The sequence below is a fragment of the Schistocerca piceifrons genome, chromosome 1, assembly GCF_021461385.2.
Source record: "Schistocerca piceifrons isolate TAMUIC-IGC-003096 chromosome 1, iqSchPice1.1, whole genome shotgun sequence".
Lineage (NCBI taxonomy): Eukaryota > Metazoa > Arthropoda > Insecta > Orthoptera > Acrididae > Schistocerca > Schistocerca piceifrons.
Window position 1 is genome coordinate 477,958,872 of NC_060138.1, and position 1,153,433 is coordinate 479,112,304.

The 1,153,433-nt window shown below is 43.1% G+C and overlaps 1 non-coding gene and 1 pseudogene across 1 annotated transcript; one reads left to right on the forward strand and one right to left on the reverse strand.

Annotated features, from left to right (window-relative positions):
• Window positions 1–780,612: 780,612 nt before the first annotated feature.
• On the reverse strand, window positions 780,613–780,687 carry Trnat-ugu. Its single transcript has one exon. It is a non-coding gene; the product is annotated as a tRNA-Thr (tRNA).
• Window positions 780,688–958,021: 177,334 nt separating this feature from the next.
• Window positions 958,022–958,139, forward strand: LOC124728027 (annotated as a pseudogene).
• The last annotated feature ends 195,294 nt before the right edge of the window (window positions 958,140–1,153,433 follow it).

The window sequence follows — 1,153,433 nt, forward strand, 5'->3', positions numbered from 1 at the left end:
CTTGGAAACAAACCATGTCTGCAGGAATGTCTATGTATTTGTTATTGTCACTGAACTCTATCACTTGATTCAATGAAGAATGATAGTCGCTTCTAAACACACAGTTGATTACGAACTTCAGTACATTTCTGACATCTAATACAACTTGTCTTGCTGGATGACCGCCGTCATAAGCGATGACTGCAGACTGGGCTGAGTGGCACTGTTATCTGACGTAAGTAGTCTTCCAGTCTGCTCACTTATAGCATGGGGTAGAGGCCTAGCATAAAATCGTGATTGTGCATCGTCTTTAATAGTAATATGCACCTCAAAACTCTTAGCACTTCCTAATCGCGGTCAAAAAGTTCACTATACTTGTTACGCAAGTCAGAGACGTTAGCTTGAGGCACTGAAATAACTAATTTGTATCTCACTGTCTTATATGCAGATTGAACACATCAGACAAGTCTAAGTACAGATTGCCTCTTTGTAACATCATGTTAACTTGCTGGCAAACTGAACATTCCAGGTGCTGGAATTTCGTGTCCGTTATTAGCAGACAAAACATAAGTAGGCTCTGCAGCCATGGACTACAGGTCATTTCATAGGAGTCTTTATTGATAAGGAGAACAGCAGACGCACTCGTGTCTAAATGAAATTTGTCGTCTGGGACTGTCCCAATTAGGGAAAGAGTTTATTCTTCTGCCTGTGGGTTACAGCAGAAGATTTCGGCGACGCGGAAATGAGAGTCTTCGGTGGCACTGGTGATAATGGCAGTGACGACGCAACAGTCACTTACTGAAAGGTACCGGTACGCTGAAACCACGCTCGCGATGGTGCCTGCCCCGTCAACAGACTGTCTGGAATGGCCTGCTTACCGCACTGGAAACACTTTGCATCACGATAAGGATATGCCTTTCTATCACAATTTGGAAAGCACTGAGGACAAGACTTCTTCGTCTTATTCTAATGTACACATCACGTACCACAAGACTCAATGATTTTACCTTTACGTGTACTGTTACCCCTACTTTTAATCACTTTAACAAGGACAAAAAATGGTTCAAATGGCTCTGAGCACTAACCTAAGGACATCAAACACATCAATGCCCGAGGCAGGATTCGAACAAGGACATGAACCTGAGACTGAGAGCCTTGTGTACTACCAGCAGGAGAGGTAGACAGAGCCTCAAAATCAACATCAGATCTGTCTACAATACTCTGAGACTCTACAGTAGACATATCTTTGTTTTACATCCAGGTCTGGCAGTTTTAAGACAGCAGTGCGAATGGATGCGTCTAACACACTTTGCCTGACTGCAACGCGTAACATAATATCAGTATAATTTAGTCCACAAGAACACTTCAACCAATAATATTTTGTTCTACCTTCAATTTCAGCAACCAACTTTTTGACGACTATTCAGGGTTCTTCTTAAAACGATTAAACCTAAATCTCGGGGCAGCGACATGTATCTGTGATTCGTAATGTTCATCGAGTTTACGGACGAGTTCCTTATAAGCAACGTCTTCTGGACCCAGTTCGGGACAGAATTTAAGAGATAGTCTGTATTCGTCGGCTCTGACTGTCGATAAGTAAAAAGCAATGCACGCCATACCTGCAGTGTTGTATGCCGTGAAGTGTGCAACTGCACCGTTCAGCCACAATAATGTAATCACCTGTCAAAAGCCTGAAAACGCCTTTTTCAGTTAGTTAGTTAGTTAGTTGGTTACGTGTTCCATTGATCAGTCATACGGTACGGTAGCCGTTATGATGCGGAACGTGTCAAGTGCAGAAGAAATGCACATATGAAACAAAATTTTGTAATGTATATATATTACAATACAGAGTTAAAGATTAATATTTCTGTTATTTACCCGATTCCTTTAAATGGCACAGAATGCATATACTATATTTACAGATTTATTTATTCCTATTTAAGAATTCATCTATGGTATAGAAGGAGTTGTCAAGCAGACATGATTTCAATTTATTTTTGAAGCTATTACTCCTGTCTGTCAGACACCTTATTTCATCTGGTAATTTATCGAAAATTTTTATAGCAGCATATTTTATCCCTTTCTGTGCCAAAGATAGGCTGAGCAAAGGATAGTGTGAGTCTTTCCTTTTGCTGGTATTATAATCATGAATATCACTGTTGTTTTTAAACTGGTCCGTGTTGTTGAGAACAAATTTCATTAGTGAGTAGATGTACTGTGAGGCTGTTGTAAGAATTCCCAATCTTTTAAAAAGATGCCTACAAGATGCGCGACCATGAACCCCACACATTATTCTAAACACTTTCTTTTGAGCAGTGAATACTTTTTGTCTAAATGTTGTGATACCCCAAAATATTATTTCGTGTGACATCAGAGAGTGAAATTATGCAAAGTATGTTAGCTTACTAATTTCTATATCCTCAAAATTGGCAATTATTCTGATCGCAAAAGTTTCTGAACCTAGAATTTTCCAATTAAGATTCTCACCTATATGTACACCCAAAAACTTAGTATGCTCTACCCTGTCTACTGACTTCCGTTGTTGTATTTGCTGAAGGAACTGTGCTCTTTACAGCGGAAAATTGGATGTACTGTGTTTTTTCAAAGTTTAGTGCAAGCCCATTTGTAGAGAACCAATTAATGACTTTTCCAAAGACTTTACTTGTATCATTTTCAGTTGGACTTTTTTTTTACTGGATTAATAATGATGCTTGTATCAACAGCAAACAGTGTCAGTTCAACTTCCTGTTTCAGATAGGAAGGGGGGTCGTTCAGATATATGAAGAACAGAAGGGGCCCCATGATTGAACCCTGTGGCACACCTAATGTAATTTCACCGCAGTTAGATGAAGTTGACTCATATAAGGAAACTTTTTGCTTCCTGTTCTGTAGGTATGACTTAAACCACTCATATTCTAACCCATTTATACAACAGAATTGTAATTTCTGTAACACAGTCAAATGCTTTGGACAAGTTAGTGCGAGATATGCAGGAAGACACCAGTGCTGTGGCCAAGTGCATTAGATTTCTCGGTTGGGGATACATGGCGTGAACCGCCCCCTTGATGTGGTCCTACAGACTCACGACTGAGTTTAAATCCGAGAACTTTTGTGACAAGGCGTGAAGAGTAAACTCATCTTACACTCCCTATACCATTACTCTCCGACGATTGTTGCAGGGTGTTTGCTTTTAGACGTTTCGCGCCATACACGCCAACGACCATCTGTCCGATGGAGCATAAAACGTGACGCATCTGAAAAGACCGCCGGCCGCTGTGACCGAGCCGTTCTAGGCGCTTCAGTCCGGAACCGGGCTGTTGCTACGGTCGCAGGTTCGAATCCTGCCTCGGGCATGGACGTGTGTGCTGTCCTTAGGTTAGTTAGGTTTAAGTAGTTCTAAGTCTAGGGGACTCAGATGTTAAGTCCTATAGTGCTCAGAGCCATTTGAACCATTTTTTGAAAAAGCCACCTAACGCCACTCACTGGACGTCCAGCTACGGTATTCGTGTGCAAATTTTAAGCTTCATTTACAATGAACAGTATTCAAAAAATGTTCAAATGTGTGTGAATTCTTATGGGACTTAACTGCTAAGGTCATCAGTCCCTAAGCTTACGTACTACTTAACCTAAATTATCGTAAGGACAAACACACACACCCATACCCGAGGGAGGACTCGAACCTCCGCCGGGACCAGATGAACAGTATTCAGCGTGGGTGCTTGAACAAGGCGCCTGCCGCGGAGGCCCACATGCTAGCGTTGTCGAGGTGTGGTCGTTGAAGAGACACTCTTCCTAGGCCATTGATTCATTTGGGCGAACAGTTGCTCAACAGTTGCACGTCTATTCGCCCGTTCACATCTCCGCAGCCGTCGATCACTACTGTCCTCTATAGGCCACAGTACATCACAATTTCCTCCGCGTCGGTTTTGGATTGGGACACTTTGTCATGCAGGGTATACATTAACCATGGCAGCTTGCTACCAGTTTACAAATTTTACCGTTTCGGCAATGCTTACACTCTTGGAGCGAAAGCCAGTGATCACGTCCTCTTGGACGTCAGATATATCGCTCCGTTTGCACATTACGACGACGACTGCACTGCTTTCCTCGTCCCTCTCGACACACTTTATACACTCTCCACTGCTAGTGCTGCCTCCTGCTGTCTGTGAGTGATTATCGCACACTGACGTCGAACATAGGAGGTACACACATCAATGTGACTGGGCCGTGTAGTTGTGTACAATATTCTGGCAATTTTACTGCTAAACTGGCGATGCTTGGGAGCAGCTGCTGGTTCTGGAGCTGCTTGTTCTGACAACAATGTTATCATCTGTTGGACACAGAGCAGCAGTCGTTCAATCTGACGCACATTAAACTGAGTACCTTCATTTAGAGACATTTGGTTCAAATGGTTCAAATGGCTCTGAGCACTATGGGACTTAACTTCTAAGGTCATCAGCCCCCTAGAACTTAGAACTTCTTAAACCTAACTAACCTAAGGACAGCACACACGTCCATGCCCCAGGCAGGATTCGAACCTGCGACCGTAGCGGTCGCGCGGTTCCAGGCTGTAGCTACTAGAACTGCTCGGCCACCCCAGCCGGCCAGAGACATTTCCCGTGGGGACTCAGACATGGTTAAACACTTTAGAGCATACATAAATACATAGCAAAAGTATGTTGGCAGCTGAGAATAGGGAAACTAAGAACGATTGTAGGAAATACCAGGGCGAAATCGAATGCATTGGAATGCGGCACCGATCATCGCGACGGAACTAAAGCAAGCTTAGATTTACTTCTTGGTAGAGGAGATACTACAACACACAGAAAATATTAGTTTACTTTATTAAGACTAGAACGATCTGAAATACTTAACTTGGAAACATTTCATGTTCACAAAATATCTGTGTATGTGTTACTGTCACTGAATTTTATCACTTGACACAATACAGAATAACAGGCTCCTGTCGACGTAAGGTTGAATGTGAACATTGATACAGTTCTGACTTCTAATACAACCCACGCTGCTGGATCTGCAGTAAGACGATGCTGCCGCCGTAAACGATAAATGCATGCTGGGCTCTGGCGTAAGTACTCTTCCAGCAGTGGCTGCGTATGGAACCTACTGAGGGCATATCTACGCCGACGTCCGCCGTCCACTTCTGCAGCGACTGCCCTGAGTTGTGGTTCCATTGTGAGATACCAACTATGCCATAGAGCCTGGTTCTTCTGACAATACCACTTCAATGGACTAGGACTGTTGATATTTTTAAAAATATAGGGAATCCGATATATCGATATTTAAAAAACTGTCATTACTTGACTGTATACATCGATTGAAAGTATCTATGTATCGACGAAAAATATATCGAGATAGCGGCCTATAAAAATATCGGCTGCACACAATAAATACCGTATACTGCCGGTTTTAAAGACGTATTATTAAGTATTAATTTATTATTACAGGTAGATATTCTATACATAAACAATCTAGCAGCCCGCTTACCTCCTTGAAGCAAGAACTGAAAGGAAAACGACGTACATTCACGCTTGGCAATAACAATTTTGCTAACAGTGGTAACTGCGTGTAAGAGACACAGTAAAAGGTGTCTGATGGGTACCTCCTTCGGTTTCGTCACATATCGGTTTGCTTCTGGGTTGAGGAGGTAGTACAACACACACAAAATATTAGATTACTTTATTAAGACTAGAACACTCTGAAATATTTTACTTGGAAACATTTCATGTCGATGTCCCTGTTTTTTTCATTTCTGCAAACGCCAGGGACCTAGCAGTTGTAGTGTCAAAACTGCTTGGTGAAGTTAAACTTCGCAGTTTCTGTTGGTAGCGTCTCCGGTCACGAATCTTTTCATATAGATTTTTGCAGTATTTCCAGAAATTGTTTTTGAAGAATGCTGATGTGAAGAAATAGCACACTAGTTGTGTTAAAAATTGTTTTTCTAAAGCAATTGGTGTGACATTCCTTCACATCGGAAGTCTTGTTAGTCCATTCACCCCTCCCCCCCCCCCCCCCCACCAGTGCAATCGAATTTCCTCTTTGTACCACCTATACTTGCGTTACACACTCAAACAGAAAGACTAGGTGTGATGAAAGCTCAAAAAGTAGTAAGACACCGTCACACAGCGAAAGTAAAATTATGTTCTCCTACAATTTCAAAAGCTCAGTTTCAAGTATTTACCGAAAATTGCGAAAAAATATAATATAAATTAAAAATTTCGAAATTTCCATATCGATGTATCGGTAACATAATGAAGACCCTAGGTGAGTTGGAAGAATATTCACTGTGTGACCATCCGAAACTCTAGAGTGAAAGGTCTGGCTGTTACAACCAGCCCACACTACCACGTTTTCAGCAGCTATGCCGAGTGGAGTTATAGCATGGATGAGGCACGTAATCAACTCCTGTCGATCGGCACTGAGGGAACAGCCACCAGGTAGCTGAAATTTTTCCTTGAACTTCCCTTACAGACCAGTTTCGGAAAGCTTCTGTCCATTCTCAGTGGGAAAGTTTATCCAAACTCAACGCTTTATAAACCCTCCTAAAGCAACAAGCATTTAAACTTCGAGGAACAATGTTAGCTAGTGGTGTGTTATTTTCCTCTACAAAATTATCAGTGAAGCTGCGGATCCAATCCAGACATCCACCAAGTGAAAATGAAGCAAGAAAAAGTTTAACGCACGTGTTAGGCCGTAAATAACGCCATAAGCACTCATGCTATGCCGCGCCCACTGCCCAGTGGTGGTCGTTATTGTGAACACTAGCGCCTGATTTCCGGTTTTTAGGGACAGCCACTGTTCCCCGAATTAGAGATAATGGGCCGGAGTTCCCTCAATCCGTCTACATGAGTGGTGACGATGTCCTTTTCAAAGCTGAGTACTTTTCAAAGGATGACCTTTTGGAAAAGAAACTTCTGAAAGGATTTGACACGAGGCAGCACCTTACAGCAAGTACTGCGTTATCAGGAAATGGCCAGCAGAGAGGCTTACATTACGCTCTAAATGACCAGTAGGACTGCATATTAGAACACACTCTAAAAACAAAACAAAAAAAAACACACACCACGGAAATCTGTAGGTGTGATGTAAATCTACAGACAAACAAACGGTTACTATTTGAGAAACGTTGTAGCATTAATTCAAGAGAAAGAGATTCACAAACTGAGCAAGTCATTAACGTGTTGGTCCATTTCTAGCCATTATGCAAGCAGTTATTCAGCTTGGCACTGTTGGATATGTTCCCGAGGAATGTTTTGCCTGCTTCTGTCCAACTGCAGCGTTAGATCGTCAAAATCCAGAACATGTTGGAGGGCCCTGCACATAATGCTCCAAACGCTCTCTATCGGGGAAAGCTACGGCGACCTCGTTAGCCATGGTGTGGTTTGGCAAGCACGAAAACAGGCCCTAGGAACTTTCGCTTTTGTGTACCGCCTGGAAGGCGGCGTGTGGATCTGGTCCTGTAAACTGAAGGGTAGGCCGAATGTAGGAATCGAGTAGCAGCAGGTGAGGTAAAAATCTCGGTACTGCTTTTAACGTAAAAGTACATTTAATAGAGAATGTTAGTCAATGACGTATACGTAACTTTTGGTAAAGATGAGCACATAGGTGCGAATCCGGATGTATCAAAGCTAACACAGGCAAAATCTGTAGTGGCTCGCCCACAATGAAGATGAAACTATGTTGGTTGGTCGTCAGCTCGCGAACAAATGGGCAGAATATGAAGCGGCGTCGGTAGAGCTGCACAGCGCCGGCTAGAGGGCGCTGTCGTCGGTGTCGGTGTCGTAGTGTCAATCTAAGAACTTTCACCTACGCCGTGGCATCGTAGCTATCGATACCACACTCGCCGTGTGCGAGAGGGCATTATCTTGCTAAAATGTAAGTCCAGTATGGCTTGCCGTGAAGGGGAGCAAGACAGGGAGTAGAATATTCTGGACATACCGCTGTGCTGTAAGGATGACGTGGATGGTAACCAAAGTGGTTCTGCTATCACAGGAAATGGCACACCAGACCACCAATCGTGGTATTCGGGCCGTACAGAGCATCGGTGTCAGGTTGGCATCCCACCGCCTTCCGGGCTGTCTTCAGACACGTCTTCGGCCTGGAATCTAATTGTCTGGAGAAAAGTTGTTCTATGTGATGAGTCCGGCTTCGAACTGAGCCCCTATGAACAGCGAAGACGCGTCTGGAGACGCCCTGGGAAGCAGTGGTTAGCAACCTCGATGTCGCCCTCCATACAACCCGATAACCAGGAGTGGTGATCTGGCGTGCCACTTCATTTCACAGCAGGACCCTTTGATTGTGGTCCATGGCACCCTTCTATCACGGCACTATGTCTATTCTGTTCTACGCTCCGTTTTGTGGCGCTTCCTGACAAGCTATCCTGGGCTTATATTTCAGCAAGATAATGCCCACTCGCACAGAAAGAGAGTTTCTCCTGCTTATCTTCGTGCTTGCCAAACCCTGCCTTCGCCAGCAGGGTCGCCGGATCTCAACCTAGCTCAGACCGTTTGGACCATTATGAGTAGTGCTCTGACACTACAACTGGGCCTAATTTGATACGATATTCCTCAGGAGACCATCAAACAACTCATTTAATGAATGGCAAGCCGAGTAATTGCTTGCATAAGACCAAAAGCGGACCAACGCGTTACTGATTTGTTCAGTTTGCGAAGCTCTCCCTCTTGAACGAACTATCCAGTTTTTCTCTTGAACAAACCATCCAGTTTTTCTAAAACTGTAACCATTTGTTTTTCTGTACAAGTACATCACGTCTAACGATATCTATCCCATTAATAATTTCTTCGTGGTGCCTAGTTTTTTTTACCTTAGAGCGTATTTCATGGAGCTATTTGGCAGCTCGCAAATCGGCACTCAGCCGGCAGCCCTCGCGCATGACGGGAGTTATAGGTCCTATGGGGAAGAGTTGTTAAAAGCGTTTGCGTATGACGTACTAGGGTAGGACGAGATTCGTGGGTTCTCGGAGAAGGAGCTGAGGTTTTAAGCGTGCTACGTTTACGAAGTTGAGAGTGAGTGATTATCAGTCGTTTCCTGCTTTTTTAATTTATTTATGTATATATTTTTTAATGAGCTAGCATTATGACTCTGGAGAGAGGTCTCAGAGCCAGGTCATACGAGCTATCAGAAGACAGCGTTTGACAACAACGAGGCAAGCTTGGCGAAGCCTTGTAATTTCGAAGACAATAATTTTCATTTGTCCCAGTGGATACTTGTGATTTTTTCTTCCCCCTTTTAACTTCAGATTTTTTTCCGTTTTTGTGCAGGGAGTAGATACTATAAGCCTGCTTGAGGCGGTGTTGTGACCGTTTGCGATGCTGGATTTCGTCCAGTGGTCAGATCTGAGAGTCTTTTGAAAGTAGTTACTACAGAGCGTTGATTACTGCGCTGGAAGTTACTGTTTTATCCATGTACCGCGAGAAAAAGCGAGGTTAGCGACCCCTACTTAGCGCGGTAATATATTTTCGGAGAAAGTCTACGGAGCAATATGTTGCGAGATTCGACTCGCGCACTGTATGGTGCTAAGAGAGTGTGGATTCTTGCCGCAGGCAAAAGTGGAACTTAGCCCGACGCTATGGAAACTCCGAGACGACAGACGGGAGGGAAAGTTCCACATGAAACACTGAGGAGGGGTTATTAGTTTCTTCGCATACAGAAAGTGTTTAATAACACGGCGCTCCAGTTATTAATATGTACTTCATACCTTTTTCAAGTCGATCTGAAACTAGCATTGTTAATATGCACTGTACCTGTCGAAAGTATGACTAACGGCCTTTTGCGATGTGGACCACTGCGAGACAGCAGCAAGAGAGTCAATGAGGTTCTGGTAGGTACCAAAAGCGATGTGGGGCCATACCGACTCCAGCTACCGTGGGCACTAGGTTTCTCGGTTGAGCATCCATGGCGCGAACAGACCAAGTCGAGGTGGCCTCACAGCTTCTCGACGGCTTCAATAGGGACAGTCTGGTGGCAAGGGAGTACGATTAACTCATCCTGGTGCTCTTCGAACAGTGCATGTACCTACAAGCTCTGTGACACGTTGCGTTTTCCTGCTGGTAGATACCACAGTACCGAGGAAAAACAAACAGCGTGTAGGGTTGAAGATATAGCCCAAGGATAGATGCATACTTGTGTTGGTCCACTGTGTCTTGCAGAATGACGAGCTCATTCAGGGATTGTCCTCCGGCCTGGACACTTCCGACGATTCTTATAGGGTGTTTTCTTTCAGACGTTTCGCGCCGTACTCGCCAACGGCCATCCATGCAATGAATCATGAAGTGTGATTTGCCCGAAAAGGCCACCTGTCGCCATTCAGTGAACGACCACTTTCGGTATTGCATTGGAATTTGCAGTCAGTATGAGTGCATGAACTAGGTGCCTCCTGCGGAGACCCATACGCAGCAGCGTTCGCTAAACGTTCGTTGAAGAGATGCTATTAGTAACCCCTTGGTTGATCTGGACGGCCAGCTCCTCAACAGTTGCATATCTATTTGCCCGTACGCATCTCCGCAGCCGTCGTTCGTCACTGTCATTTGTGGAATCTGGGGCACCACAGTTGCCTCGCAACCACTTTTCAATAGAGCCATTTTGCCATGCGCTATATTCCTTAACCACGACGACACGTGAACAGTTTACAGCCCTTCGCCCGAGAGCCAATGATCATGACTTTTTCGACGTCAGGTAGATACTGGGTGTTTGTGTTGTCCTCATCATTTCATCGTCACCATCATCATTCGTGACAGTGGCTAGAATGAATTGTGTAAAAATTGGATTGTATAAAAATTGGGACTTTTGTATAAAAATTGGGCGCCCCACAAACCAAACATTGTCAGATAAATCTCTCCGTTTTCGGATTACGAAAACAACTGCACTGTTTGCCACATTCAACTAACAAGCTGCTAGTGCTAGCACCTGCCGTCTGCGGGAGGTTAATAAACGTTGACATCGAACATAGGCGGCGGTCATATTTATGTGATCGGACCTTGTATAATTTGATGGATGTATAAACGATTTGCAGAATAGGAGATGACAAACAAAGCTTACATTCGCCCAGGGTAATGACAGGAAGGATATCCATCTACATTGTGTTGTGAAGCAAAGCCAAATGATAGTCTGCTGGATTTAAAAGTTTGTGTCCTCTGATCTCATGAGACAAGTGGATGTTTCCTGATTGTAAACACAGTTCGATTCATTAAAAGCATTAGCATGACTGAGCTTTAAAAGAAGTTATCTTCTGACTGTTTTTATTGATATATTTCCCAAAGGGAATATGCGATATTTTTATTGTTTATATAAATGTCTACTACATCCAAAATCACTTAAAACTTGCAGTGTTGACTTTATTGGTTGCAGGACTTTCTTTCTATCTTTAGATGTGATTAATTCACATTACATTATACATCACATCGTCACATGTCGAAACAAACTAGAAATCATTGACATATTATTTTAAGATTTCGTGGTATTCAGAATGGTTAATTGCGATTTGTATGTATCTTGACAAAGTTGTCAATGGATTAGTCATGTTTGATGATGATAAGGAACTACTGAAGATAGACACGTGAACATCGTGATTCTTAAGCAGTCTTGGAATAATGAATTATTATATATTCTGACATCTTCCAAAATGCGAATTACATGTTTTACTAATATAAAACAAAAAATACATTTTAGAATTAATAAGTCTCATATAGTTACAGTGGATGGTGCACCTTAGTCGAATGAACGATTACTTCCTCTAACTTGAGCAGACAAAAATTAAAGCACAGAGGGCAGTTGAAGGCGATATCGTTCCTTGAACGCAACGTGGAATGGCTCAAATGGCTCTGAGCACTATGGGACTCAACTGCTGAGGTCATTAGTCCCCTAGAACTTAGAACTAGTTAAACCTAACTAACCTAAGGCCATCACAAACATCCATGCCCGAGGCAGGATTCGAACCTGCGACCGTAGCGGTCTTGCGGTTCCAGACTGCAGCGCCTTTAACCGCACGGCCACTTCGGCCGGCCGCAACGTGGAGAATATGTTTATTAATATCTAGTTGCAGCTGCGTAGAGGTTCAAGTACTAGCCCAGGACTCTGACACAACGTCTAGTGATCAAGAACTAAAGGCCACAACCTCTCATCTGCATGCTGACTAAATATCGGCGGCGGGAATTTCCTTCAGCACTAACAAGGAGACGTACGCAGCGATAGAACTGACATTTTGAAACCGTCTATGCTGTGATCCCAGCTATCACACCATGCAGCCGTTCATACTGGTAGACCCTCATTTGCGAGTTACTGACAACATAAATTTCGGAATTTCCCGTCACGCTCAATGTCCTTAAAATAAGCATCACGTTGACGGTCTGAGTGGTGTAATGGATGGGGCAAGGCGTTGACGTGGAGAAGTTGGTGGCTTCGAATCTTGTCTGGTACATTAATATATTTTTCAATACAAAATTTTTATCGAAATTACTTTGAACATTATTTTTATTCAGTTAATTTGTTTAAAGGTAATTTTATATTTCTATTCCTTCGTCTCAACATTTTATTCATCGTATCAGCTTCCTCATTTTCTCTCATTTTTCTTCCTATCAATCTTCCTTGACTTGAAATCTTTGTTCATGTGATTTTACTTAATTTTATGTATTAATTTCAATTTAATTTCTTTCCTTTCGTCATCCTATTTTTTCGTCCACATTATTGATGTCATTATTTCTATTCCTCATTTTTCTTGTATTTCGTATTAATTTTCATCTCTTAAGGTGGCGGCGGTAAAATACAGGGAGAGAAAGGCTATTTACAATTTGTACAGAAACCAGACGGCAGTTATAAGAGTCGAGGGGCATGAAAGGGAAGCAGCGGTTGGGAAGGGAGTGAGACAGGGTTGTAGCCTGTCCCCGATGTTATTCAAGCTGTATATTGAGCAAGCAGTAAAGGAAAAAAAAGAAAAATTCGGAGTAGGTATTAAAGTCCATGGAAAAGAAATAAAAACGTTGAGGTTCGCCGATGACATTGTAATTCTGTCAGAGACAGCAAAGGACTTGGAAGAGCAGTTGAACGGAATGGACAGTGTCTTGAAAGGAGGGTATAAGATGAACATCAACAAAAGCAAAACGAGGATAATGGAATGTAGTAGATTTAAATCGGGTGATGCTGAGGGAATTAGATTAGGAAATGAGACACTTAAAGTAGTAATGGAGTTTTGCTATTTGGGGAGCAAAATAACTGGTGATGGTCGAAGTAGAGAGGATATAAAATGTAGACTGGCAATGGCAAGGCAAGCGTTTCTGAAGAAGAGAAATTTGTTAACATCGAGTGTAGATTTAAGTGTCAGGAAGTCGTTTCTGAAAGTGTTTGTATGGAGTGTGGCCATGTATGGAAGTGAAACATGGACGATAAATAGTTTAGACAAGAAGGGAATAGAAGCTTTCGAAATGAGGTGTTACACAAGAATGCTGAAGATTAGATGGGTGGGTCACATAACTAAAGAGGAGGTATTGAATAGAATTGGGGAGAAGAGGACTTTGTGGTGCAACTTGACAAGAAGAAGGGACCGGTTGGTAGGTCATGTTCTGAGGCATCAAGGGATCACAAATTTAGCATTAGAGGGCAGCGTGGAGGGTAAAAATCGTAGAGGGGGACCAAGAAATGAATACACTAAGCAGATTCAGAAGGATGTAGGTTGCAGTAAGTACTGGGAGATGAGGAAGCTTGCACAGGATAGAGTAGCATGGAGAGCTGCATTAAACCAGTCTCAGGACTGAAGACAACAACAACAACAATTACTTTTAGTCTCTTTTTTCATTTAAATCTTCATCTCCGTTATTTTGTCATTAATTCAATAGGAATTTAGGGTATGTTCAAATGTTTGTGCGACAATTACCATCCAAATATACAAAGAAATTGTATAGAAAAATATGTTTTTGATGCTATTGGATTATTTCGTCTTTTGTTATTTAACTAATAGATCGGCATTTTCAAATATTTAAGTATTATAGTAGGTATTCACAGTCACTTTCACGAAAATTTCAAGTGAAAAAATTATGACGTAAACAAAAAACTAGAACATATGAAGGAATTCATAAAATGCGTAACAAAGGGATAGAAATTTAAAAAAAATATATTTAAACCAATTAATTGAATAGAAACAATGATCGACGTAGTTTTTATAAAGACTTAGAAATAAAAAAAATTTCAGGCAGTCGACGTGATTCGAGCCCACGACCTTCAGCATTTAATGTCCTCAGCGTAGATATTTCAGCATGCACTATTACACAATTCTTTTAACGCTGTTGAGCGTCACATAGAATTTTTTTCCCGTCGATTACTCGCAAATGAGGACCCACCAGGGTGAATGGCTGCTGGGTGTGATACCCGGTATCTTAACCTACATCACCACATAAATGGTTTCAAAAAGTCGATCCCACTCTCCTTGTAAGATACGAACCAGCTAAGCGGCCTCCTCTACAGATACGGGTCAAACTATATGCACTATATGATCAAAAGTATCCGGACGCCACACAAAACACACGTTTTTCATATTAGGTGCATTGTGCTGCCAACTACTGTCAGGTACTCCATATCAGCGACCTCAGTAGTCATTACACATCGTGAGAGAGCAGAACGGGGCACTCCGCGGAACTCACGGACTTCGAAAGTGGTCAGGTGATTGGGTGTCACTTGAATCGTACGTCTGGACATGAGATTTCCACGCTCCTACACATCCCTAGGTCCACTGTTTCCGATGTGATAGTGAAGTGGAAACTTGAAGAGAAACGTATAGCACAAAACCGTACAAGCCGACCTCGACTGTTGACTGACAGAGACCGCCGACAGTCGAAGAGGGTCGTAATGTGTAATAGGCATACATCTATCCAGACCATCACACAGGAATGCCAAACTGCAACAGGATACACAGCAAGGACTATGACAGTTAGGCGAGAGGTTAGAAAACTTGGATTTCATGGGCGAACGGCTGATCATAAGCTACACATCACGCCGGTAAATGCCAAACGACGCTCGCTTGGTGTAAGGAGCGTGAACATTGGACGATTGAACAGTGGAGAAACGTTGTGTGGAGTGATGAATCACGGTACACAATAGGGCCATCCGATGGCAGCGTGTGAGAGTGTGGGTATGACGAATGTCCGGTGAACGGCATCTGCAAGCGTGTGTAGTGCCAACAATGAAATTCGGAGGCGGTGGTGTTATGGTGTGGTCGTGTTTTCCATGGAGAGGCTTGCACCCCTTGTTTTGCGTGGCACTATCGCAGTACAGGCCTACACTGATGTTTTAAGCACCTTCTTGGTCCCCACTGTTAAATAGCAATTCGGGGATTGCGAATGTATCTTTCAACATGATCGAGCACCTGTTCATAACGCACGGCATGTGGCGGAGTTGTTCCATGACAATAACCCCTGTAGTGGACTGGCCTTCGCAGACCTGAATCCTAAAGAACACCTTTGGGATGTTTTGGAACGCCGACTTCGTGCCAGGCCTCACCGACCGACATCGATGCCTCTCCTCACTGCAGCACTCCGTGATGAATGGAGTGCCATTCAAGAATCCTTCCAGCACCCGACTGAACGTATGGCTGCGAGAGTGGAAGCTGTCATCAAGGCTACGGGTGAGCAAAGATCATATTGAAATCTAGCATTACCGACGGAGGACGCCACGAACTTGTAAGTCATTTTCAGCCAGGTGTCTGGATATTTTTGATCACATAGAGTAGGTCATAATAGAGTGATTCGGCAGGATGTTTTCTAGTGCTGGTAGCTGGAGTAGACGCCGATCTGCGGTGCTCTTCTGGTGGCTACGGCCGATGACACAGTCGGCGACGGCGCCGGCAGTCAGCGGGTCGTCTCGTGTGTCTCCCCTGCGACTCTGCGGCCCGGCTATCGCATTAGCGGCGCCTGGGGTCGCGTCTCGCTGGCTGCTGAGGCAAACCGCAGCACAATGGGCGCTGCCGCGGCCGGGTCGGGGGCCGGCGCTCTTGTTTTGGCTCCCCTCGCGGCCCGCCGCCTTTATTAGATCACTCTCGTTCAATCAGGGTGTGATCACGCCGAACGGCGCCAGCGTAAACAAATGCGCCGTAACGGCCCACTGCGGAATCACATTACGTCCGCGTCAGCTGGCTGCGGACGGCTCGTGCGTGCCAGATGCCGCGGCAGCGCGTCGTGCGCGACACCGCCACACACTGCGGACCCCTACTTGACCCTACTCGATTGCGTCCTCCCTCGGAGTGGCTAAATATTTTATTACTTTCATACGATATCTAATACGACGTATCTCGACGACCCTAGATGTATGAGTCAACAGTGATTCTTCTTCATCACTGAGGTCGTTATCTGCATCTCGATACACAGGGTGACTAATAAATAAGGGGACGGAAAATCTAAGACGATTCACGACACGAAAAGGAAAAAAAAAGAAGTTCACAATAACGGCAGGTAATGAACAGTGAGTCTGCAATTTAGCAATAGTACTTTCTTTCTTTCTTTCACTGGTGCCATGTCCCATACTGACGCAGGGTCGGCATTGTTAGGAACGGATTTGGCAAGGTTAGGATGAAGGGGTCGCCGGATGCCCTTCCTGCCGCCACCCTGTACGCCCCGGGACGGAATAATTGTACCCTAGCTGTCTGCGTCTAGTGTAATTTATGGAATAGTGCGAACGTGTTCAGATGTCGGCGAGTCGTGTAACTCAGGCGGAACGTGGGGACCAGCCCGGTATTCACCTAGCGGGATGTGGAAAACCGCCTGAAAACCACATCCAGGCTGGCCGACACACGGGCCGACGTCGGTAATCCGCCGGGCGCATTCGATCCGGGGCCGGCGCGCGTACACGAGTCCAGCAAGCAGCGCGTTAGCGCTCTCGGCTATCCTGGCAATAGAACTAGCACATTAAATTTTTAATTCTTTGTGTGATGATATAGCCTCTAAGTTCTGGAGATATGACTTTTTTTCTTTTGTATAGTCTCGTACTTGATGTTGAAAACCAAACACGTCTTGTAAAACTTGACATTCGCGTTCCTGATGTTTATACCAAATTTTCAAATAATCAACCCGGGAGAGCAAAGACTGATTCGAAAATTTGTTCTGACGTGGTATCACCTTAGCAAGCACAACAGGGCATCCTTTAAGCACTTTTAACTGGGACAGATTGAGGGACGCTACGTAAGTAATCCAGCTAACTTTTTTTTCTGAAAGTAGGTTGATTTTATTCAGGAACCCAATACACACTGACTAAGCAAAGACCGACGTCTAATAAACTTTCCCTTATAGCTTGGGTCATGGAGGGCTGTGAGCTGTGGTGGATTTGAAAATAAAAACTACTGCTCTGCTGTATCATCTTTAGCCGCTTTTATGTCGTCTCATTGTCTCTGTAGAGCTGTACCATAGGAAATAAGAGAGAATGTTGGTCGGTCGCGAGTATCCTTGTTCTATAACACAAGCTGCACGCAGTTAACAAATGGGTTCTTTATTCGTAAACAAGGAGCAACTTAACTTAAGTTCCAAGTACAGTGGTACAAGGCTCCTTCTATATAGTCCACATAGCCTCAGTGCTGTTGAAGTTCGGTATGTTAACTGTAAGGTTGCTATGTTCTTCCTGTCTTTGTGCTAGAGACTAAGTCTGTGGCTCCTTCTCGGTGACAAGCTGGTACTCGACGCCGTACAGACTCGAACTAACTGGCGTAACAGGCTCGAACTGGCCCTCCAGTCCGCGGCGGCAATTCCAAATACTGGTGGCTGAGAGCGCGTTGGCGGCACGTTTCCTGCGAGTCTTGTCGTTGGCCTCTATCGATACTCTCGTAACCTCTATGCGACATGGTGTGCTGGCGCCAGTGTACGGCAGCACATGCTCCAAGCTGCATATCAGGAACCGCGTCGCGACACCCTTACCTGACTGTTGCAAAATACTACAAAAGATAGCTGGTATGTACATTTCATTTCGGCTTGGTGCTTTTTGTTTTCAAAATAAACCACACAGGGAAACGGCGCTAGATACCATGACGCCACCTAGTGTCGATACGTATGGGCTAAGCCACATGCCTATGTACGTGGTCAATGGATGGTCTCTGGCAATAAATGTGAATGTGAAAAAATGTGAGGGGTGTGTGCTTTAATGTTCGAAATTATTGGGTCGGAAAACGCTGTCCCACATGAACAATATTAGTCATCAGCATATGTGATGCACAAATTCACACATAATCAGTTCATGAAACCCATAACGAAAGCAACATAACGATTCCTAGGCTTTTTAAGAGAGATATTGGAAGCCATTTCTATTCTGATAGAACAATTACAAACGGATATTGTCGTCCACGTGTCTACGTCATTTCTAATGGGTCGTAAACGAATACTGAAGTCCCGTTGCAAAATCAACAAACATGTTTTACAAGAAGCTATTCTGAGTAAACTTTGTCCGCAGGTCGTGGTCGTGCGGTAGCGTTCTCGCTTCCCACGCACGGGTTCCCGGGTTCGATTCCCGGCGGGGTCAGGGGTTTTCTCTGCCTCGTGATGACTGGGTGTTGTGTGATGTCCTTAGGTTAGTTAGGTTTAAGTAGTTCTAAGTTCTAGGGGACTGATGACCATAGATGTTAAGTCCCATAGTGCTCAGAGCCATTTTTTTTAGTAAACTTTACTTGACACACTAATCGCAAATGCAGCGCGAATGAGTTGCGGATCTAGAGCCTACAAAAGGCAGCCATCTCAGCCGGTTTTACCAAGCAGCATGCTGAAGCACAGATGATTATGATTTGCATGAAATACATAGAGAAGAGGATGGTCAAAATCTGTTAAAAATAACAATAAGTTTTAAAAGCAAGCTCTATCAACAAACATGAATTTAAAATACAAGTTTGACCTTTCAAGATTCGTAAAAGACAAATAAAGCACAACAGAATAAAATGATAAGATCAAGGGTAACATGCCAATACAAATACATTGAACGGTTCCAGATTATTGGGACTGCGTGAATCCTTGGAAATAATGAGTGATCAAGTAACTCAGCGACACATTAAGATCTCACACCCAATATTTTGGGAAAGTGTGCTCATATCACACAAAATCTTAAATTAAAGCTCGAATCACACTCAACTCATTAACTGTTAAAATAGATGGCAGGTCATGTGGTGGATCCACGCCTGCCCGCAGATCTTCATATATGAGGAACGTTAAACAGGTAGCGTGGCTCACTTTTTTTTAAAGCAGGTTGGCTTTGGCTCTGAGCACTATGGGACTTAACATCTGAGGTCATCAGTCCCCTAGAACTTAGAACTGCTTAAACCTAACTAACCTAAGGACATCACACACATCCATGCCCGAGGCAGGATTCGAACCTGCGACCGTAGCGGTCGCGTGGTTACAGGCTTTAGCGCCTAGCACTGCTCGGCCACAAAGCTAGCTCAGGTTGGCTTTATTGAGGATTCCAATTCACCACATTAGTCCCCACTCTTTGGCTACAAAACCCTATTTTTCAACGTAAATCTCCATACAGTGCGATGGCCTTACTTCACCTTACTGGGAGGGCCTGTGTACCTTCGTGGTACCACTCCACTGGTCGACGTCGGAGGCAACGTCTTGCAGCATTAATAACGTCCCCACTATCCACGGCCGGCCGATGTGGCCGAGCGGTTCTAGGCGCTTCAGTTCGGAACCGCACGACTGCTATGGTCGCAGGTTCGAATCCTGCCTCGGACTTGGATGTATGTGATGTTCTTAGGTTAGTTAGGTTTAAGTAGTTCTAAGTTCTAGGGAACTGATGACCTCAGATGTTAAGTCCCATAGTGGTCAGAGCCATTTGAACCATGTGAACCATTATCCACGTACTGCTTCCAGCGGAGTGCATGCTTCATTCGGCCAATCAGAAGTCAGATCCAGGCTGTAGGATGGTTGTGAAAGAACACTCCAATGAATTCTTGTCAACTCCTCTCTGGTGCACGGACTTGTTGTCTTGGAGAAGGGAAGTTCATTTGCGTTTTTGTCTGACGAACACGCTGAAGTCGTTCCTTCAGTGTCGTGAGATTATTACAATACACTTTTGAGCGTTCCACAATGAGGGAGGACATCAAAAAGAATAACCCCTTCAGTGTCCCAGATGACTGTCGCTATGACCTTACCGGCTGAGGGAGGAGGGGAGATGGTGTGGCTCCACTCTATGGACTTCCACTTAATTCCCGGTTCTAGGTGATGAACCCGTGTTTCATCTCCTCTGACGATGTCCGACAAAAGATTGTCACGATCAGTCTCGTAGCGCAGAAGCAATTCCGCACAGATGGTCGTTCGTCACTGTTTACGATCTTCTGTTAGGTGGCGAAGAACTCAACGGGTTCATATCCTAAATACACCAACTAGTGGACGAATGTGTGTGCAAAACCAAGAGAGACGTCTAGTTGAGCAGTGAAATGTTTGATAGAGCTCCGCCCATCACGTCAAATATGTCCGCACCCTCCAACATCCCAGCAGTCACAGTTGTGGTGTGCGGTCGACCAAGAGACCGGACAGGTTTGCGCGGCCTCTTTGCGATGATGACAGCCGCCTCATCAACGACTGACCGTGCTTTTGTTGGGTGCCCGGTCTCCATAAACACTCCACAAGCGTCAATGAATATTAGCAATGCTCTGGTCTTCCGCCAAAAGATACTCAGTGACAGCCCTCTGCTTGAAAAGAACCTCCATTACAGATGCCAATTTGAAGGCTATGTATAGCGCCGCCACCTATCGGAATTTCATGACACTGTAGGGGCTGAAGCCGGAATATTTCACGACGTCTCACAAAAAAATTCCTCCTCAGATTTTTCTGCCGAAATTGGCCAAGAAAAGAATTGTGTTGCATTACCAACTGGACACCCCTCGTAAAACTCGTTTCATTCAAATGTGTCTTATCGACAGCTGTGTTTCACGTCTGTGACACACTGGTGGTTCCGCGCAATCTAAGAGAAAGTCCCGTGTCAATAAGCAATATACCGCTCCAAACCTTGTGAGGGCTACTTCTTCAGTTCGCCGTGGGCGTAAGCCACCGTCGCACTGATGGTTTCACTGACTGCAGCTTATTATTCTTCACTCACAGTAACTGAGCCTTCCACCAAAACATTGTCTCCGGGTCACGTACGTGGTAACATTTTACTGGAGGCTGAAAAGCAAACATAAGCTGGATGGGAGCAAATCTGCACGGGAGCCGCATCGAGTGTTCCTTTCCCCGGATCCCAGTGTGTTCTGAAACCCAGCAGAAAATTCTTTCCTTTTGCTGCCTTTGCACGGGAAGGAAAGCGTATTGGACTTCTTGCACCATCCTGTCCGCTGCGTACATTGCATCAATAGCAAAAAGGAATCAGAGCAGATGAGGAATTTGTTCCCATGATGTCGTTTCATCTGGTTCAGCGACCTTAGGATAACCAACTGTCTCGCATAATCAACGGGAAACTGCCTTGAGAGCAAATTCGTGGAATACGACGCAGCAACCGAGAAAGTCCCCAGACCCATCGGTGTAAACGCTAATGAAATACTGGTGGCGATTTAAACTCACATAAAATTTAATTTTAAAAATATAATCCTGAGTACACTTTTTCCTGTAACCATTCAGTTCAAAATTAACGGCGGGGGGGGGGGGGGGGGGGAGGGGGGGGTGTTTAGTGACCAGGGGGATTCCATACTCCATCCATGGCTTTACGCCTTACGCCTTCCCCATGTACGAGTAATAACTCAAGACTGGATCCCAACTGCCTCGATTGTCCACAGACAGTTACGGAACGAAGATGGCTGCTGCCGAGTTTCTAACAGGCAGAGCCTTGTATGCTTGGCATACCATAGGTAGAAAACGTCGAAGAGACATTGTAGGCTCACCAGCTAGCATCTGGACTCGGGAAATAAGCTACTGTTCACAATCTAATGCCCTCGGGATGATCCGCATCCAGTTTTTTTACGTATGAATGCTTTGCTTGGTCATAATATCGTATCCGTTTTCAAGTCGGGTCGCGCGAAGGCTTTATAAAATTGGAGCAAATGCGCCCTGTAGGTTCCAGAAGATCTATGACACATTTGAGAATGTTTCATGCCTTGAGAAATCGTAATTTCAGTTCTTTAAGGCGTGGCAGCCAAGTAAGTCTTTCATCAAAGGTAAGGCTCATAAATTTCCAGTTTCCCTTAGACAAGAGAAGAGCATCACCCAATTTTAAAACATTGGTAAGCGAGCAGAAGGGACAACAATCAAGAAAAACAGTTTTCTCCAAAGAGAACTTGAAACCTGTGGTGTTCTCCCACTTCTCCAACCGTCTGATCTTCAAGTGCAACTGTCGTGTAGCTGTCACAAGATTAGAGGACGCGCTGAAGACGGAGAAGTCGTCCACGAATAAGGAACACCGTATGGAACTTCTTGTCATGGATGTAATAATGCTTATGGCAATGGCGAACGCTTTCTATTGAAATGTTAATAGTTGCAGTTTTCTTGTTAGTCAACAATCAGGGATTAGCTACAGATATTTTAATGAGTTGGTTGGTTACAACAGTAATATACGGCTATTAACAAATAGAGACGGAAGTCGAGGGTGGCTTGCCCTACGACATTTTGCATGGCTTTTGGAAGGGCTTACCTTGAGGAGCCATCTGGATCAGATGGATGTGGAGGGACTATTGTGAATACTCGGGGGCTGAGCTATGTAATCGGCATGCGGGATGAAAGGGACATTAGAATAAGGATTTTGCTTATCAGCAGTATAAGATATACAAAGTAGTGGAAAACGTTGACGTGCACCTGTAGTGAAACGGAAGAGTCGAAAATTAATATAGAGACTGGACGTGCAAATAATGACATAGGATGGCCGACTGAACTCAAGGGATGCATTTTTTTTTTTTCATCAGACTTCTGACTGGTTTGATGCGGCCAGCCCCGAGTTCCTCTCCTGTGCTAACCTCTTCATCTCAGAGTAGCACTGAACTGTGCTACGAGATGTTGTCGAGTACATTGACATAGCAAAAGTAAACTTGCTATAAGAGTCTACCAAAGTCAACCAACGAATGTTCCAAAAAGGACCCGCAAAGTCTATGTGCACATGTGATTGCGACTTAGTCCAAGCAGAGAATTTTTGTGGAAGAGTGGGCTTATTGTCCGCATGTAAGTGACACTCTGACGTCATGTGTTCTATTTGGGTGGCCGTACCCTGCCAAGTACAGTGTCAACGCGCTAGCTGTTTCGTACGAACAATCCCTCAGTGTCCTTGGTGAAGTAACTGCAACACTTCTGTTTGCAAAGCATTGGGGATCAACACACGTGACTGTTCACTGTCACTTTGAACAAGAAGCACAACTTGTTGTACAGCAAGGATATGCTGACGGGCAAAGTATCGACGCCATACACAGTCCTTTGTACTACGCAGTGTGCGAGGCCAAGATGTGGGAATGTATTTTAGCAAAATGTGCAAATCTGATTCAACTTTTGTGGGTTGTGCAACTTTCGTATAGTTCAGAGGAAAGGAGTGAAGCAATTCCGAATCGTGAACATCGATGTGACAACAAGATGCAGCAGAAGCGTCAAAGTCTGTACCAGGGCCAATCGGAAGACATGAAAGTGCGTCCGCGTTACCATGCTGAGTTGTCGGACCGTACACAATCTCGTATTGTCACAGAGACAACAACAAAGCCCATATTTGCAATTTTTGGGCAGTTCGTATGGGAACCGGCCTAATCGGATGAAATAAGTGCTGCAATAGAATTTTCTGCCACACAAATAGTGGTAGAATTTGGTGACACAGCTAATGACTCTTTCTCTGTTTGTGAATAGTTATACTGAGCTTTGGACAACACTTTTGATGTGAAAGCAATAGGCCTGTCTTTATCATCAAATCTGTGCGAAAGTATTGCACCGATTCCGTAAGAGGAAGCGTCAACTGGCAACACAAATAGTTTTGTCAGGATAAAAGTGAACCAATCACTGAGCAATACATCTTTAAGTTTTTGAAAAGCTTCTTAGCACTCATCTGTCCAAACAAAGGGGACGTTCTAGCGACGCAAGCGACACAATGGAGCTGCGATTTGTGAAGCATTCGGTATGAACCGAATATAATAGTTCGCTTTCCCTAAGGCTGACTACAATTCTGTGACATTACGAGGAACTGGCAGGTCACGTATGGCTAACAAATATGAGTGAAGAGGATGTTCAGCTTGACTGCATATGACATGACTAAGATACTGCAACTCAGGTTTGCAAAAATCACACTTATGCGGTCTACACTTTAGTCCAGCATCAGATAACACACGAAACAAAGCACGGAAATTTGCAATGTGTTCTTCAGATGTACGACCTGGTACGACAATATCGTCCAAATAGTTTGAACAGTTTGTTATTTGGGCAGCCAGTTGTTCCAAATACCGTTGGAAAATGGCGGGTGCGGAAGCACATCCTAAAGGCAAACGCAAATATTTAAACATGCACAAATGAGTGTTCACAACACACACGGTTTGGTATTCTTCATCTGGTGGTATTGGAAGATACGAGTAGCGCAAATCAATTTTTGAAAAGTAGCGACTAGCGCCTAATTTGTCCATGAGATCCTCTGGGCGTAGCAATGGATAATTATCAGTCACAGTTTGTAGGTTGACTGCAGACTTAAAGTCAACACAGAAGTGAATGAGACCTGAAGGTTTTGGGAGCAGAACCAGTGGACTTCCCCACTGACTAGCTGATATGGACGCAATAGCTCCGCTATGTTGCAATTCTTTAACTGCAGCAGCGACTCGGTAATGCAATGGCAACAGTTCTCGCCTGGCAAAATTTCGGCTGAGCATTATCTTTCAGAGTAACATGTGCTAAAAAATTGTTAGCCTTGCCTAAACCTTCAGAAAAGAGTCCAGGGAAGTCGTTCAGCAGGCTAGCTACACTGTCTTTGGCACTGAATGCACTTATTTACAAACCGTTGTCCTGAATTTGAAAGCCAAACAAATCAAACGAATCAAGTCGAAATATGTTCTCACAGTCGCGTAACTGTACTACAGTGAAAATCACAGTTCGCGTATGTGAGCGATACAAGGCAGGCAAAGTACATTTTCCGAGAATGGAAATGTCTTCTCCATTACAAGCCGTCAAGTGCATGCTAGTTTTAGACAGGTGTGGAGAACCTAACAGTTCATATGAGTTACGATTCAGCAACGTAACAGAGGCACCGGTGTCCAACTGAAATTTCACACGTTTTCTTCTAAGATGCAAATGAACAAAAAGTTTGTTGGACTGGCGTAGCACTGAAGAAACAGTTCATTTCCTAGCTTTGCTAATACCTGCAGTAGGTTTTGAATACACCGCATTGATTACATGGGCCTTGTGACTAGATTTTTGTGAGGGGGCAAAATTCTTACGTTTGGTCCGTTTCAAACATACGAATTGTACGTGACCTTTCTTGCCACAAGCGTAACGCTGTGCTTGTCTGCATGGACAATCTTGACGTTTGTGCCGTGAATAGCACCAAGGGCATGACTTAATTCTATTCACTGATGTAGCTGTCTGTTTAGAGAAAGGTTTACAAGGGTCTACTGGGCCGATCGTGAACAAGGGACGACTCAACCCACTTACTGGTGGTTGTTCAAATTTACCGGCCGCTACAGCACCTGCATCACACTGATCTAGAATTTGCACTACGTGATGAGATGACGGATCTGACTGTTTCAAAATCTGTTCTCTGAGTTTGACATTAGTTACATTATACACGATTTCATGAAGCAACATAACACCTGAAAATAAAGCAGCACAAGCACATTTGAATTTGCATTTCCCTGTCATACCCTGCAAGTCTGTCATCCACTCACGACAGGTTTGTCCTGACCTTTTCTTGCAATGAAAGAATTGTTACCTAGCTGCCACCACATTAACGTTTGGTTATAATAGTTAGTTAGAGGACCTACAACCTGATCATGACAACCGGAGTAGGGTTAGGGAACAATTTCTGAATGAGGCGAAAGACTGCACTTCCTATCGTTGACAAAAAGTAATGTACATCCACAGTTTCTGATGCTTTGTGAACAATGATGTGGGTTTCATACTGTTGCAACCACTCGAGCCATTCCTCTTTTCGTTAAACTGGCGAAAAGGCAGTATGGCAGTCGGAGCTACAGTTGATGCATGTTGGTTGGGTGGTCGCACTGCATTTCTTTCTTGGTTGGTCAGTAACTGCTGTACCGTCTTTAGAAGGGTTGCAGTCTGCTGCGTCTAAATCTGAAACATCATGTTAACTGCATTGCATCTACCACTTGCAGCTGAGGTGACTGAGCAGGGGGTGGAAGAGGTGAGTTGGAATAGTCAAATGCAATAAGCAGACAATGCAAGCAATGAAAGAAGTATATGAACAAAGAAAATTTCTGCAATGCCCACCTGGGATCACCGAATAGAAAAAACACTAAAAGAGACACTGTTAAAACAAGCAAACACAGCCCCGCAAAAAAAGACAAGGTAGAATTAAGGCGGCAGCAAAACACAAAAGTCCACAACAAAACAAAACAGAGACAATGTGTGGCCGTTGGTGGCTCTGGGTTCGAAACGTTAACAGGATGTTGCTATGTTATTGCTCCTATATCATCGGCACCATGTTATTCGTACATCTCGTGGCAATGTTGTTGCGTCTAGGAATGCTGCCTATTCGGTGCGCTGGACAAACAATCACACAACTCGTATTAATAAGTTTTATTACAACAGGAAAAGTACAAATACTTAACTTTTTTCTCAGAATTCTTATATTCGTTTATACATGATCATCCACAAGTGCAGTTACACAGATGTGTCGCAAGTAAAAGGTGACATACAAAATAATCAGTCTTCGTCACTTCAGGTCCTAGCGACTGCTTCTAACAAAAGTCTGTCAACTGAACTGCAGTGACTGCTGATCTCTAACTGTGCTACGTAGAGATTGCTAATGATAGAGGCTACGATGCCTCGGATCACGATGTGGCAAACGTTGAGGCTGCTATCAAAGTGGGTGCCACCAGTCGTCTTCACCCAGGGGCTGCTGATGCCGCGTTGTCGTCCTGGAAGGTCGGTCAGCGTGTGATTGGCTGACCCGTCGTCACAGCCTTGTCTTCTCTGTCGTTCCCGACTGGCATGCCGGCTCTGACTTAACGCCGTGACAATATACGTGCCGAGTGCTGAAGATTAGATGTATAGGTCACGCAAGTAATGAGGAGGTACTAAATAGAATTGGGCAGAAAAGAAATTTGAGGCAAAAACTGACTAGAATAAGGGATCTGTTGATACATTCTGAGACATCAAGGAAACACCAATTTAGTATTTGAGGAAACAGGGTGAGTAAAAATCGTAGATGGAAGGGAAAAGATGTATATAGTAATCAGATTATGAAGGTTGTGAGTTGCAAAAGTTAGTCGGAGATGAACAGGTTTACGCAGGAAAGGGCAGCATGGAGAGTTGTTTCAAACCAGTCTTCGAACGGAAGTCCACAATAAAAACATCTGACTGGCTCGAAGACTTGTTAAGTAGTGGAACCGAGTAGACTGTCCTCGACGGCGAGTGTTCAACAGAAACAGGAGTATCTTCAGGAGTTCCCCAGGGAAGTGTAACAGGATCGCCACTATTCCCTGATCTGATGGACAGGGTGAGCAGCAATCTGCGGCTGTTCGCTGATGACGGTGTAGTGTACGGGCGATTGATTGTAGGAGGTTGCGAGATGACTTATACAAAATTTCTAGTTGGTATGATGAATGACAGCTAGTTCTACATGTAGAAAAATGTAGGTTAGTGCAGATGAGTAGGAACACCCATTCCATAGTATTCGAATACAGCGCTAGTAATGTCCTGCTTGACACAGTCATGTCTACTAGATATGTAGGCACTACTTAGCAAACGACCACATAAGGCTTTTAGTATAATGGGCGAATAATCGACTTCGGTTTACTGGAAGAATTTTAGGTAAATATGGCTCATCTTTAAAGAATAGCAGTACGTCACAGTCTTTAGTGTCTGGAATTCCCAACACGTCGGATTAAAGGAAAACACCGTAGAAATTCAGATGCGGGCGGCTAGATTTGTTATCAGTAAGTTCGATCAACAAGCAAGTATTACGGGAGTTGCTTTGGGAACTGAAATGGGAATCTCTGGAGTGAAGGCGATGTCCTTTCCGAAAGAATTTAGAGAACCAGCATTTGGAACTCGCTGCAGAATGTTTCTAATGCCGCCAACGCACATTTAACATAAGGACATGAAGATAAGATAAGAGAAATTAGAGCTCGTATGGAGGCATATAAACAGTCGTTTCTCCTCTCTCTAGTTGAGAGTGGAACAGAAAGAGAAATGACTAGTAGTGGAACAAGTTATCCTCCGCCACAGACCTTATTGCAGAGTACGTATGCAGATTTAGCCGAGCTGTGTCGTAGTCAGAGTCCAGCAGCAGTTGCAATGAGGAGACGATGGTGTAGCGTGGCTTCCAGAACAGACCTGGCATCCGCCTGCTCTGCAGCAGGTTACATTTCCGTTTCCCAAGATCCCCAGGAAGCTGACTTATTTGCCAGGCAGTTATACTAAACCTATGACGCCCTTCGTTGGTAAATGCCAAAGAAGGCGTACATAAAAAAATCCTGATGGAGGCTTCCAGCAGCAGTAAATACGTCGGTATCTTTACTGTACTTCCTCTTCTCTCCTACGTATTTCACTTTCTTTCTCTAAACGGCATAACGCTGAGCTACACTAAAAAAAAATTTTCAGTTTTATATGTATGGCTAAAATCACCATATACACTATGTGATCAAAAGTATCCGGATACTTGGATGAAAATGACTTACAAGTTCGTGGCGCCATCGATCGGTAATGCTGGAATTCAATCTGGTTTTGGTTCACTCTTAGCCTTGATGACAGCTTCCGCTCTCTCAGACATACGTTCAATCAGGTGCTGGAAGATTTCTTGGGGAATGGCAGCCCATTCTTCAAGGAGTGCTGCACGGAGGAGAGGTATCGATATCGGTCGGTGAGGCCTGGCACGAAGTCAGCCTTTCAAAACTTTTCAGAGGTGTTCTGTTGGATTCAGGTCAGGAATCTGTGCAGGCTAGTCCATTACAGGGATGTTGTGGTCGTGTAACCACTCCGACACAAGCCGTGCGTTATGAACAGGTGCTCGATCGTGTTGAAAGATGCAGTCGCCCTCTCCGAATTGTTCTTCAACAGTGAGAAGCAAGAAGGTGCTTAAAATATCAATGTACGCCTGTGCTGTGACAGTGTCACGCAAAACAACATGGGGTGCAAGCACCCTCCACGAAAAACACCACCACACCATAACATCGCCGCCTCCGAATTTTACCCTTGGTACTACACACGTTGGCAGATGACGTTCACCGGGCATCCGCCATACCCACACCCTGCCATCGGATCGTCACATTGTGTACTGTCATTCGTCACTCCACACAACGTTTTTTCCACTGTTCAGTTGTCCAATGTTTACACTCCTTACAAAAAGCGAGGCGTCGTTTGGCACTTACCGGGGTCATGTGTGGCTTGTGAGCAGCCGATCGACCATGAAGTCCAAGTTTTCTCACCTCCCGACTAACTGTCATTGTACTTGCAGTGGATCATGATGGATTTTGGAATTCCTGTGTGATGGTCTGGATAGATGCATGTCTATTACACATTATGACCCTCTTCAACTGTCGGCGCTCTCTGTCTACAGACGAGGTCGGCCTGTACGCTTTTGTGCTGTACGTGTCCCTTCACGTTTCCACTTCGCTATCACGTCGGAAGCAGTGGACCTAGGGATGTCTATGGGTGTGGAAATCTCGTGTACAGACGTATGACACAAGTGACACCCACTCACCTTAACACTTTCGAAGTCAGTGAGTTCCGCGGAGCGCCCCATTCTGCTCTCCCACGATGTCTTATGTTTACTGAGGTCACTGATATGGAGTACCTGGCAATAAGTAGCAGCACAATGCACCTAATATGTAAAACGTAAGTTTTATGGGTTGTTCAAAAATGATTCAAATGGCTCTGAGCACTATGGGATTCAACTTCTGAGGTCATTAGTCCCCTAGAACTTAGAACTAGTTAAACCTAAGGACATCACAAACATCCATGCCCGAGGCAGGATTCGAACCTGCGACCGTAGCGGTCCTGCGGTTCCAGACTGCAGCGCCTTTAACCGCACGGCCACTTCGGCCGGCTTTATGGGTTGTCCGGATAATTTTGATCACATAATGTACCAGCGATAGATCGCCTGTGTATCGGCTTCGACGGGCAACAAATTTTTGATTTTCAGTATTTCGTGTCATTATTAAACAAGCTCAGAAAATTAAAATGTTATCATACTCTACTCATTAAGATCTTAATGTTAAAGACTTAAGAAAATAATTTAATAATTGAAGTACTAAAGTCAGAAGCAGTATCCATGTTTTGAGGCAGCGCGCAAACTATCCAGAATATATTCATCCAATATTAAGAAACAGAGCATGTAGCGGCTTCCAGTAAACTTCAAGCGCAATTTCAAAACTTTCCAAAACTTTTTGTCATTGTTGCCTCGCCCCTCCCCCCCATGCCTCCACAAAATAATGAAATGAAAAAAGTTTATATATTTTCGCTGTTCAGTTTTAGGCATGACCTTTTAATTTTTTAATTCTTTACTACTGGCTTTTCTTCAGATATATTTCGTTAGTCTGTGGGTGAATGACCCAAAATTAGAAAAACATTTGAGTCTTCAACCATTATGAGATTTTGCAAGTTGTTTTATGCACTGAGTTTGATTCTTTAAAGAATAGGGTATGGGTGCGCCTTGTGTTGATACACATCACACACCTTTTGTGCGAAACTAATGGGTGAAAGAAACTTTCGCATGATGTGTCACTGCTAAGTAAACAGCTCGACGAAACTTGGACCTATATAGAAAGACCGGCTACAGTCCAGTACAGTACAGTACAGAAGCTAACTGAAAGAAATATGCAGTGAGATGAACTGAAATGACCATTTTAATCAGAGACACTAGAATGCTCCCGATTTATGATGGTCCTCTCGACATTGCGAAAGGCGAGACGTGTTTCTTAATAGGATGGGTGATCTCTACGAACAGCAATGCAAGCTCTGCAATGTGCTCCAATACTGGCTACATGGTTGGTGAGATTTTATGGCAGGGCGCTGCATTTCTCTGCAGCGCTATTGACAATTGGCGGGTGGTCGTTGGTGCGTGTGGACGATCAGGTTCGACAATGTTCCTGCGTGCGTTACGTGTTTCCACCTCTCGTTATATTAGGCTATGTCGAGGATCACCACTAAGACTGAATCTGACCCCATCCGGGAAGTGCACGCGACCCAACTCGTCGGTCCAATCCACGTGCACTTTTGACCATCGCAGAAGGTGCCGCCGATATGAGGGTATCATCGGAACATAACGTGCTGGTCTTCGGACAAAGAGAATATCCCCATAAAGACGCCGTACCACTGTGGACCGTGAGATCGCGTTGCTTGCAGTCCTGTTAAATGTGGTTGAAACCGCACCTGCCGTTGGACTTGGGTCCGTTTTTGCCTATTGCACACTGTAGCGTTCATCAGCGGCTGTAGTTGACAATGATCGACCTCCCCCTCTACTTTGGGCAGCAGTGAGTGAGGTTCGCAACGCTCCCCGTGCAGGATGTTCCACTTTCTCGATGATTCTTCCCCGTATGAAGTCATCCAGATTTTGTCTGCGGGGCCATGTTGTAATGAAGAACCCATCAGTGTGCATGGTAACTGCTCACTTAGTGACAAAGCTATTTTTCCCCGACCCTTTGAGGAGGGATGTATGTAAAATTTGCCAAGAAATGTTGAAATTTTTTTCCCGACAAAGAGAAAATTTTCTCTACTATTTTAATTCGTACTACAAAGCCGTGTTCTTTCAACCAATGCGCAGTGCCACGCCCTCTTCTCTACACTTCGCCGTCCTTTTTTTGCGGTATTTTATTTTTTCCTACCATTAGAGGAACCATCTGTAGAGTATAGAAGATTGTGAACCAATTTATGATGCGATTCATTACGATTTATTAAAGAAATGCACCCATGGTGGAACACAAAACCCGAACGAAAGCTACAGTAACCTCATTTAGAAGAGATGTCCGAGGACAGTATTTTGCTCATCTCCTATCGTTAAAATTTCCACATATGATGCTTGTTCGATGCTCAGTGATGGTAACACTAGAAAAATCAGAACCCTCACGAGACTAGGATTTGATGCAGGTTACTTCCAACCTATTCAAGGAGACTGATGTGGGTATTAGTAATTCTGAAATGTCAGTGAAGGATATTGTCAAAGGACACGCCAGAAGGATAAGACTAGAAGAAAAGAGCTACATGAAGGCAGGCCAAAGAGACTAAATGTACGGCTATAGTCTATATTAAGATATTTTCTTCTACCATAAATGCCAGTAAAATCCTTTTTCTGCATTTCCCACAACTTTCATTTTTCAGTGTATAAGGAACGTTTTCTGCTGTATCATTGCAACTAAAAAGGTGAAATTTGCTACGAACTTTGTACGTAATGTAACACAACGTACTGTGATACAAAATTTTTCAAAGTGCATTTTTCAAGTTTGTTTAAACTCTTGTGCAATAAAAATTTTAAGTACCTTATACACAAATTTAAAAAATTATTGCGAGAGTTCTAGCACTGATATTAAAAAAACGGGTACATTATTTTTTTGTCTAATTACTAAGAATAACTTACCACATTTTCAGAGTGATAAGCAGCCTTCAAAAAAAGCTCCTCGAATAATCGTGTGTGTTCTAAAAGTATCCTGTGACGTCCTGATAAAATTATTTGACAAAAAATTGGAAAAATCCAGATTATAGCCAATAACATAATGACAACATGTGCAAAATTTTACTCAATTATCTCTCGAACAGTAAAAGCTACATTAGTTTATATGTGCCCGTGTATTTTCTCGTATGTCCCACCTTAATTGCCTCGTGTTGCAGGGCCAGCCACATTTGACGATACAGTCACGCTGGCCACATAACGTCCAGCTTTCTGTGCACCATGGGAGACCTCTGGCAAAATACTTTCACAATTCCACTCATTTCTACCGAGTAGTTAATGTTATGCTACTTTGTCTATCTCACCCTTAAGTTTTGCAGAGCAGTCTATTGTACGTTACACTCATATACAGAGTGTTTGGAAATTCCCGTTATAACCTTCTATAACCTGAAGAGGACAGAAAGCATCTCCAGATACCTGCTACAACCGTTTGAAAACGTGTTGGTAATGCGATCTTTTTTGTAAGTTGTTAATTAGGCGTGACCCAGTACATGATTTGTTTTACAGTTTCCCTTATTACTAAACAAAGTAATTGCTCGTGTATTCGCTGGCGGGTTCTCTTCTACATGATGCAGTGCGGCTTTTTCCAGTTCGGATGTGCGGCGTCTCCTTGGAGCAGTACAGTAACGCCTGCTGACGACGAAGAATGAACCCGTTGCATAATTGTGGCGAAAAGAGTATGCGATGTAGTCGGTCGTGGTGCAGAACGTTCTTGATAAAGATGACGAACGGCTCTTCCATTACAGTGAGCTTGACCGTTCAGAGAGATCATGTCGGTGTAGTCCGCAAAAATGAGCTCAAAAATGTTGCTCTAACACTCACAGACACGTGGACCAGCTCAGACCAGATCGGAGAAGTAGTATACATGTCACCTAATATTTAAAAAAAATGGTTCAAATGGCTCTGAGCTCTATGGGACTTAACATCTGAGGTCATCAGTCCCCTATAACTTAGAACTTCTTAAACCTAACTAACCTAAGGACATCACACACATCCATGCCCGAGGCAGGATTCGAGCCTGCGACCGTAGTGGTCGCGCGGTTCCAGACTGAAGCGCCCAGAACCGCTCGGTCACACCGGCCAGCACCTAATATCAGCCTACTCACATAACCTCCCCTCCCACCACCATGGCTATTCCGTTGCATATGTACCTACCAAACAGCTGTAGCATAGAAATGGTATGCAGTCGGCGTACGGTATGCAGTCATTCCTTTTCACAAATCCTAGAAGTTTCTAACGGGAATTTACGAACACCCTGCATGCAACTTCATGTGCAACATATGGCATTTATGAAGCTAATTAACAGGCTAAAAGAAAATGGTACATGAATAAATCTTTTTTGTGTATGACTGTTCACAAATCATGATTAATTTCAGTTCTATGGATAGAACAGTCTTAATTATGTTGTGGATTCTATACAAATTCAAGAATCGTTCTTCTCTGAATCAGCGTCTTATCAGATTGTTACATGCCGTTGCGCAACATCGCAGTTCATTCGAAGATGTCAACCAATCGCTTGTGGCAGCTCGAAACCAATTCCGCTCGCCGTCCCTCGTGTCATAAACAAGCGTCTTCCTTACTCGTGACACGAATCGCCGTGACTCCCCCACGGCAAGCCTAGTCGTACAATACACACGGGAGGAGAGAAAAGTGACCGAACTCGACGTGTTTGCATAAAAGCCTATTGCTATGGAAATGGCAGCTAGTACCCTCGCTGTCCCCCCCCCTCCGGCGTCGGTGTTTGATGTTTTAAGCGCCGGTTTCTGCCGCCGTCTGGGGACCGTTATTGATATTCAATTCCGCGCCCCCGAGAACCCAATCCTCCATCCCGCGCCGCCGCCAAGGCCGCCATTTGGCTGGGGATGAACTCCTCGGGCGACTGATGAGATGATCATCGTTGCCGCCGGAGCAACCGCTGAATTATCCTCCGCAGGGCTCCCTGCCCTGTGGGTTAAGAGAGAGTGGCAGAGGGGTTGAAGAGGGGATGTAGGGAGAGAGAGAGAGAGAGAGAGAGAGAGAGTGAGAGAGAGGAGAGTGGGGTGCGGAGGGAGGAAGAGATTTACTCTCATCCCCCGCACTCTTGAGGGTAAGTAAATCTCGAATATCGCGCGCCGGGTGTCCTCGCGCGGGGTGGCGCACCGCTATCAATCTTCATTCGCACAATGACCCCGGCTCGCGCACTTTGGCTATAAAAGCAAGCGGCGCTGTCCGCCTTTTCGCTCTCCACTCGCCGCGGGGGGCTGCGCGCACCCGCTCCCGCGCGCGGGGTTAATTGCAACGGGATCGCACCACGTCGCAGCCGTGCGAGGGCGGAATAATGAAGGCGGCGACTTGGCAACAGCGCCAGTAACGAGACCGGGGCGAGCGCCGCGCTGCTGCAGCGCAGACGGGCCCGCGAGACGCGGCCGACAAATTGAGCGCCGGCGTATAAATTCCGGCTTTTAATCAGCGCAAGTGCTGGACCCCCCGCGAGCGCTAATAGAAATGTATGGGACGGGCGCGCCGCCCACTGGCTTGCGGCGACACCGCCCACCGCCCGCCGCCCACCGCAGGCGGGCAGACCTGTCGCGAACGCCTCGCCGGTGTTGGCCGCCCTGCCCCCTGCATCCCGCGCCGATTTTCCGGGAGATCCTGACAGCCTGCGTGTCGTTTCCCGACGCATCGAAGAGTGGCATTTGTTACACTCTGTGTCTGGCCGTAAAGTGTATTCACAGTTTCAGGAGCTCTCAGACAGAACAGTGTATCGAAGACAGCTTGACAGGGCGGTTCTGTCAGGGTCCATGGCTCTCCTAGTGACGACAATGTACGGACTGCAGGACTTTTGCTGCTACCACACGCCTTCACCTGTTTCAACATGTATCCTATAGGGGGTAATTAACCTAAAATTTTCCAGTACAAATAGTGCGGAAATGGAAAGCGCTGAATGGAGTGGTAGTCGGGCGCTCGTATTGAGGGCCAATCAACAAATTCTAATATTAATTGGAAAGTGTATTTCTTGTGCAAACATCCACTTTTTTTAATGGAACAATACCTACTGACATTAACAAACAAAAAATAGGCTAAATTACACTGAAGAGACAAAGAAACTGGTACACCTGCCTAATATCGTGTAGGGACTTAGTGAGCACGCAGAAGTGCCACAACACGACGCGGAATGGGCTCGACTAATGTCTGAAGTAATGCTGGAGGGTTTTGACACCACGAATCCTGCAGCGCTGCTCATAAATACGTAAGAGCACGAGAGGACGGAGATCTCTTGTGAACAGCACGTTGCAAGGCATCCCAGATATGTTCAATAATGTTCATGTCTGGGGAGTTTGGTGGCCAGCCGAAGTGTTTAAACTCAGAAGAGTGTTCCTGAAGTCACTCTGTAGCAATTCTGGACGTGTGGGGTGTCGCATTGTCCTGGTGGAATTGCCCAACCCGGTCGTAATGCACAATGGACATGAATGGATGCAGGTGATCAGACAGGATGCTTACGTATGTGTCACCTGTCAGAGTCATATCTAGACGTATCAGTGGTCCCATACCACTCGAACTGCACACGCCCCACATCATTACAGAGTCTCCACCAGTTTGAACAGTCCCCTACTGACATGTAGGGTCCATAGATTAATGAAGAAGTCTCCATCCCATACACGTCTATCCGCTCGATACAATTTGAAACGAGACTCGTCCGAACAGGCAACACAGCATGTCTTCACGAATTGTTTTCCAAATCGTTGGATTTGATGCAGAGGACCTATACCTTGGCTGGACCGTTCTCTGGATTTGATGACTATAATATTTTTCTGTGGGTAAAGTCGAAATACGCTGTCTACAAAGCCACACCAATTACACCTCTTGACATGCAACGACATATTACTGCAACCTGCTTGGACATCTCCGCTGAAATACTAGCACGTGTGCAGCAGTCGTTCCATAACAGACAGGAAGCGTGTATTGCCGCTGCCGCTGGTCATAATGAACACGACCTGTAATGGCAATTGCTTCGTTACTGGTCGTAATACACATAACTAACGTATGCACTTGTGTTGTTCTTTAGTGCTTACTAGCACAGGTATTGTACAAGCGTCGGTGTGAATACCTTTTAGAATACGATATCTCATAAGTGACTCGCACTAGAAGCCTGTAACAAACACTACTTACATTCTACACTGAAGCGACAAAGAAACTGGTAAAGGCATGCGTATTCAATTTCAGAGATACGTCAACAGGCAGAATACGACGCATCGGTCGACAACACCCATATAAGACAACGAGTGTCTGGCGCAGTTGTTACATCGATTACTGCTGTTACAACGGCAGGTTATGAAGATTTAAGTTAGTAGTGAGTTTGAACGTGGTTTTATAGTCGGCGCACGAGCGATGGTGTATAGCATCTCCGAGGTAGCGAGCAAGAGGGTATTTTACCATACAAACATTTCACAGTTGTACTGTGAATATCGGGAAACCGGTAAAACATCAAATCTCCGACATCGCTGCGGGCAGTGAAAGATTCTGGAAGAACGGGACCAACGACGACTGAAAAGAATCGTTCAACATGGCAGAAGTGCAGCCCTTCCACAAATTGCTGCACATTTCAATATTGGGCCATCAAGAAGCGTCAATGTGTGAACCACTCAACGAAACATCGTCGATATGGGCTGTCGGAGCCGAAGGCCCCACCCGTTTACCCTTGATGACTGCACCAGACAAAGCTTTATGCCTCGTCTCGGCCCGTCAACACCGACATTGGACTGTTGATGAATGGAAACATGTTGCCTGGTCGGATGAGTCTCGTTTCAGATTCTATCGAGCCGATGGACATTATTCAGCATAACGGAGACAACCTCATCAATCCATGGACCTTGCATGTCAGCACAGGACTGTTCATGCTGGTGGCGGCTCTGTAATGGTGTTGGGGTGTGCAGTTGGAGTGATATGGGACCACTAATACGTCTAGACACGATTCTGACAGGTGACACGTACGTAAGCATCCTGTCTGATCACCTGCATCCATTCATGTTTATTGTGCATTGCGACGGACTTGGATAATTCCAGCAGGACAATGCGACACCCCACACGTCCAGAATTGCTACACAGTGGCCCCATAAACACTCTTCCAAGTTTAAGCGCTTCCGCCGGATACCAAACTCCTCAGGCATGAACATTATTGAGCATAATTGGGACGCCTTACAACGTGCTGTTCAGAAGAGATTTCCACCCCCTCGCACTCTTACGGATCTGTGGACAGCTCTGCAGGATTCATAGTGTCAGTTCTTCCAGTACTACCTCAGCCATTAGTCGAGTCCACGCCACGTCGTGTTTCGGTACTTCTGCATGCTCGCAGGGGCCCTATACGATGTTAGACAGGTGTACCAATTTCTTTCACTCTTCAGTATATATGAAGAGGACAACGATGACGACGAAGAGGAAGAATACGAAGAAGAAGAAGGGGAAGAAGAAGTAGAAAGTTCAGATGGCGATTTTCAGGAATTTTAAAGGTCAGTTCGCCAACGGCCTTGCAGCAGTGGTAACACCGGTTCCCGTCAGATCACCGAAGTTAAGCGCTGTCGGGGTTGGGCTAGCACTTGGATGGGTCTGCCAAGCGGCGTTGTGAGGCAAACTGAGGAGCTAATTGATCGATAAGCAGTGGCACCGGACTCGTAAACCGACTTGCGGCCGCGAAAGTGGTGTGCCGATCATATGCCTCTCCGTGTCAGCATCCAGTGACGCCTGTAGGCTGAGGACGACACAGCGGCCGGTCGGTGCCATTGGGCCTTCATGGCCTGTTCTGACGGAGTTACTTTCAGTTAGTTAGTTAAAGGTCAGTTCGGTTTTATAAACTAAGAATTTGTTTAGTCTGGTTTGCAATCTAATAAGAAAAATCGTACAGCGTTCTTTTTTAAAAAAAAATTCTTAAAATTAAGATGCGTGTTATAGTCCGTAGCGTCTTGTAGTACGATGTGGAACGATGACTGATCACACAAGGCAGTCACCAGTAGTCTCTACCCACACACTGAGGCAGAACCAGTGCTGACAGTTCACTGCCACCGTACCACTAAAGCACTAATACAGACCGAACATCCCGCTTGTCTGGTATATTCTCGTGTGTGCTTTCTATCACTGAAACATACACTGCGATTGCTAAATAGGGACAAATTGAAGGAACCAATGCCACACAGGACAAAGAGGTTTCCTGGCCAAGAGTAACCGTCAGGCTGACAGCCAGAGGAAGGTCTGATGACATGTCAGCCCTGTATGGACCTTCGGATATTGATCAGACTGATGGGAGGATTTCGGCATAACAATAACGTTCAGAATGTTTTTGAGTTTCTTCCTCCTTCCTTGCACTCCAACGGGCAGTTCTCATTCCCTAGTCTGTCTCCAGAGCCTTGGCAATCATTACATTTCCTGGCTTTTTAAATTACTGCCCTACTAAATCGAAACCGTGGTGTGTTAGGGAACTACTTGATATTTTATGCTAGTATTCTGATTTTTAATGTAAAGGCGTGTTGAACCGTCTGTCTTCGTTCTAAGAAAGCCAATACAAATTTGTCACTATTAATTACTTCACCGTTTATGTAAAAAAATATCAAGAGAGTTTCCGATATTTTCTCCACCGCACAACTATTCTAATAAGAAGGAGTATGAGGGGCTGTATAGTAATGTCCTCCCAGTGACCAACCACATCGAAACTGAATTATGTGGGATAGGTCTGCATATTGTGAGCGCTCTGTTAGGTCACCTTTCACCATCTGTTTGCTTACAAGACATTATTCTGTTGCACAAAATCAATTGAACTATTCTTCAGGTTCGTGTTTGGCTGTAATGTCATCCTAATTACTACGACAATAGCCAATAAATGTGCCGTGAGGGGGGGGGGGGGGAGATAGCCAAGTAGGAGAAGGTTAAGTTTTCTGGGCTAAAGATAGCACTATGTTGTTCTTCCTGGTTCTCCGTTACTATCATAAGTGAATCCTGTTTCCTTCTCACTGTGTTACATCTGAGTTGTTCCTGTTTCATTTGCAGTGAGAAATATCACTTATGTGATCACTGAAAGCTTCGCTTCGTGGTCTGGTTCCTGGTTTTGTTTATTCTATAACATGAATAATATTCTGCATAAAATCGGTGACACTGTGAACATTTCTGTTAAATGTATTTGTTACTACACAGTGGAATACTAATTACACTGAGCAGATAAGTATGTTAACATGATTTAACATTATGGTGAATTAACATAGAGCTGATAAGTGATATATAGGTGATTAAGATTTGAATTATACAAGCCCAATTTTGCAGAAAAATCACAGAATCCGTATCAAGAATTACATCAGACAATATTTGCGTACTGGATGTTTCAAGAATGACAGGCGATGTTGTATTAAATGTAGCCATGACTGGTCTCTAAGCTCATAATGTATGAAACATAGATTATGAGGCCCAGTATCAGTAGATTATGGTAAAAATGAGACAAGTTACAAGTATACCCCCAAAGACCCCAAGGGGTATTGGATTTTAATACTCGTGGATGCCGTTGGGGATAAAAGATTTACGAATGCGGAATATGGACTTGGGATGCCATGCGGATTTGGAAATCATTTTGTCTTTTTCCGCATGGAGCATTATCATATAGCAAATGAATCAGAGACAACTGCCTTGTTGGAGAGAGACTACTCCTGCCGAAAGGCCAAACGGAATACATCAGAGTGTCATGTGTCTAGCATGTCAGAACTGCTTCTGTCGTCGGTGTAACGGACGCTCACACCATAGGTTAGACGTTCCACATCACTGCAACTTATAGTGACCAGATCACCAAAGCATAGTACATGAGACACCCGACTTCCAAAGCCTTGCAGTCGCTGGGATTTCTTACCTGCGGTATGGTCATTATTATTACTTTTATTGTTGTATCACGGGAACACACACACACACACACACACACACACACACACACACACTGTAAATTTAAAGGTTATTGTTTAAATTTGATAACTACATCACAGCACTCAGTGTCAGTTCATGCTAATCCTCAGACCATCTTCAAAGCATGGAGTGGGCTCTGGGAAGTTCCTCACAATGTGTCTCATTGTCTGTTCCTTCACTCCACAGTCACACGGAGCGTTTTCACAGTAACCTCATCTCTTGAAGACGTGGTCATATGTCCTTTGTTCTATATGTATGCGGCTGAGTCTCGACCATTCGTGACGAATAAGATCAAAGACTGCAACCTTCAGCACTGGGTTTTGAATTAAGTGGACGTTCTGGGATGGTTGTTCATTCCAGTGTTCTTTCCACTTCTCGGTGACATCGAAAACCTGTGTGACCCTAAGATCGACTCAAGTCGGCTTGCATGACTTCAGGTGTACAGTTGGTGGATTCTGGAGAACGCTACTCGGAATGAGAGCTCAGGTAAGTCTCTCGTCTTTAGAATTTGTAGCTTGGCAGCTTGTCCTCGTCCGGAGAGAAAACATTGGATAGAACGGGTAAGTGATGAATGAGTGTATAGATAGTAGCTTCGGATAATCCTGCTGCAGCTAAACTACCGTAGACAAATACGAGCTTATGACTGAGGTCACTGTCGAATAATTATCATGGATTGTAAAGATGCTTTACATCGAAGCAAACGCAACCGGATGTGCAACAGTGAACGAGAACTCTCTCTGATGCATGCACAGGTGTGCATGAGTAATAGACATTCGGTTGTGTTCGAATCGCTTTAGCTTGTGTTCACACGTGTTCCGCTGGTTTAGCGAACAACATAAGGGAGTTCCGAGTCCTCTCCGCTTCAGTGTTGGCAGTACGGAAAGCTTTCACCTGCTATCATGTCTACTTTCAATGTTGACATGCGTTGCCTGGACGACAGAGTGGCCCGAAGAGAACATGTTGTTGCTGATGGATACCATAAGAAATGAGTCTGGTAAAAAATTGCAGAAGCATTCAAAGCCCCCCAAGGTTTGGATGAGTTGTTAAGCGTGATGCAAAAGTATCTCCATCCTTCACAGGCTGTGTTATCAACTACAAGAATGAGGCGAGGCTCCACACCAGCAAAAAACAAAACTTGACACCGATTTCTGGCCCGCGCTGCTCCCTCCCTCCCCACAAATACCCCAATAGCGTCTCCAGCAGCAGAAAAATTGAACAAAACATTTGTAGATTAATTTAGACTAAGACACTTTATCTTTCAGGTAATATCTGCCTGATGATGAGCAGAAGATACCCCAAACGCATTTCAGTGTGTTAAATTAAACGTAAAGTAAATAAATGGCACCAGAAATTGCCTCATTCACTTCGCAACAGACAAACGAACTAATTGAGAACACAACAGTAACTATGTAATGGCAACAACATTGCTGTAGGGCCTACACAGTATTATTGCAATTATTATTATTGTTACTATTATTATTATTAACATTAATAATGGCAGTGGTTAGACAGGAAGCGTTAGCGTCCCAAAGTCTTCTGATTTGAGCCAGTTCAGAAGTAAGGAGTCCAGCAATCAAGTATTTCATGGATCGTAAGTGTAGTATACGCATTTTAACTCAGTTGGTTTTAAATGAGGAAGCAGAGTGTGAGGAAAGCAAGTTTCGGTGGGAGAGAAGTAGAGCAGATGAAGCATGTTCTGTAACAAGCGTCTATCCTCAACGTGCGTAGTTAATTTTCTTTTCTGAGGGGGTGTCGTAGGTAGTACTTACGATGCGTTGCGAATTGATTCACCATTCTACAAAAAAAGGTTGTTAGAAGTAACTAGTACAGTTGTCTCATTGACTCATTAGATCGTGATTTCATAAAACACCAAAATATCGTTTATCTCTCGTCGTTTTAAAAATGCAGGTCCTAAAAGAGAATTCTTTTTTATTCTAAGGTTTAGTTAGTTTCTAATGTTGATGATAGTGGGGAATGGGGGGGGGGGCTCGGGGGTTGCTAGCTGATATGCACTGTAAGGAAAAAATAGACGCCACACGAAAGTAAGACTCTAATGGGACGGAAATATGTAAATGTGATGTACATGCACAGACAAACAGATGATCCAAATTTTAGAAAAATGCTGGATGATTTATGCCGGAGAAAGAGCTTCACAAAGTGAGGAAGTCAATAACACGTTGGTCCACCTTTGGCCTTGTTGTTGTTGTGGTCTTCAGTCCTGAAACTGGTTTGATGCAGCTCTCCATGCTACTCTATCCTGTGCAAGCTTCTTCATCTCCCAGTACCTACTGCAGCCTACATCCTTCTGAATCTGCTTAGTGTATTCATCTCTTGGTCTCCCTCTACGATTTTTACCCTCCACGCTGCCCTCCAATACTAAATTGGTGATCCCCCGATGTCTCAGAACATGTCCTGCCAACCGATCCCTTCTTCTAGTCAAGTTGTGCCACAAGCTCCTCTTCTCCCCAATTCTGTTCAATACCTCCTCATTAGTTATGTGATCTACCCATCTAATCTTCAGCATTCTTCTGTAGCACCACATTTCGAAAGCTTCTATTCTCGTCTTGTCTAAATTATTTATCGTCCATGTTTCACTTCCCTACATGGCTACACTCCATAGAAATACTTTCAAAAACGACTTCCTGACACTTAAATGTATACTCGATGTTAACAAATTTCTCTTCTTCAGAAACGCTTTCCTTGCCATTGCCAGTCTATATTTTATATCCTCTCTACTTCGACCATCGTCAGTTATTTTGCTCCCCAAATAGCAAAACTCCTTTACTACTTTAAGTGTCTCATTTCCTAATCTAATTCCCTCAGCATCACCCGACTTAATTCGACAACATTCCATTATCCTCGTTTTGCTTTTGATGATGTTCATCTTGTACCCTCCTTTCAAGACACTGTCCATTCCGTTCAGCTGCTCTTCCAAGTCCTTTGCTGTCTCTGACAGAATTACAATGTCATCAGCGAACCTCAAAGTTTTTATTACTTCTCCAAGCATTTTAATACCTACTCCGAACTTTTCCTTTGTTTCCTTTATTGCTTGCTCAATATACAGATTGAATAACATCGGGGAGAGGCTACAACCCTGTCTCACTCCCTTCCCAACCACTGCTTCCCTTTCATACCCCTCGACTCTTATAACTGCCATCTGGTTTCTGTACAAATTGTAAATAGCCTTTCGCTCCCTGTATTTTACCCGTGCCACCTTCAGAATTTGAAAGAGAGTATTCCAGTCAACATTGTCAAAAGCTTTCTCTAAGTCTACAAATGCTAGAAACGTAGGTTTGTCTTTCCTTAATCTTTCTTCTAAGATAAGTCGTAAGGTAAGTATTGCCTCACGTGTTCCAGTATTTCTACGGAATCCAAACTGATCTTCCCCGAGGTCGGCTTCTATCAGTTTTTCCATTCGTCTGTAAAGAATTCGTGTTAGTATTTTGCAGCTGTGACTTATTAAGCTGATAGTTCGGTAATTTTCACATCTGTCAACACCTGCTTTCTTTGGGATTGGAATTATTATATTCTTCTTGAAGTCTGAGGGTATTTCGCCTGTCTCATACACTTTGCTCACCAGATGGTAGAGTTTTATCAGGACTGGCTCTCCCAAGGCTGTCAGTAGTTCTAATGGAATGTTGTCTACTCCTGGGGCCTTGTTTCGACTCAGGTCTTTCAGTGCTCTGTCAAACTCTTTACGCAGTATCATATCTCCCATTTCATCTTCATCTACATCCTCTTCCATTTCCATAATATTGTCCTCCAGTACGTCGCCCTTGTATAGACCCTCTATATACGCCTTCCAGCTTTCTGCTTTCCCTTCTTTGCTTAGAACTGGGTTTCCATCAAAGCTCTTGATGTTCATGCAAGTGGTTCTCCTTTCTCCAAAGGTCTCTTTAATTTTCCTGTAAGCAGTATCTATCTTACCCCTAGTGAGATAAGCATCTACATCCTTACATTTGTCCTCTAGCCATCCCTGCTTAGCCATTTTGCACTTCCTGTCGATCTCAATTTTTGAGACGGTTGTATTCCTTTGTGCCTGCTTCATTTATTGCATTTTTATATTTTCTCCTTTCATCAGTTAAATTCAGTATTTCTTCTGTCACCCAAGGATTTCTACTAGCCCTCGTCTTTTTACCTATTTGATTCTCTGCTGCCTTCACTATTTCATCCCTCAAAGCTACCCATTCTTCTTCTACTATATTACTTTCCCCCATTACTGTCAATTGTTCCCTTATGCTCTCCCTGAAACTCTGTACAACCTCTGGTTCTTTCAGTTTATCCAGGTCCCATCTCCTTAAATTTCCACCTTTCTGCAGTTTCTTCAGTTTTAGTCTACAGTTCATAACCAATAGACTGTGGTCAGAGTCCACATCTGCCCCTGGAAATGTCTTACAATTTAAAACCTGGTTCCTAAATCTCTGTCTTACCATTATATAATCTATCTGATACCTTTTAGTATATCCAGGGTTCTTCCATGTATACAATCTTCTTTCATGATTCTTGAACTAAGTGTTAGCTATGATTGAGTTATGCTCTGTGCAATATTCTAACAGGCGGCTTCCTCTTTCATTTCTTAGCCCCAATCCATATTCAACTACTATGTTTCCTTCTCTCTCTTTTCCTACTGAGGAATTCCAGCCACCCATGACTATTAAATTTTCGTCTCCCTTCACTATCTGAATAATTTCATTTATCTCATCATACATTTCATCAATTTCTTCGTCATCTGCAGAGCTAGTTGGCATATAAACTTGTACTACTGTAGTAGGCATGGGCTTCGTATCTATCTTGGCCACAATAATGCGTTCACTATGTTGTTTGTAGTAGCTTACCCGTACTTCTATTTTTTTATTCATTATTAAACCTACACCTGCATTACCCTTATTTGATTTTTTGTTTATAACCCTGTATTCACCTGACCAAAAGTCTTGTTCCTCCTTCCACCGAACTTCACTAATTCCCACTATATCTAACTTTAACCTATCCATATCCCTTTTTAAATTTTCTAACGTACCTGCCTGATTAAGGGATCTGACATTCCACGCTCCGATCCGTAGAACGCCAGTTTTCTTTCTCCTGATAATGACGTCCTCTTGAGTAGTCCCCGCCCGGAGATCCGAATGGGGGACTATTTTACCTCCGGAATATTTTACCCAACAGGACGCCATCATCATTTAATCATACAGTATAGCTGCATGCCCTCGGGAAAAATTACGGCTGTAGTTTCCCCTTGCTTTCAGCCGTTCGCAGTACCAGAACAGCAAGGCCATTTGGTTAGTGTTACAAGGCCAGATCAGTCAATCATCCAGACTGTTGCCCCTGCAAATACTGAAAAGGCTGCTGCCCCTCTTCAGGAACCACACGTTTGTCTGGCCTCTCAACAGATACCCCTCCGTTGTGGTTGCACCTACGGTACGGCTATCTGTATCGTTGAGGCACGCAAGCCGCCCCACCAACGGCAAGGTCCATGGTTCATGGGGGGGCTTCGGCCTTTATGCATGCAATTATTGGGCTTGGCACTGATGGATAGAGTTGTTGGATGTCCCATTGAGGATATCGTGCCAAATTCTGTCGAACTGACGCATTAGATGCCCAAAATCCCGGGCTGGGTGGATAGTCCTGCACATAATGCACCAAACGTTCTCAATTTGCGAGGGATCCGGCAGCAGGAACTCTCGCTGATTGCGGGCGGGCATTATCTTGCTGAGATGTAATCCCAGGGTCGATTGTCATGAATGGCAATAAAATGGGGTGTAGAATATTGTCGAGATACCGCTGTGCTGTGAGGGTGCCGCGGATGACAACGAAGTGGGTGCTGTTGTGAAAAGCTATGTCGGCTTGGTATCCCACAGCTGACACGGCTTATTCAGACACATCTTAGACCTGGAATCTCATTGACTGGAGTGGAATTGTCTTCAGTAAAGAATGCCGCTTCGAATTGAGCCCAAATGGCCAGCGAGGACGTGTATGGAGATGCTCTGGACAGTTGTCTGATATCAACATGTCCGTCGCCTACCATACGGCTTGAAAATCAGGACTGATGGTCTGATGTGCCATTTTTTTCCTTACATGACCCTCTGGTTGTCATCCGCCGCACCCTTAGAGCTCAGCGATACGTCACCGACATTCGACGCCCCATTTTGTTGCCGTTCATGGCAAGCCATCCTGGGCTTAAATTTCAGCATGATAGTTCCCGCCCGCTCATGGCGATAGTTTCTACTGCTCATCTTCGTGTTTACCAAATCCTACCTTGGCCAGCAAGGTCGTCTGATTTCTCTCCAAATGAGAACGTTTGGAGAATGTCGTTTGGAGCATTTAGTACGGGTGTCCGCAACCAGCTCGGAATTTTGATGACCTAATGCTCCAATTGGACGAAATTTATCCCCATATCTCTCAGGACATCCAACAACACTTTCAATAAATACCAAGCCGAATAACTGCTTGCATAAGGAACGGAGGTGGACCAACGCGTTATTGATTTTCTCAGTTTCTGAAGCTCTCTCTCTTGACTAAATCAACTAATTCTTTCTGACATTGTAATTATTTATTTGTCGGTACATGTACATCACATCTAACGATTTCCGTCCCGTTCGGATAACTCCTTCGTCAGGGGTAAAGGTCACAGGTTGGAAACCACTGTATTAGAGACTTGTATCAGGCGGGAATGAAGTTTTAAGCACAAGCTTTGTAATTCTTTTTATTAAAATGGGAAAGCGCAATACATTTCCTTGGATGCAAATAAGTACCAATTTTGTAAGAATATCGAGATCGATATGCATGAGCAGCGAGCGTCGTAATGGAAGGCGCCAGCTGGCGAGCATTAGCTTGTAGAGCTTTCTGTTGCCTCCCGCCTCTTTTGGCGGATAGGGCATTGTCGTGTTGCGTCAACAATGAGAGGTAGTATCGAGCGCGTGTATTAAATAGTGGCTAGTGAGAAGGACTCGGTCGAGTGAACATGTAATGAAAGAATCGAGGCTCAGGAACACGCGAAGTTGAATTATAAAAGTTAAAAGCGCAATGAAGGAAGTATTTCGTTAGAATAGGACTGCTGAATCGTCCGTGACTTGAATGACTTCTACAATTTTTCAGCATCATCAAAAGAATGAGTGTGATACTGTTAGGCTTGTTTTAAATTGTTTGGAAGTTGAATAAACAAAAGGACATAATCTTTTATTTCAGGATTAGCTCATCAGCTCCAACAATAAACTTTGTACTAAATGGTAACAATCACGTCAGTCACTGTTGTTCTCTAGTTTAGTTTCCTATACGATCGTGGCTGAAGTAAGCCTCACTCGCTAAGGACCGATAGTCAATGATTAGGATAATGACCATATATCTTAAAATTATGGGGATGAGAGATCATAATACGTATCTGCTACACTGATTAAAACTCAAAACGTATGATACCTGGTCATTCTTGTAGCTTACTTTCGTGGTAGCTATAGGGAAACCAATACATTAAAAGTCCCCAGGATATCCGAGGAAACAGCAGTTTCGTTTCGCTTGAGAAATGAATTTGAAGCGTGATTTTGTAAAAGATTCCGCAATAATCCCCCATGCGGATCTCCCGGAGTGGACTGCAAATCCCTGCACTTCCGATAAAATAAAATTTATGAAGAGTACGACAAAACTAATTGCAACATGGAATCTCCCAACATTTCTGAGGCGCAGCAAGCTAGGGACACTCAGGCTGGAAATGACAGGAATGAGAATTGAAATACTAGGAATGAGCGGGATGAGATGGCCAGCTAGTGCATGCCTTTGGAATAGCGACTACAAAGGCATAGACATGCGGTGCATGGAGGGGCGACCTGTGGAAGGAGGGGTAGGATTGGCCTTTACAAGGAGCTCGGATGTAGAATGGATGATTACCAACAAATAGGAGGAATGATACTAGTTGTTCATTGGACACAAACCGAACAAGACAGTGATAATCCAACGCTACATGCCAACATCAACGTACGATGAAGAAGGAGTGGAAACAGTGTACAGTGATACAAAAGGTATTGTAAACATGGTCAAAGGACAAGGTAACTTTATCGTTAGGGTAGACTGGAATGAATCAGTGGAGAAGGAAGAGAGGGCACTGTAGTGGGACCTTCTGGGCTGATGAGGAGATAGTTTAGCAGAATTCTGTTCAGAACATCAATTAGCAACGTGTAACACGTGGTTTCAACACCATCCAAGGAGAAGGCTATAGATGGAAAGCCCTTTGACATAGGAACAGATATCAGATTGACTTCATATTAGCTAGAAATAGGTTCTGCAATCAAGTACGGGACTTTAGAAGTTACACAGGCCCAGGCATTGATAGTGACCAGAACATAGTGATAGGAGCATGTAATCTGAAATTCAAAAACCTTAAGAAAGGAACTTCTGTGAAATGTGATTTGACTAGACTAAAGGATGATATGATTATTTCAACATACGAGGAACAAACAAACATGGCTACAGGTATGAACAGCACCAGAAATGTTGAAGAAAGGTGGGAGTCCTTGGAAAGCAACATTCTACGAGCAACAAACGAAGCAGTTGGGAGACAGAAAGCAAAGCATAAAAAAGAATGGATTCCAGAAAGCACACTAACAAAAATAAATTAAAGACGTAACCCAAGAACAGCCAGTACTGAGGAAGGACAGAGGCAATGTAGACCATTGAGCAATAAAATCAACTGAGAGTAAGAAAAAGGATAAACAACAAATACTTGGAGAACCGGTGCAAAGAAGTGAATGAAATGATTAAGGTAGGAAAGCCGGGATCCACCTATAAATCAATTAAACAGTTCTTTGGAAACATACAAATAAAATGGAATAGAGTTTCAAGATTAAGATGAAATAGTATTATCCATACATCAAAAAAAGTTTTGCATCACCTCGGTTCTGAGAGTTCCGGAACCTGTACATAAAATTGGAATAGAGATCAACATAAACATCATTTCAGCCCTTTTTATTGCTCATGAAAACCACACATTGAATGTTGTACCACCATACAGCGAGACCTTCAGAGGTGGTGGTCCAGATTGCTGTACAGATCGGTATTTCTAATACACAGCTGCACGTCCTCTTGCATTGATGCATGGCTGTATTCTTCGTGGCGTACTGTCCACAAGTTCATCAAGGCACTGTTGGTCCAGATAGTCTCACTCCTCAACGGCGATTCGGCGTAGATCCCTCAGAGTGGTTGGTGGGTCACGTCGTTCAGAAACAGCCCTTTTCAATCTATTCCAGGCATTTTCGATAGGGTCCATGTCCGGAGTACATGGTGGCCACTCTAGTCGAATTATGTCGTTATCCTGAAGGAAGTCATTCACAAGATGTGCACGATGGAGGCTCGAATTGTCGTCCATGAAAACGAATGCCTCGCCAATATGCTGTCGATATGGTTGCACTATCGGTTGGAGGATAGCATTCACGTATCTTACAGCCGTTACGGCGCCTTCCAAAACCACCTGCTGCACTCGCTGGACAGTGTGTCTAAGGCGTTCAGCCTGACCGTGTTGCCTCAAAACACGTCCCCGACAATTGTCTGGGTGAAGGCATATGCGACACTCATCGGTGAAGAGCATGTGATGCCAATCCTGAGCCGTCCATTCGGCATGTTGTGGGGCCCATCTGTACCGGGCTGCATGGTGACGTGTTTGCAAAGCTGTACCTCGCTATGATCGGCGGGAGTGAAGTTGCGAGTCATGCAGCCTATTTCGCACAGTTTGAGTCGTAACACGACGTCATGCGGTTGCACTAAAAGCATTATTCAAAATGGTGGTGTTGCTGTCAGTGTTTCTACGAGTCATAATCAGAAGGTAGAAGTCATCCACTGCAGTAGTAGCCCTTGGGCGGTCTGAGCGAGGCATGTCTCTCTGTATCTCTTCCATGTCCGAACAACATCGCTTTGGTTCACTCCGAGACGCCTGGACGCGTGCCTTGTTGAGAGCTCTTCCTGGCACAAAGTAACAATGCGGACGCGATCGAATCGCGGTATTGACTGTCTAGGCATGGTTGAACTACAGACAACACGAGCCATGTACCTCCTTCCTGGCGGAATGGCTGGAACTCATCGGCTGTCGTGTCCCTTCCATCTAATAGGCAGCTGCTCCTGCATGGTTGTTTACATCTTTGGGCGGGTTTAGTGACATCTCTGAACAGTCAAAGGGATAGTGTCTGTGATAAAATGTCCACAGTCAACGTCTATCTTCAGGAGTTCTGGGAACTGGGCTAATGCAAAAGCTTTTTTGAAGTGTGCATGAGCAGAAAGACGTAGTATAAAAATGGAAACAATACCTTGCAAAACTCTACACAGGAAATGATTAATATCTGGAACTGGAGAACGCTGAGGAATCGATCCGGAAGAAGAGGGAGGCTAAATCTTGCACGATGAGTTCGCCATAGCAGTCATGCAGCTAAAACCTGGTAAAGCCATTGGAGTTGATGATATACCAGCAGAACTCATCAACGCTGCTGAAGGACAGCTACTTGAGGAACTGTTCCACTTCGTACAAGTTATATACGAGACAGGGGAGTTCCCAACAGGCTTTAAAAAAATTATCACAATGTCGTTACCAAAGAAAACAGATTTGAACAATATAGGACCCTCAGTTTGGTAACATGTATTGAAGATGTTGAGCAGTAACATCCGAGGAACATAGAAGGCAGGGTAGATGCAATGATCACGGATGACCAGTTTGACTTTATAAGAGTTGTAGTCACACGAGAATCAATACTCGGCTTTCGATTAATTGTCGAGAAATTGTCGAGACACATATATTGCCTTAATCGATTTAGAAAAATCGTTTGACAGGATAGACTGGCGACAGCTTTTAAGATACTGAGAGAGAATGGCATAAAGTATAAGTACAGAAGAGTAACGCAGAGACTGCATAGAGAATAGGTGGCTGTGATAAGGTGTGAAGAACACAAAGAAGAAGCTACTATTAAGCAAGGTGTACGACAGAACTGCTCACTCTCTCCTGTCTCGTTCAGTAGTTGCATTCAGAGGGCAATAGACAAGGCTAGAAGAAATTAGTAGCTAGAGGAGGAATTAAAATTCATGGTAAGATAAAAGACTTGCTGAAATTTTCTGATGCTATCGCTGTGTTAAGTGAAGATGCATAACAATTAGAAACAGTGCTGGCCCAAATGGAAACCACCCTCAGCTTTTCCCACAATATGAAAATTAATAAAGGTAAAACAAGAATCCTAGTGCTGAGCAGATAAAACAGGAGACCATCGAATCCTTTGCCTGCCTAGAGAGTGAACTTACATCAGACGGAAGGTCAAAGAAGAATATTGCAAGCCGAATGCAGCAGGCAAAAGCTGCTTTTAACGAGAGAAGAACCCTTTTCATGTCCAGCAGCATAGACAAACATCTCAGGGAAGACCTCATGAAGAGATCTGTCTGGTGTTTGCTGCTGCACTGAATGAAACATGGACACTCAGAGATGCACAAAGGCATAAAATAACAGGCTTAGAGATGTGGTACTATGGCAGAATGTTCAAGATTTCCTGAGTAAACAAAAATAGATGCACCAGAGAGTGGAGGAAGAGATGCCTTGTCTCCTGAAGGTAATCGGCCACAGAAGGGATACATGGTTCGGCCACCTGCTGAGACATGATGGTATCATTGAAAGTATCATTGAAGAGAGAGTAGAACGGAAAAATGCAAGAGGCAGACCGAGACTAGAATACATCAAGCAGATCATGGGGGATACCAGCTGCACTACCTATTCTGCTCTCAAGAGGAAGGCGGAAGAGAGAAATGCATGGCGAACTGCTGATAACCAACCTGATGGTTGAAGACCTAAGAAGAAAAAGAAGAAGATATAATTATAAGGCTGACCTATACTGATATGTTAGATTTCCGATGATAAATAAAAATAGTTTACCCAGGGTTACAGCAGTCTCCCTCTACCAACTGTATAGCAGATTTTATCAAGAACCAAATTGACAGGTCGCATGTGTTTTTAGAATTTCATTTATCATCTTATACTGTTATTATCTTCCTTATACATACCTTAATGAAATCCTTGAATGATTGAAATATGTCACTATAGTGACTACATAGCAGCTACTGAAATGTGAAGCAATCACTAACTTAAATGTCTCCAGTTGCTAATAACCAGAGTGTAAATGCTAGCCTTTCTTTAGGTTATATTTGTTGTTTGTGATTAGTGTTCTGCTTCAAAATTTCTCCTTAATCGTAATAAAAGGTCAGGGAAAAACAACACCAAACTGGGACACCTAAATTCCTCCTCTCCTACGTCTTTTTGCTTACGTTGTTAAAAACAGTGTGTTCGTCATTCAAAATAATCCTCTATGAATACCAAAGTTCTTCGTTGTGTCTCTAATTATGGGCTGTTGCATCATATGTGGCGATTATTAACACCAAGACAATAAAAACGCAGCGTTCAACGGCTATATTCGTAATCTCGTCTTCCCTCTAGTCCAAACGCTTGTTTGCGGATACAAATGCATGATATTGAAGACTGACGAACTGTCTGCGAATGTGCATTCGGTAGAGGTCGCTTCGATTCTCGCCTGTGTAACGGGGGTTCGATGGCGGATATGTGGTCGGTCACAGTGCACTAAAGCACTCGCTAACTAAATGCTGGACAATAGCTCACTTGATAGCAGTCCTGTATGGACGAGGGTTGAGCGGTAATGGATCAGGATGGTTCGACATTTTTTTTTTTTTTTTGGCGTCTCGTGAATTGCTTGCAATTATGTTTAGCGCCCAGACGAGCGCCATGCGCTGTTAGATGTAAGAATGGTTCAACTTTGAGCAAAGGGGTGCACATGTGAATAGTCAAGTGGGTGTGTTGTGTACATGGATATAAAAATGTGACGAAAAAATATTGTCTCATAGTAAAAAAGGTTGAGTTTCAGCGATCGTCAACTGTTGTATAACAAAAAACAAGTTATCTACATAAAGAGCAGCAGGAAGAATAGAGTTGACAGGCAGTTACAAATGACTATTAGTGAAGATCTAATAGACAAAGTTGAGGGCGTAATAAATATTTATCTTCCCTTCAGAGAAAGTAGACAGCCTGCAGTCACACACTGCGAAGTGTGTTCTGTTGCTACCTAGGATTGTTTCTTGGCTTCGAATCCAGTAATCACCTCATTGTCTCAAAGGTCCAGTTTTACAGCTACCCGTTGTTTACCTTCGCTCGGAATCATAGGTACACTGTCGACTCCTTTGTTATACTGGTTGTATTACTCACAAGAAAAGTGAGACAAAATGTCCATAGTCTCCGTCGTTCTGTTTGAATCTCTTCTACGGAACTGGTTGCCGGTCTTTTCCACCGTAGCCTCTGTAAGTGTCCTAATTATGCACATAAATATCCACTTCCCTGAGGTGCCAGTCAGAGCTAGATTTCTGATATATTTAAGCAAAATACCAGTGTCAGCAGCTGCAGGATTGCGGAGATGTCCCGTTTTTCTTTTTAAATAGTCAAGACAGCATTCAACATTTTATTGTGTCTCTATTAGGTAATAATTCTTCCACGTAAGTTGTGTGGCAGAATATATTTTTTGCTCCAGTCTAGTACAGCTCACTAGGTTGGAATAACCCAACTAGGACAGACAATGAGCATACTGTCAGGAGCGCGTAAGTCCACACATGCGCCTTGCATCCGACCCTGGCACATATAGACCCTTCTTGTGTCTGAAGAGCCATGCAGACGCCCAAGACAAATAATACTCCAACCATCCCTACTGATGTCATGTGTACTAAGGTCCGCGCATTGGCACGCTGCTAAACCTCAAGAGATCAGTGACTCTAGAGAGGAAAGGAAGAATATTCAAAGAACCTCGAGATCCACGTAACAAAATCTCAAATAACCAACTGTACTGTCCTGTCACATTAAGATGATCACCTGCCAGAAGTCCGAATAACCACATTTTGCAGCCCGAAGCGCTGTGAGACGTCCAGGAGGAGAATCAGTGAGAATCTGGAACGTATAGTCAGGGATGTGCAGTCATGTCTATTCCAGTGCCATGACCAGCTTCACTTGGTTTCTCGGTTGAGAATCCATGGCCCGAACAGTCCAATACATGTGGCCGCATAGGTTTTCGATTAGGTTTAAATCAGGAGTGTTTTGTGGCCAGGGGAGTACGGTAAATTTCATTCTGGTGCTCTTCGAACCATGCACATACACTGCAAGCTGTGTGACACGTTGCATTGTCCTGCTGGTAGATGCCATCGTGCCAAGGAAAAGCAAACTGCATTCAGGGGTGGACATAGACCCCCCAAGGATAGATGCATATTTGTGTTGATACACTGCACCTTCGAGAATGACGAGACCACCTATGAAAACGCTCCCAACACTCTGGCTTGGACCCTTCCTACAATTATTGGATGGTGTTTACTTTCAGACGTTTCATCCCGAAAGAACACAAAACGCGATTCACCTGAAAAGGCCACCTGCCACCACTCCGTTCGCGTCCTGTTGCGGTATTGGTGTGGAGATTCCAGCCTTCGTCGCCGATGAACAGCTGTCACCATGGATGCATGAAACAGGCGCCGGCTGCGGAGGCCCGTTCACAGCAAATTCGCTGAACGGTCGTTGAGCAGACACTGTTGGTAACCCCTTGGTTCATCTAGGTGGTCAGCTGCTCAACAGTTGCAGGTCTATTCGGCCGTCGTCAACCCTGTCATCTATGGCCCGTGATGCACGACAGCTGCCTCGGTGCCGGATGTGGATAGCGCCATTTTGCATTCATGGTTTGCTTTAATCACGACCATACGTGAACATTTTAAAAACCTAGCCGGTTCGGAAATGCTTCCATCCTTGCCTCAAAAGCAAATGCTGATGCTCCTTTTGATGTCAGATAAATCGCTTCGTTTCAGGATCACGACAACGGTTGAAACCTTCCCGTCTCCTCTCTTTTGTTAATGATAAACTTCCCTTTTATAATAACCTATGTAACCTTCCCTTAGGATTTCTATCTCTTGCTTAATAATAACAAATGAAATCTTCCCTTTGAAATTTATTGCCTTTCTCAATCTTCGCATACAAATTTAATCGCTGCTTATTAAAAGTGATTTTCTGATTATTTCGACGAAACATATAATGTGTCGTCGTCGTGGCCCTCAGTCGTTATCTGCAATAACCCAAAACTGTTCCTTACCTTTTTTACTGTTACTGGATCGCCATCTGACTGCTACATCGAACTGCGACATGAATATACTTACTCTGGACTACTATACTCTATTAACTGCTGGTGGGCTGTCATAATAAGTGGCTTTATTTATTACCAAAGCTGACTTTATTCTTTAATTAATTTTGACTGAAGTTACGTAATTCATAGTTACACTTTTTCTTGACAACAATAAAATTTTTTGCAAAGTTTTATGTTGATGGTTTTTGGGATGGATTATAATCAGTAATGCAACATTCCTGGCAAAATTTAATTACATTCTGAAAACGCTTGATATAGTTACTGTACCCGTGGTCTAGGGGTAGCGTCTTTGATTCATAATCAAAACGTCTTCGGTCCCAAGTTCGATCCCCGCCACTGCCAAAATTTTGATAAATAATCAGCATTGGCGGCCGAAGACTTCCGGCATAAGAAGTCAGCCTCATTCTGCCAACGGCCTTGTCAAAGCGGGCGGAGGAGCGGATAGAGGTTCAGGGCACTCTCTTGTCCTAGGGGTGGGAAATTGCCCCTAAAGGCGGAAGGATCAGCAATGATCAACGACATGAGGATGCAGAAGGCAATGGAAACCACTGCATTAAACACACGTAACCTGTATCCACAGGACATGTGGCCTGTAATTGAAGAAGTGTCATGATGAACTCTCCATTAGCAAAAGATTCCGGAATAGTCCACCCATTCGGATCTCCGGGAGGGGACTGCCAAGGGGGAGGTTACCATGAGAAAAAGATTGAATAATCAACGAAAGGATAACGTTCTACGAGTCGGGGTGTGGAATGTCAGAAGCTTGAACGTGGTAGGGAAACTAGAAAATCTGAAAAGGGAAATGCAAAGGCTCAATCTAGATATAGTAGGGGTCAGTGAAGTGAAGTGGAAGGAAGAAAAGGATTTCTGGTCAGATGAGTATCGGGTAATATCAACAGCAGCAGAAAATGGTATAATAGGTGTAGGATTCGTTATGAATAGGAAGGTAGGGCAGAGGGTGAACAGTTACTGTGAACAGTTCAGTGACCGGGTTGTTCTAATCAGAATCGACAGCAGACCGACAACGACAGTTCAGGTATACATGCCGACGTCGCAAGCTGAAGATGAACAGATAGAGAAAGTGTATGAGGATATTGAAAGGGTAATGCAGTATGTAAAGGGGGACGAAAATCTGATAGTCATGGGCGACTGGAGTGCAGCTGTAGGGGAAGGAGTAGAAGAAAAGGTTACAGGAGAATATGGGCTTGGGACAAGGAATGAAAGAGGAGAAAGACTAATTGAGTTCTGTAACAAGTTTCAGCTAGTAATAGCGAATACCCTGTTCAAGAATCACAAGAGGAGGAGGTATACTTGGAAAAGGCCGGGAGATACGGGAAGATTTCAATTAGATTACATCATGGTCAGACAGAGATTCCGAAATCAGATACTGGATTGTAAGGCGTACCCAGGAGCAGATATAGACTCAGATCACAATATACTAGTGATAAAAAGTAGGCTGAAGTTCAAGACATTAGTCAGGAAGAATCAATACGCAAAGAAGTGGGATACCGAAGTACTAAGAAATGACGAGATACGTTTGAAGTTCTCTAACGCTATAGATACAGCAATAAGGAATAGCGCAGTAGGCAGTACAGTTGAAGAGGAATGGACTTCTCTAAAAAGGGCCATCACAGAAGTGGGGAAGGAAAACATAGGTACAAAGAAGGTAGCTGCGAAGAATCCATTGGTAACAGAAGAAATACTTCAGTTGATTGATGAAAGGAGGAAGTACAAACATGTTCCGGGAAAATCAGGAATACAGAAATACAAGTCGCTGAGGAATGAAATAAATAGGAAGTGCAGGGAAGCTAAGACGAAATGGCTGCAGGAAAAATGTGAAGACATCGAAAAAGATATGATTGTCGGAAGGTGACATTAAAAGCAACGGTGGTAACATTAAGAGTGCAACGGGAATTCCACTGTTAAATGCAGAGGAGAGAGCAGATAGGTGGAAAGAATACATTGAAAGCCTCTATGAGGATGAAGATTTGTCTGATGTTATAGAAGAAGAAACAGGAGTCGATTTAGAAGAGATAGGGGATCCAGTATTAGAATCGGAATTCGAAAGAGCTTTGGAGGACTTACGGTCAAATAAGGCAGAAGGGATAGATAACATTCCATCAGAATTTCTAAAATCATTGGGGGAAGTGGCAACAAAACGACTGTTCACGTTGGTGTGTAGAATATATGAGTCTGGCGATATACCATCTGACTTTCGGAAAAGCATCATCCACACAATTCCGAAGACGGCAAGAGCTGACAAGTGCGAGAATTATCGCACAATCAGCTTAACAGTTCATGCATCGAAGCTGCTTACAAGAATAATATACAGAAGAATGGAAAAGAAAATTGAGAATGCGCTAGGTGACGATCAGTTTGGCTTTAGGAAAAGTAAAGGGACGAGAGAGGCAATTCTGACGTTACGGCTAGTAATGGAAGCAAGGCTAATGAAAAGTCAAGGCACTTTCATAGGATTTGTCGACCTGGAAAAAAGCGTTCGATAGTATAAAATGGTGCAAACTGTTCGAGATTCTGAAAAAAGTAGGGGTAAGCTATAGGGAGAGACGGGTCATATACAATATGTACAACAGCCAAGAGGGAATAATAAGAGTGGACGATAAAGAACGAAGTGCTCGTATTAAGAAGGGTGTAAGACAAGGCTGTAGCCTTTCGCCCCTACTGTTCAATCTGTACATCGAGGAAGCAATGATGGAAATAAAAGAAAGGTTCAGGAGTGGAATTAAAATACAGGGTGAAAGGATATCAATGATACGATTCGCTGATGACATTGCTATCCTGAGTGAAAGTGAAGAAGAATTAAATGATCTGCTGAACGGAATGAACAGTCTAATGAGTACACAGTATGGTTTGAGAGTAAATCGGAGACAGACGAAGGTAATGAGAAGTAGTAGAAATGAGAACAGCGAGAAACTTAACATCAGAATTGATGGTCACGAAGGCAGTGAAGTTAAGGAATTCTGCTACCTAGGCAGTAAAATAACCAATGACGGACGGAGCAAGGACATCAAAAGCAGACTCGCTATGGCAAAAAAGGTATTTCTGGCCAAGAGAAGTCTACTAATATCAAATACTGGCCTTTATTTGAGGAAGAATTTTCTGAGGATGTACGTCTGGAGTACAGCATTGTGTGGTAGTGAAACATGGACTGTGGGAAAACCAGAACAGAAGAGAATCGAAGCATTTGAGATGTGCTATAGACGAATGTTGAAAATTAGGTGGAGTGATAAGGTAAGGAATTAGGAGGTTCTACGCAGAATCGGAGAGGAAAGGAATATGTGGAAAACACTGATAGGGAGAAGGGACAGGATGATAGGACATCTGCTAAGACATGAGGGAATGACTTCCATGGTACTAGAGGGAGCTGTAGAGGGCAAAAACTGTAGAGGAAGACAGAGATTGGAATACGTCAAGCAAATAATTGAGGACGTGGGTTGCAAGTGCTGCTCTGAGATAAAAAAAAAAAGAAATGATTTTACAAACGTTCAAATGGGACTTACTTTTTACAATAATCTTACAACTATCATTGCGCAAAACATACCTTCAGTAGTCTTGAATTTCGCAAAGAAAATAATTCAATAATATTAGTTCCTCTTATGATAATAGTTAGTTGATGTCTCTGTACATCCGTTTATAATCTCTTGTAAATTATAGCTGGTGGCTGGCAGGCACACTACTCCTCTCAACCTCTCGCTTCAGACCTGCTACCAACTCGCTTCACATCTCGCTTACTACTGACTTCCTACGAACGCTAAAGTGCGGTCTCTCTTGTCAACAATACTTTCTGGTGCAGACAATCCCTGATACAAGTACGAAATGTATCAATGCGCGGTCTTTCCCGCTGTTTTCTTAAAATGTTTCTCCAGCTACCACATTTATTTCCAACATGACAAATATTAATTATTCCTACTTCATCCTATTAATAAAATATAAACATGTTTCATAAATTGTGGTTTGACAATAGACAGTAGAAATATACACGTCTTACACGATTGCACTATTTTCCATGTCCCCAGCCACGCTTCTTATGCCTACCATTGCCAGTACTACGAACTGCCGTCTGTGACTGGTAATTGTACGTTGATGCTGAAGATACTTGGTGATCATATTAATGTGACTGGAACGTGTGGTAAGGCTACGACAAATCTGATTTTCGTTGGTATTTACAGCGACGACAAATTACAAGTTCCTCGAAAACTACATGGAACCTAGCATCCGACTTGGTTATAGGCACAATCTCCTCCTTCCTTTAGTAATGTGATGAAAGTGTTTGCTCTTCTGTACGTTATTTCTGGATGAATTTATTTTGGCTACAGTTCAACCAGTTAAAACTTGCTACTTTGTATCATACAGTTCTTATATAACTCTACAATATACACTGGTGTGCCACAAGTTTTTGATCACCCGCTTAATAACGTGGCCGTGTCCCATTAGAAAGCACAATAGTACCTAGCGGTTTTCCGTGCCATGGATTCGATAAAGTCTTTGGAACTTTCCGCAGGTATGTGGCACCAAATGTGAACGCTCACGCCATGCAAGTCACCTGAATTATGGACCGGTAGTTTGTGGGCGCAGAAAGGACGCCTGAGAGCGTCCCACGTGTGTTCCATTGGATTCAGGTCAGTGGAGTATGATGGCCAAGACATAAACGACACTATGATATTCCTCAAACAACTGTAAGATGAATTTTTCCTTGTGGGACCGACAGTTATACTGCTGGAACATCCTTTTGCCGCCGGGGAGACCTGAAACATGAACTGGTCCAATTGGTCCACAGTGATGTTCACGCAGTCCTCAGCTGTCATGGTACCTTTGAATAGCAACACAGATCCCACGGAAGCTCAACTGAATGTCCCACATAGCATAATGCTGCCACCACTGGCCTGAGTCCGTAGTGCTGTGCATTCTCTGAGCAGCCGATAGCCTCAATGGCATCATATCTGGACACGACTGTCGTCTTGGTGCAACAAGAAACGTGATGCATCTGGCTAGGCGAAATGTTTCCCATGATTCCAATCCAATCTCAATGAGCCCGTGCTCCCTGGAATTGACGATGCCGTTCGGAAGATATGGGAACAATCGGTGGTTGTCTGCAGTGGAGCCCAACATTCGATGTTGTGTGGTGAACAGTGTGCTCTGCAGTACTTGTGCCGCCACTAGCAATATACGCTGTCGTCACATCTGGCTGACACCGCCACCTATCCTGCTTTACAAGGTCGGGCAAGCCTCCGACTTCCATTTTCTGTCATAAGACATGGACGTCCAACACATAGTCGCCTATTCATGGTGTCACCTTTGTTCGAACACTTTACGTTCTGTGGAAACAGTTGACTACAACGGTAGCAGGTGAATGGCCAACTAGCTTCGCCGCCAAGGAGGTGCTCGTTCCGAGGCACTGGGCTGTAACAGTCTACCCTTTCTCGAATTAGCTCTTGTTAGTGGATTTCCCCATTTGCGACCCGTATCGCGCTAGAATGATTTCTCATTCATCTCTGCTCCGCCTATTTATCATACCAGAGACGTTCAACAAGTAATGCTACACGTTTTTTTCTTTATCTCGGCCAGCTTAGGATTAAAAAAATGTGGACTTTGTTGTGGGACATTGTGGAAAATCCCTTCTTCAGCCCTTATAGTTTCCTAAACTTCCAGTAGGTGGAGGGGCTATACGCAAACTTCAAAATGCGGTCTGTCCCATAGGTGCCTTCCAAGTGGGGAGCTATTGTTGAGTTTCTTTTGGCGGAAAACTATACTATCGTCAACATTTCCTAGGATCTTTCAGAATATTTACGGAGACCTGGCAGTGAACAAAATCACGGGGAGTCGTTGGCCGAGGCGCCTGTTATTACGTAACATTACGCAAACCTGTCCGACCTCCCGCGTGCCGGCCGCTCACAACATTGACACGGTGGATACTCTCATTCTAAGTGATCGATGGATCACAATCAGACGCATCCTACTCAGATGGACATCTCTCTTGGTAGTTCTGAAGGTGTGTGCCATCTGGGTTCCTCGCCGTACAAAATCTAGTATATATACTGTCTCGGAGAAGGAGTATTCCATACTCTGGGCGCCAAGAAGAAATTATGCATCACATCTCATTCGCATGGCATATTCATTCTGTCTTTATTCTTTCCTTTTTTTGTACATCCCATAGATTGGAGGTTTGAGGGACTCCGGCGCCGGCCGAAGTGGCCGTGCTGTTAAAGGCGCTGCAGTCTGGAACCGCAAGACCGCTACGGTCGCAGGTTCGAATCCTGCCTCGGGTATGGATGTTTGTGATGTCCTTAGGTTAGTTAGGTTTAACTAGTTCTAAGTTCTAGGGGACTGATGACCTCAGCAGTTGGGTCCCATAGTGCTCAGAGCCATTTGAACCATTTTTGGACTTCGGCGTTCGCTCACCTAATAAAATGGAACACCTACAGCCGTCCTTACGATGTTATTTATTATGTGACTACCAGTTTCGGTGCTCCAATACATCATCTTCTGGCTGTAACTGACGCTGACCGAGTTATCACCAATCGTATACCCGATTCCATCAGTGGCCAACATCTATGAAATGGTTTTCGCAGACTACCCGTAACAACACTATTGTGTCTCCAACCACCAATTACTGCTTGGTAGTTGATGGTTGGAGATACAGCATCATTTTTACAGGTAGTCTACGAAAACCAGTTCATAGATGTTGGTCACTGATGAATATACGACTGGAGTGAGGCCATCAGTGATAGTTAAGGAGTGAAGATGGTGTAATGAAGCACCTAAATTTGTAGCCATGTGCACTAGAACACTAAAGAAACTGCTATAGGCATGCATATTCAAATACAGAGGTATGTAAACAGGACCAATATGAGAATGCGGTCGGCAACGCCTATATAAAACAACAAGTGTCTGACGCACCTGTTAGATCAGTAACTTCTGCTACAAGGGTACATTAGCAACATTTAAGTGAGTTTGAACGTGGGGTTATAATCTGCACACGAGCGATGGGACACAGCATCTCCGAGGTAGCGATGAAGTGGGCCTCTTCCCGTACGAAAATTTCACGAGCGTACCATGAATATCAAGAATCCGGTGAAACATCAAATCTCCGACATGACTGCGGCTGCAAGAACGAGACTAACGACGACTAAAGACAATCGTTGAACGTGGCAGAAGTGTAACCCTTCCGCAAATTGTTGCAGATTCCAATGCTGGATCGTCAACATGTGTCAGCGTGCTAACCACTCAACGAAACATCATCGATATGGGCTTCGGAGCCGAAGTTCAACTCGTGTATCCTTGATGACCCCACGACACATAGCTTTACGCCTCGCCTGGGCACGTCAACACCGACATTGGACTGTTGATGACTGAAAACATATTGCCTGGTCGGACGTCTCGTTTCAAATGGTATTGAGCGGATGGAGTGTACGGGTATGGAGATAACCTCATGAATCCAAGGTTTCTGCATGTCATCAGGGAACTGTTCAAGCTGGTGGAGGCACTGTAATGGCGTGGGGCGTGTGCAATTGGAGTAATAGAGCTTCTGTAACGTTTGGAACGTAGGATACGAGTGACTGGCAGAAGTAAAGCTGTGAGGACGGGGCGTGAGTCGTGCTTGGGTAGCTCAGTTGGTAGAGCACTTGCCCGCGAAAGGCAAAGGTCCCGAGTTCGAGTCTCGGTCCAGCACACAATTTTAATCTGCCAGGAAATTTCAGTTGGAGTAATATTGGAGCCCTGATACGTCAAGATACGAGCCTTACAGGTAACACGTACATAAGCATGCTTTCTGATCACCTGCAGCCATTCATGTCCATTGTCGTTTCCAACGAACTTGGGCAAATCCAGCAGGAGGATGCGACACCCCACACGCCCAGAATTGCTATAGGGACTCCAGGAACACTCTTCTGGCCACCAAAATCCCCAGACATGAACATTAAGGAGCATATCTGGGATGGCTTGGAACGTGCTGTTCAGAAGAGATCTCCACCCTCTCGTACTCTTAACGGATTTATGTACAGCCCTGCAGGATTCATGGTGTCAGTTCCCTCCAGCACTACTTCAGGCATGTCCACGCCACGTCGAGTTGCCGCACTTCCGCGTGCTGGCAGGGGCCCTACAGAATATTAGGCAGATGTATTAGTTTCTTTAGCTCTTCAGTGTAATATATAGCACCATAAGGACGTCTGTAGGTGTTCCGTTGTGTTATATGATTCCATTCTTTGTCGCGACAGGAGCGTTTTCTGGCCAAGACAGTAGCTATGTCCAACTTAGCCTCTAGTGTTTGTTCGTATGGGGTTCTATGCTGGCCAGTGGAAACCCATTACAAGCTCCTCTTTCCGAATGATCGGATAGCGTATGCATACTTAGACTCGATTGAGAACGCTTACAACCACTTCAAAATTGCTGCACGTTGCCACACGAACACATCTTAGTCACTGGATCACCTCAGGACGGTCGTCGTTGAAATGTGGAACAGACCAGGGCGGCATCGCATCGAATATCTGAAGCACAGCAGGCCAATGAGAACGCATAGACGTTACGGTGCATAGGGTGGAGCAACACGGTTGTGGAAAGTAACAAGCGCAACCGAACTGATTACTTTTATTTTAATTATTACTCTATAATTAAGGTTTTTTATTTCTATGACTTTACTCCCATTTACTTCTCCTTTTGTATCTATGCCCACACATGTTGACAGTGCTTGAAAAACTTTTTTTGAGTAGTTTGGTAATTCCAGAAAAAGAAGGATCTCAGGTAGGCAGTTAACTGTGTCTGGTGTTTAGTATACTGCAGTTTCCCCGTGGTTCACCAGTGGATGGATCTTTGGTATTTTTTTAACCTATTACTGATAACAGCCACACAGAATAATTGTCCCTTATGATGTTTACCGCAAAAATTTAGATCGTAAATCGAAACCAATAGTAACATTCAAAAACATATTGCTAAAAGGAGAAAGGAGAAACTACACATTGCTCAGCCTTAGTGTGTCACAGGAGGATGTGTATTGTTCAGTCATGAAAATGTTTGACCACATTATCCAGTTATGTAAAGAATTAGATACTGAAATTACCTCAAACACAAACTGAAATTATGTCTGCTTAACAAGTCCATTTTTTTTTAAAAAAAAAAGAAAGACAATTCTTAACATATGTAAATAGCCTGTATTGCCATACTTTTCATTGATATGGTGTACTATAATTCTTGATTATTTTAGTTATATAAACATTAGATCTTTGCCTAACGCATATTCCTATGCCTAACGTTTCAGCTCCTAATGCTGGAGGCATCTTCAGAGGCTACAAAGGCTTTGTAAGTTGATTTTCAAATTCCAACGAGCTCAGCAAGGCGATCCGTCACTAAAGATGACACAGTCGCTCCGACATGTGTTATGGGTCTCGTATTTCAGAAGAATTAGTTATGTTTGCTTTGTTTAGCACAATAAATGAAGTACGTATATAAAAATATACAAAGTGGTATATTAAAAATTCGTTTGTTTTTAAATAATTGTATCCTGCTTGTTAGTCTTGGATATGTGAAATTATTGAATTGATTTGAAATATTTTGGCAAGATTACAACAGGGACACGTGGTAAATTTCAGTTTTCTTTCAATTTCTCTTCACCTAACTCAACCAATATAATGCTTTATCCTGCTTTTTACCACGAAGGTAAAAATTAGAAAGATTCAAGCTCAGTTGGAGACCTACCAGCAATTGTTCTTCCCATGACCCATTTACGAATAGAAAAGGCATAGGGAGAAATGACAGTAGTACACATGAGACAAGAAAGCGTGTTAATATTGCACTGGCTTCCTGTTCTCAGGTATGCTGAAAGTTACAAATCTCTGGTTCATCAGGAAATGACAGAGAAAAGGAAAGTACCCTCCACCATACACCAGGTAAGAAAGTGAACTAAGCACTCTGAAATGTTAGTTCAAATTAATTGCAGAACGGTTTTTGTTTCATGAGTTTCCCTTAATCCAGTACGGGCCTAGGTAACAAAACAATATCAAGACAAAAAGCGTAACAGCAAAACTTAAGGACAGAAATAACTTGGCGCATGATGTTTCTCTACCAAGTAGCAGTGCGATGAAACTTGAGCCGTACACAGAAGGAACTGCTACAGTTTAGGTTACTGAAAAAAAAAGGAAAACAAAAACAGGCAATTAGACGACCAAAAACGACACTTTTAGTCAAAGTCAATGATTACGCCGAAATCACAGCGATTTATGGTGGTCCCCCGGTCATTACAAAAACCCGGACATGGTTCTCAATAGGGTGTGTCATCGCCACGGAGAAGTGCATGCTCTGCAACTTGCTGCCACGCTGGCTACAAGGCTGACAAGGAGGTCTTGTGGGTGGATGGTATTTGGTGCCTATGGGCATGCTGCAGTACGTCTCCCCAAGCCGTCCCACATGTGCTCGATGGGATTTAAGTCGCCAGAACGGGCAGGACAACAGCTTTCGCAGAATATCCTGCGCAGTTCGATGCTGTCACGCATTGTCGTCTATAAAAATGAAGTCACGGCCGAATGAAGGACTGAAAAGACCCACATTGGGAAGGAGTAATATGTAGCAATGTCGTCGGCCGATGAGTGTACTGTGTTCAAATATTTGGAGGTCAGTACGTCCACACAACGTTATGACTTTCCACACCATAACACAGGTCCGCAGCTAGGGGTCTCGGGGTCGCGTTCTCGCTTCCCGAGCACGGGGTCCCTGGCTCGATTCCCGGCGGGGTCAGGGATTTTCACCTGCCTCGAGATGACTGGGTGTTTGTGTTGTCCTCATCATTTCATCATCATTCATAAAAGTGGCGAGTTTGGACTGAGCAAAGGTTTGGAATTTGTACGGGCGCTAATAACCGCGCAGTTATCCCGAAGGAATTTAGAATGTCTCTTACTTTGGCCATCCTTAAACCAGGGAAATCTGGTGAAAACCCTGAAAACTATCGCCCAATAGCATTATTGAGCATTTGCTATAAGTTGCTGGAGAGACTGATGTACAATAGGATATACCCAACGATAGACAAACACTTGTCTCAGGAACAAGACAGATTCAGAGCTAATCGAAGTAGCTGCGAACAAGTATTAGCCCTCACATCATACATAGAATCGGGATTCCAAAAAGGATTGAAAACATCAGCAGTCTTTGTCGACCTCAGTGCAGCTTATGATACTGTATGGATAGATGGTTTTATCCTGAAATTTGCCAACATGATTCCATTGACAAATCTGTTGGAAAAAAATGCTGAAAGTGCGATATTTCAAAGTAAACCTGGGGTCACAAAGCAGCCAGTCAAAAAGAATAAAAAACGGTCTCCCCAAGGATCTGTATTGGTTCCACTGCTTTTTAATGTTTACATCAGTGACATGATAGAGACTGAGTCAAGTAAGTTTTGCTACGCTGATGACATGGCTATAGCCACTCAAAGCAAATGGCTAGAAGATGGTGAAAGAATAACTGCTGACCTAGAAGTACTAAACCAGTACTACAAAAAATGGAGACTGTGCCCAAACCCAAATAAAACAGAGACCTGCTCCTTCCATTTAAATAACAGACTAGCAGACTGAGAACTAAATATTACTTTCTGCGGAAAACGAATTAAACCTAACAAATTTCCCAAATATTTAGGCATAACTCTTGACAGGTCACTTACCTTCAAGAAACACCTGGAACTAACTAGCCAGAAATTGAAAACCCGAAATAACATCATCCAGAGATTAGCAGGTGCCACATGAGGAGCGGATGCAAATACACTACTTGTTGCAGCTATATCACACGTCTATTCCGTGGCAGAGTACTGTGCTCCTCTGTGGAGTAGGAGTGCCCATGTAAAGAAGATTGACGCCCAGATCAATGAAGCCATGAGGAAAATAACAGGGACACTAAAGTCAACACCCTAGAATGGCTTCATGTCCTCTCAAACATCACTCAGCCTCAAAACCGTAGACAGCAGGCAACAATTCAAGATTGGAAAAAAATAAATCATGCAGATAAGGCAAGAGTACTACCGATACACCAAGTACTCGATGACCGCTGTCGATATCGCCTTGAATCAAGAGCGCCAATATGGGAAGACAGAACACTTGCCCAAGGAAATACCTATGACTGCCACAAATCCTGGAAAACCAAGTGGAACAATAGTGGTATTAACCGACACAATATAGAGGACCCCAGCCAACAACTCCCAGGAATGCAGCTTCCTCGTAAAATCTGGTGCCAGCTTAACCTTGTGATAACTGGACACGTGAGAACTGAATCCATGCTGTACAAATGGGGTGCCAATGATAACCCAATGTGTGACTGTGAAACTGATGAACAAACATTACAACATCTAGTGCAAGATTGCTCACTGTGAAGATTCTGTGGTGACTGGAGAGACTTCGTGGAGGCCAGCCCTGCTGCCATTAAATAGCTGTCACATTTGGACCTAACATTTTGACGAATTGTAGCTGTGATTATATTACAACTTTGCTCAGATTTAATAATGACTGGTGTTTTTTCTGTTTATATTATTGTGTATGTGTGTATATGTATATTTGTATTTATATGTTATGTTATGTAAATTTACGATGTCAATGCCGGACTTGCACTGGTAAAGCCATACGATAAATAATAAATAATAACCGCGCCCCACAAACCAAACATCATCACCACAACATAACACTTGGAAAACCAAAACAGTCATGTTCGACAGGGTACTGAGTGCAATACCTGCTCCCTTCTCTCGCAATATGAGGATACGTCCAGCACTGTGGATCATGATCGTTTTGGTGGTCGAGGTGTTACTACGTGGGGAGGCATAACATTGTATGACCGGACTGACTTTCATATCTTTGAAGACGGCATACTAAGCCGTCGACGTTACTGTGACGTTGTACACCTTCCCCATGTGCGTTTTTACAGTGGTGCATATGGCCCTGACTTCATTTTTGTGGATGAGAATACGTGACATTATCGAACTGCGCAGGTGAAGGAGCTCTTGGAACGAATGGATATTCGGCGAACTGTCTGCCTGTCCGTCTCCCGACTTATATTCCACCGAGTACTAGTGGGATGCGTCCAGCAGGCGTATTGCAGTACGTCCACTTGCGCCAATGGCCATGAAGCAGTTGTCGTTCTCGCTGATAGAGAAATGGGGTGCCGTACCATATGAACTCCTTATAATGCCTGTGGCCAAGAATGGGAAGACTTTGCAGAGCATGTATTGCCATCAGTGGTGATTATGCGCCCTGTTAAGGACAATGTCCCGCCTCTTGTAATGTGCAGGCGACCATGATAAACCGCGGTGAAATCCGTGTAATCGTATTTTTGCCTAAAAACTGGGTTGTTTTGTAAATCAGCCTTATGCAAACACAATTAGTTTATTTTTATATTTACCCAAACGTGTCTCGACACCAATGTGTCATCTTCTGTGGGTTAAATTTTTATTTGGTTCAAATGGTTCAAATGGCTCTGAGCACTATGGGACTTAACAGCTGTGGTCATCAGTCCCCTAGAACTTAGAACTACTTAAACCTAACTAACCTAAGGACATCACACACATCCATGCCCGAGGCAGGATTCGAACCTGCGACCGTAGCAGTCGCGCGGTTCCGGACTGCGCGCCTAGAACCGCGAGACCACCGCCACCGGCAAATTTTTATTTCTTAAAATTACATAGCTAACTGAATTGTGTTATTATAATACAATAAAACTATTCAGTTAGCGATGTAATTTTAAGAAATAAAAATTTGACCCACAGAAGATGACACACCGGTGTCAAAACATGTCTGGGCAAATATAAAAATAAACTAATCGTGTTTGCATAAGGCTGATTTCCAAAACAACCCAGTTCTCAATCGCAAACACGGGACAACGGAAAGAGGAACTTCAAACCTTAGTGAAATGAGTACTTTTGCCATTGAATAGAAGTTTCATTTCTGTTCGTCTCATTGCGTACATTTTCCAGTTATCTTCTGCGCTATATTGTGTCAGCTCTTTATGTGCATAGTTCATGTTTTGTCGAGCTATATTGCTCGGCAGTAACACATCATGCCAAAGTTACTTTTATCCTCAAGTTTTGCACACCATTGAAGATCAGCTGATTTTGATTATGGAAAAAACTCTTGTCATGAGTTAGATATTAACATTCTACTTCGTCATTCATCGAATTTTAGATGTGGGAGACAATGTGCATCAAAACTTTTAACCCACGGAAGTGTACCTGCAACAATTTTGAAATATATTTGAAACTTCTTTGTGTGAGTCTACTGAAATAACTGAGTATGTGAAACTTCTTTGTGTTTACTTAAACTTCTTTGTGTTTACTTAACCTGCTGAGTGCAACTGAACCTACTGTCTCGCCACTTATTTTTATCATTTCAACACTGACCTACGGAATTTACCCTGACAAAGGCAATACAAACTTAACCTGTTCTTTTATTACCCACATTATACAAGCCCAAAGCAATCTAACTGCTCTACAATATCAACATGACTTCAAATAACTAACACAAAAAATGGCCCTGAATCGTAAGAAATCCTAACAATAACCTATACTTTTCAGAAGTCACTTACCTCACAGAAAATCTTCATAACACGAACTACAGCAATTACAGCAAGCAGCAATTACAGCCAGTTAAATAAAAAGATTCTAACAAGTATAGGCCCTAAGTATTAGGAGGCATACGGCTAGCAAAAGAAAGATTTGGTTGAAGAGCAACCAATGTATTTAGCAGATATTACCTCATTCAAGTGACATCCAGTTCCAAAAATTGTACAGTCGTCAACAATTCCACTACCTAAACACTACCAACTTCATCCATCTTCATTTTACAATGCATGTCCTACGAATACTGATTGTCCATGAAGGACACGTGTCCAAGCCATCCCCTCGCTAACTGCTAACTGCTAGTTCGTCCAACCACAGAGTCTCTTACAGAGGGCGCAGAGCGCTATCAGCGACATTAATTAAAGTCTATAGCGCTGCCAACATACAAACTTACGAGGTGTATTCAAGTTCTAAGGCCTCCGATATTTTTTCTCTGGACTTGAAAGACATAGAAACATGCGCATTGTTTTAAATTGAGGCCGCATTCATTGTTATTACGTCCCAGAGATGGCAGCACCGTACGGCAGATGGAATTTTACCGCCAGCGGCGAGAATGAGAACTGTTTTAAATACTTAAAATGGCGACGTTTTCCTTACTTGAACAGAGTGCAATCATTCGTTTTCTGAATTTCCGTGGTGTGAAACCAATTGAAATTCATCGACAGTTGAAGGAGACATGTGGTGATGGATTTACGGATGTGTCGAAAGTGCGTTCATGGGTGCGACAGTTTAATGAAGGCAGAACATCATGTGACAACAAACCGAAACAACCTCGGGCTCACACAAGCCGGTCTGCTGACATGATCGAGAAAGTGGAGAGAATTGTTTTGGGGGATCGCCGAATGACTGTTGAACAGATCGCCTCCAGAGTTGGCAGTTCTGTGGGTTCTGTGCACACAATCCTGCATGACGACCTGAAAATGCGAAAAGTGTCATCCAGGTGGGTGCCACGAATGCTGACGGATGACCACACGGCTGCCCATGTGGCATGTTGCCAAGCAATGTTGATGCGCAACGACAGCATGAATGGGACTTTCTTTTCATCGGTTGTGACAATGGATGAGACGTGGATGCCACTTTTCAATCCAGAAACAAAGCGCCAGTCAGCTCAATGGAAGCACACAGATTCACCACCACCAAAAAAATTTTGGGTAACCGCCAGTGCTGAAAAAATGATGGTGTCCATGTTCTGGGACAGCGAGGGCGTAATCCTTACCCATTGCGTTCCAAAGGGCACTACGGTAACAGGTGGATCCTACGAAAATGTTTTGAAGAACAAACTCCTGTCTGCACTGCAACAAAAACGTCCGGGAAGGGCTGCGCGTGTGCTGTTTCACCAAGACAACGCACCCGCACATGGAGCTAACGTTACGCAACAGTTTCTTCGTGAAAACAACTTTGAAGTGATTCCTCATGCTCCCTACTCACCTGACCTGGCTCCTAGTGACTTTTGGCTTTTTCCAACAATGAAAGACACGCGCCATGGCCGCACATTCACCAGCCGTGCTGCTATTGCCTCAGCGATTTTCCAGTAGTCAAAACAGACTCCCAAAGAAGCCTTCGCCGCTGCCATGGAATCATGGCGTCAGCGTTGTGAAAAATGTGTACGTCTGCAGAGCAATTACGTCGAGAAGTAACGCCAGTTTCATCGATTTCGGGTGAGTAGTTAATTAGAAAAAAAATCGGAGGCCTTAGAACTTGAATGCACCTCGTATAAGCAGACTGCTTACATCTTTGCTAGATAGCTTTATGGAGTCGTTTGCCTTAAAATTCTCTCTTTTCGAAACAAAGGCTTTGAAATCACGTATAAACACGTTACGGAGTTGAAAAGAAAACAGAAAAAATAAAGCTCCTGAAATCAAAATTTCATAAATTTCTACAGGTATTTTTAGGAGATAGCTTCACAAGATTTAACTACTAGCACAAATAAATACATAAATAAAAAAATAATCGTATGATATTAATGGTGTGGGGACATTCGACCGTCTGGTGGAAGTCGCAAATTGCGCAACGATGCAGATAAAATAATGTGATGAGGACAACACAGACACTCAGTCCCCGGGCTAAGAAAGTCTCTAACCCGTACGGAAATCGAACCCGCTCCCCTTGATCTACAGGCAGCTAACTACTAGACCACTAGAGCACGAGTTGTTGACGCTATTGTAATAAAGAAAACTTAATTAAAATAGGACAACTAAGGTAAAAATAACGTGACACAGTGCGTAAACAGTAGTCTGCAGACGTATGCCGCCACCAACAGACTGATCGAGATGTCGGTTTCAACATAAACACGCGGCCTGTGCGGTAGGAGTAACCCACTAAATTACAGGCCCATATCGTTAACGTCGATATGCAGCAGGATTTTACAACATATATTGTGTGCGAACATTATGAATTACCTCGAAGAAAACGGTCTACTGACACACAGTCAACATGGCTTTAGAAAACATCGTTCCTGTGAAATATAACTAGCTCTTTATTCACATGACGTGTTGAGTGCTATTGACAAGGGATTTCAGATCGATTTCGTATTACTGGATATCCGGAAGACTTTTGACACTGTACCACACAAGCGGCTCGTAGTGAAATTGCGAGCTTATGGAATACCGTCTCAGTTTTGTGACTGGATTTGTGATTTCCTGTCAGAGAGGTCACAGCCGCCTTCGGTTGTTTGCAGATGACGCTGTCGTTTATCGACTAATAAAGTCATTAGAAGATTAAAACAAACTGCAAAACGATCTAGAAAAAAAATATGAATGGTGCAATAAGTGGCAGTTCATCAAAAATAACGAAAAGTGTGCGGTCATTCACATTAGTGCTAAAAGGAACTCGTTAAACTTCGGTTACACGATAAATCAGTCTAATCTAAAACTCGGAAATTCAACTAAATACCTAGGTATTACAATTACGAACAACATAAATTGGAAGGAACACAGCCGGCCGGAGTGGCTGAGCGGTTCTAGGCGCTACAGTCTGGAACCGCGCGGCCGCTACGGTCGCAGGTTCGAATCCTGCCTCGGGCATGGATGTGTGTGATGTCCTTCGGTTAGTTAGGTTTCAGTAGTTCTATGTTCTAGGGGACTGATGACCTCAGCAGTTAAGTCCCATAGTGCTCAGAGCCATTTGAACCATTTTGAAGGAACACATACAAAATGTGGTGAAGGCTAACCAGAGACTGCGTTTTATTGGCAGGTCACTTAGAAAATGTAACAGACCTACTAAGGAGACTGCCTACACTACGATAGTCCGTTCTATTTTAGAATACTGCTGCACGGTGTGGGATCCTTACCAGACTGGACTGACGGAGTACATCGAAAAAGTTCAAAGAAAGGCAGCACGTTCATTATTATCGCGAAATATGGGAGAGAGTGTCACAGAAATGATACAGGATTTGAGCTGGAAATCATTAAAAGAAAGGCGTTTTTCGTTGCGACGGAATCTTCTCACGAAATTCCAGTCACCAACTTTCTCCTCCGAATGCGAAAATATTTTGTTGACACCGACCTACATAGGGAGGAACGATCGCCACGATAAAATAAGGGAAATCAGAGCTCGTACGGAAAGATACAGCTGTTCGTTATTTTTCGCGCGCTATACGAGACTGGAATAATAGAGAATTGTATAGGTGGTTGTATGAACCCTTTGTCAGGCACTTAAAAGTGATTTGCACAGTATTCATGTGGATGTAGTTGTAGATGAAGATGTAATCAGACGTGAACAGTGGGTGTTATACACCTCTGAAAAACTATATTGTGCACGGGATGTATGTGAGATGTTGCATTAGAGTATTAAGAGCGTTGCCCTCTGCGTGACCAATATTTAGGAAATCACGTGGCTTCAATACTATAGCGTGGTTAAGTTAAGAAATACGTAGCCTTAGTAGTGTCTGTGTTGGTCTCTCATGGTGACACCATCTTGGTACTGACCCCAAACACTAAAACTGTGGTGTCACCGCCAGACACCACACTTGCTAGGTGGTAGCTTTAAATCGGCCGCGGTCCATTAGTACATGTCGGACCCGCGTGTCGCCACTGTGTGATCGCAGACCGAGCGCCACCACAAGGCAGGTCTCGAGATACGGACTAGCACTCGCCCCAGTTGTACGACGACTTTGCTAGCGACTACACTAACGAAGCCTTTCTCTCATTTGCCGAGAGACAGTTAGAATAGCCTTCAGCTAAGTCCATGGCTACGACCTAGCAAGGCGCCATTAACCATTTTAAGATAGAGTCTCACTTCTATCATCAAGGAATGCTGTATTAAAATGAAGGATTAAAAGTTAAGTATTATAGCAGCAACGTACTGTTCTTTATCGAATTTATGAAGTATCCTGTTTCAGACCTCTCTTTAGCCAACGTGAGATTACGCGTGCCTTTCGGCTACTTCAGTGTGGCGTAGCTGTCTTGTTACGCCACAACAAAAACAATACTTTAGAATTGATAGTACAGTTGATTTACATAAAATGCTTCGAACTCCGTCTTTCTGGAGCTCCACCATGCATAAATCATTCTTTTCTGGATATATATATGGACATGGATGGGTGCCATGAGTGAGATTGGTGTGGAACAGTCTTCGCTAAATAGTAGATATGGACTGAGCTCGCTCTGCTCCTCCATGAGACATGGAATGTAGCGGGTATAGTAGAAGCAGATGTAGATGTGTCACCTCTGGTGTAAGTTGAATACCCACCTGGCTCGTCCAGCGCGTAATCGTTGCGCGGTATCCGTCACGGCGGCCTCGCCAAAGCCAATTAAGGCCGTCGTCGTGTCGGTTGCGTCTGCGGCTGCGGCTCGCGCCGTGGTGTCCCTTAATTGAGCCGTGGGCGCCGTGGATGGCCGGATGGATGGGCGCCATTCCTCAGCGCTCGCCCTGTCTATATTTAAGCGCTTTATTGGCCCGCTCAGCGAGCTCGTCGCTCCTCTAAATTTACTGCACCGCCCCTCCCCCTCCACCCCTCCCCCACACTGCTCCTCTCTGGCGCGTCTCTCATCGCCCCCGCGCTTTATGAGAAATATTGCGCGCTGGCTTTTTTGTTTGTTTGCCCCTCTCCACTTGCCGTTCTCCTTGTTGTTTATGATTAAGCGCTTCCGGCGCTCTGTCGGAAATAGAGTTAAGGGAGTGCTGTGCGAGGTGTTCTGCTCGCCAGTAACTACTGCCCCGGAAAGCACACTTCCGCGAGTGTCTGTCTCCTGTTTGATGTACGCCGCCGCTCACATTCAGTCTAGACTGCTGTATGCGGCCAGAAACGGAGCAGCTCTTGCTCCACATTCCCGGGTACATTTTCGGATACATACACTGACGGAAAGCAAAATCCCAGCAACAAGAAATAGTTAATGAAGAGTAATAAAATTTCGGGAACACATTCGTGTAAATGACATACCTAGGTCATTAACATTGTAAATACCACTGGTTACGGTAAGCGCGAGAAAAGCCACTCAAGGCTGAAATGCTAGTACATAAATGACAGGTGTAACCGCCAGGATGTTGAATGCAAGCATACAGACATGCACGTATTGTGTCGTCCAGGAGCTGGATGTCAGTTTGTGGGATGCAGATCCGTGTCTGTTGCAGTTTATTGGTCAATATAGAGACGATTAATGCTAGTCGTGGATGACGTTGGAGTTGTCGTCCGATGATGTACCACATGTGCACGATTGGAGATATATCTGTTGATCGAGCAAGCCAAGGTCAATGTCGATTCTCATTAGAGCAGGTTGGGTTACAACAGCGGTATGTGCGCGAGCGCTATACTGTTGGAAAACACCTCTTGGAATGCTGCTCGTGAATGGTAGCACGGTACGACGAATCACCAGACTGATGTGCAAATCTGCAGTCTGTGTGCTCGAGATAACGACAAGACTGCTCCTGTTGTCATACACAATCGCACCCCAGACCGTAACTCCAGGTGTTGGTCAAGAGTGTCTATGCCATAGACACATTGGTTGTAGACACACACCTGGCCTCCTTCTAACCAACACACTGCCATCACTGGCGCCAAGGCGGAAACGACTTTCATCAGAAAACAGAACAGACTTCCACTCGGCCCTCCAATTAGCTCTCGTTTGACACCGCTGAAGTCGCGTATGATGGTGGTCTGCGGTCAGGAGTGGGCTATAGGAAGTCTGGCTCGGAGCTGTGCTTGAAGTAAATGATTTGTAATATTTCTTTGTGTCACTGTGGTGCCAACTGCTGCTAGAAACGCACTACGATGCGCCAAAGCCGTACGCCGAACACAACGCTCTTCCCACTTGGCAGGGCCACGTAGATGTCCGGAGCTCGGTGTTACTGCGACCGTACATTCTCCTGCTCCCAGCAGTTATGTACAGTGGCTACAGTCCTGCCAAGTCTTTCTACAATATCTTGGAAGGGACATCTAGCTCGTCGTCCTATTAGACGACCTCGTTCAAACTCAGTGAGCTGTTGATAATGCCGTCTTCGTCGTCTTAAAGGCATTCTTGACTAATATCAACTAACTACGTCCAATATCAAAGGCAACTAACGCTCACGACCGTTACAGCGTGTATTTAAAGCAAATCTGATCTGCTCCTCATAGTGGGGCAAATCAACGCCACTCTTATGCGACTCCGGCCGCTGTGGCCGAGCCGTTCTAGGGGCTTTAGTCCGGAACCGCGGTGCTGCTACAGTCGCAGGTTCGAATCCTGCCTCGGGCATGGATGTGTGTGATCTTCTTAGGTTAGTTAGGTTTAAGTAGTGCTAAGCCTAGGGAACTGATGTCCTCCAATATTAAGCCCCATACTGCTTAGTGCCATTTGAACCATTTATTATGGGACTGGAGCAAAATCTGAATAGACATCATGTTTCAGGTATAGAAACACTCCTACCAACTTTCGTTTATGTCACGCAACTCCTTCTTGGTGTTGGGATTTTGTTTACGTCAGTATATTTTTCTTAAAAATACATGTATCTGAAAGCGATGGAAAGGGTACTGTCGGGTTAGTTACTAGCATACGTTTAAAGAACAAGTATTTTGAGAGGTAATGGCGTGGACTAAAACAAGATAAAAATATCCAATAAACATCGACTGTAAAATGCATACCTTAAGAGCTATGAGCACTTCTTTTCTTCACTACTGTGAAACACATATCGGCTACTGCAACCTATTTCCTATTACAAATGGCCTACAGAATGCAGTAAACAAATGACGACAAATTCCTCTGTTACTGCCCATAGATAAAGCATGCACTAAACATCTGTCGGTGTCGTGGAACAACTGTGGAGCAGCTACACTACTCATACTTCCGAGTAAGTGCAGCGCCTACGTTAGTCCCTGTGGAAACAGTTTGTGTTTCGGTAAGTCGGTGACATACTTTTAGATTTTCGTTTTGCGTCTGCGCTTACCCGCATGATGGAAGCGTGTTATTCCATACGGCAAATGGCAGATATGATCTTTTGTTATAGTCTGGCAAATATAAGCAAACGTCGAGCCCTCATCATGTACGCTGAAACATATGCAGAACGCATGAACAGTTATTATACCCATACCATGTATAGCGTGTCCACGTCCCTCAGCCACAAGACCAGCCAGCCACACTGCAGTTCTGTCAATATCTGTTGCAAAGATGTGGTGGTGATTTACTTTCTACAATATACGTACTGTTCACAAAAGAGGTTGCTTTCGTGTGAGATGAGACTGCTAATTTTCATAATGGGCATATGTTGGCTGATGGAAATCCACACGCAGTTGTAAAATCAACTTCTAATCTCCGATTTTCACTTAATGTATGCTCATACAACTGGTTAGCAGGTGCAACGTATCGTCTGTTCCTACCAAACGACTGGCTGTACTGCTAGAGGTGGTATCATTCCATCAACAATTGGAGACGTGGTTCATGTACGATGGGTCACTTGCCCATTTTCTTTGAAATGTCCGAAAACACACGTTTATTAAGCGATGGATTGGTCGAGGAGGTCCAATACATTAATCAGCTCGTTGCCCCAATTTCTGGTTGTGGGAACACTTGATATGTTTGGAGTATGCAAGCCCCATTAATGATGTACAAACACTACCATAACGCGACATCAGTGCCTGCCAATGCATCCGCGAGTAATCTAGAGTTTTCCAGAAAGAGTGTAATTCCATAAGACATGGGGCAGAAGCATGCCTTACTGTGAATGAACACCACACTGAGAACCACCTTTAGCAATGGCTCACAAATGTAGGTCGTTTGTAGCAGCAAGCAGACCACGTTAGAAACAAAAAATAATGTGTTCTCATGTGTTTAGGCATTTAGTTGCTGCATTCTGTAGGTCTTCGTAATAACAAATAAACTGCAGTAGAAGATATCTGTTTTACAGTAACCAAGAAGAAAATGGTTCAAATGGCTCTGAGCACTATGGGACTCAACTGCTGTGGTCATCAGTCCCCTAGAACTTAGAACTACTTAAACCTAACTAACCTAAGGACATCACACACATCCATGCCCGAGGCAGGATTCGAACCTGCGACCGTAGCAGTCGCACGGTTCCGGACTGCGCGCCTAGAACCGCGAGACCACTGCGGCCGGCTAACCAAGAAGAGCAAGTCCTCTTAGCTCTTAGGGTATGCGCTTTAGATCCCGTGTTTACGAGACATTTCTATCTTGTTTTGGTCCATAATACTACCTCTCAAAATATGGAATTCTTTTTAACACACTCTATATACTGCACATTCCTTTTGTACAATGGATGAAGAAAGAAGAAGAAAGATGAGTCTTTGACGTTCCGTCGACGACTAGGTTATTACAGAGGGAGCATAAGCTCAGACGGGGAAAAGGAGGTGGAAGGAAATCGATCGTGCGAAAGGAACCATCCTGTCACATGCCTTAAGCGATTTAAGGAAACCTTGAAAAACCTAAATTTGGACGGCCAGACGGGGATTCGAAACTCTGATCTCACGAAAACGAGTCCAGTAAGCCAACACTGCGCGACCTTACCCTTAATAGACTCGGGAACTCGGAAAGTAGCTCACAGATTGAAGTAGGTAACTGAGGAGAGGAAATACAGGAGCTGTGGAACAGAATCTTATGGTCTAAAACGTAATTCCGAGCCTGTGAAAACAAGTGAGCGAAAGTAAGTTATGTGGTCTTCATCGAACAAGTTCTTCCAAAACTCTTATTGGATGTACCACTTAACATGGGTTGTCAAAAGTGGATGAACTAGACGGAGCAATTGCGCACTTTTCGAGCAAGCCATGTGCTGGATCTGAAAGGGAGTTACAGACGAGTACATAGCCTCATGACCTTTTTTTTATGTTGTCTTGGTAGGGAGGGAGTGACGGTATATCAGAAACCTCGTGAAAGCTGCACCAGTTCTAAAGAAGAAAAAATATACTTTCAGAGGTTTTGCGATGTAGACTGCACCTATTTCTAAGAAGATGTTACGATAGTATTGAATGTGGTGGTCGCCTTATTAAAAAGCTTCATGATGTACCGTATTGTTGAATAAACAATATATTATCTTTGCTGAACTTAAGGCACATGTGCATTTGTTGTCTTCGCTCCTAACATTAAACCTTTCACTTGCTCGGGATCACTTCCAAGATTACAAGTTCCTACTTCAGAGTTGTTGTATTTCTGCTCACCTGTCAGCTCCATCAATTTGTGAGCAGCATTTTGAATAACCTAGTTAAAGGGTGTTTCAGGATTACATTGACAAACTTCGAGGTGATGTAGAAAATGTCTTGAGGAACAAAATGAGGACAGGAACCCTTGTCCGGAAATTTCACCCAGCGACGCTACAAAGCGTTGAAGTTATAGGCGCCGCCGAGTAGAAAGTTACGCCTAGAAGCAAAAATCGTTCTGATACCTCTGACATCGGAACACATACAGAAGTATCACAAAGATTATAACTTTCGAGTAGTTCGTTTCAAGATCAGGGTCCCTTACCTCAGACTAAAACATTTATCCTTCTCCACAACTGCTGAAAGTTTGTAACATCGTCACAGAATCACCCAGTATATACATACAAGCAGGTGTTGGCGTCTTTAACTTCGACTCTCTGTTGCGTGTCATTGGATGACTGCTTCCTTTCCTCATTTTCTTCCTCGAGACCCCTTCTACACAACCTCGAAGTTCGTCGGCGTAATTTTGAAACACCCTGTGTATACACTGTACAGCGAAGAGTGGAGAGCGCTTGCGAGGGAAGTAACCCACATATAACGGATAAAACCGAATAAAAAAAAATTTCAAAATAAGGAGAGGCTCAGACGGCTCTGCGATGGGTTGGATGCGAATTTCTCGACCTCCGCTATCGGGTGCAGAATTGTAGGGTTCCCCTTAATAGGTCAGGGTGTACTACACGCAGGAAGCGACTGCTAGGGTAGCGGAGTACGTGTGGCGTTCACATGGGGCTTTTTTAGGTTAGAGAACCTCTCCCTTGGGAGCAAAGACGATTTGCCTGCTAAATCAGCCACAGCGACCTCAGAGAATCTTGGTACTCGCAGATCAGAGAGAGAAAAGATTAATATGATTTTAGTAATGTAAGTAGGTTGTTTCTGTTTTCTTATTGGCAACGTTACGTAGCGCTCTGTATGAAGATCACTGGCTGTGCTGTGTGCAGTATGTGGCTAGTTTGCATTGTTGTCTGCCATTGTAGTGTTGGGCAGCTGGATGTTAACAGCGCGTAGTGTTGCGCAGTTGGAGGTGAGCCGCCAGCAGTGGTGGATGTGGGGAGAGAAATGGCGGAGTTTTGAAATTTGTAAGACTGGATATCATGAACTGCTATGTATATTATGATTTTTAAACACTATTAAGGTAAATACATTGTTTGTTCTCTATTAAAATCTTTCATTTGCTGACTATGCCTATCAGTAGTTAGTGCCTTCCATAGTTTGAATCTTTTATTTAGCTATTCTTATGTTATAAAATTGTAATTGACACCAGTTCATCATATTATTAGCTTGTAAGTTCCATTTCACTGCACACGTTTCTGTTGGTCATAGTATATGGACAATATGTGAGAAGTAGGGACTGTTAGTGTTTGCACGTGTGTTAATAATTCAGCAAGGGACAGGATAACAGCATTGCTGGTTCTAAGGACAATTCCAGAAACTTTGTGACAAGTGGTGGTTATGGACTTGCTATATTATCCGCAAGACTCTTCAATGGTGATTGTGCACCTGCACAGTCACAACAGATGGCTGCTGGCCATCTCTACAAGGACTACAGTGGGTCTGCATCTTTGATGACCAACCAATACCATTACTTCTACAAGGACTACAGTGGGTCTGCATCTTTGATGACCCACCAATACCATTATTTCTACAAGGACTGCAGTGGGTCTGCACCTCTGGTGGCCCCAATACCATACTCTCTACCAGGAGTGCAGTGGGTCTGCTCTGTGGTGACCTACCTACCAATATTCTTCAAAACGTCAAATGACTCTGCTGTGGGTTTGCTCTGTTGTGGCCCATTACCTGTCAGCATGTCAAGAGTCAGCACTGTCTTTCCGTTGGAAGGACAACACTACTTCTTCAAGACTGCATGGAAATCCACTACTTCCGTGTGCATTGTCCTTTACTGCTCAGACTTTGAGAAAAGGAACAGCAGTTTTACTGTGATGAATGACCAGGACTGTCTTTATGGACTGTGAAGACTGGATATCATGAACTGCTATGTATATTATGATTTTTCAACACTATTAAGGTAAATACATTGTTTGTTCTCTATTAAAATCTTTCATTTGCTAACTATGCCTATCAGTAATTAGTGCCTTCCGTAGTTTGAATCTTTTATTTAGCTGGCAGTAGTGGCGCTCGCTGTATTGCAGTAGTTCGAGTAACGAAGATTTTTGTGAGGTAAGTGATTTGTGAAAGGTATAGGTTAATGTTAGTCAGGCTCATTCTTTTGTAGGGATTTTTGAAAGTCAGACTGCGTTGCGCTAAAAATATTGTCTGTCAGTTTAAGCACAGTCATGTATAATTGTTCAAAGGGGACGTTTCAGTAAGCTGCAGGAGTATCCAAGGAAAGGTCCCAGAATTAGTATCACTTACTGAAGGTTATAATGCACCGATGGTATTGCGAATACATAGCCGGTTGAAGCCAGACGTCAATGACATAGAAGTCCTAAGTTCAAACTGGAATGTTTATAGTAAGGATAGGTTAGTCACCAATGGTGGCGGAGTGTTTATTGCAGTAAAAAATTCGATAAAATCGAGCGAGGTTGTCACGGATTCCGAATGTGAATTAATCTGGGTGAAATTGAGTATCAAAGAACAGTAAAAAGTGATGATCGGAAGCTTTTATAGACCACCTGGGTCAGGATCTGTAGTTGTAGAGTGCTTCAGACAGAACTTGCAGAATATCATTAGTAATTTTCCTTATCATACCGCTGTAATAGGGGGTGACCTCAACTTGCCAGGTATAAATCGGGAGTGTTATGCTATCAAAACTGGTGCCAGAGACAGGAAATCTTGTGGAATTGTTGTGGATGTCTTGTCCGAAAATTACCTTGAGCAGATAGTTACAGAACTAACTCGTGAGAGTAACATCTTAGACCTCCTAGCAACAAACAAACCTGAACTTATCGAATCAGTTAGCGTATCAGCGATCACAAGGCTGTGACAGCATCTACCACGAGGAGTCCTATAAGGAATGTTATCGTTTAGCTGGTGAGAGAGCGTTGCGGAGATGCTAAACAAACTACACTAGCAGACGTTACAATAGAGGCGTTGTGCATTACGGAGAGGTTTACTATTCAAATTTTTGGACAGCACTTTTCAAGGAGGAGTCAGACAACATATTACTTGCCGCCACATACTTCTCACGTATTGACCACGAGGAGAAAATTCAAGAAATTAGAGCCAAAACAGAGGCTTACCGACAATCGTTCTTCCCACGCACTATTCGCGAGTGGAACAGGATTGGTGGGAGCAGATAATGGCATCGAAAGTACCCTTCTCCACATACCTGTAGGTGGCTTACGGAGTATGATGTAGATATAGATATGCCTGTTCTACCACCCATTAGAAACATTTATCAGCTAGACCAAGTTTGTCTGTGAGGTTTGGAAGTTCACAAATCTCAAGACTATAAATGCACAAAACGCAGAAGAACCAGTACTTAATTACACTCAGGTAGGCCATGAAAGTCACAATGGTCATAAATGAGGTATTATTTGGCCAAAAGCCACGCATTTGCTTGAAACAATGAGGGTATTTTGGGCATAGGTAAGAATTTAAGAAAAAAATGTAGATATTTCTGTAACCCTTTATTGCATGCTTAACATACACCAGCCCGTCATTTAAGCTCCTCGACGGTGATCAATGTAAAGATAAATGTAGTTTACTCTTAAGAAGGGCATATTAAAAGCGAGAGCGCAAGACCTATAACTGCGTCCTCTTACCCGCGCAGGCGGATGAGAGTCTGTATTTAGTTGAGCAAGAGCTCCAACGTGAAATTCTTCAGCAGTGGTCATAGAGTCACAGAGATGCCGTCACACCTTTTCAGTCCGTATAGTCCCCAAGCCGTCGCTACTTTCCTTCATCACACCACATCCAGTCATCGCCAAATCACATTCGCACCTCGGACAAACACATTTGTTGCAGAATCAATATACTGAGCAGCATTGAACGATTCGCTTTCGGCAGAACGATAATTTTTCTGTTTCAGGAGGTCTTGTTTCCTTTTTAACTCTTCCCTTCGCTTTTCCTTCTTCTCCTTATCCTTTTGTTTCCATTCGAGAGCACTCTTCATCGCAAAAGCCTACCAATCTTCGTGTAGTTAAAACCTATGTGTTCACGAACAATTATGAGCCTAGTTTCACTATGAAATTCACCCGTTTTAGTCCAAGACACTGAATAAGATCCTTCTTAACGCAATAGTGCCAAGATATAGAGTATGTTCTTTAGAGATGGCGGAGTTCTTGTAGCTGCTGCTAATCGGGTTAATCTGGCGTGATCCAGAAAAATTCGAATTGGAATACTGATTAAAAATCACAAATAATGGATATTGATAATGTATTAAGCCGTTCTTTTGTAGACTTGACTAGTGGAGTACAAATTTGCTTGCCATTTGTGATCTATATTGACTGAATATCCTATCAAGCTATCAACTGGTGTGGTGAGGCAAGTTAGATACCAATAGCAGCATCGCTGCGTAATTATATGTTGTTGCCGCCGATTCTAATACCATGTAAGTGAATGGAGCAAGATTTCATAGAGCATTTTAAGTAAACACACATGTAGGTGAGGAACACGCAGACAGAACCATAGTAACAGATCCACTAATTCCAGAAATACTGAAAAGGTAATACAACAGTCAGTAGAGTCCAGCACGAGTTCACTTCATGGGTAGTTATAATGTAACTTTTTTTAACATACCAAAGCTACATCATCACACAATGGAAAAATCAATGTAGTACTACGAAGCTGCAGATTTACGAGTGACAAAGAATGACTGTAAGTCACTTAAATCAAAAGATGCCTGAACTAGAAACAGATACTGGCTACCAAATGTTCACGTAAAATCTAACATCTACAAATGCATAAAGTTCCATGGAGCAGTACGAATGAAAATGGAGCGCAAAGAATGATCTAGATTTTGGAACAGTTTGAAAATGTACGCAAGCTGAAGCAATGTCGACAGAACGCGAGTGCACTAAGCCAGCAGGCTGAAAGAGCCCATCACAAAAAACACAATTTCTAAATTACATCCATTCGACGAACTGCCAGGAAAAAGAATAAAAGCTTTCCCCAACCAAGAGACTTTCTGCAGAGATACGAATTTTGGTAGCTAGAGTGCTGGTGGCTGACGCAGGTCAAAGCGGCACAGATTATCAAGATAATTATTTTTCGCGATGGCTTATAAACAGACACTTCCGCTAGCAGCTGAAACTCGCTAACGATTGATACTCTCTGGAAACAAGTGACTAATGCATGGCGAATGGTTGCACAAAAAGTGATAGATAATACACAAGGTTAGTTCGAGTAAAGGTATCATAACCGAATGAAACCGTTTTCAAATGGTCTCTACCGTGCATGCGTAACTTTGCCTTAGTTTCGATCGTCAGAGCACTTTGGGTTTAGTCAAGCCCGAATCTACGGTAGGTGGAGGGACATATTCTTGAAGAAAGACAGCTTGTTTCGCAAAGCGCCTAGCGTCCAGCGCACGTTATTCTATCGATTATTCATTTGATTTTGAAACGCATCGCTGTTGGCTTTTGAACAGCTTTAAACACATTCTAAGTTGATTTTTGAATGCATGAAGTGTACGTCATGTCTCTGCCAGGGGAATCCCCTTCACCTCAAGAACTAAAAAACTTTCCCGCAGAGAAAAAAGGACGGGGCTATACGATCTGAGCCGAAATAATCCGAACGGGTGAATACCAATCGCTGTTCGTTCATGTGGTTGATTGGGTGTGCGAATGATAAGCTGTGTTACAATTATTAGTGAAATCTATAGTTTCAGACTACTAGAATGGAAATAAACGACTAACAGGAATGGCAGGTAAGATAGATTACATATTATTTCCTCTGTGTATCCTAGAAAATGAAATTTTGACAGAAAATTTTTGCTGATCGCTACACTACTATGGAGCAAATGTAGAGTTCAAATGGTTCAAATGCCTCTGAGCACTAAGGGACTTAACATCTGAGGTCATCAGTCCCCTAGAACTTAGAACTACTTAAACCTAACTAACCTAAAGACATCAAACACATCCATGCCCAAGGCAGGATTCGAACCTGCGGCCGTAGCAGTAGAGCGGTTCCGGACTAAAGCGCCTAGAACCGCGTGGCCACCGCGGACGGCAAATGTAGAGTCGCCGGTTAGCAGCCGCTTAAGTTCCGCTCTCGGAATAGTGCGAAAAACGCTTTGTACGAACACGTAACAACGCCTAAGTGGAGAATAAACGCGGGATAACCAATCTGGAGATTCTGGCATGGTTAGTGAAGTTAACCGAAGAATAAGTTTTGACAATGGCAGGAACTGTCACAGAATTGGAGGTGACGAGATTGTTTGTTAGATTAGGGAAGGAGAAGAAAAGGGGACATCTCACAAATTGTATGGAAGAATACGACGATTCCAAATTTATATAAAAACTTCGTACAGCTACTGCTTTTCGATTTCATGCTTGAAAAACTGGAGCATATGAATGAAATGCGGAACTGTTTACTAACATAAAACTTATTGCTTGTAATAGGCCTAATAGACATTTGACACTCGTACTTCGTGAATTATATTCTGCCGAGCTATTTATGTGTATGAGGTAAATAAAAATGACGATTTGTGCCAAAACAGTCTCACTTATTTGGTGTGTGCTACAATTGCTGCAATATTAGAAAGGCCTATTCAGACAGCGAGAAAAAAGACGCTGTCAAATCGAGAAACTACACCACTCTTGGGTACTATTCGTATTAACAACTTCTTCAGTATCAGACACAGACATTTTGATTTTTCATGTAGCAAAACATTTGACGAATTGTGATGAAGTAATAGATTCTTTCGCAGAAACGAAAGCGCGCCGTGTAAAGGTGTAGCAAGATTAGAGAGAAAAAAAAAACATCCTGGGACCTAAGGATTAAAGGAATGTGTTCTGTCTTGATCGTCTCTTGTTTTTACTAGTTTTATGTTTCCTGTATTTAATTTTATGTCACAGAGAAGAGAAAGTTATTAGCCAATATGCAAACAAAGATTGCAAATTTTCTGAAGAGTGCTTATTCTCCCGGTCACAAATAATCGCAACCAGTATTACAAAGGTTGCGCAGAAAGTAGCGCAAGGCATTTGTTTTATCAGCCGAAAGCAACGCTACGAATGTGAAACGTTGCTTATGTATTATTTGAAGTCTCCCCAGTGAGCGCTCGAACTTTCCGTCACTTCCAACAAATAGCATAGCTGCAGGACACTTTCAAAATGGCACCTGTAGGTGATGTACGTTACAAGCAACGTACCGTTATTGAATTTCCCACTGCAGGGAAAGAAATTGTGGGGAATATTCACAAACGTTTGTGCCAAGCCTACGGAGCATCTGTTGTCGAAAGAAGTACAGTTAGTCGCTGGACACGGAGGGTGAGGTCATCAGAAGGCGGTTCGGCGGAGCTCCACGATTTGCAGCGGTCGGGGAGACCATCCACGGCTGTCACGCCTGGCACACCTGACCTAGCCCCCTCGGTCTTCTACTTGTTTGGGCCATTCGTGGAAGATATTTTGAGGACGATGAGGAGTTGATTCACACAGTGAAGCACTGGCTCCGCCACCAGGACAAGAATCGCTACCGACAGGGCATACAAGTCCTTGTTTCGCGCTGGAGGCTGGCCATAGAACGGGGTGGAAATTACGTGGAAAAATAGGATGTGTAGATAAAGCACCACTCTTTCATGTGTGTAATTATCATTATGTTCTATAAAGAACTGTTGAAGAAATAAAGCGGTGCATTACTTTCTGGACAACTCTTGTAATTGTAAGTATTTTTTAAGACGGGCAGGATGTCAAACTGGCCGACTGGGAGTAGAGAGGCACTATGGGACATTTTAATTTACACTATCCTGAATATAGGTTTGATGACTTCCATTAAAAATTCCACAGAGCTAAATACAGTGATGGCTGATAGACGAATACTGTGCGAAGAGAAGCGGCACTGCACTTTGGCACACTTACGACCAAATAACATGTCTTACATTTCCTCGAACATATTTGTTTAATACATCAAACTCTTCAGAAAGATGCGAGCTACAAAATGAACATATTGTTGAAAAATCGATTTTGTACTATGTCAAACTGCCGTGTGGGTGTGGAAGGCTGGGAGCGGGGTGGTGGGGGAGGGGGGGGGGCGGCGCCACTATCGAGTTTTTACCTCGGTTTTGAAATATTGTAGATCCGTGGCTGGGTTTTCTCGAACATGTATTTCGCGTGTTTCGTTGTTTGGTGACTTGCAATCACTAATTGACATCTTTGCTCTCTTCGTGATGCTCAAATGTTTCTGATTTAAATAATGAAACAGTGCACTCGGTACGTCTTTTTTTTCGTACGTAGCATTATGTGCTTCGCTAATTTCTTCTCTTTTTCAAGTGCAAATATTTACATTAATGTTTTGGGTGCCGTTTGTATGTGTGTCGTCCCTTTCTTGAACTGTACTGTGTCGTCCTTTTGGGGTTGTAACAAACGGCACAGTCGCTCCTACATTATGCGGAAAAATAGAGACACACAGAGCGTAAAATTTCACGAACAGTATGTGTGGTGATTTGCGTTTGTGTACTTCTGTACATAATGGAGGATGCACAGTAACTTATAACCTCAAAAAGACGACTCCAGTGCAAGACAGGCACCACAACACACAAAATACAAATGTGAATATTTGATCGTTCCAAAGAGAAATACTGGGAATGCGATGTGTAAGCTTGAAAAAATACGTCAGTGGCGCAGCGTTTCATTATTTAAAGAAGGAATATCAGTTGCAGACTTTCCAAGAACATCGATTATGATGAATGAAATTGAGTCAAACGTTTCCGCTTCCTATTTGTGATCAGCAATTCTTGGAGAAGCAGTGATAGAAAATGTTAACTGAAGATGTTTTTAGTTGTTCTTGATACCATTTTTCTCATCAGCATCCTGTTTTCTTTTACATACTTTGATTACTTGCACATGATGACAAATTATATAAGCTTGTCTCACTGATTTTCGTAACACAAATTTTGTTGTTGATTGGCAATACACTGCAGATAATTGGTACCAAAGTTAATAAACTACAATGTAGTAAATGTCCAAACATGACAAATGCTGGAAATTGTGCCATTTGAAGAACAATTATCATTGGTTTACTCAGTAGGAAGTGGCTGTAATGTGCCCACTGTTATAAATCTGATATCCATCTTAATTTCACTTATATAAGTGTAACAGCATAGCATGCTTACTTTTGTCTTTGCCACCTCGTCTCTGAAGTGAGCCAAGTTAAAGTATGTAGTCATTTATAGTAATGAGCATAGTGTGTGACTCTCAATTATTGGCTCTTATGATCGGATGCTTGTAGGAAGAGAGAAAATGTATTCATTTTGAAAGTAAAGTTAACAGAGAATAGTGAGATCTTTTTGCTTTGATACCACAAAATTTCTGCAGAAAAATGCCTCAAGGGAATAAAATTACACTAGGATGTATTAAATTTTCACGAGGTGCAGATGTTTCGTTCCTTTAAAAGGCTAGCAGAATCCTAGAACTTCTTTTCTTCGACGCGAATGCTGCGTGATTGAACACAAAAAGCTGTGCGCTCTCTTTGGAACAGGCTTATTAAACGCTTTGGAGCCAGTCAGAAAAGCTTTTTCTGATAAGTGTAAACTAGCTGCAACCGTCAGTTGGCAACCACTCGAGCAGCTTTCACCAAGTCACAAACAACGGGAACTGGGAGAATCCCTACGTTCGTAAGGTTCGAACGATTGCAACTGTATCTCGAACGAACCTACAGAGATGTTGCGGCACGTAATTCTGTAGTGGTTCTGCTAGCGCTTTTGTGGGCTACACATCTGCTGAATTTCTTTTCAGGATCGTGCCTGACAGGTACTCAGGGTATAACTGCGTGCACGTATCTCGAAAAAAGATTGGAGACTGGTTTACATATTTTTTACGTATTTTCTGTAACTATGTTATGTTTTGTGTACGTTGGTATAATCGTTTACTTGTGTAATAAAGCTTCTTTCAACTAAGTTCTCCTTGTTACATGTCGTACGCTATATGATAGTCTAGAAATGTCGTCGTAATGAAGTTTCATGACAAAGGCTTCAGACTCTGTAATATTTCCTAAACAGCATAAGATCTTAAGATTTTTACGAGGATTGGAACTTTAATAGTGGTAACTGTGGTGTCACCGCCAGACACCACACTTGCTAGGTGGTAGTTTAAATCGGCCGCGGTCCATGTAGTACATGTCGGACCCGCGTGTCGCCACTGTGATCGCAGACCTAGCGCCACCACCAAGGCAGGTCTCGTGATACGAGAGTGGACTCGACCCCAGTTGTACGAGAACCAAGCTATCGCCCAGTTGTACGCGAACCTAGCTATCGCCCAGTTGTACGAAGCCTTTCTCTCTCATTAGCCGAGAGACATAATAGCCATCAGCTAAGTTAATGGCGACGAACTAGCAAGGAGCCATTTGTATCAGTGCCTATAGCTTACGAGTATTCAAGAGAGATGTATTCCGAGGAATCAATAAAAGTTAAGTAAAAAGCATCTACATACTTTTCTTCTTATTCATTCATAAGTTCTCATGTTCCAGACTTCACGCCCGTCTGCGTTATGCCGAGCGTGCACTATCGGCCACAGCGTTAGTTTAGCATTCCTTTTCAGCAATCCACATCACGGTGTCGGTCCAGCTACCGACACTACAGTAACTATTTATTTACAGCTCGTACGAAATACATTCATGCTCATAAATTAAGGATAATTGCAGAATGTGGTGTCACACAACGTGGCACTACACAAAGCTGGCGTTAATAGCATAGGCACATAGGGAACACACACGACACAGATCTGTAAGTCCATGGTATTGGTGAAAAGTTGAGAAAACTGTCCCGAAACACATGTTCTACAAAACGCCACTGTTTCCTGCTCATGTTCCCCGACATCAATATGGGATATGATCACCATACACACGTACACAGGCCGCACAACGGGTTGGCATACTCTGGATCAGGTGGTCGAGCATCTGCTAGGGTATAGCCTCCCATTCTTGCACCAGTGCCTGTCGGAGCTTCTGAAGTGTCGTAGGCATTTGAAGACACGCAGTGATACGTCAACCGAGAGCATCCCAGACGTGCTCGTTGGGGTTTAGGACTGGAGAACAGGCAGGCCACTCCATTCGCCTGATATCTTCTGTTTCAAGGTATTCCTCCACGATGGCAGCTCGGTGGGGCCGTGCGTTATCATCCATCAGGAGGAAGATGGGACCCACTGCACCCCTGAAAAGGCGGACATACTGGTGCAAAATGACGTCCCGATACACCTGACCTGTTACAGTCCCCCTTTCAAAGACATGCAGGGGTGTACGTGCACCAATCATAATCCCACCCCATACCATCAAACCACGACCTCCATACAGGTCCCTTTCAAGGACACTAAGGGGTTGGTATCTGGTTGCTGGTTCACGCCAGATGAAAACCCGTTGAGAATCAGTGTTCAGACTATACCTGAACTCGTCCGTGAACATAGCCTGGGACTACTGTTCCAAAGACCATGTACTGTGTTCTTGACACCAGGCTTTACGGGCTCTCCTGTGACCAGGGGTCAGTGGAATGTACCTTGGAGGTCTCCGGAAAATAAACCATGTCTGTTGAGTCGTCTGTAGACTGTGTGCCTGGATACAACTGTTCCAGTGGCTCCGGTGACGTCCCGAGCAAGGCTACCTGCAGTACTCCGTGGCCGTCTGCGGGCACTGATGATGAGATATCGGCCTTCTTGTGGTGTTGTACACTGTGGACGTCCAGTACTATAGCGCCTGGACACATTTCCTGTCTGCCGGGATCGTTGCTATGATCTTGAGATCACACTTTGCTGCACACGGAGGGCCCGTGCTACGACCTGCTGTGTTTGACCAGCCTCCAGTCGCCCTAGTATTCTACCCCTCATAACGTCATAAATATGTGTTCTTTGAGCCATTTTAAACACACAGTCACCATTAGCACGTCTGAAAACGTCTGCACACTTACTCGCTGCGCCGTACTCTGACATGCACCAACGCACGTCTGCATATGTGGACTGCTGCCAGCGCCACCGTGGGACGACCACAGGTCAAATGCACCGCATGATCATATCCCGAGGGAGGTGATTTAAACCCGCAAACTGCCCACCAGAGCGTTTTTTTTTTCATGTATCAGCATTATCCTTAATTTATCAGCATGAGTGTAGATGCGCGTTTCAAAGTTTTACTGACCTTCAATGTAGTCGCCAGCATTGTTCATAAACCGTTGCCAGCGATGTGGAAGTCGTAAGATACTCTTTGCAGTGCCAGTTGTGTTGACAGTTCTCGCGGGGCGGTCTATTGCCCGACGAATTTGTAGCAGTTCTGAAGCGAATGCGTGAAGTGTTTCCTTCAGTTTAGAAATCGAGTTGAACTTACGAGGGCTTAATTCAGGGGAGTGCAGTAGGTGGTATAGCGCTTAGCAATCCATTAGTCAAACAAATCATTAACAGCTTGCCCTGTACATGCTTGAGCGTTGTCCTGCAAAATTATAGTCAGGCAATGCAGAAAATGTCATCACTTCTGTCTCTAAGCTTGTCATAGGTTGTGTTCCAAAAATGAACAGCATAGGGACAGAAGTGATGACTCTTTCTGCAGGACTTTACCATCATTTTGCAGGACAATGCTCAAGCATTGATGACGTATACATTCTCTTTCCGGTGGATATTATTGCACCTACTCACACAGTTCTATGCACATTCTGCTCTGTTCTCGATGCAAGAAAAAATAAGACTTTAAAATATCGGTTCTCCTTACCTCTTAAAATGAGACCAAAGGCTGACAGATGAACACTCTAGAAAAATAAAGTTAAGTATTTAATTTCTTGTTAGTTTGATTGTACGTATCTGCAGAGCTGGTACTCACATCGCCAAAACAGAATGGCGCAGCCGATATCCGCTTTATGAAAAAACTGTGTAAGGTGGCAGAAGAATTTATACATCATAACAGGAAGGTGAATATGACACCTAACTTACTTCAGCAGTAATGAACAGATTTGCCTATAAGTACGTAATGCAAATTGTATGACTCTCAATTGACGGTATTAACACACTGCTCCTATATAGTGCATGTCAATGAGCAGAAGGTGAAACAAGCAGGGAGAGGAAACGTTTTGTGTGGAAGCAGGCATGGGCAAGCAGAGGCCGGACCAAGGGAGGCACAAGGAAAACCTCTTAAGGGGCGTCCCGTGGCGGGAGTCAACGACCGGACAGGTGACACATACTGGAGAGTAAGTAACAGGACACCAGAAGTAGGACAGAAAGAAGCTGTAGAAAACTGCCTTTCTGAACTCCAAATGGATACGAACAAAACCAGTGATGCAGTTGATCATGTGAACAGCGATTGGCACACCTGTGATGTACGCATGTAACTTTTAGGAATCAGGAGATGGCACAAAAGGTCCGATTGGCGGAAACGAGCTAGGAAGGAGTAAGGTGACGAGATTTCAATGCAGTTTAATGGTAGGGCCCTTGCAATTGGCAGAGAGAGTTTCCACAAAATAAGAGGAACGCTCCCATTATTAAAAAAAAAAAAGCTGTGACGTGGAGAACGAAAGAACCCAGATGGGGAGACAGTTCAGCTACGAGAAAGACAAGAGCCCTCCCTCCCATGAACCACGGACCTTGGCGTTGGTGGGGAGGCTTGCGTGCCTCAACGATACAGATAGCTGTACCGTAGGTGCAACCACAACGGAGGGGTATCTGTTGAGAGGCCAGACAAACGTGTGGTTCCTGAAGAGGGGCAGCAGCCTTTTCAGTATTTGCAGGGGCAACAGTCTGGATGATTGACTGATCTGGCCTTGTAACACTAACCAAATTAGCCTTGCTGTTCTGGTACTGCGAACGGCTGAAAGCAAGGGGAAACTACAGCCGTAATTTTTCCCGAGGGCATGCAGCTTTACTGCATGATTAAATGATGATGGCGTCCGCTTGGGTAAAATATTCCGGACGTAAAATAGTCCCCCATTCGGATCTCCGGGCGGGGACTACTCAAGAGGACGTTGTTATCAGGAGAAAGAAAACTGGCGTTCTACGGATCGGAGCGTGGAATGTCAGATCCCTTAATCGGGCAGGTAGGTTAGAAAATTTAAAAAGGGAAATGGATAGGTTAAAGTTAGATATAGTGGGAATTAGTGAAGTTTGGTGGCAGGAGGAACAAGGCTTTTGGTCAGGTGAATACAGGGTTATAAATACAAAATCAAATAGGGGTAATGCAGGAGTAGGTTTAATAATGAATAAAAAAATGGGAGTACGGGTAAGCTACTACAAACAGCATAGTGAACGCATTATTGTGGCCAAGATAGACACGAAGCCCACGCCTACTACAGTAGTACAAGTTTATAGGCCAACTAGCTCTGCAGATGACGAAGAAATTGATGAAATGCATGAGGAGATAAAAGAAATTATTGAAATAGTGAAGGGAGACGAAAATTTAATAGTCATGGGTGACTGGAATTCAAGCGTAGGAAAAGGGAGAGAAGGAAATATAGTAGGTGAATATGGATTGGGGCTAAGAAATGAAAGAGGAAGCAGTCTGGTAGAATTTTGCGCAGAGCATAACTTAATCATACCTAACACTTGGTTTAAGAACCATGACAGAAGGTTGTATACATGGAAGAACCCTGGAGATACTAAAAGGTATCAGATAGATTATATAATGGTAAGATAGAGATTTAGGAACCAGGTTTTAAATTGTAAGACATTTCCAGGGGCAGATGTGGACTCTGACCACAGTCTATTGGTTATGACCTGTAGATTAAAACTGAAGAAACTGCAAAAAGGTGGGAATTTAAGGAGATGGGACCTGGATAAACTGAAAGAACCAGAGGATGTACAGAGTTTCAGGGAGAGCATAAGGGAACAACTGACAGGAATGGGGGAAAGAAATACAGTAGAAGAAGAATGGGTAACTTTGAGGGATGAAATAGTGAAAGCAGCAGAGGATCAAATAGGTAAAAATACGAGGGCTAGTAGAAACCATTGGATAAGAGAAGAAATATTGAATTTAATTGATGAAAGAAGAAAATATAAAAATACAGTAAATGAAGCAGGCAAAAAGGAATACAAACGTCTCAAAAATGAGATCGACATGAAGTGCAAAATGGCTAAGCAGGGATGGCTAGAGGACAAATGTAAGGATATAGAGGCTTATCTCACTAGGGGTAAGATAGATACTGCCTACAGGAAAATTAAAGAGACCTTTGGAGAAAAGAGAACCACTTGTATGAATATCAAGAGCTCAGATGGAAACCCAGTTCTAAGCAAAGAAGGGAAAGCAGAAAGGTGGAAGGAGTATATAGAGGATCTATACAAGGGCGATGTACTTGAGGACAATATTGTGGAAATGGAAGAGGATGCAGATGAAGATGAAATGGGAGATATGATAGTGCGTGAAGACTTTGACAGAGCTCTGAAAGATCTGAGTCGAAACAACGCCCCAGGAGTAGACAACATTCCATTAGAACTACTGACAGCCTTGGGAGAGCCAGTCCTGACAAAACTCTACCATCTGGTGAGCAAGATGTATGAGACAGGCGAAATACCCTCAGACTTCAAGAAGAATATAATTATTCCAATCCCAAAGAAATCAGGTGTTGACAGATGTGAAAATTACCGAACTATCAGTTTAATAAGTCACAGCTGCAAAATACTAACGCGAATTCTTTACAGACGAATCGAAGCCGACCTCGGGGAAGATCAGTTTGGATTCCGTAGAAATATCGCAACACGTGAGGCAATACCGACCCTAGGACATATCTTAGAAGAAAGATTAAGGAAAGGCAAACCTACGTTTCTATCATTTGTATACTTAGAGAAAGCTTTTGACAATGTTGATTGGAATACTCTCTTTCAAATTATGAAGGTGGCAAGGTGGCAGGGGTAAAATACAGGGAGCGAAAGGCTATTTGCAATTTGTACAGAAACCAGGTGGCAGTTATAAGAGTCGAGGGGTATGAGAGGGAAGTAGTGGTTGGGAAGGGATTGAGACAGGGTTGTAGCCTATCCCCGATGTTATTCAATCTGTATATTGAGCAAGCAATAAAGGAAACAAAAGAAAAGTTCGGAGTAGGAATTACAATCCATGGAGAAGAAATGAAAACTTTGAGGTTCGCCGATGACATTGTAGTTCTGTCAGAGACAGCAATGGACTTGGAAGAGCAGTTGAACGGAATGGACAGTGTCTTGAAAGGAGGATATAAGATGAACATCAAACTAGGATAATAGAATGTAGTCGAATTAAGTCGGGTGATGCTGAGGGAATTAGATTAGGAAATGAGACACTTAAAGTAGTAAAGGAGTTCTGCTATTTGGGGAGGAAAATAACTGATGATGGTCGAAGTAGAGAGGATATATAATGTAGACTGGCAATGGCAAGGAAAGCATTTCTGAAGAAGAGAGATTTGTTAACATCGAGTATAGGTTTAAGTGTCAGGAAGTCGTTTCTGACAGTATTTGTATGGAGTGTAGCCATGTATGGAAGTGAAAGATGGACGATAAACAGTTTGGACAAGAAGAGAATAGAAGCTTTCAAAATGTGGTGCTACAGAAGAATGCTGAAGATTAGATGGGTAGATCACATAACCAATGAGGAGGTATTGAATAGAACTGGGGAGAAGAGGAGCTTGTGGCACAACTTGACTAGAAGAAGGGATCGGTTGGCAGGACATGTTCTGAGACATCGAGGGATCACCAATTTAGTATTGGAGGGCAGCGTGGAGGGTAAAAATCGTAGAGGGAGACCAAGAGATGAATACACTAAGCAGATTCTGAAGGATGTAGGCTGCAGTAGGTACTGGGAGATGAAGAAGCTTGCACAGGATAGAGTAGCATGGAGAGCTGCATCAAACCAGTCTCAGGACTGAAGACCACAACAAGAACAACAAAGACAAGAGCAAAATTTTCAGGACTCATCTCTGAACTGGCGTCAAGTGCAGAATGGGGCGCATGACGCTCTGTACAACGTAGCGGCTGACATTCAGCTAGATATTAGCTGTAGTGTCATTGAACTCCAACTGCGGAGAAACGAACCAGCCAGTTAGTTAATTGTTCTTGTGAGGACTGAGAGGGCATTTTAGTATGCACGCTGCTCCAGCCATGCACGCGCATATCACCATATTCCAAGACTAGTAAAGAGTGCATGTTTTGTCGCATAACGAGAAACATAGGGAGAGTTTCTGCTGGAAAAATCAGCGAAGACTTCATTAGTTTTTATAGGAATTTCAGAGGATGAGAGCAGCCGTACAGATGACAGCTCATCGCAGCTAAGGTGAATACCACGAGCAGAGGTGTAAACTTGTTGGTTCACCATCTTGCGTCCACTGTAAACTCGAGTGACTTTGGATAAACCTTTGCTCAGCTTGTCACAAAACTAACTATCCTCTGTAGACTTGATTGTCATCCTAAATAGTACCTAACTTTCAACCGGAATCGGATGATTTATCGTAGTACTGGCCAACATCATGATGTAGTCGAAAGAATAATTTTGTAAAGAAACTTCTAGTTAAAATTTACCATTGTTGTGTTTAGGATTATTTCACTTTCTGAGGATGAGATGCGTTCGTTTGACAACTGTTGTAAGATTGTCACACTGTAAACTGTGTAAATGCATGTATTTCTGTGATAATATTGCAACATTATACCAAAAATATTTACAGCTTATACGTTGTTCTGTCTTCAAAACCTTACAACTGCGCAGTTTAATTTGGCTCTAATGACGCATTCCATGATACTGTGGTGTATGGATTTCATTGAGTGCCAGCACTGGACACATGTACTTCCAGCAGACAAAAAATTAAGTACATAATTTATGTCGTCTACTGCTACTACTAAAACTATTACTAGGTTGGCTACACAAACCACAGACGGGCTTCAGCTTCTGCCAGTCTCCTTCATCTTATTCAGTCCATGTATACTTCCCCAGCTAGTCTCAATGTACTCACAGGCGCTCTTTCTTCTTCCTTGCCATATCCCGTGTCTCCATGTTGTCACAGATCTAGCTTAGTTAGTGGAAATGGGTGGTTCAAAGCTCTTCCTGACGCGACCATTTCCCTCTAGTTCAGACATTTGTATATCTCATCTGTCCGCGCTTACAAGATGACATTCTCAAGTGTCAATAGACGACTTTAATGAAACTTGGCGGGTGTGTAGAGGGGAAAAATGCTGCAATACATATCGTTTTTTGTTTGTGCCCAATTTCACTTTTAAGGGGTAAAACACACTCTGAGAAGTAATTTAACATCTTAGGTTTAGAGGGAATGTCTTCGAAACGATGAAATAAAAATAATAGTTTTTCATATAAAAGTTGATATGGTCTTGAAACTGTATAGGCAACTTTTGCAATAATTTGAAATTTTTCAGAATACCCCACCATCATTAATTATTTTTGAAAAATGAAAACTTTTGTTACACCATAAATTACAGAAGTCTTCAAGCCATATACATCCCTGTGTAACAAAGTTACTTTCCGAAATACCATTTTTGGAAAATACGTTGTACACAGTATGTTGTCAAAGTATTTTCAGCATAAAAACTAAACTAATCTCCCCCCCCCCCCAAATCAGGCCATGAAGGCGCAACGGTACCGACCGACCGACGTGTCAGGCGTCACTGGATGAGGATATTGAGGGGCACGTGGTCAGCACACCGCACTCCCGGCTGTATCTCAGTTTACGAGACCGGAGCCGCTACTTCTCCATCAAGTAGCTCCTCAGTTTGCCTCCCCAGTCACCCCGCATGGCTACAGCACGCAGCAGACCAGATGGTCACCCATCCAAGTGGTAGCCCAGCCTGATAGCGCTTAAGTTTGGTGATCTGATGGGGGACTGGTGTTACCACTGCGGCAAGGTCGTACTTTCAACACACCTAAATAAAATATCTATACATTCATTACTGTCCTAATTATTTATTTTACTTACATTTGTTTTATGTTTCTTTTTTTTTTATTTACGTTCACAGCCTATTTGTTTTTTAGTTTTCAATTTCATGTATGTGTATTTTGTTAGTAGCTCATTATTATTATAGAAAATAATTACAATAATGATAATCTGTAAGGAAATAGTTAAAACACGGAGTTTTTGACACCAGTCACATATAATGAATGACATTTCTTCACGTAATGTACTCGACGGAGAAGTCAATATAAAACAAAATTCAGCAGGATTTCAGATTGTCAAGGATGATCCTCTAAATAAGGGTGTACAAAAAGTCTGGGAACACTTTCGATTATTTATTGCACAAAAAGCAAACATTGTACAGATATCATATGTATGTCATTTTGAAGAGAAACCTTAAAAAAATTTTTCATGTATACCGCCACAGTGTAGTTTGGTAAGTTGACGCAGTCAGCACCAGTTGCAAACATGGCGAGTTCAGCTACGGAGTGAGCTTTCTGTGTGTTGAAGTTCGATGGCCTTCCCGATCACCAGATCTCACTCCGTGTGACTTTTCTCTGCGGAGACACATTATAGGTCTGGTGGATGTAGCGTCTCTACCACATGTAGCAGAGCTCCGGGAAAGAATATGGGGAGCGACTGCCACAATGGACGATGCCATGACGGCTATGGCAAGAATTCGATTACTGTGTTGATGTGTACCAGGTCACTCACGGTTCACATGTCGAATGTTTGAAAAAAAGACATTCAGAGTTTCTCTTTAAAATGCAATATGTATGACATCTGTACAATGTTTAGTTCTTGTGCAATAAATAACTGAAAGTGTTCCCGGACTTTATGTACACCCTAGATTCGTATCAGGTATATTTCATTACATTGGCAAACTGTGGCGAAAAGAATTGGTTATGTATTAGTGACTGCAGCTTTATTGTATTGTTTCTCCAGGCTGTGCAGCACCCTGACCCTTGTCATTAATGTCACAGGCGGATTCAACCCAGGGTCAGTGCGCTTCCCTGTGTTCCGATAAGTGGCCCCGTGCCCAGCTATCCGGAATGGTCTCTAGTATCCTGTCTGATACCATCAGTCCATCTCATTCATGGTCTTACCCTTGGTTTATTACCTCTGCTGGCTTCTTCCACCACCTAGCTGCTGACCTGTCCTTCTCAACGCATTATGTGTCCATACCAGACCAGTCCCCTCTCTTTTATCACAGCTACAATGTCCTGTGATTTGCAGAACTCCTGCAGTTCGTGGTTTCTCCTTTTTCTCCAGTTCTCTGTATCCTTCATCCGTACAATACTTTGTCTCAGAACAGCATTCTCAAATGCCAGTTTTTTTCCTATTTTTTAGATCACTGTCGAGTTCACTGCTCCATATCGACCCTCGTGTTGTCCCGCAGATCCTAATATTCGTGGATCTCGATAGACACTGATATTTAAGCAACTTTCCTAGCGCAAACCATGACCTGTTTCTTGCTTGCGTTATAACCATTATTTCCTCATAGTAGGGACAAAATATGTTGTAGGGCGTTTTGTTAGAGCGAGTTGCACAAACTCAGGGAGAGAAATGGGATGGAGAGGGCAATGATGGAATATTTGTACATCTTCTGCTTGGTGCAAGAAAATTCTTGTATGTCACTGCGAGAGGAATATTAGGAAAAGCTGACATGGAAGCACTGGGAACCAGGGAAACACTCATTTTACGTCGACAGCAATATGATGGCTCGAATAGAATGTTTAAAGTGGACGACCACAAAATGTAGAGTAACAAATTTATATATGTCGGATCATAAGCCCAGAAGTGACCCCACAGTTATCGGCAACCACCTTACAGATTTTTATAAAGTGTCCTTAACTAAAGATTGTTGTATTGCCAGCTGGGGGGGACTGCAATATACTACTACAGAACTGATCGCGTGTTTGACCCTGTGCATGACTGTTTACATGTTTTAAACCCTAGAAAACAGTATTTACAAGGAGCTTCACTATACACCCCGCCAATCACAACCATATGATGTCTGACAAATACCTTACAGCACAGCTGTAGCATGGTTTTTTAACAAGATCGTACTGTATGTTTACTGAGGTGATAGTGATACATGCAGGTTGATGCTTCCTTTGATACTTACCAGGAAAAGAGAACCATCTGTTCTTAAACTGACATCGATCTGCGTTAAAGGATAATAGAAAGTAGATGGAGTCATTGGATGAGAGGGGTTATAACGAGGTTGATTTAGTGGTATACCTATGATGCGTTCTAGAGAGAGGAAGATGTTGCTGCAGGTCATATATCACGCATTTAACCATTTTTTCCCGTTGTTCTCACAGGGTTGATCAGATGTGTATACAGTTTCTCGTTCTGCGTGTGACTTAGAGTGATATCTACCTACAATCGTTAACAGCAAGCAACTCCATACCAGTCAGCAGAGGAATTCCAAAGTGCGTGTGATGGATCATGTCCATCGATAGAAAACCTACTTCAGCACCCTCCTCTAGACGATTGAACATGTAAGTGAAGAACTCCATTTCTCTGCCACACTTTGAACATAAATAAATTCTCCTGTTTCATAACTGTAGTGATTCTAAGCTTAGTGACAGATGTTTGGAGGTACTGCAAATCCTATGTATACATATGCTTAACAGTTGTCATGTTTACGGAGCTAGTGCCTTATGGCGTGCAATTTCACACATCAAACAATGACAATCGTTTTATAAGACTAATGAGAGCACAGTATAATTTCTGAACCGTAATCAGACATGAACAGTGTGTGGCATACACCTCTAATAAACTATATTGTGCATGGGATGTATGTGAGATGTTGGACGTTAGAGTATTAAGAGCGTTGCCCCCTGCATGACTAATATTTAGGAAATCACATGGCTTTCATACTATATAGTGTTGTTAAGTTCAGAAATGTGTAGCCTTAGTAGTGCGTGTATTGGTCTCTCTTACTGATACCATCTTAGTGCTGACCCCAGACACTAGAACAATACTTCAGAATTTATAGCACAGTTCATTTACATAAAATTCTTCTAACTCCGTCTTTCTGGAGCTGCATCATGCATAACTCATACATTTCTGGATAGATATATGCACATGGATGGGTGCCATGAGTGAGATTGATGTGGAACAGTCTTCGCTAAATAGTAGGTATGGACTCAGTTCGCTCTGCTCCTTAAATTGGCGACCCTGTTGCAGGGAGGGTTGGTCAAGGCCAGTGTGGGGACACCTTCCAATCTCCAACTTTATCCTAAGAATGCGAGAATACTCTGTGGCTCCCATGCACATAGGGAAAAATGGGTAATCACAATCATAAATTATGCACTGATGAGCGAAGTAACCCTGGGTTCGGTGTGTGGCGGTGGAGGGGTGAAGTGGACTGCAGTACTCGTCGTGGGGTTGTGGACCACTGCGGCTGTGGCGGCGACTGATCCTCTCCATCGTTTCTAGGTCCCCAGTTAACATACAATACAATATAATACAATGATCGAAGTGACAGAAATATTTAAATAACCTAACTGTGTCAGTATAGGACGCTGTCTGGTATACTTTGGAATACATATTCAAGAATTAATCATGAATAGACATACTGCACAGTCATCTACGTACATTCGCAACCTAGTGTATGGTGCATGCAAAGTTGTGGAGGGGTGGTTTAGTGACGATAGAGAAACTGGGAAGCATGCAGCTGCGTCAGTGGTCGCCTTTGAAATTACGAAAAAACTGGTAAAATTGCTAAAGCTGATCTCACTACCAGCTGTGGTGCTTGTTACAGTGTATTTTCCCATATTGAAGGTGTCTTTTCAATCCCATCCATCCATGGTACACTGTTGATTACTACATAATGATTGACTGACACCACTTGATAGTGTTGGAGAGAGTTTCGATTTGAGCAACATCTTCCAGGGATGGCCAGCACTGAAACAATGCTTGCATACATAGCTACAGGATGAGGAATCAGTGCTCTTGGTCTCTTCAAAATGGGACACCTAGACATCTGTTACCCCATCACTGTGGAAGATGAACTTAAATGTAGAGTTCATCATCTTCAGGCAACTGTTCGGAAACTATAATGCCGCAAATTCTTCCAGTTTCCATATTTGCAATGTCCTCTACATTTTTGTCAGTAAGGAACACCACCTCTGTCTTTTATTTCAACCACCCCAGTGTCCAGCTTCTGGATTGAGGAATGTTAATGTCGGCGTAGCGCTTGACACAGACCTCAGAGTCGCGGTGGAAAAACAAAATGTGTGGAGGAGCAGAAAGCTGTAGTCATACACTGCGTGGATATGTTACAGCAGATAAAACAATGTATCAAACAACAACACAGGGACCTCTCTTCCGAGTGATAGTCTGTGGGATATGGTCCTCCAACAGTAAGGGCAACGAAACTCTACACTTGTCTGTGCAAGCTACTTTGATCATTGCCAACCTACTCCAATAGACCAATATCTGTATATTTCATTGGATCGCCACATATGCTGAATGTTGGCACACAGGCGATATTTATTTCCGATGTATCAGAAGAGAGGGATGCGGTAATGTCTTACTGAGTTCTCACCCAGGTGACTTCAACGGAGTTTTTATAATTTGTAATTTTTCTGTGCTCGATGGTACAATATAATGAGGATAGAGAAAATGTTTGGGTTACAGACATGAATGCACATTGAGGGATGCAGATCTGCTTCGGACTGCAGTATCTGTATGTAGTTTGGAAATGCATTGCAGTGAAGAAGCATGATGTGGAGTCTTCTTAATTTTCCCAATAATAAACATCATTGTAACTGCTCATACTGTCTTTTCTACTAAATTGTGTCGCAGAAGAAAGCTCTGTTTAGCGCTGGCATTACACATTGTACACATTTGGCGGAGCTATGACATGTACCCCTTTCCACTGAGTGGTCAAGATGCAGTCCTGCTGCATTATCTCACCTTACACTGTTTCTGCACTGTATGCAGAAGGTGGTAGATATAGCTCTCTCTGATTTAAGCTCAATTCCGACTTAAACTGGAACTGTCACATGGACAAAGGTGCAGGGAGGTCGGGATAGAGACTGAGGAACAGTTACAAGTGGCAGAGAGACTATCTAAAACCATTCTGGGGTTATGCTATTTGAAATCCTTAGCACATAGGTTCGAAAAAGGTGACTCGTTTCGAAATATGAAAGCGGCATGAATATGATTCACCAGTTCCTGCAATCATTAAAAGACATTTCCTTAGGATCCAATGCAAGTATGTGGTTGAATGCAGAGATTTGGTTCCAAATTGCAGACAGCATTTCTAGAAGAAAGCGTTACACTATAGATCTGAAAAGCCAGAGTACTGGTCATAGGACCTGTACATTTCTTATGGCCTCAATCTAGCGTTGCATTTTTTAAAGTGATTTGTCACATAGCACACCATCTACTGTATGTGATTATTCTCAGTCAACTATCATCCTACCTCGCTTATAACCAAGTGGATGTACTGCAGACGGCCTGGTATGACAATGAGATAGAATGTGTAACAAATACTGTTTGTTAGCGTGAGAAACATCTAGCGTCGGCATGAGAGGGTTGAAAATATCGGCTTAATACCACGTTCCTTAGCCGAATCATTTTCCAAATTCGGTGAGAAGGGTTACTTTATTAAAAGCTGACACCACCAGTGACATACACCCGCACATTCGGTCTGTTAATACACAACCCAGCGATCACTGTCTATGTTCAATGTCGCGGTATTTGTGTGAAAGACTACTTCATTTGGAGGCCATACCATATCCCGCTTTATAAAGCTTGTATAGTTTTCACATGGATGTCGTTAGTGATACTTACGTGCGGCTGTAGAAATAAAACCGCTCTTTATGCAGATGACAGTAAACAAGTGTTTTTAATAGCTGGTCGCTTATAAGAATATTACATCTCCCTTTCTAAGCCACACTGGTACTTCTAGCAAGAAAATATAAGAGACGTGTCCATCCATCGAGGATTTTCGCCCAATGTTGTTTAGTGTCACCATCATTCAGTTATTGTTGAAGTATTTGCATGGTAAGTGTGATACATATGCTGTGATCAGCAGGCTTATAAAATATGCATTATCTACAGTTACTCCTCCAGGAGTTCACGGATAAAGCCGTAGAATACCTCACACACTTAACGAATGCCATCCTGACACACCAACACTTCCCTGACTTTTGGAAGGCGGCCAAGGTCCTGATGTTCAGGAAGCCAGGGAAAGACCACTCCCTCCCACAAAATTACTGACCTATCAGTCTGCTGTGCTCACTCAGCAAGATTGTTGAGAAGGTAATACTAAAACGTATCACTAGGCATTGCATCGCCAACGACACCCTAAGACCGGAGCAATTCGGCTTTAGGAATCACCACTCGACAACACAACAACTCCTCCACGTAGTCGAACATATAACACACGGCTACAACATGAACAAAGCCACAGGGGCCGTGTTCCTAGACATCGAAAAGGCTTTCGATCGTCTCTGGTACAACGGACTCATACGCAAACTTAGCGAAGCTGGTTTCCCGGACGGACTCGTGCGTCTCATACACTCATATCTCACGAACAGATGTTTCAACACTAACGTACAGGACAAACAATCAACACAACACGGTATCCAAGCTGGAGTACCCCAAGGAAGCATCCTAGGGCCAATCTTGTTTAACCTGTACATTAATGACTTCCCAGCGACACGAAACACGACGTTAGCCGTCTGCGCGGATGACACAGCCATTCTCGCGCAAGACTGGAAACCGTCGAACATAAACTCACGAATACAGACAGCACTCAGAACAGCTGAGCGATGGCGTATTAAAGTAAACGTCGACAAGTGCGAAGCAGTTCTGTTCACACGCAGACCGAAACAACTGCGCAAACACCAACACTGTAGACCGATAACACTACATACACGCCCAATACGTTTCCGGGAGAAAGTCAGATACCTTGGTGTCTGGCTGGACCGGAAACTTACATGGGGGGACCACATCGAATACGTTGCCAACCGAGCACACGCGAGGCTAAAACAGCTCTACCCAATGCTCAACAGGGCAAGCACACTGAATAGGAGGGTGTCGAGGTCCTTATACATGACACTGATTAGACCTCTGATGACGTACGCAGCTCCCGTCTGGGGATATGCAGCTCCCACACGACTGCGCCGCCTGCAGATCATACAGAACAAGGTGCTACGAATCATCAGCAATGCTCCACGCTACACACGCACCGTGGATCTTCACCATGAATACTGCCTTGATACCCTCAAGGAAGTATTCAAAAAACACGCCACACGACTATACAGGAACTCGAGACACTCGAACAATCCTTTCATCCTCACTCTGGGAAACTACGATCACAACCACAGGTGGAAACACAAGCGGCCAAAGACACTGCTAGCTAGGGCATAACCACCTATGGTAAACTAACATACGCAAACAGCGACAAACGCCGGTAAGCCCTGCATATCAGCAACACTGACTGGCAACTACCAGCTGCTATTAGAGCCAACCAACAGGCCACAGCAGGGACACCGACGAGCTCGCCCACAGACGCACGAACAATCTGCCAACACTCCCTCACACTGTGCCTCCGGTATATGACCTATCGGACACAAGACCGATAACAAACCTAACTGTTGCAGGCTGCAGGACGCTGAACGAGGACTCTGTACCAGCACCCAGCGCCAGCCGCCGAGCAGCACGAACGCACAACGTCAAGGTATCGACATGCATGATACCCACTACTAACAAAGCCTATCCTTACACAACCTATCGCAGGCAGCAAGACAACCGCTACTGCTCTTGCCGCCCGACCTAACTTTCGCAGAGGTTTTTTTCCCTTGGCTCTTGCTTTGGCACTTTTTTTCCTCTGCCCTTCAAACCGCTACCCTTCGTCAGATTTCGACCAATCTATCTCCAGATGAGCGCGTATTAATGGTTAATCCTAACCAGACGTACGCAGACATCGCAGTACCCACATCCTGCGACACCTCACTTTAGTGAATACTAACCCTTATGCAGAGATGGCAGTAGACCTTTTGTGTTGGCCATCATGCCGGTGTGGGCGTGGAGGGGCTCCACCACTTATTTAAAAAAAAAAGTTACTGTGATCTGTGTTCTGACATGTCTAAAGAAAATGACTATATCCAGTCCTAAGGGAGGTACGAATTTGACATGGGAAACTGCGGTTTCAGGGTACTGATAGCTGTAAGGGATACAAAAGATTTTACTTGGAAAATCATGTCCAGTCATAAGGAGGATACAGACATTTATATATTTCATCATGAGATTCGTCCCAGGGCCATAGCTGTATTTATGATACTTCGCTCATTGTGGAATGTCACCAGATTGGGACTGCATGATGGAGGTAGCCAGTGACCGGAACAAATTGGAATTTCTGACCTAAGGCTGTTGCAGGCACTGGGTACAAAGAAAAGTTCTAGCTGTCCAGCTAGATGGTTCTTGCCCACAGCAGTGGTGCCAAGTCACAGCGGTGGCCCTCGTGACACTCTGAATAGCCAAATAATGAACTAATCCTCAGAATACATTGGGCTGTCTCAGCCGTCGTGTGCGTTGTATATGTTCTTCATGAAAAACTGAGCGATTCAATATCAATCACTGTCAAGTGTTGGTACTGGATGTTTAAATCACATCCAAATTGCTACCACTCTAATCACCTTGGATGCCCTCCATGGCTCAGATGGTGCACTCTGGCTGCAGTCATGGCAGCTGTTTTTTCTGACTTCTGAGCATTGGCACTGGCAGTGTACAAGGGGACAGGCATGCTGTGTGTGGATATCGGAGCATGAGAATGCGGGATGTGTGAGTGATTCAGCGATCTCCAACACCTAACCATGACAAACACTATTTTGTATTTGAACATGGCTTAAGTTTCAATAGTGGAATTGGAATTGCACATCAAACCAAACCCTCTGCAGATTGTTTGACAAAATACCTGAAATTTGAAATTTTAGGCTACCTCCAATGTAATGGATTTCCTATCAAATGACCTATATGCCAGTATCCACCAGTAGAAGACAAGAGAAAAAGTCTAGAAGGATTTGGAAAGAGAGCAGCTGTGGGCTCGAATCCTGCCACATACACCAGCCTAGCATGAACTAATAACATGCAAGGAAACACTGACCACACACAAAGAGTATTGATGTAATTAATTAATTAGTCAATCAGTTTGACAGAGTGAGAGAATATTTCCAAGACAGTCACAGCTGGTAGATTACCAAGTGCCCACTACTTTCTTCGGGACAAAGGTGTGGTTAGTGTGGCACACAAAAGATGCTTGTGGGGCAGGAAACATACACCTGAGAGAGAGAGGAGAGCATATAAGAGAGCATATGTTGAGAGCGGAATTTCCCAGGTTACAATATCAAAGAGTTGCCGCCACTTGCATCGAAGAGTTGTTGCCACTTGATGATTTGTCCAACTAATAGTAACTGGAAGGGTGAGGGGGGGGGGGAAGAAGAGGAAATTGGAGAGAGGAGGTCGGGGGGGGGGGGGGGGGGGTTGCTTCTCCCAGCGTCCTCTGCTGGTGGTATTGTGAAATAACCCAGTATCTGCACAGCAGGGTGAGCATTTGGAGCAGATGATCCCACTGATCTGGTATGAAAGTTGTGCATTTGGGAGCAGATTCTACAATTGCTGCAACCACAAGCAGCCACTTTAAGTACAAAGAACACAACACCATCATGGTCAAAAGGGTCCATGGTTGTTGGGGTGACGTGCCAGCTGAATGGTCACAAAAAATAAACTCAGTATTCTGAGACACTATGGTCTGCTGGTTTGTACAAGTTGGTCAGAATTCACCCAAGCAGTAGCACGCGACAGGAACTGGGCACTTGAGAGAGAGAGGGAGAATATGTGTTTCAACAGGATTTACTCGGGTTTCAATATCAAAGGGTTCCACTATTTAAAACTTTGTTCGGGATTAGCGTGACTTCTAGTCTGCATGCTGCATTAGCTGGAATTAGGTATGGTAGCTGGCAGTGGACGTGGAGGGCCTGAGTGGACGTAGAGCCGGAGAAGTGTACAATTCCTTTGGCTGCCATCGCTAGGAAGGGGACCCTTGGGTCATTCCCTTCCAAGGTCTCTGCTAGTGGAGAAGGTGACATCCCCAGTGGCTGAAGAACCCATAAGCAGCTGGTCACGGGGCTTCACGCTCATCCTCAGTCCCAGAGACTGAATCAGTGAAGTCCTCCCAGCCAGGGAAACCCAAGGAACAGCGAGAGAAATCCAAAAAGAACACCAGAGCGTGCTGCAGCCTGGCAAAGTGGTCAGGGTGTGGGTACACAATATCCTGCGATCAGTGTGAAAGATTTTTAGCGGTGTAAGTATGTGTGATGATTGGTTCACGATGGTTATCCTTGCACAATCAGAATAAGAAAGCACTGCAATTGTTTATGCATTCCATACTGATTTGTCACGTTCAAAATGTTTAAATAAACACTATTCGATACACTACAGTCAGTTTCTTACAAATTCCTTAAATAAATAAGTAAACTACATCCCGAACACTGCCTTGCATCCCATAAATTGTTTAAGTGAATAATGTTCCACACATTGCCTTGTTCACCAGAAATTTTTTAAACAACATTCCATAGATTGCAATCGATTTCCCACCAAACAGCCAATCAACTGAGTCTTTTCTGCGGCAGTTTCCAGGTGAGGGAGGGGAGGAAAGATGAAGACTCGAAGAGGAAGGGTTAATTAATTGACCAATTTAATTAATTAATCAATCAAACTGCTAGTGTTGGAGAGGCCTATTCGAATAACTGAAGCCTGAAAGTGTGCTTGTATCACTGGGGGAGGGGGGAGGGGAGAGGGGAAGATTGGAGGTTTTCAGAGGGGTGGGGGAGGGGGAGGAGAATGGGTGGGGGTTTCTCAGAAGGATGGATTATAGCCAATTGTTATAAATCAACCCTCAGGTTGTTTCAGAACAATTGGTTAAGGAGAGAGGGGGGGGGGTCATAAATCAATCAAGTTTTCCCATGAATGTATGCAACCTGCACTATAAAACTGCACCAGAACATAGTTTGTCCCCCTACTCTCGGTCTACCTAATTCCTTTCACTCACAGTTACCCCAAAATATTTGAACTCTTGACTTTGCAATTACCTTACCAAACGCATCTTGAAGTCTCTCATCATTCTCTTTGTTCACTGCAAAGTATTTAATTTTATCCATATTCATCTTCATGCCTCTTCCATTAATACTCTTAATCTCTGAACGATATCTTACTCACCCTAAGCTGTTAGAGCTACATCATTTGCATAGATAGGAGTGTGGATCTACCCAGCTGAATTCCTGTCTCTAGGCTTGTTGCTTTTCTCAGTGGTCTTTCTAGTATCAGATTAAACACAAGGGGGAGACAGTCTCCCCATCACTCTTCAGTCCGCATATCGAGCTTCTCCAATATCTTTGACTGCCACTGTGTATGTTATCTCTTCTTTACTTGCTTGTTTTATTCGTTTTTTGAAAACTTGTACCCTTTCTGCTCTTTGCTTTATTGCTTGCTTGTTGACACTGTCATTTGCCTTCTGGATGCCCACAAAAAGGCAGTGAACATTTTTGCGAGATTCCCAACACTTGGATAACACTTGTCTGATTATATGTAGTTGGTAAGTCGTTGATTATCCCTTTTCTAAGCCCCGTTTGTGGGAATTAAAAAAATTGCAGCTACCCATGTTCAATTGAGTTTAATGGAATAAGGGCGTAAGTCAGAGAAGTGCATTCCTGACACAAGAGAGTTTAATATTTGGATGTGTATTACCTTACTGAAAACGAATAGTAGTTCCGTAATATGTTGTGGTGCATTAGAAAATACATTTAATATGACAAATCATTTGCTAACACCCGATGATAAACCTTTTATTTCTGATGTATATGCCAAAATGTGATGAACAGCTTGCGCCCTTTTTCCATCGAATGAAGACAGTCTGAACAAATAACCCAATGTTAGTTACAATGTTGCTTTTATTTTTCACCAAAATATCAACTGAACTACAAATTATTTAAAGACTATAATATATATAATACGTGATACTACAGATAAATTGGACAGGGTTTTTCTCCACATGAGATCACATTATTCCTCTTTCTTGTTTTCACTCCAGGTAATGAGCCTCAGAGTTCTCAGCATCAGCTGCTTCATTAGCTTAAGCACTCTCCAGAAGTTCTTCCTACCAGGATTTTATTGTATTAGAAAGAAACTAAGAAAGCGCAATGGGTCCTAAATGTGTTTCGACTTTGTTTCTGCTATAGCTAGTCTCGACTGGTGCAAAAAAAAAAAAAAATATATATATATATATGAACAAGAAGTCATGAAAAACTTCAAATATGTTTTTGATGCAGTGATTATTTCAGGTCTACTGAACTGCTTTCTCACATAAAACTGGAGTTGAAAAGAATATTTCGTCTTTGGAATTGGGAAGAAGAAATCCATTAAATTTTTCTTCCAATCTTTTTTAATCTCACTTCCCTCACAGACTTGGAACAGTTGAGTATTCTCCATGCACTGCTGGAAAACTTGCACAAACTCTTAGTTTGATTAGAGATTTTCCATCTTCTTTAACTTTTTTCGATAAATGCCGGAGTTTGTATTGCACTGATTATGATAGTGACCACACCCTTGAAAAATCTATTCTATCGTAATAATTTTTGTTTTGCTAGCCAAGTGCAGAAGGCAATCATAACAAATTTTTTCCTGGCCTCATGCTGCATCAGTAAAAAAAGACTTATTTTCTTGACATATGGTGATTCTTGAAGCTTGTTTAATATGAAGTTATGGAGGAATGATCAGACAGAGTTAGGATCATTTTTACCATCAAATTCCGTGAAATAGTATGAAATAATCCATCAATGGAGTCTTTTATGCATCTATGCGTTAACAAGTTTTGGATATGGCAAATTTTGGACGTAGTCAAACTCCAAGCATAGTAAACTATGAGCTATGTTACACTGTACAATGATATCCTTCTTTTCCTTTGAAATGAGCCTCGGCAGATCTTTTGTGAAACTGTGACTTATGTTAGGTCCCCTTATTTTCTTTCAGTTAAAGCCTTGTAGCCACTTCACAGCAACAGTCACAAATGCCAGATCTTGGTCGTCTCAGTGCATAGTTCAATGTTTTAAGAAACTTAAAATATGCATATTATTTGATATTGACCTTCCGGCCATAGTTTAACTTGTAGTACTCTTTAAAGAGTGTAAACAATATATTGACATTTAAATCTTGGTTATCGAAGTACAACTTGCTTGATTTAGAAGCAGAATAATGTGCAATTGTGAGGGTAATAGTCAATAAACACTCATTTACACACTACCAAATATTATATTTTATTTTATAGGGCTTGTTTTCATGCTTACCCCTTAGGTCCTCAAAGACACCTGCTTATACCCTTCTCCTAGACTGTTCTCAAACTCATTTCTGGTATGTTGAGTGCAGTTAAAATAATCCTTTTAATTTCTTTTCTCTGATAACACTCTGATATAAATGTATCCTGTTGAGTTTGCACTTGAACTATAAAACTGACTGTTGTGTCCTCGACAATGAACGCAACTAGAGCTAGTGCGCTGAGACAGTTTCCTACTGACATCACAGGCGATGCTTTAAGGTTCACCGCCGATCACACGCGTGGCCCAATCAACAACGTTCGCGCCGCCGCCAATGAGATGGACTTCGGTACTGTGAGAAGCGGCGCCCACAGGCAGTAACGGACTGTTCATGTACGGCGCTGTCATACGACAGTTCAAGACGGAGTTCTAGCGTTGTAGTTCGTAGTCGAGGTCAGCTTGCAAGACTTACACAAATCGAGTCGCCTATTGCCTTCGCATAGGGACAGGTGTTTACCACAGTCATTAACAGTGTGACTCCCAGGACGGACATAGTCTTATTGACTTTGTATTCAGTAACGCACGCCTTGACACTCGAATGAGTTGCTGCGCAACCGAAGTATGGCAGGGCACTAAAGTGTGTATTTGTGTGTCACTAATTTGTTTGTTCTGTCACGGTTCCACTGTCCAAGCCGGAGCCTCTAAACCTAATATGACATACGCGAGCCGTTCTGTCCAGACGGCCTGTACGCATCACAGATGAAACATAGTTTCCTGGACATCGGAAGTCACTGCTGCGCTACACTCCTTTCGACAGCAATGAATGACATACTGAAATTTTCTTATTACAACTACCTCTTTCTTCTGGGGGGAGTTTCTGGTCTCCTACCGAGTGCCTCCCCAGGTGGCGGATAGGAAGATGCTCATCAGATATGGTGGGCACGGAGGAAATAAAATACCTGGGGTGGACCAAAATTAGTACCAAGGGCGTGGCGCTTCCACATGTCAGTGGCGGTACGCCAACAGCATCCACTAGGGTGACCCCATACACACACTCGTTAGAATCAACATGAAGAAAAATATCAACAGAAATAATACCCCAATTGGGAACCAATCCACCCCAATCATGATGGGCAAGCAGGTCATCGGATTCTGGGCAGCCTGAACCTTCATGTACTCCACCACTATTGACCTCGCATAAACAAGAACAGAAAAAGAAAAGAAACATCACTTACCGAGCTACAATGAACATGAACTCCCTGTTAAATGTTGGTAAACTCAAACACAAACTTGATGTGTTGGAGAAGTATAACATCAAGATATCGGTATTACAAGAGACTCGGTTCCCAGATGCGGATGCAATGGAATCCCAAGGATACCGGACCTATAAAGGAAAATCAAGTGAAAGAGTGATGAAGACAGTTCTACACGTGGGTACTGGCTTCGCTGTTCATCATAGAATAGTCTACCATGTTTTAGGATTCCAATCCTCCAATGGCAGAACCTCCTCATTATCCTTGAGGTCTCACCATGGAACATACACAATAGTTCCATGCACCTACAAATGACACCAATAGGGAAGATCTGGAAGCAGTAGAAAACTACTGGAACACACGTGAAGAGATTCTAAACAAGATCCCTAACCACCACACCATCAGTGCACACGTTGGCAAGGAAAAGAAGTACTGCAGCATAGTAGGCGGTTACCCAGCCCACAAGAGGACTAACAAAATTGGCGACCACCGCATACACCTTTGTGACAACTACAACCAGGTCCTAAAATCAACTGCGTTCAAGCGACTACCAAGGAAGGCCATGACCTGGAGGAATTCAGTTCACATGCTGGCTGAATTTCAGATAGACCATGTGGATATAGACAGGAGATGCCACAAGGAAACACAAAACGTCAAGGTACTGAGGGGAGCAAACATCGACTCTGACCACTACCTCTCCCTAGTTAAGACCAACCCACAACCTTTGAGAAGATCTCTCAGTAGCCCAAAGGTTTCTGAGAATACCAAGGTTTAACACCCAACGGCTGAGCAATAAGGACTGCGACTTCCAGACCACCCTTGAGAAGAACAGACAGAAAGAAGGATGGCCTGCTCTTCAAAAGGCTCTACTGGATGCTGCTCATGAAACTATACCTGCTTCACTGAACAGAGGCAAGCAACCCTGGTAGACCACAGGATCTGGTCAAGCTGTAGACGAAAGTCGTAGAACCTGGATCAAGTGGAATCAACGCTAAGATGAGCCCAACCATCAGACTTTCATGGTGTAAAGAAAAACGACAGCAAGCGTCATCCGTAAAATCAAGATGAACTACAACAGTCTCAAATACTACAGGCAGCAGAAGACTTAAAGAAAAACTGTTCACGGGGTATCTGCAAGCGACTCAAGAAACATTCATACATGGCTCCTACCCTGCATCTCAGAAGGCCTGATGGGAAATTCCAAATGAATAACAGGGACTGCACAAAAACCTTTGCAGAACACTTCCAGAAACTCCTCAGTGCAGAACAACAGAAATAAAGACTTGCTTTCGCCGAGCCTGCTGTCAGGAATCAGGACTCTGTACCACCCAACAGGGAAGAAATAGAGAAGATCATCAAAGACCTGAACAACAGCAAGGGCCCAGGTGAAGTTGGTATAGTTGCAGAAATGTGAAAGCATGTAGTTGACCAGTCTTTGCAGAGTATCACCTAGATCATTCAGGACATTTAGAGAATGAAGGTCTTGCCAGAACGATGGACCTAAGTTGTGATCCATCCAGTACACAAGAAAGGAAGTAAGACCGACCTCAACAACTACAGAGGCGGACACCACTGGGTAGCCATTATGGTAGACTTCCAAAAGGCATATAACTCAATAGATCGACAGACACTCCTCTCTACCCTGCAGGAACTAGGCCTGGATTGGAAGACTACCAGACTGGTTCAAGCTACATTGAAGGACACCACCTCCAAAGTCAAGTTCAGGGGTGAACTCTCCACGAGCTTTCCCATCCAGACAGGAGTCAGGCAGGGGGATGGCCTCTCTTGCATCTTCTTCAACTGTGTTCTGGAGAAAATCGTCAGAGAATGGACTTCCACATTGTCTCTAGCAGCAGGACTGAAGCTTGGGTACAAGAAAGACAACCTCAGTGTACCCTGTCTAGCCTTGGTTGATGGTCTCACCCTGTTGGCCAACAGCATGGAGGAGGCTACTCACCAGCTACAGAGCCTCTACAGTATTGCGGCAAAAACCGGCTTGAGGGTCAACATACAGAAGACAGTTCATCATCAATATCAAGCAGGCCTCTTCTACAATCCCACTAGGAAACAGTACTATATGTAAAGTTCCTGCAGTCAAGTACTTGGGAGAATGAATCTCAGCAAGCGAGAGTGAAACCTTGACCATTGACGCCAGGTGCACCAAGTTAGAGAGGGCCTATCATTCTTGTAAGAACATCTATACCTTCAAGAACCTATCCAAGAATACAAAGCTGAAGCACTACAACTCGGTAGTAAAACCCTCTGCACTCTATGCCTCTGAGTGCCTCTTGATGAATCGAAAGGGCCCACTCAGGAAACTAGAACTTAAAGAGAGGAATATCTTGAGTAGAACACTAGGACCCATAAGAGAGGAAAACGGTACCTACAGGATCAGGCACAATAACGAACTCTACAAACATCAGTTAGACATCGTCACATGTATGAGGAAAAGGGGACTGACTTTCTATGACCCGCCTGAATCACTCCAGGCTCACCAACAGAATCCTCACAGTGATCAGTAGGGGAAAGGCCTCCAAAGGCAAGTGGATCATCTCTGTTAGACTTAAAGGAACTGCAGATCCCATTAAGGACAACCGAGAACCGAACTCAATACCGACAGGCCATCCTGCAGGGGGTCTTTCCACTGTCTCTCACAAGCAAGACCTGTGCGGGCACCACCAGACCTAAGAGGACGGATGACAGGAAGCAGGCTCACAGCCAGAAGACGAAGGCAAACTGGGCCGAGAAGAAACAGAAAACACTAGCTGAGAGTTAAGAAGAGCCCCGTGGTCTCCATTAGGCCGAAACGAATTGAAAAAAAATTACCCCTTTCTTATTTCTATAATATTACCATCATTTATTCTCTTCTTAGTATGTTTAAAATTATTTTCTGACTATGATTCACTAATTTCACTCATTTTCTAATACAATTTGCTGGCAACACTTTCACTACAAGCACGCGCAACAATCGACAATAAATCGGCGGGAAGGAAACTGGAAGCTGAGTGTCATGCACCACCTTTTCTGAAAGCTATTTCTCGACTTTCATGAAAAATATCAAACTGAAATTTTCAGTCCGGATAACTCAGAGAGGAATCTTATGAGCACTATGACAGAGAAAAGGCGTAACGACGCTGAAGTTCCTAGTCCCTCAAACGTCTCAGTTGCTTCCCAAAAAGGATGATCTGTAGTTATATATGAATTTATTTATTTGCTGCCATTTACAAATGACCTGTACCCTTGTTACTAAGACGGAGCGTACTTTCAGAATACGAAACTGTGCGTGTACAGAATTTGATACTTATTTGTTATGTCTTACTCTTAAAAAGGATTAATAATGTTGCAGCTTTAAGTACTTATAAACTTATATATAATAAGTGTTTAAAGGAGGTGGGAGAGGAGAAAGGGCCGGCCAGCGTGGTCGAGCGGTTCTAGGCACTTCAGTCTGGAATCGCGCGACCGCCACGGTCTCAGGTTCGAATCCTGACTTGGGCATGGATGTGTGTGATGTCCTTAGCTTAGTTACGTTTAAGTAGTTCTAAGTTCTAGGGGACTGATGACCTCAGATGTTAAGTCCCATAGTGCTCAGACCCATTTGAACCATTTTTTAGTGGAGAAAGGATAGGAAAGAAACTAATATCAGCTGCATCGGGACTTTGTGCGGAATCAGCAGCGAGGGTGAAGATGTGTGCCGGACTGATACTCGAACTCGGGATCTCCTGCTGAGCAAGCACTTCCGTTAACCACCGCCCCAACCGGATACAGTGTTTGTTGCAAATGCGCGGAATATCTCTGCACGCTCCCCCCCCCCCCCCCCCCCCCCCCCAGCTCACCATCCTACCTAGCTCCACCCATCTGCAGCCCTCGCCCATGTCCTTTATGCTCACTAATTTTAGGTTGCCGCTGGAGGTCGAACGTAACTGTGCATGCGCACTCAAGGTTGTGGATTCATTGTCTACCGAGACGAATCACTTATATGAATGAGTCGTGACTCTTCTTTCGCACATGTCCGAAAGAACAGACACGTCACGGAATCCGTAGCTTTGATACATATTATGTAAAGTCCAGGTGCTGCTGTTGTCATTAGTTCTTTCCTTTCCTTTCCTTTCCTTTCCTTTCCTTTCTCCCCGATCCCCCTTCAATGCCCGAAAGAACAGGCATAACGAATTCATATAATTCAGGTTTGAGTACTAACCATAGGACCGCCATTACAGTATGCTGAATGCTTGTTTTGTATTAGATCTCACAAGGTTAAAAGTTTGTTTACGAAGAAAAGTCAGTAGGTGACAGTCCTAGTCCGAACATTTTCATTAACGGGCTAGGCGAGGTTTCGCAGTGCTGAAGCAAGGTGACACTGATTACCGCCTGGTCCCACAATCGCAAGTGACAATAACAGCGCGCATCACCCAGCCCGGCGTCTTCTGCCTCCCGCAGGCGGCCGTAAAAAAAGTTTCTCAGCCGGCGCGGTACCCGTGTCTCTGGAGAGTGTCAGCCGCGGCTGTGGCGCCGACAGCAGACGCCGGCGGCTACCCGGCTCGCCCCCTTGACGAATGGCCGAGCACGCAGCCCGAGCGGCCAGGATTAATCGGGACGCCACCCGGCGGCGACAGCGGCCTACCGTTACACTGACTGCGTCTCAGCTTCATTAACACCGAAATGATACTCTTACTCTAGATCTCGCCGACTCTTCTGTGTGGCACAGCAGACAGAAAACAAATGGTACAGTCATTCGAGAAGACAGCCCGGTTGCGACCACGGGACAACCGATGTACACCACTGGTCATTAAAGCTGTTACATCGGAGAGTATAGGCAGTAATGAAATGTTACTTATTGTGTATAACAGTACTGGTATACCGGGTAGAGTACATCGATAAATTTGTAGGTGATTTCGGAAGTGGACAGGGTGATAAATTTAGCACACGGATTTGGCTTCCACTAAGAGACAAACAAGAATCGATGCGCAACTTCCATTTCAAGGTCTATAATTTTTTTTTTAAATTCATTTGTTTAACATCATCTGATTGGGGCAATCAGGGCCTCTCTTTCTTCGGACCAGGTTTTCATACATACAGTACCTATTACATCACTGTTACCTTAAATAACAATTTTAATACGACAATTCCAGTACAAAATAACAGGAGTAGTATTGCATGAAGAACAGCTGGATTTCAGGAAAGGACAGTCTATGACAGATGCAGTTTTTGTATTACAATACACACTCACGATCGAAATAAACTGGTACATCTTCCTAATATCGTGTAGGGCCCCCGCGAGCACGCAGAAGTACTGCAACAAAACGTGACATGGACTCCATAATGTCTGAAGTAGCGCTGGAGAGAACCGTCACCATGAATCCTGCAGGGCTGTCCAGAAATCCGTAAGAGCACGAAAGGCTGGAGATCTCTTCTGCACAGCACATTGCAAGGCACCCCAGATATTCTCAATAATGTTCATGCCTGGGGAGTTTGGTGGCCAGCGGAAGAGTTCAAGCTCAAAAGAGCGTTCCTAGTAGCAACTTGGACATGTTTGGTGTGGCATTCTCCTGCTGGAATTGTCCAAGTCCGTCGGAGTGCACAGTGGACATTAATTAATGGATGCAAGTGGTCAGACTGCATGCTTACGTACGTGTCACCTGTTCGTATCTAGATGTATCAACGGTCCCATATCACTCCAACTGCACACGCCCCACATCATTACAGGGCCTCCACCAGCTTGAAAAGCCCCCTGCTGTTATGCAGGTTCCATGGATTCATGAGGTTGTCTCCATTCCCGTACACGTCCATCCTTTCGATAAAATTTGAACCGAGACTCGTCCGAACAGGTAACGTGTTTCCAGTTATCAACAGTCCAGCATCTGTGTTGACGTGCCCAGGGGAGGCGTAAAGATTTGTGTCGTACAGTAATCAAGGGTATACGAGTGGGCCTTCGGCTCCGAAAGCCCATATGATGTTTCGTTGAATGGTTCGCGCGCTGACGCTTCTTCATGGTCCACTATAGAAATCTGCAGCAATTTTCAGAAGCGTTGCTCTTCTGTCACGTTTTACGATTCTTTTCTGGCGTCGTTAGTCCCGTTCTTGCGGGATCTTTTTCCAGCCCCAGCGATGTCGGAAATTTGATGCTTTACGGGATTCCTGATATTCACGGAACACTCGTGATTTGGTCATACGGGAAAATCCTCGCTTCATCGCTACCTCGGAGACGCTGTGTCCCATCACTCGCGCGCCGACTATAACACCTCGTTCAGACTCACTTAAATCTGGATAACCTGCAACTGTAGCAGCAGTAACCGATGTAACAACTGCCTCAGACACTTGTTGTCTTATACAGGCGTCGCGGACGGCAGCACCGTGTACTGCCTGTTTACGTATCTCTCTGTTTGAATACGCATGCCCACACCAGTTTCTTTGGCGCTTGAGTTTATAATACAAAAATGCAGAGAATGTAATAAATATACACACATTGCTTTTATCGATTTAAAAATAAAAAACCTTTTGACAGTGCCAATAGACACAAACTTCGGAAGATAATAATGAAAAGTGGACAAACGAAACATCTAATAAATGCCATAAGAAACTTGGAACAGAAGACGAGTATCACTCTATATCTCAGTCGAAAAATTACTGTAGAGTTACCGACTAACAAAGGAGTAGACAAGGCTATTGTATCTCCATAACTTTATTTAACATATAACATTTAACATAGAACACATGTGAAAATCAGTATTTCAAAAAGGTATGTACCTAGACAGGAAGACTCATTGAAATAACTTACTACATGTTGATGATGCAGTGATCCTAGCAGATCAAGAAGACGATCGTCCTGAAGCAAGTAAGTGATAAATTTGACATGGAGATCTCAAGAGAAAAAAACTAAGACATTGGCCTTCATAGGGAAAGAACATGTTAGAGCCATAATAATGGAAGATAAGATTTTAGAGCAAGCAAACCACTTCAGTTACATAGTATATGAGATGGTATATGGCTACAGAAAAAAAGTAGAAATTCAGCCTAGTAAATTCAGCAGGGTGTGGGCAACAATTAACAGAAACCTTAACAATAAAACCAGGAATGACACTCGAATTAAGTTCTACATATTTAGGGGCGAGACCTGGGTGATTACCAAAAGGAAAAAGCCGTATTCAGGCTCAAGAAATGAAATTCCTCAGAAGAGTTTTAGGTTGCACTATAGAAAACAGACTGAGGGATAAAGACCTTAGAGAAGAGCTAAAATACATTCATCTAAATGATAAAATTCTAGATTACAGGAGAAAATGGAACGAACGTCTAGAAAGAATGGAGAGTAACAGACTCTCCTTAAAGCCTAGGAATTGTAAGTGCCAGGGAAGAAGAGATAGAGGAACTCCCCGACAAAGATGGGTACCTGCATAACACCTGAAGAAAGAAGAAAAAGAAGATGACAACTGGTATTACAATAATCTGAGTGTCTGAAGTGGCAGTCTGAGTAAATAACACTGACTATGAACTAATAAAGTTAATAATGGCATTACGTGCACTCCTGCAGCTGCTGGTACTAATAGTGATAATTGTAATAATAATAATAATAATAATAATAATAATGGCAATAATTGTGACATTACTAAGAATAATTATAGTGGCAGGTATGAGAAGAATTTGTAGATGTACAAAATATGTGTTTTCTGATACTGTGAGTTCTGGGAAAAGGAAATTTAAGGAAGCTGCATGAGCTAAGAATACTGGGAAATGAGAAAGATCAGATTGGAAAGTGGGATGTGTAAGGGTAAAGATTGCGTACAGGGTCAATGGCAGTCCTTAGTTTTGCTTTAGTAGATATATTTTTACCTTCCTTCTGAAGCTGGAGATACTACATAGTTCTCTAATATAATGCAGGATGCTTCCTGCTGCCGAGGACATGGAGAAAGTGGCTCACCGACACAGCGGAACGGAAAGGATTTTGCTGTGGTGGGAATGGGGTGTTTCTGCCGTGAGGATAGAGGATATGGAAATTCTGCACTTGTCTTCAAGCAGCCAGGATAGCTGTGCATATGTTGGTGTAATGTGGTTAAAGAGTCGAACGTCACAGATATAACGAACACCAGTTCAAGGTGCAGTGAGCTCTCCTGGGAAAGCCTTGCTGGATGACATCGCTGTTATCAATAACTGGAAGTGTACGTGTTTGTACAAGTTCCTTTTTGATGTAAAGAGGAAAGAGCTTTTCATATATTTGTAGGTCGTGGAAAGATGCTGATGCCTTCTTGCACATTACATACTCTGGCACCCGCAATGGATCTAATACGGCTCTCCATCGAATCTAACTTGGCTTGGATGACAGATACAGATCCGTTACATGCTGTTTTAACTCTCAGAGTTTATCAACTGTAGTGGCTGACAAGAGGTACAGTGCTAGTCTCTCGGTAACCCATGGCCAAAGGCTTTGAGTCTGGAGTACGTGTTGGACAGGACCACAGTTGAACACCCTCCGCATCGGCGTAGATCAGGAAAGCATGGGCAACATGTGGTCTCCCGTTATCTTTTCGAATTTTAAAGTCTCAGAGACCTCGAAGATAATGCACAGCCACCGCTTCGACACATCAAAAATGTAATGGTGGCTGTTCAAATTACAGCCTATACAAACCAAAGGTGATAGTGTGGTGTCCCCAATAGCACCGATAACTGTCACGCCAGATATTGGGCCCATATAATGATGACGGACGCAGTTTGGCATCGGAGCCTCTACACATAGATATGGCCACTGTGATGTTGTACACAGAACTGGCATTCATCTGAAAAGACACATTTGCGCCATTCCTGTGTCCAGTGTTATCATCAGGCCCACCTCCGTCGGTGCGACCTTCTCTCTGAAGCTGCGTCATCGTGCTGGCAGTCCGTGGAGCTCCAGACGTCGTCCCACTGCCTTTGTGGATACTTGTCTTGCTGCAAACAAACCTGTCTGTCCTCTCGGTTCTCGCTTCCCACGACCGGGTTCCCGGGTTCGATTCCCGGCGGGGTCAGGGATTTTCTCTGCCTCGTGATGACTGGGTGTTGTGTGATGTCCTTAGGTTCGTTAGGTTTAAGTAGTTCTAAGTTCTAGGGAACTGATGACCATAGCTGTTAAGTCCCATAGTGCTCAGAGCCATTTGAACCATTTTTTTGTCCTCTCGGGCGCTAGTCGCGTGACTCCGCCGAGATCCTGTGTGGCTTTCAGTGTGGCCCTCTTGAATCCATAGGTTCGATATTCGCATGACAGTCACGGGAGCCAGGCCGACGCATCAGAAATATCGCGGAACGATAAACCACAGTCTCGATTGGGCACGAACCCACTCCTCGTGAATTTCTCCTTCTTACGTGAGGCACAATACGATTTTCTGGCAAAAAAAAAAAAAAAAAAAAAAAGCAAAAACCAAATGCAACGTCTGACTGTGTAATCCTTTGAGTAATCTTTTCTTATACAGGGAATACAGATGGCGTCCGTTCTGCGTACTGCGTGCTTATAATTAAAGTGCAGCTACTCTTAGAGGTCCAGAGTGGGCTGCAGTCATCACATGGCAGCGAAACTTGGTAGATATTCTTATGCTTTAGTGCCAAACAGATTTACGCCGGAAAAAATTGTAGAAATTTTGGCCACGAGATGCAAATCTGGCGCTGTGAATGCAATAAAGACGTGTAGAAATGTTTCCAAATGTAACCCATTAGGCACACGACGTGGTCAGAAAAGGTCAAATAAGCAAGAAAGGCATAATGTTAATTCTATTATTAACAGCTGCTTACGCGATTTGTCCATTGTGAGCACCCAAGATGTCAACGCGACGCTGTATAGCGTCAGATTTACACATCGGGGCCAAAATTGGAACTAATATTTTCCAGCGTAAACCGGTACCACATTAACGCATTGGCGTATCTACCACGTTTCGCTGCCATACGATAATTACGGCCCACACTTAGCCTCCTTCAGGAGCTGCGCTTTAATTATAGCTACCCAGTAATCTCTGCAGCTGCGCTCAATTGCTAAATTGACGTTTGTTCTACGCTGCCTTTAAGGCAATGTAGTTCTGAGCTTCCGGTGAAGAGAGCGTCAGTCGAGTGATGCAGTGGACGGTAAGCCGGAAACGAACACGTCTACCATTTGCAACCCTTTACGCTTGTTGTCCTCCCCGACGGTGACGGTGACAGCATTTTCCAGTAGGATAACTGTCCATTTCACAAGGCCAAAATGTGGCCTAGGTGGTTTCAGGATTATTATAATAAACTTATGTCGATGTACTGGAAACCAAATTAACCTAATCCGAACGTGATGGAATATATCTGTAATGCCATTGGGCGCCAGCTAAAAGCTCACAAACCAACAGCACTTACAGGGGTTGTACAGAAATGTGGATTAACAGCGTGAGAAATATATGACTGGACATACACGTAGATTCTAGCCAAGCCTGTAGGTTTCGCTGTTGTACACACATCAAAAAAAGTTTTGCATCACCTCGGTTCCAAGAGTTCCGGAAACTGTACAGGAAATTAGAGTAGAGATCAACATAAACATCATTTCCACCCTTTTTATTACTCATGAAAACCACACACTCAATGTTCCACCACCATACAGAGAGACTTTCAGGGGTGGTGGTCCAGACTGCTGCACACACCTGTACCTCTTATACCCAGTAGCATGTCCTCTTGCACTGATGCATGCCTGTATTCGTAGTGGCATACTATCCACGAGGTCATCAAGGCACTGTTAGTCCACCAGATTGTCCCACAACTCAACGGCGATTCGACGTAGATCCCTCAGAGTGGTTGGTGGGTCACGTCGTCCATAAACAGCCCTTTTCAATCTATCCCAGGCATGTTCGATAGGGTTCATATCTGGAGAACATTCTGGCCACTCTAGTCTAGCGATGTCGTTATCCTGAAGGAAGTCATTCACAAGATGTGCACGATGGGGGCGCGAATTGTCGTCCATGAAGACGAATGCCTCGTCAATATGCTGCTGATATGGCATTCACGTATCGTACAGCCTTTACGGCACCTTCCATGACCACCAGCGGGGTACGTCGGCCCCACATAATGCTACCTCAAAACAGCGGGTAACCTCCACCTTTGCACTTGCTGGACAGTGTGTCTAAGGCGTTCAGCCTGACCGGGTTGCCTCCAAACACGTCTTCGACGATTTCCTGGTTGGAGGCATATGCGACACTCATGGATGAAGAGAACGTGATGCCAAACCTTAGTGGCCTATTCGGCATGTTGTTGGGTCGATCTGTGCCGCTTTCTATGATGTCATGGTTGCAAAGATGGACCTCGCCATGGGCGTGGGGAGTGAAGCTGCGCATCATGCACCCTGTTGCGCACAGTTTGAGTCGTAACACGACGTCTTGTAGCTGCATGAAAAGCATTATTCAACATGGTGGCGTTGTTGACAGGGTTCCTCCGAGCCATAATCCGTAGGTAGCAGTCATCCACTGCAATAGTAGCCCTTGGGCGGCCTGAGCGAGGCATGTCATCGGCAGTTCCTGTCCCTCTGTATCTCCTCCATGTACGAACAACATAGCTTTGGTTCACTCCGAGACGCCTGGACATTTCACTTGTTGATGGCCCTTTCTGGCACAAAGTAATAATGCGGACTCGATCGAACCGCGGTACTGACCGTCTAGGCATGGTTGAACTACAGACAACACGAGCAGTGTACCTCCTTCCTGGTGGAATGACTGGAACTCTCCGTCTAATAGGCGCTGCTCGAACTTGGTTGTTTACATCTTTGGGCGGGTTTAGTGACGTCTCTGAACAGTCAAAGTGACTGTGTATGTGATACAATATCCACAGTCAACGTCTGTCTTCAGGAGTTCTGGGTACTGGGGCGATGTAATACTTGTTTTGATGTGTGTGGCTCAAATGGCTCTGAGCACTATGGGACTTAACATCTATGGTCGTCAGTCCCCTAGAACTTAGAACTACTTAAACCTAACTAACCTAAGGACAGCACACAACACCCAGTCATCACGAGGCAGAGAAAATCCCTGACCCCGCCGGGAATCGAACCCGGGAACCCTGGCGTGGGAAGCGAGAACGCTACCGCACGACCACGAACTGCGGACTTTGATGTGTGTATTTGATCACGAGCGGCATCTGTACAATGTCATCAATACGTCGCAAGTGTCATTCATAGTCAGAACAGCGTTCTTTTGTATCTGCGAGTTCTGTGTGTGGAAGATAACCAAACTCAAACGTGGGCAAACTTTCGGTGCTCGTATGGTGGGTGCTTCCGTAATCAAGGGAGGCCAAGTGTTCGGTGTTCCAAGAGGCGTCGTATCGAAGGACGACAGCTGCAAAAGTAATCGTATAACTGAATGTCGCACTCGCTAATCCTGTCAGCACCAAACCAATACGAAGGGAGCTCCATAAGCTGGAAACTGTAGGGCGAATTGGAATTCGAAGACCACTCGTCAGTGATGCAAATGCTTGTAACAGGGAAAGGTAGTGCCATAGCCATAAAACCTGGACTGTGTAAGAACATCTGACCCAGTTTTCGTCGCCAGCGTAAACTATAGCGGGGGTTCGATGATGATTTGGGCAGCCATACAGTATTATTCCATGGCCCCGTGGTTACTCTGCAAGGTCGCATAACTGCCAAGGATTATGTGACCATTCTGACTGATCAGGACCATCCGTTATTAGCTGGTTTCCAAGACGACAGTGCCGCTGTCCACACATCTCGCATCGCCCAGGTCTGGTTTTGTGGGCACGAGGATGAATTGTCGCTATTCCCCTGGCCACCACAATCACCAGAGCTCCATATTATTGAGTCGAAATTGCGTATCCGTGTGAGGACATTATATTCTGATTAGGTATTTTTCAGGGTTTTTCGGCGAGTTCAGTGATTTATGGAGCACGTACATGCTTAGTAAGAAAAGGCCTCACAGCAAAGGGTGGAGCCATTAGCTAACTGGAGGTGGTACTTCATGAAAGAAATGAGCTTCACGGGGATTATCTGAAGACAATAAATGGCATATGTTTCCGTGGAAACTTGAAGCGTGACTTTCTTCTGCGAATCTTCAGTTATTGACTTTGAATTGTTATCCTGTTTTCTCTCCGTGAAGATAATGTGCATAAATTGACTAAGAACCAGCTGTAGGCAGTGTACTGTCTGTTAGTGGTGTACACTTTACACACCAGTGGTTGAATCTCGGATTTTTCTGAATATCGTTAGAAAGTTACAGGACGTTAACAAATGGTTTTTTGGTGCTAGTAAGTTTAACCCTGTGTCACGGGTAAAAATGAGGCTGAAGACCCTCGTTAAGAGTATTGCATACGAGCAGCAGTGCAGTTCCACCAGTAAAGGTTCTCTAGTTAATGTCACATAATTTGCCTCTCGCGTATATTCTCACATATATTGCTAAGACAGCGTGGATTCTGGCCGCGGATTCTTTTGCTGCCATGGGCGCTCCAAGCCTTTGAAGGCTTTTAGTCACTTGGTTGTTTATACAACTAATAGATGTCTGAAGAAACTTTACGACTAAATGCTGTTTATCCTAGAATCGAGCTTGACTTTTGCATACAACATAATGGTGATGTGTCACGAGATATAAATGACTGGTAGTGTTGACTTACCACAACGTACATCTATTGCATCTACACTACTGGCCATTATAATTGCTACACCACGGAGATGACGTGCTACAGAAGCGAAATTTAACCGACAGGAAGAAGATGCTGTGATATGCAAATGATTAGCTTTTCCGAGTATTCACACAAGATTGGCACCGTTGGCGACACCTACAACACGCTGACATAAGGAAAGTTTCCAACCGATTTTTCATACACAAACAGCAGTTGACCGGCTTTGCCTGGTGAAACGTTGCTGTGATGCCTCGTGTAAGGGGGAGAAATGCGTACCATCATGTTTCCGACTTTGACAAAGGTCGGATTGTAGCCTATCGCGATTGCGGTTTATCGTATCGCGACATTGCTGCACGCGTTGGTCGAGATCCAATGACTGTTAGCAGAATATGGAATCGGTGGGTTCAGGAGGATAATACGGAACGCAGTGCTGGATCCCAACGGCCTCGTATCACTTGCAGTCAAGATGACTGGCATCTATCCGCATGGCTGTAACGGATCGTGCAGCCACGTCTCGATCCCTGAGTCAACAGATGGGGACTTTTGCAAGACAACAACCATCTGCACGAACAGTTCGAAGACGTTTGCAGCAGCGTAGACTATCAGCTCAGAGACCATGGCTGCGGTTACCCTAGACGCTGCATCACAGACAGGAGCGCCTGCGATGGTGGACTCAACGACGAACCTGGGTGCACGAATGGCAAAACTTCGTTTTTTCGGATGAATTCAGGTTCTGTTTAGAGCATCATGATGGTCGCATCCGTGTTTGGCGACATCGCAGTGAACGCACATTGGAAGCGTGTATTCGTCATCCGCATACTGGCGTATCACCCCGCGTGATGGCATGGGGTGCCATTGGTTACACGTCTCGGTCACCTCTTGTTCGCGTTAATGGCACTTTGAACAGTGGACGTTACGTTTCATATGTGTTATGACCCGTGGCTCTACCCTTCATTCGATCACTGCGAAACCCTACATTTCAGCAGGATAATGCACAACCGCATGTGACAGGTCCTGTACGGGCCTTTCTGGATACAGAAAATCTTCGACTGCTGCCCCGGCCAGCACATTCTCCAGATCTCTCACCAACTGAAAACGTCTGGTCAATGGTGGCCGAGCTACTGGCTCGTCACAATACGCCAGTCACTACTCTTGATGAACTGTGGTATCGTGTTGATGCTGCACGGGCAGCTGTACCTGTACACGCCATCCGAGCTCTGTTTGACTCAATGCCCAGGCGTATCAAGGCTGTTATTACGGCCAGGCGTGGTTGTTCTGGGTTCTGATTTCTCAGGGTCTACGCACCCAAATTGCGTGAAAATGTAATCACATGTCAGTTCTAGTATAAAATATCTGTCCAATGAATACCCGTTTATCATCTGCATTTCTTCTTGGTGTAGCAATTTTAATGGCCAGTAGTGTGTACTCCGCAAGCACCTTACGATGTGTGGCGCAGGGTATTTTGTCCCGGCAGCCATTTCCGCCTTCTCCTCTTCGCGCGAAGCACGATCGTTGATAAGCTTCCGAGAGCTCAGATCTCTTCACTGTGTTTCCACGAGATATACGTAGGAGGAGCCTACATCTAGGTTGGCTCTTCTAGGGACGAACGCTCTAGAAAATTTAAGAGTAAATCACACCGGGGTGCAGAACGGCCCTCTTGTACTGTCTGCCAGTGTAGTTGGATGAGCATCTCATCTAATTAAACGAACCTGTGACGAAACGTGTCGCTCTTCTTCTATACCTACATGAGACGTGGTACTTAGGGAAAGGCAGTATTCAGTGCGGACAGCGCTGTATTCAATTACCGTTGGTTTCTCAGGTTTTTTTTTTAATCACGTACACTTTATTTGAAAACAATTTCAGATAACATAAGGAACAATTATCAAATCTGACTATAAGAACACAATGTCTAAAAAAAAATTTTTTTAAAAAGTTGCACTCACGGCTGAAGGCCTTATTGACCAGAAATTCAACTTACATGTCAGCTGAAGGCCCCAATAGTAATACCTCAAAAAACAATTTGACCGCTGAAGGCCTGGATTGCAAATTCTTAAGAACGAATTAAACTTCTCCAAGAGATACTAAAATATTATTAAAAGGACAATCATCAAATTTTCACTATTAAGAGACAATACCTAATTAAAAAATCTTAAGACAAATTGCACCCACGGCCTTATTGACTATTATCACAAAAAAATGGTTCAAATGGCTCTGAACACTATGCGACTTAACATCTGAGGTCATCAGTCGCCTAGAACTTAGAACTAATTAAACCTAACTAACCTAAGGACATCACACACTTCCATGCCCGAGGCAGGATTCGAACCTGCGACCGTAGCGGTCGCTCAGTTCCAGACTGCAGCACCTAGAACCGCACGGCCACTGCGGCCGGCGTGACTATTATCACAATCTGACCAAATCAAGAGAGAAGTGGGCCTAAGACAGTGTTCCAAGGATCGACCCGCGAAAGTCGCTCAACTTCGTAAACGATGAGGCAGGAAGCCAAGAGTTGTGTTCACTTAACCGGATGGCAGCTCAAACTAGTGACAGTTTAAATACCGGCCAACACTCTTGCAACATCTATCTAACATCTGATAACCAACACAACAATGGAATAACCGAGGCAAGGCGGAACTGGCGGACATCACTGCGTCTTCAGAATCCGGTGTTTAGAACATCCAGAAGCAGAAGGAACCACTATAACCAAAGTAGTACAAAAGAAACAAATATCTGAACCCCAATCAAGGAGGCTGTCGAACTACACGCCTTAACAGACATCAGCGGCAAGGCGAGGAAAGGTACCATGCCGCGAAAATACGCTAACCTCTAAGGTGAGTAACTGGGGCGTTAGCGGCCACTAGGCAGAAAAATACCGCTCGTTGAACTTCATTAATAAACACAATGCATTCAATAGTTAATAATAAAAGGTGGAGGATGGCTAATTAATATCGCCAACTCCAAATACTTCACTCGTTGCTCTCTGTCTCAGCAACCCTGCGAGCAGCAATGCGTGAACAAACGGCGTGATCTCAAAATAGTGGAGGTTCCACTACTGGGTTAGTCTTCACTCAACTCAAACGTTCTGGGTCCGTTGGAGAACGAGGTTGTCGCCCTCGCAACTACAGCCCCTCGATCCGGCACTGCCGCCAGCGGTCCCGGCATCTCCGCGTGCTGCCAGACCTCACTGCTGCTCCGTCCCAACCGAACTAACCAACACACTGCGATCCGGAAAAATCTTAATGTCCCTCCAAAGATAGTACTAGGATACTAGATATCGATAACCGCTACTGCTGTCACTCGTGGGCAGACAACGCTAGCAAACGTAGTGGCGCCAGTGAACACGAGAAGAAAACGAGACGCCACTATCCCTGTTACACGATGCCAACCTACCAATGGCAACGAGAGCTGCAACACATTCACTACATTTACATGATTTTGTTGAAATTCTCTCTTAAATATTTGGTAGAGGGCTCTTAGAACCACTCTCAGACTATTTCTTCCCACTTTCGAACACTGTGCGTAAAAATGAACACATAAATCTTTGTGTGCGACCTCTGATTTCTTTGGACTTTCTCCACTTCCTCTATCAATTCTGTCTGGTAAACGTGCCGCAGTGCTAAGCAACCCTCAAGTGTTGGTCGAATGCAGATTTTGTAAGCTGGCTCCTTTGTGAGTGGACCACACTTGCTGAAGATTTTTCCAATGAACATCATTCTAGCATCTACCTTTCCTACGATTACCTTTGTGTGCTTGTTCCATTTGAAATCACTCTGTACACATCTTCCAAGGTATTTAATATATGTGACTGCTTCGAGTGATTGTTCTGCTACAGTGTAATCATATAATAATCGAAGCTTTACGAATTCTCTGTACAGAATAGCATCACCAGCGAACAGTCTAGTGAAACCACTGACATTATCCATTAGGTCATTCACACATTGTGTAAGTAATGGTTGTGTAACTCTCCCTTATTAAGTAATTCCCGTCTTTTGTTTGCTAGGAACTCTTTATTCCAGTCACAAAGCTGTTCTGATATTCCACTCGTCCGTAGTTTCTTCATTAGATGACAGTTCGGAACTGTATATAACGCATTCTGGCAGTTAGGGATCACTGCATCAACATGGTGCATTCTGCCTTTGGGATCTCGTGGACAAAGAGAGCGAGCAGGGTTTCAAGCGATTGTCCCTTGTGGAAGCCTTGTTAGTTCCGACAGGGAAGATCTTCGATCTCTAGAAATATCACAATAAGTGAGCACAAAAGTTACACAACAGACAGCGATAGATAAGTGTGTACGTGTGTGTTCGACGCCGCTTCTTGAAAAAGGGAATGTCCTGCTCATTTCTTCAATCACTAGGAACGCTCCATTCCTCCGGCGACCTACCCTACGGTACATTGCTTCTAGAAAAAGAGTAAGCAATGTTTTAGGATCTCCATCTGTTCTAATCATTTTTCCTCTGTTGGGCGATTTTAGCTCATTTTCTACCCTGCTGTCACTTATTTTGTTATTTTCTCTCTGTGCTCACGTTTTAGAATGATGAGACTTCGGTAATGGATCAACGTTGCCCACGGTAAGCCCGATTGCTTACTACAATCTTAGGAGAAAATGTAAACTGCATATCTACCCCTTCTGCTGCTCGACCATGATATGCCAACATCCATATTTACATCAAGGAAAAACTTTTCAACAACTGAGCCACTACAGACAGGTGACGCAGCCACTCACAGAGTGGAACTTTCGCGAGAGTAAGAACCAGCCACACTCCTGGAACTGCTGGAGGCTCCTTTTGGTGGCATTTAGGTTCCGTATCTCTCTCGTAGGGCCCTTAGCCGACTGACGACGGGAGTTTCAAGAAGAGAAGCCATTGCGGTTACATCGAGATGGCTGATGCGGACTTCCACAAACAAGACTATGTCCTTGTCTGCCAGAATCTGAAGTTAACTGCGACAATCAGGTTCTTATAGCATGCAGTGACAGACTTGTCTTTGCAGCTACACACTGAGAAAACCAAATTTAAAATATATTTTTATTACTGTTCTATAGTTCGCTGACTATTATAATTATTATTACGCAATTTGAAGGTGGAGGGAAAAAAAAGAAAAGTAAAGGGAAGGAACTTATTATACCAGCTACATCGGGACTTGATGCGGAATCAGCGGCGATGAGTGAAAATGTGTGCCCGACCGAGACTCACACCTGGTATATCGTGCTTGCTAGGCAGTTGTGTTAACTGCTGAACCACCCACACACAGCGTTTATTGTAAATGCGTAGACTATCTCTATACGCTCCGCGGCCGGCCAACATTCCCACTCTGTGCGCCTATTCTCAGGCCCCTTCGATGTCCTCCATGCTCGTATGGAGGTCGTATGTCCACTACTGGCCATTAAAATTGCTACACCAAGAAGAAATGCAGATAATAAACGGGTATTCATTGGACAAATGTATTATACTAGAACTGACATGTGATTGCATTTTCAAGCAATTTGGGTGCATAGATCCTGAGAAATCAGTACCCAGAACAACCACATCTGGCCGTAATAACGGCCTAGATACGCTTGGGCATTGAGTCAAACAGAGCTTGGATGGCGTGTACAGGTACAGCTGCCTATGCTGCTTCAACATGATACCACAGTTCATCAAGAGTAGCGACTGGCGTATTGTGACGAGCCAGTTGCTCGGGCACTATTGACCAGACATTTTCAGTTGGTGAGAGATCTGGAGAATGTGCTGGCCAGGGCAGCAGTTGAACATTTTCTGTATCGAGAAAGGCCCGTACAGGACCTGCAACATGCGGTCGTGCATTATCCTGCTGAAATGTAGGGTTTCGCAGTGATCGAATGAAGGGTAGAGCCAAGGGTAGTAAAACATATGAAATGTAACGTCCACTGTTCAAAGTGCCATCAATGTGAATAAGAGGTGACAGAGACGTGTAACCAAAGGCACCCCATGCCATCACGCCGGGTGATACGCCAGTATGGCGATGACGAATACACGCTTCCAATGTGCGTTCACTGCGATGTCGCCAAACACGGATGCGACCATCATGATGTTGTAAACAGAACCTGGATTCATCCGAAAAAATGACGTTTTGCCATTCGTGCTCCTAGGTTCGCCGTTGAGTACACCATCGCAGGCGCTCCTGTCTGTGATGCAGCGTATAGGGTAACCGCAGCCATGGTCTCCGAGCTGATAGTCCATGCTGCTGCAAACGTCGTCGAACTGTTCGTGCAGATGATTGTTGTCTTGCAAACGTCCCCATCTGTTGACTCAGGGATCGAGACGTGGCTGCACGATCCGTTACAGCCATGCGGATAAGATGCCAGTCATCTCGACTGCTAGTGACGCGAGGCCTTTGGGATCCAGCACGGCGTTCCGTATTACCCTCATGAACCCACCGATTCCATATTCTGCTAACAGTCATTGGATTTCGACCAACGCGAGCAGCAATGTCGCGATACGATAAACCGCATTCGCGATAGGCTACAATCAGACCTTTATCAAAGTCGAAAACGTGATGGTACGCAATTCTCCTCCTTACACGAGGCATCACAACAACGTTTTACCAGGCAAGGCCGGTCGGCTGCTGTTTGTGTATTAGAAATCGGTTGGAAACTTTCCTCATGTCAGCATTTTGTAGGTGTCGCCACCGGCGCCAACCTTGTGTGAATGCTCTGAAAAGCTAATCATTTGCATATCACAGCATCTTCTTCCTGTCGGTTAAATTTCGCGTCTGTAGCATGTCATCTTCGTGGTGTAGAAATTTTAATGGCCAGTAGCGTAAGTATGCTCCCTCACTGAGGGCTGCCTATCGAAGCGAATTAGATACACGAATGCGTGGTGTCTGTTCTTTCGAAAAGATCCGAAACAAGAGACACCACACTTTCAAATAAATAATTATTATTTGTTAAGTTATTATTATCCCTTTTTTGAGTTAACAGTCTTGTGACTGGTTTGATGCGACTCGCCACGAATTCGTCTCCTGTGCCAATCTTTCCATCTCAGAGTAGGGCTTGCAACCTACGTCCTCAATTATCTGCTGGGTATATCCCAGTCTTTGTCTTCCTCTACAGTTTTTCCCCTCTGCAGCTGCCTCTGTCACCATGCGAGTTATTCCCTGATGTCTCGATACGTGTCGTATCACTCTGTCCATTCTTCTTGTCAGTGTTTTCCGTATATTCCTTACCTCGACTATTCCTCATTCCTTACTTTAGCAGTGCACCAAATTTTAAACATTGTTCTGTAACACCATCTCTCAAATTCTTCTATCTCTTCTATTCTGGTTTTCCCACGGTCCATGTGTCACAGCCATACAATGCTATGCTCCAAACGTACTTTCTCAGAAATTCCTTCCTCAAAAGGAGGCCTATATTCTGCACCAGTACATTTATTTTGCCCAAGAATGTCCTCTTTGCCTGTGCTTGTCTGTCTTTGATGACCTCCTTGGCTCGGTCCAAGTTAGCAGAATTCCTTAATTTCATCTACTTAATCATCACCAACCACGATGTTAAGTTTCTTGCTGTTCTCATTTCCGCTACTTCTCATTACTTTCACTTTTCTTCGATTTGTTCTCACTCTATGTTCTGTACTCATTAGACTGTTCATTCGACTCAATATGTGCTGTAATTCTTCTTCACTTGCAGATAGCCATGTCATCAGAGAATCTTAAATTTATATCCTGCCACCTTGAATTTTAATCCTAACCTTGACGCTTTCTTTTATTTCTGTCATTGCTTCTTCGACATATAGATTAAACAGCAAGAGCGGAAGACTAAATCTTTGTCCTGCACCCTTTTTAATTTTTTAACATCGTTCTTGGTCTTTCTCTCTTATCATTTCCTCTTGGTTATTGTACATACATTGTTTTACCTGTCTTTCCTTATTGGTTACCCCAATTTTTCTCAGGATTTCTAACATCTTGCACCATTTTGCACTGTCGAATGCTTTTTCCATTCGAAAAATCCTACGAACGTGTTTGATTTTTCTTCAGCCTTGCTTGGACCCATATCTTGATCTGATATCCAGGCACGGAGAATTTCGATAATTGTCATTTTGATTACTGACTGCGTATGAAGAATTCAGGAGAGAGCTTATCGCCGCAGCGGGTGGACAGGCACGATGTTGGAACGGCGAGGGGCCTGTCAGGTACCGCTTTGCGGCGCGCCACCCCTTTCCCGCCTAGTGGTGACGGTTGAGCGGCGACGCCGGTCTTAATGCTCAGCGACGACTGAGGCGTTCGGCTGGCGACGGCCGGACAATGGCCACGTTCCCGCCGGCCGGCCGCCTTTGTCGCGGAAACAGGCCACCTCTTAGCCGGCGGACCACCCCGCTGAGAGGTAATGGCAGCCTCCCTGCGCCTGCAGCAGGTCCGAGTCTCCTGCTGTTCTCCGACACTGACACGGAGGGACGGCCAACGGAATGGCACGGCTCCATTTACGCCTGGCCGATGCCGGTAGCGTAGCGGTATGCCGCTGCTGGGCCCGCTTTCAAGAGCCCGGCGGGACCCACCTGCGTCCCGCGTCTTTTGGCTCGGCTTTCTTGCAGCTTCCTTAACTGCCAATTCCTGCAGTAGGGCTGCCGGAAAAGAGCGACCTAATTAACTGAGGAGAGAAGAAGAAACCTTAGACCGGTAAAGTTCCACGATATGAGCACCTACTTCCAAGTTTTAGAGTAATACATGAAACCTGTCTTGGTGTATTTTGTACAGCGGCAACATGAACGATTTGGTTTTTCTGAAATTTTAACAAGAGAAGAACGGTTTCTATTGCTAAATTAACACAGCTCTGGCTTGTTATGACATCCGCTAACCTCGAATTCATCTTTACGTTATGTTTACCAAAGGCATCGAAACACGTGAATATAGAAAAAAGGCATTTTCAGCACATACTACTAGCTACAAGTTTTCTGGCATGGTTAATCTTATCTCTTGTATCAACCGATATAATTAAGAAACTATGTTCTTTTTTTTTTATAGAACGATATACACTGGAGAGCCAAAGAAAATGGAACACATGCCTAATATCACGTAGGGCCCCCGCGAGCACGCAGAAGTGCCACAACAAGACGTGGCAAGGACTCGACTAATGTCTCAAGTAGTGCTGGAGGGAACTGACACCAAGAATCATGCATGGCTGTCCAGAAATCCGTAAGAGTACGAGGAGAGGAGAGATCTCTTCTGTACAGCACGTTGGAAGGCACCATAGATATGCTCAATAATATTCATGTCTGGGGAGTATCTACGTCTACATCTACATTTATACTCCGCAAGCCACCCAACCGTGTGTGGCCGAGCGCACTTTACGTGCCACTGTCATCACCCCCTTTCCGGTTCCAGTCGCGTATGGTTCGCGGGAAGAACGACTGTCGGAAAGCCTCCGTGCGCGCTCTAATCTCTCTAATTTTACATTCGTGATCTCCTCGGGAGGTATAAATAGGGGGAAGCAATATATTCGATACCTCATCCAGAAACGCACCCTCTCGAAACCTGGACAGCAAGCTACACTGCGATGCAGAGTGCCTCTCTTGCAGAGTCTGCCACTGGAGTTTGCTAAACATCTCCGTAACGCTATCACGCTTACCAAATAACCCTGTGACGAAACGCGCCGCTCTTCTTTGGATCTTCTCTATCTCCTCCGTCAACCCGACCTGGTACGGATCCCACACTGATGAGCAATACTCAAGTATAGGTCGAACGAGTGTTTTGTAAGCCACCTCCTTTGTTGATGGACTACATTTAGAAAATGAATCTCAACCTGGTACCCGCCTTACCAACAATTAATTTTATATGATCATTCCACTTCAAATCGTTCCGCACGCATACTCCCAGATATTTTACAGAAGTAACTGCTACCAGTGTTTGTTCCGCTATCATATAACCATACAATAAAGTATCCTTCTTTCTATGTATTCGCAATACATTACATTTGTCTGTCTTAAGGGTCAGTTGCCACTCCCTGCACCAACTGCCTATCCGCTGCAGATCTTCCTGCATTTCGCTACAATTTTCTAATGCTGCAACTTCTCTGTATACTTCTCTGTATATCCGCGAAAAGCCGCATGAAATTTCCGACACTATCTGGTAGGTCATTTATATATATTGTGAAAAGCAATGGTCCCATAACACTCCCCTGTGGCACACCAGAGGTTACTTTAACGTCTATAGACGTCTCTCCATTGAGAACAACATGCTGTGTTCTGTTTGCTAAAAACTCTTCAATCCAGCCACACAGCTGGTCCGATATTCCGTAGGCTCTTACTTTGTTTATCAGGCGACAGTGCGGAACTGTATCGAGCGCCTTCCGGAAGTCAAGGTGGTCAGCGGAAGTGTTTAAACCCACAAGTGTTCCTGGACCCACTCTGTAGCAATTCTGGACGTGAGGGGGTGTAGCACTGTCCTGCTGGAATTGCCCAAGTCCGTCGGAATGCACAATGGACATGAATGAATGGGGGTGATCAGACAGGATGCTTACGTACGTGTCACTTGTCAGAGTCGTATGTAGACGTATCAGGGGTCCATATCTCACCAATTCCACACGCTCCACACCATTACAGAGCCTCCACCAACTTGAGCAGTCTCCTGCTGACATGCAGGGTCCATGGATTCATGAGGTTGTATCCTTACCCGTACACATCCATTCGCTAGATGAGCGTGACTTGTCCGATCAGGCAACATGTTACCAGTCATCAACAGTCCAATGTCGCTGTTGAGGGCTCAGGTGAGACATAAAGCTTTGTGTCATGTAGTCATAAAGGTTACACGGGTGGGCATTCGGTTCCGAAAGCCCATATCGTTGATATTTCGTTGAATGATTCGCACGCTGACACTTGTTGATGGCCCAGGATTGAAATTTGCAGCAATTTGCGGAAGGGCTGCATTTCTGTCACGCCGGAAGATTCTCTTCAGTCGTCGTTGGTCCCGTTCTTGCAGGATCTTTTTCCGCCAGCAGCGATGTCGGAGTTTTGATGTTTTACCGGATTTCTGATATTCACGGTACTTTCGGGAAATTGTCGTACTAGAAAATCCCCACTTCATCGCTACCTCGGGGACGTTGTGTCCCATAGCTCCTGCGCCGATTGTAACACCACGTTCAAATACACTTAAAAACTGATAACCTGTCACTGTAGCAGCAGAAACCGACCTAACAACTGCGCCAGCCACTTGTTGTCTTATATAGGCTTTGCCGACCGCAGCGTCGTATTTTGCCTGTTTACACTACTCTGTACTTGAATACGCACGCCTATACCAGTTTCGTCATAAGTTCTGAACGGTTTGCGTCGGGACGTTCAAACTACACGGCTGGCCATGGCGCATGATGGGAATTAGTATGCACAAGCGCACTCGCCTTGTTGTCGGCCACTTCCATGTGAAAATGTCACGGTATGGCGTACCTGAGCGTATAACACTTGTGAAGACCTACTTGGCGAGCAATAACAGCCCAACTGCGGCTCAAAGGAAGTTTGCGAACGAGTTCAAGGTGAAACAAACGGTTCAAGTGTGCTTACAATCAAGAATTTGAGAGAACAGTTAGTGTTCGTGAGGACAGTGTTGGCCATATCGGTCGTCCAAAAACGGTGAAAACGCCTGAAAACATCAAGAAGACAAGCGCTATGTTTTAAACATGCCCCAGAAAATAGATCAGACGAGCTGCTCAACAATTTGGTATCAACGTGGAGACACTGTGACCAATTATTGTTGAAGGCCTGCATCTCTTCCCATATAAAATTCAAACCCATCAGCCATTAAGCCTCGGCGATGGAACAGCGGTTATGCTTCGCCAACACTGTTGTCCGCAGAATTGAGGAACAGAACTTTGATTTGAATATGGTTTGGTTTAGCAGCGAAACCCACTTTCTTTTGGATGGGTTCGTCAACAAGCAAAATTGGCGCATTTGGGGGACTGAGAATCCGCATTTTGCGATTGACAAGTCTCTTCACCCTCCACGGGTGATTGTCTGATGTGCAATGTCCAGTCACGGAATAGTTGGTGCGATATTCCTGGATGGCACTGTGAGTACCTAGTGGTGCGTGAAGGTTTTGGAAGATGATTTCATCCCCATTATCCAAAGTGACCCCATCTAAGCAGGAGAGTGTTTGATGTCCTGGAGGAGCACTTTGGGGACCGCATTCTGGCTCTGGGATACCCAGAGTTCACTGGTATGGGCCTCAATTAGCAGCCATATTCTCCGGGTCTGAGCACAAGCGACTCCTTTTTGTGGGGCTAGATTAAAAGGTGAACAGCAATAACAAACCGTTGCTGAGCTGAAAACATCCATTCAGGAGGTCATCGACAGCATCGATGTTCCGACACTTCAGCGGGTCATGGAGAATTTCGGTATTCATTTGCTGTACATCATCGCCAATGATGGCAGGCATATCGAATATGTCCTAACCTAGACCCAAATATCTATAGTGACGTTTACATGTTGATAAAAGTGTGTGAACGCCGTAGTATGTAACTGATTTACGTTTTTTTCATATATTTCAATAATCGTCACCTTATATATATCTTACCGTCAACTCTAGCAAAAAAAGGAAAAATCTGAAACGCAGATTTTGAGATGTGGTTTGACAGAACTTTTGCTGCCTTTGAAGCGGTGTGAAACAAATGTTGCATTCACACATTCAAAATGCTCAGAAAAGGGTTAAAATATTATACGGATGTGACGGGATTAAGTAGATGTGGTGTACATGTACAGGGAAATAAAAGATTAAATTTCAGAAAAACTGGTTGATTCATTCAAGAGGAAGAGCTTCACAAATTGAGCAACTCATTAACACGTTGGTCCACCTCTAGCCCTTCTACAGGTAGTTAATCACCTTTGCTTTGATTGATAGAGTTGTTGGATGTTCTGAGCGATATCGCGCCACATTCTTTCCAATTGGAGCGTTAGATCGTCAAAATCTCAAAATTCTCTGCAGAACCTCGCCCTAATTTTCCAAACATTCTCATTTGGGCAGAGATCCAGCGACCTTCCTGGCACTAAGACAACATGTAGAAACTCCCGCCGTGTGCATGCGGGCATTATGTTGCTTAAACGTAAGCCCGCCAAGGCTTACCATGAAGAGCAATAAAAGAGTCGTAGAATATCGTCGACATACTGCTGTACTGTAAGGGTACCGCGGATGACACCCAAAGGGGTCCTGCTATGAGTCACTCCTTGCTGTCGGGGCATATGGTGGGCGACACTCACGTTGGTATGCCACAACGTCAAGGGCGTCTCCAGACACGTCTTCGGCCTGTAATCTCACTGACTGGAGTAGAACTGCCTTCAGTGATGAGTCCCACATCGAAATGAGTCCTGGTGACCAGCGAAGACGGGTCTGCAGACGTCCTGGACAACTGTGGAATATCAGGGTGGCTGTTGCCCGCCATATGGCCTGACATCTAGGAGTGATGGTCTGCGATGGCATTTCTTTTCATAGCAGGAACCCTTTGGTTGTCATCCAGAGTACCCTTACAATACAGTGGTACTTGGCTTGCAAGTTCGTCGGAGCTCTCCCCAACTGAGAAAGTTTGGAGAATTATGGGCAGGATCACCCAACCATCTCGAGATTTTGACGATCTAACGTGCCAATTGGGCAGAAATTCGCACGATATCCCTCAGAAGGACATCCAACAATTCTGTCAGTCAGTCTCGTGCCGAATAACTGCTTCTATAAGGGCCAGAGGCGGAACAACGTGCTATTGACTTGCTCAATTTGTGAAGTTCTTTTTCTTGAATAAATAATCCAATTTTTCTGAAACTGTTATCATTTGTTTGCCTGTTCATGCACATCACATCTACCGATTTCCACACCATTCGGATAATTCCTTCGTAGATCGTCGTTTATTTGTCGTAGAAGCATTCGAGAGCTCTTGCAAACACTAGTACAGTGATAAAACGCTCATTAATTTTGGCGCAGATATATCCGAAAAATGTCTGTAAGTTGAAAGGTAAGGTGGCTCTAATTTGCTGGTGCATTATAAATACAGCCAAGTTGCTGCTGTCACGCCCTGCTTCATCGCTATACACAGCAAGAAGATAGATCTACAATACCCCGTCTTCAGGCCACAAGTAGCCCATCGGGACCAACCGACCGCGTGACATCCTCAATTGTGGTGCCGGCCAGTGCGGCCGAGCGGTTCTAGGCGCTTCAGTCCGGAACCACGCGACCGCAGCGGTCGCAGGTTCGAATCCTACCTCGGGCATGGATGCGTGTGATGTCCTTAGGTTAGTTAGGTTTACGTAGTTCTAAGTTCTAGGGGACTGATGACCTCAGATGTTAAGTCCCATAGTGCTCAGAGCCATTTGAACCATTTTGAACAATTGTGGTTGCGGATAGGAGGTGCGTGTGATCAGTACACCACTCTCCCGGTCGTTATGATGGTTTTCTTTCACCGGAGCCGCTACTATCCGGTCGAGTAATTCCTCAATTGGCATCACGAGGCTGAGCACACCCCGAAAAATGGCAACAGCGCATGGCGGCCTGGATGGTCACCCATCCAAGTGCCGTCCACGCCCGTCGGCGCTTAACTTCAGTGATCTCACGGGAACCGGTGTATCCACTGCGGCAAGGCCGTTGCCCAAGATAGATCTACGCTACTCAGTTACATCGGATTTCCTCTTTATCCGAACTTATACGACATGGGTTCAAGGCCAGCTACGACTGCTGTAAACATAATTACATGCTAACTTCCAGAGTATCAGAAAGGGCCTAGGAAAACTATCAAACGCATGTAAATTACTCATGGATAAGCGTATAGCATTTATAGAAAGTAGCAAGCATCCGAAAGGGTTGATACTTCGGCGGAGGGTGGCATTTGATCCTTGGTTTGCGATGTTTACAAGGCAATAGCGGATTTCGTTCCTCCTTGCCTTTAAATTTTGACACAATTCTCGTAAACCCTTGCGGAAGCTTGAACGATAAAATTAACAATATCGCCGTAGTCGAGTTTTCAAGGGTTTTCGAATACCTTAAAAAATACATAATTCCGTTTTTAAATATCAATATTTATATCAATATCTTGGTTGATACGAAACTTAAGAGTGCCCTGTCAGTCCTAAAAGTTTCGAGACTGCAGGTATATAAAATAGAGAAAGGTTAAACCGGTGGTTTTAGTGCATCAAGTGTTCTACATAGTCTTCTTTATGACCAGACAAACTACAATAGTCCGGCCAGAACTGTGGCTTCTTTGACTGGCCTGGGAGATGGCTCACTGGTACTACAACATACGAAATATAATTTCTTTCGTTTCATGAATGAATAGAAAGATTTACTTTACTTGCCACAGGAGTGATTGATAATTTAAACTGTCATTGAATATTTATGCATCATTTGATGCACTAATTAACAAACCTTCTCTTGAAGTTCTATGTTTAACATTTACAAAAGCACATTTCCATCTGAAATTTCACTCTTTAATCCTACACGATGATGCTGACTGCTTCAGCTGAGATCAGAAACTGAGCAGAGAACATCCATGCTCGGCTCTGTATTGATCTCTGTGCAAGGGCAGTGCTGTGCTGAAATATAGCCTGTCTCTTCTTTTGCCTCTCCCATTCGGCGTTACAGATTGCGACGAGACATCGCTGATGACTGTGATATCGATGTGCGTTGGCGAATTTGGTGTGGCACGGCAAACTTTGGACAATACGACAGTTTTCCCCGTTTGAGTACAACGCAAATAATTTTCGTACAACCATGTGAAATTCTTAAAAAAAAGGTCTTTATTTGGGAAGTTGCTCAACTCCACGTTGGTTTGAATGTCGGTTGTGTCCTGAAAGTGTTGACCCTTTACGTAAATTGCTGCATTTCGTCATTTTGTAGTAGGATGGCATTGATAACACAAAGTCTCGACACCCATGATAGCTTTTCCAGACAAGAATTGCCCACGAGCGTCGTTGTTCTTGTCAAGGTACACGGGACAAAATTCGCACACTTCTTTCTCTTCTTCAAAACATCGCAGAGAAAGTCTTGAACACTTAATATGAAAGTGTTGTTTCACCGTGATTTTTGCCACAACAACGTCAACACACTACGGTCGCACCTCCACTACCTGACACTGCCTGCTCTCAGCTGACTGGCCGGAAGCACATCTGCTGTTTACTGTTGTTAGTTCAATCTGCCACCGTAGCTAAGGCGCTGACGTCGCTTATACGCCATTGCTTTTCATCATTTGTGGACGATTTTGTTTCTACACCTTTAACCGCTCAAGAAATAAATAGGGTGCAAGTTCTTTGTGGCTTCCTATCACCTCTTTGATGCTGGTGATATATTTGCGGAACACTCCCATCCCCACTGTCATAAAATCGGATGAAAACTATATCATGAATTACTTCTCTGAGAAGGCCTCTGCAGTGGAATTTGAAACAACTTATCTAGTCACTGTGACGTAGACTGCTGGACTCCGAACCACCGTGCAACTCGATATTTCACACATACACAACTCGTTGCCAGAAGCGGAAGGAGTGGTAAGTGAAAGAAAAAATCCTTGGATGAAGTAAATTTTATGGAAATGAAAATGCATTGTATAGATATGTGACTATCAGTAATTACGCAGTAATCGTTGCCTGCAGCGAAAGGTATCAGTTTCTGCAGAGAAATGTTCGCCGTCGTATATAATTACACGGGTTCTGAACTTGCAGACAGCCACTTCAGCTTTAGTCAGCAAACGGAAAGAAAGTGATGGACAGGTAGTGAGCCGGGGACTGTTCAACACGTAATCAGTTTACGCATGGACGTCAGTCCCACTGCTGAATCTGTCCAGATATCGCAGTTCCCTGATCGTCGCTACCAGTATAGGCGATGTATAGTCACCAGGCTTGGCGCCGCGTTTAGAGAATTTCTGGACCTTCTTTCTACGAGACATATGAACTCTACGACTTCGCCACTAATGCTATGTCACTTAACGTCCAATATTTAAGATACACACTCTCCACATTTGCTGTCGTCTCTTATGTAGCAACTGGTTTAGCTGAAGATGGTTCCTCTACTGGGGATATCAGTTTCCCTATCCTAAACACACACGCAAACGCCCGTTCCAGAGGTGCCGTACTCTACCGCCCCGGATAGCTGTTTGCTGTCTTTAGATAGAGCACACATGACCTATTCAGGTAGACTTTACAAATCTGCATCCTGGAGATACATATCCGAGCCCGTCACAGAAACGACGAAGGGCCTCGTCCCAGTACATCCTCCCAAAAACTCTGCAAACTGACTATTTCCTGAGGCCCCACGGGAAAGAATACGGATGGGAAGTGAATTCTCCTTTTGTGAACCACGAGGGTGCACGATCACTTTTAACCAAGGATATCCTTCCAAACAGAAAAAGAATAACTGAATAAAGTGCCTCTACCCTGGAAGGTGGAACGCGAATGTCATATGTAGATGAAGGTCAACAATGAGGAACATTTTGCTAATATCTGCGTAATGCAATTTACTATTGGCGATAGCGACGTGAGATGACTCGTAGCTCATTCGACGCCCTAGTTTTAATATCACTATAGAAGCCATAATAAACAACCTAAAGATACTTGAGAATGATCCATAACTCAAACGGTTGTTAATGACGAAGTATTTATTAGCAGCTCTTGGCGATTTCAAAATGACGTTTCTCAGTTATATGCGGAGCACTACCTTTGCAAAATATATTGTTTTAATCCCTTAAATATAAATATGTTTAAAATTGTTTTTCTCTTAGTCCGCGTCCATGATGACGAGTTCACTTAGCATCTGCGGAAAAAACTATAGCGTATCTCTTCTTTTTTTAAATATGTTTTATGTACTTCTTTTTTTGTGATATGTGATATTTCCTTGAAGATGTCCCCACTATAAGTTAATCGTATAAAATTATATGTCATCTATAAAATATATTATTAAGGGCATCTAAATTGTGTTTGTATCACTACCACAAAATGCGATTAAATTATATCATCGTAAGTGAATTGTTTTCTTGACGCAAAACATCTTCAGCTGTCAGAAATGAGACAATTCTGGTTTGCTTACTAGATCTAAAACAGTTCGTTATAAAATATAGTCATGAGCCAAAACATTATGACCACCTGCTTAATAGCTTGTTTGTCCCTCTTTGGAACGAAACATCTCACTGATTCTGCGTCTCAGAGACCCGACAGTTTGCTGGTAGGTTTTTGGTGGTATGTGGTATTAGGTCACGTAATTCGCTTAAGTAACGGGCCGCTCATTAGCATACGCAGTGATGGTGCCCGATAACGGCACAGATGGATTCCACCCGGATTTACATCGCTCGAATTCGGTCGCTTCGACATCAACAGGAGTTTACTGTATTTCTCCTCAAACAAGTGAAGCACGGTTTCTGCTCCGAGACGTGGACAATTATACTGCTGAAAGATGACATCACCATCAGGGAGACATCAAGCACGAAGGGATGCAGGTGGTTCGCAGCTATTAGCATGTCTTCGATTACCACCACAGGTCCCATGGAATCGCAGTAGAATGTCTCCTATACCATAATACTGCTCCCACCAGCCTGTGTCCGTCTAGTGATGCACGTTTCGAACCGCAGTTCACCTCGATGACGGCGCTTGTGGAGACGACCATCGACCTAGTGTAGCAAAAATGCAATTCACCCGAAGAGCCGACAGATTTCCGTTGACTGACGGTCGAATCTCGATGGTCTCGTGCCCACAGCAGTCATAACAGACGATGTCGTTGGGTCGACATGTGAACACTTAGGGTGGTCTGCTGCGGAGCTCCATGTTCAACAATGTACGACGAACGGTAGCTCCGAAACACTTGTGCATGCACCAGCATTGCGCTCTATCGGCAGAGATGCCACAGATCACAATCTATCCGATTTTGCAGAGCAGACAAGCCTCTGAATCCCACGTTCTGTGAAGAGTTGTGGACGTCCAACGATTTAGCACCTAGTGGTAGTTTCACTGCCTTTCTACCTCTTCACGTAGATACTCACGACTGCAGCACCTGAACATTCGGCCAGCTTCGCCGTTTTCTAAATTCTCGTTCACAGGCTCTGCATAATAATAATCTGCCTTTTGTCAGAGTCATTTATCTCAATTTGCAGCCCATAGCTTCGCTAGGGTGATGCCCCGTCCGTGTCTCTCCGCTTACATACATTTGTTACCGCGTCACGTGCCCGCAAAGCTATCAAGCGGCATCCAACTTCGCAGTAGGCAATGTTCATACTGCTTTGGCTTATCAGCGTATACTGACATGTTTATTTATACTTACGGCATTTATTGGCTGGCTCTGAGCACTATGGGACTTAACTTCTGAGGTCATCAGTCCCCTAGAACTTAGAACTACTTAAACCTAACTAACCCAAGAACATCACACACATCCGTGCCCGAGGCAGAATTCGAACCTGCGACCGTAGCGGTGGCGCGGTTCCAGACTGTAGCGCCTAGAACCGTTCGGCCACCCCGGCCGGCACGGCATTTATTGCCGATCTCCGCTTATACCAGAAAAATGTGTCTGCTTGCACTTTTTTGATGTATTCCCTCGTTTGGCTCTGATATTTTTGCCTACTCTGACGTAAGTTTTCAGCACTATGTTTCTTGATGTGAAATACGCACAGTCTAGCATCAGAAGCGTTACTTAACATTCTTCTGGCTAAAAGTTTCTCTGTGTGTTTATGTGCATTTAGTGTTGTCAACTTAACGGCTAGTTTCGATTTTCACTTGCTCATTTTCTGGTAGTTGCACATTCCAAATTTAAAAACATTCGATAACTTCAAGGCAAATATGAACAGGATCTAATCTCATGTGAATACAATGAGTTAATCGCTGTGATATCTCGCTTAGTTCTTGGACCAAGTTGTGTGTCTGGTAGCGTGAATTATCGTAACCTGGCTCCTTTAGGTTACAAACTACCATACCACCAGATCGCTCAGAGCGACACACGTGCTTCAGAAGACACGTCTCAGCACAGATCGTAAATCACGGCGTTCGTGTGAAGCCCCGCCGCGCTCGTACAGATGTTCCGACGCCGATGCCGGCGATTACCGTTATGGTCGCGACGACGCGACGATGCGTAACTTCAAAGCGACGGACGCGGTTCAAAGATAACAATCGCACGGCTCGATATACCGGCGGCGCGGCGCGTAGCTGGCTGGTCCCAGCTTCCCACGCGGCGACGATGGGCGGCCGTATCTCTCGGCGGGCAGATGCACTGCATTTAACACCACATTAAAGTGACGAGAAAATTACGCCGGCGCGGGTTTATGACGCGCGCTGCGATACGTCACGCACGCGGCCCGGCTGTGCTGAGCGCTCTCTCCTCTTCCGCCCCGCGCTCCTTTTTCCCGCACCCCTGGCAGGGAGCGCTGCTGCTCGTTTTTTGCCATCCATCAGCGTCGCGGCGGGACCAGACAGTAACGAGCCGGCTCTGCGCTAGCGACGAATGAACGCCGGCTGGCTCCCGTCGCTTCCAAATTCCTCAGGCGACATCTAACAAACCTCCACCTGGTTCGTCAAGAGTACCTTGTACTTATCATCACCATCATCATCCTCGTCATCATCATTATCCTCCTCCTCCTCCCTCTCCACTTTTCTTCCTCCTCTTTCTACATCATCATTGAAATCATTCTCCTTCCGCTCTTCATCATCATCATAATCTTGATCACCCATCTCTTTCCCCATCCTCCTTCTCCTCATCAAAACTCATCATCTTCCTCCTCCTCGTCATCATCATAATTCTGCCCCTTCTTCTCCTCCTTCTCCTTCTCCTCATCACCATCATCACCATAAACCTAGGCCGGCCGGAGTGGCCTAGTGGTTCTAGGCGCTTCAGTCTGGAACCGCGCGACCGCTGCCGTCACGGGTTCGAATGCTGCCTCTGGCATGGATGTGTGTGGTGTCCTTAGGTTAGTTGGGTTTAAGTAGTTATAAGTTCTAGGGGACCTCAGATGTTAAGTCCCATAGTGCTCAGAGCCATTTGAACCATTTGCACCATAAAACTGCTCCTTCTCAACCTGCTACTCCTCTTTATATTCATCATTGACAACCATGTTCCAAACATTCTCCATACGAACAGGCCTCTGAAGGCCAAACGGTACCGATCAACCACCGTGTCATCCTCAGCTGATAGGCGTCACTAGATGCGAACGTGGAAGGACATGTAGTCAGCACTCTGCTCTCGTGGCAGCTGTCAGTTTTCGCGACTGGAACCGCTACTTCTCAGTCAAGTAGCTGCTCAGTTGGCCTCGCAAGGCCCTAGTACATCCCTCTTGCCAGCAGCGCTCGGCAGACCCAGACCGTCACCCATCAAGCCCAACAGCGCTTAACGTCGATGATCTGACAGGAACCGGTATTAGCCCTGTGGCAAAGCCGTCGCACTTCCTCCGTAAAGGAATGTTAAAATACGTGACGATGGGCGAAATAGACTGACAATAGCACGAAAAGCATTTATCAACAAAAGAAATGTGTTAACACTGAATATAAATTTTAGGAAGTATTTTCTGAAGGTATTTGTCTCGAGTGTAGCCTTGTGAACAAGTGAAACGTGAACAAAAAAGAAAAAAAAAGGTTCAAATGGCTCTGAGCACTATGGGACTTAACATGTGAGCATTTATCAACAAAAGAAATGTGTTAACACTGAATATAAATTTTAGGAAGTATTTTCTGAAGGTATTTGTCTCGAGTGTAGCCTTGTGAACAAGTGAAACGTGAACAAAAAAGAAAAAAAAAAGGTTCAAATGGCTCTGAGCACTATGGGACTTAACATGTGAGCTCATCAGTCGCCTAGAACTTAGAACTGCTTAAACCTAATTAACCTAAGGACATCACACACATCCATATTCGAACCTGCGACCGTAGCGGTCGCGCGGTTCCACACTGAAGCGCCTAGAACCACTCGGCCACACCGGCCGGCTAACTTGACTAAAAGAATGGATTGGTTGATACGACTAATTCTGAGACATCAAGGGATCATCAGTTTGGTAACGGAAAGAAGCATGTCTGTGAAGAAGTAGACAGCAGGTTAGGGAGGGACAGTGGCGATCTGTAGAGAGTACAAGAGACTACAGTAAGTGGATGTAGGCTGCAACAATTATGCAGATATGAAGAAGCCCGCACAGGATATACTAGCATGAAGAGCTGCCTCAAACAAGTTTTCGGGCTGGAAACCACAACAATACATGAATGGTGGAAAAATTGACAGCTTAGTTAAATGTACAAAAATGTAAAACTGTGCACTTCATAACACTAGGTTGCCTATGGCCTACGGATACAGTATCAGCATGATTGGAAACAGACAACTCATACAAATACCTGGGTGTAACAGTTTATAGTACGTGAAATGGACTCATCATATAGACTGAGTGATAAGTAATGCAGGAGACAGACTTCGGTTCGCTGACAGGCTATTGGCAAATGCTGTCAGCCTATAGAGGAGAGTGTTTTCCAAAACACTTGTGCGATCAATCCTAAACTATTGATCAAGAAAGTGGGACTCATACCAGACTAAGTGTACAAAGAACTGCAGCACGAACATTTACAGGTTTGTTTGATTCACTGGTGAATGTCATGAAAATGCAGAATAATGCAAAGTGGCACATATGCGGTGTATTAAGGCACAATTATCCTCCTGCCGCTGTCGGGACGTGCTCGATTTGGTTTTGTGACAGGACGCACTTGAGGCCGCCGACATTGCACGGAGAGTGTCCCGAATGCCTCATCTGGGAAGCGACAGGAGACGCGGTGGAGCAAGTCGGTAGTGGGAATCCACTGGCGGAAGAAAAGACATCGTGGAGGACGGGACGTCTCGAGTCGGATAGGACAGCAGCAAGGCAGGGGGGTTTCGGACCGTAACACGGGGTGCGACCTACTGTTAACGCGATGCATCATACGGCATGAGTTGCCTCCGTAGGTCCAGAGGATACGGCAGCTGGGAGTCAGGATGCGTTTGTGGGGGACCCGTTAAGGCTGTGCATAAGAGTGACTTGTGCCATTTTGTTCTGTTGACCTTTGAGTGAGTATTGGCGTTAGTCTACTGTCACTATTTTCAATAGATGGAATGGGTTATTGGGCTTCTAATTTGAGGAGCAATTCCTTGCATAAGCGGATTGTGTTTTGATGAAACATGGTGAGACCCTGTGGGTTTTGGATACTGTCAAGCAGTGAAATAGCTGAAGAACTGCGTTTAAGTAACAATCATTTATAGGTTCAAGTTTTTTTCTGCGTGGCTTGATAACTGTTGTGCGTTTGGTTATTGTGTGACTGTTAATCGTGTGTGTAGTCCGTGTCGTCTGTCCCTGTTTGCTTATGGTGTTGGTGGTTGTGGGACTCCTTGTGGCCGGCCGTGGTGGCCGAGCGGTTCTAGGCGCTTAAGTCTGAACCGCCCGACCGCTACGGTCGCAGGTTCGAATCCTGCCTCGGGTATGGATGTGTGTGATGTCCTTAGGTTAGTTAGGTTTAAGTAGTTCTAAGTTCTAGGGGACTAATGACCTCAGAAGTTGAGTCCCATAGTGCTCAGAGCCATTTGAACAATTCTTGACTCGTGCTATTCGATCGACTGGTGCGTGTTGTTACAGGTTACTGTGAATGTCCCTTTTGTAAAGTTAATCGCTGGGGGGTCAAGTGTTTATATTTGATGAGACACGTAAATTAGGCTAAGGTTTATTGGATACAGCGCTATTCAAATTTTTAATAGCCCTGCATTTATTCATTTGTCCCCCTTTTTTATTATCACTGTTGGACGAGAGCTTATTTTTTTGTATTTTTATGTTATTATACCAGGTGTCCACGCATCTAGAAAATTAAGCGCTAACTCTCGATTTGGTGTACCTATGGCAACCTCTGGTATTTTTATGGTTCACACGGTTAATAAAATAAAATTACACTGGGTTAAGAGTCAACGCTTGCCCCCCACCTCCCCAAACTCCACTCCCACCGAAATCCTGTGCCACTCAGACGAATGGAAGTAAGCAACTACCTCGTGAGTGCAGGAAGTAGTATTAAGTGCGGTATGTAGGAATGCTCTACGACCTACTGCGTATCGCTCCACAAGGGACCGATAACACTGAATTAACTACTGCTCGCACAGTGTCACATAAACAGGTGTGCTCCACATTTAAATACATACTTTGCAGCTATTGTATGGTGTATGGGGTTGGACACCTTGTAACGCTACTAGTCATTTCTTTCCTGGTCAACTCGCAAAGAGAGCGAGGGGAGAGCGACTGTCTTTACGCCTCCGTACGAACCCTAATTCCTCTTATGTTTTCCGTGGTCCTTACAGGAAATGTACTTGGCAGCAGTAGAAGCACTCTGCAGTCAGCTTAAAACGCCGGTTCTCCAATTTTTTTCAATAGCGTTCATCAAAAAAAAAAAGAAAAAAAACGTCGCCTTCCCTCCAGGGATACCCATTTGAGTTCCCGAGGCAACACTGTAATACCTGCGTGTTGATCAAATCTATCTTTAACAAACTTAGCAGCCCGCTTCTGAATTACCTCGACGTCTCCCTTTCATCCGACCTGGTGGGGATCCCAAATACTCGAGCAGTGGTCACGAATGAGTTGCACTAAAATTCGCCAATAAATCGATGTTGATCATTAGCCTTCCCTCCTACAATCCTTGTTCCATTTCGTATCGCTTTCCAACGTTACGCCTAAATATTTAATCGACCCCACTGCTTCAAGAAGCACACTGCTAATGCTGTAGTCGAACGCTACGGGATTGTTTTTGTTACTCGTTTGCATTAACTTACGTTTTTCTACATTTAGAGCTAGCTGCCATTCATCACATCAATTAGAAATTTTTGTCTAAGTGATCTTGCCTCCTCCTACAGTCACCCAACATCGACACCTTCGCGTACAGCACAGCAGCATCAGCAAACGGCTGCAAGTTGCTGCTCATCTGTCCGCCAGATCATTTATGTATATAGAGAACAACAGGAGCCCTATCAGACTTTCCCCGAGCACTTCTTCCTTGCTGAACACTGACCGTCAAGGACAACGTACTGGGTTCCGTTACTTAAGAAGTCTTCGAACGACTCACTTATCGCCACGAAGAGTGGCCTCGCGGTTTGAGGCGCCATGTCACGGATTGCGCTGCCACTCCCGCCGGAGGCTCGAGTCCTCCCTGAGCTTGGGAAAGTGTGTTGTTCTTAGCATAAGTTAGTTTAAGTAGTGTGTCACTCTAGGGACCGATGACCTCAGCAGTATGGTCCCTTAGGAATTCACACACATTTAAACTTTTGACTCACATATCTGGAAACCTCGACATATACATCTATATGAGTACTCTGCAAATCACACTTAAGTGCCTGGCAGAGGATTCATACAACCACCTTCACAATTCTCTATTATTCCAATCTCGTATAGCGCGCAGGAAGAACGAACAGCTATATGTTTCCGTACGAGCTCTAATTTCCTTAATTTTTTCGTGGTGATCGTTTCTCCCTATGTAGGTTGGTGCAACAAAATATTTTCGGATTCTGAGGAGAAAGCTGGTGATTGGAATTTCGCGAAAAGATTCCGTCTCAACGAAAAACACCTTTCTTTTAATGATGACCAGCCCAAATCCTGTATCGTTTCAGTGACACTCTCTCCCATATTTCGCGATAATACAAAACATGCTTCCCCTCTTCGAACTTTTTCGATGTACTCCGTCAGTCCTATCTGGTAAGAATCCCACACGCGGTGCAGTATTCTAAAAGAGGACGGACAAGCGTGGTGTAGGCAGTCTCCTTAGTAAATCTGTTACATTTTCTAAGTGTCCTGCCAATAAAACGCAGTCTTTGGTTAGCCTTCCCCACAACATTTTGTATGTGTTCCTTTCAATTTAAGTTGTTCGTAATAGTAATTCCTAGGTATTTTGTTGAATTTACGGTCTTTAAATTTGAATGATTTTTCGTGTAATCGAAGCTTAACGAATTCCTTTTAGCACTCATTTGGATGACCTCACACTTTTCGTTATTTAGGGTCAACTGCCAATTTTGGCACAATTCAGATATCTTTTCTAAATAGTTTTGCAATTTGGTTTGATCTTCTGATGAGTTTATTAGTCGGCAAAGCACAGCGTCATCTGGAAACAACCGAAGACGGCTTTTCAGATTGTCTCCCATATCGTTTACACAGCAAAGGGCCTATAACACTACCCTGGGGAACGCCAGAAGTCACTTCTGTTTTATTCGATGACTTACCGTCAATTACTATCTACTGTGACCTCTCTGACAGGAAATCACAAATCCAGTCACGTAACTGAAACGATATTCCATAAGCACGCAATTTCACCACAGGAATCGATCTGAAATCCCTTGTCAACAGCACTCGGCACTTCATGCGAATAAAGAGCTGGTTGTGTTTCACAAGAACGATGTTTTCTAAACTCATGTGGACTGTGTGTCACCTATTCCGAGTGTTCGAATCTTCATTAACACGCTGCAATGGGGCACCATGTCAAACGTTTTTCGGAAATTTAAGAATATGGAATGTACCTGTTGCCCTACATCCATGGTTCGCAGTATATCATGTGAGAAAAGGACAATCTGAGTTCGCATGAGCTGATTTGCGGACAGAAGCTTTTGCGTGTCAAGAAAATTTATTATCTTCGTACCGAGAATGTTGTCAAGAATTCTGCAACAAATCCGTGCCAAGTATACTGGTCTGTAACTTCACTGGGCCGCTTTTTTAGCCTTCTTATATACAGGTATCACCTGTGCCTTTTTGAAGTCGCATAGCACTTAGCGCTGAGCGAGAGAAATTCTCGATGCACTCCACACGCTGATGGAACAGGAGCAAACCCTAATACATAGTAGCGCAGAAGGAACCCTCTGCCACGCACTTCATAGTGGATTACAGAGTATCGATGCAAATGTAGAGTACTAACAATTGGAAGAATAAGTGAATATTGCCTTTCTTCGCGAATATGCGTAAGGGAAAGGCACTTAGTGTGAAGCGCTTGTGTGGCTAGTCTATTGTATCGTGGTATGGATGTGAACAAGCGACTGATGTTTGTATAAGCGGATCGACAATCTATGTTTCCGACTACTAACAGATTTATCATTACGACACTTAAAATTAGCATTCATGTTGGGAGTTCTTAACAGCGCAAGCTTTCGTCTCATCGAGAACAACTGCTCATGTACACTACTGGCCATTAAAATTGCTACACGAAGAAGAAATGCAGATGATAATCGGGTATTCACTGGACAAATATGTTATACTAAAAGTGACATGTGATTACATTTTCACGCAATTTGGATGCACAGATCCTGAGAAATCAGTACCCAGAACAACCAACTCTGGCCGTAAAAACTGCCTTGGTACGCCTGGGCATTGAGTCAAACAGAGCTTGGATGGCGTGTACAGATACAGCTGCTCATGCAGATTCAGCACTATACTACAGTTCATCAAGAGTAGTGACTGGCGTATTGTGACGAGCTAGTTGCTCGGCCACCATTGACGAGGCGTTTCAATTGGTGAGAGATCTGGAGAATGTGCTGGCCGGGGCAGCAGTCGAACATTTTCTGTATCCAAAAAAGGCCCGTACAGGAGCTGCAACATGCGATCGTGCATTACCCTGCTGAAATGTAGGGTTTCGCAGGGATAAAATAAACGGTAGAGCCACGGGTCGTAACACATCTGAAATGTAGCGTCCACTGTCCAAAGCGCCGTCAATGCGAACAAGAGGTGACCGAGACGTGTAACCAATGGCACCCCATACCATCACGCCGGGTGATTCTCCATTATGGCGATGGTGACCATGATGATGCTGTAAACCGAGCATAGATTCATACGAAAAAATGACGTTTTGCCATTCGTGCATCCAGGTTCGTCGTTGAGTACACCATCGCAGGCGCTCCTGTCTGTGATGCAGCGTCAAGGGTAACGGCATCTATGATCTCCGAGCTGACAGTCCATGCAGCTGCAAACGTCGTCTAACTGTTCGTGCAGATGCTTGTTGTCTTGCAAACGTCCCCATCTGTTGACTCAGGGATCGATTCGTGGCTGCACGATCCGTTACAGCCATGCGGATAACATGCCTGTCATCCCGACTGCTAGTGATACGAGGCCGTTGGGATCCAGCACGGCGTTCCGTATTACCCTCCTGAACCCACCGATTCCATATTCTGCTAACAGTCATTGGATCTCGACCTACGCGAGTAGCAATGTCGTGATACGATAAACCGCAATCGCGATAGGCTACAATCCGACCTTTATCAGAGTCGGACACTTGCTGGTACGCATTACTCCTCCGTACACGAGGCATCACAACAACGTTTCACCAGGCAACGCCGGTCAACTGCTGTTTGTGTATGAGAAATCGGTTGGAAACTGTCCTCATGTCAGAACGTTGTAGGTGTCGCCACCGGCGCCACCCTTGTGTGAATGCTCTGATAAGCTAATCATTTGCAGACCCCAGCATCTTCTTCCTGTCGGTTAAAATTTCGCATCTCTCGCACGTCATCTTCGTTGTTCAGTAATTTTAATGGCCGGTAGTGTATTAAATCAAAGAAGAGCGTAGGGCATTACAAAAGTTGAGCGCGGCTTCTATGTCGGTAACACTTTTACGTGATCATGTAAGTTATCACAATATTTTTAATTTTATTATCGTTAATGGGAAATTACAGGGTTTGTCCAAAAATACGGAAACATCAAAAACAAATCATCCTCGGCAGTAATGAGACACTTCAGAGTAGCCATGGGGCCCACGCAATAGCACGATATGGCTGCCCGGACTATCACCGAACCCCCGCTACGTTTTACTCTTGGAGTGTAAACACTGCCAGAAATTGGAAACAGTGTGAAACAAGTCTCAGCAGCTACGGCTTCCTTCCGTTGCTTCACAGTCCAAGTTTTATGGCTCCGGCAGCACTTTTCCACGGGCATTCGATCACTGATAAGTGGTCTTCGAATCCCGGCTCGCCCTACAATTGCTTGCTTATGGAGCTCCCTTCGTCTTGTTTTGGAGCCGACAATGCTCGCGAGAGCGACATTCAGTTCTGCAGTGGCTTTTGCACTATCACTGAACTTACTGTTTCGCCCGCGTTGTAACTTAAAGGATGAAGTTTTTCCGCTTTCACTGTCTGCGGCATAAATCTTCGGTAGAGTGTCACTTGAAGCACCAGACACGCCGGCTCCCTTGGATACGGAAGTAGCCATACGAGCACCGACAGCTTTCCCAAATTCGAATTCGCTTAGCTCCGAGATAATGCACTCAGAGCTACACAGAACGATGATCTGACCACAACTGACACTTGCAACGTATTGACGTCATTGCACGGACGCCATTCGTGGTCAGATACAACAGCGAAATCTGCAGGCTTGGTCAACATCAGCAATTATGATCAAGCATGCATTTCCCGTAGTGTTTCCATATTTTTAGCCAACCCCTGTATATCTACCTGCCTAACTGGAATAGTCTATGGTATTTGTAAACTGTGCAGTAAACAAGTTGATTCAAAAAAATCAAAAGATACTGGTAAGCGACAGGTGTGCAGTGTGTTTGTAGTCGTTTTATTTTTTCGCATCTTTATTTTTCAAATAATCACCGAATCGATGTAAGCATGTAATCGAGGTAAAAGCAATTGTTCTTATTGTGTGAGATATTGGAAAAATGGTTCAAGTGGCTCTGAGCACTATGGGACTTAACTTCTGAGGTCATCAGTTCCCTAGAACTTAGAACTACTTAAACTTAACTAACCTAAGGAGATCACACACATCCATGCCCGAGGCAGGATTCGAACCTGCGACCGTAGCGGTCGCGCGGTTCCAGACTGAAGCGCCTAGAACCGCTCGGCCACCCCGGCCCGTCCATATTGGAAACTCTTTGTAAATTTTATTACTGTAAAATCACTACTCGACAATCAGTTTGTTGTCTCTGGATTGTTTTAACCATCTCTGAATCAGTTGAGAATAAGCCTGATATTTATTAAAACTGCAGGCCTTAAACAAAACTGTGTATCCAGTAGAGTAACGTAGCAGCTATTGAACTGCAAAGTTATCTTTACTTAAATGAGAAACGATTATAACAACTAGCCTACGTATACATATTACTGAATCCATTGCTACTTCTTACAACTAAAGGTCATTCTGCTCATATTTTGTAAAAGAGAAAAGGTAGGCCACCTGGGAAGGTAAGTAAGTGAGTAAACCACATGGAATTTTCCTTACGTTCGATGCTAATGTTTATTTTCAGTTTAATGAGCCTCGTGGCTTCTTCGGTTTTTGCGATATCATTTTAATACGTTTAGAAAGTCGGAGTGTAGCAAAATGATGTCGTTTCTGCACGTCTGAGCTTCCAGCCTTCGAACACATAGCGCAAAAGAGGAAATAAAATTCTATTTCCTTTGAATTAGGCCATCTCTGTATAGCCAATATATATTTTCTTATTTTTTTATGTATTGAACTCTTTATTCTGTCAAGATGAGGGCCATTAAGCGCAGACCCCGTATTTTACGTTATGTACAGATAATGCAAAAGACATAGACTTAATATGAAAGACAGCACAAATAAACTATAGCATAAATAGTGAAAAGCTGTAGTAGCTATGCTAGAGAAGCGGTAAATTTTATATTATTCATGAAAATTAGAACAATAATGGAGATTACACTCATCTAGATTTTCACTGAATTCTCTGGCTGCAATGAGGGTGAGAGGAGGGATGGCAGATGGAGGGAAAGGAGGGGAAGAGGAATCTGATGGAAACACAAGGAATGAAGAGGGAAAGGGGGGGGGGGAGGGGAGAAAGTGGTGTGATTATTGTCTACTAGAATATTTACGTCAACATGTGTCTTTTACAAATTTCTCTTTTATACTAGTTCGACACTGCTAGAGCCTTGGGTCCCAGTATATGCTAGAGTAACCAGTTACTTTTGTACTACCAGAACACTCCAAAGATGTTTCCAGCTGGACGTCAGGAGACATAAGTCCTCCTTTATGCTGTTAAATGTGGATCGGCAACGGGAGCCGTGTTTGAACCTCACCGCCACTTGCCCACTAGCTAACTTTCATCTGCTTTTCAGACTGTAATCCTACCGACGTAACCAGCAAAGCACACGCCAAGCGACGAAGGGACAGCTGCGGTGGAATAACTTGGAATCGGAAGTGGGCGCGAGCCAGGACTGCTAATGCCGCTCCTTTGAGAAGCTGATGGCCGGGATCAGTGGTAAGCAGCGGCCCTTTGACCAACAGTCTCCGGTAAATATACGTTCCACAGAATGATAAACCCACTCCGCACGCACCGACCGCCCCCACACTCTTTCCTGCGTACCCGTAACATAACACAACTTTTTTCACTAACAATCATCTCGAAATGTCCCAAAGAGAAGAAAGTGGCTACTGCTAATCAATTTAGAAACACTCCAAATTTTATTAGACAAAGGCTGGTCGCTAAAGAAAATTATAAAAATTATCACAAAATATTTTATATTCCGTTCAACCGCAGCTGTTGAAAGGCGTAATGTTAGGAAGAAGTAAGCGGAATTCTTCCTATCATCGTAGAAATACAATATTTCATATACCGAACGTGGTGTTACCAGCGGTGGTGTGAAAGCCACCTGCTATTAACGACATCCACGTCACGTACTCATTCACGAGCTGATGAGCACTGATGTGTTTCAAAGATCTCTTAGTAAATATTTCAGTCTGCGGGAATAGCACCATCTTTGGTTGGGTACAGCAAAGTACGTCTTTTCCAACCCCCTACCACGGCACTACGGAGAAATGAGGCAACTGAAGGCCGTCATTTGCGGGGATAAATATGCATACTGGCCAGTGATTTACAGGATACGAATGACAAATGAAGGAGACCAAAGAATAAAATAAAAAGATGTTTACTTCAGAATTGCTTCTGAGTAATAAAGTCTGTCTTAAAGGAATGTAGTTTCCTAGTTTTCTGCATTAGATCTCCATCAAAACAAGGGAAGTAATAGATATCTAATCAAGAATGTAGGGTTCATTGCTTACAAATAGGAGCGAAAATGTCTCAAGTTATTGACTCAAGGTAGTTGCACTGAACTTAAGAAATGGCAGATTGTGAGATTGTTTTATGATTCACTAAGTTTTTCACTTTAGGTTCCTGTTTAATATTTCCTGGAACATACTTTGTTCCTGTCTTTTCCGCTTATGTTTCAGCCTTTAATTTACTTTTGTATGACATCATTTTATCTAAGAGTACCTTCCTTTTTACAATTTCTTTGTGTTTTTCCTTCAACTAGCTTGGACTTTAGTAATTGTAATCTCCAATATCACTTGAACTAGCCACTTCATTATCACGCTTTCTTGTACCAACAGGCATACAGAGTACTTATGAACGTTATTTGCCTTTGTTACGTCACTGTGCATACAACGTTTTATCAGATATTTGCCATCGTTCATTTAGTGTAAAAACAGCATTTCTCTGCAAATAACGGTTTTAATATAGGAATGCTACACTAGCGCCCGTGAACATTCTACTTATTTTTAGTAAGCCTTTGGTCTCTAACCAGTACTTTGAACATTAAGTCTAGTCAGCTGATACTGCTGATTGATTTTGAGTTCGGAAGGAAAGAATGGTCGGCCGGACACTTACTCTTGACTTCCGCCTGGAGCTATGAACTTCTTCCGCCTGCTGCTTGCTCCCGCTACGCTGTCGTAACTACGTTTTGCGTGATTTTTCATGTTTATCTACGGGACGTGGTTTGCTGTTTGCTTTCATGTGAACGTCTTTTTTATAATGTGTGGGATATATATCTGCTTTTCAGTGAGTCATCCAAGCATACCAGTCGCTTACCACATTCTTTCACCTCTCATTAAATAATGTTACGTGAACTCTTATGAATATAGAGTTATCTCTCTGTCATTTGTAAACGCATTGTTTTGTAAGACCACGTGGTCGGTAGGAAGACATTTGTACACATTTTCATCAGTTTTGAATTATACGTCAGTTTACATCAAATCTCTCACTTTTTCTCACGAGGTAATTTTTCAGTCTAGTACATATTTAAAAATGGCTGCTAATCAAATTTTCACTGACATTAGTAAATGACCTAATAATAATTCATTGTCATCACAGTTTAAAAAGACCAGCTATATGAAGTTCAGAACTTTTAAGAGATTTCCTTCCAGTATGTGTATAACATATGAAAACATGAAGATAGAAAAGGTTGACAATTAAATTTCTGGGATACAGCTCGATAATAAATTCAATTGGGGTGGACATACCACAGAATTATTGAAGTGCTTAAACAAGTGTGTATTTGTAATGTGAATGATGTCACATGTAGGAGATATAAATATAAAAAACTTGCATGCTTTGCTTACTTTCATCCTATTATGTTATTCGAATCATATTATGAGGTAACTCGTCAAACCGAGAAAAACCTTTTATAGTGAAAACGCGTGTAATAAGACTCATTTGTTGTGTGAACACAAGAATGTTATGTAGAAACGTGCTCAAGGAAATGGGTATTCTAACCACTGTTTCTCAGTATAAGTATTCCTTAATGAAATTTGTTGCAAATACACTCCTGGAAATGGAAAAAAGAACACATTGACACTGGTGTGTCAGACCCACCATACTTGCTCCGGACACTGCGAGAGGGCTGTACAAGCAATGATCACACGCACGGCACTGCGGACACACCAGGAACCGCGGTGTTGCCCGTCGAATGGCGCTAGCTGCGCAGCATTTGTGCACCGCCGCCGTCAGTGTCAGCCAGTTTGCCGTGGCATACGGAGCTCCATCGCAGTCTTTAACACTGGTAGCATGCCGCGACAGCGTGGACGTGAACCGTATGTGCAGTTGACGGACTTTGAGCGAGGGCGTATAGTGGGCATGCGGGAGGCCGGGTGGACGTACCGCCGAATTGCTCAACACGTGGGGCGTGAGGTCTCCACAGTACATCGATGTTGTCGCCAGTGGTCGGCGGAAGGTGCACGTGCCCGTCGACCTGGGACCGGACCGCAGCGACGCACGGATGCACGCCAAGACCGTAGGATCCTACGCAGTGCCGTAGGGGACCGCACCGCCACTTCCCAGCAAATTAGGGACACTGTTGCTCCTGGGGTATCGGCGAGGACCATTCGCAACCGTCTCCATGAAGCTGGGCTACGGTCCCGCACACCGTTAGGCCGTCTTCCGCTCACGCCCCAACATCGTGCAGCCCGCCTCCAGTGGTGTCGCGACAGGCGTGAATGGGGGGACGAATGGAGACGTGTCGTCTTCAGCGAAGAGAGTCGCTTCTGCCTTGGTGCCAATGATGGTCGTATGCGTGTTTGGCGCCGTGCAGGTGAGCGCCACAATCAGGACTGCATACGACCGAGGCACACAGGGCCAACACCCGGCATCATGGTGTGGGGAGCGATCTCCTACACTGGCCGTACACCACTGGTGATCGTCGAGGGGACACTGAATAGTGCACGGTACATCCAAACCGTCATCGAACCCATCGTTCTACCATTCCTAGACCGGAAAGGGAACTTGCTGTTCCAACAGGACAATGCACGTCCGCATGTACCCCGTGCCACCCAACGTGCTCTAGAAGGTGTAAGTCAACTACCCTGGCCAGCAAGATCTCCGGATCTGTCCCCCATTGAGCATGTTTGGGACTGGATGAAGCGTCGTCTCACGCGGTCTGCACGTCCAGCACGAACACTGGTCCAACTGAGGCGCCAGGTGGAAATGGCATGGCAAGCCGTTCCACAGGACTACATCCAGCATCTCTACGATCGTCTCCATGGGAGAATAGCAGCCTGCATTGCTGCGAAAGGTGGATATACACTGTACTAGTGCCGACATTGTGCATGCTCTGTTGCCTGTGTCTATGTGCCTGTGGTTCTGTCAGTGTGATCATGTGATGTATCTGACCCCAGGAATGTGTCAATAAAGTTTCCCCTTCCTGGGACAATGAATTCACGGTGTTCTTATTTCAATTTCCAGGAGTGTAATATATATCTATTTGCAACCAATAGCTCAATATATAGTATCAACAATGAGAATAACAATATACTTAAAGATATAAAATCACTTACCTTAGCCCAAAACCCTGTCCAATATTCAGGAATACACGTTCTCGATAAATTGCTAGCATCCACTAAAAACTAGATTTGAGATAAGGCACAGGTTTAACAAAGTATGAAAGACTTTTTGGTAGGGAACTCCTCCTACTCTATACATGAATGTGTTTACAGGGACTGGTAGACCAGCTTAAGTAAAAACGTCTGCTAGATTTCAGATTTGATAGCATTTAGGCACAACAGTCAAGACACAGTATTTTGTACATGATAAATTTATTAAAAGTGCGTAATTTTGTTTCATTCTGAGACCGTACTTATTTTGTAAATATTAGCAGTTCCAGTTTACAGTAATGTACTCTCATACACTGATAATCTCCTGACAAATGGCCAAGGAGGTAAGTATTACATTCAGATGTTCTACTTTTTTGTGTTATACTTTCTGACACGTTCTACACCACGCGAATCAACTAGTTCGTGAATACGGAACGAAAACTGAATCTAATCTAATCCAATCTAATCTAATCTAACGAACAATGAGCGATGGGTGGTCGTGCTACACTACAATACCGACCGCGAGACTGCCAGTTTCAGTTGTCAGCTGTCTGCATATCTGCCATGCAGACGTTACAAAGTCATCTACGCATCTTCATTGAAGAGTGGCTTATGACATGTCTCCCAACAGCATTTCTCTCATAGAAAACTGAGCTTATTCTGAAGCGAACGAAAATTCCGGCTCTTTGGCTCAGAAAGCTCAGTCGTGCTCAACGCATGCGTCAGCAAAACACTGCAGTGGATCGTTAAAACAAGACGGGAATGGTAGCTGTCAAACCATTACTTACTGTCAAGCATCCTGACTGACATCAGGAATGGAAGGGAAGAGATGACAATTATGCAGTGTTAACTGCTAACATACTGACCGGCTCTGAGCACTATGGGACTTAACATCTATGGTCATCAGTCCCCTAGAACTTAGAACTACTTAAACCTAACGAACCTAAGGACATCACACAACACCCAGTCATCACGAGGCAGAGAAAATCCCTGACCCCGCCGGGAATCGAACCCGGGAACCCGTGCGTGGGAAGCGAGAACGCTACCGCACGACCACGAGATGCGGGCTACTGACCGGGTAGTTCAAAAAAATGGTTCAAATGGCTATAAGCACTATGGGACTTAACATCTGAGGTCATCAGTCCTCTAGAACTTAGAACTACTTAAACCTAATTAACCTAAGGACAATACACACATCCATGCCCGAGGCAGGATTCGAACCTGCGACCGTAGCGGTCGCGCGGTTCCAGACTGAAGCGCCTAGAACCGCTCAGCCACCCCGGCCGGCCCGGGTAGTTCGGTGTAGTTTACTCGAGGTAGTTTTCTTCGACATCTCAGCGGCACATGACAAAGTACAAATTTCTATATGAGTATACCACCACATATGTAGAATTCAAGATATGTCATTTATAGGTAAATACTGGATGCTTTACACTAGACGGCCACACATTCCGTTAAGCAATGAGACGCTTGATTCACGAAGAATATCGTTAGATCTCCCTGAAGCGGCGGTCCTCAACCGAATATTATGTACCACATACAACACTGTTAACGAAACTTCTCTTACACTCGTTTTTAAATTAGTATAACATGTAGACGATAAAAGCTTGTACGTCGGGGCCACAGCTATCCAGGATAACTTGTAGATAAGCTTTTGCTGCCATATTACTCACCGGTCGGCTGATAAAAAAAAAAAACTGGCTAGCAATATCACCTCGCGATTGTTAAGTAGTGGTGTTTACAGGCAGAAGTGGTGTACTGAACAAATGAAGTTGGGGAACCAAACACACTACACAGTGGTTCGGGAACTGTATGCTTAGATTGGGATGTAGAGGTTCGTTAACGTCAATGCCGGGATGTATCCTTCGAAATACGGCAGCCGACATCTTTCCCCATTATTCTGTAAGTGCCTGGTCATCAGCGGATTCTTGAAGCCTAAAACTCCTTCCTCTCTGCATTGACCGACTGCACTATGACACGAATCTTCACTCTTCACTACACTCGACTGGCCACAGCAGAAAATGTGTTGCAGAATAATGTTTCCTATGCTACGTTGTGCATCTCTATTAATCCCTTCAGGCGAATGCGTGCATTTCTCACACAAATAAAGTGTTTGAAAGTTATTGGCAAATTAAAACAGCACTGCGTACCGAAACTTCACAGTAGCCATCCTGCTTACCTAGCGTAACTGGCAATCTTGCAAGACAAGATACTGAGGAGGAATGGCTTAGGAATAGCCTAAGGGATTATTTTCGGGATGAATAATTATACTCTGAAGAGTAGTTTCTGCTGTTTTGAAACATCTTGACAGATTAAAGCTGTGTCCTGCACTGGCGTTTAACGGTAAAGCGAGCCTCTAAACTTACCGTTCACAGGCAGTAGATTCACCTGCTTAGGTATCTAAGGACGAGTCTTGGCCCGCGGTAACAGCTTCGCTTCTGACAGCCCTTGCCTGTTGTTTTCAAAATTTAGCATTGCTTGACGTGCACAGAAAAGGAAGGCAAGGTTCCTGCTTCAGCATACAGTTTTAATGTGGCAAGAATTTGCAGAGCTTCACACCTTTTGCTGCATTGTGAAAGAGTTATTCTCGAAAACACCTCATACCCAGAGCGATGATGATGATGACGACTTTGGTTTGTGGGGCGCTCAACAACGTGGTAAACAGCGTCGCTACAAGTTCCATTCTTTCCATTTCCAGTCTCGCCACTACCCGAATGATGATGAGATGAAGAGGACAATACAAACATCCAGTGTCCTGGAGGAGATAATCCTCTACCCGGCCGCGAATCGAACCCGGGACCCCGTGATCCAGAGGCAGAAACGCTAGCCACTAGACCACGAGAAGCGGACATACGCCACAACGAAGCCATTTCTCCCTAATATCTTTCCTTCCCAGAATGCTCGTCTACTAAAGTCTGCAGGAGAACTTCTACGAAGTTTGGAAAGTAAGAGAGAGTTACTGATAGGATTGAAACTGTGAGGTCAGAGGTGAGTCGTGCCTGGATAGCTTAGCCGGTAAGAGCAATGGCCACTAAAGGTGAGCTTCTGGGTTCGTGTCCCAGTCCTTCAGCATACACCGTTCGTCTAAAAACCTCCGAGATTGATTTTATTCTTTGCGCATATGAGACGTCAGTGCAGAAACTACGATGGTAGCATGAACTAACAACTGTAAACAACAGCGTACATTCGACCAATCAGCTGAGAGCAAACTGTGTTAAGTAGCGGATGTGGGGCCGTAGTGTCTCAGCTTTGTTGTGCCACAAATCGCAATGGAGCAATGTCTCTAACTCAAGTGTTCAAGACATTCTCCAGAATGTTTTGAAGAACAGGGAATTGTGTGCAGAGATTGTGCCGCACACGTTGACTCCCGACCTAAAACAACAACGCGTGGACGCCTGCCTCTAAGTGATTGAAATGCAATAAGCAGACAGTTCCGCTGCGGAAAATTCATCACGAATGGTGAGACATAATGTTATCAATACGCCTCTATCACAAAGCGACAAACGCACAGAAAGTCACTTGAAGGGTCAATGCTTTGACTAGATAACTGCCATTCCAGAGCACCTGACGAGTGAATTGAACAACAACTCGAAGAAGAACATTTCAGACAGTTTCACTTGGTTGTATGAACACTCTGTGCGTTGCATTTAAGTGAGGATAGATTATCTAGAACAACTAAAGCACTAAAACCACCATCTTAACGTTTTTCTATTTTTGATTAATCAGTCTCTAAAGATTCTGGACTACAGGGTACAGTTTTAATCTGCCAGTGCACGGCTACGAAACTTTCTACGTGGATTGTCCTAGAGGCCGGCCGAAGTGGCCGCGCGGTTCTGGCGCTGCAGTCTGGAACCGCGAGACCGCTACGGTCGCAGGTTCGAATCCTGCCTCGGGCATGGATGTGTGTGATGTCCTTAGGTTAGTTAGGTTTAACTAGTTCTATGTTCTAGGGGACTAATGACCTCAGCAGTTGAGTCCCATAGTGCTCAGAGCCATTTGAACCATTTTTGATTGTCCTAGATCTTGCTCCTCCTCTTCACGTTCTACCTCGCAGGTCTGTCACTTTGTGTTGATGACTACAAAGCAACGGACTGAGCACGAGGAAATTTCCTGAAAATTTAACGTATTACGATTTGTCAGCAGTAAAAGGTCGCGGCAAGACTGCCTGAAAGAAATAGTAACTGATAACAATGAGGTAATAGGGCCCATCAAAGAAGTGTCTTAAGGCACACGGCTATCTGGGCTGGTGGAAGTAAAGAAGACATCTACCAAAAAATACAGAAAATATCAGAAGTAATGGCAAAGAGAAGGTTAATCCTCTTCGGACACCCCAAGGAATGACTGAGAACAAGCTAAAGAAACAAAAATATTTCTGTATTTCTAGTAAAAGTAGTCACTAAAAGCACGAACTAAATACACTGAGGTAACAAAAGTCAAGGGATAGCGATGTGCACACATACAGATGGCGGTGTTATGGCGCGCACAAAGGGCAGTGAGTCGGCGGAGCCGTCATTTGCACTCAGGTGATTCACGAGAAAAAGTTTCCGACGTCATTCTGGCCGCACGACTAGAAATAACAGACTTTTAACGCGGAACGGTAATTGTAGATAGACACATGGGACATTTCACTTCAGAAATCGTTAGGGAATTCAATATTCCGAGATCTGCAGTGTCAAGAATGTCGCAAGAATTCCAAATTTCAGGCATTACCTCTCACCACGAACAATGCATTGGCCGACGACCTTCACTTAACGACCGAGATCAACGGAGTTTGCGTAGAGTTGTCAGTGCTAAAAGACAAACAACAATGCTTGAAAGAACTACGGAAATCATTGTGATTCGTATGAAGAACGTATCCGTTAGAAGAGTGCGACGTAATTTTGCGTTAATGGGCTATGACTGCAGACGACCGACGCGGGTGCCTTTGCTAACAGAACGACATCGCTTGCAGCGCGACTCGTGGGCTCGTGACCATATCGACTGGATTTTTTTGGTCATCCGTCTTCTGACTGCTTTGAAGCGGCCCGCCACGAGTTTCTCTCCTCTACCAACCTCTTCCTCTCAGCGCTGCACTTGCAACCTACGTCCTCAATTATTTACTGGATGTATTCCAATCTCTGTCTTCCTCTACAGTCTTTGCCCTCTACAGCACCCTCTAGTACCATGGAAGTCATACCCTAATGTCTTAACCGATGTCCTATCATCCTGTCCCTTCGCCTTGTCAGTATTTTCCACCCATTCCTTTCCTCTCCCACTCTGCTCAGAACATCCTCATTCCTTACCTTATCAGTCCACCTAATTTTCGACATTCGTCTATAGCACATCTCAAACTATTCGATTCTCTTCTACTCCGGCTTTCCCACAGTCCATGTTTCACTATCATACACTGCTGTGCTCCAGACGTACATTCTCAGAAATTTCTTCCTCAAATTAAGGCCTATGTTTGATACTAGAAGAATTCCGCTGGCCATAAATTCCCTTTTCGCCAGGAGTAGTCTCTTTTTGATGTCCTCCTTGCTCCGTCCTTCATTGGTCATTTTGCTACCTAGGCAGCAGAATTCCTTAAATTCATCTACTTCGTGACCATCAACCCTGATGTCAAGATTCTCACTATTCTCATTTCTGCTACTTATTACTTTCGTCTTTCTTCGATTTACCCTCAATCCGTATTTTGTGCTTGTAAGATTGTTCAATCCATTTAGCATATCATGTAATTTTTCTTCACTTTCATTCAAAATAGCAATGTCATCAGCGAATCGTATCATTGATATCCTTTCACCTTGAATTTTAAATCCACTCCTAACCCTTTTTCTTCTCTCCATCATTGCTTCTACGATGTACAGATTCAATAATAGGGCGAAAGACTACATCTCTGTCTTACACCATTTTTAATCCGAGCGCTTCGTCCTTGGTCGTCCACTGTTATTGTCCCGTCTTAGCTCTTCTACATATTGTATATATTATATACTGCTCCATATTATATACTTCTCCTTGTAGCTAACACCTACATTTCTAAGAATTTTGAACATTTTCTCCATTCCACATTTTCGAACGCTTTTTCCAGGTTGACAGATCCTATGAAGATCTCTTGATTTTTCTTAGTCTTGCTTCCATTATGAACCGCAACGTCAGAATTGCCTCTCTGGTGCCTTTATATTTCCTAAAGCCAAAAGAGAAAACCTCATTCTGGAAACATCCCCCAGGCTGTGGCTAAGCCTTGTCTCCACAATATCCTTCCTTTCAGGAGTGCTAGTTCTGCAAGGTTTGCAGGAGAGCTTCTGTAAAGTTTGGAAGGTAGGAGACGAGGTACTGGCACAAGTAAAGCTGTGAGGATGCGGCGTGAGTCGTGTTTGGGTAGCTCAGGAAATGCAAATAATATATGTTCGTCAATCAGGAAAAAATTAGCAACTATGCAGAGAAAACTGCTGTATTTGATAACGCCAACGTGCCTTTTATACCCGGAAGAAGAACTATACCCCACCTGGAAGAAAAATGCCGTCAACTGGTTGAAGGGTCACGCGGCATTTTACCTGCTGTCCAGTAAAGAAAGGAGCGAAGGAGACTTTTGGACGTACATCTCCGACCAGTATCACACGCTACTACGCATGGATAATTATTATGATACATACGCCAACTTCTTCAGAAGAACAGTCATGTGAACTCCATTTTCGATTATGCGATTCAGAACATGAAGAAACGAGAGACAATTTGATCTTTGAAAAACTAATACGATCAAGTGACGAACATCACTCTCTCGTTTAGACTTGGATTTTTTCTAAAATGTCAAGGAACCTGTAATTAATAGCCCGCATCTCGTGGTCGTGCGGTAGCGTTCTCGCTTCCCACGCCCGGGTTCCCGGGTTCGATTCCCGGCGGGGTCAGGGATTTTCTCTGCCTCGTGATGGCTGGGTGTTGTGTGCTGTCCTTAGGTTAGTTAGGTTTAAGTAGTTCTAATGGACTGATGACCATAGATGTTAAGACCCATAGTGCTCAGAGCCATTTGACCCATTTTTTTGTGATTAATATTAGTCTGTTTTATTACTTTTAAATGTCAGTTGAAAATTATGTACTACTGTGGAATGTTATGACCAATAAAGTTAAAAAAAGTTGGTAGAGCACTTACCCGCGAAAGACAAAGGCCCCGAGTTCGAGTCTCGGTCCGGCACACAGTTTTAATCTGCCAGGAAGTTTCATATCAGCACACACTCCACTGCAGAGTGAAAATCTCATTCTGGAATCATATCGTTTTCGATTTCTTCACATTTTTCATGTAGTCGTTTTGTATTCGCTTCCCTACACTTCCTATTTATTTCATTCATCAGGGACTTGCACTTCTGTATTCCTGAATTTCTCTGAACATTTTTGTACTTCCTTCTTTCATGTCTCAACTGAAGTATTTCTTCTGTTACACATGGTTTCTTCGCAGCTACCTTCATTCTGCCCATGTTTTCCTTTCCAACTTCGATTCTATTTAATTGGAAAACAGTGGCCTGGTCAGCCGAGTACCGGTTTCAGTTGCTAAGAGCTGATGGTAGGTCTCGGGTGTGATGCAGACATCACGAAGCCATGGACTGAAGTCGTCAACAAGGCATTGCGCAAGCTTGTGGTGGCTCCATAATGGTGTGGGTTGTGTTTACATCGAATGGGCAGGATTCTATGACCTAACTGAACCAATCATTGGCTGGAAATCGTCATGTTCGGTTACTTGAAGCGGATTCGGCGTCATTCATGGACAGCATGTTCCCAAACATCTCAGCGGACCGCAATTGTTCGTCATTAGTTTCACGAACATTCTAGACAATTCGAGAGAATGATTTGGCTATCCATAATATCCGACATGAATCCGATTGTACATTTTTTAGACGTAATCGATATGTCAGTTCGTGCGGGAAATCCTTCACTGGCAACACTTAGTTAAAGGCGTTTATAGTGGTGTAGGGATAGCGTCTTTTTATAGTGGTGTAGGGATAGCGTCTTTGATTAGTAATCAAAACGTCCTAGAAACCCGCCACCGCTTAAATTTTGATTGATCAACGTTGACGGCCGAAGACTTCCAGCATAAGAAGTCGCTCTCATTCTGGCAATGGCTTTGTCAAAGAGGGCGGAAGAGCGGATAGACGTTCAGAGCACTTTATTGACGTTGGTGTGGGAAACTGCTCCTAAAGGCAGAAGAATCAGCAATGACCAACGGTGAGAGGATGCAGAAGGCAATGGAAACCACTGCGTTGTAGAAACATAACGTTTATCCACAGTACATGTGGCCCGTAATTGAAAAAGTGTCTTGATGATATCTCAAATGTTCAAATGTGTGTGAATTCCTAAGGGACCAAACTGCTGAGGTCATCGGTCCACAGACTCGCACACTACTTAAACTAACTTATGCTAGGAACAACACACACACCCATGCTCGAGGGAGGACGCGAACTTCCGGCGGGAGGAGCCGCGCCTTCCGTGACATGGCCCCCATATTCCGTGAGGTCAATCCGAGCGCCGATGATCTCTCCATTGGTAAAAGATTCCGGAATAGTCCCCCTTTCGTATATCCGGGAGGGGACTACCAAAGGGAACGTTCTACGTGTCGGGCCGTGGAGTATCAGAAGTTTGAACGTGATAGGGTTGCTAGAAAATCTGAAAAGGGAAATACAAAGGCTCACTCTACATATAGTAGGGATCAAAGAAGTGAAATAGAAGAAGACAAGGATTTCTTGTCAGTTGAGTATAGGGCAATATCAACAGCAGTAGGAAACGGCGTAACAGGAGTGCGATGTGTTATGAGTAACAAGGTAAGGTAGAGAGTATGTTACTGTGACAGTTCAGTGATACGATTGTTCTTATCAGAATCGACAGCAGACCAACACCGACAACGATAGTTCAGGTATACATGCCGACGTCGCAAGCTGAAGATGAACAGATAGAGAAAGTGTATGAGGATACTGAAAGGGTAATGCAGTATGTAAAGGGGGACAAAAATCTAATAGTCATGGGCGACTGGAATACAGTTGTAGGGGAAGGAGTAGAAGAAAAGGTTACAGGAGAATGTGGGCTTGGGACAAGGAATGAAAGAGGAGAAAGACTAATTGAGCTCTGTAACAAGTTTCAGCTAGTAATAACGAATACCCTCTTCAAGAATCACAAGACGAGGAGGTATACTTGGAAAAGGCCGGGAGCTACGGCAAGATTTCAATTAGATTACATCATGGTCAGACAGAGATTCCGGAATCAGTTACTGGATTGTAAGGCGTACCCAGCAGCAGATATAGACTCAGATCACAATGCAGTAGTGATGAAGAGTAGGCTGAAGTTTAAGAGATTAATCAGGAAGAATCAGTAGGCAAAGAAATGGGATACGGAAGTACTAAGAAATAATGGGATACGCTTGAAGTTCTGTAAGGCTATAGATACCACCAGAAGGAATTGCTCAGTAGGCATTGCGCTTGAAGCAATGGCTCTGAGCACAATGGGACTTAACTTCTGAGGTCATCAGTCCCCTAGAACTTAGAACTTCTTAAACCTAACTAACCTAAGGACATCATACACATCCATGCCCGAGGCAGGATTCGAACCTGCGACCGTAGCAGTCACGTGGTTCCAGACTGTAGCGAATTGAACCGCTCGTCCACCCTGTCCGGCACTTGAACAGTAATGGACATTTCTAGAAAGGGCAACCACAGAAGTTGGAAAGAAAAACATAGGTACAAAGAAGGTAACTGCGAGGAAACCATGGTTAACAGAGGCATTACTTCAGTTGAACGATGAAAGAAGGAATTACAAAATTGTTCAGGGAAATTCAGAAATACAGAAATTCAAGTCAGTGAGGTATCAAATAAATAGGAAGTGCACGGAAGCAAAGATGAAGTGGCTGCGTGAAAAATGTGAAGAACTCGGAAAAGAAACGATTGTCGGAAGGACTGACTCAGCATATAGCAGAGTCAAAACACCCTTCGGTGAAACTGAAAGCAAGAGTGGTAGCACTACGTGTGCAAAGGGAATTCTACTGTTAACTGCAGAGGAGAGAGCGGATAGGTGGGAAGAGTACATCGAAGGCCTCTGTGAGAGGGAAGATATGTCTAGTGTGACAGAAGAAGAAACGGGATTCGAAATAGATAGAGTCCAGTATTAGCATCAGACTTTAAGAGAACTTTGGAGGGCTTCAGATCAAATAAGGCAGAAGGGATATATAACATTCCATGAGAATTCCTAAAATCATTGGAGAAAATGGAAACAAAACGACTATTCACGATGGTGTGTAGAATGTATGATTTTGGCGACACACCAGCTGATTTTCGGAAAAAATCATCCACACAATTCCGATGACTGCAAGAGCTGACAAGTGCGAGAATTATAGCACAATCAACTTAACAGCTCATGCATCCAAACTACTTACAAGAATAACATACAAAATAATGGAAAAGAAAATTGAGAGTATGTTAGATGACGATCAGTTTCACTTTAAGAAAGGTAAAGGCACCAGAGAAGCATTTCTGACGCTGCGGTTCATAATGGAAGCAAGACTAAAGAAAAATCAAGACACGTTCATAGGATCTGTCGACCTAGGAAAAGCGTTCGACCATGTAAAATGGTGCAAGGTATTTGAAATTCTGAGAAAAATATGTAATATTTGCAAGAGCCAAGAGAGAATAATAAGACTGGACGGCCAAGAGCGAAGTGCTCGGATTAAAAAGGGTGTAAAACAGGGATGTAGTCTTTCGCCCCTACAGTTCATCTGTGCATCGAAGAAGCAATCATTGAGATAGAAGAAAGGTTCAGGAGTGAAATCAAAATTCAATGTGAAAGATTATTAATGATACGATTCGCTGAAGGCATTGCTATCATGGGTGAAAGTGAAGAAAAATTATAGGATCTGCTGAATGGAATGAATGGTCCTAGTGAGAGCCGAATTTGGATTGAGAGTAAATCGAAGAAAGAGAAAGTAATGACGAGCAGCAGAAACGAGAACAGCGGGAAACTTAACATCAGGATTGGTAGTCACGATGTAGAAGAAGTTCAAAAAGGCCATTCCTGGCCAAGAGAAGTCTACTAGATCAAACATAGGACTTGATTTGAGGAAGAACTTTTTGAGAATGTACGTTTGGAGTACAGCATTGTATGGATGTGAAACATGGACTGTTGGAAAACCAGAACAGAAGTGAATCGACATATTTGAGATATGTTGTTACAGACGAATTTTGCATAAAAAGTTCTCGGTTTACTTGCCGCGTCAAATTTGGATAAAATCCCAAGCTTTCGATGACTACCTCCGCCATCTTCGTCAGGGGTAAAACTGACTGTCGTGGACAGGTGAGGCTTCCGCTTTTATAAGCAGTGGACGGCTTCTCATTGGCTGGATGACGTCACGGTGAAACCGATGCGTACTGAGGTGGCGGCCTCTATATCCATAGATTTTGTTTGCGCGCTTTATCCAGCGTTGCTTGCAGCGCCATCCATCGCAACAGGCGGAGAACTGCGAGGAATGTAAGAAGTCTCGCTCTTTCTATATCAATTGCGCGCTTCCATGCATTGCTGAGTGCATAACCGGAATCTCTGTTGAAATTATTTTCACAGAGTCTAATTTCAACTGCTTCCCTGATGACAGAGTCCCAATAGTTTGAAGCGTGAGCAAGTAGTCTTGTTTCATCGAATAAAATCTTATGTTTATTTAACAAACTGTGCTCAGCCACTGCTGATTTTTCTAGATACCTGTATTTCAGGTGACGCTGATGTTCCACACTGCGGTCGGCGACAGTTCTTATAGACTGGCCCACATAACTTTTGCCACACTCGCAAGGAATGCTGTAAATTCCCGGTACTCTCAGGCCAAGATTATCTTTCACGGGTCGCAGCATTTCCTTAATCTTCCTGGGTGGCCGGAAGACTGGTCTGATTCCTTGCCGGCTCAGGACTCTGCCGATCTTGCTGGTCGTTGCACCGCAGAATGGTAGCCGCGCGATGTGTTGGTCCTCTTGATCTGTTCGAACAGTGTCCTTTCTTGGTTTCTTCGCCAGAGTAGATCTGATATCACGATCAGAATAACCATTTTTTATGAATACCGTCGTCAGATGGTTAATCTCGGAGCCGAGATGATCCTTGTCGGAAATAGTCCTTGCTCTGTGTACCAAGGTGTTCAGCATAGCTCTCTTCTGAGCTGGGTGGTGAAAACTACGCGCGTTTAGATATAAATCTGTATGCATCGGTTTTCTGTGCACAGAATGTCCGAGACGTCCATTTGATTTTCGCTCCACCAGTACATCTAAGAAGGATAACTTTCCATCCTTCTCCACCTCCACTGTAAATCTTATGTTCTGATGTATACCATTCAAATGTTCAACATCCAGCCAATGAGAAGCCGTCCACTGCTTATAAAAGCGGAAGCCTCACCTGTCCACGACAGTCAGTTTTACCCCTGACGAAGATGACGGAGGTAGTCTTCGAAAGCTTGGGATTTTATCCAAATTTGACGCGGCGAGTAAACCGAGAACTTTTTATGCAAGGACTCCGTCGCGAAAGACTTCGTAGTCATATCAGACGAATTTTGAAAATTAGGTGGACTAATAAGGTAAGGAATGGTGACAGAATGATAAGACTCTGATAAGACATCAGGGAATGACTTCATGGTACTAAAGAGGGCTGCATAAATCAAAAACTGTAGAGGAAAACAGAGATTGAAATACAACCAGCAAATATTTGAGGACTAGGTTGCAAGATGAAGAGGTTGGGACAGGAGAGGAATTCGTGGCTGGCCGTATCATACTAACCAGAAGACTGATGATTCAAAAAAAAAAAAAGTAGTGGTAGCATTACTGAATACTGTTGAGTCCACGCCACGTCGAGTTGTTGCATTATGGCGGGCAAAAGGAGGTCCAATACGATATTAGGAGGTATCACGTGACTTCTGCCACCTGAATGAAAGTAAGAAAAGAACTAGAAGTAAACAACATCAAAGAAAGTGAAGTAACATACAGAAACATTTGTAAGTATACGCTATTGAATTCTGAGTTCTTTCCTGGCACAAAGAATATAAAATGACTAACAACTTGGGCAGAGGAAAGGAAAAGACAACATGGGAAGAATATGAGAGAGTACGGAAAAATACGAAACTTTAACGAAAGATAAGGTCAGATTGTTACATGATCCCAGTTGGTCGATATAAATATTTTAAAAACGTCACGTACCATTCATCTGACAGATCAGCGTCTAACCCAAACATCAAAATGACGGCAGGAGCTTTCCGGGAAACTCATCCCTGTATTCGTCGGTTACGAGCGCGGGCAGCAACACGTGCGCTGTAATCCGCAAACCACGGAGGGCGCCTCTCGCAGCTCGGCTCTCTCGCAGCGCCATTAATCAGCAGCTCAACGCCATCAGCGCCGGTCGGCTGCGCCCAAAGGCGGCCACAGCCGCGTAAAACTAATAGGTGGCGGCTCGGTGGGTGCAGGCAGCAGCGCATCTTGCCTCAATGACGGGCCTGATTGCGGGGGCAGCGAGCTGTCTCTATCCGCGAAGAAGGCCGCTAATTGACTCAATCAATCGGCTGCTTGTGGCGGCCTCAAATTAATCCGCGGCAACAGTTCACTTCATCAGCAGCGCCTGATTAGAGGCCGCCGCGACCGGAGCCCGCGAGCCGAGGCGTCCGCTTCAATTACAGGGCAGCCCGCGCGCTGACGTCACACGACACTGTGCCACGGCGCTCCCGACTCGACCCTTTGCGCGGACGTCCAAACGCTCTGCGCCTGGTGCTCCAGTCCGATTGCAGAAGCCAGTGACGCAAATTGGGCGGGGTGACATTTTACATCCGAATTCCCACTCGTGTGAGCGAGTCGTCCATGCGCCGAATGATCGTTACCGTTAATCGCACCCGAGCTGCACGATTCGTGCTGCAGTCAGCGCGAGACTGTCACGGAAGTGCACAACGAACTGCACAGCTGAGGGTGTTACGAAAAAATGATCACAGGGACACCGAAAAAGAAGATGACAGAGAAAAGGCCGAAATACTCAGTTCGGTCATCCGATATTTTTTCTCGGCGGAAGACCGTAACATGGTTCCTTCTCTCAGTCGTCGCACGAATCGTAGTTGTTGAGAAAAGAGATTGCGGCAACGAAAATCAATTGAAAACGCTCATTAATGGACAGGCAACTAGACTAGATGAGATACCTGTAAGGTTCTACAGAGATGTGCGAAAGGGCTTGCTCTCCTTTAACAGTAGAGGAAGTTGGGGTATAATCGGGTAGTTAAGGACAAATCTAGATAACGATGACAGTTTTCATTTTTGGAAATTTACTTCGTTGAAATATAAACAAGGCATGAATAACATATATTAACTGTGAGTACTTCTTGTTGATAGTTTACGTTATATTTAACGTCACTCAGCACTGTGCAATAATTGGTTGTACCCCATAATTTGGGGAAAAAGCAGGTAGTATGTTGGGTACAGAAGGGCAATGTTACATTTTCCGTCTGAGGCATGGAACACACCGATACTCATGCAAGTCATGTTCAATCTACCCTGTACAATCCCAAAGCGCCCACTCTTGACATTTCAGACACTTTACCCAATCAATTGATGTCCTTTTGGGGTAGGTCTCTTTGCAAAGAAGACAAGGCACTTTATTTTTATCATCAGAAGAGCTATTTGTTTCACTCCTCTTCAGACTCTGGTGACTGTTTTTTATGGTTTAGGCCCAGACTCCAACCTTTTTTTTTCCTGCCGGGAAGATGGTTTTGTTAGATTCAGTTCATTTCTGCAGGGAGACTCCGTGATCACGGTGCATTTTCCTCCTCACCACGTTGATGATGGTCTCTCGCAATGAGGAACTGTCTATACACTCTTCGGCGATACAGTGAGTCAAGATAGTATCTGCATTTCATTCGACGGACCAGGGGATCAGGGAGTAGAGAAGAAGCAGTAACTGACTCTGTTGTGTTCCGGGAATCCTGCATTATACTTTTTGACGTATCTGATGATGATACTCCTTTTCACCAAATGCAGTTGCATAAGCTGTAAAATGTCTGTCTTTTGTTTTCTAAACCAAGGTAGGTCATTTTGAATTGTTGCCGTTCCAGTATATGCAAGTCGGAACAAGTGAGCTATGTAGTACTTGGCCGCCACTCTTCCTGGGTGGCTGATAATATATGCCTTTATTTCATGACCGCATAAAGCGTTTGAAGGTCTCATCACAAATGAAAATTTACCTCCTCGGTAAGAGATAATTAGTACAATTATTAGCGATAAAAATAATCTAAACATTCTCTCAAAATAATTGTAAATCTGGTGTCTAATTATTAAAATGTTATTAAAATATGTATGCATAAGTAGCGTACCGTTACAAGTATATACTTCTTACCTATCACACATATAAATTACTTGTAATGAAGACATGGGGTAACATCAGAAAGTTTCGGTTCTACCCGATTCTTTGAACCCGGTTTTACCCCAACTGTACCTCATCTGTAAAGAATGAATTTGAGGAATCGCTTATCATGGCATATTTTCATAAAGCCTGTTAAAAGTGTTATTCATTATATTACATGTTTCAACTTGTAATACGACAGAATAAGTTCCTTGTTGAACAAAAAATATCACAAAGTAAGATACACAAGCACAGAAATCTAACAAATTATTTTGCTTAACAACAAACAACAGCGCGTTTGACACTACCAAGTCTCATGCCGGTACTAAACTTGTCGGCTGTCTTCGGGTCTAACAGCCAAAAAATACTGTAATCAACTCGTTAACAGAAATATGAAGGGTCCCCGTTTCACCGCATACCCGATCATACCCCAAATTCCCACTAGTTTATCTTAGGTCACAGGAGCAACGAGAGATACCTAGCGACTGGGAAAAGTCGCGGTCATTCCCATTGTACGAGAAAGACACTAATAATTATAGACCTGTATCGCTGACCTCGTTCTGTTGTGGAATTATGTAACATGTTGTACGCTCACGCGTTATGACGTTCTGTGAGTATGCTAATCCCCTTTGTAAAAATCAACATAGATTTGACAAACAGAGAGGTCTCGCGAAACTCGGCTCGCTCTCTCCGTCCATGAGGCCCAGAGCGCCGCAGGCAATGGAGCACAAGTTGATACCGTGGTCCTTGATTTCCGGAAGGCATTCGACACAGTTTCGTACTCTCGTTAGCAAATAAAATACGAGATTACCAAGAATCGGACCAGATTTTTGATTACATATGACTCCCTTGCAGACAGAACTCAGCACCACTCTCTCAGTGGAATAAAATAGAAAAACGTTAACTCGGAAGAACCCAAAGGGAGCTTTTTGGAGCCGCTACTATTTACAATTTATATTAATGATCTAGTAGGTAACGTTCGAGGCCCCGCGAGACTATTCGTTCAAAATGGCTCCAAGCACTATTGGACTTAACATCTGAGGTCATCAGTCCCTTAGACTTAGAACTACCTAAACTTAACTAACCTAAGGACATCACACTCATCCATGCCCGAGGCAGGATTCGAACCTGCGACAGTACCAGCTCCGCGGTTCCGAACTGAAGCGCCTAGAACCGCTCGGCAACAACGGCCGGCTTGCTATTCGTTGACGATTCTGTTGTCTGTAGGTAGGCTGCAACGGCAGAAGACTGCAGCGAAATACGTGATGATCTGCAGAGGAACGACGACTGGTGAAGGGTCTGGTGGTTGACCCAGGACGTAAATAATTGTACAATGATGAGCCACAACATTATGACCACTGCCCACGGCAGCTGGAAGTATATAACCGGAACGGACAAGGACGGTGGATCACCCTAGCGAAGATATGGGCTGAAACTGGGGAAATCCACTGAGATAACCGACTTTGACAGAGGGCAGATTGTTATTACGCAGAGCCTGTGAAGGAGTATCTTGAAAACAGCGAATCTGCTCGAATGTTCACTTGCTAGTGTCATGAGCATCTACGGAAAGAGACAGAAGGACAGTAAAACTACCACTAGGAGGTAAATGGTTGTTAAAGCTGAATCTGTGAAAACTGGTATATGATTTCTTGGTTGCAAATGAAAAAATACCTGTTCCACTGTCTTTGAAAATTCAGTGTGACAGGAGGTGAAATTAGGCCAGACTGATCCACTACTCATCATCGCCTAACACAAACAGCTAAGGATAGAGAAGTGAAATTTTGAGAGGGTGTGGATGGTATACTGTAGGCGTAGTTTAAGAAGGGATTGTTCGAAATTTCATTCCCAAGGAAGTGAAATAGTGAGTGAAAGCTTTTTTGAAAATATGCCCTATGAAGGCGCGTTTGTAGCTAGAACAAAGAAAACAGATATTTGGTTCCTGAGTCAGAAATAAAAAAAATATGTGTATAATTGTTTTTGGAAAGACAACCTCTTAATGGAGTGAAATAGGGGCTGAAACGTTTTATGAAACTCTTTCATTGTCAAAGCGTTTTCAAAGCTAAATCTGTGAACATTTGCATTTGGCTTCTCTGTTAGAGATAAAAAAAATTATGTGTTCCACTGTTTTTGGAAATTAAACCGGAAAGGGGGTGAAATAGGAGATAAAAAATTTTAAGAAAATATTTCGTTATATCAGAAAAATTTTAAAGCTAAATCTGTGAAAGCTGGTATTTCACTTCTCGGTTAGATGTAAAGAAATATGTGTCAATGTGTCAGGAGATGAAAATTTCTACGGAAATATCCTCACAAGAACGCAGAAGGCATGATTAACTAGAACCTTGGACTCCAGCTCAAAGTACATTAGGAGTACATTCTTTGGTCTTAATTAGAGTGAAAAGTTTATAGGGCTTTCCAGTTTGTGAATAACATAAAAATTCTATTACAGAAAATCTATGGAGATCGTTCAGTGTACGTGAGGGAAGGAGCAGGCACTAAGCTCGAAATTAGTCGAAGAGATTCACTACTGTTCGACTACACAAGAGGCAATAAATCGCTTGAAACGGTAACTGCCTCAAGTCAAATATCTAGAAGCAAACATCCGGTGCTATCTAGAGTGGAATGACAGCATAAAATAAATTGTAAGAAAAACTGATGCCAGCCTGAGACTTATAGGGAGAATCATAAGAATATGTAATTCATCTATGAAATAAGTGCTTTACAATACGCTTCCTCGACCTGTACTTGAGTACTGTTCATCAGCTTGGGACCCGCACCAAGTGACGTTAATAGAAGAGACAGGGAAGGTACAACGAAGAGCGGCAAGTTTCGTTACTGAATACTTTATTCGATGACGCTCGATAAATTCCAGTTGCAGGACGCACCAAGGGAGCCGTTGTGCTTCAAGTTTTAATGTTGAAATTTTCGGAGTTGTCGTCCCAAGAAGAGTAGGACAGCACATTAAGTCCTCCCAAACACGTCTCGCGAAATGATCATGATGCAATCAATTTTTCCACTCGTCATTTGTGAAAGTAACAGGAAAGGGGAGATACAATAGTGGTATCAGAAGTACTCCAACCACGTATCGTATGACATCTTGCTGAGTGTAGTTACAATAGATTCCAATTGCTAACGCCCCAAATTGAGTCAAGATACATACTGCTTCCTCAAACACACGTCCGATCTAGTGAATGGGACGCCGAAATTGTAGGAATTCGGACTTGTATAAAGGATTTCCTGCTTCTTCTGCCTGCGTACTATCTGTTATGGAATAGAAGGGGAGGGAGGGAGGAAACAATAACTGGTGCATTATATACTCTCCATCAAACACCGTAATGAGGCTTGCGATATATAGACGCAGATGTAGAGTACCGAGTGAAGTGTCGTCGGTCCACGTGGCATGAGGCTGTTCAGTCTCCAACTATGCCATCTTCAGCTGGAAGCCGATAATATTGAGTTCCACAAAAAAAGTATTGCTACAGGTAGCAAATCTGAAATTTATCTTGTGATTGAATACGGGACACCAAGAGAATAACAATCTATAATGTAGGATATTGTAGTTGCTCTCTTGATGGTGTGAAAAGTGATATTTTGAAGTGTAGACTGACATCATCGGCCAAGTATAGCTTTTCGATAGAAATAATATGTTCACAAACAATCGATTTTGCAACTATTTGACCGTTATCTGCATACGTGCAAAATCTCAAAGATGTGAAGGGAATCAACGAAACCTGGAAAAGTCTACTGCCCAGTAGCGCTCCTATGCCATCTGTATTAACTTGTGACGTGTCGGCTGAACAGTTTAGCGTACCCCTGAGATGCTACAGGATCCGTCAGCAGTGACCTACAGTGATAGATAACTCCCGCTGGTATTCCGGCCCAACAAGCTTGAAAGCCTGCCACAATGCATGGACCTAGACGACAGCTGCTAGGCGGCTCTTCTAAAATTTGTGAGCGCTGCTGTCGCCGCTTCATCGCTATGTGAGGGCCACGCCCCCCACGCTAACCTGTCGGCGCTCACGGTCATGCTTAAAGCTAGCAGCGCAGGAACCTGGACATCGGTCGTGTTCCGACTGTGCTCTCGTGCCGTTCATTGTACTCGTCGTTGTGCGGGTCCTCATATTGCTACGTCTAGACTCTAGATCTCGCTCACTGTCCAGTTTGGTCATTCTGCCATGTTGTCTTCATTGTCCGTACATCGCTGTTGTTGTCTTTCCGTGGGTTTTGGCAGCTCACTGTCGATGACCTCGGCCGGCTGGCAAGTGTCTCTTTGTCGTGTCCGATTCTGCTTACTACAGTACTGGCCATTAAAATTGCTACACGAAGAATAAGTGCAGATGATAAACGGGTATTCATTGGACAAATATATTATACTAGAACTGACATGTGATTACATTTTCACGCAATTTGGGTGCATAGATCCTGAGAAATCAGTCCCCAGAACAACCACCTCTGGCCTTCATAGCGCCCTTGATACGCCTGGGCATTGAGTCAAACAGAGCTTGGATGGTGTGTACAGGTACAGCTGCCTATGCATGTTCAACACGATACCACAGTTCATCAAGACTAGTGACTGGCGTATTGTGACGAGCCAGTTGCTCGGCCACCATTGACCAGACGTTTTAAATTGGTCAGAGATCTGGCGAATGTGCTGGCCAGGGCAGCAGTCGAACATTTTCTGTATCCAGAAAGGCCCGTGCAGGACCTGCAACATGCGGTCGTGCATTATCCCGCTGAAATGTAGGGTTTCGGAGGGATTGAATGAAGGGTAGAGTCACGGGTCGTAACACATCTGAAATGTAACGTCCACTGTTCAAAGTGCCGTCAATGCGAACAAGAGGTGACCGAGACGTGTAACCAATGGCACCCCATACCATCACGCCGAGTGATACGCCAGAATGGCGATGACGAATACACGCTTCCGAGTGCGTTCACCGCGATGTCGCCAAACACGGATGCGACCATCATGATGCTGTAAACAGAACCTGAATTCAGGCGAAAAAATGACGTTTTGCCATTCGTGCACCCAGGTTCGTCGTTGAGTACAGCTTCGCAAGCGCTCCTCTCTGTGATGCAGCGTCAAGGGTAACCGCAGCCATGGTCTCCGAGCTGATAGTCCATGCTGCTGCAAACGTCGTCGAACTGTTCGTGCAGATGGTTGTTGTCTTGCAAACGTCCCCATCTGTTGACTCAGGGATCGAGACGTGGCTGCACGATCTGTTACAGCCATGCGGATAAGATGCCTGTCATCTCGACTGCTAGTGAGGCCGTTGGGATCCAGCACGGAGTTCCGTATTACCCTCCTGAACCCACCGATTCCATATTCTGCTAAGAGTCATTGGATCTCGACCAACTCGAGCAGCAATGTCGCGATACGATAAACCGCAATCGCGCCAGGCTACAATCCGACCTTTATCAAAGAAATGGGTTGGAAACTTTCCTCATGTCAGCATGTTGTAAGTGTCGCCACCGGCGCCAACCTTGTGTGAATGCTCTGAAAAGCTATTCATTTGCATATCACAGCATCTTTTTCCTGTCGGTTAAATTTCGCGTCTGTAGCACGTCATCTTCGTGGTGTAGCAATTTCAATGGCCAGTAGTGTATATTCCTCATGAGTTCATCGGATTAAAAGAAAACAAGATAGTACAATGGATAATGGCTTATCTAATAAGTTACCAGGGGTAGCCCGCTAATGGTGATGATATCTGTACCGCACCTCGGACTGATACCGTGATAATGGGATCCATCAGTATACAAAAATAAACTAAGGGTCAATATAACATTCTGATTTATTGCTAAGAGTGATCAAAAATGTTTTCTCCAATGAATTAAAAATATAATGAGTTATCAAATAAACAAGAGAAAGAATATACATACAATAGCGCTGGCAAAAGTGGGTGGCTACATGGTAGAAAAGATATAAAACTATGGTTGCAGATATGTCCAATGACTGTGGAATAAGCTAATGAGTTACAGACAGAACCCGGATGTGTATAAACGTACACCAATATGCTTGCTTAAGAGCATAGTGGGTGCAGCTAGCTGTCCCTGAAAACTAAATCAGCAAAACGATACTTTGATGCAAAATAAGCGACTTCGCACACGCCTCGTCTCGGTGAATGCAAATACCGCCCGTGCTTACCATTCTAATGATGTATGAGAGTGGAAGATGGCTGCAGTAATTGCTACCAGTTCTAAGCTTAACTCCGGCATCTGGGATCTGTTGCAAGTTGGAGACATCTCACTCTGCAGCTCTACGATGCCCCGGTATAAAATGCTTTCCACAAGTGTTCTCTGTGACCTCAAGAGATGAAGTATTGGCTTACTCACTTCTACAAGCGGTAACTGATTCTGAGAGCATCAGAATCTTGCTGGCAAACTGCAACAGACCTTACGAGTTCCGATCAATAATAATTTCATAAACATACTAACAAATTTCCCACTCATACGGAATCTCCTTCGTTAGTCGATGAAGTACATTTCTTCCTTGGAGTGGGATAGAAGGCAGAAGATCTCCCCCACTAGGTAAGAGATTTCTCATTAAGGCTAACGAGAACGAAACCACACACACAGGCACTGGGAACTCTTCCATGCTGCCAAAGAAATTATTATTAGCCAATTACAGATCTCCTTGCAAGATTTCAACTGGCCTTCTGCAGGCGTAATGGATGGTCCCAGGCTAGCAGCGTTGTAGTTTCTCCTGTATTTCAGAGCTTTATCTTTGCTAAAATGGATTCACTTTGCTTAGCGCACAATGAAGCTTTACAATGGGCTGGCCACCCGTGCTAGTCCTTCCTGCTGCATTTGGATGCCAGAGGACGCTTCCCTTCTACTACTTGGCTGAGACTTTGGCTTTCAGCAGAAAAGGTGTTCACAACCTGTGATCGTCGCTAGTGTCTCTCTCCTTTCGCCAGTCATGTAAAAGCCCCAATCTGCAGTACATCACAAGACTCCTTCGTCATACCAAAAGGAAAAGAGATAGACTTAATTAGAGTTGCAATTATTGGCATTGGTTATCATTGCTTGAAATTTTGTGGTGTTAGTGATTGATCTGATTTGCTAGTTTCGTCTGCATATTGGATTATTAAATAGGTTATAGGACAGTTTTGGAAAAAAAAAGCTGCCATGCAACAAGCTGTATGAACGAATGATTTCAAATCAGATAGCAAACAATGCAGGCCAAAAACTTATTCCTCAACAGACTGGGTTCAGTTCCGGAAAATCGCACATGTGTCAAATCCAGTCCCTAGCAAAATATTTAGAGGAATAATTTTAAAACGCATAAATAATGTGTGTAGCTCTGGTAGACTTAAGTTCTGCATAGGACAACTTTAACCATAAAATGAACTCATGAAAGAACTTTACAGCGCATTTAAGAACTACAAGTTCACAAAAATGACTGAATCTCTACCACAAAACAGACAATTTTATGTAACGCTGCTGACGTAGCAAATTATTATCAGTTGCCACCTTGCTCTGAAAGCGTAGCTTGTCGTGAAGCCGGAAGGAGAGCAGATTTTCGTTCTCATGCTGTCACACCTGACGCTGCCTACTTGGCAGAGTGAGCTGTGTACTTTATTAACGCTGCGTGCAATATGTTACACATACTCTCAACGAACCTGAAGACGTACTGTTAAATATTAATGGATCTTTTTCATACTTAGTATACGAAATTCTATGGATAACACAACCATACTGTTAAAATTGCGCTGTCATGAAACTTTGCTGGCGGATTGAAACTTTGTGCCGGACCGAGACTCGAACTCGGGACCGTTCCCTTTCGCGGCCAAGTGCTCTACCATCTGAGCTACCCAAGCACGACTCAAGACCTCTCCTCACAGCTTTACTTCTGACAGTACCTCGTCTCCTACTTTTCAAACTTCACAGAAGCTCTTCTGCGAACCTAGCAGAACTAGCACTCCTGGAAGAAAGGATATTGCGGAGACAGGTTTAGCCACAGCCTGGGGGATGTTTCCAGAATGAGATTTTCAGGAGACGAGGTAATGGCGGAAATAAAGCTGTGAGGACGCACCCTGAGTCGTGCTTGAGTAGCTCCGATGGTAGAGTACCTGCCCGCGAAAGGCAGAGGTCCCGAGTTCGAGTCTCGGTCTGGCGCACAGTTTTAATCTGCCAGGAAAGTTTCACATAATAACAATGCTGACATTGTGAAACTTGAGTTATGGGCCGTCCGGTGTGGCCGTGCGGTTCTAGGCGCTTCAGTCTGGAACCGCGTGACCACTACGGTCGCAGGTTCGAATCCTGCCTCGGGCATGGATGTGTGTGATGTCCTTAGGTTAGTTAGGTTTAAGTAGTTCTAAGTTCTAGGGGACTGATGACCACAGATGTTAAGTCCCATAGTGCTCAGAGCCATTTGAACCATTTTTTGAGTTATGGACTGTAATGTGTTCATGTATAGCATCAGCTGAAACTACAACTAAGAGGATAGGTACAGATAATCTATTTTCTGGAATTTTCTTTAGTTTCGTTACCACAGATTTTTACCTAATTAAAATTACTTTGGAAAATTATTATTTCATCGTTTTTTGCTTGTGCGCGTGTTGTGGAGAGACTAAGAGAGTGAATGGAGGAGATACGTAAAGTGAGAAGATAATATTTTGTGTAAAACCACGTAAATGTGCGTCTGAAAAGGTAGTACAATAGGGGAATGTGTGACGTATGTCCGAGCAAGATTGATTGTGTGAAAGGCAGTCCGAAAGGGTGCTGAGTATTAAATTTGTTATTAATTTATTTTGTGGACAGGATCGTAGTTTTTCATTAAATTTTATTTCATTTCAGAATGATTAGATTTATATTCTAAATTACTTGTGGTATTCTAATTGGCAGACATTATAAATACCCTGAGTATAGAATTGCTCGAGATGATCTGATTGGCTCCTTAACATACTAGCCAATAGGAATTCAGCATTTTCCGCACATTGGGTAGCGTTTTGTGCCTCAGATCTATGAGTCGAGAGGGGCGAGAGTGAGTCGGCTCCTAGTAAACACCTATATTAAACCGCAATCATAAAATTTGTACCAAAATGACGGAATTTGCGCGTTTGATTGGTTCCTGAGTCGCGGACTACAGTGATGAGTATTTTGTGTAAGCTTGAGCCTTGTGAGTGGTTTGCTTAAGGAGATATTTGCGTGTGAACATTTCAAGGCGTCCATAACCTCCACGTGGCGTGTTTCGTGCTGATAACGAGACATTATGGCGGATCTTCTTTACATGAAACCTACTGAACGACTGAATGTGTTACTTTGCAAGTAGTCGTGACTCAGGGACTGTTTAGGAAGTTTAAAATATAGGATGGGACTAACTACCTTCTGGCTGCTTTGGGTGTGAACTTGTTACAGAGACAGTCAGTAACATTGCATGATTGACGTCGGGATATTAAATACGAACTTGATAGCCGTTTTCCTTGTTTTAAAGGCAATAAACCAACTAAAAAGAAATTTTCGACATTTTTTTCAAACGAGTCATGCAAGAATCCCGAAGCGTGATAGTTTAACTAACTTTCAGCTACAACTCATGGACTGAAGTTATATGGGCTTGGCGTGGTAGACATTTACTCCAATTTTCGTCAGTGCTGCTTTTGTTGGCTAAACCTATATCTACCATTGTATTAAAGCAGGAGTCTCCAAACTACGGCACGCGGGCCAAACCGGCCCGCGAGGGCCGGCAAACCGGCCCGCGTTTTCTGGCCGGACATCCCTGGTATCCAGCCCACCAATTATTTGAAGTGGTGCCTATACTGCCAACAGTTGAGTTTCGAGGCCTATCGTGACCAATACACCGCGACATTGTCGGAGCTCTATCTTTACAAAGCGGAAGGTCATGGTTAAACTTGTGGCTATCCACAATAAACAGACAGACCATTCCCCGTGCGATAGTGAAAAAAAAAAGTTAACAGACTAGTTTGTCGAAAACATTTTAAGTAAAAAAATTCTTTGCATTTTATTCTACGCAAGAGTCTGGTGCAAATCTTTCAAATGGACGCCACTTCGGCGACTAGCCTTAGTAATCAATCATTATGGGAGATTCGTCTTAAGCAAGGTTTCACTTTCTTTACGTATTTCGATTTTCAGATTTTCCTTGTCTCTTCGAATTCAAACTTTGAATTGTCTCATACCTACTAGTACAGCGCATAAAACACTAAAAAACTCGTGAGACACTCGCAACATAGACATAATCACGCAACAGAACTATCAAATATATGCTCTGGCTCTGCTACTCTCTGCAAGACTACATAACTAAACTTATTGTTGCGTTGCTTGAAACAGCAATGCGTTGACATACTCTATCTCTGTTACGTCTTGTAGTAATGGTGTTGCTAACTATGATTTTGAGATTTCGTTAACTTTGCAGGACGCTTTCGTGAAGAATGTGCAGTGACATACTTTTTTGTCGGTGAAATTCGCCAGAATAAAATATGCCAGAAATTCGGTCAGGTACGTGCACCAATCAAAATTATGTAATTAAATAAAAATCGTAGTTCGTTTCAATGCTAGCTATTCCCACAACCTTAGATTTTTGCGATTTCATCTTTCCTTTAGCCTTACATTACGGTGATCATGGAGTGCTAGGGTTCTTTAGTCCCACTAGGTAGATCTTGGCCCTTATGACTTCGTGGAGGAATCAATGTGGCCCGCAGACTAAAACGTGTGGAGACCCCTGCATTAAAGGATAGTGAGAGAACAACCCGCTCTGCAGCGCGCTGTAGAGTAGGAAAAAATCGACGGTGTCGACAAAGAATGGTCTCACACAAGGTACTGTCCTGGCCCACCTTTCATTTAGTCTGTATACATATGACCAACACCAGACCATATTGCTATAATTTCTTGTATGGCGGTGATCTGATTGTTACCGCACAAGAAAAGAGCTTTGAAGAAGTAGAAGGGAAACTGGAAAACTCATTAAACGTCGTGTCTGAATATTACAAGAGAATTCCCTCAAATCAAACCACGCGAAGACTCAAGTTAGTGGTTTATATCTTCGCTCAAAGCAGGCAAACAGAAAGTGGATCGTCACCTGGAATGGTGGCAACCTGGAACATACAGACGGACCAATATACTTGAGAGTCGTGCTGGACAGACCACAAACAAACAAATATTACTGCGAGAAGACCTGCCAGGAGATTCCGGCCAAGAATAACATCTTGAGGAAAAAAGTGAATAGTAAATGGGGAGGCAGACCATTTTGCTTTTCTGCGACGGAATATCCATGTCACTTACGGTCCAGTTCAGCATATGACAAAAAAAGTAAATACAAGCCTAAATGACACATGCGTATTAACCACAGCATGCATGCAACCCACACCTCTTGGGAAGTTACATAAGCGGCCAGATTCTCCGATCCTAAATCCCGCAGTATCCCACACGACCATATAGCAGATGAGCGCTACCCCGTAACACTGCTTCCTGCGGACCTGGTAGACTTCAGCTCCCCAAGAGATTCCATAGGACTGAGCTAACTGAGGCCCCAAAGGACTACACTGCCTCACGAAAGACGCCCGACTGCAACAGTACAAGCTGGACGATGTGGAGAACACTGAATCGTATCAGAATGGGTGTAGCACCAGTCACAACAAATCAAATTAAAAGGGGGTTCAAGGACGAATCAGAAGATAAATGCGACTATGGTGAAGTCCAAGACATGGAACGCTTTCAGTGTCTCAATTCCGCACGAAATGTACCGTTGACTTGACAAGTATTAAGCACTGCACGTAGATAAATGTTAGCCTCAAAGACAGCTTCCTGACACTAAAAGTTAATATAAGGCGCGTAAGGAGAAGTCGCAACGCCAGAAAATTATAGCAAAATTTAGAAAGTTCTGCCTGCGAAAGTGTTACTTCCTCTTGTCAAACACACACACACACACACACACACACACACACACACACACACAAACGCGTGCACGAGCTCACACACACACTTCTTGGTATGGAAAGAAAAAGGGATACTACAACAAATGTTTGTGGCTGTCTAACCGCTGAACAAAAATGAGATGTGTCAGCCACTCCGTAAGACACCGATACTTTCAACCTAATAGTTTAAGTTACAGTCTGGAGAACGCATAAAATTTTAAATCACGAGCCACACACATCTTGTCATTGCCCAAAACAGAGGTCAGGTCCCCACGTAAATTTGTTGCTACCCTCTCGTCAGAACATAACACGCACAACGTGTTGTATTGAAATACATACTCCCCAAGCTCCACTAACATTTGGGTCCTGTCGCTAGAATGAAAAACAATGGCTGACGGGACAAGTCCTCTACGCAGATGACGAAATGGCGGAACGACCGGTCATTTTCGTGCAATCCAATGCAGCATACTCTTCCCACAGAAAATTAATTGGACGGATGCATGGTGGTAATAACACAGAGATAGGCCTCTTGTCAAACGATGTCAGATACGAAATCGTTATCTGTTGTAGCTCTGGCTAACAGGCCTCTGGAGGAGAGACCGCACCAGTCGACGTTCACAAGGCTAATTAGGGAGCTGACTAACTGCCAGAGATATTACTGCCTGATTGATTTATTCTGTCATAAGGTGTATTTAGTGTCTAGCCACTAGCTCGTACCAGAACGTGCTGACCCATTTTCAAGACTGTGCGAAGGAGAAACGTAATTACGTCTACTGACGTAAATAGTCTGTTCTTTGTTGAGGAAAATTCGTAAAATATGCACCTGTGTCAAGGATTTGACTGTAATTGTTATTTGTACAGTGTATTCTTGTATTGTGTTCAGTTCGTGTCGTAGTGAATATTACGGAAATGAAAGGGAAGCATCGGCTGATTCTTGGTACACTATCTAGTCAGAAGTGACCGGTCATAAATTAGTGGACATTAATATGGAGTGTAACCACCCTTCGCCTTTATCAGGGTTTGAGCTCTGCTGGAAACACTTTCAATGAGGTGTCTCCATGTGAAAGAATGAGCAGCCATTTCTTTCTCAAAACTAGAAACCTGAGAAGATCGTAATGTCGGACGCTATAGTCTGGAGCGAAGTCGACGTTCTGACTCATCTCAAAGGTGTTCCGCTGGGTTCAGGTGGTATCCTGGGCAGGTAAGTCCATTTCAAGAATGTTATCTCCCAATCCATTACCTAACACCTGCCGACTTATGATAGGGCTGGTCTGCCGTGCTGATACAAACAACCATCGTCTCCAAATTGTTCCTCTTCCGTATGCAATGCACACCGCTGTTAAAAGTGTCTAAATCCTTCCACATTTATCGTTTCCTTAAGCACAGTAATGGACTACACCCTAAGCACGGAAAACACCCCACACCATAAGACCACCTCCTATGTACATCACTGTTGGCACATAGCATGATGGCAGATAACGGCTCAGACATTCACCAAATCTAAACCCTTCCGTCGGATTGCCACAGAGTACAGCGCGATCCACGACTCCACATCATTTCTTTCCAGTCATCCACTGTCCCATGGCGTCGCTCTTCACATTACTTCTAGAGTCGCTCAGCAGTGACTACAGAAATCTGGAGCTTATAAGGAGCTCTTTGACCACTACTTCCCTTTTTTAAACTCCTGCGCTCAGTAATCATGGTAGTTGGATTGCTGGTAGCACTTTGGAGCTCAAGAGTGGTTCTTTCCCCTGATTTTATGCTGTTTTGTACAAACCACCTTCTGCAATGTTCCACGGCCAGTGCCCATCAGCACATGAGGTTCAAAATGGTTCAAATGGCTCTGAGCACTATGGGACTTAACTTCTGAGGTCATCAGTCCCCTAGAACTTAGAACTACTTAAACCTAACTAACCTAAGGACACCACACACATCTATGCCCGAGGCAGGATTCGAACCTGCGTCCGTAGCGGTCGCGCGGTTCCAGACTGTAGTGCCTAGAACCGCTCGGGCACCCAGGCTGGCAGCACATGAGGTCTGCTTGGTCTTGATTTAGCAGTGGTTGTCCCTTCGCTTTTCCACTTCACCTTCACATTATCAGCAGTCGGCTTGGGCTGCTTTATAAGGGTTAAAACATTCTTTGTGAATCTGTTATAGAGAAGACATCCAGTGTCTAATACTCGCTCGAATTCACTACTCTCCCCTGATCGACCTATTCTGCCTTCACTGTTTCTCTGCTAACATAGAACTCGCCGCCCCCTTTATACAGGCGGGTCCCCTGTTCGTGATATCTAGTGACACAAGTGTGTCCGGATTCTTCGATCAAGTAGTGAAATTTAGTCTATTGTCTTAACGTCAGGAGGTTCACCGAGAGCGTCCAAGCCAAACGGAGAAGGCTTAACAGAGCTAATACACTGACTATGTGATGCTAACATCTTATATGTGCTTTTCGGTTTCAGTTATCTGAAAGAAGTGCAGTGAGAGGTAGCATGAGATACAGAGAGGTGAATTCAACTAAAATCTATTAAAACAACGGTAAATTCTAAAACCAAGCTGCGTCAACAAAGACAGCACAATAAACTGGAATTTAAAATACATCTACATATGTAATATCATGCAAGACAATCCATGAAATGCAAATAAAAGCACAGCGGCATAATAGTAAGTAAAATCGATTATACTTTTAAATTGGCCAGAGTATTATGGCTATTTGACTACTTAAAAATGATGAGTGAACGAGCCACTCTGCAACGCAATAAAATTTGACACCCTGTATTTAGGAAGGGAGCCCTGAAAACATACACAGCCTTAAAACAAGTCCCACACTTATGTCATTGTCATTCAAAATAGACGACGGGTCCTGTGGGAGAGACAGATCTCCCCTTAAGTCATAAATTAAAACACGTTGAACGAAAATATGTTTTATCGACAGCCGTGTTCCCTATCTTTGACGCTCTGGTGGGTCCTTCCGCTGTAAGAGAAGGTGATGTAACAAGGGGCCAAGTCCCACTCTTAGCGATATAAGAACTACTCCTGCAGGTCGTCCTGGTGGAAAGGAGGTAAACCAGGGCCGCACTGTAGGTTTCACTAACACCAGCTTATTGTTCCTGACATCCAGTCACTGAGCCTATCCCCAACACACGACCTTACGTGTAATATTCTGCAGCGGCGTGTGCGCTGATATGAAACTTCCTGGCAGATTAAAACTGTGTGCCGGACCGAGACTCGAACTCGAGACCTTTGCCTTTCGCGGCAAGTGCTCTACCATCTGAACTACCCAAGCACTACTCAGGACCCGACCTCACAGCTTCAATTCCTCCAGTACCTCGTCTCCTACCTTCCACAACTTCACAGAAGCTCTCTAGCGAACCTTTCTGGACTAGCACTTCTGGAGGAAAGGAAGTTTGGCACGTAGGAGACGAGGTACTGCCGGAATTGAAGCTGTGAGGACTTTGGCGATCCGATGGTGTGGATGGTGTGGATATGGCGAATTCCCGGTGAACGTCATCTACGAACTGAGCCACCCAAGCACACGCCCCGTCCTCACAGCTTTACTTCTGCCAGTACCTCGTCTCCTACCTTCCAAACTTTACAGAAGCTCTCCAGCGAACCTTGCAGAACTAGGACTCCTGAAAGAAAGGATATAGCGGAGACATGGCTTAGCCACAGCCTGGGGGATGTTTCGAGAATGGGATTTTCACGCTCCAGCGGAGTGTGAGCTGATATGGAACTTCCTGGAAGATTAATACTGTGTGCCGGACGGGGCGTGAGTCGTGCTTGGGTAGCTCAGTTGGTAGAGCACTTGCCCGCGAAAGGCAAAGGTCCCGAGTTCGAGTCTCGGTCCGGCACACAGTTTTAATCTGCCAGTAACTTTCAACGAGTAATAGATTGGAGGGAGCAAACCTCCTTGGCAGGCGCATCAATAAGTTCATTTCCTCGGATCGCTATGTGCTCCAGAACTCAGCAGAAAATTACTTCCTCTCCCTGCCTTTGCAACAGGAGAGGAGCGTCTTGGACTTCTTGTACTGCCCTGTCCGCTAGCTGCATCTGTCCAATAATGATGAGGACACTTTCTGAATCAGAGCAAATGATGGATTTCTTACCACTATGTCGTCTCATCTGTTCCATTGATTTCACGATAGCAAACAGTTCTACAGAGTAAACTGAATACTGTTGTTGGAGCCCTATCCGGGTGCCACATTCGGTAACACGGCTGAGTAGCAGATGAAGTCCCCTTTCTTACGCCCATCAATGTAAACATTAATAAAGTCTGGATGGCAGCCTAAAATCTTGTGAAACTGGCGATGGAGCACACAGATCACGAAAGAATTTGGAAGGATATCGGTTTTGCCGTTTTCAAAGGAACCATCCCGGCACTTGCATGGTGCTGCCAGGGAAATTGCGGAAAACTTTAATGTGATTGGCCGGATAGGGACTTGAACTGTAACCCTCCCGAATGCGATTAATGTAATTTAGGGTACAATTCTTTCTGTATCCCCTCAGTTCCGTAATTAATCTGGACTTCTTTAGACGCCAGAAGGTCCCTTATCCCACTCTCGCCCCCCCCACCATCCCCTCCTCCCCCCCCCCCCCCCCCCCACACACCTCCACTTACCTCCCTGGCTATGGATCTTATTACCATAACAGTTCAAGGTGCTCTCCCTCACACAGATCACAAATGGCCTCGTCGCCCAGAAACGGCTACTGAACTGATTTTAAAGCGGTGGGCAGGCAACGGAGGCGGATGCTGGCGATTTCGGAACGGATAACGTCCTGAATGCTCGGCATACAATGAGGAGAAGACGTCGAATGGACAGTGGGGGCTCACCAGCGTCCGCACGTAGACAAGAAACTGGATTTGTGCGATAAGCCATTTTGACACCTTAATACACTGTGTACGGCATCAAGCATTTTACGGTACGGTGCCCTAGCTCATTATGATGTATCATGCAGCGTAACTTGCTGTGACAGTGCGAGATAGAGACAAAGATATTGTTTATTACTCTGTGGCGGTCAGCGCTCACATAATCATTCTTAGGATATAGAGTTCTTTTGTTCTTGTTAAGAGTAATTTTTTTTAGGGGAGGAGAGCCATTCTTGTGATGTAAAAAATCGACGCCATTGCGAGTTTTTGATTCACATTGTAAAATATAAGTGCATATGGAAGGAAATCAGTTAATAGAACAATAAAATATTGTTCATTTCAAGAAGGTACGTCTTATTATACACCCAGCGATGTACTGCTATTGTGATTTACTAATAAACACCAGTTGAGAACAGTTCCGACGGGAGCGTTCAGTTCTAGTGAAATAGTTCGATGTTTTCTTCGGAAAAGAAGTCACTTCATGGATCATTCAAATCCACAATAGTAACTGGACATTTCTCAGAACTGAAAGGAATCTGATTGCTATGCAACAGAGCCCCGAAGAATATTTCTCCGTATTTTGGTTACCACTTTCAGCTCAACACGGTATCTGCAGCACCTGGAGCAGATTTCTATATCAGCGGAAGCGTGTAATCGCCATCAGTTTCACACACCGCCCTGTGTACGCTGTATGTATTTACCCACAACAGTGAACACACAGTTACTCATACAAATAGAAAGACAATACTAGGTGGTGTGGGGAAACATTTCAGTATAATGGCCCTGTAGAGCTAAACAGTAATTAGCCTAGTAAGAAAAGGAGTCATTATAAATGTCTACCGTTAGACAGGACACGATCCTGATACAACACTCATAGTGAACCTGCAATATAAATATGTTAGTAATTTAGTAATTAATGTTTCATTGTGTGTATATATGTCTAGTCTTATAGAGTAACTACATTATGGTCCTTTGTATGTTTCATGCTAACGATAACGTGCGGGAGTATCTTGTGAAGAGAACGAGTGCGCCGTCCCAGCAGCCGAGCAGAAACTTCAAAAAGGCCAGAACATTTGAATTACTAGCTTTCTTGAGCAAATGCATTGTAGTGACCCTTCACGTAGAAATTTTCTAAGTATAAATAGAGTTGCTATATTACTTTTACTAGAATTCCAGTATTTCAGTAGATATAGTAAGACAACATTTTATGTGTTATCTATGCACTGTTTTTATGTCACATTGTAAAGTGTACATTAACAGCATTAGGGCATTAACGTTTTTGCGTGTGTAAAAGTTTAATAGTCACTTTTGAAGGACTTATTTAGAGGAGAAACTGTCAATTGCTCATTTACATGGTGATAACGAGATCTATGTTTAAAGCCAATAAGCAAGCACGCATCACAATGCCACAAAATGAATTAAATAGTGTGAATGCATCGTCAACTAGTGCCACAGAATTTAATACCGCCGTAGTTAGCGATATGTCGATTACGGCTGAGCAACCAGCATTAATTAATGCGCTCATGCCGTCGACACAAACGGTTGCTAGTTCCGATATTCATATGTCGAAAGAAGTCCAGAGAAATATGCAGCAACCAACAAATAACATGAATTTCATCTCTGACACAGACGCGTGCGAAAACGAAATGACTGTACCGAAAATTGTGTCGGTACAATCCTCATTAAGCCCAGTGCAATCGCCAATTGCTGAGAATACCGATTTGTTATCCCAGCTGATGTCAAGTTTGACTGTCATAACACAAGGGATTAAAGCATTGGAAACCACGCAATCCACGTTTGCAAATGACATGAATCGTAGAATCCAGGCATTGGAAACCACGCAATCTAATCTTGCAACGGCACAATCCACGTTTGCAAACGACATGAATCGTAGATTCCAGGCATTGGAGAGTGCGCAATTTAATTTGGCTCAGGAGCAATCTAATAAACTAAAAGAAATAAATGATAAGATTACTGAAAAATTCCAGAGTTTGGAAACAAAGCAGAGTCACTTGATTACCAGTCAGGCACAACTCATAGTTACACAAGAACAACAGTATCAGGAATTAACAAACAAATACAAAGACATCTTATGTCGTCAAGATACACTAAATCATCAAGTGCAAGAAGTTATTCATGTACAGAACACTATTGCGCAAGACGTGAATACAATTAAGCACGATAACGAGCAAGCTGTCATTGAGCTTACTCGGAGGATAGACACTCTCAGTCTCGAAGGCGAGAAACACATAGAGAAACTTTTCAATGAACATAAGATCGCATTTTCCAAGGACATTGAAGATTGGGCGAAAGAGCAAACCGAGACAGTGCGAAATTATGTTGACAAAACCTTGAAAGAAACAGTTTCTAACGTGCAAGTTAACAACGAAGCTGCACAAGAACAACTTAAAAGCAGAAGTTAAAGAGATTAAGGAGAATATAGGAGATGAATTTCCTGCTTGGAAAGCAAAGACAGAAAATACATTAAAAGCATGCCAGCAGGGTCTAGTTAATACTAGAGGGGCACATACTACTTGCAGTTTATTAAAAGCAGACATTATTCCTGATGAAACCAGTGAAACCGAATCCATGCAACAATATCCATGTATTGGTGCATATTTACGTAATCAACCAGAAACAAATTATCGAGATTATCATTCACTGCGTAGTAGCCACCAGAATACACCTGTGACTATGAATGAAGAAAAAATGCTTAAATATCGTCAATTCCAGATATTTATTCCCGAAAGAAAGTCGATCAATCCCGTGGTATTTATCAAGCAATTTAAAGGGATATTGCCGCGAATGTGGACTGAGCAACAAAAAATTATGTACGTTGCAGGATTCATACATGGAGATGGATCGATGTGGGCGTCAGAAGCATCCGATTGGTGTCAAGATTATGACCAATTTGAACGCGCTTTCTTGCACAAATACTGGAATAAAGGTGTACAAGAAAGACTACGTAAGGAAGTTTTTGACCCACAACCTTTTTCTTTCAAAAATGGATCTTTAAGAAAGTATTTCGAGAAGTATATAAATAAAAGTAAATACTGGAATGAACCAATCCCGACGCAGGATATCATTCGAATATTAAAGGGCAAACTTCCACTTGCAGTTAAGGAAAAACTTCTACATGTGCCTGAACAACATGTGGATGATTTTCTAGCCACATTGGATTCAATAGACATTCTGTTCGAAGAATCTCGTGTACGCTATAACCAACCAAGTTACCAACCTAACAAATACAATAGTAACAACAAACAGTATGGAAACAAACCTTTTGCACACAATTCACCAAACCCACAGGTGAATTATTTCCAGAAAAACGTGAAATTTGGTAACGAAAATCCCGACCAGTGTAATCATGACCAACAATGTGAACAAACATATAAACGGAAATGGAGGAACAATAATAAGAAGAGGAAAGGATACTATCAAGAAGGGAATTATCAGCAAAAACGCCGATATCAGCAACCAACCCATGAATATCACAACCAACCACAAACTTCAGGTTGGGTACCAAATGATAATGCAAATGAATGGAGAAATCAACCACCAATAATAACCGACGTAACGGAGCAGACATCTACTAATAATGGACAATCGTCAAATTAAACTCGACTGTCAGAAGCCCCGACGGTGCAGTCGAGGAAGTTTTCAGGGGCGAAAATTCGAGCGTCAAATTTTTCCGGTACAATGAAGGAAGATTATTAATAGAAGAACTTCAGCAGGATATGATGCCTTGTCAAGAGGAACATATCACTGTACCTGTTGCGAAAATTCAGGCGGCGATTGAAGGCATTACTGTGCAAGTTACTTTAGATACAGGAGCAGCAGTAAATGCCGTTTCTGAGAAGTTATTTCAAAGAATACTTCAGAAAGCAAATCCACCGATTTTTCCTGTTCAATGTTGTAGAATTGTAGGTCCTACTGGTCATAAGTCTTCTCAGGTTAAAGTGCAGACTCAACTCCAGTTAGATATAGGAAATGTAGCTATAAACTGCACCTTCCTTGTAATAAAAAAATTGGTTGAGGACTGTATCCTGGGTATAGATGAATTTAGAGAGAGAAATTGGCATATCGATTTTTCTCTAGGCCGTGCCAGTTTTACAATAATGAATCAGAAACATCAACTGAATCTTCTCAGGGAATATAGTACCCATGGAAAGTATTGTCAGGGACGAAAGCTGCAAATAAAGTGGATACATACCAAACCTGTACGGTATTACCAAATTAATTACTTGCAACCAGTTTTAAACCCTGAAGTTATGGTGTTTGAAAAGGTGCAAGAACCTGAATATTTGCAACACCAAAGAAAGCAATTATATGATCTTCTACAGGAATATCATGAAGTCTTTCATGAAAGACCTGGTGTAATCAAGGGATACACATGCCATTTAGATGTGATACCACACCAAGTTTTCTGCCGTATTTTTTATCCAGTACCGTGGCACCAACGAAAGGCAGTTGATGCGGAAATCCACCAGATGCTTGAATGGGATCTGATCGAACCTTCGACGAGTCCATACTGTAGTCCGAAATGTTGTCTCGAAAAAGGGAGGAAAAGTTCGTCTCGTGCTAGACGCACGGCAGATAAATAAGATTATCATGCCCGTGCGAACTCACCCGGAAAACATCGATGAGCTAATTCAAAAGTTCGAGGGGATGAAATACTTAACAAATATTGATTTGAGAAGTTCATTTTGGCAGGTGGCTCTAGACGAACCATCAAAAAAGTACACCGCATTTGTACATGCAGGTAGAAGCTATCAATTTAAGGTTTTACCTTTCGGGCTAAACGTGAGCTCAGGAGTTTTTACAAATGCTCTAGATCATGCATTGGGATCTACACTTCGAAGCAATTTAACTTTATTTGTGGACGACATGCTCATAGCTACGAGCACATGGAGGAGCACGTTGATTTATTGAGAAGAGTGTTAGAACGTTTCAAGGAAGCAGGCATAGCCGCAAATCTGCAAAAGTCCCATTTTGCTCGAGGTAAAATCAAATTTTTGGGTCATCTTATAAATGGAAAAGACATCTTACCGGACTCCGAGAAACTAAAGGCAATCAAAAACTTTGCAGTTCCAACAACAAAAAGACAGTTAAAGGGCTTCCTTGGGGTTGTCTCTTTTTTCAGGCGTTTCATTCACGACCACTCTATTAATGCAGAACCGTTGTACAGCTTGTTGCGCAAAAATACTCCGTGGGTGTGGACGCAACAATGTCAGAATGCATTTGAAGCAATAAAACATGCCTTAGTCAATTCACAAATATTATATCATCCAGATATGAGCCAAGAATTCGGTTTAATGGCAGATGCTTCGGAAATTGGAATAGGTTCATGCCTCTTCCAAATAAAGATGATAGATAGGAAATCAACTTTCTGTCCAACAGCTTTTGCTAGCCGACTCTTAGCTGCTTGTGAAAGAACATATACGACTACCGAAAGGGAAGCATTGGCCGTAGTCTGGTCATTTAAGAAATTTTACTATTACTTATATGGAGCGAAGACAACAGTATACTGTGACCACAAAGCGTTAAGTTTTTTGCAAACATGTAAATTATTACATCCAAGATTAGCAAGATGGACGCTCTCACTCCAAGAGTTTCAATTTGAAATTAAATACCTAAGCGGACAGGATAATTTCATCGCTGATGCACTGTCTAGAATGCCAGATGGAGATTTGTCAACTATCAACATCACCGGCAATCCGTCCGAATTTAATGTTCTTATAATGACTGATAGAATATATAGGAAACATTTTCTTGACATGTGTAAGAACATGGAAAAACTACAGAATGAAGATCCTCGTTGGCATTCAATAAAGGAAACTTTAGCAAAGCCTGGAAACGATGATCTGAAGAGACTGTACAAAGTTGAGGACGATGTCTTATTTTTCAAAGGGCATCTTGATTCAGATAATTGGAAGGTGTGTATTCCCGAGAAGAATGAGAATGACTTAATTTTGCACACGCACATCACTTGGGGACATTTTGGAGTATTAAAGTGTGCTCGGAAGATTCAAGCATATTGCTACTTGCCAAACATTCGCAGGAAAGTGCACAGACAGTTAAGGAAATGTAAAATTTGTCAGCTAGCCAAACCAGGAAATTTTTGTGTGAAAGATTTCCTACATCCTATTATACCCACTAAACCGCTGTCAATCATTTCGGTCGACGTCTGTGGTCCTCTACCATCATCAAGGGGAGGATGCAAATATATTGTAGCTTTTCTTGATATATTCACTAAGTATGTCAAACTTTATCCATTAAAATCAGCTACTGCTGCATCCATAGCCAAGAAGCTGGTCAAAGATTATATAGTCAAAGTAGGCAAACCAGAGGCTATTCTTTCTGACAATGGGTCAATGTTCACTGGATTTCGTTGGAGGCAAACATTAGCCAGTTGTGGTATAAAACAAATTCTAACATCAGTGTACCACCCTTCGGCGAATTAAACCGGTTCATGAGAACATATTGCCACAACCAGCAACCCAAATGGATCGATTATCTTCACGATTTTCAGGAAATTGTAAACAATATGCCACATACTACGACAGAATACACCCCATACGAACTGATGTTTGGAAAACAGGAACAGAATGACTGGATTCGACCAATTCCTAAAGTAGCTATTAACAAAATAGACCTACAAAATAAAGTACGACAATCCTTACTCAATATAATGGACAAGGCAAGAAAAAGGAAAATATATTTTGACAATCGACTTGGAAAAATAAAAACATATAAAGTGAAAGACCAAGTTTTAGTAAAAACACATCCTAAGGCTTCACTTATACGGAGGAAGAACACAAAATGGCAATTATTGTATCAAGGACCATTTGTGATTACCAAAATACTCCATCCAGGAACTTATGTTTTGAAGGATGTGAAGAATGGAAAGGTGAAAGGAATGTATCCTCATCACTTGTTAAAGCAATTTCATGATGACTGAAGATTCTGAAGATTGAAAATACTATTATTATCAAATAATATTGATTAGAGAATTTTCATTAAACCTATGAATCATACTTAGGATAGTTTCTTTTTTTTTGCAATTTAGTAGTTAGTTTTTCTTTTCAGGCATACTGTACGAGAGATATGCAGACATTATGTATAGGTTTTCCATTGTAAGGATAAGTTTTCTTTTCAGTATGCAGAGAATTTAGCTATAGTATGAATGATTTCTTTTAAAAAATTTTTTATTTAGTAGATAGTAATTTCCCACGAACCTACTACGGTGTCGTAGCAGGCGGAGAGGTGATACTCCGACGTGGCGCGTCCCAGGTGGAGGATAGGGGGGTCCTCACCGGTTTACCGGCGGACTTGAGCGAAATAAAATAGCTCTCGCGGACCAAACACTAAACAACCTCTACGGCTAACAACCGTAGTTGTAACTCGGAGCTTGCTCCATACAAGGTTGACTACCTTTGAAAGTCAAACATGGAAGGAAATCTTTCAAGGAATAATCCACCGCTTGGCAATAACCAAGGAAGACTGCACTCGGATACGGTGGGCAGTCACCTGAAAGATAACTTGGATGAGTCGGAGCATCTGAAAATACCCAAAACGGACAGACGACCAAAACTCAAGACAGGACAAATAAACTACATTGCGACACACAATATAAATTCCCTCGTACAACCAGGCAAACTCAAAACTCTGACGGATGAAATGGATCGCAAAGGGATTCTCATAACCGGACTTCAAGAAATGAGAAATACTGATCAGGAGCCGATAGAATCACAAGGATATAGGATTTATAAGGGAATACCAGGGAAAAGAGTCATGAAACAGTGTCCACAATTTGGAACAGGATTCGTGATGAGTCTGAAAATAATAGAGTCCATAATAGAATTTAAAGCACAATCTCCCAGGCTCTCAACATTAACTCTAAAAGCTGCAAATAAAATGTACACAATAATAAATGCCCATGCCCCGACAAATGATAAAAATAATAAAAAAGAACACAGAGAAGAGGTAGAAAAATTTTGGGAGCTCTTAGGTCAAACGACGAATAACATTAATAAAAATCACATCAAAATTTTAATTGGAGACTTCAATGCCCAGTTAGGAAGGGAAAAGAGATATAGAGACATAATAGGGAAATGGACAGCACAAAGAAGAACAAACAAAAATGGCATAAGACTAGTGGAATTTTGCAGAAATCATGGCATGATCTCAAAGTCGACGTATTTTAAGAGAAGACCAAGTAAACTAAAAACTTGGAAACATCCAGACTGGAAAAAAGGAGAATGGCAACTGGACCATGTCTGCATGGATAAGAATTACCACAAGGAAATTTACAATGTGAAAGTACTGAGAGGGACAGATACCGGATCAGATCATTACATGATAAAAATTAAAATTAAATTAACTCCATTAGCAAAGAAAAAATCCCACCAGAAGAAGAAGAGAACCTATGACCCTCATAAACTGATACAAAATGAGGATTATGAAGCACAAACCAGGGATATAAAAATAACAGATGATCTGGAAGAAATAATTCCCAAATTGAAACAAATAGCTGAACAAGTTGCCCCTATAAATCCAAGGAAAAAACACCAGTGGTGGAACGATGAACGTGATGAAGCAGTGTTGGATCGACACCAAGCCTGGTTAAGGCATCAACATGAAAAAACAGAAAGATCATATTTGGAACTCACAAAACAAAGGAAGACAACACAAAAAATAATAAGGAGAGTTAAACGTCAGTACCAAAAAGATAAACTTCTAATGATAGAAACAAATAGTGAAAAAACAAACTCAAGAGACTATTACAAAATATTTGGCAGACAATTACAAAGATATGATCCTCCAACATTAATGTTAAAAGATAAAGATAATAACCTAGCCCATAGCAATAGTAAAAATACAGAAATTCTAGCAGAAACATTTAACAAGTTACTAAATTGTGAAGATCCCCCAGAACTTCTTCAGATAAACACAGAAACCCCAATTAAAACACCAGCAGAAAATATAAATCCACCTACAATAAATGATGTCTACAGAGCTTTGAAAGAACTCAAAAACTACAAAGCAAGTGGAGAAGATCAAACGTTTGCTGAACTTTGGAAATATGCAGCAGAACCAGTAAAGATAGCATTACACCAATGCATAGTAAAAATGTGGAATGAAGAGAAATTACCAGAAAATTGGACTACTGCTATAATACATCCATTACATAAGAAAGGAGAAAAATCAAATCCAGACAACTATAGAGGAATTTCCCTTTTGGACTGCACGTATAAGATCATGTCAAGAATACTATACAACCGCTGTAAAGATCAACTAGAACTGGAACTGGGAAAATATCAAGGAGGATTTAGATCCTGGAGAAGCTGCCCAGAACAGATAATCACCTTGAAGTTAGTTATGGATGTCTACAAAAGAAGGCAAAAACAACTAGTCATAACCTTTGTAGATTTCAAAAAGGCGTATGATTGCATCCATAGATCTTCAATGATGAAAATATTAAGGAATTTTGGACTTCATCCTAAATTAATAAAAATGATACAGTTAACCTTAACAAACACCAAATCCAAAGTAAAATTTAGAGGAGAAATATCTGAACCATTTACGATTAAAACAGGGTTGAGACAGGGAGATTGTGTATCACCATTGCTATTCAATTGTGCTCTTGATTATGTAATGAGAGAATGGTACAAGGAAAATCCTATGAATATTAAAACTGGAACTGAGAAAGATAAAATAAACCTAAATTGCTTGGGACTTGCTGATGACCTAGCATTACTAGCTAATAATATTCAGGAAGCCACGAAACAAATAACAAGCTTACAAAATATAGCACAAAAATTAGGACTCCAGATATCATTTGAAAAGACTGAAATAATGGTAACGGATCCACTTGTAATAGATCACATCACAGTGAACAATAGGGAAATTAAAATAGTGAAACAATTTAAATACCTGGGTGAAATTATAACACATAAATTGGACGAGAAACCTGCATGGCGAGCAAGAACTAATAAAATGATAAAAGCTCAAAAACTAACATGGTCTACGTACAATAAAAAATGTCTATCAATTGAAACAAAATTAAAACATTACAAGACGGTGGTTCAACCAGAGGTTACATACGGAAGTGAAACTCTTTTTAAAGTCACCCAGAAAAACAGAATTGACAAAATTTTAAAAGTAGAGAGAAGAATTGCTAGAACATGCATAAATAAGAAATATCAAAAAGCTGGGCAATGGCGGATAGTTCCAAATGAAGTGGTATACAGAGAACTGGAGCCCACCACTGATACTATACGAAAGAAAAGGATCTCTTTTTATGGTCACATTCTGAGGACACCAGAAACCAGATTATCAAGGAAAATTATTGAGAAACTCTGGAATTTGAAACAACAAGGAGGATGGCTTAAGGAAATAAGAGAGGATATGGAAGAACTGGAAATAACTCTGGATGATTTGCAGAACAAAACGCCAAATTTAAAGAAGTTGAGGGACACAGAAATAAGATTTAAACCAAAAATTGACAAACGACATACAATGAAAAGGGTATTTACAGATAAGGAACGACGAAAAGCATCGGAACGAATGAAGAGATACTGGGCCACTCGGAAGGGGAAAATACCAAAGAAGAGGACCAGAAATGATTGACTGAAGTGGTCCAATGAGGCCGTAAAAGCAGAAGAAGAAGAAGAAGATAGTAATTTCAATCAGGTTTCACAATGCATAATGACCATGGGTTAGTGACTCAAATGAATCTGGTCTATGGCAAGATATTTTTCCTTATGTCAATTTAACAATGTCAGTGTATGTTTGTATTTGCTTTTTTTTTTTTTTTTTTACTTGCTGAGCTGAAGTCATGCTGTTCGGAAGGGGTAACCCGTTCTCAGTTTTAAAAGGACGCCTATTACTTTGTTTCAATCTTTTGTGATGAACATTGTCTTTATAATTGTACTATTGTTGTAAAATACCTGAGTATGTAAATTATTTTATGTCAATTGTTACTCGCGAAGTTACCAACTGAGCAAATGCCTTTTAGTTATAAGCACATCAACAAGTGTAAAAGTCCATCTGAAAGATGACGAGCATAAGTTGACACGGCAGCACCAGTTGGATTTGTGTATAGTGCATTATAGGATTGTTGATAGAAATGAAGAACACCTTACGACTTCCGAATATTTCGAATTCAGGACAGACAATTAGAAAGAACTTTAGATTAGATTCTATTTCAGCTCAGCATAGATCAAATACCTTTTCCACGGAACTTACACTGACTCTTATTTTCATGTTAACCATATGCGGAAAACCATAATACCTACGAGTAACTGAATCAGAATTGGAGCGACAGTTTATCTGAATATTTCTTTTGTATTTTGTTGCTGAAAAGGAAAAGTGCAAAGATCACAAATGGCCTCGTCGCCCAGAAACGGCTACTGAACTGATTTTAAAGCGGTGGGCAGGCAACGGAGGCGGATGCTGGCGATTTCGGAACAAATAACGTCCTGAATGCTCGGCATACAATGAGGAGAAGACGTCGAATGGACAGTGGGGGCTCACCAGCGTCCGCACGTAGACAAGAAACTGTATTTGTGCGATAAGCCATTTTGACACCTTAATACACTGTGTACGGCATCAAGCATTTTACGGTACGGTGCTCTAGCTGATCCAAAAACCTTGCGCGCCTTTCAAGCCGGGTTCACATGAAGGCTTTACAAAGTTAACCTGTCCCACGAGACCTCTAACTGAGGCGTTTCAAAATCTCATAGCATCTGAATTTCAGGTATCTAACGTTTGGCAGCCACGTTAGTGCTCCATAAAATGTGAAACCTAGATATTTCACGTTTTCGTTAAAAGTGGAAAACTTACCCTTCAAGTCTAAAACGAGTCAGTAGAAACAAGAGTGGGGCCGGTTAAAATCAACACAAGCAGTTCTCTCAGAAGATAACTTAAAATCTGTAGGGTTCGCCAATTGCTCCAAGCTTCAGATCATCAAATGCAATTGACCAGTGGTTGCTGTAAGGTATGATGACTTGCAGAAGACGGAGAAGCCATTCACGAGTAAGGAGTGCTAAACGGGATGCCTTACCGTTGACGTAATACTGTTTATCGTTATGGCGAACGCAGCTCCATTTGCAACCACTCCCTCGAAGGACGCCCCTGCTTAAAACGTTCAGACAGAACATTCCCGACTCTGTACCTAAAAAACCTTTCTGACAGGAAGAACTGTACGAAAGTGGCGAGACGTCACGGAAACCCCAAATGTGAAGCTGCAACAAAATACGAGGATAAATAAAAAATTATCCGCAGTGTGGCTATAGCTTTTATGCAATACAAATAGAGCACGTGCGTTAACATCATTTTTCAATGTAGCCTCCTTTGCTTTTCAACGCACTTGGTCCATCGTTACACAAGCTTCTTGATGCCCTCAGAAAAGGTGGTTTTCGGCTGAGCGGCGAACCAAGCACGCAGTGTGTCCTTCACTTCTTGGTCCGAGGTTAATCGACGTCCCTTTTATGCCTCTATGAATGGACCAAAAAAGTGGTAGTCGAAGGAGCAAGATCAGGACTATACGGAGGATGAGTCATTACTTCAAACTCAATTTTTCAGAGCGTTTCAGCAGCGTGAACAGGGATATGTGACAACATAACACCCTTCGACAATAGTCCTCGGCGTTTGTTTCAACTTCAAGCATTAACCTGTCAGTAAGCATCTCACTGTAGCACGCTCTGTTTATTGTCGTGCCACTCTCCTGGTTATGTTCCAGTACTGGGCATTGTGCGTCCTAAAAAACAGTAAGCATCAGTTTTCCTGAGGATGTTTGGGGTTTGAACTTTTTCTTGCTGGACGATTGTAGATGTCTTAATTCCATATTCTGCTGTTTACTCTCTGGTGGATTCATGTTTCACCGCGATGATGATTCTGTCTAAGAATCAGTCACGTTCGTTACCATAGCGATCCAAATGTTTTTGGTAGATGTCAAAGCACGTGAATTGTTTCGGGATCCATGTTGCACAGACTTTAGGAAACCCAAGTAGGTTGCGGATGATTCCGTAGATAGAATGATGACTATTTTGCAGATAATGTGACACTTCATCGACATTCATTTGACTTTCTACGAGAATCATGTCACATGCAGAGTCAATGTTGTCAACATTTGTGACCGTGGACGATCGTCCGGCTCCTTCCTCTTGCCTTATACTTGTGTGACCATTTTTGAATTTTGCAGTCTATTCGTAGACATAGACGTGCCCTGTACGAGGAATCTTAATTCTATCACATGTGTCGTGAATGCATTGAGATTCTTTTGAAGTATAGGAGCCATATTAGCGTTGTTCTTTAAAGTTTTTTCTGTCTTTGAGCTGGGACGATGAATCACTGATAGAGATGGGGAGTGGAGGGGATTCTGGTTCTGCTGTCTAACAAGGAAACCCTTGAGTGCGAGGTCGCAAGTTCAATCTTCACTAACGCTCATTTGAAAGGGTTGTGTTAATCATTATGACAGGAAAAATAATATCTGCTAATGACACCATGTTTTAGGTTAGACAACTGGGTTGTTTGGAGGAGGAGACCAGACAGCGAGGTCATTGGTCTCATCAGATTAGGGAAAGACGGGGACGGAAGTCGGCCGTGCCCTTTCAGGGGAACCATCCCGGCATTTGCCTGGAGCGATTTTGGGAAATCACGGAAAACCTAAATCAGGATGGCCGGACGTTAGGTTAGAGGAATCCCCCCTTGGAATAAAAGACGGTTTGTGTGATAAATTAGCCACAATGTCCTCATAAATCGTTCGTCGTCGCAGGTCAGAGATAGAAAAGGTTAATATGATTTTAGTAAACTGCAGGAGCATCCAAGGAAAGGTTCCAGAATTAGCATCGCTTACCGAAGGCTATAATGCACATATAGTGTTAGGAACAGGAAGTTGGTTGAAACCAGACGTGAATGACAACGAAATCCAAAGCTTAAACGGGAATGTCGTCAATGGTGCGCCGTGTTTACTGCAATAAAGAATTCGATAAAATCTAGCGAGGTTATCACGGACTCCGATTGTGAATTAATCTGGGGAAGTTAAGTATAAACGGTCAAAAATGGTAATCGGATGCTTTTATAGACCGCCTGGATCAGGAGCTCTACTGGTAGAGCGCTTCAGATAAAATTTTCTGAATATCGTTAGTAATTTTCCTGATCATGCCTTTGTAGTAGGGGGTAAGCTGAACTTGCCAGGTAGCGATTGAGAGTGTCATGCTATCAAAACTGGTATCAGAGACAGGGATCCGTGTGACATTGTTCTGGATATCTTGTCCGAAAGTTATTTTGAGCAGATAGAGAGCCAACTAGGGAGGGTAGCATCGTAGATCTCCTGGCAACAAACAGGCCTGAACTTATCGAATCACTTAATGTAGAGGAAGGTACCAGCGATCATAAGGCTGTGATAGCAGGTATGACATCGGATATTGCAAAGAATATTAAGGAAGGTAGGAACTTATTTTTGTTTAGCAAGAGTGACAGGATACAAATTTCAGAATACCTCAGCAGTCAGCATCAAATATTCGGTGATGAGGACGAAGCTGTGGAGAACAAGTGGAAAAAATTCAAAGGCAACATGCCCTAGACAAGTATGTTCTGAGTAAGGTCTTAAGGGACGAGAAAAACACAGATAGGTTTAATAGCCGTATTAGAAAACTGCTACGTAAGCAAAGAGAACGTCTTCTCAGATTCAAGAGAAGTAAAAACCTAGCTGACAAACCAGAGCTGAGCGAAGCGAAAATCAGCATAAGGAGAGAAATGGCAGAAGCGTACAATGATTTTGAAAGGAGAACTTTGTCGACCGGATTGAGCAAAAATCATAAGTAAAATCAGTATGTGGGTCAAAATCATCTATTAATTCACTTAGTGACCACACTGGCACCGAAACGGAAGACAACGGAGAGAAGGCCGAAATACTGAATTCGTTCTTTCGAAATCGTTTCACCTTGAAAGATCCTAAAACTGTTCCTTCTTTCAATCGTCGTACGAACGTCCAAATGACATATACTGAGATAATCGATCGAGAAACAGAAAAACAATTACAGTAGCTTAGTAGTGGAAAGGCGTCGAGACTAGATGAGATACCTATAATATTTTACAAAGATTATACTACAGAACTTGCTCCACTTCTATCCGTAATTTATCGTAGATCGCTTGAGCTACGAAGACTACCTAGCGACTGGAAGAAATCGCAGATCATTCCCATTTCTAATAAGGGCCGTAGAACAGATGCACACAATTATAGACCTACATCAATGACGTCAGGTGACGTTTTTGGAGACTGAAAATCTGCTCTATAAAAATCAACATGGATTCCACAAACGGAGGCCCTGCGAAACTCAGCTTGCTATTTTCCTCCATGAGACCCACATGTCGTAGGATATCGCGCTCATGACTGCGTGGTCCCTGACTTCAGGAAGGCATTTGACAGCGTTCCGGCCTGCTGTTTAGTGAAAACAGTACTAGCTTAGCCAGTATCGAGGCAGTTTTTTCGACTGGATTCAAGACTTCCTTGCAGATGGAACTTGACACGTCGCCCTTAACGGAAAAAAATCGACAAATGTGAAGGTAAATTTCAGGAGTACCCCAAGGAAACCTGATAGAAACGTTACTGTTTACAGTCTACGTTAATGATTTAGTGGAAAGCGTCGGATATTCTTTAAGACTATTTGCAGATGATGCGGTTGTCTATACCAAAGTGGCAGTAATGATTTGCAGAATGACCTCCTGAGAATTGATAAACAGTGGAGGCTGTGACAGTTGACACTGAGCATTAGTAAATGTAACATATTGCGCATACATAGAAAAAGAAATACACTACTGTGCAGCCAAAACATCGATGACAAACCGGTGGAAACAGTATCTACCGTAAAAAGCTAGGAGTAACTATCCAGAGCGACCTTAAAGGGAATGACCACATGAAATAAATAGTGGGAAAAGCAGATGCCAGACTCAGATTCATAGGAAGAATCTTAAGGAAATGTAACTCATTCACGAAGGAAGAGCCTTATAAGGTGCTTGTTCTTGAGTATTGCTCATTTATCTGGGATCGCTACCAGGTAGGACCGATAGAAGAGATAGAGGAGACCCAATGAAGAGCGGCGCGTTTCGCCACGGAGTCGTTTAGCGGTCGCCAGAGCGTTACGGAGACGCTCAACAAGAGAGGCGTTGTGCATTACGGAGAGATTTACTATTGAAATTTCGAGAGAGCACTTTCCGAGAAGAGTCGGGCGGCATTTTGCTTCCCTCCACATTCGTCTCGAGTAATGACCACCAGGAGAAAATTCGAGGCTCACCCAGAATAATTCTTCCCACGAGCTGTTCGCGAGTGGAACAGGGTTGGAGGGCTCAGTTAGTGGTACGAAAAGTACCCTCGATTACACACCATTTGGTGACTTGCAGAGTTGATGTAGATATGCATCAGGAGGGCGACAGAAAATGAGTGCCTGGAAGGTGCAAAGATGAACCTACTATGGGATGTATATATTACACTTAACAAAATGGTCGTCGTCGAAATTCAAGAAATGTTCAAAACACTAGCTTGCACCATGAGCCCCGAATGAAAAATGGCGCGCCACAGTCATCAATTAAGTCCGTACCACCAAGATCGAAGGCGAACACCTTGGGGGCCACAAATTGCGCAGTACGTTCAGATAGGTACCCGCTCTTAACGAATGCATATAGTAAAATGAAATGATCGTATGGCATTGTTGGCCGTGAGGTCCCATTCGGGTTCGGCAGCAAAGTGTAAGTCTTATTTCAGTCGGCACCACATCGGACGATTTGCGGCCGATGATGAGAATGAAATGATGATGAGGACAACACAACACCCAGTCCACGGGCGAAGAAAATCTCCGGGAATCGAATCCGGGCCCAGTGCGTGGGAGGCAAGCACGTTACGACCCAGCTAAGCAGGTGGACAATGCTTATAGTGTAAAGGGGTGACGAGAACTGGTGGAACGTGATGGCATGCAACCGAATGCGAAACAGTCTGTCATGCAGCTTATTGTGAGACTGTCTATCCTTTAAGGCGTAGCTGCAGATAGTGGGAGAATATGTGTTATAGGCACGGAAGAAACTAACATCCAGGGACTGAATTTGTCCAGAGGTTCCAGATGGTATGAAATGCAATGTCACACATTTTTCAGGAGGGGTAGTTTGATCTAAAGGAATATGATTTTTATATGCAGGCAAGGAATCGAGCAAAAGCAAGTTATTTTGACCAGATACTGGCCAAAAGCAGTGCTCTTACCACAGTTGTAGTTCTCTTACGCCAATTTTCGCACCATTGCTTACTGTGACGTAAGTAATCCCTACTCCCTTGCAAGATCACACGCACGAAAAAGAATTGTAGGGGGCCGAGCACTGCCAACTTCTCGCAGCACAAAAATAACTTTCCAGCCAATTTACCATCCACATTAGCAGTCGGAATAATTGTGTACGATTGTGTTAAGGTATTGATGGTGTTTGATCTTGATACAACTTTGTTTGTCTTATCTACAAATTTTCGAGCCTGTTCTGCTATTGGTTGTGCTTCGTCAAGTTGACGCTTTATTTGAAATTTCGTGACCTTATGTCTTCCGATTCTGAAGCAGTGCTTGAAGTTATGCAACCATCCACTGTTTCCATTGAAATCACTGCAATTCACGTCGCGCGCAATTTGATGTGGATAACGTAGTAGGTCATTTCTACGCATATTCTCTTAATTGTATCGAGCATCCTCAAACGCGCAAAAACCAGTTTTTGGAACAAGTGCGGCTTGTCCTGCCTTACCCATAGTTTTTATTATGTACTACTTCGTCATATTTCTGCGGACTTATTCGAAATCTGTTCGTAATTTTTTTTTTTTTTACTATGCTATGGATGATCCTCCATGTACGTAATTACACTCCTGGAAATTGAAATAAGAACACCGTGAATTCATTGTCCCAGGAAGGGGAAACTTTATTGACACATTTCTGGGGTCAGATACATCACATGATCACACTGACAGAACCACAGGCACATAGACACAGGCAACAGAGCATGCACAATGTCGGCACTAGTACAGTGTATATCCACCTTTAGCAGCAATGCAGGCTGCTATTCTCCCATGGAGACGATCGTAGAGATGCTGGACGTAGTCCTGTGGAACGGCTTGCCATGCCATTTCCACCTGGCGCCTCAGTTGGACCAGCGTTCGTGCTCGACGTGCAGACCGCGTGAGACGACTCTTCATCCAGTCCCAAACATGCTCAATGGGGGACAGATCCGGAGATCTTGCTGGCCAGGGTAGTTGACTTACACCTTCTAGAGCACGTTGGGTGGCACGGGATACATGCGGACGTGCATTGTCCTGTTGGAACAGCAAGTTCCCTTGCCGGTCTAGGAATGGTAGAACGATGGGTTCGATGACGGTTTGGATGTACCGTGCACTATTCAGTGTCCCCTCGACGATCACCAGTGGTGTACGGCCAGTGTAGGAGATCGCTCCCCACACCATGATGCCGGGTGTTGGCCCTGTGTGCCTCGGTCGTATGCAGTCCTGATTGTGGCGCTCACCTGCACGGCGCCAAACACGCATACGACCATCATTGGCACCAAGGCAGAAGCGACTCTCATCGCTGAAGACGACACGCCTCCATTCGTACCTACATTCACGCCTGTCGCGACACCACTGCAGGCGGGCTGCACGATGTTGGGGCGTGAGCGGAAGACGGCCTAACGGTGTGCGGGACCGTAGCCCAGCTTCATGGAGACGGTTGCGAATGGTCCTCGCCGATACCCCAGGAGCAACAGTGTCCCTAATTTGCTGGGAAGTGGCGGTGCGGTCCCCTACGGCACTGCGTAGGATCCTACGGTCTTGGCGTGCATCCGTGCGTCGCTGCGGTCCGGTCCCAGGTCGACGGGCACGTGCACCTTCCGCCGACCACTGGCGACAACATCGATGTACTGTGGAGACCTCACGCCCCACGTGTTGAGCAATTCGGCGGTACGTCCACCCGGCCTCCCGCATGCCCACTATACGCCCTCGCTCAAAGTCCGTCAACTGCACATACGGTTCACGTCCACGCTGTCGCGGCATGCTACCAGTGTTAAAGACTGCGATGGAGCTCCGTATGCCACGGCAAACTGGCTGACACTGACGGCGGCGGTGCACAAATGCTGCGCAGCTAGCGCCATTCGACGGCCAACACCGCGGTTCCTGGTGTGTCCGCTGTGCCGTGCGTGTGATCATTGCTTGTACAGCCCTCTCGCAGTGTCCGGAGCAAGTATGGTGGGTCTGACACACCGGTGTCAATGTGTTCTTTTTTCCATTTCCAGGAGTGTATGTTTAGTATCCGCTCTCACTCCGAGAAGGACGGTTAGCTACAAGGCTCGACAACTGTTTTAGTAGCACTTTCACTTGTTAAGCATGTATTGTTATCAGTGTACTCCTCATGAACATTGTTCGCACAGTCGAGAGTATACGACACCATATGAAGGGCTTATTTCAATAGTGGTACAAGTCCATTTTTGTTCATTCTGAGATACAGAGTCCTAAAGTTAAATAAGCACTGAAAAATGTGCAGTTGATATACCAGAAATACTCAAGTACATATACTGGAATATTTCTGGTATCTCAACTGCAGATTTTTCAGCGCACATTTAACTTTAGGAATCTGTATCTCAGAATGCACAAAAATGGACTTCTACTACTATTGAAATAAGCCCTTCATATAGTTCAAAGACTCATTTTGTAGAAATGCTAATATTTAATCTGCTACTTCTTCCTCACTCTGTGAAATTACATGGGTTCCTTTGTGACGAAATGTCAACTTCGCCAACTGCTGTTGTAGATATGATGCAATTTTTTGCTTTTTGTGTTGTTGCCATTGCTCTGCTTTGCATCAACACCACTGGCACTTAACACTGCTGTGAGTTTCTAGTCGTCTGAGCAGTTCAGCTACACTCCATAGCCTCATGGTGTGCTCACCATTGGATACCTCGAGACCCGCCCCCTGTTGCCATTAGCAGGCAGTTGTACGGTCGCATGGTAGGCAGTATTCGGAGCGTCGAACGCCAGAAACATCATTGATCTCGCACTCAAGGGTTTCCTTGGAAGATAAATGATGTCCTTGTCAGTGTGTAAGTAGGCTGTTTAGGTTTCTACGTTGGTAACGCCATTTGAAACATCCCCTTAGGAAACTTCATATTTTACTGTGCTGGAAAACCTCTACGTTATTTGATTTTCAAACAGCTGAGCAGAACTGAACGCACTCAGACATTTCGCTCTTTACTTATTCTGATCAACACTAAACTGACACACAATATTTTTAGCGCAACGCAATCTGACTTTCAATAATCCCTACAAAACAATGGCCGTGATTAACAATAACCTATACCTTTCATGAATCACTTACCTCACAACAATCTTCGTTACTCTAACTACTGCAATATAGCGGGCGCCAATACTGCCAGCTAAATAAAAGATTCTAACTACTGAAGGCACTAACTACTGATAGGCATGGTTAGCAAATGAAAGATTTTGATAGAGAACAAACAATGTATTTACCTTAATAATGTTTAATATATCAGTTCATGATACCCAGTATTACAAATTTATTCTTTCTGATGGACACACGTCCAGATCATCCGCTATTAAAACTCCGCCATCTCTCTCCCCATATCCACCACTGCTGGTGGCTGACATCCAAATGCGCAGCGCTACACGCTGTTCACATCCAACTGCCCAACACTACAATAGCGAACATTCCAACAACGCAAACGCGCCACAGACTTCGCACAGCACAGTCAGTGATTTTCATATAGAGCACTACGTGGCGTTACCAACATAAAAACCTAAACACCCTACTTTCAAGTGTGACGTGGGACTATTACATCTGATAGCTCCTGGGACAGCTTTTCATCTCAAAATCGTGTTCTGTTCTTTTTCCCTTGGTGATTGCTAGGGAGAGGACTGGTTGAGAAGCACTACGTTTTTGGGTTGCCTCCTCTGTAAGCACAGTTAATGTTTGTGTTGTGACTGCTTGGTTTTATGCGTTTTTGTCTTGTTTGCTTTTCCGGGTTTAATTGCTGTTACCGGTGTTACTGTTAGTGCTTGTTTCACTGGATGTGGTTTGATTCTTAATATCAACATTAGTAACACGTCTATTCATCAAGGAAGCAGAGGAGGTACCAAAGACCGGAGATTTTATCATCTCATATTTTTTCTTGGTTTAAGCATTAGAGAACCGTTTTGCCACTTTTATTTCTTTGATTATCTGTTTTATTGTGAATATTTGGCAGTCTCGCCTCCATGATGGACAGTTCTCACAGCATTTGACGGATGTATCTAGCGACGGGTAGTCAACCCCAAGTGCATTAGTCGCAACTCACTGTTGTGTGGCCAAAACGCCGAAATGTATAACTCTTCATAGCGGTAATGTCTGACCCCAAGTCGGAGGAACGCTATCGTGCTTTACTCAGACAGCGACGGAGAACTGAAGGTCACAACAAAGGAGGCAGTATTATCTATCTCTCCCTTATTTCTTCATGTTATTTGTGTCACGTCGGCTATTCCCCTTGACACCTAGTCTTGTTTAAGCTCCAAGGAATCCATTGCCATAATACCACAACATGTTACTACATTCTTGATGAACAGCTGCGCCAAATTCACTTCATTTTTCATCATTTATTGGTAGCGTCGTCTTGAAGAAGGAAATATTTTGTAATCTTTTTATACGTTTTAAGTTACCAGCAAGACTCTCAAAAAGTTCTAGGCAGAATTATATTTTGATTCGTTCATTCATGATACATTTTTCAACTTTAATCAGACTTTGAGGATTAGCTCCCCTTGGTTTTTTCGTCGAGTAGGTGGGAATACTCGCAGACGGTACACCCATCCCGTGGGGAGTGATTACGCGCGTGACTTCGCCATGGTTCAGATGGTTCAAATGGCTCTGAGCACTATTGGACTTCACTTCTGAGGTCATCAGTCCCCTAGAACTTAGAACTACTTAAACCTAACTAACCTAAGGACATCACACACAGCCATGTCCGAGGCAGGATTGGAACCTGCGACCGTAGCGGTCGCGCGGTTCCAGACTGTAGCGCCTAGAACCACACGGCCATTCCAGCCGGCCTTCGCCATGGTGCCCCATGATCAGCTAGAGGTATAAAAGGTCCATACAGGCAGAGACCCGTTTGCCTGTGCAAGCCTTATACAACTGAGGTGCGTCAGTTTCCTCATACCTTTAAGCTGCCCGCTAACGACTGTTCCACCTCAACACCATCTATCACATTGGCACGTAACATTGAGATTTCTACCACCCTCCTTTTAATCCAGGATCCCAATTCCCTGGCCGACCGCTGTGACCGAGCGGTTCTAGGAGCTTCTGTTCGGAAACGCGCTGCTGCTACGGTCGCAGGTTCGATTCCTGCCTCGGGCATGGATGTGTGTGATGTCCTTAGGTTAGTTAGGTTTAAGTAGTTCTAATTCTAGGGGACTGATGACCTCAGATGTTAAGTCCCATAGTGCTTAGAGCCATTTTTGACCCCATTCTGGCCGGCCGCAGTGGCCGTACGGTTCTAGGCGCCCGAGTCCGGAGCCGCGCTGTTACTACGGTCGCAGGTTCGAATCCTGCCTCGGGCATGGGTGTATGTGATGTCCTTAGGTTAGTTAGGTTTAAGTAGTTCTAAGATCTAGGGGACTGATGACCACAGCAGTTGAGTCCCATAGTGCTCAGAGCCATTTGAACCATTTTGACCCCATTCTCTGCGGCGCACAACGTTCCACAGCCGCGCCGCACGGTAATCGCTGAAGTATGTTCAGAAATTACAATAGACTACTAGAGCGCTGGCAGTGCTCACCAGTCCCCAGATTCACCAAACCCTCACCCAACCAATGGAGGCTGAGCTCCCTGAGTCGCTGAGCATATGGCACGACCTCTACTGAGGCCGGAGCTATTCGGCTTCGGGAATCACCACTCGACAACACAACTCTTCCGCGGCTAGAATTTGTACTGGTAAAATAAGATCTTGTTCTTATCCCTCACACGGGGCGAGGCAGTTAACGTTGACGTGGACGTGGATGGGACATCCGACCTCACAAGAGACACGGCCGTCGACACTCGAGACGAGTTGGCTAGCGGGATTTGTGATCTCAGCGCTCTCCGGAGGCCGTTGTCGGCTTTGGCTCGCAAACCACACACTTCGAAAATTTGTGCTAAGTTCCTATAGGACCAAACTGCTGAGATCATCGGCCCCTCGGCTTATACACTACTTAATCTAACTTAAACTAACTTATGCTTAGGACAACACACACACCCATGCCCGAGGGAGGACTCGAACCTCCGACGGGGAGAGCCGCGCGGACCGTGGCAAGACGCCTCAAACCTCGCGGCCACCCAGCGCGGCTTACTTCTTTACGAAAATTGACGCCGTAAAATGGCTGTGTTAAATCTGGTAGCAATTGTCGAAGAAGAGCGGAGAAAATCGCGAAGAAGATTCGAGACCCGATGATGGCTTGAACAGCGAATTGTTGGCAGAGGAACACTACAAATATTGTACATCGATCTGAGACTGATAATGGCAGAAGTTATTCGTTAGATCTATTGAATTTTCATCCCCTTTTCGATTTTAATTTGAATGTAATTACGGTATAGTGTTTAACGGTAGTTAGAGCATGCATACCAGTACAAACACTGTGAAATAACTTACTTCATCACATAGATTTCAAGATCGAGATTCGTTTCGTAATTTTATTCGAATGGAAGAGGTTATTTTTTTTAGCTGCTCACCGTCTCTGAAAAAGGTGTTTGCCGGCAAGATGCACACACCAGCTAGTCCATAAACCTAGAGACAGGTACATATATTTACAGATAGTTTCATAATAGCAAAAACTTACTGTCAGACACAGAATGGCAGTCACATTAAGATATATGGCTTCGGGGGAAACATTCCAGTCGTTGGCCTTTGCAGCAAAAACTAAAAACTGCAACAAATATTTCGTAATAAATAACATCGACTTTTGAGACAATACCTGTATGAAATGAATAAGGAAGACAGAATATTAAAAAAAAAAAAAAAAAAAAAAAACAGGAGATAAAAATCATTAGGAAGGATGTGGACACGAACCTGCTACTTTTTACTTAAAAACTTAGGTGGTCACGACGCTATCAAATGCGTACTGATGTTTAAAGACGGTTCCTAAAAATCTCATTATTTGATATTTAATATGCGAACTGTACCAAAAAATCTGCTTTTGATATACAATGAAGCTCCAAAGAAACTGGTATAGGCACGCGTATTTAAATACAGAGGTATCTAAACGGGTAGAATACGGCGCTGCTGCCCGACAAGTGTCTGGCGCGGTTGTTAGCTACGATGGCAGGTTATCAAGATTTAAGTGAATTTGAACGTGGTGTTACAGACGGCGCACGAGCGGCTGGGACACAGCATTTCTGAGGCAGCGATGAAGTGGTGATTTTCCCGTTCCCGAGTGTACCGTGAATATCAGGAACCCCGTGAAACATCAAATCTCCGACATCGACGAGGCTGGAAAAAGATCCTGCAAGAACGGGACCAACGAGGATTGAAGAGAACCGTTCAACATACAGAAGTACAACCCTTCTGCAAATTGCTGCAGATTTCAATGCTGAGCCATCAACAAGTGTCAGTATGCGAACTATTCAACGAAATCATCGATATCGGCTTTCGGAGCCGAAGGCCCGCTCGTATACCCTTGATGACTGTACGACACAAAGCTTTCTGCCTCTCCAAGGCGCGTCAGAATCGATATTAGACTGTTCATGACTGGCAACATGTTGTTTGGACGGACGAGTCTCGTTTCAAATTGTATCGAGCGGATGGACATGTACGGGTATGCAGACGACCTCATGAATCCATGGACCCTACATGTCAGCCATGGACTGTTCAAGCTGATGGAGATTTTGTAATGGTGTGGGGCCTGTGCAGTTGGAGTGATATGGGAACCCTGATACGTCTAGATACGACTCTGACAGGTGACATGTACGTGAGTATTCTGTCTGATAACCTGCATCCATTCATGTCCACTGTGCATTCCGACGGACTTGGGCAATACCAGCAGTACAATGTGACACCCCACATGTCCAGAATTGCTACAGAGTGCCTACAGGAACACTCTTCTAAGTTTAAACGCTTCCACTGTGCTCCAAATTCCCAAGATATGAACATTACTGAGCATATCTGTGATGCCTTGCAACGTGTTGTCCCGAAGAGATCTCCACCCCCTCGTACTCTTACTGACTTATGAACAGCCTTGCAGGATTCATGGTGTAAGTTCCCTCCATCACTACTTCAGGCTCTAGTCGAGTGGAAGCCACGTCGTGTTGCGGCACTTCTGCGCGCTCACGGGGGCCCTACACGAAATTAGGCAGCTGTATCAGTTTCTTTTTCTCTTCAGTGTATGAGCTTTGTGTTGTAGCATTGGAACCGTATACTGTCGTAACACCCAAGTTGTAACAGTAAAAACATCAAGTGCAGGAAGCCTTTATCTACCGATATGTAGTTTCTTGTCAATTCATTATAACAAATCGTAGCTAAAACGAAGCGTTTTCGATAGATCCTCAGTTTTCTGATGCTGTGAAATAGCTTAAGTGCGTACCATGTACTCTGTGATAAAAAAAACCACTGAAATACGATGTTTAATGCCATTGATACGGCTGCTCCTATCTCCTGCTTGTGACGTAAACCGATGTCTCATCTCATTGGCTAATTCCTCTCCACGAGGCGAAAATCTGACAAACAAAATTCTTTATTTCATGCTCCGCTGTGTAGTGGAAAGTGGAATTACATGTTGTGACAACATTAGCTTCTCGTCCACATGCGTTTTCATATACCGTAAGAGGGCGGCTTAAGGCTGTTCTGTAATAGCAGACAATTCTAGATTACGGAACATTACGTATCACTGATGTAAGACACACATCTTGTAACCGGATCGAATAAGCAGCTCCACCTAGTTTCACTTGATGTTGCTCCACAGAATGGAATGGACATCGTTGTCTTGTTGTGCTGTGCTGATCTTGCTGTGTATATTGACTTGAGTCGAACCATCCACACACGGACGCCACAGCGCGGTTCCTTACATCCTAACAAAATTTCGTCCCGTATGTATTCCCAGTAGGGAACGGACATCACAGAGAGGCAATTTGACCACACTGTAACAAGGTCTTAAACTCGATGTTCCGTAGGGGTGTCGCCCAGTTAGTGCACTGTGTGAAGCTTTGAGGTAGAATACTTGACTAGACCCATGTTGACTGTCTGCAATAGTAATGCGCACTAGTGTTTGTGTTTCTGCCCTACGTCGCCGTACCAAACGCCAAGCATACAGTAACCTACTAACAACGCAAATCTTACAGCTCAGAAACTGAGCATCATTCCTCTGGAGTTGGGTACTCATACGGTAAATAATTTTCTAACTGCACTTGCTCAAATAGCTAAAGTTTAACTATCGCCATCTTTTACTCTTCTGGTGTCAAATGAGGACATTTTCCATCAACTTAAGTAGGAAGTAACTGAGTGTTCCGTGTCCAAATTAAACCCTTTGATTTTATTGTAAGTACTTTGACTGAAGGAAACAATCAGTTAATTTGCAGAAGACGAATCGTGCCCTGAATGAGACGTGAAGAATTCCACTGTTTTGGTGAACCTCGGAGGAAGCCACGTTCACTTAAAAGCCCAAGACGTGCCAAGTAACGAACGACTTTTACCACTTAGCGACGGATAAGACCTCGCAAGCAACTAATCAAGTCGGTAAAGAACAGCAGGAAATTATGATAATATTCAGGCGGACGACTGGCACCTCAGTGCAACTTTTGTCAAACGATAAACCGTTATCAACAGGAGAGTGCTGTAACACGTAATAGCTTGCGACAGGACAAAAATATGTTTTACGTTCGTGCAACTAGTTTAGCCCACTCAGTGTTTGGGTTGCGACATACACGGCTTTATTAGCAGTTGTTGTCACAAAATTGATTAGTACCGAAAGTAAAAACTGCAAACAATCACTGGTAATTGGTCTGTATACTAAAAATAGAGTCGCTGTCGACTTAACCCCTAGCTTGCGAGACAGAAAAGTGGGCCAGACCCAGATCGAATCCGAGTAGAGCATTATCGACATTTGGTCTGGTACGCCGTCGAGCCTGAACTGTGGCTTTTAGGATTGTTTCCGAGGTCGTTTAGGTAAATTCTGGAGTGATCCTCGATACAAAAACAATTTAATTACCAGAACGCACAAAACACGAATCATAGAACAGTTGCTCACATGATTTCTCACCCGTAGATGGCGACAGAAAGAGCAGCTGGGAAAAAACTTAAAATAAATTTTCTAAATTGTGGAACAAGTGAATCCATTACGCCGAGATAAGGGGGAGAGAGAGACAAAGACAGATAGTGCACGGTTACCGTCGTTGTGAACAAACTGAATGATTCACAATCCCTCGTTGCCGACTTTCCTTTCAGTCACACACCACCTACAGCCTCAAAGCTCTGGTATCATTATTTCATTATCGATAAAATAACAGAAAATCGTTTGTGGTGCTCGACTGCACGCTGAATATGGAAAATGAGCATTTCTTTGCGAACATCACATTTCCATTCAGAAAAAGGGAGAAAATTGGCGGTACGGATGTTTTCTTGGAATTCTGTATAAAAACTAGAGCAACTTTAAATTTTTGGTACAATTACGTGACTATAAGTCAAATGTAATATGTACATGGTCTGACAAAAAATGATACGCCAAGAAGGGGAGGTGATAACGAAATGAAACTTTGTCTTCAATAATCCATGGCAATTTGAGAACAACCTACAAATCTCGTAGATAAACTCATCTTTATAACTCATTATTAAAGCTGTCAGTCCCTTACAAAGGAGTTTAATATCCACCAACATAAATTTTTGCCCATGTTCCCAATCAGATAATATGCCTGAGTACTAGCAAAATCACGTTTTGTGTCTAACCAATATTTCTCCTTCTATTCAACAGCCATATTTTTATTAAAAAATGACACACTGTAAATAACATAATGCTAGTTTTAAGCGTACGTTCGTGAATATGACTGAAAATAATACGTCCATTAAAATTAAAACCAATAATATTAAATCTAATCAGGCATACATATCAAGAAAGCTGTCTCATTCGGCTTCATTTCGATAAAAAAAGTCATTTGAATGTTCTAAGGAGCATGTGCATCTACATCTATATCTACATCTACATAGATACTCTGCAAGCCACTGTACGGTGCGTGGCGGAGGGCACACTGTATCACTACTTCTCACTTTCCTTCCTCTTCCACTCGAAAATAGAGCGAGAGAAAAAACGACTATCTATATGCCTCCACATGAGCCCTAATTTATCGTATCTTATCTTCGTGGTCCTTATGCGCAATGTATGCCGGCGGCAGTAGAACCGTTCGGCAGTCAGCTTCAAATGCCGATCCTCTAAATTTTCTCAATAGTGTTTCTCGAAAAGGAGGCCACCTTCCCTCCAGGGATTCCCATTTGATTTCCCGTAGCATCTCCGTAACGCTTGGTGTTGTTCGAATTTACCGGTAACAAATATAGCAGCTCCCCTCTGAATTGCTTCGATGTCTTCCATCAGTCTGACCCGGTACGGATCCCAAACACTCGACCAGTACTGAAGAATAAGTCGCATCAGTGTCCTATTTGCGGTCTCCTTTATGGGTGAACCACTCTTTCCTAAAATTCGCCTTATAAACCGAAGTCGACAATACGCCTTCCCGGCTGCAATTCACTCATGCTCGTTCCGCCGCAGTTCGCTTTGCAATGTTACGCCCAGATATTTAAACGACTTGATTGTGTCAAGCAGGACACTAGCAATACTGTATCCTAACATTACATGTTTGATCATCCTACTCAAACGCATTAAATTACAATTTTCCACATTTAGCGCTACCTACCATTTATCTTACCAACTGGAAATTTTGTCCTAGTAGTCTTGTATCTTTCTACAGTCACTCAACTTCGGCACCTTACCGTACACCGCGGCATATCTACAAACAACCGCAGATCGCTGCCCAGCCTACCCGCCAAATCATTTATGTGTATAGAGAACAAGAGCGGTCTTATCACACTTCCCTGGGCACTCCTGACGGAACCCTTGTCTCTGCCGCGAGGGGTAGCCAAGCGGTCTCAGGCGCCTTCTCACGTTACGTGCGGCTCCCCCCGTCGGAGGTTCGAGTCTTCCCTCTGGCATGAATGTATGTGTTGTCCATAGCGTAAGTTAGATTAAGTAGTGTGTAAGCCTAGGGACCGATGACCTCAGCAGTTTGGTCACATAAGACCTTACCACAAATTTCAAAAAATTTCCTTGTCACTGATAAACACTCCCCGTCGAGGACAACATCCTGTAACAACTAACTACCGTAAAGATCGAACAGTACGTGTAGTTGCCTAAGCTAAAGAATCGAACTATACAGGGTGGTCCATTGATAGTGACCGGGCCAAATATCTCGCGAAATAAGCAGCATACGAGAAAACTACAAAGAACGAAACTCGTATAGCTTGAAGGGGGAAACCAGATGGCGCTATGGTTGTTCCGCTACATGGCGCTGCCATAGGTCAAACGGACATCAACTGCGATTTTTTAGATAGGAACCCCCAATTTTTGTTACATATTCGTGTAGTACGTAAAGAAATATGAATGTTTTAGTTGGACCACTTTTTTCGCTTTGTGATAGATGGCGCTGTAATAGTCACAAACGTATAAGTACGTGGTATCACGTAACATTCCGGCAGTGCGGACGGTATTTGCTTCGTGATACATTACCCGTATTATAATGGACCGTTTACCAGTTGCGGAAAAGGTCGATATCGTGTTCATGTATGGGTATTGTGATCAAAATGCCCATAGGCACGTGCTGTGTCTGCTGCTCGGTATCCTGGACGACATCATCTAAGTGTCTGGACCGTTCGCCGGATAGTTACGTTATTTAAGGAAACAGGAAGTGTTCAGCCACACGTGAAACGTCACCCACGACATGCAACAAATAATGATGTGCAAGTAGGTGTTTTAGCTGCTGTCACCGCTAATCTGCACATCAGTAGTATACATATTGCGCGAGAATCGGGAATCTCAAAAACCTCGGTGTTGAGAGTGCTACATTAACAACGATTGCACCCGTACCATATTTCTTTGCACGAGGAATTGCATGGCGACGACTTTGAACATCATATACAGTTCTGCCACTGGGCACAAGAGAAATTATGGGACGATGACAGATTTTTTGCACGCGTTCTATTTAGCGACGAACCGTCATTCACCAACAGCGGTAACGTAAACCGGCACAATATGCACTATCGGGCAACGGAAAATCCACGATGGCTGAGACAAGTGGAACATCAACAGCCTGGGCGGGTTAATGTATGGTGCGGCATTATGGGAGGAAGGATAATTGGCCCCCATTTTATCGACGGCAATCTAAATGGTGCAATGTATGCTGATTTCCTACGTAATGTTCTACCGATGATACAACAAGATGTTTCACTGCATTACAGAATGGCGATGTACTTCCAACATGATGGATGTCCGGCAGATAGCTCGCGTGCGGTTGAAGCGGTATTAAATAGCATATTTCATCACAGGTGGATTGGTCGTCGAAGCACCGTACCATGGTCCGCACGTTCACCGGATCTGACGTCCCCGGATTTCTTTCTGTGGGGACAGTTGAAGGATATTTGCTATCGTGATCCACCGACAACGCCTGACAACATGCGTCAGCGCATAGTCAATGCATGTGCGAACATTACGGAAGGCGAACTACTCGCTGTTGAGAGGAATGTCGTTACACGTATTGCCAAATGCATCGAGGTTGACGGACATCATTTTGAGCATTTAATGCATTAATGTGGTATTTACAGGTAATCACGCTGTAACAGCATGCGTTCTCAGAAATGATAAGTTCACAAAGGTGCATGTATCACATTGGAACAACCGAAATAAAATGTTCAAACGTACCTACGTTCTGTATTTTAATTTAAAAAACCTACGTGTTACCAACTGTTCGTCTAAAATTGTGAGCCATATGTTTGTGACTATTACAGCGCCATCTATCACAAAGGGAAAAAAGTGGTCTAACTAAAACATTCATAGTTCTTTACGTACTACACGAATATGTAATAAAAATGGGGGTTCCTATTTTAAAAAAACGCAATTGATATCCGTTTGACCTATGGCAGCACCATCTAGCGTGCCAACCATAGCACCATCTGGTTTCCCCCTTCAAGCTAGACAAGTTTCGTTGTTAGTAGTTTTTTCGTTTGACGCTTATTTCGTGAGACATTTGGCCCGGTCACGATCAGAGGACCACCCTGTCTAAAACTCCGTCCACTGGTCCTGGTGGGCCCATCGGTACCGACCGACCGCCGTCTGATCTTCCGCCAGTGCGCCCTTCGATGTGGTACGGAGGGTCGAAGCTCCAGCGCAGTGCTCTTCCCACAGTTGTCAGTTTTCGTGACCTGGAGCAGCTACTACTCGGTCAAGTAGCTCCTCAGTAGGCATCATGAAGTTGAGTGCACCCCATTCCACTCCTGCCACCAGGGAAAAATCCCTGGTACTACCAGGAATCGAACCCTCGCGTAACAGTCACGTGCACCGCCCACTGAGCTATGAGGCGAGCGGACTATGTAACGGTGATGATTAATATTGTGCCTCCACTTACCACTACTGATCTCAGTCACTTTATTACACAATGCTCGAAATGAAACAAAATATGATAAGTAATAAGATGCTCGAGGTTCCTCTTATGAGAAACGGATACGCCAGGAAGAGTTTCATGAGTCAGCGTTAGAGTAAACATGGCTCCAGGCAGAGAATTTGCATATTAGAAGCTCGCAGTTCGTCAGAAACGAGGCAATGAAATGTCGGTGTCACTCAGAGACCCGTAATAGCGGAGAATTTCGGAGGGGCGAGCCGTGTCGCACACAGACACACACAGACACACACAGACACACACAGACACACACAGACACACACAGACACACACAGACACACACAGGCACACAAACGCGCTGGCGCAGTCTGCTCGCACTGGGCCGTCGTCAAAGCACACCCTACAGTCGTGTTGGGGCGAGCCTCATCAGAGGCGTGGGCGGCTCCTTTGTCGCTGCGAATTTACAATGTGATTGCCGGCGCGGCGCGGCTGCTCTGCCTTGGAAATGAACGCTGCGCCGGCGCCGGTTTCATTTCGCGAGTTGCGCCGCTCTAATCCGTCCGTCAATAGCGACGGCGTGTCGCAAAGCCGCCGACTCCTTTGACGCCGGCCCCTATGGCTGTCGCGGGGGCTTCTCACCCGAGCCTGCGTTCGCCATACAGACTGCCTCTAACCTTTACAGCTCTTTCACACGGGAGCACGGGCATACTGATGCCTAGAGCTCGGTAACACTACCCGTAGGAGCTAAACGGACCCTGTCTGTTGGACGCCACATCTAAAGTTCCTAGTACCTCGCAAGGTTACACGCTGATTCTATCATTCCTTTATGCAAAAGCTACTACCTGTTGTTATTGTGGTCTTCAGTCCAGAGACTGGTTTGATGCAGCTCTCCATGCTACTCTATCCTGTGCAAGCTTCTTCGTCTCCCAGTACCTACTGCAACCTACATCCTTCTGAATCTGTTTACTGTATACATCTCTTGTTCTCCCTCTACGATTTTTACCCTCCACGCTGCCCTCCAATACTAAATTGGTGATCCCTTGATGTCTGAGAATATGCCCTACCAACCCATTCCTTCTTCTAGTCAAGTTGTGCCACAAATTTCTCTTCTCTCCAATTCTATTCAATACCTCCTCATTAGTTATGTGATCTACCCATCTAATCTTCAGAATTCTTCTGTAGCACCACTTTTCGAAAGCTTCTATTCTCTTTTTGTCTAAACTATTTATCGACCACGTTTCACTTCCATACATGGCTACACTCCATACAAATACTTTCAGAACCGACTTCCTGACACTTAAATCTATACTCGATGTTAACAAATTTCTCTTCTTCAGAAACGTTACTGCCTGTCTACATTTTATAACTTCTCTACTTCGACCATCACCAGTTATTTTGCACCCCAAATAGCAAAACTCATTTACTACTTTAAGCGTCTCATTTCCTAATCTAATTCCAGCAGCATCACCCGACTTAATTCGACTACATTCCATTATCCTCGTTTTGCTTTTGTTAATATTCATCTTATATCCTCCTTTCAAGACACTGTCCATTGCGTTCAGCTGCTTTCCCAAGTCCTTTGCTGCCTCTGACAGAATTACAATGTCATCGGCGAACCTCAAAGTTTTTATTTCTGCTCCATGGATTTTAATACCTACTCCGAATTTTTCTGTTGTTTCCTTCACTGCTTGCTCAATATAGAGATTGAATAACATCGGGGTGGGGCTACAACCCTGTCTCACTCCCTTCCCAACCACTGCTTCCCTTTGATGTCCCTCTACTCTTATAACTGCCATCTGGTTTCTGTAAAAATTGTAAATGGCCTTTCGCTCCCTGTATTTTACCCCTGCCACCTTCAGAATTTGAAAGAGAGTATTCCAATCAACATTGTCAAAAGCTTTCTCTAAGTCTAAAAATGCTAGAAACGTAGGTTTGCCTTCCCTTAACTATTTTCTAAGATAAGTCGTTGGGTCAGTACTGTCTCACGTGTTCCAAGATCTCTACGGAATCCAAACTGATCATCCCCGAGGTCAGCTTCTACCAGTTTTTCCATTCGTCTGTAAAGAGCTACCTATGTGTCCGATTTTCTCTCACTCCACCGAACGACGAAAGGGACAATAGAGCAGTGTATGTTATTTCACATACTGGCACCTGCCGACACTTGCCGCTGAAGCTGAAGCTGCAGCAACCGTTGATGTTTGTCTCGTACTTCCGTGACCCGATGTGACTTTGAACGTATGAACGATAATTGCTTTTGTTGAAGAAGTGGGTAGCGGGTGCCTATCATACTTGCAAGGTGACCTTACGGTCTCGGAAATTCAATCCGGGATGAGACTCCGCAGGTTAGTTAAAGCGCACTAGGCGGAAGATGCCGAGAAATAGGGCTCGATAGTTTTACGCGTAGCTCATATACCAGTCAGTGCATCAGATATCGCAGCACAGCGAAATTGCTGCAACTATAGGGAACTCGCTTGTCACGCGGGCGATTATGGTCTCGTTCCTACGTCCTAGTAACTCCATCTTTTTGATTAGCAGCTCCTTGTATTGGCCGTGTGTGCAATTAAATTTTTTGAATGTGAGGTCCGCCAGTTATGCAAAACACCGTTCTTCTCAGTACCCAAACATGTTTCGGCACCACCGTGCCATAATCAGTGGGTTTTCGTTTTTATTTGTTCTGAAATGTGAACATTTTGTTAAACGATTATAAAATTATGTGCATTTTTAGTTCAAACAACAGATCATTCCTTTTTGTAAATACCTTTACATTTGGTGTGCATGAATTTTCTGGATCACTTTTGTGTTAATTACTACAGGTAGCTTGTCATCTGCAACCAAACGATGTTGAGGAGAAACTTTTTTGCTGGGAGTTAACCTATCTTCTAAAATGTAATTTAGATTTTCGCGATGTGTTCGCGAGTATTTTCGTATTTACTTTCGTTTTGGTGTGGCAAGCACTTCCATTCTCCGCATCATGCTAAGATGTTGTGATGCATACTATAACAAGTATTTTCCACAAATAACGTAGTAAAACACTTTTTCACTACACCAGAACACAGTGTGATTGTTATATGTCCCATCCCAGTCAGCGTCAAATTAAAAAAAAGAAAGAAAAAGAAACAGAAGAATGGCGACTGTGGATTATTATTATATTGTTCGCATACCTATCCGTTACACGTCAGTTTTCATAAAACTCCTTACTTAAATCTGCGGAAATGCCAAGGTCTATCAATACTACAGTTTAAGAGGGACGTTTTTTCAGTTTCCTAACATCACTGGCTGCCATTTGTTTACCTCGCGTCTTTTAAAGCTGTCTCGTAGATGTCGTCTCGCTTGGCTTCTTCTGGATATAGACTCAGAATTCGAGACTTGCTAACAAGAAACTGTGCTGAATTGAACTGGTGGTTTGCGAGAAAATCCAGTGTTACGAAATAAAGTTATTGATTTTTATTCATTAACGTTTAGCGGTAATTAAAAAACGTAAGTAATAGACTGGCCGGCCGGTGTGGCCGAGCGGTTCTAGGCGCTTCAGTCTGGAACCGCGTGACCGCTACGGTGGCAGGTTCGAATCCTGCCTCGAGCATGGCTCTGTGTGATGTCCTTAGGTTAGTTAGGTTTAAGCAGGTCAAAGTTCTAGGGGACTGATGACCTCAGATGTTAAGTCCCATAGTGCTCAGGACCATTTGAACCAGCCAAGTAAGAGACTGATCATGTTAATTCATTAAATCAAATTCCGTGTAAGCTAAATAACTTCAGAACATCGCAACAGGACACAGCGTAATGATTCACAGTATTCCAAGACGTTCGAAACTTCACACAACGATTCACAAAGACACTGTCCAACACGACATAACATTTTCGATAACCTGTTACACTATACCGTGCAAAGCGAGTGTTGCATTTCTCCATACTTGATATAAAATTTCTAATGAGTTGTTACACACAAACGTTCACCGAGGCATTCTTAATTGCGACCAATAATGAACGGCGTCGCATTCCACTTGACCGTCCCGACGCACCTTGCCTCGTTGCTACCCGGTAGAAGACCCGTGATGAGGTACAGTAACAGTTTGGCGACTGCTTATTCACTGTGAGCCTGATAATGACGAAGTTAAAATGTACTTATCATTATCTTTTCACTGTATTTAATGAGTTTATCAAATTATTATCATCTTCTATCACTACAACTAATGATGGCGCTACGCCTACAGAAGCACAGCACTGTTCAAATAATAAATATTAACTACCAACGTTGTACTGCTTCGCGCCACGCTCAGTATTTGATTCCTGCTGTCGGCTCAGTACTGCAGCACGATACAGTCACCTCTAGCACGCGCATTCCCACGCTCTGAAACGAACTGCGACACAACTCAGTACACAGTACTCAGCCCCTCCTTGTTGTTACAGAATGTTCCTGTCTGAATTATAACAGGAAGAAGTAAAATAAAAACGTAATGTGGGCGAAAAAAGTGACAGAATCGCCACCACAGTTCTGCCAGTGGACTCCTGAATCGCCGGCCGCGGTGGCCGAGCGGTCCTAGGCGCTTCAGTCCGGAACAGTGCGACTGCTACTGTCGCACGTTCGAATCTTACCTCGGGCATGGATGTGTGTGATGTCCTTAGGTTCGTTAGGTTTAAATAGTTCTAAGTTCTAGGGGACTGACGCCCTCAGATGTTAAGTCCTCTAGTGCTCACAGCCATTTGTACCACTTTTTTTTTTTTTTTTTTTTTACTCATGAATCGCATCGGATTTGTTGTTCACGGAAGATACGGTCAGCCTATGGATCTGCACATTTAATCGGCCGGATTGTTATCAAGCAGGCGGTAAGCACAATTTGTGGTAGACCCTGAAGTAAGCAGTCGACAAGGATCTTGTCCTAAACGTAGCTTGAAATTTGTTGTGTCATTTTTAAAGTGTAGTCTGTTGCCAAATCTGTCTTTATAATGAGAACCAGTTTCGTTCGGATTCTGAATATCTTCAGGTCTATTACAGTAAATAAAGGACTTGCTAAGTTTGATCTTAAGATGATTAATCTAAAACACACGTATGATAAATGTAATACTGTACGCGATATCTAGTGAAGCTGCAGGGCAACCCGTTAGTTTTTCGTACTGTGCGCAGTCTCCATAAGTCACTATTGCACACTGGTGACCAAAACTCAAGGACGAAAGTATCTTTCGGTTGATGCGTCAGTGCCAAGCAATATAGCCAAGCGAAACTTGAACCATACGTGGAGAGAACGGCTACAGTATAGTACAGAAGATAAGTGAAAGAAATACACGATGAGAAGAATACAAATGACTCTTTTATTCAAAGACAATAATTAAACCAATGCCACACAGAGTTATGACGATCGGACTTCACAAATGGCGGGACGTGATTCATAACATGGTGTGTGATCACCACGGAAGGCCATGCATGCTCTGCAACGTGCTCCCATCGCGGCCGCAAGACCGTTAAGGAGTTCTTGTGGTAGAGCTTTCGATTCCTTTAGCAGAGCTGTTGACAGTTGCTGGATGGTCGTTGGGGCCAGTGGGCGTGCTGTAGTAAGCATTCCATACGTGCTCAGTGCTGCTTAAGGCGGAGAAACGAGCAGACCAGTCCATTCGCCGAATATGCTGTATTTCGAAGAGCTCCTCCACCTGCGAACTGCGATTCCGTCGGCCATTTTCATCCATAAAAATGAAGTCAGGTCCGTATGTACCATTGAAAAGACGTACGTGGCGAAGAAGTACAGTATCACAATAATGTTGATCAGTTAGGGTACCGTGTTCGAAGATAAGGCTGTCAGTATGTCCTTCTGCATTATGTCTCTCCATATGATAACGCCTGGACCACCAAAACCATCAAGTCCGACAATCTTCCTGGATTCAGTACGAGTTCCCACCTCTCGACGTATGAGCTCGTACGCAACCCGTCCCAAAGTTTTGCACACCACTGCATATAAATTACAATGTCAGGAATTGTAAAGGAATGTGTGTAAGCATAGCACGAGGTGTCGCCCACTGTGTATGTTACATGCAGGTGATAATGTCATTGTGTTAAAACAATGACAAAGATAATGTTGTGGTATGTATGTAAAGCTAAAACCAGGATGCAAGGGATTCCCATACTTCACATCTCGACCATATTATTTCAGCATTTCGATTATTTTGTACCGCATTCTTTTGAACTCCTTACGATCAACCACTGCGCTAGTTGGACTCGTGGCAGTAATTTGGAACTCGCAGGTGATTCCTTCCGCTGGTTTCACGCTACTTTTTACTACCACCCCCCACAATGCTCGGTTGTCCCTGTGCATCAGAAGCTGAGGCCTGCCTGGTCGTGGTTCAGCTGCCGTTGTTCCTTCTCGTTTCCACATCGCAATCACATCGCCGATGGTCGACTTGAGCAGCTTTAGAAGAGTTTCGTCACCAAGGTGACATGCAATGACTAGTCCACGCTCGAAGTCACTGGGCTCTCCTGCCCGAGCTGTTGTACTGATACTACTTCACAACTGGCAGCACAATACTCCCTACCTGCTTTTGTACTGATACTGGCGAGCCGGCTCTTGTAACGTCTAGTGATAAATTACGCGTTACGCAGAGAAGCACAGAAACATTTGATCAGATAGCACACAACCGGTATCGTGTACGGTATTGTATTTTTCATATGTTAGTAACGTACGTTCAAACATAGTATTAGTTTTATATGACCGGAAGATGTTCAGAATATGAAATCAACCGGTTCCCATTGCAAAGACAAATTCGACAATATATTGTGATATGAAATATTGGAATAATAATTCAGTTGTCGCGGAATTTTCTTCACTGTAATAACGTCTAGCTGTCATAGCATGCAGTTTACAGAAGCTCTTGGTTTTTGTGTTATTTTATTCCTCTAAAGCCTTCTGTTATATTTGGAATTGGATGTACCTACAAAAATAAACGCCTTTACTAAAACGTGTAATGTTGATGGCAGGACCGCCATGACAATCCAGCACCCATCACTCTGGATCCAAGTATGATTACATTAAGTCGTGTTACAAGTAGGCATTCTGATCTGTGTCTAACCCCAAGACACTTCATGACATAACAAAGAGATATTAAGATAGTGAAAGCAATAACGCTCAGGTCACTACAGTAGATTGGAACGACTCGTTTGAGCGAATGTGTGCAAATGCTCATATCGAGTGTTTTATTGTCTCAATCTTCATTACATTTCATGATGAATGAGATTATCAAGGCTGGGGTGTGTATTCAAGTATTCAAGCAAAGGAGAGAGAAGAAAACCTTTGCCGAACTGAAACTGGCAACAAGACGCTTGCCTTTCGTAGACAGCGCTTGCCAGATACTACCGATGTCCCTGCTCACACACCCTCACGGATTCCATCTGTCAACACCAGTTACTGTCTTACCTCTCTCTTAGCTTGAAAGCTTTCCTGCATAGGATACTGGACTATCACATCTAACAGAAAATTTAACGCGCAGTGAAAGATTCGTTCTGTGAATAAATCCTTGGATTAGGCAGGAATGTTTTCAGACGCCGGCCGAAGTGGCCGAGCGGTTCTAGGCGCTACAGTCTGGAACCGCGCGACCGCTACGATCGCAGGTTGGAATCCTGCCTCGGGCATGGATGTGTGTGATGTCCTCAGGTTAGTTAGGTTTAAGTGGTTCTAAGTTCTAGGGGACTAATGACCACAGCAGTTAAGTCCCATAGTGCTCAGAGCCATTTTTTGTTTTCAGACGCGTTGACTTCTATACGTAGTAGGATCAACCTCTAAGAAGAATAAATGTATGTCCCCACTTGGCGTCAGGATCTTAAAATGGTATTTTAAGAACTGTTCTTCCACATCACCCCGTACCACAGAATTTGTTTTTCGGGAGCGCTCCGATTGTCGGCTGTCTGCCTCATGTTACGGTAGAAAGTGTTTCGAGAGGCGGTGCACGCTTTCGGCACGCGGCAAAGGCGGTAGGCCAGCTTTGCAGTGAATCTGTGTGTGTGTGTGTGTGTGTGTGTGTGTGTGTGTGTCGTGGGTGTGTGTCGTGGGTGTAGGGTGGCGGCAAGTGTGCGCCAGCTGCTAGCCTCTGCCCTGCAGCCCCACATAAGTCAGTGACACCGGGGTGGCCCCGCCACCGCTGGAATGCGAAACAGTGGTGACCGACCAGTGTAACTGACACCGCTCCTGGGAAAACAATGTTATGCGAGCCGGTTCATCTGCAGTGGAATTCATTTCGTTCTCGGGCACCGTTATTAGTCATTCTCTTCATAGGCAACACTGACGTTTACACACGTTTTCCATGGCTGTGAAGATCTCATCTCCACAGGAAAATATAATCTATCTACTGTCACAATTTGATAATAGACATCTGAGTTTCAGAGTTGGAACGTGCTTGGATTCAGACTAACGTTGTAGTGGAAAGAATGTATAACAGTGGGAAGTTTCAAGACCGAGCGCAGTTTCACGTTAGAAACATATATGCCTTACAAGAGGCAGAGGTATTTGGTTAGTGCACCACTATTCCCCGTTTTAATGACGTTCCTTAACTTCTGAGGAGGAAGTCGTTTCAAGAAGAGGCTAGCATTACCTTCAGTATCAGAGTTAACAGGAGATTTCACCATAGTACACACATCAAAAAACGTTTTGCATTACTCCGATTCCCATAACACCGGAAGATAGATGTTGACTGTGGATATTGAATCACAGACACAGTCCCTTTGACTGTTCAGAGATGTCACTAAATCCCATACAACTTTGTATGAGCAGCGCCTATTAGACGGAGGGGAACCGACAGCCGATCAGTTCCAGCCATTCCACCAGAAAGGAGGTACACGGCTCGTGTTGTCTGTAGTTCAGCCATGCCTGGACGGTCAGTACCGCGGTTCGATCGCGTCTGCATTGTTACTTCATGCCAGGAAGGGCTCTTAACAAGAGAAGTGTCCAGGCGTCTCGGAGTGAACCAAAGCGATGTTATTCGGACATGGAGGAGATACAGAGAGACAGGAACTGTCGATGACATGCCTCGCTCAGGCCGCTCAAGGGCTAGTGCTGCAGTGCATGACCGCTACCAACGGATTATGGCTCTGAGGAACCCGGACAGCAACACCACCATGTTGAATAATGCTTTTCGTGTAGCCACAGGACGTCGTGTTACAACTCAAACTGTGCGCAGCTGGCTGCATGATGCGCAATTTCACTCCCGACGTCCATGGCGAAGTCCATCTTTGCAACCACGACACCATGCAGCACGATACAGATGGGCCTCCAACAACAAGCCGAATGGACCGCTCAGGATGGCCGTCACGTTCTCTTCACCGATGAGTGTCGGATATGCCTTCAACCAGACAATCGTCGGATACGTGTTTGGAGGCAACCCGGTCAGGCTGAACGCCTTAGACACATTGTCCAGCGAGTGCAGCAAGGTGGAGGTTCCCTGCTGTTTTAGCGTGGCATTATGTGGGGCCGACATATGCTGCTGGTGACCATGGACGGACCGCAACATCTGTACAATACGTGAATGCCATCCTACGACCGATAGTGCAACCATATCGGCAGCATATTGGCGGGGCACTAGTCTTCATGCACGACAATTCGCGCCCCCAACGTGCACATCTTGTGAATGACTTCCTTCAGGATAACGACATCACTCGACTAGAGTGGCCAGCATGTTCTCCAGACATGAAATCTATCGAACATGCCTGGGATATACTGAAGAGAGCCGTTTATGGACAACGTGACCCACCAACCACTCTGAGGGATCTACGCAGAATCGCCGTTGAGGAGTGGGACAATCTGGACCAACAGTGCCTTGATGAACTTGTGGATAGCATGCCACGATGAATACAGGCATGCAAAATGCAACAGGACGTGCTACTGGGTATTAGAGGTACCGGTGTGTACAGCAATCTGGACCACCACTTCTGAAGGTCTCGCTGTATGGTGGTACAGCATGCAATGTGTGGTTTTCATGGCCAATAAAAAGGACGGAAATGATGTTTATGCTGATCTCTATTCCAATTTTCTGTAGAGGTTCCGGAACTCTCGAAACTGAGATGATGCAAAATTTTTTTGAAGTGCGTAAATAACTCATAACACTTTCGTTTTTCGTAGTGGCTTCACATTATATTTTATTTATACTTATAATTTGCGTGACTCACTCAATATGCTGTTGACGTCTGACAAGTCTTATTTATGTCCTTCCACAAGAGGACAACCTGACTATTTCGGGAATCGAACCTAACTTTACTGCATGGCATTCAAGAACCGATATAGTTCAAGACGACTGGCAAACCAGTCCAGCTCAGACACAAATATACGTTGCCTGAATGTATCACTAGACACATCAACCGTAAGCTCCTTAGTTCTCTCTGAAAGTCTCACTAGTTGTGTGATCACATATTCGATTAGAATATCAGAATATGCGCCTGAATGCAAATACAGTTTAAAGTTCGTAACTGGAAACTGACATGTGATATACACGGATCTCTTTCATTCACTATCCGCAGAGTGTCCCAATGGAAACCACACAAAAACAGCTATGCATTTACTAACACGAAATTTTTGTCTGTATAGATTGCAAAGCATGGAAGTAAAACGAAAAACAAATCGATATAAAACCTAAATGGTTCAGTAAGCAGTAGTAGTGGCTATGGTGTCACTATCTTCCTGTCTTTTTCTTTTCTAATTTGTCCTATACAATTTACGTAGTTATGTACCGTGTCGCTTGTAATACCACACCTACAAAATACTTCGTTGCTCTTGTGTGAATATTGTTCTGAGAACATAAAGTTCTTCTGCATTAATAATCCATAGAGGACAAAAAAATTACTTTTCAGATTACCTTAGGATTTTAACTTTCCTCGATTCGTAACACTACAGCGAGTACCTAATCATGTAGTTGCGGATGTCTGATGATGGCGGACCAGTTTACAATAAGCGCATTACCATCCTCAGTGCTGAACTAGAACTTCTCTGGCATCGTCTCCTTTTTAGAAAAGAGGGAGTCAAAAATTACAAAGCAATTAATGTGAACGTTTTCCCTACTTTGTGGTAGGGGGTAAAATCTAAGATTTATTACTACGTTGAAGGCAGAAGATACAGAAATACCAAAAGACATTTTAACAAGAAGAAATTGTCTTCTTTATCTGATGTCTAATATATTTACACTATACCACGGCTTTAAGTAATAATACAACCTTCTGCGCGGAGTGGCCGCACGGTTTAAGGTGCCATGCACGGACTGCGCGGCCCCTGCCGCAGGAGGTTCGAGTCCTCACTCGGTCTTAGCATAAGTTAGTTTAAGTTAGTTTAAGTAGTGTGTAAGTCTAGGGACCGATGACTTCAGCAGTTTGGTCCCTTAGGAATTCACACTTTTGAATAATACCACCAATCAAATTTTCAAACTCTGTTATCGCCCACGTTACTTTTGAATACAAATTTTCAGTGTAGTTATAAAACTTTGAATGGAGTTTTGTAACCTCTGGCTCTATAGAAGCGTGGTAACTTCAAAGGAAGTTACCTCCAGGCATACAGATTTTTTGAGGGGAACAATAAGCGAGTTGTCATTTGATCAATTGTATACGCTCTTTTCACTTACGACTATGAGACATGGACTTTTCATTCGAAAACCCGAAACTTGTTGTTCAACAAACAATGGAGCGATGTATGAACTGTTAGCAGAGTCAGGAAAAAAAACAAAAAAAAGCTAGGAAACAGAGAGCCGTGGTAGACGTATTTCGAACTGTGCTGAAAATTTATTGGAGGAGAGTGGATTATGCAGCCAAACGGAGTCGTGGCAGGTCGGCGGAGTAGCTCCCTAGCTATAATACAGAAGATTAGAGAAGATCGATACGACGACCTAACAGAAAGTGTCTAAAGGTGATCATCAAACTGCAGAAATAATATATGTCCTACGAGTGTTTCACTTCAGATGTTTAACTCATCCACTGAATTAGGCGTGACGCAGGACCATTAGTAGGGGCCACTTCAGAATCAAACATAACTTAAGCACATCTGTTTGCATTAACACTCAAACATTACGTGTTTACATCATTCCACAACAAAAAAGAACCCAGCAAACTGAACGTATCAGAATGGTACTGACGCATTACAGCAGAGGCTCGACAAGGCGACCACTAACGTTGTTATAGACATTATAACTAAAAGCATGTGCTGCTGCACACTCTTCAGCCCACCTCGTGTCTCTTTAGCTTATAGTGCAGCAGCCAGGACTAGTGCTAGCAGATCTTCCTCTGTCTCTACAGGAGTCTCGTAAATTACGCTTTGTATACATTAAGTGACAACTGGTACCCATCTGACGTAGTACACGTCATCCTGTCTACCCTGTTGCATACCATGACAACCAGACAGGGATGCGTAACAGTTTAAAAAAGAAGGCTACTGTGATGATGCTACGTTGTGGTCTAGCATCACAATTGTCAAGCGTCAAATTACAAACACGAAAGCTCGCACGTCGATCCACTGTTGGTAGCACCTTTGGGTTAGAAGTTAATATGACGTAAGGTAGCACCTTGTATAGGTGAAAAATGATAAAGGGTTGTGATTTAGCGTCACGTAAAAAGCAAGTCACTATATACTTAGACAGGTGGGTTGGCTCTCCGGTAGATAGAGTCAAGTTCCTACCACCTGCCTGGAGAACATGTCTAGCATAGAACTGGGGTGTTCAAAACAGCATGTTTCGATCGACTGGGAGAGATAACCTGTTCTTGCTGTCATAAACGTAAATTAACGCTTTCTGCATGAGTTTGACACTGACTTATTATTGCTATACATAGAGAGAACGTGCTTCTTAATTCACATCTTCGCCTGTGTGATCACACCACAATTCACACTTAAATATTGTACAAAGCATTCGTGGAACCAATTTTGACTATATCTTGATCATTCCACTCTCGGCTGAAACGCCGGAAAAATTAACACAATTTTTATTTCTCGATCATTCCACCCTCGACTAAATCGTGGGAAAAATGAACACCTAACTCTTCCCCTGCGAACTCTTTTTCACCTTCTATTTCGGTAGTCATTTCTCCCTAAGTGTATGAGAGGCAAAAAAAATATTTTCGCGTACGAAGGAGAAAGATGGTGATAGAAGTTTAGTGAAAAGATCTCAGAGTAACGAAAAAGTCTTTGTTTTAATGATTGCCACCCTAACTCGCTTATCACATCCTTATCCTGCGAAAATACAAAACGAGCTACCTATCTTTGAAATTTTTCGATGTCGTCCGCCAATCCTATCAGGTAAGGATCCCATACCGTGCAGAAAATCTCTAGTAAAGTACCAACAATTGTAGTTTAGGTAATCTTGTTAGACGATTTCTTGCGACCTCTAAGCGTCCTCCCGATAAAACGCAGTCTTTGGTTAGCCTTCGTCACATCATTTTCTGTGTGTTACTTCCAACTAAGTTGTTTATGGTCCCTAGACATTTAATTGAATCTGTAAGCATTAAATTCGTGTTGTTTATAGTTTTTAGTACTCATTTGGAGAAGCTCACACTTTTTACTGTTTAGGACCAGCTGCTACTTTTCAGATCATAAAGAGCCGAGCTCTATTCAACTATATAACCTCTGGTAGCCAATGGATACATACCATTCTTGTGCTCAGGAATGCAAGGATGCTTTTAGCGGCAAACATACCAAATAAACAGATATTTTTCATTATATATATATATATATATATATATATATATATATATGTGTGTGTGTGTGTGTGTGTGTGTGTGTGTGTGTGTGTGTGTGCGCGTTTCAACTTTATTAGACAGTAAACGGACAGCATCCTCTGCAAACAATTTCAGAAACCTTCTAAGATTCTAGAAATATGGGCTAAACATGAGATCCGTTGTAGTTAGCATTCGTTATTTGTGGCTGTGTTCCACAACATCGCTTAGTTCCCACCAGTAGATTTTTTTACTCTCACTCATCCAAGTTTCTCCTCTTCAGATCCGGATCTCCAGTCTAGCAAGCGGTTGTATTAATAGCTACAAATGGAGTTATTGCATCGGCGCACTACGAGAGCTATTTAAAAGCAATTTCAGATCGGACGCGAAATGTAAGGCACAGTGGAAATCGGACGAAACTTTGCATAAATGTGTCGGGCAGCGTCTCTAGTACGCCGGTCAATCTCCTCAAGTCGCTCTTTTCAGTTCTGAGCGCACAGTGAGCACATAAAAATGTCTAGAAAATTGTGTGTCTCGTCAAGTATGTGGTCTTGATGAGAGATTTACCTGATGTCATGCAGCCCACGTAACGTAACTATTACGCATTTCTTCTTCATCACAGCTCTCGGCCGAATTCTGCAGGGGGTAATGAAGATGCTCCTGCAGCGTTTTCGATGGGAAGTATTTAACCACCCACAATAAAGCCCGTAAATGACTTTTCTTAGTTTCATCTCTGCTCACATAAACCTCTGGCTATGATGATAGCATTCTGGCACAGACCAGCGTATAGATTTGGAAGAAAGTACTGGCGACTGCCTTCTATGACAAGGATATTGGAAAGTTGGTACAGCCCTTCGATAAATGTCTACGTGGGAGCGGCGACTATGTAGAGAAGTAGCTGAAAAAGGTAGCTAACAGTTGCAAATAAAACATTTTTGATTCGCAACCGATCGGAACTTACTTACCGAATAGGCTAATTGGTAGGGGTCTCCAAACGCCTGGAACGAAGCGTAAATTTTGGCCGCAAGACGATCACGCTACCGTGTCAGTTTGCAGGCTACTTGCTAAACTTGCCTTGTTTCTCTAATTTTAAACAGCTTCAGATAAACTCCGGTGTCGCGAACTCAAATCAGGTAATGTGAAAGAAGAACTGAGCTGGAAATGGAATCTCGGGTATCCTAGTCACTACAAGTGGGGTTGTCCTTCACAACGACTTTTTTCAATTTGGCAGATTGTGGATTTTCAGTATGTTGTCCCTCAGTTTGGTAGATTGCGGATTTTCGGTATGTTGTGCTTCAGTGTGGTAGATTGTGGATTTTCAGTATGTTGTGCTTCATTTTGGTAGATCGTGAATTTTCAGTATGTTGTGCCTCAGTTTGGTAGATTGTGGATTTTCAGTATGTTGTGCTTCAGTTTGGTAGATTGCGGATTTTCAGTATATTGTGCTTCAGTGTGGTTGATTGTGGATTTTCAGTACGTTGTGCTTCAGTTTGGTAGATCGTGGATTTTCAGTGTGTTGTGCTAGCTGCACTTCTGATACCGCTTCAGAACTCACGAGCGATCCCTTCCGCCGGTTTAATGCGATTTCTTACAGTCACCCTCTGCAATGCTCGATGTTCCGTGCCCGTCAGTATATCAGGTCAGCATAGTCTTTGTTTAACTGTGGTTCTTCCTTCGGGTTTCCACGTCACAATCACATTAACCACAGTCGACCTGGGCTGCTGTAGAAGGGTTGAAGTGTCCCTGATGGATTTGTTACCCAGGAGACATCCAATGACTAACCCACGTTCAAAGTTACTGGGCTCTCTTGACTGACCAACTCTGGTGTTAAGCCTTCGCTACTGACAAAACACTACTTCCTACGTCCTTTCGTACATGCTGGTCCACCTCCCGTGATATGTAGTGGTCATTACATCGGGGTGTCCGGATACTTTTGTTCAGATAATGTGCGTCCCAGCCATCGTCGCAAAATCGCCTCGTCATTTGTCTAAAGTTAGGTGCAGAAACCGCAGCATACAGTTACATAATGTGATGGAGGCGTACTGCATATCAGTTAGAACATCTATGACCAATTCTCTTAAACTTGTCGGTGGAAATCAGTTTAAGAATGGGTGCTCTGAAAAAAAAGTTATCCTTCATAAAAATTTGGAGGAGCTATACAGAGGGGTAAAAAAAATGTATCCACTGTTTAAAAGTTCATAATTTGCAAACCAATTGACGGAGTTGTCTCATTTTTGGTGGAAGTGTAGCTTAAAGTCCAACTTAAAGATATCACTGTAGGTGTTCGAAATGGTCGCCATTAACATCCACATACAAACGATGTCGCCAGACTGCAGCACGAACTACTGACTGCAACGTGTTCAGTTGGATGTTTGCACATGAATGTACGATGGATTCTCGAAGTTCATCAAGTGTGCGTGGCTTTTGTCGATAAACGACGTCCTTTAGTGTTCCCCACAGGTAAAAGTCCAGAGGAGTTAGGTGTGGGGAACGTGGTGGACACTCTACAGCACCTCTACGGCCTATCCATCTTCCTGGTAGATTTTCGTCGAGATACGCCCTAACACGATTTTGGTACTGGTCTGGGGCACAATCTTGTTGAAAGTAAACTCTTCCGTTTCTATACAACTCTCGGATGGCAGGTGAAATGGATGTCTGAAGCTTCTGGAGGTACACCTCACCGGTAACTGTGCCGTCAAAGAAGAATGGCCCAACCAAGCTCCGGTAAGACAACCCACACCACACATTTACTCCTGGAAAATTTACGGCTTTGTCTACATGGACGTTCGGACTTTCTGGGGCCTAATAGACGGAATTGTGGCGATTTACTGTACCATTGAGTTTGAACTGTGCCTCGTCAGACCACACAATCATCTCTGCAAACACTTCATTGTTGCGCACCATGTTAGTAAGCCACTTGCAGTACTCCATTCTAAGATCTGGTTCGTCCTCATTCATTGCGTGTACCAATCGTGGGAGTGGCACCTCCACTTTGCTGTCTTCCAAATTCGCCGAACACTTGACCCACTCACTCCAGTTTCACGGGCACTCTGTCTCACAGACTTCTGTGGTGAGCGAGTGAATTGTTGTAACACATGACGGGAGTTAGCTGGACTTGTTACTGTTACAGGTCGTCCAGATCGTTGTTTGTGTACATCTTTAACATAGCCTTTGGCTTCAAATTTGTCTCGAATGCGACGAATCGTTAAACGTGTCGGTGGCTCTGTTTGATACTCATTTTGCCGTTGGACCTCATTAATGATTTCGTACTTAAAATACCACTTCGAAACTGACTTGCTTTCATCGAATGTAAGCCTTGCGACAGCCAAGTTACTCGAGTAACTAGGTGCAACTAAGAACAAAACGCTGACTATCTGGCGACTGTCATCTGACAAAACAAAACAACGCAATACAACGCTTGCGTGGCGATTGCCGGAACTACAAACTATTACACTGCCAAAGATGAGACAACTCCGTCAATTAGTTTGCCAGTTATGGACTTTTAAACAGTGGATACATTTTTTTGGACCCCTCTGTATTGAATAGGAACGGAAGGGAATTGCAGATGTGATGACGAATCAATAAATGGTACAATGAGAGTTTTATCACCCGTGTAGCAGTTATTGCCCCGTGGCAGAAACACGCCGGTTTCTATCATTTCATTCAGTTTGCGGTATTATTCGTCTGAATGGTTCGCTCTGCCCCCTACGAATCCGTTGGAAACATCCATCTTCTTTTCTTCTCCTGGCTGCTGACATATCTGTTCTCCCCAACGGACAAAAGTAGTGTATGCGTACTCTGTGTGTGTGTGTGTGTGTGTGTGTGTGTGTGTGTGTGTGTGTGCGTGTGAGAGAGAGAGAGAGAGTGCGCGAGCGCGCGTGTGTGCGAGAGGGAGACAGAGAGAGTACAGAGAGAGTGAGTGAGTGTGCGTGTATGTGTGTCTGTGTGTGTGTGTGTGTGTGTGTAAGGGAGAGAGACACAGAGAGAGGAGTATGCATGCAACTGTGATTTCGATGAGGAATTTCCCTTGTGCACTAGTTTGTGTTATGAAATTGGCGATGCGCTTAATGTTATACATCAAGACACAACTAATAAGAATCCATAAGATGTGATTTGTTAATTGTTGACGATGTATCTTCAGTTATTGAATGACTCTGTTAAGGACAAAGCTCAGTCTTTTGGTCCCTTATCCTTTTCTGAATTTAGCTTTGGAATCGTACGCGGTCGTACTGTGTCCCTTTTCAGATACCTTCATTTGTAATAAAAAATCAAGAAAGTAGTCAGTAATCGGTGCTCCACTTATTTATCGAAGGACAAAGCGTGCTTTTGGAGAGCCACTTTATCGCAGAACACAGCTCTTTTCTTTCAAATACCTGACGAGCTGATAGGTGAGAAGATCTCACCGGGAATTTACCTGAAAACCTAGAGGAAAACCGTCAAAGGTTTTACAGATCGACGTCACATTTCCCAACGCTTTATCACAACAAACAGTATAGAAAATGACGTTTTTTTGAGAGATATGTAATGCGGTATCACTGAAATTTCATATTTTCGAAATACGCAAGTATAAATACGATAGCCACCAAATAGGCATGATAGTTTCGCAACCATCAAACTCATAATGACAGCTGGTTGCTCGGGTTGTCTATCAGGCAAACACAGCACAGAATACTAGATCGCGTCAGCCAATCACAGAGCTCTTCCACTCAAGCACAATTTTAGGCAGGTGAAAAAATAAATATATGAAGATGACAGATAAGGGTTGTGGACGGGGGTGGTGGCTGATGTCACGACCAAGTGGATCCAACAGCTAATTTGTGTTCAGATGGTTCAGATGGCTCTGAGCACTATGGGACTTAACATCTATGGTCATCAGTCCCCTAGAACTTAGAACTACTTAAACCTAACTAACCTAAGGACATCACACAACACCCAGCCATCACGAGGCAGAGAAAATCCCTGACCCCGCCGGGAATCGAACCCGGGAACCCGGGCGTAGGAAGCGAGAACGCTACCGCACGACCACGAGCTGCGGGCGCTAATTTGTGTCTTTGGCTGTGTGGGGACGTATATTGACATGAAACAAATTCACCTTTTTTCGTTAACATTCCCCTTCTTTTGTTCTGTACCGCCCTCCGTAGTTTTTTGGGGTTTCGCAGTACCGCGCAGCTCTGACTGTTTCCGCCTGTTGCGGTCAATGAGAAGAATCACTTTGCGGTCGCAAAAGATAAGGGCCGTGATTTTCCGGCCCGAAATAACGACTTTGAATTTTTTTTTTTTTTTTTACTGATGGTGAGGAGAGGGGTCGACACTGTATTGACACCAGAATGAGATCTTCACTCTACAGCGGAGTGTACGCTGATATGAAAAACTTCCTAGCAGATTAAAACCGTGTGCCAGACCGAGACTCGAACTCGTGACTTCCGCCTATCTTAGGCAAGTGCTCTACCGTATTCTTTTTATTGATCTTATTTTGTTCGTGATTGTTCGTTCTATTTGTTCAGAGCGGGCGTCCCATCACACCTGTTCAAATTCATGTAGTTCCTTGAACATTTTTTTTTTTTTTTTTTCAGAGAGCGGCTAACCCGATGATCGAACACGCTGAGCTACAGTGTTCGCACCGTCTGGGATACCCAAACACGACTCACGACCTGCCCTCACAGCCTGACTTATCGCACTACCTCATCTCCTACCTTCGAAACTTTACAGAAGTTCAAATTGTTCAAATGGCTCTGAGCAGTATGGGACTTAACGTCTGAGGTCATCTGTCCCCTAGAACTTAGAAATACTTAAACCTAAATAACCGAAGGACATCACACACATCCATGTCCGACGCAGGATTCGAAACTGCAACCATAGCAGTCACGTGGTTCCAGACTGAAGCGCCTAGAACCGCTCGGCCACAGCGGCCGGCTTTACAGAAGTTCTCCTGCAAACCTCGCTGAACTAGCTCACCTAGAAGAAAGGATATTGCGGAGACATGACTTAGCCATAGACTGGGGGATGTTTCCAGAATGAGATTTTCACTCAACAGAGGAGTGTGCGCCAATATGAAACTTCCTTGGAGTGAAAATCTCATTCCGGAAACATCCCTCAGGTTGTGGCTAAGCCATGTTCCGCTATATCCTTTCTTTCAGGAGTCTTAGTTCTGCGAAGTTTGCAGGAGAGTTTCTGTGAAGTTTGGAAGGTTGGAGACGAGGTACTGGCGGAAGTAAAGCTGTGAGGACGGTGCGTGAGTCGTTGTTGCGTAGCTCAGACGGTAGAGCGCATGCCCGTGAAAAGCGAAGGTCCGGAGTTCGAGTCTCGGTCCGGCACACAGTTTTAATCTGCCAGGACGTTTCACTGCATTGATAATTTCTTCCCTCAGCAGCATAATGGGCCACATCGCGGGCACATGCAGAAAGTGGTTGAAGGACGGTGAACGCACTACCTGGCGACAAAGTGTGAGAAGACCACGACTCATTGCAGAGCGCTAAAGCCAGATGTTTGCCCGCTCTGTAAAGCAGGATAAGGGACCTCTGTGGTAGATCTGAAGTCCGGGTACAGTGCCGGTGCAGGCAGAAGTGTTTCAGTACACACCGTTCAACTCACATTGTCGGAGATGGTGCTCCGCAGCAGGTAACCCCTGCGACTTCCAATGTTGATTCTCTATTGTGATATGGGGGGGGGGGGCTTTCACATGGTCTTACATGGGACCTGTGTTAGTAATCTCACACACCGTAACCGCTGTAAACTGACTGAACAATACTGTGGCCCACCACATCCATTCATGCCTAACTTCTTCCCTGACGATGATAGCAACCTCTAGGACATTAACTGTCTGTGTCACAAGGGCAGAATCGTCCTTCAATGGTTTGAATTGCGTGATACTGAAGTCACGTTGATGTCTAGCCACTAAATTCGTCCGTCGTGAACCCGTTGAAACACATCTCAAGCGTTATCGGGCTTCAAATCCATCCCCACAAATCACGGGCACATAACTTACGTAGACTGAGTGAATTATGAGTAGGTATCTGGTGCCAACTACATGCGGAAACGTACGTAGGGTTCCTTCAGTCTATGCCAAGCAAAATCGTTGCTGTGTTGCCTTCCGAAGACGGACCAAGAAACTACACTGTTCAAAATATTTGGGGCAACACGTGTATCAACGTCCGCTACGTTAAATCTATTTTGATACAAGCAGTGCTTGTGGTATTAACGCATGACTTTAGATCCTCGCTTTCAGAGTAGGCAACAATTAAGATCATTCACCACCCATTGGCTGTGTTGTGCGTTACAGTGTCAGATAACCCCCGGATGGAAGTGACCACCAGAGTCTCAGTATTTTCCAGTGAGATGTACAGAAGATAGATGTTATCTGTGCACGTTGCACTCAAACAAACATATGCAATGCGATATGTTAACGTAGCACTAGCTGCAAGGGCAGTGTGATAAAAAAAAAGGAAAAAAGGGACAGACTTTCGGTCGTGTTACTGCAGATGCAAATGCCTCTCCATGTGTCATCCATGGAGACAGGCCAGTACACAAGACGAGTTGGATAATGTCGCCGATGCATTACAAACCCCACGTGAAGACCGGTATCTGACCACCTCCGCGTTGCGGTGTCGAACAGATACCGCCAGAGCACTGCAAGACGGTCTCAGAAATGCCACTGAAACCGCTGTATCCGATAAGATTATAATAAGTCGTCCTGTTAGAACACCCCACTTAACATATCAACATCTTGCTCCTCGCTTTCTGTTCTGCTGTTCCCACGTCGACTGGCAACTTCGTCTCTGGTGCAGCGTATTAATCACAGACCAGTTCAGATGTCATCCGACGCAAGGTGACAGTCGTGTTCGCGTGCGCAGATCAGTGGTGAGTGGTGCCTGACAGATGTTATCCAAGAAATCGGTACATTTCCAAGGGTCTCTGATGTTGCGGTGCTTCAGCGTTGACAGCTATATGGATCTTGTCGTTGTCCACGGTCGCCTTACCGCCAGCCAGTGCAGCGAACAAATTCTGTCGGACGATGTTGCAGCTGCTGCATATGGTAGTGGCCCTCTAATCCCAGGGCCTATGCGACAGGCTTCAGCAGGGATGTCTTGCAAAGCCTGGACACTGAAAATGACTGGTGGTGAGTCGCGACCTAAACCCTATCGTGCGTATGTGGGACATGTTTGGCAGGCGTTTTCGCAGTCGTCCTGTTCCATCACAGATTCTCCAAGAACTCTCATTGGTTCCCATTGAAGTATGTGAATAAATACCACACGCTGACCCCCGTAGACTTATACGGAACATACCTCGCAGGTGTCTGCCAGTGATAAATGCCCACGGAAGGCATACACATTAATCAAGCTCTCAACGACCAATGAAAAGCCCCCCAGGATGACGGGGGTGAATAATTGCTTCTACGTTGTTTGTCTTTGTACTTTGTCTCATTTCCTAATCTAATTCCCTCAGCAACATCTGATTTAATTCGATTGCATTCCATTATCCTCGTTTTGCGTTTGTTGATGGTCATCTTATATCCTCTTTTCAAGACACTAATCATTCCATTAAATTGTCTTCCAAGTCCTTTGCTGTCTCTGACAGAATTACAATGTCATCGGCAAACCGCAAAGTTTTTATGTCTTCCCCCTGGATTTTAATTCCTACTCCAAATTTTTCTTTTGTTTCCTTTACGTCTTGCTCAATATACGAGTTGAATAACGTTGAGGATAGGCTACAACCTTGTCTCACGCCCTTCTCAACCACTGCTTCCCTTTCGTGCTCCTCGACTTTTATAACTGCCATCTGGTTTCTGTACAAATTGTAAATGGCATTTCACTCCCTGTATTTTACCCCTGCCACCTTTCAGCAGTTGTTTCTTCATAAACGATCCAGGCATCACAATTCTGCAAGTCAGTTGTTATCAAATTTTTGGAATTGTCTTCAGTTAGTCTCAGTCAATATTATTTTTGTATAAAACACGCTTCTATCCGTTTTAATGGCATTTGTTTATTTCACTTACGAATTTCTAGCTAATATACTAACAGTTATCACGTAACCCTTTTATTAAGTCAGCCAACTGTTGGTTAGATGCTATTGGTCGTAAGAGATTTTATATCTTTCTCGCAGTGTCTCACGAAGAAATAAAGTTTTCTCCAGCTGCTAAAGCTCATCAGAACGAGTCACGCCGAATCAACATAGAAAAATCTGGTCTCTGAGTTGGATGAAATTATGTAGAGAAGAAATCGCCTTTCCACTTCAGACGGTCACTGTGAATTTTATGCGAGGGAGCACAGAGTTTGTGAGGTGACTGCTGATTTCCTTTATATCAGCTGCCCACCCAAATATCCATTTGACTAAGCCCATACAAAATAATCAGAAAACATTGAAGCACCCTGAAGAGATGCTTGGATATCAGCATCACTTCGATGATGTTGCAGTTCTCTAGGACAGGTAGAATGGCCCCTGGAATGCATTAGCGTTGTTGGTGTTGTGTTGTTGCCAGGTCTAATATTAGATGAATAGGTGAAAACCATAACCGTATAAGTGACATTTTTTGAAAAACTTGGGTTAAGTGCACTGTCGACCACGAAACAAGAGTTACTTGTCAATGTCACAAAGATCCAGGTGCCTACTACTAAAGTCTGACATCTATCGGCATGTGGTATAACTACATTTATCGAATCACAATCGATAGGCAGTGTCAGCATGGTACAAGCAACAACATGGCGGACGCTGCAAAGAATCGCGATTTAGGCTCTCAATTACTGACGAAATATCGATCATAAATAAGTAGTTCTACATTTCAAGGTATTCAGTGTCGTTCAGAAACGACTGATGAAGATTTATCAGATGATGATTCAGTCGCAGACGAAGATTATGTTCCGGTTCAAGGTAACTAAAATTAAAGCATTTTATGTAATGTTTTAGTGACTACGTAAGGTTTTGTTTTGAAATTTTCAATGACTTTTGTGGCCATTAGAAATGTCGCAAACTATTTTTTATTATATAAGCACACATCAAACTAGCGTAACAACTTCACCTTACTCTCAAGAAATTTATCATCCTCGTGAAAAATACTGTCACGAAAATATTGCCACTTGTTCCGGTACGTCACTGAAATGCTTAACATCTTTGAGGTACGTTAGCATTGCTTTAACACAATTACATTCACCAAAACGACGAGATTATTTTGGGAATTTTAGGTATGGAACTGATTTTTATGTAGATATCTGCTTTATATCGATGCTTCAATAGTATATTTGCTTTTCTATCCAGATGCATAATCTTCCGATGAAAACGAAGATCATAGCAAGCCAGAAAAAACATACCAATAAAAATATCCACAACACAGTGGAAAAGCCGTGCGTTGATCCCTCAAAAATGTAAGATCAGATTATTATCATTTTAATATAACTATTATTATAACTGCAGGTAACTCATAATTGCCTCATAGGTTATCACTAATGTGGCAATTCATGCGAAAATTTCACTGCTGACTGATCACAAAACTCCTTGAGACTCAAATCCTGGTACTCTGGTGTGGAGCTACTTAGGCGACCAGAGGGCAATAGAGAGATTCATAACATATTTTTGCAGATGGCCAGTTTTCTACATCTACATCCATACTCCGCAAGCCACCTGTCAGTGTGTGGTGGAGGGTAGATTGAGTACCTCTATCGGTTCTCTCTTCTATTCCAGTCTCGTATTGTTCGTGGAAATAAAGATTGTCGGTATTCCTCTGTGTGGTCTCTAATCTCTCTGATTTTATCCTCATGGTCTCTTCGCGAGATATACGCAGAAAGGAGCAATATACTGCTTGACTTCTCGGTGAAGGTGTGTTCTCGAAACTTCAACGTAAAATTTCAAAGATGGCATTAATGCTCGTTGAAGAAGACAATTAGATACCTGGAATTCTCCTGTATTTTTTGTGTTGCAGTACCATGGCTGGCTTTTTTGTGATACTGAATAGTACGGCTCTGCTATTTTTATCTCTCCAGTTCAGCACACGACGATGAACGGACGAGGCCTCAATTTCCTGTACAGGTTGGGCCTTAACCTGACATGTCAGTAAATATTTGTAATTTAAAAGGTATTTGTAATCGTACACCATTTTCTGCCAGACCCTTTCCACAGGGAAATGCAGTGATTTGATTCTTGATTTTTTTTTTAATTGTAGCGATCGTACTGCCATCTACAGTAGTGCAGATGACGTAACTGCTTTTTCGTTGCAATGGCTGACTGATCGGCTTATGACGGTGTACTTGTACGCCGAAACTTTAATGGTAAATAAAACCACGACCAGTCTGTTTCTCGTTCTGTTTATACCTGCAAAAGATGATATTTTCGATGGAGAATGTAATGTCCATTCGAACTCATTTCTTAACGAAAAATGACTTACGAGGTTTCTATCCCCTGATGCCGAACGTAGACTGCAGCCGAGGTAGTATACAGCGCAAATGCGGCCCTGCCACCTTCAATAACACAAAAAAAGACGACACACCACGAAGGAATTATCCGGATGGGAGTGAAATCGGCAGCTGTGATGATCAAGCTCGGACAAACAAATAATTACAATCTCTGAAAAATTATTTATTCAAGAGAAGGAGGTTCACAAATAGTGCAAGTCAGTAACGCGTTGGTCCATCTTTGTCCCTTACGCAAGCAGTTATTGGGCTTGGCATTGGTTGACAGAGCTGTTGGATGTGTTAGACCACCAAAATCCCGAGCTGGGAGGAGCACCTTGCCCATCATGCTCCAAGCAGGTCTTGGGCCGGGAATCTCACTAACTGGAGTAGAACTGTCTCCAGTGACGAGCTTCGAATTGAGCCCCGATGACCAGCGAAGACTTATCAGGAGACGTTCCGGGCAGTCTTGGGACACCAGCCTGACTGTCGCTCGCCATAGAGCCCGCCAGCCAGGAGTGATGGTCTGGTGTGCCGCCGTTTCTTTTCATAGTAGGACCCCTTTGGTTGTTACCCGCGGCATCCTTGCAGCACAGCGGCACGTCGACGATATTCTACGTCACGTTTCGTTGCTCATCGTGGCAAGCCATCCTGGGCTTACATTTCAGCAAGATTAAAATCGCTCGCACACGGCGTGAGTTTCTGCTGCTTGTCTTTGTGCTTGCCAAACCCGTACTTCTCCAACAAGGTCATTGCATCTCTCCCTAACTGCGAATGTTTGGAGCATTACGGGCAGGCCCCGCCAATCAGCATGGGATTTTGACGATATAACGGGCGACTTGGATAGTATATGGCACGATATCGCTCAGTAGGGCATCCAACAACTCTATCAATTTATGCCAAGCCGAATGATTGCTCGCATAAGGGACAGAGGCGGACCAACGCTTTACTGACTTGCTCAATTTGTGAAGCTCATTCTGCTGAATAACTCATTCAGTTTTTCTGGAATTGTAAGCATTTATTTGTCTGTACATGTAAATCACACCTACCGATTTCCGTCCCATTCTAATGATTCCTTTGTGGTGCGTCGTATTTATTTACTTATAAATTTGTCTTAGAGTATATTTATTTCCACAGGGATAAAATACAGGGAGCGAAAGGCTATTTACAATTTGCACAGAAACCAGATGGCAGTTACAAGAGTCGAGGGGCATGAAAGGGAAGCAGTGGTTGGGAAAGGAGTGAGACAGGGTTGTAGCCTCTCCCCGATGTTATTCAATCTGTATATTGAGCAAGCAGTAAAGGAAACAAAAGAAAAATTCGGAGTAGGTACTAAAATCCGTGGAGAAGAAATAAAAACTTTGAGGTTTACAATGACATTGTAATTCTGTCAGAGACAGCAAAGGATTTGGAATGGCAAATGAACGGAATGGACAGTATCTTGAAAGGAGGATATAAGCTGAACATCAACAAAAGCAAAACGAGGATAATGGAATGTAGTCGAATTAAGTCGGGTGATGCGGAGGGAATTAGATCAGGAAATGAGACACTTAAAGTAGTAAAGGAGTTTTGCTATTTGGGGAGCAAAATGACTGATGAAGGTAGAGAGGATATAAAATGTAGACTGGCAATGGCAAGGAAAGCATTTCTGAAGAAGAGAAATTTGTTAACATCTAGTATTGATTTAAGCGTCAGGAATTCGTTTCTGATAGTATTAGTATGGAGTGTAGAGAATAGAAGCTTTCGAAATATGGTGCTACAGAAGCATGCTGAAGATTAGATGGGTAGATCATATAACTAATGAGGAGGTATTGAAAAGAATTGGGGAGAAGAGGAGTTTGTGGCACAACTTGACTAGAAGAAGCGACCGGTTGGTAGGACATGTTGTGAGGCATCAAGGGATCACTAGTTTAGTACTGGAGGGCAGCGTGGAGGGTAAAAATCGTAGAGGCAGACTAATAGATGAATACACTTAACAGATACAGAAGGACGTAGGTTGCAGTAGGTACTGGGAGATGAAGAAGCTTGCACAGGATAGAGTAGCATGGAGAGCTGCATCAAACCAGTCTCTGGACTGAAGACCACAACAACAACAACAACATATTTATTTACGGTCGTTGATTCCTTGTCTTAAATTATACAGTTCAAGAAGTTGTACCGCCGCAACAATTCTGACCTTAACAGTTTCGGGACACCCTGTCCGAAAAGTTCTGACAGGGTGAGGGAGGTCAGGGCGCCGTTCGCGGCGGTTCAAAGGGCGCCGGGGTGGGCGGCGCGGCCTGCGGTGTCGGCTTGCGAGCCATGTGCCCCGTGACCCTCGTTAGCGCCGGCCACCGCCAAATGAGGCGGCAAGTGCGCCGCGGCTAACGACGTGCCGACCGCCGGCACGTGTGCGCCCCTGTCCTGGCACCGCACACCGGAAGGCCGCTTCAGTCTGGACAGCGGCACAGGTCTTCACACCGCCCCCCGCATCGCAGTCTGAAAGCTGAGCCAGCGCGCCGCCGCTGCTTGTTGTGAGAGAAAGCGGCTCCCAATCGCAAGGCCTGCCGCCCTGACTCTATAACAACTCAGGTCCCCCCTTAAGAGGGTCCCGATCACCACTACCCACAAGACCTCAAAGAAACAATATGGTCAGCCGCTTAAAAGCGGTAGTCTTCTTTAAACACGGAAAATAGATGATTTTCGTGATTTTTTTTTAATGTCAAATGCAAAGAAATGGTAATCTGATGATACAGTTTGTAACACCTCGGTTCAGTTTACAGTGATGAAAGCTATATAAAGAATAATTTAAAATTAAGAATAGAATTTTTAGAGGGGAAAATAGTGTAGAATCAGAGTTCGGTAATTGCAGATCAAAATTACAGTATATCAGCAAGTAGTTATCTTCTAAGTACAGCAAAGCCACGGAAGCTCCGTCATGGAGAAGGCAGTGACATTAAACTCTTGTGATGAAAAACCTATAAAAAGGCCTGATCGTCATTATTGCCGCCTTTTTTTCTTGATTGTTTCGTTAAAGGGCGGGGAACCCGTGTCAGTCAGCGAGACAATAATTAGATTGGACTTTATCGTGTTAAGATTCACGATTTCTGTTAGAATATTACGGAGATTAAAAGTGATGTAGCGTACGATCTCTGACTGTTGGTAGCAACGGAGTATTAAGGGGATTTTAGGACTTTAGAGCTAGATTGGAACTTTACGGTCACATAAACGACAGACTCAAATTATCTGCTGATACGAGTGAATTGAGAGGTACCCGTATTCAGATATTAACGTGTGGACTTTTGAAAGTGTCGTGTGCCGTTAGTTGCGAATCTGGACGTAGAGCGCGTGCGTATCGGTATTTGCGGACTATTTAGATTCCTCCAGGATAGGAACCGTTTAAATAGAACATCATTCATCACCATCTTAATCCTTGAATATAGAATGAAAGTGAAATACAAGGGTATTGTACTTATTTCATTTACCTAGTACTAATCAGTGAAGGTTTTACGGAACCAAAGCTATTCAGCAGTAAGTCAGCACCATCTAGCGGAAAGCGTAGGCATTAACAAACACTCTAACTGAAGTGAACGTTTACGTGTTTTACGGACTGCTTAATATGAACTTTTGTGACTCTTTGACGTCCCCACTCCCTCCGAAAGGTGGCGCAGGCTGTCTTAATCTTAAAAGGGGAGAGTTTTAGCTGGCAAATTACTAAATAAAAGCGATATTTACAAGACAAGCAGTAATAGCAAAACACAAGGCCCACACCTCATCGGAGAGTCGTCGCTGTCACGTCGGGAAGTGAAGCCGGAAAACCTACCAACGATATGTATCTACAAGCAGACGTCGACGTGGAGTACCTAAAAAGGGAACCACAAGAGAGTTGGGGATGCTTGAATTTTATTCCATAGCGTTTTGTCTTTAACCCTTCCACTATAAGGATTTTTGTGCCATTGACCATCACTGGGATCATATAAAACACACGTAATTTACACGCATTATATTGGCACTACTTTAATGAACGTGCATATAAACATGCTTTACAATTGTTCAAAGTAAGAGTAATGATCCTATTTTCATAAATATTACATTCAAGAAACAAAATGAAATTTAATTTCCGCTCACATCACCCCTGTGGTACCCAGTGAAAAAAAAAAGTATAAAGTTTGAAGTGTTGTAAACATAAAACTGAACAAAACATCTCTGAATACAGTTGGCTCAGGGAGAGAAAGCCATATGTTGACAACAGTGATACTACGAAGTGTACAACAACAGCTGATGCAAGAAACCACAACAACGGATTCAAAAATAGGACCGTATGACGACCGTTCAACATAATATCCATTATTCTATTTTCATAAATGTTCCCTTCAAGAAACAAACAAACAATTTAAGTTGGGGTTATATTTACCCCAGTGACGCTCAGTGCGAAAACCACGAATAAATTAATATGTTGTCAATATAAAAATGAATGAAACTTCATTGGATACAGTTTACGCAGAGAGAGGAAGTCATACATTTTGAAAATAATAGTTTATAAAATGAAGGAAACACTTATTTCTAAAGTCCTTACGGAGTAATATTGACCCACCTAGTATTAGGAGGGTTAGGATATAATTTTTGTGTCCCTATCGGGCGCTCCCTCTAACCGCTGCACTAGACTGAAGCACCACTTCCCGACGGAAAGTTGGTCATCAGCGATCTTATTGGACTTGTAACAAAATAATTTTGTATAGGTCATCTTCAGTACATTTTGTATTCGCATTCTTAGGAAAACAGAAAAATACTAATTTCTAACAAAATGGTAACGTGTTGAAAAAATGCCATTTTTCTTCTCGCAATAAATCGAGACAAAAGCGTGCATTGAAAAATACAGATTTTAAGCTATCGCTAAACGGCTACGTATGCTGATAAGGAATTCAATTTAGAATGTCGGCATCAAATTCCATTCAAAATCGTATGTACCTTTCTCAAGTAACGTTTGCCGACAATATGAAAACTACTGTTTCGAGAAAAACACGTTTAAAGGTTTGGGTTAAATTTTTCGTAGTTTGTTAAAGATACCTCTAGGTAGCGACGCCTGGACCATACAGCATTCTTTCGAGAAACAAAAGCTGGTCCTCCTCAATGTTCTTCGTGGCCATGGCAACTTTACGAGTCTCTGTGGCAGCACCTGTCATCCGCTGCTCCGCTCGCTCGATACGCTTATCGCCCGCTTTTGTGCAGAAGTTGTAACAGGCTGGTTCAGTGTCAAGTACGAACAGTTTCATAATTTCCGTTATGGTTGCTAGGCCGTAGTCGTTGAAATTACATGCTGCCACATTGCCCGCAACGTCGAGTGTCTTTTTCCCGCAGTGAACGGTTTTTGGAGACATTTTTTCACAAATTGTCTTTAACTGGCAAACTTAGAACTAACAGTACATATCCCACAAAAAATCTTAAGCCAAAAAACATTTTTTTTTGTAAATTTTCAAAAAGGACGCGATCGGAATCCGTGCACTCAGGGAAGTGTGTAGAGCGCGAGACAAATTACACCGCGTGTTACTCCACAAATGTAGTCGGAAACGGTAGTTTGTGGACACAGTAATTCTCTGAACTGCTATAAACGTAAATCCAGTCTGGATAACCATCATCAACGTCGCTTCGAACTGCGAGACAAGGTCGAATTACTCACCATAAAAAACCAACAATTAAAAGCCTTGTGGCTAACTGGAATCGGGAAAGATTCCGGTATTCGGCCACTGTTCTGGAATATCAACACCGGTGACAGCTAATACTCCACTTCCAAGCTGCTTCTAGAAACTCCGTCGATAATCTTTGCAACAACAGAAGATAAATACTAAAAATCCAGACCATTAGATGATTACAGGCGTTGATAAATATCAACGGGGAGAGTTGAAAATGTAAGCCCCAACCGGGACTTGAACCCGCGATCTGCTGCTTACATGGCAGACATTGTATTCGAATGAGTCATCGAGGACACAGGAGATAGTGCGACTGCAGGGACTTATCTCTGGCACGCTCCCCGTGGGAACCACATTTCCAATTTACTGTCCACGCACTACATTTGTAGTGCCCCTGCCTACTATACTCATTACTCGCAGTAGTCAATCTACCGATTCCCGTAAGAGCTGAGCAATGTGAGTGCATCTGCACTGAAGAAGATCATTGGCCGGTAAGCCTTATCTACATGAAGATGGTATTTGTTTCTTCGGACGTGTCCGAAAGAACAGATACCATCTTCATACGAACAGAAATACATTTCAAAGTTGACAGGGAAAGAATGACACAAAAACACCAGATTCTAATTTCCAGGTAAACGAACAGAGTTTATTGGCTCCAGTGAAAATCTTGTTGTTTGAAAGTGTGGGAATTCCTAAGGGACCAAACTGTTGAGGTCATAGGTCCCTATACACTACTTAAACTAACGTATGCTAAGAACAACACACACATACCCTTACCCGAGGAAGGACTCGAACCTCTGACGAGAGGAGCCATCAATCCGTGACATGGCGTCTCAGGGACCGATGGCCTTTGTAGTCTGGTCCCTTCAACCCCCACAAACCAACCAACCATGGCGTCCCTGGCCGCGCGGCCACTTCACGCGGCTAATGAAAATCTTGGCAAGTTCGACTCGTTCGTTAAACACCACAGTCCAGCTAGCTACTCCGGCTCGCAACTTAATGTGAGCGTCTGCAACCTCATTAAATGGCAACAATCACCCAGAAAACCGCGATGGCTCAACCAGAAATCCTTATCCACGCACGATAATGCTCTTTCGGTATCCCTCAGCTGATCACGAAGAACGACCATCTGCCGAGTTCTTAAATACACTACGAAAACGCCATGTTCACCCCAGACCTTCCCACGAAATTATTTAACATTTAATACTTTCGCCCAGTTAGAATCAGTAACAGGATGTGGGCATTTGTAGCGGCCATTTCCTGCTAGCTCTTATTGTGCTTCTGCAAGATGCTGCTTCCTGCCAGGACCTTCTAATGTTTCTCTGCCGTGGAAAACACCAACCATCATGGGGAAATCACGTGACCTTGAGGCGACCTCATATTCCCAGCCGTTTGAGTCGATTGCGGAAAGACTGGCCAATCAGCACCAAGTTTATAAAAGTCTCATTCCTACAGAAGTCGACCCTGTCGGAAACAATATCCACAGGAAGAGCAAATGGTGCTGTCTAGAAACTATATTTTGTAAGAGACAGTCAAATGAAAACGAGACAGATGGAAAAAAGTAGATCCGCCGTTTATTATTTGAAAAATAATCGTAGTAACTGTCAATACATTCATTCCACCGTGAAACAAAACGGTCAATGCCTTCATATAAAAATGTCTGCGTCCTACGGGACCATGATTCTACGTAGGTGTGCACCTATTCGAAGCAAATCGAGCCACGATTGTTTTTCTTCATTGCTCCAAAAGTGTGGAAAGCGCCTGTGGAAAGATCGGGACTGTATGAAGCCTTTGTAAGGGCATTCCAGTGAAACTTTAGCAGCATAACTGAAACAACCTGCCAGCTAAATGCTCGCCCACATGTTGGCAAGGCTGTTTCGAGTACTCTGCAGGAGTTTAGCTGGTAAGCGAGCCTCACACATCCTCGATGCAATCCCAGTCTCTCCCCATGACATTTCCATATTTTTTCAACCCCGAAGAAAGACATTTGTGACCGTCGATCCGCATTGGACGAAGAGCTGCACGTCTGGGAAGAAAGTTTCTTTCCATTCTGAATGGTGTATGCATGGCACAGCTAAAAGTTCTCTCGTGTGTGGTGCGACGTCGTACTGGAGAACTGTACGACAGCGAGAATGCAAAACTTTCGGAACCATACTGCGTAATAATGTTAGAAAAAAAGTGTAGGTGTTTGGTGGAATCTTTTCCTGTACAGTGAATAAAACGGCTGTGGACCCAACCAAGGCAACCACCACATGGAAGTTCATGAATAGTGAACGTTAGCATATCAGGTCACCACTGGAATCAGCCTAGAATAAAAGCACGCAATGTCTCACTATCCAGACCATGACTCGACAACGGCTCACCAAAAGAAATGTAGGCTACATTTAAAAATATTAAAAATTGTTTTAAGCTACTACATTTAAGTGACAGAATATGCTGACTTACGTGTTTCCCGATGAAATCAAAGTTGTCCATAAATTCCAAATGTATTAACACCAGAAACCCATCGCGATCTCACGCTCCATCTGAAAGACGCCCTTTGTCTTCAGCGTATGGTAACCAATTGGTGGAGTACGCTAATGGAACACTTGCACACAGCAGTAAAGCACTTAAAATGGGACAATCATTGGGCACTGTTCCCCGACCGATCTCTCCTTGCATTTATTTCATAAAAAGCTACTTTTCATGCAGCTGAGTCTGCTATCTTATACTGGGAGAGAAACATTTCCATTCAACGTGAGACGATTTTATTTACGTACTAGTGGTGGCGCTACGGAGATAGCATTAGCGGCTTAGATCCCGGCTAGGGGCGGCGATTCTTCCTTGTTACGGTACCTCCAGGACAGCCCCTGGTCAACGCAGCCTGCTATCCAGTGAGCACCGGGGATCTTTGCCACGGGTAAAGTACGACTGAGGCGCTGGGCAGGTCACCCGCCCCTCCTAATGCCACAGCGAACAACTACCAACTGTAATGCCGAAGTAAGTTTCCAAAGACTTTATTATAAACACAGTGCCAGTGGCTGCAATATCCAACCCAGACAAAGCTCATGTATGACCACAGAATTTGAACATGGCGTCTGTGTGAGGGAAGAGTAAATTTAGTATCACTGAGACTGGAAAAGCACTCTCCTTCCACCGGTCGAAAAAAATCTAACGATCGCTGGGGCACTGACCTCTGATGGGCCACACTGTGGTTCCTAGAAAAAACATGTTACTTAATTCAGTTAAATATTTCTCTTTATGGTACACAATTACAGATGATACCAAACGCCACGAGTCAAGTGTCTATGTGATGTGCAGTAAAGTTTTGCGTATACAGCTTGATGAAGTGGCCGTATTATGTGTGTCTTTCGATCAAACTGATAAAATATTACAGTGTGCAGCTATTAAAATCTTTATTGTGAACAACTTAGACCAATAAAAATTCAGAGAGAGCTAACGAACATTTCTCAAGGATTTCATACAAAGTTTATGAAAAGTTATGGGCTGAGCTCATGAACTCAGAAATAGCCATACTTCACTTGAAGATGATCTGTTCCACGTTCGCAGAAGAGTTAACGAATATAGTGCTTCCTCCTAGGTATCTCTCTCTAAAAGACCATGAAGATAAAATTACAGAGACTGCAGGTTTACCGGCAATCGTTCTTCCCGCAAACCATTCACAACTGCAACAAGAAATGGGGGAGGGAGGGGGGGGGGGGGGGAGTGACGGAGGACACGAAGACCCCCTCGCCATACAACGTAAGGTGGCTCGCGGAGTAGAGTTGTAGATGTACACTATGGTGACAAATACCGTGTCGGACCTTCTTCTGCCCGGCATAGTGTAGCAACTCGATGTGACATGGACACATCAAGTCGTTTGTAGTCCCCTGCAGAAATACAACCCATACTGCCTCTATAGCTGTCCATAATTGCGAAAGTGTTGCCAGTGCAGCATTTTGTACATGAACTGACCTCTCGATTATGTCCCTCGCTGACCACGCAAATAGAGTTGAATAAATCCGACCACTATCCCACTCCAATACTGCCCGGATAAGATACACCCTCCTGCTAAGATGTACACTGGTCCTTTTGTGTTCGTCATAACATCGTCACATACCTTTCCTCACTATAACTGACTCCTATCACTTTTAAATAGCGAATAGCGCAAGCTTATGTTACAGGAAAATGACTCACTGGATCGCACAAATGTCACGTTTGTTACTGGAAAAACAATGTGGGTTAAGGTAAATGTGTCAGCAGATATTCTCTTCTCGCATTTAGGCTACTACATTATTTTGCCTCCTTAACAAGTGTCACGTGCTTCTTCGTGGGGAGAGAGGGAGCGAAATCCTAGTTTTTCATTAGTGCATTTTTCATTGGCGTGCATCACTGTTCAACAGGACCACAAGAGTATTGTTTTTATATTACGCTGGCCAAAAGGATGAGATGTGGCACGCCACTCTCATGCTATAACAACACTATTAGTCAGATTAATGTTTTTATTTTGGGCCATGATCTCAGTGTTCCCCTGTACTACATCTGGTATGTGTGGTTTATGACTTTTTTTGCTTGAGGCTATTGTGGACAGAATGTTCATATAACTGCGTGTGTAGCCTGTAGAGAACTTGTGCCCGAGAGGTCGTAGTGGAGAGGATGGAGAACAGGGAGAGAGATGTATGAACGCAGAGTTTCGCGGCGATAACATTGAATAAAATGTTCTCGCGTTTCCAACCGCGTCGATTGGTTAAAACTACACGAGCTTTCGGCCAAGCAGTCCTTGGCCATTGTCAAGTGTTATGACTGACAGTGGGCTGTTGGTGCGCCCTTATATACGCTGGCTGCCGGCTGTGACGTCACTGGTGCCCGTGACATTGCCATATATGGCCATATTTTGAATCGGCGTTCGTGGTGCCCTCTTCAACCGCGCGATCGTTGGATCCCACGCAGCACTGAGCTGCAAGCCACCGTCTCTAGTCAAGGTGCTTGCGGTAATTTTTATTTCAATAGCTTCCTCTATTAAACTGTCCCAGAAGCCGTTAGTACGAGCCACGACAGAGGTATCGTCAAATTTTATGTGGTGACCGTTTTCTAACGCATGCTCAGCTAACGCAGATTTCTCTGCATAGCGTAGGCGATAATACCTCTCATGTTCTTTCCTGCGTTGTTCCACAGTGCGCACTGTTTGTCCGACGTACTTCTGGCCACACTCACAAGGTATTTTGTAGACTCCAGGTGTTCTGAGAGCTACTGCGTCTTTAACTGGTCTCAGTAATTGACGGATTTTCGTTGGAGGCCTGAAGATGGATTTGATCTTGTGTCTTTTCAACAGGCGGCTTACCTTGCCCGACACAGAGCCACAGAATGGCAGCAAAGCAAGTTTCTTTTCCTGCACTTCGTCGGTGGTCTTATTCTGATATTTCCCAGAGGTCACTTCTTTCACTTGAAGGGCGCTGTAGCCGCTATTCCTGAAAACCTTGCTTAGGTGGCTCAGTTCCTGGGGCAGGTTGTCGTCGTCTGATATTACTCTTGCACGATGCACCAATGTTTGTAATACTGTGCGCATCTGTGCTGGATGAAGATGGCTGATGGCGTGCAGGTACAGGTCTGTGTGGGTGGGTTTTCTGTAGACGCTGTGGCCAAGGCACCCATTTCGTTTGCGGTGGACAAGGACGTCGAGGAAGTGCAATACATTATCTTTTTCCACCTCCATGGTGAACTGGATATTACTGTTGATGCCATTGAGGTGTTCCAAAAACTCGTCTAATTTCTCGCATCCATGTGGCCAAATGACGAACGTGTCGTCAACGTATCGAAAGAAACACTTCGGCTTCAGTGGCGCAGTATCTATGGCAATATCCTCAAGATTCTCCATGAAGAGGTTTGCAACATCTGGAGCCAACGGGCTACCCAATGCTACGCCGTCTGTCTGATCGTAATACCGGCCGTTGTACACGAAATAGGAGGACGTAAGAGTGTGCCTAAATAGCTCGACCACGTCACTTACAAAGTACTGGGAAATTAGGTCCAAAGCGTCTTTGATAGGCACATTCGTAAACAGCGCCACTACATCAAAACTGACCATAATATCGTCCTTACTAAGGCGTAGACGGTTGATTCTGCTGAGTTTTTTATATGATGTTCGCAGTGTCCCACATGTGGAGCGAGGAGCTTGGCCAAGTGCTTCGCCAGCTTGTATGTTGGAAAACCAATTTTGGACACAAGAAGGCGAAATGGCGTCCCGTCCTTGTGTATCTTTGGTAAACCATAAGCAGTAGGTGGTCTAGGCACCTGTGGGAGAAGATTCTTAACCACACTGTCTTCCATTGAAGATCACTTAAGAAGTTCTGATGTTTTTCTATTTTTGATGTCGGGTCGCGTGGGAGCTTCCGATAAGTATCTTCAGTTCATGGCGCACAGACCTTCATATCATAGTCCTCGAACTCCATGGAGGCTAAGAAATACCTTGTGAGTGTGGCCAGAAGTTTTAAATGACCTTCGAACTGTGCTGTAGGGAAGAACAGACTCTCCATAGACCTCCTGTAACATTGTATAGGCCTCACGTGAAGATTCGTTGAGACGACATCAGAATTTCAAAGCTGCATCTTGTTCCTCGCGTGTTACCTCCATTGCAGCGGCAGGCGATACTGAACATATCTGACCTTTCCCGCCTCTCACAGGCGGGAACCAGGAGTCCCAACGATGAAACTACTACGGCGTGTTTGTTGCACATTAAGCTAACAGAATATCAAACGATTAACTTTCAGCTCGAGAAATTATGACCATAAAAAATTATGGACATTCATTATTAAACAGCCCTCGTATTTCTGCAGAGACCTTCAAACGACTTGTTGAGTACACGCCACGCGACTTGTTGAGTCCACGCCATGCGACTTGTTGAGTCCACGCCACGTCCAGTTGCTGCAGTACGCCGGTCAAAAGGAGGTCCGACACGATATTGGTCACCTTAGCGTACTTCTAAATCTCTACTCTGCAAGCGACCTTGCGGTGTATGGCGAGGCGTACTTTGTTTATTTTGTATCCCGCCTGGAAGGCGGCGCGTGGGTCTGCTCCTGTAAACTGAGGGGTAGGCCGAATGTAGGAAGTGAGTAGGAGCAGGAAAGGCTGAAATGATTCGATACTGCGTATGGGTTATATCTCTTTTACTGGGGTATGTACATATACAACTGACAATATTACTTAACTTTGCGTACAAAAATGGTTCTGAACACTATGGGACTTAACTACTGAGGTCATCAGTCCTCTAGAACTTAGTACTACTTAAACCTAACTAACCTAAGGACATCACACACATCCATGCCCGAGGCAGGATTCGAACCTGCGACCTCAGCGGCCGCATTGCGTACAGATGAGTACGTAGATGCGAAGCCATACAGGTATCAACGCTAACAGCTACGAGTAGTTGGACAAACTATCATTGAAGTAACTGAAGTAACAAAGTCTTTAATGGCTTGCCACCTAGGAAGTAGAAACAATGTTCCTTGGTCGTCTCATCGGAATCAAATGGGTAGAATCTGGAGCGGCGCTCGTAGAGCTGCACAGCGCCGGCTAGAGGCCGCTGTCGTCTGTCTCGGTGTCGTAGTGCCAACCTATGAAATTGCACCTACCCCGTGGCATCGTAGCTATCGACACCACATTTCACATCCGTCATTCCCCCTTTCTTGTTGCAGTCGCGAATAGTTCCCGGAAAGAACGATTGCCAGTAAGCCTCCGTATGGGTTAGAATCTCTGTAATTTTATCTTCATTGTCTTTTAGTGAGAGATACGTAGGAGGAAGCAATTTATTCGCTAACTCTTCTAAGAACGTATGCCTTCGGAATTTTAACAATAAATCAATCAGTGATGCAGAACGGCTCTGTTGCAGCTTATGCCACTGCAATTGGTTGATCAGTTCGGTGACGCTTTCATGCTTACTGAATGAACCTGTTACGAAACGCCCCGCTCTTGTTTCGAGCTACTCTATTTAAGTGTGGAACATTGCAACAAGTCACTTTTTTAAGCTTATTATTTATTCCATAAACCGTTTTTCGAAACTTTTTAGACGCATCTTCAGATAGTGTACGGGAGATTACATGACTATTTCAAAGGGTAATGCTGGGTGCTGGCTTGCGAAAGTATGGACGGCTTTGAAACCTCCTGCTCACCATCTGAAGATGAGCCCGAAAAGATTTAAAAACCTGATTATGGAATAAATAACCGATTTGAAAAGTGACTGGTTGCATTTTTCTGTATGCAGCGTGGTCCATTGATAGTGACCGGGCCAAATATTTCACGAAATAAGCGCCAAACTATAAAACTACGAAGAACGAAACTTGTCTAGCCTGAAGGGGGAAACCAGATGGCGCAATGGTTGGCCCGCTACATGGCGCTGCCATAGGTTAAACGGATATCAACTGCGTTTCTTTAAATAGGAACCCCCATGGCTATTGTGATCAAAATGCCCAACGGGCGTGCGCTATGTGTGCTGCTCGGTATCCTGGACGACATCATCCAAGTTTCCGGACCGTTCGCCGGGTAGTTACGTTATTTAAGGAAACAGAAAGTGTTCAGCCACACGTGAAACGTCAGCCGCAACCTGCAACAAATGATGATGCCCAAGCAGGTGTTTTAGCTGCTGTCGCGCCTAATCCGAACATCAGTAGCAGACAAACTGTGTGAGAATCGGGAATCACAGAAACGTCGGTGTTGAGAATCCTACAGCAACATCGATTGCACCCGTATCATATTTCTATGCACCAGGAATTGCTTGGCGACGACTTTGAACGTCGTGTACAGTTCTGCCACTGACGGTGAGCACAAGAGAAATTACGGGACTATGACAGATTTTTTGCACGCGTTCTATTTAACGATGAAGCGTCATTCACCAACAGTGGTAACGTAAACCGGCATAATATGCACTATCGGACAACGGAAAATCCACGATGGCTTCGACAAGTGGAACATCAGCGACCTTGGCGGGTTAATGTATGGTGCGGCATTATGGGAGGAAGGATAATTGGTCCCCATTTTATCGATGGCAATCTAAATGGTGCAATGTATGCTGATTTCCTACATAACGTTCTACTTATGTTACTACAAGATGTTGCACTGCATGACAGAATGGCGATGTACTTCCAAAATGATGGATATCCGTCACATATCTCGCGTACGGTTGAAGCGGTATTGAATAGCATATTTCATGACAGGTGGATTGGTCGTCGAAGCACCATACCATGACTGGCACGTTCACCGGATCTGACGTCCCCAGATTTCTTTCTGTGGGGAAAATTGAAGGATATTTAGTATCGTGATCCACCGACAACGCCTGACATCATGCGTCAGCGCATTGTCAATGCATGTGCGAACATTACGGAAGGCGAACTACTCGCTGTTGAGAGGAATGTCCTTACACGTATTGTCAAATGCAATGAGGTTGACGGACATCATTTTAAACATTTATTGCATTAATGTGGTATTTACAGGTAGTCACGGTGTAACAGCATGCGTTCTCAGAAACGATAAATTCACAAAGTTACATGTATCGCATTGGAACAACCGAAATAAAATGTTCGAACGTACCTAAGTTCTGTATTTTAATTTAAAAAACCTACCTGTTACCAGCTATTCGTCTAAAATTGTGAGCCATATATTTGTGACTATTACAGCGCCATCTATCACAAAGCGAAAAAAGTGGTCCAACTAAAACATTTATATTTCTTTACGTACTACACGAATATGTAAAAGAAGGGAGACTATCAGTTTCAATGGAAGGTCGACTCGGTGGTCCAGTTACTGCTCTCACGGATGAAAATACCGCCACTGCTGCTGTCATTGTGAGAGAGGATCGACGAATTATCTTAAGATTACTTTCTGAAATACTGAACATTTCATTGGATGCCACCCACACGTTGGTGACAGAAAAATTACACATGACACGTGTTTGTGCGCGATGCGTTCCAAGACTGTTGATTCCCGAACAAAAGAACGTACGTGTGTAGGTCTGCATGCAGTTAAAGTTGATGTTAGAGGAAGAACCGGAGTTTCTTTCAAGTGTAATCACTGCTGATAAAACATGGCTACGTCATTTTGATTCCGAGAGGAAATAGTAAAGCTCAGTGTGGAAATCTCCTTCATCACCAACCCCCAAAAAGTGGTTGCTTCTGCTGGGAAAGTTATGGTCATCTCATTCTTTGATATTCATGGAATGGTTTATCAGCATGTTGTACCTGCTCACACATCAGTAACTGGACAATACTACGGGTATGTCCTGAAAACACTAAAAGTCCATATCAGGCGCAAAAGACTACGTTTCTGTGAAGCAGGATGGATGCTGCACCACGATATTGCGCGGCCGCATATTGCCAATGTTGTTGCTGAATGTCTTGGAAAAATCAACGTGAAGTGCATCTCTCACCCTCCCTATAGTCCGGATTTACCCTCATGTGACTTTTTTCTATTCTCTAACATGAAGAAACGCCTTCCTGGGAGGCATTATCAAGCACCAGTAGCAGTGGTGAAGGCTGCGGAGACGATTTTGAAGGATCTCTCAAGAAACGGTTTCCAGCATGTATTTGAAGACTGGCAGAAAACCTGGGACAAGTGCATCACATTCATGTGAGACTACTTTGAGAAGGACCATCAAAATTATGATGATGAGTAAAGGTATGTTGTCAAAAAAAATTGTGATAATTTTTTATTGAACAGCCCTCCTACTTAACTACGCTGTCTACATAGCCGTTCATAACAGCGAAAGTGTTTCCAGTGCAGGATGTTGAGCACGAACTGACCTTTCGATTATGTCCCACAAATGTTGGGTGGGAGTCATGACGGGCGATCTGGATGTCCAAAACTCGCGAGCAACTGTGGCTCCGTGGCATGGCGCATTGTCATTCATAAAAATTCCGTAGCAGTTCGTCTGTAAACGGTCTTGAAGTAGCCGACCGTAGTCCTTTCCAGTCAATGATCGGTTCAGATGGACCAGAGGACCCAGCCCATTCCATGTAAACGCAGCCTATACCACTATGAAGCCAGGCACCAGTGTGCACGGTGCCTTGTTGGCAACTTGGCTCCATGGCCTCGAGGGGTCTGCACCATGCTCGAACCCTACCATCAGCACTTATCAACAGAAATCGGCATTCATTTGACCAGGACACGGTTTTTCAGTCGTCTTGGGTCAAACCGATGTGGTCACGATCCCAGGAGAGGCGCTGCACACGATATTTGCAAGGACACTCCCCTCGGTCGTCTGCTGCCATAGGCCATCAACGTCGAATTTTACCATAATGTCCTAACGAATACGTTCGTCGTATGTCTCACATTGATTCCTGCGGTTATTTTATGCAATGTTTCTTGTCTGTCAGTACTGACAACTCTAAGCAAATATCGCTGCTCTCGGTCGCTAAGTGAAGGCTGTAGGCCACGAGGCTGTCTGTGGTGAGAGGTAATGCCTGAAATTATTCTAGGCACACAGTTGACACTGTGTATCTCTGAATATTGAATTTCCTAACGAATACCGTATGGAATGCCCCATGCGTCCAGCTCCAACTACCATTCCGCGCTCAGAGCCTGTTAATTCCCGTCGTGCAATCATAATCATGTCGGCGACCTTTCCACGTGAATCACCTGAGCACAAATGACAGCTCCGCCAACGGTGCTGCCCTTTTATACCTTATGTACGCGATACTACCGCCATCTGTGTGTAACAGTATCTCATAACTCTTGTGACCTCAGTGTGGATGCAAAATTTGCCCACGTTCGAATTCACTCCGGCATTCTGCAGTCACAACTACAAAGAACAGTGTTCTAATCACGAATGACACTTGCGACGTATTGAGAACATTGCACAGGTGCCTGTCATAGTCAAATAGGCATAGCTAGCATTCGCATCCACGTTCTTCTTCTTCTTCCATATCCGGATGAACCAATTATATCTTCCCTTCCCAGTAATTAGCAACGTAGGTTGCCTTGTCATTGACTTTCAAAATATCGTCTTTAGTGCATGTTATAGACATGAAGGAAAGGAAAGGAATATGTGGAAAACACTGATAAGGAGACGGGACAGGATGATAGGACATCTGCTAAGACATGAGGAAATGACTTCCATGGCACTAGAGGGAGCGGTAGAGGGCAAAAACTGTAGAGGAAGACAGAGATTGGAATACGTCAAGCAAATAATTGAGGACGTAGGTTGCAAGTGCTACTCTGAGATGAAGAGGTTAGCACAGGAAAGAATTCGTGGCGGGCCGCATCAAACCAGTCAGTAGACTGATGACCGTAAAAAAAAGAAAAAAAAATACACATATCTGGGCAAATCAGTGGGTGGTCCAAGTCTTGTGTTGCTCCGCATTCACACCTATCGCTATCACTGTAGCCCCATTTAAATAGGTTTGATTTGCGCCCAGTTACTCCAGTGCGCAGCCGGTTTAATGACCTCCAAGTTGTAAAAGGTAGTTGAAATCCTGCACATCCGTCCACAAGTAGTTCCATTGTGGACTGTGGCACCATTTCTTCTCAAAGAGATAGCCGCCTTGCGACGGGCTTGCTGGCGAGCTCTTCAGTAGTTTCAATGAAACTCCTGAGGGATTTCAGCCAGACACGTTGTTTTCGGTGCATATGCATCGGGTGTCGAGGATCATTCTTTTGTTTTCATCTTTCGACCTTGGTGACTTCTTGTCTGCAGACAGTGGGTGGTGCTATGCCTATGATGGTATAAATTTCGTCTTTGGGAGTTGGTTTGAGGCATCCTGTGGCAATACGCACAGTTTCGTTTACGGCGACGTCAACTTGCTTGGTGTGAGCAGAGTTCCTCCAAACTGGCGCCGCGTATTCCGCTGCTGAGATACTCAGCGCCAGACCCGTGGTGCGCAAAACGTGTGGTTGAGCTCCCCACGATGAACCTGTTAGCTTCCGCAGTATGTTGTTCCTGGCACAGACCTTTTTTTTAATTGTTGTGACAGTGCTGCTTAAAAGTAAGCACTCTGTCCAAAGTTACTCCCAGGTATTTTGGGCTATTTGTATGCTTCAGCTCTTCCCCTTGTCATATGACTCGGAGTGTCCGTTTGGCTTGTTTGTTCCTAAGATGGAATGCGGATACTTGAGATTTACTAGGGTTTGGTTTGAGATTATTGCCTTCGTAATAGGTAGGAAGTTCTGTTAAGGATCCTGTGAGATTCTCCTCCACTTGTTCAAAGATTTTATCATGTGTGGCCACTGCTGCATCATCGGCATAAATGAACATTCACGTTCAAGCATGCATTTCTCGCGGTGTTTACATATTTTTGTCAAACTGCGTTTGAAACATCCCCTTTGAATAAGTAATTAATTAATTACTGTGCTGATAAACCTCTTACATTATTTGATTTTCAAACAGCTGAGCAGAACTGAACGCACTCAGACATTTCGCTCTTTACCTATTCTGATCAACACTAAACTGACACACAATATTTTTAGCGCAACGCAATCTGACTTTCAAAAATCTCTACACAAGAATGGCCCTAACTAACATTAACCTATACCTTTCACAAATCACTTACCTCACCAAAAATCTTCGTTACTCGAACTACTGCAATACAGCGAGCGCCACTACTGCCAGCTAAATAAAAAATTCAAAATTCTGCAGGCACTAACTACTGATCGGCATAGTTAGCAAATGAAAGATTTTGATAGAGAACGAACAATGTATTTACCTTAATAGTGTTCAAAAATCATAATATACACTCCTGGAAATTGAAATAAGAACACCGTGAATTCATTGTCCCAGGAAGGGGAAACTTTATTGACACATTCCTGGGGTCAGATACATCACATGATCACACTGACAGAACCACAGGCACATAGACACAGGCAACAGAGCATGCACAATGTCGGCACTAGTACAGTGTATATCCACCTTTCGCAGCAATGCAGGCTGCTATTCTCCCATGGAGACGATCGTAGAGATGCTGGATGTAGTCCTGTGGAACGGCTTGCCACGCCATTTCCACCTGGCGCCTCAGTTGGACCAGCGTTCGTGCTGGACGTGCAGACCGCGTGAGACGACGCTTCATCCAGTCCCAAACATGCTCAATGAGGGACAGATCCGGAGATCTTGCTGGCCAGGGTAGTTGACTTACACCTTCTAGAGCACGTTGGGTGGCACGGGATACATGCGGACGTGCATTGTCCTGTTGGAACAGCACATTCCCTTGCCGGTCTAGGAATGGTAGAACGATGGGTTCGATGGCGGTTTGGATGTACCGTGCACTATTCAGTGTCCCCTCGACGATCACCAGTGGTGTACGGCCAGTGTAGGAGATCGCTCCCCACACCATGATGCCGGGTGTTGGCCCTGTGTGCTTCGGTCGTATGCAGTCCTGATTGTGGCGCTCACCTGCACGGCGCCAAACACGCATACGACCATCATTGCCACCAAGGCAGAAGCGACTCTCATCGCTGAAGACGACACGTCTCCATTCGTCCCTCCATTCACGCCCGTCGCCACACCACTGGAGGCGGGCTGCACGATGTTGGGGCGTGAGCGGAAGACGGCCTAACGGTGTGCGGGACCGTAGCCCAGCTTCATGGAGACGGTTGCGAATGGTCCTCGCCGATACCCCAGGAGCAACAGTGTCCCTAATTTGCTGGGAAGTGGCGGTGCGGTCCTCTACGGCACTGCGTTGGATCCTACGGTCTTGGCGTGCATCCGTGCGTCGCTGCGGTCCGGTCCCAGGTCGACGGGCACGTGCACCTTCCGCCGACCACTGGCGACAACATCGATGTACTGTGGAGACCTCACGCCCCACGTGTTGAGCAATTCGGCGGTACGTCCACCCGGCCTCCCGCATGCCCACTATACGCCCTCGCTCAAAGTCCGTCAACTGCACATACGGTTCACGTCCACGCTGTCGCGGCATGCTACCAGTGTTAAAGACTGCGGTGGAGCTCCGTATGCCACGGCAAACTGGCTGACACTGACGGCGGCGGTGCACAAATGCTGCGCAGCTAGCGCCATTCGACGGCCAACACCGCGGTTCCTGGTGTGTCCGCTGTGCCGTGCGTGTGATCATTGCTTGTACAGCCCTCTCGCAATGTCCGGAGCAAGTATGGTGGGTCTGACACACCGGTGTCAATGTGTTCTTTTTTCCATTTCCAGGAGTGTATATAGCAGTTCATGACATCCAGTCTTACAAATTTCAAAACTCCGCCATTTCTCTCCCCACATCCACCACTGCTGGCGGCTCACCTCCAACTGCGCCACGCTACGCACTGTTAACATCCAGCTGCCCAACACTACAATGGCAGACAACAATGCAAACTAGCCACAGGCTGCACACAGCACAGCCAGTGATTTTCATACAGAGCGCTATGTGGCGTTACCAATAAGAAAACCTAAACAGCCTACTTACATAGCCCCCACAAAAAATTTTACAAATTGTTTTGGGCAGTGGCCAATATAGATTCGAAAAAATTTTTCAGAATTACAATAACAAAGAAATCAAATGAACATACTTATTGATACAATGTTGGTCAAAAGCTAAAATTTTCTCACAGTCCATAAAGGCAGCCCTGATCATTCATCACAGTAAAATTGCAGTGTTTTTTTTTCTCAAAGTCTGAGCAGTAAAAGAAAATGCACACGGAAGTAGTGGATTTCCATGCAGTCTTGAAGAAGCAGTGTTGTCCTTCCAACAGAAAGACAGTGCTGACTCTTGACATGCAGACAGAAAATGGGCCACACCAGAGCAAACCCACAGCAGAGTCAGTCGAAGTTTTGAAGAATATTGGTAGGTAGGTCATCACAGGGCAGACCCACTGCAGTCCTGGTAAAGAGTATGGTATTGGTGGGCCACCAGAGGTGCAGACCCACTGCAGTCCTTGTAGAAATAATGGTATTGGTGGGTCATCAAAGATGCAGACCCACTGTAGTCCTTGTAGAAATAATGGTATTGGTGGGCCATCAAAGATGCAGACCCACTGTAGTCCTTGTAGAGACGGCCAGCAGCCATCTGTTGCGACTGTGCAGGTGCACAATCACCATCGAAGAGTCTTGCGGACAATATAGCAAGTCCATAAACCACCACTTGTGCACTCACAAAGCTTTTGGAATTGTCCTTAGAATCAGCAATGCTGTTAACCAGTCTGTTGCTGAATTATCAACACATGTGGGAGCACTAACAGCCTCCTTTTTTTCACATATTGTGCATATACTATGACCAACAGAAACGTTTGCAGTGAAATGTAACCTACAAGTTACTTCATTTGATGAACTGGTGTCAATTACAATTTTATAACATAAGAATACAATAACAAAGGTACAAAATACATCATTAAAAACATAATAATACAGATAACATTTGTAGTAATAGGGGCTTTACAAAAGAATAGAAATAAACATATACATCAGTGTTACAGGAATTATGACATAAGTAAATACATAAAAGATCAGAATAACTTTTGAAACATCAACTTCTCACATGAGCATTAAAACAAAACAGGATAAATAATGTCTGAACATCTTTACAAAGTAAATAACATATTATCAGAAAAATTCTACAACGTAACTATCATCAACTAATCTTCTAACGTTTGCAGCCTGTCTGTTTCAGGAATGATGATAGTATTGATTTGTCTCGAATCTAAGACAATCCTGATCGATCCATTTTTCTTCTCTACAACATGTAATGGATTGTTGTATGAGCTTACTGCAGGCTCAATAATGCCCTCGTCAAGCATAGATTGTATTTCTGTTCTAACACGGTCCCTATAATGCCCCGGAATTAAGTATGGTCTAACACAAAAATTAGTATGCTCACGAACACGAAGCTGGTATTGAAAGCCCTTGATTGTTCCTGTTTTGTGAGTAAAAACTGTGGAATATGCTTGTAAAATCTCAAAAAGGTCTTGCCTATCAGTGTCATTACAATTCTCAATTGTTTGAATTTTATTCTGAATTAACTCATTAGTATCAAATGCGCCGTCGATATCATCCCTGTCAGTACTTGCAGAGTGATTGATAGTGTCAAGTTCCGTCGAGAATTCCGAACTGTTGTCTAACAGGAGGTAAAGCCGATTAATTTCTTTGTCATGGTTTGAGAGCCAATCTTCAAATTTTAAAGCTATTGACTTACCTTCTTTCTCTAAACTTATTCCAGCATCGTGAAAGTTTAAGATTGCTTTGTTTTCATTCAAAAAGTCTACTCCCAATATAATTTCCGTCGACAATAATGGAACAATAAGAAAGTTCATAGAGAAGCTGTAGCTTTGACAAAAGAATTCTAAGTTGGTTTGTTGGCGTACATCTACACTTTTTCCAACGATTGCACCTTGTAATTTAATCTTACGTAACGGAAGTGTGGGGCAATCGTTCGATTTGTTGCATTTGCTAAAGGCTGTTTCACTAATTACTGAAATGGGACTGCCAGAGTCAAGCACTGCCGTAAATTTTACGTCATTTACTGTAATGTGAATCACAGGATATGCAATGGTGTTATGTTTTACGTCGTGTTCCTGGAGTAAGATATCCCTAATGTCTTCCATTTTTACGTAATTACTAGCTACGGCAGCTGTGTCGTCAGTTTCAGAAGTACGTTTTGTGGCTGACACTGACGGCGGCGGTGCACAAATGCTGCGCAGCTAGCGCCATTCGACGGCCAACACCGCGGTTCCTGGTGTGTCCGCTGTGCCGTGCGTGTGATCATTGCTTGTACAGCCCTCTCGCAATGTCCGGAGCAAGTATGGTGGGTCTGACACACCGGTGTCAATGTGTTCTTTTTTCCATTTCCAGGAGTGTATATAGCAGTTCATGACATCCAGTCTTACAAATTTCAAAACTCCGCCATTTCTCTCCCCACATCCACCACTGCTGGCGGTTCACCTCCAATTGCGCAACGCTAAGCGCTGTTAACATCCAGCTGCCCAACACTACAATGGCAGACAACAATGCAAACTAGCCACAGACTGCACACAGCACAGCCAGTGATTTTCATACAGAGCGCTACGTGGCGTTAAAAATAAGAAAATCTAAACAGCCTACTTATGACACGGTAAACACAAATGTTGGTCAGTCCTAGTACGCCGGCCCGAGTGGCCGAGCGGTTCTAGGCGCCACAGTATGGAACCGCGCGACCGCTACGGTCGCAGGTTCGAATCCTGCCTCGGGCATGGATGTGTGTGATGTCCTTAGGTTAGTTAGGTTTAAGTAGTTCTAAGTTCTAGGGGACTGATGACCTCAGATATAAAGTACTATAGTGCTCAGAGCCATTTTCGAGTCCCAGAACGGCAGGGAAACGGCCGCAGCGCCCTGCAGTACCTCCAGTGGAACAGGGACGCGTCAGTACACTTGTGGCAGTGAGCGAGCGCCTGGCCGCATGCCGCATACCGTCACGGCACGACACGGTCACCTCCCACGCCGAGGTCCGCCTTGTTCAGCGCCGGGCCAGCCCGTCTGAGCACAGCGCCTCCCTGTCCCCGTGCCGCAGCCGCTGCCTCCCGCCATTGTCCAATTGTTGGCGTTCCCGGCCGCCCACCTCGCGCCGTTTGTAACGCCTCGCGCACACGCCGAGCCCAGCCACGCTCCGTTTGCCTGGCGGATTCCTGGGACGCCCATCCCAGCCTTCGACCGCCTCACCGACTCAGGTGCCACCCACTGACGGCAGGCGATCACTGCATGTTGGCCGCCCGGCTAGCGCAGCCACGTGGATGTTCGACAACCGTCTCTATGACGCGCAATATCTTCAAGTACGTTCTGTGGTTTCGTGCCTTGAAGAAGACAGAACATAGTCGCAACATTTGTGAATTTTTTGAGGAGAAGAAACAGAAAAGATACGAAAGGACTGGAAAGTATATTTAAAAAATAATGTCCATTGACTCGATTTCCTCGTACTCTACCATTTCTTAGATTTTCTCCATGACTTGGTAACTTCCATTGGAAAGGGAAAGCTCTAGACCAGTGATCCCCAACCTGACGGGAATTACCACTGAGAGGTAAAATGAAATTTCCTGAAGGGTAGAAACAAAAGGGTTTGACTGTGGTTCAATCACAAAACTAATTTATTTTTAAAAGAGCATTACTATTACACTACTGGCCATTAAAATTGCTACACCTAGAAGAAATGTAGACGATAAACGGGTATTCATTGGACAAATATATTGTACTAGAACTGACATGTGATTACATTTTCAAGCAATTTGGGTGCATAGATACTGAGAAATCAGTACCCAGAACAACCACCTCTCGCTATAATAATAGCCTTGGTACGCCTGGGCATTGAGTCAAACAGAGCTTGGATGACGTGTGCAGGTACAGCTTCCCATGCAACTTCAACACGATACGACAGTTCATCAAGAGTAGTGACTGGCGTATTGTGACGAACCCGTTGCTTGGCCACCACTGACCAGACGTTTTCAATTGGTGAGAGATCTGGAGAATGTGCTGGCCAGGGCAGCAGTCGAACATTTTCTGTATCCAGAGAGGCCCGTACAGGACCTGCAACATGCGGTCGTGCGTTATCCTGCTGAAATGTAGGGTTTCGCAGGGATCGAATGAAGGGTACAGCCCCATATCATCACACCGAGTGATACGCCAGTATGACGATGACGAATACACGCTTCCAATGTGCGTTAACCGCGATGTCGCCAAACACGGATGCGACCATCATGATGCTGTAAACAGAACCTGGATTCATCCGAAAAAATGACGTTTTGCCATTCGTGCACCCAGGTTCGACGTTGAGTACACCATCGCAGGCGCTCCTGTCTGTGATGCAGCGTCAAGGGTAACCGCAGCCATGGTCTCCGAGCCAATAGTCCATGCTGCTGCAAACGTCGTCGAACTGTTCGTGCAGATGGTTCTTGTCTTGCAAACGTCCCCATCTGTTGACTCAGGGATCGAGACGTGGCTGCACGATCCATTACAGCCATGCGGATAAGATGCCTGTCATCTCGACTGCTAGTGATACGAGGCCGTTGGGATCCAGCACGGCGTTCCGTGTTACCCTCCTGAACCCACCGATTCCGCATTCTGCTAACAGTCATTCGATATCGACCAACGCGAGCAGCAATGTCGCGATACGATAAACCGCAATCGCGATAGGCTACAATCCGACCTTTATCAAAGTCGGAAACGTGATGGTACGTATTTCTCCTCCTTACACGAGGCATCACAACAACGTTTCACCAGGCAACGCCAGTCACCTGCTGTTTGTGTATGAGAAATCTGTTGGAAACTTTCCTCATGCCAGTACGTTGTAGGTGGCTACCGGCGCCAACCTTGTGTGAATGCTCTGAAAAGCTAATCATTTGTATATCACAGCATCTTCTTCCTGTCGGTTAAATTTCACGTCTGTAGCACGTCATCTTCGTGATGTAGCAATTTAAGAGTCCACCCGTTGCACACATGCTTTATACTTTATGCCACGAATGTATGACGGTAAAACTAAGACATCTGCACCACATATGCTGAAATATTTCATGTAACTGCTTTCTCCGAATCGTAGTAGTTTCCTCAATGGACCAAAAATTGCTTTATTAGGCCTATTCACGTCGCAACGAATAAACTAATTATCCGATAGTACAACAGCACGGTAACTGAGTAAATGGCTAATACGTTGCGGTAGGGCCTAAATATTATTATTATAATTATTAATATAATATTAATAATAGTAATAAAAGCAATATTGTTATTATATGCAAAACTCTGGTAGGCTGAAGCGTTCGTTCTAGTTTGTGCCAATTAAGAAGTTATGAATTCAACATTCAAGTGATATACAAATTAACTATAGTGGACGTGTTTTAACTTGGCTGATTTTAAGTGGGATGAGGCGTGCGGGCGAAGCAAGTGTCGTTAGGGAGAGAGGCGGTGCAGAGGTAACAAGTATCTACCCTCAATGTTCGTAACATCTTTCTTTTCTGCGAAGGAGTTGAAATTATCACTCGTAATACACTGGTAACTGTTTCGTTCATAAATATCGTAAAAATGAATGTGTGTGTGTGTTTTCCACTTCTCCTCTTAAAACACTGGACCGATTTCAACCATATTTGGTACTCGTATACCTTACTGCCAGGCAACAATCGCTGTGGAGGTAACAACCGCCTTCCTATCAAAGAGGTGGGAGTGGGGCGAAAAAGAAGTGAAGCCTGTGGCATGCGAATTCCCGGACTTTATTAATCCAGTACTTAATGAGAGCACTTAGCGATTGTAACAAACTTAACACAGGATTTCGAACTTGTACGAAATTTTTTTCTCGCTGTCAACCCCTACAAAAAGGTAAAAGGAAACATATCGATTTTTATCGCTTACTACTCTTCCGCTTTTCGTGTAGTAAAAGTAGCGGATGAGATATGCATCATAATTTATTACTTGTTTACAACTGACTGCATTAGCGACATATTTTACGCTCTATGCACATATACTATTGAATGAAAGCGTAAAATCATATCACTGTACGACACATCGTTGAGAACATATAACGTTATAAACAGCGAGATGGCGAAAAACTGTAGCATCATACGTGACGTTTAAATTTATTACTTCGTATCTGTTAACTCCATTCACAACACATTTTATGGACAATATCCATACATGTCACTGAATCTACCCACAAAATTATGTAATTACACAAAACACAATTCAAGAGATATTATGTCATAAAAATTAAGCGCAATGCGAGATGCTGTGTGGTACGGGCGTGGATGCACAGTGCACAGTTATAGACACATATCTGAGCAACGCTATAAAAACAAATAAAGAAAAGGTTGTTAATACTGAGCAGCATCAATTGATTCATTGGCTGGTTAGTTCATGGTTTAATAACAAAATTTAAGTATCATTATCTTCCGTCATTTTAGAATTGAGTATTCAGAGGAAATACTTTTTTCTTCTTAAGTTCGTTACACGCTAATTTTGATGAACGTTGCAGGGGAAAGGGGGGGGGGGCTGGTATTGGCTGATACCTGTTTGCACTCAGGAGTAAAGGTCTCCGAAAGGTTAGTGACCAGTGCTCTAGATTTTCCCACGTATTGTCTTCAGCGATACACATCCAGGCTTTTCCTGCGTGTTTTATGAACACGCGTTCTATTCGGTTGTCGCCTCCTTCTGTTGTTATTTCAGAGACTCTAGCAAATAACTTATTCTATCCATATTTTCTTCTTCTTTTTCTTGTGCCTTTGTCCCGCATCGCCGCAGCGTCGTCACCGTTATGAACGGTTCTGGCGTGGTTAGTTTAAAGTGCGATCGGATACGCTTCCACTCAAAAACCTTTTACCCTCAGGATGGAACATGTGCACCCCAATTGTCTACCTGTTGCGTTATTCAAATGTGAAAGTCACCGAAATTTTTCTGGATGTTTGCGAAACGTGTAACGGAGGAGAGGGACTTGGGTACAAGCCCGGTATCCACATAGTGGGAATTGGGAGACCGCCTAAAAGCTACATTCCGGCTGGCCACACACCGACCCTCACGCGCTCGGCTAATAGGACAGGTAGCTTTTTCTTCAATAAAATAGGAACTTCTTTTATCCATTTACCTCCCATTAACCTCGTTATGCGACCCACCCAAATTCATGTCAGCTTCATCATAGTCGTAATTACGAAGGACAGTCATAAAGTTATCATTCCCGCCTTGAAAATTTAAACTGCGACCATGAAATAAGTTGATGTTTTTAGTCCCTCTCTACGAGTCACTATTCAATGCGACTGATGCCCACGATGGATGACTTGCCGGAGATTTTAGTTTTAAAATCTTTCTGCTTGGCTCTTCACCAAAAATACCATATCTAAATGTAAATACCTGTAACCAATGATTTCTTCATCTGAGGAAATACGAGCAAGTTGTAAGTAGCCTGTTTGTATGTTGGCAGCGCTATAGACTGTGTTAATATCGCTGACAGTGCTCTGCGCCCTCGGCAAGAGATGTTGTGGTTGGACGGACTAGCAAAAAATGAAATGGCTCTGAGCACTATGGGACTTAACATCTGTGGTCATCAGTCCCCTAGAACTAAGAACTACTGAAACCTAACTAACCTAAGGACATCACACACATCCATGCCCGAGGCAGGATTCGAACCTGCGACCGTAGCGGTCACGCGGTTCCAGACTGAAGCGCCTAAACCGCACGGCCACACCGGCCGGCACGGACTAGCAGTTAGCGAGTGGATAGGGAAGTGTATGGGCATGATATTCTTAGCAGAGACTCTCTATTGTTAGGAAATGCATTGTAAAGTGAGATTAAATGACGTATTTATAAGAAAATACGCAAGGAAATGGTGGGTGTTTGGTTGATAATCTTTGGGCAGTGGCATTAATGACAACTATATAATTTTTGGAACTGGATGTCACATGAGTAAGGTAAAATGTTCTAAATACATTGTTTGCTCTTCAACAAAATATTTCTTTCGCTAACCATATGCCTCCTAATAGTTACAGTCTATAGTGGCTAGAATCATTTTATTTAGGTGCCTGTAGTTGCTACTTTCGCTGTAATTGCTGTAGTTCGTGTTATCAAGATTTTCTGTCAGGTAAGTGACTTATGAAGAAGAATGGGGTTTGCACTGATTGGATTCATGACTGAAATGAGTTTAGGCAATTAACAGAGTTGAGGTAGTTTCATATTTCTTTAATTTCGTAGTTTTTGTATTTGTACTATTGTTAGGATTTCTTGCAATTCAGGTCAGTTCTTTTGTGTCAATTATTGGAAGTCGTGTTGTCAATGTATAGCAGTCAGATTCCGTTGGACTTGTATATTGTGGGTAATAAACGAATAGGTTAAGTTTGAGTTGCCTTCGTCGGGGAAAATTCTGTAGGTCAGTGTTTAATATAGAATAATTAAAGAGGTAGTTTCAAAGCCACTAGCTCCCATGTCGTGGATGTACACGGTTCAGTCACTCTACTGTGACTACCGCCTATCCTCGTCGTCAACGTGCAGTAACCACTGACATGCTGCACGTGGCAGCACTACCAGTGGAACGTGTATAAAACGTGTAGGGGGCATCGGAAAACCCCGTAGTCATTGTCGTAATGCGGAAACGGAGCGAGTCATCTAACGCCCAGATGGGTTTGACTATTGGCTTTCGGGCCAAGGGCGGGAGCATTTCCGAAACCGCTAAGTTTGTGAACTGTTCGCATGCGACCCTGGTTAAAGTATACCGTCCGTGGCAAAATGACGCTGTCCAAAACCGACACGCCACCGGCTGCAGACGAGACGGGTGAACGGCGGCTGCTGAGATGTGTACAGGCGAATGGACGTGCAGCTGATGAGCAGCTGACCCCTCAGCTTAACTAAGGGGCTACCAACAGTGTCACCTGAATGATAGTTCAACGAACCTTACTGCAAATGCAGCAAGTGGCTGGTCCTGCATTCAACTGACTTCTTTTCACCTGCAACGAAGGCTGGAATTTGTACGCCAGTGCCGTAATTGAACGTCCACTGAGTGGCGACAGGTAGCCTCTTCACGTGACAGATAACCGTTGGCGTGTACAGCGTTAAATGTTTGAAACAAACACCCCGCAACTATAATCGGAAGGGTTCATGCAGGAGTAGGGAGCGTTATGGTCTGAGAAATGTGTTCGTGGCATTGCCTGGTTGATCCCGATGTTCTGGAAGGTACAATGGATCAAAACAAGTATGCATCTATCCTTGGGGACCTTGTCCACTCCTACATGCAGCATTTTTTCGTTGCGATAGCAACTGCGGGCAGGACAGTGTAAAGTGTCGAGCAGCTCGCAGTATGCGAGAGTTGTTCGAAGAGTACCAGGGTAGTTTACTGTACTCCCCTGGCCACCAAACTTCCCGGCTTTAAACCCAAACGAGAATCTGTGGGACCACCTCGATCAGGCTGTTTGCGCCAGGGGTCCTTAACAGAGAAACCTAGCGCAGTTGGCCAAGGCGCTGGAGTCGACGTGGCTCCATATCCCTGTCAGAAACTCACTGACTCTCTTCCTGCACACCTAACAGCGCACAGCCTTGCAAAAGGTATTTATTCAGGTTTTTGACAGGTGCTCACACTGTGACTGGACAGTGTAGTACTCACCAAAGGTCTTGAACGATAAATCTGTCAGAACTAAGACTATTATTTGTCGATTTCCCAAATCAGAAAAATTCGTTGGTAAGATCATTTTCAGTGAATGAAGATTTATTTTCAGATAGTGAAACTCGAAACAAAGTACAGATTTGCGGACTCGGCAAAGACAACACATTGAGTATAAATTCAATTTTAACAGCATCTTTGCGGAGAGCTGACGACGAATGTCCCTTATCATCGGGAAACCTTAACAGCTTTGCTTCCAGTCGCCTCAACTTGTACGGATGAAAGCAGATTTTTAACTGTGGTAATCATTGAAACATAAGGGAGGAACCTAATGAAGTTGGAGCATAACATGTAATCTACGTTGACCGACACCGAAATGAATTATAAAAGACTGTGTGTTTTGTGTTTTATAACGAGAATGGTTTCAAAATAAAAGTTAATGCGCAGAAGTATTTAACGCTCAATTGTGTAATGGAAGTACCATATTTACATATTAGTTCCCAGTGCTGTTACTTATTACAGCAAATTTCATGCCAGCTTTCTAAACCGTTAGTTGGCGGCGTGGTTAATTATTTACTTCGTTCAACTTCCACTCCATATTCTAGCAAATCATATCAGAGGAGTTTTAGAGATCTCCCTTCAAGATCTCCTGTGAAACAAATAAATCCACCATCACAATAACTACATTCAGTACTTGCTTCAGCGCCACATCTGTTATTGTTATTGTTATAAGAGTAATGTTGGCAGTTTCTGAACATTCGCCTGTAGAGGCTTGATGTCTTTCAATTACTACCGACTTCTACTGATTCAGATTAGAAAGTCCATCCATGATGGTGAATACGACAGGTAGTGGAGCTTCCTTCCTCGTAACAGATAATGCATTCTAAATAACCTACCCGTACATCAAGTTTGGATATGCCCATATAACGGAGGCAGAGCTTCCCGTAGTAGTTGGTATAGCCAAGAATTTATTGAAGCTATAAGATTCAAATAAAGCTGATTCATGTAATTTTCAATACCACTGGATTTCATTCAAACTCATCGAAGAGCGATAAAAACGTAACTGATCAAACACCTGTCTTGGCATCGGAATAGCCTCCAAAACTTGGTTACATCTTCGATTTTGTAGTTTGGAGCCGCTATAGAAAACTGATAGAAAACTGTAATTAATTCTCAGTGTAGTATTTATATTCCTCTATCAAATCCGACAGTGCTTCATAATTGCTAAATATGAATGAGAAATATATATACGTCATAATCTTCCTTCTCTGCCCTCTTCCTGTCCATCTCCTCTTCCTCCTCTCTCTTTCTCCATCTCCTCCTCCCCCCTCTCTTTGTCCATCTCCTCCTTCTCCTCCTCCTCCTCCACCTCCTTTATCGCCCCCCCTCACACTGTCCATCTCTTCTCCTCATTCTCTCTCCTCAATCCTCTCTCTGTCCATCTCGTCCTCCTCCATATCGCTGTTCATGTTCTCCCCTTCCCCCGTCTGTCTCCTATTATCCTCTCTCTCTGACCTTGAGAGTTTTTCACTGTTGCTGCAAACGAAACCTCGGTGGCGAAATTAAGTGACTTAAAATAAGCGGGAAAACAGATTGGGAACGTTAATACAAAGTGTAAGGGGAGACTTCTCCAGCTACTGTATCTGTTAGGATAATAACTTCAATGGCAGTATTTCTCATAATTTCAATCTACGAACAGACAAGACTGCAAAGTGTCGGGTGATACATATACCACAGTAGTATTCCAAACATAAGTTAATTAGCAATAAATATAACAAATCTCTTTCCTCTAAAAACTCACTGTGATGAAGAACTCAAAGTAAGACACTCTCTCGTATATAATTTTTGTCTAAAATTATACATAAGGAGAAAGAATATATATGAAAGAATCAATTTGTCTAACTCCCTGATATCTACATAAAAACTGATTGCGAGTAAGAAAACGAAGCCGCACTCTTTCACAGCACAGCTTTCTATTTCTCGCAGCTGGTTTTAACAGAAAATCTGTACGTTGTTGTTTAAGCAAATAGCTCGACTGAGTGTTAGCAGAGTATCGAGTAATAATTTGAAGTACAAGGTCAAGAACTTTTCAAGGTTTTCGCTAACAACTTTTCTCCATTATATTTTTAATATATATTAAATAAATTTAATAAATATATTGCCAGTGTCTGCCCGACTGTTTATTAGATCATCGTGTTAAAAAGCTGAAGTAAATCGATCAAGAACTTTTCGGGAATTCTGGTAAAAACTTTTAACAAAATCTTTTCTTTACAATGTAGTAGAGATTTATTCACTGTGTATATTAAAAATATGTAGCGTATGTCTGTCCGAACATCTATTAAAATATCGTGTAAAAATTTTAAGTAAATCCATCAAATTTATATATATATATATATATATATATATATATATATATATATATATATATATATATATATATATATACTTAATAAATGTGTAGCTTGTGTCTGTCCGATCATTTATTAGGGTATCATGTGAAAATTCAAAGGAAATAGGTCAAGAACTGGCTTGCTCGTATCGTCGAAGCATGGCATTGATGTCCGGGTGTACACGAGCTATGCACATTTGTTCACATGTGAATGAGTTTAATGTACTTCTGTTATTTAACGCGGGACTCGTGACTTCCTGTCTCTTGGCGGCGGTGCTGATCGTTGTGTACTTGTGCGGGGCGGGCGCTGGGAGCGAGCGATTGTGAAGTGCAGCTTGTGGTGACACACTGTGGCATGGCCCTGGCGTATGTTGCAGGCGCCAGTGTGTCGGTGTGATTCCAGTCTCCCTTCCTGTGCCTTGGCCAGTTCTCCAGCGAGATACGTAAGTTGAGTTTCTTGCCTTATTCCAGCCTAAATTAGTGATCGTTATATTATTTCGGGGTGCGATCCGTATTTAAGTAAATTCGGGGGTGGGACTGCCTCTTCTTGTTTGAGCAATTCTGTAACTGCTATCAGAGCAGGCTTGGGTTTTAGGGGAGAATGTTTTATGCTTATGCTTTTACAAGGTTCTTATTACAACTACATTGCAATTGTGTTTCTATTGTCATCCGGGCTAACCTGGTAACTTTTTGTAACTGATAGTAATTCCTTGTCAAATAGTTCATTGTCAGGATAAACTGAATTATTCACTCGAGTTCTTGTAATTGTCAGTAATTACTCTTTTTGACCTGAAACAGACTTGCTTTGAATAATTATTCTGTATCTGTTCTGCGGACTTACCATTTATTGTTAGCGATATTTTTTAAGGACGTTTCACTCATCACTTGGTAAAAACCTTGATCACATTAAATACTGTTAAACTAAAACTTTTCTTAAATCTGTTTGCCAGTCCTGTCCTCCTGTTGTTCTGGAAGTTCTACTTGTTTAACTATATTGCCTTGTAACAAATTTTATTCTTTGTGTTTATTGGTTGTTTAAAGGTCGCTTATTTACCTTAAAGTAAGCTTGCAGACATGTGTGCATAAGTTTCATATCAGATTGTTATCATTCTAATAATTGACAAAAAATGCAATTGTTGTTGTTGAAGGAATGGATGGTAAGTATGAAAGGGCTGGGCCTTTCATACTTACCCGGTTTCCTTCTCGTTTCGTATCTTGGGACACTCCAGTGGTAGCATAGTGTGGTTGTTCCCCCTAGGATATAATTCATTATTTTTCTAGAATTTTTTCTATATTGAGCTGTTTCTAATATTCTACTGAAATTGTTGCTATAAGGCAGTTCAGCGTAATGGTGTGCAGTGGTTGCTTTGGTCTGACATACTTGAAGAAAGAGCGACTGAAATATGAGCTTCCCCTACTTTGGCAGTCAGTCGGGGGCAACATTTCGGAGTTAGCAGCCTTGTCCAGATCAGTCGATTTTTCAACTTTCACCATTCGCTAGGTAGGTGCCGCTATTTCTACTTGTTCTTCCATCGTAGACGAATTAAACTGTAATATTCAATCCTTGCATGGAATCAACCCACTCGCAAACATTTATGTAGAGTTCAGGCCCAACTCTTTCATTGGGATAACCGCCTTGCCGATTAAGGGTACCTTCAACTTAGCCAGGCGCAACTGGAGACCGTTAATAACTGATTCGACGTGTGAAGGAATTATTAGTTAGTGCTTGTGCCCTGGGATTAGATAAGGAAGCCACTGATGCCCATGGAGATATTCCTACTACCGGGCCCTTAGGTCAGGGATTAGGCTGCGTAGGTCTATCCCTAACTCTCATGATGCATTTGTTGAACTTTTTGGAGAGAATAAGATCGGAGGATTGGTCGCCTATGGCTTTTACCCGTAAACCCACCACCTTCTTTGAACTGGATTTAATGGCTTTAGAGGAAGGACTTAGATTTGCTGATGAACAACGTGACCAGGGGAAGGAAGGCTGGGCTGCTCTTTCTTCTTATATCAATGATGCACGCCCAACACTTCAAATGGGTGGCTGTTAATGGTTTTTTTTTCGGTGCAGTATTGGAACCATTTCGTTCATGAATGTCTGGTTGGACGTCCGCCAAGATTTAATAGCTGACGCCGATGGAGAAGTCTGTAATACTAATGGGCGTATCATTTATATAAATAAGGAACAGGAGTGGCCCCAACACTGATCCCTGGGGCACCCCCCACTTGACTGTACCCCACTCAGACCCCACATCACAGCCATTCTCAACGTTGTGAGTAATGACGTTTGCTGTCTGTTGCTAAAGTAAGAGATGAACCAATTGTGAGCTACTGTATTCTGCAATGGTCCAACTTCTGGAGCAATATGTTGTTATCAACACAGTCAAACGCCTTAGTTAAATCGAAAAATATGCCTAGCGTTCGAAACCTTTTTTTCAACCTATCCAGTACCTAACAGAGAAAAGAGAATATAGCATTTTCAATTGTTCAACGACTTCTGAAGCCGAACTGTACATTTGATAGCAAAACGTGTGATATAAAATGATCACTTATCCTTACATGCACAGCCTTTTCAATAACTTCAGCAAACACTGATGGCATAGCAATGGGTCTAAAATTGTCTACATTATCATTTTCTCCCTTTTAATAAAGCAGCTTTAGTACTGACTACTTTAATCGTTCAGGAAACTGACCATTCCTAAAGGAAAAAATACAAATATGGCTAAATACAGGGCTAACACGAGCAGCACAGTACTTTAATGTTCTGCTAGGCATTCCATCATATCCATGAGAGTCCTTAGTCTTCAGTGATTTAATTATTGACTCAATCTCCCTCTTGTCTGTATCACAGAGGAGTATTTCAGACAACCATCTCGGAAAGGCATTTGCCAAAAAAGTGATATGATTCCCTGTAGAAACTAAATTTTTATTTAATTCACCAGCAATGCTCAGAAAATGATCGCTAAATGCTGTTCATATATCTAATTTATCAGTAACGGAAATATGTTTTACTATGAACTGACTATATCCTCGAGTTTGTGCTACTGGCCAGACACTTCCTTCACAACTGACCATATGGTTTTAATTTTATCCTGTGAATTAGCTATTCTACTTGCATACCACATACTCTATGAATTCCTAACAACATTTTTAAACACCTTACAATACTGTTTGTAATTGGCCACTGTAGCTTGATTGTGACTACTTCTAACATTTTGATGTTATTCCTGCTTTGTTGTACATGATATCCTTATTCCACTAGTCGGCCACCAGGGCTGCATATTACTGCTAGTGCCCCGTTTAGAACTTTCTAATCGAAAGCAATTCTCAAAGAGTATGAGAAATGTGTTAACGAAAGCACTATATTTTTCATCTATGTTATCGGCACTAAAAACATCCTGCAGCTTTTGTTCCTTGACCAGGTTTAAAAAACTCTCTATTGCTGTTGGATTAACTTTCCTACATAGTTTGTAATTATTTGTGACATTTGTTTGAGTACAAAAGACTTTTAGTGTTAAAATTTGTGTATCATGGTCTGGAAGGCCATTAACTCTTTTACTAACAAAATGCCCATCTAGTATTGATGAATGAATAAAAATGTTGTCTATGGCTGTGCGACTGTTCCCCTGCACCCTAGATGGAAAAAAACACAGTCTGCATCAGATCATATGAATTTAGAAGATCTACCAACATCCTTTCTCTTCCTTGAAGCCACCACATATAATTAATTTCTGGTACTTCCTACAAAGTGAATCAAGGATCCTCTCTAGCTGGAGCAGAAATGCTCTGAAGTCAGAGTTAGGGGACCTATAAACAACAACAATCAGAAGTAATAAATGAAAAGCACCAGTTGGCTTTTGTTCTACAATATTATTTTTATTGCTAACCGGTTTTCGGCTTACAAGGCCATCTTCAGGCATTTACTGAGTATTATCACCAAAGAAGTTAAATGTTAGCAGACAACACTGGAAGAGAAGTAACACATCTAGAGTGAAGTAGAAGCATACAGTGAGTAACATCTTTGCAATGCATTGCAAAGATGTTACTCACTGTATGTTTCTACTTCACTCTAGATGTGTTACTTCTCTTCCAGTGTTGTCTGCTAACATTTAACTTCTTTGGTGATAATACTCAGTAAATGCCTGAAGATGGCCTTGTAAGCCGAAAACCGGTTAGCAATAAAAATAATATTGTAGAACAAAAGCCAACTGGTGCTTTTCATTTATTATTATAATGTTGTTCTACCAAGAACCGACGGAAGATTCTGTTAATATAACAATCAGAAGTTTTGTTTCACTAAATTCAACTGCCCCTGCACAACATTCAAATATCTATTCAGTGCAGTGCCGTGATAGGTCTATGGACTCAAATGGAATACTGTTTTTTACGTACATAGCCACTCCCCCACCAACCAAGGAACTCTTTGAAAAACAGCCAACTAATCTGTATCTTGGTAAAGGAAGCCTCTGAATTGTCAAATTATTTAAGTGGTGCTCCAGTATACCAATAATTTCAGAGTGAACATCTATAAGCAGTTCACCAACTTTATCTCTAATACCTCTTATATTTTGAAGAAATATGCTAATTCCTTCTGACGTCCTCTGAATGTAATCCCTTAGTTAGAGGCACTTCATTAAAGCAGGTATACCTATCAGCTGACTTCAATCTAAAAAAGGTGCAGCACTTAACATCAACTACTACAGAATTTTTTCCATGAGTGATCCCACACTCACCCACTACACTGTCACCTATAAGCTTTGCCAGTCTCCCCTTCAGATATCTATTGAGGTGCAGGCCATGCCTGGTGAAACCCTATCTACTGATAGACCCAACTGGCACCACTGGAATGTGAGCCATGCCCTCTGCCATCAGCACCCTCTCCAGCCCCATGTTAACGCATTAAGATGAGGCTGATCATGACGCTGAAACAGTTGCATGAAATGCACATTAGTGCCACAAGTTTGAGTAGCTTTGTTTACTAGGACACCACCTACTTCATATTCCTCATCGCTATCAAGACTGTTCCCTGCTCCACTCACAATCAATACGTGATCCTCCTTCAATTCCTATATAACTCACATATGCTGTCGGACTCCTAAGACAACCCTGCACTAGGCTTCACAATGCTGGCGATCTGGTACATACTCCCCAACACTTTTTGCAACTGCTGGCCCACACCTGTACCGTGCGAACTTCATAGCAGCAGAACCTTCTTTCTGTTGGAATTTACAACTGCTGAGGACTGCTGCATGTTCCCTACGTCTACAGCTACAAGAGGCTCCTGTATGTAGCATCCTTGCTGAGGTCCCCCAGCCTTCGGCAGACCTAAAGTCCGAGCACATAGAGGACGCCTATTTAGCCCCTACTAGGAAAAAGCTCTTAGAGGGAGGTCAGCTTGAAGGTTATTTGCTAATGAAAAGCACTCTTTGTTACGAGCTTAGTAGGCCGACTGTAGAACTTATTCCTTCGGTCTTCTGGTACCTTCGTGATTCATTGTTGGGAGGGCATTTAGATGTTCACAAAACCATCGCCAAATTCTGGCACCATGTAACTTTGGCCATCCCTCTATAAAGATATCCGACGCTTGTTGTGGTAGTGTGAGCTACGTAAGATAGGAAAATCTAATTCTGTCACATTGTGAATGCGAGCAGTACGCCATGGACAAGTTATTTATTAATTATATCGGTCTCCTCCCCTGAATTAAAACGGGGAATTGTTAGTAATTGGGAATTGATGGTAATTCCTTGTCAGTTATGTCATAGTCAGGATAAACTGAATTATTCACTCGTCGGAATTATTCATTTGTTGTTAACGACATTTTTAAGGGCATTTCACTCGCGGCTTGGTAAAACCATTTAGCACTTTAAGTAATGTTAAAGTAGAACTTTTCTTAACTCTATTTTCCTGTCCTATCCTCCTGTCGTTCTGGAAGTTCTACATCTCTAGCTGTATTGCCTTGTAACAAGTTTTATTCAATGTGTTACAGATTGTTTAAAGAGTCCTTCTTTACCTTAAAGCAAGCTTACAAATATCTGTGAAAAACTGTTGTTGCATCAGATTGTTAACATTGTATTACAGATAATAAATGCAGTTATTGTTGTTGAAGGAATGGACGATGTCTGACTGGGGCCCAATCCTTTAACGCCTACCCAGTATCCTCCTGGTTCCGTATCCTGGGGCATTCCAATGACAACTCACATTTCGGTCTTGACTATTGCGCTTGGTGCCGCAACATTCTATTGTAAGTTGTCATACGTTGTACAAATCTTATGTTACGTAAAGCTGGTTAAAATCTCACGAGAGCCATATACATGCAAATGAATTAACCCATATGAATTTGTCATTGTAATGGTTACTTAACATATTAACAAAAACGGAAAGCGTGTTTTTAGTCTACTTCATATTTTACTCGTTTTTACATTTAGCACTCATCAATCAGAGTGCGCTGTTATTGTGCTCTGAGCGCCACCTGATGGCAGACGAATAATTTTCCTTCTTAAGGGTGAAAGTGTCGTCGCCAGTATGCATCTACACGTCGTACAAACATGTGCTGCAGTGAAGAGCCAATGAAACTGGTACACCTGCCTAATATCGTGTAGGGCCCCCGCGAGCACGCAGAACTGCCACAGAACGACGTGGCATGGACTCGACTAATGTCTGAAGTAGTGCTGCAGGGAGCTGACACCATGAATCCCGCAGGGTTGTCCATAAATCCGTAAGAGTACGACGGGGTGGAGATCTCTTTTGAGCAGCACGCTGCAATGCACTCCAGATATGCTCAGTAATGTTCATGTCGGGGGAGTTTGGTGACCAGCAGAAGCGTTTAAACTCATAAGAGTGTTCCTGTAGCCATTGTGTAGCAATTCTGAGCGTGTGGGGTGTGGCATTGTCCTGCTGGAATTGCCCAAGTCCATCGGAATGCACAGTGGACATGAATGGAAGCAAGTGATCGGACAGGGGATGCTTACATACGTGTCACCTATCAGAGTCGTCTCTAGACGAATAAGGGGTCCCATATCAATCCATCTGCACGTGCCCCACACCATAATAGTGCCTCCATCAGCTTGAATAGTCCCCTGCTGACATGCAGGGTCCATGGATTCATGAGGATGTCTCCATACCTATACACGTCCATCCGCTCGATACAATTTGAAACGAGACTCATCCGACCAGGCAAACGTTTCCAGTCATCAACAATCCATTGTTGGTGTTGACAGGCTCAGGCAAGGCGTAAAGCTTTGCGTTGTTCAGTCATCAATGGACACGAGTGGGCCTTCGGTTCCGGAAACCCATATCGCTGATGTTTCGTTGAATGGTTCGCATGCTGACACTTGTTGATGGCCCAGTATTGAAATCTGCAGCGATTTGTGAAAAGGTTGCATTTCTGTCACGTTGGACGATTCTCTTCAGTCGTCATTGGTGCTGTTCTTGCAGGATCTTTTTCAGGTCGAAATTTGATGTTTTGCTGGATTCTTGATATTCACAGTACACTCGTAAAATAGTCATACAGTAAAATTCCCACTTCATCACTACCTTGGAGAGGCTGTGTCCCATCGATCGTGTGCCGACTATAACAGCACTTGCAAACTCACTTAACTCTTCCAGAATGAGATTTTCACTCTGCAGTAGAGTGTGCACTGATATGAAACTTCCTGGTAGATTAAAACTGTGTTCCGGACCGAGACTCGGTCTTGGTCTGGCACACAGTTTTAATCTGCCAGGAAGTTATACTTAATTCTTGATAACCTGCCATTGTAGCAGCAGTAACTGATCTAACAATTGTCCCGGATACTTACTCTCTTATATAGGCATTCCGACCGCAGTGTCATGTTCTGCCTGTCTACATATTTCTGTAATTGAATACGCATGCCTATACCAGTGTCTTTGGCACTTCAGCGTGTTAGACGATATACGAGGGTTGTTTTTTAAGTAAAGGCCGTTCGCGCGTATAGTCCCGTAGTTCGCACGGACGCCGCAAAAAGCCACCGCGCCACTTGCCGGCATCCTTCCCATTCACACTGATGCAAGTTGCAGCTCTGTAGCTAACGTGTACGCATCGCTGAGCTACTTTCTAATGTTTACGATTATTGAATCGCCCGCCGCGTGTGAGATACGGTCAGTGATACGTTTTTTGACCGCGAGAAGCCTATCAGCTGCAGAAATTCATCGTCAGTTAACAGAAGTTTATGGCTTGAATGCAATGAGTGAAGGTAAAGTGCGTCAATGGGTTAGAGAGTTTAAAAATGGCCGTCAAAACGTCCATGATGAAGAACGCTCAGGCCGGCCCTCTGTGATCACTGATGATTTGGTGGCTGCAGTCGAAACAAAGATTCGTGAGGACAGAAGATTCACAATTTCCACTCTTTCTTTGGAATTTCCACAAGTTTCAAGATCGGTTTTGAACAAAATTGTGTCTGAAAACCTAAACTTTAAGAAACTGTGTTCTCTGTGGGTACCCAGACTCCTCACAGAGGACCACAAAGGGAAGAGATTTGCCACTTTATTGGACTTTTCGATTCGTTACGAGGAAGAAGGGGATGACATGTTGAGTCAAATTGTCACTGGAGATGAAACATGGGTATCCCATATCACTCCCGAAAGCAAGCAACAATCGATGGAATGGCGACACACAACCTCACCCGTCAAGGTCAAAGCCAAACAGACGCTGTCAAAGCGCGAGATTATGGCAACTGTGTTTTGGGACCGGCGCGGTGTTTTGCTAGTGGACTTTATGGCACGAGGAACGACGATCAACTCAAATGCCTACTGTGCAACTCTAAAGAAGCTTCGCAGAGCAATTCAAAACAAAAGGCGCGGCATGCTGACAAAAGGAGTTTTGCTCCTGCACGATAACGCTAGGCCTCACACCTCTCAAAAGACTCGGGATTTGATTGATTCTTTTGGCTGGGAAGTTTTGGACCATGCACCATACAGCCTCGACCTTGCTCCTAGCGATTTTCACCTTTTTCGGTACCTGAAACACCATCTTGGCGGGCAGCGCTTCAATGACGACGATGATGCGAAAGCGGCCGTGAACTCTTGGCTGTCGGAGCAGGCGGCCGAATTCTTTGAAGAGGGAATTAAAAACTTAGTTGTACGGTATGACAAGTGCTTAAAGAAACAAGGCAACTATGTAAAAAAATAGGTAAAAGTGCGTAGAATCAGAAAATAAAAGTTTTTTTACAAAAGTATTTGTATCTTTTTTTAAATAAAAATGGCCCTTACTTAAAAAACAACCCTCGTACATTGTATTAGTATTTTAAATTACTAGGAATGTATTACTAGGGTACATTACTGTATTTGTAACCTATTTACTGTCAGCACTTCTCATTTTGTGACTTACTGTATAACGTGCATCCCTTGGATTCTTTGTAACATGTGCAAAGAACTCTATATCCCATGTTTTACTTTTTGTATCATCTGATGTCATGGACTGTGCGGCTGATCCCGTCGGAGGTTCGAGTCCTCCCTCGGGCGTGGGTGTGTGTGTTTGTCCTTAGGATAATTTAAGTTAAGTAGTGTGTAAGATTAGGGACTGATGACCTTAGCATTTATATGTCTGCTGTCTTAATCCTTGTGTCTGGAGTAAGTGTTGCAACAACTGCTGCAACGGTGTTTCTTAAGTTGGGTAGATCAGCTGGTAGCGGAAGCACATGAACATGATTCTTTATGAACTCTTAAAGATAAAAATGTCATGGCGTCAGATCGCGTGAAGTGGAGACGATGTGAAACAAGTTCTATCATTCGGCCGCTTGCGGGCAATGGAGCTGTAGGGTCCAGTGTCGTTAAACCAGTGGCATCCTGAGTTTTGCCAGAGAGGTGGCGTGCCATCTTGTTGCCAAATAAAGTTGTGTGGTTCATCTTTTTCCAGTTGAGGAAAGAGCTGTAGTTCTAGAGTATCAAGATAATAAACACCAGTTACAGTTGCTTCAAAAGAAAAGAAAGGCCCATAAACTTTCTGGCGAAATATGGCACAAAAAACATTCAATTAAGGGGACTGTCGTTGCAACTGTTCCATCTCCTGGGGATTTGCTAACCACCAGATTCACGTATTATGTGTGTTCACATTTCCACTTAGGTGAAATGTCGATTCTTCACTAAGGACGAACCCGCCAGAAAATCAACATGCAGCAACAATTCATTTGTAAAGATGGCACATCAACAGTAGTCTGTGGGCTTTAGAGCTTGTAACAGTTGCAAACGATAAGGTGTAGTTGAAAGCATTGCCTCAAATGTCTCTGCACAGACAGCCCTGGAACAGCTGATTCACGACTAGCCTTCCGAACTGATTTCTTGCGGCTAAGCATGGAAGACTCTCGTACTCATCCAACACATTCTTCAGCCACTCTTGGTCCTTCCGTACTCACCCTTTGCAAAAACAGCCATTGTCCTCGGACTAAAAAATGGTTCACATGGCTCTGAGCACTATGGGACTTAACATCTAAGATCATCAGTCCCCTAGAACTTAGAACTACTCAAACCTAAGTAACCTAAGGACATCATACACATCCGTAGCGGTCGCGCGGTTCCAGACTGTAGCGTCTAGAACCACTCGGCCACCCCGACCGGCTGTCCTCGGAGTGATGATACCTATTACCGAAGTTATTATCACTTGGAAGGTTACAATGGTACTTAATACGGAGCACACGTTACAGTATTACAACGGATACAGTCCTTCCAAACTGCAAAATAAAAAGCTTTCTGTTCACTGGTCGCCATCTTTGCTGCTAGCGCTTTCTAGCCGAAGATACCTTGCATGTGCACGGGTACAGGAACAAAACTATATGAGTTTCTAGAAAATTGTCGCCCAGACGAATTTAAATTTGTGTGTTCGTACACTGATTAGGGTCTGGGAAAAACTCATCTATCGACTCGTGCCGTGTGACGAATGTCGTAAAGGAAACTGAGTCGCCCTTTAATCTGATGTATTATTTATAATTCTAAATTGAATGTAATAAATGTTGCAAAGCTTTAAAAGCCCGACATTTACACTACTGGCCATTAAAATTGCTACACCAAGAAGAAATGCAGATGATAAACGAGTATTCATTGCACACATATATTATACTAGAACTGACATGTGATTACATTTTCACGCAATTTGGGTGCATAGATCCTGAGAAATCAGTACCCAGAACAACCACCTCTGGCCGTAATAACGGCCTTCATACGCCTGGGCATGGGGTCAAAGAGAGCTTGGATGGCGTGTACAGGTACAGCTGCCCATGCAGATTCAACACGATACCACAGTTCATCAAGAGTAGTGATTGGCGTAATGTGACGAGCCAGTTACTCGGCCACCATTGACCAGACGTTTTCAATTGGTCAGAGATCTGGAGAATGTGCTGGCCAGGGCAGCAGTCGAACATTTTCTGTATCCAGAAAGGCCCGTATAGGACCTGCAACATACGATCGTACATTATCCTGCTGAAATGTAGGGTTTCGCAGGGATCGAATGAAGGGTACAGCCAGGGGAAGTAACACGTCTGCAGTGTAACGTCCACTGTTCAAAGTGCCGTCAATGCGAACAAGAGGTGACCGAGACGTGTAACCAATGGCACCCCATACCATCACGTCAGGTGATACCCCAGTACGGCGATGACGAATACACGCTTCCAATGTGCGTTCACCGCGATGTCACCAAACACGGATGCGACCATCATGATGCTGTAAACAGAACCTGGATTCATCCGAAAAAATGACGTTTTCCCATTCGTGCACCTAGGTTCGTCGTTGAGTACACCATCGCAGGCGCTCCTGTCTATGATGCAGCGTCACGGGTAACCGCAGCCATGGTCTCCGAGCCAATAGTCCATGCTGCTGCAAACGTCGTCGAACTGTTCGTGCAGATGGTTCTTGTCTTGCAAACGTCCCCATCTGTTGACTCATGGATCGAGACGTGGCTGCACGATCCATTACAGCCATGCGGATAAGATGCCTGTCATCTCGACTGCTAGTGATCCGAGGCCGTTGGGATCCAGCACGGCGTTCCGTATTACCCTCCTGACCCCACCGATTCCATATTCTGCTGACAGTCATTGGATCTCGACCAACGCTATCGGCAACGTCGCGATACGATAAACTGCAATCGCGATAGGATACAATCCGACGTTTATCAAAGTCGGAAACCTGATGGTACGCATTTCTCCTCCTTACACGAGGCATCACAACAACGTTTCACCAGGCAACGCCGGTCAACTGCTGTTTGTGTATGTGAAATCGGTTGGAAACTTTTCCTCATGACAGCACGTTGTAGGTGTCGCCACCGGCGCCAACCTTGTTTGAATGCTCTGAAAAGCTAATCACTTGCATATCACAGCATCTTCTTCCTGTCAGTTAGATTTCGCGTCTCTAGCATGTCATCTTCGTGGTGTAGCAATTTTGATGGCCAGTAGTGTATTTTGAAACAATCGGTATTTTTGATCATCTCTCAACGAACTTGTGCCATGGATGGAAGTTACGTTGGGCCACTACAGTGAACAAGTCTTCAGATCTCAGAAGGGCGTTTCCGACACCCACGTTTGGTGGCCTTACTTTTCTCTCGAAATTTTCGACACTTCTCTTTAGTATCCTGTACAATAGATACGAAGATGTTGAGCCTATGTTTTTCCAGTCTTTTGTAAATTTAACTGTCCTCGTGGAAAACTTCTTGTTGATACGATAATCCGTATGAAAGCAGTGTTATGAGAGAGGCAGAGAGCACGCGCAGCTGGAGCGAGGCGCCGCTCCGTCTGCGGCATTCCTGGCGGCCGCAGGTAGCTCCGCCGGCACACGTGGTCGGTGTCTGGTGTCTGGTGACTACTGACGTCCCACTGCCGCGCTGGCCCTCCCTCTCGCTCTAGCAATAGCCCACCTCCATTTTTTCCCCTCCTATCTCACAAAATTCGGAATTCCGCGCGATCTCTGAGGCGCAACTCCCACGTCACACATTGAGAACACAGTGACTGCCGCCCAGAATTCGTGAGGCACACCACTGTTTTCCGAGTAGTCCTCTTACTCTATAGAAGAGTGTACACTGTTTCGAACCTTTCTGATAGATTGAAACAATGCACAGCAGCGTGTGTTAAATGCCGGGTGATCAAAAAGTCAGTATAAATTTGAAAACTGAATAAATCACGGAATAATGTAGATAGAGAGGTACAAATTGATTCACACGCTTGGAATCTCATGGGGTTTTATTAGAACAAAAAAAAAGTTCAAAAAATGTCCGACAGATGACGCTTTATCTGATCAGAATAGCAATAATTAGCATAACAAAGTAAGACAAAGCAAAGATGTTCTTTACAGGATATGTTCAATATGTCCACCATCATTCCTCAACAATAGCTGCAGTCGAGGAATAATGTTGTGAACAGCACTGTAAAGCATGTCCGGAGTTATGGTGAGGCACTGGCGTCGGATGTTGTCTTTCAGCATCCATAGAGATGTCGGTCGATCGCGATACACTTGTGACTTCGGATAACCACAAAGTCAATAATCGCACGGACTGAGCTCTGGGAACCTGGGAGGTCAAGCATGACGAAAGTGGCGGCTGAGCACACGATCATCACCAAACGACGTGCGCAAGAGATCTTTCACGCGTCTAGCAATATCGGGTGGACCGCCATCCTGCATAAACATCGTACATTCCAGCAGCTGTTTATCAGCCAGGCTGGGGATGATACGATTCTGTAACATATCGGCGTACCTCTCACCCGTCACGGTAGCAGTTACAAAACCAGAATCACGCATTTCCTCGAAGAAAAAAGGACCGATAACGGTAGATGTGGTAAATCCAACCCAGACCGTGACTTTCTCGTCGTGCAATGGAGTTTCCACGACAGTTCTAGGATTTTCGGTAGCCCAAATTCTGCAGTTGTGGCCGTTGACAGACCCTCGGAGAGTGAAATAAACTTCGTCGGTCCACAACACGTTACTCAACCAATCGTCATCTTCCGCCATCTTTTGAAACGCCCACACCGCAAATGCCCTCCGCTTCACTAAATCGCCAGGTAGCAGTTCATGATGCCGATGGATTTTGTACGGATAGCATCGGAGGGTACGCCTCAGTGCCAACCAAACAGTAGTGTATGGAATGCCGGTGCGACGGGCGACTGCATGAGCGCTGACTTCCCCGTGCATAGACGAACCCGCTACAGTCTCCATTTCTTCCTGAACTGTCTCAGCAGCATTATGCCTTGTGCTCGGTCAGCCACTACGTGATCTATCGTCTACACAACCCGTGGCTTCGAACTTCGAAATGATTCTCGCCACAGCTGCATTTTTCAACGGACCTTTACCCGTTCGAATCCCCTTCCTATGGCGATAGGATCGTAACGCTGCACTAGCACATTCCCCATTCTGATAATACAGCTTCACTAAAAGCGCCTTTTAGGTAACGTCAACATGCTGCGACTACTGGCGCATGTGATTCTCTCTCTCATTACAGCTCCTTCTATACACGATTGTCATGCGCAGTCACTGACGTTTTGCTGTCCAACACCATCTGTCGGCCATTTTGTGAACTTTGCTTTTTATTGTTCTAATAAAACCCCATGTCATTCCAAGCATGTATGTCAATTTTTACCTCTCTATCTTCATTATTCAGTGGTTTATTAAGTTTTCAAATTTATACTGACTTTTTGATTACCCGGTACTTAACGTTGCCTTTCGTGGATAGTATAGTGAGAACGTTGCCCGCCAGAGGCAAGGTCCCGCGTTCGAGTCTCTGTCCGGCACACAGTTTCAGTCTGTCCTCACAGTTCTTCAAAAATAAACTGCCCGCAGTATGAAATGTTATATCTAAATCTATATCTACATCTGCAGCTACAGGTCTATAGTTAAGACTTATGTGCCTGGCAAGTGGTTTATCGAATCACTACGACTATATCTCTACAACCCCTTTCTCGAATAGAGCTCAGGAAAAACGATCACTGAAGTCTTTCCGTTCGAGCTATAATTTTTCTTATTTTTTTTACGATGATCATTTCTCCCTATGTAGGGTGGCGTCAACAGAATACTTTCGCAGGAGAAAGTTGGTGATTGAAATTTCGTGAAGAATCCTCGCCATAACGGAAAACGCCCTTGATTTTATGATTGCCACCCCAACTTGCGTATCATGTCCGTGATACTTTCACTTTTCTTTCGCCATAATACAAAACCAGCTGCCCTTATTTAAACTTTTTCGATGTCCTCCGTCAGTCGTATCTGGTACGGGTACCATTCCGCGTAGCAGTATTCCATAAGAGGGACAAGAAGCGCAGTGTAGACAGTCTCTTTACTAGACCTGTTGCATCTCCTAAGTGTTCAGCTAATAAAACGTAGTCTCTGCTTCGCCTTCCCCACAGCATTTCCAATGTGACTTTTACAAGTTAAATTGTTCGCATTTGGGATACTTTGGTATTTAGTGGAATTGACAACCTTCTGACTTGTGTGATATATCTTGTAACCGAAATTTAATTGATCCCTTTCAGTTCTCTGCGCCGTGGCTTCACACTTTTCATAACGAAGGTTAATGATGGATAACCTGAGAGGTATCTCCCCCCCCCCCTCCTGCCCCTCTCCTGTTTAGTCTGTACATCTCTGGTATGCCTGAAACTACATGTCGTATGTTTGGATACGTCGACGACTGGGTGCTGACAGTGGGACACCGAAATTTTGAAGAAAGAGAAGCAATTTTAACATCTGATCTGGCGATAATGGGATCCTAGTTTCGGAGATGGAGACTGAAATCAAACCCCACCAAGAGAAAGACGGCTTGCTTTCGATTACCCGACCAGGTCCATTTTGGTGACAGACTACTTCACCACAATCAGCATCCAAAATATCTAGAGATTACATTGGACTGTACACTATCCCACAAGAAGAAATTGGCAAACACTGCACCGAAGATGCGAGTTAGGGTCTCCACTGTTGCAACTCCGTCTACGTCAGCGCTAGGACTTGCCTATTCTACTGTGGAATACGGTGCTCCAGTACTGCTCAGTAGCGCACACATGAACTCTCGACGCACAGCTGAACAACACAATGAGAATTACCATTGGTAATCAACCCCGTCCAATGGGTGTCTATACTGAGCCACATTCTGCTCCCTGGACTTCCATGAAAAGCAGCTCTACTCCATGAATTTAAACGCATACAAGGAACCCCAACTGTCGCAGTTATCCTAGAAAGAAAACGGCTTCGATCAAGAAAACCATCCATGAAAGCAGCCATGGAATTCTACATGTCTCACTTCAACTCATCTGACTCTTGGGAACGGAGGCTTTCCTCTACATTGCCAGAACCTGCCCTACATAAGAAAGGAACATCCTTCTGCCCTTGAGCAATCACGCGGAACACGGACAACGTTCGTCACTTTGTTACAGAATGTCCCAACAGTGCCTATCGTGGAAATTTCGAAGATTTCCTGATGGCAACGAACGACGCATCTGACTATATTAGAAATTTAAATGTCTGTTTCTAATCTACATGTCTTAATGTTTGTATTATATTTAATATTGTCCTTAAAACGACACGGGAGATAAATAAATAAATACTTTTTGCAGTTGGTTTTAATCTTCTGATGAGTTTACTAGACGGTAAAAAATGGTTCAAATGGCTCTAAGCACTATGGGACTAAACATCTGAGGTCATCAGTCCCCTGGACTTAGAACTATTTAAACCTAACTAACCTAAGGACATTACACACATCCATGTCCGAGGCAGGATTCGAACCTGCGACCGTAGCAGCAGCGCGGTTCCGGACTGAAGCGCCTTGAGCCGCTCGCTCACAGCGACCGACCTAGATGGCAAATGACAGCAAATAATCTAACACGGCTGCACACATTGCCTCCTAAATCGTTCCTTGTGGGACAACATATGTCAGTTCCATTTTAGTCTATCACTTTCCGTTGATTTCTACGAGCTGTGACTTCTGACAAGAAATCGCGAATCCAGTCGCACACCTGAGACGTTGCTCCATAGACACACAATATGATTAGAAGTCGCTTGTGGGGGACGGTGCCAAAAGCCTCCGGAAAATCTAGGAATATGGAATCAATTTGAGATTCCCCGTCGATAGCAGTAATTACTTCGTGTGAATAAAGAGCTAACTGTGTTTGACAAGAGCGATATTTTCTGAATCCGGGCTGACTAGCGTTGATAAAATTGTTTCCTCCGAGATAATTCATGTTAGTACTTACAGCGAAAGAGGCGGGTCTGGAGTCTACATAGCAAATTATTAACAAAAATTTAAATATTTTGCTTGACTTTACGGAAACGCGAAGGAACAACCACACCCAAATAACGACCAGGTAGACCTCACCTACGACAGGGACCGTCGGTCATTTCAGAGCGTGTTTCCTAAAACTCGCTTCAATGACTGTGCACAGGGAGTTAAAAACAATGATGTCACGCTAAACCCCGTGGCAATCCGATGAAAGGGCTTGGGCTCGGCTAATGCGTGTACAACGTTACCTGCGATCTTGTGTAGTGCAAACTGTGAAGTATGAAGGAGGTATTGTTACGATACGTGGGTGTAACTCGTGGTCAGGATGTGGGCCGCTTATCGCGCTTAAGAAGAGTGTAAATATGGAAGGATATGAACTCAATTTCCGACATTGTGTACTGTGTGCAGTAGAGACACAGTTCGGAGACGATAGTTGCTTGTATCTGTCATAAAGCAGCATCTGTGAGGCAGTTCCCAAAATGGACTCGTCTGACTAAACTTCCGGCTCGCGGGGTGGCCGCGCGGTTAGAGGCGCCATGTGACGAATCGCGCGGCCCCTCCCTCAGGCATGGGTGTGTGTTTTGGCCTTAGCGTAAGTTAGTTTAAGTAGTGTGTAAGTCTAGGGACCGATGACCTCAGCAGTTTGGTCTCTTAGAAATTCACACACATTTCAACATTTAATTTCGACTAAAATCCCGAGGTGAACTCAGTGGTAAACCTTTGAGATGAGTTACAACGTTTACTTCGCTACACACCCCGACGTGCTGTCATTCCTCCACAGATATTCAGATACCTTATTGAATGTATCCCCGACAAAGTTCAAGCCACCATAAACGCAGAGGGTGGACACACCGCATATTAATGTCCACAAACAGGTATCCGCACATCAGTCTTTCGTCAGATAGTGCATACACATTCCCCATCAGCGACAGTAGTATTTTCAATGAAATGAATACACCTAGCTGCATACAGGCGTTGATATAAGTCACTGGGGACAGTTGAAAATGTGTGACCCGACTGGGACTCGAACCCAGGATCTCCTGCTTACATGGCAGTCCCGGTCGGGGCACACATATTCAACTGACCCCGTTGACTTACATCAACGCCTGTGAGCAGCTAAGAGTATTCATTTCATTCTAATTTCATTCTAACGAGCTGCATGTTCACCGATGGTATCTGTTCTTTTGGATATGCCCGAAAGAACAGATACCATCTTCATATATATATATATATATATATATATATATATATATATATATATATATATACATATATATATATATAAGTAGTATTTTCGTTTAGTTTTGTGGATGAGTATCTTGTTTCCAGATGATTTTTATTGCGTAAGATAGGTGCACTGTCAAGTGGTTCAATGGTACTGCCTATATAGGCCAGTTGTACAATCTCGGGATAAATCCAGGTCCAGCTAACCGACGAATTAGCTAAACACTGGTTAACATGGACTGCGCTTTGTATGTTGTCATTTTATTCCTCGGTTAATTATTTCCAGAACAGCGTTCATGTCGAGTGAAATGGCAACAAGTGAAGAATACTCTGGGTATTTTCGCGTACGTCATTTCAAATTTACGTAGTCGTCTGAAGAAATAGCAAGTTCCTGACCGCAAAACTTTTCGCTTGGGGTATCTTGAGGCTAGTAGATACTGTGAATGAGTTCAATCAAAAGTACAGTAAAAAACACGAAAACTGTTGCAGTCTCATTCACTGAAAAAATAGTGCAAAACATTTAACTAAAATAGTAGGGTAGATATATGTATAACTTCCTATCTTTGAATTTAGTTAAATGATCAGGTATTTGTTATTTGACCAGTAAGAGATCTTTTTAGATTTCCGAATAAAATATACGAAATAAATGTGCAACAGTTTCCATCCACAAACAACTTCACATAGCTACAATTGGCGTACAACTACTATTATTATTATTATTATTATTTCTTTACTTTCTCAGACGTTAAGTCTGGTTAAAAATGGAAAGTGACGCGGACCTTGATCAAGCGTCACTTCATTTTAACTGTATGGTATGTGTTATATTGCATTTAGGAACTTTCGGGTAATTGAACATGTATCAATAATTACAGATTTCTGTAGTTTTATATGTAAGTTCGGATGTAGCTGTATTGCATTGATGTACTGGTGGATATTGTGTGGTATGACTCCTGTAGTTGATAGTATAATTGGTATAATGTCAACTTTATCCTGATGCCACATGTCCTTGACTTCCTCAGCCAGTTGGAAGTATTTTTCAATTTTTTCTCCTGTTTTCTTTTGTATATTTGTTGTATTGGGTATGGATATTTCGATTAGTTGTGTTAATTTCTTCTTTTTATTGGTGAGTATAATGTCAGGTTTGTTATGTGGTGTTGTTTTATCTGTTATAATGGTTCTGTTCCAGTATAATTTGTATTCATCGTTCTCCAGTACATTTTGTGGTGCATACTTGTATGTGGGAACATGTTGTTTTATAAGTTTATGTTGTAAGGCAAGCTGTTGATGTATTATTTTTGCTACATTGTCATGTCTTCTGGGGTATTCTGTATTTGCTAGTATTGTACATCCACTTGTGATGTGATCTAATCTTTCTATTTGTTGTTTGCAAACTCTGCATTTATCTGTTGTGGTATTGGGATCTTTAATAATATGCTTGCTGTAATATCTGGTGTTTATTGTTTCATCCTGTATTGCAATCATGAATCCTTCTGTCTCACTGTATATATTGCCTTTTCTTAGCCATGTGTTGGATGCGTCTTGATCGATGTGTGGCTGTGTTAGATGATACGGGTGCTTGCCATGTAGTGTTTTCTTTTTCCAATTTACTTTCTTCGTATCTGTTGATGTTATGTGATCTAAAGGGTTGTAGAAGTGGTTATGAAATTGCAGTGGTGTAGCCGATGTATTTATATGAGTGATAGCTTTGTGTGTTTTGCTAGTTTCTGCTCATTCTATAAAGAATTTTCTTAAATTGTCTACCTGTCCATAATGTAGGTTTTTTATGTCGATAAATCTCCTTCCTCCTTCCTTTCTGCTTAATGTGAATCTTTCAGTTGCTCAATGTATGTAATGTATTCTATATTTGTGGCATTGTGATCGTGTAAGTGTATTGAGTGCTTCTAGGTCTGTGTTACTCCATTTCACTACTCCAAATGAGTAGGTCAATATTGGTATAGCATAAGTATTTATAGCTTTTGTCTTGTTTCTTGCTGTCAATTCTGTTTTCAGTATTTTTGTTAGTCTTTGTCTATATTTTTCTTTTAGTTCTTCTTTAATATTTGTATTATCTATTCCTATTTTTTGTCTGTATCCTAGATATTTATAGGCATCTGTTTTTTCCACCGCTTCTATGCAGTCGCTGTGGTTATCCAATATGTAATCTTCTTGTTTAGTGTGTTTTCCCTTGACTATGCTATTTTTCTTACATTTGTCTGTTCCAAAAGCCATATTTATATCATTGCTGAATACTTCTGTTATCTTTAGTAATTGGTTGAGTTGTTGATTTGCTGCTGCCAGTAGTTTTAGATCATCCATGTATAGCAGGTGTGTGATTTTGTGTGGGTATGTTCCAGTAATATTATATCCATAATTTGTATTATTTAGCATGTTGGATAGTGGGTTCAGAGCAAGGCAGAACCAGAAAGGACTTAATGAGTCTCCTTGATATATTCCACGCTTAATCTGTATTGGCTGTGATTTGATATTATTTGAATTTGTTTGGATATTAAGTGTGGTTTTCCAATTTTTCATTACTATGCTTAGGAACTGTATCAATTTAGGATCTACTTTGTATATTTCCAATATTTGTAGTAACCATGAGTGGGGTACACTATCAAAAGCTTTTTGGTAATCAATGTATGCATAGTGTAGAGACCTTTGTTTAGTTTTAGCTTGATATGTCACCTCTGCATCTATTATCAGTTGCTCTTTACATCCTCGTGCTCCTTTGCAACAGCCTGTTTGTTCTTCATTTATAATTTTGTTCTGTGTTGTATGTGTCATTAATTTCTGTGTAATGACTGAAGTTAATATTTTGTACATTGTTGGTAGGCATGTTATGGGGCGATATTTAGCTGGGTTTGCTGTGTCTGCTTGATCTTTAGGTTTCAGATAAGTTATTCCATGTGTAAGTGTATCAGGGAATGTGTATGGGTCTGCAATGTAACTGTTAAATAATTTAGTTAGATGTGAATGTGTTGAGGTGAATTTCTTTAGCCAGAAATTTGCTATTTTATCTTTTTCAGGGGCTTTCCAGTTGTGAGTAGAATTAATTGCTTGGGTGACTTCATGTTGCAAAATTATCACTTCAGGCATTTGTGGTATCATTTTGTACGTATCTGTTTCTGCTTGTATCCACCGTGCATGCCTGTTATGTTGTACCGGGTTTGACCATATGTTGCTCCAGAGGTGTTCCATGTCTCTAATGTTTGGTGGATTGTCTATTTTAATGTGTGTGTTATCTATTGTCTGGTAAAATTTCTTTTGGTTTGTGTTCTATGTTTGGTTTTGTTTCCTTCTATTTTCACTTTTTTTGTATCTTCTAAGTCGTTTGGCCAATGCTTGTAATTTCTGTTTCTTTTCATCTAATTGCTCTGTCACTTCTTGTTGTGAGATTTTACCTAACCTTTTTCGTTTTTTTTCTGACATTTCGTTTCTTATAAATTGTGTTAGCTGTCCGATGTCTTTTCTCAGTTTTTCTATTCTGATCTGTAGCCTGTGTTGCCATGCTGGTTTTGTGGGTTTCTTCTGTGTGTTGGTTGGTTCCGATCTCTGCCTAGTGTGTATATTTAGTTTATTGAGTGCTCCTATATTATTATTATTATTATTATTATTATTATTAAGAGAAAGAAACACGCAAATATTAAGCGAGAAAACGAAGCAGAGGCTGTAGGTTGGCGGCATCCATATGTGTAATGTAAATTTCAAAAATACGCTATTTGATAAAGTGGTCGCAGGACGACGCCAAAGTCAGTTCGATTCAGATGCAACATTTCTATACGATAGTATTCCTTCAAATGTAGCTGTAGGGTAGATGGTGAATTGAATTGTAAGTAGACACATAAATGGAAGCAACTGTGAAATGTGGTCTGCTTTGTGAAATAATTGGTCATTATAGCGTCTCCAGGAAACTGTGACAACATGGACATCATGGAGATTGATTTGACTGAAAATGATAAAAGGTGTAACTGACTAGCTTGCTGTTGTATTTGCGTCTTAGTATGATTCATTCTTTACAACAGCAATGGGTGTTATACAGAAAATATCCTTGCTAAATTACTGAACACTATTTGTGCATCCACGTTTGCAATCCTTGGGCATATATAAATCATGCTTCTGTGATGTGATGATTATTAATTATATTGAGGGTATATATAAGTAATAATATGTTAACATTTACAATAAGCATCCATTATCTTCTCTATAATCTTGGGGTGAGAATCTACCTATGTCACATACCAAACTGGGGCCTGCTGTTATTGTATCTCACCATAAATGGTTGAGAAACTGTTTGATACATAATTTTGGATTATGCAATCATCTCAATTACCTGTATGTAATCTAGGAAGGGAAGGGGAAGTGACCAGAGGCCTGGCACCTTCACTGTGTTCGTCCTTCTTTTCTTGTCATCTCACCTTAGAACTGTCAGTTTTGTTTTCAGAATAACGATACCTGTTCTCAAATTTGAAAGAATTAGCAGAGTTGCAGATGGTGCTGCTTCAGCAGTACCTTGAAAAGAACCAGAGATGTGAGAAAGAACTGTATTGGTTAAAAAAACACCATGAAGCTTAAAATTAGTATAGGAAAGTAAAAACTTATGTGAATAATTTCAGAATAAAAATATGTTAATCCAGATACATTTGTTTATTTTATTTTCTTTTCTTTTAATTACATCAGAGAACTGAAATAATTAAAAAATTGTCTCTCATGCATGTTGCCCAGTGTCATACACATCCGCTTAGTAATAATGCTGGCTGACCCTTTGCCAATAACAATTAAGGCTGGTTCATTGGTAGAACAGAGACATTACTGAAAGAAAGAAAAGAATGACGTGAGACAATTCAAGAGAAATTTAAAAACATAATTTACAGCCACTCCTTCCACTATTGTGATTATGTAGATTCAATAACTAAAGATTCGTGTTAACTGAATGAAAAGTATCTATGTTCTTGTCACACAGAGATAATTATTTTACGACAAATACATATGTGATTATGTGGATAATACCAGTAACTGAGAAATACAACAGGTGACATCTCGTGGAAATCGGGTTTTCTGCCGGATATCAGCGTCTTCCAAACACGATATTTCGACGTCATTACTTGACGTCTTCATCAGGTGTTCCCTGAGACTCAGGGAACACCTGATGAAGACGTCAAGTAATGACGTCGAAATATCTTGTTTGGAAGACACTGATATCCGGTAGAAAACCCGATTTCCACGAGATGTCATCAAATCGCCGTGAAAGTCTAAGAAATTACAGTACAACAGGTATCTGCTATAGCTTTCTTTTTTTTAACAAAAAAGTATTTTCCTGTTAATTTTACTGTGTTAAATTTAGTCTGCATAAACACAAATAATTTACATGCTAAGTGGTGGACTATTTTGTTGCTCTGAAGCATTCACTAAAAGATGGAAAGTTATTGTCCCAAATGGATATAAGAGTGAACAATATTTTCTGCTATAGACTTGGCTGAGTGAACCAGTGATATTAGAGTGCTATCAAGCTTTTTGTTACACTAAACAATCACAATAAGCCATCAGTTTTAGAAAAATGGTGTTTCACACAAGTACAATATAAGATATTTCAATTTAAGTTATGTTCAACTAGCTAGAGCTTGACATAAAGGAGAACACTGAAAATAACTTGATATTCGAGGAAATTTAAAAACATAACTCCTTCCACATGCTACAACTATGCAGATAGCTAGATCCCTGTTCTGTTCTTACAGCATACAAATACAGCTGTTATTTTATGATAGATATGGGTGGGCTTATGTGGATAATACTAATAACAAAGAAACAACAGCTACCGTCTATAGCTGGAGAAACATCACTATTTTTTAAGGAAAAAATCTTACTTTCCTCTTAATCTTTCCGTGCTGAACTTAGCCTAAGTAAAAACAAATAGTTCACTGGTTGCAGTGAATAATGGTAGGTGGGAGACAATCTTCTTGCTCTGAAGCATTAATGGGCCTGTAATACTAATATTTTCAATAAAAGGTGGAAAGTTGTTTTGACACTGCTGTGGTCTTTACAAAAAGGGGGCATTCCTTATAGAAAAGGAAGTGGAACAATATTTTCTACGATTGATGAGATTGGGACAATACTGTTTTGTCAAAATGTTTATGCTACACGAAAAATCGATGTTTCGTCAATAACAGAAAAAGCTGTTAATGCAAATTGTACATAGAATCGGTGGGGTTTTTCGATTTGGTTAAGTCTCTTATGGCACTGTCTTCTAAATAAAACGAAGTAGTCCTTTTCGCTACTTCAGCAATTGTAACACACGCGCAGATAAACAAGGCTATTTTTCTACGAATCGTCATTTTCTGCTAAATAAAACGAAATAGTCCTTTTCGCTATTTCAGTAATTGTAACACACACCAGGTAAACAAGACTATTTCTCTACGAATTGTCATTTTAATGTGCCTGATTTACATAAATAACACGATGGAATTTACGAGGTACTGAAATCGAATGCATATTACTACAAATAAACAGTAACACTTAAAGAAACATAGAAATAGACTCACCTGTCCGTCATATGCTCCAGTTTCTCACGTGCAAGACAGAGAAGACGAAGTACGGCTTCCTCTGATACGCAAAATCTGGATATAAATTCTGAATCGGCGTTGTCACTGTTTCTTTTCCTTCCTCATTCTCATGAACAGTTCAGCCAAAATCTAGACTTTTCTGGCTGTATCAGTCACTATCCGTGCCATCTTGAAAAGTTATTCCCCAGTTATGCTCGCTAACCGGCCAGAAATCGCCGGTTAAGTTATCTTGAGTTTATTCTCCGGTTAGGTGTTATTCCGGGTACGTATAACGCGTTTCTCACGCTATTCCGAGAATAGAGCTTAACAGGTTGCTAACCGGAGATTGTTCAACTGGCCCTGTGTGAGCGATATTAAAACTAAATGGGACCACTTACTTAGATAAACGTACATCGCCACTATTTCTTTTAGCAATTTTAACATCGTTGATAACGACCGTCGGCTGCATTCTCGGGGGCCAACTCTGATGGTACGCTCTAACTGCTCTGGGTTGCGCGGTGATGTAGCATCTAAAATACAAGTACGATACACATATCACAAAACTTTTACAAGAATTTTTCCACAGTTCCTTGGCTATGAAACATTTCCAGATGCTGAATCAATAAGTGAACACGACAAAAAAAAAAAAAAAATCGTTGTGGTTACGATTTGACATAGCACAGAGCCTCCGCCTCGCCTTAGCTTATTAAAGAGAATAGTGGAGCTGTACGTTTGTCTAAACTAATGTTTAATGTCTTAACATGGTTCAGGTAAGGAGTACCATTTCACCCAAACCAGTATTCGATTCGAATCTTAAAAGGAGATAGTCTTTGTAAAGATCGTTGCCGCAGCGAGACACTGACTGCGCGAAGTCACAATAGGAAGACACTACCGACGATATTTACCGATTCGCACGCTCTACCAAGATAAATTTTTGAAAGAATAAGATTCTAATTTCGTGGTTAACAGAGTTAGGATTCAACATTCTATAGGTAGTCATAAATGCATTAAATATAACGCAAACATTTCTTCGTTACATTTTACCGAACAAAAGAAAGTAAATTTTGTTTGACAGAAATATTATGGATAACAGTTTATGTAAGTAGATTTCTCTACTGCTACTGATTTAAAATCATTGAGAGAAATGTGTTACTGTTAATATTCATTTTTTCTTAATTTTGAACAGTAGTAGTAGGAATAGATTTTTCGATAGTAAATTATTACAAGTCTGAGATACATAGTTCGCTCTTTAGTCTATGTTCAAAAGCCTTTAAGTAACTTTTGATAGTAAAAGAAGCCTAGATAGACCTGTGAAGAATTTATAGACAGATAATTTCCCTAGAACGTATCTACGTAAGAAAGAATTAGCTTTTGTTTTTGCCGAATACTGTCATTACTTTCAAAGGACTCAGTAGCATGTGTAAGCCACCACTCAAGAACTAAGGAATCTCTATAAGTGTGTAATAAGTCAGATACGTTGAAACTATAATTACTTCTAAGTAAACTATTGATTTTGTACTGAAAAACCTATACTTAGACACGATCGCAAAAGGAATCAATTCCACTACAGGGTAACGCTAACAGACACATGAAGTGTCTACCAGATAGTGGCATTCAAGGTTATGTGGTGCTTGCTTATATCGTGGTACGGTGTAAAATAAGTTGTCGACCCTGTATGTCCAGGATGTGGTGCGTCATCAAACACAAAATTTGATGACTCAGTGTGATGTGTTCGGATGAGATCACATTCTGAGAAGTGAACTTTGTCTATTAACTGGCAGATAGTTGATGGAGTTAATTGATTATTAGTTTATCAGTCAGTCAAACTGCTGTTAGAGGTACTGTGTAAATCAGTCCAGGTTACTGTCAGTCCTAAGCAGTGGTGAACTTCTTAAGCGGACAGACCTACGGTCTGAATGAGCTGATCAATGAGACCGGAGCACGCTCAAGCTGCGGTCGAGACACCGCAACGGCCGAAACAATGAGCTGGAGGGGGCTGTTGCTGAATGTCTCACGAGTGTAAAACATAATTTTATGTTAAGTACTGAGGTAGGATTTCAATCATGTGAAGTAGTTTTATATTATGGTGAGTATTACGTAACTAAATTTGCTTGACTGCGTGACTGAGTTATTCATAGTTACCGATAGTTAGCTTAAGACTAATTAAAATATTTAGTACTGAGTTACTTGATTTTAAGCTTACGTGGAATAGATTAGACTGAACTGCATTCTGTCATGGTGTTTCCAATGTAACACAGGTGCCATTATGATAATCCTAATCTTTTCTTTTAATCCAGGTCAACTAGAACTTTTTAAATTATATGTATGGAATTAAATTTTATTTTGTGGATAATGAAACTTCAGCTGCATTAGCGCTCTTGAGCGTGAATAATTACCAATTTAACATTTGCACGGTTGTGCTGGATTCGATCTGAGCACTGAATCGCCTATTTGGTCGTTCGTGTGTTTAGTTCTCGAGTGTGGAGGCAGCTTCCACAAACGACTCCTTTCACCAGTGTACTCGAACATAGTATAACAAGTAAGACGAAGAGATGTAAACATTTCAAAAGTACTCTACATATAAGAACAAACTTATTAGTTAAGTGTTACAAAATAAAACGTCTTACACAATCTTCCTAAAAATAAAAAAAAAATAAAAAGAAAAGAAAAAAAATTATTAGGTTTGTAGTACGAATAAAAACTAGATTTTCCATTGATATTCTGTGTAATATGCAGATTCGCAAATTGCAAGGCACCGTTGCTCCTGACGTCTCTTGAGAGAGGTTCCCCAGTACATCTCACATACCCATACATTGTACATCATTCATGTTTTCTCATTTTAGATGTCACAGACTTTTCTTCTTCTTCTTCTTCTTCTTCTCAGCGAACACAGGCCCTGCAGACCACGCGCTGCATCAACGAACTGCTTCCACCGCCTTCTGTCTCTCACAGTCTCTCCCCTCCCTGCAGAAATTCCTAATGCTGCGATATCCTTCTCTATGTCATCTTTCCACCTTGTACGAGGTCGGCCCGATGGTCTTGTTGCCTGGAGAGTTCCTTCAAATGCTTTCTTGGTGATTCTGTTGTTTTCCATTCTGGCCACACGTCCATCCCATTGCAGTCTCCTACTTTTTCATTTCTGGGTGATGGGTTGCTTCATTAAATGATATATTTCATTGTTCTTTCGAATTCTCCATACGCCATTCCCCAACCCAGATTTTTCTCGTTACTTTTATTTCGAAAACATACAGTTCTTCTCTTTCATTGTTTGTAAGTGTCCAGCTTTCTGAACCGTACAGTACTATGAGGCAGATGATAGTGTTGTATATCTTCATCTTTGTGGTGATTGACAAGGCTTTATTTTTGAGTGGGTTGCTAGTGAGTACAGACATCTTGACTCTGAGGCTATTCTTTCGTTTATACCCATTATTATGATATTTTTACTGTTGAAACGTGATCCAAGGTATTTAAACTGAAGAACTTTTCTGAATTTAGAATGTTGGTCAATTTCAAAATAAAGATTTTAGTTTATGACTCGACCTATGTCCATATATTCTGTTTTCTCTTGGTTAATCAAAAGCCCCATTTTGCTGGCACTGTGCCTGAGAGATCTGTACATGTCTTTCAGTTCTTCTTCAGTTTCACTCAGCAACACTATATCATCTGCATGAGCCAGGAGTTTCACTTCACGGTGTTCGAATCGGAGACCATTGTATAGATGTAAACTACTCTCCCGAACCACTTTCTCTAATGCAAGGTTGAAGAGGACCCATGATGGAGCGTTTCCTTGTCGTAAGCCTGTTGTAATTGGAGAGTTGGGGGTTATGGATCCTCTGAACTTCACTGCTGCCTGGGAGCCATCCAAGCACAGTTGTATCATGCTAATGATTTTACTGGGTATACTAAATTATCGTAATGTGTTGGAGCCGCAACTTCTGTGGATACTGTCATAGGCTCACTGGAAGTCAATGAAGAGACAGTGAATGTTTTTCTTAAATTCCCAGTATTTCTCAAAGATCTATCGTATAGTAAACACATTACCAGTTGTGGGAGGGTGTGTTCTAAATCCAACCTAGTAATCTTGAATAGTGTTTTCAGCGTAAGGTTTAAGTTTTTCCAAATTGATCATTGGTAGGATTTTGTATGTTATGTTCAGCAAACTGATTCCTCTGTAATTTCTACATTCCATTCTGTTTCCTTTCTTGTGTATGGGACAAATTATTGCAGTTTCCCAATCTTCAGGCAGTGTTTCAGTTTTCCATATCATTGTGATAAGGTTATAAACTCCTTTGTGTAGTTTGCTTCCGCCCTCTTTTATCATCTCTGCTGATATCTGGCCCTCGCCTGCTGCCTTGTTGTTTTCCAGTTTTTGAATGGTGTAGATCACTTTCTATTCTGTGATTCTACATTCGCCATTATTAATACTGTCACTCTCAGACATTGTGTAATTGAAGGTTATGTTCGGATCAGTACAATTTAACATTTTCGGGAAATATTCTTTCCATCTTTCTAGGATATCTTGTAGGTGTAGGATTCGTTATGAATAGGAAGGTAGGACAGAGGGTGTGTTACTGTGAACAGTTGAGTGACCGGGTTGTTCTAATCAGAATCGACAGCAGACCAACACCGACAACGATAGTTCAAGTATACATGCCGACGTCGCAAGCTGAAGATGAACAGATAGAGAAAGTGTATGAGGATATTGAAAGGGTAATGCAGCATGTAAAGGGGGACGAAAATCTAATAGTCATGGGTGACTGGAATGCAGTTGAAGGGGAAGGAGTAGAAGAAAAGGTTACAGGAGAATATGGGCTGGGGACAAGGAATGAAAGAGGAGAAAGACTAATTGAGTTCTGTAACAAGTTTCAGCTAGTAACAGCGAATACCCTGTTCAAGAATCACAAGAGGAGGAGGTATACTTGGGAAAGGCCGGGAGATACGGGAAGATTTCAATAACATTACATCATGGTCAGACAGAGATTCCTAAATCAGATACTGGATTGTAAGGCGTACCCAGGAGCAGATACAGACTCAGATCACAATATAGTAGTGATGAAGAGTAGGCTGAAGCTCAAGACATTAGTCAGGAAGAATCAATACGCAAAGAAGTGGGATACGGAAGTACTAAGGAATGACGAGATAGTTTGAAGTTCTCTAACGCTATAGATACAGTAATAAGGAATAGCGCAGTAGGCAGTATAGTTGAAGAGGAATGGACATCTCTAAAAAGGGCCATCACAGAAGTTGGGAAGGAAAACATAGGTACAAAGAAGGTAGCTGCGAAGAAACCATGGGTGACAGAAGAAATACTTCAGTTGATTGATGAAAGGAGGAAGTACAAACATGTTCCGGGAAAATCAGGAATACAGAAATACAAGTCGCTGAGGAATGAAATAAATAGGAAGTGCAGGGAAGCTAAGACGAAATGGCTGCAGGAAAAATGTGAAGACATCGAAAAAGATATGATTGTCGGAAGGACAGACTCAGCATACAGGAAAGTCAAAACAACCTTTGGTGACATTAAAAGCAACGGTGGTAACATTAAGAGTGCAATGGGAATTCCACTGTTAAATGCAGAGGAGAGAGCAGATAGGTGGAAAGAATACATTGAAAGCCTCTATGATGGTGAAGATTTGTCTGATGTGATAGAAGAACAAACAGGAGTCGATTTAGAAGAGATAAAGTATCCAGTATTAGAATCGGAATTTAAAAGAGCTTTGGAGTACTTACGGTCAAATAAGGCAGAAGGGATAGATAACATTCCATCAGAATTTCTAAAATCATTGGGGGAAGTGGCAACAAAACGACTATTCACGTTGGTGTGTAGGATATATGAGTCTGGCGATATACCATCTGACTTTCGGAAAAGCATCATCCACACAATTCCGAAGACGGCAAGAGCTGACAAGTGCGAGAATTATCGCACAATCAGCTTAACAGCTCATGCATCGAAGCTGCTTACAAGAATAATATACAGAAGAATGGAAAAGAAAATTGAGAATGCGCAAGGTGACGATCAGTTTGGCTTTAGGAAAAGTAAAGGGACGAGAGAGGCAATTCTGACGTTACGGCTAATACTGGAAGCAAGGTTAAAGAAAAATCAAGACACTTTCATAGGATTTGTCGACCTGGAAAAAGCGTTCGACAAAATAAAATGGTGCAAGCTGTTCGAGATTCTGAAAAAAGTAGGGGTAAGCTATAGGGAGAGACGGGTCATATACAATATGTACAACAACCAAGGGGGAATAATAAGAGTGGACGATCAAGAACGAAGTGCTCGTATTAAGAAGGGTGTAAGACAAGGCTGTAGCCTTTCGCCCCTACTCTTCAATCTGTACGTCGAGGAAGCAATGATGGAAATAAAAGAAAGGTTCAGGAGTGGAATTAAAATACAAGGTGAAAGGATATCAATGATACGATTCGCTGATGACATTGCTATCCTGAGTGAAAGTGAAGAAGAATTAAATGATCTGCTGAACGGAATGAACAGTCTGATGAGTACACAGTATGGTTTGAGAGTAAATCGGAGAAAGACGAAGCTAATGTGAAGTAGTAGAAATGAGAACAGCGAGAAACTTAACATCAGGATTGATGGTCACGAAATCAATGAAGTTAAGGAATTCTGCTACCTAGGCAGTAAAATAACCAATGATGGACGGAGCAAGGAGGACATCAAAAGCAGACTCGCTATGGCAAAAAAGGCATTTCTGGCCAAGAGAAGTCTACTAATATCAAATACCGACCTTAATTTGAGCAAGAAATTTCTGAGGATGTACGTCTGGAGTACAGTATTGTATGGTAGTGAAACATGGACTGTGGGAAAACCGGAACAGAAGAGAATCGAAGCATTTGAGATGTGGTGCTTTGGACAAATGTTGAAAATTAGCTGGACTGATATGGTAAGGAATGAGGAGATTCTACGCAGAATCGGAGAGGAAAGGAATATGTAGAAAACACTGATAAGGAGAAGGACAGGATGAAAGGACATCTGCTAAGACATGAGGGAATGACTTCCATGGTGCTAGAGGGAGCTGTAGAGGGCAAAAGCTGTAGAGGAAGACAGAGATTGGAATACGTCAAGCAAATAATTGAGGATGTAGGTTGGAAGTGCTACTCTGGGATGAAGAGGTTAGCACAGGAAAGGAATTCGTGGCGGGCCGCATCAAACCAGCCAGTAGACTGATGACCAAAAAGAAAAAAAAAAGGATATCTTCCAGCTGTGTTAGAATATTTTGATTTTTATCTTTTATGAATAGGTTTTCACTTTGATAACCTCTCTTACTTTTCTTTGTATACTAAATCAACCCCTTTGAGTTTCCATTTCTACTTTCCACTTCTATAGATCTAGGACTTCCGTTAGATATCTCCTTTTCTCTGTTCGTAGAATTCTTGCTGTTTCTCTTCTAACCACCTTGAGGGTCTCTCTCCTGTCCTCACTCTCCTTATTATGCAGCCACAGCATCCTGGCTTCTTTCCTCTTTTCCACTGTTCTCTGACCTTTTCGTTGAAACATTTCCGTTTCTTCGTTTTCTTTTTCCTCCCCAGTTTTTTTTCTGCTGCATCTGTTACGAAGTCTTTATTCTTTCCGAAGTCTTCTCGACGCTGTAAATCGGCTATTTTTTTTCAATCGCATAGGTTTCTTTAACAGACAGTTCCTTCAGTCGTTCGATGTCTAAATTAGGTTTTGGTGTGACTTTTGGTTGTTGATTCCAAATCATTTTGATTTTCGTCATTCCTACCACTAGGAAACGATTTGAGCCAGTTTCAGCTTCTCTGTACGTTCTAATATCTCTTATAAATGAAGTGCAACGTTGATCATGTCATAACATGGTCAATCTGATTTACTGTATTGCCATCTGGAAAGCACCATGTACCTTTGTGTATTTCTTTGCGAGGGAACATCGTCGAGCAAACTCGTATTCGTTGACAGTGCAAAGTTGATCATTTTTAATCCATTTTCGTTTGTGGTCGAGTGCTTGCTATGTTTTCCTATTGTGGGGATCAACATATCCTCTTTACCTATTTTTCCCTATGATAATTATCATATTTCTTGTTGGAATACTTTCGACGACTCTCTCTAATTCTTCATAGTACTCATCTTTCTCATCCTCAGCAGAATCTTCAAAAAAATAGTTCTGAGCACTATGGGACTCAACTTCTGAGGTCATCAGTCTCCTAGAACTTGGGACTACTTAAACCTAACTAACCTAAGGACTTCACACACATCCATGCCTGAGGCAGGATTCGAACCTGCGACCGTAGCGGTCGCGCGGATCCAGACTGTAGCGCCTAGAACCACTCGACCACCCTGGCCGGCCAGAATCTTCAGTCAGTGCATGGACATTTATGGATGTTATGTCATACCACTGGTGTTTGATTGTTATGAAGACATCCTTTTGTCAATGGGATGGAATTCCTTAACCCGATTAACAAACATGTTCTTGACAGCAAAACCTGTGCCAAATTCATGATTTTTTTCATCTTCCCCATAAAAAAATGTCACAATTATCCTCCGTGTGTATCCCTTCTCCAAGCCATCTAACTTCCTGTAGAGCTACAATGCCTGTCTTGTAGGTTTTCAATTCATATATGAAAGTCGCTGCCGCAGCTGGTTTATTAGGATTACGAACGTTCCACGTCCCAAATGTGAAGCAATGTTTTTTGTTTCCATCTCGCGAATTCCTGTTCCATAGCCCATGTCCGTTTCCTTTGAATCCATTATACGAGGCAAATCGTGAGCCATTAGGTGTAGAATCCCCTGGCCGCGTACGAGCGTTGCGCAGGTTAAGTTTGGTGATGGGGCTGCCACCTCACAGCTTCCAGGCTCGCTGAGTAATATTTTGGATTACCATTTCATAGGCAGATTGCCTTTCCTAGGCTCTGAGCTCTGCCTGCCCCGTACAGATGCCTTCCGCCTCTTCTGCCGTTGGAATGCTATAAAAAAAAATTCTCTTCCGGCATCCGAGCCGTTGACGTCCTCTTCACTGGTTTTGATCCACTACGGGTATTTTATTTTCCCGCTACCCATTATATCTGGTGAACATTCCCCAATCCGCCACCTGGGGAGGCGCCCGATGGGGGACGAGCAACCCCTCATGTGGTGTTACTGTCACAAATACAGATAATCACAAGAAGTATCGAAAATTCAATTCATTCCATGCTTCTTCTCTCGAACAACATTTTTGAATCAATTAATTCAGTTGGACAGATTTATCCGTTGCTAAAATAAATTAAATTCTTTTTCATTTATTTCTAGACGCATATCATAATGGAAAATCTATGTCCCATAATTTAATTAAAGTGATGCCATCTTCTAACATGAAACATTCAAGTCGCAGTAGAGCTCATGGTTTCTGCACCCTAGACTACTCTCTCTTTGTCTCTCTAAACACTCGCCGCCAGTGTCATGTGGCTGCAGATCCGATCTCTTTTCTGTGCAGAGAGATCTATAAGAAGACTCAATTAAAACGAATATGACTGTGTTATTGCTTGAAATTTTTTCGCCAACGTCGAAAAGGTTTCATTACGATTGCGATATGATGGCCTGCATGATATGTACTAAGTTCATGTTAAACTGACGCATTAGGGTTCTACAAAAACTAGTGCTAGGTTATTAATATAACTCCTAGATTATGACCCAGAGAATAACTGACTTATTTTATTATCTAATTCGTAATCATTTCTGGAATTTTGATCAGATGTATGAAACCACAGTCAAATTACTATTACCTACTGAAGGTGAACTTCGGAAACATCTCATGTGAACCGAGTATATTATATGACTCTATCGTAAATTTTTCTATCACTGTTTAGGAAGATACACCACTTTTGTTCGTAAAGAAGTCACAAATTTTTAAATACTTTTATACAGGGTGTCTCATGAGGACTGGTCAGCATTCAGGGGTATGACAGGAACGACCATTCGAAGTCTAGTAAACATGGGCTCTAAAATACATCGCTTAAGAAATAGGAACACTTCTTCATCTTCGATACTGTGAAACAAATTTCTTCTACTGTAAGTTCTTTGCTTTTCATATTCTTGGAGATATAATCTTTGCCAATATGCAGTACACCTCTTCTACTGAACAAGTGCCCACAGCTGTTGACGTACATATTTTAAGGCCCTAGTTTACTAGACTTTTTTCTTGGTTTTGTCCATACTATCTCCTCCCAAAATACGGAAAGAAGAAAGCTTGCAGTAGAAGAGACTTGTTTCACAATATCGAAGATGAAGAAGTGTTCGTAGCTCTTAAGATATGCGTTTTAGAGCCCAAGTTTACAGTATCCTTTTGCTTCGAATGATTGTTCCACTCATATCCCTGAATATTGACCGTTCCCCTTAAGACACATCTCTACATGTGTTAGCTGAGTTAGCACTCGCGTTACTGTCACATGTCGAAAGAAAGAAAAAAGTTTAAGTTTTCAAGGTAGACTACATACGCAGTTTTTAATAGCGCTCCAAGATACGATGATGCTATCTGAAATAAAATGATCATAAATGTGAGGAGGAAAGACTGTAGTAAAAGGGTAATTTGTGTTACGGGTCCCTAACAGTGTTGTGTATACCGGTAACTATTTCATTTGGTGTCAATACAACGAGTATTTAGTATTCAAAGCGCAACTGATCTAGCTTTGTTTGTGTACAGAAGCGAATGACGACACTGCAACAGCCCAGGTGGGTAGGGCTCCACAACAAAAACAACAGGTTCCGCGTCCAGCGAATTGTAGGGTGACGTTCAACTGCTCTGAGGTCTCCGTTCCACGATTTTATTATTCAATTTGTAAATGTTAAGCGATTGGAGAGTAACTTCGTTTTTATTCATCCCACCTCATTTGCAACATTAATAGATCAAAGAAACTGCATTCTAGAGGGGTCTATTCTATCTTTCAGTTTGCAGTTAAGGATCTATCTTTTAACAGCACAGTTATTTATTAGTACTGCCACAGAGTTGAACAATCTGACCGTCGTTTCCTTCCCCTACTTCATCATCATCGTTATCGTCGTAATTCATATCATCAGACACCAGACCCACTGAAGAATAAAGGCCTCCTCGACTGTGTGGAAATTCTACAGTACTGAAGTTTCACCAACAGCAAGATGACGGAAAGGTGGTCTCATTTCAACACTATATTTATACACGAACCAGCTCGAAATACTGAAAGTAGGAAGTTGACAAGGATGATGTCGCATCACTGCTTATCAGCTCTGCATTTTAAGTTATATGTCGAGAAACTGAAAACTGATATGAAAAGAAATGTTTACGACAAGCATAAAAGTGGAGGAGAAAAATTCAGCACATAGATTTACGGATGAGATTCGTAGTAAACCTTAAAGAAGACTTTGTTAAGATTATTAAATGGAGTAGACAGGTTGCTAATTGTATATGATAACTGAGACGAACAGGGTTCAAACTTCATTTTGGCTGTCCTGATGTAGCCCTCGCTCTCAATTATTTATTGAACATATTCCTACCTCTGTCTTCCCTTACAGTTGTACCATGGAAGTTATTCCTTAATGCCGAAACACATCTCCTATCATCATGTACCTTCTTCCCTTGAATGTTTTCCAAACACTCCCATTCTTACTGATTCTACGGGTAAGCACCTTAGTTATTATCTTATAGGTCAACTTTTTACAGTGACACATTTCAGACGAGTCGATTCTCTTCTCTTCCGTTTTTTCCACTGTCTGCGATTCATTTCGGTACAATACAACGCAAAATATGAACAATCTTACACATCTTATCCTAAACTCAAAGCATTTGTCGGACTTTATTAGGCTTCTCTTGACCAGGAATGCCTTCTTTGCGTGTGTCAGTCTTCTTTTTATATCTTCTTTGTTTCTTCCGTGATGCGTTATTTTGCCTCCAACGCACGAGAATTGCTTCACTTCGTGGTCCCCAGTGATTACATATGGTTTGTTGTTAAGATAATCTAATTTCTGCTGCTTCTAATTTCTTTCGTCTTCTCCATGTTTACTCTCAATCCATATTCAGTGCTTATTAGACTGTTCATTGTATTTAACAAGTCCTTATTGCTCGCTTTTACTGAAAATAGTAATTTCATCAGCGAATCTTACATTGATAGCCTTTCACCCTGAATTTTAATCCCACCCTTGAATATTTCTTTCATTTCCGTAATTGCTTTCTCGTTGTACAGATTGAACGGTACGGGAGAAAGTCTGTTTCCGTCTCTCACATCCTTTATTAACTACCGTCCGTTATCATTAACATTTATAATATATTTGTAATTTATTAATTAAGTTTTCCGTCGCAAATAATATTTTTATTAATGAATAATTTCGAACATTTTCGTTCATTCTCTGAGCATTATCTGTATTAGAATGTACAAAAGATGAAATACAACTTTTTAGAACATTTTGTGTCCACAGATCATAGCAGTGCAATAATATGACATATCTACGTTTGTAACTTTTCACTGTTTATAATACATTTGTTTTTATTCCAGGTCAATATAAATAATGTTGCTTCACTGTATTACAACTGTCTTGATACATTCAAAAACCAAAAGACGTCTTTAGTTGTTTATACATAAAAAATGACAGCTGTTTATTGTGTGTTCATATGCTCTTTCTCTTACTTATCATAATGTTACAAGTAAAGAGATAGATGCTGTATTGATAAAGGTCTTAGACATTATCACACTATTTTATAAATTACTGAAACTTATACCAACGCAGTGTTGGGTTTACATACCTAATATGTTGTGTAATCTTACATTATATCATGAGTTCAAATTTAATGAGGTAACTCGAAAGGGGATGGCCAACTCTATATCAACCAGCATGTATTCCGAAAACCATGAGAAACCAACTCGCACTAATCTCACAGGGCATCCTGAAAGCCGAGGATCAAGGCACTCGGGTAGATGCAGTAATTCTTGTTTTGCGAAATGCATTTGACTGAGTCCCACGAAAGTTCGTGGAAGGGATGGATAAAACTTCATTGCAATTAATAAAAATTATTGGGGGGGGAGGGGGTAGGGGGGGAGTTACAATCAATCGAATATTCACGTTACTGTGTAGAATGTATGAGGCCGAGGACTTTCGGGAAAATATTATCCATACAATCGCAAAGACAACAATAGCGGATAAACGCTAGAACTTCGCGCAATGAGAGTAACAGCTCATGAACCCAAGTTATTGACAAGAATTACATACAGAAGAAAGAGAAATAAAATCGCTGATCTGTTAGATGACGATCAGTGTGACTTTTGAAAAGGCTACGGTCATAGCGGTGCGGTTCTCACACGTTTGATACTAGAAGACTTCATGAAGCTCAGTAGACTTCCGTGGGATTTGTCGACGCAGGGGAAACATTAGAAAACGTAAAGAGATGCAGGATGTTTGAAATTATCAGAAAATAGGCGTAAGAGAAACCAAGAGGGAACTTTAAGAATGGGAGACCAAGAAAGAATCAAAATGGCGGGGCTCATTAATGCCCGTTATGATCACCTGTTAAACAGCGTGCTAGTTCGCCTTGGGAACACAATACAGTACAAGTCCCTGATAAGATTCAGGAAATATGTGAGGCCAGACATCTACATTCAGGTCACGCAGTTCCCCAGGTCTCTGCCGTAGCGTTCGTATCTTGTGAAACTGGTGGCCAAGATGCCAATCTGAGTTCGTTGTCATACCGCTCCAACCACTAAAAATATTTTGTCCTTGAAACACGAACAGTACTCATCTGGAAGATGCCTTCTCCGTCGGGAAAGACATCAAGATTGAATGGCTGCAAGTGGTCCGCAATAGTGATCACTTAATCCATAGATGTCGTGATACTTTAGGTCTCTAGCACAGGTCTTATGGAAGCACAGGTGAATGCTCCTTCTGGCTTACTTCCGCGTCGCGGTGCAAGTTTCGAGCGACCGTTCGCCTGGACGTCGGCGTATCCAGACATTACCATCGGCCTGGTATAACAAGAAACCTAGTTCATCCGACTAACCGGCACATTCCCACTGTTCCACTGTCCAATCTCGACGATTCAGGTGCCCGCTTCCATCATAATATGGTATCGTAGGGTCAATATTGGAACAAGTAATGGTCTTCTGACACGGAGCTACTTGGTCAATAACGTGCATCTACATCTACATCTACGTCCATACTCTGCAAAAGCACTGTGAAGTACATGGTGGAGGGCACGTCCCATTGTACCAGTTATTAGGGTTTCTTGTGGTTCTATTCACGTACGGAGCGCGGGAACAATGTTTAAATGCATCTGTGCGTGCTATAATTAATCTAATCTTGTCCCGATGAGCCGCATTTGAGCGATACTTACGGGCTTGTAGAATATTGCTTGCTTCATCGGTTAAATCTGGTTCTTGAAACTTCGTTTCTTCGTTATAGACGACTGCATCATCTACAAAAAGTCTGAGTTTGGTATTAACATTGTCCGCAAGGCCATTAATAGACAACATAAGTCAGCAACGCTCCCAGCACTAGTCCTTGGAACACTCGACGTTACTTCTACATCATTCGATAACTCTCCAACCAAGATGATTTATAGCGTCCTCCCTACCAAAAAGTCCTCCATACAGTCACAAATTTCGCTTATTATCCCATGCGATCTCACTTTTGATTACAAGCGTAGATGTGTTAGTGAGTCAAATGCTTTTCGGAAACCATGAAATACTGCATCTACTTGACTGCCTTGATCCAATACTTTCAGTATGTGTGAGGAAAGTGCGAGTTGGGTATCAGATGATCGGTGTTCCCGGAATCCACGCTGCTTGGCATGGAGTTGGTCATTCTGTTCAGAATGTCTCATTATGTTTGAGCTCAGACTTTGTGCTAAGATTCTACAGCAATTCGATGTCAAGGATATTCGACGGTAGTTTCGGTGGGTATTTCTACTACCCTGAACGATTTGTTTCGAAACTCTTGTGCCTGCACCAGCATTGGGCTGTGTTGCCAGATCTATCAGAGATCACTGTCTGTCCTACTTTAGAGAGTGGGAAATCCTCCAACCTCAACGTTCAGTGCCGAGGCGAGGAAACCATGTCACCTATTCGAGATTTCACCGCCCATCAGCCACTTTCCGAAGGTGGTCACGGCAGTAGAACTTGAACTGCGAAACACCTTCGCCGTTTACGAGGTTTTCGTGCCCAGGCGCCCTGCTGTAACAGTCTGCCCTTTATTAAAGTCACTTATGGTAGTGGATTTCCGTTTGCAGCTTGTATCATTGCGAGAATGGTTCGATGTTCGCCTCTGCTCAGTGAACATACGAGGGGCGTTCAGTAAGTAATGCAACACATTTTTTCTCGGCCATTTTGCTTCAAAAAATGCCTAGTTTGTTCCTTGATATTTAGGATTATTCCTGCTTCAACCTCTATAGTTTCAAGAAGTTCCAATAGGTGGCGGCGCTAAACGTACCGTTCAAAATATGGCCCGTAATGGAGGTGCGTTCCAAGCAGAGAGCTGTCATTGAGTTTCTTTTGGCGGAAAACCAAAGCATCACAGATATTCATAGGCTCTTCTAGAATACCAACAGAGATCTGAAAGTGAACAAAAGCACAGTGAGTCATTGGGCAATGTGTCTGTCATCGTCGCAACAAGGTCGCGCTAACCTGTCCTATCTCCCGCGTGCCGGCTGGTCGCACACAGCTGTCACCCTTAAAATATTGGAACGTGCGGACACTCTCGTTCGAGGTAATCGAATTGTCGGAATCAAATGGTTCGCTGTTCAGCTGGACGTCTCTGTTGGTAGTGCTGGTGCCGCGCGGGATTAGCCGAGCGGTCTCAGGCGCTGCAGTCATGGACTGTGCGGCTGGTCCCGGCGGAGGTTCGAGTCCTCCCTCGGGCATGGGTGTGTGTGTGTTTGTCCTTAGGATAATTTAGGTTAAGTAGTGTGTAAGCTTAGGGACTGATGACCTTAGCAGTTAAGTCCCATGAGATTTCACGCACATTTGAACTTTTTTTTTCATTTGGTAGAGCTGGCACACTCGTCCACCAGTTGACGTACTCAAAGGTATCTGCCCGCTGAGCTCCTCATCCACCCTACAGCCCAGATCTCACACCTTCCAGATTCCACCTGTTCGGCCCGATGAAGGATACCCCCCCGCGGGAGGCAGTACTCGGATGACGGGAAGGTTGTTGATGCAGCAAGAATTTGGCTGCGACGTCGACCAATAGAGTGATGCCGTGCGGGCATACAGCCAGTCCCAATAAGGTGACGGAAAACCATCCCATTGAACTGAGATGATGTTGAAAAATGGGTTTTGCAGTCAAAAGAGTGATGGATTGGTGGATAATATTGTATATAGGAATCCTGAATAAAACCAGTCTGCTTTCAGAAAAAAAGTGTAGCATTACTTATTGAAAGCTCCCTCGCACTTTCTTTACCGTGTCCGTAAACGCCACCAGATGGAATTCACTCTCTCTGTGGGCACTGGTGATAATGCTTTTCCTCATCAGTGTAAAGTGTAGGTGGACCGTGCCATATCGTTTTGTCCTCGAAAGGCGTGTTATGGTAATGTGGCACGGTGGTTATATCAATGTCTACAAGGACTGCTGACATGTTCCCGTGCAGAATTACGTAACTTTTTTGAGGTGATAATAACGATGATTCCAAGAGTCTCAACGTTGTGGCTCCAGTATTTTAATTGGACGCCACTTCAGCTACTTGCGCGAACTCTAACCTATCCCATTAATCCTTATGGGCAAAGCGGACCTACAACCCACCGTGGAATCCGAGCTTCGTATCGTTTCCGGCGAATCTGCACATCACTGACATACTGTAAATCACGGATTTTGAGGCGCTTCAAATATGTTGTAGAGGAACTTACCCTGAGTACCTGGCTATCCAGTTTTTTAGCGACGGGCCTTGGTTTTTGAGAAAATCGATTTTGGCGTTCACTGCAAGCTTTGTATATCTATAACATTACGTATGTTCCGAACAAATCAGCGTGGCGCAGCGACAAACGTTCTCGGCCACCGCGCTGGAGGTACCGTGTTCGAATCCTGCTCCCCTAGTTTTTTTTATGTATGCAAGAACCGTACGGAAAATTTGGCCCTAACTTTCAAAAACGAGTAGACGAATTAACTGGGAAATACAGAAATGTAATCGTGTCCTGCACGAAATCCGAGAAGTTCACGAAATGGTGAACGAAGAATTTTTGCGTTCTGTAATTCTTCCGTACGTGGGACAGAAATTTTTTTTCTACATTATCGATTCGTGGGAAGAGCAAACCGCTTAAACTTTATACGATCATCTATTCACTGATGAAAGGAAAGCGAGCACCTGCACCCTAAAAGTGGTCCTACCAAAGTGCACTCCTTGTTGCCAGCCCTCCGTTGTTTATTTTTACCGACAGGAGAAAATCTTCACGAAAATTATTCAGAATGCTCCCGACTTGATGAAAGACAGTAAAGAGATCGCTTCTAGGGAAGATTCGATAAAATTACATTCGCTAATCCTACATCAATTCAGCGCACCTAATTCTGAAACCATGATTAGATACGCATGGTTCGCATCGAAATTAGTGGATTAAAGACAAATCTCTTTGAATGCAAAATAATTGTGTCTCCCGTTATCACTCACGAAGAAACCGTGCGCCTCCAAGAAGGTTGCTTTCATAAAATGCGGGTGGTGCTGCGAAAACTTGTGTTTCGGTTGTTTCTATGATAAGTATCACCCAAAATATTGTTCTGGCACATTAAGCAATGCGGACGATGAAAAATAAGATTTTGTAATATTGTATGACAGAAGATATTAATAACTGAATATATCTTTATAATTTCGCACACCCTACTCTGTTTGTTGATATTCTTTGAAATAAAATTGAAAAATTCGGTCAATTAAAAAAAAAGGAAAAACCGAAAATACACGAGCAGGTTTCGAACACGGTACCTCCAGTTTGGTAGTCGCGAACCCTTACTGCTGCGCTACAATGACGTCCTCGGAATATGTGTAATGTTACGGATATACAAATCACGCAATGAACTTCATAATCGATTTTATCTAAAACTAAGGCCCGTCGCTGAAAAACCGGGTAGCCAGATACTCAGAGACAGTGCCTCTACAACATATTTGAAGCGCATCAAAATCCGTGATTTACAGTATGGAGGATCCCCTTGTGAGAGGTAACGGCTAGGCTACAGATATGCTCGAAATCCCGTGGTGCGACCGGGATTCGATCCCACAACCTTTCGGTTTCTACGCACGCACTTTACCACTAGAGCACCAGTCCGACATTGGTGGTGGTGTCTAAAGTTTCTTGACCAACCCTCGCCCAGATAGAAACATAATATTTCATCAGTTGAGAATAAATAAGAGTGTGTTGTGATTCTCAGGGTTTCCCGATGGATCGGTTGCAAATATACGTGCAGAGTTAGCCGCCGATTCATATAGTGCAAATCCCACAATATTGAAGATAGGGTGGCATCCACAGCAACGGCGTTCTTGTTGTATTTGGTGGCATACCTTTAAGAATAGAAATAACCCTCGAGACACACTACATCAGGCGTGTTTTTTGTCCACCATCAAAACTGAGGAATTTGTTGTGTTCGGTCAAAGACGTGAGGTATATAAGATCCCATGCCAATGTGGGAAATCTTAAATTGGGCAGACATGTCGAACCGGGCAAGAACGTTCTTTTGAACACTATCAATATACACGCCTGGGCCACCCCGATAAATGAACGGTAGCGGAGCACTCCCTGAATACGTGGCATCGGATGTTTTACAAGATGACTCAAGTTTTATCCTCAGCGACATCATTCGTGGACTGTGTTTTTAAAGAAGCCATACATATCCGTACAGTGGAAAGCCTTAATAGGGATGCAGGTTTTCAATTAAGACCCGCCTGGAATCCAATACTGACTGCCATTAAGTTAAAACAGAAGAAAAAAGAACTTCTGATTTGTGGCCCGACGCAGTGCTCTGCAGATTATTTAGCTTCTAAACACAGGAGCGTCCGGCAGCAGACTTATTGCCCACAGCGCATGCGTGGAAGGTTGTTCTGCGACTTCCGGCAGGGAGCACAATCAGCGCCGCTTTCATGCAGCTGCGAGCACCTTCTCCCGTACGCGTATTTCCTGTTCCTGGCCTGATAAATTTCGACGCCGCGGTGCGATTTTCAAAAAGTCACATCTTCCAGCAGTGCCAGCAGGAACTACCATCACCCTGAAGATGTCGAACAATTGTATCGATTCGGAGAATGCTCAGGAAGCAAAGACAGTTGCGCTCGTGGTACAAGAAAGACGGGAGAATGAGGACAGGTAAAAGTTAGTAGAGATTCATGCTGCTGTAAAAAGAGCGATGCGCGAAGCATACAACCACTACCACCGTCATACCTTAGCAAAATATCTTGCTGAAAACCCAAGGAAATTCTGGTCTTATGTAAAATCGGTAAGCGGGTCTAAGGCTTCCATCGAGTCACTCACTGATCATTCTGGCCTGGCAACAGAAGACAGCAAAACGAAAGCTGAAATTTTAAATTTAGCATTTGAGAAATCTTTCACACAGGAGGATCGTACAAACATACCGCCGTTTGAGTCGTACAGATTCCCGTGTGGAGGTCATAGTGATAGACATCCCTGGGGTTGTGAAGCAGCTGAATGGGTTGAAAATAAATAAATCGCCAGGTCCTGATAGGATTCCAATTCGGTTTTACAGAGAGTACTCTACTGCATTGGCTCCTTACTTAGCTCGCATTTATCGCGAATCTCTTGCCCAACGTAAAGTTCCGAGCGACTGGAGAAAAGCGCAGGTGACGCCTGTATATAAGAAGGGTGGAAGGACGGATCCTCAAAATTACAGACCAATATCCTTAACATCGGTTTGTTGCAGGATTCTCGAACATATTCTCAGTTCTAATATAACGAATTTCCTTGAGACAGAGAAGTTACTGTCCATGAATCAGCACGGCTTTAGAAAGCATCGCTCCTGCGAAACGCAACTCGCCCTTTTTTCACGTGATTTCTTGCGAACCATGGATGAAGGGTATCAGACGGATGCCATATACCTTGACTTCCGGAAAGCGTTTGACTCGGTGCCCCACTGCAGACTCCTAATTAAGGTACGAGCATATGGGATTGGTTCCCAAATATGTAAGTGGCTCGAAGACTTCTTAAGTAATAGAACCCAGTACGTTGTCCTCGATGGTGAGTGTTCATCGGAGGTGAGGGTATCATCTGGAGTGCCCCAGGGAGGTGTGGAAGGTCCGCTGTTGTTTTCTATCTACATAAATGACCTTTTGGATAGGGTGGATAGCAATGTGCGGCTGTTTGCAGATGATGCTGTGGCGTACGGGAAGGTGTCGTCGTTGAGTGACTGTAGGAGGATACAAGATGACTTGGACAGGATTTGTGATTGGTGTAAAGAATGGCAGCTAACTCTAAATATAGATAAATGTAAATTAATGCAGATGAATAGGAAAAAGAATCCCGTAATGTTTGAACACTCCATTAGTAGTGTAGCGCTTGACACAGTCACGTCGATTAAATATTTGGGCGTAACATTGCAGAGCGATATGAAGTCGGACACGCATGTAATGGCAGCTGTGGGGAATGCGGATAGTCGTCTTCGGTTCATTGGTAGAATTTTGGGAAGATGTGGTTCATCTGTAAAGGAGACCGCTTATAAAACACTAATACGACCTATTCTTGAGTACTGTTCGAGCGTTTGGCATCCCTATCAGGTCGGATTGAGGGAGGACATAGAAGCAATTCAGAGGCGGGCTGCTAGATTTGTTACTGGTAGGTTTGATCATCACGCGAGTGTTACGGAACTGCTTCAGGAACTCGGGTGGGAGTCTCTGGAGGAAAGAAGGCGTTCTTTTCGTGAATCGCTACTGAGGAAATTTAGAGAACCAGCATTTGAGGCTGACTGCAGTACAGTTTTACTGCCGCCAACTTATATTTCGCAGAAAGACCACAAAGATAAATTAAGAGAGATTAGGGCTCGTACAGAGGCATATAGGCAGTCATTTTTCCCTCGATCTGTTTGGGAGTGGAACAGGGAGAGAAGATGCTAGTTGTGGTACGAGGTACTCTTCGCCACGCACCGTATGGTGGATTGCTGAGTATGTATGTTAAAAAAAATAATGTGGACTCTGCACAATACGATCCCGCGCAAACCCGCGAAGTGTATTTGCATGACTGTGTCGGTTGACGAAGACAGGAGCAGCGAGTGCAGATGACGGCATGCGCCCAGGGCTGTCTCTGCGGTGAGCGGTCAAGCCCCACAAAGAGCGGGCAGCACCTGTGGCTCGCGCTTCCCACGGTGCGGTGTCTGCCAGGTGGCGCCCACAACGCGCCCGCAGGCTCGCGACATCGGTCATTATCTGGCGACCGCGAGCGCCACGTATTTCATCTGCCGACTGTCTTCCTCTGCCTGCGGCTCCCTGCGGCGACGACGGTGTAGGTAGCTGGCAACCATTAGGACCCCGACAGGGAGCCAATTGGCCGTAAGAAATATACGCGGGGCCAAGTGAATACGATCTGCTCCTTTGTGCGTGGAAGGTTGCGCTACCGCCTTTTCTTCAGCCCCGCAACAGAACTAGCGCCTCTGCCGTACCGTGCGCAGCCGTCGCTCTCTGTGTACCAGCAGGGGGCGGGCGACGATTGAACAGTCGCGATGATTTGTTAACTCGCGGATCGCGCCGTTACCTGTCTGTGTAGAGGTAGGCCGGAGGAGAAACCGCAATAAAGCACCGAGCTACCGCCATTGACAAACACCGGAGGCTCGAAACGTGATAAATTTAGCCACACAACGGAATGCCTCAACGGACAACGTCTCCAACGTGCCTAACATTCACCAGAAACTTGCAGGTTTCTAGTTCCCTTGTGGACTTTCGGCGATAACTTGTCCTCGATGCAGACATGTTGTCTATTGGAACCTGAACGTTGGACATCCTTCCTCCGCGAACAACAGGGACCGGCAAAAAGATCTCCCGTACTTGGAGAGGTCACTACGTGAGTTGGGGTGGAAACACTAATGTAGAGGGGGGGTATCGATGGATAGCGGTCGGTGTACGTGCCATCTTCAGCAGGCGCAATGGCGTGGGTAGATGAGCATCGTGATTTTGTTGTGGAAGCGTGTATTCGTAATGGTGGTTCTGTAATTACTATTCAACGAGCATCTCGCGCCGGCTGGTGTGGCCGAGCGGTTCTAGGCGCTTTAGTCTATAACCGCGCGACCGCTACGGTCGCAGGTTCGAATCCTGCCTCGGGCATGGATGTGTGTGACGTCCTTAGGTTAGTTAGGTTTAAGTAGTTCTAAGTTCTAGGGGACTGATGACCTCAGATGTTAAATCCCTTAGTGCTCAGAGCCATTTGAACCATTTTATTGAGCATCTGCCGGCCGGAGTGGCCGTGCGGTTCTAGGCGCTACAGTCTGGAACCGAGCGACCGCTACGGTCGCAGGTTCGAATCCTGCTTCGGGCATGGATGTGTGTGATGTCCTTAGGTTAGTTAGGTTTAATTAGTTCTAAGTTCTAGGCTACTGATGACCTCAGAAGTTAAGTCGCATAGTGCTGAGAGCCATTTCATTGAGCATCTCGCTTTCGATTAGAACACGACCGACATGATTCTGTTCCTGAAAGAAAAACCATTCAAGCTGGGGTATCAAATCTTACAGCAATAGCTTCTGCACTGAGAAGAAAATCTACTGGCCGATCTCGCACTTTAGCAACGCCGGAAAATGTGGTCTGTGTCTGACGGCGTCCGTGCAGTAATCTCCAAAGCGTTCAGCATTTAACATGCAGCTGCGTGGGATTGTCTGAAAGGAGTGTAATCAGAATCTCGCTCAGAGATCTTCTCGTGAACCCATACAAAGTGATTGTTACCCAAGAATTGACAGAGAGACTCTGAAAGCCACAGAGCTGCGTGTGAGAAAATTCTTCAGGACGGTCTCGCTAGCGTTGTTTTGATTTCTTCTGATGAGGCGCGTTTCCACTCGTCAGATACCGTAAATAAACAAAATTTGCTCTACTGGGCAGAACAAAACCCTCAGGAGCTTCGCTAACAACCACTCCACAGTCATTGTATGGCAGTTCGGTGCGATGTCGTTGAATTTGGTCTATGCAGTCCGTATTTTTTCCAAGTTGGCGCGAGGGTAACAGTTAATTCAGATCCCTACGGTCGTGTGATAGAAACCTTCCTCCGACCTAAGTTAAACCAGTTTGTTCGGGACCATGAAGAGAGAGAAGTTTGGTTTCAACAATACGGAGCCACAGCTCACGTTTCTCAGGCGTTCTCTAGAACTCTTTAGAGAGTTGTTTCCTTGACGTCTCCTCTCTTCGCGAGGAAACATCACCTGGTCTCCAAGGTCACTCAGTTTACCACCTTATGAGTTTTTCTCTGTGGACACTTACAGGCGTAAGTATACAAACACCGCTTCGCAGCCCTGCAAGCGCTTAAGGCGATCACCCAGGAAGTGGCTTTCATTCCACCGGAAACGACACAAAGAACTATGAACAACTTCATCAATGTGTTCAAAACTGCAGGAATAATTTGTGGAATAATTTTCAAAAGAAAATAACGTAAAATGAAGTAATATTTGTTGTCACAAATAAAAGTTTGTACCTACCTTTTGAAATATGGGAGACCTTTTTACCGGACCGTGTAGCTCTTCACCAAACGAATTCCGGATAAGTCTCGGTGGTGAACGTAATTTTTATCACTCATTCACTTTGTTTCATCATTTATTCCTTTTCCACTCGTTCCGGAAATATAGAGGAACCAGAGAAGCAATATTTGCTCTAAAACTAATAATAGAGAAACGACTAGAAAAGAACGTGACAACATACATAGCTTTCGTAGATGTAGAGAAAGCCTTTGATAATGTAAAATGGGATAAGATGTTTGAGGTACTTAAAAACGTAGGAATAGACTATGAAGATAGAAAAATGATATGGAACCTGTACAAAAACGAGACAGCAGTTATCCGTAAACGGACAAAACAAGAAGAGGTGCAGATACGGAAAGGTGTCCGACAACGTTGCGCACTATCGCCTGTTATCTTTAACGTATACATTGAAGAGGCGTTGAAAAAAGTAAGGGAAAATTCACAGACAGGTGTAGTAATTCATGGCCAATGAATAAATATGATAAGATATGCCGATGATATAGCTGTCCTAGCTGAAAGTGAAGAAGATCTTGTAGTCCTACAGAATAGAATGGATAAAGTAATGGGGGAAGAATATAATATGAGAATTAATAAAGCAAAAACAAAAGTAATGGTATGCGACAAAAAAGGTCAAATGAAAGTCCAAGTTCATGTAGGCAATGAACTGCTTGAACAAGTTGATAAATTTACTTATCTGGGCAGTAATATTACCAGAGATGGAAGGAACAAGGAAGAAGTGAGAAGTAGAATTGCTCAAGCAAATGTTGCTTTTAACAAGAAGAAAAACATCTCATCTAAGAGCATCAGCCTTGAAATCAGGAAAAGATTTCTGAAGTGATATGTGTGGAGTGTGGAGTGTGGAATGCTGCCGGCCGAAGTGGCCGTGCGGTTAAAGGCGCTGCAGTCTGGAACTGCAAGACCGCTACGGTCGCAGGTTCGAATCCTGCCTCGGGCATGGATGTTTGTGATGTCCTTAGGTTAGTTAGGTTTAACTAGTTCTAAGTTCTAGGGGACTAATGACCTCAGCAGTTGAGTCCCATAATGCTCAGAGCCATTTGCACCATTTTTTTTGTGGAATGCTATGGGTGTGAAACATTGACTCTCGGGACAGAGGAAGACAAGAAGCTAAATTCTTTTGAAATGTGGTGCTGTAGACTCATGCTCAAAATAAAATGTATCGACAAAGTCGCAAACGAAGTGGTTCCGGAATGAGCGCGTGAAAAGAGAAGCTTCTGGAGTTTCATTGTTAAAAGAAGAGTGCAATTTACAGGCCATCTATTAAGACATAAAAGACTCCTGAACACAATCATAGAGGGATATGTCGAGGAAAAAAGACCAAGAGGAAGACCACGGTTGAGGTACATGGATCTAATCGTGAAAGATGTGGGATGTAACACCTATAAAAAAAATGAAGAGAAAAGCTGAAAGACGCACAGAATGAAGACAAACTGCCCCATTGTAGCTTTTGCAAACCGCAAACCAATAATTGGTTTGCCACTAAAAAAAAAAAAAAAAAAAAAAAAAAAAAAAAAAAAAAAAAAAAAAAAAAAAGCTAAGAGCTCATTCTCCATGAATGTCACCAAGCGCTGAACATGCTTCATGTGCCACACATTCATAGACACCTTCCTTTCTTTTCCCTTAGCTAGTTTCAGTTATCATGTTTCCATTAGCACAATACCATACCTGTCTTTTCTTTACTAACTTTCACGTCACATACATACATTCGAAGCTCACGCAAGCCCTACCGTCCATGTCCCTACTTCGGTCTGAAATATCAGTGAATATTAGACTAAAACGGCACTTCCTGAGACATCAAGGTATCTTAAATCTGGTAATGGAGGGAAGTATGAGAGGTAAAAATTGTAGAGGGAGAGTACGACTTCACTACAATAACCAAGTTCAAGTGGATGTAGGTTGCAGTAGTTATGCAGAGAGACACAGGGTAGAGACGCGTGTAGAGCTGCATCAACCCAGTTCTCGCACTGAAGACCGTGGCAACAACAACAGTAATAACTTCTCAGAACCATTGTCGAGAACAAAATCAATGTGAATAGCTGTAAAATTTACTCGTGTAAATTGTTATGGTTGTAAGTCCAACCTTTTCGTTAGTAGCCTTCGAGAACACGACTATACAATGTCCATTAAATACTATGGAACTTCTGACTAGCTTCCTCGAAGGCATGTGGAGAAAATTAATGGACGACGACGGTATGCTGCGGAAATAATTAGTGTTGAAAATCATTTGCTTTAAAGACACAAAAGTATAAATATAAAAACTAGCACACAGAAATACGCGAAATTATAAGATAAATGAGCTTTAATCGCGCTAGTTTCCGGTACATTTCATATTGTTATTCAGTTACTCAGAACTATGTTAGCAGAGCAAAAATTTCGTTATCTGAACATTAACCATATATTTCTGAGATATCTGCAAGTACTGATGGCATGAACATTGTCACGGAGGCTGGAATCAGTTTATTGTGTGCCTCGTTATTGAAGTGAAATGAAGCAAATTTGACTTCAGCTGGCACCAGCAATTTCTTACATTTGTAAATATGCTCACTGAAGCCACTGATGTACCCTCCCTGCAGCATATTAATTCGAGTTTCTATTAAGGATACATCAGTTTTTATTTCTGGAATCTTCATTATAGGTAAGATTACATTTTGGCAGAGCAAAATGCAAGTGCATGGAGGCAAGTTGTCGCTGTGGGTTCGATCTACATTGAAGCCCCAAAGAAACTGGTACAGGCATGCGTATTCAAACTCAGAGATTTGTAAATAGACAGAATACTGCGTTGAGGTCGCCAACGCCTGTATAACACAAGTGTCTGGCGCAGTTGTTAGATTGGTTACTTCTGCTACAATGGCAGGTTATCAAGATTTAAGCAAGTTTGAACGTGTGTTATAGTCGGAGCACGAGCGATAGGACAGCCATGAAGTGAGGATTTTCCCGTACGACCATTTCAAAGCGTACTGTGAATACCAGGAATCTGGTAAAACATCAAATCTCCGACATCGCTGCGACCGGAAAGAGATCCCGCAAGAACGGGACCAATGACGACTGAAGAGAATAGTGCAGTGTGACAGAAGTGCAGCCCTTCCTCAAACTGCTGCAGATTTAAATGCTGGGCCATCAACAATTATCGGTGTGCGAACCATTCAACGAAACATCGTCGATATGGGCTTTCGGAGCCAAAGGCCCACACGCGTACCCTTGATGACTGTACGACACAAATCTTTACGCCTCACCTGGGTCTGTCAACATCGATATTGGGCTCTTGATGACTTGAAACATGTCGCCTGGTCGGACGAGTCTCGTTTCAAATTGTATCGAGCGGGTGGACGTGTACGGGTATGGAGAGAACCTCATGAAACCATGGACCCTGCATATCAGCAGAGGACTGTTCAAGCTGGTAGAGGTGTGGGGCATGTGCAGCTTGAGTGATATGGAAACCCTGATACGTCTAGAAACGACTCTAACAGGTGACACGTACGTAACCATCCTGTCTGATCACTGCATCTATTAGTGTCCATTGTGCGTTCCGACGGACTTGGGGAATTCCAGCAGGACAATGCGACACCCCACACGTCCAGAATTGCTATGAAGTGGCTCCAGGAACACTCTTATGAGTTTAAACACTTCCGCTGGCCACCAAATTCACCAGACATGAACATTATTGTGCATATCTGGGATGCCATGAAATCTGCTGTTCAGAAGAGACCACCATCCCTTTTTAGTCTTATGGATTTATGGACAGCCCTGTAGGATTCATGGTGTCAATTCCCTCCAGCACTTAGCCGAGTCCATGCCACGTCGTATTGCGGCGCTTCTGCGTCTTCGCGGAGGCCCTACACCGTATTAGGCAGGTGTAACAGTTTATTTAGTTCTTCAGTGAATAATGTGCGTTGACCTATTTTGTTGATGTGTCTATTCCTGCACATTACTGGCTTACTGTATTCTGCATTTGGTGACTTCTTTTTTTAATTACTGTAGTTACTAAGGTGAAGCTCGAAACTTTCTGTTTTGGTAGGATTTGGGCATAGTCACCACTTGTTATAACAGTCATTCAAATGTCCCAAATCCGTCGTCAGAATGCGTTCTTCTTCCTGTAGGTGTTTTACTGTTCCTCCCTTGTCGTCACCGTAGAATGAAGACGTTAGCACCATGTTATAAATATGAAGCTTAAATATAAGAGGAGGGAATACTGAGCCTTATAGTAACTAACTTTCTTATACAGAATAAAATGGCTCTGAGCACTATGGGACTTAATTGCTGAGGTCATCAGTCCCCTAGAACTTAGAACTACTTAAACCTAACTAACCAAAGAACATCACACACATCCATGCCCGAGGCAGGATTCGAACCTGCGACCGTAGCGGTCGCGCAGTTCCAGACTGTAGCGGCCAGAACCGCTCGGCCATTACGGCCGGCTATACAGAATAAGTTACGAGTTTTTTATGCTGTGATTTTTTATCACGCTCTCCTTGAGCTTACTAAGCTATGAACAGGGAATCTTTTTCTTAGCTTCAGCGTGAATTAATCTAGAAAACCTGCAGTCAGCTTCGTGAATACAAATTTGAAATTTGTGGTAAGGTCTTACGGGACCAAACTGCTGAGGTTAAGCTTACACACTACTTAATCTAACTTAAACTAACTTACGCTAGAGACGACACACACATCCATGCCCGAGGGTGGACTGGAACCTCCGACGGGGGAAGCCGCGCAGACCGAGACAAGAGGGCTCAGACCGCGCGGCTACCCAGCGCTGCTCGTCGTGAATACAGCCGTTGTTTTTGAGAGGAGACAGTTGTAAGTCGTATAGCTAACAACAGCACCAAATTTAAAGTTCTAAGTACAGAGAAAAGCAGAATCAGTAATAGATGAGGAATTGCCGACATTAGGAAAACGTCTTACGCCACTGACTACTGACCATTCTAGAAAGCCCATGTTCAGGATCTTGTTCAGAAACTAAATGCTGCTTTATTTACCATTAGAACAGTATCTGAAATAAGTGACAGTTCAACACGAAAAGTAGTCTACTTCGCATATTTTCGTACGCTTATGTCGTATGGTATTAGTGTTTGGGGTAATTCTTCTGATTCAAAAAGGGTATTTTTGGCTCAAAAACGGGCTGTTCGAGCTATATGTGGTATAAGTTCGAGAACCTTTTGTCGACCCCTATTCAACAGTTGGGAATGCTGACATTGCCCTTACAGTATATATTTGTTTAATGTCTGTTGTTGTTAGCAATATTAGCTTATTCCCAAGAGTTAGCAGCTTTCACTCAGTTAATAATAGGCAGAAATCAAATCTGCATGTGGAATGCATTTCCTTGACTCTTCTGCACAAAGTAGTGCAGTATTCTGCTGCATCCATATTCAATAAGCTACCATAGGAACTCAAAAATCTTAGTATTAACCCAAACACTTTTAAGTTGAAACGTCCCCTTTAGACAATTATACATGACTGTGCTTAAACTGACACAATATTTTTAGCGCAACGCAATCTGACTTTCAATAATCCCTACTAAAGAATGGCCCTGACTAACATTAACCTATACCTTTCACAAATCACTTACCTCACAAAAATCTTGGTTATTCGAACTACTGCAATACAGCAAACGCCACTACTGCCAGCTAAATAAAAGATTCAAACTACAGAAGGCACTAACTATTGATAGGCATAGTTAGCAAATGAAAGATTTTGATAGAGAACAATGTATTTACCTTAATAGTCATCAAAGGTCATAATATATATAGGAGTTCATAACATCCATTCTTACAAATATCAAAACTCCGCCATTTCTCTCCCCACTTCCACCACTGCTGGCGGCTCACCTCCAACTGCGCAACGCTACGCGCTGTTAACATCCAGCTGCCGCTGCCCAACACTACAATGGCAGACAACAATGCAAACTAGCCACAGACTGCACACAGCTCAGCCAGTGATTTTTATACAGAGGTGGCGTTACCAATAAAAAAACCTAAACAGCCTACTTACATAGCCCCCATGCTCCCCACAAAAAATTTTACAAATTGTTTTGGGCAGTGGCCAATAATGATTTGATAAAATTTTTCATAATTACAATAACAAAGATATCAAATGCACACACTTATTGATACAATGTTGGTCAAAAGCTAAAATTTTCTCACAGTCTATAAAGACAGTCCTGATTCATCACAGTAACATTGCAGTGTTTTTCTCAAAGTCTGAGTAGTAAAAGAAAATGCACGCGGAAGTATTGGATTTCCATGCAGTCTTGAAGAAGTAGTGTTGTCCTTCCAACAGAAAGACAGTGCTGACTCTTGACATGCTGACAGATAATGGGCCACAACAGAGCAGACCCACAGCGGAGTCAGTCGAAGTTTTGAAGAATATTGGTACGTAGGTCATCACAGAGTAGACCCACTGTAGTCCTGGTAGAGATTACGGTATTGGTGGGCCACCAGAGGTGCAGACCCACTGCAGTCCTTGTAGAAATAATGGTAATGATGGGCCATCAAAGATGCAGACCCACTGCAGTCCTTGTAGAGACGGCCAGCAGCCATCTGTTGCAACTGTGCAGGTGCACAATCACCATCGAAGAGTCTTGCGGACAATATAGCAAGTCCGTAAACCACCACTTGTGCACTCACAAAGTTTTTTTTTAATTGTCCTTAGAACCAGCAATGCTGTTATCCAGTCCCTTGCTGAATCATTAACACATGTGCAAACACTATCAGTCCCTACTTCTCACATATTGTCCGTGTACTATGACCAACAGAAACGTGTGCAGTGAAATATAGCTTACAAGTTGCTTAATTTGATGAACTGGTGTCAATTACAATTTTATAACATGAAAATACAATTACAAAGGTACAAAATACATCATTAAAGAACATAATAGTACAGATAACATTTGTAGTAATATGGGCTTTTCAAAAGAATCGAAATAACATATACATCAGTGTTACAGGAATTATGACATGAGTATATACATAAAAGATCAGAATAATTATTGAAACATCAACTTCACACACGAGCATTAAAACAGAACAGAATTAATAATGTCTAACATCTTTACAAAGTAAATAACATATTATTAATGCAAATTATATTTGAGGATAACAGTATTCCTCATCATAGTTCATGCAGCTGAGTATTAGAAACATTCTACAACATAAGTCTTATCAAATAAACATATTAAGACAGGAAGAACATAAATATACAAGAGTACACAAATACATAGCACAATAATACAAAAGGAAAGGACAGGGTTTGTTTTACTGCAGTATTTTGCAAACAAAACTTTCTTTACTTCTTGGAGATCTCCTTCATTATTTCAAAAAGTGCTATCTATATCTGCTTTCTGTATTCTATTCATATTTCTTTCAAAATAATTATTTCTCAGTGTACAATACCCCTTTTGGCCCAAATATTTTTCATATAACTTCTCAATGCATTTTTTTCCTATTGTCCATAGTCAGTTTCTTATGTAGTCTACCCCCTCTTAAGCTAACTTAAATCTACTGAGCTCAGATGCTAAACTAAGGGACGAGGCAATGCAGCAGCACAAAACAATTAACACAAACAGCAATGATAAAAAATACAAAAGGCAAAGCAAGCAACATAAATTACAACTAATATAAGGCAATGAGCAGCAAACAAGAAAAATAAATCAGTAGTAAACTGGCTTAACAGAGTAATACAAAGTCAAATTCAGTAACACTATGCCTGGCAAACAGCAACAGCAATGCAAAAACTTATATCTAAACATGACAAAGCTCAAGCAGAAAAAATATTACACTAAAAATGGCCATGTCTAATACCTATGTCACATCTTAATACTAGAGTGATGCACCACAATTTATTCTAGAAAAGAAATTACCAAGTCATTAAAAATAGTATTTATGCAATTCCTGTGAAGGGAAATGTCTATTTGTGCTCTCCTTTCTAAGAAAGTTTATCAGAAACGTATTCTTTACTGGGTCTGTAGACAGAAAATAGTGATATTAGTACATCTATTAAATTTTATAATAAGCAATGCTGCAGTGCAGCTAGAAACTAGATATTAAAGAAAATGAGCAAATATGTACAAAGGAAGGCATAAAACATCATTCATTAGCCATATGGCATTTCATAAGGTGGTAAAAAATTCTCTCAATTCTCGAGAAAGACGCTTGTCATAATCAGGTGTGCAGATGTAAGTATCTTTCCAAGTAATGAGCGTGTCGTATTTGCGGCACTTTCTACAAAGGAATGTCAATAGCGAGGATAATGGCCTCCTTTTTTTTTCACCTGTGCCTCTGAAAGGGGCACACGCTAATGGCTTTTTTCCAGGCAACTGTCGCCCAGCTGGGTGCCCACGACGCATTACGTGCAGGTGGTCACTTAACTTTCTTACCGAAATATGTACGACACCAGTTTCCGCTACAGTGACAGTCTCATATGAAAATATTTCACAGGTCAAGAATTTGGGTTACAAATCTGTAGAAACAAAATCCTATAAATAAACAGTGTTCAAAAAGTTTTCATCGGCATTGTGATACATTCACGCATTTACACACATTTCATAACTCTTAAAGTACGATTCTCGGTTTCCAACAACCTTTTTCACAAACCAGAGTCCCTAACCACTACTCATTATTCCTTACCTTATTACACACATATACATATTCGTCGACTCTTCTTCAATATTTCATCATAAGAAATACGTAGCATAATCAGATTCCTCATATAGCATCATCTCATTGATCATAAACATACCGTAACAGCATAATACACATCGTGGTCATAATAATAACATCATAACAGATCAATCACATCTCAAAATCGTCGTAGTTTTGTGAATATTTTAAACCTACAGAAAATTCTCTGCTCATTTCAAAAGTGTCATCTACCTCAAATGTACTTTAAAAATCATAATCCCATACCAAATACATCATTCAAAGCTCTCATAGTATCACAATGGTTCTGAAAAATATGAGCATTTCACAAAGTACAGACAAAATACAATTTCATAAGTGTGAAGTTGTCCAACTGTGTAATTACGTAAACGTCTGTCACTGATGTAGTAAAAAAAAAAGTTTCTTCCTCTGTTAAATGATCAGATAGCTGTCTAATTCTGTGTTAGAGAAATATGGTACCGATGTGTAAAGTTGTATAAGCAAATACCATATTAGCTAGGGCTCCTTGTGCTTGCCAAACACATGGTACACAAAGTAGGCGTGTACCCCCCTGAGGATTAATGTAATTATACCCTCAGGTGTTACAGATTACAACAATGGATTAAAATGTTAAATTAATCACTCAAATACATGTCCTGTAGCGCTAAATGTGCATCTTGCTGTACGATAATCTATGTGGAAGTGTCGTAGTTATTGTCCTCCGAAAGCTAAGTTCTGCAGAAGCCAATGTACTTACCTCATGATAAACAAAAGTGAAATGCTTTGCGTATAGATATTGAAAGGTGGCTACACTGAGCCACAGCGCCAGAGATTGCGCCAAAGAGTATTATTCAGCCGCCTCCACTGGCAGTGCTTGGGGAGAACTCGTAGTAGTCAGTGCTTGTTGAGATGTGCTAGTGAAAAGTGCTTGGGGAGAACTCGTAGTAGTCAGTGCTGGTTGAGAACTCGTGGTAGTAAGTGCTTGCTGAGATGTCGTAGTGGCGAGTCGGTGTGGAGAGATTGTAATGTTTAGAGTGCTTTTCATCAATATAAACGAAGGTAAAAAAAAATTTTCTTTTCTCTCTCATTATTTCAGTGTCCTGAATAATGCGTCATTACAGGTTCAGTCAACAAAGCATCTGGCGTGTGTTCTTGTATTAGAGTGTAATTCTGGGTTTCTTGCGCAATTATAGTATTTCTAATTTTTTTCTATCACGTCAGTATAAATGGTATTTGAAATTTCTTGTCTTGTTGAAGAAGAACCGTGCCAGATGTGTACGTTGAGTCACACTCCCACACACAGAACAATTACACTTGTGCTTTGGTTTCATGGGTTTTATAGTTGCTGGGGACTTAATTAATTAATTGTGTTAACAGGAAATTTTCATTTCATTCTTTGTTGTTGTTCTATGCAGTCAGATTGCGTACTAAAACTAGTCAGGGCCAACCGTTTACGAGACACAGCGTAATCGGACATACAGCCACCAAAAAATAAAAATTATTTTCAAATTTATATAATTAAGCCCCCATGCACATGGCGACCGCTGCTTCGGATCGTCCCTTGGAATTCTTCTGATTGTAAAAATAGTAGACAGTAGTACTGTTGTAGTAATTTGTAGTTTAGTAATTGTAGTCTATTTTGCATGTGTAGATTTGGTAATTGTCATTCTTCTAATGGTATTTCTTCTCAGAATTTGATTTGTTGTCTTGTATATGCGTTTGACAATGTAGGGCAATTATTTCAATTGTTCGATTAATCGTGTTTGAGGGAAACATTTAATGTGAATGATATTGTTCATGATAAAGTGTCATTGTGTGTAATTTTCATATAGTGACGAGTTTTGTATATTTTGTAAATGATTACGCGATCAATGAAAAAGGCGAAAATGATGAATAGTGAGAATAACGAAATTGTTAACATGGCGAACTCGCCAACAGAGGAAAACAGTATGATGGATAATGAAGTGGAAAACAATGTAATAAGTCGGGAAAATAGTTCGGAACCATTTCAAAATTTTTCTCAATCAGAAAATTCACAGAATACGAGATTAACGATAGAAGATTCTGAAATAGTATCGAACACAGATAGCCTTACAGCTATGACGAAGGAAGCTGGTTTTGTGGGAAATGTTAGGGGCAAAAGGAATTTTGAACTAGTTCATACGGAGCAGTTGATGAGTGCAATATTAAATTTGGGATCACAGTTACGATCTGAATTAAAAACAAATAGGGGAATAATGGAGCAGTTTCGATCTGAATTTAAAACAGAGATACGAACTTTACGATCTGTATTAAAAACTGATATGGGAACAATGGAAACTCGGTTAGGATCCGAATTTAAAACAGAGATTGGAACAATTAAAACAGAGATGGGAACTTTGGAAACACGGTTAGACTCACGAATAGGGACATGTTTCAAAAATATGAAAGATGAGTTACAGAAAGAAATTAGAGAAGAAGTACAACCGATTTTGAATTCTCATAATAATAGATTAGTTGCAGTAGAGATTAGACAAAGGGAACAGGATAGAGAACAGGAGGAAAGAGATCGTGTGATAGTACAGAAATTTTCAGAGTTAAATTTACAACGTGCAAAAGATAAGGAAGAAATATTTGAGAGAATCGAGGAATCCGTACCAAATGACAGATTAAATAACCTAACACAACAGTATGAACAGTTAACTACTAAATGTGTTAATACAGAAACGCGAGTCGCGACATTTACGGAAGACGTAAATAAACAGAAAGAACAAATAGGTGATTTATCGGAAAGAGTTGAGGAGATCTCAGATAAATTGACAAATCTTAGTTTACATGGGGACAGAGATTCGGATGATACAGTTCCATTACCATTTGCAGAAACCGAAGAGTACCAGAACATAAATAAGCACGTTGAAAATCAGGGAAAATTTAATGAACGCGTTAAAAGGGAGGTTGAGGCATTACGAAAGCAAGTCAAACAAATCGAAGGAGAAATTGTAGGGAAAGACAGCAAAAGAAATTTGGAATCACAGATACCAGAGGGGTTTGAAGAAAATAATTTGTTTCATTTACGGGATGCAACAAGAGAGCGCCAGGCGCGCGAACTTGACAATAATCGACATTGGGACTGGGACAGACGCGGTAGGTCTTTGTCGCCACGAGGCGAAAACTTTGACCATAAACACTTTTTGACTGTTCGGAAATTTAAGATCTTCCGCAATTCTAAGAATGACATACATCCATGTGCATGGTTAGATTAATTTATGTACGCACTTCCGCCAAAGTTGCCATTAAGTCACAAACTGGAAATTATGTGCGGCTATTAAAGTCCTCAGGGGATTCACTACACTAAGTGAATATGTGCCGTAGTGTGCATATGGCCCCGACCTGTAGTGGTGCTATTTCCCTTTTAGTTTTCTGCACCGCTGCATACTCTTTTACTACTCTTTGCATCTGTCAAAAACAACTCTTCTACTATCAATCTATCTAGACAGTAGGTAAAGATTAACCGGATATGACGAATTTACCCAAAAGAGATTTCGGAAATTACCGTTTGAACTTACTGTACCTTCAGCAGCATTCATTCCTAGTTTAAATGAAATTTTACCTGTTTATCTTCGTAACAATTTCACTTCATATGTTGCCGATATTCTTATGGCTAAACATTCTTGGAGTGAGCATAACAAAATTTTGGATTCATTATTACGTATTTTGCAGGAGTTGGCATTACAGTGAACTTAGAAAAATCTGAATTTGGTCGTTCTCAGGTGAAATTTCTCGGTCACATTATTTCTACAGAAGGTATTCTTCCTGATCCAGAGAAATTAGACGCTATTTGTAACTATGCTGTTCCTACCACAAAACGTGATGTTCGTAGTTTCCTTGGTGTCTGTAATTTTCTTAGACGCTTTGTTAGATTGGACGATTTGGCAACACCTCGTTTTTGCGAACTGTCTGGAAAGTTCTTTTTAAACGAAAATCGGTCGACAACTCTGTTTGGTTAGTTTGTATTCCTGATGAGTGGGTTAATATGCTGATTTGGTATACGCATTTCAGTTATGCACACTTTGGTCCCAGAAAATGCTTTCATAAATTATGGGAAAATTGCTACTTCAGTAATATGGAAAAACGTATTCGATCTGTTCTGGCCAAATGCAAATTATGTCAAAAGGCAAAGCTGCCAACAATTTCTCACAGAGCACTGTTGTTTCCTATCATTCCAGCGAAATTAAAGGACATGGCTGCAGTCGATTTATTCGGTCCAGTGGTTCGTTCTACTAATGGTTTTGCGTACATTTTCGTAGCAGTGGAGTTGACATCAAAATATGTGTGTTTTACACCTTTATGCAAAGCAACAGCTCGTTCAGTATCTAATGCTTTCATTAAACATTTTCTTAAAGAAGTTGGTCATGTTGATAAGGTTATATCAGATAATGGATCACAGTTTCGTTCTAAAATTTGGCTTCATACTCTACGGCGTCGTAAAATTAAACCAATTTTCATTTCACTTTTTCACCCTCAATCTAACGCTTCAGAGAGATGGATGAAGGAAATCAATAAATTGTGTCGTCTTTATCGTCATCAGAATCACAGAACGTGGGATCAGTATCTTCATATTTTTCAAAACATTCTGAATGAACTTCCTAATGACTCAACTTCTTTACCGCCAATACTGATATTAAAAAACAAAGCACCGACAAATCGCATATCTGAAATCTTTCCTTTTCCGCCTTCACGGAAACTGCGGCATTCTGAAGTTGTCAACCTGGCTCTACAAAATATTGCATCTGCGGCTGCTAGAAGAGAGAAATCAGCTAAACATCCTGGTCGTTTAAAAACCTTGTCAGTTGGTCAAAAGGTGTTAATTAAGTCTCACCGTTTGTCGCACAAAGGAAAAGGCTTGTGTCGCAAATTTTTTCTGCTTTATAACGGTCCATATAGAATTCGCAAAAGTATTCATGATAACACTGTTGAAGTAGAAACTCTTAAATCACGACGCTCTAAGGGAATACATCATATATCTAACGTTAAAATTTTTGTGGAATGACATGCTTGTGAGAAACTAACAGCTACATGTAAACACGCAGAGAGTACAAGGATACCGCCCTGTGTTTTGGCGGCGGCACATACTCAAAGCAAGAGTCAAGTCTGCACGCCGCACAAGGCAGTCGTTGACCGCAAACAATTGCTTCCTACGTCACGCGCCTACAGCTGATCGAGCGCTCAGTGCGAATGCACTGACAGCCGTAAACAGATACACAGTCTAATTTCTCCGACTAAATTCAGTATAAAGCTATAGTGACTTGATGAATTATGTTATTAACGTTCAGTATTTTTCAGGATACGGTTGTATAAAATATTTAAGAACTTCAGGTAAATTCTGTGTGTGTCCAACGTTAAGAGGACTTGCTATCGAGAAATTTTCAGGAAGAATGTGATTTTGAAGAAGAAACTAATAAACCAAAAAAGGTAACTATCAATTGAGTTCATTTTTCATGTAACATATTTCCACTTAGGTATGTACTTTAAACGTAATTTGCTGCTCACGATTACGTGATTCATACTTTGTGCTAAATTTCATGTTCTATGAAATTACTTGTGAAGCGACGTGCTTGCGTACGTTAACTGATTTTGACAATGATTATTAATGAACTGGGTTGTAACTTGTGTATATTATGCATCGCTTGGCTGCACTGCTTTTTCACTGATGTCATATTTTTCTATTATGTGCATGCTGTGCTTATTTATTTAAATTATAATTGTCACCTGATTAATTGTGCTGATGTGGTTAGGTATGTAAGTTATACTTTGTGATTTATCTGCTTGCGCCTTCATGTTTACTTATTAAGATGACATATGAACATTTATTTGCTTATGCTGATATGATGCTAATGACCTGTTTATTATGTTAGATAACATATTTGCTGTCTTGCTTATGGATTGCATATTTACACATTTCTGTTTTGTTGTCATAACTACTCTTTAATTTGGTATATAGAAATGCTGATATACTGTGTATGAACATAGAGTTTAGGTCACATTATTGTATTAATTATAGATTATTCACTTGGCAGAGCCTCGTTGTAGGAATTGTGCTGCATCCACTTGTTGACATTCTGTTCACTACTGGTATATTTACTCGCTATTGCTTGTTTTGCTTACGCTCAGTGCCTTATATTTTTAAGATAAGAAAATGAACTGCTATAATTCGACATAAACGACATTAGTACAAGAAACTTTATAGAAGCCACATGAGCTGGAGGTTTTATGGAAGCTGTATAAATTTATGCTAATAGGAAGGAAGCTAATGACATGACATACCAAAACTAGGCTTAGACCATTGACAGTTATTACACTGCATTTTTCGTGAGCAATTGAAATAGGAAGTGACACTTGACACAAGAAATACTCCACATGTTTGCTTCTGTTTGCCATAATTCTTGAAGTGGTGTACACACTGTGAAATATTATGATCATTCACACTCCGTAATCGTACTTAATTACTGAGAGTTATTCGAACTAAGTCTGTTAGAGGTCATGTATGCATTTCTTTGTTTATAATTCATAATGAGTAGAAGATTTGGGTCAGATGGATTACACAGAGGTTGTGTGTTGACAATGTGTCTTCGGATTGTATGGAATGATGAGGTTTGCATTGGGATTTTATCTGTACTTGTTCGAGGAGACTGACTAGAGGAAAGAGTTGTTATGGAAGTGAAATGATATTGGTAATAAGGTTTATATGTATCGACGTATTGAAGAGGTATTATTGAGGTATTATTGAGATTATGTGAAGTTGATGATTATTGGAGTTTTTGTGGACAAGAGGTAAGGTAAATGATATTGATGATAAGATTTATATGTATCGACGTAAGAGCTATTATTGAAGTATTGAGATTATGTGATGCTGATGATTATTGGAGTTTTGGTGGATAAGAGGTAAAGTAAGTGTGGTGCATATTTTTTTTTGTTGGTCTATATGGAACAAGGAGGATGAAGATAGCAGACTAGAACACTCAAGTAGAAGGAAGATAGTCTATACACACACTTTGTTAAATCACTAAGCAGTATATACTTTTTTTTTGGAGAGGGAAAGTAATTGCATATCTTGGCTCACTGACAGTTGTTCAGCAACTGTACATTTTGATCTGGCTTGGCAAACATTGGTCTTGACATGATGACTATGACGTTGACTAACTATTATTGACTGTTATACATTGCTGCCACTCCTACTTGATACAGATGTCGAACATCAAATCTTGGACAAAGTTACATTTACACAGTTAACACTATTCAATTACACAGTAGTACTTAATGTGGATGAAAGATGAGTGAGTGTGTTTTGTGTGTTTTCCTTTCCTAATCCTACCCACCTATCTCCTAAATATTATTTTATTTGTTTGTAGTGGCTTGCACTGACACCCATAAATATTATAGGTTTACTGATATTTGAGTATTTGTAATAGTTAATATGACAATTATCTGATATCATTTGTGTGTTTATTAGAATTTATATGTTTAGTGTGTAAAAGCATTTGTATGTGTATTCAAACTATTGTTCATGCCTGAACTGTCTGATTAGTGATGGTGAATATTATGAACTGTTACCTGCACTTGTTCAACATTGATGGGTGCAACTTAGAAATGTTTAATTTCTGCTGATGAACTGTGTGATTAGTCATAGTGAATATTATGGACTGTACTTGTAGTTTTTCTACATGATTGGTGCCACTAGGACATGTTTAATTTCTGCTTATAAACTCTGATGAACAGTGTGATCAGTGATAGTGAATATTAAGCACTTGTTGGTGTCTGCACCTGCTCAACATTGCTGGTTGCCACTGATGGACTGCTTCTGCTGAATGATGTCACTTGTTGGTGTCTGTACCTGTTCACCATTGCTGGGTGCCACTAATGGAACTGCTTCTGCTGAGAAATGTGACTTGTTGCTGGGTGTACCTCTTCAACATTGCTGGGTGCCACAGATGGAACTGCTTCTACTGAGATAATGTCACCTGTTGGTGTCTGCACTTGTTCAACATTGCTGGGTGCCACAGATGGAACTGCTTCTACTGAAATAATGTCACTTGTTGCTGTCTGCACCAGCTCAACATTGCTGGGTGCCACTGATGGACTGCTTCTACTGAGATAATGTCACCTGTTGGTGTCTGCACTTGTTCAACATTGCTGGGTGCCACTGATGGACTGCTTCTACTGAAATGATGTCACTTGTTGGTGTGTGCACCTATTCAACATTGCTGGGTGCCACAGATTGAACTGCTTCTACTGAGATAATGTCACTTGTTGGTGTCTGCACCTGTTCAACATTGCTGGGTGCAACTGATGGAATTGCTTTTATTGAAATGATGTCACTTGTTGCTGTCTGCACCTGCTCAACATTGATGGGTGCCACTGATGAACTGATTCTACTGAGATAATGTCACTTGTTGGTGTCTGCACCTACTCAACACTACTGGGTGCCACTGATGGACTGCTTCTACGGAAATAATGTCACTTGTTGGTGTCTGCACCTGTTGACCATTGCTGGGTGGTACTGCTGGAACTATCAACTACTTGTTTTTTTTAATCATTGAAAGCATTTTATGTGAACATTTGTATAAACTGATTTTTTGTGTATTGTGTGAACTATTATGTAAAGTCACATGTATGAAAAGAAGTTGTATTGCTTACTGTATTTTATATATTAGGTTATTGAAAGGTCAGTGCAAAGCCAAAATTTTAACTAATTATGTGATATTTAGGTATTAATATTATCTTTTATTTTTGTCTGTATTTTTGTGGACGAATTTGGTGGTATTTTCACCACCAATGCTGGCAAAAATACCATCAAATTCTGGCCCGTGGAGGATGGGCATATGAAAGGTGGCTACATTGAGCCACAGCGCCAGAGATTGCACCAAAGAGTATTATTCAGCCGCCTCCACTGGCAGTGCTTGGGGAGAACTCGTAGTAGTCAGTGCTTGTTGAGATGTGCTAGTGAAAAGTGCTTGGGGAGAACTCGTAGTAGTCAGTGCTGGTTGATAACTCATGGTAGTAAGTGCTTGCTGAGATGTCGTAGTGGCGAGTCGGTGTGGAGAGATTGTAATGTTTAGAGTGCTTTTCATCAATATAAACGAAGGTAAAAAAAAATTTCTTTTCTCTCTCATTATTTCAGTGTCCTGAATAATGCGTCATTACAGGTTCAGTCAACAAAGCATCTGGCGTGTGTTCTTGTATTAGAGTGTAATTCTGGGTTTCTTGCGCAATTATAGTATTTCTAATTTTTTTCTATCACGTCAGTATAAATGGTATTTGAAATTTCTTGTCTTGTTGAAGGAGAACCGTGCCAGATGTGTACGTTGAGTCACACTCCCACACACAGAACAATTACACTTGTGCTTTGGTTTCGTAGGTTTTATAGTTGCTGGGGACTTAATTAATTAATTGTGTTAACAGGAAATTTTCATTTCATTCTTTGTTGTTGTTCTATGCAGTCAGATTGCGTACTAAAACTAGTCAGGGCCAACCGTTTACGAGACACAGCGTAATCGGACATACAGCCACCAAAAAATAAAAATTATTTTCAAATTTATATAATTAGGCCCCCATGCAATATCTTAGTTATTACGTCTATTGCCGTGATGAAGAAAGTACTGTGCTGTAACGTATTGTTGTGCTACGGAAAAGGCTGTCTCATTGTAGCTATACCACAAAAGTTACTACTAAAACATGTTTTACTTTCCAGAATAATTCAGAAAAACTGTGCAGATATAAAACAGAAACACCGCAAAAGCAACATTGTAAATTGTCACTCATTAGTAGCGTCGTGATATAATCGTGTAGCTGTCAAAGAAATCAAATGCTGTCATCATTAATTCCACAGAAAGTACTTTAAATCCAGAATGTATTTTCAAGTAAACCAAAATGTTGCATTAAAATCTCATAAGCAGTACCAGTACATGTTCGAAGTATGTAAGCTTGATAGTCATTACGTAATCGTGTAACTAACAAGCAAGAATGCACACACAAAATAACACTGTGTCGTCTGTTTGCAATAACAATGCATTCGTAATTTCTGTTTAAATAAGTTCTCTTGGTTCTTGTCTGGATTTTTAACTTCAAACGTTGTTGCATGGTAACAGATTCTAAGTCTGACAAAGCATATTAGCAATGTAAAGTGAAAAGATATATGGCAAAGACAAAGTTAAAAAGCAGATTATCTTTCAATAAACGGTTTTACATGTGAAATGTGGTGTAAACCTTTACTCTTCCTAGTACGCAGAGTTTCAACTTTAACGCAATTATCATGCGGTATACGTCGGTGAGGAGTGCTAAAATTTTTCTCAAGGTTAGCGTCAATGTTATTTTTCTCTGAGCCAGCCGGCGCACGCGGCTGCCTGCGGTGCGAGTCATTGTCTGTTCCTTTGTTGGCGCGCGTCGTTATTGGGATTTGGAGGTCTAACTTCTACAAATTCACCTTGCCCAGAGGGCCCAGCCACTGTTTAAATCCCTCCAGTTCTTATGAAATTCAGGTCTGTCGTTATGATTATATCGTCTGTCGTCATGTCGGTAGATTTCATAATTTCTTTCTTGTCGGTCGTGTGGTGGAGAATTTCTTCCTGAATCGTACCTGCGCGCTGAACTGTTGCGTCTGAAGTTATTCTGTCTCCCTTCATAATAATTGTTTTGGTTCCCATATTGTCTGTTTCTAAGGTAATTCTGTCATATTCATTACTACGGAAATGCGATCTTTCTCTGTAACTATTATTACTCTGCCAGTGGTTGTCATATGGGTGGTGTCTGTTTTGGTCACTATTTGCGTTGTAAGAATAGACTTGTCGTGTCCAGTATTTGTTTCTGTCGTCACGGAATTGTGACGGATATGACCTGTAATTGTTGTGTTCCTGTTTCCGCTTCCCGCGACTGTCTGTGTCAATTTCTAATTCTTGTAACAGTCCCTGAAAAGCTTCAATGTCGTCTTTGCAACGCCCTCCTAAAATAATATGTCGTAAATGTTCAGGCAATTTGATTAAGCAAATGCGGATGAGTTCTGAGGGGCTGTATGGGTTTGAAAGATACTGATTCTTATGCAACATGTCTTCAAAATATTTGACAAGACTGGAAAATTCAGATTGTTCAAAGTGTTTCATCATCATGATGCTATGTTTTACTCGGTCTTGTGTAGCTTGAGACCAATATGCTGAGAGGAAGGCATGATAAAAATCTCCTTCACTGTGACAATCGTGAATGACCGATCGCATTCTTACAGCTGGTTCATTCTCCAAGTAGCCACACATAAATTCTAACCTGTGCTCCAATGACCAGTTGGGAGGAAAACAATGAGAGAATTGATGGAGCCACGCTTGTGGATGAATGTCGTTGGCAGAATTCTTAAACGTTTTGAATTTACGTGTAGTAATGAACAGCTTATAGGCAAAATCATCGTGTCGGCGAGTAGCATATCGGTCATTGTTACGTCGTGTCGGCGGTTCCATCTCAAAATCCAATGCGTCTTGCCAATTTCTTTCATAATTTCCGAAGTGTCCTGTGTTATTATCTTATGGTTGTTCCGTATTTCTAAGTCCCTCTTCCCGTGTTGGAGCGCGAGTGTCCTCTGAAATATGAAATTTTTGTATTACTTGTGCCAACTGATCTTGTACTTCCCGGATTTCTCTTTGGTGTTGCATATTAATTTGATTCTGATTTTGTTTGAATTTCCTAATTTGTTTGCACTCTTCTGTGTCATTCAGATTATCATCTACCTTCGTAGATAAATTAGTGACCTGATCCGAAAGTTCGGCTACTTTCTCCAATAGTGAACACATTTCCTCAGTGTGTTTTTCTGAACCAAGTTTCAGAGTGTCCATTTGTGTTGAAATCGAATCTACTGTGTCCTTTAAGTTTTCTTGAGTTTTTGCAAGTTGCGTAACCGAATCGGTAGATGCAACTGAGTCAAATTTAGCTTGCAAGGTGTCGTGATTTTCATGAACAATAGTTTGCTGTTCTTTTATGGCTGCTTCGTGATTCTGTAATGCATCTTCATGACGCGAAAAAATAGGTTGGAAATGCTCACAAATTTGTGTTTTTACGTCATTACAGACTTTTTGACATTTCGATTCGATGTTATGTAACTCAGTAGTTAAATCTTCACGTGTGTGTTCAAGCTTGGTGTCTAACTTTTGAAGATTTTGTTCCATTGTGTCTAACTTTTTAAGATTTTGTTCCACTGTGTCTAACTTTTGAAGCTTTTGCTGTGTTTGTCTCTGATTTTGTTCCATTGTGTCTAACTGTTGCTGTGTTTGTCTCTGATTTTGTTCCATTGTGTCTAACTTTTGAAGCTTTTGTCCCATTTGTCTCTGATTTTGTTCCATTTGTTGCATTAATTGCAATAATAATGTATTAGTGTCTGGAATCTGTTTCTCTATGCTTTCTGGCAGTGCATTTTCACCGGCAACATTCACACTTTGACAAGCAGAAAATGTGTCTTGACTCATTTGAGAAAACGGTGAGGACCCAAAACCTAAGTCTACAGTATTTGCAATATTGTGTTCTGTCATTTCGGATTCCTGAGGCGAGCTGTTGCCGACCGATCGATCGATAATGCTTCCTTGTTCACTACCTGTTTCACTGTCTACACCATTATTTGCCACCCGCTCCATTTCCCTATGCACAATTACCAAATTACTACTTCGAATGTCTGTTAATTCACTACACAGTGGTGCTGATAAGCTACGCTCGTCGTCACTATTATTTCTCAGTTTACTTTGGAGCCTAGTGTTACGTTTTTCACACGCCATTATTGTCACAATATTTCACACGACAACACAGAAAAACACAATTTGAAGAGCAAAAATAGGGGAACACATTAACATAGCACTGGAAATAATATCTAGTTAATTGCAATCGCAGCTGCGAAATTCTTGTTGCAAATCTACATGCATGCCACAACTGTTTTACTGTACAACAATGAAAGACTGCAACTGCAAAGGAGATTCTCTCTACAATTACGCGCTAGCAATAAACAATAGCTACACTAATTACACAAACTACAAGAAAAAAATCAGAAGATTCCAGTGAGGTATCCTCGACTAAGGGTCGACATATGAAACGTCCCCTTTAAACAATTATACATGACTGTGCTTAAACTGACACAATATTTTTAGCGCAACGCAATCTGACTTTCAATAGTCCCTACTAAAGAATGGTCCTGACTAACATTAACCTATACTTTTCACAAATCACTTACCTCACAAAAATCTTGGTTACTCGAACTACTGCAATACAGCGAGCGCCACTACTGCCAGCAAAATAAAAGATTCAAACTACGGAAGGCACTAACTACTGATAGGCATAGTTAGCAAATGAAAGATTTTGATGGAGAACAAACAATGTATTTACCTTAATAGTCATCAAAGGTCATAATATATATAGGAGTTCATAACATCCATTCTTACAAATATCAAAACTCCGCCATTTCTCTCCCCACTTCCACCACTGCTGGCGGCTCACCTCCAACTGCGCAACGCTACTCGCTGTTAACATCCAGCTGCCGCTGCCCAACACTACAATGGCAGACAACAATGCAAACTAGCCACAGACTGCACACAGCACAGCCAGTGATTTTTATACAGAGGTGGCGTTACCAATAAAAAAACCTAAACAGCCTACTTACAAAGTCTAAACTGAAGAGTTTCCTCATGGCTCACTCCTTCCATTCTGTCCAGGAGCTCCTGGAAGAGCTGAAAAATTAAGCAAATCCCAGTGTTACATTATTGATTTTCTTTATTTAAACTTACGACTTGTCGCCTGAATATGTTTCTTATATTTCATTTTATCTGTTTCTACTATCGTGTTATAATTTCATGTATTGACTCGTTCCATGACCATGGAAACTTCTCCTTAGTTTGGTCCCACGGAACAATTAATAAATAAATACAAAAGAAAAGTGGCCCATATCTCAACAGGTATTTCTTTCCGGAGTGTGCTTAGAGGACCTTTCCTAGCTTTGACCTGCAAAACAAGTGGTATATTTTCGTCGAACGAGATAACTCCCAATCGGGCGCCACCATAGAAACATCCTAAAGGTGCCCTGGCTGTGGTGACGAGAATCCGCGGTTAGGTCGAACAATATTAGGCTGGCCTTTTCTAAACAGCAGCATGCGGCCGAACAGCAGGCTGGGATCCGTTAACACGGCAGCGAGTTCACCTTGCGGCCCCGCCCACCGAACGCCGGCTTGGCGCGCCGGTTTTCGCACGCGGAACGCCCAGAAATCGCCGGCTCCTCGCGCTCGCGGAGAACACTGTGCAGCAGAACACAACAGGCGGCGCGGAGGGTCGCCATTGTACCGCGGGCGGAGCACAGAGTGCCGGAAAAAATCCATTTATCTTGCATTATGCCCCGCGCCGCGCCGTACGTGTTAAATAGGCGTGCGGAATAGGACGCGAGCCTTTAATAAACAAAAATCGTCGCTCCCTCCTAGGCGAGCGGAGCTTGCCGCCGAATAAGAGAGATCGCGGCCGGAGGGTGACCGACGAGCGGGAATAATAAATAAATATCGGCGCGAGTCACGCGCCCGCGGCCAGGGCGTGTCCTAATTACGGCACAATACGGGGGCGTCGCCAGCGCCGCCTGATGCGAGGTGGCGAAGCGTTAAATTACAATCGGCGCGGGCGCAGGAGCAGACGCGCGCGTATTCAATTAAAACAATCGGCGAGGAAGAAGCGCGTGAAGTAATCGCGGCGACGGGCGCGACACCTCAGCTGTGGCGCGCGCCACCTGGCGCTTTTGTCTCGCCGCTAATTGAATTTGGGCCGTTTGTCGCGTTCCTCCCGCTGATTTACGCGGCCGCGGCAGCTGCCGGCCTTACGGACGCGCGCCGAGGGCACTTCACCAACTACTCTGTACCTCTCTCCCCTTACACCTCCAGTCGCCGACCCAGACTTCCTTCCAAAGGTCCAGCCGTGAAGACGCAGGAGCTGATCCGACCAGAGAAGGGAGTCTGTGGGGGAGGCGGGGTGTCACGGGTGTCATGACCTCACCACCTTCTAAGAACATTTAACTAAAAGCTTTCGTACACTGATGAGCTGAAACATTTTAGAAACATAAAACCCTCTCGCTGCTGTTGATGTGTATACACATTCTGTTAGCCTGTTCCCATGGTGCTGTGGACGTGTATACGCGCGCCGCTTGGGTTTTCCTACAGCGATACAGAAGTGTGTATGAGTCACGAGCCGCCGGCCTCTCACTGCTGCAGGCGAATTACTGATACATCCCAGCGAATAAAAAAGTTTCAAGCATTTTTTATACAACATATGTGCCTCATCGCGTGCTGTCGTTTGCCAAAATCTCTTTTCGATATGTTGAATCGTTTATGATATTGGTACACCACACCCGTCACTTATCTGGTTTTGGCGTGTGTTCACCTCAGCTAATTGACTAACAGATCAACAGAGAGTGCAAAACTACCGCAATATTGGATAACGCAGAGAAAGTAATAAGGCCCCGTGACTCCTGATTGAAGTGCGGTGGCAGTGTTGACATTAATTGATTCAGAATTGATCTCTTTTAATTAAAAAGAGGTGCACATTTATGTTATATTCAGCTATTGAACACCAGATGCAAATGTTGAACATAAAATTAATTAAGAAAGTGACTTGGGATTTCAACTACTTGATTGAAAACAGATGCAGTCGATTACCACAAATTTATTTTAACTCACGACCTTCAATCATCACATTACATGACTCTCCTCACAGGCAGTGGGAATAAATTGCGTTTATGTGGAATAAAGCGCAATAAATCAAAATTAATTTCTATCGGCTAACCCAGGAGTAATGCAAAGTGCGAGAAGAATTCTACAATAGACGGTCCATGAAACCCTCGTGGAAACTTTGTCGACGTGATCCAAGAAATTAATCAGTGGCCTAGCTCAAACCAGAGCAGGCGCAATATCACCGAATTCAGCGTGGTGGGGCGTCGTCGTTGCGCAGATGTTGGTCGACCTCGTGGTGCTGCAAGGCTGCGCTCGTCTATTCACTCCTAGCTATCTTGTTCAGTACATAGCTGAACAAGAACTCCAAGCTCAATCGTTCCATTTGCTAAGTCATAAACTGCAGAGATGCTCACTCTCTCTCAGGCAAGCTGAGTAAAGAACGCCACGTCCACACTCTAGGCAAGCTGGGAAGAGAAAAGAACCTCTCCGGAGACTTCTGCCAGTCCACTTTTCGCCTCAGTTTCCCCTCCAACAAAATCACTTACGCCAATTGCAGCACAAGTCGTGTTAATTATGTGTCGCTTCCCAGTGCTGACCAATGCCTGCTCTGGGAAGTGAACAAATTCCCACAAAATTTCCCTTCCTCTCAACTTTTGCTATTTAGCTCCTCCCAGGCAACCCACCAAGGTTAGCATCTGCATAAAACAACAATTTTTCCGAAATTCTGACTCCCAGGAGAGTACTTCAAATTCCTTGGTCCTACATTCCCGTTGGAGGCCAGCGTACTTCATTCTGTCGCTCTTCACCTGATTTGCTTCAGACTCTGCAGACCATGAATTCAGTGTGAAGTTGCTATAGTCACGAACACACATATTTCGGCCTCTGTTGACCACTCCACCACAGCTTTGTGGGGCTTTCATGCATGTTTAACGGAAAACAGGATGACGGACATTTATCAACAGGTGTACAAGTTCTCCGTCTGCTTCCTGGTAAACCAGCATGGGGTCAACCACACCCTCATTCTCACTCATCTTAAGGCAGCTGGAGGCCGCGCCCCGTTACCGCTTTCTCAGAGTTTGAGCAGCCGTAAGCTGTCTATTGTCGCTTCCCTTCGCCGCTCCCCAGCCGCGCGCCGCCACCCGGCCATGGTCAACTCTGAATACTTCCCTGGGATAAACTAGCCTCCAGTAAACCGACGCGTTTCCAAGTTTTAACATCGCATGAATTACTTTAAAACCATCACCCAACATAAATTATTCCAATACATCCATACTATACCCTCTACAAGATGCATTGTGCCTTGTCAGTCATTTTTGTTCAGCCCTACTGTTCACTCAATGTGAGTTTGGTGATCTTTAATGACTTCATGTAAGGCGCATAGTTCTTGCCATCTTAGAATATGTGACGATTGTTATGACCACAAGATTCAGGATGCAGAAGGACGTTAATTGGAGCATTGTTAGTGACTGTCTGTCAGATGTAAAACTCAATATTTCGAGAACGGAATTAGATATCATTCTGTTCTCAAGAATGGTTCAAATGGCTCTGAACACTATGGGACTTAACATCTGAGGTCATCAGTCCCCTAGAACTTAGAACTATTTAAACCTAACTAACCTAAGGACATCACTCACATCCATGCCTGAGGCAGGATTCGAACCTGCGACCGTAGCAGTCGCGCGGTTCCGGACTGAAGCACCGAGAACCGCTAGGGCCACCGCGGCCGGCGGTTCTGTTCTCAATTATAAATAAAATTTCGATGTCATATTTACATTTCCTTCATGGTAATATATGAGCTAAAATCAAACATACACAAAGTTTACACAAAGTGTTTTTACCTCTTCAAAATCTTTAAAACTTTGCAAATGTTTTACTTAATTTGATGCAGTGCAGTACCCATGAAATATAATAGAAAAAAGTCAGTCCTTTGTCGATCAAAGATATCTGACTGTAAATCGTGTAAAAATCTATTTTTTTTTCAATCAACGATTTTCCAAACATTGGATGAAGAGTGTTTCATATCGACTAGAATTCCTTCTCTCAGCGCAGGAGCCTGCAGTTGGCTAGCAGTACAGCCTTAACAAAAGCCACCCACAGCACGGAATACGGACAGCACACCTGTAGCAGCGAAAAGACGTTGGTCCAACCTTAGGACGCAATACAGCTGCAGTTCTGCGCGTGGTGGATTCGACAAGTTCTTGGTACATTTCCGGATACCTTAGCGCAGGTCACGTCATTCCCGTAAATTACCGGCTGTTGGTTAGTTGGTGCGGAGCTAGAGCCCAATAGCATGTGAGATGTGTTTCATTGGGTTAATATCAGACGAATTTGGTATCAGAGACATCAACGTGAGTTCACTACAACCTTCAAACCATTGCAGCACAATAATGGCCCAGTGACATGTACATTTACGCTACTGGAAAAGTCATCGTCAACAGGAAAAAATCAAGGATGGAGGAGTGAAAGTGATCCGCAACAATGCTCACCTAGTTCACAGACGTCACGGTTCGTTTAATTATTACCATAGGTCGCATGGATACACAGTGGATCTCCTTCATAGGGTAATACTGTCCCCACCAGCCTACGTCCTTGGTGCAGTGCATGTTTTGAGCAGCCGTCTGCTTGGATGGCGGCATACAGTGACACGACCATCGACCTGTGTGATGTATAGAAGGCCTGCGTTCTCGATTCCCTAGACAAACATACAAGCAAATCGTATTAATGAGTTTTATTACAAACAGAACATTGCAATACTTAACTTTTGCAATTACACTGATGCGTCGCAAGGAAAAGGCGACTTACGAAGCCCCCAGGGGCTCAGCATTCATTTGTGAGTACGGGCTTGGCGACCCCGGGATCCTGAGCTGGGAACTGGTCTGCGCCGCCTGTCTCCTGTCACCGTAACCCGCGGACATGCTTCAGCGACCACCGTATGGCGCGGCGGTGGAATGTTGTGTGCTGCGGGGAATGGTAATCTTGGCTTGACCGCCTGGATTGCGAGGAAGGCCACCCTCTATAAAAAAAAAACCTCAATCTTACGGTGTGCTCCGTGCCTATGAGATGCATGACTGTTGGGGTGGAACAGTCGCAAGTGGGCAACCTCTGGGGCACCTGCGGCACCCCAGTTGTATACGGCTTACTCAGGCACGGGGGCTCTGTCTGAGCGGACCTTTAGTTCCCTAGCTGCTCGTGGGACCGCAATGGACCCTTCGACCTCTATATTTCCCCCTACCAGTGGATTGGGTGGGCCACGGGTAGGCAAACACACCCCATCTAAAAAGCGACTTCGTGCTGCGAGTCCTCCAGCTCCTAGTGTTGCTAGAGATTTATCAGACTGTCGTAACAGAGCACATGCTGATAATCAGAATGTGTTTTTGATTATTAAACAGAAGGAGGGTAGCTTTGAGAGGGTTTCTCCCTTTTACATCCACAAGGGTCTTGAGGGTATTGCAGGAACACTGAAATCTGTGAAGCGACTGCACAATGGGACTCTGTTAGTTGAGACTTCTAGTTCCCGTCAAGTCGCTTCTCTTCAGAAAGCAACCTGTCTCGGAGAGTATGTTATCGAGACTGAGCTCCACTCCAATTTGAATTATAGTAAGGGTGTTGTGACATGTAGGGACTTGGTGGATATCTCCACAGACGAGTTAAAATCTGAGTGGACTGACGAAGGTATTGTTGACGTGCAGCATATTACGAAACGAGTCGATGGGGACCTCGTCAAATCCGACTCGTTTATTCTCACGTTCATTTGCCCGAGACTCCCAGAGCATGTTAAAGCGGGATTCTTACGTTTGCCAGTACGACCATATTTCCCCAACCCAATGCGCTGTTTTAAATGTCAGCGCTTTGGGCATACTACGTTGGGGTGCAATGGGATAGCCACTTGCGGTAAATGTGGTCAGCCTGCCCTTGAAGGAGCCGATTGTTCATCGCCTGTGAAGTGCGTGAATTGCTCTGGGAGTCACCCTGTCTGGAGCCGGGTCTGCCCCATCTATCTCGAAGAACGGAAGATACAGGAGATCAAAACATCTAAGCGCATCCCCTATGGTGAGGCCAAGAAGCTCTTTAAGGCCATGCAACCTCCTGTGTTTACGACATCTTTCGCTTCCGCTCTGAAAAAACCGGTACAAATGGCCACTGTTGCTACGCAAACGGAGGTTGCTAATGTTAGCACTAATACCTATGTTTGCCAGTGCACTTGTGCTGCTGCAGTTGTTTTGAAACCTGCGGCTCTCCCCGCAACATCGGACAAGGCCGTGGTTGCGGACATTGGGGTACTCCCTGCCTCTTCCCATATGGCGCCTTCTGCCCAGGCGAGTAAAGCTCCAACTGCTGACAAGGTTCTGCAGTCAAAGCCCCCCAAGACAAAGACGCCGAAGGTGAAGGTTTTGCCACCTGAGGAGACTGGTCAGGGTCGGTCCGATGACGAGGCCATCGTACTGTCTGACATCTCCCGTGGGTCGTCATCGCAGCTGATGGACATTGATGTCGACCGGGGGCGATCTTCTCGCCCCAGGAATAAATCTCCAGCCAATACAGGCTCTCCTCCAAAACACAGAGGCAGGGTGAAAGTTCAGCCACCGTGATCACTGGCTCCCATATTGCAGTGGAACCTGAATGGGTTCAGGATGCATGTGGCCGAATTACAACTCCTTGTACGAGAGTGCCCTTTGTGCTTATGTCTCCAAGAGACACATTTTCGGGCCACTGATGTTCCTTCTTTACGGGGCTACACCGTATATCGGAACGATGATCTGACGGGGGAAAGGGCAAAGGGTTTCTGTCCGTGACATGCACCCCTCATCTGAGCTCCCTCTCGTTACAGACTTGCAAGCAGTTGCCGTTGACCTCCTTGTGGGTCGGAGGCTCACAGTCTGTTCACTTTACTTAGCACCTCAGGATGCGATAGACTCTGCGGCTCTCACAGACCTTATTAGCCAACTCCCCCGCCCATTTCTTCTTCTGGGGGACTTCAATGCTCATAATGTCTTATGGGGCTCTTCGACTACTTGCCCCAGGGGTCGCATTCTGGAAAGCCTCATGATGTCTGAAGAACTGTGCATCCTCATCTCTGGTGCTCCCACTCATTTCTGTACTGCTTCTGGGTCGTCATCAGCTATTGACCTTTCCTTTTGCTCTCCAGCACTCGCGGATTCTGCTCTGTGGGAGGTTGCTGCTGACCTCCATTCTAGTGTCCACTTCCCCCTTTGGATTCGCCTCCTGGATGAGGCTACGGCATTACCAGTGCCGCCCCGGTGGCACCTCTGCAGAGCTGACTGGACACTTTTCAGCCAACTGGCTATTTTGGAACACCGTGCCAGCGTCCATGAATGGGTAGACCATGTTACAGCCGTGATCTCCCATGCTGCTGAATTGTCAATCTCACGGTCCTCCGGTCATTCCAAGAGGCGTCCTGTCCCTTGGTGGACCACTGAGTGCCGTTCAGCCATCCGAGCCCGCCGTGCAGCTCTGCGCCGCTTCAAGTGCCGTCCCTCAGCTGACAATCTTGCGGCCTTTCGGGTGGCAAGCGCCAAAGCGCGGCGAGTGATTAAAGAGAGCAAACGACGGTCATGGCAATCGTTCTTGAACTCCATCTCCCGCTCCACTAGTTCTACGAAAGTATGGGAAGCCATCAGGAGGATTTCCGGGAAACTCGGCCAGCTACCTGTCACGGCATTGCTGCATCAGGGAAGTCTTCTCACGGCGCCGAGAGACATTGCCCAGACACTGGCCATGCATTTTGCGGCATCTACCGCCACTATTAACTGTGATCCAGATTTATGCCGCTACCGCACTGCCATCGAGAGGGGTCACTTGGACTTCCGGTCTCCAAATTCTGAATCATACAATTGCCCCTTAACAATGTGGGAGCTGGATTCGGCGCTGTCTGTGGCTCATGATACTGCGCCTGGTCATGATCAAATCCGTTACAGCATGCTGCAGCACTTGTTACTGCCTTCCAAGGAAGTTCTCCTGAATTGCTTTAATATGATATGGTTATCCGGCACGTACCCTGACTCGTGGAGGGAGGCGATTTTGATTCCCCTCCTCAAACAGGGGAAGGACCGAACGCATCCCAGTAGTTATCGGAGTATTGCTTTGACGAACTGTGTCGGGAAGACGTTGGAACGCATGGTCAACCGTCGCCTGGTTTGGCTGCTCGAGACCAGGCAGCTCCTTAGCCCCTCTCAGTGTGGCTTTCGGAGATGTCGTTCCACTATAGACAACTTGACCCTGCTTGAGGCGGCCATCCAGCAGGCCTTCCTACGTAACCAGCATTGTCTAGGTGTATTCTTTGATATTAATAAGGCGTATGACACTACTTGGCGCCGCCTTATCCTCAATCAACTCCATCAGTGGGTCTTTCGTGGCCGTCTCCCCATCTTCATTCGGTCCTTTCTTTCCCACCGCCTCTTTCGATATCGGGTTGGTACTGTGTTTTCTGATTTGTACGTGCAGGGGAATGGTGTTCTTCAGGGAAGCGTTTTAAGTGTCACCCTCTTTGCCGTCGCCATTAACAGTATCGCGTCCACTATCCGGAGTCCTGCCCAATGCTCCTTGTTTGTGGACGATTTTGCTGTTTTCTGTTCTTCCTCTAGTGTTGTCACTGCTAGTCGGCAGTTGCAGCTTACGATAAAGCGGTTAGAGGCATGGACTGCGCAGGCGGGTTTTACCTTTTCTGCAGACAAATGTGTGTGTGTTCATTTTAATCGTTCTCGACGTCTTTTTTCCTCCCCTGAATTGCATCTGAGGGACACCATTCTTCCTTTTAGAGACAGTGTGAGGTTCCTGGGCCTCACTTTTGATTCCAAGTTGTCGTGGTTGCCTCACCTTAAAGACCTCAAGGTGCGGGCCCTGAAGGCACTGAATATTTTGAAGTGTCTGAGCCATCGGTCCTGGGGAGCAGATCGGGCGCGTCTGCTGCAATATTTTTAGGGCTTTCGTCCGATCGCGTCTTGACTATGGTTGCACCGTGTATGCGTCAGCAAGGCCTTCGTATCTGAAGATTCTTGACGCAGTACACCATGAGGGTATCAGGCTGGCCGCTGGTGCCTTCCGTACCAGTCCCATCCCCAGCCTGTGTGCTGCGGCAGGGGAACCGCCGCTCGCCATCCGGCGGAAACTCCTCATGGTGCGACGGGTGTGTCAATTCCTTGCCTGTCCTACCTCCCCTGCGTACCCTACCGTTGCCCGACTGCCTATGGAACGTCTCTTTTCCAGTCGTCCCAGGGCAACGAGACCATTTGGGATTCGTGTCAAGCATTTGCTTGAGTCCCTTGGTGTGGAGCGTGTGGCCCCCCAACGACAAGGTTTTACCCGCCTGCCTCCCTGATTGCTCCAGAGGCCCAGCGTCCTTTTAGACTTGGAGTACCGGAGGAGCTGCACTCCTGCGTTTATTTTTACCTCCTTCATTTCCGATATTTTACACCAGCATCCCGACCATGTACCAGTATTTACGGATGGCTCTAAACAGGGTGACTCTGTTGGTTGTGCTGTTGTTTTCCCTGATCGAGTCGTCAAGTTAAGACTTCCTGCGGCGTTTACCATCTTTGATGCCGAATTGTTTGCGATCTTGCGGGCTTTGGAGCAGATGAGATGTGTTCCCAGTCTTAAGTTCCTCATCCGTTCTGACTCCCTGAGTGCCCTTCAGACCATGCAACACTTGTACCCAGCGGATACGGTCGTCCAGAACATCCATGATGCCCTACTCCAACTGCAACGGCAGGGGAAGGAGGTTTCTTTCTGCTGGGTACCGGGGCACGTGGGTATTAGGGGAAACGAATTGGCGGATGTGGCTGCCAAAGATGCATGTTCCCTCCCTCACGTTGTTCAATGTGCCGTCCCTCTCCATGCTGTTACCTCCCTTTTGCGTTTTCGTGTTATGCGTCAATTGGAAGAGGAGTGGCTGGCAGTCGGTGACAATAAGCTGCGTCTGGTCAAGGCCACCACGCAGCCATGGCGTACGTCCTACCAGTCATGCAGGCGGGATGATGTTCTCCTCTCCGCATCGAGCACAGTCCCTTAACACATGGGTTTTTACTCCGGCGGGAGGACCCCCCAATCTGCAGTGCTCGTGGCGTCCAGATTACTGTCCGTCACATTTTACTTGACTGTCTTTTATTCTCTGACCAGAGGGCGGTGGTTTCCTTGCCACCGGATTTTCCCTCTATTTTGCAAGACGACGCAACGACTGTGGTTAAGGTCTTACGGTTTTGTGTCCTGTCCAATTTGTTGCCTCGGATTTTAGCGAGAGGGTTTTAATGTGCTGCTGGGTGACTGGCTCACCCAGATTTTAGGTAAGAGGCCCGCCAGTCACTATTACCTCCTTCTTTCCTTCGGTTTCTGTTCTCTTTTCCTTGTGTTTCCTTTCCTTCTTTAGTGCGTTTGTTCTCCTCTTGTTTTGCTTCTGTCTGTGAGGATGTGGCACTGCGTCAGGTCTGTGTCTTTTAGCCGTTCTCCTTGTTTGCTGTCCGTCTAAGTCCCTTCACTACCTCTGTTCCTGTTTTTATGCGTTTGGGCGCTGATGACCACGCTGTTTAGCGCCCGTAAACCTCAAACACACACACAACACACACACGACTTAGGAAATAAGCAGTCTTCTTCAGTATTGACATTTCCCGAGTCTGTGAAACATAGAGAGTACAAGCGAAGTAACTAGAGTTGACGCTACTATAGAACTGGGTAATCTTGAAGCTGCTATTGAACTGGGGCTGTCACCGGTCGGTCGCGGCGCTTATGTCCTCTTTACATAGGGGCCGATGCTGCGCGTTGTCCTCTTGGAGGGAGACCCAATCAGCGTCCGATTGCCTGACTTCTTCTCACAGCCTTCTCTTCTCCATCGTTCCCGACTGGCGTGCCGGCGCTTGACTTTACCGTAGCGGTCGCGCGGTTCCAGACTGTAGCGCCTAGAACTGCTCGGCCACCCCGGCAGGCTGGTTGAAATGTTCCAGGCGTTTAGGATGAACTTTACACCCGTGCCGTTGACTACATATACATATTTCAAATATATATCAAAGTAACTGAACATATTGAACACATATTTGTACATATATTTCGCATGTATCTCTAGCGAAGTTCGCCTTGCAGTTTCATTTTCAAAGAGCTCAAACTTTATGACTTCATATTTAGTGAACTGTGAGCTGTACAGTACATGTGCATTCTGTGGTATATGTGGCTACTGTCTGCGAAATGTATTGTGAATAGAATTAGTAGTAATGAGGTAATAAATTAAAACTTCAAGCATGCTGCGACAATTTTTCATGCGCCTCTGTATTTCACATCACGTCACCTGAACTATGTGTCATTCAATGATATATTTTTGTAGGTACATTCCGTAACAGATGTGGGTACTGTCTGCGAAAATGGTTGCGAATAGAGTTAGTAGCAACGAAGAAATAAATTTAAACGTCAAGTATGCTGCGCCAGTTTTTCTCGCATCTCAGTGTTTACGACGTAATATCTCCCGAAGTATGAGACACAAAAAGATCTAATTTTCCTGGTATGTTCAGTGGCATATGTCAATAATTTCTGAAAAATGTATCGCAAAAGCAGTTAGTGGTAAAGAAGTAATATATTGAAACTCTAGGCTTCATGCAGCAGTTTCACTGCACGAACTATGCAAATGTAGTAAGCAATAAACGTTTTTCCTTTCATCTTTTTGTTTGGGGTTGTCAGCGAGAAACATTCGTAAAGATTTTACATTTACAAGATGGCTTACAACGTGCTGTTCAGAAGAGATCTCCACCATTCGTACTCTTACGGATTTATGGACAGTATTGGAGGATTCATGGTGTCAGTTCCTTCTAGCACTACTTCAGACATTAGTCGAGTCCATGCCACGTCGTGTTGCGGTACTTCTGCGTGCCCGCGGGGGCCATACACGATATTAGTCAGGTGTATCAGTTTCTTAAACTCTTCAGTGTACGTTTCCATAGTTTTAATCTTTGAGTATAAAGTAATAAAAGCTTCATTTGTTCAGAGATTCTCGGGGAATTAAATTATGCTTGTATTTTTGTATAGGTGTATAATCATAAGCTGTCATATGCCTTTGACAATTAATCTTTGTAGAGCTATGAATTAAATGTTATTATGGAGTTTTTAATGTGCGCTTTGTCTGAAGCACCCCTTGTTCCGCAGCCAGTGCGATCTGTGGGTACGATGCTCCCATGTCCCTCATGCCAACGATCCGAGCATGTTCATAGTCCAAAAGGTGGTGATAAACTGCATGTGCACATTATCTGACCCTGTTGTGTTTCACTGTTCACCTGAAATTTGTCAGTAACGTTAGATGCTTCTAATAGCCACCAATTACTCAGACCATTCTTCATATGTTGGAATTGCTTTTACATGTACTGCAAATAAGCTCACTTTAGGATTAAGTTTTAACAGACATATAACGCTGGTATGGAAATATGCGCAGTATCTTTAAATTACGGAAATTCAATCGCAACCGTATTTTATCTGCAGATAATAATTCGGCTGTAAACCGTCCAGCCGTCGTCGGAAAAACTTGGACAGACTAACAGTCTGCAAAATGGCTGCAGTAATGACGAGTTTTTCCATATTTACGGGTCTGCTGCGGAGATAAAGCCTTGACGGTTGTGCCTCCAAACTGAGTTGGCTTTATAGTCACGTTTTCTAATCTGTTGTTTAACCTGTCTTCTGTTGCCCTACTGTTTACGTTTTCCTGTTATCGGTGATACCGAAACTTTAGTTTTCGTCCGGATGAGGCCATCTCTTGGTGTTCAGGTGTTGGATGCGTGTCCCAAGCGTGCGTGTTTGGCGTTTCAGGGACTGTGCTCTCCTCCGCTAGAAAGCCTTGGGATTCTCCCCGGGTGGAAGGAATCTGAGTGATCCTGTGGAGGTCGACGGATGGGAACTCTCGATCCAAATACAGAGCGAGACGGATCGTCCAGTATGGATTTCTTGGGGCTGGTGTATATGCACCTTTGCGGTGTTGTTCTATACAGTCACACGCTCGAGGAAGGGACAGATTAGGGTCACGTACATATGCCTCCAACCTCTGACGGGAGTGAAGATCACGGACTGAGAAAGCCCTAGGGTAACCGCAGCTTATCTGACGGCATTTTGTGGGATCATCCATTTGTTGAACCTAGGTGAGGGGACGGTCAGTGGTGACACCCCGGTTTCTAGCAGAGCCTCCCCAAGGCACTGCTGTGTCCCAGACGTTTACTGGCGTAAGGTCCACAGGAACTAGTCTTCTGGCGATGACAAGGGCCTGAGTCTCTGACCCGTTGAATTTCAGCCGTCACTGCGTTGATCACCACATTACGATATCGCTGGACGTTGGAGGCAGCTTTGAAGATGACTCCTCGAGTAGGTCGTTGTGTCGTCGGCATAGACAACCAGCTGGACTTGAGGCTTCGTTAAAACATTAGCCGTGTACGAAGTGTACAAGACAGGGACAAGAACTGATACTTGTGAGACGCTAGCGAGAATGCGGTGTTGTGTCGATGTGCTTTCAATGCGAGCATATAAACGCGCCCTTCTAGGTACGATTTGATGATTTGAACAAATGGCAGGGGCGCCCTATGTTGATGAGTTCAAGGAGGAGCCCTTGTGCCATACTGAATCGAAAGCTCCAAGTACTACTTCCTTTGAAGAGCACCCAATACCTCCCCTACCTAGTGTAGCAGCTGGTCGACAGGCACAGTAACTGGTGGGTCATTGAATGTCCCTGACGAAAACCAAACTGCTCGTCGGGTATTAATTCCTCCTCTGTGATGCATGGAGGGAATGGTGCATGTATGTTCATTCTAACAGCTTGCCGGTGGGTAGCAGCAAACTGATGGACTGGTAGCTGTTGGCGAGTTGTCGGCTCTTCCCAGGCTTAAGGATGGCCATGACTTCCGCTCCCTTACTAATTGCTGGGTATCTCTCTGTATGGCTGTATGGTGGGTACTGTTGATAATCAGAGATAGATGTTCTATGGCTGTGGGAAGAGTCCGGGGCATACGTTGGTTGGTGATCTTGTCAATGCCTCCTGCTTTGTCAATGTTGAGACATTGGAGTTGTAGTGCCACATCTTCTGCATCGACTTTTTCCAGATGCTGTCCCACATCTGCATTGCCTAAAGAAAACTTGACGTCTTTGCTTGATATGAACAACTCGCTCCAGATCCTAAGGATCCTTCCAGAGAGTGATACTTGCTTCAAAGATATCTCTAAGCGCGTTGGCTTTTGCTGTCGGTCTGCAGGCAACTTCGTGGCTGACTTGAAGTGATGATAACCTGTGTTATCAGTGCAGAAATGCCTTCATGGCTCCCGATGACAAACAGTGGATGACATCACCATCGTCAGGTGGTTCAACCAGTCGTGACAATGGTGCAGATTGACAGTGACCTCAGTCTCACGTCGTATTCAATTTAGCAGCAAATTAGTTAACCATTGTTGCATTTGTCGCCACTCACAGAAAATTTTATTTTTCTCAATTATTGCCGAAAATTTATATGAAGGCAATAGCCAGGAACAGTCTGGCGATTCCTGTCGTTGTGGTGGTGTTGAGTCATGTCAGCCTCCAGTACCTGCTCTGTGAGATGACAAACTGTGTGCCCACCACTTTAGGTGCAAGTACTGAAGCCCACTTTGAGTGACAGATGTTTAGACCAGGGTGTGGTAGTGCTCTGCCATCAATGTCGAGACTGAAAATGATGGGCACTTGGCCTAATCTAAGGCATCATCTGTGCTCGCCGAGACAATATGAGGCAGCCCTTTTATAAGGGCCACACCAAGGATGTCTTGTTGGAAGCGAGTTGTTGTATATGTCGTGGGATTGTGGGGGCGCGCGATAACAAGCGTCTACATTTTTGATTGTTTGTAACAGTAAGTTTTTCGAAGTCATTAATGAGAAAAGTATTCCAAGTAACTCGCTTTGCGCTGAAATCATCATTCCCGATGAAGATTTTTCCCAGGGAGCAGAAGAACGAATTTCATGTCAGATGGCTCCAGTACGCCTTTCGGTGGGTGATATGGTGCTAGAAACGTGATACAACCGTGAGATGTGTTAACAGCAATGGCACTGGCGTCTATCGATTGTAGTGGAAACAGTTGTGTCTAATGGTGGACAAGAGACGTGTGCACATAGACAACAGTTCTTGCCAATGGACATGCAGCTACCTGTCCAGTGGCAGAAGTAGTTGTTCGTACTTACATGCACACTGGGCTTCAAATGGATCCCCCTCACCAAGACACCGAATTGAAACACTTGGGCCGGCCGTGGTGGCCGTGCGGTTCTAGGCGCTACAGTCTGGAACCGCGCGACCGCTACGGTCGCAGGTTCGAATCCTGCCTCGGGCATGGATGTGTGTAATGTCCTTAGGTTGGTTAGGTTTAATTAGTTCTAAGTTCTAGGGGACTGATGACCTCAGAAGTTAAGTCCCATAGAGCTCAGAGCCATTTGAACCATTTTTTAAACACTTGGACAGTTAATTTCTGGAAAAAATCATCCCGTTTAACGAGATAGAACCTACCACACAATGACACAGTGCAGAAATTCACATGAAGGATCAGATATTTCTGACTTAACTGACATTCAAGCCAATGTGACACGTGAGTTGAACAGGACCCCAGGAAGGACTTTTCTGACAGTTGTGTTCTGTGTGTGATACTTAAGTGAGGGAAATTATATAGAACACTTAAACCATTAAAACTACCAGTGTACCTTTTCTTTATTTTTTATTAACACAGTTTAGAAATTACGGGTATATCAACTGCGCCGTTTTGTCAGACAGGGGAGTGTTTGATGGTTAGATTTTGTAGTGTACAAACTACATTTGGTAATAAATGTGTGAAGTTAAAAGGAGAATTGCAGCAGTGCCAGCTGTATGCGAGTAAAAGGTGTTATGCTTTGAGAACAGTTACATAACTGTCCCACTGCTGTGAGGTGGGCCAACCGAATACTGTGTGTAAAGAGTTAACGCAGCAGTACTCAGGCAACAAGGTATCACAAGTCATTCCACACCAGAGGCTCACGAAATGTTTAATGTACGTGGCAAAAGACATAGCACAGGATATATGTGCACAGCTCAGAAGAGTATATCTAACCAAACCATTTGTACTAAAAACAATTCTGTCAGCACCACAGCTCTAACACCATGGGGGCTACATCGTATGGCCACCATCTGCAATGTTGATCGAGGACTGCAGTTCGCATCTATGCCAGGGCAGCCCGCCCTGAAGCCATTAGGTCCTGGAGCTGCCGCTAGAATGGGCCCCCGATGTTCCAGGGTAGTATCTCGCCGATCAATAGCGCATGGACGGTGGTTCACTGCCTGTTATGCCACCGGACCACTGCATTCCGACAACACGTGAGGCAGAGCAAGCAGTGCACCACCGCAGCACTTGGGGCTTGCAGGGGCAGCTGAACATGGAGAAGCGCTGCTGGTGGAGGAGGTTGTGACAAAGTGGCCACAGTTGGCTTATGCTGCGCTCTGTCAGCAATCCTGGCCGTCAACAGTGCACAAGCTATGGAATTCCTCAGGTAAGTCGCCACCATCCTGCACTGGGCTGGGCCAAGATGAAATAATAAAGAGCACTGATTGTTTGTAGGCCTTTTTCTGGCGCCTTCAGGCGTCAGTCCAGCCACACCCAGCTACTGGCACGCACGGGTTGCCAGTAATCAGCACTCTCCGCAAGTATTGTCAGAAGTGGGATCGTATCCATACCCACAAAGTGGCATTACAGAGTTATGCATACTGCGCAGCACCAGATACTGATGGAAAGTGAATCACCAGTGACCATAAACCGTATAGAGCACCAAGGTACATACAGCCAGTTCTGGAGGAGTTAATTATTGAGTAAAGTAATAGACCACGAATTGCAGGGATTGTCATTGTGCCCAGAAAATCAGCGAATGAGTCACAAAAACATTGGTTTTGTTGCGATAAGCGACATCTGAATACCAAGTATAAGAGCCTAGTGTTTTTAAAACACCTTCCGATCATAGGGTGGAAAGTATGTGTGGGTGACTGATATATGAATTTTTATTACCGTTATAAATTTTTCAATCCATGCAATAGTCACCCACACTATCTGCTCATTTTTTACCATTTTATTGTCATGTTGAGTAAACAGATGATGGGGAAAATTAGATTTAAGGAAAGTAAAGTAAGTTTAAACTTTCATATTTATTTTAAAATTCATCAGTGTTCAATAAAACCGATAACGCATGCTAAGTCTGTCCCAAATCTGGTGCCTTATTCACTATTGTGAATTAATTAAGAAAAGTGTAACTCAGAGGGGGTTCAATTAACATAAAATGTGATTTTCGAAGAGTAGGAAACAAAGAATAGCCAACAGGATGGGATACCTCATTCAAACAAGCACACGAAGATAGTTCAAGGGTACACAAAAAAGGAACTGAACCATCACTAAACCATTCTATTTAGGCAAAGAACTTCCGCTCCTAGTGTAGTCGTGTACCCAATGGATAAACACAGACTGGTATTGGAAGTTAAGACAAAGATCAAGTGGTTCAAACGAACCACAATCTTCCCAAAATGCTCTATTAATGTTTCTAGAAATCGTAAATACGAAAACTGCTCGCGATAGCGATTAATTACGTTTGAATACGCGATATGTTATGCAAAAAAGTAGCTGAGGGCCAGTTTTGTTACTACTCCACAAGTTCCACGTGTACAAGTACATTTACAGAAACTATGAAATTTAACAACGATTTTAATGAATAAATCAAATCCAAACATATTAGTTACAAAAGAAACTTCCGAATTGCGTTAATAACGGCACAGTATTGACCTGATGGCTCGTTAAACAATTTTTACGAGCACGTGGTACTGCTACTAGAAAGCACACACCACGTGGGTTGAATACAACGAGAAATTATTGATTTGAAGAATTTCAACAAGAAAAAACACTTACTCGCACATTCACACTAAAGAGCGATGATTTTAATAAGAATTATGCCTTGTGACTTAACGTGCTTCCACTTTTCTTTATTGGACTGGAAACAAAGCAACAAACTCGGAGGCCAACACTGAAACCGCACTGCATCCCGACTTCAAATAATATAAAAAACATTTTCGATATAAATCTGCAAGTAATTAATATTTCAATTAGGGTGAAAACTTAAGAATTTCATTGGCCTTCGAACTCACCAAACACGCGCTTACCCGACGATGTTTTCACCTGAGAAACTGCCCGCAGACTGCCAGCGTGGGCACTGTCCGAGGGTATCCCACAGATACAATAGGAACTAGGAAGTGACCAGAGAGGTAGCTTCCTTTACCAACTTGACAAGGGATGTACAGAATCACACCAAGGTGACAAACCTCTTTGCCTTAGAAATCGTATCTACCTACGCAGACGTTGGTCCTACTGTTCTCTAGCAGACGGAATTTCTCTGCTACCACCGAGCATGCAACTACAAATACTCACATTTATGCTTTATACCTGAAGGGAAGGAGATGAAAATATCTTAAGATATCATATACACCACGTAAAGGAGGCGGATGTAGGTTTCATAGGAAACTCTGTATGATAAGATTTACATATAAATATGTGTTTGAAAGTCTTGTATGACGAGTTGTTCTTGTTTATATATGAATATAACATATTCCATTGCTGAGTCTCCTCCCAGATAAGTTTAGAAATACCACAGTAAATTTAGAGGTGCAAATGTATGACGTAAACAACAATAAATCGAGCAAAATAGCATGAAAGGCATCTAACAGAGACCTTTCACAAGAACGAAACAGACGCCTACCTTTCACCAACAATTACAGAAATTACAGCCTGTGCAGGACAGTGCCAATATTTTTCGACATTAGCCTTGAAAAGTTATTGGATGAAAGATTCACCTGTTATGCAAAACACTTTCTTTTCATGTGACCCAGACACGTCTCAGGACCTCTTTGCCATCATCAGTAGGTTTTGTTTATTCAGAATCCGGCGCCAGATTCTCTTGAGAACAAATGAATGCCAACTAGTTTAGGGCACCAATAACAACTCGTACACTTTGGTTTGGAGAAGTGAGAAGTTTTCATTACAATCAAAATTCTGCAAAATATGTATAGTGTGTGTGTTGTGCTCAAGAATTCTTCAGAACATAAAAGAATAAGGTTCTGCCACAGCATATCGTAAGTAATAGCAAATATATGCACGAAATATCTTGCCACAACAAAAACACGTTTAAACATAAAGGGATGTGTTATCTTGCCAATAAAATTCACATAACATCGTGTGAGTGTGTGGGATGCTATTCTGTTATTCTGCTCAATGGATTAATCTGAGATGTATCCTTTACCCTGTGGCTCCTGCAAGAAGCAATTTCCACCCCCACACTACTACAGAAGTCAGACAGACGCTCCTAACGTTCTAAAAAGAAATACCTGAAAAACTTTCAGCAATAAATATCTTCTGGAGTCGTTCACTGTAAGGAAATGACACAAAAATTCACAAAATTTCTTACGTAACTAGTGGGATACATGGGTACTGGAGTAGTGCTAGTTAGTGTAAGAAAAACATGAAACTCACGAAAGTTATTATTTATTTTTGCAAAAATTCTGAGAAGTCACAATGGCACTTTTAGTTATAAACTTAACACGTTATTTTCGGGTTCTTTCTGGAATGTGAAGTTACCTCTTAAGGATAGGATTCGCTAATGAAATTTCTATACAAAGTTTAAGATTGTTATTGACTTGGCAGAATGGCTGAGAGCCGCGCCTACTCAACTTGAATAATTATCCGTTAGAATGTTGCTAGGTACAGTTGAGGCTGTCGCGTGTGAAACACAGTGAAGTGTACTGTTGTGGAGGAAACATGGGGCTCGCAAGAGCTGTAGCGCACAATACCGTAAGCTGCGATGATTGCTGTCTACGCCGCTCACTGCTGACAAATAAGATAACTCTCGTATAGGACCTTCGCCAATCAAACTCTCCCTACGCCTTGATGAAGTCAAGGACTCCTATTCGCCCCTAGTCTAACTATTGGCGTGGTACACCAGTCAGATAACCAGTCCACCGCTATGCCACTCAAAATTCGCTCGCAGGCGTTTAACTAAAACTCTGTCCGTTCACACCGCACAATAAGTGTGGCAGCCAACACAGTGAACAATGCTTAATCTCAAGGACTCAATATAGAGTCGCATTTCGATTCACTCTTGACAGAGGTGCTCTCCCAGTGAAGTACTGAGGAGAGAATTGTTCCTCGTTCTTTGAGTACACGTACGAGCGCGCACGCTCTCGTTACGTGTTCTCGCTACAAGAGCGACAACGGAACGGCCCCTCTCCACACAAGACGTGAAGGGGTATATCTTTCGGTCTTTTCCATTACACCTTCAGCTCCAGGCGTCAGAAATATCGTCTGCCAATCAGCATTGCTCTTCTAAAGCGGGAGAATGACGTTTCGTTTAAGGCAACCAATCCGGAAATCTGTAGTATCGGCGTTTGGCGTTTGCTGTCTCCCTGTGAAAATCTCTGAAACTGCGTGCTATGTATAAAGAATGCGTAGGCTGGCCGCTCCCAAACAATGTAGCGGAATTTGCTTTTAAGGCGAACACGGGGTCATCCTTTCACTCGGGCAAACGCTGTCTGCTACCGCCCGGCTGACGTAGATGGGTTGGGACCGGCCTCCTGGTGTGCGGTTGCCTCTCTCGAACTAAAAGCTCCTGTGACCGTCGTGTCTGGAATGTATGTGTGTACGCCAGCCTCGAGTATTTCAACCATGGTGCGCACTTGCGATTTATTAGTTATTTGCATTCGTTTACATGAATTCATACAACATTGACTTTATCTTATCGAGTCTGGGTTCCAATGAAGCGTCTTGATGTGAGGAATATGACTGTGAGGGCGGAATATGTAAGCAATGAAGGTCAGGAGACCACGACATCTTACAATCGTCTACTTGCAGATGACAAGCTATCAGTTCAAGACAATGTGCAAATGGTCCTGCAAAACCACATAATATAAAACTTAGGTGAAAACGAAAATACCATTTAGGCTTAATTTTCTTAGATTAGTTACCCTTTGAAATATGTTCACGTTTCAAAATTTTTGAATAAAGTTAACTCACTGACGATGGCAGAGAGGTGCTGAAACATGTTTGTGTCATATGAAATAAAAAACATTGTTTTTCGTAACAGGTGGGACCTCGCGTCCAATAATTTTAACTTCCAAAATGGCAGAATTCAATAAGTGCAAGTCCAAAAGATTTATATGACTTAATGATAAATTACTATCAGTTAGAAGTAGTTCCAGAAGACCAGCTGAAAACAGCATTTTCCTCACCGCCAGGAAGCTTCCTTTTGGACTTAAAAACGCACCTGCAAGCTTTAGAGATTGCTGGATGGGGTTCTAAGAAGTTTAGAACAATGGCACTGTACGGTATATATGGATGATAGAATCGTTTTCAGAGTGACATGGAGCATCACAGACAGTGCTTAAAGAAGATATTCTTGAGGTTGACGTTAAGCACAGAGAAATGTAATTTTGTCCTAGAGGAAGTGGTTTATCTAGGCCATATAATTAGTAAAGATGGAGTTAAGATGGACCCAACGTTAGTGAAGGCCATGTGTGAATTTCCTGTACTTCATTGGTGAAGGAACTGCACTCATTTCTTGAAGTCACAAATTAGTATACAAGGTTTGTGAAAGGATTTGCAGATATTGTCAGACTATTAACGCAGTTATGAAGCAAGGTTCGAAGTTTGTGTGGATGGGATATTGTCAGCGTGCATTTGAGAAACTGAAGGAAGTTTTGACAGCAAGTCCAGTTTTAGTATTTCCTAATTTCAACAAATAGTATATGGGATGTGTCCAACAATGCACTTGGTTTTGCATTAATTCAAGAACTTGAGAGCGTGGAATATCCAGTAGCCTACGCATCAAGGCAGATGAACAGAGCAGAAAAGAATTTCTTTTGAGTCTTATTTATGGAACTACCTTAAGCGTTATCTTAATGGGACAAAGTCTCCAGTCATAACAGATTGTGCAGCTTTGAAATGCTTGTTGGGGGTTGAAGAACCCGTCGTACATTGACACTATGGGTGATATGATTGAGTGACTTCGATTATGAGATGATACACAGACCTGGAAAAAAGCATGAAAATGTGGATGGGTAAAGTAGAAAAGTTATGGTGTGCAAAATATGAGGTAATGAACTTAAGGAGTGGCAAGAAGCACAGAGGACAAATGATGAATGTAAACAGTTTTGTAAGTAATCACAGCTTTTTGTACATGACGGATTGTTGTGTAGAGAAGTAGCAGAGAGGTGTTGCTGGAGGAATAGAAAGGCAGACATGGATCAATATGTACGGAATTGTACACATTGTGTGTAGGGTGCGGATCTGTGTTGAAAGAGAGTGCTATTATAGAGATTACCTGAAGTATTAGAACCATTTAAAGTCTTTTCATGAAAAACCTGCATGAAACAACTACGTATTCACAGTTATAGACCATTTTTCGAGGTAAATAGAAAAATGGTCACTACGCCAAAGCAAGACGCAGTAACGGTGGTGAAAGTGCTAGTTAACAACTGAATACCGAAGTCAACAGTGCCTAAGATGATAGTGACTAATCAGGGAAACACCTTCACGTCAGATTTGTTGAAATAATTGTGTCAACTGCTGTGTGTAAAGAAATTAAGAACAAGTCCCTTCATCCGCAAGCTAATGCAAGAACGTAGAGGATCATTAGAACGATAAGGATGGTCTCTATCAGTCAACTGACGAGGTCGGCCTGTACCCTTTTGTGCTGTACGTGTCCCTTCATGTTTCCACTTCACTACCACATCGGAAACAGTGGACCTAGAGATGTTTAGGAGTGTGGAAATCTCACGTACAGAAGTATGTCAGAAGTGACACCCAATCACCTGCTCCCATTCGAAGGCCGTGAGTTCCGCTGAGCGCCCCTTTCTGTTCTCTCACGATGTCTAATGACTACTGAGGCCGCTGATATGGAGTACCTGGCAGTAGGTGGCAGCACAATCCACTAATATGAAAAACGTATTTGAGGGTGTCCGGATACTTTTGACCACAAAGTGTATCTTACTTTTGTGCTTAAGTCCCAGTTATGGGGCCGACCGCTGTGACCGAGCGGTTCTAGGCGCTTCAGTCTGGAACCGCGTGACCACTACGGTCGCGGGTTCGAATCCTGCCTCGGGCATGGCTGTGTGTGATGTCCTTAGTTCAGTTAGGTTTATGTAGTTCTACGTTCTAGGAGCTGATGACCTCAGATGTTAAGTCCCATAGTGCTCACACCATTTTTGAACCCAGTCATGGGTACGAGACTTAAGAGGCTGCACATGTTTGTACCAACTGCTTATTTTTATTTATTTATTTATTTATTTTTTTTTTTTTTTTTTTGTGGTCTTCAGTCATGAAACTGGTTTGATGCAGCTCTTCATGCTACTCTATCCTGTGCAAGCTTCTTCATCTCCCAATACGTACTGCAGCCTACATCCTTCTGAATATGTTTAGTGTATTCATCTCTTGGTCTCCCTCTACGATTTTTACCCTCCACGCTGCCCTCCAATACTAAATTGGTGATCCCTTGATGCCTAGAATATGTCCTACCAACCGATCTCTTCTTCTTGTCAAGTTGCGCAACAAACTCCTCTTCTCCCCAATCCTATTCAATGCTTCCTCATTAGTTACGTGAACTACCCATCTAATCTTCAGCATTCTTCTGTAGCACCATATTTCGAAAGCTTCTATTCTCTTCTTGTCCAAACCATTTATCGTCCATGTTTCACTTCCATACATGGCTACACTCCATACGAATACTTTCAGAAACGACTTCCTGACATTTAAATCTATACTCGACGTTAACAAATTTTTCTTCTTCAGAAACGCTTTCCTTGCCATTGCCAGTCTACATTTTATGTCCTCTCTACTTCGACCATCATCAGTTACCTTGCTCCCCAAATAGCAAAACTCCTTTACTACTTTACGCTTTCCTTGCCATTGCCAGTCTACATTTTATGTCCTCTCTACTTCGACCATCATCAGTTACTTTGCTCCCCAAACAGCAAAACTCCTTTACTGCTTTAAGTGTCTCATTTCCTAATCTAAATCCCTCAGCATAGCCCGACTTAATTCGACTACTTTCCATTATCCTCCTTTTGCTTTTGTTGATGTTCATCTTATATCCTCCCTTCAAGACACTGTCCATTCCGTTCAACGGCTCTTCCAAGTCCTTTGCTGTCTCTAATAGAATTACAATGTCATCTGCGAACCTCAAAGTTTTTATTTCTTCTCCTTGGATTTGAATACCTACTCCGAATTTTTCTTTTCTTTCCCTTACTGCTTGCTCAATATACAGATTGAATAACATCGGGGAGAGGCTACAACCCTGTCTCACTCCCTTCTCAACCACTGCTCCCCTTTCATGTCCCTCGACTCTTATAACTGCCATCTGGTTTCTGTGCAAATTGTAAATAGCCCCCGTTCCCTGTATTTTACCCCTGCCACCTTCAGAATTTTAAAGAGATTATTCCAGTCAACATTGTCAAAAGCTTTCTCCAAGTCTACAAATGCTAAAAACGTAGGTTTGCCTTTTCTTAATCTAGCTTCTAAGATAAGTCGTAGGGTCAGTATTGCCCCACGTGTTCCCATATTTCTACGGAATCCAAAGTGATCTTCCCCGAGGTCGGCTTCTACCAGTTTTTCCATTCGTCTGTACAGAATTCGCGTTAGTATTTTGCAGCCATGACTTATTAAACTGATAGTTCGGTAATTTTCACATCTGTCAACGCCTGCTTTTTGGGATTGGAATTATTATATTCTTCTTGAAGTCTGAGGGTATTTCGCCTGTCTTATACATTTTGCTCACCAGATGGTAGAGTTTTGTCAGGACTGGCTCTTCCAAGGCTGTCAGTAGTTCTAATGGAATGTTGTCTACTCCCGGGGCCTTGTTTCGACTTAGGTCTTTCAGTGCTCTATCAAATTCTTCACGAAGTATGATGTTTCCCATTTCATCTTCATCTACATCCTCTTCCATTTCCATAATACTGTCCTCAAGTACATCGCCCTTCTATAGTCCCTCTATATACTCCTTCCACCTTTCTGCTTTCCCTTCTTTGCTTAGAACTGGGTTTCCATCTGAGCCCTTGACATTCATACAAGTGGTTCTCTTTTCTCCAAAGGTCACTTTAATTTTCCTGTAGGCAGTATCTATCTTACCCCTAGTGATATATGTCTCTACATCCTTACATTTGTCCTCTAGCCATCCCTGCTTAGCCATTTTCCATTTCCTGTCGATTTCATTTTTGAGACTTTCGTATTCCTTTTTGCCTGCTTCATTTACTGCATTTTTATATTTTCTCCTTTCATCAATTAAATTCACTATTTATTCTGTCACCTAGGGATTTCTACTAGCCCTCGTCATTTTATCTACTTGATCCTCTGCTGCCTTCACCACTTCATCCCTCAAAGCTACCCATTCTTCTTCTACTGTATTTCTTTCCCCCATTCTTGTCAATTGTTGCTTTATGCCATTTCTGAAACTCTCTACAACCTCTGGTTCTTTCAGTTTATCCAGGTTCCATCTCCTCAATTTCCCACCTTTTTGCAGTTTCTTCACAGTTCATAACCAATAGATTGTGGTCAGAGTCCACATCTGCCCCTGGAAATGTCTTACACTTTAAAACCTGGTTCCTAAATCTCTGTCTGACCATATATAATCTATCTGAAGCTTGTCAGTATCTCCAGGCTTCTTCCATGTATACTACCTCCTTTTATGTTTCTTGAACCAAGTGTTAGCTACGATTAAGTTGTGCTCTGTGCAAAATTCTACCAGGCGGCTTCCTCTTTCAATTCTTACCCCCAATCCGTATTCACCTACTACATTTCCTTCTCTCCCTTTTCCTACTATCGAATTCGAGTCACCCATGACTATTAAATTTTCGTCTCCCTTCACTATCTGAATAATTTCTCTTATCTCATCATACATTTCTTCAATTTCTTCGTCATCTGCAGAGATAGTTGGCATATGGACTTGTACTGCTGTTGTAGGCGTGGGCTTCGTGCCTATATTGGCCACAATAATGCATTAACTATGCTGTTTGTAGTAGCTTACCCGAACTCCTATTTTTTTTATTCATTATTAAACCTACTCCTGCATAACCCCTATTTGATTTTGTATTTATAACCCTGTATTCACTTGACCAGAAGCCTTGTTCCTCCTGCCACCGAACTTCGCTAATTCTCACTATATCTAACTTTAACCTATCCATTTCCCTTTTTAAATTTTCTAATCTACCTGCCCGATTAGGGGATCTGACATTCCACGCTCCGATCCGTAGAACGCCAGTTTTCTTTCTCCTGACAACGACGTCCTCCTGAGTAGCCCCCGCCCGGAGATCCCAATGGGGGACTATTTTACCTCCGGAATATTTTACCCAAGAGGACGCCATCATCATTTATCCATACAGTAAAGCTGCATGCCCTCGGGAAAAATTACGGCCGTAGTTTCCCCTTGCTTTCAGCCGTTCGCAGTACCAGCACAGCAAGGCCGTTTTGGTTAATGTTACAAGGCCAGATCAGTCAATCATCCAGACTGTTGCCCCTGCAACTACTGAAAAGGGTGCTGCCCCTCTTCAGGAACCATACGCTTGTCTGGCCTCTCAACAGATACCCCTCCGTTGTGGTTGCACCTACAGTACGGCTATCTGTGTCGCTGAGGCACGCAAGCCTCCCCACCAACGGCAAGGTCTATGGTTCATGGAGGGAACTGCTTATTATACCAGTGTAAATGTGTGATATTCTGTAAGTAAACCATACAATGCTTTTATGTTTTTATGTATGATAGCTCTGTGGACTTTGGTTTAAGGTACCTCATTCATTGCTATGAGTGGCTGTGATGCTTGCTAGTTAACCTGTTACATCTAAGAAAAATGATTCGAGCCAACTGCATGGTACTTAAGGTACTGTTTGCTAATGTAATCGATGTTCATTAGCCAGCCGTGTGGATCAATTCAAATCTTATTTATTTTCCAACCAGTATAGCGGCCCTTCACTACTGTTACGGCAAAGGGCGTTGTTTTGAAACTGAATTGCGCCTGGCGGTCGAATCTTCTCATCTCCTTGTTCAGCTTTTGGTGTGCGATCAGTAATAAGCTCGCAATTTCTTGTTTTGTTTTGCTGTTAATAGGGGAGGGATCGGTAACTGCCCCTTTTTCGGTATCTGGGTGTGTAACTATGCTCATAACCATAGTGAGTTCAGTTCCATGGTTGAGGAGATAAAATTCGTATATGATTTGATTATTTATTGAACTTAGAGATCCTTTTTTAGGCAGGTAATACTAGTAGTTACTAGTGCTTTCCGCAGAATTGTCTCGATTATCCCGGAGGTGTCTACATCTGATTTACACTGAGTGACTACCTGGATACAGCTGATTGGATTCTGAGGTTACAGGTTCCGCTGCCTCGCGCGGGCCAAAAGAATTGTTTGACGCAACATTGTACCTGTCCTGGTTTTTTAAAATTATGTTTCTTTTTTTAAATTTGTGTGTGTTTGTTTTTGGGCAACTGAATGTAAATTTTAAGGTCATTGTTTTTGTAAGTTTTCATTCTTTGGTCAGTAGTGTTGTGGAACATTCTGCGATGTCAAGCAATTGTAAATCAGTAATAAGGCTGTCAGAAAATACGATAAGATGAATTGCTAAATTGTTTGTGATATAAATTCTTCTTGTTGTAGCTAACATTTTGAAGCGTAGGCACTATATTAAATTTTTACATCGTTTCTGACACATAAGTTTGTACTACATTTTTTCATGTGTCCTATAACTACGTGGTATCTCATTATAGGGATTGAAACTTAGTGATAAGAAAGTTATTCTCAAGGAACTGCAACAAATTTCTTTGCCCCTGTGATGTAGGTTGTTGAAAGTACTGGCTTTCATAACTATGATAGCTAAGTGCAAAGCTCATTTGTTGTCTTTGAATATAGATATTTTCATTATCACACAGAAAGTTTTGGTTTTCTTATGTTTTAACAGTATAATGTGGGTCAGTGTCATCTTACTTGAATACAAAGTAAACACTGTAGCACATATTCGGGGATGTGCACATCTGAGAAATTTAATCACTTCTGAGATTTGTTGTTGGTGTTTTTAACGCGTCTTTGAATTAATTGTTGAAAGCTTTCAAGCAAATTCTGCTGAATTCTTTCAAGCAAACGTTGTCAATAAGTATTTTGGCCTCGAATGATGTTCATCCCTTACTTCGGCCTAGTCGCCCCCTCCTAGACAACCCCACGCAGTGGCTGTGTACCATACATATAGCAATTGCGACATCTATTTCAAATATGTCGTCACAGCAAATAACTGAAAACAGCACACAACTACTGGGTTGTCCCTTTACGAGGTAATGTGTGGGTATAAGATGCCATCACCATTCGACCTAATAAAATCTAAGAATTGCAAGACGGGGGCCCTGTTAAAGAATTCAAAACAGTGATCGGAGAAGTACGGAGTAGGGTGTGCAGAGCTAACACGAAGGCACTGGAGAAGCAAAATGTAATAGTGAACCACACAGCAAGAATGCCATAGTCATGATTTCGACCCCAGTACTCCGAATGGGAAAACGAAAAAGGTCGTTACAAAGTATCTGGGATCATATCAGGTTGTAGAAACTACGTCACCATTAAAGGTCAAGGTCCAGTTACCTACAATGACGACGATTGCACATGTCTGACCTCTGAAACCTTTTCTAGAGAGTCCAGAAGTTATTCCAGGAACTGAGAAATTAGAAGGGAAGAAGAAAGGGAAATGGAAAATGCGGAGGAACGAGCAGGAAGGCGCGGATGAGCCGAGGCAAGAACGCCCATATGCGTTAAAACCTAGAAGATAAGAGAAGATTTATGTTATTTTAGTATTTTGCTTGTTGGGTATAAGTGTAATATCTTGTAGTGTAGGCGAGACGAACTGCTACAGGGCAGCGGGGGTTTCGTAGGTGAGGAAAGGGTAGGAAGAATCCCTTTACTCAGCTTGACTGCATCAGGAGGCAAGATGGAGAAGTGCGGAACATGGATTTACTACTGGTCATCTTTGGAGAATGAGCGTTGCGGAACCAGCAACTGGAAGGGGGAGTGCTGTTCGCAAAACAAGAACACGTAATAGTCAGCAGTCACTGCTGAACGATACGGTTAGCATTCAACACATGGGAAATGTGAAAGGAGGTGAAATGTATGGAGGAAAAGTGCAGGATGAGGTGAAATAGGTTTCGGGGGTTATACCGCATACGAGGAGAGAAAAGAGGTTAAATCGATGCAGGAGGTCGAATTATGAAAACCGTTCTCAGAACAGCTAATGAAGAAGATATCAGAAGGGTGAACGGTACGGTAAAGGTTATGAGACAGTGGGGTAAAGGGAACAAACCAGCGAGTGAGTGGTACACGACTCAGGTCTTGATTTTACAGAGACATGTACTGAATAATACTCAGTTGTTACACAAGCTGACTGGGGAAACGATAAACTATGCGATAGCTTTGGAAGACTCGGCAAGTCAGAGTTGAAAAATAATGCAAGCCAGATTAGAGGTGTTTGGTAAGGAAATAATAATGATAAAGCGATTGCAATCATTGAAAAATATCTTCGGTATGAATAATCGCTTCAGCTGCACTTTGATCCCCTATTACTGTACCACTACCGGTTTCGTGGGGTTAAAGCCACATATTTAGGTGACATATGATTAAAACATTACAGCGGGAAAGCTCGGAATCTTTTTTCCCAACATTCGTTGCCTGTCATATACAAAACACCGCTAAAAGACTGTACGTCATGAATTTAAAACTGCCAAATTCCAGTATAGTTGATGGGTCCAAAACAAATCGTATCATTGTGATCGCTTCTCCAATCTATATGGAACCACGCAGAGGGGAGGCGACCGCTTGAAAGTGAAAAAGATTTACACAATACGCTGAATGGAGTTAACAGTCCAATGAGCACAGAATACTGAGAGTAAATCGAAGAAACACGAAAGAAATGAGAACAGCGAGAAACCTAATAACAGCATAGATGGTCACGAAGGAGATGAAGTTAAGGAATTCTGCTACCAAGGCAGCAAAATAACCAATGATGGACGGAGCAAAGGACATCAAAAGCAGACTAGCGCTAGCAAAAAGGGCAACCCTGGCCAAGAGAAGTCTACTAGAATCAAACATAGGCCTTAATTGGAATATGAAATTTCTGAGAATAGGTTGGAACACAGAATGGCATAGCAGCGAAACATGGACTGTGAGAAAATGGGAACAGAAGAGAATAGAAGCATTTGAGATGTGGTGCTACAGACGAATATGGAAAGTTTGATTGAATGATAAGATGAAGAATGAGGAGGTACTGTGCAGAACTGGAGAGTAACGGAGTATGTGGAAAATACTGCTAACAAGAAGCGATAGAAGGATGGATCTGTTGAGACGTAAACGAATGACTTCTATGGCACTAGAGGGAGCCAAAGAGAGCAAAAAATGTAGAGGAAGACAGAGATTGGAATGCATCCAACGAATATTTGAGGACGTAGGTAGCAAATAATATTCTGAGGTGAAGAGCTAGGCACAGGACATGAATTCGTGGCAGGCCGTATCAACCCATCAGAAGACGGAGATTGGTATACATCCAGCAAATATTTGAGGAGGTAGGTTGCAAATGCTACTCTGCAGCGTAGAGCTCAGCACAGGACAGGAATTCGTGGCAGGCCGTATCAACCCATCAGAAGACGGAGATTGGTATACATCCAGCAAATATTTGAGGACATAGGTTGCAAATGCTACTCTGCGGCGTAGAGCTCAGCACAGGACAGGAATTCGTGGCAGGCCGTATCAACCCATCAGAAGACGGAGATTGGAGTACATCCAGCAAATATTTGAGGACGTAGGTTGCAAATGCTACTCTGCAGCGTAGAGCTTGGCACAGGACAGGAATGCGTGGCAGGCCGTATCAACCCATCAGAAGACCGAGATTGGAATACATCCAGCAAATATGTGAGGACTTAGGTTGCAAATGCTACTCTGCGGCGTAGAGCTCAGCACAGGACAGGAATTCGTGGCAGGCCGTATCAACCCATCAGAAGACGGAGATTGGAATACATCCAGCAAATATTTGAGGACGTAGGTTGCAAATGCTACTCTGCGGCGTAGAGCTTGGCACAGGACAGGAATTCGTGACAGGCCGTATCAACCCATCAGAAGACGGAGATTGGAATACATCTAGCAAATATTTGAGGACATAGGTTGCAAATGCTACTCTGCGGCGTAGAGCTTGGCACAGGACAGGAATTCGTGACAGGCCTTATCAACTCATCAGAAGACCGAGATTGGAATACATCCAGCAAATATTTGAGGACGTAGGTTGCAAATGCTACTCTGCAGTGAACAGCTTGGCGCAGGACAGGAATTTGTGGCAGGCCGTATCAGCCCATCAGAAGACGGAGATTGGAATACATCCAACAAATATCTGAGGACATAGGTTGCAAACGACACTCTGAGGTGAAGAGCTTGTCACAGGACAGGAATTCATTTCAGGGCATATCAACCCATCACAAGACAGAGATTGGAATACATTCAGCAAATGTTTGAGGATGTAGGGTGCAAATGCTACTCTGCAGTTAAGAACTTGGCACACGGCAGTAATTCATAGCAGGCAGTATCAACTCATCAGGAGACAGAGATTAGAATATATACAGAAAATATTTGAGGACGTGCATTGCAAATGTTACACTGCGATGAAGAACTTGGCACAGGACAGGAATTCGTGGCAGGCCGTATCAACCCATCAGAAGACGGCGATTGGAATACATCCAACAAATATCTGAAGATGTAGGTTGCAAATGCTACTCTGAGGTGAAGAGCTTGGCACAGGACATTAATTCGTGGCAGGCCGTATCGACCCATCAGAAGACAGAGATTGGAATGCATCCAGCCAAAATTTGAGGATGTAGGTTGCAAATGCTACTCTGCGGTGAAGAGGTTGGCACAGGACAGGAATTTTTGGCGGGCCGTATCAACCAATCAGAAGACTGTTAACTCAAAAAATAAAATTTATGTACTGAGATGGAAGAAGGTGCAGGTGGTGAGGGTTGAGGGTTGTTTGCTGTCGGATGTGGGGTCTTTCAAAAGAGTAGATAGTTTGGAGGATTAAGGTTATAAAACGAATGATGACGATAATTCACTCCCGTACATATTATACACTGAAGTGGGAAAGAAACTGGTACACCTGCCAAATATCGTGTAGGGCCCCCGCGAGCAAGCAGAAGTGCCGCAACACGACGTGGCATGGACTCTACTAACGTTTCAAGTAGTGCTGCAGGGCTGTCCATGAAGCCGTAAGAGGACGAGGGGGTGAGATCTCTTTTGAACAGCACGTTGCAAGACATCCCAGATATACTCAATAATGTTCGTGTCTGGGGAATTTTGTGGCCGGCGGAAGTGCTTAAAGTCGGATGTGTGTTCCGGGAGCCACTCTGTAGTCTTGCTAGAATTGCGCAAGTCCGTCGAAATACTCAATGGATATGAATGGATGCAGGCTGTCAGATAGGTTGCTTGCGTACGTGTCACCTCTCAGAGCCGTATCTAGAAATATCAGGTGTCCCATATCACTCCTACTGTACATGCTGCACACCACTACGGAACCTCCACCTGCTTGAACAGTCCCCTGCTGACATACAGGGTCCATAGACTCATAAGGTTGTCTTCATACTCGCACACTCCATCCGCTCGATACAATTTCAAATGAGATTCGTCGGACCAGGCAACACGTTACCAGACATCAAGAGTCCAATGTCGGTCTTGATGGGTCGAGGCAACGTGTAAAGCTTTGTGTCGTCCAGTCATCAAGGGCACACGAGTGGGCCTTCGGCTCCGAAAGCCCATATCGCTTATGTTTCGTTGAATGGTTCGCACGCTGACACTTGTTGATGGCCCAGCACTGAAATCTGCAACAATTTGTGAAAGGATTGCACTTCTGTCACGTTGGACGATTCTCTTCAGTCGTCGTTGGTCCCGTTCTAGCAGAACCTTTTTGTGGCCGCAGCGATGTCGGAGATTTGCTGTTTTACCGGATTCCTAACATTCACGGTACACTCATAAAATGGTCGTACGAGAAAATCCCCATTTCATTGCTACCTCGGCGATGCTGTGTTTCATCGCTCGTGCGCTGACTTTAACGCCACGTTCAAACTCACTTAAATCTTGATAACCAGCCACTGTAGCAGCAGTAACCGATCTAACAACTGCGCCAGACACTTGTTGTAAAGTATGTATGTAGGTCCGTAAACGGAAAGGCCCGACATACGTTACGTAACAAGAATAATGGAAAAGTAACCTTTGTGCGCAATTTCTGGTTAAGCCACCTCACAAGCACAATTATAAATTTAAAAATTACAGGGTCGCCACCAGCCCAAGCCCTTGCTAACAATTAAGAAAAGATCGAACTGGAAATTATCAGTTTAATGAAATTAAGAATTTAATTATAAGAATGCAATTTTTTCAAAGAAAAACGACATGGAAACCGCTCCTGCCGTTTACTAACGGCCGAACTTCAGCACGTGGTAAACTTGATTACAAATGTAATAAATTTTAATGGCGCAATAATACAATGATGAACAGCATTGTATGTCGTACATCAATGAGCTTGTTTAATTACATGTTAATTCCTTAATTTTGAGACGGTACACCGTTCACTTCGATTTTGCTTCCCATTTTTGTTCATCACAAGCAAACAGATTAACTTAAAGAAAATCAGGGAATAGAATATTACTTTGAAAATGGCATCAATGGGAAAGATAATGGACGCTGAATTTATCTTTTATGTAGCACATTTATTTCGTGACTGAATCTGATTCACGTCCTATGAATAAATATGAGTGGTGCATGAATAAAAGAAATTTAAATAATTCGCAAAAATGGAAGGATAGCGCAATGGAAAAGGAATGACACACACAAGAGGGAAGTGGAACACAATAATTCAATCATTCCATCTACATACCCACGACAGAAATAGTTCAGAGAGATACCTTTCACCACTATGCTCATGCACTAGCCTGGAAAGTGGTTTATCCGATTCGCAAGGTTTCGTAAAGTAGATATACGACATGGAAACCGCTCCTGCCGTTTACGAACGGCCGAACTTCAGCACGTGGTAAACTTGATTGCGAGTTAACTGTTCAGAAATTAAACATTAAACCAAGCACAAACGTAGGAAATTTTAATGGTGCAATACTAGAATGATTTTGCCACCACGAAATAAAATTAACTCGGCAAGGCAGAAACCCCCTCAACCGTTTCAACTTACACATGGTGCGTTCAGAAACAAATCGTTACAAACATTTCTTCTATGCGCACGAAAAACTGATATTTTACTGAAATTATAACACACGAAATAATTGAACTGGTAATATGAAAACCTATTCCAGTGCAGTTGTAGACCAGAAAGATCATCGGTTACCAAACGCGAGGTACAAGACGAGCACAAAGAGACAATAGCATCTTCCACGAAAACACAAAAAATAAGAACAAGAAATCACACTCATTCGAAAACACTATTATTCTCACGTTCACCCGAAGTTATATTGACCAGCTTTTCCTAAACATATTCACTGCTAGAAATTCCACACCATGATATCCGAAAGGAACAAAGCAACTTCCGCACTTTTAATTTCAACCACCATCACACAGATTTTTTTAACAAGATAATTATGCCACATTCTGAAAATACGTAACTATACACACTTCATTTAAGCTGAAGTACTTAAATATTCCATGAGTTTAACATAGGGAAGTTCTAATTCGACCTACTTCCTATCAGCAGAAACCTTGTCTAGGAGCTACGAACTGTACTCACCAATCGCTTTCTGCAGAGTGTCCTTTCTCCATCGGGCTTCCCCTAACTACCGGTGCAACGGAAGCTACCAGAGGGGTAGGGTTCCACCACTAACCTCACAGACAAATCACCCTCAGACTAAAAGGGTAAACCTCTCTGTCCAGGTACTGGGAACCTAAGTTGGTCATCCTGTGCTACACTCCAAACGAGAAGCAAACATCACCTTCTCCTAGCAGACGACTACCAACTCAGCGTCCCCCACAAAAGAAACCCGAAACCACACGTATAAACACTCATTCAGTCATATTCATGCACACATAAGGTAGGGTGAAGGGAAAACGTAATAAATATGTCATGATTTCCTATGTAGCATAAAAATATGAAACATAATATCATTTAATGAGCTTTAATTTGATTGCTCGGTCTTTCTGGGAGAGTTAATAAATTAAATCGCAATCAGGCGGTGGACAGAATACGATGCACAGAACCCAGTGAGACAAGCGTCTTATGAAACGACTCCACAGAGACGTTTCATTGTCTTATACAGGAGCTGCCGAATGCAGTGCCGTATTCTGCCTGTTTTCATATCTTTGTATTTGAACACACATGCCTATACCAGTTTCTTTGGCGATTCAGTGTATATTGGTGGGGCAGACCAATTGCATACAGGTAGACGATTTATCATGGTGAAAGAAATGTCACACAGGCGGAAGAGATACATGCTGCCGTGACAGCTTCGTGAAGGGTATTGGTCGACAGTGGCACTTGCACGTTGTCTATAAGAGTTCACAACTGACAGTGGCGAGTTCCGCATTTGGTCAAGGTTAAAATCATGGTCACCATTAATTTAAATCCTTCCTCAAACGTGTTTCAGAAGCTTCCCTGAAAAATAAATTCTAGAAAGATGAAACAAATGATAAAATGCGGACATTCTCGTTGTATATAGCGTGCCTTTCCAGTATACAGTGATCTTCCACAGCATAATTATCAGGCTGTAGCAAATGAGTATAGCGTCGATATTACTTGCAACTTTCTTGACAAATACGTGATGTACGTCAAATAGGCGACAAACTACACTGACAGGGAACCTCGTACACGATCGGCTTTCCGTAGAATCGGATCATTCCTTACAAAGCCAACGAGCCTTGTTATTTTTGGCGCTGACAGAAAAATATTCTTGACTTTATATTCAGAAAGGATGCGAGGTATTTTAGAAGAATCCCTACGAACGGTAGGAAGGCCGTGGACTTGAATGCATCCTCTTTAGCCTCTTGAGGTTGGGCACTCACCTTTGTTTTTAACTGCAAAGCCTTACGGATCTTTCATGATGGATAGCCATTAGCTACAAAAACTTTCTTCAGAGGTTTAATTTCTTGCTATAGACAGTCCTTACCGTGAATATGTGCCCTATTTGCAAGGGTGTTGAGGACACCATTAGCCTGTGCAGTATGTTGTCAGATGTCCTCTCGCACATACCGATCTGCATGTGTCTGCGGAAGGCGCCATGTCTTAGAATGATACAATGCTGTCGGTTTTGTGACGAACTATGACATCGAAGAAAGACGAGGCATCCGTTTTTTTTTTCTATTTTTCGGCGATAAATTGGATATGGGTTGCATAATTGTCTTTGGCTTCTCTCCGTGCTACGGTACTGTTCTGCGGGGATTTCTGTATGTAGGACTGCCGACTTGAACCTCTAAAGAAATAAAAAATAATTTCGCAACTTTATTTTGTTGTGACGATAGTTAAAACTCTATGACTAACCCTGACAGCATAAAGTCAATGTTGTTTGTATCCTGGCGAGTGACCACTACACCACGCGATCAAAAGTTTCCCTACACCTCCATGTAATACGGAGTTGACCACTAGGTGTCACGAGATGTAGACCCGCCAGTATAAAAGCAGGCGGGGCATATTGTTTTGTCAGTAGAGAATCAATGACAGCGGAATGTCGGTCAGGGGACTAGTCATTTCATGTCATTTGAGTAAACAGTTCATCAGGGTAATTAACCCTTCTGAAACAGCCCAAGTCACTGTGTGGCTTTGCAGTGGAAACGCGAGGGAACAACGATAGCTAAATCAAGACCAGACAGGCCTCGTGTAATGATAGAAGTGGCCATCGAGGATTGCGGAAGGTATTTGTAAAAGATAGCATAAAATCAGCAGGAGGGGGCACACGTGAGTTCCATTTTGCTACCAGCAGTGTAGCTGCACAATGACTGTGCCTAAGGAATTAAAAAGAATGCGATACTATGGTCGAACAATTCCTCGTAAGCCACATATTTCTGCAGTCAGTATTAAACGCCTTTTGAGGTGGTGTAAAGAGAGATGTGACTGAACAGGGCATGACTGGAGGAGAGTGTGGTTTGAAGTGATGAATCAGGCTGTTCATTGTGGTAAATCAATTGAAGGGTTTGGATTTGGCGACTGTCTGGAGAAGGTTGCTTGTCATCACGTGTAGAACCGAAAGTGAAGTACGGGGCAGGTGGTGTTACTGTATGGTGATATTTTTCATGGTTGGGATGTGGCCACCTTATCGCGCTTACGGAAACACTACATGCGGAAGGATATGAACACATTTTACAGCATTGTTTACCACGAAAGTAGAGGAACACTTCGGAGACGATGACTGCATCGGTATAACAATGCACCCTCTCATAAAGCAGCATCTGCGAGGCAACAGTTTATGGACAATATCATTCGTGAAATGAACTGACCTGTCCTGGGTCCCGACCTCAGCCTGACGGAACGCCTATGAGTTGAGTTTGATCGTTGATCTCGCTCCAGATCCCAGCGTCCAACATCGGTACCGACTATGGTTTCGGCTCCTGAGGATGAATGGGCTGTCATTTCTCCACAGACATTAGGGGACCTCACTGAAAGTGTCCCAATCAGCGGTCAGGCGAAGGGTGGACATACCTCGTATCAATGTCCACTAATAGATGTCCGTGTTGTTTTGATCAGCTGGTGTATATCAGTAACCGAGCACGTCGTAATCTCCACTTTTTGACCAGCAATAACAAAATTCTAATTAAGACACAGAAGAATTACAGATATTGGCTGTGAGCGAGCACTGATTGAAAGAAATGGGGAGGTTGTTTGCTAGGCAGATGCGCTGACCACTGCGCCATCAGGACACAGTGGTCATTGCAGCTGCAGAGCAGACGCACACCAGGCTCGAACTCTTACTTTAATCGACGGAACGCCGTGACTAACGAGGAAGTGTAATGTGTAGATAAGTTGAGATGGCTCTGAGCACTATGGGACTTAACATGTGAGGTCATCAGTCCCCTAGAACTTAGAACTACTTAAACCTAACTAACCTAAGGACATTACACACATCCACGCCCGAGGCAGGATTCGAACTTGTGACCGTAGCAGCAGCGCGGTTCCGGACTGAAGCGCCTAGAACCGCTCGGCCGCATCGGCCGACTGATAAGTTGAGAATTAGGGTCTCACTGGAAGCGAGCTAGGGGAGTCCGTGCAGTTACAGTGGCCACTGTGTCCGGATGGTGCAGTGGTCAGCTCATCTCGCTAGTAAGAGGAAGACCCGGCTTCAAACCCTAATCTGGTACAAATTTTCGACCTTCCCCATTCATTTCAATCAGTGCCCGCTCGCAACCAGTATCTGTAACTCCTTTGCGTCTTAATGCGCAGTGACTGCTGGATCCAAATTGTATCTGTTCCTTCGAACATGTCCGAAAGGAAGATACAACACATATATAAATTTCTACTTCTTGTTAAAGCTTTCCTATTTTTTAATTATTTTACTGACGCATTTCGAGCATTTCCCATCATCAGAAAATGAGAGAGAGAAAGAAAGACTAATACAGAGTTTTGTGTCACGAGATATCTATCGAACCACTGGTGTTCAAATGGAAAAAAGAAGTATTTTAACACAAGCAGACTCTTGTTACTAGCGGCTAAACAGCGGCGATAGGGAAGTGCCCAGTTATCTGTATGTTGTCTTTGATTTATCTGTGGATGTTGGTGTCCATCAGTTCTCCACTGTCCACAGTCAGTCACATGGCTGTTCCGACAAGGCGGTGGGGCAGAGCAGAGCTCGGCACGTAGCAGGTAGTCGGACGGCCACGCGCCGCCGGCCCTTCGCCTCTCGGGGCGCTCCTTGTCGCGATTCGTCGCGTCGCCGCCCGCTGACTCGCTGCCTGCCCCCTGTCAATGCGGGCTGGCCGGATCGATCGCGCGGCGGCGACGCAGTCAATGGCGAGTCGCCACCTGGCGGCACAAAGGGCTCGCTCCTCGCTGCCCCGCGGCCGCCCACTTTGTCGCGGAGGACCCGGCGACGTGTCTGCCTTTGTGGGCGGCGAAAATGCCGGCCGCCGCCCTGTGCCCGTGCTCTTGCTTGTGAGGGGGCCTCTTGCAGTCGGACAACGCTTGCTCGACACACACACCTCTCTGCCAGCCCTCTCAGCTACAAGTCAGAGCCGAGATCCTGGACTCGGCGCCGTCCCTGCAGGCAAAGAGTTCACTCGAATAAGACCAGGAATAACAGGACTGAAAATGTCGCACACCTATACATCTGCATTTGAATCTACATCTTCATCTACATATCTACATCTACGTCATTACTCTGTTATTCACAATAAAGTGCCTGGCAGAGGGTTCAATTAACCACCTTCATGCTCTCTCTCTACCGTTCCACTCTCGAACGGTACGCGGGAAAAACGAGCACGTAAATTTTTCCGTGCGAGCCCTGATTTCTCTCATTTTATCGTGATGATCATTTCTCCCTATGTAGGTGGGTGCCAACAGAATGTTTTCGCAATCGGAGGAGAAAACTGGTGATTGAAATTTCATGAGAAGATCCCGTCGCAACGAAAAACGTCTTTGTTTTAATGATTGACACTCCTACTAACGTATCATGTCTGTGACACTATCTCCCCTATTTCGCGATAATACAAAACGAGCTGCCCTTTTCTTTTTCGATGCCATCCGTCAGTCCCACCTGATGCGGTTCCCACACCGCACAGCAGTACTCCAGAATAGGGCGGACAAGCGTAGTGTAAGCAGTCTCATTGGTAGACCTGTTGCACCTTCTAAGTGTTCTGCCAATGAATCGCAGTCTTTGGTTTGCTCTACCCACAATATTATCTATGTGATCGTTCCAATTTAGGTTATTTGTAATTGTAATCCCTAAGTATTTAGTTGAATTTACAGCCCCTAGATTTCTGTGACTTATCGCGTAATCGAAATTTAGCTGATTTCTTTTAGTACTCATGTGAATAACTCCACAATTTTCTTTATTCGGTGTCAATTGCCTGTTTTCGCACCACACAGATATCTTATCTAAATCATTTTGCAATTTGTTTTGGTCATCTCATGACTTCACAAGACGGTAAATGACAGCATCAACTGCAAATAATCTAAGAGGGCTACTCAAATTGTCACCCATGTCGTTAATATAGTTCAGGAACAATAGAGGGCCTATAACACTTCCTTGGGGAATGCCGGATATTACTTCTGTTTTACTCGATGACTTTCTGTCTATTACTATGAACTGTGACCTTTCTGACAGGAAATCACGAATCCAGTCTCACAAATGAGGCGATACTCCGTAGGCACGCAGTTTAACTAGAAGACGCTTGTGAGGAACGGTGTCGAAAGCTTTCTGGAAATCTAAAAATATGGAATCAATTTGACATCCCCTGTCGATAGCACTTTCTACTTCATGAGTATAAAGAGCTAGTTGTGTTTCACAAGAACGATATTTTCTGAATCCGTGCTGACTATATGTCAATAAATCGCTTTCCTCGAGGTACTTCATAATGTTCGAATACAGTCTATGTTCTAAAACCCTACTGCAAATCGACGTTAGTGATATAGGCCTGTAATTCAGCGGATTACTCCTACTTCCCTTCTTGGGTATTGGTGTTACGAACAATTTTCCAGTCTTTAGGTACACATCTTTCTGTGAGCGAGTGGTTGTATATAATTGCTAAATATGGAGCTATTTTATCAGCATACTCTGAGAGGAACCTGACTGATACACAATATTGACCGGAGGCCTTGCCTTTATTAAGTGATTTAAGCTGCTTTGTTACACCGAGGATATCTACTTCTATGTTTCTCATCTTGGCAGTTGTTCTTGATTGGAGTTCAGGAATATTTACTTCGTCTTCTTTGGTGAAGGAGTTTCGGAAAACCGTGTTTAATAACTCTGCTTTAGTGGCACTGTCATCAGTGACTTCACCGTTGTTATCGCGCACTGCAGGTATTGATTGTGTGGTGTGCTTTATGTATGAGCAAAATCTCTTTGGGTTTTCTAACAGATTTCGAGACAGAATTTCGTTGTGGAAATTATTTAAAGCATCTCGCATTGAAGTACGCGCCATATTTCGAACTTCTGTAAAACTTTGCCAATCTTGGGGATTTTGGGTTCTCTTAAATTTGGCATGCTTTTTTCGTTGCTTCTGCAACAACGACCTGACCCGTTTTGTGTACCATGGGGGATCAGTACCATCACTTAGTAGTTTATGTGGTATATATCTCTCAATTGCTGTTGATGCTATCTCTCTGAAAACATTCCACAACTTTTCTACACTTACATGATCAGATCGGAAGCAGTAAAAACTGTCTCTTAAAAAGGCGTTAAGAGCATTTTGATCAGCTTTTTTGAATAGATATACTTTGCGTTTGTTTTTGATGGCTGTAGTTGTTACGGTATTCAGCCTAGCAGCAACTGCCTTGTGGTCGCTAATCCCTGCATTCGTCACAACACTCATTATTTGTCCAGGATTATTTGTTGGTAAAAGGTCAAGTATGCTTTCGCAACCATTTACGCCTCGAGTGGGGTCATGAACTAATTGTTCAAAATAATCTTCACACGTACTCCGCAAACCACAGGACAGTGCGTTGTGGAGGGTACGTCCTACCACTGCTGGTCATTCCCTTCCTGGTCCATTCGCAAATAGAGCCAGGGAAAAATGACTATTCGTCCGAACCCTAGTTTATCTGATCTGCAGTGACTGGTAAGAAGCCTTCGACACGCTTAGCTATTTATATGTGGATCCAGAATTTCCTTTGGTTCTCGACTAGATCCTTTGCTGAGGTAGGCCGGTGGTCTGCGTGTGTAATCTGCAGTTCTACATCAATACTCCCAAAACTGTTCATGAACTGTGGAGTGTGGAGAGAATGACTGGTGATACACCTCTATATGTGCTGTCACCTGCGTCTACATTACTAACCATTAAAGTCACCTAACGGGATGAATAGAAGATAATTAAATTTCACCTCATGTGCCTTTAGATTATAGTAGGAACAATACATTTTTAATTTTGTAGATGATTTTGGGATGTACATGACTCAAAAATTAGTGCACAAACGTGCCATCTGTGGTAGTAATAACGGCTCTAACATGGCTGCACATCGAATAGAAGTGATATTGGCTGACAAATCCAGATACGTCATTCTATGCTGCTTCAGCTCTATGCTGTAGTTCATCAGTCATATTGGGTGGTGACTGCCGACAAGCCAGTCTCCCAGGAACCAATGATCAGATGGTTTCAGCGGGTGAGGGATCTTGAGATCGTTCTGAGCGGGCAACAAAGCGGACAACATGAGATCCCGCATTGCCTTACTGAAATATTCTAGCACAATAACAACGGGACCTTGATGAAACCGTAGTATCGGAGAAACTAATTTGCCAGTCCCGGAGCATGACCATCATCATGGCTGTTTTCAGAATCCAATCATTACTATGCTAGGATTTGCAGACAAGTCATAGGAATTCAAAAGCACAAAAACAACATTAAAAGAGAAGAAGAAAGATTGAAATTAGATGATTTTTAGCTCTTAGTGCAGAGTAAACCAAACGACCCAACTTTCCCCACTAAGACTCCATAATACACATCCTCTAGCCTCCGCTATCTCAGGTAGCCATCTGATGACACAAGGACCCCATTTTTGAGTGGGTAATTACAGGAGGGCATCTTCCAGCGGTTTCAGGATGAATAATACAGGTTCTGTAGGGTTTACAAGGGAACCTTATACCATTATTCCTGCAAAATAGTGGCAAGTGCATGTAACAATATTGGAGGAATATAGCGATTACGCACCCTTTTCTCCAAAGTAGACCAGAAAGGCTCAATAATATTGAGATATGGTGACCCTGGTGACTAGGCGAGATGCGCCAATTCATCCTGGTGCTCAAAATACCGGTGCTTTACGATGCGAGCTTTGTGAACAGGGACCCTGTCGTCCTGCAACGTAGTATCACCATCAGGGAACAAACACAGTACCATGAGGTGGACAATATCAGCCAAAATGGTCATACAATCCTTGGCAACAATGTGATCTTATAGAGTAACTATGGGGCCTATGAAATATCAGATATGGCTGCGCAAATCATCACCGAACCCCTGGCATGTTACACTCTTCGGTCTTAAAGTCGAGCAGCAGCTGGAAACTGACACAGAAGGACCACCCGACGAAATGGCGGTTTTTGATTGCTCCATAGAGTAGATTTTGTGGCTTCGGCTCTACGCTTTAGGGTTACAGATATATGGTTCAGGGATGAGTGGTTTTTGAAATGTAGCTCGCCTTGCAATTCCCTACTGATGTACACTACGTGATAAAACATATCCGGACAACCACAAAAACATACGTTTTTTATATTAGATGCATTGAGCTTCCACCTACTGCCAGGTACTCCATATCAGCGACTCAGTAGTCATTAAACATCGTGAGAGAGCAGACTGGGGCACTCCGCAGAACTCACGGACTTCGAACGTGGTCAGGTGATTGGGTGTACTTGTGTCATACGTTTGTACGCGAGATTTCCGCTCTCCTAAACATCCCTAGCTGCACTTTTTCCGATGTGATAGTGAAGTGGAAACGTGAAGGGACACGTACAACATAAAAGCGTTCAGGCCGACCTCGTCTGTAGACTGACAGAGACCGCCGACAGTTGAAGAGGGTCGTAATGTGTAGTAGACAGACATCTATCCAGATCATCACACAGGAATTTCAAACTGCATCAGGATCCACTGCAAGTACTATGATAGTTAGGCGGGAGGTGAGAAGACTTGGATTTCGTGGCCGAGCGGCTGCTCATAACCCACACATCTCGCCGATAAATGCCAAACGACGCCTCGCTAGGTGTAAGGAGCGAAAACACTGGATGATTGAACAGTGGAAAAAAGATGTGTGGAGTGACAAATCACAGTACACAATGTGGCGATCCGATGGCAGGGTGTGGGTATGGCGAATGCCCAGTGAACGTCATCTGCCAGCGTGTGTAGTGCCAACAGTAAAATTCGGAGGCGGTGGTGTTATTGTGTAATCGTGTTGTTTTGCTTATCACAGCACCTTCTTGCTTCCCACTATTGAAAAGCAATTTCGGGATGGCGATTGCCTCTTTCAACACGATCGAACACCTGTTCATAATGCATGGCCTATAGCGGACTCGTTACACGCAATAACATCTCTGTAATTGACTGACCTGGACAGCGTCCTGACCTGAATCCTATAAAACACCTTTGGGATGTTTTAGAGCGCCGACTTCGTGGCAGGTCTCACCGACAGACATCGTTACCCCTCCTCAGTGCGCCGGCCGGTGTGTCAGAGGGGTTCTAGGCGCTACAGTCTGGACCCGCGCGACCGCTACGGTCGCAGGTTCGAATCCTGCCTCGGGCATGGATGTGTGTGATGTCCTTAGGTTAGTTAGGTTTAAGTAGTTCTAAGTTCTAGGGGACTCATGACCTCAGAAGTTAAGTCCCATAGTGCTCAGAGCCATTTGAACCCTCCTCAGTGCAGCACTCCGTGAAAAATGGGTTTCCATTTCCCAAGAAACCTTCCAGCACCTGATTGATCGTACGCCTGCGGAAGTGGAAGCTGTCATCAAGGCTAAGGGTGGACCAACACCACATTGAATTCCAGCATTACCGATGGAGGGCGCCATGAACTTGTAAGTCATATCCAGCCAGGCGTCCGGATACTTTTGATCACATAGTGTAGCTCTCTTCGTGTTGTTTTGGTGCTGCCATCGCTCTTGACTGCAACACTCAGTTCTATAGCGAATCGTGCAGCTGTGGCCATCTTATTTTTCGTCAGAAACCTCTTTAATGACTGTGCGTCACGATTACTCAAGAAACAATTTCGTCCGCGTTGTGACATAGCGGATGATACTTCCCGCTACCCCTGTAAGCGGTATGAAAGTTCGATCGGTGCCTCTGCAGGTACGTCGACTACCTGAATCACGCAACATCAGTAATTTTCCAAGTTCGAATTCCCGTACCTCCGACAGAATGCACTTACAACTATACAGGGCACTGTCCTGATCACGACTGACACTTGCAACGTAATGAGGACGTCGCACAAGTGCCGTCGTGTTTAAATACAACAGTATAACCTGTAGGCTTGGCTAGTACTTGCACTTACGTTAAAGCATGCATTTCTCGCTTTGTTTCCGTATTTTTTGTGCACCCCTGTAGAGCAGTTTAGATTGCTGAGTTTGTTTAAGCGTAAAACTCCTACCTGAGTCTTTATAAGCTCTGACGATGTCATCGGTATTAGGAGAAGAAATACACATTGTACCACGACCTAATGTCCATCAAACAAAAATCACAAACGATGTGCTTCCACTGTTGACTTCAGAATATCTGCCTAAGTGACCCAAGTCCACCTACTTGTTTCATGAACAGATCGACTTATTACCGTCTTACTTGAAGTGGCTTTCAAACAGCCCTTATGCAACGTACCGCGACTCCGATGCTTGTAGGAAAGCACTGACATGTAGACAAGGGGTTACTGTGACACTCGTGTTTTTCCGACGTGCACAGAAACGTGAACTATGGCGACGTTATCAGCAAATGCGTCCAGACAATACCAACGTGCTGTCATTCACTTCTTGGCACCTGACAATAGACATCCATCGGACACTGGAGAACGTGTATGATGCAGCAAGCCTGTGCAATGGTGCTCCAAGTTCCGTGCTCGTTGCGATTCGACACAAGGCGCCGGTCGATCTGGGAGGCCAGATTCAATAATGTGGGAGACACTCGAGCATCTGCCCTATAGTCCAGACCTCTCCCTATGCTGTTACCACACTTTCGGTTCCTTAATGGTCTTGAAGGGTGGACGATTCCTGTCAGCCATGGACGTGCAGCAGTCAGTTATGGACTCCTTCAGGCTGCAGGAGACGGTGTTTCACCAGATGGGTATCCGGTAGGATGATTGCGTGAATGCCCAAAGCGATTTTGTCCGATTGGCATACCGACTGTGGACTGTACGGTCTTCGAACTGAAACTTTTTGATGGCTCCTTATATTAGGCGGCTTTTCGAAATGTGTCTCATTTGTCGATAAGCGTCTCGGCGTATCAAGGTGTGAGTTTGAATTTTGTCTCAGGTCTGCAAATTGAACGGGTGGCAGGACCGATAAAGAGGAACAACTTGCGAAATCCTTCCACCTCATTACGTAGGACGCTGGCCAAAGTACTACCTGCTGTAAATTAAAAACGGTCGGAGAAAGGCTATTAACCGCCTCAAATTTCGTAATTTTTTCCGTCCCTAGCCTCTCCCAATTTTCTCTCGGCGAACCAATTTGCTGGCGGCGAGGCGCCAGGAGCTGCCGTCGCTGGCGCGTTGTGCGACCCTGGTAACTGCGGCTAACGACCTTTTTTACCCCCGCCTGCTGGCGCTGAGCGCGACCCGAGCAATAAACCGGCAGCGCTCGCTCCGGTGGTCGCGAGGCAGAAAAGGAACGCCGCGACGCGCCGGCGGAGGCGGCCGCCGCTGTCTCAATGAGCCGACCCGGCATCGGCAGGCGACAGAAGCGGGGCGCGGAGACAATGCTGGCGCCGCGGCACACTGACGGGGCCGCTCTTCCTCTCGACGCACGGCGTCGAGTCACGTACCTACGATCCCCCTTCGATGTGAGGGCTACACGGCGTAACTCCTGACATACGGAATGTGCGCCGACGGAGTATGTACGAGTCCCGTTCAAGAAGTAACGCAACACTTTTTTTTTCTCGGCTAATTTCTGTTGAAAAATTGTTGTGGGACATCGTGGAATGTTTCCGCTTCAGCATCCATATTTCGTAAAAGAACATTCAATAGCCACAATCGCATAAAATATTTCTTTATTCGAGACTACCAGTTTCAACATACTGTACTGTCATCTTAAGGTCTTAAAATCTTTTTGTCTAAAACATGTTCATTTTACGCTGGACCTCACGCACGAGATGTCAAGTGGATAGAAACCAGCAAAGTCAGCACATAATCTTTATCCATTTGGCATCTTGTGCGTGACGTTTAGCGTAAAATGAACATGTTTTACAACGAAGGATTTTAAGACCTGAAGATGATATCATAGTCTATTGACACTGGTCGCGTTGAATAAAGAAATATTTTATGCGAACTTGGTTGTTGAACGGCTTTTTATCATTGAAACAGATCGCCCTTCAGTCTTCTCAAAGTGAGAAGATTCGATTTATATTTCGTGAAGTTCCTTCAAAGTGGCATCTGTAATGGAGGTGCGTGTCAAGCAGAGAACAGTCATTTAGTTTCTTCTGGCGGGAAACGTGAGCATCGCAGATCTTCATACGCGCCTGCAGAATTTCTACGGAGTCCCGCCAGTAAACAAAAGCACATTGAGTCCCTTGGGCGAGGTGTCTGTCGTCACGCAGCAAAGTCGCGTAACCCTGCCCGATCTCCCGTTTGCCGTCCGGCCGCACACAGCTCTGGTTTCTGCAATCTTGGAACGTGCGGACACTCTCATTCGAGGTGATCGACGGATGCGAACGAACTTCTCTATGACAACGCAAAGCCTCACAAAAGTGTGCGTACCCCAAAAGAAGCCCACAAAACTTCATTCTTCGTCCACCCTACACCCCCGATCTCGCACCTTTCCACTTCCACGTGTTAGGCCCAACGAAGGATGCACTCCACGGAAGTATCACGAGCATGATGAGGAGGTTACTGATGCAGTAAGACGTTGGCTTCGATGTCGACCAGTAGAGTGGTGCCTTGCTGGCATACAGGTCCTCCCAGTGAAGTGGCGTAAGATCATCGCGTTTTTTAGCCAAAAGGATGGGTAAAAATATGGTATATTGGAGTCCTGAATAAATGCAAACTGCTTTCAGAGAAAAAAGTGTTGTATTCCTTATTGAACACACCTCGTGTATTAGGGGAACGATGGGTCTTTGTCTACTGTTGCAGTGGCCAAGCAAAGTGATAGCAGAAATAGTTATCCGAAAAGGAAGAACGTATTTCACCTGAAATGACGATATTCTTCGCTAACTGTTGGAGGTCTATGTTCTGTCTATTTAAACATGTTTTCTGTTGACTCATATTACGTTCAGGCGCGTGTTTAAAATAAGTTTATGTACTTGGAACTTTATTTTTCTCACATGCGCTGAAAACAATAATAATTGCTCTCGAATTCATTATTACGCGATTAGAAAATCATCTACAATGTTCTTCACAACTAAGAAGAGGTTTATACTGCAAAACCTTTAAACTACTTTCGTATTTGTATATCCTCTTAAACTGCGAAGCATAGTTTTAATACTCCTACGAAGGTAGGCAGTCTGCTTGAAAAACTGGTAGTGTGCCGATATGTTTCGACGTATGTAAGTAGGCTGTTTCTGTTTTCTTATTGGTAACGCCACGTAGCGCTCTGTATGAAAATCACTGGCTGTGCTGTGTGCAGTCTGTGGCTACTTTGCATTGTTGTCTGCCATTGTAGTGTTGGGCAGCTGGATGTTAACAGCGCGTATCGTGGCGCAGTTGGAGGTGAGCCGCCGGCAGTGGTGGATGTGGGGAGAGAAATGGCGGAGTTTTGAAATTTGTAAGACTGGATGTCATGAACTGCTATGTATATTATGATTTTTCAACACTATTAAGGTAAATACATTGTTTGTTCTCTATTAAAATCTTTCATTTGCTAACTATGCCTATCAGTAGTTAGTGCCTTCCGTAGTTTGAATCTTTTATTTTGCTGGCAGTAGTGGCGCTCGCTGTATTGCAGTAGTTCGAGTAACGAAGATTTTTGTGAGGTAAGTGATTTGTGAAAGCTATATGTTAATGTTAGTCAGGGCCATTCTTTTGTAGCGATTTTTGAAAGTCAGCTTGCGTTGCGCTAAAAATATTGTGTGTCAGTTTAAGCACAGTCATGTTTAATTTTTCCATGGGGACGTTTCACGTACTATGATCTGGGGGAGCTCAATGACGTTATGAGTGTTATTTTTTTCCAAGCGATTTCTTTAACGTATTCACTTCAAGAGAGTAAATGAAACTGCGTAACTGCGTTCATGTTTCCTGTTTCATGTCACCGAGCGAGTGCAGAGGAGACCAGTGTCATATACTTACTCTGTGACGAGTCTGATTAGCGCCGGTCGTTACAGGATACATCAGACAATAGGGATTAATATAAGGAGTAACTTAAATTGAAACTATCACATAGATAATGTTGTGGGGAAAACTAACCAAATAATGAGTTTTGTTGGTATAACACTTAGAAGATGCAACAGGTCTACTAAAGAGACTGCTTACATTACACTTGTCCGTCCTCTTCTCGTGTATTGCATCGCAGTGCGGGAACTGCATCAGATAGAACTGAGGGAGAACATAGAGAAAGTTCGCCGGCCGCGGTGGCCGTGCGGTTCTGGCGCTGCAGTCCGGAACCGCGGGACTGCTACGGTCGCAGGTTCGAATCCTGTCTCGGGCATGGGTGTGTGTGATGTCTTTAGGTTAGTTAGGTTTAAGTAGTTCTAAGTTCTAGGGGACTTATGACCTAAGATGTTGAGTCCCATAGTGCTCAGAGCCATTTGAACCATAGAGAAAGTTCAATGAAGGGCAGCTAGTTTTGTATACAGGGGAGAGAGGGTCACGAACATGAGACGTTGGGGCAGGGTCTTTTCACGGAATTTCGGTTACAAACTTTCTCCCCCCAACTCGATTTTTTTTTTTTTTTTTTTGGCCCCCACCAAGACAGGGAGAAATGATCATTGTAATAAAACAAGAGAAATCAGAGCTCGCACGAAAAAAATTTAAGTGTTCGTTATTCCCGCGGGCTGTTCGAGATTGTAACGGTAGAAAGATAGTCTGAATATGACTGTTAGGCTCTTAATTGTGAATCACAATGTAATCATGTATATGTATATACATAATGTCGTGGTCAACCTACGACCCGACGGCGAGCCCACAAGAGAAGTTACTTTTCGCCTCATCCTTGTCGCCGATATTTAATTATTGTACAATGTTGATAAAAAGAATGAAATATTTTATTTCAACTGTGTCATAGTATGTCGTTTGTCAGTCTACGTCCATCTAGCGCGTTATTACCAATTTTGAACAGCTTTGTTTAGGACAGCAAGTTGTGTCATTTGTTTTGTGTGATTTTCTGTGAAGACTACAACAAAGTTGAAACTCAAGATTTATTTTTTACTATGTACGATTTTATTAGAAAACTTTACATAGAACTATAAATGAATATCTCTGAAGAAGTGATTTTACATGGGCTGTCTCCTGTATTATAGCTTTGACCGTTTCCCATCTTTCTCCAGTACCCTCTCGGGCCCAATCTCCAGCTTCGTTAAGTCTATTTGTCAAAATAGCTTTATACTGTTGTACAGTATTTTCATCATTTCTTAACTTGGCATCATCAAATCTTGGCATAATAGTTTTCTTGGTCTGTCTGTAGTATTGAAATTGAAGCCTGTTGGTGAAAGAATCTGCGTATTACGAATGAAAGACCTCTTCTTCAGTAAATCCTTCATATGTACGTATGGAGTGGCGGTGGGAAAGATATATTCTATAATCAACTGAAACAGAGAATAGATAGGGTGGCTACGCATGAAGTTAAGGTGGTTATGGGGGACTTCAGCGCGCAAGTAGGAATAGAATTGCATATGGGAAAGCAGCTGATAAGGAGAGTCTGCACGAAGCTTCTGATGTGTTAGACCAATTGACTTTGCTATGGGCAATAGCATGATTATTAAAGGCACGTGGATGAAAAGGAAGTATATAAGAAAAGTTACATGGTGCTCCCCAGATGAGATCACAAAAAATCAGATTGATCACCTACTCATAGACGATATGCTTCAGATACACTAGTAGCGGATAGTTGTCGTGGTGCAGATAGAGATAGTGATCACTGTTTAGTAAGAATCAAATACAGACAGAGGATAGCCAACTGCAGACAGACCAAGAAAACTATTGTGCCAAGGTTTGATGATGCCAAGTTAAGAAATGATGAAAATACACTACAGCAGTATAAATCTATTTTGACAAATAGACTTAACGAAGCTGAAGATCGGGCAGGAGAGGGTAATAAAGAAAGATGGGAAACGGTCGAAGCTATAATAGAGGAGACAGCTGAATCTATACTGGGAAGAAAAAAGCAAATGAGAACCCAGGTCTGGTTTGATGAAGACTGTAAGAGGAAGACAGAAGAAAGGAATGAGGCGAGAAAACGAATGCTGCAGAGGAGAACGAGAATACCAGGAGAAGAGAATGGAAGCAGATAAGAAATGTCGGAGGAAAAAGAGGGAATTTAAAAATCGGTGGATTGATGAATTAGAAGAGAGAAAGACTGCTCAGGAAACAAGGAAATTCGATATGAGGGTGAAAGACATAAAGAAAGGATTCCAACCCAGAGCAGTTTTCTGTAAAGATACCTGTTTGGAGGGAAAAATCAGATGTTACACAGGTGGATGGAGTAGTTTAGTGAACTTTTGAATACAGAATTGGAAAAAGAAAGGTGAAGCAGATGCTGTTATGGTAAAAGAGATGGAGCAGGAAGTAAACACAGAAGAAGAGTACCAGAAATCTGTCAAATAACCTACACTGGAAGATGTTAAAGCTAGTATCAAGACTCTTAAAAACAATAAAGATCCGGGAGACGACAATATTACAACAGAAATGATAAAATATGCGGAGAAAAACTAATAAGGGAATTGCACTGCTCTGTATAGTATATAAAGTATTAGACAAAATCATGGCGGGGCGACTCATAACATATGTGGAAGAGTATCTAGGAGACTACCACCACTAATACATCCACTACAGATCAGGATTTTACTATCAGACAGATCACTGAAAAATGTTATAACATTGATGTCCCCCAGCTGTTCGTTGCCTTCAAACAAACTTCTGATAGTATCAAAAGGGATCAACCTGGAAGGCAATGCAAGAGGAGGGTGTAGCCAACAAACTAATAAGAATGGTTCAAATGACTTTGAGAAGAACAGTATGTAAAGTAAAGGTTGAGGGCAATTTATCAAAGGCTTTTGATGTTAACCAAGGATTGCGACAGCGTGATGTGCTCTCTGCTATTCCGTTTAATGTCGCCTAAGAGAGAGTAATGCGAAGAACTCAAAGCGACAACCCTGGGGAAACGTTGTTGAATAGAGTGACGCAGGATCTTCCATATACAGATTATACTGATTTGTTATTCAGGAGGAAACAGGACCTGGATGAAAAGCTTGAAACATTAGAAAGATATGGAGAGGAGATGGGACTGACAATTAATCAGTCAAAGATCAAGTATGTATTAACATCTAGGAAAAAGTATAGTGAAGGAGAAAAAAGCATGACTTTGAATGGGAAAGAATATGAACGCTGTGAGAGCTTTATATATCTCGGGTCACTGGTAACTGAGGACAATGATATGCGAGAAGAAAGCTGGTAACAGCTGGTAACAGGAGCTACTGATTGAAGTATTTAAAGCAAGAAGCCTTAGTAGGAATCTGAAGCTGACAGTGTATGGTATAGTAGTGAGACGTGTGGTGATGTATGGTTCGGAAACTTGGGAAAAGACGCAAAATGTTGAGCAGTTTTTGCAGAGATGGGAAAGGAAGATACTTAGGAAAATCTTCGGGTCAGTGAATGATAGGGGTTGTGGCGAATCAGAAATAATAAGATCAGAGAGTTGTACAACAAACCACATATCGTGACAGAAATAAGGAGCAATAGACATCGTTGGTTGGGACGTGTATAAAGAATGCTGGAAAGCAGTACAACCAAGAAAATTACCAAAGGAAAACCAAGTGGACGCCATATAAGGGGCAGACCAAAGACCAGATGGCTAGACAGTGTGGAGGAGGACTTGATAAGAATGGGAGTTAGAAGATGGAGAGCCAAGCCAGCCAGCAGAGAAGAGTGGGAGGAGACTGTCCAGGAGACCAAGGCCCTACAGAGGTCGTAGCGCCAAGGAGTAAGTGAGTAAGTAAATCTTCAGTTTTATGAAGGTGCTAAGAAAGAACATAGTCGGTAATAAAAGTTTTATATACAAAAAATCATGAACATCACTTGGACTGCAGTACATGATCTATGGAATATATTTGGAGCAGAAAGGTCATAGGACAGCTGCAATAAACGGAATACTACAAAAACAATGTTTTTTTTTCAACGACAGAAAGTTTTTTTCTTGCCACCCAATTCTGTGTGAGCCTAATGAAAGGTGCAGCGAGTAGGTGACAAATAGAGGATGTAACGAGTAGAAGCAGAAATATTCTTATATATGGTACCTTAATACGCATCTCCCTCAGTGTGTTGAATGATTTTGCTCTGCGCCGAAAAGTGTTCCCACAGTCACGTCGCAAACTCTGCAACAGATGTCTTCTGAAAGGCCTTAACCACATTACTACGTGAACCACGCGTGTCAGTGTAGACTAACCATTCTGCGTCCACGTGTCCACATTTCCAACACCTGATGCGCTACCCAGAGAAAATAACAGTAATGGCTTGCTCTTGCCTCAATCATGCACGTGGAGGTACTAACCAACCTAAAAACATACAACTCTTAGTAGCTATAATTATTAGTCTGCAAATGTAGTAAATACTGATTTAAAGTTGTTCAGTATATCGTCCTCAGTCACCAATAGAAATATCTGGACTTATACCCCTTACACCCTGAATAATTATGCTGGACGCTTACAGAAAGAATATCTCTGAACTAACGTAGTGAAAACGCTACGAGGGTTTGCAGTCTACTCCTACTACATTTCGCAGACCTAAACGCATATTCAAATGGCTCTGAGCACTATGGGACTTAACATCTGAGGTCATCAGTCCCCTAGAACTTAGAACTACTTAAACCTAACTAACCTAAGGACATCACACACATCCATGCCCGAGGCAGGATTCGATCCTGCGACCGTAGCGGTCGCGCGGTTCCAGACTGTAGCGCCTAGAGCCGCTCGGTCACTCCGGCTGGCCTAAACTCATAGCAGCACTACAAACTGCATCCTCGTTTCACTCTGCAAGCGTTAGTTTAGTAATGTGTTTCAGTAACGCGACGTGTAAACCTAAGTCATCTACATCCCCTCGCCCATTGAAAACCTGACGAGTGGTTATATGAACTGCGTATCTCAAAATTGCCCAAACAACAAAAGTCTTCTGAAATGTTTACGACTGCTTCTGCAAGGACCTTCATATAGCTGCGACGACTGTCGCAACTGTTTACACATTCGAGTCCAGAAGTGGTCGCACGAGCACTGTTATTGGGCATCTTCCTCGCTTCCCGTACCTCTGTTTACACACGCCGCGCGAGCTGTTTGTTCAGCACTTCAGCTCTCAACAAGCCAGTAGATACAGGCGGAACCGTTCGCCTTGTTTGTAGAGGAAATAACATCTAACACTACTTACACCACAGCCTGCTTAGGGGCTGGGTGCTCTTCAGAGAGCCTTCACGCTTCCGACACACTGCTATTCGCATCACTATTTTGCGTGTCGCGACACGGCGTTTATTGTGTGTGCTGCGGCCTTAAATACACAACTGCCCATTTTATTTGGCTGCTTTTGCTCCGATAGCAGGAATGGGCAGAAGCCGGGACGGGGGAGAAAAGGGCGATGTTTGCCCAAGGCGTCCCTCCCGGGGCGCGGGCATTATTCAGCGACCATAAGTCATACAGATGGAGCCATTATGCGCTATTAACATCCGCGGCCTGGCGCAGCCATTCACCACCCCGGTAGGCAGGCGGCCGCGCTCGCGGCGGCCTTACAAAGGCAACAATATCGCGGCTGGCTTGTACTCCACAATGCCCTCGGCCTGGGAAATAGGGGATTCCCCTCCTGCTCCCTGCGATCGCGTCAGTGGACGACTGCGCGCATGCGCCGCCTCTGGCTGCTGTGCAGGAGACGCGTGGAGGTAATTCGCATTGGTCGCCTTCCCGCTGTGACTGCGTTGTAAGTGGCTGTCTCCAGTAGTGATCTGCAGCTTACAAAACCACCTATCGCTGTCTCTCCGCTGACAAGAACTACAGGCAAATAACCGCTCGACCCTCCAGTTTCCAAAACAATTCTTGGGACTCTCGTTTAAGCCCTCGTAATCCCAGTGTCAAGCTATCTTCACTACTAACCGAATTAGGTGCAACGTTTACTTTTTTTTCTCTCTTTGTAATACACGATTGTGGTACGACAGGGTGATTTCACACAATTACTGTCTTGCTGCTTTGTTAGAGACTGTTACTAACCATACGACTTGTGTGTATATTAGTCAAATGTCGAAGGCGTATCCAGCGAGGCAGCTGTCTGTCCTCAGCTTCCCGTCATCCCCGCCTCATAACCTAAAAAAAATATGCTCTTCGCAAACCAAATTCGTTTACTGTCCCGCCATACACAGAAGTTCAGTTTGAAGGCAGCGAGAAAGTGTAGTAGATACTGAACAGAAATAAGTGCACCATGAGCCACTTGTTGCAAATGTTTACCATTCGCCGCTATTCGGCTGGCAACTGAAAATGCAATATTTCTCTGGTTCTGAAAGCCTCCGGTACATTATACCGTCAATTGGCGATGCTGTTTCTCGTATTCCCAGCGAGCGTTAAAATCTACTAAAATGTGGCTATAGAAAGTATTCTCTTTTTGTTGTGCCTTTGTTCCGTATCGGCGCATGTTTATTAAAGGACTGAGCATTGTAAACCTAAAGGGGGCCCGGGTGCTCTTTCTGCCGCCGTTCCGCTACCCACTGAGCCAGAATATGTGTATTGCGACTTGCCTGCGTGTTATGCATATGGGCGAAAGTTTCCTAATGTTTGAGAATTGTATAACAGGCGGGACTTTGGTACCAGTCCAGTGTTCATCTTGTTTGGTGTGAGAATCCACACAAAAGTCACATCCAGGCTGGCCGGCACGCCGGCCCTTGTATTCATCTGGCGGTTGGATTCGATCGGGCCGACAAATATCCCTGTCTCGGAAACCGCGCGCTTTAACACGCACGGCTACCGGGCAGATTAAATATAGAAAGTATTCTGAACATTAACCGCCTAATATGCACAACTCTCGTACAAACTTTTCTTTCTTAAACCTCGAGTGGGAGCGCCTATGTATAAAGTACGCCAAACACAAACAACATTGTTTCGTCCCATTCCACTGTAGTTTAACAATTGTGAGCCCATACCTATTCCTTCATTAATACAGTAATAAGTTGTGTTGTCATACGTCCAAGTAACTTAAAATAAACAGCAATATAGACGAGAAAAAATTTGCGAACTGTACAAGAAAATGAGTCAGATTCCGAGCTAGCAGTGTATTTCCACAATGAGGCAGTCATCTATGAAATTATTAGTAATCAAATAAACGGCTGGCAGGATGTGATGCAGCTGCGCTTTTTAATGCTTCCGGTTGCCATTACTGAGGGTAATACTTTTGTGCAGCATATAGTCCGTTGAGATATGAAAGTGAAACTCGATGCTGTCTCTTTACCTCCTAACAGCAGTTGCTTGTGTTTGTCCGCTGTACAACAACGAAAACACGGTCACAGTGAGAACAACTTGTGTATACAACATGTTGTATCTGTTACTTGTGGATCGCCTAACAATGGAAAATTTTTAGGACAATTGAGGCCCGTGTTTGCAAAACTCACTTTATGCAAAAAATAAGATTTTAATTAACAAGCAAGTTGAGAGGAAACCTTTTTTACAATTAACATATTCCATACAGTTCTGAAAATGTTAAGATAGTCTTTGCATATACATAAAACTTTAGACAGTTCATCAACTAGTGGGAATAGAAAAATTGTTTCCTTTTTGAAACTCGCTTTATGCTCAAACTAGTTCAGAGACGCCTGAATATTAAATGCCTGGTTTCTATATTAAAGTTTTAAAATAATGTTTCTTTTTTTCCGTCTACATAACTTCACTGGATTCTTCATCCTTATAAACTCTCCGTTAACTGTGATGATCTTCATATTCCTCAGCACCTGCAGGGAGTATGTTATTGCAGAAACTTGCCACTTCCTTAGCAATGGTGAGGAAACACGTTAGCTTCATTACACACTTTTTCTTTTCTGCACTCATATGGTTTGTCTTGGGGATAATCGCAGCACTTTTCATGGCTTTGAACGAAGAAGGTCTTTCTGCAAAACATCACAAAATACTTCTGATCCAGAGAAATGCGTCGTTCTAACAGCACATTGACTCTTACCACTGGATTTTCTGTAAGTTATGCTCGTACATTCATCATCTAGAAAGACAATGTAGACTACTATATTTGCTTAGAAATCCATTTGAAGTCGAAGGAAAACCAGCCTTACCCCACACCAGCCCTTTTCCAACTTTCGCTAGAATATTCCTGTAGTCGCAACGTGATATAACCTCTTCTTCCTTCCGATATTCCTTCTCAGCGCTAATACATGCACGATCTGGTGGCATGAAGCTATGTCCACGAAGTTCAGAGACTACTGTAATGCGTTCCACAAAACGTGCCAGCAAACAGAACTTTATGGAATTCTTATTCTGTCTAGTGCTTGAGTCTCTAGTCATCTCTTCCAAATAATGTAGGAGAAAATGTTGTAGTGCAGATATGATTCAATTTACACCTCTTCCTGCTTCCGTTCCATACTATGTACTTTTTAAAACGCTGCCAGTACCCTGTTTTGCTTCATGTATCACCACAGTCGAGTTGTAGAACCATAACTGTCGTGCAGAAAAGATTCCGCAGTAGAGGTTTCACATAGGTTCATTTTTTTTTTTTTTTTTGTATGTCAGAGACAACTTTTAAACCGTCTTCAGAGTATTTGTTCATGATGTTGCGGAACGGAACGCAACCGCAGGCTAATTCTACACACTTTCTGCCATTCTTCGGGTTATGTGGACTTTATTTTTAGTGTGAGCTCCTTGCATGTGGAACAAGTGTCATTGTAAGGGTTATCAAAGCCGTTATTAAAATTGTTATAAAACACTGTCTTAAATTTTTAAAAACAGGTTTTATTGCCTGTTTGTCTTCGTTCTTTGCAAAAAAGTTTCCCACAGTGTATTTACGTCTAATGTTGGGGCAGATATGACCTACTCATTTTCCCTCTGCAATAATAACACTGTCTACAATTACACTTCAAAATATGCTATTCAGTTGTTGGATGGTAATTATGTCTGCTTGAGATGCTGTTGAGTCACCTTTTCGTTCCTGTAGTGCAGCCCCAGGTACTTGATAGAGCTGAGCAATCTGGGCTAAGCTATCCCGCGATACACCTACTATTTTTTGACATGTAGTAGCGCAAACTGGCACTTGAGATCCACCACGAAGTTTCATCTTATATTTGATAGACAATGATTTACAAGCTGTAGCTTCAGTGGGATCTACAAAATATCTATCTGACGCTGAGATATCCATGCATAACAGAAGGACTGCATCTTGCTTGCTCTTATCTCCTGAAGAATATAGTAGATTATTGAAATATGATAAGTCAGCATAAAGAGAGTTTGCCTGCTTGGCTGTCTTTCCCTCCACTGTTGCTTGCTTCTCTCTGCTTTTAGAATGCCAGCAGTCAGTATCAGGCACAGCATTTTGCTTTGAATATCGGGACAATTTTGCTTTGGAGATGTATGAACGCTCTACCACGTGTTTCACTCACAGGAATATTATATTCACCATCACCTTCCACATTCACTATTTAACACAAGTGTAGTCGTGACACTTAACTTCCATAATACGACAGAAACGCAACCAACTCTCACAACAGCTCTCGTCGACAAACGTAGTTAAATACTACATACGCGAACCATTTGACACCTAGCGCGGTAGCTAGTAGGATCTCCCATCAGCCACTGCACCGCCTTTCAGCACAGTAATCACCCTGCCATCTAGTGCCAAGCAAAACAATTATTCCAGGAGTACAATAACAGTCAGAAAAATACTTGTTCTGACATTTGTCGCACATTAAACAAATTATAAGACAACCCAGCAATGCATCTAATGTCTTTGGCCAACTAAGAAGCATACAGCGAGTTTTAAAAAGACCCTTACATTCGCATGAGACGAGTTTAGCAAAAACGGGTTGTCTTGTCTGTGTTGCAAATTCGGAGTAAAGCAAGCTTTGCTAAAGCTAACTGCAAAGGCTTGTAGAAGACGCTGAATAGTATGTGTTAAGAAAAAGAATCTATTTTCAAAAAAATTCATAAAGTGAGTTTTGAAAAAACGGTCCTTAATTAAGGGATCTTGAAATCATGTGGAATGATAGTGAATTATAAGGAAGTCTTTACGGAGAAAGTGCAGTATGATTTCTTCATCTAGGCTGATCGTGTATTCAAAATTAATGGGGCAAAAAGAGCCCAAAAATTATAATCGAATAAGCAACACAGTTGACTAGCAGAACAAGGAAGTATAGATTGCATAACCTCAACTGTGACACACTCCCCCAAAAAGCAGCTAGAGTGCACCAATCAGTACTAGGCAGTGATTAGTGGACAAACAACCCACAAGCTTCCTTCTCCGACCTCAACTCCCAACTTTCAAAACACTTCACATGGAGGGCAACACTCAGTGCATTAACAACAATAAATAAAAGAAATGCAGAATATCGCGTATGTCACTAAAAAACAGGGGAATGGTGCAAACACTTCCCACTCTTGCAGTACAAAACACACATTAACGAACAAGAGTCTGGTAACTGGCCTGGAGCAGTATCCCACCCATTGGTCAAATTCTTCGTGCCAAGCATGGTGACAGGGAAAATCCAAAACTTTGCAGGAAAAGCAAGCGACTTTCTCATGTTGCTCAGGTGGTGTCAGTGTGTCACGTCCACTGATGTCCATACAGAAAAGGCAGAAAAGTCATGTTCAATTACTCTCTGTAGAAAGTAGTGGCAACATGGCGGTCTCTGGCCTCGGTGAGGACAGGTGCAGGTCGCACTCCACTCCTGCGAAACTGCTGGACTGGCTGTAGATGTTTGATTCTCCTAATAATATTCACTGAAGGTCTTCTGCCGGCAAAGAGGAAGTAGAGATCACACCAACAGCATACCTTTCCAGCGAGAAACATGCAAATCTTCCCACACAATGAAACATGCTCAGTACTTCCAATAAAAAATCATGAAATAGTGACAAAAACTGAAACAATAACTCATATCAATATGTGACAGTCTTGTCACATCGACCCTTTTTCAAAAAAGGATGGTAAGCTACCAAATTTCAATATTCATGTCTCACCTTGTTTAGGCACCCCAGAAATCAACTAGCTCGAACAACCAATGGAATCAGAAAAGGGCTCATATCAGTCTTCCATGCGCATACAGAAAATGACAAGGCTTCACATCACCTGCTTAATGATATGCTGTTAGGATAAACATGGTCCCTCAAGCTTTTACATAATGGACAAAATGTGTTAGCAATTTCAGAACATAATACCAGGAATCTCTGTTCCACATAATATAAATCGAAGAATCTTAAAGTTATCTCTTCGACTGGTCTTACACTGCAGGCTTGCTACTAGGAGAATAGTCTTGATCAGCTTCATTAATCAAATTTTTGTGTTACATTATACAAAATCTCCTTGAAATACGCAATGTCAAACTTATGCAACGTGATTATCACTACATTCATTTCTTTTTTTACGTGAGCGAAACTGAAAGTGAAACTGCCTTTTTTAAAACTCATGAGATGTTCTAAAATAATACTTTCTCACATCAGGGTGTCATGACTGGAGTAATAGCGTCTCCTCTTTTCATAAACGTGTCACAAGAAATAATTATCTCCTGTCGATTTTCTTCAGAAGGGCACGTGAACTTCATGTGAACGTATCAGTTAACATAGTCTGATGTAGTATGTAATGTCCCTTACACTATAAAAATTCTTTTAATTTGTCCATACTATTTGCAAGCTACACTACTGGCCATTAGAACTGCTTCACCAAGAAGAAATACAGATGATAAATGGGTATTCATTGGACAGATATATTATAGGTACTAGAACTGACATGTGATTACATTTTCACGCAATTTGGGTGCATAGATCCTGAGAAATCAGTACCCAGAACAACCACCTCTGGCCGTAATAACGCCTTGATACGTCTGGGCATTGAGTCAAACAGAGCTTGGATGGCACCCCATACCATCTCGCCGGATGATACGCCAGTATGGCGATGATGAATACATGCTTCCAATGTGCGTTCACCGCGATGTCGCCAAACACGGATGCGACCATCATGATGCTGTAAACAGAACCTGGATTCATCCGAAAAAAATGACGTTTTGCCATTCGTGCAGCCAGGTTCGTGGTTGAGGTGCTCCTGTCTGTGATGCAGCGTCAAGGGTAACTGCAGCCGTGGTCTCCGAGCTGATAGTCCATGCTGCTGCAAACGTCGTCGAACTGTTCGTGCACATGGTTGTTGTCTTGCAAACGCCCCCATCTGTTGACTCAGGGATCGAGACGTGGCTGCACGATCCGTTACAGCCAAGCCGATAAGATGCCTGTCATCTCGACTGCTACTGATGCGAAGCCGTTGGGATCCAGCACGGCGTTCCGTATTACCCTCCTGAACCCACCGATTCCCCGGAACCGCGCGACTGCTACGGTCGCAGGTTCGAATCCTGCCTCGGGCATGGATGTGTGTGATGTCCTTAGGTTAGTTAGGTTTAAATAGTTCTAAGTTCTAGGGGACTGATGACCACAGATGTTAAGTCCCATAGTGCTCAGAGCCATTTGAGCCACCGATTCCATATTCTACTAACAGTTATTGGATCTCGACCAACGCGAGCAGCAATGTCGCGATACGATAAACCGGAATCGCGATAGGCTACAATCCGACCTTTATCAAAGTCGGAAACGTGATGGTAGGCAGGCATCACAACAACGTTTCACCAGTCAACAACGGTAACTGCTTTTTGTGTTTGAGAAATCGGTTGGAAACTTTCCTCATGTCAGCACGTTGTAGGTGTCGCCACCAGCGCCAACCTTGTGTGAATGCTCTGAAAAGCTAATCATTTGCATATCACAGCATTGTCTTCCTGTCGGTTAAATTTCGCGTCTGTAGCACGTCATCTTCGTGGTATAGCAATTTTAATGGCCAGTAGTGTATATAACATATTAATCTGATTGCAAAATAACACAAAAAATTAATCTCAGCATGAAAGCTAGTGGCGCCTCAATCGGCCATTTTCAATTCTCATCTAGTAACTAAGATTTAGTGAGTAGTAGATGAGAGTATATTTTGCATCACCCAATGATGGAATCGGCCACACTTTTAAGTAGCAAATTAAATGGGTTTGGAAAATTACTTACAGTTCATGTAGTAATTTTTTTCCTCTCGATCTTATCCCAGTTACAATATACATTTGCACAAAACTACACTCATTTAAAACGGTGGCCTCTTGTGTGGCTGTAAGTTCACCAATGGCCGGTGCATGTCAGTACAAGTACTGTGCTGGTTGGTATGGCGATAACATCAAGCGTGTGCTAGTGGCTCATTTGAGGCGTAGCACGTAGGTTGATCACTAACCTGCTCCATCCCAAAAGCGAGGGAACCTGTCACTCTAGCTGCTGGTTGAGACTTTTCTCTCGTCTGCTCCACGACCCATCTGCTTCTGCAAGAGTTATGAGATTTAATTACCAAATTTTACACCTGTAAACAATATCACAAAGGTACATGATAATCCTGACATGAAATATTCCTCACGAGTGAACATTATAATAAATGTGAATTTGCCGCTGTGAAAAATTTAATAAAACAGAACTTTACCTTGATGTATTTCTTTAATTTACTTGATCACAAATCAAAGCAAAGCAAAACATGGTTTCCACAGGAAACGTTAAGTACAAACCCTGACACCGGGAATCTCTTCGCTCATATCTTAAACAAATCCAGTTATGCCGAAAAAATCTAATGTTTAACAGATTTCCGGTGATCCTTGATAGGTGTGTCCATGCAGTGATTTAAGTCAGTTGTTCACTATTCATAGTAAGATGAAAAATGGTGGTGTACTCCAAATTAGACAACACGTTCTAGCAATACAGACTGGCGAATTCACAAGAGTGACATAGAGGGAAACAAAATTCCTGACATAAATATGACCAATATTGCTCAGTGCACTATTGGCAAAAGCTGGCGTGTAACAAACGTTCTAAATATCTTGGGAAGTACCGTGGACATAATTTGCAACTGACAATAGGCAAAAACCTCATAAAATAGTCTGCAGGACGTTCTGTGACCATACTAAACATAAAGTCCGTACATCCTTCTCATTCCACGCACATAAAGTCACCTCTCACGTCACAATACAATTAGAAGCTATCACATGAGGCAGAAACTAACGGTTTCCCCAAGAAGAAGTTTATCTTCTTACAATAAAATCACTTGTTTTACACAACCTATAGACAAGACATCAAAAGAAAAAGAGGTGAGGTACTGTGGGTAAAATACGTTTTTATTGGAACGATAGATATCACTTTGTCATCTTATACATTGCTCCCCTGACGCTCCTGAAAGAGAAAAATGGACGTTTTATCAGATCCGTCGAAGATTCTCGCTGATTGTAGCTGCACTTCAACATCTAAAACATTTGTAAAACAGGCATTAGGCTCATGCAATGCGGGATTACAACAGCATGCTATTGTCAGACAGGAAAACGTTGGCATACAGACACTCATATCCACAAAATGGCCGGTGTGGCGCTTGTAGTTTCAACACCCTACACATAATTCTGCTACTGAGTTTGTTTCACTTACTACTATGCCTGCCTGCTGGCTGCAGGAGTGTCCCAGTAACAACGTAATCTACCCCCAGAAAGGGGCATTTATGTACAAACTATTGGAACCAGGTGTAGCAAAGGTATACCAAACAAAATGTTACTCCTAAACACAAATAAGAACTTAAGCTAAGAAGCACATTACTAAGCAAATTACAGGATTAACATTAGTTAAAACACGTAAAACCAAGCAACCCTACTGTACAAATGCTTTCAGGTTTGAGAAGTGATTTGTTGCAAGTATTTTCTTCAGTCGCAACGTCTATAGAATGGCCGCATTTGCGAAAACCGAGCGTTTTAACCACTTCGGCCAATGTACAGGCAGAATAACGTGTGCAAATTATTCTTTGCTTTGCTGGAGAGGTGGTCGTTGCTGAACAGTACCTTCTCTTCTGGGTAGAAGAAAAACTGCTTCATGTTCTTAGCATTCCTCCTCTGCTATTACAGCGCCACTTTCCTGAAGTTGGCAGCTGCTTCCGCAATCACCTATCTATGCCTTACCGGCCGAAGCAGTGGAAACTCAACCACTACTCTGGTTCATAATTCATTAAACATTTTGCTGGTACCATCTTCATTAAGTGGTGATGGAGCTGATCAGTCACTAATTCGAAATCCTTGATGTAGTCATCCCCAAATCTAGAAGCCAGCCTCTGAATTACTTCAATGTCTTCCTTTAATCCGACCTAGTGCGGATCCCAAATACTCGAGCAGCCATCAAGAATGGATAGGACAACCGTAATATATGTGGTCTTCTTTACAGATGAACCACACTTACCTAAAATTCTCCCAGTAAACTGAAGTCGAGCATTAATCTTCCCTATTACAAATCTTACAGGTCGTTCCGTTTCTTATCACTCTGCAACATTACCCCTAGGTATTTGATCAACATGATTCGGTCAAGCAACACACAATTAATGATGTACTCGAATATAATGCGTTTGTTTTCCTACTCATCTGCATTAACTTACATTTTTCTACATTTAGAGCTTGCTGTCGTTCAGCACACCAACTAGAATTTTTTTCTAAGTCATCTTGTATCTTCCTACAGTCACTCAACATAGAAGATTGCAAATTGAATATTATGGCACCGTACTGCTAGAGAGAGTTCTGAGATTACTCTGGTAATAGAAACTACTTACAAAAATGTGAATACCCTCGTTAAATTTGTTTGCTCACAGAGAGCCTTCGATAAAATGCGGTCGAATAAGACGGCTCACACTAGAAGATCCGTCTATGGATATGGATAAAAATTGGATTTTGTAGAGAAGATATATAAATATCCTGCAACAAAAACATGTTACCCTCATGACAGCTTACTACCTCTTCAGCTGAAGAGCTACAAATGATACTAGAAAAGCAGCTGAAACATGAACTGAGGAGCTACTGTTTTCAAAAAAGTAATTTAAGTTACTGAAAATTACGCATGTTTTTTATGTTAATAAACTGCCCCATCAATTTATTCATATGCTCTAGGTTATTGTTGTGTGGGTTCTCTTATATGTGACGTCTAATTATTTGTAATTCCACACTTAGGTAAAACTATATACCTATTTACAGGAAAGTTTTAAAACAAAATTGTACTTACTACAAATTCTTCAAAATGTTCATTCGTACCATATCGCCCTAAATAATCAGTACTTTAGTGTTCAGATGCACCTGGCCTCAGTTCCTGTTCTTTTGCTTCCTGAAATTACACAATTCAGTCTTAAAACGAGAGTGAGATCCATCTCTCAGACATTTGCTGACGCAAACAAAGTCTTCTTCCTTATACTTCGCAGTAATCTCATGAGAGGATGATTTGGTATAATTGCTGATTTGCTTGAGAACGTGTGCGTGAGATCGACGATTGCCTCCATTATCTGTCACCTTCCGCGTTTCACTGTAATTCTACTACTTACTGTAATTCTATTACTTTATATGCCATGAACAGTCTCTCCATTTCTAAGTAGTACGCTATTTTGAGACATACTTACCTTGCGTTCATCGAGCTGTTGTTCAAGCTAATAACTAACAACGCAGAATAATTTCATAGTTGTAATATCGTAATTAGTTCTAGCACATTTTTAACCACAAAATCTAATTTATTTCACCGTTATATTTCATTCATGGCTTTCTTTCGATGACTGTGTTGGGATTATGGTAGTAATTTCAAGTAGAACATTTATTCTGCTGCCTTTACGGCGTTTTAGAAGGTAGTAACATGTATTTTCCATATTTGTTCACCGAAGACAGTAGGTTTAGACAATGACTCTCAGTTAATTTGTGATTACGTTTTTTAATATGGAATCTGGTTGTTGTCGTGGTCTTCAGTCCTGAGACTGGCTTGATGCAGCTCTCCACGCTACTCTATCATATGAAAGCTTCTTCATCTCCCAGTACGTACTGCAGCCTGCATCCTTCTGAATCTGCTTAGTGTATTCATCTCTTGGTCTCCCTCTACGATTTTTACCCTCCACGCTGCCCTTCAATACTAAATCGGTGATCCCTTGATGCCTCAGAACATGTCCTAACAACCAATCCCTTCTTCTAGTGAAGTTGTGCCACAAACTCCTCTTCTCCCCAATCCTGTTCACTACCTCCTCATTAGTTATGTGATCTACCCATCTAATCTTCAGCATTCTTTTGCAGCACCACAATTCGAAAGCTTCTATTCTCTCCTTGTCCAAACTAGTTATCGTCCATATTTCACTTCCATACATGGCTACACTCCATACATATACTTTCAGAAACGACTTCCTGACACTTAAATCTATACTCGACGTTAACAGATTTCTCTTCTTCAGGAACGCTTTCCTTGCCATTGCCAGTCTACATTTTATATCCTCTCTATTTCGACCATCATCAGTTATTTTGCTCCCCAAATAGCAAAACTCCTTTACTACTTTAAGTGTCTCATTTCCTAATCTAATTCCCACAGCATCCCCCGACTTAATTCGACTACATTCCATTATCCTCGTTTTGCTTTTGTTGATGTTCATCTAATATCCTCCTTTCAAGACACTGTCCATTCCGTTCAACTGCTCTTCCAAGTCCTTTGCTGTCTCTGACAGAATTATAATGTCATCGGCGAACCTTAAAGTTTTTATTTCTTCTCCATGGATTTTAATACCTACTTCAAATTTTTCTTGTGTTTTCTTTACTGCTAGCTCAATATACAGACTGAACAACATCGGGGAGAGGCTACAACCCTGTCTCACTCCCTTCTCAACCACTGCTTCCCTCTCATGTCCCTCGACTCTTATAACTGCCGTCTGGTATCTGTACAAATTCTAAATAGCCTTTCGCTCCCTGTATTTTACCCCTGCCACCTTCAGAATTTGACTGGTTATCAACACTAAAAAAACTGTGACACAACCATAGGCATTTACATAGTGAACAATGGATAACTTCGCGGTAGTAACATTTAACATAATGTTTTCGGGCTTCCAGTCGCCTCAAGTGGTTAAAATGCCACGAGCTTTCGACCAAATGGTGCCTGGCTATCGTCACGTGGACTGACTGCTGATGATAGGCTTCTAATACGTCATGATATGCCTTAACAACCTGGTGTGGTGCGACTGGTGACCACGGAATCGCCACATATGGGCGTATGTTGATTCCTCACAACGCATGGAACCCATGCCTCGCCAAGCTGTAAGCCGCCGTTTCTACCGAGAATGTTGTCACTGATTTTAATTCTAATGACTTCTTTAATCACAACGCCCCAGAAGCCGTTGTTGCGACAGAAGGGTCTCATGACCTTTTATACATTCAACAGCATGCTCAGCTAAAGCAGCCTTTCTGGGGTAGCGCAGGCGGTAAAAACTTCTCATGCTCCTTCGTGCGTTTTTCTAGAGAGTACACCGTTTCTCCATCGTAAGACTGGCAGGGTGTTTTGCCACCACCGGCGGTTCTAAGGCCTGCCGCGTCTCTAACTAGTCTCAATAGTTGCCGGACTTTCGATAGGCCTGAAGATCAATTTGACTTTTAGTCTCTTCAGCAGGTGGCTTACCTAAGCTTATACGGAGCAACAGAAGAGCAAAAATGGAAACCTCATATCCCGGTCCGCATCAGTGGTTTTACTGTGATTCTTACCTAAGTTCACTTGCTTTCTTTGGTGGTAGTTGTAGAGAACAACGACTATTATGATGAGGTAGCCCGTTCGAATTTTGGCGATTGAATAAATTTTCACCGCCACTGCTTGGCTGCCAACGGGCAGAGAAGTGTTGGCTTAACGTTCCTAACCGTCAAGCTTCGTACCAATGTCCCACATTATATTACAAACTTGTCTTCAGCGTCTCATGAATTGAGGGCATGGGACACTTTTGGTGGTGACGTGTACGACCCGTACGTTTTATGGGAACATTACGCCTGGCCACCTCCTTGATGCATTGCGAAAAGACACCACACTATACACGAATACATCAGTTAGATACACACAATAGATATACCTAAAACACAACTCTCAAACACCGTGAGAAAAGGGCCGTTTTGCGGGTACTAACAAACTCTTTCCGTTTAAGCGACTGAAACTACCTCTCGGTAGTCCCTAATGAGCACTGCCGCCTTCTTTCTCTTTGTTTACTTTTAGCAAATGTAAAGACAGTTTTTTCGACAAGGTCACTTCTAATTATTTCCTTCACCCTTTTGGTGTTATACACTACTGCCCATTGAAATTTACACACCAAGAAGAAATGCAGATTATAAACGGGTATTCATTGGACAAATATATCATACTAGAACTGACATGTGATTACATTTTCACGCAATTTGGGTACATAGATCCTGAGAAATCAGTACCCAGAACAACCACCCCTGGCTGTAATAACGGCCTTGATACGCCTGGGCATTGAGTCAAACAGAGCTTGGATGGCGTGTACAGGTACAGCTGCTTATGCAGATTCAACACGATACCACAGTTCATCAAGAGTAGTGACTGGCGTATTGTGACGAGCCAGTTGCTCGGCCACCATTGACCAGACGTTTTCAATTGGTGAGAGATCTGGAGAATGTGCTGGCCAGGGCAGCAGTAGAACATTTTCTGTATCCAGTAAGGTCCGTACAGGACCTGCAACATGCGGTCGTGCATTATCCTGCTGAAATTTAGGGTTTCGCGGGGATCGAATGAATGGTAGAGCCACGGGTCGTAACACATCTAAAATGTAACGTCCACTGTTCAAAGTGTCGTCAATGCGAACAAGAGGTGATACGCCAGTATGGCGATGACGAATACACGCTTTCAATGTGCGTTCACCGCGATGTCGCCAAACACGGATGCGACCATCATGATGCTGTAAACAGAACCTGGATTCATCCGAAAAAAATGACGTTTCGCCATTCGTGCGCCCATGTTCGTCGTTGAGTACACCAACCATGCTGCTGCAAACGTCGTCGAACTGGTCGTGCCGATGGTTGTTGTCTTGCAAACGTCCCCATCTGTTGACTAAGGCATCGAGACGTGGCTGCACGGTCCGTTTCAGCCATGCGGATAAGATGCCTGTAATCTCGACTGCTACTGATACGAGGCCGTTGGGATCCAGCACCGATTCCATTTTCTGCTAACATTCATTGGATGTCGACCAACGCGAGCAGCAATGTCGCGATACGATAAACCGCAATCGCGATAGGCTACAATCCGACCTTTATCAAAGTCGGAAACGTGATGATCCGCATTTCTCCTCCTTACACGAGGTATCACAACAACGTTTCACAAGGCAACGCCGGTCAACTGCTTTTTGTGTATGAGAAGTCGGTTGGAAACTTTCCTCATGTCAACACGTTGTAGGTATCGCCACCGGCGCCAAACTTGTGTGAATGCTCTGAAAAGCTAATCGTTTGCATATCACAGCATCTTCTTCCTGTCGGTTAAATTTCGCGTCTGTAGCACGTCATCTTCGTGGTGTAGCAACGTTATTGGCTAGTAGTGTACTAGCTATCTCAACGATTGATGTAAGTGAGGATGAAGCCCTAGCCTTCTTTCCATGAGATAAGTACAGATCCTCGTTTGCAAGAAATGCTTGGAAGAGAGACCAGGCCACTAGCATTTCATACAAAATACTCCACGGACAGAAGACTTAGGGACATTATGTAGGGATTCCACAAAAAAGGATGAGGAAATCACATCCGAGGAGTAGGCTACAGGAACAGACGTAGTGGTGGCCTCGAAAAGATGATCTCCTAACTTATAATACGACTGGACACGTTGCTGAGCCGTTATAGCGTCATGACCAGGAACGCCGCAGTGGTTGCTTAAAGAGAATTAATGGGAAATTGGAGATTGCGCTTGAGGACTTTTCGTTTGGAGCAGATCCTACTGGTACCAGTAGGGCAACCGAAACGATTTTGCAATTTAGGATCTAAGTCTGAACGCACCTAGGAGATGAAAACTGGCTGAGCTACAAAGTACGGGGAAGGAATATGGGCTCAAGTCACACTTGGTCGGGGAGCTGTTGTCATGGGTCCTTGGCCAGGAGAACCGGAACAGTTGAGAAAGAATCCAGAAACAGGAGTCTCGGTTAAAATAAAAGAGAAAAATCCATCAGTTTAGTAATTCTCCAGGAAGCCCACTATAGGTATCTGAAGGAAAATTTCAAGGAGACAAGCAGCTGTGAAATACTTACGCACACCTAACAGTCCATCGTCAAAACGTATAGTAAATACAGAATAATGAAAAATAATTTAAATTACTGTCTTCAGTCCATGATGAACGGCCATTCAGCTTTATAAACGCACTGCTACTTGCCGTGGAATCAGAAGTTTTGGGTCCCTGAATCTAGACACTCAGATAATCTTTTATTTTTTTTTTTTTTTTTTTTTTTTTTTTGCGGGAGCTCATTGAATATCTTACCAGCAGTTACCCATAACGAAGTGCTGTCTGAAAGAAGCTGCATAAATATTCTGTCAGATTTTGGTAAGGTAAGGTCTTTAAGTGGTGCAAAGGTTAGTAACTTACTATAAACATTCAGAAATTTAAAACAGTGAACTTCACAAAACGAAACAACGTAGTATCCTATGACTGCAGTTTCAATAAGACACAGCTGGACTCGTTTAACTCACACAAAAACCTGGGTGAGACACCCTGTAGGGATATGAAATGGAATTAGCACAAAGACTCAGTGGTGGGAAAAGTAGGTGGTAGACTTCGGTTCATTCATAGGGTTCATTGGTAGAATTCTGGGGAAATTCAGTCAGTCTATAAAGGAAATTACTTACAAATCACTCGTTGGGCCCATCCTAGAATTTTGCTAACGTGTGTGGGACCCGTGCGGAATATGACTAACAGGGATATTGGGTGTACAGAAAAGGGCAGCACGAATTGTTACAGGTTTATTTGATCCGTGTCGCAGAGATTCTGAAGGAACTGAAATAGCAAACTCTTGAAGATGGAGGTAAACTATCCCCAGAAAGCCTGCTTGCTAAGTTTCAAGAACTGGCGGTAAATGATGATTCTGGGAATGTACTACATCCCTCTACATATCTTTCCCGTAGGGATCGTCAGGGCAAGATTCATTTAAACACGCACAGACGCCTTTAAGCAATCACTTTCTATGCTCTCCATACGAGAACAGATCGGGAAAAAGCCCAGTAACTGGTACAGTGTGATGTACCTTCTGCTATAAACTTCTCACTGGTTTGCAGAGTACAGATGTACGTGTATGGTCCAGACTACATAACTCCGTTCTGAACACTAGACAACGAGGCAAAATGTACATGAAAATTATTTTTGTGTCTTATATTGTGGCTGCGTACATCGCAGTTCGGCTGCCATTGATTTTTATTATCGGTGAAAATAGAAATAAATAGGAAGTAAATATACTGGAAAATGAATATAAGAATTCTAAGATCCTTAAAAGAGGGTTCTGCAAGATGCGCTGAATAAACACTTTACATTGAGGGGACAAAAGACGTGGGATAGCGGTATGCACATATACGGATGGCGGTAGTATCGCGTACACAGGGTATAAAAGAGCAGTGTACAGGCGGAGCTGTAATCATATGTACTCTAGGTGAGTCATGTGAAAAAGTTTCCGACGTGATTATGTTCGCAAGACGAGAATTAACAGACTTTGAAGCGGAATGATAGTGGGAGCTAGACGTGTGGAACGTTGTATTTCTGGAATCGTGAGGGAATTCAATATTTCGAGTTCCACAGTGTCAAAAGTGTGCCGAGAATACCAAATTTCAGGCATTACCTCTCAACATGGACAACGCGTTGGCCGACGGCTTTCACTTAACGACTGAGAGCAGCGGCGTTTGCATAGAGTTGTCAGTGCTAACAGACAAGCAGCATTGGATGAAATAACAGTAGAAATCAATCCAGGACGTACGACGAACTTACCCATTAGGACAGAGTGGTGAAAATTGGCGTTAATGGGCTATGACAGCAGACGACCGACGCGAGTGCCTTTCCTAACAGCATGACGTCGCCTGCAACCTCTCTCTTGAGCTCGTGACCATATCGGTTGGACTCTAGATGACTGGAAAACCTTGGCCCAGTCAGACGAGTCACGGTTTCAGTTGGCAAGAGCTGAAGGTAGCGTTGGAGAGTGTCGCAGAATCCTACGAATCAACGGACCAAAGTTGTCAACAAGTCACTGTGCAAGCTGGTGGTGGCTCCATAATGGTATGGGTTGTGTTTACGTGAATGGACTGGGTCTCCTGGTCTAACTGAACCCATCACTGCCTAGAGATGGTTATGTTCGACTACTTGGAGACCATTTTCATGTTCCTAAAAAAAGACAGGATTTTTGTGGATAAAAATGGGCCATGTCACCTGGCCGCAGTTGTTGATTGGTTTGAAGAATATTCTGGACAGTTCGAGCGAATGATCGGCTCACCCTGGTCGCCCGACGTGAATTCCATTTATGGGACATAATAGAGAGATTAGTTCGTGAACAAACTGCTGCACCGGCAACACTTTCGCAGTTATGGACCGCTGTAGACACAGCATGGCTCAATATTTCTGCAAGGAACTTCCAACATGTTGAGTCCATTCCACATCAAGTTGTTGCGCTACGCCGTGTAAAAGGCGCTCCGACATGGTATTAGGAGGTATCACGTGACTTCTGTCAGCTCAGTACATTTACCTTCAGGTGCACTAACCCAAAATACTTCCATAAGTAAAGAGTGAGTGAAAATATATATAATATGCCAACACTTTTGTCTTTAAGGTCAGTTGAGCTTTTTGGTTTGTTTATCCACCTGTTGACTCCATGTTAACGTGTTATACAGTTATGACCATTGATGTCCACTTCTGGTGCTAAAAGGTCTTTATTGCTTGTTTGAAATGGTTTGATATGAATCTATGTGAGAGTAAGACTCAACTACTTGTACTCCTGTTCAACCTTTATCTAAGTGTCTCCTAGGGTTGAGTTTTGAGCCTTGATTAGTATACTTGTGTCATTAAAAAACATGATAGTTTCTGAATTCCTCTCTAAGTCTCTGGGAGATCATTTATGTAGCTTAGGAACAAGATCGCGTACCGTACCGAGCACTGTGGCACTGAACGTACTATGTTCTCCCATTCTAAGGTATTTCTCCTGCCTAAAATGTAGTCGCTTAGTGAGACCCTCTACTTAAAATTTATCTTATAAAAGATTTTTACTACGAGGGGAAATTTCCATCTATTAATGGTTATTATACCACGAATAGTGGATGTTATCCATCATTAACTATCAAATCTTAATGGAAATTCAGAGACTTTGTATATTAAACGTAAAAGGAAATCTCTGCAAGAAAACTATATTTACTTTTCTGAAAGACACAAATGATTTTCGAAGGAAGTGGAGACTTCGTCTCTTATGTTTTATTTCTGCTTTAGCCTTCCCAGCAATGTTGCTGAAATGCTGTGTTGTGTAGTCATATGGAATAATAATACTTCCATTCACAAATATCGGTGTCTGCCAGTAGTGTAGCGAACCTTTTGATATCATCGTACTGAACTACTTTAATGAATTTATCTGTTGCAGATAGATCCATAGGAAAACTATGCTCTCATTGTATGAAGTCTAAGCAACTGAATGCTCATTGCGTCGTGGCGTTTACGTGTTTTGATTTGTTCTCCACAAGCAGAACATGCAGATCTGTTTTTTAAGAAGTCCAACTGAATGTTCTTTACCAGTTTTACAGTGGATGTCACAATAGTATTTTTATGCTCAACGAATCTTCAAACAATGATCACGCTGAATAACCACCAGGGCATGATACATCGAAAGAATAAAACGGGTGAGGATTAAAAGGTCTGAAACATTAGTGCTTCCATAATCTGTGCGTTAAATTACTAATCACATCGTGCCATCGCATTTGTAATGTGTCTTTCTCCAGGCAAACTTATTTTCATGTATAGCATTTTTTTTATTAAATCTGTATCTACCTGTAAGGAAAGATACGTTATAGATCCTTGATTAGTATGCTTATATCATCAGCAAACGACATAGTTTTTAAATTGGTCTCCAGAGTGACTGGAAGATCATGTATGTTGCTTATGAACACGAGCAAGCCCAATACCGATTCTTATGACATTCGACACATCATGTTCTTCTATTCTCAGGCATTTTTCGTGCCTCAAATATAGCCTGTTAGCGAGACTCTCTGCCTTCTATTATGAAGGTAATTTTCGATCCACGCGAAAGGGACGTCATTGATGCAAGTACACCTAACAAGAATTTTGTCTGAAAGTAATAGTAGCTTTCTAAACATTGTTCGCAGTCTTGTTCTTCAAGGTGAAAACATAGGTATGTGTGCTAGAGTGTGAGATGCCTTAAATGACTGCACACGCAACGTTTACCTTGCAACGAACACAGGTGTGCTCTAAAAGGCTCTTGTGTTAAACCTTGCCGTCAACGGCATGGGTTTAGCTGCGCCGAGAAGTAATCAGCCATGCTCCAGTGTGTTCCCGCATACCCGGATGCTACATTACTACAGACGATATTGGCCTATCTGCTTGCGGCCGAGGAATTGATTTGGCAAGGACTGTACATAACATTAACTCTGACGAGCGCAGTAATGCTCAAAGGTGCCGGCATCTGTTATGAAGGAGAAGGGGGGAGGGGGGGGGGGTGATGGTAGCTACCTTGACAGAGTCGCCTGGTGTCGTTTTCCCTCCTCTTCCTCCTACTTTACTTTTTTTCCCCTTATCTCCCTTCCCGGAACAAATGGCGGCCGGAGTAATTCCGGCATTATTAAGTGGTAATACGACGCCGGACGGTTAACGACTGTGATCGAGCAAATTGGATGGACGGCTGTAATAGGTACAATTTCCTTCTTATAAGACAACTGCCAGGTACCCGATAGTCTGACGAAGGTAACGAAGGACACCGCAGGTGTTTTCCCGGTATCACTATGCGCGTACTAAACACGCGATCCTAGTCTCGACAAGCACCCGTATCGTTGCGACTTCAGTGAAAGGGAACGATGTGCGCAGACTCGTGTTTCGTAGCCGAGAAGAAGGCGACCGGAAAAGAAACAATTTTACGAATATTTCGCATACATGTGCTGTCACAAAAATTTATACTTTAAGGGAACTGTAGTTCACCATCTCCGTTGCTGTTTAATTTTTTTTTCTGTTTATTACCTGTTACGTTATCGAACATTATACAAAAATTGTATTGGGCAGACGGGTCAAGTACTTAAAACTGCACTAAGTACACACTTATCAACACATAACGATACAGTCACTGGTATCGACAGTAACACGCAAAATTTTGCTTAGAGCCAAAAGGGGCGGTATCCTTTTGTAACTGAAGAGATAGAAATTTATACTGCCAGAAAAGTGACCTGAGAAGGAACTTAATTAGTAAAAATAATTTTCCCACTACTCTTATTTTAGTACTTATGATTATGTTTTTCGAAAAATATACAACACCCGACGTGCTCCCTCTTTCCGTTAACATGACCGTGTTCATCACGTTAGTACGCCTTAGATGGATAGTGGTCTGTGGAGACTGCAGCCTGCCACGTGCGTAAACACGCTACTGCCTTGTTCGTGACTCGTACCAAGAAGGTGTTGTGCGACATAAACGAAAGTTGGTAGGCGTGTTTCTGCATATGAAAAGTCTATTCATAATTCGCACCAGTCGCATAAGGATGATGCTAGTAGCGCCACTATGAGGATGCAGATCAGGTTTGCTTTAAATTCACTTTGCCAGGGTTAGTTACCTTTGAAATTTGACTTGTTGAGTTGATGCTTTGTCAAGAACGCCTTTAAAGTGACAAAGACGCTATTATCAACATCTCACTGAGTTTCAATAAGGTCGTGTAACGCGGATATGAGAAGATGGACGTTTTTCTGCTAAAAGCTACTGTAGAAAGACTTGACACGAATGTAGCCACTGTACATGATTATTGGCAGCGACGGTCACGGGAACATATGATCGCAAGAAGACCGGGCTCTGTATACCCACGTGGCACTACCGAAAGGGAAGTCCGTCGTGTTCGGCGTGTGGCTCTGGTGCAGCGTACTGTATCTGCAGCAGCAGTTGGCACCACAGTAACGCAACGAACAGTTACCGATCTGTTACTTCAAGGACAGCTCCGAGCCAACGTCCTGTAGCGTGCATTCCGCTGACCCCAAACCACCGCCATTTGCGGCTTCAATGGTGTCAAGCGAGATCTGACTGGAGGGCATGGTGGAGGTCAGTTGTATTTTCTTCTGAAAGCTGGTTCTGCCCCGGTGCTAGTGATGGCCGTGTGCTGGTTAGAAGGAGGCCAGATGGGGGCCTGCAACCAACCTGTCTTCGTGCTAGACACACTGGCACTGTAGCTGGAGTTATGGTCTGGGTTGCGAGTTCGTATGACAGCAAGAGAACTGTCGTGGTTCTCTCATGCATCCTGACTACAAATTTGCACTTCAGTCTGATAATTCGACCTGTTGTGTTGCCTTTCGACAACAGTATTCAAGGGGCCTGTTGTGCTGCTATTCCTGAAACGCATTCCAGCGTAGTTTTCCAACAGGATAACGCTCGAACACATATCGCTATTGTAACCCATGCTCTACAGAATGTCAACATGTTGCCTTGGCCTGCTCGATCACCAGATCTGTCTCCAGTCGAGAACATGTGGGACGGGACATCATCGGACGACAACTCCAGAGTCATCCACAAACAGCATTGTCCCTGTACTGACCGACCAAGTGCAACAGGCTTGGAAATCCATGCCACAAACTGACACCCTGCACCTGTACAGCACATTGCATGCACTTCGGCATGTGTGCCTTCAATATTTCGGAGGTTACACCATGTATTTACCAGAATTTCACATTTGCAGTGGCGTATCTCGCGCTTATATTAACCTTCTGCAATGTTAATCACTTAAATATGGAACCCACACAAATGTATTCCCGTAGATTCATTACTGTACATTAATTATATTTTTCCGTCAGTATATGTCGCACAAGGTTACGTCTGACACACTGTTCAGTAGCAGATTTGACTGTTGTGACCGATAGAACATGGTGATTGAGAAAACGGCTATCATAAGGCATTGGTGCGGAGCAATATTGATTTGGGCAGAAAATGCACGTAAGAACGTTCGGAACGGAAGGGAAACTTCTGACAGATGCGACGCATTCAGGTTGCTGGCTAACAGGTATGGCAACGGACGCCTGTGAATGAGTGCCACAGATATTAACACAAAGTAAACGACAGTCTTTGATACAAATTTCGGAAGGACTGGGAGAGGAACTCAGAGGGACTCAGCAGTGTTAACCCCATCATTCACAAAAAATAACTGAGTAAGAGGAAGGTACTTTCAACCGACTTTTGTCACACAATTTGATCCACTCGCCGAAGCTTATACAGGTGGTCGCAGTCCACAGATGTTAACATATTTCGACTGACGTCAGTAAAAGTCGTAATGCCTCAGGTTTTCTTGTCGTGAGTGAGTAGTAGAGTACTTCCGGGTATCCAGTCTAGCAGAAATCCAGGCAGCCACTATATGTAACAGAATAATTCGCAGCACCTGAAGAAGCCGACTGAGTGCGTCATTGAATTATTGTGCGTAAACCACAAACAGCAACTCAGCTGACGATCCATAAGCACACTACGGAAGTTACTAAAATGTACTGTGGCGAACAGAGTGTACTTACACTGAAGTGACAAAAGTCATGGAAAAGCGATATGCACATACATACATGGCGGAAGTATCTCGCACTCAAGGTATAAAAGGGCAGTGCAATGGAGGAGCTGTCATTTGTACTCAGGTGATTCGTGTGAAAAGGTTTTCGACAGGATTATGGCCACATGACGGGAATTAACAGACTTTGAACGCGGAATGGTAGCTGGAGCCAGACGCATATTAGGAAATTCAATATTCCGAAATCTAGTGTCAAGAGTGTGCCGAAAATACCAAATTTCAGCCATTACTTCTCACCACTGACAACGCAGTGGCTGATGGCTTTCACTTTACAACTGACGTTTGCGTAGAGTTGTCAGTGCTAAAGCGTGAAATAACCGCAGGAATCAATGTGGGACGTACGACGAACGTATGCGTTAGAACAGTGGTGGCGAAATTTGGTGTTGATAGACTATGGTAGAAGACGACCGACGCGAGTGCCTTTGCTAACGGCACGACATCGCCAGCAGCTTCTCTCCAGGGCTCGTGACCGTGCCAGTTGGACTCTAGACGACTGGAAAACCGTAGCCTGTTCATCTGAGTCCCTATTTCAGTTGGTAAGAGCTGATGGTAGGGTTCGAATGTGGCGCAGACCTCACAAAGCTCTGGGCCCAGTTGTCAACAAGGCACTGTGCAAGCTGGTTCAAAATGGTTCAAATGGATCTGAGCACTATGCGACTTAACTTCTGATGTCATCAGTCGCCTAGAACTTAGAACCAATTAAACCTAACTAACCTAAGGACACCACACACGTCCATGCCCGACGCAGGATTCGAACCTGCGACCGGAACGGTCGCTCGGCTCCAGACTGTAGCGCCTAGAACCGCACGGCCACTCCGGCCGGCCTGCAAGCTGGTGGTGTGTCTATGTTTACATGGGATGGACTGGGTCCTCTGGTCCAGATGAAACGATCATTGACTAGAAATGGTTTCGTTCGGCCACTTGGAGACCATTATCAGCTATTCACGGTCTTCATGTGCCAAAACAATGATGGCATTATTACGGATGCTACTGCGGTATGTCACAACTGTAGCTGATTGGTTTGAAGAACGTTGTGGACAATTCAAGCGAATGATTTGGCACCCAGATCACCCGACATGAATCGTATCGAACATTTGTGGAACATAAAAGAGAGTAAGAAACGTCCCATGCCGTCGCAGTGCCAGCAAATCTTAATCCAGTTCAGACTGCAGGGTCACGTCCCAATTAGATGACGCGAAGCTACTTTGCTAGATCCAAGCGTTTTGCAATGTCGAAGTAACTCAATAATACACAGAGCTGCCATTTCGGTCGTTTAGCATTTCCCTTTTCAAAAATTCGTGTCTCTGTGGCTGTCATACTTGCTCAACTGTCGCGAACGGTTAACATACAGGGTGGCGTGCGATTAGGAATCTCGCGGAAGGTATTTTCGAAATTTGAGATTTACTGCAATTAAGTAACAGCTTAAATTTTGTTTCCTGTTCAGAGGAAGAAAAAATCCACATCTGATATCACAGTCTTGTAATATGATGACTTTTAAATCTGTGGTAGCCCTTGTTACAAGCAGCTTTGACATAACGTTTAAATACTCCCCTTACAACAAGGGATCCTTCGTTTGTGATAATAGTCACTTTCGCTCGAGAAACGTGAGTGCAGTACTTTCTTTGAGTGCATCTCTTGTCAAGTGGCTGAAAAGTGTGCTTGTAGAGAGTAGTCAAGGGTTTGTGTTGTTGATGGCGGTGAGCGAGGGTGAAACCTAATGCTGACACATAGCTTGCACTTGTTAAATAACATCAATAATGAGGCCAGGATAAACATTCTCTTCCGACGAACGTATCACCACCAATACGCCACATGCCCTTACTCCATCAGATACTGCTGGAACGTTCTAACGTTCTAGTTGTTTATGATGTTTTATTCATCGTTAAAATATTAATTTGATATGAAAAACTAGGATAATGAATCTGAAACTCTTAGGAGAAGGGCGACAAGTGGCAGTTTAAAAGAAATTGTGACATAAACACTACAAAGAACGACTAGCTACCATCCATCTGCACGTTTCGGGGAACACAGTACAAGAAAAATACGTAAATGCAATGGAGGCGTGCAGCAGTAACCTAAGAGGCACAAGATCCAACACCTGCTGCATTTCTAAAAATTAAGACGAGTAAGACACTGTAACAGTCATTGTAATGTCGGGCGTCCCTTTCAAATCTCATACATTTCAAAGGTCCAGGAAAAAAACTACAGTAAATATGATAATGAAATTGCTCCATATGCTAGAGCATAGCAAAGAATTATATTCCCGCGTCAGAGGTGCCAACTATCGTCGCCAGAGTGCAGCACGATCGCATGAAGTGAAAATGGAGACTCCACAGCTAGCCGCGCAAAGCATTAATGTGGTTTGCAGAAACAAAATCGCCAATTACTGAGCAAAGAAATTATCGTAGGTTGTATGGATACAATTCAACTGGGCTAAAGCGTCATCGTCGGACCCCTCCCGAAATCCTTCACCCGATGTGGAAACAATTAAGAAATGGTATCTAGTAACTGGAAGTGTTCTGAATATTCTGGCGGTGCACATCGTAATGTTTCGGAAGAGACAGTGGGGACATCACATAAGCCTTTGTTAGAAGTCAATTCGACAGGCAGCTGAACAAGTTAATGTACCTCGAGCAATACTGCGTCTCTAGTACACCAGCGTCTTCGTTTGTATGCTTACAATGCAAATTATTCAACCTCTGAAGCCGAACGACAAATAATGCCGACAACAATTTGTTACGGATATGCTGCAGCATACTGACATGAATGCCACCTTTCTGGAAAGATGTTTATTTTAAGATCAGAACACCTTTCATGTATCAGGAACGGTTGATCGGCATAATGTTCGGATTTGGGGCACGCTGTCATTGAACATACTCGTGACAGCGCAAAAGTGAATGTGTGATGAGGGCTAATGCATGGCAGGATGCTGGATCTTTCCTCTTGGCAGAAAACACAGTGACCAGATCAATGTATCTGGATATGTTGGAGCAGTTTGTATACCCTCAGATAAAAGACTGTCACCCCAACATCATCGTTCAACAAGGTGGAGCTCCCTTGCATTGTTCAACATTTGTTGTTGAGTTCCTGGATACGAAATTTCTCAATCGGTTGATGGGACACGGAGGACCCATTACGTTCCCCCGACATTGCCACGCTCAATTTCTTCTTGTGGAGATTTGTGAAAGACCGCGTGCATGCGACCAAAGTGGACGACATTCCTATGTTAAGACGTCGTGTCGCTGATGCGATGAAGCACTGAGAGACATTCTACACGCCGGTCGTTGTGGTCGAGCGGTTCTAGGCGCTTCAGTCCGGAACCACGCTGCTGCTACGGTCGCAGGTTCGAATCCTGCCTCGGGCATGGATGTGTGTGATGTCCTTAGGTTAGTTAGGTTTAAATAGTTCTAAGTCTAGGGGACTGATGACCTTTGATGTTCAGTCCCATGGTGCTCAGAGCCATCTGACATTTTACGAAGGACATGACAAGAAATTGAATACAGACGCGATATTCTTCGTGCTACAAATGGTTCACATGTAAAGGTGTACTGATGATTATTAAATAAATTCCTTGAGATGCTCCAGCGCACGGTATAATTTCAGTATCATATCTACTGCAGCTTTTCCTGAGCTTGTGAGACGTGGAAGGTCCGAAAGGGACACCCTGTACATTCAGTCTGGACTGACTGGTTTGGAACTACGACACGGCTATAGCAATAATTATTAATATTTTTTTAATACGGTTAAGAAGTTATTAGCACGGGTCACGGTACCTATAATATATGGGGAGAATGCAGAGGGCAACTATAAAATGTAAAACATTTGTTTCCAGAGTTCTATATTTACCAATGTGTTACATGTACAAATATGTCTCATGCATGAGCAAAGCCGTAAACTCACCGAGTCTGTATTGTGCCCACCAGTTTGTGTTACGAGTGCAACGGCTTGACAAATGGCGACAAAACAAAGAAAAGAGTTTTTAAATGTTGCAATATGCAAGATCTCTCTGTCTGTTAAAACTGTGCAGCATTCATTCCGAAGGAATTATGGAAAAGAAACGGCAAATAAACGGAGCATTGTGCAGTGATATCAAAAATTTAGGGACATTGGCAGAAAAGTACCGGTACAGTACGTATGCGAGACGCAGTAGTGAAGGGGGTGAGGGAAGTTTCCTGTACAGTCGAGAAAAATCAGCGATCCGTGAAAGCCACCAATTTGGAATACCACAGAAAATTCTGTGGAATCCCTTGTGACGGTGATTACATTTGAAATCGGACCGTCTGCAGCTCTCGCAACATTTTGCATCTCAATGCAGGAAGCACCTGGGATGAACATTTCGCCCCCAAACCGATATTCAGCTTCCTTCCATTTATGGATAGGTTTATCGCCACATTGTGAGAGTATGGAGGACTGAACTTCCTCTTGAAATTGTGGAGCATCAACGAGATTCGCAGAAGGTTCATGCCATTTGTGCATTGTAACAGACGAAGCTGTGTGGGCTGTTCTGTGGGAAAACTGAGACGGGTAACTCTTACCTCGATATGTTGCTGTTGTGGTTGTTTCCACAACTGACTTCCGATCCCGAGAGTTTCATCTTGCAGTATCATGGGGCACCCTCTCAGTGGAGCATCGATGTTCGTCGCTACCAAACCGATGAACTTCAGAGTCACTGGATTGGGCGTTGCTAAGAGAACATTTATTTTTGAATGTCGTTAGATGCTACATATGGGTCTCGAGTTATGGCTCTTAAACTGGTAACTTATTTGCAGGAGATTTTTAATTCAGGCACTTTATTGTGGTGATTCATCCGAGAAGAAGAAAAAAAATTATATTATCACTGAATGATGTGCTTGGAACTAGAGACAATCTTAAATATTTTTAAATTAATTGAAGCCTCATTTTAAAGAAAGAGAGCAGCCACAACCCTTATAATTTTATCCAGGATTCTGAGGCAACGCTTGGTTAGCTCTCACGGTCTGCCACTACATCTTCTTCTCTTGTCAGACAAACAGAGGTAACGAAAAATTCTTGCTTTATCGGGATTTCAAGAGTTTACCGTCGGGTCGCACTGGCGGATACGTGGGCGAGTATAGCTGACAAGTCGTCTCATAAAACCAACCCAGTGGAAAGCGAACACTTTTCTGCGACATTGAAGTGGTCACTAGTGTTCAAAAGTAAAAGCGTTCATTAATGGGACAGACAGAAACCAAGCGGACGTCTGGCACTCCCGAGGAACGGATACGTGGAAAACAAGCGGTCGGTGTCCGAAAAAGCGCAGCGCACGACAAGGCCGTGAAGGAAGGGGCAGGCTCATTTCGCAGACAGGGCGCCGAGAACCTGTCTGCCGAAATTACATTCGGAAAAGTAATTATTCGGCCGGCGGTTTTAAGCATTGTCAATTAGGTTTTTGCAGTGCGTGGCTGCAGCCGTAGCGGTGGGTAGTGGGGGAGGGGGGGGGGGGTGGTAGGAGAGGGGAGAGGCGCCGGCGCAGCGGTTACGACTGCAATTAACCAGGGGCCTTGGGCCGCCCCACGCCGACCGAGCCGACCGCCGTCTGCAGAGCGTTGCGGCCGCACGCACCTCTTCAGCTGCGAGGAATGACAGCAATGAACGAGTAGCTGTCCAAGTCGATACTGCTGTTGTCGTGGTCCTCAGTGCAAAGACTGGTGGTGCACATCTCCACGGTACTCTATCCTGTGCGAGCCTCCTCATCTCCGAATAAATACTGCAAGTTATATCCTTCCGAATCTGCTTACTGCATTCATCTCTTGGTCCCCCTCTACAACCCCCCTCCCCTTCTAGCTACTAATAAATTTGTGATCCCTTCATACCTGAGAATGTGTCGTATCAACCAATCCCTGCTTCTAGTAAGTTTGTCCCACTAATTTCTTTTCTGTTCAGTTCTATGCAGTACCTCCTCGTTAGTTACTTCATCTACCCATTTCATCTTCAGCATTCTTCTGTAGCACCACTTTTCGAAAGCTTCTATTCTCTTTTGTCTAAAGTGTTTATAGTCCATATTTAGGAAATTTGTGGTAAGGTCTTATGGGACCAAACTGCTGAGGTCATCGGCCCCTAGGCTTACACACTACTTAACCTAATTTAAACTAACTTATGCTAAGGACAACACACACAGCTATTCCCGAGGGAGGACTCGAAACTCCGACGGGGGGAGCCGCGCGAACCGTGACAAGACGCCCTAGTCCATATTCCATTTCCATACATGGAATGGACAGTGTCCTGAAAGGAGGATATAAGATAAGCATCAACAAAAGCAAAACGAGGATAATGGAATTTAGTCGAATTAAATCGGGTGACGCTGTGGGAATTAGATTAGGAAATGAAACGCTTAATGTAGTAAAGGAGTTTTGCTATTTGGGGAGCAAAATAACTCACGATGGTCGAAGTAGAGAGGATATAAAATATAGACTGGCAATGGCAAGGAAAGCGTTTCTGATGAGGAGAAATTTGTTAACATCGACTATAGATTTAAGTGTCAGAAAGTCGTTTCTGAAAGTATTTGTATGGAGTGTAGCCATGTATGGGAGTGAAACGTGGACTATAAATAGTTTGGACAAGAAGAGAATAGAAGCTTTCGAAATATGGTGCTACAGAAGAATTCTGAAGATTTGGTGGGTAGATCACATAACTAATGAAAAGGTATTGAATAGCATTGGGGAGAAGAGGAGTTTGTGGCACAACTTGACTAGAAGAAGGGATCGGTTGGTAGGACATGTCCTGAGGCATCAAGGGATCACAAATTTATTATTGAAGGGCAGCATGGAGGGTAAAAATCGTAGAGGGAAGACCAAGAAATGAATACACTAAACAGATTCAAAAGGATGTAGGGTGCAGTAGGTACTGGGAGATGAAGAAGCTTGCACAGGATAGACTAGCATGGAGAGCTGCATCAAACCAGTCTCAGGACTGAAGACCACAACAACAACAACAACAAGGGTACACTCCAGACAAATATCTTCAGAAAAGGCTTCCTAACACCTAAATCTATATTCAATGTTAGCAAATTTCTTTTCTTCAGAAACGCTTTTCTTGTCATTGCCAGTCTATAAGGGGCATTCAAATGAAACCCTGTCACTAGTGTAAAGTAACGGTAACGGTTTTATTAACTCAAAAATGTAGTTGTACACAGTACAAATGCTCAAAAATAGTCGTCAAAACTGTTTGCACATTTATCCCATTGCGACACTAGCCGCACGAATAGCTTTGTGGTTATCCAAGACTAAAGCATTGACTTCCGCAATCATTTCCGGTGTTATGACACGATGAGCCTGTCCAGGATTATCATAGTCTTCCAGTGGCTCGCGCCCCTCAATGAATCTTTTGCACCATTCCATCACACTTGAACGACTCACACTGTACTCACCGTACACAGCCTTCATCCGTCGATACATTCCACGGCCTCCAACTCCCTCCGCCGCTAAAAATCGAATCACTTCTCGTTGTTCCTGCTTACTCGCCTGCATGTTCGGTAGTGGACGATAAGTTGTGTGACCACCTTCTCTTCGGCGTGAAAGCACACTGGCGCTATGCAGCATCAAACGGTGTGCACATGTCAGTCTCTCTACCAATAGACGGCGCCACCATACCCGCAGTTACGTGGTGTCACCTTACGTGTAAAACAGAGGTATGCGCAGTGACCAGGTTTCATTTAAATGAACCTCATACATTTTATATGTTCTCTACTTCAGTCAAAATCAGTTATTCTGCTGACCAGATAACAAAACTCATCTTATTTAATTCGGCTGCATTCCATTATCCTTGTTCTTCTTTTGCTGATGTTCGTCGTACATTCTCCTTTCAAGACACTGCTCTTCCAAGTCCTTTGCTGTCTCTGACAGAATTACAATGTCATAGGCAAACCTCGAAGTTTTTATTTCTTCTCCTTGAACTTTAATTCTTAATCTACGTCTTTCTTTTCTTTTCTTTAGTGTTCGCTCAATGCACAGATTGTATAACATAGGGCGTAGGCACAACCCTTTCACACTCCATTTCCAACCACTGCTTCCCTTTCACGCCCCTCGACTCTTATAACTGCCGTCTTGTTCCTGCACAAGTTGTAAATAGCCTTTCGGTCCCTGTATTTTACCCATTCTATCTTCGGAATTTCGAAGAGAGTTATAAGCTTCCACTAAGTCTACAAATGCTACAAACGTAGGTTTTCCTTTCCTTAACCTATCTTCTAAGAAAAGTTGTAGGCTCAGTATTGCCTCGCCAGTTCTAACATTTCCCCAGAACCCAAACTGATGTCCCACGAGGTCGGTTTCTAACAGTTTTTCCATACTTCTGCAAAGGACTCGTGTTACTTTGCAATCATGACTTAAACTGATAGTTCGGTCATATTCACACCTGTCAGCACCACCTGGAATTGGAACTATTAAATTCTTCTTGAAGTCTAAGGGTACTTCGCCTGTCTCATACATCTCGCAAACCAGATGGAAGTGTTTTTTCATGGCTGGCTCTTTTAAGGCTATCAGTAGTCTGATAGACTATCGCCTATTTCCGTGGCGTTGCTTCGACTTAGGTCTTTCAGTGCTAATGACCTAATGATGGGTAACAGGAGTAGCTATAAGTAGGATATCACTTCGGAAAAATTAAGTGACGAAGCTAATTTATATTTTCTTGTAAGCACAAGTCTGCAGTCATGGCACAGGCTGAAATCCCATCGTCGTAGCATAGTATCACACTGCTGAGGAGTCAAACCAAAATGCTGAACCCGCCGACAAAGTAATTCTTTGTCTGCATTTGAAGGAGAACAACGTCGCAACGATCCACTGAGAGTTGGTTGCAATGTACAGCACCAAGAGCCGTTGTACGTGTATGACACAGTGGTAGAGAGGTGCAGATAATACCAATGCACCTAACAAGTGAATGACAAAAAAACAATGTGGCATATCTCCTTCGGGAATCGCCAGAGAAGTGGAGGCCCTGGTGCTCTACGATAAGCACAATGGCGTCGACACTGAAAAAAATTAAAAAACCACAGTCACTGATCAGTTTACAATGTCTTGCGTGATGTTCTCAACATGACAGAAGTCCCCACCATTTGGGTTCCGTGATACCTCACACCGATGCAAAAGACCCGCAAAATCTCAGCACTGAAAATAGGGAAATCCCGATGCCTTCTTTAGCTGCCTAATCACCATCGACAAATGTTGCGTGAATTATTACGGTCCTGGGACTAAGGTGAAAAAAATGCGGTGGAAACAGGTGGATTCAGAATCACCGAAAAAAAGTAAGCACCCACCAGTTATCGGACAAGATGACGCTGCGTGTTTTTTGGGTGTGCCATGGTGTGGTGCTATAGAAACCATCACGAAAATAGGCGCGTCGAGGTCATCTCACCGCCATACACTACTGCCAGTTGGTGAAAATTATAAATGTGCGTAAAAATTGCGAAAAAAATATTAGACATCTCTATTTTTAGTCTAGAATACGATGGACTACTTTCTAAAAGATACCTCTCACTAGCTGCTACGAAACAAAACAAAATCTAACACTACAAGAAATTCTGAAGAAAAATACTTCTTTACTGCTATCTGTGGGAAAAAACAGAACTACTGACATATTTGGAATGAAAAAATTTATGAACATTCTCAATGTATATAGAAGCAAATGATACATATTTTATCGTTATAAAATATAAGTGTACGGATACAAAAAATAAAACACCGTAAGAGATGTGAAACTGTTCCACTTGTGTAACGAAAAATGTCGTCACTGATGAATTTGCGTTCTGTCGGGCTTTTTAGCAACTTCCAGCAAAAAAGTTGTTAAGAAAACTACAAAATTAATTTTCGTAACATCTGATACAGCATTACTGTACCGTGTTCTATATGAACGCATTTTATTTACAAGGAAGTTCAAAATGGTTCAAATGGCTCTGAGCACTATGGGACTCAACTGCTGAGGTCATTAGTCCCCTAGAACTTAGAACTAGTTAAACCTAACTAACCTAAGGACATCACAAACATCCATGCACGAGGCAGGATTCGAACCTGCGACCGTAGCGGCCTTGCGGTTCCAGACTGCAGCGCCTTTAACCGCACGGCCACTGCGGCCGGCTCGAGGAACTCCATGCGTGACAGTGCGCGAGTACTTGTAAGCCGCTAACAGGATTTTAGTTCCGACGGGTCCCCAAAATACGAACGAAAATATTCCCTAACTCCGTAAATTTTTTATTGGCAGCTGCACTCACTATAAAAATCGCCGATGTATACTACACAAAAGTAACTGTTGATACTTTCAGGCCAATATTTCCGGTGAAGACGAGCAAAACGTATTTGTGTGTATGGTTCTGTGAAATCCAAGTTTTACCGAAGTATACTACAAGACTCTAGTCCTCAGTGCCCAATCAATGCATTGCACACAAATTTCGTTCTTGCTGTTGCAATGTCTCTGCTTTCCATTAAAAATTTCCGTTCATCGTTACACTTCCTGAATCAAAAACCACGTGAGTGGAGAAGACAGAGAAGGGGCGTCTCTGAGCTAGAATAATTAATTTTTTCAGCGCAAGCACCCCGTATTTTTCTAACCGTCGGATTCTTTCCTGTGTCATAGTATCCAAGTACAGTCCCACGCAATAACGTTTTGACTAAATCGTCAAATTCTGCAGATTTCCGGTTTCATTTATATCCATTTCTTGGACAATCAGAACATGTGTCCACATTAGAGACTCTACCAACGTTACTGCAATGTCGGTTCGGAAATACCACAAGACTTTGTTTTCATTTTATAAACTTATGCGAATTTTATATTACTTGTGGCTTTTTCTCTGTTACCCAAATCTGTAAAAAACTTCAGTATATTCGGTACTACAATTTTAGATTGTTTTAGAATGTCTTTCCGCCGTTTATGCACACTGTCCTATTTATAGGCCCCTGTTCCTGCATTTCGTTCGCTACTAAACAAACGTCAAAGCACCGTTTGACGGAAAACTGAAACCATATGTGAACACACGATATCGCACGGAAAAAGTGAACATTCAGCCTCACTGACCTACTATACTGTTTACAGTGAGTATGTGCCAACAAAGCTATGAGACGTGTGAATCACAGCACTCTCGCCCCTAAGGACAGCAGGAGGTGGATGTGATCTTGAAGTTTCTACTTACGTGACAGCCACTCTAGTATGTTACGCTCGTAAAGAGCAAACAGTCCCAGGAGCATACTACCCAAAGCTCCTGACGGTGTTATAGGAGGCTGTCAAAGCAAAGCGTCATGGAAAGCTGCCCTATAGGCTGTATTTGCTCAACGTCGCCCCAACTCATTATGCACAAAGCACAGTCACTGTTTCTTTGGCCCTTCAATTTTTGAGTTACTCCCGTATCTTCATTCGGCCGCTGTGGCCGAGCGGTTCTAGGCGCTTCAGGCTGGAACCGCGTGACCGCGACGGTCGCAGGTTCGAATCCTGCCTCGGGCGTGGATGTGTGTGATGTCCTTAGGTTAGTTACGTCTAAGTAGTTGTAAGATGTAGGGGACTGAGGACCTCCGATGTTAAGTCCCATAGTGCTCAGAGCCATTTGAACCCGTATCTTCCTGTAGTGGCAACAAGCGACTTCTTTCTCTTTCCTCAGATAACGAAACCATTGTGTTTCAGCCATTACCAGAACGACTACGCGGTGATTTTTGAAGAAAGGAAGAAAGATTATGGTTTAACGTCCCGTCAACATCGAGGGCAGTAGAGACGGAGGATAAGCTCGTATTGTTTCAAGGATGCGGAAGGAAATCTCTCGTGCCCCTTCAAAGAAATCATCCCGGCATTTGGCTGGAGCGATTGAAAGAAATCACGGAAAACCTACCGAGCGAGGTGGTACAGTGGTTAGCACGCTCGACTCGCATTCGGGAGGAAGACTGTTCAAGCTCGCGTCTGGCCATCTTGATTTAGGTTTTCCGTGATTTCCCTAAATCGCTTCAGGCAAATGCCGGGATGTTCCTTTGAAAGGGCACGGCCGACTTTCTTCCCTAATCCGACGGGACCGATGACCTCGCTGTTTGGTCCCTCCCCCAAGCCAATCAACCAACAAACGGAAAACCTACATCTGAATGGTCGGACGCTGATTCGTGCCTTCGTCCTCCAGAATGCGAGTCAAGTGTGCTAACCACTGGACTCGGTATGATTTGGGGTGGGACATTCCTGCATTAGCCAGAAAGCAAACTTCTACAACGAAGATCTCCGTCGAGTCATCTATCGTTGAGAATAGTAAATATGTGGAGAATTACTACACTATCATCAAGTTTTGTGGTCGCAGTTTAACTTTTTTGAGATGATAACTACAAATTCATGCCTACCCCTGTTATGAATCTGGCAAAGTGTAAAGACGTCCTAGTTGACGTTCCAGCGTCATAAATCGAGACTATTCATATGCCAATACAGATCATCATCATCAGTAGCAGCATACGATAACGGCGATCACGGACCCTGAAGATCATACACCGACCTTACGTCCCTCCACACGTGGCGATCTTGTTCACTTTGGATCCAGATCTCGTGGACACCCAACTGCTGAAGGTCCTTCTGTAGTTCAGCCTTCCATCGCTTCCTTGGCCCTCCAATTGGACGAGTTCCATCGTGATTTCCCATAAGCGCAGCTTTGGCCCGGCACGTGTCTGCCCTCCTGCCAATGTTCTTTGAGAGGCTTATTCTCCGCAATTTCATTTTCTGCATGATGTTCGGATGTTTCATCAGATCGTAAAGCTCCTACTCCTTTCTACGTCTCCAGATAATCTCCTCGTTGACTGATCCAAAGACCCTTCTCATGATTTTCCGTTCAAACATCTTCATTTCTTCTGTGGTGTTTAAGGTTCTTGGCCCATTTAGTAACACCGAAGCTATCACTGCATTATAAGTTTTAAGTTTTGTCTTCACTGATATATTTTAATGACGTTATCTGCTTCAGACTGAAATAAGTTTGAGATCCATTGACACTACGCTGATTAATTTCTTGTTTTAGGTTAGTTGGACTGGGTGCCAAGGTATTTAAAATTTTCCACTTTGGCTGTGTCCCATATTCCACCATGTATTGGGGCGTTATTAGGGGATATCCTGGATACTTCTAACGTGTCAGTCTTCTCCGCATTAATCCTCAGGCCTGTCTTACTTGAATTCTTCGCTAAGTCCTATACGGTTCCTGGAATCTCTTCCTCTGACTCTGCTATAGCTACAATGTCGTCTGCATATCCAAACAACTGTGTTTTTCCACTTAGCTTCACCCCTTTGCCTTCACTTTTCATTCCTCGAATTACTTTCTCCGTCACCAAAATAAAAAGCAATAGTGAAATGTCATACTCCTGTCTCACTTCTGTTCTAATTATAAATTCCTTTGATACTTTCTCCTGGTGTACCTCGGTTTTGTCTCCGCTCTACATACCTTTACGAAGTTAATTAACTTCCTTGGTATATCGAGCTCAGCCGAGCGGTTCTAGGCGCTTCAGTCTGGAACCGCGCGACCGCTACGGTCGCAGGTTCGAATCCTGCCTCAGGCATAGATGTGTGTGATGTCCTTAGGTTAGTTAGGTTTAAGTGGTTCTAGGGGACTGATGACCCCAGCTGTTAAGTCCCATGGTGCTCAGAGCCATTTGAACCATTATACCGAGCTACCTCAGGATATTCTACAAATCCTTATATACTGTCACAAGCCTTTGAGTTATCTACAAATGACACCAGGAATCGATGGTTGATTTCCCAGCACTTCTATCAGTTTTGTTTCCATGGTCATAATTTGAACCACTACTCATCTTACTGCCCCAATATTTGCTTGGTACTCTCTAACAATGTCTTCAGCAAAAGGTATCAGTTTTTCAAGAATTATTAATGTTAACACTTTGTACGGTACACTAAACAGAGAAATACCTCTACAATTACTACAATTCCTTTTACTGTTCTTTTTATACTGCGGACAAGTAGTAGTTGACTTCCACTCTTTTGGGCTATACTCTTCCCTCCGTATTTCACTTATGAGGCTACATATCTCCTTCTGAAGTGTTCCATATCCTGCCTTCAACATGTGTGCCGCTATCCTTTCTTCTCCTGGTGCCCTACTGTTCTTCAGTTTCTTAACTGGTGTGTCTACGTCCTGTTGAGTTACTTTAATTTCTTCTTCCTCTACACCTTCAGCAATTCTTCCTTCAGCAAAGATAGTGTTAGGATCTTCATCATCCAGCGACTCCTCAAAATTTTCTCACCATCTGTGCATTATCTTTTCCTTGCCCGTTAGCATGTTTCTATCCTTATCATTAAAAACTAACTCCTCATTTATTTGAACATTCCTCGCATGTTTCATCATGCGAGACATTTTTTTGCTATCAAATATTGTATTTGCTCTCTCTAATTCATTAATCATGTTGGTCATGGATTTTCTTTTTCTCTCTCCTCAGAATCCCATTTGTTGCTCTTTTGATGTTCTCGGCTGCTTCCTACTTTTCTTCATAATTTCTGTCCGGAATGGGTGTGTCCTTGCTATCTCCCTGGTCTTCTTGAACCATTCTTCTTGGTTGTTGGCTTTATTTCTCATAGCATTTTCTTTGTTACTCCAGTTACAATGGTCTTTATACCTTCCTACTGGTCATTGAAACTTCTTTCATTACTGTGGTTTAATGCCAGGACTTAAAATTTAATACGCACTCTGGTGACACAATTCTGGATCCTTAAGCTTCTCAACATTAAACTTTCTCTTGGCAATATGTTCCTCTTTCCTTTACAACATAACTGTAGTTATGGTTTGCCGATTACTAGGTAATAGCCCGTGACCGCATCAGCTACTCCGTAAGATCTAATATCTTTACCTCTCATCGGTAAGCATATGAGTAATCTGATTGACTGCATTATCACTAGGGAAGTCCAAGTTCCTTTGTGTATCTACTTGGGATGAAGACCGTCGAGCTGACCACAAGTTCTGGCCTAGCGCGGAAACGCAGTCCATTGTCATTTGTCTTCGCATGTCTATTCTTCTTCCCGAATGTTGGCCTATACATGTCTTCCTGTTCCACATCGGCACCGATATTTCCCAAAACGATCTAAATACTGTATTTCTGGTACCAATGACTACCGCTATTCTTTCTAGTTCTTCATAAAACTCATTTTTATCCTCCTCGTGTCTTAAATTTCCATACTTACGCCTTATAGTGAGACGTGATACCTTCTTGTTGTTTGCACTGAAGTTCTTCACATGCCTTGTCAAGCAACCACTCATCACAAATCCTGTTCCACGTTCACGCCTCCCATTCTCTTCGGAGCCTCCATAAAGGATCACCGATTTATTCTCATACAAACTCCCTTTTCTACAGCGTCTAGTTTCTTGTAATGCAGTGACACCAACTTCCTATTTATTCATCTCTGATGTTACAATTTCGGCAGCTCCTGGGCAATATAGACCTCTAACGTACCAAATGCAGATTCGTAAGCCAATCTGTCTAGCCTTTGCAAGGTTTTTAGTAATGATATCGTTCAATGGCGGCATTCTGGGCGCTGCACAGTCGAGTTTATTTTTCTTCTCGCTACACCTAATCTTTCTGCTTCTTATTGAAAACACTGCAAAACCTGAGGATCTTACCTATCTCTCTGATATAGTACCATCTGTTGTTAAAATGTCGTTACTTTCTGATTGTGTTTTCAACCACCTCTCGGTTCTGTTTAGTAAGAGTAACTGCTTTCTTAGAGAGAGCATATTTCTATAATTGTGATCTATATACTTAAACAATTAACAAATGTAATTTTGGCCATCGACGCTAAGATGGGCCCTAATTTTTTCTCTTTCCTTTTGCTCTCTACCGTGTTATTAGTAAACTGAAGGGAATGAATACAAATGTATATCCGTGCACGATATAAGATTCCATTTTTTTTTGTTTTCTTTGTGATATGAACGACGTGAGGTAAAGCGAGCTCAGTGTACTCTGAGACGAAAGAGAGCGCAAGGAACAGTTACAATATTTGCCGACAGAGCTCAGTTCCTGATCCAGAGACGATAAATGCTACATTCATATCCCGATCTGCGAACGATAAGTGCTAAGTTCAAAAAAATGGTTCAAATAGCTTTAAGTACTATGGGACTTAACATCGGAAGTCATCAGTCCCCTAGACTTAGAACTACTTAAACCTAACTAACCTAAGGACATCACACGCAGCCATGCCCTAGGCAGGACAGTAGCAGCAGCGCGGTCCCGGACTGAATCGCCTAGAACCGCTCGGCCACAGCGGCCGGCGATAAATGCTAAGAGTGGATTCTTTGAAAACACAGAATCACACGTGCTACGGCGTAAAGCGAAGCGCCGGCACCCCAGTCGGGAACGATAGAGCAGAGATGGCTGTGAGAAGTCAGCCAATCATACGCTGATCGACCCCTCTCCAGCACGACAACGCGACAGCAGTGGCCCCTGTGCGAAAAGGACATAAGCGCCGGTCCAACTGATCGCGGCCCAGTTCAGTAGTAGCTTCAAGACTAGGCAATTGTATAGAATCGTCAACTCTAGTTACTTTGCTTGTACATTCTATGTAACTCAAACATATGATAGTTTGTACTAAAGAAGATTCGTTATTTCGTATGTCGCCCTTCGCTTGCGACACATCTGTGTAATTGTCAAAGTTAAGTATTGTCTCTTTTAATTTTGTAATAGAACTCATTAATACGATTTGTTTGAATGTTTTATGCAGGGTTTCTAGACACCTCATATTTGTCGACAAGACTGGACATAATAACACGGATTGATAAAAAAAAAACTCTGAGATCTTATAAACTGTGACAATGTGTTTTAAGTAGGTGTGCAGTGAACTTTCGTAATTTAAACAGAGAATTGTTAGAAAAGTAAAAAAGCATTCGATTTTGGACAGCTGGTTGTGAACCTTATCATTTGAAAATATGGACTTTGTAGATTAAGTAAAGGTGTTATTTGCTCTGAAACAAGAGAATTGTTCAACTCAGTTACGAACAGACACAAATGTAATGCAGTTTCAGTTATTTAATTACGAAAGAATTATTACAGTTCAAAAATATATTGTATAGTAAATGTCTCTTACATTTGAGTATTGCTTTCAGCGCAGGTCTATATCGTCACCATTGTATTACGCAAAATTTAGCTTTTCGTCATTAGTGCTCATTGCATGAGTCTGATGACATATTTTGGTTCAACAGCCACATACGAGAAGTACACGTGGACTGCTCACAAATGCACGAAGCACAGGGTGACCATTATTCCTTTGATAGCCAACACAATAACAGACTGTTCAACGATAATAATATTTAACTGCGGAGATATGCTACTGAAGAGTGTCACCGGATGCTTTGGACATGGTAGGGCCACAGAATAATGCACAAAAAATTGAAGCATTTACCACGAGACGTTATAGTTCGTGTGATACAGTTCTTCAGTCTTCTCGCTTGGCGGCTAACTTCTCAAGTTCGGCGTTATCTGTTGCATCTCGTGTCTACAGTATCCTGGCCTATTCCTGAAATTGTTTCCCTTCAACCGATCCTTAAATTACAGTTTCCTATAACGGCTCTTGCAGTAATATATGTCCCCCCCCCCCCCCTAGTCTGTCTCTTCGATTCATTCTGCTGTTTCTTATACTCATTTTACTCGTTGACTTGTCTTAGTGTGTCTTCATTCCGCACTCATTCAATCCAGCTGGTCATCAACAGTCTCCCGTAAAACCACATGACAGAGGATTCCAATCGTTAAGTTCCTGTCTTCTTTATTGCCCATCTTTCACCCATGTAGATCTGCGATCCAAACATATCAAAGCTTGTATTTTTTTGCATGCCGACAGCTATTTCTTTTTATGGAGAACCTTTCTGTCTTGTGGAAGGTTTGCTACTCTACCTTTCAGTTAACAACTAGTATTTTAACATTCTCAGTTTCAATATCTGACATACGATCTCATAGTATCTGAAACCACAGACAGTGGTTTATTCATGCTTGGATCTCGGAGATACGTTAACGTAAATTACAGCAATGTGTGTGCCACACTTACTCTGGAATCTATGTGGTCACTTCAGCTGGTAGATCACGCATAACCTCCTTAAGAGTCTCCACCTGTAGACCGAGGGCGGTGGTGCAGTGGCGAAACAGTGCACCGGTATTCGGGAGGACGGCGATTCGTATACTCGTCGGACCATCCAGGTTTAGGGTTTGTGTGATTTGCCATAATCGTTCAAGCAAATGCCAGCAGGGTTCCTTTGAAAGGGCGTGGCCAATTTTCTTCTCCATCCTTCCCGAGTCCGGGTTTGTGCTTCGTCGCTAACGTCCTCGTAGTCGATGGGACGTTAAATCCTAACCCAGTCTTCTTTCCATCCTGTAGCGCCGAGAGAGCGAGAAATTTGCAGCTCAGTCAGTGTCTTTGTTGCATCGTCAACTGGACTCGCTGAAAATTAGGCACCTGTCCTGAGATCAGACAAATGAGGCTACCCATCTTCGCCAGTTCCGCAAGTCTCCGCAGAGAAATAAAAATAGTGCCATATTCCGGAATCTGTCGTAAGTGGTGCCGACGTGAGACAGCAATGCATCCTTTCGGTTGCTTCCGATACGAAAACTCTAATGCAGAAGACGATTGTTCCCAGGATACACACCGAGTGCAAATTGGTTCCGTCCCCCTCTAGTGACGCTATTTCCTTAAGAGACGCCATTAAACGGCCTACAAACAACATTCAGCGGCTCCTTCCTTTTCTCTGTCTGTGTAGACATAGAAGAGACTGTTTGTCGGAAAGACATGTGGCTCTGCATCACGTTAATCTGAAAGAAGTGTCTCAAATCTATTTCTTAGAGGTAAGAGGGTAGATTTTCTGCTGTTTACCACTTACAGTTTTTTCCTGTGAAACAGCTAGAGATTTGGGCAGGACCTGCCATCGACCAACAAGTGATTGCTTCGTACCAGACCGGGGTTCCGTAACAACCACATGGGCAACATGTGAGGTAACGGGCGAGTCGTCGCGCCCTGAAAATATTCGAAGTTCGGAGGAAGCAGTGGCCGCACGGGCCGCATGGCGGGCCGACCACGTGGTGCCGGACACTGGCCGAAGCAAGACGGGTCCAGCGGCCGCGCGGCTGGGAATTCCATGTTGACACTGTGACGAGGACGGTGCTTTGTGTCGATGAAGGAGATTTGTATGCCGGGAGTGCCAAAGATGGTCGACTTTGTGAAACCTTAATGGCAGACATTTCACAGTTCATATAGAAATTAACAGTAGCCAGATGAATGATGATACCTAAAAAAGAAACATGTAAATTTGCACAACGATCCTGATGGTGTAATCAGGTTTTCAATGTCTTTACTAGTTCAAAGTTTAGAATCTGACGGTAAATTGTACAAGTAACACCCAGCAACGAATTTCCAAAATATAAACGCTTCATCTGATTTTGTCGATCGCCGTGTCTTTAGAAAGCTATTAGTGTAAACATAAATTGGTATGAATTACACGCATGTAGCTTGAATTGTACGTGAGTTATTGGAGGTCAAAGAGGCCGATTACTGTCGATCACGTCAGGCCGTAAGTACTCCACAGTTTCACGAAGAAACGGTAGCAACATGCTTATAAATATATTTATTCGTCTGTGTCTTTGTTTATATCCGATGTATACTATTCATGAAGAAATTGGTTAAGTATTTACTGAGTTTTAGAGAACACAGAGACACTAGGCTGCTGGCCTACATTTTGTTCTATTCCTTTGATATATGTTTATTAATTTGTTTATGTTTTTAATAATGTGTGTTAGAGCGTGTTTATGATATAGCCGTAGGAAAATTTATTTACTTTCAAGTTACTTAAATATAAATCCAGCATCTCGTATGTGTTTCAATATGTTTCTGAGTGAACGTTGGCTTGAAGACAGGATGGGCTCGCTCTAGCCAATCACAGCATTCGTTAAGTGGAGAGACTGTAATGAAGTGGGGAGGAGCATCGTTTCCGGGGAGGACAGGGCAGTTCTGGAGGGTACGGCTCTGGACACGGGAAATGCTGGACGCGACGGCGCGTCTGACGCACGGAAAGACTTGCAGAGTGAAGCGGTTTGCGCGTGGTCGCGAGAGATAGAAAGACTTCGGAGTGCCGACTTGTGAACTTGTGAGATTTCCGTGACTTCTACAGTGAAGACGTAGTGTGCGTTTAGAAGTGAATTACTCGCGAGCTGTGTTGTTGTTCATAACTAATTACGTGCTGTAGGAATCTATTGTTTCCCTGTTATTCAACTTATATTTTATTTAATTGCTGGACCAACGACACCAATAAGTGTTTTCCAGAAATATACCGCATTCTCAAAAGTACTTTTGCTATCGTACTCTTCATTCTTCGTTAAGATAGTACCTGCAGATTTTATTTAATTGAAATCTTTCATTTATAAATTTATATGTTACATTCATAATTCGCAATTGCCGAGTCATAGAAACCTTCGACCATTCGCTTCATGTGGGTTGTTGTTGTTGTTGTCTTCAGTCCTGAGACTGGTTTGATGCAGCTCTTCATACTACTCTATTCTGTGGAAGCTTCATAATCTCCCAGTACCCACTGCAACCTACATCCTTCTGAATCTGCTAACTGTATTCATCTCTCGGTCTCCCTCTACCATTTTTACCCTACACGCTGCCCTCCAATGCTAAATTTGTGATCCCTTGATGCCTCAGAACATGCCCTACCAACTGGTCCCTTCTTCTTGTTAAGTTGTGCCACAAACTCCTCTTCTCCCCAATTCTATTCAATACCTCCTCATTGGTTATGTGATCTACCCATCTAATCTTCAGCATTCTTCTGTAGCACCAAATTTCGAAAGCTTCTATTCTCTTCTTGTCCAAACTATTTATTGTCCATCTTTCACTTCCATACATGGCTACACTCCATACAAATACTTTCAGAAACGACTTCCTGACACTTAAATCTATACTCGATGTTAACAAATTTCTCTTCTTCAGAAACTCTTTCCTTGCCATTGCCAGTCTACATTTTATATCCTCTCTTCTTCGACCATCATCAGTTATTTTGCTCCCCAAATAGCAAAACTCCTTTACTACTTTAAGTGTCTCATTTCCTAATCTAATTCCCTCAGCATCACCCGACTTAATTCGACTACATTCCATTATCCACGTTTTGCTTTTGTTGATGTTCATCTTATACCCTCCTTTCAAGACACTGTCCATTCCGTTCAACTGCTCTTCCAAGTCCATTGCTGTCTCTGACAGAATTACAATGTCATCGGTGAACCTCAAAGTTTTTATTTCTGCTCCATGGATTTTAATACCTACTCCGAATTTTTCTTTTGTTTCCTTTACTGCTTGCTCAATATACAGATTGAATAACATCGGGGATAGGCTACAACCCTGTCTTACTCCCTTCCCAACCGCTGCTTCCCTTTCATGCCCCTCGACTCTTATAACTACCCTCTGGTTTCTGTACAAATTGTAAACAGCCTTTCGCTCCCTGTATTTTACCCCTGCCACCTTTAGAATTTGAAAGAGAGTATTCCAATCAACATTGTCGAAAGCCTTCTCTAAGTCTACAAATTCTAGAAACGTAGTTTTGCCTTTCCTGAATCTATTTTCTAAGGTAAGTCGTAGGGTCAGTATTGCCTCACGTGTTCCAACATTTCTACGGAATGCAAACTAATCTTCCCCAAGGTCGGCTTCTATCAGTTCTTCCATTCGTATGTAAAGAATTCGCGTTAGTATTTTGCAGCTGTGACTTATTAAACTGATAGTTCGGTAATTTTCACATCTGTCAACACCTGCTTTCTTTGGGATTGGAATTATTTTATTCTTCTTGAAGTCTGAGGGTATTTCGCCTGTCTGATACATCTTGCTCACCAGATGGTAGAGTTTTGTCAGGACTGGCTCTCCGAAGGCCGTCAGTAGTTCTAATGGAATGTTGTCTACTCCCGGGGCCTTGTTTCGAGTCACGTCTTTCAGTGCTCTGTCAAACTCTTGACGCAGTATCGTATCTCCCATTTCATCTTCATCTACATCCTCTCCCATTTCCATAATATTGTCCTCAAGTATATCGCCCTTGTGTAGACCCTCTATATACTCCTTCCATCTTTCTTCTTTCTCTTCTTTGCTTAGAACTGGGTTTCCAACTGAGCTCTTGATATTCATGCAAGTGGCTCTCTATTCTCCAAAGGTCTCTTTAATTTTCCTGTAGGCAGTATCTATCTTACCCCTAGTGAAATAAGCCTCTACATCCTTACATTTGTCCTCTAGCCATCCCTGCTTAGCCATTTTGCACTTCCTGTCGATCTCATTTTTGAGACGTTTGTATTCCTTTTTGCATACTTCATTTACTGCATTTTTATATTTTCTCCATTCATCAATTAAATTCTATATTTCTTCTGTTAGCCAAGGATTTCTACTAGCCCTCGTCTTTTTACCTACTTGATCCTCTGCTGCCTTCACTACTTCATCCCTCAGAGTTACCCATTCTTCTTCTACTACATTTCTTTCCCCCATTCCTGTCAATTGTTCGCTTATGCTCTCCCTGAAACTCTGTACGACCTCTGGTTTAGTCAGTTTATCCAGGTCTCATCTCCTTAAATTCCCACCTTTTTGCAGTTTCTTCAGTTTTAATCTACAGTTCATAACCAATAGATTGTGGTCAGAGTCCACATCTGCCCCTGGAAATGTCTTACAGTTTAATACCTGGTTACTAAATCTCTGTCTTACCATTATAGAATCTATCTAATACCCTCTAGTATCTTCATGTGGGTATTCTTATCGTAAACTGTAGACTCAGCAGTATTTGGCCCGTAATGCGGCAACAACGTATCCCAGCCCGTAGACAGCGAATTCAGGCAAAACGTATAATGTTGAAACTCTGAGTCAGAGGGTGCGTAATTATTTAGAAAGCCCGCAAACAGTAGAAACGGTAATAATTCAGAGAACAGGACGCTTAAGCCAGTGGACAGAGACCAAAGACGCTTTCAGATGTTCGTGGATACCAGTCAGTTCTTTCGCCAAGTTCCCGCAACGGACACGGCTTGTAGCCATATCTATTTGTCACGTTGACACATGAACCTTGTTCTTGCAGATACAGAAACAAATACATTAAATCCATTAAACACAAAACTAGTTTCTGCTTATTTCCATACGGAAGCACGTAGCAGAGTGAGATATGCACAGTTGGCTGAGTAAGGCGACCGGTTTAACTGTTGCAACGGTTGCTAGTCCTTATTGCTAGAGAGATAGGGAGCTACTAGGTAAAATAATTTTCTGTTAGGAAAGCTCTTCCTTTAGTTTCCATACGATAATTACAGTCGACTGTTACACGCCAGTAAAAGTACTACGGAAGTTCAATAAGTAATGCAGCGCTTTTTGCTGAAAACAGTTCCGTTTTATCCAGGATTTCAATGCAACATATTACTCCCCACTCTTTTGACGGTAAAACTCTACACTACTGGCCATTAAAATTGTTACACCACGAACATGACGTGCTACAGACACAACATTTAACCGACAGGAAGAAGATGCTGTGTTGTGCAAATGATTAGCTTTTCAGAACATTCACACAAGGTTGGCGCCGGTGGCGACACCTACAACGTGCTGACATGAGAAAAGTTTCCAACCGATTTCTCACACACAAACAGCAGTTGACCGGCGTTGCCTGGTGAAACGTTGTTGCGATGCCTTGTGTAAGGAGGAGAAATGCTTATCTTCACGTTTCCGACTTTGGTAAAGGTCGGATTGTAGCCTGTCGCGATTGCGGTAAATCGTATCGCGACATTGCTGCCCGCGTTGGTCGAGATCCAATGACTGTTAGCAGAATATGGAATCGGTGGGTCCAGGAGGGTAGTGCGGAACGCCGTGCTGGATCCCAACGGCCTCGTATCACTAGCAGTAGAGATGACAGGCATCTTATCCGCATGGCTGTAACTGATCGTGCAGCCGCGTCTCGATCCATGACTCAACAGATGGGTACGTTTGCAAGACAACAATCATCTGCACGAACAGTTCGATAGTGCTCAGAGCCATTTGAACCACGAACAGTTCGACGACGTTTGCAGCAGCATGGACTATCAGCTCGGAGACCATGACTGCGGTTACCCCTGACGCTGCATCAAAGACAGGAGCGCCTGCGATGGTGTACTCAACGACGAACCTGAGTGCACGAATGGCAAAACGTCATTTTTTCGGATGAATCCAGGTTCTGTTTACAGCATCATCATGGTCGCATCCGTGTTTTGCGACATCGCGGTGAACGCACATTGGAAGCGTGTATTCGTCATCGCCATACTGGCGTCTTACCCGGCGTGATAGTATGGGGTGCCATTGGTTACACGTCTCGGTCACTGACGGCACTTTGAACATTGTACGTTACATTTCAGATGTGTTACGACCCGTGACTCTACCCTTCATTCGATCCCTGCGAAACCCTACATTTCAGCAGGATAATGCACGACCGCATGTTGCAGGTCCAGTACGGGCCTTTCTGGTTACAGAAAATTTTCGACTGCTGCCCTGGCCAGCACATTATCCAGATCTCTCACCAACTGAAAACGTCTGGTCAATTGTGGCCGAGCAACTGGCTCGTCACAATATGCCAGTCACTACTCCTGATGAACTATGATATCGTGTTGAAGCCGCATGGGTAGCTGTACCTGTACACGCCATCCAAGCTCAGTTTGACATAATGCCCAGGCGTATCAAGGCCGTTATTACGGCCAGAGGTGGTTGTTCTGGGTATTACTTTCTTAGGATCTATGCACCCAAATTGCGTGAAAATGTAATCCTGCTGAAATGTAGGGTTTCGCAGGTATCGAATGAAGGGTAGTCACGGGTCGTAGCACATCTGAAATGTAACGTCCAATGTTCAAAGTGCCGTCAGTGACCGAGACGTGTAACCAATGGCACCGCAGTATAATATATTTGTCCAATGGATACCCATTTATCATCTGCATTTTTTCTTGGTGTAGCAATTTTAATGGCCAGTAGTGTATTTTTCAATGTAATCTCCGTTTACTGCCACGGCCTTACGCCACCTTACTGGGAGGACCTCTATTTCCGCTTGGTACCACTCTGCTGGTCGACGTTTGAGCCAACGCCTTGTTTCATCAATAATCTTCCCGTCACCCATGCACTGCTTCCCGCAGAGTGCATCATCCTTCATTGGGCCGAACAGATGGACGTCGGAAGCTGCGAGATCCGGGGTCTAGAGTGGGTGACGACGAATGTCCCAATGAGGTTTCATGAGTTCCTCTCGGGTACCCAAACTTGTACGAGGCCTTGCTTTGTGATGGAGAAGGAGAAATTCATTTGAATTTTTGTAGCGACGAACACCCTGAAGACGTTTCTTCAATTTTTGTGGGTTTCACAATACACTTCAGGGTTAACTGTTGCACCTCGAGGGAGGACTTCAAACGGAATAACGCCTTCAGAGTCCCACAAGACCGTCGCCACGACTTAACCGACTGAAGGTGTGAACGAGTGTGTCACCACTTCCAACACAGACGTCCGACTGTGCAGCGCGGTGTTTGATTGCGATCAGTCGATCACCTCGAATGAGAGTGTCCGCACGTTCAAACATTTCAGGAGTCACAGCTGTGTGGCTGCCCGGCACGCGGTAGGCTGGACATGTTTGCGCCATCTTGTTACGATGGCGACAGACGACTCGCGAAACGACTCACCGTGCTTTTATTCGGTGCCAGGTATCCGTAGACATTCTGCAAGCGCCTATGCTCTGATTTTCCGCCAAAAGAAACTCAATGACAACTCTCTGCTTCGAACGCACCATTTTGAAGGGTACGTTTAGCGCCACCACCTATCGGAACGTCATGAACCTGCTGGGGCTGAAGCCGGATTATTGCGCGACGTCCCACAACAAATTCTCAATTTTTTCAACCGAAATTAGCCGAGAAAAAAGTGTTGCTTTACTTATTGAACGCCCCTCGTAACTTGATGGTTCACTCGTTCATTTCGTCGTATAAAGACTGATTCTCGGTAGATGTCATGTTACGTCACAAATTATTACGCCTAAACGCCCCAGACCGTATTTCAGAGGGCAGTATTCTTACCATCTGTCGAAGGAGCGGAACCACGCAGAACGCAGACGTCACATCACGTCAACAAAACTACACGATGATGGTCTGGCAGTTCTATGACATCACCTTCCGACTTCACAGTCATGACTTAACGCAACTTTTCCTCATCACGTTTACTTACTTTTGTAGCGTCCTTTGATTTTTATTTTTCTTGTTTGTTGACCTTTACTGTATATGTGTCTTTCCTCGTGACAGTTTGAAAATGTTTTTCGATTCTGCTGCCAACAAGACCCAGGAACTCAATATCTGAACAATGAAGTCTACTTTGCCTCTGAGTTTGAACGAACGCAGCTGTTCCAAAAAGCATCCAACATCACTACGTTCTCTGGCTTTGCTTTCGAGGTGGAATGAGTTGTTATTCCTTCACAGACGTTTAGGCATTGCATGCAAGGTATCTGCAGAACAGTTCAAGCTGTAATAATGACGAAGGATGGACACACCTCTTATTCATGTCCACAAATGGGTGTCCGGATAGTTTTGAGCAAATAGTGTACCTATATCAAACAAGCTTGTACACACACATTTGCGAAGCAATATGTTAGGATATAAATGACTAATAAGTAAATTGTATTCATAAATACAAAAAACTAGCTTGTAAACATAAATTTCCCAAACAAGCTTTTAGCATATATTTTATACATACATTTGGCTGGTTGCAACTAATTTGGTGTTGATACTCAACGGTGTGAAGACGTAGCCACGTATCCTTGATATCGATAGGATCAAAAATGAAAAACAATAAATCCAGCTGAAAGGAGAAAGGAAAAGAGGTAAAAGTGTAGGACTCATGAACATATGTTTCCTTGAATGATGTTGTGATATAGCCTAATAATGTTTCGGTTTCCATCAGTTACCCTATATTAGATTGTAGGGCTAGTGGGAAGCTGGAGACAGATTTGGCCGAAGCAGTAGACGTGCCTTGGTCTATTATAGCATAAATGAACTGCATTATTTCTGAGAAATTCAGCGTATTTGTTTTGGGCCACTGTTTACTCTCATCCTAACCAGCGGTCACATTTCACCTCATTTGAGATTCAAAAAACCGTTGCAGGAAACGAGGCATGAATTTAAGACTGTTAATGATTTATAATAACACTGCTTGATGGAAGAATCTGGAATTTCTGTGGGTGCTGTCTGACAGCAACAGGAATGAAACCGGAGGTGTAAGTATTGTCTCACTGGTCAAAAGCAGAGGACAGGGAAAAATACTACATTAACTTTAGTGACAAAAAAGTGCTAAAAGTCATATTTTGCGAACCGATAAAACGTTTCTGTCACCGATTGTGTATAAACGCTAGGGATTGATCGATGAGAGAATACATAACGAAAAAAGTCTAATGAACCTATCCGAAATGCATGGTCTTCTTGTTAGAGACCATTTACTCAATGATACTTTGTTACAGGAATTGCGCTCTAGTACGTGCTGTACCATGCAGCCACAGTTACAGTATGCACGGTTTCCTCCTAGAGGGTGGTGCTGTTACTCATACGTCACGACCTAGCGCCCTCTGTTGTGCCAGATTCACTTCTTTTGGTTGTTCACCTTGTGGTGGATGTGATACAGAATTGCAAAAAATGGTTCCGTATTCGAATCGAGGGCTTGCCGACATGGCGTTTACTTACGGAAAGGCAAATGGGAACGGGCGGCGAGCAGTAAGGTTGTATCAGGAGACCTATCCACGCCGACAACAACCACGGCATTCAATGTTTGCAACAGTGTTTCGCCGTTTGTCTGAAACAGGGTCGTTTCAGGAAGCAAATCATGGAGGACGTACCCGAATTGTTCTGTCACCAGACTTGGAGGAAAATGTGATTGACACTGTGGAAGGCGACTGCCATGACAGTACCAGGTAGTTGGCCCACCAGCACAGGGTAAGCCAGACGACCGTGTGGAACATTCTCCACGATAGTTGTTACCACCCTTATCACTTACACCGTGTGCAGAGCTTACTAGCGACAGACTTTCCATATCGGGAGCAGTTTTGTCACTCGTTTCTTCACAAGGCAACCACGATTCCGGGTTTTGTGCCATCCATCCTATTCGCAGATGAGGCTACTTTTACGCGGAGCGGTATCTTTAAAATTCATAACAGTCTGTGGGATAGTATGCAGAACCCCTACGATATAGTAACAGTGAATCATCAGCAGCGTTATAACTGGTGACCGTATTTTGGGACCAGTCTTCCTTCCACGCCGCCTAAGAGGCCGGAACTATCGGCGTTTCTTGCTGGTGACTTTGCCTCCCTGGTGAAGAAGTGCCACTAATTATTTGAAGGGTTATGTGGCTGATGGTTCTCCAGCTCACTTCGCCATTAACGTCCGGACGCATCTGAATCGTGTCTTCCGTGGTGGATGGATCGGACGACGAGGTCCAGTTGCGTGGCCTGCTCGTTCACCGGATCTCAAGCCGTGCGATATCTGGTTATGGGGCCACCTCAGTAGTATGGTGTATGCAAAGCCCATTCCACATAAGGAGACACTGGAGCGGCGTATGCATGCTGCCTTTGACACTGTTCGGATGAAGCTTGGCCGATGTGAACCTGTGAGACAGAACACGCTACGGCGCGTACACGCATGTGTTGAGGCACATGGAAACCATTTTCACCACACGCTGTAACTGTGGCTGCATGGTAGAGCGCGTATTAGACCGCAGTCTCTGTAAGAAAATGTGACTGAATAAATGGTCTGTAGCATGGAAACCAGGCATTTTCGGACATAAGTTCTTTCGAACTTTTTTGTTCTTTATCCTCTCATCGATCAATCCCTAGGGGGTTGTAAGCGGTGGAAAAAAATTACCCTGTATAGCGTGCATTGAACATCTCCCGAACATGAATGGAAAGTGAGCGGACGTTGTTTTACGGTTCGCTGAATGTCGAGGAAAACTTACAACTGCTTCGTTAATAACTTGTTTCCTTCCTCCAGCCTCGCAGAAGACTGGAACTATTCTGGTCCTGACCTTTGTGACGGCTTGAACTCTGCTGGGGACACATTTAATGCAATGTCGGAGCGTCTATGGGCTAACGGCTGCCCATCTTTCCTCAAGAGCAAAAATCAGAGAACGTATTGATACTGAACGCTGCGATCTGCAACGAACTCGGTATTCTAACTCATCCCTAAGAGGTTCTTTTGAACTCAGGTCGAGACTCTGTGCAGCCAGTCAATTTCAGGAATGTTACTGTCTACAAACCACTGCTTCACCGATGCTTCTTAAGCGAAATAAGGGGACCACGCCCTAACCATCAAACATACTCTTACCACCTCCTCTGTACTTCACTGTTCACACTGTACACAATGTTACGTAACGTTCTGCAGGCATTTGCTAAACCCAACTCCTTCCATGGAAGTGCCACAGAGTGTAATGTGATTGATCACTCAAAATCACTTGTCACCATCATCCACTGAGCGGTGGTGTTGCTTTTTACGCCAGCTCAAGCGTTGCTTGGCACAGACTACAGCAATGTGTGGCCTGTGAAAAGCTGCTCGACCACTGTACCCCATTATGCGTAACTCTCTGCGCACAGTCACCGTGCCAGCTGGAGTACTGGTAGCACTTTGCAACATGCGAGTGATTCTTTCCACTGATTTCATTGATCCTATCCGTCAGTACATGAGATCTGTCTGGTCTTCATTCAGGTGTGGATGGTCTTTCGCGTTTCCATCTCACAATGACATCACCAACAGTCTACTGGGTCGACTTTAAAAGGGTTGAAATGTCCTTGATGGGACATCTAGTGACTAGTCCACGTTGCAAGTCCCTCAGCTACCCTGGCCGAGCCATTCTGCTGCTGTCACTGCTCCTCTACGGACAACACATCACTGCCTCATTTTATACTGCCGGGTCCGCCTCTCGTGATATCTAGTGGTCAATTACGCATTACATACGGGTATCAAGATACTTTCTATTACATTGTGTACTTCTGAGGGCTCCCATGGTCGTTTGCGGTGAGTACCGAACACTTTCCAGCATATTTTTCTTCGCTGTTCAAGAAAGGTTTTTCATTCTTTTTATATTTTTGCAGACAAGTATCCAAATATTTTAATGGTTATTAGATCGGTGCCATAGACACTGATAGTAAGTTTAATGAAATTCCAAAGAGTGTTATTTATTCGGTTCTAGGCGCTTCAGTCCGGAACCGCGCGAGCGCTACGGTCGCAGGTTCGAATTCTGCCTCGGGCATGGATGTGTGTGATGTCCTTAGGTTAGTTAGGTTTAAGTAGTTCTAAGTTCTAGGGGACTGATGACCTCAGATGTTAAGTCCCATAGTGCTTAGAGCCATTTGAACCCTTTTTTTAATTTATTATGCACTGGAAATTTTTTAGTTGCCATGTGTTCCTTTAGCGACAACTTATTGGATTGTATGGAACATATAAGCGTTATGATGCAATTGTTCATTGTCCATCTAATGTTCTTATACACCCCCTCCTCAGTTTTAGAAAACTTCGGTGGTTTCATCACCACCGAAAAACAAGGCATCTAACAGAGGGAGGAACCAGTTATATCACCTATACTAGCATATTCTTCATAGTCCGCCTGCCTAGCACAGTGGTAACGTTTTTGCCTACCACATGCAGCGGGCCCGGTTTCGATTCCAGGCTGGGATGGAGATTTTCTCCGCTCGTGGACTGGGCGTTGTGCAGTCCTAATCACCATTTCCTCATAACTGACGCACAGGTTGCCCAGTGTGTCGTCACCTGAAATAAGACTTGCAACCCGGTGGCCGAATGCCCCCCCCCCCTTTTCCCCGATGGGGGCCTCCCGACCATCAGTGCCATACGATCATTTCATATTCTTCATAAAGAAGTCCATTAGAGGATGAACGTTCTCATGGTGAAAAAGTAAAACTAGAAACCTCTCAACAAAAGAAAAAACAGGAAGTCTTCAAGAAGCTTCAATTCAAAGGATTAACCAAGCGGCGATGATGTTTTCCATTAAGCTGTGTCGCCTGAAAAGAACTTCGGCCATCTGCTGTAGCAGAGGATACTGATGAGTATCTCTTCCACGACAGAAAATATTCTGAATATAAGGAAGGAAAGTTTTGAGCACAAAGTTTGGCTTATTCTTTGTGGGTTGTAGCCGCCCTCCGTCGATCTGCCGTCGTCGACTTCTCTGACGTAAGCTATTTATGTTGTTATTTACTGTATATGCACGACTTTTAGTTACATCTATACATCAGAGGAGCAGACACAAACATCTTCTCTGTAACGGTGACTAAATTTTGGGTTTTCATGATAATTAATGTTAACTTTTTGCACATTCGATCACCCCTAATTTGTTGCTGCGTTACCGAAGACAAGTAGTTAATAACGTCTTTGTTTATTAGATATTATTTACTAATACACACGTAATTTTAGAAATCACTTTAGGTTTTTATTGACAACATTCAATAATAATTAAATGATCATGAATGACTGCGTTTTGTATAGAGAGAAAAGGAGGGTTGATTCTTCAATAACTCTCAGCAATTACGGCAACTAAAATGTCCGTGATTTTTATAGTTCGTCACTCAAAGATATTATAGCAAGGACTATGGTCCATTACTGTACGTCGATACAGTCATCCAAACCTCGTACGCTTTTACTTTCACAAAGATAAGTGTCCAGTCCCGTTCTTATATTCAATTTAACGTCCCTTCGTATAGTCCACAGATCCTTTTACCGGTAATTCCGTACGTAACAGAATTTAATACTGAGCGCTACTTTTTCTCGCGCAGACAGTTCCTCAGATATTGCTAGTCCGTGTGCTTACAGCAAAAGTGTGTCCCGTATAAATTGACTACAATCAATTTTCTTGCAGTTTAACAAAAGAGCCCTGATCCCTTCCGTAGCAGATCACTGGGAAATGCCCGCTCTATCGCACACCGCAGCTACGTAGACTTATTAAGAGCGGACAAAACAAGAGAAGAGAACCAACAATACCCGCGTATGGTTTATCTACATCTACGTGATTACTCTGCTGTTCACAATGAAGTGCTTGGCAGAGGGTTCAATTAACCACCTTCAAGCTGTCTTTCTACAGCTCCACTCTTGAATGGCGCGCGGGAAGAACGAGGACTTAAATTTTTCTGTGCGAGCCCTTATTTCTCTTATTTTATCGTGATGATAATTTCTCCCTATGTAGGTGGGTGCCAACAGAATGTTTTCGCAATCGGAGGAGAAAACTGGTGACTGAAATTTCACGAGAAGATCCCGTCGCAACGAAAAACGCCTTTGTTTTAATGATTGCCACTCCAATTGACGTATCATGTCTGTGGCACTATCTCCACGGCGATGTTCTCAAAAGTATTCTATAAACAGTTTGGCTATAAATGAAGGTAATGGGCTCTTCATAGCGACGTCTTCCATGTGGTTAAAATATTCTCCATCACACAAAGAATATGATGACGTGAGAGTGTGCTTAAATAAATCCACAACAGTGTCGTCAAACAACCGGGAGGGCAAATCTATATTATCTTTGACAGAAACGCTCCTGAATAATGATACTACACGAAGGCTGACCACAGTATCTCCTTCTTCAACAGACATGCATTTAATTCGACTGATGAAGTCATTGGTATCCTAGATGTGGTGCACACAGTGGCCAACGTGCAGAGTAAGGAGGCTGGCCAGATGCTTCGTGAGTCTTCAGTCGGCGATACAGTGGTGCTCACAATGGACATAGACGTGTGTTCTTCTTGTGGACCTTTGGAAGACCATACAATGTTGGTCGAGGTGCCCGAAAGAAGAGGTTTTCAATGAATTGTCTTCCAGTGAAGACCTCTTGAGGAGCTCCGACGCCTTCTTCCGACGCGAAGATTCGACTGATGCTGGAGGAGGAGATATATCAAAAATTATCAACGGACTCAACATGGGCCGGCCGGAGTGGCCGAGCGGTTCTACGCGCTTCAGCCTGGAACCGCGCGACCGCTACGGTCGCAGGTTCGAATCCTGCCTCGGACATGGATGTGTGTGATATCCTTAGGTTAGTTAGGTTTAAGTAGATCTAAGTTATAGGGGACTGATGACCTCGGAAGTTGAATCCCATAGTGCTCAGAGCCATTTGAACCATTTTTGAACTCAACATGCAGAATTAACTGGGCCGAAAGCTCGTGGACTGTAAACCACATGACAAGGCTGGATGTACGAGAGAATTTTATCAGTACATATCGCCGCGAAACCATGCATTGGTATCTTTCATTTCTGGTGCTGCAATTTTAATGGCCAGCAGTGTATCTCGTATTGTCCGCTTTCATATCTGAGTGGTCAGCCCGTATACAATGTGATCTAAAATATCGAGACACCCCCAAAACCATACATTTTTAATATTAGGTGCATTGTGCTGCCACCTACTGCCAGGTACTCCACATCAGCGACCTCAGTAACCATTGGACATCGTGAGAGAGCAGAATGAGGCGCTGCGCAGAACTCACGGACTTCGAACGTGGTCAGGTGTTTGGGTGTCACTTGTGTCATACGTCTGTACGCGAGATTTCCATTCTCCTAAACATCCCTTGGTCCTCTGTTTCCGATGTGATAGTCAAGTGGAAACGTGAAGGGACACGTATAGCACAAAAGCGTAAAGGGCGACCTCGTCTGTTGACTGACAGAGACCGCCGACAGTTGAAGAGGGTCGTAATGTGTAACAGGCACACATCTATCCAGACCATCACGCAGGGTCCACTGAAAGTATTATGACAGATAGGCGGGAGGTGAGAAAACTTGGATTTCATGGTCGAGCGGCTGCTCATAAGCCACAAATCACGTCGGTAAATGCCAAACAACGCCTCGCTTTGTGTAAGCAGCGTAAACATTGAACGACTGAACAGTGGAAAAACGTTGTGTGAAGTGACGAATCACGGTACACAATGTGGCGATCCGATGGCAGGTTGTGAGTATGGCGGATGTCCGGTGAGCGTCATCTCCCAGCTTGTGTAGTGCCAATAGTAAAATTGGGAGGCGGTGGTGCTATAGTGTGATCGTGTTTTTCATGAAGGGGGCTTCCACACCTTGTTGCTTTGCGTGGTACTATCACAGTACAGGCCTACACTGATGTTTTAAGCACCTTCTTGCTTCCCACTGTTGAAGAGAAATTCGGGGATGGCGATTGCATCTTTCAACATGATCGAGCACCTGTTCATAATGCACAGCCGCACGACCTGTGGCGGAGTGGCTTCAGCTCGTGATTGGCTTGTGCTAAAGTGGGAGAAGTCTAAGATGTAAATGGGCTTTTGCTACCGAGCTGAGGAGGAAAGTGGACAAAAAGAGAAGATCGCTCTTGTACTGGCACTTCGCTCGTAAAGAACTGCAGGTCTCTGCCTAAACGGTGAGACTTGTGTCCTTTGGTAATGTACCACTTAGAGTCTGTGCCGGTCACCTTCTGAACCGTCAAAGGTACTGCTTCTAGCAACACGCACACAACCAGTGATGCGTGGGTGTACTTATTTGTCTTGAGTCGGTCGTCTAAACATTCTACATATTCTGTCACGCATAGTCGTGGCACGGAGTCAAATTGGTTTGGCAGACCAGCAAATGGGTCCACCTGCACAGTAGAATCCACCGGAGTTTCAGAGGCTCATAGGAAAGTAGCTGCGTTCCGAATTAACAAAACGGGAGACCGCGACTTACATTTTTTAGGCGCGCGTCATTAATAACAGATTGCGTCCATCCATGACTTCAGTCGCCGAACGCACGGTGGTGTGCCGCCCTGACCGGCGGAAGGGTAAAGTATTCGCTGCTACGGCGTAGGGCTCCAATATATGTTTCTCAGCACCCTGTTCTTTCGAACCATATTTTTCTTTTTTGGAATAGTAGAATATAGATGCTTGGTGGTGGGATAGTTTTTGTGCCATAACCCGGATTCACGTGTATGAAGTCAGTCAGATAAAGCGTTTAGTGTTGCGGTTAGTGTCGTGTGTCAATCCCCAGCTGATCACTTTGTCCACCATAGACCCCAAGTTAGTGAAAGCTTTTGTCAAATAAAAATGTTTGTGTTACGTTTCTTTGGTCACTTTTTGTTGCCTTGTGATGTTAAGGATGAATAAATATATTTTCATTTAGATCACAACTTCTCCTTGTGTTCTGATTAACATTACCTTGCCATTTTTACTAAAGTCCAGATTCTAAAGGAGAGTAGCAAGCTTGCAAGGTTACACGACAATAACATTCCTGTAATGCACTGGCGTGCACAGAGTCCTTACCTGAATCCTATAAAACAGCTTTGGGATATTTTGGAACGGTGACTTCATGCCAAGCCTCACCGACCGACGTCGATACCTCTTCTCAGTGCAGCACTCCGTGAAGAATGGGCGGCCATTCCCCAAGAAACCTTCCAGCACCTGATTGAACGTATGCCTGCGTGAGTGGAAGCTGTCATCAAGAGTGGGCCAAACACCACACTGAATTCAAGCATTACCGATGGAGGGCGCCACGAACTTGTAATTCATTTTCAGCCAGGTGTCCTGATGCTTTTGATCACATAGTGTATGTCTGCTATGAGGACCACCCGAATCAAATTTTTCTTGGTGGGAGGACAGGGACCGGTCCAAGCAGCCTTGAGATGACGAATGAGCGGTAGCTGTTCCAAAGGCTGTAAAGCCAACAAGGACGGGATGACATACGCTAAGACATCAGGGTAAAACATCCGTGGTACTAGAGGGAGTTGTAGAGGGTAGAACTGTAGAGCCAGATAGAGACTGGAATACATTCAGCATATAACTGAGGATGTAGGACGTAGTTTGCAAGTGCTACTCTGAAAGGAAAGGGATGCCACAAGAAAGGAATTCGTGGCGGGCTACATCAAACCAGTCAGAAGACTGATGCTTAAAAATAAAAAATGGCACAGGCTGACACGGCGGCCGGTCTGCATTGCGTAGTCCTCTGAGCCTGAATCCGGAGTTAATTTTTTTTGTATTTTTTATTGGTCTGTTACAGAAACGCATAGCACCCATGCTGCGTCCACGACCCATACAGCACTTGATGTACTCAAAAATTACAGCCTCCAACGCAAGTAAATGGTACCATCTTACAATATTTATGACACGCCATGAAGATTTCTTTGAAAGATTACCGAATACGCAATCTGCCCGGTCGCTTGAATGGAGACGTCTTCTGTCGCTGTTTCTGAAGTATTCTGCTATAAGCGCTCACGCTTTTGCTACCATTTCCTCACACAAACGCAGCCAAAACCTCTCAGACAAACAGAAGCTAAACGAAGTCAAAGTTAGCGTAAGGAGGGCTATGCGTGAAGCGTTCAGTGAATTCTAAAGTAAAATTCTATGTACCGACTTGACAGAAAATCCTAGGAAGTTCTGGTCTTACGTTAAATCGGTAAGTGGCTCGAAACAGCATAACCAGACACTCCGGGATGATGATGGCATTGAAACAGAGGATGACACGCGTAAAGCTGAAATACTAAACACCCTTTTCCAAAGCTGTTTCACAGAGGAAGACCGCACTGCAGTTCCTTCTCTAAATCCTCGCACAAACGAAAAAATGGCTGACATCGAAATAAGTGTCCAAGGAATAGACAAGCAACTGGAATCACTCAACACAGGAAAGTCCACTGGACCTGACGGGATACCAATTCGATTCTACACAGAGTACGCGAAAGAACTTGCCCCCCTTCTAACAGCCGTGTACCGCAAGTCTCTAGAGGAACGGAAGGTTCCAAATGATTGGAAAAGAGCACAGGTAGTCCCAGTCTCAAGAAGGGTCGTCGAGCAGATGCGCAAAACTATAGACCTATATCTCTGACGTCGATCTGTTGTAGAATTTGAGAACATGCTTTTTGCTCGAGTATCATGTCGTTTTTGGAAACCCAGAATCTACTATGTAGGAATCAACATGGATTCCGGAAACAGCGATCGTGTGAGACCCAACTCGCTTTATTTGTTCATGAGACCCAGAAAATATTAGATACAGGCTCCCAGGTAGATGCTATTTTTCTTGACTTCCGGAAGGCGTTCGATACAGTTCAGCACTGTCGCCTGATAAACAAAGTAAGAGCCTACGGAATATCAGACCAGCTGTGTGGCTGGATTGAAGAGTTTTTAGCAAACAGAACACAGCATGTTGTTATCAATGGAGAGACGTCTACAGACGTTAAAGTAACCTCTGGCGTGCCACAGGGGAGTGTTATGGGACCATTGCTTTTCACAATATACACTCCTGGAAATTGAAATAAGAACACCGTGAATTCATTGTCCCAGGAAGGGGAAACTTTATTGACACATTCCTGGGGTCAGATACATCACATGATCACACTGACAGAACCACAGGCACATAGACACAGGCAACAGAGCATGCACAATGTCGGCACTAGTACAGTGTATATCCACCTTTCGCAGCAATGCAGGCTGCTATTCTCCCATGGAGACGATCGTAGAGATGCTGGATGTAGTCCTGTGGAACGGCTTGCCATGCCATTTCCACCTGGCGCCTCAGTTGGACCAGCGTTCGTGCTGGACGTGCAGACCGCGTGAGACGACGCTTCATCCAGTCCCAAACATGCTCAATGGGGGACAGATCCGGAGATCTTGCTGGCCAGGGTAGTTGACTTACACCTTCTAGAGCACGTTGGGTGGCACGGGATACATGCGGACGTGCATTGTCCTGTTGGAACAGCAAGTTCCCTTGCCGGTCTAGGAATGGTAGAACGGTGGGTTCGATGACGGTTTGGATGTACCGTGCACTATTCAGTGTCCCCTCGACGATCACCAGTGGTGTACGGCCAGTGTAGGAGATCGCTCCCCACACCATGATGCCGGGTGTTGGCCCTGTGTGCCTCGGTCGTATGCAGTCCTGATTGTGGCGCTCACCTGCACGGCGCCAAACACGCATACGACCATCATTGGCACCAAGGCAGAAGCGACTCTCATCGCTGAAGACGACACGTCTCCATTCGTCCCTCCATTCACGCCTGTCGCGACACCACTGTAGGCGGGCTGCACGATGTTGGGGCGTGAGCGGAAGACGGCCTAACGGTGTGCGGGACCGTAGCCCAGCTTCATGGAGACGGTTGCGAATGGTCCTCGCCGATACCCCAGGAGCAACAGTGTCCCTAATTTGCTGGGAAGTGGCGGTGCGGTCCCCTACAGCACTGCGTAGGATCGTACGGTCTTGGTGTGCATCCGTGCGTCGCTGCTGTCCGGTCCCAGGTCGACGGGCACGTGCACCTTCCGCCGACCACTGGCGACAACATCGATGTACTGTGGAGACCTCACGCCCCACGTGTTGAGCAATTCGGCGGTATGTCCACCCGGCCTCCCGCATGCCCACTATACGCCCTCGCTCAAAGTCCGTCAACTGCACATACGGTTCACGTCCACGCTGTCGCGGCATGCTACCAGTGTTAAAGACTGCGATGGAGCTCCGTATGCCACGGCAAACTGGCTGACACTGACGGCGGCGGTGCACAAATGCTGCGCAGCTAGCGCCATTCGACGGCCAACACCGCGGTTCCTGGTGTGTCCGCTGTGCCGTGCGTGTGATCATTGCTTGTACAGCCCTCTCGCAGTGTCCGGAGCAAGTATGGTGGGTCTGACACACCGGTGTCAATGTGTTCTTTTTTCCATTTCCAGGAGTGTATATGAATGACCTAGTAGGTAGTGTCGGAAGTTCCATGCGGCTTTTCGCGGATGATGCTGTCGTATACAGAGAAGTTGCAGCATTAGAAAATTGTAGCGAAATGCAGGAAGATCTGCAGCGGATAGGCACTTGGTGCAGGGAGTGGCAACTGACCCTTGACATAGACAAATGTAATGTATTGCGAATACACAGAAAGAAGGATCCTTTATTGTATGATTATATGATAGCGGAACAAACACTGGTAGCAGTTACTTCTGTAAAATATCTGGGAGTATGCGTGCGGAACGATTTGAAGTGGAATGATCGTATAAAATTAATTGTTGGTAAGGCGGGTACCAGGTTGAGATTCATTGGGAGAGTCCTTAGAAAATGTAGTACATCAACAAAGGAGTTGGCTTACAAAACACTCGTTCGACCTATACTTGAGTATTGCTCATCAGTGTGGGATCCGTACCAGATCGGGTTGACGGAGGAGATAGAGAAGACCCAAAGAAGAGCGGCGCGTTTCGTCACAGGGTTATTTGGTAACCGTGATAGCGTTACGGAGATGTTTAACAAACTGAAGTGGCAAACTCTGCAAGAGAGGCGCTCTGCATCGCGGTGTAGCTTGCTCGCCAGGTTTCGAGAGGGTGCGTTTCTGGATGAGGTATCGAATATATTGCTTCCCCCTACTTATACCTCCCGAGGAGATCACGAATGTAAAATTAGAGAGATTAGAGCGCGCACGGAGGCTTTCAGACAGTCGTTCTTCCCGCGAACCATACGCGACTGGAACAGGAAAGGGTGGTAATGACAGTGGCACGTAAAGTGCCCTCCGTCACTCACCGTTGGGTGGCTTGCGGAGTATAAATGTAGATGTAGATGTAGATGTAGATTATGGAGGGCCAGCCGTTCCAGTTTGGGCAGTTGTGCTCTTTCCAGCGCAGACTCCAGTATCGCTACAAACCGCAGCCGGCAACAAGGGTTGAGCTGCTCAGAGCCCCCGATTACACAAAGCGGCCCGTCTCGCAGCGGCGCACCGCACGAGCGGATAACTCGTCCGAATATTCACTGTCCATATTTCCGAGCGCTCACAGCCTGGATTAAAGAAACATTTAGCGGCTTAGCGCGCTGGTAATGCGTGCCCGGCGGGGGGTCCCCGCATTGTGTGTCGCCGGAGCGAGCGCGCCGCCGCCCCAGTCAAGTGGTACAGCTGCCGCGTGAAATCTGCTCGCTAATGCCGGCCTGTCCCCTGCCCTCAGAGGGGAGGAGCAGCGGCTGCCCTTCATCCTCTGACGCGCACTCGCACGTGGCTCACGAAGTGTGTTTGCCGGCGACAGTTATTTGGAACTCTAGGAATACATAGTTGGGTGAAAAACTTCATACCAGTGTGTGCACGTAATATTTAACGTTTGCAGTCAACATTAATGAACTTGTTCCGTTTAAATCAAAGCATTTTACCTTCCCTGTGATTGGATCACTTTGTTTAAACTACTCCTTATTCACGAGATTTCGTCTTCTCAAACTGCTAGGAGGATTTTCGAACTCGCTCTCCACGGTCAGCCGAGCGATGTGACCGAGCGGTTCTAGGCGCTTCAGTCCGGAACCACGTTGCTGCTACGGTCGCAGGTTCGAATCCTGCCTCGGGCATGGATGTGTGTGATGTCCTTAGGTTAGTTAGGTTTAAGTAGTTCTAAGTCTAGGGGACTGATGGCCCTAGATGTTAAATCCTATAGTGCTTAGAGCCATTTGAACCATTCTCCACTGTCAATTCTACAAGCATGCTTTATAATCCCCATACCTTCCGTAAATCGTCAGCTCTACAGTGTTTTGCTGTCAATTGCATCATCGCCCTATTTGTTTGTTGATAACACGTGTTGTTGACATGTTGGATTCCCCTACGCCGCACCTCGTGGATTACGCACCTGCTTTTGTCAGTATAGTACAAAATTCGTTCGAAGGAACGTGTCAGTTTTACGCATCTTGCGTTTGATGATATTGTTGGTAGGTGGATACAGGATGATATCTCCGGCCATCCTGATTTAGGTTTTCCGTGATTTCCCTAAATCACTCCAGGCAAATGCCGGGATGGTTCCTCTGACAGGGCACGGCCGACTTCCTTCCCTAATCTGATGAGACCGATGACCACGCTGTCTGGTCTCCTTCCTCAAACCAACCAACCACGATGATATCAGTGATACAGAAAGAGAAATAGACGAAACAGACGACGATCTGTCGACAGCCGGCAATCACAGTTGTGGTAGCGAACAAGAGGATCGTTCAGAGGAAGAACTTCAGGTCAGTGCTGATCAGGATCATTCTGTTTCCCCAATAGAGTACTTAAAGTGATAGCTAACATCACATGCGTTCTGAATGGTGATAAAGAAAAATGTAGATCCCAGTCCTGAATATCAATTTTGTAGACTTTGTTTTTGTGGCCATCAAGTTCAGTTTTTATATGCAAGTTGAAACCGCGGAGTTTAGTAACATGTGGAAATTCATTTGTCACAAAGACACTGTAACTTTTCAGAACGTAAAATTCACTCATCTAACCGTCCCCACGGGTGCTATGGAAAAAGCTGCTGAAAAGTATGTGGTTTTGCTGATAAATAGTAAAATACTGCAGGCTGTATTCAGTGCAATAAAAATCACCAAGGAATAACGAAGCAATGTTTACATAATCGTAAACATTAATGCTATTAAACATAAATTAAAATTTTCAGCTGATTTACGTCTTGACTCAACGTTATTTTGTACAGTATTAAACTATTCGTAAGAGCGGTGGGCGTAAAAAAACTGAAGTTACATTGTTAATGGCGCAGCTCGTCGATAAAATGGAAATCGGCTGAAACATTTAGTTTTGGCTAGCTACGGCACTGTGGCTTGAGGATTTAGATGTGTTTCAGGACTGGAGACATCCACCTGTAAAAGAACAAAAATTAATTACGTAACTTGGTTTTTTGGAGTGATAAATACAACTTTATGACTGCCATGATATGGATACAGTTGCAGTTACGTTAGACATTTCGTTTGCTCCCATTAAGAGACTTTGTGCTATAAAGCCCTTCGATGCAGCCTTTCACAACTGCACGTAACCTACGTCGAGTGGTTACCGCGGCCGACGCTGGTCGCTGAGCTGCGACACGGCGTGGCGAAGCCACGATGCAGCTCCGCTAAGAGCTCCATCGTATACATGGACGCTGCTTGGACAAGCATGAAACTGAAAATGTGACTAGAGATCGTCAACTGACGGTTGCGAAGTAACACATTGCCACAGTGTGTGTCATTGTTCTCTCTGGTTGCTTGATTTCTTTTCAATAAATTTAAGTTTATATTTTTAATGTGTACTGCTTATGGAATATCATTTCAGTTATGTGACTAGATTCGTGATTTCCTGTCAGAGAACTCACAGTTCGTAGCAATTGACGGAAATTCATCGAGTGAAATAGGAGTGATATCTGGCGTTCCCGAAGGTCACGTTACAGGCCCTCTGCTGTTCCTTATCTATATAAACGTTTTGGGAGACAATATGATCAGCCGTCTTAGGTTGTTTGCGGATTATGCTGTCATTTATTGTCTAGTGAAGACATAAAAGGTCAATACAAATTGCAAAACGATATAAAAAGATACCTGTATGGTGCAAAAATTGGCAACTGACCCTAAATAATGAAAAGTGTGACTTCACCCACATGACTGCTAAAAGGAATCCGTTAAATTTCGGTTACACGATAAATCAGTCAAATCTAAAGGGCCTAACTAAACACTTAGGAATTGCAATTACGATCAATTTAAATTGTGAAGAACACGTAAAAATGTTGTGGGTGGAAGGTGTACTAAAGACTGCAATTTATTGGTAGAACACTTAGAAGACGCACCAGATCTACTAAAGAGACTGCCTACACTACGCTTATCCATCCTCTTTTGGAGTACTTCTGCGTGGTGTGGGATCCTTACCAGATAGGATTAACAGAGTACACCGAGACAGTTCAAAGAGGAGCAGCACGTTTCGGATTATCAAGAAATAGGGGAGAGAGCGTCACAGACATGATACAGGATTTGGGGTGGACATCATTAAAACAAATGCGTTTCACATTGCGAAGGGAACTCTTCACGAAATTTCAGACACCAACTTTTTCCTCCAAATGCGAAAATATTTTTTGACGCCGACCTACAAAGGGAGAAACGATCATCATAATAAAATAAGAGAAATCAAAGCTTGCACGGCAATATGTAGGTGTTCGTTTCTTCCGTGAGCTGTTCCAGAGTGGAATAATAGTGACAAATATTCAACGTACGCATATTATTACATTGTTTCTAAGGTCCAAGTGATTCACGAGAATCACGAAACATCAAGAAATGTACGTGTATGACAGATCGATATCGGAGCATGTAATCCAAATCATAACTTCAAAGAATCAGGAGAAGATCTTAGTTCAACTGGAAAACCAGTTTAAGCCTCGATTTCTATCACACTGAAGAATGGGGAAGCAACGAAAGTAGTGTGACATTTAGAAAAGCGATTTTAATGGAAGAGCTTATAACCCTGGAACAGTAAGATGACTTTCACCCTCTCTTACACGTGTATGCAATGACTGGTTTCCCTATTCAACAAATTTTGAAAGGTATATCTGAAGCTGGAATGTGATACGATTGACTGGAAACAACAGCATGAAAAAGATTCATAAGCTCTCTGCACAGTACTTCCCAATCCTTGGCATTCATGACTGTATACTGACCAACGCAAAACATGCCCTACTAAGGAAGCGAATCCAATACTATGGTGCCACACGTTGGCCCACTGCTCAAGACTGTAAGCATCCGCCGAAGTTCACTTTACAACTGTCTCATCAAAGAACTTAGTGCGCTAATGTGCCACCGCTTTAGTTACACATAGTTAGAGAGAGTGAAATTTATCGAGCTTTAGTTCGAGTAAGATGGAAGAGTGTGGGAGACGATGAAAGAAAGGAAGCTAAGATAGACCTTCACAACATCTGAAAATTATTTTCACTGCTAAATCTGTACAGTAAACGTAACAAAATAAAGAAATGTTTTCCTTTATCCAGTGACAGCAAATGTGGTAAAAGATTATTATCCTGACAATTTGTGGTGGCTGTGGCCTCCGTTGCAACAAAAACAATTAGTCTACTTTTGTCGTTGTAGCCCCTCTCGGACCATCCATCATCATCAAGCAGCTGGGCAGTTACATGACATCGACGCTGTGCTGCTCAGCGCCTTGTCAGTGACACAGCCGCATCTTCCTCTGCCGGGTTAAGAATCCTTGTCCTTCGCCTAAGCATCAGAGCACTTGGACAACCCAGAACTTTGCCACTGTCACCGGGACCCGGCGTCAGAAACCAGCTATTTCAGCTCTCGCCAAGGTATCAGCAGAAGACTACGCTCGAGGTACAGGAGCGTGACAGAGCCACATGTTCCCGTAGCAACCACTGTCGGCCAATAAATACGAAAACCTGGCGATGCACAAGCAGCAGTGAGGACAGGACACACTATCCGCAGCCGTGGGCCAACATGCAGGCAGATGTGATCATTTTCACCAGGCCCGCCTGCATTACTTGCACCTCCCAACAAATGATTGTAAAGAAATGAAAGAAGGTATTGTAACCTAACTGGAGCTTCTTTGCTCCACACAACACCCTTTTAAAGCAGAAAATCCCATTCCTCATCAAGCCATCCTAGACCAGAAATGGGCAAACTCGTTCATTCTTTGGGAACTACACTACTGGCCATTAAAATTGCTACACCGAGAAGAAATGCAGATTATAAACAGTCATTCATTGGACAAATATCTTATACTAGAACTGACATGTGATTACATTTTCACGCATTTTGGGTGCATAGATCCTGAGAAATCAGTACCCAGGACAACCAACTCTGGCCGTAATAACGGCCTTGATACGCCTGGTCATTGAGTCAAACAGAGCTTGGATGGCGTGTACAGGTACAGCTGTCCATGCAGCTTCAACACGATACCACAGTTCATCAAGAGTAGTGACTGGCGTATTGTGACGAGCTAGTTGCTCGGCCACCATTGACCAGACGTTTTCAATTGATGATAGAACTGGAGAATGTGCTGGCCAGGGCAGCAGTCGAACATTTTTTGTATCCACAAAGGACCGTACAGGACCTGCAACATGCGGTCGTGCATTATCCTGCTGAAATGTAGGGTTTTGCAGGGATCGAATGAAGGATAGAGCCACAGGTCGTAACACATCTGAAATGTAACGTCCACTATTCAAAGTGCCGTCAATGCGAACAAGAGGTGACCGAAATGTGTAACCAATGGCACCCCATACCATCACTCCGGGTGATACGCCAGTATGGCGATGACGAATACATGCTTCCAATGTGCGTTCACCGTGATGTCGCAAAACACGGATGCGACCATCATGATGTTGTAAACAGAACCTGGATTCATCCGAAAAAATGACGTTTTGCCATTCGTGCACCGAGGATCGCCGTTGAGTACACCATCGCAGGCGCTCCTGTCTGTGATGTAGCGTCGAGGGTAACCGCAGCCATGGTCTCCCACCTGATAGTCCATGCTGCTGCAAACGTCGTCGAACTGTTCGTGCAGATGGTTGTTGCCTTGCAAACGTCTTCATCTGTTGACTCAGGGATCGAGACGTGGCTGCACGATCCGTTACAGCCATGCGGGTAAGATGCCTGTCATCTCGTCTGCTAGTGATACGAGGCCGTTGGAATCCAGCACGGTGATCCGTATTACGCTCCTGAACACACCGATTCCATATTCTGCTAACAGTCATTGGATCTCGAACAACGCGAGCAGCAATGTCGCGATACGATAAACCGCAATCGCGATAGGCTACAATCCGACCCTTATCAAAGTCGGAAACGTGCTGGTACGCATTTCTCCGCCTTACACGAGGCATCACAACAACGTTTCACCAGGCAACGCCGGTCAATTGCTGATTGTGTACGTGAAATGGGTAGGAAACTTTTCTCATGTGAGCACGATATAGGTGTCGCCACCGGCGCCAACCTTGTGTGAATGCTCTGAAAAGCTAATCATTTGCATATCACAGCATCTTCTTCTTGTCGGTTAAATTTCGCGTCTGTAGAACGTCATCTTCGTGGTGTAGCAATTTTAATGGCCAGTAGTGTAATTCACTGGTGATCGCTCTTTTGTGCGAACCGTTTATTTTTACTCGTTCAACGTTCATTTGTGCATGGTATATGGTTCTTAAAAAATTGAAAATTAGTAACGTAGGTGAGTGAATGATGGAAGGCAGGTATAATAAGGAAAAAACTTGGCTTTTTGTAACTATGTATTCTGCTGTTTATCGAAATAATGGAGTAAGCTGATATGACCTTTTTGTACCTGAAAATATGTATGTATTACACACAACATAATTTTTATGTAATTTACTCAGTTATAAAATACATTTTAATTACCGGTCGTGGAAGCTGAATAGAATAAGGAACCATAAGTCCAGAGTTCAAGAAAGGTTTGAAGTTGATCTAGAATGGTCGTGCACAGCGAATGAAACGAACAACAGCTCGATACTGAACTAACTAGGAGCAGACGGCAGCGGAACTGCGACGAGTGGCCACGTGAAGAAGGACGAGTCCGGCCGAGGGAGACCGAGACAGGGACGGGAACGAGACCGACCGACGTGCCGTTGCGCGAATGAGACCGACCGGTTACCATTCCCGGGAAATATAAGTAGAAACGATAGACCGAAGTGAACTATGAAAGACAGTTCCTTAGAATTCGTTCCTCGCTCTTTCTCTTCATCTTGGTGAACCGTTCCTTTGGATCCGTTAGTTCGCGAACGACCCATCTCTATCCTAAACACATTGTTATACTGCAGTGGCTCCTGCATACATACCTGTGTTAATATGAAAATCTATGCTAAATATTCTGCACGCACACCGAAGCTTACGCTACAGAGAGACGTGGCAGAAAGACGCTGTTAGTTGGAGCACCACGTGGTACCCTTCCCCTCGCCACTGCTCGTCGTCCCACGACCCAGTTTCTTACTTGGAGAGCATTACAGCTGCTTACGAGCCGATAATGTTCACAAGGCTGACCCATCGATTGTCAGTGAAAATATTCAGCTGAGGACTCGTCGTCTGCTGACAGCTGTCAATTGTCACTAGGCATTGCAAACCAAACATATATCATGACGTCGGCATCTACCTCATTCACATTAAGTATGCTATTGTGCGTGTATTGTGTATTGAACTGGGGACCTGGCAACGACGGAGAGGCTTCGTCCCCGCCGTAGCCCTCAGTGGTTCACAACCCCACAACAGGCTACAGCAGTCCACTCACCCCACCGCCGCCACACACCGAACCCAGGGTTATTGTGCGGTTCGACCCCCAGTGGACCCCCCCCCCACCCCCCACCCCCGGGAACGTCTCATACCAGACAAGAGTGTAACCCCAAATGTTTGCATGGTAGAGTAAGTATAGTGTACGCGTATTTGGAGACAGTGTTTGCGCAGTAGTCGCCGACATAGTCTAACTCAGGTGGAATAAGAGGAACCAACCCGCATTCGCGGAGTCAGATGGAAAACCTCCTTAAAAACCATCCAAAAGCTGGGCGGCATACCGGTCGTCGACACTTATCCGCCGGGCGGATTCGTGACGGGGACCGACACGCCTTCCTGCTCGGGAAGCAGTGTGTTAGACCGCACGGCTAGCCGGGCGGGCTAACTATGCTATTAATAAGGAGTCTCCATTCTACCACCACTAATCACCCACAAAACTAATACTAGAACACTGTTTTTATGTTCTGACAGGGCTAGACAAATGCAGCAACATACAGAGGGCCGTACTAACTCGAGATAATAAGTATCTTACACTATCTCTCTGGTAAACCTTCGCGATGTTTGTAACATATAGCATGTGTCTGTTGTTGCCCAATGTTGTCAGTCAATGGAATTCTCATGTCCATAAGCGGTTAAGATAAACAGAGATCTAAAGAATCGTCATTTGAGTCAACATAATAACAACTCTGTCACAGAGAAATGACTTCACCCCCTCTCTGTGTCGAAAGCAACACTTCCCAGAATTTTACCACCAGCTTCTCCACTGTAGCTCTTGCCAGCAGAATCTCTTCGTCGATCCGCTGAAGGAACTCTCTTCGATCGATCCCGAGAGTGTCCTTTCCCTTCTGGACATGCGGTGTCTAGGTTTGAGCTCAGACAGCGAATCCCATTGGCCATTCAGAAAAACACTACCTGCCACTTCATGGGTCATGAATTTGCCAGCCAGTCACCGGAAGCTCATACTCCTTTCAGGAAGAGTTTTTGAAAGTTTCTGTATCTCTTTTTACATTCTCAGCACTCTGCCAATCAAAAATGCGTGTCTGCTTTTTGATGGGAGGCTTGTTCCGGTATATTCACTGAGAGGATTTTGTGACCATTGTGAGACTGTGAATTCCTTATTTCTAAAAGAAGGTCTTTTTGTCTCGTTTTGTCCTCAACGCTCTTTCTCTAGATATACCGGTACTGTTCTGATTTCTTTTTTTGCCAATCAGAGAGCAACTTCCCTCCCACTCTGACAGTGGGGTTCTGCGACCTCCAGCATTATAAACAGCTGCCTCCATGCTCTGCTCTTTCTCAGGGCAGTGAATGTCCACCCCAGCAAAACAGGACAAGCCTCTACGCATCCCCTCTTCAGCCGATAACAGCTTCTGGGGAATGCGTGGCTCACGACGTCCTTTCTGTCAGGGCTCAGCCGTAACTGACTCCCAGACATGCAGTACTTCAGAAGTTGTTACTAGGTAGTATCGGTAAGTGAATGAATCATAAACAGTGATCTAAAATAAAAATAAATCTAAAAGAATATTAAATGTTTTGTGGTAAAACCGTACCACTTTACACTCTGAAGAAAGCCACAACAGAGGCCGTAACATGGGAGTGCTGATGCCGCTGAGTAAGCATTTAAAGAGACCAACCAGAAAAGGTCACCAGTCTCCTACTCACCCACAGGACAGAAACAGTGTACCCAATCTGTTGGTGTATAGAGTAAATTTTGTGTGCAAATGTGAAAAAAGTGTCCTAAATGTTTGTGTAGCGTGTATCTGAGACATAACATGAGAACCAGCCAGTGGGATGTGGAAAACCGCCAAAAAACCACATCCTGGTTGGCTGCCAGAGCGACCCTCCTCGTTAATCTACCAGCCGGATTCGATCCGGGGCCAGCATATCTCTCCGTCCTGGAAGCAGTCGTGTCAACGTGTGCAGCTACCCGTGCAGGTAACATAGGAGTATTTCACAACATGACATGATTTTAAACGCAAAAGAATTATACTGAAAAGAATTTGAAAAATTCTTCGTCATTTTAGCAACGGGCCGGTGTGTGATTAGCGCCTGCTCACAGATAGGCAATAATGTACGACCATAAATGTTTCGTAACATTGTCGCAGACGCGTTGGTAGTACATGCTCTTTCACTGTCCTGCATGAAATAGGCATACGTCTTTTCGTTAGCTGTTTATTCTCTGCGAAAATATTGCAGTACTAAGTTAACATGTCTGTAAGAAGTTATGGTTTGGTGGAAAGAGTTCAGCTGAAAATTCTTGTTGTACTAAGTGCAAACCATAGTTTTGTTTTCATACCATGTAGATGCTCTTGATGTTGCTGAGAATAATTTTCAAATCGCCAGTGTTGTTTGGTCTGCCAGTTCACTTACCACAATGAATGTGGCCGTACTTCATCAGAGAAAGGAGCATTTCAAGATTAGTTTGTCCATCATGAACGGATTGTAATAGCCAGTTGCAATAATGACGTCGAACAACAGTATCGAAGTAGTCGATGCACTACCGCAACTTACCTTTGTGCACAGTTCTGTCATCCGATGCTACTGAAGTGCTACACGGGGCAACGATTTCACGTACTTCTTATCAAGGCCCTCTGTTGGAGTCGTCAGTCTTCATAGTGGTTTGATGCGGCCCACCACGAATTATTCTCCTGTGCCGACCTCTTAATCTCAGTGCAGCTCTTGTACCCTATGTTTTCAGTTATTTATTGGACATATTCCAGTCTATGTCTTCCCCACTGGTTTTTATCCTCTACTGCTCCACCTGGTACCATGGAAATTATTCCCTGATCTCTTAATACATATCATGTCATTCTGTCCCTTCTTGTCAGTGTCTCTCATCTGTTCCATTTCTCGCTGATTCCGTGGAGAACCTCCTCATACCCTACCTTATTATTCCCCCCTACCCCACCCCACCCCAACTTTCAGCATCTTTCTGTAGCACCACATACAAATTGCTTCGATTCTCTTCTTTTCCAGTTTTCCCACAGTCCATGATTCACTGCCAGATAATGCAGTACCGCTCCTAGTTTGCATAAGACCGATAAGCCACCAATCAACGTCTAAGGAATGGGTTGGTACGCATACGACGATTAGAATCTGGATTTCCGGCGTCGGTTGTCGCGCAGCACCAGACAAAGCGCTTGCTTTTATCGTGAAATGCCCCGTATTTTATTCCAAAAGGCTCAATTACTACGGGGGCAAGCGAATTTTTTATTCCGTTCTCAATATCGGTCGATCTTTTACGTGTCATGCTTATTACTCCATCGATTTTCCCACTTCGCTGACGCAAGTTGCAATCTCTGTAGCTAGAGGACTACGAATTGTAACATGCACTATTTAAAAAACGTAAATTAGTTACAAACTACGACGTGCACATACTTTATTCGACATGTAAACGTCACTATAGATATTAGAATTTAGGTTATGACATGTTCGATATGGCTGCCGTCATTGGCTATGATGTGGCGGAGACGAATAGCGAAATTCTGCATGACCCGCTGAAGTGGCGGAACAGCGACACTGTCGATGGCCTCCTGAATGGCTGATTTCAGCTCATCAATGGTTTTGGGGTTATTGCTGTAACCTTGTCCTTAATAAAAGGAGTCGGTTCAGATCCGGAGAATATGGCGGCCAATCGAGGCCCATGCCAGCGGCCTCTGGGTACCCCAGAGGCAGATTGCGGTCCCAAAAATCCTCCTCCAGGACATCAAACACTGTCCTGCTTCGATGGGATCAAGCTCCGTCTTGCATGAACTACATCTTTTCGAAATCAGGGTCGCTTTAGATAATGGGAACTAAATCATCTCCCAAAACCTTCAGGTACCATTCGGTAGTCACCGTGCCATCAAGGAATATCGCACCGTCACCCCTCGAGGGTGAAGAGACTTCTCGATCGAGAAATGTGGATTCTCAGTCCCCTATATGTGCCAATTTTGCTTATCGCCGAACTCACGGAAATGAAAGAAAGCTAAACCAAACGAAGCATATGCATACTAATTCCCATTGTGCCCCGCGGCCAACCATGCAGTTTGAACGTCCTAACGCAAACTATTCAGAAGTTATGATGATTTTATTTCGTATAGTTCGATAATTGTCATCCTGTAACACGAAGATGTGGAACGTAACTGTGTCGGTGTTTGAGAAACAGCGCCCTGTAATCGATTTTCCAACCGCAGAAAACGAGCCTCCAATCGATACCCATCGAAGAATGAAAGCAGTATGTGAAGACGATTGTATCGGCATCAGTAACGTGTGACATTGGGTGTTTCGTGCCAGTAATGAAGGAAATGCTAACTTCGACGAGTTTGACAGAGCTTGGAGTATTTTCAAAACTTATCTTTGGTAGTGATAAAGCGGTGCAAGAGGAGGTGAAGTTATGACTCCGTCAACGAAGTCAGACATTCTACAGTGACGGTTTCAACAAATTTTTATTGCTGGCCGAGAAGAAAAATACAAACTTAAAGGAATTTAGTTTCAAAAATGCTTTGTAATGAAACTTTTTCTCAAAACTTACAATTCATATTTTACCGCCTTAGAGGTTGAATTTCCCCCAAAAAATTATATATATATATATATATATATATATATATATATATATATATATATATATATATATATATATATATATATATATATATATATATATATATATATATCACGTCTTGCTTTACTTCTAACCGAGAAGCTAAATACAAATTTTCTTAGATTTAGCTTTAAAAACGCTTTCCTAATAAAATATTTTCATAAAAATTTTCATCCCCTGTTTCACAACCTAAAGTGTTGAATTTCCAGGAACACTAAACACGTTTCATTTCTAACCGAAGAGCCAAATACCGAATTTCTTAGTTCTATCTTCAAAATAATAATAGTGACATATTTTCAAAAACTCCTTTCATCCACCATTTCACGCTCTTGGTGTTGGAATTTCGAACAATCCTTTCTTAAACGATGCCTACAGTGTAAGGTCAACACCTCCTCCAAATGCTTAGCGGTTTGCGCTGAGCGATGATGAGACAGTCACGACATTTCCTTTTATTTATAGATTACACGTTGTGAGTGGGTTTGTTATCATAAAGTCCGATGATGATCATCTGAGGACTGAGTAATGGCGCAGTCGCCTGAAGTGTGTAACTGAACAATATTTCGTAGGTTAACACTGTGTATACTAACATTACTGAGTAGTCGTTAATATTATTTACTTGATAGTTATTTCATGAAGAAGATAGCAGGCCTTCCTAGCAACATAGCCCTGATTACAAAATATATTAGGGCGCAGACTTCCCGTAAATCAACGAGTATAAGTAATATTTTCATCCCACCTTCCCCACCTCACCATTTCTTAAATGGTAATGGCAGACGATATCTCACGTTCACAATATCTTACGTCCTTTATTGTAGTTTATTTGTAGTCTACGAGAAGGAAGTAAACTTTCGGTTGGTTTTTAAATTCTTACACTTAATGCTGTCATCTGCGTCTAGTCGAACAAGTGTGTGCTTCCAAACACTTGTATGGTATCATACATGAGGCAAAGTACGCGAAAAGTTGAACACATACATGCCTTAAATTAGACTGCCTTTTTTTCATTTTTCTTTTATTCTCAAATCGCGAGGGCAGGGGGTGGGGGCTACGTTTTTTAGTCATATGTAGCACCAGGCTGGGAATGGGGCAGAGGCAATCTCAATAGAAATATATTGGAGAGGATTTCCAATTCCCATATTCGCCTGATGATCAAGTGAAACCTCCCGACAACCTTGGTACGACTGGCGGATTAGAACTGTTTTCTTTTTGGGACAATGTCTATTTTATCAATCAAAAATTAATTTTTTATATATGTTTGTGTATGCATGTGCGTTGTGCGTGAGTGAGTATTGCCTGGGTTGTGAGAGACTACCTATCTCCAAAAGACATCAAACTATCTGCATGAGAAATATCTGCGAAATTTCAGGTACATATATACAAAGTACGTGTCATGTACTAACGCAGGAACGCTTAACATATAATTCTGTCCGCGAATTTCATTTCAGAGTACTAACAGCGTGGAAGAGAAAGAAATAGTGGTAAAAAATCAACTCCACAATCTACTTACTTTTGATAAAATTGTCAATTATGCCACACGTGTCGTTATGTGCATACAAAAGAACAGCATGATTCTAAAGCTTCCAGTACACTAAACTACCACTGTTATCCCCGGAAATAGGTCTCACGGTAGGAAAATTAAGTTCGTACTAAAGTGCCTCCGAATATTTATAGGATAGGAGCGCAGTAATTTCTCCAGTCTTAATTATTTCTGGTGGTTTCCAAGCTGCACCAGTTTGCTGTACAAAACATGTATTTTTTTCGTGCTAGGGCCAATCGGGCACAGTACACACTACGACTCTCCTCCTCAAGAACGTTTGTCTCAGAGCTGAATTCTGCTCACAATAAATACACCCCCTCTCGACGTTTGCTGATATCAGAATATAGATCTACATGAAATGCATATACTGCGTACGTATGTCACTGATTAAGGAATGATAAAGAATACTTCACGCTTTTCCGTTCATGCACGACAGAAATTGGATAGCTTTAACGTAATCATTCGTTCAATAACGCCTATTTACACTCCTGGAAATGGAAAAAAGAACACATTGACACCGGTGTGTCAGACCCACCATACTTCCTCCGGACACTGCGAGAGGGCTGTACAAGCAATGATCACACGCACGGCACAGCGGACACACCAGGAACCGCGGTGTTGGCCGTCGAATGGCGCTAGCTGCGCAGCATTTGTGCACCGCTGCCGTCAGTGTCAGCCAGTTTGCCGTGGCATACGGAGCTCCATCGCAGTCTTTAACACTGGTAGCATGCCGCGACAGCGTGGACGTGAACCGTATGTGCAGTTGACACTTTGAGCGAGGGCGTATAGTGGGCGTGCGGGAGGCCGGGTGGACGTACCGCCGAATTGCTCAACACGTGGGGCGTGAGGTCTCCACAGTACATCGTTGTTGTCGCCAGTGGTCGGCGGAAGGTGCACGTGCCCGTCGACCTGGGACCGGGCCGCAGCGACGCACGGATGCACGCCAAGACCGTACGATCCTACGCAGTGCCGTAGGGGACCGCACCGCCACTTCCCAGCAAATTAGGGACACTGTTGCTCCTGGGGTATCGGCGGGGACCATTCGCAACCGTCTCCATGAAGCTGGGCTACGGTCCCGCACACCGTTAGGCCGTCTTCCGCTCACGCCCCAACATCGTGCAGCCCGCCTCCAGTGGTGTCGCGACAGGCGTGAATGGAGGGACGAATGGAGACGTGTCGTCTTCAGCGATGACAGTCGCTTCTGCCTTGGTGCCAATGATGGTCGTATGCGTGTTTGGCGCCGTGCAGGTGAGCGCCACAATCAGGACTGCATACGACCGAGGCACACAGGGCCAACATCCGGCATCATGGTGTGGGGAGAGATCTCCTACACTGGCCGTACACCACTGGTGATCGTCGAGGGGACACTGAATAGTGCACGGTACATCCAAACCGTCATCGAACCCATCGTTCTACCATTCCTAGACCGGCAAGGGAACTTGCTGTTCCAACAGGACAATGCACGTCCGCATGTATCCCGTGCCACCCAACGTGCTCTAGAAGGTGTAAGTCAACTACCCTGGCCAGCAAGATCTCCGGATCTGTCCCCCATTGAGCATGTTTGGGACTGGATGAAGCGTCGTCTCACGCGGTCTGCACGTCCAGCACGAACGCTGGTCCAACTGAGGCGCCAGGTGGAAATGGCATGGCAAGCCGTTCCACAGGACTACATCCAGCATCTCTACGATCGTCTCCATGGGAGAATAGCAGCCTGCATTGCTGCGAAAGGTGGATATACACTGTACTAGTGCCGACATTGTGCATGCTCTGTTGCCTGTGTCTACGTGCCTGTGGTTCTGTCAGTGTGATGTATCTGACCCCAGGAATGTGTCAATAAAGTTTCCCCTTCCTGGGACAATGAATTCACGGTGTTCTTATTTCAATTTCCAGGAGTGTATGTTGGATTAATGGTACTTACGTGGTCTGGAGAGAAGCTTTATAGAAGAACAGCTTTTAGATAACTATGCTCTGAAGATTTGTCTTTTCACCTCAGAGTTACTACGCACTGATAATGAGCGTCTGACTTGCACGCTCATTAACACATTCACTAGTCACTGACGAGATCCAGTGCTTGTCACATATTGTTTCTGAGCGAATTTTTTGAAAACGGTACTGTGATGCCAACAAAGCGCTACGGTGGTCTAAAAGTAGACAACAGGTTCAGCAATCTACTAGAATTACAGTGATCGAGGATTACGTAAACCCTCTGGACAGCAGTGTGACTGACAATCCAGCACAAGAAATAATTTATCAAGTACCTCCAAGGACCGAAGACGAGGAAATCGAACTTTCGATTCCGATTACAAGTAGACCCCGCAGTTTAGGGCTGCGGTTCCAGTAATGTTCCTGTCTGCTAACTGCACTGGTTCAAACACGTCCGTCGATGATCCTCAACAGGGTAATCCTTTCTAAGTAACCCTTTCTGAAAGTTAATTTTACATTTTTTATGCTCTTAAACCACACAAAAGCGCAACGGTTTCGTCATTTGCTGCAATATCCCACTCGATAGTTCAAGGAGTGAAATCGTGGGGAACGATTAACAATTAGTCAAACATGGACAGCTACGCAATACTAAATCATGCAGCATATTTACAATAAAAGACAGATTTACAGTGGGGGGCATCGATTACATGAAGCCATCGGCCTTGCAGTAGTGTTAACACCAGTTCCTGTTAGACCACCAAAGTTGGCTAGCGCTTGGATGGCTGACTATCCGGGTCTCGCAAGTGCTCTTGGCAAGTGAGCTGCACTTTATGTTGTGAGACCAACTGAGCAGCTACTTGACTGAGAAGTGGAGACTCCGGTCATGAAAAATGACAACAGCTGGTAGACCGATGTGCTGACCACGTGCTCCTCCATACTTGCGTCCAGTGACGTATATCGGCTGAGGATATGGCGGTCGGTCGGTATCGTTGGGCCTTCCGAGATCGGACGGAGTTTAATTCAGTGTCTGTTAGACTATTTGCTTTAGAATGTTTGAGAATTTCGCGCCAAAACGTTTTACCTCTGAAATCACTGCATCCGATTGTCAGGCACAAGAACGTAATGTCCTAAACTCATATTTCTTTACAGAAACGTGTAGGCAGTATCCTGTCTGACACTTGGAAGTTTCATTTTACTTCAGGGCATGATATATGATTGTGAAAGATGTATCTGTCCATCCACCATTGCATTACATTTCCATGAAGGAAAAAACTGGAAATAATTAAACGAGTCAGTACTTTTCTAAACCTTTGCATATGACAATTAGGATGGCTCATTCAGCTTAGTCCGGGTACGAATTCGACAGGATTCGTGGAGAACTGTTCTGCTGGTGAGAATAATTTGCACACCACAGACCACAATGAAGCCAAGAAAATTAAATAATTAATTAAATGAACTTTACATTACGGCAGAACAGACCAAAATGTGTAAATGCCCTTCTTTTGAAAGACCAACGTCACTTGCCGTTGAAATATTATGGTTCTGAGGTCTTTCCTTGAAATTTATTTGTAAGCTTCATTTGGTCTCGCGGTTCTAGGCGCGCAGTCCGGAACCGTGCGACTGCTACGGTCGCAGGTTCGAATCCTGCCTCGGGCATGGATGTGTGTGATGTCCTTAGGTTAGTTAGGTTTAAGTAGTTCTAAGTTCTAGGGGACTGATGACCACAGCAGTTGAGTCCCATAGTGCTCAGAGCCATTTGAACCATTTTTTTGTAAGCTTCATTGAAGACGGGGCACTTGACCGACAATCTTTGACATATTGCAACCAGGCCAAGAAAGGAAGCAATTCTGAAACATCAACGAGTATACTACGCACATTTGGTGAAAACGCTGCAACTGTTATCACGTCGAAATTTCCAGCTTTTGAGATATTTATGCCGAAAATATTCCTTCATTCATTTAGTTGGTCGAAAATATACCAAAAATCATCTGAAATATTTACAAAGAAACATCAACAATCAAGGAGAATTTGTGAAATATCTCTTTATATTTGTCTAACATCTACAGATGTACTTCAGTAATCCAACTCATTAGTGTTTGACAATAACCAAGGAAACTGCCAGATGTTGTCTTCTTCGAACAATAATATTGTTGTATTGCAATCGCTAATTTTCAAAGTACACATTCTAGAACTCCGCGGTCTCGTGAGGCTGTTCAGGGCCCTTCCGAATACTACCTCAGTTTTCCACCAATCACGATATCTTAGGCCACGTGAGTAATCGACGTATAATACCTGTCTTGGCTTTCACTGAAATTCTTCGACAATGCTGCAGAACAAATCATTCCAACAACGAAGAGTGAATTAGACAGGATTCAAGGTTGGATTCCAATAGAAATATCCTTCACAGCCGAGTGTCGACAGGCCTAAATGTTGCGCTGGTCGTGCTCTGTTGTCAGAACATGTTTCCTGCTCGGCAAAAACTTTTACATCTACCACAAAGCTACTTCTGCAGCGAACATTGTGCTACGAAGGCAGGAGTCCGTTCGTAAAAATAGACCACCGGAATTCGAAACGAGCTTTCTTCAAACGTATTTTCTTCATTCTGTCACTGCTACGCGTTAAACAAATGTGAGAAATATTCCTCGAAAGAGTGTTTCCACGAAAGGTGATTAAGTTTATTACAATTATTACACCGAATATCCGAGATTTGGATGTCGCCCTCGGTTGATAAATGCAATCTGCACTGGACTGGTAATGGTGTCTTCGCCTCCCTTTATTTACTTAAAACCATTTTCACATTGGTAAAAGAGGTACACAAGTACTCGTGAAAATTAAAATAGCAAGAATGAATAACCGGAAGTAACATTTTTCCTCGTGTGTTGTATATTAATGCAAAACAACAATTAAACGTAAAGTCCACTGAAACTATATTACGAGAGCTTCCTTAAGTCGAAGATTGGTCTGACCATAGCAGGGTATTATTAAACTTTATGCTATTGGATATGGTATCGTCCACCGACTATCGAAATTAATTATCAAGGCAGTTTCAGAGAAGCCTGCAGTTCAACATGGACTCCAAAACGCGGTGGAACTTTCTTTTTTCATTACACACATTACTGCTAGACAGGCTATATTAAAACTATATGTGTACATCGCGACCTATTAGTTTGTGCCTTCCTGTAATTTTCTGTTTATACCCAGAAGCAGCTAAGCACTTCCGGTGGTCTAATCGTAGGAAACTGGAGAGAGTTCGTGTCTCTATCTCTAATCTTTTATTACCAGGATGTATGTAAAAGAACAATCTTATTTTGCGAAGATAGTAATGTAGTCTTCAACGTGCCATACCTTTGAGATAAAGAACAGAAAGTGCAGTTTGGAATGCTCGAGTCGTGCTGTTCCATAAGCAGACTACTGATAACAAATCTGATCCAAACTGAAGGACAAAAGTGTGGTATCGATAGCCACGATGCCGTGGTGTAGGTTGGCACTATGACACCGACACCGACGACAGCTCCCTCTAGCCGGTGCTGTGCTCTACGAGCTCCGTTCCAGTTTCAGCCCATTCGATGAATAGCATACGGGCGGGCACCTCGCTTCGGCTTTGCTCTACATACGACGGGTCCCAGCATCGCATCTCATTGCAAGTTATGTAACCATGTATTAACTTGTTTTTCGCACCAGTAAACCACTTTTACTTACGTGCAGTACCGACGTATTTTTCCTGCCCCTGCTCCTACCCACGCACCGCCTTCCAGGCGGGATAAAAAAAAAAAAAAAAAAAAAAAAAAAAAAAAAAAAAAAAAAAAAGGAATATACTCTGTGTGTAAATGAATTAGTCCGCAGTATTTTGTGTGGATTTTAGTAAAATTACGGAATGCTCACCCAACACTCTTGCATGGACGATAGGACATATCAAGCATGGCGTCGTCAAATGTCACATTACGAGTCACGCTCTGGTTTATAGGTTTCTGGTCGTCCAGCGGAGTTGTCCTTTAAGCTTTCCACGATATTTCGACAGTTTCTCTTGTTATCTTCGTTAGTTGTCGAGAGCAGATTTCGCTGCAAGTTTGGACTCCGACCAAACTGTGAATGGTGTACGCTGCGCACCACCCTAGCAGCTTTATACCTAGCAATTTTATACCGTTAAGCAATGTGAAAGTCTACAGTGATTCGAAGCCAATAATGAAGCTGCTCTAAAATTTAAATAAGTTATAATCAAAGGGAGTTTCGTAAGACAGTACCCATTAACAAAAAACGTCCAGATAGAGACTTAGAATGAGCAGAGTGAGAGAGAGCGAGAATTGAGACGTCTTCCGGTTTGAGCACCTTTTACTCAAGCTAACGCCGGTGACTTTGTTTATCACACGAACCGCCGCTCCATTTCCAACTTCCTCCTTTATTAAACTTTTATAGAAATTCGTCGCCAACACCACGATTCTGGATTCTTCGTATTTTATTTCATACTCTCAGGTGAGATAGTTCGGCGACAACTGGTTGGGTCGGGAGTAACTCTTGTGGTCTTCAGTCCTGAGACTGGTTTGATGCAGCTCTCAATACAGTAAAGCTGCATGCCCTCGGGAAAAACTACGGTTGTAGTTTCCCCTTGATTTCAGCCGTTCGCAGTACCAGCACAGCAAGGCCGTTTTGGTTAGTGTTACAAGGCCAGATCAGTCAATCGTCCAGACTGTTGCCCCTGCAACTACTGAAAAGGCTGCTGCCCCTCTTCAGGGTACCCCTCGTTGTGGTTGCACCTACGGTACGGCTCTCTGTATCGCTGAGGCACGCAGGCCTCCCCACCAACAGCAAGGTCTATGGTTCATGGGGGGATTTTTATTTTATTTAATTTATTTATTTCTACAGTCCTTATAGTTTGTGCAGCATACGACACTCACACGGTGTATGGTATAAATCTTGCTTCCGGAGCGGTAGATTATCTTTCAAATAACCGGTAGAACTTTTAATTTATTTCGACGAGTCACTATAAATGGAGAACCATTTTACTAAAAATTCTCCCGACATTCCCAGAAATGGCACCAGGGCTTACTGGGTATTTGAGCCTGATTTCTTCTTTATTGGTGTAGAATCCCTCTATAGGCGATGTAGATCTGCGTTGGGGGGCATGCTCGATCTGTTGTTATTCTGAGTACCGGTACTTTTATTTTTTAAAATAAATAAACAAAAACCTTCCTTCAAGCATGAGGGTCATTCGACGCAGGTTTCTTCGACAAACAGTGTACGTGATCTATGGACCATTGTTCCGAGTATGGAGCTTCTTTATAATGGATAGTGATAGCTCGTGGCATGTAGATAAGAGGATGGTATGGGTAGACTTCTTGTTGACACCTGTCGCAAGGATCCGCCCCTCTTCTATCAACTAAAACGTCAGAAAAAGCAGCTGTCGCTCTAGTTCTGTTTATATCGTTAATTTGACAGTCGCAAGGATCGAGTTGAGTGTAGGAATTCATGAAGTTTGTACATCTTATGTGGTAGCTTAATACCACGCTGAGAGATTCGTTGGAAGAATAAGGAAATATATTGGACCCGGAAAGAGTTAGATTATAGCTCTGTCATTCGGCCGATTCTTTAATGTAGTTTGTCAATCTTGAATCCTTACCAGATAGGATTGATAGAGGAAGTAGAGAAGATCCAATAAAGAGCAGCAACTTTGTTGTGAGACATCAGAATGCTTTCAGCATAATTCTGCGAGTGAACTGCAAATAGTGTGAATAGTGATCAGAAATTGTGCTACATGGAAATGGGTTTCCAGTTTCCAGGCGTAAATAGTTTTTCGAAAATGTTCGGGTACTATCATATTCGCTTTAGTTCAAGAAGACGAAGACGAGTCATTAGCGCTTTTATACCACTCTTGCGAACATATAATCACACCAGTTTCGATATTGCTAGCTATAATAGTCCGTTGAATTGCCTTGTGCTTGGGCACAAATAAATCTCAGAAATAAAACTGTGAATGTGGCAAGAAGTTGGAGTCAAGTTTTTTCAAAGGACTGTTGAAGAGCAAGAAGAGGTGGATGTTTCCAATGAAAGCAGTTACATATAATTTATTGTCATGGGCCTTTTTTCGGACGTCCAGTTTCGTTCTGTTGCACCATCAACCTCTACTTGATTACGATAATTATTGTCAAAGGAAACTTTCAGCAAAATGTGGTGTTACTAACAATACGACAGGAAAGTTTTAGACACCGGCGTTGTGTGTGGCACCAGCCAAGGCCACCGGGTCTGCGCTGTAGTACCAACGCAGCCGCTAGAGTGCAGCACCCGGCAGCACCCGCGGGTTGCCATATCGCCGCCAAAATTAAAAAGCTGTAAACATGTATCTCACAGAAAATTATGAAACTGCATAACACAATCCCCACTAAAAGTCAATAGAATACTTTTACTACCCAAAGCAAAGCAGACTTCTCATTTTGTAGGGAACACCGTTCGTCAGTTTACTGTATCGGGACACTTTCCGATAGGAAGCTCTGTCGGAAAATTCGTCGAGAAACTGAGTTTGTGTGTAGTACTGTAGCTAGAGGTGACTAATAAATTGGCACTACGTGTTGAAAAAGGAGCAAAAAATTATGAAAACTAACGAGTGATTATGTTATGAGCTAGATAGCCGACAAATGACACACATATCCTCATATGCACGCTCAGAGCTTTATATGCCAGTAGTTGATTCTCTGCGTGGCTGCGAATCGATCCGTAGTGAGGCGTTTTGGCTGGTCATGAAACGCTATCTGTTTCTCCTGAACCAGCACACAGTTTTAATTCGCCACAAAAGCTCACCGTTTGGATACGTCACTAAGGACCAGATACATTCCTCTGTAAGTCAGCAACATTGTGAATCCCTCTCTCTCTCTCTCTGTTTCTCTCTCTCTCTCTCTCTCTCTCTCTGGTTTCCTAAATATATATACTTTTACGCCGTCTGCAGTAAGGCATGTATCTTCAGTTGCTGTTGTCTTACTATACGACTCTTCTCTTTTTATATCATTTGTGCCAGATTTCTACTTCTTACACTGCAGTTCTGCCAGTTTTCGTACGTGGGTCCTAAGAATATCTATTTGTGCAACAATTGTATCTATTGAGTTATTTTTTCCAAATCTCCTTTACTTCTAATATAGGATGTTATTCTCTTGTTCCGCCAAATGTACTAGAAAATCTGCTTGATTAATCTCCAAAGAACTTCGACTGTCTCTTCCGTATTGTTTTTGCCAAATTTTCCATGTTCTGGTATAATACAAAATCTATACATGTTATTAAATTTATCTCCCGCCGCGTTTTTCTCTCTGTATGTGAAATCTTATCTCAGGAACTATTGTAATTATTTTGATTCTCAAGGGAAGTTTGTGTGTCTATTTTATTTCGTTACACCAGGCAGGTTGCCCGGCAGTAGGTGCTTAGTGCCAGAAGTGAAAAGCCGGGACAGGTGGCTAGTTACTTATTAATTTACAGATTTCTGTTACTGGTGGGTCTTGTTAGTCGTTCTCCTTTGCAAATGTCGAGTACTGAACTAAAAATCAGAAAAATTGTAGATAAATCTGATTTTTAATACAGTACTCGACGTTTGCTCCACTCTAGTTCCACTACTCGACTGTAATATTTTAATTAAATAATTTTAAATGAAAATAATGTGCCAGTGGCCCTGCCTCGTGTATCGTTTCATCTATGTCGAATGTATTCTAAGCCTTTCTATTAAATTATTTCTTATAAGTATTTACTTTTTTTTTAATTTTTCCTGTTGTGTGATGTCCTTAGGTTAGTTAGGTTTAAGTAGTTCTAAGTACTAGGGGACTGATGACCATAGCTGTTAAGGCCCATAGTGCTCAGAGCCATTTGAACCATCTTTTTTTTATTTTTCTGTGCGACATTTTTGTATTCAAAAAATTTAGGGCACGCTTTATCTACGCAATAAATTGGTATTTTTGTGCAGATATCCTCAAACTTTCCATGTTGCCTATCTATTTCTGATGACTGATTTAAATAATCGCATCTCTTAGTTTTTTTAACATTGTGACAACGTCACCTTCAAATAGCAGACACTTTAACTGCTCAGTCTTCCCTGCTCAGTTAAACATTTTACACGCAGTATAGAACAACCCAGGCACATTTAACATTGAACGAAACTAGAAAGAATGATAATTATAATAAATTTTATTATAATAAGTATGATAACATTCCTATATCACGTGCGAAATGCTTCACTCAACAGTATTCAATAACACAGAGTATTCGAAATGATTTACGGCCTCTCAGGAGATCAAGTAAATTCAATTTTCAAAACGGTGGGTACATTTTATTTTCACACATAAATAGCTGACAACCGACGTGAAGTTCTAGAATGGCGTGGAATATTAATTAGTTGCGTGCTGTTAACCATTGTCTGTAATCAGGACACGAGCTATGAAGGCCGACCCCTTTGTTGCTCTAGTTGCCGCTAACGAGTACCTGTGCGTCCTTCAAACAGTTCAGTTCTAAAGCCAGCTTCTTCCGTGTACGTAGATATCTGAATCTACAACGCCTGTCTCTTTTGTTGTAATAACTACAGTACGTCAGCATTTAGTTGTTTCGGTCCTGTAAGACAACATTCTAGTATGCCTGACATGACATAATTGCGTAATTAGAATGTATGGAGAAATAGCTCAGAAGGTTTATAAATAAAAAAAGTAATACAATTTGAAGGACAATTGTTATATACTGCGTGATCATACTTTATGTTCCAGTTTCAAAACGCTGTAGAAGGAGAACCATTCCTTAGAATGACGTCTACTTTTCACAGCATATTACTGTCGCAGACTGAAATGTCGGAACAAAAATAAATGCAACAAAACTTTTACCAATACATCGTACTGTAAACAACGTAGATGGGGGTCGGCTACAAACGACGGCTATGGTTTAAATTGCGCATTACACCGTCCGTACCGTTCAATGTGCATGACTGCAAAGTTCGGTAGTCAGCAGTTGTGGCACTGTTAGTTAGGTAAGCTCATCCACTATGGCAAGATCGTACCACATGGGATGGGAAAAATAGGTTTCCAATTGTGCTGGGACCAAAAACCACATAAAAAACAAAATACCATCGGTTTCTATCATAAGGCTGGTGGATGTTGTCCACCGTTTACGGCCACGAGTTTAAATCGAGAAACAGGACGTTCCACAGAAGATCGGAGTGTTCGGGGGTCACGTTCAGAACGCGTTACTTAATGCGTACCTTCAGTTCAGCTACGTTCGTAACTGCAGAAACAGAAGTCACGCGGATTAAGAACAGGTGATCTGGACCGCTGATAATTCTAGCATTTCCGAAATGCCTCTGCAGCAACCGCTTCACTGGCTGTGTAATATGCGGAGGAGCTCCATCCTACCCACACGCAGACACCGTTGAAGAGTTGGATTGATGTTGGCGTGCAAAAGACTCACATCGCGTTTACCAGTGACGGTAAAGATAAAAGGACTCGCAAGACTCATTTCGTCAGTAAAGTACGGCCATACGACAAACGATGCCGCACCACACAGTTACCTTTGCAGAATGAAGTGGTACCGGTTGACATGCGTACGGATTTTCCGTTGCTGATATTATGCTATTCTGTGTAATGACATGATCTTGGAGATGAAAATAGGCATAGTCTGTCCACAGAATGTTCCATAGCCATTCATTGTCCACATCGATGCGAGCAAGGAATTTCAGAACAAACGTTTACCTTGCTGGCACGTCAGCAGGAAGCAGCTCCTGAACATGTGTGATTTTGTATGCACAACAATGCAGGTCGTTTCGCAGAATTGTATGCAACGTGCTCGCAGGCAGGCAGTTCCCCGTGCAAAGCACGTTCGCATGCCACCGCTAGACCCTTCTTGCAATGCTGTGACCACATCTTCGACAGACGTCGGACCAACTGTTTTCCTCTCTCTGATACGTTGCACTTAAAAAGAACCTGTCTTTTGAATTTTATAATCATTTTCTCCAGATCGTTAGCCGGCATCGGATCAATGCCATTTTTCGTACCTTTTAGCGTCCGTAACCTCTGCAGGGCTATTGGCGCGTGGTCACCGTTCTTGTAAATTACCTTTACCAGCAGCGAAAGATTCTTCATGGAGACAATCATGCTGGCATCCCGGACGCAATCTGAGGAACGGCAATGTGGCGTGCATTTGTTGGTGCGCATATTCTGACGCTTACGGCGCCATTTATTGGTCAAATATTTTTTCCATTACGTTTCTCCCTGCATCAATAGTATTCTGTTCAAATTTGACGTTATTCTAAGCAGTGGTTCTCTTTTTATAGCGTTTTGAAACTCTAACTGTAATTACTGACATCCTGTGTTTGAAGACAGGATGAAACGCTTACAATTGTGACATCCACAGTCAAATTCATTGAAATGAATTCTACCGATACCTAGTTCATTACAGTTGACAACCCCTTCTAAACAACATCTGTTTAGTTTTACTCCACACCTTTTATTCTTAAGTTCAGTGCAAAATTTTAAACCAGATTTTCTACGTTCAGTCAGGGGTTATCTTTAATTCACATTTCCTACTCAACGACTCAGTACTCGGTCACCAAAGACGGCCAACCATCGTGTTCTCATGGCACACACAGTTTCCTCGGCCGCATCTACACTCCTGGAAATTGAAATAAGAACACCGTGAATTCATTGTCCCAGGAAGGGGAAACTTTATTGACACATTCCTGGGGTCAGATACATCACATGATCACACTGACAGAACCACAGGCACATAGACACAGGCAACAGAGCATGCACAATGTCGGCACTAGTACAGTGTATATCCACCTTTCGCAGCAATACAGGCTGCTATTCTCCCATGGAGACGATCGTAGAGATGCTGGATGTAGTCCTGTGGAACGGCTTGCCATGCCATTTCCACCTGGCGCCTCAGTTGGACCAGCGTTCGTGCTGGACGTGCAGACCGCGTGAGACGACGCTTCATCCAGTCCCAATCATGCTCAATGGGGGACAGATCCGGAGATCTTGCTGGCCAGGGTAGTTGACTTACACCTTCTAGAGCACGTTGGGTGGCACGGGATACATGCGGACGTGCATTGTCCTGTTGGAACAGCAAGTTCCCTTGCCGGTCTAGGAATGGTAGAACGATGGGTTCGATGACGGTTTGGATGTACCGTGCACTATTCAGTGTCCCCTCGACGATCACCAGTGGTGTACGGCCAGTGTAGGAGATAGCTCCCCACACCATGATGCCGGGTGTTGGCCCTGTGTGCCTCGGTCGTATGCAGTCCTGATTGTGGCGCTCACCTGCACGGCGCCAAACACGCATACGACCATCATTGGCACCAAGGTAGAAGCGACTCTCATCGCTGAAGACGACACGTCTCCATTCGTCCCTCCATTCACGCCTGTCGCGACACCACTGGAGGCGGGCTGCACGATGTTGGGGCGTGAGCGGAAGACGGCCTAACGGTATGCGGGACCGTAGCCCAGCTTCATGGAGACGGTTGCGAATGGTCCTCGCCGATACCCCAGGAGCAACAGTGTCCCTAATTTGCTGGGAAGTGGCGGTGCGGTCCCCTACGGCACTGCGTAGGATCCTACGGTCTTGGTGTGCATCCGTGCGTCGCTGCGGTCCGGTCCCAGGTCGACGGGCACGTGCACCTTCCGCCGACCACTGGCGACAACATCGATGTACTGTGGAGACCTCACGCCCCACGTGTTGAGCAATTCGGCGGTACGTCCACCCGGCCTCCCGCATGCCCACTATACGCCCTCGCTCAAAGTCCGTCAACTGCACATACGGTTCACGTCCACGCTGTCACGGCATGCCACCAGTGTTAAAGACTGCGATGGAGCTCCGTATGCCACGGCAAACTGGCTGACACTGACGGCGGCGGTGCACAAATGCTGCGCAGCTAGCGCCATTCGGCGGCCAACACCGCGATTCCTGGTGTGTCCGCAGTGCCGTGCGTGTGATCATTGCTTGTACAGCCCTCTCGCAGTGTCCGGAGCAAGTATGGTGGGTCTGACACATCGGTGTCAATGTGTTCTTTTTTCCATTTCCAGGAGTGTATTTTCAAAGCACTGATACGCTAAAAATCTGTTTACCACGTTATAAACACACAGATAGTGAAGTTAATGAAGTTAAAATCATCTGGGTTATTAGGCTGTGTCATGTTTCTTCTAAAATGTTCGACGTTTCGACCCCTCTGCTGGGATCTTCCTCAGGATCTTTTGGTGTTCACTACTGCTAGAACACTGTCAGAGACGAGTGTCGCGTCTACTTATAAATATAGTATTTGTCAGCTACTGACGATTTACGTGCACTGTGGGGGCACGTCAAAGACCACACTTAACACATACTCGTGGTGGGCATATCGATTTTTATAAACATTAACACAACCCATCGTCAGGCACGTCCGAAGCTCGTGGTCTAGAGGCTAACATTGCTGCCGCTGGATCACAGGGTCCCGGGTTCGATTCCCGGCACGGTTGGGGTTTTCTCTGCCCAGGGACTGGGTTTTTGTGTTATCCGCATCATTTCATCCTCCTCATCATCACCATTCGTGACAGTGGCTCGATTGGACTGTGTATAAAAACTGGTCTCTGGAAAAATTGGGAATTTGTACGGGCGCTGATGACCGTGCAGTTGAGCGCCCCAATAACCAACCATCATCATCATCATCATCGTCAGGCATCTGCCTTGCTGTTTTCTCTAGAGTGCAGGTTCTTACAGAGTGAAATTATTTGATTTTACGCCCGCTGCAAGTTGCAGAGAAGGGAGGATAGTGATTTAACAGTTGTTTAAATTGTAATCAGTACTCATGGGCAGAGGAACCGACAGGTTTGCGTATAGAGTCGATATTAGAATGCTACATTTCTCGTATGAGTGAAGCATTAATTGTCACACTGACAGGTAAAAGAGAGAATGGTGCCGCTTACACAAGCATACTGGTCAAGGAAGATCCCCATCTACACCAATCAACGTTTTTTTCTTTTCTTTTCTTTTTTTTTACCGACAGTGGTGGAAATACATCGCTTAGCGAACAGAGATAAGAAACGGAGCGAGTATGAGTGTAATGAAGAGCTTTGTACACTCTAGAAATGAAGACGCCACTGTCGTGACAGTGCTACACGAGCATCGTCCCTTCCTGCTGTACTTCTGCGAGTATTATGAGCCGGAAAATGATGGTGCTGTGGTTGCTCCCTACTAGTCGATTCGTTCTCCCATTACTGAATGAGGCTGATCATGACTTAGTAAGGAAGTTGAGTGCACTGACAGGGTGAAATGACCGTTTGTCAGGATCAGATGGCCACTAAGGAAGCTGGGCTTTGTGAGCCTGTGGAGGGTGTAAGCCGAAAATTTAGCGACGCAGTGTATACAGTTGCAGATGTGCTCTATTAAAGGAAGACTGGTGTCTGGAAAAATCTCGATGCAATAGTCCACACTTCAGATGGAAAATATGCGAAGTTCATCCAGTGCAAAGACAATGGTTGTTTTCTCGTTTATTCCACCCCCACCATGAGAAAACATGTGCTTCATCAAACGAAAAGTCGATACAGAGCGTTTAAGGGCTTATAGTGAGTTATGTAGCTCATCACACATTTCTGTAACTATTTCAATGACTGCTGTAAAATTATTATAATAATTGCTCACCATTTAGAGAATTAGTTTTATTCATATGTTCTACTATGTTGTATAGTCGTCAGAGCCTGGGTAACATCTCGCAAGTACATGTATTTCAATGTAATTGTTAGACATTCTCTGAATAGAGATCAAATATGAACTTATTTACACCCGCCAGGGTAGCCGAGAGCGCTAATGCGCTGCTTCCTGGACTCGGGTAGGCGCGCCCGACCCGGATCGAATCTGCCCGGCGGATTACCGACGAGGGCCGGTATACCGCCCAGTCTGGTTGTGGTTTTTAGGCTGTTTTCCACATCCTGCTAAGTGAATACCTGGCTGGACCCCACGTCCCGCCTCACTTAGACGAGTCGCAGACATTTGAAAACGTTCGCACTATTCCATAGCTTACACTATGGAAGTAAGCTGGGGTCCACTAATTCTGTCCCAGCGGGTTCGGGGTTGAGACAGGCCACCTTCTGCAATTAACAATGCCAGATCAATAATAACACAGCCGACTCCATACATATCATAAAAATGTGTGTACACACGAATATGTTCCATGTCTCCTCCTAAACGACTGGACAGATTTCAACAAAACTTGGTGCACACATCACGTACTGTTTGGAAAGAAGCTCTGTGAGGGTAAGAACCACCTACTTATCAAAGGGGTGGAACTGGGAGGAGAAAGTGTAGCACCCGACGCACCAATATCCAGACTTTATTCATCTTGTATTTGAGAATGAGAGCATTTAGTCACTTGCAGCATACGTTACACATAATGTACAACCTTTAAGAAGCCATTTTTCGCTGACAGCGCCAGCAAAATTTTTAAAGGAAAAAAGTTTATCGCTTATTGTGAGTGCACTGTTCATTCAGTAAAACTGCCGCAACACACATGACGTTTCAATTTATTACTTGTTTCCTACCAACTCTGTTCCCCACATAGTTTGCTGACGTTATTAGCACATACCACTGAATGTAGGTGTAAAATTATGTGCTTGTAAAATGCATAGTTCAGGAGATCTATCGACTTAGATGTGCAGAAACCTAAGCGCAATTTATGTCGTTCTAATTTATTACTTCCGTACTGTCAACACTATACCCAAAACATTTCAGACAGTATCCATATCCGCCGCTAAATGGACATGCAAAATTGTATCATTGTGCGATAAATAGTTCAGTATGCAAGACGTCTTGAGGACTGAGATGCGTGAAAACGAAACTGCAGGGCCATATTCGCCAGAGCTACAGGTGAAATATCTGTAGAAATATGTTACATATGCTACGTGTGATGTCAAAGATAAACAGCTCCTAAACACCATGGTCGATTTCAACCAAACTTGATACACATATTACTTATTATCTGGAAAGAAATATTGTGAGGGGTGCGAACCACCCATCTCATATCGTGGTACCCGCAATGGACGGAGAAGTGTAGGGAGATGGACAGAGAGAGGGTAGAGGAGGAGATGGACAGAGATAGGGGAGGAAGAAATTGACGGAGAAGGAAGTGGACAGAGAGAGAAACTGGTGGGGGGGGAGGGGGAGAGATGAACAATGGACAGAGAGAGGCGGAAGGAAGCTGGCGGAGAGAAGGGAGGAGATGGACTAATAGAAGACTGGAATAAATACATACCCGGGAAATGCTCGGTGTGTGGGAATGTAATAACCGTCGTGCCTAACCGTCACGTATGTAGCAGCAATACCGCGATTCCTCTGTTGTACTTGCTTAGGGCACTGCCACGAGTCGTCTGTTGCACTTGCAAACTCGTGTACATTTCCTCCTTTCCACTTGTACCTGACAGCAGAATCAACTGACGAGTTTTCAGTTAAACTGCCACTGACGAAGATTCGCGAGCCGAGTCAACGACCTTACGGAAACGACGAGTAGTGGGATGACGTCATAGGACCCGCTAGCGAGTTCAAAACTAGTATACGGAGCTTATTTCTGATCTCCGGTAGCGAGCGCCGCACTACTCTTTGAAATATGTGAACAGCATCGGCGTGCGTTTCGTCTTCAGTAATGCGCAACAAAGTAACATTTCAGTTATCCTGATAATAAGTTTACCAAAATAACTTCACCGCCCTATGTTTAGTAATGTATGTGTATCGTACCCTCCATCTGCTTTTTTTTATAGGTGCAGGTAAGTGACAGTAAGCAATTCGAAGATTCTGAGGTCAATCCTCGGTCGGCACTAGTATTTAACGCTTCTTTGTCTCTCCGGTAATTCGTACATGTGAGAAATTCGAAGCTACACCATAGTTTGTATTGCATCTTAAACTGTACATCGTCCTATAAATACCTTATCACCTCAGTATACGGAGATAGGACAAGAGAAGGCACATCACCTCCAATAAAACTACGTGTAACACAGCACATCGGCGTTCACACTAAACTTCATGTTCAGGACGAATTTCCTTAAACAATGAAACTCGTTAAATACATTAGATAATGTGCTGAAACAAGTATGAACAAAAGAAAAATAAATCACTCATTTACTCACAAATGTGTTGAACCTGTTTGTTAGTAATATTATAGTTAACCCGTTGAATTTAATATACCTACCAAATTCGAGAAATAAATTTGTGAATAAAACGATGTATTTTAAATAGGTCACGGGCTCCAGCTTGACAATGTGAGATTTTATTGAAAAATAAATCCACAACGTCATTAATAACACGTAATTTCCATAGAAATTTCTCGTAGAATTTAAGCAGTTTCAAATAGGATCAGGTAACAATCAGGACGAAACAGAGGTAACTGACACTAATTGAAAATAAAAAAAACAAACGACGCCTAAGAATTTAATTTCTTGGAAAGAGGCCGTGCTGAAAAGCAATCCCTCTGAATTTTTTAATTTGAAAACTCTTAAAGCTTTTTAAATAAAACAAACTCTATTAACATTCCACATCTTTAAGCTTCATGTTTACGTATTTCCAGACCTCTGCCGCTAAAGGCTCCGACTTGTAGAGTGTAACATGGCGGAATGTAACGTAATGACGTCGGTGCTTGAGGAACAGCATGCTGTAATCGAGTTTCGGTTTCGAAGAATTCGTCCACACGTGGAGCACACTCTCCTTTTGCACCGACAGTGCCAGACCACACTCGAGCGCTGTGACATCTGCAACAATCCTACCCCTTGGGTTCATTGTCATCGATCATCCTCCACAAACTCCCGACTTGGACCCATCCCATTTTCATCTGTTTCCAAAGATTAAACAACACATTTGAGGACTTCACTTTGATAGTGACGAAGCGGTACAAGCAAACGAGAGGCTGTGGCTCTGTCAACAATGTCAAACATTCTACAGTGACGGTGTCATTGAAACTGTCTCTCGTTAGGAGACGTGTGTTAGATGCCAGAGCGACTGTTGAGAAATAAATATGTAGAGATTAAGAATAAAGATCCTGGGTGTTAATAAGGTTTGTTTTATTTAAAAAGCTTTAGGAGTTTTCACATACAATAAAACATTCGGAGGCATTACTTTTCAGCAAGCGCTCGTACGTAGAGACTTGGTATTTAGAAATGTTCCTACAACTGCGGAGTAAAAAAAATGGCTCTGAGCACTATGGGACTTAACATCTGAGGTCATCAGTCCCGTAGAACGTAGAACTACTTAAACCTAACTAACCTAAGGACATCACGTACATCCACGCCCGAGGCAGGATTCGAACCTGCGACCGTAGCAGTCGCGCGGTTCCCGACTGAAGCGCCTAGAACCGCTCGGCTACCACGGCCGGCACTGCGAAGTAAATTTCTGTAGGAGAAAACAGTTGCATTCTGACTGAAAAGTATAGGGAAAAATGTGTATTTAAATAAATTTGTAGTAATAAGCCAGAGCACAGAACATTATTACTCCTCCCTATGATCTGACTCTAAACCATCGCTCCTTCCCTCATTTTTATAAGTAGTTATGAACTTCACACATTTGTAAGAGCGCCTTTGTGGCTCAGTGTTTTAATCAATATTCGATTTGCATTTAAGCCACTTTTATGTGCGTTTAAATGCAAAAAAAGAGGCGAGAACATGCGTTTCTAGGAAAGGAGCATGTTTTGATAAACATCCCATTATTTTTATGAATGTACCCTGTATGTTCAATAACTTTCATATAACTTCTTCCCCTTTAGTTACTTGTCGGCTAAGGAATAGCCTACTTAACCAGTTATTGCAGCTACTGCCTAACTAAACATCTGCTGAAGAGGATTATGAAAAAAAATTTTAAACTGTGATCTAATATCCTAAATTTATGGTCAAAGGTGGCAGAAGAGCAACCAAAAGTTTGGCAAGAATTAACGTTTGGTCCTCATTAAAGTTCCGTTTGGAGACTTACGTTATTTTTTGCATTATTTTTAAGAACTCAAATTCTGAATTATATGAATGCCTCTTGCCACCCCCCCCCCCCCTCCCTCGTCCTCCACCCCCTACAGCGAATTACTGAAATAATAACAGGTAACAGTATAGCCGTTTTGTTTGACAGTTAAATCCAAGAAAATGCTGTATGATAAACAAATCTGTTCTTAATAACGAATATAGAGTAAAACAACCCAGTTTTTGTACTGTATCCTTTGCATGGCAGTAAAGATCAAATGAAAATGATAATGTTAATTCCATCTGCTCAGCGGTATGTAGTACATAAGCAAAGGTTTGTCATCTAAAGGATACATCACAAAAGCGATGCCATGACATATTACACTTAAACCCTCACAACAAATATTTAATTATTCTGTTAATTACTGACGTGCTTCCCTGGAAAATAAAATAGCCACCGCTTGTCTGATAATTGAGTGTATCAGGCAGTGGGTGTTGCTGCACGTAACATTGTTCGATAAACGAACTGGCAGTGAAAAATCTTAATTTAGATTCCATCTTAATTAGTGGTACTAATACTGATTCGGTCTTCGAATCAAAAAGATGCAGGTTCGTTCGAAAAGAAATAATTAAACAGCAAGACGCGATATGTGATTGGTCTGATTTTTGAACAATGCGCATTACCCTTCCTGAAACATTGTTTTCTAGAATAGAAAACACGTAATATCAAAATATGTGTCAGAAATCTATAGGAGACTCCAATGGTTGTAAACGCGTTTTCAAATAATTGATTATAATTCATCATAAATCAGATTACGAGAATGGCACATGTCCCTATGTATGTCTCAGCAGAAGGAAAAACGAAAGTAACGTTAAACGGGAAGGAGCCTCTTCCCTAGGAAATCTTTCTACTGTTTTTTGCAACATAAACGTTTATATGTCACATTTACACAGATACATCTCATTACAACGGTAGGGACAAAAGCATAACATTTATGGAATTAGGCTGAGAGTATTTTATTGTATCTTGAGCTGTGTAACGGATTCTTGAACGAAGAATGGGAAAGATTCCCTTCAGGAACAGTTTAGAAGATTGCCCAGAACAAAGTGGAATTTTCTGATGAATGACAACAATATTTCTGTATAGCTTTACGGAAGAAATAAGAAGACTTGTGTTTCTTATACAACAGACAAGCGCGATAAGAAAATCTCCTGCTCCATGGCTGACAGCTGAAATACGTCAAATGATGACTAATAGGGATGCTGCCCACAGGCGTTTCAAGGCAGATCCGAAACCCGAGCGTTTCGAAGAATATAGAAAGCTACGGAACAGAGTGAAACAACGCATTCGCAATGCTAAAATCAGGCACGCTCGCTCCCTTGTATGCAGCGATCTGACGCCCACGACTCTATGGAAGAATCTCCGTAGCTTGGGGGTCGGAAAGGCAAAATCGGAAACTACTTTTCATGTGTCTGCTAACGAATTAAATGAATTCTTCTCTGCACCTCTGAATACCAGCACAGCTGATAATTACCGTCCACAAGAATCCCCAAACAGGATAACTAACAACGATACCTTCCATCTAAAACATGTAACAACAAATACGGCAAGAAAAGCAATAATGAGAATCTCTTCTGATGCAATAGGCAACGACAGTATCGGTATAACCATGATTAAGAATGTTGCCGATATCTTAGTACCTGTCTTAACTGACATATTTAATTTTTCCCTCGTGAACGGAATATATCCTACTGCATGGAAAAGAAGCCTAATTCGACCCATCCCTAAGATCGAAAACCCGCAACTGCCTAGTGATTACCGACCAATTAGCATACTGCCTGCTGTTTCCAAAGCACTTGAATATATTGTTCATGACCAAATCACTGAACACTTGCATGAATTCAGCCTATATGACAAATTTCAATCCGGTTTCCGTAAACATCACAGCACAAACACTGCTCTAATTAAAGTAACTGATGACCTGAAATATGCCATCGACAATCGAAAGGCAACAATATTGACGCTACTGGACTTCAGCAAAGCTTTTGACACTGTTAACTTTGACATATTGCTCAGAAAAATGCAACAGCTTAATTTCTCTGATAGTGCAATGAGATGGTTTGAAAGCTACTTAAAAGACAGACAGCAATGTGTTGTCTGCGTAAATGAAAAATCTTCCTGGAAACATGTTTCCTCGGGAGTGCCACAAGGATCAGTCTTAGGACCACTTTTGTTTTCTTTATATGTCAACGATATTTCGTCGGTTCTGTCCTCCTGTAAATATCATTTCTATGCCGACGACCTCCAGCTCTACCTAAGCGTCAGACCTGAAGATGTAAACACTGCAATCGCTCAGATGAATGATGATCTGTCTTCAGTAGTGAGATGGGCGAAAAACCTGGGGCTTAAACTAAATGCAAAAAAGGCGCAAGTAATCTTAATAGCCCATCAGAAATTAATAAGTTCAGATTTCCGCGAACGGCTACCTCCTATTCTGCTCGACGGTACTCCAATACCATATCAGAAAACAGTGAAGAACTTGGGTGTAACTTTGGATGAGCATCTCAACTGGGCGGAGAATACAGTCGCAGTGTGCCGAAAGACGTCTGCTTGTCTCTATGCTCTCAAAAAGTTTCGGAACATATTTCCACAGGACTTGAAACGCCAGCTCGTGCAAGCACTCGTTCTACCGAACCTCCACTATTGTGATGTGATTCAACAAGGCATGAGTAGTGAAAACAAAAGACGGCTAGAGCTAACCATGAATGCCTGTGTGCGTTACACCTGCAACATTCGCCGATATGATCATGTTAGTGCTTCATACTCCGAGCTAGGGTGGCTGCGGCCGGACAAATTGCGTGACTACCACACTCTATGTCTACTCCACCGACTCTTCATCGCGCAAGCACCCCAGTACCTTGCTTCAGAGATTAAAAACCTGTCATGTCATCATAATCGAAACACGAGGTCACTCTTATTTGGTATCCTAACTGTGCCCACTCACAAAACAAAAACTTTTGCAAACTCCTTCTCAGTTGCCGCTGTCCGCCTATGGAACAAACTGCCCCTTACCTTGCGCAAAATTCGATCTCCTGCTGCTTTTAAGAAGAAGTTGAAGCATTTCCTACTATCATCCTCACAAAGTTCTCCACAAAATTAATGTACAAGGACAATCCCCTCATCTGTCAAATAGCAAAGCTAGCGTCTCCTATCTTGCTCCTGAGATGCCTTCCTCTTCATCTTTCTCTATTAGCCACGCAATCTTCTTTTCCTTAATTATGTTTCATCATGTCTCTATTCTTCTCCTCCCTTCACCATGAGTCTCCCTCATACTCCGTGCTGCCGGCACTCCTATCAAAAATCTGTCTCTTCAATAATGTCTAATTATAACAGTACTTGTGACCTAAGAATATAAACTCTATATGTATGTATTTTTCCAGGTGTACCTTTCAAATTGTTTATTTCACTTTTTGTACTAGATGTAGTTTAACATGCCTACTAAAACATATGAATGTAAAATAAGTAGAATGCCTGGTTAGATGTAAGAGAGGGCCTGATGGCCCTAATCTTGCCAGGTTAAATAAATCAATAAACAAATAAATAAATCAATAAATAAATAAATAAATAAGGAAGGTGAAGGAGCAAAATTTTACGTTATAATGGCTTTGAGATAAATGAATTTACGTACCTTAGTTTACACAATAACAATAACTCTGAAATATAAATGCAAACATCCGATAGAGACCAATTACTTGTGAAATTACATCAAGGTGTAGCAAAACAGCGTCGCAAGTGCATTACTGATTGAAACTTACGTTGAAGTAAATCGGGCAAGAACTTGCCGCAGATGGTCTTCCTTTGCTAACAACTAAACAACATGATACTGTCCCATAATCACTAAAAATCTTTGAACTATATGCGTAAATGTAAATTGCATTGCAGCATATCTTTGCAATGTACATAATTATATGAACAGCACGTAACTCGGTTGTAGTAGTTTATTACTGACTAAAATTCCGCTTATTTAGTCAACATATAAGTTGAAAATTTATTATACGTACTGAAAACTTCATAGAAGAGAACAGTCTGACTTTCATAAGTAAAAAATTACTACCACGTGAACTTGGTATGAACAGAGACATGAAAGCATTCAATGCTTAACAGTAGACTATTATTGACCACCTCATCGAGAAAATTAAGATATATTGCAAAAGTCCACAGCAAGTAAATAAAGAAAATGGTCAACAACTTCAATGCTTAATGTTGGAAAGATGTTCCAGAACATACCAAATATCTTCAGCATTCTCACACCAGTACTAAATTTCTACAGTCAAAAAAATAAGACATAAACTTTCGCACAAAACATATACACAACGATGCCACGTTTGCACATTTGGTGCACATACCAAACAGGGGAAAATTACAAAAATTTGATACTCAAAGTTTAGTAACTCATACCGCATAAACAACAATACAAAGTCAACAATTGCTCGGCATTTAAAATAAATAAGCATTTCATTCATCTGTATACACAGCGTCCTGAAGATACACAAAACATTTTGTAAATTGTATGAAATTAATTTGTTTGAGAATCGAAATTTTCAGAAAAATGCTAAATACAAAACAGACTCCGAGGGACAAATTTGACGGTATCTATAAATTTTTACGTAAATTAATGCTCAGTTCCAAATGAGTTCCCATGAAATTTTATCTGAATTTCATGTAGCTAGATCGTAAACGTATTTTCGCACAACGTCTGTAATATATGTGGAGGGCTTGTAATCTTTGACTTACACATTAATGACATTGCTTTTTCGTGTAAACATACAAACATTCGAATGACATGTTCTTGTCTTAGTGTTATGTGTGCTTTCACGCTCGTAAGGATAGGTACTAGATATTACTGTCCATATTTATTAATAAATACTTGCAAACTAGCCAATAATTTAGATACCTCACACAGATCCCAAGAGCTAACAGAGAAGTTGCAGCATTAGAAAATTGTAGCGAAATGCAGGAAGATCTGCAGCGGATAGGCACTTGGTGCAGGGAGTGGCAACTGACCCTTAACATAGACAAATGTAACGTATTGCGAATACATAGAAAGAAGGATCCTCTATTGTATGATTATATGATAGCGGAGCAAACACTGGTAGCAGTTACTTCTGTAAAATATCTGGGAGTATGCGTGCGGAACGATTTGAAGTGGAATGACCATATAAAATTAATTGTTGGTATGGCGGGTGCCAGGTTGAGATTCTTTGGGAGAGTCCTTAGAAAATGTAGTCCATCAACAAAGGAGGTGGCTTACAAAACACTCGTTCGACATATACTTGGGTATTGCTCATCAGTGTGGGATCCGTACCAGATCGGGTTGACGGAGGAGATAGAGAAGATCCAAAGAAGAGCGGCGCATTTCGTCACAGGGTTATTTGGTAAGCGTGATAGCGTTACGGAGATATTTAGCAAACTCAAGTGGCAGACTCTGCAAGATCGGCGCCCTGCATCGCGGTGTAGCTTGCAGTCCAAGTTTCGAGAGGGTGCGTTTCTGGATGAGGTATCGAATATATTGCTTCCCCCTATTTATACCTCCCGAGGAGATCACGAATGTAAAATCAGAGAGATTCGAGCGCGCACGGAGGCTTTCCGGCAGTCGTTCTTCCCGCGAACCATACGCGACTGGAACCGGAAAGGGAGGTAATGGCAGTGGCACGTAAAGTGCCCTCCGCCACACACCGTTGGGTGGCTTGCGGAGTATAAATGTAGATGTAGATGTAGATGTAGATGTAGAACCAGAAACCTGAACATGCATTAGGCCTTCATGTGTTTGTTTGTCACAAGTTAAACACGGTTCCAATTTCCAGGCTCTGATCAAGGCTTTAGGGAGATGTCCTTGATTGTAAGGCAAACGCTGGAACTTGAAATCCCCACCAAATTTTCCCAAGCAAGATTCCCTTTAACCCACTATGACCTCCTCTGACATATGGGTAGTAAGAATTACACTCAGAATGGATTAATTTTGAACAATCCCCTCTTGTTCCTGGGGTAGAGAATGAACAGTATAAAAAAGTGTCAGACCCCAAAACCTGCACAAATACTGCGGAGAGGTTGAATGTTGTTAGCAAAGCGCGCAATATTAAAGTAACGTAAGAGTAACACGGTTGATGGCGCACGTTGGCTGTTGAAATGAGTCAGGCTAATTTAATTTGTAAGTATTATATGGCACGTTGTGTTCAATTTATTGTAGCTTGAAAACAGTTGATTTTAGCCAACATAGACTCTCCGTACTAGATCAAAATGCGACATCAGTGCCACAACTACCCAGTTTCTCAAGAGGTTTATTGGGTATTTATGACAAAATTGAGCCAATATTCTGAAGAAAATTCATTTTCTCAAATCCCTCCCTGGATTATGGTCTGGTGATATAAAACTTATATATATATGGTGAGTCACTAATGCCACCAAGGATAACTCAGAAAATATGATAGGAGCTGAAAAGTTTGTGAGACAGAAGTTACACGGGACAACGGGGGCCATAATATGACGCCGGTTTCTTGTTGCTAGCTGGGTTCGCTTCAGAGATATGAAGGTCAACTTTGTTTTTTCAAATGGGATGCTATAGTTTGGTACTTATTTTAAGATAGCGTCTATCGAGACGCGTCCAATGATGTGTTACAGTAAGGTCTTTGTAGGTCAACGAAGGTCAAAAAGGTGGCATGAACGTCCATTTACAGGTGCTCGAAGTGACGACCATTGGTATCAATGATGTGCTGCAATCTCCTTATCATGGATTGAGTGGTATTCATTATCACTTCGCCACTTATCGAAGCCCATGCTCTGACAGTTCTCTCTCACACATCTTCAGGTGTAGTTGGAACGTCTTTGTAAACAATGTCTTTTACGAATCCCCACAAGAAAAAATCCAGAGGCGTCAAGTGTGGCGAACGAGCCGGGCACGAAACATCTCCTCCGCGTCCAGTACAACGATTTAGGAATTATCTCTGCAACTCATTTCTAGGCATCAGCAAAAAACGTGCCGGACACCCATCGTGTTGATACCACATTCTGTTCCTTGTTCCTATAGGTATTTCTTCCCATAACAGACCTAATGTTTCTTGCAGGAATGTGGTGTACTTCCTACCATTAAGATTTCCTTCGATGAAATAGGGGCCTATAATTCTATCCTCCAGAATCCCACACTCAACGATCACGGCTTTTAGTGTGCAACTTGCCGCAGCCTACATGGATTTTCAGTTGCCCGATAATGCATGTTACGCAAATTAACATTTCCATGGTTCGTGAATGTCGCCTCGTCAGTAAATAAAATCAAATTAATAAATGTGTCATCCCTCTGAATCTTAAGTTGAGCCCATCGGCAAAATTCAATGCAACACATACAATCGTACCAGTTAATTCTTTGTGGATACTGATATGATGAGGATGATATTTATGGCGATGCAGAACACGAACAACACTACTCTGGCTCATGCCAGATTCCGTTGCGATTTGAAGCGAACTAACACAAGGATCTCGAACCACAGTGGCAAGAGTACTAATTTCCGTTTCCTCGTTAGTAACATTTTTTTGTCGGATATGTGTCCGATGCGTTAAAGATCCAGTTGCTCTCAATTTATCATAAACATATTTAAATGTGCGAAGTGTAGGGTGAGTACGTTGAGGATACTTTTCAGCGAATAAGTCTCTAGATGTCACTGAATTTCGTTGGCATTCTCCGCAAATGAGAAGAATACCGACTTCTTCTTCGAAGGGATATACCATTCACATTCGCATGATTCGACTATACTAGTCTTACCGTTCCTATTAGTGTTGTACTGCGAAATTGTCGAATGGTGTTTAGATGTCAATGGCATGTTAGATGGATATGCCGTATTCGGCGAATATTTACTATTTGTTTGATATACAAAAGAGAATTGTCAGAGTATGTGCTTCAATTAGTGCCGAAGTGATAATAATACCACTCAATCCATGATAAGAAGATTACAGCACTGCATTGATACCAATGGTCATCACTTCGAACACCTTCTATAAATGGACGTTCAAGCCACCTTTGTGACCTTCGATGACCTTCAAAGATCTTACTATTACACATCATTGGATTAGTCTCGATAGCCGCTATCAGAAGCCAAACTATAGCCCCAGTGGTCCCATGTAACTTTTGTCCCACAAACTTTTCAGTTACTATCACACTTTCGGAGTTATTCTAGGTGGTAATAGTGACTCACCCTGTATACAATACATAATGACCAATAAAGGATCCTGATGTAAGGCAGAAGTTGTATAGCACCAGACCATAATCCAGTGACGGACTTGAGAAAATGAATTTTCTTCAGAATATTGGCCTAATTTTTCCACAGACACCCAATAAACTTCTTGAAAAACTGTGTAATTGTGCCACTGATGTCGCATTTTGATCTAGTACGGTGAGTATATTTTGGTTAGAGATAAACTGTTTTTAAATTAAGTACTTAACACACTTATAAAAACTTATAACTTCTTTTCATACTTAACCGACTTCCAACAAACCAACAGAAAGAAAGTCTTACGTTTGTCTGTTGACATTCTAGTAATAAAAATGCACATCGAGATATTTTGTCCTTTTTTTACAAAGGATGTTAGTAAATAAGGACGAAACTATTCTGCAGATTCAGTGGAACTTCACTCCTTCGAACACTGCAGTAGCAACAAGAAAAGTATCGTCATATGTAAACGCTTTGACTTAGGAACTTCGTACAGGCAATATTCCAGTTGCCCTATGGACCACGTCAAAATTAACACAGAGTGACAAATGTTAAGGATAGTTGCATATTTACGTCAGAGTGAATAACTGAAGCTTAAGTTGTCGGTTAGAAGTATATAACCAAGTAAGTAATACGAAAAGCAATTTTCTGGAAAATTTCTTCCGTTGTTATTGTGGTCTTCAGTCCGAGGATTGATTTGGTGGAGCTCTCCACGCTATTCTAACATCCTCAAGAGCCTTCACCTCTGTGTAACTACTGTAACTCACATCCATTTGAACCTGCTTACTATGTTCAAGTGTTAGTCTCCTTCTACAAGTCTTACCACAAAACCCACAAACACATAGATTATAAAGATCATGCATACAGCCCAAAATGATAATATCAACACAGCAACTGTAACCATGTAACAACTTTGGCCAACTGTCACAACTGCCAGTCTGTCAAATCTGGGGGTAAGGGGTCGAATTATGAAAATTACAAAAAAGGGCGAGTAACAACAGGAGCAAACCACAAAACAGCTTACAGCATAACAGTCCTAAATCTACACCACGCTGTAAAATGATACAGAATGACAGCGACCACTGGTCACATACGGGCGTAAGTACCTAATTTGTATATCTGGAAATTCGACTAACAAACATTGTAATAAAAAGTATTATGTAACTTTCACAGAGGGTCTGAAGATAGCAATTGATTCGAAACGTATCCATCACAATACATACATCTTTAATTTACTACAGCAGCAATCTGGGCTTTATTACATAATATCTGTAAGAGGTATCTTCAGTTCTTCGAGCCCACCACATAGTAAATTACTGGAAAAAAATGCTTCGCTAAGTCAAGCAGTGTGACAATGCATGCATCCCTACTTTACGGGGCATTTTAGACTGCAACAGTTGATCTGTAGTTGGCTGCATATCACATATGAAACAAGTCGTTGTAACAATGAAAGCAGTAACTGACAAGTACGATAAAAGAAGAAAGAATACAAGGGAAGAAAACAGACGTTGAAATATCTTAAGAATTTGCTAAGAACTTCAACTGCTGTGGTTCGAATAAATGCAAACGGGGACCTATACGTTTTTAACAACCTGCTCCACCCTCACCCCAACTCGTCCTCCTCCATGTACACAACGCAAACACACATACACACACACACACACACACACTGTATACTCCAATTCTATCCAGTGCACTGGTAATGAGGACTTAGCAGTCTGGTCTAAGTCAGCTGGTGTTGAGCGCACTGCCTCAGGAGATGACAGGTAATCGCTACCCTCATTTAATTTGAAAGGGAAAGACTCACACGCGGGGAGGAACCGACAGAGCGGTATTTCGTGACGAGTTCGGCAGCTGAAAAACCAGAGTATTTTTATTTTTACCTACCTCTGCATGTATGTGTGTGTGTGTGTGTGTGTGTGTGTGTGTGTGTGTGTGTTTGTGTGTGGACACTGACCTGCGATCAGTCACGCGAGGTTCCTGCGAGGACAGCCTGCTCTAACGAGCCGAAAGGTTACGGAACGGCTGTCGTCTGTTGCATGGCTGCTGGGGAAATGACACTGACAAATCGCAGTAAAGTGCTAAAATATTTACGGTATGAAAACATGTACACTAATTTGGAACTAGAACTAGATCATTGGAGCGTGTTCTCATTGAAATTAGTCGAAAAGATGAACGGAGGAGGAGAAAAAAAGAAAATATTTGAGGGAGAACGGAGATTGTGTGCTTTATGAAACGGGCATTAACACCCATGTCAAACGATCAATTATAGTAGCAGATAAAAAATCATCCTTCCCTACACCGATGAGACCGATGACCTCGCTGTTTGGTCTCTTCCCCCAAACAATCCAATCCAATCCAAGTTAAGATGACTTAGACGACCAAGGATTAAAAACCGAGACTGATGGGCAGTCTACAATATATAAAGAAGCCAACTAGCAGCAATAGAAACGTGCACTCGCCGTAATGACCACGCCATCGACACGATGTTAAACACAAATATTCCTGCCATTCTTAAAAAGTGAGACTACTTCGGCTGTGTTGGAGGCTTTGAGAACTTCGTGGAATATCCTAAAAATGTTAATAGATGCACCTGGCGACTGACAAGCGCCTTCTCACCATACTACTATACTCTCGTCACCAACTGGATTGGGGACACGAACGAACAACCCTGTAGGCTCCCATTCACTCTGACGTCATATGCGATGCGCCATAGCAATCGGCTCCACGAAACATTTTTGGAAACCTTTTTGATCTAGGACTATTCAACTACCAACGACAAAATGGCTCAAATGGCTCTGAGCACTATGGGACTTAACATCTGAGGTCATCAGTCCCCTAGAACTTAGAACTACTTAAACCTAACTAACCTAAGGACATCACACACATCCATGCCCGAGGCAGAATTCGAACCTGCGACCGTAGCAGTCGCGCGGTTCCAGACTGAAGCGCCTAGAACCGCTCGGCCACACTGACCGGCTTACCAACGACAGCTGAGACTGGGTCGAACAGGCTCCAAAGAGCGTCTTCGTCGTTCGATGGTGTTCCAGAAGTAGTGACGAAGCTAGGGCAACTGTCACACAGGACATACCTCAACTCTGCTCATACACCTCCCTTCCCCTACGCCACACACCTCTCCCTGCCAACGAAGCAAAATGTATAGATTTCAATGGTTATCTTTTGTGTGACACAACAGAGGCTCTGAGAACCATAAGGGCCTTAAGTACACAGTCACAGATTTTGAGATTGTAGCATGTATGCATGCTCGTGATATGTGTTGATATTGAGACGAACGAGCTTTATCAGTGCTGCGCCCTTACATTGTATACATAAACATTTGCGAAAAGCAGTATCTGCCATTTCTCTGATATTCACTTCGACATGGGCCCAAAGCACAAATTTTCATTGCTGTAGGAGCGGTCACTGGCTACACCGATGCCCGTTTCTTCATAAGAGCTGCAAGCTCTTGAAGGAATGCCTAACGGTAACCTCATGTATCATGCTTTCATCATTCAGTCTGTAAAATGGACGCTGAGGATTTCAGAACCCTTAAGAGTGTTACCAACGTCTCTACCAAACCAAAAGTTGAAGTTCTTGGTAATGATGCACATCGAGGAAGGCCACTATTTGTTATTTCCCAACAGTTTTCGGATGCCATACAGATAAGCCACTTATGCTCAGTTTCTCATCAATTCGCTTGCATTATGAATAGTTTTCAGCAAAAACATATCAGAAATTTTAAAATTATGAAGATCTCAGCAGGTTACCATGAACTGTTGTTTAATGTAAGATATTCTCCATTGAAGTCGTAGCAGCAACCATTTTCTTCAAGTTACGTCGATGAAGACCATAGTTTATTTCCCACAGTTTGTTATTTCCCCACAATTTGTAGGTGCGTAGCGAAATGTAGTGCCCCGATGCGTACGTCAAAGACAAATAACAACCTTGAAACACAAAGACTTCACAAAACTACTAAATCTACCCTGAAAAACACAGATTTAACAAAACTGCTAGGTTTAGTGTCTGAAGTGATCATATAGTTTCATCTGAACCTCAAGCCAGAGAATGTGCTTAATGAAAACTATGATACCGACGACCACGAAGTGTTGGAATAGGTAATAATTGAGTGTGTGTGTGTGTGTGTGTGTGTGTGTGTGTGTGGTACATTTAGAATCTGTCCTTTATGTTCTGAGTCTAGTTTCACATTACTTACAAACTACACAACAGTCAAAAGATGCTGTTGTCACTAGCCTGTGTATGAAAATGTTGTGGGCTGATACTGATTTCTTTATAGGAAATGTAGGCTGTTGATACTTGGGTAAAACAAAGGTCAAGCTTAAGAGACTTGTAGTTTGCCTATAAATTTGATTTCCACAAACATCTATTTTTCTCAATACTTTGTGCTTTGGGTCCTTATGGCCCTCAATGCCTCAACTCAGAATATGAAACACCACATAGTCCAAAAATGAACTCCTTGCAGCAATAACGCGGTCTCTATTTCGTTTGTTTTATTACCCATCCACAGAAACCTGTAACACGTAGAACAACAAATGCGAAATAAGCTCTATACATTTTCGTTACATTGGCACATAATGTCCTCTGTACCAGGGAAAGATGTGTCTCACCATCTATTACTCGACGCAGTCCTACCCGAATCTCCTCATGATTTCCTTTCATATATCTACACCCTTTTCCTATTTAGTGTTCTCTAATCCATTCTCTAATTCTCCATCTGCACCTCCTGTTCGTACTTTCTTCTTCTCCTTCTTCTCTTCTTTCTCTTCTTCATTCGCTTACTGCTTCTCCCTCCCTCTCACCCTTTTCTTTTGCTCTTGCTCACTCTAAACGTCTGTCACAAGACAGCGACCCCAAAGTGACGTACGGTACCTTACCCTACGTGTAGCTACACCACAGACGAGATGTGCTCAACAGAAATTAGTCCTGGTGAACTGTGTGGAGAGGTAGCAAGATATTAGCGCTCTTATGTGCTTAGAGTATCCCTCAAGCTATTTTTACACAATTAGGGAGCGGTGAGATGGTGCATTGTCTTACTGAAAGTACAAACCACCTGCATGGTGGAGAAAGAAAGATTAGGATTTAACATCGAGATGACAAAAGTCTCCAGGATGTTTTTATAGTTGAGGAAAGTGATACAAGAGACTAGGCAGTGAATTTCTGTATTGTTCGCCGGAGAGAGGCGTTATTGGACTTTATAAGAGGCCAAATTTCATCCCCTAACATCCTCAGGACGTATAACCTCCACCAGTTCCCTGACCGGTGTCATACAATTAGCGTCTATCACCCTGTATCACGATTCATCACCCAGGCAATCTTTTCTATGCATCGAGCGCCCAGTGGCGGTTTTCATGAACCCGAGGAAATCATTATATCCCTCCGTGTTCAGTAAGTAATGTATGACTTCTATATCCCACAGAGAGAAAAATTTTCTAGATAGTGTGGCTGCTAAGAGATGTTTCCGTCCAGAGTTGAAATAATGAGTGATTATCTCCACTGTGACTCGTCTGTTTGCTACAACAACCCAGGATAGTCTATGGCTGTCACCACTGCCAGTCCCTCATGGGGGTCGACTCAAGCAGCTCGCGGTTTCCCTCAGTCCAGTTCCTCGCGGAGCACCCCAGACACAGTGACACACGAAAAGCTCAGTGCCTACACTACCTCTGCATTTTTCATCCGTGTGGCAGCCTCGAAATAGATCAAACGCACGGGACTCTCACATCGATGGCCAGTAGAAAGTCTCACAGCATTCCAGCCACATGGCACGGTCTACTATCTCATACTCTGAAGCTGGTATGCTATATCCAATACAGTAGCTGCCTACATGGCTGTAGAGGTTCCATATCTGCTCTTCGTACATTGATTAATACCTCCTCTCACCGTTAACTCAGATTTCTCTATAGGATAGCTTTGTTTTACGTCTGTCAGTTTTTCTATCTGTCTGTCTGATTGTTCAAAAATTTTATTCCCAGGGCCGGGTAGACATATCAAGCTGAAATTTGTCACAGACTGAGTCTGTAAAATATTGAGACTTCTAAGTCAATGCAGTCAAAAGATACCGCCGCTAATGTCACATATTTTTATACTTTCGAGCTCCCTCACCAAAACCAAAGGGGTACTTCCTGTTGGACTAGAATCGTGAAATTTGTCAAGGAGCAAGGGTCCAGAGTACAACCAAAGCATAAAACCAGGAAACTAAATTTGAAATTATATCGCGTGAAAAATATATTTCTTTTCTTATTTGTATCCACCGTCGAACTTGAAATTAAAACAATAGTCCAGGATTGAGAGTGACTGGGTCGCAATGGTAGAAGTCTTTAACATCAAGCAAGGAGTGATTTTACTCCTCATATGACGTGTTTCGGAATGTATCCATCATCAGATACCCAGGAGCGATTACTGCACGTAGTATTATGTGAAATAAACATTCGTACACATAAGCAGATTGCTACGCCAATGTTTGTTTTACATACAACTTGAAACGCCGTATCTACTTGCATAATCGCTCTCGGGTATCAGATCACGAATAAACTCCGAAAAGCGTCATATGAGCAATAAAGTCATTCGCTGCCTGATGTTTGACTTTTACCACTGCGATCAAGTCAGCTTGAATGGAGAACAGCTGATTACTATAGTAATGGTCGCCTGCCTCCTGTATGACTTCATGTCACTTTTATATTACTGAAATTAAAACATTCTCGAAAAATGTTCATGGCGTTGGGACAGCAACCAGCCACAAATTTACTTTCAGTTGCTTTATTCAAAGAGTACTGTTACCGGTTTCGAATCGTTATGATTCATCTTCAGACGGTTTACATGCTTTTCTTACAACATGTGATGCGTTTTTTTTACAGATTAATTGTCCTAAAATATAAATAATACATAATTATAAGCACGCCACACACAGATGATTAAGTTATAGATTTTCATTGGATGTGACTTACGTGAAATTTCGGTTTCCAGTGTTTGTTTTCATAACATTCGTCCAACAGATGTGAATACATTCCCAGTGCATTTTTACCGTTGCACACGTATTTTTTTTCTCACTGGACACTTTAGATATGTCACTGAAAAGATTTCCACCACGCACCACATGTTTTCATACATACAAAGTGCTTACAAACATATATCAAAGATCCAGAATGAGATGTTCACTCTGCAGCGGAGTGTGCGCTGACATGAAACTTCCTGGCAGATTAAAACTCTGTGCCCGACCGAGACTCGAACGCGGGACCTTTGCCTTTCGCGGGCAAGTGCTCTACCATCTAAGCTACCGAAGCACGACTCACGCCCGGTACTCACAGCTTTACTTCTGCCAGTATCTCGTCTCCTACCTTCCAAACTTTACAGAAGCTTTCCTGCGAACCTTGCAGAACTAGCACTCCTGAAAGAAAGGATACTGCGGAGGCATGGCTTAGCCACAGCCTGGGGGATGTTTCCAGAACTGTGGCAATGGCTAAGCCATGTCTCTGCAATATCCTTTCTTTCAGGAGTGCTAGTTCTGCAAGGTTCGCAGGAGAGCTTCTGTAAAGTTTGGAAGGTAGGAGACGAGATACTGGCAGAAGTAAAGCCGTGAGTACCGGCTGTGAGTCGTGCTTCGGTAGCTCAGATGGTAGAGCACTTGCCCGCGAAAGGCAAAGGTCCCGAGTTCGAGTCTCGGTCGGGCACACAGTTTTAATCTGCCAGGAAGTTTCATATATCAAAGATGCTATGATATATCGTAACATTTGAAGATGTCCTATGTACGGAAAAAGATCATATATCCACTTATGCAACTGAAACGCCTTTTAAACTAGTACAGAGAGACATTGATTTTGTGAGTTTTTTAATTATAAAGTTGTTCCATTTTTAAAGTACTTTATAGGTAAAACAGTAAATCATTTAATTACATTTAGCATCATGAGACTTATAGTGACATATAAATTTGCTATTTGATTTGCAGATAGGAGGAGTAATATTATTTGCTTTGGAGGGTGGAGAATAAATTTTGGAAAGTTTTCAGGAAAGGGGTGTTAGCTAACTCGGTTTGTTCATTAAGGATATAGTCTCGGGTGCTGTTTGTGTGTGTGTGTGTATTTCTATTTCTTCTAATATATTCATAGTGGCTCCTTTTTCTGCTAGACGTAAAATTTTTAAGTTGTTCTCACTCTTTCTCGCTGAATGGTTTTCTTCAGCAATATGGGCTGCAAATGCATATATGTTCAAGTTGTCAAGCCTTAAAGCATCAATGTGTTCTTTGTGTCTAATTTCAAAACTTCTGCCTGTCTGTCCAATGTAGAATTTTGGGCTTGTATCGCATTTGAGTTTGAATATTCCTCATTTATGGTAGGGACTCTTGGAGGTGCTTACATCATGGATTACTTTTTGTTGTAATTTATTATTTGTGGAAAAGCTGATTGTGATATTTTTCTTTTTAAATAAGTTTGCTACTTGGTATGATAGTGGGCCTATGTATGGGAGAGTAGCATATTTAGGTTTGGCTTCTGTGGCACACTGCAACGGCCTTGCCACAGTGGATACACCGGTTTCCGTGAAATCACCGAAGTTAAGCACTGTCGGGAGTGGCTGGCGCTTGGATGGTTGACCACCCAGGCCGCCAAGTGCTGTTGCCATTTTTCGGGGTGCACTCAGCCTCGTGAGGCCAATTGAGGAGCTACTCGACCTAATAGTAGTGGCTCCGGTCAAAGAAAACTATCATAACGACCGGGAGAGTGGTGTGCTGACCACACGCCCCTCCTATCTGCATCCCTAACTGAGGATGACACGGCGGTCGGATTGCCCCGATGGACCACTTGTGGCCTGAAGACGGAGTGCTTCTTCCTCTGTGGCACACTGATTTGGGTTGAAGTGATTGCTGTGAAGTGGATCTGTGGTTTTTGTCTGCATTTTGTTGTGGAGTTTTTCTATTATTATGGATTTATATCCAGTATAATGAGCAATGGTTTTAATTATTTTGATTTCATTTTGTTGATCTGTGTCACTCATTGGTACTTTTTTAGTTTGGTGTAGCATCGCTCTGAAATATGCCATTTTTTGTTGGTCGGGGTGGCAAGATGAGTTGTCAATACTGACATCAGTGGTGGTAGATTTTCTGTAAATACTAAATTGATGTTTATTGTTATTATTGCAAATCTTCATGTCAAGAAAGTTAATGCTTTTATTAGTTTCACGTTCAACTGTGAATTTAATATTTTTGTGCATTTTGCATAGATCTGCTACTAATTAAACTATTTCATTGTTTGTACCATCAGAAAGCAATTATCATCATCATATCTTCTGTAGTAGATTATTTTGTTTGAGATGGGCTGGATGGCTGAGAAGAATTTTTGTTCTACAGGGTGTTACAAAAAGGTACGGCCAAACTTTCAGGAAACATTCCTCACTCACAAAGAAAGAAAATATGTTATGTGGACATGTGTCCGGAAACGCTTACTTTCCATGTTAGAGCTCATTTTATTACTTCTCTTCAAATCACATTAATCATGGAATACACAGCAACAGAGCGTACCAGCGTGACTTCAAACACTTTGCTACAGGAAATGTTCAAAATGTCCTCCGTTCGCGAGGATACATGCATCCACCCTCCGTCGCATGGAATCCCTGATGCGCTGATGCAGCCCTGGAGAATGGCATATTGTATCACAGCCGTCCACAATAAGAGCACGAAGAGTCTCTACATTTGGTACCGGGGTTGCGTAGACAAGAGCTTTCAAATGCATCCATAAATGAAAGTCAAGAGGGTTGAGGTCAGGAGAGCGTGGAGGCCATGGAATTAGTCCACCTCTACCAATCCATCGGTCACCGAATCTGTCGTTGAGAAGCGTACGAACACTTCGACTGAAATGTGCATGAGCTCCATCGTGCATGAACCACATGTTGTGTCGTACAGGAAGTAGGCTGTTTAGGTTCTTATATTGGTAACGCCATCACCACGTAGCGCTCTGTATGAAAATCACTGGCTGTGCTGTGTGCAGTCTGTGGCTAGTTTGCATTGTTGTCTGCCATTGTAGCGTTGGGCAGTTGGCTGTTAACAGCACGTAGCGTTGCGCAGTTGGAGGTGAGCCGCCAGCCGTGGTGGATGTGGGGAGAGAGATGGCGGAATTTTGAGAGCGGACGATCTGGACGTGTGTCCATCAGAAAGAGTAAATTTGTAATATTGGATATCATGGACTGATATATATATTATGACTTTTGAACACTATTAAGGTAAATACATTATTTGTTCTCTATCAAAATCTTTCTTTGGCTAACTATGCTTATCAGTAGTTAGTGCCTTCAGTAGTTTGAATCTTTTATTTAGCTGGCAGTAGTGGCGCTCGCTGTATTGAGTAATTCGAATGACAATGATTTTTGTGAGGTAAGTGATTTGTGAAACGTATAGGTTAATTTAGTCAGGGCCATTCTCTTGTAGGGATAATTGAAAGTCAGATTGCGTTGCGCTAAAAAATATTGTGTGTCAGTTTAAGCACAGTCATGTGAAATTTTTCTAAGTGGACGTTTCAGTACTTGTAAAGGCACATGTTCTAGCAGCACAGGTAGAGTATCCCGTATGAATCATGATAACGTGCTCCATTGAGCGTAGTTAGAAGAACATGGGGCCCAATCAAGACATCACCAACAATGCCTGCCCAAACGTTCACAGAAAATATGTGTTGATGACGTGATTGCATAATTGCGTGCGGATTCTCGTCAGCCCACACATCTTGATTGTGAAAATTTACAATTTGATCACGTTGGAATGAAGCCTCATCCGTAAAGAGAACATTTGCACTGAAATCAGGATTGACACATTGTTGGATGAACCATTCGCAGAAGTGTACCCGTGGAGGCCAATCAGTTGCTGATAGTGCCTGCACACGCTGTACATGGTACGGAAACAACTGGTTCTCCCGTAGCACTCTCCATACAGTGACGTGGTCAACGTTACCTTGTACAGCAGCAACTTCTCTGACGCTGACATTAGGGTTATCGTCAACTGCACGAAGAATTGCCTCGTCCATTGCAGGTGTCCTCGTCGTTCTAGGTCTTCCCCACTCGCGAGTCATAGGCTGGAATGTTCCGTGCTCCCTAAGACGCCGATCAATTGCTTCGAACGTCTTCCTGTCGGGTCACCTTCGTTCTGGAAATCTGTCTCGATACAAACGTACCGCGCCACGGCTATTGCCCCGTGCTAATCCATACATCAAATGGGCATCTGCCAACTCCGCATTTGTAAACATTGCACTGACTCCAAAACCACGTTCGTGATGAACACTAACCTGGTGAAGCTACTTACTGATGTGCTTGATGCTAGGACTGTAGAGTAATTAGTCGCATGTCAACACAAGCACCGAAGTCAACATTACCTTCCTTCAATTGGGCCAACTGGCGGTGAATCGAGGAAGTACAGTACATACTGACGAAACTAAAATGAGCTCTAACATGGAAATTAAGCGTTTCCGGACACATGTTCACATAACATCTTTTCTTTATTTGTGTGTGAGAAATGTTTCCTGAAAGTTTGGCCGTACCTTTTTGTAACACCCTGTTTATGGCAGATGTAAATAACAGCCAATATCCCATCTAAGCTACTTCCCACTGCCAGACCATCATGTTGTTGGTACAGTTTGTTGTTGAAGCTAAAGTAATTATGCTCTAGAATAAGTGAAAGTATTTCTATGAGTTCACATATCTCTGAAATACTAATTTTCTTATATTTCAGCAGATTGTTTCTCATAATTTTCATAGTCTCTTTGACAGGGATGTTCGTGTATAGGTTGACTATGTCCAGTGATGCTAAATTAGCTGTTGGTTGGATGTGGATGTCTTTGATTAAGCTTATGAGTTCATGTGTGTTATGTATGGTGTAGTTATTTTCACATGTATAGTATTTGGTAATGAGGTCTTTTAGTTTACTGCTTATGAAGATGTCAATATTGACTCATCTTGCCACTCTCGCCAACAAAAAATGGCATATTTCAGAGAGATGCTACACCGAATTAAAAAAGTACCAATGAGTGACACACACAACAAAATGAAATCAAAATAATTAAAACAGCTGCTATTAATAATGGATATAAACCCATAATAATAGAAAAACTCCACAACAAAATGCAGACAAAAACCGCAGATCCACTTCACAGCAATCACTTCAACCCGTAGGACGACCTTTAAGGAGTTTTAGGGGTTGAATTTTGCGACCAGTCTAACGGCATGTTGTTCACCATCTCACTACTATCCGATGTTAGTAATCAGTCTGTGCCTTTAACGTAATTACCGATGTACACACATCAAAAACAGTTTTGCGTCACCTGGGTTCAGAGGGTTCCGGAACCTGTACAGAAAATTGGAATAGAGATGAACGTAAACATTATTTCCTCCCTTTTTATTGCTCATGAAAACCACACATTGCACGTTGTACCACCATACAGCGAGACCTTAAGAGGCTGTGGTCCAGACTGCTATACACACTGGTACCTCTAATGTCCTCTAGCACGTCCTCTTGCATTGATGCATGCCTGAATTCGTTGTGGCATACTATCCACAAGTTCATTAAGGCACTGTTGGTCCAGATTGTCCCACTCCTCAACAGCGATTCTGTGTAGATCCCTCAGAGTGGTTGGTGGATCACGTCGCCCAAAACAGCCCTTTTCAGTCTATCCGAGGCATGTTCGATAGGGTGCATGTCTGGAGAACATGCTGGGCACTGTAGTCGAGCGATGTCGTTATCCTGGAGGAAGTCATTCACAAGATGTGCACGATGGGAGCGCGAATTGTCGTCCATGAAGACGAATGCCTCGGCAATATGCTACCAATATGGCTGCACTATCGGTCGGAGGATGGCATTCACGTATCGTACAGCCGTTACGGCGCCTTCCATGACCACCAGCGGCGTACGTCGGCGCCACATAATGCCACCCCAAAACAGCAGGGAACCTCCACCTTGCTGCACTCGCTGGACAGTGTGTCGAAAGCGTGCAGCCTGACCGGGTTGCCTCTAAACACGTCTCCGACGATTGTCTGGTTGAAGGCATATGCGACATTCATTAGTAAAGGGAATGTGATACCAATCCTGAGCGATCCATTCGGCATGTTGTTGGGCCCATCTCTACCCCGCGCTGCATTTTGTCGTGGTTGGACCTCGCCATGGAATTCGGGAATGAAGTTGCGCATCATGCAGCACATTGAGCACAGTCTGAGTCGTAACACGACGTTCTGTGGCTGCATAAAAAGCATTATTCAACATGCTGGCGTTGTTGTCAGGGTTCCTCCGAACCATTATCCGTAGGTAGCGGTCATCCACTGCAGCAATAGACGTTGGGCGGCCAGAGCGAGGCTTGTCATCGACAGTTCCTGTCTCTCTGTATCTCCTCCATTTCCGAACAACATCGCTTTGGTTCACTCCGAGACTCCTGGACACTTCCCTTGTTGATAGTCCTTCCCGGTACAAAGTAACAATGCGGATGCCATCGAACCGCGGTATTGATCGTCTAGGCATGGTTGAACTACAGACAACATGAGCCGTATACCTCCTTCCTGGTTTGATGACTCGAACTAATTGGCTGCCGGACCCCCGCCGTGTAGCAGACGTTGCTCATGCACGACTGTTTACGTCTTTGGCCGGGCTTAGTGACATCTCTGAACAGTGGAAGGGACTGTGTCTGTGGTACAATATCCACAATCAACATCTATATTCAGGAGTTCTGGGAACAGGGGTGATGCAAAACATTTTTTGATGGGTGTATTTTAAGTACTGTGTGAACTTTCTGGTATCATTGTGTAAAGCCCTAACCCGCATTTCACATTCGGATCAGATAATATGTGCATCCTGGAACGCGTACTACAAAAATGCATTTTCTTCATAAATATTAGACCCTAAAACAAGATGATAACACTGTCTGGCTATAATATTTTTAAAGGAATAGAACAAGAGAAGAATACGAGTAGCTTACTCAACGCATCATGATAATAATGAGAACAAATGGAATTCAACTAACACTGTAAGTAGTTGTAAGCATCAGTAACGTGGAAGTGACCCAGCTTTTCTGTTGAGAAGTATGAAATGCAAAGGCACGAGGCAATCACGTAGTTTATAAAGTAATGAACTACCAGGCTCAAAACGGCTCTGAGCACTATGGGACTTAACATCTATGGTCATCAGTCCCCTAGAACTTAGAACTACTTAAACCTAACTAACCTAAGGACATCACACAACACCCAGTCATCGCGAGGCAGAGAAAATCCCTGATCCCGCCGGGAATCGAACCCGGGAACCCGGGCATGGGAAGCGAGAACGCTACCGCACGACCACGAGGTGCAGACAATAAACTACCAGTTCTCCCTCTATAACTCCAGTTGCTGTCGTACCATGTGGTCTGTGAAACAGCAAGGAAAATGACGATGAGTACTACCGTCTGCAATTTTTGAAATTGTATAAATAGTTCAGCAAAGTTAGTATCTCTGATGTAGGCAGAAATCTATGACACCACGTGAGATAACTCGGTGCCGATTCCAGAGTACATACTCAGTCGTAAAGATATTTTAAATTTTAAAATAGCGGCAAAGTACCACGCATAATCCTCACAATCTTTGAGCAAGAATATATAACTGCATTCAAAGCATAATAATGGCCTCTATGACACAGTAAACATTTGTGTGTGGAACACGTGGTACATTAAATCACCTCAAGTGAAAGAATTGTTCAAATAGATGTCCGTTTGCATTTAAATGTTGCTGAGCATTATAGTAACCAAGCGAGGAATAAAATTTTTCTGAAACCGACTGGGGCAAGTGTAGCACGCCTGTCGAGTACGCAGCGGTGGCGTAATCATTGTCAACACTCGGAAGAGCCGAAGCACAAACAAGCAGCGAGCTCATTGCCTCAGACTTTGAGAGGGAGAGAGCGTCAGGGACACTTAATTCACCACCTTGACGACAGTTCACAACTGACAACTCTGTTCCGTCAACAGGGCAAGAACATCGTTCAGTCTGAAAACTTTGAATAAAAGAACGCTCTGAAGCTCTGGAACTAAACACTAGATCGGCCTAGAACACTGACAAGCTAGGAAAACGGGAGCAATTTGGTCACCAGTACAGGGGCACTACGTCATTGACTGTTATAAAACCCTCTTCCTCATTTCACTCTTTCTCAGAGCCTGGCCACTCCATCCACATCACTGGCACCAAGGTGAGCTCTACTAGTTGTAAGGTGGCTCTGGTGAATACAGCCGCCGCCATCTTGGTGTCCAACCATCTGCCTGTGGATGGAACTTCAACTCTGTGAGCTGCATTCTCGCCGGTCACACACGTGGCTACCCAGAGATGAGCGATGGCCAGTCTTCCATGAATAAAGAACCACTCCGGCTGTCTGCAGGCTGTTCAAGTTGGGAGCAGGGCCTCCGTGCCGCCACTTCTGCCTACCTGGTTGTACGCTGGGACCACGTCTTGGGCTCTCTAAGTCTCTGTTGGGTCTTCCGCCTACACATTACGACAACCAACAACAGGGGCATGCAGACTGATGGGGCCAAGCCTACGTGCTATTACACTCATCGAGAGTACGGAGGCTCCAACAGACATCCGCAGCCACTCCAGCCCGCAGAGAGGCGCCGGTCGCCGCACCCTCCTGTGGCGCTGACAGGCAACCCCAGGGGCTCTGCCAACAGATTCCTCGCCAGGCATCAACACGATATCCAGAGACTCTGTGCAACGTAGACACAGCACGGCCGCTGCTAGGCTGCAGTGGAAGAAGAACAATGTTTGTAAGTCTGCGAAATAAATGACTGGTAATTGAATGTTGTCATATTAGCGCCTTGGCGCACCACAGGACCACACTTCCGCATCTCTGCTCGACTGTCCTACACCCACGTAGGATGCCGCATCTGGCAGGCTCCTACAGAAAGTATCCAAAAAGGCTCGGATATGGAGTGGTGAATTCACCGTCCTAATAGCTGGATGGACTACTGTAAACTAAATTCTGAATCGTGATTCTGCCCATCTCAACGAACAATGATCGTGTCGTAGTAACGTACGAGGGTAATCCCAAAAGTAAGGTCTCCTATTTTTTTATAAGTACAGAACTCTGTTTGTGTGGCAGTTGGTCACAGTGTTATGAAGAGTGCTTCACGCGCTGTGTGTAAACATGCGCACGCCGCACTGAGGCGCTCAGTCTTCGGCTTGGCAGCCGCTGAGAATGGAGCTCCCGTTGGATGTTACCGCCAATTGCGAAGTGCGCGCATTTATTCGGTTTGTGAACGCAAAGGGCACTGCGCCGATTGAAATCTATCGCCAATTGACGGAAGTGTATGGCGACTCGTGCACGGATGTCAAAAATGTTCGTAAGTAGTGTAGAGAGTTTGCAGCTGGTCGGACCGAAATTCACAATGAACAAAGGAGCGGCAGACCGTCAATTTCTGAGGAGACAGTGTTGAAGGTTGATGAAAGCATGCGTGAAGATCGGCGGATCACCCTGGATGATCTCTGCATGTTGGTTCCTGAAGTTTCCCGAAGCACCTCTCACAGAATTTTAACGGAAACATTGAATTACCGGAAGGTGTGCGCAAGATGGGTGCCACGCATGCTGACTAAGGACCACATGCGGCAACGAGTTGACACTTCCCGCGCATTTCTTCACCGCCTTGCAGCCTAACAGGACAACTTTCTGGACTCAATTGTGACGGGTGACGAAACCTGGGCATACCACTTTACATCTGAGACCAAGCAACAATCACCCCAGTGGCGGCATCCTTCTTCGCCAAAGCCGCGGAAATTCAAACAAACAAAATCTGCCAGTAAAGTCGTGACAACCGTTATTTGGGATCGGAAAGGGGTATTGTTGGTCGACTTCAAGTACACTGGGACCACAATTAACACTGACAGGTACTATGAGACTCTGAAAAAACTCAAACGGGCAATTCAGAACCGGAGAAGAGTAATGTTGAGCAAGGGCGTACACATTCCCCATGACATCGCTCGTCCGCACATCGCTCGGCAAACCGGTGCTCTCCTGCAACAGTTTCAGTGGAACATAATCACCCACCCAACCTATAGCCCTGACTTGGCGCCCAGTGTCTATTACCTGTTCCCTAGGTATATGGAAAATCATTCGCAGCATTGGAAAAAATCAGTTACGAACAGATTTAGAATAAGACCTCAACAGTACGACCGTGTATAAAAAAACTACGAACGTTCAAGGGAGGACAAGGCGCACTTGTTACAAAAACTGGTATCTGTGCGTTTCAAGAATGCTCGATACAGTTTACGGGATGTGCGTGATAATACGTTATGCGCATCAAACTGCATGCGAAATAGATCGCACTAATTTCAAGAGAATCAGTGGATGGTTGCATGACTTCAAACAGTGTTACCAGAATTGGAAGACGTTGGATAACGAAACTTCAACCAAAGCGTCAACTTGAAGCTGTTCAGGAAATTGCGGTATCGGCCCCAAAATTTGTGGATGAGGTTAACACACGTATCCCATAGTTCAGTACGGAACTTGTTTTCAACTACGACCAATTGAGATTTGAAAAGGAAATGCATACAAAAGGAACCCTGGAAATTAGTGGTACCAAAAGAGTTGTATCAGGATCAACTAATATCAGTGCCTTAATGGATTCGTATACAATTATGCCGACTATTAATCTGGATGGTAAATTAGCTGGAAAATTATTTACTGTGCTGCGAGAAGTTGGAGGTGCTCTGCCCTCATTCTTTCATGTTCGAGTAATCTTACAAGGGCACAAGGGAATATTTAAGTAACAGCAAACAAGAGTGGAAAAATGGGCGTAAGAGACTTACAGCTATGGTATGACCACTGATTTTGATCAATAGCTGGTCAAAATAACATTCCTTTATTTGATTTCTGGTCTGATCATAAAAATTACACTCCTTTAGAGCAGACTATCGCTCATGAAAAGAGTGTGACATTACAGTTCATACCACCTGGAACCGCTGGTCAAATTGAGCCTCTGGGTGTTGGTTTTTTCTGTGCCTGTAACACATATTATCTCACTATCTGCAGCTTCACCTTAAAGGATAATTAGTTTCACAATAAGCTCCATGAAAGGCTCTTTCGCATTCGGTTGCATACCATCACATTCTATCAGCTGTCATCACCTGATTAAACCAATATGACTCTACATGCATTCTTTAAGAGTGGATATCTAGCTGAACGTTCTGCCCGTTCTGCACTGATTGTAATTCCCAAGGAGTTCGTCGTCGATCTTGATGGTGCGAACCTTTATGATCAATGTGGAGCGCCGTTTTTCGTTCGGTGTCCATCGTGCAGGTTAATGGTTTGTTTTGAAATTTCTTGAATGTCGACTACGCCCATTCACTGAAGTGTAATACGTACACCCCATAGAATGTTGATCTCTGCACACACTTTCTGTAGCCCTCCTGATGTACGTAGTGAGTCATTAACAGCTAATATTTTTTCCAGTCATAATTTTTGATGCAACGGTTTCAAATGAGCCTTACTAAGGATTAGATTTGCGGCCTCGCTCTCATGGGGTTCCTTGTGAATGTGTCAAAGACAGTTATGTTTTCAGAGGTCGACTGCTCTGAACAGAAAACACTGCACAACGTCTGCGATGCAGAATACGCAAAAGAGAAATCAATATTAAAAGTTGCGATTGTGACAAACAACATTCAAGTATTAGTTTCTCTATTTTGCTATTGCAGGATCAGTGCATTTATTATGGCTGCCCTCGGCTACGTGAATTGATTTTATTTCTCTGTCTGTTAATTACTTACAGTAATCGATATTCGTCATTGTCCTCCCTCCCCAGTCTCCTAGGTAGCTTTATTGGGACCCCTCTGCAAGTAGGCATGAAACACATAGTTCGGCACGGAAGAAACTGAGAAAGAAATTAAATTCTGCTGCCTAGTGCCTATGCCTAGCGGAAATTAGGAGAAAACCGGACGGGCGGAGCAACATTACTGTATGAGAGCGACCGTTGCGAGCATCTAAAATAGCAAGAAACATTGGATGAAGGCGGGAGTGGGGGAGAGGGGAACAACTTAAATAGAGCCTTCATTAACTTTATTCCTGTCGTAAGATGGCGGCATCAAGATGAAGAAATGCATCCATACGTTTACTGTGGAGATTCATCTGACAGCACTGTGGTCTCGACAATAAAACTTTGTAGCTAATTACGTTGTTGAGAGGGCCTACCACGGAGAGCCCCCAACTGCTGCACCGACCCACGAAGAGTTTCCAGCAGACAATCATACAGAGAGGAAATGACAGGGCTGAGCGCAGATAAACGCGGGCCGGTAATAGACCATACAATCCAGACAGATTGCCTAATTAACCAACGTCATACAGTAGCCGCATATGCTATATGTGTAATTCTTATTTTATTTTTAGTGGTCATTGCTTTCAGTGCACGATGTTACCTCTGTTAACATTCACAGCTCAACGCAACTTGTCCTGTAAAGGTCACTGTATGCTTATGATGTGAAACGACGATCATTTACATCTTAACGTAGGTGACGAATATCCGAATTAATGAAAACTGATTTTCATAATCGACTCAGTCGTAGATCGACCTCCGCCTGAACGTGACTTACTATTTTTTTTTTCAAACAAATCGTACTGTTCGCGCACTTCAACTTTGGGGCACGTTTCCACTTGCAGCGCCTTTGCACCTCACGCTGTGAACACTTGTTACCCACAACAAGTGGTTCAAATGGTTCTGAGCACTGTGGAACGAAACATCTGAGGTCATCAGTCCCCTAGAACTCAGAACTACTTAAACCTAACTAACCTAAGGAAATCACACACATCCATACCCGAGGTAGGATTCGAACCTACGATCGTAGCAGTCCCGCAGTTCCGGACTGAAGCGCCTAGAACCGCTCGGCCACCGTGTTATCCACACCACAGCGGGGCTGTGTCTGCAGGAAATTCGTAACATTACTCCTTTGTGACAATGTGCCACTCTCGTCGCGCAATGCTTTTAGCGTAGGACGACATGCGGATGCTATTTTCTGAAATTCCTATGTATAAGGAGCAGTCAAACGAAAATGAGACAGATGGAAAAAAGTAAGTAAACTAATAAGTAATTCGTAAGTAATCGCCAGTTAGTACATTTTTCAAACTGTGAGACGAGACGCTCATTGCCTTAATGGGGAAATGTTTTAGGTTGCCTGTGGAAACATGATTGTATCCAGGTGTACCCCTCTTCGTCCGAAGCAAATCGACAACAACGAGTGTCTATTTTTGGGGCTCGAAAGATCCGGAAATCACATGGTGAGAGACTGGGGCAGTATGGAGAATGTGTAAGGCCTTCCCAGCGAAATATCAGCAGTTTAGTTGAAATAACTTTGGCATTTGCTTGTGTGAGAGTCTGTCCAAATGAATCGGCTTGTAGTTTGACCGCAATGTTGACGGACAGGTTCAGTGTGTTGCCAAGGTTGGTTCGAATACGATGCATAAGTTTCGCTGTAAAGCCCTTACACATCCTCTATACAGTCCTGATTTCTCCGCATGTTATTTCCATATTTTTGATGCGCTGAAGAAATACATACGTGGCCGTCGATTTGTTTCGAACGAAGAGGTGTACGCAGGTAGAATCATGGTTCCGTAGGCAGCCGCAAACATTTTTTCACGAAGGCATTGATCATTTTGTCTCGCTATGTGTAAGTAGGCTGTTTAGGTTTTATGTTGGTAACGCCACGTAGCGCTTTGTATGAAAATCACTGACTGTGCTGTGTGCAGTCTGTGGCTGGTTTGCGTTGTTGGAATTTTTGCTATTGTAGTGTTGGGCAGTTGGATCTGAACAGAGCGTAGAGTTGCGCAGTTGGAGGTGAGCCGCCAGCAGTGGTGGATGTGGGGAGAAATATGGCGGAGTTTTATATATATATATATATATATATATATATATATATATATATATATATATGTATATATATATATATATATATATATATATATATAATGACTTTTGAACATTATTAAGGTAAATACATTGTTTGTTCTCTATCAAAACATTTCATTTGCTAACTACGCCTATCAGTAGTTAGTGCCTTCAGTAGTTAGAATCTTTTATTTAGCTGGCAGTAGTGGCGCTCGCTGTATTGCAGTAGTTTTTGTGAGGTAAGTGCTTCATGAAAGGTATAGGTTATTGTTAGTCAGGGTCATTCTTTTGTAGCGATATTATTGAAAGTCAGATTGCGTTGCGCTAAAAAATATTGTGCGCCAGTTTAGTGTTGATCAGAATAAGTAAAGAGAGAAATGTCTGAGTACGTTCAGTTCTGCTCAGCTGTTTGAAAATCAAATAACGTAAGAGGTTTATCAGCACAGTAATTCACTAATTTTCTAAGGGGATGTTTCATATGGAATAATTGTATTAACAGTTATGGTGATTACTTTTGAAATGAAAAACAGCTTACTTTTTTCCACCTGCCTCGTTTTTACTTGACTGCCTCTTATGTATAAAGTAACGATATAGCGATTTTTCGATGTAAGTGATGGTAATGCTGAGGGTGTATCGGATCTAAAATATCGATATGTTCCATAGATAATATTTTCATTGTGAAAAAGTGTATTCTTATTTGAAAAAGGTTGTTACCCCCTGGCGGGAATATGTTGTTATTTACATTTGCTGTATTAGACGTCTGTGATGACAGATTTACTCATAAGTTGTTTTGAGAAATTTGTTTGATTGTTTCAGAGGCAAAAGTATTAAAATTCTTATTATTTTAAAACAAAGAAAACTTGCAGTGATGGTAATTACTCTGAACTTAATTAACATAAAATATGAAAGAAAATATCTTTCTCTATATTGCTAATAGTGTCGGGAAATCATCAATTTTACATAAACTCCTTTTTACTGGTGCCACGTCTGTGGTGTCACCATGCAAGTGATGAGGAAGGAGGAGGGGAAAGAGTTAACACCTCGTTAAAAAGAACTGTGTTTTACTCGGCCCGAGTGATAGAACCCTGCGAGAGCACCTTGCTAGAGTGACAATGAAGATGGCAACAGTAGTGGAGCGGAGAGAATGGAGCGCAGTACGGCAAAACTAATAAAAAAGGCATTTCATTTAACAAAATCGACCTTGCATCTTACTTAGATAACGCGGCTGTGTAGTCTTCGTCGTTTCCCAGAAGGGCGGCAAGAACTTAAAATTCTGGAACCACCCAACGAGTTTCATATAAACTTAAACCTGCAATTCGAACTACAACAGTGGAGTGTTCCAGTAATTACACGTTTTTCCCAGGAGATAACAAATCCTCCGCCATCAGTGACTGTAGAACTGTGTAGGAATTTCAACATCGGAATTATGTTTTCAGAAAAAACTCACAAAAAATAGCTGTCTCCCAACAAGAATATAGATGAATTCCTAGTTAACCATATCACAATCTTGTATCCACATGACAAGAAAGGTCTCAAGTACGCTAATGGCAAATATTAGTACAGACCACTACGTAAAGCCAGTGAAACTAAATTTAAAGCCCAAAAGCTTCAGCAAAAGAATGCCAATAATTCCTAAGTTTGATACTGGTAACATCCCGCCACTGCTATTAGCAAAGGAATTTGACAAAACGCGAACACACAATTGGGAACACTCAAATAATAGTTCATTAAAACTGCCCAAAATAAAATTCCTTTACAAAGACGTAAAACCACTCTCGGTGGAGTGAAGACTTTTAACAGGTAGTAAAGTCCCGACAAAAGTAATTCAGAACATGGAATAGTAACAAATCAGAAAATGCATATGATAGGTACAACAGAAACTTCAAAAGTAATCGCACAGATAATGCGATAAGGTGAGAAGAATCAACTCCATTTACTTGAAGAAGACTTCCAATAAGTAATACTAGGAACCTTTTTATAAAACTTCTAAAATAAAGCTAAATGAGTACCATACCCAAAATCTCTGCTTCAAGAAGAAAAACGGTCGCTTGGCACTTCGAAACCAAGAAATCTGTAAAGAACTTTACAAATTAAAAAAAAAGCTTCAGAATTGCCTGAGTCCACAGAAATATTTCCACCAGAAATTCCTCCAAGATCCAATATGGATTCACAAGCAGCAATTGGTGTTGTGGTCTTCAGTCCTGAGACTGGTTTGATGCAGCTTTCCATGCTACTCTATCCTGTGCAAGCTTTTTCATCTCCCAGTACCTACTGCAACCTACATCCTTCTGAATCTGATTAGTGTATTCATCTCTTGGTCTCCCTCTACGATTTTTACCCTCCACGCTGCCCTCCAATACTAAATTGGTGATCCCTTGATGCCTCAGAACATGTCCTACCAACCGATCCCTTCTTCTGGTCAAGTTGTGCCACAAACTTCTCTCCTCCCCAATCCTATTCAATACCTCCTAATTAGTTATGTGATCTACCCATCTAATCTTCAGCATTCTTCTGTAGCACCACATTTCGAAAGCTTCTATTCTCTTCTTGTCCAAACTATTTATCGTCCATGTTTCACTTCCATACATGGCTACACTCCATACGAATACTTTCAGAAATGACTTCCTGACACTTAAATCAATACTGGATGTTAACAAATTTCTCTTCTTCAGAAACGCTTTCCTTGCCATTGCCAGCCTACATTTTATATCCTCTCTACTTCGACCATCATCAGTTATTTTGCTCCCCAAATAGCAAAACTCCTTTACTACTTTAAGTGCCTCATTTCCTAATCTAATTCCCTCAGCATCACCCGACTTAATTAGACTACATTCCATTATCCTTGTTTTGCTTTTGTTGATGTTCATCTTATATCCTCCTTTCAAGACACTGTCCATTCCATTCAACTGCTCTTCCAAGTCCTTTGCTGTCTCTGACAGAATTACAATGTCATCGGCGAACCTCAAAGTTTTTATTTCTTCTCCATGAATTGTAATACCTACCCCGAATTTTTCTTTTGTTTCCTTTACTGCTTGCTCAATATACAGATTGAACAACATCGGGGAGAGGCTACAACCCTGTCTTACTCCCTTCCCAACCACTGCTTCCCTTTCATGTCCCTCGACTCTTATAACTGCCATCTGGTTTCTGTACAAATTGTAAATAGCCTTTCGCTCCCTGTATTTTACCCCTGCCACCTTTAGAATTTGAAAGAGAGTATTCCAGCCAACATTGTCAAAAGCTTTCTCTAAGTCTACAAATGCTAAAAACGTAGGTTTGCCTTTCCTTAATCTTTCTTCTAAGATAAGTCGTAAGGTCAGTATTGCCTCACGTGTTCCAGTGTTTCTACGGAATCCAAACTGATCTTCCCCGAGGTTGGCTTCTACTAGTTTTTCCATTCGTCTGTAAAGAGTTCGTGTTAGTATTTTGCAGCTGTGACTTATTAAACTGATAGTTCGGTAATTTTCACATCTGTCAACACCAGCTTTCTTTGGGATTGGAATTATTATATTCTTCTTGAAGTCTGAGGGTATTTCGCCTGTTTCATACATCTTGCTCACCAGATGGTAGAGTTTTGTCAGGACTGGCTCTCCCACGGCCGTCAGTAGTTCCAATGGAATATTGTCTACTCCGGGGGCCTTGTTTCGACTCAGGTCTTTCAGTGCTCTGTCAAACTCTTGACGCAGTATCGTATCTCCCATTTCATCTTCATCTACATCCTCTTACATTTCCATAATATTGTCCTCAAGTACATCGCCCTTGTATAGACCCTCTATATACTCGTTCCACCTTTCTGCTTTCCCTTCTTTGCTTAGAACTGGCAGCAAATGAAGAAGAAATTCCTTGGCCAATTAAGAGGTTAAAACTTACAGAGCAACTGGCGAAGACAGAACTACTGAATTGTGGCGTTCGCTGTGTTATTCAGTGGTTTGGTATTTAACTAATTTGTAAATGGATATGATAATCTTATTTTATTACATTGAGTAATTACTAAATAATTTTTCTCCCAGCTAAAGATTTGATCAAGTTGCTAAAGAACTCCAAGTTAACGTCGTGTTAAAGTGTTGTCTGTAAGTTGTGTAAGTGTCACTAAATCACAGTTCATGCAACAGATTTTATACAACTATTGATTAAGATGGAAGCAGTTATCTTCAGCAAAATGATCATTAAAAACACCGAATATCAGCTGCCCACAACACTGACGTATGTTGCCTGAAACAATATTCTTCGCAACTCGTGCGTAGTTAATTTCGGCTCCATACATCAGCTAGAAAAGTTTGTTATAACTTTCGTGCTATGAGCACTGTTTTTTAAGAGCCAATCTGATTCGAATTATTTTCATTAAAATGAGTTCGGGACCACCGGCGCACATTTATTTTTACACATTTGCATCACCTTCGGCATTTATTCTGCAGAGTTGCGTAATTTAAATTTGAATTTGCCGATGAGATAATTGTTAAGATAGCGGCAGACAATTGATAGAGACTTTCTATTGTTAGAGCAAATAAATAAATATTTAAAATGGTTATTAAACGCTGTAAAATCTACTTTCGTATTGTGCACTATTTAGACTTCATCAAGCAAACATTTGATTTGTTTCTAAGGAAAACACAGACAAACACGCGATACAAATCGCTATCATCAATGGCTGCGCTCGTTGCAGCGGAAAGAAATAATTAACACAGATAATGCTTACTGAGTGAGGAATTAGAGTTACAAATAATTAATCACTCATATTTATAATAATAATGAACTCTATTTTCAAGTAATAATCAACAAATAATTACAATTTCTTAACACACCTCAGTTTGATATGTGTCCGCAACTTACAAAAGCCAACCAACAAAAGGTAAAAACAAGGGAAGACCAACGCAGATCACAAAAGGAATTTACAACTATCATTGTCTTTGTATGATACATATCGATATGTCCAATCACATCATAAAATGTTACATAAATAATTAATATTTATCATCGTGTTGATTCGTTTTCACTGTTTTTTCATACGTCGAATAGATAATGTTTATAACTGTTAGAGGCATAATTTTCTCTCGTCGCACTGTAGCCAAAAATTTATCACGTGGATGTTACAGAATTCATCTGACTCAAAAACCTTAAAAGTAATTAAAATAATCATACAAAACGCTTGTCAAAGTGGGAGACTTCTCCAGATGACTGAAAAACTACATTGATACATCTACTACCTAATGAGGGAGAAAGAATAGTTGTTAATAATTGTACACAGGTTTCCCTTCTTCCGATTCTATACCAAATTATATCCCAATGTCTCTTGAACTGAGCGCAACAACAACTTGAATGTAAAACTGGCGAATATCAAAGAAGTACCAGAACAAATAGATTCTGCCCAGGACGTATTTCAGTTCTAAAAATAATTGTCAGAAATCAAAAGCTTTGCAGCAGGGAGGTAGTTCGTACTTTCGTAAATTTTAGAAAAGCTCACCACTTTGTGGACCAGAAGACTGTCTTCCAAATTCTGAGATAAGAATGCACCTGAGAATAGCTGAACTTATCAGGGAAGCAATAAATAATATAAAATCAAAGACAAAATTCAGGGGAGAGATTTTGTAACATTTTGAAAGCAAAACTGGAGCAATACAAGGTATAGTACCCACTCCATTACTTTCAATTTCTTCTTAGAAAAAGTAATCCAAGACAGGCTGAATCTAAAATCAGAGATTAAATTGACGAAACAATCAAATTAGGAAGAACCTGCACCAGGAAAAACTGCCTGGATTTTGCAGACGATTTGGCGATTCTATTCGAGGAGCTTCAAGTAGTAAAGAGAAATAGAAATTCTTAGAGCATCAACAGAATGAGTATGGCTCCAAATACCATTTGAAAGAAGAAAATACGTGTCTAGCAATAACCTGCCATTCAAATTTCTAAAAATTACGCAGCAGAAAGTCGAGGGCTTGCTTGAATTGAGGAATGGGATGAAGGAACTGCACTTTCTTTAAACACTAGACATTCACAAGAGATACACATCTATACGTATAAGTACATTATTATCATTATTATTGTGTTCAACATTTTTGTCACTCTAATTCCTTGTCACTTAAGTTTAAAGAAAACTTAATAAGGACAAGGAACTACACTGTGGCCGGCTGGTGTGGCCGAGCGGTTCTAGGCGCTTCAGCCTGGAACCGCGTGACCGCCACGGTCGCAGGTTCGAATCCTGCCTCGGGCATGGATGTGTGTGATGTCCTTAGGTTAGTTAGGTTTAAGTAGTTCTAAGTTCTAGGGGACTGATGACCTCATATTGTAATGTTGTTGCTTTAATTTGCTATGAAAGCGGTGCTGATAGACAATAAAAGCGAGTTAAAAGATGTGAGCTGTCTGGGGAAGTTAACCTTGCATTACTGAGCAACTGTTTCACCAGGTATCCAGTCTAGCTTACCAAATTCCCAACCAGACTAACATAAATTATAATCTTTTGATCGTCATACGACAACCGGTGATATATATATATATATATATATACATATATATATATATATATATATATATATATATATAAAGAGAATTTAAATAAAAAGAAATAAATCAGTTTATATTTGGAAATTTATTTTAACATTGATCATTAAAATTTCAGCATATTAAACTTGATTCATACTAAACTGGTGCCTTATTTAGGATTGTAAAAATGTGAGTTTGTAATCTTACAGAACACATCAAATATGGAGCCAAGATTGGGAGACTGCATACAACACTGCATTCATAAAATAACACACGAAGAACGTTGAAACATATGCAAGAGGAAATTAACCACTACCAACCGATTCAATTTTCACCCAAAGAAGTTACGTTCGTAGCGCAATTCTGTCTGTCATGTAATTACCACACACTAGTATACTAAATTCATACTAACTCTCTGTGAAATCTTCCCGAAAAGAATAGCTGAGGGCTACTTTGATGATTACACCACATATTTCACGTGGTCAACTTGGTTTACACAAAGAGTGTAACTCCACAATAATTTTGGTAATTAAAATAAATTAGATCGAAAAGCAATTTACAAAAGAAAAACCTCAAACTGGTTACTAACGTCTTACTACTAACCTGATGGGTCAAACAATTGTATAAGCACATGGTACTGGACTCGCAAAGTACACCCCACGTCGGTTGAACATAAATAAAAGTTGCTATATCGGAAAATATTGTCAAGACGAGACGTTATAACCTTTCAATATGTTAAGTCCCATAGTGCTCAGAGCCATTTGAACCATTTTTGAATTACACGGCTCCTCGTTTACTAGCGTTGTTAGTATCCGTACGAGTCATAGGTAAATAGTTACTGTGACCAATCAAATCTTGTTTTTAACTGCCTGACACTAGAATTGTAGGATTCGTGTGATACGGAAGATCGTGATCAGTTTAAAGAATGGTTCAAATAGTTCAAATGGCTCTGAACACTATGGGACTTAACTTCTGAGGTCATCAGTCCCCTAGAACTTAGAACTACTTAAACCTAACTAACCTAAGGACATCAGACACATCCATGCCCGAGGTAGGATTCGAACCTGCGACCATAGTGGTTTAAAGAATTATTGTATTGTAAATCACTACAATGGTTCAACATTCACCTTTAACTGCTATAATTGCTTAGTTATTTCGTATTCTCCCATTTTCACTTCACACTGAGGTAGACGATACACCAGGAGGAAGGAAGGAAAATTGGTGCTTATTAGTGACAAAGCACAAGCTCGGATTAGGAGAGGTTAGGAAGGAAATCAGTCATGCCCTTTCAGAGGGATCAACCCGTCACTCATCTCAAGCGATCTGAAGAAATCACGGAGAAGTTACACCTAATTAGCCCGAATACGAGTTCAATTTCTCACCACCGCATCACTTTATTTGCTACGCAAGACATGATCCGGGGATAGGTGAAACTAATTTCATCGGAAACAGTTCCTGGACATTCCCCCTGTACAGAGCTGTTACGGGACATAAATGTGGCGTTAGTCACGGTTAGTTGATTCACCATATTCGATTTATGATTTACTGGACAGGGGCCTCATACGCTGGTAAGTGGTGAGTGGCAGGGTACTCGACTTATCGGCGGGTACAGTGAAGCTCAGCGACCAGTCATCGGCCGCGTTCACGCTGCTAATAAAAGGATTGTGTGTGACCGCCACTTACGTCGCTAAAGATGAGGGCAGCCCGGATGACAGTTGTTATTTCTGCGCTCCAAATTGCCGAGCCGTGTCTCCACCACCTGCGGATCTCTTCGACCGGTCGGACTATAATTTTGGGCGGCGAAACAGAGTCGTGCCTTTCTCGATCGCCCAAGGTCGTCCGTAAATGAAGCGTTTCTCCCACTCCGCAGTAGCAGCAGAACAATGGGTTGTCGAGCGCCTCGGCGCGCAGACAGGAAAATATCGGGGCCTTTGATTGCACTGTCGTCGGGTAGGGAATCACTGCAAGTGAGAGATCGTCTCGCTTACCTACTACTTATTTCGAAAATATGCACCTTTTACCAACTCCTTTCAGGGGAAGATATAATTCAGCCTTGCACAGACACCTACCAGTTGTTTTAGAAGCTCGGTCACTTCTTATTTTCAAGAAACGTCGGCTCCCTAACGCAAATGGGATTTACGGCAAAGAATGTCACCGTATAGTAGAGGAAAGTGTAAATACGGACACCCTCTTTTGTTTTTGACTTAAAGGTACCTTCTTTTGTAAAAATTCTAGATTTTCTACTCTTAACAACTATAATGACTTTAAGAAATGATGAGAGGCGAAACAATTATTGGCATCCGTTATTTCTATTCGATAACAAAGATTTACAAAATGCTTGTAGAAAGGAACTTTAAGGGGGTGCAAATCTGGAATCCACAAAAAGGTGTACGACATCTTTTGAAATATTTTAGTGAAATGGGTTAAAACAATACAAGATGGGAGACTAGTCTACAAAAAGCAGCTTTCGTACATTTATGCAAGAAATCTGGAATTATTTTCAGTAATCGCAAACGTAAGTAGCTCCTTCAGTGCCAGCACAGTCTAAGTTTGCCCACATATGGTACTTAATACATTTAATCCACACATCTCCTCTCAAGTTTTCATCACAAAACATGCAACTTGCGTCGCTTGAGTCTGGTGTATCCCCATCGTTCACGTCAAGATTATTATTGCTGTCCACAAGATGAGGGCTGCAGGAGCCTGAAGAGTCCGATGATGAATCAGTTTTGTGGAACAAAATTTCTTTTTCTGAAGATCTTTGGATTTTGCACCTCTGTCCGCAGGGCATCCTCTAAGCTCAGAGAAACTCAATGAACTCTTCTTGACAGCACTTTTCTCAAGCAACTTTGTCAACTGATCTTTGTATGGCGTTCCAGTGATGTGGCAGTTGCTGCTTTTCGTCCCAGCATTGTGGTTCCCTCTTTAATGTTAGTGACAAGAGATATGTCGGATGGTGAAACTGCATTTGTTGAAGTCCCTGGAGAACTTCCCGGTGTTCCAATGGCTTCATCAACTGGCATAGCTAGAGCTTTTTGTGACTGTGCATCAGGATAACTCAGAGAAGAAGCAGATAATGTCAATGGTCTAGAGATAGCAGGTACAGGAGCATTTGATACAGAAACATTAGGTACACGCTCCACAGTGGAGCAAGATTTTCATGCAGTCGACTCAGCAGCTATGAAATCAGCGTCGCTGAAGATGTAACGGTTCATAGGGTATAATCCAGTTATTTTGAATACGTTTATTGCTCTCTCAGCTGATTGGGTACGAAGGTAGGCTTGGCCAAAAACCTCCGTAACGTCGTAAGGTGTGAGAGGACGCCCATTGTGATGTCACAATATTCTTACTGCCTCGCTGTAGTACATTTTCAGGGGTCCCTTGAATGTCTTATCCAGAAGTTGCAGTTTGTGGGTGCAGTGTAGAGGAAGTGAGATGACAGTAAGGTGTTGTTCTTTGGCCAAGTCAGCCACATCTGAATTTCCAACGTGGCTATAATGACCATCCTAGATGAGGAGAAAAGGCTTTTGTTGAGTCGGACATCTTTTCTCAATGAAATGAACGAACCGTTCGGTGAACAAACTGTTTTGAACCCATCCTGAAGGATGGGCTCTACCAATTGCATCAGGGGGCAACCTCTCATTGGAGCTTGGGGCATGTTGGTTATAGGGAAAATAATCATTGGCGGGACGTAATGTCACGAAGCTCACATGCATACGATAACTGTGATTGTAGGCCATCTTTCTGCAGACTTTAGAGCTGCGTTTTATTTCTTCCCTTTCATCCCTCTCACTTTTGGAATTTTGCTTTGGCCCGTGGATAGCGGACTCGGTCTGTTGGATATGAGTGTTTGTTGAAAGCGTCTGCCAACAAATAAAAGAAAACCAACACATTCTCTGTATTGAAGCGTAAGGTTCTGGCATATGAAGTTCCACAAGGTTTGCGAACTGGCAGCTGATCCTTGTCTTTCTCAAGAGAAAGGTCATCCGAAATTCGTCCTGCCTCTCCTCCTCTCAAAGGGGTTGTCAGACTATTTCTCTGGGAAAGTAAAAATGTCATTCTTCTCAGATCAGCAAAGGAGACAAAAAACTAGTTTTTCGAGGTCTGCATTTAAAATCGGTTTCCTTTCAAGCTTAGTCTTTTGAACCGCCTGTTCAGGGGTTTCATTAAGTTTAAGAAATCTCTGCAGAGTGGTACGACGCACTCCGAAAGTTCATGAAGCAACTTTCACAGAAGCCTCCTTTGCTTTCATAGCTGCTATGACACCTACCATCTGAGATTTATCACACTGATGCCTCTGTTTCTTACATTCGTAGCGCTTCTTCGCTCTCGCCATTCTGGAAGGACGAACAAAAGCACTAGGGTCCATTATCGCAATTTGAAAATTCTATTTATTTGTTTGTTGCCGTGTGAGTTTTATATATATGAACTTTAAACAAAATTCAACAACCACATCCCCATAAAATTATATTAAGAGGAGAGATGGGGTAATTATGTACCCTCTTTAAATAGAGGTCCATTTGTACACAAACCCAATGGGCCCATATTTACACCAACAATTCTTAACCAACATGGAGACTATGACGTCTAACCTAAGAGCGTGTGTAGCGTAAAACGTGCTTCGAAAAGTAGCTTTTTGGATTCCGTTATCCGGATATCACTGAGAAATTGTTTTAAACTAATCAGGACATAAAAAGAAAAAGATTTCACATACCTGCCACACGTTTGCACTCCTGAACAAACACCAATTCACACAATAACCGATGCTGTAAGTACACTGTTTGAAACAATGCTTCCAACTGTTCGCTGCTACCGTCTATCAACAATTGGCACCGTTTTCGGTCCTGGTCGCCAGACTGCGGAACTTCCCACACCCTTTTCGTGAGGGGTGCCCATAATTACACCTGTGCCCATTTTTACACCTTTTTCTATAACTTTAATTTCAAAGGGATACTTTATAGTGTTGATAATTTTCTGGCCTCCATGCTGACCACTCAGTTTTAGTCAATTAAAATTTTAGAACTCAGGCAAAGTAGGCAGGATTTCATGGTCGGTATTTGCGTAGTTGCTGATATTTGTTTTATGGGCATAAGGCCGTGGTCCAAGCCGTGATTCATATTCCATTGATAAAGACATCATCAGATGTTTCAACGGCTCAGAAAGCAGTTACAGACTCGAACAAGTTCAGCAGGCTGAACTGTTAATAAGTATCCACGCAAAGCTCGGTTCGTGACGTCATCAGACGACTGTCTCAGATCGGAGAGTCGGGCCGGTGTATGTTATGGAACCTGTGGTGGGGAAGAGTTTGGCCCAAACTTTGGCTAATTTCAGAGTTCGACATTAGCGCTGATACCTGGCAGGTGGCAGCACTAGCAGTGGGCAATATGTACACTGAGGTGAGACAAGTCGTGGGATAGCGATATACACACATACAGATCGCGATAGTATCACGTACTCAACTTATAAGGGGACAGTGCATTGGCGAAGCTGTCATTTGTACTCATGTGATTCATTTGAAAAGGTTTCCAACGTGATTATGGCCGAACGACGGGAGTTAACAGACTTTCAGCGCATCATGGTAATTGGAGCTAGACACATGGTACATTCCGTTTCGGAAATCGTTTGAGAATGCAGTATTCCGAGATACATAGTGTCAACAGCGTGCCGAGAATAACACATTTCATGTATTACCTCTCACCACGGACGGCGCAGTTGGCCGACGGCCTTCACATAACGTCCGAGAGCAGTGGCTAACTGCCTTTGCTATCAGCACAACATCGCCTGCGCCCCCCCCCCCCTTTCTCCTGGTCTTGTGACAGTATCGATTGGACCATAGACGACTGGGAAACTGTGGCCTGGTCATAAGAGTGCCGATTTCAGTTGGCAAGAGCTGATGGTAGGGTTCGAGTGTGACGCAGACCCTAAGAAGTCATTGACCCAGGTTGTAAGCAACATAGTGTGCAAGCTGGTGGTGGCTCCATAATCGTGTGGGCTGTGTTTCCATAGAATGGACTGTCTCCTAGTTATTTTCGGCAACAGACCATTTTCAACCGTTCATGGACTTCATGTTTGCAAACAACGACGAAATTTTTATAGATGACAATGCGTTATATCAGGGGACTAGAATTGTTCGCCACTGGTTTGAGGGACGTTCTGGACGATTCGAGCGAATGATTTTGCCACCCAGATCGCCCAACATGAAAGCTGTCGAACATCTATGGAACATAATCGAGAGATCAGTTAGTGCACAAAATCCGGCACCGGCAAGACCTCGCAAATGTGATGGCATAGAGGCAACATGGGTCAACGTTTCTGCAGGAGACTTCGAACGATTTGTTGACTCCATGCCACGGCGAGTTGCTGCACAACGCCGGGCAAAAGGAGGTCCGACACGACATCAGCAGGTATCCCATGACTTTTGCCACCCAGTGTGAGGGTGTAGGGGGACGGGGGGGGGGGGGCGGATAGATACGCGGAAAACTGCTCTGTCGTTGCCTTACTGCGGAAACGGAGCTATCTATCTGACATTCGTAAGGGCATGATCGTTGGCTTTTGAGACAAGGGTGGAAGTACTTCGCAACAGCTAATTTTTTTAACTGTTAGCGTGCAGCCGTAGTTAAAACATACAGTGTTCATGGATGACGAGGGCTGGAATTTTGCAATACCGCAACTAGACGTCCATTGAGTGGTGAAATATGGAATCTTTGAGAGGAATCACATTTTGTGCTACATCGGCGTTAAACGTCTGAACGTAAACACCCCGCAGCAATCGTAGGAGGCTGCAGGAGGGAGCGTTATAGCTTGCGGAATGTTTTCATCGCATTCCCAGGGTGATCTCGTCATTCTGGAAGGGAAAATGGATCAATAAAAGTATTCATTCATCGTTGGGGAACAATGTCTGCCTCTACATGCAGTTTTTTTTCCTCGGCACGATGGTATCTTCCAGCTGGACAATGTAATGTGTCAAGAGTTCATAGTAGTAAGCGATTCGAAGAGCGACAGAATGAATTTACCGTATTCCGCTGTCCACCAAACTCCCCGTATTTAAACCAGAGAATCTGTGGAACCAACTCATCACTGTTTGTTCCTGCGACTGTGTCGACTGTTCCTTCCAGACCCGAGTTAAGAATTCGTTGAAGCCTTAGAAAGCGAGCCGCTTCTTCTTCTTATAAGCATTTTTCATTAGTTTTTCATTCTCTACTTTGACGATCTTTTAAATTTTACAATCCTCCTCCAAAATCAACTTAATATTTCCCTAACGCCTTCTTTGTCAGTTTTCTAAATGGTCCATATTTCTGTTTCATTCAACAGTATGTTCGACAAGCCTTTACAGTGTCCTCGTGCTTCTTAAACAGCATTTTTTTCGCTTTGGGGGAGCGATACAGAGTTTCTTCCACTATGTTTCTTCCAGTTTTGATTTCTTCTTATTTTTTGTGTGCTTCCTTAAGCCAAAATTCGACCTTAAACACCTTGTACATTAAATTAAAAATATTGACCTTTTAAAACTTTTAATGGCACGTCAGGTGTATGTTAGATAAATAAGTCATGATTTCCGTGGAAGTGTTAACTTCCACATAAACAGCACAAAGAGGAACTGTCGTCTGACCACGCTTTTGTTTCTCTTTCTGTCTAAACCCCTTTTCTTGATACTGAACTGTTGCTTGTACATTCTTTTCTACTTCAATCGCCAGAAATTCCGTAATAATCTTTCAGTTCCCCCGAGCACTAATGTTGTCCTTCCTGGTCAGCATGCAGTACTTTGATCCAGCAGCTCGATACCTGATATCACTTGTATCAGTACACCTCAAAGGACACCTCATTCAGCAGATTTCAGGAAATAGATCACTTTACTGTTTAAATACACACTGCGTAATCGAAGCTTCCTGAAGTCTTTCAGTCAGCGTTAGATTCTGAAACTGCTGCATTGTACTAGGCTTTGTGAAGTATGCTTAACTAGTTCGCTGCCATAAGTCAGTCATAAGATAGCAAATCCGTCACTTCCCGTAGATTCGAGGCATAATTCATTGGCGCTATTCCTAGAGGACAATGCACTGGGCTGACAAAAGTATGTGATAGTGTTATAAACATATACACATTGCGCTAGTATCGCTTACACAAGGTATAAGATGGCAGTGCACTGGCGGAGCTGTCATGTGATCCGTATTAAGAAGTTTCCGACGCGATTATGACGGCACGACGGGAATTAATAAACTTTGAACGCAGAGTGGTAGTTGCAGCCAGACGCAGGGAACATTTCATTTCGAAAGTCATTAGGAAATCCACTATTCCGAGATCCACAGTGTCAGAAGTGTGCCGAGAATACCACATTTCAGATACTACCTCTTACCACGGACGAGCAGAGGCATTTGTGTAGAGTTGTCAGTGCTAGCAGACAAGCAACACTCTGTGAAATAGCCGCAGAAATCAATGTGAAATGTACAATGAACGTATCCGTTGGGACAGTGCGGTGAAATCTGGCGCTGATGGATTTTGGCTGCAGACGACCAACGCGAATGCCTCTTATAACAGCTCGACATCGCCTGCAGCTCCTCTCCTGGGCTCATGACTATAACCATTAGATCCTAGACGACTGGAAAACCGTGGCCTGGTCAGAGAAGTCCCAATTTCAGTTGGTAAGAGCTGGTAGTAGGGTTCGAAAGTGTCGCAGGCCCAAGTTGTCTATAAGGCATTGAGCAAGCTGTTGGAGGCTCCATAATGGTGTTTACATGGTTCCCCTAGTTCCCCTAGTCAAGCTGAACCTATCATTGACTGGAAATGGTTACGTTCGGCTACTTAGACACCATTTGCAGCCATTCATGGACATCATCTTCCCAAATGACTATGGAACTGTGCCAGGGCACAATTGTTCGCGACTAGTTTGAGGAGCATTCTGGACAAATAGGGCGAATGATTTGGCTTCGCAGATCGCCCGACACGAATATCATTGAACATTTATGGGACATAGTTTAGAGGTCAATTAGTGCACAAAATGCTGCACTGGCTACACCTTCACAGTTATCGATGGCTATAGAGGCTGCGTGGTTCAATATTTCTGCAAGGGGCGTCCAAGGACTTGTTGAGTCCATGCCAAGTCGAGTTGCTGCAGGACGCCGAGCAAGAGGAGGTCCGACAGTGTAAATTATTTATGTGCTATGAACAATCGTACTCAAAGTCTCTGCCACGTAACTGTACCACAACTAATTCAAGCAGTGTGTTTGGCTGGAACTCTTACCCAAGGCCTTGCCTTTTGCGACCTTTACTCTTTCCAGGTGAGTTATCCGAATAGCTCTTACGACCGAACCGTATATCATTTTTCTTCATTCATGGTTCATCGTGAATGTCCACCGAGCCGATCTATCACTCTTCTAATTAGACACATGTATGTAGTGTTCATTAGATTATATTAGATTTATTTTCATTCCAATTGATCCATAGTGAGGAGGTCCTCCAGGATGCAGAACATGTCAGAAAAACAATAATATATGACGAATATTTACAACGCAAACAAATAAGCTAATGTACCATTCCACAGGTCCCAAGTGGCATGGTTGTCATTTTTTAATGAACGCTGTATGAAATAATCATTTTACAAATACTAATGCACTGAATTTTAAATAAAAAAGTTTATTTATTTATTTACAAGGTAATAAACGTGTAATACAACTACTAAATACTTTTTTACAATGAACACATTACTGCACTGAACTGGTGCAGAAGTTAGATTGTACTTACACACACACACACACATATTTACAATGAACACATTACTGCACTGAAATTGTGCAGAAGTTATATTAGTTGGTTTTACTGAGAAATTCATCAGTGGAGTAGAAGGAGTAGGCTTCTCTTAAACTGAATTTCATTGGTTGTTAAGCTTTTTATGGCTGCTGGCAAGTTACCTTTTTGTAGAAGACTAAGTGACTTTAAATCCTTGTAAAGATTATTCATGAGCAGCGATTTGATGTTATTTGTTGATAAACGTTAGTAACGTTAAAGTTATGTATGACTTACACCGGTCTTACTATATCTAGCTTCACTCTTAAGACATATGCTAAAGCACTGTCATTTCCACTTGATAATAGTCAAACGATCGAAACTGTAATAGTGGAATGTTCACATAAAGAATTTCACAGCAGAATGCACCCGTGACGTCCTTTACATATCCAGTAAATTAACCGACATTGCTCCAGTCATTAAGCCACGATCGTTCACTCATGTCATGCACCTATCCGAACTCCTTTTAATGTAAACAATGAGCTATTGTCGTCTTGGTCGTCTGAGCTGTATCTACCACTGTGTCCTTCTTCCGTTCTGTTTCCACAAAACACACACCATTAGAAGTAAACATTTCTTTCTTCATGCTCGACGGAAGTATTCTATCAAATTTCTATGGGCTTTGAAGGTGGATCGATATTGTGACTGTTCGCACCATATTGGCGACCTCAATAAAAAGCAATTATTTACTTAAACTTTCGTGTTTAAAAGCTAATTTTCGCGCTTAAGAGTGATATAACGTTATTTAACGGAGCGTTTCCGTTGTGAATACAATACGAAAAACAACAAAAGAAAACACAACACGCAGTAACCACTAAAATTATCACAGAATTTGTAACAATTAAAAAAAGTCAAGAATGATGATGTGTTGCCAAAAGCTGTATGAAGATGCTTTATTCGGAACAGCCCGTTTCCCGTCGGTATAGACGCATCTTCATATTATGGTGGTTATGTTTTATTATGACAAGCCACCAATGTTGTTTGACTTCGTGATTAAATTCCCAAATGCTCTGACTCTAATTATCCATCTACATAATTATATGAAAATATAACCATTATAAACAATGAAGTGCGTCTATACTGACGTGAAACCAGAAGTTGCGAATGAAGCACATTCATATAGCTATGTATGCGACACTTGGAAACACCTCATCATTCTTGACTTCTTTAATTGTTATAATTTTTATGATAATTTGAGTGGTTATTGAGTGCTGAGTGTTTCTTACTGTTATTCACACTGTCTCTGAGCTGTGGTTGCCTCCCCAGAAAGTTGTTTGTGAATACAATAATAATAGGTTCTACTTATGAATGTGAAATTCTTTCCAGTTACTGTGTTATTCTTTACTATGTCATAAAAAGTTTCGAAAAACGAAAGATCAGAAGATTGGCCTTCAGCACATCGCAGACGATGATTTTTTGAGGGGCAGAGTACAAGCTCGAAATGGGAAAGGTGGAGGAAGAAAATCATCTGTATCCTCTTGCATGAAATCATCTCTGGTTTTGCCTTTGGCGATTTACGGAAAATTCCAAGAACCCATTTCTTGAAGACGGGGAATTGAACCGCTGTCCTCCAGAATGCGAGTCCAGTGTACTAATCACTGCACTACTCACCTGCTCAACTAGTTTCCAGATGAAAGGCCTCTCTCTAATGCTCATCAGTACAAAAGCCGTAATGTGCAGTCATCATCATAAAATGTTGTGCTTCAAGAAGCAGTGGTAAGCAGAAGCCGTATCATTGGAGGATCAGGTAGTCATCATGCATCTACCTTCTAAGGTGAACACGTTCATGTGTCGGGAGTACTTTCCTTCGCTCGCTGTAGCCTGTGTCAGAAGATCTTTCAACGTAGGGGTGACTAAACTGGGTGCCATACGAACAGCAGCTCAAATTAAAACACAGCACGGGTAAGCACCGATAATAGGGCATCAAAGGTATTGTTGGTAGATGTTAAACCAACAAAGTGCGGCAGTGGCCTAGAACGAGGGAAACCTTCTAAAAGCACACAGATATTTTGCGTAAATTACCGTGCATAAACAATGAAACTGAAGGTTGTGTTGACGGCGCCCTAAGAGAACAGAGCGCTGCTAAAGCTGTAGGACTCCTTAAAACTCGACTTTAGCACGCCGAAACAGCTGGTGGTGAGTAGCATTACGGGCACGTGACACTCTAAAGAAAGTATACTGTGTGAATCACTTAAAACTTGCACCGCGGATATTGCGGAAACGGAAAGTGCTACTAGCGTGCGGTTTTCACAGAATGGACTGGTAGTCAGCGGCTCGTACTGTTAGCCAATAAACAGAATGAAACAATACTTAGAATGTATATTGCTTGTGCAAACCTATGCTTTTTCAAACTAAAAGTAGGGTAAATTAGAATGTAAGTGGTGTTTGTAGCTGGCGTCTAGTGCAAGTCGTTTACGAGGTATCGGATTTCGAAAAGTTCTCAACCAGCACTTGTCTGTGCCATTCAACGTGCGTAGTTACTAGAGTCCCCGTGGTCTAGGGGTAGCGTCTTTGATTCATAATCAAAACGTCTTCGGTCCCGGGTTCGATCCCCGCCACTGCCAACATTTCGATAAATAATCAGCATTGGCGGCCGAAGACTTCCGGCATAAGAAGTCAGCCTCATTCTGCCAACGGCGTTGTCAAAGAGGGCGGAGGAGCGGATGGAGGTTCAGGGCACTCTCTTGTCCTAGAGGTGGGAAATTGCCCCCAAAGGCGGAAGAATCAGCAATGATCAACGACATGAGGATGCAAAAGGCAATGGAAACCACTGCATTAAAGACACGTAACGTTTATCCACAGGACATGTGGCCTGTAATTGAAGAAGTGTCATGATGATCTCTCCATTGGCAAAAGATTCCGAAATAGTCCCCCATTCGGATCTCCGGGAGGGGACTGCCAAGGGGGAGGTTACCATGAGAAAAAGATTGAATAATCAACGAAAGGATAACGTTCTACGAGTCGGTGTGTGGAATGTCAGAAGCTTGAACGTGGTAGGGAAACTAGAAAATCTGAAAAGGGAAATGCAAAGGCTCAATCTAGATATAGTAGGGGTCAGTGAAGTGAAGTGGAAGGAAGACAAGGATTTCTGGTCAGATGAGTATCGGGTAATATCAACAGCAGCAGAAAATGGTATAACAGGTGTAGGATTCGTTATGAATAGGAAGGTAGGGCAGAGGGTGTGTTACTGTGAACAGTTCAGCGACCGGGTTGTTCTAATCAGAATCGACAGTAGACCAACACCGACAACGGTAGTTCAGGTATACACGCCGACGTCGCAAGCTTAAGATGAACAGATAGGGAAAGTGTTTGAGGATATTGAAAGTGTAATGCAGTATGTAAAGGGGGACGAAAATCTAATAGTCATGGGCGACTGGAATGCAGTTGTAGGGGAAGGAGTAGAAGAAAAGGTTACAGGAGAATATGGGCTTGGGACAAGGAATGAAAGAGGAGAAAAACTAATTGAGTTCTGTAACAAGTTTCAGCTAGTAATAGCGAATACCCTGTTCAAGAATCACAAGAGGAGGAGTTATACTTGGAAAAGGCCGGGAGATACAGGAAGATTTCAATTAGATTACATTATGGTCAGACAGAGATTCCGAAATCAGATACTGGATTGTAAGGCGTACCCAGGAGCAGATATAGACTCAGATCACAATATAGTAGTGATGAAGAGTAGGCTGAAGTTCAAGACATTAGTCAGGAAGAATCAATACGCAAAGAAGTGGGATACGGAAGTACTAAGGAATGACGACACACGTTTGAATTTCTCTAACGCTATAGATACAGCAATAAGTTCAAATGGTTCAAATGGCTCTGAGCACTCTGGGACTTAACATCTTTGGTCATCAGTCCCCTAGAACTTAGAACTACTTAAACCTAACTAACCTAAGGACATCACACACATCCATGCCCGAGGCAGGATTCGAACCTGCGAGCGTAGCAGCCGCGCGGTTCCGGACTGCGCGCCTAGAACCGTTAGACCACCGCGGCCGGCACAGCAATAAGGAATAGCGCAGTAGGCAGTACAGTTGAAGAGGAATGGACATCTCTAAAAAGGGCCATCACAGAAGTTGGGAAGGAAAACATAGGTACAAAGAAGGTAGCTGCGAAGAAATCATGGGTAACCGAAGAAATACTTCAGTTGATTGATGAAAGGAGGAAGTACAAACACGTTCCGGGAAAATCAGGAATACAGAAATACAAGTCGCTGACGAATGAAATAAATAGGAAGTGCAGGGAAGCTAAGACGAAATGGCTGCAGGAAAAATGTGAAGACATCGAAAAAGATATGATTGTCGGAAGGACAGACTCAGCATACAGGAAAGTCAAAACAACCTTTGGTGACATTAAAAGCAACGGTAGTAACATTAAGAGTGCAACGGGAATTCCACTGTTAAATGCAGAGGAGAGAGCAGATAGATGGAAAGAATACATTGAAAGCCTCTATGAGGGTAAGATTTGTCTGATGTGACAGAAGAAGAAACATGAGTCGATTTAGAAGAGATAGGGGATCCATTATTAGAATCGGAATTTAAAAGAGCTTTGGAGGACTTACGGTCAAATAAGGCAGAAGGAATAGATAACATTCCATCAGAATTTCTAAAATCGTTGGCGGAAGTGGCAACAAAACGACTATTCACGTTGGTGTGTAGAATATATGAGTCAGGCGATATACCATTTGACTTTCGGAAAAGCATCATCCACACAATTCCGAAGACGGCAAGAGCTGACAAGTGCGAGAATTATCGTAGAATCAGCTTAACAGCTCATGCATCGAAGCTGCTTACAAGAATAATATACAGAAGAATGGAAAAGAAAATTGGGAATGCGCTAGGTGACGATCAGTTTGGCTTTAGGAAAAGTAAAGGGACGAGAGAGGCAATTCTGACGTTACGGCTAGTAAAGGAAGCAAGGCTAAAGAAAAATCAAGACACTTTCATAGGATTTGTCGACCTGGAAAAAGCGTTCGACAATATAAAATGGTGCAAGCTGTTCGAGATTGTGAGAAAAGTAGGGGTAAGCTATAGGGAGAGACGGGTCATATACAATATGTACAACAACCAAGAGGGAATAATAAGAGTGGACGATCAAGAACGAAGTGCTCGTATTAAGAAGGGTGTAAGACAAGGCTGTAGCCTTTCGCCCCTACTCTTCAATCTGTACATCGAGGAAGCAATGATGGAAATAAAAGAAAGGTTCAGGAGTGGAATTAAAATACAAGGTGAAAGGATATCAATGATACGATTCGCTGATGACATTGCTATCCTGAGTGAAAGTGAAGAAGAATTAAATGATCTGCTGAATGGAATAAACAGTCTAATGAGTACACAGTTTGGTTTGAGAGTAAATCGGAGAAAGACGAAGGTAATGAGAAGTAGTAGAAATGAGAACAGCGAGAAACTTAACATCAGGATTGATGGTCACGAAGTCAATGAAGTTAAGAAATTCTGCTACCTTGGCAGTAAAATAACCAATGACGGACGGAGCAAGGAGGACATCAAAAGCAGACTCGCTATGGTAAAAAAGGCATTTCTGGCCAAGAGAAGTGTACTAATATCAAATACCGGCCTTAATTTGAGGAAGAAATTTCTGAGGATGTACGTCTGGAGTACAGCGTTGTATGGTAGTGAAACATGAACGGTGGGAAAACCGGAACAGAAGAGAATCGAAGCATTTGAGATGTGGTGCTGTAGACGAATGTTGAAAATTAGGTGGACTGATAAGGTAAGGAATGAGGAGGTTCTACGCAGAATCGGAGAGGAAAGGAATATGTGGAAAACACTGATAATGAGAAGGGACAGGATGGTAGGACATCTGCTAAGACATGAGGGAATGACTTCCATGGTACTAGAGGGAGCTGTAGAGGGCAAAAACTGTAGAGGAAGACAGAGATTGGAATACGTCAAGCAAATAATTGAGGACGTAGGTTGGAAGTGCTACTCTGAGATGAAGAGGTTAGCACATGAAAGGAATTCGTGGCGGGCCGCATCAAACCAGTCAGTAGACTGATGACAAAAAAAAAAAAAAAAAAAACTTACTAGATACAATGTTTTTATATTTGCTTACAGTGAGTTCGTTGAGTGCATTGCGACTTGCTAGTCAGTTAGTGTGTGACAGTCCAAGCAGTACGTCTTGCGTGGACGATGGGCAGAAAAAGCCGGCATGCTAATGGTGTATGGAGTGTAGGAAGAATGCAGTTCGATCTTGTGTTGTGTGTGTGGCAACAAATGTGAACCATCCCAGCAATTATTTATCAACATATTCAGACAGTTACGTGAAAGCGGCAGTGTAACATCTAGACAACGTAACAGAAGGAAGCAAGTGACGACAGCAGAGGGGGAAATTGTTCTTGCTGCTGTTGGAGTTGATCTGCATGTTTGCTCCAGCGCAATTGCACGAGGTAATGGCATGGGGCACGCAAGTGTCGTACTCATTCTACGTCGACATACGTTCCATCCATATCACATCTCTCCATCAAGAGCTGCATGGTAACGATTATGAGAATCGTGTTAACTTCTGTACACGGGCATTAAGATAGGATACTCCAGTTGCATCATGTATCTTGTTTAGTGATGAAGCTACGTTAAGCAATCATGGCCAGGCAAACCTCCGAGACATGCACTATTGGTCTGTTGACAATTCCTGTTTTCTTCGTGAGGTGGAACGTCAGCGTGCATAGAGTGTGATCGCGTGGTGTTGGATAGTGAATCATCAGTTCATAGTCCGGTTTTTCATAGACGGAACACTGAATGCGCACTAGTGCTGCAGCCTCCTAGCAGACCATCTTCCACGGATACTGGAAGACGTTCCTCTGCAGACTAGGAGGAACCTGTTGTATCAGCATGGTGGCTCTCCAGTCTACAGTGCACGAAGTACTACAGCATGTCTTCACGAATTGTTTTCAAATTGTTGGATTGGACGCAGAGAACCTACACCTTGGCCGGCCTGTTCCCCACATTTGACGTCCGTAGCCTTTTTTTCTGTCTGCACAGCTGAAAGACGCTGTTTGCAGAGACATACCAACTGCAACCGAAGATATAAAAGGACATATTACTGCTACGTGCTCGAAGATCTCCGCTGAAATACTACCACATGTGCAGCAGTCGTTCCATACCGGACTGGAAGTGTGTGTTGCCGCTACCGGTGGTCATTTTGAACACAACCTGTGATAGTCAATTGTCTCGTCACTGGTCAGAATCCACATAACTAGGGAATGCACTTGCGTTATTCTTTAGCGTGTGCTACCACAATTATTGTGCAAGTGTCGGTGTGGGATCTCTTCAAAATACGACATCTCGTAAACGTGAAACGTCCCATTAGAAAAATTATACATGACTGTTCTTAAACTGACACACAATATTTTTAGCGCAACGCAATCAGACTTTCAATAATCCCTACAAAAGAATGGCCCTGACTAACATTAACCTATACCTTTCACAAATCACTTACCTCACAAAAATCTTCGTTACTCGAACTACTGCAATACAGCGAGCGCCACTACTGCCAGCTAAATAAAAGATTCAAACTACGGAAGGCACTAACTACGGATAGGCATAGTTAGCAAATGAAAGATTTTAATAGAGAACAAACAATGTATTTACCGTAATAGTGTTGAAAAATCATAATATACATAGCAGTTCATGACATCCAGTCTTACAATTTCAAAACTCCGCCATTTCTCGCCCCACATCCACCACTGCTGGCGGCTCACCTCCAATTGCGCAACGCTACGCGCTGTTCACATCCATCTGCCCAACACTACAATGGCAGACAACAATGCAAACTCGCCACAGACTGCATACAGCACAGCCAGTGATTTTCATACAGAGCGCTACGTAACATTGCCAATAAGAAAACATAAACAGCCTACTTACAAACGAATAGAACTGAAATCCTGCAACAGACACCACTGACGTTATAATTTACCTTACCTTTAGTTTCCTTAATGTTAGTAGGCGTTATTAATTTAAAAAGTTTACGTTTGCACAAAAAATACACTTCGTAAGTGTTATTACAATCTGTTGATTGGCTAGCAGTACGAGCCCCTGACCATCAACCCATTCTGTGAGAAGCGCACGTCAGTAGCACTTTCCATTTCCGCAATATTTTCGGTGCAACTTTTAGCTCATTCACCCTGTATAAGCAGTTCAGAGGCGAATGGTGGGGATTCATTCTAACAAAAATGGTTGGTAGGCTGTTCGTGTTATGCTGTCGTAAGGACGGTGAAAACATGATCAGGTGACATGGTGTTGGGTATCCACGCCTCATGGGAGAAAGTGGAGGTTGGAGGCTTACTCGTTGTGTAAAGTATGTTAGGCGGTGATCTGTGCCATATTTGACGACACAGTACAACGCTGGTGCAGGCGTAAGTATATCGGAGTACACCATTTCGCGCATCATACATGCTGGACTACAGATCAATGAAAAGTGTCGTCTTATCTGCTGAATCACGTTCCTTGCTGAACGAGGTCGAAGTCTGTGTCCGCCGTCACCCAACTGAATGGCTGCTCGAAACATGCACGCCAGTGCGAGCAGTGTTATACTATGGGGAACGTTTGTCTGGGGTTCAGTGGGACCTGTGATTGTAAGTCAAGGCACCACGACAGCTGTCGATTTTCGTGAACATAATTTCGACCTACCAGAATCCCTTCATATCTGATGTTTTCCCCGACGGCAATGACATCAAATGGCTCTGAGCACTGTGGGACTCAACTGCTGAGGTCATTAGTCCCCTATAACTTAGAACTAGTTAAACCTAACTAACCTAAGGACATCATAAACATCCATTCCCGAGGCAGGATTCGAACCTGCGACCGTAGCGGTCTTGCGGTGCCAGACTGCAGCGCCTTTAACCGCACGGCCACTTCGGCCGGCGGCAATGACATCATCCAGTACGTAACAGTTTACGTCACAAGATCAAAATCGTACTACAGTAGTTTGAGGAGAATGATAGTGAACTCACATGGACGTCTTGATCACCAAACTCACCTGATCTGAGCCCGATGGAAGACACATGGGACAGATACGGGCACCAACTCCGAGTCCTTAAACTCGTAATTTACAGGAATCGTGGGACGTTTGCGAAGAGATGTGGTGCCGCACACCTCCAGAAACCTACCAAGGACTTCCCGAATCCATGCTACACGGAATAGCTGCTGTATTTCGTTGCAAAGGTGGACCAACATACTACTAATGGGGTGGTAGTAATGTTTTGGTTCTTCAGTGTACGTACTCGGCGTGTGAGTGTGGTATAGACCACAGTTACGTGGTTGCGCGTAATGGAAAATGTATTGTAACGTTTAAGTTAATTCATTTCTCGCATTTGTTCAATACGTTTGTCAAAAACACGAAGTGTGTGTAATTTGTTCAAGGAAAAGGGTAGTTTGTCAGCCATGGGAAATGGCTATCTCTTTAATAAAGCAGCTGCCCACGCCACTGGAGGATTTACAACTCACTGTGCTGATGCTCAAGAGTCTTTCCCTGGTCTCTGCAACGACAACCAACATCATCTTTGAAGTAACAGGTGGCTGCTGCAGGGCAACTCAACAGTCTCGTAATCCGTGTCGAAGTAAGTGCAGTCCAGTGACACTTAGAAGCAAGTGTCGAAGCTGGATCATTGCCTCTCGCGAACAATGTTCTGTCAAGCCAGCAAGTGCGACGTAGAGCTCGACTTACAGATTCAGTTTGAGACCACGTTCATCCGGTGGTTCTTAGAAAAAGCCGGATAACGTTGCGGGCCTAGCTAGAAAGACAACAGAGGATGGCTTCTACCGAGCTCACGATTGGTTTCTCAATTGGGACGTCATCTTCAGTTACATCTCTTTTCTGGTGTTGTAACAACGATCTGTCGGTATTTGACTTTATTTCTGTCAGCGAAGCACCCATTAGCTCTACAGAAAGACTTCCAATTCAGCATGTCCCGCAGCTGTAACTTAGCAAACGTTGCGAAGTTAGCAAGCGTCATCGACAAAATTGGGTTTTAGCCAATGTAACGTAACCGCACTCGTAGTGGAAGTGGTTAAGGCACTCTAGTACAGTAGCAGGACAGTCCAAGGTATTGGTCTTACTCTTGGTGGCACGAGAATATTATCTTCCCAATTTCAGTCCCGCAACGAGCACAGAGTTTTGAGCACCAAGCTATTTGTCAACGAATACCGACATTATCATCACTGTACCACTGAGTGAAGATATGTGGCACTGTTCCTGCTGATCCAACCGTCTTGCTGCTACTTGGAAGGACGGGGATGTTTGTTTACATTAGGTTCATTATAACAGCACAAACTCAATATTACAATCAACAACATACTCCGTCCACACGGGGCAGTTACTGCACTCAGAAAGGCAATACAAACGACGTGCACTAGGGCTTTACCCCACAGGGCAGTGAGAATTCTCACATTGCCCCAATAATTCTGGAAATCACTTCGATCTTGTTACACGCCGTCTACTGCCCGTGTGTGGCTGTTGGCTTCAAGCGAATTGGTTGTTAGGGCTTACAACCGATGTACGCATGGCATGCCACATCAGTAATTTGTTTTAAGCACGTGCTCACCCGGTGGGAGCGATTGGTAAGCGGCAATCGATATCCACAAATGTAACGTATTGTGCATAGCCGACCGTTGTGACCGAGCGGTTCTAGGGGCTTCAGTCCGGAACCGCGCTGCTGCTACGGTCGCCGGTTCGAATCCTGTCTCAGGCATGGATGTGTGTGATGTCCGTGGGTTAGTTAGGTTTAAGTAGTTTTGAGTCTAGGGGACTGATGACCTCAGATGGTAAGTCCCATAGTACTTACAGCCGTTTGAACCATTTTTATTGTGCATAAACAGGCAGAAAAATCCATGACTGTATGACTACACGAAGAACAATCACTGGAAGCAACCACATCCATAAAATATCTAGTAGTGTATGTATTGAGCCATTTTATCTGGTACGAAGCCGTTTAATTAATCGCAAGTAAGGCAGTTGTCAGGTCCATTGAAAGAATGCTCAGGTCGAGTAGTCCATCCATGAAAGTAGCAGTTTACAAAATTCCTCGTTCGATTACAGAGTCTTTCACTAAGCGGGAAAGCATCACTGCAATACTCAGCCAACTGTTCTCAAATGTTCAAATTGTGTGAATTCCGAAGGGACCAAACCGCTGAGGTCATCGGTCCCTAGACTTACACACTACTTAAACTAACTTATGCTAAGAACAACACTAACTCCCATGCCCGAGGGAGGACTCGAAGCTCCGGCGGGAGGGGCCGCGCAATCTGAGACATGGTGCCTCAAACCGCGAGGCCACTCCGCGCGGCGCTCAGCCAACTCCAGTGGCAAATGCTTCAAGAGAGGCGTTCTGCATCACTGTGTGCTTTACTTTTAAAAATAGGAAGATGTGCTTCGCTAGAAGGGTCGAACTTTTTTTTTTGGTCATCAGTCTACTGACTGGTTCGATGCGGCCCGCCACGAATTCCTTTCCTGTGCTAACCTCTTCATCTCAGAGTAGCACTTGCAACCTACGTCCTCAATTATTTGCTTGACGTATTCCAATCTCTGTCTTCTTCTACAGTTTTTGCCCTCTACAGCTCCCTCTAGTACCATGGAAGTCATTCCCTCATGTCTTAGCAGAAGTCCTATCATCCTGTCCCTTCTCCTTATCAGTGTTTTCACATATTCCTTTCCTCTCCGATTCTGCGTAGAACCTCCTCATTCCTTACCTTATCAGTCCACCTAATTTTCAACATTCGTCTATAGCACCACATCTCAAATGCTTCGATTCTCTTCTGTTCCGGTTTTCCCACAGTCCATGTTTCACTACCATACAATGCTGTACTCCAGACGTACATCCTCAGAAAATTCTTCCTCAAATTAAGGTCGGTATTTGATATTGGTAGACTTCTCTTGGCCAGAAATGCCTTTTTTGCCATAGCGAGTCTGCTTTTGATGTCCTCCTTGCTCCGTCCGTCATTGGTTATTTTACTGCCTAGGTAGCAGAATTCCTTAACTTCATAGACTTCGTGACCATCAATCCTGATGTTAAGTTTCTCGCTGTTCGCATTTCTACTACTTCTCATTACCTTCGTCTTTCTCCGATTTACTCTCAAACCATACTGTGTACTCATTAGACTGTTCGTCCCGTCCAGCAGATCATTTAATTCTTCTTCACTTTCACTCAGGATAGCAATGTCATCAGCGAATCATATCATTGATATCCTTTCACCTTGTATTTTAATTCCACTCCTGAACCTTTCTTTTATTTCCATCATTGCTTCCTCGATGTACAGATTGAAGAGTAGGGGCGAAAGGCTACAGCCTTGTCTTACACCCTTCTTAATACGAGCACTTCGTTCTTGATCGTCCACTCTTATTATTCCCTCTTGGTTGTTGTACATATTGTATACGACCCGTCTCTCCCTATAGCTTACCCCTACTTTTTTCAGAATCTCGAACAGCTTGCACCATTTTATATTGTCGAACGATTTTTCCAGGTCGACAAACCCTATGAAAGTGTCTTGATTTTTCTTTAGCCTTGCTTCCATTATTAGCCGTAACGTCAGAATTGCCTCTCTCGTCCCTTTACTTTTCCTAAAGCCAAACTGATCGTCACCTAGCGCATTCTCAATTTTCTTTTCCATTCTTCTGTATATTATTCTTGTAAGCAGCTTCGACGCATAAGCTGTTAAGCTGATTGTGCGATAATTCTCGCACTTGTCAGCTCATGCCGTCTTCGGAATTGTGTGGATGATGCTTTTCCGAAAGTCAGATGGTATATCGCCAGACTCATATATTCTACACACCAACGTGAACAGTCGTTTTGTTGCCACTTCCCCCAATGATTTTAGAAATTCTAATGGAATGTTATCAATCCCTTCTGCCTTATTTGACCGTAAGTCCTCCAAAGCTCTTTTAAATTCCGATTCTAATACTGGATTCCCTATCTCTTCTAAATCGACTTCTGTTTCTTTTTCTATCACATCAGACAAATCTTCACCCTCATAGAGGCTTTCAATGTATTCTTTCCACCTATCTGCTCTCTCCTCTGCATTTAACAGTGGAATTCCCGTTGCACTCTTAATGTTGCCACTGTTGCTTTTAATGTCACCAAAGGTTGTTTTGACTTTCCTGTATGCTGAGTCTGTCCTTCCGACAATCATATCTTTTTCGATGTCTTCACATTTTTCCTGCAGCCATTTCGTCTTAGCTTCCCTGCACTTCGTACTTATTTCATTCCTCAGCGACTTGTATTTCTGTATTCTTGATTTTCCCGGAACATGTTTGTACTTCCTCCTTTCATCAATCAACTGGAGAATTTCTTCTGTTACCCATGGTTTCTTCGCAGCTACCTTCTTTGGACCTATGTTTTCCTTTTTAGAGATGTCCATTCCTTTTCAGCTGTACTGCCTACTGCGCTATTCCTTATTGCTGTATCTACACCGCTGGAGAACTTCAAACGTATCTCGTCATTCCTTAGTACTTCCGTATCCTACTTCTTTGCGTATTGATTCTTCCTCACTAATGTCTTGAACTTCAGCCTACTCTTCATCACTACTATATTGTGATCTGAGTCTATATCTGCTCCTGGGTACGCCTTACAATCCAGTATCTGATTTCGGAATCTCTGTCTGACCATGATGTAATCTAATTGAAATCTTCCCGTATCTCCCAGCCTTTTCCAAGCATACCTCCTCCTCTTGTGATTCTTGAACAGGGTATTCGCTATTACTAGCTGAAACTTGTTACAGAACTCAATTAGTCTTTCTCCTCTTTCATTCCTTTTTCCAAGCCCATACTCTCCTGTAACCTTTTCTTCTACGCCTTCCCCTACAACTGCATTCCAGTCGCCCATGACTATTAGATTTTCGTCCCCCTTTACATGCTGCATTACCCTTTCAGTATCCTCATACACTTTCTCTATCTGTTCATCTTCAGCTTGCGACGTCGGCATGTATACTTGAACTATCGTTGTCGGTGTTGGTCTGCTGTCGATTCTGATTAGAACAACCCGGTCACTGAACTGTTCACAGTAACACACCCTCTGCCCTACCTTCCTATTCATAACGAATCCTACACCTGTTATACCATTTTCTGCTGCTGTTGATATTACTCGATACTCATCTGACCAGAAATCCTTGTCTTCCTTCCACTGACCCCTACTATATCTAGATTGAGCCTTTGCATTTCCCTTTTCGGATTTTCTAGTTTCCCTACCACGTTCAAGCTTCTGACATTCCACGCCCCGACTCATATTACGTTATCCTTTCTTTGATTATTCAATCTTTTTCTCATGGTAACCTCCCACTTGGCAGTCCCCTCACGGAGATCCGAATGGGGGACTATTCCGGAATCTTTTGCCAATGGAGAGATCATCATGACACTTCTTCAATTACAGGCCACATGTCCTGTGGATACACGTTACGTGTTTTTGCCTTCTGCACCCTCATGTCGTTGATCATTGCTGATTCTTCCCAACCCTAGGACAAGAGAGTGCCCTGAACCTTTATCCGCTCCTCCGCCCTCTTTGACAAGGCCGTTGGCAGAATGAGGCTGACTTCTTAGGCCGGAAGTCTTCGGCCGCCAATTCTGGTTATTTTTCAAAATTGAGGCAGTGGCGGGGATCGAACCCGGGACCGAAGACGTTTTGATTATGAATCAAAGATGCTACCCCTAGACCACAGGTACCTCTCAACTATGTACCTCTCGAACTATGTACCGCTTACGCCTACGTACATCTCGAGAGAAGACCACGAAGTTAAAATCAGTGGGGTCCGAGCTGGCGATGGGGCTTACCTACAATCGTTCTTCTCGCGAACAATTCGCAATTGGAACAGGAAAGGGAAGAAATGACATTGGTACAAAAACTATCCTCCTTTACCCACTATACGTTGGTTGTCGGATTATAGACGTACAGAATGGTTGCAATTAAACTTTCGCTACTTACGACGGCCCCCCATGAAAAGCGAGCGATGATATGGTAATGAAAGTTTGTGGAAACATTTGCGAGGACTTGCGGAAGGGGAATAACAAATAAACCATTGAAAGAAACAGATTATAATTTCCAAATTAGAGGACAACATTCGTTAATTTAATTGCGTTCCACGTCTACGTTCCAGGCTACAAACGTTGCGCAATGTGACCACCACCTGCATCCATGACAGCCTAGAACCGTGCTAGCAATTGCTCTACTGCTATCCAAAGCGTAGCAGGTGGAATGTTGGCTACCTCCTTCGCTATGCTCATTTTCAACATCCAACTGGTGTCCCGTTGATAAACTCTGATCTTCAGATAACCCCACAGTCAGAAATCACACGGTTCAAATCTTGTGATCTTCGTGGCCACGTAGTTTGGGACTATCGGCCAACGATTCGGCTTTCTCCAGATGTGTCACAGAGTAACCGAACTAGCTCACGAGCAGTGTGACGTGTAGCTCCACCGTGCGTCGAAACAGTTAAGTCCAAAGCACCTCTCTTCAGTTCGGCGGGGATTGCATTTTGTTCTTGGTCCTTGGGGCGCGAGTTCCTCTAAGAAAAACTGACCAATCGAGGACTGTGCCGTGAAGCCACACCACACAGTGACGCGTTCACAATTCGGGGGAACTTCTTGTTTGGCGGTGACGATCCCCAAACGATACAATTAGAGTTCACTACCACGTTGATCTTCATCACCCCACGAAATGTCCCAAGGGCACTTCTCATCAACTTCAACACCTGCAAGAAACATAAAAGCAAAGTTTACTCTAGTCCCCAAGTCACGTGTCAAAATTCTGTGAGTAATGTGAAGTTTGTACGGATACTAATTCACAACTGTTCACAGCACTTTTCTAACGGTGAACTACGGAATGTTCAGCTGCCTTGACATGGCTCGTACACTGTTTGAAAATCACACTCTGCGTCTATCATTCTCAGCCATAACTACGATAACTCCTTTAACAACTTGTGGCGCAATTGGCCGTCAGCTTCTCCCAGGAGCTATTCCCAAATCGCCAGGCAATTCGATCTTCCGAGACATGTTCTTCAACCCCGGTGCGAAAAGACGCCGTCTCCGTATTTCTTTAATGCGTCAATACTCGCGAAGAAAGGCGACACTATTGCTGTTGTTGCTTACCTTGTCCAGAGCCATGTTGACTGTCTGCCACTGTAATGCACACTGTTGTTTGTGTTTGAACTCTAGATCGCCGTATCGGTACGGGTGCCTAACTGCAAGTCATGACACGAACACTACGAACAACACAAAACCTGCAGCGCACAGTCTGGACATCATTTCTATAAATTTGGGTGCCCATACAGTAAATAGTTTTCTGGCTCAAATGGTTCAAATGGCTCTGAGCACTATGGGACTTAACAGCTGTGGTCATCAGTCCCCTAGAACTTAGAACCACTTAAACCTAACTAACCTAAGGACATCACACACATCCATGCCCCAGGCAGGATTCGAACCTGCGACCGTAGCAGTGGCACGGTTCCGGATTGCGCGCCTAGAACCGCGAGACCACCGCGGCCGGCAATAGTTTTCTGTTTGCGTTGGATCAAGCAGCGAAACTTTGATTATCAGCCTGCAGATGAAGATGAAGTATGTCAAGATTACTTATCATAGGATGAATTGATATATCGTTTTTCCTTGATAGCAACATTTGAAGACGTCTTACATGGATCTATTAATCTAAAAATTTATCCTTCATAAAGGAATTGTGTAGATGCAAGATCACCATTCTTTGAGTTTGCTCTTACAGTTCTCTGTACCATTATTTTACTGCAGAAGGTAACGTACGCTCATTAATTCATGTAATTTGGGCCTTATTTTAAAACACCTTAATCCTGCTTATACATGGAGTGGGATATCCGTATTCCTGACCTAATAAGACAAAATTTCTGTGTTTTACTTAGTAAGTCTGAACAGATCACAGAAAAAAATCCTTTAGGTTGAAAGATGATGGTGGTGATAATGAATGCAATGATTGCAGAGATGCCAAGGGAGACAGATAATCTGCGTCACATACGCAAAAGATTACGAGGCAGATCCCAGTTAACATGTGACTCATAAGTTTAAACGAAGTAGCCTTACCGCCGTAGTTCAGTGGGTTTTCACATACCAAATAAGAGACATTAACAAAGAAAGTCGGTTATTACGGCAGTATTATTATATCTGACTTTTCACAAGCGTTGTGAAAGCAAATTGTGAGAAAGAAGGAACTAGCACCTTCGTTCGCATCGTTCATACAGCTCGAGAGACCGTGGGAAACGGTTCGTTCGCTGAGAAGGAGGGGATGGTGCTGTCGGGGGTGTAAAGCGGCCTTCTACAAATGTAATGGCTTACACAAGAGATTTTGTTTCTGGGTGGTATACAAGATGTTTCACAATTAGTACTACAAATTTCTACAGGTTGTAGAGTGAATTTAGTAGATAAATTCTCCGGAAACATGCCACTCGGATGTAAGATAAATTTAAAGAGCGAAACACTTTCAAGTCCCCCCCCCCTCCCCCTAAAGCAGGACAATGAGCTCTGACAAGAGTTCTCTGAGTTCTCTACAGAAGCTCATGGAGTGGACAATATTTCAGCTGCTCGTCGTCGGATTCTGTCCTAGATAACAAACAACGTCCTTTGAAGTCGAGAGTCTGACGTGTCGCAAATGGTGTGTGACGTCATAATTGCAATAGTGAGTAGACAGCGCTCTTTTCCCAGTTTGTAGCGGAAGATCTGAAGGTTATCCTGATGTGTCGGCAGCTGGGCCAACACCTTGTAGGTCGAGATGGCTGAAAATGCACGCTAGACTAACGCAGACGGGCGTGAAGTACTGGAACAGGCTACGTAATTAATGCTATGAAGAAAAGTACGTAGCTGGATTAATACTTATCTTTAACCAATCATTGTGGTACATCGCTCTTGACTATACACAGGAGACTTTAATTACAATCACTGTAAGGCTAATGGCGCCTTGCTAGTTCGTAGCCATTAACTTAGCTGAAGGCTATTCTGTCTCTCGGCTAATGAGAGAGAAAGGCTTCGTACATCTAGTCGCTAGCTAGGTCGTCCGTACAACTGGGGCGAGTGCTTGTTCGTATCACGAGACCTGCCTTGTGGTGGCGCTAGGTCTGCGATTACACAGTGGCGACACGCGGGTCCAACATGTACTAAATGGACCGCGGCCGATTTAATCTACCACCTAGCAAGTGTGGTGTCTGGCGGTGACACCACATATCCGATCTTCAAACTCATTTTTCATCCCAAAATTTCCGGACATGCGTTCCTCATCGAAACTTCATCTATTAAGTCCCCACTACAGCCATTAGAAGCTTGTAATAGGATCTGTGAACACCCTTATAAACCATCTCTGTCTCTTTACTTATCACAACTAACTGTAATGACAGCTGTATATCTCATGTCCATATAAAACATGAAACTTCAGCACCGTTCTCGAGAAATTTATTTATTTTTCAAAATAGTGTAACTGGCTCTTATGAGACTGAGTGAGACACTCACACGAAATCACATAATTAAAGCATGTTACTTTAAATTGACGAAGACCGCAGCCAAATTTCCACATTTTGAATGAAATGACCCTCACTGGCTGTAAAATAATTTTTATCAAATGTCACGACCGGTTTCCCGTCAACTGAAGACCCATCCTCTTCTTTTCAACAAGTCGTAGCGGAAATGTAACTGCCTTAGAGCTACTCCCCATTGCTCACATCAAGTTGTAAACAAAAAGCCCGCTAAAAGAATCTCTGTCACCTAAGGATGCGTCTTCAATTGACGCGAAACTGATCACAATTTTAAATAAAAAGTGTTGTGCAGTCAGAGCGATTCATTTCATTGTTAAAACTATATTAGAAAAAAATGCCTTTAAAATCACTCTACGGCGCCTACATACGTAATGCTTTCAGACGTTTGCTTACGCATACGCTGAGTTTAATTACAAGTCAATGTCCAGTTTTTTTTCTGTTGTCACAATTCTAAATTTCGTAGCCAGTTTCAATCACGTTAATTCCTGACATACACATACCCTTGAAAAACCATGACCGATACTAAAATATCATACGACGCCAAGTACGCATCTCTACAAATGACGGATCTATATACCATTGTGCCAATTAAAGAATACTTGCAGGTGATTCAAGAGAATTTATTGTTGTACAAGAAACTAAGTCTAGGTGAAATTATGGAAATACTTGAACTATCGTCAACTTATAATTACTTTTAGTTCAAAGAGAAATTTAATTACCAAAATATTGGGCTAGCAATTGGTAACAGCCTTCTGGTACATCAACTGAAATTTTTGTTAACAATTCAGTAAAGAATTTTTTTCTTAAATATAGGAACATAGAGGGAAGAAACTGTGGATCCGTCCACATGTTGCCAACGTTGTCTCGACTACACCGCCCTTACACATTGTAAGATGTCGTGGTTTCCTGACCTTCATTGCTTACGTGTTCGGCTCTCACAATCATATTCCACACCTCAAGACGCATCATTCGAACCCAAACTCGATAAGATAAAGTCAATGTTGTATGAATTCATGTAAACGATATGCAATTAACAAGTAAGCGCACCATGGCTGAAATACTCGAGGATGGCATACACACATACATTCCAGACACGATGGTCACAGAAGCTTTTAGTTCAGGAGAGAAACCGCACAACGGGACGCCGGTCCCTTCAGAGGACGACCCAGCTTATGTCGGCCAGTGACCGCCCCCAGCGTGGGCCTGAATGAAAAGGGGGAACGACCCCGTGGTTGGCTTAAAAGCTAATTCCGCTACATTGTGTGGGAGCGGCCAACCTACACATTCTTTACACGTAGCACGCAGTTTTAGAGATTTTCACAGGGAGACAGCAAACGCCAAATGCCAATGCTACAGCTTTCCGGATTGGTCGCCTTAAACGAAACGTCGTTCTCCCGTTTTAAAAGAGCAATGCTGATTGCAGACGATATTTCTGACGCTTTGAGCTGAAGGAATAATGGAAGAGACCGAAAGATATACCCCTTCACATCTGGCGTGGAGAGGCGCCGTTCCGTTGTCGCTCTTGGAGCGAGGAACAAGTCTCTCCTCAGTACTTCCCTGGGGGAGTACCTCTGTCGAGAGCGAATCGAAGTGCTACTCTATATTGAGTCCTTGTGATTAAGCGTTGTTCACTGTGTTGGCCGACGCACTTATTGTGCGGTGTGAACAGACAGAGTTATAGTTAAACGCCTGCGAGCGAATTTTGACTGGCATCGCGGTGGACTGGTTATCTGACAGACGTACCACGCCAATAGTTAGACTAGGGGTGAATAGGAGTCCTTGACTTCATCAAGGTATAGGGAGAATTTGATTGGCGAAGGTCAATCCAGATAGAATGAGAGTTACCTTATTTGTCAGCAGCGAGCGGCGCAGACAGCACTCATCGCAGATTACGGTATTGTGCGCTACAGCTATTGCGAGCCCCACATTTCCTCCACAACAGTGCACTTCACTGCATTTCACGCGCGATAGCCTCGACCGTACCTAGCAACATTCTAAAGGATTATTATTCAAGTTAAGTAGGCGCGCCTCTCAGCTATTCTGCCAAGTCAACAACCATCTTAAACTTTGTATAGAAATTTCATTAGCGAATCCTATCCTTGAGAGGTAGCTTCACATTCCGAAAAGAACCAGGATATAACGTGTTCAATTCATAACTAAAAGTGCCATTGTGATTTCTCAGAATTTTTGCAATATAAATAATAACTTTCGTTATTTTTCATGTTTTTCTTACACTAACTAGCACTACTCCAGTACCCAAATATCCCACTAGTTACGTAGGAAATTTTGTGAATTTTTGTGTCATTTCCTTACAGCGGACGACTCCAGAAGATATTTATTGTCGAAAGTTTTTCAGGCATTTCTCTTGAGAACGTTAGGAGTGTCTGTCTGACTTCTGTAGTAGTGTGGGGGTGGAAATTGCATCTTGCAGGAGCCACAGGGTAAAGGGTACATCTCAGATTAATCCGTTGCGCAGAATAACAGAATAACAGGTGAACCCCACACCTCAGAACATCTTCCATACAGTTCCAATCTCTCCCCATGAGATTTCCATATTTTTTGTGTCCTGTAGAAAGACGGTCATGGCCGACGATGCTACGGATGGAGAGGCGCATGCCTGGGTACAATCGTGGTTCTGTAAGCAACTGCAAATATTTTTTCATGTAGACATTTGTAAAATTTCCTTCTATGTGACTTGGATTTACTGACGGAAGTAGAAAAATTGTCGACTGCTTTGTGAGAGAAAAATAATTTAAAAATTTAGAAAATCAGATAAGCCCGCAATTTGAGGATTAATCTCGACGAAATCATTAGTCGCAGCACACAAAAGGGATTTACATTAGCGAGAGAAATACAAACGGTTTATTTCCCAGTGTCGTATTTCATGATAAGGATCTAGACAGAAAAATACCTTTTCCGTTTTAGATAGGTATGCAGGAGGCAGAGAGATTCTCTGATGAGATGTACTAGAGAAAGCTACTATTCTTTTCGTGTTTTGACCATGTAATAGGGAAGTTAAAGACTGCAAGCTCTTGACTAGGGTAATAATTACTCTCTTAATTCTTATGTACCGCGCAAGCGGCCATTTTGACCAAGTCAGAGGCAGTCGGGAATTAATACGTTTTCACTTACCTCCTTTTACAGCCTCGAAGAACCACTAAGTTCCATCGCCTTCTCTACAGTAAAAGATACCATAGGAAAACCATAATTTCGTACACCGACTTCTTTACTTGAATGGTTACTATTAAATAATGAATGGACATACTCCCATCTGTCCGAGCTCTATCAACGCTAAAAAGTAAAGATAACATAATGTGACGAAGCAGGATCAACCTTAACGTATCCACTGTTTTTCTAAAGATATCATAATATTCCAACTGGCACCGATATTATTTCTTGTAACGGTTTACCGCCCCCCCCCCCTCCCCCCCTTGAGCGCGAAGTCTGTGCAGCCCACACTTACACGGCTGAGCCCAATGATTCAATTCACAAAATGTTTGTTACATACTGTCTTTCACTTGTGCCAGAGTGTTCTCAGATATTTTAAAATCTCAGTATTCATAACGTTATCGTCCATCAGTTTTTACGGTAATATGAAACGGCCTCTCGTTCTGCTTCTATAGTAATATAAACAATATTGTCTTTACACACAAAAAATCATTCTAACTTATCTAATTATATCGCATAACTTCTCTCGTATCACATTAGCTACATACAAGGTGATTTCTCTCTTTGTACATATTTTATACATTGAAATTTCAAGAATACAATAAAACAACTGTCTTTCAATAAAACAGATACAAGAAAAAATATAAGATTCCTACGTAGGTACATGTTCTCTTCGTAGTGACTTATTGGGTGTTAAAAGTCGAACGAGGAGTCAGGAATGGGTTGAGTAATTGGAATGCCCTTGATCCATTCGTGAAGAGGCCTTCAAGGCGTAGTTTTTTGTACCACCGACTCCTTATAGTATCCCATGCTTTTGAAGAATGTCATCTGTTTCTCAAATGATAGTTCACATGAAACAGATGTTTCTACAGAAATTGGATAACATCTTATACTACATACATGTATACATATACATTAAAATACTACGTTCTACTTTGTCACATTATCATTTCATTCTCGGTAATCTGAGGTCTGGAGTGTCCTTTTATGTTAACACATGGACTTTTAGTGCAGACACATTTATTCCTTTGCTTACAAATTCCCTCAAAATGTACTTTCATCTATGTCTTTGTGAGATTCACTTCTTATTTTTAAATTCACATTGTCCCTAAGTCCTTTGGGCGGCAACAATGCTGGCGCGTACATGAATGCATAGGCAATAATCAGTACGGTACCATAGTGCGGCAACTGGTCTTCTTATCCAACACAGTTGAGCAGTGCGGCTTACTTTAGAGCTGTATGTGTGTTACGAGCGTGGATTGCCGAGTGCTTTCTTCCACCATGGTTTTACGTGCACCGGGCTCCACTACACCAAGAGAATAGTAGGAAGGTTCTTGAAGAAGTCGAGAGTCCATTCCTTACGATAAGATCCCGCTAAGTAACACAGCTTATGTTTATATGCATGCGTCATTCTGCATTTAGATATTTTTGCTATCCACCGTTGCAAGTCTGGAACAAGTTTTCTCCACAACGGGAACAAAACTTCTTTAAACCTCCGTTTTCACTTCACTATATTTGCGCCACTCGAATATAGTCGCTCAGTTTATAGTAATTCTTTAATTTAACTTCATAACATTCTTCCTTCATACCGCCCTCGCTCATGAACGCAACCCTTACTTGTTTGAGAATATCATCAGCCGCTCACGCATTTATTTACAAAATATTATTTACATGACAATTATTTGAGGCATTGCTTCCTCGATTATTCAGGGCGGAAGCAAAAACGGTTTGCGTCAGACTGCCTTGTGCTTCCAGCATACCGAAACGGGATACGTGAGTATACGCAGGTCGTTTGGAAAGTACGCCTCTTGAAGCTACAGTTTTCATTTTCCTTTTCATAAATACGCTTTGCTTAATACACTACTGGCCATTAAGATTGCTATACCAAGAAGAAATGCAGATGATAAGCGGGTATTCATTGGACAGATATGTTATACTAGAACAGACATGTGATTACATTTTCACGCAATTTGGGTGCATAGACGCTGAGAAATCAGTACCCAGAACAACCACCTCTGGCCGTAATAACGGCCTTGATACGCCTGGGCATCGAGTCAAACAGCGCTTGGATGGCGTGTACAGGTACAGCTGCCCATGCAGCTTCAACACGATACCACAGTTCATCAGGAGTAGTGACTGGCGTACTGTGACGAGCCAGTTGCTCGGCCACCATTGACCAGACGTTTTCAATTGGTGAGAGATCTGGAGAATGTGCTGGCCAGGGCAGCAGTCGAACATTTTCTGTATCCAGAAAGGCCCGTACAGGACCTGCAACATGCGCTCGTGCATTATCCAGCTGAAATGTGGGGTTTCGCAGGAATCGAATGAAGGGTAGAGCCACAGGTCGTAAACATCTGAAATGTAATGTCCACTGTTCAAAGTGCATGTCATGCGAACAACAGGTGACCGAGACGTGTAACCAATGGCACCCCATACCATCACGCCGGGTGATACGCCAGTATGGCGATTATGAATACACGCTTCCAATGTGTGTTCACCGCGATGTCGCCAAACACGGATGCGACCATCATGATGCTGTACACAGAACCTGGATTCATCCGAAAAAATGGCGTTTTGCCATTCGTGCACCCAGGATCATCGTTGAGTACGCCATCATAGGCGCTCCTGTCTCTGATGCAACGTCAAGGGTAACCGCACCCATGGTCTCCGAGCTGATAGTCCATGCTGCTGCAAACGTCGTCGAACTGTTCATGCAGATGCTTGTTGTCTTGCAAAATTCCCCATCTGTTGACTTAGGGATCGAGACGTGGCTGCTCGATCCGTTACAGCCATGAGGATAAGATGCCTGTCATCTCTACTGCTAGTGATACAAGGCCGTTGGGATCCAGCACGGCATTCCTTATTACGCTCCAGAACGCACCGATTCCATATTCTGCTGACAGTCATTGGATCTCGACCAACGCGGGCAGCAATATCGCGATACGATAAACCGCAGTCGCGATAGGCTACAATCCGACCTTTATCAAAGTCGGAAACGTGATGGTACGCATTTCTCCTCCTTACACGAGGCATCACAACAACGTTTCACCAGGCAAAGCCGGTCAACTGCTGTTTGTGTATGAGAAATCGGTGGGAAACTTTCCTCATGTCAGCACGTTGTAGGTGTCGCCACCGGCGCCAAACTTGTGTGAAAGCTCTGAAAAGCTGATCAGTTGCATATCACAGCACTTCTTCCTGTCGGTTAAATTTCGCGTCTGTAGTATGTCATCTTCATGTTGTAGCAATTTTAATGGCCATTAGTGTAGTTTGATTATCTTCGCTTCAAAATTTCGGAGCATCGTCAAGCGGTCGGGACCGTCTCAAATTGGAGATGTGAATTACAGTTTTTACTGCAAGCTTATTGTGTGTATGTGGAGGAAGGGGGGAAGGGGAGGTTGGGAATTTTATTCCCACGAGATCCAGTGCGCAACTTCGAGGTAATTACGAACTAATAGTTTCAAATATTAATACAAACACTAAAAATAACAAGATAATATGTACCATAGACATGTCTAGGATAGAGAAGATTATTTAACTTTTCTTTCCTTATTCATTCTTAGTTAGTGACATCTTAACATATGTAGCATTAGATCTATTTGTATACCATTTGTTATTCTCCTAATAGGTTCACCGTACCCACTGATCTGGTTATGCCAGTTGTGTTTGTCGTTCATGTTCAGTTGACTGTGCCCCTTACATACCTTTATAGAACTCGCCTTCCGCGGCTTGCTGCGTAGATCATACCGATGAAATAAAAATAATGTGTGCTAAAATAGAGGTATATTCGTCTCCTACAAACATTTATGTCTTGTCGTTCGTTTCTCTTTTTCTGTCCGCCTGCTTATGTGGGTGGTAACGCGCTTGCCTCCCGTACAAGCGGGTCCGGGTTCGATTCCCGGCCGGATTGGAGATTTTCTCCGCTCGGGAACTGAGTGTTGTGTTGTCCTCATCATCATTTCATATTAATTACCGGCGCAGAAGTGACCCAATGTGGCGTCGGGTGAAATATAACTTGGCTGCCGAACTTCACCGCATGGTGCCTCCCCGCCAACGGTGCCATACGCTCATGTCCTTTTTCTTTCTCTGCTTTTGTCTGAGCACCAGTGTATGCTAAAAATGTATAAACGTTTGGGTCCTGTCCCTCACTTCAAAACATAGTTCCTTATTGGTTCATCTCAAGTGGTTTTTACTTCTACTCTACTGTAGATCAGAAGTGGTTTCCCTTCCAGTTTGAAAATTTAACCTGGGCGCTGATATATTTCCCTTAAAAATAAAGGTAAAATTAAACTGTTGTGTTTAATAGTATTCGTAATTTTCTATATGTTCCACACAGTTAGCTCTTATTGTCATCAAGAGTAATATTAACATTGAAAGTTGCGAGGATTAGGTATATTTATGCAAAGATAAAGAAAAATCTACTTGTATCTGTTCATTCCTACATTCCATTCCTTTAAAGAGATCAGTTTTTTCTTCCATCCTTTGTCCGTTCATCCTGATCAACCTGTATTAAAATACTTTGCGAAGTCCTTGGCCATAGACTCCGGATTCCTCTATTACTTAACCCAATCTACAATGGTCATTATGCTATCTTACCAGACAGTTATAAGTACATTTCCTCGCTTCTTATCTGCTGGTCACAAATGTATACTAGCCTGATTTTCTGCTTATAATCCAACGTAATTTGCAACATAAGTGTGCTTATTTTAGTTCCATTTAAGTACTCTGTAAAAGGTAGAATAGTACCAATATGTTTGTGTTGTTGTGATTTTGTTCGTTAATCTTATGCTCTGATCTATGGTCTTACTTTCTTCATACTATGTTTTGGTTTTAGTGTTACCTACACAAGCACTGTCTCCGCTGTTAGTTTTCTTTACGTTTTCCTAGTGGAAGTACTTCTTCAGTGGTCGTGCTGCTTGTCACAATGAATGTTACTCACCCTTACATTTTGTGTTAAAGATATTAATACTTACCTTTATTCGAGGGATACTTCCTCCCTAGACAAACGCGGAATCGGCGAAACTAACTCGTTTTTATCCACGTCTTTCTGTATTAGATCTGATGGTGTATATGTTATACAACAGAATGTTGTTAACTATTTGCTCAAACACGTATTCGTAGCCACCTAATGTGTATTATCAGTGACCTCGATTATATTCACCACTGGATTTGGATTTCCCCATTGCAGTTCCCATTTCGGATTCGGTGCCGGACTCCATTTCTCGTAAGTGTTTCTCCCCTGATTAAATTGTGGATAGTTTCCTTGGTGGTACTGCCCTTATGGATTCTGAAAATTCCTGTTTTTACTCTACTGTGGGTGTCTATTCGGCGGTGGTGCCCACCGACTTCTAATGTTCTGCTGGTTCCAGTTGTCGTTACCGGGACTGTTGCCATTACACTGCGACATAGCCTGTATTCCGCCCCCACCACTACGATACTCATTCTGGTTATTATTAGTATTATTTCTAGCCCTCATATATTCGTTTATAAGGTCAATAGAATCAAGGACAGGCAAAAAGTGTTGTAGGTTACTTCCTGGGACCTGTACCAGTTTCTTCTAATGTGAAACAAAAGTTTTTCTTTCAAAATGTGTAGAACGTCACTAAGAGCCACGGGTCCATCCCAGAACGAGTCTTCTTTATGTACTTCTCGAGACATTTTCTTAGCGATTCCTGCCTGATGTTCAATGACTCTGGACTAAATACTTGTTTTCTCAAAAGGGTTCAAATGGCTCTGAGCAGTATGGGACTTAACTTCTGAGGTCATCAGTTCAAAATGGTTCAAATGGCTCTGAGCACTATGGCACTCAACTGCTGTGGTCGTCAGTCCCCTAGAACTTAGAACTACTTAAACCTAACTAACCTAAGGACATCACACATGTCCATGCCCGAGGCAGGATTCGAACCTGCGACCGTACTGGTCGGGCGGTTCCGGGCTGTAGCGCCTAGAACCGCTCGGCCACCCCGGGCGGCTTTGTTTTCTCAATCTTTCCTTCACACAAGCGACCAATAGTCAGCAACAAATGCATTTTTAAATTGAACTAATTTGCGACATCTCCTCGCTGTCTCGGACGTCCAAAGCGCGGCCTCATCTTGTATAAAACCTAACACATACGGGATCTTTTGTTGATCAGACCAAGCTGTAGGCAAAAATCTGCTAAAAGATTCTACGAAAATAACTGGATGACCAGATTTCCTTTGTGGGATGAACACCTACAATTTTCGATTTTTTAGAAGATTTTCTCCTGTTATAACGATGGAAGTGTGGCGTCTGCCTCCACATTTCGTGTAACAGCATTTTGTGGTGCTGTGTTTGTGCTATCTACTGCTGCTTGTGCACATACATTTTCATGATAAACTGGACTATAACATTCATCATTAATCGTATCTGTATAGCAACTATCATTCCTTGCTTGCTCGTTAATGTTATTCCGACTTTTTCTAATTTCTCCAGTTGTGCTCTTATTTGTGATTTCACACGGTCTTTCCATTTAGGTAGATCCTGTGTAAGTGTCCTTTGTACCTGACCTAACTCAGTTTGTACCTTTAATACTGGCGTATTCTACTCTGTGTAAACATCGGTAATCGTTACCCATAATATTTTACATTAGCCTCGTGTATAGTACCTAAAGTCTTCTCTTGCTCAGAACTTTACTGGTTCTTGTTTGAAACTAAAGTTTTACCCATAACAAAGTGTATGAATTTTCGAAATTAAGTAACCTACTCTTTCCAACTCGTGCTATGTTCACTACTTAAACAGTTCACAGGTGACGCTTGGCTGTAACTTATGTATTCTACTGAAAAATATTTCTTTGCAAAACAATTGCCTCATTCTAATCTAGTTTGCGAGCTACAGCAAGAATGTTTCCGCCATCTTATGGAACATCTACGTAATTAAAAATCACTACAAAAAAAATAAATTTTGGAACTACTAGAAAGAAACGAAATTCTATGCGCAGCAAGCAGTGGGTCTTCTAAAAAATCAATTCTACTCTAATTTCAAAAAGCGCTAAGAATGAGTACGTACTGATATTCTTTACCTACTGTGCTGTTTTGCTGCCGTCAGATAAATATTTCAGAATCAGCTTTTCTCCAGATTTTTCTGTTCTGGTTTTAATGTCTCAGAATGTTGGAAAGTACAAGACGACAATTATTGAACCATATGAAAAAAACGTAAATTAGCTACAAACTACGGCGTTCACAGACTTTATTCAACATGTAAACGTCATTGCAGATATTCGGATTTAGGTTGTGACATTTTCGATATGCCTGCCACCATTGGCGATGATGTGGCGGAAGCTAATACAGAAACTCTGCATGATCCACTGAAGTGTCGGAACATCGGTGCTGTCAATGACCTCCCGAATGGCTGTCTTCAGATCAACAATGGTTTTGGGATTAATGCTGTGCCCCTTGTCTTTAGTATAGCCCCACAAAATGGAGTCACATGTGTTCATATCCGGAAAATATGGCGGCCAGTGGCCTTTGGGTATCCCAGAGCCAGAATGCGGTCCCTAAAGTGCTCCTCCAGGACATCAAACACTGTCCTGCTTCGATAGGGTCGAGCTGCGTCTTACATGAATCACATCTTGTCGAAATCATGGTTACTTTGGATAAGGGGGATGAAATCATCTTCCAAAACCTTCACGTAGCGTTCGGTAGTCACAGTACCATGGAGGAATATCGCACCGATTATCCCGTGACTGCACATTGGACACCACACAGTCACCCGTTGAAGGTGAAGAGACTTCTCGATCCCGAAGTGGGGATTCTCAGTCCCCCAAATGTGCCTGTTTTGCTTATAGACGAACCCATCCAAACGAAAGTGGGGTTCGTCACTAACCATGCATGCATGAGCATACTAATTCCCATCATGCCCCGTGGACAACAGTGCTGTTTGAACGTCTTAATGGAAACCTTCAGAGGTTATGACGATTTTATTTCATATAGTTCAATAATTGTCACCCTGTATGCCCTTGTTACTGTAGTTTGCTCGGCGTCATGCGCTCCGTTGCTTATATCATGAAATAAACAAACATTTATGTAGCAATAGTATTGTTGCTTTGCACATGCAGTATGTATATGATAAATATGTGTACATTTACGTCGTATAAACGATCGCCAGTGTGAAAGTTCCTTCTGTGTGACTTGCGTGACTGACGGGAATAGAAAAATTTTGACCGCTTAGTGAGAATTCTGAAAATCAGATACATCCGCAATCTAAGGATGATTCTCGATGGAATCGTTAGTCGCAACACACAAAAAGGTTTTACATTAGCGAGAGAGATACATGAACGGGTTATTTCCTAGTGTCATATTTCATGATAGTGGTTATATTATTTACGATCTACAAAATAAAATCTGTCTCACTTTAGATCGGTACGTAGGAGGCAAAGGGTTTTCCCTGATAAGCTGACCGGAAGAAAACTACTATTCCTTTTATGTTCTGACCATGAAATCGGAAAGTTAAAAACTGCATCTTTGTGAGAAGGGTGAGAATTACAATCTTAATTTTTACGCAAGCGGCGATTCTGACAAAGTTCAAGCTAGCCGGGAATTAATCCGGTTTCGATTGCCTCCTGTTACAGCCTCGAAGAACCTTTGAACTCGTTCGCCTTATCTATGGTTAAAGGTACCACAGGACAACAATAACTTTGTACACCGATTTCTTCACATGAATGGTTACAACTAAATAATGAATACACATACTACCATCTGCCCCAGCTCTGTTCAGTGCGAAAAAAGCAAAGATACCAGAATGTGAGAAAACAAGACCGACTTTAATGTATATACTGTTTTCTACAGAGATCATGCTGTTCCATCTTGCACCGAAATTATTTATTGTAGCGTTTTACATCGACCGTCTTGTCTCACAGTGGGATAAATGTATTACCAGCTATTTTTGAAATAATAAACAGTTTACTTACCTTTTTTTCCATTTGTCGCTTGTACATTTGACTGCTCGTTATAGTTGTAAGAAATACAAACACGTAATATTTGGAATAGTATAGAACAATTAAACAGTGGATAATAGAATTAATTAAATAAATGTACCCAACATCATAACACAATATAAATGTTGAGAAAACATGCATGCAAAAATATACGCGTGCAAGGTGAATATGTAAGAAAATATTTGTATTATTGGTATGTGAAACAAATACTTGAAATAGAGAAATAAGGGAAGGGTTATACATTAAAGAATTAAATAGAAGAAATCGTAGACTAGACTGCAAAATTGACTGCAGCGTAAATTTTCCACAGGTATGCGTATCATAGCCCAACGTCTATGCTCATGGGTTGTGTGAAGTAGAAGAGATGTAATGGTCGCAAAGGTCTAGCCAACACTGATCTTACGTACAGTCAGAAAAATGAATATTTTTTATACGTTGTACAATAAGTAACACAATAAATAATTACACAAAAAACGTTGACTACTCTGCAAACTGAGTGCAACGCTATCACTCCACAAGCAAGCCAGTCGTAGCCCCAAGTCTGAGCTCATGTCCTGGGAGAAGCTGAAGAGATGTGGCGACGGCCGCAGCTGTCCAGACAGCACAATAACAGCACATCCATAATAGGTTTGATATCCCGAAGAGTGTGCTGCTCAGTAGCCAAATGCTCTCCAATAGCCATCCTATTCAGAGAACATGTATGCGGTTTATAGCGAGTTTCAAAAGAACAACCCGCCTGGTTAACACGACAATGATGACAGTCGCTACATTTCATCTTATACGCCCAAGACTTCTTTCATTCGGTCTGCGGCCGAAGACACGTCTTCAATGTGTTGTTTGGAACCCCAACCTAACATTTGAATTCCGAAAACATTGTTCAGTTTATCTGATATGTGACCATTATATGCCATAGCAACAAATCTGATTTTAGTCTAGTGGCTGCTGAGAAGGGTAAAACGCTGTTCATGACTTTCTGTTTACCAAGTTTATTATAAGTGATGGAAACGTCTGTAACCCTACAGCCATTAGTAATCGGTTTTGATATAGTGGTTTCGTTTTCGAATTCATTTTGATCCAAGGGCAAACGCAGAATTCTATGTATAATCGTGTAAAAGAACTATTTATTATTCGTTGAGTGTAATAAGACTGCGCACTAATAATGGCATCACTGCTAATAGGTCGCGTGAAAATTCGAAATTCATGACTGTTGTCTTCCTTAGTGACAGACAAATCTAGGAAATTAATGATACTGCTGTACTCGAGTTCTAAGGTGGGCTAAATCTTAGGGTGCATGTTATTTAACAAAGCAACAGGCTTATTTATGCGGCGTTCACTACTTTTGAGCAATATTAGGACATCACCAACATAGCACTCAGAGTAAACAGCTCCAACTAAAGTACAAGGGGGCCGTTACCCACTGCTAGCCCATATTTTTGGTACTAAAGTTTCCCATTGAGTTGGAAATGCCCAAAAATTATCTGCACAACTTAAGATTTTAATACCTTTAAAAATATACTAGATATTAACAAATGGTTTTTAACATGTGACAACTCGTAAAGATTTGTTTCCTCATTAATATATATCAATGAGTGCACCTGTAATGGCATAGATAATGGCTAGTCAGAATTCTATTTCTCTCCACTTACAGTTCAGAATCTCCAGGGTGACATGTTCAAATGCATTGAAAATGCTTGCCTTCAAATCCAGTAGGTCTCTAACCTTGGTTCTGAACACCAGATTCTTTACAAAATCCCGCAGGAGTCTAGTGGTGCGAGGTCAGGGGATCGTAGCAAACAGTCGAATTGGACTATCTCGTCCTACCCACCTATCCGGAAACTTTTCGTTTAGAAACTGACGGACGTTGAGCGACCCGTGGCGTGGTGCCCCATCCTGCTGGAATATGACATCAGGTTGCAGGTGTTCCAATTGTGACACAGCAGAATCTTGTATCACGTCCAGGTAAACACCACCGTTGGCGGCAGATTCGATGGAAAAGAATGGACCATTGATGCAGTTGTGCATCAGTCAGCACCAGCATTGATCTTGGGGCTCTCTCTTTCCATTTTAGTTGTAACATGAAGTTGCTGCGAACCACATAAACGGACGTTATGACGATTCTTTTTGCCAGATACATCGAAACGTTGACTCATCGGAGAAACAAATCTTTTCCTAAAAGTCATTTTTTGTGTCAGTCTTGTCTAGCATATCCACTGCAACCTGTTAACGCTGAAGTTTGTCCGTAGCCTTTAATATCTGAAGCAGCTGCACCTTGTAACAGGTACGGTGTTTATAGCTGAAACAAACGGTTTTCTGTTATATTGGTTTTATTCAACTCCATTTTAATCGCACTGTTAAAATAACTGGTTCCTGAAATAACTGTTTTTCGATTTTTCCACAAATATTATTTCGTATAGTAAACACAGAAACCGAACAAATGTTGAACTACTCTGACTGCCTCAGTTTCGAGGTACGTAGAGTCAAAATATTAAAGTAAATAGGCAAATAAAAGAAAACTTACTTCGTCCACTGAGTCCTGTTTTTCATGAAACAGCATTAAGTGATCAACTAGTACAAAAAAAAAATCACCTATATTCTCTTCTGGTTCTAATTTTTTGAAACTTTGCTCAAAAATCATGTTTTAATCATGGACAGGCCACTATTTGGATCTCACGAGTAGTCAGTGCTAAACGGTGAAAACGGGGACTGCAGAACTTAATTTTTCGTTTTAATTTGGCCAGTTTCCAGGGCTAAAAGCAGATAAATGCATGTTATGTAGACATAAGCAGCAGACCAGCTGCAAAAATATTTTTGTTGTGAACTTTAAATGAACTTTTAGGTTTCGAGTATTCTCCTTAATCATGTCGCAAGTTTGTTGTGGCTTTTCTCGTTTTTAATCTTTTAAAGTCAATGGTGCAAGTCCATGGTAAAGCATTTAATGAGATACTTCCAGACTAGGGATGGCATTGTTCTGTAATACAGCTGATGTCTGACGACGACAGCGAGGAACTACCGTATAGAGCAGAAGGGGCAGGTCTCGCACCTGCACGTACACTCATACCGTCTAATAGGCCACCCCCACATGGTAACAGCTACATTATTGTCTCATCAGTGCTGTACCAATTCTTATACCATGTGTTTGTTGCTTATTTCTGTCACACTAAGGGCTGTTAAAATAACACTGATTGCTTCCCCCTTTCTATATAACAACGCAATGTTAAGAAGCAATGCAATTTTACGAATAAAAATTACTCTTTCTTCATAAAGGTTTACTTGAAACAGAAAAATTTTAGCACTGCCGCTACGGCTAATTGTCATTTCGGTTTCTTTCTCCAGTTATTAGAAAAATCTAGAAACACCTGTTGTAATCGGAAGCAAAGAAATATCGAAAAACACAGGTTACTCTGAACTAAAATATCGGTATCGCTTTTAAACGGTCGGTTTTATCCATCTCTACCCTTTAGGGATACCCGTAACCTCTTGTGCAAGACATTGTGCGCTGTTCATCGTCTCAGTTCCAACTCTCTGGCCACCATACACAGCAACTTGTCGGACTCCTTGCAAACGGCTGCCGTATCTAGTCCACGCTGGCGTCTGAAATGGATGGAGGACTCCCCCCCCCCCCCCCCCCCCCCCCGTTGTAAGGTTGTAAGGTGAACACTACCTGTATCCATAAATGACGTATGCCAAGCCATAATAGTTGGTCGGGACGGTGGTTGCCTTCCGTACCATGTTTTAAAGTTTCGTTGCACTTGGGTATCATCCCCTGGAAGATAAAAAAGGTTTATGAGTTACCTTGGAAGCCATTTTTTAATGTCTAGTAAAGTTTTAAAGTTATTAAAGTCTTATGTTGAAAAGATAAGTTATGGACACCCTGTAGTTCTATAATGTCGCCTGGACTTATCTTGGACAACAATAAATTCTCTTTAATTTTCTGTATGCATTCTTTAATCGGCACATTGATATATCTATTTGCCATATCTAAAAATGCGACTCTGACATCATCTGGTATTGTAATGTTGGTCAAAGTTTTTTGGAAGTTCAAACTGGACAGAATATTTAAAGCTGTACGAATCTTTTAATTTCTTGTTCAAAAGTTTGTTGAGGTCGTAGATCGATGAAGTGATATTGTTTGTAATTAGCCGTATTGATATTTCATTTTTGTGTGTTTTAATTTGAGATCTTAATTGCGGAATGCTTAGGTTCATCTTTTTAACAGTTTTCTTCTCTCTGCCTCTCACAAAGAAAACCGTGCTGCATATCTATCTTTTCGGTCTATGAGTTTGTATTCTGCTTATTTTCGCTTGGTTTTTTGCATTTTTGTATTTTGTTTTGTATTGACGTTTCAGTTTATTTTTAGCTCTTGAATAAGTAATATTTTGTCTCAATTGTATAGGCCATTACTGTATTGAGATTTGTCTCTTACATCAACATCCACTATGATGCACACATTGTGTCCTAGCTTCCTTTTATGGGCGGACGTTTTTATAATCGGTGTGTAACTGACGTTTTTCAGTATTATTCTGGTTTCTGTACTCGCATCAGGTACTCTACTGTAATGCAATTTTATTTTATTATTTCAAATTTGAAGTTGGCTGTATAGTCATCTGTAAATAGTTATCATTTAATGTTATTCATTAACTGAAGTATCCGATGGTGCATGGCAGAACACAATAATGATATTAAAAAGGAAAAATCCTTCCTAATTTTCTGCAAAATTTCGTCACTAACCGGCTTTAGGTTCTTTAGGCCATATTCAGGTGACAACTAAAGATGGCCTGAGAAGCCAAAAGCCAGTTCGTGACCAAATAAACATAATTTTGCAGAATATTGGCATGACTTTTCCTTTTTAACATTAATGTTATTCACTTGTGTTTTTGAGTATTAAAAGATTTTATTACGAATTTTTTAACTTTACGTAAAATTTCCAAAATTATTATGAATTTAATAATGGAAATTCACTTTAGTTCCCACATGACTTTAAAAGAAAGTGTTTAATGTGTAATTTCACGTGCAGCTTTAAATCTACATTGCTTCTGAACACTTTATTTTCCTTAAAAGGGCCACATTACCCAATCGTGTCTCGTTAATCGCCCTCTATTCAGATCGTTTTGATTGTAAACGTTACTACTAAAGTTATAACCACGTCTACTAGAAGAGAGTGAAGAATGTGTATACTGATATGAGTCTGAGAGTAGTAGTAATAGTAGCAGCAGCAGTTAGTAGTACTAGCATTTTAATTCAATTGTATATCACTTATACTAGGACATCGGATGCATCAAGGAATTAATTTTCAAGAACGACAAAAATAAGATAATTCGTATATATAGGCGTTTACATACTTTCATGTTTAGATTGACTAGTATGGGACAAGTAGTCGGACGTGGCACAGTAGGAAACACATCGGCATTTTCCTGACGTAATTTAGGGAAACCGTGGAAAAAAATAAATCATGATGGCCAGATAAAGACGGGCATCTTCGTTCTCCCGAATTCGAGTTCAGTCTGTTTGAAAAAGCGTTATGTTTTTCGGTTTATCCCTAGGGTACAATACCTTTTTATTTTATTTTTTTTGACAAAGAAGTGATGCAATAACGCGATAGGCCGCTAGTACACCGTTCATTCATTTCTCACTCAAGAGTCATTACACACACTACACACGCTATAAACACGTTTTTCATAATGTAACGCTACACAGACCATCGGCTTACATCAGGGCCATAGCGTCAATATTTGATTTCTCTTTTGTGTACTGTAACTTCCTATTTGTTTTCCTACAAAACTGAGACAGCATCCAACAATGAGTGAGATGTTGAACTCAGAAAAAAGATAAAATGTTATGTTATACATTGCTTACTATTGAGAGTAAGATTCTGTAGGAAAGAAAAATACGTAAGAAAAACACATGAAAAGTAGCATAAAAGTGTAATTTGAATTTATAGATGTATTACTATTAATATCGTAATTCTTATTTACATGTATTACATTTCAACAAACACCTATTCCATGTAATACAAGCAATCTTTTACTCTATGGAATATATAGCTTAAAAAGTAGTTTTTAAATGCTTTTTGAAATAAATTCGTTTTATTAATGTTTTTAACCTCCTTGGGCAGTTTGTGACAGATATTTATTCCTTGGCAGAAAATGTTGTTTTGAGTTTTATGTTTATTCCGTCTTGGTAAACTTTATTTCAGTCTAGATCTTGCTCCATTGTAATGGAATGGTAATGTTTGTTGCAGTTATTTTCAGTTTCATTTTTAATGTGGACAACTGGATTAAAAAAGTGTTCTCATGGTGTAGTTACTCGTATAATACCCAGTGTTCAGAACATATCTTTACAGTGAGCTCGGCTATTATTTTTTGTTGTTATTCTTATGGAGCACTTCTGTAGATTGAAAACTGTGATCATATTTTGTGCATGTGCTCCCCAGAAAAGAATTTCACAGCTACGAACTCCGTTTGCTCATAAGTAAAATGTAACTAAAAGACGATGGCTGTTGCAAGCTGATGACAGGGCTCTAGGGGCTACGGGCATAACGTCCCAATGACATTCAATATGCATCTTTTGTGTTCACACCACTTCAACTGAGAACTAATATTCATTCCTAGAAATTTTGTACTCTATAGGAGTGTCACATACATTTAATTTAACAATGTCGTTTTCCCTCTTCGAAGTGAAATTAATGGCATATGTATTCTTCATGTTCGGTGTCACTTTTTTGCATATTAACAAATTGTAAACTCCCTTGAGGTTTTTTGTCTGTATGTTCTGTTGTTTTTCCAGGGACTACATAATGCTGCTGTTACCAGCAAAGAGAATTTTTTGAGTATGACTAACACTATTGGGAAAGTCATCCATGAACTGGAACAGTATTGATTGCAATGTGCTACCCCGAGGAACATTTAAATTAATTTATTTTGGTTCCGATAAGCGTTTCACTAAAAGTTTATTTGCATTAAGATTTGTGGGTATCTCTATTCTTTGTACCCAAGCTGCTAGGTATGATCGTAACGAGTTATTATCTACGTCCCTTATTGTAAATGATTCTAGCTTACTTAGTAGAATCTTATGGTCAACAGTATCAGAAACTTTGGACAGATGTAAGAAAGACCCTGTGACACACTCATCGTTGTCAGGAGCATTAAGTGATACATTTTTTGATTCTGCTGTGGCTGGATCTGAACTTCGACCATTTCAGAACCGAAACTATTATTCACTTAGAAGTTTATATTTATTCAGTTAATTGATTAATCCGTCTTTCATTATTGATTCCATAGTTTTTGAGAATGATGATGGTTCAGATGGCTCTGAGCACTATGGGACTTAACTTCTGAGGTCACCAGTCCCCTAGAACTTAGAACTACTTAAACCTAACTAACCTAAGGACATCACAAACATCTATGCCCGAGGCAGGATTCGAACCTGCGACCGTAGGGGTCGCGCGGTTCCAGACTGTAGCGCCTAGAACCGCTCGGCCATCCCGGCCGGCTGAGAATGATGACATCAAGACAATGGCCTGGTAGTCGTCTGTGTCTTCTACACTACTTTCCTATAGCAAAGGCACAGCTGTTGTTTGTTTTAAATACTGTGGAATGTCTTATTGTCATTCCTCTTTATTGTTCCTCGTCTGATCTGTGTCTTGAGTGACCTATTGTTTCTGTCGCTTTGTCTCAGCATCTTAAGAGAAAAATTTGATGATCAATCTTCACTATGGTTCAATGTAGCCCCAGACAAGTCTGAATTAGTGAAACACTGTTAGCGTAGTACAATATAACTTGCAATTTGACTAAATTGGTATAAAATTGCTAGAAAAGTTAAGTATTTTTATCACAGCTAAAGTCAGGAGGATTCATTTTGTCTTTCCAGTACAATTTTGTCGAGTGCACTGTGTGATCGCACTGTAAATGATCGTATTCGTTCCTGTCCCGCACCCTTTAGTTTCAGATAGTGGCCCATCAACCGGCACGACTTCGATTTTTCTGTGTCTCAGCACTGCTATTTTATAAGATGTGCTCACGTAGTGCAATCAATATGTTTAGATGAAACTTGGCATTTAGTGCAACAATAATTTGCAAAAAACTGTGACGCCAGATGTCTTGTTAACAACCGTTTCTAATTTCACGTTGTGTGGGCAAAAATTTTGGTTCCGTCCTGGAAGCCTCTGAATCTGTCGTTTTCACGTTTCCTGGTCACTGGTTCTTTACAGTAGGCTTTCACCATAAAGGCATGTATATCTGTCACGGTTCTCCGCGGTCTGCAACAAAAATTGATGCTAATGCTTGTTACGTGGATCTATGACCCTGAGTTCTTTTTCCGTACGGCCATCTTCTGCTGGATAGTGGGACAATAGCTGTTAATTGATGTTTATTAACGAAAACAACATCAGCTGTATTTATGGGTTTTATTTACATGAAACAGGATTCGGTGCTGCAATACGCCATTTTCAGGCCACTCATCACCTAGCATATAATTAAAGCCAGAAAATACCGCTGATGGTTTTATCTTTACCGTACTATCTTCGTGTGGTGATAGCAGAAAAATCTGCAGGGGCTCAATGTGTTCAACGCTGCGCAACGCTTCTCGGCATGCAGCTACAACGCGCATTGCAAGTATCTTACGCTTTGCAAGAACTAACAAGTTAATCCAAGCGTTGTAATTATATAATGTTCCCAATGTCACATGTTATGAAACATTTACCAACTGTGGTTATGTTGCAGTTGCAGTTGGCAATGGGCTAAGTGCAGAAAATGCAATCGTGTCTTGAAATACAAAACATTACAGTCAACGGAGGAAAGGTAACGCCATTCAAAAAGACATTTCATTTCGACTGTGGATTCCTAGCACCAGAAGTTATTCAACGTATGAAGCTGACAAGAATAGTTGAAAATGGTGAACTCGTATCCTCCGGTATTTTATTGACGAAATTATCATGAACGCTCTTATGCTTCCAAAGGAACTGAAGCTAGAGAGAATTACAATGAATGAATTTTGGAAGCAAAGTTCCAGAATTGTTGTGAACACTGCACAAGCTGCTTCAAGGGAAAGAGCAATATGACAGATCAGTACACTGCACATTATCCAAAAGAAATCCTATGTTCTTAAAAGTTTGAAAACTGAGTGCTTGTAATTTGAGTACCACGTTTCTCGCTGCAGAGATGAAACAATGTCTTGCTTCCAAGATTAACATGCTTCGTGAAGAGCTGCGTGCCAGAAGCTTTTTACTTAAGTAGGAGCAAATCCTGCTCCTTAAATTTCCATTGCTGTTGAAGCATGGTGGTACAGGTTATGCACCACTAACGATTTTGTAGAACACTGAAACATTTATTCTAATGTAACTATTAGTCATTTCAGCGTTTCTGCAATAATTATTCAATTTATATCAATATTTTGTAACAAAAATTGAAATTTATGTATTTTACGTGTGCACACAAACGTTAACTACACGGTCGACAAGCAGTCAGTGATCAGTCCAAAACATCTGGGATCTAGAACTACCTGTTCAGAGTGTTTTAATGATGACATAAATATTGTCCTAAGAAGTACGTGCAGACTTTAGAATGTAAGTCACACATGTCACCCCACGCTAAGTTTACTACACAATAAAAGTCGCAAATTGGCAGTAAAGGGTACATGTTCCCGGTTTCCCACAGACAGTTCCGCTGTGGTACGGATAATAGACGCTTCACTGTGTGCGACTGAGATAGCGCAGGAACTTGAAACATACTTGAGAGGTGAAGTACGGGAGGCATCCAGAACTAGGAGAACAGCTCATAAGAGCTATGGACGAGGAACGCAAACAGAGATGGCAAAAGCGGGTGGAACAAATGGACTTTACGCACTCCTCACAGAAGAGCTGGAGTCTACTGAGGAAACTTGGCGGAGCACAATTCAAGGGACGGAACATCAATAATAAAATGACCCCTAACAAGATACGCTCTTCTATACTACAAACATCCAGAATCCATGCCTCCGCCTCGAAGAAAAAAGAACTGCACCAACTGATGAACTTTTTTGAAGAGCTAGATGCAAGCGAGGAGGAAGCAGGTTTAGCGAACTGGGTAACACAAGAAGAGATAAATATAGCACTAAAGAAAATGTCACCTGGTAAAGCAGCTGGCTGTGACGGCCCTCTTCCAGATTTCTTGAAGAACCTCGGGCCAAAGGGAAGAGCATGGCTGTCTTCTCTTTTCTCTAATATCATAGATACCAGCCGGTTACCAAAGCAATGGAAAAACGCACAAGTCATAGCCATCCAGAAACCAGGGAAAACAGGAGAGAATGCTAAAGATTATAGACCGATATCTTTATTGTGCACCACTTACAAGCTGTTTGAACGAGTCATCCTAGGCAGAATAGAAAGTAAAATAGAAGCTGCTCTTCCCCCAGAGCAAGGCGGTTTTCGAAAAGGAAGAGATTGTTGCGACCAAGTTCTCGCCCTAACCACTTTCATTGAAAGAGGTTACCAAAACAAAAAGAAAACGGGCATGGTATTATTAGATCTCACCTCAGCATACGACACCGTATGGACAAAAGGGATACTGTATAAACTGTCAAAAGTCGTGAAATGCAAGAAGATCATAGATCTAGTCAGAAATATGTTGATAAACAGGAGATTCAAGATATCTCTGAATGGGAAAACAAGCAGCTACAGGACACTACAAAATGGTCTCCCCCAAGGGTCTGTGCTGGCTCCATGCCTTTTCAATTTATACATAGCGGACATCCCAAACCTGGAATCTCGTTCTTTTATGTATGCAGATGACATCGCTATCGCGGCTCACGCCAACACTTTCGAAGAACTGGAAGAAATTTTAAACAGGGATCTGGAACGACTACAACCATATTATGACAACTGGCACCTCAAAGTAAATCCGACTAAATCCGTGGCATCAATAATGCACTTGTGTAACAAAGATGCAAATCGTGAGCTAAAAGTGCAAATAAAAGGTAAATTGTTGAAAAACGATAGAACGCCAAAATATCTGGGTGTTAAGCTAGATCGCACTCTCACATATAAGAGCCACCTGTAGGAAGTCGCCCAAAAAATGAAAACAAGAAACAACATCATAATGAAACTGGCAGGAACAACCTGGGGATGTTCCACTGAAACTCTACGCACATCAGCACTGGCACTTCTGTATAGTGTAGCGGAATATTGCGCACCCGTCTGGGCCCGCAGTAGGCATGTCAGATATATTGATGTGCAACTTAACGAGACAATGAGGCTCATAACAGGAACAGTAAGACCCACCCCGAAACCTTGGCTGCCCGTCCTTGCCAATATCGAACCACCCTCGATTAGACGTGAAAGAGCAATCCAGAGGTACAAAGAAAAGTTCAGGGACCTACCTCCTCCCCCTGACAGATTGATGTCAAGAAATCCCTTCTGGAAAGAACTCAAACAACAGATTGATATCGATAACCTGTGGAAACAGCAATGGCAGGAAAGCAAAGTGAATAACAGTTTCCTTATTGAGGACCCATCTCAACGAGTTCCAGGCTTCCAACTCCAACGTAGAGTGTGGGTAACTCTAAATCGTCTGCGGACAGGTGTTGGTCGGTGCGGATATTTGTTGAAAAAGTGGGGTTTCTCCCAGGACCCCAATTGTGAGTGCGGAGAGAGTCAAACCATGCAGCATATAGTTGAGTGCGACGTACACGGACTTAAAGGAGGAAATCTGATGGACATACATGTGATAAGTGACCAAGCACTTTTGTGGCTGGAAACCCTGAAAATTTTATTGTAAATCATTGTTAATGTTAATTTAAATTTTTATGTTGATGTTTGTAAGTGTATCACGCTTTGCCTGTAGCTGAACGAGAAATAAAATAAATAAACGGGAGGCAGCGCATTTCCTGTGGACAAAACGTCTAGGCCTGCATTGCACACAGGTTCACCGTCACATTCTGGCGGTATACGTACCAAATGCATTGCTGCGTTCAGTCTCAGTCAGATGGGGCCAACATTCTGACCACGACCGTACAGATGTGGGTGAACTAATACGCCATAGAGTCCAGATCTTACATCATGCGATTTCCATTTTTTCAGAAAGCTGGAAGAACATCTGGGGAAAAGAGACCTTACAACGATAAGGTCGTCACACAGCAGTTTTAAAAAAGGCGCAGTGACCAAGTAGTGGATTTCTATCCTCGGTGAATGAAATGAATGGTAGAACGTTCCGATCGGTATTTACAGATGCTTGGCGCCTACGTTGCTAAACAGTGTCAAGTATCTGTGTCACTCTAAAGTGTAGTGCAGCTTTCAATGAAAGTTACTTGGCCTGTCATAATGATGTGTAACTTACTTTTGTAAGTCACCTCGTAGATGCCAGATTCATATTTATCAGATATATCCCAAGGAAATGTACCACTCATGAAGAATGTAAAGTAGACAAAAGACCAATTATTAACTGTTGTTCGTAGGATTGGGTATTTTATCAAGTGGTGTTGGCAGAGAGGATTCAAAGAATCGCTTCACGCTCCGTCTCGCATTTGTGTACTCAATTTGAGAGGCTCACAGAAACACTCAACAAGCTCCAACAGCAGGCGCTGCGAGAAGGCACTGCACACTGCGGAAACCCTTACTGTAACAATTCTTAGTTTCCATTTTCTAATAATTGGCACCTTCTTCCAATTTATATCTCGCGTAATGAACACAAGGAAAAATACGAGAAATTAAGATACATACAAATGAATACTGACCTTGTTACTCTAGCGCACCATGCGCCTCAACAACAGGGAAGTAGAGTAAACGATTCCTTAGTGCCGCGTACAGTCTGCTACATACCTTATGACTTTCAAAGTGAAGATTCATACCCTCCAATTTCTCAGTATCACACAGTCTCTCTTGCATTCCTTGCTAGAGAACTTTGCTCTGGGCCGAACGATATAGCGAGGAATACGTAAACCGCAACACAGGACTTGGTGATACATTGCTTGAATCTGTCAGTAGGGTACGTTTCTGTTCATACTACACTGCAGAGCCACAACTTCCCTATTACAGTCAGGTAACAAATTTTACAGGAACCTTACGTGATAAACATCTTAAATAAAATGCCAAAAACCTCTCCTTTCTACTTCCTTATCACGTCCATATATCCTATAATCTCTCTTATAGAGGTCCCGCATTCTCTTCTTCAAGCCACTGGCTCACTATTCCGTCTCCTAACTCCATCTTCTGTAGATGGTCTTTCAATATCTGCTTCCTCAGAGGCCCCCGGGGATCCAATTTTAGTTTTAAAATCGTGAGTAACACTCCAAAACTTTCGGTTTTCTTCTACAGTTTTCGATCAGTCAACATATAATTCCTTGTACTTTTTTTCATGTTCCGTGGGAACTCGACGAGGGGATCGGTCAGAATATACCTTATTCACAGAATGGAGATTAATGGATCGATGACTAAGTGAATTAGTGTGGGATAATAATTTCAGTGGGATTCAATCCTCAATCGGTTACCGGCCTTTTCTGTAAATTATCTTTTCTTTCACCTCTGGAAAATAATTTGCGTATGTAATCAATGCGAAGCTGCGCCGTAGCTGAGAGATCACGTTGAAGAGTATCTCCTACTATAACTAGTTATAACTCAGTTTCTTGAGATGCTGAAAATTGACTGGTAAGAATGAGGAGGGCCTCCGCACCCAGAGTAGGCAGGGGAAAGAATAAATGGAAAATACCGCCCAGAAGAAGGGAGAGAGTGAGAGCGCATGTGTTAAAACATTATGGAGTAAATCTCAAGATACTACAGAACGCAGGAGAGGGCAAAAACTGTAGAGGGAGGTAAACATTCGAATACATTCTACATATAATGGAGGACATTGGGCGTAGGGACTACTCTGAAACGAAAGAGTTGACGAGGGGAAAGAAGCCATGGTGGACCGCATCAAATCCGTTTCGAAACTGTTGACACAAAGTAGTACCTTCAAATGGCAGAGGAAGGCTACCGTATACCGTCACCTTGTTGCAGGATGGCCTTCAGACAAACTATAGGTCTGAAGAGACCTTTGGCGTTTATTCACAGGACTAGCACGACACGGCGAAAGACTAAACTACTGCACGAACTCGTCAGGAGTGTGTTTTAATAGAGAAAAAAATGTGACATAGATTTAAACAGTCTGTTATTTACCACAAGTGCGTTTCAGGTGCTTTACAGTTAAGAAATAGGAAAAAGGATTACGCTTTAACGCCTCGACGAAGATAAGTTAATCAACGACCGAACAGGCGCTCTATTGGACTAGGAAGCAGAGGCAATATGGCCGTGTCATTGACGATTAATCCCTCTTCGCATTCACTTAAATCGAGTAAGGGAAGACGTACAACTGAAAGGCCGGACTGAGTTTTGAACACCACTTCTCCTAAGTGTGGGTCCCGCACCTTTTCCCCGGCGAAATCTCATGCGTTAGACGTGTTGTAAGCCTTTCTCTACAACAGTTAAGAAAACGTTACGCAAATGCTAACCGTTTTTTATCCTAGTGTTTAATGAGTGTTTCTTCCAATCTCCTCTACCCAGGGTAATTCAGCTGCCCCTACCTATGGGTTTTATGCAACCGACATTGCCTTCAGGCCCCATGTGTGATATTTTCATGCTCTCTCGTTCACTATGTGCAAACTATTAGTCCTACAGAAAAAATGAACAGGACCTTTTCGTAGTAAATTTAATGGAGTTAAATTTTGTACTGGGGTATTTGTTCGCTATAGGAACTAGTTTACGAATTATTCACGAAAAATGAGCAAAAGTGACCTTCAATTTTTCTTGAATAACTCGAAAACCGTGGCCTCCAAAGAAAACGTATCCCAGTTCAAAATTTAACTACATTAAACTGCCTTCAAAAAGATACTGTTCATTTTTTTCTGTAGGACTAATAGTTTGCATAGTGAGCCAGAGAATATAAAAATGTTTTTGAAGGCATTGAGGGGTTGCATAAAACCCATATGTACGGGCTGCTGATTCATCCTGTATAGCTAGCTCCCTTCTTCACTCGCTCTATAATCTGATTTACATATTTCATGTCGCTGTACCATCTGTCTGATTAAATAGTACAAATTCATATAAAATATGATTTATCTATTAATAAATGAATATACACTGCTGGCTACTAAAGTAGCAACACCATGAAGATGGTATGCAGTGAACCTCAAACTGGTGTAATGTGCAATATGTGCTTAAATATTTAAATGATTAGCGTTTCAGCGCAACCACGCAAAGTAGATAGGAATAGTACCATTCACATTCTGCAGCTACTGTAATACTGCGCAACATATTTTTCATTCAAAAGTCACATATGAATGTTGTTTGTTTGTGAGAATACCACGTCAATGAGAAACGTCTACCATGCCTGTCGGTCTATGGAGAATGTGTTGTGCGATATTCCGCCTCACGTTGGTCAGGATCTCACGACTGCTGTGCGAATGTGGGATCTATACTGATGATCCAAAACATTACGACTACCTGCTTAACAGCTTCTTTTTCCTTCTTTGGAACGAAATACATCACTGATTCTGCTTATCAAGTATCCGACAGATTGTTGATAAATTTGTGGAGATGGCGTTGGTGGTGGCAAGCTCCTATGGGACCAAACTGCTGAGGTCATCGGTCCTTAGGCTTACACACTACTTAAACTGACTTACGCTAAGGACAACATACACACACACACCCATGCCCGAGGGAGGACTCGAACCTCCGACGGGGGAGCCGCGCGAACCGTGGCAAGGCGCCCTAGACCGCGCGGCGTTTGTGGAGGCATGTGGCATTAGATGCCTACGCACAGGTCTTCTAATTCGCGTAAATAAAGAGCCGGTGATTCGCGTTCGTGGTGATCCAGATGCGTTCCACAGGATTTACATCAGGCAAATTTACAAATTTGGTCGCCGAGACATGAACGTGAATTCACTACAATGCCTCTGAAACCACTGTAGCACTGTTTTGGCTCCGAGACACCGACAATTATACTGCCGAAAGACGACACACGTCGCCTTTTCAGACAAGTCATGGTCATGTGTACAGCATCACGATGGACGTGTCCGCGTGTGGAAGTTATGAGGGAAACGATAGACAGCATCGTCATCGTCATAAGAGCCCAGCACATGACGTGATGGTATGGGTGCTGTTGGGTATTCATGTCTAGTTCGCACAGCCGGTAATTTGGACAGACGCCATGACATTTCTGACGTGCCCTAACTTCCATGTCTCCATGACATTAGTTTCCAACACGATAACGCAGAGTCGCATGGCGCCGGTAGTGCCCTGACGTGCCTAGAAATAGAAGGTGTTCCTCTGTAACACTAGTCAGCTTGTTCTCCAGATCTCTTGCCCACTGAAAACACCTTGTCACGAGGTGCCGGAGATGTGTGCTACCACTCACCAGCTTCTAAGATTGACGAAATATGGGATACATTTCACGCAGCATGAAATCACGTACCCCTATCTGTTATCTAAACTGAGTTGATGCCCGACTGGGTTAGAGTCATTGATGCTGCGGGAGACAGTAGCTCTGTGTACTTAATGTAGCACTCCGAATAGCCACAAATCACCTGTACATTTAACCATTGTAGACTACTACACTGTGTACGCACAGTTCTTCCAGGTTGGTGATATTTTAGGCTAGACGTTATACAGAATTAATGTATCTTAGCCAAAACTTCAGCTCGAGAACGATCAGTTTCTGTTATTATGCGGCAGTCTTTTTCAAAACTGCTTCGTAGCCTAATTAATAACCGTCTGTTCAACTTAAGCTACCAAATAAATTCAAATAACTAGCAGCGCACGAAAGTACGGAAATAGCTGAAGCAAACACCAATGACTTCTATCTGATAAGTAATTATTCATTTCTATTCGCTGAAGCACACGTGTAATGTTTTATCAGTAAGCTGGTCCGCTGGCTGACTGTGGGAACAGGGGTTACTGGAAGCAAGTCGTGAAACTGTTTCTCGCTGAAAGACAGAGTCCGGGCCACATACACAATGAACGGACCGGCGCTGTCTGAAACAGTGTCCCGTGTTCTGATAAGAGTATCGCAGATGGCAGGAGTTGCGATTACAGGCTGTGAACTTCTACTATGAGAAAAGACTAAAGAATGCTTTGTAAAAAAGAATAGCGAACCGCCTGGGGATGGGAAAGGATGGACCTAAGGAAGGCCAGCAGTAATTGTGGAGCCTTGGATTGGTTCACAAAAATTATATTTACAGCGAGGATGAAGACTCACGAGTGCGAACGAGAAGTCACTGCCACTGGCCAAGTATGAGACCACTCTCATAGTGGATGAGAATTGTCTGCTTTCTGTCCCAGTCTAAGAAAGAAATGTGTATTACTGGTTAGTCACGGCAGATTCTTTACGAGAAGAGAGATTTTTGCTATTGTTATAAAATTTTCACTAGCCGGAAGTCGGAGGGTCTACATCTACTGGGTAACGAGAATCTGGTGCTGGTAGAACCAGCAGGACTTTGAGAGGGAGAGCAGACAGACATTCTGTAGCGGACCGTCAGAGGGAGAGATGTCTTCACCTTAGAACTACTTCGTCACAGATGTCGGGGTTTTAATCTATAAATTAATTCAGAAATCTTTGGCCGCTTACGTAGACACAGCCAATACTGGCATTTCATTTCCAAGTCCACCGACCTATTCCAAGGTATTATGGTGTATCTTTTATAGCTCGCCTGAACCATTGTGCACTTAATACTTATTCTTATATCTTATTGAAATCAAGTTAATGCAGCTTAGTAATAGAAAGGATTTTATTGTGCTCTTCAGTTTCGTTCCATAGTTTGCGGAACCAGTTTCTCATTATTTTTGTGCCAGCTACGTTACCCATATTTTATGCTTAATTGAGCCAACCCAGTTTAAATTTAGATATTCATTAATTTCAGTTGTGCGGCTTCCTATTAACGTTCCACATGAACATAAAGGGAGTACTCTGTTCACTGGGTAGGCCACCGGGTTAGTATCTTGTTACCATCTCAGGGGCACGCAAAATACTCAACTGTAGTCTCACTTTGTGTTTGGGTGCTTACGAGAGGTTCATCGTACGTAAGGGCGCGTACGTCATGGCATATCGCGTTTCTGTTATTCTGCATAACTTCGCAAGGAAGCCTCAATACAGGTGGCTTGTTCCCTGCAATTCCCGATAATAAGCGAGTCGCGCTGCGCTTGGGAATCTTGCCGTGTATGATGGCAGGCTAGCAAATTAGCTGGGAGGGACGGCGTAGCTTCCGCTTACGGCGGGCGCACGCGCTCTCTCGGACAGTATGTGGCACGCGTAACATGTGTGCGAAGGACGTCCCGAGTCGTAACATGACCACTGACGTGCCCACCCTCCCGCCTACAATCCCACACACACAGACACACATGCGCAACGCTAATTAAGAGCGAGTAATTCAAAAGAGCCGGAAACTCCCAGCGCAAACCCAAATTAGAATGTTGCAGTGGGAGCCGGGGCAGAATACGTGCATTTCATTCAATTTTTCCCGGCGAGCGCGGCCCCGCCCGCGGCGGGAGGCAAATGACAGTCATTTGGGCGCGCGGGGGCGGGCCGGCCGTGTTTTCGTACCAAGTGCGCATTAACTTATCCGCCGGCATGTTGCGGCGGACATCTGCCACGGCGACCGCACAATGGAGCCTGCTAAGTATACACGCGGCCGTGGTAATTATTGGTATTAATTCCCGCGAGGCTTTCTCTTTGTGGGTATCGCGTGGCCGGTAGTCGGCGGTAGGCAGTTGCGGTACAAAGGCTTTGTCAATCAGGGCACCTGCCGCCCGCCGAGCCACCGGCTCTCGCGAAAAGCCGCGCCACTTGAGAACGGTTTCTGTGGGTACCGCCCTGCAGGTATTCACGGAGCGGTATCGCTTCAGACCCAACTACGAGGGGCATTCAATAAGTAATGCAACACTCTTTAAATCTGAAAGCAGGTTGGTTTTATTCAGGATTCCAGTACATACACTACTGGCCATTAACATTGCTAACCACGAAGATGACGTGCTACAGACGCGATATTTAACCGACAGGAAGAAGATGATGTGACATGCAAATGATTAGCTTTTCAGAGCATTCACACAAGGTTGGCGCCGGTGGCGACACCTACAACGTGCTGACATGAGGAAAGTTTCCAACCGATTTCTCATACACAAACAGCAGTTGACCGGCGTTGTCTGGTGAAACGTTGTTGTGATGCCTCGTGTAAAGAGGAGATACGTGTACCATCACGTTTCCGACTTTGATAAAGCTCGAATTGTAGCCTATCGCGACTGCGGTTTATCGTATCGCGACATTGCTGCTCGCGTTGGTCGAGAGACAATGACTCTTAGCAGAATATGGAATCGGTGGGTTCAGGAGGGTAATACGGAACGCCGTGCTGGATCCCAACGGCCTCGTATCACTAGCAGTCGAGATGACAGGCATCTTATCCGCATGGCTGTAACGGATCGTGCAGCCACGTCTCGATCCCTGAGTCAGCAGATGGGGCCGCTTGCAAGACAACAAGCATCTGCACGAACAGTTCGACGACGTTTGCAGCAGCATGGACTATCAGCTCGGACACCATGGCTGCGGTTATCCTTGACGCTGCATCACAGACAGGAGCACCTGCGCAACGACGAACCTGGGTGCACCAATGGCAAAATGTCATTTTTTCGGATAAATCCAGGTTCTGTTCACAGCATCACGATGGTCTCATCCGCGTTTGGCGACAACACGCTGAACGCACATTGGAAGCGTGTATTCGTCATCGCCATACTGGCGTATAATGCGGCGTGATGGTATGGGCTGCTATTGTTTTCACGTCTCGGTCACCTCTTGTTCGCATTGACGGCACTTTGAACAGAGGACGTTACAATTCAGATGTGTTACGACACGTGGCTCTACCCTTCATTCGATCCCTGCGGAACCCTACATTTCAGCAGGATAATGCACGACCGGATGTTGCAGGTCCTGTACGGGCCTTTCTGGATACAGAAATGTTCGACTGCTGCCCTGGACAGCACATTCTCCAGATCTCTCACCAACTGAAAACGTTTGGTCAATGGTGGCCGAGTAACTGGCTCGTCACAATACGCCAGTCACTTCTCTTGATGAACTGTGGTATCGTGTTGAAGCTGCATGGGCAGCTGTACCTGTACAGGCCATCCGAGCTTTGTTTGACTCAATGCCCAGGCCTATCAAGGCCGTTATTCCTGCCAGAGGTGGTTGTTCTGGGTACTGATTTCTCAGGATGTATGCATCAAAATTTGGTGAAAATGTAATCACATGTCAGTTCTAGTATAATATATTTGTCCAATGAATACCCGTTTATCAACTGCATTTCTTCTTGGTGTATCAATTTTAATGGCCAGTAGTGTATTATTAACCACTCCTTTCGCTACAAAACTCGAAATAATCTCGTTCAATTGGACGGCCTTACGTCACCTTAATGGGAGGGCCTGTATGTCCGTATGGTACCACTCGACTGGTCGATGTCGGAGCCAAAGTCTTGGTGCATCAATAACATGCGCATCATCCACGTCCTGCTTCCCGTGGAGTGCATCTTCCCGAACAGATGGAAGTTGGAATATGTGAGATCCGGGCTCTGGGATAGAGGAGGAAGAAAGTCCAATGAGATTTTGTGAGTTCCTCTCTGGTGCGCAAACTTTTGTGAGGCCTTTCGTTGTCATGGAGAAGTTCGCTTGCATTTTTGTCGCGAAGAAAACGCTGAAGCTGTTTCTTCAATTTCGTGGGGGTAGAAGAATACACTTCAGAGTTGATCGTTGCACCATGAGGGAGGACATCAAACAGAATAACCCCTTCAGAGTCCAAGAAGGCTGGCCGGTGTGACCGAGCGGTTCTAGGCGCTACAGTGTGGAACCGCACGACCGCTACGGACGCAGGTTCGAATCCTGCCTCGAGCATGGATGTGAGATTAGTTAGGTTTAAGTAGTTCTAGGTTCTAGGGGACTGATGACCTCAGAAGTTAAGTCCCATAGTGCTCAGTGCCATTGGAACCAAGTCCTAGAAGAACGTCTCCATGACTTTACTGACTGAGCATAGGAGGATAGGTTGTGTGGCACAACTCCATGGATTGCCGTTCTGTTCCAGGTTCGAAGGGACGAAGTTATGTTTCATTGCCTGTCACGATGGTCGACATAAGATTGTCACGGTCAGCCCCCTAACGCGCAAGCAATTCCGCACAGATGGTTCTTTGTTGCTCTTTGTGACCTTCTCTTAGGTGGCGAGAAACCCAGACAGCACACACCTTTGAGCACCATAACTGGTGGACGAGTTTGTCACCCCTACCAACTGAGACGTTCATTTGTGCAGCGAGGCGTTTGATTGTGATCCGTCGATCACCTCAAATGAGAGATTCCGCACGTTCCAACGTTGGAGTCATAGCTGTGTGCAGCCGAAAGGCCGGAGATCGTGAAGGTGCACGACCTTTTTGGGATGATGACAGACGCCTCGCCCAAAAACTCACCGTGCTTTTGTTCACGGTCAGGTCTCCGTAGACACTGTGAAAGCGCCTATGAATATCTGCGATGTTCTGGTTTTGCGTCAAAAGAAAATCTTGAAATGCATCTCCGTTACAGAAGCCTTTATGAAGGCCACGTGCAGCGTATGAAACTGTAGGGTTTGAAGCGGGAACATTCCACAATGCCCCACAACAACTTTCGCATTTTGGAACCGATACTGGCCGAGAAAAAAAAAATGTGTTGCACTACGTAATGAAAGCCCCTCAAATAAGGACACGGTTTTGAGACTGAATTGGTATTTAAAAGGGTGTGACCACGAAGAATTTTTAAAGTTGTTGAAAAACGAAACAGTTTCTATGAGGCTTAGCCATACAGTTTTAATAAGCTCTTCGGAAAAATTAAATTGCATAGTTTCATTTTTGTTTATTTGCAGAGATAAATATACAGTCGCGGTACACGTTGAAATTTCCTTACCGCAGAGCCCTTGGATGTCGCTAGATGAGCCAAAACAAAATGGCGCGGTCCATTTATAAAGTGGAATATAATGCGCCAATTCGATTTTCTATATCTGTAGGAGACCAATCGTGTGACAAACCATGATGAGCTAGAGGAAGTGTACGGCAATATGGCACAGAGTTAAAGTGGCAAAGGCGCTCCCTGTGTGGTCACGCAAGTTTGGTTGAAAACAACGAAATGGCAAGCATCTGTGTGGAGAACAAGGAATCGCAAGAGAATTGGAGGATTTCGTACTCGAAGATCGACTTATCGCAGGCGAAGGGGTGGTGGAAAAAGTGAAAATCAACGAAGAATCAATTTTCCTCTTTGCACATATTCACTTTGAACAGCAGATAAATGTACTGTCTGTTGTGCCAGTATGTCGACACTTCATGTTTATTCCTTGTAACTATTTACGACATACAGTGCATGAAGCTATTGTAACGCTCATATAAGTCACTTGAACAGGAAGAATACTAAACGATTTTGTTTTGTATTAGTAAGTCGGCGCTAATTGTTTAATTCCTTGTAGCCACTTGCGCCATACAATGCATCTGTAGCTATTACAGCGCTTATGTACGCAATTTGTGATATTCAGAACTGACAGAGAGTTGTAGTGTTTCATTGTGTCGATTCTAAACGTGTAATTGTATATAAATATTTACGCCATGTAGTTCATTTTGCTGTTTTAGCGCTTTAATTCGCTATTTTTGGTTTTGAACCGGCACGGAAGCGTATTGTTTTGTTATGCCATTATCGGACTAAATGTTTATTTCCTTGTTACTATTTATGCCAAGCAATACACGTAGCTGTTTCAACGGTTCTGTACGCTACTTTTCATTCTGAACAGGCAGAATACTATACTGTTTTCTTTTATGCTAGTAAGTCGGCACGTGCTTACGCTATATAACGCATGTAAGTATTTTAGCGCTTATACATGCATCTCATAATTCGAAACTGGAGAGACTTCTATTGTTTCGTTGTGTTTACATGTCGGCACTAAGTGTTTAATACCTAGAACAATTTACGCCATACAGTGCATACAACCTTTTTAGCACTTACGTACGCTACTTTCATTTGGAACAGTCAGGTATGTGTGCTCTTCAGATTACTTGTTTTGCGCTTGAATCCACAGTTAAGTTTGCTTTTATTGCGACCGATGTCAATTTTAGTTACTACATTTCTATATACCACCAGTTACAACTACGTCATTATGTAGCGTCATACTTGCAAGGGCAACGTAACGTGGTGTCAGGTACTTGTGTATCCTCGTCAATACTCACAATGAAAATGCTGTATATTTTACGTACACTGCGCTGATTATCATTTTGCTGTTTGTTAGTCATATGTTCTTTCATACGATGGCGCTGTTTGTAAGACTACCGCTGGCTACTGTTGACCAGGTCTGTCACATGTAAGCGGAGACTACGGTAGTTTACCTAGTAGGTTTGGTCAGTTCGGCCAGTTAAGGTCGTACTCACATTGTCAGTACTTTAGGTGTGTTGCATACCTTACCTCATAACCATGGCTCTCTTGACGTATTCAGTCAGTATCTTACCAGAATCCCCTAAACACCGGAAGCGGTAAACCATCTAGAAACAGAGCGAGGATGTGTAAAGGGCCGGGTAACATACGGAACATTTTCGTTCTACGTAGTTATCCTGCTTCCTGTTACTTAAAAGTAAACTGCATTTATAGCAAAACTGAAACTGTCAATGTTTAATTCCGGTATTATTCGAAAATGTTGATTTGTAAAATGAAACAGAGGAATGTAAAAGTAAAGAAAACAATACAAATTTGTAATACAGCACTAGAAAACGCAAATTCCTCAACGAAAAGGTAAAACAAAAAAAAAACTGCAAAACAGAAATATATCAAACATCGCTTCAATGCTAATTTCGAATTTATATAAAACATGTTTCTGTTATTCATAAACAACTTCTGCATTTACCAGTAATAACAGGAAACTCTAACCTTTGATAATCATATGATGGAGAACGTTCTAATGAGTACAAAGTAACAGCAATAATTACATATATTTTTATGTTTACGCCTGCGAAGTATATTTGGTTCAAAAGTAATTGCCTTTGTTATATAAAAGCGCAGAACTTAGACGATCAGCTATTTTATTACTTATAAAATGCAATTTATATTCTAGAAGGATATAAAATGCACGATGGGCGAACACTGAAGGATGTACAATTCTGTGTACAAAACAAACAAAAGAAACTCACTACAATAATGGAAACTGTTCGGAAGCCCCTTATTATTCTTGGACACAACAATGCATCAAATAAATTCACTGTCCGTAGACTGATCAAGAAATCTGAAAAAACCTGTTCAGCAACAGACATCAAACGCCCTGGAAGTGGCCGGGATGAGGCAAGTGTTTTTGCTGTGAGTTATTCTTTTACTGTGAGTGCGGGAAAATCATGTCACCGTCGTGCTCAAGAAATGATCATGTACCCAGCAACAGTGCACAGGATCTTAACAAAAGATTTGCACCTACAGCCGTATACAGCTCAGTTAACACAGGAACATGAACCGGCAGATCAAGCTAAACTATGGTGGTTTGTGCAGTGGATCCTGATAAAAGGAACGAGAGAGCCATGGTTTCACAAAGCGCATAATTTTCACAATGCAGCTCACTTTCATTAAAATGGCTTTCTCGATGTGCATAAGTGGAGGGCATGGCGATCAGAGAACCCAAGAGTAATTCACGAGGAAGACATTGGTCCTCAATGAGTTACGGTTTGGTGTGGTAATGGAGTGGTGCTTAGTCGGTCCTCACGTTTTTGAAGCTAAACAAGAAAGAGCTGTAACGGTGAATGGGATTCGTCCTCGTGCGGTGCTCACTGCTTTGCTTTCGCCCCGACTAGATCAAAAGAACATCGAGAATTCATGGTTCTAACAACACGGCGCAACTTACCATACTTCTGATGACGCATTCGGTGTGTTGTGTGAAAATTTCCCAGAGAAACTAATCTCGTTACGAGGAAGCCAAACCTAGCCACCTCGATATTGCGACCTGGCAGATTGTGAGTTATTACAGGGGTAAGATAGGTCATGACTTCACCAGAAGAGCCCCATAATCTGTTGGAAATCAAACACGAAATTCGACGTGTCCTCGAAGAAGTTGATGGGGGAATGTGTGAGTGGGTGATAGTTAATTTCATAAACCGAATGATCACGTTCAGGGCTAGTGGTAGGAGTCATACGACTGATATTTTGTTTCACGTTTAAGCCTCAACATCTCCTGAAGAGAACTGTGTGATTTGTTTGCTCCATTCAAAAAAATAAATTCAATTTATATTCGTCTCTAATCCGGCGCTCTTTTTGAGACTGACGGTAACACCAAGGACTCAGTCAAGTGATCCATCGTTGCGAAAAATATTTTGCATTAAACCGTGAATATGTAGAGAAGAACTAACGCCATCACCAAGTTTCATGGTCGCAGTTTAATTTTTTCCAGTGCTAATTAAAACTTTATGACTACCTCTTGTTAAAAGTGTACCTTACAAGAGTCATTGTTCTTAAATCGATCGTTAATTGCACCCCTACAGTAAGAGAGTGCGCTGGCAGTGATCGCCGCTCTTCGTTATGTGGTTTTCAACATTCAGTTATAAAGAAATAGAACAATGATGACGTCATATGAGGGTGATAAGTGTCCTTCTGCTTTGTGTCGGTAATGATGACTGTGAACCTAAAAATGCGTCAGACAATGTAAAATAGTGCAAAGTGCTCGAAGCTGTAAGAAAAATAGGAGTAAGCTGTACAAGAACCTATAGGAAACAGTGAGGTTACAAGACCAAGAACGATGTGTTCGGATTAAAAAGTGTGCAAAACAGGGAAATAACAAAAGTTCAAGAGTGGGACTGAAATTTAGGGTGAAAGGATATCAATGACCATATTCGCTGGTGGTGTGAAGAAGAATTACAGGATCTGTTGAATGGCATGAGCTGTCTAAAGAGCGTAGAATATGAATTGAAAGTAAACCGAAGAAAGACGAAAGTAGTGAGAAGTAGCAGAAATGAAAATAGCGAGAAACTTAATGTCAAAATTGGTGATAGCGAAATAGACGAAGTTGAGCAGTTCTTCTAGCTTGAAAGCAAAATAACCCATGACGGACGAAGCAAGGAGGACATAAAAAGCTGACTGTCACTAGCAAAAAGGATATTCCTGGCCAAAGGAGTTTTCTGACATCAAACAAAGGCCTTCATTCGAGGAAGAAATTTCTGAGAATGTGCCTTTGGAGCACAGCGTTGTATGGTAGTGAATCATGGACTGTGTGAAAACTGGAACAAAAGAGAATCTACCTGTTTGAGATGTGGTGCTACAGAAGAGTTTTGAAAGTTATGTGGCTTGAAAAGATATGGATTGAGGACGTTCTCCGCAGAACTGGAGAAAAACGAAACACTTGGAAAACACTAAAATGAAGAAATGGTGAAAGACTGATCAATATGTGCAGAATGTTCCAGTTAAAACTCATGTCCACACATTTCTGCAAACTACCAATAAAAGACAAAACTTGGAGACATCCAAATCCAATCCTAGGAGAATTTCAACTGGATCACGTTGCTGTATCTAAAAGGTATACTACAGAAATTATGAATGTTAAAATAGTCAGAAATGGTGAATTCGATTCAGATCATTATCTCTCTATGATTAAAATCAAATTTCTCTCATCTAATACAAAAAAGCGACCAAGAAAGTGATCAGATACAACACCACTGCAGTTAATATTCCAAAAGAAAATATAGAAAAATTTAGAGAAGAAATTGAGACAAGTAAAGAAGGTAATTGGCGTGAAATCCAGCTGCAAATAGCTGAAGCAGAAGATAAAACTTTAGGATTGGCCAAGAATAAAAAGAAGACACGATGGAATGACGAGTGTGAAGAAACAGTAATACAAAGAGCTCAAAAATGGAGAAAATGTAGATGATCGAAAAAAGAGGATGACCTTAAACAATTCAGACAGCAAAGAAAAGAAACATCAAAAATAATCCGGAAAATCAAAAGAATCTTTGAAAATCCTCAGCTTATTGAAATAGAAGAAAATTTCACCAAAAATAGTACTAGCAATTTTTACCAAACTTTTAAACACATACTTAAAGGATATCAGGCACCAAGTATTTGTTTCAAAGATGAAAATGGCAAAATGGGATTAAATAACAAAGAAAATTGTCAAATTTTATTAAAATATTTTCAAAATCTGTTAAACTGTCCAGTTCCAACAGATAAATTAGAATTTCCAGTGACACCTCAAAATCTAGTGGAAGATTTCCCACCAACAGAGTTAGAAATTCATGAAGCCATCAAAACACTGAAAAGCAATAAAGCAAGTGGTGAAGACTCCATTACAGCAGAATTGTTGAAGTGATCAGAACAGAAAATTATAAATGATCTACAGCTGCTTTTTGAGAACATTTGGAAAACTGAAAACATTCCAGTTGAATGGAAAACAGCACTAATCCACTCGCTACATAAAAAGGGAGACAAACAAAATGTCAATAATTACAAAGGGGGGGCCCCTTCTGCCAGTGGCATACACAATATCATCAAAAATTCTCCTGAACAGTGTGGTAGATACTTTAGACAAACAACTGGGAGAATATCAGGGTGGTTTTCGAAAGGGAAGGTCCTGTGCAGAACAAATTTTTAACATACAGTCAATAATTCGCCATATAATGTTAATCAGCAAACCAGTAATAGTGTCATTTATTGATTTCAAGAAAGCATTCGATTGTGTAGACAGAGAAACAACAGATAAGGTCATTAGAAAATTTGGTGTCAAATCAAAATTATCAAATATAATTCGTGAAACACTAACAGGTACAATATCTAAAGTCAAATTTATGGGAGATTTATCTCAGCCACTTGAAATAAAAACTGGTGTTAGACAAGGTGACGGTTTATCACCTTTACTGTTTAATTGTGTTCTAGAAAAAATTGTAAGGATCTGGAATTCGGAGCTAAAAAAATCACAAAATTGAACCAATTACTCTGGGAAGGAAAACAAAGGGAATTAAGGTAAACTGCTTGGCTTTTGCGGATGATTTTGCAATACTTTCAGATAACCTGACAGAAGCAGTTATTCAGGTAAAGCTTCTGGGAAAAAATAGAAACACAACTCGTCTAAAAATTTCAGCTGAAAAAACAAAATTCATGACAAATATAAAAAAATGCACCAAAATTCGTAGAAACACAAATAGGTAAAATAGAGTGAGTAAATAAATTTAAATAATTTGGAGAAACTATACAACAGAATGGACTAGAAAAATCTGCAATAGATGTAAGAATAAACAAAACAGAAAGAGCATATCGTTTGACCAAAAATATTTACAACAAGAAATGTATATCTAGGTAAACAAAACGAAAACTCTACACGACAGTGGTACGGCCAGAATGTTTGTATGGATCTGAATGTCTAACGATGAACTATAAGATGGACAAACGACAGGTACTGGAAAGAAGGATTATTATAAAAATAATGGGTGCAATAAAAACTGCAGATGATTGGAAAATAATAAGTAATGAGGAGATCTACAAAAATATAGAGAAAACATCTGAAGTAATCGCCAGATGAAGATTAACCTTTTTCGGACACCTCTACCGAATGGATGGAAATAGACTAACAAAACAAATACTCCTATCTTTCTGGAAGAAGAAATTGACAATGGTATGGATTACAGAAGTAAGGTAAGATCTAGAAAGAAACAACATCAAAGAATCAGAAATAGCATAAATAAACCGTTTTAAAAATAATTTACTAAATTTGGAAGGCTTTCCAAGCAGAAGAAATAAAAAATCGGGAACAACATATACTGAAGAAATGAAGAGACTTCATGGGGAGAAAGTGATGGAATACTGGGAAAATAGAAAACAACAACAAAGGAAGAAGAGGAACTGAAGTTGTTATCGTGATCCTAGTTGGTCAATACGATTACGAAAGAAAGAAGAAGAAGAAGAGGAGTCGGAGTCAGGATGTCAGGACATGTGTTGAGACATCAAGGAATAATTTCCACGATAGTAGAGGTAACTGTGTAGAGTAAAAACTATAAAGGAAGACGCAGATTGGAATACATACAAAAAATGATTGAGAATATAGGTTGTAAGTGCTACTCTGAGATGAAGAAGTTGCGACAGGGAGAGGAATTCTTGGCAGGCAACATCAAACCAGTCAAAAGACTGATGGGTAACCGCTATTCCTGTGTTCTACAATGATGGAATATATCCAGGTGGGTAAGAAAATGGTGCGAGACGTCGTGTAACCAATGTGAAGCGTAAGGGATATAAAATAGCACTTCGAAATTGGAAAATATCCGACGTATTCGTGCAACTCCGCAATGAAGCAACCAGCGAACTGTCCGTTGTCATTCCAGGTCATTACAAATTACTCTCATGTATATGCAGAGGACTGTGAAATACCTTTTAAAGTTTCCTCCTCTTAAGCTGCAAGTATCTCAACAGTACGGAGAGATAAATTGAGTAGGTGCAATTTATGTACAACAATACTGTTCAGAATCCAACAGAATGACGGATTTCTCACAAATCTTGTGGTGTTTTATGAGGTAAACTTTCACCTAAATGAATTTGACATAAACAAACCTGGCCGGCGGGATTATCTGAACTTTCAGTCCCTGCTTTTTTGTGGGGTTACTACAAAAACAATGTGATTTTTTCACGCCGACTTCACAATACTGACACGTTGAAAGCCTTAATCCGGAAAGAAATAAAGGCTATTCCTCAAGGAATGATTGAGAATGTAATGAGCAGCTCAGGCACACGTCTTCAGCTGTGCATCGCCAATGGTGGAAGTCACTTGTGTGATTCACGTTTTAGTAACCAATCCTCAGTTTAGCTTTCCAGTAATGACTATGCTTGTAGAGCATTTATCTATAAGTTACATTGGTGAAAATATATGCAAAACTTCAAAATAACCAAATGAAAACGTACTACTTCCCGTGGGCCACCCTGTATATTACAATATTTTATGCATCATATTTCGTTTTCTGCCATCCTTGGGCCGAAAATCTGAATTTCGGAAATAGATTTCATTGCAAGTATACAGATAATGAAAAGCTGAAGTAAGATGTGTGCTGGACATATTGCTTCGGCGTAGGATTTAGAGTATACTGACAATGACCTTTCTCTCGGAAGTCGTAATTTTTGATTAGGACATGTTACATAAAATAATGAAATATTAAAAATCAGCACTGAATAGTCTATGGAAAACGACACAGCAAAAGGAAGAAGTGAAAAATTCTTCTGTCTAAGAAGTAAGATCACACAGGATGGCTGAACCAATAACCTCTGAAGGAGAGTGGCATAGGCGAAGAAAGGTTTCTTTATTGAAAAAGCTCTACTGATATTATATATTTGTAAGGAACAAGTTAATGAAACTGTATGTTTCAAGGAAAAACACTTGGATCAGTAGAATTCCAGGGGATAAAAACTGCGAATCATTTGAATTGTGGTTCTGTACAAAAACAGTAAAAATAAGTTGGACAGAAAAAGCACGAAATGAATAAGTGTTAAAGTGAAAAGCTGAGAAATGAAGAAGAGACAGGTTACAGGTAGGTCTGCTACAATAACCAGCAGTAATTAACCTGGCGCAAAAAGGGGCAGTATGGGGAGTCGAGGGGAAAATAGTAGCAGCAGCCAAGATTAGAATAGAGAGGAACAAGGAAGCGTTACTTCGGAAATCACGCAGGCTGGGTTATTTCTGAGGATTTTTACTCTGAGAAGCGTGCCATTGTATGAATTCCTAATTAATGGGGATAGGTATTTCCTCGCAAACTCTCCGCGCTGAACGACAAAAGACTAAAATATGGTTGGTCGGCGTTCGGAAGAATTGTAGAGAAGGAGAATATTCCGTGGTTTCGAGAATACGATTCGCCTTCTGCAGTTACGACTGACGGGTGCCCAGCTTTGCTGGGAAGGCAGTGGCGGAGAGAAAGCGGTCTTCCGCTTTAAGCGCGCGTGTTTGACAGTCGCTCAGTATCAGCTTTTGTTGGTACAGACAGACTTGCTGTCTTTGCTCTCAGGAGATTTTATAGTGTGAATGGTTTGGCACTGTACTGTTGCGAATTTATACGATTCTGGGCTTCGCCTCCGAGTAGGGAGTCGTCGTAGAGCACGCAGCGTTCAGTGACTGGGAGCAATTCTTCTGCCTGTACTCACGTAGCCACATTATCTGAATTCTGTCGTTGTGGCTGGGAGTTCGCGTTTCTTGTCTGTAGAACACAGAGAGGAGAACACAGTATTAGATTATACTAGTCAGAGGACCGCCTTCTGCCATCCTAGTGTTTGAAAGAGTTTATTTTGTGACTGGAGTTCTTCTATCATTGCAGATGTGCACGAGAACCACCAATCCTACTCACCGGACGCAGTACATACACTGATATTGCTGATTGCTTCGGCTTATTAGGCCTATAAGGCTAAACAGCTGTGATCACGTAAGTTTTATTTCCACTCAGATAGCACACTACTGTAGATCAGCTTTGAAACTGGTCTCTTCTACTGTTTGGTACGTAGTTGATGTCATTCATATCGTGTTAGGTAGACATAGAAAGGGGAAAATTTGGGCAATTGGTCAGTAATATTAGTTAGGAAAAATAAACATTTATAATATAAAGGGGTTTTTAATCTATATTAAATGTTTAAGCAGACACAACATTTATCATTTAGCAGTTCCTAGTTCCCTTAATCATTCATTTATGCTTAGATTGTAATTTATATATTAAAGAGCAAGAAGGAGGAAATAATATCACAATTCAGAGATCCCAAGATCTGCTTCAGGGGGTAGTCAGTCAGGGCCAAATCTTGATTTACGCTTTCAGTATTTTCCGTTGCTCGCATACATTTTACACGCGCCTAGAGTAGCATTAGCATCTTCGACAATAATAGACCGCAGATCCCTCGAATAATAAACTGTACTCAGTGGTTCCAAGAAAGCAAAGATCGCATCCGTCAAGCATAGATTAGTGTTGCACAAAACTGCCATCAAGTTTCATTACAGTACATCTGTTGTAGAGCACTGGAACAGATTCTGACCGTAAACTTAAGGCCTTATCTCTAACGTAATGATCTAATCCATGCCAACCACAATAGGTTCCTAATCAGTGGTCATCCCAAACTGCACTTTTCTCACATGACATCCTGAAAGCCATGGATCAGATCGACGCGGCATTTCTTGATTTCCGAAAAACTTTTGACTAGTACCACACTAATAGTTACAAACAACCGTACCACTGTGTAGGATATCAAACGAAATTTGTCACTGGAATTAGGATTTCGTGGTAGGAAGGACGCACTATGTCATCTTGAGTTGAAATTCGTTGACAGAACTACGCGGGTGTGCTGAAAAGTAATGCCTCCGTAGACTTTATTCTGTTCTTAGTATTTGGTTGAGGTGTTACGTGTCGTGCATACTACTCTGTCGATTTACCGGCTTTGCTGACGCAAGTTGCAACACTCTTCCTCTAGAAGGCATCGAATTATACAGTCTAACATGGCGTTGTGTAACGTAACTATGTCGGTACATGAGAAAGAGCATGTTGTAATCAAGTTTCTAACCGCAAAGAACTTGCCTCCAACCGAGCGAGGTGGTGCAGTGGTTAGCACACTGGACTTGCATTCAGGAGGAAGACGGCTCAAACCCCCGTCCAGCCATCCTGATTTACGTTTTCCGTGATTTCTCTAAATCGCTTCTGGAAATGCCGGGATGGTTCCTTTGAAAGGGCACGGCCGACTTCTTTCCCCATCCGTCCCTAATCAGATGGGACCGATGACCTCGCTGTTTGATCCCCTCGCCAAATCAACCAACCAACCAAGCAACTTGCTTGCAATTCAGATCCATAGAAGAACGAAACCTATATATACTGATGATTGTGTCGACATCAGTAACGTGCGCCGTGTGGTTGTTTGTATTCATAATTAAAGAAACTGTGGTGCTATCTCAACGTGTGTGACAGAGCTTGGAGTGGTACTAAAATTTAAAGAAGACCTTTGAGGATTTCACTTTGACAGTGATGAAGCGGTGGAAGCAGAGGTGATGGTCTGGTTCCGTCAACAAAGTCAAACATTCTACAGTGACGCTATCGACAAACTGGTCTCCCGTTGGAAGAAGTGTGTTCGTCGCCAGGGTGACTATGCTAGCGAAACAGATATGTAGACGTGAAGAATATGGATGCAGAATGTCATAAATGTTTCTTTTATTTAAAAAGCCTTAACAGTTTTCACATATAAAAAGTCGGAGACATTAATTTTCAGCTAACCCTCGCACAAGTAACTTCAGATTCAACTTATGGAAGTGCGTTGTGACTTTTTTTTTCGAGTTTTATATTAATCACCGAATTACCTCTCACTTTTTCAATAAGTTAAAGTGAATCTGCGCATACATCCTACCGCAACTTGATAAAATTTCAAACTGATCCGTAGCTTTATAGGTATGTTGTTGTTGTGATCTTATCCGAAGACTCGGTTGATGCAGCTCTCCATGCTACTTTATCCTGCATCTCCGAATGACTACTGCAACGTACATCCTTTTGAACCTGTTTACTGCATTCGTCTCTTGGTCTCCCTCTACAATTTGTATCCCTGCACTTCCCACCAATACTAAACCGGTGATCCCTTGATCTCTCAAAACGTGGCCTATAACAGATCCCATCATTTAGTCAAGTTGTGCCACAGATTTCACTTTTGCCCCATTCTATTCAATACCTCATCAAAAGCTGCGTGATTCACCCATCTAATCTTCGGCATTCTTCTATAGCACCACATTTCAAAAGCTTCTTTCTTTTCTTGTCCGAACTGATTATCGTCCACATGTCAGTTCCATATAAGACTACACTCCATACAAACACCTTCAGAAAAGATTTCCTAACGCTTAAAACTATATTCGATGTTTAAAAATTTCTCGTCTTCAGATACCTTTTCCTGCCATTGCCGGTCAACACTTCTCTCTACTTTGCCCAACGTCAGTTATTTTACTGCCCGAATAGCAAAACTCACCTATTACTTTTAATGTCCTGTTTCCTAATTGAACCCCCCCAGCGTCACTTGATTTAATTCGACTACATTCTGTTACCCTCGTTTTGCTTTTGTTGATCGTCTTATATTCTCCTTTCAACACAGTGTCCCTTCCATCGAACTGTCCGAGTCATTTCCTGTCTCTGACAGAATTACAATGTCATCAGAATATCTCAACGTTTTTATTTTTTCTCCCTGAACTTTAATTCATTCTCTCCCCTGCTTTAAATGTATATAAATGTAAAACTGTGCACTTGAAAAAACGCAGAAAATCGGTATTGTATGGCTATAGTATCAGTGAGTCACAACAGGAATCAGCGAACTCGTATAAATAGCTGGCTGTAGCAGTTTGTGAGGAGATTAAATACAATACTCACTGGCTCAGACGTTGGTAAGGCCGGCAGCAGATCTCAGTTGATTGGCAGGATGCTTGGAAAATACAGTCGGCCTTCAAAGGAGACTGCTTACAAAACACTGGTGTGTCCCGTCTAAGCATATTACTCAAGTGTGTGGGACACATACCAAACAGGGCTAACATCATGCTGAACGTACACAGAGAATGGCAGCACGGAGGATGTTTCTTTGATCCATGGGAGAGTGTCGCGGGGGTGAAGAAACCGAACTATCAGACACTTGAAAACAGACGCCAATAGCACTGCGAAAGCATGCTTACAAACTTCCAAGAAACAGTATTAAGTGCATAATCTAGAGGTGTACTTCATCCTGGTATGTACCGCTCCAGAAAATACCACGAAGGAAACATTACACTAGTTGCAGCGTGCACTACTTGCAGCGTGCACAAATGTATGTAAACATTCTTCCCACCCTTCCTTCTTGATTGGAACGGGAAGAAACTTTTATTTCGTTGTTTGCCCTTGTGCCGTGCCCTTGTGTTTCGCTGAGTTAGTGCTTTTACTTTGTGAAATTGTTTAGTAGTATGTAGTGAGGTTATAACAGAATACGAATGCGAAATAATCGGGTTAAAGGGACGCGCAGTGGTGAGTCAAGCGTGGTAATCGAATGCTTTTATAAACCACCTGCATCAGAAGACTTAAAAGTAGAGCACTTCAGAGAAGATTTGCAGAATATCACGAATAAGTTCCCCGATCATACCATAGTGATAGGGATGACTTTCCGACCTAGAGAATGAGAGACTCATGCTATTAATACTGGTGCCGGAGACAGGGATTTGTGTGAGACTGTTTTGAGAGTTATCGGAAAATTAATCGAACCGACTCGTGAAGATGGTTTTTAGACCTAGTAGTAACTTACAGATCAGTGCTATTCGTACCAGTTAACGCACCAGAGGACATTAGTGATCATAAAGCTGTTACAGCATCATTGACTTTGTTGCAAAGAGTGTTAAGAAAAGCAGGAACATATTTTTCTTAGCAAGTATGTTGGGAAACAAATTTCCAAGTATCAGAGTAGTCAGTACCCGATACTCTTCTTTGAATACAAAGATGTGGAACGAAACGGGACGAAATTCAGAAACACTGTACAATCGCCTTAGACTAATATTTGCTGAGCAAGATTGTGAGAGATGGTAAATGCCCGCCGTGGTACAATAGCTGTGTTACAAAGATGGTGCGAAATCAAAGAGAGTTTCGTCGCAAATTTAAGCAGAGTCGAAGTCTAGTTGACGTACAAAATTTGAACGAAGCCAATGGAAGAGTAAGAAGAGCAATGCGAGAAGCGTTTAAGCGTTTAGTGATTTCGGAAGTATTTGCCGACCGATTTGGTTGAAACACCTAAGAAGTTTTGGCATTGCATAAAATCCGTAAGCGGAGCGACATTATCTATTCAGTCGGTCAGTGACCATATAGGCACCGAAACAGATGACGGAAGAGTGCAGGGGCAAATAATGAATTCAGAATTCTGAAATTGTTTCACCGCCAGAGGTCATAGCACTGTCTATCCTTTGTGTCACTGCACGAACGTCGAAATGGCAAATAGTGATATAAGTGATGATGGAATAGAAATGCAATCATTCAATAGTGTAAAGACATCTGGACTGAATGAGATATCCGTGAAGTTCTACAGAGATTTTGCGAAAGAACTCGCTGTCTTTGTAGCTGTAGTCTATCATAAGTCGTTGGAGCAAGAGAGGGTACGAAGTGAAAGGAAAAAACGCAGATGATACCCGTTTTCAAGAAGGTTAATCGAACTGATGCACGTAACCATAGTCCTTTATCGCTGACGTCAATCATTAGTAGAAATATGGAAGATGTTCAATGCTCATGTATTATGGCGTTTCTGGAGAATGAAAATCTCCTTTAAAAAACAAACATGAATTCTGTAAACGGAGCTAGCTTATGAAATTAAGAGCGCCACAGGCAATAGTTCCCAGTTTAACGCTGCGTTCCTTGACCTCCGGAAGGCATGTAAGTTCCGCACAATCACTTAGTGAAGAAAATACGGGACCAGATTTGGGACTGGACTGAGGACTTTCTGACAGATAGAACTACGTACGTTATTTTCAACAGAACGAAGTACAGATATGTAAAGAGTTATTTCTGGTAGATCTTAAATGAGTGTTATAGGGCAACTGCTGTTTACAACGTATGTAAATAAAGTATGGACAGCATCGGAAGCTCCAGGAAGCTTTTTAAAGATGATGCTAGAGTTCATAGGAAGGTTGCAACGTCAGATCATAGCGAAATACAGGATGACCTATAGAGTATTGTTGATTGGTGCACGGACTTGAAGTTGAACCTGAACGTGAAAAAATGTAATATATTGAGCTTTAATAGGCGAATATATCTATTACTGCTCGATTAAGCTGTTTGTGAAAACTTACTGGAAACGCTATCAACCTTAAAACACGTAGTGAAACGACCCCCTTTGAAAAATTATGAATGACAGTGCTGGAAAAACTCTTACGTTGTTTGATACAGAAACAGCTGAGTAACACAACGTACTCAGACTGTTCTCTCTTTACTTATTCTGATCATCACTAAACTGACACACAATGTTATAGCGCAACGCAGTCTGATATTCAATAATCCCTACAAAAGAATGGCCCTCACTAACAATAACCTATACCTTTCGTGAATCACTTACCTCACAAAAATCTTCGTTACTCGAACTACTGCAATACAGCGAGCGCCAATACTGCCAACTAAATAAAAGATCCTAACTACTGAAGGCACTAAAAACTGATAGGCATAGTTAGCAAATGAAAGATTTTGATAGAGAACAAACAATGTATTTACCTTAATAACGTTCAAAAGTCATCATATATATTTCTATCAATTCATGACATCCAACTTTACAAATTTCCTTCTTCTGGAGGACACAAGTTCAGATCGTCCGCTTATAGTAACCTCTCAAAACTCTGGCATCTCTCTCTTCACACCCACCAGTGCTGGCGGCTCACTTCCAACTGCCCAACGCTACGTGCTGTTCACATCCAACTGCCCAGCACTACACAAGCGAATATACCAACAAAGTGTCCAACCAGCCACAGACTGCGCAGTCAGCGATTTTCATACAGAGAACTACGTGGCGTTACCAACATAAAACACTGAACAACCTACTTACATAGCCCCCATGCTCCCCACAAAAAATTTTACAAATTGTTTTGGGCAGTGGCCACTACATATTTGCAATTTTTTTTACATTAACGGTAACAAATATATCGAATGCACACAATTATTGATACACTGTTGGCCAAAAGCAAAAATTGTCCTCGCAGTCCATAAAGAACAGTCCTGATCATTCATCACAGTCGTAATTGCAGTTTTTTTTGCTCAAAGTCTGAGCAGTAAAACAAAATGTGCAAGAAAGTAGTGGATTACCATGCAGTCTTGAAGAAGTAGTGTTGTCATTCCAACAGGAAGACAGTGCTGACTCTTAACGTGCTGACAGGTAATGGGCCACAACAAAGCGAATCCACAGCAGAGTCAGTCAAAGTTTTGAAGAATATTGGTAGGTAGGTCATTGCAGAGCAGACCCACTGTAGTCCTGGTAGAGATTATGGTATTGATGGGCCACCAAAGGTGCAGACCCACTGCAGTCCTTGTAGAGATTATGGTATTGGTGGGCCATCAAAGGTACAGACCCACTGTAGTCCTTGTAGAGATGGCCAGCAACCATCTGTTGCAACTGTGGGTGCCCAATCATCATCGAAGAGTCCTGCGGATATTATAGCAAGTCCATAAACCACCACTTGTGCACTCACAAAAAATTTTTTGAAATGTGCTTAGAACCAGCAGTGGTATTAACCAGTCCCTTGCAGAATTATCAACACACGTGCGAGCACTAACAGTCCTTTCTTATTAACTTTTCAGTTATTGTGCATATACTATGACCAACAGAAATGTGTGTAGTGAAATGAAACTCAATTTGAAGAACTGGTGTCTATACAATTACAAATTTACAGCATATGAAAACAATTATAAAGATCCAGAAAACATCATTAAAGAACATAATAATACAGATAACACCTGTAGTAATACAGGCTTTACAAAAGAATAGAAATAAACACATACATCAGTGTTTCAGGAATTATGAAATAAGTAAATAAATGAAAAATGAGGACAGCTTTTGAAACTTTAACTTCACACATGAGTATTAAAAAAGAACAGAATAAATAATGTTTAAACGTCTTTATAAAGTAAATAACTCTTATCAGATGAACACCTAAAGACAGGAAGAACACAAATACACAAGGGTACACAAACACATAGCGGAATAACACAAAAGAAAAGGACAGGGTTTGTTTTCAGTATAACATTTGGTACTGCAGTCCAACCCAATACTTCATTCAGTGATCATTCCTCTTTTTTCAACATTTTTTTTTGTTTTGCAAAAAGGTTCTATCTAAGCATGCTTTCTGTATTTTCCATTATCTTACCTCATCATTTTTTCCAAGAAAATCCTACCTAAGCCTGTTATACCTAAACACTACTTTTTTGTTAATATCCACATTCAAAATAATTATTCTTCATTGTACACTACTTGTTTGGCCAAAACCTTTTTCTTATAGCTTCTCAATGCATTTCTTCCAATTCATCACAACTCATTCTCTTATATAGCCTATCCCCTCTTAAAGCTAACTTAAATCTACTGAGCTCATATATATATACACACTAAGGGACAAGGCAATACAGCAGCACAAAACAACACAAACAGCAATGACCAAAAAAATGCAAACTGGCAAGGCAAGCAGCAGTGTATCTAAATTAACAAACCAAATGCAAAATTACAACCAATATGAGGCAATGCGTAGCAACAAGAAAAATAAATCAGTAGTAAAACTGGTTTAATACAACATAAAATTCAGTAGGACAATGCCTGACAAACAGTAGCAGCAAAATCGATAACTTATACCTAAACATGACAAAGCTCAAGCAGAAAAAATGTTACAGTAGTAAAGATAGGAAATGTCTAATACCTATGTCACATCTTAACACTAGAGTGATGCATCACTATAACTTACTCTACCAAACAAGTTACCAAGTCGTTCAAATATTATGTATGCAATTCCTGTGAAGGGAAATGTCTATTTGTGCTCCCTTTTTTAAGAAAGTATAACATAAAATTATTATTTAATGCACCAGTAGACAGAAAACATTTCTATTAGTACATCTACTAAATTTTATTTTAACCAAAACTGATGTGCAGCTAGAGACTAGATATTAAACAAAATGAGCAAATATATACACAAAAGAAAGCATGAAACGTCATTCACTAGCCATATGGCATCTCCTAAGACAGTAAAAAAATCTCTCAACCAGAAAGACTAGTCATTATCAGGTGTATAGACGTAAAATATTTCTCATCATTTCATTAGACATTTTAGCAAATATCAGAAATTACGAGTGACAAACTGTAATCATATGTTTTCAAGTATGAGCATGTCATATTTTCCATGCTTTCTACAAAGAAATGTCAATAGCGAGGTTAATGGCCTTTTTTTTCTCCACCTGTGCCACTGAAAGGCCACATTCATGCTTTTTTTCCAGGCGGCTCTCCCGTAGCTGGGCGCCCACAATGTATTACGTCAAGGTCACCTACCTTCTTCACTGAAATATTTACAACAGCAGTTTCCGCTACAGTGACAGCCTCATATAAAAAATTTCACAGGTTGAAAATTTACGTTAGGAGAGTGCAGAAACAAAATTTCATGTATAATAGTGTCAGCATAGTGGTACTCACATTCACGTATGCACTTACCCTTTATAATGATCACAACCACACCTCAGCTTCACAATACACATCATCGTCGCAATAATATCATAACATCCCAGTCAAATCTCAAAAACGTCGTAGCTTTCTTCAACAATCTTTAAACCTTTAAAAAAATGCTCTCTGCTCGTTTCAGTAAAGTCATTTACCTCAAGTGTACATCAAAAATCATGATCCCTTACCAAATACATCATTCAAAGCTCTCATAGTATTACAATGGTTGCATATGAACAGTATACAAAGTACAGACAAAATACAATGTCATAAGGGTGAATTAATTTAACTGTGTAATTATGTAAATATGTGTTACTGACATAGTAAAAAAATGTTTGTCTCTCTTAAATGATCAGATAACAGTGTCATTCTGTGTTAGAGAAATATGGTACCGATGTGTAAAGTTGTATAAGCAAATACCATATTAGCTAGGGCTCCTAGCATTTGCCACATGCTTAAGGTAAACGTGTATCCCCTGACGATTAATGTAATTATACCCTCAGGTGTTACAGATTACAGCAAATTAAATGAAATATATCACTGAAAACCATCTTTGTATCTTTGTAATTCAAGAAACTTTCTAAACAAATGTTCCAAGTACCAAAATTAATCACCCAAATGCGTTTCCTGTAGCACTAAACTGTGCATCTTGCTGTGAGATAATTTCTGTCATCACTTAACGGTAAAAATGTGCCAAGTGTCGTAATTATCGTCGTCCATAAGCAAAGTTCTTCAGAAGTCAATGTAGTTACCTCATCAAAAACAAAAGTGAAATGCTATGCGTATAGATGTCGTAGTTATTACGCTCATTGCCGTGATCAAGAAAGTACTATACTGTAACATATTGTTGTGCTATGGAAAAGGCTATCTCATTTTAGCTACACCATAAAAGTTAATATTAAAACATGTTTACTTTTCATAAGAATGTATGAAAACAGTGCAGATATTAAAGAGATACAGCGCAAAAGCAATAATATAAATTGTGTCACTCATTAATAGCTTCGTGATATAATCGTGTAGGTGTCAAACAAAACAAATACTAAGTCATCTGTAATCTCACAGAAAGTACTTTAAATAAAGAATGTCTTTTCAAGTAAACCAAAATGTTGCATTATAATCTCATTAGCAGTACATGTTCTAAGTATGTAAGCTTTATAGTCATTACGTAATAGTGCAACTAACAAACAAGAATGTACACACAATAACACTGTGTCGTCTGTTCACTATAACAATGCATTCGTAATTACTGTCTAAATAATTTCCCTAGGTTCTTGACTGGATAGTTAACTTCAAAACATTGTTGCATGTTAACTGTTTGTAAGTGTGACAAAGCGTACTAGTAACATGAAGTGAAAAATTTTATGGCAAAGACTAAGTTAAAAAGCAAATTATCTCTCAATAAACGGTTTTACATGTGAAATGTGGTGTAAACCTTTTCTCTTCCTAGTACACAGAGTTTCAACTTCAACGCAATTATCATGTTTTATACATCAGATTCTGTAAGGTCCATTGTAAATCACAAAGAATTTGTGACTCAAGTGTTTCTTGTTATGTGATAATGAATGAGCTTTAATGAGAACTTTCTGACCAATATATAGTTTCTTTGCATTTGCTTTACCGTGTGGTTTTCTCCTTTTCTCTGCAGCAGACTTTATATTTTTAATAGCCAAATCATTTATGTCTTTGGGTCGAATTTTACGTGTATTCGGAAAAGGTACAAGCTCTCTGTTCTGTTTCGTGGTTCTTCATTCTTCAGTACAAGAAAAGGTGGTAAAGCAGTGGAGTCATGAGGCATTTCATTCAGCACGTTTTGAAATAGGTGTAAATATTTGTCCCAATACTGATACTATCTTTGACAATTAAGTTTGCAAAGCTTACTGATTTCTTTCATAATCCGTTCAGACGGGTTACAATGTGATGAGTGCTATGAAATAAAAACAGGTTTGATTTTATGATTCCGAAGCATGCGCGACCGAACAGCTGATCTGAATTGCGGTCCGTTATCTGAAATGACTTTAGCAACGTGTCCAACTTCACGTAAGAAATTTTTAACAAAGGCGTTGGATGCAAACTGTCCAGTGGCTTCACGTAACGGAGTGAAAGAAACAAATTTTGAAGTAAGTTCAACAGCGACTAGAACGTACGAAAATCCATTCGATGTTCTGACAAAGGGTCCCAAGAGATCAACAGCCTCAAATTCTTTTAATTTAGGAGGAATGATAGGAAACAATGGAGCACGATGTGAGATGGTAGATGGTTTAGGTTTTTGACAAAGTTTACAAATAGACAAGACTCTCCAAATTCTCTTTTCCATATTGTTAAAATAACAAGTCGCTCGAAGAATATGATAACATTTTGGTGGACCAAAATGTGCGTAGCTGAAATGAATGTACAAGATGAGCAACGTTTGAAGAGTATGTTGTTTATAACCAGATAATAATGCCGAATCTGCGTGTTTGTCCATTCATGCCGTTTAGGCCCTACTTTTGATGTCTTTCCAAATCGGATCCTTAACTTGTTCATAAACAATGTCTTTTAAAGATGTAGTGATGAAGTTTTCAAAGGCTACTTTCTGAATGTAAAGATTACTGAAATTTTTCTCGAGGTTACCTCCTGTGTTACTTTTCTCAAGCCCAGCCGGTGCACGTGACAGTGCGTCCGCAACAATGTTCTCTTTGCAGGGAATGTAGACTATTGTGAAGTGGAATTCTTGCAGAAACAGTGCCCAGCGTTTCAACCTATCATGATTTAATTTTCAAGACATAAGAAATTGTAATGAACGATGATCACTGTATACTTTTACGTGCTTCCCAGAAAGAAAGAAACGGAATTTGTTAAATGCCCAAACGATAGCTAAGGCTTCTAATTCAGTAACGGAATATTTTTTTTCCGATTTTGTTACCACTCGGCTAGCAAATGCGATCGTTTTCTGAACAGTATTGTCATTTTCTATGGCTTCTTGAAATAAATGGGCACCAAGATCGACTTTAGAAGAATCCGTGCTAAGGTAGAAATCTTGTGACAGATCTGGATGAGCTAGTATTGGCGCTTTAAGTAGCGCTTCTTTCAAAGAATTGAATTCCAACTGTGCCTGTTCGTCCCAGTTCCAAATAATATTTTTTCAGTGAGAGCACAAAGTTTTGGTGTTACTAGAATTTCCATATTCAGAAAACGACGGTAAAAATTTACGAGACCTACAAAACTGCGGACTTGTTTTTTATGCTTGGAACTGGAACGGCTCTGATTGCTTCTAAATTTTCAGGATGCGGCTGAATGCCTTCAGAAGAAATAATGTGTCCCAAAAACTTCACCTTTGTCCTACCAAATTCAGACTTTTCCAAGTAAACTGTAATTCCAGATTCTGCAAAAATACGTAACACACGGTTAAGGATGCGATTATGTTGTTCCCATGAGGCTTCTGCTATTAGAATGTCGTCCACATATAAGCTGATATGACGTTTTAAGAACTCAGGTAATATGGAATTTAGCCCACGAATGAATGCTGACGAAGAAATGTTCAGACCAAAAGGAAGTTTTCAAAATTGATAACAAATGCCGAAACAAAGAAAAGCTGTGTATTTTCTACATTCTGGATGAAGTTCGATCTGATAAAAGCTGGATCCACTGAGGACAACACTTTTAAACCATTAAAATTTTGAAGAAGTTCTTCCAACGTTTGCCGCCTGACTGTTTTAGGAATGATGATAGTATTGATTTGTCTCGATTCTAAGACAAGACTGATCGATCCATTTTTCTCCTCAACAACATGTAAAGGACTGTTATATGAGCTTACTGCAGGTTCAGTAATGTCCTCGTCAAGCATAGATTGTATTTCTGTTCTAACACGGTCCCTATAATGTGCCAGTATTACGTATGTTCCAACACAACATTTAGTATGCTCACGAACACGAAACTGGAATTGAAATCCCTCAATTGTCCCTGTTTTGAGAGTAAAAACTTTGCTTGTAAAATGTCAAAAAGGTCCTGCTTATCAGTGTCATTCAATTGTTTGAATTTTATTCTGAATTAAGTCATTAGTATCAAATACATCATCGATAAAATCCCTGTCAATACCTGCAGAGTCAGTACTTCCAGAGTGATTGTTAGTGTCAAGTTCCATCGAAAGTTTTGAACCGTTGTCTAACAAGAGGTAAAGCCGATTAATTTCCTCGTCATGGTTTGAGAGCCAATCTTCAAATTTCAAAGCTATTGACTTACCTTCTTTCACTACATTTATTTCAGCATCGTGAAAGTTTAAGATCTCTTTGCATTCATTCAAAAAGTCTACTCCAAATATAGTTTCTGTCGACAATAATGGAACAATAAGAAAGTTCATAGTGAATCTGTGGTTTTGACAAAAGAATTCTAAGTTGGTTTGTTGGCGTACATCTACACTTTTTACAAAGATTACACCTTGTAATTTAATCTTAAGTAACGGATGTATGGGTCAATTGTTTGATTTGTTGCATTTCGGTGTGAGGCGGCGGAGGGGTGGGTGGACTGCTGTGGCCTGTTGTGAACCGCTGAGGGCTCTATGGCGGGAAGTAGCCTCTCCGTCGTTTCTAGGTCCGTGGTTTAATACACAATACACAACCACACCGCAGCCTAAACAAACTACATCAGACAACTTGATACGTCCCCTTAGAAAAGTTAATGAATTACTGTGCTGGTAAACCCCTTACGTTATTGATTTTCAAACAGCTGAGCAGAACTGAATGTACTCTGACATTTCGCTTTTTGCCTATTCTGATCAACACTAAACTGACACACGATATTTTTAGCGCAACGCAATCTGACTTTCAATAATCCTTACAAGAGAATGGCCCTTACTAACATTAACCTATACCTTTCAGAAATCACTTACCTCACAAAAATCTTCGTTACTCGAACTGCTGCAAACAGCGAGCGCCACTACTGCCAGCCAAATAAAAGATTCAAACTACTGAAGGCACTAACTACTGATAGGCATAGTTAGCAAATGAATGATTTTGATAGAGAACAAACAATGTATTTATCTTAATAGCGTTCAAAAGTCATAATATTTATATCAGTTCATGATATCCAGTCTTACAAATTTACTGTCTCTGTCCAGATCATCCGCTCTCAAAACTCCGCCATCTCACTCCCCACACCCACCACTCCTGGCCGCTCACCTCCAACTGCGCAACGCTACGCACTGTTAACATCCAGCTGCCCAACACTACAATGGCGAATATTACAACAATGCCAACCAGCCACAGACTGCACACAGCACAGCCAGTGATTTTCATACAGAGCGCTACGTGGCGTTACCAATAAAAAAAACCTATACAGCCTACTTACATAGCCCCAATGCTCCCCACAAAAAATTTTACAAACTGTTTTGGGCAGTGGCCAATAATGATTTGATAAAATTTTTCATAATTACAATAGCAAAGATATCAAATGCACACACTTATTGATAGACCGTTGGTCAAAAGCTAAAATTTTCTCACAGTCCATAAAGACAGTCCTGATCGTTCATCACAGTAAAATAGCCGAGTTTTTCTCAAAGTCTGAGCAGTAAAAGAAAATGCACATGGAAGTAGTGGATTCCCATGCAGCCTTGAAGAAGTAGTGTTGTCCTTCCAACGGAAAGACAGTGCTGACTCTTGACATGCCGACAGGTAATGGGCCACAACAGAGTAAACCCACAGCATAGTCAGTCGAAGTTCAAGAATATTGGTAGGTAGGTCATCACAGAGTAGACCCACTGTAGTCCTGGTAGAGATTATGGTATTGTTGGGCCACCAGAGGTGCAGACCCACTGCAGTCCTTGTAGAAATAATGGTATTGGTGAGCCATCAAAGATGCAGACCCACTGTAGTTCTTGTAGAAATAATGGTATCGGTGGGCCATCAAAGATGCAGACCCACTGTAGTCCTTGTAGAAATAATGCTATTGGTGGGCCATCAAAGATGCAGACCCACTGTAGTCCTAGTAGAGATGGCCAGCAGCCATCTGTTGCGTCTGTTCAGGTGCACAATCACCATCGAAGAGTGTTGCGGACAATATAGCAAGGCCATGAACCAACACTTGTGCACTCACAAAAATGTTTTTTTGAAATGTCCTTAGAACCAGCAATGCTGTTAACCAGTCCCTTGCTGAATTATTAACACACGTGCAAGCACTAACAGTCCCAACTTCTCACATATTGTGCATATACTATGACCATCACAAATACGTGCAGTGAAATGAATGCTTACAATTTACAACTTAGTTTGATGAACTGGTGTCAATTAAAATTTTATAACATGAGAATACAATAACAAAGGTACAAAATACATCATTAAAGAACATAACAATAAGATAACATTTGTAGTAGTACAGGCTTTACAAAAGAATCGAAATAACATATACATCAGTGTTACAGCAATTATGACATAGATACATACATAAAAGATCAGAATAACTTTCGAAACATCAACTTCACACATGAGCATTAAAACAAAACAGCATAAATATTGTCTAAACATCTTTACAAAGTAAATAACATATTATAAATGCAAATTATATTTGAGGATAATAGCATTCCTCATCATAGTGCATGTAGCTGAGTATTAGAAAAATTCTACAGCATACGTTTTATCAGATAAACACATAAAGACAGGACACAAATAAGCAAGGGCACACAAAAACATAGGGGGATAGCACAAAAGGAAAGGACAGGGTCTTTTTTACTGCAGTATTTTGCAAACAAAACTTTCTTTACTTCTTGGAGATCTCCCTTCATTCATCATTATTTCCAAAAAATCCTATGTATACCTACTTTCTGTAATCTATTCATATCCTCTTTCTGAATAATTATTCTTCATTGTACAGTACCTTTTCTTTTTACAAACTTTTTTCGTATAACTTCTCAATGCATTCCCCATAGTTAGTTTCGTATATAGTCTACCCCTCTTAAGCTAACTTAAATCTACTGAGCTCAGATGCTAAACTAAGGGACGAGGCAATGCAGTAACACACAACAAATTAACACAAACAGGAATGACAAAAAAATGCAAATTGGGAAAGCAAACAGCAGTATATCTCAATTAGCAGAGCAAATGCAACATTATCACTACTATGAGCCAATGTGCAGCAAAAAGAAAAATAAATCAGTAGTAAAACTGGCTTAACAGAGTAATACAAAGTGACATTCAGTAGCACTATACCTGGCAAACAGCAGCAGCAAATGCAATAACTTATACCTAAACATGACAAACCCACAAACAGAAAAAATAGTACAGTAAAGATGGCCATGTCTAATACCTATGTCACATCTTAACCCTAGAGTGATGCATCACACAAATTTACTCTCCCAAAAGTTATCAAATCGTTGACAAAAATTATGTATGCAATTCCTGTGAAGTGGAAATGTCTTTTTGTGCTCCCTCGTTTTTTTTTTTTTTTTTTGGAAGTAGATTATAAAATTATTATTTACTGAATCTGTAGGCATAAAATAACTATATTTGTACATCTATTAAATTTTATTTTAACCAGTGCTGCAGTGCAGCTAGAAACTAGATATTAAACAAAATGAGCAAGCTCTCAACTACAAAGACAATAGATGTAAAATGTTTCTCATCATTTCATTAGGCATTTTAGAAAATATCACAAATTAAGAGCTCCACAGAGTAATCATATGTTTTCAAGTTTGAGCGTGTCTTATTTGCAATGCTTTCTACAAAGAAATGTCAATAGTGAGGATAGTGGCCTCTTTTTTTTCACCTAATGGCTGTTTCTCCAGACAGCTGGCACAGCTATACGCCACAACAAATTATGTCAAGGTCACTTAGCTTTCTTACCGAAATATTTACGACAGCAGTTTCCGCTACAGTGACAGTCTCATATAAAAATTTTCGCAGGTCAAGAATTTGCGTTACACATGTGTAGAAACAAAATCCTATTAATAGAATAGTGTCCAAAAAATTTTCGTCGACATTGTAATACATTCACACATTTACACACATTTCATAACTCTTAAAGTATGATTCTTGGTTTCCAACATCCTTTTTCACAAGTCAGAGTCCCTAACCACTACTCATTATTCCTTACCTTATTACACATATACATATTCATCGACACTTCTTCAATATCTCAGCATAATAAATACGTAGCATAATCAAATTCTTAATATAGCATCAGCTTATTGATCATAAACGTAACTCAACAGCATAATACACATCGTCGTCGTAATAATAACATCATAGCACCTCAGTCAAATCTCAAAATCGTCGTAGCTTCCTCAAATAATGTCAAAACCTAAAACAAAATTCTCTGCTCATTTCAATAGTGTCATCTACCTCGACGTAATTCAAAAATCATGATCCTATACCAAATACATCATTCAAAGCACTCATAGTATCACAATGGTTCCGAAAAAATATGAACAGTTCACAAAGTACAGACAAAATACAAATTCATAAGTGTGAAGTTATCCAACGGTGTAATTACGTAAACATCTGTCAGTGATGTAGTAAAAAAAAATGTTTGTTTCTCTTTTGAATAATCAGATAGCTGTGTAATTCTGTGTTAGAGAAATATGGTACCGATGTGTAAAGTTGTATAAGCAAATACCATATTAGCTAGGGCTCCTTGTGCTTGCCAAACACTTGGTACACAAAGTAAGCGTGTACCCCCTGAAGATTAATGTAATTGTACCCTCAAGTGTTACAGATTACAGCAATGGAATGAAATGTATCACGGAAAACTTTCTTTGTAATTTAAAAATCTTCAAAAATAAATGTTTTAAGTACAAAATTAATCACTGAAATGCGTGTCCTGTAGCGCTATATGTGCGTCTTGCTGTAAGATAGTTCTGTGGATGTGTCGTAGTTATCGTCCTCTGTAAGCAAAGTTCTGCTGAAGTCAATGTACTCACCTCCTCATAAACAAAAGTGAAATGCTTTGCGTATAGATATCTTAGTTATTACGCGTATTGCCATGATGAAGAAAGTACTGTGCTGTAACGAATTGTTGTGCTACGAAAAAGGCTGTCTCATTGTAGCTACACCACAAAAGCTACTACTGAAACATGTTTTACTTTCCAGAATAATACAGAAAAACTGTGCAGATATAAAACAGATACAGTGCAAAAGCAATAATATAAACTGTGTCACTCATTAGTAGCATCGTGATATAATCATGTAGCTGTCAAATAAACTAACCACTGTGTCATCTGGTATCTCTCAGAAAGTACTTTAAATCCAGAATGTATTTTCAAGTAAACCAAAATGTTGCATTAAAATCTCATTAGCAGTACTGGTATATGTTCTAAGTATGTGAGCCTTACAGTCATTACGCAATCGTGCAACTAGCAAGCAAGAATGTACAAATAACAACACTGTGTCACTTGTTCACAATAACAATGCATTCGTAATTTCTGTTTAAATAAGTTCTCTTGGTTCTTGACTGGATATTTAACTTCAAACATTGTTGCATGTTAACAGTTTCTAAGTCTGCCAAAGCATACTAGAAACGTGAAGTGAAAAGGTTTATGGCAAAGACAAAGTTAAAAAGCTGATTACCTCTCAATAAACGGTTTTATATGTGAAATGTGGTGCAATCTTTAACCCTTTCTAGTGTGCAGAGTTTCAACTTCAAAGCAATTACCATGTTGTGTACGTCGGTAAGGAATGCTAAAATTTTTCTCAAGGTTAGCGTCTATGTTATTTTTCTCTGAGCCAGCCGGCGCACCTGGCTGCCTGCGGTGCGAGTCATTGTCTGTCTCTTTGTTGGCGCGCGTCGTTATTAGGATTAGGAGACCTAACGCCGACAAATTCACCTTCTCGAGAGGGTCCTGCCCTGTGTGAATCCAGCCAGTTCTGATGCAATTCAGGTCTGTCGTTACGATTATATCGTCTGTCGTCATGGCGGTAGATTCCATAATTTGTTTATTGTCGGTCACATGGTGGAGAACTTCTCCCGGAATCGTAACTGCACGGTGGACCATTGCGTCTGACGTTATTCTGTCTCCCTTGATAATAATTATTTTGGTTTCCATATTGTCTGTTTCTATGATTGTCTCTGTGATAGTCATTACTGCGGAGAGGTGGTCTTTCCCTGTAATTATTACTACTCTGCCAACGGTTGTCATACGGGTGGTGTCTGTTTTGGTCACGGTTTGCGTTGTAAAAATAGCCTTGTCGTGTCCAGTTATTATTTCTGTCATCGTGGAATTGTGACGGATGTGACCTGTAATTGTTGTGCTCCTGTTTTCGCGTTCCGTGATTGTCAGTGTCAATTTCCAATTCTTGTAACAGTCCCTGAAAAGCTTCAATGTCGTCTTTGCAACGTCCTGCCAAAATAATATGTCGTAAATGTTCAAGCAATTAGATTAAGCAAATGCAGATCAGTTCTGAGGGGCTGTAAGGGTTCGACAGGTACTGATTCTTGTGCAACATGTCTTCAAAATATTTCACAAGACTAAAAAATTCAGATTGTTCGAAATGTTTCATCATTGTGATGCTATGTTTTACTCGGTCTTGTGTGGCTTGAGACCAATATGCTGAGAGGAAGGCATGATAAAATTCTCCTTCACTGTGACAATCGTGAATGACCGATCGCATTCTTACAGCTGGTTCATTCTCTCAATAGCCACACATAAATTCTAATCTGTGCTCTAATGACCAGTTTGGAGGAAAACAATGAGAGAATTGATGAAGCCACGCTTGTGGATGAATGTCGTTGCTGGAATTCTTAAATGTTTTGAATTTACGTGTAGTAATGAACAGCTTATAGTCAAAATCAGCATGTCGGCGAGCCGCATATCGGTCATTGTTACGTCGTTTCGGCGGTTCCATCTCAAAATTCGGTGTACCTTGCCAATTTCTTTCATAATTTCCGAAGTGCCCTGTGTTATTATTTTGTGGCTGTTCCGTATTTCTATGTCCCTCTTCCCGTATTGGAGCACGAGTGTCCTCTGAAATATGTAATTCTTGTATTACCTGCGTCAACTGATCTTGTACTTTTTGTACTTCCCGGATTTCTCTTTTGTACTGTGTATTGATTTCATTTTGATTTTGTTTGAATTTTCTAATTTGTTCATACTCTTCTGTGTCAGTGAAGGCTACAGGTCTTGTGTCATTCAGATCATCATCTACCTTTGTAGATAAGTTAGTGAGCTGATCCGAAAGTTCGGCTACTTTCTCCGATAGTGAACAGATTTCCTCATTGTGTTTTTCTGAACCAAGTTTCAGAGTGTCCATTTGTGTTGAAATCGTATTTACTGTGTCCTTTAAGTTTTCGCGAGTTTTTGCAAGTTGCGTAACCGAATCGGTAGATGCAACTGAGTCAATTTTAGCTTGCAAGGTGTCGTGAATTTTATGAACAATAGTTTGCAGTTCTTTTATGGCTGCTTCGTGATTCTGTAAGGCATTTTCATGACGCGAAAAAATAGGTTGAAAATGGTCACAAATTTGTGTTTTTACGTCAATACAGACTTTTTGACATTTCGATTCGATTTTAAGTAACTCAGCAGTTAAACCTTCACGTGATTGTTCAAACGTTTGTTCCATTGAGTCTAACTTTTGAAGCTGTTGCTGTGTTTGCCTCTGATTTTGTTCCATTGTGTCTAAGTTTTGAAGATTTTGTTCCATTGCGTCTAACTTTTGAAGATTTTATCCCATTTGTTTCTGATTTTGTTCAAGCGTTGTGTCTAACTTTTGTAGCCTTTGTCCTATTTACTGCATTAACTGTAATAACAATGCACTGATGTCTGAAAAATGTTCCTCAGTGCTATTCGGCAGTGCATCTGAACCGGCAATATTCGCATTTTGAAAAGCAGAAAATGTGTCTTGACTTATTTGAGAAAACGGTGAGGACGCAAAACCTGAATCTACAGTATTTGCAAGATTGTGCCCTGTCATTTCGGATTCCTGAGGCGAGCTGTTGCCGACCGATCGATCGATAATGCTTCCCTGTTCACTAATTGTTTCACTGTGCACACCATTATTTGCAGCCCGCTCCATTTCCTTATGCACGATTACCAAATTACTACTTTGAACATTAGTTAATTCATTACTCGGCGGTGCTAACACACCGCTTTCGTCTTCACTGTCATTTCTCAGTTTACTTTGGAGCCTAGTATTACGTTTTTCACACGCCATTATTGTCGCAATATTTCACACGATAACACAGAAAACCACAATTTGAAGAGAAAAAATAAGAGAACACGTTAACATAGCACTGAAAATAATATCTCGTTAATTGCAAGCGCAGCTGCGAAATACTTGGTGCAAATCTACATGCATGCCACAACTGTTTTACTGTACAACAATGAAAAACTACAACTACAAAGGAAATTCTCTCTATAATTATGCACTAGCAATAAACAATAGCTACAGTAATTACACCACTACAAGAAAAAAATCACAAGATTCCAGGTTCGAATTCTGGCAGGGTCGCCATATGAAACGTCCCCTTAGAAAAATTAATGAATTACTGTGCTGGTAAACCCCTTACGTTATTGATTTTCAAACAGCTGAGCAGAACTGAACGTACTCTGACATTTCGCTTTTTGCCTATTCTGACCAACACTAAACTGACACACGATATTTTTAGCGCAACGCAATCTGACTTTCAATAATCCTTACAAGAGAATGGCCCTTACTAACATTAACCTATACCTTTCAGAAATCACTTACCTCACAAAAATCTTCGTTACTCGAACTGCTGCAAACAGCGAGCGCCACTACTGCCAGCCAAATAAAAGATTCAAACTACTGAAGGCACTAACTACTGATAGGCATAGTTAGCAAATGAAAGTTTTGATAGAGAACAAACAGTGTATTTACCTTAATAGTGTTCAAATTCATAATATATATATCAGTTCATGATATCCAGTCTTACAAATTTACTGTCTCTGTCCAGATCATCCGCTCTCAAAACTCCGCCATCCCACTCCCCACATCCACCACTGCTGGCGGCTCACCTCCAACTGCGCAACGCTACGCACTGTTAACATCCAGCTGCCCAACACTACAATGGCGAATATTACAACAATGCCAACCAGCCACAGACTGCACACAGCACAGCTAGTGATTTTCATACAGATCGCTACGTGGCGTTACCAATAAACAAACCTATACAGCCTACTTACAAACTGTCTGAACATGGCACACGACATCTAGGGACAATTTCCTGGCCAGCGCTGCCTGTCTGCCCTCAACTACAACAACCGATACACTCCAACTGATTTCTGAACTCGAAATGTTTCTTTCTCGTTTCGAAAAGTAGTCATCTGCCTGAAACCACAATTTTATTAATTCTTTTTAATTTTTTAATCTATTTTTGAAGTTGCAGTACCTCCGCGCGAAAACACCGATGTTATTGCGAGCCAGAGACTTCTACGCTGTGGTACATCTACAAATTTAGAGAACTGTAGCAGCCACTTACAGCACTCAAAGTGACAGTTGGCGCGGAGATTGTGCTATGTTATTGGAGGAGATTCTGACATGCGGTCTTCTTGTAATGGCTATATTGAAGGGATCTTTGGCAGTGAAAGTAAGTGTACGTAAGATATCGTAACGTACACCTGAGTTTGTACTACTGCTTTTATGAGTGTTATCGAAATGAAACTGCTGGGAGAATGTGTTCTTGTCATTGAAAATTTGTTAAATTTTAGACCCATTTTTGCTTATTATTTAGAAGCATATTTTGTTTTGTGCGTTATGAGTTCATGGCAGTTCCGCTAAGTGTGGTTTTGTCGAGGAAAGATGCGAATTTGCTTTCAATTATATCACATAAACTAATGGCTGGTTGAAAAATGTACGTCACAGTGGTTCCGAGGTGAAGCCACCCAATAAAAAAAACTGACTTTTTTGCCTTTTCCGAATGTCATTGTACATTCGTTGCTTAATATGGTAACAAAGATTAATTTTTCGAAAAATTTTGTCTTTTTATTCTAAAATGGAACTATCACTTAAGTCAATTGATTGTTTCCATTTCTTCATGTATTCATTGCTCACTATGATAGTAAAGGTTACTAATGTGAAAATTTTTAAACTTCAACAATTTTTCATATTGTTGAGACTCAGAGGGTTAAGGTGACCTTACATCTCTTTTTATTGGCTGAGCTAATCTCGCTCAAAAGACCACAGGGAAGCGAAGCGCAGCCGATGTAACAGAGAAAATGTGGATATGGATCAATGTGTTACTGAAACAAAAGCAAAAGTGAGTGCCAGTAATCGACATGTAAATAATTGGAACATATGAAAGATGGATGACTAAAGTAGATACCTTTCATGTCCTCTTTTAATTCCTTGTGCTTTCCGTCCGAAAACAACCTACCATTTGGGAAGAAGATGGTAATCACTCGGAGTCAAGTCCTGGATAGAAGGTGGATGTTCAAAAACTTCCCACAAAAACTGCCGAATCAAATCCTTCGTCTGCGCATCAGAATGTAGGTGATCGTTATCTTGAAGAAGCACAATGGCGCTTCATATCAATCCACGCCTTTTGCTTTGAATGGCGCTAGAAGTCGGTAAAGTGTATGACAGTAGACCATTTCATTTATAGTCTGTTCTCTGGGCATAAAGTCGCTGCATAGGACGCCTTTTCGATCCCCATACACAGTTGTTAACACATTTGGTGCCAGAATTTGTTTGGCTTTTATTGATACTGTGCTGGTTCCACCCAGTCGAGTGGCACTTTATTCCTGGACCAGGTGGTATACAATCTTCTCGTCATCCTTGTCGTATCGGAAGAGAATACACGGTGCAGGTCTGTTTCACTGTTTTTTCTGTTCATCCGTCAGAGGTAGAAGAACGCACCTGTCACACACTTTCCCATAGGCGAAATCGACAGTAACAATTTGATAAACAACAGCTCCTAAAAATACAAAAAGAAACAAAGCTCATTTCATCAACAGTGAAACGTTTGCCATGTCAAATTGTTTAGTCCGTCATTGATTAGAGTTCGTCAGTCACTACTGAAGATCGGCCTGATTGTTCTTCATCTTGAATGTTCGTTCGTCCGTCATTAAAAACGATGCGTCATTTTCGAACTGAAGCTCAATTCATCACGTGTCCCTAAACTGTATTATTAGAAAACATATTACAAAACGGACCTCACACTTGGTGGGATTGTTAATTTCGTCACTCGTTTTAAAATCGCAGAAATAACCAACAAAAGACAGTTCCTGCTCGCCGTTGGCATCACCGATTGGGAAAGTCGGTGACATGGAGACAGAGATGGGAGAAGAACGCGTCGCTTGTCAGATCAAAACGTTTTTTACTTCTCGAATGACACCTCGTAATACTAATGAAAAGCGGAATTTGGCTTCCTCTAATGTTAACAATACGTCCCAACCACTCTACACCTAGAGGCGGGGTATCTGTCGAATTTCATGGTGCAGGACCATGAAGGGAGCTTCAACTCAGGAGGAAGTACACAAACAGAGCTGCCTGTCTGCTAAGACGATCAGCATCTACATGTACATCAGGTTCGATTCCATATGGAAAGGGATGTGCTTAGCGAATGTGTTTATTTAAAGTTGAGATATGTACAGCAATCTGTCGCTACTAGTCTGTTTTCTGCAGACCTAGATTTCAACCATTGTTTGGCTATCACCAGAGCGGTAAGACGCAGCTCAAATCGTCATTATTATTTATTTCTACAAACAGGACTTACTAGACCATCAGTGTTAGTGATTCAGTCCAGTTCACTTTGAACCAGAATACTGACAGGATAGTGTAGAAGGGGCTATTTGTATAGAGAAGCAAAAATGACGATCTGACTATCATCTTGCCGCACTGATGACAGCCAAAGAGTTGTTGAAATCTAGATCAGCAACGAACAGATTGTTGACGGCAGATTTCTACACTTCTCAGCTTTAACTACATTTACGTGACCACTCTGTCTATCAGACAGACCACTTTCAGAATATTTCTCAACGGTTCCATTGTCTAGACGCATGCGGGAAAACCGAACACGTAAATCTCGCCGTGCATGCTCTGATTTCTCTTGTTTTATTACAATGATCATTTCCCCCTATGTAGGTGGGTGCCAACAAAACATTTTCGCATTAGGAGGAGAACGTTGGTGATTGAAATTTCGTGGAAAGATCTCACCGGCACGGAAAAGTCCTTTTTTAACGGCTGCTACGCCAACTCGCTTATCATACCGTCCCTAACCTATTTCGCGATAATACAAAACGTGCTTGTTTGAACTTTTTCAGTGTCCTCCGTCAATCCTTCCACTGGCCTTGTCGCAGTAGTAACACCGGTTCCCCTCAAATCACTGACGCTAAGCTCTGCCGGGCTTCGCTAGCACTTGGATTGGTCACCGTTCCGGACTGCGGGGTGCGTTCAGTCCTTGCGAGGCCAGCTGAGAAGCTTCTGCATTGAGAAGTAACGGCAAGACTCACGAAAAATGACAACGGTGTGCTGACCACACGCCCCTCCATATCCGCATCCGGTGACGCTTACGGGCTGATGACACGGAGAACGTTCGGTATCGTTGGGCCTTCAAGGCCTGTTCGGACCGTGTTTGTTTGTTCCGTCAGTCCTATATGTTAACAATGCATACCTACCAGGTTCTCCAGTTTTCCCGGAAGAGCCGGCCGGTGTGGCCGTGCGGTTCTAAGCGCTTCAGTTTGTAACCGCGTGACCGCTATGATCGCAGGTTCGAATCCTGCATCGGGCATGGATGTGTGTGATGTCCTTAGGTTAGTTAGGTTTAAGTAGTTCTAAGTTCTAGGGGACTGATGACCTCAGAAGTTAAGTCCCATAGTGCTCAGAGCCATTTTTGATTTCCCGGAAGATTTCCGAATTTTGGGGTAGTTTTCCGGTTTTCAGGATGAAGATCGTTTTATTTCTGATTTTCAATTCTCGGGCTTGTTCCCGCCAACTGCATTCATATCGCATTTCAGTTTTGGCTTTCGATAATAGCTGCCATTCTGAGATGCGAGTGTTTGAAAATGGCTCTGAACACTATGGGACTTAACATCTATGGTCATCAGTCCCCTAGAACTTAGAACTACTTACACCTAACAAACCTAAGGACATCACACACATCCATGCCCGAGGCAGGATTCGAACCTGCGACCGTAGCAGTCGCGCGGTTCCGGACTGAGCGCCTAGAACCGCGAGACCACCACGGCCGGCGAGTGTTTGAAATTCGACTGAAAGTCGACCGATAATATTATCGATAATGCCTTCTCGCAGAATATCGCTGCGCTTTTGTCATCACCTCAGTTCAACAGCCTTGCCGCAGTGGTAACACCGGTTCCCGTCAGTTCACCAAAGTTAAGAGCTGTCGGGCTGGGCTAGCACTTTGATTGGTGGCCATCCGATCTGCCGAGCGCGTTATGTTTGAACACCTTGCGACGCATACACGCGTTAAATTTTTGCGATTTGGGAACTTCTGGATTTCTGTTTTTTAAAGCTGGCAGGCATGACAATGCTATACTGCACAGCAGTACTCTAGCAGAGCACGGACAAGCGTAGTGTACGCACTCCCTTTAGCAGACCTGTTGTATCTTCTAAGCATTCTTCAATAAAACGCAGTCTTTTGCTTGCCTTCCCCAGAACATTATCTATGTGGACGTTCCAATTAAGGTTGTACAAAATTGTAATTCCTAGGTATTTAGTTGCATTTACAGATGTTAGATTTGTTAGATTTATCGTGTAACAGAAATTTAACCGATTTCTTTTAGTATTGATAAAGATGACTTCACACTTTTCATTATTTAAACAGCCACTTTTCGCATCATACAGTTTCTTGTCTAAATAATTTTGCAATTGGTTTTGATCTTCTGATGACTTTACGAGAAGGTAAAGGACAACTTGATCAACAAAAAATCTAAGAAAGCTGTTAAGACAACGTCCTAGAGTGTTTTTATACACAGATGGGAAAAAAATAGAAACACGAAAAATTAAGTAATGTAGAGTTATGAAATTTCGGGAATACATTTGTCTAGGTAACATATTAAAGCGATAAACATTGCCAGAGCACATGTTAAAGTAAGAGCGAGATTAGCCATTGCAAATGAGAAATGATAGTTCATTAGCAACCGGTGTAACCCCTTTAATGTTGAATGCAAGCAAGCAAACGTTCATGGATTGTGTTGCACAGGTGCCAGATGTCAGTTTTCGTGACGGAGTTCCCTGATTGTTGCACTTGGTTGGTCAATACAGGGACGATTAGTGCCGGTAGTGAGTGACGCTTGAGTTGTCGTCCGATGATGTCCCATATGTTCTTTATTGGAGACAGATCTGGTGATGAAGCAGGCCAAGGCAAATTGCCGACACTCTGTAGAGCATGTTGGGTTAGAACAACGGCATGTGGGCTAGCGTTTTCCTCTTGAACTGCCCCCCTCTATAATGCTGTTCATGAATGGCAGCACAACAAGTCGAATCATCATATTTACTTACAGATTTGCAGTCAAGGTGAGTGGGGTAACTATGAGATTGTTCCTGCTGTCGTATGACCATAGCCTCTGTCTACCCAGCGTGTCGAGCACGTAGACACGTTGGTTGCAAGTCCTCAACTGACTTTCCTCTAACCAATAATTGGCCATCACTAGCACCGAAGCAGAACCATCTTTCATCAGAAACAGAACAGAGCTCCACCCTGCCCCCCCCCCCTCCCTTCTCCACACCCAATTAGCTCTTGAGTGACACCACTGAAGTCGAAAATGTCGGTGGTTTGAATTCGGTGGAATGCTCGCTACATGGTGTCTGGCTCGGAGCTGTCCTTGTAGTAACCGATTTGTAACAGTTCGTTGTGTCACTGTGTTGTCAATTGCTGCTCAAATTGCTGCTCCAAATGCAGTACCATGCGCCAGAGCCATACGTCGAACGTGGTGGTCTTTCCACGTGGCCGTCGGGAACCCGGTCTTCTTGTAATCGTACTTTCTCTGGATCACCGCTTTCAGTGCTCATGTACAGTTGCTACGATATTGCCAGGTCTTTCTGCAGTGTCGAGCTTCTCACAGGCTTATTACACGACATCATTGAAAGTAAGATGTTGATAACGCCGTCTTTGTCGTCTTAAATGCATTCTTGACTAACATCGACTCACCACGGCCAGTCTTAAAGGGAACCAACACTCACGACCATAACAGAGTGTATTTAAAGCATACCTGATTTGCATCCTTATAGTGACGCTATTACACCACTCTTACGTGACTTGTGCGAAATTTTAGTGGACATCATCTTTCATATGTAGAAAGATGGCTCTGAGCACGATGGGACTTCTGATGTCATCAGTCCCCTAGAGCTTAGAACTACTTAAACCTAACTAACCTAATGACATCACACACACATCCATGCCCAAGGCAGGATTCGAACCTGCGACCGTAGCGGTCGCGCGGTTTCAGACTGAAGCGCCAAGAACCGCTAGGCCAGACCGGCCGGCTCATATGCAGAAAGACTCCTACCAACTTTCGCTTATGTCGTGCAACTCCTTGGTGCTGCGATTTTTATTTGCCGTCATTGTAGATCGGGAACAGTAGAGGGGCTATAACATTTCCTTCGGGAACGCAAGGTCTCACACATGTTTGCTCTATGACTTACCATCAATGTCATCTTTCTCACAGGAAATCACGAGTCTAGTGACACAACTGGGACGATACTCCATAGGCATGATAGTGGAGTGCTGATCCAGGGTCAGACACTTGCAGGGGGCCTTTGAGGCAGGTCCTTGCCCCAGAGGAGGGCAGCTGTCAAGGCGAGTCATCGGCCGCCGGTGGCCGCCGACCGCAGGCCCTCGCCTTTGTGGCACCGCCGCCCACCGCCCGCCGCCCACCTGGCCGGCGCCGCTGTCATTACTGCCGAGGTTGGTGATTTACATAAGCGCCCGCGTGGTAGCGTCTTGCACTGGCCGCGCGTCGCCCCCGGCAACTCGTGCCGACTGAGCGCTCTGTTTTCGGAGAGCAACAGTTCCAGAGTAGCGCCGGAGGAGCTGAGGGGCCGAAGTCGGTCGGTTCTGCGAAGCCATTATCAGCTGAATGGTAACGAACGAGCTTCTGGTGTTCATTTAACCTGAAATTAAGCACCTGCTGTGAGTGGTATAATACAGGGCATTCAAGAGAAGGGCAGTGTGGCACAGCGTATTTACAAAGGGAAGTTGTTGTGGTCTTCAGTCCTGAGACTGGTTTGATGCAGCTCTCCAAGCTACTCTATCCTGTGCAAGCTTCTTCATCTCCCAGTAACTACTGCAACCTACATCCTTCTGAATCTGCTTAGTGTATTCATCTCTTGGTCTCCCTCTACGATTTTTACCTTCCACGCTGCCCTCCAGTACTAAGCTGATGATCCCTTGATGCCTCAGAATATGTCCTACCAACCGGTCCCTTCTTCTTGTCAAGTTGTGCCACAAACTCCTCTTCTCCCCAATTCTGTTCAATACCACCTCATTAGTTATGTGATCTACCCATCTAATCTTCAGCATTCTTCTGTAGCACCATATTTCGAAAGCTTCTATTCTCCTCTTGTCCAAACAATTTATCGTGCATGTTTCACTTCCATACATAGCTACACTCCATACAAATACTTTCAGAAACGACTTCCTGACACCTAAATCTATACTCGATGTTAACAAATTTCTCTTCTTCAGAAGTGCTTTCCTTGCCATTGCCAGTCTACATTTTATATCCTCTCTACTTCTACCATCATCAGTTATTTTGCTCCCCAAATAGCAAAGCTCCTTTACTACTGTAAGTGTCTCATTTCTTAATCTAATTCCCTCGGCATCACCTGACTTAATTCGACTACAAAGGAAAGAGTAATAGGATAATCACTAACATTTGAAAGATGGTAAAATCTTCTGAGTCGTTAGGCTGCGTCTTACTCCTCTTCAAATTCTTCGAGGCTCGACGTTTCGATCCCTGTGTTGGGATCTTCTTCAGAATGTCCCTGGACGGCTGATCACTGTCTAAACACAGTGTCACGTTCACTTTTAAAAGTTTGTTTTCCCGCGCCGTTCGGGAGAAGTGGTCTTACTGGTTAAGGACGAGGAACCTCTCGCAGATGGTATAAGGCTACCGTTAGTCACTAGAGTAGCCGACCGCATAGGAAGAATCCTTCGGACGAATACCATAAGCACTACATTTTTCAGTCAGCACAAGATAAAAGAGTTTTACCGACCTACAACGGTCGTGACCGACTCCCTCCACACTGTGGAAACCTGTGGCAAAATATGTGTCGGCGAAGCTAGATGGACAATAACAAAACGTCTTAAAGTGCCTGAACACCACACACGTTTGAGACAGAACGTAAAGTTAGCGGTGGCGGAGTAGCAGGAATAAACTGAACAGATTAAGGTTTTTAAGAGTGCTAGCCACGTAAAGAGATATTTACAGAGGGAAAGTCTGTGAATTAGTTGCAACATGGAAGATATGTACAATCTTGCTTCCCGCTATCAAAGAAGTAAACACCTAGTCACATGCGAACGAGGAACATAAACAACTACCATGTAACATTCGACACAACAACTATAATATTTTCGTTTTCTCTTTTCTTTCAACGTCTATTTTCATTTTTTACCCAGTGACGACTGTCTTCCTATGGAAACTTGAAGATTTTTAACCAGTAACTCCACTTTTACGGAAAAGCGTGCGAGAAACGCCTGTGAGAAGTGAACGCGTACGCGACACCGTCTTTGGACAGTGTTCTGCCACAAAGGGACTCAGGTGGTGTCCTGAAGCAGATGAATAGAAACGTCGTACAATGAAGAAGTTTGAAGAGGAATATGACGCAGCGTAACAACTCAGAAGGTTTATTACTATCAATGCCAACGGCCACGGAAACCTCCAGATTTGTATCTTGAAGATGTTATTCCGATACCCTCTTGACAGACGACGTGTACTAGACAAGTCGACTCAAGCTTTTAGTAAAAAAATGCCGCCATTATCGGCTAGGAGATCATGAGGAACTGTTGAGCGTTTTAATTTGGAAAGGGTTCCTACCTTCACGCACATTGCCACTATTCCTTTGCGTTTCAGCGTTGGTTCTTACGTATTTTTGTTTTGGTAATCGCTTGTATAGTGCGGCGTTGTATTTTCGTTATTGACGACGAAGTGAGAGAAAGAAACGTGGTGGTGGTACGTCGCCAAAACCTCTCCAACGGTACTATGGGGACCATTCAGCTTAATGCCCCAGTAATGCAGCCTACAGGCTACAGAGGTCCAGTGGCGATTTTAGTTCCTCAGTTTAATAGCATGTCAGAGATAGGAAGCGAATTTTAATTTTTTAGTTAATGAAACAGATAATTTGAACAATTCACTTTTTGTATACAAAGCTGTTATGTGCAACTTCCGCTTAACAATCACTAAGCGCGTTAAGATAGACTTACATGCGTCCCAAACAAGAACTTAATCTCAGTCTTCCACTTTTCAGTTTCTCATTTCAATTGTGACTCAGCCATTTCTTTATTTTGTGTTGACAGTAATTTACAAAAACGGAGGCCTCGGAGGCACAATTTCGTTTCTTCAAAGCGCATGAAATCTTTCTTTGAGTCAAAGACAGATTGTGACTTTCCAGTGATCGACCCAACTGTGTAATCGAAGAATAAGACCCTCAGCGCCGTCCCCTACTTTTTTAGCGCGGTATGATACATTCGTTTATGTTGACGATCAACTGTTGTAGACGAGCGCTCAAATATACATCTGACCGTTTAGCGCTGTTAACTAGGACGCATTGAGTCCTATCCGCTAGACCGTGCTGAATCAGGTGATAATGCTGGACTGATATTCCGTAAACTCGTATTTTCTTCTACTAGGTGACAGTGCTAAAGTCACTGAAAACGTTATCACCCTGGAAATCAGTAGCTATTGCTTTGTATATTTTATGGACGAATTCACAAGATCGCAGTTTGCGGTTGAATCCCCGTTGTTCCCTATAAAAGAGACTTTTAGTCGTGTTCCGTGATTCTAAAACCAACTAACATCAGTGAAACTAAGCAGGAGTCGATAATATGCGATTGGAGTCACTGGTGTAAGAACTAGGTTATTTTTGCTGGTGTCAAAAATCTATGATACGTATCACTAGCCAGCTGACTTTCAGACAAGAATCACATATTAGAGTATATTCATATTACCAAAGAAGGCACTACAGATAAATATGAAAAGTATCGGACGATTAGTATAATAAGCTACACAAGCGATATTCTTATCAGAATAATGTACAGTCATGGACAAAATGAGCGAGACCCCTCGCCTTTTCGTTATGCTGATCCGCACAGCCTTAAAGTCTGCTACACAGCATAACACAGCATAACAGACAAGGCGACGCCCTGCTACCAACATACTATGCACAGGCGTGAAATTGACAAACTATCCGAACTTTGTCAGACTGTTTTCAGTCATTAGTAAGACTATATTAATGCTGATTAGTGTGTTAAACACAACACGTAAATATAAGATATAAATGAAATAAGAAACGCTAATTAGTATGAACTGTACTAATAAAAATGAATTTCAGCTTATCGAGATAACATAACTGTTTTAGTAAGACAAGATACCCCAGATCGTTACGAATTAGGAAAATATTATGCGCATTCGGCCGCGAAACGGTCTGTGTCAACTTTCAGACTAGTCATACTGCATTACCGCTGCTGACCTACCATGAAAGTGTGCAAATTTAGCAATGCGTTAAGATTCATAACGAAATTCAGTTAAAAATCTTTCTGTGCCACGCTTAAGTCGATTCAGTTATTGACAGAAGCGAAAAAAGTTGGCAGTAGCAAGTATGAAATTCTACAAGAGTTCCATATTTACATCCACAGGGCGCCGGTACATAATAAAGGTAGCAATAAAACGTATTGGGGCCCGAGAATTTCTTAAAATTTCTTTACTGATAGTCTATCTGCCTCCATCGAGATTAGTTCTGAAAACAAACCACACCTCCCTTGCAGTAGCAAACACCTTTTATTACGCTAGCAGACAACCCAGGCAAACAGCCCTCTATTACTACCCCAGACATGAACAAGCCGGCAATTTCGCAATGAAAATGGCAAAATGATCTGCAGTTTCTGTCGCATATAGCTTTCTGGACTCAAAAACATGAATTTTCTACCTTTATGTCACCGCTTATGTGACAATCATTCGGGATGTTTATCGAAATGACAAAATACTGTTATTAGCAATTAAATGTAGTAGGGTAATTCTGCACCGCCCGAGGTAATAAACGGCTACATAGCTGCCAAACGTATTCTACAATGTTTTGAATTCTCCATTAGACTCGCCACAGCCAGAAAACGTTAATTAGCCGAAGTGTTTCTTAAGCTAGCTAGCAATGGGAATGCTCGCACTTCTAAAACGCGGTGGCATTAATATTTCGATCTGAATTACCACATGTATAGGCAAATTGATTTTATTTGCATTTCTGTAAACGTGATTTGGATCGAAAGCGTAGCTACGAGTAATGTGCTGATGTATCGACTGCAACTAGAACATTTCAAATAAAGAGTAGGGGGAATTATTTATGCGGCCCTCATCTTCAGTAACTGTCGTAGCTATTTTCGTTGTTAAGATTTCGTCACCTAAATCGGTCAAAAATGGAACCCTACTAGTCTCACTTTCTTGACCGTCTATCTGTCACCCCACCCTTAAAACCCGTTTACCTCGAGGACGGGTGGTCATAATAAGTGGAAATGTATCTCACTTCCTGCGGTATACGGTCGCTTGGTAGTGTAAAAAAGTGAGCTTCTGTGTCAACGCAATCTAAAGATACGGCCGTCTATGTAAAGAAAATTTACGCAGAAGGTCAAAAAATAGCTCTAAGAACTATGCGACCAAACTGCTTAGGTCATCAGTCCCCTAGACCTAGAACTACTTCAACTTACCTAGCCTAAGGACATCACACACATCCATGCCCGACGTAGGATTTCAACCCGCGTCTGAAGCAGCCGCGCGGTTAATGACTGAAGCGCCTAGAACTGCTCGGTCTCCGCACCCGGCGAAACCTTTTCACTTCATGTATAATGACAATATATACTGTCTAGTGAGGATAAACTGTATTCACCAGCAACTCAGATCGTTTGATCACGGAACTTTTACGAAGCTACATTCAAGTTTTGTTCGAAGTTGTCTGCAATAGCCCCTTATAAACACACTAGGAACGTCGTATGCGACATCCACTTCTGAAGACGCTGGCAGATGCTGCAGTACCAAAACAAGTAGTTAAGAATTTATTGTTATATTGTCCACGCATGAGACTTTATTTCAGTATCAATTTAACGCACCTTGGTGTTTGTCTATGGCAGAAAATAATGAACAAAAAATAAATAAACAGCAAACAACTTCGATGTTCAAATCAAATGTAATTCACATGGCGCAATTACAACATAATTTCGTTGTTAGATCTACATGACTACATCCACAGCATTTCTCTGCAATCCAGACTTACGTGCCTGGCAGAGGGTTCATCAAAACATCTCCGGACTGTTTCTCTACCGTCCCACTCTTTAACAACATGCGGGAAGAAGGACCACTTAAACCGTTTCTTACGGGCCCTGTATTACATTATTATTTGGTCATTTCTTCCTGTGTAAGTTCCCGAGGAAATAATATTTTTGCATTCAGAACAGATGTTGGTGATTGAAATTTCCTGAAAAGATCTTGCGGTAACGAGAAACGCTTTTGTCTTCAGGAATGTCACCACATCTCGCTTATCAAAGCTGGGACTCTCTCCCCCCCATTTCGTGACATTACAAATCGTGCTACCGTTCCTTGGACGTTTTTGGCGTATACACGTTTGTCAAGGATCCCATATCGCGCAGGAATACTATAGCAGCGGACAGACAAATGTAGTGTAAGCAGTGTTTTCAGTAGGCTGTTGTGTATTCTTAGTGTGCGGCCAATAAAACGCAGTCTTTCGTTTGCCTTCCCCACGAAAGTATGTTTGCGATTGTTCCAGTTTAAATTTTAATGGGTACTGAGATGAACTGACAGTATTTCGACTTGTGTTTTATCATGTAAGCGAAAGTTAATTGTTGTTACTGGACGCAGCTTTCGTGTTTAATGTATTCCTCATTCAACAGAGTACACTCCTCGTACACCACACGTAGCTGTTTCAAAGTATTAAATTGTTACTGATGTTACCAAGTTGCAGTGGTCATCTAAACTTGCCGTTTTGAAACAAATGAAAATTTTATAGCGAAATGTGGCTACTACGAAGCCGACCATCAAAATAAACAAACAATTCCGGTTCAAGTCGTTGCAGTAGGTCTTCTACACAGTAACGTAAATTAAGAGCAAAGTCCATTAGTAGATCGTTTTCAGGAAAACCAGCCCTCATAGTGCAAACTCCCATGACAAGAGCGAAAGTTTCCAAACATGTCAATGAGTAGTCGAGGAAAGTGGACGCATTCTGTCTACTGAACCGCAACGCACGCCACACTAGGCGACCCTGCAAGTGTCATACCCCGATCTTGCTGAAACTTCTCTCAGTGAAAGAGGGGACAAAATAAGCGAACACGTGTCTCGGCTTATCTACATACACTCGACCGCTTCTGAGAAAACGACGGTCATTTCAATGCGCTGTTGCTGTAGTGTAGATACCTTTTAGCATGTAAGGATTCAATTGAAGCGGTGGTTCAGCGGCTACCGTCACGTACTTCAGAACTTTGTGCTGCGATTTCGAAACCCGCTTGTTTCTTTTTTTCCCCTCACTCTCTGAATCATCTACGAATGTTTATTCCAATTTATGTTGAAACAATGTTGTTGTTATTCGTCAATTAATTTACTGTGTAATGAAAGAAGTTAAGAAAATAAACGAATGAGAAAATGATGTGAAAAATTTGTGAATGTCTTTGCAACCTTACAGATTGTAAGGAGGTTCAGAAATATTTCACCTTATTTACTCATTCGTTTATTACTCTTTTTAATTCATTAATTACACAGAAAATTAATTGACGAATAACGACAACATTATTTCAACATAAATTGAGAATAAACATTCGTAGATTATTCTGATAGAGAGGGAGGAAAAAATAATAATAAAAAAAACAATATGGCCTCGAACTCGGACATCAAAGTTAATAAGGAACGATGGTAGCCACTGAGCCACCGCTTCAATTGCATTCTTGGACGCAAAAGGTATCTACACTATAGCAACAGCGCATTGATAACTTTTACCGTCGTTTTGTCGAAAACGGTCGAGTGTCTGCAGATACGCCGAGACACGTGTTTGCTTATTTTGTTCTCTCCTTCACTGAGCAAAGTTCCCGGACAATCAGCGTATGGCACCTGGCGAGTTCCCCTCGTTAGTCGAGTCGCTTCTGATTCCCGGCGAGAACTATGTATGCCTCAGAGTAAACTGCGCCACTTGGAAACACGGCGAGCGAGGATAAACACATTTTTCTTTCTTACAAGGCAACCTTCTACAGCTAAAATTCTCGGAGTGTTCCTCAGGTTGCCTCAGATATTTCAGAAATGTTTCTTACGTTAGGCCTGCCGTATATGCAAAACGTAAACATTTCATTTCATGTAATATTTATCAGGATAAGACATGACAAGGGTGGACCAGTCCCTTCTGAGAAAAATTACAGATTCTAAGTTGCTCCACTGTGTAATGACACGGGTCGGGCTTGCGATCTCTCGTTTATGCCATCGATTTCCGTGTTACACATACTTGGCCATTGTGTTGTGGCTGCAGTCGTGGAGCCGGCCGGGGTGGCCGAGCGGTTCTAGGCACTACAGTCTGGAACCGTGCGACCGCTACGGTCGCAGGTTCGAATCCTGCCTCGGGCTCCTAGAGAAATCGTTTTATAGTGAAAGGAGGTGGTATTACGTGTGCAGCGATCAAGACGAGTTCTGTGGAAGCAACTGGGCAGGAGACGCTACAAATTAACTACGGATTTTGTGTGGTGGGTCTTGTGTACCATCAACAGGCGCGGAACGAAGTCAATGTTGTCTGTGTCTGATGCCATGTCCTAGCACAGAGTGCAGCACACGTCAGTTGTTCCGGCGTTCTCGCATGATACTGCTGTTATTCCTTGTCTGGCTTGAGGCTGAAAGCAAATCGTGGGTCGTCCACTCTCCCTCCCTCCCTCTCTCTCTCTCTCTCCCTCTCTCTCTCTGTTAATTGCTATAATTGTCCTACAGTGACGTTTTATGCTCCGCTGGCAGAAAGTAATTATTGATTTTACGCATGTGTGCTGGTCATGGAAGACTGTATTTGATATTCTTGCTTTTACGGCGCCACGGCGTTAAATACGGAGGGTTGCTCCATTAGCGACAGTGCCTGTGAAAGAGTTACTCGGCCTGTGTATCCTCGTGAAATATACCAGGAAGTGTGTTTGCCACATTCAGTGTGAGCAAAGAATTGATGATTTGTAATCTGATAAAGCGCAATTGGCGTAGCCTTTGATACTGTTTGCCAGTGTTGTGTTTAATTAAATTAAAAGTACGTGTAAGAAATTTTATTGCACCCAAAAGAGCTGCCTCCTAATTCTAAGTTAGTTGCGAATACACCACGGTCTCTTAAGAATAGTGTACTGATTTGGCACCTAGCATAAGCGGTGCCTATGCAGATTTAGCGCTGTTAAGTTGGCTTACTTCAGAATGTATCTATCTTGCTATTTGAGCTGTGCTTCGAGAAAAATAACTAGTTTGAGCTGATGATTTGGTGTACATAGAAAATAGCGCGTAATGGTGTACCGTTAAAGCGGTGTATTGGGCACCAGTAGCTACGTGTTGTGTTGTCCTCTGGTGATTGGTGACCAAAGCTTCTTAGCTGCTAGATCTGGTGTAAACTGTTATTGTGGTGTAGTTCTCGTCGACGAGAATTAATTGATTAAAATTGGAATTCACTAGACCTTGAGTGTTTTAAGGTGGAAACCTGCGGAAAAAAACAAGTTTCGATATTATTTATTAAATTGCGTATCTACTATCACATGATTACTCTTTCGCGTAAACAATGCCTGTCTGTTTTGCATTTGATAATTTTACTTAACTGAAGCTGTTATCGTTGAAAGCCTGTCTGTTTTCTATTTGGTAATTTTACTTAACTGAAACTATTATTGAAGAATGCCTGCCTGTTTTCCATTTGGTAATTTTAGTTAACAGAAGCTGTCATTAAAGAAGGCCAGCCTATTCTCTATTTCGCAATTCTACTTTACTGTATCTGTTACCATCGAGGACTACCTGTTTTTTTTGCTCTATTGTTGAGATCTAATATCTTTCTCAATGTGTGCTGTAAGTAATGAAATTGTGATTGCCAAAGGCCTACCTGTTGTAAGTGACGTGGACTTAAGCGGCGTTAATGAAATGACTGGATCCCTGAGCTATATCCGAATGGCTAAAAGCGCCACAAGCAAATGGAAATGCCATCTGACATTAAAATCAAAGTAAAAGATTGGGTTGCCACCAACTCTAGCCACACGACAAACAAGAGATTCGACTGAGTTGGAAAATTAATTAATTTAGTCATAAAAAAGCTCATAAAAACATTCATTGTAATGTCACTCATAAAAAATGGGATGTAATTATTAATATGATCCAGGGATTGTCCGCATAAATCAAATATTAAAATAAAGTAAAAAGTGTGTGAACACTGTGAATAAGAGTAGCTTGCAGTAGCATTCCTGAAAACAAGCTCTATTATAAAGAATTTGTTTCAAATAAAATGGAACACTAATTATTGGACCTGTGCTCATGGAAACCCTATGGATGGGCTAACAAGGAAACTTCAAGGTAAATGGCGTATGTAAAGGAGTCGTAATATCGGTATATTGGATAAGACCTGAAACAAAATTATTTATTTCTTATGACATCTATATAACTGCTGTTGCCTGGTAACTACGTACGATTTGCTTGTGAGACGCTATACGGTTAACAACAGAATCTCTTAATTTAGAATCGCGGTCGTAATTAGCGGGGCACGGGAAATGTTTAATACTCGCATTCAGACCCACATTCACTCAAAGAACAGCAAGGACGGCCCCAACACCAACATGCAGAGAAGTTAGGAGGTTTGTTCACTGTGCTGAGAAATGATTAAATAAAAGAATAAATCTGAATATTACGGTTGCATGTAAAGTTGAACCTTGGTTTGAAGAAAACGCCACAACGAGGGCCACATATACACGCTTATGCGCTTAACATGAAATCACAAACCAAGAATACAATTGAATAATCCGCACAGGATATATTTCATACTCCAAAATCAGATCAATAAGTAAACTCTAGGACAGAGGCAGGGGGCTACAGGCAAGTTAGGCTCACAGTTAACTCATGTGGCCACGTGGTTCGCAGAAACACAACTTCTACGTACCGTGGCCAAATTTTAGCAACATTAAACCACGCAGCCGCGAACAGTTAACGTCTCACAGAGGACACATTTTAATAGGCAAAGGGTAATGGCAGAGGGACAACAAATTCTAATTTTAACCCACGTGGACGGTTTCCAACGGATATATAGTAATGAAACAAAGAAAATTCACACGGAGGCAAAAATTATCAAGATTCGGAAAAGATTACGATGTATACACACGCAGCCACTGGCACACAAACGTTTACACTGGACCGAGGGCGCACTTCCTACGTGAGATTGCTTCAACATATGCAACACCTTTGTGCCACGTTCTTCTTACGGATTAAAGTCTGCGCTAGGAATCAAACTGAAAGTTTGCAAAAGCCTTGCATTCCTTGCTGCTACCCAGCAAAAAAATCTTTCTAAGACAAAACGCGAGGCCTAAAGCTGCATAAGGTGCAAGTTCAGTAAGACTGAATTACAAAAAGCTCCCCTCTCGCTATGAGACAAAGCGCCACGCGGTTAAATCAACTCCGCAGCTGCAGACCCTCGGAAAGCTGGAAGCCGATTGTCCGTCCCACTCTAAAACTTCTCCCGCACGACACCGTGGCCAGGAAAACCCAGAGATGAGGTTTCCGCCACCAACCTAACAAAAATGTTCAAATGTGTGTGAAATCTTATGGGACTTAATTGCTAAGGTCATCAGTCCCTAAGCTTAGACACTACTTAACCTAAATTATCCAAGGGACAAACACACACACCCAGGCCCGAGGGAGGCCTCGAACCTCCGCCGGGATCAGCCACACAGTCCATGACTGCAGCGCCTTCGACCGCTCGGCTAATCCCGCGCGACACCAGTAGCTGTCACACAAAGGGAACCAACGTCTTTGCCTACCTGAAAACTACAAGCGTTGGCCATTCTGTAAGACAACCGCTGATTTCCTGCAGCAGACTAAACCACTGTACAGTAAAATCGAACACATCCACATTCATTCACTCACGCATGCCAGAGAGTTTTGGAATAGCAGAACAAGGACCAACATAACTGCCATATGATGCTTGCATAGCGTAGAAAGAAATACGCTACGGCTAGATTGAATCATAGCTCAGTCTTCTCTGAAGCGATACCAAATAAAATGATAATGAAAGGAGACTATAGGACCCTTTCACTGTTTCTGAGGTATTATATCAAAAAGGTAGTAACAGGAAATGACACTTCATGTTACAGGTGCTAACCTTTCACCTTACATCCTTTTAGCTATAATTGTAGGTTCCATTCACAGATAGAGCGAAGGAGAAACAACTGTCTATATACCTCCATACAAGCCCTTATGTCTCTAATCTTATCTTAATGGTCCTCACGTGAGATGTACGTTGGCGGCAGCAGTAGAATCGTTCTGCAGTCGGCCTAAAATGCCAATTTTCTACATTTTCTTAATTTTGCTCTTCTAAAAGAACCCTTCCAGTGATATCCATTTGAGTTTACGAAGCATTTCCGTATTAGCTGCATGTTGTTCTAACCTACCGGTAACAAATCTAGCAGACCGCCAATGAACTGCTTCGATATCTTCCTTTAATCCGACCTGGTCCGGATCCCAAACACTCGAACAATACTTAACAGCGGATTCCATTAGTGCCCTATGTGAGGTCTCCTTTACAGATGAACCATACTTTCCTAAAATTCTCCGAATAAACCAAACTCGACCATTCGCCTTCCCTACTAAGTCCTTAAATGCTCATTCCATCTCATACCGCTTTTCATCGTTGCACCTAGATATTTAATCGACTTGATTGTTTCAAACAGCTCACTTGTAATACTGTATCCGAACGTTATAGTTTGTTTTTGCTACTAATCTACAGTTTGTACATTTAGAGCTAGCTGTCGTTCATTACTATAACGAAAAGTTTTGTCTAAGTCATCTTGCGTCCTCCTACAATCAATCAACGACGGCACCTTCCCATACACCAAGGCATAATTAGCAAACAGCCGTAGACTGCTGATTACCCTGCCCGCCAGATCATTTATATATACAGAAAATAAACAGCAGTCGTACAACACTTCCCTGGGGCACCCCTGACGATACCCTCGTCTCTGAAGAACACTCGCAGTCTGGGCGTACTGGAATCTGTTACTTAGGATATCTTCGAGTCACTCTGGGAACCTACCCTGTATGCTTGTATCTTCGCTAAGAGTCGGCAGTGTGGCACCGTGTCAAATGATGTCCGGAAATCTAGGAATATGTAATCCGCCTGTTGCCCTTCATCCATGGGTCGCAGGGTCTCGTGTCAGAAAAGGGCAGCTTGAGTTTCGCACGAGCGATGCTTTCTAAAACCGTGCTGATTTGTGAACCCACTTAATGAGGTGCCCGCGAACATGAACCGGGATGTTTATTTCAACAAGCTCAGTGACCAAGTATTGCCCTTTCTTCCGCATCTTCATGACCAGTATGCTGTAGACGCGCCCGTCTTCTCAAATGAGAACAGCCATGTTCATAGCGCTCCGCACATACTTCCTAGTTTGACGAACATGCAGACATTCTACGGAAACTCGTCAGGCCAGCTGAATTAATCCCACAGGAAACATCTGCATTTATTTGGAAGAGCTGAAACTTTAACATTACTGCAATTTGATAGCTCTAAGGGATTCAGCCATCGATGATCGGCTTCAGAGGTATACGGCATCCTGAGGAAACATACGGACTGCCACTCTGGCCGAATTGGATTCACTATCAACGCTTAAGTGGGCGTTGAACGGTAAATGCCTTATGTCTCCTGCAGTAACTAATACTTTCGTTGATGTGCTCAGTATGAACTCGAAGCTACCGCACAGAAACACACGCACTCAAAGAAGAACAAAAAGTGAACTATACTGCGTTATTTGTTCATCGCCCGAACGTTTTATACACTGATTAGGTAGAACATTATGAGCACCGATCTACTATCGATATAAACCTGTCCAGGCGATAGCGGCTTCCCCTGACGGGGGGAATGACTGCTGGTCAGACACGCGCACGATGTATGTAGTATTAGTGAGCGTGCTGTCCGTGTATAGAATGGGGCGTGCGATCTATGTGAGTTTGACTGTCAGATTGTAATGGCACGGAGGCTCGGCACGAGCATTCCGGAAACTGTGCCACTTGTTGGGTGTTTTAGGAGTGCTGCGGTGAGTGTCTTCAACACGTGGTGCAACCGAGGTGAAGCTCCAGACATCGTGGGGTTGGGCGGTTGCCCCTCATTCCACATGTCGGACGTCGTAGGCTGGACTGACTGGTAAAACAAAAGCGGCCGCGAACTGTGGCGGAACTAATATCAGACTTTAGTGCTGGGCAGAGTATAAGTGTGTCTGAACACACAGTGCTACGAACACTCCTAACGGTGGGCCTCCGCAGCCGACGACCCTTGCACGTGCCAATGTTAACACCACGACACCGGCAACCACGTCTGAAAAGAGTACGTGACCATCGGCAATGGACGTTGGTGCAGTGGCAGAGTGTTGCATGGTCTGATGAATCCCGATACCTTCTTCGTCATGCCGATGGGAGGGCGCGAATCCGTCGTCTTCCAATGGAACAGCTCCTTGACACCTGTACTGCGGGAGGAAGACAAGCTGGCAGCGGCTCTATTACACCCTGGGTAACATTCACGTGGGCATCCGTGCGTTCAGTGGAGCTCGTGCAAAGCACTATGACGGCGACGAAGTATCGTACGCTGGTTGCAGACCACTTACATCCCTTCATGACGATTATGTTTCCCGAAGTCATTGGCATTTTTCAGCAAGGTAATCCGCCATGTAACAAGATAAGGAGTGTGATGGAGTGGTTCGAGGAATACAGTGGCGAGTTCCAGTGGATGCGCTGGTCCCCCACTCGCCAGGTCTGAGCCCGGTAGAACACATGGCGTCTGAGTTCATCGCCCACTTCCACGGAATTTGCGGGAATTGGGTGACTTGTGAGTAAAGATGTGGTGCCAGCTCCCTCCAGCGAACTACCAAGGCCTCATTGCTTCCATGCCACGACGCATCACCGCTGTTATCCGTGCCAAATGTGGACATACCGGCTATTAGGTAGGTGGTCATAATGATCTGGCTGATCAGTGTACACTAACAAAAAAAGTGACGCGCCCAGAAGATATGGGGGATCTGAAATTAACATTATAAACATACACATCATTGGTGGGTGTGTACATGTATAGAGATGGGTTCAAATGGCTCTGAGCACTATGGGACTTAACTTATGAGGTCATCAGTCCCCTAGAACTTAGAACTACTTAAACCTAACCAACCTATGACATCACATACAGTCATGCCCGAGGCAGGATTCGAATCTGCGACCGTAACGGTCGCGCGGTTCTAGACTGTAGCCCCTAGAACCGCTCGGCCTCTCCGGCCGGCGAATAGAGATGTAATTCTCTGTTACAAGTAGAACAGCTACCACACTGCACTAGTGTTGTTCATGTTCGGCTTTGTTAGCAGGCATGCTAGGGTATATAAGGGGCGTGAGCAGCGTCAGATGTTGAGTGATCACTGCGAATGGCACGGAGGTATCGTCACTCGTGTGAGACAGCGTCATCAACATATGATAGAATTTGAAAAGCCTCTCATTGTGCGTGTCCGTTAGGCCGGCTGGTCGAATCGTGCAATGTCCAGGTTTGTGGGGCATTCTAACGTGGCAGTGTTCTTATGCTGGACTGCATGAGAACGTGAAGAAAGGATACATATCATGAAGGTTCCAGTCGGCCACATCTGACTACCACAAGGGAAGATCGCCCTGCTGTGCACCAAATACAGCGTAGCGTCTTCATTTGCGCTGTCATCCGAGAACACAATGGAATCCCTGCAACATCATGTGTCACCCCGCAGCAGCCGGGCTAGACATCTGCCGCCCTTTGCGTAAACTGCCATTAACATCACACCTCGAACGGTTGTGTTTCGAGTGGTGCTCTGGGTGGGAAGCGTGGACTGCTGACGAATGGCATCACATCATGTTCAGCGATGGTTCACGGCTCTGCAGTAGCCCGGATGACCAAAAATTTTCAAATTTGCGTGAAATCTTATGGGACTTAACTGCTAAGGTCATCAGTCCCTAAGCTTACACACTACTTAACAACACACACACACCCATGCCCGAGGGAGGACTCGAACCTCCGCCGTGACCAGCCGCACAGTCCATGACTGCAGCGCCATAGACCGCTCGGCTAATCCCGCGCGGCCCGAATGACCTTTATAGATGAGTATGGCGGCGACACTCCAGCTTTTGGAGAGGCACAGCTGTTTTACTCCTGGGGAGCCGTGGGTATGATTTCATGTCACGGCTGGTAGTGACTAGGAAACTCTAATGCACCAATACGTCACAGATGTGGCCTCGCGTGTTACCTCCCATATGACAATATCATCGTGTCATTTTTCAACAGACAGTGTTCCATCACAGATGGCACGAGTCTGTATGAACTGTCTACGTGATTTGGAGGTCCACTCGTGACGACCAAGATCTACCCTCAATGAAACATGCACGAGACCAGAATGGACGTCAAATCCGTGAGCTCGTGGTACCATGTTCTTTGTAAATCTGATACGATTTTGTAATCACTGAAATAACATCACATTCCCTCTCAACCCGTGGAGGTCTGCTTCGTTTCCTCTTCCCCTTCTGCGTGTCTCGCTGCTTTGTCAGGCTATATAGGGGAAGATGGGGTATAATCGGGTATAGGGCTGAAACCAAGGACCTTCATGTTTCTGTACACGTTGTCTTTTGGCCGTTAGACAGTGAAGACAGTCGGCAACTTCAGTACCGCCATGCGATTTGGTAGAGTCAGACGCGTTGTTGTTGACCAAAAAAAAAGAAAAATTGTTAGAATTTTGTGATTGTGTATCTTACTCTGTGATATTTTGTGCTAAATAAGGATTTTAACACTCGTATAACTATGTGAAACTAGTAATACGATGAATAACACTATTAACAGGCTTCATGAGCATATGCCTTGTTAAACAATTCTGCACCTTCTTTCTTGCGCGGAAGAAATTTTGCAGATAAGGTACGGTTGGGGTAAAATCGGGCAGAAGCAATGGGGTAAAACCGGGACCACCTGATATTAACACATGACTTCGTTACATATAACTCATATGAGGAACATAAGAAGGCTATGCTTTTAAATGTACGCTACTTGTGTATACACGTTTTAATAACCCCTATTTCTAATTATTTACATAATTTACAATTATTTTGAGTGGGTTTTTAGATTATTTGTGTCACTAATAATTTGATTAATTATCCCTTAATGAAGATGTAAATTTTTATTTGAGATGGGACACTTTACACTGTCAGGAAATTAAGACATAGCTTAACAGCCTGCCCTCCGGGAAGAGTGGCAACCGAGTACCAAATAGCTCTGCTGTTCGGACTTGTATATACTAGAACAGCAACAATGCACAATTACCTATCAGAGTTTGAAAATATGGGTATTTTCCTCTACATCGTGGTTCGTCGAGTCATGTGCAAACAGTCTTCATTCACTGTATCACCAGAGAGGTAAAGCCAGTTCCTCATTACGAGAGACCATCGTCAGCTAGGTGAAGAGGGAAATGCGCCTTGATCATTGAGTCTCCCTACTAAAATAAACTCAAAGCAACAAAAGCATCTTCCCGACTAGTTAAAATATCTTGTTGAAGGACTCCGGGTCCAGACCATAAAAAAAAAAATCAAGACTCTGACGACGTGTGAGGCAAACATCTGTTCTGAAGATATGAATGAAATACCTTTTTTCCTTTGCAAGGAAATCAACTCGTCAACAAGAAAATGAGATGAGTGGGCAAAGTACTTAAAATGTGGGAAGTGGGCCCTTGAAGACTGTAGAGTGTAGAGGGTTGACTGAATATGACTTGCATGAGTATCGATGTCTCCCATGATGCAGATGGAAATCATAACATTGCCGGTTTGTACCCCACAAAGTACCTGCTTTTACGCCAAGGCATGGGGTACTGCCGTATATGGCACAATGCTGAGTTATCGATATAAATAAAAATCAATTGCCGCATGTATGAAATATCATCAGTTAAGAACGGCCCGACAGATTCGGTTGATTTTTGTCTTTGTTGTGTTCATAATTGTCAGGATGAGGTCTGAGTGAGACTTTTTTTTGCAAAATGCACAGAAAAAGTCGGAAATTAAAATCAGTTATGAAAGATCATCACTTGTGAACGACTAGACCTATTCGTATGATTTTTTTGTTGTGTTCGTAATTGTGGACGATAATGGTATTTTTGCTACGTAAAAGAAAGTAAAAAAATTAGCGTTCAGTTTCACAGTTCTGCTGTCACATGCTTTCATAAGAAAAAAAATTGGTTTGACCGGTTAGCCGGCCGCGGTGGCCGTGCGGTTCTAGGCGCTGCAGTCCGGAACCGCGGGACTGCTACGGTCGCAGGTTCGAATCCTGCCTCGGGCATGGATGTGTGTGATGTCCTTAGGTTAGTTAGGTTTAAGTAGTTCTAAGTTCCAGGGGACTAATGACCTAAGATGTTAAGTCCCATAGTGCTCAGAGCCATTTGGACCATTTTTTTGACCGGTTACAAAATAACATATAAGTACATGTGTAGAATAAGGGGAAACGTTGTTACCGAAAATCTCGAAAAGTTGTTGATCGACTTAATACACGTTTTACTCGACACTCTAATGAACTTTCGGACGGACACACACTACATATTTTTGTAATATATATATATAATGTACACATACATATGTATGTAAAGAGGAAGCGTAGGACCACAAATATCGAGAAGTTCTTTTTATATATATATATATATATGTGTGTGTGTGTGTGTGTGTGTGTGTGTGTGTGTGTGTGTAACGGAAAAAGATCTTGACGGATTTGCTTCAGATTTTTACATGCTATTCTACTGAACGTTCAGACGCAAATGGACAGAAAGAGGGGAGGAGGAAATGGACAGAGAGGGGTTATGCAGAGAAATATAGAGGGAGGAGGAGATGTATGGAAAGACAGGGGAGGTGAGAAGATGAGCTCAGAGAGGGGTCAAGGAATTTAGCATGTATATCGAATTTCCATACATACTTACCAACTACGGTGTATTGCCGGTTTCGCTAGTATTAAATACAATTTAAATCATCAAAAATAAGTCCTCATATTTCATACATGTTGCCCATACTTTGTTTATCTTGAAATAAATTTGAAGTTCCAACACTCTGCACTCTGTAAGATGTGTATATTTCTATTGTCTATTGTCAAACCACAATTTATGAAAGATGTTTATATTTTATTAATAGGATTAAGTAGCAATAACAAATAATTGTCATGTTGGAAGTAATTGTAGTAGCAGGGAATGTCTGCACCAAAGTATTGTTGGCAAGAAAGGCCGCAAATTGATATAATTTTAAAAAGAGCGGGAAAGACCTCGTATGGCTACATTTTAAGAAAAGAGCGGGAAAGACCGCGCATTGATGCATTTTGTAATGGTAGCAGGGATTGCCTGCTCCAGAAAGCATTGTTGGCAGGAGACACCGCACTTTAGAGTTCGTAGGAAGTCAGCAGTAAGCGAGAAGTGAAGCGAGTCGGTAGCAGGTCTGAAGCGAGAGGTTGAGAGGAGCGGTGTGCCTGCCAGCCACCAGCTATGATTTACAAGAAATTATAAATGGATGTACAGAGACAACAGCTAACTATTATAGTAAGAGGAACTAATATTATTGAATTATTTTTTTGAGAAACTCAAGACTACTGAAGGTATGTTTGCGCATTGCTAGTTGTAAGTTTATTGTAAAAACTAAGTCCCTTTTGAACGTTTGTAAAATCATTTCATTACCAACAGTGACTATTTGAAGCGTTTTCAGAATATAATTAATTTTTGCCAGCAATGTTGCATTACTGATTATAATCCACCCCAAAAACCATCAACATAGAACTTTGCAAAAATTTTATTGTTGTCAAGAAAAAGTGTAACTATGAATTACGTAACTTCAGTCAAATTAATTGAGGAATAACGTCAGCTTTGCTATTAAAGAATAACGTCGGCTTCGGTAATAAATACAGCCACTTATTATGACAGCCCACCAGCAGTTAATAGAGTATATTCATGTCGCAGTTCGATGTAGCAGTCAGATGGCGATCCAGTAACAGTAAAAAAGGTAAGGAACAGTTTTGGGTTATTGCAGATAACGACTGAGGGCCACGACGACGACACATTCTATGTTTCGTCGAAATAATCAGAAAATCACTTTTAATAAGCAGCAATTAAATTTGTATGCTAAGATTGAGAAAGAGAATAAATTTCAAAGGGAAGATTTCATTTGTTATTATTAAGCAAGAGATAGAAATCCTAAGGAAAGATTTCATAGTTTATTGTAAAAGGGAAGGTTATCATTAACAAAAGAGGTATGGAGAAGACGGGAAGGTTGCAACTGAAAATTGTTATTTTTATCTGGGTTTCTCCTTAGCTACTGGATTATGCCGCCAACTTCCCCTATTTACTTCTACAACAAGTCTCATAGCTCCAGCACTTTTCAAATGAAGTCATCTCCCCCGCGTGTCTGGCATTTCCTACGCCGTGTTATTCGTTACGTGGATGTTGGAACCTCACATGGTATACGTATTCCATTGAACGCAGAGTTGTTGTTGTTGTGGTCTTCAGTCCTGAGACTGGTTTGATGCAGCTCTCCATGCTACTCTATCCTGTGCAAGCTTCTTCATCTCCCAGTACCTACTGCAACCTACATCCTTCTGAATCTGCTTAGTGTATTCATCTCTTGGTCTCCCTCTACGATTTTTACCCTCCATGCTGCCCTCCAATGCTAAATTTGTGAGACCTTGATGCCTCAAAACATGTCCTACCAACCGATCCCTTCTTCTAGTCAAACTGTGCCACAAACTTCTCTTCTCCCCAATCCTATTCAATACATCCTCATTAGTTACGTGATCTACCCACCTTATCTTCAGCATTCTTCTGTAGCACCACATTTCGAAAGCTTCTATTCTCTTCTTGTCCAAACTAGTTATCGTCCATGTTTCACTTCCATACATGGCTACACTCCATACAAATACTTTCCGAAACGACTTCCTGACACTTAAATCTATATTCGATGTTAACAAATTTCTCTTCTTCAGAAACGATTTCCTTGCCATTGCCAGTCTACATTTTATATCCTCTCTACTTCGACCATCATCAGTTATTTTACTCCCCAAATAGCAAAACTCCTTTACTACTTTAAGTGTCTCATTTCCTAATCTAATACCCTCAGCATCACCCGATTTAATTTGACTACATTCCATTATCCTCGTTTTGCTTTTGTTGATGTTCATCTTATATCCTCCTTCCAAGACACTGTCCATTCCGTTCAACTGCTCTTCCAAGTCCTTTGCTGTCTCTGACAGAATTACAATGTCATCGGCGAACCTCAAAGTTTTTATTTCTTCTCCATGAATTTTAATACCTACTCCAAATTTTTCTTTTGTTTCCTTTACTGCTTGCTCAATATACAGATTGAATAACATCGGGGAGAGCCTACAACCCTGTCTCACTCCTTTCCCCACCACTGCTTCCCTTTCATGCCCCTCGACTCTTATAACTGCCATCTGATTTCTGTACAAATTGTAAATAGCCTTTCGCTCCCTGTATTTTATACCTGCCACCTTCAGAATTTGAAAGAGAGTATTCCAGTTAACATTGTCAAAAGCTTTCTCTAAGTCTACAAATGCTAGAAACGTAGGTTTGCCTTTTCTTAATCTTTCTTCTAAGATAAGTCGTAAGGTTAGTATTGCCTCACGTGTTCCAACATTTCTACGGAATCCAAACTGATCTTCCCCGAGGTCCGTTTCTACCAGTTTTTCCATTCGTCTGTAAAGAATTCGCGTTAGTATTTTGCAGCTGTGACTTATTAAACTGATAGTTCGGTAATTTTCACATCTGTCAACACCTGCTTTCTTTGGGATTGGAATTATTATATTCTTCTTGAAGTCTGAGGGTATTTCACCTGTCTCATACATCTTGCTCACCAGATGGTAGAGTTTTGTCATGACTGGCTCTCCCAAGGCCGTCAGTAGTTCTAATGGAATGTTGTCTACACCCGGGGCCTTGTTTCGACTCAGGTCTTTCAGTGCTCTGTCAAACTCTTCACGCAGTATCTTATCTCCCATTTCGTCTTCATCTACATCCTCTTCCATTTCCATAATATTGTCCTCAAGTACATCGCCCTTGTATAAACCCTCTATATACTCCTTCCACCTTTCTGCCTTCCCTTCTTTGCTTAGAACTGGGTTTCCATCTGAGCTCTTGATATTCATACAAGTGGTTCTCTTCTCTCCAAAGGTCTCTTTAATTTTCCTGTAGGCAGTATCTATCTTACCCCTAGTGAGACAAGCCTCTACATCCTTACATTTGTCCTCTAGCCATCCCTGCTTAGCCATTTTGCACTTCCTGTCGATCTCATTTTTGAGACGTTTGTATTCCTTTTTGCCTGCTTCATTTACTGCATTTTTATATTTTCTCCTTTCATCAATTAAATTCAATATTTCTTCTGTTACCCAAGGATTTCTATTAGCCCTCGCCTTTTTACCTACTTGATCCTCTGCTGCCTTCACTACTTCATCCCTCAAAGCTACCCATTCTTCTTCTACTGTATTTCTTTCCCCCATTCCTGTCAATTGTTCCCTTATGCTCTCCCTGAAACTCTGTACAATCGCTGGTTCTTTCAGTTTATCCAGGTCCCATCTCCTTAAATTCCCACCTTTTTGCAGTATCTTCAGTTTTAATCTACAGGTCATAACCAATAGATTGTGGTCAGAGTCCACATCTGCCCCTGGAAATGTCTTACAATTTAAAACCTGGTTCCTAAATCTCTGTCTTACCATTATATAATCTATCTGATACCTACTAGTATCTCCAGGATTCTTCCAGGTATACAACCTTCTTTTATGATTCTTGAACCAAGTGTTAGCTATGATTAAGTTATGCTCTGTGCAAAATTCTACAAGGCGGCTTCCTCTTTCATTTCTTCCCCCCAATCCGTATTCACCTACTATGTTTCCTTCTCTCCCTTTTCCTACTGACGAATTCCAGTCACCCATGACTATTAAATTTTCGTCTCCCTTCACTACCTGAATAATTTCTTTTATCTCGTCATACATTTCATCTATTTCTTCATCATCTGCAGAGCTAGTTGGCATATAAACTTGTACTACTGTAGTAGGCATGGGCTTTGTGTCTATCTTGGCCACAATAATGCGTTCACTATGCTGTTTGTAGTAGCTAACCCGCACTCCTATTTTTTTATTTATTATTAAACCTACTCCTGCATTACCCCTATTTGATTTTGTATTTATAACCCTGTAATCACCTGACCAAAAGTATTGTTCCTCCTGCCACCGAACTTCACTAATTCCCACTATATCTAACTTTAACCTATCCATTTCCCTTTTTAAATTTTCTAACCTACCTGCCCGATTAAGGGATCTGACATTCCACGCTCCGATCCGTAGAACGCCAGTTTTCTTTCTCCTGATAACGCAGAGTATCGTAATCAATATTCTTATTGCAAAGTAGGCAGAATGAAGGACTGGCGGCTTTAGAGTTTTCCGTGTTTAACTTTAGACTCAAACAGGGAAAGCGGCCCCGGCTGCATGTCGCACAGGGGGCCGGGTTTCCCACCAGCGGGACGCGTGGCCAAGCGTGCCGGCGCCACCCCAGGCAGGGCGTCCTATTGTCGCGCGCGCCCAAATAAAAACAATGTTTGCCGACCCAGTGGTCCGCAGCTCGCCTAATGGCCGGCTAATCCCGGCACGCTCCGGCGCGCGCTTTCATCCCCGCCGGCGATCTGTTTTCGCTGCAAATTATTTGCGATCCCGGCGCAGTTTCACACTTTGCGTTTGGGGGAGCCGGAGGCGTCCCCAGGCGGGGTGCAGGAGTGAGCGGGCTAATATGAGGCCACGGGGAGCGAGGGTAGGCCGGCCGCAGTCAAAGGACCCCACACAATACTGCGGTGATCGCCTCTTTAGGCCTGCACCAGTGAGCTGCAGCATTAACAAGCCTCCTGCCGCACATAAGACGAGGTGGGGGCGCAGTAGGAAACCGTAAATACACCTACGATTACAGAATCAAAGGGCTTCGTTAGATGAGCCCAACGCATATATTAAAACAGGGCTCCAAAGAATGAATGACGATGTACATTTGGTGCAGGATTATCATAAACAGAGTGAAACTGAATTCCACCGCCAAAACAACAGTGGTCTAGACAAATGTTGCTTATTGTCGAACTTTAATATAGGATGTTGTGATCCAGAAACTTGTAATGACAAATGGTTCCAATGGCTCTGAGCACTATGGGACTTAACTGCTGAGGTCATTAGTCCCCTAGAACTTAGAACTACTTAAACCTAACTAACCTAAGGACATCACACACATCCATGTCCGAGGCAGGATTCGAAACTGTGACCGTAGCGATCGCGCGGTTCCGGACTAAAGCGCCTAGAACCCCTCGGCCACTCTGGCCGGCTTGTAATGATATCAACACAACTACAGGGAAAGACGGGTAATTTACAGCGTGATTTTTTCCACCATGTACAAACTCTAGGGATTGATCGATGAGAGGATACAGAACAAAAAAGGTCTTATGTTCGGAGATGCGTGGTTTTCTAGCTGGATATCATTTATTGAGTCATACATTGTAACAGAGACTGCGGTTCCATGCAGCCACACTTACAGCATGTGTTGAAAATGTTTCCATGTGTGGTGGTGGTGGTGGTTAGTGGTTAACGTCCCGTCGACAACGAGGTCATTAGAGACGGAGCGCAAGCTCGGGTTAGGGAAGGATGGGGAAGGAAATCGGCCGTGCCCTTTCAAAGGAACCATCCCGGCATTTGCCTGAAACGATTTAGGGAAATCACGGAAAACCTAAATCAGGATGGCCGGAGACGGGATTGAACCGTCGTCCTCCCGAATGGGAGTCCAGTGTGCTAACCACTGCGCCACCTCGCTCGGTTTCCATGTGTCTCAATGCATGTGTGTACGCGCCGTTGTATGTTCTGTCTCACACGTTCACATCAGCCACGCGGCATCCGAACAGTGTCAAAGGCAGCATGGAATGGGCTCTGCGTACACAATGCTTTTGAGATGGCCCCTTAACCACAAGTAGCACGGGTTGAGGTCCGGTGAACGAGCAGGCCATGCAACTGGACCCTCTCGTCCAATCCAATGATCAGGGAAGACGCGATTCAGACGCGTCCGGACGTTAACGGTGAATTGGGCTGCAGCATCATCATGTAGCAGCCACATAACTCTTCGAATCATCAGTGGCACTTCTTCCAGCAGGCCAGCTGGAGTGGCCGAGCGGTTCTAGGAGCTACAGTCTGCAGCAGCGCGACTGCTGGGGTCGCAGGTTCGAATCGTGCCTCGGGCATGGATGTGTGTGCTGTCCTTAAGTTAGTTAGGTTTAAGTAGTTCTAAGTTGTAGGGGACTGATGACCTCAGAAGTTAAGTCCCATAGTGCTCAGAGCCATTTTTTTTTCTTCCAGCAGGGGAGGCAAAAACCATCCGCAAGAAACGTCGATAGTTCCGTACTGTTACGTGAAGTGCAAGAAAGACTGGTTCCAAAATAGGGTCGCGAATTATCCCGGCCCACACATTCCGGCTGCACCGATGCTGATGATTTGCTGTCACCATACCATGAGGGTTCTGCATACTGTCGCACAGATGACTGTTGAAGATATCACTCCGCTTAAATGTGGCCTCATCTGTGAATAGGGTGGATGATACAAATCCCAGAATCGTGGTTGCCTGGTGAAGAAACCAGTGACAAAACTGCTCCCTAGTAAGCCCTGCACACACTGTAAGTGAGAAGGGTAGTAACAGTTGTCACGGAGAATGTTCCACATGGTCGTCTGGCTTACCGTTCACTGGCAGGCCAACTACCTGGTACTGTCATGGCGGTCGCCTTCCACAGTGGTAATCACATTTTTCTCCAAATCTGGTGGCCGAACATTTCGGGTACGTTCTCCATGATTTCCTGCTTCCTGAAACGACCCTGTCTCAGACAAACGGCGAAATATTGTTGCAAACATTGAATGCTGTAATTGTAGTGGGCGGGGATAGGTCTCTTCATAAACCCTCGCTGCCCGCCCGCCCGTTGCCATTTGCCTTCAAGTAAACACCATTTCCGGAAGCTCTCAATTCGAATACGGAACCATCGTGTACAACGCTGTATCACATCCACTAAAGTCCGGCCGAGGTGGCCAAGCGGTTCTAGGCGCTACAGTCTGGAACTGCGCGACCGCTACGGTCACAAGTTCGAATCCTGCCTCGGGCATGGATGTGTGTGATGTCCTTAGGTTGGTTACGTTTAAGTAGTTGTAAGTTCTAGAGGACTGATGAACTCAGAAGTTAAGTCCCATTGTGCTCACAGCCATTTGAACATCCACTACAAAGTGAGTCAGCAAGAGAAGCGCACATTACCAATTACTGTGGGACGAGGGGGCTCTAGGGAATTACGTATGAGTAACAGTACCACCCTCTAGGAGGAAACCATGCGTACTGTATCTGTGGCTGCATGGTATAGCACGTACTAGACCGTAGTCTCTACAACAGTTTATGATTGAATAAATGGTCTCTAGCATGGAAACCATGCATTTCCGCACGTAAGTTCATTAGACTCCTTTTGTTCCGTATCCTCTCGTCAGTCAATCCCTATAGAGTTTATACACGGTGGAAATAAACACCATGTACAATATGTATAAGAACGAAGAGGAAATAATAATACCGAAAAACGAAGAACGCAGTGGTCGGACAGAAAAGAATGTGAGGCAGGGGAGTTGTCTTACATTCGATCTATACGTCGAAGAAGCATTGACGGAAATAAAAGAAACAATCAACAGTGGGATTAAAATTCGGGGTGAAAGGAAAACAGTAGCTGCTGAATGCAATGGACAGCCTGAAAGACGAAAGTAATGAGAAGTATCAGAAATGAAAACGGCCATAAACTTAACATCAGATTTGGGGTTCACGGAGTACGTGAAGTTAAGGAATTCTGGTACTTTGGCAACAAAATAACCCGCGACATACAGAGCAAGGAGGACATAAAAAGCAGCCTAGCACTGGCAAAAACGGCATTCCTGGCCGCGAGAAGTCTACTAATATCAAACAAAGGACTTAATTGAAGGAATAAATTTCTAAGAATGTACGTTTGGAGCACAGCATTATATGGCAGTGAAACATGAACTGTGGGAAATCGGAAACAGAGGAGAATCGAAACATCTGAACTGTGGTGCTATCGAAGAATGTCGAAAATTATGTGGGCTAGTAAGGGGAGGAATGAGGAGGTTCTCCTCAGAATCGGCGAGGAAAGGAATACATGGGAAACACTGACAAGAAGAACGGGCAGGATGGCAGGACATGTGTTAAAACATCACGGAATAACGTCCATGGTGCTAGAGGGAGCTGTAGAGAGAAAAAAACTGTAGAGGAAGACAGAGATGGTAATACATTCAACAAATAATTGAGGACGTAGGTTGCAATTGCAACTGTGAGATGAAAAGGTTGGCACGGGGAAGGAATTCGTGGCAGGACACATCAAACCGGACGGAAGACTGATAACGCAAAAAAAATTATAACAACAAATCAATTCAGGGTAAAACCTTGAGCTTTCGACGATTACCTCCGTCGTCTACGCCAGGAGCAACTGACTGTCTAAACTTGTGCTGTGGTGGTCTTATAAAGCCCGTAGACGACTTCCGATTGGTCAGTAAATAAATACTAAACATTCTATGGACTATTGTTGCAGGAAGACAGCGATATAATAATGCGAGGATCATTCAATAAGTAACGCCCAACATTTCTTTAAAAAGCCATTAATATATATAGACAAACGTCCTTGTTGATGCTTCACATTTGATATTTATTCTGTGCGCCGGTGAAGTTTCAAACCGTTCTGGCAGATGGTAGAGCCGTAGTACAGCGTCAAAATGGCGTCTACATACGACTCACAAGCAGCGTGCTGTTATTGAATTCTTATGTGCAGAAGAAGAAACCGTGGTGAACATCCATAACCGTTTGTGTGCAGTGTATGATGATGGTGCAGTTGATAGGAGTACGGTTTTGCTATGGGTTGGGTTGTGTTGGGGGAAGAGACCAGACAGCGAGGTCAACGGTCTCATCGGATTAGGGAAGGACGAGGAAGGAAGTCGGCCGTGCCCTTTCAAAGGAACCATCCCGGCATTTGCATGGAGCGATTTAGGGAAATCACGGAAACGCTAAATCAGGATGGACGGACGAGGGATTGAAACGTCGTCCTCTCGAATGCGTTGTGCTATGGGTAAAACAAGTTACAGCTTCAGGAAATGCAGAAACAGAGATCCATGATCAACCACGCTCGGGACGTCCTGTCACAGCCACTGTTCCATACACTGCCTCATCCGCCCGACAGTCCAGACCTGTCATCCTCGGAATTCCATTTCTTTGGGCCACTTAAAGTTTCTCTATGGGGAACACACCTTGAAGATGACGAGAGTGTCAGTCATGCAGTGAAAACATGGCTACGCCTACAGGACAATAGCTTTTACCAGCAGGGAATACATGCTCTTCCACAACATTGACGTACGGCCATAGGACGTTATGCAGACTACGTAGAAAAATAGGACATGGACAAGACACGTTGATGTACATTGTTACCAAATTCTGACTCTTAACAATAAATATGTTCTGAGAAAAAAAATTGCAGTATTACGTATTGAGCGACCATCGTATTATAATTTATTTAGTAAACACGTTCGAGGTCGCATATAAGCTGTTACTTTTTATTTTTAGGTGATCGGTTTTGATCTGCTACAGAGATCATCATCAGATCTAAATTCCTTGGTAATAGTAGGAATTGCTGGCTCGGAGCATATCCGTCAGTGCTGGCGTCGTGAAGATAACGCTGTCACAGATGGAGTCGACGTCTGCGCTGGTGGCGCCATCGGTCCCATAGTAGCATAAACATTGCGACGAATATCTCTGCTTCTTCTCTGCATCGAGAGCAAGCTTCCAACCGTCGCTGAAAGTGTACCTGCTCTCGCGGTTAAGTTCTCGCACAGTCTCATTTGCAATCAGTTGCTCCTGATGAAAACGATGGAGGTAATCGTCGAAAGCTCGAGGTTTTACCCTGAACTGACGCGGCACAAAGGCCGAGAATGTTTGGTTTCTATACACCGCATATGAAGACGTTAGTTGCTAGTGGGCACTGATTTATATCAATGGGGCAAATTGAAAATTTGTACCGGACTGGAATTCGAACCCGGGTCTCCTTCTTTCTAGGCAGACACATTAACCACTACGCCATTTCGACACAGTAGTCACTACAACGGCACGGACTCCCCGAGACGCCTCGCGGCAGACCCAAATTCTCAATTTATACTACTAACTACTAATGTAAAACCCCTGATCATTAGCTTCATTACTCGCTGCATCTCGCCGATTCCCGTAGGAGTTCGAGCACGATGTGCATCTGCATTGAAGGGACAATTGACTATCATCGCCCTAATTTTATATATATATATATATATATATATATATATATATATATATATATGTGTGTGTGTGTGTGTGTGTGTGTGTGTGTATATATGAGAACTGTCGTCGTAAGCGAATGGAAAGACAATCAAGCAGGTTGTGGTATTCATTGAAGGTTGCTATTTATGCTGAATCTGAATTTATAACATCTGTACAGAACCAGTGCGATTAAATTCACGGTCTAACTTCCAGTAAGTAACGGAATCGGATCATAAATCATACAACGTTGATTTCAAAATAATTCTCTTATTACTTAACTTCGCTCTTGGAAGGAAGTGTGTTCTCACTACATAAAGAATTCCCACATTTCTTGCTGGGCCTTTTAGTTCTCTCTGCAATAGAAAATGTCATGGGATGAATTTTGGAGTCACTACAAATTCTCCGCTACCCATATTACAGAAGCACTGCAGCTGTCAACAATTTTTAGATAATCAATTAATTATTTAGGATAATGCTAACGAATTACTGCAGTAGTTCATAGATTACACGTTTTGTAACCTGACGATGAAATAGCGATGTCGCTCAAACAGAAATTCGAAGTCTGCACTAAAACTGAGCGGAAATAGTTTTCTCCATTACCGCCGTAAAAAAAGATGCTGAACGCTCTGAAAGAGTAAAAACAGAAGCGTTACGCTAGCGAAATAAACAAACAGACAATGTTAAGACAAACGGCAATTGACTACGGAGAATTATGCCAACGCTATCCCGAAAACGGGCAGCTTACAGCCCTTGTTACACCCCGTGTACTCAGTCAGAGTAAAATAGATTGAATGATAAGCAGACATTATTAGGCCGACCTTTCGTCTTGCAAGGGAAGTCGGAGACGTTGAGCGACGTTAAGGATGCAATCCCAGTAAGGTCCAATTTAGATATGCAGTAGAGCACGCTAAACTGAGTTCTATGATACAGGGTTACGCCGAGGGGGTGGTGGGGTAGTCAGCCACCTCCCCTCCATACCCCCCCCCCCCTGCCTCCTTCGTAAGCACGCAGGCACACAGGTGGCGGAAACTGACCGAAGGAAAACAAAATGCACAAAGGCACAAGAAGAAAGACGATTTATGAATTAACTTGACTTTTCCGAATCCTTGTGTTCCTTTCTTCTGCCCGCGGCTGTGACCACTCGCTGTCAGTTTCATTTCTACAACGTCAGTTCGTTCAACTAGCATCATGTAGGGGAGACCAGGGCTGAATAAACTACCGAGCCAGATCGGTCTCGCCTACAGGAGCTAGGGTGCGCTCAGACCAACAAGTATTTAACAGACCAATGTTCGTTATGGTTTAGTAAGGTTGCAACTGTCATCGCGAGCGAGTTTCGTAATCTGACTATAAAAGTGAGAGAATTCGCTATTCTATTGTAGCTTTTCAGACCATTGCCAATTTCGGTAGCAATGTCATATTTTTTTCTTCACAATCAACGTGTAGCCCACCTAAATCTGCATGTTCTTAGCTATCTTTGTATACAATGCAGTTGGAGAAAATCTGTTTACGGTGGTTGCTGAATATTTTCTTAACAGATATGCGCTTGGGGCTGAATGGTGTACTGGTTCAGTCCGTTCGTCCCCGGTCGCCTTTTATTCTTCATTTCCCAGATTCTAACGAACGGTCTGCCCTCCACATCCGCATCTGGTACGTCATTATGTATGGAAAACGGAGAGCCAAAATTGTTCACGAAAAACGAAACAAGCTCTTGACTCGCTAATTTATAAAACAATGACCCACGACAAAGCATCATAACAGTTTGTCGTGCCTTTGACTACTTTAAAACGATACTTAAAAATGAAAGAGAACACTCCCATTTCAGCAACTCACAAAATCTGCGGAAAGTATTAATGTGTTTTCAATAAGGAGCAAGAATTAGAACTTGTCAAATATCTTAACGATCTGCAAAAGTGACATTTTGGTATGACTATGAAAGAACTGCGCAGATTAGTCTATCAGTTCGTAGAGCCAAACGGATGCCCGCACCCATTCCACAACGAAACGAAAATGACTGGAGAAACTGGGTGCTTGAATTGACACTGGGGTACTGACCTAGATATTGGGGACGATGAAGCCCGGTTCACACGTAAGATGTGCCATCGATGAAAGTAAAAAACAGCGGAGTGGCTCTGAGCACTATGGGACTCAACTTCTGAGGTCATTAGTCCCCTAGAACTTAGAACTAATTAAACCTAACTAACCTAAGACTGCAGCGCCTAGAACCGCAAGGCCACTTCGGCTGGCCAACAGCGGAGTCCATGCGGCCCCGTGCAAGGGGTGGAACGGTCTTAAATACACTTACTTATTTTATTGACTTAACAAACTAAATACATTATTTTGTTATCTTCATTCGCAAATTTTATAAAAAAATGATTGAACAAACTGTCTCTAATTGATGCAAAAAAAATTTCGTCTTGCTCCAAACGGTAGGCGGGGCGTTCCGCCTCGATCTCCCCTAGAAACGACTACTGTCGGACAGACATCTATCGTTAACATAGTATATGTGCAACAGAGCATTTGGTTGACGCAGCTGTCAACAATGAAGTTCTTGCTACTGCTCCGCTACGGTGTTGTGAAACCTCAAATGCCGTCTAGCCGATGCTGAAGCAAATATGCTGTTTAACCAATAACTTCAGATTTTTGTCGATATCTGCCGACATCCCTGGAAAGGTATATTTACTCAGCTATCAAATATAGCCTTTTCTCTTTTATTTCTGTTTTGTGGGCTCTTCATAATTTACGAGGAGCAAATAAAATCTGTTATTTATTACACAGCGTAGTAAAACCAATGTCCAGTAGTTGCCCTAAATAAGAAACAGATTTTGTTTGACTTTCAGTTTTGTGAGAAAGAGTCTACAATTTGTAATTTGTTTACTGCAATAGTAAACTTAAATGTGTTGCTTGAGGCCTTACCGACGGATCAGATGTAGAAATGGTTCTAGGGCGGGACGTCGGAATGCATTCTGATAACGCCACAATATTTTATTGGCGTAACTGATCGACGTCTTAAAGTATGACGAGCACTCTGTTGACCTATTGTATGACTGAAGCCTCCTATTTACGTCAGTAAAGTGGGAAAAGCGCAGACGTCAAAGCGCCAAATTCGGTGGCCAATAGCGGAGATTTTCTGATACATAGCGAGAAGTACACCTCCGACACCTGTCGGACGATGAACGAAGAACTTCGACGCATGCGCAAAAGCTGCCGTTCCTAATGCACACTGCCATCAGGATTCTTGCTTGGTTGGTTGAGTTGGGGGAGGGATCAAACAGCAAGAACATCGATCCCATCCAATTAGGGAAGGGTGGGGAAGGAAGTCGGCCGTGCACTTTCAAAGGAACCATCCCGGTATTTGCCTGAAGCGATTTACGAAAATCACAGAAAATCTAAATCAGGATGGCCGGACGCGGGTTTGAACCGTCGTCCTCCCGAATGCGAGTCCAGTGTGCTAGACACTGCGCCACCTCGCTCGGTGTCAGGGTTGTCTCAGCATCCCCTGTCGGAAGCCGCATCTCGAAATACATGTTCACGCTGATGTGTGACCGTCCACGCTGTTGTCATCTGAAAATTTAAATCGCCAAGGTGTCATCCCTTGGCTGACCAATAGTTTTTCTTGTCGGTCACTGTGACTTCAGAATTGTCAGCGCTGTATCCCTTTCTGTGATAATTTGGAATCCTGTACATTTATTCATAAGATTTGTGAAATGTACTGTGGCCGAGCATTGTTTACGTATTGGGTACGATATGGACCACGAAAGTACAAAAACTCTCTCCTCGACGTCTTCGTGTGATACAACGTAACTATAGAAGCGGAGGAAATAAGCCACTTGACAAATCTTGAGAACAGAGACGCCGTCACCCCTGCGCGCTCCACACTTAGATCGGCGAAAATTGATTTTAGCCATGCTCAGCAGTGTGTTCGTCGCACATGAAGGTGTCGCCAGTGGACGTTTCGACGGATAACGATGTCTTCTGCTTATAACTTATTTAACTTGTTGTTTTCAAAATGTCTCATCAATATTCATTTAAATAATGGGTGTGACCTATGCTTCATATAAGAGACGAATGCAACCTCTTGAGTTCACAATGCATCTGTCACACATATCTGTAAACTGCTGCTGTTTCATAACGAACAACTACCTGTCTCCCCCTCCTCCACCCCTTTCGCGACGTTGGCATTTCCTTGAAAAGCAATATGCAATAGCTCCTGATGTACTGTTGATGGAGTGTTACCGGTTCATGACTAGTTATCGAAAATGGATCATTACTCGTTACAGGAGGTTGCAGACATGCATCCATTGTATGACATAGCATGGTATCGCGATCATAAATACGAAAAACTATGCAGAGAATAGTCTCGCGACAGGTATCATCCCAACTGGAAGAAATTTGTGTAAGTGGGTAGAAACTTAATCTGAGTCGTCCACTGAGATGGTGAAGGTTCTCGACAAAAAATTGTTCGCACTGTAGAATTTGAGATATCGTTCCATTGTGTGCATGAAGATTCATCGATAAGCACCCATCAAACTGCCTCATTCATAAGAATACAGTATAAATACTGGTCAATCAATAATACTCCTGTCATAAACTACCTGTGCGAGCAAGCTACCAAGGATTTTGAACCAAGTGTTCTGTTTTGCCATCAGATTACAATACATTGCATGCATTCAGATTGGTGGCCGACGCTTTGAACACACTCCATAATTGTCAAAAAATTTCACACGATAACACAGAAAAGCACAATGTGAAGAGCAAAATAAGAAAACACATTAAAATAGCACTGAAAATAATATCCAGTTAATTGCAAGCGCGGCTGCGAAATATGTGGTGCAAATCTACATGCATGCCACAACTGTTTTGCAGTACAACAATGAAAAACTACAACTACAGAGGAGAGTCCCTACAATTACGCGCTAGAAATAAAGAATAACTACATTCATTACACAAACTACAAGAAAAAATCAGAAGATTCCAGTGAGGTATCCTCGGCTAAGGGTCGACATAAGAAACTTCCCCTTTGAAAATTAAGAATGACAGTGCTGGAAAAACTCTTATGTTATTTGATACGGAAAAGCTGAGTAAAACTCAAATTACTCAGACAGTTTTCTCTTTACTTATTCTGATCATCACTAAACTGACACAAAATATTTTAGTGCAACACAATCTGACTTTCAATAATCCTTACAAAAGAATAGCCCTGACTAAAAATAACCTATACCTTTCATGAATCACTTACCTCACAAAAATCTTCGTTACTCTAACTAATGCAATACAGCGAGCTCCAATACTGCCAGCTAAATAAAAGATTCTAACTATTGTAGGCACTTGCTACTGATAGGCATAGTTAGCAAATGAAAGATTTTGATAGAGAACAAACAATGTATTTACCTAAAGAGTGTTCAAAAGTCATTATATATATGACGTCCAGTCTTACAAATTTCCTTTTTCTGGCGGACACACGTCCAAATCATCCGCTCATAGTAATCTCTCAAAACTCTGGCATCTCTCTCCCCACATCCACCACTGCTGCTGACTCACCTCCAATTGCACAACGCTACGCGCTGTTCACATCCAACTGCCCAACACTACACAAGAGAATAATCCAACAATGAGTCCAACCAGCCACAGACTGCACACAGCGCAGACAGCGATTTTCATACAGAGCATTACGTGGCATTAGCAACATAAAAACCTAAACAGCCTACTTACAATATAGATTGCAATGTATTTCATACACATTTTAACAAAAGAATAAGAGCGGCAAATAGCTTACTATCTAAAACAATAAATAAAATTTAATTTAAAATTGGCGTCTTCTTATTTATTAATCGCATTTTTTACCCTGAAGTCCAAAACAGTTACCAAAAGCTACTCTAAGCAACAAAAAATGGTTCAAATGGCTCTGAGCACTATGGGACTCAACTGCTGAGGTTATTAGTCCCCTAGAACTTAGAACTAGTTAAACCTAACTAACCTAAGGACATCACAAACATCCATGCCCGAGGCAGGATTCGAACCTGCGACCGTAGTGGTCTTGCGGTTCCAGACTGCAGCGCCTTTAACCGCACGGCCACTTCGTCTAAGCAACACCAAATTTTGCTAGCATGTCGGTGGAGGATCCCAACGCTCCTTTTGTTAAGGGATATTCCATTCCCCCCAACCCCCTCCCCTCCCCCCTTGACCGACTTCTAGAATCGCCCCTGTTTACGTCAATAAAAAACTATATGTTTATTTCGGACCAATAGCTCCTCATCTCAAATTACCCTGTTTAGGATCCTATACCACCTGTATCACTTTTATCTTTAAAAGTTGGAAGCCATTGTGTTTCAGACGTCTCTTCTGAGAGCCATCAGATACTCCTCCTAATGACATCTTCAGCTTCCTTTTAAGATTCCAAGGTGCGATCACACTGAACATTTCATGCTCATGTGGTGTGCCTTGAGACACCTAGTGATAACGAAAAAAGGCTGTTCTATATGCTCAGTTTGTGGAAGGGCCTCATATTAGTCTGGTATAGTTTTCTGCTAAAGTACGCTCATTGGTAAGGCCCAGAAAACACGTAGATATCGTTCTGATGAGATGGAACTCTGTCAAGGCGTCATAGTGAATACTATGTAAAAGTATAATGTTTCCTTGTTACTTCATGTAATATTACGACGTACGCCTTCCATATGAAAATATTCACGTTTACGTAATCGGCAGTGGAATTTAATTAGCAGTTTTGGTAATAAGGAATGAGTTTACGTATGAAAAACAATCGGTATTACCACCGGTAAGGATACTGTGCGGCGAAACTGTGAAGACCGCTTGACGTTACTAACGCCTCACTCAGTCACCGGAAATACGAACACAGATTAATCTGTCACTGTAAGGACAATAGACAGTCAGTAGCGACGCATGATGATAGGCATTTCTTTCCAAATAAAACAGTAGCAGTAATTCTGAGAGCAGAAAGGCTGTGGCATAAACTTAACGAAATAAAAAATATATAATGTTTCTTTGCAGCAATTAGAAACTTGTCAAGAGGAAACAAAATTTGGATCAGCCACAGCAGAAACCGAGGCAGCCGCCTTGCAGGAAGTGATCACATCATCGCGAACAAGACCATGGGAAAATGAAGCAGGAGATGAAAGAGCAACAGAGGTGAAGCGTCCAACAGAGGAAAACCAACAAGACGAGGACCCGGTACTTCTGGCTGGATACAACCAGATGTTGGTAATAAGGGTGGCCTCAGCACATGCTCTGGAATCCTACGTGCAGTAGCTGAAGAAACTGAAGACCGTACCAGCCACATACGTTGTCAGGAAGAACACCAGCTCAGCTGCACATGGCTGTCTGTCTACTGAAATCCACTTTCCGTGTACTAGACACGAACACAACCTGCAGGGTAGAATACAAGTGCGAAAAAAGTGCGGAAAAGATATTTCTTTTCTCTCAATAATGACACATTAGAAAGGTGCTTGTACTTTGAGAGTGGCAATGTTTCAGGTTCTCTTTAGGATTCCGTACCTCAACTGGTAAAAAAGGAACCCTTACAGATTCACTTCGTTGTCCATTCGTCTGTCTGTGTGTCTGTCTGTCCTACTGTATATATCCTTTTTCTCAAAAAGTGGTTCAAATGGCTCTGAGCACTATGGGACTTAACATCTGAGGTCATCAGTCCCATAGAACTTAGAACTACTTAAACCTATCTAACCTAAGGACATCACACACATCCATGCCCGAGGCAAGATTAGAACCTGCGACCACAGCGGTCGTCCTTTTTCTCAGGAACGAGTAAACATATCAAGTTGAAATTTATGTCGTATATTAAGGTCTACAGTCCCTTGTTGATGTATAAAAATGAAGCTTCTAAACTGTGCGGCTGGTCCCGGCGGAGGTTTGAGTCCTCCCTGGGGCATAGGTGTGTGTGTTTGTCCTTACGATAATTTAGGTTAAGTAGTGTGTAAGCTTAGGGGCTGACGACCTTAGCAGTTAAGTCCCATAAGATTTCACACACATTTGATTCGAAGCTTCTAAGTCTTTTTAAAGATACGGCCATTTATGTCATAAAATTGAATCTTGTCGACCCACTTATCAAAACCTACAGAGTTCTTTCCGTTGCCCTAGAACCATTCAGTTTGGCAAGAAGCAAATCTCACACTATAACCGAAGGAAAAAATCCGAAAATAGTTAATCTGTAATTATGTCGCACGAAAAAAAAATTTTGTCATTTCTTGTCAGACTGTGTCTCTCAGTCTGTTAAGCCTTCTTTTTTTAAGAAACTGGTAGACATATCAAGTTGAAATATGTCACACGCTGAGGTCTATAGTTCTTACGTGGTGTAAAAATAGTAAGCTTCTAAGTCAATGCAATCAAGAGAAAGGGCCATTTATATCACATATTTTGATAGTCGCAAATTCACTCATTGAAACCCATAGAATACTTCCCCTTTGACGTAAAATCATTAAATTTGCCAAGAAGAAAGGCTTCACGGAACAAGTAAAGGAAAAAATCCACGGGATCAATATCATGCCAGTATCAATGTCGATAACAGCCCAAAATCGTCGAGATCCTTGACTCCGGGAAATGATGAACTGCCTGTGTAAATAATTAAGTTTGTACGGAAACCTCAGTGCGCGAGTCCTACTCCCACCTCTCCAATTTTCCCCGTTTAACTTATTTAACTATTATACGTAATTTTATTATTTTTCTTAGATTAACTGACTTATGTTCTATATTAACTATCAGAAATAGCCAACAAGTCCTATGAGTCCAGGAGAGTTACTTCCTAAAAACTAGAAGTTAAGAGGTGTTGAAAACAGACACAGTTAGCAGATCTAGACTGCAAACTAATGTAAGGTATGCCCCATAACAGTGTGGTTCATAAAATACGGTACTTCAGTAACAATAATAATAATAATACGTATACAAATAGACTATCGCTGTCATTAAATATTTTTCGGTTGAATATCCGGGTAAAGTAATTCTGAGCCATTCTACCAATCAGGCATCTGAAATTACACTTTAGGCAAAATTTATTGTCATGAGAAACAGAAGGTCGTTTTCTATTGACATACGGCTAAGCAAGAAATATCCCACGAGCGTTCCTTTTTTGGTTTGACGCCGCTTGCACATTAGAAAACGAAACTGAAGACGTCTTCAGAGAGGCCAGAGGAAACACATCTGACCATTATTGTGGATTTAGGGTGCACAACAGCAAAGCTATTATTTTTTTTAAATTATTCTTGGGAATATATGGCGCCTGATAAAATGCAGACGGTCATTTTAGTAAGAGAAGAAAGAGTCTACATTACTTGCAACCGGTTTCGTACAAGTGATAGTGTGCTCCCGAAAGGGAGAGTATTATAGTAAATAATTTATTAAAGTTTGCAGCATCAGAGTTTGTTAAAATACTAGAATTTATAGAATAGAAGACGGAGCTGCCAGTACCGCGTTTCAATGGCCTAAAACAACAATGATATCACAACTGAACACAAGATGCAATTGGGAACTATGGCCACTGTAATTACAATGAGAAAAGACACATGTGCTGCGTTTTATTTTTTGTTTCTTTCTATCCATAATGTACTCTTACGTCATCTTCAGATCAACGTAGTTAATAAAACAAAAGATGGAATACGACAGTAAAACATTGGTAGTAATATGACGTTAAAGAGATAGTAACAGTGGTACTATAAAAATAAATAAAACATCACGTAATTCGTACTTTTTACTGCAAAGCGTTTCTTGGCAGCAGAAATTGTATGGATGAAATTATAAGGACACTTATGTTTTCCATCACGTTGCGATTTGTACACATATATAAAAACCAACGTTATTTTAAGTTAATATTTTAAAGTAATTTGCCAGCAGAACAACGACTAAAAATACGTTTACATAAAATATGGCAATTAATTCACGTTGATTACTAGACAGCAAGAACAAAGATCCTAAAGTTTACCTAAGACAGAAGAAGACCAATACAACACTGTGCCACCTGCAGTAGACTGAGAGTAGAACGTCGCGATGTTATCTGTTTATGCTCGCTGCAGGCAACCGGTCGCGTATGCCAGTAGTCAGCCAACGTTAATCACGTAACATACAATACTTTCGCGATTACAGAATTTGGAAGACATCTGGCGTCCCGGATATAGCAAAGAACGTCGTAGCAAATGTTAGAATAGGCATGCCAAGGAAACTTATTTTCTTCATTCCAAATCTTGTCTGGTCCCTTTCTCGTGGCGCAATAAGCACAGAGGACACAAATTTGGTTTCCACCAGGAGACTTTACGCCAGTATCGTGATACATCGTTTCTTGTCTAGATAATTGACTGAATTCGGCGAGGAAGAGAGACCATACGTGTCTTTAAATACACTATCTCCAACTGAAGTCACTCGTTCATGATTAGATCCCGTTTACGTTGCAAATTTCGGTGCTGCTGATTCTTATGTTTCACCCGATGTTCCAGACAGTCCAAAGTATCTTCTTTGGGATTAAGAATGGTAATTTAGCGGACCATAGGATGCGTGAGGGTGTGTCAAACCAAGAAAGTATGCGTGCAGTCCTGTGAACACGACTGTTGTCGTCTTCGAAGAATGGATTGCCCGCCGGATATTAGTCACGAATAGGTAAAAGAAAGGGCGACATCTGGTGGCAAAGATGTTGAAATAAGCGTCCTGGCCCACGCTCACGGAAACCTGAATCAATGGTCACAAGTCATGCATTGAGAAACACCTCCTAAACATCACAGATCCACCTGGGCATGAAGAACGCTCTCAACACGGTTAAACGCCTAACTGGGTCCTCGATGCTTTGCGTAATTTAAAAAGAATCACAATCGCAACTCTCCGGACAACACGTCTTCAGCCACCTACTATCCAGTTTCTGTGTTGTACGGCCCACTGATGACACGTAGTTTCATGTGTTGCTGTGAGCAATGATTATTTGCGAAACGCCCGCTCCAAATCTCTATGCATGCAGCGTCCTTTCTTGCTCGCTTGGATACTGGTTGCTATGGACCTGCATTCACTGATGGAAGCCATCCCTGTCGGGTTTGAAACCGACCGTTAATGAGAGGTTGTGGCACTAGTCTTCAGTCTCTGTCGAACTTTTTACGACCAGTCTTCTTACGTCGTGTAACATGGCTACGAGAGATATACTATTTCTTGTAGACGCATTGGCCAGTTCGCGTTGATTCACTAACAAATCGGGCAGCTTTATCCACAGTGTGGTCATGGACACAACAGCTCCTTTCAGTCATTCTATCACATTTGCACTTCGCCCCTTTTTAATATGCTGATTCCATGCAACCGACTAGTACATACACACTTCTCAGTATAACTGTCCATCTTGATCAGTACTTTTCTTTTTAATATACACCTTAAGGCGATTCGGCCACAGCCATAATCAGAAACTGTCAGAGAAACATAACAAATGAGAAGTTGAAACTTCCTGGAAGATTAACACTGTGTGCCAGACCGAGACTCGAAATTTTTTTTGTAACTATATATATTTATCTAAATTATTAACAACTATACATTTTAAACATTTCTTTCTATTAAGCTATTATATTCATACAGTTGGTTAACATTACTGTGGTTTTTATAGTTTTTCGTTTGTAAATTCTTTTCTTTTTTGATTTTCCCTTGTTTTTGTTCCTCGAACCAGTTTCCATGGCCATCTGTCGTCTTTTTTGTGGATAAACCATTACAGGACAGGCATTATAGTTTATATCTAGTGTCGACACATCATTGCTTATGAGTTCAGTTTTGTATATGTGATGCACTTTATCGTGCTACAGGCACATTGTGCATGCTGGTTTGATATCGTTCTTTAGTCAGCACTGTTATGTGGGGCAGTATGAGAGAAAACATCAGCATGACAGATGGAGCAGAAGTGGGAAAAAAATTTTACGTATACTACAAACTAAAAGGTAAATTGAAGAAAAAAGAAAAACAACACCATATTATATAAGAGGAGTGGAGAAGAGAAAGTAAATAATATAAATTTTATAAAGCATGTAATAAAGGAAACCATTCAATGTTATGGGTGACAGCCACTTTTCAGTAAGTAATGCTTGTATCCTAAACAATATAGTACAAATAATGAAGCATACCTGGATGCAATGCAACACCGCATGACAGGAAGTAACTGTTGTCTTTTTTTAACAAACACACGTTTATAAAACAATGGTAGTACTATTGGACGTACTTTTGACTCTGATTTGAATGTAAGGATGACAGAGGTTTAGTGGGGAGCACTTTGTAACACTGATTTCACTGAGAAGAAACACTTTAGAATACTATACGTGACTATTTGAGGCGAGAGGAGAAACACTTTATCTTTTCTGTTTAACTTATTCACTTTCATTGCACACTTCCATCTTGTGGTAAGGGTGGTGGGGTGGCTGGTGGCGGTGCTGAGGGTCACAGGCTGGGGAGGACTCTGGCGATCGCTGTCTGCAGTGGAATCTGGAGGGAAGATTTTGAAGTTCTCGCGGTAGCGCCTGTGCTGCTGGGCGGTCTTGTTCTCCTCCCAGAGGTCCATCATGAAGGCCAGGGAGTCGGTCTGCCTCCTCGCTACGATGGCGTGTGCCGTCTTGGCGAGGATCCAGAGAGTCGCCAGTTGCTTGGGTCGTGGAAATGGGTTGGAGTCTGCGGCAGTGATTGCTTCCACTGTGATGCTTCCCGGCGCTGTTCTGTTGATGTGGACCACCATCTGCTGGCGTGCTCCACATACGTTCGTCGCATTCCCGCAGGTGAGACGGTGCTCTAGGGTGTCGGTCATGGCACATACATCACACTTGTCACTTGCGACGAGCTTTATCTCCGCTAGTCTTTGGTTGGTTGTTACCGTTCTGTTTACTATTTTGTACCATGTCTCCTTTGCATCTTTAGGCAACACGTTTTCCGAGACATTTTTCCAAATGTGTTTCCAATTGTACTGCGGAAGTTTGTTTTCAATTTTGTTTCTCGCTGGCTTCCCCCTGAGGACCCAGTATATTCTCACTGTTCTGTGGCCGGGGTCTTCCACGGTGTCCAGAGCGTAGCTTTTGTTGACATAGTGCGGCCTGACGTGTCGGATGCTGATGGAGATGTGCCTTGTGTCAACCGGCGCTTCTTCTTTTGCGGGCTTGTATCTTGCAATCACTGAGGCTGAGGCACTGACAGGGTTTTTGTCCTGGATGGCGAACGTTCGTTTTAATAGAAGTGCTGCATATTTGGTCTTTACATCAACTAGACCTAGTCCCCCTTCTTTCGTTGGCAGCGAGCACGTTGCTTGCGCCACTTTGAATATATTTCGACGCCATTGCGCTCGTAAGTGCTCGCGGAATTTCGGTCAGGATGCTTAATCTTTGCGCCAGGTACCATGCTTTCGGCAGGATCGTCGTGTTTATCAGGTCTATTTTCTGGTGGATAGTTAGTTTCCGGTTTGCGTGCTGGAGAGACCTCTTACGGTGTGCAGCAAGTCTCTCCAGTTGTATGCGGTCATTCTAAGTGGACAAGGCTATGTAAATATTCCAAGAACTTTATGATTTTCTGCTATTTTGTACCACTGCCCGTCTGGTTTGAGTCGTTGATTCCCAATCGGCAGTAGCACTATTTTTCTGGGCTATTTAATGTCTCTGTCTCTGTCTCTGTCGAAAGCCTTTTTGAAGTCCACCGAAATTATGGCATCTGCGCTTCTGGTGGTAGCTGCCTGTGCTATTACGTCCCTGTAGGTGCTTGTGGCGTCAAATATATTTTTCCCTTGTACCGCACATGTTTGCCACGGACTGATGACTTTCCTCATCACCGATTTCATGTTAATTGCGACGTATTTCGCTATTATTTTATAGTTGGCGTTGAGAATCATAATCGGGCGAAACTCTTCAATGCGGCAGGCGGCTTTCTTCTTAGGGTTGAGGGTTATTGTCATTTCGGTAAGCCCAGGTGGACTTTCTGCCCCATTGAGTATCTCGTTCACCATCTCCGTGAACTGCACTCCTAGTACGTCTCAGTACGCGAGGTGGATCTCGAGCGGGAGGCCGTCGGTACCCGGTGCTCTTCCTCTGCCGCTGGTCTTCGTCGTTTCTTTGACGTCGCCCTCGTCGACATTTTCTGTCAGCAACGCCCTGTCTGCTGCATAATTTCAGCAGTTGCCGCGTCGCCTGTCTCTTCTCGACGGAGCATGTCTCGGAAATAGGCTTCGATGTGTTTTGTTAATTCCGTTTTAGTCGTAAGCGTCTTCCCCTCCTTGTCCTGCAACTCACTTACGCATTTTCCTGCGGCTCTCTCCCTTTCCCTGTTAAGGTGTTGCATGGAGAGTGGCTCTTCTCTCACTTCGCCATATGTTTTGCTTCTGGCAAGGACGCCTCTCATTTGATGTTTATTTATTTGCAGGAGTTTGGCCTTGATTCTCCGTACTCGCGGCAGGTATTGCTGGACGTCTGCTGGTGCGTAGAGCACGTCTTTCAGGCATTGCTGGTAGAACTCGGACGTGGTTCGCCTCCAGAATTACTTTTCTGCCCTGTATCTTATCAACAGGCTGCGCATTGTCGGCTTCACTCGTGACAGTCACCACTCGGTCGTGCTGCTGTAGTGTGAGCGCTGCGCCCGACATTCTTGCCACGATTCCGCTATTTGCTTCCGCAGTTCTGCATCCTGCAGGAGTTCTGTATTTAGCTTCCAGTTCTGGAGATGCAAGCTGCATTCGTAGCTGCAGTCGTCCGAAAAGATGCCAGGACAGACTTCGACGTGCACTATATTTTCAGTTGCTGCCCTGCTGGCATACATACGGTCCAGTCCGCTTTTACCATTTTTGTGGTTGTATGTAAATTCTGTGTGCGTTGGATGGAGAAGCCGCCACGAATCTTCTATTTTCAGTCATCGGATTAGTCCTTGCAGCTCTGGGCACGTGTTTGGTACGGGCTTTTGGTCTTCAGCTGCAGCGACACAGTTAAAATCTCCTCCAATGAGGGTGTTGTTGTTCTGTATCAGTAGTTGGGCTATTTCTTCATTATAGAAAGTCCCTCTTGTTCGCTTATTGGCTGTGCCAGACGGTGCGTATATGGTGATAAAGACCGTCTCTTCTCTGTGTAGCGCTATTCCTCGGTTGCTTCACAACTACGTAGTCCCGCCAAAGTCGATCCCGTTCCGTACCATTATTGCCGCACCGCATTGGGATCTGGATCTATGTTTGTGATTGTCGTATATCCTGGTGTCTTGTTTATTTTAGTCGTAAGCACTTCTTGCAATAGTGCAACGCCCGTTCTCCTCTGGCGTAGGAAGTCCGTGAGGGCTAGAATTTTTAATGGTGTGCTCGTTTTATTTATATTAACCGTGACAACTTTATAGATTGTATTTGCCTGCCTGTTCATTTAGTTTATCAGTCGGTGCTGTAGTCTGGCTATTTTCTCTTCGGTACTGTGATGAGTTGGAGCTGCGTCTTTTCTTGTTTTTCTTTGCGGTTTTGATTACCATTTTCGTCATTTGTGTCTGTTCGTCGTCTGCGTTTTGTTGCATTTTCGGTTTGTCACCGCTTGCCCTGTTGACTCTGGACCTTTGCCTTTCGCGGGCGAGTGCCCTACCATCTGAGCTACCCATGCGCGACTCACAGCTTTAATTCCGCCAGTATCTCGTCTCCTACCTTCCAAGCTACACAGAAGCTCTTCTGCGAGCCTTGCAGCACCTGCCTGAATTAAAGCTGTGAGGAGGGGGGGGGGGGGGGGGGAGAATCGTGAGTCGTGCCTGGGTAGCTCAGATGGTAGAGCGGAAGGTAAAGGTCCCGAGTTCGCGTCTCGGTCCGGCACACAGTTTTAATCTGCCAGGAAGTTTCATATCAGCGCACACTACGCTGCAGAGTGAAAGTTTCATTCTGTAAATGAGAAGTTATTTCCACAACTAACATAAATACACATTTATAGAACAAATTATACATTGTATTTGTCGGCTCACATGTAAACTTATACTACAACTAGTGCTGTTTAGTGAGGCAGCTTACCTCATTTCTGGGGCCGTTAATACAACTAGACTTGTCACTTTACAATTTTAACTAAAGTCTGCAAATTGAGCGTACAGTTATTTCACAGAAAATAAGCTATAAAAATAATGAACTGGACTTGTCATTCAACTGAAGTCAAAATAAAGTATACAGTAATTTTGGAAAAAGTAACCTACAAAAACAATAAAATGGACAATTCTGTTGATAAAATCAATTAAACGTATTACTTTAAAATTACACTAAGTACATCTTAACGTATGTTTAGTTCTACTGGAACATATGTAACGCTGTACTGCAACCTCTTTTTCTATTTGTAAAATGATGACATATAACGCAAGGATATTAACATAAAAATAACTGTTTACACTGGTACCCTCACCATCTTGCAGCCTTTGTGTTTATTTCTGCCGTTGACGCTGCAAGTGTGGCCATCATCAGTCGCGATCCCCACGCGGTGTACACACGATGGACGACAGCCAAGCACATTCTTGCCCCACCTCGTCGCACTGTTATATTAGTAAGTCTTGCAGTATATCAACGTACTAATCTAATCTGACATAAGTTTGTTCGTTAAACCGGTGCTATCGTTCTCTTTTGACGTAAACAAATGTTTTCATTTCTTCAGAATGTAGGTTTTGGGAGCCTTGCACAAAATTTCTAAATTACGTTGAATTTTATGTTTATCAATGATCAGATGATTACCGAGGGCACTCTTGTTCTGAAAACATGTGTGATATCAAATCCAACTGCGAAGTTCCTTTCCGTTTGCCCAACATAAAATTTATGACACTCTTGGCAGTTTACTTTATAAACACCCCAATCCATGAATTTATGATGTTTCTCTCTGTGGCAACACAGTGACGATACGAAAGTCACAGTTCTTTTTTTCTTATCATTTTAGTGCCCTTGCTATTTATTTTAATAATAAAGTCATTATGTTTGATATCTTCATGTTAACATAAAGGAAAAGAGTTTGCAGCGGAGGGAAAGTTACTTTAAGCTGCGCCTCGCATAATTTTAAAGCCATACGTTTAAATGTTTTTATCAGTGTAACTGTTCAGTTACACAAAAAAAAATAATTATGAAAAATCCACCTCAATTGCACAAACTACCTGGTGTTTACCTAGGTTTCAGCGTGGGTAACCACGCCTTCTTCAGAACAAATATAAAACAGCTTGCCTAAATAGGCATAGTCAAAGGCTAAAATCAACACCTACAGCGGCAAGACCCCATAAAAAATTTTACAAATGCACGGTACATATGTGCCAGAGTGGACAGCCTGTGACCGTGGTACGTTGGCTGGGGCGAGGCAGCATACACAGGGTTGAGATAAGTAATTTTATTAACTTCGTACATACATATGTACCGCGTATTTGTAAAAAAAAAAAAAAAAAAAAAAAAATAAAATATTGTTCTGAAGAAGGCGTGGTTACCCACGCTGAAACCTAGGTAAACACCAGGTAGTTTGTGCAATCGAGGCGGATTTTTCATAATTATTTCAGTTTTTATGTTTATAGAATACGTGTTACGAGACGACTGTACGTTTCACGTAGATGTCAGTTCGAATTTTTAACATGAGAAATCGAATATAGATTATTTTTCATGAAATAACTGTATGATCAGTTTGTAGAACTTGATTTGAATTCTAACGTGACAACTCCTGTTGCGTTAAGGCCTAATAACTGCCACAGATAAAAAGTAAGCAACCTCACTAAGCAGCACTAGTTATGGTACAAGTGTACATGTGCAACGACAAGGTACAGTGCATCGAGATTTAAATGTGATATGTCATCGTTTTGTTCTATAAATGTATTATTGCAATACTATACTTCGCACTTGTTTCGTTTATCTGACGGATTCTGTTGCTATGGCTGAGGTCGAAACGCATTAAGGTGAATATTTTAAAAAAATAAAAATATAAACAGTGATCCAGACGAACAGTTCTATTGACCAATGATAACGACTGCGGGCTAGTACAGTGATTTTATGTTATTTATTGACATACACATTACTTCACTGATGAGTTCCGTCTCAGTGATGGCCACCTGGTAGCAGTTTTACACCGCCTACAGCGCTCCAAACCGACGAGTTTGCTCGTCCCATCAATAACTCTTATCAGGTTACCTTCCATTCAGAACGCTGTTGCACTCAGCGACTGTTATATTGACTTGTAAATAATAGATTTCAGCTATCAGTCGCCCTTTTTAAATTTTATTTGCAGATCTAGATTTCAGCTGGAAACATCATTTTTGATCAATGCATGTAACGCCTGTTGCCGACCAACAGGCATTACATGCATTGATCAATAATGATAGTGCATTGAGAATGGCTAGTTTCCAGCTGAAACCTAGATCTGCCAATAAAATTTAAAAAGGACGACGGATAGCTGAAATCTATTATTTACGAAGAACTCTTATTTTGTTTAATAAAGTCAAATTTCTAGTTTCTGCATCACACGCACATACCACCCCTTGTTAATTCTGTGCTTAATATTCAGGCTGGTTGCCACATTTCCCGGTGTTACCAGTGAGTCATTGAAGAACTGTGTGACTGATTTCTAACAGAACGGTTTGTGAAAAATCAGTGTATTTAGTGCCACCTGGCAAATCGTCCTTCAGGCGGAGCCAGACTCCGCACGTCTACTTTATTTCTACGTTAGGTGCGTTGCCCATTTCGTGTGGCGAGCAGAGTGTTTTGGGGTAGCGTACTCGGAGCGCTGCTTGCGCTCCCAGCGAGCTGTGCGTGGCCGCGGGATATCGCAGGGAGACCAGAATCTAATTAGTCCGACTGCCATCGGCTGTAACGGTCGCTTGTCATGGAACATTAGATGATTAACCCGCCTTCTCCCAGCCACCGAATGCGTACGTTCTGGGCACGAATGACCCGAGCAACGGCTTTTTTATGGTAATGCCCTCCGTAAAAGAACTATTCGGTTTTTCAGGTTGGCAGCGAGCACGGAAAGATAATCCTGTTCCGAAGGGCGCAGAAATAAAAGGCAGCATCGATCGCGAAACATCCATCTTCGCTGCTCTGAAGCGCTAGTAGATAAAAAGTATGAGACGAGTTGCAATGTGATGTTATTGTCTAGTTTTTCTTTCTTTTTCATAACGTTGGGGACAGTACATAAACGGAAAATAGCTGTAATTTTTCCTCTGAGTAAAATATTGTTGGCTCTGATAACGACAGTTACCTTAGGTTACAGCAGTGTATTTAATATCTATTTAAGTTTCATAATCGAGATAAACTTTAAAAAGGAATTTTACTATTGAATACATTGTGGGAGTGAACAGTGACCAATATGTTACAAATATTTACTATCAAAAACAGCCTTGATCACAATTTATTTGTTACGGTGACCGGTTTCGACCACTACTGTGGTCATCTTCAGACAAATGAGTAAGAACCTTCTTCTGACGGTAAATCACCAGAAGGAGGTTCTTACTCATGGTCTGAAGATGACCACAGTAGTGGTCGAAACCGGTTACCGCAATAAGTAAATTGTGATCAAGACTGTTTTTGATAGTAAATTTTTAAAAAAGGAAGTTGTCACTGCCTCTGTTCCTTCAGAGCTTTACCACCATTGCGTGATGCGCAAATGAAAGTAATTCACTCATTCTTTATTTGATAATGATTATTTTTTTTTTAATTCTCTCATCTGATATCCTTTTTGTTGCCAGCTACAAAGCAGAAATAAAGTTTTATTTGTAATCAGCCTATGACTCACGCAGGCTTTTTCTGCACCCATTCGTTTTTTAGCTGATTATGTGTTACATTTCCGAGGCGAAAATTGTGGAACAGTTTGGTATTTTCTTTGAGCAGTGCGACAAACCGTCTAAAACTTACTCTCAGAATGACTGCCGTACCAGAAAAACGTTCGCTGATCCGCCACATCTATGCGATCTGAGAATGACTAGGCTGTCCGTATTTCCAGTCAACGAGCATCGCCTTATGCTGTACAAACAGCTCAAGAGAATAAGCTGACATGTATTCTACAGGACACAATGCGATGTATTCCCACTTTAAGAAATCTCACGAGGTGTTTCTTCGACCAGAATTTGCTCCAGCTAGTTATCTGCTTCCTGATCTAAAATAAAACGGCCACTGAATAATAACACCAACTTGTGACACATCACCGTACACTTCATTTTGAATGCCACACCTGTCGGTCATTTATTACTGCCGCAAATTTACAGCAGTAAAATCACTCCTGCGTAGATGATTCTCATTGGTTCAGCCTTCTACACAACTAATAACGACAATACACTTGTGACGAGCTTGCCAAAATAACGGCCAGAAAAAAATCTGTAGAGAAAGATTCCTATAGCGTCTTGGGAGACGCTATGAATTTCTCGTGAATTGAAAGTCTTTACGAGTGCCACGTTTTGTTCAGATCCGGGAAAAAATGCTCCCAAACCACTCACGCTGCTAAAAAAGGGAGCATTTGTACAGCTACCAGTTCAGAACACCACCTCAGAATCCCTTCAGACAACTCATACCTACTGCACTCGAAGAGATGCGTTACACATTGCCTATAGTAAAGTATCCCGCGTTCTCGTAAGAACACGATAAATGTTTATTATAGCACTTTTCTTATAATGCTAACACTTAGCTATATGGTTTAACTACAGAACTGCGGTTCTCTTTCTTACTTCGGACGTCAACATCGGAACTGAATTTGAGTTCTTCCCTGTCTCATTTGTTAAATATTATTAATTGTGGTGGATGATCTGTTGTTTGTAACATACCTTAATTAGTAGTTTTGCGTCGAATTTTGTGTCTAGTGAAATGCTCCACGTAAAGAAAAATTTTAGAACTGTGATTTTGGGATATTACCTTGATAAAACAACGGCGGAAGGGGTCTGTACTGCGGTATACTCACACTTTACTTATAGTGCACCAGTCTCCCTTGCCTTCTAAATGTTATACAATTATCCGATGATACACATTAAAATACAGGGTGTCCCAGCTATCTTGTCCACCCAAAATATCTCTGGAACAATAACAGCTATTGGAAAACGACTTTCACCGGTATCAATGTAGGGCTGGAGCCCATGAATGTACATATTTGGAAACATTCTAAAACGAAAGCATATGTGTTTTTTAACACAAACTTATGTTTTTTTAAATAGACCTCCTATATTTTTTCTTCAGCAATCAATAGCATGACAAAGCACATACAGAATGGCGTTGATTGCATCGCAATATTCCCATTACATCCCGAGATATTAAGACGCGAAGTTGACGCTTGAAACACCCGACATGTGCTGCTAGTGCACGTCCTGAGGCTCAGGCGTGAACCCCATGCTGCCCGTTATCGCAGCAGACCGTATTCGTTTCGGACCTCTTGATAAGTATGGAGGTGTGATTACACATGTCAATCACATCACGATTACGGGCAGCATGGGGTTCACGCCTGAGCCTCAGGACGTGCGCTAGCAGCGCATGTCGGGTGTTTCAAGCGTCAACTCCGCGTCTCAATATCTCGGCATGTAATGGGAATATTGCGATGCAATCAACGCCATTGTGTATGTGCTTTGTTATGCTATGGATTGCTGAAGAAAAAATAGAGGAGGTCCAATTAAAAGAACATAAGTTTGTGTTAAAAAACACATATGCTTTCGTTTTAGAATGTTTCCAAATATGTACATTCATGGGCCCCAGCCCTACATTGATACCGGTGAAAGTCGTTTTCCAATAGCTGTTATTGTTCCAGAGATATTTTGGGTGGACAAGATAGCTGGGACACCCTGTATATCACTGTTTCCGAAAATTTCGCGCTTATCTACATCTAGGCTTAAACTACTTTTTTTGTTTCGCAATGTAGCCTCTGAACAGCCAGAGGCTCCTAAACTTAGTGAGGAATTGAAGTAGGTATTAGAAGGAAATATACTGACGCTTGTTTGTGTATCAACTACCCTTGCACTGAGAGAGGTAATACACACTACATCAGTGACACGAAGCGACGTGTTTGAATGTTGATGATGAAACCTATTTCCATCACCCTAATTTGTCTGGAAAAATAAGATGAAGAGGCACCAACCGCCATTTATCTGATAATCCACGCACGCAATGAGATCAGGTCACACTTGATGGAGGGACCGATGACCTCGAAGTTTGGTCCCTTCCCCCCTCTTTTAAACCAACCAACCCACCAACACTTGATGATGATCCATATGTCGGATGGGGACCTTAAATTTATCTGCCAGCTTGGCCCTGTTTTAGAGGGGAAAGCAGGGTGCTGGCATCTACACCTACATGACTACTCTGCAAATCACACTTTAGTGCCTGGCAGAACACCTAAATCTTTCCGTGCGAGCACTGATTTCAGCTATTTTATTATGTTGATCGTTTCTCCCTTCAAAGATGTGTGTCAGCAAAATATTTTCGTATTCGCAGGGAACAAATAGTAATTGAAATTTCGTGAGAAGTTTCCGCTGCAAAGGGAAATGACTTTCTTTTAATGATGTTCACCCCAAATCCTGTATCATGCCCGTGACACTCTCTCCCATACTTTTCTGTAGTACAAAACGTGCTGCGCTTCTTTGAACTTTCTTGATGCACTCCGTTAATCCTATTGGTAAGGATCCCACACCGTGCAGCAGTACTCCAAAAGAGGACGGACAAACGTAGTGTATGCAGTCTCTTTAGTAGATGTGTTGCATCTTCTGAGTGTTCTGTCAGTAAAATTCAGTCTGGTTCGCCTTCCCCACGGCATTTTCTACGCGTTATTTCCATTCTTTCCCGTTTAAGTTGTTCGGTATTGTAATTCCTAGGTATTTAGCTCAATTTATGGCCTTTAGGCCTGACTGATTTGTCGTGTAACCGAAGTTTAACGGATTCCTTTTAGCACTCATGTGAATGACCTTACACTTTTCATTATTTAGCGTCAATTACCAATTTTCGCGCCGTACAGACGTCTTTTCTAAATCGTTTTGCAATTTCTTTTGATCTTCTGGTGATGTTGCTAGACGAGAAACGACAGCATCTTCTGCAAACAGTCTAAGACAGATGCTCATATTATATCGTAAATGATTTATACAGATAGGGAACAAATAGGGCCTATAACAGTGCCTTGGAGAACGCCAGAAATCACTCCTGTTTTACTCGATTACTTCCCGTCAATTGCTAGGAATTGTGACCTCTCTGAGAGAAAACAACAAATCGAGTCGCATAACTGAGACGACATTCCAAAAGCATGCAATTTGATTACAAGCCGCTTGTGAGGTAATGTATCAAAAGCCTTCTGGAAATCTAGAAATACAAAATCAATTTGAAATCCTTTGTCGGTAGAACTCAACAGTTCGTGTAAGTAGAGTTAGTCGTGTTTCATAAGAACGATGTTTTCTATTTCCGTGTTGACTGTGTGTCAACAGGCTGTTCTTTTCGAGGTAACTGATAATGTTCGAACACAATACATGTTTCAAAATCCTGCTGCACATCGACGTTAATGATATGGGCCTGTAATTCAGTGGATTATTCCTGTTGCCTTTCTTGAATATTAGAGTGACTTGTGCAACTTTCCAATCCTTGGGTATGGATCTTCCGTCCCAGCGGCCCTCCTGACATCATCCAGGATGTGAGGAGGGTTCCTGCTATGTCGCACTGCAAGTCTAAGTTGGTCCCAAGCATGCATGCCCAGTCAGCAGTTTCATGCCAGCACACAGCGCAGCCCATTTTGTGCTGTTGATTCCTGCCTCCTGGAGGGATGTGTTCACCAGTTGGGCGCTGTATGCTGGTATACAGGGGTTAGACAGAAGTATGGAAACACCGCAAGAAACGCACACTTGAATATAAATGCAGATGCCAGCCCAGCCTGCAGATTGCGCTGTTTTATTTCACCACGAACAGCGCCTACGCAATGTCCTCAACAAGTTGCAAGTTTCAGTTGTAGTCAAAATAGTGTTCGGTGTGTTTGTGAGTGCATCATGTCCGAGCTAAGTGAATTTTAACGTGGCAAATTGTTGCTGCTCTTGTGGCCGACGCTTTCGTAACCAAGGTATTATATGAGTGGTGGTGCCTGTTCCTTCGGGCTCGCAAGTGTTTACTCATTAGTAAGAAGTCTTCGTGAAAACACATAGTGCCATAGCCATCAGATCGACAGATCAATTTTCAGTTACGATAGGGAAAGAAGAAAGACGTCAGCAAATAAGAGTGACGAGGCTGTTGAAAAGGCTTCAGAAAGACTCCAAATTGACGGCAACTTAAAATCATTCCTAACTTATGTGGCCTACGCACAGAAATTACAGTGCAGTGAATAACGTCACAGCCACTGAAGATTATGTAAATACTGAAAAGAAGTTTAATGTAAGCCTATGTCATACACATCAGCAATCATGTAAATAAGTTTAACGGGAGACGGACAGACACTACCTCCTCGTGAAAGACTGTCTCGAAAGGCCAAACCTTTTCCTAGGAATTATCACTGCATCCCCTTGAGTGACTCTTAAGAGTTAAAATCTCTATGGGCTGACAATGAATACAAAATCGATGAAGCTGTAGGGACCGCCCTCTGTCGGGTTGGAAACCGCTACTAACACTTCAGGATGCAGACCGAGGACCTGTGCGGCGTCGTTAGACGCATTGATACAATTTTCAAAATTATTCAATTTATTACAGAAAATACAAGTCGCTGATCCTTCTTCTGCGTCGGCTGGCGCCTATGTAATCCGGAGAAGAATCAACTGAATCTGATAGTGGACTCACTGCTGCTGAGGACGTTGCGTCCTTACGGAGTGGAAGTCGATTACATTCTGATACGGCGGTTCTGCCACCCGCCCGTCAGCTGTGGCCGAGCGGTTCTAGGCGCTTCAGTCCGGAACCACGCGGCTGCTACAGTCGCAGGTTCGAATCCTGCCTCGGGCATGGATGTGTGTGATGTCCTTAGGTTAGTTAGGTTAAAGTAGTCCTACGTCTAGGGGACTGATGACCTCAGATGTTAAGTCCAATAGTGCTTGGAGCCATATTTTTGCCGCCCACTGGCAAAGTAGATACGTCCCATCGGTAGCTTGGAGATGGCGATAACCACGAGGTGTGTGTTTTGATTCACAAGCCGTACGTGTAGAACACAATCCCTCGCAGATCACTGCCCGCGTTGTCCCTTCAGGTGGACCGCGATGTCGGATGTCGTGTATCCGATGTGAATACTGAACCTGGCCCGCTGATACTGTATACGCCCAAACCCTTGGGACGCTGGAGTTCAGGACAGTTTCCGCGTTGGACCGGAGTCGTTGCTGGCTGCTGTGCTGACGTCAGTACTGGATGCTATATTCACTATCCGTGGCTGCGAATCGCTGGTAGTCTCTTAAGGCACGGGGTGCAAGAGCAACGCTAAAACAGTCTCACGCACGAGATGTTACCACACTAACTACAGAAAGAAGTTGGAACGACATGAACGCGATCGGTCCTGCTGACCAGTTACCGGAATCTAGCAGGGATGCAGTGCGTACATCGCCGAGGAGAAGCTCTGCTCTAGGACGTCATTCGTGGTGGCCATCTGACCCTACAACGCTGACGTGAAACCATGACAATGATGAGGTGTGTATTTGCCTGTCGGTTCTATGAAATCTGCGCTGTAAGCTGGTTCGACGTGTAGAACTGACAGAATAGCAGAGAGGAGCTCTCATGCTTGAATGTTCACTGTTCAAACCGCGAACGGAGGTCCCCGATTTTTTGGTGTATCAATGCGGGTTGTCCAACGTGTCTACAAGAAATTATGTTCCTTTCGCAGCCTCGAAACAAGACGTACTTAACAATAGTCGTAAGAGGACCGTAACAGACAGGAACCGGACAATCGATTTCAAAGCCGACAATAATTGCTGCTGTGAGTAACTGCAGGCCTAGATTAGAGGAAAGTGACGTGACTAGAATGCATCACGGGCAGCCGTCTAATCTGAGGCCGCAACCGGTTGTGCATAGGAGCTGTTCAACGCCTGACGCTCCAGTACCGTATTCAACAGTATCATAAAACAACGAACGCCTGTTTCTCCGGTATGTAGTGCAGCCAGTGACTCTTCGGGTATATACGTTCTGTGTAAGAGAATACGTAGCTAACAAAATGATTTACGTTATCTTTGAATTAAAAGGAAGTACACACCAAGAATATTTCGCTGTAGTAGGAGAATAAAAATCGAAAACTGACGATTATGTAAGGTGCATTTTGTGAATCTTGTGAACAGCCGTCTGGTGATGAACTTGTCAGTTCGAAACCGGTTACGGCGATATTTACTTAAATAAACAGCATTATTAATAGTGGCTGTTTGTTATCTTTTTCTTTGTAAGAATCAATCCAAATTAACTGTACACAGCCAAGGCCTCACCATGTCAGTTTTAGACGAAATAGCAAAGAAAGTACTGATTTTTCATACAGGTAGCACAGTATTATTAGTATTAAATTTCGTGGAAAAATCTTGAAGACCATACACAGGGACTGCTCACATTTTATTATTCCACTAGCTGACAAACCCGGCATTGTCCGGTTATTCGTTTTGTAAATTTTATATTAGAAACGAAAACAAAGGTAGTATAATATCGAAAAAAAATGTTCAAATGTGTGTGAAATCGTAAGGGACTTAATTGCTAAGGTCATCAGTCCTTAAGCTTACACACTACTTAACATAAATTATCCTGAGGACAAACACACATACCCATGCCAGAGGGAGGACTCGAACGTCCGCCGGGACCAGCTGCACAGTCCATGACTGCAGCACCCTAGACCGCTCGGCTAATCCTACGCGGCTAATATCGAATAAAAAAATCATTTCCATATATTCGTAAAAACACCGTTGAAAGTGTGAATCAGGCATACAAATCACATCAGTCATACATGATGTAAAGATATGTGAGTACACCTGCTTCGCGTCTCTAGAACGCGAATTTGCATGCGTTTCTATGGAAACGCCTGTTCTTAGCTCTAGAGAGGGCCATTATTTTCGCCTGGAGCTGTTTCGGCTTCGCAGTTGAAAGCTGTCAAAAGCGCTGCCAGATCTCAGGGATTTTCTTAAGTTGACCCTCTGTAGGAGTGTCTTAGAAGTAAAGAATAAGTGTTTTAAAACTTCATGCATAATGCGGCATTTTGTCACGCATCTCGATGTATATGTCTTCATATATCTTGAACTATGTGCGGTATCATGATATAATTTTGTAGGTGCGTTTAATATCGTATATAGATACTGTTAAGAGATGTATTGCAAACTTAGTCAGTTGCACAGAAGTAATAAATTTAAACGTAATACAAGATGCGGCACTGTTTCATGGTTCTCACATTTTATGATGCCATCAGTCCTGATCTGATAGGTAGATGATTCACACCTCGACAGCGATTGTTACCTGGCAGTAACCTATATGCGTACCACGTTTGGTAGAAATTGCTCCTGTGGTTTAGGAGATATGGAATGCACACACACACACACACACACACACACGCACACACACACACACATCTTTATAATATACGTGAATTTTCCTCTTTTTTCCTACTACGCTTCAATTCTGGATGTTAATAGTGGTTCATACGTGCTACAAAGTTTGCTGTCGGGAGGACTTATTGAAGTAATTTCTTGTTTCACAATAAAGGTGCTGCCAGCAGGCCCAATTTAAACACTCAAAGTCGATATCAAATTTGGGACATTGAAATGAAATGTTCGTGTGGCATTGATTGCTGGGAGGCCGCACCCGGGGCAGTTGGGCCGCAGAGTTGCAAGTCTTTTCAGTTGACGCCACGTTGAGCGACTTGCGTGTCGATGATGATGACAGTAAAAAACCCACTACCTGAGCGATCTCCGACCCGGCGGGGAACCAACGCGGGCCAACTCCATGGTAGTCAGACGTGCTGACCACTCAGGTCAGGAGGCGGACTGTTTGGAACATTTATTCCGGTGTACATTAAGGTAGTCACAAATCCAGTGTGGGCAGCATGACCGGGGAGTGAAGATCGTGTGGAGTCGTCATCTGTGCACGGGACCTGCGGTTGCCGCTGGAAGGAGGGGCGTCGGCCGCCGCTGGGTTCCCACGTGTGGACTGCCCCTTGCTGGGACCGCCACGTGCCGCATTAGCACCACTCGAATTAGTCACACACGGCGGCGCGCTCTACAGCCATTGTGCGTCCTCGAGGCCGTAGCTAAACACGACATTGTGTCCCTACCTAACTTTACACCCCGTGTGTTACATCGGAAGTACTATGACAAGCATAACTTCCGCGTTGCCTTATACAATCATGCGACGCGATCCAACATTAGGCTTGCACAGCATACTTTCTGCACGACAGATCGTAACTAATTTTTTTTAAGATTGTCCACAGTACGCGAACGTCGCAGTGCGTAGTGAGAGCATCATCCGTAGGTTCGGTCAAACACAGTGTCTCACTTCGGTATTTTTCCATTCTGCTGTCAGTATTTCATAATTCATAATTTAACTGTTTCGAAATTCCTGACTTACAGCACCATAGCCGGCCGCGGTGGTCTAGCGGTTCTGGCGCTGCAGTCCGGAACCGCGGGACTGCTACGGTCGCAGGTTCGAATCCTGCCTCGGGCATGGGTGTGTGTGATGTCCTTAGGTTAGTTAGGTTTAAGTAGTTCTAAGTTCTAGGGGACTTATGACCTAAGATGTTGAGTGCCATAGTGCTCAGAGCCATTTGAACCATTTTTTTTATAGCACCATATAATATTTTCTTTTTGTCAGTTTGATAGTGTCACCTCAGTTAAATGTTCGTCCACCACAAACATTACTATTCGACGTCACGAGCACATTTCACTTTTGAGCCTGTTACCCAAAAGTTAACTTTCATCCCCGCACCAGGGGTAGACTTGTGACGAAGCATGAGTCAGCGACAAATGCTAATCGATAGTCGTGAAAATGGGAATCCAACAGATAAATATGAGTTTCTTCAGCACACCCTGCTCTGTCCCTGGCAACATCCTATGGCCGTACAGAATGGAGGCATATCCAACTCACTGCAATAAGGATATCAGCAACGGAAGCATAATGAAGGTAGAAGACTTCTCATCGTACTTGCGATAAAAAAAAAAAAAAAATGCCGCCTGGGAGTGTCTAAAATAGCAGCCGGATTCTGTCGGGAGGATGTAAATCAGTTCTATTTGAAGACAGCAACAAATGGGAAGTAGCAGGAAAAGAGACTCTTTACTACCTATATCAACCACCGTAAACTGATGGAATTAGCAAGAAGTTACGTTAGTAAGGACTGAGTGACGGGGCGGTTATATTTGCAGACCTGTCCAATGACTGGCTGCGGGCGTACAGTAGTTTTAGGTCTGCGAAACAAAAGGAAACTATCTTCCCACTCCTGTAAAGCACGGTAGAGTCAGTGTAGTTTTAGTAGTGTGTACATCCTTTGCTGTAGTTTGTGAAGTTGCATTTACTGACAACAGTCTGACTAAAGATATTTACATAACTATTTTGATCGAGTTTAATTAATGCAAACAACTGCTGTGTTTCTGTAAATACAGCTGCATCACCACAGCGGAGCAATTTTAATAAGAGGCACAGTAGATGGTTTTGTCACTCACAACAAAATAGAGGACGTCAATCGTTTCATTTTATGAGGCAGTAATTATATGATCCTTATAGTCAATTTTATGATTCAGCTGTCGCGAAATGCAAACAGCTCTGTAACAATCCGCCAAGTTTCCAACGTCACTATTATCAAACAACACGGAATTGTATTTTCATCTCTTCCTAGCACCATGACTGGTCTAAGAATCGTAAGTTAGCTTTCCATGTGGGACCTAGTGAGCGCAAGCAATAGACCGCACTGAAATGTGGAACAGTGCTTGCTGCGATGCTACGAATCACAATACGCTATGGCAGTGTGGTAAGTCGGGCAACGTTTCATTAAATCATATCACTGTCAGTAAACACAATTGTTGTAATACTCTTGTTGAAAAATCGTAAGTTATGAAATTACAGTTATCTCCTTCAAACTGTTTCAATTTAAGGGCTCGGCAACTTCATAGGTCATTAAAATTTAGGCAGACTTATTTATTGCTAAAATATGTTTCAACTACACTTTCTGACCACCTGAAGTCGTTTCATGTTACTTTGATTATTTTTGTTAAAATTATAAGTGATTTACTAGCTAATAACACAGTTACTTCAAAGTGATACCTAACTTTTTAGACAATCTTAAACTAACTACAATTCTAAATCAACGAAGGAAGCTGTAGGCTGTTATAGTATAAGAAATAACAGGAATAAATATAGTCTTTCCCTTCATTTATAAATTAATGCATACTGATAAAATTTGGTTATTTTTCCAATGGTGATCATCTCCTGTTCCGTTGCTTAGGTGCCACTATTACACACGAACGTAAATTATGAGTGAGTAGTGTAAATAGTGCACTTAGGCCTACAGGCTTTGAATGTTCAACAACTTTGTTGAAGTTTCCGTCTCTTTCGATAACAATCCGAATACACATAGTTGAAGCCACAGGCTCCCAACTATAAGAACGTACCTGATTGATATTCACGGTTATATTAACAGAGGGTCTTACTGTTATAAACTCTTACAGCAACTATTTAAGCGACATAGATCATTATAGTACGTAACTCCGAACTACCAGAATACCCCATTCTAAATATCAACTTGTAAGTGCCTCAGATCATCACTACAGGACTGATATCAGGTGACTCTCTAGTTTTTGCTTGTACACGTAAAAAGGGCACAATTTATTTCCCTCTGGTAGAACAAACAAAGCAGGTACGTATGGGTGATTCAGCTGTCGTTATCGCAGTCGTTTTATGCAGCCCACAGTGTTATAGCTGGCTTTCATAGGCCACGAGTTAGATACTCATATTCTCTCGCTCGCTACGTGTTAACTATTAGTCCATCAGGATCTTTCAGTAGGAAATTTAATGTAGTTAAATTTTGTACTGGTATATGTTTCCACTGGAGGCCATAGTTTTTGACATATTCAAGGTTCTGAGCGCAAAACATTTATGGTATTGCTTGTAAACATTACGCTAAAATTAATTACATTGGCAATTCGTTGCAAATTTATCCTTACAAGCGCAGAAGTTTCGTAGCCAGAAGGCCTGACGGATACAACGATGTAATTCTATATTTTACGCTGTTAAAATTTGCTGTATTATTAGATAAAATTTACACAAACGTAAATTTTACAATTTTTAAGTGCTCTACTAAGACCGTAGTATAATAAGGACAGTCAATGCAGATCGAAAAAGGTCGAATGTGGCAAAGAATTCGTGCAGTCACAAACATTTGTACAGTGGTAGGAGGGAGTGCCATGAATCAAATACCAGAAATCCTGACGTTGGAGGCTAAGTTTGGGAGTAGGAGTGCGTTTGAGGATCACTTTTGTGCGTTTTTCTTGAATAATTCGAAAACTATAGCCTCTAGCGGAAACGTATCGTAGTACAAAATTTAACCTCATTAAATTTTGTACAGAATGGTCCCGTTCCTTTTTTCTGTAGGACGAACAGTTTGCGCGTAGTGTGCGAGAAAATGCGAACGTTTATGAAGGCCTGCTATAACGCTGCCGGCTTCATAAAACGACAGCGGTAAGTGCAATTCATCCACCTTGTACAGTACCGAATTTATACACCTATAAGCAAACCTGAGTCAGGCGTAATGCAACGTTCAGGCTTAAGATACTCACCATGTCAGTTAAACAAGAATGTTACTAATTGGACAATCACTTTCACAGTGACAACCGAGAGTAAAATTAATATCATTAAGTTTTATGCAGGAGAGAAGCCGGAAGCTAAATGGATTCTTCACGTTGTAGCAAATTTATCTAATGTTATAGCCTAAGGCGTTTTTAGAGACTTTGCAATTTTATAGCGTGAAGCAAAATGATTCGTAGCAAATTTTAAATTGCTTAGCATTATCTCTCCAAGGTAACGTAGTTAATCTAAATGTATTTTAGAAAAGGCTCGTTCTCTTCAGCTCAAACGTCACCATTGACTAATTAATCACAACCCGGTAACAAAAAAAGCTAATGTACTCAGATTACTGCAACTATGAATGACAATGCCTAAGGCTTAACCAGTGAGGGACGTATTATATTCTGAAATATAATACAGACTTACGTAATTCCGAAGACTTCTGACATGAATTGTATCCAATTTGTTTCTCATTGGACAGCCGCTCGTGGCAATAATAAACGTCCCCCAGCGTATGCCGGAAGATATTCCATTCCATGCAAAGAGCGGAGAATATCTGACTCGTCTGTGAAGTATCAAATGGAGTTTTGAACACAGACTTGAAATAATGTGGTCTTGTAGGCACCACTGGAAATGACGATGCGGAAGCTTATGCGTGTTTGGACAATGCACTAAATTCATTAAATGCCACTAAATCAATTAGCTACTAAAGAGTGAAAGTGATTTCCAATAACGAGCTATGCACATAAAAGAAGAATTACACAAACTAGACCCTACACCATTTATCGTCTCGATGCAATTAATGAATTCTGCTAGACAATACGTAGCTGTAAAATTAATTACAAGAGAATTAAAGGAAAATGTTAAACACGTCCAGAATTCGTAAAATGGAAGGTAAGACTAATTACAATTTCGTTATTTACCCCAAAACGTATATTTCTTACCGAACACTCTTTGTATCCACTGAGAAAATTTTCAATGCTACGATTCGCGAAAATTCTACCACTACAAATTTGCTGATCTAATCTGTAGGTCTCCCACTTACTTTAAGAGTGATGCTATACTTCCAGGGACCGTATTTTTTCCGACTCGTTGTGAACGCCCAGTGTTGCTCAGGATGTGTGACGTTTTTATATTTGTCAATGCATCCTCCGTGGAATTAAATATATTTAAAATAACGCATGATTGAAATAACGAGCCGGCCGGAGTGGCTGTGCGGTTCTAGGCGCTACAGTCTGGAACCGAGCGACCGCTACGGTCGCAGGTTCGAGTCCTGCCTCGGGCATGGATGTGTGTGATGTCCTTAGGTTAGTTAGATTTAATTAGTTCTAAGTTCTAGGCGACTGATGACCTCAGAAGTTAAGTCGCATAGTGCTCAGAGCCATTTGAACCATTTTTTGAAATCACGAGTTTTAAATGTACAGGTTAAGCAGCGTTCTGTTGTTAAAGAAGTTTCTGTTTTCGTGTATCGTTGCGTAGTTTATGGGTTCGTTCAGAAGTCATAGGTGGAAACATCAGTGATAATAAAAGTTTGAGTCAGTGCTGGAGACGTGCTCAGGTAACGTAATGGTCAAAGCGACTGATCGCTATACGCAGAAAATCCAGGTTTGAATCCTGGCCTGGTAAAATTTTCAGTTGTTGTTACATATTCATTCGTTACCGGTACATCGAAGGTTCAGCACTTCAGGACAATGTTGCGCTGATGTCATTGTCTCTTCATTGATTTCAGCTCCATCCGTCCATTCATTTCAGTACATTTAATTCATTTCATGAATGGACTTTGCTCTTCCTACTGCACACAACACTTGATATGGTAAACCTGTCTCTCTTTACACAACGCATCAGTTCTTTTCGCTGTATGTGTTAGAACAGTTCAGGCGTGCGTATAGGTATCTTGTTCGGCTTACATACCGATGTCCGTCGACTAATGTGCTGACGTAATTCGAATTAGCTAATTCTTTAGCATTTTACAAAACTGAGTACCCGACTTACTCAGGTATGTATTTATTCCAGTCTTCTATTGGTTCATCCCCTCCTTCCTCCTCTCTCTGTTCATCTTAACCCCCTCTCTCTGTCCATCTCCACCGCCCCCCCCCCCCCCCCCCACTCTCCATACATCTCCTCCTCTCCTTCTCTCGGTCTATTTGCTCTTCCTTCCTTTTTGTCTGTCTTCTAGGCGTCCATATCCTGCTCTCCGTGTCTCTTTCCATCTCCTTCTCTCCCCCCTCTATTCATTTCCACCTTTCCTTCAATCTGTCCATCCCCTCTTTCCCCTAACTATGTCAATCTCCTCTTTTTCCCTCTTTGTCTATCCATCTCCTCCCTCTTCTTTTTTTTACGCGTTATCACCCCACCCTATCAGGAGGCTGGTGGTTCTCATCTCAGTATTTGACGTCACATCTCCTGAACTATGTATAGTACACTGATATATTTTTGTAAGTAAATTTAGCGAAATACGTGGACACTATCAGAAAAATGTGTCGCGAATACGTTTAGTAGTAAAGAAGAAGTACATTAAAACGTTATGCTCCATGCGATAGTTTTACTGCGTGAACTGTGAAAATAAAGTAAGTGATAAACTTTTTCCTTTCATCATTTTCTGGGGACCGTCAGCGACAAAGAGTTTCGTAACGGTTTGAAGTTATGTGTAAAGTTTGTTGAAAGTCGCTAAGTGACTTCATTCTCAAATACTGACTGAATAAAGTACGGGTATTCGGGCGTCGAAGGCTACACTTCTTTTTCACTGCTTTCCCCACCCCTCTGATAACTAGCTGGTTCCTGCCTTTACTGTGATTATCTGCAGACGTAAGTGACGTATGTCACGAGTTTGGTGGAAATCAGCCAGTGGTTTAAAAGAAGATGTGGAACATACATACATACGTAAGTAAATACAAACATCCAGTTTTATAATATTTATGGGTATTCCATAATTACTTCCAGGTTACTGCACTCACTTGTTTAACAATGTTTGCAACGTGGTGAATTCAATTAAATGCAACAATAATAAATGAACAGACTTTTCTTACGCCATTTTCTCGTTGTCTTTCTTACGTTCCAAAGTTTAACTTCAAAATTATTAGGTGGTACACTATCGTGGAGTAGCCTTAGAGGTCCAGCGGTTAAAGCTCACGATTTTGGCCATGTAGATCCCAGGTACAGTCCCAGATACGGGCGGGAATTTTCCTCGTTCCAGTTCTTCCAGGACGTCTCCACGTCCACTCAACGTGCTATCAAATGAGCACCGGAGGTATTTCCAGATTTCCAGAGGTAAAAGAAGGCCGAGGCGATGGGTCTCCCCGTGATAGCGACGCGGCGAAGCAAGGCTGTCTCTGGCTGCAGTGAGGTCAATAGACCAGTCACAGGCTTGCGCCACAGACACGCAGACTTATAGTACCGTAAACTAAGTTGTGTAATATATGTAGCTAATAGTCGGAAATTAACATCTGCGTAGTCATTGACATGAACAATGGACTTATAATAACTGAAACGCATACTGCACGGTCCAGTCAGATTAATGTGACCACCAACTATGTTCGACATCGAAATTAAATAATCACTCACAGACGGTAGGTAGCAGCACTTGCAATGGATGGTATGCAAAGCATGTCGGGGGAGGGGGGGTCGGCACGGAAACAGTGCTGTCGTTGTCGTAATGTGGAAATGTTGTGATATATCTGACATCCAAACGGGGAAGATCATTGGCCTTTGGGCCAAGGGTGGTGGCATTTCAGAAACTGATGTTTCTCAAGTTTTCGAGTGCCACCGTAGTTAAAGTATACTATGTATGGCATCCAAAACCAGCGCCAAGACACTTGTAGTGCACCATAGGCCATAGATGATAGGGGTTGTCGACGGCTGCGGAGATGTGGGCCACAGCACTGGAGTCATAGGTCCAAATCCCTGTCGGTACCTTTCAGAACCTCACGGGCTCTCCTCCACTCTTCTCCGAGCGGTCTGTGCTGCAAAAGAAGGTTATTCAGGGTTTTGAAAGGTGGTCATATTAATATGACTAACAGTGTATATGTTCCATGTGACGACTGCCAGTCTCAGCGCATTCTTCGCTTCATAATCCACTTACAGAAATTAACTCTGTTGACAGTCATTTAACCCCATTGCTTGTACTAGCTGATCAAAAGTATCTGTATAATTCTACGTAATGCAGAATATACCACTAGCATAAGAAGACGCAGGTGATGTGTTGTAAGTCTGCTCGGCTTGCTCGCTCGCCATTTGGAGTTACGATGCGACAGTGTACGGATCGGATCCAAGAAGCGAACCGCTGTCCGGTTGGGCTCGCTTCACAGGTGCCCCTTGCTCCACTCACATGCGTTAGGACAAGGATGAAGATTTACATTCAAATTTGTATTCTCACGGTCGGCTGCAGACGAAGTTCCTGCTCGACAATCAGATCGCCAACGCAGTCGCGCACATGGAGGGTTCTGGGCGCTCGTCGCAAATTATGTACACCGCTGGGCACTGCTTCGCCATTGGCAGACAACAAAGCCGCCCCAGTCTAGCCAGGACTACCGTTCCGTGCATACTATCACCTGTGGGCAGCTGTTCGCAAGAGCCTGGTCCCGCATCTGTTGTCATCGACCCTGCAATGACGCCTGCCGCTACTACACCTATCGTGGACCAAAACACTATCGTAGGCGACACTCCTGAAGTGAATCTCGCTTTCGTCATGAGACTCGTCTCTGAGGGTGGGGAGCAGGAAGAACAAATGGGTGTGGTGCAGGCCTTCTATAAGCATCATGCCGCTGCTGAAAAGGACGACTACATTTCCCAGTCTGCCACCGCTTCATCCGCTGATACGTGCAGGTTGCAGTCTGTGAGGAAGGCTTCCAGGAAAGGTGCCATCTGAGCCACCATGCCAGGAAGATGGATTTGTTGCATCTAAGCGCAAACATAACTGCTAGGGCTATTGTTCTTGACCATATTCCGTTACTGCAGAAGGCTAACGATTTCGTTGACATATTGATGATTGTGACGCTACCCCACAGGCGAAGTATGTTCCATCCACCGTCATCCAGTGGAAGGAGGACAAAAGGGCAGCCACAACGTCTATCTATGATTTTTGGTATGATGTCTGCAAGGTCACTGTGCACTCAGCAGCAGACTATCCCACGGTGGTGGAGCTTGTCAACAATGAGAGCCCCTATTATTACATATTTTATACTTGGGGACTCTGAAGTTGTTGAAGGTAGTGCTGCATCATCTTCACTGCAAGATGTCTCAAAAACACTTAGTTAGAACTACTAGAGGAACTAGAGGAGATTGGCTTCAGAGTGCGCTCTGTGTCACACATGAAGTCCCTCCAAACACACCTTGGTATACATGTTGTTCTCTGCAAAAAGGTACAGAACAGAGAGATTATTCAGCTCTGGTTGGTGGCCCATACCTGGATCGCACTGAAAGAGCTACAAGCCAAGGGATACTGTGTGCAGTGCTTCTTGTGCCAGGGTCTGGATCAAAAAGCCTGGAATTGCATGGTGTCCGTCTGCTGTATCGAGTGTGGTGCTTCACACCACAGCAGAGTCTGCAGAAAATCTTTCAAGAAGACATCGCAGTGCTGCAATTGTAGCGAGCCATGCGCCATGGGTTACTGCTGCTGCAAAACCTTCAAGCGTCTGGGAAAGTAACATGGCAGTATCTTAGAAGATGCAACCTGATGTGAGCTTCACTGCTGCCACAGGGGATCAGGGATCGCCAGCTTATCAACCAATCTGACTCGCGTTGTTATCATCCAAGGCCTGTCCACAATCCTGGACCATCCAACATAGGCGTTTCATTAGTGCAGCCAGTCCATCTCAACGCTACTGCTGCTCCCCACAGGAGCATTCATAGGGCAGGGTTCCCTCTCACCATCTTGCCATCCCATTCTGGTTTGTCCTATAAGCAATCACCAGCTGTTCCATCGATAGCAGTAACCCTCATCATCGCTCCCACCCAAAGTGATCTAGAACCTGCCAGCAGCAAGGATATTGCCAATCTTTCATCGCTCACTTTAATTAAAATACCTAACTTTTCTGACAAAAATTATTAAAGTTGTTGAAGATCACTTGTATGGTTGGAAGTTGTTGTTGTGGTCTTCAGTCCTGAGACTGGTTTGATGCAGCTCTCCATGCTACTCTATCCTGTGCAAGCTTCTTCATCTCTCAGTACCTACTGCAACCTACATCCTTCTGAATCTGCTTAGTGTATTCACCTCTTGGTCTCCCTCTACGATTTTTACCCTCCACGCTGCCCTCCAATGCTAAATTTGTGATCCCTTGATGCCTCAAAACATGTCCTACCAACCGATCCCTTCTTCTAGTCAAGTTGTGCCACAAACTTCTCTTCTCCCCAATCCTATTCAATACCTCCTCATTAGTTACGTGATCTACCCACCTTATCTTCAGCATTCTTCTGTAGCACCACATTTCGAAAGCTTCTATTCTCTTCTTGTCCAAACTGGTTATCGTCCATGTTTCACTTCCATACATGGCTACACTCCATACAAATACTTTCAGAAACGACTTCCTGACACTTAAATCTATACTCGATGTTAACAAATTTCTCTTCTTCAGAAACGATTTCCTTGCCATTGCCAGTCTACATTTTATATCCTCTCTACTTCGACCATCATCAGTAATTTTACTCCCTAAAGTTAAAGTTAAAGTTAAAATGTGCAAAAGCAAATTGCTAGCAATACGCTATTTGATCACCTCATTCAAACGGTTACTCCCCACTGCTCCAGCACAGGAAGCCTCTCGAACGTTCCGTGTTCCCATGCTACGTGACCATTTGGCGTCGTGTGGTATAAGGTTAGCCACCGACTACCGGCTCCTGATGCAGCTTCGCGCTGTTCACTGCAGCCTATAACGAAATGGAGGAGTAAAAGTGAGGCGCAATGTGGCGTAAGTGCCACACTGGGTTAAGATGGGTTTTGCTAATAGCCATTAGCATTCAGTACACATATGGTGAGGACATAGATGAGGGCATCAGCAGCAGTTGCTGATGATGTTCTGAACCTATGGCCTGGATGGCTGCTCTGACTGCAAAGACCAAGAAGAACTTGGCCCTGGTTCGATCCGTTAAAGACGACTCAACAAATGAAAAGACGGATGGTTATAAAATTCCCTATGAATGTGGTGCTACGCATACAGACCAGTCGACACGAATTGTCCAGGATCATTGTATAGAACAAAGAAGATGCACAGTCTTTGGCAACCTTTAAGATCAGCATTAGCAGAACACTGTATTTCCATGTGACACTCAATGGAATACAATAGCGCAAAATTTTAGCTACAGTTTCCAGTTTTTGGGATTCAGTAATCAACGATTCGGTAGAAATACGTCTTGCCCATAACCCTATAATTCTTGAAAACGGCTTTCAGCTGGATAGAAATTGGAATCCTATAGTTAAAACAATCCAGTCACAGCGGAATGGCTGGGAAGTTTCAACACCAATTATTAGATCATCTCTCACATCCACCACCGAGGGCAGCACACACTCAGCTGTCCCGCATATGTCTTCACCTGATGCATGCACTGAAAGACGCCAGCATATTTTGCATGCGCGGAATTTGGCATAAATGCCGGTCAGTCAGGTTGGAGACCTGACCGCGTTTATTTGCGAATACGTGCTAGTCGTTTGTTACGGTCACGAGTTCTGCTTAGTGTTGTTTAGTGGTAGTGTCTGAGTGACGCTGATTTGTCGTTCGCCTTCTAAGGAACAGTCATTTTTTGTAGGTGTCCCGCTGTACCAGGGATTTATAGGGGACATGAGTTAATCTATTTTGTCTGCCTGGGTCCTGGCTAAGTCAGTCGGGCCTTTTCTGATGGTGGCAATACGTGACAAGTATTCACCGGATCTGCTACACAATATGTACACAACAGCTGCAAGAACTTCAGTATTCAATACATTATGTTTTAACGTGATGTTGGGAACATAAAATAAATACTTGATGTTGTAATTACACGTGTCTGTTAATTATAAATCATAAAAACCAGTAAGCCTTTCATATTCGCAAGTGATGTTTCGGATATTTGTGGTAATGTCTTATAGGACCAAACTGCTGAGGTCATCGGTACCTAAGCTTACGCACTACTTAATCTCACTTAAACTAACTAACACTAACTAACACTAACGATCCTCCACACTAGCGTTATCGGTCGGCTAGAACTTACATCTTTGTATAATTTTGTAATCCAAGTAACAAACTGACATACCGATTAAGTGCAGGTTTGCAATACTGGCACTGAACCTTGCTTTTAAAGTTTCAAGTTTTTGAAGGTTCAAGAGTGGGATTAAAATTCGTGGTGAAATGATATCAATGACAAGATTTGCTGATGATATTGCTATCCTTAGTGAAAGTGAAGAAGAATTACAGGATGTGTTGAATGTAATAAAAAGTCTGGTTAGTACAGAATATGGATTGAGAGAAAACTGAAGAGACATAAAAGTAATAAGAACTAGCAGAAAGGAGAACAGTGAGAAACTTATCATCAGAATTGGGGATAACGAAGTAGACGAATTTAAGGAATTCTGCTGCTTAGCCAGCAAAATAACCGATGACGGAAGGAACACGGATGACATAAAAAGCAGACTAGCACTGGCAAAAAGGGCGTTGCTGACCAAGAGAAGTCTGTTAGTGTCAAACATAGATCTTAATTTGACGAAGAAATTTCTGAAAATGTACATTTGGAGCACAGCATTTGGTAATGACACATGGACTATAGGAAAACCGGAACAGAAGAGAATCGGGGCCTTTGAGACGTGATGTTGCAGAAGAATGTTGAAAATTTGGTGGACTGATAAGGTAAGGAATGAGGAAGTTCTACGTAGAATCGGCGAGGAGGGAATCATACGGAAAACACTGACAAGAAGAGACATCTATTAAGACATAAGGGAATTAACTTCTGTGGCGCTGGAGGGAGCTGTAGAGGGTAAAAACTTTAGCGGAAGACAGACTGGAATACATCTAGCAAGTCATTGAGGACGTAGTTGCGAGTGCAACTTTGAGGCGAAAAGGTTAATAGAGAAGAGGGATTCACGGCGGGCCGTATCAAACCAGATGGAAGACCGATTACACAAAAGTTTTTGAAAATCTTTTTTTTTTTACTTTTTAATTTTTAATCTTTTGTAGTTCGATGTTTTATAACAAACACCTGTCGCTTCATATTTCCCTTTAATTTTAATTCTAGACATCTGAAATTTAGTAAGCGATCTATACGGTTCTGTTCACAGATTGAGTATTCATTCGCTCGACGACCAAGTAGCAGTGGCCCGCATGGACCCACAGAATAAATAAATAAAATATAAACACATTATTTCACTCATGTGTACAACCATCGCCTACCCCAACCTCTCCTACTCTGGGCCGGCGCGAGCGCCCGCGTTCACACACACACACACACACACACACACACAGGCTGCTCACCAGCGCCCGCTGCAGCGTCCTGTAATTCATGACTCCCTCTGCAGCCCCTGGGAACCGTTATCAACAAAGTCCTCCCTCCGTGCTCCTGAATGGCTGCGGGCGCTCCATTGAGAGCCACCCTTAGTGAATGATACTGTAGGTGCCGGCTCAGGGTGTGTTGGGCTGTAATTTTGCGGCTCCTCGTCTGCTGTTTCTGCCCGCTGCCGGCGAAAGCGAGAGTCCGATTCTATCTCCCTCTCCTTCTCTGCGCTACCTGCTCATTAAAATTGTTGCAATTGCGGTAATAGCTAGTGACTGCGTCTATTAAGGTCTCCGGAGGGCGTTTCTCGCCGTGTGGCTATCGGCGAGAAGGCGCTCTTTAGCGACCGTTTCGAATCACGTTCTTCACCGCTGCGATACTCTACTTCATCGACTGCATTAGAAACCTACTCAGGAACTTGAAGTAGGGTACTCTAAGCTATCGAATCATCTGCTGCATTTACAGGAAGTCAGTTTCAGCTTCACGTGATGGAGTTGCCGACGAAACTCCATTTTAAACTTTACCCCGTTCTTGAGCCATTCTGTGCCGAATAATTTTCGTGATGTTCTTCTGTAGTTGTTCTTCCTCAGATGTGTAGAATGTAAACAAAATCTCAAGTGAGTGTGATTCAACAAACACAAGATCTCTCTTTGTTATTGTCACGGAAAAAACACGCCTTTCATTTCGAATCTGTAAATATCGCAATGTAAGAAGTCAAGACGGCATCAAAATAATTCAAAATCTTTGTAGCTGCCTGTTCCCTACGTCATAATCGTCAGGGTTTTCTATCCTTGATGGTTATATGGTATACTATAACCTTTCAGTTAACCGACTGTACAGATTCATTGTCAAAAAACGTTCACATTGTCAGCGAATGGCCATACATGGGACGCATAAGATGTTTTCAAGAAAAGTACCTGGCTCTCACACAGGACAATGATCAGCACTCCGTCAAAAATTATTCAACACCGTATCGCCAGACAGCAGCGACTTATTGCATATTGTATCAGCGTATGCAGACAGCTCATGTACTTCTCCGATTATCGCAATCATAAATAGTAAAATATTGTTCTATATTCCGGAAACTCACATGCAGTATTAATCAATGGAAATCAGATACAGATAAATAAATCCTTACAATTCATGGGATTTAAAGTTTCTCATCCAAGTCTGCCTCGTGTTTTGTCTACTGTTGTCTGTCAGTCAAACGTTACAGCGCGTTCTAGACTCTCTGCTGTCATGAAAAATACAGTGAGTATTTTCTTAGTTCGTTTTCCGCCACTTTGTTTGACCTTGAGCCTAATTCATCTCAATTTTAATTATATAAACAGTTATTTCCCGTTAAGTTTAATTTGCGTTCTATCCCTTTTTACAAATCCTACTAAACAATTTCAACTTTTCTTTTGTTATTGTCATTAATTTTATACTCAAATAATATTTGAATTTTCCTTCATATTTCAAAACAATTCTTGCATTCTAAGAACTGTGAATGCAACACGCTATATTCATTTATGTCTGACATGTGTTGTTGCTATCGGAACCACTAATACAATAAAATGTGTTTCTATCCGATACGCAGACTCATATGTTATGAACAATTTTTCAAGGTACAGTAGTGGCTCATTATCAAGAGTGATGTTGAAGCAGTTCTAACCGCACTTTATTTGCATTTTGCAATGTGTTGTAGTCGTACATCCATCCTGATATCAATTTATAATCCACTGTTAGGCAGAAACATCGGTAGCACGAAATAACACAATCTTTTCGCGAATAATACCGTCTAGATCTCTTATTTTGTTTCTTTTTGTCGTCACTCTTCGGCTTACGTTTTATTACAGCTATCACTGAACATTCTTTCAGAAGTCCTAAATTTTGGGTCTGTTAATTTCAGTAGCTGATAAATGTCGCTAACGCAACAAAAATTACGGTAAGCGATCTGGACGGTATTATTTGCAAAATATTCATAGTGACCACTAATCAGTTACGGAATTGATTGCCTTTGGTTATACTCCTTTCAGTAAGTAACGTCATGTTGCACACCCGGCATAACTGATATCTGCTGCAAGGAAGCACTTCGTCTGTGATGTTTGCCTCACTGTGCATACACTGCAGAACACTTAACAAATCGCGATTTTTAGTTTCATACCTCAGTCGGTAAAAACGAACCCTAATAAGATACTGTGTTGTCTGTCTGTTTGTCCAGCCATCTGTTAAGACCTCCTTTTCTCCGGAACGGATCGAGCTATCAAGATGAAATTTACGTCATATACTGAGGTCTACTGTCCCTTGTCGGTGTAAAAAATTTAAGTTTCTAAGGCAATACAGTCAAAAGATACGACCGTTTATGTCATACATTTTCATATTCGCAAATTCACTCATCCAAATCTGTAGATCATTTATCTATATACACATTTAAATTCCGTAACAGGAGAGAAAGCGGAGAAAATATTTGAAAAAATTGTCCTCATTGAATCTGTATGTTGACTCAGAGCAAAAATAAACGAATTATTGCTAGTGTCAGTGACTTTTAGTAATGAAATGAACGCCCTTCATAGCAAGAGAAAAATGTCACATATATTAAAATTTCGAAAATACTGTTTCGTGTTATGAAATAATGGGTTAGTAGGTTTATTTTTCATATTAGAATGGTTTGAAACACCCCATTACCGTAAGGTTATAAGTGGATAGAAAATAATTAGAACATTCTGTTTTATTTCGATTACTTCGCTACAGTCTGCACAGTTTTGTGTTAAGTGCGTATCGTTAGATGACACGCTTTCCCATAGCTGCACATAAGAGTTTTAATTTCTCTTTCGCTTTATTTTACTTGCATGTTGCATCATTGTCTTTATTCTTATTGTACTTTTTCTGCAGTTGGTTTTCTGCATGTTGCTACTGACATTAGATATTCCAATAGACGCTAAATACATCACCACTTAACTGTATTTTCAAGACTTATACCAAAAACATCTAACTGGGGCAGTTTTCAGGCGTTGTTAACATAAAGAAGCAGTTCAAAACTAGTCATATTTTTGGCAATACCCTTTAAAATGTATTATGTAACTAAACAATATGTAAATTTTTACAGCTACAGTTAGGCTTTAAATCTGAATATAAATATGCAACAGGGAAAAATTAATTATTCTGTTTTTAGCACTAAATGTAATTACTACTTTACTGGCACGAAGTTGCGGCATTATGATTTAAGGTCTGCAATAAAACATAACACCCTCCCTGACTGACCAAAATGAACCACGTACTAAAGAAGGTAGCAAACGTTCTTCTGGTATAGAATGACTTATCAAAACATATACTTTCTGACGACGAAGTCCGCAGCTCGTGGTCGTGCGGCAGCGTTCTCGCTTCCCGCGCCCGGGTTCCCGGGTTCGATTCCCGGCGGGGTCAGGTATTTTCTCTGCCTCGTGATGACTGGGTGTTGTGTGATGTCCTTAGGTCAGTTAGGTTTAAGTAGTTCTAAGTTCTAGGGGACTGATGACCATAAATGTTAAGTCCCATAGTGCTCAGAGCCATTTGAACCATTTGACCACGAAGCAACTGTAAAACTACTCACACTTTTTCCGCATTTTTAGTGGTATGAGTAAATACTGTTTGCTTTTTTTAATTTTATTTTACACGTCTAGTTCCGTAGGACCGACTGAGGAGCAAAGCTCCACGATTATGGAACGTGTATACGAAATTACGACATAACATAATAATAGTTAAAATAAATACTAGAAAGACGAAAAGCTATATGTTTATATAAACGCAATCAAAGGCGTAATACAGGAACAGTTTACTTTTTCAAGAAAATCCTCGACAGAATAGAAGGAGTGATCCATAACGAAATTCTTCCGTTTAAATTTGAAAGTGCGTGGATTACTGCAAAGATTTTTGAATTCTTGTGGTATGTTACTGAAAATGGATGCACGCCTTCTTGCACAGGAGTCAAGAAGGTGCGAGCCAGATGGAGATTGGATTTCTGTCTAGTGTTAACTGATTGAAAGCTGCTAATTCTTGGGAATAAGCTTATATTGTTAACAAGAAACGACATTTAAGGATATATGTATTGAGAGGCCTATGGCAGAATACCTAGACTAATGAACAGGGTCGACGAAAGGTTCGTAAAATTACACCACTTTGCCCGAACCGTCCGTTTCTGAGCCAAAAATATCCTATGATAATTGGAAGCACTACCCCAAAATATAATACCGTACATCATAATCGAATGAAAATAAGCAAAGAGACTACTTTTCCTGTCGAATTATCACTTACTTCAGATACTGTTCAAACAGTAAAAATAGCAACATTAAATCTTTGAACAAGATCCTGAACATGGGCTTTTCACAACAATTTACTATCTGTCTGAACAGCTAGAAATTTGAGCTGTTCAGTCTCATTAATTATATACCCTTTTCTTTAACGCTCGTTTCTTTAACGGTTGGGACTCTTGTTCGCTTATAACCCGCTCAGGACAACTTTATCTATGAAAGAGATTTTAACTACATTTCCACCCCTCAGTACTAATCCGTAAAAAAAAAGAGAAGAAACGGAAACCACCGCAAGGGCGGAAGTAGTGTAACAGCACCACTAGTCAACTCAGTTCTCTTCTGCAAGCTGCTTTAGGTTTTTGTTACGACGTAAATATCGGAGATGCGAAAGAGGATTTTGTCTATACTGCATTTGTGAAGATCATTTTCCACTCTGTGTTAAAATGCTGCGCTAAAGTGCTGTGCAGCTCTCAATACTATATAATATCTAAACGCTATGACTGAAAGGACCTGATCCAAGTGCGATGTGAACGCAGCAGTTATCAGAGACGTGGTTTAAATACCCACTTGCTGTCCATTCTGTGAAAATTATTATACTGCGGTGAATAGTCATTTCAGTCTCGCAACACAACGTACAGAATTAATGCCAGAGATTCTACACTTTTAAAAAATGTTTGTCCCATTTCGGAAGTTGCGCTATCATCCGAGTACATCCAAAAAGAGTATCTCAGGAAGGCCTTAAAATAAATAAAATACAAAATTTCATCATTAGTAACTGTAGAATCTTTGATAGAATAACTGTGTGAATGAAATCATGAAACCGAACGATAGGCAGCCGAAAATATTTTTTATGATACTCGTGTATTTAGCATACTAATTAACCAAGCCCTTATAATTGAAAATACTAGACAGTTTCCCTCTACTATTTTATGAATTTACACAGGGAATGAGAAAACTGTCATCAAATCCTCTACAAAAAATATAACCGATATGGAGTCATGTTCAACTTCTGTGTCACAAAATAATTAAAAACCAGGTTTTCCCCTTACCATATAATTCCCGTTAATTCTTTAAAAGATACGTCTAAGATTCTAGAGCTTGTTTTAGAGGTATAAACGGAATAACTGCTAGATTTGTTGCATCTCCTTTACAGCTCTCTTTGATTTGTTCTAATTTAAGTATTCTGCGGCATGTTTGTTCCTAAGGTAGCATAGCAAGTACGAGTACAGCCGAATTCGAACCGTTTAGATTTTGCTTCGTCGTCGTGCGAGTTGAAAAACAGTCCCACATGCTAAAGGATACCCTAGTAGCCCAGACGCAGTTCTCCGGAACTTCAGTAGCCATAGTAAGTACACTACTAGGAAGCACGGTCATTTGTTTTTGTCACGAACAGTAGCCTTCATAATTACCACCAAAGATTTTACCTATTAGCCCATTTCGTCAACAGTTGCTCGCGAATGTTTTTCGTCGGTTGATTTCCATATAATTTTTCTACGATAGTATTGCTGAAAAATAGTTCATTAATTAATTTTATTCGCCTATAAACGGATCTTGCAGGTTGGTCATAACTAGAAATCTTTGGTTTCAACAATTTCACTGATGAATGTTATTGGATACTTATTAAACAGACAGAACTTATTTCTGTGTAACTAACGATTATGTTACTGTTAGGTGCACTCCATAGCTGGCCACTCCCCCCCCCCCCCCGCCCCCCTCTTGCATCGCCATGTTCTGTGTGCTCTGCTGTATTTATGACACTCTTGGTGGATTGTGTCCGTATGTTTTCTTCGGTCTACTGTTGTCCATTTGGATTCATGGAACGCTTAAGGAACCGTGGACCCATACTTTCCGCTTACCTGACGATCCGCTAATTGAGTCGTTCATTCATAGGCAACGAATGTTCGATCCCGTCCATGTTCCATCTTTAATGCCGTGATTCATCACATTTAACCTAATGATGTGACTTCTAGGCTACGAAACGGTCGTAAAATAAATTATTTATAAGAGTAGCGAAGCGGTTATTATACAAGATGTGTGATTGCGGCTGCGGTTTTCCGTCATACAAGATAGTGTCGATCAAAAATCCTCTGACGGTACTGAAAATAAATTGGAAAAGTGAAGTGAATTGCGGTGTTACAGAACTATCGAAGTAACTTCCTTTGAATTTTAACCACCTTACTTTGGGAGTTAAAAATGCACTTCCTAATCATTTTCGTCAATTATAAGTTAGCCATGATCGCACCAGACAGCCGCGCACGTTGGTGCTCCGTTTCTGGGATCCAGGAAGGAGTGCTAGCCCCGTATAGAATTCGCCCGGGTGATTAACAGCGAGGGCCGGTATACCGGGCAGCCTGGATGCGGTTTTTAGGCGCTTTCCCACATGCGGCTTGCCACACAGTTTCCGTCCTGGGGAGGCGGAGGTACGGCGTGAAATGCATCTGGCTACCCTCTACCATTAACACTGCCATATCCAGATTAACATGGCGACCCGTTGAAGATACGGGATAAGGTCAGAAAAAGAAGTATTACAGGATAAGCCAGAGGTTACACATGCGTAGGAAATCTGTTCTGTCACTTGAGAAATATATTACTTTGGCAGGCAGATAGATTAGATTTAGAGAAACCATCGGAAACCTAAACCTCGATGGTTCAATGGTGTTTTGAACCATCATTCTTTTGAATGTGCTTTCTGCTGCAATACCTAGCTCGGTTATTTATTACGTTATTTTTCATACGCTGTTGCGTTTGTTGCTTCCTCATGTTCTACCTGACTCTTTCATGGTTAGAATTTTTTTGCTATCAGAAAACGGACTGAACTATTGGGATTAATATTTCAAAAGTGTTTCATCTGATTTTCGTATTAATTTCCCTTCATTACACAAGTAAAAGCTTCGAAAGCGTATCAGAAATCATGAATGCGGAAGAGAAGACAGGTAGACCAGCAGCTTTCCGCATGAAACTTTCGTCGATGATCACCAGCTGAGATGGTCAGCTGATATCATTACTCGTGCCACATTATAATGTTTTTAGCCATTAAGATTCAACTCATTAAAGTTTTCAGGTGGATGTTACGACTTAATAACGTTTCCCGTTGCGCCCGACGTCAGAAGAAACCGCGCATCTGACCCACTATGCACGCGAGTCACTATATAATCATCTCTTGTTACGGTCATCCCCACAAAATTGATAATTCATCCGTAGAGCGATAAGACCTTGAGAGAATTTTACTGTAATTTCGTATCGGTAACGTGAAATCATCATTTAATCGCACGGCAAGGGGAAGATGTTGAATTTGGTGCTAAACTGCTACGATAGCGTACGTAACAAATTTTTCAGATGTGGCGTAGTTTGCACAGCAAGGACATATGGGTAAGGTAATGAGATCTTCAGTTCTGTGTCAGGAACACGTTTAACAAGGAACTCGAGAGAAATGACGTCATGTCATATCACTAGTTAGAAGTTCACCTCCGCACTCTGAATTATGTTTTTCAGGGCCTCACAACTGCCCAGTGTGTGATGGAATGTTTTTCCCAACAACAGCACTTCTGAAATTTCTCCAAACCTTGTCGAAGATGAGCTAGCCTAGAGTATTTTAACTGTGGTGTTGCCATAGTCAGGAATCTAAGCCCCTTAGAAAGATGATAAAAATATTTTTGTGTACGACCGAGCTTTTGCAACGGCGCTAGGTAAATATGCACCTCTCAATCCACATATATTAACAGGTTTGGTTGGACCCCATTGGAACTTTCGAAGTTTTGTGATTCAGTTTTCTAGGAAGCTCTCATGTTTTTCTTTGTGAATTCTCTTTATTCCTTCGGTTAGTTTTGTTCCTTTTTCCTTGTAGGCTCCGTTCTCCGACTTGATTTCCAACAGTCAATGTTTAGGCTGTAAAAGTTTGTGTCCAAAGCCTCCGGGGAATTTATTTGGCCATTTCTAGACCCTTCTGATATAGTGAATCTTTTATGTTAAAACTTTGTGTGTACGTCTTGTTACTGGCAGCCTAAGGTTGTCCACTAAATTTTAATCTTCTTTTTCGCGTGTCTGCTGCGAGGATAGATAATTATTCTATTATTTTCCGAGCTTTTAGTCTGTAGCCACTTTTCGTTCAGTTTGGCGCGACAGTCTCTCTCGTAATATTGTGTTACTCTTTCAGGACATTTCTCGTGTCTCCTTTTACGTAAAGTGTGAGGTCTTCACTAGGGTATAGAGTTTCAGGTTTGATAATTGTGTTATAATGCTTAACTTTCTACGTATGGAAAGACATCTTTTGTTATAGATGTCGTGAGTTCTTCAATAGGCCGTGTTGAGTTTTTGTAGGCGAATTTTCTGTCGTATTTTATGTCTCCAGTTACGATGAGGGAACTCGCCTAGGCACTTGAACTACGGAACTCTCTTTATTTGACCGTAATTTGTGGGCAATTTGAGAATGCCAAGGAACGAACACAATAACTAAATTTATTAGAAGGTAATTTATAAGCCTATATGTTTGTCAAGCTAGTGCACCTCGGAGGCACAGACAACACAGTCGAGAACCGAGTGAGGTCGCGCAGTGGTTAGCACACTGGACTCGCATTCGAGAGGACGACGGTTCAATCCCGCGACCGGCCATCCTGATTTAGGTTTTCCGTGATTTCCCTAAACCGCTCCAGGCAAATGGCGGGATGGTTCCTTTCAGAGGGCACGGCCGATTTCCTTCCCCACCCTTCCCTAATCCGATGAGACCGATGACCTCGCTGTCTGGTCTCCTCCCCCAAAACAACCAACCAAGCAACACAGTCGAGAAGACAATGAAGTATGAGAAGAAGGATAGAGTGTCAAGCAGGGTCACTAGATCAGTGGAGTTTCAGTAAGTCTAAAGTTTTGCCGTGCGGGATTAGCCGAGCGGTCTAAGGCGCTGCAGTCATGGACTGTGCGGCTGGTCCCGGCGGAGGTTCGAGTCCTCCCTCGGGCATGGGTGTGTGTGTTTGTCCTTAGTATAATTTAGGTTAAGTAGTGTGTAAACGTAGGGAGTGATGACCTTCGCAGTTAAGTCCCTTCAGATTTCACACACATTTGAACATTTGAAGTCTAAAGTTTGTCTTATTCTTTTAAATAATAAACCCTTGGATCGAATGTTCTCGAAATACGTGTTTAATTTGCTTTGAGAATCCTCTCCTAAGCTGTCTGTAAGCTATTTAAAAATCTTAGGTATCTAAACAGCAGCTACACGAGTCAGTGGTCTGTTCCATGTACCGATTCTTTCAAAAGTGGGAAACATAGTGCTTTCTGTTGCATATCTAAAACCACTGCTCTGTTTCATCTCCAAATGATTCGAATAAGGCTGAACACGACGACTGGTAATCCTACAATGTAACCCAAAGCAAAAGTCCAGGTTCCTATCTCCTTGGTAAAAATTAAAATGTAAGACTCGATCTCGCCGAATAAATTAACCCAGCTGCCGCCTCAGAAGGAAACCCACAGGAAACAGAAATCATTTTAGGCTCGGCTTTACCATGACTGTTACTGATATCGACTGAAACTAGAAGTTTACTATTACCAGTCACAATAATATTATCGGCACTAGGCATTTCACAGGTTTCAACTTCCACCGTCAGTTGGATTTATGTGAATCAATAAGATATGTATTTGTTGTGTATACGAGTTTGGGATATCCCTGGCACTGTCTCCAGTGGTCACGGGTTCCTTTTTTGCTGTGTTACATCCCATGCAATGTCACACATAATTCGTAAACAGTGAAGCGAGCAAAGATGCTGACTTTGTTTACTACAGTGTTTACAAAGTGTATGTGATGTAACACGGCGGAGAAAGAGCATGCGATTACTGGAGATTGTGTCACAGGTTACCCCAAAGTCATACGCAAAAACATGCACGTCGTATTAATTCATAGAAATGGAGGAGATTTAAATCTCAGGAACGTCTGTCGAAAATAAAATAAAAAGTGACTAGTAAAAGGAAACTTTTAGTTTCAGTCGAAACTTAAGTCGGTATGGCAGCACTGTAATTGTAAATTCGAGCATTGAGAATAGGATTACATACAGCGTTATGTTGCTTTTGCCTACCAGAAGATGGCCTGTAAGTCCGTAAGTTACCTCGGCGCTTATGCCCCTGAGGGGGAAAATTTGTGAAGATATTGTAATTGAGGGGGAGGGAGGGGTCAACCTCCCATCCAGTCTTCACGATTTAGATTTTTGTTTTTCTACACATTTACAGGTAGCAGTGGTGGCCTAGCTGGTAGAGTACCAGACTCCGGCGCTGATGGATCCGGATTCAGCCCCGGATGTGGGTGGGGACTTTTCCTCGCTTCATTCCCACTAAGATGATCCCAGTTCCATTCATCCTGCTGTCAAACGAGTACCAGAGTTCTTTCCAGGGAGAAGCAGGCGGCTGGAACGATGGGCCCGCCGCTCTCCCACTCCTAAGGCTGAGGCGAAGAAGGGAAGAAGTCAGCGAGGCAGCCCGGTCACTGGCTTAGCGCCACAGATGTTATCTCTGTACATTACTTGAGCCTGATTCCTTCAAAAAGACCGCATCCAGAACGATCGCCTGCTTCGTCACAGATGTCCTCTGTGGTGTCATCCGAAGAGCGAGGTACCAGGACGAGATTGGTACCTAGCGCCGATTCCTAAAGGAAACATGGTCGCCACCAGAAGCAACGACAAGTGAGAGGCGGTGGCGGAGACACGCCCAGACGAGTTCCCATACGCCATCGCACCAGCTCGCTTACTTGGCGTCTGGACGCACTGCTGCTCGGCCCAGTCAGCAATCGTCGCCTGTCTCTGCCGAGCCAGCTGTGCGGCAGTTGTGTTGCACAGAATTGTGCATGAATGTCAACAGTCAGCTGTGCTTTGTGAGAAGAAGAAGCTTTCAATAGCCAAGATCGCATTCAATACTATTTATTCCTGACGAACAGTTTTAACAGTTAAGATTGTCATCTGATATTTAAAAAAGAATGAAACGAACTCATTTTTATACGGTCTGATCCATTATGACTGTACGCACATGCCATGTTGACATTATAGTGGATAATATGTAGCACATTCCACAAAGGTTTATTAAAAATAAAAGCAGGTTTGTCACAAATAAGAACAACACAGTTAAAAAAGCACCATGTGTAAGTAGGGATGTCCAAACAACCTTCAAAACAATCCACTGATGCTCGTTAGATTTCGTGGAATGTTATGTCTGTGGACATCCCTAGTTAGTCGAGGTGATATTTAACTGTATTTCTTTTATTTTTGAAAAATCTGTTTTTATTATTATTAAACCTGTATGGAATGTGCTACATCTACTGTAGTGTCAACATCGCATATGTGATACAGTCATAACGCAACAGGATGTATAACAACAAGGATTTTTTTTAAAACTGGTTCGAATGGCTCTAACCACTATGGGACTTAACATCTGAGGTCATCGGTCCCCTAGACTTAGAACTACTTAAACCCAACTAACCTAAGGACATCACACACATCCATACCCGAGGCAGGATTCGAACCTGCGACCGTAGCAGCACCGGGGTTCCGGACTGAAGCTCCTATAACCGCTCGGCCACAGCGGCCGGCTTTCTTTGTAAGATCAGAAGATAATCTTAGGTGTGAAACCAGTCATCAGGAGTTAATACCATTGAATGCGATCTTGGCTATTAAAAGTCTTTTCAAAGCAAATTTCCTCTCTAATTATGAGAATTTCAACCAGTTTGTGCGTACAGTTTATGTGTCTGTATCAAGTGATACATTGATGTTCAGTGACAGTAATAGATACTCATGACATTTCTGCGGGCATGGAATGTTACATGGTAATGAAATGAAATGAGCGTTTGGCATTGTTGGCCGAGAGGCCCCATCCGGGGAAGATCGGCCGCTGAGTGTTATTCAGTCGACGCCACATTGGACGACTTGTGTGCCGGTGATAGGATGAAATGATGTTGAGGACAACACAACATCCAGTCCATGAGCGGAGAATCGAACCCGGGCCTGCTTACATGGGAGGCGAGCACATTTCCACCCAAATAAGCAGGCGGACGGGACGTTACAATGATAAATATTTCGTCTTGTTCACGTTATAATAAAAGATGTAATATTTACATGTCTTAATATAGTGTCGACCCCATGCAAAAGTAAAGCTAAGAACCCACCACTGTGCCGATAAGTGTTATTTTGTCCGCTATAACATCATCGTCGCTGTTAATAAGGAAATAAATACCCTAAATAATCTGACAATTACAGGCAGTAGTAGCCGAAATGCCGTAATAAAAGAAAATGCTTTAAGCGATCTATACCTCTTTATTAGTAAAAAAGCACCTCGTCGTTGACAGTTTTTTAAACCAAAATCCTTTTATTATTCTGTTACGAAGAATCTGCTGCTGATCATCTTCCACTGTACACTGTGCCGCAGAAATTCCTATCACACGGGTTTTTCGCGTATCATCGTAATCCGAATAGGTCATTGTAAAATGTAGGATAAACAGTGGCGTTGCGGAACTAGTCCACCCCTAAGAAAAGAAGATTTGTTACACTACCACGAACCGAAGAGCTTTAATGTGTCACAGATGAAAAGAGTGCACCAGAAAACAATATTACCCAGTACTAGATTCAAGTTGTTTCAAAAAACTGTCAATTCTTCAGATTCCTTACAATGTTTAATAACTCATTGCACGTGACTGTAACGTCCCGTAATAGTTTGCTAGTATGACTCAGATACGCTGACCACATGATAATGCTATAGAACCTAGACATACTGCATACTGCGTATGTTTTGATGTATCAAGTACTTAGCATTGTGGAACACCATTTGTACCTGACGTATTGGTCTTGAATATATCATGAGGTACGAGATCGGCTACGTAGTGATGCTTACATTCTCCCATAATTTATGGAAATCGTAAGTATTTCTTGATTCCATGCTGAGCTACCAAATTGATAAATCGCTACATTTCCAAAAGTAAGTTGCCTGTCGCCTTCTACCGGAAGCTGGGGGGAGACTGAAGCGGAAAGCTAAATCTCTTATCAGTTCTGACTAGCAAGAGACACGGCACGAAAAAAAAAAAAAAGAAATGGATAGCTCCAATGATTATACGCTTGTTTTCCTGGCAAAGAATGTAGTGGGAATATAGAAGATCTTCAACTGGCTAACATTCGGTGGTACACACCTTACATGTCGCAAAAATCTCCGTGGCAAATTTGAACAGACAGCTTTCATCATGAACCCTACGAACATTCCTTAGTATCACTGGAAGTTGCGGACGCTGTGAGAATTTCGTTGCGCAGCGCAAAGAAAATTTTCTTACTACTTTCTTTATACTTTGATGTGTGTAGTGTTTTAATTTACTTGCTGTCGACATCGAAGCAACTACGGCTTCATCCTCAAGCATTTTAGCACTGTTATCGATGTGGTATACCATGGCAACTAATTCCTGTTAATGGATCCGAGCGTCCTCTAGTATCGTAAGTAGGAGAGTGGTAAGTTCATCTATGACTCCACGAACATTCTTCAAACCCTCTACTTATCGCTTATTTGAGATGCTAAAGATAAAATCAGGGTAACAAGTGTACGTACTTAGGCATATACAAATCGTTCTTTGAACGTACCCATCTCCGAATGCAAAGAAAAAATACGTGTATGTACCGTACCAAAAGGACGCTCTCTGCCGAGCACTACACGTGAGTTGCACGGCTTGCTGGTAATTTTTACCCCACGGCTAATAGGAGGGCAATCTTCTGGAGACCATGTTTCCCTCCTCTTAAGTGCGGATAAACCAAGGTAGTTGTGCATGTGCTATTCGTTTAGCACGTCGTGTCGGATGAGGCAGCTGTCCAGCGATCACTCTCGGTTGGTAGTAACGGGTTTTCTGGGAACGTGCAGAAGTCAAGTTCATGGAATTTCTTAGCCACCGTTTTTCACTTTATCCACCGTTTCAACCCGTACCCACTATCTATACCCAAGAGGTCCATACTATATTATACAGACGCTGTACAGTGTTGATGTAGTATTTCCGTAACGTTTGCCATCAACATCGACAACTTATCAGAAACTGAAGAGTTCAGTCCAACATCTAGAAATAAGGTTGTTATTTGATTGGAGAGCAGGGAACTGTATTTTAATTTACGAATTCCACTGGATGATCGGTCCGAGTTCAAATGCGAATGCTAATCCCGTCGCCAGCTCACAGTAATCGTTGTATGACGTCCGTCGTACTGAAGTCGTAACTCTGTCTCAGGCGAACCTCGTGTCGGTTGCGCTGCAGCAGCGTGCCCGCTGCTGGACACACATGACGTCAATGGCTCCACCTGGCCGCCTGAGGGGCGTGGCTGGCGCGCCCGCCCGACCAATGGCGGGCCAGCGGGGGGCGGACCCCGCCCCTCACCCTTTTTGTATCATTACCCGCCGGCGAGCGGCGGCTACACTATTAAGTGCATGCGCCGCCGGTTACGTTAGCCGAGGAACTGCCCCCTCCCCTTTCGTGGCCGTACCCCCACCCGCGCTCGATACTCGACCTCTCTCCCCGCCCCTTTCAGCTAACCAGCGCCGACAGTCTTACGTCACTTCCTCTGGCCGTCCGGAGCAGACATTAAAAATTGTGCTCCCCTCCCCTCCACGCCCCCCTCCCTACAATCACCTTCTCCATCCACGGTTTGCGTCCAACGCAGTGGATCACACAGCGGCGTCAATATACAGCCGCTCGTCGATCTTGACTCTGCTAACGCCTCTTGGCACGCGAAATAGTCCCTTGCGGATAAGCACAGTGGTACAGGGCGGCAATTCTGATAATTGGGGGATAATACAACAGGTTGATGAGAGGAATGACAGTTATTTCTGACAGGACCGCAAGAAGCGATCACTTAAGGGAAAACGAGTGCTGGAAAGATGCAATTACTTTTTGTCTACTCCTTTGTGGGGAACAGAGTGCAGCGTTTAAGAGCTGTCTCATTATTGAGCTTCGTGGGCTGAATGACAAGCAGTTCTTTACATTATTACACTAATTAACGTTTAACCTGTGGCGTTGTATCTGTTATTTCTGCGCGCGTATTCTCGTTTGGTAGGAGCCTACGGCAAGAGACAGTTATTAATTTAAGCAAGCAATTTTATTCCGGCCACGTTTTAATAACTGTAACAATGTGCATAACAGGTAAGGGAATCAGCGATGGCCCATAAATATGCAGTATTTCATTCATGACTTTCATACCTGTAAAATGTTTCCAGCAGTTTATTCCAGCAGGGTACTGACTCAGTTAACGAAAAGCAAAACCTAAAAATTTCCTTGCGAAACTGCAGCTTGAGGCTTATGGCGCCACCACCAGTGCTCCTTACACATGGCAGTTCACTATGTTGTGAAAGTCGAGGTAGTGCTTGCGTGTCGAAAACGTGAATCTTGAACACACACACTCCATCTTTAACGGGTGGCGAAGTGTTTAGCCCACTGGACGCGCCTTCTGGTGGACGACAGTTCAAATCCTCATTCGGCTATCCAATTTAAGGTTTTCGTAAATCGGTGTACGCGAATGTCGGGATGGTTCCTTTGAAAGGGTTTGGCCGATTTCTTGCCCATCCTTGCAACTTTCCGAGCTTGCACTCCGTCATTGATGACATCGATGTCTACGGGGCGTTAAACCCTAACCTTCCTTCCTTTTAATGAAACGAACAGGAAATTACCGCAGTTTTCTTCTCTTTCTTTTTTTCAGGTATTTATCGTTCACGAAAAGTCTTCCGTACAGGGGATGACAGTTAGGGTCCGCCTACATCGCTCATCGCTAAAAAAAAATTGTGTGTTTTTTCTTTGAATGACACTTCTATTCAGAAGCCGGATGCATTACCTATGTCCTTTTAGGTCCTCAATAAAACACCATTTTTGATGATTACTTTTCCACTCATTCGCAGACAGTAGATGTCAGAGCGAATGATCAATACCAGAGGTGATTCGTTCACTACCCGACATAAGCCCTCACTTTGTGGAGGAGCGCAATACTTTCCGAATGAGATGTTGAAAAATGCTTTTAACACTATGATTTAGGTTTTCCTCGGTTTCCTTAGACGTAGAGAGATGGATGTCGGGATGGTCCTTTCAGCGCACTTCATTTAGTTGGGCATACGCTTCGTTTTTTTATGTCATCGGGCGACGGTGCATTAAACACAAAATTTCAAAGTATTTTTCTGTCTTTCCCCTCATAACATCTATTCTTCTTCGACTACGTCATTTCTTATAACGCGCAATCCAACTAATTTCTTGTATCTTCCAACGAGTTGTCTTGTCTTGTGTCACGACCTATTCTATTTCATATTAACAAAATTACCAAGTACGTAGGCTTCCGAGGCCAATGCCAACCTCTTTAAAGTACTGCTGGGTATAGAATATTGCAGCGTCTTCTTACAAAAAAGGTAAAATGTTAAAATATTATCGTAACCGATATTTCGGTCATGTTTAGTGGTCTTTTTCAGGATGTAAGCTAATTTAGCTGAATTTTGAAACTAAATCTTCAACGTACTGCGTTCGTATTGTGAGACTAGTGTCGTCAAATTTCGTAGATTTTATTGGCCGTAAGGTACCACTGATCGGAAGGAATAAATGGGCAGATTATTTGTGGCTTACATGACTTGCGGATAGCAGATAGCCCACCGCGAATCGGCTACAACCTTTTGTGTGCAGCGTTTTCTTCCTATCAGCTGCATGAAATCGAGGCCAGTTACCGTGGGCTGTCTACGTAGCCTGCAACCGCAGTGTCGGCGAGGCGATCGCCCTGTGATCACACTCGGCCCGTCGTACCGGAACTGCTAACAACGTGGAAGGTTCGGAATGCTCTTGCAGCTACTGAACTGCCGTTTTCGGTTTATCGAAGGTTTCACCATACACTTCACATTCCGGGTGTCTCTCCTATCCAGTTTTCATACCCTGAGGGAAGATTGGGGGGGAGGGGCGCATCCTTCCTTCTTACTACATCATTGATAGAGCAGGTAAATAACGTTGGCGTAGTGTATCCCTAACATTTTTCATCCACATCTACACCGATGATACAGGAGGAACCAGAAAAGTTGTACCTATTTCGACATAAATATTTGAAACTGGGGATACCTTAATACTCCATGTTGTGCAACGTGCAATATAAATAATCTAAGGCACCGAGTGAGGTTGAATTGAAAATGGCTGTGCATGAGCTTCTCACCCAAGCAACAATCACAACGTAAAATATTCCAGGCATTAAATGACAAACTTGGGAAACTATCGACCTGGATTAAAGATCGCCATCAATAGATTAGCATTAAAGAAAACAGTTATTTTTCCATTATCATGGGTGTGATGTGAGATAAATAAAATTATTTTCTCCAATTGCATATATCTAAAGATTTACAATTCCGGCAAACGCAAAATGAGAAAGAAACGGAGCCAAAATTCTACGAGATGATGACAGTTTTAGTAAAAAAACTACCCTTTCTGTATAGCTTGAAATGAAGAATCTGTGGTCAGTAAAATGATGCGGCACGCCGAATAATATCAGGTATAAGCACATTAGCAAATAACTAGCTGCGCTACGAATAACAGAGAAAAAAGGTTCGTAACCAAATAAAATGTAACAAGTTTAGTCTGTGAATCAAGGATACAAAAGAAATTTTTATTTGCTTGTGTTATGTGTATCTTTTATTTGATAGATGTCTGTGGCCGGAAGGGGTGGCCGATCGGTTCTAGGCGCTACAGTCTGGAACCGCGGGACCGCTACGGTCGCAGGCTCGAATCCTGCCTCGGGCATGGATGTGTGTGATGTCCTTAGGTTAGTTAGGTTTAAGTAGTTTTAAGTTCTAGGGGACTGATGACCTTAGAAGTTAAGTCCCATAGTGCTCAGAGCCATTTGAACCATTTGAGATGTCTGTGTAAATAAAGTAACAGACATCACACCGATAAAAAGCTAACAGACTGTTGAATCACTTAACTATGAAAATTCCAGAATGAAAATAACTATGATAGCAACAGCAGTAGCCCTAATAAGAATGAATTTTATTTTGCATCGGTTAATAACGGTGAAGGAGAGACATTCGTCTCGAATAGTTCAGGACAACAATTGGGATAACCAAATCAAGCAGACCTAACTTGTTGTGTTGGCTGTTATTCCATTTATTTCGATTGACGTACAGCATTTCTGACGGCACGAAGCCTCCATCATAGGTTCGGTAACCTACGAAGGTTATTCGGAAAGTAAGGAACGATCGGTCTCGAAATGCAAACCATAGTGAAAATCCGATGAAGCTTTGCACAGGTGTGTTGGGTAGTGTCGGTAGTATGTTCGTCGATCGCGTTACGTCGTTCTTTTTAGTTCTGAGCACACAGGGAGCACATAAAGATACCTAGAACAATAGTGTCTCCCGCCAAGTACGAGGGCCTGGTGAGAAATTTCGCCTGAAGCTATGCACCCAACATTACGTAACTGTCGTGTGCTTTCTTCCTCAAGACAATTCTCAGCCGCATTCTGCAGGGGCAATGAAAATTCTCCTGCATCGTTTTCTACTGGAAATGTTTGAGTGCCCACAATACAGCCCGTAATTGTCTCCCTCTGAGTTTCATCTCTGCGACATGAACCGCTGGCTATGAAGACAACATTTTGGCACAGACAACGATCTGTAGGCCAGCGTAGGGAATTGGCGGAAAGCACTGGCGGCTGCATTCTATAACGAGCGTACTGGAAAGTTGGTACAACGCTACGACAAACATCTAAGTCGGATCGGCGACTATGGAGATAAGTAGCTGGAAGTCGTAGCTAACTGGTTTCCATTTCGCAACCTATCGTTCCTTACTTTCCGAATAGCCCTCGTATATTTGTCACTAATAGCTTTCAAGTACTGCGGAAGCCTGCCAGAGTCGTTTGTTCCATGTTCTTCTGTCATGCTTTCAATGACTGGAACCGGCACTTCCTCTCAAACTCGTTCAATTTCTTCGTGGATGAACACTACGTACGGCCCATACGGCACGCTTATGGACTGGTGCACTTTGCGTCTACATCTGTGGACATGCACGTCACTGTATTGTGCATGGCGGAGGGGTAGCACTACTAGCCATTTCCTTTCCTATTCCATTATCTTCGCGGTTCTTACTTGAAATGTTCGTTGGTGGCAGTTGAGTTGTCCTGCAATAGGTCTCAAATACCTGTTCTCTAAATTTTCTCAATAGTACCTCGCGAAAAGAAAGTCGTCTTCCCTCCACGGATTCCCATTTGAGTTCACGAAGCATTTCCGCAATAATTGTGTCCTGATCGAACCTACCGGTAACAAATCTAGCAGCAGCAGCCTGCCTCTGAATTACTTCGATGTCTTCCTTCAACCTGATCTGGTGGGGAGCGTAAACACTCGGGGATTACTCAAGAATGGGTTGCAGTAGTGTTCTGTTCGCCGTCTCCTTAAAGTAATACTTTACTAATACTGTATTCGAACGTTACGGGATTGTTTTTGTTACTCTTCTGCATTAACTTATCTTTTTCTGTATTTTATATATCATACGAACTAGAAATTCTGTCCTCGTCGCCTTGCATCCTCCTACAGTTCCAAATTTTATTACTAAAAGCAAACTAGTAACACATCAGCATTAGTTCTAACCGTTTGCCCTAGATAGTGTGAATGTTAAAACATAACTTCAGAGCATCATGCGTCTTGTTAAATAGCATTAAATTCAGTAATTGTAATAAGTAGTATACTGTACACGCCAAACCAACAGAAATTTAGAAATCCATTTAACGATCATACTGCCCTATTTAACCATAAGACAGCATGTAATAATCATTTAAGTGCAATTAAACACTCAATAGTCCAAATACAACCACGCAAAAAAGCGCAATATTAAAAAATTGTTAATGACGAGTAGTGAAACTTAGTGAATGCATTTGTCTAGGTAACATATTTAAATGATTAACGTTGCAAGATCACAGTCCATTGCAAGTGCCAGATGTGAAATGCTGGTACATTATTGTAAACACCGGACTGTTGAATGCAAACTTTCAAAATGGTATGCTTTGTATTGTACAGGTGCCCGATGTCCGTTTGTGAGATGGAGTACCATACCTATTTCACTTTGTCTGTCAATACAGGGACAGTTAATGCTGTTTCTGGTTGACACTGGAGTTGTCATTCGATGATGTTCCTTATGTGTTCGATTGGAGACCTCGAGATCGAGGAAGCCGAGGCAATATGTCGACACACTGTGAAGCGTGTCGGATTACAACAGCGGTATGTGAGGGAGCGTTATTCTATTGGAAAACATCCACAGGAGTGCTGCTCATGGATGGCAGCACACCAAGGCGAATCACCAAACGCAAGAGCAAATTTGCTGTGAGGGTGAGTGGGATAACCACTAGAGTTCTTCTGTCATACGAAATCACACCTCAGTCCATAACTCCAATTGTAGGTCCAGTTTGTCTAGCACAGATTGGGTGCAGACCCTCAACTGGCTTCCACTAACCAACACATGGCCGTCACTGGCACCGAGGCACTTCTTTTCGTTAGAAAACACAACAGACCTCTACCCCGCCCTCCAATGAGCTCTCGCTTGAGACAAGTCGCAAATGACAGTAGCTTGGAGTCTGTGGAACGCACGCTACAGGGCGTCTGGCTCGGAGCTGTTCTTGTAGTAACCTGTTTGTAACAGTTCATTGTGTCGCTACGGTGCCAACTGCTGTTCAAATTGCTGCTGTGGATGCGGTACGGTGCACCACAGCGGCACGCCGAACACGATGGTCTTCCCTCTCGGCAGTGCCACGTGGTCGTCCTGCGCCCTGTTTCTCGCGACCGTACATTCTCATGAGCACCGCTGCCAGCAGTCATGTACAATGACTACATTCCTACCAAGTCTTCCTGCAAAAGGATCATCCAGCTTCTCGTATCCCTATTACACGACCTCGTTCAAGCTCTGTTCGGTGTTGATAACGGCATCTTTTTCGTCTAAAAGGCATTGTTGACTAACATCAACTCACCACGTCCAATCTCAGAGAAAACTAACGCTCGTGATGGTTATAACGCGTATTTAAAGGAAGCCTGACTTGCATCCTCATAGTTGCGCTACTAACGCCTCTCTTACGCGACGGGTGCGACATTTGAATAGACATCATCTTACAGATGTAGAAACACGCCTACCAATTTTCATTTATGTTGCACAACTCCATGATGACGCTGCGATTTTTTTCCTTCAGTGCACAAGGGCATCTTAAAATTTGACACTCGGCGCCCAAAGGTTATTTTTTGAAGAACTTGAGATCTACTTACATAATTTGCAGTAGCCCGCTAAAAAACTTAATCTCCAGTGTGATTTAAGGAATCCTCTCTTTTTTTAAAAAGAAACCGACGGTATAATTAGGCAGGATACTCACCAGTGGCTCTCCAACATAGCGACTACCCCACTCAGCGAAAGAGCAGTTCAGTAATGCCTGCCCCTCTTACAGACAGAGTGACCAAGGCCATCGTTCAACTGCAGGAAAGCCTTAGTCAGACTCCTCCTAGGGGAAGCACGCGTAATTTAAAGAGTGCAACAACAACGTATTAATTTATTCACAAGAAGTGTTATTTGTAAATGACAATTTTATAATAACTAGGTTTTCAAAATTAAAGTCAGTGTTAAAGTATGACATCCATTGAAAGAGTATCTACTTTTTTGTCGCTTTAATACCACCCACATCTTGCCGCTCACTTCTTCGTCTTCTCTCCTCCCCCCCTCCCCTCCCCCTCAGTCCACCTCCTACCGATCTACCTGTCATTCCTGAATTAATGTCTACAATACGAACTGATTTTAATAATATTTTGTGTGCTAATACATACATAAGGGGTTTGATGCTAATGTGTTAGAATCTCATGATTGATTTTACCAAAAGCATTTTGATCGTTCAAAAGTTACAATCAGGTCTTATTAGGCTGCCAGAATTCTGTAACCGGGTTCTTCTTTCATTTATCTGAACAGTTAGTTATCGTTATTTTAATTTTTTGGTTTTAGGAACCGGAAACAGCCGTCCTTCATTTATCTCATGCAATTCTGACAAAAAATAAACTTCTTTTAGTGTTTCTTCGCATCATTTAGTGGACAGTTCTTCAGTCGTAAAAGAAGCTGGCTTCTGCGTGACTACCTTTCTGGGAAAACACTTCTAGGAGAATCGATGACAAAGCGCTGAAACCAGAACCAATATATCGAAACAGGAAAAGAAAACCAAAAAGAACAGCAACTGTCAATATGACATTCCCTGGCCCTTTTTCTCCTTTTCCTCTTTCACTTTCCGTCATTTCTCTTGATTTATAACATATTACTTTCGAGCGCTCGTTGAACAGTTCCCGAAGTCTGTAAACCTTGCGCAGCACTGCAATAGTCTAGACCCGCCATGGGACGCACGTTGTGACTTACCTGAACGGTAACACTTTACTGACTGTCACTTTACTATGTAAAACCTCCCTTTGTTCTTTTTCATTACTATACAGTTTTGAATGTGAATCCTTCTACAAATCTATACTTACAACCCACCAGAATGGCGGTACTTGGTTCCGAGTCCAGGAACTTACCAATTCACTCACGAAATAATGTAACCGTAGGAGATTGGCTACTTTATCATACTTCACAGTTTAAGGCGTGACAACCAGTGTATCCAGTCCAGAACGGTTCGAAATATCCCTACACGTCTTCTTAGGCCGGTATTACACTATCAAATTTCTTTGTCAAAGATTTGATCAAAGATGTGATCAAATATTCCGTCAAATATGTCTGACAAAGATCTTTGACGTAGCGCTAGCCGGGGTATTACACTGTCATCATATTTTTCGTCAAAGTTCAAGATGGCTGACAACAACAACTTGTTATTAACCGCAGCAGTTGCATGAACCACAATTGCACTATGTGCACATGCGGAAGAGAAGCGGGGGAAAAAAAGGAAACATACCTGGGTGAAGCCGTGGGTTTTACGACACGATAAAAGCAATCAACAAAACTTGTTACGTGAGCTTATAGTGGAGGACGTCAAGTCGTACATCAATTACTTAAGAATGGATAAGCATACATTTCTGTATGTGCTCAGTGAAGTGTATCCTCATGTCCCAAAGCACAATATTCACTTAAGAACTGCTACATCTGCAGAAAACAGGCACACTGTAACACTCAAATTCCTTGCTACTGCAGAGGGTTAGGTTAGGTTAGGTTAGGTCAGGTCAGGTTAGGTCTCCAATCTTCTTTATCTATTTTTGTATTCAGGGTGTCTCACGTTGTAAAACGCCTCATCAGCTCTCTATTAATTTTGTAGTTGTCGGCATACACCAAGTGTATTTACCGGCAATGTTTATAAAAACACTACAGACGACAGAACGCTGCAGTGATGCTAGCGCTCCATGTGGTAACATGTCACATTGCAGTGAACAGAAGACAAGCGACTTCTTTGATCAAATCTACAGCGAGGCCCTATATTTGATCAAATATTACACCATCAAATATCTTTGACAAAGATTTTTGACAAAGATATTTGACAAAGAAATTTGATCGTGTAGTACCGGCCTTAATGACAGCACCAAGTGGATACTGTGTCACTCTGTTTGGTAGCTAGCAGTATTGAGTAAGTGCGCCGTTCCCTTGTGCAGAGGTACCGCGATGTTGAGCCAGTGGCAAAATACATGACATGATATAACTTACAATAAACTTAGACATATGAAGACCACGAGCTATCTTCACCCAGCGGAGAAGCAGAGGCGAAGATGTTCTCAGATGTCTACGTGTTGATTGCACACCATGAGCCATTATTTCATATTATTGCATGAGAACTCATCTGTGTGTGTTGTTCGTGTAGTACTACTTTGAGAGAAGCATATTTATGACATAAGGGCGTATAGTTTTAAATTTTGACGCAATGTTTATGTGTGTTTGTGTGTTTACTTACTAGATACGTACAGAAGCATTGAAGCATTTGCGTTGAAATTACGAGATCGAACATCCAAAACACTAGAGCAACAACAGCCGCTGCTACGGAGAAAGGGGCGGCAGGGAGATGAGGCAGGTTATAAAATATAGTCATCAAGGGTACACGAGTGGACCTTCGGGGCCGGAAGCCCATATCGATGATTTTTCGTTCAATGGTTCGCACGCTGACACTTGTTGATGACCCAGCACTGAAATCCGCAGCAATTTGCTTAAGGGTTGTACTTCTGTCACGCTGAACGATTCTCTTCCGTCGTCGTTGATCCCTTTCTTGCAGGATGTTTTTCCGGCCGCACCGATTTCTGAGATTTGATGTTTTACCCGATTCCTGAAGTTCACGGTACACTCGTGAAATGGTCATACGGGAAAATCCCCCACTTCATCGCTATCTCGGAGATGCTGTGTTCCATCGCTTTTGCGCCGACTATTACACCACGTTCAAACTCATTTAAATCTTGATAACCTGCCATTGTAGCAGCAGCAACCGATTTAACTAGTGCGCCAGACACTTGTTATTTTATACAGGCGTTGCCGACTGCAGATTGGTATTCTGCATGTTTAAATATCTAGGTATTTCAACACGCAAGCCTATACTAGTTTCTTTGGCGCTTCAGTGTATTTCGGAACTGTTTTGTTCTTATCGAGAGGCATTTGCTGTCATCGAAAATCGCCAGATTGCTTACGGCATTTCTGAACTGATGAGTATATTCCAAGTGGACCAAACAAGTTCTTTTCGAACCCCATTCCCTAGACCCTCCTTTCACGGCAAATAGAAATTGTGCTCTAGACAATACCCGCAGAAATCCAGGAGAAAAGAAGGAAAAGTATTGGCATGGTAGCGTAAGAAATTCCTTCTACATCAGTTCCTTCTTTCCTATCCAAAGGAAATGTCTTTGTTGCTCCGGAAAATGTTCCTACAGTGAAAGTTTGTAACACAATATGAATCTATCGTACGGATTAATTTCGAACAATAGTAAATACAGAGTTTCCCACTCGAAAGAGGCGCCACAAACAAAACATTTGCTTAAATTACACTTAAAGGCTTTGCATAAAAATCAGGAGATGAAATGAAATGATCACGGGGAAATAAAGGTAGATCACAAAAGGTGCTGGAAGTGACCGCCCTCGTCTTCTAAACACAACTGAACACGACGCTGTAGATTCTCGAATATTGCTGCCTTAACCTCTGCTGTCACTCCCTGGATTTCAAGGATGACGTTCTCTCGTAAATCTTCCAAGTTGTGTGGTTTGTGCCTGTACACCTTGCCTTTTAGGCTAGGCGAGAGGATAGAGTCTGGTGGTTTTAAGTCAGATGACCTTGGCGGCAACACTTCTCTCGAAATCACTCTGCCAGGGAATAATGATTCGGCCTCACCCATGGTCACTCGAGACATGTGGCATGCAGCGCCATCCTGTTGTTACCAGCCTAGGGTAAGTTATTCATCGTCCTACTGGTTCACAAATTCCCCAAACATTTCGATGTAAACTGCATTTGCCACAGTAGTCTCGAAAAAAATTGGTCCGATAGTGCGACGTTGTGATATTGCACAGAACACGCCAATCTTTCGTGAATGCAGGTGTTGCTCGACAAGTGCATAAGGATTTTCATTACATCAAAAACATGTATTCTGAGAGTTTACATAGCCAGAGATGTGGAACCACGCCTCATCACTGAATCATCTGTACTGCAATATTCCTGGCCTCTAAGCAATAAATTGCTGAAACCACCGGCAAAATGTAATGCGTTTGTCTTTGTCAGAGACTTTCATTCCTGAACAACTGTAAACCTGTATTGATACATGCCGGCTTTCTTCCCGGCTCTGTGATATATTTGTGGGACCTCTTTCGAGTGGGACACCCTGTATTATAAACTATCGCATCTGACGCTCTGAAACCCATTCTGGTCAATACAAGAATGGCTGTGTATATCTCACCTGCCTCAGTTTTGTATTACATGTTTCCAGACCTTATTTACGTGATGGAGCTGAAAATGATGTTCCGACAGAAAGAACTTCACTAGGAGCGAACGGCTGGAGAACTACGTGGATTCTACAGCCTAGCAACTAATGCATGTTCGCCAACGTGCTGCGGATTCTACGAATTGTGGACTTGCCTCACTGCGTATACGAAGCACACCCTTTTCGGAGAATTTGCACATTCCTCCGGAAGTAATCACCGGCATCGCGTGTGCAACGCGGCCTGCGGAACGAATATCCTGGCAACCTTCCTATGACTACCCTAGTAATTCAGCCGCCGCCTCTATAGCCAGCAATCAGGAGGATTTGGTATTCCGCTATCTCTTTCCCCCCTCTTCCCCTTACATGCGGTATACTCAACTAGGTCAGCTTTACTGAAGAAGACATCACACGAATCATAACTGTTCTCTGAATCCAGAACTACACTACTGGACAGTTGTAGACAGTGCCTAGAAGCACAAAACAGCAACATCAAAGCAGTCTTTACTATACTTTACACAATCTGTCACTCTTTTTTTTTAGTAGTGCATTTAAATTGTAAACTACCTGCAGTATTTCCGTTCTATTCCCCATTCAAATCACAGGAGCATTCTTTCTATGTAATCCGTGACAAGTTTGTGACGGGTGCTTGTCCCAGAGATAATAACAATGATGAAGGAATGTCGTCGATCACAGGTGTCTCGATTCAATTTAGTCTTCCCGAAGTATTGCGCCCCCCATAACATCTTCATTCACGTTCTTTTCGCTGTCCATAACATTCAAGTTTCTTCCTTTATATAGCTTCTATCTGTATTCCAACCAGTAATCCGTCCACTTTCAGGACTTCCTTTTTTTGCTTGGTATGACGTGTCATCTGAGCGTTTGATATTCACGCAGTTGATACTCTTTATCCAGATGTATCGTTAATTTTCTATGCGCATCATATATATTTCCTATAGACATGCATACTTCTAAGGCTTGGCGTTTCTCCTCTAGCCATTCCTGCTCTACAGTTTTGCACTTCCTATCAAACTCCTTTTTAGACATCGTTTACGACGTCTGTATACGCCAATACCTGCTTCATTTGCTGTATTTTTGTATCGTTTTGTTTTCAGTTCCCTACAACTCATAACAGCTTGCACCGAGGCATACAAACAACCATTCTTTCCACACAGCATCTAGGGAAGGAATGTAAAGAAACCTTAGTATATGGTAGAATAAACATTATTGAGTTGCAGAATATAGTCGTAGACTTTTATGGCATAGTCACATATTGTGCACCCATTTACGAATATCTGGAAGAGCATGTCTGTCACTTCTATTCTCCGTATTCCTTCCATCACAATACCAGTGTCTCAGTTCCATACAGTAAGATCATAAGGACAATAGTTTGAGACAACGTGGATTTTTTTATGCATTTCTGTCTTATTTTACATTTTTCGCTGTACAGTCTCACAAAAATTCAGATATTTGTTTCATTTATTACGTACTCCTTAGTAGTAATTACGATATAGTATTTTACCCAGTAAATATACCTAATATTAGTATTATAAATAATTTATCATGTACTGACTTACTGCGCTCCTTCACTTCTTTCCTGTTCTGCATCAATTATTTGCGGAAAACGCATCCTGGAATGAATCATCAGTAACATGTCTTGAACATTCCTGTCTCGTACACAATATTTTTTTTTCCACTTCTCCATTATTAACAAATTAGTTAATCTCTGTTGCTTCATAAAACCACCTCCGTCCATATATCTGGTTATGTAGAAGGATTTTTGCGCTGATTTCTTTGGTTATTTTTGTAGTGAACGTCATTCCTTAATTCGTTGGCTTGCAAAACCTACACCGCAAAATCATTATCCCTCGAAGAAAATTATAGCTGTTTGCCAGCAAAACAACGTTCTTAATATCCAAGGTTGAATAGTCTACAACACGCAGAGCAGTGATGAAATGTAAAGGTGCTTCAGTTCAGAGACAGCAAAACAAATCGTTACTTACAACGTTATTTAGACACTGGAGGAACATTTACATCAGTGATACAAAAAAATAACTGCCGCATGCGTGCGCGCCGATGACAAGGAACGTCGGCATGGGCCCTAACATCTCTATAATTCCGCTGTGATGCTTTTTTAAGGTACACCACTCACTTCTACCGACGTAGAGTGTAACTTTTTCCACTAGTTTTCTTGCCCACAATAAGTGAAAGGTTGAGCAAGCTCAGTAATTACAATGGAAGAAACAAGAGCTTATATGGCTCTCTGGAAGGTATTTTACAAACTTCATTTTCCGGACATGAGAATCAAGCGAGGCTGACCGGCCGCAGTGTCACCCTTGAACTGTATCCCTGGGAGACCCAGCTATGAAAAAAAACTTTACTATCTGGTACACAGTTGATATTTGTACGAAGAGTAGCCTTGAGCAGAAATGAAAGGTGGACGATAAGCAGTTCAGACAAGAAAGGAATAGAAGCTTTTGAAATGTGCTGCAGTGCAATGCTATAGGTTAGATGAGTAGATCGAATAAGTAATCTGGAGGTACTGAATTTAATTTCGGAGCACTTTTGGCTCAACCTGACTGAAAGAGGAGATCTGTTGACACATTCTGGCGCATCAGGGCATGGTCAATTTGGCGAAGGTCAGGAAGATTCGTGAGGTGGAGGACGGGTTTAAAATTGTGGACGGATTCCAATGCTTTAGCACAGTTGGCAAAAGGGTATAGGCTGCAGTAGACATGTAGAGACGAATAGGGCTACGCGGCACAGATTGTCTTGGAGAGCTGCATCAGCCCAGTCTTCGGGCTGAAGACCACAAGGATACTGGGAACTGAATCCGAATCTTATATATGGAAGACATAAATTTTCACCGCTCAGCTAGGGAGACGGCGGAACAAATATAACGACTTAAGAAAACTTCATTTGTTATTATTGCTGTTTTCCCAGCTGCTATAGGTACAGGATAAAGAGAAGCATAATATTGGCTAAAGGAAGCCGAGACACAGTAAACATAAAAGTAACAATGGAACAAGAATCACATGTCCCACACCCTACGAATTGGGCGTTGAATAATTCCAGGGAATCTGGTTTGTAACAGGATGTCCCAGGTACTTTACTGTACGTTGGTCGAGGAACTATTCATTTTATAAACGGTAATGAGTCAAGCTTAAAAATACTTAAAAATCTTTCTAGTTATAATTCTTCGGTCTCACGTCGTTTATTCGTTGGCATATTATCAGTTTTATACGAGAATGCACCTGTAGTATTGCCCGCTATGAAATTTCTAGAAAATAGATCACGGTTTTGCCTTTATTTCTTGTTCCATCTTTTGGATGAACGCTGAATCACGAATCTACATTGAAACTGGTAATATCAACAAATCTGTCTTTCGTAACGCATGTGGTTCATTATATCCATTACGTATCTTGATGCCAAGGGCACTTTCGAAACACACTGATTTAATCTGTTCCACGGTATTGCTGCTACTAAATTTCTACACGTACTGGCAAGCATTTTATGACGTGGTAGATAGTAGACTAATGAAGGGTTGGCGTGAAATGGAAGCCACACGCTTACACTCGCGATTAAATCGAAATAGGAAATGCCAAGGGCGAGCAGACCATTTTGGCGAGTGTGAAGTAACAGCGGTGCTGGTGGTCTTGCCACACACCGCGAGTACGCGTTGCAGAAATGGTTCTCAGACTCGGATCGTATATGAGGCGAATACGTTAAAAAAAGATTGCATTCTACGATTTAACTTCGCTGGCGTATTCCTCAATACGCAGAAATCCTGGCGTGGTGCTACACAAAGATCAGAAACTATAAACGTGGCGGTGAAGCAGTTCGTCTCTTGAGTTTCGCAAAAGATTAAAGGATAGCCATGACATCCAGATAATACCAAATACACTGTTAAGACTGATAGCGTATTTCTTTAACATAGATAGTTCATAACTGTGATGCCTGAAATATGGCTTAGAAGGATGTGACGGAAGTTACTACCAGAAGCAACTAGCAGGCATGCGGGTTGAAGGCGAAATGACCCATTATTGGCTGCAGATGAAACGATTATATCTGATTAGTCGCAAACTCCTATGATATACTACACTAACGACATAAAAAAGGGGCAAGGACGTGTAACTCTTGGAATCCGTGAAATATAAACATGTTACTGCGTTAGGGTTACACAGTGAGTTATTGTAGAAGAATAAATCTCACATGCAATCATACGTTTCTTCAATGCTTCAGTCACAGCTCCTTCGAACTATGAAGTTGTTACTGAAATGATAAAGCTATTTCAATGATATAAAACTCCAACGTTTGAGTTTCGCACATTGCAACATTTCTTAGTACCAATATGCTATAATAAATAAAGTTTTCGACGTCCAGAAAACTAGAAGCTACCCTTAGTTCTGTTAAAGTGTAATACATTTCACTGTTTCTTACTTATCTGTGCGTAAGATTCCAATTATGAATTTGAATGTTTGACGTTTGCCCCAGGACTCTGCGTGCCTTCCACACAATTTGATTTTTTATTTCTCTTCTGTCCCTGCAACAAACGTCCTGGATTTCAGGGCAAATGTCACGTTCCTGGTAGTAATGAAACTGGTAGCAGGCAGAGGCCAAAATTTCATTAAAGTCAATGTTAATATCAAAACTGAATTTTCACTCTTCTGAGGTGTGTGCGCTAATACGACCTTTTCGACAGATTATAGCGATTTACGTGTCCGGGACTCGAACCTGGAGTCGTACGTCGTGCCTGGATAGCTCAGTCAAGTAGAACATATGCCCGCGAAAGGCACAGGTTCCGGGTTCGAGACCCAGTACGGCACACAGATTTAAGCTGCCTGGAATTTCAAGTGTTACTAATTGTTAATAGTACAAAAAATGTTATGCTCAGATCAAAATCTACAGCTACAATCAATATTTGATCTGTAGCAGAGGGTACGTTTTTTGCACGACATACAGAAGTTTCCTTCCGCCCCATATACGGATGGAGCATGGGAAGAATGATCGTTTGTACGCCAGTGTGGGAGCTGTTGTTAAGCCGCTAATATTTTCATGATCTCTACGAGACCTACACACACAGCGCTGAAGACCATTCGTAGTGTCCTCTCTGAAAGTCAGTTCTTGGACATTTCTAATCATTTAGCAAGATTTTTAATGTCTTTCGTAAAGTATCTCCCAGTCATGACTTCTGTTAGATCAGCATTAGTCAACCTGGTCTCTATCGCCCACTGGTGAGCGTTCCAGTTTTCCTGGTGAGCGGCAGGCGGCAGGGGTTTTAGAAACATTTTCATTAGGTTTTCACGAAATTTTGACAGAGTATATGATAAGTAATTATGATTATATGCTTTAACTTGCTGTAACTGTGCATTACAAATTTTATGAAGTAAAGTTACTTTCCTACTCTATAAATCACCATTGGTATGCAACCGATGGACGGTAAGAAAACTTTACTAGTAACAGAGATATGAAAGTAGGCGGTGGGTAAAAATGGTTGAATACTCCTGTGTTAGACTCTACTGCCAATGAAATAGTTTGTGGCCATTTTCGCCGCCCTCTTTCGTATTTGCTGATGTTGATTCCACACACTTGAGCGGTTTAGCACGCTGGGCTATAGCAGTATTTTGCAAGCCGCCTCTTTCGTAAACAGACTTTTTCTTTACCTACGCCCTATCTTTCCCCTTCATATCTTTTCATACAGGTATTTGCATGAAATAAATGCCGTAGCGATTGTGTAGCTATAGATTCCGACGAAGCGCACAGCTTCGTATTTCTCTACATTACTTTCTGCACCAGGATAATATTTTGGCAACATAAAATTGGAAGCTGCTAAATTTTTATCAGACAGGCTTCACTTATAGACTTTCAAGAGCGAGTGAGCGAGTATCACAAAATGAGACGTATATGGCTGTATCTTTTGATTGCACTAACTTAGAAGCTTAAAATTCTTGCAACGCCAGGGGACCGTATACCTCATAATATTTGACATGGATTCCAACCAGATACCTGTACGTGTACCTTAGAAAGAGAGATCTTCAGAGACAGTCAGACAAACGGACAATAAACGCAAAAAAGTGTGATATTACTATAAATTAACCATTTTCGCCTTTTTTCCTCCACTTGTACTGTGTAAAATTGTTTCTTGTCAAATTTAATGGTTCTAGGGCCACAGAAAGTAACCTATAGGTTTTGTAGAATGAGTTTGCGAGTTTCAAAATACGTAACATAAATGATCGTATCTTTTTATTGCACTGATTTATAAGCTTTAATTGTAGACTTTAGAACGTGACGTAAGTTTCAACTTGATACCTTTACCGGAGTGATTCTATAAGGATTCCATTTTTACCGATCGAGGAACAGTAGGGTGGATGGGGTAACACTGTCCAACTCTGTTTTTCGATGTGTTCTGCAGTCCTCAGACTTGTGTGGGGTCGAGCGTTATCGTGTTGCAGCAAAACATCTTCTGAGTTGCTGTAACGCCGAAGTCGCCGGAAGCGCGTCTTGAGTTTTGATGACGTGCTGACATATGCTTCAGAATTAATGGAACCACCTCTTGGCATCACATCAATGAGAATCATGACCTTACCGGCGGAAGCAGTTGCTTTGAATTTTTTCTTCTGTGGGGAGTGGGAACTGCGCGATTCGTTTTGTTTCGGGATCAAAATGGTCAGCACAGGTTTCGTCACGTATCACAATCCGGGACAAGAAGGCCTCTCCCTCAGCTTCAAAACGTTACAACAAATCAAGACAAATGCTTTTTCTGTTGTATTTGTGATCCACACCGCGTGACCCATTTTGTACACACTCTTTGCTATTGAAGAGTGCGGATAATTGCATCCACACTTCCTTTGCTAATTGACAGATGCCAAGTAGTAACGCGTCTGCTCTCGCGAATGACATCAGCTCGCTGCAAGTTGTCAGGTGTGACAGCCGTGGATGGTCTCCCCGACCGCTGCAAACGTGCAGCTCCGTCGAACCGCCTTCTCATGACCTCACCTTCCGTGCCCAGCGAGTAACTGTACTTCTGTCGACAGCAGATGCTCCATAGACTTTGCAAAAGCGTTTGTGAATATGCCCGAGAGTTTATTTCTCTGCCGTGAGAAATTCAATGACGGCACGTTGCTTGTAACGTACATTACCTACAGACGCCATTTTGGAACTATGTGTCGGAAGTGACGGAAACATGGCGCGCTCAGTCAGGAGACTTCAAAAAATACAAACGTATACGGTTCGCATTCGTAGCATTGTTTTCGCCTGAGAAAAAAAATTGCGGAGCATTACTTTCTGGGCAACCCTCACAAGTTTCGGGTCCGGTAGTGTGCTTCGAAGGTGATGCTGCGGGCAGTCTATCCTCAACAGTACTCGAGGCTGTCACAATGAGACCTCTCTAGTTTACATTCATATTCCCGTTGACTTCTCTGTGTCTCAGGTGGTATGTAGATGTTTTTGTTCTACCACGATTGAGTTTAAAAGGATCTGCATCGTAATAATTTGTTACATCTTCAAGCGCTGATGGGTAGCGAGTTCTGTGTCATCTGGATTGATAAAAATCTTGCACTGAGTCCAAGTGCCCGTGCATACTTTATACAACAGTTGGGAAACCACACTACCTCGAGAGAGATTGTTTCCCTGGTTATTACAAAGACCCGTCTTCGTTTATCAGAGGGATATACAAAGCAAATACTTCTTAACCAACTCGCCATGGCTGACAGGGTCATACTTCGCCATTAAGTCATTGAATAGGACCTCTTTCTGAATCGTCTTCAGTATACTGGCTCTATGTAGGCATCTGATCAGAACACGATCTCCTAGGAAGAATCCACGTTACTCCTTACATGGCTGACTAGCTTTTTTCACAGATAACGGCCGTTGTCTGCAAGGAGTTTCAGCTGGGTCTGACAGCTCCTTTCCGAGCTCCAGTTAGGCTCCCAGAACGATAGCGAATTATGCTGTATGGAAAGTGAAGCGGATGAAAAGCATACGTGGGAGAAAACAAATTGTTATGTTAATAATGGTGTGAACAACAATGGTTTGTGCACGCTGAGGAGCTTACCGAGACCCGATCTCTGACCACCCAACAATAACCGCCGGAAGATGTACAGATGGTAGGTTATGACAGACTGGCAGCAACAGGAATCATTTCTGTTTTATTGGTGGGTATGGCAATACTAGTCCGTTGACAGAAGCACACCCAACGTCACAAAATCCGCCAAAATGAACCAAAGAAAGATAGCCCAGCTTTATCTTGTAAATGACGCAATTATTAATCACGCTCTCCATTTCTAAGCAGTCAATGTACTTAACTGCTAAGTTAAAGGTGAGGGTTTTATTCAGAGGATTCTTGCTTGGTGGGAATATTGGAACGGGGTGCACTCAGCCTCATGACGCCAACTGAATAGTTTCCTGTGAAAAGCGGCAAGCTATCTGATACGATCCTTTTCATTTAATATGAGAATAGCATTCTACTAAGAGGATAATGAGAGGGCAGTATATGATAATAATGAACTTTCCTGGCAGATTAAAACTGTGTGTCGGACCGAGACTCCAACTCAGGATCTTTGCCTTATGAGGAGAAGCCCTGAGTCGTGCTTGAGTAGCTCATTTGATAGAGTACTTGCGCGCGAAAGGCAAAGGTTCCGAGTTCGAGTCTCTGCCAGGAAGTTTCAAATCAGTGCACACTCCGCTTCAGAGTGAAAATTTAACTGTGGAAACGTCGCCCAGGCAGTGGCTAAGCCATGTCTCTGCAATATCCTTTCTTCCAGTGTTGCTAGTCTTGCACGTTTCACAGGAGAACTTCTGTGAAGTCTGGAAGGTAGGAGACGAGGTACTGGCAGAAGTAAAACTGTGAGGACGTGTCGTGAGTCGTGTTTGAATAGCTCAGTTAGTGCTGCTCGCCCTCTGTAATAAGAAACCGTGTAAAGGAATCAACGATCAACTTGACCGGATGTCTTTCTGACGTCTGCTCAGACCAAACGCAACGAACAATACCGAACAAAATTCAAAAAAAAAGAAAAAAAATTGTAGAGCACTTGCCCGCGAAAGACAAAGGTTCCGAGTTCGAGTCTCGGTCCAGCACACAGTTTTAATCTGCCAGGAAGTTTCAAATCAGCCCACACTTCGCTGCAGAGTGAAAATTTCATTCTGGGATGACAAGTATTGTTTATAAAAGGGAATTGTATTACTCGGAGTGTATGTACTGACTTCTGACTTCTAACTTCAAATCGTAACTACATTTAACACGGTGCAAATATTCTCTTCTTTCTACTTTTGAGAGTGCATGGAAAGAGGGCAGAATGCTGGATATGCGACAGGCACATCAGAGTCCAACGTAACGAAAAACGCTTTTTCTGGCATCTGCACAAGCAGGTAACATCAGGTTTTCTCTCAGTGAAAGTCGCCTCGTCAGGCCAACTCTAAGGGGTCGGAGCTATTGTGCGTTTATGAGCCATCCCCAGCCCTGCAGCTCACCAGCAGCCAGGGAAGGAACTTAATCAGTGGGAGGCCGGCACTTCTCCGTGTTCTGAAGAGTTCTTTCAGCAGATAACAAACTTATAATATCCTAAAGAAACACATCTTGCAGAAAAATAAGATCTTGGTCTCGGGCACAGTTTTTCTTTCCTCTCAGTGGACCTCTTAAGTCATGCTAGTTGCTGGGCGCAAAAACGCGTGTTTGGTAAAAATTGTTTATGACGTCATCAAGATGGAGCAGAAGCAATAGCTTTTTTTGAGAAAGAAGGGTGAGAGGGTGAGTCAGCAAGTCATTGGCATATTAACGCTACACGCTTTCTCGGCAGGAGTTTCGCACGAGAAGGAATCATGCCACTGGCCGGCTGAGTGTTCTTATTCAGCGTCTGGTGAGCATGTCGAGTTTAGTGGGAGGAAAAGGCAGGCTGGACTGGAGATTTGGCTGTGGGAGAGAGCCGCAGACAGATCGAAGAGTTGATCTAGAGTCAGGGAGGAGCAGACCTGGTGCGCAGCGTAGTAGCCAGTCGGTACCCAGAGTTCGTTTAGGCCGAAGCACGACCCTCGCCCAGAACCCTCAGAGACGCAGGGAGGACGGTATCTTCCTGCACGTCTTATTGTGAATGTCCGTGGTGCTCATTATTAGCAGCACCGGCATCGTAGGATAATCGTTGGTCCGCGTTTGCTCACATCGTTGTGGTTGTCTGTCTTAAGTCCAGCATTGCTTTAGTTGATTGTAGTGCGCCACCCTTTAGAAACAGACCACTCGCAGAGCAGACACTAGCTACACTGGGACACGTAGGAGAGAAAGCAACGCCGTACAGTATACGCTCTACCTTGGCGTACTTCACTTAACTGTGCAGACAAGACTGTGCCTAAGATCAACGACGTAATCTGTGTATTCAGAAATGACCGTCTATCCAGACACAACGAAGGCACGTAACCTTACAAGGGGCGGCCGCCAATTGTGAAATTCAGATTCGATTCATACTGCGCATAATAAAAGCTCATGGCCAGAGGTGTAATGTGGCAAAGCACCAAGATGCACTTCTCAGCCGTTGTCGAGAAAATCGACAGTTAAAAGAAACCGTTGCGGTGAAGTACTCTCTACGATTAATAATTTTCTACACCGTCGTAGCGCAGCGGTAAGCGCTCGGGTTCGTAATCCGAAGGTCGCTGGATGCAACCTTTTTTTAATATTTGTTTTTTGTAATTCAAATATATATATTTGAATTACAAAAAACAAATATTAAAAAAAAGGTTGCATGGTGCGAGATTCGATCCAGCGACCTTACGGATTACACACACACACACACACACACACACACATATATATATATATATATATATATATATATATATATATATATATATATATAATTCCCGGCAATCAGTTGCAACAATTATGGATATAATAAGTTGTTGAACGTCGTTTGTCGTGGAAAAATAATACTTGAAATAAAACACAATATCACAAATAATATTCAAGTGGATACAATTTATTGAAAAGTTCGGTATACACTCGCACATAACTAACAATTAGTTAGCAGAAGTAGCTGGAGTATCGCACGAACCAGAGTGATAGTTATCATAGAAACATGGAAAGCAGAAAACAGCACGACATCGATCACATCTGATAAACGATGCATTTTTACAAGAACAATTGTTTTTTAAATTATCTGTTGGGAAACACACCTGATTGACATTCTGAAACGTTGTTCTATCGTTCATCAGGTTTGATGCATACCACGCGTATCGTATCATATCGGCAAAAATCGGAGAAGACAATTGGTGGTGGACGATGGATTGGATTTTTATACAATCGTCTCTGGAGTTGATGTCACGGTTTCGCTCGATTAAAAAAAGCACAATTTTGAAGGCGCTTGATCAAATTTTTTACCTGCCATTAAAAATACACGTCACACGGTTGGACGAGAGGGGTGCACTTTGGAGGAATGACCTTTATAGTGCACTTTGGTAACTTCTTATCGTCCTGGAACATCTCATCGTATAACGCCGGGTTCGTTTGCCCACCCCAAGAGTCGATCAGAAGGAGAAATTCTTTCTTTTGTACGTATGGTTGCAAAGCATTACGCAAGAAGTCCATGAACAAACCCGTTGTTAGTTTACCGGATTTGGAGGATGTAATAACAACGTTGGTATACTTCTTGGCGTACTCGTCGACTGTCTTCTGTACTCTGGGTCCAAACATACCTGTGGACTCTTGGAGGCATACGAAAACAAGAGGCAAGACTCGTCCAGACATCGTGATTGAATATTGTGCCGTATACGAATGCGTCACCTTGTTCATGTCGTGTCGGGTTACCAGGTCAGCCTTTGACCCTTTTTCGGCGAGAGTTCTGTTGAACGTGGACTGGTACTGGCACCCTGACAAACAAAATATAAAAATGTCGTTTATATAAGAAATATACGAAATCTGTGTTGTCTATCATATATCAGATTATCATATTCTATCATCATGTCATATGACATTTGTGAACAGCTCTTTACGTACCTGTTTGATCAGTATTAATTATGAAATCTTTGTCGAAGTTAGTTATCAACTTTCGCATCTGGATCCGAAATGTGTCCGCTGCGGCCAAAATTTCGTCTTGGGTAGCCGTCTCTTTCCGGGAAACAAATTTTGTGATTTTCCGTTGCCGAATCCCATGCTTCTTTTTAAATTCGATGACCCATGTTTTTGAAGTTCTGAAGTTGAAATCTGGGAACTGACTTGCAGCGCCCAAGGGCCACTGCTGCAGGTTTATGGTAGTAACTTGCTGGAAATTTTGTCGAGCTTCTACGAAGCGATCATGCACCCATGAATCGATGGTACAATATTTATCAAATTTGCTACCGCCACGTTTGATTTGCTCTTCCCACCTGGATAAATAGCCCATATTTGTCAAACGAGAGCACCCCTTTTTTTGTAGAGTTTTGAGACTGCAGCCTGGATGTTCATTGGCCACATTGACAGCTCTAATTTTGTAATCCAGAGAAATATAGTCGTACCCTTTTTTTTCTTCTCGTCCGGCTCGTATTCGTCTGATGATTCGTTGGCAATGGGACACGTTTCAACGTCTTCGTAGGCATTATTATCGTCGATTTCATTAATGTCTATCAGTTCTTCATCATGAACGAGGGTTTTTTCGGCGAGCATTTGCAGCGTATTCTGGAACATTTCCTCTCCAATTACCATGGCTTCTCCGTTGATTGATGATGACGGTTCTGCTGCGATGCCATTACTGTTACGAAGGAGGCTTTCAAAATACACCAACGAATCTTTCAATTGTTGTTTCGCCACTTCACTGTGTATAGAATGATAATGGTTCAAATGGCTCTGAGCACTATGCGACTCAACTGCTGAGGTCATCAGTCGCCTAGAACTTAGAACTAATTAAACCTAACTAACCTAAGGACATCACACACATCCATACCCGAGGCAGGATTCGAACCTGTGACCGTAGCGGTCACGCGGTTCCAGACTGAAGCGCCTTTAACCGCACGGCCACACCGGCCGGCATAGAATCATATTCGATCACATCACTTTCATGCGAAAGGCCCGGATCGCTCTCCAATTGTACCGCCTCCATTTTTCCGTTTGCTTAACAGGGTGTACCAAAGCTTTCACGTACGCACTGATTTTAGACGATGTTATAAGTTGCGCTAGGGACCGCATCTACCTTCTTTCGAAGTTAGCAACAACTACGCTGTTATGCGGCGGCTCGTTTCGGCCCATTCAACATCTGTCATTCAAGTGTAACGAGCGAGTAACGGAGTTTATATTTCATACCTGCCACAGCAAATTTGTGTTCGTGGGGTCTCTATTCTAATTCGAACATTTGACTTACACTATACGTATTCGTTTCGGAATATCGTTTCTACGTCTTCCGTTAACTATACGTGGTAAACATTATGAAGACAATAAATAACATTTGTGAAATACAACTTTGTTTGCGGAAAACATAATGATGTTCGAAGTCGCCAGTTTTTCCACGACAAACGACTTTCAACAACTTATTATATGCATGATTGTTGCAACTGATTGCCGGGAATTATATATATATATATATATATATATATATATATATATATATATATATATATATATATATCCGGCGACCTTCAGATTACGAACCCGAGCGCTTACCGCTGCTCCACGAAGCTGTAGAAAATTATTAATCGTAGAGAGTATTTCACCGCAACTGTTTCTTTTAACCGTCGATTTTCTCGACAACGGCTGAGAAGTTGCATCTTTGTGCTTTGCCACATTACACCTCTGGCCATGAGCTTTTATTTTGCGCAGTATGAATCGAATCCGAATTTCATAATTGGCGGCCTCCCCTTGTTAGATGTTAATTTTCTGTCGCTACAGATCACACTACGTTTTACTACAACGACGCTATGCACTGAAGGATAGCTACAGTTACCATTTTCGTGGTGTATTGCGGCTAGTGGTAGCTACCGGGATATCTTAATACTGATCATAACAGCGCGTCTGAGTCACAGAATATCACTAATTTCGTGACGTTAACTGCCACCAAAGCTAGTATCAGTCAAAACGTAAATAACTATGCACAAGAGTATACGATGGATAAAAATCAAATTTTCCACTTTAACACTTGCAACAACAGACTAAAATCTCCAGTGTATGAATTACAATACGCGACACACTTTGCAAAGCAAAGGCCTAACCAACATATGCCACCAGCGTATAAAATTAATAAATATGGGCTGTCTGTTCTGCAGATTCCACTTAAATGCTTTTCCTACCAAAGCTTCAAAGTGTCATGTAAACTCATTCAGTCAATGTGGACTTTAAGTACTTTTACTTAAAATTAAGTAGACGTTTGACTTCCAGAGGCGTAATTTTATCTTTAACAATCAGTCGTTGTTAGTCAACGATAAGATCTATACGTAGCGTTTCACTATAACAAGGTCATTAGTTAAATAGAATTTAGACGTCTTAACTCTCCCTCAAAAATCTCAACGTATCTGAACTAAATGAAATTTCTTTCTTTTAAAAATAATCTTTCATAAAGCACAAATTTTCCCCTTTGTTCAAATCACTAATACCTTTTCTCTCGTTGCAAATTAATAAATACAAATTATTATTTCAGATTCTTTGATGGTTAATATCTCTGAACTTTACTCCGACACAATGCCAACCTTTTTCTTTACCTACCTGTGACTTCTCGTAAATCCTTTGCTATATAAGCAAATTAACCGTCTGCTTGAAGATCGAACTTTGCTATCAAATATCTCTCCACAAATAATTCTGGGATAAATGACACTCGGGAAATCGTTTTTGTAGTTTAAAACAGAAATCCTCTGTCTTTATTGGCTACTCTTAATTCGTTTACAGGTACAAGCCAGTACATTTTGTTACGAATGCTGTTTAACTACGCAAAATTCCACTAAGCGAAAAGATAATAATAGAAAAATATGAAACAAAAAACCCGAGTGTCACCGCCACTTTTGAACTATGTGAACTTTATGTAAAGAGACAATTAGTGTGTCCGCGAAAAAATGGTTCTTCCTTTGTCGTTTCGGGACCTTGAGTAAAGCTTTACCCTAAATCGTTGACGCGTATGCAAATCTCCGTAAACTTCAGAATGGTTCTTAATACTAAATTAACATCTTAGGACGTTCTCCTCAAAACAACAATTAAGCTTTCAGAGTATCCCTAGAGAGATTCCAATATTTATCACAATGAACGGCGCTCACGCTGAAGTCACAAAATACACCCTAACGCAAAATCACAAAGGCAGTATATCTAAATGCTTGTTTTCTAGTCCACAACCACAGTACACTAATGCAACGCCACTATTCCCTTAGTGCGTTCTATAATCCACCTCAAAAAATCAAATCATTACGTCTCTCCTCTTCCATAACCAACGGAAAATCAACTAATTGAGACACGGTACGCCTACAGACGTCTGGTTATCAAGCAACCCAACGTTCGGCCGGTCTGTCTGCACAAAATTAACAAACATGAGAAACAAATAACAGAATTCAATTAATCATAGGCTCAACTGCAACTACACACAAAATTCTACGTTTCACAACAGATTTGTCTTCTGCTTTTCCCTCCACACAGTGAGCTTAAACTTCACCCAAATCCGCGAAACAGTTACTTTCTCCAATCAACCGATAACATTTTCAGAGTCTCTGCCTAAACGACTTAAGAATTGATTTGAACTCTCCCGAGTCTAAAACCCGTACCACACTAACTTATCGTGAGACTAACTCTGGAGAGACTAACTAAAATTCTTAAGGAACAAGTCAAAGACAATTTACTGTGAACAATCATATCACGCTAATTCTCTCTTTAACAATATGTGTTTCTTCTTAGCAGCTGCCGACGTGATCCTGTAGAGGCCAGTTATTCTATAACTGTAATCTTCGTTACACGCCGCGACTCTGCTGTCGGCTGGGCGCAGTAAACTCGCTGACTTGGTTGGAATCTGCTTTTCGCGAACATCAGGCGACAAACACGACAACATTTTAACACACTCACAAATAATAAAACTTTACAAACTCATAAATAAAATCACGATTCTTCCAAAAGCTATCAACGCCGATACCAATAAATGGTTCAAATGGCTCTGAGCACTACGCGACTTAACATCTGAGGTCATCAGTAGCCTTGAACTTAGATCTACTTAAAACTAACTAACCTAAGTACATCACACACATCCATACCCGAGGCAGGATTCGAACCTGCGACCGTAGCAGTCGCGCGGTTCCAGACTGAAGCGCCTAGAACCGCTGGGCCCGATAACAAGATGATGCGATAAGACCCGGTAATGCACTTTAAATGTGGCGCATTACAAGATGCACGTTTCTCAGTCTGTCAGGCCAGTCGTCATTGTGATTTTTGGAATAAGGGCTCGTGAGTAATTTTATAACGTCAGTTGCGTCTAAAGGGCACAATCTTATTTACCTTCAAGTAATGCTAGAAACCGGTACGTTTACTTGGTGTAATTTACATGGGGCACATTTTGTAATATCAGTATAAGTCCTTTCATAGTCAGATGTGCACAGTGTATGTTTTTAATCAAATAAACTAATATGTTCATTTAAACCATGCTTCTGTTAACGCCTTTCGTTAATATCAAACTTAATACTATGCAATCCTCCACTTTAGGATACACAGCTAGGACCATAATTTCTTCGAGTTGGTCATTCCGTTACGCACAGTAATTTCAGCTGCTTAAAAGCGTGTCCAGCTCTTGGCTAACTTCCTGAGTCAGGATAAAAATTTCAAACACAAACAGGGTTTTGATCGTGTATGAGAACTTACGGCTCAAGTTCTCGAAAGCTGACGACACCCGGGAGAGTGGTGTGCTGGCCTCGTGCTCCCCACACCACATCTAGATGATGCCATAGGCAGAGGATAACACAGCGGCCGATCGTCACCTCTGGGCCTCATCGTGGAGTTGCTTTTCCTATTGTCTTTTTCATAGCTATCTGCAAGTAGTTTATTTTGTCTTCCCTCTTTCACCATCGCACACATCCTTGCATTACGCACGAATTTAAATTCTACAGATTTCTTCCTCTCTAAGCTTCTGGCAACTAGATCGTTGGCGCCCTAAGCGTGGCACGTTGGCGTTCGTTTTCTAGAGGTCTGAAGGGTACTCATCGCCCAGCGTGCGCGCAAGAAGAGTGCTATGAACGGGCAAATGTAGTGGAGAAAGATGGTTCACTTTGTTTATTTTCTTGTTTCCAATTTGTCTCATTACAACAAAAGCTGTAGTCAGTCGAATTTTCTGTTAAACTTGACAACCAGACATTACACGCATGCTAACTTGGGAATGATCAGGGCGCATCGTGTCGGAACAGAATAAATCAGACGCATATTTCGTTTAAGCACTCTCCCGCTGAAGCACAATGATTTTTAATGAACTTGTGCAAAGTCTTCACGCCGCTTTTGTAAGGGCTACACCTTGTTTCGTTGGTACTTATATTTTCGGACTGAAGGAACACACGGGCTGGACTCTGAGTTTAGACTGAGCTTTAGTCAGATCACTACACGTCCCGTTTTGAAGGAATGTATGTGGGCACCTGCAATGAACTTCTGCATATGAATATTACTACGACACAGAACCACCCATCAGGTACAGTGCTACAAAATTAAACGCAATAGATTTGAATCGCGAATGAAAAGAATTTCGGGCTTGAGCAGAGAAACTGCAGTTGACATGACTGGAATTCCAAGGTTATTCCCATTATTTCCCACATAGATTAATGAAATTGAGAAAAGTGAGCAAATGAACGCTGTCTAATTGAATAACAGATGACATTCAAGATACTGTTCTTTTTTTTTTCAAAACGACGTGAATGACATGGGACGTAGATCAGTACAACACATCGATTATATTCATGCTCCTTTTCAACAAAACGAAGTGTGTACTGATGTTCGGTTGATAAAGTTGGAAAGAGGGTGGAGAATTGCCCTAACCGTGACTTCAGTAATGGATAACACAATCCGGCTGTAACTAATTCGTTCGACAGCGATTGTGAACTGCTGATTGTAAATCTCCCGCAATATGCTTAACGTGGACAGTGACTGCTGCTACTGGAAGAGGATGCTGCAGTTGGTAAAATTCACTTTAAAAATTCCTCATGCCACTGCTGCAAAATGCTCACCCTATGCACATTGCTGTCTCTATCCAAATAAATTCGAAACACTTTCGGGTTTCAGAGCCAGAATTAGATCAAAAAACGCAATAAAATCAAGAATGACATGGAGACTTGTGCCGACCCATGATTAGATGACACGACATTCATTGTGCGAGTTCGTCGAAGGTTCGACGCTGCATCCATGTCATGAAGCACTTCTTCACAGGCGTTGGCAGCCGATGGACGTAGCATGGGTTTGCCGCCGATTAACTGATAGATTTTATACAAGACTTGGTGAAATGTGGTTTGTAACTATTGCTCTTGCTATGTTGGCCTTCTGGCCTTATGAATAATTGGTAGAATAGCAGGTGCCCATTAATTATTCTAAGTGAAATTACTAGAGCTTATGAACACTAAATTTAGTGATATAAAAGATAAGAATTTTATCACCCACTGTTCTTTTAATTCAGCTCGTTCTATTCCGTGATTGTAGGCTGGTGGTCATCTCGGCGTTCTTCCTATCCCTTCCCGAATTTGTTTCATCTGGTGGACGAATCTCGTGCACCATAGGGCGCAGATGTGAAGGTACAGGCGGGAGTTGCTTGTGTCTTTGCAGTGTAAACCATATCTGGTTTCAGCAGGTCGCGAAGCCCGCACGTACAATCATAAACAATAATCACGTGAGCAGTAACACCAGAAAGTAGTTTCAAAAACATTGAACGTGATTTTAACATCAACATAAGCGATGATGGAACAGCAGAGCTTATGGCTAGCTGGATAAGATTTTGCGAAATCGGCAATTAATTCTGATTATTGTATAATAAACGGATGGAAGTAATGTACGAGGACTATTCGGAATGTAAGATCCGATCGTTCGCGAAACGGAAACCACTGAGAAAATAAAAAATATTTTATTTTCAATAATTAGCTATACCTTCCAGCTACTTCTCTGCATAGTCACTGTTCCGACTTAGACATCTGTCGAGGCGTTATACCACTATTCCAACACCCTTGTCATAAAAGCCAGCCGCCCGTGCTTTCTAGCAATTCTCTGTGCCAGTCTACAGCTCCTTGTCTGTGTCAAAGTAGTGTCTCCATAGCCAGTGGTTCATGTGAGCGGAGGTGAAACTCAGGGGGCGCCAGTTTCGGTTTTTATGGTGAGTGATCAAACACATCCCATCGAAAACGCTGCAGAAGTATCTTCATTACCCCAGCAGTGGGCGGCCGAGAATTTTCATGATGAAAGAAACCACGTGACAGTTACGTTATGTGGGCTGCGTGACATAATGCTCAATCTCTCACCAGGCCCTCATACTTGGCGGGACACACCATTTTCTAGGTATCTTTATGTGCTCAGTGTGTGCTCAGAACTGAAAAGAGCGACATGACGCGATCGACGGGCATACTAGAGACTGTGCAAAGCTTCAACGCCGCGGGGGATTAGCCGAGCGGTCTTGGGTGCTGCAGTCAAGGACAGTGCGGCTGGTCCAGGTGGAGGTTCGAGTCCTCCCTCGGGCGTGGGTGTGTGAGTTTGTCCTTAGGATAATTTAGGTTAAGTAGTGTATAAGCTTAGGGACTGATGACCTTAGCAGTTAAGTCCCATAAGATTTCATACACATTTGAACATTTTTTGAAAGCTTCAACGAATTTTCACTGTGGTTTCCATTTCGCATCCGATCGGACCTTGCTTTCCGAATAGCCCTCACAGAAGGTGAGCAATAGCAGAGTGAGTATCAAACCTCGCGTAACTCTAGTAATTGATAAGAACATGTCCAAAAATAGTTCTAACGTCGAAAGTCTGATATCTGTGGCGCCACGGGTGTTCTCTGATTTAAAGAGTTTTGAAGCTTGCACTCTATTAGTAGTTCCTTTTTGGTGTACTGTAATAATAGACCACTCATTCTGCCTTCTGTATGGTAAATGGAAAGTCATCCACGCACTAGAAAAGCAAAAAGGGACCCATGATCAAGGCTAGAGGTTGTTGCTATATTAGCTCTCCTGCTAACCACTACCTGTCAGTCAGTTTGTTAATCTAATACAGATGTAAGAAACCTGATCAAGGAAAGAGAGCGTATGAGAATCAGGTCGGCTGTGAGGTCGCATCCAGTATATATGAGCGTAGGAACGACTGACGAGATCAAACAATCGTATGTTACACACATATCCTCCGCAAGTATTCGTGACTAGCTCGAGTTGTATGGTGCTTCCACTTTTTTTTCTTTTCTTAACTAGCTTCTATCTTAGAAGAAAGATTAAAGAAAGGCAAACCTACGTTTCTAGCATTTGTAGACTTAGAGAAAGCTTTTGACAATGTTGATTGGAATACTGTCTTTCAAATTCTGAAGGTGGCAGGGGTAATATACAGAGAGCGAAAGGCTATTTACAATTTGTACTGAAAGCAGATGGCAGTTATAAGAGTCGAGGGGTATGAAAGGGAAGCAGTGGTTGGAAGGGAGTGACAGGGTTGTAGCCTCTCCCCGATGTTATTCAATCTGTATATTGAGCAAGCAATAAAGGATACAAAAGAAAAGTTCGGAGTAGGTCTTAAAATGTATGGAGAAAAAATAAAAACTTTGAGGTTCGCCAATAACATTGTACTTCTGTCAGAGACAGCAAAGGACTTGGAAGAGCAGTTGAACGGAATGGACAGTGTCTTGAAAGGAGGGTATAAGATGAACATCAACAAAAGCAAAACGAGGATGATGGAAGGTAGTCGAATTAGGTCGGGTGATGCTGAGAGAATTAGATTAGGAAATGAGACACTTAAAGTAGTAAAAGAGTTTTGCTATTTGGGGAGAAAAATAAATGATGATGGTCGAAGTAGAAAGGATGCAAAATGTAGACTGGCAATAGCAAGGAAAGCGTTTCTGAAGAAGAAAAATTTGTTAACATCGAGTATAGATTTAAATGTCAGGAAGTCGTTTCTGAAAGTATTTGTATGGAGTGTAGCTATGTATGGAAGTGAAACGTGGACGATAAATAGCTTAGACAAGAAGAGAAATGTGGTGCTACAGTAGAATGCTGAAGATTAGATGGGTAGATCACATAACTAATGAGGAGGTACTGAATAGAACTGGGGAGAAGAGGAGCTTGTGGCACAACTTAACTAGAAGAAGGGATCGGTTGGTAGGACATGTTCTGAGACATGGAGGGACCACCAATTTAGTATTGGGAGCAGCGTGGAGGGTAAAAATCGTAGAGGGAGACCAAGAGATGAATACACTAAGCAGATTCAGAAGGATGTAGGCTGCAGTAGGTACTGGGAGATGAAGAAGTTTGCACAGGATAGAGTAGCATGGAGAGCTGCATCAAACAGTCTCAGGACTGAGGACCCCAACAACAACAACAAATAGCTTCACAGTAGCAAAGATTGTGCGGGACGAACGATTGATTGGACAAGTTTTTTTTAATTTTGGGAAACAATTTTTTAAATTCTTTCTTTGCAGTTTTCACTAGTTCAGATGATTAACAGAGATCGCAGTGGTGATCAGTGAAAGATGAAAACACCATGTGATTCACCGCATATTGAACACTTGACTTTCAGACTAGTTGTCTTACAAACACAGACACACATACATACATACACACACACACACACACACACACACACACACACACACACACAAGCGCGCGCGCGCGCGCGCGCAAACAGAAAACTGGCTCTGAGCACTATGGGACTTAACTTCTGAGGTCATCAGTCCCCTAGAACTTAGAACTACGTAAACCTAACTAACCTAAGGACATCACACACATCCATGCCCTAGGCAGGATTCGAACCTGCGACCGTAGTGGTCGCGCGGTTCCAGACTGTAGCGCCTAGAACCGCTCTGCCAGTCCGGCCGGCCACGCACGCATACTCTTGGCCTCAACTCCCAAAAGATTGTAAGTGAAGCTCTACAAACGGCTTCTTTAATACACCCTTTGTGACGTCAGGCACGTCCTCCAACGTACAGCCTGCTTGGTTGAGAGATGTTTGCCAGCGATCTGGCTGCGGCCGCTGGGCGGCGTGGTGCCGTGGGACGCCCCGCAGGCAGGCAGAGCGTGGCCGGAGGGCGGCGATAGCGAGGCGTTTGCTTGCCGGCGGGGGTCGGCACGGGCGCCGCCTTTGTGGGGCCGCCGCGCCGCGCCCACAGTAATTCAGCCCGGTTACCCCGGAAGCGAACGGGTTTTGCAGGCTATCGCCTCCCGGCGCCTGAATAGCGACACAGGATGCGGACCCGCGCCGCCATCTCCGTAATAAGGGGCTGTCCGGGCCGAGCGGGACCCTGACTGGCAGCTAACGTTCGGTACGGAGGGGCGACCCACATACAAACCTCTGCAGCGGAGGGATGTTCCGCATAACCGTGACACCTGGGTGGAGAACCGGTGGAGGCCCGCCGTGGGCAGGGGTGTCGATGCCGCCAGATGCGCACTGGACAGCTTCATTACCGACAATACTTCCAGAGAACACATATATAATAGGGTGTTCTGAAAGTCGAGCAAGTAGTGACACTCTGCTGCTTAAGTGGGAACACTGTTGCTGCAACTCCGGCCTAGCGCACATTTAAGAATACAGAGTTTCGCGGTGGTAACTCTGACTAAAATGTTCTCGAGCCGCGTCACATGGTTAAAACGCCACGAATTTTCGCCTGGCCATTGTCAGGTGTAGTGACTACTAATGGGCTGCTGGTAGGCCTTTTACAAGGCGCCCCTCTTAAAGGTCTGGTGTTTTGGCAGATACCTGGAATTTCGTTTTTGCCATGTGTAGCTCGGGCCAGCCCAAACAAATATTGCTCATCACGTCTTGCGACGCCTGATGTCGAAGGAAAGTGTCCGATTCTTTTTCCATTACCAACACATTCATTTTTAAAGCGAAATTTTACGTGCCCATTCCGTAGAGGGGTCCGAAATTAACCTATTGCGATGTTCAGTTTATCGGTATATACAGGGTGGTCTATTCAACGCGACCGGGCCAAATATCTCAGGAAATAAGCGTCAAACGAAAAAACCACAAAGGGCGAAACTTGTCTAGCTTGAAGGGGGAAACCAGATGACGCTATGGTTAGCCCGCTAGATGGCAGTGCCATAGGTCAAACGGATATCAACTGAGTTTTTTAAAATAGGAACCCCCATTTTTATTACATATTCGTGTAGTACGTAAACAAATATTAATGTTTTAGTTGGACCACTTTTTTCGCATTCTGATAAATGACGCTTTAATAGTCACAAACATATGGCTCAAAATTTTAGACAAACAGTTGGTAACAGGTAGGTTTTTTATTGAAATACAGAACGTAGGTACGTTTGAACATTTTATTTCGGTTGTTCCAGCGTTATACATGTACCTTTGTGAACTTATCATTTCTGAGACCGTAAGCTGTTAGAGCTTGATTACCTGTAAATACCACATTAATGCAATAAATGCTCTAAATGATGGCCGTCAACCTCAATGCATTTGGCAACACGTGTAACGACATTCCCCGCAACAGCGAGTAGTTCGCCTTCCGTAATGTTCGCACATGCATTGACAATGCGCTGACGCATGTTGTCAGGCGTTGTCGGTGGATCACGATAGCAAACATCCTTCAACTTTCCCCACAGAAAGAAATCCGGGGACACCAGATCCGGTGAACGTGCGGGCCGTGGTATGGTGCTTCGACGACCAATCCATCTGTCATGAAATATGCTATTAAATACCGCTTCAACCGCACGCGAGCTATGTGCCGGACATCCATCATGTTGGAAGTACATCGCCATTCTGTCATGCAGTGAAACATCTTGTAGTAACATCGGTACAACATTACGCAGGAAATCAGCAAAAAATTGCACTATTTAGATTGCCATCGATAAAATGGGGCCAATTATCCTTCCTCCCATAACGTCGCACCATATATTTACCCGCCAAGGTCGCTGATGTTCCACTTGTCACAGCCATCGTGGATTTTCCGTTGTCCAGTAGTGCATATTATGCCGGTTTACGTTACCGCTATTGGTGAATGACGCTTCATCGCTAAATAGAACGCGTGCAAAAAATCTGTCATCTTCCCGTAATTTCTCTTGTGCCCATTGGCAGAACTGTACACGACGTTCAAAGTCGTCGCCATGCAATTCCTGGTGCATAGAAATACGGTACGGGTGCAATCGATGTTGATGTAGCATTCTCAACACCGACGTTTTTGAGATTCCCGATTCTAGCGCAATTTGTCTGCTACTGATGTGCGGATTAGCCGCGACAGCAGCTGAAACATCTACTTGGGCGTCATCATTTGTTGCAGGTTGTGGTTGACGTTTCACATATGGCTGAACACTTCCTCTTTCCTTAATTAACGTAGCTACCCGGCGAGCTGTCCGAACACTTGGATGATGTCGTCCAGGATACCGAGCAGCATATATGGCACACGCCCGTTGGGCATTTTGATCACAATAGCCATACGCCAACATGATATTGACCTTTTCCGCAATTCGTAAACGGTCCATATTAACACGGGTAATGTATCACGAAGCAAATACCATCCGCATGTTTCGTGATAGCACGTACTTATACGTTTGTGACTATTACAGCGCCGTCTATCACAAAGCGAAATAAGTGGTCCAACTAAAACATCCATATTTCTTTACGTACTACACGAATATGTAATAAAAAATGGGGGTTACTATTTAAAAAAAACGCAATTGAGATGCGTCTGACCTATGGCAGCGCCATCTAGCGGGCCAACCATAGCGCCATCTGGTTTCCCCCTTCAAGCTAGACGAGTTTCGTTCTTTGTAGTTTTTTCGTTTGACACGCTTATTTCGTGAGATATTTGACCCGGTCACTATCAATGGACCACCCTGTATAAACAGGAACATTAAAAACGATGGATAACAACAGCAACGACTGAGCAGCGCTGCTGGACGGCGGCAGCAGTCAGTACAGGTCAGGGGGAGGTATCGCCACTGGAGTATTGGTTTTTCTAAGTGTTTTGCTGTCCCAATGTCGGCCTGCTGAGCTGACACTGGTGGTAATTCTTTACGAGGGTGTGACATACTTCCCCCGACAAAAACCAATGCGATCAGTTGGACTGCAGGGATTGCAGTTATTTCCATATAGAACAACAGCGGTATGGACGAGCTGTAATTTTGGATATACTTATACGAACAACGCGAGAAGATACAGCGCCGAACGAAATGTGGAACACCTTAGGCCAGTTTCTAAAGAAGAGTATACATGGATCCTCCAAACAATTGGATGTTCCAGTTGTCAGAAATTTTATTACGTAGTTAGTTTTGAGAGGTTACACGAACGAACCATTATGAACTGTGGATTCTGAGAACTCGACTGGCCCTCCTCTGTTAGAGAGTTGAAGATTCGGACGTTCTTCAATTGACGTAATGTCGCAAGTTAGTTATTTTCCTTTACAGAAGGAATGCGCGCCTGAATTTTTGTTACAATTTTCTGCCTTTTATGGCATTTTCTAAATTTTTATGTTATTCCTTGTGAAAAGTGTGGAATATACTTCAAACACATTCTGTTTTCTCTTAGTAAAAAAATTAAAACAGCATCATATTTGTCTTACAATTTTCTGCTTTTTATAGAATTTTGTAATGGTTTTTACGTAGTTATTTGTGAAAAACATGTAATAAAGTAATTAAAAAATTAAATAAAAAATGCTCCATAATCTCTGCGTCGCTAAATCGAGTCTCACTCATCTTTTTTTGATTGCGTTTTCTGCTACACTGGCAAAAAAAGCTGGTCAGTGCGTCTGACTGCCATGCAGTGGGCCCGGGTTCGATTACCATCCTAGTAGGAAATTTTTTTCGCTTGGAAACAGAGTGTTGTGGAGAGACTTACCACTCGGTGGCCAAACGTCTCCAAGTGGGACTCCAGGTCATCAATTACACGATCATTTCAATTTCACTGTCCCAGTGAATAGATATCGATGAAACGATAAATATCGAACTAGACTAATTTGGGATACGTACAATTATGTCTAAAAATTATTTCGTTTGTTACGGAAAACAAACAGACACAATCCGTCGACACTGGGTCTCACATGAAAGACGCGATGAGCAATATTTCTTAGGTCTGACTGGAGCCACACATTGTAAAAACGCAATTGCAAGTATCTGCCGTAACATCAGAACAAATGCAGCTGACGTGTCTTAGAACAGACACCTGATATACTCAAGCTACCGGCTGTGATGTAACTGCTCTCATCACCGACTCTGCTTTCGATGCACCCTCGTGAACCACGCGACCGCTGGATCTGGTAATTGCTGAGATCAGTAAAAGATGTGGTAGGTCCTAGAACGCAAAATACCCTGCGAATGCGGCCAGTCTTACGTCAGACATACAGTGCGCGTTTTGCAACAACGCAGGGACGAATATAATAGGTTTTATCTTCCACGCTACCCAGAAAAGTCTGCTTTAGCTGAGCACGCTAACCGGTTCAAATTTGGCGGCACCTCTGTCCTAGTTCGTATTAACGGCTTATGCACAGCGTAATTAAAGAAGCAATCGAAATAATTGCACACAGACCTATCCAAAGACGGTCTAAATCCAACCTGCATCTGCAGCTGTGCCAAATATTTAACCTCTGTGTAACTGGTGGTGAAATAATTCACGAGTGTACGGGTGTATCTCAGTTTCGATCAACACTTCGGCGGAAGACTAAGTTGGTGAGGTGATGAACCGATCGTCTCGGGTGTGGGAAGGGATGGAAGAAGTTATTTATCACTTCCCGCAATACTCGCTGTTCTGCACTCAGGTCACATCCGGATACAGTTCGCAGAATACAAGTCCTTTTCAATATATAACGTAGTGTCAGACTGCTACTACAAATGTCCGGGGATTATTCCCCAGTTAGTGCTAGGGTTTATCACTCTTTCTGTCGCCTCTTTCAACCATACAATGATGTAGTAAATGTGAAATTCGCCCAGTTACAGGTACTTCGGAATACACGTGAAATTGTAGGTTTGTCTAAAACTGGCCGAGTAAGACAGCTGGAAGGTCGGTGGAAGGCACAGGCGTATCGTGTGGAATAGGATCATGCTGAGTAAAGCGCTTTGATTTTCAAGTTTCGGTTTGGTAACAGCTTGATCTTACATAAGACCGTGTATCAAATTATTTATAGACTACTGCTGGTCGATACTGTGAAAGCCAAAAGCCAGCGTCGCTTTTCCCGAGGGCGCTCTATCAGCCTGTAGATAATTGGACGGTCTTCCTTTAATCCGACTAAATAAGGAGTGGTCCATTGACGAGTTATTTTTGGCAGAATGATCAATATTTCGTAACACGTTTTGGAAAAGAAACTTCTGAGACGGTTGGTAAAAAGCATCAAGTTTCTCCGAGTACTATGAGTGTTAGCAGGAAATGGCCAATTGAAGTATTTACGATTTGCCCCGGAGGCAGATTAGCCGGAAGGTTTGCACATTACAATAATTTCGTGGAGTGTTTTTGGTACTCACGAAATCGGCAGTCACCCTGCAGCCCGAGCGAGGATAGGACGGGAGTCATGGGTCCGCTTGGGCTGAGCTGAGGTTTTGAAAGTATTACTCGTATGAAGCCGGGAGTGTTGTCTTGCGGGTTATTGTGAGAAAAGGAGTGATTACGTGAGCGAGTATTTGCTAGTTGGACAGATATTACTATAAAGTGGAGACATTAGCTAGATGGAGGTAGGCCGCAGCGGACTTTGCGATCTGTTACAGAAGACAGTCAGCTCCATTTCTTCCTATGGAAACTTGTGGCGTTTTCTGCGTGTGTCCTTCTCCCTTTTATCTTTACTTTTATAAATTTTATTTATCGAGGAAAAATTAAAAATTGGTTAAATACGATGCTCTGAAGATGGCCGGACGATACGCGGCCGAAATATCCGTAGAGGAAATTTTATTTGCGCGGCTGCATGCCCGAAATTTAATGGATTACGATGCAGTAACTGTTTGTTGTGCTCGTTTTCCAATGCAGCAATCGGATCTAACAGTCTTTTGAATGTAGTTGGATTGCTACAGGGTACTGCTTAGAAGAGGGAACTATTTTAACTCTGTCTCGCAGATCGAAGCGAGGCTAGCGCCTATATTTACCATGATAGTATATACAGAGTGGGACAAATAAAAGTCGCCCAGATGAGTGGATACGGCTGGACATGAATGTGTGCGTATAACCACACCCCGTGACGCTCACATCACATGTATGCCCACCAAGTGAACCACACCGGCTCAGAGCATAGTGCGGGCTATGTCAGTGTGACTGGAGCAGTGCAAAATGGACGATGGCACCCACAGTGGAGCAGCGGGTGTTCGTTGTGGAAAGTTGCGTGACTGCTTAGTCGTAGAAATGGTGTGGGGCCAGTTGTTTGCTGAGAAGTGCTGGCAAGTGCCAGCAAGGAGTGCCACACAGGGTTTAGTCAAAGAATGGCGTCAGACAAGATCTGTTTTGAATAAGTCAAAACATTCCGAAACGAGATCGCACACCACAAAATGCTTCAGAGTCCTACCAAATCGACCCGACGTCTGTTGTAAGAGATCGGCACATCACGTCAATCATGTACACGTATACTCCATCCGGACCTGTTCTCCGAGCTACTTTTAATTACCCCACACTATATATAGCAGTGTATAAAATAAGCGTGGCCGCCAACAAACTTTTCGGATAAAGTACACAGTGATTATTAGTAAACTTTCGCTGCTTGACAGGGCCCTTGTGTTCGTATTTTGTGGATACATTTGTAGGGACATACAGAAGAGAAATATCAAATAAACCATTGAAAGAAGCACATGTGAGTTAACATTATTTAAATGCGTACTATGTTTACGTTCCAGGTTACAAACGTTGCTCATTGTGACGACCATTTACACGCACGACATCCTGGAACCGGGCTAGAGTTTGCACTACTGCTGCGCGGAACATGGGATGTTGACTACCTTCCTCGCTATTCTCACCATCAACCTCCAACATTTGTTAGTGTATCGCTGGTAAACCCTGTCCTTCAGGTAAACTCACAGCGAAAAATCACACGAGTTCACATCTGCTGAGCTTACTGGCTCCGCAGATTGGAACGATCGGCTGTGATTCGGTCTTCTCCGAATGTGTGACACAGTAACCGAGTGACCTCACGAGCAGTGTGAGGTGGAGCTCCATCGTACATCACTACAGTTGAATTCTAAAATGAATTTTGCATTTCCGTCTGTGATAAAAAGTGTTAGGTCCTCAGACTAACGGTTTAGGACAGAAGTGACCACCTTCAGAACTGTTTTAAAAACACGTCCTAACATGATTATCCATAGCGGCATCGTCAAAAAATAAATAAATAAAGAAAGAAAGAAAAAAAGCTACGCATCGTTGCACATTTGTGTTTATCTTGTGACGATGCCACTATAGTTCCATTATATTAGGAAATGTTTTTAAAAAAGATCTGAAGATAGTCATTGCTGACCGAAACAGGTAGTCTCAGGGCCTGACGAGTCTGTAATCACAGACGGAAATAAAGAAATTCATTCTACACATTTTGGACCACCGTTGTATTCGCATCCATGTCGCACTTTGGGTATGAGTTGAATCCTAAGCTAATCTTTCAAATGGTTCATATGGCTCTGAGCACTATGGGGCTTAACGTCTGAGGTCATTAGTCCCCTAGAACTTAGAACTACTTAAACCTAACCAACCTAAGAACATAACACACATCCATGCCCGAGGCAGGTTTCGAACCTGCGACCGTAGCGGTCGCGCGGTTCCAGACTGTAGCGCCTAGAACCGCTTGGCCACACCGGACGGCGCAAATCTTCCCTGCAGAACAGAGATCACATGTTGGTGAAGTAGAGCACAGTAACACGTGCTGCTGAAATTGCAAGTCCTTGGTCCCTGAGGTCCGAGTTCCTCAAAGAAAATTGGATCAATCGTTAACTGTATCGTGAAGCCACACCGCTCAGTGAATGCGTTGAGTGTTCATTGCCTCAGTGTGTGTAAAGTGTGCTTCATCATTCCACAAAATATTCCAAGGCCACGTGTCGTCAACTTCAAACGTTGCAAGAAACGTAAGAGCAAAGTCTACTCGAATGTCTGCAACACATTACAAAAGATGGTCAGTAGTGTGTAGTTTGTACAGATACCAATTCACTATTGTTCGCAGCACTTTTCGAATGGTGGAACAAAGTCTGTTCAGCTGCCGTACACTACTTGAATATCGCACATTGCGTCCAGAACTCTCAGCTACAGCAGCCGTAACTTCCTAAACAAGTTGTGGTTGTGGTGCAATTGACCGTCAATCTCTCCCCAGGAGCAATTCCCAAATCTCCAGTTGATACGAACTTTCCAATCATGTTCTTTAAACCCGTTGCAGAAAGAGGACGTCTCCGTATTCCTTTAATGCGTCGATACTCGCAAATGACAGCAACAGTATTGCAAAAGTCCCGAGATCGAGTCTCGGCCCGGCACACAGTTTTAATCTGCCAGGAGATTTCATACCAGTGCACACTCCGCTGCAGAGTAGGAATCTCATTCTGGAAACGGTATTGCTGTTGTTCCGACAAAACAGCTTTACTAGTAAGGCCTGTCCACCTTGGCCCGACTCATTTTGCCTGTCTGCAACTGTAATACACACTGATGCTTGTGTTACAATCCAACCTCGCCGTACCAACACCGGAGCCTAACGGCAATTCATGGCACTAACACTACTAACAACGCAAATCCTGCAGCGAACAATCTGAGCATCATTCCTACAGAGCTGGGAACCCAGACGGTAAATAGTTTTCCGTCTATACTGGCTCAAATAGCGAAAGATTCATTACAACCACTCTGTACAAGGAGCGATACGACTTATAACTTGTCTCACGCAGCGAACGGCGCTTAAGTTGTCCTCACACGAGACGAGGTAGCGAAAGTTTAACGTGGACTCGGGCAGGACATTCTACCTCACGAGACACAAAGCCCATGTCACATAGTTAACGCAATTTACGACTGTAGCGCTGTCGAGTGGCCGTTGTCTGCTTTACCTGACTCTCAAGCCGCACAGTTTGTTTTCGAAAATGGATGCATATGAACAACAATATGGGAATTGTGAGTCAGCCTTGATGCAAAACACCTCGTTTTTTGTCTGCTTATTTATTCCCCAAACTAGTTCGAGCGACAAATATCACCATCATTAGTGGGTTCTTTAAATCTGAAACACGCAGAAAATACATAGTTATACGTACACAGTGACACATTATTACATTTTTATTGTTCGTTTTGTGAATTATTGTTTTCTATGGATACTTTCATATTACCTTACTTATTGTATGTTACGGCATGTTTTTAAGATGTGTTCTGTCTTCAATGTACATGAATAAAAACTTCAGTATAGATGAACATGTTGTAAGACGAAAAGAAAAGTTCCATGTCCAGTCAGTTAAGGACGGCAGCTCATAAAAATTCGCAAAATTGGATAAACTCATTATCGAAAGAGAGCGCACTTACATTTACCTAACATCGAATATTACAGAAAATATTTCTATTCATGTAACAAAAAAAGACCCACAATCTTTCAGAAAACGCGAAGGTGGAAAAAAATTAGGATACCGGAAGATGCAGATCCGCTACACATAGTTTCGCAATTCGGTGCCTCTACCAACTTTACAACAAATGACCTTGTACTCGTATTTCGTGTTACTATCTTTAGAAGGCTTTTATCACCAAAGTGTTATTGAATGAAATCTAATTATAACAAGTGAATCTTCAATGTGCTGCACCCTTAAAACAGACTACTTTCGTAACACGCGATTCGAACTCGAAAATAACTAAACAGGAAATTATTTAATCACCAGTGACCCGGAATGGAATAATAGAGAATTGTGAATGTGGTTCGATAAACCCTCTGCCAGGCACTTAAATGTGATTTGCAGTGTATCCATGTAGATGTAGATGATGTTCTCCGTCATTTTATTACAACAAATCGTACCAACAGCAACGCGTTTTCCGGAGATCCTCCATGTTCTGATGCTTAAGAACAGCTGATATTCGTGGGGGTGTATGATATAATATAAAACTCACCGAAGATGAGCTGCAGCTGAACACGAAAAATACAATATGGCGTCTCACAAGTTCTTATCTCTTATTGGTTCAACCTTTCGCAGCACGTTGATTTTTTACTTTCTGTTTCACACTAGGCAATGGCTCCTCAAAGTAAAATAACAGGAACTGACATCACAAAATTCAACGTTAGCAAACACGTCGCGCTTGAGGACGGCTTAGACAGCGTGAAATCTTGCCGTAGCAGCGACTGGGACTTCGGCCGACATTACGGAAGCTCCGAGACGGCCGACGAGAAGGAACGCCTCACTCGTTTCTGCAGACGATTATATTGCCATGATCAGGAGCGCTGATGATCTGACAGCCATGGGGGGAGAGTATATTTCTCTCTGCCCTCCCTCTTTCCACTCGTTATTTTATATGGCTTACAGGAATGAGCTAAATTTTATTTCTTCCCAGTGGTCCCGAAACAAAAAAATGCTATTAAAACGAGTTTTTCATCCTACACTGCACCGTATAAAACTGTATGATACATTGCTATCCATGTAAACTTGAACTACTTCAATGGGTCATAGCTTCCCTCCGAAAGGTCGTAGAACGGGAATTTGTCTTAGTTACCTCAGCAGCTTTAGGAGAATCGGAAGTGCCACCCGTCGCTGGCAAGTTGATTGATGTTTCTGCGCATGAGGCATAATGCCGCGCTTGCTCGGCTCATGTTAGTTCGTTCGTAGCTTCGTCTGTCGCGGTTTGTGAAGTCTGTGCGTGTGTAGTTCGGGCCGCGTGAAAATAACGAGTAGATTAGTTCAAATGTCAAATGTCTCTGAGCACTATGGGACTTAACATCTATGGTCATCAGTCCCCTAGAACTTAGAACTACTTAAACCTAACTAACCTAAGGACATCACACATCAACCAGTCATCACGAGGCAGAGAAAATACCTGACCCCGCCGGGAATCGAACCCGGGAACCCGGGCGTGGGAAGCGAGAACGCTACCGCACGACCACGAGCTGCGGACTTGAGTAGATTAGTCTCTCGTCCGCAGTCTTTAGCTGGCAGAAACATACAGAACACGCTTCGACAGCGGGTTTTTGTTGTGAAAGCATATTAGATGACAGACTCTTTGGTTACGACACAACGGGAGATAATTCCGTGTGCACCATGTTTAACAAAGGCATCCATTTTATCGATTGTAAGAAGCTAGAGACAATTGGTATACCGAACAGTGACAGAGGTGAACATAAACCATCACTGAGTGTGGAGGTTATCGATAATAATCTAAGACGCTTGGAGAACTCTCCAAGGGAATCGTTGCGTCGATTGTGCCAGGAGACCGGAATTTCACGTGTCAGAGAGCACCGAAGTAATTGACATTGCGACCATACAGAGAGCACATGATGAAAGCACAGCAAGAAATACAGCATGAGAAAAGAATGCCCTACTGTCGATGATTTCAGGCGTTTCTTATTCAGCACAGAGACATTCACTCCATAACTTGGTTTACAGATGAGGCATGGGTTCTGTCTGTCAGGTTACATTAACACAACCTCATATCATTCAAACAGCACTGCATGTTGAAAAGAATGGGGCCTAGTGCGCTGTGTCAGTTTCCAAGAATGTTGGCCCCATTTTCTTTGACACGACCGCAGACACCACAGTTTATCCGAGCATCTTCGATACATTTCCGGAGTAGCTGCATGACGTCGAACTTACTTATTTCCAACGAGTTCGAGCAACTTGTTACACGTCTAATGCGTGCTCCTCCCCAACCCCCCTCCCTCCCCCCTCCACCGTCCGCATGTCGCGCTTCCTTCTGCCAATCACCTGACCTAGCCCCGCCCCCCCCCCCCCCCCCACATTCAGTTTCCTACTAGTAGTGGCATCTTAAAACCAGAATGTACAAGAACACACTACGAACATCTGCAAAAACAGTGAAACGAGCACAGCTGTGCATTGATGCTGGAGGAGGCCACTTCAGAAATTTGCTGTTAGGATTTTGTATGTATTTTTGATGACATCTCCCAGTTGTATATTATGATCTCCATAAATTGCAAATATGTGTCACTATTGGTTCAAATGTTACGACTGATTAAAGTAGTTCAGGTTTATATATGCTACTGGCCATTAAAATTGCTACACCAAGAAGAAATGCAGATGATAAACGGGTATTCATTGGACAAATATATTACACTAGATCTGACATGTGATTACATTTTCACGCAATTTGGGTGCATAGATCCTGACAAATCAGTTCCCAGAACAACCACCTCTGGCCGTAATAACGGCCTTGATACGCCTGGGCATTGAGTCAAACATCTTGGATGGCGTGTACAGGTACAGCGGCCCATGCAGCTTCAACACGACACCACAGTTCATCAAGAGTAGTGACTGCCGTATTGTGACGAGCCAGTTGCTCGGCCACCATTGAGCAGACGTTTTCTATTGGTGAGAGACCTGGAGTATGTGCTGGCCAGGGCAGCACTCGAACATTTTCTGTGTCCAGAAAGTCCCGTACAGGACCTCCAACAAGCGGTCGTGGATTATCCTGCTGAAATGTAGGGTTTCGCAGGGATCGAATGAAGGATAGAGCCACGGGTCGTAACACCGTCAGTGCGAAAAAAAGGTAACCGAGACGTGTGGCACCCCATACCATCACGCTGGGGGATACGCCAGTATGGCGATGACGAACACACGCTTCCAATGTGCGTTCACCGCGATGTCGCCAAACACGGATGCGTCCACCATGATGCTGTAAACAGAACCTGGAATCATCCGAAAAAATGACGTTTTACCATTCGTGCACTCAGGTTCGTCGTCGAGTACACCATCGCAGGCGCTCCTGTCTGTGATGCAGCGTCAAAGGTAACCGTCGTCAAGGGTAAACGTCGTCGAACTGTTCGTGCAGATGGTTGTTGTCCTGCAAACGTCCCCATGCGTTGACTCAGGGATCGAGACGTGGCTGCACGATCCGTTACAGCCATGCGGATAAGATGCCTGTCATCACGACTGTTAGTGATACGAGGCCGTTGGGATCCAGCACGGCGTTCCGTATTACCTTCCTGAACCCACCGATTCCATATTCTGCTAACAGTCATTGGACCTCGACCAACGCGAGCAGCAATGTCACGATACGATAAACCGCAATCGCGATAGACTACAATTCGACCTTTATCAAAGTCGGAAACGTGATGGTACGCATTTCTCCTCCTTACACAAGGCATCACAACAACGTTTCACCAGGCAACTCCGGTCAATTCCTGTTTGTGTATGAGTAATCGGATGGAAACTTTCCTCATGTCAGCACGTTGTAGGTGTCGCCACCGGCGCCAACCTTGTGTGAATGCTCTGAAAAGCTAATCATTTGCATATCACAGCATATTCTTCCTGTCCGTTAAATTACGCGTCTGTAGCACGTCATCTTCGTGGTGTAGCAATTTTAATGGCCAGTAGTGTAGATCGCACTGTACTTCCACCATCATGGATCATTTACTATCGCTGTATATTTTACTTGGGACTGGTGGAAACAGTCGTGATGGCTGATGCTGCGTCGTTAGCAGGACGACGGCAGGACCTCCCGACGGATCCGCCTCCGCCACTGCCAATATTTACGGCGGCGGCACTTCATTAGCCGGGCTACTGCCCTAATGAGCGGGCCGCAGTCGTTAGCAGCGTGTGCTCGCGCTCCTTCTGCCCGGCCGGGAACATACTCACTCCGCTTGTCCCAGCCTGGCCTATTTCCAGGCTCTTAACAGGAATGTCGAGCGACCGAACAAGACCAACAGCAGTCTAATTTCGCTGAGAATAACAGGACAGTTCTCGGGGCTGCTAGGATAGTGGAAGCAACGTCCAACGCACGATTGGCGTCCAGAGTGAGGCCAGCGTTTAACCTCTACAAATCTTATAATAGCTGCAGATTGCTGAGACCTGGCAAAGGGCTCCAGACGTAGGAGGCGTCAACAATTTTTGCCAGGTAGGCCAGACTTCATCCATATCCTTCCACAGAGTTTGACCCATTGTTCCAAACAGTCCTAAGTGTGGGATCCTGTCCACTCGTCTCTTATAGGGCGCCTAGGAAGCTGTTGTCTCGAATAACTAGACAGCACACAAGCAAACCATATTAATGGACTTAATTAAAGTAATTAAATTGACAATATTTAACTTTCGTTTCTACATGGTGGGCCGCAAGCAATTGTTGACATGTAAATAATCAATATCATTTGATAGATACAATTTCCATGCAAGTTAATTACACCAGTTCGTAAGTCACTGCTATCGTTAATATCACTGCGGCTCTTCTAGTCCTCTCTTCTAGTGCACCCGAAGGCTGGCAGGAGCGGCGCTTTTATTCTCTTCGCGTAGAGGCCGCTACTGTCGTGGTGGCGTCCTAGTCAGCGTGCTATTGGCTGACGTCGTCTCACAGCCCTCTCTGTTGTATTGTTCTTCATCTTCGTGGCAGCGATTGTCGTTACGCCGGAACACTAAGGATTTTAGAGGAGCCGGCCGGGATGGCCGAGTGGTTCTAGGCGCTACAGTCTCGAACAGCGTGACTGCTACGGTCGCAGGTTCGAATCCTGCCTCGGGCATGGATGTGTGTGATGTACTTAGGTTTAAGTAGTTCTAAGTTCTAGGGGACTGATGACTTCAGAAGTTAAGTCCCATAGTGCTCAGAGCCAATTTAGTGGAGATCTAAACAGGGAATATTGCGGACTGCTAAGTAAGAGTGAGATTCCCCCTAAACGTTTCTCATGATATGTAATGACGGTTTTGAGTGACGAATGATGGAAATTGACAATGTGGAAGCGAGTGAGTTATATGTCACGTTGTCAAGCAAACGACAAAATTTCGTCCCTTAAAACAGTCGTTAATCTCGGACCATCTTTGTATGCAGTCCTGCTTCCTAATGAACGTGAGCTAACATACGACTCACGAACAGTCAGAAATGTTGTTCGTTTGGCCGTGTAATTCGTTTCCACTCTTCCATCAGTCAACTGTCCTTGTCACGATACACAAAGCCTGAAAAAAGGTTACAGCAGTGATTTGAATGTGCCCGAATCCTAAAAATCTGCGAATGGGAAAGGCAGATGTTTTGCAGCAACTAAATAATCACCTGCACCGCAGAGAAAGTTTTCTGCTGCACACAGCACGTAGTCAGTATTTCCGACAAACTGCATCGTCGGCCATTAAAATTTAACGTCAGAAAAGACAGCAAGTGACGAAATTTTACCTACAGTAGAAAAAAATACGATCAGATTTGTACTATGATCACCTCGAATCCGAGCTCGCCGGCACAGACGCGGAACTGCAGGATGGAGACCGGCCGTCAGCACGTTTTAGGTGTCGCCACCGGCGCCAGCCTTGTGTGAATGCTCTGAAAAGCTAATCTTTTGCATATCACAGCATCTTCCTCCTGTCAGTTAAATTTCGCGTCTGTAGCATGTCATCTTCGTGGTGTAGCAATTTTAATGGCCAGTAGTGTAGAATTGCTCCACTCTGGTGACGCAAAACAATAAAGAGCTGTCAAGTTCATATGGGGTTCAAAATACAGGGTGATCAAAAAGTCAGTACAGATTTGAAAACTGAATAAATCAAATAAATCACGGAATAATGTAGATAGAGGCGATCATTGTAGGCAAAATCACCCCTTCCTTCCGCCTCCTTGATTTCTATCTCACCATCTATGGCCGTCCTATCGCCCTCACCCCCACCCTTAAGTACCTTGGCGTCACCCTCGCCGTCGACTCTCCCGGACCCCCCATCTCCGGACAACCCAAGCCAAGGCACGCTCCCGACTCCATCTCCTGAAGCTCCTTTCCGGCCATACGTGGGGTCTGGACCCCTCCACCATACTCCACACCTATAAATTCCTCATCCGCCCTATCCTTTGTTACGCCCATCCGGCCTGGATCTCCGCCCCCCAACCTTTTATAAATCCCTTCAAATCCTTGAACGCCATGCTCTCTGTCTCGCCTATCGCATCCGCCCCCTCCCCCACGCGGATCCTGTACGATCTCATTCCGTTCCCCCACCTCCTCCTTTTCCTTGAAAGGATACGGATCCTGTACACCTCCTGCAAACTCGATCCTCCTCACCCGCTTGTCTCGCCCATCCTCTCCCGCCCCCGCCCACTGCCGCGCCTGTATTCCCACCCGGTCTCCATCTCTCCACCCTCCTTACCCTCTCCCAAGGTGGCTTCCGCCAGCTCCCCCTCCCTGAAGATGTCCTCCTCCCTTCCATCTACCCCTCCTATCAACTTTGATCCTCCCCCCCACTTCCTGTGTCCGTTCCTTTAGGCACCCTCCCTCCCTTCTCTTCCCTTCCCTTCTCTTTCCTTTTCCCCCCATCCCCCTTCCTCCACCCTTCTTCCCCCGGGCTTCCCCACCCGTTTCCTCCCTTCCCCCTATCTCCCCTGCCCATGGCATCTCTGCTCTCCCCTCTCTCTCTCCCATTCCCCTTCCTCCTCCTCCTCTCTTGGCAGGTACCTGGCCTCGTACACGCTCAGTGGACTTTCGCGCACCGGAGATCATCGCCATCAGTGTCTCGTGTGTGTGCCTTCGTTTTGTGTTTAGTGTTCTTTCGCCATCACGCCTCCACTTTTCACGTGTGCCGTCGCAGTCATCCGTGTTATGTGCGCCGTGTTAACAAGCGTTAATGTTTTTTTTCGTCCAGCTTGAACGGCTTCATGTTTATTGTTTTTTGTATCTACATTTTTTGCCAGCCGTTTTTATTGTATTGTCTGTGTCACCTATATGTCATATTATTGTACCACTTAAGGCTGAAGAGCAGTGTAATATGCATGCTGACAGCCCGCCTGTATGAGGTGATTGAAATTACAATAAAGAAAAAAAATGTAGATAGAGGGGTACAAATTGACACACATGCTTGGAATAACATGGGGTTTTATTAGAACCAAAAAAATGCAAAAGTTCAAAAAAATGTCCGACAGATGGCACTTCATCTGATCAGAATAGCAATAATTAGCATAACAAAGTAAGACAAAGCCAAGATGATGTTCTTTACAGGAAATGCTCAATATGTCCACCATCATTCCTCAAAAATAGCTGTAGTCGAGGAATAATGTTGTGAACAGCACTGTAAAACATGTCCGGAGTTATGATGAGGCATTGGCGTCGGATGTTGTCTTTCAGCATCCCTAGAGATGTCGGTCGATCACGATACACTTGCGACTTCAGGTAACCCCAAAGCCAATAATCTGGGGACCTGGGAGGCCAAGCATGACGAAAGTGGCGGCTGAGCACACGATCATCACCAAACGATGAGCGCAAGAGATCTTTCACGCGTCTAGCAATACTTTTTTTTGGTTCTAATAAAACCCCATGTCATTCCAAGCATGTGTGTCAATTTTTACCTCTCTATCTACGTTATGCCGTGTTTTATTAAGTTTTCAAATTTATACTGTCTTTTTGATCACCCGGTAGATGTAAGATATGCGCTTTAAACCTCAGGCAAAGAGCTTGGAGTAGAAGAGATTTGTTTCACATTTTGAAAGATGAAGTCCTCCTAGCTCTTAAGGTATGCAATTTAGAGACTATGTTTATTGGATTTTTCCCCATCAAATTATGGCCCCTGACATATCCCTGAGCACTGACCACTCCTCCTGGGACGCCCTCTATAAGCGGAGTAGGGACGAATGGTGATTCATTCCAGCAACAACAAGGATCACAAATGGAGAAATCCATTGACGTATGCGACTTTCACAAAGAGCAGATTTTTATGGCCTGCGCCTGGGGACGAACTTGTCGTAAACTACGAAGCTGGCCAGTTCCTCGTATGTCACTGCGTGAACTTCTATGCAAAGTGGTTGAAGGACGATGAAACGACGAGTAGGCGAGCACGTGTTGGACGTCCACGCCTCATCACAGAACGGAGACTTGCCCACGCTATAATGCAGGACAGGAAACTTTCTGTTGCAGATCTGGCGAGAGTTCAGTGGGGATGCAGGCACGACTGTTTCCGAGCACATGTTTCCGACCACACCGTTCAGGGGCCTTGTTGAAGGTCCACAGCAGTCGACCCCTATTTTTTGGATCCACGACATCGTCAGTTGAGCCGGCCGTTGTGGCCGAGCGGTTCTAGGCGCTTCAGTCTGGAACCGGGCGACCGCTACGGTCGCAGGTTCGAATCCTGCCTCGAGCATGGATGCGTGTGACGTCTTTAGGTCAGTTAGGTTTAAGTAGTTCTAAGTTCTAGGGAACTGATGACCTCAGATGCTCAGAGCCATTTGAACCATTTGAACATCGTCAGTTACTGTTGCTATGGGTCATCGAGAATGGAGTTTGGATAATTGAAAATGTGGCTCGTGGTCGAGAGAATTATGTTTCTTCTTACAGTAGGTTGATGTTCGTGTCCGGATACAATCCCATCATGGCGAACGGCTGCTTAAAGGACACACTGGACCACGGGCGAAGCTTGGTGAAGGCTGTACTAAACTTTGGGGGACATTCATCTGGGCTTTTATGTAACAAGGCGGTAAACGAAGGCATCATGACAGCTGAAGACTAAATGAACATTATTGCTGACACCCTGGTGTCCCTTATACTTGATGGCTTTCCCGATGGCAAGGGCATCTTCGTGAATAACAGCTGTGTCATACGGAGTGAATTTTGTTGTCTTGTGAAACGTAGGTTTATCAGCAGCAGTAATCTGAGAAATAGAAGTTACTGTGGGTTGTGGGTGCGCAAATGTATTTTGGTAACAAACTGTATTACCTAACCATGAGCGACTATAAGCAAGTATCAAGTGAAGCAATACCAAAAAGATTGATGTCAAAACGAATACCACACAAAAACCATGTCATAAAGTACCTAATTATTCACAAAATAATCATAAAAACCTTAACTGGTTCCCTTTTAATTACGAGGGATGCCCAGAAAGTAATGCACCGCATTTTTTTTCTCGGCCGAAAACAACGCTACGAATACGAAACGTTACGTATGTACACTCCTGGAAATTGAAATAAGAACACCGTGAATTCATTGTCCCAGGAAGAGGAAACTTTATTGACACATTCCTGGGGTCAGATACATCACATGATCACACTGACAGAACCACAGGCACATAGACACAGGCAACAGAGCATGCACAATGTCGGCACTAGTACAGTGTATATCCACCTTTCGCAGCAATGCAGGCTGCTATTCTCCCATGGAGACGATCGTAGAGATGCTGGATGTAGTCCTGTGGAACGGCTTGCCATGCCATTTCCACCTGGCGCCTCAGTTGGACCAGCGTTCGTGCTGGACGTGCAGACCGCGTGAGACGACGCTTCATCCAGTCCCAAACATGCTCAATGGGGGACAGATCCGGAGTTCTTGTTGGCCAGGGTAGTTGACTTACGCCTTCTAGAGCACGTTGGGTGGCACGGGATACATGCGGACGTGCATTGTCCTGTTGGAACAGCAAGTTCCCTTGCCGGTCTAGGAATGGTAGAACGATGGGTTCGATGACGGTTTGGATGTACCGTGCACTATTCAGTGTCCCCTCGACGATCACCAGTGGTGTACGGCCAGTGTAGGAGATCGCTCCCCACACCATGATGCCGGGTGTTGGCCCTGTGTGCCTCGGTCGTATGCGGTCCTGATTGTGGCGCTCACCTGCACGGCGCCAAACACGCATACGACCATCATTGGCACCAAGGCAGAAGCGACTCTCATCGCTGAAGACGACACGTCTCCATTCGTCCCTCCATTCACGCCTGTCGCGACACCACTGGAGGCGGGCTGCACGATGTTGGAGCGTGAGCGGAAGACGGCCTAACGGTGTGCGGAACCGTAGCCCAGCTTCATGGAGACGGTTGCGAATGGTCCTCGCCGATACCCCAGGAGCAACAGTGTCCCTAATTTGCTGGGAAGTGGCGGTGCGGTCCCCTACGGCACTGCGTAGGATCCTACGGTCTTGGCGTGCATCCGTGCGTCGCTGCGGTCCGGTCCCAGGTCAACGGGCACGTGCACCTTCCGCCGACCACTGGCGACAACATCGATGTACTGTGGAGACCTCACGCCCCACGTGTTGAGCAATTCGGCGGTACGTCCACCCGGCCTCCCGCATGCCCACTATACGCCCTCGCTCAAAGTCCGTCAACTGCACATACGGTTCACGTCCACGCTGTCGCGGCATGCTACCAGTGTTTAAGACTGCGATGGAGCTCCGTATGCCACGGCAAACTGGCTGACACCGACGGCGGCGGTGCACAAATGCTGCGCAGCTAGCGCCATTCGACGGCCAACACCGCGGTTCCTGGTGTGTCCGCTGTGCCGTGCGTGTGATCATTGCTTGTACAGCCCTCTCGCAGTGTCCGGAGCAAGTCTGGTGGGTCTGACACACCGGTGTCAATGTGTTCTTTTTTCCATTTCCAGGAGTGTATTATTCAGAGTCTCCTGAGTGAGCGCATCAAGTTTCTGTCACTTCCGACAGATAGCGCATCTCCAAATTCTAGGGAAGGAATCTGACGTTGTACTTCTGAAACGGTCCACATATTTTTCGTCTGAAAACTACATTTCACATCAAAATGGACGAGGATGCAGCCTTTAAAAGAGCCTTCGACCATCTTTTATGTGCTCCCAGTAAAATTAACTTCTCGGATTTAGCTAGCTAATCGTTATTGATTGTAAAATTGGTGGAACAGTGATTGCTGTTCTGTTACACATTGGCCTTCAGTATTACCACTTTCATTGTTTCTGGACTATCCACAATAACGATCGTTGGATAATTTACTATTTGTTTGCTGTTGGCCCTTGTTTTGTAATGAAGTTTCGCAAATTGTGCTGTACTACAATTCTTGTATTATATGTGTAAACAAGAAAATACTCTCATAGGCGTCAGAAAATGTAGAGTGGGCCCTGTGCAAACCTAATTAGTAATAACAAGATTATAGTGGATGAGAACTTCAAAGGTCATTTCACAGCCACTAAATCAATTGTGGCCTATTTTTAGTGCGTTCCAGAAAGCACTTTAACCTCGGGTTCAGTGCCGAAGTTGGTTTTACTGGCAGGGTACGAAAATAAAATTGTCGAAAAACTGATCACTGCAATTTCACACGTCGCCCTAGGTTCAGTTAACCTCTGTTTTAAAGAAATGATAATTAAATCAAGACCCTACGCTGTCGACTGGTGTTGATATATACAAACGGGGACAGTTGAAAATGTGTGCCCCGACCGGGACTCAAACCCAGGATCTCCTGCTTACATGGCAGACGCTCTATCCATCTGAGCCACCGAGGGCACGGAGGATAGTGCGACTGCAGGGATTTATCCCTTGGACGCTCCCCGTGAGACCCACATTCCCAACTTAAGTCCACATACTACATTCGTAGTGCCGCTGCCCATTACACTCATTACTCGCTGCAGACAATCTTACCGAGTCCTGTAAGAGTTCGAGCAATACGTCTGCATCCCCACAGAAGAAGGTCAATGGCCGATTAGCCTTAACTATATGAAGATGGTATCTACGTTAATGTGTCTTTACTTGTCATAATTCCAATATTTTATTAATTTGATGTCCATCTACAATCCTATATTATATTAAACCCCATAAACAGTTACCAAACCAGTTTTTGACTCATTGAACCTGTTGAATTAATTATTGATCCAATCAATATGTGCTTGTAATTTAGAGATTTTTTTTTCGAGGAGGGTGATGTGAGAGCCAACTTTGTTTCACTGTCGTAGTTAATATGTACTGGGAATATAAAAAGAGTATTTCATTTGGATGACGATAGCAGTGTTAGAGCATCATATTTTCGCCAGACGCAAACCAACTAACAACAGAAATGTGATTACATCCGAGCCTGGTGTTCACCGTACGCTAAAAGTATTCAATTAGAGAAGGCCGAAATCGTTCCGCGATAGCATTATGTAAAGTAGCATGCAACGAGACGTGTTTGGGTCGATAAATTACTCGTTACGGGGACGCAAAGTTGGTTCCTCACTTATTCAAAACGTTGTTATCGGTGCGGCTGACTCGGTGACCAGCCGTGAATCGGAGCGACAGAAAGTGGAGGATCCATAATTGATGAGACACGCGACAGCAGCGCGCCGTCATTTCCCACTCCTTTTGTCTGGAAACTCGAGTTCTTAAATTTTGCATCACGTGGAGGTTGCAGCGAAGGCCAAGTACAGACGTATGTTTTGAGTACCGTGAGTTTCCCACGCACATGGTGTATCAGTTTGTATGATGCTTGTCTTTATTTTCTCTGTATTTTCTCATAATACTATGCTAAAGTATCTGTGTGAAATTCCTTCAGTTACAGCAAGCAATATGTCATGACAAAGGCTGAGGTCCATGAAATAGTGAAGTAAGATCAACATATACATCTCACAGTACAATTAGTGGACTGGTGAATCGATTGCACCCAAAATTTAGGCAACAGTTGCGTTAGTTGCGTTTTATGTAGTATTCGGTATTGCCGTCCTAGCCGAAATCCTTGCATATAAGAATCTAAGATATCGTATTAGACTAAAGATGGATTACAAACTAACGGACACAGCATCTTTGAACATTTGGAAAGACGGTATCTTGTGGCCAAGATCGTATCGAAAATTATTCTACTGAGTTATACGTCAAATTTAAAGCACTGATACATTGGGATCCAGAACGAACATAGCAGAAAAGAAAAAATGCGCAAGGCCAATAGCTGACAAGGCACGTTAATGAGGCACACAATTGTTCATGAGCTGTCTCAGTAACAATGTGAGCTTAAGTCTCACACAAGCATTCTACAGTAATATGAAACAAGTATTATGCATGGATGAATATAAATGAAGTGGTTAGCAGATTAGGCAGAGTTTCTTGCATCACAATGAGTTGTATGCGAACTCGTGAGAGACGAGATAACGCCAAAATTTTATGATGTTGGTAACTGGAATAGTTACAAAACTCTGATTGAATTTATAAGATAAATTGATATCAAACGTTATTACCTCTGCGTAACGTATCGCCTAAAATAGTGTGTTAGAGAAACTAACACTAAGGAAATATACATGACATGAAGGGGCATTAATTTGATATATATAAATCGCAGTCAGTATACATCGCAAATAAAATCATTGTGAGTCAAGTACAAATTGAGTTGACTCCGTAAAAAGGTAGTACACTGCCTGACAAGAAATGTTAAGTACCCAGAAGACAAGATCGGATGTCATAACTTGGTACATTAGAGTTATAATTCTCTCTGACAGATAGAACGGCCACCAGAGCGCAGTAGTATTGTTCGTGTTCAGTGTTACCAGGCCTGGTAGAGTGTATTAGAGGCGTGAACAGCGTCCGATGCTGAGTGATCACTGTGAAAGACACGGAGATGCCATGTAATCATGTGAGACCGCGTTATCAGCAACTGACACAGTCTGAAAGTTGGTCACTGTGGATCTCCATTTGGCCGCCTGGTCAAATCGTGCAATATCCTGATTTGTGGGGATTTTGGAGGTAATAGTCGTCCGATGTTGGACTCTACAGGAACGTATGGGAAAGGGTATTCGTGGTCAAGTTTGTAGTGGACCACATCGGACAACCGATAACCGTACCGTGCACCAAGCACATTGTAACCCCTCTACAAGTGCGCCTGCCGTCCGAGATTCTCTGACAGACTTCGTTTCATCCCACGCCATTGGTCGTAGCCTCACAGTAGCCGGACTAGGGAATTACCGCCCCAAGCGTAGCCTCCCGTTTTCATCACAATACGAACAGCTGCCTTTTGGTTTCGTGCTGTGACCGGGGCGCATGGACTACTGATGCATGGCGTCGTATTGTGTTCAGCCATCAGTCGTGCTTCTACACTACACTGATGGCCGTCGCCAGCAAGTGCGGTGCCCAGTAGTGACTGAGGAAACTTTGACGGCGCAGCGGTGCGTCAAAGACATCCTGCGTCTTCATGTGTTGCCTCTCAAGTGGCAATACCGTGGTGCCATTTACCAGCAGGACAGTCTCGTCAACACATGGTATGGGTCTCTGTGAACTGTCTGCGTCGTGATGAGGTAATTTCATGGTAAACAAGATCCCCAGATGTTTCCTCAATAGAAAACGTGTGGAACCAGCTCGGATGTCAGCCCCATCCCAGTGACAGGATCCATGATATCGAGAATCAGTTACAACAGTCGTTGACCAGATGGCTACAAAAGAAGATACAACGGCTTTACGACACCTTTCCCAGTCTAATCAGTGCATGCATCCAGACCAAAGGGAGTGCAACGTCATACTGATAAATGGGATCATTCTTTGTAAATAGCACTAGATTTTGTAATCTCACACCCTCTCAACGCCGTGAAGTATCATTTCGTTTCCTGCACTTCGGGTTGCTTCATTTTTTTTTTTCAGCCAACATAATAACCTAAAACATTTATCCATGATGGATATGGAACAGTGTGACTGTGATGAATAAAGATTTTCAGAAATAAACTGCAACAAGTCGCCTTTTTATGATGGTTCAATTTATATTACGAAGGTAAGTCAATTATTATCAGCAAAGTAGTTATAAAATTTTATTGTAATCAAACAGAAAACTTACAAGAACATCATTTTTCGACATTGTCTCCTTGCGTTTCAACGCACTTGGCCCATCGTTGTACAAGCTTCCTGATGCCCTCATAAAAGAAGGTTCTCGATTGATCTGCGAGCCAGGAATACACCGCTTCTTTCACTGCTTCGTCCGAGGCAAATGGACGGCCCCTTAATGCCTGCTTGAGTGGACCGAACAAGTGGTAGTCAGAAGGGGCAAGATCGGGACTATATGGAGGATGAGCCAGTACTTCAAATTTGAGTTTTTGGAGCGTTTCAGCAGTGTGGGCAGCAGTAGGCATTTCGTGCAACAACACAACACCTTTTGACAGCAATCTTTGGCGTTTGCTGTAACGCACACTGTTTATAGTTGTGCCACTTTCCCCATAATGTTCCAGTACTGGACCTTGTGCGTCCCAAAAAACCGTAAGCATCAGTTTTCCTGCGGAAGGTTGGGTCTTGAACTTTATCTTGCAAGGCGAATTTGGATGTTTCCATTCCGTACTCTTTCGTTTACTCTCCGGCTCGTGATGAAGGATCCATGTTTCGTCACCAGTAATGATCCTGTCTAAGAAGTTGTCCCCTTCGTTAACATAGCGATCCACATGTTTTGGGCAGATGTCCAAAGGCGTTTGTTTATGCAACTGTGTGGGCTGTTTTGGGACCCACATTGCACAAACTTTATGAAATCCAAGTCTGTTGTGGGTGATTTCGTAGGCAGAACCGTGACTAATTTGCAAACGATGTGCCACTTCAACAATAATTAATCGTCTGTCTAAGAGAATCATTTCACGTGTACGCTTAATGGTTTCTTCATTTGTGGTGGTAAACGGTTGTCCGGCTCCTTCATCGTGCGTAACATTTGTGCGACCATTTCGGAACTTTTCAATCATTCGTAGACACTCCGTTGTGGCAACACTGTTCCCGTAATGTACCGAAAGTCTTCGATGAATTTCGGCCCCTGATACACCTACCGACCACAAAAAAAAAACAAAAAAAAAAAACAGATCATTGAACGTTGCTCTTCTTTGGTGCAAATATACAGCGGAGCAGCCACGATTAACAGCACGGCAGCGGTAACGAAACTAACCTAGAACATGAAAATTGCAAAGATATAACAACAAATCAACAAAGCATCCGTCGTCAACGTAAAACGACAGTGCTACCAAAATAAACAAAAATATAACTAAATTGCGGATAATAATTGACTTACAATCGTATATGCAAAACTAATTATTTGTGACAAGTACAAATATTCGGAAATGACTTGTTGTTATAGCTTTTCTGTATTTAGTTGACTTGGAATACATTAAAAGTACCAACTGTTGTCTGGTTTTTAGTTGTGTTCTACAGTATTATTAATAAAAATAAATAAATGACGGAGTGTGTATGAATGTGAAGAAATGAGATAAAATACTGACTTCTTGCAAATCTAAAATATGTTTGTCCCATTCTTACACTTAAGATGCCGAACCATTGTTCACAACTTTTTCTATACTTCTTACTGAAACAGAATTACGCGCTTCCACAGGAGTCACATGACACAACAGCCGAATTATGTGTGAAATGGTTAAATGTATGATACACCTTCCAACACTCATGTCTACCTTTTCCAAAAAACTCTCTTTGTAACGTTTCACTTAGGTGTGTCGACATACGTAAATTGTTTTGTGGTGTCACCGCCAGACACCACACTTGCTAGGTGGTAGCCTTTAAATCGGCCGCGGTCCGTTAGTATACGTCGGACCCGCGTGTTGCCGCTGTCAGTGATTGCAGAACGAGCGCCGCCACACGGCAGGTCTAGAGACACTTCCTAGCACTCGCCCAGTTGTACAACCGACTTTGCTAGCGATGGTTCACTGACAAAATACGCTCTTATTTTCCGAGATGATAGTTAGCATAGCCTTCAGCTACGTCATTTGCTACGACCTAGCAAGGGGCCATTATCAGTTGCTATTGATCTTGTGATGCATGTACCGTCAGACCGACGTTCACCATTAAGGGATTAAAGTTAAGTATTCCACCAGCTACGTCCGTTTTTCTAAATTCTAATTTCCTTGTCCTGTTCCAGACCTCACGCCAGCCTGCGTGAGCTAAAACGCGTGCCTTTCGGCTTCCTCTAGTATTCCTGGGTTGGCTCTCCTGCCAATCCACAACATGTTTCATGTCAGTTTATGTATGCCGATGAGGTCGTCACGGGGGATCTTCACATCTTCGCGTAGGAAGCGTTCGACGGCCAGTACTTTGGGTCGTGCGTATTCATTTGAGAAAGTGACTTAAGAGTGTTCTTCCTGTAAGAGTTGGCCATTGTAGCTTGTTCCACTGAGAAGCGCGGTGACGGGCAAGTAAACACTCGGCGCGCGTAGCGGCGTGGACGGGCGAGCGCGGCCCGCACTGCTGCACTGCCGAAGGCAGACTGCCAACCGAGCTACCCAAGCACGTTTCAGGACCCGTCCTCACAGCTTTAATTCCGCCAGTACCTCGAATCCTACCTTCCAAACTTCACAGAAGCTCTTCTGCGAAACTTGCAGAACTAACCCTTCTAGAAGTAGGAGTCGAGGTACTGGCGGAATTAAAGCTGTGAGGAGGGGATCTCAGTCGTGCTTGAGTAGCTCAGTTGGTAGTGCACTTGCCTGCGAAAGTCGAAGGTCCCGAATTCGAGTCTCGGTCCGGCACATAGTTTTAATCTGCCAGGAAGTTTCATTACTATGTATTCTAAAAAAATATAGCTTACTGTTTAAGACGCAGTAATTAGTAATGGGAAATTTCCTTTATAATAATAAGTGGAGAGAAATAAGGAACTGAAGTAGTACAACTCTAATTAAATGTGAACTGCAATTCACCATAAATTTTCCTTATTCATGGAGTGGATTCTTCGAATTTGCTGAAAGTGATATAACACTACTGACTGACGCAAAACCTGTTGCAAAATATGTGTAAGTATTTGCGATGTGTAAATAAATAGTTGTCTTTTACAAGTACTACTTTTATTTTTGGTGACATTTCGTCGTGCTCCTAATCTCCCTTACTTTTTTTTATCAAGGATATAGGTATCTACCTTATGTTCGTGTAAAAAACGTTGGTCACCCTAAGCGGCAGCATCAAGCCGGACCCGGGTTCGGCTGGGAGTGGTGCGCTGTGTGGGGCCTGGGTTTGGTCACGGTGGCCATTAGTATTTGGTACGAGGCCTGTTGACGCTGCGGTTCTGCTACGTTATTCCCTAGTGTAACCGATTGTAAGAGGTCTTGTCCGTGTGTACTTCTTGACCGCAAAATTTATTTCATTTGTACGTTCAAGCCAGTTTGTATAACTAACGTACCGAGAGCCTAGTGTTTTGGAGACTGATTCATTAGGTGATTTGGCCTTTGGATTATGAGATTACAGTGCTGTCTGTCGGCCCAATGACCTTGGAGCTGATTATGCGCATTAGACGGGCTATGTCAGCAGAAGGCTATATTGGCGGTGTCTGGGTTTGTTTCTTGTCCCGGCATCTGGTCGCCCGGTGCTGGACAGAATAATGGGTCAAATGCCTCTGAGCACTATCGGACTTAACTTCTGAGGTCATCAGTCCCATAGAACTTAGAACTACTTAAACCTAACTAACCTAATGACATCACACACATCCATGCCCGAGGCAGGATTCGAACCTGCGACCGTAGCGGTCGCGCTGTTCCAGACTGTAGCGCCTAGAACTGCTCGGCCACTCCGGCCCTCTCGACAGAATAAGGGGGCTGCAATGACTGAGATGTAATTCTAGTAATCGTATTGTTGATTCTTACATTCAGCAGTAATTCTGAAAGGGTAAAAATATTTAAAATTGTATAATGACTGGTGACTCCTTGTGTGGAAAACTGTGGGCTTTTTTGGAAGTGGTGGCTACTAAGGAAATCCTTTCTTGACTGAACACCCGATTACAGGAGTCTGTGAAAGAGGCTAGTGATGCCGCAACTGAGACGCTCCCTTAGTTTGTTCCAGTCTTGTGACACACGCAGAGGACACAGAACCTGTTGACCCCCATAGTTCTCTTGTGGATCACCCACCTGCGTGTATCGACTGCCGACATCGTTTTCGCCGAGCCTACCTCCTCCTGCAACACCGCAAGCAGCAGAAAATTAACTCACGTAACCTTGTTATGGGCTTCTGCCGCAATAATTGTAATACATTTGTTTTATTTTCCGTCCGCAGCTCGTGGTCGTGCGGTAGCGTTCTTGCTTCCCACGCCAGGGTTCCCGGGTGCGATTCGCGGCGGGGTCAGGGATTTTCTCTGCCTCGTGATGACTGGGTGTTGTGTGATGTCCTCGGGTTAGTTAGGTTTAAGTAGTTCTAAGTTCTAGAGGACTGATGACCATAGATGTTAAGTCCCATAGTGCTCAGAGCCATTTGAACCTTTTTTTTTAATTTTCCTGTTTTAAAAAGACATGATAACCTTTTTCGTCTTTTATTTAACGTGATTTAAAGAATTTCACTCTGTTCTGTTAATATTTTGCAGGGGCGTTGACGGCCGTTGCCCAGGTTGTTAAATTTATTATTTAGCGCTGACCAGGTTTCTGTTTTTTAAAAGCCATGATTTGCCGCTTCTTAATTTGATAATTATTTTTTAGGGTTTATTATCTGACACTGACCAAGTTTCCTTAACTAAAGGGGCTTTTAGATGTAGAAGCAATATGTTAATAGAATGCATTTATAAGTAATTGTCCTTATTACCCACCAAATTCGAGGTTTCATATTAGTCGGAATCCCGTTTGTAGATGTGATTTGTGGTATGCTCGTAATCTACATCTACATCCATACTCCGCAAGCCACCTGACGGTGTGTGGCGGAGGGTACTTTGAATACCTCTGTCGGTTCTCCCCTCTATTCCAGTCTCGTACCCTTCATCAGAATAATTAAGCCGTACATTGGCACTGATAGTTTTTTCTCTTTTTTTCCTAAATGTGTAAACTCCCCTAAGTTCTAGGGGACTGATGGCCTCAGATGTTAAGTCCCATAGTGCTCAGAGCCATCTGAACTAATTTCTTTTTGGAAAGAAGTACTCTAGTGATGAGAACGAGCAACCTTGTGTTTGGGGTGAAGGTGATAACGTGGAGAGAAAAGGGGAAGAAGAGATGGACAGTCAGAGGGGGAGAAGGAGGACATGGATATAGATTCGAGGGAGTAGGATATGACGCATTGACACACAAACCCATATCTGCATGAGACCAGTGGAACCTCTGAAATTGTGTCATTTCATTGGTACTGAACTGAACATTTCCTTGACGTTTCAGAATGTGTCCCATCAACCAATTCCCTTCTTTTGGTCAAGTTGTGCCACAATTTTGTTTTCCCTCCACCTCTATTCAGTACCTCCTCATTAGTTATGCAATCTACCCCTCTAATCTTCAGCATTCTTCTCCAGAATCACACTTCAAAAGCAACAATTCTCATCTGAACTGCTTATCGTCCACGTTGCACTTCGGTGCGAAACCACACTCACTTCGAGGAAAACGGCCATTGTGTGTGGAGAAAGAAAACCTTTCCGACTATGCGGCTGATCCCCGAGCTCTCTCGGCCGACAGTGCCAAACAGCCCGCGGAATAGGTGCACAAACCTTCATTTATTCGGACTCTAGCTTTGGGTTATTAATTCTTCGTCCTCCACAGTGTGTTTCTGATACAAGTACTCTGCACGGCGTATAGGTAGTGAAATATTGAAGTGAAGAAAGTCACCTGAAGACCATCACATGTCGTCAGTCTTACTGGTATACGTTACGCTGGTGTGACTGCCCCGCAGTCGTACTCTGCAGTTCACCATACGAACCGACAGAAACGTCGGGAGTGGAGCAGTAAACATTAAACAGCGACTGAGGTAGGCGCCTAAGACCCGGACGGGGAGACTCCCGGGCCTACGCGTGTAGAAGCGCACCAATTACCGGCACACTGCGAGTACGCACGGCCGGGCCCGGCGAGCCGTGTGCCTGCGCGCTTCCGTGCCATCTGTATGCATGCGGCCCCAGGGCAGGTGGCTCCGCTGCAGCTTATCAGCGAGCAAGCGAGCCCCGCCGAGACGCTAATTTGTGAAGTGGCGTGCGCCAAGGCCTCGCTAATGAGAAACCGGTCGTCGTAATTGTTCGGCTATTGTTCCAGTACGACCGGCACGAACGATCTCTTAACTACGTTAAGACTAGAGCCAGCTCCTCGTCTTCCGAAGGGAAACACTGAACACCGCGGTTTACGATCGACGTAGTGAAATACCCAGAGTACAAGAAAGTACGTATGTGTATCTTAATTGTGACACCGATTAACTTCTGCGAAATGGTCTCACGCTCTCAGTAACATTCATTTTTTTACATTTACAAACATTTTTTATTCCATGCGAAAATACTCTATTAATTACATACGTCAAGTTAGGATTATGCATATCACTGTAAGGGACAAGGGCGACAAGTAGAAAAAATCCTTTTATTAAAGGAAGTGTTCCAAATATGGGCTAAGATCTAAACATTGGATAGTTACACTACTGGCTATTAAAATTGCTACACCACGAAGATGACGTGCTACAGACGCGAAATTTAACCGTCAGGAAGAAGATGCTGTGATATGCAAGTGATTAGCTTTTCAAAGCATTCACACAAGGTTGGTGCCGGTGGCGACACCTACATCGTGGTGACATGAGGAAAGTTTACAACCGATTTCTCATACACAAACAGCAGTTGATCGGCGTTGTCTGGTGAAACATTGTTGTGATGCCTCGTGTAAGGAGGAGAAATGCTTTCCATCACTTTTCCGACTTTGGTAAAGGTCGGATTGTAGCCTATCGGGATTGCGGTTTCTCGTATCGCGACATTGCTACTCGCATTGGTTTAGATCCAATGACTGTTAACAGAAAATGGAATCGATTGGTTCAGTAGGGTAATACGGAACGCCGTGCTGGATCCCAACGGCCTCGTATCGCTAGCAGTCGAGATAACAGGCATCTTATCCGCATGGCTGTAACGGATCGTGCAGCCACGTCTCGATCCCTCAGTCAACAGACGGGGTCGTTTGCAAGACAACAACCATCTGCACGAACAGTTCGACGATGTTTGCAGCAGCATGGACTATCAGCTCGGAGACCATGGGTGCGGTTACCCTTGACGCTGCATCACAGACAGGAGCGCCTGCGATGGTCTACTCAACACGAACCTGGGTGCACGAATGGCAAAACGTCATTTTTTCGGATGAATCCAGGTTCTGCTTACAGCATCATGATGGTCGCATCCGTGTTTGGCGACATCGCGCTGAACGTACATTGGATGCGTGTTTTCGTCATCGCCGTACTGGAGTGTCTCCCCGTGTGATGGTATGGGGTGCCATTGGTTACACGTCTCGGCCACCTGTTGTTCGCATTGACGGCACTTTGAACAGTGGACGTTACATTTCAGATGTGTTACGACCCGTGGCTCTACCCTTCATTCGATCCCTGCGAAACCCTACATTTCAGCAGGATAATGCACGACCGCATGTTGCAGGTCCTGTACGGGCCTTTCTGGATTCAGAAAATGTTCGGCAGCTGCTCTGGCCAGATCTATCAACAATTGAAAACGTCTGATCAATGGTGGCAGAGCAACTGGCCCGTCACAATACGCCAGTCACTACTCTTGATGAACTGTTGTATCGTGTTGAAGCTGCATGGGTAGCTGTACCTGTACACGCCAGCCAAGCTCTGTTTGACTCAATGCCCAGGCGTATCAAGGCCGTTATTACGTCAGAGGTGGTTGTTCTGGGTACTGATTTCTCAGGATCTATGCACTCAAATCGCGTGAAAATGTAATAACGTGTCAGTTATAGTATAATATATTTGACCAGTGAATACCCGTATATCATCTGCATTTCTTCTTTGTGTAGCACCTTTAATGGCCAGTAGTGTAGATATTTGCTACTGAGATATGCTGCATCCCAGCGATAACATGTGAAACACCCCTTCGTCATAAACTTTTGGAGGTATTCATTAACGGTTTGTTTCACACAGTTCCTGCATACAGTTCTTCTTTCGAGTATGTCCTGTTAAGGGTAATCTCAGCTTTCATACTACCTTTAGTTTTTACTGCAACTGTTTTTCGTTGTTTTGTAATCAACCTTAACATTACGTAGCAGTAATGGTCTAAGTTCGGGGTGTTACATACGGTCTAAATTCGGGCTGAATTGGCACCACTTTGTCAATATGACAATCCTGTGCCGTTTTCGTTCTAGAAAGCCGAGAAAAAAGCCAAATTATACCCCACAGTGAAAGAGGAAGAAATGGAAAGAAACGGGTAGGGCGTAGAGGCGATTCGTACAGGGACAACCTGCTCGAGGACTCCCCATTCGCTTCGGACAGTCTTATGCGAGGAACATCTCACTTGTCAACCACTTTAAGTCTATCTCATCTGCTGTTAGTCCATACAGTATTACTCCTATTCTTATGGCAGACAAAGTAAAATGCCACAAAGGATGTATGGCCGGGGAGCACAGCTATATGAAAAGTAAACTGAAATTTGAAAAAGTATGCGAAAACTCACCCAAAAGAATGAAGGCTGAGAAAAGTAAAAAGACAGAAAATAGTAAGAATGGAAATGGACGAAAAAGCAAGAAGATACTTCAGATGAGTGATAGGTGGATGACCCTGCGACTCGTTGACGATGATTCGAGTGGTTTGGTCTTCCTTGCCAAAAAAAAAGCCACATAATGATGATGCTGGATGCATTATTTCTAAAGGAAACTTCTCTGATGAAGCGCATGGAGAGCTGTGAGCTATGTGCATCATGTGTACTATGTAGCACAGAAAAAAACGTGCATGTGCTGATAAAAACTATATTTGTCACGTTCATCAAGAGAATAGAATGTTTTACATTATCTATGTTTCCCATTATTTTTTGACATACTATAGTGATTTAAAAATAAAATATGCCATATCATTTTTCAAAAAAAAAAAAAATTGTTCAAATGGCTCCGAGCACTATGCGACTTAACTTCTGAGGTTATCAGTCGCCTAGAACTTAGAACTAATTAAACCTAACTAACCTAAGGACATCACACACATTCATGCCCGAGGTAGGATTCGAACCTGCGACCGTAGCGGTAGCCCGGTTCCAGATTGTAGCGCCTAAAACCGCACGGCCACTTCGGCCGGCTATCATTTTTCGATTACTTTATAAAATGTCTGTAATATTATTTTTATAAAAAAAAATTTTTCATTAGTTTTACTGAGTTTTTTCAATAATATCTCAGTATCTTAGGACTAGACCGATCCTCTAAGTTTTGTCACCTCACCAGTAATCTTTTTTAAATCCAAAATAAGAAACAAATAATGAGAGTACATTACATCTCACCATAATGATATAAAATAAGGTACCTCGAAATGTTGTGTACTGCAACATCCTTTAATTTATTTTCAACAGAGAGTAAGCTACGTCTTAAAAATGAACGGGTGGTCCAAATTTAGATCATTTTCTCTAATAAGTCTGGAAAAAAATAATTTCGTGTCCACTGCTAAAATGTCCAAGCTGCCAACCAGCTTCGCATTGCAGGGAATACAATACCTTGGAATCTGATGTGAATCCAGTGACGGAAGAGGCATGGCATCCATGATTAGCGGTTGTTTGCAAAACAGCAAGACTAAATTCGACACTGTAATTGTCATTCATTGCATTTTATTCATTTTGGCGTGACTGATTTATAATTGCGCCAGGACCATTGCAACTATCACTGATATTTTTCAAAGACAGGAGATTATTTCTGCGAGATGCAGGCCAGTAATACTATTTGAAGAGCATGTTTCAGTTTTAGTTCAGTGATCAATAGTTTAATTTAGAGAGCGAGTTCATATGAGAGTTTGGTTAATTCTTTCTGATAATTGTGCGTAGTGTGCAGTTATTAAATCGCAGCCTGAATGTCAAACAAACCTATGCTCTTTGATTTATCATTTTGTATTCAATTTGTTTTAAGAAAGGCGCCCGTGCGTGGTGGAACACTTTTTAATGGAGTCCGTTGCTAAATCTATGGTATTAGTTATGATTTTTATACCCAAATTTTCCAGGAGATTTTTCTATTTCGGGCACCTTTACTGCGGTGGCTCACCCGAGACAAACCATAAGAACTTAAATTTTTATTGAACTTTTACTCTCGGAATTGAAAGCAAACGTTAAGATACCTTTGAAAAAATTTAAGAAAGTGAGCCTCGACTATAGTCATGTATCGATCGACTAGTGTGAAGCAATCTTCCATTTCTTCTTTTACTGCGGCAAGCTTTCAGTTTTTGCATACCTGGTGGTGTCCATATCCGCAATAATTGGTATCATATTTTCTCATAAAATTCACCGCTATAAAAACTACCAGAAGTACAGTGTCGCGAAAATAACTGCATACGACCAACCACGTATCAGCAGTGGAAATTATTTACGTACAAATCTATTATTGTTGATGTTGTGGTCTTCAGTCCGAAGTCTGATTTGATGCAGCTCTCCACACTACTCTATAATGTGCAGCCTCTTTGTACCTGCACGACTACTGCTACCAATGTCCCTCTGAACCTCCTTACTGTATTCATGCTTTGGTCTCCCTCTCCAAATTTTCTCTCTGTACATTCCTCCATTACCAAACTGACGATTCCTTGATGCCTCAGGACGCGGCCTACCAACAGACTCCTTATTTTAGTCAAGTTGTACCATAAATTTCGCTTTTCCCTGTACGATTCAGTACATCCTTACTACTGATTCTATCTACCTACTTAATCTTCAGCATTATTCCGTAACACCACATTTCAAATGCTTGTATTTTCTTCTTGTTTGAAATGCTTATTGTCCAAGTTTCACTGCCATGCAAGGCTTTACTCCAGACAAATGGCTTAATGAAAGCCTTGCTAACACTCAGTTCTTCAGAAATGCTTTTCTTGCTGTAGCCAGCAGTTTGAATCTTCTCTACTTCGGTCGTCATCAGTTATTTTGCTACCGAGACAACAAAACTCATGGACAGCTGTTTAGTTCTCATTTCCGAATCCAGTTCTCTTATTATTGACCGAATTCTGCGGAACCCATGCTGATCGTCTCCGAGGTCGGCTTTGACAAGTTCCTTTATTCTCCTGTAAATAATTCTATCAGTATTTTGCAACCACGGCTAACGAAACTGATGGTCCATAGTATTCACATCGGTCAGCACCTGACTTCTTTGGAATTGAAATCTTCCAAAGGTATTTCGCCTGTCTCATATATATCGCACGCCAGGTGCAGTAGTTTTGCCAAGACCGGCTCCGCCAACTGTCTCAATATTACTGAGGGAATCTCACCTGCGCCAGGGGCCTTCTTTCGACTTGGCCCTTTAGAGCTTTGACAAATTTTTCTCTCAGTGCCATCTTTCCTATATTGCATTCATTTACTTCTTACTCCCTTTCTTATTAAAATGCCTTCAAATTCATTTCCATGTATAGCTATTCCATGTATTCCTTCTAGCTTTACCTTCTTTGCTTAGTACTGTCTCGGCACCTTAGTCGTTTGATGTTTGTCCAGGTGCTTCTCTTTCCTCTAAATGTGTCTTTCGTTTTGCTGCAGGCAGCATTTATCTTAGTCCTCGTTATGCATGTTTCTACAGCCTTGCATCTGACTTCTAACCATTCCTACTTAGTGGTTTTTCGCTTTCTGTCACTCTCATTTTTTAGACATCCCTCTTCCCTTTCACCTGTTTCATTTGTACAATGTGCAGAATTCTAATTATGCGCACAAAATTTAATTTGGGAATTAAAACAAATTAGTGTAGCTTTTGTTTATTGCTAGCGCGTAATTGTAGAGAGAATCTCCATTGTAGTTGCAGTCTTTCATTGTTGTACAGTAAAACAGTTGTGGCATGCATGTAGATTTGCACCAAGTATTTCGCAGCTGCGCTTGCAATTAACTAGATATTATTTTCAGTGCTATGTTAATGTGTTCTCTTATTTTTGCTCTTCAAATTGTGTTTTTCTGTGTTGTCATGTGAAATATTGTGACAATAATGGCGAATGAAAAACGTAGTACTAGGCTCCAAAGTAAACTGAGAAATGATAGTGAAGACGAAAGCAGTGTGTTAGCACCACCGTGTAATGAATTAACTAATGTTCAAAGTAGTAATTTGGTTATTGTGCATAGGGAAATGAAGCGGGCTGCAAATAATTGTGTAGGCAGTGAAACAATTACCTCGCCGTTTTCTCAAATAAGTCAAGACACATTTCCTGCTTTTCGTAATACGAATATTGCCGGTTCAAATGCATTGCCGAATAGCACTGAGGAACATGTTTCAGACACCAGTGCGTTGTTATTACAATTAATGCAACAAATGGGACAAAAGCTTCAAACGTTAGACACAATGGAACAACACCAGAGACAAACACTGCAACAGTTAGACACAATGGAACAAAATCTTCAAAAGTTAGACACAATGGAACAAAATCTTCGGAAGTTAGACACCACGCTTGAACAAACACGTGAAGATTTAACTACTGAGTTACATAACATTGAATCGAAATGTCAAAAAGTCTGTAATGACGTAAAAACACAAATTTGTGAGCATTTACAACCTATTTTTTCGCGTCATGAAAATGCATTACAGAATCACGAAGCAGCCATAAAAGAACTGCAAACTATTGTTCATGAAAATCACGACATCTTGCAAGCTAAAATTGACTCAGTTGCATCTACCGATTCAGTTACGCAACTTGCAAAAACTCAGGAAAACTTAAAGGACACGGTAGATACGATTTCAACACAAATGGACACTCTGAAACTTGGTTCAGAAGAACACACTGAGGAAATAATTTCACTATCGGATAAAGTAGCCGAACTTTCAGATCAGATCACTAACTTATCTACAAATGTAGATGATGATCTGAATGACACAAGACCTGTAGCCTTCACGGACACTGAAGAGTATGAATAAATTAGAAAATTCAAACAAAATCAAAATCAAATCAATACACAGTGCAAAAGAGAAATCCGGGAAGTACAAGATCAGTTGGTACAAGTAATACAAGAATTACATATTTCGTGGACACTCGCGCTCCAGTACGGGAAGAGGGACATTGAAATACGGAACAACCACAAAATAATAACACAGGACACTTCGGAAATTATGAAAGAAATTGGCAAGGCGCATTGGATTTTGAGATGGAACCGCCGAAACGAAGTAACAATGAGCGATGTGCGACTCGCCGACACGATGATTTTGACTATAAGCTGTTCATTACTACACGTAAATTCAAAACATTTAAGAAGGCTATTCTCACAACACAAATCGTGACCAAAACGGACACCATCCGTATGACAACCGTTGGCAGAATAATAGTTACAGAGAAAGATCGCTTTTCCATAGTAATGAATGTGACAGAGACAACCATAGAAACAGACAATATGGGAACCAAAATAATTATTATCAAGGGAGATAGAATAACTTCAGATGCAACGGTCCACCACGCAGTTACGATTCCGGGAGAAATTCTCCACCACATGACCGACAAACAAGAAACTATGTGAACTACCGACAAAACGACGGACCTGAATTCCATCAGAACTGGCGAGCTTCAAACAGGACAGGGCCTTCTCGTCGAGGTGAATTTGTAGAAGTTAGGTCTCCTAATCCCAATAACGGCGCGCGCCAACAAAGAGACAGACAATGACTTGCACCGCAGGCAGCCACGTGCGCCAGCCGGCTCAGCAAAAAATAACATAAACGCCAACCTTGAGAAAAATTTGAGCATTCTTTACCGATGTACCATATACCACATGATAATTTCGTTGAAGCTGGAGCTCTGCGTACTGGGAAGAGTAAAGGATTGCACCACATTTCACATGTAAAACCGTTTATTGAAAGATAATCTGCTTTTTAACTTAGTCTTTGCCATAAAGTTTATCACTTCACGCTACTAGTACAATTTGTCACACTTTGAAACTGTTATCATGCAATAATGTTTTGAAGTTAACTATCCAGTCTAGAACCTAGGGAACATATTTAGACGGTAATTACCACTGCATTGTGATAGTGAACAGAGGACACAGTGTTACTGTGTGTGTACATTCTCGCTTGTTAGTTGCACGATTACATAACGACTATAAGGCTTACATACTTAGAACATATGCTGCTAATGACATTTTAATGCAACATTTTGGTTTACTTGAAAAGACATTCCTTATTTGAAGTAGTTTTGTGAGATTAAAGATGACTTAGTATTTGGTTTCTTTGACAGCACACGATTATATCACGACGCTACTAATGTGTGACACAATTTACATTGTTGCTTTTGCGCTGTATCTGTTTTATATCTGCACAGTTTTTCTGTATTATTCTGGAAAGTAAAACATGTTTTAGTAGTAACTTTTGTGGTATAGCTACAATGAGACAGCCTTTTTCGTAGCACAACAATACGTTACATTGTAGTACTTTCTTGATCACGATAATGTATGTAATAACTAAGATATCTATACGCAAAGCATTTCACTTTTGTTTATCATGAGGTAAGTACATTGACTTCTGCAGAACTTAGCTTTCGGAGGACGATAACTACGACACTTCCACAGACATTATCTTACAACAAGACACACAGTTTAGCGCTACAGTACACGTATTTGAGTGATTAATTTTGTACTTAAAACATTTATTTTTAAAGATATTTGAAGTACAATGATACAAAGTCTTTCCGTGATACATTTCATTCCATTGCTGTAATCTATAACACCTGAGGGTATAATTACATTAATCCTCAGGGGGTACACGCCTACTTTGTGTACCATGTGTTTGGCAAGCACAAGGAGCCCTAGCTAATATGGTATTTGCTTATACAACTTTACACGTCAGTACCATATTTCTCTAACACATAAATTACACAGCTATCTGATCATTTAACTGAGAGACAAACATTTTTTTTACTACATCAGTGACAGATGTTCACGTAATTACACAGTTGGATAACTTCACACTTCTGAAACTGTATTTTGTCTGTACTTTGTGAACTGTTCATATTTTTTCAGAACCATTGTGATACTATGAGAGCTTTGAATTATGTATTTGGTATGAGATCATGATTTTTAAAGTACGTTTGAGGTAGATGACACTATTGAAATGAGCAGAGAACTTTTTAGGTTTTGAAATTATTGCAGAAATCTACGACGATTTTGAGATTTGACTGAGGTGTTATGTTGTTATTATTACGATGACAGTGTGTATTATGCTGTTGAGGTATGTTTATGATCAATAAGCTGATGCTATATGTAGAATTTGATTATGCTATGCATTTATTATGATGAAATATTGAAGTGTCGTCGCAAGATTTACGTGTCGACGAATATGTATATGTCTAATAAGGTAAGGAGTAATGAATAGTGGTTAGGGACTCTGACTTGTGAAAAAGGATGTTGGAAACCAACAATCGTACTTTAAGAGTTATGAAATGTGTGTAAATGCGTGAATGTATCACAATGCCGGCGAAAATTTTTTGGACACTGTTATATTCATAAGATTTTGTTTCTACACATTTGCCACGCAAATTCTCGACCCGTGAAATTTTGTATATGAGACTGCCACTGTAGTGCAAACTGGTGTTGTAAATATTTCATTAAGAAAGTTATGTGACCTTCACGTAATGTGTCATGGGCACAACGCATTACGTGGGCAGCTGCACGACAGTCACCTGGAAAAAAGCCATTAGTGTGTGCCTTTCAGAGGCACAGGTGGAGAAAAAAAAGAGGCCATTATCCTCGCTATTGACATTTCTTTGTAGAAAGCATCCTAAATACGACACACTCAAACTTGAAAATATATGATTACACTGTGGAGCTCTTAATTTATGATATTTACTAAAATGCCTAATGAAATGATGAGAAACATTTTACATCTATTGTCTTTCTAGTTGAGAGCTTTTTTTTGCCTTTGGAGACGCCATTTGCCTAGTGAATGACATTTCATATGTTGCTTTATATATATATTTGCTCATTTCGTTTAATATCTAGTTTCTAGCTGCACTGCAGCAATGGTTAAAATAAAATTTAATAGATGTACTAATATAGATATTTTATGCCTACAGATCCAGTAAATAACCATTTTAAAATCTACTTCAAAAAAACGAGGGAGTACAAAAAGACATTTCCCTTCACAGGAATTGCATACATAATTTTTGTCAATGACTGGGTAACTTATTTAGAAGTGTAAGTTAAGGTGATGCATCACCCTAGTGTTAAGATGTGACATAGGTATTAAACATGGCCATTTTTACTGTAATATTTTTTCTGCTTGAGCTATGTCATGTTTAGATATAAGTTGTTGCATTTGCTGCTGCTGTTTGCCAGGCATAGTGCTACTAAATTTCACTTTGTATTACTCTGTTAAGCTAGTTTTACTACTGATTTATTTTTCTTGTTTCTGCACATTGGCTCATATTAGATGTAATGTTGCATTGCTTGGTAATTTAGATTTACTGTAGCTTGCTTTGACAATTTCCATTTTTTTTTTCAATCCTGTTTGTATTAATTGTTTTATGCTGCTGCATTGCCTCGTCCCTTAGTTTAGCATCTGAGCTCAGTAGATTTAAGTTAGCTTAAGAGGGGGTAGACTATATAGGAGAATGAGTTGCGATGAATTGGAAGAAATGCATTGAGAAGTTATATGAAAAAAGTACAGAAAGCAGGTATAGATAGGACTTTTTGGGAATAATAATGAATGAAGGGAGATCTGCAGGAAAAAAAAGGTTTTGTTCGCAAAATACTGCAGTGCCAAATATTACACTGGAAACAAACCCTGTTCTTTCCCCCTGTGTTATTCTGCTATGTGTTTGTGTACTCTTGTGAATTTGTCTTTTTCCTGTCTTTAAATGTTTAGCTAATAAGATTTATGTTGTAGAATTTTTCAAATACTATGTTATTTACGTTGTAAAGATGTTTAGACATTATTAATTCTGTTCTGTTTCAATGCTCATGTGTGAAATTAATGTTTCGAAAACTATTGTCATTATTTTATATATTTATGTATTTCATAATTCCTGTAACACTGATGTATATGTTTATTTCTGTTCTTTTGTAAAGTCTGTGTTATTACAAATGTTATCTGTACTGTTATGTTCTTTAATGATGTATTTTGTACCTCTGTTATTGTATTCTTATGTTATAAAATTGTAATTGACACCAGTTCATCAAATTAAGTAACTTGTAAGTTACATGTCACTGCACACGTTTCTGTTGGTCATAGTATATGGACAATATGTGAGAAGTAGGGACTGTTAGTGTTTGCACGTGTGTTAATAATTCAGCAAGGGACTGGATCACAGCATTGCTTGTTCTAAGGACAATTCCAGAAACTTTGTGAGTTCACAAGTGGTGGTTATGGACTTGCCATATTATCCGCAAGACTCTTCAATGGTGATTGTGCACCTGCACAGTCACAACAGATGACTGTTGTCCATCTCTACAAGGACTACAGTGGGTCTGCATCTTTGATGACCCACCAATACCATTATTTCTACAATTTCTACAAGGACTACAGTGGGTCTACACCTTTGCTGACTCACCAGTACCATTATTTCTACAAGGACTACAGTGGGTCTACACCTTTGCTGACTCACCAGTACCATTACTTCTACAAGGACTGCAGTGGGTCTGCACCTCTGGTGGCACACCAATACCACAATCTCTACCAGGACTACAGTGGGTCTACTCTGTGATGAGCTACCTACCAATATTCTTCAAAACTTCGAATGACTCTGCCTTGGGTTTGCTCTGTTGTGGCCCATTACCTGTCTGCATGTCAAGAGTCAACACTGTCTTTCCGTTGGAAGGACAACACTACTTATTCAAGACTGCATGGAAATCCACTACTTCCATGTGCATTTTCTTTTACTGCTCAGACTTTGAGAAAAACACTGCAATTTTACTGTGATGAATGATCAGAACTGTCTTTATGGACTGTGAGAAAATTTTAGCTTTTGACCAACATTGTATCAATAAGTGTGTGCATTTGATATCTTTGTTATTGTAACTATGAAAATTTTTTTTTCAAATCTGTATTGGCCACTGCCCAAAACAATTTGCAAATTTTTTTGTGGGGAGCATGGGGGCTATGTAAGTAGGCTGTTTAGGTTTTTTTATTGGTAACGCCAAGTAGCGCTCTGTATGAAAATCACTGGCTGTGCTGTGTGCAGTCTGTGGCTAGTTTGCATTGTTGTCTGCCATTGTAGTGTTGGAGCTGGATGTGAACAGCGCGTAGCGTTGCGCAGTTGGAGGTGAGCCGCCAGCAGTGGTGGATGTGGGGAGAGAAATGGCGGAGTTTTGAAATTTGTAAGACTGGATGTCATGAACTGCTATGTATATTATGATTTTTCGACACTATTGAGGTAAATACATTGTTTGTTCTCTATGAAAATCTTTCATTTGCTAACTATGCCTATCAGTAGTTAGCGTCTTCAGTAGTTTGAATCTTTTATTTAGCTGGCATTAGTGGCGCTTGCTGTATTGCAGTGGTTCGAGTAACGAAGATTTTTGTGAGGTAAGTGATTTGTGAAACGTATAGGTTAATGTTAGTCAGGGCCATTCTTTTGTAGGGATTTTTGAAAGTCAGATTGCGTTGCGCTAAAAATATTGAGTGTCAGTTTAACCACAGTCATATATAATTTTTCTAAGGGAACGTTTCAACGTCATATAAGGAGGAAAGAAAATGTTCAAAGTGTTGCACCTCAGTGACTTTGTCGTAAAAGTGCTGGAAGGAAATACAGTTTTGTTTTTGAATTCTACAGGCAGTGAGTACCTAATCTAAGAAATTAAAAATCTGTCTTCCCGACCCCATTACAAATTCAATAGTTTCCTACAGAAAATGGTATCTGTGTATGCTCAAATGGCTCTGAGCACTATGGGACTTAACATCTGTGGTCATCAGTCCCCTAGAACTTAGAACTACTTAAACCTAACTAACCTAAGGACATCACACACATCCATGCCCAAGGCAGGATTCGAACCTGCGACCGTAGCAGTCGCGCGGTTCCGGACTGAGCGCCTAGAACCGCTAGACCACCGCGGCCTTCCTATCTGTGTATGCCCGGACGCTTAGCTCGTAACGAGGTGTCGCTCCCTCTGAAGGAAGGTTGGAAATGTACAGTCTTCAGACAGCAGCGTCGGCAGCATATCTTTGTTTGATCACCATAGACAACAGGCTACTGTCAGCGTACGCTGAATGAAAAAGGGCCCAACAATATGAAAATCCTATATCCCAGACTAAATCATCACCTTCAGTATGCCAACTACTTTCGATAGATCCATTTCTAGTGAGAGTTGAGACCTGATCAGTATCTGTGATTATATAACTCTCCGTTCGCACATAAATTAGCTTCGTCCATAAACAGTCCGTCGTAGGGGAAACAACGATTTTCTTTCGTCTTGCTTATCGCCAATTTTGCAAACTGAAATCAGAGATTTACGTCTTCCTCGCTACAAATAGCATATGGTTCAACAGCTTGATGCAAGTCTTTCCACTGGATGCCATGTAGAGAATTTGCGTGTTCCTGAGTCAACGGCAGCTGGCGTTCCGAAGTGGTCGCCCATCCAAGTACTAACCAGACCCGACGTAGCTTCATTTCTTTACATATTCGTTACTGTGAAACACATCTCTTCTTCTAAAGAAGTCTCATAGCTCTTAAGGTACAAGGTACTCATTTTAGAGCCCACGACCATCAGACAATGTTTTTTGATCTGGTCCTTACTAACTCCTCCCAAAGTATGGAAAGCAATGAGCTTGCAGTAGAAGAGATTTGTTTCACAGTGCCGAAGATGAAGTGCTCACAGCTGTTAAGGTATGCGTTTTAGAGCCCTTGTTATGTAGTTTTCTTTGTTTTTTCGGAAATTCGTTGCTGTCATATCCCTTAATATTGATCATCACTCATGCGATACCTGTACACGCAGCACGGCTAGTTTCCGAATAACGTTCCGCATAGTTCAGAAATACATTCGAATATATTGTGACAACGCTTCACAGACATTAACCAACTGAAGCTCACACATAAAAATGTAACGGTTCCGGTAGGCACCTTATCATACTCGTGAGGCCAGGGCACGTAAGCATTCATTATACGATGGTTCCGAATACTTTTCAAAGTCTTCCCGAAATATAATTTATAAATACGACAGACGTACTGTTAGTTAACACGGTTTTACATCAGAGACACGGTTCAGTCTCGTAACATTTCTCAAAGTCATCCAAAATACCGTTACACTGCTCGATAAAGATTTATAATTGCGTCGCATTATCGTGGAATGCGATTGTGCTTTCCAATTGTTGTCGGGTCAGATACAGTACTATAAAGCACAGGGTGTTTCAAAACGATTCAGCCAGTGTCATATGACTGTATTTTCTGCGTGAGTGAAAATAAAAACCCGGGATGATTTTAACTTACGAATCAAAGCAAGAAGTTTACTATGGGCCAGGTTTAAGTTTCCTGTTAATGTGGTGGCCGGTAGGGGTCTGCCTGCTGCAGCTAGCTCCATATCTCACGCATTACCCTGTGTGCGTGAAACCGAGATGGTATTCTGTGTTCTGCGTTTCAACGGGTGCAATAAAGTTACAAAAGTGCATCGGGATTTTCGTGAATAGTACAGCACTGCAGTTCCTACAGTTTAAAGCATCCCTCGATGGCCGGCCGCTGTGTCCGAGCGGTTCTAGCTGCTTCAGTCTGGAACCGCGCGACCGCTACGGTCGCAGGTTCGAATCCTGCCTCGGACATGGATGAGCGTGATGTCCATAGGTACGTTAGGTTTAAGTAGTTCTGAGTTCTACGGGACTGATGATCTCAGATGTTAAGTCCCATAGTGTTCAGAGCCATTTGAACCATTCCACGATGGCACCAGCAGCTTCAAGACACTGGTTATATGTTGCACAATGGGCTCGTTCAACACGGAGAGCAGGTTCAAGAGTTTTGCGCATACTCTACAGAAGTATACTGACCAGGTCAGCCGAGAGCCAACAATTCCTCCTGCAACTGTCTGGCTACTTTTATATGTGGAACCATAATACAGAGTGACAATTATTGAACTATATGAAATAAAATCGCCATAACTTTTGAATGGTTTGGGTTATGACGTTCAGACTTTACGGATGGCTGCAGGGAATGATAGCAATTAGTATGTGCATGTATGGTTTGGTTTTGCGTCGATGGCCACTTTAATTTGGATGGTTTCGTCAACAAGCAAAAATGACGCATTTGGGGGGCTGAGAATCGGGATTTCGCGACTGACAAGTCTCTTCACCCTCAACTGGTGATCGTACGGTGTGCAATGTCCAGTCATGGAAAAATTGGTGCCATATTCCGTGATGGCACAGTGACTACCAAACGGTAGGTGCAGGTTTTGGAAAATGGTTTTATCCCCACTTTCCAAAGTAACCCTGATTTCGACAACATGTGGTTCATGCAAGACGGAGCTCGACCCCACTGAAGCAGGAGCGTGTTTGATGCCCGGAGGAGCAATCTGGGGACTACATTCTGGCTGTAGGGTAACCAAAGGCCGTTGGCATGGGCCTCAATTGGCCGCCACATTCTCCGGATCTGAATGTTCTGGCGAGTGCCGGAATGAAGAAGAAGAACGCGATACCAGAGAAGGCAGCGAGGAAACGTCAGCCAATAGCCCGCTGACAAGGACCGCGCCGCACCAGGAGGGACCTCTGCAAGAAGTAAAAATAATTGCCACTCCTGCCAGCCTTGGCCAGACATTAGTGGACAGCATTAACAAGGCCTAGCAGAGAGTTCTACGACACCAGATTGTAGCGACCCATATCCATTGCTAGTTTGAACATTGTGTATAGCAAGGACTCGGATTTATGTTGCATGTCGTCTATCGCTTGCGACACCTTTGTACATTAAAGTTAAGTATTGTCAATCTGCTTTATTGAAATAAAACTACTAATGTTATTGGCTTGAATTGCTGTATAGCATTCCGAGAATGCATCATCATGCCTTAGGCACCCTATAAGAGATGAATGAGCAAGACCCGACAAGCTAAGTGCCCGACGGCCATGAACTTTTTGTTTATATTTTGCTGGCGCCTTAATTCTCTCTTGTCTTTGCACTGCAGGGGCCCTTATTGCTTTAACAGTTTCTTGTCGTTTTTGGTAGTTCGTGTTTTTAGGTCGATGTTGCAGAAAATTTCTTCATAGATATTTTTGTCTGTTTGTTGCATTCGTGCCTTACAAAATGCCCACTCCACCTGTCCTACCACCTACTCAGGCGCCACCGCCGCAAGCGTTAGCTGCAACACAACTAATGCAATGTTCCAGTTTCAGATGCAGCAGATCTCAGCACTACTGAAGACGGTATAGCAGCTACTGGCCAACGCTGCGCGCCCGACAGAACAAGCACCGCCTACTACAGATGCTACACCACCTTTTCGACAATTTAGTGAACAAGACGAGCAATGGCTCAAGTGGCTGCATCAGTTCGATGCCCATATGATAGCCCACAATGTTGCAGGTACTGTGGAACTTCACTATCTATTATCCACGGTAGGAAGTGCAGTGTTATGACTAATTCAAAAACTTGTTCCTAATGCCACTCCGAGTGAACTTGCTTATGATAAAGTGGTAGACTCACTAAGAAACTAGCGAATGTGGTAGCAGCTACGAATCAATTCTTTAATTGCAAAAAAACGGTCAGAACTAGCGTATCGCGAGTGGGTAACAGATTAGCAAGGTATGACAAGGAAATGCAAATTCAAATGTGCTTGCGGTGCTTTATATTCCGATGTTATGTTACGTGATGCAATCGTGTGCAATGTGCCAGATGTCAAACTCAGAGAACAAATTTTGAAACTGTCTGATCCATCGTTTCAGCAGGTAGTGCAAATGCTAGATCAGTACAGCCGGCCGCTGTGGCCAGCGGTTCTAGTCGCTTCAGTTCAGAACCGAGCTCCTGCTACGGTCGCAGGTTCGAATCCTGCCTCGGGCATGGATATGTGTGATGTCTTTAGGTTAGTTAGGTCTAAGTAGTTCTGAGTCTAGAGAACTGATGACCTCAGATGTTAAGTCCCATAGTGCTCAGAGCCATTTGAACCATTTGAACCTTAGTTGCAATCGCCCCATTCTGCACAAGCGGCGTGCGCTATCCATGCCGACTAAACAACCTTCTACACCGCGTAAGCAGTACGCTAAACAGGCGGCTACACAGGTGAACGGAATTAAGTCTGCCCTCGCTGTTATGCATGGTACAAACTCCAAGACCGTCCCTCCCGACAGGCTCAATGTTACGCTTGTGGGAAGAAAGGACATGTGCAACCCATATGTTTGCAACGGGACAAACATGAGACTTCGGCCCACTCACAAAAATCTAGGGACACGGCCCATGCCATTAGTGCACTATATTCCAGTTCTGCAACAGACAAGCTGTAGTTTCTACAATGATGCACCAGTCAAACAAACCTTTTGTTCATTTACTTATTTGTGGGAAGTGTGTGAAATTTCAGTGAGAGATAGGTTCCTCTGTCACATTGCTAAATCGTCACACATATGAACTTTTGGGTTCCCCATTGCTGTCTAAAACTAGCACGCAACTGACGACTTATAATGGACAAGACATTCCCGTTCTCAGAACATGTACTTTGACAGCTATGTATCGTTCGCATACGCGAACAGTGACTTTCAAAGTGCTACAGTCACGTGAGTGTGAGAACATATTTAGTCTTGATTCTTTTGATTTGTTTGGCTTTAATATTCAGGACAATGTGTTTGTCAGTGTCTGCATTAACTGCAATAGACAGTTTAGATAGCTTGTTAAAAGGATTCCTAGAAACTCTTTTTTGAGGTTTCGGCAAGGCTAACACATACTACTTTGAAAGAGAATGCTCAGCCGAAATTTTGGCAGGTCAGAAGTGTTCCCATTGCATTGCGGGACAAAGTCGCCACTGAACTTAAAGAATTTCAAGACAGGGGAGTTATTGAGCCAATCTCAGCTTGTCAATGGGCAAGTCCACTGGTTTTGCTCCCCAAACCTTCGGTCGCATTCGCCTCTGTGTTGACCTCTGTGTTAACTTTAAGCCTTCAGTCAACCCACAAACTGTGATTGATGCTTATCCAGAGAATCTGAGTCCGCAGGTCGTGGTCGTGCGGTAGCGATCTCGCTTCCCGCGCCCGGGTTCCCGGGTTCGATTCCCGGCGGGGTCAGGGATTTTCTCTGCCTCGTGATGACTGGGTATTGTGTGATGTCCTTAGGTTAGTTAGGTTTAAGTAGTTCTAAGTTCTAGGGGACTGATGACCATAGATGTTAAGTCCCATAGTGCTCAGAGCCTTTTGAACCATTTGAACCAGAGAATCTGATAGAAAAATTAGGGGCTGGACGCTATTTTTCAAAAACTGATTTGTGCGACGCTTATCTTAAAATACCACTCGATGAAGAATCTCAAAAAGTGTGCATAGTAAATACTAATTTGAGCTTGTTTAAATATTTGCGTTTGCCTTTTGGCAGTGCTTCCGCACCCGCCATTTTCCAACGGTATTTGGAACAACTGACCGTACAAGTCCCAAACTGCTGAAATTTTGGACGATATTTTAGTAGCAGGTCGTACACCTGAAGAACATATTGCAAATTTACGTGCTTTGTTTTGTGAGTTATCTGAGGCAGGACTAAAGTGTACACTGGAAAAGTGTGGTTTTTGTAAACCTAAGTTGCAATATCTTGGTCATGTCATAAACAGTCAAGGTGTACATCCTCTTCTATCGTATTTTTTACCCATACGAGACTTGCCAGTTCCTCGCAATATCGCAGAATTGCAATCAGTTTAAGGGAAAATTAACTACTATATTCGGTTCATACCGAATGCTGCACAAATCGCAGCTCCATTGCAGCGCTTTCGTCGCAAGAATGTCCATTTCGTTTGGACAGATGAGTGCCAAGAAGCTTTTCAAGCACTTAAAGATGCATTGCTCAGTGATCGATGCCTAGGTCACTTTGATCCTGACAAACCAGTTGTATTGCAGGTTGACGCCTCCTCTCACGGAATCGGTGCAGTGCTTTCGTACAGAATTGGTGATAAAGACAGACCTATTGCTTTAGAATCTAAAGTGTTGTCCAAAGATCAGTGTAACTATTCACAAACTGAAATAGAGGCTTTGGCTATTGTGTATGGTGTCACCCAATTTTTATGCCAGAAAATTCTACTTAGTAACGGCTCACAAGCGTTTGTAGTCCCTGTTTCATCCGTCGAAATCGATTCCTGGACGAACTGCCCAAAAATTGCAAAGATTGGTTTTGTTGTATCAATACCAGTACGAGATTCCGTATAGTCCAACAGATAAACATGGTAATGCGGACGCATTTTCACGTCTTCCGATGGTCCTTATACAGACTTTGACGCTTCTGCTGCATCTTGTTGTCATATCGATGTTCAGGATTCTGAATTGCTTCAGTCTTTTCCGCTGAAATATAACAAAATTGCACAAACCACGGAAGCTGATCCTGAACTGAACATTTTGATAGCATACATTCGTACACCTTGGCCTCATTCCTTGCCTAGCATAAAGAACTCTGTAGTGCTCCGATACTTTTCACGTCAACATAGCCTCGCTGTACGGAAAGGTGTGATTCTTGTTCAAAAGGACAGTGGACAGTCATGTATGTGGGTCCCTAAAGCTTTGCCATTAGAAATGTTGCAATTACTTCACCAAGGACACTGAGAAATTGTTCGTACGAAACAGTTAGCGCATCGACACTGTACTTGGTAGGGTATGGACGCCCAAATAGAACAGATGATGTCACTGTCACGCATGTGAGGAAAATGAGTCCGCCCCACCACAAAAATTCTCTTCTTGCCTTAAGTCGTAAGCGCAATGACAACGTGTGCACATAGACTTTGCGGGATCTTTTTGGAACGCGTATTGACTGATTGTGGCTGACACATATAGCAAGTTTTCTTTTGCTGTGTCAATGAACTCGACAACTTCAGTAGCATAATTCAGGTGTTGTCATCGATATTTTTCCTGGAAGGTTTACCCGAAGTAATAGTGTCAGACAACGGACCTCAATTCACATTACATGAATTTGAAACATTCTGTGAACGTAATGATATACAGCATCTAACTAGTGCACCGTTCCATCCACTTTCAAACGGCGAAGCGGACCGTTTTGTCAGAACCTTCAAGCAGCAGATGACCTAACTTCGCTCCGCACACACCAGGGATCTAGCACTGCAATTGTTTCTTGCCTCATATCGTTCGCACCCACGAGATGGACCATCACCGGCGGATTGCTTCACGGCCGCCGCCATCGGACACTGCCCCATCTTCTCCAACCTCCTCAGCATCCGGCGCCAAAGCAAGTCCGCAAGTATCGCTTCGTGCCGCATGCTATGGTCTCTTACAGGGTTTTTAGCGGTAGTGGCGCGAGGCTAGATCGTCCGTCGACTTGGCCCTTGCATGTATCTTCTTTCAGGTCCCGATGGTTAGCAGCGCTGCCATCAGAATCAACTTCGCCTCTGTCATGTGCACGATGATTTTTCAGTCTCTCTTCCCCCAGACTCACGGGTCCAGAGGACAGCGCGGCCACAGCAGCTGCCAGAGGGCGTCTTCACGACACCGTGGGACGACTCCATTGAGACAGAGCCTTCGCCTCCTCCATTGCCTCTCATTCTACCGATGGAGCTGGACCAGCCCACATTGCAGCAGTCGCTGCCCTCTTCAACTGGTTCTTGTCAGCATGAGGTGGACGCGTACCCGTCTGGTCGCTTTTCGGGGAACATTTTCGCCATGGCGCCAGCCGGATGGCGGGGTGTGGCTGGAAGCTTGACATCCCCTGCAGCCACAGCTTCCGGCCCGACGTTGCAGCCCCGTTCCTGTATCCCCCACCGTGGTCGCACTCCCTACACAACGATGGTCCGTCGCTTTGGGGGTTTGCGGGGGGTGGGGGGGGGGGGATGTTCTGGCGTAACCACAAGCGCCGGAACGACGAAGAAGAAAGCAATACCAGAGAAGGCGGTGAGGAAATGTCAGCCAATAGCCTGCTTACAAGGACTGCGCCGCGCCAGGAGCGACCTCTGCAAGAAGTGAATATAAGCGCCGCTCCTGCCAGACATTAATGAACTGCATTAGCACGTCCTAGCAGAGAGTGCTACGATATCAGATTGTAGTGACCCAGCCGGCCGCTGGTGGCCGAGCGGTTCTGGGCGCTTCAGTCTGGAACCGCGTGACCGCTACGGTCGCAGGTTCGAATCCTGCCTCGGGCATGGATGTGTGTGATGTGCGTAGGTTAGTTAGGTTTAAGTAGTTCTAAGTTCTAGGGGACTGATGACCTCAGATGTTAAGTCCCATAGTGCTCAGAGCCATTTGAACCATTTGTAGTGACCCATGTCCATTGCTAGTTTAAACACTGTGTGTAACAAGGAATTGGATTTATGTTGCATGTCACCCATGGCTTCCGACAGCTTTGTACATTAATGTTAAGTATTGTCAATCCGCTTTATTCAAATAAAACTACTAATGTTATTTGCTTGAATTGATGTATAGTATTATGAGAACGCAGCATCCCTTAGGCAGCCTCTACTCATTTTTGTGGGGCTGTATTAAAGACAAGGTGTACAGCAATGACCCTGAAGTCATTGCTGAGCTGAAAACAGCCACTCAGGAGGTCATTAACAACATCGGTGTTCCGACACTTCAGAGAGTCATGCAGAACTTCGCTATTAGTCTGCGCCACATCATAGCCAATGATGGCAGGCATATAGAGCATGTGACAACCTAAATCCAAATATCTGTAGTGACGTTTACATGTTGAATAAGATGTGTACACGCCGTAGTTTGTAACTAATTTACGTTTTATCATATAGTCCAATAATTATCACCCCATACATTCAATTGCAACATGCCTTTCACTACAGCGATAAACAATAAAGAGTGAGTTTTGTGTATTCATTCATAGGAAATAATAATTTATTTGCACGATTAGTCTTCAATAATGATGCTGCGTTCCATTTAAGTGGAAAATCCAGCCGCGACAATTTAACCCTTTATTTACTGTGTGGTTTACGCGCCCCTACAGATTATGTGTCGAATTATATAACACAACAGCCTTTTGCACACCTAGGGACAGGAAGGTCTCGGCTGACTTGATCAGTACACTTCTGTGGAGTATGTGCAAAACATCCTGCAATGGATGTCAACACACCTTGCACGCCGTTCCGAAGGGTATACATCAGCCTGAAATGTGAACAGCAGTACTGAAAACGACTGCTTGGTGTGTGAAACAACGCTGCAAGGTTATATAAACAAAAGTAAGGTTTGTATGTGAACTCAAGTGAGTGATAATTTTTATGTGGTTACCATTATAGATAACAATGTTAATTTGGATAAAATATCGATATAGTACCCTTGTAATATTCAGTTATAGCTTAAAGTATGACGGACATAGCAGCCCTGTCAGGTGCAGGGCAGGGACCTGGCTTTCTTTCAAATTATCATGGAAATGGAGCATACATTGCATCCTGAACCCCGAAAATGTGACAGAGACTGAAGTTGGGGCACTGGCAGTTGTACAAGATTATAATGAACACGTGGATGGCTTCGATAAATGTTTTATGTTGAGATCTCTTTGCGAAATAGGAAGTGAAGAAAGTATTGGTACAAACTGTTTTATGCAATGGTGGAAACGACCCTTGTGAATTCCTATATTATTTCATACTGTCTCGTAAAAGGAACACTTCCATTGATTGATTTCAAACCACGTGGTCTTCTCAAAACTTGGAAAGCAAATGTCTCAAAAATCGGGGAAGGCCCAAAGAGGATCAAAACTCTCTTCTTTCAACTCCACAGAGAAGAAAGACAGCGTTTTCCGTATTAAAAAACGTGCGTTTTCAAAATACAAGATATCACTGGCCAACATTTTTCAATTCAAGAGGCAGATGTGAAATCTGCTCATCTAGAAAGGTGAAATGTAGACCCCATTCAAACCTTTCAGAGCGTAATATTTTTTTGCGTGTCAATGAAAAAAACAAAGAAATCCTTTTATATCACTAGAAGCAATAATCCTAGTTGCATGATTCTTTTGAGAATTTTCAACCTATAATTTACTTCGTCCGCGTAATACTGTCGGGACTTACAAGTCCTCTAAGCGTGTAAGCAATTTAATGACTTTGTATAATTTTATACAATATAACTTGGTATTAATTCAATAACAATTCAACTATTAAAGTAAAAATTTTGATCCTTTATTTTATATTTTTTGCAATTACAGTAAATAAAGTGTTAAGAATATGGGGAACACAGCAACCACGTATCATAGTCGAGCGGAAAAGAGACTCTCCAAAGCTTAAAGTGTTTTGCATCGTTTTCCGAGAATAGATGTAAAGCTAGTTCTGTTTTGCAGGAAAGACGGTTGCAGGTATCACGTACCTAGGTGTGTTAGAGCCCTGACCTTATCCACAACCGCGAGAGCTTGCTGGAAATATCACTTCCAAACAGGACCTGCCTCAACACTGAGTCGACAGTAAGGCCCTCAAAGGTCGCTTGATATCACATTGTTTTTTATGTTTTTTGAAAGTCTCTGTTTATGCACTACTTTTTCGAAATTTTGGGTAAACAGCGACGGTTTATAGCAACAGCAGTAACTGCAGTAGCTCCAGATATGCTCAGAAAAGTACGGTACGAGGTTGACTATCATTTGGAGAGATGTCGTGCGACCTGTGGAGGGAATACTGAATATTTGTTGAAGGCATATGAAAAATTTGATCCTAAACGTAATTGTAAAAAGCGCCCCAAGCGGGGGCGTAGGCACGGTCTGGGGATCCTGGGGCTAGAAGATAAAGTGGGGCTCCCACCCCAACCCCCATTCCCAACGCTTCAAACGTTGTCCGCATATCGTCTCTCACAGCTAGCTGCCCCTACCCCCCCCCCTCACCCCTCACCCCTCACCCCTGACCCCTCACCCCTCCCTTTTCTCACCAATCTAACCGCGCTTTCCATTACACGATTCCCCAGCTGCTCCCCCCCCCCCCCCCCCCCCACTTGAGTCAGTAAGCGGAAGAAGTAACATAAGCCTTATAGAATTTTTTTTTTTTCTAAATACTTCGGTGAGCGAAATATAATTTTAACTATTTTCCCAAATCCATCCATACATGAAACAGCTTTTCGCTGCCTTAGCGTCTCATGTAACTAATACTGCACACTACGCACAACATAGTATAATCAGATACAACACCAAACTGTATCTTAAGAGAATCTGGATATATTGTTAGAGGCTATAAACGCTCAGATAGGTGTTTCAAAAATTGAAAGCGACATGTAAACATCGATCCTAAACGTAAAACACCTAACTGTAAAAGGAACTCGAAGCAGGGGTGTATGTACAACAAGAAGTAAGGCAAGCAAAAGTCTTTATACGTATCCATGCAACGTTGATGTTACCAGACTGCTGCCTAAGGTAGCGGAGTAGGGCCGGCGTATGTTATGGAGCTTGCAGTGCAGAAGGACTGGCGCTGTTTGCGTCATTTAACACTAAGATCCGCAACTTGTATCATTTCAGTCCTCCTTTTTTCTGTTAAATTCGTTTCTGTGCTACTGAAGGATTCTTTTCTGATAACGGAGTCATTCCTGTTCCTCTACACTTACATTTTCATGATTACTGTATGAATCGCTGTAATCTTCGTGATAGAGGCCTCTTTTTTATTGAGTCACACAGTGAAATCTGTTCCTGTTCCGTTCACGAATGGAACGTGTGAACCATAGCTGTTTCTAAGCCTCTGTGCGAAAATAATTTTATCAGCGCCATCTCTTCGGGGTAGTTATGTAGTGGGCTGGAGAACACACGTGGTTTCTGCACTGAAAGATGACTCTCGGAGTTATCCAAGCACTTTCTAGACAGATATACGGCGTCTTCGTAAGCATTGTGCCAGTTAACAGTTAATAGTTTCCAACATTTTTGTTACTCTCTCACACCGGTCAACAAGCCTTTGGCTATTCGCACTACCTTTCGTTCTACTGATACTATTCCAAAATCGTACAACCATTCCTGACTCACTGCAGACCGTTATTACTTTTTAAAAAAATATTTCTGACTTGGTAAGATAACGCTCAGTATTTCCAGCAGCCGTAGCTGTAGTTAGATACATCAGGAAGGTTGTGCATACTTTAGGGTAATTTGAAATCAGTTCTGCTAAATCCTGTTAATCAGATTTTTTTAATTGCATGTTGAATAAAGTTCTTATCAACATTACCTGTGCTGAAACAGAAGAGAAATTTAATGAGAAAATGTCACTGAATAACTTAAGAGTTTCATTTTCTAGACTTTTGCCACATTCGGTAATTATGACAAAGATTGTCTTGTTGCGTATGCGCCTATAACATACAGCATTCTTAGGAACCAAGTGTTTAGCTCCCGATAAATGTCACAGGATAAAAATTTTTTATTTTAAATCCATTTACAGGCTCCCGTCCTCGCAAAGATCTCCAAACTGCTTCTGTTCAAAATGGTTCAAATGGTTCTGAGCACTATGGGACTCAACTTCTGAGGTCATTAGTCCCCTAGAACTTAGAACTAGTTAAACCTAACTAACCTAAGGACATCACAAACATCCATGCCCGAGGCAGGATTCGAACCTGCGACCGTAGCGGTCTTGCGGTTCCAGACTGCAGCGCCTTTAACCGCACGGCCACTTCGGCCGGCAAACTGCTTCTGTACTGCTTGAGTTAGTTCCTTAGGCTGTTTGCACCTACTGGTCTATCTTAACAGATGTTGAAAGTTTCATAAGTATTTGGTCGCATGACCCTTTGATGATAGCTGTTTCTTGGAGTAACTGAGCAATATGTCACAGTGGCAACACACCGGACTCGCTTTTGGAAAACGGTGATTTAGATCCCCGTCTGCCAATCCAGACTGAATTTTTCTGTCATTTCCCCGCAAACCGCTTGAGACAAATGCCAGGATTCTTCCATTGTAAATTATACGGGCGATTTCCATACCTGCCCTCCACTTCCCTCCGTCTCTGTTGACCTCCTCGTCGACAGGACCTTACATCCTAATGTTCCGCCTTTATGTCTGACAGCGCCGTTCCAGGAAATCGTGTTCAGCTGCAACGTCCATACCCTCAGACTGCAAGGCTTTAGATGCTGAATTATTTCTTTCTACTGGTTTATAATGAATCTGAAAGGATGAGATTAATATTTAAGACTTATTACCACACATCGTTCGCTACACGAATTACGTTTGTCAGAGCCTTAAGAATGTCTATGACTCGCACTGTTCCTCATCTGCCAAACTAACACGTCAGATCTCGAGTCTTTACCGTTCCTATGGAGGTATTCGCGGAACGAGTTTTTAAATCTTACCACTTGCGACCAAAAAATCTGTTGACGTTCTCAGCTGTCTCGAAAGACAGGGATGTTCCTTTATTAGCCTCATGGACTCTTTAGCTCCTTTTAGGACTAAATGAAAATCGTAACTTGATTCTTTTCTCACGCAATTGTATATTACACTCATGACGTTTGCTTCGTCATAGCTGCAGCCGAAATACTTGCTCACGTCTAATCCCTTCCGTTCTATATATTCGTATCCTAGTGCAGATTGATCTACAACCTGGTTAAAGAAAGTAAATGATTCCCATATCTTTGTCAGAATGATTTCCAAAACTATCTTCCATTATTTTCGCACAGCGGAAGACTTCTCTTAACCGATCAATTTACTAATTTTACCAGTTTTCTCTCTCATTTTAATTTTCTTCGATTATTTCTTATTTATTTTCTTTCCGGAGATACCGTATCCTCGGGTGCATTGCATTGCTCGTCTCAGCGCAGTCATAGTTGAGTTATTAGCGATGGATGATTTTTTTAATTATAGTTTCTTTTTTATTTTCCGCTTACCGTCTCAGAGTAAGCAACGTATCGCGACGTGGCGCACTCTCAACAATACACGAGTCTCTGCAGCGGGCCACACCGTTGCTTAGCAACAGTCCGAGACGAGGCAACCGGCAAGCAACGTGAACGTTCCATCCCCAGTCAGCAAATCCTTAAGAAACACCTGAAACGCAGTAAATGCGCGGAGCAACGGTTTGCAGTCAGGAGGTAAGCCATCAAAAAACAAATGAGTTTTGCCAATCCATCGCCCCCAAACCACAGCTGTCACACCGATTGCCCCTTTCTACGGATGCATGATATAAATTCTTACAGGCACGTATTTTTAATTAATATGGAGATCTTCTACACTGCAGCTATATTCAGAGTTACCTAATATTGCAAAACGGTCATCTAAACTGTTTCTCATGGTTTGTTTGAGGCGATTTTGTTGAAACTGTATGAATTTTGTAAACCTTGTAATTCCAGGTAAATCGGAATGCTACAAATTACATATTTTTTACGAAATTTCCGTGCCAAGTGCTCCCAATTCACACAGACAATATCTGACAAGACGAATGGGCCTCTGTGATATCTTCATGTTCTCCATGCTCCTATCTTAAGGAATAATGACATCTGCATTTTTGTCCTATTAATTTTGTCGTTGTGTCTTGTAAATTGAACGAACTGCGGTTTGAAACTGTTTTTTCTGCTTACGTATAATTAAATAAGGTGGGCGACGCAGCTTTATCTCATTGTATCAGTGAAGTTCGTATTCTCATTCCCAGGACAGTGTACCCGCATTTTCTTGGTTTCTGGTCTGCGTAATATTGAATCGGTAGAGGTTGCTGGAATTTGAGCTGCTTAGTCTTCTCGCAGACATATTTGCCGATCTAATGATACTGACACTAGAGTCGTCACGCTGTGTTTGATCTCGGTGATCAGTAATTTTTAGCGATAAATATCTTTTGTATATGTCCTCTTACGCCATTGTGGCGAGATTTTCTATTTCGATAGCAGTCGGAAGACGCTCTAAGACTTCGGACTGACATTAATTTCTTCCCTTCGGTACCAACCTTAGCTTTTAATGTTTTGCCCAAGAATAGTCTTCATTGAACGCATCAATAATTTCAAAAACCGTTTCAAATTCGCTTACATATAACATTTCTGTGATTTTTAACTCTGCTTGTTACATCTGCTTTCATTTACTAGTACATAGAAGTCCTGAACACAGGACAGTGTGCTAGTAAAGTGACTAAACGACTTGCATTTTATTTATTTCAGAATGATTTCCAAAACGAACTTTTATTATTTTAATACAGGGAAAGACAAACTGACTGATAGATTTCACTAATTTTTCCATTTCGTTTTAAGTGGTTTTTTTTTCGTTCATTTCGAGCGACCGGGTAATGCCCCGGTTGCCGCAGCTTAGTTACGCCGCTGAACCCACTATGTACATGGATAAATGTGAACGATACACCCTTGTGAAACCGATTGGATCTTTTGAAAATAAAAAGCTTTGTAGCTCTACGCGTTAAGTTAAAATTTACACAAAAATTCCATCTTAATTCATGAAGATATAATTTCGTGAAATTGGATGAACTGTTTGCAAACACCCTCGTCTTTCAGACGTATCTTTACTCTCCTTTTTGCGCTAAGCAACGAAACACAGTATTAGCATAGAGGTTGTGGAGTTCTGCACGACGCTTTGCACTTTTTAAGAATGGCGATAGAAACTGTAAGTGCCATTTTTTCACAAAACGCGTTTTCAGCGCTGATGTGTTCTGCTGTGTCCCCAAACTTGTTCCATAAGTCAAATCACGGAGAAAATCTTTCAAACGTTCATTACTAGATTGTCCATGGTCTTTGTGCCAAGCAGTGCTTCTCAATGGAGTTCTAGGTACTAAGCCCCGAGACCTCTTCCATTTAGCTTGGGATGGTTTGAAGAGATAACACGCAAGGTTTTGGTGAGTGGGCACAGGTTTTTGAGCTGCGACAAAGATTTTGAAATTGTAGACAAGCGAAGAAAGGTAAGCAAGGCCTCTGTTCCACAAGATTTACATAAGATTACTGAGTGTCTAAAGTTATGTTACCCATTCCATTTAATTCCAATGCATTCTTTGGTTTTAAAGTTGCTGCTGATACACTTGTCATTGAAGGCGTGTAAGATTTGTAAGATTACCATACTCAGTACGATTAAAATGTCTCATCCATCTCAAATAGCTGTATAAAAATTCTTACTTTGAAACAGAGAACGGAAAAATGTCAATGTATTCAAGAGAGGAAAGACCATGGCCGATGTAGGCCACGCCGTACTTCTCCTGAAAGACCATCCATGTTCGTCATTTGCAAAACAGAAAGACCTGTTGACGATAATGTCGTTTCTCCCTCAACAAGACAGGTTGTTTTATAGAAATTTTTGTAGCATTTAATCTCAAGAATGGAGTTGTGCAAGAAACAAAAGTCAACACTGAGAGATACTTTTCCTTTAATTTAGTTTTTCATTCTCTTGTAAAAAATTTAAAAGAAATGTAATATGGTTTTTGTTGACTACAGTTCTACTAGTTAGAATATTACTGCTGTATCCGCGTACTTTTGTTACCACAAAAAAAATCGTAGTGCCTCTGTATGAACGGTACTTCAAACAAAAACTTTCTTATTGGCACTTATAAATAGTCATTTTCCTGGTGATAAATAGTCATTTTCCTGGTATCACTTAAAACGTTGGAGTGGCCGCGCGGTTTGAGGCGCCATAAGTGGGTGTGCGTTTTTCATAGCTTAAGTTAGTTTAAGTAGTGTGTAAGTGTAGGGACCGATGACCTCAACAGTTTCGTCCATTACGAAATCACACACACACACGCGCGCACACACACACTCCCTCAAAACGTTCTTAAAAAATTATTTTTTCATTTGTCTCATTATTTTTGGCAATTATGAGACGGGCAGCATGATTCTGCCGTATTGGAACATCTTCTCTCTTTTTTTATATACAAACAATGCATGTACGAAGCGAGATACATTGTTCTCTGATTCTCGTGACAAATGTCAGATTTGACACTTAGAACGTTTTCCACTGACACTCTTCATTTCTATCCGAAACCGTTTCACTACAGACCCACTGTGACTGGCGCTCATTCGTACTGGTAATCAAGACTAGCTCCGGTGATAATGTTTCAACGCAAATTACTAACGCTCGCGCGCTACATTCCACCTTGAAAACTCAGTGTATTATGGGATGACACAGGACTCACAATCTTCCGTGGACTACCTGCGTCAACAATAACAAACATCTGAGATCTCGCGTCCAATGTTTTGGGCTATTGGTCGGTAGGATAACACGACCTAGGCAAACTTGTCAACCCAGAGCTCTGTTTTAGCATCGCAGTGCTTTGCTGGCCATGACTCTGTATCAGGTAGTATGCTCTTGCATTCCTCCGGCCTTTGAACTAGCTCACCCAGCCGGTTATAGTATTGCATAAAGATAACGTCGACTTCGAACCGTTTTAGTATTTTTTACATATAGAAATAATTGAGTTTAAAAGCGTTAAATGTTAGAAATGTTCCTAAGGCCGACGTTGAGTCGAACCAGGGACCTTTTAATTTGTAGCCTGACGAACACCCACTACGCCACCGAACACCAAAGAGCGCGATCGTAGACATGAATCTGACAGGGTTGAAAACTGTTACTATAAACCGAAAAGAGGACGATGTATTTTAGTAATTTATAATTTAAAAATAAATGAAATTTTTTCTGTTGAAACATTCAAAAACATTTAGTGATATGTGGAAATGTAAGAACAGTAAAACTTTTAAGTAATTTTAAGGTAATTTGTTATCTTGAAGAAGTTACTTCCTGAACCGCTTTTGACTGTGTCAGTATCAGTAAAAAATTTGGACACTGTAATATAATCGCTTCAGTACACCAAAAAGCTATTCAGACAACAGATATAGAGGTCTATTTTTACGATACTAATTTCGTATCGTCTTCCCACTTGAAATTACCGCAATTTTCGGGAAATGTCGGTTCCGCTACGTACTTTGTAGTTAAAGGTTAGCCTGTAACGCATTTATCCAAAAATGCAAGCACATGCTGTTTCCAAAAAAATGTGCTAGTTCGGTAGATTTCAGACACACATCAAAAATAATCGTTTCTTTGATGCTTGAAAAGCCACTATTCTAATTGTCATTACTTTTCATCACTCTCGCTATGCTTCCTTTATCGTTATTCACTAGTCTGTCCAAACCATGCACTGCACAAGACGGGTTGTATGTCTGCAAAACTTTGGTCCCTTGCAGTTAACTGTTACATCCACTTTAGAACGCTGGGCAACAACATAAATAAGCCACCAATAGAACGTTCTTAGTTGTGTGACCATTACTTAAATACATACTGTCTTTCAACAGTGAGCCGTGCAAAGAATCAGAAAAAATAAAAGGACTGGCAACTAACAGAAAATAAGTGAAGTACTCCCATTCTTTTGAAATAGATACAACCACGGAAAGTAAGTCACGGAACGGAGAGCAGCACATCAGCGCAAATAGAACGAGGATAACAATCTTGCGATTCACCTCTGTGGCGGATGAAGCCATGTCTACCAAACTAAGCGGTGGGAGCAGCGTTCTCTTTTAATTGCAGTAATTATTCGCAGTGACAACCCAGTTGTGTCTAAGTACCCACCTGTTAGAAACACAGCGCTTAAACACCTACTTGGGGCAAGAACACCGCTAAAACAAAGCAATGAGCAAGGATGGAATTTGTAAAACAAACATTCGCAGCCGTCAAGCAACAACATGTCATTACGTCAGTGACACCTACTAATCAAAAAAGTGTGCAAGATAACATGTTTTCGGTGGACTTTACCACGGCTTTAATAGTGCCATTCAAGTTTACTGACGGATGCCTTTCACTGTACCCTTACGATGATTCTGCGTTTACTATTTCAATGCCTGACGAACAAACTTTCGCACGTTTTATCGTTACCTCTCTTATAATTCAGTTAATCATTTTCGCTTCATGACCCTGCTAGGTGGCACGGGGTAAGACTGGACTAACATTCGGAACGACAGAGGTTCATATACCCTTCAACTCATCCTGATTTGAGTTTTCCTAGATTTGCCTATTCTGTAGCTTAAGGCAAGTGCCGGAATGGTTAGATTGAATCCGAGATTATGCTCCGTCTTTAACCACAGCGACATCGACGGAACGTTAAACACTGACCCTTCCTTCCTTCCTTTCCGCTTCGCACAGCTGTCATTATCATTCACTAAATGCATTACTCTCTATCTCTCTTCATCTTTATCGCTCGGTTCTAACCGTTTCAATACATTCGGTCGATAGCACTTTGCAGTACAGATATTCGAGGCCTGCTTCTTCATTGCCTCCCAGGGCAGTGAATTCTTCCTATTTCCACAAAGTTCACGATTCACAGTCGTAAATGGAAACACTCCAATAAAGTTTTGAGACGTGTGTACTTTGTGCTGTTTTGTCGAAAACTGACATTCTGAGCCCATGGATACATACAAAATATAGGTTGACTCTTACAGAGAGGCCAACACCAACCAGCCACTTTTTCCAGTGCTGTTTGTCTATTTACATAGTGCCGTTACCTGTTTCGAACTGAACGGTTCATCTTCAGATGGCTAGTTCACGTTAAGATACATTTTATATTAGCTTTCACTTTTTGTTTTCTCAAATGATGAAATTTCCTTGGGTTTGTGGTGTCGTTAAAAACACCACGCCATTACGTTCCAGTGCTGACTGCCTGTGATCATGCAGCAGCGAAGACTGTATGATGCACTTTTTGTAAGTGTAGTTATACACATAATCTGAAGCCAAGATATTTCTTGCAGAATGCGATGCGCACTTTTTTCGAGACAGCAAGTTGCTGTTCGTCGTGTCTTAACTTGAAAAGATTCACGACTGCGGCAACGAGCGCAGAGAACTCAGCAGGATAGTCAGTTCGTGTTCTATGACGGTTTCGAGGTCTTGCATTTAAATATCCCGTTTCACGTAGACAAGAAATGAGACGACTAAACATCTAGCGAAAAGGCGATAGCTTATCAGGGAATCATCTGCTGTACAGTAATTTTGCCTGAAGAGCATTTCTCCCGCCTGAAGCAAATTAAACTGCAGGTATGTACAGTAGAGTAAAAGATAGACGTAATTCGAGTCTCAGAAAATACTGAACATAAAAACGGAAGTTATTAAATTATTTCCCGTCGATGTCCTTTCTCCTTATATCAGCAGCATTTCTGCCTTATCGTCATCGTGTACATCACACACCTTTACACAACAACGATTGTATTCACAGTGTGTATTGCCGTTGTTGTGGTCTTCAGTCCAAATACTGGTTTGATGCAACACCCGATGCTACTGTATCCTGTGCAAGCCTCTTCATCCCCATGTTAACCGCTGCAACCTACATTCTTATCAATCTGCTTATTGTATTCATTTCTTGCTCTCCCTCTACGATTTTTACCTTCCACGCTTCCCTCCAGTACTAAATTGGTAATCTCTTGATGCCTCAGAACATGTCCTTCAACCGATCCCTTTTTCTAGTCAAGTTGTGCCACAAATTCTACTTCTACCCAATCCTATCCAGTACCTCCTTATTAGTTACGTGATCTACCGATCAAATCTTCAACATTCTTCTGTAGCACCACATTTCGAAAGCTTCTATTCTCTTCTTGTCTGAACTATTTATCGTCCGCGTTTCACTTCCATACATGGCTACACTCCATACAAATACTTGAAGAAACGACTTCCTGACACTTAAATCTATACTCGATGTTAACAAATTTCTCTTCTTCAGAAACGCTTTCCTTGCCATTGCCAGTCTACATTTTATATCCTCTCTACTTCGACCATCATTAGTTATTTTGCTGTCAAAATAGCAAAACTCATCTACTACTTTAAGTATCTCATTTCCTAATTGAATTCCCTCAGCTCCGCCTGATTTAATTTGACTACATTCAATTATCCTTGTTTTTCTTTTGTTGATGTTCATCTTATATTCTCATTTCAGGAAACTGCTCTTCCAAGTCCTTTGCTGTCTCTGACAGAATTACAATGTCATCGGCAAACCTCAAGTATTTTATTTCTTCTCCCTGGATTTTAATTCCTACTCCAAATTTTTCTTTTGTTTCCTTTATTGCTAGCTCAATATACACATTGAATAACATTGGAGGCAGGCTACAATCCTGTCTCACTTTCTTCCCAACCACTGCTTACCTTTCGTGCTCTTCGACTCTTATAACTGCCATCTGGTTTCTGTACAAATTATAAATAGCCTTTCGCTCCCTGTATTTTACCCCTGACGCCTTCAGAATTTGAAAGAGAGTAATCCAGTCACTATTATCAAACGCTTTCTCTAAATCAACAAATTCTACATATGTAGATTGGTCTTTCTTTAACCTCTCTTCTAAGATAAGTCGGAGGGTCAGTATCACGTCGCGTGTTCCTACATTTTTAAGAAATCTTCGCCGAGATCGGCTTTACTAGTTTTTCCATTCGTCTGTATAGAATTCGTTAGTATTTTGCAACGGTGAAGTATTAAACTGATAGTTCGGTAATTCTCACACTTGTCAGCCCCTGCTTTCCTTGGAATTGGAATTATTACATTCTTATTGATATCTGAGGGTATTTCGCCTGTCTCATACATCCTGCTCACCAGATGTAAGAGCTCTGTGATGGCTTGCTCTCCCAAGGCTATCAGTAGTTCTAACGGAATGTTGTCTACCCCCAGGGCCTTGTTTCGAATCAGGTCTTTCAGTGCTCTGTAAAATTCTTCACGCAGTATCATATCTCGCATCTGATCTTCATGTATGTCCTCTTCCATTTCCATAATATTGCCGTCAAGTTCATCGCCCTTGTGTAGACCCTCTATATACTCCTTCCACCTTTCTGCTTTCCCTTATTTGCTTAGGACTGCTTTTCCCTCTGAACACTTGATATTCATAGAGGTGGTTCTCTTTGCTCCAAAGGTCTCTTTAATTTTACTGTAGGTGACATCTATCTTACCCCTAATGATATATCCTTCTGCATCCTTACATTTGTTCTCTAGCCAATCCTGCTTATCCATTTTGCACTTCCTCTCTATCTCATTTTTGAGACGTTTGTATTCTTTTGCGCTTGCTTCATTTAATACATTTTCTCCTTTCATCAATTAAATTCAATATCTCTCATGTAACCTAAGGATTTCTACGAGCCCTCGTCATTTTACCTACTTGATCCACTGCTGCAATTACTATTTTATCTCTCAGAGCTACCCGTTCTTCTGCTACTGTGTTCTTTTCCCCTGCTCTTGTCATTCGTTCCCTAACGCTCCCTATGAAACTCTCTACAACCTCTGATTCTTTCAGTTTAGCCAGGTCCTATCTCCTTAAATTTCTATCTTTTCGCAGTTTTTTCGGTTTTAATCTACAGCTCATAACCAATAAATTGTGGTTAGAGTCCACACCTGCCCTTGGAAATGTCTTACAATTTAAAACCTGTTTCCGAAATCCCTGTTTTACGATTACATAACCAAGCTGAAACCTTCCGAAGTCTCCAAGGCTCTTCCATGTATATAACCTTCTTTGATGATTTGTAAACCAAGTGTCAGCTATGATTAAATTACGCTCTGTGGAAAATTCTACCCAGTGGCTTCTTCTGTTATTCGTTTCCCTCCGTCCATATTCATCTACTACTTTTCCTTCTCTTCCTTTTCCTGCTATCGAATTCCAGTCCCCCATGACTATTAAAACTTCGTCTCCTTTAATTATCTGAATAATTTCTTTTATCTCATCATACATTTCTTCAATCTCCTCCTCACCTGCGGAGCTAGTTGGCATCTAAACTTATACTAGAGTGGTCGGTGTGGGCTTCGTGTCTATCTTGGCTACAATAACGCGTTCACTGTGTTGTTCATAGTATCTTATCCGCTTTCCCATCTTCTTTTTATTCATTATCAAACCTACTCCTACATTACTGCTATTTGATTTTGTGTTTATAAACCGGTATTCACTTTACCAGAATTCCTGTTCCTCCTGCCACGGGACTTCACTAATGCCCTCTATGTCTAACTTTAACCTATCCATTTCCCTTTTGAAATTTTCTAACCTGCCTGCCCATTAAGGGATCTGCTATGCCATGCTCCGATCCGTAGAACGCCAGTTTTGTTTCTCCTGATAACGACGTCCTCCTGAGTAGTCCCCGCCCGGAAATCCGAATGGGGGGCTATTTTACGTCCGGAATATTTTTCCCAAAAGGATGCTATCATAAATTAACCATACAGTAGAGCTGCATACGCTCGGGAAAAATTACGGCTGTAGTTTCTGAAGTGTTGGCAGAAGAGCCAACACTGTGTTGCTAGAGGAGGCTGAAATGCACGCTTTTAAGCTCACGCAGATTGGCGTGAGGTCTGGAACAGTTAAAGGATTTGAGTCTAGCAAATAAAGTACGTAGCTGTTGGAATACTTAACTTTAATCCACAATTGGTGTACATCTCTCGTTACTGTACAAGCTTCACATTATTAATTATCAAATGCTATGGCGCCTTGCTAGGTCGTAGCAAATGACGTAGCTGAAGGCTATGCTAACTATCGTCTCGGCAAATGAGAGCGTAATTGTCAGTGATCCATCTCTGCCAAACTCTGCTGTACAACTGGGGCGAGTGCTAGTAAGTCTCTCTAGACCTGCCGTGTGGTGGCGCTCGGTCTGCAATCACTGACAGTGGCGACACGCGGGTCCGACGTATACTAACGGACCGCGGCCGATTTAAAGGCTACCACCTAGCAAGTGTGGTGTCTGGCGGTGACACCACAGTTTCCCCTTGCTTTCAGCCGTGCGCAGTACCAGTACAGCAAGGCCGCTTTGATCGATGCTACAAGGCCAGATCAGTCAATCATCCAGACTGTTGTCCATGCTTCACTGTAAAGGGTGCTGCTCCTCTTGAGGAACTACACGTATATCTGGCCTCTATATACATATAAAACTCTGTGTGTGTGAAATGGTATTTGTTTTTGTAACCTTTCTTTCTGTGTGTGTGTGTGTGTGTGTGTGTGTGTGTGTGTGTGTGATCAGAAGGTAGGAAGAGGGGTGATTTTTATCTTATTTCTTTTATTATGTGTAGTACGGAGTCTGCACGGATATGTGGTTGCTCATTTATCACATGTTTGTTTTCAACAATTGTTTTCTGGATGTGGAAATTTTCTTGCATTTGTATAAGGCATTATTACTCATGGTTGTTTGTTCTGATTATTTTCATACCTTGTTCCTTGTTTGTGGGATGGTGGTTATGGTGTTTCAAGTGCTCTGCAAATGTGGAATGGTTTGTTTCATACTTCCAACACCTTATGCGTTCTTTCACCCGTGTTTTAAAATTCCCACATATCATGCCTACGTATGTTGCATCATAATTTTGATATTCAAGTTTATATATTCCTGATCCCTGGAATTTATCCATCTTGGTTGTTGGTTGGCTTAAGTTTGATTGGAGGGTTCGACAAGTTTTATATGCTATGTGGAAGCCCTGTTTTATGAATCATTATTGTGAGATGATTCGATATGGAGGCGAAACAGAAAGGCAAAAACAACTATTTTCTTTCGACATACACATACTATGAATGAAGTTACCTGTTTTTCTTTCTTCCTTTTTTTTTTATTCAACACCAACCGTCCAGAATGTTTATAAGGGATGCTGTACCACTCACAACCAGGTAACACGGTATAAAACCTATGCTCGTAAAAAGATGGTAAACGAGGGGGATCGCAGACGAGTGTCTGTTTAAAAACCGACAGAAATTGCTGTTTTCAGTGAATACAAGTTCATAAGCTATTTCCAGTTAATATTGCGCAGGAATTGCATGCAGTGGACATTTAGGGGCTACCTCGCATAAGGTCGATGTTCTAAAGGTCACCTAAGGCTTTACGTCACCAATGGGTCGAATAACACCAGTCACTGTAGAGTGGTCCGAGGGTCGCTATTTCGTAACTTTTCAATGAGCAAAAGTGAATGAATGAATTAATTAATTACACACTTATAGTTCGTAAACAGCAGTGAGACGTACTCAGTCGATCTTCTAGTGTTTAGATAATATCGGAACGTGACGTGATGTCCACCAACGCGACAAACAGTTTCACACATTGAAGTAAATATAAAAATTCATAGTACCGTGTATGTTCCGTAATTCTGGGACACATCGCACTGGAGGCAAACATTTCAGTGGCATCATGAAAGAAAGGCTATTTAGATATGTTCAACTATAGGGCCAACCTAACAGTTCTGGTATACATGCTGGAAGCACGTTCGTAGCTATCTACTAATCTAGCTTGTGACGACATGAGCAACTCTGCGCAGTGATCAAGTGCAGCACTTGCATTCAGGACGACAAGGGACCAAATCTTCGCCCAACCATCTCGAGTTAGGTTTTGCAATTTTTCCCCAAATGACTTAAGGTAAATACTGTAATCGCTCGGTTGGGTAAGGACTCGGTGCATTTCCTCTCTCTTTCTTCTCCAATGCAAGGTTGTGCTCCGTCCCTAATGACGCTGTCGTCGACGCGGCCTTAAAACCGTATACCCCTTTCACCCTTCCAAAAAATGGTTCAAATGGTTCTGAGCACTATGGGACTTAACGTCTGAGGTCATCAGTCCCCTAGAACTTAGAACTACTTAAACCTAACTAACCTAAGGACATCACACACACCCATGCCCGAGGAAGGATTCGAACTTGCGACTCTAGCGGTAGCGCGGTTCCAGACTGTAGTGCCGGGAACCGCTCGGGCAAAAAAAATGGTTCAAATGGCTCTGAGCACTATGGGACTCAACATCTTAGGTCATAAGTCCCCTAGAACTTAGAACTACTTAAACCTAACTAACCTAAGGACATCACACACACCCATGCCCGAGGCAGGATTCGAACCTGCGACCGTAGCAGTCCCGCGGTTCCGGACTGCAGCGCCAGAACCGCTAGACCACCGCGGCCGGCCGCTCGGGCACCCCGGCCGACTTTCATCCTTCCAACAACGCCACTGAGTAGAAGATCCATAAATAATATTATTGTCATGTATGTATGCAGACTGAATCCACAAATGAAAATTTGTACCAAGGCCAGGGTTCGAAGATGAATCTCCTACTCACTTGATAGATGCGCTAACCACTCTGCCATCCTGGCACAGTGGATTTGCATAACTGTACTAACTACCCAAGCACCTAGCACCTCAATCCAAATTCCCACTCACGCCTCAGCCTACTTGGTTTTACAGTACATTGAAAAAATGAAGCAACTGTGTATGATAAATGTCTACAATGAAACTTCCTGGCAGATTAAAACTGTGTGCCCGACCGAGACTCGAACTCGGGACCTTTGCCTTTCGCGGGCAAGAGCTCTACCATCTGAGCTACCGAAGCACGACTCACGCCCGGTACTCACAGCCTTACTTCTGGCAGTATCTCGTCTCCTACCTTCTAAACTTTACAGAAGCTCTCCTGCGAACCATACAGAACTAGCACTCCTGAAAGAAAGGATATTTCGGAGACATGGCTTAGCCACAGCCTGGGTCAGGCACACAGTTTTAATCTGTCAGGAAGTTTCATATCAGCGCACACTCCGTTGCAGAGTGAAAATCTCATTCTGGAATGTCTACAATATTCTCGATCCCGTGAGAGAAAATGTCGACCACGGTTTCAGATGACCGTTGCATGATGGAACCGTGATAATTCTTTCACAGCTACCAAAATGTCAGCATTTGTGATCATAGAACATTTTCAAGACGTAACATGTGTCATAAATCAGGTACATGCAGCATCTCCTGACATCCGAAAAACATTGTCATACCAAGAATTTTAACGATAGAATGATTATGTGGGGTACCGAATGAAGTCTGCAACAGAAGTGATGATTTCTTAGTTGGGAGGATGCTGCGTGTTATCTTAGACGGAGAGTCATCGACAGATATAGAAGTAACTTCTGGCGAGCTCTATGGAGGTTTGTTGGGACCTTTTCTGTTCATTTATATTAAAATACTGTCGGATAATATGAATAGCAACCTGCGAGTTTCTGCAGATATTGCATTTATCTGTGCTAAAGTACTATCTGAAAAAAGCTGCACAAATATTCAGGCAGATCCTGATAAGATTTTCTACTAGTCTATTTATAGAGATACGAAACGGAATGAACACATAAGATCAGTCGTTGGTAAAAGAGGTTCGAGACTTCGGCTCATTGGTAAGACACTAGTAAAATGCAGTCGCTCTCAGAGACAGCTTTAACAAATAGTCGTACGTCCCACCTCAGAATTTTGCTCAACCTAATTTGTCTAACTAGGGATATGGAATATACACATACATGACATCAGTACGCTGTAGAATTTTGGAAAAAGATTTATGCTAGTGTATTATGACATTTCTGGAGAACGAAAATGTTATCTGCTGTAATCGATGTGCATTCCGCGAACAATCATCGTGTGAAATCTAACCAGAAAGCTCACATTGATACCGTGTTCCTTGACTTCCTGAAGGCTCTCGATTTAGTACCGCTCTGTCGTCTACGTTTGGATTGAAGAGTTACTAGCAAACAGAACGCACCATGTCATTCTTAACGGAGAAAACTTTTCAAATGATAAACTGATTTCGGCCACACTCTGTGGGACTGTTATAGGACCGTAGCTTTTCCACAATACATGAAAACGAACTATAAGCGGAAGTCAAATGAAAACCGAACACCTGCCACATGGAATGATTCCATTAAAAAGTAATCACCATACACACTAAGACATTTATCGCACTGGGAGACGAGACGATCCATTCCTGTTTCACAGAACGCGGTCGCCCGCTGACGGACCCACAACCGCACCCAATCTTGCACTTCCGCGTCAGAGTGAAACCGACGTCCACGCATATCTTTCTTCACGTCGCCAAAGATGTGAAAATCACACGGTGAAAAATACTGGTGGTATGGAGGATGTGGCTGTGTTTCACAAGCAAATCGCTGAAGCATAGCCTTCGTCCAACTGACAGCGTGGCGGCGGGCGTTATCGTGCAACAGGATGATTCTGTCTGGCAGCGTTCCTGAGCGTTTTGACTTATGGCGCGTCAGAGTTTCTGCACAGTGTCTTCATCGCGTTCCACGCTCGAAGAACTTAACGGGCAGAGCGCCTCTGCAATCGAAGAGTAAAGTCATCATGACCTCCCCGGAACTTGGATGTTTTCTTTCTTGGCTTTGAGGTTTACTCTCGGGCTGTCGGAATGCTGTCGGACAGAATCATCCTGTTGCACGGTAACGCCTGCCCCCACGCTGCCAATCGGTTAAACGCTACGCTTCAGCAGTTTGGTTGGGAAACACTGAAACATTCTCCGCACGACCCGAATCTTTCACCGTGCGAAGTTCTCGTCTTTAGCGTTCTGAAGAAAGATGTGCGTGGACGTCAGTTTCAGTCGGACGAGGATGTGCAAGAGTGGGTGCGGTTGTGGATCCGTCAGCGGCCGACTGCGTTCTAAGAAACAGGAATTAATCATTTCGCCTCCCAATAAGATAAATGACTTAATGCTTATGGTGATAACTTTTGAATGAAACCATATCATGGCCCCATTTTGGCAGTTGTTCGGTTTTCATTTAACAGTCCCTCATATTTTATACACAAGCTACATGAGGATGATGCTGTTTGCATACAGAGTGGACGGTAGTCAGGAAATCAAAAATCTCCATCCGAATAGGTTTTGAATGCGGAACGGTACCGACCGACTGCCGTTTCATCCTCAGCCCAGAGGCGCCACAGGAAGAGGATATAGGGGGCATGTGGTTAACACGTTGCCTTTCCGCCCATTGTCAGTTTCCAGAGTCGCTACTTGTCAATCAAACGGCTCCTCAATTGGCCTCACAAGGGCTGAGTAAACTGCTGTCGCCACTGCCGCAAGGCCATTGGCGCAGATCAAGAAAATTATAGCGAGAAGCATGAAGACCTATAAGGGATCGGCGCTTGGTCGAGAAATTAGCAGTTAAATGTCAGCATAAACATGCATTAAGTATTGCTCATAAACAGGCATAAAGGCCCATTTTTATATGGTAAAACACATGCAGAATAATCACTGGAAGCAGTTCACTCATTAAATATCTAAAAGTATGCCTACGGTGCTACTGGAACTGGAAAGGCCACGTTAAATTAATCACAGGTGACGCAGAAGCTCAATTGAGATTCAGTGTAAGACTCCTTAGGAAATATAGCCCACGTAAGAAGGACGTGCCTTACAGAACCGCTGTATGGCCAGTACTTGAATATTGCTCGACCCTGTGGGATCCACGGCAGATAGGATTGATAGACAAAATAAAGAACGACCAAACAAGAGCAGCGCGTTTCGTCATACGTTCATTAAGGCCCAAAGCCAGACAGTACAAGAGAGGGGTTGTGCATCACGATGTTAAAATCCCGAGAGAGTACGTTCCTAGAAGGTTCGACCAACGTATTACTTTCTACGACGTATATCTCGCTAAAAGACCATGAAGGTAAGAGTAGGGAAATTCGAGATCACGTGGAGGCTTATCAACAATCAGTCTTTCCATGGTTCACTGACGACTGGAACAGAAAAAAGAGGAAATGTGAAAGTAGTACAGAAGTACCCTTCGACACACACCACAGGGTAGCTTGCAGAATATAGATGTAGTTGTAAAACGTATACAAAGGAGAGTAGCATGAATAGTCACTCGCTTGTTTTATTCATTGGAGACCATCAGAGAGACGCTGAAAAATCTGAAGAGCTGACCCCTGGAAGATAGCCTACTTACGAAATTCCAAGACCCAGTATTGAGGAATCTATGGATATACTACGCCGGCCGCGGTGGTCTAGCGGTTCTAGGCGCGCAGTCCGGAACCGCGCGGCTGCTACGGTCGCAGGTTCGAATCCTGCCTCGGGCATGGATGTGCGTGATGTCCTTAGGTTAGTTAGGTTTAAGTAGTTCTGAGTTCTAGGGGACCACAGATGTTAAGTCCCATAGTGCTCAGAGCCATTTGAACCATTTGATATACTACGGCGTCTGTCTGTCGCTCCAGTAGGAATCGCTAGGTGAAAATTAGACAAGTGAAGAGTGGGAATGGAACACATTCTAAGTGCCATTTTTCCACCAGATGAGTTTTCAGTGCTATTGTGTTCTGCTATGTCCCTAGACCTTTTCCAGTGTTTCAAATATTAGAAAATATTTCAAACGTTCCTAACCAAATGGCACATGGTCTTTGTGCCAAGCAGTGCTTCTGAATGGCGTTCGAGGTACGGGTTCTCAAGATCTCTTCCATTTAGTCTGGGACGATTCGAAGGCATAAAACAAGTTTTCGATAAATGAGCAGATTTTTTGAGCTAGCCGGCCACTGTGGCCGAGTGGTTCTAGGCGTTTCAGTCCGGAACCGCGCTGCTGCTACGGTCGCAGGTTCGAATGCTGCCTCGGGCATGGATGTATGTGATGTCCTTAGGTTTAAGTAGTTCTAAGTTCTAGGGGACTGATGACCTCAGATGTTAAGTCCCATAGTGCTTAGAGCCATTTGAACTATTTTTTGAGCTGGACAGACGCTTTGAAAATTATAGTGAAACGAAGAAAGGTAAGCGGGGCCTCTTTTCCGCAAAACTTACACAAAATTGTTGATTCAGAAAAAGCTACGACACCCACTGCATGTGATTCCAATGCGTTCTTTGATTTTATAGCTGCTGCCGATGCATTTTTGCGAGTGGAGGCGTGTAAGATCTCCAGATGCAGCATGATCAAAATGTCCCATATTGATCACTCTTAAACAGCTATTATAATCCTTACACTGAAACGGAAGTCGGCAAAAACGTCAACGAATTTGTAAGTGGAAAGACAGTCGCTGTTGAATGCCATGGCTACTTCATCTGAAAGGTCAGCCATGTTTATCAGCTGAAAACAAAACGGCATGTTGCTGTAGTTTCCATTTCTTTCTCAAGAGTACAGGAAATTTTACGGTAAACTTCGCAACATCTGATCCCAACAATGGAGTATGTAAGAAACAAAAGTGTATAATGAGGCCGGCCGTGGTGATCGTGCGGTTCTAGGCGCTCCAGTCCGGAGCCGCGCTGCTGCTACGGTCGCAGGTTCGAATCCTGCCTCGGACATGGATGTGTGTGATGTCCTTAGGTTAGTTAGGTTTAATTAGTTCTAAGTGCTAGGGGACTGATGACCACAGCAGTTGAGTCCCATAGTGCTCAGAGCCATTTCCATTTTTGTATAATGAGCAATTTTTTCTTAAATTTGATTTTGGCATTCTCTTGTAAATAAATGAAATGAGAAATGATTTTTGTTGCTACCTTTTCTACTATTTACAATAACATGGTTATATTTCTGTACAAGTATTATCACAAATAAGACGTTGCGTCTCTGGTTCAAATGGCTCTGAGCACTATGGGACTTAACATCTGAGGTCATCAGTCCCCTAGAACTTAGAAGCACTTAAACCTAACTAACCTAAGGACATCACACACATCGATGCCCGAGGCAGGATTCGAACCTGCGACCGTAGCGGTCGCACGGTTCCAGACTGTAACACCTAGGACCACTCGGCTACCGCGACCGGCTGCGTCTCTGTATTAAAGGCATTTGGAACAAGTATATTGAAAAACTAGAAACCCGCCTCGATTGCGAAAACAGCACCTAGTGTTAACCTAGGTTTCGGCGTAGATAACTACACCTCCTTCAGAATAATAAAACCCACAAGTGTCTAAGAAGACCTTTGTCAATGATTAAAAGAACGCCATATCTATACATTTATAAACGAAAAAAAAGGAAAACACAAACAGTACTTATGTACAAAGTCAAAACGACTACTTAACTTAATAGTGTACGCTCCACCTCACACCGGCCTATGTTTCTTTTAATCATTGACAAAAGTCTTCTTAGACACTTGTGGGTATTATTATTCTGAAGAAGGTGTAGTTATCTACGCCGAAACCTAGGTTAACACTAGGTGCTTTTTTCGCAATCGAGGCGGGTTTCCAGTTTTTTAATATATTTAACCAACGATTGCTGACGCGCTGCGATGTTGAAGGTTCTTAAAATTGTGACAAGACTCTTCTTTTGGTGCGACTTGCTGTCGCTGTTAGGACGTTCTTGATGGATAATTTATTTTATAATCTGTCTCATTATGTTTCACAGCCCTGAGATGGGCATCACAATTCTGTGGTATTGGAATAACTTGTCAATTTTTAAACAGAAATAAGTTCGGTACACAAAGAATACATTGATTTTTGATTCTGCTGACAAATGTTACATTTAGGACTTAGACCGCCTCCATAGTTGAATGGTCAGTCTATGTGGCTGTCATGCATAGGACCCGGGTTCGATTCACGGTACTACCATTGATGTTCCCTTGATGGGAGCACTGGTACGGGGTGCATTCAGCCTCATTATGTCAATTGAGCAGCTACTTGATAAGTAGCGCCTCCATAGGCTGCAAAATTGGCAAAACGGCAGGGAGAGCGGTGTATTAACCACATGCCTCTACGTACCTCATCCTCGTGACGCCGCATGGCAGAGGGTGACATGGCGGTCGGCAGACATCCTTCGGGGTTTCTGGACTTGGGTAAGGAGCTCGTTACATAGCCATTCACGCAATCTCTACACCGGCTCCTTGGCCATTGTTCGGTCTTCACAGCTGAGCTATTTGCCCTCTATCAGGCTGATCTTTACATCCGCCGCCACCGACATTCTGCTTATGTCGTCTGCTCTGATTCCCTGAACGCCATCCAGAGCCTCAGTGATCCGTATCCGGTTCACCCTTTCGTGCACAGGATCCAACGCTCTCTTCAGCAGCTGGTGGACTACGGTTCTCCGGTTACCTTTATGTGGGTTCCTGGCCATGTCGGTATCCCTGGGAACGAAGCTGCAGATGGCGCGATCAAGGCTGCGGTCCTCCAGCCTCGGACAGCTTCTTGTTGTGTGCCTTCATCTGATTTTAGCAGGGTCATTTGTCAGCGCATTTTATCGCTGTGGCATGCCGATTGGTCTACACTTACTGAAAACAAGCTTCGGGCCTTGAAACCTCTTCCCACGGCTTGAACGACCTCTTCACGTCCTTCTCGGCGGGAGGAGGTCGTTTTGGCCCGGTTATACGGATTGGACATTGCCGGTTCAGCCATCGCCATCTGCTGACGGCTGCGCCGGCGCCGTTCTGCCCATGTGGGCAATTGCTGACGGTACGCCACATTTTAACGTCCTGTCCGAATTTTAACACACCGCGCATTGATCTTGGCCTACCATGTACTCTGGATGACATTTTAGCGGATGACCCAGGAGCAGCTGCTCGCGTTCTTCGTTTTATCCACTTGACAAACCTGTCTATGGACATTTGATTATGTTGTTTTCTTTTAATCCCTTCCCTGTTAATGTGCCTTTTACAGTGTTGTCCTTTTTAGTTGCTGCTTTAACCTTTTGCCTCGCAGTGCATTCATAACTTAGTCTGGGCGCTAATGATCACTGTAGTTGTGCGCCCTAAAACCACAAAAAAAAAAAACAACCGACGCACCATCCACAAATAGAACCGGGAAATACTGCAGAACATGGGTCAATGGTAGGTAGCCTCAGCCATGATATTCACAGTGTTTGCAGTTTATCGATACAGATAAAATATCGCAGGGTTCTAGCGCAGATTTTCTCTGTCCAAGAATTTAACTCATGTTCTGGAGTTACGCAAGAAAGGTATCTCGTCTGCAGCTTCCTCTCTTTCTCGAGGCCCATTATGTGGGCAGGGCGTGTCGCCGACAACAGTTGGAGCGGCTTCTGCGGAAGGGCCGGCGCTGATTGCTTCCAGCAGGTAATTCGGCAGGCCGCCGGTAGCCCGCCGCCCTTCCCGCCGCCCTTCCCGCCGGAGGGCTCTGCGGTCAGGTCCGGGGTTTTTAATTACTTTTCCTGGACGGCCTTGGGAGGAGAGGCCGCGGCCGAAACGAACGGAGGAAATATAAATTCTAATCAGGCGGCGGAGCGCGGCTCGCGGACAAAGGGACCACACGCGCGTCCCGGGAGGGCGGGCCGGCCGCGACACCTTGTTAACACTGCGGGCACACCCTCAGGCGACGTTTAGGGTCGCCGACGGTACGTCACAGGCCGATACCACCTTAACAGCTGACCCGCGTGGTGCTTATCGCATGAATGATGTCCGCGGCACCCTGCGACACGGACAGAGTTGTAAATCTACCGTAGGCTAACGTAGAGTATCATAAGTCACTACAGACTACGGTAGTTTCCTAGCACTTTAAGTCAGTCGATATCGTAACGTACGTTAGATGTGTTGCGTCCCTATCAGAAGATACGTCAGTTCGATCGCTTTGTTTGCGTATGCCGTCAGTCTCCTACTAGGTTCTCTGGAGACCAGTAACGGTGAACCATTTAGAAACTACACTCCTGGAAATTGAAATAAGAACACCGTGAATTCACTGTCCCAGGAAGGGGAAACTTTATTGACACATTCCTGGGGTCAGATACATCACATGATCACACTGACAGAACCACAGGCACATAGACACAGGCAACAGAGCATGCACAATGTCGGCACTAGTACAGTGTATATCCACCTTTCGCAGCAATGCAGGCTGCTATTCTCCCATGGAGACGATCGTAGAGATGCTGGATGTAGTCCTGTGGAACGGCTTGCCATGCCATTTCCACCTGGCGCTTCAGTTGGACCAGCGTTCGTGCTGGACGTGCAGACCGCGTGAGACGACGCTTCATCCAGTCCCAAACATGCTCAATGGGGGACAGATCCGGAGATCTTGCTGGCCAGGGTAGTTGACTTACACCTTCTAGAGCACGTTGGGTGGCACGGGATACATGCGGACGTGCATTGTCCTGTTGGAACAGCAAGTTCCCTTGCCGGTCTAGGAATGGTAGAACGATGGGTTCGATGACGGTTTGGATGTACCGTGCACTATTCAGTGTCCCCTCGACGATCACCAGTGGTGTACGGCCAGTGTAGGAGATCGCTCCCCACACCATGATGCCGGGTGTTGGCCCTGTGTGCGTCGGTCGTATGCAGTCCTGATTGTGGCGCTCACCTGCACGGCGCCAAACACGCATACGACCATCATTGGCACCAAGGCAGAAGCGACTCTCATCGCTGAAGACGACACGTCTCCATTCGTCCCTCCATTCACGCCTGTCGCGACACCACTGGAGGCGGGTTGCACGATGTTGGGGCGTGAGCGGAAGACGGCCTAACGGTGTGCGGGACCGTAGCCCAGCTTCATGGAGACGGTTGCGAATGGTCCTCGCCGATACCCCAGGAGCAACAGTGTCCCTAATTTGCTGGGAAGTGGCGGTGCGGTCCCCTACGGCACTGCGTAGGTCTTGGCGTGCATCCGTGCGTCGCTGCGGTCCAGTCCCAGGTCGACGGGCACGTGCACCTTCCGCCGACCACTGGCGACAACATCGATGTACTGTGGAGACCTCACGCCCCACGTGTTGAGCAATTCGGCGGTACGTCCACCCGGCCTCCCGCATGCCCACTATACGCCCTCTCTCAAAGCCCGTCAGCTGCACATACGGTTCACGTCCACGCTGTCGCGGCATGCTACCAGTGTTAAAGACTGCGATGGAGCTCCGTATGCCACGGCAAACTGGCTGACACTGACGGCGGCGGTGCACAAATGCTGCGCAGCTAGCGCCATTCGACGGCCAACACCGCGGTTCCTGGTGTGTCCGCTGTGCCGTGCGTGTGATCATTGCTTGTACAGCCCTCTCGCAGTGTCCGGAGCAAGTATGGTGGGTCTGACACACCGGTGTCAATGTGTTCTTTTTTCCATTTCCAGGAGTGTATGTGTGTATATGTATATGAAGGGCTACGTAACTTGTGGAACACTTTTGCTCTACATAATCATCCTCGTGTCTGTTACTTAAAAATAAACAGTATTGTCAGTGTTTAATTCTGGCTTTATTCGAAAATTGTTGATTCGCAATGTGATTGGATTGGATTGTTTGGGGGAGGAGACCAGACAGCGAGGTCATCGGTCTCATCGGAATAGGGATGGACGGGGAAGGAAGCCGGCCGTGCACTTTCAAAGGAACCATCCCGGCATTTGCCTGGAGCGATTTAGGGAAGTCACGGAAAACCTAAATCAGGATGGCCGGACGCGGGATTGAACCGTCGTCCTCTCGAATGCGAGTCCAGTGTGCTAGCCACTGCGCCACCTCGCTCGGTCGTAATGTGAAACAGAGGGATATTGCAGTAAAAAAGAAACAATTACAGATTTATCATATAGCGCTAGAAAACCCGATTTCCTGAAAAAGAGGTAAACTTTTAAAAAATGCAAAACAAATACATATCAAATACCGCTTCAGTACTTCAACAAGCTTATATAAAATATGTTTCTGTCATTCATAAACAACTTTCGCACTTATTAGTATTAACAGGAAACGCTTGCCTTTGTTCATGATGATAAATGTTCTATTGTGTACAAAATAATAACAATAATTACATAGATTCTTTTACATTGAAGAGCCAAAAAAACTGGTACACCTACCTTATATCGTGTAGGGCCCCGCGAGCACGCAGAAGTGCCGCAACACCACGTGGTATGGTCTCGACTAATGTCTGAAGTAGCGCTGGAGCGAATTGACACCATGAATCCTGTGAGGCTGTTCGTGAATCCGTCATAGTACGAGGGGGTGGAGATCTCTTCAGAACAGCACGTTGCAAGGCATCCCAGATATGCTCAATAATGTTCATGTCTGCGGATTTTCCCGGGATTAGCCGAGCGGTCTAAGGCGCTGCAGTCATGGACTGTGCGGCTGGTCCCGGCGGAAGTTTGAGTCCTCCCTCGGGCATGAGTGTGTGTGTTTGCCTTTATCATAATTTAGGTTAACCAGTGTGTAAGCTTAGGGACTGATGACCTTAGCAGTTAAGTCCCATAAAATTTCACACACATTTTAATTTTCTGCGGATTTTGGTGGCCAGCGGAAATGTCTTAATTGCGAGGAGTGTACCTGGAGCCACTCTGTAGCAATTCTGGATGTGTGTGTGTGTGGGGGGGGGGGGGGGGTCGCATTGTCCTGCTGGAATTGCCCAAGTCCGTCAGAATGCACAATGGACATGAATGGATGCAGGTGATCAGACAAGATGCTTACCCTGATGTCACTTGTCAGAGTCGTATCTATACGTATCAGAGGTCCCATAATACTCCAACTGCATACACCCTACACCATTACAGAGCCTCCACCAGCTTGAACAGTCCCCTGCTGACATGCATTGTCCATGGATTCATAAGGTTGTCTCCATACCTGTATACGTTCATCCGCTCGATACAATTTGAAACGAGACTCGTCGAACCAGATAACATGTTTGCATTCATCAACAGTCCAATGTCGGTGTTGACGGGTCCAGGTGAGACGCAAAGGTTTGTGTCGTCGAGTCTTCAAGGATACACGAGTGGGTCTTGGGCTCCGATAGCCCATACCGATGATGTTTCGTTGATCGGTTCGCACCGTGACACTTGTTAGGCCCAGCATTGAAATCTGCAGCAATTTCCAGAAGGGTTGCACTTCTGTCACGTTGAACCATTCTCTTCAGTCGTTGTTGATCCCGTTCTTGCAGGATCTTTTTCCGGCCGAAGCGATGTTGGAGATTGGATGTTTTACCAGATTCCACCACTCGTGAAATGGTCTTACGGGAAAATCCTCACTTCATCGGTACCTCGGAGATGGTGTGTCCCATCTCACCAGCGCCGACTATAGCGGCGCGTTCAAACTCACTTAAATCTTGATAATCTGCCATTGTAGCAGCAGTAACCAATCTAACAACTACTGCAGACAATTGTTCACTTGTGGTCTTATATAGGCGTTGCCAACCGCAGCGACCTATTCTGCCTGTTTACATATCTCTGTATTTGAATACACATGCCCATACCAGTTCCTTTGGCGCTTCAGTGTATGTTTGCGCATGTAAACAGTACTTGCATCAGAAGTAATTGTTCTGATTACGTAAAAATCAGAAGTTACGTTATCAACTAATGCATAAAAGGATATAAAATCCTCACTGGACTAACACTGAACATATGCAGAAAATAAACTAACAAACAAAAAATAAAGAGAAGTCATCGGTTCCCACTTCTTCTCTAACACATTCACTGATGATTCTTTCCCTACGGATGCTCCCAGTACTACCGTTAATCCTACCATTTACTACGTCCTTTATGTACTGTACCATAACTACCGAATCGCAGTTTTGTTTGAGTTTAACTCTAGACACAGGCGATGCGGGATAGATCATCGCAGCGTAGGAAAAGCTGCGCGACACAGAATGGGCGCGACGTGAGAAATACGCTGGTGTCCAAAATTAAAGCAACAAACCGTCATTTCCCCTTTCTGTGTCTAATTCACGATATAATCAGACAGATACCAACAGATGTCCGTACGATCGTGTTGTTCTGCATAGAAGATAGCATTCCAATCAACGGACAACCAAGCCAACGATTACGTCAGAGCACGCATCTAACGGGGTAGTATTTATCGGGTAGTCCCACATCCACAATCGTGTGTACACAGTCACAGACGGTGCAGTATGGCACAGAGAAGACGGCTACCAGACTCTCTGCTGTGGAGACCCATAGAAATAATGGAAGCGTAACAGTCGCAAACTAATGTGGCCCGATGGCTTAATGTGAATCGTGCTGTTGTTTCTCAGATGAGGCGACGGTTTGCAGAGACCGATACTGTACCCCAAAGACATGAGCAGGGCCGACCATATGTGACGTCAGAAAGATAGAACCATTATTTGACAGTAAGGGCACAAGAGTACCGCCTTAGTACTGCACGGCAACTGGCATCCGATCTCGTAGCATCCACTGGACGTGTTGTATCGAGGCAAACGGTGTACAAATGGATCCATCAGAGTGGCCTTTCCTGATGGAGACTTGCTGCATGGGTACCTCTGACGCGTCTTCACAGAAGGAAACGTCTGGAGTGGAGTCGTCTGCATGTCACCTAGGCGGTCGAACAGTGGGCCAATGCTCTTCTCTTAAATGAGTCTCGATTTGATCTGGAGAGTTATCCTCGACAGATTCCCCTCTGGAACGCGGAACACAATTTCGGGACCCAAATATGGTGGAAAGAGACCATTATAGAGGAAGATCCCTAATAGTATGGGCAGGGATTATGCTGACCACTCGAAGAGCTCTTCATGAAATTGTACGGCTGAATCAGAAAGGTTTAACTGCTGTCAACTATAGTGACGAGATATTGGGACCTCATGTGTGGTTGTAGCGAGGTGCTGTGCGCCCAGACTTTATACTGAAGGACAATAATGCTCGACCTCATGGAGCACAGGTGATTTCATGTTTTCTTCTAAACAGAAGATATTGCACCCATGGCGTGATCTGCTCGCTCTTCTGATTTGAATCCCATAGAGCATGTCTGGGATGCACTGCGGAGAAGGGTTGCATCACGTCAGCATTCACCAATTCCTTAATTCCTTCCCAGGACTTGTGAGCAGCTCTGCAGGTAGAATGGGCGTTATTGCTCAACATGAGATTGATGACAATATCCACTGCGTGCTCCGTCGTTTTCAGGCCAGTGTAGCTGCCAGAGGTAGTCGCACCCCATATTGAACACATTAATCAGTTGTGTGAATGTGTGTGAAATTCCACTAAGTTGGAAAAACCGTTGTGCACGTTCCAGTTGTTTATATTCTGTATTCGTTACATAGTTTCCACTTTACTATCATCTGTTTATAAATGGTTCAAATGGCAATGAGCACTATGGGACTTAACTTCTGTGGTCATCAGTCCCCTAGAACTTAGAACTACTTAAATCTAACTAACCTAAGGACATCACACACATCCATGGCCGGGGCAGGATTCGAACCTGCGACCATGGCGGTCGCGCGGTTCCAGACTGTAGCGCCTAGAAACGCTCGGCCGCTCCGGCCGGCATCTGTTTATACTGTTTTGTGATAAAATAAACGCAACCTTGCAAAATTTCAGTTTGTTGTTTTAATTTTGGACACCAATGTAGTTTCTAGTCAGTGTCGCGCAATATTTCCTTGCGAGGCAGCGGAGCGACTCACTAATCTGAGTTCAGAGTCGGATCCTCCGTTTAAATCTACATTTACGCGATTTCTCGTTCGTGTGAAACCCAGCTCGCTCTGACTTCCTCAAGATCCAGAAAGGCAGTAGATACCGGCACCCATGTTCCAAGACGTTCTGAAGGCTTTCTATACAGTCATTCACTGTCACTTAATGAAGAAAATACGAACATACATAATACCGTCCCATCTTTGTACACTACTGGCCATTAAAATTGCTACACCAAGAAGAAATGCAGATGATAAACGGGTATTCATTGGACAAATATATTATACTAGAACTGACATTTGATTACATTTTCACGCAATTTGGGTGCATAGACCCTGAGAAATTAGTACCCAGAACAAGCACCTCTGGCCGCAATAACGGCCTTGATACGCCTGGGTATTGAGTCAAACAGAGCTTGGATGGCGTGGATGGCGTGTACAGGTACAGCTGCCCATCAGCTTCAACACGATACCACAGTTCATCAAGAGTAGTGACTGGCGTATTGTGACGAGCCAATTGCTCGGCCACCATTGACCAGACGTTTTCAATTGGTGAGAGATCTGGAGAATGTGCTGGCCAGGGTAGCAGTCGAACATTTTCTGTATCCAGAAAGGTCCGTACAGGACCTGCAACATGCGGTCGTGCATTATCATTCTGAAATGTAGGGTTTCGTAGGGATCGAATGAAGGGTACAGCCACGGGACGTAACACATCTGAAATGTTTACAGAAACTGGATTCATCCGAAAAAATAACGTTTTGCCATTCGTGCACCCAGGGTCGTCGTTGAGTACACCATCGCGAGCGCTCCTGTCTGTGATGCAACGTCAAGGGTAACCGCAGCCATGGTCTCCGAGCCGATAGTCCATGCTGCTGCAAACGTCATCGAACTGTTCGTGCAGATGGTTGTTGTCTTGCAAACGTCCCCATCTGTTGACTCAGGGATCGAGACGTGGCTGCATGATCCGTTACAGCCACGCGGATAAGATGCCTGTCGTCTCTACTGATAGTGATACGAGGCCGTTGGGATCCAGCACGGCGTTCCGTACTACCCTCTTGAACCCACCGATTCCATATTCTGCTAACAGTCATTGGATCTCGACCAACGCGAGGAACAATGTCGCGATACGATAAACCGCAATTGCGATAGGCTACAATCCGACCTTTATCAAAGTCGGAAACGTGATGGTACGCATTTCTTCTCCTTACACGAGGCATCACAACAACGTTTCACGAGGCAGCGCCGGTGAACTGCTGTTTGTGTATGAGAAATCGGTTGGAAACTTTCCTTATGTCAGCACGTTGTAGGTGTCGCCACCGGCGCCAACCTTGTGTGAATGTTCTGAAAAGCTAACCATTTGCTTATCACAATATCTTCTTCCTGTCGGTTGAATTTCGCGTCTGTAGCACGTCATCTTCGTGGTGTAGCAATTTTAATGGCCAGTAGTGTAGTTGGAATGAAGAACTCCTAGTAAACAGAAAACAACATGTCTATCTTAATGGAGCGAAATGTACAGACGTAAATATGAAGGGCTTATTTCAATAGTGGTACAAGTCGATTTTTGTTCATTCTGAGATACAGAGTGCTAAAGTTAAATGAGCGCTGAAAAATCTGCAGTTGAGATATCATAAATATTCCAGTATATATACATGAATATTTCTGGTATCTCAATTGCAGATTTTTCAGCGTTCATTTAACTTTAGAACTCTGTATCTTAGAATGAACAAAAATCGACTTGTACCACTATTGAAATAAGCCCTTCATATAACACCTAAAGTACTACAAGAGACTGTTATAGGACCATTACTGTTCACAATATACAGGATATTTATAATTAAGTTCTATTTTGAAAACACTGCGTAAGGTGGTAGATTAAATGAAGGTCAATTTCGCACCTTACATGAGAGTTTTTATACATTGTAATGGGAAGGTGAATATGACACCTAACTTGCTTCGGCGAAAATGAGCAGATTTTCCTATAAGTATGTAATGCAAAGGGATGGAAGGGATGGCGCTCAATCGATGGGATTAACACACCAATCCCATATACACTCCTGGAAATGGAAAAAAGAACACATTGACACCGGTGTGTCAGACCCACCATACTTGCTCCGGACACTGCGAGAGGGCTGTACAAGCAATGATCACACGTACGGCACAGCGGACACACCAGGAACCGCGGTGTTGGCCGTCGAATGGCGCTAGCTGCGCAGCATTTGTGCACCGCCGCCGTCAGTGTCAGCCAGTTTGCCGTGGCATACGGAGTTCCATCGCAGTCTTTAACACTGGTAGCATGCCACGACAGCGTGGACGTGAAGCGTATGTGCAGCTGACGGGCTTTGAGCGAGGGCGTATAGTGGGCATGCGGGAGGCCGGGTGGACGTACCGCCGATTTGCTCAACACGTGGGGCGTGAGGTCTCCACAGTACATCGATGTTGTCGCCAGTGGTCGGCGGAAGGTGCACGTGCCCGTCGACCTGGGACTGGACCGCAGCGACGCACGGATGCACGCCAAGACCTACGCAGTGCCGTAGGGGACCGCACCGCCACTTCCCAGCAAATTAGGGACACTGTTGCTCCTGGGGTATCGGCGAGGACCATTCGCAACCGTCTCCATGAAGCTGGGCTACGGTCCCGCACACCGTTAGGCCGTCTTCCGCTCACGCCCCAACATCGTGCAGCCCGCCTCCAGTGGTGTCGCGACAGGCGTGAATGGAGGGACGAATGGAGACGTGTCGTCTTCAGCGATGAGAGTCGCTTCTGCCTTGGTGCCAATGATGGTCGTATGCGTGTTTGGCGCCGTGCAGGTGAGCGCCACAATCAGGACTGCATACGACCGAGGCACACAGGGCCAACACCCGGCATCATGGTGTGGGGAGCGATCCCCTACACTGGCCGTACACCACTGGTGATCGTCGAGGGGACACTGAATAGTGCACGGTACATCCAAACCGTCATCGAACCCATCGTTCTACCATTCCTAGACCGGCAAGGGAACTTGCTGTTCCAACAGGACAATGCACGTCCGCATGTATCCCGTGCCACCCAACGTGCTCTAGAAGGTGTAAGTCAATTACCCTGGCCAGCAAGATCTCCGGATCTGTCCCCCATTGAGCATGTTTGGGACTGGATGAAGCGTCGTCTCACGCGGTCTGCACGTCCAGCACGAACGCTGGTCCAACTGAGGCGCCAGGTGGAAATGGCATGGCAAGCCGTTCCACAGGACTACATCCAGCATCTCTACGATCGTCTCCATGGGAGAATAGCAGCCTGCGTTGCTGCGAAAGGTGGATATACACTGTACTAGTGCCGACATTGTGCGTGCTCTGTTGCCTGTGTCTATGTGCCTGTGGTTCTGTCAGTGTGATCATGTGATGTATCTGACCCCAGGAATGTGTCAATAAAGTTTCCCCTTCCTGGGACAATGAATTCACGGTGTTCTTATTTCAATTTCCAGGAGTGTACTTCATGTCAATGAGCAAGCAGCTATATAAAACGTTTGTTTGGAAGCAGTCATGAGCAGGTGCGAAATGCGCACCACGGGCAGTACAACGGAAAGCTCTTAGGGGCGTCCCGTAGTGAGAGTCAACGAACGGGCACTAGGTGGCGCATGCAGAACAAGCAACAGGCCACTGGAATGGGACGGAAAGAAGCTTTAGAAAACTGCATTTCGGAATTTCCAAATGGATACTAACAAATAGGTGATGCAGTTGATCACGTGAACAGTGTGTGGTACCCTCATGCTGGATGCATGTAACTTTTAGGCGTCTGGAGCGGGCACAAAATGTTCGATTAGCGGAAACGAACTAGAAAGGAGTAAAGCGCCGAGATTTCGACGCAGTTTAGTTGTAGGGCCTTTACGATTGGCTGAGAGAGTTACCAGAAAATAAGAGAAAAGCTCCTATTAGTCGAAAAAAGTCGTGACGTGGAGCATGAAAGGACCCAGGTGGGGAGTCTGGCTACGAGAAAGACAAGAGCGAAATTTTCGGGGACTCTTCTCTGAACTGGCGTGAAGTACAGAATGGGGCGCATAATGCTCTGTACGACGCAGAGGAGAAACTTCTGTGAACACTGGGTTCACTGCGGCTGACATTCAGCTAGATATTAGCTGTGACATCGTTGAGCTCCAACTGCGGAGAAACGAACCAGCCAATTAGTTAATTGTTCTTGCGAGAACTGAGAATGCATTGTAATATGCATGCTGCTCCAGCCATGCGCGCGTATATCGCCATATTCCAAGACTAGGGACGAATGCATGTTTTCTCGCCTCACGAGAAACATAGGAGAGTGTCTGCTAGCAAAATCAGCAAAGGTTTTGATTAGCTTTTATAGGAATTTCATAGGATGAGAGCAGCCATACAGACGACAACTCATCACAGCTAAGGTAAATACCACAGGCAGAGGCGTAACATGTTGGTTCACCAGCTTGCGACCACTGTAAACTCGAGCAACCTTGGGTAATCTTTTCACAAAACTAACCATCCTCTGTAGACCTTATTGTCATCCTAAATAGTACCGAACTTAGAACCAGAATCGGATGATTTATTGTAGTATTGGTGAACCTCATGACCTAGTAGTAAGAATAATGTTGTAAAGAAACTTCTAGCTAAAATTTGCTGTTGTTGTGTTTAGAGTTATTTCACTCACTCTGTACGAGATGCGTTATCTTGACAACTGTCCTTGTCGCAGTTTCGAATCCTGCCTCGGGTATGGATGTGTGTGATGTCCTTAGGCTAGTTAGGTTTAAGTAGTTCTAAGTTCTAGGGGACTGATGACCTCAGATGTTAAGTCCCATAGTGCTCAGAGCCATTTGAACCATTTGAGTCTAACATTGTCACGTCGCAAACTGTGTAAATTCGTGTATTTCTGTGAAAAAATTAGCATTAAAAACCAATTTATTTACAGCTTAAACACCATTGAGCTCTGTTCACTCCTTACTCAGTCATTTATTCCATAGACGTTAACGCACTCAAGGAGTGTTTCTCCTGAACTCTGGTGAAAGAGAAAAGGAGTGAAGTGTCAGAACTGTAGAAGGACAACCACTGCTCGGAATGACGTAAACCTGAATATCATATTATTGATGCAGGGGGATAAGTCGTGGAGGAAAAAAAAATTAACGAAAATTTGACCCATAGATGGCGCTGTAAGCGTCAGAATGTGCACACCAACAGACGCCCTGCACGCGGCTCTTCCTCAGTTTGTCTCCGAGTCGCGCAACGTGACTGTCCCCATGAAGGATCGCGCGCTGTTGGTGAAGCTCTTTTACAACAACAGCGACTTTGCGTCAGTAGCCCTGTGGAAGTTCCGGACACTCAAGGTTATGAAAAAAGGCAGTGGTCCGATGTCTGCTAAGGGTCTGGAAAAAATGATTACCAAATTCGAAAGTTCAGGTTCTTTTCAAGTGCAATGTGGCAGGCGGAGGAAAGCACTTGAACCGACGTTTGTCGGAGACGTGGTCACAGGATTGCTGGAGGAATCGAGCGGTGGTGTGCGAATATGCAGTGCACGGGGAATTGCCCGAACTCTGGACGTTCCTGTGAGCACTGTACATAAAATCCTACAAAATATCCCGCATTGCCATCAATACAAAATTACCCACGTTCTGGAGTTGTTTCCTACGTGACCTGCCAGCAATACAAACGTTCGCTCTGGAATTTCGTACTCGCATGGAAGTTGACAATGAATGGTGATGGAACATTCGGTGGACAGACGAGGCATATTTCCATCTGAAAGGAGATGTCAGTACGCGGAATTGCAGAATGTGGACAGCGGAAAATTCTCTCGCTCATCAACCAGTACCACTTCATTCTGCAAAGGTGGCTGAAAGGTGCGTGTTAACGGTATCGTTCATTGTAGCGCCGTACTTTTTCGAGGAGATGAGTCCTGCGGGCCCTGTAACCTGTAGCGTCACTGACAAACGCTGTGATACTCTTTTGCGCACCAGCGTCTTTCCAACCATTCAAGAGCGTGGATGCTTGGATAGGATCAATTTTACGCAACATGGCGCTCCTCCACGCATTAAACTACCAGAGAAACGGCCGGCCGGTGTGGCCGTGCGGTTAAAGGCGCTTCAGTCCGGAACCGCGTGACCGCTGCGGTCGCAGGTTCGAATCCTGCCTCGGGCATGGATGTGTGTGATGTCCTTAGGTTAGTTAGGTTTAATTAGTTCTAAGTTCTAGGCGACTGATGACCTTAGAAGTTAAGTCGCATAGTGCTCAGAGCCATTTGAACCAGAGAAACGGCAGCTGCAGAGACACTTCGGAAATTCTACACTTATCAGCTGTTATTTACCTTCAGCCTGGCCGTCCACATGACCTCATGTTAATTAGTGTGACATCTGGCTATGAAGTTATCTAAAAGATGTTGGGTTCAGTGCTCCAATTACAAATGTAGCTGAACTGAGGGCACGCATTACATAACGCATTCTGAAGTTGGGGCCCGAAACACTTCGATCCGTAGTGGAACATGCTGTTTCTCGACTTCAACGTGTGGCACGAAAATTGCATACCGATCTCATTTTGCTTTTTATACGGTTTTTGGCACCAGAACAATTACAAACCAATGTAATTTTGCTTTTCATGTGGTTTTTGGTCCCAGGACATCTGAAAATCAATGTCGTTTTCCTTTTTATGCTGTTTTTGCCCTCAAAACGATTAAAAATCGATTTTTCCCATCCGATGTGGTACGATCTTCCCGTGGAATGCCACACCTGTTGATTTCCGAACTTGTGGAATCATTCAAATTAAACAGTACGGATGATGCAATGTGTAACTCAAACCACAGATGTCGTATTGTGATTCGCCTGTCATTAGTGGCCAACCCATTTCAGTTAAGACGCTTGCAGTGCCATCTATTGGTAAAATTTTCTTTAATTTTTGTTTGTTCTACGACGTTTCCACATGCGTCAATAATATGCTTTTCAAATTTAATAACATTCTGAGCGCTGGTTCCCTTTCTAAAGCGTTTTGGAACTGGAACTTTAATTATAGACACCCTGTAAATAATGACCTAACGGATAAAGTTGTCGGCCGGAGTGGCCGAGCGGTTCTAGGTGCTACAGTCTGGAACCGCGAGACCGCTTCGGTCGCAGGTTCGAATCCTGCCTCGAGCATGGATGTGTGTGATGTCCTTAGGTTAGTTAGGTTTACGTAGTTCTAAGTTCTAGGGGACTGATGACCTTAGAAGTTAAGTCCCATAGTGCTCAGAACCATTTGAACCATTTGATGAAGTTGAAATTTTCATGAAGCTGTTCGCGGATTGTGCTGTTGTATACAGAGAAGATACAACGCTAGAAAATTGTTGATAAACGCAGGGAGATCTGCACAGGACCAGCATTTGTTGTAGGAACTGGCAGTTGAGCTTCAGCATAAACAAATAAAGAGTATAAACAGGCAGAAAGTCCGTTTGTTTCATGATTATTCGATTGCAGAATAGTCATTGCAAACAGTCAGAGTCATTAACACCTGGGAATATGTGTACGGAGCGATTTAAACTGGAACAACCATATAAAAGTAATCACAAGTAAGGCAGATGCCAGACTGAAATCCATTGGAAGTATTTTCAGGAAGGGTAGTCCATCCAACAAGGTGGTAGCTTACAGAACCCTCTTTGGGCCAATACTTCAATAATGCTTGTCAATTTGCGACATGTACTAGATAGGAAGCTAGAGGAAATAGAGAAAATCCAAACAGACCAGTGCGTTTCCGTTACAGGTTCATTTAGTAAGCGCATAAGCGTCAAGGAGATGCTCAACCAACAGGTGCACCACGAGGTGGTTTACTGTCAAATGTCTTCTTAGAAGAGTATACCAACAGGGCTATATCGCTTTCGCCTATGTATATCTCGCGAAAAGACCCTGAAGATAACATTGGAGATGTTCGAACACGAAGGCTAACTAACAAACTTTCTTCCTGTGTACCATTGACGACTGCAACAGGAAAGGTTGGAAGAGACAGTGGTACACACAATGTCTTCCTCCACACACCATATGGCGGGTTGTGAAGAACAGACGTACATGCTGCCCAGATTTAGTGGAAGATTGATAGGATCACATTCAGACAGTTTCGCTATTGTTCGGCTCTCGAATAGCATGTGGCAAAACGAACACGTACATATTTCGTATTAATGTCTTATTTTATCACGATATAACTTCATCCCATATTGATGGGTGTGAATAAAATGTTTGAGCATGCGGAAGGAAAAGTTGGAGACTGTTTTCTCATGGAAAGATCTCGTCGCACACAAAAATGCTTCTGTTTGAATAATTGCCACTGCATCTGACTTGTCATACCCGTGATACTCTCTCCGTTTCTCTTTAGTAGATTTGTGGCATCTTCTGAGTATTTGTCAATTTATTTATTTATTGACTTTACGTGTTCACGACTAAAATAACATAAGATGATAAAACCCAGTCTTGGTTTCGACTTCCCCACAACATTTTCTGTGTAATAGTTGCAATTAAAGTATAGTAGATCCCTGACACCTCGCAATGCTGTTGTCAGCTTTCAGTTCAAACGGTTCAAATGGCTCTAAGCACTAGAGGACTTAACATCTGAAGTCATCAGTACCCTAGACTTAGAACTACTTAAACCTAACTAAGCAAAGGACATCACACTGATCCATGCCCCAGGCAGGATTCGAACCTGCGACCGTAGCAGCAGTACGGTTCCGGACTGAAGCGCCTAGGACCGCTCGGCCACAGCGGCCTGCAGCTTTCAATTGCGAAACGCTAACGGCTGCATGCGGAAACAGTAGCCGTCTACTGAGCTGCTACAACAGTGAGGCGTTGCCGTAGAGACGTTTACAAAACTGCGTTACGGTATTGGCTGATGTAAGCCCGCGAAGCTGCCGCGCCAAGCCCACTGCAACTGTTAGGCCGACTCAGCTATTGTTCGAACTTCTAATCCGGACGTATTTAGTTGACTAGACAGCCTTAAAGTACGTATGAATTGAGAACGTTTAGAGCATTACGCGCAGGGTCCTGCAACCGGCTCGGGATTTTGACAATCCAACTCGTCAATTTGGCAGAATTTGGGACGATATCCCTCAGGATGACACCCAGCAACTCTATCAATCAATCCCAAGCCGAATAACTGCTTGCGCAATAGCAAAAGATTGACCAGCACATTATTGACTAGCTCAATTTGTAAAGGTCGCCACGCGGAGTGGCCGCGTGGTTTAAGGCGTCATGTCACGGACTACGCGGCCCCTCCCGCCGGAGGTTCGAGTCCTCTCTCGGGCGTGGGTGTGTGTCTTTTTCTTAGCATAAGTTAGTTTAAGTAGTCTTAGTAAGTCTAGAGACCTATCACCTAAGTAGTTTTGTCCCTGAGGAATTCTCACACATTTGAACATTTTTGTGAAGCTCTTTCTCTTGAATTAGTCATCCATTTTTTCTGAAACTGTAATCATTTGTTTGTCAGTACTTGTATATCACATCTACACATTTCCGTCCCATTCGGATAATTTCTTCATGGTGCGTCACCATTTTTTTAGAGTATTTTATTGTTGTTGTTGTGGTCTTCAGTCCAGAGACTGGTTTGATGCATCTCTCCATGCTAAACTATCCTGTACACGCTTCTTCATCTCCCAGTACCTGCTGCAACCTACATCCTTCTGAATCTGCTTAGCGTATTCATCGCTTGGTCTCCCTCTACGATTTTCACCCTGCACGCTTCCCTCCAATACTAAATTGGTGATCCCTTGATGCCTCAGAACATGATCTACCAACCAATCCCTTCTTCTAGTCAAGTTGTGCCACAAATTTCTCTTCTACCCAATTCCATTCAATACCCGCTCATTACTTATGTGATCTACCCATCTAATCTTCAGCATTCTTCTGTAGCACCACATTTCGAAAGGTTCTACTCTCTTCTTTTCCTAATATTTATCGTCCATGTTTCACTTCCATACATGGCTACACTCCATACAAATAGTTTCAGAAACGAATTCCTGATACTTAAATCTATACTCGATGTTAACAAATTTCTCTTCTTCAGAAACGCTTTCCTTGCCATTGCCAGTCTACATTTCATATAACCGTCAGTTATTTTGCTCCCAAAATAGTAAAACTCATTTACTACTTTAAGTGTCTCTTATGGCATTTCAAATTGGAGAAACGTACACAAGAGAAATTTCACTCTTAAATAACTGTGTCACGAAACCGTCAAAATCCACTGTAATACCTACTCATTAGCGGACATTCTCTCTGTTCAAGTTACCACCTTCAAATCACGGTTTCACACTGTATCAAGTTAAAGGGAAGTCGCCTGGTGTCAAATACACAATTACGATCAGCATCTGTCACTCAACCTGACCATAGGGTTACTGGGTTACGCGATTCAACACACAAACTCAAAAAGACCGCCAAAACGAAGGAGCAGTGGAAATGTTGCAGCTGTGTCAGACCTGTCCAGATTACTTCCTTAGCTGCCTAATGACCACAGTTGAGCAGTGTGTGCGTCACTATGACCCTGAGATAGAGGAGCAAAGCAAGCGAAGTAAGCAGGTGGTTTCACCCGACCCTCATCTAACAAAGTGATGCTGAGGGGCTTTTTGGGGTTGCGAAGTCGCTGTGGTAGCAGAATCTATCAAGACGAAGAGTCACTGGAAGCTGTCCAAGGGGGCGTAAGTGTTCTATAGCTCTCGCCCAAGCCTCCCCCGTTGCCCATCGCCCATTCCTGCACATGAGAGAGCCGCTCATGCTTCTTCTCTGAGCTATCAAATTTCGTCTGTCTTCCCGTATTTTACAAGCGTGCACACATTGACCTAGGCATTTCCAGAGTGATGAAGAAGTGGTGTTCGATGTGGAACGTGTCTTGGACAGTCAGAACGCAAATTCTTTTTCATTTTATTAGGAAATTGCCCTGACGGCCATAAACCTGTGAATGCAGAAAACCGAACCACTCTTCGGGAAAAACACGGAGCCCAAAGGTGTGAAATGTAACATCATTTCCAAGATCGAGCTTGATTTTTTCGAGACGATAGTTAAAATTTTTATGCGTACCTCTCATAGGGTCATAAACTCGTCGACAATTGCACCCGAGCTCCTATCAGTTGCGCAATCACAGGAAATGCCGAATTTTATTACGTTCTGAAATTTAAAATGTTATTAATTCACACTCTTATTAGTATTACCCTCATAATTGAATCTTCTGTAACGATTTTTCATTTTCGTGTGGAGTAAACTAGTGGCACTGCTGAATGAAGTTCACCTTCCGCGAAACGTAAAGTGGCTAATGTTACTCCTACCAAGCTGGTCAAGTACCTTACGATAACCTTCTGTTCGTCACGTGGGCACCACTCTTTGATTCTAAAGAACAGTTCCTTTCTTATGAAAAATAGATTTTAAAGCATTATTGAACAATAACTAACATTATTTGAAATGTAATATTAACATACCAGCCGTTTTGTCTATCTCAGGAGTAAAAATAATTCAGAATTAGATTTTTTCACTTTTGAGAAAGGTCACAGAGTCGGCAATTCAAAAAACTAAAATGGAGACAGTTCATAGTGCCAGTTTCGACCAAATCTCTATGGTTTTGCCTCTTTACTCCCTAGTTTGTCATTCACATTTGTAATGCAACTATGAAAATGTTTAACCTTTGGATAGATCAGTAAAGTATGAGACCAGTTGTACATTTTACGAGGATTGGATAAACGGTAGTGGCAACATTGCCATTAACATGAAGCAAGTGCGCCAAATAGCATGTGTGCTGTCTACAGCTGACAGCAGAAGGTCGGTTGAAGTAGTGCATTGAGTGACGACGGTGTGTTTGAGTCAGTGGCGGTGCGTACTGTCTGGAAGTGGGGGAGGCCAGTTCTAACGTCCTAACAGCAAGTTTAGGGGACACGAACAATGTGCAAAGAGTGAAGTAGCATGTGATCGGAACACACAACAATGTTTTCAGGGACTGCATGAGGCATGTAGCGATGCGGCATTGCCGTTTCGTACGGTGGCGAGACAGGTGAAAGTGTTTCGGGATGGAAGGGTTGCCATTCAAGATCGGCCCCGTTCTGAACGACCCCCTCCCCCACCACCCCCCCCCCACCCCCCACGAGTGATACGACAATTGAGAGCCTTGTCTCCCTGCTGGATGTAGATCACCAATGAACTTCGCGTGAGCTAGCCACAGATGTAAGGGTTAATCCTGCATCACTTTACATCGCAGCGGCAGATAGTTGCTGCAGCCTACCACTGCAATTTTCTTGCGACATCAGTTTCGTTCTGGTCTGAAAAGAAAGCGGCGGCACATTCTGGCACTGCATCCTATTATCCTTCATGACAATACGTGATGCCACATGCCGAGCCCCGTACTGGAGCTCCTGAGTAAGTGGTGGTCGGAGATACTGGAACGTCTACCGTATTCACACCAGATATCAGTCCATGCGATTACGACCTGTTCACCAAAATGAAGGAAACACCCCGTTGCGTGCGCTACAGCACAAGAGAAGACGTGATCCGTGCCATAGAGCGGTCCTTGCGAGACATCTACAAAGATGGATGCGCTGGCGGTGTACGAGGCCATCCGTCTGTGTGGGGGGAGGTGATAGACATGCGGGGCGATTATATTGAGGGCGTGTAAGAAGGCGAACGTCTATAGAAAAAGTCTAGTATGAATTATGACAGTGTTACCTCTATTTTTTTCCTAACCCGTGTAATTAGTATCCTTCATTGCCCAATATGACATGGCCGGCCAACTGAACAAAGGACAAAAATAACAGTTTGTAATCACTATTAGCGTGCTGGAGAGTTTTTGGAGTTATAGGCAAAGGGATCCATGATAGGGATGTAGATACTGCGTAGTTTCGCTTCGTTTGCTTGTGCCTTTTTTCCCGCAGATACGCAAGATCGGCTTAGTTAATCGGATGTGGCAATGTTAGTTTTAAGGGGTGGCTGGATGCCCTTCCTGCCGCCACCCCGTACTCCCCAGGAAGGAACTAGTGTACCCCAACTGTCTGATACTAGTGTAATCTGCGGAAGAGTGCGAAAGTGTGCAGATGTCTGCGAGCCGTGTAGCTGAGGCGGGACGTAGGGATCAGCCCGGTATTCACCTAGGGGGATGTGGAAAACCGCCTAAAAACCAAATCCAAGCTGGCTGGCACACCGGCCCTCGTCGTTAATCCGCTGGGCGGATTCGATCCGGGGCCGGCGCGCCTACCCGAGTCCAGGAAGCTAATCTGGCGGTTGTAGATACTGCGTAGTTTCTCTACCAGTATATTCCCAGGAAGGATGATACCACCGTTTGTCCAGAAATGCTAGCTTTTTTTTTTTATTGCTATTTGATCGTCTTGAAAAACTTATTATCGCTGGGGATTCACAAGGAACAAATTTTGGACACGTTATCATATGCAGGAAATTACGTTATACGTAGTGACTTCAGAAAATAAGTTACACATGTCGCCCAACGGACTGTTGCGCATCATGAGGGGCGCGAGGGGCGTACTGTCAGAAGAGAGTACACAGTTATGGTGGGGTTCCGAAAACAAGTGCATCTCACAGGGCGAGTGGAATGCCGCGGCACTTGCAAATCTACTCCAAAAGCTGAAGTACTCAGAACAATACGATTCTTGTGGGTAAAGGTAAAGAAAAAGAGATGTGAAAAATTAAGGAAAGGCTCTATTCTTTTGCACGACAATCCAACGCCCCAAAAGGTGTACACAACACAAAGCTTTGCTTCAACGTTTTGGCAGCTTTGGAAGCATTTGCCGTACAGTTCAGATCTTGAACCATACGATTTCTGTCTTTTCGGCAAGCTGAAAGGTCATCATGAGGGGAAGAGATTTTATAACGATGAGGACGTAATCAAAGCGGCTCTTCAATGGCTCCGTGACCAAGGAGCCGACTTCCACCGTCGAGGAATTGCACAAGTGGTAGAACGTTCTGACCGTTGATAACAGAGATTTGAAGACTGTACTCAAAAACAGTGTCTTATACCTGTGTCTCTTTGAAGTACAGTGCAATATACAATAAAAGTTGCTTGGCCTCCCACAGTACACTGATGAACCAAAGCATTATGACCACCTGCTTGATAGCTTGTATGTCCGTCTTTGGAACGAAATACATCACTGATTCTGCGTATCAGGGTCAGATACTTCGTTGGTAGGTTTGTGGAGGTATGTGGCATTCGCAGAGGTTGTAATTCGAACAGCGGGACGCTGATTTTCTTACGCAGTGGTGGCGCTCGATAACGACCCAGATGGGTTCCATATGATTTACATCAGGCGAATATGCTCGTCGAGACATCAACTTGAGTTCACTATAATGCTACTCAGACCACTGCAGCACGTTTCTGGCTCCGAGACACGTCGAGTTATACTGCTGAAAGACCACATCCCCGTCATGGGAGACATCAAGCATGAAGGGGATGCAGGTGGTTCGCAGCTGTCAGCGTGTCTGCGATTACTTCCACAGGTCCCACGCAAGCGCAGAAGAATGTCTCCCGTAGTATAATAATGGTCCCACCTGCCTGCGTCCCTGGCGCGCTGCACGTTTCGAGCCGCCGTTTACCTCGGTGACGGCGTTTGTGGCTGAAGCTTGCCAGCACGGCGCCAGCGCGCCTTATCAGCCGCGACCGGAAGTTCTACTAACCAATTTTTCTGCAACACGGGCCTAGTAATACTAGGGCCCGTGTTGCCCGGCAGCCTCGTCGAGCTGCCCACTGTTGTCTCAGCTATACTCCATATCTTCCAAGCCAAAATGTTAGCATCTGGAAATGCTTCAAGGTCACCATAATCTACTTGATTGCCCCATACAACAGCAAGTGTCAACCAGGTACTACCTCCAGACACTGCTTGTACATCAATTGCTGCTTATTAAACTGCCCAGCCAAGTCAATATCAATCGCCTTCAAACTGTGATACACAGGTATGCTGCGCCACCAGTGACTACGCCATGCATGTTGCAGAGGCATTGCTGTGGCACGTTAACACAAGTGCGCCTCTTGTCAGCCGCGACCGGAAGTTCTGCTAACCAATTTTTCTGCAACACGGGCCTAGTAGTACTAGGGCCCGTGTAGCCCGGCAGCCTCATCGAGCGGCTAAGTCCCGCTCAAGGTCACCCGCCTAGCGTGCAACCAAGAGCGGCACGGCCACCAAAACAAAAAGTGAATACATTTTTGTAATAAAAAAAGGAAGCGCTACTGGGCGCCAAGTAGCGCTTATCGCAACCACAACTTCCGGTCGGCACACGCCAGCATGGCACCAGCGCGCCTTATCATCCGCGACCGGAAGTTCAGCTAACCAATTTTTCTGCAACACGGGCCTAGTAATACTAGGGCCCGTGTTGCCCGGCAGCATCGTCGAGCGGCTAAGTCCCGCTCAAGAACACCTGCGTAGCGTGCAACAAAGAGCGGCACAGCTACCAAAACAAAAAGTGATTACATTTTTGTAATAAAAAAAGGAAGGGAGATAAGGGAAAGAGATAAGGAAATGACAGAACACACTTTATTGTCTACAATAAATCATACAATCACCAGTGATCTTTATTTTATTATTGCCACAGCAATGCATGGCGTCGTCGCTGGTGGCGCAGTGTACCTGTGCATCGCAGTTTGAAGGCGATTGATATTGACTTGGCTGGGCAGTTTAATAAGCAGCAGTTGATTGGAGGTCCAAATGTTTTTTGCGGACTCCATCTGAACTTCACCTGTGATGTACAAGCAGTGTTTGGAGGTAGTACCTGGTTGACACTTGCTGTTGTATGGGGCAATCAAGCAGATTATGGTGGCCTTGAAGCATTTCCAGATGCTAACATTTTGGCTTGGACGACATGGAGTATAGCTGAGACAACAGGACTCTTGGCTAAACAGCTTTAAGGTACTCTTGTTCCAAGTATGCCATTTGTTTTGACTACGAGAAGGAAGATGAAGTTAAATGCTGATGAGTACCTGTTTTTATGGGCGAATGTCGGCAATGGCAATTGTATAATAAAGATTAATGGTGACTGTACAAATTATTATAGACAATCGGACAGAACACACTTTATTGTCTATAATAAATCATACTATCACCATTGATCGTTTTTTTCAATTGCCATTGCCGACTTTCGCCCATAAAAACAGGTTCTCTTCGGCATTTAACTTCTTCTTCCTTCTCGTAGTCAAAACAAATGGCATACTTGGAACAAGAGTACCATAAGGCTGTTTAGCCAAGAGTCCTGTTGTCTCAGCTTTACTCCATGTCATCCAAGCCAAAATGTTAGCATCTGGAAATGCTTCAAGGCCACCATAATCCGCTTGATTGCCCCATACAACAGCAAAGCGTCAACCAGGTACTACCTCCAAACACTGCTTGTACATCACAGGTGAAGTTCAGATGGAGTCCGCGAAAAACATTTGGACCTCTAATCAATTGGTGCTTATTAAACTGCCCAGCAAAGTCAATATCAATCGCCTTCAAACTGTGATACACAGGTACGATGCGCCGCCAGCGACGACGCCATGCACGCCGCAGAGGCATTGCTGTGGCACGTTAACACTTGTGTTTTGAGGTAGTACCTGGTTGACACTTGCTGTTGTATGGGGCAATCAAGCAGATTATGGTGGCCTTGAAGCATTTCCAGATGCGCCGTGCTGGCGCGTGCCGACCGGAAGTTGTGGTTGCGATAAGCGCTACTGGGCGCCAATGGTCCCTTGCCCACTGCAGACGCAGTGAACATATTGGTTGGTCTGCTGCAGGGCTCCATGTTCAACAATGTACAATGAACGGTGTGCTCTGAAACTCTTGTGCGTGCACCAGCATTGTGCTCTTTCGGTAGAGGTACCATAGACCACCATCCATCCTACTTTACAGAACAGACAAGTCTCCGAACTCCACGTTCCATGTGGAATTGTCAACGTCTAACCATTTAGCTCCTAAGGGTATCCTTCTACCTCTTCCAGTAGATGCTCATGAAGCAGCACATCAACATACGATCAACTTCTCCGTTTTCGAAATACTCGTTCACAGGCTCTGCTCAATAATAATCTCCCTTCGTCAAAGTCGCTTATTTCAATGGATTTGCCCATTTGCAGCCCATATATTGGCTAGGGTATTCCACCGTCCGTGTCTGCTCCGCTTACATACTTTTTTTTTACCGCGTCACGTGCCCGCAGAGCCACCAGGCGCCATCCAACGTCACGATGGGCCGTTGTTATGACGTTTTGGCTTATCGGTTTAATGTATAATTTACTTTTTGAAGTACCCTCGTAAGAGTGATAGTGAACTCAAAATAGAACTAAGAAGGCTATATGAATCTCCATCATACACCAGGAGCGAAAAACGAAGCTGATGGTAGATGAAAGTAAATCGAATGTCTCATTATGGCTAGTTTCGTTGACGCCCAAAACCAGATGAAATGAATGCATAAGACAGCAGGAGCCTGTTACAGTTGCTGACTTCACTGCTATCGGCTGAGTGACCGTTTCTTCTTCTTTTTTTCTTATCTTTTTTTTTTGGATCTTTCATCTGAACTCACATGGCACCAGCTGAAAGCGTGATCTGAATGATGTGATAGGGATCTTTTAAATAACCTTTGTTAACAAAAATTGACTGCGCACAGCCAACTGCAGTGGTCTCCAACCGAGTACCACACCTGAAAAGCAACTAAGGATATTGCAAGATCTTTACTTTTAGGGAAGGTTAGGCGTGTCAAGTAAATGAATGTTTACGTAGTATTTCAAGCTCTACACATCTACTACCGCCTTTCGCTGCGATTAAGAACCAAAAGACGCAACTGCTGTTTAGTCTGACACCAGCGCCTCATTATTCAAGAAAAGGGAACTGATTTCGTGTCGACACGTACTAGAGGTAACATTGGATCTCTTGCATTTTTTCAGTGCTGCAGCATCAGACCTAGATAATTATGTGGAAGGGTTACCAGAGATCTCTAAACTGGAGAGTACGTCGCAAGTTGCAAAACGTGTATCTGTAATTGTAGTGAGAAGGCTGAGAAAATAAGCGATACTGCAATAACCGCCACTACATTGTCACTATTCATTTTCCTATTAGGTTAGTGCTTACTCCTTGCGCCGACATTTTACATATGTGATTACACAAAAATGTCTGTTAATCAGCGTCGAAAGAAAACAGAGAGAACAATATGAAAACGTACATGTGGCATGGAATTGTTGGTTGGAATGTCGTCTATAGGGATACAACAAAACTGTGTTGTTTGGTATTATTACGTCCAACGAGGTATTCAATGACACGATTACGATAGCCAGCAGAAACCACTATTGGCGTATAGAGTGGTTCTCCCATTTTGCTTCGTATATAGAGACGTTACATACGTTGTATCAATGACATATGGTTTTTTCTTATACAAGCAGGCTTGAAAATATGCACATACAGCCTCAAGAGGATTTTGGGCTCATTTATTCAATACAGCGAAACTGTTGAACCTTGTGTGAGGAAAAAAATTATACGAATCTGTGTCCATCAATTCAGACAAAACGAAAAATTAACGCCATTACACCTTTCGCATTGACTTTCTGTTAGAAACAGCCACTTCTTTGATGGTCAAATAGTACTACTTGATGCACGAATTTCACTTACTATTCGCGATACTTCTTCCAAGGCATTTTCTGTTACCTTGCTTCTTCTTCTGTACCTAAACGTCGCTTTAGAATTCAAGTTTCTTACTTGCGTTATATTGCTGCTTCTTCACACAACAGGTAGGTTAAAATACAAAGTTCTGCGTGCTATGAAATCAATAGATTACGCCATCGTCGTTTCTGCCCATGAAGTAAAAGTTAGTTAGATGTGCTGTGAAATAATGCAATAAGCCACTTTCTGGATCAGAAAGTTTACTATTAAACTCTTAAACCTCGTTTTAAAATGTGATGGCACACTGGATTTAGATTGTAGAGGACTGAATTCAAATACCTATCGCACCATCTATACAGGGTGTTACAAAAAGGTACAGTCAAACTTTCAGGAAACATTCCTCACACACAAATAAAGAAAAGATGTTATGTGAACGTGTGTCCGGAAACGCTTAATTTCCATGTTAGAGCTCATTTTAGTTTCGTCAGTATGTACTGTACTTCCTCGATTCACCGCCAGTTGGCCCAATTGAAGGAAGGTAATGTTGACTTCGGTGCTTGTGTTGACATGCGACTCATTGCTCTACAGTACTAGCATCAAGCACATCAGTACGTAGCATCAATAGGTCAGTGTTCATCACGAACGTGGTTTTGCAGTCAGTGCAATATTTACAAATGATGAGTTGGCAGATCCCCTTTTGATGTATGCATTAGCACGGGGCAATAGCCGTGGCGCGGTACGTTTGTATGGAGACAGATTTCCAGAACGAAGGTGTCCCGACAGGAAGACGTTCGAAGCAATTGATGGGCGTCTTACGGAGCACGGAACATTCCAGCCTATGACTCGCGACTCGGGAAGACCTAGAACGACGAGGACACCTGCAATGGACGAGGCAATTCTTCGTGCAGTTGACGATAACCCTAATGTCAGCGTCAGAGAAGTTGCTGCTGTACAAGGTAACGTTGACCACGTCACTGTATGGAGAGTGCTACGGGAGAACCAGTTGTTTCCGTACCATGTACACCGTGTGCAGGCACTATCAGCAGCTGATTGGCCTCCATGGGTACACTTCTGCGAATGGTTCATCCAACATTGTGTCAATCCTCATTTCAGTACAAATGTTCTCTTTACGGATGAGGCTTCATTCCAACGTGATCAAATTGGAAATTTTTCACAGTCAACATGTGTGGGCTGATTAGAATCCGCACGCAATTGTGCAATCACGTCATCAACACAGATTTTCTGTGAACGTTTGGGCAGGCATTGTTGGTGATGTCTTGATTGGGCCCCATGTTCTTCCACGTATGCTCAATGGAGCACATTATCATGATTTCATATGGGATACTCTACCTGTGCTGCTGGAACATGTGCCTTTACAAGTACGACACAACATGTGGTTTATGCACGATGGAGCTCCTGCGCATTTCAGTCGAAGTGTTCGTTCGCTTCTCTACAACAGATTCGGTGACCGATGGATTGGTAGAGGCGGACCAATTCCATGGCCTCCACGCTCTCCTGACCTCAACCCTCTTGACTTTCATTTATGAGGGCATTTGAAAGCTCTTGTCTACGTAACCCCGGTACCAAATGTAGAGACTCTTCGTGCTCGTATTGTGGACGGCTGTGATACAATACGCCATTCTCCAGGGCTGCATCAGCGCATCAGGGATTCCATGCGACGGAGGGTGGCTGCATGTATCCTCGCTAACGGGGGAACATTTCCTGTAACAAAGTGTTTGAAGCCACGCTGGTACGTTCTGTTGTTGTGTGTTTCCATTCCATGATTAATGTGATTTGAAGAGAAGTAATAAAATGAGCTCTAACATGGAAAGTAAGCTTTTCCGGACACATGTCCACATAACATATTTTCTTTCTTTGTGTGTGAGGAATGTTTTCTGAAAATTTGGCCGTACCTTTTTGTAACACCCTGCATATAAATCTTCCATTGTTTCCATAAATCGATGAAGATGAGTACTGGGATGATTCTTTTAAAAAGAACGCGGCCTGTTTTCACATCATTCGACGAAACTTTTTTCCCTCCGAGCTATTTTTGGGAGATCAAGAAAGAGAGAAAAGATACTTGACGCAGGGAAGCAGGCTGTGAACTAGATCTATTTTGATTTACTGGTAAGAGGACACTTTTCATACGTTAGCTTTTTTCCTTCCTGAATTACCGTTGTAAGATCAAAATGATGATATCTAGTGAATGCCAAACTACACCTCACATTACTTTTCTTGTCGTTAAAACAGTTTTCACTTGCGTTTACGTTTCGCATACATAAACGAGATAATGTGAAAGATCTTTAGATTACGCATCGATTTTTCAAAACAACATTTTTAATTGTCTTCTCTCGAGCGTTTATGGCGTCTTTTGTGTACTCAGCTGCCGTAAATGCGGAGCTTAAATTGACGATAGGTATTTTCTTGTTTCACCTATAAGTACTGCTCTTGGCTTCACAAGCCCTCGATGTCGCAACCTGGATAAATTCATTTTCGTTACGATGCTCGAATCAGTTGTCATTAAAAAGCTTCGCATATACATTCCCTGGTGGCGGCGTCCCTATACAGGCAATTTTTTCTGACTTTTGACCATCATTGTTATAGTGTGTAATTTTTCAAGGAAAGCTGGTAGATGCAGCTCAAAAGCGTATACTCGCTGTCTTGTGAACAGAAGAAATTTTCGGACCTCTATTAATTTAAGCGTCTTATCAAGGTCATTTAAAAGAAGTTATCTAGGTTCAGGACCTATAGCGTGCAAAATTAACACGTTAAATATTTCTAGAGGAAATGAAAAGAAGTCTTTTGTCAATACGAAGCAGCTGACGTCCTTGTACATTGTCCAAACATAGAAAGAAGAAGTTGTACCTTAAAGCGACCGTAGAGTGAATGTTACTAACTATTTCTTCAGACGAAACCTCAACGGGGTGTAGAAAGACTATGTTTGGATTCATTCAGCCTATAACCTTTTTCTATTGACTACATCCAAGAGAATGTGTTTGGGAGAGGAAACTGCCGTTGAATGAGAGTTTCATTCTGTAAATGATCTATAGTTGTGGGATAAAGTTACCTTGCATGTGTCTCAAAGTTGGAACAGGCCGATGATTAAAATCTCACTTGCGAACAATCACGTCGCTTAAGAAAATTTCAATCTGTTTTTCTTGTTCTAGTTGTTTTAAGCTGGGAGACTGGCTTGGTATAGCTCCCTAAGCTAGTTTGTCTTGTGCAAACCTCTTCATCTCTGCATACCTATTGCAACCTGCACTAAAAATACTTTCAAAGAAGGCTTTATAAAATTTAAATTTGTTTTTAATGTTAAAAAATTTCTCTTTTTAAGAAACACTTCTCTTTTTATTGCAGTTGTATTATATATCCTCTATACTTCATCCATCGTCAGTTATTTTGCAGCCCAAGTAACAATACGGATCTACTAGTTTTAGCATTTCATTTCTCAGTCTAATTAGTTCAGTATTACCTGATAGAATTCTACTACATTCCACTAACGGTGTTTTACTTACTTGTATTGGAACCCATTTTCAAGACACTATCATTCAACTTAATTCTTACAAATCCTTTTCCGTCTCTGACAGAATTATCATGTCATCGGCAAACGTTGAAGATTTTATTTCTTCTCCCTGGACTTTAATTCCCTTCCCTAATTTCTCCCTGGCTTCCTTGACAACTGCTCAATGAACAGACTGTAAGGCATCTGCGATTAGCTACGACAATGTCTCACGTCTTTGTCAACTGATGCTTGCCTATCATGTCCTTCAACTCTTGAAAATGCTGTCTGACTTCTGTAAAGGCTGAGATAACGTCCCCTCGTTGTACTTTATTTATAATACCTCCAGAATTTCAAACAGAGTATTCCAGTCAACATTGTTGAAAGCTTTCTCTCAATCTACAAGTGCTACAACCGTAGATTAGCTTTTGTTAAACCTACCTGCAAATATAAGTCGGTGAGACACTACTGCTTCTCGCCTGTTCCCATATTTCTCCAGAAACCAAACTGGTTTCCCCAAGTTTCGCTTTTTCCAGTTTTTCCATTTTTCTCTAGATTAGTCATAGCTGTACTTTGGCAACCAAGACTTACTAAGCTGAAAGTTCAGTAGTATTCGCACCTGTCAGCGCCTGCCTACTTTCGAACTCGATTACTACAATTGTCTTGAACATCACTTGCACATCACGTGATCAGTTTGGCCACGGCTCGCAAGTATCTGAGGGAATGTTGTTTACGAGGTGCGTTGTTTCTAATCTTAGTTTAACCACGAATGAGTCTAGTATATATACGAAGTGACATCGCCCCTTGTTAGGTTATCTTCTCTCTCCCTCTTCAGGATGATCAAAGCAGACATGAAAAGAATCTTTAATATGTGGATACACTTATGTTAAATGTTTTTGTAATGTTATTACAGGCTGATGTTGAAGTACCACCACGAAACATGTCTACAGACAATTTTGTAGTCAAAAAATTTTGTGACTGGTTGTGGTATTTGAAAACCTTCTTATATGTCTATAAACATAATTTGGTTTGTACGGAAAGCTCAGTACGCGAGTCCTGTCACACTATGCGAATTTTTTCCATGAAAACGTTTATTGTGTATTTTTGTTTTTCTGACATATTCTACATCACGGGCGATCTCCTCACTGTGAATCTATTGGAACGAAATGTACATCTAATCTAATCCACGTCTTCGAAATTTAGCAGATTCAGTAAATCACCTTCGCAACAGTGGCGACCTGCTCTCGCGCTGAGTACACCTGCAGCAGCTGACGCTAGGCGTATGACGCTAACGCGTTTCCCCATTGAGCGTCGAGCAGTTCTCTGCCCAAAGCGTGCCGCTGCGCTCACCTGGAGGGCCAAGCAAGTGGCTCAAAGGCGCCGCGTTTGGTTCCGCGAGGCGACCGGCCCGCGCTTTGCATTACACTGCCCTCCGGCGGTCCGTTTACGGCTCGCTGAAAAGAGCAAACGAGTAAACGCCGCTCTGTCCAATATTCCCACACGGCGGGCGGCCCATTCTCCCAGTTTGACGGCTGCCAGCCTGGAATTTACGAGTGCCGACGGAACAGGGCGTACTCTCGCTCGACCGCTGCAGCCTTTGAGTGGGAAAATGAGGGGATCTGTGTCACATTCCGCGGGAAGAAAATGCACTAATGAGAATTATGAAAACCGGGAGCGCTGTAGTTGGCAGCTGAATACAGCTTCCTTGTCAGGTAGGGAACGAAGCGAAGGAAAGGGTAACCTTTGTTGCAGCTGACAAGCTGAGTGACTGGCAGATCAACTGGGCCATCGGAGCATTCAGAGCTACAATGAAGCCCTGTTGTGATTCTCGGGCTGAGCACCTTCAATACTAAATTTAGATCGTTGCATCTTAATGCTTACACTATGTGATCAAAAGTATCCGGACATCCCTAAAAACTTACGTTTTTCATATTAGATGCATTGTACTGCCACCTACAGCTAGGTACGCCATATCAGCGACCTCAGTAGTCAAGAGACATAGTGAGAGAGCGCTCCACGGAAATCGCAGACTTCGAACGTGGTCAGGTGATAGGGTGTCACTTCTGTAATATATCTGTACGCGGGATTTCCACGTTCTTAAACATTCCTAGGTTCAAAGTAGTTCAAATGGCTCTGAGCACTATGGGACTTAACATCTAGGCCATCAGTCCCCTAGAACTTAGAACTACTTAAACATAAATAACCTAAGGACATCACCCACATCCACGCCCGAGGCAGGATTCGAACCTTCGACCTTTGCGGTCGCGCGGTTCCAGACTGAAGCGCCTAGAACCGCTCGGCCACACCGGCCGGCCATCCCTAGGTCCATTGTTTCCGATGTGATAGTGAAGTGGAAACGTGAGGGGACACGTACAGCACAAAAGCGGACACGCCGACCTGTTGACTGACAGAGACCGCTGACAGTTGAAGAGGGCCGTAATGTGGAATAGGCAGACATCTACCCAGACCATCACACAGGAATTCCAAACTGCATGACAGTTCGGCGGGAAGTGAGAAAACTTGGATTTCATGGTCGAGCTGCTGTTCATAAGCTGCACATCGCGCCAGTAAATGTCAAACGACGCCTCGCTTGGTGTAAGGAGTGTAAACATTGGACAATTGAACAATGGAAAAACGTTGTGTGGAGTGACGAATCACGGTACACAATGTGGCGATCCGATGCCAGGGTGCGGGTATAGCGAATGTCCGGTGAACGTCATCTGCCAGTGTGTGTAGTGCCAACAGTAAAATTCGGAGGCAGTGGTGTTATGGTGTGGTGATGTTTTTCATAAAGGGGGTTTGCACCTCTTGTTGTTTTGCGTGGCACTATCACAGCACAGGCCTACACTGATGTTTTAAGCGCCTTCCTGCTTCCCACTGTTGAAGAGCAATTCGGGCATGGCGATTGCATCTTTCAGTACGATCGAGTACCTGTTCATAATGCACGGCCTATGGCGCCGTGGTTAAACGACAATAACATTCCTGTAATGTACTGGTCTGCACAGAGTTCTGACCTGAATCCTAGAGAACACCTTTGGGGATGTTTTTGAACGCCGACTTCGTGCCAGGCCTCACCGACCGACATCGATACCTCTCCTCAGTGCAGCACTCCGTGGAGAATAAGCCGCCATTCCCCAAGAAACCTTCCAACACCTGACTGGACGTATGCCTGCGAGAGTGGAAGCTGTCATCAAGGCTAAGGGTGGGCTAACACCATACTGAATCCCAGCATTGTCGATGGAGGGCCCCACGAACTTGTAAGTCATTTTCAGCCAGTTGTCCGGATTCTTTTGATCACATAGTGTAAGTTAAGGAAAGCAAATTAGAGAGGTTGTCATGAGAATTCGTTTTCAATAATATTCGATGCCAGTTGTGTCTTTGCGTATCAGACTCACTCAAGAAAGATCCAGATCAGTAGAGAGATAATTGTTCCTTAACAAAACATCATAGAATTACTGTAAATTAAACATATGTTTCAATAATTAATTTAGACGGGGCTTAAAGATCTGAATCCACAGTATTGGCGTGACTTGAATTATGATGGATGTTTCAGCTTGTTTCTTCCTGTCCACTAGCTTGTCGTTGTTCCCTTCTGTCATATTGTCTACAAGATTGCAGTAGGGCGCAAGGGAACTAACACTATGTTCGAATAGCGATAACTTGTCATCTCCCACCGTGCGAAACATCGCAGTCGCACGTGAATATACTCAGAAGTGCAGCTGTGGAAATTATAGGATCATTTGAGGAGATAGCTGTGACCTTTCAAAAGGGCAGTAAAGAAAGTTAAAAGAAAGTGAACGGCGATTAATCATAAGATGGATTAACCGTAACCCTGCACGAAGTGTTTCTAAAACTACTATCCAGTTGATGAAATAATGTGTAATGCAAGTAAGCAAATCATCTGCGGGTCTCTTATTTGGGAAGAAAGGTACAACGGAAGAATGGCAAGGAAAAAGCCGTATGCAAAAAAACTGAAAGGATGCAAAATGTTTAGTCCGTAAGGGACAACGTTAAGGCATGATGTTCCAGTTGCTGATGAACCAAATTACAAACTGAGGGTAAAAAATTTGCAACCTACTGTAAAACGCAGCGAAGTAAGTTTTTTGGTGTAGGGTGTGTATTTCATCATCTCATGTGCAAGAAATTACTTTTTACTGACAGCACGTTAAGTAAAGAGGGTTGCATCTACATCTTGCAGCAAGATTTGTACAGGACTGAAGAAAAGTTTCAGGTAGTACATATTATAATTTTTTCATGATAGTTACCCGAAGCACACACCATAAAAACACAGTGGCTTCTTTATAAAAAAAACAATGGCTTCTTTATAACCGTCCCAAAGATGTCGAGACAACACCTCATTCACGAGATCTTAACCCAAACAGGAAAACCAAGTCGCAGGAAGGGTGGGAACTGATTGGGGCTAACTACATCGCAAAATTTGGTGATACCGTGGAAGAGCAGTTATAATGGAGAATGGATATCCCATAAAGTACTTTGTTCTGATATTACTCCTGTTCTCAAGAACGATTATGTTTTGACCGAATGTCACACACTATAGTGAAGAATATAATAATCCCAATTCCAAATAAAGGAGTTGCCGTAAGATGTGAAAATGTCCGAACTATCAGTTTAATAGGTCACCGTCGCAAAATACTAATACGAATTCTTTACAAAAGAATGGAAAAACTGGTAGAAGCCGACTTCAGGGGAGATCAGTTTGGATTCCGTAGAGGAAAGGCAAACCTAGACCTATAGTATTTGTAGACTTAGAGAAAGCTTTTGACTATGTTGACTGGAATTCTCTTTTTCAAATTCTGAAGGTGGCAGGGGTAAAATACAGAGAGCGAAATACTATTTACAATTTGTACAGAAACCAGATGGCAGTTGTTAGAGTCGAGGAGCACGAAAGGGGAGCAGTGGTTAAGAAGGGAGTGAGACAGGTTTGTAGCCTGTCCCCGATGTTATTCAATCTGTATATTGAGCAAGCAGTACAGGAAGCAAAAGAAAAATTTCGAGTAGCAATTAAAGTCCAGCGAGCGGAAATAAGAACGTTGAGGTTTGCTAATGACACTGTAATTCTGTCAGAGACAGCAATGGACGTGGAAGAGAAGTTGAACGGAATGGAAGGTTTCTTGAAAGGATGATACAAGATGAATATCAACAAAAGCAAAATGAGGATAATGGAATGTAACAGAATTAAATCAGGTAATGCTGAGGGAATTAGATTAGGAAATGAGACTCTTAAAGTAGTAGATGAGATCTGCTATTTGGGAAGCAAAATAACTGATGATGGTAGGTGTAAGGAGGATATAAAATGCAGATTAGCAGTGCCAAGAAAAGCATTTCTGAAGAACAGGAATTTGTTAACATCGAGTATAGATTTAAGTGTCAGGACTCTTTTCTGAAAGTATTTGTATGGAATGTAGCAATGAATGGAAATGAAAAATGGACGATAAACACCGTAGACGAGAAGAGAAGAGGCTTGTGAGATGTGGTGCTACAAAAGAGTGCTCAAGATTTATTGGGTAGATCACGTGACTCATGAGTAGGTACTGAACATAATTGGGAAGAGAAGAAGTTTGTGGCAAAACCTGACTAGAGGAAAGCATTGGTTGGTAGGACACGTTCTGAGGCATCAAGGGATCGCCAATTTAGTACTGGAAGGAAGCGTGATGGGTAAAAACCGTAGAGGAAGGCCAAGGGATGAATACAGTAAGCAGGTTCAGAAGGATGTAGGTTGCAGTAGTTACTCGGATATGAAGAGGCTTGCACAGGATAGTATAGCGTGGAGAGCTGGATCAAACCAGTCTTTGGACTAAAGACCAAAACAACAACAACAGTGTCAGCTGCGAAATTTTCTTTAAGAAAACGCTGCCATATTGTGTAACTTGAGAAATTATACAAGGAAATGCATTTTTCATTTACTGTCAAAGGTATGATTGCTGGGTCAAATACATGTTGCATTTCTGGCAAAATGGAGGAGTGCAAGAAGCAAGTTCACAGACGCAGTCAGATGCAGGTTTGTTCAATAACAAATTGAGAACCATCTTATCAATGATACTTTCAACTGTTATTGAAATTTCGTTTGTTAAATGTATGTGTGGTAATAAAACATAAATAGTAGACGTACTGAACTGACCAAATATTGATGGCAGACTGCACATGATGTCTAAATACTGACTCATCAGTTGCGAGAAGGAACATCAAAGACTTGACTTTCATTTCTTTGATTACAGCAGGACAAGGACAAAGAGTTTCAGTTACATAAACATCGTGTTCAAGCAGTCGTCAGGTACATCGAAATCACAATCATATGAAAATACAGGTAATTATTAGGTCCATGAAACACTTTAAAAAGTCGGTATAGGTAAATCACTGTGAACGGGAAAGAAAAAGCATTTTGCCTGCTATAATGTAAAATTTGTTTTACTCACTCATTTGTTTTCATTCATAAAAGCTGTTTACAAAATAGCTAACATTATACTTAGCCTACCTAACCACTTCTATTAAAATATTGTCGTCGTTCCCCACCCCCTCCCCCACCATCGAAAGGAAAACATGTTTTTGTCAGGTTGATGGGAGCGGGGAAGAGACACGTTAAAACTCGTCACTCGGTGCCAAAGTGTCTAGCTACGCCACTGTATAGGTGCCGTTCCTGGTAGCTACTGAATTGTTCATAATTTGCACATTCAAGCACGCAGAACACTTCATACCATTTTGACGTTTATCTGAAGCCTTCTGTATAGCTTGCAATTTTCACGGGAGATAGTGAAAATGTTCGTGAACACCTGAATAACAGAAATCGTCATCGTTGGATCGGATGGGGAGTTCCGGCCCAAAGGTCCAGACCAGCGTGATCGCTCGATCTCGCTTGCACGGATTTTTCCCTTAGGCGTTACATCAAATCGTTTGGTATGATACCCTGACAGACGACAGATACGAGCTACAAGGCTGATAAGAAGTTCTTACGGTAGCGTGTTCCATTCCTCCACCAGCGGGGTTGCTAACTGCTGGATGTCGTTGGTTCGTGTGGACGTGCCGCCTTGCGTCTCCCCAACCGCGCTGCCACGTGCTCTATGGGAACGGGCAGGCCGATCCATACTTCGTATATCCACTCCTTCCAGGATCACCTGCACCTGCGCTGTTCGATGCAGTCGCGCATTATCATACATGAATGTAAAGTCAGTGTCGAATGCACCGCTGAAAAGACGCACGTGTGGTGTGTGTGTGAAATCTTATGGGACTTAATTGCTAAGGTCATCAGTCCCTAAGCTTACACACTACTTAACCTAAATTATCCTGGGGACAAACACACACACCCACGCCCGAGGGAGGACTCGAACCTCCGCCGGGACCAGCCGCATAGTTTATGACTGCAGCGCCCGAGACCGCTCGGCTAATCCCGCGCGGCACGCACGTGTGGAAGCAGTGCAGTGTCACAATAACGTTAACCGAAGAGTGTACCCTTTTCAAAGACTTGGATGTCAGTACGCCCACGCAACATTATGCCTCCCTACACCATAACACCTGGACCACTTAAATCGTATTCGACAATGTTCCTGGCTGCACAAATATTCCCACCTCTCGCCATATGGGGAGGGGGGGGGGTGGGGGAGGGGAATGAGTGGACAACGGAGGGCGGCGGGGGCACCCAGCTCTGTCAGACATGAGAGTTTCGGTGGATCATATGTTATGAAGTGGAGAGGCATACTGTTGCATAGGCAACCATGTACTCAGCACGCAGCGTTATTGTGACACTGTACCCCTTCCATATGTATGTGCTTTCAAAGGTGCATTCGACCCATACGCGCGATTGCATCGAGCAGCACAGGCGGAGGAGCTCTTGGTACGGCAGGATATTCGGCGAATGCACTGGCCTGACCGTTCCCATCGAACAAGTGTGGCGGGACGTATTGCAGCACGCCTACATGCACCAACGACCGTTCAGCAGTTGTCAATCGCGCTGGTGGAGCAACGGTACGCCCTACCACAAGAACGGCTTGCGAATCTCGTGGGCAGCATGGGAGCACGTTGTAGAATGCATTTCTGTCCGTGGTGATCACGCACCCTATTAACAACCAAGTCCCAACTTTTGTTATGTGCAGGGAATCATCGCGAATTGAGGTTGTTTCAGTGTAATAATTAGCTTCGAATGAGGCTGTCATCTCTGTACGTCTCGTTCTGTATTTCTTTGAATTAACTTCCGTGCTGTACTTTCTATGTGTGATCCAAGTTTCGTGGAGCTATGCCACTCCGCAGTAACACATGACGCGGAAGCTACTTTCGTCCTTAAGTTTACACGCGAGTATAGTTAAGATCTTCTGCCAACAGTATACTTCTAACCCTAAAAGTTTCGGACGCCCGTTACACCTACGCTGGTGTGATCGTGGCGGTCATAGAGAGCTCGTTCTCTGTTTTCCGCTGACGCTCGAGGTAATAAACAGCGCCGGTGGCTGGGCAGCTACTGTAGGCGGCGAGCGCGTAACCTGGCGGCTCACGTGGGAACGCCGCTAGCCGGCGACCACCCCGCGGCCCAGATTTATGCTGCGGATGAAATATAGGGACAGGCGCGGGGTCCGGCCGGCGCTTCATTAAGGCAAGGCCGTCCCAAGGGCACCCGCCAGCCACCGGCCGGCAGCGCCCGCTCTCCACGGCCGCGGCCGCCGCCCCCGGCGTGGGCCACGCGGGTGATTCAACACCGGCCGCTATCCCATTTCCCGCTCATAATTAACCTTCTCTCGGTGGCCTTTCTCCGCTACTTTGTGCGTTACGGAGTGTCAGCTTATCTGTTTACAAGGTGAACGTAACAACTTCGGCGAATCGTGAGCTGAAATACTGTACGGATAGCCTAAAGTGTTCCGCTCCTCACTCAGTAAAAATGCAATTGTAGGACCACTTTGTTTTCCATCAATATGTCCGTCTATTAAGACCCTTTTTCCTCAGAAACGGATAGACGTTTAAGTTGAAATTTATGTCATATACTAAGATCTACGGTCTTTTGACCGTGTAAAAAATTTAAGCTTCGAAGTCAGTGTAGTAAAAAGATACGGGCCATTTTGTGTCACATGTTTACAGACTCGTAGACTCCCTCGTCATAACCTATGCATCTTTTTCAACAACTTTTGAAAACACCGATGACATATAAATAGGTCTAATATTGACTACGCTATCCATTTATCATTTTTATAACCGGTTTTGCTACAGAGTACTTTGGTCATTCAGGAAACTGATCATTACCTACATAAAAATTAGAAATGTTGTTAGGTACGGGGTTATTGCATGCAGCTCAGTTCATTAGTATCCTGTTACACATCTCATCATACCCACGAGAGCTCTTAGTTTTCGCGGATTTAATTATTGACTCAGTCTCTTCCTGTACCATGGAGGTACACGAAGCCACCGTACGGTGCGAAGCGGACATTACCCTGTACCACAACTAGTCGTTTCCTTTCCTGTTCCACTCGCAAACTGAGCGAGGAAAAGACGACTGTCTATATGTTTCCGCATGAGCCCTAATTTCTCGTATCTTATCTGACCGATCGGCACCCCAGACCTGGCCTCGAACAACTGTCCTCCAGCGCAGGAGGCTAATAGCGACTGGAAGCAGGGACGGACGTGGCCCACCGGTTGGAAGGCGCTAATTCCGCAAAATCGGACTCAGAGCCATCAGTACATCTGTAGTTAATGGAGACCACGTCTCGCGATGGCAACCTATAGATCCATGTCGACTCGTAGACCAACGTGGACCTCGCCTCAAAGCTTACAGCTGCCAGACCCGATCCAGCTATCCAAAAATGATGGGCTCTTAGACGAGCTTGATGCGTGCTTATTTTGTTAAGGCGTCGATTCCTGTCAAGTAGCCCCAACAGGGCCTACGACTGAGGCGTGAAGCAATCAAGCCACCCCGCCACAGTGGCTCAGTCTTTCTGCTGTGTCGTTGTTCAATTAAGGCACCGCTCCCTCGGCTGGCCAGGCGATGTGGTAACCGCCCGAAGGCGTGGTGGCGGTATCTGTCACATCAGCGGGTCGTGCCTGAAGTAACACTGTTTGGTGGCCTCCAATCTGATATACATCCATGGCCTCTTGCATTAGTCGTAACACCGTCGTTATTTTATTCTATCACGCCAAAAATGGTGGCAGCCTGTAAGACGGTCATGTCATTTTGATTTTTGTATGTTGTCGATGTGCATGTCAGAGAGAGAGCAAGTTCTGTTGCTGTTAATCAATCTTTGGTCTTGTCGTGGCGCGGTCTTCGCCTCTGCCCAGTCTGATACATTCCTAGTTGAAGTGTGGTAGGTGATCGACGTATTCAGTAGTCCTGAGTTGACTTTTAATGGTGTCTGTTAGATGAAGAAAAAATTATTGTAAAGGACAGCAAGGGTGAATATGATGTACATACTGGAAGGTGAAAAGAATGTAAATTTTGAATCATGTTATCATTTTTGAAGAGAAGAAGTTTGAGGTAAAACTGCAGCACTGCACAACTGGGAGTGGTTATTCTCAGCCAGTTAACCCGCTCAGAGCTGAGAGAAATACCACAGCACGTCCCTGAGTCACGCATTAACATATCAACTGATTAAAGTTTTTGATTTTTATACAAATTCTCTGTTAACATTGTTTCCTTTTTAAATCATTGTTCACTTTGTTATGCATACCAATGTTTTGTGTGAAGATCACGTGAAGTTTTACTCCGTCTGTTTGAATACATACTTCATTCCAAAATCGTTGTATCGGAATATAACTTCATAGGAAAGGCAAACCTACGTTTCTAGCATTTGTAGACTTAGAGAACGCTTTTGACAATGTTGACTGTAATACTCTCTTTCAAATTCTGAAGGTGTCAGGGGTAAAATACAGGGAGCGAAAGGCTATTTACAATTTTTACAGAAACCAGATGGCAGTTATAAGACTCGAGGGGCATGATGAAAAGGAAGCAGTGGTTTGGAAGGGAGTGAGACAGGTTTGTAGCCTATCCCCGATGTTATCCAATCTGTGTATTGAGCAAGCAGTAAAGGAAACAAAAGAAAAATCCGATATAGGAATCAAAATCAATGGAGAAGAAATAAAAACTTTGAGGTTTGCCTATGACATCGTAATTCTGTCAGAGACAGCAAAGGACCTGGAAGAGCATTTGAACGGAATGGACAGTGTCTTGAAAGGAGGATATAAGATGAACATCAACAAAAGCAAAACGAGGATAATGGAATGTAGTCAAATTAATTCGGGTGATGCTGAGGGAATTAGATTAGGAAATCAGACACTTAAAGTAGTAGGTGAGTTTTGCTATCTGGGGAGCAAAATAACTGATGATGGTCGAATTAGAAAGGCTGTCGAAATAGACGACAGAGGGACAAAGAAACAATTAAAATCGCTCAGAAGAGGAAAGGCCGCTGGACCTGATGGGATACCAGTTCGATTTTACCCAGAGTACGCGAAGGAACTTGCCCCCCTTCTTGCAGCGGTGCACCGTAGGTTTCTAGAAGAGCGTAGCGTACCAAAGGATTGGAGAAGGGCACAGGTCATCCCCGATTTCAAGAAGGGACGTCGAACACATGTGCAGAACTATAGACCTATATCTCTAACGTCGATCAGTTGTAGAATTTTGGAACACGTATTATGTTCGAGTATAATGACTTTTCTGGAGACTAGAAATCTACTCTGTAGGAATCAGCATGGGTTTCGAAAAAGACGATCGTGTGAAACGCAGCTCGCGCTATTCGTCCACGAAAGTCAAAGGGCTATAGACACAGGTTCCCAGGTAGATGCCGTGTTTCTTGACTTCCGCAAGGCGTTCGATACATTTCCCCACAGTCGTTTAATGAACAAAGTAAGAGCATATGGACTGTCAGACCAATTGTGTGATTGGATTGAAGAGTTCCTAGATAACAGAACGCAGCATGTCATTCTCAATGGAGAGAAGTCTTTTGAAGTAAGAGTGATTTCAGGTGTGCCACATTGGAGTGCCGTAGGTCCGTTGCTATTCACAACATACATAAATGACTTTGTGGATGACATCGGAAGTTCACTGAGGCTTTTTTCGGATGATGCTGTGGTATATATAGAGTTTGTAACAATGGAAAATTATACTGAAATGCAGGAGGATCTGCAGCAAATTGACGCATGGTGCAGGGAATGGCAATTGAATCTCAATGTAGACAAGTGTATGTGCTGTGAATAAATAGAAAGAAAGATCTCTTATCATTTAGCCACAATATAGCAGGTCAGCAACTGGAAGCAGTTAATTCCATAAATTATCTGGGAGTACGCATTAGGGGTGATTTAAAATGGAAAGATCATATAAAGTTGATCGTCGGTAAAGCAGATGCCAGACTGAGATTCATTGGAAGAATCCTAAGGAAATCCAATCCGAAAACAAAGGAAGTAGGTTACAGTACGCTTCTTCACCCACTGCTTGAATACTGTTCAGCAGTGTGGGAGCCGTACCAGAAAGGGTTGATAGAAGAGATAGAGAAGATCCAACGGAGAGCAGCGCGCTTCGTTACAGGATCATTTAGTAATCGCGAAAGCGTTACGAAAATGATAGATAAACTCCAGTGGAAGACCTGCAGGGGAGACGCTCACTAGCTCAGTAAGGGCTTTTGTTGAAGTTTCGAGAACATTCCTTCACGAGGAGTCAAATGATTCATATGGCTCTGAGCACTATGGGACTTAACAGCTGTGGTCATCAGTCCCGTAGAACTTAGAACTACTTAAACCTAACTAACCTAAGGACATCACACACATCCGTGCCCGAGGCAGGATTCGAACCTGCGACCGTAGCGGTCACGCGGTTCCAGACTGAAGCGCCTAGAATCGCACGGCCACACCGGCCGGCACCGAGGAGTCAAGCAGTATATTGCTCCCTCCTACGTATATTTCGCGAAAAGTCCATGAGGATAAAATCAGAGAGATTAGAGCCCACACAGAAGCATACAGACAATCCTTCTTTCCACGAACAAAATGAGACTGGAATAGAAGGGAGAACCGATAGAGGTACTCAAGGTACCCTCCTCCACACACCGTCAGGTGGCTTGCGGAGTATGGATGTAGATGTAGATGTATAAAATGTAGACTGGCAATGGCAAGGAAAGCGTTTGTGAAGAAGAGAAATTTGTTAACACTGAGTATAGATTTAAGTGTCAGGAAGTCGTTTCTGAAAGAATTTGTGTGGAGTGTAGTCATGTATGGAAGTCAAACAGGGTTGACAAATAGTTTAGACAGGAAGAGAACAGAAGCTTTCGAAATGTGGTGCTACAGAAGAATGCGGAAAATTAGGTGGGTAGATCACATAACTAATGACGAAGTACTGAATAGAATTGGGGAGAAGAGAAATTTGTGGCACAACTTGACTAGAAGAAGGGATCGGTTGGTAGGACATGTTCTGAGGCATCAAGGGATCACCAATTTAGTATTGGAGAGCAGCGTGGAGGGTAAAAATTGTAGAGGGAGACCAAGAGATGAATACACTAAGCAGATTCAGAGGGATATAGGCTGCAGTACGTACTGGGAGATGAAGAAGCTTGCACAGGAGAGAGTAGCATGGAGAGCTGCATCAAACCAGTCTCAGGACTGAAGACCACAACAACACAGGAATAGTTACTCTCTCCATTCCAGTGTTTATAATTATGCATTATCACATTTCACAGTTTGAATATAGTTCAGAAATTTTATGTAGAAATAGAAATCTAGCTTAAGCGCTATCTGCTTGTCGTTTGTTGTTGTGTTTTCGAGTAATTTGCAACGATGTTATGAAGACGCGAGGCAAGTGGAAATTTTGATTAGGGCCAGATAATTGTTGCACTTCCGTTGCGCATTTACTATAAGGACAAGCTGCATTCACATCAATTACAGTTCAGTTCAAATGGGTTCTGGTTCTTCAAAGGTTAGCACAAGAGTTTAATTTGGATAACAGTTTGCGAGGACATAGTTTTGGTAATATGTAGACTTTTATAGAGTCGGAGGTAAATTTGGGATAAATTTAAGACAAAAACAAACATAAAGGGGAGGTTACAAACCCTACGTTAGAATCACCAAAAAATGTATACCTACAGAGAACTGCTTGAATGAAAAAGTTTTTAAGATAAGCTTTTAGTTTGTCATCGCTGCCGTTTGAGTTGTTGAAGAGGTACTAAATAAGTGAAGATATGATTCAGAAGTAAAATAAAGCTGCAAGGGGAACTCATTTTAATGTTAAAGTTTGCGGGAGACCTCTCCTGTAAATTTACTCGTTCCACATCATTAAAAGGATCGTTCAAATTATTTATGGAACGTGTAGATAACTAACTAACTCCACTTACGCCAACTGAGAATGACAGAAGAACTGTTAAATGAAATAAACATCCACCTTCGTGGTAATCATACACCGTATTGAAGGGTTAAAGTAGAATAGCTACAAAAGAAACATCATAACTGTAGAAGAAGCGATTAATCAAGGTAGTCGAAGTTAGAAAGATGTCAAGAAAAACCTAATAGAGACGAAGAAGAATTCTTCAGCAAAATAAATCTAAAAGTGGCATATACTGAGTTAAAATCGAGATAAAATTTAAGAAAATTTTAATTTAGAATACTATACCATGTAGAAATGAAATGTGGATTTCTGGTTAAAAGTAAGGCAAGCTGCAGGAAACTAAGGAAGTATTGTAGTAAGGAGCAATTATAAGAAAACTGCAGAAATAATATTATGCTGAATAGATGAGGAAGCAAACTTTGCGGAAAATTTTATCAGGTTACTGGAGACATTGGTCTACCACATACTACAATCCTCATGTTATAAATCTGAAAAAAATGATAATTTAGGATTCAACGTCCAGTCGAGGACTAGGTTGTGAGAGATGGAGCAGAAGCTAGGATTGAGAAGTGATGGGGCCTCATGATCATACACCTATTAAAGCAGACTTCTACAACCTAACAACACTTCGGGGAAGATGCGGAGCCTTGAGCTGTGAACAACATAGAGAGACTAATTCATCTCGAAGGCCGTAGCTTGATTTTATCGAAATTAAAATTAAAATTTTATGAGTAGTTCTCGTTGTGTCACAAAATCATTGACACTGAAATTCGAGCTCCTGCCATTTGCACAATCACAGGTAATGCCGAGTTTATTACGTTTTGAAATTTAACATGTTATTAAGTCGATGCATTTAATTAGTATTGTCCTAAGAATCTAATCTTCTGTAATGGTTTCTCATTTCATGTGGAGTGAACTAGTGGCATAGCTGAATGACATCTTCTCCTGCTGCTCGTGAATTGGCTGCTGTTACGCCTGCCAAACTGATCAAGGTTCTTAGAATGAACTCCTTTTCGTATCATGGGCACTACTCTTTGATTCTGGTGAATAATTCATTTTTATAAACATTATTCAGGTGTTAATTAGCACTCTTGAACTTTAAATGATTTAGGGAAATCACAGAACCCTAAATTTGAGTTGCCGTAGGGGGATTTAAACTGCCCCCTTCCGTTACTGATGTGGAGATCGAGGAAACAATAGAAAGAAATGATTGCAGAGCATGACACTGAAGGAATCAGTTAACCAACTGGAACACTGAATATTTAAGAAGAAAGAATGGGGCCTATAAGTAAGAATTTTCTTTTGATTGCGTATGAGGAATAATTCATTTATGTAAAGAATATTCAGATGTTAATTCGCACTCTTGAACCTTAAATGATTTAGAGAAATCACAGAAAACTAAATCTGGATTGCCGTAGCGGGGTTTAAACTACCATCCTTCCGGTACTAATGTGAATGTTGAGGAAACAATAGAAAGGAATGACTGGAGAGCATGACACTGAAGGGATCAGTTAACAAATTGGAACACTGAATATCTAAGAGAAAAGATTAGGGCGTATAGGTAAGAATTTTCTTTTGATTGCATATCGGAGTTTACTTCTTGTATTATTTTTTTTATATAACTCTTCTTATACAGGTGGAAATCTCTCCGTTCAACAACAAGAACTTCTGCTACATTCGTCGTTTGGTTTTGAAGCTCTAACGGCAGGTGTTTTTTTATAGATCAGATTTTGGGAATTCGAATCCACCTATTATGCAAAAAACAATTTTTTAATGCCCAACCACTTTTCAGCACCTTTTTGATATCATCAGTACTTTCATTCAGTTGTCCAAATAACAATTGTCCAAAATGCGAACCATGTTTTAAATAATAATTATTGAAATGGAAACTAGGCCTAAAAACACACGCAACAAAATTATGTTTATAGATGAAATGACCTGTTGGAAGTGGAATTCCGCCTTATGCAAGACACCTTTTTGTTTCTCCCAGACATGTTTCAGCACATTTTGTGCTATCTTCATTGGGTTATTTTTTATTGTGTAACTGTAAAATTCTTGTTGCATATTAACATTTAGCGAAACTTTTGGTACATAATATTTACAGTTGTGAACGAATAATTGTTGTAAAATATTATACATCATTTGTTTACATTTGAGATATTTGTTAACGACCTGATGGACTATGTGTTGTCAAAGTTCTGTTTATAGCTAATTGGCAAAAAGAGTGGATGTATGCACTAGTTTGACTGTATGCATTTTACGAAAGTGAATAAAAGTATCCACTGATAATGGCACAAAGGTGCTTCAACGTGTTCGGACATTGAAAACAACAGTTCTTCGCATAATAGGCTGACCTGAATTCCTATAATGTATAACATCTACAACTGATGCTGGCTGTACTCCTGCCCATTTGTTGTGAAAATTACTGATGCAGACGCTACACGTCAAGTCCAGTAACATTAAACTTGTTGATATTACTCTTCAGAGCAATCACTTTAAGTGAACAATAAGCACCAGCGGCTTCCGACGACTGGGTTATTCATTTCTGACACCAACTTTTGGCACCAACCCCTGCAGCAAGTTCCCCACTGGGTGACGTATTCTTGGTCAGAGAATAATAAATAAGTCGTGGCATTTGGTGCGCAGAAGTACAGAGACAGCAGAAAGGCGGCCACGCCCCGCTGGTGGAAGGGCAGAAAGCCCGGCCTGGTCTTCTTTCAGAAGCGTGGAGCCCTTCCTGATGGTACATGCAAAAGAAGCGGCGAGCGGGCAGCCTGCATTCAGGCGCCGCAGACCTCGTCCGCTGGCAGATTTATCGTACCGCCTCCGTCGCCTCATCTCTGAATTTATGACGCCTATTTACTGCCACCCAGCCCTTGTGTAGAGATGCTCCCAGGACCTTTCTGAGTTTTCGTCGTAATCAGCAAAAAAATTTTTCGTCAGTGAAATTCTGTAAAATTCGAACTTCGTTTCCGTAGCATAACTCCAACGCTACCAGGGTCGTTCCAAAACTAGTTCCTCATATTTTATCTTCACGGAGGCAACAGTAAATACAGGGAGCCCAATGATACACACAAAAAGAGCAATATTTGAGCTACATGCCTTTTTTTCGTATAACATTCATTAAGCACTTTTTCCATCGATGATCATCCGCCTGCATTTTCTTTCTTATTGATTCGTCTCTGTTTAGACATGACTTGCCATATAGTAACAAAGACATGTCAGATTTATCTTTATATGCAATACGTGCTGTAAGAGGTCCATGACTAAGGAATTTGTTGTTAGCGCACTCGAGCAGATGTAATTTCGATGGATTGCTCACGCGCTGCCTGTGATGTGTAAACTATAATAGAATCACAGACCAGAGAGCAGTGTCGGCTGCAGTAAGAGCTGTGTGGACAGTAGTCGTGGTAGCTCGCAGTCGGGCGGTTGGGCCGATCGTGCCTGAGCGATGTAGTATAAAGTAAAAAAAGCCACGCGCATATGTAATTTGTTACAACTAAATTTGTAGTTTGTTGTATCAAGTCCCATGTAAATGTTTTAAAAAAATCTTTTAATGATAATTTTTCTTATAAAAATTAAAGTCATTCATCTGAATTTAAAGAATTTACTAATTTCTCCAATCCATGGTCATCCCGATTCTCGTAAAGAAAAATCAGTTGTTTCTTTTTATACATGACAAATCTAGCAGCCAGCATTGCACTGGGCTGTGCCAGAAAAATTTCTTTTAGGAGTAGATATATATGCGTTATCTGGCGACTTCATTGAGGTAAGAATTTTCAATTTATTCAGAATGATCTTTCAGGGCCATGACGCAGCACTGTTGACATCCAAATTTTCCAGTTTAGATTCACAGTCAGTTAATTATTGAAAGGTTATATATGTGTCACATTTTTTATTGGGAGGTTAGTCACGTTATTATTGCGAGGTTACGGAATAATAAACTGTAGGGAGGTTACACTAAATGTGAATGTTATAAATATAATTATACAATTTTTTTCTGTTAGGAGGTTACAGTGCATTTATTGGTTAACAGCACATTAGTAATCAACCAATTAAGTCAATCGGTTATATGAACGTTCCTGTGTTCTGGAACATTAACAATACTTAATTAAACAAAGTTAACTTTGACCCATTAAATACGAAATTATTCTTTAAGAAGAATAAAAAGAAAGACGGATGACTCTTTAACGAGAATCAGGAAGACGTTACAAAAATTACAGAAAGATATCCCACCACCTAAGTCGACCAGGTCTTGAGAAAAATTCAGGACTTGTGGCCCAGAGAGCTGTTGCTTTTAGTCTACTAATGAATACGTAATGCTGACGAATTGATTCTATTAGTTTAAAGCTAATAATGACTGATATTGGCTAAGAGACGACCGAGGCCTAGCCTATCTACACTGTTTACATTGCAAATGGCATAAACGCGTTTTCGTATCTGTGGCCCCATCAGTTTGAGCATCTGAGTCATTCATTCACACCCTTCTGTTTCGTTTTCGGGTAGGGCCATCCCTCATATACTCGTTATGAAGTATGCTTGAGACTGCATTTGATAAATTATGTAAATATGTCTACTGTGCTGGGTCCCTGACTGTGTTATAAAGTTGTCTTGCGTTTGTACAGGACGTCTCATTTGTCATAGTAGTTTGTAGCGTAGTACAGTATGTTCAGGGGATCCCCTTTTGCATTCTCTCCTTTGGCTAAGATTTACACGCTCCAGATATGTTGGACAAGGGTGATGTTGAGTCAATAACTGGCCCATGCTGCGCCTGGTGTCCACACGTCCCGTATCTGCCCTGCTTCTTGTGGCCAACACCTCGTTCATTTTTCTCACGTTCAGCCAACAATCTACAGCTGTGTATTGAACGATGATATCAACGGTGCAGATTCTCAGCACCATGTAGCGTGCTGAGAGACCCTTACACTCTCACAAGAACTCCTCTTCGTCTACTCTTGACCGCAGTAATTCTGGTGGCTGCCGCGCTCGGAAAACACGTCAACCGGGTGAGGCTAGCCACCGTATTACGCCTTTGATGCCGTCATCCCTGTCTGGAAAATGTTGCTGCAAAGAGATAGAATCCTGATGACGTTAAATCAAGATGGAACTGTGCGTGAGATAGGACAGCCCAGCTAAATTTAACAGTGGGTTCTATGGTAGGAAAACTTCTGTGGCACCTGACAATGTCTCGTTGCAAGCAGAAGTGTTTCTTCTTTTCTAGGCAGACTTCAGAAATTCGGGCTTTCAGCCTAGTCAGCCTTGCAGTGATCTTGACCGGCAGTTGCTCTAGGCTCCAAGACATTGAAAAGGATCACAGCACGTATCCACGACATCTGTGCACGTCACTATGCTTGTGGATGCCTATGACTTATTGGAGAGTTGAAATGTCACTATTCCATGGACTGTCTTCGATATTCCAGCTGACAATGGTGACGCCCGTCTCATCAGAAACTGACTGATTTCTGTGATCTTGCCGTATTTTGTGGACTGTAAGACACACTTTTTTGTTCGAAAACTTGCCTTAAAATTCAGGTACGTCTTGTGCTCGAAATTAATAGAAAAATATCCAGTATTTGCTTTAAAATTCCCACCAGTCTTAAAAATGACCATATATTCGATGTCGCGGGGAACCTATCTCTGTTTGGCAACATTGGATTCAACTGGCAGCAGCAGTACACGGTTGCGAAGAACATGAGTTGGGCGAGTTCACAAGCTTGCCAACAGTCTCCCCCTCGCCCTGTCATCACAAACCCAGACCACTGTCTAGCTTATGATGCGTCATTGCCAGTGAACTCGAATTGCAAGTGATTTGTATTGTTGCTAACAGTACAATATTTTTACTAAATGCTAATTTCGTAATGAAAAAAAGAAAAGGCGTTTATATGATGTGAGCTATAAATTCAAAGTTATAGCATATGCAGAACATGGAAACAAAGCAACTGAGCGGCATTTCGGCGCTCCACCAAAAGAAAAAGCTATTCGCGATTGGCGGGGTAGTAAAGAAGAACTGACAAAAATCAGGAAGACTAAATGCGCAAATAGAGAACTGAATGCAAAATGGCCAAAACTAGAAGACGACATATTGGAATGGACTCAAGGGTACCGTCAAAGTGGCATTGGAATTAATGCAAAAATGATTCAAATGCACGATCGTAAGCTAGCGCTACAGTGGAACTTAACAGACGTTAAGGGTGGAGTTGGTTGGTGCTACAGGTTTATGAAGCGTCAGGGACTTAGCATGAAAACTAAAATAACTCATGAAATGCCACAAGAGTGTGAAGAGAAATTATTATCTTTCCATCGTTTTATTATTCATCATCGTAAGAAAACCAGCGTGGAACTAAGCCAAATTGTGATTATGGACGAAATCCTCAGACATTTAACGTGCCATGTAACAAAACTGTTCCATGAACGTTCCTAGAACGGCAACTATAAAAACAAGTGGACATGAAAAAGTGCACTACATTACTATCCATTCATGTTGTGCTGACGGTACTAACGTTAGTCCCATTATCGTTTTCAAGAGCAAAACAATGCCGAAACCTTCTGAAATACCGCCAGATGTGGCTGCTCGCGTACATAAAAAGGGTTAATGGACGAGGTTGGTATAAAATTATGGCTTAACACAGCGTGAGAGAGAAGTAAAGGTGCTTTATTGAAGAAGAGTTCTCTTCTTGTTGTAGATCACTTAAGCAGTCATTTGAAAAACTCTGTGAAAGATAAATTTAGAGAGGGAAATACAGAGCTCGCTGTTATTCCGGGAAGACTTACTTCTCAACTGCCACCTCTTGATGTCTCGATAAATAAACCATTTAAAGGGTAAAACTTTCTGGCAGATTAAAACTGTGTGCCGGACCGAGACTCGAACTCGGGGACCTTTCGCGAGCAAGTACTCTACCACTTTATATATATATATATATATATATATATATATATATATATATATATATATATATATATATATATATATATATATGTAAAGCTATTTTAAGAGTGTTCAGTTATGAGTAGGTGGAGACAAGGCGGGCAGGGGTCGGAACCCGAGGCCTGGCCGCGATGTCTCCCCCTCCCGTCCGTGAATAACTCCCTCAAAGTAGCTTTAGGATTTATTTTTATTTTATTATTTTTATTATATTTTTTTTACCAGGAACAGGGTAAATGAACAAAAGATCTTTATTGGTACAAACTTAAATACAACAGAATGCCATCCTTCCGGCGAAAATAACACAAGACATTATACTCGTACAAGGCGAGCAATTTTTTTTTTATGAACAAGGTGTAGGAAAAAAAATAATAATACTAATGTAAGCTAAGAGGTGTGAAGCAATATACAGTGGAGTGAGAGAAAAACCAGCGTTTTCTGGTATAGTGCATAAAGAAAGGAGGCGCGTGTCCATGCGTCTACTCAACTGTGGGTTACAATGTAGAAAGTGGCGAGGGGGGTCTCAGATGTCAGCAGGGGGGGGGGGGGAGTGCTGTCGGCCTGTGGCACCATCCAACTGAGCGGGGGTGACGTAAAGATCGCATGTAGGTAACTGACGAAGAAGGCGCGGTAGCGCGGTCGGTGTTCGACTTAACTGTGGGCGGTTTGTAAGTACTGCCAGAAATCAAGGCGTGATTTGTCGCCATCATTATACATGTAGTTGATCGTCCATCCCTTGACCCATACAATCGCATGATTTTTGGTGGCGGGGAAATAAGTATTCTCAGGATGGATAAAAGTCCATGGGTCAATCGAGTCCGGCGGAGCGCGAAGGTAACAGGCAACGAACTGTCGGGCAAGTTTCCAGACGTCACTGGTGGCAGCACAAGTCAGTTGATGGACATCGTCATCCACGAGGTGGCAAATGGAACAAAGTGGAGAGTCCTTTAGTCCGATGGCGTGAAGACGATGATTTGTAGCGAATTTTTCATTTGCGACTTGGTACCATGTTGCCCGGACGTTGGAGGGAAGAAAAGGCTGGTGGATGTGACGCCAAACCGTGGGCCACCGCGTGGACGGATGTCTCAGTTCGATATTGTTGCTGGATATGGAACGAAGGAGTGGGGTGTAAAAATCTTTAGGTTGAGGAGAACGCGTGGTCGGTAAGTGTGTGAGAGCATAAATGAAGTCGACGATGAAATCAGAAATATGCGTCAGATGGTGCTTGATGTGTCCGACTGGTACTGGTGTTACGGTCGCGGGCACAAGAATTTCCAGCAAGCTGCGCGTAAGGGAGGTGCCCCCGTGCCACTGCTTGTGCATGGACATGTACAAGGACGCCGCGCGTAGTCGCACATTGACAAGGCCGAGGCCCCCCGCTCGCGGGGGAAGGGTGAGCGTGCCGTAGCGGACCTTAAAGAGCGTACCGGCCGTAAGGAAGTATCCGAAGGCAGCCTGGAGGCTGCGTCCAATAGTTGATGGCAGCGGGAGGACCCGTGCAATGTGGACCATTCTGGACGCCACATGTTGATTCAGGTATTGGACACGTTGTAAAGAATGGAGTCGTCGGAGAAGATTTTGTCGCACCGTCGTGCGGATAGTTTGGAGTGCACGCCGAAAATTGATGGCAGCGGAGCGGCGCGCGGTGGAGGTGAAAATAATACCAAGGTATCGTAGTTTTTGTACACACGGGAGAGGTGCTACGTCGTCGTGTGAGAGGCCGCGTCCAATGGGCATCGCCGCGGATTTAGCCACATTCATGTTACTGCCCGCTGCAGTGCCGTACGTTGATATCAAATCAAGTACCGTGTGTGTTTCACTCCGTGAGCGGATCAAGAGGAGGAGGTCGTCCGCATACGCACGACATCGAAAACTGTGCTGTCGCAGAGTGAGGCCAGAAAGGTGGCTCGTCAGACTCCCGATGAGTGGCTCCAGACTTATGGCATAGAGTAGGGTCGAAAGGGGGCAGCCTTGCCGTAAGGAACGCCGGATCGCCACTGGTCCCGCCACACGGCCATTAACCTGAATCAGCGATTAGGCGGTGCCGTACAGGCGCCAGATTACGTCGATAAAGGCTGGTGGAAAACCCATGCGGTTCGTCACTGAGAACAGAAAAAGATGCCGCACTTTGTCGAATGCGCTGTCAAAATCAATGCCAATCACAGCGGCGCGGAGTCTGCACGCCGCTGCCAGTGCAATTAAATCGCGACATTCTCCTGTGGCCGTTTGTATATTAACTGAGCCGCCCGAAGTTGTCTGTTCCGGGGATAGAATGCTGGGCAGGACCTTGCGGCATCGCGTTGCCAGTAGGCGTGTAAAAATTTTACAGTCTACGTTAAGCAGAGTCAGGGGACGGTAATGTGCTGTCGTCACACCTGGTGTCGGTTTGTGGATGGGTATAATAATTCCCGTGACAAAGGACGGCGGTACGGCGTTCCCCATCGTCAGCAGTTCATGAAACATCGTTGTCCACCGTGACGCCATTAGTGTGAAGAAAGCGCGATAAAATTCTATCGGCAATCCGCCGACACCAGGTGACTTATTCAGGGCACCTTTTTTGATTGCATCGTGGATTTCGTCACGCGTAATGGGCTCCATCAGCTCGTCCGCTTCGTCGCTGGTGAGGGTGCGAGTTACGTGTGGTAACACAGACTCCTCAGCGTGGTTGTTGGTAGTCTCCTCCTGGTACATTGTGCGGTAGTGGTCGACAAAGGCACTGACGATTTCGGCCTGGCAAGTGACGTGCTGGCCGCGACAGGTGATGATCTCGGAGATGAGTTGTTGTCGTCTATGTTTCCTATCGGAGGCGATATGATGCATGGTCGGATGTTCTTGTTCCTCCGAATCTTGACATCTGGTTCGCACCATAGTCCCCTGCAGTCTACGGCGTGTCAAAGTTACAATTTGCGCCTTAATCCTGCTGCGTTCCCTCTGGGTGTCGGGGGTGGGCGGTTGGGCGTCCAGGTCGCGGAGAACGGCGTAGAAATAGTCGGTAGTGTGCTGGCGCCACATAGCAACTTCCTTTCCATACTGAATCAAAGTACGTCGAATGGCAGGTTTGGTACATTCCAGCCACCAGTTGAAGGTCGTGCAGTATTTAGGTAATCGACGTTCACAGGTGGCCCATGTCTCGGTAGCACGTTGAAGACATTCGGGATCATGAAGATGGGAGGTGTTTAGCTTCCACGGTGCACGACTGCGCCAGACCACTTGCTTGGGGAAGGGAATGTTGCAGATGTAGGCACAGTGGTCCGAAAAGGCCAGGGTCCAAAGTTCTGCACCTTGAACTGCAGATGTGAGTTCCCGAGAGACGTAAATTCTGTCAAGGCGGCTCGCGGAGTGACTCGTTTGGTAAGTATGTCCAGGCGTGTCGCCGTGCTGAACTTCCCAAGTGTCGCGGAGCAACAGATCTCGGACGACAAGACGCAGTTCTTGACAGGTGTTGTAGTGGGGCACTTGATCTTTAGGGTGCAAGACACAATTAAAATCACCCCCAAGCAAGTAATGGTCGCAGCGTCCAAGAAACAAAGGAGCGATTTCTTCTGAATAGAAGAGTGCCCTGTCGCGTCTGCGGGTGGAGCCTGACGGAGCGAAAATGTTGACGATACGCGTCCCCATGACGGTGACGGCCATGCCTCTGGCAGATGGACGGTATGTGATATCGTCCACTGGAATGCCTTCTCTGGCGTAGATGGCTACGCCGCGTCCCAGGTGGTCACCAGGAGAAGGATAAGTGTCATATCCCGCGACGTCTGAAAGTGTGGCCAAGTGTACTTCCTGTAGTAGTGCGATATCGACGTCCGACGCCCATATCATCTCTCGCAGCAGTTGAAGTTTCACTGGTGAGCTAATGGTGTTAGTGTTGATCGTCGCTATTCGGTAGGTTTGGAGCCGTACCCCGCCGTGGAGGGGAACTCCACCGGCGGAGGATGAAGAGTGGCGAGGCAACGGCGAGTCGTGCCGTACGCCACCTGACGGCGTTATTAGCGACGTAACGACGCTTCCGTCTGGGGTAACTCTGTCCCCAGCGTGTGGTCCGGGTCTGCATCGACGTCCTCACTCCGCACCATTGAAGGCGCTGTCGTTGGGATGGTCGTATGTTCCACTTTGGTCGTAGGGGCGGAGGACGTCTCGGCGGCAGTCGCAACGGTGGAGTCCATTGGTTCAGGAGCACCTGAGCGAGCCAGTAGAGTAGGCATCGACACAACCACAGTCGGCGTCATGTTGTCGTCATTCGTATCGCCGTGCGGGTTCTCCGAGGCCTCGTCGGGCCGGACGGCCTCTGGAGCATCAGGGGGAGGTGATCCGTCTCGTTCCGAGACCGTACGGCGCCTCCTCTTGCGCCTCTTAGGTGAACGTTGTTTGCGGGTTCGTCCCTCCGTGTCGGAAGACGGAAGGGAGTCGCGTCGCTCTGAGAGGAAGGCCGTCGCGGGAACGTCAAATGAAGGGGTGTCCATATGTTCAGGCGGGTGGGTGTCGGAAGTTGTCACTGTTGGTAGTGGCGCCGGAGTAGCGTCCGGCTTTGAGCGCGACGTGTCGACCCCGGCGGTATCCGTAGCAGCTGGGAGAGTCACCGGTACGTGGTCCGATGGGCGTCGGCCGGTGGGAGGTGAAGAGAGCGCCGATGCGTAGGTGATCAGTAAAACCGTCGTCGGAGCCCCAGGTGCCACGGTAGCGGCTGGCAATTGGGTGATTCGTCGCTGAAGACACTCAGATCTGAGGTGGCCTTCTTTGCCGCACCCGGAACAGGTCTTGGGTTGGTCGTCGTCTATGACAACCGCGTGGCACCCGCTAATTTGCAGGTAAGATGGCACGTGGCAATGGAGGTCGATGGTGATCTGCCGTGCACCGTTAAGAAAGGGGTACGTTTGGAATTGCGCCCAGCGTTCGGCAGTGTGGCCATGTACAGTGCCATAGGGGCGGAAAGCCGCGATAACGTCTTCCGCCGGAAGCTCGAACGGGAGTTCAAAAACTCGTATGGTGCGCATTCCTAAGCCGGCATGGTCGACAGTGACCGCTCCGACATTGCCGTCGGCGTGGCAAAAGCGTAATCCATGATTGGTGTCTCGAAGTATTCTTTCACATACCGCGTCATTGACGACTTTGACGTACACAGTACTGCTTAATATGGACAAATGGATGCCCAAGATGTCGGAAGCAGGGATCTTAGCAACGTCGCGTAGGAAGCGTTCCACTTCCAAGGATTTTGGTCGTGCGTATTCGTTGCAGAAGTTGAATCGTAATGTTGATTTTCGAAAACGGTTGGCCATGGTTCTAGTGCACGTAAGCGACACGTAAGTGACGGCCGCTGAAATGTAAACAACAGCGAGCGCGCGCGCTCCGCAGGCGGAAACAACAACACGTCCACACTGCACGGCGGCGAAAGGCGAACTTACCACTTGAGCTACCCAAGCACGACTCACGCCCCGTCCTCACAGCCTTACTTCTGCAGGTACCTTGTCTCCTACCTTCCAAACTTTACAGAAGCTCTCCTGCGAACCTTGCAGAACTAGCACTCCTGAAAGAAAGGATATTGCGGAGATATGGCTTAGCCACAGCCTGGGGGATGTTTCCAGAATGAGATTTTCACTCTGCAGCGGAGTGTGCGCTGATATGGTAGAACACTTGCCCGCGAAAGGCAAAGGTCCCCAGTTCGAGTCTCGGTCCGGCACACAGTTTTAATGTGCCAGAAAGTTTTATATCAGCGCACACTCCGCTGCAGAGTGAAAGTCTCATTCTGGAAACATGCCAGTTCTCCAAGATTCGCAGGAGAGCTTCTGTAAAGTTTGGAAGGTAGGAGACGAGGTACTGACAGAAGTAAGGCTGCGAGGACGGGGCGTGAGTTGTGCTTGGGTAGCTCAGTTGATAGAGCACTTGCCCGCGGAATGCAAAGGTCCCGAGTTCGAGTCTCGGTCCGGCACACAGTTTTAATCTGCCAGAAAGTTTCATATCAGCGTACACTCCGTTGCAGAGTGAAAATCTCATTCTGGAAACATTTAAAGTATGTATGAGAGAGGAATGGAGCAAATGGATGATGGATGACACCCAACACGAATTCACGCCGAAGGGAGCATTAAAACGATGCACACTCAAACAAGTGTGTCAGTGAATAAAACAGTCCTGGGCTAGAATGAGAGAAGACATTACTGTTAAATATTTCAAGTAGTGCGGCATAAATAACGCTCTCGGTCTTATATATAAGGAGGAAAAAGATGACGACGAAGAGGAAGAAGAAACGTCAGGTGACGATTTTCAGGGATTTTGAAGGTTAGTTCGATTTTATAAACGAAGAAATTTTTTTAGTCTGGCTTTGCAATCTAATAATAAAAATTCTAAAAATGTTAATTTAAAAAATGCTTTAAAATTAAGGTGCATCTTATAGTCCGTAAAATAAGGTATTTAGCCAGTTATAGAGCCATGGAAGACGAAGTGTTTGTTTACTCATTCACCTTATTGCTAATCGTTGCAAGCACGTATTCGGCAGACATCTTCGGACTACATCTCTGTAAAACTTTTCCGCGTATGTGACCACGCTTTCATGTTGTCTGATCGCTAGCAATATTTGGCGAGGTACGGGTGACGAAACAATATTAAGACGTGAAAAAGTTTCCTCGGAGACGACAATGGCAGCATAAACCCCCTCTCGCACATTACTGATGTTTATCGTCTGATGTTCAAGGTGTTCTTCATTTTATGATAATCATATTCAGTGGTAAAAGTGATGTGTTTAACCTAAAAGATGTCATGAGCCTTCCATTTATTTCAGGTACGTGGTAGGGAACATTCACTCCTCGGTAGTCTGAAGAAGAAGTTAAGGTTTATCGTTATCTACGCAGTCGTACTGAATCACACTGAAGCCATCTTGGTGAATATCTTCTGTCTTGAACAGCATATGAGTTCTATTGCTTTTAATTGTTATTCGCGATGTGTATCGCCGCAAACAGAGTGCTACATTTGTTACCACAATGTACACACTGCCCTTCTTAAAATCCAATGTAATAGTTCCGTGGAACGGACTGCGCCTCAATAGCAAGTCACGAGACGAACGAGAGTTCCTCCTCCTGCACACACATCCTGCGCAGATGTTGTGTGGAGCTGAATTGGCTCAACAGTAATTGGCAAAACCGTCTCTGATTTTGTCGGTGATACAAGAGAGCGGTATGTCTCCGTAACTTCCTCTTCGTTTCGCCGCCCATGTCACGGACTAAGACAAAAGTGAGTGCAATAGGGCGTCGAGACAGTGGCAGGTGCTGATTCTGACCATTCTGCTTTCCAGCTAAAAAAAATAGAAGACAAAAATGGAAGCTGTTTCTTTTGTTGCCCTGCCCTGGCAGCCATCGTTTTTTGTGCAGGTTATTACATTTCGCCAGCCGCGCCAGGTAGGCGGCGGGCCGGTCGAGAAGCTACTGTGGCGCCTCCCAGAATACTAATGGCGCCGCTCGAAGCTCCACTCTTCAGACTCTGTACACTCCGTTTTAGTCCCAGTTACTCCGCTTCTGCGTCCCACAGATGTCAAAGTTACCTCCAAATAGTGCTCCGCTTTTTGCTCTGCGGATGTCTTAAGCTACACCTCCAATGCCGTAGGATTCATAATTACTTCCGCCATTGCCATGTACTCTGTAGGAGTGACACATACTCTCACGTAGTGGTGCACAGGAATCACCGTTGTTACCACCTTCTAAAGTACGCCAACAGTTAGATCAACTGCAGTCTAAACACAATGAGACAACATCAGTGGGTCTAATACTTAGCTTAGTTGGCTAATTCTCGAGTCACGCGTACCGTTACTCACGTGTATAATTCACCGTGAAGAAGGGCACGTCACTGGCGCTCAAACGTATGCACTTGGCTAGCGCCTTTATTGTTCCTCGACGTTCTGCTGAATGTATTAACATATATAGTGTGAACAGGAACTCCACTGACAAAATTTCCGCTATTGATCACCGGTATTTCCTGAGTTCTTTTGTATTAATTGAATGTTGGCTGCGGTGCCTGTATGTACCGCAATAGCAGTCATCACACTAACTTTCATCAAGCTTTAGTACCTCACCAGCCTTCGTCAACTGACAAAATATCTGCTGAAGCAAAGATAGCCTATCAGTATCGTTGTTCCTGAAGCAAAAAACTCTTTGGGGCACGGGGGACACGTCTATCTTTGTTAAGCTGATCAGAGAATATGATGAAAATTTCCGGTTGTCCGCTTGTGTGAGACCCCACTTTCCCGGTGATAGTGAGACAGAGATAGGTTTTCCCGGACACACTGCCCTGCGATCTATGGCTACCTAAACCTCCGTTATGCTTAATTGTTATATATCTTTCGTGAAAGGCTTTTGATAATTCGTGTTATTTGTCTTATCAATCAAAATTCTGGTAATGTTATGGTCGCAACATTTCGATTAGTTGGTTTTCGCGAATCTTGAGGTTCATAACGATCAGTCGGTAACACGACACGTGTGCTGACCCACATGGACGTTCTTGCCTCAAATATTCTTTCTTTGTATTTTCTTATGCCCATTCTTAAAGTGTTTTAGGATGCCTTTTTATAATCAGATTTATTGTAAGATTCGCCAGGCTTGCATATTCGGTACGACGTGCATTGTGTGCATTAATAATTGGGCGTGTGTATACGAAGAATTTAATTGGATCCGTCACATTTTTTCCTATTCTCGACTCAATTTAGATTTATTCTAAATTGTTGCCGCTAAGTCTACACATCATCTGCGCAACATTCAGTAATCATCGACATATCTTTCCCAGAGTTCACTATCTCACGTTTTAATGAGTCTGCGGCACGTTCATCGTACACACCGGTACATAAATGATTTCTTTTTGCGTATGAGGTAGGTTTGTCACTGTAGGAGATCATGCGATGCGGAACAGGTGCATAGAGATCCCGTTGTGCCAATTGTTACTGACTAATGGTTTTGATTCAATTCAGATCTATGATCAAGGAGATGGATTGTTATCGTACGTTAGGTTCGGACTGCACCCTCTACTAGAAGCAACTTGTTTTATCAATAAGATGGCTTACTATCAAGCAAAACCATAAGCATAACCACGTTAAGCTTGAAAGGGACCCGTGGCCGCCTGTAGTTCGTTAGATGGTAATTACATTTACTAGTTCGCCGATGACATTGTAATTCTGTCAGAGACAGCAAAGGACTTGGAAGAGCAGTTGAACGGAATGGACAGTGTCTTGAAAGCAGGATATAAGATGAACATCAACATAAGCAAAACGAGGATAATGGAATGTAGTCGACTTAAGTCAGGTGAAGCAGAGGGAATTAGATTAGGAAATGAGACAAAGTAGTAAAGGACTTTTGCTATTTGGGGAGCAAAATAACTGACGATGGTCGAAGAAGAGAGGATATGAAATGTAGACTGGCAATGGCAAGTATAGATTGTCATTATCGAGTATAGATTTAAATGTCAGGAAGTCGTTTCTGAAAGTATTTGTATGGAGTGTAGCCATGAATGGAAGTGAAACGTGGACGATAAATAGTTTGGACAAGAAGAGAATAGAAGCTTTCGAAATGTAGTGCTACAGAAGAATGCTGAAGATTAGATGGGTAGATCACATGACTAATGAGGAGGTATTGAATAGAATTGGGGAGAAGAGGAGTTTGTGGCACAACTTGACAAGAAGAAGGGACCGGTTGGTAGGACATGTTCTGAGGCATCAAGGGATCACAAATTTAGTATTGGAGGGCAGCGTGGAGGGTAAAAATCGTAGAGGGAGACTAAGAGATGAATACACTAAGCAGATTCAGAAGGATGTAGGTTGCAGTAAGTATTGGTAGATGAAGAAGCTTGCACAGGATAGAGAAGCATGGAGAGCTGCATCAAACCAGTCTCAGGACTGAAGACCATAACAACAACAACAGTTTGATTTATTAACTCCTTATATCTTTGTACATGTATTTGATTGAAAATATCTGTAAAACAGTGCAAATTTAAGCGGTATGCACTGTATGTCTTGTTTGGAAACAAATTTGTTCCACTTATTCACAGTATTTATGTTGGTAAAAGGAATGCCCAATCTACTCTTCGCCTTCGAGCTTGCATTCAGTATTGCTCGTTTCTGCCTCGGGTTTGTTTTTCGGCATTGTCAGTTGTGAGCTGACAGTGATACATAGTATGGGGAAGCTCACTGAAGAAAAGTTGGACGACGTGCAACAGTACTGCGTTTGTAACGTACTGTGCTGTATACTGACAGGACGGATTGAACATCCTGTGATGAAAATGTGTGTCTTTCTTCAGAAGGTTGTTATATTACTCCGTGTTTCGTGCTGTGTCTTTCGGTGAATCGCTAATTATGGGTTTTTTTCACTGCCTTGAAGGTATTTGCACTTAGACAAAAGTAGTTTGGATGTAGAAACAAAAGTAGTTTGGAGATGTATGGAGAATATCTTATGGCCTAATCCTCAATGAACGGAAAAACCCAACCTACACGTCCTAGTGGTGTGGAGCTTAGCTTCAGGCGGCCAATGTATGTGGGGACCAAATGTCTCCTGGAATAAAGAGTCAATCTCTATCCAGTACCAACTGTCTCTTTGGAGGGCGGCGGAGAGGGTACAGTTAGGGTACCCCGTTGCCCTTGGGATCAGGAACAGTCCCTGTAAGCGGATGAGCCACCAAGGACAGCGGCACGTAGATGTGGAAGGAAACGAGAAACTAACACATTAAGGATCCATTGCATATCCCATGTGTAGCAACCACGACAGAATCTAATAATGTATGTATTGTTACTGAACGTGGGTACCGGAGCCAAAGATACAGCAGGAGAAGTGTCGAGACTTCTCAGGTCGTCAATCCACGAAATCCTCGCACAGAAGTACCAGGAAGACCAGAAAAAGAAGGAAAATATAAACTTAACATTGGCACATGGAATATGCGAACATTGTTAAATCTTGGAATACTGGAGGAAGACTAAAGACTATGACAGAGTGTCAGTTGAATGTTCTAGGAGTATATGAGACAAGATGCGCCTGGAAATGGTGACTTAATGTCAGAAGATTGCAGCATAATTCATAGTTGAAACCAACAGTCAGGGAAAAATGTAGTAGCTATTGTATTACCAAAGAAATGGTTTCATAGTGTAATGAATACCTGCCATGCGAGTGTGATAAAGTTAAAAGCTAGCCAAGTTGACATGATAGTAATTCAAGTACATTTACCAACGAAAAACAGTAACGATGAAGAAACTGAAAAAATTGTAACTCCAACGACAAATTAGTGGAAATGGTAAACACCAAAGACAATGTTATTCTCATCAAAGATTTTAATGCGTCAGTGACCTTACAAATGAACCACAAATGTGCTGGTAAGTTCAGATTGGGAAGACCTCAAGGGGTGAGCAATTATTAGAATTTTATGAACAACATGAGATGGTTATAACAAACACATATTATTACAGTCCGAAGAGAAACCAAGTGATTTCTAGTCATAGTTATCCAGATGCCAATATAAGTAGTCGACACAAGTTTGTGATGGTAAAGTAAAATATCAGATTTAAGAAACACCGGATGAAATAGCCAAAGGAATGGACTCTATATAAATAGAAGGATGCAGAAGTTGAGCAACAATGGAATCAGACAGTGAAGAAAGCAGCTGGGAAGTTATCAAGTTAAATATAACAAAATCCGGTAAAAGCCTATTAGGGAAAAGGAAGTTACAGCCTGGGAAGCTTTGAATGACCCCCGGAATATTGAAACGTATTGACGGAACAGACTACAAGAAAAAAGCCCTGATCAGTAAAAAGCAATAAAAAAACAAGATAACAACGCTGTGCCGTTTAGAGAAGCAAAAGCGCCTGGGAAAAATTAGTAAATAAATAGAAGGTGATTTTAAATACTGAAAACAGAATGATTCTTGCAGCAAGATTAAAGTGGTGACAAACAGACAGAGAACAAGGGTAACATAGTGAGGCATGAAAAAGGGAAACTGATATTTGACGCAGAAGGTGTAAGTGTCAAATAGAAAACGTATGTTGGAGTGCTGTACAGTGGTGCTGGAATTGGACGTTTAGACGGGCATAGATGACATTCCCGCATAGCTCCCGCAGAACAGTAGTGGCAACATCGTCAGTAAATTATTTAGTGTGGTATCTAAATGCTCCTCCCCCCATGAACCATGGACCTTGCCGTTGGTGGGAAGGCTTGTGTGCCTCAGCCATACAGATAGCTGTACCGTAGGTGTAACCACAACGGAGGGGTATCTGTTGAGAGGCCAGACAAACGTGTGGTTCCTGAAAAGGGGCAGCACCCTTTTCAATAGTTGCAAGGGCCACAGTCTGGCTGATTGACTGATCTGGCCTTGTAACAATAACCAAAACGGCCTTGATGTACTGGTACTGCGAACGGCTGAAAGCAAGGGGAAACTACGGCCGTAATTTTTCCCGAGGGCATGCAGCTTTACTGTATGATTAAATGATGATGGCGCCCTCTTGGGTAAAATATTCCGGAGGTAAAATGGTCCCCCATTCGGATCTCCGGGCGGGGACTACTCAAGAGGATGTCGTTATCAGGAGAAAGAAAACTAGTGTTCTACGGATCGGAGCGTGGAATGTCAGATCACTCAATTGGACAGGTAGGTTAGAAAATTTAAAAAGGGAAATGGATAGGTTAAAGTTAGATATAGTGGGAATTAGTGAAGTTCGGTGGCAGGAGGAACAAGACTTCTGGTCAGGTGCCTACAGGGTTATAAACACAAAATCAAATAGGGGTAATGCAGGAGTAGGTTTAATAATGAATAGGAAAATAGGAATGCGGGTAAGCTACTACAAACAGCATAGTCAAAGCATTATTGTGGCCAAGATAGATACGAAGCCCACACCTACTACAGTAGTACAAGTTTATATGCCAACTAGCTCTGCAATTGACGAAGAAATTGAAGAAATGTATGATGAAATAAAAGAAATTATTCAGATAGTGAAGGGTGACGAAAATTTAATACTCATGGGTGACTGGAATTCGGTAGTAGGAAAAGGGAGAGAAGGAAACGTAGTAGGTGAATATGGATTGGGGTTAAGAAATGAAAGAGGAAGCCGTCTGGTAGAATTTTGCACAGAGCACAACTTAATCATAGCTAACACTTGGTTTAAGAATCATGAAAGAAGGTTGTAACATGGAAGAACCCTGGAGATACTAAAAGGTATCAGATAGATTATATAATGGTAAGACAGAGATTTAGGAACCAGGTTTTAAATTGTAAGACATTTCCAGGGGCAGATGTGGACTCTGACCACAATCTATTGGTTATGACCTGTAGATTAAAACTGAGGAAACTGCAAAAAGGTGGGAACTTAAGGAGATGGGACCTGGATAAACTGAAAGAACCAGAGGTTTTACAGAGTTTCAGGGAGAGCATAAGGGAACAATTGACACGAATGGGGGAAAGAAATACAGTAGAAGAAGAATGGGTAGCTTTGAGGGATGAAGTAGTGAAGGCAGCAGAGGATCAAGTAGGTACAAAGACGAGGGCTAGTAGAAATCCTTGGGTAACAGAAGAAATATTGAATTTAATTGATGAAAGGAGAAAATATAAAAATGCAGTAAATGAAGCAGGCAAAAAGGAATACAAACGTCTCAAAAATGAGATGGACAGGAAGTGCAAAATGGCTAAGCAGGGATGGCTAGAGGACAAATGTAAGGATGTAAAAGCTTATCTCATTTGGGGTAAGATAGATACTGCCTACAGGAAAATTAAAGAGACCTTTGGAGATAAGAGAACCACTTGTATGAGCATCAAGAGCTCAGATGGAAACCCAGTTCTAAGCAAAGAAGGGAAAGCAGAAAGGTGTATATAGAGGGTCTATACGAGGGCATTGTACTTGAGGACAATATTATGGAAATGGAAGAGGATGTAGATGAAGATGAAACGGGAGATACGATACTGCGTGAAGAGTTTGACAGAGCACTGAAAGACCTGAGTCGAAACAAAGCCCCGGGAGTAGACAACATTCCATTTGAACTACTGACGGCCTTGGGAGAGCCAGTCCTGACAAAATTCTACCATCTGGTGAGCAAGATGTATGAAACAGGCGAAATACCCTCAGACTTCAAAAAGAATGTAATACTTCCAATCCCAAAGAAAGCAGGTGTTGACAGATGTGAAAATTACCGAACAATCAGTTTAATAAGCCACAGCTGCACAATACTAACACGAATTCTTTACAGACGAATGGAAAAACTAGTAGAAGCCGACCTCGGGAAAGATCGGTTTGGATTCCGTAGAAATATTGGAACACGTGAGGCAATACTGACCTTACGACTTATCTTAGAATAAAGATTAAGGAAAGGCAAACCTACGTTTCTAGCATTTGTAGACTTAGAGAAAGCTTTTGACAATGTTGACTGGAATACTCTCTTTCAAATTCTAAAGGTGGCAGGGGTAAAATACAGGGAGCGAAAGGCTATTTACAATTTGTACAGAAACCAGATGGCAGTTATAAGAGTCGAGGGACATGAAAGGGAAGCAGTGGTTGGGAAGGGAGTAAGACAGGGTTGTAGCCTCTCCCCGATGTTATTCAATCTGTATATTGAGCAAGCAGTAAAGGAAACAAAAGAAAAATTCGGAGTAGAAATAAAAACTTTGACGTTTGGCGATGAGATTGTAATTCTGTCAGAGACAGTAAAGGACTTGGAAGAACAGTTGAATGGAATGGATAGCGTCTTGAAAGGAGGATATAAGATGAACATCAACAAAAGCAAAACGAGGATAATGGAATGTAGTCGAATTAAGTCGGGTGATGCTGAGGGAATTAGATTAGGAAATGAGACACTTAAAGTAGTAAAGGAGTTTTGCTATTTGGGGAGCAAAATAACTGATGATGGTCGAAGTAGAGAGGATATAAAATGTAGACGCAATGGCAAGGAAAGCGTTTCTGAAGAAGAGAAATTTGTTAACATCGAGTATAGATTTAAGTGTCAGGAAATCATTTCTGAAAGTATTTGTATGGAGTGTAGCCATGTATGGAAGTGAAGCATGGACGATAAATAGTTTGGACAAGAAGAGAATAGAAGCTTTCGAAATGTGGTGCTACAGAAGAATGCTGAAGATTAGATGGGTAGATCACATAACTAATGAGGAGGTATTGAATAGGATTGGGGAGAAGAGAAGTTTGTGGCACAACTTGACTAGAAGAAGGGATCGGTTGGTAGGACACGTTCTGAGGCATCAAGGGATCACCAATTTAGTATTGGAGGGCAGCGTGGAGGTTAAAAATCGTAGAGGGAGACCAAGAGATCAATACACTAAGCAGATTCAGAAGGATGTAGGTTGCAGTAGGTACTGGGAGATGAAGAAGCTTGCACAGGATAGAGTAGCATGGAGAGATGCATCAAACCAGTCTCAGGACTGAAGACCACAACAACAACAACATCTAAATGCTATGAAGAGGGCATCATACCACCTGACTTCACAAAAAGTAGTACCACTACATTACCGAACAGGCCAAATGCAAACGACTGTCAAGTTATAGAATAGTAGTCATTCTGTCTCACGCTTCGATAATATAACTATCAATAGTAGAAGAGAGGATTAATAACAAAATGGACTGGAACGTAGCCAATGATCAATTTGGCTTCAGATCAGAGAAAGAAACGAGAGAAGCAAGACTAGCACTACCTCAGATTTTGGAAACAGAAAAACATATATAGCATATATTTACTTAGAAAAAGTATTTGACGTGCTTGACTGCAAATTATTATTTACAGCAATGTACAAAGTAGGACCTGACTGGAAGAACAGGCGGTCAAGTCACAGTACAGAACTAGATATTAATGGTAATAACAAAGATGCAAAATTCAGAAGGGTAGTAAGACAGAGGTGCCCTCTTTCAGCTTCGACCACGCCGATAACGGAAACGACAATGAAAAACTCCAATTTCCAAGTGAAAGTAGGGGTGCTTTTAATTACAATTATTTTTTATTAGCATTCATTGCGAATCCCTCCCTTTAAAGGCTTCGAAATGTAGCTGATGGTAGAGTGATGAAGTTCTAGACAACAATAGCTTTGTGTATTTTGTTGCCATTTACAGCCCGGGCTCGTGGCTGCAAGGCGAAAGGGAAGAGGAAGGGAGGTGCGGAGCATATTTCATTGAATAGCAATTTCGGTCTGTTACAAGCTGTGTGTGTTCGTGTCTTGGAACAACGTGTTACTGAAGTGTAGTTAGTGCGTGTGGTCTTTGTAATTCCTGTGATTCAATATGCCTCGCAAATGTGTAAACAGTACTGACAATTTTTGCTATATTTGCGAACAACCTATAAATTTTTGAAATCGCAAAGGAGGCTAATAGCGCCATGTATTAGGAAGGCGTACAGACTGTTCTTTGGCTGTGAAATCGGTGACCACGTCAAACCCTGGGCCCCTCATAGATGTTGCATATCTTGTATCTCTAGTCGTCATTCGTGGTTGAACCGTAGGGATCTCACATGGGCTGTGCCATGTGCATGATCTGGCGGGAACCACCAAACCATGTGAATGATTGTTACTTTTGTACGACAGCTCCACTAACACATGGTATTTCCAAGACGAAAAGCCTTCCTTGAAATATCCTAACATACCGTCGGCCATGCAGCTAGTGCCTCGCGGACACGGACTGCTTGTTCCTGTCCCACCCAGTTGTGATTGTGACGAGGGCGGCAGTGAAACTAGTGCTGCACCATCACCTTCAAATCCCCGTTCTTCGAAATGATTCTGAGTTTGTGTATACCGACAAATGTTCAGAGATCCACAAAATAACGGAGTGCAGTCTTAATGACCTAATGGGAGATGGACAGGTGATTAAGACTGAGTACATACAGGAGTCACAGCACTGAACTAGATATTAATGGTAGTAAGAAAGAAGCAAAATTAGGAAGGGGAGTAAGACAGGGGTGCCCTCTTTCAGCTTACTTATTTAATGTGTTCATCCAGGAGGCAGTAACAACAATGAAAGAAAGGACGACTGGAATTATAATTAATGGTACCCATTTTCACTGCATCGGACTTGCCGATGACAAGGAAATAATGATAGACTCATAGAAAGAACTAAATAAATTGGCTACTGTCTTAAATCAAGAGATAATAAAAATTAACACTAGACATAAATACCGAGAAGACAAAAGTGATAGTTATAGGCACGAAAGTGGTGGTGGTTAAGTGAAGGAAGACAATGGATAACCGAAAGAAATTAAAAGAAGAAAAACACTGGTCAAGAGTGCCTTCCAAAATAAGAACCTTCTATTGAACAAGCACATCAGCTTCCACACTAAAATGCCGGCCGGAGTGGCCGTGCGGTTCTAGGCGCTTCAGTTTGGAACCGCGTGACCGCTACGGTCGCAGATTCGAATCCTGCCTCGGGCATGGATGTATGTGATGTCCTTAGGTTAGTTAGGTTTAAGTAGTTCTAAGTTCTAGGGGGCTGATGACCTCAGAAGTTAAGTCCCATAGTGCTCAGAGCCATTTGACCCATTTTTGACCACACTAAAAAGAAATTGTACAGACCTTTGTGTGGAGTATCCTGGCATACGGACGCCAAATCTGGAAATTAGCAAAGCAGGAGAAAACTCACTTTGTAACTGTATGAATGTGGTTCTGAAGTAAGAGATTCGCGTATGATATTGCTCTATCGAAAATAGGAGGGAAGAAGGAATTAGTGAAAGTGCTAGGCCAGCGCAAAGCAAAACTAGTTGGACGCTTAGTTAGACATTATATTCTTCTTTAAATCATTTTCGAAGGCAAGATCGTAGGGCAGAAAACGAGGGGACGACAGAGAACGTCCTGTTTAAAATATCATGATCAGTGAAATGGAGTGTTCTTCATACATGGCAATGCAGGGACCTGCAGCAGAGAGGAGCTGTGACCGCAGAGACAAGGCTTATCCTTTTGAAAGAAGAAGAAAAAAAGTCCTATAGGTGTCAGACAGAATAAATTATAATTACGTTATTATAATGCAACGAGTCTCCAGAAACCATGAAAGCCTCAGGGAAAATTTCTGAACAGTCTCCCAAATCATGTCGGTGGAGCTCCGGTTCACCACCTATGCATATTCTCGAGTCAAATTATTACCACTGTGGCGTCTACAGTACATAATTCGGGATATAAATCATATTATGAACCACCGAGTAGTCGTTTTAAGTTGCTGCCGCACTTTACCAAGTGTATATGTTTTCATCTTTCACCAGAATTTACTTGTATATGTGTTTCATGCTGCTATAGAGGCCCGACTTTAGCATTACATTGGCGACGATGCTCGGTGGACTCAGTGGGGTGTCGTGGTAGTGCTAGGTAAAGTTTTCGTATTCTTTGATCATTATACAAGTATGACGTTTATCTTCAACCCTGTTGGTAACTAGATGTAAGTACTGACAACTTTTGGCACGTTCTTGTCGTGTGAACTGGTAGCAAGAACATTAACCCCAGTTGCTTGATAGCGTATTCGTTCACTTTGGAAGGCATTTCAGTAGCGATTGTACGTGGCGTGAATACGAGAAGTCGTCGGTAGGTCTCTGGTGTGATGCGATGTCTACGCACAAGTGACGGTAACCCGGAATTTATAGCCAGTGTTTTGTGGGCGTCCGGTAGCGTCCAAGAAGTGTTCCATCACATTCCGATCAGTCACATTTGGTGGCTAATACACTACTGGCCATTAAAATTGGTACAACAAGAAGAAATGCAGATGATTAAACGGGTATTCATTGGACAAATATACCATATTATACTAGAACTGACATGTAATTACATTGATCACGAAATTTGGATGCATAGATCCTGAGAAATCAGTACCCAGAACAACCACCTCCGGCAGTAATAACGTCCTTGATACGCCTGGGTATTGAGTCAAACAGACCGTGGATGGCGCGTACAGCTACAGCTGCCCATGCAGCTTCAACACGATACCACGGTTCATCAAGAGTAGTGGTTGGCCCATGCAGCTTCAACGCGATACCACGGCCCATCAACAGTAGTGATTGGCGTATTGTGACGAGCCAGTTGCTCGGCCACCGTTCACCAGATGGTTTCAATTGGAGAGAGATCTGGAGAATCTGCTGGCCAGGGCAGTAGTCGAACATTTACTGTATCCAGAAAGTCCCGTACAGGACTTGCAACATGCGGTCGTGCATTATCCTGCAGAAACGTTGGGTTTCGTTGGGATCGAATGAAGGGTAGAGCCACGGGTCGTAACACATCTGAAATCTAACGTCCACTGTTCAAAGTGCCGTCAATGCGAACACGAGGTGTCAGAGACGTGTAACAAATGATACCCCATACCATCACGCCGGGTGATACGCCAGTATGGCAATGACGAATACACGCTTCCAGTGTGCGTTCACCGCGATGTCGCCAAACAGGGATGCGACCATCATGATGCTGTAAACAGAAGCTGGATTCATCCAAAAAAATGACGTTTTCCCATTCGTGCACCTAGGTTCGTCGTTGAGTACACCGTCGCAGACGCTCCTGTGATGCAGCGTCAAGGGTAACCGCAGCCACGGTCGTCGAGCTGATAGTCCATGCTGCTGCAAACGTCGTCGAACTGTTCGTGCAGATGGTTGGTGCCTTGCAAACGTACCCATCTGTTGGCTCAGGGATCGAGACGTGGCTGCACGATCCGTTACAGCCACGCGGATAAGATGCCTGTCATCTTGACTGCTAGTGATACGAGGCCGTCGGGATCCAGCACGGCGTTCCGTATTACCTCCTGAACCCACCGATTCCATATTCTGCTAACAGTCATTGTATCTCGACCAACGCGAGCAGCAATGTCGCGAAACGATAAACCGCAATCGCGATAGGCTACAGTCCGACCTTTATCAAAGTCGGAAACGTGATGGTACCCATTTGTCCTCCTTACACGAAGCATCACAACAACTTTCACCAGGCAACGCCGGTCAACTGCAGTTTGTGTATGAGAAATCGGTTGGAAACTTTCCTCATGTCAGCACGTTGCAGGTGTCGCCACCGGCGCCAACCTTGTGTGAATGCTCTGAAAAGCTAATCATTTGCATATCACAGCATCTTCTTCCTGTCGGTTAAATTTCGCGTGTGTAGCACGTCATCTTCGTGGTGTAGCAATTTTAATGGTGAGTAGTACATTTACTTCCCTGTTTTATAGTGCTAACCTGAGAATTACTTCGCTTTGGCAGACTATAAACGACCACTGAGCCAACTGGCGTCAGGAAGACAACATGCCCTCTTTCCGTTGATGGCAGGACTATTCATTCCCTGTATAGCTGGCTGTCGCCCTCTAAAATTCTGAAAACCTTCACCATAGGGCTTCAGGGAACAGCAGACATCGAATAAAGACCGACAGGAAACGTTACTTGCGGGTGCAATACACTAACGAGACAGAAGTCATGGGATAGCGATATGCGCATAAACAGATGTATCACGCCATCTTTGTGGTGTAGCAATTTTAATGGCCAGTAGTGTACATCAGCGAGAGTCCACTGTCATGTACCTCGAACGATTATATCTCCGTTTTGGTCTTGTGAAGCAGACGGTATTGTATTGGTAAATGCCGTCGCCAACGGGAAAAGCATCATAGATATGGAGATATGCAGGTGGTCAACAACAACGTCGTCCCCAGCTGTCCTGGTGCCTTCGATTAGTATCACAGGTCCTGCAGAAGTTCAGATGAATGTCTAACGTATTATTGCCTCCACAGCCCCTTGGCACTCTGCGTGTTTCTATTAGCAGTTCATCCGTGTGACAGCGTGTTCCTACACGACAGTCGATGATGTAGTCTAGTACCAGACGTGATTCGTCCGACCAGGCAACACCTTCCCACTAATCCGCGGTCCGACCTCGAGGATCCTGAGCCCACTGCGGTCGCAGATGACGGCGTCGTTGAGTCACCGAGGGAATACGGAAGGGTCGTCGGCTGCGGAGCACCATGTCCGATAATGTGAGCTGAACTGTGTGCACCAAAACGCCTCCGCGGGGATACGGAAGGGTCGTCCGCTGCGGAGCACCATGTCCGATAATGTGAGCTGGACTGTGCGCACCGAAACGCTTGTGCCTGCAGCGGCACTTTACTCTGTCGTCAGATCTGCCACATATCGACGCTTACTCTGCTTTACAGAGCGGGCAAGCCTCCGATCTCCAAGGTCTGTGACAAGGCGTGGACGTCCAACACTTTGTCGCCTACTGATTGTTTTAGCGCGCTTGAACCTCTTTCCATAGATACTCAAGGCAGTAGCAGTCGAACAGCTGACCAAGTTCACCGTTTCCGAGACGCTCGCTTCCAGGCACCGAGCATTAACGATCTTCTGTTTGTCACAGTCGCTTACGTCAGCGGACATAGCCAACATGGATTCCGAAAAAATCGTTCTTGAGAACCATAAGTAGCGCTTTATTCCCACGAAGGAATGAGTGCTATCGACACGGAACGGCAACGCGTTGTCATATTTTTAAATTTCCAGAAGGCTTTTGACACCGCTCCTCACAAGTGACTTCACCGAGCGAGGTGGCGCAGTGGTTAGCACATTGGACTCGCATTCGGGAGGACAACGGTTCAACCCCGCGTCCGGCCATCCTGATTTAGGTTTTCTGTGATTCCCCTAAAATCGCTCCAGGTAAATGCCGGGATGGTTCCTCTGATAGGGCACGGCCGACTTCCTTCCCCAGTCCTTCCCTAATCCGATGAGACCGATGATCTCGCTGTTTGGTCTCGTCTCCAAAACAACCCAACCCAGCTCACAAGTGAATTCTAATCAAATCGCTTGCCTGTGGAGTATTGTCTCAGTTGTGTGACTGGATTTTGATTTCCCGTCAGAAATGTCACAGTTCGTAATAACTGACGGATCATCGAGTACATCGAGTAAAACAGAGGTAATGTCTGGGGTTTATTAAGGGGGAACGACAGGGTGACGTTTAAAGGCACATTTGCTTGCTGAGCTTTTATTAGCGGAAAACGTAATTATAAGTAATGAAATAAAGAAATAATTTGAGCCATAGATATAGTTCACGGCTGTATAAATAATGTATGCAGACGCTGGAAACATTTGAAGATTTTTCATTGTCACATTATTAGCAGAATAAGAGGCGCCTTTTGTTTTCTTGTCCAGATCGGACGTATTTTGGAACACCGCCATTAATACTACGTTACTTTATTAATACATTCACGAGTTGTGGCCAGCCACGGTGGCCGAGCGGTTCTAGGCGCTTCAGTCCGGAACCGCGCGGCTACTACGGTCGCAGGTTCTAATCCTGCCTCAGGCATGGATGTGTGTGATGTCCTTAGGCTAGTTAGGTTTGAGTAGTTCTAAGTCTAGGGGACTGATGACCTCAGATGTAAAGTCCCATAGTGCTCAGAGCCATTTTTGAACGAGTTGCAACCAAACGGAGTCGCAATTGCATATTTCAAGTCTCAATGAAACTGTCGTAATTTAATTGTGTTTTATTTCAGAATATACTGTTATTACTAACCTATGTATGTTTTATTTTGTATCTTTAGTCATTGTAAGATTGTTGGGTGACTTGGCATGGCAAATGGTTGCGTACTTCTAAGCAACAAGTCGTCCTGCTCGATCCACCGTCCTCTTCGGGTGCTGTCTTATTACGAAGTCCGATTGTAGTAAAACACAGAGAGAAGAAACACAGTTAAAAATACCTGAACGGACCGTTAACAAAAAAGCCATGCTCAAGCGCCGAGAGTTTGTATGATATTTAATATTCATTACTATAATTCATTGTATTGTCTCGATCCAGTTACGAACGAGCTAAAAATTAAAGACATACGAAAGTATTACTCAAATTCATGATTTTTTCCTCCGTCCTGGAATGTAGTAGACAAATGAGGTTTACTGCAATGAATACAGCATACATTGAAGTTTTTATTGGTATTTTTTATTGAAAAATGTTAATATCTCCACTGTGTAATTGGGATTTTCCCGAGGCAGCTCTGAAAGGAGGTAGGTCGACGTTTGTAGCTTTAACTCCGGTTGCGGTTATCTGAAACATGAAATTAACAGATCAGCCTAATACTTGCAGATGTAATTGTAGTTCATCGTAGGGATTTACAAAAAATAAAATAAAAGTTGGCGAAATTATAGATATTTGAAAAAAAGGAAGTTTTTGGACCTCTTCTTTTTTGGCTGAAAAAAATACTAAGTACCAACATAAAAAAATCGGCTACGACGAACTGTGGAGAATTCAATTTCCTTCAAGGAGGACCAAAATTCATTAAAATCGTATGAAAATTGCAACGTGGGCGACGACAACCATGCCGAAAAACATGGTTCTGACAAAAACGCGTTTTAAGTTTGACAAGTATTTGTCATATTAAAAAGGGGACAAATCTTTAAACTTATGGGATATCGTCGATGCCTGGTCCATAATAACTATCGCTCCGGCTGGTGGATGGCCCCTTTCTGTTACTTTGTCATGCTACGCCCTCATTTTCGTCCTCAAAGCCCTTTTCATCGCTGAGCGCTTGTGTCTCTATTTTCATAGAATCGGCGCATGCCATTGCCGATTTGGATTTGAAAGGCATGTGACACGTGCATTAATGCATTACGGCCAAATCTGAAGCAATGTTGACAATTTCGCTTCAGCTGGATGTTATTTTTTGGAGCGTATCTCCAAATGAGACTATTGAAACTTTCGTTCACATTTTGAGGAAAACCGCCCAAACAAGGCTCCAGCAAATCAAGTTTACAGAAATGGGTATAAATAGGCTGATGGCATCGGTTACGACTTGTGGTAATTGCAACAAAGGGAACGTGAGTGCGGAACCGGTTCCCTAACGCCGAGGCGTGCCCTTGCTCGCTCGGCTTCAAGTGCTCACAGAATCGTTACTTTCTGGAGTTCGCGCGTAGTATTTTGAGAAACGATTCTTCAATGTATACACATTCGTATTGCGTAGTAAAAAATTTCGAGTTTTTCGACTTTCACCTTGTCGTTCCCATTAAGGAAGTCTTAAGGCCGTCTGCTATCCCTGATCTACGTAAACAATTTAGGAGACAATCTGAGCAGCGTTTACTGCTTGTTTGCAGGTGATGCAAAACGAATTGCAAAATTGTGTATAACTAATGTCTTAATGTTGCAAAAAGTGGCAATTGACTCTTATTAACGAAAAATGTGAAGTCCCGCTGTATTTCGGTTACACGATATATCACACAAATCTAAAAGGTATAAATTCAACTAAATATTAGGGATTACAGTTACGAGTTACTTAAATTGGAATGATGACATAGATAATGTTGTGTGGAAAGCAAATTAATACAGTGATTTCTTGGTAAAACACTTAGAAAATGTAACAGGTCTACTACAGGGACTGCTTACATTATGCTTATCCGCCCTCATCTGGAGTATTTCTGCTTGGTGTTGGATCAGCTTCAGGCAGGATTGACGGAGGCCATCGGAAAAGCTCAAGCAAGCAGCTCGTTTTGTATTATGGAGAAACATGGGTGACCGTGTCACGGATTTGATCCGAGTTGGGATGGAAATCATAAGAAGACGGTTTTCGTTGCGGCAGGATCTTTTCAAGCATTTTTTATCACCAGCTTTCTCCTCTAAATCTAAAAATATTTTGTTGGCTCCTGTCTACATAGGGAGACAAGATCATTGTGATAGAAGAGGAGAAATCGTAGATCGCCATTAAGACATCGTTTTTCCCGCACACTATTCGAGACTGGAACAGTAGAGAAATAACTTGAAGGTGGTTCGATTAACCCTCCAGGAATTTAATTATGGATTGTAGAGTAATCATGTAGCTGTGAATCTGGATGTAGTTTTCCCTTTTGAGACCTGTTTTGTTGCTACTGTGTTTATTGGCAATAGTTTATGTCATCTATATCATTTTCACGATACATGCAGGTTCACGCTCCTTTACTGTTGCTGTATGCATACAGTTATATGGCTCACACAGTACGATGACATGTGTACGTGTCGCAGGATCTGAAAAAGTTTGACACTTGTTGTAGTATAGTCGTGTGTAGTACACCATTTGATAATGTCCCTAAGGCCGAATTGCAGTTGTGAAAATAAATGGTTTTTTTTTTATTGAGTCATCATTTTTCTGACCGGTTTGATGCTGCCCGCCATGAATTCCTCTCCTGTGCTAACCTCTTCACCTGAGTACCACTTGCGACCTACGCCCTCAATTATTTGCTGGATGTATTCGAATCTCTGTCTTCCTCTATAGTTATTGGCCTCTGCAGCTCTGTCCAGTGCAATGGAAGTCATTCCCTGATGTCTTAAGAGATGTGCTATCATCCTGTCGCTTCTCCTTGTCAGTTTTTTTCCACATACTCCTTTCCTCTCCGATTCTGCGCAAAACCTCCTCGTCCCTTACCTTCTCAGTCCACCTAATTTTCAACATTCATCTGTAGCACCACATCTCAAAAGCTTCAGTCCTCTTCTGTTCCGGTTTCCCACGGTTTCCCATGTTTCACTACAACAAATTCTGTGCTCCAAACGTACATTCTCGAAATTTCTTCCTCTTATTAAGGCCTGTTTTTGATACTAGTAGGCTTCCCATGGTCAGGAATGCGGTTTTCATAGCTTACCCCTATTTTTCTCAGAATTTCGAACATCTTGCACCATTTTACACTGTCGTACGCTTTTTCCATCTTGGAAAATCTTATGAACGTGTACTGATTTATCTTTAGTCTTGCTTCCATTATCAACCGTAACGTCAGAATAGCCTCTCTGATGAATTTACCTTTCCTAAAGCCAAACTGATCGTCATGTAACCCATCCTCAACTTTCTTTTTGATTCTTCTGTGTATTTTTCTTGTCAGCAACTTGGATACGTGAGCTATGAAGATGATTGTGCGATAATTCTCGCACTTGTAAACTCTTGCAGTCTTGGAAATTGCGTGGATGATATTTTGCCAAAAGCCAAATGGTATATCGCCAGACTCATACATTCTACACACCAACGTGAATAGTAATTTTGTTCCCCCAATGATTTTAGAAATTCTGATGGAATGTTATCGACCCCTTCTGCCTTATTTGATCTTAAGTCTTCCAAAGCTCTTTTAAATTCTGATTCTAATACTGGATACCCTATCTCTTCCCCGTCGATTCTTGTTTGTTGTTCTATCATATCAGACAAGTCTCCCTCCTCATAGAGGCTTTCAAGCATCTTTCCACTTTTCCGCTCTCTTCTCTGCATTTAACAGCGGAATTCCCCTTACAACCTTAATGTTACCACCCTTGCTTTTAATTTCACCGAAGAGTGTTTTCACTTTTCTATATCTGAGTAAATTCTTCGGACAATCATTTCGTTTTCGATTTCTTCAGATTTTTTCATGCAGCCATTTCGTTTTAGCTTCCCTGCACTTACTATTTATTTCATTCCTCAGCGACTTGTATTTCTCGATTTCTGAATTTTCCTGTACGTTTTTGTACTTCTTTCTTCCATAGATCAGATGAAGTATTTCTTCTGTTACCCATTGCGTCTTCGCAGTTGCTTACTGTGTACCTATGTTTTTCTTTCCAACTTCTGTGCCTTCTTTAGAGACGTCTATTCCTCTCCAACTGTACTGCCTACTGAGCTATTCCTTATTGCTGTACCTACGGCCTTAGGGAATTTCAAGCGTATCTCGTCATTCCTTAGTTCTTATTTGTGTACTGGTTCTTCCTGACATATCTCTTAAACTTCAGCCTACTCTTCGTCACTTCTACATTGTTATCTGAGTCTATTTCTGTTCCTGCGTACTCCTTACAATCCAGTATCTAATTTCGGAATATCTGCCTGACCGCGATGTAATCTAACTGAAATCTTCCAGTACCTCCCTGTATTTTCCAAGTATACCTCCTGCTCTTGTGGTTCTTGAACAGAGTATTCGCTATTACGAGCTGAAATTTGTCACAGAACTCAATTAGTGTTTCTCCTCCCTCATTTTTCGATCGTTTGGTAGTCTGTGATATATACAGGGTGAGTCACCTAACATTACCGCTGGATGTATTTCGTAAACCACATCAAATACTGACGAATCGATTCCACAGACCGAACGTGAGGAGAGGGGCTAGTGTAACTGGTTAATACAAACCATAAAAAAATGCACGGAAATATGTTTTTTAACACAAACCTACGTTTTTTTAAATGGAACCCCGTTAGTTTTTGTAGCACATCTGAACATATAAACAAATGCGTAATCAGTGGCGTTTGTTGCATTATAAAATGTAAATTACATCCGGAGATATTGTAACCTAAAGTTGACGCTTGAGTACCACTTCTCCGCTGTTCGATCGTGTGTATCGGAGAGCACCGAATTACGTAGGGATCCAAAGGGAACGGTGATGGACCTTATGTACAGAAGAGACTGGAACAGCACATTACGTCCACATGCTAACACCTTTTTATTGGTCTTTTTCACTGACGCACATGTACATTACCATGAGGGGTGAGGTACACGTACACACGTGGTTTCCGTTTTCAATTACGGAGTGGAATAGAGTGTGTCCCGACATGTCAGGCCAATAGATGTTCAATGTGGTGGCCGTCATTTGCTGCACACAAATGAATATCTGTCGTAATGAATGTCGTACACGCCGCAGCACATCTGGTGTAATGTCGCCTCAGGCTGCCACAATACGTTGTTTCATATCCTCTGGGGTTGTAGGCACATCACGGTACACATTCTCCTTTAACGTACCCCACAGAAAGAAGTCCAGAGGTGTAAGATCAGGAGAACGGGCTGGCCAATTTATGCGTCCTCCACGTCCTATGAAACGCCCGTCGAACATCCTGTCAAGGTTCAGCCTAGTGTTGATTGCGGAATGTGCAGGTGCACCATCATGCTGATATCACATACGTCGACGTGTTTCCAGTGGGACATTTTCGAGCAACGTTGACAGATCATTCCGTAGAAACGCGATGTATGTTGCAGCTGTTTGGACCCCTGCAATGAAGTGAGGACCAATGAGGTGGTCGCCAATGATTCCGCACCATACATTTACAGCCCACGGTCGCTGTCGCTCTACCTGTCTGAGCCAGCGAGGAATGTCCACGGACCAGTAATGCATGTTCCGTAGATTCACTGCCCCGTGGTTTGTGAAACCCGCTGCATCGGTAAACAGGTAGAACTGCAACGCATTCTCTGTTAATGCCCATTGACAGAATTGCACTCGATGATTAAAGTCATCACCATGTAATTGCTGATGTAGCGACACATGAAACGGGTGAAAGCGGTGACGATGCAGTATGCGCATGACACTACTTTGACTCAGTCCACCGGCTCTCGCAATGTCCCGTGTACTCATGTGTGGGTTCATGGTAACAGCAGCTAACACACCAACTGCACCCGCTTCTCCTGTGACGGGCCTGTTACGGACCCGTTTGCGTGCTACGACCATACCTGTTTCATACAGTTGGCGGTAGATGTTTTGGAATATGTGGCACGTTGGATGCTCTCTGTCCCGGTACCGTTCTGCATACACCCTGCAGGCTTCAGCTGCATTTCGTCGACACTCGCCATAGATGAGTAGCATATCCGCCTTTTCAGAGTTCGAATACACCATGGTCACAGTTCCTACAACACTACACTATCACAGACGTCTGGTAACACGGTGTACTACAGTTGGTCTGCGTGCGGAGACGAATGCAGAATAACAATAGGAGCAAGCGCTACATGCGGACACTGCGACAGCTAGACCAAACCACAGCAGTGCACTACAGCCACACTCGTAAACACGGTCGACATCGTAAACATGTCCCTGCAGGTGCTGCTCACCGACCGTGGCCCGTGTTTGTTACAACACGCAACTGAACGTCGGAGGTTTCAAGCGTCAACTTTAGGTTACAATATCTCCGGATGTAATTAACATTTCACAATGCAACAAACGGCACTGATTACGTATTTGTTTATATATTCAGATGTGCTAACAAAACTAACGTGGTTCCATTTAAAAAAACGTAGGTTTGTGTAAAAAAACATACTTCCGTGCATTTTTATATGGTTTGTATTAAACAATTACACTAGCCCCTCTCCTCACGTTAGGTCTGTGGAATCGGTTCGTCAGTATTTGATGTGGTTTACGAAATACATTTAGCGGTAACGTTAGGTGACTCACCCTTTTTATATCAGCATGAATTTTTCTTTTGTTAGTGCACGATTCTTTCTCTCAAGGATATTATCTTTTCTTATCACTTTTACTTACGTGCATAAGTAAACATGAAACGTGTTTTTGAAGGGCCGCTGTTATTGATGTACCAACTTTAGATTTTGAACGTGATGACTAAAATATAATTGCCGTTAACGGAATTGAATGTAATTTTGTTAATTTCTATTTATTGATTGCAAGGCAAGGCTTGAGAGAATTTCGATTGTTGCCGTGAAGCGGCCAAGATAAAACTTACTGAACTCATGGAATCTGTATAATTTAAAAAAGGAACTTTAACGTAAATTAATTATCTGTTGCAATTTAAAAAGGTTCTTACAACGAAATCTCTCGCATTTACAGTTATTGTTAACACTGAAAAATAAATTAATATTTCGGCGCGTATTGGCCGACCAGATGCTTCATCGGAAGATGAGCTTCTCGCAGCGCAAATTACTGGAAAAAATGCTTATTAAAAATAATTAGCCACTGCGAGCATTTGAGGTGACAACTATTACAAAGAAATTCAATTTGTGATAACAATAATAAGTTAATTGTATCAGAAATACGAATAACTTACATAAAATATGTGTAGTCGCTCAATGGCTGCCTTCCGTATAGCGAAACAAAACAGCGTGAGTAGCATAAAATACGTCCTTCCTCCTCGGCCGTACAATCGCGTCTCTTTCGATCCTTTTTTATTTTCATAGACATTAAATAAAGATGCTACTTTTAAATTACCGCTGCATATCAGTTGTTTCAAGAACATTAACTATATCTTTTACACTAATTATATTCATAGAATACTTTAACTGCGGTATACAACCGATAAAAATGTCAATATTTATGCGACGTACCGACACATCTGTCAGACTTAGCCCATGACAAGGGCGATCGAAGCAGTCATTGAAAGCTTAGGATTTTATCCGAATTTGACGCGGCAAGAAGACCGAGAACTTTTTATCCGATGTTCTCATTTGAAAAATATAAATAGTCGTTTTCCCTCGCTCCGTTCGCAAGTGGAACAGGAATGGGGGTGGTTAGCTGTGGTGATGGCTTGCAGAGTAGTCGTTGGATATAGATGAAAGTGAATGACCCCACAGGAGAATACGGCGTAAGCGTAGGCCGTGTAGTGGCGAGGCGGTGCGCCTGCGGACAGTGCAGGGCGTCTAGCCCCGGCCTCGGGTGTCCGCCCCCACAGGCGGCGCCACGGCCACGTCGGACGGCCGCCGCGCTGCCCCTGCCGCCGACACCGCGCCGCGTCTAACGAGAGTTAATTGAGAGCCCGCCGGGTAATGACATAATTGCAGCCGGAAACGGGAACCGCGCCGGCTTTGATGTGAGCCGGGCGCCGCCACCCGACGCCTCGGCTACTCTTACAAAGGGCGGCGGGGGCGGCGAGTGCGGCGGGGGCGGCGTCGTTATTGCCCTGCCTGCCACCGATAATGGCGCCTGTAACCGGAGACGGCGCCGGCAAATATGTCATTAGTTGACCCACATTACTTTCTCCGTTCGCGCTGCGCCGAGCCCACCATCGATCCCGCGGCTTCTCTATATTTATGATATCGATATACAAAAGAGCACTGCCGGTTCGCTTCGTCAAAGCTGCAGTGTGCCGCTATCGGACTCTGCTTGAAATCGGATATCATTATAAACCATAATACACCCGCATAATATTGCTCTCGCGCACAGTAACAAAATAACTCTTCTCTGGCATTTCTGATGCAGGGACATCTAATAAGCCATGTAAAACAACCAGGCCACACTCCAAGCTTTCAGTGAAAAATTGGGTATTTTGTAGTAAAATCGCCTGTAAAATATTTCGACAGTTTCTTTTTTTTGGCAAGGGTATCAGTTCTAGTTTTGCTTTGCCGCACTTTTTGACTCTTGGCTTCTGCTGTAATGTATGTTCTCACAAGCCAGGGGCAGACATTTAAGACAAACGCAACAAATACGTGCCTTCTACATCGAGCTGTTATGTACGTCCTCCTGCTCCGTACCTGCAGAATAACAGTTAATACGTAGACAGTTAATACGTCACAGAATATCGTAGTATTTTTCCTAATTCGCTTGCTAGAATAGATCTTCCACTACGGTCACATCCGGATCACTGCGCTTCCCGTTTGCCGTAAAGTGAGTAATCTGTAGCTACTGGACTTGTCGTCGACTGAATGTTAACATTAATGTTTCTTTTTTCTCCTGTACTGCTAATATACGTTCTTCTTTTGATATCACTGTGATTTAGACGTAATATCCGAATGTAAAAGCTGAATTAATGGCATCAGTTCTGATAAGATGTAATCAATTCATTCAATGTTTTACTTAACAATTGCGAATATGTAAGGTAAAAGATGTAATAGAAGGTAATTTTATTTAAACCAAACGATTGTCAGACAAGTGACCAAAAAGACTTCCATCATAGTCTAAGTCCCCATATTTAATACGAAGAAGTTTTTGCAGAAGGATATCCAATGCCAGTTCGACAGAAACAGAAAAAAATTGGATTTTAAAATTAATATTTAAAAAAAAAAATCTTGCGTAAGATTGCTGGAGTATTGACCACCTTCCAAATACTCGTCTCTTCAAAGCTGCTCGATAAGACTGGTCTGTGAAAGGTAGAAGAAAAAGAACCTAAATTCCATTTCCTATACCTATTTCTAACGTTTCACAGTTCATTGAAGATTTACCACTCAATAACTAATAGCAGTTTCTCCGAGAGAGCAAGAATGGAACAAGCAAATTCGCTTATTAGTATGTATCTCCGGACCTGGTCTTACCACTTCCTAACTATCTGCAATAGTTACGTAGCTTTCATGCTTTTTTTCATGGTACAGAAAGAGAAAGGTTTCACTTAGTGTGCACTTATACCTCCTTAGCACAAGAGCATCATCATACGTGTTGCTGTCAGTAAGACTCGAACCGATGTCTCCGCCACACCGAGAAGAACAATTTAGCTCCAGCCATAGTCGCTATTACCAAGTTAAAATTACTGCAGTTTAGCTTCCTGCTGATATTATTTAGGCATTCCTAATCTAAATGTACCATTAGATCTGGTATCTAACCTTTGCTGCCCTACAGCTGCATTTGTGACTCGATGTGGGGAATTTTTGAAACGGAAAATTTTGTTCCTCTTAATATATTCGTGGATGTCTGTTGTATAATGAACCTCTCACTTAAAACCAAATAAATACCACAACAACTTCTTTCTAGTTTCAGCACGAATATTAATTTGTGTTTGATGTAACTAAACACTCAAAGTAAAGGTTACAAAATTTACTTCATCGAGACACGTTTTCATATTCTTGCTCTCAAGTTGGCAACATCTGCATTCAAGTTGGGAGAATAAGCAGGAGGCCGTCGTACTTCAAGCGGTGCAGATATCTACCAACATCCAACAGCTGGAGCTTCTCTTTTTAAAGGAACTATTCCGGTTTTCGTCCGAACAGATTACAGAAACCACAAGAAATCATTGATAGTATGGGTGAGTGAAGATCTGAACCGTACCCCTGCAGTTCTCATGACGTATGTATTTACTTACCTGTTTCGTAGTGCTAAGGACAGAAAAACTTCATTCCGGCAAACAAGGAAAGGTCATTGAGACAGCTGGCGTCAGGGAGACGACAGTTCCTCTTTCCGTTGATGGCAGAACTATTCATTACTTGTCTAACTGACTGACGCCCTCTAAAGTACTGCAGGGAAAGCAGACATCGAATAAAGACGGACAAGAAACATTTGGGTGAGGTAGCAGTCGCAGGTCCCTTTCAGAGCGGCGAGGGCATGCAGAGGAGAGGATAATCAATGACAAGTGGCCAGAAGTAGACCAGCAGCAATGAATATATGCAAGACGGAGAGGCACCGAAGTTTCTGTGACATGTGCTGCCATGCAGATAAAAATGGTTCAAATGGCTCTAAGCTCTATGGGACTTAACTTCTGAGGTCATCAGTCCCCTAGAACAAACCTAATTAACCTAAGGACATCACACACATTCATGCCCGAGGCAGGATTCGAACCTGCGACCGTAGCGGTCGCGCGGTTCCAGACTGTAGCGCCTAGAACCGCTCGGCCACCACGGCCGGCCCATGCAGATAGGCTGTGAATTCTGCAACCTTTTACAAACATAAATGTATCCATTTCGAAATAAACGGGTAGATACAGCTTTTTACTGACCGGAATTAGAATGCTCGTACTCCCATCATATTGGAATATTTGAGCCATTAGAACGAAAAACCAGTCCAAGTTGCAGATTTTCACTTTTTGTTCTTTCGATGACTAGTTTCGGGCAGAGACCCATTTTCAAATCATCCTACAGAGCAGAAAACCAAATTTAGACTCACGCATAACGAAGTTTTTACCAAACTTTTAAGCATATGCCAAAGATACAGAACATATCGTTTCAAAACTTACATAACATGGTCGAAAATCTTATTTCCGAAGATGTCAAAAATGTGCAATGAACATTTACAGTGCATACAGACAACTGGCCGTTTACCCCTTCCGCTGTAGTGAGGAAACCTCGAGAAGGGGGCGCCCTATCAGGATATAGCAGACCTTTTTTACTTGTTAAAATGTTCTCCAACAATCAAGAGTACAATAGTTCATACAATAGCCGTGCAAGTCAACAATAAAATTGATACTTTTAAAATCTTTACCAAAAACAGTAAAATACATAAAATCACTGACCAGTAATACATAGCAGCGCGTAATACAAAGTCATGTGCCATATTCGCACGTAAGAATCATAAAATGAGAAGCTGTACAAGTGAACAATAATTTTTTTTTAAATCCTTTACCAAAAACAGTCAGCTGTTTAAAACCGCTGAACAGTAAAACACAGCAGCAGCACCTACGGCGCATATTACAAAGTTGTAGGCCACGTAAAAAACGTCAAATGTGAACAAAAACATCAGTATTAAAAGAAACCAAAGCAATAGGAGATTAAAAATCTTCGTCATGTCTGACCATTTACAAGCGCAAAACCTTTACCTCATCAAACTTTACAAGTTACGTGAAGATAGAACAACTTTTTTAAAAATATGACCCCCGTAGAAACAAACTCTAAACCACAAACTTGTCTTGTACTTGTCATCCTGATGAAGACATAGCATAATCATACCAATGAGCGTGTAGGGTGGAATTTACGGTAATTAGGTAACTTGTGCAAACGGATGTGGTGCGCACTCCCTCCAGCGACCTAGCAAGGCCTCGTTACTTCCATGACGTGACGCGTCGCCGCTGTTATCCATGCCAAAGGTGGACATACCAGTTATTAGGTAGCTGGTCATAATGTTCTGGATGATCAGTGTATATTCTTTTTACTATATATATTGTATCTCTAGGCATACAAAATGCTGACCACATCATTTTCACCGTCTCTTTTATTCCCTCGTTGCTCCTGTTTCTTTTTTTTTATTATTATTATTCACCCAGGTATTTAAATCTGCCCGACTTTTTCACCGTACCTTCAGAGGTTTCCCATCCCTAGCGGTTTCAGCGTCTTTACTTTGTACGCGATTCATAGTTCCACAGTTTTTGCAATCTCGCTTCGGTTGTCGATTTGTTCCTTAGCATCTTCTTCTGTCCCAGTTACTGTCGCCATATCGTCCAATAGGCCTAGACAGGCCACTTGGGTCCTATTATTGTTTCTGTTACGCAGACGTGGGTTTGATATTGCTCTCCACTGTCTGATCTCTTCGTCTAGCGCTATATTGAACAAAATTGGTGACAGTCCATCACGCTGTTTCACAATGGCCTTGATTTCGAATTTTTCCGACTATGCTCCTCTAGATGCACTACTGGCCATTAAAATTGCTACACCATGAAGATGACGCGCTACAGACGCTAAATTTAACCGACAGGAAGATGATGCTGTGATATGAAAATGATCAGCTTTTCAGAGCATTCGCACAAGGTTGGCGCCGGTGGCGACACCTACAACGTACTGACATGAGGAAAGTTTCCAACCGATTTCTCATACACCAACGGTAGTTGACCGGCGTTACCTGGTGAAACGTTGTTGTGATGCCTCATCAAAGGAGAAGAAATGCGTACCATCACGTTTCCGACTTTGATAAAGGTCGGATTGTAGCCTATCGCGGTTGCGGTTTATCGTATCGCGACAATGCTGCTCGCGTTGGTCGAGATACAATGACTGTTAGCAGAATATGGAATCGATGGATTCAGGAGGATAATACGGAACGCCGTGGTGCATCACAACGGCCTCGTATCACTAGCAGTCGAGATGACAGGCATCTTATCCGCATGGCTTTAACGGATCGTGCAGCCAAGTCTCGATCTCTGAGCCAAAAGATGGGAACGTTTGCAAGACAACAACCATCTGCACGAACAGCTCGACGACGTTTGCAGCAGCATGGACTATCAGCTCGGAGACCATAGCTGCGGTTACCCGTGGCGCTGCATCACAGACTGAAGCACCTGCGATGGTGTACTCAACGACGAAGCTGGGTGCACGAATGGCAAAACGTCATTTTTTGGAATGAATCCAGGTTCTGTTTGGCGACATCACGGTGAACGCACAGTGGAAGCGTCATCGCCATACTGGCGTATCAGCCGGCGTGACGGTATGGGGCGCCGTTGGTGCCACGTCTCGGTCACCTCTTGTTCGAATTGACGGCACTTTGAACGGTTGACGTGACATTTCAGATATGTTACGACCCGTGGCTCTACCCTTCATTCGATCCCTGCGAAACCCTGCATTTCAGCAGGATAGTGCACGAGCGCATGTTGCAGGTCCTGTACGGGCTTTCTGGACACAGATAATGTTCGACTGCTGCCCTGGCCAGCACATTCTCCAGATTTATCACCAATTGAAAACATCTGGTCAATGGTGACTGAGCGACTGGCTCGTCACAATACGCCAGTCACTACTCTTGTTGAACTGTGGTATCATGGTGAAGCTGCATGGGCAGCTGTACCTGTACACGCCATCCAAGCTCTGTTTGACTCAATACCCAGGCGTATCAAGGCCGTTATTACAGCCAAGGGTGGTTGTTCTGGGTACTGATTTCTCAGGATCTATGTACCCAAATTGCGTGAAAATGTAATCACATGTCAGTTCTAGTGTAATATATTTCTCCAATGAATACCCGTTTGTCATCTGCATTCTGTTCTTCAGCGTCCTTCGACGGAGTGATACGCCTCCGTGAAGTCAACGAAGGCGACTAAACTCTTGTAGACACTATCCATTCCGCTAAGATGCTCCTCCAAATCCTTTACCATTTTCTAAGGAAAAGTACTACATTTCTGTAAAGATTAGAGCTGAGAAACACATTCCGCAGTACGTTACGCAAGAGTGGGCGCCTTTGCGCGTTGCGGTGGCGTTGCCTCAGAGGCGTTGCTGCCGAGCGCCGGACGGCAGCCGCTGGCGTCGCTGAATGCGGCTAATTGGCGGCGCATAGAGCACGGCGCGGAGGACGGCTGTATCGGGCCCAAATTAGGCATTAACCGGCCGCGTAATGGCGGCGTGACGAGGCAGCGGCCCTACAAAGGCCGCGGCTACCGGCAAAAGGGCCGCCCCTCTGGCGCCGTCCCGCCGATAAAGTAGCGGCCAGGCAGGGCTGCCGGGGTCTCCGGCTGCCACTGAGGCTGAGGCGCCCTGCTGGCAGCAGTAGCGCTGCATCCTCTCTGAAACTCGCCCGTAACTTTCCGAGCAATTAATATCCACTGTTGCCATAAGGAGCTGATAAAAAAAAATAACACCGCGACAAATGTGGGCTTGAACATTAATACAGATGCTAGCCAAGCCTGGACTTTGATCTGTTTCTGACCTCGAACGACACCTGCGTGATGTCGTCAGTACGTTACAACCGTAATGCTTCAGTTTTCATGAAGTATGTACACTACTGGCCATTAAAATTGCTACACCAAGAAGAAATGCAGATGATAAACGGGTATTCATTGGACAAATATGTTATGCTAGAACTGACATGTGATTACATTTTCACACAATTTCGGTGCATAGATCATGGGAAATCAGTACCCAGAACAACCACACCTGGCCGTAATAACGGCGTTGATACGCCTGGGAATTGAGTCAAACAGAGCTCGGATGGCGTGTACAGCTACAGCTGCCCATGCAGCTTCAACACGATACCACAGTTCATCAAGAGCAGTGACTGGCGTATTGTGACGAGCCAGTTCCTCGGCCACCATTGACCAGAGGTTATCAGTTGGTGAGAGATCTGGAGAATGTGCTGGCCAGGGCAGCAGTCGAACATTTTCTGTATCCAGAAAGGCCCGTACAGGACCTGCAACATACGGTCGTGCATTATCCTGCTCAAATGTAGGGTTTCGCAGAGATCGAATGAAGGGTACAGCCACAGGTCGTAACACATCTGAAATAGAACGTCCATTGTTCAAAGTGCCGTCAATGCGAACAACAGGTGACCGAGACGTGTAACCAATGGCACCCCATACCATCACGCAGGGTGATACGCCAGTATGGCGATGACGAATACACTCTTCCAATGTGCGTTCCCTGCGATGTCGCCAAACACGGATGCGATCATCATGATGCTGTAAGCAGAAACTAGATTCATCCGAAAAAATGACGTTTTGCCATTCGTGCACCCAGATTCGTCGTTGAGTACACCATCACCGGCGCTCCTGTATGTGATGCAGAGTCAAGGGTAACCGCAGCCACGGTCTTCGAGCTGATAGTCCATGCTGCTGCAAACGGCGTCGAACTGTTCGTGCAGATGGTTGTTGTCTTGCAAACGTCCCCATCTGTTGACTCAGGGATCGAGACGTGGCTGCACGATCCGTTACACCCATGCGGATAAGATGCCTATCATCTAGACTGCTAGTGATACGAGGCCATTGGGATCCAGCACGGCGTTCCGTATTACTCTCCTGAACCCACCGATTCCATATTCTGCTAAGAGTTATTGGATCTCGACCAACGCGAGCAGCAATGTTGCGATACGATAAACCGCAATCGCGATAGGCTACAGTCCGACCTTTATCAAAGTCGGAAACGTGATGGTACCCATTTGTCCTCCTTATACGAAGCATCACAACAACTTTCACCAGGCAACGCCGGTCAACTGCAGTTTGTGTATGAGAAATCGGTTGAAAACTTTCCTCATGTCAGCACGTTGCAGGTGTCGCCACCGGCGCCAACCTTGTGTGAATGCTCTGAAAAGCTAATCATTTGCATATCACAGCATCTTCTTCCTGTCGGTTAAATTTCGCGTGTGTAGCACGTCATCTTCGTGGTGTAGCAATTTTAATGGTGAGTAGTGTATTTACTTCTCTGTTTTATAGTGCTAACCTGAGAATTACTTCACTTTGGCAGACTATAAACGACCACTGAGCCAACTGGCGTCAGGGAGACGACAGTCCCTCTTTCCGTTGATGGCAGGACTATTCATTCCCTGTATAGCTGACTATCGCCCTCTAAAATTCTGAAAACCTTCACCATAGGGCTTCAGGGAACAGCAGACATCGAATAAAGACCGACAGGAAACGTTACTTGCGAGTGCAATACACTAATGAGACAGAAGTCATGGGATAGCGATATGCGCATATACAGATGAAGGTAGCGTCGCGTACACTGCCTGCGTTGTTGGAACTGTCATTTCTACTCAGGTGATTCATGTGAAAAGGTTTCCGAAGTGATTATCGCTGCATACCGGGAACTAACAGACTTTGAAGGCGGTATGGCAACTGGAGCTAGACGCATGGGATATTCCATTTCCGAAGTTAATATTCCGAGATCCACAGTGCAAGAGAGTGCCGAGAATACCAAATTTCAGGCATTACCTCTTACCACGGACAACGCTGTGGCCGACGGCTTTCACTTAACGACCGAGTGCAGCGGAAATTTCGTAGAGTTGTCAGTGCTAATTGGCAAGCAACACTGAGTGAAATAACCGCAGAAATCAATGTGGCACGTACAACGGACGATCCGTCAGCGCAGTGTGGTGAAATATGGCCTTACTGGGCTGTGGCAGCTGACGAACGATGCGAATTTCTTTAGTAACAGCACGATACCGCGTGCAGCGTCTCTCCTGGGCTCGTGACGATATCGGTTGTACTCTGGACTACTGGAAAACCGCGGCCATGGATCCAAGCTGCCAACAAGGTACTGTGCAAGCTGGTGGTGGCTCGAAGATGGTGTGGGCCGTTTTTAAATGGAATGCACTGGGTCCTCTGGTCCAACTGAACCGATCGTTGGCTGGAATTGATTATGTTCGATTACTTGGTGACCATTTGCAGCCATTTATGGACTTCATGTTATGGATGAGAATGCGGCTTCTCATGAGGTCACAAATGTTCGCTATTCGTTTGAGGAACATTCTGAACAGTTCGAGACAATGATTTGGCCATTCAGATCTCCCGAAATGACTCCCATCGGACATTTGTGGAACATACTCGAGAGATTAGATCATGCACAAAATCCTGCATCTCAACATTTCCACAGTTATGGACAGCTGTAGAGGCAGCATGGCTCAATATTTTTGCAAGGGACTTCCAACGACTTTGTGAGCCCAAACCACGTCGAGTCGCTGCACTATGCCGGGAAAAATTAGATTCGACGGGGCATTACGAAGTATCCCGTGACCTTTATCACCTCGGTATATGTCGATGCCTAGTGAATTCAAACGTGGACAAATTGTTGGTGCTCGTACGGTGAATGTTTCCATAACCAAGGAAGCCGAAGTGTTTGCTGTTTCGAAAGGCACCGAGTCGAAGATCTGTCCCGCATGTAGGAAAAGCGCAAAAACATCGTGCTCGAAGTCACAACGTGGACGAAAATGTGTGTTGAGTGATTCTGAGAGACGGTCATTGAACAGGACTGTGAAGAATATTAAGAGGATGGCAGGTGCAAAAGCCACTGCAGAAGTGAATGTCACACTAGCAATCCCTGTCAGCACCAAAACTACACGAAGGGAGCCCCATAAGTAGGGAATAGCTGCGCGAACTGGAATTCCAAACCTACCGAAGCCATAAAACCTGAGCTATGAAGCAATGGAACAAAGTCGTTTGGTCGGATCAGTCTCGTTTCACAGTGTTAACAAATTCTGGTGGAGTTTACATTCCAAGAGTGAAACATGGTGGGAGGTCGGTGATGATTTGGACAGCCATATCGTATGAGACAGGCGTAATACCCTCAGACTTCAAGAAGAATATAATAATTCCTATCCCAAAGAAAGCAGGTGTTGACAGATGTGAAAATTATCGAACTATCAGTTTTAATAAGTAACAGCTACAAAATACTAACTCGAATTCTTTACAGACGAATCGAAAAACTGATAGAAGCCGACCTCGGGGAAGATCAGTTTGGATTCCGTAGAAATGTTGGAACACGTGAGGCAATACTGACCCTACGACTCATCTTAGAAGAAAGATCAAGGAAAGGCAAACCTACGTTTCTAGCATTTGTAGACTTAGAGAAAGCTTTTGACAATGTTGACTGGAATACTCTCTTTCAAATTCTGAAGGTGGCAGCGGTAAAATACAGGGAGCGAAAGGCTATTTGCAATTTGTACCGAAACCAGATGGCAGTTATAAGAGTCGAGGGACATGAAAGGGAAGCAGTGGTTGCGAAGGGAGTGAGACAGGGTTGTAGCCAATCCCCGGTGTTATTCAATCTGTATATTGGGCAAGCAATAAAGGAAACAAAAGAAAAGTTCGGAGTAGGTATTAAAATCCATGGAGAAGAAATAAAAACTTTGAGGTTTGCCAATGACATCGTAATTGTCAGAGACAGCAAAGGACTTGGAAGAGCAGTTGAACGGAATGGACAGTGTCTTGAAAGGATGGTATAAGATGAACATCAACGAAAGCAAAACGAGGATAGTGAAATGTAGTCGAATTAAGTCGGGTGATGCTGAGGGAATTAGCTTAGGAAATGAGACACTTAAAGTAGTAAAGGAATTTTGCTGTTTGGGGAGCAAAATAACCGATGATGGTCGAGGTAGAGAGAATATAAAATGTCGACTGGCAATGGCAAGGAAATCGTTTCTGAAGAAGAAAAATTTGTTAACGTCGAGTATAGATTTAAATGTGAGCCAGTCGTTTCTGAAAGTATTTGTATGGAGTGTAGCCATGTATGGAAGTGAAACGTGGACGATAAATAGTTTGGACAAGAAGAGAATAGAAGCTTTCGAAATGTGGTACTACAGAAGAATACTGAAGATTAGATTCGTACATCACATAACTAATGAGGAGGTATTGAATGGAATTGGGGAGAAGAGGAGTTTGTGGCACAACTTGACTAGAAGAAGGGATCGGTTGGTAGGACATGTTCTGAGACATCAGGGGATCACCAATTTAGTATTGGAGGGCAGCGTGGAGGTTAAAAATCGTAGAGGGAGGCCAAGAGATGAATTCAGAAGGATGTAGGCTGCAGTAGGTACTGGGAGATGAAGAAGCTTGCACAGGGTACAGTAGCTGCATCAAACCAGTCTCAGGACTGAAGACCACAACAACAACAAATACCGTTATACTCCATGGGTCCCATTGTTATTCCGTAAGGTCACGTTATGGCCAAGGATTATGTGACTATTTTGGCTGGTCAGGTCCATCCCTTGGTACAGTGTTTGTCTCCTAATGGTAATGATGTGTTCCAAGACGACAGGGCCCCTGTTCACACAGCTCACACCATCCAGGACTCGCTTTAATAGCACAACGATGGACTGTCGCATCTCGCCGGGTCACCACAATCTCCAGATCTCGGTATTACTGAGTGTTCGTGGTCTAGTCTGAAAAGAAGGGTGTATTATCAGTACCCACCTCCATCAACGTTACCTGAATTTGACGCTGTTTTGCAGGAAGAAATGTGTAAGACTCCGTTGAAACCATAGAGGACGTGTATTTGTCCATTGAGAGGCGATTTGAAGCAGTTTTGAACCCCATCGATTTTCCTAAATCGTATTAGGCATGGTAATGTGTTGTGCTTTTGGTGTTTCCATATTTTTGTCGACCCTCTGTACATACTATGCTGGTACCGCTGACGAGAACATGAATCCACCGCTGGTTTAGTTTTTCGATTATACGCTCAGATGTAGTTTTCCGATGGTGGCGCCGCCGTGCTACCAGCCATCGTTTTTTTTTATTTTCTTTATTCGGTTATTATATTTATACATATTAACCCACTATGTAAATACATTAGTGAGTCCTAATTTCATACTTTATATTTTTGCAGCTGTTATTTCTACACCACAGATAAATCCTTAATATTTATCTATCACTACAGGGCTCTCTAATTTTCTAGTTTTTAATTTCTACCTATATCTGAATTTTAGTTACTTATATGTCTTTCTCTATTCTATTAGTCTTAAGATGCATCTACTTTATTCTACGAGCCTATGCTACCTGCAACGCGTTACAAGTGTGCCGGTGATTTATAAACCTAATTGTTGTTGGCCTGGCCCACCGAGCTAACCCCAGTGGGCGGGCCCCTGGCACTGGGCTGGCCGGTAACTTCGTGTCGCTGCAGTCTATCCTAAAAAGCCTTATTCTATCTTCCTACATGCTAACCTATTTCTTCATCTAGCGTCTCAGTTGGTGCGTGTCATATCCGGTGGTGGTGCACACCCTCCCCCCTAATCCAGGGCAGGCGGATTCCAGCCGTGAAGCGGTTTGCTAAGTCCAGAGTCTAAATCGGTATGATTGTTACGGGTGGTTACTTAGATGCTACCAGACATTTAGAGCATAGCGTCAAGCGTGTACCGCGTCCAGCTGGTCCTGTTTCTTGTGTTATTAGCAGGACTCCGTAGCCGGTCTGTTCTTTCGCGGTCAAGGAATAATTTCATTTAACGTGGGTGATACTTCAGGGGCTCCGCAACATCCTTATAATAAACTCTGGCTTGGGGAAGATTAGATGCTGAGGAAAATGTTCTTGTGGTGACCAATCAATCAGTTTCGAAAGTTCCTAGCGGATTAAAACTATGTCCCATGCCAGGACTCTTATCTGGGACCATCCGTTTTGTAAACAATTTTCCGACTGAGCTGTTCACTTACGACTCACCCTTAAACTTCTACTATGTCATTTCTCCGCGGCATCTTTCCTTCCGGCAGGGCGAGTATGCTGGAATACGTCTGTGTAGTCTGAAAGCAGGAGAGAGGTTGTTGTTGTGGTATTCAGTCCTGAGACTGGTTTGATGCAGCTCTCCACGCTACTCTATCCTGTGCAAGCTTCTTCATCTCCCAGTACCTACTGCAACGTACATCCTTCTGAATCTGTTTAGTGTATTCATCTCTTGGTCTCCCTCTACGAGTTTTACCCTCCACGCTGCCCTCCAATACTACATTGGTGATACCCTGATGCCTCAGAATATCCCCTACCAACCGATCCCTTCTTCTAGTCAAGTTGTGCCACAAATTTCTCTTGTCTCCAATTCTATTCAATACCTCCTCATTAGTTATGTGATCTGGTACATCTAATCTTCAGCATTCTTCTGTAGCACCACATTTCGAAAGCTTCTATTCTCTTCTTGTCTAAACTATTTATTGTCCACGTTTCACTTCCATACATGGCTACACTCCATACAAATACTTTCAGAAACGACTTCCTGACACTAAAATCTATAGTCGATGTCAACAAATTTCTCTTTTTCAGAAACGTTTTCCTTGCCATAGCCAGTCTACATTTTATATCCTCTGTACGTCGACAATCATCAGTTATTTTGCTCCCCAAATAGCAAAACTCCTTTACTGCTTTGCTAACTTAAGTATTCCAGTCAACATTGTCAAAAGCTTCCCCTAAGTCTACAAATGCTAGAAACGTAGGTTTGCCTTTTCTTAATCTATTTTCTAAGATAAGTCGTAGGGTCAATACTGCCTCACGTGTTCCAACATTTCTACAGAATCCAAAATGATCTTCACCGAGGTCGGCTTCTACCAGTTTTTCCATTCGTGTGTAAAGAAGTCGTGTTAGTATTTTGCAGCCGTGGCTTATTAAACTGATAGTTCGGTAATTTTCACATCTGTCAACACCTGCTTTCTTTGGGATTGGAATAATTATATTCTTCTGGAAGTCTGAGGGTATTTCGCCTGTCTCACGTATCTTGCTCACTAGATGGTAATAACACTAATTAAGCTGTGAGGGTCGATCGTTTGCCGTTTTAGCATAACTCAGGGGGTAAGAGCATTGCCAGTGAAAGACACGTTTCTGGGCTAGAGTTCCGTTCCGACACACGATTACAACCTGCTAGAAAATTTGGAAGCAGCGCATTTGCTTCCCCAGAGTGAAAGACTATTCTTCGAATCAGTTAGTTGTTGACTCAAGGTGCTCAACACGCAAGTCACTGCATAAATCGCCATCCGTCACTGCTTTCCTCATGATGACTATGCGGTATGTGTCACAGATTTCCAATTACAATCCCAGTTTGATTTCTCACTGAACACACAGTGGAGTTAGTCCTTACTTAGCTGGTATTTATCGAGGTTTTCTTGCGCAGCAAACGGTTGCGTGCGAAAGTAAACGAGCTCATCTCACTCCTGCTTAAAAGAAGGTAAAAAATGGGGAGCACAGCCCATTATCTCTGACGTATCTTTGTGATAGGATCCTAGCGCATATTCTGAGCTCAAGCATTATGATGTTTCGGAGAAAATCAAGTTTTTCATAAATGAATCAACATGAATTCAGGAGAAACTACTCATGTGAACAACAGTTTGCGTGATTCAATTACGACATCTTGCAAACAACAGATGCACGTGAGCAGGTAGATTCCGTCTTCCTAGATTTCCGAAAGGCTTTCGACACTGTACCACCTCGTCAACTACTAACCACGATATTATCATATGGAGTATCTTCGCAAAAAAAATAGGACAAATGCGAGTGCGAATCGTGCTTTGACGGTTGCGTATACATTTTTATGTGTACACATAGTTCATCTATAGGTTTTGATGAATGAATTTCTGAGTATCAACTGATGTCACATAAATTGCGGGTATCTCTTTATTGAATTGTCTTAGAAGCTTAGACTTTTTACACAACCAAGAGACCGTAGATCTTAGTATTTGACATAAATTCCACCTTGATAAGTCTGCTCGTTGCTGAGGAAAAGGGGCCTTACCAGAGAGCCGTATCATTCGACTGCACTGCACTCACTTAGAAACTTCGGATTTTTACAACATCAGACTACAGTAGGCTTTAGTATTTTACATAAATTTCACTTGGTATCTCTACCTAAAAATGTGATTTGAAAGTGGAATATTGGACTAATATGATAGAGACATAATAGGGGAGGAAAGTGTTCCAAAGGAATGAAAGTAACATTGCGTGTGTTCCACGTGTGAGTTAACGAGCATTGCGCTCTCATTTAAATATATGGCCGAAAGGGTCAGCCTATAGGAATAGTGAAACGAACCCTGTCGTCGAGGACCGTGTACCACAAGGGCGCAGATTCATCACGAGATGGGGAAACTCACAGGCGTCTATTGTCTATTGATGCCTAAGCGCTGTAGTGTGCAAGTGAGACAGACGAGATCCTACGTCATAGGGAAACCCAGTAGAATCCGTTGGTGGCCGAGAAGACGTAGCAGTGTTAAATATGGCGGACCTAAGATAAGCTATAAAGGGAAACATTTATGGAAACTATTTAATTCAGTAGTAATGCATGGAATGAAGCCACATTGACGTCCTCCATAAATTTTCATGGTGATGCCAATAAAACTTGAATATTGATCATATCTACAACAGTTTAGGATTTAACAAGTTTCGTAACGAAGACCTGAATGCTAAAATCTGAACGCTTTGGTCAATCTTAACGATCGACATTTTATATAGAAGCTCATCAATAAATGACAAACGTTGTAAATATCAACTCTGTAACTTTATTTGCTTAAAAGATATAGTAAATTTAAATTATCAAAAATGGTTCAAATGGCTCTGAGCACTATGGGACTTAACTTCTAAGGTCATCAGTCCCCTAGAACTTGGAACTACACTCCTGGAAATTGAAATAAGAACACCGTGAATTCATTGTCCCAGGAAGGAGAAACTTTATTGACACATTCCTGGGGTCAGATACATCACATGATCACACTGACAGAACCACAGGCACATAGACACAGGCAACAGAGCATGCACAATGTTGGCACTAGTACAGTGTATATCCACCTTTCGCAGCAATGCAGGCTGCTATTCTCCCATGGAGACGATCGTAGAGATGCTGGATGTAGTCCTGTGGAACGGCTTGCCATGTCATTTCCACCTGGCGCCTCAGTTGGTCCAGCGTTCGTGCTGGACGTGCAGACCGCGTGAGACGACGCTTCATCCAGTCCCAAACATGCTCAATGGGGGACAGATCCGGAGATCTTGCTGGCCAGGGTAGTTGACTTACACCTTCTAGAGCACGTTGGGTGGCACGGGATACATGCGGAAGTTCATTGTCCTGTTGGAACAGCATGTTCCCTTGCCGGTCTAGGAATGGTAGAACGATGGGTTCGATGACGGTTTGGATGTACCGTGCACTATTCAGTGTCCCCTCGACGATCACCAGTGGTGTACGGCCAGTGTAGGAGATCGCTCCCCACACCATGATGCCGGGTGTTGGCCCTGTGTGCCTCGGTCGTATGCAGTCCTGATTGTGGCGCTCACCTGCACGGCGCCAAACACGCATACGACCATCATTGGCACCAAGGCAGAAGCGACTCTCATCGCTGAAGACGACACGTCTCCATTCGTCCCTCCATTCACGCCTGTCGCGACGCCACTGGAGGCGGGCTGCACGATGTTGGGGCGTGAGCGGAAGACGGCCTAACGGTGCGCGGGACCGTAGCCCAGCTTCATGGAGACGGTTGCGAATGGTCCTCGCCGATACCCCAGGAGCAACAGTGTCCCTAATTTGCTGGGAAGTGGCGGTGCGGTCCCCTACGGCACTGCGTAGGATCCTACGGTCTTGGCGTGCATCCGTGCGTCGCTGCGGTCCGGTCCCAGGTCGACGGGCACGTGCACCTTCCGCCGACCACTGGCGATAACATCGATGTACTGTGGAGACCTCACGCCCCACGTCTTGAGCAATTCGGCGGTACGTCCACCCGGCCTCCCGCATGCCCACTATACGCCCTCGCTCAGAGTCCGTCAACTGCACATACGGTTCACGTCCACGCTGTCGCGGCATGCTACCAGTGTTAAAGACTGCGATGGAGCTCCGTATGCCACGGCAAACTGGCTGACACTGACGGCGGCGGTGCACAAATGCTGCGCAGCTAGCGCTATTCGACGGCCAACACCGCGGTTCCTGGTGTGTCCGCTGTGCCGTGCGTGTGATCATTGCTTGTACAGCCCTCTCGCAGTGTCCGGAGCAAGTATGGTGGGTCTAACACACCGGTGTCAATGTGTTCTTTTTTCCATTTCCAGGAGTGTATTTAAACCTAACTAACCTAAGGACATCACACACATCCATGCCCGAGGCACGATTCGAACCTGCGACCGTAACGGTCACGCGGAAATTTAAATTATCAGTATTTACAGTTAAGCATCAGATCAACATTTCCTCCACACAAAACACACTGAACGATGACAGCATGACACCTTACTGAATCATTAGGTAATAAAATATTTGTTGTAAAGTTTAGTGCATAATAGTTGCTTTTGGTCTTTGTTTATTTATCAGAAAGCACATTGGTGCAAGGCTACTGGCCGTGACATTCAGAGTTGAGAAGGTAACTGTATTGGTTTTATGCAAAAGAACTTAACGTTTATTGTGTAATGGACATTATTGTTACTTTATTTAGAACGTGAAAGTGGTCAAGCTTTTGTTATTTAAATATGTTAAAATGTAAAATAATGTAGAATAAGCTGTGGCCAATTGGATGGACGGCTTCAGGAAACGGAACTGCCCTAGTCAGTTGAGCGAGGATATTCGGCGCTCGGGAAACGCGGTCGGGGACGGGCAGGGGGAAACGGCTCTGAGCACTATGGGACTTAACTGCTATGGTCATCAGTCCCCTAGAACTTAGAACCACTTAAACCTAACTAACCTAAGGACATTACACGCATCCATGCCCGAAGCAGGATTCGAACCTGCGACCGTAGCGGTCGCGCAGTTCCAGACAGTAGCACCTAGAACCGCTCGGCCACTCCGGCCGGCCGGGCAGGGGGAGTTCTGGTCGAGACACCAAAGGGTACAGTTCGGATTGAGACGCGAAAGTGTACAGTCGGTATTTAGGTAGCTAGGAAGTGAAACGACTTTGAAAATTTCGTGTTGTGTGGTACCGCGGGACTTATTCTCTGAGTGTTGAGCAGCCGCGCGCCTGGTGTGAACTCTGCGTAGTTAACGAGCTGGAGTATTGGACTTGTAATTCGCGATGATATTTTGAATGATCGAACTGTGTCAAATGGGTATGCGCTCGATTGTAATAGTAATTCTAAACACGACCACTTTCACTATTAGTTTTCTTTCTTAGTAAACATTATTCTAACCAAATCGCAACTGTGTGGCCTACATCATTTATGGGTCGTTAATTTAGTTCCCGATATTATTATTACTGTTATACATGTTACGTTAACTTTGTATTTCGCAAACTTGCCATCAGCCAATTTGCGTCTAATTTAGGGCGTGTAATGCGACACGTGCGGTTCAACCCCTAGACGAGTTTGAGCCAAGGCATTTCGACGAAGAGGAACCGCATGTGAGCCCGAACATCTGTGGGATGTTAGCTGGCACACGTGTAATGGTACTTGAATTACGTAACCATTACGGCACCTCACCTCAACCTCTCGATACCAGTAATATTCTACTGTGTTTCTGTAAAATAGTTAACATATTTCTGTGACAACATTGATTTCATTAATGTAGATGTACTTCGATATATCGATATGTATATATTGCAATGATATTATTCTTATGTGTATTCTTTCTTCTGTCACTATGATCTTTGACGTACTTGTAACTCTGATTTTTGGGCGCATAAGCGGTTATTAGAGAGTCAAGCTTTGGTCGTCATGTTAAAAAGACGCAAATTGTAATCAGTTTATGAAATGTGAACTATAACAGTGAGGAAGATATTTTCAAGTATATTTTATATTGTGAAGTGATGTTTTGGAACGAGTTACGTGATATCGCAACAAAAGTAATAAAAAAGAAGTGTAATTTAAATTCGGAGTGCTGATTACTTTTTTACATCACCATTGTCGTAACTTGCAAAAGTTTAATCTTCAAGAATGATTTATGAAACACATCTATAAAACTTTTTAATATCGCAGAATAACGCCTAGGCCTCTTTGCACCCGAGCTTGGAATCATCACTACCTAGATTTTCGACGATTGAGTCATGAGTTCACAACGAGACCAGCGTGGGAAACACGAAAAGATGAGTGCCTAGTTTATCCATTATTTCAAGAAATGACTTTATTCACTGTGCTCTAATGACACCTGCCACATAATATAACTTTGTTGTTGCCCGAAAATGCAATATTTAGCAGCGTGAGCAACACTACAATCATAATTAATTTTTGACCTTTGTTGTGGTAGGGTTGTTAGACACGGAAGCGGAACATTATCTTAATGTTTTCAATACATAAGAGGTGCGTTTGACAAGTAACGCAACATATATTTTGCTCCGCCACTTTCGGTCGATAAAATGCGGAATTTATTGTGGGATATCATTGAATGTTCCCGCTTCAGCATCTAGAGTTTTATGAGGTTCCGATCGGAGGCAGCGCTATACGTAGCCTTAAAAATGAAGTCTATAACGGAGGTGCGTCCCAAGCAGAGAGCTGCCACTGAGTTTCTTTTAGCGGAAAACCAGAGCATCGCAGATATTCGTAAGCACTTGCAGAATGTCTATGGATATCTGGCACTGAACAAACCACGCCTAGTTGGGCAGGGCGTCTGTCGTCATCGCAACAAGGTCGCACAAACCTGTCCCATTTTCCTACGTGTCGGCCGGCCGCACGCAGCTGTGACTCCTGCATAGTGTTCGTCGCCACAAAAATTCAAACGAACTTCTCTTTCTGCACGACAGCGCAAGGCCTCACGCATCTCAGCACACCTGAGAGAAGCTCACAAAACCCGGATCCCGCACCTTCCGTCAGCCATTTGTTTAGCCCAATGAAGGATGTACTCCATAGGAACTTAAGGATGCAAAAAGACGTTGGCTCTGACGTCGACCAGTAGAGTGGTACCATGCGGGCGTACAGACCCTCCCAATAAGGTGACGTAAGGCCGTACATAGAACGGAAATAATCTTGAAAAATGGGGTTTTGTAGCTAAAAGAGCGGGGAATAATATAGTGTATTGGAATCCCGAATAAAATCAACCGGAAAAAATGTGTTGCATTACTTACTGAACGCCCTTCGTATGTAAACGATTTATTACACAGGATCAATAGATTGTTCGCTCAGGATGCTATTGTGAGCGGCTAAATATCGTCATTCACGTATCGTAATGGATTTCAGAAAGTCTTGATCACAGTTTCGGTTTGGTGTAATGAATGACAGGTCTCTTTAAAGGTTGTTCAATGTGAGATAGTGCCTATAACAAAGAGAAAGAACTTCGTAGTATCTGATTAAAACCACTTAGGGTGTACATCTGCATGTCACTTCGTATTCGTATTTAAGGGTGACACTAAGAAACCACCTGAAGTGAGACGATCACATAATGTAAAGATATATTTGTTTGGAAGGGTTCTAGGAAGATGCACTGCGCCTTCAAAGGAAATCGTACACAAGAGACTAGTGCGATCAATTCTAGACCATTGTTCCAGCGTTTGCAGTCCTTATTAAGTAGGCATGAGAACAGATACTGAAAGAATTCAGAGACTGACTGATGGGATATTTAGAGCACCTCTATTCGAAGAAGACAGTGTGGCCACTACTCTGCCACCATCGTGTACCTCGCATAGGAATCATATTTATCTGGGTATGGCGGGTAGGAAACTACTTGAAACGCTGCTATAAGACGACGCTGCCATTCGGCTGAAATGCTGAGGAAATTTTGTGAATGAAATTCGCCAAGAGACCCCGCATACCCCATAAACACAGGAGGATTTGGGGGCGTACAGAGGCATATAGACTGTCGTTTTCGAGAAATTCTCGTTACGAGAATGGAGTAGGAAGGCAAATGGGTTACCTTGATGTGAAATGCTCCCAGACACGCACTGCACAGTAGCTTAAATGTACATAAGGGGTATTCAGCTGAAAACTAGACAGATGGAAAAATGTAAGTTAACTGTTCGTCATTTCAAAATTAATCGCTGTAACTGTGAGATAAGACGGTCCATGCCCTCATACGAAAATGTTTGCGGTTGCCTACGGGACTATGATTGGTTGTACCAAGGCGTCCACCTCTTCGTCCGAAGCAAATTAACAGCCACGAATGTCTTTTTTCAGGGCTCTAAAAATATGGAAATCGAATGAGGAGAGATCGGGACTATATGGAGGGCGTGGAGCAGCTTTTCAGCGAAAAATTCTGCATCCTATTTGAAACCACCTTGGCAACATGTGGGCGGGTATTATCCTACAATAGAATGACACCACCCGTCAACATTCCTGAGTGTTTGGACTTGACGACGCGCTCCAATTTTTGCACAATGTCTACGTACCGCTGTGCGTTAAGTGTACCACCGTGTTACAGAAAGTCAATGAGCAGCGGGCCCTTGCCGTCAAACAAACAGTCATCCAGACTTTCCCGCCACTGGTGTGCCTTTTGATTCAACTACGCTGCAGAAATTTCGCTGGATAGCCCTTACACATCCTTCATACGCTCGCGATCTCTCCTTATGAAATTTCCATATTTTTGCAGCCCTGAAGAAAGACACTCGTGACCGCTTATTTCCTTCGGAAGAAGAAGTGCACGCCTGGGTACAATCATGTTTCCCTAGTTAAAATCAAACATTTTTCCATAAACGCATTGGGATAAATGCGTGATAGTTATGGTGATTACTTTTGAAATTATAAACAGTTTATTTTTTTTCCATCGGTCACGTTTTCATTTGACTGTTCCTTGTAGGTATATAGATAGAAAGGTAGACTGATTAGAGATACTGAAAGGAGTCTGTTTTACCATTTCTCTTTTCATCACACACGAACTGAGACGATACACACTCTAAGGTCTGTAGACCGTTGTCGCACTCGCGCCATACGATGTTTAAAGCGAGAACCAAAAGATTGCTAGTTTCTCTTGGCTCCCAAGCTCTAACCAGAAAGCGCCGCAAGCCAATGATTCTTTTCCGGAATCTTGCCTAATCCGCATCATCCACCATGCAGAGCCTCAGAATGCTTTAGAATCGCAAGTATCTCATACAAATCTAATTCACTTTATACGTTTCGGTGTTTCCAATAGGTCATAATTTTAGATAACGCTTATTCAATACCATTTTTCTAAATTTTCTTAAAAAACGAGGTACTAGATTGAAAACCGTCTATTAGTAACGTCTTTCGTATTATCTATCAGTACGCGAGTTGTAAGTCACTAGCATGGTTCAAAGACTATCTGTTCACTGCTTGCGTCTGCTAGAGGTCACATCGGTGTTGGGGTAGTGATGCAAACACGTGCGATTTAGTTTGAAGGCAAAACGCTGCCGACCAATCAGGCGGCGGCTCGGTTAGGATTTGAGTTCGTATGGCTTATGTGAATGGGCAAGAACACTTCGTTTTTTTCTCTGTTTCGCGCTGAACGCCTGCGCTTCCACATACCTCTGTATCTTCGCGTGTTCAGCGACTACAGCAGCTAATTTGTTGTATGTGTTAAATTCAAACATTAGCGTATTGTGCTTTACGGAGATGGACATTTCTAATCGGCATTATTCAGTATTTATGACGACAGCGTTGCTTGCTAGCACGGCATTGGCGTGGTTCTACATCACATGCTTTTCAGCTTTGCAGTTGTGTTCTCATTGGACACAAGGTTAGATCTCTTTTTCCACAGAACAAGGCTCAATATCGATTTTCATTAAGTCAGCCATGAATAAAGGTAGCAATCCAAGTTACTTTCCCACCCATTTAATAATAATACGGAGATTTGGGAACATATGGGGTTCCTCTTCAGTTTTTCTAAATAAATGGTATTGCATTTATACATGGTCTAGTGGGGGATATTGTGATCTTTCATGCTGACTTCTTGAGTAATATCGTGAATTAATTTCAGACTTGTCTTTTATTATTTTTCCTCCCATAAACATTTATAAATTTTACATTTGTGCCCAGTTGATATGAGCTTGTTTATCCTTTATACGAGCTTATTCTTTTTTTTTAATTTCTTTATTATTAAGCCATTATAATTATACAAATCAACCCACTTTCTTAATTCATTAGTGGGTCCTAAACAGTTATACATTTATATAAATTTTGCAGCTAGTTTAGTGTTAGTATGTGAGCTACACTTATTAACATAACAATGGGCATCTACTATCTACATATACTGTTTGTACCTAATTCCTACAACTAATTTAATTTATGTATGTAATCTGCAGCGTCACATGTGTGCCAGTGAGGGTATAAACCTACTTTCGTATGCCTTGCTCTTCGAGCTAACCCCGAAGAGCATGCCCCTGGCACTGGGCGGGCCTCGATGTTGAATTCGCTGCAGTCCCTATCTCAATTTCCTATAACTAAGTCCTACAATCTAACTAACTTAACCTACGTCATATTCGGTGTGTGTCATAATCGGTGGTTGTTCCCTACTCCCTCTAGTCCTGCACGCGGCGGATTCCAACTTAGATGTAGTCGGCCAGTCCACGCACAGGCGGCATGGGAATAGGGCTTTTGGACGCAATCGGTGGTGATTGGCATTATTTAATGTATCTCGCCTAAATAGTCATATAGAACTTTTCGAGATACCTCGTTTGCCAAGGTGTTTAAAGTCTGAAAGGTCTCCTCTCGTCTGAGTAGTTGGTATGTGTCTCGGTTGGGTAGTCTGTCTCGTAGTGTGTTTGCGATATCATTGAAGAGGGGACATTCGTAAACTACATGCTCGGGTGTACCTTCCGGATCGCCACAGTCGCACGCTGGTGTTGCCCTCTTCCCAAATCGACATAAGTAAGTCGGGTAGGGTCCATGGCCAGTGAGAAAGTGGATCAGACCTCTTGTGGGCTCAAAATACTTCAGTCCAAGTCGTTCCCTCACATCAGGTAGAAGCTGGAAGGTTCTTCGTCCAGCCTCTTCTGCCTCCCAAGTCTCCTGCCAGAGCTCCTCCCCTCTTTTCCTTATCTCTCTTTTATCCCCCACCCTAATACCCATAATATCCGCAATCTTCTCGTAATTTCCCTTCTTGACCCAGTACCAAGCCGCCTGTTCTCTTATCTTTATGTCCAGAGGGCAGAGCCCCATTATAACTAATAGGGCCCCCCCTGGAGATGTTCTGTAGGCCCCCACAGCTCTTAATACCATGCTTCTCTGAACCCTTCTCACCGCCATGGCGGGCACAACCCTCGTGAGCCTGTGCGCCCAGACTCCCGAGCCATAGCCCACAACTGAGGTTAGGATACTGTTGTGATAGAGTCTAATTAGGTGTGGAGGAAGATGGAATCTTTTATGGCCTATGGAAATCAGGTTATTTAATATCTGAAGGGCTCTCTGAGTGACACTATCAATGTGTTTTCCGAAACTCCACCTCTCATCAATGATAACTCCCAAGTAGCGTGTCTCACGTCGTCGGAGAACTGGTGAACCATCTATTCTGACAGTCTGATTTCTAATAAGATGTCCTTTTAGTAATAGGTAGGTGGATTTACTGGGCGATATCGTCATTTTAGTCGCGTGGCACCACTGTTGTAATTTGTCTAATGCTGTCTCTATTTTCGGTTCAATGTCTTCGCGGCTACGGCCACCAACCAACAGGAGGAGGTCATCCGCGTAGGCTATCACCTCTAGCACCTCATCACTTTGTTGTAATCTATCTAATAAAGGCTCCATATGGATGTCCCAGAAGAGGGGTCCTAAGACGGAACCTTGGGGACATCCTTTGGTAATTATCTTTCCAACTCTTTCGCTAGATGATGATAACCAGACCTCCCGATCCTTGCAATAGCTCCTCAGGCAACCGTATAGCGGCCCTGGACACTTTCTCCCGCAAGCAGGAGAAGATCGAAGGCCACCACAGGTTGTCGAAGGCGCCACTGATATCAACCATGATGCCAACTACGTATTTGTGCGGGGTCGAGCCACAGACCTCGGCCGCCAGGGCGATTGCATCAGATGCCGACCGCCCCGGCCTGAACCCGAACTGCCTGTCGCTCACCCCGCACAACACTCGGTGTGCTGTCAATCTGTCAGCCAGCAGTTTCTCCAGTATTTTGCCAAATGCATCCAGCAGGCAAATCGGCCTGTAAGATTTCACTTCTGCTGGATCCTTGTCTGGTCCTTTCTTTATAATTATTACATTTGCCATTTTCCATCTCTTGGGGAATTTTCCCTGTCTGAGGCATTCGTTATATAGATGTGTTAGTGGCGCAGTCAGCTGAGGCGCCAGAAACTGCACCACCTCCGCCACAATGCCGTCTGGCCCAGGTGCTTTTCCTTTTTTCAATGATCTTATGTGGGTTGCCACCTCCTCCTCTGAGAAGGGGTAGACAGCCGTCTCATTAACGTATACTTCTTGGTCTTCATCTCTGAGTTGCTTCTGCCCCTCTGTCTCCCCATCCGCATTGTCGTCAGGCAACAGGGACCGGAGGAGGACCCCCGCAGTCTCCTGCCAGGACTCCGTCATCCTGTCCCCGCACCTGACTGTTGATAGCTCCAGAGGAGAGCGGATTTTTTCTCTCACTAACTTATACGGAAGCCCCCATGGATCCGTGACTAGCTGGTTGAGCACAAAGTTTTCCCAGCTTCTCATCCTAACTTCGCGCAGTTCCTTTTGGAACTTCCGCTTTTCCTCTCTATATAGCATCTGCCATCTTTGTCTTTCCTGCCAGACGACACTGCGCTGGTAGTGCCTCCTCAGCCTTCTGACAGATTGACGCAGTTCTCCTAGTTCAGCAGACCATGGTGACAGAGAGGCCGCCATGGCCCTCCTCCTTGTAGGTACGGCTGCCTTCACCGCTCTTGTCACTGCATTCACCAGTTCCTCTGCTCTCTGGTCCACGTCCATGTCCAGATGCATGTCACCTCCCAGTGATGGAGGAATGTCACACTCCCTAGCTAGGCGTTCCCAGTTAGCTCTTCTATAATTTAGTTGCACCTCCCACCCCGTGGCCCAGCGGCACTCTCTATCTCCCAAGGTGAAGGATATCAGATTGTGGTCGCTTGTGGTGGCATTCTCTGTGACTCTCCAATTTTGAATAATGTTAGCCGTATTTGGAGTTACAAGGGTGACGTCAATATTTGTGCCCTGTGCTCCTCCTGCAGCGTAGGTAGGAGGATTGCCAGGCCTGTTTGCCACCACAAGTTGTGATGCCATTATAAGTTCCTCAACTTTTTCACCATTTGCATCTCTTGTGTCACTGTACCACAGGGGGGATTTGGCATTAATGTCAGCTGTTATTACAACCTTTCTTCCCTGCAACGCCGTGGTAACTCTCGCTAGGTGGTCTATGTAGTGTTCTATATTGTCCCCATACTGAAAATACATGTTTATGAGAGTTATTGTTCCCATAGGGGTTTGAAGCTCCACGACGTTACAGTGGCTAGTTGTGAATTGCGAGAGTGTGGTGACTCTCAAGAGTCTATTTGTGATTATAATCGCCGCCTTCGGGTCATCCCCTCTGCTGACTATTTGCCAGCTCGCGGCAGCAAAAGCTATTTTTCCAGCCAGGGAGTATGGCTCCTGAAGACAGAGTACATCAAGTCTCCTCTCCTCCACCTCCCTTCGGAGCTCCTGCATCACGAGTCTGCTGTTATGAGTATTGAGCTGTCCAATAGTTATTTTTGTCATTAGGAAAAGTACGTATGTATTCGGTCATGTGGCCAGGTCTTACTCCAGTCGAAAGCAATTCGTCCATGTGCTATTACTGATTGTGCGTAGATGTCGTTAAGGTCAAATTTCTCACCTCGTCTCTCGAACACTTTCTTGAGCAGATCTCCCAAGGCTCCGAAGTCGGTGGGGAGATTCACTGATTTTAGCTGGATTCTGTCGACAGCCTCCATAACCGAGAAAGTTATCTTCCTGCCGTCTTCATGTCCTACACGCACCACATGTCGTAAGGCAGTGGTCAGGTAGCCGGCTGCTCTAGTCTGGATAGTTGCATAGTGTACTCCAAGTTGGGGTACACCCTAACCGGATCGACCGGTGGCAGTCTGACTATTGGTGAATTTAGTACAGTGGGGCTCGTACATGAGCTTGTCATTGTGTTTTCTTGAATGGGTTGTTTATTTGTATGACTATCTTTAGGCGTTGCCACAGCCACAGGATGCCCTTGCCATTGTTGGTGTGGTTCCGGCTTTGTTCCCCGGCTTCCAGAGGAGAGAGTTTCGGCCATGAGGGGGAGATCGGTTTGTGTGCCAATGTCCATAGTTGGAAATTCAGTCTGTATAGCTTTATCTTTTGTTTCAGTTTTGGTGGCGCCCGAGAGCGACCTCAAAAACTCCTTGAATCTGTTTGCCCTCATGGCGTCCCTCCTCCTTTTGCTCGGGGACTTTCGCTTTGGCATCCTGTTCGGTATGCCGGGCTCAGCCATAGTCGGTTCTAGAAATTAACCTTTGCTCCAACATTCTGTATGTCGGGCAATTCCTGCCTGTGGCTCCGCAAGACTTCTTCCCTCTATTCTTACATGGTATGCAGACTGCCGCCGCCTTGCAGTCTTTGCGGCTGTGACCGTGCTCCCCACACTTAGTGCATGCCGGCTCCCTGGTGCACAGCCTTAAGACGTGATCCAAGTCACCACAGTTGTGGCAACGAGGTACCACGACATAATCTCTTGTGTTTATGGCGTGAAAGCCAACATATATTCTGCCCATTGTTGTTATGTGCTTCCACATTTGCGCTGACACCTCGGCGACGTGATGAACAACATCACGCCCCCGTGGCCCAGTCTTAAATTTTAATTTAAAGCAGTTCTTAAATTCCTCTTCATTTATTTCCTCAAAATTTTGCTGTCTAATTGTATCTAAGAGTTCATCGTTAGTCATTATTGTGGGAACGTCATATAGTATGACGAGAGGATTTCTTTTCCTCGGTGATTCGCATTTGACCACCGAGTTCAGTTTTTGGTTATTCAGCAGTTTGTCTTCAACCTCCTCGGAGGCAACTTCAACTATAACAGAATTTCTGCTCGGTTTAACTTTTTTAATTCGGATTTTATCTTTTACAGGGTCTACAGTTTTTGTAAATAATTCTTGAATTCTCTTAACACTTGTATCCTGCCCAGGCAGTGTCCTAAGGAAAACTGCTGTATCTGTTCATACGAGCTTATTTATCCTTTATCCACATTCGTAGATAAGAACAGCTCACTGAAAACAAAGCGTTTCCGCAGAATTAATTTAACTAGAAATTACTTTCCGCGGGCAGGGTATCCTCCTCCTCTGCATGCAACTTTCAGCCGCTTTATTCCACAGAACTTGACACGGTGGTATCTGAGGAATGTATGGAACTTATTTTGATATCGAAATATGTAAATCTCAATGCTAGGCATCAAAGGTATGTGAAAATTTAATTTTGAACGGAAATATGCGGAGCTCACAAAACACGATGTGAAATCCAGACTAGCTAGGTACACCAAGCAATTCGTGTGCGAGAAAGCATTCCGTTTTCAAAGTAGTTTAATATGCCATCTGACTACAAAACAAAATGACTCAGATTGAAAGGTAGCCCTTGGATATTGCTAATCTGTATCTTTACCTTGCAAACAATCACAGTATCAGAACTGTTATCGTAATAACACATCAAGTGAACACACAAATTAACGTATCCGACTTCGTGTTACGTCTGCTTGAAAATTCACGAGGTAGCACTTTACAGAAATCTTCTACTGGTATTAAGACTCAAATCTGATTTGATATTATTTTCGCCGGTACACTCTGACAATCACTGTGCCTTACAGTGAGCATGAAGTTTGATAGTAGTTAAATTTATTGGCCTACCTATGCGGACAGAACACTCTTCTGCTCTGCAGCTTGTTTCTATTAGAAATAATGACGTAGCTGACAAAAATCAAACTTCATTTGCCGCACTTGCGATGTGCAATGCAAGTCGGCAACCTACCGCTTTTCACAAAATGCTTCTCAGCACACAGCTCGCCATGTGCAATGCGAGTGTGCAAACAGACTCCTGAAAGTAAAAAATGAAAGTGGAGAACTAATCTTAACCACTGATAAATGAGAACAAAGACTCCAAGTTTAGCTATACTTTATTACGTCATGACAACAACATATCATTTCATAAGGTTTTTAAAAAAAATTTCAAATGTGTGTGAAATCTTATGGGACTTAACTGCGAAGCTCATCAGTCCCTAAGCTTACACACTATTTAACCTAAGGACAAACACACACACCCATGCCCGAGGGAGGACTCGAACCTCCGTCGGGACCAGCCGCACAGTCCATGACTGTAGCGCATTAAACCGCTCGGCTAATCCCGCGCGGCCATAAGGTTTTTACAGATAGACAAGTTACCAAAATAATTTTTGATAACTCTCCTCTGAATGAGATTTTCACTCTGCAGCGGAGTGTGCGCTGATATGAAACTTCCTGGCAGATTAAAACTGTGTGCCCGACCGAGACTCGAACTCGGGACCTTTGCCTTTCGCGGGCAAGTGCTCTACCAACTGAGCTACCGAAGCACGACTCACGCCCGGTACTCACAGCTTTACTTCTGCCAGTACATCGTCTCCTACCTTCCAAACTTTACAGAAGCTCTCCTGCGAACCTTGCAGAACTAGCACTCCTGAAAGAAAGGATATTACGGAGACATGGCTTAGCCACAGCCTGGGGGATGTTTCCAGAATGAGATTTTCACTCTGCAGCGGAGAGCTTCTGTAAAGTTTGGAAGGTAGGAGACGAGGTACTGGCAGAAGTAAAGCTGTGAGTACCGGGCGTGAGTCGTGCTTCGGTAGCTCAGTGGGTAGGGCACTTGCCCGCGAAAGGCAAAGGTCCCGAGTTCGAGTCTCGGTCGGGCACACAGTTTTAATCTGCCAGGAAGTTTCATATCAGCGCACACTCCGCTGCAGAGTGAAAATCTCATTCTGGAAACATCCCCCAGGATGTGGCTAAGCAATGTCTCCGCAATATCCTTTCTTTCAGGAGTGCTAATTCTGCAGGTTCGCAGGAGAGCTTCTGTAAAGTTTGGAAGTTAGGAGACGAGGTAGTGGCAGAAGTAAAGCTGTGAGTACCGGGTGTGAGTCGTGCTTCGGAGCTCAGTTGGTAGCAGTTCGGTGCTAGCGGCCGTGCGAAGCGGAGGTCCGATACTTCCGCCTGTGCGGCGTGTGCGAGTGTTTGTTTACTTGTGGACTTAGTCTGCGCGCGGGCTAGTAACAACGATCATGGCGAACAAGTACAGGAAAACTACACTACGATTCAATTTCTGCAAAGATTACGAACGACCAAAGGCTTTAGCAGTGGAACGATTCATTCGAGAGGAAGTCAAGATACCGCCAAACGATATTGTCGGAATTCACCTGTCCATCATTAGTCCCACGGTGTATGTTAAGATGGTAAATGACGCGGCGTGTGAGAGAATTCTACAGGCGACAAAAGCAGGTCTCCGATTTTTCCATAGTGACGGGAATGTCGGGACGGTAACTGTAGACCATGCTGGCCTTGGTGTACGGACAATACGTGTTTTTGAGCTGCCATTTGAGCTCCCGGCTGAAGAAGTTATCGAGGCTTTTAAGCCATACGGCACGGTACATGGTCACACGGCAGAACGCTGGACACAATTCGCCACGTACCCCGTTCTTAACGGAGTGCGACAGATCACTATTGATCTTCAGAAGCATGTACCGTCCTCTCTGACAATTGATAGTTGTCGGGCGGTGATGATTTACGATGGTCAACCACGTACATGTTCTGGCTGTGGCCAGGAGGGACACCTCAGGTCGAACTGTATGCAACGGCGGATTACGCAACTGCCTTCAGATGTGCGGGAGCCGTCGCCGGCGATGACAGTACTACCGATCACCTATGCCAAAGCCCTCACTGCGTCCGCTGATGACCGAAAGGACACAGCCCCGGTGGAAGATCAAGATGGCACTCTCCAAAACCTTGTCGCAGACGTCGGGATGACAGAGGCTGCTGCTCCATCGAGCATACAATCTACGGCGACAACATCAGATGAGACCGAACTCCCACCAAGCACACCGATAGTACAAGAAGCAGTTCCAGCCACTACGAATGCTGTTCCATCTGGAACGCACTCTGAGACGACAACATTAGTTTCGAGCGAACTCCCGCCAAGTTCAACGATGGGACTCGAAACACTTCCCGTTCCTACGGATGCTTTTCTGTCGAGCAGCCGTGATTCCCTACAATCTGAGGATACGGACGGAAGATCACGCAAACAACGTTCCCCGAAAAGGAGGAAACGGCGGCGTCGCACGACATCTCCTCGGGATGACTCCCCTTGCCCCGACGACAATGTGCCTCTGGACCAAGACGACACAACAGCCTCTACGAAACAGGATGAGGCACTGGGAACTGTTCGATCAGACCCACAGCGGTCTGTCACATTGATGGTACCGGGACGTGGTGATGCTGAAGAGAAATCACAGCCAGTTGGCTCTCCAGACGCAGATGCTGTGGCTACGGACACGAATATATCACAACCTGAAAAGATGTGGTATGACGATATTGAGGAGGCGCCGGACGTCATACAGAGGCAGCCGGCACTCACAAAGACGGCCTAATAATTGCTGACGGTGAAGGGAGAGGGGCGAGAGAACGTCTTCTAACTCAGCCCCCAGCGCCGATGCAGGGAGGTGTTGTTGTGCCTCGACAGAGTGGGATTCAACGCCATGCGAACCGTATTGCGACATTAAATATCAATGACGTGCGTTCACCGGCCAAAATACACCTACTGAAGGAAACGATTTGGGCATCTGATGTGGATATTGCTTTGCTGCAGGAAGTCCACATAGCTGCACTCCCATACATCGCAGGCTACCGAGCCTATTCGTCCCATGGAGATCACAGTGGGAGTGGGGTGGCAGTTTACTTGCGAGATGGCTTCCCAGTGGAAAACGTGTGTTATCTTCCGTCGGCCAGGGGAATGGCTATCACGACGTTTGGGACACGCATCATCAATCTTTATGCACCGTCTGGAAACAATCGGCGGCGGGAAAGGGCGCGATTTTATGCAGAAGACATTGCTCCACTATTCCATGGACATTATGAATGTGTAATAGTTGGCGGAGATTTCAACTGTGTTCTCAGCCAGAAAGACCAATGGCCGCAAGCAAACATCAGCCAGGAGTTGCGAATCGTTGTCAACGATCTTGTACTTAGTGACACGTGGGAATTACGACATGGAGCTGCACCGGGATACAACATGTGACAAGTCATTCGGCGAGCAGATTAGATCGCTTTTATATCTCACGGGCTCATGCAAATGATGTACAGGACGCGGAACGCTGGCCATTGGCATTTTCCGATCACAGCGCTTACATCTGTACGGTGCTTCTTCCCCGTAGAGAGGTGTGGAACAGTAAGGCCCCGTGGAAACTAAACATTCAACATCTACATGATCCTGAATGCCGTCAACGGATCCTTGAGACATGGACGATGTGCGAGCGAAGGGTTGGAAGGTATACGACGATGCTTGATTGGTGGCTGGCTTGTGCTAAACCGGCGCTTCGCCGTACGTTCATCTCATATAGCAGGGAGATGGCAGAATGGCGCCGCCGTACCACCGACTTTTATTTTGCTGCACTGCGCGATCTGGATGATGGTCCGCCGGGACAGAACATCTGGATCGAACGCAAAAGGATAAAAGCTAAACTAGTGGCTTTAGTTCGGAAACATCTTCAGGGAACCATGGTGCGCGCCAGATGTCACAATACGATAAGGCACGAGATTCCTTCCATGCACCACGTCGTGAATGAACGAAAGCACCGACGACGAGTTTTGGCACGGGAATTAATTACCCGCGAAGACCGAAGAGTGACGCGTCAAGCGGACATTGTCTCTGCATTCGTAGACCATTACCAACACATCTATCGAGAAGAAGCAGCCTCTGTCGATGACCTCGACCGTATAGTCACGTCCGTCTCCCGTACACTGACGGTGGAAGCCGCGGGAACCTTACTGGAAGCCATTAGCTGTGAGGAAGTACATGATGCGATCGCACAAGGTGCGTTGAATCGGTTCCCAGGCATTGATGGGCTTCCTGCTGAATTCTATCGAGGATTTCGCAACGAAAAGGCACCGCGATGGACGGAAATGTACAACGAGATGTTAAATTCCGATGCGCCTATTCCACCGGCTTTTATGGAAGGCCTCCTGGTGCCAGTACATAAACCGAAGCCAGGAATTACGGTCACACATTATCGCCCCATCACCCTGCTTAATGCCGACTATAAGATCTTTGCACGGTTGCTAGCGTCCCGATGTCGTATGTTAATTCGTAGCGTTCTCTCTCCAGAACAGACGACACCGGGTGGATCGGTGAATGTACAAACAGCTACTGGCGAATGCCGTGATGTGATAGCGCTGGCGGAGGAGTGCCGGCTTAAAGCGGCGATGGTGGCGGTTGATTTTGACAGTGCTTTTGATAAGGTGCGCCACAACTATCTGTATGCTGTACTGGAACAAATGGGTTTTCCAGACCGTTTTACTGGTCTCATTAGAAGGTTTTATGGGGGCGCACAATCCTTGGTACAGGTTAATGGGCGTATAGCAGGGCCCATTCAAATTCGACGCTCCATTCGCCAGGGCTGCCCTCTTTCGATGCTGCTGTTCGCGATAGCGTTGGAACCATTAATTGGGAGGCTCACCAATTCTCTTTCTGGGATGGAACTACGGGGCTACACCTTCAAATGTCGTGCCTATGCGGACGACCTCCTGCTGCTCGTTCGTTCTGAGGAAGAGGTGAAGACGGTTCTTGAACTGTTGTTGGGCCACAGTGTGACGGCGGGTAGTGCTGTGAACATGAACAAATCGGCGGCAATGCCGGTTGGAAGGGGCCTTACGCCGGAAGAAATCAGTCCGTTTCCTTATGTGCAACGATTCCGCTATCTCGGCATAGACTTTACCTCATCTGTAAAACATACTGCGGCAGTTAACTACCGACGTATTTTACAGACAACACGTACCATGGTCCGACAACATCTGCTACGGCGCCTTGATCCTTTGCAGCGAGTCGAGTATCTGAACACTTATGTGGTTTCTCGAATGGTGCATATTTCGCAGATCCTGCCCCTACCACTCACGCTCGGACGTCGACTTCAATCAGCACCAGGCTATTTTGTGATGATTGGATCGCCCCTCAAGGTGCGATACGAAACGCTCACTCTCCCTACGGACAAGGGGGGACTCGGACTTACGAATGTTCACTGCCGAGCGACGGCGCTCCTTCTAGCCACGATGTACAAGCAATGGCGTAGCGGGCATGATTCCCTTACATCCCGCCTACTCGATCTCCTGGTTCCAGCGTCCCTCACACCTCCGGTGGCGGTGGGCAACATTACGCCACATTTTGCGCATGTTTCAACATTTATCGTGGAACTTAGTTATATCAGAGACAAGCTTCCGCGCACGAGACCGCCACATGCGAAGGATTTTTATGTTTGGCTGCTACGACGGATAAGTCGTAATGTCATTGAACTCAAACACCCCAGGTTGCATTGGCCGAAGATTTGGAGACATGTGCACCAAAAATTTCTTCCTACCTTCGTTCGGGCGCTGTGGTTCTCTGTCACCTGTGGCAAGTTCAACACCAACCAACGGCTCCATGCAATTGGACTAGTGGACACTCCACTATGCCCGAAATGTCACCAAGTGGATGACGACCATCACCGATTAACTTGTATCGCGGTGGAGGACGTCTGGCTCCTAGGAAGACAGATGGTTGCTTGTTACCTCCGTGTGACCCCGCAACATATTACCCCTCCTTCCTTCTTACATCCGGAGAGTGACTACTTTCCGGCGACTAAATCACAGTCGATCATCTGGATCAAAGGTTGGACGATCGCGTACCTATATGGGGATGCTGCCAAGTCGCGACTTGACTTTTGGTATTTCTTGCAGCCAGCCCACAATGAGGTTCACAGATGGTCACACTATCGGAAAACCTTTGCCAATTATCTTCAGGCAGTCTTCCTTGACCCCCCACGCAGTTGGGTTGTGCCGGGTGCAGCCGGTGTGCACATTTGACAGCTGATAATGATCCTCACGCTTCTCTCACCACTCCATATGTAATAAACATACTACACGATAAAATGATCTACATGTTCCTTTTGACAGAGTGATCTTTATTGAAAATAAATAAATAAATAAATATCCCTGTTCCTTTAAATTTGTGATTTGATTTAAAATGATTTTTTTTTTTTGCAGAGGATGCATTTCATTTATAAAAAAAGTTGGTAGAGCACTTAAAAAATAAAAAAAATAAAGAAAAAAACAAAAAAAAACAAGAAAGTTGGTAGAGCACTTGCCCGCGAAAGGCAAAGGTCCCGAGTTCGAGTCTCGGTCGGGCACACAGTTTTTAATCTGCCAGGAAGTAACTCTCCTCTGCACAGTTGGCTTCCTCGACACTCTTTTCGACTATAAGACACAACCATATGCTGCATTACAAAATTTCTACAGCACACTTCAACCGTGCGCAGTGTTCTAACAATAACAAACTACACAGTTACAGATATATAAGAAAACTGGATTACATTAAAAGTTGACTTTTGTCTTTCTTTTGTAAATATAAAATCATTTGCTCAATATCTTTCCTCAAACCATTCGGAACTTCATTCACATTTACGGTCAAACTTCCCGTAGTATTCGCCGGCCCTTGGATGATGAGATTTCACCGAACTAGCAGCGTCCACTAACGAAGTGCGCTACATTGTATCCGCCACAGTAAACAGACAGAATGCTTTTTAGCAATAAAAACCTTAAAAATTAGTGTCTCTAAGCGCAGACGGATATTTTAGAAACGAACCAGTAAGTTTATGTTCGCTCGGCGTAACCCCTTTCAGACGGAGCAGATGAGCGGGTTGTAGGCACACACACAGCGTACGCAGATTGCACAGTGCTTACACCCTGCCGCCTCTCAGGCGCATAACCAGTACAAAAGGACGCCGGGCTATACCAGAGAACATTTTGTCTGAAACAAAAATTGTTTCCCATGACGTGATCTATCACCCCTAGATGTTTGATGCAAGACTTTGGTACAGGCCGGTATAGTGCAACGATGTATAGTAGCACTATATAAAGTGCCTTGAGTTAAGGCCAGTCAAATGATGCAAACTGTGCAAAAGTGCGGAAATGCGGCACTGGTGCGCACATCTCAGCCACTGGGCAAAGCGGAACAGCAACATCTGTGATCAGGCAGTTCACCAAATGAGCGACGACGGATCCGCTTCCTTGCTTACGCGGTGTCGGGAGGACCCAAACATACCCAGTCTTGCTTCCCTCTGGCGTACTGAGAAATGGCTAGTATTGCAAAAGAGCAAGAACGGGAGATCTGTGTTCTCGGTCATTTAAACACGAATGCTAGGAATCTATAAATCGTGCTCGAAATTTCTCCTTGACTTTTGCAATTCTTCGCACGTATTCTTGAAATATAGCACTTTCGTTGAACAGATCAAGGACAGAGAAATGTGCAATGTTTTGAGACAATAATTGGTTCTCCAAAAGAACAAACTTCCTTTCCAAAGCATCTTCTTTACGCAAAAGTCAGAAATTAAATTATTTTCACCTTGCAAACTGACGTTCAGGCTTTTCATGGTCTTTCAGTTCTTCTTTACAACAGCAGGTGAAAACTCACAGTGTTTGCTGTGGGTGGTCAGCGCCAGTTCATGACTGAAAGGCCCTACAACTCATTTCACGAAGAGGAATGTAGTGAACTGAACACTGAAGAACGGCAAGTCAAATTAAGGGCTCTTAAAAATTTGGATGAGACACATCAATAGGATTTTAATGTTAGGTCGTAATAATTATTACCTCTTGAACTCTTCATTTCTTGTGGTACATTCGTTTCTGTTTTACTATACAAAGTACTGTTTTCGGTTTTCTAGAACGACGATCACAGTATATCTGCACTGCGGGCAAGGTTCGAAGTTGCAGTAAGAATAGCAAGATCCATTTTCTGAAGGAGAGTTTCTAAAGACTGTCTCATTGATGCTGCAGAGCTTTTGTGTCCCACGAACGTTAGCAGGTTTCAATAAATCGGCCTTTCCAAACAAACATTGACTCGACGTATAAGTTTAATGGCCGGCGATGTGCACAGGCAGTTAACAAATAACGCTAAGGACTTTGTTGCTTTCTCTGATGCTTTGGATGAAGCAACAGATCTTAAAGATACATCTCAGGTAGTGATATACATACGAAGTGTCTGTGACGCTGTGCGCGTAACAGAGGCTGTTTGGCCTTAGTGCCTTTGAAAGGGGCTGCGACAGGTGTAGACTTACTGCAAGCTATCGAGCAAGTGACTGATAGTATCGACATGGATTAGAATCGGTTAATATCAGTGGCTACGGATGGAGCATCGGCAATGCGAGGCTATCAGGGAGGTCTCACAGCACTGATGCGAAAAAAGCTAGGACGCACAGAGGAGACGTTTTATGGAAGTTCAGCGTTCTGCATCGAGAGGCGCTTTTTGCAAAATTAGTAACGTTCGAGAACATCAAGCAAGTTATGAGTACTGTAAACTATCTGAAGACACATGGGCTTACGCATCGCCAGTTTCAGCAGTTCTTTGGCCGGCCTGAGTGGCCGAGCGGTTCTAGGCACTACAGTCTGGAACCGCGCCACCGCTACGGTCGCAGGTTCGAATCCTGCCTCGGGCATGGATGTGTGTGATGTCCTTAGGTTAGTTAGGTTTAAGTAGTTCTAAGTTCTAGGGGACTGATGACCTTAGAAGTTAAGTCCCATAGTGCTCAGAGCCATTTGAACCATTTTTAGCAGTTCTTTGAGGAATTAAGAGAGGAGCACAGCGACATACCTTACTATACCCAAGTACGCTGGCTCAGTCGAGGTAAAATGCTGAAAAGGTTTTTTTTGTTTACGTTTGGACGTAGTACATTTCTTACATTAGAAGGAAAAAAGTGAACTTTGCTGGATATCAGACCTTGCATTTCTCGTGGACATTGCGTCTCACATGGAAATGGAAATCTGGCGTCTTACGGGGCAGGTCCGGCCGCCTTGGTGCGGGTCTTATTACATTCGACGCCACATTGGGCGACCTGCGCGCCGGATGGGGATGAAATGACGATGAGGATAACACAACACCCAGTCCCTGAGCGGAGAAAGTCCCCGACCCAACCGGAAATCGAACCCGGGCCCCTTAGGACGGCAGTCCATCACGTTGACTATTCAGCTATCGGGGCGGACATTGCGATTCACATGAAAAGCCTGAACGTCAGTTTACAAGGTGAAAATAATTTAATTTCTAACTTTTGCATAAAGCAGGTGCTTTTGAAAGGAAGCTTGTTCTTTTGGAGAACCAACTAGTATCTGAAAACATTTCACATTTCCCTATCCTTGATTTGTTCCACGAAAGTGCTATATTTCAAGAATACGTACGAAGAATTTCAAAAGTTAAGGAAAACGTTGGAGCACGATTTATAGATTTACGCGTGAGTCTTCTAGCATTCGTTGCTTTGAACGGCCATTTTCAGCGTCGGTTGAACATGCTCCGAATCATCTACAGATGGAACTGATAGACCGGCAATGCAATGCACGGCAGGAGGATAAGTTCTTTCCAGTACGAAATACAAAAGAATTCTACGAAAGTTTTCCACAGCAAGAATTTTCACGGCTGCATCATGAAGCTGCGAGAGTTGTTTCCAGCCGGCCGCTGTGGCCGAGCGGTTCTAGGCGCTTCAGTCCGGAACCGCGCTGCTGCTACGGTCGCAGGTTCGAACCGTGCCTCGGGCATGGTTGTGTGTGAGGTCCTTTGGTTAGTTAGGTTTAATTAGTTCTAAGTCTAGGGGATTGATGACCTCAGATGTTACGTCCCATAGTGGTTAGAGACATTTGATTTGAAATTGTTTCCATTTTCGGATCTACTTATGTGTGGGAAAGATTTTTCTCCATTATGAAAATGAATAAATCAAGGATTCGATCGAGTGCTAGTGACGAAAATCTTCGCAACTGTTTGCGTTTATCAATGAGTCGCGTTTTTGTGCCAACAATAACTTAACCGTTTCTCATCACTAATGACAAACAGTTTTCGGTTTTCTATCTTTTTCGAATTTAAAATAGTTATTTACTAACCTTCCCTCATCCAGCGCCATATTATATAGGTGAACATTGTTACATGAAAAATTTGCTATTAAACTGGTTGTTCAAAATGTACTTACATGCTTAAAAATTACCGTTTAATTATTGAGAGAGGTATCTAATACCAGTGCCATAAAGGATATTTAGGTACCTAATGTGGTAGTAAAGGTTATAAGGCGCGCTAACTGTCATGTTAGAAGCATAGTCAACATGAGGAGTCGCCCCTCACCACAGCGACTTCATTTTTTATTGAATATCTGCCTCGCAATAGCCGCTTTGCCGACTAGCTGATGACTGCGACCTAGAAATTACGGCACTAGGAACCCTGAGGAGATTGTAACGGAACCGTGCATTTCCTTTTTAGGATAAGCTGGGAGGTATGTGTCGACCAAGATAGTACATAACCGTCTTCACACGACCAATTTGGCCTCTAGGAGCCCGTTGCGAACGCTATACTCCACGCCGCACGGCAGTCTGCGTAGGATACGGGCAAGGAAGCATCTGGAATGAAACTTGTATCAGTGGCTGCCACTTCTCTTCACCAACGTGTGTAGGACTTTTTTCTGAGGTCTGATGACCGACGTAGTGGAATGTACAGCAGACCACGTCCTAATCCAAGTCTAAGGCATGCCACCACTGATGTTCTTATAAGCGAGAACAAAATCAAAAACGTTTGGAGAAAAAAACCGTTGTCGATGTGATATGGAGAAATACAAAAAATGTTCCGAAAGTTTCCATATTATTTCGTCGAGAATCGTACATAACCCGTATACGACGGGTGCCTTTAATTATGACCCTAAAAAATAAAGTTCCATATTGAAACATGTGCTTTGCTGGTACATGTCTGCAATCCAGATACGCTTTAAAATCCCCGCGCCGCTGTACCTTAGCATGCCAGCTGAGGACCCGAAACATAATGGTACAGCCCATCTCCGCTTAATGTTTGGGTGTGTACCACGACTGCAAACATGTATCTGCCAAAAATTATTACGTAACATTATTTTTTCGAGACGAAAATAAAACTCGACTTATACCCCTCTTAGGAATTATTTTCTTGAGCCGAGAACGGTCACGTCGTTCACGAACCTTTACATTGCTATATTTTTCCTTGGATAGCCCAAGAAAGGGAACGGCTGGGACGGAGGCTATTCTTCGTCGAGAGCAACAACAGGAAGGCAACAAATCTCGCTCGCGTCAGCCCTGTTGTTTCAGACCCTATGCCGCCGCCGCCGCCGCCGCCGCCGCCGCCTGCCTCTGTGGGCGGCGGCGCTGCTCGGTTCAGAAGACGCCGCCGGCCGCCGGCCCGACCCACCCCCGCGCCGCAGGGGGCCGCAGTCAAGTGTCCGCTGCCCGCCTCAAAGGCGCCGGCTCTGCCTCCAGATGGCCGCCAGGGCGTGGCCGCCCCCGCCCTGAATAATAAACAAACACTTCCGCTAACGACAAGTGCCGCGGCGCGCAGCTACCGGTCGCTATGGGCGGAGCGAACCACTTCCACCGTGTCTCCGGTTCGTCAGGCCTCAAGCGACTCTGTGGACTGCTTCCAGCTGCGAAAACTGGTTCCAGGGCGTGCCCGTACACCTGTCAGGTTACAACACTCCTTAGAAATTTCCATTCTTCCCCTAACGTTACTACGTGTCTTTCTGTAAAGAACGCTCCAATTCCTTAGTGTCTAAAGTACACAGATCCCGAATTGAATATTTTGAGATGAATCACGAATGATCAGTAGTGAACATGGCGGTTAGTCATAAAATTTGGATTACGACTTCGACGTAGTAAAGCGGTGACTGCGAAAATTGGTGTGAAGTTGGTCTTTCTCTGCACACTCATCCTTCAGTGCATCACTTACATTTCAGCTATCCAAGATTCGTTCCACCCGAAATTTACATCGTCATCATTCCAGCGATACCTGTCGTGCAATATTTTCTTCTCTTGAGCAAATAGGAAGAACACCGGGTGTCATCTTAGGAGAACATGGCCGAAAAATGCAGATTAAGATGCAGATTAAGCCGGTGCGTAGTCGTGCCGCGACCTTCGTCATGTTCTAAATGACGAGCAAGATTCTGAAATCCCATCCACTTCCGATCTTCACCTTCCCTTCTGTGGTCTCGATTGTGATACCCCGGTGTACGAGGACTTGCGATTTCCGGTTCTTTGCAGCGAAATGGTCTGCCATATCGTTCGTCCTCATTCAGATTTGTTTGACCGCACTGGAATCGTCGGCGACACCGAACTACAGTAAAATTAGTTTGTTCATTGCTGCCGAACCACTTCCAAATACGTGGACTTTCCGACCACGGCCTTTCCCGACCCTTTTGTATATGCTGCATGTACAGTGCACTCACTTCCTACCACCAAGTTTTCAACTGTGGCGTTTTCGGCCAGTGCCTCCCTCACTGTTGCGACTTCCTTTTAAGTAGCAATAGAGAGGCGTATCACCAATGCGGTTCTCTTCACTCACAGCAATTTAAGGTGTGCTCTTAGGTTCCTACCTAACTCCATCTTCGGAAATCGCGACATATAAGGAAATAACCAGCCAAATATATGTAAAAAACATAATTACAAATGTCATTATTGTTCGTTTCACTCGCAACACTTTTTCCTTTCTAACCACATCCTTGGAAATCACGGCAAATCCGGAAGAAAACAGCTAAATATTTTTGACAAGAAACAACTGTCATTGCAACTCGTTTCACTCAAAGCACTTTAATCTTTCGTCTTTTAATTAGACCAAGAATTAAAATTAAAAAAGATTCAAACACGCCTCTGTGTTACTTCGCCAACGGCCTTGCCGCGGTGGTAACACCGGTTCCCGTCAGATCACCGAAGTTAAGCGCTGTCTGGCTGGGCTAGCACTTGGATGGATGACCATCCGATCTGCCGAGTGCTGTTGGCAAGCGGGATGCACTCAGCCTTTGTGAGGCAAACTGAGGAGCTACCTGATTGAGAAGTAGAGGCTCCGGTCTCGGAAACTGACATACGGCCGGGAGAGCATTGTGCTGACCACATACCCCTCCATATCCGCATCCAGTGACTCCTGTGGGCTGAGGATGATACGGCGGCCGGTCGGTAACTTTGGGCCTTCGTGGCCTGTTCGGGAGGAGTTTTTAGTTTTTTTATGTATTACTTCATTAATGCATTATGTGAATAGTGCAGACAATAACCGAATTTATATGTGAAGGGATGTTCCTTTTACATAACGGTCGAAAAAGCAATGCCTAACATCAAACAGTTTAGCACCGTGCTATTTCCAACCAGAACCTGTCCCACCGCTGTGGCTGCCCGTGATGGCACGAAAAACAACGGGTTGCGAAGTCCGCAGTGAGAAAGGCCAAGACACCCATATTCCCAGGCAGCACTATCACAGCGATGTCCTCCACGAAATGCAGAAAACGAATTATCGCACAAGACACGACTTCATGGGTCGGGTACATGGGCGCCCGCAGAAATTTCTGCAGAGGGGTGGTAGTTACACTCTAAAACTTGTAATTTTTTATACACTCCTGGAAATGGAAAAAAGAACACCGTGAATTCATTGTCCCAGGAAGGGGAAACTTTATTGACACATTCCTGGGGTCAGATACATCACATGATGACACTGACAGAACCACAGGCACATAGACACAGGCAACAGAGCATGCACAATGTCGGCACTAGTACAGTGTATATCCACCTTTCGCAGCAATGCAGGCTGCTATTCTCCCATGGAGACGATCGTAGAGATGCTGGATGTAGTCCTGTGGAACGGCTTGCCATGCCATTTCCACCTGGCGCCTCAGTTGGACCAGCGTTCGTGGTGGACGTGCAGACCGCGTGAGACGACGTTTCATCCAGTCCCAAACATGCTCAATGGGGGACAGATCCGGAGATCTTGTTGGCCAGGGTAGTTGACTTACACCTTCTAGAGCACGTTGGGTGGCACGGGATACATGCGGACGTGCATTGTCCTGTTGGAACAGCAAGTTCCCTTGCCGGTCTAGGAATGGTAGAACGATGGGTTCGATGACGGTTTGGATGTACCGTGCACTATTCAGTGTCCCCTCGACGATCACCAGTGGTGTACGGCCAGTGTAGGAGATCGCTCCCCACACCATGATGCCGGGTGTTGGCCCTGTGTGCCTCGGTCGTATGCAGTCCTGATTGTGGCGCTCACCTGCACGGCGCCAAACACGCATACGACCATCATTGGCACCAAGGCAGAAGCGACTCTCATCGCTGAAGACGACTCGTCTCCATTCGTCCCTCCATTCACGCCTGTCGCGACACCACTGGAGGCGGGCTGCACGATGTTGGGGCGTGAGCGGAAGACGGCCTAACGGTGTGCGGGACCGTAGCCCAGCTTCATGGAGACGGTTGCGAATGGTCCTCGCCGATACCCCAGGAGCAACAGTGTCCCTAATTTGCTGGGAAGTGGCGGTGCGGTCCGCTACGGCACTGCGTAGGATCCTACGGTCTTGGCGTGCATCCGTGCGTCGCTGCGGTCCGGTCCCAGGTCGACGGGCACGTGCACCTTCCGCCGACCACTGGCGACAACATCGATGTACTGTGGAGACCTCACGCCCCACGTGTTGAGCAATTCGGCGGTACGTCCATCCGGCCTCCCGCATGCCCACTATACGCCCTCGCTCAGAGTCCGTCAACTGCACATACGGTTCACGTCCACGCTGTCGCGGCATGCTACCAGTGTTAAAGACTGCGATGGAGCTCCGTATGCCACGGTAAACTGGCTGACACTGACGGCGGCGGTGCACAAATGCTGCGCAGCTAGCGCCATTCGACGGCCAACACCGCGGTTCCTGGTGTGTCCGCTGCGCCGTGCGTGTGATCATTGCTTGTACAGCCCTCTCGCAGTGTCCGGAGCAACTATGGTGGGTCTGACACACCGGTATCAATGTGTTCTTTTTTCCATTTCCAGGAGTGTATAAATGAGTTGGTCATTTTGGAGACATTTCCTGCAATAAGAACTAAATTTTATATGTGACACAAAAAATGTATTATATCCTAGAAAAATTATGGTTACACGCTCAATATATTCATTAAAACTTTGTATGCTGTAGATCCCACACCCACAGCGGACGGTGACGGGGGCTAAGAAGGGGGAGGGGCAAGTGTCTTGCGGACACCTGTGATTGGTTCCGCCATTTTATTGTGTCTCATCTAACGGCGTGTTACGATACTGTAGAGCGACGATTTCAATGTGTACCTGGATTGCAGACATGTACCAGCAAACAAACAAAAGACTGTGAATGTATGCTTTCCCGGCGCATACAGCTGGCGAAGAGTTCTTCTTCGCCAGAAGATGATGAGTATGTCACTCGTCGAAACGTCGCAGTTTGAAGACACCGCCACCTGGCTGGAAGCCCGAGAACTCTTCGCCGAACAAAAGACTGATCACGTGATTTCGTATTTTCTAAGGGATGATTAAAACTTCATGACTATCATAGTAATTCACACACAGTGTAGGGCATATTCTGAGGCATCAAGGGATCACCAATTTAGTATTGGAGGGCAGCGTGAAGGGTAAAAATCGTAGAGGGAGACCAAGAGATGAATACACTAAACAGATTCAGAAGGATGTAGGTTGCAGTAACAACTGGGAGATGAAGAATCTCGCACAGGAAAAGGTAGCATGGAAAGCTGCATCAAATGAGTCTCTGGACTGAAGACCACAACAACAACAACATGTATAGCAAAATTCAATGTCAAATGTAACAAGACTTAAGGAGATAGGCGAGTTCTTCCCAAACCTTAATCAGTGCCTTATGAGTAACTGTCGCAACAACTTTTTCAATCCTGTTTTTTCAGCAGAGGCCCATACTCATGATCCGTTATGGTCACTAAAAAGGTAAAAATCGTGTGACATCAGGTCGGGTGAACGTGGAGGTCATGCGCAACAAGCTATGTCATTCGGTCACTTACTGCCAGTTCTAGCGGTCGGATACAACGTCATTTAACCAGTCACATACCGTGTTATGCCAGTAAAGCTGCTGACCATTTTCTGTCAAATAAAGTTCTGTCGTTGAGGTTCTTCCAGCAGAGGAAAGAGCCATAGTTCTAGCACAAAAATATAAGAAATTCCAGACACAGTTGCTTCACCAAAAAAGAAATGCCAATGTAGTTTCCGCCGAAATATGGCACAAAAACATTCAGTTTAAGAGAGTCTCGTTGCAACTGCACCTTCTCATCGCGCTTTGCTGCCCGCAATTGCGCGCATCGTGTGTGTTGGTTCACATTTCCACTTAAGGTGAAATGTCGATGTATCACCGAAGACGACACGATCCAGAAAGCCTTCATCGTCAGGCAGCAACATTTCATTTGCAAAGCTGGCAGATAAACCGCTTTTGACATTGTAACAGTCACAAACGATATGGACGTAGGTGTAAGCATCTCCTTAAAAGTTTCCACCCAGACATCACTAGAATTTCTAATTCACGGCTAGCCTTCCAAAGTGATTTACTTGTGCAAGTCTTGCGCTTTTCCCGGCGTAAACCACGCTCAGATAACTTACGGGAATGTAGCCGGGTGACAACAGCCGACGATGTCACCCGGCTGCATTCCGGGAATTTATTTCAATATAATTTTCTGGTGGCTACGAATGAAAAACTCTCTTAGACGCTCAACACGTTCTTTAGTCACTCTTGAGGGTCACCTACTCCTCCCTTTGCAAATATGGCTGATGTCCTCAAGTCGATGATATCATCTACGGATGTTATTATCTACTGGAGGATTACAATGGGACTTAATACGAAACGCAAGTTACACTGTAGCATCAGATTCAGTCCTTGCAAATTGTAAATCGCAAAAAACCTTCCGTTCACTAGTCGCCGTGTTTGCTGTTAGCATCTTGTAACGAAAGATACAGGAAACAGTGAATGTGCATGAGTACAAGTATACAAACAAAACTATTCCAGTTTCGTTTTCATCTGATTTATTGATAATCGGAAGTTGCATGTAATAAATGCTACAAAGCCTTAAAACCCCGATATTCATTTTGAAACAGCCGGTACTTCTCGGAATAAGTAGATTTACAGGAAATGTATTCGCTGTTGCGAATATGAACCACGATCGGCTGAATACTGGAGTGACGACAGTGAAAATTTGTGCCGGACCGGGACTCAAACCACGATTTCACTCTTTTCGCGAACGGTCGCCTTATCTGCTGCTGCTATCCGTGCACGACTCACGGCCAGACCCAAACTTAAACATGTCGACGTCCATGTGTCACAACCTGCACATTCCCTTCCAGGAAGAACATACACTGATGTGACAAAAGTCATGGGATAGCGATACGCGCATATACAGATGGCGGCAGCATCACGTACACAAGGTATAAAAGGACAATGTATTAGCGGAGCCGTCATTTGTACACAGGCGATTCGTGTGAAAAGGTATACGACGTGATTATGGCCGCACGACGGTAATCAACAGACTTTGAACGCGCAGTGGTAGTCGGAACAAGACGCATGGGACATACCATTTTGTAAATCGTTAGGGAATTCAAAATCTCAAGATCCACAGTGACAAGAGTGTTTCGAGAATACCAGATTTCAGGCATTACCTCTAATCACGGACGACGCAGTGGCCGACAGACTTCACTTAACGCCCGAGAGCAGAGGATTCAAATGGTTCAAATGGCTCTGAGCACTATGGGACTTAACTTCTGAGGTCGCGCTGTTCCAGACTGTAGCGCCTAGAACCGCCCGGCCACTCCGGCCGGCCGAGAGCAGCGGAGTTTCAGTAGAGTTGTCAGTGCTAACAGACAAGCAACACTGCTTGAAATAACCGCGGAATCAATGCAGGACGTACGACGAATGAAGCCGTTACGACAGTGCCGCAAAATTTGGCGTTGATGAGCTATGGCAGCAGCCGACCGACACGCGGGCCTCTGCTAACAGCCGACGACCGTAGTGGTTGGACCCTAGACGACTGGAAAGCCGTCATCTGTTCACGTTAGTCAGGATTTCGGTTGGTAAGCCGCGCGGGGTAGCCGAAGGTCTAAGGGCCCTTGTCACGGTCTGCGTGGCTTCCTCCGTCGGAGGGTCGTGTCATCCGTTGGGCATGGGTGTATGTGTGCCATCCTTAGCGTAAGTTACTTTAAGTTAGATTAAGTACTGTGCAAGCTTAGGGACTGATGACCTCAGCGGTTTGGTCCCATAAGACGTTACCACAAATTTCCAAATTTTTCTGTTGGTAAGAGCTCAGGAGTCATGGACTGTGCGGCTGGTCCTGGCGGAGGTTCGAGTCCTCCATCGGGCATGGGTGTGTGTGTTTGTCCTTAGGATAATTTAGATTAAGTAGTGTGTAAACTTAGGGACTGATGCCCTTAGGAGTTAAGTCACATAAGATTTCACACACATTTGAACATTTTAAGAGCTCATGCTAGGGTTCGAGTGCGGCGCAGACTCCACGAAACATTGGATCAGGTTGTCAACAAGGCACTGCGAAAACTGTTTGTGGCTCCATAATGGCATGGGCTGCGTTTACAAGGAATGGACTGTGTCCTTTGGTCCATCTACACCGATAATTTACTGGAAAGCTTTATGTTAGTAGACCTGAAAACTATTTGGAACCATTGATGGTGTACGTGTTCCCAAAAATGTCACAGGGTCACAATTGCTCGCAACTGTTTCGAAGAACATTCTGAACTGTTCGAGCGAATGGTCTGGCCGCCCACACTGCCGAAATGAATCCCACCGAACATTTATGGAACATAATCGGTAGGTGACCTCGTGACCAAAATCCTGCACCAGCAACACTTTCGCAGTTATGGACGACTATAGAGGCACTATGGCTCAATATTTCTGCAGGGCTCTTCACAACGACCTGTTCAGTCCATGTCGCGTAGGGCTGCTGCACTACGGCGGGCAAGATGCGGCCTGTCACGATATTAGAAGGCGTTTCGTGACTTTTGTCATCTCACTGTATGTGCCCATCCGCTGTCGCCTGTTATAGACCGAGCAGTCGACTGATGAGGCTACGAACTGAAACCTTTGACAGAAAGTGCGCGCTGTTAGCACAATAGGTGCGCAGGTGGTGCGCGACGCGCCGCAGCGAGCGGTGATTCCCTTTGTAGCGGCGCCGCGCCGCCACCGCCAGAGCCGCTCTACCTGCTCCGGCGGCTAATGGAAGGCCACGACGGGCGAGCCGAGATCCAGACGGCGCCAGCGCTGCCCTCCTCACAAATGGAGCCGACGATTAGCTCTGCCTCCACCGGCAGACCTCTCTCCTCCCCCTCTCCCCCTCACCACACCACAAACACACACACACACACACACACACACACAGACACCAACTTACACACACATACACGCAGACTAGCCGCTCCACGTTCTCCGTCTGCATTTCTTAATCATCGTCCAGGCATAACAGCAATGTTGCAGCAAAACGTTCGATAAACCATTCCGACTATTCAGTACTGCATTCAGTAGCGTGCGCTAACGCTGCTGAAAGTCTGGCCGCCAGGAATGATGTGAATTTAAAAAAAACCTACACTACTGGCCCAAAAAAAAAAAAAAAAAAAACTACACTACTGGCCATTAAAATTGCTATACCAAGAAGAAATGCAGATGATAAACGGGTATTCATTGGACAGATATTTTATACTAGAACTGACGTGATTACAGTTTCACGCAATTTCGGTGCATAGATCCTGAGAAATCAGTACCCGGAACAACCACCTCTGGCCATAATAACGGCCTTGATACGCCTGGGCATTGAGTCAAACAGAGCTTGGAAGGCGCGTGCAGGTACAGCTGCCCATGCAGCTTCAACACGATACCACAGTTCATCAAGAGTAGTGACTGGCGTATTGTGACGAGCCAGGTGCTCGGCCACCATTGACCAGACGTTTTCAATTGGTGAGTGATCTGGAGAATGTGCTGGCCAGGGCAGCAGTCGAACATTTTCTGTATCCAGAAAGGGCCGTACAGGACCTGAAACATGCGGTGGTGCATTATCCTGCTGAAATGTAGGGTTTCGCAGGGATCGAATGAGGGCTAGAGCCACGGGTCGTAGCACATCTGAAATGTAACGCCCAGTGTTCAAAGTGCCGTCAATGCGAACAAGAAGTGACCGAGACGTGTAACCAATAGCACCCCATATACCATCAAGCCGGATTATACGCCAGTATAGCGAAGAGAAATACACTATTCCAATGTGCGTTCACCGCGATGTCGCCAAACACGGATGCGATCATCATGATGCTGTAAACAGAACCTGGATTCATCCGAAAAAATGACCTCCTGCCATTCGTGCACCTAGGTTCGTCGTTGAGTACACCATCGAGGGCGATCCTGTATGTGATGCAGCGTCAAGGGTAGCCGCAGCCATGGTCTCCGAGCTGATAGTCCATGCTGCTGCAAACGTCGTCGAACTGTTCGTGCAGATGGTTCTTGCCTTGCAAACGTCCCCATCTGTTGACTCAGGGATCGAGACGTGGCTGCACGATCCGACACAGCCATGGGGATAAGATGCCTTTCATCTCGACTGCTAGTGATGCGAGGCCATTGGGATCCAGCACGGCGTTCCGTATTACCCTCCTGAACCCACCGATTCCATATTCTGCTATCAGTCATTGGATCTCGAGCAACGCAAGCAGCAATGTCGCGATACGATAACCCGCGATCGCGATAGGCTACAATCCGACCTTTATCAAAGTCGGAAACGTGATGATACGCATTTCTCCTCCCTGCACGAGGCATCACAACAACGTTTCACCAGGCAACACCGGTCAACTGCTGTTTGTGTATGAGAAATCAGTTGGAAATATTCGTCATGCCAGCATGTTGTAGGTGTCGCCACCGGCGCCAACCTTGTGTGAATTCTCTGAGAAGCTAATCATTTGCATATCACAGCATTTTCTTCCTGTCGGTTAAATTTCGCGTCTGCAGCACGTCATGCTCATGGTGTAGCAATTTTAATGGCCAGTAGTGTAGCTTATCAGAAGTATCGGCACAACCTTATGTAATGCGAAACTGAGGAATAGATGGTAAAAGAAACCGAGAAGCAGTCCCACCAATATAAAAGGAGTGGGCACTATTGTGTTGGCGGTAGAGAATCAGTAACAGGAGATTGGGTGGCTCAGGATAGGCTAGTCATTGGATGTCACGTGACTAACAAATCAAAAGGGACATTTCAATTCTTCTAAAGCTGCCTAAGTCGACTGTGGTGACATGATTGTGTAGTGGAACCACGAAGAAACAAACAACAGCCAAACCAAGACCAGGGCTAGCTTATCCAATGAACGTGGACCGTCAAGCACTGCGGAGGGTGGGTGAAAGTTGACACTCGGCACTGTGGCTGATGGGAGCGACTGTAAATGCGAAATGCCTTTGCGGTCGCTCCACCAGCCACCATGCCGAGTGTCAACTATAGTAAAAACTGCATTACGTCAGCAGAGGAATCAGTCACGACATCAGGCCAGCGTAATGACTGTGCATTAGTAGTGTAAATAATGGGATACAGTGGTTGAGCAGCTCCTCATAACCCACATATTTGTGTAGTCAGTGCCTAGCCAAGCTCGACGTGGTGTAAAGAGCGATGCCACGGACAGCGGATGACTGTAAACGAGTGATCTGGACTAATAGTTCACGCGATTCCCTGTGGCAATCCGATGGAAGGGTTTGGGCTTGGCGAATGCTTGGAGAATGTTACCTGCCATCATATGTAGCGCCGAAAGTAAAGTACAGAGGAGGTGTGTTATGGTACGGGGTTGTTTTTCGGGGTAAGAATGTGCTCCTCTTTTTACGCTTAACAAATTCAAAATACAGACGGATACAAACACATTTTATAACATTGTGGTCTGTGTGCAGTAGAGCAACATGACGGAACTGTTGTATGAAACATTCTCGAACTTCTTGTCGTCGGCCGCAGTGGCCGAGCGGTTCTAGGCGCTTCAGTCCGGAAGCGCGCTGCTGCTACGGTCGCAGGTTCGAATCCTGCCTCGGGCATGGATGTGTGTGGTGTCCTTAGGTTAGTTAGTTTTAAGTAGTTCTCAGTCTAGGGGACTGATGACCTCAGATGTTAAGTCCCATAGTGCTTAGAGCCATTTGAACCATTTGAATTTGACTCCTTGTCGCTTCAGTTCAGAGAGAAACCATGAGTTTTCGACGATTAACACCTTCGTCTTCGTCAGGAGCAATTGACTGTCAACACTACTGCTGTGTTGGCCTTATATAGCCCATCGAGGCTTCTGATTGGTCGGCAATTACGCAATGCTGAGACAGCACTGCGTAATTGCGCTGTCTATGGGCTCTATACAGCTACCAGAGCAGCAGTTTTGACAGTCAGTTGGTCCTGAGGAAGACGATGAGTTGATCGTCGAAAGCTTGAAGCTCTTCCCTGAATTGACGCGGTCACAATTCCGAGAATGTTTTATACAGTAAACAGCCCGGAGATGATTACTGTTTGGTCAGCATGACAATGCCACCTGCCACAACTCTCTTATCAGTGAGGCAACTCTTTGTGCAGAATAACATTCCTGAAGTGGACAGATGTGCACAGAGTCCCAACTTGACCCGAATGGAACACCTTTGGGACGGGTTAAAACGTCGAATTCGCTCCAGAGCATAGCGTCCATCTTCTCTGGTTTCGGTTCTTCAGGAATGAAGGGCTGCATCCACGGACATTCGGACACTTCACTGAAAGTGTCCCCAGCACAGTCAAACCATCAGTGGGGTGAAGCGTGGACACACCCCATATTAATAATATTAGTACCAATTAAAAGTGTCTGGATACTCTTTATCAGATGCTGCATCTGAGACACTGAGTTGTAATATTACAAGCTAGAAGATAAAAATCGGCATAGGAAACCGTATCAGTTGACGAATCTCCCCTACACCACCGGAATGAACTTTTAGAATTCCGTGATCTGTTCTCCTATGTGTAAGAGCGATGGCGTATTACTGTGACTGGTAATTACTGTATCTGTAATAAATCTTATTTGGGAACAATGCTCTGTGCTATTTATGTGACGAACTAAACACAATACATTTCTTCCCGAGATGTTATGTAAGCCATTCCACAATAATGAAAGCGGTTTTAGTTGGACATTATTGCCGAAGTTCTTACTTCCTTACAAACGTGACAACTACCTGTCATACTGAATCAGTATCTCTCTTTCACGCAACAGACGCGAGAATGAGGAACATGCTGTTGTATATATTTGCTCTTTCACCATTTAAAAACGACTTAACCTGTAATAGAGTCCTAATCGAGTAGTTATCTACCTAGCTTCTTCTAAACTTTAAAGGAACTTACAAATACATGTAAAAAAACTCATACATAGTAAATCAGTTACGAGAAACAATGGACGATAGAAAGTACTTTTCATAGACTGCAACCAAAAGCAGTCCTTGCAGCCTGTGCACCCAACAAACACTTATTCTACAAAATTCGCAGTGCAACGCTCCACGGCTGTTACAGTAAGAGCGCAAGATATGTATTTCGCGATATTTTTCTCTCATGATTCGATGGGTCGGTAATTGTGGCAGATCGATAGTAGACGGATAGGTTAGTAAACATGGAGCGCTACACGTTATAACAACGACCCTCCCCCTCCTAAGCACCCTGTCTGATCACCTGCATCCATTCATATCTATTTTGCATTCCGGCGGACTTGGGCAATTCCAGCAGGACAATGCAGCACTCCACACGTCCAGAATTGCTAGAGAATGGCTCCAGAAACACTCTTGTAAGTTTAATCACTTCTGCTGGCCACCAAACTCCCCAGACATGAACATTACGGAGCATATCTGGGATGCCTTGCAACTTGCGCAGAAGAGATCTCTGCCCCCTCGTTCTCTTATGGATTTATGGACAGCCCTGCAGAATTCAAGGTATCAATTCCCTCCAGCACTACTTCAGACATTAGTCGAGTCCATGCCCCGTCATGTTGCGGCGCTTCTGCGTGCTCACGGGAGCCCTACACGATATTAGGCAGGTGTACCAGGTTCTTTGACTCTTCAGTGTGACATTCCACAGCTGCAAGGAGTAGATAGATACCTCCTTTGAGCAAACCAAGATTAAGCAAACCAAAATCATCCCGGTCGTATTTTGGGTAAACATGACGTGAAATGTGTTTTACGACCTCCATCTAAGATCAGGACCCTGTTACGTTCCATTGAGTATGATCTTGGTTCACATAAGTTGGGTGTCTACCTATTCCTTGCAGTTGTGCCAGATTGTATTGGCTAGGCTATCCGAACCGTGGAGGACAGGTGTACTGTGTATAAGATACACACACGCTTGCAACGGACGAGAAACTCTGCTATTGCTAAACATTGTCTGGGTACCCGTCAACCTGTGGAATATACTGCAACAACACAGAGATTCTGGCAATACACTTCCAGCAATGGGTATAGTGTTATTAACGTAGCAGTTGAAATTAAATTAGCAAGTAACCTTGTAAATAGAACTGGAGGTTTTTGCTTAAATTCTTCATGGAATCCTGCTCTTTACCTTGTCAAAAAACAGAGGGACAGAGTTAATGCTACCTCACCCGTTACTCATTAATTTTTCACTATCGATAACTTCTGACGTCGGTCAGCTTCGGTTCGTGTGGTGCTAGTGTTTACAGAGAGTGTTCGCGCTTGTGTGTTATCTTTCCGGAATTGCTATGAAAATCGAGGTACTAAATGCTCTTGCACAGCGCTGACTTGTTGCAATTTTGCCTTGATGACTGGTTGCGCACATATGAAATATAGGCGGTTGTCGACGACGTCATGCGGCTGCATTCTCGTAGGTTGTTTGAAAAACCAATATATTGGTTGACTTTCCCAGGAAAATATGCTCCGATACTGCAACAGCAGAGCTCACCGCGACGCAGAACGCCTCTCTCGCAACGCCTGCTATAGTTCACACCACATAGGGCCGCTTCCGCACATAGAGGCGGAGCAGTGGAGGTACGTGCGGCAGCAGAGAGCGGGCAAAGTCCACGTTGCCGAACCGCGTTGCTGCGGACATCGATACATCGTATTATACGTTGAAATCTGTGAGGGGAATAATAAATATTAAAACCAATTTCGATCGGTCGTCATGAGAGACGTTGCGTCCAATGCTCTACAGATTTACTCTGCGTGACGTCGGGAGGCGAGAACAAATGATTGGTTCAAATGGCTCTGAGCACTATAGGACTTAACTTCTGAAGTCATCAGTCCCCTAGAACTTAGAACTACTTAAAGCTAACTAACCTAAGGACATCACACACATCCATGCCCGAGGCAGGATTCCAACCTGCGACCGTAGCGGTCGCGCGGTTCCAGACTGTAGCGCCTAGAACCGTTCGGCCACCCCGGCCGGCGGAGGCGAGAACAGCTTCCACAGCTTTGTGAAGAGGTGAAGTACATTTTTTCTCAAAATGGCAATTGTCTAACAACAAGATCATTGAAACTGTTTGCAATAATTATCACTTATTGCGATTTGAACTGTATTATAAGTAAAAATTTAATACACAACAAAATTAACTTCAGGCTCAAACCGTAATCATTATATTTGCTTGACAACTGCTTCTACTCAATAGACTTTTTAAAAATGTGTGTAAGATGTGTGTGTTGATGTGTTTGACTGAAGTTAAGAGTAATCACTGTGCGTAAAAAAGAATTAGTGGTAGAAAAGACTAATGAAAAGACTGTCGCAAAAATGGTCAGTGAGTTGTCGTATTTTTCGCAGTTAACGGGCATTATGAGAGTGAACTAATTCGTTCGATATTACAATCAGAGACTGCATTTGTAATCCATTGAACAAGCAAACAACTAACCATCATTTGCGAATAACTCCAGGGAATGACGATCGATAACATCGAAAACCACCGATAGCTCGACAAGTAACAGTTACTGTCATTTTAGGGCGTTATCCAGTTCGTTCCTTGAAAATGACAGGGGTTTGCGTGTGGAAATATCGGGTTTTGACAAATTTATCTGCCTGCATTCTCGCATATTATTAGAGCGTACAACATGGTGGGAGAAGCTTAACTTCTCGTTGGGCAATATATTGAACATTATAGTCTGCATAATTCAAGGGATACAACGTCCTAATCAAAAAGGCTAGGAAGGTCTCATTACTATGTATGGAACTGATATGTTCACAAACACATTTTTAAACCACGAGTCTTTAAAACTGAGAAACGTTATTACTTTGTTCCAAAGTCTGCGTCGTAATACCATCGTCACTTTTATTTGAGTCTGTTTCCGAAAAAACTGTTCGTAAATTTACGATGATGGGTTCAAGGCTTATATCTATAATCACTTCCCTGTCAAATTATTCTTTCTGAAGCTTAAAAGCACGCCGCACAGACTGTGCCCACGCTGCAGCGGGATGTTGTCTAGTGCCTCATGCTCAAGCAGCTTAGTGGATGTATCTTGATTTTTTTTCCTCCCACATAACATTAACCCTTTGCCCAAATTAATTCCATGGGTCTACACTGACAGTGACACGTGGGTAAACGCAAGGAAGTCAAGTTTGTACGTTCTGTCACGTGACTTGTAAAAAAATTACTAGCTGCAGGAGATCGGCACGAGTCTGGTTAATACTGTGCTTAATATTTTTATTTTTAAGCCAGGAAAAAGTATCAGCTTTTCTGGTGTTTATACTTGGTGTTTTCTCTGTAACAGTTGAATTATAACTGGCAATGACCGACTTCGAAGCAAGGTATGACAAGAATTGTGAATCACGTCACGAAACTGAGAGCGTTAATTTCCGAAAGGTAGTCACAGCTGTTGTCTTACACGTAAATACAAGTTTACTTTCAGAAACAAAACCAGAAGAAGAGTCAGCATGCAGAATAATTATTCGAGAACCTATTCCTGTGAAAACTTTAAAACTCCCAGTACCATCACTCTTTTTCCAACAGATCTTCCTGGAGCGATACTAATGAGCCATGCTTCATCAAGATAATACACTGTTGAACTACCTCCTTCTCTTGTATCGTGAATCTTTATATGGGACGTAGTTCGTGCAGCACCTATGTCACTTCTTTGAACTAAAAGCTCTCTTCTTAATATGTCTGGAACCCAACGACTTTTAAAATACTTTACATTGACGAAGCGCTTACCATTGGAACCAATTTTCTCCTGCGTAACTGTAACACGTTCTTGTGATGTCGGACATTCATCATTCACATGGAGCACTTTAAAACATCGTTGTTAAAACCATCCATTTGTGTTACAGGTTCCTAGCGATTTCCATGCTTTCGACACGAAATCAACTTTTTCTACGGTTCCTACATCTCTGACACTTTCGTTTACTATTCTGTTTACAGTTCTCTTGCAGACACCACATTGTGTCTTCAGATGTCAACAACAGGAGAACTGCTTTCAAATTCAGGTTTGTAAAAGTTATAAATGCGGCAAATAACCCCCCACGCCTGCTTGTGAAACACTTCACATTTATTGTCGTCACCTGGCTTTTTTTTAATCGCACTTAAACATTTATAGATACACATTCACATCTATACCGCTACAAAAGAAAACAAAGAAAAAAACTGGTCATTGAATGAATAATTTGGTTGTCGCGAGTACGACAACAGTGCAGCATGTAGGAGCAAGATTCTCTCTGTCTAGCTGTAACTCGCTGCTAGCCGTTCGGAAAGAGAATGAATATTATTGGCTACCAGTGGCTAGTGGAGGGGAATGCGCAGAACTGATGAAAACTGGGCAGCCTTCCAACATGACACGGACTTTAGTGGAGTTGGCTGAGCATCTCTACGACGTTTCCGCGCTCATTGAATGACCCTGTCAAGAAATGTGCTACTATTCTTTGGATCTTCTCTATTTCCTCTAACATTCCTACCTGGTACGGATCTCAGCTTGAAGAACAATATTCAAATACTGGTCGAACGAGTGTTTTGCTTAGCTAAGTCCTCTGTTGACGGACCACGTTTCCTGAGGATTATTTCAATGAATCTCAGTCTGGCCTCTGATCTACTCGCCATTAATTTCATGTGGTCGTTCCCCCTCATATCGCTCGTATGCGTACTGCTAGAGATTTTATAGAAGTAACTGCTTCCATAGATTGTTCTGCAATCGTGTACTCAAGCTGGCCACTGTGACCGAGCGGTTCTAGGCGCTTCAGTCCGGAAGCGCGCTGCTGCTCCGGTCGCAGGTTCGAATCCTGTCTCGTGCATGGATGTGTGTGATGTCCTTAGGTTAGTTAGGTTTAAGTAGTTCTAAGTACTAGGGGACTGATCGCCTCAGATGTTAAGTCCCATAGGGCTTAGAGCCATTTGAACCATTTTTTTCGTGTACTCATACAATGCTGGATCTCCCTGTCTGCGTATACGCAATACGTTACACGTGTTTACGTTGACAGTCAATTACTGCTGCCTCCACTAGGCGTCGATCCTATGCTCTTCCCGCATTTCGCTGCTGTTTTCTACTGTTGGACTTCTCTGTATACAATAGGATCATCCGCGAAAAGCCTCATGGTGCTTCCGTCAATATCTTCTTGGCCATTTATATGTATATTGTGAAAAGCAATGGCGCTTAACAATATCATGAGATACTCCTGAAATTACGTTTATATCTGAAAATTTCTCATCTTTGAGAATAACATGCACTTAAGTTCTTCCCAATTAACAAATACTGAGACCTGTACACCGCTAATGGGCGTAAGTGCAGGTATTTTTATGTTTCATACTTTAATATGAACAAAAATCAGTGTGTTGACCGTTTTTTCTCTTCATTGAACGGTCTGTCCACAAACACGTCACCAACTTTATGACCTAATGTTTCCTGCACGGTCGTGCTGCACCACTAGGTGGACTATTCCAGTCAGTATAGACTAACCGTTTCGCATACAAGAGTCCACATTTCAGTACCTCGCCTGCTGCCCAGGAGGAAATACCTTGCTCTCGTTACAAGTAGTTACAGGTACTAACCAACCTAACAACATACGACTTGTAAGGGCTGTAATTATTATTCTGCAAACGACGTAAATACTGATTTAATGTTGTTCGGTACGCTTTCCTCTGTCACCATAATAAATATCTATACTTTTACCTGTTACAGCCTGTACAAGCGAAGTATACACTCTATACATGCAGCGTTCTTACGCTCCATCATTAATAACCATACCACAGAAGCCATGCAGCCAAAGACAGTAGTGTGTTATGAGCAAAAGCAACTGTCACACAAGACAGCTAGTTTAAAACAAACGCACCCCTCATCAGAAGCACTGTACAAACTGGAGAGAGAAGGGCTTGATTACTGGTAGGTTATAGAGACAGAAAGGCGGTCACGCCAGAATAGAGCAATTAATTGTTTTAGTAATTAAATTTGGGATGGAACGAAGCGAAACTTGTTCGTGCGAGTCACACTTCCAGAATAGACAAACGGCCAGCTTTTGGAGAGACCAGAATGAAGATTTTTCCAGTTACGCATCGTTTACTGGTATGATTAATGATTTATACACACGGTGTGAGTAGCCAGATAATAGAATCGCCATTTCGTCGGCAGCTCAAAGCGATTACGGAGGAGTCCTTTGCCCAGCCCACCTGTAGGGAACACTCACCCCATGATGGAACAGGAAGAGCAACAGATTGAACTGGAGAAGGCAGGCTGGGAATTAGAAGGCGATGCAGTTGGGGAGGGGGGGGGGCAAAAAAGTTGGCGAATTTCGCCCCTAGAGATGAGTCCTCACCATCAGGCGGGCGGGAAGGTCACAAGTTGTTGGTTTTCCTTCATCAGCGCCGCCCTCGTCCGGTAATGGGAGTTGCCGGTGGCGGTAGCGCGGTCTCTTTTGGATGTCGGGCTGCCGGGCTGCCAGGGGCCAACATTCGATTAGCATGAGAATGAGCGGCGGCGCACCCCCAGACGCTTTGACCGGCGCCGATGCCGACGGGGACACGGCGGAGGCTGCAGGGGTGTGTGGCTGGTCGCAGGCGCGTAATTGCCGAAAAAAGGTCAGGAAGTGACCGGAGAGCGCACCACGAGGCGGATCCTAAAAATCACTCCGCTCTCTGCTTCAGGGACGGGGCGGCCATCTCAGCTACGCAATATACGGGCCGCTGTGGAGGTCGCAAACAGCCATAAAATTCTATTTGAAATTGAAACAGTAACTTGAAAAATCATTTATAACATTGCAATTACTGAAAACATTATTCCTATACATGGATCATTTAAATTATTTTACAGAGTTATTCAACTACTATACATCCACTTGAAATTACCAGTTCATTACGAAATTTAGTTACACATTCAATTAAAAGAACAGGTTGTGTAACTTAATGCGCAGCGCGCCAACTTGCGGGACAAGGAGGTGCGCCAGACCGGTATCGAATCCGTCTGGAGTATTAGAGGCAATTGGTCTGACATACTGGCCAGCCTGCAAGTGGTGTTTAGGCATTTTTCCCACACTCTTTTAGCCAAATGCTGGACTGGTACCTAGAAAATGCGACACGAAGACAGTTAAAATACGACAACACACAGAACAGAGCTTACACGATACACGGACACATGGCACATGCGACTTTCCTGTCTTTTGGTTATCTTACGACTTTTGTGATAAGAAGAGCAGCTAAAATTTAAAATGAATTATATTTCCGAAATAACAACAAAATAAATGCTAGGAAAGAGAGATTCGTTAAAAAATTGTAATAATAGAAAAGAACGTATCAAACGTGCACACTATCTGAACAAAAGTATGGCGACACCACGAACTGATGTGGGATTGACCACAGGATATCAAAATAGGTGGACTCACTAGTATAAAAGGAGGCAAAGAGTATTGTGTTATCAGCAGAGAAGCAGTAACAGCAGAAAGCGTCGATCAGGAGAGCTCAGTGACCTGAAGCTGTCCAAGTCGTCGCTGATGATGTGACTCTCAAGTGGAAACGCGAAGAAGCAGCCGCAGCAAAACCAGTAACAGGCAGACAGCATATACTGAAGGAGAGGGACCGTCGAGCATTCCAGAGGGTGGTTGGGAAAAAAAAATATCTCGTACAATCAGGGGAAGGAATCAATCGTGAGTTCCAAAGTGCTTCCATCAGTCCAGATAGCACAATGAGCGTGTGTAGGGTGTTGGAATGGAGTGCAATTTTCGAGAAGCTTCACTTAAAACCACACATTTCTGTGGTCAGTACTAAGCGTCACTGAGGTGGAGCAAAGAATGACGCCGCTGGACAGCGGACAAGTGGAAAAGAGTGATTTGAGGTGATGAATCACAGCTGTACTCTGTACCAATCCGATGGAACGGTTTGGGTTTGGGATATGCCTGGAGCACATTAGTTACCGTCACATGTAGTGGCAACCGTGAAGTACACAGGTGGTGACGTTATACAGTATGGGGGTGTTTGTCTTGGTTTGGGTATTGTCCTTTACTGCGCTTAAGAAAAGGTTAAATACGGAAGGACGTGTTTATTGCATCGTGTATTGCGTAATGTAAATGAACTGCTCGGAGACGATTACTGTATCGGATGATAGTCCACCTTGTCATGAAGCTGTATCTATGAAGCAGCTGTTTGTGGACAACAACACTCTTGAAACGGACTGGCCTGCCCACAGTCCCGACCTGAACCCACTTGACCGCCTTAAAGGCGAGTTAGAACGTCAACTTCCCTCCAGATCCCAGCGTCCAACGTCACTAACTCGTCTGGTTTTGACTTTTGCGGAAGAATGGGGTGCCATTCTATTACAGACATCCAGGCAGCTCACTCAAGTTATCCCTAGACTATTGAAGTCGTCATACGGGCCCTTATTAATGCTCATTTAGGGGAGGTTTACTATCTTTGGCCCGAAAAAGGCATGTTCTTTGAGAATTTTTTTCTCAAGATGTGTTATAGATATCAATGTCAAATTTGGTCAAAAGTTTATTGATATTTCCTCTACAAACTGGATTTTTTTCAACCGGAAATATCGAAGAGCAAAGGCGGAAGTGCCGTCGGAACGAAACAATATTTCGATGTAGACCTCCATGCGCAGTATGTCACAGGTCAGCCGCCTCGTCTGAAATCAAAATCGACTAGACGTTAGCGCAGTATATAAGATTCTCTAGGAGTTGTACCTCGCTTATGTTATTTGGACCATAGGAAATAAAATGGCGCCCACTTGAAAATAAATAGGGTTTTTTGTCATAGATTTTTCGACTTTGTCGGCTAAGTAAAAATATTTATAGTTGATGGATGGGAATAAAAGTGGTACAACTCCTAGACAATTTAGTTAGCTTCGTCGGAAACAAAGAAACATGCCAATCGGTTCAGTAGATTTGAAATTACCATACCGTGCGATAAAAAAAAGTCATTTCGAGAAAAACGCGTTTGAAGTTTTGACTACATAAAAACGCAATATTATGCAACTTACGTTCAATCTGCTATTCCGGGTCGATAAACTAGTCCTTCCTCTTCCTCATAGAGGGCGTTCTGCTCGATCTGGGCCATCCTGCGCTGCTCCAGAGCCGCTCGTACGGCCGGTGACAAGCGGTTTTAGGTCGCTTGAACCCGATGGTCGTCCGAATGCTTGGCGAACCGCGTCGAATAGAGTCCCAGGGTGACGTGCATCGTTGTTATGGTCTTCAGAATTGCTGAATACCCTTAGTTGAAGCTGCTCACTGCCAGGAAAGTAGCCATCTCCACAGTCTTCGTACCAGAATGCAAATGCTTGGGGGCTAACTTCCAAACACACGCGTTCAAACTGTCATTTGAATTTTGTGCGTTTCCTCCCAAGTACCGGTATAATAACCCGCCCTCCGAAAGGGCCTCATAGATCGGATGAATCACTGTTTGAACTTCTTTGGAGAGCGGCTGGTCGTGTTGATATTCGTCCAGATGTCCGGTAGCCTTTGCAATGCACCACTTGCAGCAACTAGTTTCCCCAGCCGGACAATTTTGGTGTTGTGGGTGGTCATCCATCGAACAGTTGTGGAAATACGTTGCCCAAATTGCCTTCTTCATTTGTTCTACCGAAATGGAATGCCATCGGATTGCCAAGCCGTAGTACGTCGTAAGCTCCTTGATCACTTTATCAGTTTTAGTCATGGGCAAGCACATAGAATAATTTTTCGCTGCTACAAAGTCGAAATTCCCGAAAAAAACTGGTGCGTGGAAAAAGACCGATTTCAGGCAGGTGCACGTTTTTGTTCAACCCCGAATAATAAACATTTCTGTTCCATATTCGGAAAAACCGTTTCAGGGGTGGATTCTAAACACTTTTAGGTAACAGAGAGATTCTGATACAATTTGAGTAGTATTTGTTACATTTGTAAGCAACGATATAATGCTGTAATCTTGTTTAACAAAACCCTTTCTCGAAGTTGTAGAACGGGTTGCGTGACATCTCTCGAAGAAAAGTGCAGTGTCTAGTTGGACACATAAATACATTAGCATTGAGCATGGTTAATAAATAACATTTCTTACAGATACAGTAATTACCACTCACAGGTGTTTACCATTTCAGGCAGGTGCACGTTTTTGTTCAACCCCGAATAATAAACATTTCTGTTCCATATTCGGAAAAACCGTTTCAGGGGTGGATTCTAAACACTTTTATGGATCCAAAAATGCAATTTAAAAAAATCGATTTTTTGAACCAAAAGATAGTAAATCTCCCCTTAACAGGTGCCCAGATACTATGCAGTGTATGTATGGCATTGAGCTATAGTGTTACTTACTATAAGATAACAACCAGAACCATATCCGTTGACGGAACGTCATCATATCACCAGAAAGTACGTTTATAATAGCGTGTTCTGCTGTTCTTTGCGAAATAGCAATGGTAAACACCTGTGAGTGGTAATTACTGTATCTGTAAGAAATGTTATTTATTAACCATGCTCAATGCTAATGTATTTATGTGTCCAACTAGACACTGCACTTTTCTTCGAGAGATGTCACGCAACCCGTTCTACAACTTCGAGAAAGGGTTTTGTTAAACAAGATTACAGCATTATATCGTTGCTTACAAATGTAACAAATACTACTCAAATTGTATCAGAATCTCTCTGTTACACAATATACGCAAGTATTAGGAACATACTGTTATATATACATTGCCGGAAAAAGTTAGTACAGACCTGGAAAGACGACATTGCTTTTAATCCGACGACCGCGTATGCCACCTGGGGGAGAGTAGATGTCCTGACAGTGATTTCAAAGTCTTCCACCAACAGATAACGTAGTAACATGGCTACCAGAGCGACATTCGAGTCTGTCCTTTAATAAGGAATGCTCACAGACAGAAGGCTCAGTTTCGTGCAGACGTGTGAAGCAAGCAGATAAAGGTGCCGCAGAGAGGTTCTCGTGCATCCTACAGTCAACTGAGTAACTTTGAAGGCGGCCAGATTGTGGCGGTATAGTCCTTTAGGACGTGCAGGATCGGTGTGCAACGATGCTGGTTTCAGTGGTCATGTGAACGTTCTCACACCTGTGACGAGGTTCTGGACGTTGACGTAGCACAGACGCCCTCCAGGATTGTCATTCTGTAAGGAAAGCAGTGGCAGATTATACAGCTACCACAGCACAGTAAAGACAACTTGTGACACCAGACGTGTCGACACTAACTGTTGAGACCGGTTATTAGCAGTGGGACTACGGGCACGCATCCGTCTAGCCTACCTCCCACATACGCCACGCCATCTATGTAGACTGGTGCCGTCAGAGGGTCTCTTGGAAGGTGGAATGGCGGCCCGTGGTCTTCGGCTATGAAAGCAGATCTTCCCTGCACGCAAGTGATGGTAGTTTGAGCGTACAACGTGGAGTTGCTGAGTGCTATCTCGTAGAGTGCATTTTTCCAAGAAGCGCTGGTCCCACATCAGGCCTTATGGTCTGCGGTGTAGCAAGCAACAACTCTCGTTCATCTCTGGTGTTTCTGGAGAGTACGCTAACCAGTGCTCGGTAAATGCAGAATGTTGTTCTACATCTACATCTACATACATACTCCGCAATCCACCATACGGTGCGTAACGGAGGATACCTCGTACCACAACTAACATGTTCTATACCTGTTCCATTCCCAAAGAGAACAAGGGAAAAATGACTGTCTATATGCCTCTGCACGAGCCATAATCTCTCTTTTCTTATCTTTGTGGTCTTTCCTCGAAATATAAGTTGGTGGCAGTAAAATTGTACTGCAGTCAGCCTCAAATGCTGGTTCTCTAAATATCCTCAGTAGCGATTCACGAAAAGAACGCCTCCTTTCCTCTAGAGACTCCCACCCGAGTTCCTGAAACATTTCCGTAACACTCGCGTGATGATCAAACCTACCAGTAACAAACCTAGCAGCCCGCCTCTGAACTGCTTCTATGTCCTCCCTCAATCCGACCTGATACGCATCCCAAACGCTCGAGCAGTATTCAAAAATAGGTCGTATTACTGTTTTATAAGCGGTCTCCTTTACAGATGAACCACATCTTCCCAAAATTCTACCAATGAACCGAAGACGACTATCCGCCTTCCCCACAACTGCCATTACATATTTGTCCCACTTCAGATCGCTCTGCAATGTTACGCCCAAATATTTAATCGACGTGACTGTGTCAAGCGCTACGCTGCTAATGGAGTATTCAAACATTATGGGATACTTTTTCCTATTCATCTGCATTAATTTACATTTAGCTATATTTAGAGTTAGCTGCCATTCTTTACACCTATCACAAATTCTGTCCAAGTCATCTTGTATCCTCCTACAGTCACTCAACGACGACACCTTCCCGTACACCACAGCATCATCAGCAAACAGCCGCACATTGCTATCCACCCTATCCAAAAGATCATTTATGTAGATAGAAAACAGCAGCGGACGTACCACACTTCCCTGGGGCACTCCAGATGATACCCTCACCTCCAATGAACACTCACCATCGAGAACAACATGAAGGTGATGGGTTGTTCCAACAAGATAAAACTCGCCCACATACTGCCCGTGCAACTCAAAGTGCAGCAACATACAAATACATGCCCATCAGGATCTATGGATTTTATCAGATCGAGGACCTGTGGTATGTGATGAGACGAGAAGTGCGACGCGTCAACCAACAACTCTTCTTACAGAGGTACTGGAACAGGTCGAGCAAGCGTGGTATAACATACCACAAGACAGTATTCGCCATCTGTACGATCGCTGGACGCCAGCGTCAACGCCTACATTGCCGCTGCTGGAGGATACATCTCCTACTTATATGAGTGTTTCAGCATGGGTCAATATCTGATACCTCAGAACCGCTTGTGCTACTGATCTGTAAATGTAATGATTTCATGTACACCATGTGCAGCAAAAAGTGTTGAGTGTTTTGTGGACTGGCAAGACAGCCAATCCACTAGGACGGGAGGCCGAAGGGCACGCGTTTAAGCTCACGCAGGATGGCGTGAGGTCTGGAACAGGACAAGGTCTTTATAGTAGCAAAAATAGTACGTAGCTTCTGGAATACTTAACTTTAATCCATAATTGGTGAACATCGGTCTGACGGTACATGCATCACAAGATAAATAGCTATTGATAATGGCGCCTTGCTAGGTTGTAGCAAATGACGTAGCTGAAAGCTATGGTAACTATCGTCTCGGCAAATGAGAGCGTAATTTGTCAGTGAACCATCGCTAGCAAAGTCGGCTGTACAACTGGGGCGAGTGCTAGGAAGTCTCTCTAGACCTGCTGTGTGGCGGCGCTCGGTCTGCAATCACTGACAGTGGCGACACGCGGGTCCGACGTATACTACCTGACCGCGGCCGATTTAAAGGCTACCACCTAGCAAGTGTGGTGTCTGGCGGTGACACCACAGAGTGAATTGGGCATCTCTAAAAAAGTGTACTAATTTTTTTGCCTACAATGTATTAGTTCATTCACAAGTAAACACAACGTAACGTACCCTAAATTGTTCATTACATTCCTATCGTCATTTAACCTTCATTAAAGTTGCGAAAATGTATAGAAAAACCTCGAGTGTGGCAAGGCGATTACTCTACCTAATTCAAAATGTAGCGCACGACCTGTGTTACGATAAGAGCGCCACTTTTGACCTGCGCGCCATTTTCTGTCATTATTCGATAGGCCGATAGGAAACAGATAGCAATTAGTAAACAGGGTGTGCTACACGATACTACAACACATCCTTAATGTTAAACAAGTAAATGCCGTTTTTGTGGACAAAGTCATATTCAATGACAGGTCCCACTTTCAACTCGGTGGCTTCGTTAATACACGCAATTCCCACAGTTGCGTTTCATAAAATTCAAGATTTCTTATGAGAAAAAACTCCAACGTGTCATGGTTTGGCGGGCACTGTTATCCGGCGGAAACATTGGAGTATTTTTCTTTCAAAATGAGGCAGTCAATGAATTAACAGTAAATGACGAACATTATTTGGCGGGCACTGTGGTCCGGCGGAAACATTGGAGTATTTTTCTTTCAAAATGAGGCAGTCAATGAATTAACAGTAAATGGCGAACATTATCGCGACATAATAGCCTGTTTTTTTGTGTCTCCGTTGGAAGGTACTGCTGTTGAACACACGTGGTTTCAGCAGGACTGTGCCACTTGTCATATCACCCATGAATCATTGATGATCTTGCACGCGTCCTTTCATGATCATGTCATTTCCTGTTTTTATAACAATAATTGGTCGCCACGATCTTGTGATTTTAACACAAAACGGCTTCTTTCTGAAGGGTTTTCTGAAGTATCGGATTTACACCACCACCCCAAGACAATTCAAGCATTAAATTCGAAAACTGAATGCTTTATCAACGAAATACCATAACATTTATGCAAAACCATTACTGAAAAATTTCATTGGAAGAGAACACATGAATCACCAAAGAAGTGGCAGAAATTTACCTCATATGTTGCCCCAAGTGTAATTTTAAATGTCTGTATTACGAATCTACAAATACTGAAATAACCGTCGCGGAGGGCCGCGCGCGTTAGCACACCGCTTCCGGAATTCGGAGAGGCGTGCTGGCCCACCAACGAATCCGCCCTGCGGATTAATGGTGAGGGCCGACTTGCGGCCAGCCTGGGTTTCTCAAATCGGGCTAGGTGAAAACTGGGCTGGTGCCCACAACCCGCTGCAGTTTGGAGGGGTAAGGGGTGGCGAGAAGAAGGGCAACCAACCACCCACTGTCACCAACCTTGACAAATCCACATTAGCATGCCGACCTCGAGATGACACGGGACACAGGCCAGCGAAAAGAACATGAATAAATATTACAATTCTTTGCTACAAAAAAGATGTTAAAACGTGCACTGTTATTGTGCACCGATTATATGGCTAGAAAAGAATAATTATTTGAATTAAATAACAAGTATTCAAGAAAAATCATATTAATTATATGTTTGTTCTTCATATATGTAGATAAGCTGTATTTCTGGAGTATATTTGCATTTTCTGAGGTGTAAGATCACTGTGAAAATCTGTAACACCATGTACGAAACAACTGCTGCCCGCGATATGTTCCGTTAATAATGACACCTGCGTCACGTTCGGGTAATACCGTCGCCCCGATCGGTAGGACAAAGTAGCTGTTACGTTGGGCGAGATCCGTGATCACGTTGTTAGTCTTACCGGTTACTTTCTTCCCCTCTACCTCTGAAGCTCGGTCATACAATGTTGCATCTCGCCGAGAAGTCATAATTTATATCGCGGTCTGATAATTCTTACGTTCGTGACATTTACGTACAATGACGTCAGTGTAGCGAAATGTAAGCGCAATTGAGAAAATAATGAAGACAATTGCAAATTTTCCGTTTCTAATGCAAACTTAATTGCAACGGGGTTATCTGAAAAACAGTTGCGAATTTTCGAGCGTTATTTATTCCTTTTATTTACGCCTGGAATTGAGCCCTTGCTGTCGGCGAGACACTGCTCGGCTGCAGAGCCTGCCGGCCTCCTCGGGCGTGTTCCGCCTTTGACGATGTTCTGCTACAGCTGTCTCTCCGGCTAGGCGCTCCAACGTTAATAATGAAACAGTGAACGCAAAAAGCAGAGTGCACGTAATAACTGCAAAGACGGGCTCCGTGCTTCGCGGCCGTTCCAGACGCAATTCTGCGGACCCTAATGATCACAGGTGGTTCCGGCAGGTAGGACTACGAGGCGGCGTTAATACGGGCCGCATGGACGCAAATGATACGCCACCGAGATGCAATGAAAGAGTAATACGGGAGTGGAGGTGGGCTCGTCCTTCAGCAATTCCGAGTCCCGCTCGGCGTATTTGCAAGTCGCAATTATCGAGATAACAACGGGGAGACCCGATATAGTGCTGTGCTTGCCAATATGAATCTGCATACGCATTGGATATGCGCCTGTACCTCAACGCGGCTGAAGTTCACTTTGAGTCACCTATGCAGGTGGCCCAGAGGTAAAACAGAATTGGTAACCAAGAGCAACCGTGTTTAATTAATACAGTCGGGCTGGCGTCAGAAGATCTCTGATAGTTGCAGTGGGCTGGGCGCGTCTTCTTAGCGCACCTGCCTCAACCAGTCATGTAATGCGATTCTGGAAAAGTCTGTATGGCAAAGCTCTGTACACGGCTATTGTATTCGCCTGCAGTCGTTTGCGATTCGCAGTTGAAAGCTGGCAACATTACTGTTGATTTGAAGCCTCCTTGTAGATTAAAACTGTAACTTCTCACATCGACTCGACTATAACCTACCACGTTACCCTAAACCCCTCTGGAGGAATTGTTTCGGAGTCTTTTTTTTTTAATTTGTGTTTTTGGCCTTTGGCATTAACCATTTAGTCTGAGAAGTGAATAATAACAGAGCTTAGACATTAAAATTACAGTAATTCCCGGTAAACTTTATGTTACATTTTGTATATTCACATACACTTAACACAGTCCGTATATCTCAACTACACATCCTGGATCCTATGTGTCTGACATATAACTGGAATCCGCTTCTTGCAGAAATCAGGCAATACTGTCATAGTGCGTTGTGGACAGCTGTCTAAACAAGTCTGTTACATATGTGGGTTGGTGAATTCCTGTTCTAATGAAGACCTTAAAAATCTTGCGACGTTGTCGTAACCTGAGCGCCCTAGTATCACATGGTTGAGGTCGCAATCTCAGTTGGGTGGACTTTGCAGTAGAGGGACGGCTGAAGTTTCATCCTATAAAGATATGAAGAATAACAACCGTGATCCAGCCGGACACGCATTATAGTAGTGGTTTGACGTCTATGTGGCTTGATTTGGGAGAACCAGGTTTTTCGCGGAATACTATGCCGTATTGCGGCATAATGTCTTTCTTTGGACTGTTGTGAGATCTCTCAAGTCTGTGACCATTCTTGATGGACTTCTTTCTTTACGCTAGCAACAAAATCTGTATGTGGAGAGCAAATGTGGTAAGGTTGGTCATCAGCCACACTTTGTTTCGCCAGGTGGTCCGCAATCGTTTCGGTGGTGGCCGTGGCCCACGGTCTTCCAATTGGATTACAGATGAATATAAGTAACATGGGAAACGACCACTGTCAGCTACTTGCACTGTCACGAAAGTGAGGAAGTAGCATCGTACATCACACGAATTTCTGACAGATTAAAAAGTAGCCATTTATTCGCAACATCCTTTGCCCTGGAGTGCTAGTCACGCAAGGTTCAAAAATGGTTCAAATGGCTCTGAGCGCTATGGGACTTAACATCTGAGGTTATCAGTCCCCTACAACTTAGAGCTACTTAAACCTTACTAACCTAAGGACATGACACACATCCATGCTCGAGGCAGGATTCGAACCTGCGACCGTAGCGGTAGCGCGGTTCCAGACTGAAGCGCCTAGAACCGCTCGGCCACAACGGCCGGCAACTGTCGCGCTAGGTCTGCAGGAGAATTTCTGTGAAGTTTGGAGAGGAGGAAAATGAAAGACTTTCTGGCTAAAGTAAAGCTGTGAGAGCGGTTCCTGCGTGGTAGCCGGATAGCTCAGGCGGTAGAGCATTTTCCTGTGAAAGACAAACGTTCCAGTTTCGAATTCCAGTCTGGGGCACAATTTTAATCTGCCAGGAGGTTTCAAATCCGCGCACATTTCTCTGCAGAGTGAAAATTCATTCTGTAATTATTAGATCAATTAGCTTCTTTGCACCATCGGCAGTTTCCGATGTGCTAAAATGAACTTGTCCAGTACTGAAAGGTTTGAATCGAATTTTTAACATAAAACACGATGATCATTATCGTTGCTGACGTATTCCTCGCGACTTGCAACGCTTTCCGCAACAAGATGATCAACTTTTTATGGAATCTAGTCATATTGCAAATATATACTCTAAGACAAGGAAAAAAAAGACGCACCATGAAGAATTTATCCGGATGGAACGAAAGTAGACAGATGCAAAGTACATGCATGTACAGACAATCAAATGATTACAATTAAAAAAAAATTGGTGATTTATTCAAGAGAAAGCTTAAAAAGTGTGCGAGTCAGCAACATGTTGATCCATCTCTGGCCCTTACGCAAGCAGTTATTCGGCTTGGCACTGATTGATAGAATTGCTAGATGTCCACCTGAGGAATATCGTGCCAAATTCTGTCCGAATGGCGCGTTAGATCGTCAAAATACCGGGATGGTTAGAGGGTCCTGCCAATAATGATACAAACATTCTCAACTGGGGAGAGATGCAGCGACGCTGCTGGCCAGGATAGAGTCTGGCAAGTAATAGTACAAGCACAGGTAGCTTGCCATAAAGGGCAACAAAACGGGGCGTAGAATATCGTGCTGTAAGGGTGCCGTGGATGACAACCAAAGGGTCGCGCAATGAAAAGTAATGGCTCCTCCAGACCATCATTCTTGGTTATCGGGCGACAGTCAGGCTCGTATGCCACCGCTTTTCGGGGCGTCTCCATCCACGTCTTTCGCTGGAATCTCAATGTCTGGAACAGAAATGTCTTAAGTCATGAGTCCCGCTTCGAACTGAGCCCCGATAGCCAACGAAGACGTGCTGGAGACGGCCTGGACAGTGGTGAGGCACCAACCTGGCTGTCACCTGCCATGTAGCTCGACAACCAGGAGTGATGTTCTGCGGCGCCACTTTTTTTTCACAGCAGGAATCCTTTGGTTGTCATCCGAGACACCCTTACAGCGCAGCGGCACATCGACGATTTTCTACGCTCCGTTTCTTTGCCCTTCATGGCAAGCCATCCAGAGCTTGCATTTCAACAAGATAATGCCCGCCCGCACACTGCGAGTGCTTTTACTGCTTGTCCTCGTGCTTGCCAAACCCTGCTTTGTCCATAAAAGTCGCCGGATCTCTCTTCAATTGAGAATATTTATAGCATTAGGGGTACGGAACTCCAACTAACTCGGGATTTTGACTATCTAACCCTCCATTTGGACGGAATTTGGTACGACCTACCTCAGAAGAACATCCAAGAACTCAATGAATCAATGTTAAACAGAACGACGGCTTGTAAAAGGGCCAGAGGTGGACCACTGCATTGTTGACTTCCTCAATTTGTGAAGTTCTTTCTCTTGAATAAAGCATCCAATTTTTCTGAAATAACTGTAATCATCTGTTTCTCTGCACATGTACATCACATCTGCCGACTTCCGTCCCAGTGTGATAATTTATTCACGAAGCGAGTATTGTTTTTCTGAGAGTGTAATTGTGCAACTCAGTAAAATTTTCAACAAACAATGACAACAGCTTCCACTACAGCTTCAACCAATTGGTACAACGGTGCCTCACGGCATTTCTGAAGGTGAAAATGGCGTATAACAGACATTATAAAACTTTACTTGCTGTTGGCGTACCAGTTGTGACTTTTTGCTCTCTCGAAGCACAGAATATGCGACTTCTTTTGGTTGAGTAGGCATTTATTCAGATTACAGTAATGGTACGGCAAGCGCTGACGATAGAAATCAGCAAAGGACGAAGAGCCGCTCGGGACGACTTCTTGCTTGCATAATAACTGGGTGTCTGTACCTAATAGCGCATAAGGTCTATTCATTACGCCAACAGTCGATTCACGCCTGTATCCACTATACGTCGTAAATTACAACGTTTCCCAGCTTGAGACTGAGCTTTATACATAAACTAGCGGCACTTACTGTAAATTCACGTTACACAGTAACAACGTCCCGTGTGTGTTATTTGCAAGGTGGTTTCCCGCCTCCGACGGAATCCAGCGTGACGCTAGGAGCTGGCGTGTCCGCATAGTTCTTCGACACGCGTGATGGCCGTGCGTGTCAGATGACGGCCCCTCGCTTTGACCTAAAAGCAGACACACACACACACACACACACACACAAGCACACATTCGCCTCACCGGTAGCATCACCAGGAGCTGATCCACAATTTCATTTGCTTACCGAACAAATAGCGAGACGAAACACAAACGACGAGGTGCAACGCCAAATAGGAGTGCCATACTCCAACATTACAACTCAACTCCCCCTCCAGGAACGGCAGCCTAACGCTGGCACGAATACATTTACTCCTAAGGAGACAAGCAGTCTCTGAATTTGAATAATGTGAGGGAATGGAAACAATAATTTAATACCGTGATGTATCCCTAACTGTTATAAATTTGAATCAAATCGCTTCTACAGTTTTGTTGCTCGATTTTGGAAGGTGTAACTGTTACTAACGACAAATACATCACGAAATAAACAAACTAAATATGCATAAAAAGCGTCATTATACGGTCTTGTTGAGTGAAAGACTACGTATCAGTAACTGATTCTATAACTTCATAGTTCCATCCGCCTTTTTATGAACTTTTTAAGGCGATTGACTAGATGTTCTTCCCTGGAAATGTTTTCAAGTCCTTCGTGGTTTCTCTAAATACCTGGAGGCAAATGCCGGGACAACTATCTGAGAAGATAACGGCCAATTTTCTTCCCGACCCTTCTCCAGTCACACCTCGTGCTCCGACCCTGTTGATCTCACGGACGACGGGACGTTAAACCTTAATCTTCCATCCTTTCTTCTAGTAATGGACTATGATTTGGCTAACTTTCCTGCTGGTGACCTCTCTTCAACGGTGGTTGGGTAAATCTTGTACGAGCCTTGTTCAGAAAGTAAGTATACTGTGACCTTAACGGGCTTTGGTGTTTTGCTTTTTGGGAGTTGGCAACACTGAGTGGTAGATGGGGATTCCCTGACCTGAGCGAGCATAGCAGGAACACCTTAGCACGTACACTCACGTTGTAGCGTCTAGTTGCGCGAAAGATGTCGGTAAGAAATCCCAAGTGCGAGCCACGTGCTGTGATCCGCTTCGGAAAGAGTAACACCTATCAAAATTTTGGCGTAAACCAAAAGCGCTTACGGAGAAAGTGTTACGAACAGAACGAGTATGTTTAAGTGGTGTATGTAGTTTAGTGGAGGAAGGACAAACGTTCATGACGAACAGGAAAGTGGACTACCTTCCATTTTGACAGTTGCATTGGAGTTAAAAATCGAGAAAAGTATTCGTGAAGGCTGCTGATTGATAGTGGATGAAAGTTCTTCGAATTTCACGACTCTCAAGAACTCTCTTATACGAGACACTCACAGAAACGCTGCCGTTCAGGGAGATGGTTCCCTAAACAGCAAACAAATCAGGACAAGAAAAACCGGGTCAGTGGCGTCGGTGACTTTCTTAAGAGAATGGGATTCGAAGGTGAAGATTTTCCGAGCTCTATTGTGACTGGAAATGAAACATGAATCGCTCATTAGAGGCCTGAGACAAAAAAAGAGTCGTCACAGTGGCGTCACACCAACTCCCAAACTGGCAATTACGGGCAAAAAAAAAAAAAAAAAAAAAGTCATGGTCTCATTGTTTTGGGAACAAAAAGGCATCATGTTGGTCGAATTTCGGGCTCAGGGGGAGTCTATCGATGCACAACGATATTGTGAAATCCTAAAAACCTCAATAAGTGCACTCAAAACAAAAGCAGGGGGCAGCTGACGAGAGGACTGTGCTTGTTGCAGATAAAGCCCGTCCTCACTCAGCCGTAGCCAACAAGGCGCTCTTGGACTCGTTTGGTTGCGATTTTTTTAATCAACCCCGTGTTCCCCTGACTTGGCGATTTGAGATCTTTTCATCTCCCTGAAGGCATACTTGAGTGGAATTAAATTTGCAACCGACGAGCAGCTGCAGAAACAGGTTCTGAAGTGGGAGAAGGACCTGACGAGAGAATTCTTCGAGGAGGGCATAAACAAGCTCGTGCCACTCACTGAACAGATTGGTAAATATTTGGCAAAATAGTCAACAAGCGTATCAACAATATTGTGTAATTTTTTTCAAATAAACTTTGTATTAAAACGTATAGATATTATCGTATGTATCGCTAAAAAGAAAAATTTTGGTACCGGTCTGGATAGCCGTGGGTGTTTATTAAGCGCCCTCTTTCGGTACGGGGAGACGTGGCAGCCCCCGTTCGAATCCGCTTGGCACATTAACGAAGAGGGCTGGTACGCAAGTCATCCTGGATGTACACTATGTGATCAAAAGTATCCGGACACCTGGCTCAAAATGACTTACAACTTCGTGGCGCCCTCCATCGGTAATCCTGGAATTCAGTATGGTGTTGGCCCACCCTTAGCCTCGATGACAGCTTCCACTCACGCAGGCATACGTTCAATCAGCTGCTGGAAGGTTGCTGGGGGAATGGTAACCCACTCTTCACAGAGTGCTCCACTGAGGAAAGGTATCGATGTCGGTCGATGAGGCATGGCACGAAGTCGGCGCTCCAAACTATCCCAAAGGTGTTCTGTAGGATTCAGGCCAGGACTCTGAGCAGGCCAGTACATTACAGGAACGTTATTGTCGTGTAAACAGTCCGTCACAGGCCGTGCATTATGAACAGGTGCTCGATCGTGTTGAAAGACGCAATCTCAATCCCAGAATTGGTCTTTAACAGTGGAAAGCAAGAAGGTGCTTGAAATATCAGTGTGGGCCTGTACTGTGATAGTGCCACGCAAAACAGCAAAGGGTGCAAGCCACCTCCATGAAAAACACGACCACACCATAACACCACCGCCTCCGAATTTTACTGTTGGCACTAGACACGCTGGCAGGTGACGTTCACCGGGCATTCGCCATACCCACACCCTGCCATCGGATCGCCACATTTTCTACCGTGATTCGTCACTCCACACAACGATTTTTCACTGTTCAATCGTCCAATGTTCACACTCATTACACCAAGCGAGGCGTCGTTTGGCATTTACCGGCGACATGTGTGACCTATGTGCAGCCGCTCGACTACGAAATCCAAGTTTTCTCACCTCCCGCCTAACTGTCATAGTACTTGCGTTGGATCCTGATGCAGTTTGAAATTCCTGAGTGATGGTCTGGATAGATGTCTGTCTATTACATATTCGTCACGACCCTCTTCAACTGTCGGCGGTCTCTGTCAGTCAACATACGAGGTCGGCGTGTACGCTTTTGTGCTGCACGTGTCCCTTCATGTTTCCACTTCACTATCACATCGGAAACAGTGGACCCAGGGATGTTTAGGAGTGTGGAAATCTTGCGTACAGATGTATGACACAGGTGACACCCAGTCACCTGACCACGTTTGAAGTCCGTGAGTTCCACGGAGCTCCCCATTCTGCTCTCTCACGATGTCTAACGACTACTGAGATCGCTGGCAGTAGGTGGCAGCAAAATGCGCCTAATATGAAAAACGTTTGTTTTAGGGGGTGTCCGGATACTTTTGATCACATAGTGTAGGTTCTGGGCGATTTTCCACATCCTACAAGATGAATACTGGCCTCGCACCGCCTCAGGATACACGTTACGCAAACATTTCGAAAACATTGTCCCTCATGCATGTAGCATTAACTCCAGGCGCGGAGAATTGCGGTACACAGATACCGTCCTGGAGTCTGAATGGGAGATTGCTGACGTTAGACACGTAATCAGGAGTACACTTTTGGTAAGCGTGATTCTTGTAATAGATTTGTTCAAAGTCTCAGATGGACTGCGCCCTTGTTTGTGGGAAGTTGTCCTAAGTGGCGAGTGTCATACGTTTCGCAGTACTGGACGAAGGAGAGGATTGTAGGGTGATTTGGCATTTCTATTCAAGAAAATAGACCGTGAAGCTTGTGACTATGATTAACACTTTGTTTGTCATGGATAAACTATTTTGGGAAAAATTGTTTTAGTATTTTATACTATTCGTAGTATTTTATACTAAGTATTTCATGCTATTTTTAGTATTTTATACTATTCTTGATTGTAATGACTTTCTTACAAGAACATCCTAAATTATACTCTGTACGCAGAGTTTACGCTGTGACTGCCGTGTTTGTTGGACTCTCGAGAAAACTTTCAAAATTGTGTCCAGAAAATCTGAAGCATTATAGGAAGTACTTCTGGAGCCTGTATAGGACTGTAGATAAAACAATGATCTAACATTAGACCAGAGAATCATACTGCAGATACAGCCAATAGGCACAATCGTAAGCGATTATCTGGGGAAGAGGAAAAGGGTCCTTCGATCCTTCTACGCAACATTACTGCACCTTTCGCATGGTGAACTGAAGCTGTAGCATCCAAGGTTAGTAGTCAGAAAACTGATTTTCCATAACGTAAAGTTTCCTGCCCACGCACTGGCCGTTTAGATAGCGACAGCGCAAGATGTGGCCCTCCAGCTATTCGTAGCTCCACAAGCATTTGACTGGGTCCGACACCAAAGACAGTACGATTCCAAGAGGTATCAAATACATTTATGAGTGGACTGAGGATTTCTTGGTAGCGAGAAGGCAGCATGTATCTTGGATGGAGAGTCATCGGCGGATGTAGAAGCAGCTTTAGCTGTGCTCCCCCAGACATGTGTTGGGATCCTTGCTGTTCATATATACATCCGACGCGGCAAACAATATTAATAGGAGCCTCTGGATGTTTGCAGATGACCTTTCCGTTAAAGACGTACTAAGTGAAAAAAAAGTTGCAAAAATGCAGCCGGATCGCGACAAGATTTTGAAGTGCTACAAAGATCAGCAGTTTTCTTTAAACGTGGAGAAATGTTAAACTGAAAACTTGAAAAAAATGCAAAAAAGTGTTATTCGGTGGCTGCATTGTCAACACGTCACAATTACACTCAGTCGACTCACATAAATACCTGGAAGTAACAGTCTGAGGGGATAGGAAATGGAATGATCGTACCGGCTCAGTCGTAGTCAAAGTCGGTGCCAGACTTCGGTTCATTGGCAAGATATTGGGAAAATACAGTCTACAAAGCAGATAGCTTGGAAAACATTCATGTCTCATAGTAGAATATTGCTCAAGTGTGTGGGATCATAACATGTAGGACTAACAAGGGATAATGAACGTATACGGGGAAGAACGGTGTGAATGGTCACAAGGTGTGTTTGACTCACAGGAGAGCCTTACAGAAATACTGAAGAACATGAACTGGCAAACCCTGAAGATGGACTCCAACTATCTCGCAACGTCCTGCTTAAAAAGTTTTGGAGGCAGTGTGGAATCTATTTCTTTACAGCTCGTACAAAATAGATACGTGTTTTTAAAGTTTTACTGATCTCCAAAGCAGTCACCAGCATTATGTATAACCCGGTGCCAGCGACGTGGAAGTCGTAGGATATTCTTAGCAGTGCTAGTTGCGTTGACAGTTTGAACGAATTTGTAGCGGTTCTGAAGCGAATGCTGTGAAGTGTTTCCGTCAGTTTAGAAATCGAGTTGAACTCAGGAGGACTTAAATCAGAGGAGTGCAGTAGTTGGTATAGCACTTAGCAGCCCCATCAGTCAAGCAAATCAGTAACAGCTTGCACTGTACGTGCTTGAGGATTGTCCTACAAAATGATGGTCAGGTCCTGCAGAAAGTGTCATCACTTCTGTCTCTAAGCTGGTCGTAGGTTGTGTTCCAAAAATGAAGAGCTTTGAAACAGAAGTAATGACACTATCTGCAGGACCTGCAGGACCTGACCATTATTTTGCAGGACAATGCTCAAGCACGTACAGTGCAAGCTGTTGCAGATTTTTTCGACTGATGGGGCTGATAAGTGCTACACCACCTACTGTAATCCCCTGACTTAAGCCTTCCTAAGTTCAACTCGATTTCTAAACTGAAGGAAACAATTCACGGCATTCGCTACAGAATTGCTACAAATTAGTCGGGCAATAGACCACGCCGCTCGAACTGTCAACACAACTGACGTCGCTTGAACGCCAGGAATAAAATTAGTCTCGGAACTTTTTGGACGGAAGGCATAGTCAATTAAAGTCCATGAAGGTAAAATTAGAATAGAGAAGGATTACAAACAGTCGTTTTTCCGGCGCATCTTACACGACTCTAACAGGAAACAGGGTTATAGGCAGTGGTACACAAATACTTTCTGCCGCACATCGTAAGATGGCATGTGGAGTGCAAATGTAGGTATGTTGGGAAATTTTCAGAAGACAGGAATTAGTATCAGGATGCTCACATTGTTTTACGCTGTCCTCCTAAATGTCATAAATGAGATGTACTGCATGACAGAAAAAAAGAAGCAACAAGACCATTTATCGGATCCGGAACCGCGCGACTGCTGCGGTCGCAGGTTCCAGTCCTGCCTCGGGCATGGATGTGTGTGATGTCCTTAGGTTAGTTAGGTTTAAGTAGTTCTAAGTTTAGGGGTCTGATGACCTCCGATGTTAAGTCAAATAGTGCTCAGAGCCATTTTTTGAACCATTTATCGGTATGACGCTGCACCTCCTCTGGTCTGGATGAATGCACTGATTTGGATAGGAAGCGTGTAATAAAGCCATTGTATTTTCTCTTATACCTACTTCTAGATCTACATGGATATTCTGCAAATCTCAGTGCTTGACTGAGCTTCATGGAGCCACCTCCACATTAATTTTCTATTATTCCAATCTCGAACAGCGGATGGAAAAAACCAACGCCTATATCTTCCAGTGGGAGCTATCATTTCTCTAATTTTATTATGAAGATCATTTCTCCCTATGCAGAGACCCGCCAGGGTGGCCGAGAGCGTTAATGCGCTGCTTCCTGGACTCGGGTAGGCGCGCCGGCCCCGGATAGAATCCGCCTGGCGGATTAACGACGAGGGCCGGTCTGCCGGCCAGCCTGGATGTGGTTTTTAGGTGGTTTTCTATATCCACTAGGTGAACACCGAGCTGGTCCACACGTTCCACCTCAGTTACACTGCTCGCAGACATTTGAAAACGTTCGCATATCTAGATAGCTTACACTAGACACAAACAGCTGGGGTACACTATGTCCGTCCAGAGGGGGTTCGGATGGCAGCTGGAAGGGCATCCGGCCACCCTCTGTAACTAACACTGCCAAATCAATGGTAACATGGCCAACTTCGCGTCGAGAGGGATAAAGGCTCCAAGACAGAAAAAAATTTTCTCCCTGTGTAGGTTGGTGTCAACAAAATATTTACACATTTGGAGGAGAAAATTGGCGATGGCAATTTCATGGGAAGATTCCGCCCCAACGAAAAACGTCTTTGTTTTAATTATGTCTGCCCCAAACCATGTATCATTTCAGTAACACTCTCTCCCCTATTTAACGATAATACAAAATCTGCTGTTCTTCTTTGAACTTTTCCGATGTACTCCGACAATCATGTCTGGTAAGGATCCCACCCCTAGTAGCAGTACTCCAAAAGAGGACGGACAAGTGTAGTGTAGGCAGCCTCTTTAGTAGATCTGTTACATTTTCTAGGTGTTTTGCAAATAAAATTCTGTCTTCGGTTTGCCTTCCCCACGACATTTTCTTGCATGTTCTTGTTGTTCGTAATTGGAACTCGAGGTATTTAGTTGAATTTACGGCCTTTAGATTTCCCTGATTTATCGTGTAACCGAAGTTTAATGGATTCCTTTTAGCACTCATGTGGATGACATCACACTTTCTGTTATGTAGGATCAATTTCCAATTTTTTCACCACACGGATTTGTTTTGATCTTCTGCTGACTTTATTAGACGATAAACGGCAGCATCAGCTGCAAAGAACATAAGACGACTAAACAGGTTGTCTACTAAATCGTTTATATAGGTAAGGAATAGCAAAGGGTCTGTAACACTACCTTAGGGAACTCCAGAAATCTCTTCTGTTTTATTCGATGACTTTCCGTAAGTTACTACGAACTGTGACCTGTCTGACATGAAATCATGAATACAGTCACATAACTGAGACGATTTTCCATAAGCACGCTATTTCACTACAAACCGCTTGTGAGGTACGGTTCCAGAAACCTCTTGGAAATCTAGAAATACGAAAACAATTTTAAATCCCTTATCGATAACACTCAACACTTCGTGTGAGTAAAGAGTTAGTTGTGTTTCGAAAGAACGAAATTTTGTAAATCTGTATTGACTGTGTGTCAATAGACCGTTCTCCTCGAGGTTATTCATTATGTTCAAACACAATATGTGTTCCAAAATCTTGTTGTATATCGACGTTAATGGTATGAGCATGCAATTTAGTGGATTACTCCTACTACCTTTCTTTAATATTGACATGAGCTGTGCAACTTTCCAGTCTTTAGGTACGGATCTTTCGTCGAGAGAACGATTGTATATGATTGTTAAGTATGGAGCTATTGCATCAGCATAGTCTTTTTGGTGATCCAGTTGGTATACAATCTGGACCGGAAGACTTGCTTTTGTTAAGTGATTTAAGTTGCTTCACTGCTCCGAGGATATCTACTTCTACGTTACTCATGTTGGCAGCTGCTCTTTATTCGAATTCTGGAATATTTACTTCGTCTTCTTTGGCGAAAGAATTTAGGAAGTCTGTGGTTAGTAACTCTGCTTTGGCGGCACTGCCATCTATAATATTTCCATTGTTATCGCGCAGAGAAGGCATTGATTGTGTCTTGTCGCTAGCATACTTCACACACGACCAGAATCTCTATGGATTTTCTGCAAGGTTTCGAGACAAAGTTTCGCTGTGGAAACTGTTATAAGCAACTCGCATTGATATCAGCGCTAAATTTCGAGCTCCTGTAAAAGACCACCGATCTTGGAGTTTTCGCGTTCGCTTAAATTTGGCATGCTTGTTTCGTTGTTTCTGCAACAGTGTTCTGACCCATTTTGTGTACCAGGGAGGATCCGCTCTGTCGTTTGTTAATTTATTTGGTATAAATCTCTCAACTGCTGTCGATACAATTTCTCTGAATACAAGCCACATCTGGTCAACACTTATATTATTCATTTGGAAGGAGTGGAAATTGTCTCTCAGGGACGCGTCTGCCTTTTTGCGTTGGTATATTTTTCGTTTATTTTTGGAGGATTTGGGGGTTACAATATTTGTCTCGCTACGACAATCCTGTGTTTATTAATCCCTGTATCCGTTAAAAAAATTGTTCAAATGGCTCTGAGCACTATGGGACTTAACATCTGAGGTCATCACTGCCCTAGAACGTAGAACTACTTAAACCTAACTAACCCAAGGACAGCACGTACATCCATGCCCGAGGCAGGATTCGAACCTGCGACCGTAGCGGTCGCGCGGTTCCATACTGAAGAGCCTAGAACAGCTCGGCCACTCTGGCCGGCCCCTGTATCCGTTTGATGCTTCTTATTACCTCAGGATTATTTGTTGCTAAGAGGCAAAATGTGTTTTCAGAACCGTTTGCAATTGCGTGGGCTCATGAACGAATTGCTCGAAATAATTTTCAGAGAATGCATTTAGCGCAATTTCGGACGATGTTTTATGCGTACCTTATGATTTAAACACGTATTTTCGCCAGCATACCGAGGATAAAGTAAAGTCACCATCAACTATAACTGAATGAGTCAGGTTGTTGTTGTTGTGGTCTTTAGTCCTGAGACTGGTTTGATGCAGCTCTCCATGTTACTCTATCCTGTGCAAGCTTATTCATCTCCCAGTACCTACTGCAACCTACACCATTCTGAATCTGCTTAGTGTATTCATCTCTTGGTCTCCCTCTACGAGTTTTACCCTCCACGCTGCCCTCCAATACTAAATTGGTGATCCTTTGATGCCTCAGAACATGTCGTACCAACCGATCCCTTCTTCTGGTCAAGTTGTGCCACAAACTTCTCTTCTCCCCAATCCTATTCAATACTTCTCATTAGTTATGTGATCTACCCATCTAATCTTCAGCATTCTTCTGTAGCACCACATTTCGAAAGCTTCTATTCTCTTCTTATCCAAACTATTTACCGTCCATGTTTCACTTCCATACATGGCTACACTCCATACAAATACTTTCAGAAATGACTTCCTGACACTTAAATCTATACTCGATGTTAACAAATTTCTCTTCTTCAGAAACGTTTTCCTTGCCATTGCCAGTCTACATTTTATATCCTCTCTACTTCGACCATCATCAGTTATTTTGCTCTCCAAATAGCAAAACTCCTTTACTACTTTAAGTGTCTCATTTCCTAATCTAATACCCTCAACATCACCCGACTTAATTCGACTACATTCCATTATCCTCGTTTTGCTTTTGTTGATGTTCATCTTACATCCTCCCTTCAAGACACCATCCATTCCGTTCAACTGCTCTTCCAAGTCCTTTGCTGTCTGTGACAGAATTACAATGTCATCGGCGAACCTCAATGTTTTTATTTCTTCTCCATGGATTTTAATACCTACTCCGAATTTTTCTTTTGTTTCCTTTACTGCTTGCTCAATATACAGATTGAATGAGTCAGGTACGCGTTTGAAATTAACTCAAGTTTTCTTTGAGCCTTTCAGCGATTGTTTTATCTGAGTTGGGAGGTCGGTAAAAACGAACAGTTGTAATTTGATTCCGGTTGCCAACAATGACCTTTGCCTATACTAACTCACAGGAACCATCTACTGCAATTTCGCGACAAGATAAACTACCTCTAACAGCAACAAACATGACACCGCCAACTGTGTTTAGCCCGTCCTTTCGCAACACCGTTTGGTTCTTCGCAAAAATTTCGGCTGAACTTATCTCCGGCTTTAGTCAGCTTTCGGTGCCTATAACGATTTGAGCATCAGTGCTTTCTATTAGCGCTAGGAACTGTGGTACTTTCCCAACACAGATACGACAATTTACAATTATTATACCGATGCTTCCTGTATCTACATTCTTCCTGTGTTCGGCCTGCACCGTTTGAGACTGAAGCCCTTTTTTTGTTTTCCCGAGTCCCTCTAAACTAGAAAAAAAAGAAAAAGAAAGAAAAGAAAACCGCTCAGCCCACGTCAAACAACTATTCAGCGGACGCAATCCGGTCCGTAACTGTTATAACTAATCTTTGGTACCCCAGGTCCTCTGTGATGCAGTTGACGTCCGAGTTACCCCTCCCCCCCCCCCCCCCCCCACCCATGTTGAATCGGGAACAAACCTGGCGATCTTGCCGGCCGTGGGAGTGCCTCAGCATCACGCAGATGGTTCACACAAACACTTGCCACGTGCGGACGAGCATTGTCCTGTTGAAAAAAAAAAGAAAATAACACCACCTTACTGTCGTGTGAGGGGTAACACGTGAGGACGCTGGACATCAGTGACACATCGTTGTGCCGTCGGAATTCCCTGAACCACTAATAGCCACGACTGAAATCATTGTCGATGGCTCACCACGTCATGACGGCAGGAGGAACACCTGTGCCTCACCGAAAAACTGGGAAAGTAGAACCTCTGCTCAGGTCGCCGCCTTACACGCGGACGAAGATCATCCAGGGTAGTGCCGAACCGCGGTTTATCGCTGAACACAGTGCGATGCCACTTAATAACAGTCCATGCTTCGCGGCCATGGCACCACTCCAAACACACACATTTGTGTTGTGATGTAACTCCAGCTTATGCATGGGACGGTAATTCCCAAGTCTGGCTGCTCCTAGTCTCCGAGTAACGGTGCCAGTGACACAGAATATTGGAGGGAGCCCGTCACTTGATCTACAATGGCAGGCGCAGATGTGGAGGGGTTACAATGTCCATGGCGCGCAATATGGCGATCCTCCATTATAGTGGTCAAACGTGGTCGACTGGGACCTTGACGAATTTGCCTGTCCTCACGATCCCATGCGGTCCAACGTCCAATAGTGTCGAACCTGAATGCCCTACAAGTTCAGAGATTGCACGATTCGACGAACCGGCTAAATGGAGTCCAACAATGAAGCCTCCTTCAAACTCTGTCAGGTGCTGATAACATTGCCTCATATCAGTGCGCGGCATCTCCGTGTCCTTCACAGTATCATTCAACATCTGACACTGTCCATGCACCTTATACACCGTACAAGGCACGGTAACGAAACCAAAAATGAGCAGCACTAACGGAACACGACGGACGTTCTACTTGTCCCACAGAATTGCAGTTCTAATTATTTACATACCCGCTCGTGGTGTGTTTGTGAAAAACGTTATACTGACATCCGATCATGTCTTCTGGGTGCTTCAGATTTTTGTCAGGCGGCTTACATCCCGTGTCCAGGGATTTTAAGAATAGTGACAGGACGAGTTATCCCTTCAAATTTAAAGAGTCTCGAAACCGTTCGGAAAGCGCTGACCCGCAACGCTTCCGAGAAGATTTCTCCTTAACCTTACGTCATCCCTCTCGAAGGCACGCAACAGTTTCTTCCCTCCGGAGCTGGCCTCGGGTGTCGCCTTACTGGCTACCTGTGCGCCCCTCGCACTTCCTGCTGCGACATTGTCCGCCCGTCCTCGCTCTTGTTACACGCACCGTTTCGCAGTGAAAAACGAGCGGCAGAGCGGGGGCGGTGGAGGCGAATCGCGGGTGATTTAGGGCGGCGATTACAGGCGGAAAGAGGGCACCGCGGATTATTCAGGGTCCGGTTGCGACATTCAAGAGCGCCGCCGCTCTCCAGGACTCTGACGGCGGCGCTGGAGGTACTTCCGGTCGGCCCACGATGTGTGAGGTGTCGCTGCCCGGCCGATACAGCTTTGTCAGTGCGGCAGCTGTTCACGACTGCCGAACGGCGGCAGGGCTAGAATGTCTAACAGAGAACCGTAAGCTTTTCGACTACTGTGCTGTGGAGCAACACGGTACGAATAGTGAAAACTACATACGATAGCTCTAAGTCTTACACTCCGTCCGAACCGGTCTCGAAAGGCTCAACGGTACCGAGTGACCGCAATACGTGTCACTGGTTGCAGATAAGGAGAGACAAGTGATAAGCACACTGCTCTCCCGGCTGTTGTCAGTTTTCGTTACTTCTCAATCAAGCAGCACTTCAGTTGTCCTCACAAGCACTAAGTGTAGCCCGCTTGCTAGCAGAGTACTTGGCAGACCCAGACATCTACCCAACCAAGTTCTAGCCAAACCCGACAACGCTCTCATTTGGTGATCTGACGGGGACCGGTGGTACCACTGCAGCAAGCCCGTTAGGTTAAGTCTTAAACAGGATACAATAAATGATTAAAAATGGTTCAAACGGCTCTGAGCACTATGGGACTTAACATCTGTGGTCGTCAGTCCCCTAGAACGTAGAACTACTTAAACCTAACTAACCTAAGGGCATCACACACATCATGCCCGAGGCAGGATTCGAACGTGCGACCGTAGCCGTCACGCGGTTCCAGACTGAAACGCTTAGAACCGCACGGCCACACCGGCCGGCTATAAATGATTAATTCGTTTTCAAAACTCAGTATTTTCCGCAGTATTACATTTAGAAATATGACTGATGCATCATTAGAACATTAAACGCGCCAAGTTTCCATTTCGCATCCTACGATTGTTCTGTGAGTGCCCCTCTGGTCACATGACAGAGTGACAGTGTGTGATTGTGTCTGTGTGTGTGTGTGTGTGTGTGTGTGTGTGTTGTGCTTGCAATTATGTGTGTGTGTGTGTGTGTGTTAGTGTACTGTGTCTGCAACCTTATTTTCCGCTCCCGGGAAGCCTCTACCTGCCTTCGCGTCATTGATAAATTAAAAGTCACTAGAAACGTTTGCCAACTGATAAAAAGGGTTCTAGCTAGTTCAGTGTTTCTTATAGTCGTGCCCGCGTCGCCTCCAGCTGATAATATGAACACCCCCTTTTTATTAATTTGGCAGACTCTTTCAGAGGGTTTTAATTTTTAAATGCCGTGAAGGACAGGGAGAGACTTCAGGACAGTGTCTTTGCAACACCACCAATATCAGCTTCAGCAGAAGCCTGCTGAACGGAGAAATGGAGAACAAAGTCCCTAGGAGGATTATGGATAGCTTAAGGCCATCTGCCGTCGGGGTGCCATTTCCAATACGGGACTTAGAAGACTCTATACAGATTCAAAACTGGAGTTTTTTTTTTTTTTTAGTAAATACTGGCCTCACAAAGCCTGAAATTCTCTCAGTCATTAAAACTAGATTGCACCTTTAGGATTATTTGTATTTTATGGACTCAGAGAAGTAAATAAACTCAGGTACACGATATGCAGCTGGAGCAACTCATTCTAAATTAGATACTGCGGAGCTACCAAATTACAGGGAAGGTCATTCCTGCGTTTTACAACTGTTCCAATCAGTGCCAAATATTTTCTCTGAGACTGAAGTCTGGAGATTTAACAGGGCCAGTCGGGATGGGATGGGGTACTTTGCGATATCTAAGGCGGCGACAAAAAGCGATTGATTATTGTTTTTATTATTATTATTTTAGCAGTAATTCCTTAGCTGTTGTTGAGGGGTTAGGTTTGATCAGTTGATCATCTGCATGATTCCTATCCAGAGAAATTGTTTTCACTGGTTTTCTCGACGAAACGAACGATAAAAATACGAATCAGGGCCTCATTCTCTGTCGCTGAGCGAAACAAATGAATTTGTCGTTACGGAGTATATGATACTGATGAAACAAATACAAACTGTTTAGTTCAAAAAGGACGTCTCGGTTAAGTGATTCACTATTAACCCATATCTGTTTTTATGTTTACATATCAGCGTTCCGACTCACCTAGTATCGATGATGCAACATATTTTTAGGAGGAAATAACGTTCGAATAAAATAAGTTATAGGCCGAATATTCATCAAGCGAGGAACGTCTACATACGTCCCTGTAAACACGGTTTTTTATATTTGAAAGACAGGAGTGTACACAATGTATTCATCATCAGGTGACGGAAGTACGGAGAACATGTGTTAATCGGATTGTGAATAAAAAACAGTCAAGTTAAGGTTCAAGGTTATGATCGCGGCCTAGCACCGCCTTTCGTCCACTGATAGCAACAATCAACCCGCTAAAACTTTTTTCATTCACGCATTCCGAGGTTATTCCGCCATCTGAAAATCAGATAAAAGAATTTAAAATAAAGTGTCGTGTCAACTGATATCTACTGTAACATCTGTAATGGTAGGATGTACTCAGTATTCGTATAATGGTCCAGGTCAAACACATTCTCTGTAACTTAATCGCCTCATGCCATGCTGTCACTCTCCCGTCGGAGGTTCGAATCCTCCCTCGGGCATGGGTGTGCGTGTTCTTCTTAGCATAGGTTAGTTTAAGTCAGTTTAAGTAGTGTGTAAGTCTAGATATGGATGACCTCAGCAGATTGGTCCCTTAGGAATTCACACACATTTGAACATTTTTTCATGCTGCCAGAAACACCGCAAACTATCACAGAACAATTTCCTCCATACACAGTGGTTTAAGAGCGTCTTTGGGGCGTTGCTATACTTGACACCTTACATCATCAGATGCGTTGTTTAGCCCAGCAAAGACATGCAGCTTTATTTGTGACTGTGGGCCGGCCGCTGTGGTCGAGCGGTTGTAGGCTCTTCAGTCCGCAACTACGCGGCTGCTACGGTCGCAGGTTCGAATCCTGCCTCGGGCATGGATGTATGTGATGTCCTTAGGCTAGTTAGGTTTAAGTAGTTCTAAGTCTAGAGGACTGATAAACTCAGATGTTAAGTCCCATAGCGCTCAGAGCCATTTGAACCATTTTTGTGACTATGAGAAATATTGTTTTGAGAGGCTGCCAACTTCAAACCACTGCATGTAGCCCATTTCGCAACATTCACTGGCAAGCAGCAACTGCTTCCAGATTTGATGCCATTTGTCGTTGAGAAGGCGTGACACTCGTTCCCAGTCCCTCTTGTTTAGAATATACAATCAACTCTTCCTATGACGTGTTACACTGCTGTGTATGGTTCACTTTTCCTTGAACACGGTCCAGTCACATTATTGTGACCACCGCCTTCGTTCTGCGTCAACATTCATTAACCACTCGCAGATGATGGGTGGCACTAGCAATGGATGGTATATAAAGCGTGTCGAGAGGAAGTGGAAAACAGTGCAGTCGTTGTTGTAACGCGGAACGAAGCGATTTATCTGACGTCCAAATTGGCATGATCATGAGCTTTCGGGCCAAAGGTGAAAGCATTTGCGAAACAGCTATGTTCATAAACTGTTCGCGCGCCGCCGTGATTAAAGTATACTGTGCATGGCAAAATGGCGCTATCCAAAACTCGTGCCGAGACAACTGTGGTGCAGCTAGGGCCATGGATGACAGGAGTGGACGACGGCTGCTGCGCTGTGTATAGGTGAATAGATGGGCAACTGTTGAGCAGCTGACTGCCCAAAGGGGCCAAGTGGCTACCAACAGTGTCTCCTTAACGACCGTTCAGTGAACGGTGCTGCGTATAGCTCTCCGCAGCAGGTGCCCCGTTCACGTATCCATGTTGACTGCAGTTTATGGGCGACGAAGGCTGCAATATGCATGCCAATACCGCAAATAGGTATCCACATAGTGGTGACAGGTGGCCTTTTCAGATGAATCACGCTTTACGCACCGTCCGACACATGGCCGTCGGCTGTACGGCGTGAAGCTTCTGGAAGCAAACAAGGAGGAAGCGTTATGGTCTGGGGAATGCTTTCGTGGCATTCCCTGGGTGATATCGTCATTCTGGAAGGGACAATGGACCAACACGAGAATCCTTGGGGACCATGCCAACCCCTAGAAGCAGTTTGTTTTTCTTCGGCTCGATGGCATCTACTAGCAGGACAATGGAACGAATCACACAGCTCACAGTGTACGTGCGTAGTTCGAAGAACACCAGGATGAGTTTACCGTACTCTCCTTGCCACCAAACAACCTGAATTTAAACCCAACTGAGAGTCTGTAGTACCACCTCGATCGGGCTGCTCGCCCAGTGGATTGTCAGCCTGTGCCAGCTGGCCACGGCATGGCTCCACATTCCTGAACGTCACTGACCCTCTACCTGCACGTCTCTCAGCGGCCCCCACTACAGAGGGTAGTTATTGAGGCTTTTGACTCGATGTCTTATTAACGTGACTGGGCAGTGCAGACATGTTGGACACTTCACGTTGATAGACCAAAACATTGGGAAACTTCATTCACTGTGTGACTAAGGGCACATTTAAACACGATAGCTTCTTTATGCCACTTAACCACGTTGCATGTCGAACAGTCTCACTGCGTTCATTATATATACAGGTGACTGACACAAACACATCATTTCAGTGCCATGACAGATGTCAACGATGGAGGGTCATATGATAGTCTGCTACAAGTTCTATAGCATCTACAGCGCTGCAAGGCGACCAGTGAGTTCTTTTAAGCGAGTGCCTAACATTTTTTTTTTCGGTGAACACAAGGTAAGAAAAGTTATAGCAACCATTTTTTTCTAAGGAAAAAACAACGACGTCTGTAAAACAGTAGTGTGTAATATTGGACCGCTTCGATAATAAATAGAACAAAATACGAAGTCATTTGGAAAAGGAGTAAGTGCTGTTTTACCATGATAAAGCACCATCACATTCGTTTGGACGTTTCGCTACAAAACTTCATAAATTTATTTATGAATTGCTGCTGCATCGCCCGTATTCATCCGACCTGGCTCCCTGAGATTTCTTGTTGTTGCCATACATTTCTACAAAAAGAGGTCATCGTCGACAAGTTAGCACGTCTTAAGAACGTGAATATTCATGTTTTTGGAAGGATTAAAACAAGTTCAAAAATGGCCGGGTCGTTGTTAAGAGTTTACATCCCTAGAAGGAGACTATGCTCAAAAACAGCGATTTTATTTTTAAAAAAGTGGCTTCTTAATCCTTCACTTGCTGAACCGCGTTCGTAACATTGTGGTATTAGACTGTCAGCATATTTTGTACTGAGATGGCATTGTTCCAGTTAGACACGCAACCTTACTTCTGATTCTTGCCTTGTTCTGACCTTCCTTCTGGAACTATAAACTTCGTATCTTACAATAACTCGGTTGTCCAGAGTCCAAGTCATTTCAATGCATGACATTAAACCACCGTCAGACTCTTTCTTCTCTGTAGCTATCATCTAGTTCCATGTCTAAGTAAATAAATAAGTAACGAAAATCATACGGCATTTGGTCTGTGTCTATGAAAGGTAGGTCCACCCACTAAAATTAACTTTTTGCGTTCATGTTGCCAATATTGCGCCACTTCACTTGACGATTCCTTTCATGCGTCTACTGGCTGTGCGAACACAGTAAACCGGAATGATTATCATTATCATGAGTATACACTTCTGACTTCATCATTGCCGGCCGGCGTGGACGAGCAGATCTAGGCGCTACAGTCTGGAACCGCGCGACTTCTACGGTCGCAGGTTCGAATCCAGCCTCGGACATGGATGTGTGTGATGTCCTTAGGTTAGTTTGGTTTAAGTAGTTCTAAGTTCTAGGGGATTGATGACCTCAGCGGTTAAGTCCCATAGTGCTCAGAGCCATTTGAACCATTTTTTTGACTTCATCATTGTGGGGGCGGTCTGTAGTATTATGAACACTGAATAAATTTTCAACTATCCAGATCTCATCAGTCTTTCCACTTATTATTAAATACCGTCCCGCACTTCTTTCTACTCTGTTCCGGTCTCTTCGCCTCTTCACATTAATTACACTTATATTCTTCCGTCTGTTAGCTCTTCCTTCTCAAACCACTTGTTGCAATACATGCTGAGAGGTTAAAACTGTAGCGCCACACCAGACGTAACTTTTGCAGACATGCCCTTACTGAATGAGCTATCCAGGCACGACTCATAAATTTCATATTTTCCATTCTACCGACAGCTCTGGTGTATACCTTGCTGGACCAGTAGTTTTGAGAGAAATAATATCCTGGATAATGGCTTAGCTACCATTTTATTATAGGGGGTAATTCCAGCAGACCTCATTCTTAGTTTCTTTTTGCTTTTTGTTTGTTGCTAGTATTTCTGTATTTGAGGATCTACCCTTCTTCTGCTGTATTACATTGAAGTAATTCTCAAATGGTATTCTGCGGTTTCCACTGCTCATAAAACTCTGACCTTTCTGCGTCCAACTTCTGAGTTTTTTTAAGAAAAACAAGAAAGCTATTTTTTACTATTTCGTCGAAACCGACATTTTGAGACAGTGACTGTATGAAAAACACAGGTTCATTCTTGCCACGAAGAAAACAGCAACAAGCCACCATTGACAATGTTATTTACTTATACAAACAGCGCCGTTTCCGGCTTCGAACCGACAATTTCATCTTAAGATAGCTCTTCACTTCCAGATAACACTTTTGTTGCTGTTCACGTTAGTTTTCGGTTCTTTATTCCGCTTGTTGTGAAAGTTCCTTGTGGTGGTGGTGCTCTACCTCCAAAAATGATGTTAAGAACGACCTTTTTAAACGTAACTAGCCCTAGAAACGATCAAACACAATGTAAACAATTCTTGAAGATCGTGTTACTCCGACATTTGTACGATTTCGTTGTTGAAATACTAAGTATGTAATTCCAGGGGAGAAAGGCAGCACATTCCACTAGAGATGAAAGAATTGTTTAGTATTGCTATTTGTGGTAAACAGTGTCCTTTATGAAAGTCTAAGAATTCACTCTCTCCGTCACTGTAAGCAATTTACCATAGTATATTTCAGAACACCACCTGAAGAACGCCGAAAAAGTCACAGCAGAATGTGTCGAGGCCGTAAGTCACGGCGCCTATCACAGGGACCTTTTTTTCCTCTTGGCAACACAGCATTACTTACTCGGAAAGTTTCTGTGCCCCTGGAAACAGGATAATGGTTAACTGTGCACTTTGTATATTATGTCTCTGGTTACATGCGGTAAATTACTCTTATCCCACCATATTACACGCATGTAAACACATAAATAATACAGATTCCTCACTGCTGTCATAGCGCACATCTCAAGATGTTACGACTTTCTAACTACAAAATTAGCTACTGTTCTCAGTTTTGTACGGGGTAATGGAGTATTTCTTCTGCAGAGGTAATTTAACCCTCGTAGCTGGTATAAGAGAGATATGTTACTACTTGACTTTTTTGTTATGTTCTCACAAAAGTCAGTGATTATTAGCTATTAGCAGAATAATAATAGAGGTTTAGTTATGACGTAATTTAAAGCTTAAATCTTTATTCCTTGTCCTTGGTTTCGCTTTAATTGTACTTAAGCATTACTTTCGGCTTTTGCTGAGTCTGATGGAGAGGACAATGATTTATTTTTTGTATGGTTTACTTTAAACACGCCAACGAAAGCTGGAATACGTCCATGACTGATTACGATCCTGATTATCTAAACCTAAAAACTTCGTTCATTTATTCCTTCCCTTCATTCCATCGTCATTGAAAATTATATTTTGTAATGAATCTTATTTATTGCTTCATTGGGTCCATTCAGCAGCATTCCAAGATTCAACAGAGTCAAAACTATCGCTGAAGTACGTACATATTAGCATAAAAAAAGTAAAAAAAAAATAAAAAAAACATGGCAGAATTCAGGATATCGCATGATCAAGTGAAACGCCGTTCTAAATCATTCATAAATTTGGTCTGACATTCCTGTTGGTAACGTTTCGATTAAATTAATGCTCTGAGTTTTTGAAAATGAACCGAGAAGTCTCGGAACGAGTGGGTCGTTAATAAAGAAGTTTCAGAAATATTGAGGCTGATAGTGGGCGCTTAAACATGCCAACGTATTACAATAGTTGGTTTTCTTATCTGCCTTTTAGAATTCACTCCGAACGAGGAAACAGGATCACCTACGAGTAAGGAAAATTACATAACTGACTTCTTAATCAAAGAATATTTTATGCACAAATTTAAAAACAATAGCGGTGGCTGTATTAATGGAAACATAACATTTTTCATAGAAAATAAAAAGGGAACAATCAAATGGACGGTGGAATAAATTTCTAGTTCTGTAACGTTGTTAACATTCTACCCATGTCTTAAATCCTTGCCCACTTATTTCACAAGATATGCTCCACGTTAGCATACAGTTATTTTGCTGCATCTGTGGAAACCATTGCTTTGTAGGCGTCGTTGTTGTGTGCTTTTTTTTTGGTATGTTTATTTGCCTGATGGTGTATGAGAGAGAGAGAGAGAGAGAGAGAGAGAGAGTGCGTGCGTGCGTGCGTAAAGTAAATCAATAGCGCATTGGTTCACCTCTGGCCCTTATGAGCACTTATTCGGCTTGGCGTTGATGGAGTTACTGGGTGTTCCTCCTGAAGGCTATCATGCCAACTTCTGCCCAACTTGCCGTTAGATTATCAAAATCCCAAGATGGTTGGAGGATCATGCCCGTAATGCTGCTGACGTTCTCAGTTGGTGAGAGATCCAGCTGCCTTGCTGGCCAAGGTGGTGTTTGGCAGGCACCAACTAAGAAAACTCTCTCCATGTGCGGACGGGCATTATCTTGCTGAAATCTAAGTCCCGAGTGGCTAACCATGAAAGGCAACAAAACGGGGCATAGAATACAGTCGACAAATGACTGTGCTGTGAGTGTGCCACAGATGATAACTAAAGTGGTCCGGCTGTAAAAAGAAAGAAATAGCACCCCAGACCGTCACTCCGGGTTATCGGCCGTATGGCCGGTGACAGTCAGATTGGTCTTCGTTGGTCATCGGAGCTCGGTTCGGAGCGGGACTCATCACTGAAGACAATTCTATTCCATTAACATTAAAAGACAGTTCTAGGTTGCAGAAAGCTCTTTATTGGCTCAAAAACGACGCTCATAATCACAAACAGAACAAAGTTGATCCACTGAATTACCGTCTTATTTTATTGCATCCAAAGATAATAACCTAACTCGAATAAAATCACCTTCTCCAACGAAACCACCACGGATTACGAAACACGTCGATCATCTGGAACCCAACTAGCATTCATCACACACGATACTTTAACGATTGAGGAAGTCAGATGAATTCAGTGCTACCGGACAATCGACTAGTTTTTTTACATGAACTCAAAATAAAAATTACTGTAACCAGTCACAGTTATTCATCTTCCCACAGCGCAGTGACTGGTTGCAATAATTTAAATTTTCAGTTGCTATTCATAAAAATCACAGTTAATCTTAGACTAAAATGTTCGTCTTTCAAGCTTTTGATACATTGCCATTCTAAAATGTAAATGTGTGATTAGGGCCTCCCGTCGGGTAGACCGGCGCCTGGTGCAAGTCTTTCGAGCTGACGTCACTTCGACTACTTGCGCGTCGATGGGGATGAAATGACGATGATTAGGACAACACAACACCCAGTCCCTAAGCGGAGAAAAATCTCCGATCCAGCCGAGAATCGAACCTGGGCTCTTCTGTGGCGCTGACAACTGAGCTACCGGGGCGGACCATTGCCACTCTGATGTCTACCAAATAAAATAACTGTATACGGGATTTTGCAATATTTATGCCAGGTTATGATTTTGAGCCTGTACTGCGTAACTTTTACCAGTAGCATAGCGATTCTCACAGCTGTTTACCTGATTTTTTGCCTCACGTTTTGCTGATGACATCGTAAAAAATAGTTAGCTTTATTATGGTGGAATTCTTCCGTCTGAAGATATCTCAAAATAAAAATTTTGCTTGTTAGTAAACTAATGAACGTCATTACTTTCTGTAGTGTTTGTATGACAAATTTACACGTTTCCAGTAAAGAATTTTTAATCATTGATCAACAAATGAACTGTTAATGCAATTCATGGCAGGCCGAAGTGGCCGAGCGGTTCTAGTCTGGAACCGCGCGACCGCTGCGGTCGCAGGTTTGAATCCTGCCTCGGGCGTGTCCTTAGGTTACTTATGTTTAAGTAGTTCTAAGTTCTAGGGGACTGATGACCTCTGATGTTAAGTCCCATAGTGCTCAGAGACATTTTTTATTTTTTTTATTATTATATTTTTTATTTATTTATTTATTTATTTATTTATTTATTTATTTGCAATTCATGGATCTAATTATTGTTCCTATCTTGCTCTCAACACAGGGACAGCTAGCACAGTTAACTAGTCTGCCGGTGGATACTGCTTATACGAATTAGCACTAACTACACCAATCCAGAAATAAATGTGTGAGCTACATTTTCTGTAAATCTCTTTGAGTACTGATTTTCTGGGAAAGGCAACACTTCGGAAGCAAGATCGTTAGTCAACACTAATGCTACAGAAATATGAACCGACAATTTCAAAAATAGCGTAATTACAGTACTACATGTTACAGCTACACGAAGGATAGGAATAGCTTCTTGTCAAATTAAGGTTCATGTTTGTAAAATGTAACAGTTTGATAGGGATCTGCAAACATATGTAAACAAATTCAGTTCTGGACAAATCATTCATGTTGGCTATTTTTGTTTCGTCTAGTTGTCACTGTAGGCTTGTACCATGGGAAACAAGGAGAAGATGTCTACATTAATTTCCTGGTTAGAAGGTGATGTTCGAGTAACGAGCCATAAACAATAGGGGACTTTCATACAAATACCAGGAGATGTGGTGCTGGGTAATGTTCGAGAGGAATACCCAGTTCCGGCAAACGCGCTACAACCAACGGTACCACCCGAAAACCTTGGTCAAAATCAGATTTTTGAATGACTTTTAAATTAGTTCTGGCACAATGCGTCCAAGAAAAAAATGAGTCTTCAGTATCCAAAACGCGTATTTGTTATGTGTGTACTGAATAAAGTCTATGACTTGCTCGATATGTGCAGCTTACCTGTCTCGCTACCATAACGGCCGAACATTCGGTAATATTTCCTTATACACTGCTTGACAAAAAAAAAGTGTTGCACTCAGGAGACAACGTACACGTGTACAACATCGGCAGGTATATAAATTCTCTGTGAGAGATGGAACAGCTATCGGAGTGCTTTAGTGCTGTTCGTGTTTAGAATTGTTGCCACACCTCATAGGGTGTATTAGGGGATGAACAGCGTCAGATGTTGAGTGACTGCCGTGAAGGATAAGGAGATGCCGCGCACTCGTGTAAGGCAGCGTTATAAGCACCTATATTGTTGGTCTCCGTTAGGACGGCTGGTCGAATCGTCCAGTATATTTATAGGGTGTACATAAAGTCCAGGAACACTATCAATTATTTACTGCACAAGAACTAAACATTGTACAGATGTCATACATACTGCATTTTGAAGAGAAACTCTGAAAGTTTTTTCTTACAAACATTCGATATGCGACCATGAGTGACCCGGCAGACGTCAATACGGTAATCGAATTCTTGCCATACCCGTCCCAGTCGACATCGTCGACTGTGGCAGTCGCTTCCCGTATTCTCTCCCGGAGCTCTGCTACATCACGTGGTAGAGGCGGTACATGTACCAGATCTTTAATGTGTCCCCACAGAAGAAAGTCACACGGAGTGAGATCTGGTGATTTGGGAGGCCATTGCATGAAATAGCTGTCCCCTTCTGTGGCACGGCCGATCCATCGATGCGGCAGCTCCGTCTTCAGGTACCCACGAACTTCTCGATGAAAATGGGGTGGATGGTTCAAATGGTTCAAATGGCTCTGAGCACTATGGGACTTAACTGCTGAGGTCATCAGTCCCCTATAACTTAGAACTACTTAAACCTAACTAACCTAAGGACATCACAGACAACCATGTCCGAGGCACGATTCGAACGTGTGACCGTAGCGGTCGCGCGGTTCCACACTGTTGCGCCTAGAACCGCTCGGCCACCCCGGCCGGCAAAATGGGGTAGAGCCCCATCCTGCTGAAAGATGAACGAAGAGTCCGATTGCATTTGAGGCATCACGGAATGCACGACGCACCGACTTCTTTGGACTCCTTACGAATGTCTCTCGTACGCGCCCCACATCCACTTCACTCACACTGGGACGTCCGCTTCTCTTTGCCGGGCACAAGCAACCCGTCGTAACGAATTTGTTGCACCACTGGTAAACTGCTTTCCTTGTCTGTGGCTCCTTACCCTACTTGGATCTAAACATCCGTTGAACAGCTGTAGCACACTTGTTTTTGTCGAACTCCAATACACAGAAAGCTCGCTCCGCACCCGAACTCGCCATGTTTGCGATTAGCGCTAACTATCGGCAAATTACCAAACTACGCTGTGGCGGTATACATGAAAAAAAAAAACTTTCAGAGTTTCTCTTCAAAATAACATGTGTATGATATCTGTACAGTGTTTGGTTCTTGTGCAGTAAATAATTGAAAGCGTTCCCGCACTTTATGTACACCCTGTATTTATGCGCCAGATGTTCGGCTGTCTGAGAACCAGAGGACAGGCATACTCGTCGTCAAGGTTCTAGCCGACCAGGGCTGACTGTCACAAGGGACGATCGCCGTATTGTGCACAAAGCACATCGTAAGCCTATCACATTTGCGTCTGCCATCCGAGGACGAGTAATGGACTCTCTGTAACATTCTGTGTGTCCTTGCACAGCAGGATATTCTGCATCACCATACGTTACCACTCACGCGACAGTAGGGTGTTGCCATTTTTCAGCAGGACAATGCTTGTCCACATATGCCACGTGTCTCTAGGAACTACACGAAATGTATTCGCAGCTGCGAGTATGAACCACCTTCGGCTGTATATTAGAATGGCGACAATGAAAATTTGTGCCAGACCACGACTCGAATCCGGATTTCCCGTTTTACGCGGGCGGTCGCCTACCCGCTTTTCCTAACCGTGTGCGAATCACGGCCAGACCCAAACTTCCATATGTTTACGTTCTTTTGCCACTACCTGCGCTCATACGTTCCGTATATTCCCGTCCAGGAAGGACAAATTTATTGAAAGTCTAGGGCTTGGAATTGGGAAATAAATACGAAAACGCTGTGCCCATGTTATTAACAAGTACAGAGCAATCCATTGCACTTCTTAATAACGCAGGCACAGCGATTTTGTCTCTATGAATCGTATGAACTGTCTGAGTGATGTTGAGTTACTCCCACGACCAACTAGATACCCAGGCCTGGTCCCAACAGAACATATAAGGCATCAACTAATATGTGAACTCCGTCCCAGTACCAGTACCCAGGATATCAAGGACAAGTTACAACAGTTGTGGGACAGCTTGCCTCAGAAGCGATACAACGGCTTTATGGCACCCTTCCGAACCGAATCAGAGCGTGCTTCTAAAAGGGGGCAACGTCATACTGACGATCGGTGTCTTATTTCCAAGTTCTTTGAAAATTTAACTCGATTTTCTAATCATTGAAATAACGTCACAGATCCTATCAGTTCTTGAGATTTCATTTCGTTTCCTCTTCTCCTTCTGGGTGCTTCACTCTTTTTGTCAGGCATTACACATGCGTGTGTGCGTGTATGATGGCATAATGTCGAAGCTCCATGAGGCTGTTCCCGGATGATGCTGACGTATGCAGAGAGATTACAGTTATAGAAAATTATATCGAAATGCAGAAATATCTGTAGAGGATCGAAGCTTAGTGCAAGGATTGGCAGTTGACCCACAACAGTTTAGTTTAGTTTGGTTGTTTTTGGTAGCTCGCCATGATCTGCAACGTATCACTAGCTTTTTAAATTAAATGCATTTTCTCTGTGAAATCATAGCGACAAACTGGCCACTTATATAACTGGACATTGTTAAGAATTTTAATCTGTAACAAAATATGGCAAATGTAAACCACTAGCTACATTGTGTATGTTTTCAAACAGAGTTTATTTTAATTTGTTTTTAAAACTTTCATTATCTTGCAGCATCTTTAATTTGCAAGTGAGATTGTCAAATATTTTTGTTGTTGCTGTTCTGGTTGTGGTCTTCAGTCCACAGACTGGTTTGATACAGCTCTCCATCCTACTCTATCCTGTGCAAGCTTCTTCATCTCCGAATAACTACTGCAACCTACATCCGTCTCAGTGTACTTAGTCTATTCATCTCATGGTCTCCCTCTACGATTTTTACCCTTCACGCTTCCTTCCAATACTTAATTGGTGATCCTTGATGCCTCAGAACATGTCCTACCAACCGATCCCTTCTTCTAGTCAAGTTGTGGCACAAATTCCTCTTCACCGCAGTTCTATTCAACAGCTCCTCATTAGTTACGTGATCTACCCAAGCTTCAATTCTCTTCTTGTCTAAACTAGTTAACGTCCTTGTTTCACTTCTATACATGGCTATACTCCATACAAATACTTTCAGAAAAGACTTCCTGACACTTAAATCTACACTCGATGTTAACAAATTTCTCTCATTCAGAAACGCTTTCCTTGCCATAGGCTCTCTACATTTTATATCCTCCCTACTTCGACAACTATCAGTTATTTTGCTTCACAAATAGAAAAACTTATTTATTACTTTAAGTATCTCATTACCTAATCTAATTCCCTCATCATTACCTCATTTAATTCAACCATATTCCATTACCCCCGTTTTGCTTCTGTTGATGTTCATCTGAAATCCTCCTTTCAATACACTGTCCATTCCGTTCAGCTGCTCTGCCAGGTCCTTTGCTGTCTCTGACAGAATTACAATATCGTCGGCAAACCTCAAAGTTTTTATTTCTTCACCATGAATTTTAATTCCTACTCCAAATTTTTCTTTTGTTTCCTTTACTGCTTGCTCAATATACAGATTGAATAGCATTTTTATGGCAGCATGCTATGGTCCTTCCAGTGCAAGAGTAAAATTAATTTCTGTATACTGGACATTACGTTTTGTTCCTATTGTTTTATTTATGAATACAGCTATTGTTTTTAAATTGTGTCTGATGCTTCAAAAGAAAATTCGTACGACAGTAAAAGTATTTTACGGCAGTTGTTACTGTGGCAAATTTTTTAAATAGAGGACGTCAGCCACATGGAACGTTTCTTTGCAATAAATACTTAACGTCTATGTGTATGTGTAATTGCTCGAGAAAATTATTCCCTAAGACTTCAATGACTATATGTGTGCAAAGTAAGTGAGAGGTGAATAACATCTGGTTTACCCTTCGCGTTCTGATGAACATGCACACCCAGGAATGTTAAACAATCATATTTATTCATTTCCTCTCCCCCGTGTTGTGTTATTATTGACGGGGATAAATCTTTCCGTGAACAGAAACGAATTAATTGTGGTATTTTTTCTTTAAACTAAGTGTAGATAGTGCACCGAGAACCTATAAATAATATTTTTTAATATTTCATTTCGTACTCCTTTCGTTGTTACAGTTTTTATGGGCTTGAGTATGATACTTGCAACATCAGTAGGGCGCAATATTTATGCCATAACAGTATAAAGCAGGTCATTTATATATGAATATAGCAAGAACAGGAGCAGTCGCAGAATTTACTCTGTGGAAAGCAAGAGTAATTTTCCCCCAGAAGAAGGTTCATCATTGGATGTGCGTGAGTTATCTAACGGGAGCAGATCACGAAAATAAATGTTAAGCTTTGCGCATTAATAACTGGTAAATGCATTATTATTCTATTACACGAGTGCCAAACAATCAGGGAAACTGTTACGGTCACTGAAAACCAGAGAGTACTGTACGGAGCAGTTTAAAATAGAACGACCACATAAAAGTAATCGTAGGAAAGGCATATGGCACACAGATTCATTAGACCTCTAGTCCACCCACAATGGAGGTAATCAGCTTACAAAACTCTTGTTCGACAAAAACGAGCAGCGCGTTTCGTCACTTTTTTTATGTATTGTAGAGATGACCACCTTGCTACAGTGTTAGACAGTAAAAGGAAGGCGTTCTACATGACGACGTGTTCTGCCATTAAAATTTAGAGAGCCACACTCCTAGATGAGTCAACCAACATATTGCTTACTCCTACGTACATTGTCTGTTCAAACCCGTCCCACCTATTTTCGGACAGTGACATGGAGTGGATCTACCCTTCACCTTTATGATGCCTTGACCTCTGTTGGCGACAATTTCAATAAAGTGTCCGAATTACTGTGGAGAAATGGCAAACAGTTCTTCCTCGTGAGCCGATACCACTGGACGTAGTACGAGGTGCATTCAAGTTCTAAGGCCTCCGATTTGTTTTCTCCGGACTGGAAAGAGATAGAAACATGCGCATTGTTTTAAAATGAGGCCGCGTTCATTGTCAATACGTCGCAGAGATGGTAGCACCGTACGGCAGATGGAATTTTACCGCCAGAGGCGAGAATGAGAACTGTTTTAAATACTTAAAATGGCGACGTTTTCCTTACTTGAACAGCGTGCAATCATTCGTTTTCTGAATTTGCGTGGTGTGAAACCAATTGAAATTCATCGACAGTTGAAGGAGACATGTGGTGATGGAGTTATGGATGTGTCGAAAGTGCGTTCGTGGGTGCGACAGTTTAATGAAGGCAGAACATCGTGTGACAACAAACCGAAACAACCTCAGGCTCGCACAAGCCGGTCTGACGACATGATCGAGGAAGTGGAGAGAATTGTTTTGGGGGATCGCCGAATGACTGTTGAACAGATCGCCTCCAGAGTTGGGATTTCTGTGGGTTCTGTGCACACAATCCTGCATGACGACCTGAAAATGCGAAAAGTGTCATCCAGGTGGGTGCCACGAATGCTGACGGACGACCACATGGCTGCCCATGTGGCATGTTGCCAAGCAATGTTGACGCGCAACAACAGCATGAATGGGACTTTCTTTTCGTCGGTTGTGACAATGGATGTGACATGGATGCCATTTTTCAATCCAGAAACAAAGCGCCAGTCAGCTCAATGGAAGCACACAGATTCACCGCCACCAAAAAAATTTCGGGTAACCGCCAGTGCTGAAAAAATGATGGTGTCCGTGTTCTGGGACAACGAAGGCGTAATCCTTACCCATTGCGATCCAAAGGGCGCTACGGTAACAGGTGCATCCTACGAAAATATTTTGAAGAGCAAATTCCTTCCTGCACTGCAACAAAAACGTCCGGGAAGGGCTGCCCTTGTGCTGTTTCACCAAGACAACGCACCCGCACATCGAGCTAACGTTATGCAACAGTTTCTTCGTGATAACAACTTTGATGTGATTCCTCATGCTCCCTACTCACCTGACATGGCTCCTATTGACTTTTGGCTTTTTCCAACAACGAAAGACACTCTCCGTGGCTGCACATTCACCAGCCGTGCTGCTATTGCCTCAGCGAAGGCGTAATCCTTACCCATTGCGATCCAAAGGGCGCTACGGTAACAGGTGCATCCTACGAAAATATTTTGAAGAGCAAATTCCTTCCTGCACTGCAACAAAAACGTCCGGGAAGGGCTGCCCTTGTGCTGTTTCACCAAGACAACGCACCCGGACATCGAGATAACGTTATGCAACAGTTTCTTCGTGATAACAACTTTGATGTGATTCCTCATGCTCCCTACTCACCTGACATGGCTCCTATTGACTTTTGGCTTTTTCCAACAACGAAAGACACTCTCCGTGGCTGCACATTCACCAGCCGTGCTGCTATTGCCTCAGCGATTTTCCAGTGGTCAAAACAGACTCCTAAAGAAGCCTTCGCCACTGCCATGGAATCATGGCGTCAGCGTTGTGAAAAATGTGTACGTCTGCAGGGCGACTACGTCGAGAAGTAACGCCAGTTTCATCGATTTCGGGTGAGTAGTTAATTAGAAAAAAAATCGGAGGCCTTAGAAGTTGAATGCACCTCGTAATGTTGGACGCTGGGGTCTGGAACGAAATCGATGTTCTGACTCTTCTCAGAGATATTCCACTGAATTCAGATCGGGGCTCTGGATAGACCAGTTGATTTCAAGAATGTAATTAACCACAAACCGTTGCCTCACGGATGCTGCTTTCTGAAACAGTGCGTTTTCATGCTGATACACATGGTCATCATCTCAAAACTGTTCTTCTATGGTACACAATACACAGTTCTATAAAATGTGTTTATATCCTTTCCCATTTAGCGTTTTCTTAAGTACAGTAAGGGAATCAGACGCTGATGACTAAAAACACCTCCATGCCGTAACACCACTCCTCCGTACTCCAGTCATCCAAATCCATAACCTTCAATGGGATTGCAACAGAGTATAGCGTGATTCATCACTTCAAATCACTCACTTCAAGTCATTCACTGCCCAGAGGCGTGCACTTTACACCATCTCACGTGCCGCTTAGAATTGACTAAAGAAATGTGTGGCTTATAAGGATCTGCTCAACCATTAGCACCCCATTCGTTTTAGCACCTTAGCAATAATCTTTGTGCTAGCTAGACTTCTGGTAGTACTTTGGAACTAACGAGTGAATCCTTACGCCGATTTCATGCGATTTCTTACAACGACGTTCCGCAAAGCTCGGAATCAGTACATGAGACGTGCCCGGTCTTAGTTAAGCTGCAGTTGTTTCTTCGCGTTTCCACGTCACAGTCACGTCACCATGTCACAGTTACGTCACCACCAGTCGACGTGGCCGCCATAGAAGAGTTGAAACGTGCCTGACGGATTTGTTACTAAGGTGACATCCAGTGACTTGTCCACCTTCGCAGACATTCAGCTCTCCTGAACAACTTATTTTGCCTCTCTACCGACAATGCAATACTCCCTGCCTCCTTTTGTATAGGTGGGTCCGCCTCTCGTGCTCTCGTGACATATAGGGGTCAATCCCACATTACGTGAGAGCGTCCGAACAGTTTTGATCACGTAGCGCATGTCAAACGTAAAGACAATGAAGATAAAATAAGATTGACTATGGAAGCTTATCAACAATTATTCTTCCCATGCAACGTTCTTGCCCGAGGTAAGAAAGGGGAAAGTAACTCTAGTACAGAAAGTGCCCCCCCCCCCCTCCCCGCCTCACATAAATGTGGTACCAACAGCACGGAACGTATTCGCAGACTCGTTTCGCAGGAGCCCCCTTCAAGGTACGCAACCCGCGCGTCACAGCCCAGTGATTGGTAGTATTCGGAGGTGCTGGGTCTTCACCGCCAACCCCTTCATCACGACACAGCCGATCAAACTTTTGCCGAGCAATGTTTACGACGTGCGCTGTCACTCCTCCTCAAACCAGTGCTTTCGCCGAACAGCAGGGAAAAGGGACCAACTGAAGAGGAGTGAAACGGTGCACGGAAGGGAGGCGCATTATCCAGACAACAGTGATTAGGCTCCCGCGGCCTCACAACTACGATGCGACTAAACTGTGGAAGTACACGTCTCGCCGCCGTTAAACCCTCCCATCACGTAGCCAGTGGAGCGCCCCTTCACTTGCTCTTTTATGGTCTGCCGGATTTGCGTTCGCAGTGGAGCTCTGACTAGGTGGACTGTTCACGAAACAAAAATTAGGAAAAAGAAAACGAGTTTGAGAGGCCCTCCCCCACTTTAATTCCTTACGCAACGCGTCCCATTAAAAACTAATCTCGTGATGTTCCTTCTTTAATTAGACAGCCCCCCGGTCGGTGCCCGCTCCACGGAAAGTTGACAGCGAGTGGAAGTTAAACCAGTGGGCCAATTACGATTCGTAATTAGTGTCATTTCGTTGGTCTCTGCGGCAGAGTGAGCCGCAGGACATGTAGCCCGTACTTTCCTATCATTAACGTCAATTTTCTCATTCAGAAATCCATCTGACTGCTTAAATGTCTCCATACTCCGACAGTAATACTGTAATATCTAAAAAGTCTACCTAAAGTGATTTGAAATTATGGATGAGTTTCTGAAACATGGTCGACGTTGGGAGACCGCTGTTTAGTTTCATTCGAAAGCTGCAGCCGAGTTCTCTAGCATAAATTGCTCTTTTGTAGTTCATCACACAGTACTATATATCAGTGTTTTATTACAACCAATTAAAAGTGAAATATTCTACAGATAATCTTTGTGTTAATTTTGACCATGACATAAAAAAACACGTTGAGCAACGAACTTCCTTGCCTTGAAACAGCTCAGTTTATTGTAGTTTACTTCCGAAAAGTTTGCGAAATTCGTGTTCGACAAGCCAAAATGATTTTCCTGTTCCTAAAGTCAAACATTTTTTGTCGCTGCCTCCTTCTCTGATCAGTGTTTTTAAAAGCCACATGGTTGACCTGAGCTCGATTCACGAAGTTGACGAGGGTTTTTACTAGACGGAAAAGCCAGAACGGGTATATTTTACAATGTGAGAATTTAGTTAAAAAAATGGTTCAAATGACTCTGAGCATTATGGGACTTAACATCTGAGGTCACCAGTCCCCTAGAACTTAGAGCTACTTAAACCTAACTAACCTAAGGACATCGCACACATCCATGCCCGAGGCAGGATTCGAACCTGCGACCTAGCGGTCGCGCGGTTCCGGACTTAAGCGCCTAGGACCGCTCGGCCACAACGGCCGGCTGAGAATTTAGGAGTTGCGTGAAGGAGAAATAGGGCTCCGATTTGGGAAATCCGACATTAATGGCCGGGAGAACTTTTTACTAACTTCATGTAGCCTTTTTTGTCGAGCCTTTTGACTGGTTTTATATGACACAATTTTCTCATCGGTCCCAACATGTTTATCTCAGAGTACTGACTGCCAGTGACACTGTTGGCGGACAATTACTCAGGGGCAGCGAATTCAATGCAGTTTTGAAATGTGTTGACAGGCTTAATATGCAAACACGGGTAATTGTTTAATATGCAGATTACTGTGCATATAAAGTATCCTAACAAATAAAAGACCAGTCATTATGCTCAACACTAATTTCGAGTTTTGTTAGTATTTTTCTTGAGAATGGGATGTAAATCTTCCTTAGTTAAACAGATACAAAAGCGTACAAGTATTGTGTTACTAGAAATTGGATATGCATAGATTAGAATATAAGTCTGGTTCTTGCTCTATGTGTTACGCCCTTTTACCTGACTGAAGGTAGAGGTGATGGTTGCTGCAAACGTAAACGTAGCATTTAGAAGCTGATTTTGTTATGCGAGGGAGCATTTTGAGTATTTTTAAGCAATTACCTGCTTCATATATCACGATGCTTCTGTAAACGCCAAGATCATCACACCTAAAAAATGACACATATGTGTTACTTACATTCAGATAATTTTTTAAAAAAATTCTTATATTATCCATTAAATTTAGTCTACTTTGCATTTGAACCTTTCATCCTTCAGCCTACTGGTTTACGACATAATAGCCAACATATGTACCAAGGCATCAACTGACTGGTGAAAGACCGAAACTAGTGATAATGTAAAGAATTAAAATTAAGACTGTTTTTTGAACATCTTATAACTGGTTACTATGTGTAGACAGCTACAGATCAAAACAATAAGTCAGCATTTTCGTAAAGTTGGAAGATCTATAAACTGGGCAACCGCAGCCATAATCTATCTGCAAGGCAGAACAGTCGCTGTTCTTTAAACAATCGACGAAGATCGGCACTTCTTTAGGTATTGCACCTCTGTTGCAATTATCTACTCCACAAATATTCCAAGTGTAGTGTTACATCTACTGAAAAGTACATCTGTAACTTACCTGAAAGTAATTCGAATATTTTAGTCTCTGCTTGCTGTCAAAGAAAGCTGTACAGGAAAACTTACCGTACAAATGTCGTAACAGCGTAGTGTCGAGTGTAACGGATTCTGAAATTTTCTTACGTTTCGTTCTCAAGAGAGTTAAAATAGATACTCGAGAGTATATGAATTCAAAATGGAAATGTTATGTCTTTCTCTCTCTGGATCTGTAGACAAAACTTCTTATGCACATGTTTGCAAAAAGAGTAACGTTGTTAAGTACAAAAATTGTTTTAGAGTATGTCATCTTAAAATGTTAGAACATTTGCGTCTACTATATTGAAAAAAATTAAACGTCCATAATTACATTTTCTACACAGATTTCACGGAAATTTAACATAAGAGACGTAACAGAAAATTAAGGTATAGGTAATTAGTAAACGAACACTATCGTTTTAAAAACAAGCCCATAATATTTATTCATAAGTGACAGAATTACTTTAAATTTGATCTGATATTCTTCATCTTCTCTACGTACAACAGCAACTGTGGTACCTCGGATGCTAATAATTGTATTTTTTGTAAGACACTTATGAGGAATAGGAAGAATTTTCTGTAGGAAGAGAGAGGCACAAAAATCGCATTGCAATGGTTCTTTTTTTAGGAAGGTAGCAATTAAAATGAACGACATAACGCCATTAGCTGATGAGAAGAATAGCTCACGTTAGTTTTTGTATCGTATTGTCTGTAGCTTTTTTGATGGTTAATACGCTCGTTAATTGATAGTATTGTTGCACGTGTTACTTCGTTACTGAGTTAAAACATCAGTCATATCTTTTAAATGCATCGAAAGCTACATACCAGTCATTCGCACAGCTCTCTGTCAGCTCGTTTATTGTATGATTATGACAAAATAAACGTACCACTGCAGAAGAGAAGACGACAAACATTTGTATCTTAGACTTATAAGCCAGAAAATTATGACTACAGCCAACCACACCATTGGATGCTGCCTGATGGCGTTGCGGGCACGTGACGTGGTAACGGAAGTATGTAATCGGAGCAGACAGGGAAGGGGAATCACCCTAGCGAAGATATGAGCTGCAAATGAGGAAATCCATTCAGGTAAGTGACTTTGATACAGGGCAAATTATTATTATGCAGAGCCTGTGAACGAGTATCTCGAAAAAGACGGAGGTGGTCGAATGTGCTACTGTCGTAAACATCTAGGTAAAAGGGTATTAGGAGAGTGAATTTACCATTAGGCGCTAAACGATTGGACGTACACGACTCGTCATAGAATGTGGGGTTCGGAGGCTTGTCTGCCCTGTAAAGTAGAATGGATGGTGATCTGTAGCATCTCTGCCGAAAGAGCACAATTCTGGTACACGCCCAAGTGTTTCAGAGCACACCGTTCATCGTACGATGTTGAACATGGGGTTCCGCAGAGGATTGCCCCTAAGTGTTTAGATGTGAATTACGATTGCAGCGGGCACAGAACCATCGGGACTCGACAGTTTATCAACGGAAACAAGTCAGCTCTTCGGCTGAATCACATTTTTATTACACTAGGCCGCTGGTCGTTTCGTTGCCAGAACCGTACAAGAGTGGTTTGAGGAGCATTGTAGTGAACTCAGTGATGTAAATCCTACGAAACACACCTGGGTCGCTATCGGGCGCTGTCACCACGTACGCCAATCAGCGGCCCGTTATTTACGCGAATTACATGACCTGTGCGTAGACATCTGATGGCACATACCTAGAAAACCTACGAACAAACCATCGGACCCCTGACACGTAGGCCGGCCGCGGTGGCCGTACGGTTCTGGCGCTGCAGTCCGGAACCGCGAGGCTGCTACGGTCGCAGGTTCGAATCCTGCCTCGGGCATGGGTGTGTGTGATGTCCTTAGGTTAGTTAGGTTTAAGTAGTTCTAAGTTCTAGGGGACTTATGACCTAAGATGTTGAGTCCCATAGTGCTCAGAGCCATTTTTTTGAACCTGACACGTAGAATTAACGATTTATTTCTTTCCAAAGACAGAAAAGCAAGCTACGAGTATTAAGCAGATGGTCATATCGTTTAGGCTCGACACTTTAGGTTAACATAATTTTCTGTAGAACAGGAGTTTGTGTTTGAGATTACCTGCTAGACCTTCAAGAACGAGTAATCGATAACAATGTTATGGGTACAAATTCACCCTTATCTGTGCTTCCTAAAGCAAAGTACTTGATAGATGACATCATTTTTAGCTCTAATATTATATATATGATTGTCATTGTTGTGTATGCACTGTTTTCGGCTATTGACGACAACTTTCATAAAAAAATATAGGATCACGCTGTTGCCACGTCGCCCTGCTGGCCTGTCTATGTTCCACATTGAAGAATTATTGCAGAAAATTAATGTGCCGTAGGTACATACAGAAATACAGCTGGTAGAAGGATCAGCACCCTGTCCTTTGCGGATGATGTAGTTTTAAATTAACACAGAATAAGCAAGATGTGGTTCGGATGGCAAAAGCTCTAATGGAAGAAACAATGGGAACATATTTGAAGATGAACATAGATAAGACCAAATACTTGTTACTGGGCAGAGAGATCGATGACAGATCGTTAGATGTGGATGGTAAAATCGTTGAAAGGGTAAAAGAGTTCAAATACCTTTCAGCATTAGTTATTGAAAGGGAAGACGTGAACAAGGAAATAATAGCAAGAATTCAAGTTCGGAAAGCTACTTAAATCCCGGCTTATATCGTGATCCATGAAGATTAGGATCTACAGGACAGTAACGCAACTTGTCGTCGTATACGGAGCAGAGATTTGGACTGTGTCACAAAAAACAGGAAGAAAACTCAAATCAAATGTTCAAATGTGTGTGAAATCTTATGGGACTTAACTGCTAAGGTCATCAGTCCCTAAGCGTACACACTACTTGACCTAAATTATCCTAAGGACAAACACACACACCAATGTCCGAGGGAGGACTCGAACCTCCGCCGGGACCAGCCGCACAGTCCATGACTGCAGCGCTTCAGACCGCTCGGCTAATCCCGCGCGGCAGGAAGAAAACTCCTAACTTTTGAAAATGTTTTTCTGAGGCAGATATTTGGTCCAGTGACGGATTGAGACGACTGGAGAAAAAGAAAAAAACCGCAAATAGCAGGACTTGTACAAGTTGATAGACATCGTGGTCGTTATTAGAGAGAGGAGACTGTGGTGGTACGGGTGTGTAATGCGCGGAGTAGGGCAGATCACCAGTCAGGTGGTGGGAGAAGACATCAGAGGTAACGGACCGAGGGGGAGATACGTGTATGGTGGGAGTAGCTGAAGGAGACTACATGGACCGAGGAAGATGCAATAGGCTGACTGACGAGGCCAATGACCGGCTGCGGTTTGTGTGGCCAACCTTAAGGAAGTAAATTACTAATGAGTGGAAAGAGGTAAAAGGAAGATACTTTTTGGGACTTCCACCGTGAGAGTCTATTGTTAATCATAATAGGACAGGGAGATCAGAGATTTGTGCGGGATGCATAAAAAAGGAGTGTGACATCAAATCAGTAGAAATACCGATGTGTGTCTGAAGGGGTTAAGAGGCAAACGATACTATTGTTATATTTCAGAAACCTAGCAACTGTCTGATTTCTTTTTATTTTAGGTAATTAGTCTGAAATGTGCCTTCTCGATAGAGACAGATCTACAGAGGAAGATTCTGGAACTAAAGGACATTAAAAAATGCGAATAATACGTAGTTCATTATGTCTATTTTTTACGCACCAAAAAGGCACATTCTAACAGCGATGGGCTTATATACAGAACATATGAGCATCATTTATATATTTCACAACCAGCTATTGATGACTTGAAATGAGTAAGAAATATGATTAATAATACCTGTTAGTGACATCCATAAAAAATATTCTTCGTCTCAGGCCAACGTGTTTTAGTTGTCCAGCGTCACTGTTCAGCGACTCTTACCGTGAAAATTCCATAATATTCGCACAGTGTATTAATGTAAAATTAATACAATCGGATTTATGTTGTGAAGAAGACATGTTCTTTCTCTATTACGAGAATTATTAACGAAAGAGCAGACACGAAGTTCGAATCATTTATTCATTGAATAGTCAGGCTCCATCCGACGGCTTTTGTTGCATCTGTGAACCATAAAAATACGTTTTATATTCATAAATAATGTATAAATGGTGTATCTGGTTGATTTTAAGAAATAAGATACCATTAAGTAATTAGTTTTATATTACAACCCTTAAGCATGTAGAATAACGAACTTACTAATCTTGCTTCTGCAACGATCCGATAGAGAAAGGTGAACGTGTAAGTAAAATGCAAATGACATCAACATTAGCAAAATAGGGCGAGTACATCTACCCTCGCAAGTTCCTAACTTTAATTCTGTACACTGACATTTAAATCTTTTACAACTTTGCATCTCGAATGGAAATAAAATTTAATCCTATATCGAATTTTAGCTTGTGATTTAAAAAAGAGACGCTCTAAATCTTGTGACTGATCTGACGCGGCCCACCAAAATTTCCTGTCTTTTGTCAGTTTCCTTACCTCAGAATTCCACTGGCACCCAAAGTTACAGATATAATCTAATTTCTGTCTTTTCCCACAATTTTTGCCCTCTTTGACCCTGTCCTGATACCATGGAAGCTATTCCCTGATTTCTTATAACCTGCCCAACAATCGTGTTCCTTTTTAGTGTTTTCCACGCATTCCTATCCTCGACAACTCTATCGAGAACCTTACGTTATTTCCATTGCTGGTGCTGATGACAGTTATAATGTTACCGCTGGAACCACCAAAAAACATGAAGTTTTAATAATTTCATTCAGAATCGAACGTGCTTACACAAACAAATTTTGGTTATTTTACCATTGCAACGTAAAACAAAAGAAAACATTTTCGATTCCCACACAGACTGCAAGTTCAGTTTCCATGCACAATTTTGACGACTGCCCCAGCTATTTTCCTCAGCAGTCGATTTCAAACGTCATCCATGTTTAGTAAAGTTTGAGTTTTCTTCCATCATCAGTCATAGAAAGAGCCCAAAATCACAATATACAAAGTTATTTTCAAAAACGAAGTGTTGATTCAAGTGAACGCTGCTGTATATTAAGCCACATGAAAATTAAAATCAATGAAGAAAACAGGCTGTAAATCTTCATATTTTACAAGCATATATATCTAACGCCCCAGATATGAACAACTGAAATCACTTGTCTTAACGAGTCTATGTTAAATTTTTGAAAAAATATTTCACGAAAAAATAAAGGAAATCAATTTTGCTAACGAACATTCAGTTATCAACATGCAACGTTCTCCATAGAGCATGAACAATTCCAAGTCTGTCTTTGTTTGAAGAAACGATATTACTTGCGTGGAATAAATTTAGTTACAGTTAATTTATTTCATTTTATAACACACTAACTGCAAGTACAAACAATCAGAAAACTCTGAACATTGACAAACTGTGATATTATCGTCAAAAAATTGCTTTTATGTAAGGTAGTAATATAATGCATGCCATATAGAAGGTTCTGAAATATATGTGGGTGAACAAAAAATAAATAACTAAGTCTTCTATTACTTACAATTTTCTTGCAATCTATTTTTATCCTCGTGGTTATAGAAAATGCATGATACCAATAACGTGTCGTAGTTCACGGCTATGGACGTTGTTACCCTCCTCGCAGGCGCTTTTACTGTGATGCGATATGATGTGTGTGTGTGTGTGTGTGTGTGTGTGTGTGTGTGTGTGTGTCACGTAATATGGAACACTAAATAATAAGACCACGAATGACACATTTCTAAATATTATACAACAATAGATGTCTTCTAAAAGACTGCGTTAAATATGGAGACGGGACGCTTTATAAACAAATAAATAAAATAATCTATAGGTAGCGGAAAAGAAATTCCTGCTGAAAGTAAAAAATCGCACTCTAAATCGCAGACAGAAGCACATAAACGTAAGACAAGCGCTAAATATTACATATTGCAAACGATAAAATGCAACAATGTGGACAGAGATCGGAAAACCTTTTAACGGCTAAACGACATAAGAAGTGATGTATCATTCGGTGGGCAGGGGCTATGTAGGAATTTATCGAAGTTGATATGTACCAGAGCAAGACACGACAATCCACAAATTTACTTACAGAAATTTTCTCCTATCACACACAGCAAGCATAGTACGTTAAGCATTTTCCGTGATAGTTTTAGAATGTTTATCGATGTTTTAACGTGTTACGTACGTTCTGCGTCCTACAAAATTTGAATGTCAGCGAAAATATTTTTCTAGGTTGTTTCCTATTGTAGTCCAATATGGATATTCTGTTATTTAATAAAGAATGTTTGACATCTGGTAATGCGCGACAAACATGAAGCATAGATAAATATTATTCATTGTGACAATGTCTGTTACATGCTCGTGAATCATTTTAAATACCTAATTGTCACCAAACCAATACATGTTATTCGTCTGTGGCAATCGTTGACCTCGAAACGTCAACAAAAAATGAACTCACAAAGGTTAGTTCTGTTGAATTCATTGATGATGGTTACGTTATTTATTCTTACTGATTACATTTTAAAGAGCGTGGCGTTATAACAAAAAACCGTCTACCCAAGTAAAGTAGAGATCATTGCAAATACTTTCAGCGTGTTATTCAGATACGTAATCTTCATAATTTCCTATCCTTCCGACAGAAAAGGTTCTATGAAACATTAATAAGAATTCCTTTCGAAGGAATTCGCGTCCAGTGATAATGTAGGTAAACGCATTCTTCAGCACAGACGTTACTTTGAACTGCACCATGATTCTGTTATTTAAAACGGTATATTCTCCTCTTTCTGTGAACTAAAAAACAGCTCTCCGAGTCAGCTATACATTTTGCATGGAAACTAAATTCTGCAGCTTGAATTTTTTTACAATTCACTGTCAAAGGCTATGTGACATTTGTTATGTGACACAACAAATTGTGTATATACGAAGAGCGTCTCTCCTAAGAATCGTGTGGTGTTTCGGCAAATATTTGGAATTTGATTTTTATACTGTGTAGCTGGTGTCAGTTCAAACAAATACTACAAATAATATCTTTTACCGACAGCCACTTTCGACGGAAAACGTCGATTTCTTTCCCATAACAAGCAAAATGATTTTTAAAGCGGAATTTTATGCGGCCATGCTATATAGCGGTCCCAAAAGTAGTCCCATGCGATATTCGTTTTATCGACATGTTTTGACACGGTCATTAAAACAGGAATAACCAGTATTCCAGCATCGACTGAGCAGCACTGCTGTATGGCGGTTGTAGTCAGCGCGGGCCAGGGTTATTCTTCGTAATTTACTTTCCACTTTGGTCGAACTGATAGCACTGCGAGTTATGGTTAACGAAGAATAAAAAGGAGACTATGTGGAAAAACTGTCACTGAACCCAAACATATTTCTGAGGTTACGTAATTGAGGTTTCTGACAGAGTTGCATACAATAGTTTTTTTAATGACTAGTTCCTAATATTTTCGTTCATTCTCGAACCATTGCCTACATTAGAATATTCAGTGTTATTAACAGAACATTAAACACAAAATTTTCAAAAATTTTCTCTGCACAGATTACAGTAGTACAACAAAGCTTTTATGATATACCCGCTTCTTCAATGTTTTTTTTTTTTTTTTGCATCAGATCAATAAACCAAAAGTTTTTGATTGTACAATTGTCTTGGATACATTCATAATTCGATAGACGCATTAGTTGTTCCGACATAAAATTTTGACAGGCGCCTCAGTTGCTTATTACGTGTTCATATGCTGCGTCTCTTCAGAGATCTTAATGCTTCTCCTAAATACATATATACTGTACTGATAAAGGCCACAGACGTCACCACACTATTTCATGCATTACTGATAAGATTCAGCTAACTGCTCTTTCCAAAAATGATTCATGTTTCAGTAAAGCTGTTAGTTGATGACATATCAGTAATTTACAAAATAATGCGAATACGTTTGAGACTTTTATGAAACCGTATCTGTGTATTTAGTTGTAGCCCTATGATCTTTGAAGAGACACAGCATATGAACACGTAATAAATTTTTGTATAACTAACTAACGACACCCACCTATCGAATTTCGAATGTACCAAGACATCATACAGTAAAATAACATTTGTTTTATTGATCTACTGGAAAACAAATTTATTACGTACCGTGAAACATTACAAATTATTACGCACAAAGATTTGTTGCACTAATGTAATCTGTACATATAAAACGTCTGAAAAATTTGTATTTCATGTTCTCTTAATAATACCGTACGTTCTAATGTAGATAATGGTTGAAGACTGAAGGAAAAGTTATTAACGGAAATGTTATATGTAACTCTGACGGAAACCTTAGTTAACGAATAAATAGTATATTGAGATGCTGATCCTGATACCAACGCAGTGTTGGAATAACTTATATATTTTTGTGTCGCACGAGAAGGACTTTTCGCTGCTTGAAGTATCTAAGTTGACAGTGGGTATTGACTTCTTGTTGAGTGAAACATCGTAATTTCACTGGAGAGGATTTTCCTCTCATTTGTGGCCACTGAAATCTAGAGACAGAGTGGGTATCAACGCAGAGGCCGAAGTACTCAAGTTTAAATAGCAAAATTTTGTGCGATGAGTTATTTTGTTACAGAAATGTCATAATGATGAGTAGTCTGGCGACACAGTAGTAATTTACGGATTTATTAATCTTAAATGCAGTGCTCTCTGATATACATTTGAATACTTTTAGTATGAACGTATGAATGCAGATTACTGTTAAATAATGCTGACGAACCTAGCGACAGGTTCACTTTCGGCTGTTATTTTATTGTTGTTACTGTACACTTTACTTTCGTTCATTTGTTACTACTAGAGTTTAATCTTAATACGAAAACTCATTGTTTTTTGCGTTTATTCACACTGCAGTAACCAAGCCACATCACCATTTTGGATGTCGGGCTCGGTGGTATCGAAATTATATATTTTTTTCTTAAGTTCCATGAACGATGTAACGTGAAAATTAGTTTATAATCCAATCGGTCACCCCATTTCATCATCGAAAGATACAGCACGTTTTCTACATCCTGTTAGGATTATTTCACATGCAGACCGGATGTGAATAATTGTATCTTACTTTTATATTGAGCTAAGAACAGATGTTGGAAATTTATGCAATGTGCGGAGCACCATGAATCCAAAATGTTTTTATTAAGTAAATTACAAAACTACTATTGTAGAGATAAGAAAGTAAACGAAGGAGTTACCACAAGTTTTGATGATACGTAGCATCCGTATGCCCCTCAAACAAATATATGGAGAGTCTTCGTATTCTACGCGCAATATATTAGAAGAGTCGATGCACTTCACTGCAGCTTTGTCGTGATGTGTACAATACTCTAATCGTAACACGAATAAATTAAAGTCTGCAATGGTCATGGCACACAGGACTCGCATTCGGGAGGACGACGGTTCAATCCCGTCTCCGGCCATCCTGATTTAGGTTTTCCGTGATTTCCCTAAATCGTTTCAGGCAAATGCCGGGATGGTTCCTTTGAAAGGGCACGGCCGATTTCCTTCCCAATCCTTCCCTAACCTGAGCTTGCGCTCCGTCTCTAATGACCTCGTTGTCGACGGGACGTTAAACACTAACCACCACCACCACCAATGGTCATGGGAAAATTTCTGAAACAATTTAAATAGAAAAGAAAAATGACAAAGTGATGGTTAAAACTTACTAAACCATTCACCACGATAGAGGCACACCGTCCAATCACCTTCCACACGATGTATCCATAGAGCTTCTAAGGATTTCCCAGTAGCATGCCACTACAACCCGGTCAAATTCATATCTTTTGTAACAGTTTGTTATAAAATACACAACAGGCAATGCATGTATACGTTTGATACAAACTCAATCAGCTGTTGATGAAACATAACGATTATTCCATAATGTGCTACATGTAACATTCAGCCATTTACTGCATCCAGATGTAAAATATGTACGTATAAACTACGCAAGCCATTTTGTCGGTACATCGAAGAGGATTCTTGGTATCAAAATTAACGACTCTCTGTCCTTTTCCATTTACAAGTGTAGTGAAAAACACTTCATGAGCGATCTTTCTTATTCTCGTGATCTGTAGGGGAGATGTATAACACGGTGGTAGAACTGCTAAATAACCTTTCTCGTATATTGATTCAGGAAATTTGCCCTACATGCAATCACGAGAACAACGTTAGGATACTGTCAAAGACTACTACGGAATTGGCCAGACATGTATATTTTAGTTACCCGTACAGGTCCACAGTGCTTTCCACAACCTTCTCGATAAAGAAGTTTCCCGTTCGCCTTCCCTAGAACAGATATCCTACTTCATACTGCTTCGTGGCGTTACCTCTACATATCTGTCTAACTTCAGAAACTACATACGAACTATAATAGAAATATTCCCTGTCATGATATTTGGGACCAAATAAGTAGGAACTCGTTTTCATTGTCTTTGAGCTGCTTTCCCGCAAAGCATTTACCAAACGAGTGAGTATTCAACAGATCGAAATAAGATCAGTACTGTTAGAAAATTTTTCATTTTTTTCGTGCTCAACTGAAAACAATTAGCGTAACACAAGATCAGCAATATTACGTCATTGCAGAAGAAACTATAGTGATCTGCCACAAAATTACCCATTACGATATGAAAGTGAAACTTCCTGGCAGATTAAAACTGTGTGCCGGGCCGAGACTCGAACTCGGGACCTTTGCCTTTCGCGGGCAAGTTCGAGTCTCGGCCCGGCACACAGTTTTAATCTGCCAGGAAGTTTCATATCAGCGCTCACTCCGCTGCAGAGTGAATATCTCATTCAAGATATGAAACTGTTAAGAATAAGATAAGAATAGTAACAATTTCATAGAATGGCCTACGATAGCTCAGAACGCAAGTCAGCGCAGTGGAAAAGAAAACTGACATAGCACAGTACTTTAATTAATCATGCGACTTTATACATAATGGAAACCTTTATAATTCTAAATAAAAAGACGAAATGAATAATCCTGTGACAGATTTTCACTCCACTCTGCAAAACAAGGACCTGAAGGAAAAGACGATGTCGTGAAGTACACTTTCTGAGAAAAAAGTCCGCCAGTTTCGAAGAGACGACTGAGATTTTACAGCTATATGATTATGAAATTATTTTTAATCTTTTACTGTAAATGAAAGTTAACAGAAATTGCTGTTTGAAAATCCAGAAAACTTCCAGGAAACAGTCGTCCAAAGAACATTACACGGTTCGGAACTGAACCGAAAATTTTGGTTGACAATTTACGGCTTCTGGAAAAACAAACGTTGAAATATAAAGGGCAGGAAAACGTAGATGCAAATTCAACAAGAAGGTGGTTGTAGGAGAATAAGGAAGAGAAAGCATTAGCTAATTAAGTTCATTCAAGTTCTCACTTGCTCCTAATGATGTAAAAAGAAAGCGTAAACTCCTGTGTTCAAGAAAGACAGCTCTATATAAATAAATAGGCTAAATGCGTGATACTTTCGAATGTCTAAAAAGTTGACTATCTGAAAGAATCTAGATTTCCTTTGATGCTATTCTGCAGTTGCTATGGGTATTTTGAAAGACATCATGGTGTCTGTAGTTGTTAATTTTTATTTCATTTTTGTCCTGTTGCAAAAGTTAGGTCTGAGACCATTTTCAAATACTCTTAGAAAAGGTCTTTCTATTAGTTCTTCAATACATTATTTCTAGTTCAAGTTCAAAGCAGTTACTGAAGAGAATGTAAGTTACGCCAGATATAATAACATATTAGACACATTTGTTAGCTCTTTTATCAGAAAACATTAGCGATAGCAGATATTGGCAATAAAGCGGATGAACTTGTACCAGTGGTACAATGAATATTTACGAAAATTATACATACCTACACATCCGCTTCTACATGACTACTCTGCAATTCACACTTAAATACTATGCAGAGTGCTCATCGACCCATCTCACGACTCTTTCTTTGTCGTTCAATTCTTAAATAGTACGCAAGGAAAACGAACAGTCAGATCTTTTCGAGCGAGCTGATTTCTCTTATTTTATCACAATGATAATTTCTCTTTATGAATATGGGCGTAAGCAGAATATTTTCGCATTCGGAGCAGAAACCTGGTGGTTGAAATTACGTGAAAATATCTCGCCGCAACGAAAAACGTCTTTTTTTATGATTGCTACCAAAATTCTAGTATCATATCTCTGACACTCTCTACCCTAATTCGTGATACAAAACGAGCTGTCTTTCTTCGAACTTTTTCGATGACCTTCGCCAATCTTACCTGGTAAGGATACCGTATCACACTAGATTATTCCGGACAAGCATAGTGTAGGCAGTCTTTTCAGTAAATCTGTTGCGTCTCCTAAGTTTTTGGCCAGTAAAACGTATTCTTTGTTTCGCTTTCCCCACAGCAATATTTATGTGATCTTTCCAGTTTAAGATGCTCCTAATCGTAATTTCAGGGTATTCAGTTATACTGACGGCCTTAAATTTGTGCTACTTATCGTGTAACCGAAATTTAGAGGATTCCTTTTGGTACTCGTGTGGATAACCTCACTTTTTTTTTATTTTTTAGTCAATTGTCACGTCTCGCGCCGTACGGATATCGGACAAAAATATTTTTGCAATTGGTTTTGTTCTTCTGATGACTTTATTGGACAGTAAATGACAGCATCATATGTAAGAAATCTAAGAGGGCTGCTCAGATTGTTTCCAAAATCGTTAATTTGTTGGATGTAAGGTCCGGCAGTTATGAAAACGCCGTTTTTCCAAGTTCCCAAACATGTTTCAGCACCTCTGTGCCATCATCAGTGGGTTTCTGTTTTATTTAATCTTTACATTCGGTTTGCATAGTTTTGCAGAACCACTTGCGTGTTATCTCTTATTGGTAGCTTGTCATGTATAAGGGCTTGCCACACAAAAACATGACAAGCTACAAGTAAGAAATAGCACGCAAGTGGTCCTGCAAAATCATGCAAACCGAATGTAAAGATTAAATAAAACAGAAACCGACTGATGAAAATGTGTTTGGGAACTTGGAAAAACGGTGTCTTGTATAACTGGCGGACCTTATATCCAACAAAATCGTTAATATAAATTAGGAACGGCAGAGAGACCAAAAAACTTCCATGCCGTGTGGAACTTCAGATATCACTTCTGTTTTACTCGATAATTTTCCGTGGGTTACTACGAAATGTGACATTTCTCTCAGGAAATCACGAATCCAGTCGCACAGCTGAGATGATACTCTACAGGCACGTAATTTGATTAGAAGTCGCTTGTGAGAAATTGTGTCAAAAGCATTCAGGAAATCTTTAAATATAGAATCAATTTGACATACCACGTCGATAGCGCTCATTACTTCGTGAGAATAAATATCTAGTTCTGTTCCACCAGACCGATATTTTCTGAATCCGTGCTGAATCTGTGTCAATACGTTGTTGTCTTCGATGTAAACCAGAAAGTTCGAACTCGGTATATGTTCTAAACACCTACTGAAAATAGTCAAGGATATGTATCTGTAATTCAATGGGTTACTCATAATGCCTTTGTTCTATATTGGTGTGACCTGTGTAGCTTTGCGGTCCTTCGGTAGGGATCTTTCTTCGAGCGAGTGGTTGTGTATCGTGTGTCATAATTATGTTTCTCATTCCTATCTATTAGCGTGCATATAGAGCTAGGAGAAGCCTACTATAGCAGTTATAACTGAAAAATAAAATACGGTAATATTTTACGTCTGTGTATTAAAACCGCATCTTAGTATTAAGGTATCTTTGTAGTCGTCAATACTGAGTCTGCATTCTGTGTCAACATGACAACACTGACAAAGTCGAAGGTCCTGCTAATACGAGGGCTATCCACAAAGTACATTACGTTTTGGAATTAAAAATAAATAAAGTATTGGAATTTTTTTAAATTATATACAGATGAAAGCCACACTTAAATACTACTTGTCTACATAGTTGCCATTTAAATTAAGGCACTTATCGTAGCGATGGACGAGCTTGGAAATTCCTTCGTCGTAAAATTCGGCCGCCTGCGCCTTCAACCACGTGGTTACCTCTTCTTGAAGCTGTGCGTCGTCATCAAAACGCTGCATAGCCAACCACTTCTTCGTTGCTGGGAATAAGTGGAAGGCGCTCGGTGCCAGGTCGGGACTGTACGGCGGATGAGGAAACAACTCCCACTTAAAAGATTCGAGAACACGAGTGGCATTTGCCGTGTGGGCCCGGGCGTTGTCGTGAATCAGCAAGATCTTTGAGCCCAACTTTCCCCTGCGCTTGTTTTGTATTGCTCTTCTGAGGTTGTGCAGGGTTTGGCAATACCTTTGGGAGTTTATTGTAGTGCCTCTTTCCAATAAATCCACAAAAATCACACCTTTTCTGTGCCAAAGGAGGTAACGACGTGGTTGAAGGCGCAGGCGGCCGAATTTTACGAAGAAGGAATGTCCAAGCTCGTCCATCGCTACGATAAGTGCCTTAATTTAAATGGCAACTATGTAGAAAAGTAGTATTTAAGTGTGGCTTTCATCTGTATATAATAAAAAATTTCCAATACTTTATTTATTTTTATTTCCAAAACGTAATGTACTTTGTAGATAGCCCTCGTATTTGTCGTAGACCGGCTACAATATTGTTTCGAAATTTCTTATTTCGTAACTTTTGGTGTTCATTGAAAGTTATACCTTAAGATGGTGTGATCTAACAATAATATGTAGATGCAAAATACTACCCTGTTTTATTGGAACCGGTAGATTATACATTCACGTAGGTGAAAAGTCATTAAGGTTACATATTGCTCCAAACCTCTATATGCATGATGTTAGATGGATACGTAAAGCTATGACACCTATGTATCACGTTTCTAAATATGCAGTGTACTCTTGGTACAGGCTAAGCGCTTTGTATTAACACTTTTGACAATATGTGCCATAGCAGATATTTCCTAAGCAAAGACTTAACAAATACCTCCCATAAGTCACTATATCGAGTGTAACTTATTTTCTGTTTAGCCACTACTTTTTTTAAGTAAAACGTTGTGCTAAAGAATTAACATTGTTTTGTAATAAATGACCTAAGACCGAAATTGTGCAACATTATGCAAATAAATAAAAAACTGGCAGTTGCAGGTATCAAAGGGCCATTCAGAAAATTAAAGATTCTTCATTTTCCCGACGTGTGCCAGTACTGAATCAGTACGTGTCGCAGGCAAAGGGGAGTCGACCCGCCATCCCCTCGCTGATATCGACGTCACAAGACCCATGATTTCCAGCACTTAAGGGAGTAATAGGCTTACATTTTACTGTGCAGTTGTCTTACGTGACGTCGCATTAAAATTTGACAAGCCTGGTATCAGCCGCCGTCCATTCCTTCAGACAGGGAAAGAAGAATAAAAAGGAAATGAGTGCTGTCCGAGCTCACAAATTTGTGGTATTTTGCCCGTGAGCTCTTTCAACAACGAGGTTATTACAATTCAAAGAATATCATGGTGCGTACTTAATACGCGCACATAAAAGTTGAATAGAGGGCGAGGGTCCCCCCACGACGGTTTCGCCCCGTGGATCGCCTTGTAATGCGGCGGCGGAAGTCGGCCGGATTCCCGGCTGCTGTTTAATGCAGACGGTAATACGGGAGGCGAGGCAGCATAATGGAGAGATGGCCCCCTAATCTCGCCGGCGGGGTCTACCCCGTTCCCCGGTGGAGTCGCGGTAATTTCAAGGCACATGTCCGCTCCGCGAGGCTTTCGTGCGCCGCGGTCTCCTCAGTTTCGTCTGCGAGCGTCGTCTGCTCGCTTCCGGTGGCAGCGGCCGGTTCCACTTCGGCCGAACTAATTTGGTCCTGCGATATCCTCAGCGGCCTAGAATTACGCGAGAGCAGTACGGAGACCTTTGCGAAGATATTCAAACAGAATGGTTCATTCCTCTCAAATTGTTTCGCCATGTGGTTTAAAGGGCATGGCTAAGTGGCGTGGGCGGCCTCCCGATTGCGTAACGCGCAGTTGTAGTAGTGCGGCGTAACACACGAAATAAAACATAAAAAACTAGGAACTGCACGTGCTTCGTTTCCCACCGACCACGGTACGGGCTCGTTTCCTAAACAAGATGGTTAAAATACTTTAATGTATGCTGATTGTAGTACACGGGACGTCAACATAATAATGACTCTAATTTACGAAATGTTTATGTTATTCGTGTTAATTTTCGTGTTGTTTATACAACGAGAAACAGAAATAAAAAAGAATTGTCTTCAAGTAGATGGGTATCCCAGAAAATAAGATTCCGAGCCTCGATCCTTTTTTTAAAATTTTCTCTGCCTATGATATCAGCTAAGCGAGATGATGCATCTTTTTTAACCCTCCTCTACTGCGGTGGTTTCAGATCAGATATATACTACTGTTTGGTCGAATTCGACATACGTATTTATTGAGCCATGTGTTAAACAAAAAAAAAAAAAAAAAAACCTTTAGCATGTGGAAAATAGACACCAATGAAAACTAATGATACTACAAGATGAACGTAAATTAGACCGAAACGTAATCAAATAAAAGTTTTATTTACATATAAGTGGTAACCTCAAAAAATGGCTTTGAACACTATGGGACTTAACTGCTGAGGTCATCAGTCCCCTAGAACTTAGAACTACTGGGTGATCAAAAAATCGGTATAAATTTGAAAACTGAATAAATCGCGGAATAATGTAGATAGACAGGTACAAATTGACATACATGCTTGGAATGACATGGGGTTTTACTAGAACCCAAAAAATACAAACGTACAAAAAATGTCCGACAGATGACGCTTCATCTGATCAGAATAGCAATAATTAGCATAACAAAGTAAGACAAAGTAAAGATGATGTTCTTTACAGGAAATGCTCAATATGTCCACCATCATTCCTCAACAATAGCTGTAGTCGAGAAATAATGTTGTGAACAGCACTGTAAAGCATGTCCGGAGTTATGGTGAGGCACTGGCGTCGGATGTTGTCTTCCAGCATCCCTAGAGATGTCGGTCGATCACGATACACTTGCGACTTCAGGTAACCCCAAAGCCAATAATCGCACGGACTGAGGTCTGGAGACTTGGGAGGTCAAGCATGACGAAAGTGGCGGCTGAGCACACGATCATCACCAAACGACGCGCGCAAGAGATCTTTCAAGCGTCTAGCAATATGAGGTATTTTGTTTTGGTTCTAACAAAACCCCATGTCATTCAAAGTATGGGTGTCAATTTTTACCTCTCTATCTACATTATTCCGTGGTTTATTAAGTTTTCAAATTTATACTGACTTTTTGATGACCCGGTACTTAAACCTAACTAGCCCAAGGACATCACACACATCCATGCCCGAGGCAGGATTCGAACCTGCGACCGTAGCGGCCACGTGGTTCCAGACTGTAGCGCCTAGAACAGCTCGGCCACACAGGCCGGCTGGTAACCTCAGTCTGGTAAATTCAGCCCTTACAGTTGCAGGCTCAAAGTATATCGACAAGCTACTAAACAAAATACACAATTCTAACGTCGCATAATAAAATATAGAATTCGACAAACAAAACAACAAAAAACTAACCAGAAAAGACAAGAAAAGAATCACAATTGTTTATCACAAACACTCATCATCGTAGGTCGAGGAACAGTCGGGGCACATTACAATTTTATGTCCCCCACACATCGATTTCCCACAGGAAGTACAATACGAATTTCCCTTCCTGTCGATGACGCAGAAGTCGCGCCGTCTCCGTTGTTTGGTCGTGCTGGCGGCCGAAGAAGTAGCAGGTGTTATGAGCATTATACCCAGTTGTTCTATATTCGCTCTCAAATACCTAGGAAGACGTTCGTTGACGAATCTCTTCTGCATCCACGGAGTAGCTAACGCAGTGGTTAAGTTTTTGAGGAAAGTCGTACGGATTGTATTAGGATATGGCTCCGTGTTCAGTTTCCATATGTAAAGAATCAGGCTGTTTACCCCAGCGATATTTAGGATACCATGAAAGCAGCGCATCGGCCATCGACTGCTTTTCCTCTTCGTGGACGAAGAATGGCACAATTTGTCTAACACATCGACTCCTCCTGTAGCCATGTTTTAAAATCTAATATTTCTGGTAATTTCGTGTCACAGTCTACCTCCCCATCGAAATGCATTGGTGCTATCAGGACGACTTTCTTATTTTTCTTAGGAGTTTATGCTACGAGCGTTATTTCATCATCGTAAGCAAATGCTGAGGTCGAGACGTGCGTTGGTTAATAACGATGGAGGAATCTGCGGCTTGTTTTTTCGCAGAGTACCGTCGTGCGTTAGTCCCCTTTTTTTTGCAGCTCTTCAACCAACTCAATAGATGAAAACCAATTATCAGCGGTGATATTCCGACCATTGCCACTAAGTGGTTCGGTAATTTTCACAACATATTGCGTTGGTAAGGACAAATCAGCCTTTTTTTGTGGTTTCGTTACTCACAGACGTTATTTCACAACAGAAATAAAAACATTTCGCATGAACAAGCGATATTATTTTTGGACTGTACTCATTCGGTTAGGACGTGAGATACATTCTGAAAGGACAGCGTCCTCGGAACCCTAGTAGAGTCTCATCGACGGTAACGAATTGCGTGGGAGAAAAATATCGGGAACAGTTGGCGTTGAATAGATCCCAAATCTCCCGAAAGGCAGCATATTTGTTCTTTTGTTTACGTTCTTCTCTTGTGTCTTTATCGTCAAAGCGGCAATGTTGCAGAAGGAACTGGAATCGTCAGAGAGACATAGTGGGGCGAAAACTCGGAGGCCCGTGCATTTTCTAAACATTTCAACTGTATTAAATGTCGATCTTTTCAAAGAGCCGCTCATAAAAAGGAGGCCGGTAAACAGTCTAAATTCAACGTCATCCGTGCAGCCAGTTGACGAATAGTCTTTATTATAATTGCAGCTTTCGCGATCTATCTCTTCATTTGTGTGCATGACAATTGTTTGTATCATTCCATCAGTGATGAAAAGTGAAATCAATTCCAGGATATCAGTTTTTCCAACAACCTCCAGGGTTCCCTTTGATAACATTTATAGGCGGACTCTGACTAACATAGAACGAATAGATTTGTTCGTCCAAATACTTTCTCCATCTTGTCCCAACTCAAATTGACGGTCGGCTGCGTTATATTCGCGTTGTCGTTTGATCTGCTTGCGATATCATCGTCCATATCAAAGTCATCTGAAACCTGTACTTCGGGCAGGATCTCATCTTCATTTTCAGATGCTATTTCATTGTCGTTTTCAGATGCAACAGCCGGTCGGTGTGGCCGTGAGGTTCTAGGCGCTTCAGTCTGGAACCGCGCGACCGCTACGGTCGCAGGTTCGAATCCTGCCTCGGGCATGGATGTGTGTGATGTCCTTAGGTTAGTTAGGTTTAAGTAGTTGTAAGTTCTAGGGGACTGATGACCTCAGATGTTAAGTCCCAGAGTGCTCAGAGCCATTTGAACCATTTTTTTCAGGTGCAACATCGTCAACCTCGTCATCATCTTCGAGGCATTGCCGTTAGAAGTCTCCCAAAAAAGCTTCAGCGGTTGAAAAAATTGTGTTGAATGCCATTTTTCTGAAATCATAAATGAACGACTTTACAATAGATATTACACACACAAACGAAAATCCGGTAAAGACATAACAATTATCGGACGCAAATACATTAATAGTTCTTACGTACTACAGTGGGGTCGCATCCGGCCTGATACGTTTGTACTGCCGTGTGGTCAGATCCGCCGAAAAGGGGGGATAAGTGAAGCGGCGTACGTACCTTATCGATGTGATCGGGTCAATGGCTTCCTCACGACTGAGCAGGAGGTGCCCTTGGGCGACAGCATGTAGCGCCCTCTAGGTTAGCCATGACGCGAAACATGACTTTGAACTTGGTCGCATACGACCCACCGTAGTAAAGGAGGCATAAAGACTCTCGACTCACATTCTGGAGGATAGAGGTTCATATCCAGGTCTTGCCATCAAGGATTTTTCAGATTTTCTCTGAATCACTTACGGCAGACTCCGGCATGGTTCCTCGGAAACAGCACGAGTGAACTTCTTCCTCATCCTTCTCTAATCCGAGTTTGTCCTCCGTCTCGAATGACTTCGTTGTCTACGGAACTGAGTTTTCCGTTTATTCCATTATTTATCTGACCTTATGGCTGTAAACTGCATAAAACAGTGCTCTTCGTCGTCATTGAAGTTGAAAAAAATTCATTTTCTATAATCTCTCTGTTTTTCTACAAACTCGCTTATTTGCGCTGGAAATTAATTTCAAAATACTGTTACAGGTTCATTTATCAACACAAGGAAGAGTAAATCGTAGGAGAAACAGCAGAGACGACGACGGGGATCAAATGTGTAGGTGACAGAGAGGCCATCCGTCCACCCTCTGTCACAAACATTACCAAAGCTATTAATTAACAGGCTAGGGTAACGACCAGGTAAAAGAAAAAGAAGAAGAAATGCTCCGCTGCGGAAACAGCATTATAGCAAAATAGTCTTCATGTGGTACGTACGGTGCAATGTTATTAATGATGAAAGAAAAAGGCCATATGTTTCAACTTTTTTTAACGTACAGGGAGAAAAAATGAATTTTCGTTGTGGTTTTTATTATTGTTTTTGACGTTTGACCTGTACTGGATCACCCGATACCCAACAAGCTTTCCTGTGTGCTCACCTTACTTTAATTCTTTCAGGATTAATTCCGTAACCACTCTTCTCCAGGCCAGTTTTGAATGGTTTCGCCTAAATAACTGAACTGGTAACTTTCTCACTTTTTTCGTATTTAGTTTCTAGAATTTTTGGTGCCGGGTTGCTGCTCGACATGTATTTTCCTTTTTTCAAACGTTATTTGAAGCCCCACTTTTTCTGATGTTTCTTCGATAAATTCTGTTTGCGTTGTTGCTGTCTAAGGGTCCTGACATAGAATCGATAGGTCATCTGCACAATCTAAGCAGCTTGTCCGTATACTGGTTCTTCGTAATTTGACTGGCCTCCAATTTTAAGCTCTGATTTTAGTTTCCGCCAGTCTTGGATTATACTTTTTAAGACACAGTTGAAAAACAACTGAGAATTCCAAGACTTTCTTTCATTCCTTTTTTAATTAAAAAATTTTTCGAAATTACTCCCCTGAATTTTATCTTAGATTTTGTACCATTTTGTAGTATTCCGCTAAAAATTTCAGTGGTTATAGGGTCCAGACCTTGTTTTTTTGTAATCTGGAAGAGAGATTTATGACCCACGGAGTTATTAACCTTTTTAAAATATAAGAAATTTTGAACCAAATAATCAGATTGGAAAAGAGGGCCAGAACTAAAATTTGTTGTGGGCTAGATCTGTATTTAAGATCCTATTGATACTCACCAATTTTGCTTTGAAATTGTTGTTTTTGGTCCAGGAGACATTGACATAGAATGTTATATTGGGTGAGAAGACCAAAAACCCTTCTGTAATTATCAACTTCTGTTCTGTTTCCCTTTTCATGCAGTGGATATGTCAATGCGGTTTCCCAATCGTCTGGGATTTTCTCAGCTTGCCAAATGCCTTGCATGATCGATGTGTTTCCTAAAGGACTCTGGGACAGCTGATTTCAGGAGCTTTGCACAACTGTATCCTCACAAGATACTTTCTTACTTTTTACCGCTTTAATTTACCTTGCAATTTCCTCTCCATTTGGTGCTTCTGAACTGGATTGGTCTTTGAGCGAATTTATGATGGAAATCTTTCTTGGGGGCAGGACAATTTAATGAGTTTTTAAAACATTTGCTAAACGTCTTTGCGGCTTTCTTAGTTGTTAAGTCAGTCGTGAGGTATATCGGACGCTGTCTTCGCTCTAGTCGGCCCCTCCCCATTAAGAGCGACGTACTGAGTTCCAACAGTTTTGTTTGACAGCAGGCCTTCAATTCTGTCACTCATCTGTTCAGACATTCCACTTGCACGTACTGTATACTGGCTTCTAAGATCTGTAAATGGTTTTGATAAGGAAACCATGAGGGGCAATGTACCGTTTGAATGTACAATAAGTGTGAAGATGGGTCACTTTCAAATTTCCCTCTTCACAGTACGCACACAAAATCTGAAAGTTTCATTCTTTAAGCAGAGAGTCTGGAGTTGCTACAAATGCAGCTTTGTTTTAAAGGTTTTATAATAAGTCCTAATGTCTTTTTTTTAAGTGTTCTTCAGTATCGCAAAGTTGACTGTCGCCATATTGCTTTTCTTTTTTTTAAATTAATTTTGAAGCTTCTTTTGTAGTTTCAAAGAACATAACATGTCCATTTGCTGATTTGTTTCTGCAATATGTTTTGAATGCCTTGAGTCGAGATTTCACTGCTTGTTCACAATCTTCATTCCATCAGGCATGGTTTTTTCTACCTATGTAAAGGAATTTGCTTCTGGATAGTTCTGATCAGCTTGTGAGTACGTTATTTCGGATTTTGTGATTGCATTTTGTCAAGTCCATTTGCTAACACCGGTGGTTGGATTTTGCTAGTATCATATGTAGAAATTGCTAACTAGCTTTTTTTGGATATTTTGTGGTTTAAATTTAGTTTCACGCGATTTAGGTAATGGTCCGTGGCAATAGTTGCTCATTTGCGTGTTTGAACGTTTAAGATCACCTTGTGATATGCATACGAGATTCTAATACGATCAGTTTGGAATTCGCCTGTATTCGTGTTGGCTGGCAGCATTTTTTTTTTTTCTTTGGAGATTTTTTTCCTTAAAATGGTAAAATAGATTGACGTAATTCCGAGAATGAAGCTTCTACACAGTTCTACTGATCTCTTTCCATTTTGATTGCTCCACTTGTGTACAGGTAAATCAGCAGTAGTTTTCCTTGAATTTTCTCTCCATCTCAGAAGGTGCACTGAAATCGCCCATTTGAATTCTCACAAGATTTTGTGGAACTGGAGAGATTGTGTTTGCTTTTACTTCCCGTGACTTGTTTAACTTCTCGGAGTTTGTTTTATTGTCTTGTTTGATCGACATACATGCATTAATTAGTACGTAATTTATATTTACACGTTTCAACCAAACAGTCTTTAATCTGTTATTCACAGCGTTTAGTTCGACTGCAGAACTAAGAATCCCTTGTGAAACTGCGAATGCAACCCTCAGATGGGATGTATTTTTTAAGGATTCTTCTGTCCGTTTTACTTTTGAACAGCCTGTAATTTTCAAAATTTATTGTGTTCTCATCTGGCAGTCTTGTTCCTTACTTGCGTAACATTTTTACTGGTAATGTTTTTCCTAATTTGTAGAACTTTCCTTGCTCTAGGAGGTAGTTAACGTTGATGGTGCCATAGAAAGTTTTGATTTTTGGCATGAGATGGCCAAACGACTCCGATTTTCTCTGATTTTGAATAAACGTGTCATCCCTGTTTCCCCAGAATACGATAGATTTGTTACGCCATTGATGGCGGAGGATTTGGTAGCCCCTTGATCCTCATCACTTGCACGATGAGATCGCGGACTTGGGACTGGTAGGGGGAAGTGACTTATATTATAACAAGTAAAGTACGCCCCTGAGGGTGAACTAAGGTAATGGCGAAAAGTTATACAGAAATTAAATTTTCAGCGTTCTTTCTCGTCACAAATCAGATATTTAACAGCAAATGCTCGATATTCCTACCTCCAATATCGCTAGAAAGTTGACATCGTCGGAAATACGATGGACGCCCCCTCTCTGTAATTCCTAGTTGCGCATTCGCATTCCACGCCCTCGTCCCTTATTGCGTGTCGTTTTACGGCGCTAATTCCACAAGGTTACATTCACGGCCTATTGTTACATGGAAAATTTTGCTCGATGTGAGGTCCGCTATCCTACTCTGACCTGTTTAATCGAGTTGATTTTCTGCATCTGCATCCTGTGTATACAGCATGAGTCATTTCAATAAAGATGAAAAAGCATCTTGAGAACAATGCCTCCTACATGAAAACATACCAAATTTGTATGAAAGGCAACATTATTGTCGTTGAAACAGAGGATAACTCCCTTTTTTGATGTGGGACCCCCCCCCCTCCGTTTTAGCTTCCTATTCGTATTCTAGGAGAAAATGATAGCTCTAATACTGACATGTAATATTTTTTGGAATGCGGTGTGACACCAGTACATACACCGACTTTATAGAGGTTTTAGTGGCTGCATCACCATTACCAACGAATAGGGATTTGTCCTTATATAAATGCTAATATGGAACTGAGCGTGACTGCATGTTAGTTCTGTTGACTTTTTGTTCATGCAGACTTACGGAAATGGATCATATTGTAGATGTAGTTTCACTACGAGCCTTCCTGTTGTAAATGCCAAAAACAGAAGAGCATCGTTCTGTTTTATCGTCACCCCTGGTGTAGAGTCTCTTCGTACAGTTGACTTTCACTTGTTATTTCTGCTGTTTTTGGTATGTAAGCTACATTTGAGAGAGTAGGTAGTACTGAGTGAAGCGAAGTATTATGTTGAGGGAGAAACTGAAATGATTTCCATTAAAGGAGAATCACAAACTCTATAACCCTTTATGGTAGATGTTTCCTGGCGAGAATAAGATTTCGTGCTATCTTTTGCCAAATTATGACACAATATACATTTAATACAAGCGTATAACTGATGAAAAAGACACGTAGAATAATTTTAACGTGGTAAAATTGAGATTACAGTGTTAAACACTGTCGTTTATGTGAACTTCGCATAAGATCTCAAAGTAGTGTTTTCTGAATATTACGGCATCATATATTCCGACCCTATTATATTTCTGTACATTAGGAATTTCGTGGCGGTTTTTTCCCGTAATCACCTCATGTTTTCCCCATAGGACTGCGATCAATTATAAATAAATTCAAACTTTGTTCCGTCATGTATTTTTCTCAGAAAGTCAGGCTACACGAAATACAGTGACAACAATACGCGCTACACGTATTGCCAGAGGCCTGTATACCTATTTAGGTTGCTTGAAGTCCGTCATTGATCAATTAACATATAGTTTGAAAGAAGGGTGGCAAACGTGTTGGCGCTTATTTCATTTTGCACAGACAAACATAAACTAGCTTATCATTCTAGGACTTTTGTAGCATGAATGAAAGGAAATCTGTTTTAGTACAAAGTCATTCATTTTCCCTTGTAGAACACCAATATGCAGTAAAACCTAGGGGCTCACTATTAATAGTTAGAGTTACTAACAATTCTATCTAGCAGAAAACGGCTACTGCAATCTAGAAGGTCCCTGTAATTTATGTGAATTTAGTTTTCACTGTGTTCTTCTTGGACGCACTGCTGCAGAGATATTCTGATGTCGCAACATAAATGACTCCGACTTATAATCTGCGATGTCCTCTAGCTTTAGTAACATACTCTTAGCATGTGCTACAGCGGTGACGCTGACCCTTCTAGTTTCAAGATGTTTTATTGAACTCTTCCCCCCCTTAGTGTAAAGGCCTGTAACATTCGAAATGGCTGTCATACTGAAACAAACAGTCTTGACTTCAACGTAATCTGACATTTATAAGTAGTTCTTTTATGAATGAAATACACACAACGCTGGTGTAATATCCTACGTTTTTTATTATTTATTACACGAGGCGGCTTTTGGCTGTTACACAATCATCATATACAGAGATAAGTATATGGCTCTGAGCACTATGGGACTTAACAGCTATGGTCATCAGTCCCCTAGAACTTAGAACTACTTAAACCTAACTAACCTAAGAACATCACACAACACCCAGTCATCACGAGGCAGAGAAAATCCCTGACCCCGCCGGGAATCGAACCCGGGAACCCGGACGTGGGAAGCGAGAACGCTACCGCACGACCACGAGCTGCTGACGATAAGTATCTGGTGCAGCGAAATGTTGTTGGATCAAAGATTTTAAATCAGTGCATCTACAGATTATCTGAGTATATGAAGAAAGTTAATGTTATAATCAGATATAAAACAAGGAGAATTGTTTCAGTGTAAATGTGATTTAAGATTATTTAGTTATACAAAATATATCATACATTAAATAATGAACTAAAGAAAAATTGCAACTGTTCTACATAGGAGAAAGCGATTGAACAATAAACTTCGGTGACATATTCCATAGATGTGACTGAACGAAATAATCTTGCCATCAATATGTTCTAAATTAAAAATACATAAAATATAATAGTGGTACTAAGCTGGTGTGAGACGGCTGTGATTATAAAAAATAAAATATTTTTAACGTAAAGAGAGAAATTATAGAAACTTAAACAAAGAAATCTGGGGCTTATGAGTAAGGGGGGCAATTCACAACATGATTTGGATGGAGTTATGAGTAGTATCTGCCTCTAGAAGTGACGAGTAAGCAAACATTGCCTGGTCATTCAGTACTAGGCTTGGGTTGATGGAAACGTGTTTATCAATTTCTATTATTTCAACATAGTTCATCTTCCTGCCTTTAAGGATGAAATGTAATATTTCTTGTTTCACCTTGGCCTTCCCTAGGTAATTGGTCTTCTAAATAGGGTCTCCCTTTCTAAGCTTCCAACTTCCGTGGTGTTCCTTCAAGCAGGTACTAATTGCCATGCCAGACTCACCTATATACACAGACTCACCTGCATACAATTTGCCACAATTACAAGCAATTTTATACATTCTACTCTTTTCTAAAGATGGAGTCCTATCCTTGCCACTGAGCAAAGTGTCCAACAATGTTGTGCACATAAAATGATGTTTTCTCGCTTCTGGATCTAGGCTTCCTGGCTGCATCTAATGCGACTTTTCCTAACTATTGAATTGTGCGTTCTTGAGGTGATGGGTCAAGGGGAGAGTACAGGTATTGCTTCTGCTTTTCTGGCATTATGGAGTCTACTAAGGTAGGCGGATTGCCATTGTTTGATGCTATTCGTTTGATTTCATTTAAATTCATTTGCACGTTATCTTCACTCTTGGGGAAGGATATTAGGTGACTTATCATGAAATGAAAGGCAGCATGTTTATTGGTTACTGGCTGTTGAGAACTGGTCAGTACTACCATACCTGGGGTGGCTGATTACCAACAAATCTTGGAAGTATGAATACAGTCACTGATGTCTATGGTTTGATCTAAATAATTAATGAAGTTAGCCCGAAACTCCATTTCGAATTTTATATTGTTGTATTCAGAGTTTAGTTGCTTGAGGAATTTTGGAATTTGCCTGGTAGTACCTGCCCATAAGCACAACACATCACCAACATACTTAAACTAGTATCCAGCCTTGTAAGAGCGTGGATTATTATCCAAAAATTGTGTTTCAGAATTGTATATGAAGATTTCAGCAAGGTGTACAACACTGTTGAACACTTTTTGCCCAATGGCAAAAACTCACTCCAGCTTTGGAAAAGAGTGGTATATAGAAGGTTACTTGTAATTGTCTGGCAGGGGAATATGTACCCCCTAGAAGGAACACCATGAACGTTGAAAACTTAGAGGAAGAGATTCTACATTTGCAAACTAACTGCTTACAGAATGCCATAGTTACAAGATGAAACATGAAATACTACATCATAAAGGAAGAAAGATAAACTGTGTTGAAATAATGTAAATTAATAAACACGTGTCTATAACTGAATGATCAGATATGTTCCACTTTTCTTTATTTCAGTTCCTATAATGTTGTATTGAAAATAATGTTGTATTGAAAGTATTTTACTTGTATAATCAAACCTGCTTCACTCACCTGCCTAACATCATTATTATGTCTTACCTGTTTGTAATTTAGGGTCTACCAAAGACAGAAGTATTTTGTTAAGCCATGGTGTGGAATATGTCAACGAAGTTTGTTTTCAGTCATTTTCTGCTATGAACAACTATTGTAATTTATCTTTAGTTCATTCGTTAATGTGTCGTATTTTAACTTAGTTGAATCATCTTAAATCACATTTACGCAGAAATAATCCCTCTTATTTAATTTCTAGTTCTAACACTATCATTTTTCATTTCTGGAAATGGAGATACTCTGTAGATACACTATTGCATCTTATCTGTTTGTAATTTAGGACCTATGAAAGACAAGATAACTGTGTCCAGGCACATGGTTCCTTTGAAAGGGCATGGGCGACTTGCTGCCCCATCCTTCCGAAATCCGATCGGATGAATGACCTCACTGTTTGGTCCCCTCCTTCACATCAACCAACCAACCACCCTTATTAATGCATCATCATTATCATCACTTGTCAATCATCCCCTTACCATTCTTCTCCCCCGCCCTCTACTCTCTAGGCAATTAGGATTGGATTGTTTGGGGGAGGAGACCAGACAGCGAGGTCATCGGTCTCATCGGATTAGGGAAGGACAGGGAAGGAAGCCGGACGCGCCCTTTCAAAGGAACCATCCCGGCATTTGCCTGGAGCGATTTAGGGAAATCACGGAAAACCTAAATCAGATTGGCCGGACGCGTAGCCAATTAGGGTGTAGTATTTTAGTGAGCAGTAAGACGAGGTAGCCAACCACAATGCAGCTTTGCAATTACGTAAGATGAACTTAAATTGCCCAAAGATGGCGCTATTTTTATATACAGTACTCCCACATAAAAAATACATAACCTTTTGCCTGAACTGCGTAAATCGACACCATCACACACATAGACACAAACACATGTATATCTCTGTATTTTTTCACACTTCACTTAAAAAAAGAAAAAAGAAACTTTACAAAGTATTGGCAACACTACAGCATTTCCAAAAATGTATGGAAGTTTCACCTGAACTGAATTAAGAGTATTCGTCTCTCTCTCTCTCTCTGTCTCTCTCTCTCTCACACACAGACACACACACACACACCCACACAGTCACGCTACATAACGTTCCAACTCTGTATTTCATCTTTATCTCCCTCTCCCTCTATTTATGTCAAATAGTATACTGCCTCATCATTAAATTTCATTTCAAGTGTATGCACATAATATAAAGCAACTATGTACAGTATTTCACACCTGCTTCATCACCATCATCATCACCATAATGAATAGTAAATTTCATCTCTCTCACTCATACACAAAAAAAATGTTTGTGTGAGATACTGTACTGCGTGAGAAAGTTTCCAATCTCCTTCTCTCTCTCTTTCTCTGTAATATTTATTTTAATGAGGTAACAACATTATAAAATACAACAGATGGAATGGAAAAAAACCAAAAAATGGCGTAGATATACTACTATTATTATTATTATTATTATTATTATTTTACATTTTCATACAAAAACTCACGTTTTCACACATACGCTAATTCACAGTTAACTTTCCCTTGCAGGTGTAATCGTAAGTTCTGTTATATTGTCAAACTTTGGAAACATACGCATTTAGTACATATACTAATTCGTCTTCAACATCTTTTAGGAAATCATCTATTGCAACCAGTAAGTCGTTACAAATTGAATAAATATTTGAGACTTCTCCATCACATTTTGCCAGCCGGGTGTGTGGCCGAGCGGTTCTAGGCGCTACAGTCAGGAACCGCGCGACTCTACGGTCGCAGGTTCGAATCCTGCCTCGGGCATGGATGTGTGTGATGTCCTTAGGTTAGTTAGGTATAAGTCGTTCTAAGTTCTAGGGGACTGATGACCTCAGAAGTTAAGAACCATAGTGCTCAGAACCATTGGAACCATTGGAACATTTTGCCAGCTTTGGGCAAACTGTATATAATATGAAGAACCAGTCTGTTTCAACGAAACAGAAATAGTTCTTTGTAATAAATAGATTCATATTTATCATAGACTTAAAAAGCAAGGAAGAGTTCAGAATCTGTAAAGGAATCCTTTTTGAGCGACTGTATTATTTTCACATTCACTTCTTAAAACTTTGTATGTGAGAACTAAACATCGCAGCTATTTAAACATAGAGGCACAACAGTCTTCTTTTGAGGGGTAAACAGTAATTTCTCGTACGTGGTTTTGTCATACCTTATGAATAGAAACCGATATTTTATATTCAGAATTCCATAATTAAAGATCCAGTTTCAGAACGCTTAAGAAAAAGAACGACAGCTCAGAGTGACGTCAAATTTGAACAGAATTATTTGTGACTCAGGGGGCAATGTCACTGAACGAAAAATTTAACGAAAATTTGAGCAATGGATGGCTCTCTAAGCGTCAGTATACCAACAGACTCGCGAGACGTAGCTGTTCCTCATTTTGCACCCAGGACGCCGAACACGACTGTCTCCATGAAGGACCGTGCGCTGCTTGCAACACTTTTTTACAAGAGCGGTGACTGTGCGCCAGTGCCAGCCGCTGTGGCCGAGCTGTTCTAGGCGCTTCAGTCCGGAACCACGCGGCTGCTACGGTCGCAGGTCCGAATCCTGCCTCGGGTGTGGGTGTGTGTGATGTCCTTAGGTTAGGTTAGTGATTCGCTTAGCCACTGAAAATAAATAAACAACTTTCGGGAGAATACAAAGAAAATTACCAATAGTGAGAGCTAACAAAGAAACCGCGATAAAAGTCCAAACGCACAATGATGATTATTGCTCCAAGTGGTCAGATATAGCCCATTTGTAGCCAGAAAACGGTAATTTTGGTAATGTACCAAGTGTCTAGTTACCGTCATAACTCAGATAATTTAAATATTGTCAACAGTTCATTTCCTACTGAATTTAATCGTGTGGGAATTTTTGAGAAAAATAGTGAAAACGCAACTGCTTATGTGTACAGTATTTAGTACTGTAAGCATGACTGGATGGTTAGAGGAGGGACAAAGGAACATGAACCAAAAGAGTTTGAAGTGGTTCCAGTGTGTCTTGAAACATTATAAACGTGAGAAACATATGATTCTCTTAATGCTGCCTGTCGCAAACACAGAAATTCACAATTTCTGTTACTCAAAAAACTTTTTAATGCTAGTACCTAACAGCATACTCCTTCGTATCTTATATAGTAGTATGTGGACACTATTTATGCTACTTCCATTCTAAAGACAAGTTGGCTGCACATTTAGTTGATGTTTCGTAATTTAAACCAGTCACTAGAATCATGCCCAAAATGGAGAAACATTTCATAAAATTCGACTCGTCTAACAAACAATTAAAGTTACTATTCATCATATGCACAGTTATCGAATGTTTCCTGCAACCAGCTGTTAGTAACTACAATAACGTGCATTAGCAACGTACTATTGCATTCTACGTGCACTGTAGTTACAGTGTTGAATATTCAGTTTCAGCTATGCCGAGATTGTGTAGACTGCATGGAATTGTTTCAGTTGTATCACATTTCAATGTACGTAAAAATGTGTGTTACAAAACATGCATACGATTATCAGCGCGGAGGAGGAAGAAGCGTTTCAAATTTCACCCACCTGTAAGAACCGCTATAAGCAAGCACATGTAAAAGACAGACATCACTACCATTTTACAGGCAGATGTCGTGGTGATACACTTGATAGATATAATTTAAATTACAAACTTTATTTTATGACGCCTGTACTTTCACAATCTAAAGAATTACGATGTGGATTTTATAATTAGATCTACGCAAACGAGTGGAAGAAATGACTAAATTAAGCCCAGTTCATGTTTCTGTGATTGTGACGGGTACGACAAAATATAAAAGATTCACTAACTCTACCGTAGTAGGCTATCATAGTGACATAAAATTTCGTTTTGAGGATTCCTTCAACTTTTTAGCATGCTCTCACATTTAAAGCCTAAAAAGCTGAAAATAGTAAGAGAATATTTCTCCAACCGTGAACGGCTTAATGTGTTTGAAACTTTCCGCATGCATGGGTGAGTGGTTTTCCGGTGAAGTGAATCCAGTGTTTTATCACTGCGCCCCCTCGTAGACAAGAGAGAGAGAGAGAGAATTTATCTATTGTTTCTAACAAACTATACCTGCCGTCTCGTTCCCTAGCTCTGGTTGGATAACACAAACTGTACATATACGAAACGTTTTCGTACTTCTCGCCGTGACAGTTCAGGGTAAAACCTCGAGCATTCGACGATTACCTCCACCGTCATCGACAGCAGCAGCTGTCTAAACTGCTTCTGTGGTGGCCTGACCTAAAATACACAAGGGAGATATTCCACTGGGACCAATTTTTGGCACTATTGGCTCTCCTACCTATAGGCTATCCAAATATTTAACGAAGTTGTTGACTCCGATAGTTGGCCACTGAGAACATCACATGACAAACTCTCAAATGTTCATTGAGAAAATTAAACATATTAAATTTGGCCCAAAAGATACTGTAGTCAGCCTGGATGTTGTCTCACTAGTTCCTGTGGAGGACTCATTGAAACTGGTGACAGATCACTTTTCGCCTGAAACGATAAATTTGTTCTGACATGTTACGACGACGACCTACTCCTTGTATGGCGGTAAATGTTACGAAATGACGGACAGAATGGCTATGGGTTCACCGCTGTCTCTAGCAGTGGACAACTTTTTATGGAATATTTTGAAGAACATACGACGGTTGGAACTTTAATAGTGGCAACTATTTACTTACAGCTCGTACAAAATAGATAAGTGTTTCATTTTTGGAACACAACCTACGACCAGCTTAGAGACAGAAGTGATGACACTTTCTGCAGGACCTGACCATCATTTTGCAGGACAATGCTCAAACATGTAAAGTGCAAGCTACTACTGATTTGTTTGACTGATGGGGATCCTAAGTGCTATACCACCTACTGCACTCCCCTGACTTAAGCCCTCGTAAGTTCAACTCGATTTCTAAACTGAAGGAAGCACTTCACGGCATCGCTTCAGAACTGCTTCAAATTCGTCGGGCAATAGACCGCGCCGCTCGAACTGTCAACACAAGTGGCACTGCTAAGAGTATCCTACGACTTCCACATCGCTGGCAACGGGTTATACATAATGCTGGTGACAACTTTGAGGGTCAGTAAAACTTTGAAACACGTATCTATTTTATACGAGAATAAATAGTTGCCATTATTAAAGTTTCAACCCTCGTACATTAAATCTGACTCCCACTCGTTTATCTTAATTTTATCTCTATGTTTCGACATGTTTATGATCTGGCCACATGGGGTAGAAGGTTTTGAGCACTTCCTTGAGCATATGAACAACCTGCACCCAAACATCCAGTGCACTACCGAGACAGAGAAAGAAGGAAGACTGCCATCTTTAGATGTTTTGGTACAACGAAAGTCGGATGGACATCTCGGCCACTCAGTGTAGTGCAAGTCGAGGCACACTGATTCGTATCTTAGCGCCCACAGTTTCCAACATCCAGTCCAGAAGACAGCAGTTTAAAATACATTGGTAAATAGAGCAAAAACTGTTTCTGACCATAACCACTTGGACTCCGAAATTAATCGTCTGAGGTACGTATTCCGAAAGAACGAGTGTGTATCACGTGATATGAGGTCAGCGTTCTCCAAGGGAAGGAAACATGAATCTGTTGAACATTCGCGTGATGGACCACCGATTGTATTTCTTCCTTTCGGAGGAACTATATTCAGCAAAAAAGGAACAGTCAAGGGAAAACGAGGTGCGAGACCTATTTCCGACCTACTGAGAAGGTAAAAGAGATGCTAAGCCCTGCTAAGGACCGACTCGGCCTCAGGATTCCTGGAATTTATAACATCTCTTGAGAGTGGGGAAGCAGTTACATCGGTCAGCCCATCCGTCCCATTTCGGGCCTCTGTGCAGAACATCAACGCCATATTAAAACTCGAGAACTGGAGGAATCTGTAGTAGTTGAACACAGGCTTACTAACGAACACAAAATATTGTTTGATGAAACGAAAGTTTCGCCCCAGGATCCAACATACTGGGATCCTGTAAATAAAGACGCTATAGAAACAAAAATGTGTGAGAAGAATTTGAACTGTGAGAGCGGATATAATCTTAGCGGTGCATACAAGCGAGCTCTCGATGCAGAGAAGATTCAGAGATATTAGTCGCAATGTGTACATCGTTACGGGAGCGGCGCTGCCACCAGCGCAGACGTTGACACAATCTGCGATAGCATTACGTAATTGTTGATCAGTCACAAGTCATTTATGGGTCATGTAAGGCCACCATAACAGCTGTTTAGACAGTCGGTTGCTCCTGAAGGTGACGAAGAAGGTAATCGTCCACAGCTTGAGGTTTTGCGCTGAACTGCCACGGTAAGAAGTCCGAGAATAATCTACACGACAGTGCCGTCGGGAAGAATTTCGTTCTCGGAAATTGTAATTGGCCAAATATTAAATCATATATTGATACAATCATTCGGTAATGAAATCAGTTTCCTACGGCTGGAATAATCTGACTAAGAATCCATGATTTAACTTCTTAAACCTAAATATTTCACATTGCTAGAGAGGCCACGTATTGATTTTGATCTTGTCATAATTCGCAGTGACGTTTCCCCATATCTAGCTGCCATTAGAACTTGCTTGTTTTGACTACTGCTTGTTTTACTGTTTTGACTACTACTGATTTAACTTTCTTGCTCGAGACCTGTTGTATTTTGTTACTCATCTAGCTTCACTTTGGATATATTATTGGCTAGAGTATCAGACAGCTGCCACTTTTCTTCATCGTGTACTATGACATATACACTATCAGATTTCATGCCCACTCCTTGTCTATTTCAGTATCTTGATCACAATCAAAGTACAAAACAAAGTACAGGGGTTGGACAAAAAATTGCTAACACAGCGAGAAATGCATGATTGAACATAAATGCAGAAGGTAGTCAAGCTAGAAGTTTTCACTGTTGTATTTGTCCACGAACAGCGTCTACGTTATGTTCTCAATGCATAGTAATGTGTCAGACATATCCAGATCAGTGCTACGTGTAATTTTGAGCGCGTTATGTCGGAGTTAAGTGAATTCGAATGAGAGCAAATTGTGAGTGCTCGTACGGTGGGAGCTTCCGTAACCAAGGTAGCCGAGGTGTTTGGTGTGTCAAGGGGCACCTTATCGGAGGTTTATACCGCATACAGGGAAAGAGGAAAAAGATAATCCGCTAAGTCATAAAGCGGACGTCAGTGTATATTGACAGATCGCGACTCGGAGTCACTGAACAGGACTAAGAGGACGACTGCTGCAATAGTCACTGCAGAGCTGAATGTCGCACTCGCGAATCCAATCAACACCAAGAAAACAGGGAAGGAGCTCCATAAGCAGGCAATTACAGGTCGACCTGGAATTACAAAACCACTTGTCAGCGATGCGAGTGCCCATAACAGGAAAACGTGGTGCAGAAGCCGTAACACCTAGACTATGGAAGAATTATATTTCGTCCGATGATTCTTGTTCAACACTGTTTCCAGCTTCTGGCAGAGTTTACGTCCCAAAAGTGAAACATGGCTGGTATTCGGCGATGATTTGGGTGGCCATATCGTGGTTTTCCATGAGCTCCATGTTTACTCTGCAAAGTACTGCCAAATAATATGTGGCCATTTAGGCTCATCAGATTCATCCCACGGTACAATATATGTTCCCCAAAGGTGATTCTCTGTTCCAAGACGACACAGCTGGCATCATTCAGGGCCGTTTTTGTGAGCACGAGGATGAATTGTCTCATCTCACCTGGCAACTGCAGTCACCAGATCTCAATATTATTGAGACTTTGTGGTCTGCTCTGGAGAGAAGGGTGCGTGGTCGCTTCCACCCCCATCGTTGTTACCTGACTGAACTTGACATTGCCGGCCGGTGTGGCCAAGAGGTTCTAGGAGCTTCAGTCTGGAACGGCGCGACCGCTACGGTCGCAGGTTCGAATCCTGCCTCGGGCATGGATGTATGTGATGTCCTTAGGTCAGTTAGGTTTAAGTAGTTTTAAGTTCTAGGGGACTGATGACCTCAGATGTTAAGTCCCATAGTGCTCAGAGCCATTTTTTTGAACTTGACATTATTTTGCAGGAAGAATGGTGTAAGATTCCCTTGAAAACCACACAGGACCTCTATTTATCCATTCCGAGAGTAAGGAACTCCATCGTCATTAATATTATGGCAGTACGGACGATTCTTCAACTCTTCTAGGTTCTGTGGTAGTGTTGGGGCGTAAACGTTGTCCTTAATGAAACCCCACAGGAAGAAGTCACAGTACGTCAAATCCGGTGACCGTGGAGGTTATCTGAGACGTATTAAGTCACCAGTTGTTTGATGACCAATCCAACGGCTCGTTAAAGTTTCTTTAAGATAATCACACACCTTTGATTCCACCTAGTGTGTGCCCTTCTTGGAGAAATTGATGTTGTCCTCTTTTAGCCTCTGAAACAACAAGTTTCGTAACATAACATACTGGTGACCATTAACCGTGTCTCCATTAAAAAGTATGGGCCATAAACAGATGAGTGGGACAGCGCACGAAACAAACTGACTTTCGGTGAATCTTATACATATTCATTGGTGCATTGTGTGCTTGTGAGTTCTGTAGTCCACAAATTCGAACACTGTGTTTGTTTATTTTTCACTAAGGTGGTAAGTCACTTTATTACCGAACATAACGCGTTGTGCAAAAGTGGTATCACGGTCAATAGCTTTTTGATGCTCATCAGAAAAGTCACACATTTGCGTTTGTCGTCATGACATAGTGTCTATAACAGCTGTAACTTCTGTAGCTTCATAACCAACCGACGTCTCAAAATACACCAAATAGTTCTTTCAGGCAGTTGTAAATCTCAACTAGCAAGACGAGATGAATTGGTGTTACATTTTCGTTGGAAACACGACGGCAGACTTCCCTATGTATACACATCCTGCGTCTATAAACCGTCGATACAATATGCGAATGTTCCATTCATTCGGAGGATCAGTTAGGTACCTCATTCTGAACGTCTTTGCACTGTAATCACGGACTTAACACTTGACAAACTCGAGAACACAAAATGAATTCTGCTGCAAAGTAGCCATTTTTTTAATATGCGATGTTAACCAGCAAACAGAAGACAACCGACATCTAACCGCAATGAATATAAACTAGACAATGTATTCATTAAACCAGTAACCGAGCCGTGGCGCAGCTCTCGATAGTTTTGGCAACATACGTAATACTGTTCCGTAAGTATATTCGATTTGGAACATCCGGTAGACAGGATACGGGTCATGTCCTGTCAAGAATATTTCATCCCTTCGGAGGGGTTTATATAATTTAGTTGAAGACTTTCATGAATGCTGAGTAACATCCCACTCATCGTTCTATGCTTCTCGCACCCCAATGACGTTGCCACTCGACAAGCAGCCATTCCTGTTTGTCAGTGAGGCTATGCATGATAATGTCTCGTACTTTGCTAGACTATCTCTATTCAACCAATGACGGGGCTCCTAAATATCGAATTTTTTTATGTCTATGGGGCAAATTCCTAACAAGTCCAGGACTGCTTCGACTGGCGTTGAAGTAAAAGCGCCTGTGAGCCTGATCGATATTCTTCAGTGTCTGCTACGCAGTTTCACTGCGACATGTTCACTTCGTAACTACGAGCTCCAGACACTGGCGGCGAAGATGACCTTTGCTGTCAAACCGGCATGGCGCAATATTTTCAACGCGGATATTAGTAGCCGGTATTCATTTGCAAGCAGTGGCACAATCCAGAAGTCTCATATCAGTGAGACAATCTTCTGTAAGCCTTTCGTGGTTCTCTGAATAACAAAACAGGAGGAGGAGAACAGCTGTTTGCAGATTTTTTCATGTGCAATATGATTCGAACCTGACTGAACGCGCATGCTCCCACAGTGGCACATTATATTCCGCTGCCTCCTTGGTAAAAAAAAAAAAAGAAGGAAGGTTGATTTTCGCAGAAATAAAGTAATAAATTAGTTTACTACTTTTCTTGAGTGGTAAGGGGCGATTTGTAATACTTGAGAGAATGTGGCACGATCAGCCCCAGTCCATGATATCCTATAATATGCACTGATCAGCCAGAACATTTTGACCTGCGAACTACTATCGAGATAAACCCGTCCATTCGATGGCAGCGTTATCTGACGAGGAGTGGCTGTTAGTCAGATACACGCACGGTGCCTGTAGTATCAGTGAGCGAGCTGTTCCTGTGAAGAATGGCGAAGGCGCGCAGTCTATCTGAATTTGACCGAGGACAGACTGTGATGGCCCGGAGACTCTGCGTGAGCATTTCGGAAACTGCTCGACTTTTCGGGTATTCGACGAGTGCTGTGGACAGTGTCTTCAACATACGGCGAAACCAAGGTGCAACCACGTCCAGACGTCGTGGGGTTGGGCAGTCACATATCATTGCAGATGTCGGACGTCGTAGGCTGGGCAAACTGGTAAAACAGGACACGTGGCGAACTGCACCGAAACTAACAATAGACTAATGCTGGAAGAGTACAAGTGTGTCTGAACACTCCTAACGATGAGCCTCATCAGCCGACAACCCATGCACGTGCCAATGTTAATAGCACGACCTCGATCACAACGACGGAAATGAGCACGTGATCATCGGAACTGGATCTTGGCGCAGTGGCAGACCGTTGCGTGGTCTGATGAATCCTGACAACTTCTTCATCATGCCAATGAGAGGGCGAGAATCCTTCGGCTTCCAGAGGAACAGCTCCATGATACCTGTACTACGGGCCGGAGACAAGCAGGCGGCGACTCCATTACGCTCTGGGGAACATTCACGTGGGCATCCACAGGTCAAGTGGAGCTCGTGCAAAGCTCCGTGACGGCCAAGAAGTACCGTACACTAGCTGCACACCACGTACACCCCTTCCTGACGATCATGTCTCCCGACGGCAGTGTCATTTTCCAACAAGATTATGCGTCCTGTCACAATGCCAGGAGTGAGTGGAGTGGTTCGAGGAACACATTAGCGAGTTCCAATAGATGTGCTGCCCCCCCCCCCCCCCAAGTTGCCAGCTATGACCCCGATCGAACACATCTAGGATGTTATTGAACGTGGTGTCAGAGCTCAACGCCTCCCTCCCCGGAATTTACGGGGATTAGGTGACTTGTGCCAACCGTCTCCAGCGACTGATCAAGGCCTGATGACTTCCATGCGAAGACGGGTCGCCGCTGTTATCCGTGTCAAATGCGGATATGCCGGCTATTAGGTAGGTGTTTATAATATTCTGCCTGATCAGTTTAGGCTCCCCTAGTAACATTCACATGCAAAAATAGTTCGTTTAATAGCCGATGATGTATTGTAACGTTTACTTACGTCAGCAGGATTCTATATTTGTTCGTGTATGTATGTATTTCTAGTAGTTTAGTCCATTCCACTTCTACGATACGTAGACTTCGAGCCACGCTGTTACCCTACTCTACATGTATTTAGATTTAAATATCTATCAGTGCATACGGTAACCAGTTCATATCTGAAATAAGTTACATGTAGTTGTCAGCTCCTCACTCATACTGCACGTTCTTTTAAATCAGAGGGCCATCTATATTGTGTCTAGTGACCCACCATGTATTTAGTAGTCTTGTATGGACGGCTTGCTTAGTAGATTAATACAAGAGACCATCTTTCACTTCTGTTAAGCAGACAAACCACGACATTAAATTTTCTGTCGGAAGCTGTTTGATCCACAATAATAGCTTCTTTCCAGTTGATATCTACAGGCAACGACATACTCAGTTTAGTTACGTGTTCCGATTGCTACTTATTTGTGGTCATTTGTTGGCCTATGAAGACAACGTGGCATAATAACACACAGTGGTACCCATACATGCGTGGACATCAGGAGACGCAGTCATCCACAATGAACATTTTTCGGACATTGCGTTTCGTTCTGTAGCAACAAATGATGGTAGGAATTGCGGCCAGTGAAGATAAATATAGCTCACGGTAAGGTACTCTTAACAGGACATAGTAAACGAGCATTCTGTGGGGTTGCCATGCGTCTTCGCTTGAATTTAATTAGTTCAGTACCAGGAGTTTTATATGTTTTTCATATTTGCTTAACGTAATGTTAAGTCATTGACTTTAGCCTGCCCATTAATATCATCCTGGTGAGTCTGTAATTTTTAAGTAGCAGACCACTGAAACGCATTGTAGCCACAGTTCGCGACTCTGATATGGGCCGTCACATCGTCTGTTAATTGTGTTATCCACTATCACTGTGATTGTTTTATAATTTGAAGACGTGGTAATTACTTTGTCATCTGCAGCGTAGATTCCTGTGCACAGTACAAGCGGTTCATATAACTTCTGTATATTTTTATAATTTTTATAATCTTGCCGCCCGGTGTGGCCGAGAGGTTCTAGGCGCTTCAGTCTGGAACGGCGCGAACGCTACGGTCGCAGGTTCGAATCCTGTCTCGGGCATGGATGTGTGTGACGTCCTTAGGTTAGTTAGGTTTAAGTAGTTCTAAGTTCTAGGCGACTGATGACCTCAGAAGTTAAGTCGCATAGTGCTCAGAGTCATTTGAACCATTTTTGAATGCATTCAAGGACCTGAAGATGGTAGCCATCCTTACTGAAACCACTAATCTAGAATAAAGGTTGTTTACAAGCGATCTTGGCTAAGTAGTTCACTTTCTCTCAAGGGACTAAAAAATCGTCTTCATAGGCCGTATCGATTCTCGAAAATTTCTTCAGCGGTCTAGACACTCGTTCTACACTCCTCAGACCAGTCTCCACGCAGAGTCGGCTGTGCCTCACGCGGCGGCGGTGGCGGCGCAAGACGAGCAGCGAGCAGAGGCGACCGTGGCGGCGCCCGCCCCCGGGCATTAGCGTCGCAAGTAGCCGCCCCACGCCCCCCGCCCCCCGCCTTCCAATTACAGCCGGGCCGGCCCGGCCACCGCTCCCATTCACGACGCGTCTATTATTTTTTTACGGCCGCTTCCTGCTTAAACGTACTACAATAGGGCGTGGACACGAACCGCGTCCAATCACCGCCTTCGGGAAACTCCCCGATTTCTCTCTCGCGCCGTACGAAACCAGCTCGCGCACACCTCCGTTCCTCCCACCCTTTTACCTCCTCGCCGCCCTTTTTTTCTGTTTATTTCAATGAGACAACTTATTACGGCGTGATTGCGGCGCGATCGCCCCCGGGCGTGGTCCCACTCCCGCGTTTGAGCGTATTTAGATTCCATCTGTTTTTAAAACAGCAGCCGTGGCGGGGTCCGCCGCCCGGCGAGCCGAGTCACTAAGTACAGGGGACGCTCTAAGGGTAATTACGCCCGATATGGTAATCGTGTGAAATGCACAGCCGGCCCCACTCTGTAATTCCGGTGGAGCTGGCGTTTTCGTCAGCGGAGGATCGGCTCGGGAAAGGGAAGGGGGGTGGGCGGCGGAAAAATGGGTAGCTGCGTCCGAGTTGAGCCTCCATGAAGATGGTGGTTATCCGTACGCGCGGCCGCCGATGTGTGCTTCGGTACAAGCAGTATCTCAAGCAAAATGGGCATGCTGGCAGCCCGAAAAGTAGTTGCGAGCAGATGGACCCCGTACCGCTGTCATCAGCCCCCTACGATCACTTTTTGAAAACTGTGCCAAATTCCTGTGGTTAACTCAAGAAAACGCGGTATGGGCTACCTCTCCAGGTCTCCACGATTTACCGTAACGCACTTCGCCCCCCGTAGATCCAGATCTACTTACGGCGATAGGCGTGTGTGAATGCGCCACTAACTTCGTGGTATGCTTCGTTGCACGTGCTAATAAAGGGACGTGAAACCCAAAATTTTGCCACCACCGTCGTCTGGTGGCTGGAAACGCGTGCCTCGTACGCAATTAATGATCTAAGATATCACGGTGGTTCCAAAACGGAGTATTTTCTCCCTCCTGTATTCACAAATGCCGTGCCTAAATTCATAAGGTGTTACGGACTTCTCAGAAATTATCCAGCTACCGTTACCAACGAAGAGCTGCACAAAGCACATCATACTATCCTGTACGAAGAATTATTCATAGAGGCGGTAGTAATTTCGTAGTTCGACAGGGAAGAATCACAGAATCGCTACTCTTCAGTTAACATATCGTCCCCACTATCATATACTCGAGCGCCATTAGTTAGCGTCTTAGCCGCGCGGGGTAGCCGCGCGGTTTTGGGTGTCTTGTCACGGTCCGCGCGGCTTCTCCCCCGTCGGAGGTTCGAGTCCTCCCTCGGGCATTGATGTGTATGTGTGTGTGTCGTCGTTAGCGTAAGTTAGTTTAAGTTAGATTAAATAAGTGTAAGCTTAGGGACCGATGAACTCAGCAGTTTGGTCCCATAAGACCTTACCAGAAATTTCCATTTTTTAGCGTCTTAGAGTTTTCACTAATGATACAATTAGCTAACATCTGAGAAAGATTTATGTATAGTGAAGGAACAAAATTTGCCTTTTTAAGTATATGATACAGTAGAATCAGCTGTAGCAGTCCAGTGACGTAAGTTATCTGTGTGGACATTTTGTACCACATCTTACTACGATAATAATGACCTTTGTAGGTGTATTTTCTCGCTTATCTATTTTTTCTTTAATCCAAGTTATACCATTTCTCCTGTTAATTAACGACTAAGGATATTTCTTTCTTTTGTGTCTTTTTAATGATATTTTAAAATCGATATATGTCACTGGTTTACTGTTAGTTTTTCGATCAAGACTATTAATTAAAATTGTTTCAAACCACCCCGATTCTCGAAAAAGGATCCGTACAAACATAACTAATATCCATTCAGCTCATAGCAAGATATCGCCTTTCTTTTATAACTGTAACTAGTAGTAACTTACATTCAGCAAAATGTGAGGTTCTGTACTTCATGAAATGTAAAAAGACATTTATTTTCAGTACTTTTATACATCTAAATATGTCATCTTTCCATTAACGTTTTATGCGTTTCGCAGCTAAAAACTCTTATTTCAAGATAAACACAGATTTTGAGGGTTTCATCTATTTTACTTGCTCGTCTTCTTTCAGTCTCTATTTGACATCTACTGCAACAAAAACTCTCCGGACTTTATATTTTTGTCTTTGTGGGTAAAAGACATCAGTTACAGTATAATTAAAAAATATTTCACGCTAGGTGAAAAAACTGAGATTTTTAAATTGGAAGTCTTTTCACAATTCAAGCTATTAACCCAGTTGTATCACCAGATCTCTTTTACCCCTCTGGACCATGTTGTCCAAATTTACGTCGTTACTAAAATGCTGAGGTAGGACAATTCCTTTGTGTGGAATCAATATTTAGTTGGATTAATACGTTATCGAGGAATATTTTTCAGTACGAAACGCTGCCACGCCGATCGATGTAACAAGATTACTGAGAAGTCGTTCAGAAACACATAAACAGCAGCACTTTCCACATTCCTGTCGTGGACGAAACGAGGGTGTCATTCGTTACGTAGTACAACAACGAGTAGCGTACATGTGTAATGCAGCTGTGATTTGTACAGTATAAGTGTATCTGTTGATGTGGAACAGTATCGCAATTTGTATGAGTATCTTGTGTGTTCGTAGAAAACTAACCGTCACAGACTTTATCCTCAAAAAGAAAAAAAAAGGAAGATTTCCGTGTACTACCTTGCTGATCTTTCTGTTCCTACTACCGGTGATTTGTGCTTTGTGATTACAGTCACTTAGCAATTATCGTTAGGATTTATAGACGCAAATTGCGACGTTTATCTTCTATTCGCTGATTTTTATTTACCTTCAGTCATATTCTTCTTGGAAAAATTAACGATACCATTTCTGCGCCGATTCTTCGCCTATTAACATTCAGTCATTATAAAATATCTTCCACACTAATCTCACAACTTAATTCGATACAACTGCAGTTTCACTGCGATAAGGGCGTTGTATAAAAGAATAAACAGAGATAGTTGATGAAAATTCTGCATTTCCTCGCAATGCAAACTCCTTTCCTATGCCCCTCCCTTCCTAACAAGCTACTTTCCTTATTTAATTTACAATGAATGTTGCTTCAGACATGCATGTCTGTAGGAACAGGCATTGTTGAGAATACACAGCTGTAGTAAATATTAAGAAATTTCGTAATAAGCCTACATTGCTTTTCTATAATGCCTTTACACAGTGCATCTCATTGTAAATAAATATCTTATTAAGGATGTTAGAAACGTTTGCGACACAGCGTCATTTATTTTACCTTTTGAAAACAGCTTTCACTTGAATCAATATATCTCTTCAACATTTAAGAACACTAAACCACTTGTTTTCCAAGTATCTTCTAACCGCCGAACACCCTCATCACTTTACGCTAGTGCTTTCATTTGAAGAAAATACTCTGAAGTGACAAAAGTAATAGGATAGTGATATGTACACATACAGATGGCGGTAGTATCATGTAAGTAAGGAATAAAAGGCCAGCGCATTGGCGGACCTGTCATCTGTACTCGGGTGATTCATGCAAAATGAAGAGAGGAAGAGATTACTGATTAACGTCCCGTCAACAGCGATGTCATTAGAGACGGATCACAAGCTTGGATTAGGGAAGAATGGGAAAGGAAATCGCCCGCGTCCTTTCAAAGGAGGCATCCCAACATTTGCCTGAAGCGATTTAGGAAAATCACGGAAACCCTAAACCAGGATGGTCGGACGCGGGTTTGAAGCGTCTTCCTCCCGAATGCGAGTCATGTGAAAAGGTTTCCGACATGATTATGCTCGCACGACGCGAATTAACAGCGTCTGAACGCGGGATGGTACTTAGAGATAGACACATAGGACATTCCATTTCGGAAACGATTAGAGAATTCAGTATTCCAAGATCCACAGTATCAAGTGTGTGCCGAGAATACCAAATTTCAAGAATTACGTCTCATCACGGAAACCGTGGCCGACGGCCTTCACTTAAAAAGCAAGAGCAGCGGCGTTTACGTAGAGTCGTCAGTGCTAACAGACAACCGACACTGCGTGAAATAACCACAGAAATCTATGTGGGAGGTACGACCAACGTATCCGTTAGGCGAAACGGTGAAGTTAGTCGTTAATGGGATATAGCAAGGAATTTGTTTCATACCATGAAATAGACTTTAAGCCTGTGATTAAATGAATAGAGTATCTGACCAGACAACATAAATAGTTAACACTAAATTAATAAAACACATAATAAGCCCAAGGACGAAAAGGATATTTTTTACCAAAAGGGTGGGAAGCGTGGTATCATCATTACGTGAGAAGAATGTTGGATGATCTTAATACTTATATAGGGGAGGAGGTATTCTTCAAATCACCGAGCGAGGTGGCGTAGTGGCTAGCACACTGGACTCGCATTTGGGAGGACGACGGCTCAATCCCGCGTCCAGCCATCCTGATTTAGGTTTTTCGTGACTTCGCTAAATCGCTCCAGGCAAATGCCGGGATGGTTTCTTTGAAAGGGCACGCCGACTTCCTTCCCCGTCCTTCCCTAATCCGATGAGACCGATGACCTCGCTGTCTGGTCTCCTTCCCCAAACAACCCAACCCTCTTCAAATCAAAAACGAAAAGAAATAGTGTGCACGATGAATCCAAGGCGATTTATTAGTTTAGCAGCCGCTTTACAACTGAAGAAACGTCAACATTGTTGGACCACACAAGAATACAAACAATAACCTGCATTTTATCGAACAGTTAATTAAACAGACCATATGCTCATACCCAGAAAATTGCAGACGTAGGGATTCACCGTGCAGCATACACCATTACAGGTCACATCTAGGTTACTCGTCAGACTAACGTTAACCTGAATAATGGAAGGAATAATGACAGAGGAATGTGGGTGTCCGCTAAGGATCTGTAAGGTAGCAAAGAGAAACCCAGTTACGCTGCGGAAGTAGGAAATCGATATGATATGCTAAGTGACAGCAGAAGAATAGTAGTATTCCTCCGGATAAACGAGGTAGCGCTAAAACACCGGAGTTAATTGCGCAAAAATGGAAAATTAAACAAGAGCGATAGGTGGATTAATGACAAATATGTAAATGCTCGCGGAAACTTAAGTAGACGAGGGAAGAATGGTTAGATAATACAATGAATGACAGGCCAGAAGTGGAACACAAAGGTGCTACTTACCGAAAAGAGAAGATACACGACTCAGGTTATGTAAGAAGTAAAATGCAAATATCTGCTCCACCAGGCAAGGAATTCAAGCAATAAAAAAACAAACAGGACATGAGACGGATACCAGTTTCCCTCTTGATGGATGCGATAGAATGATAGCCACTAAAGACAATATACTACAGAAAAGGTGGGAAGAGAACTTGGCGAGCTTCTGATTAATGAAGAATCTTCAAAACCAATTCAGCATCAGGATTTGCTGCAAGGGGAAGATGTCGAGATATGTATCAGCGAATTAAACAGCAGACAGACAGAGGCACAGTTGCTAAAAGGAGTAGAATACATGCTTCATGTACAGGTAATGCATCTGTTGTATGAAATACAGGCCGCAGATAAAATGCGTAGAGACTACAAAAGAGCACTCATTCCTCCATTCTACAAAAAGGATCGAAAGTTCGTGTCTAAGAACTGCAGGGAGCGAAATACGTTAGACATTTTCCATTTTGGTTTGAGACAGAGAAGAAAATATTGACAAGAAGTAAGTGACTAGTATCCAGGTTTGCAGGGGGGGTGCGAACGATAGTAGACGAGACAGGGTATCCCCGGTGGAATGATCAATATTCAGGAATACGCCAGGAATGATATTCGAATCAAGTCCAGTAAATATGGGCTCTACAAGGCATACCTTAAGAGATATGAGCAGTACTTTATCTTCTATACTGTGAAACAAATGTCTTCTACTGCAGGCTTTCCATACTTTGAAAAATCGTAGTACGGATCAAAACAAGAAGAAAAGGCCAGTAAACATTAGCTCTAAAATTCATACCTTATGAGCTATGAACTCTTATTCAGTACAAGAGATGTATTTCACAGTAGCGAAGATGAAAAAGTGCTGATAGCCTTTAATGTAAGCACTTGAAATCCCATGTTTCCTGGAATTTTTTTGTTGTTTTTGTTCATACTGCTCCCTCTCAAAATACGGACAACAAATAGCTTGCAATAGAAGAGATCTGTTTCACAGTAACGAAATTGAAGAACTGCTCATAACTCTCGTGGTGTGTATTTTAGAGTCCTTGCTAACTTGATTTTTTTTTTATTTCGAATGATCGTTCCTGTCATATCTCCGATTACTGACCGTTTCTCCTGGGACACCCAATATAAGCGCGCCTCCGGGAGACATCACGCCAGCACCATGCGACACTGCCTCCAGCCTTGTTAACGGCCTCAATTCGGTGAGAAAGAGGCTCCATAAGTTTCTTCAGATATGCCGTATCTAGCTGATGCCTTGCGATGTTCATTAGATCCAGTAGAACTGCCGAATTGTGAAGATGTTGACTGCCACGTTTAACCCACAGTTCCAAATAATCCCAGACTTTTCATTGGGCATACGATCGGATGACGTAGCTGACCAAGCGAGGTGCGACAGAGTGTCTCCGTGTTCGTCAAACCAGGAGCGTATGCGTGCAGTCCTTCTCAACATGGCTGTTGCCATCTTGGAGGACAGTATCCTCATCTTGACAACAAAAGGCAGCATTTGGTCAACGAGATTATTGACATAAAAATTTTGGTTCACAATCACGGTAACCTGAATTAGTGTGCCCAAGTTATGGAACGAAAAACACTCTCAGAACATAACAGAAACGCCTTTGGCCACAACTGCATCTCCACATGTCGTGGGTTAGACCGTTAATTGGACTGTCAGAGATCTCTGCTCCATGCATCATTTTAAAAGAGGGCAAGTCGCGAATTGTCGGACCACCTTGCATGCCTCCAGTCAGCAACTGTGATATGTAGCATGTTGCAAGGTACCCGACTCAAATGTGCTATGCACGCAGTGTTCCGTCAGATGGGTTATTGGGTTTGAAACCGGTTGCCATTGACAACGTGTGACACTCGGCGCTCTTGATTAATATCTTTTTACGACCAGTGTTATTATGTTGAGTTACATGGTGTGATACACCATTCCTTGTAGACTGATTGAACAGTTCGTGCTGATACACCGACAAATCAGTCAGCTTCACACGGCACATTCACGGGTACGTCCAGACACGTCAGCCCCCTCTGCCATTAGCTCATGTACTTACGTTGACAGATATCACTGGGCTGATTCCACACAACCGACTGGCACAAACACATCACTTCACTGTGATGCCTTACGTCAGCAGTGGAAGACAGCAGTACCGCAGTTCCACAGAAACTAAGGAGGTGAGATTACTTGCTGTGAAATAACAGTGCAAAAACCACTATCGATTTCAAACTTCCGCTAGACAGAATTCAGCGTGACGGCGCTTCTAATGTTATGAGTTAACGATATCTTCATTAAGATTTGACTTTCCATAAACTGAATAACATCATGGAATAAGCGAAATAACCTGTTTGCAAGGTGACAAGATTACACAAGATGGCGAAGGCGATAAACAGTTCAACAACATTGATAATACAGAACTGCCAAAGATTTTCTTGAAGCAGCAGAACTAGATCACAGTGTCATATTGAAGTGAACCATAGGTCGCGGAAAACTGGGGAAGAAAACACAATGAGTATACGAATGGTGTGGTCAAAACTGATGTACCCAAAACACATGTATATTCACAGAGAAACATTACAAGAAGAAACAATTGCTACACCTGCAAAGCCATGAAAAAGCAATTCCCTTGACTCTGGAATATGAACAGCAAATATACACTATGTGATAAACAGTATCCGGACACCCCCAAAAACATACGTTTTTCATATTAGGTGTATTGTGCTGCCACCTACTGCCGGGTACTCCGCATCAGCGACCTCAGTAGTCATTAGACGTCATGAGAAAGAACAATGGGGCGCTCTGTGGATGGAACTCACATACTTCGAACGTGGTCAGGTTACTGGATGTAACTTGTGTCATACATCTGTACGAGATATTTCGACACTCCTAAACATCCCTAGATCAACTGTTTCCGATGTGATGCTGAAGTGGAAACATGAAGGGACACGCACAGCAAAAAAGCGTAGAAGCCGACCTCGTCTGTTGACTGACAGAGACCGCCGACAGTTGAAGAGGGTCGTAATGGGTAATAGGCAGACATCTATCCAGACCATCACACAGTAATTCCAAAGTTTATCAGGATCCATTGCAAGTTCTATGACAGTTATACGGGAGGTGAGAAAACGGATTTCATGGTCGAGCGGCTGTTCATAAGCCACAAATCACGCCGGTAAATGACAAACGACGCCTCACTTGGTGTAAGGAGCGTAAACATTGGACGATTTTACAGTGGAAAAACGTTGTGTGGAGTGACGAATCACGGTACACAATGTGGCGATCCGATGGCAGGGTGTGGGTATGGCGAATTCCCGGTAACGGCTTCTGTTAGTGTATGTAGTGCAAACAATAACATTCAGAGGCGGTGGTGTTATGGTGTGGTCGTGTTTTCCGTGGAGGGGGCTTGCACCCCTCGTTGTTTTGCGTCGCACTATCACAGTACAGGCCTACATTGATGTTTTAAGGACTTTCTTGCTTCCCACTGTTGAAGAGCAGTTCGGGGTTGGCGACTGCATCTTTCAACACGATCGAGCACCTGTTCATAGTGCACGGCGTGTGGCGGAGTGGTTACACGACAATAACATCCTCGTAATGGAATGGCCTGCACAGAGTCCTGACCTGAATCCTACAGAACACCTTTGGGATGTTTTGGAACGCCGACTTTGTGCCAGGCCTCACCGGCCGACATCGATACCTCTCTTTAGTGCAGCACTGCCTGAAGAATGGGCTGCCATTCGCCAAGAAACCTACCAGCACCTGATTGAGCGTATGCCTGCGAGAGTGGAAGCTGTCATGAAGGCTAAGAGTAGGCCAACACCATATGGAATTCCGGCATTACCGATGGAGGGCGCCACGAACTTGTAAGTCATTTTCATTCAGGTGTACGGATACTATTTGATCACATGTTGTATGTATAAGGGGCAGTGAAATGAAAATGGGACGGATGGGAAAAAAATTAATCACCGCAACTGTTAGTGCATTTATCCCACTGTGAGACAAGACGGTCAGTGCCTCCATGGAAAAATATTTGCGATTGCCTACGGAACCATGATTGTACTCAGGCGCGCACCTCCTCCTGCGAAGCAAAGAGACGGCCACGAATGTCTTTCAAAAAAATAGCTCTGAGCACTATGGGACTTAACTTCTAAGGTCATCAGTCCCCTAGAACTTAGAACTACTTAAACCTAACTAACCTAAGGACATCACACACATCCATGCCCGAGGCAGGATTCGAACCTGCGACCGTAGCGGGTACGCGGTTCCAGACTGAAGCGCTTAGAACCGCTTGGCCACCCCGGCCGGCTACGAATGTCTTTCTTCAAGGCCCTAGAAATATGGAAATCACATGGAGAGAGATCAGGACTGTGTGAAGGATGTCCAAGGGCTTCCCAGCGAAACTTTTGCAGCGTCCTCGAAACATGTGGGCAGGTCCATATGTTGCCAAGGATGTTTCGACTACGCCGCAGAAGTTTCACCTCGGACCCCTTACATATCCTCCATACGGTACCGATATCTCCCCATGCGATTTCCATATTTCTGGAGCGCGGAAGGAAGACATTCGTGGTCGTCGGTTTGTTTCCGGCGAAGAGGTGCACGTTTGCATAGAATCATGGTTTCGTAGGCAACCGCGAACGTTTTTCCATGAAGGCACTGGCCGTTTTGTTTCACAGTGGGGCAAATATCTTAACAGTTATAGCGATCACTTTCGAAGTAATAAACAGCTTCTTCCTCTTTTCAGCTGTCTCGTTTTCATTTGACTGCGCCTAATAGAACATATTATTCGAGAAGTTTAATAAAGATATATCGAGATGAAAAATTTAGTGAGATTTATGAAAAGATCGATATTGATATAAATCCAGTTGAAATAATACAAATCCATTAGACAGTATCATACAGGTATTACATATACAGGAAGTGGTAAAGGCTGCCAGTCTTGCTTGCAAGATGAAAGCAGAGCTGACCATTTGCAGCACATTCGACAGTACCAATTGCGGACCTCTGCTACAGAGCAGAGTGGAAGGTCTGAATCAGAGGCTCAGACGGTTCTGCGACCGTGTAGGCTGCAGAATCCTCGACCTGCGCCAAAGGGTGGTTGGGTTTCGGGTTCCGCTGAATAAGTCAGGTGTCCACAGCACGCAGGGGGCGGCTACACGGGTAGCAGGGGCTGTGTGGCGTGCGAAGAACATAACGGTGTTCCGAAAGGATAGGCTAAACACGGTTGGGGGTGGCGTGTTTGTTGCTGTCATAAGTAGTTTATCTCCTCGCGAAATTGAAGTAGATACTTCCTGTGAGTTAGTATGGGCAGAGGTCATTGTTGGCAACCGCAATAAAATAATAATTGGATCATTTCACCGACCTCCCAAATTCAGATGATACAGTTGCTGAAAGTTTCAAAGAAAACTTGAGTTTGATTTCAAACACGTACTCGACTCATACGATATTAGTTGGTGTTGAATTTAATTTACGCTCGATATGTTGGCGAAAATAAATGTTCAATTTCGGAGGTGCGCATAAAATTTCATCCGAAATTGTGCTAAACGCATTCTCTGGAAATTATTTCCAGCAGTTTATGAGCCTTAATGAGCCCACGCGAATAGTAAGCGGTTGTGAAAACAGACTTGTCCTCTTAGCAACAAATAACCCTGAGTTAATAACGAGCATCAAACCCGATTCAGGGATTAGTGAACACAGAGTTGTCGTAGCTAGATTGAATATTGTAATCCCCAAATCCACAAAAAATAAGCGAAAAATATACCTATTCAAAAAAGCATATAAAAATTCACTTGACGCCTTCCTCCACTCATTCCAAATTAATAATATAATTGTAGACCAGATGTGGCTTAGATTCAAAGAAGTAGTATCGGCAGCAATTGGGAGATTTATACCAAATAAATTAACAAACGACGGTGCTGATCCTCCTTGGTACACAAAACGGGTTAGAACACTGTTGCAGAAACAACGAAACATACATGCCAAATTTAAACAAACGCAAAATCCCCAAGGTTGGTGATCTTTTACAGAAGCTTGAAATTTAGCGCGGACTTCAATGCGAGATACGCACAACGAAACTTTGTCTCGAAACCTGGCAGAAAATCCAAAGAGATTCTGGTCGTAGGTGAAGTATGTTAGCGGCAAGAAACAATCAATGCCTTCTCTACGCGATAGCAATGGAGATACTATAGAAGATAGTGCTGCCAAAGCAAATAAATGGTTCCAATGGCTCTTAACACTATGGTACTTAACATCCGAGGTCAAAAAATGGCTCTAAGCACTATGGGACTTAACATCTGAGGTCATCAGTACCCTAGACTTAGAACTACTTAAATCTAACTAACCGAAGCAGAGCCGGACAGGGTGACCGAGCGGTTCTAGGCGCTACATTCTGGAACCGCGCGATCGCTACGGTCCTAGGTTCGAATCCTGCCTCGGGCGTGGCTGTGTGTGATATCCTTAGGTTAGTTGGGTTTCAGTAGCTCTAAGTTCTAGGGGACTGATGACCTGAGAAGTTAAGTGCCATAGTGCTCAGAGCCATTTGAACCATTTAACCTAAGCACATCACACACATTCATGCCCGAGACAGGATTCGAACTTGCGACATAGCGGTCGCGCGGTTCCAGACTGAAGCGCCTAAAACCACTCGGCCACAACGGCCGACTGCCAAAGCAGAGTTACTAAACACAGCCTTCCGAAATGCCTTCACAAGAGAAGAGGAAGTAAATATTCTAGAATTCGAATCGTGAACAGCTGCCAACATGAGTAACGGCTGTATACCAGTTAGGTTCCTTTCGGAGTATGCCGATGCACTAGCTCCATACTTAACAATCATATACAACCGTTCGCACTGTGAAAGACCCGTACCCAAAGACAGGAAAGTTGCACAGGTCACAGCAATATTCAAGAAAGGTAGTGGGAGTAATCCACTAAATTACAGACCCATATCGTTAACGTCGATATGCAGCAGGATTTTAGAACATATATTGTGTTCGAACATTATGAATTACCTCGAAGAAAACGGTCTGTTGACACACAGTCAAAGTGGGTTTAGAAAACATCGTTCCTGTGAAACACAACTGGCTCTTTATCCACATTAAGTGTTGAGTGCTATTGACAAGGGATTTCAGATCGATTCCGTATTTCTGGATTTCCTGAAGGCTTTTGACACTGTACCACACAAGCGGCTCGTAGTGAAATTACGTGCTTATGGAATATCGTCTCAGTTATGTGACTGGATTTGTGATTTGCTGTCAGAGAGGTCACAGTTCGCAGTAATTGATGGAAAGTCATGGAGTACAACAGAAGTGATTTCTGGCGTTCCCCAAGGTAGTGTTCCTTATCTATATGAACGATTTTGGAGACAATCTGAGCATCCGTCTTTGGTTGTTTGCAGATGACGCTGTCCTTTATCGACTAATAAAGTCATCAGAAGATCAAAACAAACTGCAAAACGATTTAGAAAAGATATCTGAATGGTGCGAAAAGTGGCAGTTGACCCTAAATAACGAAAAGTGTGAGGTCATCCATATGAGTGCTAAAATGAACTCGTTAAACTTCGGTTACACGATAAATCAGTCTAATATACCTAGGTATTACAATTACGAACAACTTAAATTTAAATTGGAAGGAACACATAGAAAATGTTGTGAGGAAGGCTAACCAAAGACTGTGTTTTAATGGCAGGACACTTAGAAAGTGTAACAGACCTACTAAGGAGACTGCTTACACTACGCTTGTCCGTCCTCTTTTAGAATACTGCTGTGCGGTATGGGATCCTTACCAGATAGGACTGACGGAGTACATCGAAAAAGTTCAAAGAAAGGCAGCACGTTTTGTATTATCGCGACATGTGGGAGAGAGTGTCACAGAAATGGTACAGGATTTGGGCTGGAAATCATTAAAAGAAAGGCGACGGTATCTCCTCACAAAATTCCAGTCACCAACTTTCTCCTCTGGATGCGAAAATATTTTGTTGACACCGATCTACATAGGGAGGAACGATAATCACGATTAAATAAGGAAAATGTGATTTGCTGAATATCCATGTAGATGTAGATGTAGATCAAGACCAGTTTATTCGATAATGAGTAACTGGAGACTGTATGACTATCGTTTAAAAACTCTGGAAATAATTTATAACGTTCGTATCCAGACTGTACTGTTCAACGATGTCCATTGGTTGTGTTAACATCCATTTCAATATAATACTATCCGTTAGAAATTCTTGATGAAAGTCTAGGTGTGCAAGAACAATTGCTTTGTATGTTATGAAAGATTATTTCCAACTGTCAGTCGCAGTTATCCTTTTTGTCTGCATGGCACGTTTCAGAAAATAACCTCCATTATTAAGTTTCGTTTTTCGTGCATTATGAGTTTTTTAAGAGGTAGGTTTGCGATGTGTGAGCTGCATATTATTTTGGTGCCATTAGAATTTCTTGTTGTTCTCTATGCTGAAAATTAAATACTATAGGGCATTTATACAGTTGGCAGCTGTAAGCTCCTTCCCTGTTACCCACCTGTTGTATAAACAGAGCTGCTACGTTTTCAAAAGTATTAAATGTACACATATAACTGACGCATAGATAGAACTATAGCCTCGCCGTGTTTGCATTACGCCATCAGTTGGTGTTACGACTGCAGTAGCATGACAAAATGTTGACAAAGCAAGGAAAAAGTTGTTGTCTGTTGGAATATGTCAGATGTTTGTCTGCTACGTTAGCGCAGCGTGCATTCAAAAGGAAATATGGAAAGTAACAGTCATATAAACAGAGCATTGTGCGTTGATATCGACAATTTAAGGATTCTGGTTGTCTCTGTAAACAGTAAAGTACCGGTTGGCAAAGTGTGCCAGAAGCAACCGTGAAGAACGGAGGGACAGTTTCATATATAGTTCAAAAAAATCAATGGTCTGTCCAAGCCACGATCTTCCAAACAGGAGTGAGAAAGCTTTTGCGACTGCGGCTGCATTGCAAACCGTACTGTCTACAGCTCGTACAACAATTGAAACAGGGTGATTATAGCCAGTGCCTTCAATTCTGTATCACAATTCAGCAAGCACTTGTCGATGAACATTTCGCCTCTAAGTTGATATTGAGTGACGAAGCAAACTTCCATTTATCTAGAAAGGCTAATTGCGACATTGTGAGAGTGTGAGGCACTAAAAATCCTCATGAAATTGTTGCTCATGAAAGAGATTCACCGTAGTTTAATATTTTCTGTGCAGTGTCATAGCCGAAACTATAGGGGTTTTCCTTCTGTGAGAAGACTGTGATTGGTACCGTTTACCTTGATATGCTACCGTTGTGGTTGTTTCCACAACTGACTGCTGATTCCGAGGATTTTATCTTCCAACAAGAGGGGGCTCCCTCTTGTTGGACCTTCGATGTTCGTCAACCCTAAACAATGAACTTCCGCAATGGTGCATTGGGCATATTGGTAAAGATTATGTGGCTATCTTCCCTTAGTCCCCAGCTCGCCTAATCTAACGCTTTAACTTTTTCATTTGGTGGTACATTAAAGACCGTGTTTACGTATCCCCCTCCCCCCTGCCAAGAACACTGGAACAGCTAAGAGAACGCATTAATGCTGCTGTGGTGACCATTGACAGGCTGTTGCTACTAAAGTCATGGAACGTGACTGTCGCTTTGACGTGCGTCGTGTGATGAGAGGTGCACTCATAGAACATATGTGAGGCACAAAATGCAAATTTGGTGATTTTACGGTTCTATTCCCGCCATCAGTCATATTTGTACCTGTAAAACCTTGGAAAAGTAAGAGCCCTGTAATTCTAATCCTCATCATTAAGTGCACGGTGCATAGGGAGCGAGCTCACAAACTTTAATATCATCCTGAACCGGTCGCAGATTAACACAGAAGTCGTGAAATACGGAAGAAATACAACTTTCTTTCTCGTTTCCGTCTCATTTCCACAAAACATCCATCATGACAGTTACTAATTTCTTTACGTAAGCAAACTGCACGACCGTCGAGTCAAAGAGTCTAATGAAGAGAGTAGACAGCGTTTGGAGGCAAATAGAATAAAAATTTCTCAACCACGACCTATTATAACTCCGGAAAAACGGATACAGTCGAGTTCGATTCGTTCAGTTGGAGCTTACGCACAGACGGCCAAACGTAACAGTTCGAATAGAGCATATGACGTTCAGATACGATTCAACAGTCGATTACATTGCGGATGTATTTCTCGACTTCGGAACAATGAACAATGTCAATATTGTAATGTTTTGAGGCTTCAGCACGAACCGCCGGGATTATGTTCTGCGCACGGAAAGGACAACAAATTACCACTATTTACACCGCCACCAGAGCCAAAGGCACTACTGCTTTCTGGCCAAGTACCTCGATCGAAGCATTTCTTGCTCAACATACAAAATTGGAACAGTTTCTTGCTTACGACATCATTTGGCGCGAATATTATAGAAGAACTAGGTTTTAACCCAACTTTTAAAGTAAATTTATTTTCGTCTGCACCATTACTACTCAAGTGAATATCAGCGATACACAAAGTTTCACCAAGGCTCATAAATCAGAAATTTATTTTCATTTTTACAGAGCGAAGGACAAATTCACCATCGTGCAGGAGCTCTCTTGCCGCGAGTGAATGCTGATGCGAGATTTCCTCAGATTTGTTTCCTCTAACATTATGATGACGAAAATCAATGAACGTTGTGCCATTAATTCTAATTCACACTAATTCAAGGAAAGATCCGGTTGAATAAACACTTCTCGCCCAACTGACTGCCACACTGACCGATAGACAACGCACAGTCGAAACCATTAAAACTGTTTTACAATAAACACGTTCTGTTAAACCGGCTGCGAGAAAGAATATTCTGCTCTTTGCTATTCAAAATGTGCGATTTTGTTTTCCTTTTCGTAGTCATTTTTAGTAGAAGACAGGAATGTTGTGTTTATGGCTAACTTTATCATCCTACCCGTTCGTAGATTAAAACCATGCGAAAAACTATCATTAAAAGAATCCGGCAGCTGGTAAGGTCTCTCTCATACCGCGTGTACTAATGTTCTCTTAAAGTTACACAAATCTCTACACAAATTTAAAAAAACACTGACCACAATCTCACAAATACAGTCATTACAAAGTCCATGAAACGTTTCAAAAAATCGGTACAGTTAAATGACCAAGAACTAGGTAACTAATGATGTAATATGTGAAAGATGGACTCTCAAAGCTTTTTATATCTTTTATAAATGTTCTAAGTGTCTATCCTTCCTCTGCCGGACGTATTTAACCGGTAGTCCAGTCCTGTCCATATCAGACACAGCATATCGGGAGTGACGGTAAGAAAAGCTGCTTCTTTGCTGTGTCACAAGTCTTCGAAGCTCTATGGTAGAGGTAGAACATAAACGCTTTCCTTGAAGTAACATCACAAGAAAAAATCTCAAAGCGTCAATTCCGGCGACCGTGGTGGCCATTCAAGTAGCGACAGGTCAGTGGTCGCAACACAGCGTATCCGGCGACACGGGAACGTCTCCCACAACTAACTTTGTTCAGAACTGTGGACATGTGGAGGCCTGCCATTTCGTTAAAAGGTGCAACGTCTGCTATCAGTTTCAAGCTGGGGCATGAGCCACAATTTCAGCTTGTCGAATTGGTGATAACACTATTCGTTCTCTCAGAGAAGACTGTCTTGTACTACACGGCCCAGAACACGTTAAATTTCTGGGAATCCTGGATGTGGACTGTCTGTCCCCAACATGTGTGGTGATCTTTCACGAAAGATGGAAAATGGCTTCGTCACTAATGATTATTGTGCTTGCTAAGACACCATTTTCGAGACGGTTCTGCATATCAATGCAGAACATCAGATTGCGCAATTTGTCGCCATGGCTTGTGCCTTGCTCGAGCTGCTGTTTCTACGCCTTCAATCCTAGCCTCATATGAAGGATTGTCCGCACGGTTGGCTGAGGGATGTTCAGCTCGATAGGCACACTTTGTGACACTTGGCTTATTCGGTCCACTGCCTATTTTGACACACCTGTTATGCCAGAACGTTTTGCATCGCACAAACAACCATTCTCATCGAATTTCTGCTACCAGTTCACTATGTTGCCGTAAGTTGGTTGTGTCTTGTGAAACTTGCCGCAGTAAGCTCTTTGCAGACTTATTACCGATTGGCAAATGGCAAATTCGAACACACAAAACGCTTTCCCTGGTGCTCCTTGATAACCGAGCCTTAGCTCGTTGCTTCCGCAATTCGGGAAGGCACGCCTGTCCCAGATCGAATCCATCCAGCGGATTAACACGAGCGTCGGTGTTCCAGCCAGCCTGGGTGTGGTTTATAGACGGTTTCCCACATCTGACAAGGTGGTCCCAAGTTCAGCCTCACATACAGGATAAAGGTACGGAGAAAGAAGAAGAAAATGCTTTCTCCGACTGGCTGGCTGCCATTTTCAGGAACTAAGGCCGTTGGTGCCCCTGTCGTCGGTTTCTCAAACTAACTTCCCGGCCAATGTTAAACAAGAGTTTTGATAGTTTGTCTTTCAACTATTGTATCATGTGTTTCGTTCGGCATGTTCAGCCATTTACCTATACCATTTTTAAAAAATTTTTCATGGACTTTACCCTGTACAGTGAAATAACGCAATAAACTGACAAACAATTGGGACAATTACAGTCCACAAAACGACTTTGATGTATACTTCTGTTTTCAACGCGCATGTCAAAAATGGTTCAAATGGCTCTAAACACTATGGGACTTAACATCTGAGGTCATCAGTCCCCTAGACTTAGAACTAATTAAACCTAACTATCCTAAGGACATCACACACATCCATGCCCGAGGTAGGATTCGAAACTGTGACCGAAGCAGCAGCGCGGTTCCGGACTCAAGCGCCTAGAACCGCTCGGCCACAGCGGCCGGCGCACATGTCAATGGGTTCAAATGGTTCTGAGCACTATGGGACTTAACATCTAAGGTCATCAGTACCCTAGAACTTAGAACTACTTACACACATCCATGCCCGAGGCAGGATTCGAACCTGCGTCCGTAGCGGTCGTGCGGTTCCAGACTGAAGCGCCTAGAACCGCTCGGCCACAGCGGCCGGCGCGCATGTCAAAGGGAATTCCCCGAAATGCGTAGTGCAGAAAATAAAGGACAGTTGTGACTGGCATCAGTAAATTCTGTTTTGTTGTATAACATGTAGCTAGTATATAATAACAAAGAAACAAAAAAATATGGTGATTATATGTTCTCAGACTTGCATTAATCTTATCAGAGCCTAGCGTATGCGAAAAAAAAGATATCTTTTCATTATGCTTACGGGAATTTACATAGTTCCTATCAGTTTTTGCAGCTCTGTACTAATAATAGCTAAATATTTCAGATACTACTTAGTAACTAGTACTACATGGCACATTTCCGTAGCATGCTGCAACAATCAAGAGAAACTTTTTGCCTCACATTAATATTTTACATCAACATAACAACATTCACTCTCACAATTTTGGCCAAGTTTTGACATTACTACGGTTAGAACCCGCTAATTTCGACAGTAAATAGTGACTTGAACCAGCAAATTTTCGTTGATCACAAATCAAGATGAATGATCTCACGAAAGAATAATTCCTGAAACAATTGTCTATTACGCATGGGTGACAATTATTTAATGAGAGACAAATTGGGTAAGATTGTTTGTAGTACTGAACCGTATACATTTATAAGTTGAAGAGACAGTTTTAAAATTTCACCGGCGCCTCTTCTGTCTCTTTGTTACTGCGGGACAGTGAGCCTCCCTCGAAGAAAGGGCAGAGCCACACTGTCGTGTAATATGCATGAGCGACCGCAGACCGCCTGAATAATTCCGCGCACAAATCACAGACCGCCAGCGGCGGACAGACGGGGACCCGTTTCTATCGAGACCGACCTGTACCCCGGCGACGTCGACACGAAAGGAACGAAATTTCGTATCGTGAGCGGCGCATACGAATTAGACGCTTTTCCGCAAGCCGAATGAATAATACATTCTCTCCGTATCGAGGAGTATGTCCCGGTCTAAACTAAAAACTCGGACATTAAACGATTTACATAATTCGTACGGTGGCGGCCATTTCCATATCACGTGGGGACCAGGGGCCTAATTTTTGGTCCGCCATTACTGTCGGCACGGTCAGCTAGCTGGTAGCCGGGGCCAGTCCGAGCCGCTGGTGTAATTTTGTAATCTGTGGGCAGGGCGAGGCTGCGTCGGCACCTCTAGCGGTCACCCGGGTCTCCAGCAGCGGCAGATCGCCGGTTCCTGTCTAGAGGCCAGGTTTGACGGTCTTAATCCGTCTGAGGCGATCCACTGGAATCCACTGTGGAAGCTACTGTGCTGTAACCCTCGCGATAGCAAGGGGGGAGGGGCGTACATTATGCCTCCCTTTTGAAAAATTGGTGCCGCGCGGGATTAGCCGAGCGGTCTCAGGCGCTGCAATCAATCATGGACTGTGCGGCTGGTTCCGGCGGAGGTTCGAGTCCTCCCTCGGGCATGGGTGTATGTGTTTGTCCTAATGATAATTTAGGTTACGTAGTGCGTAAGCTTAGGGACTGATGACCTTAGCAGTTAAGTCCCTTAAGATTTCACACACATCTGAACATTTTTGAAAAATTGGTATCCAGTCAGTTAAGTTATATTTTAATTTTTTTAAATTAATTGTTTCTAATAAATTCCATACATTTCTAAAATATTTCTGTTAAAATTAACTGAGAACTTTAAGTGTCAATAGATTCCGCTTTCCCATTGAATGTCGTATTCAATGTTTTCAGGTTCAGGACCTCACTTATACATCAATATCTCACTAAAAACTATGTTGAGCATAAAGGTAAACAGCAATAAATGAAATTTGCACTTATTTTGTGGTGTTCATGTAGTCAGTAACACACGTTATTGAAAGTGCGTTTGCTAAAAGGTATTTTTAGGCTCTGGACAAGTCTTACACATCAGTACCTCTTTAAGAAGTACGTTGTTAATATAATTCAACAATTCAGCAACAATTAACAATTTTTTTGAGGGGTGGGCACGAAGTACCTCTCCCCTTTGTAATGCCTGTTCTGGAAAATGCCTTGGTATTGCTAGGATTAATCTGAGTTTTGTACAAACGGTACTAAAAACTTTTTAGATCATCATTATCATGATCTGCAGTTTGCAGTCCCTGGCTGGATCTGCTTGGAACATAAGCCTCTCCATCTTTTCCTGCTCCCCACCACGCTACGCTCTTCATCTCATCCCAGTCTTCTCTCTTCTTCACACATTTCTTCACTCATAACAGTCCATCTGCCTACCGGTCTTCCTCTAGGTGCCTTGCCTCCTATTGTCATTTAATGAGCCTGCCTTTATAACCTGCCAACTACCATTCTTTTAACATATCCATCCTATCTTGTCTTTTCTATCGCCTCTTACATGAGCTTTTGTTTCAATATTTCTGTCACTCATTCCCTATTGCATCCAGTTTAGTTACTCCTATCCTGATTCTTTGAAATTTCGTCTTGAAAGCCTGTATCCCGATCACTTATCTTTTGTACCGCCCACAGAAGCTCACTGGCAGACTTCAACTTGACTTCGAATTAGCATTACTCGAAAACTGGCAGCAGACGTTGATCCTTTAGTCAAAACCAAACTAAACACTATTCATTGACACTCTGTGTTTTTATGTTTAAGGTTTAAATAAAATGGTAACGAAATATGAATTTATCAGTTTAAATATCGTCCTATAACGGCAGTCATCACAAGGCTGCAACAGTCGTAAGAAATAAAGCCTTAAGAGTAAATATGCCATGAAACACTGAAGCGATACGTGTTTGCTCACTGCCGTGGTGTGACCGCGAGCCAGCTCGCGCGAGCACCTGTGCTGAACTGCTGGACTGCTGGACTGCTTGATGCACCTTCACCTCTTAGCCCTCCAAGAGCCCCAAGCTCCGTGCAAGTGTCGCTACGTGGCAAATGTACTCCGTGGAAGCGTTCCAAGCCCTCAAGAACGCTCACTAGTTCTAAACCGCAACTTCATTCAAACAATGCCCTTCAAACATCAACCAATAGGGTCAGGTATGTCGGATAGGTAATTACATCCACAACATCTGCAGATGAAGATATTGAAAAAAGTATAAAGAGTAGGTAATTCAAATTGAGGAGACCTCTGCGATGTGAAAAGGTCTATCGAAGTCAAAGTAAATACGTAAAAAAGAGAGTTAAAAAACTCTCCAACGTACGGTTCAGAATGCTGGACCATGAGCACATAAGACGAGTGGATGCTCCAGGTTACAAAGACAAGATTACTCAGCTCGTCTATAGAAGTGACGCTAAAATACAGAGTAAGAAACGACGACATCTGAGGCTCGTTTAACGTACCAAACATGGTGGAAAAACTTCAAGAGAATCGCCTACGCTGGTAAGGATCTCTAGTCCTACTCAAATTCCAAATCAGGAATCTTATGAAATGGACGGTATCGTACCTATCATTAGCGTTGATAGAAAGAGAAGTTTTATAGAGTTGTTGCTCATTAAAAAGGAGAAGACTGATCGCGAACCTAGCCATTTCAAAAGAACAGTACTTGACATAGAAGACAGAAAAGAGGCTCTGAACATCCACCAATACACGGATTGGGAACCTAAATAACGACCTGAAAAGAACGGAACTGCAATCTGAAGTGGCAGCAAATACATTCAGAACGGATTAACAAGACTTGGTGGGCCGAACACACGACAAGTGTGAAGTAGGACACGGAAGAAGAAGTTGTTTGCATACTGATTTTAAAGTTCTGTTTCAATAAATGCTTCATAAACTTTCCGTGGCTCATATGTCCGGGTTTCGAAATATAAATCGGGAACCGGCCGGTGTGGCCGTGCGGTTAAAGGCGCTTCAGTCTGGAACCGAGTGACCGCTACGGTCGCAGGTTCGAATCCTGCCTCGGGCATGGATGTGTGTGATGTCCTTAGGTTAGTTAGGTTTAATTAATTCTAAGTTCTAGGCGACTGATGACCTCAGAAGTTGAGTCGCATAGTGCTCAGAGCCATTTGAACCATTTATAAATCGGGAAGTTATTTGCACTCAAGCGGAACTTGTAAGAGTTCCCTATGCCGATTGTATTCGAGAGTTACCGAAGCGACAAGACTGAGACTTATTGCTACGACATTTCTGAGCCTGAAAGAAAATTGTAGGCGATAGAAAATGAAGGGCAATTGTTGCAGTCCGAAAATGCCGTCAGCAAAGAAGTAAAAGGTTAACACTACTGTTTTTCGGTGAGACGAAGCTTGTTTCGCTCGCCACTTAATCGATAACGTCTGAGGCATGAACATTATAAAACAATGCCCGTAGTTCACAGATAGAAATTTTCAACCTTCTCAAATGCTTCGATTCGCTTTTGTTCCGGTTTTCCCACATTCTATGTTTCACTACCGTACAATGATTCGCTCCAAACGTATATTCTCAGAAATTTCTTCCTCAGATTAAGGCCTATGTTTGATACTAGTAGACTTCTCTTGGCCAGGAATGTCCTTTTTGCCAGTGCTAGTCTGCTTTCAATGTCCTTTTTGCTACATCCGTCATGGGTTATTTTGCTACCTAGGTAGCAGAAAGAAGTCCTTTAACTTCATCTACTTCGTTACTACCAATCCCGTTGGTAAGTTTGTCGCGGTTCTCAGTTCTACTACTTCTCATTACTTTTGTCTTTCTTCGATTTGCTCACAATCCATGTTCTATATTCAGTACTCATTAGGATGTTCTATCCAGTCAGCAGATCCTATAAATCTACTTTACTTTCACTGGGGAGGATAGCAATGTCCCCAGTGAATCTTATCATTGATATCCTTTCACCTTGAATTTTAATTCCACTTATGAACCTTTCTTTTATTTCCATCATTGCTTCTTCGATGTATAGATTGAACAGTAGAGAGGAAAGCCTACATCCTTGTCTTACAACCTTTTTAATCCGAGCACTTCATTATTGGTCTTCCATTCTTATTATTCCCTCTTGGCTCTTGAACATGTGTTTTGCCCGGCTCACCCTACAGCTTACCCCTATTTTTCTCAGAATTTCGAATACCTTGCACCACTTGACATGGTCGAATGCTTTCTCCAGGTCAACAAATCCTATGAAAGTGTCTTTATTTTTCTGTAATCTAATTTCCATTATCAGCCAAAGCGTCAGAATTACCACTCTGGTGCCTTTACTTTTCCTAAAGCCAGAATGTGGTCATCTAACATATCCTCAATTTTCTTTTCCATTCTTCCGTATAATATTCTCGTCAGAAACTTGGATGCATGAGCTGTTAAGCTGACTGTGCGATAATTCTCGCACTTGTCAGCTCTTGCAGTCTTCGGAACTTTGTGGATGATATTTTTCCAAAAGTTAGAGAATATGTCGCTACACTCATACACTCCACACATCAACGTGAATAGTCGGTTTTTTGCCACTTACCCCAATGATTTTAATAATTATGGTGGAATGCCATCTATCCCTTCTGCCTTTTTTGTTCTTAAGTCTTCCAAAGCTCTTTTAAATTCTGATTCTAACAGTGGCCCCCCTGTCTCTTCCCTGTCGCCTCTTCTTTCTTCTTGTGTTACATCAGACAAGTCTTCCTCCTCATAGAGGCCTTCAAGTAGTTTTTCCACCTTTCCTCTTCTCTGCATTTAACAGTGGAATTCCCATTACAGTCTCAACGTCGCCGCCCTTGCTTTTAATTTCACCGAAGGGTCTTTTAACTTTTCTGTATCCTGAGTCAGTCCTTCGGACAATCATTTCTTTCTCGATATCATCATATTTTTCATTCAGCCATTTCGCCTTAGCTTCCCTGTATTTCCTCTTTATTTTATTCCCAAGCGACCTGCTTTTCTGCATTCCTGAAATTCCCTGAACTTTTTTTATATTCCCTTCTTTCATCGATCGACTGAGGTATTTCTACTGTTATTCATGCTTTCTTCGCAGGCACCTTCTTTGTACCTATGTTTTTCTTTCCGTCTTCCGTGATAGCCCATTTTAGGGACGTCCATTCCTCGTCAATCGAAGTGCATACTTAGCTGATCCTTATCGCAGCAGCGTACCTCTTCATTCCGGTCAATTACAGAAGTGCTATTGTCGACAAATCACTGCCTCACAGATGTTGCTCCACGACAAGAAGCATTGTCTTGCTGACACAATCATCCTCTCCGAACTGTTTCGCTATTGTCCACAGTACACAGTGTTGTAAAATGTACAAAGAGTTCTTTTTGTGGGTCAGCCGCAACTGTACATGCCAGTTTTATACAATGAAGAAACCACACAACAGTTGCTAAATCAAGAATCTTTTATTGTATACACGATCGGTTTCGGAACAATTAAAGTTTTATCATATTGTGTGAAAAAAATCACTTCATCATATGAAGCCACCCTCGCTCCAGTGTTGTCATAGAAAAAACGTTCCGTGTCAAACCAGTAACACGGAGGGAGGACATAAATTCTATAAAAACAACTATTGCATAGTCTTCCTGTCAGTGTTTCCAGTCGGGGCCTCGGGGAAAAAGTTTTTGTTGAATTTATGTCCACATTGCTTCACTCTTTTGACACGGAATTTTTGTTCCGCGGTAACAAAGGGTCGATGATGATCTCAGATGTTTAAATGGTTTTATTTTTTAGACCAGATGACGGGAATTTAAGTGTTCCGAAACCGGCCGTGTATGCAATAAAATATTGTTGCCTCTGCAGCCGTTGTGCAGGTTTCTTCAGTTGACAAAATACTGGAAAATATGTCCATATCCTTCCGTATTTAGCGTTTCTTAAAGCGCAGTAAGGGTACCACACCCTAACCGGGAAAAAGGATCCCACATCATAAATTTACCTCCTCCACACTTCATTGTTGTCACTACATGTGGCAGCTGGTAACGTTCTCCAAGCATCTGGCAATCCTAAACCCTTCCACCGGATTGCCACAGGGTATAGTGTAATTCATTACTCTAACTCATTCTTTTCCAGTCATCCACTGTCGAGTGGCGTCGTTATTTACACCTCCTCAAGCGTCGCCTAACACAGAGAAATGTGTAGCTTATTGGGATTTACACTACCATTGTACTCCCTCGTTTTCAACTTCCTACACACAGTCGTTGTCCTAGCTGGACTGCTGGTAGCACTTTGCAACTCATGAGTTGTCCTCTCTCTGATTTCATGCGATTTCTAAGAAGCCTCCAGAATGCTCGACGGTCCCTGTCCGTCAGTATAGGATTGCATGGCCTTTGTTTGGCTGTGGTCGTTCCTTCGCATTTCCACTTCACAATCACATGACATCATCAGCAGTCGACGTGGGCAACTTTAGAAGGGCTGATATATCCCTGGTGGATTTGTGATTCAGGTAACATCCAATGACCAGTCCATGTTCACTCAGTTCTCCTGGCCGAAGTGCATTCCTGTTACTATTCCGCTACTGGCAAAACGATACTCCCTATTTCCTCTGACAGATTCGTCTCTCGTGGCATCTAGTGGTCAATTCGGCGTTACGTAGGGTGTCTGGATGCTTTTGATCAAACAGTGTATGTGTAGACGTAAGCCGCGCGAAACTAGCCGAGCGATCTGAAGCGCTGCAGTCACGGACTGTGCGGCTGGTCCCGGCGGAGGTTCGAGTCCTCCCTTGGGCATGGGTGTGTGTGTTTGTCCTTAGGATAATTTAGGTTAAGTAGTGTGTAAGCTTAGGGACTGATGACCTTAGCAGTTAAGTCCCATAAGATCTGACACACATTCGAACATTTGTAGACGTAAATGCAGATGAAAGAAGTTATTTTGTCAGATCACGTTGATCTACATTGAAGTATACTGTTCATCGAATACCAGTATATCACGAGACAAAGATGGTATCATAGCGCCCCCACCTGCCTGTCGTGGTGCGCAGCGGGCTGCACCTGGCCGCACGCGCCTCCGCCGGCAGCGCCAGCTGCTGCACGCGCGGCCGCGGCGGTTCCTCAGCCTCTCTGCAGGAGGCCCGCCGAGAGCCGGCGGCGAGCGTGGCCGCAGGGGCGACCACGTGCGCACGCGACTTCCTGCCAGCTGGGCGCCGGAAGCGGGGCCGGACAATGCCGGGGGCGGCAGTGGGCGGCGCCGGGCCCGCGAGCGGCGCCCCCGCCCCCCGTAATCACACGGCAGCCGACAGCCGGCGCCGGCCGTCACCGGGAGATGCGTCCACGCCCCTGGGGTGCAGCCTCCTTTCTGTCGCAGTAGCCGGCGGAAAAATCGCTGGCGTCCCGTTTGGACATTTGAGTAAGCCGTTGACATTAAAAGAGGGCGGCGCTTACGACGTGTTATAACACTCTATAGGGGCCTTTGTACGATGGCGTGCTGAAAAGTAACGCCTCCAAATTTTTTATGTGAAAACTTAATTTTTTTCAAAATAAAACAGTAGTTATTAACATTCTGCATTGTTGTTCTCTACGTCTAAACATCTATTCTGAATATAGTTACCCTGGCGATGAACATAGCCAGAGGTGTCAAACGTCATTGGATACCAGCTAATACGAAATCGGGCCTCCTTTGCCCGGCGTATTGCAGTGACTCGACGTGGCATGGATTCAACAAGTCAGTGAAAGCCTCCTGCAGAAATATTCAGCCATGCTGCTCCTATAGCCGTCCATAACTCTGAATGTGATGCCGGCGCAGGATTTTCTGCACAAACTGGTCTCTCGATTATGTCACACAAATGTTCGATGGGTTCCATGTCGGGCGATCTGGGTGGTCAAATCGTTCTCTCGAATTGTCCAGAATGTTCGTCAGACATTCACGAATAATTGTAGCGCGGTGACATGACATCATTGTTTGGGAACATGAAGTCCGTGAGTGGCTGCAAATGGTCCGAGCATAACCGTTTCCGCCCAATGATCGATTCAGTGGGACCAGAAGACTCAGTCCATTCCAAGTAAACACTGCCCACACCATTATGGAGCCAACACCAGCTTGCACAGTGCCTTGTTGACAACTTGCGACCATGTTTCGTGGGGTCTGCGCCACCCTCGAACCCTACCATCACGCCGGCCGGTGTGGCCGAGCGGTTCTAGGCGCTTCGGTCTGGAACCGCGCGACCGCTCGGGCGTGGATGTGTGTGATGTCCTTAGGTTAGTTAGGTTAAGTCCCATAGATGATAAGTCCCATAGTTCTCAGAGCCATTTGCACCTATCATCACCTCTTACCAACTGGAATCGGGACTGATTTTACCAGACCACTGTCTGCCAATCGTCTAGGATCCAGTCGATATGGTCACGAGCTCAGGAGAGGCTCTGGAGGCGATGTCGTACTGCTAGCAAAGGTACTCGCATCGGTTGTCTGCTGGCGTAGCCCGTCAGCGCCATATTTCACCGGTCTGTCCTAACGGATATGTTCGTCGTACGCCCCACATTGTTTTAGGGGTATATTCCACGCAATGTTGCTTGTCTGTTACCACTGACAACTCTACGCAAACGCTGCTGTTGTTTGTCGTTAAGTGAAGGTCGTCCGCCACTGCGTTGCCAATGGTGAGAGGTAATTTCTGGCCGGCTGCTGTGGTCGAGCGGTTCTAGGCGCTTCAGTCCGGAACCGCGCGACTGCTACTGTCGCAGGTTCGACTCCTGCCTCGGGCATGGATGTGTGTGATGTCCTTATGATAGTTAGGTTTATGTAGTTCTAAGTTCTCTCAGATGTTAAGACCCATAGTGCTCAGATCCGTTTCAACCATCTTTTGGTAATGTCTGAAATGTGGTATTTGCGGCATACTCTAGTCGATATGTATGTCGGAATGTTGAATTCTTTGAAGATTTCCGAAATGGAATGACCCTTACGTCAAGCTCCAATTACCATCCCGCTTTCAAAGTCTGTTAATTTCCATCATGCAGCCACAATCACGTGAGAAACCTTTTCGCATGAATCACCTGAGTACAAATGACAACTCCGACAATGCACTGCCCTTTTATACCTTGCGCACGCATTACTACCACTATCTGTACTTGCATATCGCTATCCCATGATTTTTCTCACCTCAGTATAATTGTCCCAACGACAGACGAGCTTGTTGATATTGTTGAATGTTCGACTTCGTTGAAGGACACACGACATCACCTCTTCTTGCACCGCTTCAACACTATCGAACTGAAGTCCTCGAAGGTGTTCTTTAAGTTTTGGAAACAGATGAAAGCCGGATGAGGCCAAATCGGGACTGTGTGGAGGATGATCGATGACGTTGAAGCCATGGCGTCGGATTATTGCAGGCGTCACAGGGTTCGTGTGTGGTCTGGCATTGTGCTGCTGAAGGAGAATGTGCTCCATGTATGGACGAACACTTCGGATTCACTTGATTAAAGCACTCTTTTTCTCACGCATCGACGTAGTTCAGTTACACATCGACATGTTACCCAAGGCAGAGAGCTACAATACGTAGATACCAAGAACAGAGGTGTAGAATTTCAATAACGTTCGCTTTATGTACAAAGCTTTAGTAGTTTTCACATAAGAAATTCGGAGACATTACTTTTCAGAGCACCATCGTAGTTGACCTCATATGCCTTTTAAACGTAAACATTACTAAATCCAGCAACAGCAAAAAAGTTAACGGCGTGACAAGCAGCTGCGTAAAGGAAAACAAACAACCCGGGCCCACTCAATGTTTCAAATTGTTACTAGTTTGCTCCCATACCCTCAAAAAAAAAAAAAAAAAAAAAAAAAAAAAAAAAAAAAAAAAAAAAAAAAAAAAAAAAAAAAAAAAAGAGATAGGAGAGAGAGAGAGACCCACAGAGATTATCATGGCGTACTGTTATGATAGACGTTCTAACAACAATCTGACAAGTTTTTCTATTCGTTAGTGGGGCATATGCGACGGGGAACATTTATTTCACAACAGATGTGGGTACATTGTAAGCAGTTATTTATGCGTGGTCTTGATACTTACTATGACTCTGTGTCCATTGACGACTTTGGTATGTCGAACTGTGCATGGCATTTGATTTTCGTCATGTATAACGGGGAGTCAAGTGAAAACGAGGCACAGGGAAAAAACTGTTTATTATTTCAAAACTTATCACCATAACTGTTAATCTGTCTGTCGCTCTATGAGACAAGACGGTCAGTGGCTTCATGGAAAAATATTTACGGTTCCTTATGGAACGATGATTACACAGGCGTTCACACCTTGGTTCGACGCAAATCGAGGGCCACAAATGTATTTCTCCAGGCCTCCAAAAATATGTATGACAGCTTCCACTCTAGCAGGCATACGTCCAATCAGGTGCTAGTAGGTTTCTTGGGGAATGGCAGCCCATTCTTCACGGATTGGTGCACTGAGGAGTGGTATCGATGTCGTTCGGTGAGACCTAGCACGATGTCGGCGTTCCAAAACATCCCAAAGGTGTTCTATAGGATTCGGGTCAGGACTCCTATCACATTGGAAACAGTGGACCTAGGGATGTTTAGGAGTGTGGAAATCTCGCGTACAGACGTATGACACAAGTGGCACCCAATCACCTGACCACGTTCGAAGTCCGTGAGTTCCGCGGAGCACCCCATTCTGCTCTCTCGCAGTGTCTAATGACAACTGAGGTCGCTGATATAGATTACCTGGCAGTTGGTGGCAGGACAATGCACCTAATATGAAAATCGTATGTTTTATGGGGTGTCCGGATACTTTTGATCACATAGTGTATTTCATTGTGATGCGTCGATCACCTCAAATGTGTCCGCACCTTCCAAAATTGCAGGAGTCACTGCGAGGTGGAGTCGGCCGGCACGCGGGAGATAGCCGAGGTTTGCGCGGCCTTGTTGCGATGATGACAAGACGCCTCGCCCAACGACTAACCGCTTGGTATACGTACACATTCTGAAAGCGCCTATGAGTATCTGCGGCGCTCTGGTTTACAGCCAAAAGAAACTTTATGACAGCATGAGATTCTCACTCTGCAGCGGAGTGTGAGCTGATATGAAACTTCCTGGCAGGCTAAAATTGTGTGCTGGACCGAGACTTGAACTCGGGACCTTTGTCGTGCTTGGGTAGCTCAGTTGGTAGAGCACTTGCCCGCGGAAGGCAAAGGTCCTGGGTTCGGATCTCGGTCCAGCGCACAGTTTTAATCTACCAGGAAGTTTCTCTGTGACTGTTCTCTGCTTGGAACACATCTCCGTTGCGGGCGTCATTTTCAAGGCTACGTAAAGCTTCATAAAACTGTAGGGGCCGAAGCAGGAATACGTCAAGGTGTCTCACAACAAATTCCTAATTTTTTCAACCGATACTGACCGAGAAAAAAATGCTTTGTGTTCTTTATTGAACGACCCTCGTAGGTAAATCAGGTGGCAGATATTGATTCATTGATAGGACCCTGAGACAATGTACGTATTCTGCAAAAAGGACTACATACAAAACATTCGTGCAGCCCACCCTAGAATATTGTTCAAATTTGTGGGACGCATACAAGGTAAGACTACTTGGCGCTATTGGAGCTATACAAAGAAAAATATCAAGAACAGTCACAATTTTGTTGCTCCATAGGCGAGCGTCACAGAAATCCAGTAAAGCTGGTAGACTATTAAACACTGACGTCAACTATGTCACGAAAGTCTAATTGCGAAGTTTCAAAAACCAGTATTAAAGGGGCAGACCTGGATATAAAATTATTTGAGCGTAATTTGTAATTCGGTTAAAATGGTCTTAAGAAAGTCTGTTTTTAAGATTAATTCATTTAAAATGTGCCATAAATGATAAAATATGTTGAAACCGCGATTTACTGCATGGGAATCTGGCGCATCCGAGCCCACGATTGCAATCGATGTAATACTATAGTATTTATCGACGGAACAGAGGTCCGTTTAGCTTCGTTAAGTATCACAGAGGGCGTTACTATCAACTAAAATACTATTCTCGACAAGATTTCTCTTGTAACATGATTCATTTATCATAAGTCCGAAAGCACGTGCTTACCTCACATCTGCTTAACTTGTCGTTTTGCTTGTTTTTTATGCAATGTAAAACGTGAGTTCTTAAAAACGTCAAACAAATGTATTTATACGGCTAGATAAAGTACAAAATGTAATCCCAATATTGCAAAAAGCCCTTCGATTGGTAAGCGGAAGCCAGTTAACCGATATAATTTGGTCTAGATAAGAATGTTTCGACATCGGCGATAAGAAGGTCAACTACAAGACGCTGCCATTGCCGATTAAAGGTTTGTTCAATTTCAGCATTAAGGAATACAAGTTGAAACTTTAAACGCTTTTTTTTTAGAACAAAATTTTGCAAACTGGCGGGAGCTATAACTCTTGAAATATACATGCAATTACATTATACCTTTTTGCAACTTGTGAGTTGGTGATTTTTCTTCTGTCGTATATAGGACCTTGATAGGTGTCATGTATAATTTTGATATCTGAATCGATTGTGAGCGAGCAACGATGTTGTAAAGCTGCATCGCAGAAGCTAAGTTAGTATCTCTGATGTGCGCGAGGGCGCAGTGGCAGACAAGATTCAGCTGTGTTAGAGTGAGGAAGCAATGGCAGTATTATGTTTCAAATGTCTCAATTTATGAATTCGTTCAATCAACATGATTATATCAAAAGTGTTACGGAAACTGATTTGTGAAGAAGGAAGGCTAATGGACTGTCAAAAGTAAATATTATAATGACGCTACTTTCTTTTCACTATTACTGGGGGCCGAACCGCGCAATAATCCTAGATTCGGCGTGGGGCGGAGGTGGGGTGGGTGGACTGTTGTGACCTGTTGTGGGGTTGTGAACCACTGAGGGCTACGGCGGGACGAAGCATCTCCGTCGTTCCTAGGTCCCGGATTTAATACACAAGACGCCCCGATAAACCTCATCTGCCACAGCAGCCGATTGTCTGAACATACAGCCTTAGTACCACTTTAGCTGCCGTAGAGTTGACATCGTGCAACTTATGTATTTCTGTCACAATAGTTCCGATATGGCAGTTTCAACGACCATTCGTGGTAAGAAATGTTGCCTCTATGATAGTTATTCTCTCATACAGAAGATAACGAAAGAAGACGGGGTTGTGAAATGGTACTGTTCAAGACATCACAACCAAGGAATGCTTAAAACCAAGGATTCGACGGTGCTTTATTCACTCTAGCATCTGCCTGACGCTCGGTTGGAAGTAACGAGAACTTCGAAAGAGGCAAAGAAACGTGCACGAGAGAAAGAGATTTCTATTTCCAAAATACATTCAGAGGAGCTGGGTTGTCTGCACAACCGAGGGTATGATCCTGTCACGAAAAAGCCAGAGCAGTAAACAACAAAGAGAACTTTGTACTCCAGCGGGCAAAATCACGTGGAAGTGAGAGAGATCCGTAGACAAGAGAAGAAGTTGATTTCTAGGCAGAATTGCTAGCTGTGAACGATTCAGCAGTTTTTTGTAAGTGACGACAAATTAGGAGAAAGGATAACAGCCTTCAGCGGAAGAGCAAGTAGAGAGACTCTAAGAAACAAACAACACATTTTTATGGATCGTATGTTAAGTGCCCTAATAAGCAGTTTTCGCATATATACACCATTCACGCCGAATTTGGTAGTGCAAATAATGAGACAAAGCTCTGTCAAGTCACCTTTTCATTATCGCCGAACAGAAGAAAAGAGACGTACAGCCGCTTTTTTCGAAATTTGGTGGAAAGTACTCCAGAACGGAAAGCAGCAAAAGTGACCGTAAATAGGTGTATGAAAAGAGCAGCAGCAAATTCAGCGTGCGGGTTAATGTGGGCAGAGCTGAGTACGGATAGTAAACGTTAAAAAAAGCAGGATAAAAGATTGGAAAAAACAGCAAAGCAGTACGAAGACACCAGTGATATCGGAGCTTGCTTGGAAGCTGTCTACAAAAACCTGACTAGCTTTATCAAAGGATGTATACAGATAGAAAAATGTACAAAATGTAAATGGTAACTTATAAATAAAAAAATTAAAAAAGTTATACCGATGTTGCTAAAAAGCTGATTTTAAACATGGCTAAATGACAATTTATTTATGCCATTCAGTGCAAAGCGTGGATAAAGTGTAATGGAAATATTATTGTTTTCAAAAACCTGCTCAATGCTACGCCGGCCATACCTAATTTAGTTTTCTGTGGTTTCTCAGATCATTCCAGGCATATGGTGGCATGGTTCTTTAAGGAGATCGTGGGTGCTCCCTCCCCCTCCTATATCTACAAATCCAAGCGAAAGGTAAATCTCTAACGATAATAACAGTCGACGCGTTGTAAAATACCAAACGCAAAATCTGTTTTCGCTAGATTTTTATGATGATGACTGAAGATATACTGAACTAAAATACAACGTACCAGTGGAATGTACGCTTTATTTCTGTGAGTGAACTTCTAAGACACATACAAGTACTTTAATGACATAGAGATAAGACTCGTGAGCTATTTAAATGTTATTGAATGTCTTACCGATATTTATTGTGATCCGTTTCGAACTTGTACAGAACCGTACAAAGGATTCCCAATTTGCTTACCTACACATCCAATATTTTACTCGACTTTTACGCAGGGGCGTAGCTAGGTAGTTCGGTACCCAGTGCAGACTTTTTATTTGTCAACCCCCACCACCACCACCACCAAATCGCCAACCTCACAAAAATATAACATTTATGTGGAGCAATTTTTGACACATGCGTGTGTAAGTAATCAAAGTATAATGTTAACTATTTCACAAACAGTTTTTTATGAAAGCGAATGTAAAACGCATTAAAAAACACACAGTTTAACCGATTATTAAGCAAGCAGAACAAGTAATCGAAGATCTCCTTAGTGACAGATAACTCGCACGTAGCTTAGAACTTCTTCCTTATTTTTCGGCTGAAAATTTTGAAACTGTCTCGTAAATATCGATATCTTTAGCTAGCCCATTTTTACTTACTAACTGCTAATTTGGACAGTTGAGCTTGACTCACGGTGGACCCAAGAGAATCCTGAATTAATTTTACTTTTGAAAAACAAAAAAGAATTCTCTTACACAACTTTATCGTAACATACAAAGTTAAGAAAAATGTTAGTGCCAAAATAAAATTGGGAACAGTTTCGGAAAAAATCTTCTTAGTCGTGAAATTTGTATGAGGATATCGTCTTCAGGAATCTCATGAGAATTGTCAAGTGATTGTTGTATAATCGTGGGAAGTTTCGTTTCTGAACTTTTAATCAAATGATTATTATCTAAAACAGCACCTCATATACGTTCCACCGTTAAGCTACGTGTATCGATTTCTTGTAGAAAGCTGTCGATGCTTTCTTAATATTGACCTTCTTAGTTCGCAGTGTTCTGTAGAGTATGGCTTGAAAATGCGAGCTCGGAAACCTCTAGGTAGCGTCTTTCAGCTCTTCTACTTGTCGGGCAAGGGGATTAGTGGACCCTGTAACACCACAGCTCTAACGCTCTGCTGATTTAGTTTGCCTTTTTGTTTTATTTAACATTCTGTAGTTAAATTGTTGTAAATATTATTTGACTGCATCGATACCATAGGAGTGTTTACTTTTTTTGTAAAAACTTTGATGTCCTGGTAAAAACATATGCAATGTATTGTCTTTGTTAGTTAAACACTTTGCCTCACTTGGAGGGAGACAAAACTTATGTATAATTGGAATTTGGGTGAATAATTTTTTGTAGAAATGTCAATGTGTGCAAATGTTCTGTTTTATTTAATATGTTTGGTTGCTGTTATGTAATTGCTATCCTCACTTAGGGTTCTTAGTTCTTTATATGAATAAAAGGTGTTGTGGTTCCCCCCGGGAACGGAATCGTGCAGCGCGCGCGGAATGTGGTTGGCATGGATAGAAAGGTGGAACCAAGAGTTAGTTGGGGACGAACTACCAAACTATCAACATGTTATGTAAAAGTCGTGTATTGTGCTGGTGCCGACAGAGGCTTTTTGTGCCGTTTTCCAATGTGCCAAAGCCTTGGTTTGATGTATAAATAGCTGGCTCTATTCTGAAAATGATACTTATTAATATGAGGACCGTCGCTACCAAGAAATGACAGAGTCCAGTATTTCTACCTGCAAATCCATCTCCCAACATGTACTCACCACCACATTGCGCAATCACTGTAACGGAATGGAGGAATTGTAGATATGTAAAGTGAAGGATCAGCTCATTGGTTGTTTTAGTGTGCTCTAATATAAGGTAACTTTACCTGAATCTATGTACCTACCTTGATTTCTTCCTTATCACAACACCTCTCAGGTTCCTGTCCGTTTTAACTATGATTACCAAGTGTCCTTATTGTGGAAAAATGAAAGTCTCGAAGCCAAACAGTTAATTAAGTAATGTTGTTTCATATTTGGTAAGAAGGGGGTATTCATATTTACTGTGGATTTGATAAAATTGTGGGAGGTAGTAAATATAGCTTTGTGAAAGCCTTCCAGTGATTGAAACAATCCAGTTTAAAGATTTGTGGACATTCAAAATTACCTATTTAATCATTGACTTTAAAGTAAAAGACTGTGGTAATAAAGACAGACAATAAACCATCTTATGGTTAGTTTCAAAAGTAAATATTACTAAAGTTTGGCTTGAAATGTTCTTCTTAGTAAACAATTATTGTGCAGTCTATTGAAACAGTGAAAAAAAGTGAGTCATTGTTTTATAACTATGTCTATTTGTGTCTCATTGCAGTAAAAGTTAAAAACCAGAGCAACAGGATCCACAGTTTGTCTATTGTGCTCACTGATAGAAAATCATTGACAGAAAGATCTTTTTCTATGAAAATAGTGATTTGCTTTATTTAGAGGACAGTGAGTAATTGTTTGCTAGTGAACTCCTTTTTAATTTCATGTCATGTAGAAAAGTATTTGATGAAGAGGGACTAAATTCATGCCCAATTTTATAATTCTACAGTAATCTTTAATAGTAACGTTATTGAAATTATTCAGTTTGACTAAGCCCTGAATGCAAAAGTGTGTGTCATTATATGTTGTGTTTATGCAAATAGCCTTGTTCTTCTTTAACTGTTAGCATTTTCTTTAACGTCAGTATCTGCTAGTGACAGAGTTCATTGCACTCTCGTATGATAAAGTATAAGCTGTGTCTGTCCATTGAAGCTACTCATGTCTATTTTATTGAACAAGAATGTTAATCATTCTCATGCCTAATTAGGCTGGCGACCATTTTCTTTATTTTACGAACAGTTTGGATAGGTAAAATATTGTTTGTTACCGTTTAAATATTTACGTAATTCTGACTTTCACTTCCGATAAGCCACCTCCGTTAGGTATATCACGGTCAACACAACAAAATTCCTTTCAGAGGGTAATACTGCACTGTTGCTATATACCAGGGGTCTCCAAACAACGGCCCGCGGACCGAAACCGGCCCGCGAGGGCCGGCAAACCGGCCCTCGTTAGCTGGCCGGACATCCCCGGTATCCGGCCCGCCAAATATTTGAGGTGGTACCTATACTGCCAACAACTGAGTTTCGAGGCCTATCGCGACCAATACACCGCGACATTGGCTCTGCTACTCGCTACAGGACTACATAACTAAACTTATTGTTGCGCCGCTTGAAATAACAATGCATTGACATACTCTACCTCTGTTACGTCTTGCAGTAGTAGTGTTGCTAACAATGACTTTGAGATTTCGTTAACTTTGCACGACGCTTTCGTGAAGAATGTGCAGTGACATACTTTTTTGTCGGTGAAATTCGACAGAATAAAATACGCCAGAATTTCGGTCAGGTACGTCCACCAATCAAAATTAGGTAATTAAATAAAAATCGTATTTCGTTTCAGTGCTGGCTATTCCCACAACCTTAGATTTTTGCGATTTCATCTTTCCCTTAGCCTTACATTACGGTGATCATGGAGTGCTAGGGTGCTTTAATCCGACTAGGTAGATCTTGGCCCTTATGACTTCGTGGAGGAGTCAATGCGGCCCGCGGACTAAAAAGTTTGGAGACCCCTGCTATATACCATAATTGGTCACCAATATAGTTTCAGAACGTAATTAAAGAGCAGTGGTAGTGTTATAACCCTTCGTCGACCCTTGGTGGGCGCAGGTTTCACTGGGCGCAATTTTCAGGGGGCGCAGTTTTCAGTACCCCCGCAAGAAGGCCGATATCCAGACGGCCACGTTGCACTACCGAGACGGAAGAACATCGTGTCCGACGTTTGGGTCTGACTCATCGCACTACATCTGCAGCAGCAATTTTCGCAAAAGTCGGCATAACAGTGACATAACGAACTGTTACAAATGCGTTACTTGAAGGACAACTCCGAGCCAGACGTCGTGTAGGGTGCATTCTACTGACCCCAAACAAGCGCTATTTGCGGCTTCAGTGGCGTCAAGCGAGAGATCACTGGAGGGCAGGATGGAGGTCTGTTGTCTGATGAAAACTGGTACTGGCTCGGTGCCAGTGACGGCCGTGTGTTGGTTAGAAGAAGACCAGTTGAGGGCCCGCAACCAGTCTGTGTGTGCCAGACACACTGGAACTACACCTGGAGTTGTGGTCTGGGAAGGGATTTCGTATAATAGCAGGAGCATTCTCACGGATATCCCACGTACCCTGACTACAAATTTGTAAATCAGTCTGGAGATTCGACCTGTTGTGCTGCCATTCATGAACAGCATTCCAGTGAATGTTTTCCAACAGGATAACACTCGTGTACATACCGCTGTTGTAACCCAACATGCTCTACAGAGTGTCGACATGTTGCCTGGGCCTGCTCGATCACTGTATCTGTCCTCAATGAGCGCGTATAGGACGTCATCAGACGACAGTTCCAGCGCCATCCACAAACAGCATTAACCGTCCATCTATTGACCGAGAAAGTGCCACAGGCGTAGAATCCAGCGTCTGTACAACACAATTCACGCACGTTTGCATGCTTGCATTCAACATTTTGACGGTTACACCGGTTATTAGTGTAACAACACTTTACATATTTCACATTTGCCGTGCCTTATCTCGCGCTTACATTAACCTCTGATCTTGCAATGTTAAACAGTTGCATATGTTACCTAGACAAATATATCCCTGAAATTTCATTACTCTACAGTAATTATTTTTTATGTTACAATTTTTTTCTGTCAGTATATTTGCAATCCTCTTCCGATAGAGGCCTCCTAATTGTAGTTGGTAACATGGCGGTGTGTAACGTAACAATATTGGTCCGTAAGAAACGGCGAGCTGTAATCGAGTCTCTAATTCGAAGAGGTCGTCCACACATGGAGCACCCTCTCCTTCGGCACCAAAGTAATGTTTGAATACTCCATTAGAAGTGTAGCGCTTGACACAGTCACGTCGATTAAATATTTGGGCGTAACAATGCAGAGCGATATGAAGTGCGACAAGCATGTAATGGCAGTTGTGGGGAAGGCGGATAGTCGTCTTCGGTTCATTGGTAGAATTTTGGGAAGATGTGGTTCATCTGCAAAGGAGATCGCTTATAAAACACTAATACGACCTATTCTTGAGTACTGCTCGAGTGTTTGGGATCCCTATCAGGTCGGATTGAGGGAGGACATAGAAGCAAGACAGAGGCGGGCTGCTAGATTTGTTACTGGTAGGTTTGATCATCACGCGAGTGTTACGGAAATGCTTCAGGAACTCGGGTGGGAGTCTCTGGAGGAAAGGAGGCGTTCTTTTCGTGAATCGCTACTGAGGAAATTTAGAGAACCAGCATTTGAGACTGGCTGTAGTATAATTTTACTGCCGCCAACTTATATTTCGCGGAAAGACCACAAAGATAAGAGAGATTAGGGCTCGTACAGAGACATATAGGCAGTCATTTCTCCCTCGTTCTGTTTGGGAGTGGAACATGGAGAGAAGATGCTCGTTGTGGTATGAGGTACCCTCCGCCACGCACCATATGGTGGATTGAGGAGTATGTATGTAGATGTAGACCACACACGAGCGCTGCAACATCTGCAACTATCTGACGCCTTGGGTTCACTGCCATCGTTCATCCTTCACACAGTCCCGACATGGCCCCATCCTATTTTCATCTGTTTCCAAGACTTAAACAACACCTTCGAGGACTTCACTTTGATAGTGATGAAGCCGTGCAAGCAGAGGTGAGATTATGGAACCGTCAATAAAGTCAAACATTCTATAGTTGCAGTATCAACAAACTGGTCCCTCGGCAGGAAATATGTGTTCGTCGCCAGAGTGAGTATGTAGAGAAATAAATATGTAGACATGATAAATAAAGATGTAAAATGTTAATAACGTATATTTTAATTTAAAAAAAAAGAATATGCACTTAAATATTATGAGACTTTACTTTTCAGCACGCCCTCGTATATGACTCACACACAGATTCAGATTCGTATACGTAGTTAATAGTAATACAAATATTCACTTATCACATTTATCTCATTTAACCCTTCGTTCACCCTAACAATCAGCCACATGAAATTAACAATACTTAATTCAAATATAATATCAGCAGAGAACAAAAACTGTTTACGAAAAATAAAGTGTTTACGTAAAAGTGTCCTTCCCTTGTTACTGAAATGCTGAATGTACCGTCTTACTTCTTTGCAGATGATTGTCTAGCAGTTATGTACCTGATAAGAAGTTACTGATTCATGAAAGTTATATATTCTGCATTGTAAGTGATTTTTCGTATCATCAAAAGTGAGGCAAATACCAGGCTGAAATTAACACTGCTGTTAATTACTGATGTATGATAATACAGTGTGAAGCTTTATTCCATTTGGTATACGGCAAATGTTGTCTTTAATTTTACAATATTATGCTTAAAATTTCGCGCCTATTCGATAGTGCCACGTCTCGGGCAGAGCTGGCACTACTACAACATAGCTTGCTCATATGAATAAACACGTCATGGGAAAACAGTGAATGTACGAAGCTACTAGCTTCGTAAGGTTGGTTGGCTGGCTTCGGGGAAGGGACCAAACAGCGAGATCATCGGTCCCGTCCGATTAGGGAAGGGTGGGAAAGGAAGTCGGCCGTGCCCTTTCAAAGGAACCTTCCCGGCATTCGCCTGAAGCGATACTCTATGGCCTTCTCAACCCTGTTTTCAACCTCTTGAGGGCCTTCCAGGTCCCGCACTAGGAATGGCAGCCTACGTAGCTTCTCTTTTGCTGTCTATCACACTGCAGAAGACTTTGTTCTCCACAGTTCAGTTCCGCGGCCTTTTGCTGAATTTCTAATTGGTACCGTTTTTAAGTCCTTGGTTGTGGCATCACACACAACCATTAACCCGGCTCAAGGGAGATAGGGCCACCTTCCCTATCATCCACTTGAGTAATTCTTGGCTGGCGCATCCACGCTGAGGGGGTGAGCATCCTCTTCATCAGTAGGCCGGTGTGAAAGCATGGCTACGTTCAGGCAGGGACCAAGCTTCACGGGGTATAAGGTGGCTCCCATGCCCAGAGTTTACAGCCGAAGACCTTAACGGCACCTTCGGCAGAGAAGGAGACCTTCGGAATGGCGGAGATGGCGGATGATGCAACGTATCCTCCCTGGGGATAGTTAGAAGAGGACACCACTGCCTTGTGGAGAAGAGGGATCTTCAAAGGCTAAGGGGTAAACTCTGAAAGAAAATCGACGCCTATGTTAGGCCTACCAAGTCAGCAACTGAGCAAATATATACTACTTTCAAATCTAAAACAAGTCTCGGATGGAAGAATAACTGAAATAGAAGACATGACAGTCCTACTATTGCTCAAAGTAATGACAATCTAAAGCCTGACGCTCATAGAAGATACTGGAAGACACAAAACCATCCCAAACACCACACCCGGGAAACTGGAGTTAGAAAACGATGATGGTGATGATCATAATTGTTTTTAAGTAGGAGGCTTTTTTTGGATTTCAGTCCTGATGGATAAACGTGAGTTTGTCTCAATGAATGCCTTAAATCTGTTTCTTACTTCTTCTTCGCTGCTGCTACCTGTCTTCTTACATCTGGAGGTATTACTCCCACAAATGAAAATATCTTATTGACTTTACTTGGTCTTAGGCACCCGGTGGCTACACTGCGTGTCTCATGACGAGCATCATCACCTTGATTAGCGTGTGTAGATTCCCACCAGGTTGGTGCCGCCTACTCCGCAGCAGAGAAACACTCAGCAAGTTGTTTAGTGATATTCCTGTCAGGTGATTCAGAAATTCGACTGAAAATCATTCTCTTCAGAACTTCAAACAAATGTTACAGAAGCGATATAGGTCTGAAGTTCTTGGGGTTATTCGGTTCTCTGCCTGGTTTAATCAGTGCCACGACTTCTTCCCTCCAGGGATTCATATTTGAGTTCACGAAGCACCTCTGTAATGCTTCCGAGGAGGTTACATCATTTTTCTATTCATGACGTTGATGTGGAATGTATAAGACGTTCTCGTGTTTGTATTCTCTCTTCTGAGAGTGAACTGATTTCGAAGAGTTGTTCATACCTCTTGAGTCTTTATCAAGTCCAGATAATTACACTGCTCTACAGCCTCTTGGAATGTATTTACGAGAGATGTTCTTTATCAGATACACAGAGTTTGCATGATTTTCTGGATCGGGCCTGATGTTTATGATTCATCCAAGTTCTGAGAAAACTGATCGCACCGTACTTTTCTGAAGTTGAATTGTCTTCTGAAGGCAACTTCTGCTGCTTTAACAACGACTGCTATGGTATATAAAGAACTCGGTGTTGTGTTCTTGGGAATGGTTCTGCAAAATGCTTCCTGATTTGGCGATCAATATTTTTAGTGGCAAAAATACTATCCGCGTACAAAGGAAGATGCCTCCTCGAAGATTAAGAAGTAATCGGGCGTACGCTAGTCAACGTTGAGTGCAATCCCAATGTCTGAGTCTCCCACCACCCATACACTACAACGGTACTCATGCAGGACCCCTAAGACAGGATGTGTGATCAAAAGTTCTGATATCGTACCATGTTCACGCTGACGCTCAGTACAAAATCTGACACCATTCAAGTCACGTGACATTTCTAATTACTCCATTCGCCCTGGCTATAGGGGTGCTTTCTCCCCAGTGCGAACCGAGCAAGGAGGCGCAGTGGTTAGCACACTGAACTCGCATTTGGGAGGACGACGGTTCAATCCCGCGTCCGACCATCCTAATTTAGGTTTTCCGTGGTTTCCCTAAATAACTTCAGGCAAATGCCGGGATGGTTTCTTTGACAGGGCACGGCCGACTTCCTTCCCCAACCTTCCCTAATCCAATGAGACTGATGACCTCACCGTGTGGTCTCCTACCCCAAATCAATCCAATCCAATCCGCAGCTATGAATTTTACGTCAGTGCGTATTTTTTTCTTCTTATAGTGGCTCTAAATGGCTGCAAGCTAACTGTCCATACACCCCTGAACCAGGATGTTTCAAGACTAATCCCTTGTTTTATCCAGTGTGTAAAACTCCAAGTATTTCACTAAGTTTCGTGATTACCGTCAGATGATGTCGACATCTTGCCACGACGTCTCTGCTGGAAAACATGTGAACGTCTACAAGTTGCATGTAATGAAATATGCTGTGTGTTTTAGAGCTTCGAATTAAAAAATCTTAGTCGCAGTGCAGAACAGGGAGAAATGCGCGTGGAAGTAACGACTTGGTTGGCAGCCGAAATATCAAGGCAAGATGTCGACGTCATCCTCCTACAATCCCCAAACTTCATTGACTAGGGCCTACTCAGTACTCAAGGAAAACTACAAGTAAACTGTCTCTGTTGGCAGGTGTTGTCATTTTTGCTCTTCCTCTAAATAGAATCAACGTTTCAACTCCATTGCTGTAATTTTCCTCAGGCGTTCATCAAATGACTGCAAACTGAATAGACAATTACTCACTGTTGGAAAACACCTTGAACGTCTGAGGAAAGCATATTACAAGTACATAAGCGTATAATTAGCAACACTTGTGAAAACAGGTAGGTGGCATTGGGAAAATCCCATGGTAGCACGTTTTCTTATCAGATGGGTGGACGTACTGGACGTGTCCATTCCGTTGTAAAATGTGTTTCCATTGGAGGTTACGTGTGGAGAAGTGACAATTACCTTGCCATTAAACGTAATATAAGGCAGCACTTTAAACGTGGCTAATGTTAAACATGAGTAATTAAATTGCAAAATATAGGTAACGTAAGTGCTACCTTAACCGTTGTCGGTATATGTATCAGAGACGAAAAGTAACCGTAAATGAAAAAGGAATTAGCTACCAATCTATATTTATCCACTCGTGACACCTGGAACACCACCGTTGACTCGATAACATCGCCATTCAATGCTCGCGTTTACCTCTGATAACTGTCCCTAAACGATAGGTTATTTATGCCGTTTGTTACCGAAGGAGAAATCCTTTTCCGCCTAAGCCACACAACCCTTGCTTATTTTTCATAATAACCAGCCATTTTATCTGTAGTTCGTTTTCAGTATCTTGCGAAATGGTATTCAGCTGTACAGGATTGTGCAGTATCAAAGTACACGTTTTGTAAGCGTCTGGAACGCTGTACACGTTGCGGAAATTCCCGCGACAAAGCCGGCCGGAGTGGCCGAGCGGTTCTAGGCGCTACAGTCTGGATCAGCGCGACCGCTACGGTCGCAGGTTCGAATCCTGCCTCGGGCATGGATGTGTGTGATGTCCTTAGGTTAGTTAGGTTTAAGTAGTTCTAAGTTCTAGGGGACTGATGACCTCAGATGTTAAGTCCCATAGTGCTCACAGCCATTTGAACCATTTGAACCCGCGACAAAAGTGGAGATTATATCACCGAACGAATTAACTATCTATGACATAGATAAGAGTCCTGTAATTCAGTACAACAACCGATCACTTTGACACGACTGTAAGCAGCTAAATGATGAAGTACTGGAAGTGACGATACGTCCATATCAGACAAAACTACTCGTATGTTGAGCTAGAGCACTGTAACTTTTTCACTGCAGAAAGCACTCATTGTAGTCGAAAGACTTACCCATAGTCAATACTACTGTCTTTAACAGTCTCGACTCCTTCAAGATTTAGGATTCAAATTTCAAAAGTTCTCACTGAACTCCATAATTACTGCATATCAAATGTTTAAAAAGGCTAGTGCATGAAGAAGATACACTCCAGTTTGGTACCTCCTACACCTTCTGCAACTGTAAGCATATTTATTGAAAGAATCAACAACCAGTTACACCAAATAAATTTTGTTTCTCTGCCGGTTTCAGACACTTAGTGCACTTCTTCAGTAGATCAGAATTTTCGCATTATTAGCAAGAGTCAAAAATAAGAAGGTCTGTGCGGCATAGTACTGTAGTCATAAGAATAATCATTTGTATAACACGATCCACATGACAGCAGTGCTGTGTACGCCTACTCTTGCTAATCATGCGATAGTTCTAATCTTATGAAGAACGGCACTTGGCGCCAGAAATTGGATAGAAATAAAATCCCTTTTGTGCAAGTGATTGCTGATTCTTTCAACAGACTCTGCAGCTTTTGGGACAACAGAAAAGAACAATCTGAAATATAAAACCGACCGCCTAGACTACCATACAACCTCAGCTAAACTACGTTTAGAGGAACCACGGTTGGTTATAGGTCACTTAAAATCAAGAAATTACTTTCTTCTGAAAATGTTTGTTCATTAACGAGTAATGGTATCATTTCTGGGTAAAAGTGGCCTACAGCGACAAAATTTTCACAACGTAAAAGGGTTTTATAAGAATTTCTGTCTGGTCCTAGTCAAGAAATTTTCTGCAGAGAACTGATGTTTTGACAACCGTTTCGCAATGCATGTATTCATTGCGGTCGAAACCGATATTTTACTTTTTTAAGGGAAATAAGGTAAATAATTTGTAAATGATTCAGTGGTTTAACATATCTAGAGAAAGATGGCAGGTATGTGGCATACTTGTACTCAGTCAACTGAAGAGTACTTTAAAGGTCGTATGGCTAATAAAACGGAGTTCAAGAGTATCCTCACACGGATTTTTTAAAATTTGAGTCTTATTTTATAAAATACTGGTTGGCAAACCAGAAAGTGTCCGGCTATTTTCTATTACAAACGAAAACAAAAAATGAACTGCGTTGTAGTGTAATATCGAAAAAATCTCATTTCCATGTATTCGTGAAAACATCTCTGAAACATTTTCTGCGCACTAGGCACAGCTGCTTCGCGTATATGCAACGCGATTTTGTAAAGGTCTCTATGGCCCCGTCTCTTCATATAGAGACGGTTATAGTTTTTACTTATAGTCATTCGCGCTTCCCAGTTGAAAGCTATCAAAAGCACTGCCATGTGTCAGAGATATCACTAAGCTGACTCTACTGTAGCAGTGTCTTAGTAGTAAGAAGTAGATGTATTAAAATATCATGCATGATGCAACATTTTTACATACATTTAAGTGTTTACGACATCATATCTCCTGATGTATGTGTCATACAGTGATATAATTTTTAAGGTACATTCAACGGCATATGTGGATACTGTCTGAAAAATGTGTTGCGAATAGAGTTAGCAGCAAAGAAGTAATAAATTTAAGCATCATGCACAATGCGCTAGATTTTCTGTCATATCAGCGCTGATGACATATATCCTGAATTTTATTGGTGCCATGATATGATTGTAGGTGCATTTAGCGGCTTATTTAGATTCTGTGTGTGAAATTTATTGCGAATAGAGTTGAGAGCACAGAAGTAATAAATTTAAAAGTCACGCATGACGCGGCGGTTTCCAACGTATATCATTGTTTATGACGTCATATCTCCTGAACTATGATATGCACGTGCTTCCTAGGCACACAACGAAAGTTGTCTGACAGTACAATAAGTGTCTGGTGCAGTTGTTAGATCGATTACTGCTGCTACAATGGCAGGTTATCAAGATTCAAGTGAGTTTGAACGTGGTGCTATAGTCGTCGCAGGAGTGATGGGATACAGCATCTCCATGGCAGCGACGAAGTGGGGATTTTCCCGTACGACTCTTTCACGAGGTTACCGTGAATATCAGGAATCCGGTGAAACATCAAATCTCCGACATCGCTGCGGCCGAAAAAAAAAAAATCCTGCAAGACCAGGACCAATAACGATTGAAGAGAATCGCTCAACTAGACAGAAGTGCAACCCTTCCGCAAATTGCTGCAGGTTTCAATGTTGTACCATCAACAAGTGTCAGCGTGTGAACCATTCAACGAAACATAGTCAATATGGACTTTCGGAGCCGAAGTTCTACTCGTGTACCTTCGATGACTGCACGACACAAAGCTTTACGCCTCGCCTGGTCCGTCAACACTGACATTGGACTGTTGATGACTGTAAACATGTTGCCTGGTCGGACGAGTCTCGTTTCAAATTGTATCGAGTGGATGGACGTGTAGGGGTATGGAGACAAACTCATGAATCCATGGACTGTTCAAGCTGGTGGAGGCTCTGTAACGGTGTGGGGCGTGTGCAATTGGAGTGATATGGGACCCCCGATACGTCTAGATACGACTCTGACAGGTGACACGTACGTAAGCATCCTGTCTGATCACATGCATCCATTCATATCCATTGTGCATTCCGACGGGAAATTCCAGCAGGACAAAGCGACACCCCACACGTGCAGAATTGCTACAAAGTGGCTCGAGGAACACTCTTCTGAGTTTAAAAACTTCCACTGGCCACAAACTCCCCAGGCATGAACATTAATGAGCATATCAGGGATGCCTAGCAACGTGCTGTTCAGAAGAGATCCCCACCTCGTCGTACTCTTACTGATTTATGGACAGCCGCGCAGGATTCAAGGTGTCAGTTCCCTCCAGCACTACTCCAGACATTAATCGAGTCCATGCCACGTCGTGTTGCGGCACTTCTGCGTGCTCACGGGGGCCCTACACGAAATTTGGCAGGCGTACCAGTATCTTTGGCTCTTCAGTGTATTTTATTTGTTTCCGCATTCGTGTAACTTCTCAGATATCATAAAATATAATGCATGTGACGTGAAGTACAGTAATTAAACTCCACAGATTAATGCAGATAAACAGCTTCAGCAACGACGAACGTCGACATATTCACAGTTACAATGAACGAAACGAAAATAAATGTAACGGCTCGTAAAACGGTGTCGTACACAACTGCATATTCTAAAAGGCTGAATACGAAACGCTTCATCTAAGGGTATCGTGTTTTAGGTAACACAGGCTTTCTCATCTAATTTCACCCACGAAAATTACTCGACTAATTGCTGCGTACGAAGTCGTTTTGATGCAACGTTTCAACAAGTTTTCTAATCAACAGCTTCAGCAGAAGAGAAAAGTAGGAAACAAGTCAGAAAGAACCATTAAGACGACGTTCTTACTTGACTTATAAGCCGAGGTAATTCTTCATAGACAAAAGTTTTTAAAGAAAATCATAAACGGGCATATTGTAAGAAGTAAGCACCATGATGAGAGCCACACGATATTATTATTATAATTTCTAAAATAACAATACCACAATTTCCAGAAAGAATCTTCAAGCTGTACTGGAGTATGGCACACTTGTTCAGTTTATATGTTTTTAAGGCTTGTAGTGAAAGCTACACCGAAACAGAAGTTGAGAAAGAAAAAAGCATACTTACAGAGATTCCCTATATCCTAATTTTCTCTGCACACAGGCAAACTACAGATGTCGCAATACCTCTGCGTTGTCGAAGCTAGGTGAACCCCTTCAATGAAGCTGCACCCGATAAACGTTTGTGTTTTGGAGGTTGCATATCCACAAGGATATCAGCTCTCTGCTGCAAAAAGGAAGGAAGGAAGAAGAATTTAACGTCCAGGCAACAACGACGAGACGAAGCATAACGTCGGATTGTTTCAAGGATGGGGAAGGAAATCGGAAGTGCCTTTCAAAGAACTCTTCCCAGCATTTTCCTGGACGGTTTAGGGAAATCACGGAAAACCCAAATCTGTATGGCCGAACGCGGATTTGAATTGTGGTCCCCCCAAACGCGAGGCCCGTGAGCTAATTACTGTGCCACATCGGTCGATCTCTCTACTGATTCACTCTTATCCCACTTTTCGTTAGTACTTACTCAGACACGCTCTTTCACTGTTACTTCTTGTCGGAAGTTGATAATATCAGTCATTAAGAGAGTACTGCCCGAGTTTTTGAACACAAGTATACTCCTCGTCGTATATACTGCAACACTATGAAGGATAGCAAATAGTGAAATTTTACTCCTTGCATCAGATGACAGGTGTGCATGGACTGGCATGCACACTGATATGCCAATACTCCTTGTGTAAGCAGATGTAAATTTAGTTGTAAATTACCGCCCCAAATAAGCTAAAAATTATAGTTTACCCTATGAAACAATTAGGCTACTTGATAAAATTCAACTTTTGCGCATTAAGTAAACACATAATAAAGCTCCTGATGTTGTCAGAGAGGCCTCGCCTAGTGTTCGTGGTAGAAGCACCTGGGCACACAATATGTAAAGAAAATTGGAACTTATTAACCGCGAAATTAAAGATGTTGAAATGACAAATACAAGAGTTATTCATATGAAAATGGAGTTTATGAGAAGCACAAGTGAACATGAATCTAACTGGAGATTAACAAACTGCAATGATGTCGTACAAAAGATATTAGATTATTCAACAGGGTCGCTATCAGCGTGATGCCGGCAAAAACTTCGCTTGACGTCGTGTCTATTCATACAAACATCATATGAATGCAATCATCAAACCTTGAACAATAATGAAACGGAGAACGTTGGAAAGAGCGAGCACACAACAGAAGTATCACGTGGAAAGGGAAAAAAAGAATGTACGAGTATTCACCAGGAAACAAATTTCTGGAGACGTAATCGAAATAGTGATTCGTAGACTCGAGTGATTTCTGAGCACTAAGTTGTGCCCAATAGCAGAAAAGAAACACCCCGAGTAAGCGAGAGTGTGCGCCAAACGCTAAGTGCATTTGAAACGCAGGTCGAAGCTAATCAAAATTGTTGGATGTAAGGTCCGCCAGTTATGCAAACACCGTTTTCTTTTCAACTTTTTTTGCGTAACTGCCGGGCCTTACATCCAACAATTTTAACTGCAAACACGAGAAATATAAGAGCAGCAAACCCAAATGATGAAGCGAATCAAGATCTGACATGTCACGTACTTCACTGCCGCGTGTACCGAATTCACAGGCACGCAGTGCTTTGGCGGCCTTTAAGCCATCGGTATACGGACCATCCTCTCGAATGTTAATGTTGAGCGTGCCGAGTTCAACGTACTGCTGAACGCTGAGAAAAGATGCGATTTGTGCGTACGGCACGTGTGTCTCAACATGGTACTATATACGGACGCCAGCGCGCTCTAGCGGCTGTTGTCTGCTGAATGTGGCTTGCTTATCACACTGTTTACGAAACGGATGGCAAAAAATCCCTACGTTAGTTTTGTAAAATTCAAATTTGCTCCCTTTTTCATAGCCTAGTCATGTTGTTCTGCCTGTAGTATACGTAACTAAACACTTTAATATCAATGAACATGTTGTCAGACAAAAGCGAAAGTACCATGTTCAGTACGTAAGAACATAGGCTTTTAAAAGTTCCATTAGAAATAGTGCGATACAAATTTGCAATAGTTCTCCACATACGATGAAAATTATTTAGTTATTCTCACTTTTTAGTAAAATCCTAACGTCATTCTTACTTGATCACTGTTCCTATTCAGCAGCAGAATCTTTGCAACATGTGAAATAAACTTAAACCAAGAAATAGCAAAATCTCTTACTGCAAGTAGTGCAAGCTGTCTTGTAGATAAAACCAGTCAAAGAAACTCGCTCCTGAGAAGGAGCGCACTTACATTTACATAACATCGAATATTATTGAATATACTTTTATTAAACTAATAAGAAAATATCATAGCCGGCTAGAAAACGAGGCAAACCGCCAACACTGTGCCCTAGACCTTACAACTCTGGAACGCTTCTCATTGCGCCATATCAACCATGGGTATTATACGAGCAAAATTTGCGTTTTATCGTGTCCTGAAAGCGTTGAACTTAGATATGTTATTAACTGATATTTAATTACAACAAATTGGACTAAGAACATCGCGTTCCGTATGGATCCTCAATGTGCCTTTGTCTTGAAACGGCATACTTTCATAATACGCAAGTTAAATGATTCTCTAATCACGAATACCACGTTCCCCGTCTTTTTGCCGGTCAGTGTGGCCGAGCGGTTCTAGACGCTTCAGTCTGGAACCGCGCGACCGCTACGGTCGCAGGTTCGAATCCTGCTTCGGGCATGAATGTGTGTGATGTCCTTAGGTTAGTTAGGTTTAGGTAGTTCTAAGGTCTAGTGGACTGTTGACCTCAGAGGTTGAGTTCGATAGTGCTCAGAGACATTTGAACCCGTATTTTTATTACAACAAATCGTACAATTAACTACAGGTTTTCGAGAGATCTTCTATTTGCTGATGGTTAGACCAGCATATATAGATACGGGGTTCAACTGAAAGCCAATAAGGAGTCTCGTGACTCTGCACTGAAGAGAGATGGCTTCCTTGGGACGTAGACGGCGTTCTTCCAACTCATTTGTCAATCTTCAGCCGCGCGTTGAGATTATGTGTCACGCTAGATATTACTCTGCACTTTCGGAAAGACGTCCCAGTGTGTTTTCTCCGCGGTATGACGTCAGGAATTCGGCATGCTCGACGCTCAACGTTAAAATGCACGGTCCGTGGCTGCACTGTCACTGGCTGCTGAACGTGGCTGATGCGTGGAGTGGAACTGTGTGTGAACGACGTGAAGCTCACTACATTTGTCGCTGCCGTGCGCTAAGCCGGAAGATCTGGACAACAGTCGAAAACCCTCAGTATTGAGACAAATCAGAACAGCACTAACAACATGTGGTCTCGCGTTATCTTGTTAAACGATAACATGACAGTGACCTCAGAAATAGGACACAGCCACCGGCATAAGAATGTCAAAAACGTAGTCTGTTGTCCAAAGTACCAGCTATGTCACGCCATACCATCATGCCAGGTGCTGGCTCCGAATGACCATGATGAACACAAACTGACACAAAAGGATACGTCCATCGTGACGTTATAGGCAGAACTGAGACTCAACTGAAATCGTGTCATTCCTACACATAGTGTTGGCATTGGAAGCGTCACTATCGGCATACTTCTCTCTGCTTCTACGTAAAGAGAAACTACAACAATGGTCGCCTTGGCAGTCCATAGTACTAGACTTCGTCGTACTATCTATGTGGATAACTGTCTTGCTGTAAACACGCGCATTTTCCGACTCAAAGTCCATAACGAAAGCACAGTTTCAATACGCCTTAGAAGGAGAACAACTGCTCAGAATGATGTCAAATTTGAACAGCATAAAGTGACGCAGGAGGAAACTTTATGAAGGAAATTAAAGAAAATTTGAGCAACAGCTGGCACTGTAAGCGTCAGAATATCCAAACCAACAGATGCGTAGCACATGGCTGCTACTCACTTTGCGTCCGAGACGTCCATCATGACTGTATCCATGAAAGATCGCGCACTGCTTTTTCCGGACACTCAAGGTTATGAGAAAACCATTGGTGAAATGTCTGTTACGAGTCTGCAAAAAGCAATTCCAGAATTCAAAAAGACAGGTTCTTTTGAAGTGCAATATGGCAGCGGGAGGAAAGCGTTTGATCCGACGTCTGTCGAAGATGTGGCCACAGCAGTGCAGGAGGGGTCGAGTGGTGGTGTGCAAATATGCAGTTAATGGGGACTCGCCGTGACGTTGGACATGCCTGGGATCACGGTGCATAAAATACTACAAAACATCCTGCACTGCCATTCGTACAAAACCACTCATTTTGAGGAGTTGCTTCCATGCTGATCTGCCTGCAAGACAAACATTTACTCTGGAATTTCTTGGTCACATGGAAGTGAGCAATGAATAACCGTGGAACATTCTGTTAACAGACGAAGCCCATTTACATCTTCAAGGACACGTCAATACGCAGAATTGCAGAATATGGGAAACGTAGGGTTGTATTTTTTCGAGGGGATGAGTCCACAGCCAGTGAAGTAACTGCTGCAGAGGCATTTCGTAAATGCTAGAATTATCAGCCGTCATTTCCCTACAGCCTGGCCTCCAGATCACGTGATCTTAATTCGTGTGAGTTTGTCTGAAAGATGTTGTGTTCAGTGCTCCAATTAGGAACAATTGAAAACGGAAGTCGATTTGCTTTTTATGCTGCCGAAGTGAACGCGGCGCTGTTTAAAGACTTCTCGTAGGAGAAACATCGATGCTCCAGAAGACTTTAGAGCACTACAGAATACCTGATCTTCAACCATGGCTGATGAGCAAGCGTCTATATCATATTACTCTGCTTGCATTCCCACTGTGTGACTGCGGTAAAGAAGAGGCTGTCATCCACATCTTTTTTGGCTGCACGTACAGACACAATACATGTCATCTTCTACAACGTATGGTCACTCTTGTTTGCTGTTTACCAAAGTGTGTAACTGTACTGCTATGCTTGAAATACTTTTATATAGATTCTGTTCATCATCATTATATCCATTTTTTATTCAGGCATTCTTGCTTTTCCAGTTTCAAGTACACTACGACTGATCTTTCCATCTCTTCTTATGACGCCCAACATTTCTGTTCCCTTGAGGTGTATATTTGTATATTAATTTAGGTATTCGTTCACCTGATTTTTTAATTTTATTTTACTTTTTTATTTACACGTCAAGTTCCGTAGGACCAAATTGAGGAGCAAATGTCCAAGGTCATGGAACGTGTCAGTACATGAAATTACAACATAAAAGTAATAACAGATAAAAATAAAATGTTTATGAACCCGAAAAAAGGCAGTCCATAAGTTTAAGTAAACGCAATCAACACTACAACAAGAAGCAGCTTACTTTTTCAAGGGACGCCTCGACAGTATAGAAGGAGTAACCCATGAGGACAGCGAGTGGACTACTGCTAAGATTTCTGAATTCGAGTGGTAGCTTACTGAAAATGGATGCAGCAGTATTCTTCACACCTTTCTGCACAAGAGTTAAGGAAGTCCTATACAAATGCAGGTTTCATTTCAGCCGAGTATTAACTGAGTGAAAGCTGCGTATTCTTGGGAATAAGCTAATATTGTTAAAAAGGAAATGACAGTAAGGAATATATATACAGTGAGAGGCCAATTTAAAAATACCCTGACTCGTGAACAGGGGTCGACAAGAGGTTCGTGAACTTACACCACTTGTTGCCCTAACAGCCCGTTTCTGAGCCAACAGTATCCTTTTAGAATGGGAAGAGTTACCCCAAAATGTAATACCATACGACATAAGCGAATGAAGATAAGCAAAGTAGACTAATTCTCGTGTCGAACGATCACTCACTTCAGATATCGTTCGAATAGTAAAAAAGGCAGCCTTAATTCTTTGAATAAGATCATGAACATGGGCTCTCCACGACAGTTTACTATATATCTGAACACCTAGAAATTTGAGCTCTTCAGTTTCACTAATCATATGCCCATTCTGTGAAATTAAAACGTCAGGTTTTGTTGAATTGTGTGTTAGAAACTGTAAAAACTGAGTCTTACTGTGATTTAGCGTTAATTTATTTTCTATGAGCCATGAACTTGGGTCATAAACTGCACCATTTGAAACCGAGCCAACTACACACACAACATCCTTTACTACCAAAGAAGTGGCCGCAACAACTCATCCCTGGGGCACCCCCCACTTGACCGTACTCCACTCAGACCCCACATCACAGCCATTCTCAACATTGCGAATAATAACCTTTTGCTGTCTGTTGCTAAAGTAAGAGAGGAACCAATTGCGAGCTACTCCCCGTATTCCGTAATGGTCCAACTTCTGGAGCAATATTTTGTGAGTGTTCATGCCAACTTTTTCCGTACTGTTCTATTTTGTGATGTATCATTTTGACGCCTACATCATTTCTAATTTCACTGTTCTTCTTTCGATCTAGGAGTCTGTAACCACCTAGTCGTCTTAGGAGTCTCACCGCTGCTGCTTAAATCCTCCTCCGTTGACTGACGGTTAGAGACCAAGTCCCAGCCGCGGTGGTCTCGCGGTTCTAGGCGCTCAGTCCGGAACCGTGCGACTGCTACGGTCACAGGTTCGAATCCTGCCTCGGGCATGGATGTATGTGATGTCCTTAGGTTAGTTAGGTTTAAGTAGTTCTAAGTTCTAGGGGACTGATGACCACAGATGTTAAGTCCCATAGTGCTCAGAGCCATTTGAACCATTTGAACCAGAGACCAAGTCTCCGCCCCATAAATCAGGACTGCTACTGCAATCATGATGTAGAATTTTAGTACTGCCTCTCCCCTGACTTTTTTTAGTTGAGCGTGGTTTATAGTAGCTACCAACTGTTGGAATTTTAGTAGCTTGAATTCTAACTCATTGGATGTAATATATCGGATCTTAAATCCCAGATATGTAAAACTGTTTATTTATCCTGGCACTTTATCATCAACATTATTTTTGCTCTTAAACGCTCCTTACCATGGAAACCCCTCGGATTTATCTTTAGATATCATCAGATTACAATCGTTTTCTACCTAGCGCAAGGACCAAATTTCTCTTTATAATTTGACTTTCCTTTTTGTAATTTATCTTCCATTTTTTGGAAGAGCAAATAACTTTTAATACGATTCTACTACACCTGTAAACTAATGTCCATGTAATGCAGGAAAGGTAAAATTCCGCGTTCTGGACCTAGACGGGCCAGTCGGCCCGTCCGCTCGCGATTTGCTCCTCACCTAATGACGTCATCGGATGATGCATGGAAGGGCGTGTGATCAGCACGCCACTTTTCCGGTCATTTACGGCTTTCTGGACCTTGGAAGCGCTACGGATCGGTCGAGTAGACACAGTTGGCCTCACGAGGCTGGAGTGCACCTGATAACAGAAAGGAAAATCCCTGGCGGTATCGGGAATCGAATCCGGGTCCTCCACATGGCAGTCAGCCACGCTGACCTTCAATTATGCAGGCGGACTATTGGTGGCGATATACAATGTATTAAATCATATGTGTACATTGCCCTACAGTGTATGAAGTCTTGTATGATAGACGATGAGTGTATCAGTCCTGCTCAGACGTTAAAGAAAAATACAATAAAAAGATTACGACTCTCTTCCGTTTGGTTCGCTTTTGAAACTTCAGTGCATTTTGCATCTAACAAGTTTCTTTTAGACGAATCAGGTCCATGAAAGCTTTATAAATTGTTAATTTTATTTATAAAACAGTTATACAATGAAGTGACATAAGCATGGGACAGAGATATGCACATATACATACAGCAGTAGTAATCTGTACGCAAGGTATAAATGGCAGTGTATTGTCGGAGCTGTCATTTGTACTCAGGTGATTCCCGTTAAAATGTTTCCGACGCGATTGTGGCTGCACGACGGGTATTAACAGATATCGGACGTGGTAGGAGTTGGAGCTAGACGCATGGGACATTATCTTTCGGAAATCGTTAATGAATTCAATATTCCGAGAGCCACAGCTTCAAGAACGTTCCGAGAATACCAGATTTTAGGCAGTACGTATCATCACGGACAGCGTAGTGGGCGACGGCCTTCACTTTACGACAGAGAGCGGCAACGTTTGCGCAGAGTTGTAAATGCTAACAGACAACCAACACTGCGAGAAATAACCTCAGAAATCAGTGTGGAACGTATGATGAAAGTATGCGTTAGGACAGTGCGCTGAAATTTGGTGTTGACGGACTACGGCAGCAAACGACCGACGTGAATGCCTTTGCTAGAGGGATGACACCACCTACAGCGCCTCTTCTGGGCTCGTGACCATATCGGTTGGACTCTAGACGACTGGAAAACCGTGACCTGGTCAGGTGAGTATCGATTTCGTTTGGTAAGAGTTGATGGTAGGGTTCGAGTGCATCGCAGAGTCTACGAAGCTGTGGACCCAAGTTGTCAACAATACGCTGGGCAAGCTGGCGTTGGCTCCATAATGGTGTGGGCTGTGTTTACGTGGAATGTACTGTGTCTTCTGGTCCAACTAAACAGATCATTGACTGGAAATTATTATGTTCGTCTACTTGCAGACCATTTCCAGCCATTCATGGACTTCTTGTTCCCAAACAACGATGGATTTTTTATGGATGATAAAGCGCCATGTCACCGGGCCACAATTGTTCGCGAGTGGTTTGAAGAACATTCTGGACAGTTTGAGTGAATGATTTGGCCACTCAAATCGTCAGACATTAATCCCATGGAACAATTATGGGACATAATCGAGAGGTCAGTTCATGCAAAAAATCCTTCGCTGACAACACTTCCGCAATTATGGACGGCTTTAGAGACAGCATGGCTCAGTATTTCTGCAGGGGACTTCCAACGACTAATTGAGTCTGTGCCAAGTCGAGTTGCTGCAGGACACCGAGCAAAAGGAGATCCGACACGGTATTAGGAGGATCCCATGACTTTTGTCATCTCAGTGTGTGCCCCACAGCATACTCGATATAAAATGCATAGCAATTCTGAAAAAAAGTCTGTTGATAAACAAATCCTAGATAAAGTCATTCGTGAATCTGAACTGGCGTACCTAATCAATGATGTTCTTGCAAGGTGATGGCTCATCTCCAATCCTCTCCCAGTTCTCTGACGACACGTTCATTATAGTTTGCTGAGCTATTCGTCTTTTGTGCCGATAATGTATACAATGTATACGGGCCTAGTCAACTGAAGTATCACTACCGTACGATCAGGACATAACCGTGCAAATTGATTCACAAGTGAATTCGAAAGTGGCAATAAACACGAATACTTCGAGTTCATCTGAAGGTCAACTGTTAATTCGAAAGGACTATCACGGACAGTTAAACGTTCTGTAACAGCAGCAGCGGACGTCATGTAATTAGGTGCCGGCCGCGGTGGTCTAGCGGTTCAGGCGCTCAGTCCGGAACCGCGCGACTACTACGGTCGCAGGTTCGAATCCTGCCTCGGGCATGGATGTGTGTGATGTCCTTAGGTTAGTTAGGTTTAAGTAGTTCTAAGTTCTAGGGGACTGATGACCACAGATGTTAAGTCCCATAGTGCTCAGAGCCATTTGAACCATTTTTTGTAATTAGGTACACTTCAAGCTGCAAAAATCTAACACTTCACCGTCGAGATCACGTACACTAAACAGTCTGGCAGCGTGTGACCGTAGAGTAACAAAACAACATGTAAACTGCAATTCGCTGACTCTATCTCGTCAGGAGGGAGTGCGTACATAATTACTCCCAGCAGCTCACACGTTTACGACCTGGAAATGACACACGCAAAAGGACGTCCCGGGAAGACGGGTAGGTAGCTGGGTGGAATAACAAGGCGAGTGTGTGACTTGGTGCGCAGGCGGCAGGTACACGACGCCTGTGACTGGCACCGGCGGCGGGCTGGCGCCAACTAATATTTGTAATGGCTGCCCACTGGCGCCAGCAGCACGCGCACAATTACAGGCGTCTCCCTCGCCAGCCGTTAGTGGATTAGGGTCGCCGGCTTACTGGCGCCATCCTCTGCCGACCGCCACGCCGCCGTGGCGCTGGCCCACTTTTTCAGTCCGGCTTTTTGGTCTGGAGAAATAAAATAAATACAAGTTTGCGAGATGGTTTCAAATTAAACCCGCTCGAGACTTCCACTCTTTAGAAAAAGACGAATATAATAACAGCAACAAGCATTTATTCCAACCCATGGTTTATATTTAAAGCAAAGGTTTAATTTGAAATGATGTCCAAATATCAGTTTAGAAATAAGAGTCTGGATGTTAATTTAATTGTATTGAAGGGCTTTCCCTTGTTATTTACGCCATAGATTTTGTAAATTATTCAGATGTTTGAGTGTCATTGAGCCTGCGTTCCAATGATACCTGAGCAGAGGTTTCAGAACGAATCGATTTAGCGTCCGATCGTAGACAGAAAATAGGAAGAAGCAAGATCTGAATTTCACACAGTCTACAACGAGGTCCTCAGAGACGGAGCTCAAGTTACAGTAATACCCAAAATGGTCCAGAAATCGTCCCAGGAGTTACATTAATGGAGTTATAGAAACCACGGAAAATTTAAATCGGAATATTGGATCGAGGACTTGAACCTCATTCTTTCCGAACGCTGGGCCTGTGTAACTGGATAATGACTACTTTGGGGACGTCCATTAAGTACGTGATGGATTTTGCTTTTAAATTTGGACCCCCCCTCCTCCCCCCCTCCCCTCTCCGCCTTGGTGAGATCTGGTGAGATGTGGTGGGACTCCATTGCTCCTCACGCTGTGTTTATCCTGTAGACGGTTAAAATGGATATTTTTAGTTTGTTTTAAACATTGATTAAAACGCTTTAATAAAAGCTTGTTTTGTTTAGAAAAAGTATTAAACATTGTTTCAAGACGTGATTAAAAACGTTATTTTAAACATGACAACCCTGAGAAGTATCCGTACAGACAGAGAGACGGTCGGACAAAGAGGTCCACAAAAACAGTATTAACAGTTTTGACAGATGTCTACAAAACTGACCTTTTATTGGTGTATTATATACATCAAATGTCGTTTAACGTTTACGTACTTTACAGATGAAAGACAACGTTATTTGTACCTTCCATTGAACTTACCAGCACGTAGCTTTTAAATCTCTTGATTTATGTGAGCACTAAGAGAATTCAACTTAGCTTCCTTCCACAAACCATTAATTTCTTGCTCACACGTGTGTTTAGACCTACTGGCACGCCACATAACATACATATTGTAAAACTTTTGATAAAAATTCATCTTGAACGCAATAACATCAGCATTATATGCGTTGCGGAATCTCACGACTGAGTCACTGACTGATACGCAGTGATTTCGACGGAATCAAATCTGACACTTGTGCAGCACTTGTTTGAAATTGGGAAATGCCGGACATGCATAGGTGTAAAGCGTTCAGACCAGTGCACAGAGGCCGGAAAGCACTTTAACACTTTCCGTTGTAATAACGTATTTTCTCTGTACTAAATAGATGACGTGAGATTTTCATTGCCCCCTACATTTAATAAGATTTGCTGACATTCTACAACACCCTCTTTCACTGCCCACCCCCACTCCCCACCTCTCCAATTTGAGCTCACGTCCCCTTTGCCACCAACATGGCATTATTAAAAACGAAAAAAGTCACGATGAAGATGCCTAAAATAATTTGAAACTGGCAACATTTATTCGTAAACTACTACTTGGACATTATTTTAAATAATATGCGGTCTAAGCTTTCGATTCTGGAATCTATTCATTATAACGAATGAATTTACTCTTTTTGTTTAAGAAATATTATTCTTGACACTGAGGTATGCATCCATTGTATGGGAAGGTACTGATTTCGGTCCACTAAGAAACATGTTGTCGCTACTCACAACGGAAACCTTTCGCAGCCGTTGTAATTGTTGGTTGCTGTTTATCTCTTCCCTAGTGTTTATTCAGTCGAGCAGATTTCGCTGTTTTCATGACTTCCTACATTCATTGTATTCTAAATTTAATTTACTTGAGATAATTCTGATAATTAGTTATATGGCTACCGATATTTAGTTCACTAGCCTATTACTCTTGTCAAGTCTAAATCACTAATGTTCAGTAAATGATGATAAACGTTTAAGTCCGATGTACAGATCTACACAAACTGTTTATTGTGCACAGAACACTAAACCAACTACCAGTGAAATGATCGAATTATCTGTGCTATAAAAAATATAAGACTTGCTGAGAAGCTGGTACAAGTGGCATATAGTGAGAGAATGACAAAATGTTTTTGTTTCACCTTAAATTCCGTAGTAGGCTGGACTCGTTGGTGACGAACCAGCTGCTCAGCCTCCCGTGATTTCACCAACTCCACAGCGTCGTATGGGAAAGAACACAAACATAAATTATTTACAGTACTTGTATTAATAATACACAAAGCATAAATATATACAAGAGAAAATCAGTCCTACTCCTCTTTGCGGACTGTTGTGCTGGGGCAGCCATTAAAATAACTATTTAATGGTGAAAAGGCAATATTTGAATTACTGAAGACAATTCTGGTAATTCGTTTTATGGCTGTCAACATTTAGTTCACTAGCCAATTACTCTTGTCATGTCTAACTCACTGAAGTTCATTACATGCTGACTAATTGTAAAATTATTAAATTGCAGCTCATTAAAGTCTTTGTATAGATGTGTTCAAGTTCCTATGGTGAACTGAGTAAAAAAGAAACTGGCGAAATAAATCATCCCTGATAACAGTTTGCGTTTGTTGGACAAGCTGCTTAACATCTTGTAGAGATGAAAATATTAACAAGACGTTCGGCATGGAATTCTGTGTTCTCCACGCCGCTACAACAGCTACTTCTTGTGTTGGTGGAACTTGGAAAAGGATTCAACGGAGCACTTCAGACAGACTGCCGACTACCATGCAATGTACTCCCCACGGAGTAACGATCACTTGGTGAGCATAAGGAGAAAATTTACATACAAGGTGAGTCAGGAGGAAAGGTACATGCTTTGAGCGGTGATAGTATTAGTGATTCTGAACAAAAAACTTCATATGAACATATGCCCTATTCCGAATGGTTTCCGAAATAGAACACATTTAATATCACTTTTGTACATTTTTCTTGAATAGCTCGAAAACCGCACCCTCCAGCGAAAACGTGTCACGGTACAAAATTAAACTACATTAAATTTCCTACAGAAAAGGCCCTACTCTTTTTTTCTCTAGAACTAATGGTTTGTGCGAAGAGAACGCGAGAATGTAAAATACTCGCTCGTCGCGCATGCGCTGTAGCTTACGTAGTTTTTGTAGGCCAATTTGAGGCAGTTTCCCGACTTGATAGACCACAAGTGTCCCGTACCAAACTGTTAATCTCAGATTGCTCTACACTACTGTGGTACGTAGAAAACAGTGACAATGTTTGATAGTACCGAAAATAAATAACAATGAATATTAAAAGTGTTCTACCTCGGGGAGTCCATATGAAGCTGCTTATTCAGTACCACTACTACTATCACCCCTCAAAGCATGTACCTTTCCTCCTGACACGTCCTGTATTTGATGTAACTTTAACTTTAACGGAGTAAATTCTTTCATATATAAAGCCGGACTGCAAGCAGGCTCGAACCCATCATCATTCCTCGCTGGTTCCACCTGTCTGAGTGTCTTCTATCTGTAGCGACAATTACCTCAGTTGATTTTATGGAAGAAAAGTAATTCACCTTGTCAAATATCTTGCGTTTATTCAAAGAAAACCTTTTGCTAGCTAATGGGCACTTTCACACCTACAGAACGCCGTAGCCCAACCAGTACGAAAGTAAAATCGGAAGTATATCTTCTCGTTACATACAAACAGAGCTAACCTAAAATCCCCGAGTAAGCAGCACTCCTAAGAGTTTATATATTGTTATCGCTGATTGTGACTATCTTGCAGTTGGAGAAAACGTTCACTAAAAATTTTTGCGCAAAAGATGCCGTAAATCATTCTGAAATAAATTGCCCCTCAAGCCTGCGACCTACATTAATGCCATTTCATCTCAATACGTTTTAATCTGTGACAAATCAGTACACGCATATTCCGTTATTCAGTCTACAGGCTTTCGCAGACATTATAGTTGTAGGTGACTATTTACGTCTTTCCTAGCGTTCAATCAGTCGTAAAGATTTCCTCGTTTTCTTGACTTCGTACGTTTACTGTATTCTAAAATTGTGGGAGTATGTCCTCCTGGAGAGAATTCGTGTGTGCCATCTGTCTCCGCATCGTGTGAACTTTGTTCTGTGTCTTATCGTATCCTCTGAGGCATAGATTGGGGACCAACGCAGCAATTGCTGAAAAAAATGTTAAGATTCGCCTAAAAACAACACTTTAGGCACATTTTGTGAGCGTTGTGCAAAATGATATATGGAATGTGTTGATATCAGCACGTGGAACTCCGGTACATAGTGACAGCGAATGATACACAAAACAGTGGTACCGAGTATACGACACAATTTATTAAAATAAATTGTGTCGATACATAAAAGAATACACGACACAACACACACGAGTCACTGAGCTAATTGAACTGCCGCCGTTAACCATCACAGAAAAGTCTGCGAGTCGTTTTCTCTGGCCAGCGATGCTAACGTTATCAGAAGCCCAAGACACTACAAACAGTTTTTTGCTTTCACATTCGTTGGCGCCGGCCTGAGTGGCCGTGCGGTTCTGGCGCTACAGTCTGGAGCCGAGCGACCGCTACGGTCGCAGGTTCGAATCCTGCCTCGGGCATGGATGTGTGTGATGTCCTTAGGTTCGTTAGGTTTAATTAGTTCTAAGGTCTAGGGGACTGATGACCTCAGAAGTTAAGTCGCATAGTGCTCAGAGCCATTTGAACCATTCGTTGGCTTGTCCAGTTCACAACCAATCTGTCACTTTCCAACAGAACTCAGACCTCGAGCTAACCCACAGATTAGTATGTTACCACAACCAATTTTTCTTGCTTTCACATTCGTTGGCTTATAACCAGTATCAAATCGAATAAAACGATTTCTCACAGCCTGAAAACTTTCACGCTATGAGGACCCAAAGTCGGAATGTTATGCAGAATTTGGTGTGGCATCCCAGAATTACTGTTTACTAGCGACCTAACATTTATTACCTGATTTATATCCGAGTGTAGCGTCCAGGAGAAAGAATCATCTGAAGGTAACAAATTGCTGTTGGGGCCTCACAGTCCTATATTACAGTCTTGAACCTCGAAGGAGAAAGAAGTGCGGTTAAACGAGCCCTTGATGATGTGGTCGTTAGGGACAAAGCACTCGTTCAGTTGAAGAAGAATAGGAAAAGAGATCAGCCGTGACTTACTGGAAGGACCCCGTAAGCAGGTAACTGAAAACATGAGAACTCGAGCCTCTTCCAGCTGAATACAACTGAAACTCCGTTCCCTTATAGTTACCTCACTAATGTGTCAACAAAGTGCTATGACGGGTCTGTTTGTTTAGTGAAGTCTCAGACAAGTCGAGGCTTGTTGAGTGTTCAAACTTGCGCGTGTCTTATATTACAGAGATGCGGGCTGCACATGTATATTCAAGGAATCATTGGGTGTTTTCTTGTGTGTATGCTGCACATCTCGAAAGAATTTTTTTTCATTGAGCGTATTTCTATTTTTCTTTATAATCCTCTGTATGAAATATTCTTCCTGGAGAGTCAGAATTTGCTTTCTTCTGTTTTATGGCATAAAACTGCCATGTCTGTTTTTATCTCAGTGTGGTGGTAAGCTCCCTTTATTTAATGTTCTGTATATGTGGAAGGTACACATTCACTCTTCAGTATCATTGTATGTTTTTTGTACATAATATTAAAGTTTCTTGCATTCATTCCAATATATTTGCAGTTGTAGCTACTACATTTTAATTTATATATTCCTGAACTGCTGTATTAACTTTACTAATTTTGTATATGAGCTCATTATGGTGTGACCGAACGAGGTGGAGCAGTGGTTAGCACAGTGGGCTCGCGTTTGGGAAGACAATGTTTCAAACGTGCGTCCGGCCATCCAGGTATAGGTTTTCCCTAAATGACTCCAGGCAAATGCCGGAATGGTTCCTTTAAAAGGGCACGGCTGATTTCCTTCCCTACCTTTGACACCACCCGAGCTTGTGGTCTGTCTCTAACGACATCGAAGTTGAGGGGACACTAAACCCATTCTTCCTTTGTTCCTTCCTTCGTTATGGTATGTTACGGTGTGCCATTAAATGTTTGTGTTGTGGGATGAGTTTTCTGATGTACCTGTGCTTTGTGCATTACGGTTATGTATCAGTATATCTGGACTGTTCTTGCTTTTGCTGTCTTCTATTGGCGTGTTATTTCAACGGTTCTGTGTAGCTTGTGTATTATCGTGCTGTCGCATCCAGTATTTTGTGCTAAGTTAATGATCACGTTTAGCTCTTGTTGACAGTTATTTCTGCGTACAATTAGAGGTGGTCTTCATTGTCTGTGTCCCATACACGTGATGGCTGCTACTTTTTGAGAACGTGCGTGATTTTATTTCTTGTGTGTCATCAAGTCTGTAGCCGTTTCTTTTCTGAATTTGTCTTTACTTTGTCGCTAGATTTTGTGATTTTGAGTTGAAGATAGCGTAGTGAACTGAATGATGTGGTGCATGTTATACACCTGCATGTGTAACTGTTTATATGTTCCTTTGGTTCACCTATGGGATATATGATATATCTACATGCATGTGCCAATATAAGACTTTATATTTTTTAGATTAAATGTGTTCACAGTTGTGAATGTGGAGAACCATCAGCTGTAGAATGGAATGACAAAAATGAACATTTAGGCCGGACCAGGACTCGAACCAGGATTCACTGCTTATCGCAGGCGGTCTTTTTACCATCTGGCTGTTCATGCACGACCCACAGCGAGGTCCAAACTTTGATACACCGTCAACCATGTGTCTACAACTTGTACATCCATTATGTGTATTCCTGTACAATTTTATTTGAAAACCACTTGCTCGGTGTCGGCGAATAAATACGATATTGCAGTGTGTTTGTTATTCTGAATTAGAGCATCACAATTGAGAATTACACAAACACGGCAATATCGTATTTAAAGTTTTTGTTTCTATTGTTTCTGAAAATATTTGGATTCAGTGTGATTCATTGTGATATTTGCTAGTATTTATGAGACAGGGCTTCTAGTTGGAGACGTTCCTTTGTAAATAGATGACTAATTAAACTGCATGAAATTTTGTTCATTGATTAATTTCATGATTTTCAGCACTTCTCTACTGGTAGTAGAGCCAGTGCCAGTTGTTTTTTCACGATGTTCATTGTGATACCAAGAGGGACTGAAGTTGTACATAACTTGAAGATCAAATGAAATATGTTTTGCAGTTAGGGGGATTTGTGTATCATTTATGCTTCGGATTAATCAAATGGCTGTAAGAACAATGGGACTTAACACATGAGGTCATCAGTCCCCTAGACTTAGAACTACTTAAACCTAACTAACCTGAGGACATCACACACATCCATACCCGAGGCAGGATTCTAACCTGCTACCGTAGCAATAACGCGAGGTTCCGGACTGAAGCGCGTAGAACCGCTCGGCCACAGCGGCCGGCCTTCGGATTAACCTCTGGAGCTTTATATAATCCTATTACTCTGTAGTTTATAACGTTCAGCTAAGTATTAGTGTTCAAGCTTGGCAATATGGCATATGAGAGGAGTCCTGAAATTAAATGTAAATGTCGTGTGACTAGGGCCTCCCGTCGGGTAGACCGTGCGCCGGTTGCAAGTCTTTCAGTTTGACGCCACTTCCGTGACTTGCGCGTCGATGGGGATGAAATAATGATGATTAGGACAACACAACACCCAGTCCCTGAGCGGAGAAAATCTCCGACCCAGCCGGGAATCGAACCCGGATTGACATTCTGTCAAGCTGACCACTCAGCTACCAGGGGCAGCTCTGAAATTAGTAACTAGCCTCACAGGGCTATTCTGTCTTTATGTGTTTTGGGCTGGCTTCTGAGCGTTGATGCTATTCAAGTCTTTTTACATTATTTTTAGTTCCCATGATTTTGTGAATACGTTTTTACATTTTAATGTGTTTTACAGCATCATTTTGGATCTAATAACTGTACCAGACTTCAATTCCTCAATACTTTTTTCATAATTTGTACATTCCTGAATATCCATCAACACTATAGTATTACTATTGTCGCTCTTACGCCCCCATCCATTCTATCCTGTAGTTTCTTTCTGTTCATTGTCTTACTTGTTAATTATGGTCTTACTAGACGAACTCCCGCCGCGCGCAGTGGTCATGCGGTTTGAGGCGCCATGTCACGGACTGCGCGGCCCCTCCCGCCGGAGGTTCGACTCCTCCCTCGGGCATGGGTGTGTGTTGTCGTTAGTTTAAGTTAGTTTAAGTAGTGTGTAAGTCTAGGGACCAATGGTCTCAGCAGTTTGGTCCCTCAGGTATTCACACACATCTGAACTGTAGACCAACTCTCTGCCGGCCGGAGTGGCCGTGCGGTTCTAGGCGCTACAGTCTGGTGCCGAGCGACCACTACGGTCGCAGGCTCGAATCCTGCCTCGTGTGTGATGTCCTTAGGTTAGTTAGGTTTAATTAGTTCTAAGTTCTAGGCGACTGATGGCCTCAGAAGTTAAGTCGCATAGTGCTCAGAGCCAACCATCTCTCTGACTGGTCTATATTTATACCACTGTTTATCCTTCTTGTGCTTCAGTATGTTTTGTTTCTGTTAACTAACTCTGATGTATGTATTTGTTAATGTGTTCTTGTTAATGTTATATTCAAGTTTGTTCTCTAACAACTGCGTTTCTGTATCGCTCAGCTGCATGTCAATTAGATTCATTCTTCTCTAGTAAAATGTGTCAAGTTGGAAGCCTTTACTATATGCATATTTCTGTGAGATAGAGGGAATGAGGGAGGGAAAGAGAGTGTTCTCTTGAAGTTGTCCTTTCACGTGTACATTTAATTTCTTTTCTTTTTTTTTTGTTTTCTTTCTTCTGCTGCACTGCTGACGTTTACAAAGCTACCCGTACCGCTTTGAAAATTGTTACGTCACAGTTTCCCCCCAAAACTGTCACCCAACATTATTTGTATACACAACACCTTTGGCCAATGTAATCAATTACTTTTCCTGCATCATAACTGCAGGCAACATTTAGGACTGCGAGTGACTGCCCAGTTAATCGCTTCTTCTCGTCCCTTTTTTTAACACAGTGATGGTCTTGTTATTCTTTGGCAGACTTGAAAGCTTCCAAGCTGGCTCAGGCGACATAGAGGTTACTTAAAGGAGCCAGGAGGGGCCGTAAACGTATTCATTGCTGAGGTCTGACTTTCCATACTGGTAATCTAAAGTGGAATTCTCTTTATCCATCACCGGCCGAATGGGCCGTGCGGTTCTAGGGGCTGCAGTCTGGAAACGCGAGACCGCTACGGTCGTAGGTTCGAATCGTGCCTCGGGCATGGACGTGTGTGCTGTCCTTAGGTTAGTTAGGTTTAACTAGTTCTAAGTTCTAGGGGACTAATGACCTCAGAAGTTGAGTCCCATAGTGCCCAGAACCATTTGAACCATCTTTACCCATCCCAGGGAAACTCGAGTGGTTCAACCGGTACCGGTACGGGCCACTCCGCCACCAGTCTTTCCGGTATTTGTTGGTTTCGATTGTTGTTGTTGTTGTTGTTGTTGTTGTAGTCTTCAGTCCTGAGACTGGTTTGATGCAGCTCTCCATGCTACTCTATCCTGTGCAAGCTTCTTCATCTCCCAGTACCTACTCCAACCTACATCCTTCTGAATCTGCTTAGTGTATTCATCTCTTGGTCTCCCTCTAGGATTTTTACCCTCCACGCTGCCCTCCAACGCTAAATTTGTGATCCCTTGATGCCTCAAACCATGTCCTACCAACCGAGCCCTTCTTCTGGTCAAGTTGCGCCACAAACTCCTCTTCTCCCCAATTCTGTTCAATACACCCTCATTAGTTATGTGATCGACCCATCTAATCTTCAGCATTCTTCTGTAGCACCACATTTCGAAAGCTTCTATTCTGTTCTTGTCAAAACTATTTATCGTCCATGTTTCACTTCCATACATGGCTAAACTCCATACAAATATTTTCAGAAACGACTTCATGACACTTAAATCTATACTCGATGTTAGCAAATTTCTCTTCTTCAGAAACGCTTTCCTTGCCATTGCCAGTCTACATTTTATACCCTCTCTACTTCGGCCATCATCAGTTATTTTGCTCCCCAAATAGCAAAACTCCTTTACTACTTTAAGTGTCTCATTTCCTAATCTAATTCCCTCAGCATCCCCCGACTTAATTCGACTACATTCCATTATCCTCGTTTTGCTTTTCTTGATGTTCATCTTATATCCTCCTTTCAAGACACACTCCATTCCGTTCAACTGCTCTTCCAAGTCCTTTACTGTCTCTGACAGAATTACAATGTCATCGGCGAATCTCAAAGTTTTTATTTCTTCTCCATGGACTTTAATACCTACTTCAAATTTTTCTTTTGTTTCCTTTGCTGCTTGCTCAATATACAGATTGAATAACATCGGGGAGAGGCTACAACCCTATCTCACTCCCTTCCCAACCACTGCTTACCTTTCATACCCCTCGACTCTTATAACTGCCATCTGGTTTCTGTACAAATTGTAAATAGCCTTTCGCTCCCTATATTTTACCCCCGCCACCTTTAGAATTTGAAAGAGAGTATTCCAGTCAACATTGTCGAAGGCTTTCTCTAAGTCTACAAATGCTAGAAACGTAGGTTTGCCTTTCCTTAATCTTTATTCTAAGATAAGTCGTAAGGTCAGTATTGCCTCACGTGTTCCAACATTTCTGCGGAATCAAAACTGATCTTCCCCGATGTCAGCTGCTACCAGTTTTTCTATTCGTCTGTGAAGAATTCACATTAGTATTTTGCAGCTGTGACTTATTAAACTGATAGTTCGGTAATTTTCACATCTGTCAACACCGGCTTTCTTTGGGATTGGAATTATTATATTCTTCTTGAAGTCTGAGGGTATTTCGCCTGTCTCATACATCTTGCTCACCAGATGGTAGAGTTTTGTCAGGACTGGCTCTCCCAAGGCCGTCAGTAGTTCTAATGGAATGTTGTCTACTCCCGGGGCCTTGTTTCGACACAGGTCTTTCAGTGCTCTGTCAAACTCTTCACGCAGTATCGTATCTCCCATTTCATCTTCATCTACATCCTCTTCCATTTCCATAATATTGTCCTCAAGCGCATTGCCCTTGTATAGACCCTCTATATACTCCTTCCACCTTTCTGCTTTCCTTTCTTTGCTTAGAACTGGGTTTCCATCTGAGCTCTTGACATTCATACAAGTGGCTCTCTTTTCTCCAAAGGTCTCTTTAATTTTCCCGTCGGCAGTATCTATCTTACCCCTAGTGAGATAAGCCTCTACATCCTTACATTTGCCCTTTAGCCATCCCTGCTTAGCCATTTTGCACTTTCTGTCGATCTCATTTTTGAGACGTTTGTATTCCTTTTTACCTGCTTCATTTACTGCACTTTTATATTTTTTTCCTTTCATCAATTAAATTCAATATTTCTTCTGTTACCCAAGGATTTCTACTAGCCCTCGTCTTTTTACCTACTTGATCCTCTGCTGCCTTCACTACTTCATCCCTCAGAGCTACCCATTCTTCCTCTACTGTATTTCTTTCCCCCATTCCTGTCAATTGTTCCCTTATGCTCTCCCTGAAACTCTCTACAACCTCTGGTTTAGTCAGTTTATCCAGTCCCATCTCCTTAAATTCCCACCTTTTTGTAGTTTCTTCAGTTTTAATCTACAGTTCATAACCAATAGATTGTGGTCAGAGTCCACATCTGCCCCTGGAAATGTCTTACAATTTAAAACCTGGTTCCTAAATCTCTGCCTTACCATTATATAATCTATCTGATACCTTATAGTATCTCCAGGATTCTTCCATGTATACAACCTTCTCTTATAATTCTTGAACCAATTGTTAGCTATGATTAAGTTATGCTCTGTGCAAAATTCTACCAGACGGCTTCCTCTGTCATTTCTTACCTCCAATCCACATTCACCTACTATGTTTCCTTCTCTCCCTTTTCCTATTCTCGAATCCAGTCACCCATGACTATTAAATTTTCGTCTCCCTTCACTACCTGAATAATTTCTTTTATCTCATCATACATTTCATCAATTTCTTCATCATCTGCAGAGCTAGTTGGTATATAAACTTGTACTACTGTAGTAGGCGTGGGCTTCGTGTCTATCTTGGTCGCAATAAGGCTTTCACTATACTGTTTGTAGTAGCTTACCCGCACTCCTATTTTTTTATTCATTATTAAACCTACTCCTGCATTACCCCTATTTGATTTTGTATTTATAGCCCTGTATTCACCTGACCAAAAGTCTTGTTCCTCCTGCCACCGAACTTCACTAATTCCCACTATATCTAAGTTTAACCTATCCATTTCCCTTTTCAAATTTCTAACCTACCTGCCCGATTAAGGGATCTGACATTCCACGCTCGAAGCAATACCCCTTTGGGTAGCAATCTGCCGCGCTGACCCCGCAGTGACCGAGGACCGACCGGGACGTTTCGTAGAGTGTCTTACTCAACATCTTCTGGTTATGATTCTGGCACTTCGCTAAAGGATGACGGGTATGAACTTTCCAAACTTAGCGGTATTTTAACACTGCCACAGGGCTGGAACCCCCTATAACTTTTTATCGATATTACAACCAGGAGAAGCCTACATCCGCACAAAAATTGAGATTTTGCTCATTTACTTAATTTATGATGTGAGTTCACATGTGCTGTAGCGGTAATGCAACATCACCATCCTTCCCCTCGATCGTGGACCTACAGTCCGCAAGCCTCCTGAAACAACTACGTTCTGCTCCATCTATCAGCCTAAACAATGCCGATAGCATCTCAAATATTTAGCCGGCCCCTCATCTTGGCTAAAAAGGTAATAGCGGCGTACGTAAACAAATAATTGCGGACCAATTTTCAGTCAGCGTACGTCACCAGGGTATTAGGCCGTCGGCGCGGGGTATAATGCGATAATGCGGATTGAAACAGTTGCCTCCCCCGCATGGGCGGTGATGGGGGTCACCTCTATAATTCGCCCCAATAGCGGGGCAGCGGCCCATCAAAGGGGCTACGAACCTGGGAGGTGGGGGAGAGGGATGTGGGTAGGGGGGTGGAAAGGCGTGGGCGGCGGCCGCGGTGACCCAGGGTTGACCCCGGCGCCATTACACAGACGGCCAATTTCGATGCCGCGGCGTTAAGGCTGCTCGCGCGGCGGCCTATCGACGCCCAGCGCGAGCAAATTCCGCGCTTAGCGACGCGTTACTCACACTAATAGCTGCGGTTTGATCCCGAAACGGCTGCCGTGGGAAAAAGAATTGCAGGGCAGCAGCGGGGAGAAGCGCGAAGCGCGTGCGGCATCCGCCGTCCGCCCACCCTTTCTGGTGAACAGCGCGTAATGGAGCAATTCGCGGCGGGACCAAAACTCTGACGCGAGAGTTGCGTCTTCTGTGCTGCTAATAAAACGCAGTTTTTTGGTACGCCTTCCCCCGTAACATTTTCTGTGTGATAGTTCCTACTTAAGTTATTTATAATTGAAAACGCTACTTATTTAACGAATGCACAAACTTTAAATTTGTATTACTTATAGAGTAACCTTATTTTTTTCAGGATTTACGTTGACGGTCTCATACTTTTATTTGTTAAGGGTTAATCGCCTCTTATCGCAACATGCAGATCTTGTCATACGTCCGACCTTTGTATGTGCACAGTGAGTGTACTCATATGTGCAAACTTAGCATACAACTTAGTGCGCAAATGGACAAAACAACTGAACTGTCTTCTCAAGCCCAGGGCGTCAGACAGACAGTATAAATAAATATGACCCTCGCCCTGTAAGGCAGCTAATAAGAGGTGCAGATCGTAACAAAAATCATTAGAAATGCTGCTCCCACATAACTAGAATGCATAAATTAATAAAAATGAAAGTTTGGGGTCTATTCCAGAAAAACAAAACAGAAATTCCAGTATTTTTTCTACATATAATTTATCAACTGTTGCTATCAGGGACCAAGTGATAAACAACAATCATGTTCAATTACTTTTGACACTCGATAACAAAATATTTAATTATTAGGACATATTGAAATGACAATTATTAAAATCGTTATCTCTACACATGAAAACTTTTATCACAGGAAAGAATGTTTATTAAAAAACCTCATCAGTTTATTTAAATCTACGTTGTCATAGCTCGTCAATGCACTGAGTTGGTGGAGAATAAATATACTTTTTGAACCAATGAAAAAACTCTCATGTACTCAATATGAGGGTAGATTAGTATCCTAGCTTTTTATATTCAATGGTCAAAGCGTATGCTAGTTGGAGTGAGCAAAATCTAGACTCAACATTTACTGTGGCCTAATGTGTGATGGTACTTTACCAAGTGGCACCTGCAACAGCGTTGTCTCCGTGCTGGATCTGAAATGCTAATTCCCAACACTGGCCATGACTGAATTCACTCCGTCGCAACTTTCCAGCATTCTGTACAATGTTAATCTTTCCCGAGTCGAAACAACGGCTATTGCACACTTGCTGTAGATTGGAGCGATGTGCACAGATTCTTTGCCCACAAAAATTCACACAGGAATAATTAACTACCACTTTGATATCTGCCACCACAATACGTGAAGTGTATTGTCCTCACGCCACGAGACGAGAGAGATAGATAGAGCCTTAATTTTAGGTCTCAAAATGCTTTTGTATAATCGGGATCTCCCCACCATGTCACCGTCTTGCTAGAGGTGAGTACATTTTTATTTTTCTGTCTGGGTCACAGCCTGTCCCTGTTAATAAAGTGTAGCCACTTACCCTCAGTCCCAGCCTTATTTACATTAAAAGTAATAATGTATTGTTCTGGCCTTATCCCTTTTTGCGCTGAAGCTCGCTGTTCTCTTGCTAAATGGTAGCTTTACAATATTATTAACCACCTACTCGGTTCGTCTCCAAAGTGCACTTTGCTTTAACTTGTTTGTTCCATGCCATTGCCCATTTGGTAGAGATTGTTTTGTTAGTTTCGTTACATGAGATTAACTGCAACTGCATTTTGTTTATATAATGTAATTATTATTTTCTGAGGATCTCATACTGTATTGTCCTGTCGTTATGGATCAAGCTCATGTAAGGTCCATAAAATCGAGATGGCTTACACGTGCTGTCCCTTCCAAATTAATTTTGTGCTGATGTGATCAATGGTTGAGGCATTGCTCATTGCAGTGCAAAATTATAATTTCAAATAATTTAATCATTGTCCAGCTACTTGTCTATCTTATGCTAGATGATGTCGTTTTAACATTATATTTTTATTTGAAGTGTATTGCTTTACAAGGCATTTTCTATTTAGATGGTTATTATGTGGCTTTACATTCCTTTATAGACAGTTCTTTGACTAATCTTACAACATTTTTCTCTCGTACTTGTGGTTAAATTATATTGAAATGGTTCATCCAACCTTTAGATTCTCTCTTTACAATAATGTCAGGCATTCCACAATTCTCAAACATTCATGATACTGATGATTGTGAAAGATGAGTGAAGTTAAGGTAGTGTTTGTTTCTCTTATATTTACTCTCAACACTTAAATGCTACATCACTATTGAAAATTACCGTCATAACAGACCTTTATGTACGTAAGTGGACATTATATTTTTAAAATAGTTAATATTTTTCCATATTTTGTATACATTAACATAAACTTTATATTCATTGACATTATTTATCATTAAAACATATGTTTCCAAAAATCTACAATACACAAATTATTATTAACGTATACTTAGATTAAATGAACATTTACAAATTACACATGAAATACAAAATATAAAACATGGTACATTTATGAATATACTTTCAAATCGAATTACAGAATACAAATGAAACACATAAAGTACAAATTCTCAGTGGTACAGGTGCAACTGAATATTTACAAGTATCTCAACTCCTTTATGAAGTGATTATCTTTTACACTCTTTAAAATATTACAGTAAATTTGTTACATGCATCACTTTCTTTCTTAATGCACTTTACACTTTTAAATTTGGGTTGGGTTTGGTTCCTAATGCTGTTGTGGATCAGTGGTGGTTGCTGCTGCTAGTCAGTTGTAGACCGTGCGTGATGTTGATGATAATTGACATTTACAGTTCAGTGTTCGAGCACGAATGCCATTACAAGGTTAATTCCATGTTGCATTGTTTTGATGTCCAACTGCTCGTCCAAGTCAGTGCCATGATCTGACAACATAGGTGACATATTCTTTATTGGTGTAGTTGCCATCGAGGTTGATGAATGTAACCCCTTAATGGTTGCTGCATTTTGATGTTCCCATTATGCATACTCTGATTGTTTGACACCTTTGATTGTTTTGATAGTTAGAATGAAATAACTGCCATGGATTTGTTGAATATTGTTTTCTGTTGATTCTGCCAAATCTCATACTGGTTACAGGATTTAGAAAGGAATCTTGCTGTCTTGTGCCCTCATCTTGGGACACTTTCTTCTCTTCATTACTTGCTGTGTTTTCATGTCTTCTTTCTTGCAACTTGGAACTATTTGGGCACAGGGATAGGATATGTTATTCAGCGAAAGTTATTCGAAAAGACTACCAGTTATGTTGTTATGAGATATGGTCAAGTTTGAATAGATAATTTCTGAAGTGATATATCTGTTTTCAGTTATCAGCTTCTCCATCTGGTAGATTGAGAGAAACATTCTGAATTTATTTTTCCATTGCTGTTGTGTGTCACTGCTAATGGGTTCACTTGGCCTTCCTCACAGGTGTGCGGCCTTTGTGTCCCTTGCTGCTACTGGGTTTTCCTGTCCTCTCGCTACTGGAGTGAGGCGTGGGACAATATTCCTCAAAATACACCTGGCTCGGTCTCCACACTATTGTGAAGTGTGAGACAGTAAATTCCTTACTTCTGTCTTCAGTTTGTCCCCAACGCTATATTGTACAATCGCATAAGCTCTCACACTCAGACCGTAGCGACCTGTCGACGTTTTGCTTCTATCATCAGCTTGGCTCCCTTCCTCAGTCGATTGTATTGATGGGTTGCATGTCTTCTTTGTTTGATTTGTTTCAATGACTTTTGCTTAATGCCACTACTTACAAGTTTCTTTATCTAAATTTACTATGAGCTTTACATTTCAACATTTACATGAATAATACAAAACAAACGTGCAGTTCGTTTTTTTTTTCAGTACTTTACATAAGATTTTAAAATATACCTCTGTCACATTAAGTTACTTCATTTTAAAATTGTTACTTTACTCCTCGAACAGCATGGATTGATGATGTGTGGGTTAGTTAATTAGTACATCATGCAATTAGTTTTCTTTTATTTTTTCTAACCTACTTTGATGATTTCAATGATTAGTATTATTGTATCTATATTTGTATATTTGAATATTTACATGTTTGTAGCTCATCCTGTCTGCCTCTACATATCTGCTGCCACCTGAAACATATCTATATTCTTTTGCTGTATCATCTGTTATTCATTTATATTTTAGTTTTCATGGCTAATTGCCGGATGACCACTGCAAGAATTATCATTCGTTATAAGCCTAAAAGTGGCTGACGTGATGTAGACCTATATTTTTTCCCGTTCTTGGGTTCACCAATGCTGCCGCATTTGTATGAACCACTTTACTAATTAACATGGGTCCTTATAAACTGGATAAAATTTATGGCAAACCTTTTTCCCTTTATTAGAAAATATGTGAGTTCTAACAAGAACCAACTGTCCCACAGTGCAACATAAGGCCTTATGTTCATATACTGTAATGTAATTATTATTTTCTGAGGATCTCATACTGCATTGTCCTGTCATTATGGATCAAGTTCATGTAAGTCTGTAAAATCCAGACGCCTTACAATCTTCTTCTACTTAGCGTGAATCCAGCCCTGTAAGGATTCCAATGTACTCAAGATTCGCTAAATTTATTTTACTCCGTCACGAAGTTGCCAGTTACTCGAGAGAAGCCGTGTGCACCACCTGTGTACAAATCGCGTAAACTTAGTTTTGTGTGTGATCGTATTTTAACTGTTTGTGTGTAGTATTTCCTGAGGAGGAAATTGGGGACCAGACATTGCTAGACCATAAACCACAGCATCATGTGCAAACACCCTATGATGGCTCTCAGATTGTCTCCTATATCGTTTATGTAGGTTAAGAACAGTAGAAAACACATAGCTCTTTCTTGAGGAACTTCAAACTGTGATCTTTCAGGCAGGGAATCATGAATCCAATAGCACAACTTATAACACTACCGTGTATGTCACTCTTCCCTAGTAACCGAACATTTAGTCCTGTCGTGGGAAAAGCCCCATATAATACTAACAAGCTCTGAAACACGCTAATGTTGCCGAGAGGATTTCGAATTCTGACCGCACATGTGTCTAATGGACAAAGGCATCTGACTAAAATTTTGAATATGGTGAAATTAGCAGAAAAGCCAAACGGACTTTAATCTTGGGACTTAATGAAACTGGTAAAATCATAAGCGAGTGAAAAAAATGAATGGCCACCAGCAGGATTAGGCACATTAATTTGGAAATCTATGTTTAAGAAAATTTTATATTGGTTACTGAAGTTACTTTCTTTGATATTTCCCTTTGAATAGCACACAGGATACAAGCTGACATAGTGCACTCTGAACTGTATGTAGCAGCAGTTACCAACAATGCACACACTAGTAAATTATAGGAAGCAAATTTGCACGAAGCTCATTCTAATGACAGCTACACTCGAGACCATTACTTAATCAAATACTGAAATGTTACTGCACGAAATGCAGAACAAAATTTCTACATGAGGAGCTTTTATCTTAACTGACATGAAAAAAATAAAGATGAATAATATCATAAATACACTCTTTAAACTCCTCTACATATATCTGTTTTAAATAGGTGGAAAATATGATGGGGACCCATAAACTAGTAAAGTTTGCCTAGTCAACGCTCTCTGATTATTAGAGTAGAAAAGACTAATTCAAAAAGCTAATCATTCACTTCACTTGGAGTAGTTCATAATTTACTTTGCAAGACAATAAGATACACCACTGGGCTTAATTAACTTAAAAAAAAGAAAAATTCATGATAGATATTAAAACCACACTACTTTTAAAATGAGCTTCTTATTAGCCTTTTTATCACTTGTGAAGCAGGTATTCTAGACAACAATGTTTACACAATCTTGCACTGTAATCCGACAAAACTATATTTTGTAATAAACTGAGGATACTTTATCAAAAACCTATCCAACTTCACTTTTGTGGTTTTAACTTTAACTTTTACTACTCCTTTTATATTAGACAACAAATCACTTTTAAACACTTTAATACAAGAATTGTTCGTTTGAATCAGGATACTCGGTTTTAGTAGCACTTAGGTGAGGACCCTGCATAGTTTCATGATCAGGATAGAAAATATGGTTCCGGACACGGATTTATAATGTTGTGATTATTATTAAAACCACACACAAATTAACTGGTCCATACTTATATACACTGCTGAATGTATGAAGTTAGTGAAGGAGTAGCGAAGATTGGTGGCAAGCGACATGGCGACGGCTCTTGATGTTCGAATGCTCTAAAAAATCTCTTCTTGGCATCGGATTTTCAACCTATTAGAGCCATTCCTTTATGCCGAGAATACCAAATAATAGCCAGATCCATGTCCGAGGCAAATCCTTTGTAAAGTAGCTTCCAATTGCCTCTATTAGCACCGTCGAAGTGTACCTTGCTACGGCTATCCACATACTGCGTACCGTTCACACAAACGAGCCGCTCAGTTCGACCTCCAAAACCGCCTCTTACATCGCGCCATGCCACTTCCGCTGCGGAGGGAATTCCCTACAGATTTTACACGTTACAAATACAAGTGCCTTAAGCATGAACCAGCTGTCAATAAACATTTTCTTTTTATGAATATACACATATAACAATTTATCATTTCAACATACCCTTTTGCTTTTTCCGTATATACATTACAAAACTCTAATTTTCTTGTCACATATCAAGGAGTTTAAATAAATAGAATACACAATCCATAATTGCAGATACACAGTTGCATAATATAAATCTACTTCTAATCGATATAAGTGTTACAAACTGAGACCACACTCCATAGGAATGCAACTTCATTCGAAGCTACTTCTGAGAAATGGCGTCACAAACCTTCTGGAAACGTAGAAATTTGAGATCCTCCGTCAATACACTCATTACTTCGTGTGAATGAAGAGCCAGTTGTGCTCCACAAGAACGACACTTTTTTAATCCGTGTGGTTGTATGTCAATAGATTTTGTATATCTTCAACGGCCATATTTCTATTGCTCAAACTCCTTTGAATTCCTTGGTACCATTGAAGTCGCGGTCTTCCTCGAAGCCTTCTGTTTTTCGGTTTATATTCGGATATATTTTTGTGTATTCTTTCTTGTCCCGTTCTCATTAAGGTCCCAACGAAAAATAAGTGTCAGAAAGTTTTTCTGCTGCGTCGTAACATGGGGTGATAGATTTTTTTTCGTATTTACGCTATAGCAAACAACCTGAAATTCAATACAGAATGCTTTCAAAGTGTTTTCCTTCTGCAGTAACGAGTGCGTAGAGCATTGAACTGAATTCTGTGATGAATTTCTGAGGAACTTTATTTTAAACTGCTTGAATCTCTCTGGAATTTGCAGTACGAACATCCTGGAGTGTAGCAGACCCATATTTAATGACTCTGTACTTCAGATGACGTCATTAGAAACAATCACACTTTCTTAGATCGGGACTCTAAGAGGGCCATTCCACACCATCTCCTGTGAACGCTAAGGTGTCCATGGCATCGATCTGATCTTTGAACGTCTGACAGAAATCGAAGATCCCCGCAGTACGATGCGGACGTCACGCATCCTGCGTGAACCGATAGCGTCGGAGCACTGGCTACGTCATGCACCCGGTACAAATTCATGTTATAGTATCTGTCTGTACTTGTCTGCTGTGTCAGATTCCTGAATAAAAATGTGGCCACTAATGCATTGTTCACTGATTGCGCAGCAGCCATGGACTTCCTGTTGACGAGCAGAAGCGGCAGCTTGAATGTGTGGATTCTCAGTAGCTCTGTGGCTCTGTTTGTTGACGTACCCATGGAGATGGAAGTTTGCCCGATCACTAAGCCAGATCTGATCCGTATCGATTGTTCCTTGTTTTTCAGTCATCTCATTCTTAAAAGAATATCGCCGCTCCACATCCCTGTCCTTCAACGGTTGGCACCGTTGACTTAGTGAGGAGAAAGGTTAAGTTTCTCTTTCATTATCCTCTGGAGAGGCTACCGATAAATCCTGAGTTGCTGTGCTGCATACATTGTTAATACAACGGACTCCTCACTGGATAATGTTCACACTCGTTCCACATTCTCCAGAGGTACAACTGAGGCTGGTCGTCCAGACTGGCCGTTCCTGGAATCATATGGGGATCTGGTCATTTCAAAATATTTAAACAACCCGTTAAAAAACAGCGAAAACCTTTCATAAAATCTGCATCAGAGCAAGTTTCAATTTTGTCATCACAATTTGACTTCAGTCCTGTACCGTAATCTCACTGGGAAGTGGTAACTCCGCATGTTGCTCTTCTTGGACCAATGTGCTGTTGAATGCGTGTCTCACAGTACATCCAAAATTTGAGTAAAATGTCTTTACGATCATCAAATGCTGTTCAAGGGTTAGTGCTTCCAATATGAAAGTGAACTGAGACTCAGTGAATGAGCTATAGAATTTTCAGAGCTAGAATACAACATTATGACAAGGAGAGTCATTTACGGCATACTGTTAACCACGGCAGACAAATACATTCTAACAACTATTTTGCGCCACCCTGTTTGCTTTCCGTTTCATCCACTATGGTATCTTCCTTGTGTGTTATTTCCCTTACACCCTCATTTCTTCTATGCTCCGAATGGGAGATCCTTGACACTCGTCTTAGAGAGTGCAACAGCGGTGAAATAACCTTGTGCGGTCTACATGTGTGTGTGATTTAAGCTGCAGACGCTTTTTTTATGTTTGGAATGTGATGTTGTTCTCTAGGTACACTGCGTAATACGCAGCATACATAAAGAAAGCCGTACTCTCCAAAGGTAAAAAAGAAAAGGAGTCTGCGACCTAGATCGTACACACAGACAGACCGCGCACGTTCATATATCTGCCGTGTTAAGGTTTGCAACCAACATCTTAGTCATGTGAAGGAGGACAAAAACCCGATTTTCTGTCGTTACGTGCTTTGTGAAGTGGGGCCGACAGGCGCAGTGTTTCTCATTTATAGCTAAAATCAACCACTGATTTGACAACTGAACGACTTTTATTAGTATTGGGGCCGACATATGTTGTAGTATACTTACCTAATTTCTCCGAAATTCCCAATATTTATGCGACTGTCCGTTTTCAGCTTTGTCCATGCGAAAGGATAGCAAAGAAGACGTTGTACTGACAGTTTTGTCTTTCTACAAGCGACAGAATTACAGTCCTTCAGTGAATTGCTGTGAGTCATTTAGTTCGCCGCTCCCACAGCAATAGAAGACAAAATAACAGCTTCACAGGAAGCGTTTAGTCTTCTCACGATTCATCAGTAATACGTGAGAAATGTTTAATTAAACTTTTATAACAAATTATATGCCTTTATCCATTATATCCGTTTTTTAAATACACTGATCAGCCACAACGCTATGACCACCCGGTAAGTCCATCTTTGGACTCAGATAACAGCGGTGACGCGTCGTTGCATGGAAGCAATGAGGCCATTATAGGTCGCTGGAGGGAGTTGGCATCACATCTGGCCACACAAGTCGCCTAGTTCACGTAAATTCCGCGGGGGAGGGGGGGGGGGGGAGGGAGGAGGGCGGTGAGCTGTGACGCGACGTTCAGTCATATCCCAGATATGTTCGATCGGGATCAGATCTGGCGAGCTGGGGCCAGCATATCAATTGGAACTCGCCACTGTGTCCCTCGAACCACTCCATGGCGCATTATCTTGTCGAAAAATGCCACTGACGTCGAGAAAAATTATCGTCATGAAGGAGTGCACATGGTCAGAAACGAGTGTACGATACTCCCTGGGCATCATGGTGTGCCTTGCACGAGCTCCACTGGACTCATCGATACCCACATGAACGTTCCCCAGACCAAAATGGAGCAAGCTTGTATCCGTCCCAGAAAACAGGTGTCAAGGAGCAGTTCCCCTGGAGGACGACGGATTCGCGTCTTCTCATCGGCATGATGAAGAAGGTATCGGGTTTAATTGGCCCATTCAATGCCTTTCCACTTCGCCAACGTGCAGAAGCAATGGCCAGATGCCCATGTCAGTCGTAGTTGTCGGAGTCGTTGTTTTAACATTGGTACAAGTATGTGTCGTTGGCTGCATAGGTGCATCGGTAGGAGTGTTCGGTGCATTTTGCGTTCATACACACTTGTACTATGCCCAGCATTAAAATCTCATGTTAGCTCTTGGGCAGTTCGCCGCCTGTCCTGCTTTACCAGTCTGTTCAGCCTACGACTCCCGACGTCGGCAATGAGGGGTGGTCGCTTAACCCCACGACGTCTGGATGTGTTTTCACCTTGGTTTCGTCACATGTTGAAGACAATCACCGTAACTCTCCCGAATGCCCGCACCGAGCTTCCGGGCGATCACAATCTGCCCTCGATCAAACACAAATACATCGTGCGCCTTCCCCATTCTACACACGGACAGCACGCTCACTGCACCGTGCGAGTAACTGACTAGCAGTTATTCCTCACCAGGTGACGCTGCTATCGCCTGGACGTGTTTATACCGATAGTTAGTCGGTGGTCATAATGTTCTGGCTGATCAGTGTAAAATTAGAGTTTGTTTAATGATTTTTGCTTAATGCAGTACACATATCGGAACAATATCAAGGTAACAAGGACAATATATTAGAAAACGTTTGTTACAGCAAAAACCCTTGTAGTGAGTAAGATATTAAAGCCCTCCCGGATAGCTGCATGGTCTAATGCTCTGCTTCCCGAGCGGGAAGGCGTGCCGGACCCCGACACGACTCCGCCCGGCGGATTAGTGTCGAGGTTGGTGTGACAGCCAACCTGTGGATGGTTTTTAAGGCGGTTTTCCATCTACCTCGGCGAATACGGACTGATTTCCCTTATTCCGCCTCAGTTACACAATGTCGGCAGTTGCTGCGCAAACACTTTCTCCACGTACGCGTACACCATAATTACTCTACCATGCAAACATTTGGTGTTACACTCCAGGTATAAGACGTTCGCAGGGTGTGGGGAGAGGGGGGAAGGGGGGGGGGGGAGGGTGTCCACTGGGGGCCGCACCGCACAATAGCTCTGAGTTTGGTGTGGAGCGGCGGTGGGGTGGGTGGACTGCTGTGGCCTGTTGTGGGGTTGTGAACCACTGAAGGGCTACGGCAGGACGAAGCCTCTCCGTCGTTTCTAGGTCCCCAGTTTAATACACACTACACACACAAGATTTGAACATTCTGTCCTCTTACAGTCTTCGTCAATCGTCGAGTTTTACATCTGAAAACTACAGTATTTTTACGAGATAAATATATAATGACCCTTATGGTAAAATCGTATTGTGCAGACAGGAAAAAATACTCTTCAGCAGGAGACCATTCGCATGTGTTTAGTAGCGATATCACTTATTAGATTCAGCCTGAAAATTTACTGATTTAATGTGAAAAAATTGTGTTCAAAAATTTGTTTTTAGGGTTCCATATCTCATTTGGTAAAAACGGAACCCTTATAGGATGGCTCTGTAGTCCATCTGTCTGTCCGTCTGCCTGTCCGACTCCTAAGAACCCTTTTTCTTGTGAACGGGTAAACGTATCAAGTTGTGATTTATGGTTCAAATGGCTCTGAGCACTATGGGACTTACCGTCTATGGTCATCAGTCCCCTAGAACTTAGAACTATTTAAACCTAACTAACCTAAGGACATCACGCAACACCCAGCCATGTAATTTATGTTACGCTCTAAGGACTACGATCGTATGGCGGTGTAAAAAATTAAGCTTCGAAGTTAATGCAGTCGAAAGACACAGCCATTTACGTCCCATAATTCGATACTCGCAAACTCACTTGTCAAATCGTATAGGTACTTCTCGATTACCTAGAATCATGAAATTCGGTAAGGCGCAAGATTTCACAGTACAAGTAAAGAGTAAATTCTGAAAATTGTTAAACTGTAATTATATCATATAAAAATATTTTTTAGCAATACAAACTTGTATTTGCATTCGTAATCTGTATGAAAATCTCAGGAACTCCTGTAGGGATTTTGATCTGGTTTTCATTAACAGGTAGTGTGATTCAGAAGGAAGGTTTGTGTGTATAATTTGCAAATATTTCGTCCTAAATGGCTGAACTACGATTAAATGAAGTACCCTGCCGCTGTGAAAGCAATGTCTTTGCCACCTAGCGGTGGTAGACACAAGGCCGCCTGTCTACTGTGCAAACAAAAATGGTTCAAATGGCTCTGAGCACTATGGGACTTAACTGCTGTCGTCATCAGTCCCCTAGAACTTAGAACTACTTGAACCTAACTACCCTAAGGACATCACACACAAATCCATGCCCGAGGCAGGATTCGAACCTGCGACCGTAGCGGTCGCGCGGTTCCAGACTGTAGCGTCTAGAACCGCTCGGCCACTCCGGCCGGCACTGTGCTAACAGTCTGTGCCTACGACATATACAGCAGCTGTACTGTTTCAAATAGAAGTAATACCAGTAAATGACGCAGGGTTGCACTTCCATTGTTTGGGATGAGGTTCGGGTATCTCATAAAGTATACGTCGATGTGTGCCAGAGAACAATTCGACATCTGCGAAAGAACAATAGCTCTATGGCTGGCTGTACCGTTTTCTTCTCTGGAGACTCCGTTCAAATCTTACCAGTAATCGCAACAGGGTTGAGACCAGAAGTCGACGAATCTGCAATTGCTATTTAGAGTAGCATATTAATACAACTCCAAATTAATAAAATAAATGATAAGTTACAATAGTAAATGTGAAACTGCACAAAATTTGTAACCTTAAAACGTAAATTATTCTCTACAGTCTTGGAATTCCTGGGACCGTACCACGCCTGCACCGATATCGATAACAGGCAAAAATCGTCCAGATTCTAGATTTCTGGGGTGGATGAACTACTTATATACATAATTAAGTTTCTACTGAATCCTCGGTGCGCGAGACCTACTCGCGCTCATCCAGATTTTTGTTTATAAAACAACTTTCCCTTTGGAGCGAAATATTACTTCTTCTGACAAATTTACCGATGCAACGAAAAGCTGCACAGGGTTTCGCAACTGTAATAAATAAACCATTCCTGAAAATCTTACAACTAAGACAAAGACTAGTTGAACAGTATTCGAGAAGTCGCCTGGAAAAGTGTGCTGCCACCAGTTGGCTGATAGAGCTGTTGATTCCCATATTATGACGTACTAATTCACAGTCTATCTCATCTGTAGTCCAAGATCTACGCGCACATGGTCAGTGTCATCTGAAATTAAGGGAGGCAGTCAGTGAGGTCCGTGACTAGCTCAAATACGTTGTGCCTCTTTTTTTTGTTTTTTTTTTTTTTTTGTTTAGTTTGACAGCGTACGGCCTCGACCAAACTGGCACACCATCAGAGCATTTCTGCAAGGTGTTGCTGGAAGGAGCGATAGCGGCACCTGCCCCGCCGCGTAATTGTCCCCGCCACGCAGAGCTGCTAGAAAACGTCACGCACAGCAGTGAACCGCCGGAGGGCGGTGCCGATAGGCCGGCGCCGGCAATTCACGAACGCCGCCTCAGCACGCGCCGCAGGCTAGCCAACCGCAGCACCACTCTAATTGCAAGGTGTAATGGGCGCTAGCCCGTTGGTAGCCCTGCGACACCGCGATACGGTTGTTTAATTGGCCAACAATCACGGTACTGCAGTGCCGCCAACACCTCACCTCGAACGGTAACCCCCCCTCGAACAATTTCGTCGCGGCACTGCGGCGCCCCAGCCACGCCAACACACCAGGCGGGCCCACGTTTTCCGAAACACATAATAACCCTCCGAAATTAGGAAATGAAGGCTTATATAGCGCCCGCGGTCAACATTATTACCCTCGCCGGCACCGGTTTTCTCCTTCCCTGCTTCCCATAGTCTTTTAATCCTGTCTTTCCCTTAGGAATTCTGGCTGGGACATGGCGCGGTGAATGTGATCTGATCGCGTGTGTTGTATGTTTTACAGCAATCATTTTGTCTTCGTTGACCTAAATTCCATGTCCTTCAATCGTGTCCCTGTACAATATTTCAAGATGCAATAGCGAATCAGATATTTTAATACAGTGCTGCTTCCGACATACAGAGCGCTTCGAAGCTTCGTGTCGGCGCAACTGACGTCCGTAAGTTACAAAATACACTGTGCAGTCAAATTAATTAGATCACCTATCGAAAGCTTGAAGATTCTCTCCAAGGACAGATGCATATTTCTGTTGACTGTGCCTTCCAGATGACGAGATCATCCAGGGAATGCCATGAAAACATTCCCCAGACCACAATGCTCCCTCCTGCGACCTGGACCCTTGCGACGATTCTTGGAGGTTGTTTGCTTTAACACTTTTCACTCGGGACTCGCCGATAGCCATCTCTCCGGTGGACCATAAAAAGAGATTCTTCTGAAAAGGCCACCTGTCACCATTCTGTGGACGTTCAGTTGCGGTATCGGCGTGCAAATTCCAGCCTTTATCGCCGATGAACAGCGGTCAGCAAGGGTGCATGAGCCAGGCACCGGCTACGGGTGCCGATACCCATCAACGTTCGCCGAGCGCTCGTTGAGGAGAGGCCCGTCAGCTGCTCGACAGTTGCACGTTTGTTCGCATGTACAGGTCTCCGCAGCCGTCGTTCACCCCTGTCATCTATGGCCCGTGGAGCACCACAGTTGCTTTGGTGCTGGTTTCGGATAGCACCATTTTGTCATGCACTTTATACTACACCACTGGCCATTAAAATTGCTACACCAAGAAGAAATGCACATGATAAACGGGTATTCATTGGACAAATATATTATACTAGAACTGACATGCGATTACATTTTCACGCAATTTGAGTGCATAGATCCTGAGAAATCAGTACCCAGAACAACCACCTCTGGCCATAATAACGGCCTTGATACGCCTGGGCATTAAGTCAAACAGAGCTTGGATGGCGTCTACAGGTACATCTGCCCATGCAGCTTCAACACGATACCACAGTTCATCAAGAGTAGTGACTGGCGTATTGTGACGAGCCAGTTGCTCGGCCACCATTGACCAGACGTTTTCAGTTGGTGAGAGATCTGGAGAATGTGCTGGCCAGGGCAGCAATCGAACATTTTCTGTATCCAGGACCTGCAACATGCGGTCGAGCATTATCCTGCTGAAATGTAGGGTTTCGCAGGGATCGAATGAAGGGTAGAGCCAGGGGTCGTAACACATCTGAAAAGTAACGTCCACTGTTCAAAGTGCCATCAATGCGAACAAGAGGTGACCGAGACGTGTAACCAATGGTACCCCATACCATCACGCCGGGTGATACGCCAGTATGGCGATGACGAATACACGTTCCCAATATGCGTTCACCGCGATGTCGCCAAACACACATGCGACCATCATGATGCTGTAAACAGAACCTGGATTCATCTGAAAAAATGACGTTTGGCCTTCGTGCACCCAGGTTCGTCGTTGAGTATACCATCGGAGGCGCTCCTGTCTGTGATGCAGCGTCAAGGGCAACCGCAGCCATGGTCTCCGAGCTGATAGTCCATGCTGCTGCAAACGTCGTCGAACTTTTAGTGCAGATGGTTGTTGTCTTGCAAACTTCCCCATCTGTTGACTCAGGGATCGAGACGTGGCTGCACGATCCGTTACAGCCATGCGGATAAGATGCCTGTCATCTCGACTGCTAGTGATAGGAGGCCGTTGGGATCCAGCACGGCGTTCCGTATTACCCTTCTGAACCCATCGATTCCAACCTTCTGTGAATGCTCTGAAAAGCTAATCATTTGCATATCACAGCATCTTCTTCCTGTTGGTTAAATTTCGCGTCTGTAGCACGTCATCTTCGTGGTGTAGCAATTTTAATGGCCAGTAGTGTAAACCACGGGGGCACGCGAACAGTTTCGGAAATGTTTCCACGCTTGCCCCGAAAGCCAATGATCATGCCCTTCTGGACGTCAGATAAATCGCTCTTTTTCGACATTACATCAACGTCAGCAATGTTTCCCGCCTCACTCTGCATGCTTTATATATCCTCCACTGCTAGTGCTGCCATCTGCCGTCTGTGCATGGCTATTGCACGTCGATGTCGAACAGAGCCGATGGTCACAGTGTGACTGAACCGTGTGCCAAGATTAACGAAAGAACAGGAGACATAGCGGTAATGCCTAAGCAACAGTGTGACACAGTGGACAGTGATACAGATACCAGCAGATCGGAACCGAGCTGTCGGTGACCCTTATCGTTTGTCGTGTCAGACAAAACATCAATACGAGACAAGATGCTCCCGCATTGTAGTTCCTGGATGCGCAGAAATTTCCTCCTCCTCCCCATAGTTCAGGCCGTAAAGTATTGTTTGCAGTAATGCCTGCGAAGCTGAGCAAGAGCCCTCTGTGGGTTAGCCAGTGTCTGCAGCGCTGGTAGTTGAACTGCAATTTTATGCCTATAACGTCCCCTGCAGATTCAGTTTGGTTTATGCTGTGTCCTCCAGGAACTACGGGACACAACTTAACATAGAAGAAAGCCGATCTGCCTACAAGTAGGCCGCAACATAGTTAAGGTTCGACTTCTTGGGTGGGCACACACGACAACGACTTTGTTATGCAACCACCTTATACAAGTAGTTACCAAGTGGACATCCACTGTCAAACGTGAATACAAGCAGACACAGCTCCACTCAGCAGCTTGACAGTACCTGTTACCAGCTCAGTACCTCAACATAGGACACATCTAGAGTCAGCGTCAAGAAGAGTCAAACTGGACATTTTGGATGCGATGTTGGTCGTCGTTGGCTGAATCTATGACTATTAGAGTGTTTAAAGACGGATCAGTGTTCGTGAACACTGATCTATACTGCCACCCACAATCTTCATACTCCGGTTAAGTGCTATAAGACATCTTGTAATAAGCCACTGTAAATTGTTCCTGATCTGTGTTACCCTCTTCTTTGGAACTGTTGTTACCTAACCCTTTTTTGGCCCTATGATAAAGCTGTATAGTTCATACAGCCAAGCAAGCCACCCCATACTAGCAACTACTCATGGTAGGGAGTTCTCTTCCTGCCACATATGTATGTTTGACGCCAAGTTCATTTGATGAATACCAATAGCCAATTTAGATGTCTAGGCCGGGTCTGTGCGGTTATGTGGGCGGAAATCATCATTCATCAGATGAAATCCAAGCTGATGTACATTATGTACAAGATACGCACACAGTTATAGGATGTCATCCCTCCAGACCACAGCCGCCTCTCTTCCCGAGGAATCGCTTTCGTACCTCTCCTAATACGATGTCACTACGCACTACTGGCGCCACCCTGTCGGTACCTTTCTACTACGATACCCACACTATAGTAAAGTCTCCAGCAAAACCGCGATTCATCCGTGCGCAGGACACTGCCTGGAAGTTTGTGGAACTCATTCACTGTTAGCAAGATACTACATTCATCGGAAGCACGCATTGCCTTTATCTGATTCGCAACGTAAAAGAGCCGATTACGCACTCTGACAGAGATGTGACATCCAGAGGTTGCCGCACGAATGTTAGATGCTGCATTCGTTGGTCACACTGCAAGATAACGATCGTAACATCAATTTGACAAACATGGTCAACATTTGCCGTACTGCTGTTGGAATTATTCTCCGTCCTGGGTTCTGCCCAAAGCTGTGAAATGATGCTACGGATGATGTTCAAGCCGAGGCCCGCCACGAGCTCAGTGTCGATAGCCCCTAATCTGCCAATGACCATGCCACGCATAATGTTCTTCAGATATATTGTCTGTGACATCTTGCTTCTCTTCGATTACAACGCACACATGAAAACAGAATCACTATATAAAAGACCTTTAGCCACATAGGGTGTTGCGGATGCAATAAGGGTTCCTGAACTGGTATGATGTGTGGACTCATTCTGTTGTTCCGCCAAAGATTTGTGCACACGTTGTCACGAGGATCATGAAGATAGCTTGACGTATGGACACAAATACAAATGATGTATCAGTTTTTGAATTTTTTTGCAAAAACACCTACATGAATAAGAGTGAAATACTTCTATCTTTATTTGCAAAAAATTTACCGACGAGTCTTCCGATTTTTTTTTTTTTTTTTTTTTTTTTTTTTTTTTTTTTTTTTTTTTTTTTTTTTTGTATGGTCGCGCTCTATGAAATATCCCTGACGCTTCGTCCAGAGCTGCGGTAGGTATCTTCAGAGGTGCTCCTGGTTCCTCCCAGTCTTGCCTACTGACGATTCGGTCGCCGGAGGGTGACACAAGTACTGTGAAAAGGAGCGAAGTATAAGCTTAAGTGTGGTCAGTAGAGACAGGCCAGTAACTACGACAACCGATCGTGAAAATCTTCATTATGTACGGAGTAATGTCATGAGGTGCAATAAACAAACTTTTATTTGTTAGCTGTGTCTGTGTGTGTGTGTGTGTGTGTGTGTGTGTGTGTGGTGGGGAGGGGGGATGGGGTGAACGTGGGGTGGGGGCGCTCAACGGTGGGGTTATCAGCGATTTGCTACCAGTTTCTATCTGCTCATCACACCTAACATAAAAATTTTAAATGCAAATATTTCAGATTGCTTAATATTCCACAAATATCTTCCTATGAGTATACTCTAAGTCTGCAAACTTTCGAGGCCTCTGTCAATGTCGGTTAAATCTTCTGAAATGTTAGGCAGCGTCACGTTGCCAACAATAATATTCTGATAATATGGTATATAGCCTCTCTACCCTCCATTAGGTTAACTGACGATTACGGTGACAGGAAAAGTAAATGTCCTCTAGGTTAAAATAAAACATATTTGCCGTATCATGAAAAGGGCGGATCTACAGTAGGTACACCGAAGAGCAAAAGAAACTGGTACACTTGCTTAATATCGTGTAGGGCCACAGCGAGCAAGCAGAAGTGCCGCAAAACGACGTGACATGGACTCGACCAATGTCTGAAGTAGTGCTGGAGGGAACTGACACCGTAAATACTCCAGGGTTGTCCATAACTGCATAAGAGTACGAAGGGGTCGAGACCTCTTCTGAACAGGACGTTGCAAGGCATCCCACATATGCTCAACAATGTTAATGTCTGGGGAGTTTGGCGGCCAGCGGAAGTGTAGCCACTCTGCAGCAATTACGGACGTGTGGGGTGTCGCATTGTCCTGTTGAAATTGCCTAAGACAGTCGAAATGCACAATGGACATGAATGGATGCAGGTGATCAGACGGGTCGCTTACGTACGTGTCACCTGTCAGAGTC